The sequence below is a fragment of the Pleurodeles waltl genome, chromosome 3_1 (assembly GCF_031143425.1).
Source record: "Pleurodeles waltl isolate 20211129_DDA chromosome 3_1, aPleWal1.hap1.20221129, whole genome shotgun sequence".
Lineage (NCBI taxonomy): Eukaryota > Metazoa > Chordata > Amphibia > Caudata > Salamandridae > Pleurodeles > Pleurodeles waltl.
In genome coordinates this window covers 830707870-831861302 of record NC_090440.1, presented here as the reverse complement: position 1 = coordinate 831861302, position 1153433 = coordinate 830707870, and the positions used below count along the sequence as shown (strand labels likewise).

Sequence of the window (1153433 nt, the reverse complement as noted above, 5' to 3'; positions counted from 1 at the left end):
TTTGGGGGTTCAAGGCAACCCCAAAGTTACCACACCAGCAGCTCAGGGTGGGTCAGGTAGAGAAGTCAAAGAGGTGCCCAAAACACACTGGAACCGGAGCACCCTGGTTCTCCATAGGTGCCTGTCTGCCAGCAGGTAAGTACCTGCGTCCTCGGGGGGCAGAGCAGGGGGGATTTGTAGAAGATTGGGGGGAACACAAGTAGGCACACAAAACACACCCTCAGTGGCACAGGGGCGGCTGGGTGCAGTGTGCAAAGCAGGCGTCGGATTTCAGATAGGAAACAATGGAGGGACCCGGGGTCACTCTAGAGGTACAGGCAGGCACAGGGGGAGCTGCTCGGGACAGCCACCACCTGGGCAAGGCAGAGGGTCACCTGGGGGGTCACTCATGCGCTGGAATTCGGTTCCTTCAGGTCCTGGGGGATGCAGGCATCGGGTCCCTTGTTACAGGCAGTCGTGGTCAGGGTGAGCCTCTGGATTCTCTCTGCTCGCTGTGGGGGTTCAGGAGGGTTGTCTCTCTGGCTACTCACGGTCTTGCAGTCGCCAGGGAGTCCTCCCTGTGGTGTTTGTTCTCTGGATCTCGAGCTGGGGGCGTCGGGTGCAAAGTGAGAATTTGCACGTTTCCTGCCGGAAGCGTGAGGTCTTTGGAAGTTGCTTCTTTGTTGCAAAGAAGTAGCTGGTTTTGAACAGAGCCTCTGTTCACGGAAGTTTCTTGGTCCTTTAGTCCAGGGCAGTCCTCTGAGGCTTCAGAGGTCGCTGGTCCCTGTCAGATGCGTCGCTGGTGCAGGTTTTCAAAGTTGGAGACAGGCCGGTAGGGCTGGGGCCAAAGCAGTTGTCGTCTTCCTCCTTTTCTGCAGGCTTGTAGGTCAGCAGTCCTTCTTTCTTCAGGTTGCAGGAATCTGATTTCCTGGGATCTGGGGTGTCCCTAAATACTGAATTTAGGGGTGTGTTTAGTTCTAGGAAGGCAGTAGCCAATGGCTACTGTCCTTGAGGGTGTCTACACCCTCTTTGTGCCTCCTCCCGGTACGGAGGGGGGCACATCCCTAATCCTATTGGAGGAATCCTCCAAACTCAAGATGGAGGATTCCTAAAGCAGGGGTCACCTCAGCTCAGGACCCCTTAGGGGCTGTCTTGACTGGTGGGTGACTCCTCCTTGTGTTTCTCATTATCTCCTCCAGCCTTGCCGCCAAAAGTGGGGGCAGTGGGCAGAGAGGCGGGCATAGCTGGGATGCCCTGGGGCGCTCTAACAAAAGGGGTGAGCCTTTGAGGCTCACTTCCAGGTGTTACAGTTCCTGCAGGGGGAGGTGAGAAGCACCTCCACCCAGTACAGGCTTTGTTCCTGACCACAGTGTGACAAAGGCACTCTCCCCATGTGGCCAGCAACATTTCTAGTGTAGGCTGACCAGCCTGCCACACACCAGACGTCGGGTATGTATTCAGGGGGCATCTCTAAGATGCGCTCTGGGTGTATTTTACAATAAATTGCACACTGGCATCAGTGTGCATTTATTGTGCTGAGAGGTTTACACTGAAAACTGGGAAGTTTGATATCAGTCATTATGGTGCTCTGGAGTTCGTGCATGACAGATATTGTAACTACAGGGTAGCCATAAGAGTATATGGTCTGGGAGTCTAAGGTTTTGCTTAGACACTGTAGGGGCAGAGTGCTCATGCACATATGCCCTCACCTGTGGTATAGTGCACCCTGCCTTAGGGCTGTAAGGCCTGCTAGAGGGGTGACATACCTATGCCACAGGCAGTGTGAGGTTGGCATGGCACTCTGAGGGAAGTGCCATGTCGACTTAGCTTGTGTGTGCTGATGGGGAGAAAATGACTGTGAGGCAGTGTGCATGTGCTGAGTGAGGGGTCGCCAGGGTTGCATAAGACATGCTGCAGCCCTTAGAGACCTTCCCTGGCATCAGGGCCCTTGGTACCAGGGGTACCAGTTACAAGGGACTTAACTGGGTGCCAGGGCTGTGCCAATTGTGGAGACAAAGGTACAGTTTAGGGAAAGAACAGTGGTGCTGAGGCCTGGTTAGAAGGGTCCCAGCACACTTTCAAATCATAACTTAGCATCAGCAAAGGCAAAAAGTTAGGAGGTAACCATGCCAAGGAGGCATTTCCTTACACCCCCCTAGACAAGTGTAGTGTGTGCAGAATCGCTGGGAGGGTAAATATACAGTGAAGATAAGTAAATTACTACACCCCAGATCCCAGAAAAGCAGGAGTAAAGTACTGCAAGATTCCTTAGGACACCGTACACCTCGGTTGGCTGCTGCAAAATCCCCAAAACAAGTCTGCAAAGAACTGCTGGATTATTGGACCTAAAGACCTGTAAACGAAGGAGGCTAAGTCCCAGGAAGGACCGGAGCCCATGCCAACCCAGAAGAAAAACTGTACATGCTATTGTGATGATTCAGTTTTGGCAAAAATGGCAATAAGCTATTTTAAAATTTGACACAGTGCAAAATTCAACAGTTCCTGGGGGAGGTAAGTATTTGTTAGTTTCACAGGTAAGTAAAGCACTTACAGGGTTCAGAGTTGGGTCAAAGGTAGCCCACCATTGGGGGTTCACGGCAACCCCAACGTTACCACACCAGCAGCTCAGGGCCGGTCAGGTGCAGAGGTCAAAGTGGTGCCCAAAACGCATAGGCTTCAATGGAGAAGGGGGTGCCCCGGTTCCAGTCTGCCAGCAGGTAAGTACCCATGACTTCGCAGGGCAGACCAGGGGGGTTTTGTAGGGCACCGGGGGGATACAAGTCAGCACAAAAAGTACACCCTCAGCGGCACAGGAGTGGCCGGGTGCAGAGTGCAAACAGGCGTCAGGTTTGCAATAGATTTCAATGGGAGACCCAGGGGTCTCTTCAGCGATGCAGGCAATTCGGGGGGGGCTCCTCGGGGTAGCCACCACCTGGGCAAGGAAGAGGGCCACCTGGGGGTCACTTCTGCACTGGAGGTCGGATCCTTCAGGTCCTGGGGGCTGCGGGTGCAGTGTGTTTCCCAGGCATCGGGTTCTTTGAAGCAGGCAGTCGCAGTCAGGGGGAGCCTCTGGATTCCCTCTGCAGGCATCTCTGTGGGGGTTTAGGGGGGTCAACTCTGGCTACTCACGGGCTCGCAGTCGCCGGGGAGTCCTCCCTGTAGTGTTAGTTTTCCGCAGGTCGAGCCGGGGGCAGAGTGGAAAGTCTTGCGCTTCCGGCGGGAAACGTGGGGTCTTTAAAAGTTGCTTCTTTGTTGCAAAGTTGCAGTTTCTTTGGAACAGGGCCGCTGTCCTCTGGAGTTCTTGGTCCTTGGTCCTTTTAGATGCAGTGTAGTCCTCTGAGGCTTCAAAGGTCGCTGGACCCTGGGGGATGTGTCGCTGTTGCAGTTTTTCTTGAAGTGGGGAGACAGGCCGGTAGGGCTGGGGCCAAAGCAGTTGGTGTCTCCGTCTTCTCTGCAGGGCTTCAGGTCAGCAGTCCTTCTTCGTCTTCAGGTTGCAGGAATCTAGTTTCCTAGGTTCTGGGGAGCCCCTAAATACTGAATTTAGGGGTGTGTTTAGGTCTGGGAGGGCAGTAGCCAATGGCTACTGTCCTTGAGGGTGGATACACCCTCTTTGTGCCGTCTCCCTGAGGGGAGGGGGCACATCCCTATTCCTATTGGGGGAATCCTCCAAAACCAAGATGGAGGATTTCTAAAGGCAGGGGTCACCTCAGCTCAGGACACCTTGGGGGCTGTCTTGACTGGTGGGTGACTCCTCCTTGTTTTTCTCATTAGCCCCCACTTTTGGCAGCACGTCCAGGGCAGATGTGTCCAGGGGGCGGGCATCTCCACTAGCTGGAGTGCCCTGGGGCATTGTAACACGAAGCCTGAGCCTTTGAGGCTCACTGCTAGGTGTTACAGTTCCTGCAGGGGGGAGGTGTGAAGCACCTCCACCCAGAGCAGGCTTTTGATCCTGTCCTTAGAGAGCACAAAGGCCCTCACCACATGGGTATCAGAAACTCGTCTGGTCTATGCCAGGCTGCTGCTGATAGTCAGTCCTGCACTGAACAATTGGATTTATAAAAAAATGCACACAGAGGGCATCTTAGAGATGCCCCCTGTATTTTACCCAACACTGGCATCAGTGTGGGTTTATTATTCTGAGAAGTTTGATACCAAACTTCCCAGTATTCAGTGTAGCCATTATGGAGCTGTGGAGTTCGTTTTTGACAAACTCCCAGTCCATATACTTAATATGGCCACAACTGTACTTAAAATGTCTAAGAATAGACTTAGACACTGTAGGGGCATATTGCTCATGCAGCTATGCCCTCACCTGTGGTATGGTGCACCCTGCCTTAGGGCTGTAAGGCCTGCTAGTGGGGTGACATCTATGCCACAGGCAGTATTTTAAGTGTGCATGGCATCCTGAGGAGGATGCCATGTCGACTTTGCCTTTTTCTCCCCACCAACACACACAATCTGCAATGGCAGTGTGCATGTGTTAGGTGAGGGGTCCCTTAGGGTGGCACAACATATGCTGCAGCTCTTAGGGACCTTCCCTGGTCACAGGGCCCTTGGTACCACTGGTACCTTTTACAAGGGACTTATCTGTGTGCCAGGGGTGTGCCAATTGAGGAAACAATGGTACATTTTAGGTGAAAGAACACTGGTGCTGGGGCCTGGTTAGCAGGGTCCCAGCACACTTCCCAGTCAAGTCAGCATCAGTATCTGGCAAAAAGTGGGGGGTAACTAAAATAGCTGTATGGAAATGGCTCCCTGTTGCAAAGGTGGACACAGTGCAAAAACCAACAGTTACTGGGGAGGTAAGTTTGGTTAGTTTGACTGTGTAAGTGCTTTACTTACCTGAGAAGTCTCCTGGGCGTAGGCAGCCCACTGTTGGGGGTTCAAGGCAACCCCAAAGCCACTGCACCTGACCGGCCCTGTGCTGCTGGTGCTGAGGTCAAAGGAGGCCCCAAAACACACTGGAACAGGAGCACCCCTGTTCTCTATAGGCGCCTGTCTGCTAGCAGGTAAGTACCTGCGTCCTCGGGGAGCAGACCAGGGGGTTTTGTAGAGCACTGGGGAGGACACAAACAAGCCCACAAATCACAACCTCAGGGGCACTGGGGCAGCCGGGTGCATTAGGCAAAGTAGGCGTCGGTTGGAGGGACCCGGGGGTCACTTAGGAGATGCAGGCTGGGGCACAGGAGGGCTTCTCAGGCCAGCCACTGACTGAGCTAGGATGAGGGCCAACTGCTGGTCACTCCTGCACTGGTAGGTGGTTCCTCTTGGTCCTGGGGGCTGCGGGTGCAGTGCTTGATCCAGGCATCAGTTCCTTTGTTATCAGGCAGTCGTGGTCAGGGGGAGCCTCTGGATCCTCTCTGCATGCGTCGCTCTGAGGGTGCAGAGGGGTCGATTCAGGGTGCCCACGTCATCGTAGTCGCCTGGGAGTCCTCTCCTCAGTGTTGGTTCTCCTCAACTCGAGCCGGGGGCGTCGGTTGCAGAGTGGGAAGTCTCACGCTTCCGGCAGGAAGAGAGGGTTCTTTAAAAGTTGTTTCTTTGTTGCAAAGTTGTTGCAGGTTTTGAACAGTGCCGCTGTTCTTGGGAGTTTCTTGGTTCTTCAGGTTCAGGGTAGTCCTCTGAGTCCTCAAAGAACCTGCACAGCGACGCATCCAGCGGGACCAGCAGCCTCTGAGTCCGGAGACAGGCTGGTAGGGCTGGGGCCAAGTCAGTTGGTGTCTCCGTCGTCTCTGCGGGGCTTTCAGGTCAGCAGTCCTTCTTCTTTCTTCAGGTTGCGGGAATCTGATTTCCTGGGATCTGGGGTGCCCCTAAATACTGAATTTAGGGGTTTGTGTTGGTCTGGGGGCAGTATCCAATGGCTACTGCCCTTGAGGGTGGCTACACCCTCTTTGTGCTTCCTCCCAGAGGAGGCACAAACTTAAGATGGAGGATTTCTAAAGGCAGGGGTCACCTCAGCTCAGGGCACCTTAGGGGCTGTCCTGACTGGTAGGTGACTCCTCCTAGTTTTCCTCATTATCTCCTCCAGCCTTGCTGCCAAAATTGAGGGCAGTGGCTGGAGGGGCAGGCATCTCCACTAGCTGGAATGCCCTGGGGTGCTGTAACAAAAGGCATGAGTCTTTGAGGCTCACCGCCATGTGTTACAGTTCCTGCAGGGGGAGATAAGAAGACCCTCCACCCAGTAAAGGCTTTTTTCCTGGCCACAGAGTGACAAAGGCACTCTCCCCATGTGTCCAGAAACTCGTCTGTTTGTGGCAAGCTGGCAGAAACTGGTCAGCCTAGCACTAGCACTAGGAGTCGGACTGTTATTCAGGGGGCATCTCTAGGATGCCCTCTGGGTGTATTTTACAATAAATCCCACACTGGCATCAGTGTCCATTTATTGTGCTGAGGAATTTGATACTAAACTCCCCAGTTTTCAGTGTAGTCATTATGGTGCTGTGGAGTTCGTGTTTAACAAACTCCCAGACCATATACTCTTATGGTTACCCTGCACTTACAATGTCTAAGGTTTTGCTTAGACACTGTAGGGGCATAGTGCCCATGCACATATTCCCTCACCTGTGGTATAGTGCACCCTGCCTTAGGGCTGTAAGGCCTGCTAGAGGGGTGACTTACCTATGCCACGGGCAGTGTGTGGTTGGCATGGCACCCTGAGGGGAGTGCCATGTCGACTTAGTCATTTTCTCCCCACCAGCACACACAAGCTGGTAAGCAGTGTGTCTGTGCTGAGTGAGGGGTTCCCAGGGTGGCATAAGACATGCTGCAGCCCTTAGAGACCTTCCCTGGCCACAGGGCCCCTGGTACCAGGGGTACCATTTACAAGGGACTTAACTGGGTGCCAGGGCTGTGCCAATTGTGGGAACAAAGGTACAATTTAGGGAAAGAACAGTGGTGCTGAGGCCTGGTTAGCAGGGTCCCAGCACACTTCAATCATAACTGGCGGCAACAAAAGGCAAAAAGTTAGGGGGTAACCATGCCAAGGAAGGCATTTCCTTACAGGGACGATGACTTATAATATACAAATTATTTTGCCTTAGTTAACAAGCAAACTAGAAATCTGGTTTTGAAACTGAGATGGGACAAGCTTGGTACCTTTCTAATTCTAATCCCAAACTGTGACAAGACTGGTTTGTTAATCATTGATATTTAATTACAAGGGGAGGCAAAATATGGGGCTTATAAGGGAAGGGGGAGAGAACTTTCTATGGGGAAGAACACGTTCTTCCTGTCCAATCAATAATGCACACTAATGGGTATCCTCACCCAATTAATTTTCTGATACCATCAGACATTAACAATTTCTTGCTGCCTGCAATAGAAACAGAATTGTTTCTTTTGATAGACCCTCACCCACTCTAGTAGGGGGTATGCTTCATTATTGGGCTCATCCTAGTCCCCTAAAACCAGGGTGGCTCGACCAAAGGGACAGAGGAATGGCTTTCAGCAATCCTGCTCTCCTGAATCGTTGTGCAACGCCATGATGAGTCGACTTTACGTAAAACACTTGAAAAATAGATAAATATAAAATGTGAGTAGGTGGGTGCTAATGCCAAAGGAATGGTGGTATACACTGGTTGGCTATGCCGCAGTGTCCCTTATTTTAAATTGTCAGAATGATGTGGTTGTGAATCTCGGTTAATAACATTTGCCAAAGTGTTTTCTTATTTGACAGAATGGTTTAACCACCGGAGCAAGCACAGCTAGAACCTTGTAACTGAGTTGTGGGGGGGAGGGTGTCTATTGGGACTGCTGCAGCCCCTGCTATCAATAAACATCAGTTGTAGCAGATGCCATGAACTTCAGAAAGTGCTGCCTCTACACTGCCCAGTGTTCAGTGGCATCGGTCAGCATCTTTAACTTCTAAGGTCTGGTAGTTTAAGAGAAAACAACGAGTTGAACCCTGCTGGAAAGTCGTGTGTATGTGTCTATAAAGCCACCCAGGCAGCACTTCAGAGTAACTGAGTCCCAGATAGTAAGTGACAGAGGGAAAATAAATCTACCTATATGTTGCCACACCCATTCATTATGCATTTACAGTTTGAGGTGTTTGACATGCAGATGCACTAGAGGTCTGGTTATGCCAGGGTTTGGCATCAACTAACCAATGCCCACATAAGTGTGGCTCTAGCATAAAGTTGGATGCCCACCATATGCTAAGAATTACCATCAAATGATGGTGCACAGCTGTGGTACAGTGCTAGCTCTAGAATAATTGTGGTTCTTCTTGGCACATGAGAGAATGTCCAGTATAGGGCAGTAATACATGTCTACACTTGTAGAAGCAGTAAATGTCCGTTAATGAAAATCACAAACTGATGTTTGCCTTTTGAACAAACTTCATTACATTTATGTGATGAAAGACACATCTCACGAAACCACTTCTAAAAAAATATATATATATAATAAATGTAAAGCAAAATTAATGTAGCTTTCACACAAAGCGTGAGCGTCTTCACAACGTCCTCCTCTGTTGCATTATTGCGGATCCTACAAAGAAACATTGCATCATTGTCTGCTGTTACTGACGGTGTAAAGCTCAGTGCACTCAGAATGCTTAAGGTTCCATCGCCGAAAGTGTGTTCGCTTATCATATGTGAATAATTCTCGGAGAAATAGTCGACCTCATCTCTGCCGGAGTCATATACTACCAATTTTTTTTCTTCATTTTGTTGCTTTTTTATCCATGTAAGTTTTGATGGTCTTTGTTTAAATCCATTAATTGGACACGTAAGCATAATTCTTTCTTGATGAATAATTCGTGGAGGCTTCATTATTTCAGACACCGTCGGGACCCCTGCGAAAGGAATTGAAACATAGTTTAAGGAGGTTAATCTTTGCATTTAAAATGCTTCAATACTCAAAATAGAGGAAAGAGATAATATATCATTAGAGCATTTTGACCTGAAGGCAGCTAATTGTATCTTAGACACTGAAACACACTACATGGGTTGCTTATTAGTCTGTTGGGCAGTTGCTAAGATAGACCTGTTGACTTTGCCAGTGAATGTATTCAACAAATTGCTTCACACGTCACATCAGTGTAGTGTAAATCAACGGATAAGTTCATTCACGTAGGCACTTCCCTCCATGCACTCATGTTATATGGGTAAGAGTACATTCATAGATGGACAGCTTAATTTGTGAGTTTTATACTTTTGCCTATTCATTAATTGGGCCATCAAAAACGTTAGCAAGGGCAGCATGAGGGGCAATGGCAGTGAATGGAGCAGTAGGGTAGAAGGGTTAGCTTATGGAAAAAATGTAGGGTGGGAGGTATGAGAAGTGTTTGGTTTAAATAAAAAAAACTCGGTGAATGAATCGAATAGTATACAATCAGAGAGAATACTGCAGCACCTAAAAGGTTTGATAAATCTGCCCTGTATAGTCATGCAAAGTGACACTATCTCAAACCTTTGCCTTGCTATGTATTTACTTTGAAGCAAAAAATGTTTGCAACAGGGAGCCATTTCCTTACACAATGCAAGTTACCCCCCCCCCACTGTTTGTCTGATACTGATGCTGACTTGACTGAGAAGTGTGGTGCTGGGGCCTGGTTAGCAGGGTCCCAGCAGTGTTCTTTCACCTAAAATGTACCATTGTTTCCACAATTGGCACACCCCTGGCACACAGATAAGTCCCTTGTAAAAGGTACCAGTGGTACCAAGGGCCCTGTGACCAGAGAAGGTCCCTAAGTGCTGCAGCATAGGTGAGGGGTCCCTTAGGCCAGCACAACATAACACATGCACACTGCCATTGCAGATTGCCTTTTTCTCCCCACCAACACACACAAGGATGCCATGCACACACAGCCCTATGCCACAGGCAGTATTTTAAGGCCTGCTAGAGGGGTGACTTGCCTAAGGCAGGGTGCACTATACCACTTGTAAGGGCATAGACACTGTAGGGACATATTGCTCATACAGCTAAGGCTATTCTTAGACATTGTAAGTACAGTTGTGGCCATATTAAGTATATGGTCTGGGAGTTTGTCAAAAACGAACTCCACAGCTCCTTAATGGCTACCCTGAATACTGGGAAGTTTGGTATCAAACTTCTCAGAATAATAAACCCACACTGATGCCAGTGTTGGATTTATTAAAAAATGCACACAGAGGGTATCCTAGAGATGCCCCCTTTATTTTACCCAATTGTTCAGTGCAGGACTGAGTGGTCTGTGCCAGCCTGCTGCTGAGACACGAGTTTCTGACCCCATGTGGTGAGGGCCTTTGTGCTCTCAGAGGACAGAAACAAAAGCCTGCTCTGGGTGGAGGTGCTTCACACCTCCCCCCTGCAGGAACTGTAACACCTAGCAGTGAGCCTCAAAGGCTCAGGCTTTGTGTTACAATGCCCCAGGGCACTCTAGCTAGTGGAGATGCCCGCCCCCTGGACACAGCCCCCACTTTTGGCAGCAAGTCCAGGGGAGATAATAAGAAAAAAAGGGAGGAGTCACCCACCAGTCAGGACAGTCCCTAAGGTGTCCTGAGCTGAGGTGACCCCTGCCTTTAGAAATCCTCCATGTTGATTTGGGAAGATTCCACCAATAGGAATAGGGATGTGTTCCCCTCCGCACAGGCAGGAGGCACAAAGAGGGTGTAGCCACCCTCAGGCCAGTAGCCATTGGCTACTGCCCTCCCAGACCTAAACATCCCCCTAAATTGAGTATTTAGGGGCTCCCAGAACTGAGGAAGATAGATTCCTGCAACCTGAAGATGAAGAAGGACTGCTGACCTGAAACCCTGCAGAGAAGACGGAGACACCAACTGCTTTGGCCACAGCCCTACTGGCCTGTCTCCCCACTTCAAGAAAAACTGCAACAGCGACTTGTCCCCCAGGGTCCAGCGACCTCTGAAGCCTCAGAGGACTACCCTGCATCTAAAAGGACCAAGAAGCTCCCGAGGACTGCGGCCCTGTTGAACAAAACTGCAACAAAGAAGCAACTTTTAAAGTTGCAAAGACCACACGTTTCCACCCGGAAGCGTGAGACTTTCCACTCTGCACCGACGCCCCCGGCTCGACCTGTGGAAAGCTAACACCACAGGGAGGACTCCCCGGCGACTGCGAGTCAGTGAGTAGTCAGAGTTGACCCCCCTGAGCCTCCACAGCGACGCCTGCAGAGGGAATCCAGAGGCTCCCCCTGACTGCGACTGTCTGCTTCAAGGAACCTGATGCCTGGAAAAGACACTGCACCCACAGCCCCCAGGACCTGAAGGAACTGAACTCTAGTACAGGAGTGACCCCCAGGCGACCCTCTTCCTAGCCCAGGTGGTGGCTACCCCGAGGAGCCCCCCGGTGCCTGCCTGCATCGCTGAAGAGACCCCCAGGTCTCCCTATTGAAACCTATTGAAAACCCAACGCCTATTTGCACTCTGCACCCGGCCGCACCTGTGCCGCTGAGGGTGTACTTTCTGTGCCTGCTTGTGTCCCCCCTGGTGCCCTACAAAACCCCCCCGGTCTGCCCTCTGAAGTCACGGGTACTTATAGGCTTCAATGGAAATAGGGGTGCCCCGGTTCCAGTCTGCCAGCAGGTGTGTTTTGGGCACCACTTTGACCTCTGCACCTGACCGGCCCGGAGCTGCTGGTGTGGTAACTTTGGGGTTGCCTTGAACCCCCAACGGTGGGCTACCTTGGACCCAACTTTGAACCCTGTGTGTTTTTTACTTACCTGTGAACTTAACATTTACTTACCTTCCCCAGGAACTGTTAAGCTTTTTTAAAAGTGGACACAGTGGAAAAATCATTGCCATTTTTGTCAAAACTGTACATGCTATTGTGATTATTCAAAGTTCCTAGAATACCTGAGTGAAATACCTTTCATTTAAAGTATTGTTTGTAAATCTCGAACCTGTGGTTCTTAAAATAAACTAAGAAAATATATTTTTCTATATAAAAAAAACTACTGGCCTGGAATTGTCTTTCGAGTGTGTGATCCTCATTTATTGCCTGTGTGTGTGCAACAAATGCTTAACACTACCCTCTGATAAGCCTACTGCTCGACCACACCACCACAAAATAGTGGCAAAAAGAGATAATTCTAATGCTCTATCTTACCTCTAAGGGGAACCCTTGGACTCTGTGCATGCTATTTCTTACTTTGAAATAGTACATACAGAGCCAACTTCCTACACATTGGACTTATTTAGCTGACAACCAGCTTTTGAGGCTTGACATGGGATGCTGATGGAACTACACCACAGGTGGCTCTCGGTACTCCAGAACCACAAATGTTGTACCTATCACCATCCTGAGGCTGGATCTAGAGGCTTAGTGGACTAATGCATCCACTGTAGGGGTCTGTGTTTGAACCTGTGATCATGAGGTCAAATTCTGGAGGGTCCACTCAGCCTTTCATCCATCTGAGGTCGATAAAATGAATACCATTGAGTTGGGTAACAAGAAACATCTGTTATTCAGTGCCAAGATATCCTTCTGGGTGAACCTGCACTTATAACAGATTACAAATACATATTTTGTTATGTGTTCTAGAAGGTAATGCTCTAGGCTGCAGTAGTGGTCACCCTGAAATGCAAGGAGCATGGCGGACTCCAGCTGTGTTTCTTGCCTCACTACATCCACTGGCTCTCCCTGGAGGGCTGACAGTGTTTGGTAAGGATTACATTTAGCTGATAGAGACTTCTAGTTGCAGATTCCTTACCTTAGAAATTCCCCCAGGCGTCAGACTGGATCCGGAGATTTTTTTTTCGAGCAATACCCTTGTGCGTCGGTAGGTGGCGTCGGTCGACTCAGCCGGTGTCGTTGGCATCGTAGTCACTGCGATGACGTCGGAAGTAGTACGTAGACACTGCCCTCACGCAGTGACGTCAGTTCTTTTTTTTTCTGTGCCACGCGCTGATCCGGAGAAGAATTCGGCCCAAAATAGCCAGTGTAGCTCAACTGTTTTGTTGAGTTTGTCTTCGAAAATTTGGTGCGTCGAGGATGTCCCTGAAGACCGGTTTCATGCCGTGTGAGGACTGTCACCGTACGATGTCAGTGACGGATCCTCATCAGGTTTGTCTGTGGTGTCTGAGCACGACTTCGGGTTGTGGTTGTGCTAGAGAGTGCCGGGCCATACACTCGAAGGCTTTGAGGTAGCGGTCACTTAAGCTCATGGCGGCCGGGCACTCGTCTCCACGTAGGTCCCGGTCTCGCTCGAGAGAAAGTTCTCGATCGGTCGCAGTCTCATCACCACTCGTCTTCTTCGACTTTTTGTTCTTACCTTGACCTTCTTCCAAATCCTCAGAAGTCCCATCGCTCTCAGACTTCTCCTGCGTCGGCCGAGCGACGGGGCGGAGCGTCCACGCACAAGGCCTCCATCCTCGGAGCCTGTGTCTGGGTCGGCTCCGCGCTTCCCCGAGTTTCCCAGAGCCGGAGCGACCCGAACCCAGCTTAAAGAGTTTTATGAGGCCATGCGCCTCATCTTTGGGTGGTCCGATCCCAATATGGCGCCTTCGGGCCCAAAGGGTTCGGCTGAGGGGCCTTACGGTTCCGCGACGGATGCATCAGTTCCGGCCACCAATGTCACCTCCAGATCCGTGCGCGGATCCGCACCAGTGCCGGTCGCACCCTTGAGACCTTCCCCAGGGCTGGGTTGTTTGTCAATGCTCCCGACGTCGGTAGTGCCCACTATCGACGGAGCCCCAATTCTTATCCCCGACGACTCGAAGGCAGCAGCCAACGCCACCTTTGACCTGGGGCGAATAGACCCCATTGAAGTCGGATTCAGACCCTTTTTCTTATGGGTACGAATATGGGGAGAGATTGGAGGGGTCCCTGGACCCTTATGAATACCAGGATGACCCTTTTCTATGGACTGGGCTCAGGAATTGGGCGAAGCCAGTGGTCTGGATACTTCTCCTGATGATGTCATGCTGTCTTCTCCTACTGTGGCTACGGCGGAGGGAGCAACTTATGGCATGGTGGTCAGTAGGGCAGCTGAGGTCCATGGTCTTGAGATTCCCACTGTTGAGGTCAGGTCTAAACTATTGACGGAGGTGCTTCACCCTGGGGCTTCTACTTCAGAACCCCGTTTGCTCTTTAATGAAGCCCTCACCGATGTCCTTTAGGGTACATAGTCCTATTCACAGGAGCCCCTGTGTTGGGTTTGGACCATCGCATGCTGCCATCGGGCCACTCCGAACGACCCTACATTCCTGTCCCAAAACCCCATGCCTGAGAGTCTTGTTATCCAGGCTTCCTCTGCTTCAGGCGCATTCCCTTCCGCACCCCCGGATAGGGATTGCAAAAGCCTGGATCACTTTGGCAAGAAGTTGCTTTCTTCCTCCAGTCTCGCACTGTGGTCTGTGAACACCGCATGCCTTTTGGGCCGCTATACCCACTCTTCATGGGATATGGTTGCACAGGTCCTGCCGCAGATACCGGAGGAGGCCCGTGCTATCGTCTCCCAAGCCGTGAACGATGGGAGAGATGAAGCAAAGTTCACAATCCGTTGAGGGCTGGACACAACCGACTCGCTGGGCATATTGGTTGCTATGACTGTGGCCTTACGACGCCATGCCTCGTTGCGTACTTCTGTTTTTTCTGGGGATGTCCAACAGTCACCCTTGGACATGCCCTTTGATGGCTCACGTCTCTTTGGAGACAAAGCGGACTCGGACTTGGGGGAGTTTTAAGGATTCCCAGGCTACGGCTAGGTCTTTCCTCTGCCCCTCACAGTCCACTTTTCGCCCCTTTCATGTCCTCCACCCAGCCACCGTGCCACCCACGCTGTTCAGCCTCTGTGTGGCCGGGGATGTGGAATCCTACAAGGCCGAGGGACAGGGAACCAGAGGTCTGCCCAGTCCACCTCCCCCCCGCAGCAGCCTCCAAACCCTCCTAGTCCATCCCCTCACTCCTGTCCAGTTGGTGGAAGGATTCGCCATTGTAAGGAAATGCCTCCTTGGCATGGTTACCCCCTGACTTTTTGCCTTTGCTGATGCCAAGTTATGATTTGAAAGTGTGCTGAGGCCTGCTAACCAGGCCCCAGCACCAGTGTTCTTTCCCTAACCTGTACCTTTGTTTCCACAATTGACACACCCTGGCATCCAGGTAAGTCCCTTGTAACTGGTACCCCTGGTACCAAGGGCCCTGATGCCAGGGAAGGTCTCTAAGGGCTGCAGCATGTTTTATGCCACCCTGGGGACCCCTCACTCAGCACAGACACACTGCTTGCCAGCTTGTGTGTGCTGGTGGGGAGAAAACGAGTAAGTCGACATGGCACTCCCCTCAGAGTGCCATGCCAACCTCACCTATACCTATAGGCAGTGTAAGTCAACCCTCTAGCAGGCCTTACAGCCCTAAGGCAGGGTGCACTATACCATAGATGAGGGCATAGGTGCATGAGCACTATGACCCTACAGTGTCTAAGGAAAACCTTAGACTCCCAGACCATATACTCTTATGGCTACCCGTCACTTACAATGTCTGTCATGCACGAACTTACCAGTTTTCAGTGTAGCCATTATGGTGCTGTGAAGTTTGGTATCAAACTTCTCAGCACAATAAATGCACACTGATGCCAGTGTAAATTTTATTGTGAAATACACCACAGAGGGCATCTTAGAGATGCCCCCTGAAACTGTACCCGACTTCCAGTGTGGGCTGACTAGTTTTAGCAGCCTGCCACACACCAGACGTGTTGCTGGCTACATGGGGAGAGTGCCTTTGTCACTCTGTGGCTAGTAACACATCTCCTGCAGGGGGAGGTGAGAAGCACCTCCACCCAGTACAGGCTTTAACACCTGGCGGTGAGCCTCAAAGGCTCACCCCCTCTGTTACAGCACCCCAGGGCACTCCAGCTAGTGGAGTTGCCCGCCCCCTCCGGGTACAGCCCCACTTTTGGCGGCAAGGCCGGAGGAGATAATGAGAAAAACAAGGAGGAGTCACTGGCTAGTCAGGACAGCCCCTAAGGTGTCCTGAGCTGAGGTGACTCTGACTTTTAGAAATCCTCCATCTTGCAGATGGAGGATTCTCCCAATAGGATTAGGGATGTGCCCCCATCCCCACAGGGAGGAGGCACAAAGAGGGTGTAGCCACCCTCAGGGCTAGTAGCCATTGGCTACTAACCCCCCAGACCTAAACACACTTCTAAATCGAGTATTTAGGGGCTCCCAGAACCTAGGAAAATAGATTCCTGCAACCTAAGACGAAGAAGGACTGCTGAGCTGAAAAACCTGCAGAGAAGACGGAGACACCAACTGCTTTGGCCCCAGCCCTACCGGCCAGTCTCCCCACTTCAAAAGAACTGCTCCAGCGATGCTTTCCACAGGGTCCAGCGACCTCTGAAGCCTCAGGAGTTCTTGGTCCTTTTAGATGCAGGGTAGTCCTCTGAGGACAGCGGCTCTGCTCCAAGGAAGAAGCATATTTGCAACAAAGAAGCAACTTTGAAAGGATACACGTTTCCCGGCAGAAGCGTGAGACTTTGTTCTCCACAAGTCGAGCCGGGGGCGTCGGGTGCGGAGTGCAAACACTACAGGGAGGACTCCCCGGCAACTGCGAGCCCGGGAGTAGCCAGAGTTGACCCCCCTGAGCCACCACAGCGATTCCTGCAGAGGGAATCCAGAGACTCCCCCTGACCGCGACTGCCTGCTTCAAAGACCCGACGCCTGGTAAGGACACTGCACCCGCAGCCCCCAGGACCTGAAGGATCTGACCTCCAGTGCAGGAGCGACCCCCAGGTGGCCCTCTCCCTTGCCCAGGTGGTGGCTACCCTGCGGAGCCCACCCCCCCCTTGCATGCCTGCATCGCTGAAGAGACCCCTTGGTCTCTTATTGAACTCCATTATAAACCTGACGCCTGTTTACACTCTGCACCCGGCCGCCCCCGTGCGGCTGAGGGTGTAATTTTTGTGTTGACTTGTGTCCACCCCGGTGCCCTACAAAACCCCCCTGGTCAGCCCTCCGAAGACGTGGGTACTTACCTGCTGGCAGACTGGAACCGGGGCACCCCCTTCTCCATTGAAGCCTATGCGTTTTGGGCACCACTTTGACCTCTGCACCTGACTGGCCCTGAGCTGCTGGTGTGGTAACTTTGGGGTTGCCCTGAAACCCCAACGGAGGGCTACCTTGGACCCAACTTTGTTTGAACCCTGTAGGTGGTTTACTTACCTGCAAAACTAACACTTACCTCCCCCAGGAACTGTTGAAAATTGCACAGTGTCCAGTTTTAAAATAGCTTATTGCCTTTTGTGTGAAAACTGAATTAGCAAAATAGCATATACAAAGTTCCTAAAGTTCCTAAGTGAAATACCTTTCATTTAAAGTATTGTTTGTAAATCTTGAGCCTGTTGTTGTTAAAATAAACTAAGAAAAGATATTTTTCTATATAAAAACCTATTGGCCTGGAATTGTCTTTGAGTGTGTATTCCTCATTTATTGCCTGTGTGTACAACAAATGCTTGACCACACTACCACAAAATAGTGGCAAAAATAGATAATTCTAATGCTCTATCTTCCCTCTAAGAGGAACCCTTGGACTCTGTGCATGCTATTTCTTACTTTGGCTCTGTATGCACTATTTCAACTTCCTACAGCCATCACCTGCCCCACTGGGAAAACATCAACACGGACAGGTGGGTTTTGCAGATAGTTCGAAAGGGCTACTCCCTCCCTTTTGAATCTGAAGGATGGTGGCATAGTTGGTGGAGCAGTCACCTTTCAGAGGATCATTTGGCGCTTCTCCACCAGGAAGTCGCAGCTCTCTTGGCCAAGGGAGCTATAGAGAAGGTCCCTGTGCTAAAAGTAGGTTGTGGTTGTTATTCCCGCTACTTTCCGATACCAAAAAAGGACAAGGGCTTACGTCCTATCCTAGACCTTCTGGACCTAAACTACTTTCTCCTTCTTGAGGAATTCAAAATGCTCACCCTGGCTCAGGTTCTGTCTACCTGGGACCCAGGAGACAGGATGGGGATGTGGAAATAAGCATCCTGCAAGTCCAACGCTACCATCCAGCCTGCCCACACACGTTACCTACAATTAGTGGTAGGTCATGAGCACTTTCAGTTTACCGTGCTGCCCTTCAGCCTTACCAGCGCCCCTCGGGTGTTCACGAAAGTGATGGTGGTGGTTGCAGCTCATCTGCGCAGGTTAGGGGTCTCAGTCTTCCCCTACCTCGACGACTGGCTGTTGAAGGTGAACTCGCCCCAGAAAGTCGTCTCCTACCTTCAGACTACGGCAAACCTCAGGCACGTTTATAGTGAACCTCAGCTGGTGCAGAAGTAAAAACCTGCCTCCCTCTCAGATGCTCCCTTTCATCGGAGCGGTTCTGGACACAGTGCAGTTTCGGGCTAATCCTCCCGAAAAGCGAGTCCAATACATTCAGGCTATGATTCTGATCTTTCAGCCTCGGAATTGGGTTTCGGTGAGACTGACTCTGAGGCTGCTGGGCCTCATGGCCTCCTGCATCCTGCTTGTAACACATGCCAGATGGCATATGCGGGCTCTGCAGTGGGACCTGAAGTTCCAGTGGGCGCAGCATCAGGGGAATCTCTCTGACATGATCCAGTTCTCGGAGGGGACTGCGAAAGACCTGCAGTGGTGGTTTTCGAATCCGCATTGGGTCCACAGCAGATCCCTCTCCCTTCCCCAGCACGATCTCTCTATAGTGACAGATGCGTCACTTCTGGGTTGGGGCGGCCACATGTGGGAGGCAGAGATCAGAGGCCTCTGATATGGAGCCCAGACTTCGCTGGAGACCAATCTTCTGCGCTCCGGGTAATCCGGCTTGCGTTGAAAGCATTCCTTCCCTCTCTCAAAGAGAAAGTGGTGCAGGTGTTCACGGACAATACTACCGCCATGTGGTTCTGCAACAAACAGGGTGGAGTAGCCTTTGGACATGGCTGGCACATCAGAGCATTACCCTAATGGTTCAACATCTGGCAGATTCCCTCAACGCCAGAGCGAGGGAGCTCAGCCGTCTATGCAGCCGGTCACGAATGGCATCTCCATCCCGAGGTGGCGCAAGGTCTCTTTCAACAGTGGGGAAAGCCTTGGTTCGATCTGTTCGCCTCTGCAGAGAACGTGCAATGTCAGCTGTTTTGCGCATTGGAGTTTCCAAGGCGGCACTCGCTCGAGACGCTTTTTGTCTCCAGTGGAACTCCGGCCTCCTTTTCGCCTTTCCGCCTGTACCACTTCTGCCCAGAGTTCTCAAGAAAATCATGAACAACCGGGCCCAGGTCATCTTGGTAGCTCCGGACTGGGCACAGAGAGTATGAGTGGAGGATTCATGAACATGCTCTGGATACCAGACTGGCTCTTCGGGTGGATCTTCTGTCGCAGCAACAGGGGACGGTTCTTCACCCGAGCCTGTTCAACCTCCACCTTCATGTGTGGAGATTGAGCGGCGACAGTTGACAGCCTTTGAGCTTCCACCTGAAGTCTCCATTGTTATCTTGGCAGCCAAGCATCCATCATCCAAAACTGCATACGCCTGTCATTGGAATAAATTTGGGGCATGGTGTACCAACAAATCTGTTGATTCCCTCTCCGTCCCGCTATCCGAGGTCCTTCTGTTCATTCTTTCTTTGGCCAGCAGGGCTCTGCTTTGGGCACTCTTAAAGGGTACTTAACTGCCATTGTGGCCTTTCTTAGGCTACCTGATTAGCCCTCACTCTTTAAATCTCCTATTGTGAGTAGATTCCTAAAAGGACTCACCCATTTATTTCCTCCCACTCCATTTATCATGCCTCAGTGGGGCCTCAATATTGTACTTATTTGATGTGTACTCATTTTGAGCCAATGCATAATTGTCCCCTGCGGCTCCTCACCTTCAAAACTGTCTTTCTTGTTGCTATCACCTCTGCTAGCAGGGTGAGTGAGCATCAGGCCCTTTCCTCAAAACCTCTACCTTGTCAGGGTGCACAGACAAGTATGGTGTTGCGCGCTAAGGCTTCCTTCCTTCCTAAGGTGGTCACACCTCTTCAAGTAGGCCAGTCCATCACTCTGCCTACTTTCTACGCACGCGCACATCCTTCCCATGAGGAGGAGAGACTCCACCTTCTGGACCCACAAAGAGCGTTGGTGTTCGTCCACCCAGAAATCTTTAGTACGATTGAGGTAGATCACCTCTTCGTTGGGTATGTGGGTGTGAAAAAAAGGGAAGGCGGTGCAAAAGCGTACTGTAAGGAAATGCCTCCTTGGCATGGTTGCCCCCTAACTTTTTGTCTTTGCTGATGCTAAGTTTTGATTGAAAGTGTGCTTGGACCCTGCTAACCAGGCCCCAGCACCAGTGTTCTTTCCCTAAACTATACCTTTGTCTCCACAATTGGCACAAGGGACTGACCTGAGTGCCAGGGTTGTAACTGGTACCCCTGGTACCAAGGGCCCTGATGCCAGGGAAGGTCTCTAAGGGCTGCTGCATGTCTTATGCCACCCTGGGGACCCCTCACTCAGCTCATGCACACTGCCTCATAGTCATTTTCTCGCCACCAGCCACACAAGCTAAGTCGACATGGCACTCCCCTCAGAGTGCCATGCCAACCTCACACTGCCTATAGGTATAGGTAAGTCAACCCTCTAGCAGGCCTTACAGCCCTAAGGCAGGATGCACTATACCATAGATGAGGGCATAGGTGCATGAGCACTATGACCCTACAGTGTCTAAGCAAAACCTTAGAACATTGTAAGTGCAGGGTGGCCATAAGAGTATATGGTCTGGGAGTTTGTTAAACATGAACTCCACAGTTCCATAATGACTGATACCAAACTTCCCAGTTTTCAGTGTAAACTTCTCTGGCATCAGCGTGCATTTATTGTAACATACACCCAGAGGGCACCTTAGCGATGCCCCCTGAATACCAATTTGACTTCTGGTGTATGCCGACCAGTTTCTGACAGCCTGCCACACACCAGACATGTTGCTGGCCATATGGGGAGAGTGTTCCTGGCCACATTGTGACAAAGGCAAAGCCTGTACTGGGTGGAGGTGCTTCACACCTCCCCCTGCAGGAACTGTAACACCTGCCGGTGAGCCTCAGAGGCTCGCCCCTTTTGTTACAGCGCACCAGGGCATTCCAGCTAGTAGAGATGCCCGCCCCTCCAGCCTCTACCCCCACTTTTGGCAGCAAGGCTGGAGGAGATAATGAGAAAAACAAGGAGGAGTCACCCACCAGTCAGGACAGCCCCTAAGGTGTCCTGAGCTGAGGTGTGCCTTTAGAAGTCCTCCATCTTGAGTTTGGAGGATTCCCCCAATAGGATTAGGGATGTGCCGCCCGCCAAAGTTGGAATGACCCCCTATTTCTTACTTTGAAATGGTATGTGTAGAAAGTTGGCTCTGTATATACTATCTCTCGATGGGTGCTTCTTTGTATCAAAATGTGCTTCACGTTGGCCAAGAGGCAACCTTCTGAGGGTTTGTGTGCTCATTCCACCAGAGCAATTGCTGCTTCCACTGCGTTATTATGCGGAGTTCCTGTCCTGGATATCTGCCAGGCAGCTATGTGGGAATCCCTGCACACATTAGACCTGACTGCTAAACACTACTGCCTGGACAGTCAGGACGGGTACTTTGCTCGTCTGCTCCTGCAGGACTTTCTAATATGAGATTGGTCCGCAGCCCACCTCCGAGGATGGCGTTGCTTGGGTATCTATTCTAAGCTAAGGAATCTGCCACTAGAAGTCTCTACCAGATATTTTGTTACTGAAGGTAAGTAACTTGTACATCTGACAAAGACATATTCTAGTTGCATATTCCTTACCGATGCACCCATCCGCCCCACTCGTGAACTGATTTCTAGGGACAGGGATTCCCCATTCAGGTCCTTGGCTCTGGCACACCAATCTCATTGTTCTTAGCGGCTCTGAGGTTGGCTTGGAAAGTTGTTAAAAGAAATTGGAGTAGTACATTGACCTTACTGCGCTGAGGCGGCGTCTGACATCATCACTGTGACTATGACACCAAGGATGCCCACGGAGCTGACCAACGCCACCTACCGACACTCAAGGGTATTGCTCGAAGAAAAATCTCCGGATCCAGTCTGACACCTGGGGGAAATTATAAGGTAAGGAATCTGCAACCAGAATATGTCCCTACCAGATATTTTGTTACCGAAGGTAAGTAACTTGTACTTTACTACTTGTATGTCACCCCTAAGGTAGGCCCAATACAGCCCCCGGGAAGCGTGCAGTGTATTTACTGGAGTGTTTTACATGTCCTGATAGTGAAATACTGCTAAGTTTGTTTTTCACTATTGCAAGGCCCATCTCTCCCATGGGGTAACCTGGGGATTGCCTTGAAATATCTTTTATGTGTAATTTCCCATTGGGAGCAGATAGAGATATAGAGTTTGGGGTCTCTGAACTCACAGTTTAAAAATACAATTAAACTTTACCAAACGATGTAAGATTGAAAATGCCACCTTTAGAAAGTGGCATTTTCTTGCTTAACCATTTTATTCCCCAGCCCAACTGCCATCCTGACCCAGAGATGCGTACAGGCAGTTAGTGTGACTGTGTAGAATGAATTCACAAAGGAAGCTGAGGTGTGCCCTGCATAACATGATGGCCCATCACCAAACTGATGGGTCTTCCTGAGCTATAGTGGTGAGAGGAGCTGACACTTGCACCTGAATAGTAGTGTGCCTGTCCTTACACAAAGCAGTCTCTAACCCCTTGGAGTACGTCTGGGGCCAGGGCAGAAGGGACAGGGTCTTGGGCACTACAAAGACTTCTCTTTGAAGTTTGCCTACGTCAAAGACAGAAATGGGTATAAGTACTGGACCTCTGACCCCACAGCGTTTGCTTCCTGGGAGAATGTCCTCAGTCCAGAAGGATTCTGAGTTTGATGCAGTAGGAGGGACTGCTACTCTGCCTGTTGCTTTGCTGTGCCGGCCTGCTGTTTGCTGCTTCTGTCCTGGGAGTGAAAGGACTGGAATTTGCTTTCTACATACTCCTTCCGATGGTTCTTCAAGAGCTTGGACTGAGCTTGCCTTGTGTTAAGAAGTCTCAGGGACATCGAAGACTTAATCTGCCAGCACCTGTGTTCTCTTGTTGAAAGTCCTGACTTGTCAAGTGGTTCCAAATCCAGTTCATGGGCCCTTAGGAGTGAGTACTGATGTAAAGAAGAAGAAACAAGCACATCGACTCCAGAGCCACTCTGGAACCTGTGGCGCTGTCTAACTCTTTTCCGCTGCCTGAACCAGATCCGTAGCTGAGTGCAACAACCGTGACTGTCACCGCAGCAGCACCTCCGAAGTCCTGCCACAGCATGAGTCAAGAGTGCTGTCACCTACGTCCGTCACACCCAACTTTAACTCCGCAGCAGCACCTGTGGTGTGATTGTGACAAGGCAAACCCCACGCTTTATGTCTTGACCTGCTGGATTCATAGACCCCCGCCTTGTCATAACGAACCGGTGCCTCACCATCAATGTCGCATGACCTCCTCTGCAACTGTAAGTAACCGCGCCTCACCTCCCCTGATAGCAGTAAGGAGAGGTGTCGATACCTCCCTGATAGCAGTAAGGAACCAACATTGCACTGGCTCCAGCGATGGCTCACCTTCCCCACTCCATGCAACATCTTTGTTTCCTCATTTTCCAAAGTACTGTACTTGTAGTCTGTGCGACTCTGAAGCAACCCACGAGGAAGTGCGTTCCGGTCACAGACTGTTGGGAAAGTCTCTGTTGAGATGTTGTGATATTATAGCACTTAGTCCCAGTTGAAGCTATGGTCTTTCTCAGATGTAATCTTTGAAAATTTGGATCTGTGCTTGTGTATGTTGGATTTTTGTTGTTTTGGTCTTGTTTTACTCAGCTAAATATTGACTATCTTTCCAAACTCGTGTGGAGTACCTTTGTGGTGTTTTTACTGTGTTATTATGTGTGTAGGAATACTTTACACATTGCCTCTGGTATGAGCCTGACTGTTTGTGCCAAGCTACCAAGGGGGTGAGCAGGGGTTATCCCAGCTGTGTGGCTCCCTTGCCCTGAGTAGAGTGAGGGTCCCTACTTGGGTCTCTAGTTGGCAGTAGTTTTCATCCTGTCCAATTTAGAGCAAGGCCAACTCTCAACGTACCTGCATGAGCTTGCCAACCGTGAGATGCCATCCAGCAATGTCCTCGCTGGTAGGCTCAGGGGCAGCTTTCTCAGGTGCCCCATCAACCTAGACCATGGGAACTTCAGGGAATGTTTTCCTACGCACCCCCGTCCTTCCTCTTCTTGTCAGCTAACTGGGACATTGTTCCAGAAACCAGGCTTCCTTGACTCCCCTCCTGGGCAGCTAAGAAATTTGTGGCCCATTTAGGCAAGCCTAACTTGATTGCTGTCTGGGAAGAACTGGAGGTCAATACATTTTACGCCAGATTTGTTTGCAATAAATGTTATGAGTTCAGAAGCACTCTCCCTAGGAAGCAAAATAACCACATCAAGGAAAAATGAATCTAAACAAATCATAGTATCAGATTTATAGAGGACTTGAACTTTTTATATTTGGTTAGAGAGATCTTCTGGGCTGGTTTCATGAGCCTATGCCAGAGAAGTCTGTTGCAACACCTGCAGCGTATGACGAAACACGTGTTGGCATGGAAATTTGTGATTCATCTATAGGAAAATATAGGCTTGCTGACACTGCATACTCGACCTGGGCTGTTTGGGAGTGCCAGGAGATTTGATGTGTTGTGGACCCATCCCAATAAGGGAAGATTGGTACTCTAGGAGGAGCCACCCAGTTACCACAGTACAGCTGAAAGTGTACAAATGTTCACTTAATTTTGGAGTGTGTGGGCCTTTAGTCCCAGCCACTGCTTTGAGGCAGACCTATAATGTTGGGTTCTCAACTTGAAGACATTGTTAGACCAAATCAACAAACAAACAGCAGTAGAGTACCGCCTAACACCATCATATTTTTCTTGTACTCTTGTCCCCTTCAGTCTCTATAGCTTCTTTCTTTCCTTTTGTATTTCTCCTCATCTTCTCTCCATCCCTTTTTTGTGCTACCTTTCTGAGTAAAGGGCCTAATTTAGGTAACCCGTCCACTAATTTTTGTCACGTACATGCCTGATATAATAAGGTGGTTGGGATAAGTTCCATAGGTTATAATGCACTTGGATATCCTCACCGCCTCATTACATCATGTTTGAGAGTTTGATGGACGGGTTATTCCATCGCAATTGGGCCCTTTGCTTCATTCTTTGCTTTGTTCTTCATGTACACTTCCTACAGTCTCTCACTTTTAACTTTCTAATATTCTATTAAACAAATCGCTTTCAAATACTTTGAGACCACTCCATACAAACAGTATTTGAAATGCACTACTGACTGCAAGAGAGGAAGTGGTGTCATAGTAATGATTTCCAATATATTGACGTACCAAATCCTGTTTGCTGATTTAAAGCTATGAAAAAGTGTATGTTACTTATATTTGATGAGAAAACAATCAGGTCCACACTTTGCCCCAACTGGGAAGATGCAAAGGGTCATTTGTTAAGAACAACCCGTTTGGGCAGACCTCGGAAACTTTATTTGTTTTTGTAATAGAATCATAGTGCCCTTTGTGTTCCCAAGCAATTTCAGAGTCCTACTCCATTACGTTGTCTCTGCAAGTCATTCATAGAGCAATAAGAATTGGATATAGATGGCCCATTAGTATTGAAAATTACTTTTCATTTCTAGATTGTAGGTAAACATGCACAGTTAGTTGCTCTCACATCCAACATGTGTTTCAAGGAGTTCTACCACTTTCTCAGAGCTCTATAGTTTTAAATAAAATACGACCATAGTTTTCTTCATATTAAGTGTATGTCTTCATAGCCTATCACTTGTCTTTCAGTTACCAATTTTTCACCTATTTACCCAGAATAGTATGTATATGCTTCTTTGGCCATATATTAGAGGGTAAAATTATCTCAGGCCCCACACTATAGCTTTGTCCAAATTTATAGCAGATCTTGATTGCTTGCATCCACAAGTGTTGCCTCTCACGCCTGCTGTAGAACTTTAAAAAGAAGTGGAATACGTGGAAATGCAGACCATGTGGCCGACCGCACAGTTAATAATTAATGGCTTGTGTTCAGAGGAAAGCGCATGTCACTAAACTGTGGGCATTTCCTGCTTGGATCTCTTCAGCGTGGGCCAGAACAGGGACATCCTAACCTGCAGAAGATCATTCTGAAGCGACAGATATAAAGATCTCACTCTCAGTCCTCTAGGGAGAGGTGGGTTCAGAGCATACCCGCTCACATTGAAAGAAGTTGAAATGTGTGGTGTTATTAGTAGGAGACATCGTTCTTTGATCCACTTCCAAAGCTGAACCCAGCGCTGGAAGGCAATACTAAGTCCCACACTGCCCTGCATTTTTATTATTTTTATTTTTATTTAAAATGAGGGGCAAGGGCATTACTCCATTAATACATTTGCTGTTGGTACTGTTCTGCATTATACTTACTCCTATGCCTGCTGCTATAAAATGCAGTTATACAAGCGATACCAAAAGATTTGATTTTAGTTTTTTCCTCTTGGCTCATCTCAATATATAAATAATGGCACAAGCTATTTGCCGCATTCATGCTAATATGTTTTATTGCCTAATTCCTGCTACATTAATGCAAAGGTAAACAAAGCATGCTTTTTTTAAAGTGAGCCTAAGGTGCAAAGATGAGTTCATGAGGTTTATAAAGTGTTGGTGCGTTTAAGGTAAATAATTCATATTATTGGTCCATTTGACTACAAATGACCAATTCCTAGCTCCTCATCTCTGCAACTTCTGCCCTATACACTTGTACAAATTCATCTTCATATTCTGAACTGCTAGAAGCCGGGACCTCAGTTTCAGAAAAGTGTGTGAATCCAGGCTTGACCAACATGAGGCAATGCACAATCGTGCAATAGACATGACACCAAATAGCATGCATGCCTCTTTTCCCAGAGGGCCACTGGTCTCCATACTACCCTTAACCCCTAGTAACATAATTATGGGGGCAATCTGAAACAGTTCTGTCATAGGTGAGCAAAACAAAAAACCCAAGCTCACACACAAAAGTTTTTAATGCTGGGCTTGAAAAAAACATACGTACAATCTCTGTCTGCTCAGCCCCACACCGGTGACACTTACAAGACAAATGGGGTAGGAGACCCAATGATATTTATTACACGCTGTAAGAAAATGCCTTCCTTGGCATGGTTACCCCCTAACTTTTTGCCTTTTGTTGATGCCAGTTATGATTGAAAGTGTGCTGGGACCCTGCTAACTAGGCCCCAGCACCAGTGTTCTTTCCCTAAACTGTACCTTTGTTCCCACAATTGCCACAGCCCTGGGACACAGAGACCTTCCCTGGCAACAGGACCCCTGGTACCAGAGGTACCATTTACAAGGGACTTATCAAAGGGCTGCAGCATGTCTTATGCCACCATGGGGACCCCTCACTCAGTCATTTTCTCCCCACCAGCACACACAAGCTGTGAGGCAGTGTGCATGTGCTAAGTTGACATGACACTCCCCTCAGGGTGCCATGCCCACCTCTCACTGCCTGTGGCATAGGTAAGTCACCCCTCTAGCAGGCCTTACAGCCCTAAGGCAGGACACACTATACCACAGGTGAGGGCATAAGTGCATGAGCACTATGCCCCTACAGTGTCTAAGCAAATCCTTAGACTCGCAGACCATATACTCTTTATGGCTACCCTGCACTTAAAATGTCTGTCAATAACGAACTCCACAGTTCCATAATGGCTACACTGAAATCTGGGAAGTTTGGTATCAAACTTCTCAGCACAATAAATGCACACTGATGACATTGTGGGATTTATTGTAAAATACACCCAGAGGGCATCTTAGAGATGCCCCCTGAATACCAGTCCGACTCCTAGTGCTAGGCTGACCAGTTTCTGCCAGCCTGCCACAACCAGACGAGTTTTTGGCCACATGGGATGAGTGCCTTTGTCACTCTGTGGCCAGGAACAAAGCCTGTACTGGGTGGAGGTGCTTCTCACCTCCCCCTGCAGGAACTGTAACACTCATGCCTTTTTTTACAGCACCCCAGGGCATCTCAGCTAGTGGAGATGCCTGCCTCTCCGGCCACTGCCCCCACTTTTGGCTGCAAAGCTGGAGGAGATAATGAGGAAAACAGGGGCAGTCCTGACTGGTGGGTGACTCCTCCTTAAGGTGCCCTGAGCTGAGGTGGCCCCGACTTTAGAAATCCTCCATCTTGAGATTGAAGGATGCCCCAAATAGTAATAGGGATGTGCCCCACTCCCCGCAGGGAGGAGGCACAAAGAGGGTGTAGTCACCCTCTAGGACAGTAGCCATTGGCTACTGCCCCCCCCAGACCTAAACACGCCCCTTAATTTAGTATTTAGGGGCGACCCTGAACCCAGGAAATCAGATTCCTGCAACCTACAACAAGAAGGACTGCTGACCTGAAAGCCCCGCAGAGATGACGGAGAAGACACCTGACTTGGCCCCCAGCCGTACTGGCCTGTCTCCAGACTCATAAAACCTGCACAGTGACGCATCCAACAGGGACCAGCGACCTCTGGAGTTTCATGGTCCTTTGGGGTCAGGGCAGTCCTCAGAGAACAGCAGCACTGTTCAAAAACTGCAACAACTTTGCAACTTTAAAGCAACTTTTAGAGAACTCTCATGCTTCCGGCGGGAAGAGAGAGACTTCTCACTCTGCACCCGACACCCCCGGCTCGAGTTCAGGAGAACTAACACCGCAGAGAGGACTCCCAGGTGACTACAACAACATGAGTAGCCTGAGTCGACCCCCCTGCACCCTCACAGCGACGCCTACAGAGAGGATCCAGAGGCTCCCCCTGACCGCGAGTGCCTGATAACAAGGAACCCGATGCCTGGACCAAGCACTGCACCCGCATCCACTAGGACTAAGAGGAACCACCTACCAGTGCAGGAGTGACCAGCAGGTACCCCTCATCCTAGCCCAGTCGGTCGCTTGCCCGAGAAGCTCCCCTGTCCCCTGCCTGCATCGCCTAAGTGACCCCCGGATCCCTCCATTGCTTTACATAGCAAACCCGATGCCTACTTTGCACACTGCACCTGGGCGCCCCTGTGCCGCTGAAGGTGTGTTTTGTGTGCCTGTTTGTGTCCCCCCCCCCCCCCCCCCTCCCCAGTGCTCTACAAAACCCCCTGGTCTGCTCCCCGAGGATGCAGGTACTTACAAACTGGAACCGCAGCACCCCTGTTCTCCATAGGCTCCTAGCAGGTGTTTTGGGCCCTCCTTTGACCTCTGCACCTGACCGGCCCTGTGTTGCTGGTGCTGTGGCTTTGGGGTTGCAGAACCCAAACGGTGGGCTGCCTATGCCCAGGAGACTGGTTAGTTTTCTCAGGTAAGTAAAGCGCTTACGCAGTCAAACTTACCTCCCCCAGGAACTGTTGATTTTTGCACTGTGTCCTCTTTTAAAATAGCTTATTGCCATTTTAACAAATACTGTGTATGTTACTTCTCTAATTCAAAGTTCCTTACTTACCTGTGTGGAGTACATTGCATTTTATGTATTTACTTCAAATCTTGAATCTTGTGGTTTTAAAAATAAACTAAGAAAATCTATTTCCCAATATAAAAGCTATTGGGCTGGAGTTAAGTCTTTGAGTGTGTGTTCCTCATTTATTGCCTGTGTGTGTACAACAAATGCTTAACACTACCCTCTGATAAGCCTACTGCTCGACCACACTACCACAAAATAGAGCATTAGAATTATCTCTTTTTGCCACTATCTTACCTCTAAGGGGAACCCTTGGGTTCTGTGCACACTATTTCTTACTTTGAAATAGTATATACAGAGCCAACTTCCTACATGGACACAGTGCGGTTTCTGGCTTATCCTCCACAAAAGCGAGTCCAAGACATTCAGGCTATGATTCCGATCTTTCAGCCTTGGCCTTGGGTTTCGGTGAGTCAAACTCTGAGGCTGCTGGGCCTCTTGGCCTCCTGCATCCTGGTAGTAACACATGCCAGGTGGCATATGCGGGCTCTGCAATGGGACTTGAAGTTCCAGTGGGCGCAGCATCAGGGGAATCTCTCTGACATGGTCCAGATCTCAGAGGGGACTGCGAAAGACCTGCAGTGGTGGCTTTCGAACCCAAATTGGGTCAATGGCAGATCCCTCTCCCTTCCCCAACCAGATCTCTCAATAGTGACAGATGCGTCGCTTCTCGGTTGGGGCAGCCACATGGGAGTGGCGGAGATCAGAGGCCCCTGGTCTCCGGCGGAGTCAGGACTCCTCATAAACATGCTGGAGCTCCAAGCAATCGGACTTGTGTTGAAGGCATTCCTTCCCTCTCTCAAAGGGAAAGTGGTGCAGGTGTTCACGGACAACACTACCACCATGTGGTACTTTAACAAACAGGGTCCAGGACCCTACCCCGCCTTATGTCAGGAGGCACTACGCCTCTGGACCTGGCTGGAACATCAGGGCATTACCAAGATGGTTCAACATCTGGGGGGCTCTCTCAACGCCAGAGCAGGCAAACTCAGCCGCAGGTGCACTGTCGATCACGAATGGCGTCTCCACGGGGAGATGGGGCAAGTTCTCTTTCTCAAGTGGGGAGAGCCTTGGTTAGATATGTTCGCCTCCGCAGAGAACACACAATGTCAGCTGTTTTGGGCATTGGCGTTTCCAAGGCGGCACTCGCTCGGAGACGCTTTTCGTCTCGAGTGGAACTCTGGCCTCCTTTACGCCTTCCTGCCTATCCCTCTTCTGCCCAGAGTTCTCAAGAAAATCAAGAGCGACCGGGCCCAAGTTATCTTGGTGTCTCCGGACTGGGCTCGAAGAGTGTGGTATCCAGAGCTACTGAGCATGTCCTTCGATCCTCCACTTAGAAGATCCGCCTGAAAAGGCAGTCTGTCGCAGCAGCAGGGGATGGTCCTCCACCCGAACCTGTCCAACCTCCGCCTTCATGCGTGGAGTTTGAGCGGCAACAGTTGACAGCATTTTCCCTTCCACCCGAAGTCTGCAATGTTATCTTGGCAGCCAGGCGTCCCTCGACTAAAACTGTATACACCTGTCGGAATAAATTTGTGGCATGGTGCTGCAACAAATCTGTTGACCCCCTATCTGCCCCTCTTTCAGAGGTTCTTCTATTCATTCTTTCCTTAGCCCAGCAGGGCTCTGCATTGGGCATCCTTAAGGGGTATCTGTCTGCCATTTCCGCCTTTCTTAGGCTTCCTGATCAGCCCTCACTCTTTAAATCTCCTCTTGTGACTAGGTTCTTAAAAGGGCTCACCCACTTATTTCCTCCCACTCCCTTCATCATACCTCAGTGGGATCTTAATCTTGTGCTTACTTTCTTGATGTGTACTCCCTTTGAGCCTATGCATAATTGTCCCTTACAGCTCTTCACATTCAAAACTGTCTTTCTCATCGCCATCACCTCTGCTCGCAGGGTGAATGAGCTTCAGGCCCTTTCTTCAAAGCCTCCATACTTGTCCGTACACCCAGACAAAGTGGTGTTACGCACTAGGGCTTCATTCCTTCCTAAGGTGGACTGGCCGGCATGAAATGGTGTAACCATCACTTTGCCTACCTTCTACGCACCCCCACATCCTTCCCATGAGGAGGAGAGACTCCACCATCTGGACCCAAAAAGAGCGTTGGCATTCTATCTCAATCGCACTAAAGACTTCCGGGTGGACGATCAATTCTTTGGTGGCTATGTGGGTGCGAAGTAAGGGAAGGCGGTGAAGAAACGCACCATCTCTCGATGGGTGCTTCCTTGCATCAAAATGTGCTATGCTTTGGCGAAAAAGCAACCTCTGACGGCTTGCAGGCTCATTCGACCAGGGCCACTGCTGCATCCACTGCGTTAGCACGCGGAGTTCCTGTCCTGGATATCTGTCAGGCAGCTACGTGGGCATCTCTGCACACGTTTGTCCAGGCAGTAATGTTTAGCAGTCAGGTCCGTCGGGACGGCTACGTTGGTCGTTCGGTCCTGCAGGACTTTCTAGTATGATCTTAGTTCGCAGCCCACCACCGAGGATGGCATTCCTTGGGTATCTATTCTAAGGTAAGGAATATGCAACTGGAAGTCTCTATCAGATGTACAAGTTACTTAACCTTCGGTAACAAAATATCTGGTAGAGACAAATTCTAGTTGCAGATTCCTTACCGCCCACTCATCCTCCCTGCTTGCGACCTGATTTCTAGGGACAGGGATTCCCCTCTTTCAGGTCCTTAGCTCTGGTGCACCAATATCGGTATTCTTAGTGGCTCTAGGCTCTGGCGTGGAAAGTCATTAAAAGAAACAGACTCCGCTCTCACGCAGTGACGTCAATGTACTACTCCCGGCGTCATCACAGCGACCACGACGCCTGTGGATTCGACTACGCCACCTACCGACACGCAAGGATATTGCTCAAAGACAAAGGCCCTCATTCCAACCCTGGCGGTCGGTGTTAAAGCAGCGGCCAATCCGCCGGCGGTCCAAAAAAAGGAATTCCGACCCTGGCGGAAACCTGCAACAGAGACCGCCACTATAACACTCCGACCGCCACGGGGGTACGAACAAACAGCGGGGCGGTCACCGCCAACACAGGCGGCAGACAATGTACCGCCCACCCTATCACAACCCACCAATCTGCCACCTTTTCCGGGGCGGTAGCCCCGCCGATAAAAACACGGCGGAAACAGACATTTCAAACCGAAAACGCTCACCTCCATACACCCCACGAGGAATCTGGACAGCATGGAACCCGAACTACACATCCTACCAGCTATTGTCTTCCTGCTCCTCTACCAGGAGCACGAACGGCGGCGCAGAAGACACCGGTGAGTACTGCACCTACGACACAGGGGAGGGGGGATGCAAAAAATTACGGGTACACACATATGCGACACACCCACCCCCATCCCCACCCACTACAACACACACATCAATGCATAGCAATACATCACTGTTACAACCCCCAAACCCCCCCCCGAAAGAATGCAAAGACAAAAGGAAATTATCATAAACAGTTGAATATATTGTATAATTGGATTCTAAAAATAGCACACATTTAAAACCATTATGTACATAAAAATTAAAAGTCCGATAATTTTTGTAGGCATTGTCCGTGGACCACTGAGCCCAATTCACATGGGCAAGGCCCACACAAGATACCTGATCAAAACGGAGAGAACACTGCAGGGGCATCAGATCGAAAAACTGCAGGCACCTCAGGGGGAAGGGAAGAGGGGGCACCTCAGCCACATGAGTACACAACGCCAGATCCACGAGGGCCCTCCATGGCCACTGTCCCATCCTGGGGAGTGCAAAGCCACAGTCTCACAAGTCTCTACAGTGGGTGGCTTGCCCACTGTGCTATCCTGGGGAGTGCAAAGCCACATTCTCTCAAGTGGATTACAGACTCCACTGGTACTGGAGGAGGCATGGTGCCCAGAGGGCATCGTGCAGCCCTGCCCGATACAGATCTGGGCCTGCCCCTTCTGCCAATGGGCCAGCTGTGCTTGACTTGAAGGGCCCTGTTCAGCGGTGCAGAGACGGCGGTGCCCAGCGGAGCGATGCTTGAGAGGAAGGGCCCAGCGGAGCGGTGCTTGAGAGGAAGGGCCCAGCGGAGCGGTGCTTGAGAGGAATGGCCCAGCGGAGCGGTGCTTGAGAGGAAGGGCCCAGCGGAGCGGTGCTTGAGAGGAAGGGCCCAGCGGAGCGGTGCTTGAGAGGAAGGGCCCAGCGGAGCGGTGCTTGAGAGGAAGGGCCCAGCGCAGCGGTGCTTGAGAGGAAGTGCCCAGCGGAGCGGTGCTTGAGAGGAAGGGCCCAGCGGAGCGGTGCTTGAGAGGAAGGGCCCAGCGGAGCGGTGCTTGAGAGGAAGGGCCCAGCGGAGCGGTGCTTGAGAGGAAAGGGCCCAGCGGAGCGGTGCTTGAGAGGAAGGGCCCAGCGGAGCGGTGCTTGAGAGGAAGGGCCCAGCGGAGCGGTGCTTGAGAGGAAGGGCCCAGCGGAGCGGTGCTTGAGAGGAAGTGCCCAGCGGAGCGGTGCTTGAGAGGAAGGGCCCAGCGGAGCGGTGCTTGAGAGGAAGGGCCCAGCGGAGCGGTGCTTGAGAGGAAGGGCCCAGCGGAGCGGTGCTTGAGAGTAAGTGCGCAGTGGAGCGGTGCTTGAGACGTCGGGGCCCTGTTCAGCGGTTCTTGCCTTGAAGGGCCCTGTTCAGCGGTTCTTGAGACGGCGGTCCCCAGCGGAGCGGTGCTGGAGACGGCGGTGCCCTGTTCATCGTTCTTGAGACGGCGGTCCCCAGCGGAGCGGTGCTGGAGACGGCGGTGCCCTGTTCAGCGGTTCTTGTCTTGAAGGGCCCAGTTCAGCGGTTCTTGAGACGGCGGTCCCCAGCGGAGTGGTGCTGGAGACGGCGGTCCCCAGCGGAGCGGTGCAGGAGACGGCGGTGCCCTGTTCAGCGGTTCTTGTCTTGAAGGGCCCAGTTCAGCGGTTCTTGAGACGGCGGTCCCCAGCGGAGTGGTGCTGGAGACGGCGGTCCCCAGCGGAGCGGTGCTGGAGACGGCGGTGCCCTGTTCAGCGGTTCTTGTCTTGAAGGGCCCAGTTCAGCGGTTCTTGAGACGGCGGTCCCCAGCGGAGTGGTGCTGGAGACGGCGGTCCCCAGCGGAGCGGTGCTGGAGACGGCGGTGCCCTGTTCAGCGGTTCTTGTCTTGAAGGGCCCAGTTCAGCGGTTCTTGAGACGGCGGTCCCCAGCGGAGTGGTGCTGGAGACGGCGGTCCCCAGCGGAGCGGTGCTGGAGACGGCGGTGCCCTGTTCAGCGGTTCTTGTCTTGAAGGGCCCAGTTCAGCGGTGCCTGACACGGCGGTCCTTGCCCAGTTCAACGGTCCTTGCCCTGTTCAGCGGTGCTTGCCTTGGCGCTCCTTCATTGCCCAGCTGGGCTGTGGCTGGCGGGGCCCTCCTGGGCAGCTGGGCTGTGGCTGCCGGGGCCCTCCTGGGCAGCTGGGCTGTGGCTGGTGGGGCCCTCCTGTGCAGCTGGGCTGTGGCTGGCGGGGCCCTCCTGGGCAGCTGGGCTGTGGCCCTCCTGGGCAGCTGGGCTGTGGCTGGTGGGGCCCTCCTGTACACCTGGGATGGGGCTGGTGGGGCCCTCCTGGGCAGCTAGCCTGCTGCCGGACTTGTCTGGCGTGCTGCCCTTCCCACCCTTCCCTGGTCGTCAGTGGCCCTTTGACACCTTTGGCGGTGTGCCAGGTGGCACACCACTTCCAGACGGAGCCAGGGTAGAGATTTTGGTCCCTGGTGTCCTTGGCCTCTCGCGCCGGGCACTGGAGATCTTTGGGTGTTTCCCCGGCGGTGGGCTGGCCGTGCCTTGGCTCCTACCAGAACTAGTTGCCCTTGAGGGTGGGGGACTCCACAGTCCCTGAACAACAGTCTTGGTAGGCCCTGGTTTGGTGGTGGCTGAGGTGCTGATTGCAGTCTTGATAGTTGGACGGGGTGGGGGAGTTGTTGGAAAGAGGTTAAGGTTGGAAAGGAAAAGCAGTTTGGAAAGAGAGTGACGGGTAGGTGCAGTGGATATGGGAGTGGAGGAAGAGGATGTGGTTGTAGGAGAGTCAAGTGTGCTGTCTTTGGGTGCAGGTGCTTGTGACGGAGGCTGTCATGAGGTGGATGGCTGTTGGGTGGGTGGCTGCCTGCGTTTGTGTGGTTTGGAAGAGGGGGTGACAGACACACTGGGAGAGGACACAGGGGACGTGTAAATGGTAGTGGGGGTGGTGACTGCACGTGTGCGGAGTGTTCTGGTGGGTGTGCTGGTGATGGACGTAGTGGCTGATGATGTCTCCACTCACACTTGCATGCACAACATCACAGGGAGGGAGGAGGGGGACACAGAGGACGCAGTGGCTGTTGGCGTGTCTGCATGTGGATGTTGCTTGTGTGAATGCTTGTGGGATGTGTGGTGCTTATGTCTGGATGAGCTGCCCTTGGGTGTTGAGGTGTGTGCAGGCTGGTCTGTAGGTGTGTCTGGGATAGGCAGAGGAACAGGGGAATGGGACTGGGTGGAGGGAGTTGGAGGAGGGAGGCTAGAAACAGGGACAATGGCTGCCGTCAGTGCTGAGGCCAGAGCGTTGAACGATCGCTGATGGGCAGCCTGACCCGAATGAATGCCCTCCAGGTATGCATTGCTCCGATGCACCTCCCTTTCGACCCCCTGGATGGCATTCAAAAGGGTAGACTGCCCAACAATGAGCGTCCGGATGAGGTCAATGACCTCCTCACTGAGGGCAGCAGGGGTAACTGGGGCAGGGCCTGAGGTGCCTGGGGCGAAGGAGATGCCCGCCTTAGCGTTCGCCCCATGCCCGCTCGCACACCGAGGGGCTGCTTGGAGGGCGGAGCTGGTGCGCTGGGTGGCGGCTGTACCTGTTGGTGCGGTGGGCACGGATGTTGCCGCCACCACAAGGGAGCTCCCTTCCGAGGACGTGTCCGTGTCGCTGGTGTCTCCACGTGTCCCCGTTGTGGAGCCCCCCTCGCCCTCCGTCTCACTGGTGAAGTCCGACTCTGTTGCATGGCCCTCCGGGGCCATGTGAGATGCAGCTCCCTCGTGCTCCGATGCCACTTCTCCTCCGCCTGATGATGCTGATGCACACATGAACAGGAAGACCACAAAAAAAGGGGGGGGGAGAAATAAAGACATGTTGAGTGCATGGATTACCGCTACCGTTGGCGAACAAGACAGACACAGAAGCCCCCTGCACTACGCCGCGCACTTGGGGTCCAATACGCAATCCGTGGGACATGGCCTACAAGCCTAGAGACGACAACTGCACACACAGATGACACAGGGCCATGGATACCTGAACTTGGCACCCTACAGAGGTGGGGGGCGGGGGCACAGGGCCATGCCTTATGGAGAGGCCTAGCCTACCGAATTAGCCCTGGCCTAGGGGGACCCACAGCCCTCCTCCCCCACCCAGACACCTCCACTGCACGCTAAGATAGCAGAATGTGCTTGTACTCACCCCCTTGTGTCTGCTGTGATGTCCTCACGCGCCCATCCAAATCAGGGTAGGCCACCACCAGGATCCGAGGCATCAGGGGGGTCAATTGACGCCTGGCACCCCGCCTACGTTGGGAGGCCATCCCCAGCAGAGCCTCTGCGGTCTTTCTGCTCCCGCAGCGGATGTCCTCCCACCTCTTGCGGCAGTGGGTGCCCCGTCTGTTGTGGACCCCCAGGGTCCGGATGTCCTTGGCGATGGCACGCCAAATCTCGATTTTTTGATGGGCGCTGACCTATGTGACACGTACAGGGAGAGAAAATAAAAGATCAATATTGTCTGCATGCTCGATGTGAGTGGACCCCCCCATTCCTACCCTTGCCACGTGGCCCATGCTCTCATTTGTTGTTTGATGCATGCCTCATTCGCTCCCCTCCGCACCATCGTTCATTCACCCCACTCAACCCAGGCATTGGCCACAAAGCATGGTCCTAGTGTACTTACTTGTTGGTCTGGAGGACCGTAGAGTAGCGCATACTGGGGGAGGACCCCATCCAGGAGTTTGTCCAATTCTTCTGAAGTGAAGGCAGGGGCCCTTTCCCCAGTCGCAGCAGCCATTGTCCCTTCCAGACCGAGGTCACAGCAGCACTTGCAGTATAGGTCCTCTACTGTGGATGATCAAGTCTCGAGTGATTAAGCAGATAGAAAATGGCGGTCACGCCCGCGGCGGTGCGTACCGCGACCGCCGGCGCACTTCATCATTGGCTCCTGAAACCCATAGGGTTCAATGTTAACCAATGCGGCTTTGCGCCGCGGTCTTCGACCGCCGAGGTGTGCCACGCCAGCGCATTTACCTCATATCCCATTGTCACACAGGTCAGGCAGCCGCCATTTCAAGGGCCCACATGGCTTAATTTCTACTGTACCAGTACTCGTACAGACAAGGCGTAGGGACGTGTGGCACCGAGTTATCAGGTTTCGACCACAGGCTTATCAGGGCCTGCCTACCTGCCTTTTCATACTTGTCCAATTTCTTACTCTGCCATACTATTGATAGACCTACTCCTAGAAGTTACCACTGACGCTCCAAAGCCTATTCAACTGATCACGAGGCTCCCTCATCACTTACCTTCGTTCCGTACCATCCTGGCCGGACGGCCCAGCCTTGATAAAGTCATTGGTGTGACGAAACACGTGTTGGCTGTATCTCGCTGATGGCACTATGATTTCTAGTATCTACAAATTAAAGACACCATCTACATACAAGACTTGAGACTCCTTTCAACTGTACACCTCAGCAACATACTAACAGGGATACTTATCCCTGCCATACTTTTGGACTATACTTCCTGTGTGCTGTGGCCATCTTGTTTAATTTCTACTGCGTCACACAGGCCTAGGCCTTGCATTGCCACTCATACAAGCCAATCAATGCATAGAGAATCATGTACTGTGCAAGCTGTGGGAACGTACCTGTGGGTTGCTTGACTCTGTGCTCCATGTTGTCCTTCCTAGGCACCGTCCGCTGGGACTTGCGAGGAGATGGAGGAATGTTCCCGTGTACAGACCGCTGGTGGACCTGTCGACAATGGAAGAAAGACATGTCATATTAACATACCGGCTTGACAGAGCCACCATACAGGAACTGTGTGCCCAGCTGGAGCCAGACCTGATGTCACCCATCCGCCAACCCACAGGGATTCCCCCTCTAGTGCAGGTTCTGTCAGTACTCCATTTTTTGGCAAGTGGGTCATTTCAATCAACAGTGGCCATTTCATCAGGGATGTCTCAGCCTATGTTTTCAAAGGTGTTGTCCAGAGTGTTGTCTGCCCTGATGAAATACATGCGGAGCTACATTGTTTTCCCTGAGGTGGGCGATTTGGCTATAGTGAAGGCTGATTTCTATGCCCTTGGACATATTCCCAACATCATTGGTGCCATTGATGGGACACATGTGGCTTTGGTTCCCCCTAGAGAAAGTGAACAGGTGTACAGGAACAGAAAAAGTTATCATTCAATGAATGTCCAGGTGGTCTGTTTGGCTGACCAGTACATCTCCCATGTAGAGGCCAAGTTCCCTGGCTCTGTGCATGACGCGTACATCATGCGGAATAGCAGCATCCCTTACGTGATGGGGCAACTCCAGAGGCACCGTGTATGGCTATTGGGGGACTCTGGTTACCCCAACCTGTCCTGGCTACTGACCCCAGTGAGGAATCCCAGGACCAGGGCAGAGGAACGGTACAATGAGGCCCATGGGCGGACTAGGAGGATTATAGAGCGGACCTTCGGCTTCCTGAAGGCCAGGTTCAGGTGCCTCCATATGACAGGTGGATCCCTAATGTACTCACCAAAGAAGGTATGCCAGATCATCGTGGCCTGCTGTATGCTTCACAACCTGGCTTTGCGCCGCCAGGTGCCTTTTCTGCAGCAGGATGGTCCAGATGGTGGTGTTGTAGCAGCTGTGGAGAGTGAAGAAGAGGACGAAATAGACAACCGGAACACAGTAATAGAGCAATACTTTCAGTGACACACAGGTAAGAGTACACACTGGAATATTACATTTACTTAAAGACTCCTACCTCTCTACTGTCTGACTTTTTCCCCCAGTGTATGGTAACTGTGTTGTGATTTTCCCTTCCGTTTTCAGAGCTGTGGGCCCCACTGCGTGACATCTGCTTTGTTTGCCCATGGACTACAGCTGTGTGACAGCGGTTTGTTGGCATCACAATGTAAATAAGCATTTTGGCACTATCATGTCTAATACATTTGTTAACATCACAGCCAGACTCCAGATTGTTTTGTGCAATAAGTGTGTTTATTCAAGTGCTCTAATTTGGATGGGTGGTTGCAAATGGGTGAGGGGTGATGGTGGAGGATTGTCCATGGCAGAGTCCAGACTATCAGGTTCACAGGTGCATTGTCCATATGCCTGTGGAAAGTGGAGCAGGGACAGTTTAAGGTTGGACAGGGTGACAATGTGGGACAATGGGATGACCATCATGGCGGTATCCTTTGCTGGCGGGGGTCTTGACATCTTACTCTGTCTTCTTCCTGGATCTCAGGGCCCGCTTGCGGGGTGGTTCTCCTTCTGCAGGGGGTGGGGTTCTGGAGGCCTGTTGGTGTTGTGTCGGGGGCCTCCTGTCCACTAGCCACGGCGGAGGTGGTAGGCAGTTCTTGGTCCATGCTAGTGTCAGGGGCCCTTTGAGGTGCCAGAGTGGTCCGCAATGTGGAGATTAACTCATTCAGGGCCACTACAATGGTACCCATGACGGTACTGATGTTCCTCAGTTCCTCCCTGAACCCCATATACTGCTGTTCCTGCAGAAGCTGGATTTCCTGAAACCTGCCCAGGACCGTGGCCATCGTCTCCTGGGAGCGGTGGTATGCTCCCATGATGGAGGAGAGGGCCTTGTGGAGAGTGGGTTCCCGTGGCCTGTCCCCCCACTGTCGCACAGCTGCCCTCCCAGTTCCCCTGTTTCCTTGGGCCTCCGTCCCCTGGACCGTGTGCCCACTACCACTGCCCCCAGGTCCCTGTTGTTGTTGGGGTGGTGGGTTAACCTGGGTGCCCTGTAGTGGTGGACACACCGCTGATTGACGTGTCCTGGAGACAGAGGCATGGGCCTGCTGGGTGGGTGCTGTGCTGGTGTTCCCAGAGGGGGGAAAGGTCTGCTGTGGCCTGTGGCTGTCTGAGGGGAACCGACTGTCCCGAGGTCCCCGATGGGCCGGGCTGGTCATCTAGATCCAGGGAGACAGAGCTGCTGTCCTCACTGTGGGCCTCTTCTGGGGGTGGAGTGGACATTTGTGGACCCTCCTGCGCGGTGACGTGGCGTTCGGGTCCTGCAGGGGTATAAAATTATGGTTATTGCTTGTGTGTGTGCCAATGGCGTGCAATGGGTGGGTGCCCGTGTACCCCAGTCCAGTGCTGGCATTCCTTTGTGGGGGCTGTTGTGACAGTGTTTTTGGGGGGGGGGGGAGATGGGTATGTGCATTGGGCATGCTTTGGTGATGGGTGTCCATGCTTTGGGGCCGCATGCAGGGCTAAGTTTTGGGATGCGTGGGTTGTGATGGTGAGACATTTGCAAGGGGTAGTTGTGAAGGGGGTGAGGGGGGGGTATGAGTTGGCATGCAGGTGGGGTGGGGGGGATGAAGTAGTGAATCTGAGACTTACCAGAGTCCATTCCTCCACCGACTCCTGCGAGGCCGTCAGGATGCAGGATGTTCAAGACCTGCTCCTCCCATGTTGTAAATTCTGGGGGAGGAGGTGGGGGTCCGCCGCCAGTCCGCTGTACCGCGATGTTGTGCCTTGATACCATGGAACGCACCTTCCCCCGTAGGTCGTTCCACCGCTTCCTGATGTCGTCCCTATTTCTTGGGTGCTGTCCCACAGCGTTGACCCTGTCGACTATTCTGCTCCATAGCTCCATCTTCCTGGCAATGGTGGTGTGCTGCACCTGTGTCCCGAACAGCTGGGGCTCTACTCGTAGGATTTCCTCCACCATGACCCTGAGTTCATAATCTGAGAACCTGGGGTTTCTTTGAGGTGCCATTGGGTGGTGTGGATAAAGTGTTGGGTGGAGTGATAGGTGGGGTGCAATTTAGTGGTGTGTTGTGTGAGGTGCGTGGAAGTTCAGTGGGTATTGGTATTGTGTGCCTGTGGATGCTAGTGTTGTTGATGGTGGTGTCTCTCTCTGTTCTTCTTTCTCAATTGTTGCCGTAGGGGTTTGTGGGTGATGTGGGTGTGTGTTTTATATTGTATTGGGTGTGTGGGAGTGGTGTGTGTATGTGTATCAGGTGTGTGTATTTTGAATTCTCCAATGTGGCTCTGTTTTGTAGGTGTATGTGTATTTCGACCGCGGCGGTGTGTACCGCCAATAGAATATGCGTTTGAAAGACCGCCGCGTGGATTCGTGGGTCGTAATGGCATGGGCGTATTTCTGTTGGCGTGACGGTGGAGGTTTGGTCATCGCCAGTTTATCGCTGACCTTTGGTGTGGCGGACTTTTGTGGATGGCGGTATTTTGGCAGTTTGCCTGGTGTGGGTCAGAATGACCGTGGCGGTTTCCCGCGACCGCGGCGGTGTTATGGCGTTCTTTTGTCTGGCGGTAAGCGGCTTTTACCTCCGAGGTTGGAATGACAGACAGGATCCAGAGATTTTGGCGGACGTCTGGGGGAAAATTCTAAGGTAAGGAATCTGCAACTAGAATATGTCTCTACCAGATATTTTGTTACCGAAGGTAAGTAACTTGTACATCTGTGTAGGAAGTTGGCTCTGTATATAGTATTTCAAAGTAAGAAATAGTGTGCACAGAGTCCAAGGGTTCCCCTTAGAGGTAAGATAGAGCATTAGAATTATCTACTTTTGCCACTGTTTTGTGGGAGTGTGGTCGAGCAGTAGTCTTATCAGACGGTAGTGTTAAGCATTTGTTGTACACACACAGGCAATAAATGAGGAACACACACTCAAAGACATACTCCAGACCAATAGGTTTTTAAATTGAAAAATATATTTTCTTAGTTTATTTTAAGAACCACAGGTTCAAGATTTGCAGTTAATACTTTAAATGTAAGGTACTACACTTAGATACTTTAGGAACTTTGAATGAAAGCAATATCACATAGTCTTTGTAAAAATGGCAATGAACTATTTTCAAAGTGGACACAGTGCAAAAATCAACAGTTCCTGGGGGAGGTAAGTAAAGGTTAGATTAGGAGGTAAGTAAAACACTTACAAGTCTCAGTCCTGGGGCATAGGCAGCCCACCGTTGGGGGTTCAAGGCAACCCCCAAAGTTACCACACCAGCAGCTCAGGGCCGCTCAGGTGCAAAGGTCAAAGAGGTGCCCAAAACACATTGGAACCAGAGCACCCCTGTTCTCCAAAGGCACCTGTCTGCCAGCAGGTGAGTACCTGTGTCCTCTGGGGCAGACCAGGGGGGTTTTGTAGAGCACTGGGGGAGACACAAGCAGGTACACAAAACACACCCTCAGCGGCACAGGGGCATCCGGGTGCAGTGTGCAAAGCAGGCGTCGGGTTTTGTACAGGTTTCAATGGAGGGACCTGGGGGTCACTCTAGCGGTGCAGGGAGGCACGGGGGGGGCTTCTCGGGACAGCCACCACCTGGGCAAGGCAGAGGGTGGCCTGGGGTCACTCCTGCATCGAGGTTTGCACCCGCAGCCCCAGGACCTGAAGGAACCTGTGTTGGCTCCAGGCGTCGGGTCCCTTGTTACAGGCGATCAGGAGGAACCTCTGGATTCTCTCTGCAGGCGTCGCTGTGGGGGCTCCTCTCTGGTTACTCACGGGCTCACAGTCGCCGGGGAGTCCTCCCTGAGGTGTTGGTTTTCTGCAGGTCGAGCCAGGGGCGTCGGGTGCAGAGTGTGAAGTCTCACGCTTCCAGCGGAAAACGTGAAGTCTTTGTAAGTTGCTTCTTTGTTGCAAAGAAGTAGGTGGTTTTGAACAGGGCCGCTATTCACTGGAGTTTCTTGGTTCTGTAGTCCAGGGCAGTCCTCTGAGGCTTCAGAGGTCGCTGGTCCCTGTTGGATGCGTCGCTGGAGCAGGTTTTCGAAGTTGGAGACAGGCCTGTAGGGCTGGGGCCAAATCAGTTGTCTTCCTCCTTCTCTGCAGGTTTGTAGCTCAGCCGTCCTCCTTCTTTCTTCAGGTTGCAGGAATCTGATTTCCTGGGATCTGGGGAGCCCCTAAATACTGAATTTAGAGGTGTGTTTAGGTCTGGGAGGGCAGTAGCTAATGGCTACTTTCCTTGAGGGTGGCTACACCCTCTTTGTGCCTCCTCCCTACGGGGAGGGGCGCACATCCCTAATCCTATTGGGGGAATCCTCCAAACTCAAGATGGAGGATTTCTCAGGGCAGGGGTCACCTCAGCTGAGTACACCTTAGAAGCTGTCCTGACTGGTGGGTGAGTCCTCCTTGTTTTTCTCATTATCTCCTCCAGCCTTGCCGCCAAAAGTGGGGGCAGTGGCCGGAGGGGTGGGCATCTCCACTAGCTGGGATGCCCTGGGGCGCTGTAACAAAAGGGGTGAGCCTTTGAGGCTCACCGCAAGGTGTTACAATTCCTGCAGGGGGAGGTGAGAAGCACCTCCACCCAGTACAGGCTTTGTTACTGGCCAGAGAGTGACAAAGGCTCTCTCCCCATGTGGCCAGCAACATGTCTGGTTTATGGGAGGCTGGCAGGAACTGGTCAGCCTACACTAGAAGTTGGGTAGGTATTCAGGGGGCATCTCTAAGATGCCCTCTTGGTGCATTGTACAATAAATTGCACACTGGCATCAGTGTGCATTTATTGTGCTGAGAACTTTGATACCAAACTTCCCAGTTTTCAGTGTAGCCATTATGGAACTGTGGAGTTCATGTTTGACAAACTCCCAGACCATATACTCTTATGGCTTCTCTGCACTTAGTGTCTAAGCAAAACCTTAGAGAGTGTAGGGGCATAGTGTGCTCATGCACTTATTCCCTCACCTGTGGGATAGTGCACCCTGCCTTAGGGCTGTAAGGCCTGCTAGAGGGGTGACTTACCTATGCCACAGGCAGTGTGAGGTGGGCATGGCACTCTGAGGGGAGTGCCATGTCGACTTAGTAATTTTCTCCCCTCCAGCACACACAAGCTGTGAAGCAGTGTGCATGTGCTGAGTGAGGGGTCTCTAGTGTGACATAAGACATGCTGCAGCCCTGAGAGACCTTCCCTGGCATCAGGGCCCTTGGTACCAGGGGTACCAGTTACAAGGGACTTACCTGAGTCCCAGGGTTGTGCCAATTGTGGAGACAAAGGTACAGTTTAGGGAAAGAACACTGGTGCTGGGGGCTGGTTAGCAGGTCCCAGCACACTTTCAATCATAACTTAGCATCAGCAAAGGCAAAAAGTTAGGGGGTAACCATGCCAAGGAAGCATTTCCTTACAATCTTGACCACACTTAATAAGCCAAATGTTTTTTGCCTCTGGCAGCTTAACCCTTCACACCACAGATGGCACTTGCCTTCTGGGATGATATTTTCACTAGCTAGCATCGACATGACTCTTTCCACAACCACAGGAAAAACACTTCTCTGATCTGGTCAGTGACTGGCTGGACACAGCCACACAGATCCTAGAGTCAAACCTCTTAGATTCTCAGTCTGAAGCTGCCATAGGAAAGACATCTGCGTTTAGCATAGAGGAATGGATCGCTATTCCTTCTAGAGAGGTACCTGAAAACAAGACGTTTAGGCCATAAGACACAGGCCTACATTGATGTGAAATTTGCCTGTTGACTGCTAGACCCCAAATGGGTTCTCCCAGGCAGTGGGAAAGGTCTTCAGGAGCACCTTGTAGAAAGGCAGCAGCTCTTTTGAGCCTTCAGAGAAAGGTTGCAAGTTTTCTGCCAATGAATGAGGTCCAATCTAACACTTTGACAAGTTATTGATTCTGCTCCCTCTTTTCATACCACCTTACTGAACAAAGATACTTTTTGTGAAGGAGGCTCAGAGGGATAAGGAACGAGCATTTTGTAAGTTTAGGTGAGGACCATCATCCTTAGTGTAAATGTGAAAGAGGTTATCAACCTCTGAGTCCTCCTCTTGTGTGTGTTTTGTTCTGGATTGAAATATTGTTTTTACCTGATACCGAGGCTCTAGCCATTCATGACAGACTGAGCACCTCCCTGGGGCACTAGAAATGAAAGCTCATCAGCAAAACAAGTGCATATTTTTTCTTTAGCCAGTCCCATAATGTGACTCCACTTCAAAGGGGTATGTTAGTATCGAAATCAGCACTAGGGTCAGTGACATTGCAAGCAGCAATGAGTGTCTAGAGATGTTTGCTTTTGGAAGGTGTGGGTTTCCTCAAAAACAGCACCAAGAAAAAAGCTTTTGAGATAGGGAGTCAATCAGCATTTGGGTTCGAGTCTCTTAAATCATGAAACTGCCAGTGTGGGCATGTTAATGAAAAAGTTGCACAGAGGGTTACAGAGTCATCCTAAATATATCTATCTTGACCAGTTCAAAGACCTCGACCTGTGCTGGATGTGCTAAACGAACCGGGAGTTCTTACAACAAAACATAGAAGATGCAGCCCTCCTATGTTTTATGGGAATATCTCTTTAGAGATTGCTCCTTGTCAGGAGGCTTACCTGAAGGGGAGAAGGATTGCTTTAGCGTGTCCATGCAGGTCTTTGCCAATATTAACTTGGCCCCCACTTTCTGAAGGCCTTTGGGTGCATCAGGGAGGCGTAGAGGTAGACTTCAATGTGACATTTGCATGCTGTTTATTGTTCTGATGAAATCTTTCAGCTTCTGCCACTTGATTTAAACTCTTGAGCCAACTCTGGAGCCTTTGTAGGATACATCTGCCACAGTCACCACCAAGAGATAGGACATTTAGCCAGTGAAACCCCAAAAGGAGCTTAGGACCCAGGTCAATGGGGTATGGTAAAACAGGAACCAACAACAGAACTTTAGTCAGTGGTTTTGTTTGTCCAGATGTCATTACATCTTGAGCAGGAGAGACTGGGCTACAGCTGCGTTTTGCCACTTTGCAAAGATGAAGAGCTATTGCTGGGGTAAATTTCAGGTTTAAGCCTGACACGTGGAGAATAGTTATTAATATGATGAATCTGCGGGGAAGAACAGCCATCAGAAATAAATCTTCTAAAAAGTGAGGTGCTTAGAAACATAGGGAATAGGGTAAATAAACTAAATATTCATTTCAGATTTAATCATAAACAATGCCTTTAAACCAAATCCAAAGGGAAGGCAAATTGAAATCCTTTGGTTTACTTCTGTCATAAATATGTATGATGGTATTTGAATTAAACAATCTAAATAATCTAGTTCACAAAATAAGACAAATTATTTTCACTAATCTCTAACAGATGTACGACAGTATCTTGAAAGTGTGAAACCCATAACTAATCTACTTACGTCCAATTACTGATAGAAGTCGTTTTTGATGAACAGGTTCTTCAAGGGCCTTGTGCTTTACAGTCAGACAGAATTCTGCTCCGTTATGTTGTTCTGCATCAGGAACTATAATAATCTTGCATGAAAGGCTATAGGTCCCATCACAATGAGATTTGATGGGCGCTTGGCTGAACATTTGGGTTCTATTAATGGTAATTTCCATGTTATTCCAAAGAGGCACGTTGGCTTGCATATCATTTTCATTAGCAGGTCTTTGAATTGGCCAACAATAAAATACCGTAGACGTCTTTTCAGGTTGTACCAATGAGAAAATGACAGTGATTTCTTCTGGCCAGAAACCAGTGACATTACAAGACAAAGTAGCTTCTTCATTATGTACTAAAACTTTATTACCAATGATATCCGTTACCTTTGGTGCAACTGAAAGGAAAGAGAAATAGAAATCAACTGGTGTCATTAGAAAAAAAACATCTGCGGCAACAGATCAAGCTCACTTGCAAATGACTGTATAAAGTGGTGATAAATCTGGCACCTTCTCTTTGTGACGGTTTGTTCCACTTTTGGTTCACTTTGCATAAAGTGTCGATTAATTATTTACTTCCCATTGCAAAAGTTTATTTGCACTTTGTGCTTCTTTGCATTACTTTACGTGAAGAGGGAGTACGGATGGCGGTACATGGATTTTCCCATGCTACCACCCATGGTTTTCACGCACCGTTTTATGTACTAACATTTGTTGCCAAAAACCCGCTTCCTTAAGGCAGGAGCAAATGAGACGTTTTTTTTTTTTCTCCAAATTTACACACTTTGTGTATGTACAGTACAGCACGCTTGCAAAGTGGGGAAAAAAAGTTTTAAAGGTTATCTGATTTATAGACTTTTAAACTGTACTCTTCCACGGCAAAACCTGTGCTACCTCATGTACACATCTTTGCACTACTGTGCAAAGTTGTGTTGTGCTAGGTAGGCTTATTGTGCACTAGCACTTGGAAAGAGGGGAGCACCATATCTTAGCATGGTGCTGTCCTGCTCTCTCTATCACATACACACCACGCAGTGCAGCAAATTTGGTTGTTGTGCTGTGTTGGTCGTAAATATTCAGGAGCATATTTACTAATATTTCACACAAGTATACAGTATAATAGACTTCAATTTGCAAAGCACAGTTAATACCAAATACGTATGCAGATTGACCTTAATTAATAGCATTTTTAAACTGGATCCGAGTCCATGACTTATGAAAGAAAAGACCAAAAGCGGCGTTCGATATTCCCCCTGTTCCCAACAAAGGTTTTTAATGAGTTGGAATACAAAATTTGCACTGTAGTAATAAGAGTGTGAATGAGCGCTAATAATTTATTTTGTTTCAAATAAAGTGTTATCTGATAGAGACTTCTAACCACAGATTCATTACCTTTAAAATAACCGCAAGGCGTGAGAATGGATCCAGAAAATCTTCAGTAATAACCCTAAGTACCGACAGGTGGCAATGGCGAGTCCTCACAGACATCGGTCTGCACCGGATGTGACGTGTGTGTACATGTAGGCACCACCCATGCTTACATCAGTTCCTTTCTTTCTGCGCCAACAGACGTGGTTCAGGAGTTACCCCTCAAAGATAAGAAAATTCTAAAACTAGTGTGCAAGGGAATATGTCAACTCCCAATTGGCAGTGTTGACACCCTGTGGTCCGTTACATTCATTTGTTTGCAACAGACCCACATGTGATTTGCCTGTGGTACCTATGGTTGGAATACGACTCCAATGCATGCCGTGATTATTCCTTGATGCACCCCAAGGCCATTTGAGACCAGTGTAGGAAAGTCACTTTTCTTGGCATGTTTACCCCCACTTTTTTGCCTGCTGTCAGTCTGCTTTGACTGTTTTCCCTGGGATCCTGCTAACCGGGAGCCCAGTGATTGTGCTCTCTCCTTCTAAATGTGGTTTCCTAGTACTTTGCACACCCCACATTCTGCATACTGGTGCCCCCTTAGAAGGGTGCATGAAAAGGTGCATGTACCCTTTCACAACAGGTAAGTCACTCGTATGGTAGGCCTTCCTAGCCCAGAGGGCAGGGTGCAGGTCCCTGTGTGTGAGTGCACCCCTGCATGAACAGAAGTGCCCCTATAAACTCCAGCTCCATTGCACAGGACCTCTTACGTGCGGAGAGACAATTTTACCCATGAACTGGACCTGTGTCCAGCTACATAATTGCTACCAAACATGTCCAGGTTCGGAGTTGCCAACATGTGGAATCATACCCCAATACTGTTGCCAATATTGGTCGTATGAGTACATGGACTCGGGGGGGGGGGGCTCTTTATATGACCCCCCAGTTTTGCTCCTAGGTTTCTGCCCTCCTGCTACTTGACCAGCTCAGGTAGAGGAAGGCAGAACAAAGGTTTTCCTGTAGGAGAGAGAGGTAACACCCTCTCCCTTGGAAATAGGGAGGCTACCCCTCCCAAGCCTTGTAACACCTAAGCCACCGGTTTGCTTTTAAGGGTCTCATTTGGTGCCCTCCATACATAAACCGGTTTGCACCAGCCCAAAGACCCCCAGTCACTACTCTGGTGCAAAACTGGAGAAAGGGACAGGGGAGAGGTCACTTCCCTTTCATCACTTCCCCCGGGGTGGTCCCCAGAACTCCTCCAGGTGGCTGGTGGCTTCTGACATCTTGAAACCAAGATGTGCAGAGGCCCCTGGGAGCATCTGAATGACCAGGTCAGGTAGAAGACATCACAGCTCACTCCTGATATGTGGTCACCATGCTAGGTGATCAAACACCCTTCCTGTGCTATTTAGGGTCTCCCTCTTGGGTGGATCCTCAGATTCAACATGCAAGATTCCACCAGGACTCCTCTGCATCATTTACTTCATCAGGCCACCGGAACCACAACTGGACTCTTCAGGAACAAACAGTCTGCAACTTCAGCGAAGAGTCTGATGTGCAACATTGTTTCCCTGGCTCCTCCCAGTAACTGCAACATACCCCCAACTGTGCATTCTCTGAGGTTGGCAAGACTTCATCCTGCCCCAAGAAGCAAAAAGAAATCTCCATTGGAATATCTGCAGACACCAACAGCAACAACAACTGGATGCGTGGATCTGCACTCCTCTTGAACTGCGTGGATCCTGCATCACAGGTGGTGGTCTGGAGTGGTTCGCTTGGTCCTCTTTGCCCACTGTCCAACTTGAGAGACTATAAGCCTTTGCCTTTCCTTGCAGGACAGTGCCCATGTCCACTGTGACTCTTGAAGCTACCACGGCTTGTTTGCTCCTGCTCCAAGGGATCTTCAGGCTCCCTGTATCCCCGGCCACCAGCACTTCTTCCTGTCAAGTATATAGTCTTCTATTTGTTGCTCCAGCGATGTGGGACTCCTCTTCAGGTGTGCTGACTGGGCCTCCCTGCGACTTGCTGTGCCTGTTGCCAGTAGGTAGCCTGTGGGGGCTGCGACTGCTTCTGTGGGCCCTCTCGACTGCTGAGGGTCCCTTCGGACTCCCCTCTTTGGTAGAGTTCCCTGGACCTGGCTGGTCCTCTTCAGCCTTGCATATAGCCCTTTTCTTCTTTTGCATTTGCCAAGGCTTGTTGGTGGTTCTTCAGCACCACTGACCCACTGCAACTTGACAGCCGACGTAGGACACCATTTGCATTGTTTCAGGAACTCCTTTTTAGCTGTGTAGCGTTGTACAACTAGTCTAATTTGTCCCCGTCGACCTGGTCCTGCATCTAAAGAAAGGTGGGTAGTGGCTCCTGACACGACTGGACACTCCATCACAAACTGGCCTTGGTCCCTTTCCTTTGCAGATTCTCTTCTGTCAGAATCCACCTTTGGGTTCTTCCAGTCAGGAAAAGGATTGTTCAAGACCCAGACCAAAGTCTTCCTGTTGGTTTTGGGGGAAAAAAAGGTACTTACCTCTGCTCTCCTGGTCGCACAAGGTCACTCTGGCACTCACCTCTTGGGGTTCCTAGCTCCTCCAGGTCCCCTCTAAAGATTTCACATCCTTGGGTGGGGGAATGTATCTCACATTCCACTTATTTAGTATATGGTTTGGCCCTCCCCTAGGGCCCTCACTAATTTCTAAGACTTTTGCCAATGTGTAGAAAGCTGGCCCTGTATATACTCTATCAACATGAGATATAGTGTGCACAGAGTCCAGGGGTTCCCCAGAGGCTTGAAAGAGCATTAGAGGCAAAAATATATAATACTACTTGTGGTAGTGTGGTCGAGCAGTTAAGCTTATCAGAGGGTAGTGTTAGGCGTTTGTTGTACACACACAAGCAATAGAAGAAACACACGCTCAATGACTTAACTCCAGGCAAATAGGTTTTTATATTGAAAAATTTTGTTTTGTTACTTTATTATTAGGACCACAAGACTCACCTGCAACAGTATTTACTTCTGAACTAAGTACTTATCAAACAGATATTCCGTTTTCTTAAAAACCATTCACTTGACTAAAGTGAAACAAAGTTACATTGATGTCTATACTAAGTTGGTCACTGTACTTAGTGCATTTTCAGTTCCCGGGGGAAGAAAATGAATGATTTTAGAGGTAAGTACACGACTTACAGTTCCAGTCTCCGGGTTATAGGTAGTCCGTCGTTGGGGGTTCAAGTTAACCCCAAACACCCACCACCAGCAACACGGGGTCGGCCGGGTGCAGAGGTCAAAGTTGAGCAATTTTAACATGGGCTTCTATGGAGACAGGGGGTACTCGGAATTCGGTCTACCAGCAGGTAAGTACCCACGGCTCGGAGGGCCGACCGGGAGGGGGGTTAGAGGAGCACTGGTGGGGCCCCAAGTAGGCACCAATCCCACACCCTCGGTGGCACTGGGGCGGCCAGGTGCAGGGTGCAAATAAGGCGCTGCGTTTCCAATGAAACTCTGAAGGGACCGTGGGGGTCACTCAGGCACTGCAGATAAGGTCCGGTGGTGTTTCTTGGGTACACCACCATTTGGTCAGGGAAGAGGGCCACCTATCAATTTCTCCAAGGTCTAGGGGCTGCGGATGCAGTGGGTCCTTGGTTATCTTTGTCCAGGGCAGACGCCAGTCACGGTCAGGGGGGGTCCTCGGATTCCCTTTGCAGACGGTGTTGTGGAGGGACAGAGTTAAACCCATGGTGGGCACTTGGTCGCTGTCACCTGGGGGTCCTCTCTGGTCGGTTGGGTCATCTGGACTCCGGCTGTGGGCATTGGGTGCAGCATAGTTAGGACTCACGCTTCTGGAGTGAGGTTGGAGTCCTATAGAAGCAGTTTCTTCTTCTTTTCTTTTGGATAGGGCCGCTGACCACTGGAGTTTCTTGATCCTCTGTGATGCAGGCAGTCCTCTGGAGGTTTTTCAGGGGTCACTGGACCTGCAGGATGCATCGCTTTTCTTCTGCAGGTTCTTTGAAGCAGGAGACAAGCCAGTAGGGGTGGGGCAGAGTCAGTTGTTGTCTCCTTTTCTTCTCTGCGGGGTTTTCAGCTCAGGAGCCTTCTTTCTTGAGGTCATCAGGAATCTAACTAGCTGGGTTCAGGGAGCCCTTAAATACAAGATTTAGGGGTGTTGTAGGGGTCAGAGGGCAGTAGCCAATGGCTACTGTCCCTGAGGGTGGCTACACCCTTCTTGTGTCTCCTCCCTTTGGGGAGGGGGCACATTCTTACTCCTATTGGCTCTGATCCTCCAAACCAAGATGGAGGATTCTACAGGGAGGGGGTCACCTCAGCTCTGGATACCTTAGGGAAAACAGTAACGAGGGACCACCTCAGCCAGGACCACCCCTAACTTTTCCGCCGGACTTGCTACCAAAAGTGGGTCTTTGTCTGGGGGGCGAGCATCTCCACTAGCTGGAGTGCCCTGGGGCACTGTAACGTAGAGGCTCACTGCCTGGTGTTACAGTTCCTTCATGGGGAAGGTGTGAAGCACCGCCACCCAGGGCAGGCTTTGTTCCTGGCCCCAGACTGCACAAACCTACAGTAATGAAATAGGTCTGCCCTTATAACCCTACTAGACCTGGGTAGCGAGAATGCAACAAATATGAAATTGGTCGACTAGTAGGAAAGAATCTAACACTTTAGTTCACACACAATGGGGTTATGAATCCACCATTGGTAATGAAAATAAATGTCATCATTTATTTATTAATTTGAAAAAAGGACGAAAAATCACTGAGAACAAGCATCATCAATACAAGTAAACAAAACACAAATTCAAAAATGTATATAACTTGTGATGTTCAGGATTTTGATAATATATCATTGCTCTCCTGAATTTGCAAACAATGTGGTTATATCCACCGATTAAACAATAATCCACATCTGTACAATGGTTGTACTCTAAGAAACACACATCTCACAATCTGTAGACTTTTCATTCTAAGTCATAAGGAAATGTGTTCTACAGCCCTTGAAGGTACAGTAAATCTTTCTTACACCCTCGCAATCTATCACAAATGTTGACGCGTTTCGGCCCTTTCATATGTGGGCCTCATCAGGACAAATGGAAACAACAATTCCTATTAAACATAAACATAAATTGTTTTTAACAGTTTTTATAATCGTTTTTTTTATTCCTCCACCATACAAATGCTGGTTTAAAAACAGATGCTAATTCAGAGAAGAATCAGTAATGTGGAATCCCCATTGTGAGTTATCAAATGCACCACATCTCCTAGATATCAAAATGATACTCGTGCTCTGGTGATTAAGGAGCAGGTATATACCCTTTCACCCATTCATAATTCCTTGTGTCTATCAGTCAGCTAGATGGTGTCCAAACAAATTATCTCCTATTAAGTAACTCCAATATCTTTACCTTTTTGTTTTCAGCTCTAGTTACTTCCACACTCTGACTCCTCATTATATATACACCATTTTCAGAAGTTCAGACTACAAACATTAAATACCTCAGCATTATGCTATTACCTTATTCAGAGGATTTGTACTAACTAATCGTCCCTTGTATCTTGAAAAGGTTGCAAGAACTGTCATCCAACTGGCGTATGGGGATAATGCACTCGGGCATATTCGCTTCGAGTTACAGAGGCTAAATAATTCAGAGGATCTAATCCATGTACATTGCTTGCAGACGCCAACCCACGGTTATAAAAACCTACCGCGCTTATACTAGAATGTGCTGCGGTGATGCGCCCATTTTGTCAAGAAGCGCATAGGGAAAACTTTGTAAAATGTGGCCGCCATCTTGGAACTGTTAAATATACATGCCATTCATATGCACGCTAAGTGTATAGCGGCATTATGTATATCAATATAACAATGTAAAACTGCTCATCAACTGTCACGCAGAACTAGAACGGTCACCCAACCTTTTCAAGGATGTTTATCTCACTGGAGTTTATACTTTCTAGATTGTGTAATGTTGTGCTAAAACTCTAGGTGTACTTTCTCCAGACGTAACCGAAGGGGGAAAGCAATCATTATCCCTATTCACTCACAGGTTGTCATGTTGAGTAATTTTCATCCCTCAAATATTAACTTCATTTGTGTAACGTAAAGGCTCTATGGAAGCTACTCATTCAATTGTAAAAGATGCAGTCTCTTTATGATTAAATAGCGTTTAAGTTATTTCTGGATCAGAATACCCGATTATTATTACCTCAGTACACCTACTTATCCACAGCATTCATTCTAGAGATTTTCATAAAGTATGTTTAGATTGATCCATATTTGGCAATTTCCAAAAACCCTTGGGTTGTTATAATGTATACTGACAAGAAATATCTACATTCATGTTCTACTTTGAACAATACCTGCATTGACCATTGTCCTATCCAGGTGGCTGGTCCACCTGTTCGGTATAAGTCAATAAGGACGCTCGATGAAGGACCACACGCAAATTATGAATAAATTTGCCATGCTTATTCCACTATTGTTAATGTGCTAAATGCCTGCATTTATATGAAATTATAGTAAAGCCAATCAAAAGCACCTATTCATATATATGTACACTACAGAAAGTATCTATGTATATGAATGAGCAAAGAGTTCATTGACAGAGTAAGAATAGTAAATAAAAAAAACAATATCTACATGAGTGATTATATATAAGTACACTACAGAGAGAATCTATGCATACAAGAGTTCATTGACAGATATAAACTTGGAATAACTGCATACAAACATGTGATACACTACAATGTTCAGGGAGCAGAATATTAACGAGTTGAGTTGAACACTTCAGATAAGCTTTGATTTACTGCACACTAAAATGCACATTTCAATTACTGTGGCAGATTTACACTACGATGTTCAGTAAAGCAGGAAAAAACTATAAATGAGCTGAATTTCTCAGATTATAAACACAGTGCAAATATAATAATCAATCATAATAATAGAGCAGAGAAACGAAAAGCCTTTCATCCCTGGGTGGAACTTAACTTAGTCACTTAGTCCACGAGTGCTGGGAAGCCCTCTACCGCCCGCTTGGACCTCTCTCCCCCTCGAGCGTCACGGTCTTGGAACAGCAAAACAGGGAGGCAGCACTGGGTCTGAAGATGACAGTTTCATAACTCCACCTGTGAGCTTCAAAATTCCCTCACCCACCTTTCAGTGTTTAAATAACCTGAAGCTTGGATTCTACCCCCTTCCAGTATTTTCTAGCTATGTATGTTAACGGTACATGTCTCTTGGCTGCCTTGTCATTCCCTGGCCATTGTTTTCATTCCATCTTTTACCGTGGTCTCGTTCTCAAGGCTGAGACTGACTCTCCTTTACAGCCTGTTTCTCACACATGCAGCTGCGAATGAGTTTATCTACGGAATGTCAAAAGAAAACAAGCTTGAAAGCGAACATCGTGAATTTCTTTCACGTTGTTCTGGCTTCGGCAGGCATCACGCTCATCTACACTGTTCAAGCTAATTAACCCTTCGCGTTACAATGTCTTCCGCAACTTTCCCTACTGCTACACTGAACAACCATCAATTAGCATTTATAATTATTATTACATAATGTTGAAAGACAGAAAGGTTTTTTTCAACGTTTGAATGAGGCATAGGATATACGGTACAATTCCTACTAGTGTTTTTCGATAAATTGCAAAAAGAATCTCTAGATCAGGGACCAAAGTTTGTCCATATCATTTAGGCCTTGTCTGGCTGTTCTGTATGTCTCTATGAGTCTTGCCTCCATTCTCAATAATTTTCTGGTTATTGGGTGACCATCTCCTTTAGAGTGTACCACTGCCAGTACAGACCACCAGATGTCATCTGGTTTATGATTTGATTCACAAAAATGTTCTACCAATGGTGCACCTCGAGTTGGACATTTAGGGCCTCATTACGACCCTGGCGGTCCTAGACCGCCAGGGTCGCCGGCCACGGAAGCACCGCCAACAGACTGGCGGTGCTTCCGTGGCCATTCTGACCGCGGCGGTAAAGCCGCGGTCAGAAAAGGGGAACCGGCGGTTTCCCGCCGGTTTTCCCCTGGCCCAAGGAATGGGGATTCCGACCCCCTTCCCGCCAGCCTGTTTCTGGCGGTTTTTACCGCCAGAACCAGGCTGGCGGGAACGGGTGTCGTGGGGCCTGTGGCATGGGTAGTGCAGGTGCCCCCAGGGGCCCCACGACACCCGTTCCCGCTAGGACCAATAGGAATGTGCCCCCTCCCCAAAGGGAGGGGGCACAAGGAGGGTGTAGCCACCCTCAGGGCCGGTAGCCATTGGCTACTGCCCTCTAACACAAATATGAGATTTAGGGGCGTTTTTAAGGGCTCCATGAACCAAGAGATTTAGATTCCTGACGACCTCGAGAAAGGAGGACTGCTGAGCTGACAACCCTGCAGAGAAGAGGAGACAATAACGGACACTGAAGCAGGAGATGGGCCGGTAGAGCTGGGGCAAAAGGCTGCAAAAGAAGAAGCAACGCGTCTTACAGGACCAGCGACCTCTGAAAAGCCTGCAGGGGACTGCCTGCATCACCGAGGACCAAGAAATTCCTGTGGACAGCGGACCTGTACAACAAGAAGAAAACGTAACCATCTTTAAAGGGACTCCCACCTCACTCCAAAAGCGTGAGCCCAAAACTACTCTGCACCCGACGCCCCTGGCCTGGATCCAGAGGAACCAACCAGCCAGAGAGGACCTCCAGGCGATTCTGACCAAATGTCCACCCTGGGCAGACCGCTCCACCCCTCCACGACGACACTTGCAGGGGGAATCCAGAGGACCCCCTTGACCGGGACTGCCTGGGATGAAGATTTCTGATGTCTGGAGAAGCACTGCACCTGCAGCCCCCCGACTCGAGAGAGACCGACCACCGGTGCACCAGTGATCAGCAGGTAGGTGCCCTCCCTGTCCAGATGGTGGCTGGCCCGAGAACTACCCCTGTGCCTTGCCTGCAGCACCTAAGTGACCCCCCCAGTTTCCCCCCATTGAGTTCCATTGGGAACCCGGCGCCCTTTTTTCACCCTGCATCTGGCCGCCCTGTACCGCTGAGCATGCGTGTTTGGTGCCTACTTGGGGCCCCCCCAGTGCTCCTCTAAACCCCCCTGGTCTACCCTCCGATAATACGGGTACTTACCTGCAAGCAGACCGGAACCGGAGTACCCCCATCTCCATAGGCGCCCACGTTATTTTGGTTCCTGTTTGACCTCTGCACCTAACCGGCCCTGTGTTGCTGGTGCTGGGTGTTAGGGTTTATCTTGAACCCCCAATGTTGGGCTACCTATGCCCCGGAGACGGAGTCTGTAAGTTGATTACTTACCTCCAAATCTGTACTGTACTTTCCTCCCCTAGGGACTGTTGAAAATTGCTTAGGTACGTTCAGTACTTTGAATCAAATTGACAATACATACAGTTTTCTTTAAAATGGCAAAAAGCTATTTTTAAAGTGGACACAGTGTAAAAGTACCTTTCATTTAATGTACTTACCTGCAAACTGAATCCTTTGGTTCTAGAAATAAACAAAATATATTTTTCTATATAAAAACCTATTGGTCTGGAGTTATTGCTTGTGTGTGTACAACAAATGCTTAAGTGAAAACACACACTCAATGACTTAACACTACCCTCTGATAAGCCTAACTGCTCGACCACACTACCACAAATAGAGCATTAGTATTATCTATTATTGCCCTGTCAAGCCTCTTGGGGAACCCCTGGACTCTGTATATAGTGTATCAAAATGAGATCTAGGGTGTACAGAGCCAGCTTCCTACATTGGTGGATCAGCGGTGGGGTCTACAACTTTGCATTTGCTGGACTACTCGGCTACTACCTGATCACACAACTACATTCTAAAATTGCCTTTAGAAAACTGATTTTTTAATTTTGATTATTTTTCCAAATTTGTAAAAGTCCTGCTAGGGCCTTGGATAATCCCCCTTTAGCATCTCTTTTTAAGTTTACTTCTAGTAACTAAATCATAATTAAAAAAAAAAAAAATTTAGGTTCTAAAAAGTAATCCCACTTTAGTAACATAATGAGCAGCACAGATGAGATGGTGATGGAACTCAACCTCACCCCTTACCTATATCTAGGGACGGCAGAGTTAAGGACTCTGTAAGTTGAAGGAAATCAAAACAGGTTCCAACCCTACCAAGGTCAAGCTCCAGGAGCTCTTGGCAAACTAAACAAGGTACCACCCTGCTGAGGAGGAAGACCTCTCCTCAGATGGGGAAGGAGTTAGGTTAGGAGGGAAAGTTCAATCTCCTGATCCCTAACTAGGAAGGCCAGGGTTCCAGGATCCCTTTCTCCACAGATAGTACTCACTGGATCTTCCACTGGGGAGTGCAGTTCCTCTGGGAACATTGAGGGCACCCTCGATGAAGAGGACATCCTTTTAGCAAGGATGGCCAAAAGACTAGCTTTGGAGAAACAGCTCCTGGCTATAAAAAGGAAGAAAGCAGAAACGGGTTTAACACCCATTCATGGTGGCAGCAACATAAATAGGGTCAGAGAGAATACTGACATCCTAAAAATCCCCAAAGGGATTGTTTTGAAATATGAAGAAGGTGATGATGTCACCAAGTGCTTCATAGCTTTTGAGATGGCTTGTGCAACCAGAAAGTTAAACAGATCTCACTGGGGAGCTCTCCTTTGGGAACTGTTTACTGGTAAGTGTAGGGATAGACTCCCCGCACTCTCTGGTAAAGATGCAAAATCCTATGACCACATGAAGGCTACCCTGATTGAGGGCTTTGGATTCTCCACTAAGGAGTATACAATTAGGTTCAAGGGGGCTCACAAAACCTCGAGACAGTCCTGGGTTGATTTTGTTAATTACTCAGTGAAAACACTAGATGGTTGGAAAACTGGCAGTGGAGTGCATGACTATAATGGTCTGTATAGTTTATTTATGAAAGAACATCTGTTAAGTAACTGCTTCAATGACAAGTTGCATCAACATCTGGTAGACCTAGGTCCAATTTCTCCCCAATAATTGGGAAAGAGGCAGACTACTGGGTTAAGACAAGAGTGAGCAAGACTTCCACAGGGGGTGACCAAAAGAAAAGGGTCACAAAGCCTCCCCAGGGGAACGGTGGTGAGCCATCCAAGGACAAAACTGAAGAGTCTTCTCAAGGGCCCCAAAAACCTGCTCAGGAGGGTGGGCACGAGCCGCTTCACAGTCCACAAATAGGTATAAGGGTAAAACCTTTGATCCCAAGAAGGCCTGGTGTCACAGCTGTAAACAGCATGGCCACCAAACTGGAGACATGACCTATCCCAAAAAGCATTCCACTAACTTTACTCCAGTTAGCACTGGAAAAGCCAGTCTCCAGGTGGGATCAACAGTGTGCCCAGAGCAAATCAGTGTTCACAATGAAGATACTCTAGTCTCTGAGAGTTGGGTGGATATAAAGCCATACTGGCTGCCTGGCCGCCTAACATGCAAAAATACAGGCAACAGCTCTTAATAAATGTGACAAAAATAGAAGCTCTGAGGCATACAGGTGCCAGTGTCACCATGGTGACAAACTGATTTCCCCAGGACAGGTTTTGGCTGGACAAACTTATCCAGTTACCAATGCTGATAATGTAACTAAAGTCCATCCCATGGCTATGGTGACTTCAGATTGGGGAGGGGTTACTGGCCTGAAACAGGTGGTAGTTTCCTGTGCAATCCCAGTACAGTGTTTGCTAGGGAAAGATTTGGAGTCATCTGCATGGGTTTCGAGTTCTACCTCAGCCCATGCTGCCATGCTGGGTACCCTTAAACTGTTGTGTGTGAAAACAAGAGCACAGAGTGAAAAATAATTTTTGGAAGTTTTGCCTTTTCTCTTGGAGCCTAGAATAATGGCCCAGAGGACTGGGTGGGGGGCAGCCTCTGTACAGCAAAAGAAACAGGGGATAGGACATCTTCCTGAGAAGAGAGGCCCTGAGGGAACTGAGTCCATGGAGCTGGAACCTCACCAAGTGGAGCTCCTGGGCCCAGGGGAACCCTCAAGAGAACAGCTGTGCCAGGGACAAAAGACTTGTCCCAACCTTGAAGGCCTAAAACAGCAAGCTACTGAACAGGAGAAAGAAGATGTCAGTGGCTTCCACAGGGTTTATTGGGAGGATGAGGCAAGAGATCCCAAACCTGGTGCCACTAGGAGAGTGGTAGTGCCTCAAGAGCTTAGAGAGTTCATCCTCATATGACATCCCCCCTAGCTGGGCATTTGGGACAAACCAAGACATGGGCCAATAGAAATGGTTCATTAATCTTCCCCAACATGTCCCAGAAAGTAAAGGATTTTTTTAGCTCCTGTGTCACCTGTCAAGCAGGTGGCCATCTAAAGGCCCCCCTCATTCCACTTCTAGTGGTAGAGGTCCCTTTTAAAAGGGCAGGTGTGGAAATTGTGGGTCCACTGGAACCTCCCACAGTCTCAGGGAACCAGTACATACTGGTAGTAGTGGATCATGTTACTAGATACCCTGAAGCAATTCCCCTTAGGGACTTGGCTACTGGGGCAGTAGTTGACCTAATTGGTATCTTTACCAGAGTGGGCTTCCCTAAGGAGGTGGTTTCTGACTGAGGTAAGCTGATATAAAGTTTGTACCTCTAACACATGTGGAATGAAGGTTGGGTGACTTATATATTCACCACACCCTATCATCCACAAACCAATGGTCTTGTTGAAAGGTTTAACAAGACATTGAAGGCCATGATCATGGGGCTCCATGAAAACTCAAAAAGAGATGGGATGGCCTCCTGCCGTGCTTGCTTTTCACCTACAGAGAGGTGCCACAGAAGCTCGAAGGGTAAAAACCCTACTCCCTTCTGTTTGGCCATCCTGTAATGGGGACCACTGACACTTGTTAAAGAGGGCTGGGAGAGACCTCTCCATGAGCCTATACAAGATGTGGTGGTGTAGAAAAATGGCCCTTGTTGCAGTTACCCCCCCACACACTTTGTGCCTGATATTGATGTTGTCTTGACTGAGAGTGTGCTGGGACCCTGCTAACCAGGCCCCAGCACCAGTGTTCTTTAACTAAAAGTGTACCATTGTTTCCACAATTGGCACACAGTTAAGTGCCTTGTAAAATGTACAAGTGGTACAAAGGGACCTTTCCTGGTCACTGGGCCCTAAGGACTGCAGCATGTGTTGTGCCACCCTAAGGGACCCCTCACCTAACACTTGCACACTGCCATTGTGGGTGGGGAGAAAAAGGCAATCGACAAAGTCGACATGGCATCCCCCTCAGGGTGCCATGCACACAAAACACTGCCTGTGACATAGGGCTTTAAGGCCTGCGAGAGGGGTGACTTACCTAAGGCAGGGTGCACCATACTACAGGTGAGGGCATAGCTGCATGAGAAATATCCCCCTACAGTGTCTACTTACTCCAAGTCCATTCTTAGACATTGTGTGGCCATATTAGGTATATGGTCTAGGAATCTGTCAAAACGAACTCCACAGTTCCATAATGGCTACACTGAATACTGGGAAGTTTGGTATCAAACTTCTCAGAATAATAAACCCACACTGATGCCAGTGTTGGACATATTAAAAAATGCACACAAAGGGCATCTCTAATGCCCCCTGTATTTTACCCAATACTCTTGTGTAGGACTGGCTGTTTCTGGCCCCAGGGGGCCAGTGGCAGGCTGGCACAGATCAAAGCCTGCACAGGGTGGTGAGCCTCAAAGGCTCAGACTTCGTTATACAATGCCCTAGGGCACTCCAGGTAGTGAAGATGCCACCAAAAGTGGGGCCTTGTCCGGGGGCTGGGCAAGTCCAGAGGGATATTTAGGAAAAACAAGGAGGAGTCACCATCTCAGCCAGGACCACCCCTAAGGTGTCCAGAGCTGAAGTGACCCCCTCCTTGCAGAATCCTCAATCTTGGTTTGGAGGACAGAGACCAATAGGGAACGTGCTCATCTCCCCAAATGGAGTGAACACTAGGAAGGTTTGTAGCCACCCTCAGGGACAGTAGCCATTGGCTACTGCCCTCTAGCTTGATTCAGGGAGCCCTTAAATACAAGATTTAGGGGTGTTTTTAGGGGTTAGTCAGATTCCTGATGACCTCGCAAGAAGGACTGCTTAGCAGAAACCCCAGAAGAGAAGGAAAGGAGACAACAACTGACTTGGCCTCAGCCCTACCGGACTGTCTCCTGCTTCAAACAACCTGCAGAAGAAAAGCAACGCATCCTGCAGGTCCAGCGACCTCTGAAGAACCTCCAGAGGATAGCCTGTATCACAGAGGATCAAGAACTCCTGTGGACAGCGGCCCTGTCCAAAGAAGAACAGAAGAAGAAACCTCTTCGGAAGGACTCCTACCTCACTCCAGAAGTGTGAGTCCTAACCACTCTGCACCGGATGACCACAGCCCAAGTCCAGGTGACCCAACCGACCAGAGAGGACCCCCAGGCGATGGTGACTAAGTGCCCACCCTGGGTTGACCTCTCCACCCCTCCACGATGATGCCTGCAGAGAGAATCCCAAGGACCCCCATGACCGCAACTGACCTGGACGAAGATAACTGAAGCCAAAGGACCCACTGCACCCGCAGCCCCCAGGCATTGGAGAAATCAACACCCGGTGCAGCAACGATCAACAGTAGGCCCTCTTCCCTGTCCGACGGGTGATGTGCCTGAGACACCCCACTAGACCTCGCCTGCAGTGCCTGAGTAACCCCCAGGGTCCCCTCATAGTTTTATTGGAAACCCGATGCCCTGCTTGCACCCTGCACCCGGCCGCCCCAGTGCAGCTGAGGGTGTGGGATTGATGCCTACTTGGGCCCCCTCCAGTGCTCCTCTAATCCCCCCTGGTCTGCCCTTCAACCCACGGGTACTTACCTTTGGTAGACCAAATTCCGAGTATGCCCTGTATCCATAGGGGCCCACGTTAAAATTGCTCAAATTTGACCTCTGCACCCAACCGGTCCCATGTTGCTGGTAGTAGGTGTCCAACGACGGACTACGTAAAACCTGGAGACTTAGAGGTAAGTACACGACTTACAGTTCCAAACTATACTTTATTTACTTGCCCCAAGAACTGTTCTGAAAATGCAGTGTCCACTTTTAAAATAGATATTCTCTGTTTTCTTAAAAACTGTTTGTTTCCCTTTAGTCAAGTAAAGTTACATTGATGTCTATGCTAAGTACTTACCTGCAACAGTATTTGTTACTTTACTTCTGAGCTGAGTCTTGTGGTTCTAGTAATAGACATTTTTCTATATAAAAAACCTATTGATCTGGAGGTAAGTAATTGAGTGTGTGTTTTCACTTAAGCATTTGTTGTACACACACAAGCAATAACACTACCCTCTGATAAGCCTAACTGCTTGACCACACTACCACAAATAGAGCATTAATATTATCTATTATTGCCTCTGCCAAGCCTCTTGGGGAACCCCTGGACCCTGTGCACACTGTATCTCATTTTGATATAGTATATACAGACCACCTGTAGGAAGCTGGCTTTATGTGCTTGGCCTCTGCTGAGTATATGGAAAAGGCATCCAAAAACCTTGATGCCAGCCAACAACTCAAGAAGTTGATATGACCAAAAGGCTGCAATGGTTGAATTTCAGCCAGGGCAGAAAGTCTGGATCCTGGATCCTGTGGCTCCCAGGGCACTTCAAGACAGATGGAGTGGCCCTTACGCAGTACTTGAGAAAAAGAGTCAGGTCACTAATCTGGTGGACCTTGGCACTATCAGGACACCCAAAAGGGTGATTCATGTTAACTGCCTTAAACTCTACAATGACAGGACAGACATAACCATGCTGATGGTTACTGATGAGGATCAGGAGTCAAGAGAGTGAACCGCTCACTGACTTCCTCTCAACTGACCCTAAGGACGGGACAGTAGATGGAGTTGTCTACTCAGACACCCTCTCTGCCCAACAGCAGGCTGACTGTAGGCAAGTCCTGCAGCAGTATGCTGAGCTCTTCTCTTTGACCCCTGGTCAGACCCACCTGTGTACCCATGATGAGGACCAGGGAGGCAGCCTGACTGTCTGAATATTTTGTTTTTGACAGGTAAACTAAGTCAAAGGGAGCAGCAAAGTGGAAATCCACAAGATGCTAGAGTTAGGGGTAATAGTCCCTAGACTAGCCCAGTGGTCTGTCAAGGTGCTCTTAGTCCCCAAAACTCACACTAAGGATAGAAAGAGAGAAATTAGGTTTTGTGTGGACTACAGAGGACTCAGTTTTGTCACCAAGACAGATGATCACCCCATACCCAGAGCAGATGAACTTATTGACAAACTGAAGGTTACTGGCAAATTAAGATGGTACCTGGAGCCAGTTAAGTCGAAAGTACTTAAGAATTTAGCTGCACCTAAAGAGAATGCTCATCAGGTGTTGAGAATTGAAGGTGGCAGGGGCATTCTTTAAGCCAAAGGGCATAACAGTGAACTGATGATTCACCAACCTTTGGTGTTTTAAGTCCTTGCTGGCTTGGAACTAAAGACCGCAATATCATCTAGATATGCTGCACTAAAGGACCCCAATTGGCAGGATCACCTGGTCCACCTGGGGAAGGTTTTGCAGGCCCTGCAAGCAGCAGGCCTCTCTATCGAGGCTTCCAAATGCCAGATAGGGCAGGGAACAGTTGTATACTTGAGCCACCTTGTAGGTGGAGGCCAAGTGCAACCTTTACAACCCAAGATCCAAAAATTCTTGACTGGGAGGCTCCAAAAACCCAAACTCAAGTCAGGGCCTTCCTTGGCTTGACTTGGTACTACTGGAGGTTTGTGAAGGGATATGGGTCCATTGTGACTCCCCTCACAGAATTGACCTCTAAGAAAATTCCCAAGAAGGTAAATTGGACCCTTGACTGTCAAAAGACGTTTGACACCCTAAAAGAAGCAATGTGCTCAGCACTGGTTCTAAAAGCTCTAGATTGTCTAGTCTAAACAATTAATTGTGTAGATGCCTCTGAATATGGGATAGGAGCAGTCGTATCCCAAACCAATGAATATGGCCTTGACCAGCTTGTTGCTTTCATTAGCAGGAGGTTACTCCCCAGGTAGCAGCGTTGGAGTGCTATTGAGAGGGAGGCCTGTGCTGTGGTTTGGTCCCTGAAAAAGCTGAGGCCATACTTGTTTGAACAATAAAGTGAGTTCCAAACTGACCACAGACCTCTCAGATGGCTCATGCAAATGAAAGGAGAGAACCTCTAAACTTTTGAGATGGTCCATATCCCTACAGGGAATGGACTTTGTAGTGGGACACAGAACTGGGATTGCCCATGCCAATGCAGATGGACTTTTCAGGTTCTTCCAATTAGAAAATGAAGACTCTCTTGGGAAAGGTTAGTCTCATTCTCTTTCATTTGGGGGCGGGGGTTGTGTGGGGAAAATGCCACTGTTGGCATGGTTACCTCCCCACTTTTTGCCTAGTGTTGATGCCAGCTTTGATTGGAAGTGTGCTGGGACCCTGCTAACCAGGCCCCAGCACCGGTGTTCTTTGCCAACAACTGTACCAATGTTTACCCAAGTGGCACAGCCTTGGCACACAGTTAACTCCCTTGTAAAATGTACCCCTGGTACCAAGGGCCCTGTGGCCAGGGAAGGTCCCTAAGGGCTGAAGCATGTACTATGTCACTTGTAGGGAACCCTCACTCAGTACATGCATACTGCCTTGCAGCTTGTGTATGCTAGTGGGGAGAAAAAGGCAAAGTTGATATGGCATCCCCCTCAGGGTGCCATGCCCACAAGCCACTGCCTGTGGCATAGGTAAGTCACCCCTCTAGCAGGCCTTACAGCCCTAAGGCAGGGTGCACTATGGCACAGGTGAGGGCATAGACACTGGAGAGGCATAATGCTCATGCAACTAAGTAAATTCTTAGACATTGTAAGTGTAAGGTAGCCATATTGGGAATATGGTCTGGGAGTCCGTCATTATGAACGCCACAACACCATAATGGCCACTATGTGTGTGTATGTTATTGTTATGACACTCTTTAAACCTGTTTGACTAAGTATATTTTACCCATGGTTCTAATTATGTATTGTATGTGAATATGTGTGTGTATTCATGTGTGTTTGTTTGTGTATGTATATATATATATATATATGTATGTGTGTGTATATGTTGTTTCTGTACTTGGCATGTTCGCAGGTCATTGCATGGCTCCTGGGTGGGTTGTTATACTAGATTTCTATGAATTCCTGTTCTCATCTTATCACACTTATCTACCCATCATCATATGTCTTGTCTCTATCAAACTATCCTCCATTCTCACTCTGACTCATCCCAAATCCTTTCTACTACTTCCATCTCCTAAATAACTCTGCCTAAGCTCTTCCCTCCACTTCCACATCTAACTCACCAAACCTAACTCTACTACCGTGACCTCCCACACAACCCTACTAAATTCTCCTGCATTTATCTCACCCTGCTACTATGCTCTCCCTAACCCTTCCACATACTCTTCCCTCCCCCATTCCCCTTTACTCATCCCAAGCCTTTGGGTTGAGTAAATTAAGGATATGCTCCCAATTAACACTTCTGGATTTCTTTCCTCCTCCACCCCTCCATTACTCCAGTCAATCTACCTAACAAACTCTCATATCTGCGGCTCAAATGAACTCATAATAATACTAAAACAGTATAGGGAAATAATGAGTACAAATCCATCACTAATTCTTGTTGGGTTCCAGAGTAGCGTGCTACTCACCGAAAAGCGTTTCAACGCCTCGTCAGGGGTAGTAAGCGCTATATAAATACGATTACAATACAATACAATACAATAATGGCTACACTGAATACTGGGAAGTTTGGTATCCAACTTCTCAGCACAGTAAACCCACACTGTGCATTTTTCAATAAATCCCGCACTGGCATCAAAGAGGGCTCTTAGAGATGCCCCCTGTATGTCAGCCAGCCTGGTAGTGTGGGACTGACCGGTGCCCGCCACTTCCAGATGAGTTTCTGACCACATGGGGTGAGTGTTTCTGACCACAGAGTGCACAAAGGCAAAGCCTGTCCTTAGTGGAGGTGCTTCACACCTCCCCCTGCAGGAACTGAAAACCTGGCGGTGAGCCTCAAAGGCTCAGGTCTCATGTTACAGTGCCCCAGGGCACTCCAACTAGTGGAGATGCTCTCCCCCCCCGGACAAGCCCCCACTTTAGGTGGCAAGTCCAGAGGGAAAATTAGGAAAAACAAGGAGTCACCCCCTCAGCCAGGACAACCCCTAAGGTGTCCGGAGCTGAAGTGACCCCCACCCTGAGAAATCCTCCATCTTGCTTTGGAGGATTAGGACCAATAAGGATAGGAATGTGCCCCCCTCCCCAAAGGGAGTGGGCACAAGGAGGGTGTAGCCACCCCCAGGGCCTGTAGCTATTGGCTACTGCCCTCTAACCCTAAAAACACCCCTAAATCTTGTATTTAAGGGCTCCCTGAACCAAGAGATTTAGATTCCTGACGACCTCAAGAAAAGGACTGCTGAGCTGACAAACACGCAGGGAAGATGAGACAACAACTGACTCAGCCCCAGCCCGTCTCCAGCTTCAAGAACCTGCAAAAGAAGAAGAAAAGCATCTTACAGGACCAGCGACCCCTGAAAAGCCTCCAGGGGACTGCCTGCATCACCGAGGACGAAGAAACTCCTGTAGACAGCAGACCTGTCCAACAAAAAGAAAAAGTAACCATCTTTAAAGGGACTCACACCTCACTCCAGAAGCGTGAGTCCAAAACTACTCTGCACCGGATGCCTGTGGCCAGAGGAACCGACCAGCCAGAGAGAGACCCCAGGCGATTCCGACCAAGTATCCACCCTGGGCTGACCCAAGGACCCCCCTGACCACGTTTGCCCGGGACAAAGGTTTCTGACACCTGGAGAAGCACTGCAACTGCAGCCCCCAGACTTGAGAGAGACCGACCACCGGTGCAGCAGTGACCAGCAGGCAGCCCTCCTCCCTGTCCAGATGGTGGCTGGCCCGAGAAGCCCCCCTGTGCCTAGTCTTCAGCGCCTATGTGACCCCCGGGGTCTCCCCATTGAGTTCCATTGGGAACCCGATGCCATGTTTGCACCCTGCACCTGGTGTCAAGAACCCTCAAACTTGCCATGTAATAACAGCGAAACGTAAAGGAAAAGCAATAGGAGTGCTGGTAAAGAAGTATCCACAGTGGAAAAAGCAATGTCCTTATTGGAAGAAAGTTTGTAGAGTCGTGCAACACGTTGCAAAGAAAATGCAAAAGAAAGGAATACAAGATTGCAACACTAGAACCACAACTTAGCATTTGAACTTCTGGTTGGCCCTCAGTTTTTTTGCTATGATACGCGCGCCTCTAGAGAGCTTCGCACTTCACCTGTGAACTGAGAGGAATCCAGATTATTGAGAGAGTGCCTCGGAAAAAAAAGTTTACCTCATACAAGCAAACTTGGCTTTGCATGCATTTCACTGACTATTCGAGTCAACCACAGATAATATTTAATTGTTTAGAAGCCAATACAGTGACAGAAGGTTTTCGCAGCATATGAAAGAGTCTCCAGCTTGAATTGACTCTGATTGTTTTGAATATTGGTATGAGATTATCAAATTGGATGTCGATAATATCTTTATATTCTTAGAATGTTTATATATATATATATATATATATATATATATATATATATATATATAAAAACACCAAAAACGCCGGAATCCCAAGGCTCATTAGCAGGGCGGTCCGAGTGTGGTTCCAGCATACCACAAATATAATCCAAACTTTCTCTAAGTAATGCAAAAAGTCCTCGGACAACAATGTATAATAAAAAATCTATATTTTTATAAAGCGAATACCACTACACAACGCGTTTCAGCCGTAGCCTTGTTCACGTGTGAAATGGTTTGTTCAATCAACCTACACATATAAACACAGTCACAAAAACAAATAAAGGACTACCTCTATAATATACAGCATATCATCATTGCATTCTCTGTCTTTCCAGAGCGCCATTTTGGAGAGTAGAACTTACTAAGGCATTACAATCATAATACATCTTAATTTTTGCCACTAATTCATATTTATCACAAGCTGAATACCACATTTTATCAGTATCAAACTACCTTCACATATAACCAATCTATTAAAGTTTTTAAACATTATATCAAATTTGTACAGTTTTACAAATCAATCACATTTTAATCACATTTTAATTGCAAGTGCACATCTCCTTATATGCAGGTAACGTTATGGCAATGACAAAAGTAATTTATCATCAATTACTTACTTATAATATATGCCTATCCCCTCCCCAATGTGTCATACATATAATACTCTAAAGTGACCTAACTTATTACTGACAACTATTGAAACCAACCAAACCCACAAGAACCAGATCACCCTAAATGTAAAAAAAAAAAAAAAAGTTATACATGCATACTAGAGCTTACAAACTGCAATTACCTATATCTTTCAGCTCAATTCAACCCAAATGTACATTTACTTCTTCACTGGAGTTCAACCCAACAGGATTCAATGTACTGAGTTTGATAATTAATTTAGATTCCAAAATTCTCTATTGTTTCTCCCTGTTACCACCACGTATATTTTGTTTAACCTGATCTAGAACCACAAAGCTAAGCAAATTCTCGTCCCCTTTATGACTTGTATGAAAGTGTCTTGCCACAGGGTAATTCCGATCACCATTACGAATCGCCCTTATATGTTATAATACTCTTTTTTTTTTTAGCCCTGTGTATGGTACTACCAACATACCATTTCCTACACGGGCATTGAAGGCCATAAACCCAAAAATCTGTATTGCAACTAAAGTGCCCCTTGATTTGATAAATCCACTTACCACTGTCACATTCCACTTTCTCACAATTTCTGCTGTATTTACACGCTTTAAATCTTTTACAGTAGTAAAAACCTGATAAACTGTAAGACAACTTTCCTTCCATCTGATTACTTGTAACCATATTTCGACTCAAGTCATCTTTTAAGGACCTCCCCCTCCGAAAAGTCACTAATGGTTTCTCTGAAATATATTTATCTAAAATAGAATCTGTTTGCAAAATATGCCAACTTCTCTATAGGATCTGTCTTGCTACACATGCCTGACTTGATAAGGTGGTAATAAATATCAAACTTTCCTTTGACTCACGCTTCTCCTCTCTGTTGTAGAATACTTCTTCTCTCCATAATATCAACCTTGTGTTTTGCTTGTTGTATGGTTTTCATGCTATTTCCTCTTTCTCTAAATCTTAGACACATACGCTGGCTTTCTTTTTGGTACTCGTCCCGTGTGCTACATACTCTACGAGCTCTCAACAGTTCTCCATATGGGATGCTCTGTATCAACTTAGGTGGATGTGCACTCTTAGCACTTAACAAGCTGTTCCCAGCTGTTATTTTCCTATGTATCTTAGTAGTCAATTGATGGTCTTTTCAATTTCTTGATGTGGATGTGACAGTGCATCTGTTTCTTATTCACCGTCTCATATAATTGTTATTTGAATTGATTTGCATTTAAAGCCGCCACAAACCTGTGTGCGGACTCCTCCTCACCCTTCCAGATTACAAAGATGTCATCAATAAAGCGGCACCACAGTACTACTTTATCTTCAAAATCTGGTATGTTCACTGATGCCTGTTCCTCCCACCATCCCACCATCAAATTTGCATAACTTGGTGCAAAAGAAGTACCCATTGCTGTTCCTTGTAGTTGGCGGTATAATTGTCAAACAAGAAAAAATTGTTTTTAAGGCAATAGTTAATAATATCACAAATCATTTTGTATTAAATAAATATGATATAGATCTAGCCCTCATATAATGCCTGACAGCTTTTATACCCGCATCATGTTCGATACTCGTATAAAGACTATATACTTCTGACTTTAGATGTGACTAGTCATCTTCCCATCGAATACCATCTATCAATTTCAGAAAGTGTGTTGTATCTTTCACATATGATGGGAGGCTTTCCACAAGCGGTCTTAGAAAATAACTCAAGGCATATAGATTACTTTTTAACAGCGACCCCATAGCAGAAACAATAGGTCTGCCAGGGGGAGACTTTTTGTTCTTATGTAGCTTTGGTAACAAAATATAGAATTTTGATTATACATTGTTGTCCGAGGACTTTTTGCATTACTTAGAAAAAGTTTGGATTATAGATATATATATATATATATATATATATCTATATATATATATATAAATATATATAGCAACTATTCGAAATTATTTAAAAACGTGCAAACAAACTCAAAATATATATCAGCATGAAGGTGTGTGTTTAATGCTTACTTGGGGCCCCCCCAGTGCTCCTATAAACACCACTGGTCTGCCTTCCGACAATACGGGTACATACCTGCAAGCACACCGGAACCGGAATACCCCCTGTCTCCATAGGCGCCCACGTTATTTTGCCTCCTGTTTGACCTCTGCACGTAACGGGCCCTGTGTTGTTGGTACTGGTTGTTTGGGGTTATCTTGAACCCCCAACGGTGGGCCGGAGACTGAGTCTAAGTTGATTACTTACCTCCAAATCTGTACTGTATTTTCCTCCCCTAGGAGCTGTTTTAAAATAGCTTTTTGCCATTTTAAAGTGGACACAGTGCAATTTTGAAGAAAACTGCAGGTGAGTACATTAAACGAAAGGTACTTTGCCTAGGTATGTTCAGTACTTTGAATCAAATCGACAATACATACAATCTGAATCCTGGGGTCCTAGAATTAAATTAACGAAAGATATTTTTCTATATAAAAACCTATTGGTCTGGAGTTAAGTCATTGAGTGTGTGTTTTCACTTAAGCATTTGTTGTACACACAGAAGCAATGACACCACCCTCTAATAAGCCTAACTGCTCAACCACACTAACACAAATAAAGCAATAGTATTAACCATTATTGCCTCTTTCAAGCCTCTTGGGGAACCCTGGATGGAAGAAAAGTACAGAAATGCACCAAAGAAGATAGCTGTGGGTTCCCACTTGGTACAAGAGAAGTCCCACCTCGAGTTCTTGGATACAGGCTGTTTGCGTCACTAAATTCCGCCAACAAGCCTTGGTTCACACTTTTTGCCTCAAAGAGGAGATGCCCAGACCCAGGAGGGACCTGGGGGGTCTCAACTTGAACTGAGGAGACAGAGGGGGGCTCTCAGCACTTCAGAGAGCCCTCAGAAGACCAGGAAACACCCACAGGAGTACCAGAACATGGGGACAAAGGAGTTGCAAAGTGCGGTCGTCGCAGCACTACACAGAAGGTTCCTATGCCACCAGAGAACAACTCAGAGAGCTGTGCGTTGCAGGATAGAGTGCTGGGGACCTGGGCTACACTGTGCACGAAGGACTTTTGCAAGAAGTACACAGAAGCTTAAGGAGCTGTAGAAGACACGATGCACAGGAGTACTGTCTGACACGGGAAGGCAAGCTCTTACCTCCACCAAATTTGGACAGCTGGACCTTTGGACAGTCAGTCACTTAGGTCCACCACCTGTGTTCCAGGGATCATGCTCGTTGACAGGAGTCCCAGTGTTCCAGTTGTCATCGTAGAGAGGTGCCTGCTGAAGCAGGGAAGTTACTCCGTCACCCCACGGGAGATTCCTTTGGTTCTTCTGGTGCAGGGTGAAGACGAGCAGTCCTCAGAGCGTGCACACCTTGGAAACTGTTGCAGTTGTTGGCTGGAGCTGAAGCTGCAGGGTCACAGTAGCCTTCCTGGATACTTTGTTGCAGTTACAGCGGTTCCTGGAGCGGTCTGCAGTTGATCCGACGGTCAGAGGCTGATGTAGAAGAGTGAGTCCTGGTGGAGTCTTGCAAACCGAATCTGAGAAACACCCAGAGTAGAGACCCTAAATAAGCATTTCCAGAGGCTCTGGGAGGATACCTCTCCCATGACTGTAACAGTTATTTCCAATGGGAGAGGGTGTTACACCCCTCTCCTAAAGGAAATGCATTGTTATGCCCTCCTGGGGTCTGAGTAGCTCAGTCTGTGAGGTAGCAGCAATTGGGGCTGCAGTGGAAACCTCAGAGAGCTGGTTTGGCAGTACAGGCTGTCCATGGTGGAGCCCCCAGAGTGCATGGAATTGCCCCTCCTCAATACCAGATTTGGATTGGGGGTTCAATTTCACAATCTTAAACACATGGGCATATTCGGAGTTACCATTATTAAGCTACATGTATGTATTGACATGTATGTAGTGAACGCATATAATAGTGTCACCGTACTCATGAAGTCCGGGGAATTGGCCCTGGACAACGTGGGGGCACCATCGCTAGTGCAAGGGTGCCCTCACACACAGTAACTTTGCACCTAGCCTTCAGTAACTGAAGGTTCGTCATATAGGTGACTTATAAATTACCTGGTGCAGTGAAAATGGCTGTGAAATAGTGTGTGCACTATTTCACTCAGGCTGCAGTGGCAGTCCTGAAGAAAGGTTTGTATGAGCTCCTTATAGGTGGCAAAAGAAATGCTGCAGCCCATAAGAATCTAGTGGAACCACAATGCCCTTGATACCTAAATACCATATACTATGGACTTATAAGGGCGGAGTCCAGTGTGCCAATTTTGAATTGCTATATGGTCACTATAGTTTAGTGACTTCAATTTGGTACACATAGAGACCATAAGCACTGTAGTCCTGGTTTGCAGAACTCCAGTGACAGTCAAGCATACTGACAACACACATAGGCCCCAAGCTGTGAGCACTGGGGTCCTGACTAGCAGGATCCCAATGAGACAGTGAAAACACACTGACAAACAGGCCAAAAATTGGGGTAACCATGCTAGAAAGAGACTACTTTCTCAGTGTGGGTTTATTATTCTGAGAACTTTGATTCCAAACTTCCCAGTATTCACTGTAGCCATTATGGAACTGTGGAGTTTGTTTTGACAAACTCTTATACCATATACTTATACAGCAACAGGGAATGGTTCTCCACCTGAATCTGTCCAATCTCCACCTTCATGCATGGAGATTGAGCAGCAGCAGTTGACGACCTTTGATCTTCCACCAGAAGTCTGCGATGTTGTAAGGAAATGCCTCCTTGGCATGGTTACCCCCTAACCTTTTGCCTTTGCTGATGCTAAGTTATGATTTGAAAGTGTGCAGGGACCCCGCTAACCAGACCCCAGCACCAGTGTTCTTTCCATAAACTGTACCTTTATCTCCACAATTGGCACAAACCCTGGCACTCAGGAAAGTCCCTGTTAACTGGTACCCCTGGTACCAAGGGTCCTGATACCAGGGAAGGTCTCGGAGGGCTGCAGCATGTCTTATGCCACCCTGGGGACCCCTCACTCAGCACATGCACACTGCCTCACAGCTTGTGTGCCATGCCAACCTCACACTGCCTGTGGCGTAGGTAAGTCACCCCTCTAGCAGGCCTTACAGCCCTAAGGCAGGGTGCACTATACCACAGGTGAGGGCATATGTGCATGAGCACTATGCCACTACAGTGCCTAAGCAAAACCTTAGACATTGTAAGTGCAGGGTAGCCATAAAGAGTATATGGTCTGGGAGTTTGTCAAACACAAACTCCACAGTTCCATAATGGCTACACTGAAAACTGGGAAGTTTGGTATCAAACTTCTCAGCACAATAAATTGCACACTGGCATCAGTGTGCATTTATTGTAACATACACCCAGAGGGCATCTTAGAGATGTCCCCTGAATACCTACCCGACTTCTAGTATAGGCTGACCAGTTTCTGCCAGCCTGCCACACACCAGGCATGTTGCTGGCCACATGGGGAGAGTGCCTTTGTTACTCTGTGGCCAGGAAAAAAGCCTCTACTGGGTGGAGGTGCCTCTCACCTCCCCCTGCAGGAACTGTGACATCTGGTGGTGAGCCCCAAAGGCTCACCCCTTTTCTTACAGCACCCAAGGGCATCCCAACTAGTGGAGATGCCCACCCCTCTGGCCACTGCCCCCACTTTTTGCGGCAAGGCTGGATGCGATAATGAGGAGTCACCCACCAGTCAGGACAGCCCCTAAGGTGTCCTGAGCTAAGGTGACCCCTGCCTTGAGAAATCCTCCATCTTGAGTTTGGAGGATTCCCCCAATAGGATTAGGGATGTGCCCTCCTCCCCACAGGGAGGAGGCACAAAGAGGGTGTGTAGGAAAGTATAATTTTGCCTGCCATGTTACCCCCATTTTTACTGTATGTATGTTTATTTTTGCCTGTGTCACTGGGATCCTGCTAGCTAGGACCCCAGTGCTCATAAAGTGTGCCCTGTATGTGTTTCCTGTGTGGTGCCTAACTGTATCACTGAGGCTCTGCTAACCAGAACCTCAGTGTTTATGCTCTCTCTGCTTTTAAAATTGTCACTGCAGGATAGTGACTAATTTTACAAATTCTTATTGGCACATTGGAACACCCTTATAATTCCCTAGTATATGGTACCTAGGTACCCAGGGTATTGGGGTTCCAGGAGATCCCTATGGGCTGCAGCATTTCTTTTGCCACCCATAGGGAGCTCAGACAATTCTTACACAGGACTGCCACTGCAGCCTGGGTGAAATAATGTCCACGTTATTTCACAGACGTAAGTTACTTAAGTGCAGTGTAAAATAAGTCACCTATATGTCTAACTCTCACTTGGTGAAGGTTAGGTGAAAAGTTACTTAGTGTATGGGCACCCTGACACTAGCCAAGGTGCCACCACATTGTTAGGGTCAATTTTCCCGGACTTTGTGAGTGCGGGGACACCATTACACGCGTGCCCTACATATAGGCCAATACTTATATGTATCGTCACAATAGTAACTTCGAACATGGCCATGTAACATGTCTAGGACCATTCTGGTATTGAGGGGACAATTCCATGCATCCCCGGGGCTCTGGCGTAGAGCCGGGTACTGCCAAACTAACTCTCTGGGGTTTTCTCTGCAGCTACCACTGCTGCCAACCCTCAGACAGGTTTCTGCCCCCCTGGGGCCTGGGCAGCCCAGTCCCAGGAAGGCAGAACAAAGAATTTCCTCTGAGAGAGGGTGTTACACCCTCTCCCTTTGGAAATGGGTGTTAAGGGCCTGAGAGGAGTAGCCTCTCCTGGCCTCTGGAAGTGCTTTAAAGGGCACAGATGGTGCCCTCCTTGCATAAACCAGTCTACACCGGTTCAGGGATCCCTCCAGCCCTGCTCTGGCATGAAACTGGACAAAGGAAAGGGGAGTGACCACCCCCCTGACCAGCACCTTTGAAGGGGAGGTGCCCAGAGTTTTCAGTGTGTCACAGACCTCTGCCATCTTGAATGCAGAGGTGTGAGGGCACAATGGACAGCTCTGAGTGGCCAGTGCCAGCAGGTGACGTCAGAGACCCCTCCTGATAGGTGCTTACCTTTCTCTGTAGCCAATCCTCCTCTGAGGGCTATTTAGGGTCTCTCCTGTAGGTTTCTCTTCAGATAACGAATATAAGAGCTCAATAGAGTTCCTCTGCACTCCTCTCTTTGGCTTCTGCCAAGGATCGACCGCTGATTGTTGCGGATTTGCTGGCGTCCTGGAGCAAAGTAGCAAGAAGACTACTACCAACATTGTAGCGCCTCAGCCCTCAGAGCATGCACCACCAGGAAACAGTTGAGAAAGCTGGCAGGATGTCTGCCTTCACCTGCACTGGAAGCCAAGAAGAAATCTCAGTGGGTCGACGGAATCTTCCCCCTGCCAACGCAGGCACCAAATTTCTGCATCACCGGTCCTTTGGGTCCCCTCTCATCTTGACGAGCGTGGTCCCTGGAACACAGGAGCTAGATCCAAGTGTCCCTGAGAAGCTCCACCAAATTTGGACAGAAGGGCCACTGGACTAAGTCCTTGCCTCCCCTCGCCAGACAGTAATCCTGTGTACTGCATGAACTGCAGCTGCTAGGGCTTCTATGCACTTCTGCAAGACTTCCTTCATGCATAGCCTAGCCCAGGTTACCAGCACTCTGTCCTGCATTGCTCAACTCGCTGAGTTGGACTCCAACTTCGTGGGACCCTCTTTTGTTGTGCTGAGTTGACCGTTGTGCTCAGATCTTCTGAACACCTGTTCAGGTGCTTCTGCGGGGGTTGCCTGCTCCTGTGTGGGCTCTCCGTGTTGCTGAGTGCCCCCTCTGTCTCCTCCTCCAAGGGGCAATCTCCTGGTCCTTTCTGGGCCCTGGCAGCACCCAAAATCATCAACCGCAACTCTTGGAGCAAGCAAGGCTTGTTTGCAGTCTTTCTGCGTGGAAACAACTCTGCATCCTCCAGCACACTGTGGGACAACTTCTGGCCAAAGGAGAAGTTCCTGGCATCTTCTGTTCTTGCAGAATCTTCAGCTTCTTCCACCTGGAGGCAGCCCTTTTGCACCTTCATCCGGGGTTTAGTGGGCTCCTCCCCCCCCCCCCCGGACACTTGCGTGACTCCTTGACTTGGTCCCCTTCCTTTACAGGTCCTCAGGTCCAGGAATCTGTCTTCAGTGCTTTGCAGTCAGTTGTCCTTGCAGAATCCCCTATCTCGACTTTACTGTCTTTCTGGGGTAGTAGGGTAACTTTACTCCTACTTTTCAGGGTCTTGGGGTGGGGTATCTTGGACACTCTTAGTGTTTTCTTACACTCGCAGCGCCCCTCTACACACTACACTAGGCCTGGTGTCCATTCGTGGTTCGCATTCCACTTTTGGAGTATATGGTTTGTGTTGCCCCTAGGCCTATTTTTCCCTATTGCATTCTATTGTGTCCTACAGTGCTTTCACTACTTTTCTAAGTGTTTTACTTACCTGATTATGGTTTGTGTATATATTTTGTGCATTTTATTTACCTCCGAAGGGAGTATATCCTCTGAGATACTTTTGGCATATAGGGGGTTATTACAACTTTGGAGGAGGTGTTAATCCGTCCCAAAAGTGACGGTAAAGTGACGGATATACCACCAGCCGTATTACGAGTTCCATAGGATATAATGGACTCGGATATACCACCAGCCGTATTACGTCACTTTACCGTCACTTTTGGGACGGATTAACACCTCCTCCAAAGTTGTAATAATCCCCATAGTCACTAAAATAAAGTACTTTTATTTTTAGTAACTCTGAGTATTGAGTTTTCTTATAATATAGTGCTGTATGATACAAGTGTGTAAGGAAATGCCTCCTTGGCTGGTTACCCCCTAACTTTTGTCTTTGCTGATTCTAAGTTATGATTTGAAGGTGTGCTGGGACCCTGCTAACCAGGCCCCAGCACCAGTGTTCTTTCCCTAAACTGTACCTTTGTCTCCACAATTGGCACAACCCTGGTACCAAGGGCCCTGATGCCAGGGAAGGTCTATAAGGGCTGCAGCATGTCTTATGCCACCCTAGGGACCCCTCACTCAGCAGGTGCACACTGCCTCACAGCTTGTGTGCCATGCCAACCTCACATTGCCTGTGGCATAGGTAAGTCACCCCTCTAGCAGGCCTTACAGCCCTAAGGCATGCCCTCACCTGTGGTACAGTGCACCCTATGTGCATGAGCACTATGCCCCTACAGTGTCTAAGCAAAACCTTAGACATTGTAAGAGCAGGGTAGCCATAAGAGTATATGGTCTGGGAGTCTGTCAAACAAGAACTCCACAGCACCATAATGGCTACACTAAAAACTGGGAAGTTTGGTATCAAACCTCTCAGCACAATAAATGCACACTGATGCCAGTGGTGCAATTTACTGTAAAATGCACCCAGAGGGCATCTTAGAGATGCCCCCTGGAAAAATACCCGACTTCCAGTGTAGGCTGACTAGTTTCTGCCAGCCTGCCGCACACCAGACATGTTGCTGGCCACATGGGGAGAGTGCCTTTGTCACTTTGTGGCCAGGAACAAAGCCTGTACTGGGTGGAGATGCTTCTCACCTCCCCCTGCAGGAACTGTAACACCTGGCGGTGAGCCTCAAAGGCTCACCCCTTTTTTTCAGTGCCACAGGGCATCCCAGCTAGTGGGGATGCCCGCCTGTCCGGCCACTGCCCCCACTTTTGGCAGCAAGGCTGGAGGAGATAATTAGAAAAACAATGAGTCGCCGCCCACCAGTAAGGACTGCCCCTAAGGTGTCCTGATCTGAGGGGACCCTTACTTTTAGAAGTCCTCCAATAGGATTAGGGATGTGCCCCCCTACCCACAGGGAGGAGGCACAAAGAGGGTGTAGCCACCCTCAAGGACAGTAGCCATTGGCCACTACCCTCCCAGACCTAAACACACCCCTAAATTCGTTTTTTAGGGGCTGCCCAGAACGTAGGAAACTAGATTCCAGCAACCTTAACCAGAAGGACTGCCGACCTGAAGCCCTGCAGTGAAGACGGAGACGACAACTGCTTTGGCCCCAGCCCTACCGGCCTGTCTCCCCACTTCGAAGAAAACAGCAACGCATCCAACAGGGACCAGCGACCTCTGAAGCCTCAGAGGACTGCCCTGCAACCAAGGACCAAGAAACTCCCGTGAACAGCGGCCCTGTTCAACAATCTGCAACTTTCTTGCACAAAGAAACAACTTTAAAGACTCCACATTTCCCGCCCGAAGCGTGAGACTTTCCACTCTGCACCCGACGCCCCCCGCTCGACCTGCGGAAAACCAACATTTCAGGGAGGACTCCCCGGTGACTGCGAGCCCGTGAGTAGCCAGAGATGACCCCCGCTTGCCACCAGAGCGACGCCTGCAGAGGAAATCCAGAGGCTCCCCCTGACTGCGACTGCCTGTATCAAGGGACCCGACGCCTGGAACCAAAACTGGTTCCTCCAGGTCCTGGGGGCTGCGGGTGCAAACTCCAGTGCAGGAGTGACCCCCAGGCGACCCTCTGCCTAGCCCAGGTGGTGGCTACCCTGAGGAGCCCCCCGACGTGCCTGCCTGCATCGTTGAAGAGACCCCCAGGTCTCCCCATTACTTCCAATCTGAAACCCGACACCTGTTTCCACTCTGCACCCGGCCCCCCCTGTGCCGCTGAGGGTGTACTTTCTGTGCCTGCTTGTCCCCCCCCCCCTACGAAACCCCCCTGGTCTGCCCCCTGAGGACGCGGGTACTTACCTGCTGGCAGACTGGAACAGGGGCACCCCTGTTGTCCATTGAAGCCTATGTGTTTTGGGCACCTCTTTGACCTCTGCACCTGACCGGCCCTGAGCTGCTGGTGTGGTAACTTTGGGGTTTCCTTGAACCCCCAACGGTGGGATACCTTGGACCCAACTTTGAGACGTGTAAGTGTTTTACTTACCTGTGAACTTAACTTCTACTTACATCCCCCAGGAACTGTTGATTTTTGTACTGTGTCCACTTTAAAAAAAGCTTATTGCCATTGTTACCAAAACTGTACATGCTATTGTGATTATTCAAAGTTCCTATTATACCTGAGTGAAATACCTTTCATTTGAAGTATTACTTGTAAATCTTGAACCTGTGGTTCTTACAATAAACTAAGAAAAGGTATTTTTCAATACTCTAGGCCAATAGGTTTTTTGTAAGTCTTTGAGTGTGTGTTACTAATTTATTGCCTGTGTGTGTACAACAAATGCTTAACACTACCCTCTGATAAGCCTACTGCTCGACCACATTACCACAAAAGAGAGCATTAGAATGATCTCTTTTTGCCACTGTCTTACCTCTAAGGCGAACCCTTGGACTCTGTGCACAATATTTCTTACTTTGAAATAATATATACAGAGCCAACTTCCTACAGATGTTATCTTGTCAGCCAGGCATCCTTCCACCAAAATGGTATACGCCTGTCGTTGCCTCCGGACTGGGCACGGAGAGTATGGTATCCAGAGGTATTGAGCATGGCCACCGATCCTCCACTCAGACTGCCTCTTTGGGCAGATCTTCTGTCTTTGGCATAAATTTGTGGCATCGTTTACCAACAAATCAGTTGATCCTCTCTATGCTCCTCTATCTGAGGTTCTTTTATTAATTCTTTCTTTAGCCCAGCAGGGCTCTACTTTGAGGACTGATCGGGTAGCCTAAGAACGGCCAAGTAGCGTTAAATACCCTTGAAGGGTGCCCACTCTTTAAGAAATCGATTGACAATAGGAGATTTAAACGTCTCACCCATTTATTTCCTCCCACTCCATTTGTCATGCCTCCGTGGGACCTCAATCTTGTCCTTACTTATTTAATCTGTACTCCCTTTGAGCCGATGCACAATTACCCTTTACGGCTCCTCACTTTCAAAACTGTCTTTCTTGTTGCCATCACTTCTCACAGAGTGAGCTTTAAGCTCTTTCTTCAAAGCCTCCATTCTTGTCAGTGTGCAACACCACTTTGTCAGGGTGCATAAAGGCTTCCTTCTTTCCCAAGGTTGTTATGCATTTTCATTTATGCCAGTCCATCACCTTGCCTACTTTTTACGCACTCCCACATCCTTCCCATGAGAAGAGACTCCACTGTCAGAACGCCAATGCTCTTTTTGGGTCCAATCTAAATTGCACTAAAGATATCTGGGTGGACGATCAGCTATTTGTCGAGTATGTGGGTGCGAAGAAAGGGAAGGCGGTGCTAAAACGTATCATTTCTCGATGGGTACTTCTTTGCATAAAGATGTGCTACGTTTGGCCAAAAAGCAACCCCCTGAGGGCTTGTGGGCTCATTCCACTAGAGCAACTGCTGCCTCCACTGCGTTAGCAAGCGGAGATCCTGTCCTGGATATCTGCCAGGTAGCTACGTGGGCATCCCTGCAAACGTTTGATAAACATTACTGGCAAAACAGTCAGGTCCGTCGGGAGGTCCAAGCGGGCGGTAGAGGGCTTCCCAGCATTTCGTGGACTAAGTTAAGTTCCACCCAGGGATGAAAGGCTTTTGTTTCTCTGCTCTATTATTATGATAGATTATAAACACAGTGCAAGCATAATAATCAGAGAAATTCAGCTCGTTTATAGTTTTTTTTCTTACTGAACATCGTAGTGTGAGTCTGCTACAGTAATTGAAATATGCATTTTAGTGTGCAGTAAATCACAGCTTATCTGAAGTATTCAACTCGTTTATATTCTGCTCCATGAACATCGTAGTGTGTCACATTTTGGTATACAGTTATTCCAAGTTTAATTCTGTCAGTGAACTCTTTGCTCAGATGTATAAATAGATGCTCTTTGTAGTGTACTCATATATAAATAAATGCTTTTTAATTGCTATTCTTATTCTGTCAATGAACTCTTTGCTCATACGTATACATAGATGCTCTTTGTAGTGTACTTATATATGAATAGATGCTTTTTAATTGCTATTCTTATTCTGTCAATGAACTCTTTGCTCATACGTATACATAGATGCTCTTTGTAGTGTACTTATATATGAATAGATGCTTTTGCTTGCTATTTTTACTCAACTATTGTTGATGTGCTAAATGCCTGCATTTACCTGAAATTCTAGTAAAGCTAATTGTATTCATAATTGGCCTGTGGTCCTTCATTGAGCATCCTTGTTGACTTATCCAGGTGGCTGGTTGACACCTGTTCGGTATAAGACAGCACAGTGACGTCAGTTTCTTTTAATGACTGAGTCGGCGTCTATGAACTACTCACAACGTCATCACGGCGGCTACGATGCCAACGACGCCTGTGGAGTCGATGGAAGCTACCTACCGAATGCGCAAGGGTATTGCTCAAAGAAAAAATCTCCAGATCCAGTCTGACACCTGCAGGAAAATTCTAAGGTAAGAAATCTGCAACTAGAATATGTCTCTACCAGATTTTCCGTTCCCGTAGGTAAGTAACTTGTACTTCACTTTCAAAAGCTGACAGTGCAATTTTCAGTACAATCCTGGGGACGGAAGTATTAGTGCAATTTTAAGGTAAGTACTCAACTTACAGTTCAAGTCTCCGGGGGTTAGGATATCCACTGGTCAAGGTTCAAGATGACTTCAAACATGCATGTCCAGCAACAAGGGGCAGGCCGGGTGCGAGGTCAAAGTTGTTGTATTCAGAATGGGATCCTTTGGAGACTGGGGACACTTTGAAGTCGCGGGTAGTTACTTGCCAGCAGATCTGTTTCCGAGGGCAGACCTGGGGGAGTTTAGGTGAGCACTGGGAGGGTCACAGGTTAGCACCACCCATACACCCTCAGCGGCACAGGGGCAGCCTTCGGGGAAACACAGATTCTGGCTCCCAATGCGTTTCAATAGGGGAACCCTCAGGGTCACAAAGATGCTGCAAGCTGGGTCCAGGGGGTCAATTCCGGAAAACCAAAGTTTGGACAAGGAGAAGGGCTGCCTGCTGAACGTTGCTGGAACATTGGTCATATTCCCCAAGGTCAGGCGGCTATGGGTGCAGGGGTACCTTTGGACCTCGGGTTATCTTCATCAGGTTCTCAAGCGGTCGGGGGGGGTCCTCTGGATTTAGACTGCAAGTGTTGTTGTGTTGGCCAGGAGGGGTCAACCCAGGGTGGACACAAACTCTGAATCACCTGGGGACCTGCTCCAGACTGATAGGCCACCTGGACTCTGCACCCGATACCCACTGCCTGAGTGGGTAGGACTCGCGTATCTGGGGAAGTTCTGGAGTGCTTTATGGAGTTTCTTGAGGACAGGGCTGCTGTCCTAAGGATTTCTTAGTCCACTGCTGGGCAGGCAGTCCTCTGGGGGTTTGTAGAGGTCACTTGTCCTACAGGATGCATTGCCTTTTTGTAACAGGGCTTTTGAAGCTGCAGACAGGCCGGTAGTGAAGTCAGTTGGTGTCTTGAGTCTTCTATGGTGGGGGTTGGCTTAGCACTCCTCCTTTCTTCTTGTCTTGAGGTCATCAGGAATCTGGTGAGTAAGGTTCAGGGGTGCCCCTAAATACTAGATTTAGGGGTGTTACAGGGATCAGAGGGCAGTAATCAATGGCTACTGTCCCTGAGGCTGGCTACACCCTCCCTTTGCGGTGTGGGACACAGACGTAACCCTATTGGTCCCTACCACCAATCCAAGATGGATGATTCTGCAAGGAGGGGGTCACTTTAGCTGGGACCACCCCTAAGGTGTCCAGAGCTGAAGTGTTCACTCATCCTTGTTTTTCCTAATTTTCCTGCCAGACTTGCCGCCAAAAGTGGAACTTCATCCAGGGGGTGGTCATCTCCACTAGCTGAAGTGCACTTGGCACTATAACAGTAGGCCTGAACCTTTGAGGCTCACCACCTAGTGCTGCAGTTCCTGCAGAGAGGAGGTGTGAAGCACCTCCACCCAGAGCAGGCTTTGTGTTCTCTGGAGTCACAAACAAAGGACCTCCCCCCATGAGGTCAGAAACTTGTCTTTTAGTGGCAGGCTGGCACAGGCTGTTCAGTCCTTCACTAAAGAGGTGGGTAAAATTAAGCGGCATCTCTGTGATGCCATCTGTGTGCATTTTACAATAAATCCAACACTGGCATCAGTGTGGGTTTACTGTGCTGGCATGTTTTATACCAAACTTCCCAGTTGTAGGAAAGTGCCCCTCCCCACACACCTTTTGCCTGATATTGATGCTGACTTCACCAAGAGTGTGCTGGGATCCTGGTAACCAAGCCCCAACACCAGTGTTCCTTCCCTAAAACTGTTCCTAAAATTGGCGCACCCTGGCACACAGTTATGTCCTTTGTAAAATGTACCAGTGGTGCAAAGGGCTCTGTAACCAGGAAGGGTCCCAAAGTGCTGCAGCATGTATTATGCAACCCTCAGGGACCTCTCACCAAGCACATGTATACTACCTATTTCTCGCCACCAGTACACAAAAGCTGCAATGGCAAAGTCGACATGGCATCCCTCTCAAGATGCCATGCCCATGCCTGTGAGAAGTTGGCCTGGTTTGTAGTGGGTACCAGAGGTACTTGCACCTTATACCAGGTCCAGTGATCCACCTTAGTGAAAGGTAGGCAGAGTCTAGCAGCTGACGCTGTCTAGGGGTAGCTGTAGCAGAACAGCCAAGGCTGAACTAGGAGACATGCAAAGCTCTTGAAACACCACTATAGTCACACAGTACTTATCCGTAATAAAAGACAATACTCAGTGTTACCAAAAATTAAGGTACTTTTAGATATTTTTGGCCTTGAGTCACTAAAATAAAGGCAATACTCCTTCTGGAGGTAAGTAATATACACAAAATATACACTAGTAACCAAAATCAGGTAAGTAAACAGTCTTAGAATAGTGCAAACAGTGAAAACACAATAGATTGCAATGGGCCTAGGGGCAACACCAATCATATACTAAAGTAGTGGAATGCGAATGCCGGTTTCCCCCGTAAGCAAGAGTAGTGTGTAGAGGGGCGCTGGCAGTGTAAGAAAACACCAAAGGTAAGTAAAATACCCCACCCCAGAACCCAGGAAAGCAGGAGTAAAGTACAGCAAGTTTCCTCAGAACACACTAGAGGTCGTGAGGACCGGGCTACACTGTGTATGAAGGACTTTTGGATGACTTGCACAGAAGCCCAAGAAGCAGCAGATCACACGGTGCACAGGGGGTACTGTCTGGCATGGCGGGGGCAGGCTCTTATCTCCACCACATTTGGACAGCTGGGCACTTGGACAGTCAGGATCACTTCAGTCCACCACCTGTGTTCCAGGAATCACACTCGTTGACAGGAGAAGAGTCGCAGATTACCGGTTGTCGTTGCAGAGAGGTGCCTGCTGAAGCAGGGAAGTGACTCTGTCACTCCACAGGAGATTCCTTTGGTCCTTCTGGTGCAGAATGAAGACAGGCAGTCCTCAGAGCATGCACAACCTGGAAGCTGTTGCAGTTGCTGGCTGGAACTGAAGTTGCAGGGTCACTGTAACTGCAACAGAGTATCCAAAAAGACTACTGAGTTCCTGGAGCAGTCTGCGGTTGATCAGATGGTCAGAAGCTGAAGCGGAGGATGCAGAGGAGTCCTGGTGGAGTCTTGCAAACCAAATCTGAGGTAACACCCAGAGGAGAGACCCTAAATAGCCCTGAGTGTGGGATTGGCTACCTACCCAGGTATGCACCTATCAGGAGGTGTCTCTGATGTCACCTACTGGCACTGGCCACTCAGATGTTCCCACATCTTGGAATCCAAGATGGCCAGGGACACCCTGGAGGAGCTCTGGGCACCACCCCTGGGGTGGTGATGGACAGTGGAGAGGTCACCATCTGTGCCCTGCAAAGCATTTCCAGAGGCTCTGGGAGGCTACTCCTCCCATGCCTGTAACACCTAGTTCCAAAGGGAGAGGGTATAACACATCTCTGCCAAAGGAAATGCATTGTTCTGCCTTCCTGGGATTGAGCTGTTCAATCCCCAGGTAGGCAGAAACCGGTCTGTGAGGTGGCAGTAGCTGGGGCTGCTTGGAAAACCTCAGAAGGCTAATGCAGTACTGGGGGGTCCACTGTGGAGCCCCCAGAGTGCGGGGAATTATACAACTAATGCTACTGTGTGACTACAGTAGTATTGCGTGAGCTATGCTTGTCTCCTAGTTAGGGGTAGTGCGGATGAGCAGCCAAGGACTAGAGAGCCTGGCTTCTAGACCCTGACTGCATTTCACTAATAAGGGATAACTGGACCTGGTATAAGGTGTAAGTACCTTAGGTACCCACTACAGACCAGGCCAGCCTCCTACATTTGTCGATTTCAAAGTACTGTTGATACATGTGTGAAATATGAATCTATTGAAGTACTTGCCTGCAATCTGAATATTGCAGTTCTAGAAATAAATTAAGAAAATATATTTTTACTATAAACTCCAGACCAATGGTTTTTAGCCATTGTGTGTGTCCTTTTTCTATTGTCTGTGTGTAGAACAAATGCTTTGCACCACCCCCTGGACTCTGTGCACACTATGGCCCTCATTATGACATTGGCTGTCTATGGGTGGGAATACCGCCATGGTCATAGTTTGGCGGTCTTCACCACCAATGTACCACCCAAACCACCAGTGTGGTCCATCCACTGACCACAGCATTTGAAATCCTTAGGCAGGCGGAAGACAACAACCCATCCACCATATTATGACATAGCAGTCCGCCAGGAGTTCCGGGCGGGACCACTGCCACCAAAAGCCTGGCAGAAACGCATCATATAAAAGGAGACACTCACCTCCAGGTCCGTGGTCGCCATGGAACCCGAACTGGAAGTCCTGGCAATGCCGTACCATGCGATGGCAGTCCAGGAGCACCAACGCAGACAAAGACAACTGTGAGTACAGCCGCCTAGCTCACAAAGGGGGATTTTCTTCTTGGGAGGGCAGTCCTTGGGCTTGGGTTTGGAAGGGGGCAGGTGTTTACCCTTCTGCTTAGGGGGCGGAGGAGTGGGCTTGGGGCCGGAGTGAAACTCTTGTGCCCTTTAGTGGCACGTGTAGTCTTAGGGTGAGGAACAGGAGTCAAATGGGAGGTGGAGGTACTTGGCTGGGGGCAGGGTTCTTTCTCTTACGGGCAGGATGTGGTGGGGGAAGAGGTCAAGGTGGGTAAGAAAAAGCTTCTTAGGACGAAGGGGGTGGGTTGTGGGAGGAGGATTGGGAGTGGAGGTAGAGGGAGTGGTTGTAGGAGGAGTAGGTGTGCTGGACTTGGGTGTAGGTGCATGGACAAGTGTGTATGTCTGAGGTGGATGGCTGTTGGGTGTCTGAGTGAGCGTTTATGTGTAATTGGAGGGGAGGCAGACAGAGTGGGAGAGGACAAGCAGGACATGTGTATGTATGTTGTAGTGGTGTCTGCAAGTGAGGTGGGTGTGCTGCATGAGGTGATGGTGGTGGTGACTGCGCATGTGGTATTTGGGGTGCATGTCTGCGTGTCTGCAGTTGAGGTGATTGTGGGCAAGGCTGTACAGATGGTAGGATTTGGGACTGATGATGCAGTGCATGCAGGTGTGTAGGAAAGTACCATCTTTCTTGGCATGTTACCCCCATTTTTGCCTGTATGTCAGTATGTTTTTGCCTGTCCCACTGGGATCTTGCTGGTCAGGACCCCAGTGCTCATAGTTTGTGGCCTAATGTGTGTCTCTGTATAGTGCTTAACTGTGTCACTGAGGCTCTGCTTACCAGAACCTCAGTGCTTATGCTCTCTCTGCTTTTGAATTTGTCACTATAGGCTAGTGACTTAATTTACCTATTTCAATTGGCACACTGAACCCCCCCTTATAAGTCCCTAGTATATGGTACCTAGGTACCCAGGCCACTGGGGTTCCAGGAGATCCTTATGGGCTCCAGCAATTCTTTTGCCACCCATAAGGAGCTCATACAAACACTCCTTCAGGACTGCCATTGCAGCCTGAGTGAAATAGTGCACACACTATTTCACAACCATTTTCACTGCACATAGTAACTTTGCACCTAGCCTTCAGTAAATGAAGGTTAGATATGTAGGTGACTTATAAGTTACTTAAGTGTGAGGGCACCCTTGCACTAGCAAAGGTGCCCCCACATAGTTCAGGGCCATTTCCCAGTGCCGGGACACCATTCCACGCGTGCACTACATATAGGTCAATATTTATATGTAGCTTCACAATGGTAACCTCAAATATGGCCATGGAATTGTTCCCCCCCCCCATTCCAAATCTGGTATTGGGGAGCCAATTCCATGCATCCTGGGGGCTACTCCATGGACCTCCAGTACTGCCAAATCAACTCTCTGAGGCTTGCTCTGCAGCTACAGCTGCTGCCACCTCACAGAAGGGGTTCTGCCCTCCTGGGGTCTGAGCAGCTCAGTCCCAGTAATTCAGAACAAAGCATTTCCTCTGAGAGCAGGATGTTACACACTCTCCCTTTGGAAATAGGTGTTAAAGCCTGGGAGGGGTAGCCTCCCCTAGCCTCTGGAAATGCTTTGAAGGGCACAGATGGTGCACTTCTTGCATAATCCAGTCTACACCAGTTCAGGGACCCCTTGTCCCCTGCTCTGGTGCAAAACTGGAAAAAGGAAAGCAGAGTGACCACTCTCCTGTCCATCACCACCCCAGGGGTGGTGCCCAGAGCTCCTCCAGTGTGTCCCAGACTTCAGCCATCTTGCTTTGCAAGGTGTGGGGGCACTCTGGTGGGCTCTAACGTCACCTGCTGGCACTGGCCACTCAGAGACCCCTCCTGATAGGTCCTCACCTGATAAGGTAGCCAATCCCCCCCTCTCAGGGCTATTTAAGGTCTCTCCTGTGTGTTCTCTTCAGATTCTACTTGCAAGTTTCAAGCAGGAATCCTCAGCAACTACGACTTCATCCTCTGACCTCCGATCAACCGCAGCCTGCTCCAGGAACCGCTGTAATGGCAACAAAGTATCCACAAGGGATAGTTTTCTTCTGCAACTTCAGCTCCAGCCAGCAACTGCAACAGTTTCTATGGTGTGCATGCTCTAGGGACTCCCTGTCTTCACCCTGCACCAGAAGGACTGAAGAAATCTACTGTGCAGGCACCTTTTAAGTCGACAACCAGTTCTCTTGGACTCGTCTCACAGCGACGAGCCTGCTCCGTAGAACACAGAGGGTTGACCTCATCGACACAGACTGTCCTGAGGTCCTTCTGTCCGAATTTGGAGGAGGTAAGACCTTGCCTTCCCCGCGAGAGACAGTACCCCTATGCACTGCGTCTTTTTCATCTCCTGAAGCCTCTGTGCAGTATTAGCAAAATTCCTTTGTGCACAGCCTGGCTCACGTCCCCAGCACTCCATCCTGCGACGCTCAGCTTGCTGAGTTGACCTCCGGCGGTGTGGGACCCTTCTTTGCAGTGCTGCACCAACCACGTTTTGCACCTCCTTTGTCCCTGTATCCTGGGACTCCTGTGTGTTCCGTCTGGCATCCTGAGGGCTCTCTAAAGTGCTGAGAGCCTCCTCTTCTTCCTTACACAGAGTTGAGGCTCTCAGGTCCATCCTGGGTCCAGCCAGCGCCATTTCGATGCAGAACGCAACTTTGTCGGAAGTCTCCAACAAGCCTTGGTGACAACACAATCACGTCTGCATCCATCTTCACATCGTGGGACATCCATTGCATCATGCAGGAACCCGTTGGTATCTTCCTAAGGTTTGTTTCTACAGTCTTCAACCAACCACTGACTCTTCTTTTGCACCCTCTTCTGGGTTGGCAGGGGATCCTGTCCTTCCTGGAAATTCTTTCGACTTCTGAGCTTGGTCCCTTTCTTTTGCAGGTCTTCAGGTCCAGGAATCCAGCAATTGTTGTTTGCAGACTTGGTTGGTTATTGCAATAATCCAAATCATGAGGTGTAGTGTGTCCTAAGGAAACTTGCAGTACTTTACTGCTGCTTTTCTGGGTTCTGGGGTGGGGTAATTTACTTGCCTTTATTGTATTCTTACTCTCCCAGTGATTCTGCACACACTACACTTGTCTAGGGGTAGATTCGTGGTTTGCATTCCACTTTCTTAGTTTATGGTTTGTGTTGCCCCTGGACCTATTTTTTCCCATTGCATTCTATAACATTTCCTACTGTTTGCATTGTTCTATGACTATTTCCTTGTCTAATTTTGGCGTCTAGTGTATATATTGTGTATAATACTTACCTCCAAAAGGAGTATTGTCTCTAAGATGTCTTTGGCCTCGTGTCACCCAAATAAATACCTTTATTTTAGGTAAGACTGAGTATTGTCTTTACTTGTGTATAAGTACTGTGTAACTATAAGTGGTATTGCATGAGCTTTGCATGTCTCCTAGTTCAGCCTAAGCTGCTCTGCTATAGCTACCTCTCTCAGCCTAAGCTGCTAGAACACTACTACTTCACTAATAAGGGATAACTGGACCTGGTATAAGGTGTAAGTACCCAAGGCACCCACTACAAACAAGGCCAGCCTCCAAAGACATATGATTGGGGCAATTGAAGGGACTCATATTGCCTTGGTCCCTCCCAGGGCAAATGAGCAGGTCTACAGGAATAGGAAATGTTACCACTCTATAAATGTCCAGATGGTGTGCCTTGGTTTTTAATATATCTCCCACGTCACTGCCAAGTTTAGGAAAGTACCATCTTTCTTGGCATGTTACCCCAGATTTTACATGTAGGTCAGTATGTTTTTGCCTGTCTCACTGGGATCCCGCTAGCCAGGACACCAGTGCTCATAGTGTGTGGCCTAAATGTGTATACCTGTGTAGTGCCTAACTGTGTCACTGAGGCTCTGCTAATCAGAACCTCAGTGCTCGTGCTCTCTCTGCCTTTAAATTTGTCACTATAGCTAGTGACTACATTTACCAATTTCAAGTGGCATACTGCAACACCCTTTTAATTACCTAGTATTTGGTACCTAGGTACCCAGGGTATTGGGGTTCCAGGAGATCCATATGGGCTGCAGCATTTCTTTTGCCACCCATAGGGAGCTCATACAAACCTTTACACAGGACTGCCATTGCAGCCCGAGTGAAATAACGCAAACGTTATTTCACAGCCATTTTCACTGCACTTAAGTAACTTATAAGTCACCTTTATGACTAACAGTAACTTTGCACCCAAGTGAAGAGGTGTGAGGGCACCCTTGCACTAGCAAAAGTCCCCCACCATAGTTAAGGGCCATTTCCCTGGACTTTGTGAGTGCAGGGACACCATTACACGTGTGCACTACATATAAGTCAATACCTATATGTAGCTTTACAATGGTAACTCCGAATATGGCCATGTAACATGTCTAAGATCATGGAATTGTCACCCCCCCCCCATTCCAAATCTGGTATTGGGGAGCCAATTCCATGCCTCCTGGGGGCTCCACTATGGACCCCCAGTACTGTCAAACCAGCTCTCTGGGGTTTGTTCTGCAGCTACAGATGCTGCCACCCCACAGACAGGGTTCTGCCCTCCTGGGGTCTGGGCAGCCCAGTCCCAGGAAGGCAGAACAAAGAATTTCCTCTGAGAAACCCCTTGGAAATAGGTGCTAAAGGCTGGGGAAAGGTAGCCTCTCCCAGCCTCTGGAAATGTTTTGAAGGGCACAGATGGTGCCCTCCTTGCATAAGCCAGTCTACACCGGTTTAGAGAACCCCCAGTCCCTGCTCTGGTGCAAAACTGGACGAAGGAAAGGGGAGTGACAACTCCCCTGTCCATCACCACACCGGGGGCGGTGCCCAGAGGTCCTCCAGTGTGTTTCAGACCTCTGCCATCTTGTTTTCAGAGGTGTGGGGGCACTCTGGAGGCCTCTGAGTGGCCAGTGCCAGCAGGTGACGTCAGAGATCACTCCTGATAGGTGCATAACTGACTAGGTTGCCAATCCTCCTCTGAGGGCTATTTAGGGTCTCGCCAGTGGGCTTTTCCTCAGATTACTACTTGCAAGAATTCATCAGGGTTCCTCTGCACTTCTCTCTTCAACTTCTGCTAAGGATTGACTGCTGACTACTCCAGGACGCCTGCAAAACTACAACAAAGGAGCCAGAAGACTACAAGCGACATTGTAGCACCTAATTCTGATGGCTTTCTCAACTGTTTCCTGGTGGTGCATGCTCTGGGGGCTGCCTGCCTTCACCCTGCACTGGAAGCCACGAAGAAATCTCCTGTGGGTCGATGGAATCTTCCCCCTGCTCCAACAGGCACCAAACTTCAGCTTCACTGGTACTCTGGGTCCCCTCTCATCCTGACGAGCACGGCCCCTGGAAGGAACTTGGTGGACCCAAGTGACCCAGACTGTCCAGAGGTCCAACTGTCTGAATTTGGAGGAGGTAAGTCCTTGCCTCCCCTCCCCAGACAGTAATCCTGTGCACCGCATGATCTGCAGCTACGAGGGCTTCTGTGCACATTTCCAAGAAATCCTACTTGCACAGCAGAGCCTAGTTCCTCAACACTCCGTCCTGTGGTTCTCACCTCCCTGACTTGACCTCCGGTGTCGTGGGACCTCTCTTTGCAGAGTTGAGACAACCGGCGTGTTCAGACTTCTTGAACCCATGTTCAAGGACTTCTGTGGGTGCTTCCTTCCTGTGTGTGGGCTCTCTACGTTGCTGAGGGCTCCCTCTGTCTCCTCTTCCAAGTTGTGACATCCTGGTCCTTCCTGGGCAGCACCCTTTTCTTTGTTTGCAGTATTTTACCAAGGAAACAACTCTGCATCCTCCACTACGCCATGGGACATCTTCTGCACGAAGAAGTACTTCCTACCTCCTTCCGTTGTTGTAAAACCTGCAGCTTCTTCCAACCGACGGCAGCCACTTTGCACCTTCATCCGGGGTTAGTGGGCTCCTGCCCCCCCCCTGGACACTTTAACGACTCTTGGATTTGGTCCCCTTCCTTTGCAGGTCCTCAGGTCTGGGAATCCGTCTTCAGTGCTTTGCAGTCTGTTGTGGTCCTTGTAAAATCCTTTATCACAACTTTAGTGTGTTTCTCTGGAAATAGTAGTACTTTACCCCTACTTTCCAGGGTCTTGGGGTGGGGTTTCCTTTACACCCTTAGTGTTTTCTTCCACTTCCAGTGACCGTCTACACACTACACTTGCCTAGGGGTCCCTAAGTGGTTTGCATTCCAACTTCTGAGTATATGGTTTGTGTTGACCCTAGGCCTATTGCATCCTATTGTGTTCTACAGTGTTTGCACTACTTGCTGACTGTTTTACTTACCTGATTTGGTTAGTTGTGTATATTTTGTGTACGTTACTTACCTCCTAAGGGAGTATATCCTCTGAGATATTTTTGGCACATTGTCACTAAAATGAAGTACCTTTACTTTTAGTAACTATGAGTATTGTATTTCTTATGATATAGTGCCTATATGATATAAGTGGTATTGCACGAACTTTGCATGTCTCCTAGTTCAGCCTTGGCTGCTCTGCTATAGCTACCTCTGTCAGCCTAAGCTGCTGGAACACTACTACACTCTACTAATAAGGAATAACTGGACCTAGCACAAGGTGTAAGTACCATTGGTACCCACTACAAGCCAGGCCAGCCTCCTACACCAAGTTTCCTGGATCAGTGCAACAAGTTTCCTGGTGCATGATGCCTATGTATTGAGGAATAGCAGCATCCCACAGGTGATGGCACGACTGTAGAGGCACAGTGTGGCTCATAGGTGCGCTTGAGTCTTCACACAATGTATGTCATTGTACGCCAACTGTAGTTGTACTCTATGACATTGTACATGGGTAATGTGTGTCCCTCACTTCTTCCAGGTGACTTCAGCTACCCAAACCTGTCCTGGCTGTTGACCCATGTTAGGAATCAGAGAAATGGGGCTGAAAAACGGTACAATGAGGGACATGGCCTTACCAGGAGGGTTGTAGAGCGCACACTTGGTCTACTGAAGGCCAGGTTCAGGTGCCTCCATTTAAGATGTGGGTCCCTATGCTACACCCCTAAGAAGGTCTGCCAGACTGGTGGTCTGCTGCATGCTGCACAATTTGGCCCTCAGATGCCATGTGCCCTACCTGCACCTGTGGCAGTAGTGGGCACTTAAGACATTGAGGAGGAGGATGTGGACAACAGGTCACATATCATACAGCAGTACTTCGAATGACACTCGGGTAAAGCTACTGATCTGTACATAGCTCTATTTTAGTTAAGTGCTGTGTGACAACTGTGTTGTGCCAATCACTCTTTACATTTCAATTTACTGTCATCTGTGCCGTCCTTTTTTGCAGATGTTGGTGTGGTCACAACTGTGTAAGCATTCTATAGTCATCACATCAGTAAACACATTTGTTGGATGGATTTACACATTATAGGACATTTGCACCGGATTATACAGTTCAATACATTGCACATTTCTGAATAATAAATCACTAAGGGGGTCATTCCGACTCCCGCCGGCGGCGGGAGCCGCCGAATGACCGCACCACGGTCAAATGACCGCGGCGGCCATTCTGGCTTTCTCGCTGGGCCGGCGGGCGACCGCCAGAAGGCCGCCCGTCGGCCCAGCGGGAAAGCGCCTTCAACGAGGAAGCCGGCTCCGAATGGAGCCGGCGGAGTTGAAGGCGTGCGACGGGTGCAGTGGCACCCGTCGCGATTTTCAGTGTCTGCTTGGCAGACACTGAAAATCTTTGTGGGGCCCTGTTAGGGGGCCCTTGCAGTGCCCATGCCAGTGGCATGGGCACTGCAGGGGCCCCCAGGGGCCCCACGACACCCCTTCCCGCCAGCCTCTTCCTGGCGGTGTAAACCGCCAGGAACAGGCTGGCGGGAAGGGGGTCGGAATCCCCATGGTGGCGCTGCTTGCAGCGCCGCCATGGAGGATTCCCTTGGGCAGGGGAAAACCAGCGGGAAACCGCCAGGTCCCCTTTTCTGACCGCAGCTTTACCGCTGTGGTCAGAATTGCCCCAGAAGCACCGCCAGCCTGTTGGCGGTGCTTCCTCCGTCCCGACCGCCAGGGTCGGAATCACCCCCTTATACTCCAGTTGTGTTCAAGGGTGTTTATTGAAGTGGTTATGATGAAGGGATAGTGCAATAGAGCGGGGTGATGGTTGAGGAAAAGTTCAGTGTAGTGGCCACGTTGGTTAGTAGCATAGGTCCAGTGTCCCTAGGGCCATAGGAAGAGGAGCAATGGCAGTCCAAAGTGCACAAGGTGACTCAGTGGCACACAAGAGGGACATTCTGGAGGGGCTCATTTCCTGGTGGTGGTCTTGGTCTTGGCAAGTGTCTGGTGTCTGTCTTACAGGGAACGTCTGAGGGTGGCTCCTCTGCTGCAGAGGCAGGGGTACTGGTGGCCAGTGGCAGGTGCCGCCTGTTGTCTAGCTGCGGCAGATGTTGTTGGCTAGTGGAAGTGGGCTCCTGGTGTGCTCTTTTTTCCCACATGGTATTGGCCATGTCACCCAGCACCCCTACAATGGAGGTCATGTTGGCGTTTAGGCTCTGCAATTGCTGCATGACCTCCTCGTGGTATGCCCCCTGCCGACGCTGGTTCTCCTGCATGATGGTGATCACCTGACCCATTCTGTCCTGGCATTTCTGGTATGCCCCCAGGACATGTGTGAGCGCCTCCTGGGCAGTCTGTTCCCTGGGTCTGGCCCCCCCCTGGTGCACAGCTGACCTCCCACTGTCCCTATCCCCCTGTGTCTGTGTCCCCTGAAGGGTGTGCCCACTCCCACTTAAACCTGTACCTTAACCGTCTTGCCTGTGTGGTGTCCACTCGGGTCCCTGTACAGGTGAGCACACTATTGATTGACGTGTCCTAGGGACAGGGGTCTGGGGATGTTGAGTGGCAGCTGTAGTGTTGGAGTCGGGGGCCTGTGGTGGACTGACTGTTTGATGTGGAAGTCGACTGACCAGTGGTCCCAGATGGGCCAGGGAGCTTGGGACATCCAGAGTTGCTGTCATCACTGAAGGCTTCTTCTGGTGGAAGACTGGGTTGCTGTGGCACCTGCTCACCTCTGACATTGGCTGGGGAAACTGTGGGGATGTAAATGATGTTTGGTTGTGTATGGTGATAGATTGTGGGATTGGTAGTTCTACATGCTGTCCATGTGTGCATGCAGAGCTGGGAGGGATGTACTTGCAGTGGCTAGGGCATGCAGTTTTACACATTTGTGTTGTCATTGGGGTGGTGCATTATGTGGGATGGAGTGGGGTGTAGGGAGTCGGGGTGAGGGGGTGACATGCCATGCAGGTATCGGTGGAGGTAGGTTAGTAATGGTGACTTACCAGTGTCCAGCCCTCCAGTGATTCCAGTGAGGCCCTCAGTATGGGAGGAACAAGTCTTGGCAAAGCTGCATTCTGTCAACTGTGGGGAGGAGGTGGGGGGTCCACCGCCAGTCCTCATTATGGCGACCTGGTACCTTGATGCAATGGAACGCACCTTCCCCCGTAGTTCGTTCCACCTCTTTAGGATGTTGTCCCTTGTGCGTGGCTATTGTCCCACGGAGTACACCCTATCTACAATCCTCTGCCATAGCTCCATCTTCCTGGCAATGGATATCAGCTGGACCTGTTCACCAAACAACTGTGGCTCTACCCTGATGATTTCCTCTACCATCACCCGCAACTCCCCACAAAAGCTCCCCTGTTTCACTGATGAGGACATTGTGTCTTGTGTGTGTTATGCAGAGGGCGTTCAGTGTTGTGGTAGGGTTTGTGGTGCGTGATGGAGGTTTAGGTAGATGTGGTGTGTGTGAGCAGTTCTCTAAGGGTTTGCTACACCTTGCCAGGCCAGTCTTTTCGTGTTTGCGAAGCATTGTGGGTTATGTGGGGGGTGTTTAGGGTATGTGTATATGTGTCAGGTGTGGGTTTTTTGTTCTGGCCAATGTTGGCTTGAAGTGGTGTTGGGTGCCTAATTCCACCGTGGCGGTGTGCACCGCCAATGGCTGACCGACGTTGAATGCACGCTGTAGTGATTCATGGGTCGTTATTTGGAGGGCGGATTATTGCTGGCGTAGCAGTGAGTGTGGTGGGTCCAACAGAATTCGCCTTCGCTGGGTCTGGTGGACTTGTGGTTGTGGCTGGTTTCTGTTGGTTTTGTGTTTGTGTGTCATGATCTGGTGGGCGGATTACCGCCTCTGCGACGGTCTGTTGGCGGCCGTCACCACAGCAGTTTTTGGAATAGATCACCAATGTCATAATGACCACCTATATCTCATTTTGATATAGTATATACAGAGCCCGCTTCCTGCACCTGGCCTTTGTAAGTGTGGGGAAGCCATTTTAAGATATGTAGTAGACACTGGTCAGCATGAATAGTCCAACTACATAATGGCTTCACTGAACCTAGGCATGTTTGTAATCAGTGTAGCTGCATGATTCCAACATTTTTGATACCAGTATCTGACAGAGGCTTCTAGTTGCAGATTCCGTACCTTAGAATTTTCCCCCAGGCGTCAGACTGGATCTGGAGATTTTTCTTCGAGCAATACCCTTGCCCGTCGGTAGGTGGCGTCGGTCGAATCAGTGGGTGTCGTTGGCGTTGTGATGATGTCGGGAGTAGTACATAGTCGCTGCCTCAGTGCAGTGACGTCAGTTCTTTTCTTTCCGCGCCATGCACTGATCCTGAGAGAGCTACCCTAGTCTCTTTTTGACCGAGTTCGACTGTTTTGTCGATTTTTTTGGTGATTTTTTGGTGCGTCGGGATCTCCCTGAAGACTGGTTTTAAGCTGTGGGAGGGCTCTCACAATGCGGATTTGCCACTGACATCATATGGTGTCTGTTTGTGGTGCCTGGTGTGCAACCACGACCCGAAGTCGTGCTCCGAGTGTCAGGCCATGCAACCGAAGACCTTGAGGGAGCGGTCTCTCAAGCTCATGGTGGCCAGGCACTCAACTCTGCGTAGGTCTCAGTCTCGCTCAAGGGGAAGGTCTCGACACAGGTCGCAGAGCCACCACCAGTCTTCTTCCTCCAAGTCTTCGGGCACAGGTAAAAAGAAATCAAAGCGGTTTCGTCGGCCTTCGACTTCACCCAGTCGCTCAGCTGATGCGACGCGGGAGGTGGGTCGACACTCTAAGCCTCCGTCTTCAGAACCTGCTTCTGGGTCCGCTCCGCGCTTCCCCGAATTTCCAGGAGCCAGAGCGACCCCTGCCCAATTAAAGGAGTTTTATGAGGCCATGCACCTCATTTTTGGGCAGGCAGACCCTGATCCCGGGTCTTTGGGCCCAAAAGGTTCGGTCAGTCGGGAACCTTTGGGTTCCACGCCAGTGGCTTTGGCACCAGCCATCGCGGTCACCTCCGGATCCACACCGACTTCGATCATACCACTTGGACCTTCCCTAGTGCCGATTCGATTGTCGACGCTCCCGACATCGGTGGTGCCCACTATTGAGTCGTCGGGGATGAGGTTTGGGTCAACGTCTGAGTCGGAACGGCGTCGGCAGATGCCGTCTCGGTCTTCGATGGGGCCTACTCACCCTAAGTCGGATTTGGACCCTTTTCCTTATGGGTACTAATTCGGGGAAGGATTGGAGGGGTCCCTGGACCCTTATGAATTCCAGGATGACCATAATTTGTACTGGGCACAGGAGTTGGGTGAGGCCAGTGGCCTGGACACTTCTCCAGGCGCTGGCATGCTGTCTCCTCCTACCGTGACAACGGCAGAGGGAGCGACTTATGCTATGGTGGTCAGTAGGGCAGCTGAGGTCCTTGGCCTTGAGCTGCCTACTGTATAGGTCAGGGCAAATCTCCTGACCGAGTTGCTTCAGCCAGGGGCTCCTACATCTTACCCCCTTCTGCCATTCTATGAAGCCCTCACCGATGTCCTCTTGGGTACTTGGGACAGGAATTTAGGGTCGTTCGGGGCGAGCCAATGGTGGCGTGCGATGGTCTTGTTCACAGGAGCCCCTGTGTTGGGTTTGGACCAACCCCCTACGCCAGAGAGTCTTGCCATCCAGGCTTCTTCTTCCTCAGGCGCATTCCCTTCCGCACCCCCAGATAGGGAATAAAAAAGGCTGGAACAATTTGCGAAGATGATGTTTTCTTTCTCCAGTCTCGTGAATACGCATGCCTTTTGGGCCGCTATCCCCACTCTTTGTGGGATACGGTCATGCAAGTTCTGCCGCAGATACTGGAGGAGGCCCATGTTATCGTCTCCCAAGCTGTCACCAATGGGAGAAATGCGGCGAAGTTCAAGATCTGATGTGGGCTGGACACAACCGACTCTCTGGGCAGATTGGTTTCTACAGTGGTGGACTTGAGGCGCCACGTCTGTTCGACATCCCCCAAAAACCAGAAGTACGCAACCAGTCTCTTATAGACGTGCCCTTTACCTCCCGTCTCTTTGGAGACAAGGTGGACTTGGCCTTGCAGAGATTCAAGGACTCCCGGGCTACAGCTCGGTCATTTGGTCTTTTCATGCCCCTCGCCCCCTACAGTCTGCCATTTGCCACTTTTGTGGCCACAAAAGGGACTCCCTGTTGAGTCCCCAACCCAGCCACTGTGCCACCCATGCTGTTCAGCCACTGTGTGGCCGGGGACGTGGAATCCCACGTGGGACAGGGAACCAGAGGTCTGCCTAGTCCACCCCTGACAGTGCTGCAGTCTCCAAACCCTCCTAGTCCGTCCCCTCACTCCGATCCAGTAGGCGGCAGGATTCGCCATCACCTGCCCCACTGGGAATCCATCACTACGGACAGGTGGGGTTTGCAGATTGTTCAAAAGGGCTATTCCCTCCCATTCAAATCTGCCCCACCAGCCATGCCTGCATCAGTCAGCCATCTTTGGAGGATCATTTGGCAGTTCTCCACCAGGAAGTCGCAGCTCTCTTGGCCACGGGAGCCAAAGAGAAGGTCCCTGCGCCAGAAGTAGGTAGTGGTTGTGATTTCCGCTACTTTATGGTGCCCAAAAAGTACAAGGGTTTACGTCCTATCCTAGATCTTGGGGACCACAATTACTTCCTCAAGCAGGAGAAATTCAAAATGCTCACCTTGGCTCAGGTCCTGTCTGCCTTAGACCCAAGAGACTGGATGTTAGCGTTCGATTCCTTAAAGGTCTCACCCATTTATTTCCTCCCATTCCCTTTATCATACCTCAGTGGGACCTCAGTCTTGTCCTTACTTACTGAATGTGTACTCCTTTTGAGCCGATGCACAATTGCCCTTAACGGCTTCTCGCTTTCAAAACCGTTTTTCTTGTTGCCATCACTTCTGCTCACAGAATGAGTAAGCTTCAACCTCTTTCTTCAAAGCCTCCCTTCTTTTCTGAGCACCCTGACAAAGTGGTGTTGTATCAACCTTGGGAAGGATGGAAGCCTTAGTGCACGCCTTTTCATGTAGGCCAGTTCATCACCTTGCCTATTTTTTACGCACCCCACATCCTTCTCATGAGGAGGGTGCACCACTGTCTGGTACGATTTAGATTGGACCCAAAAAGAGCGTTGGCGTTCTAAGATTTCCAGGTGGACGATCAACCCTTTGTCGTGCATGTGTGTGCAAAGAAAGGGAAGGCAGTGCAAAAACATACCATCTCTCAATGGCTACTTCTTTGCATCAAGATGTACTACGTTTTGGCCAAGAAGCAACCCCCTGAGGGCTTGTGTGCTCATTCCACCAGAGTAACTGCTGCTTCCACTGCGTTAGCACGCAGAGCTCCTGTTCTGGATATCTGCCAGGCAGCTACGTGGGCATCCCTGCACACGTTTGCTAAACATTACTGCCTAGACAGTCAGGTCCGCTGGGACGGCTACTTTGGTCATTCGGTCCTGTCAGAATTTCTAGTATGATCTTGGTTTGCAGCCCACCTCCGAGGATGGCATTGCGTGGGCATCTATTCTAAGGTAAGGAATCTGCAACTAGAAGTCTCTGTCAGATATACAAGTTACTTACCTTCGGTAACGAAATATGTAGTAGAGACATATTCTAGTTGCAGATTCCTTACTGACCCACCCATCCTCCCCACTTGCGAACTGATTTCTAGGGACAGGGATTCCCCATTCACGACCTTAGCTCTGGTGCACCAATCTCAGTGTTCTTAGTGGCTCAGCACTTTGGTGTGGAAAGCTGTTAAAAGAAACTGACGTCATTGCGCTGAGGCGGCGTCTATGTACTACTCCCAATGTCATCACAGCAACTACAACGCCCGCAGAGTCGACCAACACCACCTACCAAAGCACAAGGGTATTGCTCAAAGAAAAATCTTTGGATCCAGGCTGACGCCTGGGGGAAAATTCCAAGGTAAGGAATCTGGATCTAGAATATGGGGGTCATTCCAACCCTGGCGGTTGGTGTTAAAGCGGCGGCTAACCCGCCAACAGGCTGGTGGTTAAAAAAATGGAATTCCGACCCTGGCGGAAACCGCCAACAAAGACCACCACTTCAACACTCCGACCGCCACGGCGGGACAAACAAACAGCGCGGCGGTCACCGCCAACAGACAGGCAGGAGTCAATGTACCGCCCACCCTATCACAACCCACCAATACGCCACCTTTTCCGGGGCGGTAGCCCCGCCGATAAAAACACGGCGGAAACAGCCATTTCAAACGGAAAACACTCACCTCCATACACCCCACGAGGAATCTGGACAGCATGGAACCCGAACTCCACATGCTCCCAGCTAGTGTCTTCCTGCTCCTCTACCAGGAGCACGAACGCCGGCGCAGAAGACAACGGTGAGTACTGCACCTACGACACAGGGGAGGGGGGAGGCAAAACATTACGGGGACACACATACGTGACACACCCACCCCCACCCACTACAACACACACATCAATGCATAGCAATACATCACAGTTACACCCCCCAAACCCCCGAAAGAATGCAAAGACCAAAGGAAATGATCATAAACAGTCGAATGTATTGTATCACTGGCTTATAAATATATCACACATCTCAAACTATTATATACATAAATAATAAAAGTCCGATAATTTTTGCAGGCATTGTCCGTGGACCACTGGGCCCAAATCACATGGGCAAAGCCCACACAGGATACCTGACACCAACGGAGAGAACACTGCAGGGGCATCAGATAGCAAAACTACAGGCACCTCAGGGGGAAGGGAAGGGGGGGCACCTCAGCCAGATGAGTCCACGACGCCAGATCCTCAAGGGGCCTCCATGGCCACTGTGCCATCCTGGGGAGTGCAAAGCCACAGTCTCACAAGTCTCTGCAGTGGGTGGCTTGCCCACTGTGCCATCCTGGGGAGTGCAAAGCCACAGTCTCACAAGTGGATGACAGTCTCCACTGGTTCTGGAGGGGGACTGGTGCCCAGAGTGCTTCGTACAGCCCTGCCCGACACAGATGAGGGCCTGACCCTTCTGCCAATGGGCCAGCGATGCTTGAGACGGCAGTGCCCAGTGCAGCGGTGCTTGAGAGGAAGGGCCCAGTTCAGCGGTGCTTGAGAGAAAGGGCCCAGTTCAGCGGTGCTTGAGACGGCGGTGCCCAGTTCAGCGGTGCTTGAGAGAAAGGGCCCTGTTCAGAGGTGCTTGAGAGAAAGGGCCCTGTTCAGCGGTGCTTGAGAGGAAGGGCCCTGTTCAGCGGTGCTTGAGAGGAAGGGCCCAGTTCAGCGGTGCTTGAGAGAAAGGGCCCAGTTCAGCGGTGCTTGAGAGAAAGGGCCCAGTTCAGCGGTGCTTGAGACGGCGGTGCCCAGTTCAGCGGTGCTTGAGGGAAAGGGCCCTGTTCAGCGGTGCTTGAGAGAAAGGGCCCAGTTCAGCGGTGCTTGAGACGGCAGTGCCCAGTTCAGCGGTGCTTGAGACGGCAGTGCCCAGTTCAGCGGTGCTTGAGACTGCGGTGCCCTGTTCAGCGGTGCTTGAGACTGCGGTGCCCTGTTCAGCGGTGCTTGAGACTGCGGTGCCCTGTTCAGCGGTGCTTGAGACTGCGGTGCCCTGTTCAGCGGTGCTTGAGACTGCGGTGCCCTGTTCAGCGGTGCTTGAGACTGCGGTGCCCTGTTCAGCGGTGCTTGAGACTGCGGTGCCCTGTTCAGCGGTGCCCTGTTCAGCGGTGCTTGAGACGGCGGTGCCCTGTTCAGCGGTGCTTGAGACGGCGGTGCCCTGTTCAGCGGTGCTTGAGACGGCGGTGCCCTGTTCAGCGGTGCTTGAGAGAAAGGGCCCAGTTCAGCGGTGCTTGAGACGGCGGTGCCCTGTTCAGCGGTGCATGAGAGAAAGGGCCCAGTTCAGCGGTGCTTGAGACGGCGGTGCCCGGGAGTGGAGGAAGAGGATGTGGTTGTAGGAGTGTGAAGTCTGGTGTCTTTGGGTGCAGGTGCTTGGGCTGGAGGCTGTCGTGAGGTGGATGGCTGTTGGGTGGGTGGCTGCCTGCGTTTGTGTAGTTTGGAAGAGGGGGTGACAGACACACTGGGAGAGGACACAGGGGATGTGTAAATGGTAGTGGGGGTGGTGATTGCACGTGTGCGGAGTGTTCTGGTGGGTGTGCTGGTGATGGACGTAGTGGCTGAAGATGTTGTGCATGCAAGTGTGAGTGGAGACGTCACAGGGAGTGAGGAGGGAGACGAGGAGGAGGGGGACACAGTGGAGGCAGTGGGTGTTATGTCTGCATGTGGATGTTGCTTGTGTGAATGCTTGTGTGATGTGTGGTGCTTATGTCTGGATGAGCTTCCCTTGGGTGTTGAGGTGTGTGCAGGCTGGTCTGATGGTGTGTCTGGGATAGGCAGAGGTACAGGTGATAGGGTCTGGGTGGAGGAAGTTGGAGGGGGGAGGCTAGAGACCGGGACAATGGCTACCGTCAGTGCTGAGGCCGAGCGTTGAACCATCGCTGATGGGCAGCCTGACCAGAATGAATGCCCTCCAGGTATGCATTACTCTGGTGCACCTCCCTTTCTACACCCTGGATGGCATTCAAAAGGGTAGACTGACCAACAATGATGGTCCTCAGGAGGTCAATGACCTCCTCACTGAGGGCAGCAGGGGTGACAGTGGCAGGGCCTGAGGTGCCTGGGGCGAAGGAGATGCCCACCTTCCTGGGTGAGCGGGCACGGGGCAAACGCTGAGGGGCTGCTGGGAAGGCGGTGCTGGTGCGCTGGGTGGCGGCTGTACCTGTTGTTGCGGGAGGCACGGATGTTGCCGCCACCACAAGGGAGCTCCCTTCAGAGGACGAGTCGCTGTCACTGACATCAGCACGAGTCCCCGCTGTGGAGCTCCCCTCACCCTCCGTCCCACTGGTGTATTCTGACTCCGTTGCATGGCCCTCCAGGGCCATGTGGGATGCAGCTCCCTCGTGCTCCGATGCCACTTCTCCTCCGCCTGATGATGCTAATGCACACATGAACAGGAAGACCACAAAACAGGGGCGGGGAGAAATAAAGACATGTTGAGTACATGCATTGGCGACACCGTTGGAGGAGAGGACAGACACAGAAGCCCCCTGCACTACACCGCGCACTTGGGATCCACTACGCAATCCGTGGGACATGGCCTACAAGCCTAAGGACGACAACTGCACACATAGATGACACAGGGCCATGTATACCTGTTCTTGGCACCCTACAGAGGTGGGGGGCGGGGCACAGGGCCATGCCTTACGGGGGGGCCTAGCCTACAGAAATCGCCCTGGCCTAGGGATACCCACAGCCCTCCTCCCCCACCCAGACACCTCCACTGCGCGCAAAGTCAGCAGAATGTGTTTGTACTCACCCCCTTGTGTCTGCTGTGATGTCCTCACGCGCCCATACAAATCGGGGTAGGCCACCGCCAGGATCCGGGACATCAGGGGGGTCAAAGTACGACTGGCACCCCTCCCACGTTGGGAGGCCATCCCCAGCTGAGCCTCCGCCGTCTTCCTGCTCCAGCATCGGATGTCCTCCCACCTCTTCCGGCAGTGGGTGCCCTGTCTGTTTTGGACCCCCAGGGTCCTGACGTCCTTGGCGATGGCACGCCAAATATCGATCTTCTGGTGGGCGCTGACCTATGTGACATGTACAGGGAGAGAAAAATATTCATCACCTTCTGCATGCTCGATGTGAGTGGCCCCCCATCCCCACCCTTGCCATGTGGCACATGCTCTCATCTGTCGTTTGATGCATGCCTCAATCGCTCCCCTCCCCACCATCTTTCATCCACCCCACTCCACACAGGCATTGCCCACACAGCATGGTCCCAGTGTACTTACCTGTTGGTCTGGAGGACCGTAGAGTAGCGCATACTGGGGGAGGACCCCATCCACAAGTTTCTCCAACTCCTCCGATGTGAAGGCAGGGGCCCTTTCCCCAGTCGCATGAGCCATTGTCTCTTCCAGACCGAGGTCACAGCAGCACTTGCAGTATAGGTCCTCTCCTGTGGAAGATCAGGTATCGAGTGATTAAGCAGATAGAAAATGGCGGTCACGGCCGCGGCGGTGAGTACCGCGGTGGTGCGTACCGCGACCACCGGCGCACATCGTCGTTGGCTCCTGAAACCCATAGGGTTCAATGTTAACCAATGCAGCTTTGCGCCGCGGTCTTCGACCGCCTACCGCCACGGTGTGCCACGCCAGCGCATTGACCTCACATCCCATTGTCACACTTCACAGGTCAGGCAGCCGCCATTTCAAGGGCCCACATGGCTTAATTTCTACTGCGTCACACATACCTAGGCCTTGCATCAACACTCATACAAACCTTTCAATGCATTGGGAATCGTGTTATGTGCAAGCTGTGGGAACGTACCTGTGGGTTGTTTGACTCTGTGCTCGCTGTTGTCCTTCATAGGCACCGTCCGCTGGGACATGCGAGGAGATGGAGGAATCTTCCCGTGTACAGACCGCTGGTAGACCTGTCGACAATGGAGGAACGACATGTCATACTGACATACAGGCTTGACCGAGCCACTATACAGGAACTGTGTGCCCAGCTGGAGCCAGACCTGATAGCACCTGCACTAGAGGGGGGATCCCTGTGGGTTGGCGGATGGGTGACGTCAGTACTCCATTTGTTTGCAAGTGGGTCATTTCAAACAACAGTGGCCATATCATCAGGGATGTCCCAGCCCATGTTTTCAAAGGTGTTGTCCAGAGTGTTGTCTGCCCTGCTCAAACACATGCGGAGCTACATCGTGTTCCCTGAGGTGGGGGATTTGCCTACAGTGAAGGGTGATTTCTATGCCCTGGGACATATCCCCAACATCATAGGTGCCATTGATGGGACACATGTTGCTTTGGTCCCCACCAGCAGGAGTGAACAGGTGTACAGGAACAGGAAGAGTTATCATTCCATGAATGTACAGATGGTGTGTTTGGCTGACCAGTACATCTCCCATGTTAATGCCAAGTTCCCTGGGTCAGTGCATGACGCCTACATCCTGCGGAATAGCAGCATCCCGTATGTGATGGGTCAACTCCAGAGGCACCGTGTGTGGCTATTAGGGGACTCTGGTTACCCCAACCTGTCCTGGCTACTGACCCCAGTGAGGAATCCCAGGACAAGGGCAGAGGAACGGTACAATGAGGCCCATGGGCGGACTAGGAGGGTGATCGAGCGAACCTTTGGCCTCCTGAAGGCCAGGTTCAGGTGCCTCCATATGACAGGTGGATCCCTAATGTACTCACCAAAGAAGGTGTGCCAGATCATCGTGGCCTGCTGTATGCTTCACAACCTGGCTTTGCGATGCCAGGTGCCTTTTCTGCAGGAGGATGGTCCAGATGGTGGAGTTGTAGCAGCTGTGGAGCCTGTGGAGAGTGAAGAGGAGGAAGCCGAAGAGGACGACATAGAGAACAGGAACACAGTAATACAGCAGTATTTTCAATGACACACAGGTAAGAGTACACACCGGCATATTACATTTACTTAAAGACTCCTACCTCTCTACTGTCTGTTTTTTACCCCAGTGTGTGGTAACTGTGTTGTGACTTTCCCTTCCGTTTTCAGAGCTGTGGGCCCCACTGCGTGACATCTGCTTTGTTTCCCCATGGACTACAGCTGTGTGACAGCGGTTTGTTGGCATCACAATGTGAATGAAAATTTTGGCAAAGATATGTCTAATACATTTGTTCAAAATCACAGCCAGACTCCAGATTGTTTTGTGCAATAAGTGTGTTTATTCAAGTGCTCTAAATTGGATGGGTGGTTGCAAATCGGTGAGGGGTGATGGTGGAGGATTGTCCATGGCAGAGTCCAGACTATCAGTATCACAGGTGCATTGTCCAAATGCCTGTGGAAAGTGGAGCATGGGCAGTTTAAGGTTGGACAGGGTGACAATGTGGGACAGTGGGATGACAATCAGGGCGGTATCCTTTGCTGGCGGGGGTCTTGACATCTTACTCTGTCTTCTTCCTGGATCTCAGGGCCCGCTTGCGGGGTGGTTCTCCTTCTGCAGGGGGTGGGGTTCTGGTGGCCTGTGGGTCTTGTGTCGGGGCCTCCTGTCCACTAGCGCCGGCGGAGGTGGTAGGCAGTTCTTGGTCGATGCTAGTGTCAGGGGCCCTTTGAGGTGCCACAGTGTCCCGCAATGTGGTGACTACCTGATTCAGGGCCACTACGATGGTACCCATGGCGGAACTGATGTTTCTTAGTTCCTCCCTGAACCCCATATACTGTTGCTCCTGCAGAAGCTGGATCTCCTGAAACCTGGCCAGGACCGTCGCCATCGTCTCCTGGGAGTGGTGGTATGCTCCCATGATGGAGGTGAGGGCCTCGTGCAGAGTGGGTTCCCTGGGCCTGTCCCCCCCCCCCCCCTGTCGCACAGCAGCCCTCCCAGTTCCCCTGTTTCCCTGGGCCTCCGTCCCCTGGACCGTGTGCCCACTACCACTGCCCCCAGGTCCCTGTTGTTGTTGGGGTGTTGGGTTAGCCTGGGTTCCCTGTAGTGGTGGACACACCGCTGATTGACGGTATGGGCCCACTGGGTGGGTGCTGTGCTGGTGTTCCCAGAGGGGGGAAGGTCTGCTGTGGCCTGTGGCTGTCTGAGGGGAACCGACTGTCCCGAGGTCCCCGATGGACCGGGCTGGTCATCTAGATCCAGGGAGACAGAGGTGCTGTCATCACTGTGGGCCTCTTCTGGGGGTGGAGTGGACATTTGTGGACCCTCCTGCGCGATGACCTGGCGTTCGGGTCCTGCAGGGGTATAAAAGTATGGTTATTGGTTGTGTGTGTGCCATAGCGTGCAATGGGTGGGTGCCCGTGTACCCCAGTGCTGGCATTCCTTTGTGGGGGCTGTTGTGACGGTGGTTTGGGGGGGGGGGTTGTATGTGTATGTGCAGTGGGCATGCTTTGGTGATGGGTGTCCATGCTTTGTGTACGCATGCAGGGCTTGGTTTTGGGATGGGTGGGTTGTGATGGTGAGACATTTGCAAGGAGTAGGTGTGATGGGGGTGGGGGTGAGGGTGGGGGTATGAGTTGGCATGCAGGTGGGATGGGGGGGGGATGAAGTAGTGAAGATTTGACTTACCAGAGTCCATTCCTCCAGCTACTCCTGCAAAGCCCTCAGGATGCAGGATGTTCAAGACCTGCTCCTCCCATGTTGTAAATTCTGGGGGAGTAGGTGGGGGTCCGCCGCCAGTCCACTGCACCGCGATGTTGTGCCTGGTTACCATGGAACGCACCTTCCCCCGTAGGTCGTTCCACCTCTTCCTGATGTCGTCCCGATTTCTTGGGTGCTGTTCCACAGCGTTGACCCTGTCGACTATTCTGCTCCATAGCTCCATCTTCCTGGCAATGGTGGTGAGCTGCACCTGTGTCCCCAACAGCTGTGGCTCTACTCGTACAATTTCCTCCACCATGACCCTGAGTTCATCATCAGAGAACCTGGGGTGTCTTTGCGGTGCCATGGGGTGGTGTGGGTGATGTGTAGGGTGGATTGTGTGGTGCTAAGTGTGGTGATGTGTATTGTTGTGCTGTGTGAAGTGCGTGCAAATATTGCTGGGTGACAGTGAATTGGGCGTCTGGGTGCTCTGATGTCTTTTCTCGGTGCGTGTGCACGAATCTCTAGGAGTGGGGGTTTGTGGGTGATGTGGGTGTGTGTTTTATATTGTATTGGGTGTGTGGGAGTGGTGTGTGTATGTGTATCAGGTGTGTGTAGTTTGAATTGTTCAATGTGGTTGTGCTTTGTAAGGTAAGGGTGTGTATATTTCAAGCGCGGTGGTGTGTACCGCCAATGAAATACCGCGGTTGAAAGACCGCCGCGTGGATTCGTGTGTCGTGATAGTGTGGGCGTATTTCTGTTGGCGTATTTCTGTTGGCGTGACGGTGGAGGTTTGGTCATCGCCAGTTTCTCGCTGCCCTTTGGTGTGGCGGACTTTTGTGGATGTCTGTTTTTTGGCGGTTTGCCTGTTGTGGGTCAGAATGACCGTGGCGGTTTACCGTGGCCGCGGCGGTGTTCTGGCGGTCTTCTGCACGGCGGTAAGCGCCTTTTACCGCCGAGGTTGGAAGGACCCCCTATGTATCTACCAGATATTTTGCTACCGAAGATAAGTAACTTGTACGTTAGCTGCATGATACCATGTACTCTGGGAGCTCCGTAGGGGATCCCCCATGCCTGTCTGTACACTCCTCTAGGGTCTGGCTGCCAGCCTGCACTGCTGCGTACCCCATACACTGTACTGCCCTTCTGCTGATGAACCTAACTCAAGCAGGGGAAGGCAGAACAAAGGATTTCCTGCAAGAGAGAGGTCCCTTTCTCTGTTGGGCTTACCCAGAGACACCCATTTCAGACTGCTTTGAAGGGCACATTAGGCGCCCTCCTTGCATAATTCAGTTTGCACCAGTTCAGGACCCCCCGGTTCTCACTATGGTGAGAAACCACACAAAGGACAGGGGATTGACCACCCCATGTCTACTCCTCCCCTAGGAAGGTGCACAGAGCTCTGTCAGCTGGCCACTTGATTCAATCATCTTGGAAACGAGGTGGGCAGAGGCCCCTGGGAGCAGCTGACTGGTTAGGCTACGTAGATTATGTCCTTCATCCCCCTTCTAGGGTTAGTTGTCACCCTCAGCAGTGACGGATGCACCTATTAGTGGGGGTTAAGGGGCCCCTCCACAGTGGATCCTCAGATGTGCCAAGCAAGACTCTACAACAGGAACTCTCTGCAAGACTCTTCCACTCCTGGCCTCCGGAACCACTGCTGGTCTGCTTTGGAACTGAAACAAGACTGTATCCATTTGGGAGGGATCCCCCTGCAACATTGTTTCTCAAGCTCCTGCAAGATTTCTACAACATCCGTGGCTGTGCATCCTCCAGGGTCACAAGGACTCTATGTGCATCCAAGTAGCAAGAAGGAATCTCCCTTGAAGTGAAGGAATCACTCCCCTGCATCCGCAGGCTCCTCAAGATGACAATGACAGGCTGGTGGATCTTGCTGTCCCATGGACATCAAAAGGCTCTGCAACACTGGTGGAGGTTCTGTTGTCCTCTCCGGGTCCAACCGGTCTTCTGACCAACTTGGGAGATGGTGGGCCCTTGCTGCCGCCACTGGATCGGACCCCCTTTGCTCCACAACTGTTGCTCTTGCCAAGGCTTGTTGACTCTTCCTCCAAGAGATCTTTAGGCTCCAAGAAGCCCCATCCTCCAGCACTCTGTACCTCCAAGATCAGCTTCCATTCTTTAGCTCCTGTGACGTGGGACTCCTGTTTTGTTGTGCTGCTGAGGCCTCCCTGCGACTCCCTGTGCCTGCTGCCAGTGGGTCATTCATGGGGACTCCAACAACTCTGGCCGACTCTTCCTGCTAGAGGCCTGCCCTGACTTCCCTCCAAAGGTCGAGCCATGAGGGCCTTACTGGTCCCTAAAAACCTACAATCTTCCATGTAACACATATTTTATTCACTAAGGCTTGTTGGTGGTCCTGCTGGCAGTGACCCTCCTGCAAGCCGGCAACTGATGTGGGAGAGCTTGTGGGTAACTTAAAGGATGTCCTTCATCCCCTGAACCCCGCAGCTGGACTTCTTCCTTCAACATCCTGTAGGAACTTCACTTGAAGAGGTCCAGGTGGGGCAGGTAGGCAATGCCTACCCTCTTGGAGGTGGTCTGCACACTTTCCCCTTTTTTTCCAGGTTATTCTCCTCCAGAATCCACCCTTGGATTCCACCAGCCTGGTCCATGGGTCGCAACAGCAGCTGGACAGTCGAGGCTCCCATAGACTCCTATGAAGGTTTCCGACATCACTTCACCCCAGGCTTCCTGGTGTAATTACTACGGTCTTCTAGGTATCCACGAGTGGTGGGCACTCTTCAATCTTCTTGGTGCCAACTGGGTTCCTCAGGGTCCACTGTGAAGTGTTCAGAATCAATAAAAATCCAACCACAATGGTCCTGTGTTAGCGTATGGGACACCTGGCTCAATAACAGCTCTGCACCCAGGCGCCTGTGGGATTTCTGGTACTTACCTCTGGTATATTCTTATTCCCCCAGCCTCTGGAATCCTAACACACTTACCTTGGCTGGGCATCTCCATTCTTATACCACTTTCTTAGTATATTATTTAACACCCGCTCCCCAATAGGGTACCATGTATTTCTATGGTATTCCTGCTTGTTTCTGAGTATATATTTTGTGTGTAGATATCTCCAAGTGGAGCTATATCAACGTTAGTTTCTCCTTTAGTGTTATAATAAAGAATGCTTCATTTTTGTAACACTTGGTGGGGTGTTTTAAACTCCTCCTGGATAGGCTTTAGCTGCCCTCCACAGCTACCACTAGAGAGTGTAGGAGGCTGGCCCTCTATGTAGTGTGTAAAACTAGACACACTGTGCATAGGGTCTGGACAACCACACGTTGGTTTACAGAGGTAAAAACTAGACCACTTGATGCTCTACATTTTATGGTAGCTTGGTCGAGCAGTTAGACCAGTCTTGGAGAAGTGCAAAACATTTCTTGTACTCGCAGTATCAATAAAGAAAGACACACATTCAAAAGAATAACTCAAAACCAATTTACAAAAATACTTCAGATGTTTATAAAATTCTTAAGACCAAGATTATCAAAAACGGGTAGGTACTTTTTGAGATATGAATTTTTGAAGTTTAATAAAAATAAGTCCTTTGTGCGTAATTATGCACCATCGGAATCAAGGGGGATCACCTTTAAAAATACATATAAAATCAGGCAGTGAGGTTATCAAGTTCTCCTTTTGCAGGTAATTAGAGGTCCTCGATGGCCACTATTGGACCCACCCGAACTTCTTCAGCTGACCTAGTTCCAGCAGGAGCAGTGGGAAGTGGTCTTTGGAGCTGATGCCAGGCCACTGCAGGGGGCCATTTGGAAAAGCACTGCACAGGTGGACTTAGAGGGAAGTCCAGGGATGTCCCCTTGGAGTGTTGAGGTTGCAAGGCATGGGAGACCCTTATTATGCAGCTGGTTCATCGGTGCAGGGCACCGGGCTGCCGGGTGCAGAGCGAATCGGTAAGCCAGAAGCTGTGCGTGAATATGCCCTTGGAATCAAGAGGTAGGTTGCTTTGAGGGTCGCTTGCAAATCAGCAGGGGCACTCTGGTGGGAGGTCCTAGTCTTTTCCGAAGTTCCTTGGCTGGGGCTCCCTCCTGGTCCTTTTGCAGTCTGGAGTGGACTGTCTTTCTGGGTGTCCGATGTTAGGTGACCACTACCTGGGGCAATGGTGAGATTTGGCGCAGTGCCATCAAACGTCACACACTGTTAGGGATTTTCCTTGTGGTTCGTCAGGTGGATTTTGGTCTGGCTGCAGTGCCCAGTTCCTCTGTCGGCAGCCGGTCAGTTAAGTGGACCGCATTGGCTTTTTGGTTCCTAGTTGCTGTAGATTGATGTCTTCACGCTGGAGGGAGGTCTGTGGCAATGTTTTAAGAATGGATGCCCTCTAGGGGTTTCTAGAGTCCTTCCAGTGTCCAAGCAACCCCTTAGCGGCGATTGTTGAGTCCTGATTGCAGCAGGCAGGGTTTGGTGCCTTTTTTTTGTGAAGCAGGTCTTCAGTTCTTGTGCCTTGGGTCTTCTTTGTTGCTGGTCTTCTTGTGTCCTTAGAATCTGATTTCTTGGTCTAGGGATTCCCTCTAAATGCTGTATTCAGTGGGTTTTTTAGGGGGGTACCTAGTAGTAAACAATGGGTCGTCTACCTCTGGGTGGCTGCCCACAGGAAGTGGTCACTTAGTGGGTATAGAGGTCACTTCCCAACACCTGATTGGCTCGTTTACTTCCATGCGGGGTGACTCCTCCTTTTCATTTTCCTCTACCTTGCATGGGACACCTTGGGGGGTGGTGACCACTCCTTTTGTCCTTTATCTGGTTTGCCGCAGTTGTTCCTGCCAAAAGTGGGGTGTGCAACATAGGTGGCTATCTGCTGCTAGCAGCAGGCCTGGGGGTTGAGTTTCAAGGCCAGTAAGCCCTTAGAAATGTGCAATGCCCTGCTAGCAAGCTTCAGAGGGAGGGTGTACTTACACCTCCATCCAGGAAGGGCTTGTTTCTGAGTCCCAGAGAGCAGAACCTCTCACCCAGGGGCTCAGAAACTAGTCTAGCAGTGGCAGGCTGGTTGTGACCATCCAGTAACCATGCAAGTGAAGTTAGATTTTGTAGGAGGAACCTCTAAGGTGACCCCTGGGTACATTTTGTAATAAATCCAATGCTGGTTCCAGTTTGGATTTATCATTCTGAGTTGTTTGATACCAAACAACCCAGGGTGTAGAGTAGCCATTATGTAGCTGTGAAACATGTACTGACCAGTGTCCAACACATGCATTTAAAATGGCTGCTTTCTTCACTTACTATGGCCCAGGTTTGGCAAGGACTTAGGGCACAGCTGCATGAACAATATGCACCACTAACATACAGTATAGTGCACCCTGCCTTAGGGCTAGAAGGCCTGGCAGAGGGGAGACTTGCCTACATTGCATGCAGTGTGTAGTGGACAGGGCAACCAGCCTGTGTGATCTGTCAAGTTTGAGATAGTATATAAGGAGCCAACTTCCTACAAGATCTAAAAAGCAAAGTGAGAGAGAGTGTGCACAGAATCCAAGGGTTTCCCTTAGAGGTTGATAGAGTATTAGTATTACCTAATTTTGCCACTATTTGTGGTAGTGTGGTCAAGCAGTTAGGCTTATCAGAGGGTAATGTTAATCATTTGTTGTACACACACAGGCAATAAATGAGGGACACACATTCAAACACTTAACTCCAAGCCAATATGTTTTTATATAGAAAAATATTTTTTTCTTAATTTATTTTAGAACCATAAGATTCAGAATTCAGGTAAGTACATAAATTGTAAGGTACTTTTACTTCAAAGGTCCATATTTACCTATGCCACGCAGTAATATACACAGTTTTGGCAAAAATTACAATAAGCTATTTTAAAAGTGGACACAGTGCAAAAATCAATAGTTCCTGGTGGAGGTAAGTACAGGTTAGTTTATCAGGTAAGTAAAGCACTTACAAGTTCAGTCTCTGGGGCATAGACAGCCCACCGTTGGGGGTTCAAGTCAACCCAAAACACCCAGCAACACAGGGCAGGTCAGGTGCAGAGGTCAAAGTAGGGCCCAAATAGCATAGGCGCCTATGGAGACCAGGGGTGTTCTCCGGTTCCAGTCTGCTAGCGTCCTCGGGGAGCAGACCAGGGGGGTTTTGTAGAACACTGGGGGTGGGGGGTCACAAACAGGCACATAAAAAACACCCTCAGCGGCACAAGGGCGGCCTGGTGCAGTGTGCAAAATAGGTGTCGGGTTTTAGATAGAAATCAATGGAGAATCCCGGGGGTCACTCTGGCAATGCAGGCAGGGTACGGGGGGCTGCTCTGGCCAGCCACCAACTGGGCAATGATAAGGGCCGCCTGCTGGTCACTCCTGCACTGGTAGTTGGTTTCTTTCAGCCTGGGGGCTGCGGGTGAAGTGCTTCTTCCAGGCGTCGGTTTCTTTGTTACCGGGCAGTCGCGTTCAGTGTGAGCCTCTGGATTCTCTCTGCAGGCGTCGCTGTGGGGGTGCAGGGAGGTCATCTCAGGGTGTCCAAGTCATTGGAGTCACCTGGGGGTCCTCTCCGTACCCAATGCCCTCGGTTCTTCTGGACACAAGCCAACACTGCAGAGTGTTGCGGGACTCACGCTTCCGGAGTGAGGCTGGAGTCCCTTTAAAGATGGTTTCTTCTTTGTAGTTTAGACAGAGCCGCTGTCCACGGGAGTTTCTTGGGCCTTTGGGTTGCAGAGCAGTCCTCTGAGTCGGCAGAGGTCACTGGTCTCGTTGGATGCGTCGCTATTGCAGGTTCCTTGAGTCTGGAGACAGGCCGGAAGGGCTGGGGCCAAGACAGTTGTCATCTCAGTCGTCTCTGCGGGGCTTTCAGGTCAGCAGTCCTTCTTCTGGTTTCAGGTCATCAGGAATCTGTTTTCCTGAGTTCAGGGTCACCCCATAATACTCAATTTAGGGGGGTGTTTAGGGCTGGCGGGCAGTAGCCAATGGCTACTGTCCTTTAGGGTGGCTACACCCTCCTTGTGCCTCCTCTCTGTGGGGAGGGGGGCACATCCCTAATCCTATTGGGTGGAATCCTCCAAAGCAAGATGGAGGATTTCCTAAGGCAGGGGGTCACCTCAGCTCAGGACACCTTAGGGGCTGTCCTAGCAGGAGGGTGACTCCTTTTTGTTTTTCTCATTATTGCCTTTGGACTTGCTGGCAAAAGTGGGGGCGCTGTTCGGGGTGCAGGCATCTCCACTAGCTGGAGTGCCTTGGGGCGCTGTAACACCAGGCTTGAGCCTTTGAAGCTCACCACCAGGTGTTACAGTTCCTGCAGGGAGAGGTGTGACGCACCTCCACCCAGTACAGGCTTTTTTCCTGGTAACAAAGTGCACAAAGGCACTCACCCCATGTGGCCAGAAACCCATCTGGATGTGGCAGGCTGGCTGAAACTGGTCAGCCTAGTACTAGTAGTTGGGCTGGCATACAGGGGGCATCTCTAAGATGCCCTCTGTGTATATATCTCAATAAATCCTACACTGGCCTCATTGTGGATTTATTGTGCTGAGACATTGGATACCTAACTTCCCAGTATTCAGTGTAGCCATTATGGAACTGTAGAGTTTGTGTTTGACAAACTCCCAGACCATATACATGTCATGGCTACCCTGCACTTAGGGGCATAGTGCTCACGCAGCTATGCCCTCACCTGAGGTATAGTGCACCCTGCCTTAGGGCTGTTCAGGCCTGCTAGAGGGGTGACTTACCTATGCCACAGGCTTTGGGTTGTGGGCATGGCACTCGGAGGAGAGTGCCATGTCGACAGTCTTTTTCTCCCCACCAACACACACAAGCTGCAGGCAGTGTGCATGTGCTGACTGAGGGGTCCCAGGGGTGGCATAATACATGCTGCAGCCCTTGGAGACCTTCCCTGGCTACAGGGCCCTAGGTACCAGGGATACCTTTTACAAGGGACCTATCTGTGTGCCAGGGCTGTGCCAATTGTGGAGACAAAGGTACAGTTTAGGGAAAGAACACTGGTGTTGGGGCCTTGTTAGCAGGGTCCCAGCACACTTTCAATCATAACTAGCATCAACAAAAGGCAAAACGTTAGGGGGTAACCATGCCAACAGTGGCATTTTCCTACAGGTCTGCACCAGAATACTCAGCCAGCAATTACAGTGCTGGGTGCATCTGGATGCATGGCTCTTGAGGGTGGCACAATCTTTGCTGCTGCTCTCAGGGGCCTACCCTTGGGTACTAAGTACCATTTATTAGGAACGTATAGTGACAGCTAAATGTGTTGCCAACTGTGCCAATGCATCGCAAACAACCGTTTTGGGAAAGAGAGCTGGCTCTGGGAACCTGGTTAGCAGGGGCCCTGGGCACTAACAATTTTGAGGCCAAAGCAAATACCAGGTAAAAGGTGGAGGGCTAACCATGACAAAAGAGGCCTTTCCTCACAGAGAGTGTTGTGGTGCCTAGATAACCAAAGCTATCACAAAGGATTGCCTGGGCTCAGTACAGGGTACAACACCATAGATGTACACCATAAACGGAGCCAGCCTCCTACAGCAATGATATCCTAGAAAAGGCAGTGTAATTAATTTATGTTCAAGCTGTTTATATCCATATCTAAGCTCTCTTGATACACAGACAAGAGGATTAAACCGCCTATTATACACACATCATTTTACAAAATACAGAAACCACTAGAAACATACAGTAAAACTGACAATATTGGCTTTGAAAAGGAATACTCACCGATCTTCGGATGTCTTTTGTGTATGCAAAGAAAGCATACCACAAATACTATCCATGCAAGTGTATTTCCAACAACTGCTTCAATGAATACACTTAAAAAGGAATCTTTTTCTGTGAATAAAGACAACGTATTAATAATAAAAGTGAAACATGACAATTTTGTCATAAAAAGTTAATTTAACTTTGATTCTGTTCTAGGATGTTTACCATGAGACCTCCACATTCAGATGATAGCAAACATCCTATATTCTGAATCTCTCTCTAAGCTCTGGGCAAGGAAACATAACAGGCAATAGTTCTATTGACCACACCATTAAAAAAAAATTCATGTCTGTTAGGAAAGCCACAGAAACTAGATGATTGTGATGAAAGAGAGAGAGAGAGAGAGAGAGGGCTTTTTTCATTATTGTGGAAAGAGGCAGCACAAGGCATTTAATGGACATAGCAACTCATTGTAGTCCAGTTAATATGAATGAATGGGAGGTCACTCCATCATATTTGCATCTCACATCACTCAGCAACTGGAAATGTATCTGATAGAGACTTCTACTTGCAGATTCCTTACCTTAGAATTTCCCCCAGGCGTCAGACTGGATCGGGAGATTTTTCTTCGAGCAATACCCTTGCGCGTTGGTAGGTGGCGTTAGTGGACTCCGCGGGCGTCATTGGCATCGTAGTGGCCGTGCTGATGTCGGGAGTAGTACATAGATGCCGCCTCAGCGCAGTGACGTCAGTTCTATTCTTTCTGTGCCACGCGTTGATCCGGCGCTCGCCTCTGCGCAGGTCCCGGTCTCGCTCGAGAAGGTCTTAAGACCGTTCACGGAGCCACCACCACTCGTCTTATTCACAATCTTTGGGTACAGGTAAGAAAAAGAAGTCGAAGTGGTCTCATAGCACTTCGACTTTGCCCCGTCGCTCGGCGGACGCAACGCGGGAGGAGCGTCAACGCTCCAGGCATCCGTCCTCAGAGTCTGCTTCTGGGTTCACTCTACGACCCCCCGGGCCAGCTTAAGGAATTATATGAGGCCATGCACCTCATCTTTGGATGGACCTACCCTGATACGGTGCCTTCGGGCCCAAGGGGTTTGTTTGAGGGGCCTTCGGGTTCCATGCCGGCGGCTTCAGCTCCATCCACTGAGGTCCCCTCCGGATCCGCTCGCAGATCCGCACTGGCTCCGGTCACACCACTGAGACTTTCCCCTGCGTCAGGTTGATGGTCGGCATTCCCGACATCTGAAGTGCCCACTACTGGAGTCGACCCGATCCATATCACCGAAGACTCAGAGTCGGAGCGGCATCAGCCGATGCTGCCTCTGTCTTCGATGGGGTCTACACACCCCTGGTACAATTTGGGAAGAAGTTGTTTTCTTCCTCCAGTCTCGCACTGCGGTCCGTGAACACCGCATTCCTTTTGGGCAGCTATACCCACTCTCTGTGGGATAGGGTTGAGCAAGTCCTGCCACAGATTCTGGACAAGGCCCATGCAATCGTCTCCCAAGAGATGCAGCGAAGTTCACGATCCAATGTGGGCTGGACACAACTGACTCCCTGGGCAGATCAGTTGCTATGACAGTGGCCTTGAGACTCCACGCCTGGTTGCGTACTTCTGTTTTTTCGGGGGATGTCCAGCCATAGGGAGCCCATGCAAAGGGTTCTGCAGACCTGCTATTGCAGTCTGCATGAAGTAGGTGCATGCACCCGTTTTCACTATAGGTCACTGCACCCCCTATGGTAGGCCCTCTCAGCCCACAGGGCAGGATGCATGTGTCTATGAGTGAGGGCAACCCTGCACTAGCAGAGGTGCCCCCACAAACTCCAAACCCACTTTTCTGGACTTTGTGAGTGCGGGGATGCCATTTTACGTGTGTACTGGACATTGGTCACTACCTATGTCCAGCTACATAATGGTAACTCTGAACCTAGGCATGTTTGGTATCAAACATGTTGCAAAAGTATTGGGGTATGATTCCAAGAATTGGTTGTATGATTCCATGCACTCTGGGGGCTCCTTAGAGGACTCCAGAGCCTCCTGAGGTTTTCCATGCAGCCCCAGCTGCTGCCACCTGACAGACATGTTTCTACCCTCCTGTTACTTGAGCAGCTCAAGCCCAGGAAGTCAGAACAAAGGAGTTCCTTTGAGAGAGGGTGTTACACCCTCTTTTTGGAAATAGGTGTTAAAGGCTGGGGAGGGGTAGCCTCCCCCAGCCCCTGGAAAGGATTTGAAGGGCACAGATGGTGCCCTCTTTGCATAAGCCAGTCTACACCGGTTCAGTGAACCTCTAGTCCCTGCTCTGGCGCAAAATTGGACAAAGGAAAGGGGAATGACAACTCCCCTGTCCATCACCACCCCAGGGGTGGTACCCAGAGCTCCTCCAGTGTGTCCCAGACCTCTGCCATCTTGGATCCAGAGGTGTGAGGGCACTCTGATGTCACCTGCTGGCACTGGCCACTCAGAGGCCTCCAGAGACCCCTCCTGATAGGTGCTTACCTGACTAGGTGGCCAATCCCCCTCTGAGGGCTATTTAGGGTCTCTCCATTGGGCTTTTCCTCAGATAACGACTTGCAAGAGCTCACCAGAGTTCCTCTGCACCTCTCTCTTCGACTTCTGCCAAGGATCGACCACTGACTGTTGCAGTTTTGCCGGCTTCCTGGAGCAAAGTAGCAAGAAGACTACCAGCGACATTGTAGCACCTAATCCTGATGGCTTTCTTGACTGTTTCCTGGTGGTGCATGCTTTGGGGGCTGCCTGCCTTCATTCTGCACTGGAAGCCATGAAGAAATCTCCCGTGGGTTGACAATCTTCCCCCTGCTCCAGCAGGCACCAAACTTCTGAGTCACCGATACTCTGGGACCCTTCTCATCCTGACGAGCGTGGCCCCTGGAGCACAGGTGATGGACCCAAGTGACACAGACTGTCCAGTGGTCCAAACGTCCAAATTTGGAGGAGGTAAGTCCTTGCCTCCCCTCTCCAGACAGTAATCCTGTGAGCCGTGTGAGCTGCAGCTACTAGGGCTTCTGTGCACATTTCCATTAAATTCTTTGTGCACAGCCAAGCCCAGGTCCCCAGCACTCTGTCCTGCAATGCTCAGCTCCCTGAGTTGATCTCCAGCTTTGTGGGACCCTCTTTTTCAATGTTGAGATGACCGCCATGTTCAGACTTCTTGAGCCCGCGGTCAAGTACTTTTGTGGGTGCTACCTTCTTGTGCGAGAGTTCGCTATGTTGCTGAGGGCCTCCTCTGTCTCCTCTCCCAAGTGGCGACATCCTGGTCCGTCCTTGGCCTGGGCAGCACACCTTTTTCCTCAACTGTGACTCTTGCAGCTAGCAAGGCTTGTTTGCGGTCATTTGACAAAGAAACAACTCTGCATCCTTCAGCACTCCATGGGACATCTTCTGCATGAAGGAGAAGTTCCTAGCACCTTTCATTGTTGCAGAATCTTCAGCTTCTTCCATCTGGAGGCAGCCATTTTGCACCTTCATCTGCGGTTTAGTGGGCTCCTGCCCCCCGGACACTTTCGCTACTCTTGGACTTGGTCCCCTTCCTTTCCAGGTCCTCAGGTCCAGGAATCTGTCTTCAGTGCTTTGCACTCTGTTGTGGTCTTTGCTAAATCCTCTATCACAAGTTTAGTGTGTTTCTGGGGAAATAGTAGTACTTTATGCCTACTTTCCAGGGTCTTGGGGTGGGGTATCTTGGACACCCTTAGTGTTTTCTTACACTCCCAGTGACCCTCTACACACTACATTAGCTTAGGGGTCTATTTGTGGTTCGCATTCCACTTTCTTAGTATATGGTTTGTGTTGCCCCTAGGCCTATTGCATCCTAATGTATTCTACAGTGTTTGCACTACTTTCTGACTGTTTTACTTACCTGAATTTGGTTTGTGTGTATATTTTGTGTATGTTACTTACCTCATAAGGGAGTATATCCTCTGAGATATTTTTGGCACATTGTCACTAAAATGAAGTACCTTTATTTTTAGTAACTCTGAGTACTGTCTTTCTTATGATATAATACCTATTTGATATAAGTGGTATAGTAGGAGCTTTGCATGTCTCCTAGTTCAGCCTAAGCTGCTCTGCTATAGCTACCTCTATCAACCTAAGCTGCTAGAACATTACTAATCTACTAATAAGGGATAACTGGACCTGGCACAAGGTGTAACTACCATCAGGTACCCACTATAAACCAGGCAGCCTCCAAATGAGCAGAGGTGCCCCTCCCAACTCCAGACTCCATTCCCTGGGCTTTGTAAGTGTGGGGAAGTCATTTTAAGGTAAGCCTTATATCAAAAATGAAAGGTGCATGCGCCATTTCACGCAGGCTGCAACGGCAGGCCTGTAGAACACAGTTTGCATGGGCTTCCATGGGTAGCTTAATACATGCTGCAGACAGTTAGATACCCAGGGCACTGCTACACCAGGGGAGTCTCCAAGTACCATATATTAGGGATTTACATGGGTGTACCAGTATACCAATTGTGAGATGTAAAAGTTACCATACAACCAAATTTATTGGAGAGAGCACTGACACTGGGGTCCTGATTAGCAAGACCCCACTGTACTACAGTCTTAATTCACCAAAGTGTCAGAAAGATGCTACTTTCCCACAGCTGTTATGCCGCTACTTTCTGGTACCCAAAAAGGACAAGGTCCCCCTCTTTTCTCAGTAAGAGTTTGACGGACTGGAGTTTTAGGTACAGAGCAAATAGAACCTGAGCCAGAGTGCCATTTCAAAATTTGCCACATCCTAGGAGACTGTGGGCAGGCAGGGCGGAGGCGTCCTGCAAGCTCAACCCTACCATGATTACCATACCAGACGCTATTTGCGGTTCGTGGTAGATCATGAGGATTTTCAATTTACCGTGCTCATCTTTGGCCATACTAGTGCCCCTCGGGTGTTCACCAAAGAGATGGATGTGGTCTCAGCTCATCTGCGCAGGTTAGGGGTTTCAATCTTCTCCTAGCTCAACAATTGGCTGTTGAAGGTGGGCTCACCCCAGGCTGTCATCTCCCATCTTCAGACTACAGCAAACCTCTTCCATTCGCTGGGATTCACTATAAACATGTCGAAGTCACACCTGACTCCCTCTCTGATGCTCCCTTTCATTGGAACTCTTCTAGACACAGTGCAGTTTTGGGTCTATCCTCATTAGCAGTGAGTACAGAATATTCAGGTTATGATACCGATGCTTCCGCCTCTATTTTGGATTTCAGTTACTGACTCTGAGGCTGTGGGCCTCATTGCCTCCTGCCTCCTAAGGGTCACACGTGCCAGATGGCATATGCGTACTCTGCAGTGGGACCTGAAGTTCCAGTGGGCGTAGCATCAGGGGAATCTCTCCGACATGGTCCAAATCTTGAAGGGGACTGCACAAGGTCTGCAGTGGTGGCTTTTGAACCATGATTGTGTCAGACGCAGATACCTCTCTCTCTTTCTCAACCAGATCTCACCTTAGTGGCAGAGGTGTCACTCCTGGGATGGGGTGGCTACATGGGAGAGGTGGAGATCAGAGGCTTCTAGGGTCTGGCAGAGTGTGAGCTCCATATCAATCTTTTGGAGCTCAGTGCAATCAGGTTAGTATTGAAAGCATTCCTTCACTCTCTCCCTCCAAGGGAAAGTGGTGCAGGTGTTCAGGGACAACACCACTGGCATGTGGTACTGCAACAAGCACGGTGGGTTGGGGGTCATGTACCCCCTTAGCTGGAACACCAGGGCATATCCCTGGTGGTTCAACATTTGGGGACTTTCTGAACGCCATCTCTGAACACCAGAGTGGACAAACTCAACCGTCAATGCTTTATCGATCACAAATGGTATCCATCAAAAGGTGGCACAAGGTCTCTTTTAACAGAGGGGACAGCCTTGGCTAGATCTGTTCGCCTCCGCAGAGAATACACATTGTCAGCTGTTTTGCATGCTGGAGTTTCCAAGGCAGCACTCACTCAGCGATGCTTTTCATTTTGAGTGGAGCACAGGCTTCCTCTGCGCCTTTCCACCACTGCCACTTCTGCTCAGAGTTCTCAAGAAGATCAAGAACAACTGTGCGCAGTGCGGAGCCACAAAATGACTTGGACCCAAGGAGTTTGGTATCCCGAGCTATTGAACATGGCCATCGACCTTCCAATCAGAAGATCCTCCGAAGGAGCAGTCTGTCACAGCAGCGGAGGATGGTTCTCCACCCAAACCTGTACAGTTCTGCCTTCTTGTGTGGTGATTCAGCAGCGGCAGTTGACAGCTTTTGACCTTCCTCCAGAAGTCTGTAACATTATCTTAGCAGCCAGGCATCCCTCCACCAAAACGGTGTACGCCTGTCACTGGTGCAAATTTGTGGGAGGGCGTACAGTCTGTTGACCTCCTCTCTTCCCCTCTCTGAGGTTCTTTTGTTTGTTCTTTCTCTGGCCCAGCCAGGCTCTGCCTTGGGCACCCTCAAGGATTATTTGTCTGCCATCTTGGCTTTCCTCAGATTGCCTGACCAATTCTCCTTGTTTAAATCTCCCATTGTTGGAAGATTTCTAAAGGGTCTTACCCATCTGTTTCCTCCTTCTCCGTTCATAATGCCCCAGTGAGATTTCAACGTAGTTCTTACTTTTCTGATGTGTACTCCTTTTGAGCCACTTCACAATTGCCTACTTCGGCTTCTTACTCTGAAGAAAGCCTTCCTTGTAGACATCATCCCTGCCCACAGTGAGTGAGCTGCAGGCTCTTTCCTCAAAGCCACCTTTCTTTTCCATCCATCTTGAAAAGTGGTGCTTTGTACCAGGGCTTCTTTTCTACCTAAGGTGATCACACCCTTTCATGTAGGCCAATCCATCACTTTGCCTACTTTTACATGCCCGCACATTCCTCTAAGGAAGAGGAGAGACTTCACCATGTGGGCCCAAAAAGATCGTTGGCGTTCTATCTTGATTGTACCAAAAAGGTCTGGGTGGATGAGCACCTCTTTGTGGGTTATTTAAGTGCGAAGAAAGGTCGGGCTGTGCAGAAGAGAACCATCTCTAGATGGGTTGTTCTCTGCATAAAAATGTGCTATGCATTGGCTAAAAACCCATCCCCGGTTGGCTTGCGCCACTCTCTGCATGGTAATGGGGTGGTTGCAGCAGTTGCTCTGGTAGAGTTCCAGTCCAGGACATCTGCCAGGCAGCAACGTAGGTGACCTTGCACATATTTACCAAATACTGCTGCCTGGACAGTAAGGTCCGAAGAACTGGGTACTTTGTTTGCTCCTGCAGGACTTTCTAGCATGATCTTGGTTTGAGGCCCACCCCCTGGGATGGTATTGCTTGGGTATCTATTCTAAGGTAAGGAATCTGCAACTAGAAGTCTCTATCAGATGTACAAGTTACTTACCTTTGGTAACAATTTACCTGGTAGAGACATATTCTAGTTGCAGATTCCTTACCGACCCACCATCCTCCCCACTCTACAAACTGATTTCTAGGGACAGGGACTTCCCTTTCAGGGCCCTATTTTGGGTGCACCAGGGTCAGTGTTCATGGCTATGCGTTTGGGATGGAAAGTCGGGAAAAGAAACTGATGTCAGCATGCTGGCGTGGCACCTATATAAAACCTAGGACATCATGTCCGGTGACCAGGACGCAAACAACGGATGTGGAGTCGACAGACGCCACCTAAGGATGCACAGGGGTACTGCTCAAAGAAAAGTCTACAGATCTATATTGATGCCTGGGGGAACTTCTAAGGTAAGGAATCTGCAACAAGAAGATGTCTCTATCTACAAGATAAATCATTACAGCAGGTAATTGACTTGTTTGAGCAGGACCGAACAGACAAAGTATCCGTTCCTTTAACCTAACAACTTTCTAGTATGATCTTGGTTTGCAGACCCTATTACGGGGATGGGATTGCTTCAGTATCTATTCTAAGGTAACACCTTATCTCGTAGAGGCATATTCTAGTTGCAGATTCCTTTCAGACTCATCCATCCTCCATGTAGGAAGCTGGCCTGGTGTGTGTGGTGAGCACCTATGGTGTTATCACCTTATACCAGGTATCCCCTATTAGTGAGGTGTAGACAGTGTCTAGGAAGCCAGGGCTCTCTAGAGGTAGCTGTGGATGAGCAGCCAAGACTTATCTATGAGACATGCAAAGCTTATGCAAGTCCACTAAAGCAACACAGTACTTACACACATGAAAGAACCACACACTGTTACAAGAATAAAGGTACTTTTTTATAGTAACACAATTACTAAAATACTGTATAGGCAATACTCCACTAGGAGGTGAATAAACACACTATTGTACACTTTAGAAGTCTGTGATTAGCATAGAAAGCAATAGCAAATATTAAAACAATAGCAAATAGTGAAGGCCCTAGGGGGAGACCAAACCATATACTAAGGAAGTGGAATTTGAAAGGCAATCCCCCAACCAAGGAAGTGGAGTCAGTAAAGGGGGACTGGAGGAACTATGAACCCCAAAAGGTAAGTACCAGGGTGCCCCCCCAGCAACCAGGAGACAAGAGGTATGTACCTGTTTTTTCCCCAAACCCACAGGAGAACTTTGGAAAAGGATTGTGCAAGAGCCAGACAAGACCGGAAGAAACCAAAGGTGGAACCTGACAGAAAAGGACCTGCAAAAGAAGGGGACCAAGTCTAGTTGGAGTGTCCAGCTGTGGCGGGAGCCACTACCCACCCTTCTATGGATGCAGGACCAGGTCGACAGTGGATGAAGAAAGTCAGCAGTGCAGCACAGGAGCAGAAGATGAGTTCCAGAAGTCATGCAAGTGATGTTCCACATCAGCAGTCGGGATGCAGTCAGTCAGTGGTGCTGGAACACCACCAACAACCATTGGCAAATGCAGGAATCGGAGAAGAAAGTTTTGCAAGGCTGAAGAGGACCAGCAAGGCCCAGGGGACTCGCCCAAGGAGGGGAGTCCGAGGTGACCCTCAGCAGCAGAGAGAGTAAAAAGAAGAGGAGGCAGGCACAGGAGTTGCAGCGAGAGCCACTTAGCACACCTGAAGAGGAGTCCCACATCTCTGGAGCAGCAGGCAGGACACTGTGCTTTGCAGGCTAGAGTGCTGGAGGTCAGGGCTACACGGAGCCTGAAGATACGTTGGAGGAAGAACAAACTAGCCTTGGTAGCAGTAAGAGTTGAGGTTCACAGGGGTACTGTCCTGCAAGGAAAGGCAAAGGCTTACCGTCTCCTAAGTTGGACAGCTAGTAGAGAGGACCAATGGGACTACTCCAGACCATAACCTGTGATGCACGATCCACGCAGTTCTGCAGGAGAGAGGATCCATGCAGTCGGTCATTGCCATTGATGCCTGCGGATGCAGGGAGTTACTCCTTCACTCCAAGGGAGATTCCTTCTTGCTTCTTGTGCAGCCTGAAAACGTGTCACCTTCAGAGGATGCACAGTCAGGGAAATGTTGCAGTTGCTGGAAGGAGCCGGAGAAACAATGTTGGAGAGCGGAGTGGTTGCTAGGGTTGCAGATTGTTGGTTCCTAGAGGGTCCAGTTGCAGTCCCGGTGGCCAGAAGGTGAAGTAAACAATGCACAGGAGTCCTGCTAGAATCTTACACATCGAATCTGAGGAACCATTTGGGAGGGGGGACCCAAATATCCCAGGAAGGGGGAGTGGTCACCTAGCAGGGTGACCACCTATCAGGAGGGGGCTGTGACGTCACCTGCCTGACCTGGCTACTCAGATACTGTAGGAAAGTACCCTCTTTTTGGCATGTTACCCCCATTTTCTGCCTGATGTCAGTGTGTTTGACTGTGTTTACTGGGATCCTGCTAACCAGGACCCCAGTGAGTATGCGCTCTCTCCTCTGAGTTACCAGTATGGAGTGCCAAAATTTAGTGTTTCACCCAAAATTGGCATACTGATCATCCCTTATAAGTTCCTAGTATATGGTACCTAGGTACCCAGGGCATTGGGGTTCCAGGCAATCCTTATGGACTGCAGCATTTCTTTTGAACCCTTAAGGAGCCCATGCAGAGGCTTCTACAGGACCGCCATTGCAGCCTGTGTGAAATGGTGCATGCCCCCTTTGACTGCCATTTACACTGCACCAGGTCACTTCTAACCCATATGTCAGGCCTTCCAACCCTGAAGGCTGTGTGCAGAGTACCTGTGTGGGAGGGCACCCCTGCATCAGCAGAGGTGCTCCCACGACCTTTGGGACCGTTTTCCCAGACTTCGTTAGTGCAGGGACGCCATTTTACATGTGCACTGTACATAGGTCACAACCTATGTACAGCTTCAGAATGGACACCTTACATGGTCATATTAGAACATCTTGGAATTGTACCCCAATACTGATTCTAGCATTGGTTGTACAATGCCATGCAGTCTGGGGCTCCACAGTGGACCCCCAGTACTGCCATACCAGCCTTCTGAGGTTTTCCAGGCGATCCCAGCTGCTGCCACCTCACAGACCGGTTTCTGCCCTCCTGTTGCTCAAGCAGCTCGAGCCCAGGAAGACAGAACAATGCATTTCCTTTGGGAGAGGAGTGTTACAGGCTTGGGAGAGGTATCCTACCAGAGCCTCTGGAAATTCTTTCAAGGGCACAGATGGTGCCCCCCTTGCATAATCCAGTCTACACTAGTTCAGTTCAGGGACCCCAGTCCCTGCTCTGGCGTGAAACTGGACAAAGGAAAGGGGAGTGACCACTCCCCTCTCCATCACTGTATGAGGCTGGCCTGGCTTATAGTGGGTACCTGATGGTACTTACACCTTGTGCCAGGTCCAGTTATCCCTTATTAGTAGATTAGTAATGTTCTAGCAGCTTAGGTTGATAGAGGTAGCTATAGCAGAACAGCTTAGGCTGAACTAGGAGACATGCAAAGCTCCTACAATACCACTTATATCATGTAGCACTATATCGTAAAAATCACAATACTCAGTGTTACTAAAAATAAAGGTACTTTATTTTAGTGACTGTGCGAAAAATACCTCAGAGGATATACTCCCTTGTGAGGTAAGTAAAATACACAAAATATACATACAAACCAAAATCAGGTAAGTAAACAGTTAGAAAGGTAGTGCAAACACTGTAGAATACAATAGGATGCAATAGGCCTAGGGGCAACACAAACCATATACTAAAAGTGGAATGTGAACCACTTAGGGACCCCAAGCCTAGTGTAGAGGGTCGCTGGGACTGTTAAAAAACACTAAGGGTGTCCAAGATACCCCACCCCAAGACCCTGAAAAGTAGGAGTAAAGTGACCCTACTTCCCCAGAAACACACTCAAGTCGTGATAGGAGATTCTGCAAGGACAACAACTGACTGCAAAGCACTGAAGACGGATTCCTTGACCTGAGGACCTGTAAAGGAAGGGGACAAAGTGCAAGAGTCACGAAAGTGTCCGGGGGGGGCAGGAGCCCACTAAACCCTGGTTGAAGGTGCAAAATGGCTCCCTCCGGGTGGAAGAAGCTGAAGATTCTGCAACAACGGAAGATGCTAGAAACTTCTCCTTTGCACAGAAGATGTCCCACGGCGTGCCTGGGGATGCAGGGTTGCTTCCACACAGAAAGACCGCAAACAAGCCTTGCTTGCCGCAAAGGTCACGGTTGAAGAAAATTGGTGCTGCCCGGGCCCAGGAAGGACCAGGAGGTTGCCCCTTGGAGGAGGAGACAGAAGGGGGCGCAGAGTACCACAGAGAGCCCACGCAGAAGCAGGCAGCACCCATAGAAGCACTTGAACAGGGGTTCATGAGAACTGAGCAAGGTAGTCGTCACAACACTACAAAGGAGGGTCCCACGAAGCCGGTGGTCAACTTAGCGAGATGAGCAATGCGGGACGGAGTGCTGGGGACCTGGGCTGTGCTGTGCATGAAGGATTCCTTGCAAAAGTGCACAGAAGCACTAGCAGCTGCAGTTCACGCAGTACACAGGATTACTGTCTGGCGTGAGGAGGCAAGGACTTAGTCCATCTGTCCAAATTTGGTGGAGGTGTCGGTCACTCTGATCCAGGTCCTGTGTTCAAGGGACCATGCTCGTCACGATGAGAGGGGACCCAGAGGACCGGTGAAGCAGAAGTTTGGTGCCTGCGTTAGCAGGGGGAAGATTCTGTCGACCCACAGGAGATTTCCTCTTGGCTACCAGTGCAGGGTGAAGGCAGACAGCCCCCAGAGCATGCACCACCAGGAAACAGTTGACAAAGCCGGTAGGATAAAGCGCTACAATGTCGCTGGTAGTCTTCTTGCTACTTTGTTGCAGTTTTGCAGGCGTCCTGGAGCAGTCAGCGGTCGATCCTTGGCAGAAGTCGAAGAGGGAGATGCAGAGGAACTCTGGTGAGCTCTTGCATTAGTTATCTGAAGAGAAGCCTACAGGAGAGATTCTAAATAGCCCTCAGGTGCTTACCTGACGAGGTGTCCAATCCTCCTCTATCAGGAGAGGTCTCTGACGTCACCTGCTAGCACTGGCCACTCAGAGGCCTCCATTGTGCCCTCACTGCCATCTTGAATGCAGAGGTGAGGTCTCGGGCACACTGGAGGAGCTCTGGGCACCACCACTGGGGTGGTGATGGACAGGGGAGTGATCACTCCCCTTTCCTTTGTCCAGTTTCACGCCAGAGCCTGGGACCGGTGTACACTGGATTATGCAAGGAGGGCACCATCTGTGCCCTTCAAAGCATTCCCAGAGGCCAGTAGAGGCTACTCCTCTCTCTCCCTTTGGAAATAGTTGTTAAGGGCCTGAGTGTAACACCCTCTCTAAGATGAGATCCTTTGTTCTGCCTTCCTGGGACTGGGTTGCCCATGCCCCAGGGGGGCAGAAACCTGTCTGAGGGTTGGCAGCAGCGGTAGCTGCAGAGAAAACCCCAGAGAGTTAGTTTGGCAGTACCCGGGCTCTATGCTGGAGCCCCGGGGATGCATGGAATTGTCCCCCCAATACCAGAATGGTATTGGGGTGACAATTCCATGATCCTAGACATGTTACATGGCCATGTTCAGGGTTACCATGGTGACGCTGAATATAGGTATTGACCTATATGTAGTGCAAGCATGTAATGGTGCCCCCGTACTCACGAAGTCTGTGGAAATTGCCCTGAGCAATGTGGGGTCATCTTGGCTAGTGCCAAGGTGCCCTCACACTAAGTAATTTTGCACCTAACCTTCACTAAGTGAGGGTTAGACATATAGGTGACTTATTTTACACTGCACTTAAGTAACTTATGACTGTGAAATAATGTGGACGTTATTTCACTCAGGCTGCAGTGGCAGTCCTGTGTAAGAATTGTCTGAGCTCCCTATGGGTGGCAAAAGAAATGCTGCAGCCCATAGGGATCTGCTGGAACCCCAATACCCAGGGTACCTAGGTACCATATACTAGTAAATTATAAGGGTGTTCCAGTGTGCCACTCGGAATTGGTCAAATTAGTCACTAGCCTGCAGTGACAATTTTAAAAGCAGAGAGAGCATAAACACTGAGGTTCTGGTTAGCAGAGCCTAAGTGATACAGTTAGGCACCACACAGGGAACACATACAGGACACACTTTGAGCACTGGGGTCCTGGCTAGCAGGATCCCAGTGACACAGGCAAAAACAAACAAACATACATACAGTAAAAATGGGGGTAACATGCCAGGCAAGATGGTACTTTCCTACTCTTAGAAAATCCTCCATCTTGCTTTGGAGGATTTAGCCCAATAGGATTAGAGAGGTGCCCCCTCCCCAAAGGGCGGAGGCAAAAGGAGGGTGTAGCCACCCTCAGCCCTCCAGCCCTAAACACCCCCCTAAATCTAGTATTTAGGGGCAATCCTAAACCCTGGAGATTAGATTCCTGATGACCTAACAAGTAGGACTGTGGACCTGAAGGCCCTGCAAAGAAGGAGGAGACGATGACTGATTTGGCCCTAGCACTACCGGCCTGCCTCTAGATTCAGAGAACCTGCAACAGCGACGCATCCAGTGGGCCCAGCGACCTCTGCCGACTGAGGACTGCCCTGCAACCCAAAGTACCAAGAAACTCCTGTGGACAGCGGCTCTGTCCAAAACAACCAAGAAGAAACCATCTTTAAAGGGATTCCCATCTCACTCCTGAAGCGTGAGTCCCCAACACTGCAGCGAGGACCCCTAGGCGACTCCCATGACCTGTCCACCCTGAGCTGACCTCCCTGCACCCCCACGGCGATGCCTGCAGAGAGAATCCAAGGGATCCCCCTGTCCACGGCTGCCAGGTAACAAAGAACCCGACGCCTGGAAGAAGCACTGCACCCACAGCAGAGAAGAAGGAAGACAACTGCTTTGGCCCCAGCCCTACCGGCCTGTCTCCTGCTTCAAAGAACCTGCAAAAGAACAGCGACGCGTCCAGTAGGACCAGCGACCTCTGCCCAGCTCCAGAGGACTTCCCTGCACCCAAAAGGACCAAGAACTTTTGAGGACAGCGGCCCTGTCTAAGAAAAAGTAACTACCAACGACTCCCACCTCACTCCAGATGCGTGAGTCCTGACCACTCTGCCCCCGACGCCCACGGCCCTTGTCTAGGTGGTCCACCTAGCTAGAGAGGGTCCCCAGGCGATTACGAGGAAGTGCCCACCCTGGGTTGACCTCTCCACCCCTCCACCACGACGCCTGCAGAATGAATCCCGAGGACCCCCCTAACCGCTTAAGCTCCGGACAGAGCTAACCGGCGGCCAAGGACCCACTGCACCCGCAGCCCCGAGGCCTTGGAGAACCCGACCTCCAGTGCAGCAGTATTCAGCAGGCGGCCCTCCTATCTGTCCAGCCTGTGGTCTGACCGAGACGACATCATGGAGCTCGCCTGCAGCCCCTGAGTGACCCCCGGGGTCCCCTCATAGATCAGCATTGAAAACCTGACTTCCTTTTGGCACCCTGCACCCAGCCGTCCCTGTGCCACTGAGGGTGTATGTTTGGTGCCTACTTCTAGCCCCTTCAGTGCTCTTCTAATCCTCCCTGGCGTGCCATGCAAGGGCAGTTACCTGAAGGCAGACCGGATAGTTAGTACCCCTGTCCACATGGGAGTCCTCGTTAAAATTGCTCATCCTTGACCTGTGCACCCGGCCGGCCCCATGTTGCTGGTGGAGGGTGTTTGGGGTTAACTTGAGCCCCAGCCGGTGGACTTCTAAAACCCAGAGACTGAAACTGTAAGTGTTGTACTTACCTGCAAATCGAACTAACATTTCTTCCACCCAGAAACTGTTTCTGAAAATTGCATTGTCCCCATTTTTTAAACAAGTTATTGCCAATATTTCAAAAACTGTATAACTTATTGATTTCAAACAAAGTACTGTTGATACTTCAAAAGATTTTTATCATACACATGTACTTACTTGCAACTTGAATCTTGTGGTTCTAAAAATAAATTAAGAAAATATATTTTTGCTATATAAAAAACCATTGGTCTGGAGTTAAGTTACTGAGTGTGTGCTTCTTCTATTGTCTGTGTACGTACAACAAATGCTTTGCACTACCCTCTGATAAGCCTCTCTGCTCAACCACACTACCACAAAAGAGAACATTAGTATTATCTACTTTAGCCTCTGTAAAGCCTCTGGGTTACTCCTGGACTCTGTGCACACTATATCTCACTTTGATATAGTATATGAAGAGCCAGCTTCCTACATTGGTGGATCAGCAGTGGGGTCTACGACTTTGCATTTGCTGGACTACTCAGCCAATACCTGATCACGCGACTACATGCCAAAATTGCCTTTAGAAAACTGTTTTTTTTAATTTGGCATATTTTTCTAAATTTTTAAAGTCCAGCTAGGGCCTTGGTTAAGTCCCCTTAGCATCTTTTATTTTAGATTTAAAAGTTTTTTTTAAGTAAGGATTTAGTTACTAGAATGAAGTTTTAGTTTCTAAAACGTAATCCCAACTTTAAGTGACATAATGAGCAGCTAAGAGTAAATGGTTGTTTAACTCAACCTTGTAGGAAGCTGGCCTGGTTTGTAGTGGGTACCTTGGGTACTTATACCAGGTCCAGTTATCCCTTATTAGTGAAATGTAGTAGTGTTCTAGCAGCATAGGATGATGCCTGCAATACCACTTATAGTTACACAGTACTTCTACGCAAGTAAAGACAGTACTCGGTGTTACCCAAAATAAAGGTAGTTTATGTGGGTGACACAAGGCCAAAAATATCTTAGAGGCAATACTCCTTCTGGAGGTACGTATTATACACAATATGTACACTAGACACCTGTAGGAAAGTACCATCTTCATTGGCATGTTACCCCCATTTTTACCTGTATGTCAGTATGTTTTTGCCTGTCTCGCTGGGATCCTGCTGGTCAGGACCCCAGTGCTCATAGTTTATGGCCTAATGTGTGTGTCTTTATAGTGATTGACTGTGTCCCTGAGGCTCTGCTAATCAGAACCTCCGTGCTTATGCTCTCTCTGCTTTTAAATTTGTCAACATAGGCTAGTGACTTCATTTACCAATTTCAATTGGCACACTGGACCCCCCTTATAAGTCCTTAGTATATGGAACCTAGGTACCCAGGGCATTGGGGTTCCAGGAGATGCATATGTGCTGCAGCATTTCTTTTGCCACCCATAGGGAGCTCAGACAAACCCTTACACAGGCCTGCCTTTCCTTTGTCCAGTTTCACGCCAGAGCAGGGGACAAAGGGTCCCTGAACCAGTGTAGACTGGCTTATGCAAGGAGGCCACCATCTGTGCCCTTCAAAGCATTTCCAGAGGCTGGGGGAGGCTACCCCTCCCCAGCCTGTAACACCTATTTCCAAAGGGAGAGGGTGTAACACCCTGCTCCAAAAGGAAATGCATTGTTCTGTCTTCCTGGGACAGGGTTCTGCCCTCCTGGGGTCTAAGCAGCTCGGTCTGTGAGGTGGCAGCAGCTGTAGCTGCATTGCAAGCCTCAGAGAGCTGGTTTGGCAGTACTGGGAGTCCATGGCAGAGCCCCCAGGAGGAATGGTATTGGCTCCCCAATACCAAATTTGGAATGAGGGGACAATTCCATAATCTTAGACGTCATATTCGGGGTTACCATTGTGAAGCTACATATAGGTATTGACCTATATGTAATGCACACGTGTAATGGCATCCCCGCCCTCACAAAGTCCCGGGAATTGGCTCTGAATTATTTGGGGGCACCTTTGCTATTTCAAGGATGTCCTCCCACTTAGTAACTTTGCACCTAGCCTTCAGTGAATGAAGGTTAGACATATAGGTGTCTTATAAGTTACCTGGTGCAGTGAAAAATGGCTGTGAAATAGTGTGTGCACTGGCAGGCCTGTGGAAGGGGTTGTCTGAGCTCTGTACGGGTGGCAAATGAAATGCTGCAGCCCATAAGAATCTCCTGAAACCCCAATGACCTGGGTACCTAGTTATATTGGTTACCAGTGGTGCAGCGTATCCAGTTTAAGTCGCTCTGTCTCACTTTTAAGGCAGTTTATGGAATAGGACCACAGTACTTGGCTTCCAGACTCCACCTGCATGTACCTGAAAGAAGCCTGAGGTCTTCCCAAGCTTACTTGATACAGGTCCCTCGCACACACAAAGCCAAATGGGGAGACAAAGCTTTTACAGTGGCTGCTGCCAGAGGATGGAACTCTCTCCCTCTGAATATTAGACAAGAACCAGGTTATATGAAATTTAGGAAAATGGTAAAAACTTGGCTCTTTCCTCGTTAACTTTTTGGTACATCAAGATCAGGGTGTTTAATTATTTTGTTTGTGTTTTCTCTACTGGATGTTTTTCTATCTTTACTATTCTTGTTATTTTTTTATTCTCTTTTTATTTATTATTACGTGCTTTCTTCCCAGTGCTTTGATGCTCTTTGAGTAGGAATGCGCTTTATAAATCTCGCATTACATTACATTACATTACCATATACTAGGGACCTATAAGGGGTGGGGTCCAGTGTGCCAAATAGTATATGAAGTCACTAAACTATAGTGACAAATTTGGTACACAGAGCAATAATAAGCACTGGAGTTCTGGTTAGCAGAACTCCAGTGACACAGTCAAGCATACTGACAACACACATAGGCCACAAACTATGAGCACTGGGGTCCTGGCTAGCAGGATCCCAGTGAGAAAGTAAAAACACACTGACAAACAGGGCAAAAATTAGGGTAACCATGCTAAAAAGAGGCTACATGCTCACACTGCCCTCCTGTTGCAGGAGCAACTCAAGCCCAGGAAGGCATAACAAAGGAGTTCCTTTGGGAGAGGGTTGTTACACCCTCTCCCTTTCGAAATAGGTGTTACAGGCATGGGAGGGGTAGCCTCCCAGAGCCTCTGGAAATGCTTTAAAGGGCACAGATGGTGCCCTCCTTGCATAATCCAGTCTACACAGTTTCAGGGTCCCCCCAGTCCCTTCTCTGGCACCAAACTGGACAAAGGAAAGGGGAGAGACCACTCCTCTGTCCAGCACCACCACAGGGGTGGTGCCCAGAGCTCCTCAAGAGTGTCCCTGGCATTAGCCATCTTGGATTCCAAGGTGCGGGGACACTCTGGGAGCATCTGAGTAGCCAGTGCCAGCAGATGACGTCAGAGACCTCCCTGGTAGGTGCTTACCTGTGTAGCTTATCAATCCCGCTTTCAGGGCTATTTATGGTCTCTCTCCTGGGTGTTTCCTCAGATTTGGGTTGCAAGACTCCAGCAGGAATCATCTGTATCATTTACCTTATCTTCTACTGACGGCACTGCAGCTGAACCCTCCAGGAACTGTACGAAACTGCTTCTCTAACATTGTAACTTCAGCTCCTGCTAGCAACTGCAACAGATTCCAGGTCGTGCTTCCTCCGAGGACTTCCTGTCTTCAGCCTGCACCAAAAGAACCGAAGGAATCTCCTGTGGAGTGACAGGAGTCACTTCCCTGCTTCAGAAGGCACCTCTCTGCAGCGACGACCAGTGGCGTGGGTCCCCTCTCCAGATGACGAGCGTAGATCCTGCAGCAACAATGGTCTAAAGTGACTCTGACAGTCCCAAGGTTCAGCTCTCCTCAGTCCAAGTTAAGACCCCCAGGTCCACCTGGGTCCGGGCAGCTCCTCTTTGACGTAAAACGCCTTCTTGTGTGAACCAAGAGTTGTTGGCGGAATCCAGCGATGCAAGCAGCCTGCATCCAAAAACTCGATGTGGGATATCTCTTGCACCAAGCAGGAACCCGCAGCTATCTTCTTTGGTGCATTTCTGTACTTTTCTTCCAACCGGAGAATCCACTTTTGCACCTTCTTCCAGGTGGGCAGAGGTTCCTGTTCTTCCTTGACTCTTCATCGACTTCTGGACTTGGTCTCCTCTCTCCACAGGTCTTCAGGTCCAGGAATCCATACTTGGTTGATTGCAGTCTTGCTTGGGTCTTGCATAATTCTTCATCACGATTTGTAGTGTGTTCTGAGGAAACTTGCTGTACTTGACACCTGATTTCCTGAGCTCTGGAGTGGGGTACTTTACTTACCTTTGGTATTTTCTTACACTCCCAGTGCCCCTCTACACAGTACACTTGACTAGGGGGGGAATTCATTAGTCACATTCCACTATTTTAGTATATGGTTTGTGTTGCCCTTAGGCCTATTGCAATCTATTGTGTTTCTCACTGTTTTCACTATTCTATGACTGTTTACTTACTGATTTTGGTTACTAGTGTATATATTGAGTATAGTACTTATCTCCAAAAGGAGTATTGCCTCTAAGATATTTTGGGCTTTGTGTCACTAAAATGAAGTACCTTCATTTTTGGTAACACTGAGTATTGTCTTTTATTTTGTATAAGTACTGTGTAACTATAGTGGTATTGCAGGAGCTTTGCATGTCTCCTAGTTCAGCCTTGGCTGCTCTGCTACAGCTACCCCTAGACAGCCTAAGCTGCTAGACACTGCCTACATTCCACTAATAAGGGATAACTGGACCTTGTTTAAGGTGTAAGTACCTTAGGTGCCCACTACAAATGAGGCCAGCCTCCACAGGCAGAAACCGGTCTGTGAGGTGGCAGCAGCTGGGGCTGCCTGGAAAACCTCAGAAGGCTGGTATGGCAGTACTAGGGTTCCACTGTGGAGCCCCCAGAGTGCATGGGATTGTGCAACCAATACTAGAATCAGTATTAAGGTACAATTCCCAGGTATTAGACACCTTACATGGCCATATCCGGAGTTACTATTGTGTAGCTGGACATAGGTATTGACCTCTGTCCAGAGCACGCATAAAATGGCGTCCCTGCATTCATGAAGTCTGAGAAAATGCTCCTGGATGATGTGGGGGCACCTCTGCTAGTGCAGGGGTGCCCTCACACACAGGTACGTTCCACCCAGCCTTCAGGGTCTGAAGGCCTGACATATAGGTGACTCTAAGTGACCAGGTGCAGTGAAAATGGCTGTGAAAGGGAGCATGCACCATTTTACACAGGTTGGAATGGCAGTCCTGTAGAAGCCTTTGCATGGGCTCCTTATGGGTTGCAAAAGTAATGCTGCAGGCCTTATGGATCCCCTGGAACCCCAATGCCCTGGGTACCTAGATACCATATACTAGGGACTTATAAGGGGGCACCAGTATGCCAATTTGGGATGAAATACTGGGTTACCAGTATGTAAGGACAAATTTGGGAACAGAGAGAGCATTGGCACTGGGGTCCTGGTTGGCAGGAACCCAGTGACACAGTCAAGCATACTGACAAAACAGTGAAACATGCTGACAAGTAGGCCACAAACCATAAGCACTGGGGTCCTGACTAGCAGGATCCCAGTGATACAGTCAAGACACTGACAAACGAGCCAAAAATGGGGGTCACCATGCTAGAAAGAGGCTACTTTCTCACAATCTGCAACAAGAATATGTCTCTACCAGATAATATCGTTATCGAAGGTAAGTATCTTGAACTTTGGATCCAAAGCAGACTAGCAGTGGTTCCAGAGGCCAGGTTGTAGGAAAGTAGCCTCTTTCTAGCTTGGTTACCTCACTTTTCAGCCTGTTTGTCAGTGTGTTTGACTGTTTTCAGTGGGATCCTGCTAACCAAGACCCCAGTGTCTATGCTCTCTCCTCTAAATTTGGTTACTACTAACCGTTTCTTCATACAATAAGCATACTGTAAGTCCCTAGGATATGGTACCTAGCTACCCAGGGTCCAGGGGATCCCTATGGGCTGCCGCAGTTATTCTGCCACCCATAGGGAGCCCATGCAAAGGGTTCTGCAGGACTGCCATTGCAGCCTGCATGAAACAGATGCATGCACCCGTTATCTGGTAGAGACTTCTAGTTGAAGATTCCTTACCTTAGAATTTCCCCCAGGAGTCAGACGGGATCCAGAGATTTTTTCTTCGAGCAATACCCTTGCCCAGTGGTAGGTGGCGTCGTTGGCGTCGTAGTCACTGTGATGACATCAGGAGTAGTACATAGATGCCACCTCAGCACAGTGACGTCAGTTATTTTCTTTCTGTGCCACACGTTGATCCAGAGAGAGCTACCCTGGTCTCTTTTTGATCCAGTTTGACCATTTTGTTGAGTTTTTTGGTGATCTTTTGGTGCGTCGAGATGTTCCCAAGACCAGTCTCAAACTGTGCAAGGGCTGTCATCACGTGATGTCAGTGACGGATCTGCATCGGGTCTGTCTGTGGTGCACGGAGTGCGACCACAACCCGAAGGTGTGCTCCGAGTGGTGGGACATGCACCCGAAGGCCTTGAGGGAGCGGTCCCTCAAGCTCATGGCGGCCCGGCACTGGACTCTGCATAGGTCCCGGTCTCGCTCAAGGGGAAGGTCTTGAGACCGCTTGTGGAGACACCACCAGTCTTCTTCCTCCAAGTCTTCTGGCACAGGTAAGAAGAAATCAAAGCAGTCCTTCGACTTCACCCTGTCAATCAGCTGATGCAATGCAAGAGGAGTGTAGATGCTCAAGGCCTCTGTCTTTGGAACCTGCTCCTGGGTCCACTCCGCACATCCCCGAATTTCTGGGAGCCGGAGCGACCCCTGCCCAATTAAAGGAGTTTTATGAGGCCATGTGCCTCATTTTAGGCAGACCGATCCCGAAACGGCGCCTTTGGGCCCAAGGGGTTCGGTCGAGGGGCCTTCGGGTTCTGGGCTGGCGGCTTCAGCTCTGCCCACCGAGGTCCCCTCCGGATCCATTCACAGATCCGCACAGATGCCGGTCGTATCACTGAGATATTGTCTCACAAGCTGTCATCGATGGGAGAGATGCTGCAAAGTTCATGGGCCGATGTGGGCTGGACAAAATCGACTCTCTGGGCAGATCAGTTGCTACAACGGATGGCCTTGAGATGCCACGCCTGGGTGCATACTTCTGGTTTTTCGGGGGATGTGCAAAAGTCTCTTATGGACGGCCTTTGAGAGATTCAAGGACTCGGGCTACAGGCTCGTCCCTTGGCCTTTCTGCTGCCCCTCACCTCTTTCGGTTTCTGAGATTCGTCTTGCAAGATTCCAGCAGGACTCCTCTGCGACTTCTGCTTTGACTTCTGGCCTCCAGAACTGTGACTGGAAGCTTCAGGACCAGACAAGCTGCTTTCCTGAAGGAAGGACTCTTCAGGAATCCACCGCTGGTTTTCGTGCAGTCTTCTCTGGGTGTCTTTGTTTTCTTCGTTTCCTCTTTTTGTGTGGTTTGGGGAAAATCCAATGATTTACTCCTGAATTCCTGGTCACTGGGGGTACTGTGTTACCTACCTCTATGGGTCTCTAGTACTCCCAGTTCCCCTCTATGCATTTTACTTATCTAGGTGGGGGTACCTTGTTCACATTCCATTTTTTTAGTATATGGTTTGTGTTCCCCCTAGGGTCACTATTGGTTATTGCTATTTGCTCTGTTGTCTAACCTTTTCTATGCCTGTTTCTGATTACTAGTGTATATACTTAGTGTATTAGGTAACCCACCCTTAGGAGGTAAGTGTCTAGTATTTTTGGGGATTTGTTCCAAAAAGTACCTTCATTTTTGTACAACTGAGTGCTTTCTTTCATGTGTTTAAGTGCTGTGTGACTACAGTGGTATTGCATGAGCTTTGCATGTCTCCTAGATAAGCCTTAGCTGGTCATCCACCACAACCTCTAGAGAGCCTGGCTTCTAGACACTGCCTACACTACACTAAGAAGGGATACCTGGACCTGGTGTAAGTACCTTGGGGAAACCCACCACACACCAGGCCAGTTTCCTACACAGGAGCAGAATGTCTTGCAGAGAGTTCCTTGTACAGTCTTGCTCAACGATTCTGGGGGAGCCCTAAGGTAAACCAAAAATGGGGTTGGACACTCCCTGGGGTGAACATCAGCTATGTGGCCTAACCAGTCAGACAGAGGCCATCAGGGACCATCTATCTTGTTTCCAAGATGGCACAATCAACCAGCCACCTGGCAGAGCTCTGTGCACCTCCCTATGGAAGGCGCTGGACAGGGGGGTGGTTTCTTCCCTGTCATTTGTGCAGTTTCGCACCAGAACGGTAAGTGGGAGTTCCTGAACTGGTGCAAGCAGGATTATGCAAGAAGGGCACCAAATGTGTCCTTCAAAAGTGGTGCTGAGAGGCAACCTCATCCTACCCCTTAGACTCCTCGAACACAGGGAGGGTCACGCCTCTCCCTTGCAGGAAATCCATTGTTCTGCCTTGCTCTGCTTGGCCAGGCTCACCAGCAGGAGGCAGAACAGTATCTGGAGTTGGCAGCAGTGTGGGCTGGCAAACAGACACCTTAAGGCTGCATAGTCAGAATTCGGGGATCCTCTAAGGAACCCTCAGAATACTGGGGATCATGCAACTAGCTCTGGTATCAAACATGTTGGAATAATGCAACTACACCGATTCCAAATATGCCTAGGTTCGGAGAAGCCATTATGTAGTTGGACTGCTTGTGTTGACCATTGTCCACTATATACCTTAAGATGGCCTCCCCACAATTACAAAGCCCAAGAACTGGAGTCAGAGGTATGTAGGGGTACCCTGTTAATGCAATGGAATCCTCACACTTAGGGGCATTCACCCTGCTCTTGGGCTGAAGGGCCTGCTAGAGGGGTGACTTATAGTGTGTAAGTGCAGTGTCCAGGGTTTAGGGCAAGCCTTGTATCTAAAGTGAAAGGTGCATGCACCATTTCAAGCAGACTGCAATGGCAGGCCTGTAGGCACAGTTTGCATGGGCTCCCATGTGTGTCATAAGACATGCTGCAGCCCATGGGAGACTCCTGGTGTGCCAATGCCCCGGGTACCAAAGTACCATATACCAGGGAATTACATAGAGGCACCAGTATGCCAATCGTGGTTGTAAAAATGGTACCAGCAACGAAAATTAGGGGAGTGAGCCCAGACATTGGGGTCCTGGTTAGCACTATCCCAGTGAACTACAGTCTAAACACACTGACAACAGGCAAAAAGAGGGGGTAACCATGCTGGAAAGATGGTACTTTCCTACACAGGGTCTTCCCTTTCATTTTCTAGGTTTGACTCACCAGTGGTCACTGTTCTTCATGGCTCTGCTCTTCTAGCGTGGAAAGGTGACTCCTATAAAGGTCCCACAATGTCATATGCAGTGCACACTATGCAGATGACTGATGCAAAGCCGATGGACACCACCTAATGGCGCAGAGGTGTACTTCTTAAAAAAAAATCACAACTTGGCTATTTAAACTAATGATAAAGTCCAAACCTTCCTTTTTATTATATATGTTACCTCTAAGGCAGGCCTATCGATCCCTAAGGAAGGGTTTTATGTGTTTAAAGGTGAAACAGGTTTTTACATGGCATACCAATAAAAACACCATATTGCTCTTTTTACCATACAAAGGGTAGTAGCCCCATTTGCGAATACAGGGTTACACGTTGACAAAACAGCTTTGCTATCTTCTGAATGAAACAGCTAAAGTTGATACTTTAATGCATCAATTAGTGTGATACCTTGAACCCGGCTTGATGCCCAAGATAAGTTTAAAAAGCTGCCACTCTCTTGTGCAAAGTTAAAGTTTTCCTGTGACAGTTTATTCATTGTTAGCCACAAGACAGCCTTATGACCACCTGGGAAGAGGTGTGAACGACTTAAAAAGGAACACAAGGGCCACCTTTTGGAAGAGGTTTCATCTTTCCCTTGCAGGAAGGTCAAACAAGGTGTGGGGCCAAAAGGTGAACATCAAAGGGGAACCTGCCTTTGAAGGGCAAATGGTGAATGCACACAAGAGGTGCTTCTCTTTTTTTTCTGTTAATCAGGTTGGATTTGGAGACAGAGAGGGAGAAACTGTTGCCAAACCAGTTTTCCCATGGGTGTGTAGTTCTTAAGTAGCCATACTTGTAGTGTGTGCTTCAGAGCGCCATACAGAGAGGGGTTTTGCCAACTTGGAAGTAGGCTGAATATAACATTCAAACATAGCTAGAGGTAACACATTGCAGAAAGCTGTCGTCCGGCAGAAGGGGACGTGGTAGCGAATAGCCGCTGCATCCCCTGAGGGCCAGTCATGGGTACAAAAGCTGGCACCCCTGGACCCAGAACTGACATCACATCTTCACTGAAGAGAGGACAAAAGAAGGACGGCCCTGCTGTTTCCTAGACCGGGCAAAGAGAGGCTGCACCTATAATGGGATGGCACCTGTGTTTCTTGGACTAGCAAAGAGAGGATTGTGCCTGGGGTGCCCTGCTGTAAGAAAAGTCTTCCTGTCTGGGGCTCAGCTAAGTTAGTCAACTGAATCTTGTGGTCTTGTAACTTAAACAGAAGATGTGACTCCAAAAGCTGAAGATGCTGCCTTGGCAAGTTGGTAGCCAAGATAACCTAACTGCCGAAGCGTAGGCTGAGACACTAAGGCCCTCATTCTGGCCTCAGCGGTCTTCACTAAAGACTGGGAGGTCCTGCCGGACCGAAGACCACCAGTGTTGGCGGTCTTTCGCCAACCATATTATGACTGGTGGTGACCCTCCGCCATTTTCTGGTCAGAGAGCTGCCATACTGGCGGACAGCGGTGGATGGAGGTTGCTCCTCCGTCACCGCCACATCATCAGAACACCGCCCACCAAATGATGTGCCAGTATTCGGCGTGGCGGTGTTCTGGTGATGGGGTGGTGTCAGCGGAGCAGCCCCCATGGAACCCGTTCCCTCCCGGAGGACCACTGAGGCAGGTAAGGTGATCGTCCGATGGGGGTGGGGAGGTGTTATGTGGTGTGTGCGTGAATGGGGGTGTGAGTGTGAGTGTTTAGCGGGGGTGTGTGGGTGCCTGTATGTTTGCGGGGAGTGTGATGTGTGTAGTGGGGATGTAACATGTGTGCATGTATGTGTGCCTGTATGTGTGTGTGGTTTGTGCGTGGGGGTATGTCTGGAGGGGCCCATGGAGGTCGGGGTGGGGCAGGGGAGGGGGCCCTACCCCCTTTAAGGGGTGGTCGTGGGTGTTGGAGGTAGACTCTTGGGAGGGTGAGACCCCTATCAGTGCCAGGGAACGAATTCCCTGGCACTGATAGTGCCTACCGCCATGGTTTTTGTGGCGGTTCAAAAACCACGAAATCCATGGCGGTATGAGGGGTCATGATCCCGCAGGCGGACTAGTGACGGCTGCTGGGCTGGAGACAGTTGTCTCCAGCCTGGCGGTCGTTACCACCGTGGCAGCCGGTGTGGTTCATTGGGGATGCTCAAAAGTTGCACCGAAGTCTGCTGGAACCAGGAGAGTCATCAGAGTGCAGTTTAAGTCCATCTGTGGTGAACATTTAAAGGAAACTGCTGGTTTTGCTGTAACTTGGAGACCAGTGAAAACTGTGTTTTGACCGGACATCGAGGTACATCAAATCCCTGTGGCCAGAATCATCTCACCATGTTCATGGACTGAGGGGTGGCCCTAGGAAGACCCCAGTCACCGGACTAGCATCCTCCGCATCTTTCAGCACATTCAAGATCCTATACCCCTTGCATTTGGACCACTTTATTAAAGTCTATGGATAATGGCCCATAGATCCTGAAACTGGACTGGAGACTGGCCATTGTGACTCGCTCCTTGCCAAAATAATCTGACTGCAAGGTAACTGTCCTGCCAAGCCTGAGTTGGTCACCCAGACTGGGCTGGAGTAGTAGTGCTTACCTTTACAAAAGTTTTCAAAATAATGACAAATCAATGCTTTTCATTCAAATTGCAAACAAGCATTGGCAACTACTGTGGTTTATTATTTGGTCAATAATTCATATCTCCCAAACCCCTCGGTGGATTTTGTTTATATGGGTGTCTAAAAAGTTTTTAAAAAGTTATTTTTATAAATTGGTGTCAGATTTCGTATTCGGCTAATTTGGTACTTTTGCACTTGTTCTTTTGCTTGAAGCCACAGCTACCCAGGTTTAAGTTGTCAGGCTTTGTCAATGGCTTTGCAAACAGGCCTGACAAACTCTTGGAATCAATGACACTGTGAGAATTCACATATTAAACCACATTCCTCACATAGTGTTTTTAGACATTACAATTCTTTCTGCAGCATCTGTGGTGACTTGCACAATTGGGCTCTTAAAGCTCCATAATTTAGTTCTATCTTAGTGCATCTTACCTTTAACTGTCAAAGTGGTGTTCAGCATTAATGGCACAGACAATGACCTGTGCTGCACAATACATGTGTATATGTTTTTATTGTCTTCAATAGATGGCTGCAGTCTTAAATAGCTTGTCACATTATAGGTGCCGTCTTGGTTCTTCTCAGGATATCCAGTGCAGGTATCTTCTGAGATCACACCATATTTGCTTGTCCACCAACTTATCTCAAAAGCTTGTGGATAAAATCCTTCCATGCGACAGGAGACAGACTTTTCTGTTCCAATTTGAACTTCAACCTCTTTGGGTAACAGGCTTGATATTGGTTGAGCTGTGTGAAAAAAGCCGTAACAATTAGTTTGAAGGATCCATAGTTCGTGTTATCTTGACAAACCTAAATTAAGAAATGCAATGATAATTGTTTTCAGTAATAGCTAAATAATGGGGTGTTAGCGAGAATGCTCTCAGTTCCTAAGGACTGAGCCCAGTACTTCTAAAATGCAATCATTAACCAATTCTAAATAATTTGGATGCTTATACAGATTGTAAACTGTGATAATGGAGCTCAAAGTTGAACCTTACTACAAACAATCATAGTACAGCCTTCGATACCAATAAATACTTCTTTCCTTCCAAGGCTCATATAAAAAGAATAATTGCTCCATTGATGTAACATAGGCTCCGAAGGTAGACTAACCTGTATTTAGGTCGGCTCCGTGCCTACCCGACTTTCTGTTATGAGGCCACGCGCCTCATCTTTGGGCAGATAAACCCATCCTCTGCACTTTCGGACCCAGGAGCGTCGGTAAGGGCCCCCTCAGGTTCCATGCCGACGGCTTCGGCCTCGACTCCGGGGGGCGCCTCTGGATCCGCTCTTGAATCTGTACCGGCGCCTGGCATTGGGACAGACGTCAATGCTCCTGACATTGGTTGGGCCCGCAATCGACGTCGATCCTATGCTTATCCCCGGCGAGCCGAACAAGCATTGCTCAACACTGATTCAGTTTTCCATGGGCTCTTCTGGGCCCAGGGCGAACTCTGACCCTTCTTTCTATGATATGGATATGGGGATAGGCCATGTCAAGCTGGTATTCCAAAGGGTCCTGCGACCCCTCTACACTGAGTTCAGGATTTGGGTGATACTAGCGGACTAGATACCTCTCCTGAGGCTGTCATGCTTTATCCCCCTACTGTGGCTACAGAGGAGGGAGCTTCTTACTCCATGGTGGCAAGAAGGGCTGCTGAGATTTTGGACTTCCAGCTTCCTTCTGTTGAGGTCAGGACTAACCTGACCTCCGGATGTCCTACTGGGTACCTGGTCCAAACCCAGCACAGGGGCTCGTGTGAATAGGACGGTTGCCTGCTGCCATTGGCCTTTTGCCAAACGACCCAAAATTCCTGACCCAACATCCTACGCCTGAGAGCCTTGTGATTCAGGCTTCTTCTTCTTTTGGCGCATTCCCTTCTGCTCCCCGGATAGGGAATCAAAAAGACTGGATAACTTTGGGATTAAATTGTTTTCTTTCCCCAGTCTAGCGCTGTGGTCCGTAAACACCGCATTCCTTTTGGGCCAATACTCCCATACTCACTTGGATACAGTCACACAGGTGCTGCCTCGAGTACCGGAGGTGGCCCAGGCGGTATCTCCCAAGCTGTTACTAATGGGAGAGATGCAGCAAAGTTAATTATTCATTGTGGACTGGGCACGACCAACTCACTAGGTAGATCGGTTGTATCAACAGTGGCCTTGAAGTGTCACACCAGGTTGAGGACATGTGGCTTTTCAGGGGATGTCCAGCAATCTCTAATGGACATGCCCTTTGATGGCACCTGTCTCTTCAGAGACAATGCAGGCTCAGCGCTCGAGCACTTTAAGGATTCCCGGGCTACGGCTTGGTCCCTTGGCCTCATAGCTGTTCCTCGCCCCCCATAGTATGCTTTTTGCCCCTTTTGTGGCTACGGAAGGGGCACCCAGCCATGTTTATTTCCACCCAGCCACAGATCCACACATGCTTCACACCCTCTGCGCAGCTGTGGGATCCCACATGCTCATGAATCATGGAGCCAGCGGTCCACCCAGTCCACCACCCATGCCCTCCACTGCTTCCAAGCCTTCCTAATCCGTTAGAACATCCTGGACCAGTTGGAGGCAGGATTCGCCATCACCTGCCCCACTGGGAATCAATCACCATGGACAGCTGAGTGTTGCAAATTGTCCGAAGGGCCTACTCCCTCCCCTTCAAGACTTCTCCTCCGACCATGTCACCATCATTCAATCATCTGTAGGAGAATCATTTGGCACTTCTCTACAAGGAAGTCAAGGCTCTCTTGGCCAAGGAAGCCATATAGAGGGTCCCTGCTCCAGAAGTAGGTGATGGTTGTTATTCCTGCTACTTTCTGGTGCCCGAAAAGGACAAGGGCCATCACCCTATCCTAGATCTCTGATCCTTTAATCTCTTCCTCAGGAAGGAGAAGGTCTAGTTCAGGTCCTGTCTGCCCTGCACACTGTAGACTGGATGGTATCGTTGGATTTGCAGAATGCCAATTTTCACATTCCTGTCCTGCGGGCCCACAGACATTACTTGCGATAAGTGGTAGGTCATGAGCACTTTCAGTTAACCGTGCTCCCCTTCAGCCTTACCAGCGCCCCTCAGGTGTTGACAAAAGTGATGGTAGTGGTTGCACCTCATCTGCACAAGTTAGTCTTTCCCTGCCTCGATGACAGGCTGTTGAAGGCGAACTCACCCCAGGCTGTCGTCTCCCACCTCCAGACTACGGCGAGCCTACTGCATTCGCTGGGGTTCACTATAAACATGCTGAAATCACACCTGACTCCCTCTCAGATGCTCCCTTTCATCAGGGCTGTTCTGGAGACCCTGCAGTTTTGGGCTTATCCTTCTTTAAAGTGAGTCCAGGCTATTTAGGCTATGATCCCAACGTTTCAGCCTCTATCCTGGGTTTCGATGAGAATGACATTGAGGCTGCACGGGCCTCATGGCTTCCTGCATCCTGCTGGTCAAAATGCCAGGTGGCATATGCAGGCTCTGCAGTGGGACCTGAAGTTCCAGTGGGCGCAGCATCAAGGGAATCTCTGCGACATGGTCCAGACCTTGTAAGGGACTGCACTAGATCTGAAGTAGTGGCTATTGATCCAGATTGGGTCAGAGGCAGATCTCTCTCCCTTCCCCAACCAGATCTCTCAGTAGTGACAGATGTGCCACTCCTAGGATGGAACTGCCACAAGGAAGAGGCAGAGATCAGAGGCCTCTGGTCTCTGACGGAGTCCGGGCTCCACATCAACCTTTTTTGAGCTCCGGGCAAACCGACTTGCATTGAAACCATTCCTTCCCTCTCTCAAAGGGAAAGTGGTGCAGGTGTTCACCAACAACACCACCACTATGTGGAATGGCAACATGCATGGCGGAATAGGGTCGTGGACCATCTATCAAGAGGCTCTTTGCCTTTGGACATGGCTGGAACTCCAGGGCATTTCACTGGTGGTTCAACATCTGGTGGGCTCTCTGAAGGCCAGAGCTGACAAACTGAACCATCAATGCATAGTCTATCACAAATCGGGTCTCCATCCAGAGGTGTTGTAAGGTCTCTTTTAGCAGTGGGGAGAGCCTTGCTTAGATCTGTTTGCCTCTGCAGTGAACGTGCAATGACAGCTATTTCACATGCTGGAGTTTCCAAGGTGGCACTCGCTGTAGGAGGCTGGCCCTCTTTGTAGTGTGCAAAACTAGGCACACTGTGGACGGGGTCCAGGCAACCACACATAGGTGGTCTAATTTTTATCTCTGGAAACCAAATGCTCCAATTTTTAAGGTAGCTGGTTGAGCAGTTAGGCTAATCCAGGAGATGTGCTAAGCATTTGATGTACTCACAAATCAAATCATGCACCACACATACTCAATGAATAACTCGAACCCAGAATTTATATAAATATCTCAGACTTTTATATAATTTTTAAGACCAAAATGTCTACGTACGTTTTGAGTTATGATTTTTCAAAGTTTTAATAAAGTTAGTCTTTCTGTGCGTAATTAAGGAACATCCTGCAAAAGAAGAGACTGGTAACTCACCTGTGTGATTTTATATACATTTTTCTAGGTGTCCTTCCATATGGTACATAAGGTTGGTGGGCACACTGTGCCAGCTGAAGAGTCTCGGGCAGCTCCTGGTTCCGCCGGGAACAGTGCTGGAAAGTCTCTTGGCACAGGGTCACTTGGAGGGGCTACCTGGAAAAGGAGCTGCTTTACAGGTTTAAAGGTAGTGCCTTTGGGTCCCCTTGGGCTGTTGAGGTTGCAAGGGGTTAGGGACCTGGGGCACACAGCAGGTTACGCAATGCAGGGCTCAGGGAGGCCGGATGCAGGACGAGTTGGACATCTTGGATGCTGTGCACAATGGAACCCTTTGAAGCTGGAGGTAAGTCTTCTTCGGGGGCCTTGCAGGATGATGAGGAAGCTCTGGTGGGAGGTCCAGGGTGTCTCTGAAATCCCTCCCCTGGGGCTTCCTCCTGGTCCAGTTGCAGCTCTCAGTGAGCTGCTTTTGGTGGTGTCCTCACACTGACTAGTACCTGGGCTATTGGCACACTTGTAGGACTCATCCGGGGTGCTGTTGGTGTGTTGTCGGGTCTGGCTGTGACTTCCGGTTGTGGAGATATCAGCTGGTTGGGGAAGTGACCCTCACCAATTTGCTGGTTCTTTGCAGGTTTCTTTGCTTCTTGAGTGGTGCCTTCACACAGGAGGGGGATTTCAGGCTAATTGCTAAGCTTGGAGGTCCTTGGGGTCTCTTGAGGTCAGTCCAGTGGTCAGCTCCTCCGCAGTGGTGATTGTCGGGACTCTGGAGTAGCAAGCAGGGGTCTTGGAGCCTCTTCTGGTGCAGCAGGTCCTCTGTTCTTGTCATGTCGGGTTCTTTGGTGCTGTCTTCTGTTCCGATGAATCTGATTTCTTGGTCTAGGGGAGTGTAGGAAAGAACCATCTTGGTGACCACTCTCCTGTCCATAACCACCCCAGGGGTGGTGCACAGAGCTTCTCCAGTGGGTCCCAGACTTCAGCCATCTTATTTTCCAAGGTTTGGGGACACTCTGGTGGCCTCTGAGTGGCTAGTGCCAGCAGGTGACGTCAGAGACCCCTCCTGATATGTCCACACCTAATAAGGTAGCCAATCCCCCTCTCAGGGTTATTTAAGGTCTCTCCTGTGGGTTTCTCTTCATATTCTACTTGAAAGTTTCCAGCAGGAATCCTCTGCAACTCCTACTTTCTCCTCTGACCTCGGATCGACCGCAGACTGCTCCAAGAACTACTGTAACAGCAAAAAAATCCAGAAGGGCTACTTTCTTCTGCAACTTCAGCTCCACCCAGCAACTGCAGCAGTTTCCACGGTGTGCATGCTCTGGAGACTCCTTATCTTCACCCTGCTCCAGAAGGACTGAAGAATTCTCCCGTGGAGTGACAGAAGGTATCTGCAAGAGCAGGGAAGTGACTCTAAGTCAACGACCGGTTCTCTTGGACTCCTCTCCTGGTGACGAGCGTGCTCCTTGGAACTCAGGTGGTGGACCCCTTCAACAAAGACTGTCCTAAGGTCCTGCTGTTCAAATTTGGAGGAGGTATGAGCTTGCCTTCCCCGATTGCGACAGTATCCCTGTGCACCATTTCATCTTCCCCTCCTGAGGCCTCTGCACGAAGGATTAGTGCAAATAGTGCACACAGCCTGGCCCAGGTCACCCAGCACTCTATCCTGTGATGCTCAACTAGCTGAATTGTCCAATGGCGGCGTGGGACCTTCTTTTGTAGTGCTACAACAACCGCAATTAGCACCTTCTTTGTCCACATGTCCTGGGACTTCCGTGGGTGCTCTCTGGTCATCTGTGGGTTCCCTCCAGTGTTGGGAACCCCCTCTGCCTCCTCAGTCCAAGTTGAGGCCCCCAGGTCTTTCCTGGGTCCAGGCAGTGCAAGACGCGACTTTACTTGAACCAAGGCTTGTTTGACACATCCAGTGCCGAAATTCGCCTGCATCCAACATCTCTTTGTGGGATATCCATTGCATCATGCAGGAACCCACAGCCATCTTTCTTTGGTGCATTTCTGCTGTCTTCGTCCAACCAGGGACTCTTCGATTGCACCCTCTTCTAGGTTGGTAGGGGCTCCTGTCCTTCCTGAAACTTCTTCCGACTTCTTGACTTGGTTTAATCTCTCTTTGCAGGTCTTCAGGTCCAGGAATCCACCAGTTGTTGTTTGCAGCCTTGCATGGTTCTTGCAATAATTCTGATCATAACTTGTAGTGTGTCCTAAGGAAACTTGCAGTACTTTAAAATACTCCTACTTTCCTGGGCTCTGGGGTGGGGTACTGACCTTTGTGGTTTTCTTACTCTCCCAGCAATTCACTACACTTTTCTAGGGGGGGAATTTGTGATTCACATTCCACTTTCTTAGACGAAAATAGGTCTAGGGGCAACACAAACCATATAATATTGCATTCCATAGCATTTCCTATTGTTTGCACTATCCTATGTTGTAGGAAAGTACCATCTTGCCTGGCATGTTACCCCAATTTTTACTTGTATGTCATTTTGTTTTTGCCTGTCTCACTGGGATCCTGCTAGCCAGGACCCCAGTGCACATAGTCACTACACAGGGACACACATTCAGACTACAAACTAACTGTATCACTGAGGCTCTGCCTTCAAAATTGTCATTATAGGCCACAAGTAATTTTTACCAATTCTAATTGGCACACTGGAACACCCTTATAATTCCCTATTATATGGTACCTAGGTACCCAGGGTATTTGGGTTCCAGGAGATCCCTATGGGCTGCAGCATTTCTTATGCCACCCATAGGGAGCTCAGAAAATTCTTAAACAGGACTGCCACTGCAGCCTGAGTGAAATAACGTTCATGTTATTTCACAGCCATTTTACACTACACTTAAGTAAGTTATAAGTCTCCTTTATGTCTAACCCTCACTTGGTGAAGGTTAGGTGAAAAGTTACTGCATGAGGGCACCCTGGCACTAGCCAAGGTGCCCTCACATGGTTCAGGGCAATTTCCCTGGACTTTGAGTGCGGGGATACCATTACAGGCGTGCACTACATATAGGTCAATACCTATATGTAGCTTCACAATGTTAACTCCGAATATGGCCATGTAACATGTCTAAGATCATGGAATTGTCCCCCCATGCCAAATCTGGTATTGGGGTGCAATCCAATGCATCCCCAGGGCTTCAGCATGGAACCTGGGTACTGCCAAACCAGCTCTCTGGGGTTTTCACTGCAGCTACTTTTGTTGCCTACCCTCAGACAGGGTTCTGCCCTCCTGGTCTGGGCAGCCCAGTCCCAGGAAGGCAGAACAAAGGATTTCCTCAGAGAGGGTGTTACACCCGCTCCCTTTGGAAATAGGTGTTAAGGGCCTCAGAGGACTAGCCTCTCCAGGCCTCTGGAAATGCTTTGAAGGGCAGAGATGGTGCCCTCCTTGCATAAACCAGTCTACACCGGTTCAGGAAACCCCCAGGCCCTGCTCTGGCATGAAACTGGACAAAGGAAAGGGGAGTGACCACTCCCCCGTCCATCACCACCCCTGGGGTGGTGCCCAGAGCTCCTCCAGTGTGTCCTAGACCTCTGCCATCTTGAATGCAGAGGTGTGAGGGCACAATGGAGACCTCTGAGTGGCCAGTGCCAGCAGGTGACGTCAGAGACCCCTCCTGATAGGTGCTTACCTCTCCCTGTAGCCAATCCTCCTCTGAGGGCTTTTTGCGGTCTCTCCTGTGGGTTTCTCATCAGATAACGAATGCAAGAGCTCACCAGGGTTCCTCTGCACTTCCCTCTTCATCTTCTGCCAAGGATCGACCGCTGACTACTCCAGGATGCCTGCAAAACCGCAGGAAAATAGCAAGAAGACTACCAGCGACATTGTAGCGCCTAATCCTGCCAGCTTTCTTGACTGTTTCCTGGTGGTGCATGCTCTGGGGGCTGTCTGCCTTCACCCTGCACTGGAAGCCTAAAAGAAATCTCCAGTGGGTCGACGGAATGCTCCCCCTGCTAACTCAGGCACCAAACTTCAGCTTCAATGGTTCTCTGGGTCCCCTCTCATCTTGACGAGCGTGGTCCCTGGAACACAGGAGCTGGATCCAAGTGTCTCTTGCAGTCCAGTGGCCCTTCCTGTCCAAATTTTGTAGAAGTAAGTCCTTGCCTCCACTTGCCAGACAGTAATCCTGTGTACTGCGTGAAGTGCAGCTGCTAGGGCTTCTGTGCACTTTTGCAAGGAGTCCTTCGTGCACAGCACAGCCCAGGTCCCCAGCACTCCGTCCTGCATTGCTCAACTCACTGAGTTGACCACCAGCTTTGTGGGACCCTCCTTTGTAGAATTGAGACGACTGCCATGCTCAGTTTTCTTTAACCCGTGTTCAAGTACTTCTGCCAGTGCTGCCTTCTTGTGCATGGGCTCTGTGTTGCTGAGGGTCCCCTCTGTTTCCTCTTCCAAGTGGCGACCTCCTGGTCCTTCCTGGGCCCGGGCAGCACCCTTTTTCTTCAACTGTGACCTTTGCAGCTAGCAAGGCTTGTTTACGGTCTTTCTCCAAAGAAACAACTCTGCACAGAAGATGTCCCACAGCGTGCTGGAGGATGCAAAGGAGAAGTTTGTGGCACCTTCCTTTGTTGCAGAATCTTCAGCTTCTTTGACCTGGAGGCAACCATTTTGCACATTCATCCAGGGTTTAGTGGGCTCCTGCCCCCTCCCCCCCGGACACTTTCGTGACTCTTGGACTTGGTCCCCTTCCTTTACAGGTCCTCAGGTCAAGGAATCCTTCTTCAGTGCTTTGCAGTCAGTTGTGGTCTTTGCAGAATCTCCTATCACGACCTTAGTGTGTTTCTGGGGAAGTAGGGTCACTTTACTCCTACTTTTCAGGGTCTTGGGGTGGTATCTTGGACACTCTTAGTGTTTTCTTACACTCCTAGCGACCCTCTACACACTACACTAGGCCAGGGGTCCCTAAGTGGTTCGCATTCCACTTTCTTAGTATATGGTTTCTGTTGCCCCTAGGCCTATTGCATCCTAATGTATTCTACAGTGTTTGCACTACTTTTCTAACTGTCTACTTACCTGATTTTGGTTTGTGTGTATATTTTGCGTATGCTACTCACCTCCTAAGGGAGTATATCCTCTGAGATACTTTTGGCATATTGTCACTAAAATAAAGTACCTTTATTTTTAGTAACTCTGAGTATTGTGATTCTTATATCATATAGCACTATATCATAAGTGGTATAGTAGGAGCTTTACATGTCTCCTAGTTCAGCCTAAGCTGCTCCGCTATAACTACCTCTATCAGCATAAGCTGCTAGAACACTACTAATCAGGGATAACTGGACCTGGTAGAAGGTGTAAGTATCACTAGGTACCCACTATAAGCCAGGCCAGCCTCATACAGTTACCTATGGCTACAGTGGCACTTTCCTACATACATATATATTTCATCCAAAGCAGTGTAGTTTGCCGGTGTGTTTCCAGACCACTGGTGGTGCTGTGAATGGCGCTATAGATATATATATAGTTGTTTATCCAAAGGAAGGGGAGAGAATGCATTTCATACTGGAATAAAGTATACTACAACAGGCTTTATTTTGCAGGGGCAAGGTCTCTGAGGAATTGTTTTGTCAATATTGATGCTGAGTACAGAGAAGCCTGCTCAGCATTGTGCCCAGTAATCTTTTTCTAAAGATAGCTTAATCTTACTAAATAGATATATAACTATATAGCTATATACATATACTGTATACCTATCTACTCTATCACATGAATCAAAGAACACATTGTGTTGTTGTTGTCTAAACCTGTGCTGCATTACATTTGTGGATCCAGAATCGGAGTCAATAATTTAGCATACCTTATTTATAACAGTACAATACTTCATGTCCGAGCCAACAAGTTCTATTGGTGAAAAGACATTTTTAAATATTGTCATAACATAATCATTCCCTTTACCTCTCCCCTTGCGTTACAATTTTAAGGTTAATCAGTGTAGTTGATTCTATTTTGGTCTGGTGTATTTTTAAATTAAATTCTAATTTTCCATTCAAAATGCATCTCAAGTTGTTTAAACTTAATAAAGCATATTTACATAATAAGCTTGTGACTTACCAGATACTTGCAATCGAAATATCCCTTCAGCTTTAGATGGAGTAACAAAGACCACACATTTGTATTCCCCTTCTTCATTTATCTGTATACGTGGAAGATGAAGCGCTCCATTCCCTTTCTTGATCTCCTCTATTAACATTGTTGATCCAGATCTTTTTGCCACATGTACTCCCCTATTTCCATCGAATTGATATATTGTTTTTTCTACTTCCTTCAGTCTGTAGTACCATGTAATTCCTATTATTCTCAAATCCCAGACCTGTGCGCCGAATTTACATGGTAATGTAACGTTTTCATTCATCAATACTTTTATTGGTTCAGCATCCAATATCTTCAAATCCTGGGATTCTTAAATAAAACAATACAAATCATTAGAAAGAGATGTGATTTGAACGTGTGAACACATATTTCAAGAAAGGTTGACACGATTATTCCAAGAAATAGAAACGAAGAATACCAAAATCTACCATAATTACTCTGCTTACCAACAGTCCTCCTAAAGTTACCAGCCAGTCACCCATGATGCACACAAATTTTAGAACACCACAAAGGCATTGTGGTGAAAGCACCTTAGCCACACCAACGAGCTAAACCAACGAGCCTAAATCAAAGATTTCTTTCTCTAGGCTTGGCAATTTTAATTTTCATATAAAAAAGAGATACTTTTGCATAACTTAAAAACGGACTGGGACTCGTCCCTTCGGGAAAGTAATAATGTTTTGGCGTCTCGAGGAGTATTCACTAGGCATATAAACGTATTGCAGTGGCTTATTGAGAAGGGGCACCATAGAAAAAGAAGTGGCAAGACTGATAACTGTATACTTCCTGCCTGTTCCAGCCCTGCAATTCTGCTTCATGCCTTAAAAAACAAGCACTGGGAAAGACAACGGTCTCACCTACATCACCTATTGGCTTGGTCATTGTTTTTAGTCACGGTTCACAGCAGCAGACTGCTGTGCAGAGTGGCTGATAGCTTTCTTTAAGAAAGCCCTGTGATGCAGCCAATGCTGGTCACAACTAGTACTTAATTTTATTTCCAACGGGAAAACAAGGCACATCTACACCCTCATGTTGCACACCTCACTCTCTCCAGCATGACCCTGCGCTCCCACCAGGAACTTTTAAAAAGTGCTATGAAATAGCCAGCACTGGCCGCGTCACAATGCTTTTTAAAAAAAAAAAAAAAAAAAAAAAAAAACTTTCAGCCATGCAGCACAGCAACTGCACCGCTGTGCAGCAATACTAAGACATTGACAAAGGCAATAGCTTGCATAAGCGAGCCCCCTTAACTTTGCCAATGCTTGTTTACTTTTGCCACTCATTGCTGCAAGGGGCATGGGGCAGATGACCGTTTGGAGATGGCTTTTGCAACCTTCAGCATTGGTCTTCGTTGCCCTAACAAAACGGGGGCATGTTTTATACCAGTACCCCAGCTCAATGTTTGCAGCCCTTTAACTCCTATATGTAATCAACAAGTTGAAGATATGACCAAATGATTGGGGAACGTGAGAGACTGTGAGGGGATCACCTCAGTCAGTCAGTGGTTCACTACTTCTGATTAAAAAATGACATACCTGTATGTGCCTCGAATACACCAAAATAAAGTGTAGGTATCCTTTGCTTTCTGCACGCAGTTTATCTGTGCATTGTCCTAAAGAAGCCTTCCTACAACAAAATGTTGTATTTAGAATCTTTAATGTAGAATGTTTATGGGTGTAAGAGAAGGGAAATGGTGTAAGGATTCTAATAATGGCAGTTGAGAAGTTCCTGCCTAAGGCAAAGTCTGGAATATACCAAGCTTATGAATACCTATAGGAAGCTGGCTGTGCACACTAGATCTCATTTTGATATAGTATATACACAGAGTGCAAGGGTTCCCCAAGAGGCTTGGCAAAGGCAATAATAGATAATACTAATGCTCTATTTGTGGTAGTGTGGTCGAGCTTTTAGGTTTATTCGAGGGTAGTGTTAAGCATTTGTTGTACACGTACAAGCAATAGGTGAAAACACACACTGAATGACTTAACAAAAGAATATTTTTCTATATAAAAACCTATTGGCCTGGAGTTAGTTTATTTTAGAACCACAAGATTCATTTAGCAGGTAAGTACTGTAGGAAGCTGGCTCTGTATATACTATTTCAAAGTAAGAAATAGTGTGCGCAGAGTCCAAGGGTTCCCCTTAGATGTAAGATAGTGGCAAAAGTAGATAATTCTAATGCTCTATTTTGTGGTAGTTTGATCGAGCAGTAGGCTTATCAGAGGGTAGTGGTAAGCATTAGTTGTACACACACAGGCAATAAATGAGGAACACACACTCAAAGACTTACTCCAGGCCAATAGGTTTTTATATTGAAAAGTATATTTTCTTAGTTTATTTTAAGAACCACAGGTTCAAGATTTACATTAAACACTTTAAATGTAAGATACTTCACTTAGATACTTTAGGAACTTTGAATGAAAACAATATCATGAACAGTCTTTGTAAAAATGGCAATAAGCTATTTTCAAAGTGGACACAGTGCAAAAATCAACAGTTGCTGGGGGAGGTAAGTAAAGGTTAGGCCTGAAGGTAAGTAAAACACAAGTCTCAGTCCTGGGGCATAGGCAGCCCACTGTTGGGGGTTCAAGGCAACCCCAAAGTTACCACACCAGCAGCTCAGGGCCAGTCAGGTGCAGAGGTCGAAGAGGTGCCCAAAACACAGGTGCCTATGGAGAACAGGGGTGCTCTGGTTCCAGTCTGCCAGCATGTAAGTACCTGCGTCCTCGGGGAGCAGACCAGGGGGGGTTTTGTAGAGCACCGGGGGGGGGGGGAAACACAAGAAGGCACACAAAGTACACCCTCAGCGGCACAGGGGCGGCCGGGTGCAGTGAGCAAAGCAGGCGTCTGGTTTTGTATAGGTTTCAATGGAGGGACCCAGGGGTCACTCTAGCGGTGCAGGCAGGCACGGGGGGCTTCTCCGGACAGCCACCACCTGGGCAAGGCAGAGGGTTGCCTGGGGGTCACTCCAGCATCGAAGTTCTGTTCCTTCAGGTCCTGGGGGCTGCGGGTGCAGTGTTGGTTCCAGGTGTCGGGTCCTTTGTTACAGGCAGTCGCGGTCAGGGGGAGCCTCTGGATTCTCTCTGCAGGTGTCACTGTGGGGGGCTCAGGGGGGTCGTCTCTGATTACTCACGGGCTCGCAGTCGCTGGGGAGTCCTCCCTGAGGTGTTGGTTCTCTGAATCTCGAGCCGGGGGCGTCAGATGCAGAGTGAGAAGTCTCACGCTTCCGGCGGGAAACGTGCAGTCTTTGGAAGTTGCTCCTTGTTGCAAAGAAGTAGCTGGTTTTGAACAGGGCCGCTGTTAAAGGGAGTTTCTTTGTCCTTTAGTCCAGGGTTGGGCCACGCTTCAGAGGTCACTGGTCCCTGTCAGATGCGTTGCTGGAGCAGGTTTTTGAAGTTGGAGACAGGCCGGTAGGGCTGGGGCCAAATCAGTTGTCACCTTCCTCCTTCTCTGCAGGCTTGTAGGTCAGCAGTCCTTCTTCTTTCTTCAGGTTGCAGGAATCTGATTTCCTGGGTTCTGGGGTGCCCCTAAATACTAATTTTAGGGGTGTGTTTCGGGCTGGTGGGGAGTAGCCAATGGCTACTGTCCTTGAGGGTGGCTACACCCTCCTTGTGCCTCCTCCCGTCGGGAGGGGGGCACATCCCTAATCCTAGTGGGGGAATCCTCCAAACTCAAGATGGAGGATTTCTCAAGGTAGGGGTCACCTCAGCTCAGGACACCTTAGGGGCTGTCCTGACTGGTGGGTGACTCCTCCTTGTTTTTCTCATTATCTCCTCCAGCCTTGCCACCAAAAGTGGGGGCAGTGGCCGGATGGGCGGGCATCTCCACTAGCTGGGATGCCCTGGGGTGCTGTATCAAAAGGGGTGAGCCTTTGAGGCTCACCACCAGGTGTTACAGTTCCTGCAGGCTCCAGTACAGGCTTTGTTCTTGGCCACAGAGTGACAAAAGCCCTCTCCCCATGTGGCCAGCAACATGTCTGGTGTGTGGCAGGCTGGCAGTAACTGGTCAGCCTACACTATTAGTCGGGTAGGTATTCAGGGGGCTTCTCTAAGATGCCCTCTGGGTGTATTTTACAATACATTGCACACTGGCATCAGTGTGCATTTATTGTGCTGAGAAGTTTGGTACCAAACTTCCCAGTTTTCAATGTAGCCATTATGGAACTGTGGAGTTCGTGTTTGACATACTCCCAGACCATATACTCTTATGGCAACCCTGCACTTACAATGTTTAAGGTTTTGCTTAGGCACTGTAGAGGCACAGTGCTCATGCACATATGCCCTCACCTGTGGTATAGTGCACCCTGCCTTAGGGCTGTAAGGCCTGCTAGAGGGGTGACTTACCTATGCCACAGTGGTTGGCATGGCACTCTGAGGGGAGTACCATGTCGACTTAGTCATTTTCTCCCCACCAGCATACACAAGCTGTGAGGCAATGTGCATGTGCTGAGTGAGGGGTCCCCAGGGTGGCATAAGACATGCTGCAGCCCTTATAGACCTTCCCTGGCATCAGGGCCCTTGGTACCAGGGGTACCAGTTACAAGGGGCTTACCTGAGTGCCAGGGTTGTGCCAATTGTGGAGACAAATGTACAGTTTAGGGAAAGAACACTGTTGCTGGGGCCTGGTTAGAGGGTCCCAGCACACTTTCAAATCATAACTTAGCATCAGCAAAGGAAAAAAGTTAGGGGCTAACCATGCCAAGGAGGCATTTCCTTACCAGTACATTAAATGAAAGGTACTTTACACAGTAATACATAGAACTTAGAATGGAATGAACAATGTAGAACAATGTACACAGTTTTCTTTAAAATTGCAAAAAGCTATTTTAAAAGTGGACACTGCAATTTTGAACAGTTCCTGGGGGAGGTAAGTAAAGTACAGATTTTGAGGTAAGTAACAAAACTTACAGGTTCAATCTCCAGGGCATAGGTAGCCCACTATTGGGGGTTCAAGATAACCCCAAACACCCAGAATCTGCAACACAGGGCCAGTTAGATGCAGAGGTCAAATAGGAGCCAAAATAACGTGGGGCCCTATGGAGACAGGGGGTCTCCGGTCTGCTTGCACGTAAATACGTGTGTTGTCAGAGGGCAGAAAAGGGGGTGGTTAAGCGAGCACTGGGAGGGCACAAAGTAGGCACCAAACACAGACCCTCAGGAGCATGGGGGTGGCCGGGTGCAGTGTGCCAACAGGGCGTCATTGGGTTCTCAAAAGAACTCTATGGAGGGACCCGGGGGTCATTTATGTGCTGCAGGCAGGTCACAGGGGGGCCATTTGCAAGCTGCCTACTGGGCAAGGGTGAGGGCCACCAGCTGGTCGTTGCTCCACCGCTGGCTGGTTTCTCTCAGGCCTGGGGGCTGCAGGTGCAGTGCTTCTCCAGGCATCGGATATATTTGTCCCGGGGATTTCCTCTGCAGGCATCATCATGGGGGTGCAGAGAGGTCAGCCCAGGGTGGACACGTCGTCTGAGTTGCCTGGGGGATCCTCTCTGGCTAGTGGGTTTCTCTAGACACGGACCGGGGGCGTTGAGTGCAGTGGTTGGACTCCTAAGGTACTTACACCTTATACCAGGATACCAGGTCCAGTTATCCCTTATTAGTGAAATGTAGGTAGTGTTCTAGCAGCTAAGGCTGTCTAGGGGTAGCTCTAGCAGAGCAGCCAAGGCTGGACTCGGAGACATGCAGAGCTCTTGCAATACCACAATAGTCAAACAGTATTTATACACAATAAAAGACAATACTCAGTGTTACTAAAATAAAAGTACCCTTATCTTTGGCCTTGTGTCACCAAAAATATCTTAGAGGCAGTACTTTTGGAGGTAAGTATTATACACAATATATACACTAATAACCAAAATCAGGTAAGTAAACACTCATAGAATAGTGCAAACAGTAGAAAATACAATAGGTTGAAATGGGCCTACGGGCAACACAAAACATATACTAAAATAGTGGAATGCGAATGTTGAATTTCCCCCCCCCCCCCCCCCCCCCCCCGGGCAAGTGTAGTGTGAAGAGGGGTGCTGGGAGTGTAGGAAACCACCAAAGTTAAGTAAAATACTCCTGCTTTCCTGGGCTCTGGGGTGGGGTAAAGTACAGCAAGTTTCCTCAGAACACACTAGAAGTTGTGATGAAGAATTATGCAAGAACCAAGCAATACTGCCAGCAACTAACCATGGATTCCTGAACCTGTGGAGAGAGGAGTCCAGAAGTCGAAGAAGAGTCAAGGAAGAACAGGAGCCCCTGCGAACCTAGAAGAAGGTGCAAAAGTGGATTCTCTGGTACAGAAATGCACCAAAGAAGATAGCTGCAGGTTCCTGCTTGGTACAAGAGCTTGCATCCTACAACTCGACATGGGACATCTATTTGTGTCACTGGATTTCACCAACAAGCCTTGGTTCCCGCATGTACGCAGTTTGTGTCAAAGAGGAACTGCCCGGGCCCAGGAGGGACCTGGGGGTGTCGACTGGGACTGAGGAGACAGGGGGCTCTCAGCACTTCAGAGAGCCCTCAGAAGACCAGGCAGCACCCACTGGAGTCCCAGAACAAGGGGACAAAGGAGTTGCAAAGTGCGGTCATCGCAGCACTACACAGGAGGATCCCACGCTGCCGGAGAACAACTCAGAGAGCTGTGCGTCGCAGGATGTAGTGCTGGGGACCTGGGCTATGCTGTGCACGAAGAACGTTTGGAAGAAGTGCACAGAAGCCCAAGGAGCTGCAAAAGACCCGGTGCACAGGGGTACTGTCGCTGCACCGGGAAGCAAGCTCTTATCTCCATCAAATTTGGGCAGCTGGACCTTGGACAGTAAGGGTCACTTCGGTCCACCACCTGCACCACTTTCCCTTCACGCTCATCGACAGGAGAGGAGTCCCAGAGTACCAGTTGTCGTCACAGAGAGGTGCCTCCTGAAGCAGCGAAGAGACTCCGTCACTCCACGGGAGATTCCTTCTGTTCTTCTGGTGCAGGGTGAAGACAGGTAGTCCCCAGAGCGTGCACACCCTGGAAACTGTTGCAGTTGCTGGCTGGAGCTCTGAGCTGAAGTTGCAGGTCACAGGAGCCTTCCTGGATACTTTGTTGCAGTTACAGCAGTTCCTGGAGCAGCCTGCATTTGATTTGACGGTCAGAAGCTGAAGCAGAGGATGAAGAGGAGTCCTGGAGTAATCTTGCAAACCGAATCTGAGGAAACATCCAGAGGCAAGACCCTAAATAGCCCTGACAGGGGGATTGGCTACCTACCCAGGTATGCACCTATCAGGAGGAGTCTCTGACATCACCTGCTGGCACTGGCCACTCAGATTCTAAGGTGTAGGGACCCTCTGGGAGCATCTAAGATGGCTAACGCCAGGAACACTCTGGGGGAGCTCTGGGCACAACCCCTGGGGTGGTGATGGACAGGCGAGTGGTCACTCCCCTTTCCTTTGCTCTGGCGCGAAACTGGACAGACACTGGGGGACCCTGCACCAGTGTAGACTGGATTATTCAAGGAGGGCACCATTTGTGCTCTTCAAAGCATTTCCAGAGGCTTTGGGAGTATACCCCTACCATGCCTGTTACACCCTCTCTCATTGAAAATAGTTTTAACACCCCTCTCCTAAAGGAAATGCATTGTTCTGGCTTCCTGAGATTGAGCTGTTCAATCCCCAGGATAGCAGAAACCTGTCTGAGGTTTCCACTGCATCCCCAGCTGCTACCACCTCACAGAAAGCTGGTTTGGCAGTATAAGGCGTCCATGGCGGAGCCCCCCAGGTGCATGGAACTGGCCCCCCAATACCAGATTTGAATTGGGGGTTCAATTTCACAATCTTAGACACCTCACTTGGCCATATTCGGAGACCATTGTGAAGTTATATACATGTATTGACATATATGTAGTGCACACTTATAATGGTGTCTCCGCACTCACGAAGTCCGGGGGAATTGGTCCTGGACAACGTGGGAGCACCTTTGATAGTGCATGGGTGCCCTACCATGCAGTAACTTTGGACCTAGCCTTCAGTAACTGAAGATTAGACATAAAGGTGACTTATAAATTACCTGCTGCAGTGGAAAATGGCTGTGAAATAGTGTGTCACTATTTCACTCAGGCTGCAATAGCAGTCCTGAAGGAGTGTTTGTATGAGCTCCTTTTTGGTGGCAAAAGAAATGCTGCAACCCATAAGGATCTCCTGGGACCCCAATGCCCTGGGTACCTACACATCATATCCTAGGGACTTATAAGGGGGATCCAGTGTGCCAATTAGAATTGGTATATGAAGTCACTAAACTTGGTACACATAGAGAGCATAAGCACTGGAGTTCTGGTTACCAGAACTCCAGTGACAGTCAAGCATACTGACAACACATATAGGCCACAAACTATGAGCACAGGGGTCCTGGCTAGCAGGATCCCAGTGAGATAGTAAAACACAAACACTGACAAACAGGCCAATAATTGGGGTAACCATGTTAGAAAGAGGCTACTTTCTCACACTGTCCACTGGAGTTTCTTGGTCCTCTGTGATGCAGGCAGTCCCCTGGAGGCTTTTCAGGGGTCGCTGGTCCTGTAGAACGCATTGCTTCTTTTCTTGCAGCTTTTCGAAATAGGGCTGGGACTGAGTCATTTGTTGTCTCCTTCTCTTCTCTGTGAGGTTTTCAGCTCAGCACTCCTTCTTTCTTGAGGTCAACAGGAATCTGAAGAGCTGGGATCTGATAGAGACTTCTAGTTGCAGATTCCTTACCTTAGAATTTTCCCCCAGGCGTCAGACTGGATCCGGAGATTTTTCTTTGAGCAATACCCTTGTCCGTCAGTAGGTGGCGTCAGTCGACTCCGCAGGCATCATAGGCATTGTGGTCGCCGTGATGACATCGGGAGTAGTACATAGATGCTACACTCACACGGTGAAGTCAGTTCTTTTCTTTCCGTGCCACGCGCTGATCCGGAGAGAGCTAGCCTGGCTATTTTTGGGCTGAATTCGACCCTTTTTTCGATGTTTTTTGTGTACGACTTTGGTGCGTCGAGATGTCCCCGAGGACCGGGTTCAGGCCTTGTGGTGACTGCCATCAGACGATGTCGGTGACGGATCCTCATTGCGTTTGTCTGTGGTGCCTCCAGCACGACCACGACCCAAAGTTGTGCTCCGAGTGTCAGCCATGCACCCAAAAGCTTTGAGGGAGCGGTCCCGGCACTCAACTCCGCGTAGGTCCTAGTCTCGCTCGAGAGGAAGGTCTCGAGATCGGTCGCAGAGTCATCACCACTCTTCTTCAAAGTCCTCGGGTCAAGGTAAGAAGAAGAAGTCCCATCGCTCTCTGCCTTCACCCCGTTGCTCGGCTGATATGACGCTTAACGAGCGTCCACGCACTAGGCATCCGTCCTCGGAGCCTGCGTCTGGGTTGACCCTGTGCTACCCTGAGTTTCCTAGAGCCAGAGCGACCCCCCCCCCAACTGAAGGGGTTTTACGAGGCCATGCGCCTCACCTTTGAGCGGGCCGACCCCGATACGGTGCCTTTGGGCCCAAGGGGTTCAGCTGAGGTTCTGCTCCGGCAGCTTTGACCCCGGCCACCGAGGTCGCTTCCGGATCCGTGCGCGGATCTGCACCGACGCCGGTCGCACCCTCGAGATCTTCCCGACCTCGGGTCGAATGTCGACACTTTTGACGTCAGTGGTGCTACCATTTGCTTCGGGGGGGCCCTATTCGCCCGAGGGTGGATTTGGACCCTTTTTCCTATGGCTACGAATACGGGGAGGAATTGGAGGGGTCCCTGGACCCTTATGAATACCAGGATGACCCTGCTATGGACTGGGCACAGGATTTGGGCGAAGCCAGTGGTCTGGATACTTCTCCTGATGCTGGCATGCTGTCTCCTCCTACCGTGGCTACGGCGGAGGGAGCTACTTACAGTATGGTGGTCAGTAGGGCAGCTGAGGTTCCTGGCCTTTAGCTACCTACTGTGGAAGTCAGGTCTGATCTCCTGACAGAGGTGCTTCAGCCTGGGGCTTCTACTTCAGAACCCCTTCTCCCATTCAATGATGCCCTCACTGATGTCCTTTTGGGTACGTGGTCCAAACCCAACACAGGGGCTCCTGTGAACAGGACTATTACTCACCGCCATCGGCCCACACCGAACGACCCAAAATTCCTGTCCCAACACCCTACGCCTGAGAGTCTTGTAATCCAGGCTTCCTCATTTTCTGGCGTGTTCCCTTCCGCCCCCCCGGATACGGAATCCAAAAGGCTGGAGCAATTTGGCAAGAGGTTGTTTTCTTCCTCCAGCCTCGCACTGCGGTCTGTGAGCACCACATGTCTTTTGGGCCGTTATACTCACTCCCTGTGGGATACGGTTGCGCAGGTCCTGCCGCAGATACCAGAGGAGGCCTGTGCTATCATCTCCCAAGCAGTGAAAGATGGGAGAGACGCAGAAAAGTTCACTATCCGTTGTGGGCTGGATACGACCGACTCTCTGGGCAGATCGGTTGCGACGACAGTGGCCTTATGGCACCATGCCTGGTTATGCACTTCTGGCTTCTTGGGGGATGTCCAACAGTCATTAATGGACATGCCCTTTGATGGCACCCGTCTCTTCGGAGACAAAGCTGACTCGGCCTTGGAGAGATTCAAGGATTCCCGGGCTACAGCTCGGTCCCTTGGTCTTTCCTCCCCCACACGCCCACCACAGTCCACTTTTCATCCCTTTCGTGGACACGGAAGGGACGCCCTGTCGCATCCTCTACCCAGCCACCATGCCGCGCACGCTGGACAGCCTATGCATGGCCATGGACACAGAATCACACGTGGCCATGGGACAGGGAACCAGAGGTCTGTCCAGTCCACCTCTGCCCCCGCTGCAGCCTCCAAACCCTCCTAATCCGTCCCCTCACTTCCACCCAGTTGGTGGCAGGATCCGCTATCACCTACCCCACTGGGAACATATCACCACGGACGGGTGGGTTTTGCAGATCATTCGTAAGGGCTACTTCCTCCCTTTCGAATCTGCACCACCATACATGTCACCATCCTTCCATCACCTTCCGGAGGATCAGTTGCTGCTTCTCCGCCAGGAAGTTGCAGCTCTCTTGGCCAAGGGTGCTGTAGAAAGGGTCTCTGTGCCAGAAGTAGGTTGTGGTTGTTATTCCCGCTACTTTCTGATACCAAAGAAGGACAAAGGCTTACATCCTATCCTAGATCTTCGGGACCTGAACTACTTCCTCAAGAAGGAGAAATTCAAAATGCTTACCCTGGCTCAGGTTCTGTCTGCCTTGGACCCAGGAGACCGGATGGTAGCGTTGGACTTGCAGGATGCTTATTTCCACATCCCCATCCTGCCTGCCCACAGACGTTACCTACGATTCGTGGTAGATCACGAGCACATTCAGTTTACTGTGTTCCCTTTCGGCCTTACCAGCGCCCCTCGGGTGTTCACGAAAGTGATGGCACTGGTTGCAGCTCAACTGCGCAGGTTAGGGGTCTCATGTCTTCCCGTACCTCAATGACTGGCTGTTGAAGGCCCCTTCACCCCAGACAATGTCTCCCACCTTCAGACTACGGCGAACCTCCTGCACCAGCTGGGGTTCACTATAAACGTGCCGAAGTCACACCTGACTCCCTCTCAGACGCTCCCTTTCATTGGAGCTGTTCTGGACACAGTGCAATTTCGGGCTTATCCTCCAGACAAGCGAGTACAAGACATTCAGGCTATGATTCCGATCTTTCAGCCTCGGTCTTGGGTTTCGGTGAGACTGTCTCTGAGGCTGCTGGACCTCATGGCCTCCTGCGTCCTGCTAGTAACACTTGCCAGATGGCATATGCGGGCTCTGCAGGGGGACCTGAAGTTCCAGTGGGTGCCGCATCAGGGAAATCTCTCGCAGTCCCCTCCGAGATCTGGACTAGGTCGGAAAGACCTGCAGTGGTGGCTTTCGAATCCCGATTGGGTCAACGGCAGATAACTCTCCCTTCCCCAACCAGATCTCTCTATAGTGAGAGATGCGTCACTTCTGGGATGGGCCAGCCACATGGGGGAGTTGGAGGTCAGAGACCTCTAGTCTCCGGCGGAGTCGGGACTCCACATAAATATGCTGGCGCTCCGGGCGATCAAGCTTGCGTTGAAAGCATTTCTTCCCTCTATCAAAGGGAAAGTGGTGCAGGTGTTCACAGGCAACACTACTGCCATGTGGTACTCCAACAAACAAGGTGGGGTAGGGTCCTGGACCCTTTGTCAGGAGGCACTACGCCTCTGGACATGGCTGGAACATCAGGGCATTACCCTGATGGTTCAACATCTGGCGGGCTCTCAACACCAGAGCAGATGAACACAGCTGCCGACGCACAGTCGATCACGAATGGCGTCTCCATCCGGAGGTGGATCAAGGGCTCTTTCTCAAGTGGGGAGAGCCTTGGTTAGATCTGTTCGCCTCCGCAGAGAACGCGCAATGTCAGCTGTTTTGCGCGTTGGAGTTTCCAAGGCGGCACTCGCTCTGAGACTCTTTTCGTCTCGAGTGGAGCTCTGGCCTCCCTTACGCCTTCCCGCCTATCCCTCTTCTGCCCAGAGTTTTCAAGAAAATCAAGTACGACCGTGCCCAAGTTATCTTGGTGGCTCCGGACTGGGCTTGAAGAGTGTGGTATCCAGAACTATTGAGCATGTCCATCGATCCTCCACTCAGAAAATCCATATGAAGAGGCCGTCTGTCACAGCAGCTTAGGACGGTTCTCTACCCAAACCTGTCCAACCTACGCCTTCATGCGTGGAGATTGAGCAGCAACAGTTGACAGCATTTGCCCTTCCACCCGAAGTCTATAATGTTATCTTGGCAGCCAGGCGTCCATCGACTAAAAATGTATATGCCTGTTGTTGGAATACATTTGTGGCATGGTGTACCAGCAAATCTGTTGACCCCCTTTCTGCCCCTCTGTCAGAGGTCCTTCTGTTAATTCTTTCTTTATCCTAGCAGGGCTCAGCTTTGGGCACCCTTAAGAGGTATTTTTCTGCCATTTCCGCCTTTCTTAGGCTTCCCGATCAGCCCTCACTCTTTAAATCTCTTATTGTGAGTAGGTTCTTAAAGGGCTCACCCACTTATTTCCTCCCACTCCGTTCATCATGCCTCAGTGGGATCTTAATCTTGTACTTACTTATTTGATGTGTACCCCCTTTCAGCCAATGCATAATTGTCCCTTGCAGCTCCTCACATTCAAAACTGTCTTTCTCATCTGTAGGAAAATGGTTCCCTGTTGGTTACCCCCCACTTTTTGCCTGATATTGATGCTGACTTGACTGAGAAGTGTGCTGGGACCCTGCTAACCAGGCCCCAGCACCAGTGTTCTTCCACTTAAAATGTACTATTGTTCCACAATTGGCACACCCTTGGCACACAGATAAGTCCCTTGTAAATGGTACCATTGGTACCAAGGGCCCTGTGACTAGGGAATGTTCTTAGGGGCTGCAGCACATGTTGTGCATGTGTTAGGTGAGGGGTCCCTCAGGGTGGCACATTGCCATAGTAGATTGTGTGTGTTGGTGGGGAGAAAAAGGAAAAGTCAACATGGCACCCCCCTCAGGATGCCATGCCCACAAAATACTGCCTGTGGCATAGGTAAGTCACCCCTCTAGCAGGCCTTACAGCCCTACGGCAGGGTGCACTATACCACAGGTGAGGGCATAGTTGCATGAGCAATATGCCCCTACAGCGTCTAAGTCCACTCTTAGACATTGTAAGTACAGCGTGGCCATATTAAGTATATGGTCTGGGAGTTTGTCAAAAACGAACTCCACAGCTCTATAATGGCTACACTGAATACTGGGAAGTTTGGTATCAAACTTCTCAGAATAATAAACCCACACTGATGCCGGTGTTGGATTTATTAAAAAAATGCACACAGAGGGCATCTTAGAGATGTCCCCTGTATTTTACCCAGGACTGACTGATCTGTGCCAGCCTGCTGCTGAGAGACGAGTTTCTGACCCCCTGGGGTGAGAGCCTTTGTGCTCTCTGAGACCAGAAACAAAGCCTGCACTGGGTGGAGGTGCTTCACACCTCCCCGCTGCAGGAACCGTAACACCTAGCAGTGAGCCTCAAAGGCTCAAGCTTTGTGTTACAATGCCACAGGGCACTCCAGCTAGTGGAGATGCCCGCCCCCTGGACACAGCCCCCACTTTTGGCGGCAAGTCCAGGGGAGATAATGAGAAAAACAAGGAGGAGTCACCCACCAGTCAGGACAGCCCCTAAGGTGTCCTGGGTTGAGGTGACCCCTGCCTTGAGAAATCCTCTGTAAGGAAATGCCTCCTTGGCATGGTTACCCCCTGACTTTTTGCCTTTGCAGATGCCAAGTTATGATTTGAAAGTGTGCTGGGACCCTGCTAACCAGGCCCCAGCGCCAGTGTTCTTTACCTAAACTGTACCTTTGTCTCCACAATTGGCACAACCATGGCACCCAGTTAAGTCCCTTGTAACTGGTACCCCTGGTACCAAGGGCCCTGATGCCAGGGAAGGTCTCTAAGGACTGCAGCGTGTCTTATGCCACCCTAGGGACCCCTCACTCAGCACATACACACTGCTTGCCAGCTTGTGTGTGCTGGTGGGGAGAAAATGACTAAGTCGACATGGCACTCCCCTCAGGGTGCCATGCCATCCTCACACTGCCTGTGGCATAGGTAAGTCACCCCTCTAGCTGGCCTTATGCCCTCACCTGTGGTATAGTGCACCCTGCCTTCGGGCTATAAGTGCATGAGCACTATGCCCCTACAGTGTTTAAGCAAAACCTTAGACATTGTAAGTGCAGGGTAGCCATAAGAGTATATGGTCTGGGAGTCTGTCAAACACAAACTCCACAGCACCATAATGGCTACACTGAAAACTGGGAAGTTTGGTATCAAGCGTCTCAGCACAATAAATGCACACTGATGCCAGTGTGCACTTTATTGTAAAATACACCCAGAGGGCATCTTAGAGATGCTCCCTGAAAACATATCCGACTTCCAGTGTGGGCTGACTAGTTTTTGCCAGCCTGCCACACACCAGACATGTTGCTGACCACATGGGGAGAGTGCCTTTGTCACTCTGTGGCCAGGAACAAAGCCTGTACTGGGTGGAGGTGCTTCTCACCTCCCCCTGTAGGAACTGTAACACCTGGCGGTGAGCCTCAAAGGCTCACCCCTTTGTTACAGCGCCACAGGGCATCCCAGCTAGTGGAGATGCCCGCCCATCCGGCCACTGCCCCCACTTCTGGCGGCAAGGCTGGAGGAGATAATGCGGAAAACAAGGAGGGGCTGTCCTGACTGGGGAGTGACTCCTAAGGTGTCCTGAGCTGTGGTGACTCTTACTTTTAGAAATCCTCCATCTTGTAGAAGGAGCATTCCCCCAATAGGATTAGGGATGTGCCCCCCTCCCCACAGGGAGGAGTCCCAAAGAGGGTGTAGCCAACCTCAAGGACAGTAGCCATTGACTCCACCCTCCCAGACCTAAACACACCCCTAAATTCAGTATTTAGGGGCTCCCAGAATCAAGGAAGATAGATTCCTGAAACCTAAAGAAGAAGAAGAAGGACTGCTGACCTGAAGCCCTGCAGTAAAGACTGAGACGACAACTGATTTGGCCCCAGCCCCACCGGCCTGTCTCCCTACTTTGAAGAAAACTGCAACAACGACGCATTCAACAGGGTCCATCGACCTCTGAAGCCTCAGAGGACTACCCTGCATCTAAAGGACCAAGAAGCTCCGAGAACAGCGTCCCTGTTCACGAAACTGCAACTTCCTACATCTTCCATCTTGATTTTGGAGGATTCCCCCAATAGGAATAGGGATGTGCCCCACTCCTTTCAGGGAGTAGGCACAAGGAGGGTGTAGCCACCCTCAAGGAAAGTAGCCATTGGCTACTGCCCCCCAGACCTAAACACACCCCTTAATTCAGTATTTAGGGGCGACCCAGAACCCAGGAAATCATATTCCTGCAACCTGAAGAAACAAGGACTGCTGACCTACAAGCCTGCAGAGAAGGAGGAAGACAACTGCTTTGGCCCCAGCCCTACCGGCCTCTCTCCAACTTCGAAAACCTGCACCAGCGACGCATCCGACAGGGACCAGCGACCTCTGAAGCCTCAGAGGACTGCCCTGCACTAAAGAACCAAGAAACTCCAGTGAACAGCGGCCCTGTTTGAAAGTTGCTTCTTTGTTGCAACAAAGAAGCAACTTTCAAAGACTACACGTTTCCCGCCGGAAGCGTGAGACTTCACACTCTGCACCCGACGCCCCTGGCTCGAGATTCAGAGAACAAACACCTCAGGGAGGACTCCCCAGTAACTGCAAGCCCGTGAGTAAATAGAGACGACCCCCCTGAGCTCCCGCAGCGACTCCTGCAGAGAGAATCCAGAGGCTCCCCCTGACTGCGACTGCCTGTAACAAGGGACCCGACGCCTGGAACCAACACTGCACCCGCAGCCCCAGTGTAGGAGGCTGGACCTGGCACAAGGTGTAAGTACCTCTGGTACCCACTACAAGCCAGGACAGTTATCCATTATTAGTGTAGAAGAGGTGTTTCTAGCAGCTAAGGCTGATAGAAGGTAGCTATGGCAAAGCAGCTTAGGCTGAACTAGGAGACATGTAAAGCTCCGACTATACCACTGGTGTCATATGCACAATATCATAAGAAAACACAATACACAGATATACTAAAAATAAAGGTACTTTATTTTTATGACAATATGCCAAAAGTATCTCAGTGAGTACCCTCAGTATGAGGATGAGAAATATACACAAGATATATGTACACCAACCAAAATTATCAGGTAAATAGCAAAAGGAAGTAAAGCAAGCAATGTAAAGTTACAGTAGAATGCAATAGGAGCACATGGGTATAGGGGCAACACAAACCATATACTCCAAAAGTGGAATGCGAACCACGAATGGACCCCAAACCTATGTGAGCTTGTAGAGGGTCGCTGGGACTGTAAGAAAACAGTGAGGGTTAGAAAAATAGCCCACCCCAAGACCCTGTAAGGTAGGTGTAAAGTGCACCTACAACCCCCAGAGAGCACAGAATTCGTGATAGGGAGATTCTGCAAGGAAAACCAACACCAGCAATGCAACAACAGTGGATTTCCGGACCTGAGTACCTGTAAGACAAGGGGACCAAGTCCAAGAGTCGCGACAGTGTCGAGAGTGGGCAGGAGCCCAGGAAATGCCAGCTGAGGGTGCAATGAGGCTGCCACCGGATGGAAGAAGCTTGGTGTTTTGCAAGAACAAAGAGGACTAGGAACTTCCCCATCGGAGGATGGATGTCCCACGTCGTGAAGAAGCTTGCAGAGGTATTCCCACGCAGAAAGACTGCAAACAAGCCTTGCTAGCTGCAAGGGTCACGGTTAGGGTTTTTGGATGCTGCTGTGGCCCAGGAGGGACCAGGATGTCACCACATGGATGAGGAGAGAGAGGGGGCACCCAGCAAGTCAGGGAGCCCTCACAGAAGCAGGCAGCACCCGCAGAAGTACCTGAACAGGCACTTAGAAGAAAAGTGAACCGGAGTCCACCCGAAGTCACAAAAGGGAGTCCCACGACGCCGGAGGACAACTCGGAAGGTTGTGCACTGCAGGTTAGAGTTTCGGTGATGCAGGCTTGGCTGTGTAGAAAGGAAATCCTGGAAGAGTGCACAGGAGCCGGAGCAGCTGCAAATCATGCGGTACCCAGCAATGCAGTCTAGCGTGGGGAGGCAAGGACTTACCTCCACCAAACTTGGACTGAAGAGTCACTGGACTGTGGGAGTCACTTGGACAGAGTTGCTGAGTTCCAGGGAGCATGCTCGTCATGCTGAGAAGGGACCCAGAGGACCGGTGATGCAGTCTTTTGTTGCCTGCAGTTGCAGGGGGAAGATTCTGTCGACCCACAGGAGATTTCTTCAGAGCTCCTGGTGCAGAGAGGAGGCAGGCTACCCCCAGAGCATGCACCACCTGGAAACAGTTGAGAAAGCCGGCAGGATGAAGTGATACAAGGTTGCTAGTAGTCGTCTTGCTACTTTGTTGTGGTTTTGCAGGCGTCCTGAGCAGTCAGCAGTCGATCCTTTGGCAGAAGGTGAAGAGGGAGATGCAGAGGAGCTCTGGTGAGCTCTTGCATTTGTTATCTGAAGGATTCCCCAAAGCAGAGACCCTAAATAGCCAGAAAGGGAGGTTTGGCTACCTAGGAAGGAGGATTGGCTACTAAGAGAGGTAAGAGCCTATCAGAAGGAGTTTCTGACGTCACCTGCTGGCACTGGCCACCCAGAGCTCTGGGTGGTCACTCCCCTTTCCTTTGTCCAGTTTCGCGCCAGAGCAGGGCTGGGGGATCCCTGAACCTGTGTAGACTGATGGGCACAGATGCTGCCCATCTCTGCATAAGCCAAAGCATTTCCAGAGGCTGGGGGAGGATACTCCTCCCCAGCCATCACACCTATTTCCAAAGGGAGAGGGTGTTACACCCTCTCTCAGAGGAAATCCTTAGCCCTGGCCCAGGAAGGCAGAACAGCCTGGACCCCAGGAGGGCAGAAACCTGTCTGAGGGGTTGGCAGCAGCAGCAGCTGCAGTGGAGACCCCGGAAAGGCAGTATGGCAGTACCCGGGTTCTGTGCTAGAGACCCGGAGCATCATGGAATTGTCTCCCCAATGCCAGAATGGCATTGGGGAGACAATTCCATGATCTTAGACATGTTACATGGCCTTGTTCGGAGTTACCATTGTGATGCTGTACATAGGTAGTGACCTATGTATAGTGCACGCGTGTAATGGTGTCCCCGCACTCACAAAGTCCGGGGAGTTTAACCTGAACAATGTGGGGGCACCTTGGCTAGTGCCAGGGTGCCCACACACTAAGTAACTTTGCACCCAACCTTCATCAGGTGAAGGTTAGACATATATGTGACTTATAAGTTACTTAAGTGCAGTGGTAAATGGCTGTGAAATAACGTGGATGTTATTTCACTCAGGCTGCACTGGCAGGCCTGTGTAAGAATTGTCTGAGCTCCTTATGGGTGGCAAAAGAAATGCTGCAGCCCATAGGGATCTCCTGGAACCCCAATATCCTGGGTACCTAGGTGCCATATACTAGGGAATTATAAGGGTGTTCCAGTGTGCCAATCAGAATTGGTGAAAATAGTCACTGGCCTGATGTGGCAATTTTAAAAGCAGTGAGTGCATAAACACTGAGGTTCTAGTTAGCAGAGCCTCAGTGATACAGTTAGGCACCACACAGGAAACACATATAGGCCACAAACTATGAGCCCTGGGGTCCTGGCTAGCAGAATCGCAGTGAGACAGTAAAAACATCCTGACATATACTCACAAACAGGACAAAAGTGGGGGTAACAAGGCTAGAAAGAGGCTACCTTCCTACACACACTACACCTCGCGTTTGGGATTTTGCAGCAACCAACCAAGTCTCCAAAGAATAACTGCTGGATTATTGGACCTGAATACCTGCAAAGGAAGGGGACCAAGTCCAGAAGTCGAAAGAAGTTCCAGGAAGGACAGGAGCCCCTGTCAACCCAGAAGAGGGTGCAAAAGAAGAGTCCCTGTTTAGTAGAAGACTGCAGAAATGCACTCTAGGAAGATGCCAGCGGGTTCCTGCATGATGCAAAAGATGTCCCACAGTGTGAAAATCGTTGCAGATGAGATTTCGTGTTGGAAGGCGCCAACAAGCCTTGGCTACAACAAAAGTATGTTTTTCATCAAAATTATGCTGGATGGACCCAGGAGGGACCTGTGGGCTTCAACTCTGTGTGAGGAGGAAGAGGGCGCTCTCAGCGCTTTAGAGGGCCCTCAGAATGCCAGCCACCACCACCAGAAGCTGCAGGATCCGGGTTCAAAGGAGGTGCAAAATGCAGTTGATGCAGCTCAACAAAATAATTTCCCATACCACCGGAGAACAACTCAGCGAGTTGAGCGTCGCAGGGTGGAGTGCTGGGGACGTGGGACAGGATGTGCACAAAGGAATTCTGCAAAGAGTGCACAGAGGTCTCAGGAGGCGAAGAAGACACAATACACAGGGGTACTGTTGTTCTCGGGGAAGACAAGGTCTTACCTCCTCCAAATTGCGTCAGCAGGACCACAAGGCAGTCTGTCGATGATGTCCACCCTCTGTGTCCTTAGGAGCACACTTGTCGCCATGAGAGGAGTCCCAGTGTACTGGTCGTCGCCTTGGAAGGTGCCTGCCTGGAGCAGGGGAGTGACTCCGTCACTCTACGGGAGATTTCTTCAGTCCTTCTGGTGCAGGATGAAGCCAGGGAGTCCCCAGAGCATGCACACCGTGGAAACTGTTGCAGTTGCTGACTTGGAGCTGAGGTTGCTGAAGAAAAGTGTCTCTTAAAGACAATTTGTTGCAGTTACAGCATTTCTTGGAGCAGGCTGCGGTTGATCCGAGGTCAGAGGATGCTGAAGTTGTTGCAGAGGATTCCTGAAGGAAACTTGCAAGCAGACTCTGAAGAGAACCCACAGGAGTGACTCTAAAAAGCCCTGAGAGGTCGATAGGTCCATACCTGATAAGGTTGCCAATCAGGAGGGGTCTCTGATGTCACCTGCTGGCACTGGCCACTCAGAGCCCTCCAGAGTGCCCTCACACCTTGCAAAGCAAAATGGCTGACCTCTGGGACACACTGAAGGAGCTCTGGGCCCCCTCCTTGTCAAGTTTCCTGCCAGAGCAGGGGAGAAGGGGTCCCTGAACCGGTGTAGACTGGTTTATGCAAGGAGGGCACCATCTGTGCCCTTCAAAGCATTTCCAGAGGCTGGGGAGGCTACCCCTCCCCAGCCTGTAACACCTATTTCAAAAGGGAGAGAGTGTAACACCCTGCTCTCAGAGGATATTTTTTGTTCTGCCTTACTGGGACTGGGCTAGACAGACCCCAGGAGGACAGAACCCTGTCTGTGAGGTGGCAGCAGCTGTAGCTTCAGTGCAAGCCTGGTTTGGCAGTACTAGGGGTCCATATTGGAGCTCCCAGGATGCATGGAATTGGCTCCCCAATACCAGATTTGGAATGGGGGGACAATTCCATGATCTTAGACATGTTCTGGTTTCCTGGGACTGGGCTGCCCAGACCCCAGGAGGGCAGAACCCTGTCTGTGGGGTGGCAGCAACTGTAGCTGCAGAGAAACCCCAGAGAGCTGGTTTGGCAGTACTGGAGGTCCATAGTGGAGCCCCCAGGATGCATGGAATTGGCTCCCCAATACCAGAATTGGAATGGGGGGACAATTCCATGATCTTAGACATGTTAAATGGCCGTATTCTGAGTTACCATTGTGAAGTTACATATAGGTATTGACCTATATGTAGTGCATGTGTATAATGGTGTCCCCGCACTCACAAGGTCCGGGGAAATGGCCCTGAACTATGTGGGGGCACCTTTGCTAGTGCAAGGGTGCCCTCACACTTAAGTAACTTATAAGTCACCTATATGTCTAACCCTCACTTAGTGAAGGTTAGGTGCAAAGTTACTAAGTGCAGGGAAAATGGCTGTGAAATAACGTGTGCGTTATTTCACGCAGGCTGCAATAGCAGTCCTGTGTAAGGGTTTGTCTGAGCTCCCTATTGGTGGCAAAAGAAATGCTGTAGCCCATATGGATCTCCTGGAACCCCAATGCCCTGGGTACCATATACTAGGGACTTATAAGGGGGGTCCAGTATGTCAATTGGAATTGGTAAAAGTAGTCCCTAGCCTATAGTGACACATTTAAAGGTAGAGAGAGCATGAGCACTGAGGTTCTGATTAGCAGAGTCTCAGTGACAGTTAGGCACTACACAGGCATACACATTTAGGCCACAAACTATAAGCACTGGGGTCCTGGCTAACAGGATCCCATTGAGACAGGCAAAAACATACTGACATACATGTAAAATTGGGGGTAGCATGCCAAGAAAGATGGTACTTTCCTACAAGGGTTGTTTAGGGTCTCTCTGTGAGAAAGTAGCCTCTTTCTAGCATGGTTACCCCCATTTTTGGCCTGTTTGTCAGTGTGTTTTTACTGCGTCACTGGGATCCTGCTAGTCAGGACCCCAGTGCTCATGGTTTGTGCCCTACATGTCAGTCTGTTTCACTGTTTCAGTATGCTTGACTGTGTCACTGGAGTACTGCTAATCAGAACTTCAGGCCTTCTGCTCTTTCTGTTTCTAAATTTTTACTTACATACTGGTAACCCAACATTTCACTCCAAATAGGCATATTCAACCCCCCCTTATAAGTCCCTAGTATATGATACCTAGGTACCCAGGGCATTGGCGTTCCAGGGGATCCTTATGGGCTGCATCATTTCTTTTGCCACACATAAGGAGCCCATACAAAGGCTTCTACAGGACTGCCATTGCAGCCTGGGTGAAATAGTGCATGGGGTTTTTCACAGCTATTTTCACTGCACCAGGTCACTTATAAGTCACCTATATGTCAGGCCTTCAGACCCTGAAGGCTGGGTGCAAAGTACCTGTGTGTGAGGGCACCCCTGCATTAGCAGAGGTGCCCCCATGTTGTCCAGGCCCATTTTCCCAGACTTCGTGAGTGCGGGGATGCCATTTTAAGTGTGCACTGTACATAGGTCAATACCTATGTACAGCTTCACAATGGAAACTCTGAATATGCTATGTAAGGTGTGTAACAACTGGGAATTGTACCCCAATACTGATTCCAGTATTGGTTGCACAATACCCTGCACTCCGGGTCCTCCACAGTGGACCCCCAGTACTGCTATACTAGCATTCTGAGGATTTCACTGCAGTCCCAGCTGCTGCCACCTCACAGACAGGCTTCTGCCCTACTGGGGCTTGAGCAGCACAATCCCAGGAAGGCAGAACAATGCATTTCCTTTAGGAGAGGGGTGTTACACCCTCTCCCTTCAGAAATAGGTGTTACACGCATGGGAGGGGTATCCTCCAGAGCCTCTGGAAATGCTTTGAAGGGCACAGATAGTGCCCTCCATGCATAATCCAATCTACACTGGGTTAGAGGCCCCCAGTCCCTGCTCTGGCGCAAAACTGGATGAAGGAAAGGGGAGTGACCACTCCCCTGTCCATCACTACCCTAGGGGTGGTGCCCGGAGCTCCTCCAGAGTGTCCCTGGGTATTGCCATCTTGGATTCCAAGGTGGTGGGGCACTCTGGGAGCATCTGAGTGGCCAGTGCCAGCAGATGACATCAGAGCCCTCCCCTGATAGGATCTTACCTGGTTAGGTGACCAGTCCCCCCTTTCAGGGCTCTTTAGGGTCTCTCCTCTGGGTGTTTCTTCAGATTTGGATTGCAAGACTCCAGCAGGAATCATATGCATCCTTTACTTCATCTTCTACCAATAGAACCACAGCTGAACCCTCCAGGAACTCTACAAAACTGCAACAAAGAAGCTAAGACGACTTCTGCAACATTGGATCTTCAGCTCCTGCCAGCAACTGCAAGAGTTTCCAGGTCATGCATTCTCTGAGGACTGCCTGTCTTCAGCCTGCACCAGAAGAACCGAAGGAATCTCCTGTGGAGTGACAGAGTCACTTCCCTGTTTCAGCAGCCACCTCTCTGCAGCTATGACTGGTGGCTTGGGCCTCCTCTCCTGAAGAAGTGCATGGATCCAGCATCATGGGTGGTAGACTGAAGTGGTCCGTCGGTCGTGACATCCAACTTTGGTGGAGGTAAGAGCTTGCCTTCCCACGCAAGACAGTACCACTGTGCACCGCATGTTTTACAGTTGCCAAGGCTTGTTGGCGTCCTTCCATTAAGTTCTTTGTGCACCATGCAGCTCCGGCCCCCAGCACTCCTTCATGCGATGCACAGCCTCCTGCGTGGTTTTCCGGCGGCGTGGGAATCCTTTGTGTAGGGCTGCATGGGCCTCCCTTTGCACTTTCTTTGTCCCTATGCTGTGGGACTCCTGTGCGCGCAGCTTGGACTTCTGAGGGGTCTCTGAGTTCCTGAGAGCCTCCTCTGTCTCCCCCTTATGTGTAGAAGCCACCAGGTCCCTGCTGGTCCTGGGCAGTGCCATCTTTTGGTAACTGCGAGCTTTGCGTGTGCGAAGGCTTGTTGGCAGAATCCAGCAACGCAAACGAGACAGCAAGCATCCATTTGGTGTGGGACATCATCTGCACCAACCAGAACCAAGCATCCATCTTCTTGGGTGCAGTACTGACTGTTCTTCTTCACCGGTGGTTCTTCTTTTGCACCTTCACCTGGGTTAGCAGGGGCTCCTGTTCTCCCTGGACTCTTCAGTGCTTCTTGGACTTGGTCCTCTTCTTCCACAGGTCTTCAGGTCCAGGAATTCATCGTTTAGCAGTCCCTTCTGGTTCTTGCATAATCTTCTATCACAACTTCTTGTGTGTTCTAGGAAACTTACTGTGATTTACTCCTGCTTTCCTGGGCTCTGGGGTGGGTTCTTTTACTAATCTTTGGTGTTGTCTTACACTCTCAGCACTCCTCTACACACTACACTTGCTTAGGTGGGAAACCGACTTTCACATTCCACTATTTTAGTATATGGTTCGTGTTTCCCCAAGCCGATTTCTAAGTATTGTGATTTTCACTATTCGCACTGTTTTCTTACTGTTTTTTGCAGCTATTACTGCATTCTGGTGTATATACTTTGTATATTACTTACCTCCTAAGGGCGTATAGTCTCTAAGGTATTTTTGGCATTTGTGTCACCAAAATAAAGTACCTTTATTTTTGCAACACTGAGTATTTTCTTTCTTGTGTAAGTACCTTGTGACTACAGTGGTATTGCATGAGCTGTGCATGACTCCTAGTTAGGCCTTGGCTGCTCGCCCACACTACCCCTAGAGAGCCTGGCTTCCAGACACTGACTACACTTCACTAATAAGGGATAACTGGACCTGGTATAAGGTGTAAGTACCTTAGGTACCCACTACAAACCAGGCAAGCCTCCTACAACAACTCACAAATAGGCATGATACATAGCAAAAAAACCTTGAGCGGCCCGATGGGCCATTTGCGACCCGTAAAAGAGCTGGATACATCTATCCCCAAAAAAGACAAAAATAAACTAACGGAAATTACAGGAGATCAGTTTCAAAATCAAAAGGGTGTTAATTGCTATAGCAATGTCATTGTTCATAAACATTTGTCAAAGTGCAGCTGAAAGGTTGATGTATATGCTACAGTATTACTTCTTTCACTGATGGTAAGTATAACATCAAATAAAGTGTATCACTCTGCTACTGGAATGAAAGATGTGGTAGATGTCTATATAGTTGCTGTTCAGTGTTCTATCAATCAACAGCAAGATGGTCAAGAATTCTGTATGGGTGTTCTACAAATAGTAGCTAATGAAACTCAACTGAATGCTGATCTCTTTAGTGTAAGCTACTCTAGGGAACATGAACACATCAATTGCCTACATTCAAGCTCCCCTCCTACACAGTTTAAATGGAATTGATTTACAATAAAGTATTAGTATATACACAAATCTTTCAAACATTTAATATCAAAGGTCGAACAAAAAAACTTTTCTTCTTATGTACAGTTTGAACAAATGTCACCCCTTCAGTTAACAATGGTAACAAAAGATTTAATTTTGATGACTCAGTGATGTAGTGTCAATAAAGAATTTGAGAAGCATTAGAGTCAGAAATGAACCTATTGATATTTCTGACCACAGTTTTACTACTATTACTTTTACATTTCATCATAAAGAAACTACAGCATCAAGATACTGTACAGTCTGTAGGAGGCTGGCCTGGCTTGTAGTAGGTACCTTGGATACTTACACCTTATACCAGGTCCAGTTATCTCTTATTAGTGAAATATAGTGGTGTTCTAGCAGCTTAGGCTGATAGAGGTAGCTATAGCAGAGCTGCTTAGGCTGAACTAGGAGACATGCAAAGCTCCTGCAATACCACTTATATTCACACAGTACTTATACAAAAGTAAAGACAATACTCAGTGTTACCTATTTTAGTGACACAAGACCACAAATATCTTAGAGGCAATACTCCTTCTGGAGGTAAGTATTATACACAATATATACACTAGATACAAAAATAAGGTAAGTACATAGTTATAGGATAGTGCAAACAATAGAAAATACTTTAGAATGTAATAGGAAGAAATAGGTCTAGGGGCAACGCAAACCATATACTAAAAGTGGAATGTGAATCACAAATTCCCCCTAGACGAGTGTAGTGTGTAGAGGGTTGCTGGGAGTGTAAGCAAACCACAAAGGTGAGTAAAATACCCCAGGAAAGTAGGAGTAAAGTACTTCAAATTTCCTCAGGACACACTACAAGTCGGGATTAGAGTTATTACAAGAACCAAGCAAGACTGCAAACAACAAATGGTGGATTCCTCGACCTGAAGACCTGTAAAAAGAAAAGACGAAGTTGCAGAAGATTCCAGGAAGGACAGGAGCCCCTGCCAACCTAGAAGATGGTGCGAAAGAGGATTTTCCGGTTGGAAGAAGTCTGCAGAAGAGCATCAAAGGAGATGACTGCGGGTTCCTGCATGATGCAAAGGATGTCCCACGTGGAGATGGTGGATGCAGGCGAACTGCAGCACTGGATTCGTCCAACAAACCTTGGTTCAAGCAATGTTGCGGATTGCGTCAAAATGGTGCTGCCAGGACCCAGGAGGGACCTGAGGGCCTCAACTCAGACTGAGGAGGCAGAGAGGTCTCCCAACTTGGAGGGAACCCACAGATGACCAGGCAGCACCCACGGAGGTCCCAGGACACTGGGAAAAAGAAGGTGCAAATTGCGGTTGCTGCAGCACTACAAAAGAAGGTCCCACACCGCCGGAGAAAAACTCAGTGAGTTGAGCATCACAGGATAGAGTGCTGGGGACCTGGGCCAGGCTGTGCACAAAGGATTCTTGCAAATAGCGCACAGGAGGTGAAGATGATGCGGTGTACAGGGGTAATGTTGCAAACGGGGAAGGCAAGGTCTTACCTCCTCCAAATTTGGACAGCTGGACCTTAGGACACTCTTTGTCGAAGGGGTGCACCACCTGTGTTCCAAGGAGTACGCTCGTTGCCAGGAGAGGTGTCCAAGAGAACCTGTCATTGTCTAGAAGGTGCCTGCTGGAGCAGGGAAGTGACTCCGTCACTCCACAGGAGATTTCTTTGGTCATTCTGGTGCAGGGTGAAGACAGGGAGTCCCCTGAGCATGCACACCATAGAAAATGTTGCAGTTGCTGGCTGGAGCTGAAGTTGCAGAGTCTAAGTAGCCCTTCTGGATACTTTGTTGCAGTTACAGTGGTTCCTAGAGCAGTCTGCGGTTGATCCGAGGTCAGAGGACGAAGCAGGAGTTGCAGAGGATTCCTGGTGGAAACTTGCAAGCCAAATCAGAGACCCTAAATAGCCATGAGAGGGGGATTGGCTATCTAACCAGGTATGCACCTATCAGGAGGGGTCCCTGATGTCACCTGCTGGCACTGGACACTCACATCTACAGTGTCCCCACACCTTGGAAAACAAGATGGCTAATGCCAGGGACACACTGGAGGAGATCCACCCCTGGGATGGTGATGGACAGGGGAGTGGTCACTCCCCTTTCCTTTGTCCAGTTTCGTGCCAGAGCAGGGACTGGGGTCCCTGAACCGGTGTAGACTGGCTTATGCAAGGAGGGCACCATCTGTGCCAGTCAAAGCATTTCCAAAAGCTCTGGGAGGCTACCCGTCCCAGGCCTGAAACACCTATTTCTGAAGGGAGAGGGTGTAACACCCTCCTCCCAAAGGAAATGCTTAGTTCTGCCTTCCTGGGTCTGAGCTTCTCAAACCCCAGGAGGGCAGAACCCTGTCTGTGAGGTGGCAGCAGCTGTAGCTGCAGTGCAAGCCTTGTACTGCCAAACCAGCTCTCTAAGGGGTCCATGGTGGAGCCCCAGGATGCATGGAATTGGCTCCCCCAAACCAGATTTGGAATAGGGGGATGATTCCACGATCTTAGACACCTTACATGGCTGTATTCGGAGTTACCATTGTAAAGCTACATATAGGTATTGACCTATATGTAGTGCACATGTGTAATGGTGTCCCCACACTCACAAAGTCTGGGGATTTGGCCCTGGACAGCGTGGGGGCACCTTTGCTAGTGCAAGGGTGCCCTCACACTTAGTAACTTTGCTCCTAGCCTTCAGTAAATGAAGGTTAAACCCATAGGTGACTTATAAGTTACCTGGTGCAATGAAAAATGGCTATGAAATAGTGTGTGCACTATTTCACGCAGGCTGCAGTGGCAGTCCTGAAGAAAGGTTTGTATGAGCTCCTTATGGGTGGCAAAAGAAATGCTGCAGCCCATAAGGATCTCCTGGAACCCCAGTGCCCTGGGTACCTAGGTACCATATACTAGGGACTTATAAGGGGGTCCAGTGTGCCAATCAGAATTTAAATATGGAGTCACTAAACTGTAGTGACAAATTTGGTAAGTAGAGAGAGCATAAGCACTGGAGTTCTGGTTAGCAGAACTTCAGTGACACAGTCAAGTATACTGACAACACACATAGGCCACAAACTATGAGCACTGGGGTCCTGGCTAGCAGGATCCCAGTGAGACAGGCAAAACACACTGACAAATAGGTGTTTAAACTATGAGTGCTGGGGTCCTGGCTAACAGAATCCCAGTGAGACCGTAAAAACATATTGACAAACACTCACAAACAGGCCAAAAATGGGGGTAACAATGCTAGGAAGAGGCTACTTTCTCACAGTCGCAGATCTACATTTTTTAACCCGCCAGGCCTTTGAGGGCAGGGTATCCTTACCCTACCCCCTATATGTTTTATGAACTTTCTTTTAGGACATGGGATTGAGTCCCTGAGTTCTAAAATGGCTGCTGCCACATCCTTGATTGACTGCCACCACATCAACAGATAATATAGTTTGATCTGTTAGATCCGTGGAACCTCCCTGTCATGAAATAACATACATTTTGAAACAAATATTCTCTAAACCCAGTGAATAGATTCACACCAAATCACAAAAGCACAGTTTCTGGACTAAGGGCCTGATTACGATTTGGAGGGACAGGCTACTCTGTCACAAATGTGACGGGTATCATGTCTGCTGTATTGCAAGTTCAATAGGATATAATGGAACTTGTAATACGGGGAACGGGATATCTGTCACATTTGTAACGGAGTATCCCATCCGCCAAGATCATTATCAGGCCCTAAGGTGTAGCTTTCTGCCAAATTCAATATTAATTCTGTTCTTCTGAGACCCCCTCTTTTTCTCACCCCTCGCTTGACTGGTTACCCTGAAGCTTTCCAGGAAGGAGCTGAAATAGATACCTTTTTTTTTTTTTAAGAAAGTTTCATGAACCTTCGTCAAATGGGACCAATGTTATAAGCAAAACAAAAACTGCTTTTCTTATGGGAACTGTTCTGGTTTACTGGGATATATATATTTATATGTATATACATATATAAGTGAGTAGTTTATTCATGCAGATTGTTGGTGGGATGAATGTGTGAGTTATAGGGGATAGAGTGGTATTTTATACATATATATATATATATATATATATATATATATATATATATATATATTTATTTTTTTGCAGGGCTCCTGATTGTCTGGTATTTTTTTTAACAGTTCCATCTATGTATCCATATTTATTTTGTATTATAAGATTAAATGAAGTTGGGAAATTATCAGTAAAATAAATGTGGAAATATATAAACATTCAATCATACCTTGATGTCTGTACTGTTTTAGTAAACATTAGCACTATTAGCAGATAAATATATATTAGTAGTTTACTGCTAATATGTACCTCTGGGTGTAATATTTTGTGTTAACATATGCGGGTCTTTAAGGAACCTTCATGCTTTTATTTTAACTCGCCATGCTGTCTGTCAGCTCGGCTGTAGGCCTGGGAGTCATGGAGAGACCCTCAGAAGAGGCACTATTTTTTTTGTATTTTTTACTTTTGAAAATAAATTCAGACAGAAAACACACTGTGCCCTGTCTTTATATATCTGTAAAAATCAGTAAAAAACGGAAAACTGATGTTTACAGAGAAACTGATTCGTAAGGTGGTAGGTCTGGTATACTTACCACAGTTAAAGAGAAACCGAGATATGGCTGTTATGGAATTATGAGTAGGATAAGGCAAAACGTAGAACTGCCATGCTCGCAGTACCCAAAAAGCATCAAATATTAGACGTGCTAATAGCTTGCTGTGTAGGTGGGCATACTGATTTTTCTGGCGGCTGAAGAAGAAGGCATACAAATACACTGGACCAGGGAGAGAAGCTGTTCCTTCCGTAGACTGCAATTCATAGTGCTGCTTGTGTAAAAACCAGGACACTTCAATTATCACGCATGACAAGTCTCCACTGGCATCCTTGTGCGTACATTAACAACAGGCAAACAAACAAAAAAAGCGGACACGCGAATGAAAACAGTGAACTACATCAGGCAAGAAATATTCCTGCCTCGGAATGTGCGCGCGCAATTCGTGCGCTTTTGTTCGTTTCTCGCAGAATCTCCATGACGGGTGGATAAGGCCGCCTGCAGAGTCCGCCCCACCCTCGGCCAAACAGTATCACAATCCGACATTGCTTGTGTCTCACCGGCGTCCGACACTCTCATCGATGGCATCCTAAACCTTGTTTCTGTTTCTACACGGTTGTGTGAACATTCATTGACACATGAAGCTAGTACATTCGAAAACCTATGTTGCTAGTACCACATTCATAAGTTTCCTTCTGCAAATAGCCCCGACCCCCGACTAACGTCTTGGTTAGAAATCATTATTTTACCTGCATAACGTAAACAGAAGACGAGAAAGCAGAGCCTCAGGTGTGCCATGGTTACTGTGCCCCAGCGCCCCCTGAGCAGCGACGCCAGAAATCGCTACATTTCATGCTGCTGGATCGAGGTTCCGAGTGAGAACTTTGATCAAGACCTTGGCGAGAACGCAGCTTAAGTTTCACTTTCTCTTCTGTGTCAGTCTTTCCTTGCTATAACTAACCGGTTATGTGGCACAGTGAGAGCCGGGCAACGCACCAGAACCGGTAAAGTGGCATTCAGACAGCCAGGCGATGTTCTGCACATAACTACTCACAAGCAGCTGCATATTTTTGTACAGCGGGTCTATTTCACTCACTTTCCCCGTGCTCGGCGGGATCACAAGGGAGGTTTACAAAAAGCGTGCAGTGCAGAGCGTTGGGCGCTTTTTAGGTCTGCAGTTAGCCATTAACTTTTGATTTTATAAAAATTATATGTATACAATATTTACTTGAATGAGCTTGCTGCCACCTCTCTTAATCCATTGATCTGTTCGGTCATTAACATTTTGCTTCCACCCACTACATCATAGTGCATGGGGCAATGGGTCAGCCTAGTTCAGCTACTGGTTAACCTTTAGTGACTGCATTTTGCTCTTCCAAAATGAGCACATCTATACACAAGGGTGTTCACTTCACTGCTAGTCTTTTTATTTTTTACTCTGTAATCGCTTATGTGTTTTACCTTTTTGTTTAGAGCCTGAGATAAAAGCAGGACTTTTCAACCAGATGTCAGCACGGCCACATTCAATGCATGATAAGTTGTACATTTTGTTTCAACACCTGGAAGACTGGGGCTCCTAAGAGGACCCCCAGCATTGCTACCACCAGAGTGCATGGAATCATACTTCCAATACTGGCAACAGTATTGGGGTATGATTCCGACATGTTTAATACCAAACATGCCTAGGTTCAGAGTTGCCTTTATGTAGCTGGACATAGGTAGCGACCTATGTCCAGTACATGTATAAAATGGCGTCCCCGCACTCACGAAGTCCAGGAAAATAGAACTTGAGTTCGTGGGGGAACCTCTGCTGGTGCAGAGGTGCCCTCACACACAGGTACTTGCACCTTGCCCTCTGGGCTAGGAGGGCCTGCCATAGGGGTGACTTACAGTGACCTGGTAGTGAAAGGGTGCATGCACCCTTTCACGCAGGCTGCAATGGCAGTCCTGCAGAACACTTTGCATGGTCTCCCTATGGGTGGCATAATACATGCTGCAGCCCATAGGGATCTCCTGGTACTGCAATGCCCTGGGTACCTATGTACCATATACTAGGGGCGTACATAGGGGTACCAGAATGCCAAATGTGCAGTGAAAATGGTACAAGTTACCAAGGTAGAAGAGAGAGAGAGCATAATCACTGGGGTCCTGGTTAGCAGGATCCCAGAGAACACAGTCAAACACACTGATGAACAGGCAAAACGTGGGGGTAACCATGCTAGAAAAAGGGATACTTTCCTACATAACCCCGCCCCCAACAAAGAACAATAAGACTAACCTTGGCCAGTTGAGACATTTTTGTCTAATTGGTGATAAGTGGAAAGTAGCTGTGCAGTATAGTGGTTACTCCCAGTATCATCCACTATGTGGCCCCCCCTCCCTGTGGGGAGGTGGACCACCCTGTTTCTTTGAGATTTTTCCCTGAGGTATATTAAACATAGGGAACCACGGGGCCCGCAGTTTAAAGGTGTGGAAAAAGTGATAGAGCCCCAGGGACAGTCATCCTACCCTGTTCTATGTTAGGACAGGGTTGCTGTCCTAAGGGTTGTAAAGCAAGAGAGGGGAGGGCTAGGGAAGAATAAGTGTCCTAAAGGCTCTAAAGGAGGATAGGGTTGCTGTCCAAACGGGGTAGAGCAGGACAGGGTCGCTGTCTTAAGTTGTCGGGGGTAGTGCAGGGTTGCTGCACCAAAGTTTCCCTGGAAGGGCAGGAGGGCTGCTCCAAGTCCTTTAAGACACAGTAGGTTTGCTGTTCTGTCTTAGGTTCCTTCCAGAGGGGTTCGTTTACCCCTGGGAGCTCAGCTCTGATAGCTTTCGGCTTTTGTGGTACAGGCTCCACCCTGGGAGTGGTGCCCTCCCTCAGAGAAGTGGTATCCTTAGTGGGAGGGTGGGCAAGGGATAATTTTGTATCCTGCTTGCCTGTGTTTTTAGGAGTGTTCTGGGCCATTATGCCAGGCTCCAGGGCTCATTCCCTGATTTGATCTTTAGTCTGCTTAGAAAGTAAAGGGAGCAAATGTTTGGGGATGCCCATTATGGCTACATGGACAAGGACTCTACCTCAGCCCAATCTGAGATCTCCAGGTAATTTCCTAGGAGGCTCTCAACAGGTAGGTTATGAGAGACTACCACTTGTTTAGGGCCAGTAACTCCACCCCAGCTAAAATCAACTATAGCTAAGGGGAGGTACTGAGTGGAGTCATTCACATCAGTGACTTGGTACTTGTGACCAAGTAGGTGTTGTGCAGGTGACATTAATTTTTCAGTTACTATGGTGACACTGGTACCTGTGTCCCTGTAGGCCTCAGCCTCAACACCATTTACCAGCATGTGCTGCTTGTACTTACCAATATTAAGGGGACAAGCAGCTAGGGTGGCAAGGCCAGTGCCACCCGGGAGACAAAAGCTGTCTTAGGGGTTTCTATACCTCACCCAGATCCCACTATAGACCCAAAGGTGAACCCAACTACACTTTTTGGCTGACTACTGCCAGTAGTCCCACCACCACTACTACAAGGGGCACTAAGAATGGAAATGGGGCTTGTAGTGGTTCTGCACACAAAGCACCAAGGCTATTTAACATGTGCAGAGAAGGAAGATGTTTTAGTCCCACCCCCAGAGGAGTTTTGTGGGCCTGATGGGGATGTAGGAGGCAGGCCCTCTATGTAGGGTGCAAAACTAGGCACACTGTGCAGGAGGTCCAGGCAACCACACATTGGTTCCCAGAGGTAAAAATTAGACCACCTAATGCTCCAATTTTTAAGGTAGCTAGTCGACCAGTTAGCACATCTCCTGGGTCAGCCTAAGTATTTGCTGTACTCACAAATCGAATCATGCACTACACACACTTGATGAATAACTCGAGACCAGAATTTATAAAAATACTTCAGACTTTTATATATATTTTAAGACCAAGATTTTTAAGATGCGTTAAGTACTTTTTGAGATGACTTTTCAAAGTTTTAATAAAGTTAGTCTTTCTGTGCCTAATTACGCACCATAAGAATCAATAGGCAGCCACTTTGGTAACTCAACAGTATGAATTTGAATGCAGTTTTAAGTCTCTTCTTTTGCTGGGTGGTCGAAGTAGTCGGTAGGCACACTCCCGGTTCCGGCGGGAGCAGTGTTGGAAAGTCTCTTGGCACAGGGCCACGTGGAGGGGCCACTTGGAAAAGGAGCTGGTTTGCAGATTTAAAAATTGTGCCTTGGGGTCCCTTTGAGCTGTTGAGGTCTCAAGGGGTTGGGGACCCGAGGCACACAGCAGATCTTGCGACGCAATGCTCAGGGCAGCCGTGTGCAGGGCGATTTGAAGGACTTGGATGCTGTGCACAAAGGGACCCTTTGGAGCTGGAGGTAAGTCTTCTCCCCAGACATCCTGCAAGGCCCACGAAAGGTCTGGGGTGTCACTGAAGTCCCTCGACTGGGGCTTCCTCCTGGTCCTCCGGGTGAGCTGTTTTTGTGGCTGTCTGACGTGCACTGACCAGTACCTGGGGTATTGGCACAATTCGGCCACAGGAGGGCACTGTGTCACCAAAGTTGGCACACTTGCAGGTCTGACCCAGGCTGTCGGTGTGTCATCGGGTCCAGCTGCGACTTCGGTTGCGGAGATATCATCCGGTCAGTGGAGTGACCCTCAACAGTTTACTGGTTCCTTGTAGGTTTCTTTAGTTTCTTGAGTGGTGCCTCCACTCAGGAGGGAGTTCTCAGGATATTTACGAAGCCTGGAGGTCCTCGGGGCCTTTTGAGGTTGGTCCAGTGGTCAGCTCTTCCACAGAGACGATTGTTGGGACTCTGGTGCAGCAAGCAGGGGGCTTGGAGCCTCTTGTGGTACTGCAGGTCCTCTGTTCTCATCATGTCGGGTTCTTTGGTGCTGTCTTCTTTTCTTCCTGATGAATCTAATTTCTAGGGGAGCCCACTAAATACTGAATTTAGTGGGTGTTTTAGGGGGAACCTGGTAGTGTCCAATGAAACACTTACCCTTGAGTGGTCCTGAGGGAAGGGTCACTTCCCTCAACCTCTTTGGATATTTTCCTGCCATCCAACATGGAGGAAAATGAATTGGGGGGTCCATTTCGCCTGCAAGCCCATAGGGGTGGTACATGCTCAGTGAGACCTCTCCTCCTACTCTTTGTGCGGTTTCCCTCCTTTGCTCCTGCCAAAAGTGGGGGTTAACAAAGGGGGAAGCCATGTGCTGCTAGTAGCAGGCAGGGGGACTCGAGTTTCAAGGGCAGTAGCCCTTTGAAGCTCACCTCCAGGGGAGTGCACATTCCTGAACGAAGGGGTTTTAGCTCCTCCACCCAGGAAGGGCATTGTTTTACAAACCAGAGAGCCATGGCTCTCCCTCAGGTTTGTAAATTGGCTGTCTAGAAGTGGCAGGCTGGATGGAACCAGTCAGCAACTATGCCAGTTAGGTTAGCTTTTGCAGGTGACATCTCTAAGGCGATCCCAGGGGCTCTTTTGGGGTTAAATCCAGTAGAGGTACCAGTTTGGATTTATCATCCTAAGCTGTTTGATACTGTAGGAAAGGACCCTTTTTTTGCCATGGTTACCCCCATTTTCTGCCTGATGTCAGTGTGCTTGACTGTGTTCACTGGGATCCTGCTAACCAGGACCCGAGTGATTATGTTCTCTCTCCTCTAAATTTTGTTGTTGCATACTGGTAACTCAGTATTTCACCCAACATTGGCATATTGTTCCCCCTAATAAGTCCCTAGTATACAGTACTTAAGTACCCAGGGCATTGGGGTTCCAGGCAATCCCTATGGGCTGCAGCATGTCTTTTGCCACAAATAGGGACACCCATGAAAAGGCTTCTTCAGGACTGCCATTGCAGCCTGTCTGAAAAGGTGCACGCACTCTTTCACTGCCATTTACACTGCACCAGGTCACTTATAAGTTACCCCTTAGCAGGCCCTCCAGCCATGAGGGCAGGGTGCAGGGTACCTGTGTGTGAGGGCACCCTGCTCTAGCAGAGGTGCCCCCACTACCTCCAGGACCACTTTCCCGGAGTTTCTAAGAGCGGGGACGCCATTTTACGCGTGTGCTGGACATAGGTCACTACCTATGCCCAGCTACATAATGGTAACTCCGAAAATAGGCATGTTTGGTATCAAACATGTTGGAATCATACCCCAATCATACCCCAAGGGTTTTTCAAGCACTAGTTGTATTATTCCATACACTCTGGGGGCTCCTTAGAGGACCCCAGTACTGCCATTCCATTCTTCTGAGGTTTTCCAGGCAGCCCCAGCTGCTGCCACCTCTCAGACAGGTTTCTGCTTGGCTGTTGCTTGAAAAGCTTAAGCCCAGGAAGGCAGAACAAAGGATTTCATTTGGGAGAGGGGTGTTACACACTCTCCCTTTGGAAATAAGTATTACAAGCTTGGGAGGGGTAGCCTCCCCAAGCCAATGTAAATGCTTTGAAGGGCACATTTTGTGTCCTTGCATAATCCAGTCTACAGCCATTTACTGAAAGCTAGGTGCAAAGTTACTGTGTGTGAGGGCAACCTTGCACTAGCAAAGTTGCCCCCACGTTGTCCAGGACCAATTCCCCGGACTTCGTGAGTGGGGGGACACCATTAGAAGCGTGCACTACATATATGTCAATACATATATGTAGGTTCACAATGGTAACTCCGAATATGGCCATGTGAGGTGTCTAAGATCATGGAATTGACCCCCCCAATCCAAATCTTTTATTGGGGGGCCCAATCCCATGCACCCTGGGGGCTCCACCCTGGACCCCCAGTACTGCCAAACCAGCTCTCCAAGGTTTCCACTGCAGCTCCCGCTGCTGCCATCTCGCAGACAGGTTTCTGCCCTTCTGGGGACTGATTAGCTCAATCCCAGGAAGGCAGAACAATGCATTTCCTTTGGGAGGAGGGTGTTACGCCCGCTCCCTTTGGAAATAGGTGTTACAGTCTTGGGAAATGCTTTGAAGGGCACAAACAGTGCCCTCCTTGCATAATCCAGTCTACACCGGTTCAGGGACCCCAGTCCCTGCTCTGGCGCGAAACTGGACAAAGGAAAGGTGAGTGACCACTCCCCTTTCCATCACCACCCCAGGGGTGGTGCCCAGAACTCCTCCAAAGTGTCTGTGGCGTTAGCCATCTTGGATTCCAAGGTGTGGGGAACCTCTTGAGGCTTCTGAGTGGCCAGTACCTGCAGGTGATGTCAGAAACCCCTCCTGATAGGTGCATACCTGGGTAGTTAGGCAATCCCCCTCTGAGGGCTATTTAGGGTCTCTCCTCTGGGTATTTCCTCAGATTCGGTTTGCAAGACTCCTCCAGGACTCCTCTGCTTCAGCTTCCGACTGTCAGATCACCCACAGACTGTTGCAGTTACAGCTGTTCCTGGAGCAAAGTATCCAGGAAGGCTACTGTGACCTGTAACTTCAGCTCCAGCCAGCATTTGCAACAGTTTCCAAGGTGTGCACGCTCTGAGGACTACCTGTCTTCATCCTGCACCAGAAGAACCGAAGGAATCTCCAGTGGAGTGACTGAGTCACTTCCCTGCTTCAGCAGGCACCCTTCTGCGACAACCGATACTCTGGAACTCCTCTCCTGGTGACGAGTGCGATCCCTGGAACGCAGGTGGTGGACTGAAGTGACCCAGACTGTCCAAAGGCCCAGATGTCCAAATTCGGTGGAGGTAAGAGTTTGCCTTCCCGTGCTGCGACAGTACCCCTGTTCTCCATGTCTTCTGCAGCTCCTTGGGCTTCTGTGCACTTCTTCCATTCCTTTGTGCACAGCGTAGCCCAGGTCCCTAGCACTCTATCCTGTGATGCTTAACTCCCTGAGTTGTTCTCCGGCGGCATGGGACCTTCTAGTGTAGTGCTGCAACAACCGCATTTTGCATCTTCTTTGTCCCCGTGTCCTGGGACTCCCGTGGGTGCTGCCTGGTCTTCTGAGGGCTCTCTAAAGTGCTGAAAGCCCCTTCTGTCTCCTCAGTCTGAGTTGCGCCCCCAGGTCCCTCCTGGGCCCAGGCAGCGCCATTTTGATGCAAACCGCGAACTTGCTTGAACCAAGGCTTGTTGGAGGAATCCAGCGCCGAAAACTGCCTGTATCCAACGACTCGATGTGGGACATCTCTTGCACCAAGCAGGAACCCACAGCTATCTTCTTAGGTGCAATTCTTCACTTCTCTTCCAACCGGAGAATCCACTTTTGCACCTTCTTCCAGGTTGGCAGAGGCTACTGTTCTTCCTGCAATTTTTGGACTTGTTCTCCTCTCTTCACAGGTGTTCAGGTCCAGGAATCCATCACTGGTTTCTTGCAGTTTTGCATCGTCCTTGCAAAATCCTTTATCACGACTTGTAGTGTGCCCTGAGGAAACATTGTACTTTACTCCTGTGTTCCTGGGCTCTGTGGTGGGGTATTTTACTTACCTTTGGTGTTTTCCTACACTCCCAGCGCCCCTCTACACACTACACTTGCCTAGGGGGGAATTCGTGAATCTCATTCTACTATTTTAGCATATGGTTTGTGTTGCCCTGAGGCCTGTTGCATTCTATTGTATTTTCTACTGTTTGCTTTATTTTATGACTATTTACTTACCTGATTTTGGTCTCTAGTGTATCTATTGTGTATAATAATACTTACCTCCAGAAGGAGTATTGTCTCTAAGATATTTTTGGCCTTGTGTCACTAAAATAAAGTACCTTTATTTTTGGTAACACTGAGTATTGTCTTTTATTGTGTATAAGTACTGTGTAACTATAGTGATATTGCAGGAGCTTTGCATGTCTCCTAGTTCAGCCTAAGCTGCTCTGTTACAGCTACCTCTATCAGCCTAAGCTGCTAGAACACTACTATATTTCACTAATAAGGCATAACTGGACCTGGTATAAGGTGTAAGTGCCCATGGTACCCACTACAAACCAGGCCAGCCTCCTACATACACACTCCGTACACACCCACCAACAGCACTATAAAACACCCCTCCACACAACCCACAATCCTTTGCAAACACGAAAAACTGACTACACCTTGCCAGAAAAAGATAATACAAAAACTGCACACACAAACCACAGCTACCTATTTACCTTTCACGCACACACCATACCCCAACAAATCACACACTGCAGAACACACACACTATGCTCACCACACAATAGGCATGTCCCCACAGAAGAATCCCCGTTTCACAGATGAGGAGTTGCGGGTGATGGTGTAGGAAATCGTCAGGGTTGAGCCACAGCTGTTCGGTGCACAGGTCCAGCAGATATTCATTACCAGGGAGATGGAGCTATGGTAGAGGATCGTGGACAAGGTGAACTCCGTGGGAACATATCAACGCACAAGGGATGACATTCGCAAGAGGTGGAAATACCTACGGGGAAAGGTGCGTGCAGTGGCCCCCAGGCACCAAGTTGCCATCATGAAGACTGGCAGTGGACCCCTATCTCCTCCCCCACAGTTGACACCATGCCAGTTGTCAATCCTGCATCCTAATGGCCTCATTGGAGTCACTGGAGGGCTGGACACTGGTAAGTCACCATTACTACCCTACCACCACTGATACCTGCATGGTATGTGTTTTGCTTTCCTTATCTTATGACCGAGCTTACAAAACTTCTCTGGAATGCACTTCTAGTTTAAAGAAGACATTCATTATTATTACTTCACCACGAGGTTCCTGAGAGACGAGAGTAGTAGGTTGGAAGCACACGTTTAAAAGTAGTCACAGCAATGTAAGCAAAATATATCAAAGTACTTCTTGATTGCAATGTACACAGCAAATACATGTGATTATATTATAGCATAACTTTAAAGCAAAGAATAAAAGTCAAAATTGCATCACCGTAGGGTCTATCGCTGCTTGTAATCTTTCTCTTGCCAGCTAGTTGATGACTCCTGTTCAACTGCGAGAAAGAGATTTTCCACCCAAACGGGAGGCCAGGCAGCTGACGTCCGCTCCTGACTGAAGTCCTGGAAAATATTTCCCTTGCTGCTGCCCAGGGACACCGTTAAAAAGCTTGCCCCCTTCCTCTCAGAGTTGGGAAATAAACAAGCCATTGGAGATTGGCCAGATCTCCCAAGCCTCTCCTCTTCCCAAGGCTGAGTAGAAAAGAAAACACAAAATATACGCTCTCTTATCACGTTAGGGTTTGTGTGAATTAAATTTGAAGAACACAGCTTGGTCTACCATGAGGAAAAACACAGACATTGCAGTGGAGACATTGCAGATGAGCTAACTCCGCCAATAGGCAGCTAACCTAAATACCAAATGTAATGTCTAATGCCATGTTAAAGCCAATAGGCAGCTAAACTGAATACAGAATTTAATGCGCTCCTGACGAACATTGACCAATGACTTTGTGTTTCACGACTGCGCATATTAGTTGTTCAAACACAATTAATAGCATGACAGCATGTCACCCCCTCACCCTGGCTCCCTTCACCCCACTCCATCCCATACAGTGAACCACCCCCATAACCACCCTCAGTTGTGTACCCCTGCATGCCCTACCCACTGCAAGCACAGCCCTCCCAGCTCTGCATGCATACACAACAGTAATGCCTGGGCAGCATGTAGTACTACCAATCCCACAATCCACAGGCATAAACTAACCAAAGCTGGGAGGATAACACCCAACCCATGGAGAAAGCCAGAAATGCTGAATATGTGACAGACAATGACTGTAACAAATCTTTCAAATGTCCACAGGTACCCCAGCCAATGTCAGCGGCGAGCATGTACCACAGCAACCCAGTCCCCCACCAGAAGATGCTCTCAGTGATGACAGCAACTCTGGATGTTCCAGTCTGGATGATCTCCCTGGCCCATCTGGCACCAGTGGTCAATCGGCTTCCACAACATACACCCAGTCCACCACAGGGCCCTCCCAACCAACTCCAACACCACAGCAGTCACCCAGCATCGCCAAACCTCTGTCCCCAGGACACCTCGCTCTCTTTTGTGACCACTGTAGGAAAGTACCATCTTGCCTGGCATGTTACCCCATTTGTACGTGTATGTCAGTTTGTTTTTGCCTGTCTCATTGGGATCCTGCTAGCCAGGACCCCAGTGCTCATAGTTTGTGGCCTGAATGTGTATACCTGTGTAGTGACTGTGTCACTGACGCTCTGCTAACCAGAACCTCAGTGCTTATGCTCTCTCTGCCTTTAAATTTGTCACTATAGGTTAGTGACCACTTTTAATAATTTAAATTGGCACACTGGAAAACCCTTATAATTCCCTAGTATATGGTACCTAGGTACCCCGGGTATTGGTGTTCCAGGAGATCCCCATGGGCTGCAGCATTTCTTTTGCCACCCATAGGGAGCTCAGACAAACCTTAATACAGGACTGCCATTGCAGCCTGAGTGAAATAACGCACACGTTATTTCCCAGCAATATTCACTGCACTTAAGTAACTTGTAAGTCACCTATATGTCTAACCTTCATCTGCTGAAGGTTAGGTGCAAAGTTACTAAGTGTAAGGGCACCCTTGCACTAGCAAAGGTGTCCCCACATAGTTCAGGGCCATTTTCCCAGACTTTTTGAGTGTGGGGACACCATTACACGCGTGCACTACATATGGGTCAATACCTATATGTACCTTCACAATGGTAACTCCGAATACGGACATGTAACATGTCTAAGATCATGGAATTGTCCCCCCATTGCAAATCTGGTATTGGGGTGACAATTCCATGCATCCCCGGCGATCCACTGTAGGAGGCTGGCCTGCCTTATAGTGGGTACCTGCTGGTACTTACACCTTGTGCCAGGTCCAGTTATCCCTTATTAGTAGATTAGTAGTGATCTAGCAGCTTAGGCTGATAGAGGTAGCTATAGCAGAGCAGCTTAGGCTGAACTAGAAGACATGCAAAGCTCCTACTATGCCACTTATATCATATAGGTACTATTATTTAAGAAACACAATACTCAGGGTTACTAAAAATAAATGTCACTAAAATAAAGTACCATGTGCCAAAAATATTTCAGAGGATATATTCCCTTAGGAGGTAAGTAAAATACACAAAATATACACACAAACCAAAATCAGGTAAGTGCACTATTTTTCTAATGGTTTAAACACTGTAGAATACAATAGGATGCAATAGGCCTAGGGGGCAACACAAACCATATACTATGAAAGTGGAATGCGAACCATGAATGGACCCCTAGGCTAGTGTAGTGTGTAGAGGGTCACTGGGAGTGTAAGAAAACACTAAGGGTGTTCAAGATACCTGTAGGAGGCTGACCTGGCTTATAGTGGGTACCTTGTGATACTTACACTTTGTGCCAGGTCCAGTAATCCCTTACTAGTAGATTAGTAGTGTTCTAGCAGCTTAGGCAGATCGAGGTAGCTATAGCAGAGCAGCTTAGGCAGATCGAGGAGACATGCAAAGCTCCTACTATACCACTTATATCATAGAGCACTATAGGGGTCATTACAACATTGGCGGTAAAAGCCGCTTACCGCCGTGCAGAAGACCGCCAACACGCAGCCGCAGAATTCCACCACAGTCATTATGACCCACAGCTCGGAATCCGCCAAAATCCAGACACCCACACAAGTCCGCCCCACCAAAGGTCAGTGATAAACTGCCGAAAACAAAACCTCCACAGTCACGCCAACAGGAATACGCCCACACTATCACGACCCACGAATCCACGCGGCAGTCTTTCAACCGCGGTATTCCATTGGTGGTACACACCGCCACGCTCAAAATACACACACATTTACAAAACACAGCCACATTGGACAATTCCAAATACACACACCTGATACACATACACACACCACTCCCACACACTCAATACAATATAAAACACACACCCACATCACCCACAAACCCCTATGACAAAAATCCCGAAAGAAGGCCAGAGAGAGACACTACAATCTACAAACAAGAATCCACAGGCACACACCATCACCCACATAACATCCTGCACCCCACACAACAAACCACTAAATATCACCCCACATATCACAACACACTTTCCCCACTCATCACCCACACCACCCCATGGCATGGCAAAGACACCCCAGGTTCTCTGAGGAGGATCTCAGGGTCATGGTGGAGGAAATCATCCGGGTAGAGCCACAGCTATTCGGATCACATGTGCAGCACACCTCCATAGCTAGGAAGATGGAGCAGTGGCGAAGAATAGTGGACAGGGTCAACGCAGTGGGACAGCACCCAAGAAATAGGGATGACATCAGGAAGAGGTGGAACGACCTACGGGGGAAGGTGCGTTGCGTGGTATCCAGACACCACATAGCGGTACAGAGGACTGGCGGCGGCCCCCCACCTCCTCCCCCACAACTAACAACATGGGAGGAGCAAGTCTTGGCGATTCTGCATCCTGAGGACCTCGAAGGAGTAGCTGGAGGAATGGACTCTGGTAAGTCAAACCTTAACTACCTTATCCCCCACCCTACCTGCATGCTATCACATACCCCCACCCTCGCCCTCACCCCCATCACTCCAACTCCTCACAAATGCCCCAATATCACAAACCACACATCCCAACACCAAGCCCTGCATGCAACAACAAAGCATGGCCACCCATCACCAATGCATGGCCACGACACATACCCATACACCCCCTAAACCATCATCACACAAGGTCCCACACAGGAATGCAAGCACTGGGGTACACGGTCAACCACCCATTGCACACCATGGTACACACAGATGCACTAATCATGCTTTTACACCCCTGCAGGACCCCTACCCAACGTCACCGGACAGGAGGGTCCAGACATGTCCACACCACCAACAGAAGAGGCCCACAGTGATGACAGCAGCTCTGTCCAACTGGATCTAGATGACGAGCCCGGCCCATCTGGGACCTCGGGACAGTCGGTTCCCCTCACACAGTCACAGGCCACCACAGAGCCCCCCCCCCCTCAGGTAACACCAGCACAGCACACACCCAGCGGGCCCATACCTCTGTCCCCAGGACACGTTAATCAGCTGTGTGTCCACCACTACAGGGAACCCGGGCTAACCCACCACCCCAACAACAACAGGGACCTGGGAGCAGTGGTAGTGGGCACACCGTTCAGGGGACAGAGGCCCAGGAACACAGGGGAACTGGGAGGGCTGCTGTGCGACCGGGGGAGGACAGGCCCAGGGAACCCACTCTCCACGAGTCCCTCTCCTCCCTCATGGGAGCCTACCACCCCTCCCAGGAGACGATGGCAACGGTACTGGCCAAGTTTCAGGAGACCCTGCGGCTGCAGGAGGAACAGTATTTGGGCTTCAGGGAGGAACTCAAATCCATCAATTCCACCCTGGGCACAATCGTACGGGTGCTGAAGGAAGTCCTCAACACCAGGAGGGACACTGTGGCACAACAAGGGGCCCTGACACTAGCCTGGATGATGAACTGCCCACCACCTCCGCCGGCGCTAGTGGACAGGAGGCACCGCCACAGGACCACCGCACCAGCACCCCACCCCCTGCAGAGGGAGAACCACCCCGCAAATGGTCCCTGAGATCCAGGACAAAGACAGAGAATGATGCCAAGACCCCCGCCAAGAAATTAGACTGCCCTGAATGTCATCCTTTTGTCCCACCTTGTCACCCTGTCCATCCTCAAACTGCCCCAGCTCCACTTCCTATGCCCCTTTGGACAATGCACCTGTGAAACAAATAGACTGGACTCTGCCATGGACATTCCTCCACCATCACCCCTTACCATTTTACAGCATTCTCCAATATTGAGCACTAAAATAAACACCCTTAAAGCACAAAACAATCTAGAGTCTGTCTGTGATTTCCGAATAGTGTATTAGCAAATACAGTGACAAAATGCTCTTTCAATTGTAATGTCAACATAACTATGTCACACAGCTCTAGTCCATGAGGAAACAAAGCAGATGTCACACAGCGGGACCCACATCTGTGAAATCATAAGGGAAAGTGAAAACTCAGTGACCATACACTGGGTGAAAAGGACAGGCATTAGAGAGGAAGTAGTGTTAAATTACATGTAGTAGGCAGGTTTGTCTTCTTACCTGTGTCTCACTGGAAGTATTGCAGGATAACCGAGTTCCTGTTGTCGATGTCCTCTTCTTCTGCTTCCTCGTCTTCACTGTCCACAGCTGTCATAACACCTCCACCTGGACCATCCTCCTGCAGAAAAGGCACCTGTCATTGCAAAGCTAAGTTGTGAAGCATACAGCAGGCCACGATGATCTGGCATACCTTCTTTGGTGAGTAGAATAGGCAATTACCTGTCATATGGAGGCACCTGAACCTGGCCTTCAGGAGGCCGAAGGTCCGCTCTATAATCCTCCTAGTTTGCCCATGGGCCTCATTGTAGCGTTCCTCTGCCCTTGTCCTGGGATTCCTCACTGGGGTCAGTAGCCATGACAGCTTGGGGTAACCAGAGTCACCTGAAAAAGGCGAGGGACAACTATTAGACACACACTAACCTGTAGGGATATCCCCAGACCCAGACAACTATTCCCACTGATTTGGTTCCAGGTGCTCACCTAATAGCCACACGCAGTGCCTCTGGAGTTGCCCCATTACATAAGGGATGCTGCTATTCCGCAGGATGTAAGCGTCATGCACTGAGCCAGGGAATTTGGCATTGACATGGGAGATGTACTGGTCTGCCAAACACACCACCTGCACATTCATCGAATGATAGCTCTTCCGGTTTCTCTACACCTGTTCACTCCTGCGGGGGGACCAAGGCCACATGTGTCCCATCAATGGCACCTATGATGTTGGGGATATGTCCCAGGGCATAGAAGTCACCTTTCACTGTAGGCAAATCCTCCACCTGAGGGAAAACGATGTAGCTCTGCATGTGTTTCAGCAGGGCAGAAGACACTCTGGACAAAACGTTGGAAAACATAGGCTGGGACATCCCTGATGCTATGGCCACTGTTGTTTGAAAAGACCCACTTGCAAGGAAATGGAGTACTGACAGCACCTGCACTGGAGGGGGGATTCCTGTGGGATGGCCGATAGCTGACATCAGGTCTGGCTCCAACTGGCCACACAGTTCCAGGATTGTGGCACGATCAAGCCTGTAGGTGATGATTACATGTCTTTCCTCCATTGTCGACAGGTCCACCAGCGGTGTGTACACCGGAGGATGCCACCATCTCCTCACATGTCCCAGCGGACGGTGCCTATGAAGGACAACAGCGAGCACAGAGTCAACCAACTCAGAGGTACGTACACACAGCTTACACAGAACACGATTCAAAATCCGAAATTAGCATGTATGAGTGTTGAGGCAAGGCCTAGGTATGTCTGACGCAGTTAAAAATAGAGCCATGTGGGCCCCTGAAATGGCGGCTGCCTGACCTGTAAAGTGGGACAATGGGATATGAGGTAACTCTGCTGGCGTTGTAGGCGGTCGAAGACCGCAGCGCAATTCTGCATTGGTTAACATTGGACCCTATGGGTCCTAGGAGCCAATGACGATGTACGCCGGTGGTGACAGTACACACCGCCGTGGACGTGACTGCCATTTTCTATCTGTTCAATCACTCGATACATGATCTTCGACAGGAGAGGACCTACACTGCAAGTGCTGCTGTGACCTCAGTCTGGAAGAGACAATGGCTCGAGTGTCTGGGGAAAGGGCCCCTGCCTTCACATCGGAGGAGTTGGAGAAACTCGTGGATGGGGTCCTCCCCCATTACACGCTACTTTACGGTCCTCCAGACAAACAGGTAAGTATGCTGGGAGCATGCTGTATTAGCTATGCCTGTGTGGAGTGGAGTGGATGAAAGATAGGGGGGGGGATGAGCCGTGCATGAAACGACGGTGAGTGCCTGTGCCACATGGCAAGGGTAGGGATGCGGGTCAATGTCTGTGACGGTGCAGTTGGTAATAACTTCTCTTTTTCCCCTGTACAATTCCTGTAGGTCAGCATCCACCAGAAGAAGGATATTTGGCGTGACATTGCCAAGGACGTCCGGACCCTGGGGGTCTATCACAGACGGAGCACCCACTGGCGTAAGAGATGAGAGGACATTCGCCGCTGGAGCAAGAAGACGGCGGAGGCCCAGCTGGGGATGGTGTAGGAGGCTGGCCTGGCTTGTAGTGGGTACCAAGGGGTACTTACACCTTGCACCAGGTCCAGGTATCCCTTATTAGTGTAGAGGGGTGTCTAGCTGCTTAGGCTGATAGAAAAGGTAGCTTAGCAGAGCAGTTTAGGCTTAACTAGGAGACGTGTGAAGCTCCTACTATACCACTGGTGTCACATGCACAATATCATAAGAAAACACAATACACAGATATACTAAAAATAAAGGTACTTTATTTTTATGACAATATGCCAAAAGTATCTCAGTGAGTACCCTCAGTATGAGGATAGCAAATATACACAAGATATATGTACACAATACCAAAATATGCAGTGATAGCAATAGAAAACAGTGCAAACAATGTATAGTCACAATAGAATGCAATGGGAGCACATAGGGATAGGGGCAACACAAACCATATACTCTAGAAGTGGAATGCGAACCACGAATGGACCCCAAACCTATGTGAGCTTGTAGAGTGTCGCTGGGACTGTAAGAAAACAGTGAGGGTTAGAAAAATAGCCCACCCCAAGACCCTGAAAAGTGGGTGCAAAGTGCACCTAAGTTCCCCGGAGAGCACATAAGTTGTGATAGGGGAATTCTGCAAGGAAGACCAACACCAGAAATGCAACAACGATGGATTTCCTGACGAGAGTACCTGTGGAACAAGGGGACAAGTCCAAGAGTCACAATCAAGTCGGGAGTGGGCAGATGCCCAGGAAATGCCAGCTGTGGGTGCAAAGAAGCTGCCACCGGATGGTAGAAGCTGTGAATTCTGCAAGAACGACAAGGGCTAGAAACTTCCCCTTTGGAGGATGGATGTCCCACGTCGTGAAGAAGCTTGCAGAGGTGTTTCCGTGCAGAAAGACCGCAAACAAGCCTTGCTAGCTGCAAGGGTTGTGGTTAGGGTTTTTGGTTGCTGCTGTGGCCCAGGAGGGACCAGGAGGTCGCCAATTGCGTGAGGAGACAGAGGGGGTGCCCAGCAAGACAAGGAGCCCACTCAGAAGCAAGCAGCACCCGCAGAAGTGCCGGAACAGGCACTACAAAGTGGAGTGAACCGGAGCTCACCCGAAGTCACAAAGGAAGGTCCCACACCGCCAGAGGACTACTCAGGAGGTCGTGCACTGCAGGTTAGAGTGCCGGGGACCCAGGCTTGGCTGTGCACAAAGGAAATCCTGGAAGAGTGCACAGGAGCCGGATCAGCTGCAAATCATGCGGTACCCAGCAATGCAGTGTAGCGTGGGGAGGCAAGTACTTACCTCCACCAAACGTGGACTGAAGAGTCACTGGACTGTGGGAGTCACTTGGACAGAGTTGCTGAGTTCAAGGGACCTCGCTCGTCGTACTGAGAGGAGACCCAGAGGACCGGTGATGCAGTTCTTTGGTGCCTGCAGTTGCAGTGGGAAGATTCCGTCGACCCACGGGAGATTTCTTCGGAGCTTCTAGTGCAGAGAGGAGGCAGACTACACCCACAGCATGCACTACCAGGAAAACAGTTGAGAAAGCGGCAGGATCAGCGTTACAAGGTCGCAGTAGTCGTCTTTGCTACTTTGTTGCAGTTTTGCAGGCTTCCAGCGCAGTCAGCAGTCGATTCCTTGGCAGAAGGTGAAGAGAGAGATGCAGAGGAACTCTGAGGAGCTCTTGCATTAGTTATCTAAAGAATTCCCCAAAGCAGAGACCCTAAATAGCCAGAAAAGGAGGTTTGGCTCCTTAGGAGAGAGGATAGGCTAGCAACACCTGGAGGAGCCTATCGGAAGGAGTCTCTGACGCCACCTGCTGGCCCTGGCCACTCAGAGCAGTCCAGTGTGCCAGCAGCACCTCTGTTTCCAAGATGGCAGAGGCCTGGAGCACACTGGAGGAGCTCTGGGCACCTCCCAGGGGAGGTGCAGGTCAGGGGAGTGGTCACTCCCCTTTCCTTTGTCCAGTTTCGCGCCAGAGCAGGGCTGGGGGATCCCTGAACCGGTGTAGACTGGCTTTGATGGGCACTGATGGTGCCCATCTCTGCATAAGCATTTCCAGAGGCTGGGGGAGGCTACTTCTCCCCAGCCCTGACACCTTATTCCAAAGGGAGTGGGTGTAACACCCTCTCTCTGAGGAAGTCCTTTGTTCTGCCTTCCTGGGCCAAGCCAGGCTGGACCCCAGGAGGGCAGAAACCTGTCTGAGGGGTTGGCAGCAGCAGCAGCTGCAGTGAAACCCCGGGAAAGGTAGTTTGGCAGTACCCGGGTCTGTGCTAGAGACCCGTAGGATCATGGGATTGTCTCACCAATGCCAGGATGGCATTGGGGGGGCAATTCTATGATCTTCGAATATGGCCATTTAACATGTCTGAGTTACCATTGTGAAGCTATACATAGGTAGTGACCTATGTATAGTGCATGCGTGTAATGGTGTCCCCGCACTCACAAAGTCCGGGGAATTTGCCCTGAACAATGTGGGGGCACCTTGGCTAGTGCCAGGGTGCCCACACACTAAGTAACTTAGCACCCAACCTTTACCAGGTAAAGGTTAGACATATAGATGACTTATAAGTTACTTAAGTGCAGTGGTAAATGGCTGTGAAATAACGTGGACGTTATTTCACCTTGGCTGCAGTGGCAGGCCTGTGTAAGAATTGTCAGAGCTCCCTATGGGTGGCACAAGAAATGCTGCAGCCCATAGGGATCTCCTGGAACCCCAATACCCTGGGTACCTCAGTACCATATACTAGGGAATTATAAGGGTGTTCCAGTTTGCCAATGTAAATTGGTGAAATTGGTCACTAGCCTGTTAGTGACAATTTTGGAAAGGAATGAGAGAGCATAACCACTGAGGTTCTGGATAGCAGAGCCTCAGTGAGACAATTAGTCATAACACAGGTAACACATACAGGGCACACGTATGAGCACTGGGGCCCTGGCTGGCAGGGTCCCAGTGACACATAAAACTAAAACAACATATATACAGTGAAATATGGGGGTAACATGCCAGGCAAGATGGTACTTTCCTACAGATGGCCTCCCAACGTGGGAGGGGTGCCCATCGCACCATGACTCCCCTGATGTTCAGGATCCTGGTGGTGGCGTACCCGGAGTTGGATGGGCGCTTGAGGGCATCACAGCAGCAACAAGGGGGTGAGTACACTCTCATTCTGCTGATTCAGCGCGCAGTGGAGGTGTCTGGGTGGGGGAGGTGGTCTGTGGGTTCCCCTAGGCCAGGGCGAGTGTGCTAGTTAGGTCCCCTTTTACAGGCAGGCCCTGTGGCACCCCACCCCACCTGGGCACAGTGCCAACTACACCTAGTCAGGCTCCTGTGACATCCATGTGTGCAGATGTCACTCATAGCCTTGTAGGCCATGTCCCAGGGATTGCATAGTCGACCCCATGTGTGCGGCGTAGTGCAGGGGGCTTATGTGTCTGTCGTGTCCGCCAACGGTAGCGGTAATGCATGTACTCAACATGTCTTTCTTCTGTCGTCCCCTCCCTTTTTGTGGTCTCCCTGTTATTGTGTGCATTAGCATCATCAGGCGGAGGAGCAGTGGCACCAGAGCAGGAGGGAGCTGCATCCCACATGGCCCTGGAGGGCGACACTACGGAGTCTGATTTCACCAGTGGGACGGAGGGCGAGGGGAGCTCCACGGCGGGGACAGGAGCTGACACCAGTGACACGGACTTGCCCTCTGATGGGAGCTCCCTTGTGGTGGCGGGCCCATCTGTGCCCCCCCCATCAACAGGTACAGCCACCACTCCCCCTTCCAGCACCGCCCTCCCAGCAGCCCCTCAGCCTTTGCCCTGTGCCCGCTCACCCAGGAGGGTGGGCATTTCCTTCGCCCCAGGCACCTCAGGCCCTGCCCCAGTCACCCCAGCTGCCCTCAGTGAGGAGGCCATTGACCTCCTCAGGTCCCTCACTGTTGGGCAGTCTACCATTTTTAATGCCATCCAGGGTGTAGGAGAGGCAGTTGCAACAAACAAATGCATTCCTGGAGGGCATTCATTCTGGTCAGGCATCCCTTCAGCGAGCTTTTCAGACTCTGGCCTCAGCACTGATGGCAGCCATTGTCCCTGTCTCTAGCCTCCCCCCTCCAACTTCCTCCACCCAGACCCAATCCCTGGTACCTCAGCCTACCCCAAGCACACCATCAGACCAGCATGCACACACCCCAACACACAAAGGAAGCTCAGGCAAACATAAGCACCACACATCCCACAGGCACTCACGCAAACATCACACACATGCAGACATAGCAACATCCACTGCCTCCACTGTGTCCCCCTCCTCCTCAACCCCGTCCTCCTTCCCACTCTCGTCTTCCTCCTCCCTCCCAGTCTCGTCTCCACTCACACCTGCATGCACTACAGCTACAGCCACTACTTCCATCACCAGCACACACACCACCACATCCCGCTCATGTGCAGTCACCACCCCAACTACCATTCACACATCCCCTGTGTCCTCTCCCAGTGTGTCTGTGACGCCACCTCCCAAGGTACACAAACGCAGGCACACACCCACCCAACAGCCATCCACCTCACGACAGCCTCCAGCGCATACACCTTCACCCAAAGTCACCAAACGTACACCTCCTACAACCACAACCTCTTCCTCCACTCCCAAACCCCCTCCAGCTACCAGTCCCAGTGTTCCCAAGAAACTTTTCCTGTCCACCCTTGACCTCTTTCCCTCACCTCCCCCAACCCGTCAGTCTCCTAGGGCTCGACTCTCCAGGTCCCAACCTAGCACCTCAGCCATGACATCGGCAGGATCAGTGGTGCCAGTAGTCACCAGATTCTGGAGTGCACTAGGCAGCAGGGCAGCCAGTGTGGCAAGGAGGCACAGCACGGACAGTCCCCCACCTGTCAAGCATCAAACGTTGGCCAGTGCCCAGCGGGAGGGGGGGAAGACACCAGCCACCAAAGCCGCTCCCAGGGGTACAGGTGGGAGTGTGGAGTCAGCTGCGACACCTTCCAAGGTGGGGAAGGGGCACAAGAAACCCGGCAAGTCTGGGAAGATTGGCACTGCGGAGAAGTCCGCCATCAGCCCCACTGCCCAGGAGGTGACCGCCATCAGCCCCACTGCCCAGGAGGTGACCGCCATCAGCCTCGCTGCCCAGGAGGCGACCGCCATCAGCCTCGCTACCCAGGAGGCGACCGCCATCAGCCCCGCTGCCCAGGAGGTGAGGTGACTGCCATCAGCCCCGCTGCCCAGGAGGTGAGGTGACCGCCATCAGCCCCACTGCCCAGGAGGTGACCGCCATCAGCCCCGCTGCCCAGGAGGTCAGGTGACCGCCATCAGCCCCGCTGCCCAGGAGGTCAGGTGACCGCCATCAGCCCCGCTGCCCAGGAGGCGACCGCCATCAGCCCCACTTCCCAAGGAGGTGACCGTCATCAGCCCCACTTCCCAAGGAGGTGACCGTCATCAGCCCCGCTGCCCAGGAGGCGACCGCCATCAGCCCCGCTACCCAGGAGGCGACTGCCATCAGTCCCGCTGGCCCAGACAGGACTGCCAGCACCAGCCCTGCTGGCCCAGATAGGACCGCCAGCACCAGCCCCGCTGGCCCAGACAGGACCGCCAGCACCAGCCCCACTGGCCCAGACAGGAACGCCAGCACCAGCCCCGCAGGCCCAGACAGGAACGCCAGCACCAGCCCCGCAGGCCCAGACAGGACCGCCAGCAGCAGCCCCGCAGGCCCAGACAGGACTGCCAGCACCAGCCCCGCTGACCAGGAGGCGACCGCCAGCAGCAGCCCCACAGGCTCTGACAGGACTGCCAGCACCAGCCCCGTTGGCCCAGACAGGACCGCCAGCAGCTTAGTCGCTGCAAAGGAAACCGCCGCTACAAGCACCGCTGCCAAGGACACCGCTGCCACAAGCACCGCTGCCAAGGACACCGCTGCCACAAGCACCGCTGCCAAGGACACTTCCGCTACAAGCACCGCTGCCAAGGACACCGCCGCCACAAGCACTGCTGCAAAGGACACCACCGCCACAAGCACCGCTGCAAAGGACACCGCCGCCACAAGCACCGCAGGCCCATGAGCGCCAAGAGCACTGACGCTACTGAGTACGCCACGAGCAGGATCAAGCACTCTGGGCACCAAGCCCTGTCCAGAACCAGTGGAGTATCACATCCACTACCTCAGTCTTGGCAGGATGAAGCACTCTGGGCACAAAACCCCCTCCAGAACCAGTGGAGACATGCATCCACTCACCCTATCCTTGGCAGGATGAAGCACACTGGGCACAAAGCCCCCTTTAGAACCAGTGGAGACTGTCATCCATTTGAGAGACTGTGGCTTTGCACTCCCCAGGATTGAACAGTGGGCAAACCACCCACTGTAGAGACTTGAGAGACTGTGGCTTTGCACTCCCCAGGTTTGAACAGTGGGCAAACCACCCACTGTAGAGACTTGAGAGACTGTGGCTTTGCACTCCCCAGGATAAAGCAGTGGGCAAACCACCCACTGTAGAGACTTGAGAGACTGTGGCTTTGCACTCCCCAGGATTGAACAGTGGGCAAACCACCCACTTGAGAGACTTGAGAGACTGTGGCTTTGCACTCCCCAGGATAAAGCAGTGGGCAAACCACCCACTGTAGAGACTTGAGAGACTGTGGCTTTGCACTCCCCAGGATTGAACAGTGGGCAAACCACCCACTTGAGAGACTTGAGAGACTGTGGCTTTGCACTCCCCAGGATTGAACAGTGGGCAAATCACCCACTTGAGAGACTGTGGGTTTGCACTCCCCAGGATAAAGCATTGGGCAAACCACCCACTTGAGAGACTGTGGCTTTGCACTCCCCAGGATTGAACAGTGGGCATGGGGCCCCCTCGTGGATTTGGCGTCATGCACTCAACCAGCTGAGGTGCCCCCCTTTCCCTTCCCCCTGAGGTGCCTGTTTTATTTCTATCTGATGCCCCTGCAATGTTCTCTCTGTCATGTTCGGGTACCTTGTGTGGGCCTCGACCTTTTCCCTCCCGCTCCCCTGTGTCGTAGGTGCAGTACTCACTGTGGTCTTCGCCGCCGGCGTTCATGCTCCTGGTAGAGGAGCAAGAAGATAAAGACTGGGAAAATGTGAAGCTCTGGCTCCATGGTGTCCTGGTTCCTCGTGGGGTGTGTAGAGGTGAGCGTTTTCCCTTCGAAGTCCAGTTTCCGCCGGAAAAGGTGGCGCATTGGTAGGTTGTGATACTATGGGCGGTACATTGTCCTCCGCCTGTCTGTTGGCGGTGACCGCCGCGCTGTTAGTTTGTACCGCCATGGCGGTCGGAGTGTTAAAGTGGCTGTCTTTGTTGGCGGTTTAGGCTGAACTAGGAGACATGCAAAGCTCCTACTATACCACTTATATCACTTAGCACTAAATCATAAGAAAACACAATACTCAAAGTACCTTTATTTTTAGTAACTCTATTCAGTGACAATATGCCAAAAGTATCTCAGAGGATATACTCCCTTAGGAGGTAAGTAAAATACACAAAATATATACACAAACCAAAATCAGGTAAGTAAACAGTTAGAAAAGTAGTGCAAACACTGTAGAATACAATAGGATGCAATAGGCCTAGGGGCAACACAAACCATATACTCCAAAAGTGGAATGCGAACCACGAATGGACCCCAGGCCTAGTGTAGTGTATAGAGGGTTGCTGGGAGTGTAAGAAAACACTAAGGGTGTCCAAGATACCCCACCCCAAGACCCTGAAAAGTAGGAGTAAAGTTACCCTTCTACCCCAGAAAGACAGTAAAGTCGAGATAGGGGATTCTGCAAAGACAACAACTGACTGCAAAGCGCCGAAGATGGATTCCTGGACCTGAGGGCCTGCAAAGGAAGGGGACCAAGTCCAATAGTCACGCAAGTGTCGAAGGGGGAAGGAGACCTCTAAACCCCAGATGAAGGTGGAAAAGGGCTGGCTCCCGGTGGAAGAAGCCGAAGATTCTGCAACAACGGAAGGGGCCAGGAACTTCTCCTTTGGTCAGAAGATGTACCACGGCGTGCTGGAGGATGCAGAGTTGTTTCCACACAGAAAGACCACAAACAAGCCTTGCTAGCTGCAAGAGTCGCGGTTGAGGATTTTGGGTGCTGCCAGGGCCCAGGAAGGACCAGGAGGTAGCCCCTTGGAGGAGGAGACAGAGGGGGCGCTCAGCAACACAGAGAGCCCACGCAGAAGCAGGCAGCACCCGCAGAAGCACCTGAACAGGCATTCAGAAGATCTGAGCACGGCGGTCATCTCAGCACAACAAAAGGGAGTCCCACAAAGTCGAAGTCCAACTCAGCGAGTTGGGCAATACAGGACAGAGTGCTGGGGACCTGGTCTAGGCTGTGCACAAAGGAAGTCTTGAAAAAGTGCACAGAAGCCCTAGCAGCTGCAGTTCACGCAGTACACAGGATTACTGTCTGGCGTGGGGAGGCAAGGACTAATCTCCACCAAATTTTTACAGAAGGGCCACTGGACTGTCGGGGACACCTGGATCCAGCTCCTGTGTTCCAGGGACCACGCTCATCAAGATGAGGGGACCCAGAGGACCGGTGATGCAGAAGTTTGGTGCCTGCGTTGGCAGGGGGAGATTCCGTCGACCCATGGGAGATTTCTTCTTGGCTTCCAGTGCAGGGTGAAGGCAGACAGCCCTCAGAGCATGCACCACCAGGAAACAGTCGAGAAAGCCGGCAGGATGAGGCGCTACAATGTTGCTGGTAGTCTTCTTGCTACTTTGTTGTGGTTTTGCAGGCGTCCTGGAGCAGTCAGCGGGCGATCCTTGGCAGAAGTCGAAGAGGGAAGTGCAGAAGAACTCTGGTGAATTCTTGCAAGTCGTTATCTGCGGAAAAGCCCACAGGAGAGACCCTAAATAGCCCTCAGAGGAGGATTGGCCACCTTGTCATGTAAGCACCTATCAGGAGGGGTCTCTGACATCAGCTGCTGGCTCTGGACACTCTGAGGCCTCCAGAGTGCCCTCACACCTCTGGATCCAAGATGGCAGAGGTCTGGGACACACTGGAGGAGCTCTGGGCACCACCCCTGGGGTGGTGATGGACAGGGGAGTCGTCACTCCCCTTTCCTTTGTCCAGTTTTGCACCAGAGCAGGGACTGGGGGTGCCCTGAACTGGTGTAGACTGGCTTATGCAAGGAGGGCAACATTTGTGCCCTTCAAAGCATTTCCAGATGCTGGGAGAGGCCACTCCTCCCCAGCCCTTAACACCTATTTCGAAAGGGAGAGGGTGTAACACCCTCTCAGAGGAACTTCGTTGTTCTGCCTTCCTGGGACTGGGCTGCCCAGACCCCAGGAGGGCAAAACCCTGTCTGGTGGGGGGGGGGGGGGGGCAGCAGCGGTAGCTGCAGAGAAAACACCAGAGAGCTGGTTTAGCAGTAGCCGGGGTCCATAGTGGAGCATGGGGGATGCATAGGATTGGCACCCTAATACCAAATTTGGCATGGGGGGGCAATTTCATGATCTTAGACATGTTACATGGCCATATTTGGAGTTACCATTGTGAAGCTACATATAGGTATTGACCTATGTGTAGTGCACGCGTGTAATGGCATCTCCACACTCACAAAGTCCGGGGAAATGGCCTTGAACTATGTGGGGGCACCTTTGCTAGTGCAAGTGTGCCCTCACACTTAGTAACTTTGCACCTAACCTTCCGCAAGTGAAGGTTAGACATATAGGTGACTTATAAGTTACTTAAGTGCAGTGAAAAATGGCTGTGAAATAACGTGTGCTTTATTTTACTCAAGCTGCAGTGGCAGTCCTGTGTAAGATTTGTCTGGGCTCCCTATCGATGGCAAAATAAATGCTGCAGCCCATAGGGATCTCCTGGAACCCCACTACCCTGGGTACCTAGGTACCATGTACTAGGGAATTATAAGGGTGTTCCAGTGTGCCAATTAGAATTGGTAAAAATGGTCACTAGCCTATAGTGACAATTTTAAAGGCAGAGTGAGAATAAGCACTGAGGTTCTGATTAGCAGAGCCTCGGTGACACAGTTAGTCACTACACAGGTATACACATTCAGTCCACAAACGTATGAGCATTGGGGTCCTGGCTATCAGGATCCCAGTGAGACAGGCAATAACAAACTTACATTCATGTAAAAATGGGGGTAACATGCCAGGCAAGATGGTACTTTCCTACACAACCCCCCCCCCCCACAAACGATACCCAGGTCTGTGTTCCGCTGTATAGTACATTCCCTGTCGGGAGATGGACAACTTCAACAATTTTGGGTTTTCACCTTTCATTTGTTTAAGCCATAATAGAGGTTTGTGGTCTGTCTGAACAATAAAGTGAATACCAAACAGGTATGGTCTCAACCTTTTCAGGGCCCAGACCATAGCAAAGGCCTCGCTCTCTATGGCAGACCAACACTTTTCTCTAGGGGTCAACCTCCTGCTGATAAAAGCAACAGGTTGATCCTGGCCCTCAGTGTTAAGCTGTGATAGAACTCCCCTACCCCTAATTCAGAGGCATCAGTCTGGACTATGAATTTCTTGGAGTAACAAGGGCTTTTTAGGACAGGTGCAGAGCACATGGCCTGTTTGAGCTCATCAACAGCCTTTTGACAGCTAGCTGTCCATAATACTTTTTTAGGCATCTTTTTGGATGTGAGGTCATTAAGAGGGGCAGCTATGGTGCCATAGTTCTTAATGAACCTCCTATAGTACCCTGTGAGGCCTAAGAAGGTTCTCACAAGGGTTTGAGTTGTAGGGGGAGCCCATTCCATAATGGTCTGGATCTTCCCCTGCAGTGGTGCAATCTGTTCCCCACGTACCAGGTGGCCCAGATAAACCATTTTCCCCTGCCCTATCCGGCACTTTGAGACTTTGATAGTGAGGCCTGCCTTTTGCAGGGTGTAACGGGCGAGGTGCCGAATGCGGATCCGAAGCACCTGTCGGGGAAGGAACCCGATGGCCCCGGGGCACGCGAGGGAACCTCCCTACCATGACGTATGACGCTGAGGGCGTCATAAACAGCAGAAGAGAAGACGGACAAGGAGAAACGACGGAAAGGAAGGAGGAGCCGAGAACGCGGAGAAGCCGGAGTGAGGAGACCGCCATCGGAGAGCCGGAGGAAGAGAGAGAGGTCGCCGGGACCGGAGAGCCGACGACCAAAAGGGAAACCGCCAGCATCTGGGAGCTGGAAGAAGAGAAAGACACCGCCGAGGCAGGAGAGTCGGTAGCAGCGAGGGGAAACACCGCCATCAGAGTGCCCGAGACGGAGGAAGAGACCCGGAAGTCGGGACGCCTTGAAGAAGGGAAGAACCACTGGGCGACTCCCGGCCCAGACGAAGAGAAACCGGGAGACCACCCACGTGCCGGCCGCGCCCCTGGAGGGACGTGGCCCTCCCAGGTACGTTTGTTCCCTGCCTGGCAGACTCTGTCAGGTTGGCTGACAGGGAAAAGAGGGAGGTGGGGGGAGAAAAGGGAGGACGGGGAGACCTCGTTAAAGAAGGGGAATTAGCAGGAAAGGAGAGGGGAACCCAAATTGCTTTAACCCACGGACAGGGACACCACCCGAGAAACCCTAGAAAAGGGAAAAGAAAGGGGTCTTCTTGGAGAAAAAAGGAAAGAAGGGCACAATAACCAAGGAGAGAAACCCATCACCACCAGCACCGCCCCCCTACCTATTCCACACCACCCTACTAACCCCTATCTGAACCATTGCCTTACCCCTACTTTATTCACTTACCTGATTATTTTTATTTTTCCTTTTCTTTTGGGAACACGGGCGACCGGAGGACGGGAAAACCAGACCGCCTTAAGACGGAGCCAAGATACCACCAGAGTCTGTAAAAGACAAGAAAGGCTTTGAGGAAGTAGAAAATAGGGCTAATCTTGTGGAAAGGAACAAGAGAGAATTGGCCAACATTAAATAAAACAGTTATTATTCCCTCAAATAGTGGTGCCTGTCGCATTCTTCCAATATCTTACGTACGTCAGATAACGAACCCATTACAGTGGTGTCAGAAGGGGGATATTGGAACAGGCGACAGGAGAATTCTAGAAAATGGAGGGTACACCCACAATGGCCGATATGATGCAGCAACTAGCTGAGGGGCAACGCCATCTGCAAATTGTATGGGAGGAGCAACAGAAGGCAGCCAAGGTGGAAAGGGAGGCTCTGCAAAATGCGCTTAAAAGTCAGGCCACTATCATGGCCAACAATCAGTTGGTACATGACAACGCGATAAAAACTTTGACTGATACCATTGCAGAAACTCGGGTACATCCAAATGCACCTAGTTCCGTTTTGCAGAGATATCAAGAAGGCGAAGACCCCGACGCCTTCTTTACTAACTTTGAACGCGTCGCCATTTCAGCCACCTGGCCGCAGGATAGATGGGGTCAATATATCGCTCCCTTGTTAACCGGGACACTCCAAGCAGCATATCAAGCGGTTAACCCGGGAGGAACAACGCCCTATCCGGACATCAAGAAGAGCATCCTAGAAAGGGTCGGCTTTGATACAGAACACTATCGGGTTCGCTTCAGGAAGGCCAAGTGGGGGCCCTCTGAGAACCCTCGAGCCTTATATTTTCGGGTCAAAGATTTAGGTCTCAAATGGCTTGGACCCATAGGGACGAATAGGGAAGATGTGATTGAGGCCGTCCTCCTAGAACAATATCTAGACGCCCTACCCACCAATACTCGCCATTGGATCAAGCAGCACCCAAACCCAGACACAAATACTACCATTGAGCTGGCCTGTGTTTTCCACCGCTCCCTCGAATTCAAAACACCCCTCCCGCGGTTGTTACCTCAACCAGTTAGGCAAAATCCGGGACAATCCGCAGCCACGGGGAAAAGGCCGATAGAGGAACCAGGAAGGTAACGAGGGATGGAGAAGCCCTATGGGCAGCAGCCCCAATGTTTTAGTTGTGGGGAATGGGGACACATTGCCCGCTTTTGTCCGTTGAAGTCCGGAAAACCCGAACCCATGGAAATAGGGGTTACGAGAGGCCGGGTATTCTACACGGGGGGGAAAGAAACCCAATACAAAAAGGTACTGTCCATTAATGGAAGGGATACGGTAGCGCTCATCGACTCCGGATGTAGTCAGTCCGTAATTAGAGCGGATCTGATTGCCGAGCTTACACTTAACCCGGGTTTCACAGTATCCATATGCTGCATTCACGTGGAAACAAGAGAATATCCCCTAATATGGACTACCCTTTTTTGGGAAGGAAAGGAGACCCCCATACGGCTGGGGGTAGTTGAACGTTTGGTGGAAGAGGCCATCATAGGAACAGACTTTAAAGACTTTCCGATCCTCTTAGACAGCACACAGAGCAAGAATGACCTGGATGCCTGGTTGGGAAGCGCCCCTTTTTCTGAATTACCCATACCAGCCCCGGTGATCCGCTATAAACCCACTAAAAGAGAAAAACGAGAAGCCAGGAAGTCCTATGGAAGAGGGGATACGAACCACGATAGACTTAATGCACAGGTACTCGCCCTCGTTGGTCTTCCGCCCTTCCGATGTAGTCAAAGAGACGATCCCAGTTTGATCCACGCCTGGAAAAGTGCCAAACCTCGAAACATAGATGATAAGGGTCCCTCCTTTATGATAAATAAAAATCTGCTATATCGAATCACCAGTAACGGGAGAGGGGAAAAGAAACAGTTACTGGTTCCCGAACCCTATAGGCAGCAGGTGTTGCATCTAGCCCATAATCAGCCGGGGGGTGGTCATTACGGGAGAGAAAAAACAGAGGAGTACCTATTAAGGAAGTTCTACTGCCCTGGGGTTTTTTCCCATATCAGAAGGTTCTGTCAGCAATGCCCTAGATGTCAGTTGATCGATCCCGGACCCAAGAAAAAAGCCCCCCTACATCCTCTTCCCATTATTGACGTACCTTTCTCTAGAATAGGAATGGATCTAGTCGGGCCCCTTCTACCGTCTTCCAAGGGATACCGTTATATTCTAGTATTGGTCGATTACGCCTCTAGGTATCCTGAAGCTATCCCCCTAACCAGTATTAGCACCAAAAGTGTCGCCAACGCCATGATAGGCTTCTTCTCACGAATAGGGTTTCCCCGAGAAATATTGACGGACCAAGGGACCCAGTTTATGTCCAACTTAATGGCTCAGATTTGTCAATTATTAGGGATACGACAGCTAAGGACAGCAGTTTATCATCCCCAGACAGACGGATTAGTAGAAAGGTATAATCGCACCCTGAAAACCCTCCTAAGAAAGTCGATTTCCGAGTCAGGTAAAGATTGGGACAAGAAACTTCCCCTAGTATTATATGCGGTCAGAACCCATGAACAAGCCTCTACAGGACATAGTCCATTCGAACTGCTGTTTGGGCGATAGCCTAGAACCTTATTGGACATGGCAGCTGAGTTATGGGAGGAAGACGAAAACGGAGAAAAACCTCTCCTAGAGTACACTAGTGAGTTAAAGTCCCGACTACAAACAATATGGGAAGATGTGAGAGGACACATGGAAAAAGCTCAGGAGAAACAGAAGCGATATTATGATAGGAACACTCAAATGCGATCTTTTGTAGAGGGAGACCGAGTATTAGTGCTTTTACCCAGTTCAGACAATAAACTTTTGGCAAAATGGCAAGGCTCATATAAAATAATAGAAGCAGTAACTCCTGTTACCTATAAACTACAACTCGCGACTAATCCCAACCGATTTCAGATCTTTCATGTTAACTTACTGAAAAGGTGGGAGGAATCCCAGGTAGACCAAAATATAAACTGTTTAGTGAATACAGTAAAAGAGCTAGAAATAGGGTGGTGCCCCACGGACCCCCCCTCAAAGGGCGATGTACCCCTCCGAAATGCAGAGTTAACAGTGCAACAGAACCAACAACTAAACCAACTCCTTAATACGTGCCCCCACGTGTTTTCCCCAATTCCAGGTAAAACAGAGCTAATCCACCACCAGATTATAACCCAGCTGGGTAAAATAATCCGGTTACGTCCCTATCGCATTCCCGAAGCCAGGAAGGTCATAGTTGAAGAGGAGGTAAAAAAGATGTTAGATTTGGGGATTATAGAGCCGTCCCAAAGCCCCTGGTGCTCCCCGGTGGTATTAGTGCCAAAACCGGACGGATCTATACGCTTTTGTATCGACTTTAGACAAGTCAATGCCGTGTCCCAATTTGATACGTATCCTCTTCCCAGAGTAGACGAACTTCTAGAACGGCTTGGTAAAGCTAAATACATGTCTACCCTGGACCTAACAAAAGGGTACTGGCAGATTCCTTTAGCTAAAGCAGATAAAGAAAAAACGGCGTTCTCCACCTCTTCCGGTCTATATCACTTTAAGGTACTCCCCTTTGGACTGCATGGGGCCCCGCCACTTTTCAGAGACTCATCAATACTATATTACGACCACATACCAGATACGCAGCCGCCTATCTGGATGACATCGTTATTCATAGCGAAACCTGGGAAGACCATTTAACCCATTTAGAACAGATCATTAAAGCACTGTCGGCGGCCGGATTGACCGCCAATCCTTCCAAGAGCCGGCTGGCCTTCAATGAAATACCCTATCTGGGTTATCATATTGGGAAGGGGAATATTAGGCCCCAAATGAGTAAAATTGAAGCCATTTTACGTATAAGCGCACCCACCACAAAAAAAGAGATCCGTTCCTTCCTCGGACTAGTGGGATATTATCGAAGATTCATACCCCACTACTCTACAGTGGCCGCCCCTCTCACTGACCTCTTGAGGAAGGGTCAACCCAAGAACATCACAAGTTTAACTGTTCTACAATCACATAGCTATCGTACCTTGCAACGGTGTCTAACTACGCAACCAGTATTAAAATGCCCTGAGTTCAGTCGTCCCTTCCACCTCCAAACGGATGCCTCGGACGTAGGCCTGGGTGCAGTACTTTTCCAAAAAGATGAAAATGATATAAGCCATCCAGTGGTCTTCATTAGTCATAAGCTATTTCCACGGGAACAGAACTATCCCATAATAGAGCGTGAGTGCCTGGCCATTAAATGGGCTGTTGAAAGTCTTCAATATTACCTCCTAGGGAGGTCCTTCCTTTTATACACCGACCACGCCCCTCTTACCTGGCTCTCGAGGTATAAAGATACCAACGTTCGCATTTTAAGATGGTTTATGGAGCTTCAACCTTTCTCCTTCCAGGTTTGCCATCTCCCTGGGGACCTTATGGGACAAGCGGACTATTTGTCTCGATTTCCGGGACCTGGGGGGCTCGAACAGCCCCATCCAAGGGAGGGGATGTGTAACGGGCGAGGTGCCGAATGCGGATCCGAAGCACCTGTCGGGGAAGGAACCCGATGGCCCCGGGGCACGCGAGGGAACCTCCCTACCATGACGTGTGACGCTGAGGGCGTCATAAACAGCAGAAGAGAAGACGGACAAGGAGAAACGACGGAAAGGAAGGAGGAGCCGAGAGCGCGGAGAAGCCGGAGTGAAGAGACTGCCATCGGAGAGCCGGAGGAAGAGAGAGAGGTCGCCGGGACCGGAGAGCCGACGACCAAAAGGGAAACCGCCAGCATCCGGGAGCTGGAAGAAGAGAAAGACACCGCCGAGGCAGGAGAGTCGGTAGCAGCGAGGGGAAACACCGCCATCAGAGTGCCCGAGACGGAGGTAGAGACCCGGAAGTCGGGACGCCTCGAAGAAGGGAAGAACCACTGGGCGACTCCCGGCCCAGACGAAGAGAAACCGGGAGACCACCCACGTGCCGGCCGCGCCCCTGGAGGGACGTGGCCCTCCCAGGTACGTTTGTACCCTGCCTGGCCGACTCTGTCAGGTTGGCTGACAGGGAAAAGAGGGAGGTGGGGGGAGAAAAGGGAGGACGGGGAGACCTCGTTAAAGAAGGGGAATTAGCAGGAAAGGAGAGGGGAACCCAAATTGCTTTAACCCACGGACAGGGACACCACCCGAGAAACCCTAGAAAAGGGAAAAGAAAGGGGTCTTCTTGGAGAAAAAAGGAAAGAAGGGCACAATAACCAAGGAGAGAAACCCATCACCACCAGCACCGCCCCCCTACCTATTCCACACCACCCTACTAACCCCTATCTGAACCATTGCCTTACCCCTACTTTATTCACTTACCTGATTATTTTTATTTTTCCTTTTCTTTTGGGAACACGGGCGACCGGAGGACGGGAAAACCAGACCGCCTCAAGACGGAGCCAAGACACCACCAGAGCCTGTAAAATACAAGAAAGGCTTTGAGGAAGTAGAAAATAGGGCTAATCTTGTGGAAAGGAACAAGAGAGAATTGGCCAACATTAAATAAAACAATTATTATTCCCTCAAATAGTGGTGCCTGTCGCATTCTTCCAATATCTTACATACGTCAGATAACGAACCCATTACACAGGGCCTCCAAAACTTTCCACAGGTGGACCAGGTGATCATCCCAGGTGGAGCTAAAGACAGCGATATCATCTAGATATGCTGCACTAAAGGCTTCCAATACTCGGAGGACTGTATTCACCAACCTCTGAAAAGTGGCAGGTTCATTTTTCAATCCAAAGGGCATAACAGTGAACTGATAGTGCCCTCCAATAGTTCAAAATGCTGTTATGGGTTTTGCATCTTCTGACAACTTAATCTGCCAATACCCTGCAGTTAACTCAAAAGTGCTTAGATAGTTGGCAGAAGCCAGTGTATCTATCAGCTCATCTGCCCTGGGTATAGGGTGAGCATCAGTTTTGGTTATTTCATTGAGACCTCTATAGTCCACACAAAACCTCCTTTCCTTTTTACCACCTTTTTGGGGACAAGGACCACTGGGCTAGCCCAGGGACTTTCAGAAAGTTCAATCACTCCCATATCAAACGTTTTCTGTACCTCTTGTTTAATGCAGTCTCTGACATGGTCAGGCTGCCTATAAATCTTACTTTTGATAGGTAAACTGTCTCCAGTGTTGATCATGCGCTCACACCAGGTAGTTGTACCTGGGATCAGTGAGAAGAGGTCAGAGAACTGATCAAGGAGATTTATGCAGTTGCCTTACTGCTGAGCAGAAGGACAATCTGCAAGCACAACTCCCTCCACTAAGCCATCAGCTTCAGTGGTGAAGAAGAGGTCAGGGAGAGGGTCACTCTCTTCCTCCTGCTCATCAGTGGCCATGAGTAGGGTTAAGTCAGCCCTGTCATAATAAGGTTTCAGGCGGTTGACATGAAGCACCCTAAGGGGACGTCTGGCAGTACCCAGGTCTACCAAATAGGTGACCTCACCTTTTTTCTCCACTATGAGATGGGGTCCACTACATTTGTCCTGGAGTGCTCTTGGGGCCACACGCTCCAATACCCACACCTTCTGTCCTGGGTGGTACTGAGTCAGGACAGCCTTCTGGTCATGCCATTGCTTTTGGAGCTCTTGGCTGGCCTGAAGGTTTTTACTGCCCTTTTTCATGTACTCAGCCATTCTTGATCTAAGGCTAAGTACATAATCCACAGTGTCTTCCTTGGGAGCTTTTAAAGGTTGTTCACAATCCTCCTTTACAAGAGCAACGGGACCTCTTACAGGGTGCCCAAAGAGGAGTTCAAATAGGCTAACGCCCACTCCTTTTTGGGGTACCTCCCTAGAAGCAAAAAGGAGGCATGGCAACAGGACATCCCATCTCCTCCTGAGTTTTTCAGGGAGTCCCATGATCATGCCTTTGAGAGTTTTATTAAACCTCTCAATTGGACCATTTGTCTGTGGATGATAAGGAGTAGTGAACTTTTAAGCTACACCACCCTCCTTCCACATAGGTTTGAGGTATACAGACATAAAGTTACTACCTCTGTCTGACACCACTTCTTTAGGGAAACCCACTCTGGAAAATATTCCCAGGAGGGCTTTTGCCACTGCAGGAGCTGTAGTGGTCCTTAAGGGTATAGCTTCAGGATACCTAGTGGCATGGTCCACTACCACAAGGATAAACCTATTGCCTGAAGCTGTTGGAGGGCAGTGGTGGCTGGTGAAGTTTATGAGTGATGGGGCTGAACTGGGGGGTAGGGCTGAGGCGGGCCATTGAGGGTTCACGTTAAGAGGCACAACATTTTTTGGGAGCTGTCACTATAGTTGATGGCACACAGTTATTAAACATGAAATGATGACTGATTCAGCTCTGTTGTCATTTGAACCGCTGACGTGCAGGCAGCACATGTGCTTCACCAATGTCCTCATTCATTTGGTCCCGTAACACTTACCCAAATACTGCCAAAAAGCTGCACCAGGCTGCTACACCCTTGCCATTACAGAACACACCAATCTCAGACTAAGCACCATTCTCCCCCTCAGCCCCTTGCAATATCCCTCGCCTGCTTGCACATACAAACGTCAGGGCCCATCGCAAACTTTCAGTGCCAAGTTGTCACTGAAGGTTTGTGATGGGGTCTGATAGTATCTAGGTGTTATCAATTGGAGATGCTTTTTGGCCCCTTCTTTCTGATTCGCATGCACTTCCTGTTATATCAAAACTCCAGGAAAATACACAACACCGTGCCTGGCAGACCAAGCAGGTTTGTCTCAATGCTACTGGCTTAACTATAGGATAGCTGAGGGTGTCATAGCACCTAGTTGTCAGGTTCGAGCTTTCCCAGAACACTGGAGCATTTGATCTCTTTTGACTGCAGTAGTTATGTAAGCTACAGACTTGAACGAAACTCCGTGTTTTTAAATAGCAATCCTCTCGAAAACATCGCCGATGAATTCCCTTCCACAAAATAAACGTGGTAATTAAGAGCCAGGACCTTATCACTGATCGCCGCTACCTTGCTAAAAGACATTAGTTTCAAAAGATTACCTTTTGGTTTTAGTTTTTGCAGTTTTATGTAGCGCAAGGTATTTCAGCGCTTTACATGAGTACCAGTTACATTTTGGTTTAAAGCACAGATGAAATGATTAGGCTAGATCTGCTTCTTACTTAGATCAGGCCCAGTGCAGCTGCTACGTTTTTTACTTACCTCACACGGTTGGGATCGTGGGGCACCGTCTGGACTGGAGGGAAGCTCGTTCAACGAAAAAGTTTAACCAGACGAATGTACCACCTTCTCTGTATGACATGAGTGTTCTAGCTGGCAATTAATCATCGAAGATTAATGGCGTCCTATATTCACTGTAGTGTGGGAAGCATACACCTAGAGTCTGCGCAGTGTATCTTCCTGCCTGCAGCCTCTACCCCACCCCTACCCAACTCGTCACAGGGCAGGACCCTGTCAGGAGTTGAGAAAGGGTCGGGTGAGCATGCTCTCCACTCACTGAATGACATGAAGCCCCGGCGCTACAGGGCTTCAGACTAATACGCCCGGGGCTAATTGTAAACCCATGTCGTCAGGGGGTGGAGACTGGCACTCAAAGCTATGTCTTTGCCGAGCTGATGACCTCACAGGCCTCAGGGCTGTGAGAATGTCAGCCCGGCAAATATTATAGCTTTTGGGGGTGCAGTTTTAATGAATGCCAGCGTCACTACAACAAAAAGCACAGTTAATGGCACTGTGGAGAAGGCTGCAGCCTCCGCCCCCAGCAAGACAAATAAAATGTGTAAATGTGTTTTTGAATCATTTGTTACCCTCACAATTACTTTCATTTGGTACATGCCCTGTTAGGGGAGTTGAAAGTAAAGGGGGCGGAGCCCTGACGCCCTCTATAAGAAACCGCCACTGTTGGAGGGTCAAGGGGGTCAACAATGTCAATCCCAACCACTGGAAGTAGCATTAAGGGGGCCTTAGGTGTGCCACCAGTCGTGCCACTGGCTTGCAGGTCACACAGGAGCGACAAAACTCCTTGGTGTCCTCTGACATGTGAGGCCAGTGAAACAAGGGAACAAGTCTGTCCCCAGTTTTACTCTGGCCCAAATGACCTGCCAAGGCAATATCATGAGCCAATGTCAGAAGAAACTCCCTATACTGCAAAGGGATGACCAATCTCCTGGCAGCTCCAGGTTTAGGGTCCCTTGTCTCAGTGTAGAGGAGGTTATCTTCCCAATAGACTTTATGGCTATCAGTGATATCCCCATTCTGTTGTTTGACAGCTTGCTGTCTTAAACCCTCTAGTGTGGGACAGGTCTGCTGTGCCACGCTCAGCTCTTCCCTAGCAGTCCCCCCTGCACCCAAAAGGTCAGCAGTGTCTGCTGCCAGCTCCTCTGGTTTAGGTTCTGCACAGGGAGAGAATTCCTCTTCCTCAAAAGGGGAATCTTCTGGAGAGGGAGGGATAGTGGGCAAGGATTTACCCTTTCTACCCCTAGCTTTTAGGAGCACTTAGTCCATTTTTCCAGCATCCAAGTTTCCCTGTCCTCCTTGCTTCTGGGCCTGAGCCCTTTGAGAGCAAAGATATGCCCTGGAATGCCCAGCATTGCTGCATGAGCCTCCAACTCCACTTCAGCCCAAGCTGATGTCTCCAAATAATTGCCTAGTAAGCTGTCTACAGGTAAATCAGTGGCTACCACAACTTTCTTTGGACCTGTAAACCCTCCCCCCCAGTTGAGATTCACAACAACCACGGGGTGGCTAAGAGTGTTGTTATGAGCATCAGTCACTTGGTACTGTTGATCAAGTAGGTGTTGTTCAGGGGCGACCAGTTTCTCAATCAACATAGTGACACTGGCTCCTGTATCCCTGTAGGCCTCAACACCATTTATTAGGGGAAGTTGCTTATACTTAACCATATTAAGGGGACAAGCAACCAAGGTGGCAAAATCAATACCACCATCAGAGACTAAAACAGCATCTGCGGTCTCCCTAACAAGACCAACTCCAACTACATTACCAATGGTGAGCCAAGCTACGCCCTTTGAATGGCTATTTGTAGTTACCACCACCAATGCTATTACTAGGGGCACTAGAGGACACAGTTGGGGTTGTGGGAGTCTTGGTGTTTTTCTTTGAACAAGTGGAATCACTTGCCCAATGGCCTTTACTTTTACATAAATAACACCATGGCTTCTTTTGATTGTTTGAAGAGGATTTGGACCCACCTCCCACAGAGGATTTTTGTGGGCCTGATGACGACTCAGAATGTTTTTTATCTTTGTCGCCACCCTTGTCAGAAGACTTACCATACTTCTTCTTGCCATCCTTGTCAGCACCTGTATGAGCTTTTCTGCTCCCTCTTGTTCTGACCCATTTGTCTGCCTTCTTTCCCAATTCTTGGGAAGAGGTCAGATCTGAGTCTACCAAGTACTGATGTAAAAAATCATACACACAATTATTCAAAATATGATCTCTCAAAATAGGTTTATATAGGCTTTGATGATCAGTCACATTACTGCCATGTAACCATACCTCCAAAGCCTTCACTGAATAGTCTACAAAGTCTGTCCAGTATTGAGAGGACTCTTTTCTGGTATCTCTGAACTTTATCATTTATTGTTCAGTGGTTAAGCCAAATCCATCTAAGAGGGCATCTTTCAAAACTTTGTAGTTGTTGGCATCACTCTCCCTGACAGTAAGGAGCCTATCCCTACCTTTGCCAGTGAAAGATAGCCACAAGATAGCAGCCCACTGCCTTTGCGGGACCAACTGTACCATACAGCCCCTCTAAAGTACAGAAAACCACGTGTTTCTGTCATCCCCCCTCCTTGTAAGGGGAGGGGGGAATCTTATTCAGGCTTCTTGAATCTGTTTCTCTAACAGGATGACTATCAAGAATGCTGCTGCTGACACCATGGGGAACTTACCACAACTTCTGTCTTTCCCTCTCTACATCTAGAGACTCCCTGTTTAAGACCAACTGCTGCTGTCTCAGCTTCAGTCTGGCCTCTTCCAACCTCAGCTTTCCGATTTCCTGGTCTATGGTGTTATCCTCAGGGTGGGAGGCTTGGGAATTCTGAGACACAGAGGTAATGTGGGAATGGGCAAAAGTGGACCTATTTCTAACTACGTGGACTCTAGTTACCTGGCCTTTTGGAGTGAAATGTGCCCTAATGGTGTGTGACCCCCCTCCCACTACGAGCTTCACTAGATGGCCTGTTAGTTGAAAGGTCATTGGAAGTACCCTCCCCAGAGTCCTCAGGGCCCTCCCCTGATTCTAACTGGGTACCCTCCTCCTCTACCTCTTGATTGATCTTGGGTTTGACCAGTCTGGTTCTGGTCACTTTCAAGCAGAAGGCTAAGAAGGAGATCTTTTGTAGGGTGCTTACCAATCCCTAAAATCCTTTCTATACAGAGACCCCTCAAACTTTTAAAGTTTTAATTGTTATACATTGTCTGCACAACTTTGGGAGTGGCCTCTACTACAGACATAGTTGAAAGAAAGAGTTTAGGGGAGAGAGAAAAAGTTTAGAAAACTTTCAAAGAAAAGAGAAAAACATTTTCAAACTTTTCTGAAACTTCTTAGAAAGTTTTTAGAAAGAGAGTTAGACTGTTTAGGTTAACTGTGTATATTTCTAAGTATTTAGAATATGGTTTTCTTATGAAAACCACCAATGACAAAGTGATAAAGCAGTTACAAGTACTTATCCCATCGCTGCTGCCAATGTAGAAGGCTGGCCTGGCTTATAGTGGGTACCTGATAGTACTTACACCTTGTGACAGGTCCAGTTATCCCTTATTAGTAGATTAGTAGTGTTCTAGAAGCTTATGCTGATAGAGGTAGCTATAGCAGATCAGCTTAGGCTGAACTAGGAGACATGCAAAGCTTCTACTATACCACTTATATCATATAGGTACTATAGCATAAGAAACACAGTGCTCAGGGTTACTAAAAATAAAGGTACTTTATTTTAGTGACAATGTGCCAAAAATATCTCAGAGGATACACTCCCTTAGGAGGTAAGTAAAATACACAAATTATACACACAAACCAAAATTAGGTAAGTAAACAGTTAGAAAAATAGTGCAAACACTGTAGAATACAATAGGATGCAATAGGCCTAGGGGCAACACAAGCCATATACTATGAAGTGGAATGCGAACCACGAATGGACCCCTAGGCTAGTGTAGTGTGTAGAGGTTCACTGGGAGTGTAAGAAAACACTAAGGGTGTCCAAGATACCCCACCCCAAGACCCTGGAAAGTAGGAGTAAAGTACTACTATTTCCCCAGAAACACACTAAACTTGTGATAGAGGATTTTGCAAAGGCCACAACAGACTGCAATGCACTGAAGATGGATTCCTGGACCTGAGGACCTGCAAAGGAAGGGGACCAAGTCCAAGAGACTTGAAAGTGTCCAGGGGGGGGGGCAGGAGTCCACTAAACACCGGGTGAAGGTGCAAAATAGCTGCCTCCAGATGGAAGAAGCTGAAGATTCTGCAACAATGAAAGATGCTAGGAACTTCTCCTTCATGCAGAAGATGTCACACGGAGTGCTGGAAGATGCAGAGTTGCTTCTTTAGCAAAAGACCGCAAACAAGCCTTGCTAGCTGCAAGAGTCACAGTTGAAGAAAAAGGGTGTTGCCTGGGCCCTGAAGGACCAGGATGTCGCCATTTGGGAGAGGAGACAGAGGGGGCCCTCAGCAATGTAGAGAGCCCACACACAAGAAGGTAGCACCCACAGAAGTACTTGAACATGGGTTCAAGAAGTCTGAACATGGTGGTCGTCTCAACACTACAAAAGAGGGTCCCACGAAGCCGGAGGTCAACTCAGGGAGTTGAACAATGCAGGGCAGAGTGCTGGGGACCTGGGCTTGGCTGTGCACAAAGGATTCTGTGGAAAGGTGCACAGAAGCCCTAGCAGCTACAGTTCACGCGGTGCACAGGATTAGTGTCTGGAGAGGGGAGGCAAGGACTTACCTCCTCCAAATTTGTACAGTTGGACCACTGGACAGTCTGGGTCACTTTGGTCTACCACCTGTGATCCAGGGGCCAGGCTCATCAGGATGAGAGGGGTCCCAGAGCACCGGTGATGCTGAAGCATGCACCACCAGGAAACAGTTGAGAAAGCAGGCAGGATTAGGCTTTACAATGTCACTGGTAGTCTTCTTGCTACTTTGTTGCAGTTTTGCAGGTGTCATGGAGCAGTCAGCGGTCTATCCTTGGCAGAAGTCAAAGAGAGAGCTGCAGAGGAACTCTGGTGAATTCTTGCTAGTCGTTATCTGCGGAAAAGCCCACAGGAGAGACCATAAATAGCCCTCTGAGGAGGATAGTGCACCACTGCACAAAGTCAGTAAAGTCCAGTAACACAACATTATCTTTTAAAAATCTTCATTTTTTATTATTGCTTTTTCTTGAACAAACGAGCATTCAGCCAACTCGTTTCGGCCTACACAAAAGGACTTCTTCAGGGCTGAAATGTAACACAAAAAGAATGTATATATCACACCAGGACAGAAAAGACACAATAAATACAAAAATAATTTAACAACAAAAAGAAAATGTACACAAACATACAAAAAATATATACAAAAAATAACCTCTAATACACATACTTATGGTCATAAAGAACTCATAATCATAAGAGACAAGGGACACATGCTACCAGGAATGTTATATTAACCCCTTCGCTGCCAGGCCTTTTCCCCCTCCTGTGCCAGGCCTTTTTTTGCCTATTTGGGGCAGTTCACGCTTAGGCCCTCATAACTTTTTGTCCACATAAGCTAACCAAGCCAAATTTGCGTTCTTTTTTTCCAACATCCTAGGGATTCTAGAGGTACCCAGACTTTGTGGGTTCCCCTGAAGGAGGCCAAGAAATTGGCCAAAATACAGTGAAAATTTCGTTTTTTTCAAACAAATTGGAAAAAGTGGCTGCAGAAGAAGGCTTGTGTTTTTTCCCCTGAAAATGGCATCAACAAAGGGTTTGCAGTGCTAAACTCAGCAGCTTCCCAGCTTTAAGGAACAGGCAGACTTGAATCAGAAAACCCAATTTTTCAACACAATTTTGGCATTTTACTGGGGCATACCCCATTTTTGCAATTTTTTGTTCTTTCAGCCTCCTTCCAGTCAGTGACAGAAATGGGCATGAAACCAATGCTGGATCCCAGAGACATTCTGAAAAGTAGACAAAATTCTGAATTCAGCAAGGGGTCATTTGTGTAGATCCTACAAGGGTTTCCTACAGAAAATAACAGCTGAAAAAGAAAAATATTGAAATTGAGGTGAAAAAACCATCAATTTTTCTCTACGTTTTACTCTCTAACTTTTCCCTGCAATGTCAGATTATCGAAAGCAATATACAGTTACGTCTGCTGGACTCCTCTGGTTGCAGGGATATATAGGGCTTGTAGGTTCATCAAGAACCCGAGGAACCCAGAGCCAATAAATGAGCTGCACCCTGCAGTGCGTTTTCATTCTATACCGGGTATACAGCAATTCATTTGCTGAAATATAAAGAGTAAAAAATTGCTATCAAGAAAACCTTTGTATTTCCAAAAAGGGCACAAGATAAGGTGTTGAGGAGCAGTGGTTATTTGCACATCGATGAATTCCGGGGTGACCATACTAGCATGTGAATTACAGGGCATTTCTCAAATAGATGTCTTTTTTACACACTGTTTTATATTTGGAAGGACAAAATGTAGAGAAAGACAAGGGGCAATAGCACTTGTTTTGCTAATCTATATTCCCCCAAGTCTCCCGATAAAAATGATACCTCACTTGTGTGGGTAGGCCTAGCGCCCGCGACAGGAAACGCCCCAAAGCGCAACGTGGACACATCCAAATTTTTGAAAGAAAACAGAGGTGTTTTTTGTGAAGTGCCTACCTGTAGATTTTGGCCTCTAGCTCAGCCGGCACCTAGGGAAACCTACCAAACCTGTGCATTTCTGAAAACTAGAGACCTAGGGGAATCCAAGATGGGGTGACTTGCGGGGCTCGGACCAGGTTCTGTTACCCAGAATCCTTTGCAAACCTCAAAATTTGGCTACAAAAACACATGTTCCTCACATTTCTGTGGCAGAAAGTTCTGGAATCTGAGAGGAGCCACAAATTTCCTTCCACCCAGCGTTCCCCCAAGACTCCCGATAAAAATGATACCTCACTTGTGTGGGTAGGCCTAGCGCCCGCGACAGGAAACGCCCCAAAGCGCAACATGGACACATCTACATTTTTGAAAGAAAACAGAGGTGTTTTTGCGAAGTACCTACCTGCAGATTTTGTCCTCTAGCTCAGCCGGCACCTAGGGAAACCTACCAAACCTGTGCATTTCTGAAAACTAGATACCTAGGGGAATCCAAGATGGGGTGACTTGCGGGGCTCGGACCAGGTTCTGTTACCCAGAATCCTTTGCAAACCTCACAATTTGGCTAAAAAAACACATGTTCCTCACATTTCTGTGGCAGAAAGTTCTGGAATCTGAGAGGAGCCACAAATTTCCTTCCACCCAGCGTTCCCCCACGTCTCCCGATAAAAATGATACCTCACTTGTGTGGGTAGGCCTAGCGCCCGCGACAGGAAACGCCCCAAAGCGCAACGTGGACACATCCCATTTTTTGAAAGAAAACAGTGACTACCTGTGGATTTTGGCCTGTAGCTCAGCTGGCACCTAGGGAAACCTACCAACCCTGTGCATTTTTGAAAACTAAAGACCTTGGGGAATCCAAGATGGGGTGACTTGTGGGGCTCGGACCAGGTTCTGTTACCCAGAATCCTTTGCAACCCTCAAAATTTGGGTAAAAAAACACCCTTTCCTCTCATTTCGGTGACAGAAAGTTCTGGAATCTGAGAGGAGCTACAAATTTCCTTCCACCCAGCATTCCCCCAAGTCTCCCGATAAAAATGATACCTCACTTGTGTGGGTGGGCCAGGTGCCTGCAACAGAATAAGGCCCAAAACTTGAAGAGATAGAAGGGATAGCACAGCGAGTTTATAAGGGCATATTGTTTTATACATCTTTAGACGGACTCTGCTTTGGGGACCCACATAAGTGAGGTGTCATTTTACTTGGGAGACTGAGGGGAAAACTGGGGAGTAGGAATTTTGTGCTGGAGCGGTGATCCTACTAAGAAAAGTCAGGAAAATATGCTTTTTTATGCAAAATTTGAGGTTTACAGAGGAGTCTGGGTAAGAAAATGTTGGGGGAGCCACGCAAGCCACACCTCCCTGGACTCCTTGGGGTGTCTAGTTTTAAAAAGTTTCTGGGTTTTGTAGGTTTCCCTAGATGAAGGCCGCACCCAGGACCAAAAACATAGGTGGGCCCTCCCCCCCAAACACAGGTATTTTTGCAATATATCATTTTGATGTGTGCACATACGTCCGTGATGTGCCAAACACTAAAATTGTGAAAAGAAACACACTTAGGTTATGTGAAGAAGACCCCTCACCCACCAACCAAGTTGGTGGCATGCTTCATCATCGGGGTCCCACCCGAGGCACCTAGCGTGTCACAGGTGTGCTGCGACGCCTGATTACAGCGGAGCAGGTTTTGTCATTTTTTAGCACACATACTGATTGGATTTGGCACGAGGGTGAGTGATGGTTCAGTGGATCAAATTTTATTAACAAGAGATTTCACAAAAATGAAATGCACTGCTAATAACTGAAAGGCAAAAAAGTGAACCAATGACTCACAGCTCGTGAGCTGTAAAGCCGCGACAAGGCACCAACCGCTTTACAGTCCATTCACACACCTTTCATACATGACACGCACAAGACCATTCACACCGCCAGCCACGGGCCCAGCACATTACAACACTCACATCGACAGACCGCGCCACTCAAGGGCCCATCACTTACATACGCCCACATGCCTGATACAAGAATCACACCAGCTGATGGGAGTGTGGACTGCTGTTTGGGAGCCAAGCGCCACCCCACGCACACCGCCAGCCAAGCGCCACCCCACGCACACCGCCAGCCAAGCTCCACCCCAAGCACACCGCCAGCCAAGCGCCACCCCACGCACACCGCCAGCCAAGCGCCACCCCACGCACACCGGCAGCCAAGCGCCACCCCACGCACACCGCCAGCCAAGCGCCACCCCAAGCACACCGCCAGCCAAGCGCCACCCCAAGCACACCGCCAGCCAAGCGCCACCCCCAAGCACACCGCCAGCCAAGTGCCACGCACACCGCCAGCCAAGCGCCACCCCACGCACACCGCCAGCCAAGCGCCACCCCACCGCCCGCCAAGCGCCACCCCACGCACACCGCCAGCCAAGTGCCACCCCACGCACACCGCAATCACTTTTTTTTATTTATAAACAACAAAGAAACTACTAATTATAAAATAAGCACAAAACTACAAACACAAAAGCTCTAACTAAATACACGACAGAGATGCCAACCGTGAAACATATGAAAATATAAAACAGACAGCTTACGCTCACGGTATTTCCCAAACTTTTTTCCTTGTGCAGTAACTTCTAAAACAGCTGGGCACACAAAGCCCAGGCTTTGAAGGGCATTCAGGGCAGTACATCCGGCTCTCCCTCCGGATTGATCTCCGGGCACATACTCTACATTTCTTTGTGGGCATGTCTTTTTTGGGAGTGGGAGGAATGTGATCTGGAAAGTGCTGATCTTTCAATCTAGCCACATCCTCCACCACTTCTAATCTAGGAACTCTTGCCGGTTCCACCACAATAAGGCTTTCTATCACCGACTCCTGAAATTTAACAAATGTCATCCTTGACTCAGGTGAACAATCCTTGTATACAATAAAGGCATTAAAAGTTGCCAAATGAAATAAATGTAGGGCCAACTTTTTATACCACACAAAGACTTACGAAGAGCAGTGTAAGGTTCCAACCTCTGATCTACTCTATCAACACCACCCATGTGCCTATTGTAGTCCAAAATGCACGCAGGTTTGCGCACTTCCGCAACCTGACCCCAAACAGCCACAGGGGAAGTACTTTCATCATGGATGGTCGATAGCATGTACACATCCCTCCTCTCTGAAAATTTCAGAGCTAGCAGCTCATTATTCCGCAAGGCACTGCACTGTCCCCTCTCAAGTTGTTTACAGACAAGCTCCCTTGGATAGCCTTTCCGGTTAGAACGCGTGCCACAAGCAACAGTGTCCACCCTAAACAACTCCTTGAACAACTGCACTCCAGTGTAGAAAGTATCTACGTACAAATGGTGACCTTTGTTAAACAGCCATCTAGCAAGTTCCCACACAATTTTTTCGCTAACTCCAAAAGTGGCCGGACAACCAGGAGGGTCAATACTGGAATCCCTACCAGTGTAGACCCGGAAATTATACACATATCCTGTACTGCTTTCTGACAGCAGAAACAATTTAATCCCATACCGTGCCCTCTTACTAGGAATGTACTGCTTAAAAACTAAACGCCCCTTGAAAAGGACCAAAGACTCGTCCACACTTATCTCTTTGCCTGGAACATAGACCTCTGAAAACCGATCCACAAAATGATCAAGGACAGGCCTAATCTTAAAAAGGCGGTCACAATCAGGGTGATCTCGTGGCAAGGCAAAAGCATTGTCTACAAAATGCAGCATACGAAGAAGAAGCAAATACCGATTACGTGTCATAGTTGCAGGAAAAATAGCAGTTGCCATCAAGGGACTAGTAGACCAATAAGAAGCCAGTGACGGCTTCCTGATCAACCCCATCAAAAAAGACAAACCTAAAAACCTTTTCATCTCTTCCAGATATGTGGGAACCCAATGAGTAGCTCTAGACTGAGGCTTAAGTCTGGCAGCGTTGTCCTGCAAATATTGCTCTGCATACACATTTGTCTGCTCCACAATCTCTTCCAAAAATACATCGTCCATAAACAAGTGAAAGAAATGGACAGGCAGAAAGTTTTCCGTATTAACTCTACACCCTGGGAGACCAGTAAATGCAGGTAACTGTGGCTGCTCCATGTTTGGGGCAATCCAGGTGTCATGTCTTCCAATGGGAAACCCTTCAGCCCCAGGCTGCTGCACTCTTGGCACATCAATGTGCTCCTCTAACACAGGCCCTTCATCTGCACTGAGAGTAGCTTCCTCATCAGAAGAATACTCTCGGACAGAAAACTCACTTCCAGAATCTCCTGCTTCCTCCTCTGCCTCAGATGCAGAGTCAGTGTCGTAATCATGGTCTGAAGACGACTCAAAGAGCATGCAAACAACCTGCTGAGCGGTCACTTTGCGGCTAGCCATGATCCTAACAACAAATGGATTGCCAACAACAACTAGCACTAAAATAAGTAATAAACAAAGTGTAGCTTTATCACAAAGAGTTATGTACTACAAAAAACTATACCACTCAGTTGCCTGAAATAGCTACTCACCAAGCAACTACTCTGCACAGACACAGCAATCACCAATGATATCCCACTAAAAAGAAAAAAGCAAATTAGACATATGACAACACAAACATCACTGTGCTCAAATCTAAGGACAATGTCAAACACACAATACTGCATTTAGTACACCACCTACAAACATGTCATTCATGCATGTCAACAATACTCCTTTGGAGTAAATTGCTTTCACTTACCTAAAACATGCAACTATGCAAACCACAGGACAACTACTGCCAAAACCGCAAAGATCCACAGCAAAGGAAGCAAAAGCGTTGAACTAGAAGAAAAAGAAGAAATAAATTGTTATAATCACAAATACAAATACTTTGCCAGTTGACAAACACCCCACCACCAAGACACCACCAAGAACTTGGAAGTTGTCCCTGGTACCTAAGTGGATCCTGCCCCCCTCGGGGGTAGATGGGCGTAAATAAATTGGCCAATCTGCCCCCAAGGGGGGCAGAAATGGGCAACACCTCTGTGCCCCCTTTCAGGGGGCGACCCTTCCCAAAGGGGGCACCCCCAGCACAACACAAAATAAAACAAAAAAATCCCTGCCGTATTGGTGGTTTCAGCCCTCCTTGGGGGCAGATGGGCCTACAAAATTAGGGGCAGAGATGGCCAATACGAATTTTCCCCACCTTAGGGGGGGCGACCGTTGCCCAAGGGGTGCCCCCAAACACACACACCACACACACACACACACACACACCACACAATCCCTGGCGCCTAGTGTGCTTCCACCCCCCGGGGGCCAGATCGTCCAAAAAATGGCTGGTCTGCCATCGGGGGGGCCGAAACAGAAAAAAAAAAATAGCTCCCCAGGGGAGCGACCCTTGCCCAAGGGGTTGCCCCCAAAATAAACAATAAAAACAAAATCCCTGATGTCTAGTGGATTTCGCCCCCCCCGCGGCAGATCAGCCCAAAAATTGGCAATCTGCCCCCGGGGGGGGCGAAATACTAAAAAAATAGCCCCCCAGTGGGGCGCCCCTTGCCCAAGGGATCGCCCCCCCAAAAAACTTTACAATAAAAATAAATCCCTGGTGTCTAGTGGTTTTCGCCCCCCCTGGGGGCAGATCCGCCGAAAAATCGGCGGATCTGCCCCCAGGGGGGGGCCAAGTACAAAAAAAAAATTGCCCCCGGGGGGGGGGGGGTTGCGACCCTTGCCCAAGGGGTCGCCCCCAAAATACACACAAATAATAAAATCCCTGGTGTCTAGTGGTTTTCGCCCCCCCTGGGGGCAGATCCACCGAAAAATCGTCAGATCTGCCCCCAGGGGTTGCGAAATACAAAAAATTATTGCCCCGGGGGGGCGACCCTTGCCCAAGGGGTCACCCCAAAATACACATAAAAAATAACATCCCTGGTGTCTAGTGGTTTTCGCCCCCCCGGGGGCAGATCCGCCGAAAAATCGGCGGATCTGCCCCCAGGGGGGGGGCAAAATACTAAAAACAATTGCCCAAGGGGTCGCCCCCTAAATAAACAAAAAAGAAAATCCCTGGTGTCCTAGTGGAGATTCCTGCTCCACGATCGCGGGCCCTGCCTTTCCCCCCGTGTCTGTTTTCACCACCCCCGCCCCCCAAAAACGGAAAGGACTCACCTGTTGGGTCCTTCTCCGAAGACGCGCTGGAAGCAAATGGCTTCCAGCGCGCCCGGCAACACTAGACGCGCGCTGATGTCATCGAATTGCCATGGGGGGGGCGGGGTGGAAGGGGAAGGAGATCATCTCCTCCAAGGCATAGAAGCGGTTAATATATATGTCTTCATCGACTATATGTGTGAATATCACATGACACATATTACTAATATTTACAAAGACAAAATACAAAAAACAAAATATAAACACCAGTTTTTTTTTTAAAAAGGATATAATCTACATAGTTCTAAAGATTTTTATAATATCGCCATCATTCTGTAATTTTTAACAATATATTTATTGAAAAGAAAAAATAATAATACATTTTTTATATAGAGAGAAATAAATATGATATCAAACACATCATACCTTATATTTGCATGGTCTTTAAATTGATTGTCTTTCCATATTATTGGAATTAAATGTCCAACCTATTATTACTAAAAAGAATGACAACACTATGTAATATCCCACGGATTGAGAAACGAGTAACAACCAAAATTATCGACTACCCACACATGAATTTAATATTTTCAAAATTTTCAAAATATGGAGAATTTAAAAAGAGGTCAACAAACTCCATTAACAAATAGCCCTACATAAATGGCCAAAAATGCCACAAAGAAAGACCACCAAAAGAGCCTATAATATAATTTTAAAAAAACACGAGAAATTGCACTCTAAAGATAATAACCAAAGATTTTAAGAATAAATATATAAATATAGCTATTTCTATTTTACAAAAACCCACAGCCCACAAACCCACAAGTGCTTAGACAAAAACATATATTTATAAATTCTACCACCACACATGTACTAATATGCTATTAATTTGTGTTATTACTAAAAAACAATCCCAATGAGAGAGGAAATTAATAGGCATACTACAAAACAGCTTTCCACAGGATGACATTTACAAAGAAAAGGCATTTGCGGTATATTTAAATTTAAATGCCAAGTCATCGATAATACTGCCTGAAAGGTCCGTGAAGCACATTAAATTGCAATCAATTAGTAACCGCCTAACCCATAACATAAGGGATCACCCATGTCTGTCCCGGTCGGCAAAGAAAGTAAACTGAGCCCAGCTTGGCATCTGCTTTTAAACCCTGTGAAATCTAGATAACAAGTTTATTTGACACAGGTGGCATACTCATTGCTATGCGACCGTTCTGGAATAAGAATAGTCGCCATCTTAGGTAAACAGATAGGCCATTTTTGAATGGTGTCATCCTTTCTATAAACAGATGTATAGGATCCATCTAGCATTATACGGGCTTAACAGGAGTTTTCATAGAGCCCTAAAAAGTAAAAAGAAACTGATACTCTATACTAAACAGGACCCAAGATGCATATAAGTTGCTATAGCGACTATTATACGATAAAATTACTCTTCATATCGCATAAATACTTCAGACATTTTGAACTGGTGTCAACTATACTGAGAACCATGGGAGCCTAAGACATTCTTATAATAAAGCCCTAAAGTATAAAGCTTACAGACTATGCCATGTTATATTAACATGACATAGGAAGAGCCACGAAAAACTGATCATTTTAAAATGGGGTGTCAGCCATCTTAAAAGGATGTAATCAATAACGTAGATGGTGGCAAAACAAGGAGGAATATAGATAAGACATTGTTGGGACTTGAAAACGATTTTAATAAAGCCCTACAAGATAAGAAGAGAAAGATAATCTGTGATGAATGACACACAGGAAACATACCCGTCGCTATAGCGACCATAGTACCATTGAAATATTCGCCGTAATGGATAAAGGCGTCGGCCATTTTGAACTGGTGTCAATTATACTAAATGTATATAGATTATATGATCATTATGGCCCATCATCTATTGGGGGTTAGTATCCAATTCAGAAAACCCTAAAATTGTGAAATTCTAAAAAGAAATTAGCCAACAGGGGAAAAAAGAGAGAACAGAGACCTAACAAGCGATGCCTATTTAAAGGAAATAATGGAATTTTTCATCTGTATTTTGGCCCATACTCACGGTGTGTAGGCGGCATATCCATGCTGCCTATCTGCGCCGCAGGGTCAATTCTGTGTCACCCCCTCTTCTGTTTGGTGGTACCGTATCAATCCCATGAAACCAGATCTTATTGTCATCTGTATGTTGTTCCAACATATACAGTGACAGAGGATATCTAATGTCTTTATTCTTAATTGCACAGACATGTTCTTGTATACGGAGTATGAGAGGCCTTATAGTGCTGCCAACATAGGTTTTACCACATCCATATCGTACAATGTAACTGGAACTGTTTGATTTCATAGCTTTTACGAGAATTGTAGCACAACGTTTTGATCTTATCAATACCAAAGCTACAGATGTTGCACTCATGACATAAAGAAACCTAGTGGACCCATAGGTAGCCAAGTAGATGATTTATTTGTAGCAATATAACTAGGGCACAATTGATCCCTAAGGGTTCTACCCCTTCAATAGATTATCTGAGGTTTTTCAAGATACAATTACGAATATTAGGTTTTTCCAATAGTAAATGCCAATGCTTCCTAATGGTCTTATATATGTCATTACTTGATGTAGAGAATTGGGTAACAAATCTCACAAGGGTCTGCTCCTATTTCCAAAGGGAGAGGGTGTGCCCAGACCCCAGGAGGGCAGAACCCTGTCTGTGGGGTGACAGCAGCAGTAGCTGCAGAGAAAACCCCAGAGAGCTGGTTTGGCAGGGGAAATAGGGGTTGAAGGCTCGGGAGGGGTAGCCTCCCACAGACTCTGGAAATGCTTTGAAGGGCACACATGGTGCTCTCCTTTTATAAGCCAGTCTACACCGGTTCAGGGAACCCCCAGTCCCTGCTGTGGCGCGAAAGGGGACAAAGGAAAGGGGAGTGACCACTCCCCTGTCCATCACCACCCCAGGGTTGGTGCCCAGAGCTCCTCCAGTGTGTCCCAGACCTCTGCCATCTTGGATCCAGAGGTATGAGGGCACTCTGGAGGCCTCCGAGTGGCTAGTACCAGCAGGTGACGTCAGACACCCCTCCTGATAGGTGCTTACTTGACTAGGTGGCCAATCCTCCTCTGAGGACTATTTAGGGTCTCTCCTGTATGCTTTTCCTCAGATAACGACTTGCAAGAATTCACCAGAGTTCCTCTGCACCTCTCTCTGTTTCCTGGTGGTGCATGCTTTGGGGGCTGCCTGCCTTCATCCTGCACTGGAAGCCACAAAGAAATCTCTTGTGGGTCAACGTAATCTTCCCCCTGCTCCAGCAGGCACCAAACGTCAGCGGCACTGGTACTTTGGGACCCCTCTCATCCTGACGAGTGTGGCCTCTGGAACACAGGTGGTGGACCCAAGTGACCGAGACTTTCCAGTGGTCCAACTGTACAAATTTAGAGGAGGTATGTCCTTGCCTCCCTTCTCCAGACACTAATCCTGTGCACCGCATGAACTGCAGCTACAAGGGCTTCTGTGCACATTTCCACAAAATCCTTCATGCACAGCCAAGCCCAGGTCCCCAGCACTCTGTCCTGCGATGCTCAGCTCCCTGAGTTGGTCTCTGGCTTCGTAGGACCTTCTTTTGCAGTGTTGAGACAACCGCCGTGTTCAGACTTCTTGAACCCGTGTTCAAGTACTTATGCGGGTTCTACCTTCTTGTGCATGGGCTCTCTACTTTGCTGAGGGCCCCCTCTGTCTCCTCTCCAAAGTGGCAATATCTTGGTCCTTCCTGGGCCCAGACAGCACCCTATTTCTTTAAGAGCGACTCTTGCAGCTAGCAAGGCTTGTTTTTGGTATTTTGCCAAGGAAACAACTCTGCATCCTCCAGCACTCCGTGAGACAACTTTTGCACAAAGGAGAAGTTCCTAGCACCTTTCGTTGTTGCAGAATCTTCAGCTTCTTCCATCCGCAGGCAGTCATTTTGCACCTTCATCCGGGTTTAGTGGGCTCCTGCCTCCCCCCCCCCCCCCACCCCGGACACTTTTGCAACTCTTGGACTTGGTCCCGTTCTTTTGCAGGTCCTTAGGTACAGGAATCCTTCTCCAGTGCTTTGCAGTCTGTTGTGGTCTTTGCAAAATCCTTCATCACGACTTTAGTGGGTTTCTGGGAAAATAGCAGAACTTTACTCCTACTTTCCAGGGTCTTGGTGTGGGGTATCTTGGACAACGTTAGTGTTTTCTTATACTCCCAGCAACCCTCTACACACTACACTAGCCTAGGGGTCCATTTGTAGTTCGCATTCCACTTTCTTAGTATATGGTTTGTGTTGCCCCTAGGCCCATTGCATCCTATTGTATTCTACAGTGTTTGCAGTACTTTCTGACTGTTTTACTTACCTGATTTTGGTTTCTGTGTATATTTTGTGTATTTTACTTAACTCCTAAGGGAGTATATCCTCTGAGATATTTTTAGAACATTGTCACTAAAATAAAATACCTTTATTTATAGTAACTCTGAGTATTGTCTTTCTTATGATATAGTACCTATATGATATACGTGGTGCAGGAAGGTAGCCTTGTTAACCCCACTTTTGGCCTGTTTGTGAGTATATGTCAGGGTGTTTTTACTGTCTCACTGGGATCCTGCTATCCAGGGCCCAGTGCTCATAGTGAAAACCCTATGTTGTCAGTGTGTTTGACATGTCATTGGGATCCTGCTAGCCAGGACCCCAGTGCTCTTAGGTTTGTGGCCTATATGTGTTCCCTGTGTGGTGCCTAACTGTATCACTGAGGCTCTGCTAACCAGAGCCTCAGTGTTTATGCTCTCTCTGCTTTTAAAATTGTCACTGCATGCTTGTGACTAATTTTACCAATTCAGATTGGCACACTGGAACACCCTTACAATTCCCTAGTATATGGTACCTAGGTACCCAGGGAATTGGGGTTCCAGGAGATCCCTATGGGCTGCAGCATTTCTTTGGCCACCCGTAGGGAGCTCAGACAATTCTTACACAGGACTGCAACTGCAGCCTGAGTGAAATAACGTCCACGTTATTTCACAGCCATTTTACACTGCACTTAAGTAACGTATAAGTCTCCTATATATCTAACCCTCACTTAGTGAAGGTTGGGTGCAACGTTACTTAGTGTGAGGGCACCCTGGCACTAGCCAAGGTGCCCCCACATTGTTCAGGGCAAATTCCCTGGACTTTGTGAGTGCAGGGACACCATTACACACGTGCACTACATATAGGTCAATACCTATATGTAGCGTCACCATGGTAACTCCGAACATGGCCATGTAACATGTCTAGGATCATGGAATTGTCACCCCATTACCATTCTGGTATTGGGGGGACAATTCCATGCATTCCCGTGGCTCCAGCATAGAGCCCGGGCACTGGCAAACTAACTTTCTGGGGTTTTCTCTGCAGCTACCGCTGCTGCCAACCCTCAGACAGGTTTCTGCCCCCCTGGGGCCTGGGCAGCCCAGTCCCAGGAAGGCAGAACAAAGGATTTCCACTGAGAGAGGGTGTTACACCCTCTCCCTTTGGAAATAGGTGTGAAGGGCCTGGGAGAAGTAGCCTCTCCTGGCCTCTGGAAATGCTTTGGAGGGCACAGTTGGTGCCCTCCTTGCATAAGCCAGTCTACACTGGTTCAGGGATCCCCCAGCCCTGCTCTGGCGCGAAACTGGACAAAGGAAAGGGGAGTGACCACTCCCCTGATCAGCACCTCCGAAGGGGAGGTGCCCAGAGATCCTCCAGTGTGTTCCAGACCTCTGCCATCTTGGATGCAGAGGTGTGAGGGCACAATGGACACCTCTGAGTGGCCAGTGCCAGCAGGTGATGTCAGAGACTCCTGCTTACCTTTCTCTGTAGCCAATCCTCCTCTGAGGGCTATTTAGAGTCTCTCCTGTGGGTATCTCACCAGATAACGAATGCAAGAGCTCACCAGAGTTCCTCTGCACTTCTCTCTTCGACTTCTGCCAAGGATCGACCGCTGACTGCTCCAGGACACCTGCAAAACCGCAACAAAGTACAAACCATATACTAAGTAAGTGGAATGCGAATCACGAATTCCCCCCTAGGCAAGTGTAGTGTGTAGAGGGGCACTGGAAGTGTAAGAAAACAACAGAGGTAAATAAAACACCCCACCCCAGAGCCCAGAAAAGTAGGAGTAAGGTACTGCAAGTTTCCTCAGGACACACTACAAGTTGTGATAAGAGATTTTGCAAGAACCAAGCAAGACTGCAATCAACAACTGGTGGATTCCTGGACGTGAAGACCTGTGAAGAGAGGAGTACAAGTCCAGAAGTCGCAGAGGATTTCAGGAAGGACAGGAGCCCCTGCCAACCTAGAAGATGGTGCAAAAGTGGATTCTCCGGTAAGAAGAAGAGCACCAAAGAAGATGGCTGCAGGTTCCGGCATGGTGCAGGAGATGTCCCACACCCAGTTGGTGGATGCAGGCAGTTTGCGGTGCTGGATTCATCCAACAAGCCTTGGTTCAAGCAAGTTTGCAGGTTGCATCAAAAAGGCAGTGTCCCGGCCCAGGAGAGATCAAGGGGTCTCAACTCAGACTGAGGAGACATAGGGGGCTCTTAGCACTTCAGAGAGCCCTCTGAAGACCAAGCAGCACCCACAGGAGTCCCAGGACATGCTGACAAAGAAGATGCAAAATGCGGTTGTTGCAGCACTACAAAAGAAGGACCCATGCCGCTGGAGGACAATTCAGCGAGTGGAGTGCTGGGGACCAGGGCTACACTGTGCATGAAGGAATCTTGGATGAAGTGCACAGAAGCCCAAGGAGCTGAAGAAGACGGAGTGAACAGGGGTACTGTCGCAGCACGAGGAGGCAAGCTCTTACCTCTGCCAAATTTGGACAGCTGGACCTTAGGACAGTCTGGGTCACGTTGGTCCACCACCTGTGTTCCAGGGAGCAGGCTCATCGTCGGGAGAGGAGTCCCAGAGTACTGGTCGTCATCGTAGAAGGGTGCCTGCAGAAACAGGGAAGTGACTCAGTCACTCCATGGGAGATTCCTTCGGTTCGTCTGGTGCAGGATGAAGACAGGCAGTCCACAGAGCATGCACACCTTGGAAACTGTTGCAAATGCTGGCTGGAGCTGAAATTGCAGGCTACAGTAGCCTTCCTGGATACTTTGTTGCAGTTACAGCGGTTCCTGGAGCAGTCTACGGTTGATCTGATGGTCAGAAGCTGAAGCAGAGGTTGCAGAGGATTCCTGGAGGAGTCTTGCAAGCTGAATCTGAGGAAACACCCATATGAGAGACCCTAAATAGCCCTGAGAGGGGGATTGGCTACCTACCCAGGTATGCACCTATCAGGAGGGGCCTCTGACGTTACCTGCTGGCACTGGCCACTCAGAGGCCTCCAGAGTTATCTCACACCTTGGAAAACAATATGGCTAACGCCAGGGACAAACTGGAGTAGCTCTGGGCACCACCCCGGGGGTGGAGTTGGACAGGGGAGCACTCACTCCTCTTTACTTTGTCCAGTTTCACGTCAGAGCAGGGACTAGGGGTCCCTGAACTGGTGTAGGCTGGTTTATGCAAGTAGGGCACAGTTTGTGCCCTTTCAAAGCATTCTGCCTTTCTGGGATTGAGTTGCTCAGTTCCCAGGCGGGCAGAAACCTGTCTGTAAGGTGGCAGCAGCTGTGGCTGCAATGGAAACCTAGGGGAGCTGGGTTGGCGGTACTGAGGGTCCATGGTGGAGCCCCCAGGATCAATTGGATTGGCCCCCCAATACCAGATTTGGAATGGGGGACAATTCCATGATCTTAGACACCTCACATGGCCACATACGGAGTTACCATTGTGAAGCTACATATATGTCTTGACATATACGTAGTGCACACATGTGATGGTATCCCTGCACTCACAAAGTCTGGGGAATTGGCCCTGGACAAGATGGGGGCACCTTTGCTAGTGCAAGGGTGTCCTCACACTTAGTAACTTTGCACCTCGCCTTCAGGAAATGAAGGTTAGACATATAGGGTTTTTACCTTTCATCTGTTTTAACTATAAGAGAAGTTTGTGGTCTGTCTGAAAAATGAAGTGAGTCTCAAACAAGTATGGTCACAACTTCTTCAGCGCCTAGACCACAGCAAAGGCCTCCCTCTCAATGGCTGACCAACGCTTTTCTCTAGGGGTCAACCTCCTACTTATAAAAGTAACAGGTTGATCCTGGCCCTCTGAGTCCAGTTGTGATAACACTGCCCCAACCCCTAGTTCAGAAGCATCTGTCTAGACAATGTTTTTTTTGGAGTAATTTGGGCTTACACATAGCCTGCTTAAGCTCCTCAAAAGCTTTCTGACAGCTGGCTGTCCACAATACCTTTTTAGGCATCTTTTTGGAAGTGAGGTCATTAAGAGGGGCAACAATAGACCATAGTTCTTAATGAATATCCTGTAATACTCAGTGAGGCATAGAAAGGCTCTTACCTGGGTCTGAGTAGTAGGGGGAGCCCAGTCCATAATTGTCTCGATCTTCCCCTGCAGTAGTTCAATATGTTCTCCACCTACCAGGTGGCCCAGGTAAACCATTTTCCCCTGCCCTATCTGGCATTTTGAAGCCTTGACAGTGAGGCCTGCCTTTTGCAGTGCCTCCAAAACTTTCCAAAGGTGGACAAGGTGTAGGAGGCTGGCCTGGCTTATAGTGGGTACCTTGTGGTACTTACACATTGTGCCAGGTCCAGTTATCCCTTATTAGTAGATTAGAGATGTTCTAGCAGCTTAGGCTGAGAGAGGTAGCTATAGCAGAGCAGCTTAGCCTAAACTAGGAGACATGCAGAGCTCCTACCATACCAACTATATCACTTAGCACTATATTATAAGAAACACAATACTCCGAGTTACCAAAAATAAAGGTACTTTATTTTAGTGACAATATGCCAAAAGTATCTCAGAGGATATACTCCCTTAGGAGGTAAGTAATATACCAAAAATATACACACAAACCAGAATCAGGTAAGTAAACAGTTAGAAAAGTAGTGCAAACACTGGAGAACACTATAGAATGCAATAGGGGACAATAGGCCTAGGGGCAACACAAACCATATACTCCAAAAGTGGAATGCGAACCAGGAATGGACCCCAGGCCTAGTGTAGTGTGTAGAGGGTCGCTGGGAGTGTAGGAAAACACTAAGGGTGTCCAAGATGCCCCACCCCAAGACCCTGAAAAGTAGGAGTAAAGTTACCCTACTTCCCCAGAAAGACAGTAAAGTCGAGAGAAGGGGATTCTGCAAAGACAACAACTGACTGCAAAGCACTGAAGACGGATTCTTGGACCTGAGGACCTAAAAAGGAAGGGGACCAAGTCCAAAAGTCACGCAAGTGTCCGGGGGGGCAGGAGCCCACTAAACCCTGGATGAAGGTGCAAAAGGGCTGCCTCTGAGTGGAAGAAGCCAAAGATTCTGCAAAAACGGAAGGTGCCAGGAACTTCTTCTTTGGTCAGAAGATGTCCCACGGCGTGCTGGAGGATGCAGAGTTGTTTACACGCAGAAAGACCACAAACAAGCCTTGCTAGCAGCAGGAGTCGTGGTTGAGGATTGTGGGTGCTGCCAGGGCCCAGGAAGGACCAGGAGGTTGCTCCTTGGAGGAGGAGACAGAGGGGGCACTCAGCAACACAGAGAGCCAACACAGAAGCAAGCGTCTCCCGCAGAAGCACCTGAACAGGCATTCAGAAGATCTGAGCATGACGGTCGTCTCAGCACAACAAAAGAGGGTCCCACGGAGTCGGAGTCCAACTCAGAGTGACAGAGAGCTGGGGACCTGGGCTATGCTGTGCATAAATGAAGTCTTGCAAAAGTGCACAGAAGCATTAGCAGCTGCAGTTCTCGGGGTACACAGGATTACTGTCTGGCGTGGGGAGGCAAGGACTTACCTCCACCAAATTTGGACAGAAGGGCCACTGGACTGTCGGGGACACGTGGATCCAGTTCCTGTGTTCCAGGGACCACGCTTGTCAAGATGAGAGGGGACCCAGAGGACTGGTGATGCAGAGGTTTGGTGCCTGCGTTACAAGGGGGAAGATTCCGTCGACCCACAGGAGATTTCTTCTTGGCTTCCATTGCAGGGTGAAGGCAGACAGCCCTCAGAGCATGCACCACCAGGAAACATTCGTGAAAGCCGGCAGGATGAGGCTCTACAATGTTGCTGGTAGTCTTCTTGCTACTTTTTTGTGGTTTTGCAGGTGTCCTGGAGCAGTCAGCGGTCGATCCTTGGCAGAAGTCAAAGAGAGAAGCGCAGATGAACTCTGGTGAGCTCTTGTATCTGTTATCTGGTGAGAAACCCACAGGAGAGACCCTAATTAGCCCTCAGAGGAGGATTGGCTACAGAGAGAGGTAAGCACCTATCAGGAGGAGTCTCTGACGTCACCTGCTGGCACTGGCCACTCAGAGGTCTCCATTGTGCCCTCACACCTCTGCATCCAAGATGGCAGAGGTCTAGGACACACTGGAGGAGCTCTGGGCACCTCCCCTTGGGAGGTGCTGATCAAGGGGAGGGGGGATCCCTGAACCTGGTGTAGACTGGCTTAGGCAAAGAGGGCACCATTTGTGCCCTTCAAAGCATTTCCAGAGGCTACTCCTCCCAGGCCCTTCACACCTATTTCCAAAGGGAGAGGGTGTAACACCCTCTCTCAGAGGAAATCCTTTGTTCTGCCTTCCTGGGACTGGGCTGCCCAGGCCGCAGGGGGGCAGAAACCTTTCTGAGGGTAGCAGCACCGGTAGCTGCAGAGAAAACCCCAGAGAGTTAGTTTGGCAGTACCAGTGCTCTATGCTGGAGCCACGGGGATGCATGGAATTGTCCCCGCAATACCAGAATGGTATTGGGGTGACAATTCAATGATCCTAGACATGTTACATGGCCATGTTAGGAGTTACCATTGTGACGCTACATATAGGTATTGACCTATATCAGTGCTCCCCAAACCCCGGGCAGGCGGACCAGTGCCGGTCCGCGGATCAATCGGCACCGGGCCGCCGGAGGTCTTCAAATCTTGAAGGCATGTTTAAATACAATTAAATTAAAATTATTAAATCAAAACAAGCGGGCCACGGAAAAATTATCAAACATTTACCGGTCCGCGGCGATAAAAAGGTTGGGATTCACTGACCTATATGAAGTTCACGCTTGTAATGGTGTCCCCGCATTCACAAAGCCTGGGAAAATTGCCCTGAACAATGTGGGGGCACCTTAGATAGTGCCAGGGTACCCTCACACTTAGTGAAGGTTAGGTGCAAAGTTACTAAGTGAGGGTTAGACATATAGGTGACTTATAAGTTACTTAAGTGCAGTGTAAAATGGCTGTGAAATAACGTGGACATTATTTCACTCAGGCTGCAGTAGCAGTCCTGTGTAAGAATTGTCTGAGCAAAAGAAATGCTGCAGCCCATAGGGATCTCCAGGAACCACAATACCCTGGGTACCTAGGTACCACATACTAGGGAATTATAAGGGTATTCCAGTGTGCCAATAAGAATTGGTAAAATTATTCACTAGCCTGCAGTGACAAATTTAAAAGCAGAGAGAGCATAAACACGGAGGTTCTGGTTAGCATAGCCTCAGTGATACAGTTAGGCACCACACAGGGAACACATACAGGGCACACTTTATGAGCACTGGGGTCCTGGCTAGCAAGATCCCAGTGACACAGACAAAAACAAACATACATATCAGTAAAAATGGGGGTAACATGCCAGGCAAGATGGTACTTTCCTACACAACCTTCGCCCCCTCCCCCCCCCCCCCCAAACGAGGGACAATAAGGCTAACCTTGCCCAGATGAGTCTTCATTGTCTAAGTGGAAATATCTGGAGAGTCCATCTGCATTGGAGTAGGTACTCCCAGGTCTATGTTCCACTGTATAGTCCATTCCCTGTAGGGATATGGACCACCTCAACAATTTAGGGTTTTCACCTTTCATTTGTTTTAGCCAAAGTAGACGTTTGTGGTCTGTCTGAACAATAAAGTGAGTACCAAACAGGTATGGTCTCAACTTTTTCAGTGCCCAGACCACAGCAAAGGCCTCCCTCTCTATGGTAGACCAACGCTTTTCTCAAGGGGTCAACCTCCTGCTGATAAAAGCAACAGGTTGATCCTGGCACTCAGTATTAAGCTGTGATAGCACTCCCCCAACCCCCAATTCAGAAGTATCAATCTGGACTATGAACTTTTTGGAGTAGTGAGGGCTTTTTAGGACAGGTGCAGAGCACATGACCTGTTTGAGCTCATCAAAAGCTTTTTGACAGCTGGCTGTCCACAATACCTTTTTAGGCATTTTCTTACTAGAGAGGTCATTAAGAGGAGCTGCAATGGAGCCATAATTCTTAATAAACCTCCTATAGTACCCTGTGAGAACTAAAAAGGCTCTCACCTGGGTTTGAGTTATAGGGGGAGCCCATTCCATAATGGTCTGGATCTTTCCCTGCAGTGGTGCAATCTGTTCCCCAACTACCAGGTGGCCCAGATAAACCACTTTCCCCCTGCCCTATCTGGCACTTTGAGGCCTTGATAGTGAGGCCTGCCTTTTGCAGGGCCTCCAAAACTCTCCACAGGTGGACCAGGTGATCATCCCAGGTGGAGCTAAAGACAGCTATATCATCTAGAAATGCTGCACTAAAAGCTTCCCACCCTTGCAGGACTGTGTTTCACCAACCTTTGAAAAGTGGCAGGTGCATTCTTCAGACCAAAGAGCATCACAGTGAATTGAAAATGCTGTTTTGGGTTTAGCATTTTCTGATAATTGAATCTGTTAATACCCTGCAGTTAAATCAAAAGTGCTCAGATACTTGGCAGAAGCCAGTGTATCAATCAACTCATCTGCCCTGAGTATAAGGGGAGCATCTGTCTTGGTTACTTGGTTGAGCCCTCTATAGTCAACACAAAACCTCATCTCTCTTTTTCCATCCTTAATGTGAGGTTTTGGGACAAGCAGCACTGGGCTAGCCCATGGGCTTTCTGAAGGCTCAATCACTCCTAAGTCTAACATTTTCTGCACCTCTTGTTTAATGCAGTCCAAGGCATGGTCAGGCTGCCTATATATCTTACTTTTGACAGGTAAACTGTCTCCAGTATTGATTGTATGCTCACACCAAGTAGTGGTACCTGGTATCAGTGAGAAGAGTTCAGAAAACTGACTTAAGAGGTTTACACAGTTCCATTTCTGCTCAGCAATAAGACAATCTGCCAGTACTACTCCCTCCACTAAGCCATCAGCTTCAGTGGTGGAGAAGAGATCAGGGAGGGGGTCACTCTCTTCTTCCTGTCTCTCATCAGTTGCCATGAGCAGGGTGAGATCAGCCCTGTCATAGTAGGGTTTTAGGCGGTTGACATGGAGCACCCTAAGGGGACTCCTGGCAGTGCCCAGGTCTACCAAGTAGGTAACCTCACCCTTTTTCTCTACAATTCGATGGGGTCCACTCCATTTCTCCTGGAGTGCTCTTGGGGCCACAGGCTCCAATACCCACACCTTCTGTCCTGGGTGGTACTGGGCCGGGACAGCCTTCTGGTCATGCAATTGCTTTTGCAGCTCCTGGCTGGCCTGAAGGTTTTTACTGGCCTTTTTCATGTACTCAGCCATTCTTGATCTTAGGCCAAGTACATAATCCACAATGTCTTGTTTAGGAGCTTTTAAAGGTTGTTCCCAACCCTCCTTAACAAGTGCAAGGGGACCTCTCACAGGGTGCCCAAAGAGGAGTTCAAAGGGGCTAAAGCCCACTCCTTTTTGGGGTACCTCCCTGAAAGCAAAAAGGAGGCAAGGTAACAGGACATCCCATCTCCTTCTGAGTTTTTCAGGGGGTCCCATTATCATACCTATTTCAACCAGGCCATTTGTTTGTGGATGATAAGGAGTAGTGAACTTGTATGTTACACCACACTCCTTCCACATTGCCTTGAGGTATGCAGACATGAAGTTACTACCTCTGTCTGACACCACTTCCTTAGGGAAACCCACCCTGGAAAAGATTCCTAGGAGGGCCTTTGCCACTGCAAGAGCTGTGGTGGTCCTTAAAGGGATTGCTTCAGGGTACCTAGTGGCATGGTCCACTACCAGTAGGATAAACCTATTGCCTCAAGCTGTTGGAGGGTCAAGGGGGCCAACTATGTCTACCTCCACCCTTTCCAAGGGCACCCCAACCACAGGAAGTGGAATTAAGGGGGCCTTTGGAGTCCACCAGTCTTGTCACTGGGTTGGCAGGTCACATAAGAGCGACAAAACTCTTAGGTGTCCTCTGACACTGGTATGAGGCCAGTGAAACAGGGGAACAAGCCTGTCCCAAGTTTTACTTCGGCCAAAATGCCCAGCCAAGGGACCGTCATATGCCAAGGTAAGAAGAAACTCTCTTTATTGCAAATGGATGACCAATCTCCTGGCAGCTCCAGGTTTAGGGTCCCTTGACTCAGTATATAGGAGGTTGTCTTCCCAGTACACCTTATGGCTATCACTGACATCCCCATTCTGCTGCTTGACAGCTTGCTGTCTCAAACCCTCTAGTGTGGGATAGGTCTGCTGTGCCACACTCAGCTATTCCCTAGCAGGCCCCCCCACACCCAAAGGCTCAGCATTGTCTGCTGCCAGCTCATCTGGTGTAGGTTCTGCACATGGAGAGGATTCCTCTTCCTCAAAAGGGGAATCTTCTGGAGAGGGAGGGATAGTGGGCAGGAATATACCCTTCCTACCACTAGCTTTTGGGAGCACTTGGTCCATTGTTCCAGGATCCAAGTTTCCCTGTCCTTTTTGCTTTTTGGCCTGAGCCCTTGTCAAAGCAAACATATGCCCAGGAATGCCCAGCATTGCTGCATGAGCCTCCAACTCCACTTCAGCCCAAGCTGATGTCTCCAAATCATTGCTTAGTAAGCAATCTACAGGTAATTCAGTGGCTACCACAACTTTCTTTGGACCAGTAATCCCCCCCGCCCCCAGTCGAGAATCACAACAGCCATGGGGTGGCTAAGTGTGTTATTGTGAGCATCAGTCACTTGGTACTGCTGACCAAGTAGGTGTTGATCAGGGTGAACCAGTTTCTCTATAACCATAGTTAAACTGGCTCCTGTGTCCCTGGAGGCCTCAACCTCAACACCATTAATTAGGGGTAGTTGCTTGTACTTACCCATATTAAGAGGACAAGCAACCAAGGTGGCAAAGTCAATGCCACCATCAGAGACTAAAACAGCCTCTGTGGTCTCCCTAACAAGACCAACCCCAACTACACTGCCAATAGTGAGCCCAGCTACACCCTTGGATTGGCTATTTGTAGTAGACTTCCCACCACCACTGCTATTACTAGGGGCACTATATAGAGTTCTTTATTTCGGCTAAAAGCCATAAAAGCATCCGTATAAGAATAATATAATATATTTACACAATGGTCATTAAAAATCAGGTAAAAAAAGGTGCCACACAATACAATAAATATCCCTGCCCCACTCTAAAAAGTTAGACTAATATAAACATATATACATTGAATAAAAGCCCATTAAAACACTCAATAGAATTAGACAATTGTAGCCTTTCTGCTTAGGTCCCTTAAGTTAATCTGCATTTGACCAGGTGTTTTTGTGTGTTTGCAGATCAGTCAGAGAGGTATTCTCTTGATCTTACCACCCATGCACAATGGAGATACCACACAACTGCAAAGACTACCTTATCACTTGTGTCACTTGTCAATATGCGAAGAGATGCCTTTTAATTTCTTATCCCAAGAGATGTACATAAAGGGATAATCCACTTTTTCCTAGGGACCAAGTATCTAGGGCACAAAAATACAAAATGTGCAAGGGTCTCAGGTTGCATGGGGCAAAAATGACAGAAACTCGAATTGCTGTCATCTTTGCTCCAACTCGTGGTAAATGTCTTTAACAGCAAAGTCGCTAATCTAAATTTAATAAAAAGGCTTTTAATGTAAGGAGGTTTTACATTGTCCATATAGGTTTCAAACTTTGGGGAACATTTATGATCTAGAAACTGTATTGTCCTACTGCCTTGCCCCTGTTTGGACCAAATCTGCATCAGAACCATTTTCCAATAGCATCACTTTATACATAGTTTCACTTCCTTGGTTAAGCTGCAGGGATCTCTCCACACCTCCTCCATTTTAATACGTTGGCACATATCTCTAACACATTTAAACCAAGGAATTGGCATTGCACTCTCGAGAGTTAGTAACTCTGCAGCAGCTACTTGGAAGGAAACCAAATGGTCAGATGATCAGAGGCACACACAATACAAAAGTGGTTTCAAAGCAATTTCATTATGGATCTCATTAAGTGCTGGATCAAATCTAAGGGGGATAAGAGGTGTGCTCATCGGCAAACGCATCAAATTGCGTATGAATCAGTTTTCAACCAATGTCAGACTCCTGGAGTTACAGTGGCCCCAGAGCTCGGCACCATAGTTTGAGGCTGCCGCGGCCTTATATACAGTGATTGCTGGCGAGATTTCCCCCTCTAAAGAGTTTTAATTTTTTTTCCCTTTCACTGCTGACCTCTGCCGAAGGACAGAGGCACTCTTTCCAATTTGTGCCGACCATTGTTGGTCATCCGCTAATCTAATCCCCAGATAGTCGAACTGGCTGACTCGTTCTATCAGTTGGCCACCTATGGTCATTTTCCCCCTGAATTTCTTGCGAGTTGAAAACCTTAAATTTAGACTTATCTGGGTTTATTTAAAGGCCCCTCTTCTCACAGAACATAGAGAAAGCATCCAATTCGTTTTGGAGACCCATTGGGGTTCTTGAGATCAGTAGAGTGTCATCCGCAAACATTAAAATAGGGACCGGGGCTCCTACTAACTTAGGTGCATCGTGATTACATCTCATCAGCTGATCTACTGCACCGTTGATAAAGAGGCTGAACAGGGTAGGGGCTAGTACACAACCTTGCCTGACCCCTTTTGCAATGGGTATAGCTTCTGTCAAGTCGCCAACATATGACTATCGGACCTGGGCATAAGTACCCTCGTGAAGGTGTTTTATCAATCTCAGTATTTCGCTGTTGATATTGTAGGACTCCAGGACATTCCACAGCAAGTCACGTGGGACCAGATCGAAAGCAGTCTTTAAATTGATGAAAGCTACGTACAAATGGTCCTTTTTTAAGTTCAGATATTTCCAGCAAAGGAGAATACATCTAAATACCTGGTCTATTGTGCCAACTCCTTTCCTGAATCCTGTTTGGAAATCAGAGAGGACCTGAATATCCTCCATCCATGTCTGCAGTCTGGTCAATACTTGCTTACAGAATACCTTTTTGCTCACATCGATTAAACTTATTGGTCTAAAATTGGCTGGTGATTTCCTGTCTCCCTTTTTGTAAATGGGGGACTATTATTGCTCCTCGCCATGTAGAGGGGAACTCGCCACCCCTCTGAATCTAAACACACTTAGCAATGCGATCCTAAGACCAGATTCTAGGTCGCGATAAGTACAAGTCGCCTGGGAAACCATCGGGGCCAGGGGCCTTCCCTTTACATAGTGTTTGAAGAGCCAGAGTAGTTTCTTTCAATGAGAAAAAACCCAGATCAAAACTTGACGGGTTAACTTTCCCAGGAGATAGAGTATGGGGGATACAGAGCCCTTCAGGTGTAAGAAGGTGTTCATTGGTCAGTTGTTCGAGTCCGCCCTATAAAGATTTCAAAATGTGACACCCAAATTGCTGGCAGAATTGTTGGATAACTCTCTGCTTTTTGAGGATTTTCCTTTCCTACCACCAATTTCCAGAACAATTCTGTATCCCCCTCTTGAAGAGTGCCTACCAGGACATTCCATTCTTTAATTTCCCACTCTTTTTTGGCATTTTTCAACACAATTTTGTAGGAAGACCTTGCTGCTCTTATCTCCCGACAATTTCCTTTCTGTAATGCTCCCAACAGCTGTGATTTGGCCTGTCGGCAAGAACTAGAGAACCATCTCAATGATCTATCTGTGGTTTTCTCCTGTTTTCTTACTACCAGAAAAAGAGGTCTCAGCTGATTGACCAAGCAGCAATGCAAGTTAGTCAGGTCCTCCAATGAAAAGTCAGTGTACCTCAGGGGAAGTAGAGTCGTTTTAACTGCTTCGTAAATTGAAATCTGGAACGTTATATCATCTGCCACCGCTTCCCATCTTACATTCTTATAGTTGTTAGACACTATTAGATTATTGCCCATCACCCATTTGGTTAGATTACTGCTGTTGAATGCAGAGGGTGAAAAAGCTGTGCAGAGAGCTTGGTGGTCACTATCGACCCTAGGAGTGACAGTCATATCAATAAGGGAATGCCAAAGGATACCATCAACTAAGATATAATCTAGGTGACTCGTATATGATCCTTTTTTGTACGTGGGCATTGCCGAAGTGTCCGACTTCGTTTTCCCATTTACTACTCTCAATCCTGTGGTGTTTATTAAATTCTCAAATATGGTTACTGCTTCCTCAGATTTCTTTGCTATGTCTTGTACCGGGCCCGACTTGTCCCAAGGGTCTGCAAACTGAATTCCTTCTTGTAAATAATCATCCTTGCAGCTTAACTGCATATTACAGTCCCCTGCAATAATTATGCCCTGTCCCCCTGACCACTGGTTCAGGGGGTCCGTAAGATGGTTCAACATAGCAATCTGAGTGTTTCATGAACCAGGTCTAATATAAATATTTATGATCACTATATGGGTGTGGCCCTTTGAATTACTAGATTTGATCTTCACTGCTAGTATGTCTCTAGTGGGGCACATTAGTTCCTTCACCTTGGGAAACAGATCTTGTTTCAGCCAGATTATTAGCCCTCCTGAAGCCTTCCTAGATGATGATGGGAGTGCAACCTTCTGGAAGGACCAATAACCTGGTCTGTGGGTCGTTGAAGTTGCCCATGTCTCCTGAAGGAGGATGATGTGATGTTGATCTATAAAGCTACTCCACTCCGGGATAGTTGTTTTAGATTGCACACCTGCCACATTCCAGGATAATAATTTAATTAGGGAATCATTACAATCCCCTGTATTCGGCCACCCCTCCATTGCCCTTACTGGAGGTACAGCTTCTTCCCAGTCCCACCCATCTTCATGGCCCCTAGAAACTTTACAGAGCACTACTTCCTCTGTTTCCAGACTGCCCACGGGCGAGCTGTCTGAGACACAAGGTTCCAGAGCTGGTTTAATTGGCTGACCATTTCTCGCTTCTCTGGTGTTGGGGCTTTAAGTCAATCCACAGTTGAAGTTGCACTCCTTGGGCCCTGACCAGGAGTGCATGTATTTAAGCGAGGTGTATTGCTTAGACTTCCTCTGGAAAACAAATTGATCATTGTGGAGGGAAGTGTTTGGGTCAGAATAACTTGGGACTGAATGCCGGGTCTCAATCTTTGCTCAAGCGCTAATAATCCCTTCATTTGAGACTGGCTATTCAATTTCAGCCCTGTGAAGTCCGATTCTAGACCTTTATTTGAATATCTCTGGACATTAACTATGTCTTCACGTATAACTAACCTACATTTCTTTACTCTCCTTATCCAGTGTATCACTTTATTTTTAAGTGAGTCCCTTTGTTCTTTGTGGCCATTACTTAACTTTGGAATATTCAACATGTATATATCATGCTGACTGGGCATGATCTGGGTCTGCAAAGTTTCCCATGTGGTATCCCTATTCCTAAATTCGAGGTTACACCCCTCGATTTGCCCCTCTCATTGAGTTAATTTCACACGGTCTTAAATTGGTCTCTTCAGATAGCACACAAACTTTCTCAAGACAATTCTGTGAGGCCATTCCATCCCTCTTTCTATTACATTCCCTTGCGGTGAAGGTTTCACTTGTCTGGGTTTGCTCGGGCTCAAGGGTGAATTTCCTTATATTCCCAATTACGGCAGTTATGCCATCCAGTTTCTCGTGTATCATACTACTCAAGGATGTCATATATCCTCTCAAATTCACTATCTCATCTCTCAACTTTGTTAGCTGGACCTCGACAGGGCGTTCCCCCTGGGTAGCTGGCTGTGTTAATACCCCCTCAGGTCCCTTGGATGCGCTCTCATCATTACTAGTAGCTGTCAGAGATACTAGTAGTGTAAAACGGTTAAAACATTCAATAAGAGGAGGGGTAATCTCCTGTGGGATGAGTGCTCTCACTTGGGGACAGTCTGTGGGGGAAACGGGAACTTCTGATGTAATGGGCTCTGAGCGACTCTCCCTTGGGGATTTTGCCTGGGGTCCTCTACTCACGGGGGTAAAATAGGACTTTATGTCCTTAATTACAGCACCATTTCCCCTCTTCGCAGACTTGGAAGGTTTAGGGGCAAGAAGACTCTCTACTTCCTCAATTAAGTCATCAATTTGGTCCAGTGTACAATTCTCAGCTGAGTGTCTGGGCAGCTTTCTTGTCCCTCCCTGCCTTGTGTGGTTACCACTACCTTTCCTCTTTCCCATCCCACTTATTCAGATGTAACTTCAAGGGGTATCAAAGATATAGTACTATTGACTCCACTTGGGCGATTCCAGGGTTAATCGACTGGCTAAAAGAATAAGCCCTGCCCTGACTCTTCCTGGAGTGGAAGGATGCAGACGGTGCGGGGGGGTAGCAGCACTTTTGTAACCCTGGTGATCACTTGGCCCCGCCCCCGTATGCCACAGGGTCTTCTGGAACTTGCTGTCCTTTCTGTCTCACAACAAGTGTCTGCTGCTGCTGTAGTTAACTTAATTACCAGATGCTTGTGCAGCGCATAAAACAACTGTCGTGTCACATAAAGTTAGCAATGCTTACTGTTAGTAACAACACTCTCACTTGGGCCAGGTACGAAAGTACAATTTGTTTGCCAAGAGTTCAATGTGCATTTGAATGCCTTAAACTAGTTCTGCACTCAAGCTTTAATGCCAAAGTTACGTAGAACCTCGTTGGAATGAACACTGCCTGTTCAAGAGGTAAGTGCGCGGAAAAAGAACCTTCCCGGAGGGTTGCGTTGTATTCCTTGAAATTCCAGTAATCCAGTAATCCAGTAATTCGAGAGCGACTTCCCTCGACTTCCCTCTAGCGCTGGTTTCTAGTGCAGGTTTCTAGCTCCTGCGTCATCCCTCAGCTTCAAAGTGTTTGAGCAGTACCAGGGAAGGCTGTAGAGTGATAGATGTAAAGTACTTCCCTCAATCCTCTGAGACGGTCGGCACATAGGATGGTGAAGTCCTGCAAGTCTCACTCACCGTCCTTATTGTGGCTCCACGTGGCGCTAGAGGTTGCAGTTGGGGGTTGTGGTGGTGGGAGCCTTGGTGTTTTTCTTTGGACAAGTGGCATCACTTTCCCAATGGCCTTTTACTTTACATAAATAACACCATGGTGTAGGAAAGTACCATCTTGCCTGGCATGTTACCCACATATTTCACTGTATATATGTTGTATTAGTTGTATGTGTCACTGGGACTCTGCCAGCCAGGGCCCCAGTGCTCATAAGTGTGCCCTGTATGTGTTACCTGTGTTATGACTAACTGTCTCACTGAGGCTCTGCTATTCAGAACCTCAGTGGTTATGCTCTCATTTCTTGCCAAATTGTCACTAACAGGCTAGTGACCAATTTCACCAATTTACATTGGCATACTGGAACACCCTTATAATTCCCTAGTATATGGTACTGAGGTACCCAGGGTATTGAGGTTCCAGGAGATCCCTATGGGCTGCAGCATTTCTTGTGCCACCCATAGGGAGATCTGACAATTCTTACACAGGCCTGCCAGTTCAGCCTGAGTGAAATAACGTCAACGTTATTTCACAGCCATTTACCACTGCACTTAAGTAACTTATAAGTCACCTATATGTCTAACCTTTACCTGGTAAAGGTTGGGTGCTAAGTTACTTAGTGTGCGGGCACCCTGGCACTAGCCAAGGTGCTGCCACATTGTTCAGGGTAAATTCCCCGGACTTTGTGAGTGCGGGGACACCATTACACGCGTGCACTTTACATATGTCACGACATATAGGTAGCGTCACAATGGTAACTCCGAAGATGGCCATGTAACATGTCTAGGATCATGGAATTGTCACCCCAATGCCATTCTGGCATTGGGGAGACAATTCCATGATCCCCGAGTCTCTAGCTCAGACCCGGGTACTGCCAAACTACCTTTCCCGGGGTTTCACTGCAGCTGCTGCTGCTGCCAACCCCTCAGACAGGATTCTTCCCTCCTGGGGTCCAGCCAGGCTTGGCCCAGGAAGGCAGAACAAAGGACTTCCTCAGAGAGAGGGTGTTACACCCTCTCCCTTTGGAAAAAGGTGTCAGGGCTGGGGAGGAGTAGCCTCCCCCGGCCTCTGGAAATGCTTTCATAGGCACAGATGGTGCCCATCTCTGCATAAGCCAGTCTGCACCGGTTCAGGGATCCCTCAGCCCTGCTCTGGCGCGAAACTGGACAAAGGAAAGGGGAGTGACCACTCCCCTGACCTGCACCTCCCCTGGGAGGTGCCCAGAGCTCCTCCAGTGTGCTCCAGACCTCTGCCATCTTGGAAACAAAGGTGCTGCTGGCACACTGGACTGCTCTGAGTGGCCAGTGCCAGCAGGTGACGTCAGAGACTCTTTCTGATAGGCTCTTTCAGGTGTTGTTAGCCTATCCTCTCTCCTAGGTAGCCAAACCTCCTTTTCTGGCTATTTAGGGTCTCTGCTTTGGGGAATTCCTTAGATAACGAATGCAAGAGCTCATCAGAGTTCCTCTGCATCTCTCTCTTCACCTTCTGCCAAGGAATCGACTGCTGACTGCGCTGGAAGCCTGCAAAACTGCAACAAAGTAGCAAAGACGACTACTACTGCGACCTTGTAACGCTGATCCTGCCGCCTTCTCGACTGTTTTCCTGGTGGTGCATGCTGTGGGGGTAGTCTGCCTCCTCTCTGCACTAGAAGCTCCGAAGAAATCTCCCGTGGGTCGACGGAATCTTCCCCCTGCAACCGCAGGCAGCAAAGAACTGCATCACTGGTCCTCTGGGTCTCCTCTCAGCACGACGAGCGAGGTCCCTTGACCTCAGCAACTCTGTCCAAGTGACTCCCACAGTCCAGTGACTCTTCAGTCCAAGTTTGGTGGAGGTAAGTCCTTGCCTCCCCACGCTAGACTGCATTGCTGGGAACCGTGTGTTTTGCAGCTACTCCGGCTCCTGTGCACTCTTCCAGGATTTCCTTTGTGCACAGCCAAGCCTGGATCCCCGGCACTCTAACCTGCATTGCATGACCTCCTGAGTTGTCCTCCGGCTTCGTGGGACCCTCTTGTGCAACTTCGGGTGAGCTCTGGGTCACTTCACTTTGTAGTGCCTGTTCCGGCACTTCTGCGGGTGCTGCTTGCTTCTGATTGGGCTCTTTGTCTTGCTGGACGCCCCCTCTGTCTCCTCACACAATTGGTGACATCCTGGTCCGTCCTGGGCCACAGCAGCATCCAAAAACCCTAACCGCGACCTTTGCAGCTAGCAAGGCTTGTTGGTGGTCTTTCTGCATAAAAACACCTCTGCATGACTCCTCACGACGTGAGACATCCGTCCTCCAAAGGGGAAGTTTCTAACCCTTGTCGTTCTTGCAGAATCCACAGCTTCTACCATCCAGTGGCAGCTTCTTTGCACCCACAGCTGGCATATCCTGGGCATCTGCCCACTCCCAACTTGATTGTGACTTTTGGACTTGGTCCCCTTGTTCCACAGGTACTCTCGTCAGGAAATCCATTGTTGTTGCATTGCTGGTGTTGGTCTTTTCTGCAGAATTCACCTATCACGACTTCTGTGCTCTTTGGGGAACTTAGGTGCACTTTGCACCCACTTTTCAGGGTCTTGGGGTGGGCTATTTTTCTAACCCTCACTGTTTCCTTACAGTCCCAGCGACCCTCTACAAGGTCACATAGGTTTGGGGTCCATTCGTGGTTCGCATACCACTTCTAGAATATATGGTTTGTGTTGGCCCTATCCCTATGTGCCCCCATTGCATTCTATTGTGACTATACATTGTTTGCACTGTTTTCTATTGCTATTACTGCATATTTTGGTATTGTGTACATATATCTTGTGTATATTTGCTATCCTCATACTGAGGGTACTCACTGAGATACTTTGGCATATTGTCATAAAAATAAAGTACCTTTATTTTTAGTATATCTGTGTATTGTGTTTTCTTATGATATTGTGCATATGACACTAGTGGTACTGTAGGAGCTTCACTCGTCTCCTAGTTCAGCCTAAGCTGCTCTGCTAAGCTACCTTTTCTATCAGCCTAAGCTGCTAGACACCCCTCTACACTAATAAGGGATACCTGGGCCTGGTGCAAGGTGTAAGTACCCCTTGGTACTCGCTACAAGACAGTCCATCCTCCTACACACGGCTTTTTCTGATTGTGAGAAGAGGATTTGGACCCACCACCCCCAGAGGATTTTTGTGGGCCTGATGATGTCCCCACCCTTGTCAGAAGACTTACCATCCTTCTTCTTGCCATCCTTGTCACCCCCGGTATGAACTTTTCTGTTCACTCTTGTTCTGACCCATTTGTCTGCCTTCTTTCCCAATTCTTGGGGAGAGGTCAGATCTGAGTCTACCAAGTATTGGTGCAACAAATCAGACACACAATTGTTCAAAATATGCTCTCTCAGGATTAGATTATACAGGCTTTCATAGTCAGTCACCTTACTGCCATGTAACCAACCCTCCAAGGCCTTCACTGAACAGCCTACAAAGTCTGTCCAGTCTTGAGAGGACTCTTTTCTGGTGTCTCTGAACTTAATCCTGTATTGTATTGTTCAGTGGTTAAGCCAAATCCACCCAAGAGTGCATCCTTCAAAACTTTGTAGTTATTAGTATCTCTTTCTCTGACAGTAAGGAGCCTATCCCTACCCTTACCAGTGAAAGATAGCCACAAGATAGCAGACCACTGCCTTTGAGGGACCAACTGTACCATACAGGCCCTCTCAAGTGCAGCACACCACTGAGTAATGTCATCCCCTTCCTTGTAAGGGGGGACTATCTTATGCAGGTTTCTGGAATCTTGCTCTCTAACAAGATTACTATCAGAAACACTGCTGCTGCCACCATGGGGAACTAACCCCAACCTCTGCTTTTACCTTTCCACATCCAGAGATTCCCTGTCTAACGCCAGCTGCTGCTGTTTAAGCTTCAGCCTGGCCTCTTCCAACCTCAGCTTTCTGAGTTCCCTTTCTATTAAGTTATCCTCAGGGTGGGAGGCTTGGGAATTGTGAGACACAGAAGTAATCTGGGAATTGGCAGAGTTGGACCTGTCCCCAACTGACTGGACTCTAGTAACCTGGCCTTTAGGTGAGAAAGGTGCCCTACCAATGTGTGACCCCCTCCCACTACCACTGTCACTAGATGGCCTGTTAGCTGACAGGTCCTTGGAAGAACTCTCCCCAGCAACCTCAGGGGACTGCTCTGAGTCTGACTGGGTACCCCCTCATCTACCTCCTGATCCTGGGATGGGCCAGACTGGTTCTGGTCACTTTCTAAGAGAAGGCTAAGTAGAAGTTCGTTTGTAGGATTCTTACCAATTGCTAAACCTCATTTTATGCAGAGACCTCTGAAACTTTTAAAGTTTAGATTCCCATATGTTGCTTGGACAACTGTGGGAGTAAGCTCTACTGCAGACATGATAGAAAGGGTTTAGGACAGAGAGAGAAATAAAGAACAGAACAGAGAAAAACTTTTTTGCAAACTTTTCAGAAACTTTTTAGAAAGTTTTAGAGAAGGAAAGTTAAACTGTTTTGGTTGCTGTGTATATTCTGAAGTCTTTGGTATATGTTTTTCTTATGAAAAGCACCAATGACAAAGTGGTAAAGCAGTTACAAGTACTTATCCCGCCGCTGCACCACCAATGTAGGAGGCTGGCCTGGCTTATAGTGGGTACCTTGTGGTACTTATACCTTGTGCCAGGTCCAGTTATCCATTATTAGTAGAGTAGTAGTGTTCTAGCAGCTTAGGCTGAGAGAGGTAGCTATAGCAGAGCAGCTTAGCCTAAACTAGGAGACATGCAAAGCTCCTACCATACCACTTATATCACTTAGCACTATAACATAAGAAAACACAATACTCAGAGTTACAAAAAATAAAGGTACTTTATTTTAGAGACAATATGCCAAAAGTATCTCAGAGGATATATTCACTTAGGAGGTAAGTAATATACACAAAATATACACACAAACCAAAATCAGATAAGTAAACAGTTAGAAAAGTAGTGCAAACACTGTAGAACACAATAGAATGCAATAGGGGACAATAGGCCTAAGGGGCAACACAAAACATATACTCCAAAAGTAGAATGTGAACCACGAATGGACCCCAGGCCTAGTGTAGTGTGTAGAGGGTCACTGGGAGTGTAAGAAAACACTAAGGGTGTCCAAGATACCCCACCCCAAGACCCTGAAAATTGGAGTAAAGTTACCCTACTACCCCAGAAAGACAGTAAAGTTGAAAGTTGAGATAGGGGATTCTGCAAAGACAACAACTGACTGCAAAGCACTGAAGACGGATTCCTGGACCTGAGGACCAGCAAAGGAAGGGGACCAAGTCCAAAAGTCACGCAAGTGTCCGGGGGGGCAGGAGCCCACTAAACCCCAGATGAAGGTGCGAAAGGGCTGCCTCTGGGTGGAAGAAACTGAAGATTCTGCAAAAATGGAAGGTGCCAGGAACTTCTCCTTTGGTCAGAAGATGTCCCATGGCGTGCTGGAGGATGTAGAGTTGTTTCCACGCAGAAGGACTGCAAACAAGCCTTGCTAGCTGCATGAGTTGCAGTTGAGGATTTTGGGTGCTGCCAGGGCCCAGGAAGAACCAGGAGGATGCCCCTTGGAGGAGGAGACAGAGGCGGCGCTCAGCAACACAGAGAACCCACACAGAAGCAGGCAGCACCCGCAGAAGCACCTGTCAGGCGTTCAGAATATCTGAGCACAACGGTCGTCTCAGCACAACAAAAGAGGCAGAGGCCCGTGTATCTATGAGCTTATCTGCCCTGGATATAGGGTGAGCACCTGTTTTAGTTACAGTATTGAGTCCTCTATAGTCCACACAAAACCACATTTTTCTCTTTCCTTCTTTGCAATGAGGTTTCGGGACAAGCACCACTGGGCTGGCCCAGGGGCTATCAGAGGGCTCAATAACTCCTAGGTCCAACATTTTCTGCACCTCAGACTTAATAAAGTCTCTGACATGGCCAGGCTGCCTATACATCTTACTTTTGAATGGTTAACTGTCTTCTGTATCAATGGTTTGCTCACACCAAGTAGTGGTACCCGGTATGAGTGAAAAGAGGTCAGAAAATTGGCCTAGTAGGTTTTTGAAGACCTCCCTCTGCTCTGAGGCAGTCTGCAAGCACCACTCCATCCACTAAGCCATCGGCTTCAGTGTTGGAAAAGAGGTCAGGGAGAGGGTCACTCTCTTCCTCCTGCCCTTCATCTGTGGCCATGAGTAGGGTTAAATCTGCCCTATCTTAGTAAGGTTTAAGGCGGTTGACATTAAGTACCCTAAGGGGACTTCTGGCAGTTCCAAGGTCTACCAGATAGGTGACCTCCCCGTTTTTTCTCAAACAGTGAGATGGGGTCCACTCCATTTGTCCTGGTGTGCTCTTGGGGCCACAGGCTCCAAAACCCACACCTTCTGTCCTAGGTCGTACTGTGTCAGGACAGCCTTCTGGTCATGCCATTGCTTTTGAAGCTCTTGGCTGGCCTGAAGGTTCTTAGTGGCCTTTCTCATGTACTCAGCCATTCTGGATCTTAGGCCAAGTACATAGTCCACAATGTCTTGTTTATGGGGCTTCAATGGTTTTTCTCACCCCTCTTTCACAAGAGCAAGGGTACCCCAAACAGGGTGCCCAAAGAGGAGTTCAAAGGGGCTGTAGCCCACTCCTTTCTGGGGTACCTCCCTATAGGCAAAAAGGAGGCATGGCAAGACGACATCCTATCCCCTACTGAGTTTTTCAGAGAGTCCTATGATCATGCCTTTGAGAGCTTTGTTAACTCTCTCAACCAGTCCATTTGTTTGTGGATGATAGGGTGTGGTGAATTTGTAAGTTACCCCCACACTCCTTCCACATAGCTTTTAAGTATGAAGACATGAAGTTACTACCTCTGTCTGATACTACTTCCTTAGGAAAGCCCACCCCGGTAAATATTCCCAGGAGGGCCTTTCCCACTACAAGTGCTGTAGTGGTCCTTAAGGGGCTAGCTTCTGGGTATCTTGTGACATGGTCTACTATCACAAGGATGAACCTATTACCAGAAGCAGTTGGAGGGTCAAGGGGGCCAACTATGTCAACCCCTACCCTCTCAAAGGGCACCGCAACCACTGGCAGTGGGATTAAGCGGGGCTTTGGGGATGCCACCAGTCTTGCCACTGGCTTAGCAGGTCACACAGGAGTGACTAAACTTTTTTTTGTCCTCTGACATATGAGGCCAGTGAAAGTGTGGAAGAAGTCTGTCCCAGGTTTTACTTTGCCCCAAAAGTCCAGCCAAGGGAATATCATGTGCCAGAGTTTGGTCATCCCTTTTCAGTATAGGGAATTCCTCCTGTCTTCTGGTAGCACCACGTTTAGGGTCCCTTGCCTCAGTATAAAGGTGATTGTTCTCCCAGTAAACTCTGTGTGAGTCACTGATATCCCCATTTTGCTGTTTGACAGCTTGCTGTCTTAGACCCTCTAGTGTGGGACAGGTCTGCTGTGCCACATTCAGTTCCTCCCCCTGCACCCAAGAGCTCAGCTGTGTCAGCTTGAAACTCCTCTGGTGTAGATTCTGCACAGGGATTTGGTTCCTCCTCATCAAAAGGGGAATCTTCTGGAGAGGGAGGGATAGTGGACAAGGGGTTGCCCTTTCTACCCCTAGTTTTTGGGAGCACTTGGTCCATTGTTCCAGGATCCAGGTTTCCCTGACCTATTTGCTTCTTGGCCTGAGCCCTGGTAAGAGCAAAGATATGCCCTGGAATGCCTAGTATGGCTGCATGGGCCTCCAACTGCACTTCAGCCCAAGCTGACGTTTCCAAATCATTGCCTAAGAGACACTCTACAGGTAGGTCAGTGGATACCACAACCTTTTTAGGAGCAGAACCCCCCCCCCCCCAGTTGAGATTCACAACAGCTATGGGGTGGCTAACAGTGTTGTTATGGGTGTCAGTAACTTGGTACTGATGACCAAGTAGGTGTTGCTCAGGGGCAACCAGTTTCTCCATCACCATAGTGACACTGGCACCTGTGTCCCTGTAGGCCTCAACCTGAACACCATTTATTAGGGGTAGTTGCTTGTACTTATCCATATTAAGGGGACAAACAACTAAGGTGGCTAGGTCAATGCCACCCTCAGAGACTAAAACAGCCTCAGTGGTCTCCCTAACTAGACCAACCCCCACTACATTACCAAAAATGAGCCCAGCTACACCCTTTGTTTGGCTATTAGTAGAGTTTTTCCCACCACCACTGCTATTCCTAGGGGCACTAGTGGATGCAGTGGGGGTTGTGGTGGTGGGAGGCATGGTGTTTCTCTTGGGACAAGTGGGGTCACTTGCCCAATGGCCTTTGTTCTTACACAAATGACACCAAGGCTTTCTCTGATGATTAGAAGATAATTTGGACTCACCACCCCCAGAGGATTTTTGTGGGCCTGATGAAGACTCTGATGATTTTTTATCTCTGTCCCCACCCTTGTCATGAGACTTACCATCCTTGCTGCCCTTGTCACCCACTGTATGAGTTTTTCTGCTCACCTTTTGTTCTGACCCATTTGTCTGCCTTCTTTCCCAATTCTTGGGGAGATGTCAGATCTGAGTCCACAAGATATTGGTGAAACAAATCAGAAGGTTGGTTAAATGGCAGTAAGGTGACTGACTTTGAAAGCTTATACAATCTGATTCTGAGAGAGCATATTCTTAACAATTGTATGTCTAAGGCAGTGGTTCCCAACCTGTGGTCCGGGGACCCCTGGGGGTCCGTGAAGCCTTCTCAGGGGGTCCGCGAGAGCCTAGAAAATTAAAAAATATTAACAAATATTGACAAATTAGGTCCCTAGCTTCCAGTAATGACTCAGGCGGGGGTCCCTGGATTCCCATGATGATACAGTGGGGGTCCCTGGGTTCTATTAATGTTAAAGTGGGGGTCCACAGAAATCGAAAGGTTGGGAACCACTGTTCTAAGGCCTTCTTTGAGCAGTCTACAAAGTCTACCCAATCATGCGAAGACTCTTTTCTGGTTTCTCTGAACTTGATTCTATATTGTTCAGTGGTTAAGCCTAATCCATTCAAGAGAGCACTTTTCAGAACATGGTAGTTGTCTGAGTCATCTTCCCTGACAATAAGGTGTCTGTCTCTCCTCTTACCAGTGAAAGACAATCACAGAATTGCAGCCCACTGTGCTTGAGGGACCCTCTGAACTTTACAGGCCCTCTCCAGTGCAGCAAACCACTTGTAAATGTTATCCCCATCCTTGTAGGGGGGGGGGGACAAAACTTGTGCAGGTTTCTGGAATCAAATGTATGTTCTCGAACACTGTGGTCCAGAAACTACTGCTGCTGCCACCATGGGGAACTAACCCCAACCCCTGCCTTTCCCTTTCCACGGACAGGGATTCCGTGTCTAAGGCCAACTGTTGCTGCTGTAGCCTCAGTCTGGCCTCTTCCAACCTCAGCTTTCTGGGTTCCCTATCTAGGGACTGGTCCTCAGGGTTGGATGCATGTGACACCTCTGAGACAGAAGTGACATGGGAATTAGCAGAGGAAGATCTTTCCCTCACTTGAGTAACCCTAGTTACCTGACCTCTAAGGGTGAAGCGGGCCGTACCTGTATGTGATCCCTTCCCACTAACAGCTACACTAGGAGTTTTGTTCATGGAAAGATCTGTGGAGGGACCCTCACCTGCATCTTCCGAATGGTCTCTTGAATCTACCTGGGTGGAATCTCCCTCTACCTCCCCCTCTGACTGTACCTGACCAGTAGGATGTTCCTGGTCATCTTGCAGGAGGAGGTTCAAGAGAAATTCCTTGTTGGGGTTCTTCCCAATCCCTAAACGTCTTTCTAAGCAGAGACCCCTCAAACCTTTGAAATTCAACCTTTCATAAGTTGTCTTTACAACCCTGGGGGTAGCCTCTACAACAGACATAGTGAAAGAAAGAGGTTAGGGAGAAGAGTAAACATTTAGCAAACTATTTGGCCTAACTTTTTAGAGAAAACATAAACTTTTCAAAGGTTTGAAAACTTTTAGAAAGTTTTAAAGAACTTTTTAGAAAGTGAAAAATGACTGCTAGGTACAGTTGTATATAGCTCTAAGTATTGGGGTACACTTTTCCTGAGAAAAGCACTAGTAACAAAGTGGTAAAGCAATTGCAAGTACTTATCCCACCGCTGCACCACCAATGTAGGAGGCTGGCCTGGTTTGTAGTGGGTACCTAAGGTACTTATATCTTATACCAGGTCCAGTTATCCCTTATTAGTGAAATGTAGGAAGTATTCTAGCAGCTTAGGCTGTGTAGAGTTGGCTGTAGCAGAGGTTAGGCTGAACTAAGAGACATGCAAAGCTCCTGCAATACCACTATAGTTATACAGTACTTGTACACAATAAAAAACAATATTCAGTGTTTCCGAAAATAAAGGTACTTTATTTTAGTGACACAAGGCCAAAAATATCTTAGAGGCAATACTTCTTCTGTAGGTAAGTATTATACACAATATATACTCTAGTAACCAAAATCAGGTAAGTACACAGTAAAAAAACAAAATGCAAACAGTAGAAAATACAATAGAATGCAATAGGCCTAGGGTCAACACAAACCATATACTAAGAAAGTGGAATGCGAATCACAAATTCCCTCCTAGGCAAGTGTAGTGTGTAGAGAGTGTAAGAGGCTGGCCTGGTTTGTAGTGGGTACCTTGGGTACTTACACCTTATACCAGGTCCAGTTATCCCTTATTAGTGAAGTAGTAGTGTTCTAGCAGCTTAGGCTGATAGAGGTAGCTATAGCAGAGCAGCTTAGGCTGAACTAGGAGACATGCAAAGCTCCTGCAATGCCACTTATAGTTACACAGTACTTATACACAAGTAAAGACAATACTCAGTGTTACCAAAAATAAAGGTATTTATTTGGGTGACACAGTACCAAAAATATCTTAGAGACAATACTCCTTCTGGAGGTAAGTATTATACACAATATATACACTAGACACCAAAATTAGACAAGTAAATAGTCATAGAACAATGCAAACAATAGGAAATGCTATAGAATGCAATGGGAGAAAATAGGTCCAGGGGCAACACAAACCATACACTAAGAAAGTGGAATGCAAATCACGAATTCCCCCCTAGACAAGTGTACTGTGTGCAGAATCGCTGGGAGAGCAAGAATACAGTAAAGGTAAGTAAATTACCCCACCCCAGAGCCCCGAAAAGCTGGAGTAAAGTACTGCAAGTTTCCTTAGGACACACTACACCTCGTGATTGGGATTTTTCAGTAACCAACCAAGGCTGCGTACAACAACTGATGGATTCCTGGACCTGAAGACCAGCAAAGGAAGGGGAGCAAGTCCAGAAGTTGAAAGAAGTTCCAGGAAGGACAAGAGCCTCTGCCAACCCAGAAGAGGGTGCAAAAGAAGAGTCCCAGGTTAGTCGAAGACAGCAGGAATGCACCCTAGGAAGATGCCAGCGGGTTCATGCATGATGCAAAGGATGTGACACGACATGCAGATAGTTGCAGGCGTGATTTCGTGTTGGAAGTCGCCAACAAGCCTTGGCTATGAAAAAAGTGTGTTTTGCGTCAAAATGGTGCTGGATGGACCCAGTGTGAGGAGGAAGAGGGGGCTCTCAGCACTTTAGAGAGCCCTCAGGATGCCAGCCAGCACCCCCGGGAGTCGCAGGATCTGGGGACAAAGGAGGTGCAAAATGCAAGTTGATGCAGCACAACAAAAGAAGGTCCCACGCTGCCAGAGAACAACTCAGCGAGTTGAGGGTCAAAGGATGGAGTGGTGGGGACCTGGGCCAGGCTGTGCATGAAGGAATTTTGAAAATAGTGCACAGAGGTGTCAGGAAGTGAAGAAGACACAGCACACAGGGGTACTGTCGCTGTTAGGGAAGGCAAGGTCTTACCTCCTCCAAATTGTGTCAGCAGGACCTCAGGACAGTCTATGTCGATGATGTCCACCGTCTGTGTCCTTAGGAGCACGCTCGTCACTGAGAGAGGAGTCCAAAGGTACCGGTCATCGTCTTGAAAGGTGCCTGCTGGAGCAGGGGAGTGACTCCGTCACTCCACAGGAGATTTCTTCGGCCCTTCTGGTGCAGGATGAAGACAGGGAGTCCCCAGAGCATGCACACCGTGGAAACTGTTGCAGTTGCTGACTTGGAGCTGAGGTTGCTGAAGAAAAGTGTCTCTTGTAGACACTTTGTTGCAGTTACAGCGTTTCTTGGAGCAGGCTGCGGTTGATCCGAGGTAAGAGGATGCTAAAGTAGTTGCAGAGGTTTCCTGAAGGAAACTTACAAGCAGAATCTGAAGAGAACCCACAGAAGAGACCCTAAATAGCCCTGAGAGAGGGATTGGCTACCTTATCAGGTAAGGACCTATCAGGAGGGGTTTCTGACGTCACCTGCTGGCACTGGCCACTTGGAGCCCTCCAGAGTGCCCCCACACCTTACAAAGCAAGATGGCTGAAGTCTGGGACACACTGGAGGAGCTCTGGGCACCACCTCTTGGGTGGTGATGGACAGGGGAGTGGTCACTCCCCTTTCCTTTGTCCAGTTTTGCACCAGAGCAGGGAACAAGGGGTCCCTGAACCAGTGTAGACTGGTTTATGCAAGGAAGGCATCATCTGTGCCCTTCAAAGCATTTCCAAAGGCTGGTTTGGCAGTACCCGGAGTCCATAGTGGAGCCCCGGGGATGCATGGGATTGGCACCCCAATACCATATTTGGAATGGAGGGGCAATTCCATGATCTTAGACACCTCACATGGCCAAATTCAGAGTTACCATTGTGAAGCTACATATAGGTATTGACCTATATGTAGTGCACGCGTGTAATGGCGTCCCCGCACTCACACAGTCCAAGGAATTGGCCCTGGACAAAAGTACTTAATGTATCTTAAAGATCTTGGTCATAAATTTATATAAAAGACTGAGGTATTTCTATAAATTCTGGTCTCGTGTTATTCAATGAGTATGTGTGGTGCCTGATTGGATTTGTGATACAGCAAATACTTAGCACATCTCCTGGATTAGCCTAACTGCTCGACCAGCTACTTTAAAATTGGAGCATTAGGTGGTCTAATTTTTATCACTGGAAACCAATGCGTGGTTGCCTGGCCACCTGCACAGTGTGCCTAGGTTTGCACACTACAATGAGGACCAGCCTCCTACATTTTTGCGTTTCAACGGTGGGATAAAGACTTTGCATGTGCTGATACCACATTTTCAATTGTGTGAACACATGGAAAACTCTCTAAATTGTATTTAGATCATTGTTTTTGATTTTTCTAATGGACTAACAATTTTTACAAATTTCTAAACATAACTGTTAGGGTCCTGGTTAGGTCCCTGCAACTTTAGAAAAAGATTTTAAAGAGTCATTGCTTTAGTTGGTTATCCAAAAAAGGGGAATTCTAAATTTCTAAAAAGTACCCAACTTTAGTAAATTAAGTATGTCTGATTCAGAGTCCAGAAACCAGGAGCTCAACCTGGAACCTTATGAGGCATATAGCTATGACTAATTAAGGAAACTCTGCAGACTGTACAAACTGGAAGAAGCCCCAAAACAGAGAAACTTAGGTTTCTGGTGTCCAGTATGAAAGAGATCATCCCCCAGCTGATGATGATGTACCGTCTGAGGTGGATGAAGATCCTGTGGACAGTGGGATTGAGGGTAGCTCTGCTTCTCATACAAGCTCTAGAGCATCCACAGACACAGACCTGGATATTGCCAGGCTGACCAAAAGACTGTTTTTCTATCTCCAAAAGCTGACTTTCTAAAGCCAAAGAAAAGAGTTGGACTTGGCACCAATCTCTGGTGGCAACAAACAAGTGTTTAAAAAAAAACCTTTCAACATCAAACTCCCAAAAGGAGTTGTCCCTCCTTTCACTGAAGGGGATGATATAGTGAAATGGTTTACTGCCTTCGAAAGAGCCTGTATGGGTGGGACATTGAAAAGAAACACTGGGGCACACTTATGTAAGAGTTATTCTCAGGCAAGTGCAGGGATAGGCTCCTGACACTGAATGAGGCAGATCAGATTATAAATCCTATGACCTCATGAACGGTACCCTGATTGAGGGCTTTGGGTTTACAACCGAAGAGTACTGGATAAAGTTCAGGGAGGCTTGAGAATCCCAGAGCCAGACCTGGGTTGACTTTGTGGACTATTCAATAAAAATGCTGGGTGGTTGGTTAGCTGTGAACACGGTACAAGATTATGATGGGCTGTACAATGTGTTTGTGAAAGAGCACTTATTGAGTAATAGTTCCAATGATAGGCTATATCAACATCTGGTCGACCTGGGCCCACTTTCCCCTCAAGAGTTGGGGAGGAAGGCAGACCATTGGGTCAAAACAAGGGTGACCTAAACTACTACTTGTGGGGGAGACCAAAACAATAAGGCCAATCTCCCCCCCCCAGGGAAAAATGGGAGCCAGGGTAAAAACAACAAAGAGTCTTCTCAAGGTCCCCAAAAATCTGCACGAGAGGGTGGGCCCAGAGACTACTCACAGTCCAGTGGAGGGTACAAGGAGAAACACTTTGACCCTAACAAGGCTTGGTGCCAAGATTGTAGAAACAAAGGGTACCAAACTGGAGACTCTGGCTATAAAAACAAAAACAATGTATTTAGTCAACCTACAGTAAATGCAGTTGTCAATATCCAGATGGGGGCAGATGTGTGATCTGACAATGTCAGTGTCCCCACAGAGGCAACATTAGTCACTGAGGGTGGGGTGGATTTATCCTGTGCAGCCTGGCCAAGTAACATGAACACATACAGCCAGCACCCTGTGAGTAATGGGGGTTAAACAGAAGCTTTGAGGGATACAGGGGCTAGTGTCACCATGGTATGTCAGCACCTGGTTCCCTCAACTCAGTTCCTGGTAGGGAGGTCTTATCTATCACCAATGCTGACAATGGGACCAAGTTCCACCCCTTGACTATAGTAAACTTTGAATGGGGATGAGTAGCAGGGCATAAAGAAGTGGTTGTGTCCTCATCCATCCCTGTAGATTGCCTACTTGGTAATGACCTGGAGCATTTTCCCTGGGCTAAGGAAGAGCTAAAGACCCATGCAGCAATGCTTTGAATCCCTGAGCGGGCTTGTGTCAAGACTAGGGCACAGAGCAAACTTCAGAGAGAAAAAGGAGAGCTAGATCCTAAAATAGTGGACCAGCCTCCCAAGAAAAAAGGCAAGAAGACTGGGGGACCAGCTTCAAAACAGATCCCAAGACAGGACCCCTTTTCTCAGGAGGAACAGTCACCCGCCTTAGAGGGAACTGAACCTGAAGAGCTTGGGCCTTAACACTCAGAGCTCTTGGGACCAGGGGGACCCTCTAGGGATGATCTATGCCAGGGACAAAGGGAGTGTTCCACTCTTGAAGGCCTGAGACAGGAAGATGCTCAGGAGGAGCTAGGAAATGTAATTGGTACCCACATGGTCTACTGGAACGAGGGGCTCCTTTTCACTGAGGCCAGAGACCTCAAGCCTGGTGCAACCAAGGAGGGTGATAGTGTCACAGAAGTTCAGGGACTTCCATCTCATGCAGCCCATGACATCCCACTAGCAGGGCATCGGGCCAGAACAAGACATGGAGTAGATTGGTTAACCACTTCTACTGGCCAGGTATGTCACAAAACGTCAAGGTCTTTTATCAGTCCTGCCTCTCTTGCCAAGTAAGTGGCAAGGCAGGTGGGTACTTAAAGGTCCCCTTAATTCTACTACCTGTGGATGGGGGTTCTCTTGGAAAGGGTCGAGGTTGGCATTGTTGCCCCCCTTGACCCTCCAACAGCATCAAGATATAGATATATCTTAGTGGTAGTGGATTATGCCACTAGGTATCCTGAGGCTATTCCCCTTAGGACAATCACTGCACCTGCGGTTGCCAAAGCCCTCCTGGGTATCTTTACCAGAGTTGGATTCCCTAAAGAGGTTGTATCAGACAGCAGGTCAAACTTTGTCTGCATACTTAAAACACATGTGGCAGGAATGTGGCGCGACATATAAATTCACTACCCCATACCATCCACAAACCAATGGGCTTGTAGAAAGATTTAATGAGACCCTAAAAGGCATGATTGGACGTCTCGCTGAAAAACTCAGAAGGAGATAGGATGTTCTACTTCCTTGCCTGCTGTTTGCCTACAGGGAAGTGCCACAAAAGGTAGTAGGTTTTTCTCATTTAAACTTTTGTTTGGGCACCCTGTTAAGGGACCACTAAGTCTTCTAAGGGAAGGCTGGGAGAGACCTCTCAGAGAGCCCAAACAGGATATTGTGGACTGTGTGCTTGGCCTGTATTCTAGAATGGATGAGTACATGGAGAAGGCCAGCAAAAATCTTAAGGCCAGCCAAGAGCTTCAAAAGCTTCGAAATGACTAAAAAGCTGCTAGGTGGCATTCCAAACAGGACAGAAAGTTTGCGTGTTGCAGCCTCTTGCTCCCAGGGCCCTCCAGGACAAATGGTCTGGGCCCTATCCCATTCTTGGAAGAAAAGGGGAGGTCACTTATCTAGTGGACCTAGGCAGTTGCAAGAACCCCAAGAGAATCATACATGTTAATCGCTTAAAACCCTTTTATGACAGAGCTAATGTGACCATGCTCATGGTTACAGATGGGGGGACAGGAAAATGAGTGAACCTCTCCCTGATCTCCTCTCCAGCAATCCCCAAGGTGGTTCTGTAGGTGGAGTGGTCTTGTCAGACACCCTCTCAAGGCAACAGCAGACTGATTGCAGGAAAGTCTTCAACCCGTATGCTGGGCTCTTTTCTCTGAGCCCTGGAAAGACAAACTGGTGTACCCATGATGTGGACACTGCTGACAGCCTGCCTGTCAAAACCAAAATTTATAGACAGTCTGACCATGTCAGAGAAAGCATAGAAGCTGAAGTCAAGAAAATGTTGGATTTGGGTGCCATTGAACCCTCAGCGAGCACCTGGGCTAGCCCACTAGTTTTGGTCCCCAAACCTCACTCCAAGTGTGACAAGAAAGAAATTAGATTTTATGACTACAGAGGCCTCAACTCAGTGAACAAAACAGATGTACACCCAATCCCAAGAGCTGATGAGCTCATTGACAGAAGAGGGACAGCCACGTATCTGAGTACTTTTGATTTAACCTGAGGGTACTGGCAGATTGGCCTGACCTCAGGAGCAAAAGAGAGGTCAGAATGTCTTCCCCTCGTGGGCATTATCAGTTCACTGTTATGCCCTTTGGACTCAAAAATGCACCTGCCACCTTCCAAAGGTTGATGAACCAAGTCCTTGCTGGAAACTGTTAGTGCAGCTTACTTAGAGGTCATAGCTGTTCATTTTTCCACCTTGCACAATCACCTGATCCACCTTCGTGAGGTCCTTGAGGCTCTGCAGAAGTCAGACCTCACTATCAAGGCCATTAAGTGCCAGATAGGGCAGGGAAAAGTTGTGTACCTGGGCAACCTAGTTGGTAGAGGCCAAGTACAACCTCTGCAACCCAAGATTCAGAATATTCTGGCTTGGGAAACTACCACAACACAGACACAAGTCAGAGCAGTCCTTGGATATTACAGGAGGTTTGTGAAGGATTATGGCACAATAGCTGCCCCCTCACAGAACTCGCCTCCAAAAAGATGCAGAGAAAGATCAACTGGACAGTGAGTTTTCAAGAGGCCTTTGATACTCTGAAGAAAACTATGTGCTCTGCTCCAGTCCTACAAGCACCAGACTACGCTAGGGAATTCATAGTCCACACAGATGCTTTCAAGATGGGAATAGGAGCACTGCTCTCCCAAAGGAATGATGATGGACATGACCAGCCAGTTGCATTTATTAGCAAAAAGCTACTCCCTAGGGATCAAAAATGGAGTGCCATAAAGAGGGAAGCCATTGCTGTGGTTGGTGCTCTGAAAAAGTTGAGGCCATACTTGTTTGGCTCTCACTTCGTTGTTCAGACTGACCACAGGCCTCTCAGATGGCTATAACAAATGAAAGGTGGGAACCCCAAACTACTTAGGTGGTCCATTTCCCTACAGGGGATGGACTTTAAAGTGGAACACAGACCTGGGATTGGCCATGCCTGCAGATGGCCTCTCCAGGTTCGTCCACTTAGAAGATGAAGACTCACTAGGGTAAGGGTAGTCTCAGCCTCTTTCATTAGGGGGGTGTAGTGTCAGAGGAGTACTCTTTTTTGCATAGTTGGCCCCCACTTTTTGCCTGACGTTGATGGGTCTTAGAAGTTCTAGTACCCAGGGCCCCTGCTATCCAAGTTATTTGGGCCAGAGCTCTTTCCCTAAATCTGTTGTGATGCTTGGCTCAATTGGATACACTCTTAAATATCACTGTAAGACCCTAGTAAATGGTTACCTGTAGGAAAGTACCATCTTTCTTGGCATCTTACCCCCATTTTTGCCTGTATGTCAGTATGTTTTTGCCTGTCTCACTGGGATCCTGCTGGTCAGGGCCCCAGTGCTCATAGTATATGCCATAATATGTGTATGTGTGTGTATAGTGCTGAACTGTGTCACTGAGGCTCTGCTAACCAGAACCTCAGTGCTTATGCTCTCTCTGCTTTTACATTTGTCACTATAGTCACTTCATTTACCAATTTCAATTGGCACACTGGACCCCCTTTATAAGTCCCTAGTATGTGGTACATAGGTACCCAGGGCATTGGGGCTCCAGGAGATCTTTATGGGCTGCAGCATTTCTTTTGCCATCCATAAGGAGTTCAGACAAACCCTTTCATAGGACTGCCAATGCAGCCTGCGTGAAATAGTGCACACATTATTTCACAGCCATTTTCACTGCACTTAAGTACCTTATAAGTCACCTATATGTCTAACCTTCAGTTAATGAAGGCTAGGTGCAAAGTTACTAAGTATGAGGGCACCCTTGCACTAGCAAAGGTGCCCCCACATAGTTCAGGGCCAATTCCCGGAACTTCGTGAGTGCGGGGACGCCATTACACACGTGCACTACATATAGGTCAATACCTATATGTAGCTTCACAAGTATAACTCCGAATATGGTCATGTAAGGTGTCTAAGATCATGGAATTGTCCCCCATTCCAAATCTGGTATTGGGGAACAAGTCCATGCATCCTGGGGGCTCCACCTTGGACCCCCCAGTACTGCCAAAGCAGCTCTCTGAGGCTTGCAATGCAGCTACAGCTGCTGCCACCTCACAGACAGGCTTCTGCCCTCCTGGGGTCTGAGCAGCTCAGTCCAAGGAAGGCAGAACAAAGCATTTCCTTTGGTAGCAGGGTGTTACACCCTCTCCCTTTGGAAATAGGTGTTACAGGCTGGGGAGGGGTATCCTCCCCCAGCCTCTGGAAATGCTTTGAAGGGCACAGATGGTGCCCTCCTTGCATAAGCCAGTCTACACTGGTTCAGGGACCCCTTGTCCCTGCTTTGGCGCGAAACTTAACAAACGAAAGGGGAGTGACCACTCCCCTCTTCCTCACCACCCTAGGGGTGGTGCCCAGAGCTCCTCCAGTGTGTCCCAGACTTCAGCCATCTTGCTTTCCAAGGTTTGGGGACACTCTGGAGGCCTCTGAGTGGCCAGTGCCAGCAGGTGACATCAGAGACTCACTCCTGATAGGTACATACCTGATAAGGCAGCCAATCCCCCCTCTCAGGGCGGCTATTTAGGGTCTCTCCTGTGGGTTCTCTTCAGATTCTATTTGCAAGTTTCCAGCAGGAATCCTCTGCAACTACTACTTCATCCTCTGACCTCGGATCAACCGCAGACTGTCCCAGGAACCGCTGTAACAGCAACAAAGTATCCATAAGGGCTACTTTTCCTTTGCAACTTCAGCTCTAGCCAGCAACTGCAGCAGTTTCCACGGTGTGCACGCTCTGAGGACTCCCTATCTTCACCCTGCACCAGAAGGACCGAAGGAATCTCCTGTGAAGTTTTGGAGTCCCTTCCCTGCTGAAGCAGGCACCTTCTAAGTCGACGACCGGTTCTCTTGGACTACTCTCCTGGCGATGAGTGTGCTCCTTGGAACACAGAGGGTGAACCCCATCGACATAGACTGTCCTGAAGTCCTGCTGTCCCAATTTGGAGGAGGTAAGACCTTGCCTTCCCTGAGAACAACAGTACCCCTGTGCACCGTGTCTTCTTCACCTCTTGAGGCCTCTGTACACCATTTGCAAAATTCCTTCATGCACAGCCTGACCCAGATCCCCAGCACTCTATCCTGCGACGCTCAACTCGCTGAGTTGTTCTCCAGCGGCGTGGGACCTTCCTTTGTAGTGCTGCACCAACCGCATTTTGCACCTTCTTTGTCCCCAGGTTCTGGGACTCCCTTGGGTGCTATCTGGTGTCCTGGGGGCTCTCTGAAGTGCTGAGAGCCCCCTCTTCCTCCTCACACAGAGTTGAGGCCCTCAGGTCCCTCCTGGGTCCAGACAGCGCCAAAACTCGCCTGCATCCAACTTCTCTCCGTGCGACATCCAGTGCATTATGCAGGAACCCATTTACATCTTCCTTGGGTGCATTTCTGCAGTATTCGTCCAACCGGGGGTCTCTTCTTTTGCACCCTCTTCTTGGTTGGCAGGGGCCCCTGTCCTTCCTGGAACTTCTTCTGACTTCTGGACTTGGTCTCCTTCCTTTGCAGGTCTTCAGGTCCAGGAATCCACCATTTGTTGTTTGCAGTCTTGCTTGGTTCTTGCAATAACTCTAATCACTACTTGTAGTGTGTCCTATTGAAACTTGCAGTACTTTACTTCTGCATTTCTGGGCTCTGGGGTGGGGTAATTTACTTACCTTTACTGTATTCTTACTCACCCAGCAATTCTCTACACACTACACTTGTCCAGGGGGGAATTTGTTATTCACATTCCACTTTTTTAGTATATGGTTTGTGTTGCGCCTAGACCTATTTTCCCCCATTGTAGTCTATAGCATTTCCTATTGTTTGCACTATCCTATGTCTAATTACTTACCTTATTTTGGCGTCTAGTGTATATTCTGTGTATAATGCTTACCTCCAGAAGGAGTATTGCCTCGTGGTTTTTTGGCCTTGTGTTACCCAAATAAACTACCTTTATTTTTGGTAACACTGAGTATTGTCTTTGCTTATGTATAAGTACTGTGTAACCATAAGTGGTATTGCAGGAGCTTTGCATGTCTCCTAGTTCAGCCCAAGCTGCTCTGCTATAGCTACCTCTATCAGCCTAAGCTGCTAGAACACTACTACATTTCACTAAAAAGGGATAACTGGACCTGGTGTAAGTACCCAAGGTACCCACTACAAACCAGGCCAGCCTCCTACAGTACACCATTACCCAGGGCATGAGATAGTATGAGTAGGCCCCTGAGGGCAGCAGCACTGATTGTGCCACTCTCAAGGGCCCTACACCCAGATGCACCCAGCACTGCCAGTGCAGGCTGAGTGTAATGGAGCAAACCTAAAATGGAGAGTCGACACAACACACTCCATGTGTGTCCTGTCTACCCTACACTGCATATGTTATGGGTAAGCCACTAAGGCAGGGTGCACTATACTATATGTGAGGGCATAATTGCATGAGCAATATGCCCCCACTGTGTCCTTGCCAAACCTGGAACATAGTGAGTGAACAGAGCAGCCATTTTAAGTGATTGTACTGGACACTGGTCAAACACGAGTTCCTCAGCTACATGATGGCCACTCTGATACCAAACAACCCAGGGTGCAAACAGCTCAGGATGATGAATCCAAACTGGTACCAGTATTGGATTTAACCCCAAAAGTACCCAGGGGACACCTTAGAGGTGCCCCCTGCAAAAGCTAACCCAACTGGCATAGTTTCTGACTGGTTCCATCCAGCCTGCCACTTCCAGACAGCCAATATACAAACCTGGGGGAGAGCCATGGCTCTCTGGTTTGTATACCAATGCCCTTTCTGGGTGGAGGAGCTAACAACCCCTTTCTCAGGAATGTTCCCTCCCCTGGCGATGAGCTTCAAAGGGCTACTTTCCTTGAAACTCGAGCCCCCAGGCCTGGTGCTAGTAGCAGATCGCTTCCCCCTTTGTCAACTCCCACTTTTGGTGGGAGCAAAGGTGGGAAACCACACAAAGGGTAGGAGGAGGGGGTCTCACTGAGCATTCACCACCCCTACAGGCTTGCAGGCGAAGTGGAGCCCCCATTTCATTTTCCTCTATGTTGGATGGCAGGAAAATATCCAATGAGGTTTAGGGAAGTGACCCTTCCCACAGGAAATTGTCACTGCAGCGGGTGTAGCCACCCAAGGTTAAGTGTCATATTGGACACTACCAGTATCCCCCTAAAACACCCACTAAATTCAGTATTTAGTTGGCTCCCATAGACCAAGAAATTAGATTCATCTGGAAGAAAATAAGACAGCACCAAAGAACCCGACAGGACGAGAACAGCGGACCTGCTGCACCAGAAGAGGCTTCAAGACCACTGCTTGCTGCACCAGAGTCCTAACAATCACCGCTGTGGAGGAGCTGACCACTGGACCGCCCTCAGAAGACCCCAAGGACCTCCAGACTTCGCAAATACCCCAAGAACTCCTTCTTGAGTGGAGACACCACTCAAGAAACTAAAGAAACCTACAAGGAACCAGCAAACCAGTGAGGGTCACTTCACCGACTGTACGATATTTCTGCAACCAGAAGTCACAGCAAGACCCGACGACAAACCAACGATGGTCCGAATGAGACCTGCAAGTGTACCAACTTTGGTAGCACTGCACCCTCCTGTGGCTGAGTTGTGCCAATACCCCAGGTACTGGTCAGTGCGCTTCAGAACAACCCCAAAAACAGCTCACCCAGAACTGCAACAGGACCAGGAGGAAGCCCAGTTGAGGGACTTCGGTGACACCCTGGACTTCCCACCAGAGCACCCAGGACGTCCTGCAAAGCCCCCGGAGAAACACTTACCTCCAGCTCCAAAGGGTCCCTTTGTGCACAGCATCCAAGTAGTCAAATCGCTCTGCACCCGGCCACCCTGAGGCTTGCATCATGGGATCTGCTGTGTGCCCCGGGTCCCCAACCCCTTGCGACTTCAACAGCCCAAGGGGACTCCATGGCACCATCTTTAAATTTGCAAACCAGCTCCTTTTCCAAGTGGCCCCTCTAGGTGGCCTGTGCCAAGAGACTTTCCAACACTGCTTCTGCCGGAACCTGGAGCCGCCTGAGGTTCTCCATCTGGCACAGTGTTCCCACCGACTACTTCAACTACCCAACAAAAGAAGAGATGGTAGTTCAACTTTACGATTTTTAATGCATTTTTAAAAGTTACTGCCTATTGATTCCTATTGTGCTTAATTACGCACAGAAAGACTAACTTTATTAAAACTTTGAAAAGTCATATCTCAAAAAGTCCTTAACGTATCTTAAATCTCTCGGTCTTAAAATTTATATAAAATCTTGAGGTATTTCTATAAATTCTGGTCTCGAATTATTCATTGAGTGTGTGTGGTGCATGATTGGATTTGTGAGTACAGCAAATACTTAGCACATCTCTTGGATTAGCCTAACTGCTCGACCAGCTACCTTAAAAATTGTAGCACTTGGTGGTCTAATTTTTACCTCTGGAAACCAATGTGTGGTTGCCTGGGCCCCCCTGCACAGTGTGCCCAGGTTTGCACACTACAATGAGGGCCAGCCCCCTACATTTGGTGTATCAGCGGGGCAATGAGAACTTTGCATTTGCTGATACCACTTTTTCAATTGTGTGAACACATGAATAACTCTTAACTTGTATTTAGATAATTGTTTTTGATTTTTCTAATTGACTAATGTATGAAGGTGGCTTTCTTCTAGCATGGTTAGCCCCATTTTTGGCCTGTTTGTCAGTGTGTTTTTACTCTCTCACTGAGCTAGTCAGGACCCCAGTGCTCATAGTTTGTGGCCTACATGTCAGTATGTTTTACTGTTTTTTCAGTATGCATGACTGTCTCTCTGGCGTTCTGCTAACCAGAACTCTAGTGCTTATGCTCTCTCTGATTCCAAATTTGTACTTACATACTGGTAAACCCAGGATTCCACTCCAAATTGGCATACTGGACCCCACCTTATAAGTCCCTAGTATAGGGTACCTGGGTACCCAGGGCATTGGGGTTCCAGGAGATCCTTATGGGCTGCAGCATTTCTTTTGCCACCTGTAAGGTGCTCATACAAACACTTCTTCAGGTCTGCCATTGCAGTCTGAGTGAAATAGCACAAGCACTATTTCACAGCCATTTTCACTGCACCAGGTATCTTATAAGTCACTAAATGTCTAACCATCAGTTCCTGAAGGCTAGGTGCAAAGTTACTGTGTATGAGGGCACCCCTGCACTAGCACAGGTGCCCCCACATTGTTCAGGACCTATTTCCCGGACTTTGTGAGTGCGGGGACACCATTATAAGTGTGCACTACATATAGGTCAATACATAAATGTAGTTTCTCAATGGTAACCCCGAATATGGCCGTGTGAGGTGTCTAGGATTGAGAAATTGTACCCCCAATCTGATTATTGGGGGGTCAATTCCATGCACCCTGGGGGCTCCACCATGGATCCCCAGTACTGCCATACCAGTCTTCCGAGGTTTTCACTACAGCCCCAGCTGCTGCCACCTCACAGATAGGCTTCTGCCCTCCTGGGGATTGAGCAGCTCAATCCCAGGAGGGTAGAACAATGCATTTCTTTTGGGACAGGGGTGTCGCCAGCCTCTCCCTTTGGAAACAGGTGTTACAGGCATTTGATGGGTAGCCTCCCAGAGCCTCTAGAAGTGCTTTGAAGGGCAAAAAAGGTGCCCTGCTTGCATAATCCAGTCTACACCGGTCCGGGAACCCCCAGTTCCTGCTCTGACATGAAACTGGACAAAGGAAAGGGGAGTGACCACTCCCCTGTCCATCACCACCCCAGTGGTGGTGCCCAGAGCTCCTCCAGAGTGTCCCAGGGTTTGGCCATCTTGGATTGCAAGGTGTTGGGATACTCTGGGAGCATCTGAGTGACCAGTGCCAGCATGTGACGTCAGAGACCCCTACTGATAGATTCATACGTGGTTAGGTAGCCAATCCCTCTCTCAGGGCTATTTAGGGTCTCTCCTCTGGGTGTTTCCTCAGATTCAGATTTCAAGACTCCAGCACAACTCCTCTGCATCCTCTGCTTCAGCTTCTACCATCGGATCCACTGCAGAACTGCTCCAGGAACTCTACAACTGCAACAAAGTATCTAAGAATGCTACTGCAACTCTGTAACTTTAGCTCCTGCCAGCAGCTGCAACAGTTTCCAGGTTGTGCATCCTCAGAAGGCTCCATGTCTTCAGCCTGCACTGGAAGAGTCAAAGTAATCTCCCTTGGAGTGACGGAGTCACTTCCCTGCTTGAGCAGGCACTCTTCTGCAGCTACAACCAGTGCTCTGGGTCCCCTCTCATCTCAACAAGCATGATCCCTGGAACACAGGTGGTGGAATGAAGTGACTCTGACTGTCCAAAGGTCCAACTGTCCAAATTTGGTGGAGGTAAGAGCTTGCTTCCCCGTGCCAGACGGTACCCCTGTGCTCTGCGAGTTTTGTAGCTCCTAGGGCTTTTGTGCACTTTTTCCAGACATCCTTCATTCACAGTGTAGCCCAGGTCCCCAGAACTCTATCCTACGCTGCTCAGCTCCCTGAGTTGTTCTCTGGCATCGTGGGATCCCTTTGTGTAGTGCTGTGACGATCGCCATTTGCAACTCCTTTGCCCCATGTTCTGGGACTCCTGTGCCTGCTGCCTAGTCTTCTGAGGGTTCTCTGAAGTGCTGTGAGCCCCCTCTCTCTCCTGATCCTGAGTTGAGACACCCAGATCCCTCCTGGGCCTGGGCAGTGCCTTTTCCCACCAAACGCGTTTCTTGCGTGAGCCAAGACTTGTTGGTGGAATCCAATGACGAAAACCAGCCTGCCTTCTTCTACTCGACATGTGGCATCCCTTGCACCAGCAGGAACCTGCGGCTGTCTTCTTTGGTGCATTTCTGACTTTTTCTTCTAACTGGAGAATCCACTTTTGCACCTTCATCTGGTTTAGCAGGGGCTCCTGTTCTTCCTGGACTCTTCATCGACTTCTGGACTTGGTCTCCTCTCTCCACAGGTCTTCAGGTCCAGGAATCCATCGTTGGTGTCTTGCAGTCTTGCTTTGTTTTGCATAATTCCTTATCACAACTTCTAGTGTGTTCTGAGGAAACTTACTCCTACTTTCCTGGGCTCTAGGGTGTGGCCTTTTGTGTTTTCATACACTCCCAGTGCCCCTCTACACACTACACTTGCCTAGCTGGGAAACCGACATTTGCATTCCACTATTTTAGTATATGGTTTGTGTTCCCCCTAGGCCCATTGCAACTTATGGTGTTTTTCACTGTTTGCACTATTTTATGACTGTTTACTTACTTGATCTGGGTTACTAGTGTATATTTTGTGTATAATACTTACCTCTAAGATAATTTTTGCATTGTGTCACTAAAATAAAGTACCTTTATTTTTTATAACACTGAGTATTGTCTTTCTTGTGTGTGAGTACTGTGTGACTAAGGTGGTGGTATTGCAAGAGCTTTGCATGTCTCCTAGTTCAGCCTTAGCTGCTCAGCTACAGCTACCACTAGACAGCCTAAGCTGCTAGACACAGCCTACATTTCACTAATAAGGGATAACTGGACCTGGTATAAGGTGTTAAGTACCTTAGGTACCCACTACAAACCAGGCCAGCCTCCTACATTGGTGGTGCAGCGGTGGGATAAGTACTTGCAATTGCCTTATCACTGTGTCACTGGTGCTTTCCACAAGAAAGTGTACTCTAATACTTAGAGCTAATACAAGTGTACCTAGCAGTCTCACTTTTACTCTAAAACATTTTCTTTTTCTCTAAAAGTTAGATAAAGTAGGTCTGTTTACTCCTTTCACTGTACTCTAACTTGTCTATCACTATGTCTTCTATTGAGGCTACTGCTAGGGCTATCAAGACAACTTATGAAAGGACTTTGCCTAGAAAGAAGCTTAGGGATTGGGAAGAACCCCATTAAGGATTTCCTCTTAAATCTCCTCTTGCAAGATGATCAGGAGCGATCTGATAATCATGTCGATTCAGAAGGGGAGGTAGAGGGGATTCTAACCAGGTAGATTCAGGAGAGGGTCCTGAAAATGCAGGGAGGGTCCTTCCGCAGATCTTTCCTTTAACAGGTCTGCTATTGTAGCTGGTAGTGGGAAGGGGTCACACACAGGTAGGGCACACTTCACTCCTAGAGGCCAGGTCAATAGTGTTACACAAGTTAGGGAAAGATAAACCTCTGCTCATTCCCATGTCACTTCTGTCACAGAGGTGTCCCACACATCCAACCCTGCGGACAGGGAACTCAGAAAGCTGAGGCTGGAGGATGCCAGACTGAGGCTACAACAGCAACAGTTGGCCTTAGATAGGGAATCCTTAGCTGTAGAAAGGGAAAGACAGGGGTTGGGGTTAGTTCCCCATGGTGGCAGCAACAACAGTAGTTTTAAGAGTTATCAGGTCGGGGAAAACAACATTAAATCCAGAAATGTGCACAAGATTGTTCCCCCTTATAAGGAGGCGGATGATATCAAGAAGTGGTTTGCTGCACTTGAGAGAGCCTGTAAGGTTTAGAGGGTCCCTCGTGGGCAGTGGGCTGCTATTGTTTGGTTGTCCTTCTCTGATAAAGGGAGGGACAGACTCCTCATTGTTAGGGAGGAGGATGCAGACAACTACAACATTTTAAAAAATGCACTCAGTGATGGTTTTGGGCTCACCACAGAGCAATACAGAATAAAGTTCTGTATTGTAAACCAAGAAAGAATCTTCACAAGTTTGGTATGATTTTGTGGACTGTTCTGTCAAAAGCTTTAGAAGGTTGGTTACATGGCAGTAAAGTGTCTGATTACCAGGGTCTATATAATCTGATTTTGAGAGAACATATATTGAATAATTGTGTGTCTGATTTGTTTCACCAATGCCTAGTGGACTCAGATCTGACCTCTCCCCAAGAATTGGGTAAGAAAGCAGACAAATAGGTCAGAACAAGGGTGAGCAGAAAAGCTCATACAGGGTGAGACAAAGAAAAGAAGAAAGATGGTGAGAAGTCTCAGGGCAAGCATGGGGATAAAAGTAAACACAAAGATCCTTCTTCAGGTCCACAACACTCCTCTGGTGGTGGGGATAAATCATCTTCCTCTTCTTCTCACTCTACACACAATAAAAAGCCCTGGTGCTATGTGTGCAGATGTAAAGGCCATAGGCCAGGGGATAAGTCCTGCCCAGGTAAAGCAAACAAAAGGTGTAGTTGGGTTCACTTTTGGGTCCATCATAGAAACTGGGGTAGGTATAGAAACTCCCATGACAGTTTCTGTCACATCTGGGTGCATTGGTCTTGCCACCTTGGCTGCTTGTCCCCTTAATATGGACAAGTACAAGCAGTCAATTTTAATAAATGGTGTTGAGGCCCAGGCCTACAGGGACACAGGTGCCAGTATCACTTTGGTGACTGAAAACCTGGTGTCACCTGCACAACACCTCCTTGGACAGAAGTACAAGGTTACTGATGTCAACTCCACTCAGTATCTCCCCTTAGCTGTAGTGAAACTTAGTTGGGGTGGAGTTACTGGCCCAAAGCAGGTGGTGGTATCCCCTAGCTTGCCTGTAGACTGTCTCTTAGGTAATGACCTAGAGGCCTCGGGTTGGGCTGAGGTAGCGTTTAGGGCCCATCCTTCTATGCTGGGTATCCCTGAGGAATTGCTTCCTCTCATTTCAGGTGAAATGCAAAAGGAAAGAAGAGAAAGAGCCCTAAAGCCTCAGGATCCTTCTCATCCAACAGGTAAAAAGAGTATCAAAGTATCCCTTCCCCACTCTACCAATAGGGATACCATTCCTGTGGTGGGAGACCCTTCTTCCGGGGTGGAACCTGTACCAAGGGAGCCCACAGCTATCACAGCTGAACTCCCAGGGGTGAAAGTACCTCTCTGTGGAACCACTAAACCAGATATGCAAAATTGCACTGTTTTAGCAAATCTTGAGCAACGCTCGAGCCCTCCCAGAGACACTTTAGTGCAGCAACCCTGCACTACCTCTGAACACATGGGACAGCAACCCTGTCCTTGTGTGGAGCTTATAGGATAGTAGCCCAGCCCTGCTCCAACCCAAGAGAAACAGCAACCATGTTAACTCTTACCGCCATATGGACAAACTTTTTGCCCAGCTATGGCCTTGCTGAGACAGCATCCCTGTCTAGCATTCCTATCCTTAAGACAGCAGCCCTGTCTTGACATAGGATTGTAGTGAAATATGTGTTTTTGACCACTGAGTTTGTGTTACACCACTTTGCACTTGGATTAGCTGTCTAGTGTTCACCAGTTGCAGACTACATTTTGTTTTCAGTTTAGCTGCCTATTGACTTCATCGTAGCATTAGTCACTGCCATGTTAAATCTGCTTGTATTTTTCCACATTGTAAACTATGCTTGTTTTTGTGCTTTTTCTCACCAAGGGCTTTGGTTGATAAGGATATACTCGGACGGCAGGGAACGGCCTTATTTTGATTTGAAACCTTGGCCAAACCCCAAATTGGTATTTTCAAAGCAGACCTAAACTAGTCAGCATGTTTGAATTGCTAAATGAGGGTTTTTTTTCCAGAAAGCTCCTTCTGTTTTTTTTAAGATATAGAAAGACCTAGTGCGACAGTGAGATTGATAGTGGCCTCAATCAGGATTCTTGACGTCGGATGCCTGATATCTGTCCCATGAGGTTGGAAATCTCTTTCTTGCAGTCAAACGGGGTCATCGTCTTGCTGGCATGAGAAAGATGAAGAGCTTGGCAGGCCCTACGGTGATGAAGTTTTACTTCATTATTTGCTTTGCAATTATAATATAATATACATATATTTTCTGTGTACATTGCAGTGGAAAATCATTTTGGTATATTTTCCTTTCATTGCTGTGACTTTTTTTTTAAATGTGTGCTTTCAACATGCTAATCGATTTTTAGGAACCTCGTGGTGAAATAATAATAAATGTCTTCTTTGAACTGAGAAGTACATTCCAGAGATTTTTGTCAGCTCGGTCATTAGTGAAAGCAAAACATTTTGGTGTAGATCAGACAGTCTTAAAAACCCCCAACCTCTCTTTTTTTAAAGTGTAAATATGTTTTTATTCAGAGAGTTAAAGGAAGCACCGCAAACCATGTTTGAAAATGCATGTGAAATTAAAATGCCTTATGATGTCTTGGCAAATGTGTTTTCTTGTTTATCAGGACTTTCTATGTTTTGGGATGCGTGCTTGGATAAAACAAGAGTACTGAATGTTTTTTCATGTTTAGAAAAGGTGCTTTTTGAACGGAATGATGTCTCTTTTGTTCTTGACAGAAGGGTTCGGAAACTTTTGTCTGATTACAGAAAAATGCATACGAGATGTAAACAATAAGAATATGAAAATAAGGATCTGAGACAACAGCTTGATCAAAATAAATTATTCCAAGATAAAGCTGAAATCTACCAAGCTATTACAGGAAAATCTGATTTTTCACATTCCAGTAATGAGGAGGATAAAAAAGGCAGGGGCCAGTGTGAGCTGCATGAGCAGAACTTAGTTTGTACGCAGAGTAACCCACAGCTTTTGGCAGGAGTTGAAATGCATTCTTTAAAAGATTACACACAGCAAGAAGTTGACGATGTTACTGGTATATTCAGACAACTTTTGTAGAGTACGATGTGTACAATTAATTCAGACAAGACACAGGTACTGTTGCAAAATGTGCAGTTTATAGGAATTCAGTAGAATCCAGAGCATAGAGAGATGTTAGGGGTAAAACAAAAGATTTTGGAGTTTGCTACTCCTGGCACTAAGCAGAAAACGCAGAATTTCATGGGATTGTTTGATTTTTAGAAACAGTATGACCCTCATCTGAGTTAAATCTTAACCCTTTGGTACAAAGTAACCAGGAAAAAACATGAGTCTGAGTGGAGGGAAGAACAGCTGTGTACTTTTGATTTGGAAAATGAAATAAGTCAACAGACTATAGACTTGTGGCCAGTGCAAGAGGGAGACATTGAGTTACATGTAACTGTTCAGGGACAATATGCAAATTGGAGTATGTGGCAGAAGCAGGGGAGGACGAGGGTGCCCCTAGGATTTTGAACTAGAAAACTACCTGACTTTGGGGAGCGCTTTACTCCTTTTGAAAAACAGCTTTAGGTCTGTTATTGGGCTCTAGTGGATACTGAGCAAATAACACTAGGTCATACTGTAATTCTGAGACCTGAAATACCAGTCTTGCAGTGGGTGATGAGTTCACATAAATCTCACCGTATAGGACATGCACAAGAGGCTAGTATCATACATTGGATCTGGAACATACAAGACTAGGCTCGAGTAGGACCGGCAGGCACTGCAGCCCTACATGAACAGGTGTCACAAGCCCCTGTACAGGATGAGGAGAGGGTGCAGGAGGTACCACAGGTAATAGAGTCACCAGTGAAATAGGGTGTGCCATTTGAATCTTTGTCCCCAGAGGATAGGAAGCATGTTTGGTTCACAAATGGTTCATTCAAATATGTGGGTACCAAAAGACATTGGAAAGCAGTGTCATAAAATCCAGTTATTGAAAAGTTGTTGACCACCAAAGGAAAAGGAAAAAGTAGCCAATATGCAGAGTTGTACACTGTGTGTCAGGCTCTAAAGCAAGAGCTGCCTAGGACTTGCCATTTTTACACTGATTCTTGGTCCACTGCCAATGGATTAGCCATTTGGCTTCCCACATGGCATGCAAATAACTGGTTCATTCATTCAAAGGAGGTGTGTGGCAAGGAGTTGTGGCAGAAAATTTTGGAAATGTTAGAACAGAGTAAAGTCATAGATGCTCATTGTCCCATTGACTCACTAGAACGCTGGTTCAATTCCCTTGCAGATGACAAAGACAAAAGTTCAGAGGCAGAAGTGTCAATCCAGAATTCTGACTTGGTGGGGATGGCAAAGTGGGCGCACCAGAAATGTGGACACCTGGGAGAAAAAGCCATCTACAGGTGGGCAGAGATTAGAGGAATGCACATTCCCCTAGATTTGATAAAAACTGTGATTTTGCAATATCCTATTTGTGGGACAGATCTCTGTTGTGTGTGCTGACAAACAGTCAAGGATCAATTGAGGAGAGGAAAGTTACCAGAACAGATAGAAATCAAAGCTATTCTGTTAAATAGTGGAAACGCCGATTTATTCATACAGATTGGAGACAGAATTGTCCAACTTGTCATAAGTTCAGTATATGGAGGATTGGTAAGGAAGGGGACTGTCCAGCCCTTCGGACAGTGCAAGGAAAGGGAAGTTCAGCAGATAAAAACCTCAGTGCTAAGATGTGGGTTGAATCCCCAAATGGCCCTCCAGAACCTACAGAAATTAGATCAAAGGGCTCCAATAACGTCCTGCTGATTGTAAAAGAAGGAAAGGAAACATTGGAGAACATTTCACATGACAAATGTTATTTGCAAAAAAAATCATACTTGTTTCTATTACAGATCCTACTACGGCTTGCCATTGACCATGGGTGTGCTGTGTGGTCTCCTTTTGGGCATTTGCGTGTGGGGTCGGGGAAGGGACTGCACCCCCTACTTGAACCTGACTGATCACCATATGCAACGCTCCTGCTGCTTTTAAAGTACAAAACCTATGGATCCATTTAGCGCTAATTGTGCTTCACAGATCAAAGTTCTGCATGGGATCAATGCAGAGTACCATGGATGTTCTGTCAACCTGTTTGATTACATTTTCCACTCTAACTAACCCATGGATTGTTATCATCTGATGACTGCTGCCAGTCTCATTAAGCAAAGACTATTCTTGTATGGGAACACTTATATTCCAGCAAACCTTACAGGTGGACTGTGTACCTTTATATGACTAGAACACATTATGTTTCCATCTAATTCTTTACCAACTTGCTATCTTAGAGACACTATTCAATCAGTTATTATCCCAGTCAGAATATATAAGCTTCAGTTTTTTCATTGTAGGTGTGTCTGGTTTAAATGTTTAGCAGATAAATAAGTTAATCCACTTCCATTGCTTTATAGTGATTGCTTTTATCATTTCATTATGTTGCTTATGTACAATGGCTTATAATGTTTTTTTTTTAAGAGAAAAAAAAAAAAAAAGAAGTACACAAAGTCATTGATCAAAGGGTGGAATGTAGTGAAATATGTGTTTCTGACCGCTGACTCTGTGTTGCACCACTTTTCACCTGGATTAGCTGTCTAGTGTTCAACAGTTGCAGACTACATTTTGTATTCTGTTAGCTGCCCACTGACTTTATCGTACCATTAAACACTGCCATGTTAAATCTGCTTGTATTTTTCCACATTGTAAACTGTGCTTGTTTTCGTGCTTTTTCTCACCAAGGGCTTTGGTTGATAAGGATGTACTCAAACTGCAGGGAACGGCCTTGTTTTGATTTGATACCTTGGGATTGTGGCCAAACCCCAACTTGTTATTTTCAAAGCAGACCTAAACTAGCCAGCATGTTTGAATTGCTAAATGAGGGGGGGTTTCCAGAAAGTTCCTTCTGCTTTTTTAAGATATAAAAAGACCCAGTGCGTCAGTGAGAGTGCCCTCAATCAGGAATCTTGACATCAGATGCCTGATATCTGTCCCATGAGGGTGGAAATCTCTTTCTTGCAGTCGAACGGGGTCATCGTCTTACTGGCATGAGAAAGATGAAGAGCTTGGCACGCCCTACGGTGATTAATTTTTACTTCATTATTTGCTTTGCAATTATAATATATAAGCACATATATTTGCTGTGTACATTGCAGTGGAGAATCATTTTGGTATATTTTCCTTTCATTGCTGTGACTGTTTTTAAATGTGTGCTTTCAACATGCTAATCTCCTTTTAGGAACCTTGTGGTGAAATTATAATAAATGTCTTCTTTGAACTGAGAAGTGCATTCCAGAGATTTTTGTCAGCTCGTTTATTAGTCAAAGCAAAACATAGGATCAGTGGTACAGTCACACTGCACCACTTTAAACCCCTTAAAACTTACAAATAGAGAATCTCAGAGTATGCTCCTGCACTGTTTTCTAGGCAAAAATCTCCAAAGAGGGTGGTTTACCTCCCCACAGGTAAGAAACCAGACAGTAGATAATAAATGGAGTAGCCACTCTATTGCAGAGCCACATTACATGTATCACCACTTTGACAATACAGTCTCAACTGGCCAAGGTTAGCCTTATTTTCCTTTCTTTGGGAGGGGGGAGTTGTGTAGGAAGGTGGCATTCTTTTAGCATGATTACCCCCATTTGTGGCTTGTTTGTCAGTGTATTTTTACTGTCTCACTGAAATCCTGCTAGTCAGGACCCCAGTGCTCATAGTTTGTGGCCTACATGTCAGTATCTTTTACTGTTTTGTCAGTATGCTTGACTCTGTCCCTGGAGTTCTGCTAACCAGAACTCCAGTGCTTATGCTCTCTCCGATTCCAAATTTGTACTTACATACTGGTACCCCAGTATGCCACTCCAAATTGGTATACTGGACCCCCCTTATAAGTCCCTAATATATGGTACATAGGTGCCCAGGGCATTGGTGTAGGAAGATAGCCTCTTTCTAGCCCTGTTACCCCCACTTTTGGCCTGTTTGTGAGTATATGGCAGGGTGTTTTTTCTGTCTCACTGGGATCCTCCTAGCCAGGGCCCAGTGCTCATAGTGAAAACCCTATGTTGTCAGTATGTTTGTTATGTGTCACTGGGATCCTGCTAGCCAGGACCCCAGTGCTCATACATTTGTGGCCTATATGTGTTCCCTGTGTGGTGCCTAACTGTATCACTGAGGCTCTGCTTACCAGAACCTCAGTGTTTATGCTCTCTCTGCTTTTAAAATTGTCAATGCAGACTAGTGACTAATTTTACAAATTCTTATTGGCACACTGGAACACCCTTATAATTCCCTAGTATGTGGTACCTAGGTACCCAGTGTATTGGGGTTCCAGGAGATCCCTATGGGCTGCAGCATTTCTTTTGCCACCCATAGGGAGCTCAGACAATTCTTACACAGGACTTCCACTGCAGCCTGCGTGAAATAACATCCACGTTATTTCACAACCATTTTCACTGCACTTAAGTAACTTATAAGTCACCTATATGTCCAACCCTCACCTGGTGAAGGTTAGGTGCAAAGTTACTAAGTGTGAGGGCACCCTGGCACTAGCCAAGGTGCCCCCACATCGTTCAGGGCAATTTCCGCGAACTTTGTGAGTGCGTGGGACACCATTACACACGTGCACTACATATAGGTCAATACCTATATGTAGCGTTACAATGGTAACTCCGAACATGGCCATGTAACTTGTCTAGGATCATGGAATTGTCACCCCAATACCATCCTGGTATTGGGGGGACAATTTCATGCATCCCCGGGGCTCTAGCATAGAACTCGGGTACTGCCAAACTAGCTCTCTGGGGTTTTCCGGGCAGCTGCAGCTGCTGGCAAACCTCAGACAGGTTTCTGCCCTCCTGGGGTCTGGGCAGCCCAGTCCCAGGAAGGAAGAAAAAAGAATTTCCTCTGAGAGAGGGTGTTACACCCTCTCCCTTTGGAAATAGGTGTGAAGGGCTGGGGAGGAGTAGCCTCCCCCAGCCTCTGGAAATGCTTTGATGGGCACAGATGGTGCCCTCCTTGCATAAGCCAGTCTACACCGGTTCAGGGATCCCCCCAGCCCTGCTCTGGCATGAAACTGGACAAAGGAAAGGGGAGTGACCACCCCCGCACCTGCACCTCCCCAGGGGAGGTGCCCAGAGCTCCTCCAGTGTGTCCCAGACCTCTGCCATCTTGGATGCACAATGGACAGCTCTGAGTGGCCAGTGCCAGCAGGTGACGTCAGAGACCCCTCCTGATAGGTGCTCACCTCTCTCTGTAGCCATTCCTCCTCTGAGGGCTATTTAGGGTCTCTCCTGTGGGTTTCTCTTCAGATTATGAATGCAAAAGCTCACCAGAGTTCCTCTGCACTTCTCTCTTCAACTTCTGCCAAGGATCGACAGCTGACTGCTCCAAGACACATGCATAACTGCAACAAAGTAGCAAGAAGACTACCAGCAACATTGTAGCGCCTAATCCTGCCGGCTTTCTCGACTGCTTCCTGGTGGTGCATGCTCTGAGGGCTGTCTGCCTTCACCCTGCACTGGAAATCCCGAAGAAATCTCCTGTGGGTTGACAGAGTCTTCCCCCTGCTACCGCAGGCACCAAACTTCTGCATCACCGATCCAAGTGACCCCCACAGTCCAGTGGTCCTTCTGTCCAAATTTGGTAGAGGTAAGTCCTTGCCTCCCCACGTCAGACAGTAATCCTGTGTACTGCATGAACTGCAGCTGCAAGGCTTCTGTGAACTCTTGCAAGGATTCCTTCGTGCACAGCCTAGCCCAGGTCCTCAGCACTCTATCCTGCATTGCCCAACTTGCTGAGTTGAACTCGGGCTTCGTGGGACCTTCCTTTTTGTTGCTGAGTCGACCGTCGTGTTCAGCTTTCTTGAACACCTGTTCAAGTGCTTCTGCTGTGGCTGCCTGCTTCTGCGTGGGCTCCCCGTGTTGCTTCGCGCCCCCTCTGCCTCCTCTTCCAAGTGGCGACCTCCTGGTCCATCCTGGGCCTTGGCAGCACTATTTATCCTCAACCGCGACTCTTGCAGCTAGCAAGGTGTGTTTGCGGTCCTTCTGTATAGAAACAACTCTGCATCTTCCAGCACGCCGTGGGACATCTTCTGACCAAGGGAGAAGTTCCTGTCACCTTCCGTTGTTGCAGAATCTTCGGCTTCTTCTACCCGGAGGCAGCCCTTTTGCACCTTCATGCAGGGTTTAGTGGGCTCCTGCCCCTGACACTTTTGTGACTTTTGGACTTGGTCCCCTTCCTTTACAGGTCCTCAGGTCCAGGAATCCGTCTTCAGTGCTTTGCAGTCAGTTGTTATCTTTGCAGAATCCCCTATCTCGACTTTACTGTCTTTCTGGGGTAGTAGGGTAAATGTACTCCTACTTTTCAGGGTCTTGGGGTGGGGTATCTTGGACATCCTTAGTGTTTTCTTACACTCCAGTGACCCCCTACACACTACACTAGGCCTGGGGTCCATTCGTGGTTCGCATTCCACTTTTGGAGTATATGGTTTGTGTTGCCCCTAGGCCTATTGTCTCCTATTGCATACTATTGTGTTCTACAGTGTTTGCTCTAACTTTCTAAGTGTGTTACTTACCTGATTTTGGCCTGTGTATATATATTTTTTGTATTTTACTTACCTCCTAAGGGAGTATATCCTCTAAGATACTTTTGGTATATTGTCACTGAAATAAAGTACCTTTATTTTCAGTAACTTTGAGTATTGTGTTTGTTATGATATAGTACTAAGTGATATAAGTGTTATAGTAGGAGCTTTGCATGTCTCCTAGTTCAGCCTAAGCTGCTCTGCTATAGCTACCTCTATCAGCCTAAGCTGCTAGAACATCTCTAATCTACTAATAAGGGATAACTGGACCTGGCACGAGGTGTAAGTACCACAAGGTGCCCACTATAAGCCAGGTCAGCCTCCTACAATTGGGGTTCCAGGAGATCCTTATGGGCTGCAGCATTTATTTGGCCACCAATAAGTAGCTCATACAAACACTTCTTCAGGACTGCTATTGCAGCCTGAGTGAAATAGAGCAAGCACTATTTCACAGCCATTTTCAATGCACCATGTAACTTATAAGTCACCTATATGTGTAACCTTCAGTTCCTGAAGGCTAGGTGGAAAGTTACTGTGTGTGGGCACCCCTGCACTAGCAGAGGTGGCCCCAGGTTTTCCAGGACCTATTTCTCGACTTTGTGAGTGTGGGGACACCATTATAAGGGTGCATTTCATATAGGTCAATACATATCTGTAGCTTCACAATGGTAACCCCGAATATGGCCATGTAAGTGTCTAGGATAGAGATATTGTACCCCCAATCTGATTCTGGTATTGGGGGGCCAATTCCGTGCACCCTGGGGGGCTCCACCATGGATCCTCAGTACTGCCATACCAGTCTTCTGAGGTTTTCACTGCAGCCCCAGCTCCTGCCCCCTTACAGACAGGCTTCTTCCCTCTTGTGGATTGAGCAGCTCAATTCCAGGAGGGCAGAACAATGCATTTCCTTTGGCACAGGGGTGTTGCCCCCTCTCCCTTCGGAAAAAGGTGTTAGAGGCATGGGAGGGGGTAGCCTCCCAGAGCCTCTGGGAGTGCTTTGAAGGGCACAAATGCTGTCCTCCCTGCATAATCCGGTCTACACTGGTTCAGGGACCCCCCAGTCCCTGCTCTGGCATGAAACTGGACGAAGGAAAGGGGAGAGACCACTCCCCTGTCTATCTCCACCCCAGGGGTGGTGCCCAGAGCTCCTCGAGAGTGCCCAGGGTTTGGCCATCTTGGATTCTAAGGTGTTGGGATACTCTGGGAGCATCTGAGTGGCCAGTGCCAGCAGGTAACGTCAGAGACCCCTACTGATACGTTCATACGTGGTTAGGTAGCCAATCCCCCTCTCGGGGCTATTTAGGTCTCTCTTCTGGGTGTTTCCTTAGATTCTGATTGCAAGACTCCAGCAGGACTCCTCTGCATCCTCTGCTTCATCTTCTACCATTGGATCAACCACAGAACTGCTCCAGGAACCCTACAATTACAAAAAAGTATCCAAGAAGGCTACTGCAACTTCAATCAATCAATCAAAGTTTTTTTTTATATAGCGTGCTACTCACCCTTGAGGGTCTCAAGGCGCTTGGTGGGCATGAGGGTCACTGTTCGAGCAGCCATGTTTTGAGGTTTTTTCTGAAGAGCAGGATGTCTTTGGTTTTGCGGAGGTGGGTGGGGTGGGAGTTCCTGGTTTTGGGGGTGAGGTAGGAGAAGGTCTTGCCTCCTGTGGTGGTGCGTTGGATGCGGGGGACTGTGGCTAGGGCGAGGTTGGCTGATCAGAGGATGCGGGTGGGAATGTGAAAGTTCACTCTTTCGTTGAGGTATGTCGGGCCGGTGTTGTGGAGGGATTTGTGTGCGTGGATGAGGATCTTGAATGTGATTCTCTTGTTTATGGGGAGCCAGTGAAGGGTTTTGAGGTGTGGTGAGATTCTTTTGTGGCGGGGAAGGCCAAGGACCAGGCATGCGGCTGTGTTCGGGATTCTCTGGAATTTACGTGTGAGTTTGAGTGTGGTGCCGGCATAGAAGGCGTTACCGTAGTCTAGTCTGCTGCTGATGAGTGCATGGGTGACTGTCTTCCTGGTCTCTGGGGGAATCCATTTGAAGGATTTTTTTTAGAGTGCAGAGTGTGAGGAAGCAGGAGGAGGTAAGAGCATTGTTTTGCTGTGTCATGGAGAGGGAGGGGTCCAGGATGATGCAGAGGTTGCGTGCATGGTTTGCGGGGGTGGGTGCGGGTCCTAGGGCGGTGGGCCACCAGGAGTCATCCCATATGGTTTTGTTGGGGCCGAAGATGATGATCTCGGTTTTGTTGGAGTTAAGCTTTAGGTGATTAGTTGTCATCCAGTTGGCGGTGTCGAGGAGAGCTGCGTGTAGGTTGGTTTTGGCAGTGGTGGGGTTGCGGGTGAGGGAGAGGATGCGTTGGGTGTCATCTGCGTAGGAGAGGATAGTGATTCCGTGTGATCAGAGGATGTTGGCTAGGGGGATCACGTAAGTGTTGAAGAGTGTGGGGCTGAGAGAGGATCCTTGGGGGACTCCGCAGATGATCTTGGTGGTGGTGGAGTGGAAAGGTGGGAGGCGGCTTCTCTGGGTCTGGTCAGTGAGGAAGGAGGTGAGCCAGTCTAAGGCTTTGTGGCGAATTCCTATGTTGTGGAGGCGTGTGCGGAGTGTGTGGTGGCAGACAGTGTCAAAGGCTGCGGAGAGGTCTAGAAGGATGAGTGCGACGGTCTCGCCTTTGTCGACTTTGGTCCTAATGTCGTCTGTGCATACGATGAGGGCGTTTTCCGTGCTGTGGTTCTTGAGGAACCTGTAATGTGAGGGGTCAAGTGTTGTTTTCTTCGAGGTAGTGGGATAGGCGGGTGTTGACTAGTTTCTCGGCGACCTTGGCGGGGAAGGGGAGGAGGGAGATGGGGCGATAGATGGGGAGGATCTCTGGGTCGGCTTTGTTTTTTTTTTTTTAGGAGAGCAGTGATTTCTGCGTGCTTCCAGGGGTCTGGGTAGGTGGCGTCGTCGAAGGAGTTGATTATGTCGCGGAGTATGGGGGCCGATGGTTGGGATGGCTTTGTTGTAGATGCGATGTGGGCAGGGGTCGGAGGGGGATCCGGAGCGAATGGACTTCATGTTTTTTTTTATTTCTTCGTGTGTGATGGGGGCCCTGGTGGTGAGTGTGGTGGGGGGTCATGAGTGGGGGTTGTTTTGGGTGAGTGACAGGTGTGTGTGGTGGGTGTGTGTGGTATGAAGCTGTTGTGGATGTCCAGGATTTTGTGGTGGAAGTGGTTGGAGAGGGCGTCACATAGGTGCTGTGTGTGTGAAGGGACTATGTTGCTGGCTTTGGGTTTGGCTAGTTCATTAATGATGGTGAAGAGTTCTTTGCTGTTTTGAGAGTTGTTGTCAAGGCATGTCTTGTAGTGGTCTCTTTTGGCGGTGCGTATGAGTTGTTGATGGGTGCGAATGGTGTCTTTGAGGGTGGAGAAGTTGGTTGTGGAGGGTTCTTGTCGCCATATTTTCTCTGCTTGGTGGCATTTGCGCTTGGAGTTCGGGGGTGAACCATGGGGCGTTCTTGATGTTGCGGGTGGCAATGTGTTTTCTGAGGGGGGCTAGTGTGTCTGCGCAGGTGGTGATCCATTTTGAGAGGTTGTGGGCTCCTGCGTTAAGGTTGTTGGTGTGGAGGGGGGGTTGTGAGCCAGTTGGGAGTTCAGGCGTTCTGTGGGGATCTTGTCCCACATGCGGTAGGGTGTGGTGTGTTGATGGTGGTGTATGGGGGGTTTGGCGAAGGAGAAGTGGACGCAGTGGTGGTCAGTCCAGAGGAGTTTGATGGTGTGGGTGTAGGCTTGAGGTGAAAATTGCGTTGAGCGTGTGTCCTGCTGAGTGGGTGGGTGCGGTGATTAGTTTTTGAGCCCGAGGTTGGTGAGGTTGTCTATGAGGGATGATGAGTTGTGGTTTTGTAGGTTCTCCAAGTGAAAGTTGAAATCACCCAGGAGGATGTAGTCTGTGGAGGTGAGGGTGTGCGAGCTGATGGTGTCGCAGAAGGCAGGGCGTGCTCCTGGTGGTCTGTAGATTAGTGTACCTCTGAGGGTGGAGTTGTTGTTAATGTGGATTAGGACGTGCATGTGTTCTGTGTTGTCAGTAGTGTCTTGGGAGCTGGTGGTGACTTTGATGGTGTCCCTGTGTAGGATGGCGATGCCACCACCTGGCCTGTTGAGGCGGTCTTTGCGTTGGAGTTTGTATCCCTTGGGTGTGGCGATGGCTATGTCGGGTTCCGAGGAGGGGTTGGTCCAGGTTTCCGTGAGAAAGGCGATGGCAGGTGAGTGTGATGTGATGAGGTCCCAGAGTTCTATGGCATGTTTGTGATGGGAGCGGGTGTTGAGGAGCAGGCAGTTGAGGCGGTTGTGGTGGGTGGCATTGGTGAGGTGCATGAGGGTGTTGTTGCGGGGTGTGTTCTGGTTGTGGGGTGGTGTGCTGCGGGGCTGCCAGCTCCTGCCAGCAACTGCAGCAGTTTCCAGGTTGTGCATCCTCAGAAGGTGTAGGAGGCTGGCCTGGCTTATAGTGGGTACCTTGTGGTACTTACACCCTGTGCCAGGTCAAGTTATCCCTTATTAGTAGAATAGAGGTGTTTCTAGCAGCTTAGGCTGATAGAGGGTAGCTATAGCAGAGCAGCTTAGGCTGAACTAGGAGACATGCAAAGGTCCTACTATACCACTTATTTCATATAGCACAATATCATAAGAAAACAAAATACTCAGAGTTACTAAAAATAAAGGTACTTTATTTTTATGACAATATGCCAAAAGTATCTCAGTGAGTACCCTCAGTTAGAAGGTAAGTAATATACACAAGTTATATGTACACAAACCCAAAACAGGTAAGTAGGAGTAAGAAAAGTAATGCAAACAGTGTAGAATTACCATAGGATGCAATAGGCAAACATAGGTCTAGGGGCAACACAAACCATATACTCCAAAAGTGGAATGCAAATCAGGAATGGACCCCAGACCTATGGGAGCTTGTAGAGGATCGCTGGGACTGTAAGAAAACAGTCAGGGTGTCCGAGATACCCCACCCCAAGACCCTGAAAAGTAGGAGTAAAGTACCCCTACTGCCCCAATAAGACACAATAGTCGTGATAGGGGGATTCTGCAAGAACCACACACCAGCAAAGCACTGAAGATGGATTCCTGGACCTGAGGACCTACAAGGGAAGGGGACCAAGTCCAAGAGTCGCGATAGTGTCCGGGGGGGGCAGGAGCCCAGGAAACCCCGGATGAAGGTGCTAGGAAGCTGCCTCTGGATGGAAGAAGCTTAGGATTATGCAGCAACAAAAAGAGCTAGGAACTTCTCCTTTGGAGGGAAGATGTCCCACAACATGCTGGAAATTTCTGAAGTGTTTCCACGCAGAAATACTACAAACAAGCCTTGCTAGCTGCAAGGGTCGCAGTAGAGGTTTTTGGGTGCTGCTGGGGACCAGGAAGGACCAGGATGTCGTCCCTTGGAGGAGGAGACGGAAAGGGTGTTCAGCAACTCAGAGAGCCCCCGCAGAAGAAGGCAGCACCCACATAAGTACCGGAGCAGGCATTTAGAAGATTTGTGAACAGGAGCTGGCTCAGAGTCACAAAGGAGAGTCCCACGACGTCGGAGGCCAACTCAGAGGGATGAGCACTGCAGGACGGAGTGCTAGGGACCCAGGCTAGGCTGTGCACAAAGGAATCCTTGGAGAAGTGCACAGAAGCCGGAGCAGCTGCAAATCACGCAGTACACAGGTTTGCAGTCTAGCGTGGGGAGGCAAGGACTTACCTCCACCAAACTTGGACTGAAGGATTACTGGACTGTGGGAGTCACTTGGATAGAGTTCCTGTGTTCCAGGGACCACGTTCCGCAGGATGAGAGGGGACCCAGAAGACCGGTGATGCAGTCTTTTGATGCCTGCGTTAGCAGGAGGATGGTTCCGTCGACCCACGGGAGATTTCTTCTTTGCTTCCAGTGCAGGGTGAAGGCAGAGAGCCCTCAGAGCATGCACCACCAGGAAACATTGGAGAAAGCTGGCAGGATGACGCGCATGCTGGTAGTCGTCTTGCTACTTTGTTGCGGTTTTGCAGGCGCCCTGGAGCAGTCAGCGGTCGATCCTTGGCAGAAGGTGAAGAGGGAAGTGCAGAGGAACTCTGGTGAGCTCTTGCATTCGTTATCTGAAGAATTCCCCACAGGAGAGACCCTAAATAGCCAGAAAAGGAGGTTTGGCTACCAAGAAAGGAGGATTGGCTACCAAGAAAGGAGGATTGGCTACCAAGAAAGGTAAGAGCCTATCAGAGGGGGTCTCTGATGTCACCGGCTGGCACTGGCCACTCAGGGCAGTCCAGTGTGCCCCCAACACCTCTGTTTCCAAGACGGCAGAGGTCTGGGACACACTGGAGGAGCTCTGGGCACCTCTCCTGGAAGGTACTGGTCAGAGAAGTGGTCACTCCCCTTTCCTTTGTCCAGTTTTGCACCAGAGCAGGGCTGGGGGATCCCTCAACCGGTGTTGACTGGCTTATGCAGAGATGGGCAGTATCTGTGCCCATCAAAGCATTTCCAGAGGCTGGGGGAGGCTACTCCTCCCCAGCCCTTCAAACCTATTTCCAAAGGGAGAGGGTGTAACACCCTCTCTCAGAGGAACTCCTTTGTTCTGCATTCCTGGGCTGGGGCTGCCCAGACCCCAGGAGGGCAGAATCCTGTCTGAAGGGTTGGCAGCAGCAGCAGCTGCAGTGAAACCCCAGAAAGGCAGTATGGCAGTACCCGGGTTCTGTGCTAGAGACCCGGGGGATCATGGAATTGTCCCCTCAATACCAGAATGGTATTGGGGTTACAATTCCATGATCATAGACATGTTACATGGCCATGTTCGGAGTTACCATTGTGACGCTATACATAGGTAGTGACCTATGTATAGTGCATGCATGCGTGTAATGGTGTCCCCGCACTCACAAAGTCCAGGGAATTTGCCCTGAACAATGTGGGGGCACCTTGGCTAGTGCCAGGGTGCCCACACACTAAGTAACTTTGCACCTACCCTTCACCAAGTGAGGGTTAGACATATAGGTGACTTAGTAGTTACTTATGTGCAGTGTAAAATGGCTGTGAAATAACGTGGATGTTATTTCACTCAGGCTGCAGTAGCAGTCCTATGTAAGAATTGTCTGAGCTTCCTATGGGTGGCAAAAGAAATGCTGCAGCCCATAGGGATCTCCTGGAACCCCAATACCCTGGGTACCTGGGTACCATATACTAGGGAATTAGAAGGGTGTTCCAGTGTGCCAATCAAAATTGATAAAATTAGTCACTAGCCTGCAGTGACAATTTTAAAAGTAGCGAGAGCATAAACACTGAGGTTCTGGTTAGCACAGCCTCAGTGATACAGTTAGGCACCACACAGGGAACACATATAGGCCACAAACTTATGAGCACTGGGGTCCTGGCTTGCAGGATCCCAGTGACACATATCAAACACACTGACAACATATGGTTTTCACTATGACCACTGGGCCCTGGCTAGCAAGATCCCAGTGAGACAGCAAAAACACCCTGAGATAAACTCACAAACAGGCTAAACATGGGGGTAACAAGGCTAGAAAGAGGCTACCTTCCTACAGAAGGCTACCTGTCTTCAGCCTGCACTGGAAGAGTCAAAGTAATCTCCCGTGAAGTGTCACTTTCCTGCTTCAGCAGGCACCCTTCTGCAGTGACAACCGGTACTCTGGGTCCACTCTCATCTCGACGAGCATGATCCCTTCAACACAGGTGGTGGACTGAAGTGACCCTGACTGTCCAAAGGTCGGGCTGTCCAAATTTGGTGGAAGTAAGAGCTTGCCTCCCTGTTCCAGACAGTATCCCTGTGCACTGTGTGTTTTGCAGCTCCTAGGGCTTCTGTGCACTTCTTCCAGAAATCCTTCATGCACAGTGTAGCCCAGGTCACTATCCTGTGATGCTCAGCTCCCTGGGTTGTTCTCCGGCGGTGTGGAATCGCTTTGTGTAGTGCTGCAATGACAGCCATTTGCAACTCTTTTGTCCTGGGACTCCTGTGGGTGCTGCCTGGTCTTCTTAGGGCTCTCTGAAATGCTGAGAGCCCCCTCTTTCTCCTCATCCTGAGTTGAGACACCCAGATCCCTCCTGGGCCCGGGCAGTGCCTTTTCCCGCCAAATGCGTTTCTTGCATGAGCCAAGGCTTGTTGGTGGAATCCAATGACGAAAACCAGCCTGCATTCTTCTACTCGACGTGGGACATCTCTTGCACCAAGCAGTCACCCAAAGCTGTCTTCTTTGGTGCATTTCTGACTTTTCCTTCTAACCGGAGAATCCACTTTTGCACCTTCATCCAGGTTAGCACGGGCTCCTGTTCTTCCTGGACTCTTCATCGACTTCTGGACTTGGTCTCCTCTCTCCACAGGTCTTCAGGTCCAGGAATCCATCGTTGGTGTCTTGCAGTCTTGCGTGGTTTTTGCATAATTCTTTAGCACGACTTCTAGTGTGTTCTGAGGAAACTTGCTGTACTTTACTCCTACTTTCTTGAGTCACATGTTGGGGTCAGGGTGGCCTGACAATGTCAGTGTCCTCACAGAGACAACATTAGTCACTGAGGGTGGGGTAGATTTATCCTGTGCTGCCTGGCCAAGTAACATGAATGAATACAGGGACCACCCTTCGATTAATGGGGAGAAAACAGAAGCTTTGAGGGTTACAGGGGCTAGTATAACCATTGTATCTCACCACCTGGTTACCTTATCTCAGTTCCTGGTAGGGAGGTCTTATCATGTCACCAATGCTGACAATGAGACCAAGTTCCACCCCATGGCTATGGTAAACTTTGAATGGGGAGGAGTAGCAGGGCAGAAAGAAGTGTTTGTGACCTCATCCAACCCTGTAGATTGACTACTTGGTAATGACCTGGAGCATTCCCCCTGGGCTGAGGTAGAGCTAAAGACCCATGCAGCAATGCTTGGAATCCCTGAGTGGGCCTGTGTCAAGACTAGGACACAGAGTAAACTTCAGAGAGAAAAAGGAGAGCTGGACCCTGAAATAGTGGACCAGCCTCTCAAGAGAAAAGGCAAGAAGACTGGGGGGGACCAACTTCAAAAGAGATCCCAAGACAGGACCCCTCTTCGCAAAAGGAGGAGTCACCCGCCTTAGAGGGAATTGAACCTGAAGAGCTTGGGCCTTGCCACCCAGAGCTCTTGGGCTCAGGGGGACCCTCTAGGGAAGATCTGTGCAATGGACAAAGGGAGTGTCTGTAGGAAAGTACCCTCTTTTTGCCTTCATTACCCCCATTTTCTGCCTGATGTCAGTGTGCTTGACTGTGTTCACTGGGATCCTGCTAACCAGGACTCTGGTGATTATGCTCTCTCTAAGTTTTTTTGTAGTATACCGGTAATCCTGTATTTCACCCAAAAGTAGCCTAATGATGCCCCCTTATAAGTCCCTAGTATGTGGTACCTAGGTCCCCACGGCACTGGAGTTCCAGGGGATCCCGATGGGCTGCAGCACATCATTTGCCACCCATAGGGAGCCCGTGCAAAGGCTTCTGCAGGACTGCCATTGCAGCCTGCGTGAAAAGGTGCATGCACCCTTTCACTGCCATTTACACTGCACCAGGTCACTTATAAGTCACCACTATAGCAGGCTCTCCAGACCTGAGGTCAGAGTGCAGAGTACCTATGTGTGAGGGCACCCCTGCACTAGCAGAGGTGCCCCCACGACCTCCAGGACCATTTTCCCGGACTTTGTGAATGCGGGGACACCATTTTACACCTATACTGGACATAGGTCACTACCTATGTCCAGCTACATAATGATATCAAACATGTTGGAATCATACCAAAGGTTTTTGTAAACATTGGTTGTATGAGGACCCCCAGTACTGCCATTCCAGTCCTCTGAGGTTTTCCAGGCAGCCCCAGCTGCTGTCACCTCTCTGATAGGTTTCTGCCCTCCTGTTGCTTGAGCAGCTCAAGCCCAGGAAGGCAGAACAAAGGATTTCCTTTGGGAGAGGGGTGTTACACCCTCTCCCTTTGGAAATAGGTGGTACAGGTTTGGGAGGGGTGTTCTCCCCAAGCCACTGGAAATGCTTTAAAGGATACATTTGGTGCCCTCCTTGAATGATCCAGTCTACACCAGTTCAGGGACCCGCAGTCCCTGGTCTGGCACGAAACTGGACAAAGGAAAGGAGAGTGGCCACTCCCCTGTCCATCACCACCCCAGGGGTGGTGCTCAGAGCTCCTCCGGAGGGTCCCTGGGTTTTTGCCATCTTGGATTCAGGGCAGTGCCAGCAGGTGACGTCAGAGCCCTCTCCTGATAGGTGCTTACCTGTTTAGCTGACCAATCCCCCTTTCAGGGCTATTTAGGGTCTCTCTCTGCATCTGGGCCCTCCAGGATCTCTACAAACTGCAACAAAGAAGCAAAGATGACTTCTGCAACATTGTATCGTCAGCTCCTGCCAGCAACTGCAACTGTTTCCCAGTCCTGCATCCTCTTAGGACAGCCTGTCTTCAGCTTGCACAAGAAGAGCGAAGGAATCTCCCTTGGAGTGAAGGAGTCACACCCCTGCTTCAGCAGGCACCTCTCTGCATCGACGACTGGCTGCAGGGATCCCCTCTACTGATGAGCTCTGTGGATCCTGCATCACGGGTGGTAGACTGAAGTGGTCCCGATGGGCCTGACGTCCTACTGTCCGACTTTGGTGGAGGTAAGAGCTTGCCTCCCCAAGCAAGACAATAACACTGTGCACTGAATGTTTTACACTTCCCAAGGCTTGATGGCATCCTTCCATGAAATTCTTCAGGCACCGTGCAGCTCCGGCCCCCAGCACTCCATCCTGCGATGCACATCTTCCTGAGTGGTTCTCCGGCGGCGTGGGAGCCTTTGTCGAAGTGATGTCTCCTTTTGCACCTCCTTTGTTTCCATGGTGTGGGACTCCTATGCATGTTGCCTGGTCTTCTGTGGGCTCTCTGATTTGCTGCGAGCCCCCTCCAGCTCCCCCTCCTGAGTAGAGTCCACCAGGACCCTCCTGGTCCCGGGCAACTCCATTTTCCGCTAACTGCAAGCTTTGCATGTGCCAAGGATTGTTGGCGGAATCCAGCGACGCAAACAAGACTGCAATCATCCATCTGGCGTGGGACATCACCTGCACCAAAACAGATGCATACCCAATCCCAAGAGCTGATGAGCTCATTGACAGACTAGGGGCAGCCAAGTATCTGAGTACTATTGATTTAACATCAGGATACTGGCAGATTGGCCTGACCCCGTGAGCTAAAGAGACGTCAGCATTTTTTACTCCTAGTATGCATTATCATTTCACTGTTATGCCCTTTGGACTCAAAAATGCTTCTGCCACCTTCCAAAGGTTGGTGAACCAAGTCCTTGCTGGATTGGAAACTTTTAGTGCATCTTACTTATTAGACATAGCTGTCTAAAGTTCCACCTTGCAGGATCACCTGATCCACCTTGGCAAGGTCCTTGAGGCTCTGCAGAAGGCAGGCCTCACTATCAAGGCCCCTTAAGTGTAAGATAGGACAGGTAAAGGTTGTGTACCTGAGCCACCTAGTTGGTGGAGGACAAGTACAACCTCTACAACCCAAGATTCAGACTATTCTGGCTTGGGAAGCTCCCACAACACAGACACAAGTCAGGGCATTCCTTGGCTTAACTGGATATTACAAGAGGTTTGTGAAGGTTTATGGCAAAATAGTTGTCCCCCTCACAGAACTCACCTCCAAAAAGATGCCCAGAAGGATCAACTGAACAGTGAGTTGTCAAGAGGCCTTTGACACTCTGAAGAAAGCTATGTGCTCTGCTCCAGTCCTACAAGCACCAGACTATGCCAGGGAATTCATAGTCCACACAGATGCTTCAGAGATGGGAATAGGAGCAGTCCTCTCCCAAAGAAATGATGATGGTCATGACCCGCCTGTTGCTTTTATTAACAAAAAGCTACTCCCTAGGGAACAAAAATGGAGTGCCATAGAGAGGGAATCCTTTGCTGTGTTTTGGGGTCTGAAAAAGTTGAGGCCATACTTGTTTGGCTCTCACTTCACTGTTCAGACTGACCACAGGTGAGAACCCCAAACTGCTTAGGTGGTCCATTTCCCTACAGGGGCTGGACTTGAAAGTGGAACACAGACCTGGGACTGTCCATGCCAATGCAAGTGGTTTCTCCATGTTCTTCCACTTAAAAGATGAAGACTCACTAGGGAAAGGGTAGTCTCATCCTCTTTCATCTGGGGGGACTAGTGTGAGTGGAGGCCTCTTTTTGCATGGTTAGCCCCCACATTTTGCCTGAGGTTGATGTGTCCTAGAAATTGTAGTGCCCAGGGCCCCTGCTAACCAGGTTCCCTGGGCCAGAGCTCTTTCCCTAAATCTGTTGTGATGCTTGGCACAATTGGATACACTTTTATCACTGTAAGACACTAGTAAATGGGTACTCCAGTACCAAGTGCATGGGATAGTATGAGCAGGCCCGACGGCAACAGCACTGATTGTGCCACCCTCTAGGGCCCTGCCCCCAGATTCACCCAGCACTACCAGTGCAGGCTGAGTGTACTGGGGCAAACCTAAAAAGGCAAACTCGACATGACACACTCCCTGTGTGCCCTGTCCACCCTACACTGCATATGATATGGGTAAGTCAGCCTTCTGGTAGGCCTTACAGCCCTAAGGCAGGGTGCACCATACTATATGTGAGGGCATAAGTGCATGAGCAATATGCCTCCACTGTGTCCTTGCCAAACCCAGGACAAAGTGAGTGAACAGAGCAGTGCATATACTGGATACTTGATACTGGTCAAACAAGAGTTCCCCAGCTACATGATAACCACTCTGCCCCCTGGGTTGTTTGGTGTCAAACAGCTCAGGATGATAAATCCAAACTGGTACCAGTATTGGATTTAACCCCAAAAGTGCCCAGGGATCGCCTTAGAAGTGCCCCCTGGAAAAACTAAGTAACTAGTATAGTTGCTGACTGATTCCATGCAGCCTGACACTTTCAGACAGCCAATATACAAACCTGGGGGAGAGCCATGGCTATCTGGTTTGTAAAACAATACCCTTCATGGTGGAGGACACCCCCTACCTCAGGAATGTGCACTCTCCTGGTGGTGAGCTTCAAAGGGCTACTGTCCTTGAAACTCCAGCCCCAAGGCCTGCTGCTAGCAGCAGATGGCTTCCCCCTTTGTCAACCCCCACTTTTGGTGGGAGCAAAGGTGGAAAACCACACAAAGGGTAGGAGGAGGTGGTCTCACTGAGCGTGCACCACCCCTAGGGGCTTGCAGGCAAAGTAAACCACCCATTTAATTTTCCTCCATGTTGGATGGCAGGAAAATATCCAATGAGGTTTAGGGAAGTGACCCTTCCCACAGGAGGTGGTCACTGTAGTGGGTATGGCCACCCAAGGGTAAGTGTCCCATTGGACACTACCAGGTTCCCCCTTAAAATGCCCATTAAATTCAGTATTTAGCGGGCTCCATTAGACCAAGAAATTAGATTCATCTGAAAGAAAAGACAACGGCACCAAAGAACCCGACAGGACGAGAACAGAGGACCTACTGCACCAGAAGAGTCTGCAAGTCCCTGCATGCTGCACCAGAGTTGCGACAATCGCCGCTGCGGAGAAGCTGACCACAGGACCGACCTCAAAAGACCCCGAGGGCCTCCAGGCTTTGCAAATAGCCAGAGAACTGAGTGGAGACACTGCTCAAGAAACTAAGAAACCTACAAGGAACCAGCAAACCGGTGAGGGTCACTATACTGACCGGACGATATCTCCACAACCGGAAGTCACAGCCAGACCTGACAACACACTGACGACAGCCCGGATGAGACCTGCAAGTGTACCAACTTTGGTGGCATAGCGCCCTCCCGTGGCTGAGTTGTGCCAATACCCCAGGTACTGGTCCGTGCACATCGGACTACCCCAAAAACAGTTCACCCAGAGCTGCAACTGGACCAAGAGGAAGCCCCCGTCGAGGGACTTCAGTGACACCCTGGACCTCCCACGATGTCCTGCAAGGCCCATGGAAGAAGACTTACCTCCAGCTCTAAAGGGTCCCTTTGCGCACAGCATCAAAGTCCTTCAAATCGCCCTGCACCCGCCCAGCCTGAGCCTTGCATCACAGGATCTGCTGTGTGCCCCAGGTCCCCAACCCCTTGTGACCTCAACAGCCCAAGGAGACCCCAAGGCACCTTCTTTAAATTTGCAAAGCAGCTCCTTCTCCAAGGGGCCCCTCCAGGTGACCCTGTGCCAAGACACTCTCCAATGCTGCTCCCACTGGAACCAGGAGCCGTCCAAGGCTCTCCAGCTGACACAGTGTGCCCACCGACTACTTTGACCACAGTGCAAAAAAAGAGGCTGGTAACTCGACTGTATGATTTTAATGCGTTTTTAAAAGTGACTGCCTATTGATTCCTATGGTGCATAATTACGCACAGAAAGACTAACTTTTTTAAAAATTTGAAAAGTCATATCTCAGAAAGTACTTAAAGTATCTTAAAGATCTTGGTCTTAAAATTTATATAAAAGTCTGAAGTATTTTTATAAATTCTGGTCTCGAGTTATTCATTGAGTGTGTGTGGTGCATGATTGGATTTGTGATACTTAGCACATCTCCTGGATTAGACTAACTGCTCAACAAGCTACCTCTGGAAACCAACATGTGGTTGCCTGGACCCCCTGCTCAGTGTGCCTAGTTGTGCACACTACATAGAGGGTGTTCCTAACTACTCTAATTTAGCCTCACTACAGAGGTTTGGAGCAAGGGCTATGCCATATCCCTAGCTTACCTAAACTTAGGAGACTAGATCCCTGATACCAAGTATAGTGTGTACTCGTAGTTAGTAAATGGTCTTTCCTGTGGAAAGTACCAAGTGACAGAGCGGTAAGGCAATTTCAAGTGCTTATCCCACTTTTACATCTCCAGTGTAGGAAGCTGGCCTGGTGTGTGGTGAGTACCTATGGTATTATCACCTCACACCAGGTATCCCTTATCAGTGAAGTGTAGGCAGTGTCTTGAAGCCAGGCTCTCTAGAGTTAGCTGTGGATGAGCAGCCAAGACTTGTCTAGGAGACATGAAAAGCTTATGCAATACCACTGTAGTCACACATTACTTACACACATGAAAGAACCACACAGTGTTACAAAAAATAAAGGTACTTTATTTTAGTGACACAAATACTAAAAATCCTAGATATGCAATACTCCAATAGGAGGTAACTAAACCCACTATTTATGAATTGGTGTAAAAACAATAGAAAACAGTGAAAAGCAATAGGTATTAGTGAAGGCCTGGGGGGGACCAAACCATATACTAAGAAAGTGAAATGCAAAAGTCGGGTCCCCACCCAAGGAAGTGGAATTGGTAGAGGGGAGCTGGAGGAACTAGGAAGCCCACAAGGTAAGTACCAGAGTGCCCCCCAGCGACGAGGAGAGAAGAAGTAAGTTACTTGTTCTACCCAAACCAACCCAAACGACTTAAGAGAAGGGTTTTGCAAGACCCAGACAAGACTGCAAGAAACCAAAGATGGATCCTGGAAGAGGAAGACCTGGAAAAAAGGGGACCAAGTCCAGATGATGTTGGAGTGTTCGGTGGCGGTAGGAGCCACTACCCACCCGTCTGTGGATGCAGGAGTTGGTCAACGGTGAGACGAAGACTGAAGAGTTCCTGGATGATGCAGTTGACGTCCTATGCTGGACAAAGGATTGCAGTCAGTCTGTGGTGTGGAAAACCCACCAACAAGCATTGGGAAAGGCAAATGTCGCAGTTGGTGGAAAAGTGGAGCTGCTGGGGACCAGAAAAGGTCCAGAGGGACTCAACCCATGGAGGAGAGTCCCAGGCGACCCTTAGCAGTGCAGAGAGTCCAAAGAGGAAGAGGCAGCCCCCACAGAAGACCCATAGGCAAGGAGCCCAGGAGTTGCAGGGAGGCCCACGAAGCACACCTGAAGAGAGGTCCCATGTCACAGACGAAGCATGCAGAGGGCTATGTGTCACAGGGAAGAGGGGTGGGGCTACACAGAGCCTGAAGATTCCTTGGAGGATATGAGCCAGAGGAGAGCGAATCCATTCAGTCGGCCGTCATTGCAGTTGGTGCCTGTGCATGCAGGGAAGTGACTCCCTTGGAAATGGGTGTTACATGGCTTGGGAGGGGTAGCCTCCCTAAGCCACCGGTATGCTTTTAAGGGCACATTTGGTGCCCTACTTACATAATCCAGTGCCTGCTCTGGAGCAAAACAAGACAATGGAAAGGGGAGTAACCACTCCCTTGTCCATCACCACCCCAGGGGTGGTGCCCAGAGCTCCACCAGATGGCCCCTTGTTTCTGCCATCTTGAATCCAAGGTGGGCAGATGCCTCTGGGAGCATCTGAGCCGCCAGGTCAGGCAGGTGACATCACAGCCCCCTCCTTATAGGTGGTCACCTGGCTAGGTGACCAATCCCCCTTCCAGGGCTATTTGGGGTCTCCCTCTTGGGGGGGTCCTCAGATTCGATGTGCAAGACTCCAGGAGGACTCCTCTGCATTGTTTACTTCAACTTCTGGCCACTGGAACCGCACTGGACACGACAGGAACTTGCAATCTGCAGCTACAGCGATGACTCTGCTCTGCAACATTGTTTCTCCGGCTCCTTCCAGCAACTGAAACATTTCCCCGCCTGTGCACTTGCCTTCCCACGCAGGACAGCACCCCTGTGCACTGCGACTTTTACAGCTACCAAGGCTTGTTTGTTCCTCCTCCAAGAGATCTTCAGGCTCCATCTAGCCCCGGTCCCCAGCACTTCTTCCTGCAATGTAGAGTCTCCTGTCTGCTGCTCCAGCGACATGGGACCCTCCTCCAGGTGCGCTGAGTGGGCCTCACTGCGACTCCTGTGTCTGCTGGCCATGGGTCACCTGTGGGGGCTGCCTCCTCCTCCTCTTCTTGTGATTCTCTTAACTGCTGAGGGCCACCCCTGACTCCCCTCCTTGGGTCGAGTTCCCTGGACCTTGCTGGTCCACTTCAGCCTTGCTAAACCTTCTTCTCCAACTCTTGCATTGGCCAAGGCTTGTTGGTGGTAATCAAGCTCCACTGGCTGACTGCATCACAACTGCCGGTTTGGGACATCACTTGCATCACTTCTGAAATTCCTCTTCTGCTCCTGTGCTGCATCCACAGAAGGGTGGGTAGTGGCTCCTGCCACAACCAGACATTATAACCTGAACTGGAATTGGTTCCCTTCCTTTGCAGGTCCTCTTCTGTCAGGATCCACCTTTGGAAAAGATTTGAGAAAGACCCAGACAAGACTGGAAGAAACCAAAGTCCTCCTGTTGGTTTTGGAGAAAACCAGGTTCTTACCTCTGCTCTCCTGGTCGCTGGGGGTCACTCTGGTAATCACCTCTTGGGGTTCCTAGTTCCTCCAGCTCCCCTCTACTGATTCAACTTCCTTTGGGGGGGAGGGATGTCTTTCGCATTCCACTTTTTTTTTGTATATGGTTTGACCCTCCCCGAAGGCCCTCACTATTTGCTACTACCAATGCCTTATGCCTTCTATGATATTTACTGATTACTACCTCCCATTAAAACTAAATAGGATCCACTACACTCTCCGTTTTGCCGGAACAAGGATGGCGCCACGGTAATGACACCAGAGAAGGTGTATGAGTCCAAGCTAAAATGCTCTGAGCTCAAACAAGTTAAAATCTCATTTAAAAACTAGTTAAAACAGCTAAAAACATATAAAGAGATGAAAATGTCGATCATGACAAGCACAGCAGGCCAAATGGTAATCAAATCAATAAGGCAATTTGCCATTAAATTGTTAGCTTTTGAATAAGGCCAATGGTCAAATCAATTAGCAATAATCATGCTCTCGAAGAGTGTCTCCAAAGTCATCAAAAGGAAGTGCATCCAGGAATGACTCCACATAGTCTGATAGATTTCAGGATTGGCAGACATGTCCACGGAGCAGAAATGCGCAGCAGCCTCAAGCACAGGACACCCGCGAAGGCAGAACCATCCAAAGTGCCTGAAGGAGCCCGATAGTTGACAAGAGGTGTCTCATAGGTGGCCTCACGAATCAGCCTCAGTTCATGGGGCACAACTTTAAATTAACCTTCATCTGAAACACCAGCTACTCTTAGTCCACAGAAGGCACTGGCAGAACAGCAAGGCACACTGAAGGTAGACACTCAAAGAGGCACCAGGTGCACTGGAAACATGTTGCATGCACCATAGGATTAGCAGGAATGACAATGACCAATCATGCTCCAGTTCTTCTAGCAACAGAGCACCAAAGAACTATACCGTGCGATCACTGCACAGCGGGGCTGGTGGTAGTAGCTCTATCACTCCACTTAGCTAAGAAGACTCACCCACAGTGTATCAGGAAACGCACCATCAGTAACCTGCTAATCAATGCCAAAGTCACCAAAAAGGCACCAAACAAACTTGAAAATAGTGAATGGATTGTCAATGGAATGACTTTGGTTTGGATTTGTTTCCATCTTCCAGACTGTCTTCAAACAGCCTTAAAGAAGTGCACAATCCCTGTAGTGCTCAAGACATTGAATACTCTGGAAACCAGTTCGCCAAAGTACTTGAGGAAGATGGTATTTAATAGGGATTGTATCTCAGTCGATGATCTTGCTATCCAAAGAGCATACGTCTCTCTAGCCGATGTCAACACAACTTGATTCAGGAACAGTAGCACCTTTAGTCTGCTCAGCTTGTCATTATTTACTTTAGTAGTATCAATATGAGGCCACATTTCTGCTACTCTTATCTCTTGTGTGGCAGGGGAATAGAGCATGTCTGCAACAAGTTATAATCATAGGCAATTCCTTGTCTCATACCACAACTCTGTTAGTTCAGGACCACTAACTTACATTCGAAAGTATATGAAATATTGGTCTGTTTTCCAAAAGGTAGTCCATTCCCTTTGATTCTTCCAAGTTGTTCGCGACCCTCGCATTCCAAAGGCCATGAAGGGACAACTGTTTGCAAATCATTGAATGACTAACAGTTGTCTTGTATTCTCTTCCACTGAGAAAGACCTCTGTTTCGCCGTTCAAACACTTGTATTCAAAAGTCAACTTCCACTCTTCCTTTATATAGCTATCTGCTCGTATCTGCCCACACACAGATGTTTCAAGCATTTTGAAAAACGAAAGGTGGAAATGGGCAGATTTATAATGCCATGTACGAGCCATACTGTTGATGGACTTTCGGCAACCATGAAAGGCAGCTTTTCTAATGTTTATATATGAAGCAGTTGTTCCCTGGATAAATTCAAAGCAGCAAACAGGTGTAGGAAGCTGGGCTGGTGTGTGGTAAGCACCTATGGTATTATAACCTTATACCCTCCGGATACGGTAGCAGATCCGGAGGGTTCCTCGGAGGCTGAGGCCAAAGCCATAAGAACAAAATGTCACGGCACTCGTGTATTAATACTCAGTATTTAAGTAAATGTTTCCTGGTCCATATTAAATATCTGGTGCCAAAATATTATGATAAATTTCGTTGATGCACAGGAACTCATGAGTAAGTAGAATTCAATTTATTCTTTCAGAAGAACAGATCATTTCGGAAAACGAAAACGTTCATCGATTCAATATTCATGAATCAACAACAGCCATACGCCGATCATTTCGGAAAATGAAAACGTTCATCGATTCAATATTCATGAATCAACAACAGCCATACGCCAACACGTGTTTCGTCCAATAAGATAATAATCTTAAAGACTTCATCAGGGCTGAAATAAATGAAACAGTAACTATAGCTGTAGTATACATAATCCAATTTCGTTTGATTGACAAATAAAAGAATATTAGTTAACAAAGACGATCTAAGCCCTTCAGCCCGTGGGAATTGTGTAAACAAACTAATACAAGGTTAGTAACTCGAAAGTGGGAAAAATAAACGATTATAAGTTAAACAAAATAGGAGGTTTCCATAAACATCTACATGGAAGATTCAATATTACTTGGTCTCCTACTCAGAGTGTTGTGAAGACATAAGTGTGCAAGTCCAAAGAAGCCATTCGGCCCAAATAACCTATCACGTGAAAACACCACTGCATATTAAAAGAGGAAGTGCAAAACACCAAAAAGTGTCACTTAAAGAACCCACTAGTGAGGTGAAAAAAACAAAAAGTTTATAACCCTAAACCTATATAAAGTTCAACAGATCAACACACCTACCTTATTCAAAGTATTAATATAGCCGGAAAGTCCAATCCTTATATTATAGTAAATCTCTATAAATAATGAGAGATACCAATAAAACATCAGCTACCCTTACATATAATCAGATAAACCTAACCCAATTAAGTGGTCCAATTATAGTAAAATCTCAGACTAACCTCATTGTATCCATAGTGTACATCGTAATGTGTAATGAAGTATTGTACAAGTGATCCTGAATAGAAAACAAACACAAAATGCTGTCGAAATGGAAGTAAAAACAACATCATGTATCATAAACGAAATCACGCCCCCAGAGTGGTAGTCCCTGTCTGAAAAATATCAATATGCCCATGCAGTATAATCAGTGACTCACCTATCAAGTAAAATATTCAATCATCGTAATCCGCGTTCATATCCTTGCGCGGAGTTACGGAGTATCAGTAGGTATAAATAAACGCCGAGAAACTTGCGGCCGCCATATTTAAAGCGTCGTCCCGACGCACTAATAAAGAAAATAGAAAACGGACCAAGCTCACTTTCGCGGGCGCCATCTTTAAATAGTAGAAAGGAAAACATACCGAAGAGAGGGCAAAAACGGGTGAGTAATTTTAGCCGGTAATAGATATCGGAAGCACAAAGTAAAGGTAACTCTAACTAATTCAGGTCACAGGTTAAACTAGGACAGGCATATCTTTGCCCAACACAAATAGTCCACTAGTACAGAAAATAATTTTTTAAGATGTCAAAAGACTAAATAAATATATCAAACGGTAAAAAGGTAATCATACCGAAAAAAGGGCAAACCAGTTGTTTATAAGAATCAACAGCATATAATGGGAAGTAACCGTAACCAATTAAGGCCAATAGCTAAATTAGAGCATGGCACAGTTATGCCCAGCACAACAATCCGAATAGTACAGAGACGGCATAAGATAACACAAGGAGAAAGACCTTTCTTGACAATGTTTTCAACCGTTAAGTAACATATGAAAATCGAAATAAGATCAGACATATACAATAAAATAGAACAGATTATCATGTAAACAACAGTTCTTTAAAAAAAAAAAAAAATACCTGTTCCTTACATATATTGGAATTATCACTAAAACCACAGCATTGAGATGTATAAGAACTATAAACATGATGTGAACATCAAATGTTCCTTACGGTCAACATAGATATATACATCCATAAGTTAACAATCTCATAAGGTTGGTAATATACTGTACATAAATCCAACATCTGTATAGTTCTTCTATCTATCACCCAAAAAATATTCCATCTCAAAATTGGTATTAAGGCCCTCCTCCACCGCTCTAAGTTTCACAATCCAATAGCATTCCTTTTTCCTAAGGGCCAGCTCTCTGTTGCCCCCTCTGGGGTCCCTACCTACATAGTCAAATCCAAAAAATTCGAAACCACAGATGCGGTCTTGTTTCGGACACTGCCTCATGTGACTCACTATAGGATATCTAATATCCTCCTGTCTTAATGCTCTAAAATGTTCACTAGCCCTCACCTTTAATGGCCTAATAGTACTGCCCACATAGTATAGGCCGCATTTGCAAGTGATCATATAGATAACAAAATTACTGTCACATGTAATGTTATGGTTGATGTTAAAATGTGCTCCGGTAGAACTCTTAAAAGTGGAGATTCCTGATTTGGCCCATCTACACATGCCATAGTGTCCACATTTAAAGAAACCCTTGTTACGGCTGGTAAGCCAGTTTTCCTGGGTCAATTTAGTACGATAGCTGGGGCATAGCATATTCTTGAGGGTTTTGCCCCTTCTTAAGGTAAATACTGGGGTATCCGGGATCATCTTCTTGAGAACAGAGTCTGATGTTAATACATGCCAATGTCTCTTCATGCTTTTCCGCAATAAAATAGCTGTTTTGGTGTAGTTAGCTATACACCGAATATTACTATCCCCTGGCTTAGATTCCTGACTAAGTGTGTCTGATCTTTTCAAGTGCATAATCCTTTTACGTGCTTTGTTAATCACATTGGAGGGATACCCCCGTGAACTAAATCTATTACTCATGTCCTCAATACATTTCACAAAGTCATCCTTTAGACTGCAATTTCTCCTAGCTCGTACCATTTCCCCATAAGGTATGGAGTCAATTTGATGTTTAGGATGTGCACTCTGTGCATGTAAGGTAGAGTTACAAGAAGTACTTTTCCTATATTAGAGCATTGGAATGTTCAGAACTCCATTGAAGACAATGCAGCTCCAGAGATCTGTATTCACTGGTAAAGGCCCTCTCAGCTGAGTGTTCTAAACTCCACAAGCTGACACTAGCAATCCATTCTACGGTTTAAAGTGCAGTTAACCCAACAGTCAGAACCAGGTGAAGAGCTCAGCAGTAGCTATGGCAAATCCTCCAAGGAATGTTCTGTTTTTGGAAAAGCCTCAACACATTTCTTTCAATTTATTTGGACATATTTCCATTGAAGAATGGGTAAAAATATCAGCTGGAGTACTAAAAGAGAAGCCTGGAAAACGCCACCAAAACTTTGCTGCACATGAACTGGATGTACTTGAAGAGCAGAGGGCTGAAAGCAAGACTAGAACAGCAACAAAATGGGCAACTCAAATATTCAGAGACTGGTTGGTAGAAAATAGCCACGCACCTGATTTTGAGATGCAACCACTGCCTGAACTCTGCAGCCTTCTGAGACATTTTTATGCGGAGGTAAGAAATGCTAAAAGGGAATGCTATAGTAATCAAAGCCTAATATCAATAAGAGCTGGACTAAATAGACAAATTAATAATCCTCCTTTTAGCAGAGCTGTTAATATCATGCATGATGCTGTGTTTGCACCCGCTAACAATGTGTTAGTAGCAATTTTAAAAAAACAACGTAGAGAAGGCAAAGATGTCAGTGCTAGAAAAGAATTCATATCAGCACAGGACTTGTCACTGATAAAACACTGTGGTATTTTGAACTGTGATGAACCTATTTCACTTCAGTACAAAGTTTTTTTTGATACCCAACTTCACCTTGCAAGACGCGGCAGGGAAGGATTGCGAGAGTTGCCTAAAAATGCTTTCACATTCCTACTAGATGAACACAACCGAGAGTATGCAACGTTAACCTTCAATGAACCAACAAAAAACCATAATGAAGTAAATGGGAAACTTAGATATCAAAACAGAGGGCGCATTTATGCCCAACCAGACAGTGCAATGTGTCCTGTGAAATCTTTGAAATTGTACATTTCCAAATTGCCCAGAGAATGCAGTTGCTTCTATGTACAACCAAAGAAACTTACTGTGGCGGATGCTGCAAGTGCCTCTGTGTGGTATTTCAATAAGCCTCTTGGGAAAAATACAATTGGAGGACTAATGAAAGAAATCAAGCAGGATTAAGCCGTATTTACACAAACCATTGTCTGCGCGCTACAGCTGTGCAATTGCTTGCAGATAATGGTTTTGAAGCACATCAGATAATGGCAGTCACTGGCCACAAAAGCGAAATGAGTGTGCAAAATTACTGGAAAGCTTCATCTGAAGATAGAACTGTTTGGTCCACTGTACTAGCAAATGCTGGTGACAGTATCAAGAAAGATGGATCTGAAAAATACATAAATGGAGCACAACCCAGTGTAGAAATAGAAGACAGTTCTTCATTTAGAGTACCAGGGAGCAGCACAGATCACAATACGCAAAGAATTGTTTCCGATATTTTCTCACACTGTAACATCACATTTAACGGAAATGTGCAATTTTTACTGAAATGAAATCTTACAGGTACAGATGTGTCCTGATTGTTTTAATACATTGCAATGCTTGTTTTTCCTCAAACACATTAGTGAGCATGTTTAACTTGTGAATGTAAAACTTTTTATTTCATGATTTTAGTACTTTTATTGTAGAATGAAGTGTTAGTAATATAATAAAGGCCTTTTGTTCCCAGTTGGTTGCTGAAATTTAAAATGTGTTAAAAAGTCAGACATTTTTACGCTTCTTTCGATTCTTCCAATTATTTAGTCATATTTTCAAAATGAAACTGACATTTTACAAGCCTTGTTATTCTTCGTCAAAGTGTGCCTTACATATCTCATTTCTGGTAAAAACAGTACTGCTTTCTAGATTGCGTAGAGAACGAACATGGTGGGTGGGCTCTTCCTTATTTTCAGAATCTCCACTTCCGTTCTCAGAAGCGCATGCCCAGCAAAAGGACCCAATCTCTTTATTGAAAAAAAAAAAGAAGATGCTTGTTTCCCAGCAAGGTGGGTGAACCCTGGAAATTATTTAAATAGAGTGAAAAATGAACTCTGCAGCCCCTCGTCCAATTCCAGTTACAGAGTGTGAAAAGAGCCGTTACACTTAACGGCAGCCGCCATTGTTCTTTACGAGATGAAGGTATGTGTAAAAAAACGTTTATTTTTGTAATATATCTGCCAAGGTTTTTGAAAACGCTGTATGCGCTTTACAAAAAAGTAATTTAGTGAGCCAGACACATGTACAAATATATTTAGTTAAACATGGACCGGTTGCGCAACGTGTGCAGCCTGAGCTGCAACGGTATTGTTTTGAAAAGCCTCGTGCCTTTTCAAAACATGAGGCAATTGACCTCTGTGTGCAGAACCCATTAACCCACACTTCATAGACCCAGAGCCGTACATTCTTTTATTATTATTTTAACGTGAGTTCTGTATTTATTTCAACTTCAAGGTTTTTGTTTATTTTCCTGAAACGTAAAACTGCAGACGGTGGTGTTACGTTTCAGGAAAATAAACAAAAACCTCAAAGTTAAAATAAAGACAGAACTCACGTTTAAATAATTTAAAAAAGAATGAACGGCTCTGGGACTGAACAATTTGGCTCAGTCTATGACGCCTTCATGCTCTCACCTTATCTGTTCATGCTCTAATAGCCTTAGAACCCGCCGTAGCGGGCTCTACCGGCTATTAAAGTCCCTCTCCCTTGTTAAATGCCCTCGCCTTCGGCTCGGGCATTTAACGCGGGGAGCGGGCCTTTAATAGCCGGTAAAGCCCGCTATGGCGGGTTCTAAGGCTATATAAGCGACTCTCTACTCTGTTGTCCTGAATGAAAAGCTCCACATCAAGAAAGGCAATATTAGTAGTACTGTACTCAGAGGTAAACTGAATATTGAAGTTATTATTATTCAAGTAACCGATGAATTCATTCAGTTTTTGTAAGTCACCCGTCCAGATCATTAGACAATCATCTATGTAGCGCCCCCAGAAGAGTATATCTGAGACCCACGTGCCACCCTCCTTCTCCAAATCTTGTTTTGCTCAAAATAGCCCAGAAACAGGTTAGCATAGGATGGCGAGAATTTAGATCCCATTGCCACGCCTTGTTTTTGGCGGTACCATTCATTCTTGAATAGGAAAACATTGTTGTTTAAAATCAAGTCTACCATTTTTATTAACATGTTGGTGTGTTCATATAGACTCGCTGGTCTCCTATGAAGAAAGTAGCGCAAAGCATCTTTTCCCTGCTCATGATTGATGCTAGTGTATAAGGAAGTAACATCCAATGTTACCAGGATCATCCCTGGTTCCCAAATGATATCAGTCAATATACTTAAAATATGTTTAGTGTCTTTGATAAAGGAAGGTAAGTTTCCCACAAAGGGCTGTAAAAAAATATCTACAAACTCCGAGAGTCTCTCTGTAGGGCCATCAATGCCTGAGACAATCGGTCTGCCTGGTGGGGTTATGGGGTTTTTATGTATTTTAGGTAACACATAAATACATGGATTCCTAGGTCTTACAATACGTAGATACATATATTCATCTTCTTTAAGAAGTGAACGGTCTAAGCATTCATGTAAAAATCTATTGATTTTATTAGCAAGTGCAGGAATGGGATCTATAGGGACCTTCTCGTAACAGGTGACATCTCCAAGCTGTCTGTAAATTTCACGATCATAGTCTGCCGTATTCATAATCACGATGTTACCACCCTTATCCGCCTCCCTAACAACAATGTCCGTCTTGGTGCGTAATTTCCTCAAATTGATCCTCTCCTCTTGGCTTAAATTCTGATGCCACATATGTTGTTGGGTACTCTTGGTTAGTTCTAATCTGTTGTAGTCCCGCCAGACTAATTTGAAAAAAGTATCTATACAATTACCACTCATCAGAGTTGGTGTCCACTTCGATTTTGTCTTCAGACCACTACACAATGTATCTGCTGGGATGTCAAGGTCCAATAGAATATGTGAGATAGTAGTAGGATCTTGTTCACAGTCCGTAATGGACAATAGGGTGACCATGTCTTGGATATCCTTAATGGACAATTATATTTGTCAGAGAGGATGCTATTGTCCCTATTTTCAACATAATTAGCAAAATGTTTCTTGAGTTTCAAGCGTCTAATGAACTTAAAAAAGTCAATTTTAGTTTTCTGAAAGTCTCCAAAGTCTCCAGGACAAAATCCAAGACCTCTACTGAGTAATGTCAAGTCATGAGTAGTGAGTTCCATATCAGAGAGATTAATAACATTAATGGAACTATTATTGGATAGATCTATTTCTCCTTGTTCCATGATCTGGTTTTCATTCCTTTCTTTGCCTCTGTGTTTACCTCCTCTCCTACTGCGTCTTGTTTTCCTGGGTCTATCTTGCGTCGACCTGTCTCCCATTGACCTTGTCTTATTCTTTGAACTTCTGCTAAAAAAGAAGGAGCACCTTGTTGTATTGTGACGTCCTGTCTAGAGATGTTCGAAACCATACTTATATCACTGTTACTAGTGGAGACACTAGTCAATGAGGATGAGGAACCCACATCCTGATTCTGGGTATGTTCCACCCTTTTGATCAGATGGTCATATTTACGCGAGAATGTAAAAATTCTGCCGTTTTTATAATCTAATTCGTCACGTCTAAGTTTACGTGTTTTTCTTTGTGTGACGTCATTTTGATACTGCTCCATAATCTCATTCAGAATTTTATAATTCTTTGCAGTTGGTTCCTCTAGATTCATGTCTTTAATTTCTGTCTCTAGTTCAGATATTTGTACCACTAGGCAATTTACTTTTCTCTCAGAATTCTCTATTAGTATATCCATTAGTCTAAAAGAACTAGAAACTAATTCTTGCTCCCAACTATCCAACAGATCTGGATCTAGATCATCAAAAGTGGGAAAGATGTGCGATCTTAAACCCCTAGGTATCCTTTTAAGTTTTAAATACTGTTTTAAAGTGGCTCCATCCAACCACTTGGAAACCTCCTGTTTCTTTAACTTCTCTAGTTTGATAAATTTGTCACGTAAACCCATTTTGGCATGCTGTGTGTCAGTTATTAAAGATTTTGGTACAGATCCTGTCCGTTCTAGATTGCCAAATATATCTGCTGCTAATTTTTCCCGGTCCATGTTGCACGACAAAATTAGAAGAAAAAGAAATATATATCCTTTGAGAAATATAGAGTCTGGAGCAGCCCTCCCATAAACTACACATTAAGAGAGACATACACAAACTAGGAAGAATCACATAGGAAAAGGCGCTCACAGGAAATCTCCACATTTTTTAAATAACAAACATTGCAGGCACGGTGCTCATGGCAAGAGGATCTTCCTAACTCCTCTGATGTTTCCTAGGAAACTAATAACAATAAGAACAAAATGTCACGGCACTCGTGTATTAATACTCAGTATTTAAGTAAATGTTTCTTGGTCCATATTAAATATCTGGTGCCAAAATATTATGCTAAATTTCGTTGATGCACAGGAACTCATGAGTAAGTAGAATTCAATATATTCTTTCAGAAGAACAGATCATTTCGGAAAACGAAAACGTTCATCGATTCAATATTCATGAATCAACAACAGCCATCTATTACCGGCTAAAATTACTCACCCGTTTTTGCCCTCTCTTCGGTATGTTTTCCTTTCTACTATTTAAAGATGGCGCCTGCGAAAGCGAGCTTGGTCCGTTTTCTATTTTCTTTATTAGTGCGTCGGGACGACGCTTTAAATATGGCGGCCGCAAGTTTCTCGGCGTTTATTTATACCTACTGATACTCCGTAACTCCGCGCAAGGATATGAACGCGGATTGCGATGATTGAATATTTTACTTGATAGGTGAGTCACTGATTATACTGCATGGGCATATTGATATTTTTCAGACAGGGACTACCACTCTGGGGGCGTGATTTCGTTTATGATACATGATGTTGTTTTTACTTCCATTTTGACAGCATTTTGTGTTTGTTTTCTATTCAGGATCACTTGTACAATACTTCATTACACATTACGATGTACACTATGGATACAATGAGGTTAGTCTGAGATTTTACTATAATTGGACCACTTAATTGGGTTAGGTTTACCTGATTATATGTAAGGGTAGCTGATGTTTTATTGGTATCTCTCATTATTTATAGAGATTTACTATAATATAAGGATTGGACTTTCCGGCTATATTAATACTTTGAATAAGGTAGGCGTGTTGATCTGTTGAACTTTATATAGGTTTAGGGTTATAAACATTTTGTTTTTTTCACCTCACTAGTGGGTTCTTTAAGTGACACTTTTTGGTGTTTTGCACTTCCTCTTTTAATATACAGTGGTGTTTTCACGTGATAGGGTATTTGGGCCGAATGGCTTCTTTGGACTTGCGCACTTATGTCTTCACAACTCTCTGAGTAGGAGACCAACTAATATTGAATCTTCCATGTAGATGTTTATGGAAACCTCCTATTTTGTTTAACTTATAATCGTTTATTTTTCCCACTTTCGAGGTACTAACCTTGTATTAGTTTGTTTACACAATTGCCACGGGCTGAAGGGCTTAGATCGTCTTTGTTAACTAATATTCTTTTATTTGTCAATCAAACGAAATTGGATTATGTATACTACAGCTATAGTTACTGTTTCATTTATTTCAGCCCTGATGAAGTCTTTAAGATTATTATCTTATTGGACGAAACACGTGTTGGCGTATGGCTGTTGTTGATTCATGAATATTGAATCGATGAACGTTTTCGTTTTCCGAAATGATCTGTTCTTCTGAAAGAATATATTGAATTCTACTTACTCATGAGTTCCTGTGCATCAACGAAATTTAGCATAATATTTTGGCACCAGATATTTAATATGGACCAAGAAACATTTACTTAAATACTGAGTATTAATACACGAGTGCCGTGACATTTTGTTCTTATTGTTATTAGTTTCCTAGGAAACATCAGAGGAGTTAGGAAGATCCTCTTGCCATGAGCACCGTGCCTGCAATGTTTGTTATTTAAAAAATGTGGAGATTTCCTGTGAGCGCCTTTTCCTATGTGATTCTTCCTAGTTTGTGTATGTCTCTCTTACTGAGGCCAAAGCCACCAGCGAGGAACCCCAAGGGCCCCCAGCTGAACCCCCCAGGCCCAGACGGTGCTGCAGGGGGATCGGACTGCCCAAATATGAGACTCATAGAACTCTTTCAGTTGGGCAGGGGTCGCTCTGGCTCCCGGAAACTCCGGGAGGTACGGATTAGACCCAGTAGTAGGCTCTGTGGATGGCAGCCTGGAGCATCGACTGTCCTCCCGCGTCGTATCAGCCGAGTGACAGGGTGAAGTCGAAGAATGCCTAGCCTTCTTCAACTTCTTCTTCTTACCCGAGTGACCCGAAGACTTTGAAGAAGATGATTGGTGGTGACTCTGTGAGCAGCAGGGCGCCATGAACTTTAGGTACCGCTCCGTCAAAGCCTTCGGATGCATGGCCCGGCACTTGGAGCACGACTTTGGGTCGTGGTCACACTGCAAACACCATAAAAAGACCTGGTGCGGATCCGTCACCGACATCATGCGGTGACAGTCCTCACATCGTTTGAACCCAGTGTTCGGGGACATCCTCGACGCACCAAAAGTCACCAAAAAAGTCGACAAGAGTGTCAAAATTGGTCAAAAAATGTCAAGGTACCGCTCCCCGGATCAGCTTCTGGCGCTGAAAGAAAAGAACTGATGTCCCTGCACAACAGCAGAGCCTATATATGACCCCAACATCACCACCGTCAACAACGCATGCGGAGTCAACTGACGCCACCTGACGGCACGGCACACAAGGGTACTTCTGGAAGAGCAATCTCTTGATCCGGTCTGACACCTGGGGAAATTCTAAGGGAAATAATTTGCAACTAGAAGTCGGCAAAGACGTCAATGCCCCTTGACATCGGTTGGACCCACAATCAACATCGACCCAATACTTACCTCCAACAACCCAGAGCAGGAGCGACATCGCTCAACACCAGATCCCTCTTCGATGTAGCCTTCTCACCCCAGGTTGGATCCTGACCCCTTTTCTTATGCGTATGGGTACGAGGAAAGTTTGGAGGGCTCACTAGACCCTTTAGAAAGCCAGCTAGACTACCTGAAATGGACTGGGCACAGGAATTGGGTGACGTTAGTAATCTGGATACTTCTCCAGACTCTGGCGTGCTTTCTCCCCCTACCATGGCTACGGAGGAGAGAGCATCATATTCTATGGTGGTCAGAAGGGTAGCTGAGGTCCTCGGCTTCGGGCTACCTTGTTTGGCAGTCAGGACTAAAGTACTGACTGAGGTGCTTCAGCCTGGGACTTCCACTTCGGAACCCCTCTTACCTTACTGATGTCCTACTGGGTTTCTGGTCCAGACCCAGCACAGGGGCTCCTGTGAATAGAACAATCGCTCGCTGCCATTGGCCTGCCATGAACGACCCTAAATTGCTGTCCCAACACCCCAAGCCTGAGATCCTTGTCATACAGGCTTTCTCATCATCTGGTGCATTCCCATCTGCTTCTGCGGATAAGGAATCAAAGAGGCTGGACCAACTTTGGAAGAAGATGCTTTCTTCCTCCAGTCTGGCGTTGTGGTCAGTGAGCACTGCATACCTTTTGGACCGTTCTACCCACTCCTTGCGGGATACAGTCATGCAAGTCTTGCCGCAGATCCCGAAGGAGGCCTGGGCTACTGTCTCTCAAGCTGTTGCTGATGGGAGAGACACAGACAAGTTCACTATTCACTGTGGGCTGGACATGACAGCTCTCTAGGTAGATCGGTTGCGTCAACAGTGCCTTTGAGGTGCCATGCTTGGTTGAGGACATCTGGGTTTTGAGGGGATGTCCAACACTCCCTTTGATGGCAAACGTCTCTTCGGAGACAAGGCGGACTCGGGCTTGAGCGGTTCAAGGACTCCTGGGCTTCGTCTAGTTTCCTAGGCCTTTCGACTACCCGTTGCGTCCCTTTCCCAACCACTGTGCCACCCATGCTACTCAGCACCTGCGTGGCCAGGGATGCGGAATCCCATAGGCTCGTGGGACAGGGAACCATAGGTCTGCCCAGGCCACCCCCACCCCTGCTGCAGCCTCCAAGCCTTCCTAGTCCATCCCCCCATCTCAGACCAGTTGCAGGCAGGATTCGCTATCACCTGCCCCAATGGGAATCTATCACAACGGAGAGGTGGATTTTGCAGATCGTCCGAAGGGGCTACTCCCTTCCCTTTGAGTCTGCCCCGGCTGCCATGCCTCCATGTATTCCAGTATTGGTTATACAATTCCATGCACTCCGGGGGCTCCACAGTGGACCCCCAGTACTGCCATACCAGTCTTCTGAGGTTTTCCAGGTAGCTCCAGCTGCTCCCACCTCAAAGACAGGTTTCTGTCCTCCTGTTGCTTGAGCAGCCCAAGCCCAGGAAGGCAGAACAAAGCATTTCTTTGGGGAAGGGGTGTTACACCCTCTCCCTTTGAAAATAGGTGTTACAAGCATGGGAGGGATAGCCTCCCAGAGCCTCTGGAAATGCTTTGAAGGGCACAGATGGTGCCCTCCTTGCATAATGTAGTATACACCGGTTCAGCGACTCCCCAGTCCCTGCTCTGGCATGAAACTGGAGAAAGGAAAGGGGAGTGACCTCTACCCTGTCCAGCACCACCCCAGGGGTGGTGCCCAGAGCTCCTCCAGAGTGTCCCTGGGTTCTGCCATCTTGGATTTCAAGGTGGTGGGGCACTCTGGGAGCATCTGAGCAGCCAGTGCCAGCAGGTGATATCTGAGCTAGCCATTCCCCTTTCAAGGGGTCTCTCTACTGAGTGTTTCCTCTGGTTTGGATTACAAGACTGCAGCAGGAATCCTCTGCAACCTTTACTTCATCTTCTACTGACGTAACTACATCTGGACCCTCCAGGAACACTACAAACTGCAACAAAGAAGCCAAGATGACTTCTACACCATTGTATCTTCAGCTCCTGCCAGCAACTGCAACTATTTCCAGGTCGTGCATCCTCCGAGGACTGGCTGTATTCAGCCTGCACCAGAAGAACCGAAGGAATCTCCCGTGGAGTGATGGAGTCACTTCCCTGCTTCAGGAGGCACCTCTCTGCAGCGACGACCGGTGGCGTGGGTCCCCTCTCCAGACGACAAGCGTGGATCCAGCATCACGGGTGGTGGACTAAAGTGACCCCGACAGTCCCAGGCTCCAGCTGTCCAACGTTGGTGGAGGTAAGAGCTTGCCTCCCCTCGCAAGACAGTACCCCGTGCACTGGGTGACTTGCGGTTACGAAGGCTTGTGTGCGACGTCCAAAGAAGTTCTTCATGCTCAGCACTGCTTAGGCCCCCAGCACTCCATCCTGTGTCACACAGCTTCCTGAGTGGTTCTCCGGAGGTGTGGGATCCCTTTGTGTTGTGCTGCATGGGCCTCCATTTGCACCTTCTTAGTCCCCATGCTGTGAGACTCCTGTGTGCACTGCCTGGTCTTCTGAGGGCTCTCTGAGTTGCTGAGAGCCCCCTCTATCTACCCCTCCTGGGTAGAGGCCAGCAGGTCCCTCCTTGCCCCGGGCAGCACCATTTTCCGCTAATAGTGAGCTTTGTGTGTGCCAAGGCTTGTTGGCGGAATCCAGCGATTCAAACCAGACTGCAATCACCCATCCGATGTGGGACATCTTCTGCACCAACCAGGAGCCCGCATCTATCTTCTTGGGTGCATAATGACTTTGTCTTCTCACCAATGGTTCTTCTTTTGCATCTTCATCCTGGTTAGCAGGGGCTCCTGTTCTCCCTGGACTCTTCAGTGCTTCTTGGGCTTGGTCCCCTTCTTCCACAGGTCTTCAGGTCCAGGAATCCCTTGTTGGTGTCTTACAGTCTCTTCTGGTTCTTGCATAATCTTCTATCACGAATTGTGTGTTTCAGGAAACTTACTGTGACTTACTCCTGTTTTCCTGGGCTCTGGGGAGGGTGTTCTATTACTTACCTTTGGTGTTTTTTACATTCCCAGTCCCCCTCTACACACTACAATTGCCTAGGTGGGAAACCGCTTTCGCATTCTACTGTTTTAGCATATGGTGTGTATTCCCCCTAGGCCCATTGCAACCTATTGTGATTTTCACTATTTTCACTGTTTTCTAACTGTTTTTACAGCTGTTATGCATTCTAGTGTATATACTGTGCATATTACTTACCTCCTAAGGGAGTTATAAAGTACCTTCATTTTTGTAACACAGTATTTTCTTTCATGTGTGTGAGTACTGTGTGATTACAGTGGTATTGCAAGAGCTTTGCATGTCTCCTGGATCAGCCTTGGCTGCTAAGCTACGGCTACCGCTGGACAGCCTGGCTGATAGACACTGACTACATTTCATTAATAAGGGATAACTGGTCCTGGTATAAGGTGTAAGTATCTTTGGTACCCACTAAAAACCAGGCTAGCCTTCTACACTGGTGGTATAGCGGTGGGATAAGTACTTGCAATTGCCTTATCACTCAGTCACCGGTGCTTTCCACAGGAAAGTGTGCTCTATACTTAGAGCTATACAAACGTATACCTAGTGCAGGATCTAGTCTTTTCACTTTCTTTCTAAAAAGCCTAAGAGTTAGGTAAAGAAAGTATTTTTCTTTCATTTCACTTTACTCTAACTCACTACACTATGGGGGTCATTCCAACCTCGGCGGTAAAAGGCACTTACCGCCGTGCAGAAGGCCGCCAGAACACCGCCACGGTCGCGGTAAACCGCCACGGTCATTCTGACCCACAACAGGCAAACCGCCAAAATACAGACATCCACAAAAGTCTGCCACACCAAAGGGCAGCGAGAAACTGGCGATGACCAAACCTCCACTGTCACGCCAACAGAAATACGCCCACACTATCACGACACACGAATCCACGCGGCGGTCTTTTAACTGCGGTATTCCATTGGCGGTACACACCGCCGCGCTCGAAATACACACACTTGTACAAAACACTACTACAATGGACAAATCAAAATACACACACCACTCCCACACAATCAATACAATATAAAACACACATCACCCACAAACCTCCACTCCTAGAGATTCGTGAACACGCACCGAGAAAAGACATCCGAGCACCTAGACGCCCAATTCACTGTCACCCAGCAATAGTAGCACGCACTTCGCACAACACAACAATACACATCACCACACTTAGCACCACACAATCCACCCACACATCACCCACACCACCCCATGGCACCGCAAAGACACCCCAGGTTCTCTGATGATGAACTCAGGGTCATGGTGGAGGAAATTGTACGAGTAGAGCCACAGCTGTTCGGGACACAGGTGCAGCACACCACCATTGCCAGGAAGATGGAGCTATGGAGCAGAATAGTGGACAGGGTCAACGCTGTGGGACAGCACTCAAGAAATAGGGACGACATCAGAAAGAGATGGAACGACCTACGGGGGAAGGTGCGTTCCATGGTATCCAGGCACAACATCGCAGTGCAGCTGACTGGCGGCAGACCCCCACCTCCTCCCCCAGAATTTACAACATGGGAGGAGCAGGTCTTGAACATCCTCCATCCTGAGAGCCTCGCAGGAGTATCTGGAGGAATGGACTCTGGTAAGTCTCATCATCACTACTTCATCCCCCCCACCCCACCAGCATGCCTACTCAAACCCCCACCCTCACCCACACCCACACCCCCATCACACCTACTCCTTGAAAATGTCTCACCATCACAACCCAGCCTTCCCAACACCTAGCCCTGCATGCGTCCACAAAGCATGGACACCCATCACCTAAGCATGCCCACTGCACATACACATACACCCCCCCCCCAACCACCGTCACAACAGCCCCCACAAGGGAATGCCAGCACTGGGGTACACAGGCACCCACCCATTGCACGCTATGGCACACACAGAAGCAATAACCATAATTTTATACCCCTGCAGGACCCGAACGCCAGGTCACCGCGCAGGAGGGTCCACAAATGTCCACTCCACCCCCAGAAGAGGCCCACAGTGAGGACAGCAGCTCTGTCTCCCTGGATCTAGATGACCAGCCCGGTCCATCGGGGACCACGGGACAGTCGGTTCCCCTCAGACAGCCACAGGCCACAGCAGACCTTCCCCCCTCTGGGAACACCAGCACAGCACCCACCCAGCGGGCCCATACCTCTGTCCCCAGGACACGTCAATCAGCGGTGTGTCCACCACTACAGGGAACCCAGGCTAACCCACCACCCCAACAACAACAGGGACCTGGGGGCAGTGGTAGTGGGCACACGGTTCAGGGGACAGAGGCCCAGGGAAACAGGGGAACTGGGAGGGCTGCTGTGCGACAGGGGGGGGGACAGGCCCAGGGAACCCACTCTCCACGAGGCCCTATCCTCCATCATGGGAGCATACCACCACTCCCAGGAGACGATGGCCACGGTCCTGGCCAGGTTTCAGGAGATCCAGCTTCTGCAGGAGCAACAGTATATGGGGTTCCGGGAGGAACTAAGAAACATCAGTTCCGCCATGGGTACCATCATAGTGGCTCTGAATCAGGTAGTCACCACATTGCGGGACACTGTGGCACCTCAAAGGGCCCCTGTCACTAGCATGGACCAAGAACTGCCTACCACCTCCGCCGGCGCTAGTGGACAGGAGGCCCCGACACAAGACCAACTGGTCACCAGAACCCCACCCCCTGCACAAAGAGAACCACCCCGCAAGCGGGCCCTGAAACCCAGGAAGAAGACAGAGTAAGACGCCAAGACCCCCGCCAGCAAAGGATATCGCCCTGATTGTCATCCCACTGTCCCACATTGTCACCCTGACCAACCTTAAACTGCCCCTGCTCCACTTTCCACAGGCAATTGGACAATGCACCTGTGAGACTAATAGTCTGGATTCTGCCATGGACAATCCTCCACCATCACCCCTCCCCGTATTGCAACCACCCACCAATTTAGAGCACTTGAATAAACACACTAATTGCACAAAACAATCTGGAGTCAGGCTGTGATTTAGAACAAATGTATTAGACATGACCGTGCCAAAATGTTCAACTACATTGTGATGCCAGCATACCGCTGTCACACAGCTGTACTCCATGGGGAAACAAAGCAGATGTCATGCAGTGGGGGCCACATCTCTGAAAACGGAAGGGAAATTCACAACACAGTTACCATACACTGGGGGAAAAAGTCAGACAGTAGAGAGGTAGCAGTCTATAAGGAAATGTAATATGCCGGTGTGTACTCTTACCTGTGTGTCATTGAAAATACTGCTGTATTACTGTGTTCCTGTTCTCTATGTCGTCCTCTTCGGCTTCCTCCTCTTCACTCTCCACAGGCTCCACAGCTGCTACAACACCACCATCTGGACCATCCTCCTGCAGACAAGGCACCTGGCGTCGCAAAGCCAGGTTGTGAAGCATACAGCAGGCCACGATGATCTGGCACACCTTCTTTGGTGAGTACATTAGGGAACCACCTGTCATATGGAGGCACCTGAACCTGGCCTTCAGAAGGCCGAAGGTCCGCTCGATCACCCTCCTAGTCCGCCCATGGGCCTCATTGTACCGTTCCTCTGCCCTGGTCCTGGGATTCCTCACTGGGGTCAATAGCCAGGACAGGTTGGGGTAACCAGAGTCACCAATTAGCCACACACGGTGCCTCTGGAGTTGACCCATCACATACGGGATGCTGCTATTCCACAGGATGTAGGCGTCATGCACTGACCCAGGGAACTTGGCATTAACATGGGAGATGTACTGGTCAGCCAAACACACCATCTGTACATTCATCGAATGATAACTCTTTCGGTTCCTGTACACCTGTTCACTCCTGCTGGGGGGGACCAATGCAACATGTGTCCCATCAATGGCACCTATGATGTTGGGAATATGTCCAAGGGCATAGAAATCACCCTTCACTGTAGCCAAATCCCCACCTCAGGGAACACGATGTAGCTCTGCATGTGCTTCAGCAGGGCAGACAACACTCTGGACAACACCTTGGAAAACATGGGCTGGGACATCCCTGATGATATGGCCACTGTTGTTTGAAAGGAACCACTTGCAAAGAAATGGAGTACTGACAGCACCTGCACTAGAGGGGGATCCCTGTGGGTTGGCGGATGGGTGACATCAGGTCTGCCTCCAGCTGCGCACACAGTTCCTGTATAGTGGCTCAGTCAAGCCTGTATGTCAGTATGACATGTCGTTCCTCCATTGTCGACAGGTCCACCAGCAGTCTGTATACAGGAAGATTCCTCCATCTCCTCGCATGTTCCAGCGGACGGTGCCTATGAAGGACAACAGCGAGCACAGAGTCAATCAACCCACAGGTACGTAACTACAGCTTGCACATAACACGATCCCCAATGCATTGTATGGGTTGTATGGGTGTTGATGCAAGGCTTAGGTATGTGTGATGCAGTAGAAATTAAGCCATGTGGGCCCTTGAAATGGCGGCTGCCTGACCTGTGAAGTGCGACAATGGGAAGTGAGGTCAATGCGCTGGCGTGGCACACCGCAGCGGTAGGCGGTCGAAGACCGCGGCGCAAAGCAGCATTGGTTAACATTGAACCCTATGGGTTTCAGGAGCCAATGATGATGTGCGCTGGTGGTGACCGCCATTTTCTATCTGCTTAATCACTCGATACCTGATCTTCCACAGGAGAGGACCTATACTGCAAGTGCTGCTGTGACCTCGGTCTGGAAGAGACAATGGCTCATGCGACTGGGGAAAGGGCCCCTGCCTTCACTGCGGAGGAGTTGGAGAAACTTGTGGATGGGGTCCTCCCCCAGTATGCGCAACTCTACGGTCCTCCAGACCAACAGGTAAGTACACTGGGATGATGCTTTGGGGGCAATGCCTGTGTTGAGTGGGGTGGATGAAAGATGGTGGGGAGGGGAGCGATTGAGGCATGCATCAAACGACAGATGAGAGCATGTGCCACATGGCAAGGGTGGGGATGGGGGGCCCCTCACATGGAGCATGCAGAAGGTGATGATTATACTTCTCTCCCTGTACATGTCACATAGGTCAGCGCCCACCAGAAAATCGACAATTGGCGTGCCATCGCCAAGGACGTCCGGACCCTGGGGGTCCACAACAGACGGGGCACCCACTGCCGGAAGAGATGGGAGGACATCCGACGCTGGAGCAGGAAGACGGCGGAGGCTCAGCTGGGGATGGCCTCCCAACGTGGGAGGGGTGCCAGTCGTACTTTGACCCCCCTGATGTCCCGGATCCTGGCGGTGGCCTACCCCAATTTGGATGGGCGCGTGAGGACATCACAGCAGACACAAAGGGGTGAGTACACTCTCATCCTGGTGACTTTGCGCGCAGTGGAGGTGTCTGGGTGGGGGAGGAGGGCTGTGGGTATCCCTAGGCCAGGGTGAAACCTGTAGACTAGGCCCCTCCGTAAGACATGGCCCTGTGCCCCCGCCCCCCACCTCTGTAGGGTGCCAAGTACAGCTATTCATGGCCCTGTGTCATCTATGTTTGCAGTTGTCGTCCATAGGCTTATAGGCCATGTCCCACGGATTGAGTAGTGGACCCCAAATGCGCGGCGTAGTGCAGGGGGCTTTTGTGTCTGTCCTCTCCGCCAACGCATGCACTCAACATGTCTTTATTTCTCCCCCCCCCCTTTTTTTGTGGTCTTCCTGTTCATGTGTGCATTAGCATCATCAGGCAGAGGAGAAGTGGCATCGGAGCACGAGGGAGCTGCATCCCACATGGCCATGGAGGGCCATGCAACGGACTCCGAATATACCAGTGGGATGGAGGGCGAGGGGAGCTCCACAGCGGGGACCCATGCAGACATTAGTAACAGCGACTTGTCCTCTGAAGGGAGCTCCCTTGTGGTGGCGGCAACATCCGTGCCACCCGCAACAACAGGTACAGCCGCTACCCAGCGCACCAGCACCGCCCTCCCAGCAGCCCCTCAGTGTTTGCCCCGTGCCCGCTCACCCAGGAAGGTGGGCATCTCCTTCGCCCCAGGCACCTCAGGCCCTGCCCCAATCACCCCTGCTGCCCTCAGTGAGGAGGTCATTGACCTCCTGAGGACCATCATTGTTGGGCAGTCTACCCTTTTGAATGCCATCCAGGGTGTAGAAAGGGAGGTGCACCAGGTAATGCATACCTGGAGGGCATTCATTCTGGTCAGGCTGCCCATCAGCGATCGTTCAACACTCTGGCCTCAGCACTGATGGCAGCAATTGTCCCTGTCTCTAGCCTCCACCCTCCAACTTCCTCCACCCAGACCCTATCACCTGTACCTCTGCCTATCCCAGACACACCATCAGACCAGCCTGCACACACCTCAACACCCAAGGGAAGCTCATCCAGACATAAGCACCACACATCACACAAGCATTCACACAAGCAACATCCACATGCAGACATACCAACACTCACTGCCTCCACTGTGTCCCCCTCCTCCTCATCTCCCTCCTCCCTCCCTGTGACGTCTCCACTCACACCTGCATGCACAACATCTTCAGCCACTACGTCCATCACCAGCACACCCGCCAGAACCCACCGCACACGTGCAGTCACCACCCCCACTACCATTCACACATCCCCTGTGTCCTCTCCCAGTGTGTCAGTCACCCCCTCTTCCAAGCTACACAAACGCAGGCAGCCACCCACCCAACAGCCATCCACCTCACGACAGCCTCCAGCCCAGGCACCTGCACCCAAAGACACCAGACAGAAAACTCCTACAACCACAACCTCTTCCTCCACTCCCATACCTACTACACCTACCCTTCCCTCTCTTTCTAAACTTCTTTTCCTTTCCAAACTTGACATCTTTCCTACAACTCCCCCACCCCGTCCATCTAGCAAGACTCCAGTCAGCACCTCAGCCACCACAAAAGCGGGCCCTGTGAAGACAGTCTGCCATGGACTGTGGAGTCCCCCACCCTCAAGGTCTGCCAGCTCAGTAGGGAGCCAAGGCACGGGCAGCCCACCGCCGCAAAAACATGCAAAGATTGCCAGTGGCCGGCGCGAGAGGCCTAAGACACCTGGAACAAAAATCTCTACCATGGCTCCGGCAGGGAGTGTGGTGCCACCTGGCACACCGCCAAAGGTGGGGAAGGGCCACAGGCGACCAGGGAAGGCTGGGAAGGGTAGCACGCCCAACAAGACCGCCAGCAGCCCAGCTGTGCAGGAGGGCCCCGCATGCCCCATCCCAGGTGGGCAGGAGGACACCAATAGGCCCGGTACTGCAGCCCAGGAGGGCCCCACCAGGCCCATCCCAGGTGGGCAGGAAGGCGCAGCCAGCCACAGGTCAGATGGCGAATGACCTCCACGCTATGGGCTGATCCGCTGAACTGGGCACTCATCTCAAGCACCGCTGTGCTGGGCACCGCCGTCTCAAGCACCGCTCCGCTGGGCACCGCCGTCTCAAGCACCGCTCTGCTGGGCCCTTCATCTCAAGCACCGCCCCGCTGGGACCTTCATCTCAAGCACCGCTGCGCTGGGCCCTTCATCTCGAGCACCGCTCCGCTGGGCCCTTCATCTCAAGCACCGCTCCTCTGGGCACCGCCGTCTCAAGCACCGCTCCGCTGGGCCCTTCATCTCAAGCACCGCTGGGCCCTTCATCTCAAGCACCGCTGGGCCCTTCATCTCAAGCACCGCTACGCTGGGCCCTTCATCTCAAGCACCGCTGCGCTGGGCCCTTCATCTCAAGCACCGCTCTGCAGGGCACCGCCGTCTCAAGCACCACTGCGCTGGGCCCTTCATCTCAAGCACCGCTCCACTGGGCACCGCCGTCTCAAGCACCGCTGCGCTGGGCCCTTCATCTCAAGCACCGCTCCGCTGGGCACCGCCGTCTCAAGCACCGCTCCGCTGGGCCCTTCATCTCAAGCACCGCTCCGCTGGGCCCTTCATCTCAAGCACTGCTGCGCTGCGCCCTTCATCTCAAGCACCGCTCCGCTGGGCCCTTCATCTCAAGCACCGCTCCGCTGGGCCCTTCATCTCAAGCACCGCTCCGCTGGGCCCTTCATCTCAAGCACCGCTCCGCTGGGCACCGCCGTCTCAAGCACCGCTCCGCTGGGCCCTTCATCTCAAGCACCGCTCCGCTGGGCCCTTCATCTCAAGCACCGCTCCGCTGGGCACTGCCGTCTCAAGCACAGCTCCGCTGGGCCCTTCATCTCAAGCACCGCTCCGCTGGGCCCTTCATCTCAAGCACCGCTCCGCTGGGCCCTTCATCTCAAGCACTGCTGCGCTGGGCCCTTCATCTCAAGCACTGCTGCGCTGGGCCCTTCATCTCAAGCACCGCTCCGCTGGGCCCTTCATCTCAAGCACCGCTGCGCTGGGCCCTTCATCTCAAGCACCGCTGCGCTGGGCCCTTCATCTCAAGCACCGCTCCGTTGGGCCCTTCATCTCAAGCACCGCTCCGCTGGGCACCGCCGTCTCAAGCACCGCTCCGCTGGGCACCGCCGTCTCAAGCACCGCTCCGCTGGGCACCGCCGTCTCAAGCACCGCCCCGCTGGGACCTTCATCTCAAGCACCGCTGCGCTGGGCCCTTCATCTCAAGCACCGCTCCGCTGGGCCCTTCATCTCAAGCACGCTCCTCTGGGCACCGCCGTCTCAAGCACCGCTCCGCTGGGCCCTTCATCTCAAGCACCGCTGGGCCCTTCATCTCAAGCACCGCTGGGCCCTTCATCTCAAGCACCGCTACGCTGGGCCCTTCATCTCAAGCACCGCTGCGCTGGGCCCTTCATCTCAAGCACCGCTCTGCAGGGCACCGCCGTCTCAAGCACCACTGCGCTGGGCCCTTCATCTCAAGCACCGCTCCACTGGGCACCGCCGTCTCAAGCACCGCTGCGCTGGGCCCTTCATCTCAAGCACCGCTCCGCTGGGCACCGCCGTCTCAAGCACCGCTCCGCTGGGCCCTTCATCTCAAGCACCGCTCCGCTGGGCCCTTCATCTCAAGCACTGCTGCGCTGGGCCCTTCATCTCAAGCACCGCTCCGCTGGGCCCTTCATCTCAAGCACCGCTCCGCTGGGCCCTTCATCTCAAGCACCGCTCCGCTGGGCCCTTCATCTCAAGCACCGCTCCGCTGGGCCCTTCATCTCAAGCACTGCTTCGCTGGGCCCTTCATCTCAAGCACCGCTGCGCTGGGCCCTTCATCTCAAGCACCGCTCCGCTGGGCCCTTCATCTTAAGCACCGCTCCGCTGGGCCCTTCATCTCAAGCACCGCTGCGCTGGGCCCTTCATCTCAAGCACCGCTCCGCTGGGCCCTTCATCTCAAGCACCGCTGCGCTGGGCCCTTCATCTCAAGCACTGCTGCGCTGGGCCCTTCATCTCAAGCACCGCTCCGCTGGGCCCTTCATCTTAAGCACCGCTCCGCTGGGCCCTTCATCTCAAGCACCGCTCCGCTGGGCCCTTCATCTCAAGCACCGCTGCGCTGGGCACCGCCGTCTCAAGCACCGCTCCGCTGGGCCCTTCATCTCAAGCACCGCTCCGCTGGGAACCGCCGTCTCAAGCACCGCTCCGCTGGGCCCTTCATCTCAAGCACCGCTCCGCTGGGCACCGCCGTCTCAAGCACCGCTCCGCTGGGCCCTTCATCTCAAGCACCGCTCCGCTGGGCCCTTCATCTCAAGCACCGCTCCGCTGGGCCCTTCATCTCAAGCACCGCTCCGCTGGGCCCTTCATCTCAAGCACTGCTGCGCTGGGCCCTTCATCTCAAGCACCGCTGCGCTGGGCCCTTCATCTCAAGCACCGCTCCGCTGGGCCCTTCATCTCAAGCACCGCTGCGCTGGGCCCTTCATCTCAAGCACCGCTGCGCTGGGCCCTTCATCTCAAGCACCGCTCTGCTGGGCCCTTCATCTCAAGCACCGCTCCTCTGGGCACCGCCGTCTCAAGCACCGCTCCGCTGGACCCTTCATCTCAAGCACCGCTCCGCTGGGCCCTTCATCTCAAGCACCGCTGCGCTGGGCCCTTCATCTCAAGCACCGCTCCGCCCGGCCCTTCATCTCAAGCACCGCTGCGCTGGGCCCTTCATCTCAAGCACCGCTGCGCTGGGCCCTTCATCTCAAGCACCGCTCCGCAGGGCACCGCCGTCTCAAGCACCACTGCGCTGGGCCCTTCATCTCAAGCACCGCTCCACTGGGCACCGCCGTCTCAAGCACCGCTGCGCTGGGCCCTTCATCTCAAGCACCGCTCCGCTGGGCACCGCCGTCTCAAGCACCGCTCCGCTGGGCCCTTCATCTCAAGCACCGCTCCGCTGGGCACTTCATCTCAAGCACTGCTGCGCTGGGCCCTTCATCTCAAGCACCGCTCCGCTGGGCCCTTCATCTCAAGCACCGCTCCGCTGGGCCCTTCATCTCAAACACCGCTCCGCTGGGCCCTTCATCTCAAGCACCGCTGCGCTGTGCACCGCCGTCTCAAGCACCGCTCCGCTGGGCCCTTCATCTCAAGCACCGTTCCGCTGGGCACTGCCGTCTCAAGCACCGCTCCGCTGGGCCCTTCATCTCAAGCACCGCTCCGCTGGGCACCGCCGTCTCAAGCACTGCTCCGCGGGGCGCTTCATCTCAAGCACCGCTCCGCTGGGCCCTTCATCTCAAGCACCGCTCCGCTGGGCCCTTCATCTCAAGCACCGCTCCGCTGGGCCCTTCATCTCAAGCACTGCTGCGCTGGGCCCTTCATCTCAAGCACCGCTCCGCTGGGCCCTTCATCTCAAGCACCGCTGCGCTGGGCCCTTCATCTCAAGCACCGCTGCGCTGGGCCTTTCATCTCAAGCACCGCTCCGCTGGGCCCTTCATCTCAAGCACCGCTCCGCTGGGCACCGCCGTCTCAAGCACCGCTCCGCTGGGCCCTTCATCTCAAGCACCGGTCCGCTGGGCCCTTCATCTCAAGCACCGCTGCGCTGGGCCCTTCATCTCATGCCCTGCTCTGCTGGGCCCTTCATCTCAAGCACCGCTGCGCTGGGCCCTTCATCTCAAGCACCGCTGCGCTGGGCCCTTCATCTCAAGCACCGCTCCGCAGGGCACCGCCGTCTCAAGCACCGCTGCGCTGGGCCCTTCATCTCAAGCACTGCTGCGCTGGGCCCTTCATCTCAAGCACCGCTCCGCTGGGCCCTTTATCTCAAGCACCGCTGCGCTGGGCCCTTCATCTCAAGCACCGCTGCGCTGGGCCCTTCATCTCAAGCACCGCTCCGCTGGGCCCTTCATCTCAAGCACCGCTCCGCTGGGCACCGCCGTCTCAAGCACCGCTCCGCTGGGCCCTTCATCTCAAGCACCGCTCCGCTGGGCCCTTCATCTCAAGCACCGCTGCGCTGGGCCCTTCATCTCAAGCACCGCTCCGCTGGGCCCTTCATCTCAAGCACCGCTGCGCTGGGCCCTTCATCTCAAGCACCGCTGGACCTTTCATCTCAAGCACCGCTCCGCAGGGCACCGCCGTCTCAAGCACCGCTGCGCTGGGCCCTTCATCTCAAGCACCGCTCCGCTGGGCACCGCCGTCTCAAGCACCACTGCGCTGGGCCCTTCATCTCAAGCACTGCTCCGCTGGGCACCGCCGTCTCAAGCACCGCTCCGCTGGGCCCTTCATCTCAAGCACCGCTCCGCTGGGCCCTTCATCTCAAGCACTGCTTCGCTGGGCCCTTCATCTCAAGCACCGCTCCGCTGGGCCCTTCATCTCAAGCACCGCTCCGCTGCGCCCTTCATCTCAAGCACCGCTCCGCTGGGCCCTTCATCTCAAGCACCGCTGCGCTGAGCCCTTCATCTCAAGCACCGCTCCGCTGGGCCCTTCATCTCAAGCACCGCTCCGCTGGGCCCTTCATCTCAAGCACCGCTCCGCTGGGCCCTTCATCTCAAGCACCGCTGCGCTGGGCACCGCCGTCTCAAGCACCGCTCCGCTGGGCCCTTCATCTCAAGCACCGCTCCGCTGGGCGCTTCATCTCAAGCACCGCTCCGCTGGGCCCTTCATCTCAAGCACCGCTCCGCTGGGCCCTTCATCTCAAGCACCGCTCCGCTGGGCCCTTCATCTCAAGCACTGCTGCGCTGGGCCCTTCATCTCAAGCACCGCTGCGCTGGGCCCTTCATCTCAAGCACCGCTGCGCTGGGCCCTTCATCTCAAGCGCCGCTCCGCAGGGCACCGCCGTCTCAAGCACCGCTGCGCTGGGCCCTTCATCTCAAGCACCGCTCCGCTGGGCACCGCCGTCTCAAGCACCACTGCGCTGGGCCCTTCATCTCAAGCACCGCTCCGCTGGGCACCGCCGTCTCAAGCACCGCTCCGCTGGGCCCTTCATCTCAAGCACCGCTCCGCTGGGCCCTTCATCTCAAGCACCGCTCCGCTGGGCCCTTCATCTCAAGCACTGCTGCGCTGGGCCCTTCATCTCAAGCACCGCTCCGCTGGGCCCTTCATCTTAAGCACCGCTCCGCTGGGCCCTTCATCTCAAGCACCGCTCCGCTGGGCCCTTCATCTCAAGCACCGCTCCGCTGGGCACCGCCGTCTCAAGCACCACTGCGCTGGGCCCTTCATCTCAAGCACCGCTCCGCTGGGCACCGCTGTCTCAAGCACCGCTCCGCTGGGCCCTTCATCTCAAGCACCGCTCCGCTGGGCCCTTCATCTCAAGCACTGCTGCGCTGGGCCCTTCATCTCAAGCACCGCTCCGCTGGGCCCTTCATCTTAAGCACCACTCCGCTGGGCCCTTCATCTCAAGCACCGCTGCGCTGGGCCCTTCATCTCAAGCACCGCTGCGCTGGGCCCTTCATCTCAAGCACCGCTCCGCAGGGCACCGCCGTCTCAAGCACCGCTGCGCTGGGCCCTTCATCTCAAGCACCGCTCCGCTGGGCACCGCCGTCTCAAGCACCACTGTGCTGGGCCCTTCATCTCAAGCACCGCTCCGCTGGGCACCGCCGTCTCAAGCACCGCTCCGCTGGGCCCTTCATCTCAAGCACCGCTCCGCTGGGCCCTTCATCTCAAGCACTGCTGCGCTGGGCCCTTCATCTCAAGCACCGCTCCGCTGGGCCCTTCATCTTAAGCACCGCTCCGCTGGGCCCTTCATCTCAAGCACCGCTCCGCTGGGCCCTTCATCTCAAGCACCGCTCCGCTGGGCCCTTCATCTCAAGCACCGCTGCGCTGGGCACCGCCGTCTCAAGCACCGCTCCGCTGGGCCCTTCATCTCAAGCACCGCTCCGCTGGGAACCGCCGTCTCAAGCACCGCTCCGCTGGGCCCTTCATCTCAAGCACCGCTCTGCTGGGCACCGCCGTCTCAAGCACCGCTCCGCTGGGCCCTTCATCTCAAGCACCGCTCCGCTGGGCCCTTCATCTCAAGCACCGCTCCGCTGGGCCCTTCATCTCAAGCACCGCTCCGCTGGGCCCTTCATCTCAAGCACTGCTGCGCTGGGCCCTTCATCTCAAGCACTGCTGCGCTGGGCCCTTCATCTCAAGCACCGCTCCGCTGGGCCCTTCATCTCAAGCACCGCTGCGCTGGGCCCTTCATCTCAAGCACCGCTCTGCTGGGCCCTTCATCTCAGGCACCGCTCCTCTGGGCACCGCCGTCTCAAGCACCGCTCCGCTGGACCCTTCATCTCAAGCACCGCTCCGCTGGGCCCTTCATCTCAAGCACCGCTGCGCTGGGCCCTTCATCTCAAGCACCGCTCCGCTGGGCCCTTCATCTCAAGCACCGCTCCGCTGGGCACCGCCGTCTCAAGCACCGCTCCGCTGGGCCCTTCATCTCAAGCACCGCTCCGCTGGGCACTTCATCTCAAGCACTGCTGCGCTGGGCCCTTCATCTCAAGCACCGCTCCGCTGGGCCCTTCATCTCAAGCACCGCTCCGCTGGGCCCTTCATCTCAAGCACCGCTCCGCTGGGCCCTTCATCTCAAGCACCGCTGCGCTGTGCACCGCCGTCTCAAGCACCGCTCCGCTGGGCCCTTCATCTCAAGCACCGTTCCGCTGGGCACTGCCGTCTCAAGCACCGCTCCGCTGGGCCCTTCATCTCAAGCACCGCTCCGCTGGGCACCGCCGTCTCAAGCACTGCTCCGCGGGGCGCTTCATCTCAAGCACCGCTCCGCTGGGCCCTTCATCTCAAGCACCGCTCCGCTGGGCCCTTCATCTCAAGCACCGCTCCGCTGGGCCCTTCATCTCAAGCACTGCTGCGCTGGGCCCTTCATCTCAAGCACCGCTCCGCTGGGCCCTTCATCTCAAGCACCGCTGCGCTGGGCCCTTCATCTCAAGCACCGCTGCGCTGGGCCTTTCATCTCAAGCACCGCTCCGCTGGGCCCTTCATCTCAAGCACCGCTCCGCTGGGCACCGCCGTCTCAAGCACCGCTCCGCTGGGCCCTTCATCTCAAGCACCGGTCCGCTGGGCCCTTCATCTCAAGCACCGCTGCGCTGGGCCCTTCATCTCATGCCCTGCTCTGCTGGGCCCTTCATCTCAAGCACCGCTGCGCTGGGCCCTTCATCTCAAGCACCGCTGCGCTGGGCCCTTCATCTCAAGCACCGCTCCGCAGGGCACCGCCGTCTCAAGCACCGCTGCGCTGGGCCCTTCATCTCAAGCACTGCTCCGCTGGGCACCGCCGTCTCAAGCACCACTGCGCTGTGCCCTTCATCTCAAGCACCGCTCCGCTGGGCACCGCCGTCTCAAGCACCGCTCCGCTGGGCCCTTCATCTCAAGCACCGCTCCGCTGGGCCCTTCATCTCAAGCACTGCTGCGCTGGGCCCTTCATCTCAAGCACCGCTCCGCTGGGCCCTTCATCTTAAGCACTGCTCCGCTGGGCCCTTCATCTGAAGCACCGCTCCGCTGGGCCCTTCATCTCAAGCACCGCTGCGCTGGGCACCGCCGTCTCAAGCACCGCTCCGCTGGGCCCTTCATCTCAAGCACCGCTCCGCTGGGAACCGCCGTCTCAAGCACCGCTCCGCTGGGCCCTTCATCTCAAGCACCGCTTCGCTGGGCACCGCCGTCTCAAGCACCGCTCCGCTGGGCCCTTCATCTCAAGCACCGCTCCGCTGGGCCCTTCATCTCAAGCACCGCTCCGCTGGGCCCTTCATCTCAAGCACCGCTCCGCTGGGCCCTTCATCTCAAGCACCGCTCCGCTGGGCCCTTCATCTCAAGCACCGCTGCGCTGGGCCCTTCATCTCAAGCACTGCTCCGCTGGGCCCTTCATCTCAAGCACCGCTCCGCTGGGCCCTTCATCTCAAGCACCGCTCCACTGGGCACCGCCGTCTCAAGCACCGCTCCGCTGGGCCCTTCATCTCAAGCACCGCTCCGCTGGGCACCGCCGTCTCAAGCACCGCTTCGCTGGGCCCTTCATCTCAAGCACCGCTCCGCTGGGCACCGCCGTCTCAAGCACCGCTTCGCTGGGCCCTTCATCTCAAGCACCGCTCCGCTGGGCCTTTCATCTCAAGCACCGCTGCGCTGGGCCCTTCATCTCAAGCACCGCTCCGCTGGGCCCTTCATCTCAAGCACCGCTCCACTGGGCACCGCCGTCTCAAGCACCGCTCCGCTGGGCCCTTCATCTCAAGCACCGCTCCGCTGGGCACCGCCGTCTCAAGCACCGCTTCGCTGGGCCCTTCATCTCAAGCACCGCTCCGCTGGGCCTTTCATCTCAAGCACCGCTGCGCTGGGCCCTTCATCTCAAGCACCGCTGCGCTGGGCCCTTCATCTCAAGCACCGCTCCGCTGGGCCCTTCATCTCAAGCACAGCTCCGCTGGGCACCGCCGTCTCAAGCACCGCTCCGCTGGGCCCTTCATCTCAGGCACCGCTGGCCCATTGGAGGAAGGGGCAGGGCCGCATCTGTGTCGGTCAGGGCTGCACGAAGCACTCTGGGCACTACTCCCCCTCCAGTACCAGTGGAGACTGATATTGACTTTTGAGACTGTGGCTTTGCTCTCCCCAGGATGGAACAGTGGGCAACCCACCCACTGTAGAGACTTGTAAGACTGTGGCTTTGCACTCCCCAGGATGGTACAGTGGGCAGCCCACCCACTGTAGAGACTTGTGAGACTGTGGCTTTGTACTCCCCAGGATGTAACAGTGGGCAACCCACCCACTGTAGAGACTTGAGAGACTGTGGCTTTGTACTCCCCAGGATGTAACAGTGGGCAACCCACCCACTGTAGAGACTTGTGAGACTGTGGCTTTGCACTCCCCAGGATGGAACAGTGGGCAGCCCACCCACTGTAGAGACTTGTGAGACTGTGGCTTTGCACTCCCCAGGATGGCACAGTGGCCATGGAGGTGCCTCGTGGAACTGGCGTCGTGGACTCATCTGGCTGAGGTGCCCCCCCTTCCCTTCCCCCTGAGGTGCCTGTAGTTTTCCTATCTGATGCCCCTGCAGTGTTCTCTCCGTTGGAGTCAGGTATCTTGTGTGGGCTTTGCCCATGTGATTTGGGCCCAGTGGTCCACGGACAATGCCCGCTAAAATTTTCGGACTTTAATATATATGTAAATAATAGTTTTAGATGTGTGATATATTTTTAAGCCAGTGATACAATATATTAGACTGTTTCTAATCATTTCCTTTTGTCTTTGCATTCTTCCGGGGGATTTGGGGGGGGTAACTGTGATGTATTGCTATGCATTGATTTGTGTGTTGTAGTGGGTGAGGGTGGGGGTAGGTGTGTCGCGTATGTGTGTCCCCGTAATTTTTTCCCTCCCCCCTCCCCTGTGTCGTAGGTGCAGTACTCACCGTTGTCTTCTGCGCCGACGTTCGTGCTCCTGGTAGAGGAGCAGGAAGACAATAGCTGGGAGGATGTGGAGTTCGGGTTCCATGCTGTCCAGATTCCTCGTGGGGTGTATGGAGGTGAGCGTTTTCCGTTCGAAATGGCTGTTTCCGCCGTGTTTTTATCGGCGGGGCTACCGCCCCGGAAAAGGTGGCGGATTGGTGGGTTGTGATAGGGTGGGCGGTACATTGTCTCCCGCGTGTCTGTTGGCGGTGACCGCCGCGCTGTTTGTTTGTCCCGCCATGATGGTCGGAGTGTTGAAGTGGCGGTCTCTGTTGGCGGTTACCGCCAGGGTCGGAATTCCATTTTTTTTACCGCCAGCCTGTTGGCGGGTTAGCCGCCGGTTTAACACCGACCGCCAGGATTGGAATGACCCCCTATGTCTTCTTCTGAGGCCACCCCTGGAGTCATGGGAACTCCCTATGAGAACCTGACTTTCAAAGTTCTAAGGGGGCTTTGCTCAAAGAGAAGCTTAGAGGTAGGAAAGAACCCTAATAAGAATGTCCTGTTAGGTCTTCTTCTCCATGATGGCCAGGAGCAGTCTGGTAACCAGGAGGAGAAGAAGGAGGGGGATTCTAACCCTTTAGACTCAGGGGATCAGCCTGAAGATTCAGGGGAGAGTTGTAGGAAAGTAGCCTCTTTCTAGCATGGTTACCCCCACTTTTGGCCTGTTTGTGAACGTGTGTCAGTGTGTTTTTACTGTGTCACTGGGATCCTGCTAGCCAGGACCCCAGTGCTCATAGATAAAAACCTATTTGGCCCCCCTTATAAGTCCCTACTATATGGTACCTAGGTACCCAGGGCATTGGGGTTCCAGGAGATCCATATGGGCTGCAGCATTTATTTTGCCACCCATAGGGAGCTCAGACAAACCCTTACACAGGACTGCCATTGCAGCCTGCGTGAAATAGTGCACACACTATTTCACAGCCATTTTCACTGCACTTAACTAACTTATAAGTCACCTATATGTCTAACCTTCACTTGCTGAAGGTTAGGTGCAAAGTTACTAAGTGTGAGGACACCCTTGCACTAGCAAAGGTGCCCTCACATAGTTCAGGGCCATTTCCCCAGACTTTGTGAGTGCGGGAACACCATTACACGCGTGCACTACATATAGGTCAATACCTATATGTAGCTTCACAATGGTAACTCTGAATATGGCCATGTAACATGTCAAAGGGCATGGAATTGGTCCCCATTCCAAATCTAGTATTGGGGAGCCAAATCCATGCATCCTGGGGCTCCACCATGGATCCCCAGTACTGCCAAACCAGCTCTCTGAGGCTTGCACTGCAGCTACAGCTGCTGCCACCTCACAGACAGGGTTCTGCCCTCCTGGGGTCTGGGCAGTCCTAGGAAGGCAGAGCAAAGCATTCCTCTAAGAGCAGGGTGTTACACCCTCTCCCTTTGGAAATAGGTGTTACAGGCTGGGGAGGGGTAGCCTCCCCAAGCCTCTGGAAATGCTTTGAAGGGTACAGATGCTGCCCTCCTTGCATAAACCAGTCTACACCGGTTCAGGGGACCCCTTCTCCCCTGCTCTGGCAGGAAACTTGACAAAGGAAAGGGGAGTGACCACTCCCCTGTCCATCACCACCCCGGGGGCGGTGCCCAGAGCTCCTCCCGTGTGTCCCAGACTTCAGCGATGTCAGAGACCCTTCCTGATAGGTCCATACCTGATAAGGTAGCCAATCCCCCTCTCAGCGCTATTTAGGGTCTCTCCTGTGGGTTCTCTTCAGATTCTGTTTGCGAGTTTCCTTCAGGAATCCTCTGCAACAACTTCAGCATCCTCTGACCTCGGATCAACCACAGCCTGCTCCAAGAGACGCTGTAACTGCAACAAACTGTCTACAAGAGAGACTTTTCTTCAGCAACCCCAGCTCCAAGTCAGCAACTTCAACAGTTTTCATGGTGTGCATGCTATGGGGACTCCCTGTCTTCATCCTGTACCAGAAGGTCCGAAGAAATCTCCTGTGGAGTGACAGAGTCACTCCCTTGCTCCAAGCAGGCACCTTCCAAGATGACAACAGGTACCCTTGGACTCCTCTCACGGCGACGAGCATGCTCCTAAGGACACAGAGGGTGGACATCATCAACATAGACTGTCCTGAGGTCCTGCTGATGCAATTTAGAGGAGGTAAGACCTTGCCTTCCCGAGAATGACGGTACCCCTGTGTTTTGTGTCTTCTTCGCCTCCTGAGTCCTCTGTGCACTCTTTGCAAAATTTCTTCATGCACAGCCTGGCCCAGGTCCCCAGCATTCCAGCCTGTGACGCTCAACTCGCTGAGGTGGCGTGGGACCCTCTTCTATTGTGCTGCGTTTTGCACCTCCTTTGAACCCGGATCCTGTGGCTTCTGGGGGTGTTGGCTAGCATCCTGAGGGCTCTCTAAAGTGCTGGGAGCCCCCTCTTCTTCCTCACATAGAGATGAGGCCCTCAGGTCCCTCCTGGGTCCATTCAGTGCCCTTTTGATGAAAAACACACTTTTGCCGTAGCTAAGGCTTGTTGGTGCCTTCCAAAATTAAATCCCATTTACTACGATCTTCACGCTGTGGGGCATCTTTTGCATTATGCAGGAACCCACTGACATCTTCCTAGGGTGCATGTCTGCAGTCTTCAACTAACTGGGGACTCTTCTTTTGCACCCTCTTCTGGGTTGGCAGGGGTCCTGTTCTTCCTGGAACTTCTTTCAACTTCTGGACTTGTTCCCCTTCCTTTGCAGGTCTTCAGGTCCAATAATCCAGCAGTTGTTCTTTGCAGACTTGGTTGGCTGCTGCAAAGTCCCAAAAACAAGGTGTAGTGTGTCCTAAGGAAACTTGCAGTACTTTACTCCTGCTTTTCTGGGCTCTGGGGTGGGGTAATTTACTTACCTTTACTGTATTCTTACTCTCCCAGCGATTCTGCACACACTACACTTGTCTAGGTGGGAATTTGTGATTCACATTCCACTTTTTTAGTATATGGTTTGTGTTGCCCCTAGACCAATTTACTCCCATTGCATTCTATAGGATTTCCTACTGTTTGCATTGTTCTATGACTATTTACTTTTCTAATTTTGGTGTCTAGTGTATATATTGTGTATAATACGTACCTCCAGAAGGTGTATTGTCTCTAAGATATTTTTTGTACTGTGTCTCCCAAATAAATACCTTTATTTTTGGTAACACTGAGTATTGTCTTTACTTGTGTATAAGTACTGTGTAACTATAAGTGGTATTGCATGAGCTGTGCATGTCTCCTAGTTCAGCCTAAGCTGCTCTGCTACAGCAACCTCTATCAGCCTTAACTGCTAGAACACGACTACATTTCACTAATAAGGGATAACTGGACCTGGTATAAGGGGTAAGTACCCAAGGTACCCACTACAAACCAGGCCAGCCTCCTACATTGGTGGTGCAGCGGTGGGATAAGTACTTGCAATTGCTTTACCACTTTGTTACCTGTGCTTTTCACAAGAAAAGCTTGCTCCAATACTTAGAGCATATATAATATATCCCTAGGAACAATTTTCTAACTTTCTTAAAAGTTCTTTAAACTTTGAAAAAGTTTTCCCAAAGTTCTGAAATGTTTTCTTCTTTTCTCTAAAAAGTTAGCTCTGTTATTCTACTAACTTTTTACTCACTTTACTAAACTTTTTTACTTTCAATATGTCTTTTGTAGAAGCCACCCCTAGAGCTGTCAAGACTACCTTTGACAATTTAAACTATAAAGCTTAAAGGGGCTCTGCACTGAAAGAAATTTAGGGATTGGGATGAACCCCAATAAGGAGTACCTCTTAAATCTCCTTCTCCAGGATGACCAGGGAATCCACACTGGGGACGAGGTAGAGGATGACTCCAACCAGAAAAGCTCAGAGGAACAAGATGACAATCCTGGTGAGGGTCCTTCCACAGACCTATCTATCAACAAGCCCCCTAGTATAACTGGTAGTGGTAAGGGTTCACACTCAAGTAGGGCTCCCTTCACCACTAGAGGCCAGGTCACTAGAGTGGCCCCTGTTAGAGATAGGTCAGCCTCTGCACACTCTCATCTTATCTCTGTTTCAGAGGCTTAACATAATTCTAACCCTGAGGACCAGTCCCTAGATAGGAAACTCAGAAAGCTGAGGTTAGAGGAGGTCAGACTGAAGCTAATGCAGCAACAGTTGGCCTTAGACAGGGAATCCCTGGCTGTGGAGAAAGAGAGGCAGGGTTTTGGGTTAGTTCCCCATGGTGGCAGCAGCAGTTTTGGGAATACAAATGTTAGGGAGCCTTCATTTGATTCTAGAAATCTGCAAAAGGTTGTTCCTCCTTGCAAGATTGGTTTGCTGCACTTGAGAGGGCCTGTAAGGTTCGGATGGTCCCTCATGTACAGTGGGCTCTTATCCTTTGTTTATCCTTCTCTGACAAGGGGAGAGACAGAATTCTTATCATCAGAGAGGATGACACAGATAACTACCAGGTTCTCAAAAATGCACTCTTGGATGGTCTGGGCTTAACCACTTAACAGCATAGACTTAAGTTTAGAGACCAGAAAGGAGTCATCACAGGACTGGACAGACTTTGTAGACTGTTCTGTGAACGCCCTGGAAGGTTGGTTACATGGCAGTAAGGTGACTGATTATGAAAGCCTATATAACTTGATGCGGAGAGAGCATATTGTGAATAATTGTGTGTCTGACTTGTTACATCAGTATCTTGTGGACTCAGATCTAACCTCTCCCCAAGAATTGGGAAAAAAGGCAGACAAATGAGTCAGAACAAAGGTGAGCAGGAAAGCTCATACAGGGGGTGACAAGGATGGCAAGAAGAAAGATGGTGAAAACTCTCAGGACAAGCATGGGGATAAAAGTAAACATAAAAATACTTCTTCAGGTCCAAAACACTCCTCTGGGGGAGGGGATAAAACTTCTTCATCTTCTTCAAACTCTTCACACAGTCATAAAAAGCCTCGGTGTTATGTGTGTAGAAATAAAGGCCATTGGCCAGGGGATAAGTCCTGCACAGGTAAAGCGCCTGAGCCTACCACCACTAAGACATCAGACTCTAGTGCCCCTAGCAGTAGTGGTAATAGTGGTGTGACTACTGGCAATAGTCAAACTAAAGGTGTAGTTGGGTTCACTTTTGGGACCATAATAGAAACTGGGGTAGACAGTCCCAAGACGGTTTCTGTCACACCTGGTGGCATTGGCCTTGCCACCTTGGCTGCTTGTCCCCTTAACATGGATAAGTACAGGCAGTCAATCTTAATAAATGGTGTTGAGGCCCAGGCCTAAAGGGACACAGGTGCCAGTATCACTTTGGTGACTGAAAACCTGGTGTCATCTGCACAACACCTCCTTGGACAGAAGTACCAAGTTACTGATGTCAATAACTCCACTCAGCCTCTGCCCTTAGCTGTAGTTCAAATTAGTTGGGGTGGAGTTACTGGCCCTAAGCAGGTGGTGGTATCACCTAGCTTACCTGTAGATTGTCTCTTAGGGAATGACCTAGAGGCCTCAGGTTGGGCTGAGGTAGAGTTTGGGACCCATGCATCCATGCTGGGTATCCCTGAGTATAAGGAAATGCCTCCTTGGCATGGTTACCCCCTGACTTTTTGCCTTTTGCTGATGCCAGTTATGATTGAAAGTGTGCTGGGACCCTGCTCACCAGGCCCCAGCACCAGTGTTCTTTCCCTAAACTGTACATTTGCTTCCACAAGAGGTGGACCCCTGCCTTTAGAAATCATCCATCTTAGTTTTAGAGAATTCCCCCAATAGGATTAGGGCTGTGCCCCCCTCCCCTCAGGGAGGAGGCACAAAGAGGGTGTAGCCACCCTCCAGGACAGTAGCCATTGGCTACTGCCCCCCAGACCTAAACACACCCCTAAATTTGGTATTTAGGGGCACCCTAGAACCCAGGAAATAAGATTTCTGCAACCTGAAACAAGAAGAAGGACTGCTGACCTGAAAGCACTACAGAGACGACGGAGATGACAACTGCTTTGGCCCCAGCCCTACCAGCCTGTCTCCTGACTCGAAGAAAACTGCAACAGCTACGCATCCAACAGGGACCAGCGACCTCTGGTTCAGGGCAGTCCTCTGAGGCTTCAAAGGACCAAGAAACTCCTGCGAGCAGCGGCTCTGCTCAAGAACAGCAACAACTTTGCAACTTTCTTGCAACTTCTAAAGACTTCCCTCTTCCCACCGGAAACGTGAGACGTCACCCTCTGCACCCGACGCCCCTGGCTCGAGCTCCAGAGAACCAACACCACAGGGAGGACTCCCAGGTGACTGGGACCTCGTGAGTAGCCCGAGACGACCCCCCTGGACCCCAACAGGGAAGCATGCAGAGAGAATCCAGAGGCTCCCCCTGACTGCAACTGCCTGTAACAAGGAACCTGAACCTGGACCAAGCACCCGCAGCCCCCAGGACCAGAAGGAACCGAACTTCAGTGCAGGAGTGACCCCCAGGTGACCCTCTGCCTTGCCCAGTCGGTGGCTGGCCCAAGAAGCCCCCCTGTGCCCTGCCTGCACTGCTAGAGTGACCCCTGGGTTACTCCATTGAATCCCATACAAAACCAGACGACTGCTTTGCACACTGCACCCGGCCGTCCCTGTGCCACTAAGGGTGTGTTTTGAGTGCCTACTTGTTCCCCCCGTGCTCTACAAACGCCCCCCCCTGGTCGGCCCCTGAGGACGTGGGTACTTACCGGCTGGCAGACTGGAACCGGAGCACCCCTGTTCCTCTTAGGCACCTATGTGTTTTGGGCACCTCTTTGACCTCTGCACCTGACCGGCCCTGAGGTGCTGGTGTGGAAACTTTGGGGTTGCCTTGAACCCCCAACGGTAGGCTGCCTATGCCCAGGAACTAAGACTTGTAAGTGCTTTACCTTACCTGACAAACTAACCACTACTTACCTCCCCAAGGAACTGTTGATTTTTGCAGTGTCCACTTTTAAAATAGCTTAGTGCCATTTTAACTAAAACTGTGTATCGTATTGCTCTAATTCAAAGTTCCTAACTTACATGTGTGGAGTACCTTGCATTATATGCATTTACTTCAAATCTTCAACTTGTGGTTCTAAAAATAAATTAGGAAAATATATTTTTTCTAAACTATTGGCCTAGAGTTAAGTCTTTGAGTGTGTGTTCCTCATTTATGCCTGTGTGTGTACAACAAATGCTTAACACTACCCTCTGATAAGCCTACTGCTCGACCACATTACCACAAAATAGAGCATTAGAGTTATCTATTTTTCCCACTATCTTACCTCTAAGGGGAACCCTTGGACTATGTGCATGCCATCTCTTACTTTGAGATAGTATATACAGAGCCAACTTCCTACACTGAGGAATTGCTTCCTCTCATTTCTGGTAAAATGAAAAAGCAAAGGAGAGAAAAAGGCCTGAAATCTCAGGATCCTTTTCCACCAATAGGTAAAAAGGGTATCAAAGTATCCCTTCCCCACCCTGCCACTAAGGATACCGTTCCTGTGGTGGGGGAAACCTCTCCTGGGGTGGAACCTGTACCAAGGGAGCCATCAGCTACCACAGCTGGAGTCCCAGAGGTAAAAGTACCTCTCTGTGGAATTACTAATCCAGATGTGCAAAATTGCACCATTTTAATAAATATGGAGCATCCATCCAGCCCTCCCAGAGAAACTTCAGTGCAGTAGCCCTGCACTACCTCTAAACACTTAGGACAGCAGCCCTGTCCTGGTGTGGAGCTTATAGGACAGCAGCCCTGCCCTGCTCCAACTCAAGAGAAACAGCAACCCTGTTCTCTCTTACAGCCATATGGACAAAGATTTTGCCCAGGTATGGCTTTATTAAGACAGCATCCATGTCTAGCATTTCCTGCGTTTTGCATAGGCCCAGTGGACCTATCCCACTGCTCAACTTTAAAACATACTCATAGGAACTCTGAGAATTTACACTCACACTGTTGGTTAGGTAAAAATCTCCAAACAGGGTGGTTTACATCCCCACAGGGAAGTAACCATATAGTGGATGATAAAGGGAGTAACCACTCTATTGCAGATCTACTCTCCACTTATCACCAATTAGACAATAAAGTCTCAACTGGCCAAGGTTAGCCTTATTGTCCTTCGTTTGGGGAGGGGGGTTGTGTAGGAAAGTAGCCTCTTTCTAGCATGGTTACCCCCATGTATGGCCTGTTTGTGAGTGTGTGTCAGTGTGTTTTTACTGTGTCATTGGGATCCTGCTAGCCAGGATCCCAGTGTTCATAGTTTGTGGCCTAATGTGTATGCCTGTGTAGTGCCTGTGTCACTGAGGCTCTGCTAACCAGAACCTCAGTGTTTATGCTCTCTCTGCTTTTAAATTCACTGTAGGCCAGTGACTTAATTTACCAATTTCAATTGGCATAGTGGCCCCCCCTTATAAGTCCCTAGTATATGGTACCTAGGTACCCAGGGCATTGGGGTTCCAGGAGATACATATGGGCTGCAGCATTTCTTTTGCCACCCACAGGGAGCTCAGACAAACCCTTACACAGGACTGCCATTGCAGACTGCGTGAAATAGTGCACTCACTATTTCACAGCCATTTTCACTGCAATTAAGTAACTTATAAGTCACCTATATGTCAGTGATGACACACAGAGCAGAGGGCCCCTGCAGGCCGTCCGTCTTCTGTGTCTATGAAGAACAGGAATGTATCCGGAGAAACAACCCCGACCTAGGGGCCTTCCGTGCTGCCGCCGTGGATGAAGAGTTGTCTGCCTTGCGGGGACCCGGGAAACCTGCCTGGAACGCCCGAGAGCCTTGTCTGGAGCTGGTGCGGGCGCGAGACAACGGCGGCCTGGTCCCCCTCGCGGAGACCGGGGACTGCCGTAATTGAGTGCGGCCGTGCGGGACAGGCCTGAACTGCCGGGCGCACTACCCGGGAGGTGGGCGGCCCCGGACCCACCGGGACACACACCAAGGGATCCGGTGCCCTGCCGGAGCATCGGCGCGAGCGGTGCGCCACGAGGACACGCTTCTGTGGGGAGCCCTTCTGTGGGAGAGGAGCGAAGGCGCCGGTGCTGGGCAGGGAGGCGCTGCAGGAGAGAGCCGCTGCCCGGAGAGGGACCTGCCGCTGGTACATCCCTCAGGATCGCACCGCTGTACGGGGAACCAGAGGGAGGCAGAGAGGAGACCGCCGGCGCAGCTGCAGCTGTGGGAGGTCTAAGGGTAGGGGATTGGGACAGGATCCCCGGCTGCTCAAGGGGCCCCTGGAGTCCAGTGTGAGGGGCCAGAGACCCCCAAGTAAGGAGGAGGGGTCCCGCCGCCGCAGAAGTTACTGCACCCAGCGGTGGTGCAGCGCTAGGGTGCTGGACCTAGCGCCGGAGCGCGGAACGCAAGCGCTAGATCCAGTATCGTGGGAAGAGAAGAGACAAGACTCAGTGCTGTGCAGAAGACCCGACGATGCTGTGGGGACCTGGCCGCCAGTACCTGGTGCTGCTGTAGTGAAGAGGGGGCGCGCTGGGGCAGTGCTGCTGTAGGGGGAGGAGGTGCAGAACTTTGGTGCCAGTGAAGAAAGAGAGGCGCTTTACTCGGGGGTCCCCAAAGAAAACTGAGAGAGGATTGGGTGGAACAGAAACGGAGCTTGTAAACTCCGAAGCTCCAAACGCAGCGACCCAAAATGGCGGCCGCAACCCAGAGAGAAGCCGGAGCACCGCTTACCCAATAGACGCAACTCGGACCCCGCTGAGGGTAAGAAGCGATGACAGAGAATACCCTCGGTAGCAGAAAAGTAAGTGCAGTTAACCTCCCACCTTCGGAATCGGAGATGTGTGGAATGGGGGGGAGCATACAGCAACACGCATGGAGGAGCGCCGTTCTGAGCAGAGTGAGAGGCAGAAATGACTTGTAAAATAGACCCCTCTGCTAACGATCTGAGGGAGCGGTGGGTTTCAGAGACATCACTTTTCTTCCCTGTAACGATCCAGTTGGGAATAAACTGATTTTGGATCGTACATTTGGAACTCTGCACTCAGTAGTCAGAGCTTACTGTTATATGCAATCCAGGGCAGAGCCTGGGGGCCCTGAGTGCTGATGCTACCTGCTTCTTTAATCCAAGACTGCTGAGTGGTTGAGTGTGAGAAAATCATCAGAAATCCATACAGGGTAGCTAGCGGCTGTGAACTTGCCCCTTAAATCGCTCCCTTGACCCTTGAGAGCATTGCTTTAATTACATGCTGTACAGAATGGTGACATCTGTACTTTTGGGGTCACTGAACTCACCTAAATAACTATCTAGTCCCTATTAATTCCACAAGAGACTGTAGGTGAAACTTTCCTGGAGTGTCTCTTGCATAGCTAAAAACTAGTATATGCCCTCCACAACCAACATTTAAATAACTGAAAGGATAACTCATGCACTGCCACAATGGGAAAACCAAAGAAACGTGAGACTCAGGAGCAAGAAGAATCGAGTATGGCCAAACCCCGGATCATACTCCTAATACAGTATAAGGCTGCTTGATAATCCGCAGAATCAAGAATCTACTTGGCCAGTTGACCAGGGGGTCCTGGTGGTTTGCAGGGCGCCAGGCCCCATTGTGTATTTGTGGTGCTAGGAACTGTATTTCTTGTAGTTTGATTTTCAAACCCTGTTCTGGCTACCTCTAAACTGTATCTTATGATGTTGAGGGTGTTTCGCATACTTTGGGTTATACTAGTGAAATTATGTTCCACCCTGTGTTTTTTGCCCATAATTTTGGTGATACCTAGAAAGTAAGTGTCTAATATTAGACTGTTGAGATTTTGGGTGTACAATGCGTTTGATACCTATTGTGATGCTGTGCTTTATGTGGTTTTTATCGCAGGATGATAAGTACAGTGATTTTCCTCTTTCACCACTCCATCTCCTATCCTATCTTGTTGAATCAGCCCTGTTCTGAAGTAACAACCTATCCCTGATCGCCTCACTTTCCTGTCTCCACAATAACTCAGGTTCCTGCACCCGACGTCTGGATTATGTGCCCCCCCTTGCCCTCATACTTCTCCTCTCCACCACCGTCCTAGTAACACCCTTCCCTTATCCCCACCACCCTCCTCCTCCACAATTTCCCATCATGGCCACCGCTCGAATTAAGTCTGGAATTAATTGCTACAAAATCATCTACCCTTCTAACCTGACTAAAGCTGCAACAAAACGTTTCAAGCATAACACCATTGAAAGTTTCCCCGATTCTCTTTCTGTCGATCAGTTTTACAATGGTCGGTATGGGGGGCTCAAAAACGATCTAATTTTTTTCACCCACGACATACCATCTTGGTCTACCAGCTTTTACAATTCCTTTAACGTCACCTCCTCCTCCTCTATCCCTCATGGGAAACAGCTAAAAATTTCCCCATCTGTGGTTTTTAACGGTTCCCTCACTATCTCACTCTATAACAACGGTACTGTTATGATCCAAGCCAAAGACTCCTATCTCTCTCTCTTTGACCGCCTCTTCCCTTCCCTACTCCCCTGCGACCGGGCTATCCCTTGACTCTCCATCTAGCTCCACCAATTACTCCCTTTCTCCTCCCTTGACCCCCCCACTCTCCAATAGGCTGCACCCTGGGGAGGCACAGGTCGACCCTCTTCTCTCCCCTCGGACCTCCCCTCCCATTCTTCCCCCCTCACAGCATGCCCCTCCCCTCTTCACTTCAGCCTCACCTCTAGCTAACACGCTCCTCGTCCATTCTGCACCATTCCGGCACTCTATTCTCATCTCCTCCCCCCTATCCCTTACGGCCACCCCCCTCCTTAGACCACCTCCCCTCCAGCCCTCTCCCTCTGTCTATGTTCCCTACGTTCCCCTTGTTCCCTCCTCCTCCCTGCTTTTCCGCCCACTCCTCCCCTCACTATGTACCCCGATTTCCCCACAAATACTTTCCATCTCTCTCCCTCCCCACTCTCCTCCAGCAATGCTGTGCTACCCCCTTTCCTCCTCTGGTAACCCCTGCCCTCCCTCGGACCGAGCAGAATCGCTTCCTTTCTTCAACTTCCCTTTCTCCCAATCCCCCCCACTCTGCCTGATACCCGCTCCCTCACAGCCACCTCACTTAGCTACCAGGTCCTATCCAACCCCCTCCCCTCCCTTCCTTCCATACCTCCCTAATCCCTATGACTCCTCACACTCTTCCCCTCTCCTACCGCCCCACCGCCCCACTCCTCTGCTATCGCCCCCTAATTCTGCCCCTTATTCCTATCCTTCTTGCAACGCCAACAACGTCAACTCTCCTCTCACCCCTGGCGCACCAACTCATGCTCTCATCCAAAACCGTTCCCCACCTCTGAACCCTATACCCCTACTCCCATCCCATTCCCCCACCTCTCCCTGCCGTACACTGCCTAGTGCACCCCCTCCTGTTTCCATCGAGTCACCCAACATGCCGTGCTCTTCATTACTCTCTCTGGAAAAGAAGCTAGGCTCTCTAATCACCGCCATCTCCCAACTTGAAGCTACCATTCTAGTTTTAAGCTCCAAGATCTTGACTTTTCCACACACCTCAATTCCTTTGGCAAACACTCACCCTTCCACGAGATGTACCTCACCCTCACACCCCATTATAGCTAAGCATAGCCTGTCGTCTGCAAATCCACACAAGCACTCGATCGCCACCCTTCCTTCACTTCCACTTCCCAGTAACCCTGTTATCTACACTATTCCGACCATCTCCTCTATCAGAACCACTCACCTACCTAAACCCTCCCGAGCGACCTCATATAAGTACAATATCCCTATCACCCCTCATAGCCCAAGTGCCCCCGTCACCAAAACAGTTGCGTCAGAGCTGCGCTGTTTACTCCACAACTGCAGATCTGCAATAAAACACAAACTTGAAATCTCCGATACCATCAACTTGCACAACATTGACATGCTTTTCCTCACAGAGACCTGGTTCAACGATACCTCTCACTCTATGTTTGATCTCCTTGTACCCACAGGCTATTCTATACTTAGAAATGACAGAATTGACAAAATTGGGGGAGGTGTTGCAGTCATCTTTAGAAACTCCCTTCAACTGAAGGCTCTTCCTAACAGCTCCTTTCACACCTTTGAATGCCTATCTCTTGAGCTTCAATTGCACCACCGCTCACCCCTCAGATTCCATGCTATTTACCACCCGCCTGGTAGCAGCCCTTCGTTTTTGGAGGAACTCAGGGACTGCATCAGCGACCAATTCACACAAAGTGACAATCAGATCTTCGTGGGTGACTTCAATGTCCACTGGGGCTCGCCTCAAGACATCTATGCGAACTTGCTGGCCACCTTCCTCTCTGCAAATGATCTTATCCAACACTGCACAGAAACAACACACTCTAAAGGCTCAATCCTGGACCTTGTTATTTCTAAAGCAGGCTTGCTGACTATCGCTACCCCTATTCATGTAGACTGGTCGGACCACCTCCTCATCCCATTCTCTCTTCACCTATCACACTCTATAACTCTTGGCCAGCCTAAGAGGGCTACTTCCTGGTTCCGTGACACTAAAAATATTGACCTCAGTACCCTCTGTGATTCTGCTTTGCTATCACTTCCAAGGCTAGACCCGGACCTTGATGTTAACGATCTCACCTCCCAATGCCTCACAGTCCTTGCAGTCGAAATCGATAATGTCGCTCCTCTCCAAAGCAAAAAGAAAAGGCCCACTCCCTCAGCACCTTGGTTCAACAAATCCCTCTATGAAGAAAGGAAGCTCCTAAGAGCCCTTGAGAAACAATGGAGACAAGTGCCCTCCACTGAAAATTTGGCCACGCTTCGTTCAGCAAGATCCAAGTACCACAAACTCATCTTCCTTGGAAAAGCGTCGCACTACAAATCCCTCCTTGACTCAGCCAAAAATAGACCAAAAAAACTATTCGACCTCATCAAGAACCCAAACAGCTCACCCCCAACCTCCAAATTGGAAGATTCCACAAAGAATGCAGAGGAATTTGCTGTATTCTTTGACGATAAGGTAAAATCACTTGTAGATCAGGTCATTCATCCTACCCCTACAGAGGAGCGCAAATCCCTAACCATTTGGCAAAACTTTGACCCCATCTCTGACGATGCTCTCCTTAAATGCATCCTCGATACAAAGCCCTCTAACCATTCTCTTGACCCCATCCCTAGTGCCATTGCCATTGACTTCTTTACTAATTCTCTTTCCTATTGGACCACTCTGGTCAACCTCTCCCTCAGTCAAGGCTCCCTTCCTGTTTCCTTCAAAACTGGGCAGGTCACCCCTCTGCTTAAAAAACCCACCGCTGATGCGAACGACCTTAACAACTACCGTCCCATCACTAACCTACCCTTCCTTGCAAAAATCACAGAAAAATGTGTAGTGAAACAACTCTCTCGCCATATCAAGGAAAATTATCTTCTTGACAATTTCCAGTCCGGCTTCATTCAAAACTGCAGCACTGAAACAGCCCTGCTGCTAGTGATTGATGACGCGCTGCGGATACTCGATTCAGGGGAGTCTTGTCTTCTAATTCTTCTGGACCTTTCTGCAGCCTTTGACACTGTTAATCACAACACTCTCCTTAACACTCTTCAACAGAGAATGGGCATGGAGGGCACTGTGCTCAAATGGTTTGCCTCCTTCCTCTCTGATAGATCCCAAATGGTCAAAATTGCGAACAGTCTTTCAGCTCCTTTAGTGGTCAGGCAGGGTGTTCCTCAAGGCTCCATACTTGCACCCACACTGTTCAATCTCTATTTAGAACCGCTGGGAAATCTCCTGAGTAAATCCGGGATCCACTATCATCTATATGCGGATGACACTCAGATCTACCTTAAGGTGGCCTCCATTCACGATCTCTCCTTCCTTAGCTCTACTCTCGACTCCATTCAAAACTGGATGTTAACTCATCAACTGATTCTGAATCCCTCCAAAACAGAATTCCTCCTCCTCTCCTCCTCACTTTCTCATCCCCCAGTGCAATCATGGATGGATCAGATCAGTCTAATGAACAATAAACCCATCATTGTCGAGAGCGCAAAATCCCTTGGTGTCATACTCGACAAAAAACTCAATCTACTCTCCCACATCGACTCCATTGCAAAGTCTGCTCGACACCAACTGCGCCTTCTTTGGGGGATTCGTCGCTTCTTCCCGGAGCACGACCTTAAAACCCTGGTCCAATCGCTGGTTCTCTCCAGATTGGACTACTGCAACTCTCTTCTTACTGGCCTTCCCAAATCCCACCTTTCCCCCCTGAAGTCTATTCTCCATTCAGCAGCTCGTTTCATATATGGGGCCAAAAGAAGCGACCACATCACACCCATTTTATCCACCCTCCGTTGGCTTCCCATAGAGGCAAGATCTATCTACAAAACTGCATGTATCACCCACAAAGCCTTGCACGCCTCCTCCCCTCGCTACCTGGTGAATAAACTGAAACTCTCTGGGGGCTCCAGACCATCACGTAATGCAGAAAGGTTATTACTTGAACCACCCATTTTCAAGAAGGAAAGATCGATGGCCCAATCCTTTTCAGGCAACGCGGTGAGAATCTGGAACTCACTCCCGCCTCAGCTTCGGACCACCACCTCTTCCCAGGCCTTCAAAACCGACCTCAAAGCTCTCCTCCTTCAAAGACACTTCCAAAGTTAATTCAAGCCCTCTGTTTTCTGAAGGAAGTCCTTCCATTATAGGAAAATCTGTTCTCCATGCCTATAGAAGTGCCTTCCCAGGGTGTTTTTGTGTTTTGAGTGTCTGCCATTTAGTGCAGTATTATACCTCTACCTATATTTTGTACTCTTTTGTAACTTGCACACGGCACCTTTCCTTTTACAACGTATCATTTGCTACCTCTTATTTCTTGTGTGCTTTTGATATATGCACAACGGCCACCACTGCCTCATGTAACGTAACTATAGTTTTAGTGTTTTGAGTGTCTACCATTTATTGCAATTTTATTTCATTTTTTACCTCTACTCGTACTTTATTTGCTCTTGTATCCTGCACACGTCACTTTTTCCTTTCGTAACGTATCGTTTGCTACCTCATGTATTTTTTTGCTCTTGATACTTGCACAATTGTCACTTGCCTCATGTAATATAACATTTATTTTTGTGACAGGCACACTTGTCATTTTTCTCTTCATGTATCTTTACTTGCCTATTGTGAAGCGCTCTGACACCTTCGGGTAAAGTCCGCGCTATATAAAAACGCATTAAATAAATAAAAATAAAATAAATATATGTCTAACCTTCACTTGCTGAAGGGCAGGTGCAAAGTTACTAAGTGTGAGGGCACCCTTGCACTAGCAAAGGTGCCCCCACATAGTTCAGGGCCATTTCCCGGGACCTTGTGAGTGCGGGGACACCATTACACGTGTGCACTACATATAGGTCAATACCTATATGTAACTTCACAATGATAACTCCGAATATGGCCAAGTAGCATGTCTAAGATCATGGAATTGTCCCCCCATTCCTAATCTGGTATTGTGAAGCCGATTCCATGCATTCTGGGGGCTCCTCCATGGACCCCCATGACTGCCAAACCAGCTCTCTGGGCTTGCACTGTAGCTACAGCTGCTGCCACCTCACAGACAGGGTTCTGCCCTCCTGGGGTCTTGGCATCCCAGTCCTAGGAAAGCAGAACAAGGCATTTGCTATGAGACCAGGGTGTTACACCCTCTCCCTTTGGAAATAGGTGTTACAAGCTGGGGAGGGGTAGCCGCCCCCAGCCTCTGGAAATGCTTTGAAGGGCACAGATGATGCCCTCCATGCATAAACCAGTCTACACCAGTTCAGGGACCCCTTTTCCCCTGCTCTGGCGGGACACTGGGCAAAGGAAGGGGGAGTGCCCACTCCCCTGTCCTTCACCACCCCAGGGGTGGTGCGTAGAGCTTCTCCAGAGTGTCCCTGGGTTTGGCCATCTTGGATTCCAAGGTGGTGGGGTACTCTGGGAGCATCTGAGTGGCCATGGCCAGCAGGTGACGCCAGAGCCCTCCACTGATAGGTGCTTACCTGTGTAGCTAGCCAATCCCCCTTTCAGGGCTATTTAGGGTCTCTCTCCTGAGTGTTTCCTCCGATTCGGATTGCAAGACTCCAGCAGGAATCCTCTGCATTCTTTACTTCATCTTCTACTAACAGAACTGCATCTGGACCCTCCAGGAGCTCTACAAACTGCAACAAAGAAGCCTAGATGACTTCTGCAACATTGTATTTTCAGCTCCTGCCAACAACTGCAACTGTTTTCAGTTTGTACATCCTCCGAGGACTGTCTGTACCGAAGAACCGAACGAATCTCCAGTGGAGTGACGGAGTCACTTCCGTGCTTCAGCAGGCACCCCTCTGCAGCGATGACCGGTGGTGTAGGTCCCCTCTCCAGACAACAAGCGTGGATCCAGCAACACAGGTGGTGGACTGAAGTGACCCTTACAGTCCCAAGGTCCAGCTGTCCAACTTTGGTGGAGGTAAGAGCTTGCCTCCCCACGCACGACAGTACCCCTGTGCACCACGTGACTTGGGGTTGCCAAGGCTTGTGTGTGACCTTCCAAGAAATTCTTCGTGCCCAGCACAGCTTAGGCCACCAGCACACCAACCTGCGACACACAACTTCCTGATTGGTTCTCCAGCAGTGTGGGATCCCTTTGTGTCGTGTTGCTTGTGCCTCCATTTGCACCTTCTTTGTCCCCGTGCTGTGGGACTCTTGTGCACATTGCCTGGTCTTCTGAGGGCTCTCTGAGTTGCTGAGAGCCCCCTCTGTCTCTCCCTCCTGGGTAAAGGCCACCAGGTCCCTACTGGTCCTGGGCAGCGCCATTTTCTGCAAACTGCAAGCTTTGCATATGCCAAGGCTTGTTGGCGGAATCCAGCAATGCAAACCAGACTGCAATCATCCATCCGGCGTGGGACCTCTTCTGCACAAACCAGGAACCCGCATCTGGCTTCTTGGGTGCATAACTGACTTTGTGTTCTCACCGGTGGTTCTTCTTTTGCACCTTCATCCGGGTTAGCAGGGGCTCCTGTTGTCTCTGGACTCTTCAGTGCTTCTTGGACTTGGTCCCCTTCTTCCACAGGTGTTCAGGTCCAGGAATCCATTGTTGGTGTCTTGCAGTCTCTTCTGGTTCTTGCATAATCTTCTATCACTTCCTCTTGTGTGTTTCAAGAAATGTACTGTGATTTACTCCTGTTTTCCTGGGCTCTGGGGTGGGTTCTATTATTTACCTTTGGTGTTTTCTTACCGTCCCAGCTCCTCTCTACACACTACACTTGCCTACGTGGGAAACCGGCTTTCACATTCCACTATTTTAATATATGGTTTGTGTTCCCCTAGGCCCATTCCAACCTACTGTGATTTTCACTATTTGCACTGTTTTCTAACTGTTTTTACAACTATTCTGCATTCTGGTGTATATGCTGTGTATATTACTTACCTCCTAAGGGAGCATTGTCTCTAAGGTATTTTTGGCATTGTGTCACTATAAAATACCTTTATTTTAGTAACACTGAGTATTTTCTTTCATGTGTGTGAGTACTGTGTGACTACAGTGGTATTGCAAGAGCTTTGCATGTCTGTCTCCGAGATCAGCATTGGCTACTCACCTACGGCTACCCCTAGACAGCCTGGCTGCTAGACACTGATTACATTTCACTGATAAGGGATAACTGGACCTGGTATAAGGTGTAAATACCTTTGGTACTCACTACAATACAGGCCAGCCTCCTACACTGGGGTTCACTATAAACATGTCAAAGTCATGCCTGACTCCCTCTCAGACGCTCCCTTTCATCGGAGCTGTGATGGACACAACTGGAGTTTTGTGCCTATCCTCCCTAAAAGCGAGTCCAGGATATTCATGCTATGATTCCAATGTTTCAGCCTCTATCCTGGATTTCAATGAGAATGACTCTGAGGCTGCTGGGCCTCATGGCCTCCTGCATCCTGTTAGTGACACATGCCAGATGGCATATGTGGGCTCTGCAGTGGGACATGAAGTTCCAGGGGAATCTATCCGACAAGGTCCATATCTCTGAGGGAACTGTGAAAGATCTGCAGTGGTGGCTTTCGAATCAGTATTAGGTCAACTGCAGATCCCTCTCCCTTCCCCAACCAGATCTTGCAGTAGTGACAGATGCGTAACTCCTGGGATGGGGCGGCCACATGGAAAAGGCAGAGGTCAGAGTTCTCTGTTCTCTAGCAGAGTCTGGACTCTACATCAATCTCCTGGAGCTCCGGGCAATCAGGTTTGCAATGAAAGTGTCCCTTCCCTCTCTCAAAGGGAAAGTGGTTCAGGTGTTGACGGACAACACGATCGCCATGTGATACTGCAACAAACAATGCGGAGTGGGGTCTTGGACCCTTTGTCAAGAGGCTCTGCACCTCTGGAAGTGGCTGGCACATCAGGGCATTACCCTGGTTGTTCAACATCTGGTGGGCTCTCAGAACACCAGAGCAGACAAACTCAGCCGTCGATGCATAGTCGATCACAAGTGGCATCTCCACTCTGAGGTGGCGCAAGGTCTGTTTCAGCAATGGGGGGAGCCTTGGTTATATCTATTCACCTCCGCAGAGAACACGCAATGTCAGCTGTTTTGCGCATTCGAGTTTCAAGGCAGCACTCGCTCGGAGACGTTTTTCATCTCGAGTAGACCTCAGGCCTCCTTTACGCCTTCCCGCCTATGCCACTTCTGTCCAGAGTTCTGCAGAAGATCAAGAACAACCAGGCTCAAGTCATTCTTGTGGCTCCAGACTGGGCACGAAGAGTATGGTATCCAAAGCTACTGATCATGGCCACAGATCCGCCAATCAGACTGCCACTTCTGGAGGATCGTGTGTCGCAGCAACAGGGGGCGGTCTTCCACCTGAATCTGTCCAACCTTCGCCTTTATGCGTGGAGATTGAGCGGCGGCAGTTGACAGCTTTTGACCTTCTATCTAAAGTATGTGACGTTATCTTGCCAGCCAGGCATCCCTCCACCAAAATGGTATATGCCTGTCATTGGCATACATTTGTGGCATGGTGAACCAACAAGTCTGTTGATCCCCCTTCCTGCTCCTCTCTCTCAGGTTCTTTTGTTCAACCCTTTCTTTGGTCCAGCAGGGCTCTGCTTTGGGCACTCTTAAAGGTTACTTATCGGCTATCTCAGCCTTTCTTAGATTGGCAGACCAACCTTGCCTTTTCAAATCTCCTATATATGGTAGATTCCTTAACGGAATTACTCTTTTGTTTCCTCCCACTCTGTTTATTATGCTCCAGTGGGACCTCAATCTGATACTCACTTACTTGATGTGTGCCCCTTTTGAGCCGTTATGCAATTGCCCCTTACGGCCACTAACTCTCAAAACTGCATTTCTTGTTGCCATCACCTCCCTCCAGGCTCTTTCTTCAAAACCCCCATTTTTGTCTGTCCACCCTGACAAAGTGGAGCTTCGTACGAGAACCTCCTTCCTTCCCAATTTTGTTACACCTTTTCATGTAGGCCAAACCATCACTTGGCCTACTTTTTACGCACCCCACATCCTTCTCATGAGAAGGAGAGACTCCACCATCTGGATCCAAAAAGAGCGTTGGCGTTCCACCTACTAAAGATTTCCAGGTGGACGATCAACTCTTTGTTGGATATGTGTGTGTGTGCACAGAAAGGGAAGGCGGTGCAAAAGCGTACCATCTCACGATGGGTACTACTTTGCATCAAACTGTGCTACTCTTTGTCAAAGAAGCAATCCCCTGAGGGCTTGCGCACTCACTCCACAAGAGCAACTGCTGCTTCCACAGTGTTAGCACGCAGGGTTCCTGTCCTGGACATCTGCCAGGAAGCAAATTGGGGATCCCTACACGTGTTCAGAAAACATTACTGCCTAGACAGTCAGGTCCGCAAAGACAGCTACTTTGGTCATTCGGTCCTGCAGGACTTTTTAGCATGATCTTGGTTTGCAGCCCACCGCTGAAGATGGCATTGCTTGGGTATCTATTCTAAGGTAAGGAATCTGCAACTGTAAGATTGTATCAGATGAACAAGTTACTTACCTTCGATATCGGTAACGATATTCTAGTTGCAGATTCCTTACCGACCCACCCATCCTACCCACTTGCGAACTGACTTCTAGGGACAGAAATTCCCTTTTCAGGGCCTTAGTTTTGGCACACCATTTTCAGAGTTCTTCACATCTCTGCCCTTTGGCGTGGAAAGTCGTGAAAAGAAACTGACGTCACCGTGCTGAGGCCGCACCTATATACGACCCAAATGTCTTCAAGGCAACCACAACGCCAACGAGGAACGTGGAGTTGACCAACGCCACCTGACGGCGCGTGCAGTTACTGCTCGAAGAAAAATCTCTAGATCCAGTCTGATGCCTGGGGAAATTCTAAGGTAAGGAATCTGCAACTAGAATATGTCTCTACCAGATAAATTGTTACTGAAGATAAGTAGCTTGTTCGTTATCTTAAAAGGATACAACTGATGTTATACTGTAATCTAGAATTTAGACTAACAGTGCATATTGAAACCATATTGAATTTCTAATAATTAATGAATTACAAATGTGTGCAAAAATTAGAGAAATGCACTTCTCTGTTGTACTTACTGAAATGCATTAACAAAGCTTTTCTATTTAAAATTAAATGTATTATTCATAATAATATAGAATATAATAATGTTGAATTAATAGGTTTTCTATTTAAATGTTTTATTAAAGCGTATTAATTAAATGGATTGCTATAATTTTTTCATGTTCTCATGAGAACATAACCTGAAAGAAACCTCATGTTATGAAATTAAATCAACATTTCCTGCACAGTCATGAAATACAAACTTCTACAGGCCTCACTCATGCTAAGTTTAGCAAGTTAGTAATACTTGTGTGGACTCGCATGGATAGAAGATTCTCCCATGACAGACCTGGGAACGTGTTGGACTGTTTCAACTTTGAGTTGTGTGATCGATTTCTATTGGATGATGCCCCATCTTTGTGACATGGACTGATTGAATCAGGATGTTTTGGGAATTCTAATATACTGATGGGCATTTGGATTTAGTTCAATTATCAGATGCTACCCTGCTGCTTGCAGATGCTTTGCTGATGAAGGATCCCTGTATGCTGTATCCCTTGAAGAGAAATCTCCATCTCAACTATTCCCCCTTTGAAATGCCCTTTTAGTCTTAGCATTCCTTTTTATTTCCTCCTATAAAAGACTCTTAATTGAGCTTCTAATATGCTGATGTTCCCCTTTTTACTTATCTTTTGCCCAACTTAGTTAGTATCTTGCAGTCCGAGATAATATTTTCCCAAATTATTTTTACCCTTTTTAGGCTTTTTGTATTTTGTCCACGTGTTCCTCCCCACACGTATTTCTTTGATTTGTTTAGCTATAGGGTTGCCCTGTGCTGTGATTGTTAAATATGAGCAAAGGCTTATTTCTGTATCTATTACTATTGCTTATGGTATGTATTATTCCTATTGAATACTTAGTTTTGTTAATGTTAGTTCCCCTGAATTTATTTAGTCACCTTGGGCAACCCTTGGTGATTGTGTATCTTTATTACTTGGTTTTGCGCATTGTGCATTGTCTACATGACTTTGAGCTTGTGTTTGTAATAGTTTTCCTTCTGTGGCCATATTGGTCAAGGTGTTTAAAGCTCTTTCCTCTTCAAAGTCATGCATGACACTGGGCACACTGAATATTGTAAAACCAAATCACAATGTAGAATTTTGTCTCGCCATCATCATAAAAACCCTGTTGGTTACTATTGTTGAAATATTTGCTCTTTTTGGTCGAAAATGAACAGTTGTAAAATTATTTTAATATAGAAACAGGTGCTAGATGTGAGTTTATGGCCAAAAACGATCCGCAGATTTATCTTAGCTTACTTTGTATATGTATGGTCAGGTTTAAAGACAGTTATCTGTCTTTCCATCCTCATGTTGTAAAAACAAATAGACCAGTAGATTCAAACGGCTGACCTAAAGCTCCTCCATATATGTTTGCTAAAATGCCAGTCACATTTTGCTTCCATTCCTCAAAGCATGCAAAGCAAGAAACAGCTGCTAAAGTGGGTTGACCCATTGCCACAGTACTGAGAGTGTCTGGACACATAAGTACATCCACCTACAAAAAGTGCGATTTAGTGCCAGGACTGGTGGGTAGATACTTTACTTTGTCTATGCTTTTTTTCTTTCAATTCTTTGCACTTTGTTGTCATCCATGTGTGTTTACTCCAGTTGTCTCAAGCCAGTCCACAATGAGCTATCAGTAGCTTCCAGACCTTTTCAGAGTAGCTCAAAGCCTTGAGTTCATTTTTAAATAAGCACTGAGTCACATTTTTCCTTTTGAAGTTAAGTGAAGGCTGTGTTTATTTTACATTATCATCATCAGGTTGCAGATAGCAGGGCCTGGTAAGGAGAAGTGCTGGAGTCAGAATTATGACCCAGGGCACAGAGGTGAAGATTTTAAACACTAAGGTATTCAACACCTAGATAAAATACCTTGCCAACTGAGTATTGGAGGTGAGAACAAAATGATGTTTCTGAAGGCTTTTAAGTCAGAGAAAATTAAAGTGAAAAGTTACCTTATAATTAAGTTAACTTTTCATTTGAATTGTTTTCAATGTATTTTTAAGTGTTGCATTTACAACAGCAGGTCTCTTGCTCCTAGTGGCCAGTAGAACACTGTATTTTTTGTTATAAATATGGCACAGTCATTTTTTAAATGGGAGAAATTTAAAGAGCAGAAAAATGTTCCACATTGTGAACATTTTGGCTCTTTTAATTTCTCCCATTTAAAAAAAAAAATGGTTATATGTTTGTGTTGTACATGTAACGGTGGCACATACGGCGAAAGGTTTGTCCTGTACCACAAGTACATACTACACAGGATCTCAGTTACCTATAAACATATATTCCATTCATATGCACACATGTTCATACATCTCTTAAGACCACGCTCTCACTGACGCACATGGCAGCCCTGTAATAGTGTCCTTGTCACAGTATTTTGTTCACATCGCAGTACCTGGCTCTATGGACGTTAGGCTTACAGTGAAGGAGGCTTGGCGTGGGGGTGTCTGGTAATAATGAGCGAGTTGTTTAGCCTTTGGTAGCTCACTATGATTTTCACTGATCAGAAGTAGCTCTTGCTACAGAAAAGTATGGAGCCCCCTGGTTTAATATGTGTTCAGGTTACAGTAATTCAAAGCAAAGCCAGCAGTACTGTATGTTTGTTCCACTAAGAATTATATTTTCCTGTGATGTGCGTTAAAAGTTAAGAATTCGTACATACATTCTTAAAAGTACACATGCATGACGTTCTATTAAAATTATATGCAGTGGTTATTTTTATATTTAGAAATGTGATTGCGAGCATTTGACTGTCACATAGGAGGCAGCATGTTTTCATTATTTATTTTCCTTTTTGTGGCACATTGCTTATATAAAACAAATAATAACCTTCACATCAGCTTGCAACGCCCTGAGATTTTGCGTTTGTCAAAAACTGGTGTAATTAGTTCATCAGATTTGTCACATTTTTGCTATAAATCGTATTACATTCATTCACAACTGCTTCATTGGGAAACAAACATTTTCAGTTATTGCTCCGAAATCGCAAGTTCTTGTTCTTGCTTGGAAGAATAGATATCCTTTTCGGCTGACTCCACATTTGTTCTGGGTTCCCATTGGGCATGTGGCCTGGCATTAGCCCGCCCTTGTAACATTTTGGTTCTTCATTACTGCTGAAGCATGATTCGGTAATGTAACCGTGATTCGATTCAACAGGTGAAATTGCAGCTGTCAACAGGACGCCACCTTGCAAAGAAATACAGTTGCTTACCTTCCCGCATGAAAATGTTAAATGCTCAAGTAGAAAAACATCATTTTACTTCTTGTCCTCACCCAAGTCTCTAAAGGAGCGCAGAGCAAGCACTTTTAGGCTAAGAATTTTACAAACTGGCCACTTAGAGGCCCCCTAAGCATATTTGCAAAAACGTACTCTTACAAATTCCATAGCGACCAGCAGTGTTTGAGGAAAATGGCTCGTGAAGAATTGTGCCAGAAGGCCTAAGTATGTACTGCCCAGTAAGTAAGTTAAGACATGTTACTGCTTCATACACACCAGACCTTTAAACAAAAATAAAGAGTTTGTGCTAATTGTTCCTTCATTGAAATATCAGGTGAGTTTTAAAATGTATGTTTTCTCAATCGTTTCATAGTCTTTCGTCACTTCACATCTGATCTCACATTCCCTGCCCTTGTTCTCAGAGTCAGTTGGAAACGTTACGGTGGAAATACATCCAGATTTGTCCTTATTGTCCAAGTTTTGAATACAATCCTCGTCAATGGGGTACATTCCATCAAACCATGACACGTCAGCACTTCTTGTACTGCATCCAGCTATAAAATATTTCAATACAACAGTCTCGCCAGCCTTAGGATCACTGGTGAGGCACTGAATTTCTGATGGCTGTTCTTCCTTCTGGATTTCTGCTTCACATCCTGAAAAGTGTGAATTGAAAACATTTTAAAAACTTCATTTAACAAGGAAATAATTAGTTTCGTATTATATTTACTAGGTAGCTGACTGACAATTCAGGCATAGTTGAACATATAACTCAGTTAAAACATTAAATTATATGTTTTATGAGTTTCACTTATCCATTCAAATCTGTATATATCACGGGAAGCCTATGGTTCTCAGGGTACCGATCGTGTTATTCTGCCAGTATTAGCTGTTGATTTACAGAAATATTCATAGTTTTAGAATAAATAGCAAACCAACATATTTTCTTTTTGTTAATATTTCATTCTAAATACAATATAATCATTCTTGTTTATGTTCTGAAAACCCAGCTCCTTATTGTCTTTGCCTAGAGGTTCTGTTCACATCTCCTACGTCTCACGATTTGACTCAACAAAAGAAGCTCCCGGGGGTGGGAGCACTGATTGCACACTTGTTTCACAATTATTTACTCTTTTTTTGTCCGTCTCTAGAGGGAGTCTTACAAAGGAGAGAAGGTAGTTGATTAAAAATGCAGTGCCACAATACGCAGAAATACAAATATTATTGTATAACACGAGAAAGCATTGGTCTATCTGGGTCGGGTTTCTACATGGAGTGCCTTGTTATCTAGGATCTTAGGTTCTCTTTATATGATTTAAGCACTCTCTGGTAAAATGTCCTCTGTCGCATTGGTGGGTAGCAGTTTGTCATCACCTTTTCCGATTCCAAGAGAGACTAGGTACGTTTGCCCATTATTACCTTTGGTATTTAAAAGTCCAGCAGAGTTTTTAATGAAATAGATGATATCACAGATAAACATACACTCTACAATGTTTAGAACAAAAGGTGATCAAGAGGAAATTATATAGATGAAATTATATATAGATTGTAAGAAAGTGAAGTATTAATTGGGGTGGATGTTAGGTTAGTCTTCCACAAGTAATAAAGTCACTAACCGGTTAGTTCCAGTAAAGGTTTCAGTAACTTAAACCTGAGGTTAGCCCCTCCAAGCTATGGCATAGACCAGGCAGTCTTAACTTAAAAAAATGTGTAAAGTATTTAGAAGTACCAAATAGGTTAAAATTACAACACTGTGAAAAGTCCACTTCAATTTATAAAAAATCGAGAATACTTTTATGAAAAAAATGACACAAAAAGTGACACAAATCTAAAAGAGTGAAACACGAAATATATTATTTTTAAAGTTTAAATAAAAATAACAACAAAAAGCATTAAACCCCAATCAAAGACATCTGGTTGTGCTAGATAGGAACCTAGGACTAAATAAAGCAATAATCACAAATAATTTAAAATGAGTACCTTCAGTTTCCCGTTATTTGTTTTTAAACAGTACAAACCACTAAGAAAAAGTAAAAAGTCAATCAACGATCATTGTTTACCCAGACCTAGGTGTGATGTCAGGCCAACCACTTAAGAGCTTGGGTCAGATACACCAAGAAAGTTTGTCCTAGTCACAGATTTTACCTTAGGATTTAGGGCTTGATTACAATCTTGGCAGATAGAATATCTGTCACTTTTGTCATGCAGTATTCCGTCTGGCGTATTACGGTCTCCATAGGATATAATAGGATCACAATACGGCAGACGGGATATCTGTCGCATGTGTGAAGGAGTGATTCAGTCCGCTAAGATCGGAATCAGGCCCTTAGTCTCGGAATGGGAGCCAAAATCCTTCAGCAGGGCAAGGCAGAGACTTTATTCCAAGAAGTACACTCAAAGCCAGAAAGCCATTGGACAAGTCACTGGTTTTGTGGGAAAAGCTCATAGCTTGAACATTTTGAATTTCACACCCAGGGAGACCTGCTCATCAGCTGGCTACTTTTTGTGCCTTCACCCAGTCAATATTTCTTTGTTTGGACTTACTTTCTTTCTCAGAGCTCTGACTCCTCCAGCCGGGCAAGGTTGCAAGCTGTATCCAATGATGAATCCCACAAGGCCAGATAACTCCCGGTGTTGGTCAGCTGAAACAGGTTTCTCCACTTGAAGGTTCTGTGCAGCATCAAATCCATTTCTTCAGCCCACTCAAGTTGTGCCTTGGCAAGATCGGCTCAGATGGATGGTCACGGTCATTTAGCAGTTTGAAGTCAGAATTTTTTTTGAAGTCTCACAGCTTTTCAGAGTGTGTAGAAGAAGCTCAGTTAGACTTTAGGGACATTAGTTGGGGGTCATGTCTTGCTCCAGCACAGGCCAAAAGAGGGTCTTGTCTTCATCCAGTGGCAACTGGTCAGATGGGAACTTGACAAAAAAGGCCTCTAGCAGCATGTACCCATTTAGCAAAAGAATACGTCTGCGAATTGACCCTTGGAGTCCACTTCTCTGTCCTGGGAAGAAGTGGGATGAGGACCAGCCCTTCAGGTCTCCCCAGAGGACACAATAAGCAGATGCAGTCCTTCTATTCTTCCTCAGGTCCAGAAAGTGTTCTGAGGAGTGTGGCTTGGGGTGATATTTATGATTGGCACTAGGTAGTGGGTGGAGCTGACTCTGGGCTTCTCCCTAACCAATGGGATTTAAGTACCCATTGGCAACCAAACATTTCAGCACTTCCCATTTGCCGTAACTGCAAACAATATCACAGTGCACCTTATGCCTAAATTCCAAAATGAATGAACTCTTGCTCCCCTGTGCAGAGTTGGTGATTTACCTAGAGGTGTGCCTAGGGAAATGATTATCCTCCTCTGTTGTGGCCACTTGTCACCGACTCAGAGGTAGCTCCCTTCCCACTGGTGTTGGAGCCAGCCTGGGGGTAACAAAGGTTTTCCTTCTCCAAGCCTCACTTTCCATTTACGTGTAACAGAACAGGTTTCTGGCTCCACCCTAACTGGTCTTTGCAAGGGTAAGAAAAATAGGTCTGCACACCAAGGCTATTGTTTCTGCTCTGGGAGGAATTTTTATACCTCACTAAAGTCAAGCAGTAACACTGCAGTTACTAGCAGGCTAATGCAAATTAGCCTCCAAGGCAGTGATACTCAATGTACAGCCCTGGGGTTCTCTTGCAGCCCTACCGACCTTCACATGTGGCCCCCTGCTGAACGACCTCGCTTGGCAGTTGTTTACTTAGAGCACTAAGATTTAGAAAGATGTTAAATAAACAGGCATACACTTATCTACAAGCTAACCAAAGTAAAAGAAGAGAAGCAAATAAGGTATCCTGCACCAATCAACTTTAGGAACACATTCATTTTTAAGACATTTTGCAAAAAAGTCTCTTCAAAATTCAAAAACGTGTATTTCACTAACATGCAGAAGCATTTCACCCTAGTACGTCCAATTAAATCAGTGCATTGAGAAGTATTTTTTAAAGTGATAGTTAGTCAGGTGGTGGGGGGTCATGAACGTTCCTACATTCAATTTTGTAAACTAAGAGGCAAGTCAGTTGTAATGTGGACCCCTCTGGCCTGCCTTGGCTGCTATTTTACATAAACAACATTATAGTTTATCAAATAAAACACAAGAGTTTTGTACCATGCATATAATGAACTGTATTTCAAGGTGCTCTTATAAAGAAGAAAAAGGAGGCAAAGTGGAATAAAACAATTGCTAGCATCACACAATTTGGTCAGGCGAGGAAGCTGGGATTGAATGTAGGTTTTCTGGTTTCACATTGTGCAGTTTTATTTAATTCCAATTCAATAGTCAAGTGCCATATGTACAAACATATTTTCCCATAGACACAGAATGGATAAAACCCTTTGGTACATCTGGCCCCAAGTTACTTCCTTTTTACACTTGACTCTTCCAATGTAGTGAGAGCAAGTAAAGAAGGCTTACACCAAGGTGCAGTAGAGATTCAGATACAGCATAACACAGGATTGTCTAATCTGTGACTCTTCAAGAGAGTAGGCGCTTAATTTAGAGAGCAGGATGGAATGAAACCTTTAAAATAACTCCCTGACTACATCATGTATATGCTTCCCTTCCTCAGCATCCCCATTACCAACCCTCCCCACAAAGCCCCACTCCCACTCTGCTGGCAGCAATGCAGCCCTCATGCACACCAGAGACCGCACTCTGTGCCCCCTAGGGGAACGCTTGCCAGTTCCCCATGCTCTAAGGGCTTCAGGCAGGGAAAAAATAACTTTCTAAAAGTTACATTTTCTAAATATCTATTATAAATTTAACTTCACCATTGGACTGGGTCTTAATAAACATTAACAATAGTGTTTGATCATTTTTCTAGCTGGTCCCAATTCTGAGGAAGCATAATTAATATTTTTATCTGTACTGTGGTTTTCTCATATGACAGCCAAAGCTTTCCAGAGTGAAAATAGCTTTTGAGGGCTTGTCACTGAAAGGACATGGTAACATTACATTTCTAAGTGTCTCATCTTTAAATACCATGTACCCTTCCTTGTGATCTACAAGGCCTACTAAGGGATGACCTTTTATTATTTAAATCTGCAGGCCAATCTGTTAAAATAACCCTTTTGACAGTGGAATGCCTTCCTTTTAAACTGCAGCAGTCGGGCTACAGTGGTAGTGTGCCATTCACTAGTGTGAAATAGGAAAACATGCTTTAGGACTAAGTGCTGCAGTCCACGGGTGACATTTAACTGCCTTTGCCATCACTGTGGTATATGGAATTTCAGCCTTAAAGTTCGTCTTAACAGTGGTACGTTAGTGCATCTTTGAATTTTCTTCCCCTTAGAATAATGGGAATCTTTTCCTGTTCTGTGAGGAAATGTAGTATTTTATGTGGTGTGTTTGTGAGACCTCACTGTGTAATACAGTCACAATACCACTTTGGGTCCAGTCAGATTAACTGGTAAAACTGTAGCTCAACTCTGGGAAGTTGTGGTTTTGAGCAGCAAGTCTTAAAGAAAGAAACACATGTAAAGCATTCAGAAGTGCCAAGAAAATAAAGCCACATAAGCAATTCAATACCAATTTATAAAAATAGATACTATTTTGATGAATTTCTAGACAACAAAACAAACAAAAATGTATATCCCCAGGGCCCTGCAGTGGATTTTAAGTAAACTGAAAATCATTGCAAAATTTAAACAAGCAACGGTAACTTCAAAGTTTGGAAGCCCTGTTGAGTTATCAACTACAACAGAGGAGAAGTCATGGGGGATGATAAGTTGCAGGACCATTATCCTTGCCACCAAAGCAGTCTCAAGTCCAGTTCCAGGCTCTAGGAGTAGACCACCATGGACTTCAATAGAGTGGTCCTAACTCAAGGGATACAGGATGCTAAACATGCTGTAAGATGCTGAGGATGCTGTGCGGTCAACAGGGGACTTCCTGAGGTTATTACTTGGTCCACTGTCAAAGTGGGTGGCTTTTGTCACAGGGATCAATGTCCCTCAAAGTCCTCTTTGATCCACCGAAAGTCCAGTTAACACCGGACTAGTAAACTCCGGTAACAGGGAAACCAGTGCTTAACTTTGGTGAAGGCTAATGTCCGTCTTGGGGGACCAAATGGCATTCAGACAACTTTCCCAGGTTCAGTAGTCTCAGGTCCACCTTTTGAGCATTGGGAATCAGGCCCTCATTAAGATCATGTGATTCGGCCCGCCATGCCGGCAGTGCCGGCCAAATCCGCCAGACAGCATGGCGGGCCGAACCACCATATAATAAACATGGTGAAGGCCGCCAGCGGCAGCCCTCACCCACCGCCAAGCTCCCGCCGTCAGGCAACCTGGAGGTGGGATGAAACACCATCCATCAGGTTAGCGGCGCTACCCTACGGATAATGTTTCATTTCCCGGCAGCCTTTTCCTGGCGGGATATCCTGCCAGGAAAAGGCTGGCGGAGGGGGTGCCCCTGCACTGCCCATGCACTTTGCATTGGCAGTGTAGGGGCCCCGGTGCAGAGCCCCGTAACGCAGGTCACTGCCCGATTTTCAGGCAGTGATCTGCACGACTGGTGCATCTGCACCTGCCGCACAGAGGCATTGACAGAGGCTCCATGTGGAGCCCCTGTCAATGTCACGCCCGAGCCTTTCTGTGAGCCGACGGGCATAAACAAGGTTTCCGCCTGCCGGCTCTCAGAAAAATTAATATTCTGTCCGACGGTGTTCCGGGGTCTCTGGCGGTCAGTGTTTTGACCTCCAGCATGAACACGGCGGTTGTTTCCGCCGTGTTCATAATGACCCCCTTAATCTCCCGGGCTGCACATTGTGTTTTTAGATACACCTTTGACTATGCCCCCACACTCATTGACCACTGTTTAATATTATTTCCTCACTGTAAAAATTATCTGCAGTGGGGATTGGGGATGTTTATGATTGTCGGTGATGAGGAATACCACGTTCTAGAAATTTATGTCAGGAGGGGTTTTTACACCTAAAAACTTTTGAGAGGGGGGTCTGGGCATCAAAAAGTTTGAAGACCTCTGTTCTACTCTAAAAAGGATTCTGCGCACTCAACTGCGCAATGTGACATGCTTCATTTCTGGGTTACTCCTTGCCGGAGACTGATTCTTCAGTGTCAGGTGGGCTCTTCGTGAGCTCTTAGGAAGGTTATGCCTCCTGGCCTCTGCTGTGTCTCACAAAAGCTACTTTCTTGATCCTGCTCCTGGATCCCTTTGTGATGTCCAAAGGAGCCCCCTCTTTAACCCCCCCCCCTTTTTATTTCCCTGCTCGGTTTCTACTTCCTTCCATCTTCTCCCCTTTGTCTTCCTTCCCTATTATCTCTCCTGTTAGACTAACCAGGCCCCAGCACCAGTGTTCTTTCCCAAAAGTGTACCATTGTTCCCACAATTGGCACACCCCTGGCACAGAGTTAAGTCCCTTATTACAGGTACCAAGGGCCCTCTGGCCAGGGAAGGTCCTCAAGGGCTGCAGCATGTATTATGCCACCCTGGAAGACCCCTCACCAAGCATATGCACACTGCCATCAAGGCTTGTGTGTGTTAGTTGTGAGAAAAAGACAAAGTCAACATGGCACCCCTCTCAGGGTGCAATTTCCACAAACCACTGCCTGTGGCATAAGTAAGTCACCCCTCTAGCAGGCCTTACAGCCCTAAGGCAGGGTGTACTATACCACTGGTGAGAGCATAGCTGAATGAGCAATATGCCCCTACACTGTCTAAATCCATTCTTAGACATTGTAAGTGCAGTGTGGCCATAATGAGTACATGGGCTGGGAGTTTGTCATTACGAACTCCACAGTTCCATGATGTATACACTGAAGACAGGGAAGTTTGGTATCAAACTTCTCAGTACCATACACAGACACTGATGCCAGTGCTGGATCTATTGAGAAATGCACCTAGAATGCAGCTGTAGCAACCTGGCCTGGTGTGTGGTGGGTACCTGAGGTATTTACACCCTTATACCAGGTCCACGTATCCCCTATTAGTGTAGTGTAGGCAGTGTCTAGATGCCAGGTAGTGGATGAGCAGCCCAGGCTTATCTACGAGACATGCAAACCTTATGAATACCACTGTAGTCATACAGTACTTACACACATGAAAGAAAATGCTCAGTGTTACGAAAATAAAGGGTATTTATTACAGTAACACAGTACCAAAACACTAGATAGGCAACCCTCCAATAGGATGTAAGTAAACACACTAAATATGTACACTACTAATCAGCAATAGGCATAGAAAGTGATATAAAACAGTGCAAATGCAATTAGACAATAGTGGCCCTGGAGGTAGCCCAAATCATTTACTAAAAAAATGGAACACGAACACAGGATCCCCACCTAGGTAAGTGGAATGTGTAGAGGGGAGCTGGGGTTTCTAGGAAATCACCAAAGGTAAGTACCACAGTGACCCCTAGCGACCAGGAGGAAAGGAGTAAATTACTAGATTTTCCCCAAACCACCCAAAAGGAAGGAAAAGAAGAAAATGCAACACCCAGACAAGACTGCAAGAATCCAGCGGCGGATTCCTGGAGAGGAAGACCCTTGGAAGAAGGGGACCAAGTCCAGAAATCACAGAGGAGTACAGGAGGAGCAGGAGCTACTACCCACCCAGATGTGGATGCAGGAGTTGGTCAACGGTAGGACGAAGACAGTCAGGAATGCAGCACTGGAGCAGGTGAAGAGTTTCTGGAAGATGCAGTCGATGTCCATGCTGGATGGATGATTGAAATTGGTCAGTGGCGTGGAAAAGCCACCTACAAGCCTTGGCAAAGGCAGAAGTCACGGTGAAGCAAAAGTAGAGCTGCCGGGGACCAGCAAGGTCCAGGAGGACTAAACCAAGGTGGGAGTCCTCGGGAGACCCTCAGCAAAGGCAGAGAGTCCAAAGAAGAAGAGGCAGCCCCCACAGGAGACTCACTGGATGAGGAACCAGTACTTGTTCATGAGCCCATGCAGCATAATTGGAGAAGGGTCCAACGCTGCAGGAGAAGCACCAGAGGGCTGTGCGCTGCAGGAAGGAGTGCTGGGGGTTGGGGCTACACAGAGCCTGAAGATCCATAGGAGGAGATCCAAACAAGCCTTGGTAGCTGCAAAAGACGCAGTGCATGGAGGTACTTTCCTACATGGGAAGGCAGAGGCTCGGCTCACCTCACCAAAGGTGGACAGCTTGCAGAGAGGACCAAGAGGACTACTCCCAATCACCACCTGTGATGCAGGGTCTACGCAGCCCAGGATGAGAGGAGATCCATGGAGCTAGTTGATGTTGCAGTTGGTGCCTTGAAACTCAAAGGGGACCCCATGGAACCATCTTTAAACTAACCTGTGCAGTGCTTTTCCAAGTGGTCCCTGGCAGTGGCCCTACCCCAGCTCCAGAGACCTTTCATCAATGCTCCCAATGGAACCGGAAGCCACCTGAACTTCTCCAGCTGGCACAGTGTGCCTGCAACAATCTCTACTAATCTGCAAAAGAAGAACATGCTAAACCAATTGTACAATTGTATATGTATTTTAAAGGTGATTTTCCATTGATTCCTATGCTGCTCAATTACGCACAAAATACCATTTTTAATCAACTTCAAAAATAAAATTCATATCTCAAAAAGTACTCAACCCATTTTGATCTTGTTCTTGAAAATTATATAAAGATTAAGTAGTTTTATAAATTGGTCTTGAGTTATTCCTTTGAGTGTGTGAACTGCATGATTGATAGTCTGAGTACAACAAATACTTTGCACTTCTCCAAGACTGGAATAACTGCTCGACAGAGCTATCTTAAAAATAAGAGGACTAGGTGATCTAGTTTTTACCCCTGTAAACCAACGTGTGGTTTCTTGGACCCCCTGCACACTGTGCCTAGCTTTGCACACTACATAGAGGGCCAGCCTCCTACAGCTGTTGAAGGTGAGCTCGCCCCAGGCTGTCGTCTCCCACCTTCAGACTAAAGCAAACCTCCTGCATTCGCTGGGGTTCACTATAAACATGCCAAAATCACACGTGACCCACTCTCAGATGCTCCCTTTCATCAGAGCTGTTCTGCACACAGTGTAGTTTCTTGACTATCCTCCTGAGCTGCGACTTCAGGATATTCAGGCTGTGATACTGATCTTTCAGCCTCTGTCCTAGAGTTCTATGAGAATTACTCTGAGGCTGCTGGGCCTCATGGCCTCCTGCATCTTGCTAGTGACTCATGCCGGTGACATATGCGGTCTTTGCAGTAGGACGTGAAGTTACAGTGGGCATAGCATCATGAAAATCTCTCCAACATGGTCCAGATCTCAGAATGGACTGCAGTGGTGGCTTCTGAACCGTGATTGGGTCAAGGGCTGATCCCTCTCTCTTCCCCAACCAGATCTCACTGTAGTGACCTGGGCAGCCTCAGGGGAGATGTGGGGATCAGAGGAGGTCTGTATCTCCGGCAGAGTTCGAGTTCCATACCAACCTTCTGGAACTCAGTGCTATCCAACTGGCATGGAAAGCATTCCTTACCTCTCTCAATGGGAAAGTGGTGCAGGTGTTCACGGACAACACCACCACCATGTGCTACTGCAACAAGCTGGGCAAAGTGGGTTCACCATCTGGTGGGCTCAAACGTCGATGCCTAGTTGATAACAAATGGCTTTTCCAAACAGAGGTGTTGCAAGGTCTCTTTAATTAGTGGGGAGAACCTTGGTTAGATCTGTTCGCCGCCAAAGAGAAAGCGCAATGTCAGCTGTTTTGCGCATTGGTGTTTTCAAGGCAGCACTCGCTCAGTGATGCTTTTTGTTTTGATTGGAACTTAGGCCTCCTTTCCGCCAATGCTACTTCTGCCCAGAGTTCTCAAGAATATCAAGAACAACTGGGCCCAAGTCATTCTCGTGGCCCCAGACTGGGCAAGAAGGGACTGGTATCTCGAGCTCTTGAGCATGGCCATAGATCCTCCATTCAGACTGCCCCTTCGGGTGGCTCTTCTGTGACAGCTGCAGGGGCGGTTCTCCACCCAAACCTGTCTAGTCTTTACCTTCTTGAGTGGAGATTGACGGGGGCAGTTGACAGTTGTTGACCTTCCACCCACAGTCTGTGATGTTATCTTGGCAGCCAGGTGTCCCTCCACCAAAACGGTACATGCCTGTTGTTGGAACAAATTTGTGGCATGGTGTAAGGACAAGTCTGTTGACCCCCTCTCTGCCCCTCTTTCTGAGATTCTTCTGTTCATTCTTTCTTTGGCCCAGCAGGGCTCTGCTCTAGGTACCCTCAAGGGTCATTTGTCTGTTTAGTGGGCTCCTGCCCCCCCCTGGACACTTGCGCGACTCTTGGACCTGGTCCCCTTCCTTTGCAGGTCCTCAGGTCCAGGAATCCATCTTCAGTGCTTTGCAGTCAGTTGTTGTCTTTGCAGAATCCCCTATCTCGACTTTACACTCTTTCTGGGGTAGTAAGGTAGCTTTACTCCTACTTTTCAGGGTCTTGGGGTGGGACATCTTGGACACCCTTAGTGTTTTCTTACACTCCCAGCAACCCTCTACACACTACACTAGGCCTGGGGTCCATTCGTGGTTCGCATTCCACTTTTGGAGTATATGATTTGTGTTGCCCCTAGGCCTATTTTCCCCTATTGCATTCTATTGTGTTATACAGTGTATGTACTACTTTTCTAAGTGTTTTACTTACCTGATTTTTGGTTTGTGTGTATATTTTGTGTATATTACTTACCTCCTAAGGGAGTATATCCTCTGAGATACTTTTGGTATATTGTCACTAAAATAAAGTACCTTTATTTTTAGTAACTCTGAGTATTGTGTTTTCTTATGATATAGTGCTATATGATATAAGTGGTATAGTAGGAGCTTTGCATGTCTCCTAGTTCAGCCTACGCTGCTCTGCTATAGCTACTAATAAGGGATAACTGGACTCTGCACAAGGTGTAAGTACCACAAGGTACCCACTATAAGCCAGGCCAGTCTCCTACACATACCTGACTAGGTGCCCAATCCTCCTCTGAGGGCTATTTAGGGTCTCTCCAGTGGGCTTTCCCTCAGATTACGACTTGCAAGAATTCATCAGGGTTTCTCTGCACTTCTCTCTTTGACTGCTGCCAAAGGATCGACCGCGGACTGCTCAGGATGCCTGCAAAACCGCAACAAAGTAGCAAGATGACTACTAGCACCCTTGTATCGCTTCATCCTGCTGGCTTTCTCGACTGTTTCAAGGTGGTGCATGCTCTGGGGGTAGCCCGCCTCCTCTCTGCACCAGGAGCTCTGAAGAAATCTCCTGTGGGTCGACGGAATCTTCCCCCTCCAAACGCAGGCAACAAAACACTGCATCACCGGTCCTCTGAGTCCCCTCTCAGCACGACGAGCGTGGTCCCTGGAACTCAGCAACTCTGTCCAAGTGACTCCCAAAGTCCAGTGACTCTTCAGTCCAAGTTTGGTGGAGGTAAGTCCTTGCCTCCCCACGCTAGACTGCATTGCTGGGTACCACGTGATTTGCAGCTGCTCCAGCTCCTGTGCACTCTTCCAGGATTTCCTTCGTGCACAGCCAAGCCTGGGTCCCCGACACTCCTTCCTGCAGTGCACAACCTTCTGAGTTGTCCTCCGGCGTCGTGGGACTCCCTTTTGTGACTTCGGGTGGACTCCGGTTCACTTTTCTTCTAAGTGCCTGTTCAGGTACTTCTGCGGGTGCTGCCTGCTTCTGTGAGAGCTCCCTGACTTGCTGAGCGCCCCCTCTGTCTCCTCCTCCAAGTAGCGACATCCTGGTCCCTCCTGGGCCACAGCAGCATCCAAAAACCCTAACCACGGCCCTTGCAGCTAGCAAGGCTTGTTTGCAGTCTTTCTGTGTGGGAACACCTCTGCAAGCTTCTTCATGACGTGGGACATCCATCCTCCGGAGGGGAAGTTCATAGTCCTCTTCGTTCTTGCAGAACACCAAGCTTCTTCCAACAGGTAGCAGCTTCCTTGCACCCTCAGCTGGCATTTCTTGGGCTCCTGCCCACTCTCGACACTGTCGCGACTCTTGGACTTGGTCCCCTTGTCTTACAGGTACTTAGGTCTGGAAATCCACTGTTGTTGCATTGCTGGTGTTTGTTCTTCCTGCAGAACCCCCCTATCACGACTTCTGTGCTCTCTGGGGGTAGTAGGTGCACAATAGCCCACCCCAAGACCCTGAAAGGTAGGTGTATTTTTCAAACCCTCACTGTTTTCTTACAGTCCCAGCGACCCTCTACAAGCTCACATAGGTTTGGGGTCCATTCGTGGTTCGCATTCCACTTTTGGAGTATATGGTTTGTGTTGCCCCTATACCTATGTGTTCCTATTGTAATCTACTGTAACTTTACATTGCTTGCATTACTTCTTTTTGCTATTACCTGCATAATTTTGGTATGTGTACATATATCTTGTGTATATGGCTTATCCTCATACTGAGGGTACTCCCTGAGATACTTTTGGCATATTGTCATAAAAATATCTGTGTATTGTGTTTTCTTATGATATTGTGCATATGACACCAGTGGTATAGTAGGAGCTTTACATGTCTCCTAATTCAGCCTAAGCTGCTTTGCCATAGCTACCTTCTATCAGCCTAAGCTGCTAGAAACACCTCTTCTACACTAATAAGGGATAACTGGACCTGGCACAGGGTGTAAGTACCTCTGGTACCCACTACAAGCCAGGCCAGCCTACAACACGTTAACTAAAATGGTGCAATCTTTTACATCAGGATTAGTTATCCCACAGAGAGGTACTTTTACCAGAGGGAGTACAGCTGTGGTAGCTGATGGTTCCCTTGGTACAGGTTCCACCCCAGGAGACGTTTCTCCCACCACAGGACTGGTATCCTTAGTGGCAGGGTGGGTAGGGGATACTTTGATGCCATTTTTAACTGTTGTTGGAGAAGGATCCTGAGATTTCAGACCTTTTTCTCTCCTTTGCTTTTTCATTTCAGCTGAAATGAGAGGAAGCAATTCCTCAGGGATACCCAGCATGGATTCATGGGTACTAAACTCTACCTCAGCCCAACCTGAGACCTCTAGGTCATTACCTAAGAGACAATCTACAGGTAAGCTAGGTGATACCACCACCTGCTTTGGGCCAGTAACTCCACCCCAACTAAACTGAACTACAGGTAAGGGGAGGAACTGAGTGGAGTTATGGACATCAATAATCTTGTATTGTTGTCCAATGAGGTGTTGTGCAGGAGACATTAGGTTTTCAGTCACCAAAGTAATACTGGCACCTGTGTCCCTGTAGGCCTAGGCCTCAACACCATTTATTAAAACTGACTGCCTGTACTTATCCATTCTAAGGGGACAAGCAGCCAGTGTGGCAAGGCCATTGCCACCAGGTGTGGCAGAAACTGTCTTGGGACTGACTACCCCAGTTTCTATGATGGACCCAGATTGAACCCAACAACACCCTTATTTTGACTGTTGCCAACAGTCCTACCACTATTACCACTACTGCTAGGGGCACTAGAGTTTGATGTATTAGTGGTGGTAGGTGTAGGAGGCTGGCCTGGCTTATAATGGGTACCAGATGGTACTTACACCTGGTGCCAGATCCAGTTATCCCTTATTAGTAGATTAGTAGTGTTCTAGCAGCTTAGGCTGATAGAGGTAGCTATAGCAGAGCAGCTTAGGCTGAACTAGGAGACATGCAAACCTCCTACTGTACCACTGATATCACATAGCACTATATCACAAGAAACACAATACTCAGAGTTACTAAAAATAAAGGTACTTTCTTTTAGTGACAATATGCAAAAAGTATCTCAGAGGATGTACTCCTTTAGGAGGTAAGTAATATACACAAAATATACACACAGACCAAAATCAGGTAAGTAATACACTTAGAAAAGTAGTGCAAACACTGTACAACACAATAGAATGCAATAGGGAAAAATAGGCCTAGGGGCAACACAAACCATATACTCCAAAAGTGGAATGAGAACCACGAATGGACCCCAGGCCTAGTGTAGTGTGTAGAGGGTTGCTGGGAGTGTAAGAAAACACTAAGGGCGTCTAAGATACCCCACCCCAAGACCCTGAAAAGTAGGAGTAAAATTACCCGACTACCTCAGAAAGACAGTGAAGTTGAGATAGGGGATTCTGAAAAGACAACAACTGGCTGCAAAGCACTGAAGACGGATTCCTGGACCTGGGGACCTGTAAAGAAAGGGGACCAAGACCATGAGTCACGCAAGTGTCCGGGGGGGCAGGAGCCCACTAAACCCCGGATGAAGGTGCAAAAGGGCTGCCTCTGGGTGGAAGAAGCCAAAGATTCTACAACAACAGAAGGTGGCAGGAACTTCTCCTTTGGTCAGAAGATGTCCCACAGCGTGCTGGAAGATGCAGAGTTGTTTTCACACAGAAAGACTGCAAACAAGCCTTGCTAGCTGCAAGAGTTGTGGTTGAGGATTTTGGGTGCTGCCAGGGCCCAGTAAGGACCAGGAGGTCTCCCCTTGGAGGAGGAAACAGAGGGGGCGCTCAGCAACACAGAGAGCCCATGCAGAAGCAGGCAGCACCCGCAGAAGTACCTGAACAGGCGTTCAGAAGATCTGAGCCCGACAGTCGACTCAGCACAACAAAAGAGGGTCTCACGAAGTCGGAGTCCAACTCAGCGAGTTGAGCACTGCAGGACAGAGTGCTGGGGACTTGGGCTAGGCTGTGCATGAAGGAAGTCCTGCAAAAGTGCACAGGAGCCCGAACAGCTGCAGTTCATGCAGTATGCAGGATTACTGTCTGGCTTGGGGAGGCAAGGACTTACCTCCACCAAATTTCGACAGAAGAGCCACTGGACTGTCAGGAACACTTGGATCCAGCTCCTGTGTTCCAGGGACCACGCTCGTCAAGATGAGAGGGGACCCAGAGGACTTGTGATGCAGATGTTTGGTGCCTGCGTTGGCAGGGGGAAGATTCCGTCGACCCACAGGAGATTTCTTCTTGGCTTCCAGTGCAGGGTGAAGGCAGACAGCCCTCAGAGCATGCACTACCAGGAAACAGTCGAGAAAACCAGCAGGATGAGGCGCTACAATGTTGCTGGTAGTCTTCTTGCTACTTGCAGGCGTCCTGGAGCAGTCGGCGGCCGATCCTTGGCAGAAGTCGAAGAGGGAAGTGCAGAGGAACTCTGGTGAGCTCTTGCATTTGTTATCTGGTGAGATACACACAGGAGTGTATAGGGAATAGCCCTCAGAGGAGGATTGGCTACAGAGGAAGGTAAGCAACTATCAGGAGGGGTCTCTGACGTCACCTGCTGGCACTGACCACTCAGAGGTCTCCATTGTGCCCTCACACTTCTGCATTCAAGATGGCAGAGGTTTGGGACACACTGGACGAGCTCTAGGCACCTCCCCTTGGGAGGTGCTGGTCCGGGGAGTGGTCACTCCCTCTCCTTTGTCCAGTTTCGCGCCACAGCAGGGCTGGGGGGGATCCCTGAACCGGTGTAGACTGGCTTATGCAAGGAGGGCACCATCTGTGCCCTTCAAAAACATTTCCAGAGGCCAGAAGAGGCTAATCCTCTCAGGCCCTTAACACCTATTTCCAAAGGGAGAGGGTGTAACACCCTCTCTCAGAGGAAATCCTTTGTTCTACCCTCCTGGGATTTGGCAGGTTTATACCCCCCTGGCGTCTGGGCAGTCTGAGGGTTGGCAGCAGCAGTAACTGCAGAGAAAACCCCAGAGAGTTCGTTTGGCAGTCCCCGTGCTCTATGCTGGAGCCGTGGGGATGCATGGAATTGTCCCCCCAGTACCAGAATGGTATTGGGGGGACAATTCCATGACCCTAGACATGTTACATGGCCATGTTTGGAGTTACCATTGTGACGCTACATATAGGTATTGACCTATATGTAGTGCATGCGTGTAATGGTGTCCCTGCACTGAAAAAAGTCTGGGGAATTGGCCCTGAACAATGTGGGGGCACATTGGCTAGTGCCAGGGTGCTCACACACTAATTATCTTTGCACCTAACCTTCACTAAGTGAGGGTTAGACATATAGGTGACTTATAAGTTACTTAAGTGCAGTGTAAAATGGCTGTGAAATAATGTGTGCGTTATTTTACACAGGCTGCAATGGCAGTCCTGTGTAGTGGTTTGTCTGAGCTCCCTATGGGTGGCAAAAGAAATGCTTCAGCCCATAGGATTCTCCTTGAACCCCAATACCCTGGGTACCTAGGTAGCATATACTGGAGAATTATAAGGGTGTTCCAGTGTGCCAATTGAAATTGGTAAAAGTGGTCCCTAGCCTATAGTGACACTTTTAAAGGCAGAGAGAGCATAAGCAATTAGGTTCTGATTAGCAGAGCATCAGTGACACAGGCACTACAAAGGTATACACATTCAGGCCACAAACTATGAGCACTGGGGTCCTGGCTAGCAGGGTCCCAGTGAGATATATAAAAGACACTGACAAATAGGGTTTTCACTATGAGCACTTGGGACCTGGCTAGATGGATCCCAGTGAGACAGGAAAAACACACTGACATATACTCACAAACAGGCCAAAAGTGGGGGTAACAATGCTAGAAAGAGGCTACCTTCTCACACCCTGTTTATCTGGTGGCCTTTAGCAGAGTGGCAGCTTTCAAAAAGTTGCCTTTCTGTAAAAGTGACATTAAATTCAACTTGGGTATCAAGTTGAGTTTAATGCCATAATGAATTTGATATCTTGAAATATCCATTTTAATAGTCTCATTCAGCTACTGGGGCTGCTCGTTTTTACACAGTCATTGGAAGTTTTACTGTGGGGACATATTAAAATACATGTTCCACTCAATAATATTTTGCTCCCTGCCTTACGATTGAATAGGCCATCCTTAGCAGAGGCTTCTATATATTAAGGGATTGGTTTAAATGGCAAAGTTGAACTAGCTGTTTAAAACTGCCTTTCCAGGCTGCATGTTCGTTGGTACACTCAGACACACACACACAGAACCCCCCCACCCCCCACCTCCCCCCCCTGGATATCCCTGGTACCATATATTATGGACTTATAAGGAAGTCAGATTCTGCTAATTTCTGATAGCCAACTTAACATTTTGTAAAGGGTTATAACACTGGCACTGAGGTCTGGTTAGCAGGGCTCAGTACACTCTCAGAGTCAAAAAAACAGTAGCACCAGTCCAAAACTCTGCAGGCGAACATGCAAAACAAGGCATTTCCTTACATGCTGTAGGAAAGTGCCCTTATTGGCTGGTTACCCCCCCCCCACACACTTTTTGCCTGATACTGATGCCAAATTGACTGACAGCATGCAGGGATCCTGCTAACCAGTCACCAGCACCAGTGTTCTTTCTCTAAAACTGTACCATTGTTCCCACAATTGACACACCCCTGGCACACAGTTAAGTCCAAAAGGTACCCATGGCCCTGTGGCCAGTAAAAGTCCCCAAGGGCTGCAACATGTATTATGCCACCCTGGGAGACCCCTCACCAAGCATATGCACACTACCACTGCAGCTTGTGTGTGCTGGTGGGGAGAAAATGACGAAGTCGACATGGCACCCCTCTCAGGGTGCCATGCCCACAAACCACTTCCTGTGGCATTGGTATGTCACACCTCTAGCAGGCCTTACAGCCCAAGGCAGGGTGCACTATACCCCAGGTGAGGGCATAGCTGCATGAGCAATATGACCCTACAATGTCTAAGTCCACTCTTAGACATTGTATGTGCAGTGTGGCCATATTGGGTATATGGGCTGGGAGTTTGTCATTACGAACTCCACAGCTCCATAATAGCTTCACTGAATATTGAGAAGTTTGGTATCAAACTTCTCAGCACAATACACCCACACTGATGCCAGTGTTGGATTTATTGAAAAATGCTCCCAGAGGGCATCTTAGAGATGCCCCCTGTATGTTAGCCAAACTGCCAGTGCAGGACTGACCAGTCTTCCATACCATGAGGTCAGATGAGTTTCTGACCTTTGTGCTCTCAGTGGCCAGAAACAAAGCCTGTCTTGGGTGGAGGTGCTTCACACCTCACCCCTACAGGAACCTTAACACTTGGCGGTGAGCCTCAAAGGCTCACACCTCCCCTCTACAGGAACTGTAACACCTGGTGGGGGGCATCAAAGGCACAGGCCTTCTGTTACAGTACCCCAGGACACTCTAACTAGTGGACATGCCAGCCCCCGGACAATGCCCCACTTTTGGCACCAAGTCCGGTGGGAAAATTAGGAAAAATAAGGAGGAGTGACCACCTCAGCTAGGTCCATCCCTTAGGTGTCCAGAGCAGAGGTGAACCCCTCCTTGCAAAATTCTCCATCCTGGTTTGGAGGACTGTAGGAGGCTGGCCTAGTTTGTAGTGGGTACCTAGGGTACGTACACGTTATACCAGGTCCAGTTATCCCTTATTAGTGAAATGTAGCAGTGTTCTAGCAGCTTAGGCTGATAGAGGTAGCTGTAGCAGAGCAGCTTAGGCTGAACTAGGAGACATGCAAAGCTCCTGCAATAACACTATAGTTACACAGTACTTATACACAATAAAAGACAATACTCTGTGTTACCAAAAAATAAAGGTACTTTATTTTAGTGACACAAGGCCAAAAATATCTTAGAGGCAATACTCCTTCTGGAGGTAAGTATTTTACACAATATATACAATAGTAACCAAAATCAGGTAAGTACACAGTCAGAAAATAGTGTAAAAAGTGAAAAAAACAATAGATTGCAATAGGCCACAAACCATATACTAAAATAGTGGAATGCGAATAACGTATTCCCCCCTAGGCAAGTGTAGTGTGTAGAGGCATCCTGGGAGTGTAAAAAAACGCCAAAGGTAAGTAAAATATCCCAACCCAGAGCCCAGGAAAACAGGAGTAAAGTACAGCAACTTTCCTCAGGACACACTACAAGTCGTGATAACGGATTTTGCAAGGACCAAGCAAGACTGCAAGAAACCAACAATGGACTCCTGGACCTGAAGACCTGTGAAGAGAGGAGACCAAGTCCAGAAGTCACAGAAGAGTCCAGGAAGTACAGCAGCCCCTGCCAACCTGGAAGAAGGTGCAAAAGTGGATTCTCCAGTTGGAAGAATAGTGTAGAATTGCAACAAAGAAGACAGCTGTGGGTTCCTGCATGATGCAAGAGATGTCCCACGTCAAGTCGTTGGAGGAATCCAGCACCAAAAACTGTCTGCATCCAACGGGCCTTGGTTCAAGCAACTTCGCGGTTTGCATCAAAATGGCGCTGCTGGGCACAGGAAGGACCTGGGGGTCTCAACTCAGCTCCCTTTGTCTCCTCAGTCTTTCAGCACTTCAGATAGCCCTCACAATATCAGGCAGCACCCAAGGGAGTCCCAGGACACGGAGACAAAGAAGATGCAAAATGCGGTTGTTGCAGCACTACACAGAAGGCCCACACCGCCGGAGAACAACTCAGGGAGTTGAGCGTCACAGGATCGAGTGCTGGGGACCTGGGCTACACTGTGCATGAAGGAATCTTGGAAGAAGTGCACAGGAGCCCAAGGAGCTGCAGAGGACGCGGTGCACAGGGATACTGTCGCAGCACGGGGAGGCAAGCTCTTACCTCGACCAAATTTGGACAGCTGGACCTTTGGACAGTCTGGGTCACTTCAGTCCACCACCTGTGTTCCACGGATCATTCTCATCGCCAGGAGAGGAGTCCCAGAGTACCGGTTATCGCAGAAGGGTGCCTGCTGAAGCAGGGAAGTGAATCTATCACTCCACGGGAGTTTCCTTTCATTCTTCTGTGCAGGATGAAGACAGGCAGTCCTCAGAGCATGCACACCTTGGAAACTGTTGCAAATGCTGGCTGGAGCTGAAGTTGCAGGTCACTGTAGCCTTCCTGGATACTTTGTTGCAGTTACAGAGGTTCCTGGAGCAGTCTGTGGTTTATCCGAAGGTCAGAAGCTGAACCAGAGGATGCAGAGGAGTCCTGGTGGAGTCTGGCAAACCGAATATGAGGAAACACCCAGAGGAGAGACCCTAAATAGCCCTGAGAGGGAGAATGGCTATCTAACTAGGTATGCACCTATCAAGAGGGGTCTCTGACGTCACCTGCTGGTACTGGCCACTCAGAGCCCTCTAGAGGGTCCCCACACCTTGGAATCCAAGATGGCTAATACCAGGGACACTCTGGAGGACTTCTGGGCACCACCCCTGGGGTGGTGATGGACAGGGGAGAGATCACTCACCTTTCCTTTGTCCATTTTCACGCCAGAGCAGGGACTGAGGGTCCCTGAACCGGTGTAGACTGGATTATGCAAGGAGGGCACAGTTTGTGCCTTTAAAAGCATTTCCAGAGGCTCTGGGAGGCTAGCCCTCCCAAGCGTGTAACCCCTATTTACAAAGGGAGAGGATGTAACACCTTCCTCCCAAAGGAAATGCATTCTTCTGTCTTCCTGGGATTGAGCTGCTCAGTCCACAGGAGGGCAGAAACCTGTCTGTGAGGTAGCAGCAGCTTGGGCTGCAGTGGAGACCTCAGAGAGCTGGTTCAGCAGTACTGGGGGTCCATGGTGGAGCCCCCAGGGTGCATGGGATTGGTCCCCTCAATACCAGATTTGGATTGGGGGTCAATACCATGATCTTAGACACTTCCCATGGCCATATTCGGAGTTACCATTGTGAAGCTACATATGTATTGACATATATGTAGGGCATGCTTCTGATTGTATTCCCGCACTCATGAAGTCTGGGGAATTGCCACTGGACAATGTGGGGGCACCTTTGCTAGTGCAAGGGTGCCCTCACACACAGTAACTTTGGACCTAGCCTTCAGTAAATGAAGGTTAGACATATAGGTGACTTATAAGTTACTTAAGTGCAGTGAAAATGGCTGTAAAATAGTGTGTGCACTATTTCACTCAGGCTGCAGTGGCAGTCCTGAAGAAAGGTTTGTCTGAGCTCCTTATGGGTGACAAAATAAATGCTGCAGCCCATAAGGATCTCCTGAAACCCCAGTGCCCTGGGTACCTAGATACCATATACTAGGGACTTATAAGGGGGGGTCAAATGTGCCAATCAGAATTGGAATATGGATTCACTAAACTATAGTGACAAATTTGGTAGAGAGAGCATAAGCACTGGAGTTCTGGTTAGCAGAACTTCAGTGACACAGTAAAGCATACTGACAACACACATAGGCCACAAACTATGAGCACTAAGGTCCTGGCTAGCAGGATCCCAGTGAGACAGTAAAAACACTCCGACAAACGCTCACAAACAGGCCAAATATGAGGATAACAATGCTAGAAAGAGACTACTTTCTCGCACCAGTATGCCAATTTGGAGTGAAATACTGGGTTATCAGTATGCAGTGATCAATTTGGAAACAGAGAGAGCTTAAGCACTAGGGTCCTGATTAGCAGGATCCCAGTGACACAGTCAAGCATACTGACGAAAAACAGTGGAACATACTGTAGGAGGCTGGCCTGGCTTATAGTGGGTACCTGATGGTGTTTACACCTTGTGCCAGGTCCAGTTATCCCTTATTAGTAGATAAGTAGTGTTCTAGCAGCTTAGGCTGATAGAGGTAGCTATAGCAGAGCAGCTTAGGCTGAACTAGGAGACCTGCAAAGCTCCTAATATACCACTTATATCATATAACACTGTTAACATAAGAAACACAATACTCAGAGTTACTAAAAATAAAGGTACTTTATTTTAGTGGCAATGTGCCAAAAATATCTCAGAGGGTATACTCCCTTAGGAGGTAAGTAAAATACTTGCTACTTGTTGCGGTTTTTGCAGGCGTCCTGGAGCAGTCAGCGGTCGATCCTTGGCAGAAGTCGAAGACGGAAGTGCAGAGGAACTCTGGTGAGCTCTTGCATTCGTTATCTGAGGAATAGCCCAGAGGAGAGACCCTAAATATCCAAAAAAGGAGGTTTGGCTACTAAGAAAGGAGGCCTGGCTACTGAAAGAGGTAAGTACCTATCAGGAGGGATCTCTGACGTCACCTGCTGGCACTGGCCACTCAGAGCAGTCCATTGTGCCCCAACACCTCTGAATCCAAGATGGCAGAGGTCTGGGACACACTGGAGGAGCTCTGGGCACCTCCCCTGGGAGGTACTGGTCAGGGGAGTGGTCACTCCCCTTTCCTTTGTCCAGTTTCACGCCAGAGCAGGGCTGGGGGATCCCTGAACCGGCGTAGACTGGCTTATGCAGAGATGGGCACCATCTGTGCCCTTCAAAGCATTTACAGAGGCTGGGGGAGGCTACTCCTCCCCAGCCCTTCACACCTATTTCCAAAGGTAGAGGGTGTAACACCCTCTCTCAGAGGAAATCCTTTGTTCTGCCTTCCTGGGACTGGGCTGCCCAGACCCCAGAGGGGCAGAAACCTGTCTGAGGGGTTGGCAGCAGCAGCAGCAGCAGCTGCAGTGGAAACCCCGGAAAGACAGTTTGGGAGTACCCGGGTTCTGTGCTAGAGACCCGGGGGGATCATGGAATTGTCCCCCCAATACCAGTTACACGGCCATATTCTGAGATACCATTGTGAAGCTACATATAGATTTTGACCTATGTGTAGTGCACGCGTGTAATGGTGTCCCCGCACTCACACAGTCCGGGGAATTTGCCCTGAACAATGTGGGGGCACCTTGGCTAGTGCCAGGGTACCCACACACTAAGTAACTTGGCACCTAACCTTCACCAAGTGAGGGTTAGACATATAGGTGACTTATAAGTTACTTATGTGCAGTGAAAAATGGCTGTGAAATAACATGGACGTTATTTCACTCAGGCTGCAGTGGAAGTCCTGTGTAAGAATTGTCTGAGCTCCCTATGGGTGGCAAAAGAAATGCTGCAGCCCATAGGGATCTCCTGGAACCCCAATACCCTAGGTAACTAGGTACCATATACAAGGGAACTATAAGGGTGTTCCAGTGTGCCAATGAGAATTGGTGAAGATAGTCACTAGCCTGCAGTGACAATTGTGAAAAGCAGAGAGAGCATAAACACTGAGGTTCTGGGTAGCAGAGCCTCAGTGATACAGTTAGGCACCACACAGGGAACACAAACAGGCCACAAACTTATGAGCACTGGGGTCCTGGCTAGCAGGATCCCAGTGACACATATCAAACACACTGACAACATAGGGTCTTCACTATGAGCACTGGGCCCTGGCTAACAGGATTCCAGTGAGACAGTAAAAACACCCTGACATATACTCACAAACAGGCCAAAAGTGGGGGTAACAAGGCTAGAAAGAGGCTACCATCCTACACTCTCCTTTGGGTGGTTCTTTAGATTCGGATTGCAAGACTCCAGCAGGAATCCTCTGCATCCTCCACTTCAACTTCTCACCGACAAAGCTCCATCTGGACCCTTCAGGAACTCTACAAACTGCAACAAAGAAGCAAGATCCCTTCTGCAACATTGTATCTTCATCTTCTGCTAGCAACTGCAACTGTTAAGCGGTCGTGCATCCTCTGAAGACAGCCCATTTACAACCTGGACCAGAAGAGCGAAAGAATCTCCCTTGGAGTGAAGGAGTCACTCCCCTGCTTCAGCAGGCACCTCACTGCTTCGATGACCGGTTGCGTGGATCCCCTCTCCTGATAAGCTGCGTGGATCCTGCATCACGGGTGGTGGGCTGGAGTGGTCCCGATGATCCTGACGTCCAACTGTCCAACTTTGGTGAAGGTAAGAGCTTGCCTCCCCACGCAAGACAGTACCCCCATGCACATGTTTTGCAGTTGCCAAGGCTTTTTGGCATCTTTCCACTAAGTTCTTCATGCACGTGCAGCTCCAGCCCCCGGCACTCTATCCTGAGACGCACATCTTCTGGAGTGGTTCTCCAGCAGCATGGGAGCCTTTGTCGTAGTGCTGCGGTGGCCTCCTTTTGCACTTTCTTTGTCCCCGTGCTGTGGGACTCCTGTGCATGCTGCCTGCTCTTCTGTGGGTTCTCTGAGTTGCAGAGCGCCCCCTCTGACTCCCCCTCCTGGATAGAGTCCACCTGGTCCTTCCTGGTCCCGGGCAGCGCCATTTTCCACTACCCCGAGCTTTGCATGTGCCAAGGCTTGTTGGCGGACTCCAGTGATGCAAATCAGACTGCAATCTGCTATCTAGAGTGGGACAACACTTGCACCAACCAGGAACCAGAATCCATCTTCTTGGGTGCAGTACTGACTGTTCTTGTCCACCAGTAGTTCTTCTTTTGCACCTTCATCCGGGTTAGCATGGGCTCCTGTTTTCCCTGAACTCTTCTGGGCTTCTTTGACTTGGTCCCCTTCTTCCACTGGTCTTCAGGTCCAGGAATTCACTGTTGGTATCTTGCAGTCTCTTCTGGTTCTTGCATAATCTTCTTTCTCGTGTTTCTGTGTATTCTGGGAAAGTTACAGTGTTTTTTACTCTTGCTTTCCTGGGCTCTGAGGTGGGTTCTATTACTCACCTTTGGTATTTTCTAATACTCCCAGCGCCCCTCTACACACTACACTTGCCTAGGTGGGAAACCCACATTCACATTCCACTTTCTTAGTATATGGCTTGTGTTCCCCTAGGCCCATTTCTTACTATTGTGATTTTAACTATTTGCACTGTTTTCTAACTGTTTTTACAGTTGGTTTTGCATACTAGTATATATATTGTGTATATTACTTCCCTCCTAAGGGAGTATAGTCTCTGAGGTACATTTGGCATTTGTGTCACCAAAGTAAAGTACCTTTATTTTTGTAGCACTGAGTATTTTCTTTCATGTGTGTGAATACGGTGTGACTACAGTGGTATTGCGTGAGCTTTGCGTGTCTCCTAGATAAGCCTTGGCTGCTCAGTTACAGCTACCTCTAGAGCGCCCGACTTCTAGCACAACCTGGAAACTGTTGCAGTTGCTGGCAGGAGCTGGAGTTACAATGTTGCAGAAGCCATCTTTCCTTCTTTGTTGCAAGTTATAGCGTTCCTGCGTAGGAAGGTGGCTTTCTTCTAGCATGGTTACCTCCATTTTGGCCTGCTTGTCAGTGTGTTTTTACTGTCTCATTGGGATCCTGCTAGTCAGGACCCCAGTGCTCATAGTTTGTGCCCTATATGTCAGTATGTGTTGCTGTGTTGTCAATATGCTTTACTGTGTCACTAGAGTTCTGCTAACCAGAACTCCAGTGCTCATGCTCTCTCTGTTTACCAAATTTGTCACTTTAGTCTAGTGACTCCATATTCCAATTCAGATTGGCACTATTCTGCCCTTATAAGTCCCTACTATATGGTACCCAGGGCATTGCAGTTCCAGGAGATCCTTATGGGTTGCAGCATTTCTTTTCCCATCCATAAAGAGCTCATACAAACCTTTCTTCAGGACTGCCACTGCAGCCTGAGTGAAATAGTGCACACACTATTACACAGCCATTTTTCACTGCACCGGGTAACTTATAAGTCACCTATATGTCTAACCTTCAGTTCCTGAAGGCTAGTGCAAAGTTACTGTGTGTGAGGGTCCCCTTGCACTAGCAAAGTTGCCCCTATGTTGTCCAGGACCAATTTCCTGGACTTCGGGAGTGAGGGGACACCATTGTAAGCGTGAACCACATATATGTCAATACAAATATGTAGCTTCACAATGGTAACCCCGAAAAATGACCATGTAAGGTGTCTAAGATTGTGAAATTGAACCCCCAATCCAAATCTGGTATTGGGGGGGGGGCAATTCCATGCACCCTGGAGACTCCACCATGGACCCCCAGTACTGCCAAACCAGCTCTCTGAGGTTTCCAGTGCAGCCCCAGATGCTGCCACCTCACAGACAGGTATCTACCCTCCTGGGGATTGAGCAGCTCAATCCCAGGAAGGCAGAACAAAGCATTTCCTTCAGGAGAGGGGTGTTACACCATCTCCCATAGGAAATTGGTGTTACAGGCATAGGAGGGGTAGCCTCCCAGAGGCCCTGGAAATGCTTTGAAGGGCACAAACGGTGCCCTCCTTGCATAATCCAGTCTACACCATTTCAGGGACCCCCAGTTTCTGCTCTGGCGCAAAACTGGACAAAGAAAAGGGGAGTGACCTCTCTCCTGTCCATCACCACCCCAGGAGTTGTGCCCAGAGCTCCTCCAGTGTGTCCCTGCTGTTGGCCATCTTGGATTCCAAAGTGTGGGGATCCTCTGGGAGCATCTGAGTGGCCAGTGACAACAGGTGACGTCAAAGACCCCTCCTGATAGGCACATACCTGGATGGGCAACCAATCCCCCTCTCAGGGCTATTTAGGGTCTCTCTGTAGGAGGCTGGCCTGGTCTGTAGTGGGTACCTTGTGTACGTACACCTTATACCAGGTCCAGTTAAACCTTATTAGTGAAGTAGTAGTGTTCTAGAAGCTTAGGCTGATAGAGGTAGCTATAGCAGAGCAGCTTAGGCTGAACTAGGAGACATGCAAAGCTCATGCAATACCACTTATAGTTACACAGTACTTATACACAAGAAAAGACAATACTCAGTGTTACCAAAAATAAAGGTTCTTATTATTTGGGTGACACAGTATCAAAAATATCTTAGAGACAATACTCCTTCTGGAGGTAAGTATTACACACAATATATACACTAGACACCAAAATTAGACAAGTAAATAGTCATAGAACAATGCAAAGAATGGGAAATGCTATAGAATGCAATGGGCGAAAATAGGCCTAGGGGCAACACAAACCATATACTAAGAAAGAGGAATGCTAATCACGAATTCCCACCTAGACAAGTGTAGTGTGTGCAGAATCGTTGGGAGAGTAAGAATACAGTAAAGGTAAGTAAATGACCCCATCCCGGAGCCCAGAAAAGCAGGAGTAAAGTACTGCAACTTTCCTTAGGACACATGACACCTTGTAGTTGGAATATTGCAGCAAACAACCAAGTCTGCATAGAACAACTGCTGGATTCCTGGACCTGATGACCTGCAAAGGAAGGGGACCCAGTTCAGAAGTCGAAAGACGTTCCAGGAAGGACAGGAGCCCCTGCCAACCCGGAAGAGGGTGCAAAAGAAGATCCCCCGGTTGGCCGAAGTCTGCAGAAATGCACCCTAGGAAGATGCCAGCGGGTTCCTGCATGATGAAAGGATGTCCCACAACGTGAAGATCGTTGCGGATGTGATTTTGTGTTGGAAGTCACCAACAAGCCTTGGCTACGACAAAAGTACATTTGTGCCAAAATGGCGGTGGATGGACACAGGAGGGACCTGGGAGCCTCAACTCTGTGTGAGGAGGAAGAGGGGGCTCTCATAGAGAGCCCTCAGGATGCCAGCCAGCACCCCCGGGAGTTGCAGGATCCGGAGACAAAGGAGGTGCAAAACATGGTTGATGCAGCAAAACAAAAGAAGGTACCACGCCGCCGGAGAACAATTCAGCGAGTTGAGCGCACATGATGGAGTGCTGTGGACCTGGGCCAGGCTGTGCATGAAGGAATTTTGCGAATAGTGCACAGAGGCCTCAAGAGGTGAAGAAGACGCAGTACACAGGGATACCGTTGCTCCTGTTGATCCGAGGTCAGAGGAGTATGAAGTTGTTGCAGAGGATTCCTGAAGGAAACTTGCAAGTAGAATCTGAAGAGAACCCACAGGAGAGACTCTAAATAGCCCTGAGAGGGGAATTGGCTACCTTATCCGGGGAGGACCTATCAGGAGGGGTCTCTGATGTCACCTGTTTGCACTGGCCTCTCAGAGACCTCAAGAATGTCCCCACACCTAGCAAAGCAAGATGGTTGAAGTCTGGGACACACTGGAGGAGCTCCGGGCACCACCCCTGGGGTGGTGATGGACAGGGGAGTGGTCACTCCCCTTTCCTTTGTCCAGTTTCACGCCAGCGCAGGGGAGAAGGAGTCCCTGAACCAGTGTAGACTGGCTAATGCAAGGAGGGCACCATCTGTGCCCTCCAAAGCATTTCCAGAGGCTGGGGGAGGCTACCCCTCCCCAGCTTGTAACACCTATTTCCAAAGGGAGAGGGTGTAACACCCTGCTCTCAGAGGAAATGCTTTGTTCTGCCTTCCTGGGACTGAGCTGCTCAGACCCCAGGAGGGCAGAACCCTGTCTGTGAGGTGGCAGCAGCTGTAGCTGCAGTGCAAGCCTTAGAGAGCTGGTGTGGCAGTCCTGGGGGTCCATGGTGGAGCCTCCAGGATGCATGGAATTGGCTCCCCAATACCAGATTTGGAGTGGGGGGACAAATCCATGATCTTAAACATGTTACATGGCAATATACGGAGTTACCATTGTGAAGCTACAGATAGGAATTGACCTATATGTAGTGCACACGTGTAATGGCGTCCCGGCACTCACAAAGTCACGAGAAATGGCCCTGAACTATGTGGGGGCACCTTTGCTAGTGCAAGGGGGCCCTCACACTTAAGTAACTTATAAGTCACCTAAATGTCTAACCTTCACTTGGTGAAGGTTTGGTGCAAAGTTACTAAGTGCAGTGGAAATGGCTGTGAAATAGTGTGTGCACTATTTCATGCAGGCGGCAATGTCAGTCCTGCGTAAGGGCATGTCGGAGGCCTTATGGGTTGCAGAAGAAATGCTGCAGCCCATACGGATCTCCTGGAACCCCAATGCCATGGGTACCTAGGTGCAATATACTAGGGACTTATAAAGTGGGTCCAGTGTGCCAATTGAAATTGGTAAATTAAATCACTGGCCTGCAGTGACAGATTTAAAAGCAGAGAGAGCATGAGCACTGAGGTTCTGGTTAGCAGAGCCTCAGTGACAGTTAAGCACTACTGACTACACATACATTAGGCCACGAACTATAAGCACTGGGGTCCTGGCTAGCAGGATCTCAGTGAGACAGGCAAAACACACTGACATATAGGTTTTAATCTATTAGCACTGCGGTCCTGGCTAGCAGGGTCCTAGTGACACAGTAAAAAAACACTGACACACACTCACAAACAGGCCAAAAGTGCGGGTAAGCATGCTAGAAAGAGGCTACTTTCTCACACTCTCCTCTGGGTGTGTCCTGAGATTCGGTTTGCAAGACTCCACCAGAACTCCTCTGCTTTAGCTTCTGATCGTCGGATCAACGGCAGACTGCTGCAATTACAGTGGCTCCTGGAGCAAAGTATCCAAGAAGGCAACTGTGACGCTGCAACTTCAGCTCCAGCCCGCAACTGCAACAGTTTCCAGGATGTGCACGCTCTCAGGACTGCCTGTCTTCCTCCTGCATCAGAAGGACCGAAGGAATCTCCTGTGGAGTGACTGAGTCACTTCCTGCATCAGCAGGCACCTCTCTGCAACAACGACCGGTAGTCTGGGACTCCTCTCCTGTCGACAAGCGTGATCCCTGGAACACAGGTGGTGGACCGAAGTGATCCTGACTGTCCAAAGGTCCAGCTGTCCAAATTTGGTGGAGGTAAGGGGTTGCTTCCCTGTGCCAAACAGTACCCCTTTGCATCACGTCTTCTGCAGCTCCTTGGGATTCTGTGCACTTCTTCCAAAAGTTCTTTGTGCACAGTGTAGCCCAACTCCCTAGCACTCTATCCTGCCCCCTTAATTCCACTTCCAGTGGTTGGGGTGCCCTTTGAGAGGGTAGGGGTTGACATAGTTTGCCCCCTTGACCCTCCAACAGCTTCAGGCAATAGGTCTATCCTGGTGGTAGTGAACCATGCCACTAGGTACCCTGAAGCAATCCCCTTAAGGACCACTATAGCTCCTGCAGTAGCAAAGGCCCTCCTGGGAATCTTTTCCAGGGTGGGTTTCCCTAAGGAAGTGGTGTCAGACAGAGGTAGTAACTTCATGTCTGCATACCTCAAAGCTATGTGGAAGGAGTGTGGTGTAACTTATAAATTCACTACTCCTTATCATGCACAAACAAATGGTCTGGTTGAGAGGTTTAATAAAACTCTCAAAGATATGATAATGGGACTCCCTGAAAAACTCAGAAGATGGGATGTCCTGTTACCTTGCCTCCTTTTTGCTTGCAGGGAGGTACCGCAAAAAGGAGTGGGCTTTAGCCCCTTTGAACTCCTCTTTGGGCACCCTGTGAGAAATCCCCCTGCACTTGTTAAGGAGGGTTGGGAACAACCTTTAAAAGCTCCTAAACAGGTCATTGTGGATTATGTACTTGGCCTAAGATCAAGAATGGCTGAGTACATGGAAAAGGCTAGTAAAAACCTTCAGGCCAGCCAAGAGCTGCAAAAGCAATGGCATGACCAGAGCGCTGTCCTGACACAGTACCACCCAGGACAGAAGGTGTTGGTATTGGAGCCTGTGGCTCCAAGAGCACTCCAGGACAAATGGAGTGGACCCCATCTAATTGTAGAGAAAAAGGGTGAGGTTACCTACTTGGTAGACCTGGGCAGTGCCAGGAGTCCCCTTAGGGTGCTCCATGTCAACCGCCTAAAACCCTACTATGACAGGGCTGATCTCACCCTGCTCATGGCAACTGATGAGGGACAGGAAGAAGACAGTGACCCTCTCCCTGATCTCCTCTCCACCACTGAAGCTAATGGCTTAGTGGAGGGAGTAGTACTTGCAGATCGTCTTACTGCTCAGCAGAAAGATAACTGTGTAAATCTTTTAAGTCCGTTTTCTGAACTCTTCTCACTGATCTAAGGTACCACTACTTGGTGTGAGCATACAATCAATACTGGAGACATTTTACCTGTCAAACGTAAGATTTATAGGCAGCCTGACCATGTCAGGGACTATATTAAACAAGAGGTTCAGAAAATGTTAGACTTAGGAGTGATTGAGCCTTCAGAAAGCCCATGGGCTAGCCCAGTGGTGCTGGTTCCAATACCTCACAGTAAGGATGTGGTTTTGTGTTGACTATAGAGGCCTCAACCAATTAACTAATACAGATGCTCACCCTATACCCAGGGCAGGTGAGCTGATTGATACACTGGCTTCTGCCAAGTATCTAAGCACTTTTGATTTAACTGCAGGGTATTGGCAGATTAAATTACAAGAACATGCAAAACCTACAACTGCATTCTCAACCATTGGAGGGCACTATCAATTCACTGTGATGCACTTTGGTCTGAAGAATGCACCTGCCACTTTTCAAAGGTTGGTGAACACAGTCCTGCAAGGGCTGGAAGATTTTAGTGTAGCGTATCTAGATGATATCGCTGTTTTTAGCTCTACCTGGGATGATCACCTGGTCCACCTGTAGAAAGTTTTGGAGGCCCTGCAAAAGGTAGACCTCACTATCAAGGCCTCAAAGTGCCAGATAGGGCAGGGGAAAGTGGTTTATCTGGGCCACCTGGTAGGTGGGGAACAGATTGCACCACTGCAGGGGAAGATCCAGACTATTATGGATTGGGCTCCCCCTACAACTCAAAACCAGGTGAGAGCCCTTTTTTAGGCCTCAAAGGGTATTACAGAAGGTGTATTAGGAATTATGGCTTGATTGCAGCTCCTCTTAATGACCTCACATCCAAAAAGATTCCTAACAAGGTATTATGGACAGCTAGCAGTCGAAAAGCTTTTGATGAGCTCAAACAGGCCATGTGCTCAGCACCTGTCCTAAAAAGCCCTTGCTACTCCAAAAAAATCATAGTCCACACTGATGCTTCTGAATTGGGGGTTGGGGCAGTGCTATCACAGTTTAATACTGAGGGCCAGGATCAACCTGCTGCTTTTATCAGCAGGAGCTTGACCCCTACCATAGAGAGGGAGGTCTTTGCTGTGGTCCGGGCACTGAAGAAGTTGAGACCATACCTGTTTGGTACTGACTTTATTGTTCAGACAGACCACAAACCTCTACTTTGGCTAAAACAAATGAAAGGTGAAAACCCTAAATTGTTGAGGTGGTCCATATCTCTACAGGGAATGGACTATACAGTGGAACATAAACCTGGGAGTACCCACTCCAATGCAGATGGACTCTCCAGATAATTCCACTTAGACAATGAAGACTGATCTGGGCAAGGTTAGCCTTATTGTCCCTCGTTTTGGGCGGGGGGGGGGTTGTGTAGGAAAGTACCATCTTGCCTGGCATGTTACCCCCATTTTTACTTGTATGTATTTTTGTTTTTGCCTGTGTCACTGGGATCCTGCTAGCCAGGACTGCAGTGCTCATATAGTGTGCCCTGTATGTGTTCCCTGTGTGGTGCCTAACTGTATCACTGAGGTTCTGCTAACCAGAACCTCAGTGTTTATTCTCTCTCTGCTTTTAGAATTGTCAGTGCAGGCTAGTGACTAATTTTACCAATTCTGATTGGCACACTGGAACACCCTTATAATTCCCTAGTATATGGTACCTAGGTACCCAGGGTATTAGAGTTCCAGGAGATCCCTATGGGCTGCAGCATTTCTTTTGCCACCCACAGGGAGCTCAGACAATTCTTACACAGGACTGCCACTGCAGCCTGAGTGAAATAATGTCACGTTATTTCACAGCCATTTTACACTGCACTTAAGTAACTTATAAGTAACCTATATGTCTAACCCTCACTCAGTGAAGGTTAGGTGCAAAGTTACTTAGTGTGAGTGCACCCTGGCACTACCCAAGGTGCCCCCACATTGTTCAGGGCAATGGCCCCGGACTTTGTGAGTATGGGGACACCACTACACGTGTGCACTACATATAGGTCAATACCTATATGTAGCGTCACAATGGTAAATCCGAACATGGCCATGTAACATGTCTAGGATCATGGAATTGTCACCCCCAATACCATTCTGGTACTGGGGGACAATTCATGCATCCCGAGGCTCCAGCATAGAGCCCGGGTACTGCCAAACTAACTTTCCGGGGCTTTCTCTGCAGCTACCGCTGCTGCCAACCCTCAGACAGGTGTTTGCCCCTCTGGGGCTTGGGCAGCCCAGTCCCAGGAAGGCAGAACAAAGGATTTCCTCTGAGAGAGGGTGCCCTCTCCCTTTGTAAACAGGTGTTAAGGGCTTGAGAGGAGTAGCCTCTCCTGGCCTCTGGAAATGCTTTGAAGGGTACAGATGGTACCCTCCTTGCATAAGCCAGTCTACACCAGTTCAGGGATCCCCCCAGCCCTGCTATGGTGCGAAACTGGACAAAGGAAAGGGAAGTGACCACTCCCCTGACCAGCACCTCCCAAGGGGTGGTGCCCAGAGCTCCTCCAGTGTGTGCCAGACCTCTGCCATCTTGGATGCAGAGGTGTGAGGGCACAATGGACACCTCTGAGTGGGCAGTGCCAGCAGGTGACGTCAGAGACCCCTCCTGATAGGTGCATACCTTTCTCTGTAGTTAATCCTCCTCTCAGGGCTTTTTAAGGTCTCTCTTGTGGGTTTCTCATCAGATAACGAATTCAAGAGCTCACCAGAGTTCCTCTGCACTTCTCTCTTTGACTTCTGCCAAGGATCGACCGCTGACTGCTCCAGGACACCTGCAGAACCGCAACAAAGTAGCAAGAAGACTACCAGCAACATTGTAGCGCCTTATCCTGCCAGCTTTCTCGACTTTTTCCTGGTGGTGCATGCTCTGAGGGCTGCCTGCCTTCACCCTGCACTGGAAGCCAAGAAGAAATCTCCCGTGGGTCGACTGAAGCTTCCCCCTGCCCATGCAGGCACCAAACTTCTGCATCACCGGTCCTCTGGGTCCCCTCTCATCTTGACGAGCATGGTCCCTGGAACACAGGAGCTGGATCCAAGTGTCCCCGACAGTCCAGTGGCCATTCTGTCCAAATTTGGTGGAGGTAAGTCCTTGCCTCCCCACGCCAGACAGTAGTCCTGTGCACTACGTGAACTGCAGCTGCTAACGCTTCTGTGCACTTTTGCAAGACTTCCTTCATGCACAGCACAACCCAGGTCCCCAGGACTCTGTCTGCATTGCCCAACTCGCTGAGTTGGACTCCGACTTCGTGGGGCCCTCTTTTGTTGTCCTGAGACCACCGCTGTGCTCAGAACTTCTGAACGCCTGGTCAGTTGCTCTCTGTGTTGCTAAGCGCGCCCTCTGTCGCCTCCTTCAAGGGGCGACCTCCTGGTCCTTCCTGGGCCCTGGCAGCACCCAAAATCCTCAACCGCGACTCTTGCAGCTAGCAAGGCTTGTTTGCGGTCTTTCTGTGTGGAAACAACTCTGCATCCTCCAGCACGCCGTGGACATCTTCTGACCAAATGAGAAGTTCCTGGCACCTTCCGTTGTTGCAGAATCTTCGGCTTCTTCCACCCGGAGGCAGCCCTTTTGCACCTTCATCTGGGGTTTAGTGGGCTCCTGCCCCCCTGGACACTTGCGTGACTCTTGGACTTGGTCCCCTTCCTTTGCAGGTCCTCAAGTCCAGGAATCCGTCTTCAGTGCTTTGCAGTCAGTTGTTGTCTTTGCAGAATCCCCTATCTCGACTTTACTGTCTTTCTGTGGTAGTAGGGTAAATTTACTCTTACTTTTCAGGGTCTTGGCGTGGGGTATCCTGGACACCCTTAGTGTTTTCTTACACTCCCAGCAACCCTCTACACACTACACTAGGCCTGGGGTCCATTCGTGGTTCGCATTCCACTTTTGGAGTATATGGTTTGTGTTGCCCCTAGGCCTATTGTCTCCTATTGCATTCTATTGTGTTCTGCAGTGTTTGCACTACTTTTCTAACCATTTACTTACCTGATTTTGCTTTGTTTGTGTGTATATTTTGTGTATATTACTTACCTCCTAAGGGCGTATATCCTCTGAGATACTTTTGGCATATTGTCACTAAAATAAAGTACCTTTATTTTTATTACCTCTGAGTATTGTGTTTTTTATGATATAGTGCTAAGTGATATAAGTGGCATGGTAGAAGCGTTGCATGTCTCCTAGTTCAGCCTAAGCTGCTAGAACACTTGCTGAACTATAGCTACCTCTATCAGCCTAAGCTGCTAGAACACTTGTAATCTACTAATAAGGGATAACTGGACCTGGCACAAGGTGTAAGTACCACTAGGTACCCACTATAATCCAGGCCAGACTCCTACAATGGAGCTCTCTATTCAGACACCCTCATTGCCCAACAGCAAGCTGACTGGAGGCAAGTCCTACAGCAGTTTGCTGAGCTCTTCTCTTTGACCCCTGGACAGACTCATCTGTGTACCCTTGATGTGGATACAGAAGACAGTTTACCTGTCAAAACCATAATGTACAGTCTGACCAAGTCAAAGACAGCATTAAAGTGGAAGTCCACAGGGTGCTGGATTTAGGGGTTATTGAGCCCTCTGACAGTCCCTGGGCTAGCCCAGTGGTCTTAGTCCCCAAAATCCATTCCAAAGATAGCAAGAGAGAAATTAGGTTATGTGTGGACTGTAGGGGTCCCAACACAGATGCTCACCCTATACCAAGAACAAATTGTAGGAAGGTAGCCTCTTTTTAGCATGGTTACCTCAACTTTATGCCTGCTGTCAGTGTGTTCAAGGGGAATCTGCAAACCAGGACCCCAATGACTTCACACACCCCACACCTGGCATACTGGTACTGCCATATAAGTCCCTAGTATATGGTACCTAGGTACCCAGGGCATTGGGGTACTAGGGGGTCCCCATGGGCTGCAGCATGTATTATGTCACGGGATCCCATGTAAAATGTGTCTGCAGGCCTGCCATTGCAGCCTGCATGAAAGGGTGCATGCAGCCTTTTCACGTGAGATCACCACACCAGGTCACTGTGAGTCTCCCTTATGGTAGTCCCTCCTAGCCGAGAGGGCAGGGTGCAGGTACCTATGTGTGAGGGCACACCTGCATGAGCAGAGGTGCCCCTACAAACTCCTGCTCCATTTGCCTGGACTTTGTAAGTGTGGGGATGCCATCTTAAGCGTGTACTGGACACAGATCACTACCTGTGTCCAGCTAGATAAAGGAAACTCTGAACCTGAGCCTATTTGCTATCAAACATGTCTGAATCATACCCCAATACTGTTGCCAGTATTGGTTGTATGATTCCATGCACTCTGGCGGCTCCTTAGAGGACCTCCAGCATCGCTCCTACCAGCTTTCTGGGGTTTTCCGGGCAGACAACGCTGCTGCAACCCCTCAGACGGGTTTCTGCCCTCCTGCTGCTTGACCAGCTCAAGAAGAGGAAGGCAGAAAAAAGGATTTCCTGTGGGAGAGGGAGGTAACACCCTCTCCCTTGGAAATAGGTGTTACATGGCTTGGGATGGGTAGCCTCCCCAAGCGACTGGTATGCTTTGAAGGGCACATTTGGTGCCCTCCTTGCATAAACCAGTCTGCACCAGTCCAGGGACCCCAGGTCCCTGCTCTGGCGCGAAACTGGACAATGGAAAGGAGAGTAACCATTCCCCTGTCCATCACCACCCCAGGGATGGTGCCCAGAGCTCCTCCATGTGGCCACTTGAATGCAAGGTGAGCAGAAGCCTCTGGGAGCATTTGAGTGGCCAGGTTAGGCAGGTGACATAACAGTCCCCTCCTGATATGTTGTCACCTTGCTAGGTGACCAATCCCCCTTCCAGAGCTATTTAGGGTCTTCCTCTTGGGTGGGTCCTTAGATTCAACGTGCAAGATTCCAGCAGGAATCCTCTGCATTATTTACTTCATCTTCTGGCCACTGGAACTGCAACTGGACCCTCCAGGAACCAAAAATCTGCATCCACAGCGAAAACTCTGATTGCAACATTGTTTCCATGGCTCATTTCAGCAACTGCAACATTTCCCTGGCTGTGCATCCTCTGAGGGTGACAAGTCTTCAGTCTGCACGAAAAGCAAGAAGAAATCTCCCTTGGAGTAAAGGAGTCACTCCCCCGCATCCACAGGCACCAACTGCAACGACGATTGGCTCAGTGGATCTCCTCTCTTCCAGAGCTGCGTGGATCCTGCATCACAGGTGGTGGTCTGGAGTGGTCTGCTTGGTCCTCTCTACCAGCTGTCCAACTTAGGAGACGGTAAGCCCTTGCCTTTCCATGCAGGACAGTACCCCATACACTGCGTCTCTTGCAGCTACCAAGGCTTGTTGTTACCGCCTCCAAGGGATCTTTAGGCTCTGTGTAGCCCCAGCCCCCAGCACTCTTTCCTGTAACACTCAGCCCTCTTTGTGCTTCTCCTGCAAAGTGGGACTTCATCCAAGGTGTGCTACGTAGGCCTCATGGCTATTCCTTTGCTTGTTGCCTGTGTGTCGCCTGTGGGGGCTGCCTCCTCTTCCTGTGACTTTCCCCTCTGCGGAGGGTCACCTGGGACTTCCCTCCATGGGTTGAGTCCTCCTGGACCTTGCTGGTCCTCAGCAGTCCGGCATTTCTTCTCAAGCGTCATTTGTTTTGCCAAGGCCTTTTGGTGTTTTTTGCACACCAGTGACCAACTGCAATCCTTCTTCTGACGAGGGACGTCAACTGCAATACGCCAGGAGCTCTTCAGCTGCTCCAGCGCTGCACTGCTGACTGTCTTCGTCCACCGTCTACCTCGTCCTGCATCCACAGATGGGTGAGTAGTGGCTCCTGCAACGACCGGATACTCCAATGTGAACTGGACTTGTTCCCCTTCCTTTCCAGGTCTTCCTCTTCCAGGATCCATCTTTGGTTTCTTGCAGTCTTGTCTGGGTCTTGCAATATCCTATTCTGAAGTCCTTTTGGTGGGTTTGGGGAGAACCAGTTACTTACCTCTCTTCTCCTGGTCGCTGGGGAGCACTCTGGTACTTACCTTGTAGGTTTCCTAGTTCCCCAGCTTCCCTTTACCGACTCCACTTCCTTGGATGGGGTCCCGACTTTCGCATCCCACTTAGACAATACTGGAGGCCTGGGGGGGACCAAACCATATACTAACTGTTGCTTTCACTGTTTTTTTGTGCCTTTTTATGCTAATTCCTTCTAATGTGTATATAATAGTGGGTTTACTTACCTCCAGTTGGGGTATTGCCTACATAGTATTTTGATATTTGTGTTAACATAATAAAGTACCTTTATTTTTGTAACACTGTGTGTTTCTTTCATGTGTGTGAGTGCTGTGTGTCTACAGTGGTATTGCATAAGCTTTGCATGTCTCCTAGATAAGTCTTGGCTGTCAATCCACAGCTACCTCTAGAGAGCCTGGCTTCCTAGACACTGACTGCACCTCACTAATAGGGGATACCTGGACCTGGTACAAGGCGATACCACCATAGGTTTTCACCACACACCATGCCAGCTTCCTGCACAGATGAACCGATTGACAAGTTGGGTGCAGCCAAATTCATTAGTACTTTTATCTTAATTGCTGGGTACTGGCAAATTAGGATGGCACCTGGAGCAAAAGAGAAGACAGCATTCTCCACATCTGATGGGCATTATCAGTTCACTATCATGCCATTTGGTCAAAAGAATGACCCTGCCAACTTCCAAAGATTGGTGAATCAAGTCCTTGCTGGCCTGGAGTCCTTTAGTGCAGCATATCTAGATGACATTGCTGTCTTTAGCTCCTGACAGGATCACCTGATCTACCAGGGGAATATTTGGCGGGCCTTGAAATCAGCAGGCCTCACTATTAAGGCATCAAAGTGCCAGATAGGGCAGGGCACTGTTGTACACTTGGTCCACCTTGTAGGATTCTGGACTGGGAAGCTCCAAATACCCAGACTCAAGTCAGGGCATTCCTTGGCTTGACTGGTTACTCAGGAGGTTTGTGAAAGGGTATGGATCCATTTTGACCCCCCCCCACACACAGAGATGACCTCAAAGAAGATACCCAAAAAGGTAAACTGGACTCCTGAGTGTCAAAAAGCCTTTGACACCCTGAAAGGAGGCAATGTGCTCAGCACCTGTTCTCAAAGCTCCAGATTACTCTAGGCAGTTCATTGTGTAGACAGATGCCCCTAAACATAGGATTGGAGCAGTCCTGTCCCACACCACTGATGATGGCCTTGACCAGCCTGTTGCTTTCATTAGCAGGAGGTTACTCCCCAGGGAGCAGCGTTGGGGTGCCATTGAAAGGGAGGCCTTTGCTCTGGTTTGGTCACTGAAAAAGACGAGGCCATACTTGTTTGGTAATCACTTTATTGTTCAAACTGACCACAGACCTCTCAGATGGCTAATGCAAATGAAAGGTGAGAACCCTACTGTTAGAAATGGGTTTTTTGGTTGGGAGTCAGGTTACCCCCTGTCCAAGCAAAAGCCCTCACTCTAGTCAGGGTAAGTCACACACAATCCAAGATTATCCTGTGCCCACCCTCTGGTAGCTTGGCACGAGCAGTCAGGCTTAACTTAGAAGGCAATGTGTAAAGTATTTGTGCAATAAATCATACAATACCACCATATAGCACCACAAAAATACACCACACAGTGTTTAGAAAAATATATAATATTTATCTGGATAATTGTAGGTCAAAAAGAATAAAGTTTGCAATGGGAAATTGTAGGGATATCACTGAAAAGTGATATACAGTGTCTTAAGTCTTTAGAATATAAACAAAGTCTCTTTCAAGCACAAGTACCTGGTTTGGAGTGGAAAAATCTCCTCAGAGGGCCACAAAAGAAGAGGTGCGGGGAAAAAGGGTGTGTGCGTCGATTTCTCCCCAGCACACACAGACTTGCGTCGTTATTTTCCACGCGGGGAAGTCGTGCGTCGTTTTCCGGCGTGCGGACAGTCTCTTTTCGTGGATCGCGGGGATTACCAGATGTCCCGGGTCTGTGCGTGGATTTTCCTGCTTGTTTTCCGGCTGCGCGTCGTTCTGCGGGGCTGCGCGTTGAAATGACGATCTCACGGCAGGCGTTGCGTCGATTTCTCCTCTAGAGGTCGGGCAGCGTTGTCCTTGTGAAGCCGTGCGTCGGATTTTCGGTCATCCCAAGAGCGTCGCGTCGATCAGCGTCGGTGTGCGGTGTTTTTCTCACCGCGGAACAAGCTGTGCGTCGAAATGTTCGGCGCACGGAGCGTCCAAGTGAAAGAGAGAAGTCTTTTTGGTCCTGAGACTTCAGGGAACAGGAGGCAAGCTCTATCCAAGCCCTTGGAGAGCACTTTCACAGCCAGACAAGAGGTCAGCAAGGCAGTAGGCCAACAGCAAGGCAGCAGTCATTTGTAGAAAGCAGACAGGTGAGTCCTTTGAGCAGCCAGGCAGTTCTTCTTGGCAGGATGTAGTTTCTGGTTCAGGTTTCTTCTCCAGCAAGTGTCTCTTGAGGTAGGGCAGAGGCCCTGTTTTATACTAAGTTGTGCCTTTGAAGTGGGGGTGACTTCAAAGAGTGTCTAAGAAATGCACCAAGCCCCCTTTCTGTTCAATCCTGTCTGCCAGAGTCCCAGTAGGGGGTGTGGCAGTCCTTTGTGTGAGGGCAGGCCCTCCACCCTCCCAGCCCAGGAAGACCCATTCAAAATGCAGATGTATGCAAGTGAGGCTGAGTATCCTGTGTTTGGGGTGTGTCTGAGTGAATGCACAAGGGCTGTCAACTAAACCTAGCCAGACGTGGATTGAAGGGCACAACAAGGTTTTAGTGCAAAGAAATGCTCACTTTCTAAAAGTGGCATTTCTAGAATAGTAATATTAAATCCAACTTCACCAGTAAGCAGGATTTTATATTACCATTCTGGCCATACTAAATATGACCTTCCTGCTCCTTTCAGATCAGCAGCTGCCACTTCAACAATGTATGAGGGCAGCCCCAATGTTAGCCTATGAAGGGAGCAGGCCTCACAGTAGTGTAAAAACGAATTTAGGAGTTTTACACTACCAGGACATATAACCACACAAGTACATGTCCTGCATTTTACCCACACAGCACCTTGCTCTAGGGGTTACCTAGGGCACACATTAGGGGTGACTTAGGTATTGAAAAAGGGGAGTTCTAGGCTTGGCAAGTACCTTTAAATGCCAAGTCGAAGTGACCGTGAAACTGCACACACAGGCCTTGCAATGGCAGGCCTGAGACAAGGTTAAGGGGCTACTGAAGTGGGTGGCACAACCAGTGCTGCAGGCCCACTAGTAGCATTTAATCTACATGCCCTAGGCACATGTAGTGCACTCTACTAGGGACTTATAAGTAAATTAAATAGTCAATCATGGATAAACCAATCAATAGTACAATTTACACAGAGAGCATATGCACTTTAGCACTGGTTAGCAGTGGTAAAGTGCCCAGAGGTCAAAAGCCAACAACAACAGGTCAGAAAAAATAGGAGGAAGGAGGCAAAAAGTTTGGGGATGTCCCTGTCAAAAAGCCAGGTCCAACACCTACACTTTTGAGGTGGTCCATAGCCCTACAGGGAATGGACTTTCCATTGGAACACAGACCTGGGACTGCCCATGCCAATGCAGATGGACTTTCCAGATTTTTCCACTTAGACAATGAAGACTCCCTTCAGAAAGGTTAGTCTCATCCTCTTTCATTTGGGAGGGGGTTGTGTAGGAAAGTGCCCTTGTTGGCATGGGTACCCCCCACTTTTTACCTAACATTGATGCCAATTTGACTAACCAGGTCCCAGCACCAGTGATATTTCCCAAAAACTGTACCATTGCTCCCACAATTGGCACACCCCTTTCACCAAGTAAAGTCCCTTGTAAAAGGAACCCATGGTACCAAGGGCCCTGTGGCCTGGGACGGCCCCCAAGGGCTGCAGCATGTACTATGCCAACCTGGGGGACCCTTCATCAAGCCCATGCACACTGCCATTGCAGCTTGTGTGTGATGGTGGGGAGAACACGCAAAGTCGACATGGCACTCCTCTCAGGGAGCCATGTCCACAAACCACTGCCTGTGACATAGGTAAGTCACCCCTCTAGTAGGCCTTGCAGCCCCAAGGCAGGGTACACTATACCACAAGTGAGGATATAGATGCATGAGCAATATGCCCCTACAGTGACTGAGTCCATTCTTAGAATTGTAAGTGCAGTGTGGCCATACTAAGTATATGGGCTGGGAGTTTGTCATTACGAACTCCAGAGCTCCATAATGGCTTCACTGAAAAATGATAAGTTTGGTATCACACTTCCCAGCACAATCAACCCACACTGCCAGTGTTGGATTTTTTGAAAAATGAACTCAGAGGGCATCTTAGAGATGTCTCCTGCATGTTAGCTGAACTCCTAGTGCAGGACTGACCAGTTTGTGCCAGCCTGCCACTTCCAGATGAGTTTCTGACCACGTGGGGTGAGAGCCTTGTGCTCTCTGTGTCCAGAAACAAAGCCTGCACTGGGTAAAAGGTGCTTCACACCTCCCCCTGCAGGAACTGTAGCACCTGGCGGTGAGCCTCAAAGGCTCAGGCCTCTTGTTACAGTGCCCCAAAGCACTCCAGCTAGTGGAGTTGCCGGAACCCCAGACAAAGCTCCACTTTTAGCTGCAAGTCCGATGGGAAAATTAGGGAAAACAAGGAAGAGTGACCACCTCAGCTGGGACCACCCCTAAGGTGTCCAGAGCTGAGGTGACCCCCCCCCATGCAAAATCCAGGTGGCCCAACAGATTAGAGCTGGTCCCCAGGTGATCCTGAGCAAGTGCCCACCCCGTTTGACGCCTTCTGTCCAACACAGTGATGCCTGCAACCAGAATCTGGAGGGCTCCCCTGACCGCAACGGAACCGAACTAACATTCCCGATGGAGTACCCCTGCACCCGCAGAACCCTGGCCTTGGGGAATCCGACCTTCTGTGCAGGAACTTCCAAGCAGGTGGCCCACCTCATTATCCAGACAATGGTTTCCTGGAACTGACCCGCTGGACTTCACCTGCAGTATCTTTTTGACCACTGGGGAACCCCTATCGGAAAGCATTGGGAGCCTAAAGCTATGTTTGCACCCTGCACCCGGCTGCCCCTGCAACGCTAAGGGTGTGTGGTTGGTGCTGACCTGTGGCACTTCTCCCCGTGTGCTCCCCCAAACCCCCCATATCTGCCCTTCGAAGACGTGAGTACTTACCTGCAAGCAGGCCTGAATCTTAGTGTCCCAGTCCCCATAGGAACCCATGTTAAATCGACCTCTGCACCCGACCGGCCCTGTGTTGTTGGTAGTGGGTGTTTGGGGTTAACTTGAACCCCAACCTGTGGACATCCTAAGCCCCGGAGACTGGAACTGTAAGTCTTGTACTTACCTCAAAACTGTGCTAACCCCCCCCCCCCCAAACTGTTTCTGAAAATTGCACTGTCAACTTTTATAACAGATATTTGCTATTTTCTTAAAAAGTGTATAAATTGCCAATTTGAAACAAAGTGGTATTGATACATATGTTGGATATTTACTTGCAAATGTACTTACCTGCAGCAGCTGGAATCTTGTGGTTCTAGAAATAAAGCAACAAAATACATTCTTTGCACTATAAAAACCATTGGCCTGGACTTAATCATTGAGTGTGTGCTTCATTTATTGCCTGTGTGTGTAGAACAAATGTTTTGCACTACCCTCTGATAAGCCGAACTGCTCGACCACACTGCCACAAAAGTGAGGATTAGTATTATCTACTTTAGCCCCTGTTAAGCCTCTGGGGAACCCCTGGACTCTCTGCACACTATGGGCTTTAATATGAATGACCCTGGTGGTCTTCTGACCACCAGGGTGTAGGAAAGTACCCTCTTTTGCCATGGGTAGCCCCATTTTCTGCCTGATGTCAGTGTGCTTGACTGTGTTCACTGGGATCCTGCTAACCAGGACCCCTGTGATTATGCTTTTTCTCCTCTAAATATTGTTGTTGCATACTGGTAACCCAATATTTTACCCAAAATTGGCATACTGTGCCCCCTTATAAGTCCCTAGTATATGATACTTAGGTACCCAGGGCATTGTGGTTCCAGGGGATCCCTATGGGCTGCAGCATATTCATAGGGAGCCCTTGCAAAAGCTTCTGCAAGACTGCCATTGCAGCCTTCGTGAAAAGGTGCATGCACCCTTTCACTGTCATTTACACTGCACCAGGGCACTTAGAAGTCACTCCTATAGCAGGCCCTCCAGCCCTGAGGGAAGGGTACAGACTACCTGTTTGTGAGGACACCCCAGTTAGCAGAGGTGCCCCCACGACCTTCAGGAGCATTTTCCCAGACTTCGTGATTGCGGGGACACCATTCTACATGTTTACTGGACATTGATCACTACCTATGTCCAGCTACATAACGGTAACTCCGAACATACGCACGTTTGGTGTCAAACATGTTGGAATCATACTGTAGGAAGGTAGCCTCTTTCTAGCCTTGTTACCCCCACTTTTGCCCTGTTTGTGAGTATATGTCAGGGTGTTTTTGCCATCTCACTGGGATCCTGCTAGCCAGGGCCCATTGCTCATAGTAAAAACCCTATGTTGTCAGTGTGTTTGATATGTGTCACTGGGATCCTGCTAGCCAGGACCCCAGTGCTCATACGTTTGTGGCCCATATGTGTTCCCTGTGTGGTGCCTAACTGTATCACTGAGGCTCTGCTAACCAGAACCTCAGTGTTTATGCTCTCTCTGCTTTTAAAATTGTCACTGCAGGCTAGTGACTCATTTTACCAATTCTGTTTGGCACACTGGAACACCCTTATGATTCCCTAGAATATGGTACCTAAGTACCCAGGGTATTGGGGTTCCAGGAGATCCCTATGGTCTGCAGCATTTCTTTTGCCACCCATAGGGAGCTCAGACAATTCATACACAGGACTGCCACTGCAGCCTGAGTGAAATAACGTCCATGTTATTTCACAGCCATTTTACACTGCACTTAAGTAACTTATAAGTCACCTATATGTCTAACCCTCATTTGGTGAAGGTTAGGTGCAAAGTTACTTAGTGTGTGAACACCCTGGCATGAGCCAAGGTGCCCCCACATTGTTCAGGGCAAATTCCCCAGACTTTGTGAGTGCGGGGACACCATTACACGTGTGCACTACATATAGGTCAATACCTATATGTGGCGTCACAATGGTAACTCCGAACATAGCCATGTAACATGTCTAGGATCATGGAATTTGCACCCCAATACCATTCTGGTATTGGGGGGACAATTCCATGCATCCCCGGGTCTCCAGCATAGAGCCCGGGTACTGCCAAACTAACTTTCCGGGGTTGTCTCTGCAGCTACCGCTGCTGCCAACCCCTCAGACAGGCTTCTGGGGCATGGGCAGCCCAGTCCCAGGAAGGCAGAACAAAGGATTTCCTGTGAGAGAGGGTGTTAAACCCTCTCCCTTTTGAAATAGGTGTGAAGGGCCTGGGAGGAGTAGCCTCTTCTGGCCTCTGGAAATGCTTTGAAGGGCACAGATGGTGCCCTCCTTGCATAAGCCAGTCTAAACCGGTTCAGGGACCCCCCCAACCCTGCTCTGGTGCAAAACTGGACAAAGGAAAGGGGAGTGACCACTCCCCTGACCAGCATCTCCCAGGAGAGGTGCCCAGAGCTCCTCCAGTGTGTCCCAGACCAGACCTCCGCCATCTTGGATGCAGAGGTGTGAGGGCACAATGGACAGCTCTGAGTGGTCAGTGCCAGCAGGTGACATCAGAGACCCCTCCTGATAGGGGCTTACCTTTCTCTATAGCCAATCCTCCTCTGTGGGCTATTTAGGGTCTCTCCTGTGGGTATCTCACCAGATAACGAATGCAAGAGCTCACCAGAGTTCCTCTGCACTTCCCTCTTCGACTTCTGCCAAGGATCGACCGCTGACTGCTCCAGGATGCCTGCATAACCGCAACAAAGTAGCAAGAAGACTACCAGCAACATTGTAGCACCTCATCCTGCCGGGTTTCTCGACTGTTTCCTGGTGGTGCATGCTCTGAGGGCTGTCTGCCTTCACCCTGCACTGGAAGCCAAGAAGAAATCTCCCTTGGGTCGACGGAATCTTACCTCTGCTAACACAGGCACCAAACTTCTGCATCACTGGTCCTCTGGGTCCCCTCTCATCCTGACGAGCGTGGTCCCTGGAACACCGGAGCTGGGTCCAAGTGTCTTCGACAGTCCAGTGGCCCTTCTGTCCAAATTTGGTGGAGGTAACTCCTTGCCTCCCCACACCAGACAGTAATCCTCTGTACTGCGTGAACTGCAGCTGCCCGGGCTCTGTGCCCTTTTACAAGACTTCCTTTGTGCACAGCCTAGCCCGTGTCCCCAGCACTCCGTCCTGCATTGCCCAACTCGCTGAGTTGGACTCCGGCATCGTGGAACCCTCTTTGTTGCTCTGAGTTGACCGTCATCCTCAGATCTTCTAAGTGCCTGTTCAGGTACTTCTGTGGGTGCTGCCTGCTAATGCATGGGCTCTCCGTGTTGCTGAGCGTCCCCTCTGTCTCCTCCTCCAAGAGGCGACCTCCTGGTCTTTCCTGGGCCCTGGCAGCACCCAAAATCCTCAACTGCTACTCTTACAGCTAGCAAGGCTTGTTTGCAGTCTTTCTGCGTGGAAACAACTCTGCATCCTCCAGCACACCATGGGACATCTTCTGACCAAAGGAGAGGTTTCTGGCGCCTTCCCTTGTTGCAGAATCTTTGGCTTCTTCCAGCCCTTTTTCACCTTCATCCGGGGTTCAGTGGGCTCCTGCCCCCCCCTGGACACTTGGTGACTCTTGGACTTGGTCCCCTTCCTTTGCGGGTCCTCAGGTCCAGGAATCCGTCTTCAGTGTTTTGCAGTCAGTTGTTATCCTTGCAGAATCCTCTATCTCGACTTTACTGTCCTACTGGGCTAGTAGGGTAACTTTACTCCTACTTTTCAGGGTCTCGGTGGGGTATCTTGGACACCCTTAGTGCTTTCTTACACTCCCAGCAACCCTCTACACACTACACTAGGCCTGGTGTTCATTCGTGGTTCGCATTCCACTTTTGGAGTATATGGTTTGTGTTGCCCCTAAGCCTATTTCTCCCTATTGCATTCTATTGTGATACTACATTGTTTGCACTCCTTTTCTAACTTTTACTTACCTGATTTTGGTTTGTGTGTGTATATTTTGTGTATATTACTTACCTCCTAAGGGAGTATATCCTCTGAGATACTTTTGGCATATTTTCACTAAAATAAAGTTCCTTTATTTTTAGTAACTCTGAGTATTGTGTTTTGTTATGATATAGTGCTTTATGATATAAGTGGTATAGTAGGAGCTTTGCATGTCTCCTAGTTCAGCCTAAACTGCTCTGCTATAGCTACCTCTATCAGCCTAATCTGCGAGAACACCTCTAATCTACTAATAAGGGATAACTGGACCTGCCACATGGTGTGAGTACCACAAGGTACCCACAATAAGCCAGGCCAGCCTCCTACATTGCTGGTGCAGCAGTGGGATAAGTACTTGTAACTGCTTTACCACTTTGTCATTTGGTGCTTTTCATGAGAAGAACTTGTACCAAATATTTCAATATATACACATTGAATCAAACAGTTTAACTGCCCTTCTCTAACACTTTCTAAAAAGTTTCTGAAAAGTTCAGAAAACTTTTTAAAGTTTTCAAAAAAGTTTGAAAAAGTTTGTCTCTCTGTCCTAAACCTTTTCTATCATGTCTGCAGTAGAGCTCACTCCCAAAATTGTTCCGGCAACCTATGAGAATTTAAACTTTAAAAGTTTGAGGGGTCTCTGTATAGAAAGAGGTTTAAGCATTGGCAAGAATCCTACCAAAGACTTTCTGTTTAACCTTCTCCTAGAGAGTGACCAGAACCAGTCTGGCCCATCCCAGGAACAGGAGGTTGGAGGGGAAGGTGCCCAGTCAGACTCAGAGAAGTTCCCTGAAGAGACTGGGGAAGGTTCTTCCAAAGACCTGCCACCTAGCAGGCCACCTAGTGACACTGGTAGTGGGAAGGGGTCACACATTAGTAGGGCACCTTTCAATCCTAGAGGCCAGGTTACTAGGGTCCAGCCAGTTAGGGACAGATTTCTCTCTGCCAATTCCCATATTTCCTCAGTATCTCACAATCCCAAGCCTCCCACCCTGAGGATAACTTAATGGAAAGGGAACTCAGAAAGCTGAGGTTGGAAGAGGCCAGGCTGAAGCTTAAACAGCAGCAGCTGGCCTTAGACAGGGAATCTCTGGATGTAGAGAGGGAAAGGCAGAGATTGGGGTTAGTTCCCCATGGTGGCAGCAGCAATGTTTTTGATAGCAATCCTGTTAGAGAGCAAGATTCCAGAAACCTGCATAAAATAGTTCCCCCTTACAAGGACGGGGATGACATTAACAAGTGGTTTGCTGCACTTGAGAGGGCCTGTATGGTACAGTTGGAACCTCAAAGGCAGTGGGCTGCTATCCTGTGGCTATCTTTCACTGGTAAGGGTAGGGATAGGCTCCTTACTGTCAGAGAAAGTGATGCTAACAACTACAAAGTTTTGAAGGATGCACTCTTGGATGGATTTGGCTTAACCACTGAACAATACAGGATTAAGTTCAGATACACGAGAAAAGAGTCCTCTGAAGACTGGACAGACTTTGTAGACTGTTCGGTGAAGGCCCTGGAGGGGGTTGGTTACATGGCAGTAAGTGACTGACTATGAAAGCCTGTATAATCTAATCCTGAGAGAGCATATTTTGAACAATTGTGTGTCTGGTTCTTGCACCAGTACTTGGTAGACTCAGATCTGACCTCTCCCCAAAAATTGGGAAAGAAGGCAGACAAATGGGTCAGAACAAGAGTGAACAGAAAAATTCATACATGAGGTGACAAGGATGGCAAGAAGAAAGATGGTGAGAAATCTCAGGATAAGCATGGGGATAAGGGTAAAACTAAAGATCCTTCTTCAAATCCTAAACACTCTTCAGGGGGTGGGGATAAGTCATCTTCTTCCTCTTCTTCACAACCCACACACATTCAAAAGCCTTGGTGCTATGTGTGTATAAATAAAGGTCATTGGCAAGGGGATAAGTCCTGTCCAGGTAAACCCCCTGAGCCAACCACCACTAATACATCAAACTCTAGTGCCCCTAGCAGTATCGGTAGTAGTGGTTGGTCTGCTGGCAACAGTCAAAATAAGGGTGTAGTTGGGTTCACTTATGGGTCCATCATGGGACTGACTAATCCAGTTTCTAAGACAGTTTCTGTCACACCTGGTGGCATTGGCCTTGCACACTGGCTGCTTGTCCCCTTACAATGGATAAGTACAGGCAGACAGTTTCAATAAATGGTGTTGAGGCTCAGGTCTATAGGCACACAGGTGCCAGTATCACATTGGTGACTGAAAACCTAGTGTCTCCTGAACCGCACATCATTGGACAACAGTACAAGATTATTGATGTCCATAACTCCACTATGGGCCATATGTACGAAAGCTTTTTCCCATAGACACAGAATGGGTAAAATCCTTTCGTACATCTGGCCCTAAGTTCCTTCCCTTAGCTATAATTCAGTTTAGTTGGAGTGGAGTTACTGGCCCTAAGCAGGTTCCAGCATCACCTAGCTTACCTGCAGACTGTCTCTTAGGTAATGACCTAGAGGCCTCAGGTTGGGCTGAGGAAGAGTTTAATACCCATGCAGCCATGCTGGGTATCCCTGAGGAATTGCTTCCTCTCATTTCAGCTGAAATGAAAAAGCAAAGGAGAGAAAAAGGTCTGAAAACTCAGGATCCTTCTCCAACAACAGGTGAAAAGGGCATCAAAGTATCCCCTACCCACCCTGCCATTCAGGATACCATTCCTGTGGTAGGAAAAACCTCTCCTGGGGTGGCACCTGTACCAAGGGAACCACCAGCTGGCACAGCTGTACTCCCTGAGGTGGAAGAACCTCTCTGTGGGATAACTAATATTGGTGAGAAAATGTGCACCATTTTAGTTAACATGGAGCATCCCTCCAACCCTCCCAGAGAAACTTTAGTGCAGCAACCCTGCACTGCCTCACAACACTTAGGACAGCAGCCCTGCTTTATTGTGGAGCTCATAGGGAGCTCATAGAACAGCATCCCTGCCCTGCTCCAACTCAAGAGAAACAGCAACCCTGTTCTCTCTTACAGCCATATGGACAAAGTTTTTGCCCAGCTATTGCTTAACTAAGACAGCATCCCTGTCTGGCATTCTCATCCTTTGATATAGGTCCAGTGGACAATTCCCACTGCTCTAAACTAAAACATACTAATAGGAACTCTGAAAATATAACTTCACATTGCTAGCTAGCTAAAAAACTTCAAACAGGGTGGTTTACATCCCCACAGGGAAGTAACCATATAGTGGATGAAAAAGGGAGTAACCAATTGTAGGAGGCTGGCCTGGCTTATAGTGGGTACCTTGTGGTACTTACACCCTGTGCCAGGTCCATTTATCCCTTATTAGTAGAATAGAGCTGTTTCTAGCATCTTAGGCTGATAGAAGGTAGCTATGGCAAAGCAGCTTAGGCTTAACTAGGAGACATGCAAAGCTCCTACTATACCACTTATATCATGTAGCACAATATCACAAGAAAACACAATACTCAGAGTTACTAAAAATAAAGGTTCTTTATTTTAGTGACAATATGCCAAAAGTATCTCAGAGAATACCCTCATTTAGGAGGTAAGTAATGTACACAAGTTATACGTACACAAACCCAAAACAGTTAAGTAACAGTAAGAAAAGTAGTGCAAACAATGTAGAATCACAATAGGATGCAATAGGTAGACATAGGTCTAGGGGCAACACAATCCATATACTCCAAAAGTGAAATGCGAATCACAAATGGACCCCAGACCTATGGGAGATTGTAGAGGGTCACTGGGACTATGAGAAAACAGTAAGGGTGTCCAGAATACCCCACCCCAAGACCCTGAAAAGTAGGAGTAAAGTTACCCTACTACCCCAGAAAAACACAAAAGTCGTGATAGGGGATTCTGCAAGAACCACAAGCACCAGCAAGACACTGAAGACGGATTCCTGGACCTGAGGACCTGTAAAGGAAGGGGACAAAGTCCAAAAGTCACGAAAGTGTCCGGTGGGGCAGGAGCCCAGAAAACCCTGGGTGAAGGTGCAAAAAGGCTGCATCTGGGTAGAAGAAGCCGAAGATTCTGCAATAATGAAAAGGGCTAGGAACTTCTCCTTTGGATGAAAGATGTCCCACGGCGTGCTGGAGGTTGCAGAAGTGTTTTCAGGCAGAAATACCGCAAACAAGCCTTGCTAGCTGCAAGAGTCGTGGTGGAGGATTTTGGGTGCTGCTGGGGACCAGGAAGTACCAGGATGTGGCCTCTTGGAGGAGGAGACAGGGGAGGTGCTCAGCAACTCAGAGAGACCCGCAGAAGCAGTCAGCACCCACAGAAGTACTGGATCAGGCACTTAGAAGATCTGTGAACTCAGAGTCACAAAAGGAGGGTCTCACGGCGTCGGAGCCTGTAGGAAAGTACCATCTTGCCTGGCATGTTACCCCCAGATTTCACTGTATATATGTTGTTTTAGTCTATGTGTCACTGGGACCCTGCCAGGCATGGCCCCAGTGCTCATAAGTATGTGCCCTGTATGTGTTCCCTGTGTGATGCCTAACTGTCTCACTGAGGCTCTGCTAACCAGAACCTCAGTGGTTATGCGCTCTCTGCTTTCCAAATTTGTCACTAACAGGCTAGTGACTAAACGTACTAATTCACATTGGCATACTGGTACACCCATATAATTCCCTAGTATATGGTACTGAGGTACCCAGGGTATTGGGGTTCCAGGAGATCCCTATGGGCTGCAGCATTTCATTTGCCACCCATAGGGAGCTCAGACAATTTGTACACAGGACTGGCACTGCAGCCTGAGTGAAATAACATCCACGTTATTTCACAGCCATTTTACACTGCACTTAAGTAACTTATAAGTCACCTATATGTCTAACCCTCACTTGGTGAAGGTTAGGTGCAAAGTTACTTAGTGTGTGGGCACCCTGGCACGAGCCAAGATGCCCCCACATTGTTCAGGGCAAAAGTCCCCAGACTTTGTGAGTGCGGGGACACCATTACACGCGTGCAGTACATATAGGTCAATTCCTATATGTGGCGTCACAATGGTAACTCCGAACATGGCCATGTAACATGTCTAGGATCATGGAATTGTCACCCCAATACCATTGTGGTATTGGGGGACAATTCCATGCATCCCCGGGTCTCCAGCATAGAGCCGGGGTACTGCCAAACTAACTTTCCAGGGTTTTCTCTGCAGCTACTGCTGCTGCCAACCCCTCAGACAGGTTTCTGCCCCCTTGGGGCCAGGGAAGCCCAGTCCCAGGAAGGCAGAACAAAGGATTTCCTCTGAGCGAGGGTGTTACACCCTCTCCCTTTGCAAATAGGTGTGAAGGGCCTGGGAGGAGTAGCCTCTCCTGGCATCTGGAAATGCTTTGAAAGGCACAGATGGTGCCCTCCTTGCATAAGCCAGTCTACACCGGTTCAGAGACCCCCGCAGCCCTGCTCTGGCATGAAACTGGACAAAGGAAAGAGGAGTGACCACTCCCCTGACCAGCACCTCCCAGGGGAGGTTCCCAGAGCTCCTCCAGTGTGTCCCAGACCTCTGCCAACTTGGATGCAGAGGTCTGAGGGCACAATGGACAGCTCTGAGTGGCCAGTGCCAGCAGGCTTACCTTTCTCTATAGCCAATCCTCCTCTGTGGGCTATTTAGGGTCTCTCACCAGATAACGAATGCAAGAGCTCACCAGAGTTCCTCTGCACTTACCTCTTCGACTTCTGCCAAGGATCAGCTGCTGACTGCTCCAGGACGCCTGCATAACCGCAACAAAGTAGCAAGAAGACTACCAGCAACATTGTAGTGCCTCATCCTGCCGGCTTTCTCGACTGTTTCCCGGTGGTGCATGCTCTGAGGGCTGTCTGCCTTCACCCTGCACTGGAAGCCAAGAAGAAATCTCCAGTGGGTCGACGGAATATTCCCCCTGCTAACGCAGGCACCAAACTCTGCATCAATGATCCTCTGGGTCCCCTCTCATCCTGAAGAGCGTGGTCCCTGGAACACAGGAGCTGGGTCCAAGTGTCTTCGACAGTCCAGTGGCCCTTCTGTCCAAATTTGGTGGAGGTAAGTCCTTGCCACACCACACAGTAATTGTGTGTACTGCTTGAACTGCAGCTGCCCGGGCTTCTATGCACTTTTGCAAGACTTCCTTTGTGCACAGCCTAGCCCAGGTCCCCAGCACTCCATCCATCATTGCCCAACTCGCTGAGTTGGACTGCGGCGTCGTGGGGCCCTCTTTTGTGACTCTGAGTCGACCATCATCCTCAGATCTTCTAAGTGCCTGTTCAGGTGCTTCTGCGGATGCTGCCTGCTTCTGCATGGGCTCTCTGTGTTGCTGAGCAACCCCTCTGTGACCTCCTCCAAAGGGCGACCTGCTGGTCCTTCCTGGCCCCTGACAGCACCCAAAATCCTTAACCGCGACTCTTGCATCTAGCAAGGCTTGTTTGCTGTCTTTCTGCGTGGAAATAACTCTGCCTCCTCCAGCACGTCGTGGGACATCTTTTGACCAAAGTAGAAGTTCCTGGCACCTTCCGTTGTTGCAGAATCTTCAACTTCTTCCACCCGGAGGCAGCCCTTTTGCACCTTCATCTGGGGTTTAGTGGGCTACCGCCACCCCTGGACACTTGCGTGACTCTTGGACTTGGTCACCTTCCTTTGCAGGTCCTCTGCTCCAGGAATCCGTCTTCAGTGCTTTGCAGTCAGTTGTTGTCTTTGCAGAATCCCCTATCTCGACTTTACTGTCTTACTGGGGTAGTAGGGTAACTTTACTCATACTTTTCAGTGTCTTGGGGTGGGGTATCTTGGACACCCTTAGTGTTTTCTTACACTCCCAGTGACCCTCTACACACTACACTAGGCCTGGGGTCCATTCGTGGTTCGCATTCCACTTTTGGAGTATATGGTTTGTGTTGTCCCTAGGCTTATTTCTCCCTATTGCATTCTATTGGGATTCTACATTGTTTGCACTACTTTTCTAACTGTTACTTACCTGGTTTTGGTTTTTGTGTGTATATTTTCTGTATATTACTTACCTCCTAAGGGAGTATATCCTCTGAGATACTTTTGCATATTGTCACTAAAATAACGTACTTTTCTTTTTAGTAACTCTGAGTATTGTGTTTTCTTATGATATAGTGCTATATGATATAAGTGGTATAGTAGGAGCTTTGTATGTCTCCTAGTTCAGCCTAAGCTGCTCTGCTATAGCTACCTCTATCAGCCTAAGCTGCTAGAACACCCCTAATCTACTAATAAGGGATAACTGGACCTGGCACAAGGTGTAAGTACCACAAGGTACCCACTATAAGCCAGGCCAGCCTCCTACACATACCCCAGGGCTTTTGCAAGCATTGGTTGTATGATTCCATGCACTCTGGTGGCTCCTTAGAGGACCCCCAGTACTGCCATTCCAGTCTTCTGAGGTTTTCCAGGGAGCCCCAGCTGGTGCCACTTCTCAGACAGGTTTCTGTCCTCCTGTTGATTGAGCAGCTCAAGCCCAAGAAGGCAGAAGAAAAGATTTCCTTTGGGAGAGGGGTGTTAAACCCTCTCCCTTTGGAAATAGGTGTTACAGGCTTTGGAGGACTGGCCTTCCCAAGCCACCGGTATGCTTTGAAGATCACATTTGGTGCCCTCCTTGCATAAACTGGTTTGCATCAGTCCAAGGACACCCGGTCCCTGCTCTGGTGCAAATCTGGACAAAAGAAAGTGGAGTGACCACTCAGTTGTCCATCATCATCCCATGGGTGGTGCCCAGAGCTCCTCCAGGTGGCTCCTTGATTCTGCCATCTTGAATCCAAAGTGGGCAGAGGTCCCCAGGAGCATCTGAATGACCAGGGCAGGAAGGTGACGTCACAGCCCCCTCCTGCTATGTGACCAATCCCCCTTTCTAGGCTATTTAGCACCTGTCTCCAGGGTGGGTCCTCCGATTCGACATGCAAGATTCCTCTGCATTGTTTACTTCATCTTCTGGCCACCGGGACTGCAACTGGACCCTCCAGGAATTGACAATCTGCAACTCCAGCGATGACTCCGCTTTGCAACATTGTTTCTCTGGCTTCTTCCAGCAACTGCAACATTTCCCTGGCTGTGCATCCTCTAAGGGCGACGAGTCTTCAGCTTGCACAAAAAGCAAGAAGGAATCTCCCTTGGAGTGAAGGAGTCACTCCTGTGCATCCAGCAGGCACAAAATATAACAATGTCTGGCTGTGTGGATCTTCTTTCTTGCAAAACTGCATTAATCCTGCATCACAAGTGGTGGTCTGGAGTGGTCCCCTTGGTCCTTTATACCAGTTGTCCAATTTGGGAGACGGTAAGCCCTTGCCTCTCCTTGCAGGACAATATCCCTGTGCATCATGACTTTTGCAGCTACCCAGGCTTGTTGGCTTTTCTTCCATGGGATCTTCAGGCTTCGTGTAGCCCCGGCCTCCAGCACTCTTCCCTGTAAAGCACAGTTCTCCTCTCCAGGTGTGCTGAGTGGGCCTCACTGCAACTCCTGTGCCTGCTGCCAGTGAGTTGCCTGTGGGGGCTGCCTCCTCGTCTTCTCACCCTCCTCACTGCTGAGGGTCACCTGGGACTCCCTTCCTTGGGTTAGGTCTCCCTGGATCTTCCTGGTCCCTGGCAGCTCTGCAAATCTTCATCTGTGACTCTTTCCTTTGCCAAGGCCTGTTGGTAGTTTTTCCACACCACTGATCATCTGCAACTCTTCTTCTGTCGTAGGACATTGGCTGCACCACTTCTGGGACTCCTCTCCAGCTCCAGTGCTGCACAGCTGACTCTTTGTCTTCACCGTTGACATGGTCCTGCTTCTCCAGAAGGGTGGGTAGTGGCTCCTGCACCAACCAGACACTCCAACTCGAACTGGACTTGGTCCCCTTCATTTGCAGGTCCTCTTCTGTCAGGATCCACCTTTGGTTTCTTCCAGTCTTGCTTGGGTCTTGTACAGTCCTTTTCCAAAATTAACCTGTGAGCTTAGGGGAAAACCAGGTACTTACTTCTTCTCTCCTGGTCACTGGGGGACACCCTAGTACACCCTGGTACTTAACGTTTGGGGTTCCTAGTTCCTCCAGCTCCCCTCTACAGATTCCGCTTCCTTGGGTGGGGAACTGGCTTTCGCATTCCACTTAGTATATGGTTTGGACTTCCCCTAGGGTCTCCATTTTATTCTGCTATTTCACTGTTTTCTATTGTTTCCTATGCCAATTCCTGACCACTAATGTGTATATATTAGTGTGTTTGCTCACCTTCTAGTGGAGTATTGCCTATATAGTATTTTATTATTTGTGTTACCATAGTAAAGTACCTTTATTTTTGTAACACTGTGTGGTTCTTTCATGTGTGTAAGTGCTGTGTGACTATAGTGGTATTGCATAATCTTTGCATGTCCCCTTGATAAGTCTTGGCTGCTCATTCACAGCTACCGCTAGAGAGCCCTGGCTTCCTAGGCACTGTCTACACCTCACTAATAGGAGATACCTGGACCCGGTATAAGGCGATAACACCATAGGTGCTCACCACACACCAGGCCAGCTTCCTATAGGTGCCATGCAGAGATTTATGTGTGGATTGTGAAACAATTTTTCAAATCTATATTTATTGAGTTTCTTTCCAGTTATTCAATAAAGTACAAAACAAATCAAAAGTGGCAGCATACATTAATACATTTGAATGTGAGTACCAGCCTGTTCACATTGCACATTTTTCTTCGACCACTAGTTTGTGCTGCCTATGTATGACTCACCCAAGTTATTGATTACATTGTACACAATTCATACTATTTGATTTGGTGTTAGCCATGCATGAAACTGTTCATTGTGGCCTCCAATCAGGGGACTTTATTATGTTTCTGGAAAGGGCCTTTCAAACTTCGAGGTAATCTTGCAGGTTTTCATCTCACCTAGACGGATTCGTTCATATTTCCTCTGCTAAAGTCCATTCAGTTACATTTTCTATCCACTATTCTACTGAGTGTGATACAATTCAACCTCCTGCAATTGTGACCATCACTGAACCACCTATTTGCTGGTGCAAGCTGTGCTGACCTGTTTTTATAGGGTCAAATGAAGACTGGACCTTTATAATTAAAAATTCAAATGCGGATTTAATTTCCAACATTGGAAGCCTTCTTGGAGGGGAACTCTCCTGAGCTTAGGGTCAACTGAGAGAAGAGGGTATCTTACTAACGGAAACAGTTGTAAAATGATGGTTAGATAGTGGACTCCCAAAATAAGAGCCCCTTGGATGATCTGAGTGAGCTTCCATTTACAGGTCTGTCAGTTCTAAAGGTAATGCTTTGATAGATAGTAAAGGCAGAAGGGAGTTTTCGTTTGCTATTGGGTTAGAGTTGGAGGGGAAGGAGCCTGGAGAGATCAGAAGAGGAAGCTGAAGTTTTCCATAGCAGGTGATGTACTCAAAGATGGTGGTATCATCTTGAAACTGCACTTTGCCTGAGATCTAATAAGATACTGTAATAGATGTCCAAATCAGTACTGCAATCTGACCAGTGAATGTCTTTCCAGCCTAGCCAGTATCCACTTTATATAATGTGGCTTAAGATGGTACTGGTACCAGTAATCGATGAGACAGATCCCCTTGTTAATTCACAGAAATATATTCACTCAGTGAAAAGTGACAAAACGTACTTAGTCTAGAAATAGGTACGATTATTAACTACATTTTGTAATAAATAAAACCCACCTCGTCTTGGGGAATTCTTCTTTTGTGTATGACTATATTCTGTGTTTTTCTTGTCAATATTTGTAGACCACCCTAAAAATAAATCAATAATCATCATTGTACTGTTTGTCTTCTTCCAATCGGTGTCCCAGGTTAGTGAGTTATACTTTTTTAAATCTAAAAACATTTTTTTTTAAACAAAAATGTGATTCACATAGTGGCAAACATTGCTTTCATTTGATATACACGAAGAGAAAGCAATTTATTTGTAAAATAGTTTACACAAAAATTTCAGTGACAAACGACTATTTCATAGTTCGCAAACTGTGAATATATTTAGAAATACAAAATATGTGAAGCTAAAATGACACCAAAGTATATTGCCTAGCACATGTAGTAACATGCTACGAAGTATCTTCAAGATAATGTAGAAAGAGCATGACATTAGTAAAGCTACTAATTGCTGTATGAATACTTGGCTTCTGTGATAACATATTTAAAACAGGTTTATATAATGCCTTTCAGAGTCAGGCAATTGAGCAATTATACACAGCAGTTGTTTAGATGCATCTGTAAACTGTTCATATCACAAGGGATGGCATTGTGCAAATACCGCAAATAAATAAATAAACAGTAATCTGATGTTTTGACTTCAACACTGGACTAGGTCCAGCGTTGAAGGCATGCCTCTTTCTTTCTAACATTATCTTTCACCTTCTTATTCATACAGTATACATTTTCTCCTTGTGGAGGGTAGGTGGGAATTAGATCTAGGTTGCTTTGACTTTCTACTTTCTGCAATTTGAATTTTGTATTTTTAACAACAAAGGATCAACTCTTAGGCACCGGTCCCCGGTGTGGATCTTAATACAATATTTTTCCCCTGCTCATGGCAATAAGACGGAGGGTGTCAGCTGGAGGTTCCATGGGAAAACATAGAAGAGAAAATGCCTAGGTAAGGGTTTATGGTCTTTTTAAGAGAACAAAGCAAGATATAAGGTAATGTTCATCCATCAGGACGTCAACTACAGTGAGCCACCTTAACACCGACCCTGAGTTCCATCCTTCACCACTGTGAGAAACATCATTACCACAACTAGAGCACTTGTTGATACAAGTTTATTGTACCAAGACTCCCATTTTCTTAGACACCCAGTGAATGCATGCGTAAAAAGTCTCAATCTCATTTGCAGAAGTCCATCATCAAACACCAGCCTCTGAGGTCATCATAATACTCACAACATCAGTGGCCCTCAAAGTGTGACGATTTGTCACCCTCCTGGTCCCTTAGTATTAACAAGTCATAGGACCATTAACCCTTCTTCGTCCCAGCACAGTACCGTACACTCACCCAGCCCAACCATCACTCCTTAAGCCGTATGTTGTCTTCCTGGTAGTTGTCTTGTTGCAAGTTCCCTTCTGAACAGAGGGACGAGCTCGAGAGTGACAGAGTCTGGGCCAGCTTCCCCACTTCAATTGTCCCTCTTCCTGTCCTTTCTGCTTCCTCTGGATAGGTTGTCTAATTGTGACTCCTCCTTTCCTCTCATCTTTTATCTGACCACCTAATAGTTTCTCCCTGCCTGTAACATTTGGTCCTTTTCTTTAACAGGCTTCTCCATCTCCCTCTCTGTCTCTATTTTTCTAATAATATATTTAGCTTAGTGGAATTTGTGTTTTTTTTTTCTATTCAAATACATAGTTTGTATATTAAAATGGTTTTATTCTTCTTTCTTGAGTATAATAAATTATAAGCTGGTTAACGATCCAAGGCAGGCAGTCCTTATACTGACCAATCCTGTTCATTCCCTTTCCTTTTCCTTTTCAGGACCCTGTGAAGAACGCTATCAGTAACAGAACATTTCCTAGACTCTTGCCAAAGTCCTAGATTACAAGTTAAGTCCAATGCTTTCCGACACTCCTTGTTTTTCCATCCTTTTATTTGTTTGGTTACCCTTTCTGATTATTTCTCTGATACACTATGGGATCAGTTATGAATCTTTGTTGGGTCTTCTTTGTGTTTTCACATTCATACTATGTATACATACTATTTCTAGGTTATAATTGCTTGAAATATGTAGTATTTTACTTCCTTGAATGTTAGGGTTTTTGGAAGCTTGACATGTTTTAACATATCTTCATAATTTAAACACATCTGTCATCTATATTAAATAAGCATAATGTCATAGTGAATTTTAAAATCTTGAAAGAAGTATTGTTTATCTATTGCTGGCTAAATATTTTAAGTGTGGTTGGGAGGTTATATCCAGTTTCACTATTGCTAGTGAATACAAAAATTCAATCTTTGCATTTTAAGTCTAAAAATATTTAGAAATGTCTGAATTAGTCAATACATTATACACCAAAGCAGTTAATCATTGTCAACTGGATTATGACACATTTTCTTTCAATATTCCTTCCCAAAAGTCCTACACGTAAAAGGTGACTTGTGTGGACTTGTAACATTATACTATGTGTAGGAAGGTAGCCTCTTTCTAGCTTTGTTACCCCCACTTTTGGCCTGTTTGTGAGTACATGTCAGGGAGTTTTTACTGTCTCACTGGGATCCTGCTAGCCAGGGCCCATTGCTCATAGTGAAAACCCTATGTTGTCAGTATGTTTGATATGTGTCACTGGGATCCTGCTAGCCAGGACCCCAGTGCTCATAAGTTTGTGGCCAATATGTGTTCCCTGTGTGGTGCCTAACTGTATCACTGAGGCTCTGCTAACCAGAACCTCAGTATTTATGCTCTCTCTCTCTGCTTTAAAATTATCACTGCAGGCTAGTGAATAATTTTACCAATTCTCCTTGGCACACTGGAACACCCTTATAATTCCCTTGTATGTGGTACATAGGTACCCAGGGTATTGGGGTTGCAGGAGATCCCTATGGGCTGCAACATTTCTTTTGCCACCCATAGGGAGCTCAGACAATTCTTACACAGGACTGCCACTGCAGCCTGAGTGAAATAACGTCCATGTTATTTCACAGCTATTTTCACTGCACATAAGTGACTTATAAGTCACCTATATGTCTAACCCTCACTTGGTGAAAGTTAGGTGCAAAGTTACTTAGTGTGTGGGCACCCTGGCACTAGCCAAGGTGCCCCCACATTGTTTAGGGCAAATTCCCCGGACTTTGTGAGTGCGGGGACACCATTACACGTGTGTACTACATATAGGTCGTTACCTATATGTAGCGTCACAATAGTAGCTCCAAACATGGCCATGTAACATATCTAGGATCATGGAATTGTCCCCCCAATACCATTCTGGTATTGGGGGGACAATTCCATGCATCCCCGTCTCTAGCACAGAACCCGGGTACTGCCAAACTGCCTTTCTGGGGTTTCCACTGCAGCTGCTGCTGCTTCCAACCCCTCAGGCAGGTTTCTGCCCCCCTGGGGTCTGGGCAGCCCAGTCCCTGGAAGGTAGAACAAAGGATTACCTCTGAGAGAGGGTGTTACACCCTCTCCCTTTGGAAATAGGTGTGAAGGGCTGGGGAGGAGTAGCCTCCCCCAGCCTCTGGAAATGCTTTGATGGGCACAGATGGTGCCCATCTCTGCATAAGCCAGTCTAGACCGGTTCAGGGATCCCCCAGCCCTGCTCTTACGCAAAACTGGACAAAGGAAAGGGGAGTGACCACTCCCCTGACCTGCACCTCCCAGGGGAGGTGCCCAGAGCTCCTCCAGTGTGTCCCAGACCTCTGCCATCTTGGATTCAGAGGTGTTGGGGCACAATGGACAGCTCTGAGTGGCCAGTGCCAGCAGGTGACATCAGAGACCCCTCCTGATAGGTGCTTACCTCTTTCAGTAGCCAAGCCTCCTTTCTCAGTAGCCAAACCTCCTTTTCTGGCTATTTAGGGTCTCTCCGCTGGGCTATTCCTCAGATAACGAATGCAAGAGCTCACCAGAGTTCCTCTGCACTTCCCTCTTCGACTTCTGCCAAGGATCGACCGCTGACTGCTCCAGGACGCCTGCAAAACCGCAACAAAGTAGCAAGACGACTACCAGCAACATTGTAGCGCCTCATCCTGCCGGCTTTTTCAACTGTTTCCTGGTGGCGCATACTCTGAGGGCTGTCTGCCTTCACCCTGCACTGGAAGCCAAGAAGAAATCTCCTGTGGGTCGACGGAATCCTCCCCCTGCGAACGCAGGCACCAAATATCTGCATCGCCTGTCCTCTGGGTCCCCTCTCATCCTGACAAGAGTGGTCCCATGGAACACAGGAGCTTGTTCCAAGTGTCTCCACAGTGCAGTGGCTCTTCTGTCCAAATTTGGTGGAGGTAAGTCCTTGCCTCCCAACGTCAGACAGCAAACCTGTGTACTGTGTGAACTGCAGCTGCTAGGGCTTCTGTGCACTTTTACAAGACTTCTTTAATGCACAGCCTAGCCCAGGTCCCCAGCACTCCGTCCTGCATTGCCCAACTCGCTGAGTTGGACTCCGACGTCGTGGGACCCTCCTTTGTGACTCTGAGTCGACCACTGTCCTCAGTTCATCCAAGTGCCTGTTCTGGTTCTTCTGTGGGTGCTGCCTGCTTCTGCGAGGGCTCCCTGGGTTGCGGAGCACCCCCTCTGTCTCCTCCTCCAAGGGTCGACATCCTGGTCCTTCCTGGTCCTCAGCAGCACCCAAAATCCACAAACGTAACTCTTGCAGCTAGCAAGGCCTGTTTGTGGTATTTCTTCCTGGAAATACTTTTGCAACATTCAGCACGCCGTGGGACATCTTCTGACTAAAGGACAAGTTCCTAGCCCTTTTCGTTGTTGCAGAATCTTTGGCTTCTTCCACCTGGAGGCAGCCCTTTTGCACCTTCATCTGGGGTTTGGTGGGCTCCTGCCCCCCCCTGGACACTTTTGTGACTCTTGGACTTGGTCCACTTCCTTTACAGGTCCCCTGGTCCAGGAATCCGTCTTCAGTGTTTTGCTGGTGCTTGTGGTTCTTGCAGAATCCCCTATCACGAATATTCTGTCTTTCTGGGGTAGTAGGGTAACTTTACTCCTACTTTTCAGGGTCTTGGGGTGGGGTATTTTGCACACCCTTACTGTTTTCATACAGTCCCAGCGACCATCTACACACTACACTAGGCCTGGGGTCCATTCGTGGTTCACATTCAACTTTTGGAGTATATGGTTTGTGTTGCCCCTAGGCCTATGTCTACCTATTGCATCCTATAGTGATTCTACATTGTTTGCACTACTTTTCTTACTGTTACTTACCTGACTTGGGTCTGTGTACACATAATTTGTGTATATTACTTACCTCCTAAGTGAGGGTATCCTCTGAGATACTTTTGGCATATTGTCACTAAAATTAAGGACATTTATTTTTAGTAACTCTGAGTATTGTGGTTTCTTATGATATTGTGCTATATGATATAAGTGGTATAGTAGGAGCTCTGCATGTCTCCTAGTTCAGCCCAAGCTGCTTTGCCATGTCTACCTCTAACAGCCTAAGCTGCTAGAAACACCTCTATTCTACTAATAAGGGATAACTGGACCTGGCACAAAGTGTAAGTACCGCAAGGTACCCACTATAAGCCAGGCCAGCCTCCTACATTGGTGGCAGTGGTGGGTAAGTACTTGTAACCGCTTTACCACTTTGTCATTTGGTGCTTTTCATAAGAAAATATTGTATACCAAATAGTTCAGTATATGTACATGTAGGAAAGTACCATCTTGCCTGGCATGTTACCCCCCATACATATTTCACTGTATATATGTTGTTGTAGTCTATGTGTCACTGGGACCCTGCCAGGCAGACAAATGGGTCAGAACAAGAGTGAACAGAAAAGTTCATACAGGGGGTGAAAAGGATGGCAAGAAGAAGGTGTTGGTGGCACACTGGACTGCTCTGAGTGGCCAGTGCCAGCAGGTGACGTCAGAGGCTCCTCTCTTGGTAGCCAATCCTCCTTCTTTGGTAGCCAAACCTCCTTTTCTGGCTATCTAGGGTCTCTGCTTTGGGGGATTCTTCAGATAACGAATGCAAGAGCTCACCAGAGTTCCTCTGCATCTCCCTCTTCACCTTCTACCAAAGGATCGACCGATGACTGCTCAGGACGCCTGCAAAACCGCAACAAAGTAGCAAGACGACTACTAGCAACCTTGTATCGCTTCATCCTGCCGGCTTTCTCAACTGTTTCCAGGTGGTGCATGCTCTGGGGGTAGCCTGCCTCCTTTCTGCACCAGGAGCTCTGAAGAAATCTCCTGTGGGTCGACAGAATCTTCCCCCTGCAACCGCAGGCAACAAAAGACTCCATCACCAGTCCTCTGGGTCCCGTCTCAGCATGACGAGCGTTGTCCCTGGAACTCAGCAACTCTGTCCAAGTGACTCCCACAGTCCAGTGACTCTTCAGTCCAAGTTTGGTGGAGGTAAATCCTTGCCTCCCCACGCTAGACTGCATTGCTGGGTACTGCGTGATTTGCAGCTGCTCCGGCTCCTGTGCACTTTTCCAGGATTTCCTTTGTGCACAGCCAAGCCTGGGTCCCCGACACTCTAACCTGCAGTGCACAACCTTCTGAGTTGTCCTCTGGTGTCGTGGGACTCCCTTTTGTGACTTCGGGTGGACTTCGGTTCACTTTTCTTCTAAGTGCCTTTTCAGGTACTTCTGCGGGTGCTGCCTGCTTCTGTGAGGGCGCCCTACGTTGCTGGGCACCCCCTCTGTCTCCTCATCCAAGTGGCGACATCCTGGTCCCTCCTGGGCCACAGCAGCATCCAAAAACCCTAACCGCGACCCTTGCCGCTAGCAAGACTTGTTTGCGGTCTTTCTGCGTGGGAATACCTCTGCAAGCTTCTTCATGACGTGGGACATCCATCCTCCAAAGGGGAAGTTCCTAGTCCTCTTCGTTCTTGCAGAACACCAAGCTTCTTCCAACAGGTGGCAGCTTCCTTGCATCATCAGCTGGCATTTCTTGGGCTCCTGCCCACTCTCAACACTGTTGCGACTCTTGGACTTGGTTCCCTTGTCTTACAGGTACTCAGGTCCGGAAATCCACTGTTGTTGCATTGCTGGTGTTTGTTCTTCCTGCAGAATCCCCCTATCACGACTTCTGTGCTCTCTGGGGGTAGTAGGTGCACTTTACACCTACCTTGTGGTGGGTTATTTTTCTAACCCTCACTGTTTTCTTACAAGCCCAGCAACCCTCTACAAGCTCACATAGGTTTGGGGTCCATTCGTGGTTCGCATTCCACTTTTGGAGTATATGGATTGTGTTGCCCCTATACCTATCTGCTCCTATTGCAATCTATTGTAACTTTACATTGCTTGCGTTACTTTCTTTTGCTATTACCTGCATATTTTTGGTTTGTGTACATATATCTTGTGTATATATATTATCCTCATACTGAGGGTACTCACTGAGATACTTTTGGCATATTGTCAAAATAAAGTAGCTTTATTTTTAGTATATCTGTGTATTGTGTTTTCTTATGATATTGTGCATATGACACCAGTGGTTTAGTAGGAGCTTTACATGTCTCCTAGTTCAGCCTAAGCTGCTTTGCCATAGCTACCTTCTATCAGCCTAAGCTGCTAGAAACACCTCTTCTACACTAATTATGGATAACTGGACCTGGCACACGGTGTAAGTACCTCTGGTACCCACTAAAAGCCAGGCCAGCCTCCTAAAGTACATTTAACCAAAACAGTTTACTTTTCTGCATTAAAACTTTCTACTAAGTTTCTGAAAAGTTCTGAAAACTTTTAAATGTTTTCCAAAAGTTAGAATAAGTTTTTTCTCTGTACTTTCAAAAGTTCTAAAACTTTTTCTCTCTCTGTCTTAAACCTTTTCTATCATGTCTTCAGTAGAGGTCACTCCTAAAGTTGTTCAGGCAACTTATGAGAGTTTAAACTACAAACTCTGAGGGGTTTCTGCCTGGATAGAGGTTTAAGCATTAGTAAGAATCCAACAAAAGAGTTTCTGTTTAACCTGCTCGTAGAGGATGATCTGAACCAGTCTGTCTCATCGCAGGAAAGAGTGGAAAAAGGGGAGGCTTCCCAGTCAGACTCAGAGGAGTTCCCTGAAGATGCTGGGGAGGGTTCTTACAAAGTCCTGCCCTCTAGCAGGCCCCCTAGTGACTCTGTTAGTGGGAGAGGTTCACACATTATTAGGGCATCTTTCACTCCAAAAGGCCAGGTTACTAGGGTCCAGACAGTTAGGGACAGGTCTCTCTCTGCCAATTCCCACATTTCCTCTGCATCCAAACATTCCCAAGCCTCCCACACTGAGGATAACTTAATGGAAAGGGAACTCAGAAAGCTGAGGTTGGAAGAGACCAGACTGAAGCTTAAACAGCAGCAGCTGGCCTTAGACAGGGAATCACTAGATATAGAGAGGGAAAGACAGAGAATGGGGTTCGGTCCCCATAGTGGCAACCGCAGTGTTTCTGATAGCAATCCTGTTAGAGAGCAAGATTCTAGAAACCTGCATAAGATAGTCCCCCCTTACAAGGAGGGGGATGACATTAACAAGTGGTTTGGTGCACTTGAGAGAGCCTGTATGGTACAGTTGGTCCCTCAAAGGCAGTAGGCTGCTATCTTGTGGTCATCTTTCACTGGTAAGGGTAGGGATAGGCTCCTTACTGTCAGATAAAGTGATGCTAATAATTACAAAGTTTTAAAGGATGCACTCTTGGATGGATTTGGCTTAACCACTGAAAAATACAGGATTAAGTTCAGAGACACCAGAAAAGAGTCCTCTCAAGACTGGACAGATTTTGTACACTGTTCAGTGAAGGCCTTGGAGGGTTGGTTACATGGCAGTAAGGTGACTGACTATGAAAGCCTGTATAATCTGATCCTGAGGGAGCATATTCTTAGAAATTGTGTGTCTGATTTCTTGCACCAGTACTTGGTAGACTCAGATCTGACCTCTCCCCAAGAATTGGGAAAGAAGGCAGACAAATGGGTGAGAACAAGAGTGAACAGAAAATTTCATACAGGAGGTGACAAGGATGGCAAGAAGAAAGATGGTGAGAAATCTCAGGATAAGCATGGGGATAAAGGTAAAACTAGGAATCCTTCTTCAAATCCTAAACACTCTTCACGGGGTGGGGATAAATCATCTTCTTCCTCTTCTTCACATCCCACACACATTAAAAAGCCTTTGTGCTATGTGTATAAAAGTAAGGGCCATAGGCCAGGGGATACGTCCTGCTCAGGTAAACCCCCTGAGCCTACCACCACTAATACATCAAACTCTAGTGCCCCTAACAGTATTGGTAATAGTGGTGGGACTGCTGGCAACAGTCAAACTAAGGGTGTAGTTGGGTTCACTTATGGGTCCATCATAGAAACTGAGGTAGTCAGTCCCAACACCGTTTCTGTCACACCTGGTGGCATTGGCCTTGCCACACTGGCTGCTTGTCCCCTTACAATGGATAAGTACAGGCAGACAGTTTCAATAAATGGTGTTGAGGACCAGACCTACAGGGACACAGGTGCCAGTATCACCTTGGTGACTGAAAACCTAGTGTCTCCTGAACAACACATCATTGGACAACAATACAAGATTATTGATGTCCATAACTCCACTAAGGTCCTTCCCTTAGCTATAATTCAGTTTAGTTGGGGTGGAGTTACTGGCCCTAAGCAGGTGGTAGTATCATCTAGCTTACCTGTAGACTGTGTCTTAGGTAATGACCTAGAGGCCTCAGGTTGGGCTGAGGTAGAGTTTCATACCCATGCAGCCATGCTGGGTTTCCCTGAAGAATTGCTTCCTCTCATTTCAGCTGAAATGAAAAAGCAAAGGAGAGAAAAAGGCCTGAAAACTCAGGATCCTTCTCCAACAACAGGTGAAAAAGGAATCAAAGTATCCACTGCCCACCCTGCCAGTCAGGATACCATTCCTGTGGTTGGAGAAACCTCTCATAGGGTGGCACCTGTACCAAGGGAATCATCAGCTAACACAGCTGTACTCCCTGAGGTAGAAGTACCTCTCTGTGGGATAACTAATATTGGTGAGAAAAAGTGCACCATTTTAGTTAACATGGAGCATCCCTCCAACCCTCCCAGAGACACTTTAGTGCAGCAACCCTGCACTGCCTCACAACACTTAGGACAGCAGCCCTGCCCTAGTGTGGAGCTCATAGGACAGCATCCCTTTCCTGCTCCAACTCAAGAGAAACAGCAACCCTGTTCTCTCTTACAGCTATATCGACAAAGTTTTTGTCCAGCTATGGCTTTACTGAGACAGCAACTATAGGAAGGTAGCTTCTTTCTAGCCTTGTTCCCACCACTCTTGGCCTGTTTGTGAGTATATGTCAGGGTGTTTTTACTGTCTCACTGGGATCCTGTTGCCCAGGGCCCAGTGCTCATAGTGAAAACTCTATGTTGTCAGTATGTTTGATATGTGTCACTGGGATCCTGCTAGCCAGGACCCCAGTGCTCATAGGTTTGTGGCCTATATGTGTTCCCTGTGTGGTGCCTAACTGTATCACTGAGGCTCTGCTAACCAGCACCTCAGTGTTTATGCTCTCTCTCTGCTTTTAAAATTGTCACTGCAGCCTAGTGACTAGTTTTACCAATTCTCATTGGCACGCTGGAACACCCTTATAATTCCCTTGCATATGGTACCTAGGTACCCAGGATATTGGGGTTGCAGAAGAACCCTATGGGGTGCAGCATTTCTTTTGCCACCCATAGGGAGCTCAGACAATTCTTACACAGGACTGCCACTGCAGCCTGAGTGAAATAACGTCCACGTTATTTCACAGCCATTTTTCACTGCACATAAGTAACTTATAAATCACCTATGTCTAACCCTCCCTTGGTGAAGGTTAGGTGCCAAGTAATTTAGTGTGTGGGCACCCTGGCACTAGCCAAGGTGCCCCACATTGTTCAGGGCAAACTCCCCAGACTTTTTGAGTGCGGGGACACCATTACACGTGTGCACTACATATAGGTCACTACCTATATGTAGCGTCACAATGGTAACTCCGAACATGGCCATGTAACATGTCTAGGATAATGGAATTGTCATCCCAATACCATTCTGGTATTGGGGGGACAATTCCATGCATCCCCGGGTCTCTAGCACAGAACCTGTGTACTGCCAAACAGCTTTTCCGGGGTTTCCACTGCAGCTGCTGCCAACTCCTGAGACAGGTTTCTGCCCCCTGGGGTTTGGGCAGCCCAGTCCCAGGAAGGCAGAACAAAGGATTTCCTCTGAGAGGGGGTGTTACACCCTCTCCCTTTGGAAATAGGTGTGAAGGGCTGGGGAGGAGTAGCCTCCCCCAGCCTCTGGAAATGCTTTGATGGGCACAGATGGTGCCCATCTCTGCATAAACCAGCCTACACCGGTTCAGGGATCCCCCAGCCCTGGTCTGGCGCGAAACTGGACAAAGGAAAGGGGAGTGACCACTCCCCTGACCTGCACCTCCCAGTGGAGGTGCCCAGAGCTCCTCCACTGTGTCCCAGACCTCTGCCATCTTGGATTCAGAGGTGTTGGGGGAACAATGGACTGCTCTGAGTGGCCAGTGCCAGCGGGTGACGTCAGAGACCCTTCCTGATAGGTGCTTACCTCTTTCAGCAGTCAAGCCTCCTTTCTTAGTAGCTAAACCTCCTTTTCTGGCTATCTAGGGTCTCTCCTTTGGGCTATTCCTCAGATAACGAATGTAAGAGCTCACCAGAGTTCCTCTGTACTTCCCTCTTCGACTTCTGCCAAGAATCGACCGCTGACTGCTCCAGGATGCCTGCAAAACCGCAACAAAGTAGCAAGAAGACTACCAGAAACATTGTAGCGCCTCATCCTGCTGGCTTTCTCAACTGATTCCTGGTGGTGCATGCTCTGAGGGCTGTCTGCCTTCACCCTGCACTGGAAGCCAAGAAGAAATCTCCCGTGGGTCAACGGAATCTTCCCCCTGCCAACGCAGGCACCAAACTTCTGCATCACCGGTCCTCTGGGTCCCCTCTCATCCTGACGAGCATGGTCCCTGGAACACAGGAGCTGGGTCCAAGTGTATCCCACAGTCCAGTGGCCCTTCTGTCCAAATTTGGTAGAGGTAAGTCCTTGACTCCCCACGCCAGACAGCAAACCTGTGTAGTACGTTATATGCAGCTGCTCCAGCTTCTGTGTACTTTTCCAGGACTTCCTTTGTGCACATCCTAGCCTGGGTCCCCAGCACTCCGTCCTGCATTGCCGAACTCGCTGAGTTGAAATCCGACGTCATGGGACCCTCCTTTGTGACTCTGAGTCGACTGCTGTCCTCAGATCTTCTAAGTGCCTGTTCCAGTACTTCTGCGGGTGCTGCCTGCTTCTGCTAGGGCTCTCTGCGTTGCTGAGCAACCTCTCTGTCTCTTCCTCCAAAGGACGACATCCTGGTCCTTCCTGGTCCCCAGCAAAACCAAAAAACCTCCACCATGACTCTTGCAGCTCGCAAGACTTGTTTGTAGTATTTCTGCCAGGAAACACTCCTGCAACCTCCAACACGCCGTGGGACATCTTCCATCCAAAGGAGAGGTTCCTAGCCCTTTTTGTTGTTGCAGAATCTTTGGCTTCTTCCACCCGGAGGCAGCCCTCTTGCACCTTCATCTGGGGTTTGGTGGGCTCCTGCCTGCCCAGACACTTTTGTGACTCTTGGACTTGGTCCCCTTACTTTACAGGGCCTCAGGTCTAGCAATCCGTCTTCAGTGTTTTGCTGGTGCTTGTGGTTCTTGCAGAATTCCCTATCACGACTATTCTGTCTTTCTGGGGAAGTAGGGTAACTTTACTCTTACTTTTCAAGGGTCTTGGGGTGGGGTATCTTGGACACCCTTACTGTTTTCTTACAGTCCCAGCGACCCTCTACAACCTCCCATAGGTCTGGGGTCCATTCGTGATTCGCATTTCACTTTTGGAGTATATGGTTTGTGTTGCCCCTATACCTAGGTCTACCTTTTGCATCCTATTGTGATTCTACAGTGTTTGCACTACTTTTCTTACTGTTACTTACCTGTTTTGGGTTTGTGTACATACGATTTGTGTATATTACTTACCTCCTAAGTGAGGGTATCCTCTGAGAAACTTTTGGCATATTGTCACTAAAATAAAGTACCTTTATTTTTAGTAACTCTGAGTATTGTGTTTTCTTATGATATTGTGCTATATGATATAAGTGGTATAGTAGGAGCTTTGCATGTCTCCTAGTTCAGCCTAAGCTGCTTTGCCATAGCTACCTTCTATCAGCCTAAGCTGCTAGAAACATCTCTATTCTACTAATAAGGGATAACTGGACCTGGCACAGGGTGTAAGTACCACAAGGTACCCACTATAAGTCAGGCCAGCCTCCTACATTGGTGGTGCAGTGGTGGGATAAGTACTTGTAAGTGCTTTACCACTTTGTCATTTGGTGCTTTTCATAAGAGAATCCTATACCAAATAGTTGAGTATATGTACATTGAACCAAAACAGTTTACTTTTCTGCTCTATAACTTTCTACTAATTTTCTGAAAAGTTCTGAAAACTTTAAAAAGTTTTCTAAAAGTTTGAAAAAGTTTTTTCTCTGTCTCAAACCTTTTTTATCATGTCTTCAGTAGAGGTCACTCTCAAAGTTGTTCAAGCAACTTATGAGAGTTTAAACTACAAACGTTTGAGGGGTCTCTGCTTAGAAAGAGGTTTAAGCCTTGGCAAGAATCCAACAAAAGAGTTTCTCTTTAACCTGCTCTTAGACGATGACCAGAACCAATCTGGCCCATCTCAGAAAAGGGAGGTAGGAGGGGAAGCTTCCCAGTCAGACTCAGAGGAGTTCCCTGAAGAAGCTGGGGAGGGTTCTTACAAAGACCTGCCATCTAGCAGGCCACCTAGTGACACTGGTAGTGTTAGAGGGTCACACATTAGTAGGGCATCTTTCACTCCTTAAGGCCAGGTTACTAGGGTCCAGACAGTTAGGAACATGTCTCTCTCTTTCTTTCCAATTCCCAAATCTCCTCTGTATCCAAACATTCCCAAGCCTCCCACCCTGAGGATAACTTAATGGAAAGGGAACTCAGAAAGCTGAGATTTGAAGAGACCAGGCTGAATCTTAATCAGCAGCAGCTGGCCTTAGACAGCGAATCCCTAGATATAGAGAGGGAAAGACAGAGAATGGGGTTAGGTCCCCATGGTGGCAGCAGCAGTGTTTCAGATAGTAATCCTGTTAGAGAGCAAGATTCCAGAAACCTCCATAAGATAGTCCCCCCTTACAAGGAGGGGGATGACATTAACAAGTGGTTTGCTGCACTTGAGAGGGCCTGTATAGTACAGTTGGTCCCTCAAAGGCAGTGGGTTGCTATCTTGTGGCTATCTTTCACTGGAAAGGGTAGGGATAGGCTCCTTACTGTCAGAGAAAGTGATGCCAATAATTACAAAGGTTTGAAGGATGCACTCTTGGATGGATTTGTCTTAACCACTGAACAATACAAGATTAAGTTCAGAGACACCAGAAAAGAGTCCTCTCAAAACTGGACAGATTTTGTTGACTGTTCAGTGCCTTGGAGGGTTGGTTACATGGCAGTAAGGTGACTGATTATGAAAGCCTGTATAATCTGATCCTGAGAGAGCATATTCTTAACAATTGTGTGTCTGATTTGTTGCACCAGTACTTGGTAGACTCAGATCTGACCTCTCCCCAAGAATTCGGAAAGAAGGCAGACAAATGGGTCAGAACAAGAGTGAACAGAAAAGTTCATACAGGAGGTGGCAAGGATGGCAAGAAGAAAGATGGTGAGAAATCTCAGGATAAGCATGGAGATAAAGGTAAAACTAAGGATCCTTCTTTAAATCCTAAACATTCTTCAGGGGGTGGGGATGAATAATCTTCTTCCTCTTCTTCACAACCCACACACATTAAAAAGCCTTGGTGCTTTGAATGTAAAAATAAAGGCCAGAGGCCAGGGGATAAGTCTTGCCCAGGTAAACCCCCTGAGCCTACCACCACTAATACATCAAACTCTAGTGCCCCTAGCAGTATTGGTAATAGTGGTGGGTCTGCTGGCAACAGTCAAAATAAGGGTGTAGTTGGGTTCACTTATGAGTTCATCATAGAAACTGGGGTAGTCAGTCCCAGACAGTTTCTGTCACACCTGGTGGCATTGGCCTTGCCACACTGGCTGCTTGTCCCCTTACAATGGATAAGTACAGGCAGACAGTTTCAATAAATGGTGTTGAGGCTCAGGTCTACAGGGACACAGGTGCCAGTATCACCTTGGTGACTGAAAACCTAGTGTCTCCTGAACAATACATCATTGGACAACAATACAAGATTATTGATGTCCATAACTCCACTAAGGTCCTTCCCTTAGCTATAATTCAGTTTACTTGGGGTGGAGTTACTGGCCCTAAGCAGGTGGTAGCATCACCTAGCTTACCTGTAGACTGTGTCTTAGGTAATGACCTAGAGGCCTCAGGTTGGGCTAAGGTAGAGTTTCATACCCATCCAGCCAGGCTGGGTTTCCCTGAAGAATTGCTTACTCTCATTTCAGCTGAAATGAAAAAGCAAAGGAGAGAAAAAGGCCTGAAAACTCAGGATCCTTCTCCAACAACAGATAAAAAGGGCATGAAAGTATCCCCTACCCACCCTGCCATTCAGGATACCATTCCAGTGGTGGGAGAACACTCTCCTGTGGTGGCACCTGTACCAAGGGAACCATCAGCTAGCACAGCTGAACTGCCTGAGGTAGAAGTACCTCTCTGTGGGATAACTAATATTGGTGAGAAAGTGCACCGTTTTAGTTAACATGGAGCATCCCTCCAACCCTCCCGGAGAAACTTTAGTGCAGCAACCCTGCACTGCCTCACAACACTTAGGACAGCAGTCCAGCCCTAGTGTGGAGCTCATAGGACAGCATCCCTGCCCTGCTCCAACTCAAGAGAAACAGAATCCCTGTTCCCTCTTACAGCCATATGGACAAAGCCTTTGTCCAGCTATGGCTTTATTGAGACAGCATCCCTGTCTGGCATTTTTATCACTTGATATAGGTCCAGTGGACAATTCCCACTGCTCTAAACTAAAACTTAATGATAGGAACTCTGAGAATATTACTTCACATTGTTGGCTAGCTAAGAAACTTCGAACAGGGTGGTTTACATCCCCAAAGGGAAGTAACCATATAGTAGATGATAAAGGGAGTAACCAATCTATTTCAGAGCTACTCTCTAATTATCACCACTTGGACAATAAAGACTCAACTGGCCAAGGTTAGCCTTATTGTCCTTCGTTAGGAAGGTATCCTCTTTCTAGCCTTGTTACCCCCACTCTTCGCCTGTTCGTGAGTATATGTCAGGGTGTTTTTACTGTCTCACTGGGATCCTGTTAGCCAGGGCCCAATGCTCATAGTGAAAACCCTATGTTGTCAGTATGTTTGATATGTGAAACTGGGATCCTGCTAGCCAGGACCCCAGTGCTCATAAGCTTGTGGCCTATTTGTGTTCCCTGTGTGGTGCCTAACTGTATCACTAAGGCTCTGCTAACCAGCACCTCAGTGTTTATGCTCTCTCTCTGCTTTTAAAATTGTCACTGCAGGCTAGTGACTAATTTCACCAATTCTCATTGGCACAATGGAACGCCCTTATAATTCCCTGGTATATGGTACCTAGGTACCCAGGGTATTGGGGTTCCAGAAGATCCCTATGGGCTGCAGCATTTATTTTGCCACCCATAGGGAGCTCAGACAATTCTTCCACAGGACTTCCACTGTAGCCTGAGTGAAATAACGTCCACGTTATTTCACAGCCATTTTTCACTGCACATAAGTGACTTATAAATCACCTATATGTCTAACTCTCACTTGGTGAAGGTTAGGTGCCAAGTTACTTAGTGTGTGGGCACACTGGCACTAGCCAAGGTGCCCCCACATTGTTCAGGGCAAAGTCCCCAGAATTTGTGAGTGCGGGGACAACATTACACGCGTGCACTACATATAGGTCACTACCTATATGTAGCGTCACAATGGTAACTCCGAACATGGCCATGTAACATGTCTAGGATTATGGAATTGTCACCCAAATACCATTCTGGTATTCAGGGGACAATTCCATGCATTCCCGGGTCTCTAGCACAGAACCCAGGTACTACCAAACTGCTTTTCTGGGGTTTCCACTGCAGCTACTGCCAACCCTCAGACAGGTTTCTGCCCCTTTGGGGCCTGGGCAGCCCAGTCCCAGGAAGGCAGAACAAAGGATTTCCTCTGAGAGAGGGTGTTACACCCTCTCCCTTTGGAAAAAGGTGTGAAGGGCTGGGGAGGAGTAGCCTCCCCCAGCCTCTGGAAATTCTTTGATGGGCACAGATGGTGCCCATCTCTGCATAAGCCAGTCTACACCAGTTCAGGGATCCCCCAGGCCTGCTCTGGCGCGAAACTGGACAAAGGAAAGGGGAGTGACCACTCCCCTGACCTCCCAGGGGAGGTGCCCAGAGCTCCTCCACTGTGCCCCAGACCTCTGTCATCTTGGTTTCAGAGGTGTTGGGGGCACAATGGACTTTTCTGAGTGGCCTGTGCCAGCAGGTGACGTCAGAGACCCCTCCTGATAGGTGCGTACCTCTTTCAGTAGCCAAGCCTCCTTTCTTAGTAGCCAAACCTCCTTTTTTGGATATTTAGCGTCCCTCCTCTGGGCTATTCCTCAGATAACGAATGTAAGAGCTCACCAGAATTCCTCTGCACTTCCCTCTTCGACTTCTGCCAAGGATCGACTGCGGACTGCTCCAGGACGCCTACAAAACCGCAACAACGTAGCAAGAAGACCACCAGCAACATTGTAGCGCCTCATCCTGCTGTGTTTCTCGACTGTTTCCTTGTGGTGCATGCTCTGAGGGCTGTCTGCCTTCACCCTGCACTGGAAGCCAAGAAGAAATCTCCCGTGGGTCGACGGAATCTTACCCCTGCCAACGCAGGCACCAAACTTCTGCATCACCGGTCCTCTGGGTCCCCTCTCATCCTGACGTGCGTGGTCCCTGGAACACAGGAGCTGGGTCCAAGTTTCTCCCACAGTCCAGTGGCCCTTCTGTCCAAATTTGATCAGTCCTTGCCTCCCCACGCCAGACAGCAAACCTGTGTACTGCATGATTTGCAGCTGCTCTGGCTTCTGTTCACTTTTCCAGGACTTCCTATGTGCACACCCTGGGTCCCCAGCACTCTGTCCTGCACTGTCCAACTCGCTGAGTTGAAATCCAACGTCGTGGGACCCTCCTTTGTGACTCTGAGTTGACCGCTGTCCTCAGATCTCCTAAGTTCCTGTTCCGGTACTTCTGCGGGTGCTGGCTGCTTCTGCGGGAGCTCTCTGAGTTGCTGAGCGCCACCTCATGCTCCTCCTCCAAGGGGCGACATCCTGGTCCTTCCTGGTCCCCAGCAGCACCCAAAAACCTCCACCACGACTCATGCAGCTAGCAACACTTGTTTGCGATATTTCTGCCTGGAAAGACTACTGCAACCTCCAGCATGCCTTGGGACATCTTCCATCCAAAGGAGAAGTTCCTAGTCCTTTTCGTTGTTGCAGATTCTTTGGCTTCTTCCACCCGGAGGCAGCCCTTTTGCACATTCATCTGGGGTTTGGTGGGCTCCTGCCCCCCTGGACACTTTCGTGACTCTTGGACTTGGTCCCCTTCCTTTACAGTTCCTCAGGTCCAGGAATCCGTCTTCAGTGTTTTGCTGGTGCTTGTGGTTCTTGCAGAATTCCCTATCATGGCTATTCTGTCTTTCTGGGGTAGTAGGGTAACTTTACTCCTACTTTTCAGGGTCTTGGGGTGGGGTATTTTGGACACCCTTACTGTTTTCGTACAGTCCCAGCGACCCCCTACAACCTCCCATAGGTCTGGGGTCCATTCGTGATTCGCATTCCACTTTTGGAGTATATGGTTTGTGTTGCCCCTAGACCTATGTCTTCCTATTGCATCCTATTGTGATTCTACAGTGTTTGCACTACTTTTCCTACTATTACTTACCTGTTTTGGGTTTGTGTACAGATAATTTGTGTATATTACTTACCTCCTAAGTGAGGGTATCCTCTGAGATACTTTTGGCATATTGTCACTAAAATAAAGTACCTTTATTTTTAGTAACTCCGAGTATTGTGTTTTCTTATGATATTGTGCTATATGATATAAGTGGTATAGTCGGACCTTTGCATGTCTCCTAGTTCAGCCGAAGCTGCTCTGCCATAGCTACCTTCTATCAGCCTCAGCTGCTAGAAACACCTCTATTCTACTAATAAGGGATAACTGGACCTGGGACAGGGTGTAAGTACCACAAGGTACCCACTATAAGCCAGGCCAGCCTCCTACACACTGGAACACCCTTATAAATCCCTAGAATATGGTACCTAGGTACCCAGGGTAATGGGGTTCCAGGAGATCCCTATGGGCTGCAGCATTTCTTTTGCCACCCATAGGGAGCTCAGACAATTCTTACACAGGACTGCCACTGCAGCCTGAGTGAAATAACGTCCATGTTATTTCACAGCCATTTTACACTGCGCCTAAGTAACTTATAAGTCACCTATATGTCTAACCCTCACTTAGTGAAGGTTAGCTGCAAAGTTACTAAGTGTGAGGGCACCCTGGCACTAGCCAAGGTGCCCCCACATAGTTCACGGCAATTTTCCCAGACTTTGTGAGTGCGGGGACACCATTATATGCGCTCACTACATATAGGTCATTACCTATATGTAGCTTCACAATGGTAACTCCAAAAAAGGCCATGTAACATGTCTAAGATTATGGAACTGTCCCCCCATGCCAAATCTGGTATTGGGGTGCCAATCCCAAGCATCCCCGGGGCTCCAGCATCGACACCGGGTACTGCCAAACTAGCTCTCTGGGGTTTTCACTGCAGCTACCGCTGCTGCCAACCCACAGACAGGCCTCTGCCTTCCTGGGGTCTGGGCAGCCCAGTCCCAGGAAGGCAGACAAAGGATTTCCTCTGAGAGAGGGTGTTACACCCTCTCCCTTTGGAAGTTGGTGTTCAGGGCCTGAGAGGAGTAGCCTCTCCTGGCCTCTGGGAATGCTTTGAAGGGCACAGATGGTACCCTCCTTGCATAAACCAGTCTACACTTGTTCAGGGATCCCCCAGCCCCTGTTCTGGTGCGAAACTGGACAAAGGAAAGGAGAGTGACCACTCCCCTGTCCATCACCACCCCAGGGGCGGTGCTCAGAGCTCCTCCAGTGTGTCCCAGACCTCTGCCATCTTGAGTGCAGAGGTGTGAGGGCACAATGGAGGCCTCTGAGTGGCCAGTGGCAGCAGGTGAAGTCAGAGACGCCTCCTGATAGGTGCTTACTTGGTTAGGTGGCCAGTCCTCCTCTGGGGGCTATTTAGGGTCTCTACTGTGGGGTTCTCTTCAGATAATGAATGGAAGAGCTCACCAGAGTTCCTCTGCATCTCCCTCTTCGACTTCTGCCAAGGACCGACCGCTGACTGCTCCAGGACGCAACATTGTAGCGCCTACTCCTGCCGGCTTTCTCAACTGTTTCCTGGTGGTGCATGCTCTGAGGGCTGTCTGCCTTCACCCTGCACTGGAAGCCAAGAAGAAATCTCCTGTGGGTCGACGGAATCTTCCCCCTGCTAACGCAGGCACCAAACTTCTGCTTCACCGGACATCTAGGTCCCCTCTCATCTCGATGAGCATGGTCCCTGGAACACAGGAGCTGGATCCAAGTGACCCCAACACTCCAGTGGTCCTTCTGTCCAAATTTGGTGGAGGTAAGTCCTTGCCTCCCCATGCCAGACAGTAATCCTGTGTACTGCATGAACTGCAGCTGCTAGGGCTTCTGTGCATTTTTGCAAGGAATCCTTCATCCACAGCATAGCCCAGGTCCCCAGCACTCTGTCCTGCATTGTTCAACTCGCTGAGTTGACCACCGGCTTCGTGGGACCCTCCTTTGTAGTGTTGAGACGACCACCATGCTCATATTTCTTGAATGCCTGTTCAAGTACTTCTGCGGGTGCTGCCTGCTTCTGCATGGGCTCTCAATGCTGCTGAGCACCCCCTCTGTCTCCTCCTCCAAGGGGCAACCTCCTGGTCCCTCCTGGGCCCGGGCAGCACCCATTTTCTTCAACTGTGACCTTTGCAGCTAGCAAGGCTTGTTTGCAGTCTTTCTGCGTGGAAACAACTCTGCATCCTCCAGCATACTGTGGGACATCTTCTGTGCAAAGGAGAAGTTCCTGGCATCTTCCGTTGTTGCAGAATCTTCAGCTTCTTCCACCCAGAGGAAGCCATTTTGCACCTTCATCTGGACACTTTCATGACTCTTGGACTTGGTCCACTACCTATGTACAGCGTCACAATGGTAACTCCGAACATGGCCAAGTAACATGTCTAAGATCATGGAATTGTCACCCCAATGCCATTCTGGCATTGGGGGGACAATTCCATGATCCCCCGGGTCTCTAGCACAGAGCCCGGGTACTGCCAAACTGCCTTTCCGTAGTCTCCACTGCAGCCGCTGCCAACCCCTCAGACAGGTTTCTGCACTCCTGGGGCCCAAGGCAGCCCTGGCCCAAGAGGGCAGAACAAAGGACTTCCTCTGAGAGAGGGTGTAACACCCTCTCTCTTTGGAAATAGGTGTGAGGGCTGGGGTGGAGTAGCCTCCCCCAGCCTCTGGAAATGCTTTAATGGGCACAGATGGTGCCCATCTCTGCATAAGCCAGTCTACACCGATTCAGGGATCCCCCAGCCCTGCTCTGACGCGAAACTGGACAAAGGAAAGGGGAGTGACCACTCCCCTGACCTGCACCTCCCACGGGAGGTGCCCAGAGCTCCTCCAGTGTGTCTTGGAAACAGAGGTGTTTGTGGCACACTGGACTGCTCTGAGTGGCCAGTGCCAGCAGGTGACGTCAGAGGCTCCTTTTGATAGGCTCTTACCTCTCTTGGTAGCCAACCATCCTTCCTTGGTAGCCAAACCTCCTTTTCTGGCTATTTAGGGTCTCTGCTTTAGGGATCTCACCAGATAACGAATGCAAGAGCTCATCAGAGTTCCTCTGCATCTCCCTCTTCACCTTCTGCCAAAGGATCGACCGCTGACTGCTCAGGACGCCTGCAAAACTGCAACAAAGTAGCAAGACGACTACTAGCAACCTTGTATCGCTTCATCCTGCCGGCTTTCTTGACTGCTTCCAGGTGGTGCATGCCCTGGGGGTAGCCTGCCTCCTCTCTGCACCAGGAGCTCTGAAGAAATCTCCCGTGGGTTGATGGAATTTTCCCCCTGCAACCGCAGGCACCAAAAGACTGCATCGCTGGTCCTCTGGGTCCCCCCTCAGCACGACGAGCGTGGTCCCTGGAACTCAGCAACTCTGTCCAAGTGACTCCCACAGTCCAGTGACTCTTCAGTCCATGTTTGGTGGAGGTAAGTCCTTGCCTCCCCACGCTAGACTGCATTGCTGGATACAGCGTGATTTGCAGCTGCTCCGGCTCCTGTGCACTTTTCCAGGATTTCCTTCATGCACAGCCAAGCCTGGGTCCCCGACACTCCTTCCTGCAGTGCACAACCTTCTGAGTTGTCCTCCGGCATCGTGGGACTCCCTTTTGTGACTTCACATGGACTCCGGTTCACTATTTTTCCAAGTGCCTGTTCAGATACTTCTGCAGGTGCTGCCTGCTTTTGTGAGGGTGCTTTCCCTGAGTTGCTGGGTGCCCCCTCTGTCTCTGCCTCCAAGCGGCGACATACTGATCCCTCCTGGCCCACAGCAGCACCCAAAAACCTCTACCGCGACCCTTGCAGCTAGCAAGGCTTGTTTGTGGTCTTTCTGCGCGGGAACACCTCTGCAAGCTTCGTCGCAATGTGGGACATCCGTTTTCCAAAGGAGAAGTCCCTAGCTCTCTTCTTTCTTGCAGAACTCCAAGCTTCTTCCATCCGGTGGCGGCTTCCTTGCACCCTCAGCTGGCATTTCCTGGGCTCCTGCCCACTCTCGACACTGTCACAACTATTGGACTTGGTCCGCTTGTCCTGCAGGTACTCAGGTCCGGAAATCCACTGTTGTTGCATTGCTGGTGGTTGTTCTTCCTGCAGAAACCCCCTATCACGACTTCTGTGCTCTCTGGGGGTAGCAGGTGCACTTTACACCTACCTTCAGGGTCTTGGGGTGGGCTATTTTTCTAACCCTCACTGTTTTCTTACAGTCCCAGCGACCCTCTACAAGCTCACATAGGTTTGGGGTCCATTCGTGGTTCGCATTCCACTTTTGGAGTATATGGTTTGTGTTGCCCCTATACCTATGTGCTCCTATTGCAATCTACTGTAATTCTACACTGCTTGCATTACTTTTCTAGCTATTACCTGCATAATTTTGTTTGTGTACATATATCGTGTATAAATCTTATCCTCATACTGAGGGTACTCACTGATATACTTTTGGCATATTGTCATAAAAATAAAGTACCTTATTTTTAGTAATTCTGTGTATTGTGTTTTCTTATGATATTGTGCATATGACACCAGTGGTATAGTAGGAGCTTTACATGTCTCCTAGTTCAGCCTACGCTGCTTTGCCATAGCTACCTTATATCAGCCTAAGCTGCTAGAAACACCTCTTCTAACACTAATAAGGGAAAACTGGACCTGGCACAAGGTGTAAGTACCTCTGGTACGCACTACAAGCCAGACCAGCCTCCTACACCTGGGGGTCTCAACTCAGACTGAGGAGACAGAGGGGGCTCTCAGCACTTCAGAGAGCCCTCAGAAGACCAGGCAGCACTCACGGGAGTCCCAGGACACAGGGACAACGAAGATGCAAAATGCGGCTGTTGCAGCACTACACTGGAACAACTCAGGGAGTTGAGCGTCACAGGATAAAGTGCTGGGGACCTGGGCTACACTGTGCACAAAGGAATCTTGGAAGAAGTGCACAGAAGCCCAAGGAGCTGCACAAGACGTGGTGCACATGGGTACTGTTGCTGCATGTGGAGGCAAGCTCTTACCTCAACCAAATTTGGACAGCTGGACCTTTGGATAGTCTGGGTCACTTCAGTCCACCACCTGTGTTCCAGGGATCATGCTCGTCACGGAGAAGAGTCCCTGAGTACCAATTCTCATTGCAGAAGGGTGCCTGCTGAAGCAGGGAAGTGACTCCATGGGACATTCCTTTGGTTCTTCTGGTGCAGGATGAAGACCGGAAGTCCTCAGAGCGTGCACACCTTGGAAACGGTTGCAAATGCTTGCTGGAGCTGAAGTTGCAGGTCACAGTAGCCTTCCTGGATACTTTTTTGCAGTTACAGCAGTACCTGGAGCAGTCTGAGGATGATCTGACGGTCAGAAGCTAAAGCAGAGGATGCAGAGGAGTCCTGGAGGAGTCTTGCAAACCGAATCTGAGGAAACACCCAGAGGAGAGACCCTCAATAACCCTGAGAGGGGGATTGGCTATCTTCCCAGGTTTGCACCTATCAGGAGGGGTCTCTGACGTCACCTGCTGGCTCTGGCCACTCAGAGGTCTCCAGAGGGTCCCAACACCTTGGAATCCAAGATGGCTATAGCCAGGGACACACTGGAGGAGCTCTGGGTACCAACCCTGGGGTGGTAATGTACAGGGGAGCGGTCACTCCCCTTTCCTTTGTCCAGTTTCCTGCCAGAGCAGGGACTGGGGGGTCCCTGAACTGGTGTAGACTGGATTATGCAAGGAGGTCACCATTTGTGCCCTTCAAAGCATTTCCAGAGGCTCCGGGAGGCTACCCCTCCCATGCCTGTAACACCTATTTCCAATGGGAGAGGGTGTAACACCCCTCTCCTAAAGGAAATGCATTGTTCTGCCTTCCTGGGATTGAGTTGCTCAATCCTCAGGAAGGCAGAAACCTGTCTGTGAGGTGGCAGCAGCTGGGGCTGCAGTGGAAACCTCACAGAGCTGGTTTGGCAGTACTGGGGGTCCACTGTGGAGCCCCCAGGGTGCATGGGATTGGCCTCCCAATACCAGATTTGGATTGGGGGGTCAATTCCACGATCTTTCGACACCTCACAAGGCCATATTCGGAGTTACCATTGTGAAGTTACATATATGTATTGACATATATATAGTGCACGCTTATAATCGTATCCCTTCATTCACAAAGTCCAGGGAATTGGCCCTGGACAACGTGGGGGCACCTTTGCTAGTGCAAGTGTACGCTCCCACACAGTAACTTTGCACCTAGCCTTCAGTAAATGAAGGTTAGACATATAGGTGACTTGAAAATTTCTAGAGCGCATAGCTACCCGAAGGCCTCCCAGCGATATACAGAAAAACCTTTGAATATACGGCTTTGGGACACAAACTAAAATAAACAAGTTTTTAATAGCCGCCGGAACGACAGTTTGTGGCTGGTTTGACGTAGATTCAGTGGTAATGAATAACACAGTCTAGCTCCAAGATACTATATTGATCTTCTCCAAAAATTGATCTAGGTATTTTCGTAAATGTTGATTTTCATGTTCTGACAGGGCATATACAGGACAGTTGGGAAGTATCGCACCTGGGGCTAGATCAATTTGACAGTCATAAGATCTATGAGGAGGTAGAGTCTCTGCTCCTTTCTCATCAAATACATCTTTGTAAGATGAATACTGTTTGGGCAGCTGAATTTCTTTCTCCGTGGCAGTAGCTTTGTAAGAGTTGCAAACTTTTGGTACTTAAATCTTTTGGAGACATTGTTCGTTACATAGCGCAGATGAGAACACGATTTTTCGTTCTGCCCAATTGATCTCCGGATTGTGATGAGTTAACCATGGCAAGCCGAGGATAATCCCATATTGGGGAGCATGGATCACGTCAAAGATGATTTTCTCTTTGTTTCTTTCTTTGAATCTTATCTTCACAAATCATCGACAAGGGAATAGTCTGAAGAGTTACCGGACCTCCAGTCAAGAGTTTTCCATCGACTGCCTGGATGATTTCTGGGGTCTTTTTTTCAATACATGGGATCCCCCATGCACAAAACCAATTGGACATCAACAAAATTCCCAGTAGCCCCAGAATCGACTAGAGCTTTTTTTAAATAGATCTTTTTCTTGAGCTGAACTCTTATTTCCAGTTTAAGATGTCTAGATTGTGAAGGGTCCACAGTGACACCCAAGAGCAACCCTTCTCTGCATCTTGGGTGTTTTCGTTTTCCAACTCGACTAGTGCATTGGCTGCAACCTTCTGAACTGGACCTTGCTTATTCTTTGGTTTGATTGGACAATCTTTGGCAAAATGACCTTTTCGCCCACAATAAAGACATTATCCATTTTTTCTGCGGAGGTCCTTTTCATCTTTGGTCAAAGGTCTTCTGATGGTCCTAATTTCCATCGGTTCCGGCGTTCTTTCTTTCGGAGTTCTTGAGTCTCTGTTATCATGAACGCGCCATGAATATTTTTCAATCTTTGTGCGCGTTCCTTTACGTTCTGCTAAACGATGCTCAAGTCTCAAGACAAGATTTATTAATTCTTGACAGTCTGTAGGTTGTAGATCGATTTGCGCTAAGATATCTTTTAATTCCTCTTGGAGTCCCTTGTAAAACAAGACCGCTTGTTTTTCTTCAGTCCAGGATGTCTCGGCAACCAGCCGGTTAAAGTTGGCTAAATACGACACTAGGTCTTGATTTCCTTGGCGTAAATCTAATAATTCACGATCTGCTGACTGTGTTACAGTTCTACGATCAAAAACTCTCTCAAATTCACGAACAAAATTTCTCCAGGTATACAACAAGGGACTATTTTTACGCACAAGAGGAATTGCCCAAGTAGCTGCATCCCCAGACAGATATGATAACAAGAAAGCTACTTTGGACTGGGCATCGGGAAATGTATTTGGTCTGCAGGTGAAGTGTAGTTCCACTTGAACCAGGAAAGATTGCGCTTTCAAAGGGTCACCTGAGAAACGTTCTGGGGAGCTAAAGGAATTGCAGAAGGAACATTTAGGGAAATCAGATTACTTCCAGAAGCCTTAGAAGAAGTACCTGGCCAAGACACACCTGTGGGACTTTGTTCCTTCTTCTCTACCTTCTCTTGCAACTGACCCACTCTCTCTGCTAAGCTAGTTGTACATTTTTTGGATGATACCACCTCTGCTTGGAGCTGGGTGATAGCCTTGACTAACTCGTCTAGCGTGGCCATGCTGAGAACATACACAAGCCAGGAGGATAATAATTAGTGGGCTCACTATTCTGTCAGAGTCACCAGATCCTCGGGGTCTGTACACGTTCCCAACACATCCACCACTGAACAGCTCCAAGACTCTGATAGATAAATCACAGAGACTGAGAGAGTCCAAGAGGGGAAGAGGGGATTAGGAAGGGAACAGCTGAGAAGGAGACCTGTAGTAAGAAAAAGGTTAGAACACACAATATGAAAATTATATCTCCTGAAATCAATACTAGACTATGATTCTAAGTCTAGTCACTCTGAAAACATGAATAATCTAAGAGTTAAGTTCAAAATGATTAAGTTTCAAGATGGCCGGATACCTGTAGGGGAATCAAGGTGAATTAAATGAAAACTTTCTTATTCAAGTACTTTCCTTTACATGAGAATCAGAAAAAACATTCTGACTAAATTTTAAACCAGTCATATAAATTATGTTTTGAGAATGTACACTAGGACCATACAATATTGCATCTAGAAACTCTGGCCTTCTGTGTATTCTTAAAATGTTTCAACACAAATTGTGCATATTGCAGATATATATATATATATATAGTAAACACCATAAAAGGATTGTGCACCATGAATAACACAATATGGATTCAGGAAACAAATCAAATAACTTGTCAACTCGAATATTACATAATAAATATCTTAGAATAGTAGCATACAATAAACAACATGAATTAAACTTGAGGAGAGAATCGTGCGTCTTGCCAATTCGAGTGTTACCATGTAAAATACCAAGAAATGGTAGCACGCAATGAATATCAAAGTCAAATCATCATTAATCGAATCGCGCGTCTTGCCGATTCGTAAAACACAATGTAAATGTCAAATAATAACAGCTCACAATAAATAACAAGATCAAAGTACCATGAAACGAATCGCGCTTCTTTTGCCGATTCTTAAGCCACCATGTAAAATGTCAAGAAATGGTAGCGCGCAATGAACAACAAAGTTAAATGCTCATGAAACGAGTTGTGCGTCTTGCCAATTCGTAAAACATCATGTAAATGTCAAGAAATAATAGCGCGCAATGGACAACAATGTTTAAACACCATAAAACGAATCGCGCGTCTTGCCGATTCCTAAGCCACCATGTAAATGTCAAGAAATGGTAGCGCACAATGAATAACAAAGTCAAACCTTTATGAAATAAATTGCGCGTCTTGCCTATTTGTAAACTACCATATAAATGTCAAGAAATGGTAGCGCGCTAGTAATCTGTTACTCATTTAAGAATTTAAACCAAGAATATGAAAATTATAAATAACGGTGTCGGGACAGTCCAACCACCGTCTTACTGCCTGGAACAATGATCACCAATGAAGGATTAGGGCAGAAGACTGGAAGATCCAAATAGGCTGCCGGGACAGGAGCTCAGGGAGAAGCTGCTGCTCTGAACCGGGACCTCTGAATAGTGAGCACTGGGAGTTGGGCTGGCTCTCTTTTATAGAGTCTTGGCCCAGCTCAGAACCACGCCCAGGCATGTTGCAGGGAAAGTCTCTGGAAGGCCCTGGAAAGGGGCCACACCCTAACACACTCTGAAAACCTGCAGCAATACATTGCAAAGGAACAGTATTTGTAAGCATATTAAAAATAAGTTTTCAGGATTAAACTCTGCAATGCAAAAGGTTAAACCACAACATATCAGCACAATGCATAAATTACGTTGTTTTGAGAGTGCTGGGTTTTTGCATTTTTGTCGCCAATAGAGCGTGTATTGCTCTGGTGTTGACATCTTCCTCCCCATTTGGCCTTTTTTACTGGGGGAATGACAGGTAGGGCCATGGAGGATGATCTAAGATGTCTGGTAGGTTTGTAAAAAGAAGCCAGGGTTTGCAATATTGGTGGGCCTTTGTCATATAGCGCTCTATGAATGTAACATAAAGATTTACATTTTATCCGTTGTTCCAGAGGAAGCCAGTGCAACGTTGATAAAGCTGATCTGGCCGATTCATGCCTGGGTAGATTGAAAAGAGGACGGGCAGTAGTGTTCTGCACCACCTGCAATTTCTTCATAACATATTTTGGTGCACCAAGAAACAGGGCATTCCCATAATGCAGCAGAAAGATTATTAAGGCCTGTATGATGATCCTCTTTGCAATGAATGGAAGTATTTTGAAAATCTTTCTAAGAAGTCTGAGTATGCTAAAACAGGCGGAGGATATTTTTTTTGCTTGATGATCCATGGTCAACCATGGATCAAACCATACTCCCAGACTCTTTTGGGCCAGAAGTATCATCACGGCCCTTTGCAATTCAGAAATAGCGATTTTTAAGAAATTTCTATTTCCGACTCGCAAAGTGCCATGTATGACATTTGCGAATCAGTAATAGCGATTTCTTAAAAATCGCAAATGCTATTACCGAATCGCAAATTGCGATACCGGCCCCATTCGCGACTATGGGCCTTTTGGGCCATATCTGCAAATTTTTTGCAAACCAGAAATCGCAATTTTGGAAATGCAAAACCCCAGGGTGCTGGGGGGCCAAGGCCCCCTCTGCTGCACCCCAAATTATTTTGGGGGGACATGTAAGGTGACCCAGGAACATAACCTCTGTCTTGAATCCGTTCAACTTAAGTCTACAGCTGGACATCCATTTGGAGATTGCCTGTAGACAAGGATTGAGTCGAGAATTGGTTGAGTTCTGATCAGTAGAAAAGGACACCACAAGCTGGATGTCTTCTGCATATGACACTAAAGAAAGTCCATAGGGCTCCGCTACTTTTGCCAGAGGGGCCATGTAGATATTAAATAAGGTGGGGCTCAAAGAGCAGCCCTGGGGCACCCCCCACTTACACTTAAAACAGATTGGATAAAAGGAACGGTCCATATCCTGAAATGATCTTGCTTCCAAGAATGAGGCAAACCAACTCAGGGCATTGCCTGAGACTCCACTTTCCCTCATTCTCTGGAGTAAAATATTGTGCTCCACCGTGTCAAAGGCGGCACTAAGATCGAGACGCATGATTGCTGAGATCAAGCCCCGATCTACATGTTTCCTAACTTCTTCAGTGACTGCGATTAATGGAGATTCCGTACTATGTAATGGTCTACATCTGAGATGGATGGAGAATGTTATTTTCCTACAAAAAAAATTCAAAAGATGAGTATTGACTTGTTTTGCAAGTACTTTGGCAAGGGCTGACAACATAGAGATTGGTCTATAGTTGCCAGGGATGAGTGGATCTAGGCTGGGCATCTTAAGCAACAGCTTCACAATTGCATGTTTCCATTGTGGAGGAACGGTGCCGACTGATAGTGACATGTTCAGTAGCTCAGTTACCACATGGACTATTATTGAAGCCCCTTGTCCTAAGATTGAAGGCAGGGGCCGGATCCTAGGGAGAACCTGATTTAAGGGTGGTTGTAGGAAGCTGGCCTGGCTTACAGTGGGTACCTTGTGGTACTTACACCTTGTGCCAGGTCCAGTTATCCCTTATTAGTAGATTAGAGGTGTTCTAGCAGCTTAGGCTGATAGAGGTAGCTATAGCAGAGCAGCTTAGGCTGAACTAGGAGACATGCAAAGCTCCTACTATACCACTTATATCACTTAGCACTATATCACACGAAAACACAATACTCAGATTTACTAAAAATAAAGGTACTTTATTTTAGTGACAATATGCCAAAAGTATCTCAGAGGATATACTCCCTTAGGAGGTAAGTAATATACACAAAATATACACACACAACCAAAATCAGGTAGGTAAACAGTTGAAAAAGTAGTGCAAACACTGTAAAACACAATAGAATGCAATAGGAGACAATAGGCCTCGGGGCAACACAAACCATATTCTTCAAAAATGGAGTGCAAACCACAAATGGAACCCAGGCCTAGTGTAGCGTGTACAGAGTCACTGGGAGTGTAAGAAAACGCTAAGGTTGTCTGAGAAACCCCACCCTAAGATCCTGAAAAGTAGGAGTAAAGTTACCCTACTACCCCAGAAAGACAGTAAAGTCGAGATAGGGGATTCTGCAAGGACAACAACTGACTGCAAAGCACTGAAGACAGATTCCTGGACCTGAGGACCTGCAAAGGAAGGGAACCAAGTCCATGAGTCACGAAAGTGTCCAGGGAGGGCAGGAGCCCACTAAACCCCGGATGAAGGTGCAAAAGGGCTGCCTCCGGGTGGAAGAAGCTGAAGATTCTGCAACAACAGAAGGTGTCAGGAACATCTCCTTTGGTCAGAAGATGTCCCACGGTGTGCTGGAGGATGCAGAGTTGTTTCCATGCGGAAATATCACGAACAAGCCTTGCTAGCTGCAAGAGTCTTGGTTGAAGGTTTTGGGTGCTGCCAGGGCCCAGGAAGGACCAGGAGGTCACCCCTTGGAGGAGTAGACAGAGGGGGCGCTCAGCAATACGGAGAGCACACACAGAAGCAGTCAGCACCCACAGAAGCACCTGAACAGGTGTTCCGAAGATCTGAGCACAACGGTTGACTCAGCACAACAAAAGAGGGTCCCAGGAAGTCGGAGTCCAACTTAGCAAGTTGGGCAATGCAGGACGGAGTGCTGGGGACCTGGGCTAGGCTGTGCCAGAAGGAAGTCTTGCAAAAGTGCACAGAAGCCCTAGCAGCTGCAGTTCACTCAGTACACAGGATTACTGTCTGGCGTGGGGAGGCAAGGACTTACCTTCACCAAATTTGGACAGAAGGGCCACTGGACTGTGGGGGGACACTTGGATCCAGCTCCTGTGTTCCAGGGACCACGCTCGTCAAGATGAGAGGGGCCCAGAGGACCGGTGATGCAGAAGTTAGGTCCCTGTGTTGGCAGGGGGAATATTCCGTCGACCCACTGGAGATTTTGTAGGAGGCTGGTCTGGCTTATAGTGGGTACCTTGTGGTACTTACACCCTGTGCCAGGTCCAGTTATCCCTTATTAGTAGAATAGAGGTGTTTCTAGCAGTTTAGGCTGATAGAAGGTAGCTATGGAAGAACAGCTTTGGCTGAACTAGGAGACATGCAAAGCTCCTACTATACCACTTATATCACATAGCACAATATCATAAGAAAACACAATACTCAGAGTTACTAAAATAAAGGTACTTTATTTTTATGACAATATGCCACAAGTATCTCAGTGAGTACCCTCAGTTAGAAGGCAAGTAATATACACAAGGTATATGTACACAAACCCAAAACAGGTAAGTAATAGTAAGAAAATTAATGAAAACAGTGTAGAATTACAATAGGATGCAATAGGTGAACATAGGTCTAGGGGCAACACAAACCATATACTCCAAAAATGGAATGCAAATCACGAATGGACCCCAGACCTATGGGAGCTTGTAGAGGGTCACTGGGACTGTAAGAAAACAGTCAGGGTGTCCAAGATACCCCACCTCAAGACCCTGAAAAGTACGAGTAAAGTACCCCTAACCCCAATAGGACACAATAGTTGTGATATTGGGATTCTGCAAGAACCACCAACACCAGCAAAGCACTGAAGACGGATTCCTGGACCTGAGGACCTGCAAGGCAAGGGGACCAAGTCCAAGAGTCGCAATAGTGTCCAGGGGGGGCAGGAGCCCAGGAAACCCCTGATGAAGGTGCAAGAAGGCTGCCTCTAGGTGGAAGAAGCCAAGGATTATGCAACAACGAAAAGGGCTAGGAACTTCTCCTTTGGAAGGAAGATGTCCCACGGCGGGCTGGAGGTATCAGAAGTGTTTACACAGAAATACCACAAACAAGCCTTGCTAGCTGCAAGGGTTGCGGTAGAGGCTTTTGGGTGCTGCTGGGGACCAGGAAAGACCAGGATGTTTCCCCTTGGAGGAGGAGACAGAGGGGGCCCTCAGCAACTCAGAGAATCCTGGCAGAAGCAGGCAGCACCCGCAGAAATACGGGCGCAGGCACTTAGAAGATTTGTGAACCTGAGTCAACTCAGAGTCACAAAGGAGGGTCCCACGACGTCGGAGTCCAACTCAGAGGGTTGAGCACTGCAGGACGGAGTGCTGGGGACCCAGGCTAGGCTGTGCACAAAGGAATCCTTGGAAAAGTGCACAGAAGCCAGAGCAGCTTCAAATCACGCAGTACACAGGTTTACAGTCTAGCGTGGGGAGGCAAGGACTTACCTCCACCAAACATGGACTGAAGGATCACTGGACTGTGGGAGTCACTTGGATATAGCTCCTGTGTTCCAGGGACCACGCTCGTCGAAATAAGAGGGGACCCAGGGGACTGGTGATGCAGAAGTTTGGTGCCTGAGTTAGCAGGGGGAAGACTCTGTCAACCTACGGGAGATTTCTTCGGGATTTCCAGTGCAGGGTGAAGGCAGACAGCCCTCAGAGCATGCACCACCAGGAAGCAGTCGAGAAAGCCAGCAGGATTAGGCCCTACAATGTTGCTGGTAGTCGTCTTTCTACTTTGTTCCAGTTTTGCAGGCGTCCTGGAGCAGTCAGCAGTCGATCCTTGGCAGAATTTGAAGAGGGAAGTGCAGAGGAACTCTGGTGAGTTCTTGCATTCGTTATCTGAAGAATAGCCCAGAGGAGAGACCCTAAATAGCCAGAAAAGGAGGTTTGGCTACCAAGAAAGGAGGATTGGCTACCAAGAGAGGTAAGAGCCTATCAGAGGGGGTTTCTGATGTCACCTGCTGGCACTGTCCACTCAGAGCAGTCCAGTGTGCCCCCAACACCTCTGTTTCCAAGATGGCAGAGGTCTGGGACACACTGGAGGAGCTCTGGGCACCTACCCTGGGAGGTACTGGTCAGGGGAGTGGTCACTCCCCTTTCCTTTGTCCAGTTTCACGCCAGAGCAGGGCTGGGGGATCCCTGAACCGGTATAGACTGGCTTATGCAGAGATGGGCACCATCTGTGCCCATCAAAGCATTTCTAGAGGCTGGGGGAAGGATACTCCTCCCCAGCCCTTCACACCTATTTCCAAAGGGAGAGGGTGTAACACCCTCTCTCAGAGGAAATCCTTTGTTCTGCCTTCCTGGGATGGGGCTGCAGTGGAACCCAGGAAAGGCAGTTTGGCAGTATCCGGGTTCTGTGCTTGAGACGTGGGGGATCATGGAATTGTCCCCCCAATACCAGACTGGTATTGGGGTGACAATTCCATGATCTTAGACATGTTACATGGCCGTGTTTGGAGTTACCATTGTGACGCAATACATAGGTAATGACCTATGTATAGTGCACGCGTGTAATGGTGTCCCTGCACTCACAAAGTCAGGGGAATTTGCCCTGAACGATGTGGGGGCACCTTGGCTAGGGCCAGAGTGCCCACACACTAAGTAACTTGGCACCCAACCTTCACCAAGCGAGGGTTAGACATATAGGTGACTTATAAGTTACTTATGTGCAGTGAAAAATGGCTGTGAAATAACGTGGACGTTATTTCACTCAGGCTGCAGTGGCAGGCCTGTGTAAAAATTGCCTGAGCTCCCTATGGTTTGCAAAAGAAATGCTGCAGCCCATAGGGATCTTCTGGAACCCCAATACCCTGGGTACCTAGGTATCATATACTAGGGAATTATAAGGGTGTTACAGTATGACAATTAGAATTGGTGAAAATGGTCACTAGCCTATAGTGACAATTTTAAAAGCAGAGAGAGCATAAGCACTGAGGAGTATGAGCAGAGCCTTTGTGGCCTGAATGTGTGTACCTGTGTAGTGACTAACTGTGTCTCAAACTATGAGCACTGGGGTCCTGGCTAGCAGGATCCCAGTGAGACAGGCGAAAACTAACTTGCATGCATGTGAAAATGTACAAGGGAATTATATGGGTTTACCAGTGTGCCAATGAGAATTGGTAAATTTAGTCACTAGCCTGCAGTGACAATTTTAAAGGCAGAGAGAGCAAAAACACTGAGGTTCTGGTTAGCAGAGCCTCAGTGATACAGTTAGGCACCACACAGGGAACACATACAGGGCATACTGTATGAGCACTGGGGTCCTGGCTAGCAGGATCCCAGTGACACAGGCAAAAACAAACATATATACAGTAAAAATTGGGGAAACATGCCAGGCAAGATGGTACTTTCCTACAGAAACCTGTACCAAGTGAGTCCACAGCTACCACAGCTAAACTCCCAGAGGTAAAAGTCCTTTTCTGTGAAAACACTGAAACAGATAAGCATAACTGCACTGTTTTGGTAAATTTGGAGTAACTCTCCAGCCCTCCCAGAGAAACCTTAGTTCAGCACCACTGCACTACCTCTAAAGACATAGAACAGCAGCCCTGTCCTTATGTGGACCCTTTAGGACAGCAGCCCTATCCTGCTCCAATCCAAAAGGGACATCAACCCTGTCCTCTCTTAGAGCCATGGGGAAAAACGTTTTGCCCTGCTCTGGCCTTGCTAAGACAGCACCCCTGTCTAGCATTGCAATCCTTAGGGCAGCAGTCCTGTCTTGACATAGGATCCCAGGGACAGTCACACTACCCCACTTTAAAACTTTTTAACCTTACAAATAGGGAATCTCAGAGTATGCACTTGCACCGTTCTCTAGTTAAAAATCTCCAAACAGGGTGGTTCATCTCCCTACAGGGAAGGAACCATACAGTGGATGATAAAGGGAGTAACCACTTTATTGCAGATCTACTCTCCACTTTTCACCACTTAGACAATAAAGTCTCAACTGGCCAAGGTTAGCCTTATTGTCCTTCGTTTGGGGGTGGGGTTGTGTGAGAAAGTAGTCTCTTTCTCGCATGGTTACGCCCATTTTTGGCCTGTTTTCAGTGTGTTTGACGGTGTCACTGGCACCCTGCTAGCCACAACCCCAGTGCTTATGGTGTGTGGCCTTCTTGTCAGTATGTTTCACTGTTTTTTTCAGTAAGCTTGACTGTGTCACTGGGCTCCTGCTAACCAGGACTCCAGTGCTTATGCTCTCTCTGTTTCCAAATTTTTACTACATGCTGGTAACCCAGTATTTCACTCCAAATTGGAATACTGGTCCCCACTTATAAGCCCCTAGTATATGGTACCTAGGTACCCACGGCATTGGGCTTCCAGGGGAACCCTGTGGGCTGCAGCATTACTTTTGCCACCCATAGGGAGCCCATGCAAAAGCTTCTGCAGGACTGCCATTGCAGCCTGCATGAAATGGTGCAAGCACCTTTTCAGAGCCATCTTCACTGCACCAGGTTACTTATAAGTCATCTATATGTCAGGCTTTCCAACCCTGAAAGCTGGGTGCAAAGTAACTGTGTGTGAGGGCATCCCTGCACTAGCAGAGGTGCCCCCACATCGTGCAGGACCGTGAGTGCGCAGGCGCCATTTTACGCGTGCACTGGACATAGGTCAATACCTATGTCCAGCTTCACAATGGTAACCCTGAACATGGCCATCTAAGGTGTCTAACAACTGGAAATTGTACCACAGTGCTGAGTCCAGTATTGGTTGTACAATCCCATGCATTCTGGGGACTCCACAGTGGACCCCTAGTACTGCCATACCAGCCTTCTGAGGTTTTCTAGGCAGCCCCAGCTGCTGCCACCTCACAGACAGGTTTCTGCCCTCCTGTTGCTTGAGCAGCTCAAGCCCAGGAAGGCAGAACAAAGGATTACCTTTAGGAGAGGGGTGTTACACCCTCTCCCTTTGGAAATAGGTGTTACATGCAAGAGAGAGGTAGCCTCCTAGAGCCTCTGGAAATGCTTTGAAGGGCACAGATGGTGCCCTCCTTGCATAATCCAGTCTACACCAGTTCAGGGACCCCCAGTTCCTGCTCTGGTGCGAAACTGGACAAAGGAAAGGGGAGTGACCACTCCCCTGTCCATCACCACCCCAGGGGTGGTGCCCAGAGCTCCTCCAGTGTGTCCCAGACTTCAGCCATCTTGTTTTCCAAGGTGTGGGAACACTCTGGAGGCCTCTGAGTGGCCAGTGCCAGCAGGTGACGTCAGAGACCCCTCCTGATAGGTGCTTACCTGGTTAGGTGACCAATACCCTTTTAGGGCTATTTAGGATCTCTCCTCTGGGTTTTTCTTCAGATTTGGATTGAAAGACTCCAGCAGGAATCCCCTGCACCCTTTACTTCATCTTCTACCAAAGGAACCGCAGCTGAACCCTCCAGGAACTCTACAAACTGCAACAAAGAAGTAATGACAAGTTCTGCAACATTGTAACTTCAGCTCCTGCCAGTAACTGCAACAGTTTCCAGGTCATACATCCTCAGAGGACTGCCTGTCTTCACCCAGCACCAGAAGAACCAAAGGAATCTCCAGTGGAGTGACGGAGTCAATTCCCTGCTTCAGCAGGCACCTCCTGCAGCGACAACCGGTGGCGTGGGTCCCCCTCTCCAGATGACAAGCGTGGATCCAGCAACACGACGGGTGGTGGACTGAAGTGACCCTGGCAGTCCCAATGTTCAGTGGAGGTAGGAGCTAGCCTCCCCACGCAAGACAGTACCCCCGTGCACAGCGTGACTTGCAGTTGCCAAGGCTTGTGCACGACCTTCCAAGAAGTTCTTCGTGAACAGCACAATATAAGCCCCCAGCATTCCATCCTGCGACACACAGGTTCCTGAGTGGTTCTCAGGTGGCGGTGGATCCCTTTGTGTCATGCTGCGTGGGCCGCCATTTGCACCTTCTTTGTCCCCATTCTGTGAGACTCCTATGCACGCTACCTGGTCTTCTGAGGGATCTCTGAGTTTTCTGAGACCCCCTCTGTCTCTCCTTCCTGGGTAGAGACCACCAGGTCCCTCATGGTCCCAGGCAGCACCATTTTCCGCTTACCGCGAGCTTTGCACGTGCCAAGGTTTGTTGGAGAAATCCAGCGATGCAAACCACACTGCAATTATCCATCTGGCGTGGGATATCTTCTGCACCAACCAGGAACCTGCATCTGTCTTCTTGGGTGTATAACTGACTTCGTCTTCTCACCGGTGGTTCTTCTTTTATACTTTCAAATGGGTTAGCAGGGACTCCTGTTCTCCCTGGACTCTTCAGTGCTGCTTGGACTTGGTCCCCTTCTTCCACAGGTCTTCAGGTCCAGGAATCCATTGCTGGTGTCTTGCAGTCTCTTCTGGTTCTTTCATAATCTTCTATCATGACTTGTTGTGTGTTTCAGGAAACTTACTGTGACTTACTCCTGTTTTCCTGGAGTCTGGAGTAGGTTCTGTTACTTACCTTTGGTGTTTTCTTACACTCCCAGTGACCCTCTACACACTACACTTGACTAGGTGGGAAACCGACTTTCGCATTTCACTATTTTAGTATGTGGTTTGTGTTCCCCCTAGGACCATTGCAACCTATTGTGATTTTCACTGTTTGCACTGTTTTCTGACTATTTACTTACCTGATTTTTGTTACTAGTATATATATTGTGTATAATATTTACCTCCTAAGGGATTATAGACTCAATGTATTTTTGGCGTTGTGTCACCAAAATAAAGTACCTTTATTTTTGGTGACACTGAGTATTGTCTTTCATGTGTGTGAAAGTTCAGCGTTGGCTGCTCTGCCTACAGCTACCTCTAGACATACTGGTTTCTTGTGAGAAAGAAGCCTCCCCACTTTTGGCCTGTTTGTGAGTGTGTTTCAGTGTGTTTTTACTGTGTCACTGGGATCCTGCTAGCCCCGATCCCAGTGCTCATAGATAAAAACCAATATGTCAGTGTGTTTTGCCTGCCTTACTGGGATCCTGCTAGCCAGTTTGTGGCCTAATGTGTGTGTTGCCAGTAGTGCTTAACTGTGTCACTAAGGCTCTGCTAATCAGAACATCAGTGCTTATGCTTTCTCTGCTTTTAAATTTGTCTCCATAGGCTAGTGACTTCATTTACCAATTTCAATTGACAATCTGGTATTGTCGCGCCGCGCGGTGCGGCGCGAGCCGAGAGCTCGACTCAAGCCGGGCGTTCGGCTCGGGCCGCACACCGCGTCTTGAAGACGCGGCGCGCCCCCAGCCTCTCCTGCGCTTATCGAGGCCCCAGACACAGCATGGGGCCTCGTTCTACTTTCTGCTCTCCACTATGCTGGGGTCTATGACCCCTCTTACCTGTCTTTTCGTTTCTTTTCTTCTTCTTTTTCTTCTTTTTTCTTCTTTCCTGCAGTCTTTTGTTGTGCCTTTCTTTATGTCTTTTCACCCTTCCCAGATTCCTGTTCTTTCCCAGCATTCCTTGTTCCCTATTCTCTATGGTTCCTGTTCTATTCTGTTCTATGTGTTGTTTCCCTGTCTAAGATGGTGTCCTTTTACTTCCTGTGGGTCACTTCCTGTTTTTCAGTATATAAGGGCTGTGTTTTCTTCTTTCTTTGCGCTGCAACACTTTCTGCTCAGTTAGTGTCTTCGCTCCTGATTTCCTCACCTTTTGGTTCTGGATTTCAGCATTCTGTGTTTCCTGACTTTTGCTCCATTTGGATTCCTGTTTGTTTGTTCTTGTTTTTTCCAGGAATCTTCCTGTTTGGAGGTTTTTCCCCTTTTTCTAAGGGGTTTTTTCCTCTGGCGCTATTTTCTGAAGGGCACGGTCTGTTCTTGGCGTCTCCATTGCCTACAGCACCGTGGCTACCAGAAAGAGTCGCCCCTTTTTGGGCCAAAGTCGAACATTGAAGATCCACGCCACCAGATCTGCAAATTCCAGGCGCAAGCAGCACGTGAGTCGTGACAGATTGCAGCGCCCAACCATTCCGACGTCCTCAAACACCATGGATGACACAGTGGCGGCTGCTGCAGATCCGGAACAATCTCTTTTGACCACGATTCAGCAACAAGCTCAGGAATTGCAACAACTATGCACTGAAAATGCTGCGTTACGACAGGCTTTGGCCCTCCGCACCAGTGATGTTCCAACTATCTCCGCTTCTACCCCTTGTTTCTCTGGTGAACCAACCAAGCTTCGCGAGTTCCTGGATGCATTAACAGTGTACTTCGCCTTCCGACCTACCCAATTCTCCCACGACAGGACCAAGGTGGGTTATCTTATCAGTGCCTTATCCGGTCCAGCCTTGGCCTGGGCAACCACGATGGTGTCCTCCAACGACCCTGTATTGTCGGACTATTCCACCTTTGTGAGTCGCTTCAAACAGATGTTTAGCCGTCCTGGATTGGAAGCCTCTGCTGAAGAAGCCCTATGTGACATCCAACAAGGCTCGCAAGACGTCCTGCAATATATAACCCGTTTTCGTCAGCTGGCGGCAGAGACCACTTGGGTGGAACGTACTCTGGTAACTTTATTTCGTAGAGGGCTCAAAGAAGAAATAAAGGATGAACTAGTACATTCTACCAGAGCGGAAGATCTTCGTGGCCTGATGGATCAAGCACTGTCCATCGAATATCGTCTTCAGGAACGGAGATCGGAAAAGAAAAGGAGTAGAGGGTTTTCCCAGCCAAGTTGCTCACGAGCTTGCCTGCAGCGTTCCGAGGAACATCGCACTCCTGCTAGAGACATCGAAGGGGAACCCATGCAGGTGGATACTACCCGAGGTCCGCTCTCTGCTAGTGAACGAGAAGACAGACGCAAGAGAGGGTTGTGCCTGTATTGTGGTTCTGCTGGTCACATGCTTCGTACCTGTCCTGTACGTCCGCCCAGGCCTTCGGGAAACGCCACCTCCCGTCCTCTGTAAGAAGGGAGGGGACGGGATCTACAGCTATACCTTCCATCAGCTCCTTTAATGACAATACAACCGCCTTGTTCATTTTTCCAGTCCTGTTACAACTTCCTGACGGTCGTCAAGAAAAGACTATGGCATTACTAGATTGTGGTGCTAGTGGTATATACATGGACAAGACGTGGGCTGCTGCTCACCAAGTTCCTACACAAGCAAAAGAAGTACCCGAACAGGTACACACCGTGGATGGATCCTTGATATCCTCGGGTCCTGTAGACACCACTACCCTGATGTTAAGTCTACAGGTGGGAAACCATCAAGAACACATTTCCTTCGATCTTATCACGTCCCCCAACCATACCATCATTCTTGGAATTCCGTGGTTCATCAGACATAACCCGTATATAAATTGGGTAACCCGGACAGTTTCTTTGTCTTCGCAATTTTGTCATGAGAACTGTTTTACTTCCGACAAGTATTGGTCTCCGAAAAGATCCTTAGATACTGAAGGTGCCACTGGTATGTCCATTAATACGGTCCAAGGGGTCCCAGACCACTATTTGGAGTTTCAGGATGTTTTCCAAAAACCGTCGAAACCTGTGCTACCGCCACATCGAGAATATGATTGTGCTATTCCATTGGAACCCGGCACAATTGTTCCTTTTGGGAGGATGTACTCTCTCACGGAACCCGAAAGGGAAGTTCTAAAAGAGTATCTGGACGACAATATACAGAGTGGTCTTATTGTTCCATCGTCGTCTCCGGCTGGGGCTCCTCTCTTTTTTGTGCCCAAGAAGACAAAGGATCTTCGTCCTTGCCTGGATTTTCGAGGTCTGAATAAAATAACAATTAAAGATCGTTATCCTTTGCCTCTCATCAGGGACATACTAGAAGCTATCAGAGGGGCTCAACGTTTTACTAAATTAGATTTACGAGGAGCTTACCACCTTTTACGCATCAAAGAAGGCGACGAATGGAAGACAGCTTTCAGGACTCCATTTGGCCATTTTGAATATAGGGTTATGCCGTTTGGTCTCACTAACGCCCCCGCAATCTTCCAGAGATTTATGGACTCAGTGTTTTCAGACCTTCTGAATCAGACAGTCGTGATCTACCTAGATGATATTCTTGTTTATTCTAGAAATCCTGAACTCCATTCTTCCCATGTGAAACAAGTTCTTCAAAGACTTCGTGCTCATCAACTATTTTGCAAACCAGAAAAATGTGAGTTCGACATGACAGAAGTCAAATATCTGGGCTATCATTTAAGTCCCACCGGCATAGCTATGGATCAAGAAAAGGTACAAGCTATCCTAGAGTGGCCTTCTCCTTCTTCCATAAAAGAAACACAATGTTTCCTAGGGTTAGCAAACTTCTATCGACAATTCATTCCAGACTTTGCCAGACTGACTAGCCACATAACTCACACCTTAAAAAAGGAAAATTTAAAGAAAGGGTTTGTCTGGACTGAGGCGGCTGAAGCAGCCTTTCAAGAATTAGAGAGCCTTCACCCAAGCCCCCATCTTGAGACATCCAGATACCACCAAACAATTTATAGTCGTAACTGATGCTTCTGAGAGAGCCATCGGAGCTGTCTTACTCCAACGACAAGAGGATGATGGTCTTGAACATCCTGTTTTCTACTTGTCTCATATCCTTTCCACAGCTGAACAACACTATTCTGTACTGGAAAGGGAATTATTGGCTCTAAAAACAGCCTGCCTTGAGTGGAGACAGTTTCTGATGGGTTCCAAGGAACCATTTGAGGTGAGGACAGACCACCGTAACCTACAATGTTTACGAAATTTTGTATGCCAGAATAGTCGTCAGGCCCGCTGGGCCTTTTTCTTCAGTCAGTGCGATTTTTTCATCACATATATTCCTGGATCTCAAAACATTCTGGCTGATGCTCTGTCTCGCCGATATCCAGAGTGTACTCCTTCCTCATCTCGGTATCTTCTGGAACCCAGTAAGATCATTGGAGTGGCTCAGTCTTTCCTGGAAGAAGTACAACTGGAATACTCCAACCTATCGGACCACGACATAGAAGAACTAAGACCATTATTACATAAGAAACAAGGATATTTTTATTATCAAAACCTGATATTCCTCCCTACTAACAAGGTGCAAGAAAAGGCATTACAAATGTGCCATGATTCACCTGTGGCTGGTCATAGAGGCATCAAGGCCACACAAGAACTTCTTTCACGATTTTTCTGGTGGCCTACCTGGAAGCTGGATGTGGAAAGATACGTTCAGGCCTGTCCCATATGTGCCCAAATCAAGATACCCCATACCAGACCTGCAGGATTACTACAGCCTTTGCCTGTTCCACCGGCCCCATGGCATACCATCTCTACTGATTTTATGTGTTCACTCCCACCATCAGCAGGAAACCGGGTCATCATGGTCACTGTGGATTCTTTCACGAAGATGGCTCATTTCACTGCCCTGAAAAGGCTACCTACTTCTCAAGAACTAAGTCAAATATTCATTGATCATATCTTCCGTCTCCATGGACTTCCACATACCATAATATCTGATAGAGGACCCCAGTACATTTCCCGATTTTGGAGGCATTTTTGTAAAACACTAAATATTAATAGAGCCCTGTCTTCAGGGTTCCATCCTCAGACCAACGGCCAGACCGAGCGTCTGAATGAAGGACTAGAGCAATATCTTCGATGCTTTTGCAATTCTACCCAAAGTAACTGGAACACTTACCTCTCTATAGCTGAATTTTCCTACAATAACTCAGTCCATAGTGCCTCCAAGGTCACTCCCTTTTTCTGTTCTTATGGTTTTCATCCTACCTCTTTTCCTACTTCTCCACAATCCAACTCTCCTCTACCCGCTATTACCTATTTTTCCAAACGCCTTCTCCAAATCCATAGACTAATTCGATCTAATTTGTTACATACCAAGAGATATATGAAGAAGGCTGCAGACAAGAGACGTGCAACCAATCCAGACTATCATCCGCAAGATAAAGTCTGGCTCTCCTCCAAATTCCTACCCTCACGTCTTTCTCAAAATAAGTTCACACCTCGTTACTATGGGCCTTTCCGTATTCTTCAGTTGGTCAATCCTGTCACTGTCCGTCTTCACTTACCTCATACATGGAAGATTCATCCGGTCTTTCATGTTTCTCAGCTTAAACCTTATGTGCCTGACCCTTACTCACGTCAGTTTCCTTGTCCACCTCCGGTACTCGTGGATGATGTTCCTGAATATGAAGTACAGGAAATTTGTGACTCTCGTCTTTTTCACAAACGCCTTCAGTATCTGATTCATTGGAAGGGTTATCCTCTCAGTGAATGCTCTTGGGAAGATGCATCTTCCGTTCACGCACCTCTCCTGATTCAACGCTTTCACTGTTTATTTCCTCTCAAACCTGGACCTTCGGGAGGGGGACCTACTGTCGCGCCGCGCGGTGCGGCGCGAGCCGAGAGCTCGACTCAAGCCGGGCGCTCGGCTCGGGCCGCACACCGCGTCTTGAAGACGCGGCGCGCCCCCAGCCTCTCCTGCGCTTATCGAGGCCCCAGACACAGCATGGGGCCTCGTTCTACTTTCTGCTCTCCACTATGCTGGGGTCTATGACCCCTCTTACCTGTCTTTTCGTTTCTTTTCTCTTTTTCTTCTTTTTCTTCTTTTTTCTTCTTTTTTCTTCTTTCCTGCAGTCTTTTGTTGTGCCTTTCTTTATGTCTTTTCCCCCTTCCCAGATTCCTGTTCTTTCCCAGCATTCCTTGTTCCCTATTCTCTATGGTTCCTGTTCTATTCTGTTCTATGTGTTGTTTCCCTGTCTAAGATGGTGTCCTTTTACTTCCTGTGGGTCACTTCCTGTTTTTCAGTATATAAGGGCTGTGTTTTCTTCTTTCTTTGCGCTGCAACACTTTCTGCTCAGTTAGTGTCTTCGCTCCTGATTTCCTCACCTTTTGGTTCTGGATTTCAGCATTCTGTGTTTCCTGACTTTTGCTCCTTTTGGATTCCTGTTTGTTTGTTCTTGTTTTTTCCAGGAATCTTCCTGTTTGGAGGTTTTTCCCCTTTTTCTAAGGGGTTTTTACCTCTGGCGCTATTTTCTGAAGGGCACGGTCTGTTCTTGGCGTCTCCATTGCCTACAGCACCGTGGCTACCAGAAAGAGTCGCCCCTTTTTGGGCCAAAGTCGAACATTGAAGATCCACGCCACCAGATCTGCAAATTCCAGGCGCAAGCAGCACGTGAGTCGTGACAGGTATTGGGGAGCCGATTCCATGCATCCTGGGGGCTCCACCATGGACCCCCAGTACTGCCAAACCAGCTCTCTGAGGCTTGCAATGCAGCTGCAGCTGCTGCCACCTCTCAGACAGGGTTCTGCCTTCTCTCTCCCTTTGGAAATAGCTGTTCCAGGCTGGGAAGGGGTAGCCTCTCCAGCCTCTGGAAATGCTTTGAATGGCACAGATGCTGCCCTCCTTGCATAAGCCTGTCTACACTGGTTAAGGGACCCCCCAGTCCCTTCTCTGGTGCGAAACTGGACAAAGAAAAGGGGAGTGTCCACTCTCCTGTCCATCACCACCCCAGGGGTGGTGCCCAGAGCTCCTCCAGTGTGTCCCAGACTTCAGACATCTTGTTTTCCAAGGTGTGGGGACACTCTGGAGGCCTCTGAGTGGCCAGTGCCAGCAGGTGACGTCAGAGACCCCTCCTGATAGGTCCATGCCTGACAAGGTAGCCAATCCCCCCCTCAGGGCTATTTAGGGTCTCTCCTGTGGGTTCTCTTCAGATTCTACTTGCATGTTTCATGCACAAATCCTCTGCAACTACTACTTCATCCTCTGATGTCGGATTGACCGCAGACTGCTCCAGGAACCACTGTAGCAGCAACAAAGTATCCAGAAGGGTTACTTTTTCTCTGCAACTTCAGCTCCAGCCAGCAACTGCAACAGTTTCCACGGTGTACATGCTGTGGGGACTCCCTGTCTTCACTCTTCACCAGAAGGACCAAAGAAATCTCCAGTGGAGTGACAGAGTCACTTCCCTGCTCATGCAGACACCTTCTAAGTCGACTACCAGTTCTCTTGGACTCCTCTCCTGGTGACGAACGTGCTCCCTGGAACACAGGTGGTGGACCCCTTCGACACAGACTGTCCTAAGGTTCTGCTGTCCCAATTTGGAGGAGGTAAGAGCTTGCCTTCCCTGAGTACGGCACCATGTCTTCTTCACCTCCTGAGGCCTCTGTGCAAAATTCCTTCATGCGCTGCCTGGCCCAGGTCCCAATCACTCTATCCTATGACGCTCAATTCACTGAGTTCACCTCTGGCGGTGCGGGACCTTCCTTTGTAGTGCTGCACCAACCGCATTTTGCACCTCCTTGTACCCGTGTCCTGGGACTCATGTGGGTGCTGTCTGGTCAACTGAGGGCTCTCTGAAGTGCTGAGAACCCCCTCTTCCTCCTCACGCAGAGTTGAGGCCCCCAGGTCCCTCCTGGGTCCAGACAGTGCCACTTTGATGCAAAATGCGACTTTGCCGGAACCAAGGCTTGTTGGATGAATCCAGCACCAAAACTCACCTGCATCCAACATCTCTTCGTGGGACATCCATTGCATCATGCAGGAACCCGTTGACATCTTCCTTGGGTGCATTTCTGCAGTCTAAGTCCAACCGGGGACTCTTCTTTTGCACCCTCTTCTGGGTTGGCAGGGGCTACTGTCCTTCCTGGGACTTCCGACTTCTGGACTTGGTCTCCTTCCTTTGGAGGTCTTTAGGTCCAGGAATCCACATTTTGTTGTTTTAAGTCTTACTTGGTTCTTGCAATAACTCTAATCACGACTTGTAGTGTGTCCTAAGGAAGCTCGCAGTACTTTACTCCTACTTTCCTGGGCTCTGGGGTGGGGTAATTCACTTATCTTTGCTGTATTCTTACTCTCCCAGCGATTCTCTACACACTACACTTGTCTAGGGGGGAGTTTGTGGTTCGCATTCCACTTTCTTAGTATATGGTTTGTGTTTGCCCCTAGACCTATTTTCTCCCATTGCATTCTATAGCATTTCCTATTGTTTGCACTATCCTATATCTAATTACTTACCTTATTTTGGTGTCTAGTGTATATATTGTGTATAATACTTACCTCCAGAAGGAGTATTGTCTCTAAGATATTTTTGGCCTTGTGTCACCAAATAAACTACCTTTATTTTGGTAACACTGATTATTGTCTTTAATTGTGTATAAGTACTGTGTACTATAAGTGGTATTGCAGGAGCATTGCATGTCTTTTAGTTCAGCCTAAGCTGCTCTGCTATAGCTACCTCTATCAGCCTAACCTGCTAGAACACTACTATATTTCACTAATAAGGGATAACTGGACCTTGTGTAAGGTGTAAGTACCCAAGGTACCCACTACAAACCAGGCCAGCCTCCTACACTTCTAGACACTGACTACATTCAGTAATAAGGGATAACTGGACCTGGTATAAGGTGTTAGTACCTTTGATACCCACTACAATCCAGGCCAGCCTCCTACACTTCTAGACACTGACTACATTCAGTAATAAGGGATAACTGGACCTGGTATAAGGTGTTAGTACCTTTGATACCCACTACAATCCAGGCCAGCCTCCTACACTGTATGTAGGAGGCTGGCTTGGTTTGTAGAATTATGAAGAATTATGCAAAACGCAGAAGAGACTGCAAGACACCAACAATGGATTCCTGGCCCTGAAGACCTGTGGAAGAAGGGGACCAAGTCCAAGAACCTATGAAGCGTCCAGGGAGAACAGAAGCTCTTGCTAACCCTGATGAAGTTGCAAAAGTGGAACCTCCGGTGAGAAGACAAAGTCAGGAATGCACTAAGGAAGATAGCTACGGGGTCCTGGTTGGTGCAGAAGATGTCCCACGTCGGATGATGAATGCAGGCTGGTTTGCGTTGCTGGATTCCACCAACAAGCCTTGGCTCATGCAAAACATGTGATTGGCAGAAAATGGTCCTGCCCGGACCAGGAGGGACCTGGTGGCCTCAACCCAGGAGGGTGAGGCAGAGGGGGCTCTCAGCAACTCAGAGACCCCTCAAAAGACCAGGCAGCATACCAGGAGTCCAAAAGCATGGAGACAAAGGAGGTGGAAATGGAGTCCCACACAGCACTACACAAAGGGATCCCATGCCGCTGGAGCGCCACCAGGGAGCTGTGCATCCCAGGATAGAGGGGGCCTAACCTGTGCTGTGCACGAAGAACTTCTTGGAAGGTCGCACACAAGCCTTGGCAACTGCAAATCATGCAGAGCACGGGGATACTATCCTGCATGGGGAGGCAAGCTCTTACCTCCACCAAAATTGGACAGCTGGACCTTGGGACTGTCTGGGTCACTTTAGTCTACCACCCGTGTTGCTGGATCCATGCTCGTCATCTGAAGAGGGGACCCACAGCACCTGACGTCGCTTTAGAGAGATGCCTGCTGAAGCAGGGAAGTGTCTCCGCCACTCCACGGGCGATTCCTTCACCTCTTCTGGTGCAGGCTTAAGACAGGCAGCCCTCTGAGGATGCACAATCTGGAAACTGTTGCAGTTGCTGGCAGGACCTGGAGTTACAATGTTGCCGAAGTCATCTTTGCTTCTTTGTTGCAAGTTGTAGAGTTCCTGGAGTAGTTCTGCGCCTGATCCGTTGGTAGATTCCTGGTGGAGTCCTGCAATCCAGATCTGAGGACCCAGAGGAGAGACCCTAAATAGCCCTGATAGGGGGATTGGTCACGTAATCAGGTAAGCACCTATCAGGAGGGGCCTCTGACATCACCTGCTGGCACTGGCCACTCAGATGCTCCCAGAGTGCCCCACCACCTTGGATACCAAGAAGGCAAAACCCAGGGACACTCTAGTGGAGCACTGGGCACCACCCCTGGGGTGGTGATAGACAGGGGAGTGGTCACTCCCCTATCCTTTGTCCAGTTTTGCGCCAGATCAGGGACTGGGGGTCCCTGAACCAATGTAGACTGGATAATGCAAAGAGGGCACCATCAGTGCCCTTCAAAGCACTTCCAGAGGCTCTGGGAGGATACCCCTCCCATGCCTGTGACACCTATTTCCAAAGGGTGAGGGTGTAACACCCCTCTCCCAAAGGAAATGCTTTGTTCTGCCTTCCTGAGATTGAGCTGCTCAAGCCCTAGGAGGGCAGAAGCCTGTCTGTGATGTGGCAGCAGCTGGGGCTGCCTGGAAAACCTCAGAAAGATGGTATGGCAGAGTGCTTGGGATTTCGCAATCAATACTGGAATCGGTATTGGGGCACAATTCCCAGTTGTTAGACACCTTACTTAGCCATTTTCGGAGTTACCATTGTGAAGCTGTAATAGGTATTAACCTATGTCCAGTGCACACTTATAATGGTGCCCGCACTCACGAAGTCTGGGAAAATGGGCCTGGACTCTTTGGGGGCAGCTCTGCTAGTGTAGGGGTATCTTCACACACCGGTACTTTGCACCCAGCCTTCAAGGCACGAATGTCTGACATATAGGTCACTTATAAGTGGCCTGGTGCAGTGAAAATGGCTGTGAAATAGTGCATGCACTATTTCACACAGGCTGCAATGGCAGTCCTGTAAGAGCCTTCGCCTGGACTCCCTATGGGTGGACAAAGTAATGCTGCAGTCCATAGGGATGTCCAGGAACCCCAATGCCCTGGGTACCTAGGTACCATATACTAGGGACTTATAAGGGGGGTCCAGTGTGGCAATTTGGAGTGGAATACTGGGTTACCAGTATGTAAGTACAAATTTGGAACCAGAGAGAGCATGAGGACTGCGGGTCCTGGTTAGCAGGATCCCAATGACACAGTCATGCATACTGACAAAAACAGTGAAACAGACTGACAAATAGGTCACAAACCATAAGCACTGGGGTCCTGACTGCAGGATCCCAGTGACACAGTCAAAACACACTGACAAACAGGCCAAAAATGGGGGTAACCATGCTAGAAAGAGGCTACTTTCTTCCACATAGGCACACAGGAGCAGTGTCTGAATCTCAGCTTGGTTTTAGGCAAATACACTGTGGTGAAGCATACCACAGTGTATTTAGCATTTATGGATCTTACCATGTAGTTTGACTGTATGAACCAGGCAAGGCTATGCCAAATATTATAGGAGAATGGGGTGGAAGAGCCACTTGTGTATCTTCTGGCATATTTGCATGTTAATATGAGGACTAGAGTGTGGTTTGGCCATAATGGTGAACTCTTCAAGGAAATCATCCAAACTGGATGTTGGGTGCAAAAGGGTTGCGTGCCCCCCCCCCCCCCTTGTTGTTCGTCCTGTACGTTAACAAACCTGGTACACACTTAACATTATGCACACCAGATGTTCCTACAGTCTGTGGCACCCCACTCCCAGTCTTGCTGCAGACAATACACTTTTATTGGCCCGTACGCCTAGAGCCCAGCGATTGCTGGTCCATTCATTTGTTGGCACCCTTGATTTGTTTACCAACTTTTCTAAATCTTTTGTTATGGCCTGTTGCCCATAGAGCATCCCTTTTTCAAGTATATCAGTAGGAACAAGCTGCCTACCTAGTGTTAATACTTTCTCCTATTTGGGGGTGATCTTCAGTTCCACTGGTTCATGGACACCTAATATAGATGATTGAAGGATTAGGCTATCAAGGGCTGTTGCTTCACTTTTTAACTTGCCATCCCCACCAGGGGGTCAAGTGAGTGCTCCCATGTTAAAAATCTATTCTTCACAATGTGTTCCGGTTGCTGCATATGGGGCAGGAGTTTGGTGCATTAGAGATCTTTCAGCTATACAGTTGGAGGAAAATTGCTTTTATGGGATGCTTCCATCTGTCCCCCTCTCTGCTTCGCATCTTATTCACCATAATGAGTAAGGGCTAAGTTATTTAGGTGATTGTATCGAAATTTGCCCCCCTGGTGCTATGGCTTTCGATTTGGAAAAATGACGAGGCACTACTAATTAGAGATATAATCAAATGTTTTCTAACATGTGACAAAGGTCTTAATATCCAGTGGCTGGCATTCGAAAAAAAAAACCTCTCAATGTTTTTGGTTGATCACAGGCATTTCTAATGTTGAAACATGTTGCAATGGGCAGGAAGCAAGTTCAAAATCTATTGTTAACTTATGCCCATGAAAGAAGGTTAAGTAAAGAAATTTCAAAGTCATCTATTTCAAGCTACTTGTTAGTAAATCCTGAAAACACCTTCGATAACTACTTATGCAGTGGAAGAGGGATGTGGGAATGCTCTTTAATGGTTTGCTGTTGGGCTGATACGATAAAATACTTATATTTTCCACCAGGCTTTCAGAACAACTTGGATTCATTTGTATGTCCTTGTGATAACACCTCTTAAATAGACAATGCTACATTTTACCTTTTTCTGTAGTTTCTACCAGAAATATCCAAAGATGTTTTAATCCCTTTTATTAAGTCTAAAACTTTGACACACCGCACTCAATCACTACTCTTTTTAAAACAGCTTCATGACAATGAAATGTGTTTTTATGTGGGCTCTTTAAACTGGCCAGCTTTACGTTCTAGAAGTCCAATGCACTCTGATTAAGCTGCTGTTCTTTTATATGTATTTAAGTAGGCGTTGAATAATGCATTGCAGCCTCGTAGTTGGAAGCGCAAAGCACTTTAAGATGTTTTTTATACAATTTTTAACCTTTTTTTATACTGCAATTGTAAATTATGATTATGATGTTCAAGGAATCACTGTGGCTATATTGAGGATGTTTTATGTATTTATTTATAATTGGCACTTTTATGGTTGCATGGCAGCCAAATATAGTATATCTGATAGAAACTTCTAGTTGCAGATTCCTTACCTTAGAATTTCCCCCATGCGCCATACTGGATTCAGAGATTTTTCTTCAAGTAGTACCCTTGCACGCCATCAGGTGGCATCAGTCCACTCCGTCATTGGCATCGTGGTTACTGTGATGATGTTGGGGTCGTACATAGGAGCTGCCTCGGTGCAATGACATGAGTTCTTTTCTTTCCGTGCCACGTGCTGATCCGGAGACAGCTTCCCTAGTCGTTTATTGACAAATATCAACAATTGTGTCGTGTTTTTTGGTGACATTTGGTGAGTAGAGGATGTCCCCGAAGACCGTATTCAAACCATGCGAGGACTGTCACGACATGATGTCAGTGACAGATCCACCCAGTGTCTGTTTGTGGTGTTTGGAGCGTGAGCATGAACCAAAGTCGTGCTCCCAGTGCCACGCCATGCACCCGAAGGCTTTGAGGGAGCAGTCCCTAAAGCTCATGGGGGCCCGGTGCTGGACTCTGCATTCCTCCCAGTCTCGCTTGAGAGGAAGGTCTCGAGACCGCTTGCAGAGTCACCACCATTCATCGTCCTCCAATTCTTCAGATCACTCGGATAAGAAGAAGAAGGAGTCGTAAAAGGCTAGGCATTCTTCGACTTCACCCTGTCACTCAGCTGATGCGACGCGGGATGAGTGTCGACACTCCAGGCCTCTGTCCGCAGAGCCTACTTCTGGGTCTGCTCAGCCCCTCCCTGAGCTTCCGGGAGCCAGAGCGACCCCTGCCCAACTAAAAGAATTCTATGAGGCCATGCTTCTCATAGTTGGGTAGTCCGGCCCCCCTGAGTCACCTTAGGGGCCTGGAGGTTTGGCTGGGGGCCCTTTGGGTTCCGCACCAGCAGCTTCAGCCTCAAGGGCCACTCTGGAACAGCTACCAGATCCGTGCCGATGCCGGTCATTCGATCTCAACCTTGCCTGGCACCGGCTAAGTCTCCCGCTCCGACGTCAGTTGGGTGCACCATCGACGTCAACCCAATCCTACTTCTCAACAACCCAGAGTTGAAATGGCGTTGGCTGATGCTGCTTCTAACTTTGATCGGACCTACTCACCCCAGGTTGGATTCAGACCCTTTTTCCTATGGGCACAGATATGAGGAGGAATTGGAGGGGTTGCTGGACCCTTATGAATGCCAGCTAGATGATTGGACTGGACACAGGAATCGGGCAAGGCCAGTGGTCTGGATACTTTTTCAGATGCTGGCATGCTTTCTCCTCCTACCATGGCTACGATGGAAGGAGCCTCCTATTTAATGGTGGTCAGTAGGGCGGCTGAGGTCCTTGGCCTCAAACTGCTTACTGTAGTAGTTAGGACTAATCTCCTGATGGAGGTGCTTCACCCTGGGGCTTCCGCTTCAGAGCCTCTCCTGCCTTCCAATGAACCCCTCACTGATGTCCTTCTGGGGACTTGGTCCAGACCCAGCACAGGGGCTCCTGTGAATAAGACAATCGCTCGCTGCCATCGGCCTACCCCGAACGACCCTTAATTCCTGTCCCAACACCCGAATGCCTGAGAGTCTGGTCATCCAGGTATCCTCATCATCTGGCGCATTCCCATCCGCTCCCTCGGATAGGAAATTAAAGAGGCTGCACCAACTTGGGAAGAAGATGTTTTCTTCCTCCAGTCTAGCATTGCGGTCACTGAACACCACATGCAGTTTGGGCCATTATACCCACTCCTTGTGGGATACGGTCACACAAGTCTTGACGCAGATCCGTGAGGAGGCCTGGGCTATTGTCTCTCAAGCTGTGGCTGAAGGGAAAAACGCGGCAAAGTTCACTACTCAGTATGGGTTAGATACGGTCGACTATCATAGTAGATCACTTGCGTCAACAGTGGCCTTGAGGTGCCACGCCTGGTTGAGGACATCTGTTTTTTCAGGGAATGTCCAACAGACCCTTATGGATATGCCCTTTGATGGCACCTGTCTCTCAGAGACAAGGCGGACTTGGCGCATGAGAGATGGAAGGAGTCCCGGGCTACAGCTCAGTCCCTCAGCCTTTCAACTGCCCCTCAATCCCAACAGTCCGCCTTTCGCCCCTTTTGTGGCCATGGAAGGGGCTCCCTGTGACGTCCCTTTCCAAGCTACCATGCCACCCACGCTTCTTGGGGATGCGGAATCCCACAGGATCATGAGACTGGAAACCAGAGGTCTGCCTAGTCCACCCGCCAATGCTGCCGCCTCCAAGCCTTCCTAGTTTGTCCCCCAATCTTAGACCTGTTGGTGGCAGGGTTCACAATCACCTGCCCCAATGGGAATCCATCACAATGGACAGGTGGGTTTTGCAGATTGTTCGAAGGGGCTACTTCCTCCCCTTCAAGACTGTCCCTTCGGCCATGCCTCCATCCTACAGCCGCCTACCAGAGGATCATCTGGCACTTCTCCGAGAGGAAGTCGAGGCTCTCTTGGTCAAGGGAGCCATAGAGAGTGTCCCTACACCAGAAGTAGGTTGTGGTTCTTATTTCCGTTACTTTCTGGTGCCCAAACAGGACAAAGCCTTAAGTCCTATCCTAGACCTTCGGGCCCTCAATCTCTTCATCAAGAAGGAGAAGTTAAAAATGCTCACTCTGGCTCATGTCCTGTCTGCCTTGGACCTAGTAGTCCGGATGTTAGCAGTGGACTTGCAGGACGCTTATTTCCATGCCCCTGTCTTGTCTGCCCACAAATGCTACCTGCGATACATGGTAGCTCACAAGCACTTTCAATTTACTATGCTCCCCTTCGGCTTTACAAGCACCCCTCAGATGTTCACAAAAGTGATGGTGGTGGTTGTAGCTCATCTGTGCAGCTTAGGGGTTTCAGTCTTCCCCCACCTCAACGAGTGGCTGTTGAAGGCGGACATGCCCCAGAGAGTCATCTCCCACCTTCATACTACATCGAACCTTCTGTACACGCTGGTATTCACTATAAACATGCCGAAGTCACACCTGACTCCCTCTCAGATGCTCCCTTTCATTGGAGCAGTTCTGGACACACTGCAGTTTCAGGCCTATCCTCCCAAAAAGCGAGTCCAGGATATTCTGGCTATGATTCCGATGCTTTAGCCTCTCTCCTGGTTTCGGTGAGAATGACTCTGAGGCTGCTGGGCCTCTTAGCCTCCTGCATCCTGCTAGTGACACACGCCAGATGGCATATGCAGGCTCTGCAGTGGGAGTTGAAGTTCCAGTGGGTGCAGCATCAGGGGAATCTCTCCAACATGGTCCAGATCTCAGAGGGGACTGCGAAACATCTGCAGTGGTTACTTTTGAATCAGGATTGGGTCAACAGGAGATCTCTCTCCCTTCCCCAAGCAGATCTTACAGTAGTGACAGAAGCGTCACTCTTGGGATGGGGCACTCACATGGAAGAGGCGGAGATCAGAAGTCTCTGGTCTTCGGTAGAGTCTGGACTCCACATCAAACTTCTGGAGCTCCGGGCAATCAGGCTTGCATTGAAAGCATTCCTTCCCACTCTCAAAGGGAAAGTGGTGCAGGTGTTCATGGACAACACTAACGCCATGTGGTACTGCAAAAAACAGGGTGGAGTAGGGTCCTGGACTCTTTGTCAAGAGGCTCTGGGCCTCTGGATGTGGCTGGCACATCAGGGCATTATCTGGTGGTTCAATATCTGGCAGGCTCTCCGAACGCCAGAGCAGACAAACTCAGCCATTGATGCATAGTCGATCAAGAATGGCATCTCCATCCGGAGGTGGCGCAAGGTCTCTTTCAGCAGTGGGGAAAGCCTTAGTTAGATCTTTTCACCTCCGCAGAGAACGCGCAATGTCAGCTCTTTTGCAACGCTTTTCGTCTGAAGTGGAACTCAGGCTTCCTTTCTGCCTATACCACGTCTGTCCAGAGTTCAATAGAAGATCAAGAATGACAGGGCCCAAGTAATCCTTGTAGCTCCGGATTAGGCACGGAGAGTATGGTATCCAGAGCTACTGAGCACGGCCACAGATCCTCCAGTCAGACTGCCCCTTCAGAAGGATCTTCTGTCGCAGCAACTGGGGACGGTCCTCCACACAAACCTGTCCAATCTTCACCTTCATGCATGGAGATTGAGCGGCAGAAGTTGACAGCTTTTGACCTTCCGCCCGAAGTCTGTGACATTATCTTGGCAGCCAGGCGTCCATCCACCAACAAGAATTTACGCCTGTCGTTGGCATAAATTTGTGGCATGGTGGACCAACAAGTCTGTTGATCCCCTCTCTGAGGTTCTTTTGTTCATCCTTTCTTCAGCCCAGCAGGGCTCTGCTGTGGGAACCCTTAAGGGTTATTTATTGGCTATCTCAGCTTTTCTTAGATTGCCAGACCAACCTTCCTTTTTTAAGTCTCCTATTGTTGACAGATTCCTTAAGGGACTCACCCATTTGTTTCCACCCACTCCGTTTATCATGCCTTAATAGGACCTTAATCTTGTCCTTACTTACTTAATGTGTGCTTCTTTTGAGCCCTTTACACAGTGGTCCTTTGTGGTTCCTTACTCTCAAAACTGTATTTCTTGTTGCCCTCACCTCTGCTCGCACAGTAAGTGAGCTTCAGTCTCTTTCTTCAAAACCCCTATTTCTGTCTGTTCACCCTGACAAAGTGCTGCTAAGTATGAGGGCCTCCTTCCTTTCCAAAGTAGTTACACCTTTTCATGTAGGCCAATCCATCACTTTGCCTACTTTTTACATGCCTCCACATCCTTCTCATGAAAAGGAGAGACTCCACCGTCTGGATCCAAAATGAGCGTTGGTGTTCTACCTCAATTGCGCCAAAGATTTCAGGGTGGACGATCATCTCTTTGTTGGATATGTGGGTGCGAAGAAAGGAAAGGCGGTGCAAAAGCGTACCATTTCATGATGGGTACTACTTTGCTTCAGAATCTGCTACGCTTGGGCAAAGAAGCAACCCCCTGAGGGCTTGCATGCTCACTCCACCAGAGCAACTGCTGCTCACACAGCGTTAGCAAGTGGAGTTCCTGTCCTGGATATCTGCCAGGCTGCAACATGGGCATCTCTGCACACATTCAGTAAACATCACTGCCTGTACCGTCAGGTCCGCAGAGAAGGCTACTTTGGTCATTTGGTCCTGCAGGACTTTTTAGTATGATCTTAGTTTGCAGCCCACCAACAAGGATGGTGTTGCTTGGGTATCTATTGTAAGGTAAGGAATCTGCAACTAGAAGTCTCTATCAGATGACCAAGTTACTTACCTTTGGTAACGATTTATCTGGTAGAGACATATTCTAGTTGCAGATTCCTTACCGACCGACCCATCCTCCCCGCTTGCAAACTAATTTCTAGAGACCGGGATTCCCTTTTCAGAGCCTTAACTCTGGCGCACCATTTTCAGTGTTCTTCATTATTATTATTATTATTAGATATTTGTAGAGTGCATGGCAACCAGGAGGCCTCCCAGCGCTAGCGCAGGACCATTGAACAGATAAAGCTGACAGGCTATAAAGGAAAAATAAAGGTCTTGAGCTTTTTACGAAACTGAAGTTCTGAATTTTCTGATCAAAGCTCCAGTGGTAAAGAATTCCATAGGTGACCCGCCTAAAAGGCAAATGACCTGCCTCCCCATCTTACTTTATTAACCAAATAGGATTGAACCAGGACTTGAAAAGTTCTTTGACTCAGATATGAGGAAAGCCAATTGAGGCAGGTACTTTCAATTCCCATTTGAGAGGCTCTGAAGAAGAAGAACTTTTATGATCTACCATATCAAAAGTGGAGCTTAGAAGTAATAAAATGATTGCTGCGTATCCGCCAGCATCCATACGTCGTCTATTGTCTTCAGTGACAGCCAACAAGGCTGTTTCAGTGCTGTGGAGTGGTCTGAATCCCATTTGGGTATTATGTAGAAGGTTATGTTCCTCTAGAAAACCTGAGAGTTGATATGTTTCTCTATTATTTTTGACACAATGGGAAGAAGAGCAATTGGTCTATAGTTAGACAGTGAAGCTGTGTCAAGATATTTTTTTTTAATAGAGGGTTAACTATCGCATGTTTCCATTGTTGTGGGACATGGCAATGTAAGAACAAGTCATTCAAAATGTTCATTAGCACCGGTGATATAACTTTGGATACTAGAGCTAAGATAGAAGGGTCCAGAGAAGATCTGGATTTTATGGAGCCCAGATATTTATCTACTAGATCTTTAGTCAGAGGCTGGAAAGCTGAGAGTGAGGCTCGAGGGGGCTGATCATCAGGATGAAGGGCAAACTCATTCTCAGTGCATGAATTACTAGGGAGGGTTGCTTGGATGTCAACAATTTTCTTTTGAAAAAAAACAGGTTAAGTCATTACTATGTGCCTGAGAGCCTTCTACTATGTTCTTGACTAGAGGAAGCTTAGTCATTTCCTCAAAGATAGAGAATATCTCTCTAGGAGAGTGTGAGGATCGTTCGATCTTGGAGGTATAATGGGAGGCTTAGGCGCTTGCTGTGGAACGTCATGAAAATAAACTAACGTCATCACGCTGAGGAAGCAACTATGTATGACCCCAACATCATCACAGCGACCACAACACCAATGACAGTCGCAGAGTTGACTGATGGCGCTCTGGGGTACTGCTGAAGAAAAATCTCCAGATCCAGTCTGACACCTGAGGGAAATTCTAAGGTAAGGAATCTGCAACCAAAATATGTTTCTATCACATAAATCGTTACCAAAGGTAAGTAACTTTTTCATTTGACTGACTGACTGACCCCAAATACATATATGTTTTCAGTATCTCAAGCCTGACTTCTTCCCAATGCCAATTAAATGGAGAGGTTTTACATCTACCATTAAAAAAAAATCTTAGTTTTTGTAGAAAGTGCAAATCGGTACATCGTAACAGTGTACCCTAAAACAATACAAAAAAACTGCAATCCTCAAGGAGTGAGCTAAAAAACGATGTCATCCTCATACAAATTTATCCCCTCACTAGGTGGATGTTGTCTGCATACTTTAATAAGAGATATTAAATACTGATTGAAGATCATACAAATATAACGAAAATAAAGTGGGGGGGGGCAGAAGGTAACCCTGTTTCAGTTCATTCTTTCGCCCTCTATTGTCACTGTCTGTGCCCATTAAAAAGCGACACAGGGTAGATATGTGGACGGCAATTAAGTGTTAATAGATCAAGAGCATAGCATGTGCATGTCCATGCTGTAGGGAAATATATAAAGGCCACATAGACAGGCTGATCCTCACATACTTCTAAAACACAGCATTTATCACAACTAAATTATCAAGAGTTCATGAATTTAACCTAAATCTAGTTTGCATTAAGACACCCAATACTCCAAGTGGTCTAGGAGACTTTTCACAAATACTTTACCATATCTCTTCAGACCAATTGTCTTGCTATGCAGCTGTTAAATTGTTGGACCCATTTTATAAATTCGTATAATAATAGGGCCCCTACTGCTGCTAGGGATAGCTTCTGAAATGTAGCACACGTTGAATACAGGCTGCAAAAATTCACTCCAAATGACGCAGTCTCTCATCATGAAAACCAGGATTTAATTGGGACCCTTGGCACTAGAAAATATATATTTAGCTGAGATATATTTAGATTTCTCACTAGCAAAGGCAGCAGACAGATCACACATTATCGGGACAGAAGTGAAAAATGCAACTTTGATCTTTCCCCTCTAAATAGTACCTGTAGGAAACTGGCCTCTTGTTCCAGTACACCCCACACACACTTTTTGCCTGATATTTGACGCTAGCTTAACTGACTGTGTGCTAGGATCCAGCTAACCAAGACCCAGCACCTGTGATCTTTCCCTAAAACTGTACCATTGTTTCCACAACTGGCACACAGATAGGCCCCTTGTAAAGGGTACCATTGGTACCAAGGGCCCTGTAGCCAGAGATGGTCCCTAAGGTCTGCATCCTGTATTATGCCACCCTAAGGGACCCCCACCAAACACATGCACACTGCTATTTGCAGCTTCTGTGTGTTGGTGGGGAGTAAAAGGTAAAGTCGGCATGGCATCTTTCCCTGGGTGCCATGCCTACAAAACACTGCCTGTGACATAGGTAAGTCACCCCTCTAGCAGGCCTTCCAGCTCTAAGGCAGGGTGCACTATACCACAGGTGAGTGCATAGCTGCCTGAGCAATATACTCCTATAGTGTCTAAGTCCATTCTTAGACATTGTAAGTGCAGTGTAGCCATATTGAGAACATGGGCTAGGAATATCTCATTACGAACTCCACAGCTCCATGATGGCTTCACTGAAGACTGGAAAGTTTGGTAACAAACTACTCAGCTCAACAAACCCACACTGATGCCAGTGTTGGATTTATTGAAAAATGCACACAGAGTGCTTCTTAGAGATGCCCCCTGTATTTCACCCAATGCTCTAGTGTAGTGCTGACCGGTCTGTGCCAGCCTGCCACTAACAGACAAGTTTCTGACCCCATAGTGTCATAGCCTTTGAGCTCGCTGCGTTCAGGAACAAAGCCAGCTGTGGGTGGAGGTGCTTCCCACACCCCCCTTGCAGGGACGGCAACACTTGGTGGTAAGCCTCATAGTCTCATACCTTTTGTTGCACTGTCCCAGGGCACTCCAGCTAGAGGAGATGCCTGCCACCGGGCCAAGCTCCACTTTTGGCAGCAGGTCCGGCAGGAAAATTTAGTAAAAACAAGGAGGAGTGACCACTTCAACTGGGACCATCCCTAGGGTACCCAGAGCCAAAGTGACCCTCTCCTTGCAGAATCTTCCATGTTGCTTTAGAGGAGGACAGCCAATAGGGATAAGAATGTGCCCCTCCCCAAAGGGAGTGGGCATAGGAAGGGTGTAGCCACCCTCAGGGTCAGTAGCCATTGGCTACTGCCCTCTGACTCCTGTAATGCCCCTAACTCTAATACTTAGAGGCACCGCTGAACCTTGCTCCTCAGATTCCTGACGATCTCAAGAAGGACTGAAGAGCCGACCCAGCAGTGAAGACTCCAGATGACAACTGACTTGGCCCCAGACCTACCGGCCTGTTTGAAGCTTTAAGATTCCTGCTACAAAAAGGCGACACATCCTGTAGGACCAGCGACCTCTACAAACCCCTAGAGGACTGCTTGCCCATCGGAGGATTAAGATCTCCTGAGGACAGCGGCCCTGAGCACAAAAGAAACTACCAAGAAGGACTCCAGAGCCGCCCTGGATCTGGGAGCCCTGCCTACTCTGCACTCAACGCCCATGGCCTGGTCCAGGTGGCCCACCAGTCCACAGCAGGGCCCGAGGTGATTCCAACCATGAGTCCACCCTGGGTTGACCCCTCCTGACCAACACAATGCCTGCAGCCTAAATCCAAAGGACTGACTCTGGTGAATATTTCAAGACTCCTAATGGTACCCCTGCACCCGCAGTTTCAGGCCTTGGGGAACCTGACCGATGGACCATCGACATCCAGCAGGGTCCCTGCGTACCTGCCCAGCCATTTGTTTTCCAGCCGACCCCATAGACCAAGCCTGCAGCATTTTTGTGTCCCCGTGGTTTCCCATTGAAAAACTTTGGGCGCCCAATGCTGTGTTTGCACCCTGCAACCGGCCACCGCTTTGCAGCTGAGGGTGTGTGTTTCGTGCTGACCTGCACCAAATTTGACCTCTGCACCCGGCCGGCCCTGTGTCGGTGGTGCTGCACTCTTGGAGTCAATTAGAACCTTGACCTGTGGACATCATAACCCCTGAGGACTGGGGCCATAAGTCAAGTACTTACCTGCAAACTGTGGTAATACTTTTCCTCCCCCCGGACTTCATTGCTTTCTATGAGAAATTGCAGTGTCCACTTTAGAAATTGAAAAGTGTAACTTACCTGAAAACTGTTTTAACTGCAAATTCTAAACAAAGCGCATTTGATACTTGAAAATTATACATTGTTGAAACTGTACTTACCTGCAACAACGACCCTTTTGGTTCTAGAAATTAAGTAGCAAAGTATATTTTTGATACCTAAAACTTTGTCCTGGAGTTAGTCACTGAGTGTGTGCCTTATTTATTGGCAGTGTGTGTACAACAAATGCTTTGAACTACCCTTTGATATACCTAACTGCTCGACCACACTACCACAAAAGAGAGCCTTAGTATTATCTACTTTAGCCTCTGTAAAGACTCTGTGGATCCACTGGACTCTGTGCACACTATACCTCATTTTGGTAGAGTATATACAGAACCAGATACCTACAGTGCCATTAATAATAGAAATCTAATTAATTCAGTTTCTGACCAGAATAACTGGACAGGTAGGTTTACTCGTGCGTGAACGGAGAGTGATTAAATGTCCATATAGCCGAGTATTTTTAACAGATGCTATGTTTATATAAATCCATGTTTAGTGTTGTCTAATTTGTATAAATTGAACACACTGTATACTGATTTTTTTAGGGGGAGATTGTTGACATTTTGCTGTAGCAGGGACATGACCTAATACACAGCCTTTATAAAGCGTATTTATTTAAGAAGAGAACTGCTTTTCGAATTTCTCTTTTTACAAGTCGCTTAGGCAAGGAAATAGAGGATTTCGAATGTTTTTTTTTTTTTTTTTAACATCATCTGGTTTACAACACTGTCATAATCTTAAATCCCACTATAGCAAGTGAACACAGCAGCAGGCCCCGGGCTGTTTTTTTACCAGGCATTACTGCGGTGTGCCGGAGCCTTCGGAGGCAGCTTTTGAACAGCGCTGCTGGCACTTCCTGTCACTTTCTCAGGCCTCCACATGTAATTACAGCACGGAACGGGGGTGTTCATTCGAGAAAGAGAGAAATATGAGAGAGCGAGGAGGTAGGAGCAGTGTTGGCTTGTACATCGTGCCTTCTTTTGGTTCCCAGGCTGGCTCTGCACAGTAGTAAATTTTCCTTCCATATTTAATCTTGACTGAATCGTTTAATGTAAAGAAGCACTATCTCTCAAAGACCAGTATAGACTCTTATAGGAGATTTGTCCTTCCAACAAACCACTCTCAAAACATCAAAAAGGTTATGAATATGTGGGTAATTTGAGATTTACTTGGATATGGGGGTGATCACTGATGTCACTGGTAATACTGCACATGCCTACAGGGTCGCTGTTTCCTAAGAGAGGAAGTGCATGATAGCTCTGCTGTCCAAAGCTAGATTCCTGTCTGGGCAATGAGTCTGTTTGTGAATCCTGTGACAGGGTATAGATATTCAATACATTTTTTGGGCACTTACTTGTGGTGTGGGGACAGGAGTCCTCCACGTAAGTTTTGTCTCCGAACAATATACTTCCTTTATTATGAAACTGCAGGAATAACTTTAGGATTATCCGTTCGCCAGCAAAAAGATCTCAGTTGATTTTTTTTTTAAATATACAACAGATTACTGTTGGTTAAACATTTTGGTCCAGTTCATTTTGTATTATGTGAAGTGTAGTTTTAGGTTTTCCATTTCAACTAAGTAGCTTTAAGAGCCGGGACCTACTTAGTACGGCACATTATACATAATTGTGGCAGCTATGGAGAACTCTGGTTCTTACTGTACACAACGTACACTAGGATGCAAAGAAAGGTAATCTTGCATCTCTTCTGAAGATACCACTAATCGACTCCTTCACAGCCTTCCTTAGGAGGCCTTGCTGCTAGCAAAAAAAGCAGCACCGCATCCTTAATATTTCCATGTGATATATGCATGTTCTTTTTTTTAATTATTACCAGGCGTGTTGGTAAATCACTGCTGTAAAGCTCCGTTCAGATTTATTTGTTTTGATTGATTTCCTTGCATTGCTTTATTAGTAAATGTAGTTATTGTCAATGACCGATTTTTTAAATGGCTGAGTGCTGATATGTACCAGACTGCAAATACAAAGTTTCCTCTTGCATTATTGCACGGTATTTCCAAAGTGCTGGAGGTTGAGGAGCTCTATGCGTTTGTTTTTATGCCTCGTAACAACCAGGGATAGTCCATTAGTACTGAGAGTGGCCCTCAAAATGGCAATGCCACACTGTGCACAAGTACGGTGTTCGATAAAGGTGTCCAAAAGGTAGAGTCCCCAAGGTAGAAGGAAGTTCTCCAAGGTTCTGACACTTAACCGATGTCCAGGAGACATGCTGAAAACGGAAATGATGGATGCCAAGAGATCCAACTTTGTAGATATGAGATATTCGGGATTTCAGGGCTTAGATTTCAGTGAAAATACACCACACATCCGCCAGTTAGATCAAGCTGGTGCATTCCTAAGCCAGGCAAATCCTACGAGAGTCCATTGGTATGTAGCCCCAGTGAAATGTTTTGCCATACATTTGTGAAGGTCTTTACTAGGCATTGCTCCACGAAGACAGCCTAACAGCCCATGGAGATGTCTGTTAGAGTGAAACAGTATTCACTGAATATATATCAGAAGCAACCCACAGCAAAAAGCCAGCTGGGCCAGCTACAGTACCAAGATTCCCATTTCTAACAAAGACTCACAGCAGCAGTGGAAAGCCCAAGCAAGTTTGATCATTTTGGACAAGGTCCGTAAGGAAGTTTCCAGAAGTCAAACGTGGTTCAGGGACAGCACTAAAGAAGTAATCTCAGGTAGTGTTAGGTTCAAGACTCTGAAGTCAGGGCTAATTTGCACTAGATGCTCCCTGGACACTTACGTTGTCATCAGTGTCTTTTGAGATGCTGCTCATCTGGGTTATTTACATTTCACACTGGGCTTGGCCCTTGCATGAGTCTTAAAGGAAGTATTTTGTGAAGCACCATGCAACTGAAAGAATACTTAAAACTCCATGAGTGTCCTTCCACAAAAAGACTGGAGGTAAAGCTTGAAAAAGCAGTACAAGGCTATAGAGGGACACTTGTGGGAGACCATCAACACAAGAGCCTGCACATTGTCTGTTAAATAGGTGCTAGGGAGTCAGAGTGTTGAGTAGTACCATTCAAGAAACATCAGAGGGGAGATTTAGGGAACAAAGCAATTAAATGGCAAAGGAGGCATGAAGGCCCCCAGTGATTGAACATTGAAGACTGTTTGGAACAGCACCTTGAGAGGCTCTCCAGGCAAATCTTCAAACAAGCCCCCAAGGAGTGCATTTGGCAAGGACCCATTGTTAGCCCCAGGATAGATATTCAAAGAGTCCACTCAAGTGTGCTGATGAATCTAAGCGCAAATGGAGGCAAATCTTGGTAACTAAGCCGTGAAAATATCTCAAGTGAAATGTGGTGTTTAAGCCCAAGGAGCACCTCGGGCAAAGCTCGCTATTCGAACAGAGGGGCCTCTTTGATCAACAAGGGGGCTATAGAAAGCTGGCTCTGTATATACTATCTCAAAGTGAGAGATAGTGTGCACAGAGTCCAGGGGTTCCCCAAGAGGTTTGACAGAGGCAATAATAGATAATACTAATGCTCTATTTGTGGTAGTGTGGTCGAGCAGTTGGGCTTATCATACGGTATTGTTAAGCATTTGTTGTAAACACACAGGCAATAAATGAGAACACACACTCAATGACTTAACTCCAGGCCAATATGTTTTTACACAAAAATATTATTTTCTTTATTTTAGAACCACGAGATTCAAATTGCAGGTAAGTACATTAAATGTAAGGTACTTTGCATAGATATAGATAGGACTTTGAATCAAAACAGTAATGTACACAGTTTGGCATACAATGGCAATAAGCTATTTTAAAAGTGGACACTGGAAAATTCAACGGTTTCTGGGGGAGGTAGGTACAGGTTAGTTTTTTAGGTAAGTAAAGCACTTACAAGTTCAGTCTCGGGGGCATGGGCAGCCCTCTGTGCTTCTTCCAGGCGTTGGGTTTCTTCTTACCGGGCAGTCTCGGTCAGGGGGTGTCCTTGGGATTCCCTTTGCAGGCGTCATCATAGGGATGCAGAGAGGTCAGCCCAGGGTGGACACGTCGTTGGAGTCCCCTGGGGGTCATCTCTGGGTTGTTGGTTTCTCTGGTCACAGGCCAAGGGCGTCAGGTGCAGAGTGGTGGGGACTCACGCTTTTGGAGTGAGGTGAGAGTCCCTTTAAAGATGTTTCTTCTTGTCGCTTTAGACAGGGCCACTGTCTTCAGGAGTTTCTTGGTCCTTTGTAGTTGCAGTGCAGCCTCTGAGTCAGCAGAGCTTGCTCGGTGCAGGTTCTTTGAATCAGGAGACAGGCCGGTAGGGCTGGGGCCAAAGCAGTTGTCGTCTTCCTTCTTCTCAGCGGGGTTTTCAGCTAAGCAGTCCTTCTTCTTTGTAGGTCGTCAGGAATCTGTTTTCCTGGGTTCAGGGTCGCCCCTAAATACTGAATTTAGGGGTGTGTTAAAGTCATAGGGCAATAGCCAATGGCTACTGTCCTTGAGGATGGCTGCACCCTCCTTGTGCTCCTTCCCTTTGGGGAGGGGAGCACATCCACATCCATATCCCTATTGGTCTAACAAGATGGAGGATTTTCCAAGGAGGGGGTCACTTCAGCTCTGGTCAACTTAGGGGTGGACTTGGCTGAGGGGGTGACTCCTCCTTGTTTTTTTCATTATCCCTCTGGACTTACCGCCCAAAGTGGGGGCTCGTCCAGGGGCAGGCATCTCTCCTGGCTGGAGTGCCATGGGGGCATTGTAACACCAGGCCTGAGCCTTGGAAGCTCACCGCCAGGTGTACAGTTCCTGCAGGGGGGAGGTGTGAAGCACCTCCACCCAGTGCAGGCTTTGTTTCTGGCCCCAGAGAGCACAAAGGCTCTCACCCCATGGGGTCAGAAACTCGTCTCTGAGTGACAGGCTAGCACAGACCAGTCAGTCCTGCACTGAAGGATTGGGTAAAATACAGGGGGCATGTCTAAGATGCCCTCTGGGTGCATTTTGTAATAAATCCAACACTGGCATCAGGGTGGGCTTATTATTCTGAGAAGTTTGATACCAAACTTCCCAGTGTTCAGTGAAGCCATTATGGAGCTGTGGAGTTCGTAATGACAAACTCCCAGACCATATACTCAATATGGCTACACTCCACTTAAACTGTCTAAGAATTGACTTAGACACTGTAGGGGCATATTGCTCATGTAGCTATGCCCTCGCCTGTGGTATAGTGCACCCTGCCTTAGGGCTATAAGGCCTGCTAGAGGGGTGACTTACTATGCCACAGGCATAGTAAGTCATCACTATGCCCCTGAGAGGGTTACCATGTTGACTTTGTCTTTTTCTCCCCACCAGCACACATAAGCTGCAGGGGCAGTGTGCAAGTGCTTGGTGAGGGGTACCCCAGGATGGTATAATACATGCTGTAGCCCTTGGGGTTCTTCCCTGGCTGCAGGGCCCTTGGTACCATGGGTACCTTTTACAAGGGACTTAACTGTGTTTCATGGGTGTGGCAATTGTGAAAACAAATGTACAGATTTTGGGAAAGAACACTGGTGCTGGAGCCTGGTTAGCAGGGTCCCAGCACACTCTCAATCAAAGTTGGCATCAATATCAGGCAAACATTGGGGGAGGGGGGGGCATGCCATCAAGGACACTTTCCTACAAACCCTAGAGTTTTTGACTGATGGTTGGTGTTGGTTTTTTGATTGAGAGTGCAATAAGACCTGCTAACAAGACTGCAGAGCCAGTGCTCTGACTCGTGTAAGTGAGCTTAGAAAATTGAGCATAAGCCAATCAAACATATGCTTTTAAGTCCCTAGTATATGGCACCAGGGGTACACAGGGTCTGTAAGTTAAAGTGTCTTCGCCATAGCTGTACCACTTATTGTGCCATATTGAGTATGGCAAAGTAAACATGGCTCACAGCCTGGAAGTATAGTCTGGTAGAGCAATGCTTAACTGCTAACTTGACTTTGTCATTTAAAGTAATGACAAATCCCCAAACTCCCTTTTTTAATTTATATATTCCAAACCTCCTGTTTTCCTAGAGCAGGCCTATTAGTTCCTAAGGCAGGCTACTGTATATTAAAAAGTCGGTCATCTCGTTTTATATGATGTAACAGTAAAAACTACACATTTTTATTTTTACCATGGAAAGACTAGTAGCCTGAATAGAACTCCTAAACTTGGTACTTTAAGATATCAAGATAATCATCACAATAAACCTGACAATTCCAAGTCCAATTTAATGTAACTTGTAAGTAAATGCAACTTTTTAGAAAGTTGCCACTTTGTTGCTTAACTTTTCTAGTGGCCAGTCACAGATGCTGGCCACAAGACAACCTTCTGCCCTTTTGTGGAGAGGTGGAATGACTTGTAGGAGAGGAACCACTAGATGCCTGCTGCTGGAAAAAGTGCTATCTCTTCCTGGCAGGAAGCCACACTAGGTGTGAGCCCATAAGGCAAGCTTCAGAGTGGAAGCTGTCTATGAAGGTTACATGATGGACACACACAAAAGTGGCTGCTCTTTTGTTCATGTAGATGAGTTGGCGTCAGGGACAGAGAGGGGGAGACCAGTAATAGCTAAATTGTTTTTTCCGTGGGCGTGTAGCCCCCAGGTAGCCACACCTCTAGAATGGGCTACCAAGCTCCCCACACCCAGAGAAGGAGTCAGCCTTCTGAGGAGTGGCCAAATTAGTGCACTCTGGCATCTAGATGACACACCCTGCAGGAACCTTTTATAAGGTGGAAAAAAACATGGTAGCCCACTGGCTACTTACTGCTGCATTCCTCAAGGGCACTTTCTGGACATAAATAGGGCACCCAGGCCTCAGAAAATGTCTGCACCGTGTAGTGTTGTGTGAGCTATGATTGATGGAATCTTTTTGGCTCATAAGGAACTACGTGGAACTGTGACGTAAGTGTTAGAGCATGGTGAAATGAATGCAGGTTCATAATGTTACATGCAGACAAATAGACGGGTAATACCCAGCTGTGTGTGTGTGGTGTAGTCACTGGTGGGCACCCAGGCTGAGGAAGATGATAAAACGGGCAATGAGATAGGGAATAAGTAACCTGAAGATCAAAAGCGCTCTCCCACTAGAATTTGCCATGGTCTGGGCAAACTGCTCGTGCCTGCCATGTGTGCCACCATCGAAGCGCAGAATAGACATTTGGCATATGTGGAGTCAAAGTGTAACTCCAGCCAATGTGAAGCATTTTAAAATAATGAATGCTTCACTGAGAAGTCTAGACATCATTGCCAAGAACCTCCTGGCAAGGCCATAAAAAGAGGTAACACACTACTACGCAACATAAAGATATACATTACATGGAGCGATAATCCTAAAAGCGGATACAAGGTTCTGAAAGTGCAGCAAATAGCGATAGCAAATTGAAAGATAACACTGCGATCAGAAGCACTGTGAGGCAGAGATCAATCAGCTATCAAAAAGGACGCCTGAAAACAAAGCAATTCAGATAAAAGAAACAGTCATCTGCTTACCAAAACCAATTAAAGTGGGTGATCATACCATAGCACTGAATAGAAGCCCTAAGAGAAGTGCCCGGGATTGTGTTTACAGAGCCACCCACATCCGATATGGTATGCCACTAAAGCTGCTGAGTAGGGCTCACAACAACTCCACAGGTCTTTGAACACTAAGCGGCGACCGGAATAGTGAAAAGGTGTTTTTACAATGGAGACCAAGGAAGAGGTCACGTTTCCAGCAGTTATTAAAAATGACCCAGAGACAAGCACATCTCAAAGCCTCTGAGATGGTTTGCATAAACCAGTTCACAAAGGCCACCAAGTAGCATTGGAGAAAATGCTGTTTTCTACATCAGTCAGTTCCACAAACGGTTATAATGCTGCTGCCTTCCTGAAACTACCACCACCATTCAATGCCGCCAAAAAGCAGAATATTTGCAATGGATGGACTACTTGGACAGAGACATTTGATGATTTCATTGATGCACTAGAAGAAACAGATAACAAGAAGATTATCAAATACCTTACGAATCTTGCTGATGAGGGTGTGAAAGAAGTCTTAAAGAAAATGCTGCGAGTTGGCAAAGTTATATACAATCAAATTAAACAAGCTGTGAATCTCAAGGTCAATCCAAAGGCGAATGTAGATTACGAAAGGTATGTTTTCAGTCAACAACGACAGAGAGTTGGTGTATCCATAGATTAATTTGTTGAGAGACTGCATACACTCATCAGATACTGTAAATTCAATGAATTTATTGATGAGGAATCAATAAGTCTAATTGGTGGATGCCTGTCAGATTCATTCAGGTGAGGAATGCTGAGAGAACCTCTTATTCTGGAGTGAGTTCTCATGGCTGCCAGAGTTGAAAAGCGTGCCGATCTACAAGCTGTTGACATGGAGGTTGCCAAAGCGAGTCAGTCATGAACATGAAAATCAAGCAAATGCACAAGATTATAGGATACAAGTTGTTGTCTCCACGGAAAAATAAATTGTGTTTCAGGTAAATGTCCCGCCGTTGGACTGATATGCAAAGGCTGTGGGAAGGAGAACCATTTTTTAATGGTTTGCAAGGCAAAGGAAAAAGTAAGTGCGTCACAGTGAAAAGACAAAATGGCCACTCAAGTGTTCCAGAAGCGATGTTCGATGCATGCACACAAGGCCAAGCAACAACACCAGTTCAGACAAATCAACACCAAATGAAGTCTGTCATCATCTAATTCATCGTCAAAATGTTCTTCAGTTTCAATATCAACTGAAAGTGAAGAAGATGGTTGTGCTGTGCTGATGGTTTCCACAGAAAAATGTGTGCATGTTGGACTGGCCACATATGAAGAAAACTACCAGTCAAAGAAAAGTCGACATGAAAAAGCACCAAAGTCATTCAAACATTGTAAGGAAATACCTTCCTTGGCATGGTTACCCCCTAACGTTTTGCCTTTTGTTGAGGCCAGCTATGATAGAAAGTGTGCTGGGACCCTGCTAACCAGGCCCCAGCACCAGTGTTCTTTCCCTAAACTGTACCTTTGTTCCCTGAATGTCTGCTAGGGAATGATCTGGAGTCCTCAGCATGGGCTGAGATAGAGCTCGAGACCCATGCAGCCATGCTGGGTATCCCCGAACTGGTGTGTTTCAAGACAAGGGCACAAAGCAGGGCTCAGGGTGAAAAAGAAGTGTTGGAGTTCAGAATAATGGCCCAACCTTCCAAGAGAAAAGGAAAGAAGACTGGAGAACCAGCTTCAACACAGCAAAAGAAACATAACCTCTCTTCCCAAGAAGATAATCTATTCCCTGAGGAAACTGAGCCCATGGAGCTGGAGCCTTACCAGGTTGAGCTCTTCGGCCCAGGGGGACCCTCAAGGGAACAGCTGAGCAAGGGGCAAGAAATTTGTCACTCTCTTGAAGGCCTAAGACAGCAAGATGCTGAACAAGAAAAAGGAATTGCCAGTGAAACACACAGGGTCTATTGGGAAGATGGACTCCTTTACACTGAGGCAAGAGATACCAAACCTGGTGCCACTAGGAGAGTGGTAGTGCCTCAGGTGTTTAGGGAGTTCATTCTGACCTTAGCCCATGACATTCCCCTTGCTGGGCATTTGGGACAAACCAAGACAGGGGAGAGGTTAGTCAACCATTTCTATTGGCCCAATATGTCCCAGAAGGTAAAGGAGGTTTGTGCCTCCTGTGCCACCTGTCAAGTCAGTGGTAAGACAGGTGGCCATCCAAAGGCCCCCCTTATTTCACTTCCAGTGGTGGGGGTCCCCTTTGAATAAGTGGGAGTAGATATAGTGGGTCCACTTGAACCTCACACAGCATCAGGGAATCAGTATATCCTAGTAGTAGTGGATCATGCTACTAGATACCCTGAGGCAATTCCCCTTAGGTCCACTACTGCCCCTGCAGTATTGAAAGCACTCATTGGTATTTTTACCAGAGTGGGATTTCCTAAGGAGGTGGTTTCTGACAGAAGTACCAACTTCATGTCAGCTTACTTGAAACACATGTGGAATGAGTGAGGGGTGACTTACAAATTAACCACACCATACCACCCACAAACCAATGGGCTTGTTGAGAGATTTAACAAGACATTGAAGGGCATGATCATGGGGCTCCTTGAAAAACACAAAAGGAGATGGGATGTCCTCTTGCCATGCCTGCTTTTCGCCTACAGAGAGGTGCCTCAGAAGGGAGTAGGGTTTTCCCCCTCTGGACTTCTGTTTGGCCATCCTGTTAGGGGACCACTAGCTCTTGTGAAAGAAGGCTGGGAAAGACCTCTCCATGAGCCTAAGCAAGATATAGTGGACTATGTACTAGGCCTACGCTCCAGGATGGCAGAGTACATGGAAAAGGCAAGTAAAAACCTTGAGGCTAGCAACTCCAGAAAATGTGGTATGGCCAAAAGGCTGCTATGGTTGAGTTTTCAGCCAGGGCAAAAAGTCTGGGTTCTGGAGCCTGTGGCTCCCAGGGCACTTCAGGACAAATGGAGTGGCCCTTACCCAATACTAGAGAAGAAGAGTCAGGTCACCTACCTGGGACCTTGGCACTAGCAGGACCCCCAAGAGGGTGATCCATGTTAACCGCCTAAAACTCTTCCATGACAGGGCAGATGTAAACATGTTAATGGTTACAGATGAGGACCAGGAAGCAGAGAGTGAACCTCTCCCTGATCTCTTCTCCACTGACCCTAAAGATTGCACAGTAGATGGAGTGATATATTCAGACACCCTCTCTGGCCAACAGCAACCTGACTGCAGGCAAGTCCTCCAGCAGTTTGCTGAGCTCTTTTCCCTAACCCCTGGGCAGACACACCTGTGTACCCATGATGTGGACACAGGAGACAGCATGCCTGTCGAAAACAAAATCTTCAGACAGTCTGACCAAGTTAAGGAAAGCATCAAAGTGGAAGTCCACAAGATGCTGGAGTTGGGAGTGATTGAGCACTCTGACAGTCCCTGGGCTAGCCCAGTGGTCTTGGTCCCCAAACCTCACACCAAAGATGGAAAGAAAGAGATGAGGTTTTTTGTGGACTACAGAGGGCTTAACTCTGTCACCAAGACAGATGCTCACTCCATCCCAAGGGGAGATGAGCTCATAGACAAATTAGGTGCAGCCACATACTTAAGTACCTTTGACTTGACAGCAGGGTACTGGCAAATAAAAATGGCACCTGGAGCAAAAGAAAAGACAGCATTCTTTACACCTGATGGGCACTATCAGTTCATTGTGATGCCATTTGCCTTAAAGAATGCCCCTGCCACCTTCCAAAGGTTGGTGAATCAAGTCTTTGGTGGGTTGGAGTCCTTTAGTCCAGCTTATCTTGATGATATTGCTGTCTTTAGCTCCAACTGGCAGGATCACCTAATCCACATGAAGAAGGGTTTGCAGGTCCTGCAAGCAGCAGGCCTCTCTATCAAGGCATCTACATGTCAGATACGGCAGGGAACTGTGGTCTACTTGGGACACCTTGTAGGTGGAGGCCAAGTTCAGCCACTCCAACCCAAGATCTAGACTATTCTGGACTGGGTAGTTCCAAAATCCCTGACGCAAGTCAGGGCATTCCTTGGCTTGACTGGGTACTACAGGAGGTTTGTGAAGGGATATGGATCAATAGTGGCACCCCTCACAGAACTGACCTCTAAGAAAATGCCCAAAAACGTTAACTGGACCTTGGGCTGTCAAAAGGCCTTTGACAACATGAAGCAAGCTATGTGTACAGCACCAGTTTTGAAAGCTCCAGATTATTCTAAGCAGTTCATTGTGCAGACTTATGCCTCTGAGCATGGGATAGGAGCAGTCCTTTCCCAAACAAATGATGATGGCCTTGACCAGCATGTTGCTTTTATTAGCAGGAGGTTACTCCCCAGGGAGCAGAGTTGGAGTGCCATTGAGAGGAAGGCCTTTGCTGTGGTTTGGTCCCTGAAGAAGTTGAGACCATACCTTTTTGGTATTCACTTCACCGTTCAAACTGAGCACAGACCTCTCAGATAGCTGATGCAAATGAAAGGCGAAAACCCTAAACTGTTGAGGTGTCCATATCCCTACAGGGAATGGACTTTGTAGTGGAACAACGACTTGGGACTGCCCATGCTAATGCTAATGGCCTTTCCAGGTTCTTCCACTTAGAAAATGAAGACTCTCTTGGGAAAGGTTAGTCCCATCCTCTTTTGTTTTTGGGGGAACGGGGAAATGCCTTCCTTGGCATGGTTATCCCCTAACGTTTTGCCCTTTGTTGATGCTAGTTATGATTGAAAGTGTGCTGGGACCCTGCTAACCAGGCCCCAGCACCAGTGTTCTTTCCCTAATCTGTACCTTTGTTCCCACAATTGGCACAGACCTGGCACACAGGTAAGTCCCTTGTAAATAGTAACCCTGGTACCAAGGGCTCTGTGGCCAGGGAAGGTCTCTAAGGGCTGCAGCATGTATTATGCCACCCTGGGGACCCCTCACTCAGTACATGCACACTGCCTCACAGCTTGTTTGTGCTGGTGGGGAGAAAATTACTAAGTCGACATGGCAGTCCCCTCAGGGTGCCATGCCCACCTCTCACTGCCTGTGGCAAAGGTAAATCACCCCTCTAGCAGGCTTCACAGCCCTAAGGCAGTGTGCACTATACCACAGGTGAGGGCATAGTTGCATGAGCACTATACCCCTACAGTGTCTAAGCAAAACCTGAGACATTGTAAGTGCAGGGTAGCAATAAAGAGTATATGGTCTGGGAGTCTGTCAATTATGAACTCCACAGTTCCATACACTACACTGAAATCTGGTAAGTTTGGTATCAAACTTCTCAGCACAATACATGCATACTGATGCCAGTGTGGAATTTATTGTAAAATACACCCGGAGGGCATCTTAGAGATGCCCCCTAAATACCAGTCCGACTCCTAGTGCTAGGCTGACCAGTTTCTGCCAGTCTGCCACAAGCAGAAGAGTTTCTGGCCACATGGGGTGAATGCCTTTGTCACTCTGTGGCCAGGAACAAAGCATGTTCTGGGTGGAGGTGCTTCTCACCTCCCCCTGCAGGAACTGTAATTGTAACTGTGCTGGTGGTGAGCCTCAAAGGCTCATGCCTTTTGTTACAGCACCCCAGGGCATTCCAGCTAGTGGAGATCTCGTCCCTCCGGCCACTGCCCCCACTTTTGGTGGCAAGGCAGGAGGAGATAATGAAAAAATCAAGGAGGAGTCACCTACCAGTCAGGACAGCCCCTAAGGTGCCCTAAGCTGAGGTGACCCCTGTCTTTAGAAATCCTCCATCTTGAGTTTGGAGGATTCCCCCAATAGGAATAGGGATGTGCCCCTTCCTCCCCTCAGGGAGGAGGCACAAAGAGGATGTAGCCACCCTTTAGGGCAGTAGCCATTGGCTAATGCCCCAGACTTAAACACACCCCTAAATTGAGTATTTAGGGATGACCCTGAACCCAGGAAATCAGATTCCTGCAACCTACAACAAGAAGGACTGCTGACCTGAAAGCCCCTCAGAGACGACGGAGACAACAACTAACTTGGCCCCAGCCCTACCGGCCTTTCTCCAGACTCAAAGAGCCTACACAGCGACACATCTGACAGGGACCAGCGACCTCTGAGGACTCAGAGGACGTCCCGGAACCCGAAGGACCAAGAAACTCCTGAGAACAGCGGCACTGTTCAAAAACTGCAACAACTTTGCAACTTTAAAGCAACTTTCGAAGAACTCTCTCTTCCCGCCGGAAGCGTGAGACTTCACCCTCTGCACCCGACGCTCCCGACTTGAGCTCCAGAGAACCAACACCACAGAGAGGACTCCCAGGTGACTACGACGATGTGGGCACCCTAAGTTGACCCCCCTGCACCCCCACAGCGACGCCTGCAGAGAGGAGCCAGAGGCTCCCCCTGACCGCGACTGTCTGGTAACAAGGAACCTGACACCTGGACCAAGCACTGCACCTGCAGCCCCCAGGACTGAGAAGAACCACCCATCAGTACAGGAGTGACCAGCAGGCGGCTCTCATCCTAGCCCAGTCAGTGGCTGGCCCGAGAAGTCCCCCTGTGCCCTGCCTGCATCGCCTAAGTGACCCCCAGGTCGCTCCATTGCTTTCGATAGCAAACCTGACGCCTACTTTGCCTACTGCACCCGGCCGCCCCTGTGCCACTGAGGGTGTGTTTTGTGGGCTTGTGTATCCCCCCCAGTGCTCTACAAACCCCCCTGGTCTGTTCCCTGAGGACACAGGTACTTACCTGTAAACCGAATAGGGCCGGAGCACCCCTGTTTTTCATAGGTGCCTATGTGTTTTGGGGCCCTCCTCTGACCACTGCGGCTGACCGGCCCTGTGTTGCTGGTGCTGTGACTTTGGGGTTGCCTTGAAACACTAACAGTGGGCTGCCTATGCCCAGGAGACTGACTGTGTAAGTGCTTTACTTACCTGAGAAAACTAACCAAAGTTACTTCCCCTAGGAACTGTTGATTTTTGCAGTGTCCACTTTTAAAATAGCTTATTGCCATTTTAACCTAAACTGTGTGTGCTACTGTTTTAAATCAAAGTTTTATACTCACCTGTGTGAAGTACCTTGCATTTAATGTACTTACCTCAAATCTTGAATCTTGTGGCTCTAAAATAAATTAAGAAAATATATTTTTCTATATACAAACTATTGGCCTGGGGTTAAGTCTTTGAGTGTGTGTTCCTCCTTTATTGCCTGTGTATGTACAACAAATGCTTAACACTACCATCTGATAAGCCTACTGCTCGACCACACTACCACAAAAAAGAGAATTAGTATCATCTAATTTTGCCACTATCAACCTCTGAGGGGAACCCTTGGACACTATGCACACTATCTCTCACTTTGAGATAGTATATACAGAGCCAACTTCCTACAAACATTGTCCAAAGATTACACTGAAAGTAAACGATTGTTCAATATATTTCATTATCAACAGTGGTGCAAAGATATACATAATGCCTGTAGAGAAATATAATGAATTACCTCCATTGCCACGACAGGCGCCATTGAAAACTGAAGTTTATACAGGGGCTGCCTCGATGCCATTGAAAAGTCAAGGTTCATTTCTAGCGACAATGAAACACAAGAAGACAAAAGTGCAAGCACCCATTCATGTGCTTCAAGGTACAGCGTCAAGTGCCTGCTTACTCAGTTTTATCACAGCTGCTGATATGTGACTAATCTCCGTGAATTACAACATGAATGCTCATAACGGAACAGTAAGCCGGTCCCCTTCATTGTTCATGGGTTAGGAAAACTTAAAACTATGAAAGTACAATTGCATATTAATGAGGATGTCTGTCCTGTTGCTCAAAGATGGCATTTCATTTACAAGAAGCTGATGAAAAGGACCTTGAATCATGACTTAAACAAATTATCACTGAGCATTCTACTGGTTCAACGTCATGGGTTTCTCTCATAGTCATAGTACCCAAAAAGGACAGTGAAGGATCTGTACGCATCTGTGTGGATATGAATCAAGCAAACAAGGCAATTGAAAGAGAACAACATCCAGGTCTGCACATTGCTGACATAACACGAATGGTGCGAAGGTCTTCTCTCGCCTTGATTTAAATAAAGGATATCATCAGTTGGAACTTGAGAATTGCAGGTACATTATATCCTTTTCTACACATATTGGTCTATTTCGATAGATAAAAGATTAAGTTTCAGTGTGTCATCAGCTATAGAGGTTCTTCAAGATATCATTAGACTTATCATACAGACTGTCATGAATGCTTCTCACTATAGTGATGACATATTAGTTTTCAGAGCTACACAGAAGGAGCACAATAAAGCTCTCAACCTAGTGTGTCGTTTACTTGTTGATGCAGGTTTAACTTTGAATTCTGAGAAATGTGAATTTCATAAGAAAAAGCTAAAGTTCTTTGGCGGTATCTTTTCTGATGTGAGTATGACACCCAATCCAATCAAAGTGCAAGCGTGGCCAACTGCCAGTCTCCGACAAGATGTTTCCATGTTATGTTCATTACTTGGTATATCAGGTTACATACAGGACTTTGCCACAGTGAGTGCTCCATTGAGAGACTTGACAAAAAATAATTTTTCATTTCATTGGGCACATGAATGCGAGCAAAGCTTTAAGAGAATCAAATAAGTTATGGAGAATGCTACTGAAATAACATATTTTAATCCAAAGCTTCATACAGAAGTTGTTGTTGACACTACAGCCTCGAGAGAGGACTGCCCTGCTGTTCTCCCTGGACCTGGCAAGAAAGGCTGCACCAACCTCTGGACTGCACCTGCTGATCTGCGGGCTAGGAAAGAGGACTGTGCCTGTGGTGGTTAGCTCATGGAAACGTTGACCCTGAGCTCCAGGCAGAAAAGTCGAACTCTAAGTCAGTTGACTGACTTCCTGTTACAGCACCAGGGCCACAAAAGCTGAGGAAGCCAGTCCTGAATGGTAGCCACAATTGCTTGATCGCCACTGACCGCCGACATGCAGCTGGGGAGAACCAATCCCAATGCTCAAAAGTTGCATTGAATCTGCAGGACCTGGGAGAGCCATCGGAGTGCAGTTTGATAGCCCAAGGCAGACACTAGCCTTCACCATAGAGAACCCCTGGTTTTGCTGTAACCGGAATTCAGTGGCAACTGGGCTTCTGCTGGACCCAAGAGGACTTAAAGGGACATTGACCCCTGTGGTCAAAGTTGCTTCATCCGAACTGTGGACCAATAGGTAGCCCCAGGAAGCCCCCCGTTGACTGCACAACCCTCTATCCCCCAGGCATCTTACAGTATCTTCAACATCCTGTATCCCTTGCATTAGTACCACTCCATTGATGTCTATGGCAGTTCACCCATAAAGCCTGGAACTTGACTACTTTGGTGAGAAGGTAGTTGTCTTAAAAAAATCTTTTCTGGCCCCCTTTACCTTCTCCCTTGCTTTAGCTTGCACCCAAAGCGGGCTGGAGAAGCTAAACAAAACTTTGGAAATTTTGGAAAGCTTTTATAAAGTTTCCACTAACAGCAGCAGTTACCAACACTTGCTGGATTTGTAAGAGAAAAGTAGTGATTTATGTTTTACGTAAAAATCTAGATCTTCGGAACCCACAGTGGAACTTTTTTTATTTTGGCATATAAGAATTCATAAAAATAGACTATATTTTTATAAATTTCTTTCGTGTTATGAGACTTTCTTATTTTGTATTTCTAGTGCTTTTAAATGCTTTACACTTTTTCCTTTGTTTAAGCCTTGCTGCTTGAAGCTACAGATATCTAGGCTTTAAATATAGGTTTTGCAAACGAGCCTGACTGGACCCAAGATGGTACTGTGAGTGTACTACATGGTGAGGTCACACATCCAAACCATATAATACACCACTTTCCTCACACCCATTACTTCATATTTAAATATGTGACCGATTATACGGTGACATGTGATATGCTTTTGTCATCTAAAGCATAATATATTTTAAAGGGCTAACTTACTTAATGAGAAAGGTCTAATGAGAACTATCTACTATCAGTTCCCCTTTACGCATCTCTTTCCTAAAACTCTACATCCTCTGTATGCTAGTGACAGCTTTTAAAATAAAAGTCTGGTAGACATAGACAGTGCTTAAGTTTTTATTTAAACAGCAAGCTATTCACAGATGGGCCTCATATTTAAAACTAGAGGATCTGCGGTCCTTTGGATAGAGTGTTGTTCTAACATCTCATTTTCCTTTTACTTCTCAAACTTCCTATTGACCATATATTTAACTCATATTAAAATGATTTTGAGGCCAATGATAATTATTATTATTATATGTATATATAACTTCCAAGCACTCCACTAAATGACGGTCAATCCACAAAGAGATAACACGCACTCCAGCAGTGTGCAATAGTGATTTTATTGCGTGATACCAGCTTTTAAGTACAGCATATGGATGTTAGAGTTAGGAGTTCGGCCCTCCCGACCTAACATAGGATGTCGTTTATGTTTATGATATAATAATGTGCATATGCGTGTGATTTCTTATGATAAATGAGAAAAAGGTCTTTAACTAATACCATACGTTGAACAACAAGCATTGTTTGTCATAACAGGAATGACCCTTTCGGATGATGGTACAACTTCAATTTGATAAAGGCTACGTGATCGTTAAAAAGTGTCGTTCCTTTCTGGACCAATAAACCTTGGTGTTGGAATTCTGGCATGCCGCTTCGTTGTTCTATGAGCAGGAACAGTGAGTGATTTAGAATGTGAAACTGGACGGAGAGCAAGCTGTCGCGGGCACCCACATCGCAAGGCGTGGAGGCGGCGTCCTAACAGTGTTAGGTAATTATTCTGAACTGGAAAGTCGAGGATTCTAAAGCTCTGTCCTCCAGCTGCAGGTCTCATATTGAGGGTGCGTACTGTGATCCATATGAACAATTCAGTGTTTTTTTTTAATTAGAATTATGTGGACTACATGGGCTACTCTGAGCAGAAGAAGCCATAGTAATGTGTGGGTTTATCGTGTAATGCAGATTGTCTAGGTATCTCCCAGTAGATACTGACCAGCTGGGAGCAAATCAAAATGCAGATTTTTGGTAATACGTAGCAGTCTGATTTAAAAAGGCTGCTACATCAATCTTCTCCAACTTTCCAAAGCTTTTTTTCTATTTCTCCCTTTTTTATTTCCAATATTCTGCCTTCAGCAAGCATCCTAGGTGACATTCTGAGCGCCAGAGCTTTTAGTTTACATCACATTCAGTTCAATCTTAGGAAATGAGCAGATACGACAGTCACATAAAACTACAACTTACCCTTGAAGTTGAAATGCTGTATTTTTTCCAAAACAGTATTAGTACTGCTGTGCGTGACTTCACACCGGATTTTAATATCTCTGTCTCTTGATTCTGGCTTAAACTCAATTTGGCTTGAAGCACAATATAAGAATCTGTTTCCAATTTGTGGCTCTGAGCAGGTAACCATTTCCTTTGGAAATTCCATCCAGGAGTTGTACCATTTTATATGTATTTCTTTTGGTGCAAAGTTTGATACATTTATACACATACGCAGAGTCTTAGTCACGTCAGGTTCTGCAGTTGTGATGGTAATATCAGATAAGAGCGGAGGCTGGGCTAAAGTGGGATAAAAATGTACAGTGTTATAGATGGAGAAAACATTAATTCAAAACCAGTTATACCATGCTTAGACGTTTAGTTACTTGCTGACCTTAATAAAACTTTCTAGGATTGAATAATGTTCAACTCTCAGAACTTCTAAAATCAAATGCCTCACTATCGCAGTGGCCTCTACAAACTCCGCTTCTGTGAAATCGGGGCAGTGGCATTTTTAAACAAGCATTTGCAATACAATAGGTCTCACATTTTCTTGAGTTAGAGCTATTTGCAGTGTAAATTCATAACTGGACTTTTCTCGCCACATAAATTGGTCAACCAGGCCTCATAATTGCACCCTTTTCTGACATATAATTCCAGTGGCCTATCATTTAACTAAAGCACTTCCTTAATCTTAAACATATACAATTATCAATAAAACAGAAACAAACTTTTGGCATTAGAGTGTAATGCTCAAAACACCATAACCAAAATATAATTTGGGACGGACTGGAGGGTGAAAGGAAAGAGTGAGTCGGGAGTAAAGATGGAGAGGACAAGTGACGTAATAATGGTGTCATGGGCCCTGGAGTAAGAAAGAAAAATGGTTGGTTGCAAATTTGGTAAAAAAATATAGCAGTAATTAGAGTTGAGTGAGGTACGTAGGTCTATGGGCCCCGGTGCCACTGCACCTGTTGTTCCATTGATACTAGGCCTCAGGAGAGAAAGCGGATGAGGCAGAAAAAGAGAAGCAAAAGGAATACAACAGACAAAAGAAAGAAAGAGAAGGGGTTGCAAAGAAATAAAAGAAAGAAGCGAAAGAAAGAACGAGAAAATGAAAACACAACTAAGAGAAGAAATAGAGCAAATGTGTGAGACAAAAGAAAAAAGGGAAGGAAGCTAGTGAACAAAAGATCAAGAGGAAAAAATAATGTAAGAATTGTGAAAAGAAAGAGAAAAATTAACATTAGAGAAAAAAAGAGAGATGGTGAAAGAAACAAGCAGCGAAAGAACCAGGACATGTATGTACTGACATTTCCCACAGACACAGAATGGGAAAACCACTTTGACACTTCAGGTCCCTACAAGTAACTTGTGGCTTCCACATACAGACGGGAAAAAGAGGGATTTATAGTAAAACATGAACTGACAGATAAAGATAAGAAGAACACCAGAGAAAGGAAGGAAGAAAGATCTAAAAAAAAGTGAAAGGAAGCATCCGGAGTCAAAGGAAAGAGCAAATAAAAAAGGCAAAGAAAGAAGGAAGAGAAGAGAAAAAAATAATGAAACAATGAATTCCTGATGAAGGAAAAAGAGAGGAACGAAACAATGAAAGAAATAACTATGTTCTTGAAAGTTTGAAAGAGCAGGTAGCAAGAGGAAAAGGGAAATAAAAAAGGGAGAGGAGTAGAAATAAACAGTTGAAAGAAAGAGCAAAACTGTTAAAGTGTGGATTTTAAGAGCTGTAAAGAGAAAAGTGGGGGAGAAAGAAAACTTTGAGAGTAAACACAGTAAAGGAAAGAACAGAGTGAGGTAGGTGAAACAGACCCTCCCAAATAAAGTTGGCAGCTAAGAATAGATTTAATTGCCTCCCCCACGTCCTCAAACAGAAGGCTGAGTGTCGGACAGCAAGTGGCACTGCAGAACAGTAGGAGGTGCATTAGCAGAGTTGTATGTGGACCCCAATACAGCAATATTGAGGTGCTTCGGATCAGGATTTGGAGTATAAACAGAGCTGTGGCCCGGCCCAGTGCTGGAATAACAGAAAGGCAGCGGGTGCGGAATGAGAAACGGAGCTCCATGTAAGTCCTGGTATTGGAAAAATGGGGCGCTGCAGGCTAGGGTTGAGGTGCACTGACAGAGTTGTATGTGGGCTGCAGTACTTGAACAGTAAAGGGAACACAAGGTTAGAATTGAGGTAATGTTAATGGAACTATATGTGGAACCGAGTGTTAGCCTGGAGGTGCTCCGGTGAAGCTGCAAATGAGGCCCAGTATGGGAGTCGTATCGCCTCTGAACCACAGAAGCGAGGAGTCCTGAAGGGCGAGTGTGAGCCCTAGTACTGAGACGAAATGTGCAATGAATGTTGGAATTGATGGATTCTGGCAGAGCTGTGGTGGTACCCATCAACAGTGGTGTTGGATGTTAGACTTAAGGTGTTGGCTGAGCTGTATTTTGCTCTTTTAGGCCCAGTATTGGCTTGGCAGTGGGACTGAATATTAGAATTGAGCTGCTGTAAAGGAACTGTATGTGAGTGGGGTCCCAGTATAGGAAAGGAAGTGACCTCGCTGGGGTAGAACTGAGGTGCACTGATGGAGCTGCACCCAAGGTCCTAGCACTGGAACAGCAGAGTGTTGTGGCTGTAAGAACTGAGGGGCACTGGCAGACGGTGTGTGTGAGGTTCTGGTATAGGCATGGCTGAGGGCTTGGAGTGTGTGAACTGAGGTGCACTGATGGAGCTGCTCCAAGGGTCCCAGTACTGGAACAGCAATGTGTACTGACTGTAAGAACTGAGGTGCTCTGGCAGACAGCGTGTGTGGGGTCCTGGCATGGACATGTCTGAGGGGCTTGGAGTGTGTGAAGTGAAATGCACTGATGGAACTGCCCCTGAGGTCCCAGTACTGGAACAGCAGCATGTACTGACCATAAGAACTGAGGTGCTCTGGCAGACAGTGTGTGTGGAGTTCTGGCACGGACACGCCTGGGGAGCTTGGAGTGTGTGAACTGAGGTGCACTGATGGAGCTGCACCTGAGATGCCAGTACTGGAACAGCAGTGCGTACTGATTGCAAGAACTGAGGTGCTCTGGCAGACAGCGTGTGTGGGGTTCCTGGCACTGGCACAGCTTAGTGCTTGAAGTGTGTGAACTGCGGTGCACTGATGGAGCTATGCCCGAGGTCCCAGTACTAGAGCAGCAGAGTGTACTGAATGCAAGAACTGAGGTGCTCTGGCAGACAGCATGTGTGGGGTTGTGGCACTGGCACGGCTGAGGGCTTGTAGTGTGTGAACGGAGGTGCGCTGATGGAGCTACGCCTGAGGTCCCAGTACTGGAGCAGCAGAGTGTACCAACTGCAAGAACTGAGGTGCTCTGACAGTTAGCATGTGTAGGGTTCATGGCACTGGCATGGCTGAGGGCTTGTAGTGTGTGAACTGAGGTCTACTGAAGGAGCTGCACCCGAGGTCCCAGTACTGGAGCAGCAGAGTTTACTGACAGCAAGCCCTGAGGTGCTCTGGCTGACAGAATGCAGGGGTTCCTGGAACGGCTGAGGATTGGAGTGTGTTTACTGAGGTGCACTCATGGAGCTGCACCCGAGGTCACAGTTCTGGAGCAGCAGAGTGTACTGACTGCAAGAACTGTGGTGCTCCGGCAGACAGCATGTTTTGGGTTCCTGGCAGCTGCACTGCTGAGGGCTTGGAGTGTGTAAACTGAGGTGCACTGATGGAGCTGCGAGTGGGATCCCAGTATGGAGCAGAATTGTGCACTGTCTCTATGGATTGCAGAGCCCTGGTAGAGCTGGGTGCCTAGGCTATAAGCAGTTACAAGCGATCCTCCGCCCTTGCTGTCAGCACACAGGCAGGCAGACTTGGTAAAGAAAATCCAAGCGGAGAAGGGCGGGAGCCAGGCAGCTGAGAAAGGGGGCAGAGAGCCCACAAAGACCAAATGTGACCAAGATAACAGCCTGATTTATGGCCTTGTTTACAGCTAAGCTCAGTGGAAGAATGCTCTGCAAATGAAAAGGGAAGCTTCCCTGGACAGGAGCAGGAAACAAAGTAAAAGTCCCCCACAGACCAGATGAACAGGACAAAGCGTAACTATACAATAGTTGGTCCCTGCTCCCACACAGAAGGAGAGACAAAGAGCCATGCCTGGCCACTAGCAAGCAAGGATTTTTAAATGACACTGAAACTAACAAATTAAGTAGTTGGAAGCCCACAGAAGACGTATACTTAAAATTATACAAGAGGGCGTATGCTTATGCTCGACCTAAAAGGATGTAAATGGACTTTGGACCTAACTCTAGGCAGGACCACCCCCAGATTTTTTGCCTTCTGTTTCTGACCTCATTTTTGTTGGCATTAGGACTCTAACACTGGTTAACAGAGAAAAAGTACACAAAGTGATTGTGCTCTCTCCTTAAAAGATGGTAACATTGGCCTACACCTAATTAGCATATTTATTTTACTTTATGGCCCCTGGTAAATGGTATTGCATGTACCCTGGGCCTGCCAGTTAATTGCTACTCATGGTTTGTTGTGTGTCTATTAGTCTGTTGCAGTTGTGTGTGTGCGGCTTGGCACTGTGTGGTTGGTACTGTGGGACCCACCTGGTTCCACATGGTTGCTATGCTAGTGGGTTTTCCAGGCAGCTTTGCTTTCCCATGTCTGTCCTTTATGGCTACAAACATTAGATTACTTACATTGAATGTGCAAGGCCTCTATTCCCCATACAAGAGTTAAAATGTGTCATACATGAAGCGACGGGGAGTCCATGTTGTGTTCTTCCAGGTGACCCACCTTAAAGAAACAGAAGGTCGCATCCTTTGGGGATGCTGGTGGGGCCCGTTTTATGCTAATTCTTATTCTGTCTTTTCATGTGGCACTCCTACTTGGGTTTCGGCCACGGGTCCCTTTCTACTTGCACAGAGCAGTTACAGCTCAGAGGGTCACTATGTCCTAGTGCTGGGGAATCCAGATGGCATGGAAGTTGGCCCTTAAATGTTTATGAGTTGAGCATGGATCAATCAGCATTCCTCGCTAGCCTGGAGCCCCTGCTCTTGCTAACGGTCTCCTACCGAAGGCGATTTTAACTGTGTAAAGGATTTGAGTCTGGACCAATCGTACCCACCTCTGCGTTGTGTACCCATTAGCAGACTGGCGGTGGCCCATTTATAGTCAGATCAATAGGATTTAACACATTTTTGGTGAGTCCTCCATCCGGAGACTCACGTGTATTCCTATCGCTCTAGACTGCATGATCTCAGGGTTCTACTTGATCAGCTTTAAACATGTAGATCACTATATGACCAGGCGGTGGGGCTGGAATATTTAGCAAAAACTCCCATGCTGAGCACGTTCCAATGGTCCCCATCCCGGCCTAAGGTTTAGCTTGTGCGAGATAGTGAAGGTGGTCACTCTTCACTTAAGCTACATAATCCTTCCAGGCATAACATATTCACCAAGGAGATTAATGCAGTGTTCTTGTAGCACTATTGTGAACTGTACTTTTCATGGTCAGCGAGCGCTGAGATAGATATGTTCATTCATGTTACAGATGCTTCTCCAGCGACCCTTGAGTTAACAGTGGCAGAACAGTTAGGTGGGGAGATCACTGAGCCGGAGGTTCAGGGATCAATCAAAGAGATGGCAAGGGAAAAGATGCTTGGATTGGATGGGTTTCTGATAGAAGTTTACACTTCCTTTGTGTCAGATCTCATAGACTAGAAGCACTCTTTAATTATTCACAACAACGTGGCCAACTCCCTCCCTCATTGCAGGAAGCTGTGGTTGTGTTTCTCTCCAAATAAAAAAGGAACCTCTTCAGCTCACTTCTTATCGCCCTCTCTCTATGCTAAATGCCGACAATAACATTTTATGTTTAATATTGGAGACTCAGTTGTGGCCCCATATGTGTACCTTAATTCATCTGGATCACGCTGGCTTCATTCCAATGCGTAGTACTATGCCCAAAATTCAGCAGTTATTCCTACTGTTAGATCGTTTGGAGTATCACCCCACTGGAAGTTTTATTATGGCAGACATTACGAAAGCAGTTGACTCGCTCCGCTGGCACCTCCTATTTATTACTATGCTTAACATAGGCCAGGGACTGCCATTGGTCAAGCGGACAAAGCTGCTTTACACTGGCCCTCTGGCCATGATTTACGTCAGTCCTCTGATATCAGACCCTTCGCAGTCAAGCAGGGAACTTGACAGGGGTTCCCCTTTTCCCTTTATTATTCATGTTGGCCTTGAAGCCCTTTGCCTGTACGGTTCACCTGATACTCCACTATGGGAGTCTGACTATTGCTTTTCTCTGTATGCTGATTACATGTTGCTGTATATCAGGTGGAGAGGCACTAACCTCCTGGAGGCAGAAGCAGCATTATCAAACTTTGGGGCTCACTCAGGACCTGAAGTCAATTGGGACCAAATGTGCATATAGCCCCTGCAGGGAGATGGCCCTGAGCTTGGCTCTATCCCCTCATCACCGACATTGCGGTGAAAGCAAGATAAAGTGTGGTACCTTGGAGTTGTGGTTAACCACTTTACAGACTTCCTACATGAGGGAACCTTCAGGCATGCACTGACTGGTTTGCGTTGATCCATTACCTTCTGGACCACGCAGCCTCTTTAGGTTACTGGCCATGTGTACTTATCCTCCATGTTACCTCGCCTACTTTATCTGTTTGCAGCACTCCCATTGCAACTGCCCCAAAGATTCTTTTGGGAGTTAGATGGTCTATTGTGGTCTCTTTAATAGGGCACTTCCAGTCACTGGGTTGCTCTCTGGAAGCTATGTTTACCCATGGCTGAGGGAGGTCTAACTTCTCCCGACTTCAAATTATATTATCTGCTGGCACAGCTATAGTAGGTGGCACGCTGGTGAACCTCTCTCTGGGAGGGCATGGGAACTACGGAGTGTGGTTCTCCCTTCAAAGATTGCCTGCTGGGCTTTCTATTGCATCCAATGCCTGCCTCTACTGTGCAAACTTCGAATATCCTGATTAAGACTGCATGCTATCTTTGGGCCGGTCCTTTACGGCAGATTCTTATGCCTACCTCATACTCCTGTGAGCTTTCTCTTTTGGTGATTAGGCGTTGGAGTCATCCGGGGTGATGGTCAGGTGGCCACGAGTGGTCATCTGTGGGGATTGACATTCTGGGTGATCTTTATGTGAGGGGAGAATTGTGCTCAGTTTCAGACATCCTGGAGATTTATGATATCCCAGAAGACCATTTCCTCCTCAGTGGTGCCCTGATCCGCAAGATACAAGAGTGGTGGGGTATTGGTGTTGCTGAACCTCCCGAACATGACTGTCTGTGTCATATCTTCCTTATATCAGGCTGGACAAAGGTGGTCAAGTTCCTTTATAGGGCTTTGGTGGAGGGTGTGCGGTGGACCCTCACGTCCCTCTGGTTCTCCCGGAAGATGGACTTCGGGACGCCTCTCTGTGACCTGACTGGTATTATTGTCTATGTTGTCTATATGTCTCTTTCTTGCTGGCTCTCCATCCCTACCACTCGGGGGTCTCCCTTCCACTGGGTATATAGTCACTGTTCTGACAGACCACTGTACCTTTTTATATTATGAAATGTAATCGGATTTTTGCTGATTTGTCCCTTCATTCAGCCTCCCAGCAACGTTTTTTTTTTCTATACATTGGTTTTGCTGTGATGTGTCATAAATATTTACAAAATAAAAGTTATGTTACTAGTGGGCCAGCAGCATTCATTGTGCCACCCACTAAAGTAGCAATCTAAATCACGTCTCAGGCCTGCCACTGTAGCCTGTAGTGTACTTTCAAACTGCCAATTCAACCGGCTAAAATAAACCTTTTGCCAAGCCTAAACATTCCTTTTTGATACTGTTATTTTTATACTTTTTTTCAGAACAGGTATCGGAAATACCACTTTACAGCAAGTAATTATACAGGAGAGTATCATTCAAAAAGTATACACCATTTATAAAATTGATAGGGATAACGTTAAGCAAGGGAACAACCCATGGCTTTTGAAGGGTATTGCACTGCTTGCCAGCTGTAGTCTCGCCGGAATGCCTAATGAAGGGATTATTCTCCTTGCTGTACGAGTTGCCACCCATCAGGGAATCTCAGAGCCTTACTACTGTGTTCCATCATCCTCTGAAAGTCTGATTGGGCTTAAGGGCCTGAAGTCTGAGGTTGTAACTCTGCATATGTTTCACTTCTGTTGTCACAGAGGGTTACATCTGCATGCCAGTCCTGCTTCTTAGGGATGCACTTTCCACACTAGTGCATAGCGATCCTTCTCTTAGTCAACAAGAAGGCTGGAGCACCCAGTTAGCGGACCCAAAAGGGAATTTGTCAACACACAATCTAATAGAACAATCAGGAGTTGTGAGGCTATAGTGAATCCCATAAGAGCAGTGGTAATTTCTATAATTTCCTGTCAAAACAGCCTTACAGTAGGGAAGGACCTAGCCAAATGATACAACCCATCATGTTTTGCATTACATTTAGGGCCGTGGTGCGATCAGGAGGCATACACCCTTGCCTATCCTGGTGTGAAGTAAACTCTATGAAGGAATTTGAGAAAAAGCCAATTCTGTTGATGATTTATGGGCATCAGTTGTGCCTACTTACAACAGTGCATCCACTGCTCGTTTGTGAGGGCTCTTTTTAAGTCTGAATCCCCATCCTAGTCTGCTACATGTATATGGGGGTGTGCACAGCTCAAGACAGAGAAAATATAGTCGGGAGAACCACCTCATGGTGTCAGGTGACTGGCGGTGTATTGAGCAAGGGATGGCCAATTGGGGTAAAACAGGTGCGTGGTAAAAGAAAAAAAAATGGGAGGTGTGAAATGCTAGCTACCCATGACATTAGGTCCTCAGAGAACAGCGAGTAATCTGTGCAAGATTCTGTCTCATGTGGTGCAGAGAAGCATTGTATATTCTCACTGCCATTTATGTTAGCAGCGCCATGCATCTGTATTGGAGGGCTGGGCCATTATCTCCGCCATGGAGTGCAGGGAGAGCAGTTTCCTTGAGCTCCAACTCTGGAGAAGTCTAAATTTAAGTCCATTACTGTGTTTATGTCTCGCCTCCCCACCCCCCTTTATATCCTGTCAGCTTTAACCCCTTTAATGCGGGCGTCAACCACTGGCCGACGACCGCACTACCTCCCTGGTGCGGGTCACGACCAGTGGCCAACACCAGGGAGGGTGTTGGAAAATCCTCAGTGTGTCGTACCCGAGGATTTTCTTTTTTTTTTTTTAAACCCTGGGAGACACGGAAGAGTTTCAGTGTTTAGACCCCCCAACCACCCCTTTGTGACGCTGACGTCACAGTGTTGTTTTCCCCATCGGAGCAAGAAGCGGCCCTGTGGGGGCAATTTGTTTTTTAGTAGTTGTAGGGTTTCCCTGGGGGCCCTTTTAGCCCCCAAGGAAACCCTACAACCACCCAAAAAAAATACAGATATATATATATATATATAGATTTATATATAGATATATCAATCCATGTAGATAGATATGTCTATCTACATGGATATATCTATATATATATATATATATATATATATATATATATATATAGAGAGAGAGAGAGAGAGAGAGAGATCCATATATATATGTATGTGTGTGTATATATATATACACATATATATATAGATAGATAGATATATCCATTTTGATAGATATATCTATATAGAGATCTATATATATATATATATATATATATATATATATATATATATATATTTCACTTTTGTCAGTGCATGTGTGGTTGCCCTGGGGGCTGCAATCGGCCCCCAAGAAAACCAGACCCACATATAAAAGTAATCTATATATATATCTTATATATATATATACAGTATATCATATATATGTATATATATATATATATATTTGCCACCAGTTGTATTGCAGTTGCAGCTTGCATCTTCAAAGCAGTGCACATACTTCAACTGACGCATTTCAACTGTAGCTTTTAGGCAGCAATAAAGAAGTCAAGTAAGTCTTGTGATTATGTTTCTGCTACAAAAGGATCAGAGTTTTGTCTAGTGGCAGTTTTAGTGCCATAAAGAAGCGCAAAAGGTTTATATGAGAACTGCAAAGAGCAAATCTGTATTTTATGTAAATAGCTGAATACGTTATTAAAGTCAGCCACTACATGCGCTATAATACAAATGAAATGTATGTGCGGGGTGGGGGTGGCTATGGAGAGATGAAGAGCACGTTTGCTGGGTGGTAATGAGGGAATCTGAGGAGGAGGACATGGAAGTGGGAGCACCAATAATGATTGTTGGACTGGGCGCAGGAGGTGCTAAAGACTGTGACGAATGGTATGTGACAAGGTGTTTGAGTGTCTTGAAAGAACGTGCAGATTGAGGGAAGAAGCGCAGGTAAGGTGGGCTCTACTGTTGCACGTATCACACACACCAGCAATTTTGTGACTGTCTATGTAGGCTAGTGTTTTAGAGCAACAGTTTAGCCAATAGCAGAGATGGCCTCTTGATGGATGACTGCTGCTGACGTCACTCTGGTTATAGAGGACAGCTCTGACATAGGATCAGAGATTGAGACAGCAGATACTGAGACAGCTTCTGAGGGATAGGACAATGGCACAGACTCTGGGAGTGATTTTTCAGTTGGAGGAGTCCCATTGGATAACTCCTTCCAGTAAATTGTGAGGTAGGTGATGAGGGCTGTCCTGTTGTCCCTTCGCAAGCACAGTCTGTGCAACAGGGCAATAGTGGGTTAGCCCAACCCAGAAAGCAGGTGAATGCGGGGCCAAGCACAGAGAGGGAGCTCTCTTGGGAGCGCCCCAATTTAGTTCAGCCCCGAATTCCACTGCCCAAATTGTACTGTGGAGACATCAAAATTATCTATCACAAAACAAACTAGTTTTGTAAGGCAGGCACCTGTATTTTTGGTCCTGGGTTCGGCGGCTATATAGGGAAACATACTAAACCCAAACATTTCTGGAAACTAGACATCCGGGGGAGTCCACAGAGGTGTGACTTTTGTGGATTCCCCAAAGTTTTCTTACCCAGAATACCCTGCAAAGCTGAAATGTTGAATAAAACTATATTTTTCTTGCATTTCTGTCACACAAACTACAGGAATATGCTGCGATCCACAAAATTCCTACCACCCAGTGATTCCTCACCTGTCCTGATAAAAACACTACCCCACTTGAGTGCCTATACCTAGTGCCTGCGTAAGGAATGGATCACCCCAGGGTAAACAGTTGCTTCATGTAAGTACCAACATTGACCGTTCTGCGATCTATTCCTGTCGCGGGCACTAGGCCTACCCACACAAGTGAGGTACCATTTTTATCGGGAGACTTGGGGGAATGCTGGGTGGAAGGACATTTGTGGCTCCTCTCAGATACCAGACCTTTCTATCACCGAAATGTGAGGAAAAGGGTTTTTTTTCTCCAAATATTGAGGTTAGCAAAGGATTCTGGGTAACAGAACCTGATCAGAGCCCCACACGTCACCCCATCTTGGATTACCCTAGGTGTCTAGTTTTCAAAACTGTGCAGGTTTGCTAGGTTTCCCTAGGTGCCGGCTGAGCTAGAGGCCAAAATCCACAGCTAGGCACTTTGCAAAAAACAGCTCTGTTTTCTTTGTGAAAATGTGATATGTCCACGTTGTGTTTTGGGGCATTTCCTGTCGCGGGCACTAGGCCTACCCACACAAGTGAGGTATCATTTGTATCGGGAGGCTTGGGGGAATGCTGGGTAGAAGGAAATTCGTGGCTCCTTTCAGATTCCAGAACTTTCTGTCACCGAAATGTGAGGAAAAAGTGTTTTTTTAGCCACATTTTGAGGTTTGCAAAGGATTGTGGGTAACAGAACCTGATCAGAGCCCCACAAGTCAGCCCATCCTGGATTCCCCTAGGTATCTAGTTTTAAAAAATGTGCAGGTTTGGTAGGTTTCCCTAGGTGCCGGCTGAGCTAGAGGCCAAAATTCACAGCTAGGCACTTTGCAAAAAACACATCAGATTTCAATGTAAAAATGTGATGTGTCCATATTGCCTTTCCTGTCACGAGCATTAGGCCTACCCACGCAAGTGAGGTACCATTTTTATCGGGAGACTTGGGGGAAACACAGAAGAGCACAACAAGTGTTATTGCCCCTTGTCTTTCGCTACATTTTTTCCTTCCAAATGTAAAATAGTGTGTAAAAAAGACGTCTATTTGAGAAATGGCCTGTAATTCACATGCTAGTATGGGCACCCTGGAATTCAGAGATGGGCAACTAACCACTGCTGCTCAATACCTTATCTTATGCCCATTTTGGAAATACAAAGGTTTTCTTGATACCTATTTTTCACTCTTTATATTTCAGGAAATGAATTGCTGTATACCCGGTATAGAATGAAAACCCATTGCAAGGTGCAGCTCATTTATTGGCTCTGGGTCAGTGGCGGCCCGTCCTTTAGGGCGGAGGGGCCACACCAGCCCCACCTTTTGCCACCCCGTGAAGAGTGTCTGTCAGGCTGAACAACACTCTTCATGTTCAGGTCAGGCAGCCAGGAGCAGACATGCGTGATTTGCGCAGACTCCTGGCTGCCTGAGCTGAACTTTGCTGGGCTATGAATGTTGTTAATGGATGTGAGTGCATGCATGTGTGAAAGAATGAGTATGATGTTTTAAAATTAATGTTTGGTGCGTGCATGTTTGAATGGTATGAGTGTTGTTAATGGATGTGCGTGCATGTCTGTGTGTGAAAGAATGAGTGTGTATTTGTGTATGTGCCCCGCCCGCCCCCCTCCCTCCTAAAGCTGCCGGCCGCCACTGCTCTGGGTACCTAGGGATCTTGATGAACCTACAAGCCCTATATATCCCTGCAACCAGAAGAGTCCAGCACATGTAACAGTATATTGCTTTAAAAAATCTGACATTGTTGGAAAAAGTTACAGAGTAAAAAGCTGAGAAAAATGGCTGTTTTTTTCAGCTCAATTTCAATATTTTTTTTTCAGCTGTTATTTTCTGTAGGAAAACCTTGTAGGATCTACACAAATGACCCCTTGCTGAATTCAGAATTTTGCCTACGTTTCAGAAACACTTAGCTTTCCAGGATCCAGTGTTGGTTTCACACCCATTCCTGTCACTAACTGGAAGGAGGATGAAAGCACCAAAAATAGAAAAAATGAAGTATGTCCCAGTAAAATGCCAAAATTGTGTTGGAAAATGTGGTTTTTTGATTCAACTCTGCCTGTTCCTGAAAGCTGGGAAGATGATGATTTTAGCACCGCAAACCCTTTGTTGATGTCATTTTCAGGGTAAAAACCACAAGTCTTCTTCGGCAGCCCTTTTTTCCCATTTTTTTAAAAAAAACTAAAAGTTAGGTGTATTTTGGCTAATTTCTTTGTCTCCTCCTGGGGATCCCAGAAACTCTGGGTACCTTTAGAATCCCTAGGATGTTGGAAAAAAAGGATGCAAATTTGGCGTGGATAGCTTATGTGGACAAAACGTTATGAAGGCCTAAGCGCGAACTACCCCAAATAGCCCAAAAAAAGGGCTCAGCACTGGAGGGGGGAGGGGGGGGGGGGGGGGAAGGCCCAGCAGCTAAGAGGTTAAGGAGCCAAGAGATCAGCAAATATCATGAAATAAGTTTGGGGCATCCATGTTAGGGGCATATGTGTTGAACATCAGGTAGTGACACAAGGTTTCCACATACTCTCAGTGTACTTTGAAGTCCTGCCTATTATGGATAAGAATACAAACAAAGCATGCATAGGAGCTATATATAGGTCGCAAAATATCTAATACTGCCCCATCGAGAAGCAAAGTTATGGAAGCCCTGGGCAGTACATGGGTTTCCTACAAGCATGCCATATCAACACTGTTTATCCAGGCAGGTCATAATTCATCTGTTTTGGTATGGGTGGTTAAGGCCTTGGATATTCCAAGTGAGACATGTCAAACATTTATTTGCCAGTGGTGACATGTAGGTGAAACAATCCCCGGGGAATTTATCGGATGCATGTTTTGATAATAACTAGCACCAGTTGTCTATGGGGTCACTTAAATGTGGTGGTCCTACCGCCAACAGGCTGACGGTGCAGACAGCCACATCTCCACTCATATCTCCATGACGGTCTGAACCACCGGGCCGGGGATGATCATCTCCGACCCGGCGGTCCACAGAAGACTGCCGGCGGTATTTGTAGCTGACATTCTGACATGGTTTCCGCGGCGGTAGCACAAAAACCATGGCGGAAGGGCTACCAGTGACAGGGTATTCATTCCCTGTCACCGGTAGACAGCTCCCACCCCCAGCAAGCACTAGACCCCTCCTCCAGCCACAGCGCCCTCTCCTCCTACCCCCTTTCTGACAAAGTCCCCCAACCCTTCTCTCCCCTCCTGACATAGCACCCCAACCCGCCCCCTTCCCTGCATACATACACACAGACACCCACACGCACCACGCATATACCCATGCACCTACACTTACAGTCATAACTACATTCATACACGCATTCACAACTACGTTCATACACACATTCACAGCTACATCCATACATGCATTCACAACTACATCCATACATGCATTCACAACTACATCCATACATGCATTCACAACTACATTCATGCACGCGTTCACAACTATATTCATATACACATTCCTACACACATACTCACATCCATCCAAACACGCATTCCTACACACATACACACTCGCATTCAGACACGCATACAACCATGCATACACAGTCAGACATGCATGCAACCACGCATACACACTCTCATTTAGACACGCATACAACCACACATACACACATTCATACACACACGCAGACACCACACACTCACACATGCATGCACAACACCAACCCTCCACTGTCAAACTACCACCTTACCTGTTCCAGGGAGAAGGTCATCTGGCGGGAAAAGGGAGCTTCCACCGCCAGGAGTGCCCCGTCAGGACCCCGGCAGGCCATAATAAGGCCCTCATTGTGACATTGGCAGCAAATACCGCCTATCGCCACGGGGAGGGCCGCCAAGATACCCTCGCCATGGATACCGACCGTCCACCTAATTATGACCGTAGATGGAATACTGCCAGAAGGCTGGCGGAATTCCGTCAACGGTCATGGCGGTGGACGGCAGTAAGGTGGCGCTGCTGCCAGCAGCAGCGCCACGCCTGCATAATGCGGCCTACCGTATCATGTCCCATGATACGGCCTGGCGGTGTTCTGCTGGCGGACAGCGCCGCATCCCTTCTCCTGCCGGAGGACCCCCTGTAAGCAGGTAAGTCAGGTTCTCCAACAGGAGAGTGGGGTTGGGGGTGTTGTGTGCGTGTGTGGGTGTGTGTTACTGCATTTGAATGCATGCATGCATGTGTAATGCGTGTGTGCATGAGTGGGTGTGTGTGTGCGTGCATGTTGTGTTGTGCGTTTGCGTGTGTGCCTGGATGTATGTTCGTGAGTGTTGCTGTGAGTGTTTATGAATGCATTTCTGCATTGGTGAATGTCTGTGTGCGTGTGTGATTGGGTGTGTATAACTGTGTGTATATGGGGGTTTGGGAGTGGGTAGGGGAGTTCTCTGGGGAGGGGGTTGGGGAGAACCGTATCAGTGCCAGGGAAATAGTGCCTACCGCCATGGCTTCCGTGGAGGTACAGAAACCATGGAAACCATGGCAGTGGGCGGGGTCAAAATTTCGTGGGCGGCCTAGTAACGCCCACCGGGCTGGAGACTTTAACTTGGTGGTTTGGCTTTGGCCAAACCGCCAATGTTATAATAGTGTTGGTATGTACCGTCAGCCTGTTGGCGGTAATACTGCCACTATTACACCGACCCCCTAAGTCGTCTCCTATTGTTGGTAGATTCCTTAAGGGACTCACCCATTTGTTTTCTCCCACTCTGTTTATCATGTCTCAGTGGGACCTCAATCTTGTCCTTACTTAATTTTACTCCTTTTGAGCAGGTGCACATTTGTCCTTTGCAGGACCTTACTATCAAAACTACATTTCTTGTTGCCTTCACCTCTGCTCGCTTCAGGCTCTTTCTTCAAAACCCCCTTTTTTGTCTGTTCACCCTGACAAAGTGGGGCTGCATATGAGGGCATCCTTCCTTCACAAAGCAGTTACACCTTTTCATGAAGGCCAATCCATCACTTTGCCTACTTTTTACGCACCGCCACATCCTTCTCATGAAGAAGAAAGACTCCACCGTCTGGATACAAAAAGCACGTTAGCATCCTACCTCAACTGTATCAAAGATTTCCGGGTGTACAATCAACTCTTTGTTGGATATGTGGGTACAAAGAAAGGGAAAGTGCAAAAGCGTACTATCTCACAATAGGTACTACTTTGCATCCAAATGTGTTACGCTTTGGCAAAGAAACAACCCCCTGAGGGCTTGCACGCTCACTCAGAGCAACTGCTGCTATCATTGAGTTAGCATACGGAGTTCCTGTCCAGGATATCTGCCAGGCTGCAATGTGGGTATCTCTGCACACATTCACTAAAGATTACTACCTGGGCAGTTAGGTCTGCAGTGACAGCTACTTTGGTAGTTCGGTCCTGCAGGAATGTAGCCTGGTGTGTGCTGAGTACCTATGGTATTATCACCTTATACCAGGCCCAGGTATGCCCCATTAGTGAGGTGTAGTCAGTGTCTAGGAAGCCAGGGTCTCTAGATGTAGCTATGGATGAGCAGCCAAGACTTATCTAGAAGACAAGCAAAGCTTTTGCAATACCACTGTAGTCACACAGCACTTACACACATGAAAGAACCACACAGTGTTACAAAAATAAAGGTACTTTATTTTAGTGACACACATACTAAAATACTATATAGGCAATACCCAAGGTAAGTACTATATAGGCCTTACTCAAGGTAAGTAAGCACACTATTATATGTACAGTAGCAGTCGGGGATTAGCATAGAATGCAATAGAAAACAGTGAAAGCAAAAGACAATACCGAAGGCCTAGGGGGACCAAACCATATACTTAAAAAGTGAATTGCGAAAGTCGGGTCCCCACACAAGAAAGTGGAATTGGTAGAGGGGAGCTGGAGGAACTAGAAAACCCACAAGGTAGGTGCCAGAGTGCCCCCCAGTGACCAGGGGAAGCGAGGTAAGTATCTGGTTCTCCGCAAACCTACCAAAAGGACTTCAGAAGAGGATAATGCAAGGCCCAGACCAGATTGCAAAAAAACAAAGGTAGATCCTGGAAGAGGAAGACCTGGAAAAGAAAGGGGACTAAGTCCAGTTCACGTTGGAGTGTCCGGTTGTGGCAGGAGCCACTGCCCACATGTCTGTGGATGCAGGATCAGGTCGACTGTGGACGAAGACAGTCGGTAGTGCAGCAATGGAGCAGCTGAAGAGTTCCTGAAGTGATGCAGTCGACGTCCCACTCCAGAAGAGGGATTGCAGTTGGTCATTGGTGTGGAAAAAACACCAACAAGCCTGGGCAAAGACAAATGTCGTGCATGAAGATAAGCGGAGCTGCCGGGGACCAGCTAGGTCCAGGAAGGCTCAACCCATGGAGGAGAGTCCCGAGTGACCCTCAGCAGTGAGGACAGTCACAGGAAGAGGAGGCAGCCCCCACAGGCGACCCACAGGCAGCAAGCACGGGAGTCACGGTGAGGCCCACGCAGCACACCTAGAAAGGAGTCCCACGTTGTGGGAGAAGCACACAGAGGGTTGTGCGTTGCAGGGAAGATTGCTGGGGGCTGAGGCTACACAGAGCCTGAAGATCCCTTGGAGGAGATGCCAGCAAACCTTGTTAGCTGCAAAAGTCACAGTGCATGGAATTACTTTGTTGCGTGGACAGGCAAGGACTTATTGTCTCCAAAGTTGGACAGCTGGCAGAGATAACTAAGGGGACCACTCCAGACCACCACCTGTGATGCGGGATTCACGCAGCTCTGGAGGAGAGGAGATCCACGCAGCCGGTTGTTGTTGCAGTTGGTGCCTGCAGATGCAGGGACGTGACTACCTAACTCCAAGGGAGATTCCGTCTTGCTTTTTGGTGCAGACTGAAGACTTGCCTCCCTCAGAGAATGCACAGCCGGGGAAATGTTGCAGTTGCTGGAAGGAGCCAGAAAAACAATGTTGCAGAGCAGAGTCGTCGTTGTAGCTGCAGATTGTAGGTTCCTGTGAAGTCCAGTTGCAGTTCCAGTGGCCAGAAGTTGAATTAAATGATACAGAGGAGTCCTGATGTCAAATCTGACGACCCACCCAAGAGGGAGACCCTAAATAGCCCTAGAAGGGGGATTGGTCACCTACCAAGGTGACCACCTATAAGGAGGGAGCTGTGAGGTCACCTGCCTGACCTGGCCACTCAGATGCTTCCTGAGGCCTCTGCGCACCTTGGATTCAAGATGGCAGAATCAAGTTGCCACCTGGAGGAGCTCTGGGCCCCACCCCTGGGGTGGTGATGTATTTGGGAGTGGTTACTCCCCATTCCATTGTCCAGTTTCACGCCAGAGCAGGGACCTGAGTTCCCTGAAACGATGCAGACCAGTTTATGCAAGGGGGCACCAAATGTGCCCTTCAAAGCATACCTGTGACTTGGGGAGGCTGCTCCTCCCAAGCCATGTAACACCTATTTCCAAAGGGAGAGGGTGTTACCCGCCTCTCCTAAAGGAAATACATTGTTCTGCCTTCCTGGACTTGAGCTGGTCAAGTAGTAGGAGGGCGGAAACCCATTTAAGGGGAGGCAGGAGTGTGGGCTGCCCGGAAACCCCCAGAAAGCTGATAGGAGGAATGCTGTGAGTTCTCCAGGGAGCCCCCAGAGTGCATGGCAACAGTAATGGGGTATGATTCCGAGTTACCATTATGTAGCTGGACACAGGTAAAATGGCTTCCCTCCACTCGCATAGTCCAGGAAAATGGAGCTGGAGTTCATGGGGGCACCTCGGCTCATGCAGGGGTGCCCTCACACACAGGTACCTGCACCCTGCCCTTTGGGATAGGAGGGCCTATCATAAGGGTGACTTATAGTGACCTGTTGCAGTGATCTGAAGTGAAAAAGTGCATGCACCTTTTCACGCAGGCTGCAATGGCAGGCCTGCAAACACGTTTTACATGGGCTCCCATGGGTGGCATAATACATGCTGCAGCCCATGGGGGGGGAACCTCTGGTGCTCCAATGTCCTGGCTACCAAATACTAGGGACTTATATGGGGGCACCAGTATGCCAAATTCGGGTTGTGTGAAGTTCCAGCAACCAAATTTAGAGGGAGAGAGCACAGTCACTGGGGTCCTGGTTTGCAGTCAAAAACATACTGACGTAAGGCAAAAAGTGGGGGTAACCATGCCAAAAAGAGGGTACTTTCCCACAAGGACTTTTTAGTATGATCTTAGTTCGCAGCCCACCACTGAAGATGGTATTGCTTGGGTACCTATTCTAAGGTAAGGAATCTGCAACTAGAAGTCTCTGTCAGATGAACAAGTTACTTACCTTTGGTAACAATTTATCAAGTAGAGACATATTCTAGTTGCAGATTCCTTACTGACCCACCCATCCTCCATGCTTGCGAACTGATTTCTAGGGACAGGGATTCCCTTTTCAGGGCCTTACATCTGGTGCATCATTTTCAGTGTTTTTCATGGCTCCTCACTTTGGCGTGGAAAGTCGTGAAAACAAAATGACATCACGAGGCAGCGCCTATGTATGACCCCGACGACGGATGCGGAGTTGACCAGGGTACTGCTGGAAGAACAGTCTCCGAATCCAGTCTGACACCTCCTGCAATTAGAATATGTTTCTACCAGATGAATCATTATTAAAGGTAAGCAACTGGTGCTTCAGAAAGTTGCCATTTTCTTGTCCCAACAATTTGTGTCTGCTACCAGTGCCCTGGATCACATGACTGTGAATGGCTCTGCTGTTGCGGTTTGTGTATTCCTCCAAGACACTGGAGCAAAGGGGGCTTAGGTGTGAACAGAGAGGCCTCTTTTTGACATGGTTATCCCCCACTTTTTGCCTGATGTTGATGTATCCTAGAAATTGTAGTACCCAGGGCCCCTGCTAACCAGGTTCCCAGGGCCATAGATATTTCCCTAAATCTGTTGTGATGCATTGCACTATTGGATAACCCTTAACTACCACTATAAGTCCCTAGTAAGTGGGTGCCTATGTACCCAGGGAATGGGGTACTAGGAGTAGGCTCCTGAGGCCAGCAGCACTGATTGTGCCACCCTCTAGGGCCACGCACCCAGATGCACCCAGCACTGCCATTGCAGGATGAGAGTTCTGGTGCAAACCTAAAACGCAAACACAACATGGCACACTGTTTGTGTGCCTGTCCCCCATACAGTGCATCTACTATGGGTAAGCCCCCCTCTGGCAGGTCTTATAGCCATAAGGCAGGGTGCTCCATATTATATGTGAGGGCATTACTGCAGGAGCAATATGACCCCACTGTTTCCTTGCCAAACCTGGGACCTAGTGAGTGAACAGAGCAGCCATTTTAATACATGTGCTGGACACTGGTCAACACAAGTTTCCCAGCTACATCATGGCCACTCGGAACCCTGGGTTGTTTGGTATCAAACAACTCAGAATGATAAATCCAAACTGGTGCCAGTATTGGATTTATCCCGAAATGTACCCAGGGTCCACCTTAGAGGTGCCCCTTGCAAAAGCTAAACTAACCTGGCAAGGTTGCTGACTGGTCTTATCCAGCTGCCACCTCCAGACAGCCAATATACAAACCTTGGGGGAGAGGCCTGCCTCTCTTGTTTGTAAGACAATGCCCTTCCTGGGTGGAGCACCAAGCACCCCCTCCCTCAGGAATGTGCACTGTCCTAGCGGTGAGCTTCAAATGGCTTACTACCCTTAAAACTCGACCCCCAAGCCTGCTGCTAGCAGCAGCTGGCATCCCCCTTTGCAAACTCCCACTTTTGGCAGAAGCAAAGGAAGGAAACTTTACAAAGGGTAGGAGGAGTGGCTTCAGCTGGCATGGACCATCCCTAGGGTGTTGCCTGCAAGGTGGACCCTCTTTTTCAGTTTCCTCCATCTTGGAATGGAGAAAAATAGCCAATGAGATTTAGGGAAGTGACCCTTCCCAAGGGAAGTGTTCACTATAGTGGGTGTAGCCACCCAAAAGTAAGCGTCCCATCGGACACTACCAGGTTCCCCTAAGAATACCCACTAACTTCAGTATTTAGTGGGCACCCCTAGACCAAGATTTTAGACTTGAAAGGACAATGAAGACCAGCACCAAATAAGATCTATAGCAAGAGAACTGTGGACCTGCTGCATCAAGAAAAGATGCCAACCCCTGCCTGCTGCACCCAGGACCTGAAAATTGCCACTGCGGTGGAGCTGGACACTGCACTGACCCCAAGAAACCCAGGGGACCTCCAGGCTTTACAAATTGCCCCAGATCTCCCTTCTGAGTGGAGGCACCACTCAACAAACCAACAAAAACCAACAAGCCTCTGAGGGTCACTTCACTAACCGGCCGATATCTCCCGAACTGGAATTCACAGCCGGACCCGATGTGTTACACCGCAGCGCTCGCTGCGGCCGCGGGCTCAGGTTGCCGCGGCGCGGCACGTTAATTTTGCCGCGGCCGACGCCCGGGCCGCGGTAGACGCCGAGGCAGACACCCAGGTCGCGGGGGTCGCCGCGGCTCCGGCGAGGGCCATAAAGGCTCCAGGGAGCCGGTCTGGGGGTCACGGCGCTCGCCGCTCCCCGTTTTTCAAGTTCTGCCTTAAAGGCAGACGCGGCAGAGCCTGAAACCCCGAGGGGGTTTCAGGCATGGCCGCACACAGCGCATTATGCGCTTAACATTTATTTCTCTTGCATGTATTCACCTGCCCACCACTTACCGATGTTCCTAGGACAAACCGAACCCTTACACTGGGGGTCCTTTATACTTGCCTTTTTTCTCTTCCCAGCATGCTTACCACTTCCTCTCTACCCAGCATGCATTGTCTAACACACATACCTAATTCATTACTGTTTTCTTTTCCCCCATCCAAGATGGCGGTGTTCTACTTCCTGTTTCCTGTTTCCTGTCCAGGGGTATTTAAGGGGATTCCAACTGCCTGTTCATTGCGTTGCAACACTCCTTGGTGATAGTCACGCTCCTATTTGATATCCTTCTGCGAATCCTGTCTGTTCCTGATTTGCTTTGTTTTCCTGCCTTCCTGAACTGCGGTCCTAATACCCTGGTGTCCTCCTTTCGTTTCAGGGAGTTCCTGTGGAGGTTTTTTACCCTACTGGGGTTTTTCCTCTGGGACTCCTTCTGGAGGGCACGGACTGTAGTGGTTCGCTCATACCAAACAGCACCGTGGCTACCGGAAGGGGTCGCCCCTACCTCGGCCAGAGCAGAACCCGTCGGAACAAGGACCGTTCCCCTACGCCTCTCCGCTGCGAGGGTAAGACCGTTGAGAACCGCGACACGATGACACATTGACGTCCACCATGACAAACCCACAATTGTGCCAAGTTTGGTGGCACTGCTTCTTCCAGTGGCCGAGTCATTCCAATACCCCAGGTAATGGCCAGTGGACATCATAAACCAAGCAAAACTGCTCATCCTGAGCTGCAACTGGACCAGAAGGAAGCCCCAGTCGAAGGACTTCAGGAACAACCGGACCTCCCTGGACCGGGACTACCCCTGCCCCTGTTGTCCTACAAGCGACCCTGACTGCGATCGGCATCTGGACCAGAGAGGCATCTTTGTACACAGCCCTTGGAGCAACAACCGGCCCTGCACCCGGTCTCCTGGAGCCTTGCAACAAGGAACTAGCTGTGCCCCAAGGGTCCCTCACCCCTTGCAACCACGACACCACAAGGGGACCCCAAGGCACCACCTTTAAACTTGCCTCTGCAGATCTTTTTCAAGTGGTCCCTTGCCGTGGCCCTGCACCAGCTTCAAGAGTCTTTCCAACGCTGCTTCTGCTGGAACTGGGAGCCACCCAAACTTCTGCTGGCACAGCATGCCCACGATGACTGCGACCAACCTGCCAAAGCTGGACTTGGTAAAGTGAATGTATGATTGTATATGCATTTTTAAAGGTGACCTTCCATTGATTCCTATGGTGCGTAATTACGCACAGAAAGACTGCATTTATTAAAACTTGAAAAATTCATAACTTTAAAAGTACTAAACCAATCTTAATGATCTTGGTCTTAAAAATTATATAAAAATCTGAAGGATTTTTATACATTTGTCTCGAGTTATCCGTTTGAATGAGTGAGTCGCATGATTCATACTGTGAGTACAACAAATGCTTTGCACTTCTCCAGATTAGCCTAACTGCTCGACCAAGCAACCTCAAAAATTAGAGCATTAGGTGATATAGTTTTTGCCTCTGGAAACCATTTTGTGGTTGTCTGGACCCCTTATACAGTGTGCCTAGTTTGTCCACTACATAGAGGGGCAGCCTCCTACATGGACAGGATCAACTACCCTGCCAGAAAGGCTGGGTACATACTTTCATCCAGCCCCACTTGCTCTATAAAGGGCTTTGCCTCCTACGAACACAAAGTAATTTGACTCCAGGTCTTCCCTGTCTTTTGTCACCCAAGACAGGTTGGAGGCTTTACAGGGGGAGGGAAGAACGTTCTAGACCAAGATGTGGGGTAGGACCGAAGTCCTCCCCACACACAAAGGATGCACCAGGTGTAAATATTTGACCCCTAGAACCATTCTTCAGAACACTTCTGTGGGAGACTGTAATGATATTTGGGTTTTGACTACTGACTCCACGTTGCACTTAGCCTAGCAGCACACCTTCTCATTAGTGACCACCAGCTTCGTTTTGCCTATTGACTTTATTTTAGCATTAACCACCACCACGTTAAAAGCTGCAAGTACTTTTCCATTATACAATGTGCTCATGTTTTTATTCTGCGTGTTTGCGTGTTCTTTCCCACCATGGGTTTAGGCTGATATGATTGTACTAGGACAGCAAGGAACGGTTTTGTTTTGATAGATGGCACCTTGGGATTTTGGCCAATTCCCGACGTGTCCTTTTCAAAGCTGACCTAAAATAACCAGCATTTTTTTAATAATAAACGTATGCATTGGGACGGAGTTTCTAGAATTCTCCTCTCTTGTTTATTCAAAGTATATAAGAGGCCGAGACCAGATGGACCAGGGAGTGACTCAGATCTGACATGCGCAGGACGCTGAGGTGTGTCATCCTTCCCGTGAGGATAATTGATCTCTCTCTCTACGATGGATTCTGGGATCTGGCTGTCTGATGCTGATAAGGAGGGAGATGAGGCAGATTACCCATGCCTCATGGTGATGCATTTAATTCATTATTTGCTTTGCATTGTAATATAGATACATATATTTGCAACGAATATTGCAATGGAGAATCATTTGTACATGTTTTAATTTCATTGCTGTGACCATTTTTAAACATGTGCTTTGAGCATGCTAATCTCCTTTACAAACCTTGCGAAGGGATTTAATAAATGTCTCCTTTAGACTAAGAAGCGCATACCAGAGATTTTTGTCAGTGCATGAGTGTTTCAGCTTGGTCATTAGTGAAGCAAAACAGAGACTCCGAAGGGCAGTCCTCCCTCTGAGGGAGAAAGGATGGACCTGCTTCTTGAACCCAGGGCTACCAGAGTGACTCCAAGGGCTAGTTGTCTGGCCTCCTCTGTGAGCCACAGGGACACAACAAGCTCACTAGGCCTCGAACCATGCTGTTGGCTTCTGCTGGAGTGAGTCCTAACCACCCCAAATGGTGCCCCTCCAGGTGCTGGACCTTTGGAAGTCGTGTTAGTGGTACTGTTCCTGCCTAACCCTAAAAGCTGGGACTTGGAAAAGTTTTGAAGAAATTCTACTCAGAGAAGTGACAGGAAACCGGGACCTATATGCAAGGCAAAACAACAAAGATGCATTGTCGTTAGGACTGACTTCCTGCATTTCCTGTTACATTATTCACAGCAGCAAATCCCTTTCAACTGGACTTCTCGAGGAAGGTATCTGGACTCATTGATCACCCTTTGAATATATCCTACAGCCTTGCCCGCTGAAGGACTCCAACCACTGAAAAAATGGGATAAGTCTAAAGGTAGAAATCTTCACTGCGACTTCATCTAGAAGCTTCCCAGTGACGATGACCTCTTTTCAGGTATGGCCTGCTGCCTTGCCCTGCTGAAGACTCTACCTTCTCTATGAAATCTTCAAGATTTGTTTTAAGTCCGAAGGTAAGCCAGGGCCAGGCCAAATTCACCCCTTGCATCTAACCTGTGTTCCATGGCAGTCGGCCTTAACTTTTGATTTTGACATGGCCTTGCGTCGCCATCTTTTAGGTGCTAGATTTCACTAAATACTTTAAATCCAGTCAGTAGTACCGGAGTTATACATTTTTAATTTGTTTTGGTGTGAATTAATTAATTAAAATGTACCCTATTCTTCTAAATTGGTTTGCGGTTTTTCTTGTATTGTGTTTTTACTTCATTACTGTTAGAGGAAATTTTGGAAAAGTATTTATGCTGCGCTCAAAGTAAAGCCTGAATGCTTTTGTACCAAGCTACTACAGGGTTAAGCACAGGCAAATATTGTGACTTTCTGTGGTTCACCGCAACAGCAATTGTTTTATTATTTGAGTGGGGCTGCCACCCCTCTCAACTAATTACCCATTTTCTTAGAGGACCAATATAGCTATGGTGCTTATTATGTGTTGGGACCTATTTTCATTATGACTTATTTCAGGTATTTTCTTGTGATGGTCCTATTATCATGGGCAGCGGAGCACCTCACAGGTCATAGGTAACAACAGTGTATGAAAAACAAAGTCTTACTATGAAAGTAGTTACATGAGCACATAGGGATTTCGACTGCAGCCTGGAAAGGTGACATAGTGGATGTGTGGAAACACTAGGCATCAAGAGGGAAAAATCAATGAGTCCAGAGTGAGGGAAGATCCTGCATAGAATTCTCTTAGTAACTAATACATGGTTGGATTGAGAGGATGGATCCATGATCACTCCTAAATTCTTCACTAGTGTAGAGGTGCTTGGGTGGTCCAATTTCCTTAGGCCAGATGGTGGGGGTCAGTCTGCTTTCATTAAATGAGATAGGGTCATGTGTCATCCTCAAACGTCACTCTGTTTATGGGGAGTTTAGTGTTGGGTAATTCTGTAGCATCGAAGTGGTTGCTACAAAGTCTTAACCAATGTGTAAAAGTATGCCCAAGTCTAATGGCTTTTCCACCTATACAATAATCTGGGTGTTGCTGGCATAAGTAAATGAAGTAAGCTTGAAAGTGTGGATGATTTCTGGAATTGTAGGCAAACATATATTAAAAGGCAAAGGGGATATCGCTAAGCGTTGGGCAATGCCAGCCTTGTTGGAAAAGTGGTTAGCAGAAAAGGAGAAATGTGATAATTTAAGACCTAGCTCACCGAATGATATTGTGTTCAAAGAATGCTGCCTTTGGTTCCAATCAACCTATAGAGCAATAGCTTATGGCCCAGTGTCAAATGCTGACAATGGGTATTTTAGAAGGAGACAACCACACCACTGAAATTGACTTCATTCCTGAGGTTGTGTCGGATTGCAATTAACGCTGACTTGGGGACTCCTCTGTGGCACATGCCAGTCTGCCTGTCAGAGATGGATTTGTTCTATGTAAAGGGTGCATTTCCCCAATTATCCTTGAACACATCTCGAGCAAGGGATTTGGTTATTGTCCTGTGCTTTACTGGGCCCAAACATTTAGGCTATGGCTCTTACCATTTGTAATATATCCCATAAAGCACCACTCCAAAGCATGAAGTCACACCCTCCAATGTTGTTGAATTTGTGCAGTTTTGAGGTGAACCCCTTTGTCAAAGTCATCTATGAACCCTTTGCGGAACTGAATAACTGGCATTAAGGGATTCAACAATCATTTATCATGCACCTCCATCCAAGATTTTACCATTATCGGACAGTGTATATCTGTGAGAGGCTGCTGAAGAGGGAGGTATGATGGAAAGAATAAGATTGATCTCAGTGACAGGAAATTTCCCTTTTTATCACATCATCAAGTTCTGTTTCTGTTGGGCTAATACCTGGAGGTTTGCATAAAGGGTATGCCCTTCTGAATGAGTCACTCCAGTAAGTAATTGGCGAAGATGGAGAGCTTAAAGGTTAGAGATGATAGATGCAATATCATTCAGTTCAGTTTTGTCAGACCTGATAGTGAGGTCATCAAAAATGCACGGATTTGTGCGGTCAATGTTACTGTCTGAGTTCTTATTCAGAAGGACATCTGTAAAGGTATTGTTCTGAAGGGCTGATTGGAAAATGAACAAGAATGAAGAGGAAAACATTGGATGTAGTGTACGCTGCATCGATAGGGACTCTCACAACCTTGATGTGTGGTTCTTTGATAATGGGTTTTGTAAAATATTTCTATGGACCACAACTATTCCTCTACCAGTTTTAATGTGTTGATTATTGTTTAGTTTAGGGTATATATCAGAAATGGCCTTATGAGTAATAGGTGAGGCATCTTCACATGGATTCATGTATATTTGCGAGGCATCTTCTCTCAGCCTGCATTCCCTGAGGAAGAAGAGGTCTTTTTGGAGTCCAATAGTGGGTCATATATGTGGACTCTGATCAATGTGATATCAATAAGCAGGTACAGAGTGGAGGAAAGGTGATTGTTGGTCTGATCCAAGCAGTGCTTAATTTGTAAATAAAAAGGTGCCGGTGCTCAAAGCCCTCCTCTTAAACATGCGGCTCCTGCAATTAAATCTGCGAACACAGAATACTGAGGCAGCGTAATCCCGATGCCATCTCTGACCTCTTCAATCCATTTAAAGCCACTCCCTGCCCCTTCAGCTCACACCTGAAGTTTTCTGCTTTCCCTCATCGTGACGCTTTTTTGTTTTTCTCTTCCTCCATCTTTCCCAAACGTGTCTTTTGCTCGCAGCAAATACTTGAGGCAGAAGACTAAGCGCCGGCCCTCAAAAATAAGTGCTGGTGCTCAGCACCGAAAACAACAAGCACAAATTAAGCACTGGATCCAAGGTTTGTGTCATACCTCATGGATAAGGAGGTTTTAACTATTCCTCGGGTTGTCCACAGAAAGGAAAGACTGGAATAATGCTTTTTTAGTTCCCATACTGCTGCAACCTCAACAGTCCTTTCCTATGTTATTTGTTCTGTTGCGTGTTCTGTTTAGGATGATGGAGAGTACTGAGAAATGTAGTTGATGGTCCTTGAGGTTATGGTGATATAGGTTATGGTGATATACGAGTTCAGGGATGGAGTAAGTGATGGGAGATGGTCATTCAGGGCCAGATTTATTAAAGTGTTTTATTGCCCTTGCATCATGCAAGGTAACGCAAGGGCAACACAACACTAAAGTCAGATTTAGCAAGTTACATAATGCCATGCAATGCCACCTTGCCTGGCCCTGTGGTGCTTAGTAAATCTGGACAAACGCAAGGCAGCGCAAGTTGCTGCCATGTGTTAGTGTGCCCTGGGGAGGTTCTGCAAGGGTGGAGGGTGGGTGTTCCCATGCTTCCACCCATGTATTCTGACGCATTCCCAGATTTAACAACACTGGTAGACCTGGGAATGCCTCAGAATTGTATGTCATCCCACCAGAGGCGCAGCAAGGAGAAATGTCTTTATTCCTCCTTGTCGTATCCTCTTTTCAAGTGTGCAGCAATCTGCAGGACACTTAGAAAGAGGAAAATGCTCTGAGGATTGTTTTTGTGCAGGAAGGGCACCTTCCTATATAAAAGCAATTCTGGCTACAACGCACACACCTTTGCACCATGGTCTAGGGCTGACTGTTTTGGTGCTAAGCAGCACATTGTGTACTAGCACAGGCAGAGAGAAGGAATGCACCACATATTGGTAAACATGACTCATTCCTGCCCCTTCCCTTTCACTCAGCACAGCACAAGTTGTCCTGCTGCATTGCGTGGAAGTATGATAAATATGGCTTTCTGTGACCTTATAATGGCTCTGCCCAGCATAAACACAGAGAGCATAAGATTGGCAATTTCTCTTGCCAGACAGGCAATAGAGCATGGATGCCATTTGGAGTTCTTCAGAGATCACAAATTCGATGCCAGACTTTCCCTTTGCTACCCCTAGTATTGGCTTTGTGACCCCTACGTTAGAGATTGCAATGGGAATATTAACCTGTAAAAGCAGGTTTGGGCGAGTGGCTGAAACCCGCACTCCCACTCCAGTGTGGGTATTGGGAATTGGCGGACACTGGCGAGGGATCCAATGGATCCTCCAGTGTGAGCACCAGAGGATTCAATTTTTTTTTTAAAAAAGGTCTGGGGTAATGCTGAATGGCTTCTGTGTCAGCCCTGCTCCCCACTCTTCTGTGACTTCAGCATGCCTTGCGGCACACTGACTTCACAGTTTCCCCACCGGAGCAGCAGAAGAAGCAGGTGAGTGCTGTCCTCCACTCTGGTGGGGGAAAAATCTGAAAATGGTCTCTCCAGGTTTCAGGGAGGCCTCGTTGGAAAGGGGTGTCTCTCCCCTTTCAAACAAGGCCTTCCTGAAACAGTTTCCCAAGGGTGGATTGCTGTTTCACCTCGATCCACACTCAGGAAACCACTAGGTCGCCAGGGATTTTTTTTGTGTGGTGTGGGGGGGTGGGGGGGATTCAGTCTCCCCTCAATAGCGGGCCAACTCCATTTCCACTGGGAACATAGTTAAAACAAAATAATGCTGTTTTACCCCTGGGCAATATCAAAACCAACAAAAGTGCCCATAAATACATCAAACAAATCTATTAATTATTTTTCATGTTATTATATTCACAGACAGAGGAGAGAAATATTTTGATTATTCAATACTTTAATGTAAAACAAGATTTTAATACGCAAGTACTCCATTCTTGTCCCCTTTAGGGTAGGACAATTGAACCCCATCACCACTTCCTTCTACTAAACAGAAATAGAGCAATACAACGCATATGGACAAGGTTAAAAAAAAAATATATATACATATCCATAAAGGAAGCTAGGCCAAAGGCTAATGGATGGAATATACTGGAAGTCCAGTACCAATGATTTTACAAAATAGAGCTTCAATCTCCTCCATCCAGATTCAGTACCGCTCTCCAGAGCTCACACTGTGTCAACATTTTGCTCTCCTAATTAGCGATTCAAGGAGACCATCCTAATGACTTGATGAAGGTCCATCAATTCAGGGATAATCAGAAGATTAGAAAAAAGCTATAATCATTTAGCATTGTACTGCCATCTGCTGTTAATTTTCATCACCAGTGTGTTTATATAAACTCCTTACCACCTTAGTTTGATCCAGTTCTGTGACGGGTACTAGGCCTAGCCACTCAAGTGGGCAGCATTTTTATTGGCACTAGTGGTCTATGTAGGAAGCTGGCTCTGTATATAATCTAGCAACATGAGATGTAGTGTGCACAGAGTCCAGGGGTTCCCCAGATGCTTAACAGAGGCTAAAGTAGATAATACTAATGCCCTCTTTTGTGGTTGTGTGGTCGAGCAGTTAGGCTTATCAGAGGGTAGTGAAAAGCATTTGTTGTACACACACAGGCAATAAAGTGAAGCACACACTCCAGGACTAACTCCAGACCAATGGTTATTTATAGCAAAAATATGTTACTTTATTTCTAGAACCACAAGATTCGAGTTGCAGGTAAGTACATTAGCAAGTAACTATCCAACAAATGTATTAATACCACTTTGTTTCAATTTGGCAATTTAATAGTTTTCAAGTAAATAGAAATAATCTGTTTTAAAGGTTGACAGTACAATTTTGAGAAACAGTTCTAGAGGGAACAAACAAGACTTACAATTCCAGTCTTTGTGGGTTAGGGTGTCCATAGGTTGGTTCAAGATGACCCCAAACACCCACCACCAGCAACATGGGGCAGGCCAGGCGCAGATGTCAAAGTTGAGGAGGATTTAACATGGGCTTACATGGAGATTGGAGGCACTTGGAATCAGGCCTGCTTGCAGGTAAATACCCACGTCTTCGGAGGGCAGACCTGGGGGCACCAGGGTGGGGCACAGGTCAGCACCAAACACACACCCTCAGCAGCGCAGGGGTGGCCGGGTGCAGGGTGCAAACATAGTGTTGGGCTCCCAATACTTTCCTATAGGGGGACCTGGGGGGCACAAAGATGCTGCAGGTGAAGTCCAGGGGGTTGGTTCTGGGAAACCAAAGGCTGGACAAGGAGGGGGGCAACCTGCTGGACATTGCTGCCCAGAAGGTCAGATTCCCCAAGGCCAGGGGGCTGTGGGTGCAGGGGTACCTTTTGGCATTGGGATTCTCTGTCCAGTTCTGTTGTGGTCAGGAGGGTCCTCCGGATTTAAGCTGCAGGCGTTGTTGTGGTAGACAAGAGGGGTCAACCCTGGGTGGGCACTATCTCAGATTCACCTGGGGACCAGCTCTAGTCGGTTGGGCCACTTTGGCACAGGTTGTGGGCATTGGGTGTAGAGTGGACAGGACTCGTGGATTCTGGGAGGCTCTGTACTCCTTGGATGGAGTTTCTTCTTGGACAGGGCCGCTGTCCACGGGTGTTCTGGGGTGCAGGCAGTCCTCTGGAGGCTTTTCAGAGGTCGCTGGTCCTGCAGGATGCGTTGACTTCTTTTTGCAGGGCTTTTGAAGCTGGAGACAGGTCAGTTTGTGTCTTCAGTCTTCTCTGCTGAGGGTCAGCTTAGCAGTCCTTTTTCTTTTCTTCTTTCTTCTTGTGAAGTCGCCAGGAATCTGATGAGCTAGGTTCAGGGGAGCCCTTAAATCCTGGATTTAGGGGCGTTACAGGGGTCAGAGTGCAGTAGCCAATGTCTACTATCCCTGAGGGTGGCTACACTCTTCCTGTGTCCAACCCTTTTGGGGAGGGGGGAAAGACCTAACCCTATTGGTCCCTGTCCTCCAAACTAAGATGGAGGATTTTGCAAGGAGGGGATCACTTCAGCTCTGGACACCTTAGAGGTAGTCCGAGCTGAGGTGGTCTCTCCTACTTGTTTTTCCCCCAATTTTCCCACCGGACTTGTCGGCAAAAGTGGGGCTTTGTCTGGGGGTGGGCATCTCCACTAGCTGGAGTGCCTTGGGGGCACTCTAACAGGAGGCCTGAGCCTTTGAGGTTCACTGCGGGGTGGACGGTGAAGCACCTCCACTCAGTGCAGGCTTTGTGTCTGGCCACAGAGCATGCAAGAGATCTTACCCCATGTGGTCAGAAACTAGTCTGGAAGTGGCAGGCTGGCCCAGACTGGTCACTCCTGCACTAGCAGTTTGGCTAACATACAGGGGGCATCTCTAAGATGTCCTCTGGGTGCATTTTTCAAGAAAGTCAACACTGGTATCAGTGTTGGTTTATTGTGCTGAGAAGTTTGATTCCAAACTTTCTAGTATTCAGTGAAGCAACTATGAAGCTGTGGAGTTCGTAATGACAGACTCCCAGCCCATATACTCAATATGGCCACACTGCACTTACAATGTCTAACAATGGACTTAGACACTGTAGGGGCATATTGATCATGCAGCTATGCCCTCACCTCTAGTATAGGACACCCTGCCTTAGGGCTGTAAGGCCTGCTACAGGAATGACTTACCTATGCCACAGGCAGTGGTTTGTGGGCCTGATCCTCTCCCTGTCCGAGGACTCTGAGCAAGCCAAGAGGAATTTACACAACTGGCCTGGATGGAGGCCAGCTGCCTCAAGCTCAACTCAGGCAAGACAGAAATCCTCATGATTGGCTCCACCCCTTCTGCCTGGAACGATCCTGGTGGCCCACCGCACTGGGTAGCGCCCCGCCTCACGGACCATGCGCGTAACCTGGGCATCATCCTAGACTCCACTCTATCAATGACCCACCAAGTTAACTCTGTCTCCTCATCTAGTTTCCATATCCTCCATATCCTGCATAAGATCTTCAAATGGATTCCCCCCGACATGAGGAAGACAGTCACCCACGCACTTATCACCAGCAAACTGGACTATGGCAATGCACTATATGCCGGCATTACCAACAAACTTCAATCAAGACTACCCCAAGTCCAAAATGTAGCAGCTAGACTCGTCCTGGACATCCCCCAACACAGCCAAATCTCCTCCCACCTCAGAGACCTACACTGGCTCCCAGTCAACAAGCGCATCACGTACAAACTCCTGATCCACACCTTTAAGGCACTCCACAATATAGGACCAGCATACCTCAACCACCGCCTCACCTTCCACCTACCCAACAGATATGTCCGTCCCTCCCAGCTCACCCTTGCAGCCGTCCCCAAGATTAGGAAAAGTACAGCTGGAGGAAGATTCTTCTCTTACCTAGCAGCGCGGACATGTCACACACTTCCCCTCAAGCTCCGGCAGACCACATTACTGAAGCAGTTCAGAAAGGACCTTAAGACCCGGCTCTTTGACTGAGCAGCACACCTGCTTTGAGAGCCTTGAGACCCTATGGGTGATTAGCCACGCTTTACAAATGCTTAATTGACTGATGGCAGCCTGAGAGGGATGCCATGTTAACTTTTTCTCCCCACCAGCACACACAAGCTGCAAAGGCAGTGTGCATGTGGTTGGTGAGAGGTCCCCCAGGGTGGCATAATACATGCTCCAGCCCTTGGGAACCTTCCCTGGCCACAGGGGCCCTGGTACCATGGGTACTTTTTACAAGGGACTTAACTTTGTGCCAGAGGAGTGCCAATTGTGGAAGCAATGGAACAGTTTTGGGAAAGAACACTGGTGCTGGTGCCTGGTTAGCAGGATCCCAGGACACACTCAGTCAAGTTGGCATCAATATCAGGCAAAAGGTGGGGGTAACCATGCCAACAAGTGCACTTTTCTACTGTGTAATACTGGGTGGTAGGAAATGTGTAGATTCCTGCAGATTCCAGAAATTTACGTCACAGAAATGTATGGAAAAAGTGGTGTTTCAGACAAACGTTGAAGTTTTAAGAGCATCGTGGGCAAGAAATCCTCATGATATCCATTTAAGGCACCACCATCCTCGTGCACTGGGTCTACCCACACAAGTGAGGTGCCATTTTTATCACAAGACATCAGGGAATGCCACTTGGAAGGAAGTTCGTGGTTCTCTACAGATTCTAGAACGTTCCATCAAAGAAATGTGAGAACATTTATTTTTAGTCAATGTTTGAGGTTTGCAAGGAATTATGGGTAAACAAAACCTAACTGAAAGCCGCATAAGTGACCCCACCCTGGAAAGCCCTAGTTGTCTAGTTTTTAAAAGTGTACACATTTGCTAGGTTTCCCTAGGTGCCGGCTGTGCTAGATTCAAAATCTACTGCTAAATACATTGGAAAAAAGGATACGTTTCAGTGGAAAATGTAATGCATTCATGTTGTGTTTAGGGCTGTTTCCTGTCATGGGCAATAGCCCTAACCACACAAGTGAGGTACTATTTTTATCTGAAGACTTCGGGGAATGTCAGGTCAAAGGAAGTTTGTGGCTCCCCATTGATTATAGAACTTTTCACCACAGAAATATAAGGAAATGTGTTTGTTTAGTCAAAGTTTGAGGTTTGCAAGGAATTGTGGGTAGAAAAACCTGAATGAGAGCCAGGCAAGTCATCCCACCCTGGAAACCCCTAGGTATCTAGTTTTCAAAAATGTACAGGTTTGCTAGATTTACCTAGGTACTAGGTGAGCTAGGATTCCAAATCTACAGCTACTCACATTGGAAAAAAGGGTACGTTTTAAGTGAAAAAATGTTATGCATCCATGTTGCATTTTGGGCTATTTCCTGTCGCAGGCACTAGACCTACCCACACAAGTGAGGTACCATTGTTATTGGGAGGCTTTGGGTAATGCCATATGGAAGTAGGTTTGTGGCTCCCCACAGATTCCAAAACTTTCTATCACAGAAATGTGAGGAAAGTGTTTGTTTATCAAAGTTGGAGTTTTGCATGGGATTCTTGGTAAGAAAAACCTGGTGAGGGCCATGCCTGCCACCCCATTATGGACAGCCCTAGGTGTCTAGTTTTCAAAATATGCACAGATTTGCTCAGATTCCCTGGGTGCCGGCTGAGCTTGGGTCCAAAATCTACACCTACCAACATTGGAAAAAAAGATCATGTTTCACTGGAAAAATCTAAGATGTCCATCTTGTGTTTTGGCCCATTTTCTGCTGCATGCACTACGCCTACTCACACAAATGAGGTACAATTTTTTTATCAGAAGACTTTTAGAATATTTATTACCAACTGGATTATGAAGCATTTGTGCCTTTCAAATGTAAGCCCACTGTATAAGAAAGAAGACATTTAAAAAAACGCTCTCTAAATCATACACTAGTATGGGCACCCACAAATTCAGAGATGAACTAATAACTACTGCTTGTAAACTCCATATATCATGACCATTTCAGAAATACATGGGTTTCTTTGATACCCATTTTTCACTCTACATATTTCAGCATATGAAATGGTCTATACTAGAAACTCAATGAAAACCTGCTGTACTGTGCAGCTCAGTTGTTGGCTCTGGGTACTTTACGTTCTTGGAGAACCTACAAAATGTATTTATCCCCGCAACCAGAAGGGTCTAGCAAAGGTAATGGTATATTGCTTTTGTAAATCAGCTATTGTTACAAAAACAAACTGATAAAAATGTCATATATGGCCATTTTGTCCTACTCATTTTCAATTTTTTTTTTTTTTTAAACAGTTATTTTCCCTGGAGAAACCCTTGAGGGATCTATACGCATGACCCTATTCTGAATTCAGAATATTGTCTACTTTTCAGAAATCTACAGCTTTCTTGGATCACCCATAGGTTTCATGCTGGCTTCCACCACAAACTGGAAGCAGGTTGAGAGCACAAAAAATAAGAAAAATGGGCTACCTCTTTGAAAAATGCCAAAACTGTAGTACAAAATTTGTTTTTGTTTGACTCAGCTCTGCATGTTCCTAAAAGCTGGGAAGATTATGACTTAAGCACAGCAAACTGTTCGTTAATGCCATTTGTTGTGAAAAACACAGACACTTTTATCCGGAGCAGTTTTTTCATATTTTTCTCCAAAACCCCAAAATTTTGCTATATTTTGACTATTTTTTTTGGTCCCCTCCAAGGGAATCCACAAACCCTGGGTAACTCTAGAATTCCTAAGATGTTGGAAAAAAGGACAGAAATTTAGCGTGCATGCTTTTTGTGGAAAAAAACCGTTATGGAGCCCTAAGTGCGAACTGGACCAAATAGCCCAAAAAGGGCTCAGCACTGGAGGGGAAAAGGCCCAGCAGTTAAGGGGTTAAGAGCCTAGTTTACTGTCTTTGGAGAGCTGTGTATCTTTTCTTTCAGCAGCCCGCACTCCTTTCAAATGTCAGACACTTCAGCAGCTTAGTTTCTCATGTGCAGCAGAAGGACCAAAGTTTCTTCCCAGACTTACAAGGAGAGATGAGCTGCACGGGTGTGTCTGCCGACATGCATTTGGACTCAGGAAACGAGTATTAAGCTGTTGAACATGGGCAGGTAGAGGTAGCACAAAATTACTCTAAGGACAGTGCAATGCAAAATGTTGGACAGTAAAACAATCATGGTTTCATGACACTGCAAGATTTACTCTAGTCTCTCAACACATCGCATTTATACTGTGCAGTTTGTTTCTTGAAATAACAAATCTTCCTTGAAGCACAGAAGACGGAAAACACAGTCCCTGCCCATGGAATAACACTCATTGCTTAGCTCTTAAATGTTACTGCTGACAAAATGGAGAAAATTGAGGCCACTTTTTTAAAGATGCAAAACCATTTAGGGTCGAGCGCAAAGCGCTCTGTCCCTGCTGTAATCTCTCTGTAGGCTTTTAACCACGCCCATGTCATGCCCATCAGTTTAGTTGGTTCGTGGGCTTGCCTTTTAAAATTTGCTTGATTTAATTAGTGAAAGGAATGCATACGTCATGCCTTTTCCGTTGTTTAGCCCACATTGAGCGCACCGGCCAACTACTTAAAACATAGGAGGCTCATGTTTTCCATATGTTTCTGCACTATTTGTTCTCTTTATTTCGTAGGCAGTACGATCTCGCTGGGCAGTAGTCAAGCACCTTGCCTGAAATCGACCCTGTTACATGGATATTTGAACTTACAATGCTAATAGCTTTAATGTGAGCAAACGCAAGACCCATGGCATTGCAAATGATAGTTTAAAAATCTTGCCAGCTGGCTTTGACCACAGAATGGTACAATCTGTAGGGACTGTGGGCAGTGCGAGGAATCGCTTGTTGCATGTTGTGTGCCTCTTTTCTGCTTTGCTTGCCGAATGAAAAATCAGGTTAAATAGTGAATGGAATATTTCTGGGAGTCTGCACCAGCAAGCTGGCCATTATTGCCTTGTTTGACCCTGAAAATACGTGAGTTACCATTATGTAGCTGGACATAGCCAGTGACCTATGTCCAGTACATGCGTAAAATGGCGTCCCCGCACTCACGAAGTCTGGGAAAATGGGCCTGGAGTTCGTGGGGGCACCTCGCTAGTACAGGGGTGCCCCCACACACAGGTACTTTGCACCCTGCCCTTTGGGCTAGAAAGCCTACCAAAGGGGTGACTTATAAGTGACCGGGTGTAGTGAAAAATGTCAGTGAAAGGGTGCTTGCACCTTTTCACGTGGGCTGCAATGGCAGTCCTGCAGAAGCCTTTGCATGGGCTCCCTACGGGTGGCAAAATATATGCAGCAGCCCATAGGGATCCCCTGGATACCTAGTCACCACATACTAGGGACTTATAATGGGGCACCAGTGTGCCAATTGTGAATGAAATACAGAGTTAACATTAACCAACAACTAAATTTAAGGGAGAGAGCATAACTACTGGGGTCCAGGTTAGCAGGATCCCAGTAGACACAGTCAAACACACTGACAAACAGGCCAAAAGTGAGAGTAACTGAGCTAGAAAGTGGCTACTTTCCTAATCCCCCCCTCCCAAACGAAGGACAATAAGGCTAACCTTGGCCAGTTGAGACTTTATAGTCTAAGTGGTGATAAGTGGAGAGTAGCTCTGCAGTAGAGTAGTTACTCCCTTTGCCATCCACTATGTAGTCCCTTCCCTGTGGGGAGGTGGACCACCCTGTTTGGTTACTTTTACCTGAAGTACAGTTGAACTGTGGACCCTGTGATTCCCTAGTTTTAAAGTGTGGAAAAAGTTTTAGAGTGGGGCAGGATGACTGTCCCTGGGTCCCTACGTTAGGGCAGGGTTGCTGTTCTAAGGGTTGTAGTACTAGACAGGGCTAAAGCAGGACAAAACGTTTGTGCCAACGTCTCTAAAGGAGGGCAGGGTTGCTGTCCCAAGGGTTCTACATAAGGGCAGGTTTGCTGTCCTATGGTGTTTGAGGTAGTGCAGAGGTGCTGCACAAAAGTTCCTCTGGGAGGGCTGGAGGGTTGCTCAAAGTTTTCTAAGACAGGGCAGGGTTGCTTTTTTGTCTTAGGTTTCTCACAGAGAGGTACTTTTACCTCTGGGAGTCTAGCCGTGGTAGCCTTTGAATCTTTTGATACAGGCTCCACCCCAGGCGTGGTATTCCCCCCCCCCCTCAGAGGAATGGTATCCTTATTGGAAGGGTGGGCAGGGGATACTTTGATATCCTGCATGCCTGTGTTTTTAGGAGAGTCCAGGGCCTTTATTTCAGGCTCCAGGGCTCTTTCCCTATTTTGCTTTTTAATCTCTCTTGAGATTAAAGGAAACAATTGTTTGGTAATACCCAGCATGGATGCATGGGTAAGAAACTCTACATCAGCCCAACCTGAAGTCTCTAGGTCATTCCCTAAGAGACAGTCTACAGGTAAGCTAGGTGATAATACCACCTGCTTAGGGCCAGTAACTCCATCCCAACTAAGTTGTACTACAGCTAAGGGAAGGGACTGAGTGGAGTTGTTAACATCAGTGACTTGGTACTTCTGACCAAGTAGGTATTGTGCAGGTGACACTAAGTATTCAGTGACTATGGTGATATTGGAACATGTGTCCTGTAGGCCTGGGCCTCAACAGCATTTATTTGTATTTCCTGCTTATACTTAGCCATATTAAGGGGACACACAGCTAGGGTCAGTGCAACCTTGTGAGACAGAAACTGTCTTGGGGGTTTCTACACCTACCCCAGTTTCTATTATGGACCCAAATGTGAACCCAACTACACCTTTGTTTTGACTAGTGCCAGTAGTCCCACCACTATTACTACTACTACTAATAGGGGCACTAGGAGTGGATGTGGAGTTGGTAGTGGTGGAAGGTTCAGGGGCTTTGCCAGGACACGATTTGTTCCGTGGCCTATGGCCTTCATTTCTGCACACACAGCACCAGGGCTTTTTAATGTGTGTAGAAGACGAAGAAGTTTACTCCAACCCCTGGTGGAGTTTTGTGGACCTGATGAGGAGTCTTTGCTTTTATCACACCTGTTCTGTTAAAGCTTTAGAAGGCTGGTTACATGGCAGCAAAGTATCTGACTATGAGGGCTTGTACAATCTATTACTGAGAGAGCATATTTTGAATAATTCTGTGTCTGACTTGTCCCTGCTGAATCCTCCATCTTGTTTTGGAGGGTAGGAACCAATAGGGTTAGGGAAGTGCTCCCTTACCCAAGGGGAGTGGGCACAGGAAGGGTGTAGCCACCCTCAGGGACTGTTGCCATTGGCTACTGCCCTCTGACCCCTGTAATGCCCCTAAATCTAGTATTCAGGGGCTCCCCTGAACCTCTCTCACCAGATTCCTGGCGACCTCAGAAGAAAGAAGGATGACTGCTAAGCCGACCCAAGTGACGATTCCAGATAGCAACTGACTTGGCCCCAGGCCTCCAAGAAGGCGACGCATCCTGCAGGACCAGCGACCTCTACAAACCCCAGAGGACTGCCTGCCCAGCAGAAGACCAAGAACTCTAGAGGACTGTGGCCCTGTCCAGAAGAAATCACCAAAAAGACTACATAACCACCCCAGATCTGCGAATCCTGTCTACTCTGCACCCGATGCCCACAGCCCGAGTCCAGGTAGTCCACTGGTCCACAGAAAGTCCCAAGGTGATTGCGACCATCAGTCTGGTCAGGATTGATCCCTCCTGGCCAACACAATGACTCTTGCAGCCTGAATCCAGAGGCTCCTCCTGACTACGACCGGATCCGATGAAGACTCCTCAAGCCTAAAGGTATCCCAGCATCTGCAGCCCCTTCGCGTTGGGAAATCTGACGATGGTCCAGCAACGTCCAGCAGGTGCCTCTCCTTCCTGTCCAACCTTTGGTTTTCTGGAACTGAACCCCTAGACCCAGCCTGTAGCATCTTTGTGGGCCCCGGAGTTCCCTCATTCAGGGGAACTGGGCGCCTGATGCTGTGTTTGCACCCTGAACCTGTGCCGCTGAGGTGATCTGTTTGGTGCAGACCTGTGCCCCCTCCCCCCAGGTGCTGCCCTAGATGCCCCAGATCTGTGTCCTGAAACGGTGGGTACTTACCTGCAATCTCTTTTCCACTAAGTTCCCCCAGTCCTCATAGGATTCCATTGCAAACCTGACACCAACTTTGACCTCTGCACCTGGCCGGCCCCGTGTTACTGGTGTAGGAGGTTGTTCCTCTATGTAGTGTGCAAAGCTAGGCACAATGTGCAGGGGGTCTAGGCAACCACACACTGGTTTACAGGGGTAGAAACAAGATCACCTAAAGCTCTAATTTTTAAGGTAGCTTTGTTGAGCAATCAGGCCAATCTTGGAGAAGTGCAAAGCATTTGTTGTACTCACAGCATCAATGTTGCAACTCACACACTCAAAGCAATAACTCAAGATCAATTTATAAAAATACTTCAGATTTTTATATATTTTTTTGAAACCAAGATTATGAAAATTGGTTAAGTACTTTTTGAGATATGAATTTGTGAAGCTTAATAAAAATAGTATTTTAGTGCGTAATTAGGCACAATAGGAATCCGTATAAGACCACCTTTAAAAATACACATAAAATCATACATTTGGTTTACCAAGTTCTTATTTTGTAGGTTGGTCGAGGTCATTGGTGGGCACACTGTGCCAGCTTGAGAAGTTCAGGCGGCTCCGGGTTCCGGCGGGAGAAGCAAGGAAAGGTCTCTGGAGCTGGTGGAGGGCCACTTTGGGGGACCACTTGGAAAAGCACTGCACAGATAAATTTAAAGATGGTTCCTTGTGGGCCCCTTGGAGTGTCAAAATCGCAAGGGGTGGGGGACCTTTAGGGCACAGCAGGTTCTTTGCTGCAGGGCACAAAGCGGCCGGGTGCAGAGCAAATCCATGCACCAGGAGTTGTGTGCAAGGATGCCCTCAGAAGCAGGAGGTAAGTCAGTTCAAAGGCCATTTGAGGACAACCTGGTCAGGCTGGTTTTCTTGGTGTCTGATGTTAGCTGAACAATACGCAGGGTATTGCCACAGTTTGACCACTGAAGGCCGCAGTGCCACCATACTTGGCACACTAGCAGGGTTTGTCTTTGCAGTCATTGGTGTGTGGCTTGGTGTACCTGTGGTGTCCAGTTCCGCAGTCTGAGGCTGGTCAGTGAAGTGACCCTCACTGGCTTACTAGTTTCTTTGCGTTTTAGAGTAGTATCTCCACTCTGGAGCGAGTTCTATGGCGATTTTCGAAGCTTGAAGGTCCTCTGGGGTTCTTTAGGGTTTTTCCAGTTCCTCAGTGGCGATTGTCAGATCCTGGGTGCGGCAGGCACGGTTTGGCATCTTTTCTTTCTTGCAGCAGGTCCAGAGTTCTCGTGCCTTGGATCTTCTTGTTGCTGGTCTTCTTTTGTCTGTCGAATCTGATTTCCTGGTCTAGGGATGCCCCCTAAATCCTGTATTTAGTGGGAATTTTACGGGGAACCTGGTAATGACCAATGTGTCATCTAACTTTGGGAGGCGGCACCCCCTAAAGTGACCACTTCCTGTGGGAAGGGTCACTTTATTATCCCTGATTGGCTATTTTCCTTCCATCCAAGATGGAGGATAATTAAATGGAGTGCCCACCTCGCAGCAACACCTTCAGGGTGGTGCATGCCAGGTAGGGACAACCCTCCTACTGTTTGTTTGAGTTTCCCCCCGTTGCTTCCGCCAAAAGTGGGAATTTGCATGGGGATTACCATCTGCTGCTTAGAGCAGGCCTGGTGGTTGAGTTTCATCGGTGGTTAGCCCTTTGAAGCTCGCTGCCATGGCAGTACACATTCCTGAGGAGGGGGTGTTGGGATCTCCACCCAGGAATGGCTTTGTTCTAAAAACCACAGAGATGGATCTCTCCCCCAAGGTTTGTAGATTGGATGTCTGGAGGTGGCAGACTGGATAGAACCAGTCAACAACCATGTCAGGGTAGTTAGCTTTTGCAGCGGGTACCTCTAAGGAGACCTCTTAGTACATTTGGAAATAAATCCAATACTGGTACCAATTTGGATTTACCATTCTGAGTTGTTTGATACCAAACAACCTAGGGTTCAGCGTGGCCATCAGGAAGCTGGGAAACTCATATTGACCCATGTTCAGCACATATATTAAAATAGCTGCTATGTTCACTCACTATGTCTCAGGTTTGGCAAGGACACAGTGGGGGCATATTGCTCGTGCATCTATGCCTCACATATATAATATAGTGCACAATGCCTTAGCGCTGGAAGGCCTGCCAGAGGGGTGTCTTATTCATATGGTATGCAGTGTATGGTGGAGAGAGCACACAGGCAGTGTGCCATGTCGAGTTTCTGTTTTAGGTTTGCCCCAGAGTACTCAGCCTACAATGGTAGCACTGGGTGTATCTGGGTGCATGGCCCTAGAGTGTGGCAAAATTAGTGCTGCTGCCCTCAGGGACTGACCCTTAGTACCCCATGCCCTGGGTACCAAGTACCTTTTACTAGGGACTTATAGTGGTAGCTAAAGGTGTATCCAATTATGCCAATGTATCACAACAGATTTAGGGAAAGAGCTCTGGTCAAGGGAACCTGGTTAGCAGGGGCCCCATGCACTACAATGTCTAGGCTCCATGATACATCTGGCAAAAAGTGGGTGCTAACCATGTCAAAAATAGGCCCTTCCTCACAGTTGGTGGTGCACTTTTGGGGTCAACTTGAACTTTGACCTGTGGACATTCTATCCCCAAAGACTTGAACCGTAAGTTGTGTACTTACCCGTTTTCTGTGCTAACACTTTTCCCACACTAGGACTCTATGGACTCCAATGGAAAATTGTGCTGTGTCAACTTTTGAAATTGAACAGTGTTACTTACTTATAAAGTGATTTACCTGCAAAACTCAAATAAAGTACTACTGATACATATGCTTGAGACTTACTTGCAACTGTACTTACCTGCAACAAAGATCCGTTGGTTCTAGTGATAAAGTAATAAAATATATTTTTGCTATATAAAAACAATTGGCCTGAAGTTAGTAATTGAGAGTATGTCTCAATTACTCTCTGATAAGCCTAACTGCGAGACCACAATACCACAAAAGAGAGCATTAGTATTATCTACCTAAGCCTCTGTTAAGCCTCTGTGTAACCCCTGGACTCTGTACACACCTCATTTTGGTGTAGGATATGCAGAGCCAGCTTCCTACAGTGTAATTTGAGGGGGTTTTTCAGGGTGGGGATTCCTTTATTGTGATTTATCTGTTAAATTAACTGCAGATGCACTCTTTTTTGTGTCTGACAAATATGGTTATGGTACAGTTGCCAAATACAATCTCCTGAGCGAGTACCTCATTATTTTATAAAGTAAGTTTTGTTACTTTTTGCAAAACTCACATTTATTTGCGATTGGACAGTGAATTTTTAGAAATTTGATTGTTCCTTAAAATGCGGCAGCGACCCCAGAGTTAAGCAATTTCGGGTGACCTACCTTTATAAATGAACCCTAATTAGTTTTAATATATTTTTCAAACTTTTTTCTTTTATCTTAGGCAAATTGGATTTTTGGTTGGATATTTTGTGATATTTTAATGTTAGGGGTGTGGCTACGCTGTCAAACAAGATGGCTGTATGCCGTACAAAATCTCTGGGAGGAATAGGGCCCAATACCGGCAGAGCCCCGTAAATGAGGCTCACAGCTACATCTTGTCGGCATGCCTGGGTGCCGGATGGCTTCTGCCCAATGAAGGCCTGAATAAGAGGACATTGGAGATCTGGGGGGGGCATTAGCATCCTGCATCCTAAGTGAGGATGCTGTGCCTTGGAAGTCCCACTGCGCCAGGGGCTGTGAACGGGCTTGAGGCGTGACCCACCTGAGCTGCGAGGTGCGGCTCGCGAATGCCGGCAGGCACCTCCCTCCACCATCGATACATAACCAAGCATGGGCCTGCCCTGAGGACTGGAGTCGGGCGCAGATGGTGCCCTCCTTGCATAATCCAGTCTGCACCTGTTCAGGGACCCCCAGTCCCTGCTCTGGCACGAAACTGGACAAAAGAAAGGGGAGTTGTAGGAGACTGGCCTGGTTTGTAGTGGGTACCTAAGGTACTTACACCTTATACCAGGTCTAGTTATCCTTTATTAGTGAAATGTAGGCAGTGTTCTAGCAGCTTAGACTGTCTAGAGTTAGCTGTAGCAGAGTAGCCTAGGCTGAACTAGGGGACATGCAAAGCTCCTGCAATACCACTATAGTTACACAGTACTTATACACAATAAAAGACAATACTCAGTGATACCAAAAATAAAGGTACTTTATTTTAGTGACACAAGGCCAAAAATATCTTAGAGGCAATGCTCTTTCTGGAGGTAAGTATTATACACAATATATATACTAGTAACCAAAATCAGGTAAGTAAACAGTCATAGAATAGTGCAAACAGTAAAAAATACAATAGAATGCAATAGGCCTAGGTGCAACACAAACCATATACTAAGAAAGTGGAATGCGAATCACGTATTCCCCCCTATGCAAGTGTAGTGTGCAGAGGGGCACCAGCAGTGTAAGAAAACATCGACGGTAAGTAATGTACCCCACCCCAGAATCCAGGAAAGTAGGAGTAAAGTACTGCAAGTTTCCTCAGGACACATAAGTCGTGAAAATAGATTTTGCAAGGACCAAGCAACACTGCAATCAACAACCGGTAGATTCCTGGACCTGAAGACCTGTGACGAGAAGAGACCAAGTCCAGAAGTCGCAGAAGAATCCAGGAAGGAAAGAGCCCCTGCCAACCTAGAAGATAGTGCAAAAGTGGATTCTCCAGTAAGAAGAAGAGTACAGAAGAGCACCAAAGAAAATGGCTGCGGGTTTCTGCATGGTGCATGCGATGTCCCACGTCGAGTTGTTGGATGCAGGCTGTTCGGTCGCTGGATTCCGTCAACAAGCCTTGGTTCATTCAAGTTCACGGTTGGCGTCAAAATGGAGCTGCCTGGACCCAGTAGGGACCTGGGGGTCTCAACTCAGACATAGGAGACAGAGGGGGCTCTCAGCACTGTAGAGTGCCCAGAGAAGACCAGGCAGCACTCACTGGAGTCCGAAGGCACGGGGACAAAGAAGATGCAAAGTGCGGTCATCGCAGCACAACAGAGGAAGGTCCCACGCCGCCGGAGAACAACTCAGCGAGTTGTGCGTCGCAGGATGGAGTGCTGGGGACCTGGGCTACACTGTGCACAAAGAATTCTTGGAAGAAGTGCACAGAAGCCCAAGGAGCTGGAGATGACGCGGTGCACAGGGGTACTGTCGCAGCACGGGAGGCAAGCTCTTACCTCCACCAAATTTGGACAGCTGGACCTTAGGACAGTCTGGGTCATGTCGGTCTACCACCTGTGTTCCAGGGAGCATGGTCATCGTTAGTAGAGGAGTCCCAGAGTACCGGTCATAATCGCAGAAGGGTGTCTGGAGGAGCAGGGAAGTGACTCCGTCACTCCACGGGAGATTCCTACAGTTCTTCTGGTACAGGGTGAAGACAGGCAGTCCTCAGAGCGTGCACACTTTGGAAACTGTTGCAAATGCTGGCTGGAGCTGAAGTTGCAGGTTACAGGAGTCGTCCTGGATACTTTGTTGCAGTTACAGCGGTGTAGGAGGCTGGACTGGCTTGTAGTGAGTACCAAGGGGTACTTACACCTTGCACCAGGCCCAGGTATCCCTTATTAGTGTATAGGGTGTCTAGCAGCTTAGGCTGATAGATAATGGTAGCTTAGCAGAGCAGCTTAGGCTGAACTAGGAGACAAGTGAAGCTCCTACAGTACCACTAGTGTCATATGCACAATATCATAAGAAAACACAATACACAGATATACTAAAAATAAAGGTACTTTATTTTTATGACAATATGCCAAAAGTATCTCAGTGAGTACCCTCAGTATGAGGATAGCAAATATACACAAGATATATGTACACAATACCAAAAATATGCAGTATAGTCTTAGAAAACAGTGCAAACAATGTATAGTTACAATAGGATGCAATGGGGACACATAGGGATAGGGGCAACACAAACCATATACTCCAAAAGTGGAATGCGAACCACGAATGGACCCCAAACCTATGTGACCTTGTAGAGGGTTGCTGGGACTGTAAGAAAACAGTGAGGGTTAGAAAAATAGCCCACCCCAAGACCCTAAAAAGTGAGTGCAAAGTGCACTAAAGTTCCCCAAAGGACATAGAAGTTGTGTTAGGGGAATTCTGCAGGAAAGACACAAACCAGCAATGCAACAATGATGGATTTCCAGTCGAGGGTACCTGTGGAACAAGGGGACCAAGTCCAAAAGTCACAAGCAAGTCGGAGATGGGCAGATGCCCAGGAAATGCCAGCTGTGGGTGCAAAGAAGCTGCTACTGGACAGTAGAAGCTGAGGATCCTGCAGGAACGACAAGGGCTAGAGACTTCCCCTTTGGAGGATGGATCCCCCACGCCGTGGAGAGTCGTGCAGAAGTGTTTTCCTGAAGAAAGACCGCCAACAAGCCTTGCTAGCTGCAAGTCGTGCGGTTAGCGTTTTTGGATGCTGCTGTGGCCCAGGAGGGACCAGGATGTCGCCAATTGCGTCAGGGGACAGAGGGGGTGCCCATCAAGACAAGGAGCCCTCTCAGAAGCAGGCAGCACCCACAGAAGTGCCGGAACAGGCACTACGAAGAGGAGTGAAACAGTGCTCACCCGAAGTCGCACAAAGGAGTCCCACGTCGCCGGAGGACAACTTAGAAAGTCGTGCAATGCAGGTTAGAGTGCCGTGGACCCAGGCTTGGCTGTGCACAAAGGATTTCCACCGGAAGTGCACAGAGGCCGGAGTAGCTGCAAAAGTCGCGGTTCCCAGCAATGCAGTCTGGCGTGGGGAGGCAAGCACTTACCTCCACCAAACTTGGACTGAAGAGTCACTGGACTGTGGGAGTCACTTGGACAGAGTTGCTGGATTCAAGGGACCTCGCTCGTCGTGCTGAGAGGAGAACCAGGGTACCGGTGACGCAGTTCTTTGGTTCCTGCGGTTGCAGGGGGAAGATTCCGTCAACCCACAGGAGATTTCTTCGGAGCTTTTAGTGCAGAGAGGAGGCAGACTACCCCCACAGCGTGCACCACCAGGAAAACAGTCGAGAAGGCGGCAGGATCAGCGTTACAGAGTTGCAGTAGTCGTCTTCGCTACTTTGTTGCAGTTTTGCAGGCTTCCAGCGCGGTCAGCAGTCAATTCCTTGGCAGAAGGTGAAGAGAGAGATGCTGAGGAACTCTGATGAGCTCTTGCATTCGTTATCTAAGGAAATCCCCAAAGCAGAGACCCTAAATATCCAGAAAAGAGGGTTTGGCTACTTAGAAGAGAAGATAGGCTAGTAACACCTGAAGGAGCCTATCAGAAGGAGTCTCTGACGTCACCTGCTGGCCCTGGCCACTCAGAGCAGTCCAGTGTGCCAGCAGCACCTCTGTTTCCAAGATGGCAGAGGTCTGGAGCACACTGGAGGAGCTCTGGGCACCTCCCAGGGGAGGTGCAGGTCAGGGGAGTGGTCACTCCCCTTTCCTTTGTCCAGTTTCGCGCCAGAGCAGGGCTGAGGGGTCCCTGAACCGGTGTAGACTGGCTTATGCAGAAATGGGCACCATGTGTGCCCATGAAAGCATTTCCAGAGGCTGGGGGAGGCTACTCCTCCCCTGCCTTCACACCATTTTCCAAAGGGAGAGGGTGTAACACCCTCTCTCTGAGGAAGTCCTTTGTTCTGCCCTCCTGGGCTAAGCCTGGCTGGACCCCAGGAGGGCAGAAACCTGTCTGAGGGGTTGGCAGCAGCAGCAGCTGCAGTGAAACCCCGGGAAAGGCAGTTTGGTAGTACCCAGGTATGAGCTACAGACCTGTGGGATCATGGGATTGTGCCAACTATGCCAGGATGGCATAGAGGGGGCAATTCCATGATCATAGACATGTTACATGGCCATATTCGGAGTTACCATTGTAAAGCTACACATAGGTAGTGACCTATATGTAGTGCACGCATGTAATGGTGTCCCCGCACTCACAAAGTCCGGGGAATTGGCCCTGAACAATGTGGGGGCACCTTGGCTAGTGCCAGGGTGCCCACACACTAAGTAACTTAGCACCTAACCTTTACCAGGTAAAGGTTAGACATATAGGTGACTTATAAGTTACTTAAGTGCAGTGTAAAATGGCTGTGAAATAACGTGGACGTTATTTCACTCAGGCTGCAGTGGCAGGCCTGTGTAAGAATTGTCAGAGCTCCCTATGGGTGGCAAAAGAAATGCTGCAGCCCATAGGGATCTCCTGGAACCCCAATACCCTGGCTACCTTAGTACCATAAACTAAGGAATTATAAGGGTGTTCCAGTATGCCAATGTAAATTGGTGAAATTGGTCACTAGCCTGTTAGTGACAATTTGGAAAGAAATGAGAGAGCATAACCACTGAGGTTCTGATTAGCAGAGCCTCAGTGAGACAGTTAGTCATAAAACAGGTAACACATACAGGGCACACTTATGAGCACTGGGGCCCTGGCTGGCAGGGTCTCAGTGACACATACAACTAAAACAACATACATACAGTGAAATATGGGGGTAACATGCCAGGCAAGATGGTACTTTCCTACAAGCGGTTCCTGGAGCAGTCTGCAGTTGATCTGATGGTCAGAAGCTGAATCAGAGGATGCAGAGGATTCCTGGAGGAGTCTTGCAAGCTGAATCTGAGGAAACACTCAAAGGAGAGACCCTAAAAAGCCCTGAGAGGGGGATTGGCTACCTACCCAGGTATGCACCTATCAGGAGGGATCTCTAATGTCACCTGCTGGAACTGGCCACTCAGAGGTCTCCACAGTGTCCCCACACCTTGGAATCCAAGATGGCTAACGCCAGGGACACACTGGAGGAGCTCTGGGCACCACCCCTGGGGTGGTGATGGGCAGAGGAGTAGTCACTCCCCTTTCCTTTGTCCAGTTTCGCGCCAGGGCAGGCACTGGGGGTCCCTGAACTGGTATAGACTGGCTTATGCAAGGAGGGCACCATCTGTGCCCTTCAAAGCATTTCCAGTGCCCTTCGCTGTACAGTGGAGGCGAATACGTTCCTAGACCCTCCATAACCCACACATGGGACGGGGCCCCAGCGTTGGATCAGTCACACACTGCCATGCTCTGGGCTGAGTCCCCCTACTTCCCGCAACGTGGTGGGAGTGTGGTGATACTTGACTGATGTGAATGCTCATCTTTGATATGCCGCCCACGCTGTCATGGGTAAAAAGGGCCCCAGGCAGTGCAGACTCACCTTTGACAGGCAATAACATTTGCAACAACAGGGAGAGACCGCCATGCAAGAGCAGGAAGCGCACAGAGACGAGGATTTGGTGCTGACAAGCCGCGCCACTGCTATTCTGCCAGAGCTCCACGCAGGCTTCAAGGCCAATGCTGCTAGATTTGACACGCTGGTGGGCCGCCTGTACCAGATTGGAGAGCATCTGGAACCACCAGGACAAATGCTTGGACCAGAAGGAGGAATGATTATCCAAGATGGAAAACACCACTACTAAAATCATCAGAAGGCTGGAGGTGCTTGAGGCCTGTCTCCACACTTTTGCAAAAAAATAATGAGGATTTAAAGGCGAGAAGTAGGCGTAACTACATACGCATTCTTGGGGTAGCGGAGACTATGAACATGGGACATATAGACCTCTTTGTTGAACATTTGCTTACTGAACAGTTCTACCGCTCCAGCTTTACATCTAGATTTGTTGTGAAACGAGCCCACAGATCTCTCATGGCGCGACAGGTGCTTGGTGCCCCCCCATGTCCAATCATCGCCTGCCTACTCAACTTTAGGGACTGCAACACCTCTCTGCGCTTGGCCTGCGAAAAGGCTCCTTTACAATACCAGGGCGCCACAATATCCATCTATCTTGACAACACTGTAGCTGTGCAGGAGGCCAGATAGAAATACCAGGAAGCCAAGACAGCCCTTCGGAAACATGGCCTTCATTACAGTGTACTATACCCGGCCAGACTATGAGTAGATGTCCCCGATAGGAAACTAGTATCTTTGATAAACTGACGAAGTGCTAGATTTTTGCAAGAACCTCCCTAAGATACTGCCATGCCAGGACTGTGCGACTCAGACTGCTTCTCCAACATGCCCCTCCGGGGCTGCCAACCAGGAACTCATTGGACTAATGGTTGGCTGTGTGCCTGAGCAGGCTTGTTGCTTTGCGACAATATCAGGGACCTGGTTTTCCGATGCTTACCCACCCTTCCCTGGGCATAAGCCCTGACATTTCTATTACTCTTGCCAATGCTTGTTGTTTTTATGCTATTTACTGATTGCTAATGTGTATATATTAGTGTGTTTACTTACCTCCCAGTTGGGGGACTGCCTATTAGTATTCTAGTATTTGTGTTACCGTAATAAAGTACCTTTATTTTTATAACACTGTGTGATTCTTTTATGTGTGATAGTGCTGTGTGACTACAGTGGTATTGCATAAGCTTTGAATGTCTCCTAGATAAGTCCTGGCTGCTCATCCACAGCTACCTCTTGTAGGAGGCTGGCCTGGCTTGTAGTGGGTACCAGAGGTACTTGCACCTTGTGCCAGGTCCAGTTATGCCTTATTAGTCTAGAAGAGGTGTTTCTAGCAGCTTAGGCTGATAGAAGGTAGCTATGGCAAAGCAGCTTAGGCTGAACTAGGAGACATGTAAAGCTCCTACTATACCACTGGTGTCATATGCACAATATCATAAGAAAACACTATACACAGAAGTACTAAAAATAAAGGTACTTTATTTTTATGACAATATGCCAAAGGTATCTCAGTGAGTACCCTCAGTATGAGGATAAGGTATATACACAAGATATATGTACACAAACCAAAATTATACAGGTAATAGCAAGAAAAGTAATGCAAGCAGTGTAGAATTACAGTAGATTGCAATAGGAGCACATAGGTATAGGGGCAACACAAACCATATACTCCAAAAGTGGAATGCGAACCACGAATGGACCCCAAACCTATGTGAGCTTGTAGAGGGTCGCTGGGATTGTAAGAAAACAGTGAGGGTTAGAAAAATAGCCCACCCCAATACCCTGAAAAGTAGGTGTACAGTGCACCTACTACCTCCAGAGAGCCCAGAAGTTGTGATAGGAGGTTTCTGCAGGAAGAACAAACACCAGCAATGCAACAACAGTGGATTTCCGGACCTGAGTACCTGTAAGACAAGGGGACCAAGTCCAATAGTCGCAACAGTGTTGAGAGTGGGCAGGAGCCCAGGAAATGCCAGCTGAGCGTGCAAGGAAGCTGCCACTGGATGGAAGAAGCTTGGAGTTCTGCAAGAAAGAAGAGAGCTAGGGACTTCTCCTTTGGCAGACGGATGTGCCACGTTGCGATGAAGCTTGCAGAGGTGTTCCCATGCAGAAAGACTGCAAACAAGCCTTGCTAGCTGTAAGGATCGTTGTAAAGGTTTTTGGGTGCTGCTGTGGTCCAGGAGAGACCAGGATGTTGCTACTTGGAGGAGGAGACAGAGGGGGCACCCAGCAACTCAGGGAGCCCCACCAGAAGAAGGCAGCACCCGCAGAAGTACCTGAACAGGCACTTGGAAGAAAAGTGAACTGGAGTCCACCTGAAGTCACAAAAGGGAGTCCCACGACGCCGGAGGACAACTCAGAAGGTTGTGCACTGCAGGAAGGAGTGTTGGGGACCCAGGCTTGGCTGTGCATGAAGGAAATCCTGGAAGAGTGCACAGGAGCCGGAGCAGCTGCAAATCACACGGTACCCAGCAATGCAGTCTAGCGTAGGGAAGCAAGGACTTACCTCCACCAAACTTGGACTGAAGAGTCACTTGACTGTGGGAGTCACTTGGACAGAGTTGCTGAGTTCCAGGGACCACACTCGTCGGGATGAGAGGGGACCCAGAGGACCAGTGATGCAGTCTTTTGGTGCCTGTGTTAGAAGGGGGAAGATTCCGTCAACCCACGGGAGATTTCTTTAGAGCTCCTGGTGCAGGGAGGAGGCAGGCTACCCCCAGAGCATGCACCACCTGGAAACAATCGAGAAAGCCGGCAGGATGAGTGATACAAGGTTGCTAGTAGTCGTCTTGCTACTTTGGTGCGGTTTTGCAGGCATCCTGAGCAGTCAGCGGTCGATCCTTTGACAGAAGGTGAAGAGGGAGATGCAGAGGAACTCTGATGAGCTCTTGCATTCGTTATCTGGTGAGATACCCAAAGCAGAGACCCTAAATAGCCAGAAAAGGAGGTTTGGCTACCTAGGAAGGAGGATTGGCTACCAAGAGAGGTAAGAGCCTATCAGAAGGAGCCTCTGACGTCACCTGCTGGCACTGGCCACTCATAGCAGTCCAGTGTGCCACAAACACCTCTGTTTCCAAGATGGCAGAGGTCTGGGACACACTGGAGGAGCTCTGGGCACCTCCCCTGGGAGGTGCAGGTCCGGGGAGTGGTCACTCCCCTTTCCTTTGTCCAGTTTCGCGCCCGAGCAGGGCTGGGGGATCCCTGAACCGGTGTAGACTGGCTTATGCAGAGATGGGCACCATCTGTGCCCATCAAAGCATTTCCAGAGGCTGGGGGACGCTACTCCTCGTCAGCCCTCAAACCTATTTCCAAAGGGAGAGTGTGTTACACCCTCTCTCAAAGGAAGTCCTTTGTTCTGCCTTCCTGGGCCAGGGCTGCCTGGACCCCAGGAGGGCAGAAACCTGTCTGAGGGGTTGGCAGCAGCTGCAGTAGAGACCCCGGAAAGGCAGTTTGGCAGTACCCGGGTTCTGTGCTAGAGACCCGGGGGATCATGGAATTGTCCCCCCCAATGCCAGTATGGCATTGGGGTGACAATTCCATGATCTTAGACATGTTACATGGCCATGTTCGGAGTTACCATTGTGACGCTGTACATAGGTAGTGACCTATGTACAGTGCACGCGTGTAATGGTGTCCCCGCACTCACAAAGTCTGGGGAATTTGCCCTGAACGATGTGGGGGAACCTTGGCTAGTGCCAGGGTGCCCACACACTAAGTAACTTTGCACCCAACCTTCACCAGGTGAAGGTTAGACATTTAGGTGACTTATAAGTTACTTAAGTGCAGTGGTAAATGGCTGTGAAATAACATGGACGTTATTTGACGCAGGCTGCAGTGGCAGGCCTGTGTAAGAATTGTCAGAGCTCCCTATGGGTGGCAAAAGAAATGCTGCAGCCCATAGGGATCTCCTGGAACCCCAATACCCTGGGTACCTCAGTACCATATACTAGGGAATTATATGGGTATACCAGTATGCCAATGTGAATTGGTAAATTTAGTCACAAGCCTGTTAGTGACAAATCTGGAAAGCAGAGAGAGCATAACCACTGAGGTTCTGGTTAGCAGAGCCTCAGTGAGACAGTTGGGCATCACACAGGGAACACATACAGGGTACATACTTATGAGCACTGGGGCCCTGCCTGGCAGGGTCCCAGTGACACATAGACTGAAACAACATATAGACAGTGAAATATGGGGGTAACATGCCAGGCAAGATGATACTTTCCCGAACAACCCCCCCAAATGAAGGACAATAAGACTAGCCATGACCTGATGAGTCTTCATTGTCTAAGTGGAAATATCTGGAGAGTCCATCTGCATTGGAGTGGGTACTCCCAGGTCTATGTTCCACTGTATAGTCCATTCCCTGTAGAGATATGGACCACCTCAACAATTTAGGGTTTTCACCTTTCATTTGTTTTAGCCAAAGTAGAGGTTTGTGGTCTGTCTGAACAATAAAGTGAGTGCCAAACAGGTATGGCCTCAACATTTTCAGTGCCCAGACCACAGCAAAGGCCTCCCTCTCTATGGCAGACCAACGCTTTTCTCTAGGGGTCAACCATAAAAGCAACTGGTTGATCCTGGCCCTCAGAATTCAGTTGTGATAAGACTTCCCCTACCCCTAATTCAGATGCATCAGTTTGAACAATGAATTTCTTGGAGTAACATGGGCTTTTTAGGACAGGTGCAGAGCACATGGCCTGTTTGAGCTCCTCAAAAGCTTTCTGACAGCTAGCTGTCCACAATACCTTTTTAGGCATCTTCTTACTAGTGAGATCATTAAGAGGGGCTGCTATGGAGCCATAGTTTTTAATGAATCTCCTGTAATACCCAGTGAGGCATAAGAAGGCTCTCACCTGGGTCTGTGTTGTAGGGAGAACCCAATCCATGATTGTCTGGATTTTCCCCTGAAGTGGTGCAATCTGTTCTCCACCTACCAGGTGTCCCAGATAAACCACCTTTCCCTGGTCTATCTGGCACTTTGAGGCCTTGATAGTGAGGCCTGCCTTTTGCAGGGCCTCCAAAACTTTCCAAAGGTGGACCAGGTGCTCATCCCAGGTGCAGCTAAAGACAGCAATATCATCTAGATATGCTGCACTAAAAGCCTCCAACCCTTGCAGGACTGTGTTCACCAACCTCTGAAAAGTGGCAGGTGCATTTTTCAAACCAAAGGGCATCACTGTAAATTGGTAGTGCCCTCCTATAGTTGAAAATGCAGTTTTAGGTTTAGCATGCTCAGCCAATTTGATCTGCCAATACCCTGCAGTCAAATCAAAGGTGCTTAGATACTTGCCAGATGCCAGTGTATCTATGAGTTAATCTGCCCTGGGTATAGGTGAGCATCGTTTTTTGTTACCTGATTGTGACCTCTGTAGTCTACACAAAACTTCATCTCCCTTTTTCCATCTTTTGAGTGAGGCTTTGGTACAAGCACCACAGGACTCGCCCATGGGCTTTCAGAAGGTTCAACCACTCCTAGATCAAGCATTTTCTGAACTTCTTGTTTTATGCAGTCCCTGACATGGTCAGGCTGCCTATAGATTTTGCTTTTGACAGGCATGCTGTCTCCAGTATCAATTGTGTGTTCACACCAAGATGTGATGCCTGGCACAGTTGAAAAGAGTTCAGAAAATTGTCCAAGGAGATTTATGCAGTTGTCTTTCTGTTCTGCAGTCAGACAATCTGCCAAAACTACTTTCTCCACTAAAGCATCATTTTCAGTGGTGGAAAAGAGATCAGGGAGAGGGTCACTCTCTTCTTCCTGTCCCTTATATGTTGCCATGAGCAGGGGGAGATCAGCCCTGTCATAGTAGGGTTTTAGGCGGTTCACATGAATCACCCTAAGCCAGAGGTCTTCAAACTGGGGGGCCTCAAGTGATCCCGGGGGGAGTGGCCCAAACTCTGGCCAAAATAAATATTATACAGATAACAGGCCTTTGTTTTAAGCAGAAGCATGTTATTGCAGTTTAAAAAAGGTGATAGTACTTAACTGCAATGTTTAAATAGGTTTAGACCTTTAGGAAAACCCACCCTGGAAAAGATTCCCAGGAGGGCCTTTGCCACTGCAGGAGCTGTAGGGGTTCTTAGAGGGATTGCTTCAGGATATCTTGTGGCATGGTCCACAACCACCAAGATAAACCTATTGCCTGAAGCAGTAGGAGGGTCAAGGGGGCCAACTATGTCAACCCCTACCCCTTCAAAGGGGACCCCAACCACAGGTAGTGGAATAAGGGGAGCCTTTGGTGTGCCACCAGCCTTGCCACTGGCTTGGCAGGTCACACAAGACTTGCAAAAATCTTTTGTGTCCTCTGACATCCTAGGCCAGTGAAACAGGGGGACAAGCCTTTCCCATGTTTTGATCTGGCCCAAATGCCCAGCCAAAGGAATGTCATGTGCCAGAGTTAGGAGGAACTCTCTGTACTGCAGGGGAATGACCAATCTCCTGGCTCTCCAGGTTTTGGGTCCCTTGCCTCAGTGTACAAGAGGTTGTCCTCCCAGTAAACTCTATGTGTGTCACTGACATCCCCATTTTGCTGCTTGACAGCTTGCTGTCTGAGACCCTCTAATGTGGGACAGGATTGCTGTGCCACACTCGGCTCTTCCCTGGCAGGAGCCCCTCCACCCAAAAGCTCAGCAGTGTCTGCTGCCAGCTCATCTGGTGAAGATTCTGCACAGGGAGGAAATTCTTCTTCCTCAAAAGGAGAATCATCTGTAGAGGGAGGGATAGTGAGTAGGGATTTACCCTTGCTACCCCTAGCTTTAGGGAGCACTTGGTCCATTGTTCCAGGATCCAAGTTACCCTGTTCTTTTTGCTTTTTGGCCTGAGCCCTTGTCAAAGCAAAAATATGCCCAGGAATGCCCAGCATTGCTGCATGAGCCTCCAACTCCACTTCTGCCCAAGCTGATGTCTCTAAATCGTTCCCTAGTAGACAGTCTACAGGTAAATCTGAGGCAACCACAACTTTCTTTGGACCAGTAAGCCTCCCCCCCACCCCCCCATTTGAGATTCACAACAGCCATGGGGTGGCTAAGAGTGTTGTTATGAGAGTCTGTCACTTGGTACTGCTGACCAAGTAGGTGTTGTTCAGGGTGTACCAGTTTCTCTATTACCATGGTAACACTGGCACCTGTGTCCCTGTATGCCTGAACCTCAACACCATTTATTAGGGGAAGTTGCTTGCACTTATCCATATTAAGGGGACAAGCTACCAAGGTGGCCAAATCAATGGCACCTTCAGAGACTAACACAGCCTCTGTGGTCTCCCTAACAAGACCAACCCCAACTAAGTTACCAAAAGTGAGCCCAGCTACTCCCTTGGATTGACTATTAGTAGGTTTGCTCCCACCACCACTGCTATTACTAGGGGCACTAGAATTTGCAGTAGGGGTTGTGGTAGTGGGAGGTTTGGTGTTTTTGTTTGGACAACTGGCATCAGTTGTCCAATGGCCTTTGACTTTACACAAATAACACCAAGGCTTTTTAGGTTGATTTGAAGAGGATTTGGACCCACCACCCCCACCCAGAGGATTTGTGTGGGCCTGATGAAGACTCATTTTTACTTTTGTCCCCACCCTTGCCAGAAGACTTACCATCCTTCTTCTTGCCATCCTTGTCACCCCCTGTATGAACTTTTCTGTTCACTCTTGTTTTGACCCATTTGTCTGCCTTCTTTCCCAATTCTTGGGGAGAGGTGAGATCTTAGTCCACTAGATATTGGTGTAACAAGTCAGACACACAGTTATTCAGAATATGCTCTCTCAGCATAAGATTATACAGGCTTTCATAGTCAGAAACTTTACTGCCATGTAACCACCCCTCCAAGGCCTTCACTGAACAGTCAACAAAGTCTATCCAGTCTTGTGAGGACTCTTTTCTGGTGTCTCTGAACTTAATCCTATATTGTTCAGTGGTTAAGCCAAATCCATCCAAGAGTGCATCCTTCAAAACTGCAAAATTGTTAGCATCACTTTCTCAACCAGTAAGGAACCTATCCCTACCCTTTCCAGTGACAGATAGCCACAATATAGCAGGCCACTACATTTGAGGGACCCCCTGTACCATATAGGCCCTCTCAAGTGCAGCAAACCACATGTTGATGTCATCCCCCTCCTTGTAAGGGGGACTATCTTGTGCAGCTTCCTGGAATCATGCTCTCTAACAGGATTACTATCAGGAATACTGCTGCTGCCACCATGGGGTACAAACCCCAATTTCCTTCTCCAGGTCTAGGGATTCCCTATCTAAGGCCAGCTGTTGCTGTTTAAGCTTCAGTCTGGCCTCTTCAACCCTCAACTTTTTGATTTCCCTTTCTAACATGTTGTCTTCAGGGTGGGTGGGTTGGGAAATGCTTGGACACAGAAGAGAAATTGGAAACAACAGAGGGGGATCTGTCCCTAACTGACTGAACCCTAGCAACTTGGCCTCTAGGAATAAAGACTTCCCTACTGTGATGGGAACCTCCATTACTACCAACATTACTGGGTGTCTTGTTAGAGGGCAAATCCTGATCAGAACCCTCCCTACCTCCCTCAAGGAGATCCCCTGAGTCAGATTGGGAACCTTTTATTAACTTCTGATTTGAAGTGCCTGCTTGGGACTCATCATTCACAATAAGCATGTTAAACAGAAATTCTTTGGTAGGGTTCTTTCCTATCACTAAACCTCTCTCTAAGCAGAGACTCCTTATGCTCTTATAATTCAAACTGTCATAAGTAGTATTGACCATTTTAAGAGTAGAATCTTCTGTAGGCATGATAGTAAAAGGTTTAGAAATAGTGAGAAGGAAGAAAAAGTTTCAGAACTTTTGAAAGAATAGAGAAAAAAGCTTTTTCTAACTTTTTAGAAACTTTTTGAAGTTTAGAGAAACTTATCAAAACTTTGTAAAAAGTTTAAGAGGAGAAAAGCAAAACTTTTTGGTTAGGTGTACATACACTGAACTGTTTTGTATATTATTCTCTTATGAAAAGTACACAATGACAAAGTGGTAAGTAGTTACAAGTACTTATCCCATCGCTGCTGCCAATGTAGGAGGCTGGCCTGGCTTGTAGTGGGTACCAGGGGTATTTACACCTTGTGCAAGGTCCAGTTATCCCTTATTAGTGTAGAAGAGGTGTTTCTAGCAGCTTAGGCTGATAGAAGGTAGCTATGGCAAAGCAGCTTAGGCTGAACTAGGAGACATGTAAAGCTCCTACTATACCACTGGTGTCATATGCACAATATCATAAGAAAACACAATACACAGAAGTACTAAAGATAAAGGTACTTTATTTTTATGAAAATATGCCAAAAGTATCTCAGTGAGTACCCTCAGTATGAGAATAAGATATATACACAAGATATATGCACACAAACCAAAAGTATGCAGGTAATAGCAAGAAAAGTAATGCAAGCAGTGTAGAATTACAGTAGATTGCAATAGGAGCACATAGGTACAGGGGCAACACAAACCATATACTCCAAAAGTGGAATGCGAACCACGAATGGACCCCAAACCTATGTGAGCTTGTGGAGGGTCGCTGGGATTGTAAGAAAACAGTGAGGGTTAGAAAAATAGCCCACCCCAAGACCCTGAAAAGTAGGTGTAAAGTGCACCTACTACCCCCAGAGAGCACAGAAGTCGTGATAGGGGGTTTCTGCAGGAAGAACAAACACCAGCAATGCAACAACAGTGGATTTCCGGACCTGAGTACCTGTAAGATAAGGGGACCAAGTCCAATAGTCGCAACAGTGTCGAGAGTGGGCAGGAGCCCAGGAAATGCTAGGTGAGGGTGCAAGGAAGCTGCCACTGGATGTAAGAAGCTTGGAGTTCTGCAAGAAAGAAGAGAGCTAGGGACTTCTCCTTTGGAAGACGGATGTCCCACGTCACGATGAAGCTTGCATGCAGAAAGACTGCAAACAAGCCTTGCTACCTGCAAGGGTTGCAGTAGAGGTTTGTGGGTGCTGCTATGGCCCAGGAGGGACCAGGATGTCGCTACTTGGAGGAGGAGACAGAGGGGGCACCCAGCAACTCAGGAAGCCCTCACAGAAGCAAGCAGCACCCGCAGAAGTACCTGAACAGGCACTTGGAAGAAAAGTGAACCGGAGTCCAGCTGAAGTCACCAAAGGGAGTCCCACGATGCCGGAGGACAACTCAGAAGGTTGTGCACTGCAGGAAGGAGTGTTGGGGACCCAGGCTTGGCTGTGCATGAAGGAAATCCTGGAAGAGTGCACAGGAGCGTAGCAGCTGCAAATCACACGGTACCCAGCAATGCAGTCTAGCGTGGGGAGGACTTACCTCCACCAAACTTGGACTGAAAAGTCACTGGACTGTGGGAGTCACTTGGACAGAGGTGCTGAGTTCCAGGGACCACGCTCGTCGGGATGAGAGGGGACCCAGAGGACCAGTGATGCAGTCTTTTGGTGGCTGCGTTAGCAGGGGGAAGATTCCGTCGACCCATTGGAGATTTCTTCAGAGCTCCTGGTGCAGGGAGGAGGCAGGCTACTCCCAGAGCATGCACCACCTGGAAACAGTCGAGAAAGCTGGCAGGATGAGGCGATACAAGGTTGCTAGTAGTCGTCTTGCTACTTTGTTGCAGTTTTGCAGGAGTCCTGAGCAGTCAGCGGTCGATCCTTTGGCAGAAGGTGAAGAGGCAGATGCAGAGGAACTCTGATGAGCTCTTGCATTCGTTATCTGGTGAGATCCCCAAAGCAGAGACCCTAAATAGCCAGAAAAGGAGGTTTGGCTACCTAGGAAGGAGGATTGGCTACAGAGAGAGGTAAGAGCCTATCAGAAGGAGCCTCTGACGTCACCTGCTGGCAGTGGCCACTCAGAGCAGTCCAGTGTGCCACAAACACCTCTGTTTCCAAGATGGCAGAGGTCTGGGACACACTAGAGGAGCTCTGGGCACCTCCCCTGGGAGGTGCAGGTCAGGGGAGTGGTCACTCCCCTTTCCTTTGTCCAGTTTCGCATCAGAGCAGGGCTGGGGGATCCCTGAACCGGTGTAGACTGGCTTATGCAGAGATGGGCACCATCTGTGCCCATCAAAGCATTTCCAGAGGCTGGGCGAGGCTACTCCTCCCCAGCCCTCACACCTATTTCCAAAGGGAGAGGGTGTTACACCCTCTCTCAGAGGAAATCCTTTGTTCTGCCTTCGTGGGCCAGGGCTGCCTGGACCCCAGGAGGGCAGAATCCTGTCTGACGGGTTGGCAGCAGCTGCAGTGGAAACCCCGGAAAGGCAGTTTGGCAGTACCCGGGTTCTGTGTTAGAGACCCGGGGGATCATGGAATTGTCCCTCCAATGCCAGAATGTGTGGTGCCTAACTGTATCACTGAGGCTCTGCTAACCAGAACCTCAGTGTTTATGCTCTCTCTGCTTTTTAAATTTGTCAATGCAGGCTAGTGACTAATTTTACCAATTCTTATTGGCACACTGGAACACCCTTATAATTCCCTAGTATATGGTACCTAGGTACCCAGGGTATTGGGGTTCCAGGAGATCCCTGTGGGCTGAAGCATTTCTTTTGCCACCCATAGGGAGCTTCAACAATTCTTACACAGGACTGCCACCGCAGCCTGAGTGAAATACCGTCCACTTTATTTCACAGCCATTTTGCACTGCACTTAAGTAACTTATAAGTCACCTATATGTCTAACTCTCACTTATTGAAGGTTAGGTGCAAAGTTACTTAGTGTGAGGGCACCCTGGCACTAGCCAAGGTGCCCCCACATTATTCAGGGCAAATTCCCCGGACTTTGTGAGTGCGGGGACACCATTACACTTGTGAACCACATATAGGTCAATACCTATATGTAGCGTCACCATGGTAACTCCGAACATGGCCATGTAACATGTCTAGGATCATGGAATTGTCACCTCAATACCATTCTGGTATTGGGGGGATAATTTAATGCATCCCTAGGGGCTCCAGCATAGAGCCCGGGTCCTGCCAAAGTAACTCTCTGGGGTTTTCTCTGCAGCTACCGCTGCTGTCAACCCTCAGACAGGTTTCTGCCCCCCTGGGGCCTGGGCAGCCCAGTCCCAGGAAGGCAGAACAAAGTATTTCATCCGAGAAAGGGTGTTACACCCTCTCTCTTTGGAAATAGGTGTTAAGGGCTGGGGAGGAGTAGCCTCTCCTGGCTTCTGGAAATGCTTTGAAGGGCACAGATGGTGCCCTCCTTGCATAAGCCAGTCTACACCGGTTCAGGGATCCCCTCAGCCCTGCTCTGGCGCGTAACTGGACAAAGGAAAGAGGGGTGACCACTCCCCTGATGAGCACCTCCCAGGGGAGGGGCCCAGAGCTCCTCCAGTGTGTCCCAGACCTCTGCCATCTTGAATGCAGAGGTGTGAGGGCACAATTGAGACCTCTGAGTGGCCAGTGCCCGCAGGTGGCGTCAGAGACCCCTCCTGATAGGTGCTTACCTCTCTGTAGGCAATCCTCCTCTGAGGGCTATTTAGGGTCTCTCCTGTGGGTTTCTCACCAGATAAGGAATGCAAGAGCTCACCAGAGTTCCTCCGCACTTCTCTCTTTGACGTCTGCCAAGGATCGACCACTGACTGCTCCAGGATGCGTGCAAAACCGCAACAAAGTAGCAAGGAGACTACCAGCAACATTGTAGCACCTCATCCTGCCGGCTTTCTCAACTGTTTCCTAGTGGTGCATGCTCTGTGGGCTGTCTGCCTTCACCCCGCACTGGAAGCCAAGTAGAAATCTCCCGTGGGTCGACGGAATCCTCCCCTGCTAACGCAGGCACCAAACATCTGCATCACCGGTCCTCTGGGTCACCTCTCATCTTGACAAGCTTGGTCCCTGGAACACAGGAGCTGGATCCAAGTGTCCCCGACAGTCCAGTGGCCCTTCTATCCAAATTTGGCGAAGGTAAGTCCTTGCCGCCCCACACCAGATAGTAATCCTGTGTACTGCATGAACTGCAGCTGCTAGGGCTTTGGGGACTTTTGCAAGACTTCCTTCATGCACAGCACAGCCCAGGTCCCCATCACTCCGTCCTGCATTGCCCAACTCGCTGAGTTGATCTCCGACTTCGTGGGACCCTCTTTTGTTGTGCTGAGATGACCGTCATGCTCAGATCTTCTGAACACCTGTTCAGGTGCTTCTGCAGGTGCTGCCTGCTTCTGCATGGGCTTTCTGTATTGCTGATCGACCCCCTCTGTCTCCTCCTCCCAGGGGCGTCCTCCTGGTCCTTCCTGGGCCCTGGCAGCACCCAAAATCCTCAACCGTGACTCTTGCAGCTAGCAAGGCTTGTTTGCGGTCTTTCTGCGTGAAAACAACTCTGCATCCTCCAGCACGCAGTGGGATATCTTTTGACCAAAGGAGAAGTTCCTGGCCCCTTCCGTTGTTGGAGAATCTTTGGCTTCTTCCACCCAGAGGCTTCCCTTTTGCACCTTCATCCGGGGTTTAGTGGGCTCCTGCCCCCCAGGACACTTGGGTGACTCTTGGACTTGGTCCCCTTCCTTTGCATGTCCTCAGGTCCAGGAATCCGTCTTCAGTGCTTTGCAGTCAGTTGTTGCCTTTGCAGAATCCCCTATCTCGACTTTACTGTCTTTCTGGGGCAGTAGGGTTACTTTACTACTACTTTTCAGGGTCTTGGGTTGGGGCATCTTGGACACCCTTAGTGTTTTCTTACATTCCCAGCGACCCTCTACACACTACACTAGGCCTGGGGTCCTTTCTTGGTTCACATTCCACTTTTAGAGTATATGGTTTGTGTTGCCCATAGACCTATTTTCTCCTATTGCATTCTATAGTGTTCTGCAGTGTTTGCGCTACTTTTCTAAGTGTTTTACTTACCTGATTTTCGTTTGTGTGTATATTTTGTGTATATTACTTACCTCCTAAGGGAGTATATCCTCTGAGTACCTTTATTTTTAGTAACTCTGAGTATTGTGTTTTCTTGTGATATAGTGCTATATGATATAAGTGGTATAGTAGGAGCTTTGCATGTCTCCTAGTTCAGCCTAAGCTGTTCTGCGATAGCTACCTCTATTAGCCTAAGCTGCTAGAACACTTCTAATATACTAATAAGGGATAACTGGACCTGGCACAAGGTGTAAGTACCACAAGGTACCCACTATAAGCCAGGCCAGCCTCCTACAACCGCGTCTTCTGCAGCTCCTTAGGCTTCTGTGCACTTCTTCCAAATGGTCTTCGGGCACAGCGTAGCCCAGGTCCCGAGCACTCCATCCTGCGATGCACAGCTCCCTGACTTGTTCTCTGGCGGCGTGGGACCTTACAGTGTAGTGCTGCAACAACCGTTCTTTGCATCTTCTTTGACCCCGTGTTCTGGGACTCCCGTGGGTGCTGCTTGGTCATCTGCAGGCTCTCAAGTGCTGAGAGCCCCCTCTGTCTCCTCAGTCCAAGTTGAGACCCCAACGTCCCTCCTGGGTCCAGACAGCTCCTTTTTTATGCAAACCGCGTACTTGCTTGAACCAAGGCTTGTTGGCAGAATCCAGCGACGCCAACAGCCTGCATCCAACAACTCAATGTGATACATCTCCTGCACCAAGCAGGAATCTGCAGCCATCTTCTTTGGTGCACTTCTGTACTTTTTTTCTGACCGGAGAATCCACTTTTGCACCTTCTTCTAGGTTGGCAGGGGCTCCTGGCCTTCCTGGACTCTTCTTCGACTTCTGGACTTGGTCTTCTCTCTCCACAGGTCTTCAGGTCCAGGAATACATTGTTTGTTGCTTGCAGTCTTGCTTGGTTCTTGCATAATCCTTTATCACGACTTGTAGTGTGTCCTTAGGAAACTTGCTGTACTTTTCTCTTGCTTTCCTGGGCTCTGGGGTGGGGTACTTTTCTTACCTTTGGTGTTCTCTTACAGTCCCAGTACCCCTCTACACAATACACTTGCCTAGGGGGGAATTCGACATTTGCATTCCACTATTTTAGTATATGGTTTGTGTTGCCCCTAGGCCCATTGTCATCTATTGTAATTCTACTGTTTGCACAATTCTATGAGTGCAAGGATAGTATATAAGGAGTATTGGCTCTAAGATATTTTTGGCCTTGTGTCACTAAAATAAACTACCTTTATTTTTGGTAACACTGAGTATTGTCTTTTATTGTGTATAAGTACTGTGTAACTGGTATTTCAGGAGCTTAGTATGTCTCCTAGTTCAGCCTAAACTGCTCTGCTACAGCTACCTCTAGACAGCCTAAGCTGCTAGAACACTGCCTACATTTCACTAATACGGGATTACTGGACCTGGTACAAGGTGTAAGTAAGTACCTTAGGTGCCCACTACAAACCATGTTAACGAAGAGATATAAGAACCGTGGGAGTACCACCATTTTTATCAAGGAAATACACCCCGCAATGGACAATGGGAGGCAGATCCAGCGTTCTATCTGAGAGTTCAATACAGTGGGGCTATAGTTAAGGTGGATTATTTGTTCAGGGTCTCTATGTATGTAAATCCCTAAATATTTTACCTGATCTGTACACCAGTGTAGGAAAGTACCCTCGTTTTGGCATGGTTACCCCCCACTTTTTGACTGTTATCAGTATGCTTGGACTGTTTTCACTGGGATCCTGCTAACTAGGACCCCAGTGATTGTGCTCTCCTCCTTTAAATTTGGTTGCTTAGAACTTTGCACTCCCCACAATTTGCATACTGATGCCCCCATATAAGTCCTTAGTATATCGTACTTAGATACCCAGGGCATTGGGGCACCAGGGGTTCTCCATAGGCTGCAGCATGTATTGTACCACCCATGGGAGCCCATGCAAAATGTGTCTGCAGGCCTGCCATTGCAGGTTGCGTGAAAAAGTGCATGCTCCCTTTCACCATAGGTCACTGCATCAGGTCACTGTAAGTCACCCCTATGGTAGGCCCTACTAGCCTAGAGGGCAGGGTGCGGGTACCTGTGTGTGAGAGCACCCCTACATGAGCAGAGATGCCTCTATGAACACCAGTTCCATTGCACTGGGCTTCATAAGTACGGCGAAGCCATTTTACCCGTGTACTGGACACAGGTGCTACCTGTGTCCAGCTCCACAATGGTAACTCCGAACCTGGCCATGTTTGGTATCAAATATGCTGGAATCATACCCCAATACTGTTGCCAGTATTGGTTGTATGATTCCATGCACTTTGGGGGCTCTGTAGAGGACCCTCAGTATTGCTCCTACCAGTCTTCTGGGTTTTTCCAGGCAGCACGTGCTGCTGTCATCCCCGGGGAAATTGCCCTGAACTATGTGGTGGCACCTGGGCTAGTACCAGGGTGCCCTCACACTTAGTAACTTTGCACCTAACCTACACTAGGTGAGGGTTAGACATATAGGTGACTTATAAGTTACTTAAGTACAGTGTAAAATGGCTGTGAAATAACATGTGCGTTATTTCAATCAGGCTGCAGTGGCAGTCCTGTGCAAGAATTGTCTGAGCTCCCTATGGGTGGCAAAAGAAATGCTGCAGCCCAAAGGGATCTCCTGGAACCCCAATACCCTGGGTACCTAGGTACCATATACTAGGGAATTTTAAGGGTGTTCCTGTGTGCCAATTAGAATTGGTAAAATGGTCACTAGCCTATAGTGACAATTTTAAAGGCAGAGAGAGCATAAGCACTGAGGTTCTGGTTAGCAGAGCCTCAGTGGCACAATTAGTCACTACACAGGTACACACATTCAGGCCACAAACTATGAGCACTGAGGTCCTGGCTAGCAGGATCCCAGTGAGACAGGCAAAAACAAACTTGCATACATGTGAAAAATGGGGGTAACATGTCAGTCAAGATGGTATTTTCCTACAGTGGTCCACAGGGGTACTCTCGCAGCATGGGGAGGCAAGGTCTTACCTCCACCAAATTTGGACAGCTGGAACTTTGGAGAGTCTGGGTCACTCCGGTCCACCACCTATGTTCCAGGGAGCATGCTCATCATCAGGAGAGGAGTCCCAGAGTACCGGTTGTCATCGCAGAAGGGTGCCTGCAGAAGCAGGGAAGTGACTCCGTCACTCCACGGGAGATTCCTTCTGTTCTTCTGCACATCTGTTCTTCTGTAGTGCAGGGTGAAGACAGGTAGTCCTCAGAGCGTCCACACTTTGGAAACTGTTGGAAATGCTGGCTGGAGCTTAGTTTGCAGGTCACAGGAGTCGTCCTCGATACTTTGTTGCAGTTATGGCGGTTCCTCGAGCAGTCTGCGGTTGATCTGATAGTCAGAAGCTGAAGCAGACGATTCCTGGAGGATTCTTGCAAGCTGAATCTGAGGAAACACCCAGAGGAGAGACCCTAAATAGCCCTGAGAGGGGGATTGGCTACCTACCCAGGTATGCACCTATCAGGAGGGGTATCTGACATCACCAGCTGGAACTGGCCACTCAGAGCTCTTTGCACCACACCTGGGGTGGTGATGGACAGGGGAGTGGTCACTCCCCTTTCCTTTTTCCAGTTTCATGCCAGAGCAGGGACTGGGGGTCCCTGAACTGGTGTAGACTGGATTATGCCAGGAGGGCACAGTTTGTGACCTTCAAAGCATTCCCAGAGGCTCTGGGAGGATAGCCGTCCCATGCCTGTAACATCTATTTCCAATAAAGAATGGTGTAATACCCCTCTCCTAAAGGAAATCCATTGTTCTGCCTTCCTGGGATTGAGCTGCTCAATCCCCAGGAGGGCAGAAACCTGTCTGTGAAGTGGTAGCAGCTGGGGCTGCAGTGGAAATCTCAGAGAGCTGGTTTGGCAGTACTGGGGGTCCATGGTGGAGCCCCCCAGGATGCACGGGATTGGCCCCCCAATACCAGATTTGGATTGGGGGGGTCAATTCCATGATCTTAGACACCTCACATAGCCATATTCGGAGTTACCATTGTGAAGCTACATATATGTATTGACATATATGTAGTGCACGTTTATAATGGTTTTCCCCCACTCACGAAGTCTGGGGATTTGACCCTGGACAATGTTGGGGCACCTTTGACTAGTGCAAGGGTGCCCTCACACATAGTAACTTTGCACCTAGCCTTCAGTAAATGAAGGTTAGACATATAGGTGACTTATTAGTTAGTGCATGAAAAATGGCTGTTAAATAGTCGTGCACTAATTCACGCAGGCTGCAGTGGCAGTCCTGAAGAGAGGTTTGTATGAGCTCCTTATGGGTGGCAAAAGAAATGCTGCAGCCCATAAGGATCTCCTGGAACCCCAATGCCCTGGGTACAAAGGTTTCATATACTAGGGACGTATAAGGTGGGTCCAGTGTGCCAATCAGAATTGGAATATGGAGTCACTAAGCTGTAGTGACAAATTTGGTAGGTAGGGAGAGCATAAGCACTGGAGTTCTGATTAGTAGAACTTCAGTGACACTGTCAAGCATACTGACAACACACATAGGCCACAAACTATGAGCACTGGGGTCCTGGCTAGCAGGATCCCAGTGAGACAGTCAAAACACACTGACAAATCGGTTATAAACTATGAGCACCGGGGTCCTGGCTAGCAGGATCCCGGTGAGACAGTAAAAACACACTGACACTCTCTCACAAACAGGTCAAAAATGGGGGTAACCATGCTAGAAAGATGCTACTTTCTCACACACAGCAATTCCGCTTACCAACTCCTTCTTCAGAAGGCTACTGAGCTCACTTGGCCAACAGTTATGGCTGGGAGGTGCCCACACATATGCTGGGAGATCCCCACACTCCCTTACGAATGATGGGGATTCGGTGTCCCCCACGCACAACTATATTATCTGACTGCACAGTGCCATTACACTTAGTACTGGTACCACCCTGATGCCCACTTGCCTTATAACATACCAGAAAGGAACCTAGTGTTCCCTACCCTTTTGACGATCCTGGTCCCATTCCATCCGGCGTACCATTAGACATTACGGACATTCAACCTCTTGCTACAACCTGGTGGCATGGCGACGCTTCGGATGTCTACTGGCATCCCCCACACTATACTCACCACCCCTTCCTCTGAGGGACAATCCGTGGCTTACGCTTACACTGGAAAGGTTGGTCTATCGTACCCTTCACTCCCTTGGCTTACTCACCGCAGCCAAGCTTTTTCCAGATGGACACATATTCTCCCGGACAGAAGACTCTCGCGTTTTAACAGCTACCCAAATATATCACTTTGTCCTTAGTTGTCTACAAAGCACATTAAGGTCACTCCTCCCCACCTACCCCCTTTCCACTGCAGATTTCCCCCCACTTACTTTGGATATGAGACCTACACTACAGTCAGCAGTAATCATCAAACTCTACCACACTTGCTTTGTACAGCTCCCACTTAATGACCGGCGGTTGCGGGAGGCCTGGAGGTGGATCTGGGATGTGATATCTTGGACAAGGTGTGGTATGCATGCTACGCACAAACATGCACAATATCCCTTTATCATGGATATAAGCTGTTGCATTATAAATTTCAACTTAGAATATATGTGTCCCCTACTGCCCTAGCCAAGCTTGATCCCATCTGCCCTCCAATGCGGCAATTTGCAGCAACGGCCTTATTATTAGCTAAATGAGAAATAGCGCTGCATTGGGGTTCCAAAACATTCTGGCTCCACAGTCTCATATACTTCGACACCACTAGCGAGATCTTCGCCTCCTTGCAACCACCCAGTTCCCATCCTAGGGATATCTGGCAACGGCTCCAGGCTTACTTATTGACACTAGAGGACTCTGGACTGGTTGCTCCTCTGATAAGACTCTAACGTCCCCCTTGGAGACGGGCTACTTCCCTAATTCACTTTCGGTATGGTCAAAGCCGTGGGCAGCAGTGTATGCTTATCTCTGTCAGACTCCATGTATTACTGGCCCTATAATGGGCTTGTTACTTTTTGTATGTGGCATTTGATTGCTTACAGTGAAAAATCAATAAAGAAAGGTATTTAAAAAAATGCACTCTTCCTGGGTATCTGACCTTACCTACAACCTACAATGTGGGTTCTGGACCTTTAATGTAACCTTAAAACCCACTGCTGAAGGCTATACTGGTTTTTAAAGGCCCTGAACCCAAGTTAGAGACCTCAGCAGCAGGCTTTAACAATATAAAATAGCAAGCAAAGGAAGTATTCCTATTGGCTGACCAACTCAAAATGACAATTAAAATTAATATTTCGTTCTGCCTTGGTGTTAGTCTACATGTGCTGTATTAAAAGTTGTGTATATTTATTAATTGTATAGGCACAAGTAATAGTAAAACAATAAAAGGTTTAAGGAAACTTGGCCAATTGTTGTCAATTTTTATCTCCAGTAGGTGATCTAAGCAAACTGGGTAAACAAGAAAAATATTGTCAAGTGGTTGGAAAGATTGGCTGTAGTGATTAGTTGCTGCCTACAAATAATACAAATGTCTAATGGTAATCCTGAGTGTGGCAAGGATAATACCTATTCATTTGTTTGTTCCTAGCTAGCTTTTATCTGGCAGTAGTTTTGATTATATAGCAAGAATTCACCTGCTGTTTTTAAATGTGAATACCAGAATGTTTATTAAGTATATTGTGGTGGAAGGAGACAGCATTTCATATGTATTTGTGACAAGGAAAAAATGTAATAAATGGGAGGAAGAAAATTATGTTACTTCACAAAGTAAGACAATGGATATTATTTATTCATTTCAATGTTTGCATACTAATGCAAAAAAAATTACCCACCGGAATTAATTTATTGTGAGGGTTTCACTGATAAATTGTGTTTTTATTATTTGGTGAACTCTGAATATAATGTGTGCGTTTAATTTGTGTTAGCTGCTGTCATTCCCTTTACACAGGCATTTTACCGCTGGTGATTTGAAAGTCATCTCCTTAAATTCTACAACATGACTGTTGTTTTTAAATCTGTGTGTGTCTTTATTCTTGATTCAAGATTTGATATTGTCTGCACGTTTTTCGAGCATTTGTAATGGTTTTAATTAACCATACACAAATAAATAAATACTCACTTCCACTTCCTGCTATTTTGGTGAATCAATGTCCACGCAACAGAGGTAGTGAAGGATATATCAGTTGAGTAGTGGAGGTTGATGTGGTGAATAGGTGTTCAAAAATTAATTGTTTGGATGATTGCTATTATTCAGATACATTATCAGGCCTTAGTATCAGCAGATTAATTAAGGCAGGTGAAGAGTAGGTTTCATCAAGAGTCTAGAGATTTCAGAAGGTTAAGAGGGATAGGGGAAGGTAGAGGAGAAAATAAATAGATTCAACTCCTAAAATGGAGTGTATTTAAAAGTACCCCATACCCGCTTCTAGCCTATCTATATACTGGACATTTTGTAGAGGCCAGTCATTATTCTATTACAATAAAAAACTCAGCGGTCTAATTTTCTGCACCCACGCTGCTACGAAAAGCTCCTACTCAGATTGTTTATTTTTTTCTCCAAACCCGTCCCCCCACCACAAACAAGCACCTCCAGTGGAGATCAGCCCTTTAACATGTAGTGCAAGAGAAAAAAACTCAAATATATCTTTGATCTTCAAGATGAAAATGGGAGTATTACTCAGTTCAGAACATCCACTAGCAGTATACCTCTATACAGCTAGAATTGGCTAATTGAGCACCATGTTGTTCTTTTGGGTGCACCTTTTCTATGACTGCAGCACAGAGTTCAAGTAGACCCTAGAAGCACTGGGAGGTTGGGGAACACCTCTTGTTAAAAGCAACCACACTTCGTGGCATATTCCATCCTAGCAGCCACAAAATCCATCAAAATGGCTCAATTCCAGGAAACCCGAATGTTGGACCCCTCAAATATGTCACATTTCTTAGCTGCTAGCTTGGGCACAATCTCTGTCTGATGTGTGTACCCCAACTCCACTAGTACTGTGCGTTTTGGAGCAATTGTCCCAGAGGTCTCTTGGAAAGTGAGCAAAGCTTCTTAATTGTCTTTAACAGATCCCTCCTTCTTGCCCTCTAGTCTCACAGAATTAAAAAATACTCTGCATCCCAGTCATCAAATTATCCATTGTATCTATTGCTACCCTTCGATCCCAACCCTTGCTGCACAAGCCTCATTTTCAAGTTATTCATCTTTCAGAGTGTGTGTTTGATGGAAATCAGAGGTGTCAGCAGTTTGAAAACTAACAAGGAAATGGTAGCCCCTGCACAGTTTTGGAGATACAATTCATGTGAGGATCCAGGGTCCCATCCTTAGAAGACTATATGGCCTCCACGCGGTGCATTGCATCTTCCATCACTTTTAAATTTAAAGTTCTCTATATTAGTGACTCACCTGGTGTTATGGACACTTCCTTCCAAATGCTGTTCATCATCATCCCTGTACAAGCTCCTGAAGGAGGCAATTTGTGGATCCCCTTGAGTTCCCCCCTACTTTTGCCTCTGGTCCTTCAACTTCATGTCGTCTTTGTACCAAACAGCCCCAAAATATTCTCAATGGCATTCGATTGTCTCAGGGCAGGGAGGGAAAAGCTTGGACCCATCCAGTATGCTCTATACACCTCTCCTGCAGCACTCACTGTCTCCATGCATAGTGTGCAGCAGTCTGCAGCACCACCCTTACAGCCTGCTGCAGCAATTGCCACCATGTCCTGGAGGAGTGGGGGCTTCTGGATTATCAGGTGGAAAGTCCGCTTCTTAGGTGCCACCAAGTGACACTGCTGAAGTGTTGTGTACCCTGGTCCTGAGGAAGGCCAATCTAACAACTGTCACCCACCTCCTCTCCTGGTCCAGAAATAACCCCAAAAGTGGAGTTGTGCCAGAGTTGACGAGACTCGCTGCATTCTTAGAGCACACACTGCATTTTAAGGGGAGGGCGAGATATCTAACAAGCCTGGTTTATCAAACTGGATTGCTTCACATAATTTCTGTCATTAAGATCACAGTTCTCATCATTCTATTCCAATCCTGATGGAGAGGATGGTCAGAAAGGAGGTGTTAGTCTTTTAGACCTGCTTGCCCAGTCAAGTAGCACTTGGCACAGCTCACCCGATTATCCATATGTAGGATATCAACCAGAAAGGAAAGGGTTCTCATTTCCATACTGTACCAGGGTTGGGAACCAGGTATGAAGGACTTCAGAAGTTTATTGTTGGAATTGTGATATAGCAGTTGTAAAAAGGCTATATTTTCAATGATTTCACCTAGGAAGTAGAGTTCCTAAGCTAGTATTGGGTTTTAAAGACTTTGGGGTCAAGGTTTAGTATTTTCAGTAGTGGGGAAAATTTAGCAGATTTTAGCAATGGTGGAATCCCTCGTTTAGGGATGCATTGATAATTCTTAAATTAGTGGGGCTATGTCTCTAGCACATCATTTTATTATGTTAACTTGAATGGGATTGTCAGTAGGAGACAAATGCTTAGTGGAAGCTATGATCTATAGTAGGACTAAAAAAAAATTAAAAATGCTATTATGTAGGAGTTCTCTGTTGTACACATGGATTTGCATCTGCCTAAGAGTCCTCCCTAAGCGCTTTCTGAATTCTTAGTATCATCTCTGAGAAGACAATGATGTTGGCAGTTATAGAATTGCATCTTCAGCCCCTCAGTTCCAAAGAAGCTTCATAAATGTTTTAAGTACTTTGATTTGGCGAGAAACCTCCTTGGACTGGAGCAGCATATCACACATGGACCTGGTAAAATTGGCAGCTATGAGCCCTAGTCTATTTCCACTGAATTAAATGAATTAACACACTCCAAACAATGTGTAGCAAAGAAGATGGGGGTTGGGAATGTGCGGTTTCTGCACCATATATTTTATTGATAGAAGGGAAATTGATAAAATATGCACAGAGATTTTGATTCCTGATAAAGTCCTATTGTACAAGACGAAATGCGCATTGGCTGGGCTGAAGATTTTTTTGGGGGGATAAAATATAAAAAATGAATAGATCATTCTCCAGTCTCCCTGAATTAATGGGCTGAACTGAAAAACAACACTATGGGCCTCATTACGAGTCTGACGGTCATTAGACCGCTAGACTTGCAGATGGCGGTCGGACCGCCACCAATGCGGTGGTCCGACTCCCACATTACAACCCTGGCAGTTGGGCCGCCAGGGAACCACCTGCTCTGGCAGGATCGGAGATCCTGTGGTCTGAGGTGGTGAAGGATCTAATCCGCCAGGCAGCACTGCAAGCAGCTCTGCCCTGGGGATTACAACCCCCCTTCTCCGCCAGCGGTTTCATGGAGGTACCACAACCATGAAAATGCTGGCAGAGAGTGGGTGCAGGGGGCCCCAGGGAGCCCCTGTACCGGCCATGTACTTGGCATGGGCAGGGCAGTGGTCACCCCTGGGCAGCACCATTGAAATGTTCACTGTCTGCTGTGCCAACAGTGAACATTGCAAGGGTGCTAGTGCACCCTGCACTCTACAGCACTGCTGACGGCTCGATTGCGAGCCAGAGACAATGCTGTAGCCTGTTTCCCGCTAGGCCAGAGGGCGAAAACTGAGGTTTCTGCCTGCTGACCTAGCGGGAAACTCTTAATGGGGTTGGCGAGGAGGTACCCAGTATGGCGGCAACATCCCTGTCAGAAGTTCCGCAGATGTTATAAACCGTCCGCTGAACTCATAGTCAGCCCCTATATATTTGAACCTTGAAAAAATATTATTTATCTGGACCGTAATGGTTGGACCTTGTTTTTGATCAGTTTCCAGAGTATTCCCCTTTTTTGTTGCATGTATCTGTTGCGTCTCAGGGGGTCTATTTGTGATAATGTTGAGATTGGACTGTAGCCAACACTGCCTTTTTCTTTTTGTGTTTATTGATTTGGTGCGTTGGATTGGGCCTCTGTGGTTTTTCATTGTTCTTTAGTCCTCTTAAGGATTCTGGAGTTTAGAATGGTCTTGAGAATTTTTTAGTTTTCTGGTTGGTTTTTTACTGGTTCTGAGTTTGAGTGTATGTTATTGGGTTCAGCATCACTCTATGATTGAATTTAGATTCAGAGGAACTTGTTTTTGTATTGAAAGGATTGCTGTAGCACCTTCCAGGGTTTTGCAGGCAGCCTCTCAGACAGGCATCTGCCCTCCTGCTGCCTGACCAGTTCAGGCAGGGAAAGGCAGAACAAAAGATTTCCTGTGGGAGAGGGAGGCAACACCCTCTCCCTTGAAAATAGGTGTTACAAGGCTTGGGAGGGGTGGCCTTCCCAAGCCACTGGTTTACTTTGAAGGGCACATTTGGTGCCCTCCTTGTATGAATCGGTTTGCACCAGCACAGGGACCCCCGGTCCCTGCTCTGGTGCGAAACTGAACAAAGGAAAGGGGAGTGACCACTCCCCTGTCCATCACCACCCCAGGAGTGGTGCCCAGAGCTCCTCCAGGTGGCCACTCGATTATGCAATCTTGAAAATAGTATGCGCAGAGGCCCCTGGGAGCATTTGAGTGACCAGGTCATGCAGGTGACGTCAGTGACCCCTTCTGATAGGTGGTCACCGTGCAGAGTGACCAAACACACTTTTAGTGCTATTTAGGGACTCCCTTGCAGGTGGCTCCCCAATTTCACCATGCAAAACTCTACCAGGACTCCTCTGCATGGTTTACTTCTGCTCCTGGCCACTGGAACCGCAACAGGACACTTCAGGAACCAATAAGACTGCAACTTCCGAGATGACCTTGCCTTGCAACATTGTTTCCCTGGCTCCTCCCAGCAACTGCAACATTTCCACAGCTGTACATCTTCTGGGGTTGACAAGACTTCAGCTGCACTAGAAAGCAAGAACGAATCTCCCATGGAGTGAAGGAGTCAATCCCCTGCATCTGCAGGCACCTACAGCAACAACAACTGGCTGCGTGGATCTGCTCTCCTCTTGAAATGCGTGGATCCTGCATCACAGGTGGTGGTTTGGAGTGGTTTCCTTGATCCTCTCTGCCTGCTATCCATCTTGGGAGACAGTGAGCCCTTGCCTCTCCTTGCAGTACAGTACCCCTGTGCATCATGACTCTTGCAGCAACCAAGGCTTGTTGTCGCCTGCTCCAAGGGATCTTCAGGCTCCAAGTAACCCTGGCCCCCAGCACTACATCCTTGCAGGGATAGTCTCTTCTCTGCTGCTCAAGCGACGTTGTACTTCTCTCCTAGTGGGCTGATTGGGCCTTACTGGAACTTACAGTGCCTACTGCCAGTGGGTTGCCTATGGGAGCTGCTTCTGCTGGCTCTCCCAACTGCAGAGGGTCAGCCCGGACTCCTCTCCAAGGATCAAGTCCCCTTGACTTTCATGGTCCCCTTCATCTTTGCAACTCATCTTTTGCCTCCTCTTGCATTTGCCAAGGCTTGTTGGTGGTTCTCCTGACCACTGACCAACTGCAACCCGGCGACCAATAAGGGACATCATCTACATGGCTCCAAGAACTTCTCTGCAGCTCCTGGACTCCACAGCTGATCTTCATCTCTCCTCGTTGACCCGGATCTTCATCCACAGAAGAGTGGGTAGTGGCTCCTGCCCTGACTAAACACTCAAACATGGACTGGACTCTGTCCCCTTCTTTTGCAGATCCTCCTCTGCCAGAATCCACCTTTGGGGTTCACTGGTCTGGTCCTGTTCTTGTACAATACATTTTATAAGTCCTTGTGTTAGTCCTTGGGGAAAACCAGGTACTTATCGTGGCTCTCCTGGTCGCTGGGGGTCACTAAGGTACTCACCTTTTGGGGTTCTGTGTTCTCCCAGCTTCCCTCTAGCGACCCCATATCCTTGATTAGGGGACTTCATATTCCACTATTTTAGTATATGGTTTGGCCCTACCCTAGGTCCCTCACTATTCTTCACTATTTCTTGTCAATGTTTGTTGTTTCCTATGCTAGTTCCTAATTATTATTGTGTAATTAGTATTGCGCAGCCACCAAAAAGATTCTGGGAAGAACATTTAAGCTGGGATATCGAGGGGTTAGGTTTTCAGGAATTATGGGCCATCAATATAGGCAAAAAAGCCTTTAATCGAGCAATAAACTCCTCAACACATTTGGTGTCTCTGCAAATAGATAAAAATGCCCTCGCAGGAAGAGATGCCTGGACAGTGATTAACTCATACAAAAGCTTGAGACCTCAGGAATATCTATCCTATCTATGTACTTCTCCAAGGTCATGAAACAGCAATTTATGCTACATTGACTAGGGATCACAGACACTAAAGAGCATATTTACAAGACTCTTGCACCTCCTTGCGCCACATTATCGTAATCTTTTTCGGCTAATGTGGCATTAAGGAGGCAATTTGCCTACACCATATTTACAAAGTGGTGCAATGCATGCATTGTGCCACTTTGTAACCTCTTTTGCCACATTATGCCTGCGCCAGGCATAATGAATGCAAGGGGGCATTCCCCAGTTAGGAAGCTCGAAAAATGGTGCAATGAAATTTACATTTCACTGTGTCATTTTTTCTTCATTTTTAATGCCTGCTAAGAGCAAGCGTTAAAATGATGGACCTATTGAAAGCAATGGGCCTCCCTATGCTTTGCTGCACTAGCGTCAACATTTTTTAGCATAGCGCCATAATAGTGCCAAACATTTTGACATTATTTGCCAAATGACCGCCATGGTGCACCATATTGTAAATATGGCAGAACCACAGTGTTGTTAGGTGGCAGTAGGGGCAGGCAAGAAAAGTGGCGCATCTGGACAGATGCACCAATTTCTTGTAAATATGCCCCTAAAGATCTCATCCTATCATGAAAAAACCGATTGAAAAACCAAAGCTGCTGTCAATCTGGATACCACCAAGAGTCGCTAGTGCACATATGATGCTAATGTCCGGTCCCTTGAGCCAAACGAAAAAGGATGTTGAAACGAACTTTCATAAAGCTGCCAATTTGTTTCTACCGTCAAGTAGTGATAACCTGGATAAACAGCAGTTCGATCTCTCTAGCCTCCAAGGGAGTAACATTTTTAAGACTGCTCCTAAAAGAGCTGGATCAGTGAAAGACCAAGGTTATGCTATTTCCAAGAATGCTCATTTTACAAGCCACCAGCTACTATTAGCCCTGCTTTAAGAGGTCAACTTGTGAAATCGCCCAAAAACTCATTGAGAGGCACGTCCGGGCCACTTTGATTAGATCACTTTTGCCCATGCCTATTACTCTTAAAAATCCTGGTTTGAGGAATACACATGCACTTTAAAAATCAACCTCTTAAGGGGGGGTTATAAATTGTCCAAAAAACCTTTTTGGTGGCAATATGATAGGGTAAAGTCAAGCTATCTTTATGGATCTCCTTTGCACATGAGACTTGTACGTTACGAAGTGGTCTAAGGGGAACTTACCTGTTCTTACCTGTATTAGCGAATTGCACTTCACTGTTTCAAACAAGGGGCCCATATAAAAATAAATCAGACCTTAGTAAAATACAGGAAAATTGCTTAGGAGTAACCGAGGGTATAGAGTTCCCATATTCACAGATTTATTACGTCCAAACAGCGGAATCCCTTAGCAGCTGACACTGTGTCGGGAAAAGGTTTTTAAAACGTTTGGACTCATATTCTAGGTGAGCATGTTAAGAATGCCTTTCTATAATTGCCTATCTGGAGGGGATTTTTTTTTAATTGATGTTTTTTGTTTAAATTAACTCTAATCTCCTATTTTATCATTAACTGTACCAGGCATGGTGTTTTTAAAACTGTAATGCAGTGGTTTTCGTTTGTGAGAAAACAATAGGGTAAGATTAGGTTACCTCGTTAGTCCTCGTTTACACAATCACACCTTACAAGTTGGTCTAAGAGGTACTTACCTGCAATGGCAAATTGCACTTTACTGTTTTAAACAAGGGAACCATATTAAAGATAATTTGGGCACTAGTAACACACAGGATAATTGCTCAGGAGCAACTGGGTCATGCGAGCTTTCATATTCCTAGAATCATTATATCCAAATAGTGGGATCCCTCAGCAACTGACCCTATGTATGAAAAAGTTTTTAAAGGGTTTTGGGCCTGATTTCGAGTTTGGCGGACAGGTTACTCCGCCAGAAACGTGACGGATTTCTCATCTGCCGCATTACGATCCCCCATAGGACACAATGGGATCATAATACAGCGGACTGGATATCTGTCACACTTGTGACCGAGTATTCCCCTTCGCATGTTCTAAATCAGGCCTTTTATCTCATACTTTAGTTGAGCATGTTGAGATTGTTTTTATATAGCCACCATTTTGAGGGAAGTCTTAAATTTATGTTATTGTTCTTTACTTTTGATAATTGAATGTACCTGCTTTGCACCCCACACAGCGTGTTTGTGCACTGGGGACAGAGTCGAATCTCCTTTTTATCATGCTGTTGGTGTTGTGTTTTCCACTTCGTGCAATACAACGCAGCAAACCTGGGTAAGTCTGAGCCTTCCTGAGAGACCAGAGAATATATATTGAAAGGAGATAAGTGCTGAGTCACTTTGAGGAATTAATAGATTTGGTACAGAATGTACGAAAGGGAGCTTAAATGGACAATACAATGGAGGAGGCACTGGTACTATGGCGTGACTGCAGGATGTCTGCAGATCAGAATGAGTAGAGAGTAACTCCAGTATTGTGAGCAAAATGGGTGCTTCCGGTTTGGCTGTAATATGTGCTAATTTAGATCTAGGGGCAAGTTGTTGATGGATGTGATTTTTTAGAATGCGTCTGAATGTGTTTGACCACTTCACTCATGTTTTGGGGATAAGTGAGTACCGCAAAGTCCAGAGTAAGGAGAGCCCAGTATCCAGTCACTGGACAGTAGGATGAGCAAGGAGGTCAATATCGGGAACAAGCCAAGCTGCACTTACAAATGACGAGCACAAAGGCTCCCTTGTTCACCTGACACAGGGAATCAGAAAGTTGAGGATTTTGCCTTGAGGTGATAGTATCAGTAGAACTACTTCTAATGCTACCACAGTTTGGAACTGAAGTGGGCCACAGTGTAATTTCTACGCCCAAATTTAAACTTAAGTTTAGATTGGTAGCTCAGAAAACACCACGTTCTGCAGAGCATACATTTGGACTTCATGTGAAAATGGAACCAGGACAGCTGTCACATAATTGTGGGTGTGATGTGGCTGTACAACAATCTATTCTTCTGTAGCAAGGGTTGATGAGAAGGTTTAGCTCAAACTTTTGTTTTTTTAGATCATTTTAAAGGCACAGAGTACCAGGAAGAAAGAACCCTAATGAATGTCACTTAAGTCAAGAACCAGTGGTGCTCTGTGAGTGGTTAAAATTTCCATAGGCCGGTCGGTCTGATGGGAAGAGGTTTAAGGTTCTCTTGCAGAATTAAAGTACCACCCTCTCAGTTGCAGGTCGGACAGTAGTTCCGCTATAATTTATCCTAAAATGGTACAACGTTATTTCATAAATGACAGAAACTCCATAACAATGTCCGGAGTCCTAATAGTAAATTAGGGTGATGTGTGTTAGGGCATCCTGAACGGTACTTTTCAAAAACAGTCCTACATAGATGTTGGATGGACCCTACCCGTGGTTACATTCCCACTGGGGAAAACAGCTACCCACTATACCCATATCATAGAAGCTCTGACTCCGATAGTGAAGGTTACCGCTTCACATCAAAGCTCTAACACTTTTCCACTGCAGCACAAGAAAAATATATAATGCCCTAGAATGCTGGATGTCACTCAGTCCTGGAGTACATTATATGCTTCAATACATAACATGGATATTCATTTAATGCTCATTAATAAGTGTTGAGGAATCATACAAGAACCAAACATTTTTTTATACGTACGTTTAAGAGGCAGATATATCTGTTTGTTAATAGACTGCGGTAGATTCTTGTGTTTCACCTTGCATACAAATTCTTGGTTGTAGTGTAAGGCAGTGGGAATCAGCTTAAGATCGAAGTATCTGATGGTATTATCCTTGATATTGTTTTGTGGTGGTCTTGAACTGAATCCATTCCGAATTTGATCACTTTTCTGAAACCAGGTGATAGTTAGGTCATTGGGATCACAACCCATGACCTGGCAGCTGAGGGTGACAGGCTTCCCATACATTACCTCTTGTGGAACCACCTCAATGTTTTGTACTATAGGAAAGTCTGTAAAAGAAAAGAAAACATGCTTATCAAAGGAAAGCTTACAGGTCATTAAAAAACTGACAATTTTATTTGGGATAACACTACTGACAATTAGCACATTATGGAATATTACACATTAGAGTCTTGAACAACTGGCTTTGGGTCCAAAAACAAAGTAGCCACTCATGATATGTCTTTATTATAATTATTTTACCAAGAGCATCTTTGCATATTGCGTGGCAAATGTGTTCCGTGTCCTCTGTTTGCTCTTTGTCCAAGGCCATACAATAAATGGAAATAACTATTGTAAGATATCTCAAAATCATTCCTATACTATAAATGCTAGCTAGGAAATACATTACAACTATTTAAAGTATCTCACACAGCACGATCAAACTGAAAACTTTAAGAAAGGATGTTTGTTAAAAATAAAGTCTTGTATTAATTTTAGACCATTATTGTAAAACCCACTGGTTCCACAACACAAAATATGGTCTTCTATGGTTCACCATATTGAACCGTAACATGAAAGGAAGGATTGATGGGCATGTAAAATCCTGGTAATGCCATCAATCGATCAGTCTGTTTTAGGTGACTGTCAATTTTTTCGCAGGGAAGTAGGAAGTGAGCGTTATTCCCACTACTTTCTGTTTCCCACAAAAAGTTGAGTGGGTGCATGTCTAAAATAGGATGAAGGCCTACAAACACTTTTCTCTGGAAGGCAAAATTCTAAATCCTCACACTGGCCCAGGTCTTGTCTGCCCTCAACTCTTGAGATTGAATAGTGGCATAGAACCTGCAGGATGCCTATTTCTATATACCTGTCCTGCAGGCCCATCAATGCTACCTGCAGATCTCAGTGGGACAGGAGCATTTTCAGTTCACTGTTCTCCCATCTGGCCCCATCAGTGCACCTTTGATGTTCATGAATGTGATAGTGGTGGTAGCAGTACATCTTCCGAGGTCAGGGGTGCCAGTCTCCCCCTACCTCGATGACTTGGTATTGAACATGGGCTCATCCCAGGCAGTTGTCAACCACCTCCAGACGATAGTGAACCTCAGAGATGACAGGTTTGATGTAAACATGCCAAAGGTACACCAAACTACTTCCAAGATGCTGCCCTTCATCAGAGCCATTCTGAACATGGTTCAGTTTCATGCCTTTCCCCTGGAAAAAAAGAAAGTCCAAGGCTATGATAGCTATCTGTCAGCCTCGATCCTGGATTTTGGTGAGGTTGAATCTGGGGATAAGGGGACTGATTGCCTCCTGCATCCTGATGATCAAGCATGCTAGGTGGTTTAAGGGGGCTCTGCAGAGGTCCCACAGAGACTTCATATCCCAACATCAAGGGGACCACTCTAACCAGGTTCAGGTTTTGGAGAAGACTGCAAAATATCTGTAACAATGGTTACTGGATTGTGATTAGGTCAGCAGCAGACCATTCTCCCCTCCCTTTCCAGAGCTCACTGTGACAGCCAATACATCACTTCTGGGTTGATATAGTCATCTAGGAGAAGTGTAGATAAGAGACCTCTAGTCTCCCGTGGAGTCTCAACTCCATTTTGACTTTCTGGAGCTGAATGCCATCCACTAGTAGGTGATGGCTTCCTTCCATCCTTCCCTGGACGCTGGTACAAGTGCTCACGAACAACACCACCACCATGTGGTACTGCAACAAAAGGGCAGGGCCACAGATCCTGTTCCAGGAGGCCCTAAGCCGCTGAAAATGGTTGGACCGCCAGGGAATTTTCCTAGTGGTGAACCATCTGGCAGGATCACTGAATGCCAGGGTGGATGAGTGGATCATCAGGGGTAGTTGCACCTGGATTTCTTCCATGAACGGGGAGAACCTTGGCTCGATCTACTTGCAACTGCCAAGAACACGCAGTGTCAGCACTTTGAGGGAGAAATGCCTTGGAAACTCCAACATGCAGTAGATGTCCTCAAGTGGTACTTGATACTCCTGTGTTTCTTTCTGCTGATACTACAAGTGGGGGTAACCATGCCAAAAAAGAGCGACTTTCCTACAAAGAATTTCAGGATTGATCAGGCCCAAGTCTTACTAGTGGCTCCATATTGAGCATGGAGAGTATGGTATCCTGAACTCCTGAGCTTGAGCATCTGTCCACTAATCAGGCTGCCCCTCTCAGAAGATTTGCTGTTGCAACAGCAGGGTGAGGTGTTGCACACAGGCATTCACAATCTCCATCTTTGTGCATTGAGACTGAGCGGTGACAGCTGACCACCTCCAACCTTCCTCTGGAGGTGGTTGAAGCCATCTTGGCAATTAGGCATACCTGCACAACAACTATAGTTAAGGGGTTACATTTTGGCTTGTTGCCAGATCAGACCTCCTTTTTAAAGTCTCCAGTGTTACGTGTTTTTGAAGGGTTTACACCATTTCTTTCCTCCATCTCCCTTTGTCATTCCACAGTGGGACCTTAACTTGGTCCTCATATTTGTGATGTACATTCCCTTTGCGCCTCTTCACAGCTTTGGCTTGTGGCTTCTCGTCCTCAAGACAGTGTTCCTCGTTGCCATAAAACTGGAGCAATGTGTGAGTGAACTCAAAGCTTTGTATCAACCTGTGTCCACTTTTGTGGACACAGGCATAGTTCTTGCCTAAGTTTGTGACACTGTTCCACATTGGTCAAACATCACCTTGCCAGTGTTCTAGGCTCAGCTGCGCCCCTCCAAGGGGGAGGAGAGACTCCGCTGTTTGGACCCCAAGAGAGCTATATGCCTTTATATTGATTGTACTAAAGAACACTCAGCTCTTTGTAGAGTTCTCTGGAGCAAAAAAGGCAAGGCTAGGCAAACCTGAACAATCTCCTGCTGGATCGCGACTTGACTTAAAATCTGCTATGCACCCGCAAAAAGCAGCCTCCAGAAGAACTGTAAATAAGTATGCTTTGGATAAGGAGTGGGAAGTTTCCTATTTTATTATAATTGTTGGCTGACTTTTTAACTCCTTCTATGTTTTAATCTACTCTTCTTTTCTTCTTACCTAATTTATGATCTTAAATTGTTTTATGGTTTTGCTTTGATGGTTATGTTGACCGAATAAAGGTTGTGTTTATATATATAATAAACTGTGGGCTCATTGTACCAGGGCCAATGCAGCTACCACTGAGTTAGAAAAACTGAGACCCTGCCCTGGATATCTGCCAGGAGGCACCGAGAGGGGCATTTTGTCCACTCACCCTTGTTAGATCTTCTAGTTTGAGTTAATTCATAGATCGGCCTCCGAATAAGTGCAGCTTTGGTATTTTATTCAAAAGCTGAGGGTTAGGCGGGTAAAAGTCTCTATCTGAAGAAAAAGTCTCTTATCGTTGGTAACTCTCTTTCTAGTAGAGACTCCTCATAGCTGCAGATTTCACACCGACCCTTCCATCCTCTCCATTCTGTGATGTGATGTTATCAGTCAACATACTACAAAGTCTAAGAATCTGCACATTAGTCACAACCCCTTTGCTAATAGGGCTCTGTGCCTGGGGGCATGGACATCCTCAAAAGTGACTGACGTCAGCACACAGGATTGGCATCCATATAGGTTCTGCGTGCCATTTCCGTAACAGAACAGCATCAGCATGAACCCTCACAGCCCATACTACCAGCACACTGAGGTACTACTGAAATGTTCCCAGATCCAGTCTGATGTCTGGTTTATTTTCAGAAAAAAACATTACCAAAGGTAAGTAACTTGTTAGTTTGATTTAAACAAAGTTTTTAAAGAGATCTGGGTCAACTTATAGCTGACTTAAGATTCAGACACTCAGCAGGCCACACCCTACTATGTTCACATTCAATATCAAAACTACAAGTCCTCTGGTATAACAGCACATTTAATTGGATTACTGATTATAGTACTCTCTCTCAAACACGCACCATCATCTACCACCACACAAGACATATCCCAATATCACTCTGACTAAACATTATGAAAAGGTGTTTAATGCCTTGCATAACGCTCTCAAAACTGAACCACAAAACACATTGAAACCAGAAAGCCTGCACCACATCATTAGAGATGTCCACAAGAAGACTTAGAGGCAAGTCCCCGGTCATTATAAGGCCAAACCTCAGCCTAACTGCAGGATCTACTGCTTAGAAAACTCCTGAAGATCAAATCCTTCATAACAGCATTATTATGGCATTTAGAATCAGTAACCACAACATTACATCACTTCTGAATAGAGGAGCTTCACCTCACATTCAACATTTCTTCACCCTCTCTGTGCCACTGCAGACTCTCTTCATTTAGTACTCCCTAGTAGCTGGAAGGCTACATGTCTGGTGCTTTACAAAACTCCTAAAAAATATCAGTTGAAAGCCATGAGTTACAGAGTTGTGCCAATAAAATAATGGTAATAGCACTACAGGACATCAGCTGATGAGAAGGATTGGCATTCCTTGCTACCACTGGACCTGCATTCCTTGAACCTAGGACCCCAGAAGTGACTCCAAGGAGGAGTTGGCTGATCTTCAGTTTGAGCTACAGGGACACAGCCTGTAGCCTGCCATAGGCCAAATTACTGGATTTAACTTACAGTTCAGACTTTGTGAATTCACCCCAGACAGTCACACAATAGTGGGATTAGCAGAGCCCGAATGACCTTTTCACTGGCAGGATTGGGGGCAGAACTGAGCACATCCCCGCTTGCACCTGAATAGGCTGTGCTCTGCCACCACTCAAGAGGCTTAACAACCCTGTATTGTCAGTGAAGCCATCAGGAGCCAGGCAAGGCAGGAACCTCGTGGAACTTCCAAGAACCTTTCGGGAAATTCTTCCACTATCTAGGAGCAGGGCAACAGGGTATAAAAATAGGGCTCTCTACTCCACTCATCAGTGCACTATTGGACCTGCGGAAGAACTAACAGAGGATTACCTGCTGTTGTGACATGCTGTGCATTCTGTCAAACTGCTGCTGTACCTGAAAGGACTGCTTTGATGGCAGCCTGAAGCCTACCTTGAACCCTCACAGGCCAGCCCTGCTGTTAAGCCCTGCATCATCACCTGCACCCAGAACTTCCAGAAGTGACTCCAGGGGCTAGTTTGCTGGCCTCCTGTTCAGAGCCACAGGAACATAACAGGCTCCCACGTTCCTAAACCTGCACATGGACCCAGAAGGAGTGAGTCCTGAACCCCCCCCCAAGAAATCCCCATCCACGCATGACCCTTGGTTGTGATGCTAATGGTGCCCAGATGGCCAATTTCCAAAATGAAGAAATACTAACTATTTGCCCAAAACAAAAAGTGTTTTGAGAACCAAGAGGACACTGGGGCCAAGCTGCTCGGCTATTCGCCCAAGGTGCATCAACAGTCGGATTGACTGTGCGGCTTCTCCTGCTACGTTCTTCTCCACAGCAGCAAATCCATCTCAGCCCTCCTTCGCGAAACGGGTATCTGACCTCCTGGAACTGTTTTTGGCTACAGCTTTCTGCCTGTCCCGCTTAAGAGTTTCAACATTCAGCTTGACAACTAAGTCCAGAGCTTTACGTTTTTAAGAGCTATTTTGAACCTTAAACTTTCAAGATTCGAATCTCCAGTTTAACTAATTGGATTTTGATGGTTTTTGTGTCAATTTATTAAAATTGTCTCTATTGTTCTAAATTGGTTTGGGATTTTTATTGTGTTGTGTTTCCACTTTGTTACTACTTGTGTACTGCATACATACTTAACACATTGCCTCTAAGTTTAGCCTGACTACTTTCTGTGACAAGCTACCCAGGGTTAAGCACAGGTTAAATTAGCGACTTTTGTGGTTTACCCTGCAAGGGATTTTGACTGTTGCTTGACCAGGGTTCACAACCATCCTGCTAACCATGTTCTCAGTGCCAGTGTCCTTTCCCTACAAATTGCAAAGGTAATTGGCAATACCTTTAGCTGCCAATATAAGTCCCTAGTAAATTGTATTTAAGTACCTAGGGCATGGGGCACTAAGGGTAAGCCCCTGAGGGCAGCTAAATTGAATATGCCACCCTCTAGGATCATGCATCCAGATACACCCAGCACTGCCATTGCAGGCTGAGTGTCCAGGTACAAACCTAAAACACAAACTCGACATGGCACACTACCTGTGTGCCCTGTTCACCATACACTACATACACTATGGATAAGACACTCCTCTGGCAGGCCTTTCAGCCCTAAGGCAGGGTGCACCATATTATATGAGAGGGAGGGCATAGCTGCATGAGCAATATGCCCCCCACTATGTCCTTGCCAAACCTGGGACATAGTGAGTGAACAGAGCAGACATTTGAATACATGTGTTGGACAATGGTCAATACGAGTTTCCCAGATACATGATGGCCACTCTAAATCCTGAGTTGTTTGGTGTGAAACAACTCAGAATTACAAATCTAAACTGGTGCCAGTATTGGATTTAATACTAAATGTACCCATGGATCACCTTAGAGGTGCCCCCTGCAAAAGCTAACTACCCTGGCATGGTTGCTGACTGGTAGTATCCAGCCTGCCACTGCCAGACGTCCAACCTACAACCTTGGGAAAAAGGCTTGTCTCTCTGGATTGTAGAAAGTTGCCCTTCCAGGGTGGAGGTGCTAACACCCCCTCCCTCAGGAATGTGCACTGCACTGGCGGTGAGCTTCGGAAGGCTTACTGCCACTTAAACCCCCACTTTTGGGAAACTACACAAAGGGTAGGAGAAGTGGCCCCATCTGGCATGCACCACCCTTAATGCGTTGCCTGCGAGGTGTACACTCCATTTCACTTTCTCCATCTTGGATGGAGGATAAATTGCCAACCAGGTATAGGGAAGGGATCCCTCCCCACAGGAAGTGCCCACTTAGTGGGTGTAGCACCCTAAGGTAGATGACCCATTGGTCACTACCTAGTTCCCCCTAAAACGCCCACTAAGGATGCCCACTAATACAGTATTTAGTGGGCATCCTTAGTCCAGGAAAACATATTCGACGGACAAAAGAAGACCAGTACCAAGAAGATCCAAGGCTCGAGAACTGTGGACCTGTTGAAACAAAGAAAAGGTGTCAAACCCTGCCTGCTGCACCCAGGACATGACAATCGGCGCCGAGTAGCTGCTGGATAACTTGAAAAAATCTAAAGAACCCCTGAGGACCTCCAGGCTTTGGATATTGCCATAGAAGTCCCTCCAGAGTGGAGGTACAACTCTGCAACAGCAAGAAACCAGCAGGCCAGTGAGGGTCACCTCACAGACCAGCCACTAACTCCCGAACCTGAAGACGCAGCTGGAGCAAACGACACACCAATGACTACAAGGACAAACCCTGCAAGTGTGCCAAGATTGGTGGCACTGTGCCCTCCAGTGGTCAAACCGTACCAATACCCTGGGTATTGGTCAGCTAACTTTGAACACCCAGTCAAGGGACTTCAGGAACACCACAAATCTCCTGCCAGAGTGCCCCCGTTGTCCTGCAAATGACCCTTGAACCAATTTACCTCCTGCTTCTGAGGGCATCCTTGCGCACAGCTTCTGGCTCAACAATTCGCTCTGCACCTGGCCACCCTGCGCCAAAGAACCTGCTGTGCCCTAAGGGTCCCCCACCGCTTGTGACTTCATCATTCCAAGGGGAACCCCAGGGAACCATCTTTAAACCTACCTGTGCAATATTTTTCCATGTGGTCCCCTGCAGTGGCCCTGCAACAGCTCCAGGGCCTTTCTACAGCTGCTCCCGCCAGGAGACACTCGAACTTCTTCAGCTGGCACAATGTACCCATCGAGACCCTTGACCAACCTGCAAATGAACTTGGTAAACCAACTGTACAATATTATAGGTATTTTTAAAGGTGATAATCCATTGATTCCTATGGTGCCTTATTACACACTAAAAGACTATTTTTCATTAAACTTCAAAATTCATATCTCAAAAAGTACTTAACCAATTTTGATAATCATGGTCTGAACACTTACATGAAAATCTGAAATATTTTTATAAATTGGTCTTGAGTTATTCCTTTGGGTGTGTGAATTACAAGATTGATGCTGTGAGTACAACAAATGCTTTGCCCTTCTCCAAGATTAGACTAACTGCTCGACCAAGCTACCTTAAAAATGAGAGCATTAGGGGGTCTAGTTTTTACCCCTGTAAACCAACGTTTAGTTGCCTGGATGCCCTGCATAATGTGCCTAGCTTTGCACACAACATAGAGGGCCAGCCTCCTACAACTCCCAAAACCTTTCTCAGAAGAACTCTCAGTCACAAAGTGACTGGAAATACTGCCATAAGTAGAATCAGAACCATGATGCTGTGGAAAGATAATTTAATAGTAGAGGTCCAGGCTCAATGTAAAAGTGATGGCAAAAGACAAGTGACCACTCATTATCCTGCCAACAGCTTTCAAGGCTGTAGCCACTGAGCATGTGGGCCAAGATCTATAACAGAGAAATGTTTCAGTTAGTGAGCCAAAAACAAAAGAATAAGTTTGATCATTTTGATTTTTGTACACATGCTTGGGATCAGATTCTATGGTAGAGGGGCCAGGACAGCAATGTGATGATTAACTGCATCCCTAAGGTCTTAACATTTAACACTGCTCTACCACCAGGCACAATGGCCAAGAATTACCTATTCTGAATAGCAGTTTCTACTATAAAACTGACCGACAGAAATAGTACATTCCTAATGTTTGCACCTTGCATGTAAGGCACTTTTGAAAAAAGCATAGTACTACACAAGAATGTTAACATTTATGAAAGAGGCTCATTGCTACTGTACTGCCACTCTTTAATCAGGGAACAGCATCACTTTGCAAATGTCCATTTTTGAAACCTATAGCTTTTCTGACTCTTTGTAGGATGACATCCCTGAAATTTAGTATATGAATCAACACTACTCTAGTGGGTGCCCCTGGAAATCGGGACCTGGTCAGGACTCTGCTCACCTCATCTACTGCATATAGTCTGTGGAAACTGTAGCACTGCAGGGACTCCCAAAGCTTGTCATATCTGCTCGAACTATGCTTTCTGCAAGAACTACAGTCCATATGTTGTTTTCCCTGGACACGTCTTCCAAATATCCAGCCCTGTAAATGAATCTAATCTGCTCATTCAGCTTCAAGGGCTGTTTTTGTAGAGGTTACATTTCAGGCTGCAGGAAGAAAACATGCCCTCAGTTTTCTTTACTCTGTGTGATAGCTTGTTCTGATTGTGCCGGTGAATCTTCTTCAAGATGACTACCTAATCCAGTTTGCTTTCAATTGATTCTTCTAGTAGCCAGAATACTGGAGGCACTTGAGGACAATATGTTTGCAGTTGTGGGTTGTGGATTGAGGGGGTTTGGCCTCCACAGGTGTAATCTCTGCCATTCTTGAGTTTTCTGTTGATGCTTGAGGATTTTCCCAGGTTCTTAAGTGTCTTTGGCTTCCGAGTGGCCTACTTTTTGCCCATGGGAGCCTTAAGGGTCATTGGTGACTATGCACTATATTTATGTTAGTGTTTTGTGGTGCCATCCTTCACTCACCAGTTGTGTTCTGCTTACTTTTCACTGCAATCAGCACAGCTGAGAAACTATTTACCAACAGGGAGTCCCAATGGGATAGACAGTGATTGCTGTTTGATTTCCCATCTCTCTGATTACAAAACGGGTGTCCAACACTTAAAATTATGTTTGAGTTCTACATCTAATAATAAAAGCACCTTAGCCTTCCTAGCCGGGAAGTAATTTAGAGTGATCTGTAGTTCACAGTGTTGGTGCTGACTGCTGCAGTAGGGCCTCAGCAGTGAATGGAGGAGGGTTGTCCTTGCACTCAGCTTGCCTCCTCATCTGCGTTGCACTCATGAACACATCTCTTGCAATTATGCAGTGCTACCGCTCTTTTCTGCACAATCCTGAGGTTGTGCACTTTGCCCTCTATAGTCATGATCCTATTTTTAGTACACATTCCAGGTTGGCCACATGCCGACTCTGCAGCTCTCATCTCCTTGCCATTGATTCTTCACAAGCCTCCCATGGACGCTACTTCAACTTCTCAAGCTGCAACACTCAGCTCTGTGGGTAATCTGGGCAGTTGATTGGCTGAGCCCCAGGTCCACCCCACCCTCTCCTCCTCCTCAGTGCTCTTCTGAATACCGATGCACGATGGGTCACCTCTACAGCATGTGCCATTCGCAGACCCATGATTCTGCCTGCCGTGTGACAGCCTGACATTTCTCACCTGCCACCGCATTGGACAGCTGGGCCCCTCATGTGCCTGTAGTCCATGGTTACTTGTGATTTCCATGTAGAATTTGTTTTTTCATCAGGGTCAGTGGGGATATCCAGTGAAAGCAGCCTACACCATCCTTAGTACTACACAAAAAAGAGGGTGTTCTCAATTAAGCACAGATGTTACTAACGTTTCTCTGCAATCCCGAGATTGTCTGGTATTTTTCCACAATGTTCTTGCCATTCAAATGTCACCTGTCTAACCTACCTTTGAATGTGGTACATCTCAATACTGTCGCAGAGGAACTTTGTGTCATCAGGAGTGGAACAAATATTCTGTACAGAGCCTGCAGGAAATACAGAGAGTTTGCGGCCACTGATCATGTTTTATTTTTTTCCAGCACAGGGTAAAGGTAAAGCTCATTCACATTTTATGGTACAGCAACTGCCTCATTCATTCATGAACCCACTCTTTCGAAGGTATTGTCATACATGCTATACCCACTTTCCACCTTAGCCTGCACCTCCCAAAATATGCAGGGTGGAGACACACCAGACATGGAAATTAGAACAGCTGGTACCTAGAAGGGTGCTAACATTCACTGCCAAAATTAAAAAGGGCCATGTAGAGGGGGACCACAGGATATCGAGGCATCTGTTGTTCAGGTCTCAAGAAACTACTTATGTATACACAATAATCTCCTCCATGTGATACACGTTTTCCGCGTTCAAACATACAATTGACAAATGCATGAGGAAGAATTATGCATAAATATACTGCTGGATGTCCGTTCTCAATTAGTAAAAGGTGTGTTTGAATTATTTCTTGGATTTAATAAGGTCTGCGATAAGGCACAGCTCAAATTAGAAGGGTGTTACTGATTTCAAGCGGACAACAAAATAAAAATTATTTGTCACGTGCTGAAATCCTTAAATGTGTTTTTCAGGTAGAACATAGCCCCTTCTGTGAAGCATGCCCACATCCCAGTAAATTATCTGACTTGCTTTCACTAATCTTTCAGGGTGCTATCTTACTAGAACGTGGTCTTTCCCATCATCAAATTATTAGCACTGGACAAAATGCCTTTGGAGAATAACTGGGAACACAACATTCAAATCAGAAAATTGTATGGAGCATCTAAACCGGAATGTTGAAATGGATACCTATCAAAATAGGAATAGTGTTCTTTTAAGGAACACATTTCTTTCTGAAACACTACAGGCATGGCTACTTCCCAAATTTGACCGTCAAGATTTTTGCTTCTTAACTAGTCAAGCAATGCCCAAATGAAGACTACTGGGAAGATTTCTACTAGGTAAAACACATGGGAAAATATCTCAGATATTGACTTAGCATGGGTTTGATAAATCAAAGTCCTCAAGAACCAAAGGGGCAAGCCCAGTGAAAGGAGACCGAACCAACTCGGATGCCAGACCTGAGCAGGTAAAAAGAAAAACAAAACATAAACTAGGTCTAAAGTGCAAGATAAAGAAAAAGGGTTCAGATTTGGTTTTAGGCTGACTTTCTGAAAGGTAAACTTTCGAACTTTCTTTTTATCCCTTCAAAAGGCTCTAGTAGGTGTCTTCATTGGTGTCTAAAGCAGTTTCTGAGTAGGTGGCCCTTTGTTGATTATAGGTAAGTGCCTGAGATGAGTGATGAAACACTGCTCCCCTCTGTTAGGAATTAAGGTTCCAATTTGAATACCAGGAGTTGATTTGCTTGGCCCATTCCAGAATATTTCACAATGAAAGTGATTTTGCCATCTGGGCATTACTATGGTCTTGTAGTGCTTCTGTCTCTGAGCCAGTCCACTGATTTCCAAAGTGAGCAACACATTGTTGGAGAGGCAACAAAGAAGTGTCCCATCTCCTATCTCCCAACATAATTGACTTGTGAAATGTCTGAGCATGTACTTTTCATCTGATTTTAACACCAAAAGACCAGCACATGAAGGGCCCCCACTTATTATAGAGGTATCTTTCCTTTATAACTTTACTTTTCCAGTCACACTGGGAATAGATCGGTCGGCTGAGAGGGCTAACCTGGATATCCTGTACTTCCATTAGGTTAGTAGCCCAATTGTGCAAATCAAATGTCCAACAAGTAGGGGGTGCTCTGTCCCCTCAGCAGTTGATTAGAAAACATTAATGTTAATTGTAATATCACTGCGCTGTTCTTTCTTCTAAAGTTTGTATAAAGGACTTCTGTTCTAGAAAACAGCCAGCATCTATGGGATGTTGGTATCAAGTGTCTAAAACTCCTGGTACCAAGGATCATGAATCTTAGAAATGCCAGAATTACAAACTGCGTATATGGGCCTGAAGGGAAGAAAAAGGTCACAGAATATCTGTGAACCGCAACACTTCCCGATTGCCTTCTGGACATAATCAAACACAATTTGTTTTGCATAAAAGGGGCATCAAGAGTCAAATCTTCCGTCCCAACAAATGGAGTGAGATGCACCTGTAGGAGTTCATTGAGAAATTCCTCTATACAAGGAACTGGAACGTCCCGACTCTGGAACCACCATTAAGCAGGTAAGAGTCGTGAACCCTGGTAGTGCTGCCATCCTTTCTGGAAGAGAGAACGTTTTCCCCATCTCACTGTCCAGGACGAACCTGAATCATCTTTTTGTAAACTGCAAACACAATGCATTTCTCACTTCAGCATTTTAAACAGTCTCTTTTTTACGCTGATTTCCTTATTCCTTAGCCATCAAACTCCCTTAAAAAACGAAGTATGAACATTATAGATAGCAGGAAAAAGAACTTGCAAAGTAATACACCACTGAAGTTTATCTGATAGGACATACTGACCTTTTAAAATTAAGTGGTGCATTCGTCTGAGCTGCCGTCCATGATGAATAACCTCCAATGAGAACTCTGCGTTATGATCGTCCTTTGTTGGTGTGAATGTGAGTTTGCTTTTCCTTCGGTAGAGTTCGGTTTCTTCACATAACTGAGGGGCTTCCACAATCGCGGGCTCGATGGGCTGAAATCCTTTAAACCACCTCACCTCACACTCTGGAGGGTAGTAGTCTTTCACGACACAAGATAAGGTTACGTTCTCTCCTTCTATAGGCTCTCTGGGCTCACATAGAATTTCCAGTGATTTGGGGCTACTTACTACAGAAAAATAGCAAATACACATGGGGTAAATTTTAAGCTGTGGGTACTCAACATTACAGTTTTATACATACGTGCTGCAATGGAAATTGTGAACAATTATTTCATAATGCATGCAAAAAGTAAACCTTTAAACATGCTGTATTATACTGCTGCGAAACAGTCAAATTCAGTGCTTCAATGATTAGAATTAGCTTATGTTGTTCACGTCCAGTGCATCCCATGATCTGAAGCAGTACCATTTATTGGTTGTTAATGCTATTTCTAATAAGATTAACACACCGAATGTTTAAATCAGTGTTCGGACACTCACAAGGTGATATGCCTGACAGAACATATTTTGCTCAGATTTATTGATTGCATTCAGTTTTCTCTGTCGATGTATTTTATTGCATTCAGTTTTCTCTAGTGAAGTATTATTTCAAAAACACTATCACTTCTCTCCAATCTCAGTGCATTGACTCCTGGATAGAAGGCTAGAATAAACGACTACAACTATATATAGAATTATAGTTGGGTAATAGTGAACTATGGTGATGTTCTCACCAAGGAGTTCTGAGTGACATCAAATAGACAACTTGAGCTTTGCTCTCGTCTGTGATGTCACTCAGAACCTCGAGGTGAAAAATGTCCCATAATTCACTATTTACCCCTCTATAATTTTGTGTTATGTATGGCCTACAAAATCATGTGCCCCTACTTTTAACTGCTACACAGGCGTCAGGGAAGTACTGGATTAGCCACGCATAACATAGCCTCTCCTCCCTGACCCAAATGTAAAAAATGAATACCTTACTGACATCCTTAAGCAGCTCCCCCTCACCTTCGCCTCTTTTGTTCCCCCCTCCTGCAGATGCACGCTCTGCTTTCAGTCAAAACAGACAAGCAACCTGCCCTATCAGCCTAGTCCGGAAGGCGTTTATGTCGCGGCAACAGTGGTTAACGAGCTACATGAACTGTTGCTGCTTCATAGAAGTGAGTTACCAGATTTAGAATCTGTTTTAATGCTAGAGGCTCTCTATGAGAGCAATACACGACAAATGTAGTTCGAAGTGTATATACCATGAAGACATGTTTACATTTCTTTTTGATTTACTTGTATTATATGATCAGAGTTAAAAAAAAAAGTGTGCATTTTCCTTTGCATATGAATGCAGCTCATAACAAGCATTCGCAAAGCCAGTAGGTGTGGCCTTGGTACGCTTGCGCATTTTTTTTTTTTTTTTTTACAGCAAGCTTGTGTTCCATTGGGGATGCCATATGTTTGAAATAAAAAAAAGTATATTAGAAAAACAGCTGAATCTGTGTTTTTGTGCCTTTTTCGGAGGCAACAACAGTGTTATTTAAAGACTTCATGACAACAACTTTTCAAAAGAGACAGAAAATAAATCACTGATATTAAAGTTAATATAAAAAATAACATAAAAACACACTTTCAACCACCTTTGTTAGGAACTATTTCTAGACTGAGGTGAAAAATGTGCACAGTGTATTCAGTGAAGGCACCCAATGGGAAAAAAGCGGCTGACTACTTGCCCACCACAGCATACAGCTTGGGGCAAGGGTAACATCTGAATGCCAGTTTAACAGACAAATGGATGAAGTCTACTGACCGAAATCTACCCCTCAATTCATATATAATACACATAAATAGTGTTGGAAAACAGTAGTCTGATGACAGGCATTGGCAAAGCCAATGGGTCTGGAGTTTGCTAAAGCCAAATGGTTGGTGGCCAATATCATGAAAGAATAAAACAAGAACTGCCAACCTTTATTGGTGGGTAAGCTGGCGGACCCTAATTAATCGAAAAAAAATATGTGCCTATCGGGAACTGGTGGTTGAGGACAGAAGCGGAAGGGGGTAGTGCGTAGCGCGAGGAGGAGCTTGGAGCTGCTCTGAGCAGCGGGGGCTCCGGAGCCGCGAGCTGTGAGCGTTACTGCAACTTGGCGGGGGCGTGGCACTAGGTCGCGCCAAGTGGCACTGAGAGGAGTTGAGAGGCGTGCACACGTGTGGAGGAGCCCCCAGCCCTCACCAACCCTCCTAATTAAGCAGAAGTTAAGCAGCCAAGCGATCAAGCAACCAAGTAAACAAGCAAATAAGCAACCGGGTAGCAAAGTAAAAACGCTAGGCACGTGAGCAGGGTAGTAGAAGGCTCAGAGCCACAGTCACTGCTGGTGGGGCGGAAGCGGGCAGCGTTAGGTTGGTGAGGCTCACCCTTCAGTCGGGCCAACTCTGCACGTACCCCGAAGGACGGTACAGCTTCACAGCCCTAACCTGGAGCACACTTGTGCCGCCCCTGCCTGAGGTATCTGGAGAGGAGAGGGACATGGGGTGAGGTGGCGCTCGGATGGTGTGAAGAAGCCAAGAACAAAACTCAAAGTGATCAACTGGTGTTGTTTGGAAAAAGCTAGTTGAAAACGTCAATACAACCATCAACATAAGTGAGCAGCCGGCCTGGGCCTGGCCTGGGATCATATACCAGGTTCCTGGGGCACATTCCAGTGGACAAGACTGGTGCCATGTATATGACTTTTCAGGAGCAGCAGCTGAGGCATTTGCCCTGAACAACGGCAGCTCATGAATTTGCATTAAGAACATCAAGAGTTTTGAAATCCCCGAGGCTAGTACCTGAGATACGAAAAGTAAAAAAGAAAATACATCAAGTACAAAGAAATTTCAAGATATTTGGGGGCAACTGGACACTGGCCCATAGAATTTTTACCACATGCAGGAATCGCACTAAAGCTATGGGGCAATCTACAGCAGCAAAGCAGTCTCATACAAGTGCAAAGTGTCCTGACAGTGTCCTAAAGTTGTCCAACAGGAATAGATAGTGGTCCAGAGGTAACTGTGATCTCTTCTCTTCTATAGGGATTCTATGAACAGGAGGCCCCTGGCAACAGCCAGACTTGTTCTACCCCTTTACAAGTTTCAATGGAGGGCCCCAGGGACATGCTCTCCGCAACTGGGAGAAACTGGGGATGCAAAGCAAAGGGGGGCCTCCAGTGCAGAAATGGCAAACGAATACTCGCCTTGTAAGGAGACGGGAAGAGGATAGAACTGATTGTATTATAAACACCATAAACACCTCCTTCTTAGCTGCAGTTAAAGCCCTTACCTGGCAGTCGCATAAATTAGAGAACCATTTGGAACTAACACACATGTTAGCTCAAAGTGTACTCACACTGGATAGAAAGCTGGACTCATTAACCGAAAAGTTGGATAGTTGGGGGAACAGATGGAACGAAGACAATATGGAGGGGGGAAGTCTCAATGATGAAATAACAGATAAGTTAGCGACCATGCCTGATATGTTAACAACACTCATTATTCACTGTAAAACTACCCATGAAGTAAGCGGGAAACAGAGCCGCCGGACCCCCGATAAAAAGCAGCAGGATTTATTACCGACAGAGCCAATAGAAAATGAGGGAATGTCCATTTTAACAGATGATAATGAAGCAGGAAGGGACACCATTTCAAGTAATACACCAACAATTAATGTACAACTGATGCTGTTAACTTCCTTGGGCATTGCCACTGTGCAGGACGGTACAAATAGACAAGTATTAGAAGCCGCTACCAGTCTGTTGGGAGGGCAAAAAAAAAAAAAGAGCCTATATGGGAGAAATACAAATGTTCCCAGGGACAATCCAGAGCCGCTCAAGACCTATCCAATTTTCCATCGAAAACCTTTTCTACTCTCGGTACCCATTCCTCTTCCACAATCATACACCATGGCTACAAATGTGGAGGAATTGGCCAGTTCCGGTGGTCATAAATTTCCTATTGTTAGTAATGGGGAATATGGTCACAATGTCTAGTCAATAATGCCTTGAGCAAAAACTGATCAGGCGATTACATATGCTCTGATGGCGCGGCCCAAGGCTAAAGGATGTAAAAGGCAAACTGGTGGCTTAACTTTAATGAGAAAGTTAATGACATAGCAGATTGGAGAGGTGGAGACGGCATCTGTTTCCGTGTTGAATCTCAAAAACAAAGGCGGTGAAGGGCAAATTGGGGGCTTCCCCCCTAAGATGAAGTCTTCAATACCACAGCTGGGAAATGTGGGGAGGATGAGTCCCCCAGTAGGGAGCTCGCTGTAGGCCTTCCAAAACAAAATCCCCATAAACAGTGGAGAATTACACATACAGAGCGGGTGCAGCTGGGACGTGATACCAAATTCTATCACTACTTACCCAGGAGTGGGGTGTATGATGCTGGCCTCCCCTAATAGGCGAGTTATACAGGAAGCAACACTTGCCGTATGTGATATTAACTCACTGACAACTCAGTGTCAAGGTACACAGGAGAGGATTTTTGCTAAGCCCCCTATAACATCGCAATCTGGACAAATATGGGACCATCAGGAACAAGAAGTAACTCTATCCAGTAAGGCTATGCCGGCGGATTAGGCGCATGCCTTGAGCTTAGGGCAAAACCACTGGCAGCCAGACTATACAAATATTCGGGAGCCCCCTGTCATATACGTGTCTGTTTATGCACAGGAACACCATGGGAAATCAAGCACAATATTATAAAGTGCCAGAAGAATTCTGAACAGTCTGCCTTCATTTTCACCCTGTTATATGCATCATGCGGGCCTTGGGACATATTGTGTTTGTTGCAGAATATACCATTGATTTCGAATCTTACATCAGGCGACCTGTTTTCAGTAAAGTTCAATACCTATGCTTGGATTAGCCAGAGAGAATCTACACTGACAACATAGATTGATCAGAGCACTGTAGAAAGAATCTTTGAAAACAAGGGTTTGTTAATAAGCTGGGGTGTAAAAATTAGCAAACCAGAAAGATATCCCAGTGTCTTGTCAATGGGAAAACAACTGCTGTGTCCAGACACCCTGAGAGTAACTCCTGCAATAAATCCTCTAATGATGGACAAAAGAATTACCATACAGGTGACAAGGGATACAGGAGGTATACAACATGTTGGTGCGAGAAGCAACTTCAGTGCTCAAGGTTGGTGGGACTGGGACTGGCTCCCTGCAGCCCTGACTACAAAAGGAAAAATGCATCTTTAGCTATAAAGGATTACAGCTGGAATGTGGCTGGCTGACTTCCCTTATTGCTAGTCCCACTATTAGGGATTTTGTAAACAACACTGACATTCTGTGTTTCCAGGAAAACTGGTCAGTGGAGCCTTTACCCATTCCTGACTTTTTAACGACTACTGCACAAAAGAAAAATTTGTTTGGAAGACCCATGGGAGGCCTAGCAACATATATAAAATTAGATCTAGTTGTCAACGTAGAGATCGGGGAGAAATCAATGAGGGATGGCCATGTGGTCGGCCTACATGGCCTGGCCTTTCCTAACAAACCAACACTGGTATCAATTATAAAGTTGTATATAAATCCCAGCCGTGCCAAAAAAACTGGCAAATGTCAAATCTATCCTATCTTTTTATAAAGAATTTGTGTATGAGCAACAAATCATGAATATGTGATAGCAGGAGACTTTAATCTTCGCAACCTGGGTCAGGAGGCTGGGCTTCCAGGAGATTCTTTAAGAATGGTCTTAGAAATGTTCTTCAAAGATTTTGGATTGAGAATGACTAATCACAGTGAAATTGTAGCTGGCACACTTTTACCAACATTCAGAAATATGCCTAAGTTATCAGGTCATTAAAAGAACTGAAAGTGACTATAATCCAGTGATAATAAAAATTGGTCTTGGAGTGGCAATGCATCTGTCCTACATAGCTAATGGGAAGCAACTATTGTCCAATTTATGTCCATTGGCAAAACGGATTAAAGGGGGCACAGCTTGCTCTGCCACGTACGCATTATGGAAACAGGCCAATGGCCCCCCAATGTTCGAAATCGGGACAAGTCGGGTAGTCGACAAATGGGGCACCATGATTAATATGCTCTATGGTGCACTCAATGGCTCCAATCAGCACTGGTAACTAGGGGCAAAAAGAAGTCGAGTTGATACATTTTCAGAATCCTAGGATTATCAACATAGCAAGAAGGTATGCAGGCAGGCAGAATCACAATACAGGAAAAATAAAACAGCTACTACAGAACTCCTCAGAAGGTTGGCAAGGAAAGAGCATAAGAAAGTAATTTGGAAATTAAAGACAAAGGATACAGAGGAATGCTGGAAACGAATACATGCACTGATGACACCAAGAAAAAGCAGAGAATTCTGGGGCTATGTCAACACCCTGCTATATACATCCACCATCAAGGACAGTGGGTATCTGCAGGAAACAGCGCTAATAACGTGGTTAATGCAACAATATGCATTGACCACTCTGCCGTTACCACGCATATGCATTTACCACACATGCATTTACCAAGCATATGCGTGGTAACTGTAGAGAGAGCAGTCGGGTGGAAAGAAGGAAGCAGGAAGGAGCAACGATCAGAGGAGAGAGGTAAGTGGAGCAGGAGGTTTGTGGTAGTTTTTAGGGCAAGGTGGGGGATCGGGGTAGGTTTTAGGACAGGGCAGGGTAGATTTTAGGGCGGGGCGGTGGGATGGGTTAGTTTAGAGCAGGGGTTGCGTAGTTTTTAGGACAGAGCGGGGTAGGTTTTAGGACAGGGGAAGGGTAGGTTTTGGGGTTTAGGGTGAAGGCATGGGTCAGGGCAGTTTTTAGGACAGGGTGGGGTAGCTTTTAGGATTCAGGGTGGGCGGGGTATGGGGTAGTTTTTAAGACAGGGTAGGGCAGGTTTTAGGACAGGGTAGGTTTTAGGGTTTAAAGCAGGGCCGGGTAGTTTTTAGGACAGAGCAGAGTAGGTTTTAGGACAGGGTAGGGTAGGTTTTAGGGCTTAGGATGGGGCCTGGGGTCGGGTAGTTTTTAGGACAGGACAGTGTAGGTTTTAGGGTTTAGGGCAGGGGGTCAGGTCGTTTTTAGGACAGGGTGGGGTAGGTTTTAGGACAGGGTAGGTTTTAGGGTTTAGGGTAGGGGGTCATGGTAGTTTTTAGGACAGTGCAGGGTAGGTTTTAGGGCAGGTGAAGGGTAGGTTTTAGGGTTTAGGGTGAAGGCGGGGGTCGGGGTAGTTTTTAGGACAGGGTGGTGTAGGTTTTAGGATTCAGGGTGGGGCAGGGGTACGGGGTAGATTTAGAACAGGGTAGGTTTTAGGGTTTAGGTCGTGGGGTCAGGGTAGTTTTTAGGACAGTGCAGGGTAGGTTTTAGGTTGAAGCCGGGGTCAGGTAGTTTTTAGGACAGGGTGGGGTAGGTTTTATGACCGGATAGGTTTTAGGGTTTAGAGCGGGGGTCGGTAGTTTTTAGGACAGAGTGGGGTAGGTCTTAGGGTTTAGGGTGAAGGTAGGGTCGAGGTAGTTTTTAGGACAGGGCATGGTTGGTTTTAGGGTTTAGGGTGGGGGTCGGATCATTTTTAGGACAGGACAGTGTAGGTTTTAGGGATTAGGGTAGGGGGTCAGGTAGTTTTTAGGACAGGGTGGGGTAGGTTTTGAGACAGGGAAGATTTTAGGTTTTAGGGCAGGGGGTCGGGTAGTTTTTGGGACAGGGTAGGTTTTAGGTTTCGGGCGAGGGCGGGAGTAGTAGTTTCTAGGGCAGGGCAGGGAAGAGTAGTTTTTAGGCCAGGGTAGGTTCTACGATTGAGGGCGGGGTCGGGTCGAGGTAGTTTTTAGGACAGGTGGGGTCATTTTTAGGGAAGGGTAGGTTTTAGAGTGTAGGTCAGGGTGGGGATAGTTTTTAGGAAAGTTTGGGACAGGTTTTAAAAGGGCGTTGTAGGTCGGGGGTTAGGGCTCTGGGCAGGGGTTGGAAGGGGCAGTTTTAAGGGCTTGGGCAGGTGGAGTATGATGTCAGCTTTAGGGGGTAGGGCAGGAGAGAATTTACCAAGCATGTTACTTTACCAAACATGCTTTCACAACTAAATTTGTTGTAAAGACATGTGTGGTAAAGACGCGGTCGTTGTAAAGACCTCATTGTGAAGGCATGCGTTGTAAACGCATTCATTGTTCCATCATACATCCGTTGCAACACGTATTAGATAGCCTTGATAACAGGTTGCTAAATGTTCCTGCCAAGTCAGCGCAAGTCATCCTTAGTAGCATTCGGCATAACAGAGCTCCAGGATCAAATGGTCTTCCAGAGAGCATCTTTAGGGATGACCTTTGGGTTTCGCCTCTGACTATCCTATTTAATGACTGTCTATATTTTTCTATGGTCCCAGAAGCCTGGAAAGGGTTGATACCGCATCCTATTAATAAAAAGGGGATATAACTCGACCTGAAAATTATAGGTTGATAGCACTACTGGATGTGGACGATAAGGCTTTTCGGAGGTGCTGTTACAAGAGCTCGAAAACTGGATCATTGAAAATAATATTATACCCATATATCAGACTGGGTATACACATATATAGCTCTTCCACTATAGATAATGTTCTTGCCCTCTCATATTTGGGTGAAAGGCACAGAAGTCCCCATCCCAGCTGCTTTCCACTTGCTTCATTGATTATAGTGCGGCTTTTGATGGTGTTGAACGCCATATTCTCTGGTAGAAACTAGCCGCTTGGGGGATACCCAAAAAGTTGTTGACATCTATAACTGCTCTATATTCTGACTCATGGGTGCGAATTAAGATATCTCAAACACACACAACAAAGACAATTTATACAAATAGAGGTTTAAAACAAGGCTGTGTTATCACCGCCACTCTTTTCAATCTTTATATGGCCGACCTCGGTGCGGAGTTGCTTAAAGGAAACACATTCCCCTCGAAGCTGTGTCAGACTGTGCTCCTTATAATCCAGTAGGCTGACGACTTGGTTCTGCTTGCCCAAACTCAAATAGGGCTGAAAAGAGGTGTGGGTATGCTGCATCATTACTTGCAAACTTAAAATATCCATTAAGGGGAAATGCGGGTAAAAATGAAGTTCTGATATTTTGCTGCCAAATCAAAAAACATCAGATGGAATGAAATCTTGGCCCTCTGAAAATAGAGACAGAAACTAAGTATCACTACCTTGGAGTTTGGATATCAAACTCAGGGAAAATCTCACATCAGGCAGCAGCGCTGACAGCGAAAGCAGAGAGAATTACCTATGCCCTATCCAAACTTTACCATCGGTTTATATCCCCGACTGCTGAGGCAATTAGGAAAGTTATTATGGTCAAACTATTACCAACAATCACCTATGGGCATCGCATTGCTTGAGAACTGCCAGGTAAAAGCCTACAAGAAAATATTTCAGATTCCCAGGATTCACTAGGCATACAGGGATATGCCTGGAATTTGACCTAGTAAGGATGGATATAGAATGTATAAAGGATGCAATCAAGCTCTATCACCGAGTTTGTGCGGCCAACACTGATAGCTGCGCTTTTCCTTGAAAGTAGTTTTTACAGATAACTCCAGCACCTGGGCCAAGTACCTAGGGAGCGCTGAGGAACTTTTGAATCTGGCTCCTTCCTATGCACAAGACCCTCGTATAAAGATGGCTCTCCTAAAAAGGACTCTGAAAGAGCATGGGTTGTGAGCCTCAAAGGAAAGTGATATTGCTAGTATCAGGAATATCAGTGGCGCTGATGGTCTACGTGACCATAAGCCGCCAACCAAACAAAAATAGCAGCATTGGGTGCTTGTGCTTTCCAGAGTATTTTGCGGATCTGGCTCCTAACTCTCCCTGCCTGGGAGTATAAATGCCATTGGAAGTTTCAACATGGCTATCAGCAACAATGTACTTTGTGTAAACATCATACTTAAACAATAATCCATTTTGTATGCTGTTGCCCAGGACTGGCCTACTACTAAAGCCTCAATTTTTTTAATATGGCCTAAGAGCATGTGAAGAGGCTCTACAGTACATGTGTATAGAGGTGGGCCCCATGGAGCTGGCCTGCTCCAGGAATTTTTTTGCCAAAGCCGGCAGAGCCCTCCAGCAAGTGCATGATGAGCAAAAGTTAGCGATTGGTAGGGGCAGTTCTGCCCGAAAAGGAACTTCATTATTAAAATGTCTGCTCTTTCCATGCTAATGCCTATTTTGTTTAGGATGCTAATGTATAGTCTAATGCTTTTTTTGCGATTATATGGCATATAGGGAAAATATATGAGTACTGGTCAAGTAGATGACCCTCAATGAGCACGTGTGGGGGCTTTGAGTTTTAAACATTATTATGTTTACCATCTCCGTTTGTAAGATTACTTCAAGACCCCCTTGTATTTAATCATTCTCATAGCATGATTTCAAAAGTTGGTATGCATTATTTATGTACTTTATTGGTTTATCCCATGAGGATGACACCAAATGATAGCAAGTATTATTTATGCATTTTAACTTTCACATCTATTTTAGGCTCCAGTATTGAGGATATGTGTGGGGGGTCTTTGAGTTTTAAACTTTATTACTTTTCCCTTCCTCGTTTATAAGAGTATATCAAGACCCCCTTGTATCTCCTTATTCTAAGAGCATGATTTGAAAGATGGTATGTACTTTTTATGCACTTTACTTGTTTATCGTAGGAGGATGATTTAAATAATGGAATGTGCTATTTATGCACTTTACCTTTCTCATCTTTTTCAGGCTCCTATGTCAATGTTGCAATAAGATAGTGCCCAACAGAGTATACTTTTTATCGTCTCACTGTATCTCCTTATTTTAAGAGGAGGATTTGAAAGATAGCATGCACTACTTATGCACTTTACTTGTCTATCCCAGGGGGATGATTTTGAATGATGGAATGTGCTTCTTATGCACTTTCACTTTCTCATCTACTTCAGGCTCCTATGATAGTGCCAGATAGTGCACATTGTTTATCATCTCATGGTGGTAGGTGAATTGCTATGAGGTATACATCTTATAGGAGGTAGCTGATTTCATTATAATGAAATTTGTTACTTTTTGCTAACATTGTAGTATGTTCACTCTTGATAGTAGCACATTTCCCAACTTTTTCCCACCTATTATTAGTAGGTGAGCTGTACCTAGAGCAGGCATCCTCAATTGCTTATATATAGGTAAACGAAGATTTATGATAAGAGAATGTACCTTTGGCCATATATTTTATTTTATCTATATACTCTGTTTGATTTTCTTGTGTTCTACTATTGCAATATAGGGGGTCATTCTGACCCTGGCGGTAAAATCCGCCAGGGCCAACGACCGCGGGAGCACCGCCAACAGGCTGGCGGTGCTCCCTTGGGCATTCTGACCGCGGCGGTACAGCCGCGGTCAGAAACGGAAAACCGGCGGTGTACCGCCGGTTTTCCGCTGCCCTTGGGAATCCTTCATGGCGGCGCAGCTTGCTGCGCCGCCATGGGGATTCCGACCCCCATACCGCCATCCTGTTCCTGGCGGTTTTGGCCGCCAAAAACAGGATGGCGGTATGGGGTGTCGTGGGGCCCCTGGGGGACCCTGCAGTGCCCATGCCAATGGCATGGGCACTGCAGGGGCCCCCGTAACAGGGCCCCACCAAGATTTTCAGTGTCTGCCATGCAGACACTGAAAATCGCGACGGGTGCTACTGCACCCGTCGCACCCCTTCCACTCCGCCGGCTCCATTCGGAGCCGGCATCCTCATGGAAGGGTGTTTCCCGCTGGGCTAGCGGGCGGCCTTCTGGCGGTCGCCCGCCAGCCCAGCGGGAAACCCAGAATACCCGCGGCGGTCTTTTGACCGCACAGCAGTATTCTGGCGGTTCCAGCCAGGCCGGCGGCTTCCGCCGCCGGCCGGGGTCAGGATGACCCCCATAGTGTTTTATATATAGGCAGATGATGATTTTTTATGTGGTAATGCACTTTTGGTAGCATAAGTTTACATTTTTTTAATGTTTTGTCTGTGCAATGATTCTAAATAATCATGCAATAAAGCTTACTACTACTATGTTGCCAAAAGGCAAAAAACATTTTTTGATCTCCTAAAAGCACACATTACCATAGTAGTCTTTGACCCTGGAGGGAGCTACTTTGTGTGTGGATGTGCTCATTGTGCAATGGAAGAATGTCACAACTTACAGTGAAGTCGGTGGCAAAGGCAAGATGGCCAAATAGACATGCCAGAACAGATCTCTCACACCACTGAAGTTAATTCTGCAGTTGTAGGAAAGTACCATCTTGCCTGGCATGTTACCCCCATTTTTCACTGTATATATGTTGTTTTAGTTGTATGTGTCACTGGGACCCTGCCAGCCAGGGCCCCAGTGCTCATAAGTGTGCCCTGAATGTGTTACCTGTGTTATGACTAACTGTCTCACTGAGGCTCTGCTATCCAGAACCTCAGTGGTTATGCTCTCTCCTTTCTTTCCAAATTGTCACTAACAGGCTAGTGACCAATTTCACCAATTTACATTGGCATACTGGAACACCCTTATAATTCCCTAGTATATGGTACTGAGGTACCCAGGGTATTGGGGTTCCAGGAGATCCTTATGGGCTGCAGCATTTCTTTTGCCACCCATAGGGAGCTCTGACAATTATTACACAGGCCTGCCACTGCAGCCTGAGTGAAATAATGTCCACGTTATTTCACAGCCATTTACCACTGCACTTAAGTAACTTATAAGTCACCTATATGTCTATCCTTTACCTGGTAAAGGTTAGGTGCAAAGTTACTTAGTGTGTGGGCACCCTGGCACTAGCCAAGGTGCCCCCACATTGTTCAGGGCAAATTCCCCGGACTTTGTGAGTGTGGGGACACCATTACACGCGTGCACTACACATAGGTCACTACCTATGTGTAGCTTCACAATGGTAACTCCGAATATGGCCATGTAACATGTCTATGATCATGGAATTGCCCCCTCTATGCCATCCTGGCATAGTTGGCACAATCCCATGATCCCACGGGTCTGTAGCACAGACCCTGGTACTGCCAAACTGCCTTTTCAGGGGTTTCACTGCAGCTGCTGCTGCTGCCAACCCCTCAGACAGGTTTCTGCCCTCCTGGGGTCCAGCCAGGCTTGGCCCAGGATGGCAGAACAAAGGACTTCCTCAGAGAGAGGGTGTTACACCCTCTCCCTTTGGAAAAAGGTGTTAAGGCAGGGGAGGAGTAGCCTCCCCCAGCCTCTGGAAATGCTTTCATGGGCACAGATGGTGCACATTTCTGCATAAGCCAGTCTACACCGGTTCAGGGACCCCTCAGCCCTGCTCTGGTGCGAAACTGGACAAAGGAAAGGGGAGTGACCACTCTGCTGACCTGCACCTCCCCTGGGAGGTGCCCAGAGCTCCTCCAGTGTGCTCCAGACCTCTACCATCTTGGAAACAGAGGTGCTGCTGGCACACTGGACTGCTCTGAGTGGCCAGGGCCAGCAGGTGACGTCAGAGACTCCTTCTGATAGGCTCCTTCAGGTGTTGCTAGCCTATCCTCTCTCCTAAGTAGCCAAACCCTCTTTTCTGGCTATTTAGGGTCTCTGCTTTGGGGAATTCCTTAGATAACGAATGCAAGAGCTCATCAGAGTTCCTCTGCATCTCTTTCTTCACCTTCTGCCAAGGAATCGACTGCTGACCGCGCTGGAAGCCTGCAAAACTGCAACAAAGTAGCGAAGACGACTACTGCAACTCTGTAACGCTGATCCTGCCGCCTTCTCGACTGTTTTCCTGGTGGTGCATGCTGTGGGGGTAGTCTGCCTCCTCTCTGCACTAGAAGCTCCGAAGAAATCTCCAGTGGGTCGACTGAATCTTCCCCCTGCTACCGCAGGCACCAAAGAACTGCATCACTGGTCCCCTGGGTCTCCTCTCAGCACGACGAGCGAGGTCCCTTGAATCCAGAAACTCTGTCCAAGTGACTCCCACAGTCCAGTGACTCTTCAGTCCAAGTTTGGTGGAGGTAAGTCCCTGCCTCCCCACGGCAGACTGCATTGCTGGGAACCGCGTCTTTTGCAGCTACTCCGGCCTCTGTGCACTTCCGGCAGAAATCCTTTGTGCACAGCCAAGCCTGGGTCCACGTCACTCTAACCTGCATTGCACGACTTTCTAAGTTGTCCTCCGGCGGCGTGGGACTCCTTTGTGCAACTTCGGGTGAGCACCGTTTCACTCCTCTTCGTAGTGCCTGTTCCGGCACTTCTGCGGGTGCTGCCTGCTTCTGAGAGGGCTCCTTGTCTTGCTGGGTGCCCCCTCTGTCCCCTGACGCAACTGGCAACATCCTGGTCCCTCCTGTGCCACAGCAGCATCCAAAAACCCTAACCGCATGATTTGCAGCTAGCAAGGCTTGTTGGCAGTCTTTCGGCGGGAAAACACTTCTGCACAACTCTTCACGACGTGGGACACCCATCCTCCAAAGGGGAAGTTTCTAGCCCTTGTCGTTCCTGCAGAATCCTCAGCTTTTACTTCCTACTAGCAGCTTCTTTGCACCCACAGCTGGCATTTCCTGGGCATCTGCCCATCTCCGACTTGCTTGTGACTTTTGGACTTGGTCCCCTTGTTCCACAGGTACCCTTGTTTGGAAATCCATTGTTGTTGCATTGCTGGTTTGTGTCTTTCCTGCAGAATTCCCCTATCACGACTTCTGTGCTCTTTGGGGAACTTTAGTTCACTTTGCACTCACTTTTCAGGGTCTTGGGGTGGGCTATCTTTCTAACCCTCACTGTTTTCTTACAGTCCCAGCGACCCTCTACAAGGTCACATAGGTTTGGGGTCCATTCGTGGTTCGCATTCCACTTTTGGAGTATATGGTTTGTGTTGCCCCTATCCCTATGTGCCCCCATTGCATCCTTTTGTAACTATACATTGTTTGCACTGTTTTCTAAGACTATACTGCATATTTTTGGTATTGTGTACCTATATCTTGTGTATATTTGCTATCCTCATACTGAGGGTACTCACTGAGATACTTTGGCATATTGTCATAAAAATAAAGTACCTTTATTTTTAGTATATCTGTGTATTGTGTTTTCTTATGATATTGTGCAAGTGACACTAGTGGTACTGTAGGAGCTTCACTCGTCTCCTAGTTCAGCCTAAGCTGCTCTGCTAAGCTACCATTATCTAACAGCCTAAGCTGCTAGACACCCTATACACTAATAAGGGATACCTGGGCCTTGTGCAAGGTGTAAGTACCCCTTGGTACTCACTACAAGCCAGTCCAGCCTCCTACATTGGTTGTGCAGCGGTGGGATAAGTACTTTGCAACTACTTACCACTTTTGTCACTGTACTTTTCATAAGAGAAAAATATACAAAAGAAGTTCAGTGTATGTACACCTAACCAAAAAGTTTTGCATTTCCTCTTTTCACTTCTTTTCTAAGTGCTGAAAAGTACCTCTAAACTTTCGAAAAGTTCTTAAAAAGTTTTAAAAGTTTTTTTCTGTCTTTCCAAAAGTTCTGAAAAACTTTTTCTTCACTTTTTCTATCACTTAAACTCTTTCTAAAATGTCTGGCACAGGCCAAACTGTTGATCTGTCCAAACTTGCTTATGATAACCTTAGCTGGAAAGAAGCAAGGAGTCTCTGCATAGATAGAGGTTTAAGTGTAAGGAAGAATCCTACTAGAGAACTGTTAGTTAACATGCTTAAAGAACAAGATAAGGCCAGAGGTGCCCCATCTGTTGAAAAAGTAGCTAATGGTTCCCAATCTGATCCTGGGACACCCCAAGAAAAAGATTCAGGAAAGAAACTTCCTAGCCTGCCCATTATCAGACAACCTAGCATAGTTGGTACTGATGTAGAGTCACACCATACTGATAGTGTTGTCTCACATCATAGCAAAAGTATTCCTTCACATCATAGTAGAAGTGATGTTTCTGTTAACCAAGCTGTTAGGATGCCTTCTGTTAGGGATGGGTCTCCTTCTGTTCAATCTCATCATACTTCTGTTTCTAGGCATGTCCCACCCACCCACCCTGATGACAGAGTGTTAGAAAGGGAGCTCAATAGATTGAGAGTGGAACAAACCAAACTGAAGCTCAAGAAGCAACAGCTGGATTTGGATAGACAGTCCTTAGAAGTGGAAAGGGAAAGACAGAAATTGGGTTTAGAAACCCATGGTGGCAGCAGCAGTATTCCCAATAGTCATCCTGCAAGGGAGCATGATTCTAGGAATCTGCATAAGATAGTTCCCCCTTATAAGGAGGGGGATGACATTAACAAGTGGTTTGTTGCACTTGAGAGGGCCTGTGTTGTACAGGATGTCCCTAAAAGGCAGTGGGCTGCTATCCTATGGCTATCATTTAGTGGAAAGGGTAGGGATAGGCTCCGTACTGTGAAAGAAAGTGATGCCAATAATTTTACAGTTCTTAAGAATGCACTCCTGGGTGGTTATGGCTTAACCACTGAACAGTACAGGATGAAGTTCAGAGAGACCAAAAAGGAGTCTTCACAAGACTGGGTTGATTTTGTTGACCATTCAGTGAAGGCCTTGGAGGGGTGGTTACATGGCAGTAAAGTTACTGATTATGAAAGCCTGTATAACTTGATCCTGAGAGAGCATATTCTTAATAATTGTGTGTCTGATTTGTTGCACCAGTACTTGGTGGACTCTGATCTGACCTCTCCCCAAGAATTGGGAAAGAAGGCAGACAAATGGGTCAGAACAAGGGTGAACAGAAAAGTTCATACAGGGGGTGACAAAGATGGCAATAAGAAGAAGGATGGTAAGTCTTCTGACAAGGGTGGGGACAAATCTAAAAATGAGTCTTCATCAGGCCCACAAAAACACTCTGGTGGGTGTGGTGGGCCCAAATCCTCTTCAAATAATCAAAACAAAGAAAAGAAACCATGGTGCTATTTATGTAAAATAAAAGGCCATTGGACAACAGGTCCCAGTTGCCCAAAGGAAAGCACCAAGCCTCCTACCACTACAACCCCTACTGCTACACCTAGTGTCCCTACTAATAGCAGTGGTGGTGGGAGCAAACCTACTAATAGCCAGTCCAAGGGAGTAGCTGGGCTCACTATTGGTAACTTAGTTGGGGTTGGTCTGATTAGGGAGACCACCGAGGCTGTGTTAGTCTCTGAGGGGGCTATTGATTTAGCCACCTTGGTTGCTTATCCCTTTAACATGGATAAGTACAAGCAACTGTGAGAAAGTAGCCTCTTTCTAGCCTTGTTACCCCCACTTTTGGCCTGTTTGTGAGTGTATGTCAGGGTGTTTTCACTGTCTCACTGGGATCCTGCTAGCCAGGGCCCAGTGCTCATAGTGAAAACCCTATGTTTTCAGTATGTTTGTTATGTGTCACTGGGACCCTGCCAGTCAGGACCCCAGTGCTCATAAGTTTGTGGCCTATATGTATGTGTTCCCTGTGTAGTGCCTAACTGTCTCACTGAGGCTCTGCTAATCAGAACCTCAGTGGTTATGCTCTCTCATTTCTTTTAAATTGTCACTAACAGGCTAGTGACCAATTTTACCAATTTACATTGGCTTACTGGAACACCCTTATAATTCCCTAGTATATGGTACTGAGGTACCCAGGGTATTGGGGTTCCAGGAGATCCCTATGGGCTGCAGCATTCCTTTTGCCACCCATAGGGAGCTCTGACAATTCTTACACAGGCCTGCCACTGCAGCCTGAGTGAAATAACGTCCACGTTATTTCACAGCCATTTACTACTGCACTTAAGTAACTTATAAGTCACCTATATGTCTAACCTTTACCTGGTAAAGGTTAGGTGCAAAGTTACTTAGTGTGAGGGCACCCTGGCACTAGCCAAGGTGCCCCCACATTGTTCAGGGCCAATTCCCCGGACTTTGTGAGTGCGGGGACACCATTACACGCGTGCACTACATATAGGTCAATACCTAAATGTAGCTTCACAATGGTAACTCCGAATATGGCCATGTAACATGTCTATGATCATGGAATTGCCCCCTCTATACCATCCTGGCATAGTTGGCACAATCCCATGATCCCAGTGGTCTGTAGCACAGACCCTGGTACTGCCAAACTGCCCTTCCTGGGGTTTCACTGCAGCTGCTGCTGCTGCCAACCCCTCAGACAGGCAGCTGCCCTCCTGGGGTCCAGCCAGGCCTGGCCCAGGATGGCAGAACAAAGGACTTCCTCTGAGAGAGGGTGTTACACCCTCTCCCTTTGGAAAATGGTGTGAAGGCAGGGGAGGAGTAGCCTCCCCCAGCCTCTGGAAATGCTTTCATGGGCACAGATGTGCCCAATTCTGCATAAGCCAGTCTACACCGGTTCAGGGGACCCCTTAGCCCTGCTCTGGCGCAAAACTGGACAAAGGAAAGGGGAGTGACCACTCCCCTGACCTGTACCTCCCCTGGGAGGTGCCCAGAGCTCCTCCAGTGTGCTCCAGACCTCTGCCATCTTGGAAACAGAGGTGCTGCTGGCACACTGGACTGCTCTGAGTGGCCAGTGCCACCAGGTGAGTCAGAGACTCCTTGTGATAGGCTCCTTCAGGTGTTGCTAGCCTATCCTCTCTCCTAAGTAGCCAAACCCTCTTTTCTGGCTATTTAGGGTCTCTGTCTCTTGGGATTCCTTAGATAACGAATGCAAGAGCTCATTCGAGTTCCTCTGCATCTCTCTCTTCACCTTCTACCAAGGAATCGACTGCTGACCGCGCTGGAAGCCTGCAAACCTGCAACATAGTAGCAAAGACGACTACTGCAACTCTGTAACGCTGATCCTGCCGCCTTCTCGACTGTTTTCCTGGTGGTGCATGCTGTGGGGGTAGTCTGCCTCCTCTCTGCACTAGAAGCTCCGAAGAAATCTCCCGTGGGTCGACGGAATCGTCCCCCTGCAACCGCAGGCACCAAAAGCTGCATTACCGGTCCCTTGGGTCTCCTCTCAGCACGACGAGCGAGGTCCCTCGAATCCAGCAACTCTGTCCAAGTGACTCCCACAGTCCAGTGACTCTTCAGTCCAAGTTTGGTGGAGGTAAGTCCTTGCCTCACCTCGCTAGACTGCATTGCTGGGAACCGCAACTTTTGCAGCTACTCCGGCCCCTGTGCACTTCCGGCGGAAATCCTTCGTGCACAGCCCAGCCTGGGTCCACGGCACTCTAACCTGCATTGCACGACTTTCTAAGTTGGTCTCCGGCGACGTGGGACTCCTTTGTGCGACTTCGAGTGAGCACCGTTTCACGCATCCTCGTAGTGCCTGTTTCTGGCACTTCTCCGGGTGCTACCTGCTGCTAAGAGGGCTCCTTGACTTGCTCGACGTCCCCTCTACCTCCTGGTCCAATTTGCGACTTCCTGGTCCCTCCTGGGCCGCAGCAGCGTCCAAAAACGCTAACCGCACGATTTGCAGCTAGCAAGGCTTGTTGGCGTTCTTTCGGCGGGAAAACACTTTTGCACGACTCTACAAGGCGAGAGGGATCCGTCCTCCAAAGGGGAAGTCTCTAGCCCTTTGCGTTCCTGCAGAAACCACAGCTTCTTCTGTCCAGTAGAAGCTTCTTTGCACCCGCAGCTGGCATTTCCTGGGCATCTGCCCATCTCCGACTTGCTTGTGACTTTTGGACTTGGTCCCCTTGTTCCACAGGTACCCCAGATTGGAAATCCAGCATTGTTGCATTGTTGGTTTGTGTCTTTCCTGCCTTACTCCCCTATGACGACTTCTTTGTCCTTTGGGGAACTTTAGTGCACTTTGCACTCACTTTTCAGGGTCTTGGGGTGGGCTATTTTTCTAACCCTCACTATTTTCTAATAGTCCCAGCGACCCTCTACAAGGTCACATAGGTTTGGGGTCCATTCGTGGTTCGCATTCCACTTCTAGAGTATATGGTTTGTGTTGCCCCTATCCCTATGTGTCTCCATTGCATCCTATTGTAACTATACATTGTTTGCACTGTTTTCTAAGACTATACTGCATATTTCTGGTATTGTGTATATATATCTTGTGTATATTTCCTATCCTCTCACTGAGGGTACACTCTGAGATACTTTGGCATTGTCATAAAAAATAAAGTACCTTTATTTTTAGTATAACTGTGTATTGTGTTTTCTTATGATATTGTGCATATGACACTAGGTGGTACTGTAGTAGCTTCACACGTCTCCTAGTTCAGCCTAAGCTGCTCTGCTAAGCTACCATTATCTATCAGCCTAAGCTGCTAGACACCCTATACACTAATAAGGGATAACTGGGCCTGGTGCAAGGTGCAAGTACCCCTAGGTACTCACTACAAGCCAGTCCAGCCTCCTACAGCAACTACCCCTAATAAATGGTGTTGAGGTTCAGGCCTACAGGGACACTGGTGCCAGTGTTACAATGGTAATAGAGAAACTGGTCCACCCTGAACAACACCTACTTGGTCACCAGTACCAAGTAACCAATGCTCAAAACAACACACTTAGCCACCCCATGGCTGTTGTAAATCTCAACTGGGGGTGGGGGGGTTACTGGTCCAAAGAAAGTTGTGGTAGCCTCAGATTTACCTGTAGACTGTCTACTAGGAAATGATTTGGAGACATCAGCTTGGTCAGATGTGGAGTTGGAGGCCCATGCAGCAATGCTGGGCATCCCAGGGCATATTTTTGCTTTAACCAGGGCTAAGGCCAAAAAGCAAAAAGGACAGGGTGACTTGGATCCTGGAACAATGGACCAAGTGCTCCCTAAAGCTAGGGCTAGTAGAAGTAAAGCACTACCTACTATCCCTCCCTCTACAGTGGATTCTACTTCTGAGGAAGAAGAATTTCCACCCTGTGCAGAACCTACACCAGAGGAGCTGGAAGCAGACACTGCTGAGCTTTTGGGTGAAGGGGGGCCTGCCAGGGAGGAGCTGAGTGTGGCACAGCAAACCTGTCCCACACTAGAAGGTCTAAGGCAGCAAGCTGTCAAACAAGCAAATGGGGATATCAGTGACTCTCACAGAGTTTACTGGGAGGACAACCTCTTATACACTGAAGCAAGGGATCCAAAACCTGGAGCTGCCAGGAGATTGGTGATTCCTCAGGAGTACAGAAAGTTCCTCCTAACTCTTGCTCACGACATTCCCCTAACTGGACATTTGGGGCAAATGAAAACTTGGGACAGGCTTGTTCCCTTGTTTCGTTGGCCTAGAATGTCAGAGGACACAAAATATTTTTGTAAGTCCTGTGAAACCTGTCAAGCCAGTGGCAAGACAGGTGGTACCCCAAAGGCACCCCTTATTCCACTGCCTGTGGTTGGGGTTCCCTTTGAAAGGGTAGGGGTTGACATAGTTGGCCCCCTTGACCCTCCTACTGCTTCAGGCAATAGGGTTATCTTGGTGGTAGTGGACCATGCCACCAGATATCCTGAAGCAATTCCTCTAAGGACCACTACAGCTCCTGCAGTGGCAAAGGCCCTCCTGGGAATCTTTTCCAGGGTGGGCTTCCCAAAAGAGGTGGTATCAGACAGGGGAAGCAATTTCATGTCTGCTTACTTAAAGGCCATGTGGAAGGAGTGTGGTGTTACATACAAGTTCACCACACCCTATCATCCACAAACAAATGGACTGGTAGAGAGATTTAACAAAACTCTCAAAGGCATGATTATGGGACTCCCTGAAAAACTCCGCAGGAGATGGGATATCCTTTTACCATGCCTCCTTTTTGCTTACAGGGAGGTACCCCAGAAAGGAGTGGGCTTCAGCCCCTTTGGACTTCTTTTTGGACACCCTGTGAGAGGTCCCTAACACTTGTTAAGGAGGGTTGGGAACAACCTTTAAAAGCTCCAAAGCAGGACATAGTTGACTATGTACTTGGCCTCAGATCAAGGATGGCTGAGTACATGAAAAAGGCCAGTAAAAACCTTCAGGCCAGCCAAGAGCTCCAAAAGCAATGGCATGACCAGAAGGCTGTTTTGGTTCAGTACCAACCAGGGTAGAAAGTGTGGGTCTTGGAGCCTGTGGCCCCAAGAGCACTCCAAGATAAATGGAGTGGACCCCACACAATTGTTGAGAAAAAGGGTGAAGTCACATACTTAGTTGACTTAGGCACTGCCAGGAGTCCCCTTAGGGTGCTCCATGTCAATCGCCTGAAACCCTACTATGACAGGGCTGATCTCACCCTGCTCATGGCAACTGATGAGGGACAGGAAGAAGACAGTGATCCTCTCCCTGATCTCTTCTCTTCCACAGAACAAGATGCTCTAGTGGAAGGTGTTGTACTGGCAGATTGTCTTACTGCTGAGCAGAAAGACCATTGCATAAATCTCCTGGGTCAGTTTTCTGAACTCTTCTCTACTGTGCCAGGTACCACTTCTTGGTGTGAGCACACTATAGATACTGGAGACAGCTTGCCTGTCAAAAGTAAGATCTATAGGCAGCCTGACCATGTCAGAGACTGCATAAAGCAAGAGGTGCAGAAAATGTTAGAACTAGGAGTGGTTGAGCACTCTGAAAGTCCATTGGCTTCTCCTGTGGTACTTGTACCAAAACCTCATTCCAAAGATGGAAAGAAGGAAATGCGGTTTTGTGTAGACTACAGAGGTCTCAACCAGGTAACCAAAACTGACGCTCACCCTATACCCAGGGCAGATGAGCTCATAGATACACTGGCATCTGCCAAGTATCTAAGCACGTTTGATTTGACTGCAGGATATTGGCAGATCAAATTATCAGAAGATGCTAAAGCTAAAACTGCATTTTCAACCATTGGAGGCCATTACCAATTCACAGTAATGCCTTTTGGATTGAAAAATGCACCTGCCACTTTTCAGAGGTTGGTGAACACAGTCCTGCAAGGGCTGGAAGCTTTTAGTGCAGCATATCTGGACGATATAGCTGTCTTTAGCTCCAGCTGGGATGATCACCTGGTCCACCTATGGAACGTTTTAGAGGCCCTGCAAAAGGCAGGCCTCACTATCAAGGCTTCAAAGTGCCAGATAGGGCAGGGGAAGGTGGTTTATCTGGGACACCTGGTTGGTGGAGAACAGATTGCACCACTTCAGGGGAAAATCCAAACTATTATAGATTGGGTTCCCCCTACTACTCAGACTCAGGTGAGAGCCTTTTTAGGCCTCACTGGGTACTATAGGAGGTTCATAAAGAACTATGGCTCCATTGCAGCCCCTCTTAATGACCTCAATTCAAAGAAAATGCCTAAGAAGGTATCATGGACAGCAAACTGTCAGAAAGCTTTTGAGGAGCTGAAGCAGGCCATGTGCTCTGCACCTGTCCTGAAAAGCCCTTGTTACTCTAAAAAATTCTATGTCCAAACTGATGCATCTGAATTAGGAGTAGGGGCAGTCCTATCACAACTTAATTCTGAGGGCCAGGATCAACCTGTTGCTTTTATTAGTAGGAGGTTGACCCCTAGAGAAAAGCGTTGGTCTGCCATTGAGAGGGAGGCCTTTGCTGTGGTCTGAGCACTGAAGAAGTTGAGGCCATACCTGTTTGGCACTCACTTCATTGTTCAGACAGACCACAAACCTCTACTTTGGCTAAAACAAATGAAAGGTGAAAATCCTAAATTGTTGAGGTGGTCCATATCCCTACAGGGAATGGACTATACAGTGGAACATAGACCTGGGAGTACCCACTCCAATGCAGATGGACTCTCCAGATATTTCCACTTAGACAATGAAGACCCATCAGGTAATGACTAGTCTTATTGTCCTTTGTTTAGGGGGGGGTTGTGTAGGAAAGTACCATCTTGCCTGGCATGTTACCCCCATTTTTCACTGTATATATGTTGTTTTAGTTGTATGTGTCACTGGGACCCTGCCAGCCAGGGCCCCAGTGCTCATAAGTGTGCCCTGAATGTGTTACCTGTGTTATGACTAACTGTCTCACTGAGGCTCTGCTATCCAGAACCTCAGTGGTTATGCTCTCTCATTTCTTTCCAAATTGTCCCTAACAGGCTAGTGACCAATTTCACCAATTTACATTGGCATACTGGAACACCCTTATAATTCCCTAGTATATGGTACTGAGGTACCCAGGGTATTGGGGTTCCAGGAGATCCCTATGGGCTGCAGCATTTCTTTTGCCACCCATAGGGAGCTCTGACAATTATTACACAGGCCTGCCACTGCAGCCTGAGTGAAATAACGTCCACGTTATTTCACAGCCATTTACCACTGCACTTAAGTAACTTATAAGTCACCTATATGTCTATCCTTTACCTGGTAAAGGTTAGGTGCAAAGTTACTTAGTGTGTGGGCACCCTGGCACTAGCCAAGGTGCCCCCACATTGTTCAGGGCAAATTCCCCGGACTTTGTGAGTGTGGGGACACCATTACACGCGTGCACTACACATAGGTCACTACCTATGTGTAGCTTCACAATGGTAACTCCGAATATGGCCATGTAACATGTCTATGATCATGGAATTGCCCCTCTATGCCATCCTGGCATAGTTGGCACAATCCCATGATCCCACGGGTCTGTAGCACAGACCCTGGTACTGCCAAACTGCCTTTTCAGGGGTTTCACTGCAGCTGCTGCTGCTGCCAACCCCTCAGACAGGTTTCTGCCCTCCTGGGGTCCAGCCAGGCTTGGCCCAGGATGGCAGAACAAAGGACTTCCTCAGAGAGAGGGTGTTACACCCTCTCCCTTTGGAAAAAGGTGTTAAGGCAGGGGAGGAGTAGCCTCCCCCAGCCTCTGGAAATGCTTTCATGGGCACAGATGGTGCCCATTTCTGCATAAGCCAGTCTACACCGGTTCAGGGACCCCTCAGCCCTGCTCTGGCGCGAAACTGGACAAAGGAAAGGGGAGTGACCACTCCCCTGACCTGCACCTCCCCTGGGAGGTGCCCAGAGCTCCTCCAGTGTGCTCTAGACCTCTGCCATCTTGGAAACAGAGGTGCTGCTAGCACACTGGACTGCTCTGAGTGGCCAGGGCCAGCAGGTGACGTCAGAGACTCCTTCTGATAGGCTCCTTCAGGTGTTTCTAGCCTATCCTCTCTCCTAAGTAGCCAACCCCTCTTTTCTGGCTATTTAGGGTCTCTGCTTTGGGGAATTCCTTAGATAACAAATGCAAGAGCTCATCCGAGTTCCTCTGCATCTCTCTCTTCACCTTCTGCCAAGGAATCGACTGCTGACCGCGCTGGAAGCCTGCAAAACTGCAACAAAGTAGCGAAGACGACTACTGCAACTCTGTAACGCTGATCCTGCCGCCTTCTCGACTGTTTTCCTGGTGGTGCATGCTGTGGGGGTAGTCTGCCTCCTCTCTGCACTAGAAGCTCCGAAGAAATCTCCCGTGGGTCGACGGAATCTTCCTCCTGCTACCGCAGGCACCAAAGAACTGCATCACCGGTCCCCTGGGTCTCCTCTCAGCACAACGAGCGAGGTCCCTTGAATCCAGCAACTCTGTCCAAGTGACTCCCACAGTCCAGTGACTCTTCAGTCAAAGTTTGGTGGAGGTAAGTCCTTGCCTTCCCACGTCAGACTGCATTGCTGGGAACCGCGTCTTTTGCAGCTACTCCGGCCTCTTTGCACTTCCGGTGGAAATCCTTTGTGCACAGCCAAGCCTGGGTCCACGGCACTCTAACCTGCATTGCATGACTTTCTAAGTTGTCCTCCGGCGGCGTGGTACTCCTTTGTGCAACTTCGGGTGAGCACCGTTTCACTCCTCTTCGTAGTGCCTGTTCCGGCACTTCTGCGGGTGCTGCCTGCTTCTGAGAGGGTTCTTTGTCTTGCTGGGCACCCCCTCTGTCCCCTGACGTAATTGGCGACATCCTGGTCCCTCCTGGGCCACAGCAGCATCCAAAAACCCTAACCGCACGATTTGCAGCTAGCAAGGCTTGTTGGCGGTCTTTCGGCGGGAAAACACTTCTGCACGACTCTTCACGACGTGGGACACCCATCCTCCAAAGGGGAAGTTTCTAGCCCTTGTCGTTCCTGCAGAATCCTCAGCTTCTACTTCCTAGTAGCAGCTTCTTTGCACCCACAGCTGGCATTTCCTGGGCATCTCCCCATCTCCGACTTGCTTGTGACTTTTGGACTTGGTCCCCTTGTTCCACAGGTACCCTCGTTTGGAAATCCATCATTGTTGCATTGCTGGTTTGTGTCTTTCCTGCAGAATTCCCCTATCACGGCTTCTGTGCTCTTTGGGGAACTTTAGTGCACTTTGCACTCACTTTTCAGGGTCTTGGGGTGGGCTATTTTTCTAACCCTCACTGTTTTCTTACAGTCCCAGCGACCCTCTACAAGGTCACATAGGTTTGGGGTCCATTTGTGGTTTGCATTCCACTTTTGGAGTATATGGTTTGTGTTGCCCCTATCCCTATGTGCCCCCATTGCATCCTATTGTAACTATACATTGTTTGCACTGTTTTCTAAGACTATACTGCATATTTGTGGTATTGTGTACCTATATCTTGTGTATATTTGCTATCCTCATACTGAGGGTACTCACTGAGATACTTTGGGATATTGTCATAAAAATAAAGAGAGGGGTGCCAGGGCTACATTATAGGGGGCTGCAGGCAGGAAAAACTGCTGCACTTACTATGCTTGTGGCCATCAACTGGAAGTGAAGCGCACCAGGAGGACTGATTGCCAAAAGCATTGACTGGCCACAGACAGAATAAATGCATGTGGGGATGGCTTGACTGCCCTACTATTGAAGAAAATATGGTGGTGCCTGGTGGACTATGATTGCTGGGACAAGAGGTATGGGTCCTTGGTGGCCTGGCGGCCCTTTGCCTCTACGTCCCCCTGCCTATCTTTGCTGAAGATTGAAGAATCAGGGTATGCATATGTTATGCCTAGGTTTAATGGTGGAGCTCTCTCCTGTGTAAGTCAATTTATGTGTACTGGAACTGTGGCATTCAAAATGGTGAGGTGATATCTTGGCTAGTATAAGAGCAGGGTCTGCTAATACTAAGTTGCTGTAGGGCAACAGGTCTTCCTGGATTTCACCAGCAGTACTTCTGGGCTCCCCTAAAAGACAATGTTGTTACCCAGGATCGCACTGCTAAAACAGTGGGGAGAACAATGTAAACAGCGGATTACAGCTAGTACAGCTTAAGATCTTAATTGGCAGACAGTGGAGTGCCTGCAGTAGTGGGTTTAGAGTTGAAGCAAACCTCAGAAGATGCCCCTTACTGATCGGTGGAAATAGGGCTGTTCCTGAATTCTGAGCGTGTGTTGGCTGCTTCAGTATGCTCTTGAAAGCTTGAGGGCAGGTTGTCAAAAGAATCTCAGCAGAGACATGGAATGCCAGAAAGGGGGCCTCTATGCCCCACAGAGATGCATGGGACCTCCATTTGATCAACCAGACTAAGCGGTGGGAATATTCTAGCAGGAGAACGTACATTTCAAAGTGCTGCAGAAACAACTGCGGATGCTCGTAAATTCAACACAATCCTTGCTGCAATAGCAGTCTCTCGTGAAGCACTAGAAACTAAAATTGACAGAGTGACAATACATTTGACCCTACTACTGGCAGACCAAAACAAATTAGCAGAGAGAATCATGAAAATGGAGTCGGCATGGGGAGATACAACACGTTCATGGTCAAAGATCTGCAGCAACAATGGGCAGACTACCAAAAACATATACTGACCTTAGACGTGAAAGCCAAAGATCTGATCAAGATGAAATACTATTAAAATTGTTGGTTTCTCAATTTTCTCAGGTAGACAACGTATGGAACTCCGTTTAGAACACTGGCTGAAGGACGTTTTGCATTATTTCTTCTGTGGCCCTAGGCAGGCTGTCCCTGTTCTTCACAAAGTGCTGGCTATGCCTCGCAGACCAGGTCTCCTGCCGCAACAGCTGGCTTCAAAACTACTGAACTTCAGAGATAGGGACAATATCCTTCAGTGAGCAAGGAAAAATGGCCTGATAGAGGAAAATGGCAGTAAAGTGTACTTCCACCCTGAATACACTATCCAAGTACAAAAGCTGTACGACTCATTGATCTGATATGAGAAGTCTAGTGGCAGATTCCTTACCTTAGAATTTCCCCCAGACATCAGACTGGATCTGTAGATTTTTCTTTGAGTAGTATCCTTGCGTGCCGTCAGGTGGCATTGGTTGACTCTGCATATGTCGTTAGTGTCGTGGTCACCAGGTTGATGTCATGATAATATATAGGCTCTACCCCAGCGTGCTGATGTCAGTTCTTTTCTTTACGGAGGAGGAAGCATCATATTCTATGGTGGTCAGTAGGGCAGCTGAGGACCGTAGCTTCAAGCTAACTTCTGTGGCTGTAAGCACTAACCTCCTGACTTAGGTGCTTCAGTCTGAGGCTTCCACCTCAGAACCCTTTTACCTTTCAATGAAGCCCTCTGGGATGACCTACTGGGTACTTGGTCCAGATCCAACACATGGGCTCCTGTGAATGGGAAACACCCGGAAGAACGAGTCCAGAACCACGAGGTTGTGAAAAACAAAAGAGAAACAACGCTTTCGTTTTCCACGAATCCCTGGTTTTGGTACCTTAACCACACATGTTTGAACAACGTACATGCGTGGTTAAGGTACAGAAGGGAGTCGGAGTGGACGCAGTGAAGGAGGAGGTATGTTGGGTTGGGACTGGGGCTGTTTTGGAGGGGCTGGGGTGATTAGGGTTTAGGGGGGCAGGGTTTAGGTTTTAGGGGCGGGGGTGGGGACTCAGGGTATTTTTAGTTTTTGGGGTGGGGTGGGGGGGCTGGTGGTGATTAGAGTTTAGGGGGGAAGGGGAGCAGGGTTTATGTTTAAGGGGTGGGGCGCTGGGGTAGAAGCATGCTGGGTCGTGCATGCTGATTGGTAATGCCTTTACCAGGAATGCGTTTACAACGCTAAAATCATTGTAAACGCATTTGTAGTAAAGGCATTAGTGTTTAGAATGAGGTGATTGTTCGACCTCGTTGTTGAGCCACGGGTGGTTTAGGCACCCATGGTCCAGACATATAACCCCTGTGAATAGGACAATCACCCACTGCCATTGACCTGTGCCGAATAACCCTAAATTCCTGTCCCAACACCCTACACCTGAGAGCCTTCTCATTCAGGCTTCTTCTTCACCTGGTGCATTCCCAGCGGCCCCTTCGGATCAGGAATCAAAAAGACTGGATCAGCTTGGGAAGAAGATGTTTGTTTCCTCCAGTCTGGCATTGCGGTCCGTGAACAGTGCATGCCTCTTGGGATGCAAAACCCATTCCTTATAGGATACGGTTGCGCAAGTGCTGCCACAGGTCCCGGGGCATCTCCCAAGCAGTTGCTGATGGGAAGGATGCTGCCGTTGTGGGCTGGACACGATTGACTCTCTGGGCAGATCGGTTGCGTCAACGGTGGTCTTATGGTGCCACACCAGATTGAGGTTGTCTGGCTTTTTGTGGGATGTCCAACAGTCTCTCATGGACATGCCCTTCGATGGCACCAGTCTCTTCAGAGACAAAGCGTACTCGGCGCTCAAGCATTTCAAGCAGTCCCTGGCTACGCTCAGTCCGTTGGCCTTGCAGCATCCCCTAACCCAGCACAGTCCACTTTTTGTCCCTTTCGTGCTAACAAAGGGGCTCCCTGCTGCGTTCTTTCCCTGCCAGCCACCAAGCTGCGCATGCTGCACAGCCTGTGGGTTGTTACGGAATCCCAGGGGCTCGTGGGTCAGGGAGCTAGAGGTCTGCCTAGTCCACCCCCACCCCTGCTGCAGCCTCCAAACCCCCCAAGTCAGTCTCAACATCCCAGACCAGTTGGAGGCAGCATCCGCCATCCCCTGCCCCACTGGGAAAACATCACGACGGACAGGTGACTTTTCAAATAGTCCGAAGGGGCTACTCCCTCCCCTTCGAGATTACACCTCGGCCCATGTCACCGTCCTACAACCGCTTAGCGAAGGATCATTTGACACTTCTCTGCGAGGAATTCACAGTTCTCTTGGCCAAGGGAGCCATAGAGAGGGTCCCTATGCCAGAAGTAGGTCTTGGTTGTTATTCCTGCTACTTTCTGGTGCTCAAGAAGGACAATGGCCTTTGCCCTATCCTAGACCTCTGGGCCCTCAATCTAATCCTCAGGAAGGAGAAGTTCAAAATGCTTACTCTGGCTCATGTCCTGTCTGCCTTGAACCCTGGAGACTAGATGGTAGCGTTGGACTTGCAGGACGCCTACTTCCACATATCCATCCTGCATGCTCACAGATCTTACTTGCGATTCATGGTAGGTTATGAGCACTTTCAAAATACTGTGCTCCCTTTGACCTTACCAGTGTCCCTTGGTGTTCACAAAAGTGTTGGCAGCAGTTGCAACTCATCTGTGCAGGTTAGGGGTTTCAGTCTTCTACTACCTCGACAACTGGCTGCTGAAGGCGAGCACACTCCAGACTGCCATCTCCCACCTTCAGACTACGTCTGCATTCACTGGGGTACACTATAAAAGTGCTAAAGTCACACCTGGCTCCCTCTCAGACGCTCCCCTTCATTGAAGCTGTTACGACACAGTACGGTTTTGGGCTTATCCTCCCGAAAAGAGAATCCAGGATATTCAGGCTACAATACCGATGTTTCAGCCTCTATCCTGGATTTCGGTGAGAGTGACTCTGAGGCTGCTGGGCCTCATGGCCTCCAGCATCCTTCTAGTGACACATGCCAGGTGGCATATGCGGGCTCTGCAGTGGACCTGAAGTTCCAGTGGACGAAGCATCAGGGGAATCTCTCAAACAGGGTCCAGATCTTGGAGGAAACTGAGCAAGATCTGCAGTGGTGCCTTTCTTCTCAACATTGGGGTCAATGCTGTAGGAAAGTAGCCTAGCTTGGTTACCCCCCACTTTTGGCCTGTTTGTCTGTGTTTGACTGTGTCTAATGGGATCCTCCCTTAAATTATGGTTGTTGCATACTGGTAACCCAGTATTTCACTCACAATTGGCATACTGGTGCCCCCTTATAATACCCAGTATATGGTACCTAAGTACCATGGGCATTGGGGTTCCAGGGGATCCCTGTGGGCTGCAGCATATCTTTTGCCACCCATAGGGAACCCACGCAAAGGCTTCTACAGGACTGGACAAAGAAAAGGTGAATGACCACTCACCTGGCCAACACCACCCCAGGGGTGGTGCTCCGAGCTCCTCCGGAGGGTCCCTGGGTTTTGCCATCTTGGATTCCAAGTTGGCAGGGAACACTGGGAGGATCTGAGTGGCCAGTGGCAGCAGGTGACGCCAGAGCCCTCTCTGATAGGTGCTTTCCTGTGTAGCTGACCAATCCCCTTTTAAGGGCTATTTAGGGTCTCTCTCTTGAGTGGTTCTTCAGATTCAGATTGCAAGACTCCAGCAGAAATCCTCTGCATCCTTTACTTCACCTTCTTACCGAAGAAACTGCATCTAGACCCTTAAGGAACTCTACAAACTGCAACAAAGAAGACTTTTGCAACATTGTATCTTCAGCTCCTGCAACTGTAACTGTTTCCCGGTCATGCATCCTCAGAGGGCAGCCTGTTTTCAGCCTACACCAGAAGAACAAAGGAATCTCCTTTGGAGTGAAGGAGTCACTCGTCAGCTTCAGCAGGCACCTCTCTGCATAGACGACAGGCTGCGTGGGTCCCCTCTCCTGATGAATTGCGTGGATCCTGCATCACGGATGGTGAACTAAAGTGATCCCGACAGTCCCAAGATCCAGCTGTCCAACTTTGGTGGAGCTAAGAGCTTGCCTCCCCACGCAAGACAGTACCCCCATGCACCGCATGACTTGCAGTTGCCAGGTCTTTTGTGTGACCTTCCAAGAAGTTCTTAGTGCCCAGGACAGCTTAGGCCACCAGCACTCCATCCTGCGACACACAGCTTCCTGAGTGGTTCTCCGGTGGAATGGGATCCCTTTGTGTCATGCTGCTTGGGCCTCCATTTGCACCTTCTTTGTTCCCATGTTGTGGGACCCCTGTGCACACTGCCTGGTCTTCTGAGTTGCTGAGAGCCCCCTCTTTCTCCCCTCCTGGGTAGAGGCCACCAGGTCCCTCCTGGTCCTGGGCAGTGCCTTTTTCCGCTAACTGCGAGCTTTGTGTGTGCCAAGGCTTGTTGGCGGAATCCAGCGACGCAAACTAGACTGCAATCATCCATCCGGCATGGGACATCTCCTTCACCAACTAGGAATCCACATCTGTCCTCTTCTCACTTTGTCTTCCCACCGGTGGTTCTCCTTTTGCACCTTCATATGGGTTAGCAGGGGCTCCTGTTCTCCCTGGACTCTTCAGTGCTTCTTGGAATTGGTCCCCTTCTTCCAAAGGTCTTCTGGTCCAGGAATTCATTGTCGGTGTCTTGCAGTCTCTTCTGGTTCTTGCATAATCTTCTATCACGACTTCTTGTGTGTTTCAGGAAACTTACTGTGATCTACTCCTGTTTTCCTGGGCTCCGAGGTGGGTTCTATTACTTACCTTTGGTGTTTTCTTACACTCCCAGTGCCCCTCTACACACTACACTTGCCTAGGTGGGAAACCGACTCTCACATTCCACTATTTTAGTATATGGTTTGTGTTACCCTAGGCCCATTGCAACCTATTGTGATTTTCCCTATTTGCACTGTTTCTAACTGTTTACTTACCTGTTTTTGGATTCTAGTGTATATTCCTTAGCTCCTAAGGGAGTATTGTCTCTAACGTATTTTTGGCATTTGTGTCACCTAAATAAAGTATCTTTATTTTTGTAACACTGAGTATTGTCTTTCATGTGTGTGAGTACTGTGTGACTACAGTGGTATACAAGAGCTTTGCATATCTCCTAGTTCAGTCTCGGCAGCTCAGCTACAGCTACCTCTAGACAGCCTAGCTGCCAGACACTGACTACAATTCACTAATAAGGGATAACTGGACCTGGTATAAGGTGTAAGTCCCTTTGGTACCCACTACAAACCAGGCTAGCCTCCTACAACCCTCAGCAGTGAGGACAGTCACAGGAAGAGGAGGCAGCCCCCAAAGGCGATCCACAGGCAGCAAGCACAGGAGTCGCGGTTAGGCCCACGCAGCACACCTGGAAAGGAGTCCCACGTCGCTGGAGAAGCATGCAGAGGGCTGTGTGTCGCAGGGAAGAATGCTGGGGGCTTCGGCTACACAGATACTGAAGATCCATTGTCCTGCATGGGAGGCAAGGGCTTACCATCTCCCAAGCTGGGCAGCTGGTATAGAGAACCAAGGCAACCACTCCAAACCATCACCCGTGATGCAGGATCCAGCAGCTCTGGAGGAGAGAAGATTAGCCGGTCATCGTTGTAGTTGGTGCCTGCGGATGCAGGGGAGTGACTCCTTTACTCTAAAGGAGATTCCTTCTTGTTTCTTGTGCAGACTTAAGACTAGTCACCCTCAAAGGATGCACAGCCTGGGAAATGCTGCAGTTGCTGGAAGTAGCCGGAGAAACAATGTTGCAGAGCAGAGTCATTGCTGTAGATGCAGACTGTCGGATCCTGGAGGGTCCAGTTGCAGTTCCAGTGACCGGAAGGTAAGTTAAACGTTGGAGAGTAATTGTGCTAGAATCTTGCATGTCGAATTGGAGGACCCACCCAAGAGGGAGACCCCAAATAGCCCAGAAAGGGGATTGGTCACCTAGCAGTGTGACCACCTATCAGGAAGGGGCGGTGATGTCACCTTCCTGTCCTGGCCATTCAGATGCTCCCAGAGGCCTCTGCCCACCTTGGATTCAAGATGGCAGATTCAAGTGGCCACCTGGAGGATCTCTGGGTACCACCCCTCGGGTGTTGATGGACATGGGAGTGGTTATTCCCCTTTCTATTGTCCAGGTTCTCTCCAGAACAGGGACCAGGGGTCCTTGGACTGGGTCAAACTGGTTTATGCAAGGAGGGCATCAAATGTGCTGTTCAAAGCATACCAGTGGCTTAGGGAGGATACCTCTCCCAAGCCATGTAACACCCATTTCCAAAAGTAGAGGGTGTTGCCTCCCACTCCCAAAGGAAATCCTTTGATCTGCCTTCCTGGGCTTGAGCTGGTCAAGCAGCAGGCAGGCAGAAATCTGTCTGTAGGATAGCAGCAGCGCAGGGTGCCCGGGAAAACTGTGCAACCTGGTAGGACCAAAGTTGGAGGTCCCTGGAAGCATACAACCAATGCTGGCAACAGTATTGGGGTATGATTCTGACATGTTTCATACCAAACATGTCCAGGTTCTGAGTTACCATTATGTATCTGGACAGATAGTGGCCTGTGTCTAGCACACGGGTAAAATGGCTTTTCTGCACTTACGAAGTCCAGGAGAATGGAGCTGGAGTTTGTAGGGGCACCTCTGCTCATGTAGGGGTACCCTCACACACAGGTACTTGCACCCTTCCCTCTGGGCTAGGAGGGCCTGCCACAGGGGTGACATACAGTGACCTGGTGCAGTGACTGGTAGTGAAAGGGTGCATGCACCTTTTCACACAGTCTGCCATGGCAGGCCTGCAGACACATTTTGCATGGGCTCCCATGGGTGGCATAATACATGGTGCAGCCCATGGGGAACCCCTGGTGCCCCAATGCCTTGGGTACCTAGGTATCATAAACTAGGGACTTACATGGGGGCACCAGAATGCCAATTGTAGATTGTACTAAGTCAGGAACAACCAAATTTAGGGGGAGAGAGTACAGTCACTAGGGTCCTGGTTGGCAGGATCCCAGTGAACACAGTCAAAACACACTGACAGGCAAAAAGTGGGGGTAACCATGCCAAAAGAGGGTACTTTCCTACACCAATGTCAAACAATTCCTGGCACTGCGCTAGGAACATGAATCTGCCATTCAACTACAAATCACCCACAGTATTTCAGTCCCCTGCTTCCAGCTCCAAAGGAGCATATCTTTCTGATTAATCTGAAATGGCCTCAGTATTCACAAGGGGATGTTTAATGCAAAGGGTGACCTCTTGAACACCCATACAATCACTCTGTAACATATCTCACCGACCTGCAGCACCCAGAAAGGCATTTCCCATGGCACTCCTCACCCCCTCTAAAATATTTACAGCAGAGTATACTCTCCACATATTCTGGCCAACAAAGAGCCTCCTCAAACCAATATGTGTCATGTTACAGTTGAGCAGCTGCATAATATAAGAAGATATCAGGCAGCCTCAGTACCCTCCTTCACTCAAGGATGCTTCCATAATTTGAGCTTCATTCTTATCCCTCTGACCTGCCCAAATCAGTAAAATCTCTAACCTATGAAATGTCACCATGGGGATTGGGCAAATGGTGTTCCTTGGACGTATAAGCACCTGGGTGAAACCACCACCTTTGCCAGTGGGATTCGGCACAGTATGGACAAGGCAAGGGCCTTCCAAAACCCCACTTAACTCTGCTCAAAACAGGGGCAGGGTGATGGAAGGGTTAACTAGTGTTCTTCTGGGTCCAGTGAAACCTAGATTCGTAAAGATCTGAATCTTTCTAGTTCCCACTTTAGGCCTTCCTTAACAATTGAACCTGTGGGGGACGCCCCAGCCTGCCATGGGGGCGAAGCCTAACTTAGATGGATTAGTTTGTAGTCCCATTATCCTCTCAAACAACTGTATTTCTGTAAGTTCATAGGGTCCTGATAGATAAGAGTCCCTAAAAAAGGAGGCTAGTGATTGGCTATGGATTGACCTAAGAGAAGCAGTCTCTAAGGGGCAGGCAAGAATCATTTGGGCACTTGTAGCAGAAGGATGTGGGACGAGGGTTAGATCTTTCCCCTCCACATTTGTGGAAGATAGATTGACCAAATTCATTTCCGGTTTATATGAGGAAAATGGTGTGTTTGAAGAATTCCCCAAGGTGGAATTTAATATATCCATCTATAATGCTCCCTCGATAAAGGAAATTGAGTTGGCCATTCGAGGAATGCACACTTCTAATACGATGAGTCGGTCCCAGTCTGGCAGTGAAACGGGAAGTAACACTATGGGTCAAATTACTGTATCCGGTCTTTAAAAGCTGTAATGAGGCCTGGAAAGTCCCCTCTTCCTGGACTGAGAGCATTATTGTTCTGCTAATTAAAAAAGGAGACCAAAAACTGGCAGGAGATTTTTATGAGATTGCTTTACTAAATGCCATAGGTAAATTCTTCACAAAATGCTTGCTGACACAGCTAAGCTCATGGGCAGAAGATAATAAAATCATACCAAGTGAGCAGACTGGTTTCAGGAGAAATCATGGAACCATTGATAATATGCCCTACAATTATTCAACAAGAGATATGTAATTATTAAAGGTGGTGTGACTTATGCTGTCTTTATAGACTTTTCCATGGAATTTGATAAAGTGGATCGAGCAGTATCATAGAAAAACTCTCTGGTTTAGGTATGCCGGGCACCCTATTGTACTTAATTATCGCTTTCACTCTTCTGCTTGGTGCACAGTATTATTAGGTGGGATCCTGGCCTCTCAAAGGAAATATTAAGAATGGCCTAAAACAAGTGTGCCTCTTAGTCCCGCTGCTCTTTTCCTTATACATCTCGGACCATTGGGGGAAGACCAATTGACTGTCTGTGATATGCAGAAGTCATAGTGATCCTGGATCTTACCTCCAAAAGCCTTAATAATCGATTAGAGGTACTCCAACAATTTGACAATGTACATTACTTGAAGATTAACACTACTAAGAGCAAGCTACTCTGCTTTCATGGCAAGAAAAGCCCAAATATGCAAATTATTCCTGCCATTTGGGTGTCCAAATATTAGAAGTAGTAAGGACATACTTTTTTAGGGAAAATAATGTGTAGTAATCTGAGTGATAATGCTCACATGATGAACAACTCATGTAAAGCCCAGTCTCAGGCCAAGGGTTTTGGAGCACTCTACGGGGCTACAGGCAGAAGACACATTTTGCATCTTCTAAAGGTATTTCAGGCTATAATCACCTCCACCTTGCTCTATGGAATGGAGCTGATAGATGCTGCTAAATGGGGTTTCTGAATTAAATAGGGCACGTGTTAAGAAATCTCACCTCCTGTAATACCTCAATCCCAGAGGCAGCATTAAGGTTGGAAATGGGAATCAAATGTGCTTTTGCTCTGGGTCTGGTGGGAGTTGTGTGTTCGGTGATTTGCCTCCAGAGGAGTGAAGAGGACACAGTAAGGCACTTTATGAGAAAGGAAATTCTTGTAGACAAGAAGGATAAGTTACTAATCTACAAAAATTTCATGTATGCTGTAGCCCATCTTGGGCTGGAGCCAAGTTTGGCTCTTTCACTACCTGTGTTACATCTAAAGGCTAGCTTAAAACAGGCCTCACCGGCCTTAAGCTTCCAACTGGATATTGAAGTGTGTTCTAAAAAGAGTGGTTATCAAAAATAAAAAACTCGTTGTTCATGAACAGGCACAACCGTACATTAAATGGAACCTGTTCCACAAGTTAGAGGATTTTGGATCTTGTTGCAGCTAGACATGCTTCCTTTAATTTGTCTTACAGCTAAATGGTATGGAACCTCTGAAGTATGTAATTGTTGCCAGACTGGGATCTAAGACTTGAATCATATCTTATTTGCCCTGCTCTTTTACTGCATCGTCGTAAACAGCTGAGGCCCATTTTTCGGAAGTTGTCTGTGCGAGTCCTACAGTTACTTTATGACTGCCCAATGAAGAGTTTTCAGTGACAAATTTTTTACTTTTTCAAATGCATTTTTAAATCTCTATTGAGTTTAACACATATTTAAGGTCAGTGACTTGTTTGACTACTTTTTGTAATGTATTCCATGAATTTGAAGGTTTTACTGTTTTTGTTTATGGTGTATTTTTATCTAAGATTATTTGTATGTTTTTATGTGGATCTCTTCAGAGTTCCGTAACATAAATAAAATAAAACTAGATCAGGCAGGCCTCCCTGGTACAGGGCTCTGAGATCACACCTCCTGTCTACTTCACTGAGTCAAACGCAAGTTCTAGATCCAGAGCAAAAATGTGCACAGTTGTGCTCAGAGTTCGCTGGGACGTGCATAATATGCATCAGTCCTCTTATATTATGCATCATAATTCTACCTGCAATAAACCATGTTTGATCTTCATGTATAAATGAGCTAATGACATTCAAAAACCTATTAGCTGGGGTCTTGCGCAACACCTAGGTGTGAGTTTTTTATAAGCAATATTGACCAATAAGACAATACTTGAATAAAATCTTAGTCCTGATGCCCAAAGAGGGTAATCACTACTTCCTGTGTATAGGGCAATAAGCAACCTACCTTCGTGTCATCTTCAAAAACACACTCTGTTTACTCTAGAAGGAGCAAGGGCATTTCTTGATATAGGTCCACTGGGATACCATCCAAACATAGGGTTTTACTTCTGGCCATCCCTTCCAAAGTTTCTTTCAATTCAGGCACTCCAAAGTTTCTTTAGTCTGGATCCTCTCACTATGCAGCTGTAGGTCTTGCTAGGCTCACCGCACTAATGAATGCCCTTACCTCTTGTTCATCCACCAGAGAAGGGGCTCACTCTCCCCGCTTATAGGAATTCCTTACAAATAGTATTTATCTGCTCCTTTACAATTACCGGTTTCCCATCACTCTTTTGCAATGATAGTATATGCTTATGAGGTTTTCACATCGCACACCATGCCAAAAGACAGACACTGATTATTTAGGGAGGGGAATAAATCAGGCTATGTCGTAGGTAGGTGTATCTATCAAGCTGGGTCTAAGTATCTTCCATATGTCTTTTTGTTTTAAACGCTGCTGTTCACAATCCGGGTCTGTCACTGCCCTTTCCAATAAGCTAGCCAGCACCCTTTTCATGTCCACCAGGGGCCTCTCCAAGCACCTTCACTCTCCCAAAGCTCATAATATACACTCTCCTGTGAGGGTCACTTTATAGGCCTCCCACTCTGTAACCCTACTATTTGTGCGGAAATAGTGACCAGTAAAGTCCCATACTTGAGCAAAGATGGCTGGATCAGTCAGAAACTTCATAACCTCCTCATAGGTAATTTAGTTTTGTGTTATCATTCAGTAATTATTATTTTATGGTGCAAATCAGTGTAGAGTGGTCTGATAAAAATTGATTTAAATATGTTGCAGATTCAAATAGTCCTATATCCTCCCATCTACCAGATCAAAATCTATCCTGCTATTTGTATTGTGTACCTGAGAATGAAACAACTATACCCTATCTGTGGAATGCTGGTGCCTCAAAACGTCTAAAAGATCAGTTCACATTAAGAATTTCAACAATACTGCCTCCATTCCAGGTTTTAGCACAGGATTAGGAGGATACTTTCCTAGGCTTAAATGCCCCACACAATTAGGTGTAGGAGGATACTTTCCTAGGCTTCAATGCCCCGCACAATTAGGTGTTAGATTAATTTGGGTGGGAGAGCATATGTACCAGAAGGCAACCCAAATAACCGAGGGGAAGAACTGTGCACCATCTGCGTTTGACGCATGTGTTAACCAAACCCATCTCCACTCCATGAAGGATACTAAAGATAACCAAGTATCTCCCAGGTGTGTTCCTCACCACCTCCTGCAATTTAAATGAGATCCCTATCCCAGCCCAGGTCAGGACCCTCCCCTTGCAAAGTTACAACACCTCACAGTGTATAGGTGAACTTGCCATTCCTTAGTTATGCTCCAGGAAACGTATTTGCTGAGAGTGGTATTTTAACTTATGAAAGTGTTAACCTTGTATCTTTGGGAAAATGTGTAAAGTCCTTGTACATTCCAGGTCATATATTTCCTATTAATAGCTGCAGTCTTTCAATTTGGTTTTTACAGTGGACTGCTCTGTCCCACGCCTACCAATCAGTGTTTCTATTAGGCTCCCTTCCTGTGATATGGGAACTTCCCCAGTTGACCCGCCTTTGCAACCTCCCAACAACACAACTTCCCTCCCAATGAGCAAATTAAATCCCTCAGTCAGTGTTTGCTATGGTGTGTCCTGAGACTTTTCGTGGAACCAATGGGCCTGACACAGAATCCCACTCTATCCCAAAAATGAACTATAGCCCTCCCAACTACCTTGTGCATTTTGTGGGTAGTGTTCAGTCAGTCAGACGCTTGTCCCTGTCCAGGGGAGCTCCCAAGCTGAGCTTAATCCACCAGCTTGTCTACTATCCACTACACAATATTGTGTCTATCCTTGTTCCTATCTTCCTCCGCCCTCTCGGCCATAATTAGCATAGATCATATTGTACAAAAATCTCAAAAGTAATTCACATCTTATTAAACTCATCCCCTAGCGCAAACACCCGGTATACCCATGCCTGGGCATACCCGGCGCACTTTGGGCGACAAAAGCAAACAAACACAAATGATGGACGGAAAGTGGAATGAATCTAACATTCACTCCCAGTCACAGATCTGGGTTTAATCCATCAATTATTTTGCTCACCATGCCACTGCAGTTCTTTTAGCAATTATTACCCTAAGTGGGACGGGTATGCCCATACGTGGGTCCCGTGCTCCCCAAGCCACTGGAGTCAAGCTAGTCTGGCTGAGTGGGGGGTGACACCTGAAGCCGGTCCCAGGATGCTTCTTTCCAGTCCAGGGAAGACCTGGCCTTGCAGTTCGGGCTGGATTTTACCACGGGGAACAGAGTCAAGAGTGATTTGCATATGGCTGGGTCCAAACTGGAATGGCATGGGTAGCAGAAAAACAATGGATTTAAGCCCAGATCTCTGTACTGGGGGTAATGTTTGACATTGTTTAGCATTCTGTCCATCACTTGTTCTTTTTGCACTGGTCAAGCAACAGCCACAATCCCTGGCAGGTTAAACCACAAAAAGTCACTAGAGTAACCTGTGCTTAACCCATGGTAGCCTGGCACAAAAAGCCATGAGGTTTAACTTTACACATTGCCTCTAACAGTAATAAAGTATTTATGCAGCTCACAAAGTGAAAGCACAACACAAGAAAAACCCCTCACCAATTTAGAAAAATAGATTACAGTTTAATAAATTGTTTGACACCAAATCAACAAAAATCGAGTCAATAGAACCAGAGTTAAAACTTTAATAATTCATTAGTGAAATCTAGCGCCTAAAAGATCAAAGCGCCACTTACGGATAGCTGATCCAGTCTTGCGCGAACAAAAGAAGATAAATATGTCCGTCCACGATGGAGCGCAGGTCAGATACAAAAAGTGGATTGGGCCTGGTCAGCAGTAATCTATGGACTTTTCAACAAAAAGTTCTGAGAAGGTAGACGTTCACTAGCTGCAGGCAGTGTCCAGGGAAGGAGCATGGATGTCAGGGAGGCTGGACAAAGTCGCAGTGAAGATATCTCTGTTCGGGGTTGGTCACTTTTTTTTAACTCACAAATCTTCAGTGGGACTTGGCTGTAGCTGAAGACAGTTCTAGGAAGCTGGATATCCCTTTGGCAAAGTATCACTCAAATGGATTTGCTGATGCAGAAAAGAACATAGCGGAGCAGCAGCAAAGTCAGGCTGTCGGTCAAAGCACCTTGGCAGATAGATGATCAGGTTTGTCCTGGTCTTCCCTCTGTTCTCACAAATGTTTGGCTAAAAAATGCTCTAAATCTCAAGGTTTGGTTTTTGGCTACCTGGGCACTTTTACTACCACCACCAAGGTGTCATGACTGAAGGGGCACCTCTTGGGGGTTAGGACTCACTTAGGCTGGCTCTAGGTGTGTGTTCAAAATGGTGGCAGCCTGTTATGTCCTTGTGGATCTGAACCAGAGGCCAGCAAACTAGCCTCTACAGTCACTCTGATAGTCCTGGCTTCAGGTGAAGAAGCAGAACTCAAACAGAAATGCAGTCCTCTGAGGGTTCAAGGTGGGCTCCAGACAGCGAAGTAGTCTATCCAGGTGCAGCAAAGCAGTCTTGTGGAGTACACAGTAGCAGACAGTCCACTGAAAGATGTTCCGCAATTGCAGAAAATGGACTGAAGAGTTTACCTAAGGGCCCTATTTTATACCTGGTGCCTGCCTTAAAGTTTATGAGAAGTTTCTAGAGGTTTCTCTTTGATGTGCTTGGAATTTACAGACTCTGCTGCCCTGGCTCTAAGCTGACTGCAGGAAAAATGCAGTGGTGCCCTTTGTGTGATGGCAGGGCATAGCCCCACTTGGAACTGAATAGGCTGTGTCCTGCTCCGCCCTCCACCCTGACAGCAGATGGCCCTTTCAGGCACACCTAATCCCTCTATTGTGTGACTGTCCAGGAGGAATTCACAATGTCTGAATGCCAGTGGCACCCAGTTGTGTGACCTAAGACAGGTTGCAGGCACCAAAAGTCTAAGAGTAGGAATTAAAATCCTCTTTAATGGTAGATACCAAACATGTCTATCTGCCCCCCATCAAATGTTAGCACTTACTAAATGTTCTAAGGCAACCCAATATTATCCTATGGGACAAGTAGGCCTCACAGTGGAGAAAAGCTACCTGGAAAGGTAAAACTCAAAAGTACATGTCCAACCTTTTAATTACAATGAACCGTATTCTATCGGCTACTTAGGGCCTATACTAGGGGTGACAGTAAAATGGAAATTTAAGGTTTGGCAAGGCATTTATATTCTAAACCAAATAAGTACACTGTTCCAAACAAACTAAACACAGGGGACTAGAAAGGACTGCAGTGCAAATGTTATAGGGGTGCCCTCAAGCATCACGTTAGGATGTCAAGCATCATCATTGGGCTAACCCCTCGCCAGACTGGCACTGCAATGTCTGACGGGCCTCCAACGGAAAGATGGAGGCTCTTCAACCAAGAAGATGATTAGTCAAAGACTGCAGCCCATATTGACAGGGGAAATGAAGGAGAGACACAAGTCTAAAATTAGCTCTAATCCTCTTAATAGTTTTAATAATTTCAATAGGGATTAGGCCAAGATTAAAAGCACAACACGGAGTATACAGGAAAACAATGTTACCAATACTCCTTCAAAGCTAGAGAGGAGGCAAGTAGTTTGCTCCTAACATATGGTCGACATGTTTCGCGCCCGCACGGTCACACATGGATCCACTGGCGCTTCATCAGGACCGCTAACATTTTACTTCTCCTTATAATAACAAGACAATAAATGCTGGAAGGTCACTTACAGTCTGCCGATCTATTGTGAAAGTCAGTCAAATAATAGGTCGCCCATCCCATGAAGGTAACGGGCATCATAGGGACGCGTAAACCTCTTACCCAAGAAAACGCGACCTCGGGCAGGTTCAAGACGGACCTCGGGGAGAAGTGCAAAATACTCTCCTTGGGTAAGAGGTTTACGCGTCCCTATGATGCCCGTTACCTTCATGGGATGGGCGACCTATTATTTGACTGACTTTCACAATAGATCGGCAGACTGTAAGGGACCTTCCAGCATTTATTGTCTTGTTATTATAAGGAGAAGTAAAATGTTAGCGGTCCTGATGAAGCGCCAGTGGATCCATGTGTGACCGTGCGGGCGCGAAACATGTCGACCATATGTTAGGAGCAAACTACTTGCCTCCTCTCTAGCTTTGAAGGAGTATTGGTAACATTGTTTTCCTGTATACTCCGTGTTGTGCTTTTAATCTTGGCCTAATCCCTATTGAAATTATTAAAACTATTAAGAGGATTAGAGCTAATTTTAGACTTGTGTCTCTCCTTCATTTCCCCTGTCAATATGGGCTGCAGTCTTTGACTAATCATCTTCTTGGTTGAAGAGCCTCCATCTTTCCGTTGGAGGCCCGTCAGACATTGCAGTGCCAGTCTGGCGAGGGGTTAGCCCAATGATGATGCTTGACATCCTAACGTGATGCTTGAGGGCACCCCTATAACATTTGCACTGCAGTCCTTTCTAGTCCCCTGTGTTTAGTTTGTTTGGAACAGTGTACTTATTTGGTTTAGAGTTTCATTAAGGGAGACAGTACACTGGACCATTAATCTCCCTGTCCCTCCTGTTTTTTGAAGGCATTTATATTGCCAAGTCGTTTAGCGGTTTAACACAAACTGCATTCAGGATGTAATGGCAGTCCTGGGACATGTTTTAAGGGGCTACTTAAATGGGCGATCAGTGCTGCACGTCCACTAGTAGCATTTAACTTACAGGCCCTGTGTATATGGTATACCACTCTACAAGGGACCGCTGCTAAATCCTAAGGCCAATAAAGATTAATTTCAGCAAAATGGAGGGAAACTGGCACAAATTTAGGGGGAAGACTGCTCTAAGGCTGATGGGTCTCACAGCCACCTGGGCTTCACAATCCCTTGCACTTCATGCTCCCCAGCCTCTACCCCTCCTAACCGGATTTCCTGTTTACTGTCAGGGCCCCCGCTAGGCAATCACAGCTCCTACTGGGGTCGGATGGCATCAGCCCAGCCCCCAGTCAATCAGCGGGACAAAGAACCCAAGAGGTGCAGTTGCATCAAACAGGATTAAGCAGCATCAAGCCGGTTAGGCCAGAAGCTCCTTACCACAGCATCAGATCAGTAATCTTACCTTAGCCACTACCAGGTTTCATTCTTAAAGGGAAGGGATAGGTATGAACTGGCACAAGGCCAACGGAGCAGGAAGATGGGGAAAAAGTGCAGGTCGAGAAAACACTAATACTACGGCCAGGCCTGGCAGAAGGGTGTGGGGTGGAAGGTGCATTATTGGCCAGGCTGTTTTTTACAGCCCTTGTTGCAATTTAGTTACTTATAGATTTTAAAACACATCTGTAGCAACTGTATTAATAACAAGGAAACACAGCAGATCCAATATTGGGCTCTATGTAGGTGTATTATTTCTCTCATCCCATGAATGGTCCACTTCAGTTTAACGACCCATGCCCCACAAACACTTGTAATATGCATGAGTATGGCAATGAACAACAATGTAGAGGATATGGATGTAGCAATGAAGGGGATATAGTTCTGACAAAGGTTGGGATTTTAAAGAAGACCTGTACCTAGTTGCAATCAATATTATAATGGTGTCAACTGATGTAGAGTTCATATGATTACTAAAAGGGAGAAATTCAATAGAATAAAATCAGATGATGGATAAAAACAGTCAAGTACAAGAGACATTTAACAAGAGATAGTGAAAACATTTGTGACTTACTCAGATTAAGCATCCATGTAGCTTCATTGATTTTTCCAAAACTTTTGTGATCCTTCAGGCTTTCATGACTAACTCTGCATTTGAACGCTTTCCCAATATCTTTTATACAAGGAGTAAATTCAATGATTGTCGTACAGCTACAAAGTCCACCTGGCCCAATGCTGACATCACTAATGGTTATGTTTTCAAGCACTTCGTCATCATTTTTATACCAATGCACTTTAAGAGTTTGAGGGAAAAAAGAATGTATTCTGCATGACAATGTACACTGGTCTTCAGTGCAAGGTGTTTCTGGCACAGCTTGTATAGGGTCCAATGTTGGCTGAGCTAGAAAAATACAATGGGAGTAACATACTTTAAAGAGTGCCCAATTTCATATCTCCATTATAGACATTACAGACATACATAATTTCCAGTCCACCAATTGCTGTGCACATAGAGTACTGCTTAATTTCCTATGAGGATGCCCAATAACACACTACAAAAACACAAACAACCTTATTTTAACAGCCATTAAGATATCCAAATGTATTTGATTTACAAACCTGTATAGAAATCTGATACACATTTGCTGCCCCATCAAACACTGAGATTTTATTTAAAGACTATTCATTGCAAAAAATAGTTTCTTCGCCTAAATCAAAAAAAAAAGTTACTTAAAATGATTAGCATGGGGGTGTGCCATTCACGGTTCACGGGCAGATGCTGCAGTGAAGAAGGATCTAGAAAGATCATAGACAGAATGCCCCTGAACTGGAGAATTTGATCCCAGATTTCACTGGCCCTACTCGGGCTACTCCATTTCAAGGTATCACCAAATTAAAAATCCCCATTTTTCCCAGGCTCAGTGCAAAATGGACCTCAAAGTAGGTTTAGAATGACTGCTATTCATGTAGCTCTGGATAAAAAGAGAAGTTAGCAATTCAGCTACAAACCTTTAATGCCACAAGCTGCTTGGCTGTGCCAGTATGTGAAATATTCTGCTTCTCTAAAGGGCTCAGATCACCTCCTGCCACAAGCCAATGCTCAGCCAGAGAACTCCAATATATTTGCCTGACACCTGTAGTGAATCCTAGTTTGTTTTAATGGGATACCAGGAGTTAGCTTAGCCTTTGGCTTGCAGACTCGTGCTCCCGTCACCTAGTGACTTTTAACCTATTTAGCTTGCTCTGTCTTAGCCATTTAATTATTTAATTCATCTAAGATGGCTGACTTGTTTATAGTTAGGCCACTTGCTATGCTTTGCATTATCAGTGCCACCGCGCTAAGGTTTCAAGATCAAGCGACAAAGAGAAACAAACAGTAGGTGTTCACACTTAGGGATTTTCCCTTTCTATACTTTCAAGGGAATTGTTTATAATAATTGCCGTCCCAAGCATGTCTGTTATCTATTGTTTGGGAACACACCTACGTCAGGGGTCCTAGTAGATCGGTATAAATACATCGCACTTTAGACAGATAATCAGAGGGATTCTGACCAGAGGGCATCGCCACCATCGCTGATATCAATGCTGCATGTCGTCTTGACGCTGACCCAGTCTTCGTGTCCCTGAGGAGTCTGAGATAGAGACCTCATTCTAAGTTAACGAGGGTTGGGGGCTCCTCTGATGGACCTGGCATTGGCTGATTAGGTTTGGCAAACCCAGCTCTCCTTTAGGTAGGAGGTTAGGCCTATTACATTAAGGTATTAGGGCATATTACATCTCGTATGTTTTTTACATGCATTGCAAGATGGTGGGGGTCTTTGTAATAATGACTCTCGGCTTCACAGTCCTGTTTCTTGCATTATTCATTATCCTAATCATTGCAGCCCATGCAATTTATCGCAAATTGCAGTTGTGTCAAATAAAAACGATTGAAACTTTTCTGCATCCTTGTCGTTGCTTGTGTTTGTATGAGACTTGATATATCTGTGAGAAAGGGGTAATCTCCGTTTAACCACGACATTCCCTGAGATGTCTTATTTCCGAGTCCATGTTTAAAGGCTGCCACAAATCACCTTTTACTATCATGTTTCTGGTGAGATGCTGCTAGTGAGCCGGTAAGGTTGGGACAACAGTTGCGACTTGTTGTAGGACAGGCATAGTCGCCTACAAGCAAAAGTACTATAATTCTCTAACCAGCAGTCTTGCCTAGAGCAAGAGTCCAAACTAAGACACCCCTACTACTGAAAGAAAGGTTGCGAGACCCATAAACAAAATTATGTTCTTATTTCTCATTAACCTTTGATCCTCTATTATAGTTATCTGAAATGGATACAAGAAGAACCTAGCCCACAGCAAAAACAAAACGCAATCCTGATGAAACCCAAATAACACTGAACCTCCCCTACTGCTTTCCAAAGTGTGCTGATGGACCTCTCCAATTATTAATGTATTTATTGGCAATTTGAAGCAGCTTTTATAAGCATACCTAGCACCCTGGAAAGTGCCGGAAAAGGCCGGCTGTGAAGAAAGAACATTCCAATTCCTGAGGATAACATAGCTATAAATCCGCCTATTTTGAGTAGGATGGACCTATTTTCTGACCCTTGCACTTAGGACCAGGTTGATTTAATTGGCCAGGTGTATTAGGTGAGGATTAGGAAGGGATGACAGAACAGAACATGACAGTTTTCATGTCTCTTCTGAACATGAGCTGTCTTTGTTGCATACGCGCAGGAGCAAGCTGTTACAGTATTTTGACTGCAAACGTTTAGGGTTTTACTACTGCCTCTCTGTTGGAAATTACCATCTTTTGAGTGGCATACCCCCAGACTCTTTGCCTTGACTATTTTTGCTGGCTGTGGAACTCTGTGCACTTTACCACTGGTTAGCAGGAGTAACATGCCTGTGCTACCGCTTTCAACATGATGGCATTGGAACTAGAGGTAGGCAGCAAACTCCGCTCTGCGCTGCGGAGTTCTCAGAGCTTTTGCTACTCCTCATTCCCCTTAGAGCACAGAGTTCGGAAAAAAAACTCTGCCTAACGTCAGCGGAACGGAGTTTACTGGCACATTCACGCTCACTCCTAGACCAGTTCCCATTAGAGAAAGGACCACTAGCAATGACTCAGCATAGCGTGACAGGCAGGCTAAGTCACGTCCTACTTCTGCACGTCGATAAATCAAGAGCAAGTTACATCATGGAGTTAGGCATCGGATGGACCTGGACAAAGACCTCTGTGCTTTCTCCACCTCATTGAGAGAGTGTGCGTGTTCGAGTGGTATGCACCGCTGCCCAGGGCAGGGGCGCGCGCCCCTAAGGCTAAGACGTTCAGGGCATTCAGCGTGTGAGGAGAGTTGGATGCAAAATGGTGGAACAGTAAGGAGTATTGGGGTTGTGGAAGCCAAGAGGTGGTAGGTAAAAGGGTGGTAGTCCTTACGCACTTTTGGTGCAGCTCGGTATAGAGAAGGTTACATTCAAACATAGACTGTCTTACTGGTATAGAAGAATGTTGTGTGGGCAAGGGGACCGGTAGCTTTTCTGCAAGACAACTTCAAGAAGAAGCATGCAGCATGGGAGTTTTAATCTCAGTAGACAAGTTTCCAACACAGTTCCTCCAATGTATCAACTTTCATTAGAACGGTTTTATTTTGTTTGCAAATATGTATTTCCTGCATCGTAACAATGGGAGATCACCAAATTCCTCAAGACTTTTATCCTGGAATTTGGCATGTGTGTGAAACAGAAATACAACTACCCAGCTACTCGTTATCTGTTGAGACTTAGGGGTCGCTCTCAGAAAGGGCCATGGCTTTCTTTCTTTTAAAGTCCTGTATAACACAGCCTTATAGGGTTTTCATAGTATAGGAGTGAGGCGTAGCCTCTCACACGAGACCTTGCAGGGTTGTTGAATGCAAGGGTACGGTGTGGGTGGGGTGGGGTTCACAGAGGGGCGGGAGAAACACAGATGTGTTGAGATAGTACATACGAAGGCATGAGGAGAGCATGTGTGAGGAGTGCAGCGCCTTCAGTCACTGCCGGTGAAGCATGGTTATCAAGGGGTTACTCTCACCCCAAGACTCCACCTGCATGTGGAACTCCGTGGAATTCCACAGAGTTTTTTGATAACGTGGTGGAATTCTGTGGAGTGATACTCCGTGAGCTCTGCCCTGCCTTAATTGGTACACCCCTGATCAGTATATTTAACTTACCTATACATCCCTTGTATAAAAACGTACACAGGGCCCGAAAGCTAAATGTCATAAGTGAACTGCAGCACCTATTGTGCCATCCACAACAGTGACAGTGTACACAAGACAGCAGGCCTACTATGTGTAGCCTGGCTGTGCAGTTTGAAACTGCAAATTCAACCTGTCAACATAAACCCCTTTTGACAGGCCTAAACCTATATTCTAGATATTAATAAGGCATCCCTGAAAAGGCTTTACTGCCCATAAAGCAGTGTGCATGCTATTTAACATTATAAACTTTTACAAGTCCTACTTTTAACGTACTTACAGTGAAGAGGTCCCAAAAGCTATTATCACTGTGGCAGGGTTGTCCTCTTCATGTGAAAGCATTGGGATATAATATTCAATTTAGGAATGTTATCTCTGGTTAAGAAACAGCTACAAATTTAATTCCTGACTTTTTGAAATATTTATTACACACCCAACTCACTGGTGAAGTCTGGTTTGTAATAAATATTTTGGAAAAGGTACTTTCAGAAAGTTAGTTTTTCTCTGCCTAAGGCCTTTGGAATCTTGCAAATGGGCCTCCAAACTGTCACCTGGCAATTGAATAGTACCCTTGATGAGGTGCAAAAGTATTCCCAAAGCTGAAACAAAGGTCTTAGGTGTGGGGGGTTGTACTATTCCTCTGGCAAGATTAATCAAGTCCCTGGAAGCACCCCAGATGTTAAACTTCTAAGATACCTACCCTGTTGAAGGAAAGTATTAGCTGACACCAGGTAAGATATCTTCTTTTGTTCTCATAGTCAGGCTGGCACCAGTATCAGTGGGGGAGGAGCTGTTACCTGAACCAGTTTAGAGTGCCCACATAGGAGTGGTTGCTCATTTTCCTGGCCACACCTCTGGGGTGGGCACACAGGCTCTGCACAAGGGGAGAAGGGTTTCATCTTGCATTTAAGCAGAGAGGAGAACTGTGGGATTTTTTGTAATAGGGCACAAAGGAAGTGCTGCAATAGTGGTCGGGTTGCCCAAAGAACGTTTAACTTGTTGGGTAGAGAGTGGGCAAAAGGCACTGCCACCCACAGGCTGGTGCCAGCCATAAATAGTTTTTCAGTGTGCACCCTTTTCAGAACACTTTACTGTGGAACAATACGAGGAGACTGGACCTGCTGTCTGTGACCTGAGAAGAGCCTGAAAGGCAGGTCCCCCAAATCCTAGACCCTTGGCTGGTGTCAAAGAGGGAAAGCAGGTCAACACTTGGGGTAAAAACTCATTCTAGCACGGGCCAGCAGAAGGGTCCAGGGCAGGTTCAGTTGGAACTGGTCAGCTGGCAGTTGCAGTAATGGCCTCTTGTAGCTTGTTGGTTTCCTGTAGCTTGAACAGGAGGTGAGCCTTGTGGCCCTTGTACCCAGGATGAAGAAGTGCACTACAGATGTACTCCTCCTACTTTTTTTTAAACCTGAGGCATGGAAACCTTTTGGCTTGAAGAAACTCTTGAGGACCAGGACTAAACTGCCAAGCTTGGCCAGCAGCAACACAGCTTCGTTGGTTCAACAACTCCGATTGCTCCAGCTCAGAGCTTTGCCACAGCAGTAAATGCTTTGGACCTTGCAGAGCAGCATGTATCTGGCCTTTTGGAGTTATCTTCAGCTACAGCCTGCTACCTTAGCTGTAGCTGTACCTCTAAAAGAATCCAAGCTCCCAAAAATGTATTAAGGTAGAATATCTTCACAGACTGAAGGTGCCAAAAGTATCCTGGTGGCAAAGCACCTTCTCTGGGCACAAAATTTAAATTACTCAGAGCTTTACCATCAAAGGTCAACATATTTACCAAGACCTCATCCAGATGCTATCAGGCGACATGGAGCTCTCCTTGGCCACACTCTGCTGCCTTGCCCCAATGAGAATTTTTGACTTCCAATTCAGAGAATATGCCCAAACGTAGCAGCTCAAAAATACAATTCATTTTAGAAGAGCCTTAAACAGATTAAATAATGTAGTAATGGTAGGGTATCAAAATATACTTCACACCAGTGGTGGTGGTCACACGAAGCCTGGGTAAATTAAGAGTACTTTCAATTGAAGTATTTATAAATACCAAAAGATATAAAATGTGGACACAAGTACCAATTCACTATGGAGGTACAGGAACACACCAAAAAGCAATAATTGCAGTGAGTTTGGCCAAATGTTAAGGATAACACAAAGATTTGAGGCCTTTGCTACATTTTATTAGGTTTATTTACCTGTGTAAGAACAGATGCAGTGTGTTCCAGAAAGGATACACGTGAAAACAGCAATCTAGGAAAAGAATGATTGACAAATATAAGATAATGGACTGGACTATACCAAGCAAATATAGAGGAATGAAGAGATGTGTTGAAGAATTTGGTGCCTTGTGTACCCGGCATAAGGCTTTGAAACTTGATGCGCTTGAAGACTAGTGCTTCAGAGAAAGCCTCTGCAGAAGTAACAGGATCACAACATGTTAGTCACAGCGGTGTCCTGGTGATGGAATTCTGTACAATCTGCAGTCTCTGCTCAAATTTGATAGGCAGGCCAAGGTATAAAGCATTACAATCAATGCTGGAAAATAGGGGAATTGCGCTGTGTCTTGGTTCTGGCTGCTATTTCTGGGCTGAATCCTGGATCCCATCGACCCAGGGAACTATGCTGAAATTGTCTGGTGCCAATTTCTGACACTGGGACATAATTCAGTAGTGCCTCACATTTTCTGCATTCCGTTCGGTGCAGCAACCTGCAAGTACAAAGGGGGCTTTCTTATTTTCTCTTCTTGCCTGGCAAAAAGGTCTAATTTTTAGGGCTATTACCTCTTCTTTTGTTCAAGTATCATCCTAGCTGGGAGCCATCTGGAGAACACCTAGATGCCAATGCAATGGACACAAATAGAGGCATAAAGCTTCTTACTCACATGTTTGTTTTTTTAAGAGAAATAATGATTTGGAGGCATGTTTAGGGTCGAGCCTGCATTGCATGCGCTCGCGCATGCTTATCGCAGTGAGACGCTTTAGTATTTAGAAAAGGGCTCGGTGCCCTGTCAACTTCACGTCAGTGTTTTTTATTGGTTCGTGGGCGTGCCTAATAAAATCTGCTTGCTTTCATTAGTCGAAGGCATGCATACGTCATGCCTTTTCCGGTAGCTAGCCCTCCTCGAGCGCAGCGACCAAGTACAGAAAACATGCGAGGCTCGCTGTTTTCCATCGGGCTCGTGGACTTCTTTTTCTCTAATTTACAAGCGCGATCTCGCTTGGCAGAAGTCGAGCGCTTTACATAGTTAATTTCACTTTTTCGGGTTATGTACATAAATGCACTTTTGCTGGATAGGTGAAAAGTCGGGTTAGGAGTTTACAACGTGATCAGCTCTAACATGAGCAAATGCGAGACCCGTTGCATCGTAAATGCTTGTTTTGACTGTGTTTATACTCCATATGTAACAGATGTGCAGGCACTGTGAAAATGCAAGATTTATCTGTGTGTATGAATAATTAAACTAATAATGATTTAGAAGCCACCTAATAATTGATTTTTTTATTTAGTTCTTTTATAGCACTTATCCCAGTGTAGGTTATCAGTGCACTTTACATCACACACAGACACACAATAAATCATACAAGTGTGTAAATGGATGCACAGGACATGTTATATAAGAAAATGAGGGTTATGGGGTGAAAGAATCACGTATCATCAGTGCTTGCAGATGTTGAGAGTCAAAAGTTATGGAGAAATACAAAGTCAGAAAATAAAGTGTAAGTTGTCCGCACTAACCATTTTTTTTTTTTTTTAACTTTGCTTATTGGGTTTTCATGAAATCGTAATAGCCATAGTTACAGGTGTACTTTCGTCTTTACAATCAGCCGGGTGATGAGAGATAAGGCAATTATTGAAGGCAGAGGATAAAAAAGATAATAAATAATCAAAGAAAACAACAAATGAATCCAACTATGTGCAGGTTATTATATCATATGTCGCCTTGGGGTCAGGTCCTTCTATTGTATCGAATGCACCCATTGCACAGGTGGGGGCTCCATCCCTCTACCATGGTTAGCTCTATTATCTATACACTATAGCATCCCTCAGCCCACACCATGAGTTGGCTACAGCCTCGGGGAGGGGGTGGTACCCCCGGCTTATTCTTCGTGCTGTCCTTCCCTCTCATCCCCCACCCTCCCAGTCTCCCACCCCCTCAGTCCTCCTCCATTATCGTATCTGCCTCCCCACGTTCTAGTGTCCCCCCCTTCCCCTGCCTCCGGGCCTCCCAAGCCTCCATTATTTCTGTCCACAGTGGAGCCATGGGTTTTGTCCGTGCACCCCTCGCCTCCTCTCCCTGCAGCACCTGCTGTTCAGCCTGGGCCCATCTCAAGACATCATTCCTCCAGTCCTCAACCCGTGGCCCCGTCTGAGACTTCCAAGCCATTGCAATGCGGCGCCTGAACAGGACCAGGGCAAGATCCAGAAATCTACTTCCCACTTTCTTGGACGTGGGTCGGTCATGTAAGCCCACCATACATAGTAGAGGGTCCGGCTCCAGCCGCGTCCCTAAGGTCTCCCCCAAGTCCTCCAAAACTTCGATCCAACCCCTCTGTATACTAGAACATTCCCAGACCATGTGCCCAAAGTCCGGGTCCACCGCCTGACACCTGGGGCAGTCCCTAGGCTCCCCCCGTATATCACCCTCAATCTGTGAGGGGTAAGATACGTTCTGTGGACATAGTTGTATTAGATGTATGTAAACCTTGTGTTTCTAGACACCTTCCGGGGGTATGCTAGCACTCTCTGCCATTCTGTAACTGTCAGTTCTCTGACCCCTAACTCCTCCCATTTCGCCCTCAGTGTCTGCAAGGGTTTTAGTGTAGTATCAGTAAGGGCCTTGTAGAGCTTCGTGACCAGTCGTCTATCCTTTCCTCCTGTTAATATTAAATGGAATACAGCATGTGTCTCTGGCTCTGCATTCACTGTGGGCCATAACTTCCGGACAGCTAGTACCAGCATCTGATATGTCAGAAACTGTCCCCCTAGAACTCCGTCGTTGTCTACCAACCCCTCAAATGTGCGTAAAACCCCCTTGTGGAAGAGGCCCCCTAGTGTCAACACACCAGCATGGGTCCAAGCCCTCATCCCCATCTACAGTCAGCCCCGTTCGGTGGCTCCCCGCCACACAGCACGCGACCCATTGGAGTTGGCATGGAAAATAGTACAATTCAAAATCTGGGACCGCCAGTCTCCCCTCCAGCGTTGGGCGGCACAGGATGGATAGTGATGTCCGCTGACGCCCCCCATCCCAAAGCAGTCCCCTCAGGAGTCCATTCAGTTCCCTGAACCAGCCCTTTGGGATAATCACAAGTATAGTGGTGAAGTAGTATAGGAGCCGGGATAGCATGACCATTTTTGACAAGGCCACTCCGGCCATCATTGGGAGTCTCAGCGAGTGCCAGAACACCACTGAAGATCACAGAGAACGAAGCGCGGCTCCGAAATTCCCATCACGCAAGTCATGATTAACCTGAATGCCCAGATATTTGAAGGAGCGAGGTGCCCATGAGATATCATCTGGGCACGTGGGTGGGTGCTCAGTGCCCTCGACCAGCAGGAAGGCGTACGTTTTCCTCCTGTTAACCCTGAGACCCAATCGATCTCCAAACTGCTCAAGTATCGCTAGTGCCCAATGTATCCCGGTCTACCCGTTTCGGAGATAGATCAATAGGTCATCCACATACAGCCACATTATGTGCTCCTCTTGTCCCACCACTGCCCCTCTGCCCCGCCCTTCCTTTCGAAATTGTGCTGCCAGCAGTTAGATGGCAATCGCAAATATTAAGGGCAAGAGCGGGCAGCCCTGTCTGGTACCGTGGCCTATGGGGTATGAGTCCGACACCACCCCCCCAGCTCGCATCCTGGCCTCTGGGCGGTAGTATAACAGTTGGACCCATCTTACCCAGTTTTCTCTTAAACCCATCCTGTTCATCACTTCACTAACATAATCCCACCTCACTGAGTCAAAAGCTTTTTCTAAATCTACAGACAGGAGCAAAGCCTCCGGGCTCTGCTCCCCAGTCGGTTGGTGTAGTAAGCTAAAAAGCCACCTTAGGTTCAAGGAAGTGCTGCGTTCGGGCACAAACATGTTCTGGTCCTCATGAATGAGGTGCGGGATATGTTGTAGCAGCCTATTAGCCAGTGCTTTACTCAATATTTTGAAAGTGCTATTGAGCATTGATATGGGGCGAAAGTCAGTCACATATGCCTCAGGGGATTTTATCTTAGGTAGTGGGACCACCAATGCCTCGCGCAGTGTCCCGGGGAGCGCGCCCGTCTCGAAGGCCTCAACGTATAGATCGACGAGCAGAGGCACCAGTATATCCCCATATACTTTATAAAACAAGGGGAGTCCGTCTGAGCCCCGCGTTTTACCCGCCGCCAACTGAGAAATAGCATTTTTCACCTCCTCTAGGGTGATCGGTCCACCAATGGGGCTCTGTCTTCCACCCCAAGAACGACCAGCGGGAGAGAGTCCAGATAACCCCCCAGCGACCATGGCAAACCATCCCAAGGGCATTTATACAGGGACGCATAGTATGATTTAAAAGCTTCATTTATCTTAGATGGTGTGTATACATGTTCCCCCGTCACCCTCTGCACACTTGTCACTGGGGCGCCGCCCCCTCCGGTCGCACTAACAACGCCAGAAGTCTGCCCGCCCTACCTTCCTCTGCCTGTACAGCAGCCATGTGCTTCCGAAAGTCATGACAGTGCAGTCTCTCTAGCGTTTGGTTAAACGATTCTCTAACCCTGAGAAGCCTACGCCGTGCCTCTGGGTCCGTCCCCTGCTCAACCTCCCTATCATCAAGTTCCCACTCTATTTGAGTCAGTTTGTTAACAAGAGTCCACCTGATCCCAACCGTCTGGGCCATACAGTGCCCCCTCATCCCCACCTTAAGAGCCTCCCACTCCACACTGAGTGACCCCGCAGAGTCCTTATTAATCCTGATGTGGTCAACCAGATAAGACCGAAGCCCCTCCCTTTATACTGGGTCTTCCAGGGCCCTCGGCTGGAGCATCCACGTGGGAATTGGGGACCTCTCCCCCGAACCCTGCCAGGTGACAAGCAACAGGCTTTTGCCAGATACTCTGAACAGACCATTTCGTGGACAATAGGTCCAGAACTCATCATGCGGTCTATGCTAGTGTGCAAGTGGTGTAGTCCCGAATAAAAGGAGTAGTCTCTAATTTGTGGGTGCTGTAGTCGCCACACTTCTTCCAATCCCCAGTGCCTTGCCCATTCCCTAAGGTTCTCCGCCATTGCATACGCCGCCGCCGCCACCGCCAAAGGGGGAAGGGAGCGGTCCAGTCCAGTGTCCAGCACACAATTAAAGTCTCCTCCTACGATGAGGTGGCTCCTGGAATGCCAGGCCATACGTCCAGAGAGCACCTGCCAGAATGCAGTCTGTGCCTGATTAGGTGCATTTATAAAACTTAGCATTATGGGCCTGCCTTGCAACCTGCTCTCCACTATAACATATCTGCCCTCTGGGTCCAGTTCTGTTGCTAGAGACTCAAAAGGGACCCCAGCCCTAATCCAGATTAATTCCCCTCTCGCATATGCCAACTGTACTGTGCCCCCTCCATCTACGCCTCAATTTATCCACCTCTCCAGTAGTAAGGTGTGTCTCCTGGAGCAACGCTATGTGTACCCCTCTTCTCTATAGATAAGACAGGATCTTATGACGTTTGGCAGGCGACCCCATCCCCTGGATATTCCAAGTGATTAACTTACAGTCCATCCACATGTATGTGTTGGGGCATGCAAGATCGCCACCCACCCCCGGTAACTCTCGATTCTTGTACCATTCCTCCACCCCATGTGTGCCTTTAGAAGAAATTCAAATATATCTAGTCCCTTGCGCATGTATTGTAACACAAACATCTTCCCCCAACTCCCTCTCCCCAGGGCAGTACCATAACAGGCGGCTGCCCAGTATACGGTCATCAAACAAAACAGTAACGCTAAGTCATATAGTGTTCTTGCCATACGGTAGCTCAAGGTCGAGAATCCGGGTGGGAAAGCAATGTTCGCTTACAGGCACTTACCCAGGTCGCAGCCCCAGAGGTGGATTCTTCCCTCTATCGCTTCTCTCCCCTATAAATCAACGGCTGTCCGTGGAGACATTTTCGGGGCTTCGTCCGACCGGCAGGAGTCCGAATCTGTAGAGTGAGTTTGGTGGTCAGGGTGCCTTCCGCTGGCCTCCTCGGCCTCATTCCCCTGCCACAACGATGCAACAGCCTCCAGGGCCGAACGCTTGTCGAGATCTCTCTGTTCTGGTGTGGGTTTGGTTCTAGGTCAAGACCTAGTCCGGCGCGTTCTCTTTCCCCTGTGCCTTCGCATGCGGTATGCTCCCAACAGGGCATCTGAGCCTTCCCCCGCACTGTTCGCTTCCAGCCACTCCCAGGCCTCCTCCGGTGTCTGTAAGAACGTGCTGAGTCCCTCCTGCATTACTCTCAATTGTGGTGGAAACAAGAGCGAATATTGCACTCCCGCTTCTCTCATGGCTCATTTCACCGCCATGTATGATGCTCGCTTCGATTGTACTTTGGCAGTAAAGTCCAGAAAGAGACTGACCACTCCATTGTCCACCTCGAAGGGCCCAGCCTCTCTGGCCCTCTGCAATAGGATGTCCCTATCCCTGTAGTGCAGCAATTTGGCTACTACTGTTCGTGGGGGTCTTCCAAGCGCTGCCGGCTGGCCCGGTACTCGTGAGCGCTTTCCAAAGTGAAGAATGGGGTGAGGAGGCCCGGGGCAACTTCCTGCTGCATCCATCCTTCGAGGAAGGTTACCGCATCCTTCCCTTCGACCCCCTCTGGCAGGCCAATAATGTGTATGTTGTTTCTGCGGTTTTGGCCTTCAGCGTCCTCAGCCCAGCGCTCTAACCTTTGTACCTGTTCTGTTAGGTGCATGATTGTGGCCTGTATCTCTTGGTGTGCTGGGGCCAGGGCTGTGAGCATCGTCTCCGCGCTCTGAACTCTATCCACCAATTACTGGTGGTCCGCCCATAGTAGACTAAGTTCCACTGACACCTGTCCAATATCCCGCTGGTGAGTGGTTTTGGACTCTTCTATTGCCCCCAATATTTTATCCAAAGTTACTTGTATGGATTGAGGTACTGATTCGGCCATTTCCGAAGCGCTCAGTTCAGCAATGCGATCCCTGCCTTGCAACAGTCCCTTCTTGCGGATTCTGGCCGACATGCAGCTCCAGTGCCTGCTCCCTCTATGCCAGTAGCACTCGTTGCGGGTGCGCACCTGGACGCTTCTCAGCCAATGCGATACATATACGTGTTATGAGCGGTTCCTCGCCTTGTGTTCGGTCACTCCTAGTAGCGTGTGGCCGTCAATCGCTGCTTTACCTTCTTCGGTGTTACCCAGGTGCCCGGGCAGCTTCTCCAATCCGCTGGGAAGGGCACGACCTCTCCCCCGAACCCTGCCAGGTGACAAGCAACAGGCTTTTGCCAGACAACGTCCGACCCAAATACTCTGAACACACCATTTCGTGGACAATAGGTCCAGAACTCATCATGCGGTCTATGCTAGTGTGCAAGTGGTGTAGTCCCGAATAAAAGGAGTAGTCTCTAATTTGTGGGTGCTGTAGTCGCCACACTTCTTCCAATCCCCAGTGCCTTGCCCATTCCCTAAGGTTCTCCGCCATTGCATACGCCGCCGCCGCCTCCGCCAAAGGGGGAAGGGAGCGGTCCAGTCCAGTGTCCAGCACACAATTAAAGTCTCCTCCTACGATGAGGCGCTCCTGGAATGCCAGGCCATACGTCCAGAGAGCACCTGCCAGAATGCAGTCTGTGCCTGATTAGGTGCATTTATAAAACTTAGCATTATGGGCCTGCCTTGCAACCTGCTCTCCACTATAACATATCTGCCCTCTGGGTCCAGTTCTGTTGCTAGAGACTCAAAAGGGACCCCAGCCCTAATCCAGATTAATTCCCCTCTCGCATATGCCAACTGTACTGTGCCCCCTCCATCTACGCCTCAATTTATCCACCTCTCCAGTAGTAAGGTGTGTCTCCTGGAGCAACGCTATGTGTACCCCTCTTCTCTATAGATAAGACAGGATCTTATGACGTTTGGCAGGCGACCCCATCCCCCGGATATTACAAGTGATTAACTTACAGTCCATCCACATGTATGTGTTGGGGCATGCAAGATCGCCACCCACCCCCGGTAACTCTCGATTCTTGTACCATTCCTCCACCCCATGTGTGCCTTTAGAAGAAATTCGAATATATCTAGTCCCTTGCGCATGTATTGTAACACAAACATCTTCCCCCAACTCCCTCTCCCCAGGGCAGTACCATAACAGGCGGCTGCCCAGTATACGGTCATCAAACAAAACAGTAACGCTAAGTCATATAGGGCCTGATTCTAACTTTGGAGGACGGTGTTAAACCGTCCCAAAAGTGGCGGATATACCACCTACCGTATTACGAGTCCATTATATCCTATGGAACTCGTAATACGGTAGGTGGTATATCCGCCACTTTTGGGACGGTTTAACACCGTCCTCCAAAGTTAGAATCAGGCCCATAGTGTTCTTGCCATACGGTAGCTCATGGTCGAGAATCCGGGTGGGAAAGCAATGTTCGCTTACAGGCACTTACCCAGGTCGCAGCCCCAGAGGTGGATTCTTCCCTCTATCGCTTCTCTCCCCTATAAATCAACGGCTGTCCGTGGGGACATTTTCGGGGCTTCGTCCGACCGGCAGGAATCCGAATCTGTAGAGTGAGTTTGGTGGTCAGGGTGCCTTCCGCTGGCCTCCTCGGCCTCATTCCCCTGCCACAACGATGCAACAGCCTCCAGGGCCGAACGCTTGTCGAGATCTCTCTGTTCTGGTGTGGGTTTGGTTCTAGGTCAAGACCTAGTCCGGCGCGTTCTCTTTCCCCTGTGCCTTCGCATGCGGTATGCTCCCAACAGGGCATCTGAGCCTTCCCCGCACTGTTCGCTTCCAGCCACTCCCAGGCCTCCTCCGGTGTCTGTAAGAACGTGCTGAGTCCCTCCTGCATTACTCTCAATTGTGGTGGAAACAAGAGCGAATATTGCACTCCTGCTTCTCTCATGGCTCATTTCACCGCCATGTATGATGCTCGCTTCGATTGTACTTTGGCAGTAAAGTCCAGAAAGAGACTGACCACTCCATTGTCCACCTCGAAGGGCCCAGCCTCTCTGGCCCTCTGCAATAGGATGTCCCTATCCCTGTAGTGCAGCAATTTGGCTACTACTGTTCGTGGGGGTCTTCCAAGTGCTGCCGGCTGGGCCGGTACTCGTGAGCGCTTTCCAAAGTGAAGAATGGGGTGAGGAGGCCCGGGGCAACTTCCTGCTGCATCCATCCTTCGAGGAAGGTTACCGCATCCTTCCCTTCGACCCCCTCTGGCAGGCCAATAATGCGTATGTTGTTTCTGCGGTTTTGGCCTTCAGCGTCCTCAGCCCAGCGCTCTAACCTTTGTACCGGTTCTGTTAGGTGCATGATTGTGGCCTGTATCTCTTGGTGTGCTGGGGCCAGGGCTGTGAGCATCGTCTCCGCGCTCTGAACTCTATCCACCAATTACTGGTGGTCCGCCCATAGTAGACTAAGTTCCACTGACACCTGTCCAATCTCCCGCTGGTGAGTGGTTTTGGACTCTTCTATTGCCCCCAATATTTTATCCAAAGTTACTTGTATGGATTGAGGTACTGATTCGGCCATTTCCGAAGCGCTCAGTTCAGCAATGCGATCCCTGCCTTGCAACAGTCCCTTCTTGCGGATTCTGGCCGACATGCAGCTCCAGTGCCTGCTCCCTCTATGCCAGTAGCACTCGTTGCGGGTGCGCACCTGGACGCTTCTCAGCCAATGCGATACATATACGTGTTATGAGCGGTTCCTCGCCTTGTGTTCGGTCACTCCTAGTAGCGTGTGGCCGTCAATCGCTGCTTTACCTTCTTCGGTGTTACCCAGGAGCCCGGGCAGCTTCTCCAATCCGCTGGGAAGGGCACGCTCCTCAGCCCCCTGTTTGAACTGTGTTCCGGCACTAGCTCCCTCGCCCCTTCTGCCCAGGCTCGGTCGGTTCGCTGCTTCCGCCTCTCAGGTGAGGATTGTCTTCCCCTTGGCCAGGCCACTTCTGCGTTGCTCCCCGGGGCCCCCAGCGCTCACCTTGGTCCTTGCGTCTTCAGTACAGTGCCTCTGGGTCAGGCAGCAATCGATCGAGGACCCCAACTGGCCGTCCCCACCAGCTTGTCTCCGATCGCGTCCTCACACCACTCTCCAGTCTTCCTCCACCGGTCAGGGCCACCACCTTCTAGACAGAATTCTGCCAGCACTCACTTTCATTGTGGCACTGCCTCAGTCCCAGGGTCGCCTCTCAGGAGTCCGATTTTAACTAGTCGGTGACAGTGTCATTTCGCCGATTGCCAGTCACGGGCCCGCACTCTCTCTGACGAGACCCCCTCTCCCACCGATCGCCGCTTCCCATACGTTTTCCTCTTGTAGCCCCTCCACGGTCTTCCGTCTGCCACAAGAGCATGCCGCTAGCCGTCAACCGCTCAGGCGGCTCTCTCACCTCCGCTACTGCCCATCCTGCAAGTCGGCCGTGGGATGCGGCTTGACACTAGGCCGCGTTCTGACCGGGGTCGGGGAGCCCTCTACGGTTCTCTACTCCAGGCTATGGGCAGTCGTCCACAGGCCTCTGTGGGTCCGCTCACCGCTCTGCAGCCCCGAGCTGGGTACGGGGTCCCTCTGGGGTCAATATAAAAGGATAACTCTTAGGCCTTTGCGGAGCAGCGTTTTCACACGTCTGCCATTGCTGCCGCTCAGGCCACGCCCCCTTGTCCGCATAACCAGACTTTATTACTTCCCTAGAAGAGCCAATCTTTGTAGTTTTAGAATAACAACAGTGTGTTGATGGTAACGCAGGTTAATGATGCGAAACAAAATAGTTTTCTTTAAGGATGGTGCAAATTTAATTTAACTGTGCTCTTTGGCAAGTTCCTTGAAAATCGAATCACTCAAGTCTCTACTTGACTTGACTTGCTGGGACAAGGCTATTCTTCCTGATAAGCAGCTGTGTGTAGTGCTGAGGTTGGAGCAGTCGCCAATTGGAGGATTTCTTGAATATTAGTGGCAGGCACGGATATGAAGGTGAAATTCCAAAGCTGAGCACTGCCTGAAGGCATCAAGTGTCAGAGATCTGTTGATCAAGAAAGTCCTCTTTGTTTGGGTCTCAGACAGCTGTGAGTTTGGCATCTTGTTAGCAAGATGAGTTTCTAGCACCTCACCTCTGGCCAAAAAGTAGTCTGGAAATAGAGTTAATGAGATCTTTAAACTGAGGAGTCTTAGTGCAACACGGAGTCCATGGCTGTGATTTTATAAGGATCCTTTAGAGTTCCTTTGTGGGGCCCTTGGCTCTGGGGATCAGGTTTGACTAATATAATTTTTCTGCTTCCTTGATGGAAGATTTCTAAATCCGGCTGATCCTCAGTAGGCAAACTATGTAGAACACATTTCATAATTTTTTCCATTCATATTGAAGATTAGCCATTTTATCTTCATCCTTTCATTGAGCTAAGATATCATGTCATATACAGTGCACATGTATTTTGAGAGGAATGACTGACAGAGGCTTTGGAGAGCCAAGTTCACAGCTGCTTACCATCTTTTGTTTGGCAGCTTTATGGAAGAGATGAGAATTGAGTCCCAAGAGGTAAGGTCTGTTCCAGTGTCTTTGGGAGCAGTAATGGTGAAGAAGGACATTTCCACACTAGATAATAATAACCCTTCCACTTTGGTACAGAACTATACTGAGAAAAAAGCTGAGTAATATGGCCCCCATTCACAAACTGCATGTTTTAATATGCACACTACAAAATGATATTCACAAACCTACAGCCAAAACCTCCACCTCTCCTATCTTTTCTTTGTGGAGGTCTTCGCCATATGTACAGAGCTTTCTGCACACGTAGGTATGATAGCAGGCTGGAAGAGTGGGTGGAAAATGGGGAATACATATTACTAAATGAGAGGGATTTAGGGAAATAGGAGACATTTAGGGAGGGGCTAATAAAAAAATACACCTACAAATAAGACCACTGCTATTAAAAAAATATGCTTTTAATTCTATTGCAAATTGAATAGGGGAAAAACAGGTTCAAAGGTACTCCAGCCAAGCCTTAGTCATTCAAGCACTACTTCTATGGAAGTATGTTTCCATACCTAGAAATCAATGGAGTAATAAAGGCACCAAATAATAATAAAATGGAAATAATAGGTAAATATTGTTTATGACTAACAATTGTGTAATCGCAATTTAATAGCAAAGCTTACAGCACTTGGAACACACCTGACAAAGCAACAACTCAGGATTCCACCACCCATCTACAGGTGAAACTCAGTATAACACCATCCAGTCACAAGCAGCTACAAACAACTTTCCTTGCTTCACTATGTCTGTGAATATCCCCTTCTGTGCCGTGGACGTAGTGGTTACGTCCTGCGGCAGTGCTTCTGTGCCGAGGACGTAACCATTACATCCTCGGCCCGGAGCCCAGAGGGAGCACTAGCGCTCCCTCCGTGGGGTTCCCCCCTACTCCCCCAAGGCGAGGATGGAAGGGGAAGACCTTCCCCTTCCACCCCCCCACAACCCCCCTCCACACCCCTGTAATGATATCAGTGCGCGATTGCGCGCTGACATCATTACACACTGCCGGTCCCACTGGTAGCCATTTGCTTTCAGATTGCGTATGGAGAAACAGGTGAGTTTCTCCTCTGGCGGGTGGGGGGTTTGGGACAAAGAGGCACTGGGGGAAAGGAAAGGCTTTTCCTTTCCCCGGTGCCTCTTTGAGCATTCCTGCTGCACGATCGCATCGCGATCAGGCAGCAGGAATGCCCACTAGACGCCAGGGATTTAAATTTTTTTTTTGTAAAATGTTTTCATGTTTGGGAGCGGCCCCTTGGGCAAGGGTCGCTCCTATTTGGGGGGCATGTTTGTGTGGCCATTTCTGCCCCCCTTGGGGGCAGATCGGCCTAATATTTTTAGGCAAAACCACTAGACGCCAGGGATTTTCATTGTTGAAATATTTATGTTGTGTTTTGTGCTGGGGAGCGGCCCCTTGGGCAAAGGTTGCTCCCATTTGGGGGCCATGTTTGTTGTGGCCTTTTCTGCCCCCCTTGGGGGCAGATCGGCCTTATATTTTTAGGCTAATCTGCCCCCAAAGGGGGCAGAAACCACTAGACGCCAGGGATTCTTTTTTTCGTCTTTTTTTCTGCTGTGTTTTGTGTTGAGGAGCGGCCCCTTGGGCAAGGTTCGCTCCCATGTGGGGGGCATGTTTGTTGGGGGCAGATCGGCCTATTATTTTTAGGCTGATCTGCCCCCAAGGGGCCAGGGATTTTTTAATATGTTTATTTTTGTTGGGGGGTCCCCCTTGGGCAAGGGGTGCCACCCCAAGGGGGGCATTGAACTGTTGGCCATTTCTGCCCCCCTTGGGCGCAGATGGGCCTATCTTTTTAGGCCCATCTGCCCCAAGGGGGCAGAAGCCACTTAGACACCAGGGATAGTGTGTGTGTGTGTGTTAGTGGAGGGGGGGCAACCCCTTGGGCAAGGGTCGCCCCCTTTGGGGGCACGTGTACCAAGGCCATTTCTGCCCACCTTGGGGACAGATCGGCCTATTATTTTTAGGGTCATCTGCCCCCAGGGGGTCAGAAACCACTAGAACGCCAGGGATTCTTTTTGTATATGTTTATTTATGTGGGGGGGGCGTCCCCTTGGGGAAGGGGCACCCCTCCAAGGGGTGCATTGGACTGTTGGCCATTTCTGCTGCCCTTGGGGGCAGATGGGCCTATTTATTTTAGGCCCATCTGCCCCAAAGGGGGGCAGAAGCCACTTAGACACCAGGGATAGTGTGTGTGTGTGTTAGTGGAGGGGGGGGGCAGCCCCTTGGGCAAGGGTTGCCCCCCCTTCGGGGGCCTGTGTACCAAGGCCATTTCTGCACCCCTTGGGGACAGATCAGCCTATTATTTTTGGGCTGATCTGCCCCCAAGGGGGGCAGAAACCACTAGAATGCCAGGGATTTTTTTTATATGTTTATTTATGTGGGGGGCATCCCCTTGGGCAAGGGGCACCCCCCCAAGGGGGGCATTGAACTGTTGGCCATTTCTGCCCCCCTTGGAGGCAGATGGGTCTATTTTTTTTAGGCCCATCTACCCCCAAAGGGGGGCAGAAGCCACGTAGGCACCAGGGATAGTGTGTGTGTTTTTTGTTTTGTTTGGGTGTGGCCCCCTGGGCAAGGTTCGCTCCCCCTAGGGACACACTACTAAAGGTATTTTCTGCCCTCCTTGGGGCACATAGGCCTATTATTTAGTAGGCCCATCTTCCCCTATGGCAGAATCCACTTAGGTACCAATTTCCAAATGCTTGATGGTGGGATGTTTGTCAACTGCCGAAGTATTTGCAGTGGTGATTAAGGTTTTTCCTCCTTTTTGTTCTAGTTCAAACCTTTTGCTTTCTTTGCTGTGGCTCCTTGTGGTTTTGGCGGTGGTTGACCTGCGGTTTGCATAGTTGCATGTTTTAGGTAAGTAAAAACAATTTACTCCAAAGGAGTATTGTTGCCATGCATGAATGACATGTTTGTAGGTGGTGTACTAAATGCAGGTTTGTGTGAAATTGTCCTTAGATTTGTGCACAATGATATTTGTGTTGTCTTATTTCTAATTTGCTTTTCTTTCTTTCTTTCTTTTCAGTGGGATATCATTGGTGATTGCTGTGTCTGTGCAGAGTAGTTGCTGGTGATTCAAGATTTTTCAGGAAGGTGAGCAGTATAGTTTTTGAGTTTATAACTCTTACTAATAAAGCTACACTTTATTACTTATCTTACACAGTGCTGGTTGTTGGTGGTGCATTTGTCCAGTTAATTTTCGTAGGAAAGATCATGGCTAGCCGCAGGATGACTGCTCAGCATGTGGTTGGTATGCTTTTTGAGTCATTGTCTGATCATGATTATGAGACAGACTCTGCATCTGAGGCAGAGGAGGAAGTGAGAGATTCTGGCAGTGAAGTTTCTGTCGGAGAGGAATCTTCTGAAGGAGAAGCCACACTCAGTGCAGATGAAGGGCCTGTTTCAGAGGAGGACACTGATGTGCCATTAGTGCAGCAACCTGGGGCTGAAAGGTTTCCCCTTAGAAGACCTGAATTCTGGGTTGCCCCAAACATGGAGCAGCCAGAGTTGCACGCCTTTACTGGTCTCCCGGGGTGTAGAGTCAATACAGATAACTTTTTACCTGTCAATTTCTTTGAGTTATTTGTGGATGATGTGTTTTTGGAAGAGATTGTTGTGTGAGCAGACTAATTTGTATGCGGAGCAGTATTTGAGGGACAACGCTGCTAGACTTAGGCCGCACTCTAGAGCTGCCCAGTGGATTCCCACAAATTTTGAGGAGATGAAAAGGTTTTTAGGTTTGACTCTTTTGATGGGGTTAATAAGGAAGCCGTCACTGGCTTCTTATTGGTCTACTAGTCCCTTGATGGCAACAGCTATATTTCCTGCAACAATGAGTCATAATCGGTATTTGCTTCTTCTTAGGATGCTGCATTTTATTGACAATGCATTAGCCTTGCCACGAGATCACCCTGATTCTGACCTTCTTTTTAAGATTAGGCCTGTCCTTGATCATTTTGTAGATGGGTTTTCAGAGGTCTATGTTCCAGACAAAGAAATAGCTGTGGACCAGTCTTTGGTCCTCTTCAAGGGTCGTTTGGTTTTTAGGCAGTACATTCCTAGCAAGAGGGCACTATGTGGAATTAAATTGTATATGCTGTCTGAAAGTAATACAGGATATGTTTGGAATTTCTGTGTCTACACTGGTAGGGATTCCAGTATTGACCCCCCGGGTTGTCCTCCCACTTTTGGAGTTACTGAGAAAGTTGTGTGGGAACTTGGTAAACGACTGTTCAACAAAGGTCACCATTTGTATGTAGATAACTTTTACACTGGAGTGCAGTTGTTCAAGGAATTGTTTAGAGGGGACACTGTTGCTTGTGGCACAATTCGTTGTAACCGGAAAGGCTATCCAAGGGAGCTTGTCTGTAAACACTTCAAAGGGGACAGTGCAGTGCCTTGCGGAATGATGAGCTGCTAGCTTTGAAGTTTTCAGACAGGAGGGATGTCTACATGCTAAGTACTATCCATGATGAGAGTACTTCCCAGTGTCTGTTTGGGGCCAGGTTGCTGAAGTCCGCAAGCCTGTGTGCATTTTAGATTATAATAAGCACATGGGAGGTGTAGATAGAGTTGATCAAAGGTTGGAACCTTATACTGCTATTCGTAAGTCTTACGTTTGGTATAAGAAGTTAGCAATTCACCTCTTCCACTTAACAACTTTTAATGCTTTTATTGTGTTTAAGGATAGGTCTCCAGAGTCAAAGATGACATTTGTGAAATTTCAGGTGTCAGTGATAGAGAGCCTTATTGTGGTGGAACAGGCCAGAGTTCCTAGAGAAGCAGTGGTGGAGGATGTGGCTTGATTGAAAGATCGCCACTTTGCTGAGCACATTCCTCCCACACCCAAAAAAGACTTTCCAGCTAAGAAATGTAGAGTGTGTTTTCGAAGAGGTATCCGGAGGGAGACTCGAATGTACTGCCCAGATTGTCCTTCAAAGCCTGGGCTGTGTGTGGGTGGTTGTTTTAAGAATTACCACACCCAGAAGAATTACTGGGAACAACCATGAGTGTAAACTGTCTGTTCTGTATTTTCATGTGTTCAGTTTTATGGTTAGCATTTCTGTCATGTACTTAGTTAGAGCTTTTGTGTTTGTAGTTTTGTAATTATTTCTAATTAGTTAGTAGTTTCTTTGTTTAAAAAAAAAAAAAAAAAATACATTGATGCCATTGTGTGTGGAGTGGGGCTTGGCTGAGGGTGTACATAGTGTACATATTGACTTGCTGTTGGCTACTGCAACACACTGCTAGCCAAACACTAGTCCACACACTCCCATCAGCTGGTGTGATTGCTGTATCAGGCATGTGGGCGTATGTAAGTGATGGGCCCTTGAGTGGCGCTGTCTGTCGATGCGAGTGTTGTAAAGTTCTGGGCCCGTGGCTGGCGGTGTGAATTGTCTTGTGCATGTCATGTATGAAAGGTGTGTGAATGGACTGTAAAGCGGTTGGTGCCTTGCCGTGGCTTTACAGCTCATGAGCTGTGAGTCATTGGTTCCATTTTTTGGCCTTTCAGTTATTAACAGTGCATTTCATTTTTGTGATATCTCTTGTTAATAAAATTTGATCCACTGAACCATCACTCACCCTTGTGGCAAATCCAACCAACATGTGTGGTAAAAATGACAAATCCTGCTCCGCTGTAATCAGGCGTCGCAGCACACCTGTGACAGGCTAGGTGCCTTGGGTGGGACCCCGATGATGAAGCATGCCACCAACTTGGTTGGTGGGTGAGGGGTCTTTTTAACATAACCTAAGTGTGTTTCTTGTCACAATTTTAGTGTTTGGAAAATCACATAAGTATGTGGACACACCAAAATGATCTATTGTAAAACTACCTGTTTTTTGGGGGGGGTGGGGTGGCACCTATGGTTTTGGTCCCGGGTGCGGCCTTCATCTAGGGAAACCTACCAAACCCAGACATGTTTTAAAAATAGACACCCCAAGGAGTCCAAGGAGTTGTGGCTTGCCTGTATCCCCCAACATTTTCTTACCCAGACTCCTCGGCAAACCTCAAAATGTGCATTAAAAAATCATATTTTCCACTCTTTTCTTTGTAGGATCACTGCTGCTGCCAAATTTCCTACCACCCAGCATTCCCCTCAGTCCGCCAAGTAAAATGATACCTCACTTGAATGGGACCCCAAAGCAGAGTCAGCCTAAAAGATGTATAAAAGAAAAATATGTGCTTATCAACTTGCTGTGCTATCCCCTCAATCTCTACAAGTTTTGGGCACAAGTGAGGTACCATTTTTATCGGGAGACTTGGGGGAACGCTGGGTGAAAGGAAATTTGTAGCTCCTGTCAGATTCCAGAACTTTCTGTCACCGAAATGTGAGGAAAAAGTGTTTTTTTGGCCAAATTTTGAGGTTTGCAAAGGATTCTGGGTAACAGAACCTGGTCAGAGCCCCACTAGTCACTTCATCTATGATTCCCCTAGGTGTCTAGTTTTCAAAAATGCACTGGTTTGCTAGGTTTCCCCAGGTGCCGGCTGAGCTAGAGGCCAAAATCCACAGGTAGGCACTTTGTAAAAAACGCCTCTGTTTCCTGTGAAAAAATGTGATGTGTCCATGTTGTGTTTTGGGCCATTTTCTTTTGTGGGCGCTAGGCCTACCCATGCAAGTGAGGTACCATTTTTATCGGGAGACGTGGGGGAACACAGAATAGCAAAACAAGTGTCATTGCCCCTTGTCTTTCTCTACATTTTTTCCTTCCAAATGTAAGGCAGTGGGTAAAATAGACGTCTATTTGAGAAATGCCCTGTAATTCACATGCTAGTATGGGCACCCCGGAATTCAGAGATGTGCTAATAACCACTGCTTCTCAACACCTTATCTTGTGGCCATTTTGGAAATACAAAGGTTTTCCTGATACCTATTTTTCACTTTTTATATTTCAGCAAATGATTTGGTGTATACTCGGTATAGAATAAAAACCCATTGCAAGGCGCAGCTCATTTATTGGCTCTGGGTACCTAGAGTTTTTGATGAACCTACAAGCCCTATATATACCCGCAACCAGAAGAGTCCAGCAGACGTAACGGTATATTGCTTTAAAAAATCTGACATCGCAGGAAAAAGTTACAGAGTAACACGTGGAGAGAAGTGGCTGTTTTTTTCACCTCAATTTCAGTATTGTTTTTATTTCAGCTGTTATTTTCAGTAGGAAACACTTCTAGGATCTACACAAATGACCCCTTGCTGAATTCAGAATTTTGTCTACCTTTCAGAATTGTTTAGCTTTCTGGGATCCAGCATTGGTTTCCCACCCATTTCGGTCACTAACTGGAAGGAGACTGAAAGCACAAAAAATATTAAAAATGGGGTATGTCCCAGTAAAATGGCAACATTGTATTGAAAAATTGGGTTTTCCAGTTCAAGTCTGCCTGTTCCTGAAAGCTGGGAAGATGGTGATCTTGCCACCGCAAACCCTTTGTTGATGCCATTTTCAGGGAAAAACCCACGAGCTGCTTTCTGCAGCCCTTGTTTCCCATTTTCTTTTTTAAATTAACTTTACACTGTATTTTGGCTAATTTCTTGGTCTCCTTCAGGGAAACCCACAAAGTCTGGGTACCTCTAGAATCCCTAGGCTGTTGGAAAAAAAGGACGCAAATTTGGCGTGGGTAGCTTATGTGAACAAAAATTTGAGGGCCTAAGCTCGAACTGCCCCAAATAGACAAAAAAAGGCTCGGCACAGGAGGGGGAAAAGGCCTGGCAGCGAAGGGGATATCTTAGGAGCTGTGCCCCTCACTTTGATAAACAGCTATTGGAGTAGGAGAAAGACAGGGTATACAAGCAAATGACCAGCGTCTTGGCATGTCCATGGGGGCAGTCATAGACACATACTAAATTGGACATTGTACCTGAGGTGATCATTAACATGGGTGCAAACTGGGAGCAAGAGCCTGATTCAGCTACAGTCCACTCAGGTTATCACAGCTCATGTTAAAATACTAGCTGTACTCAGTTCAAGACCACTGGGTCAGTCTAGAAGTTCAGTTCAGATAATGTAGGCATTTCACTGGAAAGTATGTCATTGATTGCACTAGGTACTGAACTGCCTAAACAGAAGAGTGCAGCACTTTGTGCTTCTGCCAGTGACTGTAGCATGGCAGCAAAGAGTGGGAAGGACAATGCAATCAAAGGCATCTATGACATGAGGGATGTGGACTAAGGCATAGACTCATGTGGCACTTCAAGTACCTCACTTCAAGGAAAACGTTTACTGCAATAGGTACACTCTTGCATGGTCTTTGGTTGCTGGGGATCTCAAAGATAAAAAGTAACAGGTAAGTTATAACATCTCACACTGGGCAACTGGTGGATGGCATACCAATTATGCTCACTCATTAGTAATTACACCATAAATATATATCACTCATATTTGCTGCATGTATGGATATATGATGCAGTGCATTTAGAATATAAGCACATTTTAAGCAGTATCACATCTTAGTGTGGTGAGATGAACTAAGGTTGTGAGGAGCTTGAGGGAGAGAGCATACCCGGCACTGCACTTGTAACAATCTCACCAGAGGTACGGCACACCCTCGTACACAAGCCACTATTTAACACACTTTTAGTATCCTTAAGTTGGGCTTCAGATGTCCAGATGACACACGGAAAGGCGGAATTGCTGCCACCTGCCCACCCCAAAGCTGTGTACAAGATAGTACGAGATTGTTGCAAGCTGCACATTTACCAACCCGGGGAACCTGGATTTGACCTCTTTCAAATGATAATGTATGCAGTGCAGGATCAAATAGCTGACTCATTTTTCATTTGATCCGCTAGTTTCATTGCTGCATTTATGTGGTTGGACATTGTCTAGTTAATAATAAGGTGCTGTATGTGGATTGTATATAAGTCGCCCTTCACATTCAAACAGTGCTCTCTCAAATGTCGAAGTGTATTCGTAACTAGAACATAGCATGTTTGTGACATTATGGTATGCAATTATTCTCACACTTTTACCTTTGAACACTGGGGAAAAATCAGTCACACAGAATACTCAAATATGTATATATACGACTTAACACCTTAATTGTGACATGATGTACTTACATTGTAATTGCCTGTAACATTTATCCTGCACTGCCAATGCACTGACAGTGTCTGTGACCTGCCAAAAAGCTGCTTCTGTGGTCAGCTGAGGGTTAGGTAAATGGAGACAGACCATGCAGTTGTTTGTAATGTTCGAACACAAATGTAACTACAATTGCTGTCTCCTCAGTGAAATTCTTATTGAGTGGTATAGCCTGAATCCCAGAGGATGGATGTGGTTCCTTATGGCTGCAAGGTCACGTTGTCCTAGGGGAAAATGACAGAACCTAGAGCAGTGGTCTCCAAACTCTGTTATGTCAAGCTCCCCCGAACCTGAGCAATTTTTTTGCAGTCAGTCCCCCCTCAAACTCCAAAGGTGGTGAATGCAGTCAAGGGTGAGGAGGTTTACTAAATCATTGGCTCTGAAAAGTGCTAAGCTGACCTTTCTTGACCCAGTCCTATCCTGAAGAATCTCTAAACTTCCACCCAAGATCTTACCTAGGCAAAGCCCTATCTTGTCTTCATCTGCAAAGCACCTCCCAGACATCCCAGTCTAACCCATTCCCTGGTTCCATTCTACATAACACCATTCACACATCCTTCACAAAGCCCCATCCATTTGGACACCACTCTGCAAGATACCATTTAGAGCCCTTCTTCAAAACCTAATCCAGATCGCTCATGAAAATCTCCAATTAAACAATACCTTCACTTTTACAGAGCTGTCAACTCGTGTGCAAATTGTTGGCGTCACCCACATTTGAAAGAGAAACTCAAATTTCTTTAAATTGGTCTTTTCACCTGCAGTTAGTCTTGAGACATTCACTGAGATTCCAGTATGAGCTGGCTGGGAAGGAGGTGTACAGTTTGGCTGCATAGTCCCGATTTGCAGGAGTGTCTTGATTCACTATATCAACAATAATCGAGCAGAAAAGGCAGAACCGCCCATCAAGACAGTACAGGCAAGCACTGGTGGAAGGTCAGATGGCCACATACTTACAGCTGAGACCGGCCTCATAAAGCGTTGGTTAGCTGACAATTTAAATGTTTCCAGGAAAAGGGGCTAACCTGCCCTGTATACCTAAAACGTTCGGGACCATATTTATACTTTTTTAGAGCCGCATTTGCATAATTTTTTGATTGTGTATTTTGTAAGTTTGCGCCGTTTTTGCGTCATAAATATGGGCTTCAATATCTAGCACCTAATAGAGAGGCTGTAGATGACCAGTTGTGCGGACTGGGAATGCAGAAGTGACAAAGAGACAGGGCATAGAACTGCAAAGGAACTGGGTGGTGAAGGGCAAAAGGAAGGTAGCAGTGAAGAGCTTTGGTGTAGTCCTGAACCAATAATTACTCATATATTGATCACAATACTAAATCCTGTCCCTGGTTCTAAACCACAGCAGTGTACTCCCCCAGGAGAGATGTCTTGTGCTGTAGCATCCTCACCTAGGAAAGGTCATTCAGGCTGACATTGCCCTGGCTGCTGCATGCATGCTCCCTCATATAAATTCTTTAGACAGCCAACGACCAAAAGTATTCATAATCAGAGTTAGAACACGCCAAATATATAGTTGGCAGTTGCTGCAATCAAAGAAGCTGTCTTTGAGAAGTTCTGAAGCTTGGTATTTATGTGGCTTGTTTATGTCCAACAACAAGGAAATAACTTCACTGTAGTTGAGGGAATAGGCAGGCCTTTCCTACAGATCAGGGTATTGGTGACATGTTTCAATAACCATCTTTCTGGCTGTAACATGGCTCTTTAAACCTTCTGCCTCCTAAAGTATACAGATATGTACATGTCAATATCTGATTTGACAGAACTTTGTTTTGTAATAGAACAGGAGGCAGATGTTAAGCCCCTGTAATCTTTTCCAAAGCAAATGAGTTCCAATTGCTGAGGAGAAAGTGTGCGCAATAGCTAAACATATAATGCTTTCCTTAGGATCTATGCAGACTTACAATTTCTGTAAAATAGCCCAAACCTTCACAAAGTCCCTTTCTTCTGAAATGTAATTCACTTCTTAAAATCAGAGGCACTGATATGACATAACACTATTGTCTGCACAGCTGTTGCAATCATCCAGTCTTGATAATCCCTCAACGAATTTATAAATAATGCCTGTCTTGTAGTTGTAGACATCACATAAATACAATCCAAACCATTTCATTTAAGGAACTATTATTCCAATATAAAATGTCTAAAAAAGAAAGAAAAATTGGACTTTATTTTTATCAGTGGTCAAACAACTCATTCACTTAATCATGATATAGGTTAGACTGCAGGCAATTTAAATGGATTGTCCTTCTGAATCTACTTAGAAGTAAAGTGTTTCTCATGATGGTAGCATGTTGGAGAGGAAACGATATATGAGGACATTAATAGAGAATTTTACAGTTATATGTGGTGGAAGAACAGTGTAGGTCTAAGTTCCACAATGATGCAGAGTTCACTGGAAAATAGAGTGCATGATCAGCAAGGTCTTAGTCTTAGTTAAAGGAAGACCTGTGTTTGCAAGCTTAGAGGATTTTATGGTCACAGCATCTAAGCATGTATTCTTTGTTCTTAAGAAGATTTATTAAATTGTATCAGCAAAAGACTTACAATAATATAAAACAAATTACACAGCAATGTAGCTAAATCCATATAAAACCATAATCACAATTTAAAAACATATTAGAAGCAATCAACACTTATCTAGTAAGTCCATTAGTCGTAAAACCCTGAACAGTTAATATAAATAATTAATTAATTAATTAATTAATAAACCGCTACACCCCCCCAACACATTTCAAGAGAGGGGCAGCCCCTTGACAGTGCCTACCCTTTTCTGGGAGGGGCGGGGGAGGGAGCGCAGAAGAATAGTGACTGTGTTCTTAAGAAAATTAAACATGTGACTGAAAGAATGTGAGCAAGATATAGGGTTAGCCAAGTACACACAGAATCTGTTAAGAAGTCTTGGGAGCAGAGCAATAAAACACACACACACACAGACACACGCATACGAAAGAAACAAATAAATGGTTTGTTAAGCACTGTTAGAATTACAATGAAGAATAGGTAGAGAAAAGGTTAGGAGTCTGATGACACAGGTGATGTGATTTTCTTGTAATAAGTATGTACTTGTTGAGTAGCCTATTGTTAGATCTTTTGTAAAAAAACATTGTTCACATAACTATAAAAGGGGCTGTCTGTGAACAGCCATTTAAGACCAACTGTTTACCTGTGTGGGGGTAGCTTTTGTCTCGGCTGCAATAGTAAACCTGCTTTTGCTTTTCTAAGAGGAGTCCTGTTATTTTGGTTTCCCTATAACAAGTATCTGTTTCTAGTGCAGGTGGGATTTGCCTGTCCTCAGCAATGCATCTAGCTTAACTCTTACATGTTATCATGCTTTGGAGTTGAAACAATTTCAGCATCTCCTTGTTTTCTTAGGGTAAAAACAGACCTGTGCAGTGGCGGAGCGAGAGGCTGAAAACAATGGACTTTAGACTATCAATTGAGTTCTAATAGAAAATCAACATTAATCACAACAGCTTTCTTTACACTGCTCCAAAATCTATGATTATTTTTACATAAGGGAGCACAGGAGATGTTCTGCCTAAATATCTGCTCAAAAATATCATCTGACTGTAATATAAAGGTCATAATATTGTGACTACAAAAATAAAATGGGCCAAATATTATGTCACTTTTAAAATCAATCAAACGGGATTTGTAAAGAGCAGCTTGTCACTCTCGAAGGTATGGAGGAGCTGAGAGTGTAGCTGCTAAGATCAGTCGAACAGCCAGATCTTGAGTCCTTTCCTAAATTCCAGAAGGGACGAAGAGGTCTGCAGGTGAAGGGGAGGTCTGGGATTTCCCTGCAAGGTAGGAGAAGGATTAAACTCCACTGTTGCTTCTGTGGATGCATGGGATGTGTGTGAGGGAGGTGGAGCACAGGAGTGTGTGGGGTTGGTGGAATTTCAGGCGGTGGTTGAGGTATGCTAGTCCTTAACAGTGAAGAGCTTTGTATGTGTAGATCAGTGTACTGAATTGGCATCTCTTCTGGAAGGGGAGCCAGTGGAGCTTCCTGAGGTGGGAGGTGAAGGCGGTCCGCTTAGGGAGGTTGAGGATGAGTCTGGCTGTTGCGTTCTGTATGGTCTGCAGTCTCTTCAGTATGTGTGAGGTGATTCCTACACAGAGTGCATTTCCGTAGTCCATTCGGCTTGAGACCAGGGCCTGTATGATAGTACATCTGCTGTTGACGGGTAGCCATTTGATGATCTTAAGGAGCACGCAAAGTGTTAGGAAGCAGGCGAAGGAGGCTGCACTGATTTGGTTTTTCATGGTGAGCTTGCTATCCAGTATGATGCCAAGGTTGAAAGTGTGGTCTGTCGGGGAGGATACCTGTCCGAGTTCCGAAGGCCACTAGGAGTCATTCCATGGGGAGGAGTTGTTTCCAAAGAACAGCACTTCCGTCTTGTCTGTATTGAGTTTTAGACAGTTGTTTTTCATCCGTTTGGCGAAGCTGGCCTTTGTGGTGGCTGGTTTTCTGAAAGTGAGAGGATCAGTTGGGTGTCATAGTATATGATGTTCATTCCATGGGATCTAACAGTGTTGGCTATAGTGGTCATGTGGATGTTGAATAATGTGGGACTGAGGAACAAGCCTTGCAGGGCACTGCAGATGTTGTCGTTGGGTCCCGAGATGAAAGGTGGTAGGCAGATACTCTGGGTTCCACCGGTGAGGAAGTATGCGATCCACTTGCGGGTGTTTCCTTAGGTTCCAATATGATGTAGCCTTATTATGAAGGTGTGGTTTGATACAATGTTGAATGATGCAGAGAGGTTGAGGAGGATAAGGGCAGTTGTTTCTTCTCTATCAAGGAGAACTTTGATTTCATCAGTGGCAGCGATCAGGGTAGTCTTGCTATTATGGTGGGAGCGGCATCTAGACTGGGTGGGGTTCAATAGGTTGTTCATCTCCAAGTGTTGGGTGAGTTGCCGGTTGACACCTTTTTCAAGTACCTTCGGGGGGAATAGCGAGCAGAGAGATGGGGAGGTAGTTATTGAGTTTGTTGGGATTGGCAGAGGGTTTCTTGAGAAGAGGTTCGACTTCTGCGTGTTTCCATACGTTGAGGAAGGCGCCAGCGGCGAGCATGCTAATGATTTTCTTGCTACCAAGGTTGAAGATGTGGTGGGAGCAGGAGTCAGTGGATGTCCGAGTGTACAGGAGTTCATGATGGCTCTTGTATTCTGTGCTGTGAGCTGGTCCCAAGAGGTGGGTGTTTCACTACTGTTTCAAAGTTTAAAAGGTTGTTAACAGTAATATTGTTTTTATGTATTTTAATGTATTGCTTTATCTTTTTTTTATGCAAAATTATAATTAAAAAAAAACTACTTTTCTCGAGTTGTTGAGTTTGTTGGGAGATCGAGAGAGTAGACTTGTTCATTAATCATACATTTATTAAAGTAACTGATTAACTTGTTGATTAATTTATGTATTTTAACGGTTATTTATGATGATATATTTATGTATTAAATTTGACAAAACATGCAATTAAAAAATTTACCCACCTAAAAACCCCACAACCCAAACTTGAATTTTGAATTTATCTTAATAATATGGTACTATGGTAATAACGTAACCATTTATCTGTTTAAATGTATTCTAGTTAGTTAAGTTAGGTATCAAATTCAGGGTGTGGGGTTTACTGGGGACTGGAAGGGTAGTTTTTTAAATACATTTTTTTTTAAACTGAGATTTATTCATTAATGTATTGCTTTTTTAAAATTGGCACTGAATGCATTGTTCATTTTTTATTTAAAAATAATGTTATAGTTTTTAAAAATTAACTTAAAAGAACACATTAACTATATTAACTTAAGCTTTCTAATAAAATTTAGAAACATGTTTTGTAAATTGTTTTATAGCATAGCATTTTCCTTAATATGTGTGTGTTTTCTGGGTATGCCGGAGGCATAATATTTGATAAAAATAGAAAAACAAAAATATATATTTTTAAATGTATATTTATTATATAAAATTATGTTCTTTTAAAAAAAAACTATTATATCCTTTCCCCTAACAAATTTTAAATAGCAATCATTAAACTATATTTCTTATGTGCAGTGAATGTGGGCCCCCTCCCCTTACGCATCTATACCCTGTCACCAATTCACAATTTACATTGGCATTGCAGTTAGAATACTAAATCTGCCCCCCAACACAGGTAAAAAGTGAGGAAAGTGGGAAAGTGCATACATTGGGGCAAGAACAGGCAGATTTTCTATTCTAACTGCAATGTTTGTTCGACTGGAGTTAGAATAGTAGACTTGTTTATTTCACCAACAAAATGAAGGTATTTTTTAGTGGTTATAGTACTGTATTTACAGCAGTGTATTTGAATAGTATTAAATCGTTGCTAATAGTTTTTCTTTTTGGTCAAATACGTTTTCATAAAGGTGAAAGTCTGTACATAGAGAATAAGATCATGTTGTAGCTTCTCCTGTCTGAACATAGTAGCCAATAACATAACACAGCTTATATCGAGACAGAAATTACGTCCAACAACCATTGTTCTTTGAAACTTTCAACCATTTCAACCATTTTAGCAATGAATATGAATAAAAGAAAAACATAAATATCAATTAAACCTAACATGGGAGATAGATGCTAACCAATATCTGGTAGAGCAGGTCAATCACCATGATAGGATAGAACCCCTATATTAATAGGTCTCCAGGGGTTTATCTCCTCAGTCAGAGCCCTAAGAAACAAATGCAGGGCCCTGGTGCAGGTGGGACAGGTGAACAGCGGCAGACCTACAGAAAAATAGGAGACTAGGTCCCCACATATATTAAAAATGTTTTGAGTCATCCACAAATATGTCCGCCATCCTCTCCAATGCCAATACCCTCCAAAGGCGGGTATGCCATTTTGTGAGCGCCGGGGGCCTCCTTTTTGCAAGTTGCCGATATTGCCATTTTAGCTATGCCCAGGCAAAACCAAAGGATTTCTCTATCACTGCGTGTTTGGTGGTGGAGAGAATCATTGCGTAGCCCCAGAAGGGCAGGGTGAGGAATTGGGTATCCTACCGCCGTTATCTGGAAATATTTTGTTCAACTTAGTAAGGTATAGATACTAGTCATACAGGATCTTGTAATGAGCTTCCCTCAGAGTCATGGACCAGTTGCACTCTAGAACATAGTTTGTCCCATTGTGTGTCGGGAATGTCGTCCATCAGAATTTATTCCAGTAAGTAAGTATAGGAAAGTACCATCTTTCTTGGCATGTTACCCTTAATTTTACATGTATGTCAGTATGTTTTTGCCTGTCTCACTGGGATCCTGCTAGCCAGGAACTCAGTGCTCATAGTTTGTGTATGCCTGTGTAGTGCCTAACTGTGTCACTGAGGCTCGGCTAATCAGAACCTCAGTGCTCATGCTCTCTCTGCCTTTAAATGTGTCGCTATAGGCTAGTGACTACATTTACCAATTTCAATTGGCATATTGGACCCTTCCTTATAAGTCCCTAGTATATGGTACCTAGGTACCCAGGGCATTGGGGTTCCAGGAGATCCATATGGGCTGCAGCATTTCTTTTGCCACCTATAGGGAGCCCAGACAAACCCTTACTCAGGACTGCCATTGCAGCCTGCGTGAAATAACGCACATGTTATTTCACAGCAATTTTCACTGCACTTAAGTACTTATAAGTCACCTATATCTCTAACCTTCACTTGCTGAAGGTTAGGTGCAAAATTACTAAGTGTGAGGAGACCCTTGCACTAGCAAAGGTGCCCCCATATAGTTCAGGGCCATTTCCCCGGACTTTGTGAGTGCGGGGACACCATTACACATGTGCACTACATATAGGTCAATACCTATATGTAGCTTCACAATGGTAACTCCGAATATGGCCATGTAACATGTCTAAGATCATAGAATTGTCCCCCATTCCAAATCTGATATTGGAGAGCCAATTCCATGCATCCTGGGGGCTCCACTATGGACCCCCAGAACTGCCAAAGCAGCCCTCTGAGGTCTTGCACTGCAGCTACAGCTCCTGCCACCTCACAGACAGGGTTCTGCCCTCCTGGGGTCTGGGCAGCACAGTCCCATGAAGGCAGAACAAAGCATTTCCTCTGAGAGCAGGGTGTTACACCCTCTCCCTTTAGAAATAGGTGTTACTGGCTGGGGAGGGGTAGCCTCCCCAGCCTCTCTGGAACTGCGTTGAAGGGCACAGATGGTGCCCTCCTTGCATAAGCCAGTCTACACCGGTTTAGGGAACCCCAGTCCCTGCTCTGGCGCGAAACTGGACAAAGGAAAGGGGAGTGACCACTCCCTTGTCCATCACCACCCCAGGGGTGGTGACCAGAGCTCCTCCAGTGTGTCTCAGACCTCTGCCATCTTGTTTTCAGAGGTGTGAGGACACTCTGGAGGCCTCTAAGTGGCAAGTGCCAACAGGTGACATCAGAGACCCCTCCTGATAGGTGCATACCTGGCTAGGTAGCCAATCCTCCTCTGAGGGCTATTTAGGCTCTCTCCTGTGGGCTTCCCTTCAGATTAAGAATTGCAAGAAGCCAGCAGGACTCCTCTGCACTACTCTCTTCGACTTCTGCAAAGGATCAACCACTGACTGCAAAACTGCAACAAAGTAGCCAGAAGACTACCAGTGACATTGTAGCGCCTAATCCTGCCAGCTTTCTCGACTGTTTCCTGTTGGTGCATGCTCTGGAGCTGCCTGCCTTCATCCTGCACTGGAAGCTGCGAAGAAATCTCCTGTGGGTCACCGGAATTTTCCCCCTGCTCCAGCAGGCACCAAACTTTAGCTTCACCGGTACTCTGGGTCCCCTCTCATCCTGACGAGCGTGGCCCCAGGAACACAGATGGTGGACCCAAGTGACCCAGACTGTCCAGAGGTCGAACTGTCCGAATTTGGAGGAGGTAAGTCCTTGCCTCCCCTCCCCAGGCAGTAACCCTGTGCACTGTGTGATCTGCAGCTACAAGGGCTTCTGTGCACATTTCTAAGAAAACCTGCATACACAGCTGAGCCTAGGTCTCCAGCACTCCATCCTGTGATGATCAGCTCCCTGAGTTGACCTCTGGTGTCGTGGGACCTCTCTTCGCAATGTTGAGACGACCGCTGTGTTCAGTCTTCTTGAACCCATGTTCAAGGACTCCTGCGGGTGCTTCCATCCTTCCAGTGGACTCTCTACGTTGCTGAGGGCCCCCTCTGCCTCCTCTCCTGAGTGGTGACATCCTGATCCTTCCTGGGCCCGGGCAGCACCCTTTTTCTCCAACTGCGACTCTTGCAGGTCGCAAGGCTTGTTTGCGGTATTTTGCAGAGGAAACAACTCTGCATCCTCCAGCACACCGTGGGACATCTTCTGCACAAAGCAGAACCTCCTACCTCCTTTCATTGGTGCAAAACCAGCCTCTTTTTCCAACCGGAGGCAGCCATATTGCACCTTCATCCGGGGTTTAGTGGGCTCCTACCCCCTAGACACTTTAGCGACTCTTGGACTTGGTCCCCATCCTTTGCAGGTCTTCAGGTCCAGGAATCAGTCTTCAGTGCTTTGCAGTCTGTTGTGGTCCTTGCAAAATCCTTTATCACGACTTTAGTGTATTTTGGGGGAAATAGTAGTACTTTACTCCTACTTTCCTGGAGTGGGGTCTCTTTTACACCCTTAGGCCCTCATTACAACCCTGGCAGTAAATGCCGCTTACCGCCGTGCCAACGGCCGGCAAGATACCGTGCCCGAGGCGGTAATCCACCACGGGTATTATAACCCACACAGAGAATACTGCCACAATACAGACACCCACACAAGTCCGCCACACCAAAGGTCAGTGATAAACTGGGGGTACCAGAACCCACACTGTTACGCCAACAGGAATACACCCACAGTATCACGTCCCAATCAACACAGCAGTATTTCAACCACGGTAAACCATTGGCGGTACATATCACTGCGCTCAAAATACACACACACATACAAAACCACACCACATTGGATTCAAAATATACACACCTGACACACATATACACCCCACACCCACACACCCACACCACTATGAAACACACACCCACATTACCCACAACCCTTTTAATGAAAAAAAAGAGACCAAGCACAGAGAGACAAGCAAACAGCACTCATCCAACAGAGGCACAGAACACCATCATTCATACACCATCCATGCAGATCACAGTATACACCCCAACACATCACCCCACACATCACCTCACACATATCACTCACAGCACATCCATGGCACCTCAAAGACACCCCAGGTTTTCTGAGGAGGAGCTAAGAGTCATGGTGGAGGAAATCATCTGGGTAGAGCCACAGCTATTCCGATCATAGGTGCAGCAGACCTCCATTGAAAGGAAGATGGAGCTATGGCGGAGAATCGTCAACAAGGTCAACGCCGTGGGACAGCATCCACTAACCAGGGATGACATCAGGAAAAGGTGGAACGACCTACGGGGAAGGTGCGTTTTGTGGTTTCAAGACACCAGATTGCTGTACAGAGGACTGGTGGTGGACCCTCACCTCCTCCTCCACAACTAACAACAAGGGAGGAGCAAGTCTTGGCGATCATTCATCCTGAGGGCCTCGCAGGAGTAGCAGGAGGACTGAACTCTGGTAAGTCAAATCTATACTACTATATCCCCCACCCTACCTGCATGCCATCACAAATCCCCACCCTCACCCCCACCATCACAACCCACACATCCCAAAACCAAGCCCTGCATGCAACACCAATGCATGGACACCCATCACCCCAGCATGCCCAGTAGAGAGACTCACCTAGCCCACAGAATCAGCAATCACACAAGGCCAGTGCAACAGGGAAACCACTATTATATAAGGGAAACACCCATCACACAAGATAGCACACACAGGTACAATAACAATGCATTTGCATCCCAACAGGACCCCTACCCAACGTCACCGGAGAAAAGGTGCCAGCTACATCCAGTCCCCCCACAGAAGAGGCCCACAGTGATGACAGCAGCTCTGCACGCCTGGATCACAATAACCAACCTGGCCCATCTGGGACCTCTGGACAGTCGGTTCCCTGCCACAGTCCCAAACCACCACAGAGCCTCCCCACTCAGGAAACACCACCACAGCACCCACCCAGCGGGCCCATGCCACTGTCCCCAGGACACGTCAATCAGCAGTGTGTCTACCACTACAGGGACCCCAGGCAACCCCACAAACCCAGGACGAGCAGGGACCTGGGGTCAGTGGCAGTGGCCACACGGTTCAGGGGACAGAGGCACAGGACAACAGGGAAGCTGGGAGGCCTGCTGTGCAACAGGGGGAGGACAGGCCAAGGGAACCGACCCTCCATGAGGCACTCTCAAACATCATGGGAGCATACCACCATTCCCAGGAGACCATGGGCACGGTACTGGCCAAGTTGCAGGCGACCCAGCGCTGCAGGAGGGACAGTACCTGGGATCATGGATTACCTAAAAAACATCTACACCATCCTGGTCACCATAGCAAGGGTGCTGGCTGACATGGGCAAGACCATGAGGGAGGCAGTGGCACAACAAATGGCCCCTGACACTAGCCAAACCGAGGAACAGCCTTCCACCTCCGCCGGCGCCCAACCCCTGCAGAAGGAGAACCACCCCGCAAATGGTCCCTGCGATCCAGGCAGAAGACAGAGAACATTGCCAAGACCCCCACCAGGAAATAAGACTCTCCTGATTGTCACCCTTCTGTCCCACTCTGTTCCCCTGTCCACCTTGAACTGCCATTACTACTCTTCCAATGCCCCATTGGACAATGCACCTTTGATACCAAGATTCTGGCCTCTACCATGGACTGTCCTCCACCATCACCCCAGCCCCTTGCCTGTACCCCATAATATTTAGCACAAAAAAATAAACACCATTGCAATATAAACCATGCTGGATTCAGTGTAATGATTGGAAAGATGTATTCTTACAACATTCTCAAAGCATTGCAACATGCATGTTCATTGAATCATAGCAATGTATGACAGTTGGTGGGCAGCAGTACACATAGCAGAAGCCAGAATGGGGTATACAGATCTGAAAAAAGGAAACCCAAAGAGAGCAGTCAGTGGCAATACACAGAGAGTAAGAGGAGGCCATGTACAATGTCCTAAAGTATACTGAAATGTGAAGAGGAGTTACAGTGTCTTACCTGTGTGTCACTGGAAGTACTGCTGGATAATGTGTGTTCTGTTGTCCACATCTTCTTCATCTGCCGCCTCTTCCTCACTGTCCACAGACTCCACCGCTGCCACAAGACCATCACCAGGCTCATCCTCAAGCAGGAAAGGCACCTGGCGTCTCAATGCCAGGTTGTGCAACATACAGCATGCCACGATGATCTGGCACACCTTCTTCGGTGAGTAGTACAGGGATGCTCCTGTCAGATGGAGGCAGCGGAACCTGGCCTTTAGGAGGCCGAAGATCCGCTCAATTATCCTCCTTCTTCGCCCATGTGCCTCATTGTAACGTTCCTCTGCCCTTGTCTTGGGATTCCTCACTGGGGTCAGTAGCCATGACAGGTTGGGGTAACCAGAGTCACCTGTAAATATCGAGGGACAATAGTGAGACACACACTAACCCTTAGGGACAACCCCATACCCACACACCTACATATACTGGGTGGGGTCCTTGGCCTCACCTATTAGCCCCACCCGCTGTCTCTGGAGTTGGGCCATCACATAAGGGATGCTGCTATTTCTCAACATTTAGGCGTCATGCACAGAGCCAGAATATTTGTCATTCACATGGGAGATGTACTGGCCTGCCAAACACACCATTTGCACATTCATAAAATGATAGCTTTTTCTATTCCTGTAGACCTGTTCATTTCTGCGGGGGGACAAATGCGACATGTGTACCATCAATGGCACCAATGATGTTGGGGATATGTCCAAGGGCATAGAAGTCAGCTTTCACAATGTAGCTGCGCATGTGTTTCAGCAGGGCAGACTACACTCTGGTCAACACGTTAGAGAACATTGGCTGAGACATCCCTGATGCCATGGCCACTGTAGTTTGGAAGGATCCACTTGCCAGGAAATGGAGAACTGACAGGACCTGTACCAGAGGGGGTATTCCGGTGGGATGCGGATAGCTGACATCAGGTCTGGCTCCAATTGGGCACACAGTTCTTAGATTGTGGCACGATCAAGTCTGTATGTGATTATAATGTGTCTGTCCTCCATTGTTGACAGGTCCACAAGGGGGTCTGTAAACCGGAGGATGCCGCCATCTCATCATCTGCCTCAGCGGTTGTAGCCTATAGAAGAGAACAGTGAGCAGAAGGTAATTTCCACAGGGATAGCACAACTGTGTTTGCATTAATGTCACAGAAGCAGCGTGTGTGAATTTGATTCAGGATATGTACCAATATGTGCTGTGACACAGTTAGGTGCCATGCCATGTGCCCCCCTCAAATGGCATCTGCCTGACGTTTGAGGAGGGACAAGGGGTAATGAGGTAACTGCGCTGGCATTGTGCAGCGTTGCGGTAGGCGGTCAAAGCCCGCCGTGCAACTCTGCATTGGTTATCATTGGGCCCTATGGGTTCCAGGAGCCAATGGCGATGTATGCCGGCGGTGACGGTGCGCACCGCCACGGACGTCACTGCCATTTTCTACCTATTCACTCACTTGCTACCTGACCATCAACAGGAGAGGACCTACACTGCAAGTGCTGTTGTGACCAGAGCCTGGAAGCAACAATGGCTAGAGTGTCTGGGGAAAGGGCCCCTGCCTTCACTGCGGAGGAGTTGGAGAAACTGGTGGATTGGATCCTCCCCCAGTACACATTACTCTACTGCCCTCCAGACAAACAGGTGAGTACACTGTGAGCATGATGCGTGGGCCATGAATGTAGGGAGTACTGCGTATGTAAGCCACATGTGGGGGGGGGCTGAGGTGTCCTAGTCTGAATGTTGCATGAGAGGCGGTCAGTGTATGTGCGTCAGGGCATGGGTGGGAACTGGTGGTCAATGAGTATGACGGTCTGGACGGGTGAGTAAATACATTTTCCGCTGTCTTTTCCCTCTCGGTCAGCGCCCACCAGAAGAAGGGTATTTGGCGTACTATCGCAAAGGAGGTGCGGACCCTTGGGGTCTATCACAGACGGAGCACCCACTGCTGCAAGAGATGGGAGGACCTGCGCCGCTGGACCAAGAAGACGGCGGAGGCCCAGCTGGGGCTGGCCTCCCAATGTGGAAGGGGTGCCAGTTGCACCATGACCGCTCTGATGTCTGCATTCTGGCGGTGGCATATCCGGAGTTGGATGGTCGCTTGAAGGTATCACAGCAGCCACAAGTGGGTGAGTACTGTTTCAGAAAGATGACTTTTGCATGCTTTAGGAACTAGCTGGGTGGGGAATGTGGTCTGTGGGTATCCCTAGGCTAGGGCGCACATGGCAGGGTAGGTCCCTTGTCTGCAGGCTCTGAAGCACCCCTAACCCAATGGTACAGGTGGCCAATTACTACTGGGCAGGGTCCTGTGGGTGTCAGGTGTGCAGGTGCTGGCATGAGGCATTGTACCACATGGGCTTATGACTACTTTAGTGAGTGGCTGGGCATGGCCTAGTGCATAGGGCAGCTCAGTGTGTGTCGTGTACGCCAACGGTAGTGGTGTTGCTGGCATTCACCATGTGTGTCCTCTGTCTATCCCCCCCTCCTTGTTTTGTCACCCTGTCCTTGTGTGCATTAGCATCATCTGGCAGAGGAGCAGAGGCACCAGCAACGGAGGGAGCTGCATCCCACATGGACCATGAGGCTGAATCGACTGAGGGTGAAAGCACCAGTGGGACGGAGGGCGAGGGGAGCTCCACGACGGGGACAGGAGGGGATACCAGTGACAGCGACTCCTCCTCTGATGGAAGCTCCCTGGCGGACACCTCTGTGCCCACCCCAACAACAGGTACAGCCGCCACCCCACCTACCAGCACCACCCTCCCAGCAGCCCCTCAGCGTGTTTCCTGTGCCCGCTCACCCAGGAGGGTGGGCATCTCCTTCGCCCCAGGCCCTGCCCTAGTCAGCTCTGCTGCCCTCAGTGAGGAGGCTATTGACCTCCTGAGATCCCTCACTGTTGGGCAGTCACCCATTCTGAATGCCATCCAGGATGTCGAGAGGCATTTGCAACAAACAAATGCATACCTGGAGGGCATTCATTCTGGCGTGACGGCCCAACAGAGAGCATTTCAGGCTCTGGCCTCAGCACTGATGGCAGCCATTGTCCCTGTGTCCAGCCTCCCCCTCCAACTTCCACTACCCAGACCCAATCCCATCTACCTCAGCCTATCCCATGCACACCTTCAGACCAGCATGCACACACATCAACACACAAAAGTGGCTCAGGAAAACATAAGCACCACACATCTTCACACAGGCACTCACACAAGCACCATACCCATGCACACATACTAACATCCACTTCCTCCACTGTGTCCCCCTTCTCCTCTCCGTCCACCTCCATCCCAGTAGCGTCTCCACTCACACCTGCATGCACTGCATCCTAAGCCACTGCTTCCATCACCAGCACGCCCCTCACGAGAAATCACCACCCCCACAACCATGCACACGTCCCCTGTGTCCTCTCCCAGTGTGTCTGTGAGCCCACCTCCCAAAGTACATAAATGCAGGCACACACCCACTCAACAGCCATCCACCTCACAACAGCCTCCAGCCCATGCACCTTCACCCAAACACAGCAGACGTACACTTCCTACAACCACTACCTCTTCCTCCACTCCCACACCCCCTCCATCTTCCTGTCCCAGTGTGTCAAAGAAACTTTTCCTGGCTAACATTGACTTCTTCCCTACACCTCCCCCCGTCCTTCCCCTAGGGCCAGGATGTCTAGATCCCAGGCCAGCACCTCAGCCACCGAATTGGCGTCCGCTGTGGTCCCTGCAAGTCTGAGAGGATCGAAGGGGGCACCTGTCAGGGCTGCCAGTGTGCCACCTACCAAAGCTAAAGGCCACACAATTCCGACACCTGCCAAGGTAAAGAAGGGGCCGGCTTGCAGCAGGGCAAAGACGCACTACCCACCTAGCAAGGCCTCATCCAAAACCAAAGAGTACAGTGCCAAGGTCCAAGCAGCGACTACCAAGGTGGGGAAGGGACACAAAAGCAAGGGAAAGTCACCTCAGGGCATGGAGCCCCCTGGTGAGGTACTGGTGACCACCATTTCTCCTGCCAGGCCAGCGACTTGTACCACGGTGAGCACTGCCGCAAAGACGGCCACCTGCCCTGCCATCTGCACTGGCCCCTGCACCACCGCTGCCACAAATACAGTCACCAGAATCATCCCCAGTGGGCAGCTGTCCGAGGCTGCTGGAGATGGCCTGGTGTCTCCCTCCATTACTACAGACACCTGCACCACGGGCAGCACCGGCAGCATCTCCGCCGCAGACACCACCGCAGACACCGCCACCTGCACCGCCATTTGCACTGCCACGTTCCCAGCCAATGCCAACACCATCGGACATCAGCAGCATCCCAAGTGGGCAGCCATCCGAGGCTGCAGGAGAACTCCTGGACCCTGCACACACCACATAAGGCACCACCACCAGCACTACCAGCAGTTTGCAGACTAAGTCGCTGCAGGGTGGAGTGTGGCTCTGCCTCCATGGAGTATCATGCAACTTGTTCCCTTAAAATCTCGTGCCTCAGACACCCAGGTGAGGGAATGGGAACTGCCACACCCAAGGTGCAGCATCACTGGGCACTAAGCCCCCTCGAGAACCAGTGGAGAGATGCATCCACTCACCCAATCCTTGGCAGGATGAAGCACACTGGGCACAAAGCCCCCTCCAGAACCAGTGGAGAGATGCATCCACTCACCCAATCCATGGTAGGATGAAGCACACTGGGCACAAAGCCCCCTGCAGAACCAGTGGAGAAGCCATCCACTTACAGACTGTGGCCTTGCACTCCCCAGGACCAAGCAGTGGGCAAACCACCCAATTGAGAGACTGTGGCTTTGCACTCCTAAGGACCAAGCAGTGGGCAAACCACCCACTAGAGAGACTGTGGCTTTGCACTCCCCAGGACCAAGCAGTGGGAAAACCACCCACTTGAGAGACTGTGACTTTGCACTCCCTAGGACCAAGCAGTGGGAAAACCACCCACTGGAGAGACTGTGGCCTTGCACTCCCCAGGACAAGGCTGTGGGCATGGAGCCCCCTTGAGGAGCAGTGGTGTAGAACCATCTTCCGGCTGAGGTGCCCCCCTCCCCTTCCCACTGAGGTGCCTGTGTGTTTTCGACCTGATGCCACTGCAGTGTTCTCTCCGTTTTGAGGCAGGAGTCAAGTGTGGGCTTCGCCCATGGTTTTTGGGCCCACTGGTCCATGAACATTTACAAGAGACAGTGTACGGCCTTCTGTACATAACGTAAATATTTGTATATACTGAATTTTTTATACTCGTTTTTATATCTGCATGTTCCAAAATATCACTGATTCAACTCAATTCCGTTTGTCCTTGTGTTTTTCCAGAGGGTTATGGGGTGTATCTGTAATGCTGTTGGATGTGTTGTTGTGTATGGTGTTGTGGGTGAGGGTGGGGGTGTTGCATGTCGTGTGTGTGTGTCACTCTCTTTTACCTCCCCCCTCCCCTGTGTCCTAAGTGCAGTACTCACCATCGTCGTCGCCGCCGTCTTCGGTGTTCCTCGTAGATGAGGAGGTAAACCAGCATGGGCACGACCTGCAGCTCGGGCTCCATGGCGTCCTGGTTCTTAGTTGAGTGTCAAAAGGTGAGTGGTTCCCCTTCAGTGTACTGTTTCCGCCATGCTTTTGTTGTCGATGGTACCGCGCCGGAAAAGGTGACGGATAGGCCTGTCATAATACAGTGGGCGGTACATTGTCTTCCGCCTATCTGTTGGCGGTGACCGCCACAGTGTTTGTTGCTACCGCCCTGCCGGTCGGAGTGTTAAAGTGGCTGCCTATGTTGGCAGTTTCCGCCGTGGTCGTGATCCCATTTTTTTTACAGCCGGCCTGTTGGCAGTGTTACCGCCGCTTTAACACCAACCACCACGGTTTTAATGAGGGCCTTAGTGTTTTCTTACACTCCCAGCGATCCTCTACGCACTACACTTGCCTAGGGGTGCATTCGTGGTTCGCATTCCACTTACTTAGTATATGGTTTGTGTTGCCCCTAGGCCTATTGCATCCTATTGTGTTTTACAGTGTTTGCTCTACTTTCTGACTGTTTCACTTACCTGATTTGGTTATTGGTGTATATTTTGTGTATGTTACTTACCTCCTAAGGGAGTATATCCACTGAGATATTTTGGCACATTGTCACTAAAATAAAGTACCTTTATTTTTAGTAACTATGAGTATTGTCTTTCTTATGATATAGTACCTATATGATATAAGTGGTGTTGCATGAGCTTTGCATGTCTCCTAGTTCAGCCTTGGCTGCTCTGCTATAGATACCACTGTCAGCCTAAGCTGCTAGAACACTACTACACTCTACTAATAAGGGATAAATGGACCTGGTATAAGGTGTAAGTACCATTGGTACCCACTACATGCCAAGCCAGCCTCCTACATTGGTGGTGCAGCGGTGGGATTAGTACTTGTAACTGCTTTACCACTTTGTCATTGGTGCTTTTCATAAGAAAACCATATTCCTAATACTTAGAAATATACACAAGTAAACTTAACAGTCTTACTTTCACTCTAAAAAAGTTTTGAAACATTTCTAAAAAGTTTGAAAACATTTTTTTCTCTCTGTTCTTGAAAGCTTTAAACCTTTTTTTTTTACCCCTAACCTCTTTCTTTTCACCATGTCTATGGTAGAGGCTACTCCCAAAGTTGGGAAAACAACTTAAGACAATCTTAACTTTAAAAGTTTGAGGGGTCTCCGTATAGAAAGACGTTTGGGGATTGGTAAGAATCCTACCAAGGATCTCCTTCTTAACCTTCTCCTTGAAAGTGACCAGAATCAGAATGGTCAAACCCAGGATCAGGAAGTAGAGGAGGGGGGTACCAGATAGATTCGGGGGGGGTCCTGAGAATTCTGCGGAGGGTACTTCCAAAGACATTTCAATTAACAGGTCACCTTTTGAAGCTGGTAGTGGTAGGGGGTCACACAGCAGTAGGACACCTTTCACTCCTAAAGGCCAGGTCACTAGGGTTCAAGCAGTCAGAGAAAGATCCACTTCTGCACATTCTCGCATTTCCTCTGTATCAGAGGTTTCACAAGCCTCCCACCCTGGGGACACCACCCTAGACAGGGAACTCAGAAAGCTGAGGCTGGAAGACGCCAGGCTGAGGTTAAAGTAGCAACAGTTGGCCTTAGATAGGGAATCCTTAGATGTAGAGCGAGAAATGCGGAAGTTGGGGTAAGTTCCCCATGGTGGCAGCAACAGCAGCAATCTTGATAGTTATCCTGTTAGAGAAAATTCAAGAAACCTGCATAAGATTGTCCCCCCTTACAAGGAGGGGGATGACATTAACAAGTGGTTTTCTGCACTTGAGAGGGCCTGTATGGTACAGTTGGTCCCTCTAAGGCAGTGGGCTGCTATATTGTGGCTATCTTTCACTGGCAAAGGTAGGGACAGACTCCTTACTGTCAGGGAGAGTGATGCCAACAATTACAAAGTTTTGAAGGATGCACTTTTAGATGGATCTGGCTTAACCACTGAACAATACAGGATAGAGTTCAGAGATACCAGAAAAGAGTCTTCTCAAGAATGGACAGACTTTGTAGACTGTTCAGTGAAGGCCTTGGAGGGATGGTTACATGGCAGTAAGGTGACTGATTATGAAAGCCTATATAATCTAATTTTGAGAGAGTATATCTTGAATAATTGTGTGTCGGACTTGTTGCATCAGTACTTGGAAGACTCAGATCTGACTTCTCCCCAAGAATTGGGAAAGAAGGCAGACAAATGGGTCAGAATAAGAGTGAGCAGAAAGGCTCATACAGGGGGTGACAAGGATGACAAGAAGAAGATGGTAAGTCTAATGCAAGGGTGGGGACAAAGACAAAAATAATTCTGAGTCTTCATCAGGCCCACAAAAATCCTCTGGGGGAGGTGGGTCCAAATCCTCTTCTCACACTCAAAAGAAGCCATGGTGTGATTTATGTAAAAGTAAAGGCCATTGGGCAAGTGATCCTACCCGCCCAAAGAAAAACACCAAGGCTCCCACCACCACAACCCCAACTGCGTCCACTAGTGCCCCTAGTAATAGCAGTGGTGGTGGGAAGAACAATACAAATAGCCAGACAAAGGGTGTAGCTGGGCTCACCATTGGTAATGTAGTGGGGGTTAGTCTAGTTAGGGAGACCACAGAGGCTGTTTTAGTCTCTGATGGTGGTATTGACTTTGCCACCTTAGTTGCTTGTCCCCTTAAGGTGTTGAGGTTGAGGCCTACAGGGACACAGGAGCCAGTGTCACCATGGTGATAGAGAAACTGGTTGCCCCTGAACAACCCCTACTTGGTCAGCAGTACCAAGTGACGGATGCTCATAACAACACTCTTAGCCACCCCAGGACTGTTGTGAATCTCAACTGAGGGGGTTACTGGCCCAAAGAAAGTTTTGGTAGCCACCAATTTACCTGTAGATTGCTTACTTGGAAACGATGTGGAAACATCAGCTTGGGCTGAAGTGGAGTTGGAGGCTCATGCAGCAATGCTGGGCATTCCAGGGCATATCTTTGCTCTCAAAGGGGCTCAGGCCCAGAAGCAAAGAGGACAGGGAAACTTGGATCCTGGAAATCTGGACCAAGTGCTCCTAAAAGCTAGGGCTAGAAAGGGTAAATCCCTGCCACTATCCCTCCCTCTCCAGAAGATTCCCCTTTTGAGGAAGAGGAATCCTCTCCCGGTGCAGAACCTACACCAGAAGAGCTGGCAGCTGACACTGCTGAGCTTTTGGGTGCAGTGGGGCTGCTAGGGAAGAGCTGAGTGTCGCACAGCACACCTGTCCCACACTAGAGGGTCTCCGACAGCAAGCTGTCAAACAGCAAAATGGAGATGTCACTGAGACCCACAAAGTCTATTGGGAAGACAACCTTCTCTATACTGAGGCAAGGGACGCTAAACGTGGTGCTTCCAGGAGATTGGTCATCCCTTTGCAGTATAGGGAGTTTCTTCTGACTTTGGCTCATGACATTCATTTGGCTGGGCATGTGGACCAAAGTAAAACATGGAACAGACTTGTTCCACTGTTTCACTGGCCTCATATGTCGGAGGACACAAAGGAGTTCTGTCACTCCTGTGTGACCTGCCGAGCCAGTGGCAAGACTGGCGGCACACCTAAGGCCACCTTAATTCCACTTCCAGTGGTTGGGGTGCCCTTTAAGAAGGTAGGGGTTGACATTGTTAGCCCCCTTAACCCTCCAACAGCTTAGGTTTCCCTAAGGAAGTGGTATCAGACAGAGGTAGTATTTTTATGTCTTCATATCTCAGAGCAATGTGGAAGGAGTGTGGTGTTACCTAAAAGTTCACCACTCCTTATCATCCACAAACAAATGGATTGGTTGAGAGATTTAACAAAACTCTGAAAGGCATGGTCATGGGACTCCCTGAAAAACTCAGGAGGAGATGGGATGTCCTGTTGCCATGCCTCCTTTTTGCTTATAGGGAGGTACCCCAGAAAGGAGTGGGCTACAGCCCCTTTCAACTCCTCTTTGGACATCCTTGCTCTTATGAAGGAGGGTTGGGAACAACCTTTAAAAGCTCCCAAACAAGACATTGTGGACTATGTGCTTGGCCTCAGATCAAGGATGGCTGAGTACATGAAAAAAGCCACAAAAAACCTTCAGGCCAGCCAAGAGCTCCAAAAGCAATGGCATGACCAGAAGGCTGTCCTTACACAGTACCACCCAGGACAGAAGGTGTGGCTATTGGAGCCTGTAGCACCAAGAACACTCCAGGACAAATGGAGTGGACCCCATCTCATTGTGGAGAAGAAAGATGAGGTCACCTATTTTGTGGACCTGGGCACTGCCAGAAGCCCCCTTAGTGTGCTTCATGTCAATCGCCTTAAACCTTACTATGACAGGGCTGACCTAACCCTGCTTATGGCCACAGATGAGGGGCAGGAAGAATAGAGTGACCCACTCCCTGACCTCTTCTTCACCACCGAAGCTGATGGCTTAGTGGAGGGAGTTGTACTAGAAGATTGCCTTACTGCTGAGCAGAAGGACAACTGCATAAATCTCCTTGGACATTTCTCTGACATCTTCTCACTAGTTCCAGGTACAACTATCTGGTGTGAGCACACAATTGATACTGGAGACAGTTTACCTGTCAAAAGTCAAATTTATAGACAGCCTGACCATGTCTGAGACTGTATCAAACAAGAGGTACAGAAAATGTTAGACCTTGGAGTGATTGAACCCTCTGAAAGCCCATGGGCCAGCTCAGTGGTGCGTGTCCCCAAACCACATAGTAAAGAAGGAAAGAAATAAATGCTTTTTTGTGTGGACTATAGGGGTCTCAATCAAGTAACAAACACTGATGCTCACTATAGGAGGCTGGCCTGGCTTATAGTGGGTACCTGATGGTACTTACACCTTGTGCCAGGTCCAGTTATCCCTTATTAGTAGATTAGTAGTGTTCTAGCAGGTTAGGCTGATATAGGTAGCTATAGCAGAGCAGCTCAGGCTGAACTAGGAGACATGCAAAGATCCTACTATACCACGTATATTATATAGCACTATATCATAAGAATCACAATACTCAGTGTTACTAAAAATAAAGGTACTTTACCACTCCCCTGTCCATCATCACCCCAGGGGTGGTGCCCAGAGCTCCTCCAGTGTGTCTCAGACCTCTGCCATCTTGTTTTCAGAGGTGTGAGGACACTCTTAAGGCTTCTGAGTGGCCAGTGCTAACAGGTGACGTCAGAGACCCCTCCTGATAGGTGCATACCTGGCTAGGTAGCCAATCCTCCTCTGAGGGCTATTTCGGTCTCTCCTGTGGGCTTCTCTTCAGATTGCAACTTGCAAGAATCCAGCAGGACTCCTCTGCACTTCTCTCTTCAACTTCTGACAAGGATTGACCGCTGATTGCTCCAGGATGCCTGCAAAACTGCAGCAAAGTAGCCAGAAGACTACCAGTAACATTGTAGCGCCTAATCCTGCTGGCTTTCTCAACTGTTTCCTGGTGGTGCATGCTCTGGGGGCTGCCTGGCTTCATCCTGCACTCCTCTCATCCTGACGAGCGTGGCCCCTGGAACACAGGTGGTGGACCCAAGTGACCCAGACTGTCCAGAGGTCCAACTGTCTGAATTTGGAGGAGGTAAACCCTTGCCTCACCTCCCCAGACAGTAATCCTGTGCACCTTGTGATCTGCAGCTACAAGGGCTTCTGTGCACATTTCCAAGAAATCCTGCATGCACAGCCGAGCCTAGGTCCCCAGCCATCCGTCCTGTGATGCTCAGCTCCCTGAGTTGACCTCCGGTGTCATGGGACCTCTCTTTGCAGTGTTGAGACAACAGACGTGTTCAGTCTCCTTGAACCCATGTTCAAGTACTCCTGCGGGTGCTTCTCTCCTTCCAGTGGGCTCTCTATGTTGCTGAGGGCCTCCTCTGTCTCCTCTCCTGAGTGGCGACATCCTGGTCCTTCCTGGGCCCGGGCAGCACCCTTTTTCTCCAACTGCGACTCTTGCCGAGGAAACAACTCTGTATCCTCCAGCACACCCTGGGACATCTTCTGCACAAAGCAGAACCTCCTACCTCCTTTCTTTGGTGCAAAACCAGCATCTTCTTCCAACCAGAGGCAGCCATTTTGCACCTTCATACAGGGGTTAATGGGCTCCTGCCCCTCCGGGCACTTTAGCCACTCTTGGACTTGGTCCCCTTCCTTTGCAGGTCTTCAGGTCCAGGAATCCATCTCCAGTGCTTTGCAGTCTGTTGTGGTCCTTGCAAAATCCTTTATCACAACTTTAGTGTGTTTTGGTGGAAATAGTAGTACTTTACTCCTACTTTCCTGGGGTGGGGTCTCCTTTACACCCTTAGTGTTTTCTTACACTCCCAGCGACTCTCTACACACTACACTTACCTAGGGGTGCATTTGTGGTTCGCCTTCCACTTACTTAGTATTTGGTTTGTGTTGCCCCTAGGACTATTGCATCCTATTGTGTTTTACAGTGTTTCCAATACTTTCTGACTGTTTTACTTACTTGATTTGGTTATTGGTGTATATTTTGTGTATGTTACTTACTTCCTAAGGGAGTATATCCTCTGAGATATTTTGGCACATTGTCACTAAAATAAAGTACCTTTATTTTTAGTAACTACGGGGGTCATTCTGACCCTGGCGGTAAAATCCGCCAGGGCCAACGACCGCGGGAGCACCGCCAACAGGCTGGCGGTGCTCCCTTGGGCATTCTGACCGCGGCGGTACAGCCGCGGTCAGAAACGAAAAACCGGCGGTGTACCGCCGGTTTTCCGCTGCCCTGGGGAATCCTCCATGGCGGCGCAGCTTGCTGCGCCGCCATGGGGATTCCGACCCCCATACCGCCATCCTGTTCCTGGCGGTTTTGGCCGCCAGGAACAGGATGGCAGTATGGGGTGTCGTGGGGCCCCTGGGGGCCCCTGCAGTGCCCATGCCAATGGCATGGGCACTGCAGGGGCCCCCGTAACAGGGCCCCACCAAGATTTTCAGTGTCTGCCATGCAGGCACTGAAAATCGCGACTGGTGCAACTGCACCCGTCGCACCCCTTCCACTCCGCCGGCTCCATTCGGAGCCGGCATCCTCATGGAAGGGTGTTTCCCGCTGGGCTGGCGGGCGGCCTTCTGGCGGTCGCCCGCCAGCCCAGCGGGAAACCCAGAATAACCGCGGCGGTCTTTTGATCGCGCAGCGGTATTCTGGCAGTTCCAGCCAGGCCGGCGGCTTCCGCTGCCGGCCGGGGTCAGAATGACCCCCTATGTGTATTGTCTTTCTCATTATATAATACCTATATGATATAAGTGGTATTGCATAAGCTTTGCATGTCTCCTAGTTCAGCCTTGGCTGCTGACCTATAGCTACCTCTATCAGCCTAAGCTGCTAAAACACTACTACACTCTACTAACAAGGGATAACTGGACCTGGTATAAGGTGTAAGTACCATTGGTACCCTCAACAAGCCAAGCCAGCCTCCTACAGTAAGGTTGTGGGGTAGTGCTGGGGTGAGTGTAGTAAGTAGCAAGGCATAGAGGAAGGTTATAGCCCCTCAAGTGGTGCCTGCCCGATGAGCAAATTGTTCAACATGAGTTAATTCACATGTGGCTGCTAGTTGTTTCTCGGGTTGTAGTGTCCAGTGCCATAGTGTGTGTAGTGATAAAATTCGGCGTGGGGAAGATTAAAATCCCGTTTGCAATTTTCAAATGTTAATATGTCTCAATTATGGAAAAGGTCACCTAGCCTAAGGCAGCCTCCCTCTCTCCAAGCATCAAAGGGACTTGGTCGGAGACCTGAGGGGAAGCCTGGGTTCTAGTGCATTGCTGTGTGAGGAGAGGGAAAGGTCATCCAACCAGCCATTTTAGTCACCCCATACCATACTTTTAGAGACGTTTTTGTCAGTTTGCTAAAATTAGTGCTGTGGGGATTTCAGAGTTGATCCCATATTACCCTCCCCACTTTGGTCTGGTCCATGTGTAGCCAGTGCTTAGCGACCACTTGGTAATGACTCTCAATTGTGTTGCTTTATAGTATAACAGAAAGTCAGGGAGCGAAAGGCCTCCCGATTTTCTTGACATGCGTAGTATTTTATAGCGTACTCGAGCTCGGCTGTTCTGCCAGATGAAGCGTATGATGATTGTAAGTAATGTCGAGAAGAATGAGCAGTCAACGTCCACTAGGAAACACTGAAACAGATATAAAAACCTAGGCAGAATCGTCAACTTTATTACATTTATCCTCCCCAAACATGAGATAAAGAGTGGTGTACATCTTTTCAGTTCTACTTTTATGCTTGCCAACATAGGAGGGATACAGATCATCTATTCTTGGGGTCATTTTAATGCCTAGATAGGTCATTTCACTCTTTGCCCATCAACAGGGAGTGGAAGTTGCTAGAGTTTCCATCTCTGGTAACGGCATTGTTAGATTTAACATATATGACTTAGTGAGACTGATTTTAAAGTCCACTACCTTTTCAAAGAGGTGATCAGAAAGGGTCAAGAAGATATCATCAGTAAAGAGGGAAATCCTGTGCTCTGTCATCCCAAATGATATCCCGTGTATGTTGGGTGAAGATGGATGCATGCTGCCAAAGATTCTACACTGAGTGCAAATAAAAAGGGGGATAAGGGACAACCCTATCTCGTCAACTTTGCCAGATGGAGCGACATGGAGCACACCCCATCACCAGGACTCTGGACTGAGGTGCAGCGTAGTTAGCCCGTAACATCGTAATAAATTGGTCACACAACCCATAGCATCACAGGGCATGAGACAGGAAGGCCCAGTCCACCTGATCAAACGCCTTTTCAGCATCAAGACTTAGCAGGATGGCTGGGATCTTTTTTTTGTGGACATTCTCAAGTAGATGGATCACCCTCCAGATGTTCACACTACAGATGTTATCATGCATCTGGTGCCCTTTAATAAAGCCAGATTGGTTTGGATGGACCAAATACAGTAGCATGCCTTCTAGTCGAGACATGAGTGCCTGGAGTAAGCTTTCGCATCAAGATTCAGGAGTGCTATGGGCCTGTAGGAACCACATATGTGCAGGTCTTTCCCTGGCTTGGGAATGACTGAGATAAGGGCCTCACCCATTGGGATTGTGGTTGCTCCTGAGGTGCAAATGTAGTTGAATAGGGTGGTCAGGTGTGGTGTCAATTCAGAACTGAATGCTTTAGAAAATTGTGCCATTAGGTCATCTGACTAAGGTAATTTGTGAAGTTATAGACCACTGATTACTAGCTGCACTTCTGCATCAATGGGTGCCTCCATTCCTTCATTCGGTGCTGGGGATACCCTGGGAAGGTCAATCACTTTTAAGTACCTAAGTTGGCCACTATCTGAGGTAGGCACCACCTTAGATAGTTCTCGGTAACAAATCTAGCAAATATATTTGCTTTTTCCACGTCTGAGCTGTTCAATTTGTTTTGTGGATCGTCGTATGTCCCCTTTCTATTCTGTCTCCCTTTTAGTCCTTAGTTGTCTTGCTAGATGTGAGCCACCTATGTTCCCTTGTTCATAGGACATCTTCTGGAGGTGCAGCAGTATAAGGTCTGCTCTGTTTGTGTAAATAGAATTTATTTTACCTCTCAAGACTGTGCGCTGTAGGGTTAGCATAGGGTGCTCTTTATGTGCTCTTTCAGCGGTACGTAGTTCCACCTCCAAAGCAAAATTATCCTTTGATCTTTGTTTATTCAGCAGTGCCATCAGGGAAATACATCTCCGACGTAGTACCGCTTTTAACAAATCCCATTTCACACTCTGGTTAGTATTGTTCAGATTGTTAAGTGAAAAGTAATCTCTAATGGTTTGGCGTAAGTCATCTCAAGGGAATCTCTCAAATCAGAGAAGGGGGGGAATACCAACGAGGGTATCTCAACTTACCTATTCCCCATTGTAGTGTAATCTCCACTGGGGCATGGTCAGAAAGGGTTATTGAGTGAATCTTCACCTTGTGTATCTCTTGTACCCTCGCCTGACTGACAAATAGAGTCAATTCTAGAGTATGTGCAGTGTGAGTGCAAAAATCTTTTTAGTCTCTGTCTTCAGAATGAAGTGTTCTCCAGGTGTCATTCAGCACCATCTCCTGCAGCGCGCGTTTCAGTGCGTGGGAGAAGCTGCCCATCAGCGGGCGATCATTGGCCACATGTCACGTAAAATATCCCATCAAAAACAGATCTCCCTCCGCAAAGCTTGCCAACACTGTTAAGCAAGCTAGGAGGAACTTTTCCTGGTTAAAGTTGGGTGCATAAACCAAAGTAAATGTGGCCTGCTGACCCCTCAATGCTCCCTTGATCATGGCGTATCGCTTCTCATTGCAAAGACTGGTGGAACAAAACAGCCACCCTATTATGTTTTGAGGAGGATGAAAGTGTGTGGTTATGTTTTATGTTTACGTCTATGGTCTTCTTCCCATTTAAGGTGGGTCTCCTCTAGGATTACCACACCGTAGTGTTGGTCCACCAAATATTTCTAAAATTGTGGCGCTTCGCTGGTGAGTTTAGACCTCTAACCTTCCACATAAATGTTGTCACTGCCATGGCAAATGCAAAATAATATTATTGTGCGTAGTGTGTTAATGGGAGATAACCAATGCACCTACCCACTACCTCGGTGACCACGCCCTTTCCACCTCCACTCCACCAGTGTCTCAACCTCCACTGCTCTCCTGATCTCTACTGTATACCTCTCTATCCATGTTGAATCTCCCAAACCCTTGGAAATCAAAAAATTTAAACAAACAAGGACAACCTGTCCCAAATTTTCTAAACTTAGAGCTATTGTCAGCAACAGTTTGAGCTAAGGCCTAAAACCCCTTATGTCACTTTGGGTGTCTCATGAAGTTGGGGTCAGTGGGAAGAACTAAAGATAGTTAGTTTACCAATAAAAAATAGCCAGTGCTATAAAGTGTGCAGGGGAACCACCAGCTGTGCAAACCAAATCTAGCTCCCCATGCAACAAGGTCTTTGTCCCCGGAGGGGAGGGCAAAGTTGTCTCTCACTGGACTTGTCATTGTATCCATGCATTCTTCATTGTTCCGGTCGTAAGACTTGTAGATCCAGGAATAGGGGAACGCCCCCTTCAGTCAATGTTTCCTGTGTCCTCAAGGTCGGCTCTGGGTCAGCCAGGTACCCGATGTTGATGGTCTTGGCGTTTCTCGCCGCTGTGTCTCCAGACCCACCTCCGTGGCATACTCCTTTGGGAAAGGGATGGCCAACAAAAGGCATTGCCCCCGTGTGATGCTATTAATTGTGTTTGGCCAATGACTTTGTGTTTCACCACTGCGCATATTAGTTGCTCAATGTTCACCAGTAGCACATTATATGTTTTGTTCAGTTCAGCTGCCTATTGGCTTTGACATGGCATTAGCCATTACTTTCTGTATTCAGTTTAGCCGCCTATTGGCTTTGACATTGCATTAGACACTACATTCTGTATTCAGCTTAGCTGCCTATTGGCTTTGACATGATATTAGACATTACATTTTGTATTCAGTTCAGCTGCCTATTGGCTTTGACATTGCATTAGACACTACATTCTGTATTCAGCTTAGCTGCCTATTGGCTTTAACGTGGAGTTAGACATTGCAGTTGAAACATCGCAGATGTCTGTATTCTTCCAAGCTGTGTTTTTCCACAAGATGGACCAAGCTGTTTTCTTCACACCAGACTAGACCTGATAAGAAAGAGTACATTTGTTGTTTTCCTTTCTGCTCAGCCTTGGGAATAGGAGAAGTCTAGGAGATCTGGCAGGTCTCCAAAGGCTTGCGTAGTTTTCCCGAGTCTGAGAGGAGGGGGCACGCTTTTGTAAGGATGACTCGGGGCTACAGTGAGTTAGATTCGAATCTGCTTGACTTCAGTTGCCAGTCTCCTGTGTGGGTAGATAATCTCTTTCTCGCAGTTGACCGGAGTCATCAACTTGCAGACCCCAGAAAGATGAAGCTGAATATTTAGGCCCTGCCGCCTTGCTCAAACGGTGATGAATTTGACTTTTATAATTTGCTTTGAATATGTTATATATTTGCTGTGTACATTGCAACTGAGAAGTACTGTGATATATTTTGTTTTCTTGCTGCGACTACTTTGTGCTTGAAATCTACTAATTCGTCTCTCAAGAACTTGTAGGTAAGGAAGAATTAACAACAATAAAGGTCTTCTTTGAACTCAGAAGTGCATTCCAGAGAGGTTCTGTAAGCTCTGATATGAGATATGTAGGAAAGCAGAACACCCCGACAACTCGGTTACATTATAAGATTTATTTTGCAGTTCGAAGGCAAGGCCAGAGGGAAATGTCTATTGGTACCTGACGTGATCTTTCATCTGTTTGTCTGTTACAGGCTTAAACTGCTGTCTCTGGGCCAGCGTGGCAGGGGCTATGTCTTGGAACAGTGACTTCATATGCTTTCCTTGCTGCCTGAATGACTTCTCCTTGACCTTGAAGGAATGCAGTTTTACTAGCACATCTAGCGGTCGTTGCTTGTCACTCGAGGCTCTAGGGCCAACCCTCTGGACTCTGTCTTAAAGGAAAACAGGCTGCGTTTAAAAAGAAAAGAAATGAAAAGTTTAAGTTTCATTTTTTAAGAGTAGGCAGGGTCCATGGGACCACTGCCTGCTCTTAAAAAAAACATTTTTGCATACATTCCCAAAGGGGGGAGGGGTCCCTTGTGGACTCCCTTGCCCTTTGCGAATGGGTTTGCACCAGTTTGAAATTGGTGCCAACTGTGATTGTTTTGCGACCACATTCACGGTCACAAAACAATCATACATTCCATTTAGGATTGCGATTAGGAAGGGACGCCCTGGACATGCACTCCTTCCTAATACTGAATCGCACAACCAAAATTGCGATTCAGTAACAAGTTACCGAATCGCAGATTGGGCTTTATACATCCCAAAAAGCATTTTTCTAGTCGCAAAGGGTGACTAGAAAAATGCTTTGTACATGAGGCCCTAAGTGCTTTGCACATTTTCAGGGCTAGCAGGACTACTGCAATGATATTTCAAACAAGACCCTTAAAACACAAATTACTCTCATCAGTAAAACAAAAATTCCAGCCATGAGAGAGGCTATAGACACTGAATGGTTGGCAGTGTTATTATTTTGGAGTCCTCACTAACTTAGTGTGGGGACTCAGAGATGATCATCACAGTAGGAGCAGGTGGTGCTGAAAGTTTTGGTGGCTCTCCTATTGTCCTAGGACCACCACAGGCTGAGTTATGGGCAAAAATGTTTTGAAAAATAATGCTGGTAAAGCATTATAGGGCACGTTTTCCCAAGTGTAGTGAATATTGTAGTATCAGCTCTCCCACTGTGCAGGGAGAGCCCCATTGCGGATTTCTGCATTTTTTAGTAAAGCATTTATCAATTACAAGTGTTTTTGGGAAAGCTATGGAGCCCAAGGGGAGAGCCAAAATAAATTACTCTGATTAGGTAAGAGTGTGAACAATGTGACCAGCACTCTAATACCGCCGATGGAGTTTGTGGTGTTGCCACTGTGAGCACCCTAGCTGCCATGAAGCATGAATGGAAGGGACAAAAGAAAAAAGTAGGTCACCCTAGCTGAAGTATATCGGCAATCCTGCAATTATCCATGTAACAGGATCAGTCTGCAAGGCGATAAAGGAAACACCCCAAGGCGGGACAAACGTAAAGCATTTACCAATTATATCAAGAGATTTTTGAAAGGCAAGCCCAAAACCAAGTATAAGTGATGTGTGTGAGATGGGCGTGGTTAAAAGCCCACAGACAGATAACAACAGGTCGGAAAGCGCTTGCGCACTCGACCTAAAAAGTTCATCCAGATCAGCTTCTTGCTGAAAAGTTCTTAAGTGTCTAAAAACACGTTTTCCATGCAATCTGATTGTCAGCAACAACATAAAGAAAAATAATGGGATGAAATCTGAGTATTATAAATAATTCTGCATCTCACTGTCATTGGATTGAGGAACTCGAAGAGGGAAGACAACTTAAAACTAAGGTTGCATACATCTACATCATCAAACCCCATTCCTAGCTTGCCTGTCAGTGTATTTTAAAACAGCCACCACGCTAGCCTCATCACAGCTGGTCCCAAACTAACACCCCATTCTTGGCATAATATTCGAAACTCAAGTAACCAGAGCAGTAGAAGAGCTGACAAACTGCACTTTGATATTCTACATGCCCTGAAGGGCTTCGGATTGGTTTGGTTCTACCATAGTGAATATGAACTATTTAGCTACTCGCCAGTGGTGTAGCGCAAAATGATGGCGCCCTCCTGCCAAATGTGAAGAGGGCCCTCTTAGTCTCCCATATCTCACAGATATTCATGGCCAATTAATGTTCCCTGAAGGCCTTTGGGGCCCTTGAAGGGTTGGGGCCCCCCTTCACCACAGGGGCTGCAGGGGGTTGTGTTCCAACTCTACTGCTCCCATCCGCAACTCCAACTTTAGAATTTTAGAATCAACTCTGGTGTAAACACTAACAAATCCATAGATTGATTCCACAATGCGTCCTCCAGAGCTCTTGGATTTAGGAACCCAACCTGTATAAGTGCTTCAGTGTAACAGTCATTCGCCATTTAGATTTCATGAAAGGACAGCGTCGTGGAGCCTGTTATCAACCAAGAGACCAAGGTAAGCATACTTTTGCACCATTTCGAGGGCCCTCCTCTTTGTACTCAAGCTGCACAAGCCTCTGTTTGACTGTGCTTTCCAGACGGTCCTGGGCAGAATTCAATGTCTGGCAAGGGACCTAAGGTCCTCTGGTTGTCTACCATCGTGTGGTAACATTAACTTGTATCATTCACTTAGAAAAGAGCAAGGACATGTTTATTGCCTGTTTTTTGAGTAAGATATTTTTCCACATTAGTTCTTCTAAAAAACGCAAAAATGTAAAATATGGGGTGCTCACAAAAAAAGTAAAGTTGTGGTGTGTTTGTCGCAGCTTTTTCATTTTATTCGGTAGGCACTTTCACACTTGACTCATTCTGCAATGCCATGATCAATGAAAGAGGGATGTCTTTCAGCACTCTTTTGTCACTGTCCTTTAAAGTATTGATTTATCAACTTTCTGAAACAAACTTGGGAAATAGGTATATATGAAATTCGACAACAGTATCAAAGGAATCCTAGGCCACAGCCAGAAAATGTATACCACTTCCATATGTGAATTTGGTTTAATAAGAACCACATTATCCTGACAATCTAAACCATTCTGTCAAATAAGAAAACAAAACCCTCTGCTATCAAAAAACATCAGTTGCAGCAGATGGCGTGCAGTCCATTAAGTGCCTCTGCACTGCCCAATATTCAGTGGTATGGGTCAGCATCTCATACACATGACTTTCCTCCTGGGCTCAACTAAATGTTCTTCCTTTCAGTCCTGAAGTCTGGAAGTCTGCAGTGCCGCATGGATGGCGTTATAGGCACAGAATCACTGAGTTCCAGATCCCAAGTGACAGAGAAAAAAAGTTCTATTTACACAATGCCACACCCGTCCATCATGCATGCACAGATTACGTTGTTTGGCATGCAGATGCACTGGATGTCTTGAAGATAGCTAGGGTTAGGAGGGAATCAGTGGCATGATGCCCAAACCTGACATAAGTGTGGCCCTTACATAAAGTTGGTAATTCTTGGCATATGGTGGGCATCCATCAAATGATGGGGCACAGCTGTGGTACAGTGCTAGCTCTTGAATAACAGTGCTAGACACGCCCTCATGTGTGAATAAGAACCACTGATACATGTGTAAACATGGCACTGTCCTGAGAGTCTACACAGCAGTGCATGCGACTATTTATTGAAAATCACAACCTGATGTTTGCCTTCTGAGCACACTTTACTACATGTATGTGATGAATGTCACACCTCATGAAAACATTTTTAAATAAGAAATATAATGAATGCGATTTAAAAAAAATAATGTACCTTTCACATAAAGCATGAGCTTCTTCTCATCCTCCTTCTTTGTTGCACAATGGTGGATCTTACAAAGGAACTCTGCTTCGTTGTCTGCTGTTATTGATGGTGCAAAGCTCAATGCACTCAGGATGCTAAAGGTTCCATCTTCAAAAGCGCTTTCGCTTGTTGTAAGTAAATACTTCTGGGAGAAATAGTTGACCTCATCTTTGCCCGGGCCACATTCTACCAGTTTCTCTTCTTTACTGTGGTTCTTTTTTATCCATGTGAGTTTTAATGGTCTTGGTTTAAATCCATTAATTGGACACATCAGCGTAATACTTTCTTGATGAATAATTCTTAGAGGTTTCATTATTTCAGACACCTTCGGACCTCCTGAAAAAGGAATTCAAACATTGGACATTGCATCTAAAATCCTTCAGTTTTCTTCAAAATTAAAAGCTAGCTCCTTTCGATAACGGAGGAAAGAGAATTAATAGCTGTCTTCGGGTCAAAATGTTTTAACGGTTACGCAGTCGCACAGCAAACTCAAGGTATGAATGTATCTTAACAACTACACAACAGAAATAAAGTGCATTGTGATTTTATGAATTTGATTTCTGAGATGTAAACAAATATTGTAAATACTGACGACTGAAACTGTGTGGAGCGATCTCAAAATAAACAGGGACTTATTTGACTCTGCGCACATTAGTTGTTTTTAACACAGTCCATTGATTCATTCATAGATCAACAATCATTAGACATAAATGGCGCCATTAGTATTAAGTATTCCTTTTCATATCTGGATTGTAAGTCATTCATACAAAATTGGTCGTGCAGCCAACCTGTGATTTTAGTGTTCTGCTGCTTCTAACAACAATCATACCAACCACATAAGTGCACATCTTCATAGCCCATGATTATCTTTGAAAATTGTCAATTATTTATGTGTCCAGAAAACCGTTTATAATCTTTTCTGGCTATAGATAAGTTAGGTAAAGTTGTTGTCACAATATAGAGGATCACTAGTATAGCTTCATACAAATGTATAGCTGTTTTTGATTGCTCAAATCCACACGCGTTGCCTCCTACACCTGTTGTAGGACCTTCTAAAAATTGGGGTCACTGAAAATGCATAAAGCAGGCCATGTGACCAACTGAACGCAATGCATTCCCCAGGAACTGTTCAGATGAAAGTGCGTGGCACTAAACTGTGGGCATTTCCTGCTTGGATTTCCTCATCAGAAGCCCCAAACAGAGACATCCTAATCTGGAGAACATAATTTGTCACTTCAGGACGAATATCTTACTCTCAATACAGTAGAGAGAAGAGGTTCAAAGCATCCACCTTCACTGCGAGATCGCACGCAAGGTTGCTGCTACGGCTAAGATAATCTGTTGCTGAGACCCCCTCCAAAGTTTTACTATCTCGCAACACATGGCAGTGTGAGACACTGAACCCTGTTTGTTGATATAATGGATGCTGACGGTGTTGTTCAACAGAACTTGTATTTCTCTCCCTGAGGTGGAAGTGAGGAAATCCTTCTTTGCAAAATGGACAAATTTGTGTGCAGGTTCTGCTCTGATGTGGACCACAGTACCCCCCATGCTATAAAGCTGTCCACATGGACACCCCACCAGAATGAGGCATCCATAACTTTAATAATTACCTTCAGCTGCTGAGGACTAATGGGACGATTTGCCAGGAGACTGGAGGGGTAAATCCACCAGTGTGGAGGACAGAATTATAGATCTGCACCTGAGCTGAGAGGCTCACATATGATGCTGGATACACAGTTTTCTCAGGCATTACTGGCTTGCACTATGCAGGATACACGAGACTATCAAGCCTAATAAGTGTAGAACTGACAGAACTGGGATCAGTGACTGAGCCAGAAACATAACAAACCTATCCAGAATATTTGCAATCCATCTCTAAGAAGGGAAAGCCTTCATACAGGTATTGTCTAGCATTGCTTTCTCCTATGGAGGCAAACCTCTGTGTGGAAACAAGATCTAAGATCTGGTAGTTGATTGTGAAGCCCACATTGCACAGGAGAGTCATAGTGCAATAAAGCTGTTCCATGACCCGTGCATGGGACCATGCCTTTACCACCCAATTGTCCAAATACACCCATATAAGGACTGATGACTTCTACAGTGAAACCTCCCTGGTAGTTCTGAGACCCCACAGTGAGTAACATCTGTGAGCAGGAATGCTTGGCAGAGGAAAGTCCCACTTGAAGCCAATAGAGCCTAGCTCAACGGCAGCATTTTGGACCTATCCTGATGAATAAACAAATTCAAGAAGTGAATGTCCATGATAGGTCGCAGACCTCCACTACCTTTTACTATTTGGTACCCAAATGGGTTGGAGTCTTGTGCCCCTTTCTTCCAATAACACCACTTCTAGAGTCCCTTTCTTCAGCAAATCAAGAACCTCCACTTTCAAGATTGAGGTGTGAACCAGAGAGCACATCCTAGCAGAGGAAGGGAGGTCTGGTGGGAGGGAAAACAAGGACAGATGTAGACTTGTGTAGATGTAGACTTGTGGATGAGCTGGGTCAGCCAGTGATCAGTTGTGATAATCTCCCAACTGGTTGAGAAGAGAACCTCCCTTCACCACATGCATGCTGGTGGTGTAGTGGGAGGAAGTCAAAGAGGTTTTTAGGCAACAGAGCCAGTGGAAGATGGCAGGGACTGAACTAGCAGCTGCTGGTGTTCTTTAAACCCACTCCTGCAGAGAAAGGGATAGCACAGTTACTGTAATGTCTGGGTCCACAGCAAGGAATGTCACTGATGGAACTGTTATAAGAAGTGGCTGGGCTACTCCACTGTGTAATATTGGCTGAACTGCATCCCTATGGAGGAGAGGCCCAGGAGACTCACTGTGGCTCAACTGTTGACCTTCTCTCCAAATTGCTATTCTCCATCAAAAGGCATGTCGAAAAGGGTCATTTAAACATCTCATGAGAAGCCAGGGGAAAGCATTCAAGCATGGTTATGTAAGTGACAGTCATACCCATGGAACAAGCCATTGTTCCAGAAGTATCTAGGCCACACTTTTGGATTTATTTGGATATGTTCAACCTATCACTGACCAGATCAAATAAGGGTTTTTTCATGTTGTAGTAAAGAATAATTTGAACTAGGTACTTTAAAACTTGGACATATCAGTCTAGAAGGCAAGTGGCATTTGTGCTGTGACCGGCTAACCTGCTAGGGGTGAAAATAATAAACATGCAGACTTATATTATTGTGAAAATGTGCCTATGGACTGCTGGATCCTGTACATTTTCTCCCAGGAAGCCAAAAGGGGTTCCAAGACTACATTGTTGAAAGGTACCAGAGGTTCTGAGACCCCAGAGCAAGGCCGCAAGATTTCTGTCAAAATGTTAGATTTTGCCTCAGGTATGGGCAAAATTATTAACAATGCTGCTGCTTTTCGTACCACCAAAGGAGGGTCAGAGGAACAAGGAACTTGCGTTTTGTAAGTCTAGATAGAGACTGATAACATTTTTCACTCTCTCAATTGGGATGGTGGCCTTTGAGTCATCCTCCTCTGTGTGTCTTTGTCAGGTATGGGCAGAGCATAGGAATCGTGCCCAAAAAGAGTTTCCATCCAGACAGTCTGCAGTGCCCCAGGGAGTTGCTCAGCTTGAGGTTCCTCAGTAAAACAAGCACAACATTATCTGAGTGGCAAAAGAAAAGATCAGTCCACTTCCAAGGCAGAAGTGACACCGAAATCATCTGTATGGGTAGCGATATCATAAGAAGCAATGCATGCATGTGGGTGGGTGCTTTTGGAATGTGTAGGCTTCCTCAGAAATAGCACCAAGAACAAAGCCTGTGGATGCATTGTCGGGCTGCATCAGGTTGGAGCCGCTTGGATCATTAAACCCTCTGGAAAATGCCGACTGTGGACCTGGCCAGGCTAGACCTACTTAGGATGACCATCTAACCCTCTGTGCCACTTCCCAAAGACCTCGATTTGTGCTGGATTTGCACAATGGAGTCAGAACTCCAGTTTCAGGTTCTCTAATGTTCGAATCCTCTTTAGTTGATGACGCTAGCATCAGAGAAAGGTGTTGAGTCTTTCTTTCTCAAGGTAGAAGGCCTTGCCTCCCTGTTTTTTTGAGGGAAGACCTCTTTGCAGATCGTTCCTTGTCAGGAGGCTGATGTCAAGAGGAGAAGGACTGCTCTGGTTTGTCCATGTATGCCTAGGCCTAGACCATAAAAAACTTGGCTATCCACTTTCTTATGACATTTGGTTGCATCAAGGATAACTAAAGGTCATGTTTGAATTCAATATACCAAATGTAAATGTCACATGGTTCTGATGGGGACATCTTTCAGCATCTGCTACTGGCTTTAAACTCTTGATGGCAAATGTGGTACATGTTTCTTCCAAGGGCTCCAAAAATGAAAGGAGCCAGGTCAATGAAGTATGGTAAAACAGGAACTGAGGCTAACGTTTTAGTCAGTGCCACATAGCTCCTGAGGTCATTTTGAGCAGGCGAGGCTGGGCCAGAGCTGCATGAAGCCGTTTAGCCAAGCTGGAGGGATATTGTCAGGGTTAAAGTTTCAGACTGAAGTCTGGCGCATTGAGAATATTCAGATCGAAAGGAATTTGCAGGAAGAAACAGCCTTCAGAAATAAAACTTCTAAAAAGTGAAATGATGAGAGAATAGGAAAAATAAATTGTTTGCTTTCATTTTTAGACTGCTTTGAATCAATGTTCAGCAAATGCCTTTAAACCAAATCTGAAAGGAGAACTGAAACTCCTTAGTTAACTTCGATCATGAGTATGTATAGTATTATTTGAAACACATTTAAATAAGAATATTCTAGTTTACAAAATAGGACAACTCGTTTTCATTCATATACAAGACACAACAGTGTCTTAAAAATATATAAAACTTGTATCAAATATACTTACGTCCAACAACTGATAGCAGGCGCTTTTGTTGAATAGGTTTTGCTAGGGCGTTGTGCTTTATAGTCAGACAGATCTCTGCTCCGTCATGCTTGTCTATATCAGGAACAATAGTAATATTGCATGGAAGGCTGTAGGTCCCATCACCGTGAGACACAAGGTCCGCTTCACCAGTAATCGAATCTACGTTTTCAGTCGTTACCTGCTCACTCAAAAGAATCTTGTTGGCTTCAGCACCATTTTCATCAGTATGCCTTTGACTATGCCAACAATAAAACTGTATAGTCCTCTTCTTTTCCCTTTGCACAAATGAAAAAGCAACAGTAATATTTGCTGGCCGGAAACCGGTGATTTGACAAGACAAAGTAGTGGGTTCCATGTGGACTAAAACGTCATTACCAGTGATTTCTGTTACCTTTGGTGCAGCTGAAAGGAAAGCAAAATGGAAATCAACTGATGTCATTAGAAAGAACATGCAAAACGAACAAGAGGCAGAGGAGTGCCCAACTAGGACCAATGGGAAGTGCATTTAGGAGAGGAGATCCCATGTATGTCTGCCAATTTTGTTGCATCTAAACTTTCCTAATCTCCTCGAGCAGTCGTCTATAAATCATATGTTATAAATTATTTGGGGGGCCTACCGCACCCTCCCCACTCTCTGGAGATTTGGTCTCCAGAGGGATCTAAGCAGTGCGAGGTGACTCACCTGAACATGTAGTGGAGCCGTCTCATATTGGCATGAGGTACAAGCCGCGCTATCTCACATGACAGAATGTGAAACCCTAGAACCGCGCTGCTGGGAAGGACATGTTCGCAACGCACACAAAACATATATTGCGCTGGCTTGCTACTGGGGCAGGAGGGGTTTGCTGGAGTTCAAGCTATGGCTGGACTCTCTTATATATTGTAAGAAGCCGCTGGAACTGCTTGCAGAACTAGTATTACCTCATAATGGTCACGGATCGACCAACATCACTGCAGACCCCACACCGTTGATACCCCTCTCAGGTCCCCAGACGAACTCTGAAACTTATCCTTGGGACACCAAACCCTTCATTGTCATACTCACCGCAATAGGCCTCGTGGTGGTCGGACTCCACGTGAGGATGCTGGATCAAAACCAGTGGAATGAATAAGTGATGCACCAATTGAAGGTATACAATTCTAATGGGGCAAATTGACTAAGCAAATGTGCCTAGACTAATGCATGATCAAATCTCTCAACTCTAAGATGCAATGTTATGTTAAAGTTGTGTATCTCTCATCAAGTATTCATTGTTGTGCAACGCATTTTTCTTTTTTCATTTACAAAAAATAGAATATCAGCAACAATAAATCAAGTTCTGGTACAAATGACTGCATAAACACAACGTGCCAGATTTATCAACACTATGCACTGGTTTGTGTCACTGTTGGTGCACCAGTGCAAAGTGTTGATCTATTATTTACTTTCCATCGCAAAACATTTAGGACATCTTCCAGTGCAAATAAAGTAACGTGAATTAGCAGTTCTTGCTGCTTTGCATTTCTTTACGTCAAGAAGGCATCCAATTAATGGTATAAGGGTGTTTCCGTGCTACCGCCCATGGTTTTTGGCCATATGTCTTATCATTTGTAAGCCAAAGAAATCTGCCTCCTTAAGACAGATTTTTTTTCCTCCAAATTTGCTCCTCCCTTTTCCCCACTGTATTTACGTACATTAAAACCTTACCCATTCCAGTTCAAAACCTATGCTAGACATCATACATACACTGTTGCGCTATGTGGGGGTTAGGCAGCCCGACTGTGCACCAGCAGTAGAAAAGGGAGCAGGAGCGCTATATCTTTGTTGATATAGTGAGGTCCTGCTCTCTCTCCCTCACATGCAATGTAGTATCGGAACTGTGGATGCTGCACTGCGTTGCGTTACATTAAAATATGGCATACACTTGCTCGTTGTAAGTACTTTGGAGCGTACAAATTATTGACTGTGAATGCAAATTCACTGCCTACTTGCAAAACAATTATATTTGCAGATGGAGGCAATGTAAAAATGCTATTATTACAGCGCAGGTTTACTACCATTTTTGAGTGTAGGAAGAGTATACGACTTAAGAAAGAAAAAAAACTTGGAGTGGGGCTGAGATATTCCACACCTTCCTTCAACAAATGTATAAATAAGGTGAAATACAACACCTTCATACTTATACCACTACAGTGCATGAACGCTAACATTTAATTTGTTTCCAATAACTAGTTTTTTGGGTCACATATTGTAGGAAAGTACTATCTTCCTTGGCATGTTACCACCATTTTTACCTGTATGTTAGTATGTTTTGCCTGTCTCACTGGGATCCTACTGGTCAGGACCCCAGTACTCAAGTTTATGGCCCAATGTGTGTGTCTGTATAGTGCTTGACTGTGTCATGGAGGCTCTGCTAATAAGAACCTCAGTGCTTAAGCTCTCTCTGCTTTTAAATTTGTCACTGTAGGCTAGTGACTTCATTTACCAATTTCAATTGGCACACTGGACCCCGCTTATAAGTCCGTAGTATATGGTACCTAGGTACCCAGGGCATTGGGTTTCCAGGAGATCCATATGCCCTTCAGCATTTCTTTTGCCACCCATAGGGAGCTCAGACAAACCCTTGCACAGGCCTGCCATTGCAGCCTTCGTGAGATAACGCACACGTTATTTCACTGCCATTTTCACTGCACTTAAGTAACTTATAAGTCACCTACATGTCTAACCTTCATTTGCTGAAGGTTAGGTGCAAAGTTACTAAGTGTGAGGGCACCCTTGTACTAACAAAGGTGCCCCCACATAGTTCAGGGCCATTTCCCGGGACTTTGTGAGTGCGGGGACGCCATTACACATGTGCACTACATATAGGTCAATACCTATATGTAGCTTCACAATGGTAACTCCGAATATGGCCATGTAACATGTCTAAGATCATGGAATTGTCCCCCCATTCCAAATCTAGTACTGGGAAGCAAATTCCATGCATCCTGGCGGCTCCACTATGGACCCCCAGTACTGCCAAACCAGCTCTCTGAGGCTTACGCTGCAGCTACAGTTGCTGCCACCTCACAGACAGAGTTCTGCCCTCCTGGGGTCTGGGCAGCCCAGTCTCATGAATGCAGAACAAAGCATTTCCTCTGAGAGCAGGGTGTTACACCCTCTCCCTTTGTAAATAGGTGTTACATGCTGGGGAGGGGTAGCCTCCCCAGCCTCTGGAACTGCTTTGAAGGGCACAGATGGTGCCCTCCATGCATAAGCCAGTCTACACCCGTTCAGGGACCCCTTGTCCCCTCCTCTGGTGCGAAACTGGACAAAGGAAAGGGGAGTGACCACTCCCCTGTCCTTCACCACCCTAGGGGTGGTGCCCAGAGCTCCTCCAGTGTGTCCCAGGCTTCAGCCATCTTGCTTTGCAAGGTGTGGTGGCACTCTGGAGGGCTCTGATGGGCATCAGTGATGTCAGAGACCCCTCCTGATAGGTCCTTACCTGATAAGGTAGCCAAACCCCCTCTCAGAGCTATTTAGGGTCTCTCCTGTGGGTTCTCTTCAGATTCTGCTTGCAAGTTTCCTTCAGGAATCCTCTGCAACTACTACTTCATCCTCTGACCTCGGATCAACTGCAGCCTGCTCCAGGAACTACTGTAACAGCAACAAAGTATCCACAAGGTATACTTTTCCTCTGCAACTTCAGCTCCAGCCAGCAACTGCAACAGTTTCCACGGTGTGCATGCTCCGAGGACTCCCTGTCTTCATCCTGCACCAGAATCTCCCGTGGGGTGACGGAGTTACTCCCCTGCTCACGCAGGCACCTTCTAAGCTGATGACCGGTACCCTTGGACTCATCTCACAGCAACGAGCACGCTCCTAAGGACACAGAGGGTGGACCCCATCGACATAGACTGTCCTGAGGTCCTGCTGACGCAATTTGGAGGAGGTAAGACCTTGCCTTCCCTGAGAGTGATAGTACCCCTGTGTACTGCGTCTTCTTCACCTCCTGAGGCCTCTGTGCACTATTTGCAAAATTCCTTCGTGCACAGCCTGGCCCAGGTCCTCAGCACTCCATCCTGCGATGCTCAACTCGCTGAGTTGTTCTCCGGCGGCGTGGGATCTTCCTTTGTGGTGCTGTACCAACCGCATTTTACACCTCCTTTGTCCCCGTGTCCTGGGACTCCCTTGGGTGCTGTCTGGCATCCTGAGGGCTCTCTAAATTGCTGAGAGCCTCTTCTTCCTCCTCACACAAAGTTGAGGCCCCCAGGTCCCTCCTGGGTCCAGCCAGCACCATTTGGATGCAAAACGCATATTTTTCGTAACCAAGGCTTCTTGGAGACTTCCAACACTAAATCACATCTGCGTCCATCTTCAAGTCGTAGGGCATCTTTTGCATCATGCAGGAACCCGCTGGCATCTTCCTAGGATGCATTCCTGCAGTCTTCAACTAACCGGAGACTCTTCTTTCGCACCCTCTTCTGGGTTGGCAAGGGCTCCTGTCCTTCCTTGAACTTCTTTCAACTTCTGGACTTGGTCCCCTTCATTTGCAGGTCTTCAGGTCCAGGAATCCAGCAGTTGTTGTTTGCAGACTTGGTTGGTTACTACAATAATCCGTATCACGAGGTGTAGTGTGTCCTAAGGAAACTTGAAGTACTTTACTCCTGCCTTTCTGGGCTCTGGGGTGGGGTAATTTACTTACATTTACTGTATTCTTACTCTCCCAGCGATTCTGCACACACTACACTTGTCTAGGTGCGATTTTGTGATTCGCATTCCACTTTCTTAGTATATGGTTTGTGTTGCCCCTAGACCTATTTTCTCCCATTGCATTCTATAGCATTTCCTATTGTTTGCACTATCCTATGACTATTTACTTCTCTAATTTTGGTGTCTAGTGTATATATTGTCTATAATACTTACCTCCAGAAGGAGTATTGCCTCTAAGATATTTTTGGTACTGTGTCACCCAAATAAACTACCTTTATTTTTGGTAACACTGAGTATTGTCTTTACTTGTGTATAAGTACTGTGTAACTATAAGTGGTATTGCATGAGCTTTGCATGTCTCCTAGTTTAGCCTAAGCTGCTCTACTATAGCTACCTCTATCAGCCTAAGCTGCCAGAACACTACTACTTCACTAATAAGGGATAACTGGACCTGGTATAAGGTGTAAGTACCCAAGGTACCCACTACAAACCAGGCCAGCCTCCTACACATATATTTTCACTCTTGTGACAGAAATTCATGCATCTGTTTCTATATGTTTTACAAAGGTGCAGTCACACATCTGTAATTAAATTTAAGACCTCATTCAATATGAAAGGAGCAAAATAAAATTTTCTAACTTTGCCTTAAAAATGTAACTTTGAGAGGAGCGTGACTAAGATGGCAGGCGGCTAAGATGTGTTTCGCCGTCTATCCATCCCTGCCACTGAATGCATTACAAAGCGCCCTGCCTGCAGGACATTCTGACCCCCAGTGACCACACTGGCCGGCAGAGGTGCACTTGCAGTCACAGCAGCACCGCAGATGATCTTCCTAGCTCGGTGCATGCCTGTGCCAGACGGGGCTTCTGAGGAACAATGGTCCAGACGGGCCACCGCAGATGAGTGACGCAGCCTCGGTAATAGGGTCGGACATCCCAGCCACGCCCTGATGGAGGAGCAGAGATTCACATCGCACCCTGACGGACTCGCCTGATGAGAAGCCCATTCAGCGGAGTCCAGTGGGAGACAGAAGGTGAGGCCTTCGACTGGAACTCCCTCTGGGTGTGGCCCATTTTGAGGTGCACTTCTGTGCTCTAGGCCCGGTTTGGGTGAGCAGCTCAGCAGTGTCGCCTGGTACCTGTGGTGCCCGTGGGAGCCTCTAACGGACTTAGGAGTAAGTGGACCTGGGCTGGCCCGTACTGAGGGTGCAACAGAAGTGACACCACCCGGGCTGACGTGTGGGCCTGTGCTCCCCAGGGCCTTCTGACCAGGATCTGCCATCTTTCACTTCGTTGACGACTACAGACCAGGGAAAGGCAGGCCCTTTTAGGACATTTGCGCTTCCCGGGGCTGGCCTCAGTTACTCTACCAAACAGCGATACCTGCCTGGCCTGGACCCTGGCAGATCCACCCTACAGCACCAGAAAGCGGTGCATAGCAGGTGCGACTAAGGGCTGTTGGAGCAGACAATGGATTGCCTATGGCTTGCTGCCTCAAGTGTTTCTCACAACCTGGGATTACTGATTGTGGGGGAGGGGGTTGATTCTCGCCTTGCCCCCAGTGAAGTCTACGCTCACAGAGTGGACCCTCCCCGGGGACTGGGAGCCTCATGGAGTGGGGGCCACTGGGGAAGACCTCCCCCGGTCTACATGCTCTACCCCGACTCCTCCATTATTGCCTGCACTGTCTCTTCATGACATCTTCACTGTTAAATGAGAGGACAGCACGGAGACTGGTCCCGGAACTAATGTATGGAGTGACTTTGGAGGCGCCTTTTAGTGTGTGGGTGCCCCAGTTCTTCCTCCTGGAATGGGATAGCCTCCAACGAGCAGTAGTTGCGAGGGTCTCTAGAAGGGAAGCAATTCCATGTCTGCGGCCAGAGCTAAGAAGGACCACTTTCTTCATGACATGCTAACAAAGCCTACTGGGGGCCAGTGGGGGACAAAGTACCCGCATCTGGGACTGAGCACCCCCCAGAGAATGATGACAATGAGAGCCCCATGACTTGCTCTTTTTTGGAGGCCTTATTCGCCTCTCTGCACGACGACCTGCAGGCGGACAAGAACTACCTCTCCTCTGACCTATGAGAGGTACGCGACAACCTAGATGGAGTGGGAGAGAGGGTCTCCATCTGGAAGACAAAAACACTGGCTACAGCAAGGAGATAGAACGGCTGCAGCAGGAGGTTCTCCACCTCTGGGAGCAATTATTAGATCTACAGGCTCATACTGAGGACTTAGAAAACTCCTCGAGGCAGAATAACATCGAGGAGTTCCACCAGGTGGGGCCACCGAAATCGACAAAGGGTACTCCTGCAGACATTTTAGTGTATGTTCATGAATTTCAAGTGAAAGAAACCATTATGTGCAAGGCTCATGACATACTTGTGCTCCACTTTAGAGGCCATGCACCTTTGCTATACCAGGATCTCACCACCATTGCACTTTAGAAAAGGCGTGACTTCCACCCTGTCAGTGCACACCTGAGGAACGCCGGTATCTCATATTGCAGGGGCCATCCATTCTGGATCACCATGTGCCTTGAATGCAAACTCCACCACTCTGATCCTTCCAGGAGGCATGCTGAGTGCTGGGCATCAAGGCCAGTCCACAAGGTCAGATGGCACAGAGGCGACCGTGATGGTGGCGGTCAAGACAAGACACTGAAAGCATATGTCCTGACCCAGAGACTATAGCATTGGAAAGGAAGTCTGTACTGGAATTGCTGTTTGGAGATAGCGACAAAACTGATGCACCTTGGAGTGGGGGACTTTAGCTCCAATGTTTTCTCCTCTGGCAGGTGGGGCGGAGAGAGGCGGGGGACGAATCACGTGGGTACTGCAGTCTTGATCTGGTATTTTTAACTTTCCTGGATAGGACAAGTCTCCTCTCCGAAGCTCTTTCCTTTTAATGGCCTTGCCCTCCTAGACCACCATGATCAATGGACTGACACAAGTATTTGATGTTGTTTCTTTATTTTATATGATGATGGGGTTATAGGGTTTTCTGGCTCCTTAGTCTAACATGGTCTTCCCTTGGCTACTTGCCCGGTACTATGATGGATAGATGTGCGGAGCTTGCACTCTTTTGGCTCCCAGTGGGAACTCTCCTGGCACTTTACACTATTGCCCAGATATCATGGAGCTTAAGATTCTTAGCTTCAATGTACGGGGCCTAAACAACCCCACATAAAGGTTAGCTGTCCTTTCTCTCCTTGAGCAATCTGGCAGCGACATTTCTTTTCTACAGGAGATTCACTTACCCTCTAAGGATGTCCATAGAATGCAATCCCACTGGTTTCCACACCAGCTCTGGTCCTCTTGCCCTGTGAAGAAAGAAGGGGTGACCATTCTCTTCTCACTGGTCTTCAAGGGTGAAATCCTATCCACAATGGCAGAAGTTAAAGGGCCCCTTCTCGCTCTTCGACTTCGGGTGAGATCCTTCCACTTTACCCTGACAAACGTTTATGCCCTTAATGAACACCAGGAATACTTCCTTACGAGCTACTTGGCTTCTCTGTTCCAGACACCTGATGCAGCTATACTGGTGTCAGGGGACATGAACCTGGTTATGGACACTGATGTGGACTGTTCTGGACTATGCTCTGTTCAAACTGGGGCCTTTGCAGCTGCAGGCATATGATGGCTTGCAGACTGTGGATTGCAGGACTTATGGCGACAGCTATACCCATATTCTAGGGACTACATATAATATTCAGCTGCACATAAGACATACGCATGTATTGATCACTTCCTAGCTATGTCGAACATGCTTGATCTTATATCAGATGCTTCTATTTCCCCGCCTTCACTCGCTGACTGTGCCCCTCTGTCTCTTAGCCTGCCCACCTCCCAACCTTCCCACTGACATTTGTGGGATTCCTTGCTGCAGTCCCAGGCTATGGTGGACTCCACTTGGAAGGTGATCATTTCTCACCTCCAAACTAATGATACCAGGGAAACCTCCCCGGCATCTGTCTGGGAAGCCTTGAAGCTGGTGGTGCGGGAGGAGCTTATAGCTTTTTCAGCTGTGGAGAATAAGCGCTGCTGGGATAAAAGGGAAAGGCTTGAGAAAACTGTCTCTGACTTGGGAGCAATCCATAAACGAACAGGGGCTCACAGAATATGGAGGGAGCTAGAGAACGTCAAGCTTCTCCTTAAACGCCTTGAATTAGATAGGGTGAAATATGCTATGAGGTGCCTCAAGCTGAAATTTTATCTGAGGAGCAAATAATGCAGGTGCATGCTGGTGCATTGCCTGTGCAGCAAAAATCCATTTAGGGTCAGTGAATAAGATTTGTACCGGCTCCTCTATGGAGACCTGTTCAGATGAAGGAATAGCATTGGTCTTTAAGGTCTTTTATGGATCGCTCCATAACGCTGCTGATGACCCAGACAGAAACCCCTCAAGATATCTTCAGCATATCACCCTCACCTCTTTGCCTGATACGGAGGCTTTGCCACTGGAGAAGCCTATTTGCATAGAAGAGGTGATTTCGGCTATAGCACTTCTGAAACCAATTAAATCCCCGGGGCCTAACAGCTTCACCTCAGAATTTTATAAAACTTTCTGCCAGGACTTAGCCCCCTTGCTCACCCATCTATATAACTCCTTTGCCAAAACAGGTTCGCTTACAGACTCCATGCTTGTGCGGTTATCTAGGTAATTCCGAAACCAGGCAAAGATCATGCCCTCTGCGGGTCATATAGACCTACCTCCCTCTTAAATATAGATGCAAAACTATTTACCTTCATATTGCTGCACCACCTTAACCCACTAATGCCAGGCCTGATCGAACCAGAAAAGTCAGGATTTATCCCTGCACGCCAGTGCAGCGATAACACCAAACAACTTTTACACCTTATAGACATGACATTTCAGTCATGCAAAGCGGCTTTGCTTCTGTCCATGGATGCAGAAAAGGCATTTGACCGTGTACACTGGCCTTGCTTTTTGGAAATGCTGTGGAGGTTTGGAATTGTAGAGCGGTTTTGCAAGTGGGTACATAGCGTCTACAGTGCCACCCGAGCCTTGGTCATGGTAAACACAATTTTGTCCTCTTAACTTCTTAGCCGACGGGTCATGGGGCAGGGCTGTCCCCTCTTCTTTTTGCTCTGTACATGGAGCCTTTAACACAATGGCGAGAGATAACCCGGACATAGCCGGGATCCCTTTTGGTGGTGATCACCATTTGATTAGCCTATATGTGGATGATATTATCTTAACTGTTACAGAACCCATGACCTTGCTCCCTGCGTTGATCAATGAGTTTCAGGCCTTTGGAAAGATCTCGGGCTTTAAAGTAAATATGTAAAGGTCCCCGATTTTAAATCTCTCAGTCAGCCCTTCTCATGAAATCACCCTGAGATCTCTGTTCCCAATTGAATGGGCGGCGGATGCCATACCATACCTGGGCATCTCACTGGCCCGGACTATCAATAAAACAACTGCTGCTAATTATGCAACTCTTGCCTCCCAAAACTGAAATGATCTGTCAGCATGGGGCCGCCTCCGCCTCTCCTAGATGGGTAGAATTGTGGCAGTTAAGACGACCATCCTTCAGCACATTCTATTCTTATTCCAGGCCTTGCCTTTGGCCCCACCTCTGGATGCGAGCTGCTATCTCCAGTTGGACATTAATATATTTGTGTGGGACGGCAAGAAGGCCCGCCTACACAAATACTTAATGTACCACCCGAAGAAGAATGTCCGATTAGTGGTACCCTTGCTGCTCCACTACTACCAAGCTGCACAACTTAGATTTATAATAGAATGGAATCGCTCTCTCTCAGAGAAGCATTGGTCCTCCATGGACCAATCCATAGCAAGTTCCCATATATGGAGGGAAGAATGGCTTCCTCGTAAGCATAGGTCTTGGGGCCTATACTCTTCCCCAGTAACCAGCGCTGCACTTAATGTTTGGGACTCCGTAGCAGTCAGAGCAGGCTTTCCCTTCCCCTATGACTCCGATATTAGCTAATACCATTTTCACTCCAGGGATGCAGCCGGAACTGTTCTGATGCTGGTGAGAAGGGGGCTGCAAACGGGCGGGATGCCTTTTTGACCTCAGGGGCTTATCCCCTGCAACCAACTAAAAGCTGACTATTCCTTAACTGACTCAGACAGCATACAGTATCTCCAACTTCGTCATTGGGTGACTGTATCCAGGCTCGGCAGGGACTGGGATGAACGATGACCCCCTTTGAGGAATGGATATTCCTTAAATATGATGACAAACGTCTTATAACCGAGCTCTATGCCTTGCTGGGGACGGAGGAGAACACAATCAAATCCAAAAGGCAACTTTGATGGGAGGCAAAATTGGGCAGAACCCTTTCTACTAAAGAGTGGGAAGATATTTTATTTACATGACACACCACATAGTGCACAATAAAGCTAGCACAGAAACTGCTCACAAAATTGATTCTTATTGGTACCTGACCTCAATGAGACTGCAACAGTGGAACACAGGGCACTCAAAGGAATGCTGGAGGGGGTGCAGTGACACGGGGACCCTGCTCCACCTTCTATGGCGTTGCTCTTAGCTCAGTTAATGTACAGGTTGTGTGTGATGCCACATGTATCATAACTGACCTTGTGGCCACATTCCCTGGGAACAGGTTTTACATTACATCAACTATGCTTTCAATACATCCATTCCAAGGTTTCCTCCCGAATCCCCTAACATGCCCTTTACACATAATAGAGGGAGACAAATGGCTTTGGCCCTAGGGGCAGCACACCAGGTCATATTTCCCTATGGGGCACAGACAGAATACCTGACCATATATCTTGATTGCCTAAAATATGGCTCATTCTGGGGATGGAGTGGTTATCCCTGTGAGCAGACCTGGACCACACTTTATACTCATGTGGGCACCCTTTATATACCTCTTCTCTTCTGAATTTCATGAATTAACATGCCCGACCTTTCTGCGACGACTCCGCTTGATCACAGATTTTACCCCAAAGGAGGCCTCGATCACTATTAAGACTCCCACATCCTCTGCATCCACAATATGTTCTAGCTTTGTGCCAACACACGACCACTTAGTCACAATACGAAGGGAGAATTAGGAGGGAGGTGGGCGGGGGTGCATTTTCTTATGCATTTGTTGCGTTTTATCTCATTGCCTCACTTACGCTGCCGGCCCCAGGGTTGTAGACAAAAGCTGTGTGCAGGATTGTGCCTGTTCTTCTTGCTTTAACCCTGCCGGCCCTTTGGGTTGTAGGCGACATGCTGTGTGTTCACTAATGATGGCAGTAATAATAAACAGAATTGTTCCACAAAAATGTAACTTTGACCAATTTTCCCCAAGTTTGGTCAAAATGGGAAGCAATGTCCTCCATGTTCTGCGAATTGCGCATGCTGAAACGTATCGGGGGGGATTCAAAGTCAGTGATTTTCATTTAACCTCAAGCTCTCTGTAGACAACTTTAATCACAAGCAACTGGAAAACAGGTTTAATAAGAAGTGGCATAGCCAATAGGTGTGGTTTTTGCAAGCTAGTGCTACAGTTAAAATTTCCTTTTAAATATAAAAAAAAAGAAAATTGCTGTCTCCTGAACATGGCCATCTTATGCTTGCAATAAAAATCCTAATAAAAAAAAAACACCAGTAAAAGATCCTCAATGCTGATTTAAAAAAAAAAAATAAGAAGCATTAATATTTGTGTAAGAGAAGAAAAACATGCATTGCGCAACTGGTAATGGTTCCGACTTAGTTATTAAAGTAGGTGATTATGGTCACAAAGCTGCCTGAACCATAAGAACAATACCTGCAGGGCATTCTTGCTGCAGTACCAGAAGGGCTTGCACATGGTGGAGCGTTCTGCGATATCCTGTGGGCAGTAACCTCGTACAGAACCTCTTTGTCTTGGAATATAAACAATTTCTTTTACCATAGTCCCTGTATCGACTGCGTTAGACCTGTGGTTCTCTTTGCCTGCCAATGCCAGCACTTGTGACAGGGTGCAGAGTTCTGAGGTATACCTTTTGTCCTCTACCCATGTTTTAATTTGTGATTGGCATGGAATTTGCCCAGTCCACACCTCTGTTATCCTGATTAGCAAGGTCTTGTGTTGTACCTAGATTCCACAGGGCTCAAGGCATGGCCCATGACACTTGCATTTGCCTATGCCCAATGCCTCCTTCAACTACACCAGAGCCAACAACTATACTATGTCTCAAATCCATCAGCCCCTGTGTGTCCACTCCCAGAGCCAGCTAGACACAAGAGGACATATGTACAAAGGCATTCTGCATTTCCTGATGGTGTGATTCACAATTTCAGGCAGTTAGAGAAAGAAAAATGTCATTTCGGAATATACGAAAGTCTGTTTCGGTTGTGCAAAATGTGATTTCAATCTAGTAGAAATTGCATTTTGGAAATCGCTAATTAGGAAATTGCAATTGGGGATTTCCAAATGGCAAATCTCTAACATCATGTACAAAGGATTTCATAATTGTGAATAGTTGCAAAATGGGAATTTAGGAAATGCAGTTACCATCAATCCAAATCTGGTGGTAACCAGATGAAAACTACAAAAGGGCACTCAAAATGCATCTGACTCTTTCAGAATGGGGGCCCTGTAGGATTTGGCAAGGAGGATGAGAATTTTAATTGGCAGGAAGAGAAGGAGGAGGCGACAGGAGAGGATATTTAGGGTGAGGGTCACCTTGTTTGAACAAGAAGAGGAGATATATGATAAGTACAGACTCAGTAGTGAGGTAATCCTGGAATTAATTGCTTAGTTACAACACTCAGAAGCAATATAATCTCACCACATGTGCTGGTATTGTGTTGTCACCACCTATTAGCTTCAGGCAGTTACTAGGGGGGTCATAGCAGTGGCAGGGGGTGTCACAAAGTTCTTTTTTCAGGTTCTTTCGCAGGTTTCTGGACATCATGGTTAGCAAAATTAACCAATACATATATTTCCCAAATACACCCCAATATTTGCAACAGAAAAAAATGAATGTTTTACCAGGTAACACAGATCCCCAATGTAATTGGCTGTGTTCATGGCACACATATTGTCATATGACCCCCTGCAGAAAATTCATTTATCTATATAAAAAGGAAAAGCTCACACTCACTCAATGTACAGGTTGTGTGTGATGCCTCATGTATCACAACTGACCTTGTGGCCACATTCCCAGGCAGCACCCAGAACTCCTTCATATTCGGCCACAGTGAAATACATAACCAATTGTCACAGGATGAATTTGGCAATGGTTTTCCACTAGGTAAGACATTTGCTGACTCAATGAACACAGTGGCCAGAACTGTTTGTGTAATGTGACTTAATGTTTTATCCTTCTCATGCTCGTTAAGGAGACGGAGCATATGCGTTGCGCCCTTGGATTCTCACACCACAACTAACTCCAAGAACAAGAAGTGAAAGGGAGTACAACAGGGTACACAAGACAACACACTCTATCATCAAACAGACCTTTGGAATACTAAAGTCCGGGCTCTGCTGCCTCCACCAGACTGGTAGAGCAGTACTGTAGTGACCTGAGACATGTAAGATAATCACCACATGTGCCATACTACACACTATTGCCATAAGCCCGAATTTGACTCAGATGAGGAATCACCACCACTACAGATGAAGCAGGTCGGGACATGTGCAGCAGAGGGTCGTGCACGATGCACAGAGATCACCAACAACAATTTTTAAGGTAAGAGTGATTACAGCATCTAAGAAATGGACATCACACATGATGGTCATGCATGGTGCATAACTGAAAGATCATCTTTTACAAGAGAAACCTAATTGTCACAACCTGAATAAATTAACTGTATCCATTGCAGATGTAACATTGCGTCAACAAGGCATCAAAGTATGTATGTACAAACAAAAAGGTAGACTCATGACTCTGAGTATTAAGTTTTTTCATTTTTCTAACCTCAGGTGTTGGGTGCTTTGTCAGCAACACTGGCCTGAGGAAGTGGGGACATGTCAGATCCAGAAGTGTTTTGGCATGTTGATATTGCATCCCTCTTGCATATATGTTGCACTGATGCTAAAGCCCTTTTCACTCTCAGGCGGGGGCAATATGTTGGAGACAGAAAGGTTGTGGGTCTGTATGTTTTCAAGTGCTGTGGTCACTTGAACAAGCCCACGTACAACGTCCTGACAGCAGTGCCCCATGTCAGTTTGTTATTTACAGTTCTCCTTGCAAGAGTTGTTGTGGCGACTGCCAATCGATTAATTGAACGAGTGATGGCATCAAAGCGTGCCAGGTACGGCCTGTTCAAGTGTCTTTGTATGTGTTGCTCATTCTCCAATGGTCCTGTCCTTTCTGCAATTGCTGCATCAACCTTGACATGCTTAGCAGATGTCTATTGACAGTCTCGATTTGTTTGGTGGCCCGTAGAAGTGCACCATATGTGTTCAGCACCTGCAAACCAAACTGTCTGCCATGTTGTCTGACACATTGTCATTGTGGACTGTTGCTGGTTGACCTCTCGGGTGTCTGTGTGTCCTGTCCACATATGTAGTTGTGCCCCTGACTTGGGATTGTCCCTCATCACCGTCCACAAACTCTGGTAGTGGTTCAGTGGTTGCTCTCCTACCAGTTGGAGTTGGAGTAATGGGCATAGGAGCTGGTATTGTGGCATCCTCCATTTCCACATGTGTCAGTAGCTTCTTCAGCCTCAATTGTTTCTGACGCATCCTGGGTGTGATCTGTGGAAATGCATGTTAGTGTAAATAAATGGTTAATGTCTGTTGACATTAGTGTTGTAACTGTGCTTCATGTGTTTGTGACATGTTTATGATACATATATGTGCAGTGTAGTCATCAGTACACAATACAGCATTCAACTTTGCTGTACTACGACTTCCATGATGCACTGCCAAGGTAGAGCAAACATCCTAATGGAGTTTTTTTCTCTGATGATTTATTTGAGGAATTACAAACATTATGTTATGTTAAGCAAGTAAAGGGGAGTTGACTCACCCTGGCTGGTGCCTGCAGAATTGGAGGTGTCTATGTCTGACACCCCCACCACACTTTCTGGTTCCATTGTCCTCTCGATAAGGGTCTCCATGGGAGTAGGTGCTTTTGACGGTCCTCTAATTGTGCCACAAGTGTCAGCTATGCTGGCCACCTTCCCCGTTGTAAGTGATCTCAGGTCAGACCAGCATTCTCCGATCTCTGGGATGGTTCTCTGTGTGACACCAAAGGAGTTCACTTTCTCGAAGATGCCGTTCTAAATCTTGGTCTGATGGCTCTCATGAACAGTAAATGAGGCCTTCCCAAATAGCTGGTCCATACCAGGCATTCTTCTGTGAGAAGCTCCAGCTCCTTTTCAGAAAACCTGGCCTTGCACTTCCTCCTCCAAAAAACCTTGCCCCCATCTTTCTTGGACATGGTGTGCTTCAAGCACAGGTATACTACAACCAGTGGTGACACAGGTGCACTCCTTCCTTCCAACACCTTCCTAGGCTTCTGGGTTGTGACCACACCCTGTATTTCTTAACTTCCTGCTCTGACATCATCATTCTACTTCCACAATGCGACTTTCTTATTTTGCTATTTTCTATTAGCGAAATCTCAATTTGGGAAATCGCAAGATTGAGATTTCCTAATTGTGATTGTGAATCCACAGAAATCGCTATTAGAAGAATCCACGGTTACAAACATCTCTTTTTGCAATTCCCTAATAGCGATTTCAATGGATTCGCTATTAGGAAATCACAAATCCAAACTTTTGTACATATGGCCCAAGATGCTTATGTACATGGCTGAAGGTTGACACTGGACACTGGCTATGGCCATGGCCTGTGCCCATTCCCGTTGAGTACAGGACCTACTCTACTTAGTGCCCACATGATATGGGCAGAAACCTTTCAAAGGATGTAACCATGACCTTTGTCCACTTCTCACACCCCTACATCTGCTGAGCACAAGAAATGGTCTCTGGACATACTCCTTCTGCAGTGTTTTTGCAGAATATAGCAGGAGCTGGCCCTGGGGGGTGGAGATCCCCAGGGCCATCAGAGGCTCCTCAAGTGGGGCCTCATGACTACCCTCCAATGAGAAAAGCCCAGGGGAGGTGGTGGTGCCTGGGGCTGCAGGGGGTTGTACGGCCCCCTCACACAATTCAACATATGCCTCAGGGAGGGTGTGGTCCCTGGGGCTATGTGGAGGTGCACTTACGTAATGCCCACAGGAGTTGACCCACCGGGGGCTTCAAAATGACAAATTGCTTGAGCCAGGTCTTCAATTTTTTAAAAACTGTGCAGTGAATTCACAATCCTGTCACGATTCTGCAGCAAAACAATTTTCAAAATGCTTTTTAGCCCTGGGGGCGGGGGGTTTTCTGGGACCCCACCACCAGAGCTAAGGAGTCAGGGTGACTCTACTCTGGCCCCTTTTCTTTAATATTAACCTTTTTTGTGGGACTTGGCTGAAGCTGAGTCCCAACATGGCTGACAACACTTCCTTGTTGAATTGTTGTCAGCCAATCAGATCTCAGCTTGAGATTGGAAGGAGTCGCAAATCCCTTGCATTCCTATAAATACAAATTTAGATTTCCTTTAATTTCTCTAAAACTACTGAACAGATTTACACTAAATAACAAAAAGGCCTATTTTCATACCTCTCTGCCAAATTTGGTGTAATTCCGTCCAGTGGTTTTGGCGCTATCTCTGTTCAAAATCCCTATAGAAAACTGAATGGGGGGAAAAAGCATTTTAGGACCACCCGTTTTTCTCTGCCCCCACTTGATAGATCACAGTGAAACTTCCCAGACAGACGCTGAAGTGAGCGCCGTATTTTCTTGGAAAATTTTGTAAAAATTAATCAAACTGCAACAAAGTTATTAGTAACAAAAAACGCTTTTTCTATAGATCTATAGAAACTAGGTCCTAACTATAACTACCTAGTGGTGACTGCCACTAGTTATATATATATATATATATATATATATATATATATATATATATATATATATATATATATACATACGTCTGTGTGTGTAGTTTTATATATATATATAACGGACTACATCCTCCTAGGCGACCTCAACTTCCATCTGGAACAAAACAACGACCCCAACACCACCACCCTGCTCGACAACCTCGCCAACCTCGGCCTCAAACAACTGGTGAACACTGCCACCCACATCGCCGGACACACACTCGACCCTATCTTCTCCGCCAGCAAACACGTCTTCTTCAGCCACGCCTCCGCCCTTCATTGGACCGACCACAGCTGCGTCCACTTCACATTCCGACGCGAGACCCGCCACCTCCGCACTCAACCCATCCCTCGCCGACAGTGGAACAAGATCCCTGAAGAGCAACTCTTCGCCGCACTCGCCGCCAACCAACCCACCCTCACCACCGACCCCAACGTCGCAGCCCTCAACCTCACAAACTGGATCTCCAACTGCGCAGACAACCTTGCTCCCCTCAAACGCTCGCAGCGACAGAACAACACCAAGAAACCCCTCTGGTTCTCTGACACCCTCAAAGAATCAAAAAAAACTTGTCGTGCACTTGAGAAAGCCTGGCGCAAGGACCGCACCGCTGACAACATGACCGCCCTCAAGAACGCTACCCGCAAACACCACCACCTGATCCGCACTGCCAAAAGGAATTTTTTCACCGACAGACTGGACAAAAACAGCCACAACAGCAGAGAACTCTTCAGCATCGTCAAGGAGTTCTCCAACCCCAGCGCCAACGCCAAAGCCGTCACGCCCTCACAGGATCTATGCGAATCCCTCGCCACTTTCTTCCATCGCAAGATCAGCGACCTCCACGACAGCTTCGGACACCAGACCCAACCTAACACCACCGAACCCACATCCCCGACCATCACCCTCAACAACTGGACCCACATCAGCACGGAAGAAAGCAAATCCATCATGAACTCTATCCACTCCGGCGCCCCTTCGGACCCCTGCCCACACTTCATCTTTAACAAAGCCGACAACATCATCGCCCGCACCTCCAGACCGTCATCAACTCTTCTTTTTCTTCTGCTACCTTCCCCGAATGCTGGAAACACGCCGAAGTCAACGCCCTACTAAAGAAACCTACGGCTGACCCGAGCGACCTGAAAAACTTCCGCCCCATCTCCCTTTCCCAGCCAAAGTAATAGAGAAGACCGTCAACAAACAGCTGACCACCTTCCTGGAAGACAACAACCTGCTCGACCCCTCACAGACCGGATTCCGAACCAACCACAGCACAGAAACCGCCCTCATCTCAGTCACAGACGACATCAGAACCCTGATGGACAACGGTGAAACAGTCGCCCTCATTCTTCTCGACCTCTCGGCTGCCTTTGACACCGTCTGTCACCGCACCCTAATCACCCGCCTCCGCTCCACCGGGATCCAAGACCAGGCCCTGGACTGGATCGCCTCCTTCCTCGTAAACCGCTCCCAAAGAGTCTACCTCCCTCCGTTTCGCTCAGAACCCACTGAGATCATCTGCGGCGTACCTCAAGGCTCATCACTCAGCCCGACACTCTTCAATGTCTACATGAGCCCCCTCGCTAACATCGTACGCAAGCACGACATCATCATCACCTCCTACGCCGACGACACCCAACTTATACTCTCCCTCACCAAGGACCCCGCCAGCGCCAAGACCAACCTACAAGAGGGTATGAAGGACGGCGCAGATTGGATGAGGCTCAGCCGCCTAAAGCTGAACTCTGAAAAAACTGAAGTCCTCATCCTCGGCAACACCCTGTCCGCCTGGGACGACTCCTGGTGGCCCACGGCCCTCGGCACCGCACCGACCCCCGCAGACCACGCCCGCAACCTCGGCTTCATCTTGGACCCCCTTCTCACCATGACCAAGCAAGTCAACGCCGTGTCCTCCGCCTGCTTCCTCACCCTCCGCATGCTCCGCAAGATCTTCCGCTGGATCCCCGCCGACACCAGAAAAACCGTGACCCACGCCCTCGTCACGAGCCGCCTGGACTACGGCAACACCCTCTACGCTGGGACCACCGCCAAACTCCAAAATCGCCTGCAACGCATTCAAAACGCCTCAGCCCGCCTCATCCTCGACGTACCCCGCAACAGCCACATCTCCGCACACCTGAGACACCTGCCTTGGCTCCCAGTCAGCAAAAGGATCACCTTCCGACTTCTCACCCACGCACACAAAGCCCTCCACGACCGGAATACCTCAACAGACGGCTCAACTTCTACGTCCCCACCAGCCCCCTCCGCTCCTCTGGCCTCGCACTCGCCGCCGTCCCTCGCATCCGACGCTCCACGGCGGGTGGGAGATCTTTCTCCTTCCTGGCGGCCAAGACCTGGAACTCCCTCCCCACCAGCCTCAGGACCACCCAGGACCACTCCGCTTTCCGGAGACTCCTAAAGACCTGGCTGTTCGAGCAGCGATAACCACCCCCTTTGTCCCTAGCGCCTTGAGACCCGCACGGGTGAGTAGCGCGCTTTATAAATGCTAATGATTTGATTTGATTTGATTATATGTTTATATAGCTCGGCGAGGATAGCACTGTGCTAATCCTATGCTTAAAAACTTTGCTAGATAAGCAGACATTTGAGGTGAGCAAATTTAGAGTGTCGCTGGTGTTGCAGGATGCTCCTTATTAGAGCAGCTCTCCACCTAAAATTGGGAACTTCCCAGAGTTCTCCTTTGTTTTTTTGCATAATTTATGCGTCACTCTAACCCTGAAAGGGCCTTGGTTTGACTTATACTGGGTGCTCCCTTGTGTCTGGACAAAGCTATACCCCTCTGAAGAGCTCTAATGAGATCGAAACACGTGTCAGGGGTTGCTTTACTCAATTCAGGTTGAGTTGGACGGTATTTGACCAGTCCAAAGCTGTAATACTGTGCCTGGAGTGGTAAATGGCTTCTGTCTTTTTACAGCTCGGCGAGGATGACATTATGTCAATCCTATGCTTAAAGATTTTGCTGTACAAATGGCAAAAGACTTTGTCCTTATCTAGCTCGGCGAAGATAGCACTGTGCTAATCCTATGCTTAACAACTTTGCTAGATAAGCAGACATTTGAGGTGAGCAAATTTAGAGTGTCGCTGGTGTTGCAGGGTGCTCCTTACTAGAGCAGCTCTCCACCTAAAATTAGGAACTTCTCAGAGTTCTCCTTCGTTTTTTGCATAATTTATGCATCACTCTAACCCTGAAAGGGCCTTGGTTTGATATGTTTATATATATATAAAACCTATTGGCGGTTGGCAGTTGGTACTTACAGTTAGGGCCTAGTTCCCATGGAAAAAGTGTTTTTGACTTGCCTATATCTTTGGCACTGTTTGACGAATCTTCAACACAAGGGGTTGGTGTAACAGGCTTGTAAATATGCCACTAAGTGTTTTGCACACTTCTGTCATCGGCTTATTCTTGAACTATATTTAGGTGATATTTGTGCTACATTTGGGCTCTTTATTCTCTGGTGGTCATCTTGGGAGACCTATTTGTTATGAATCTCCCTAATTTCCTCATTTACTGCAGTATCCTCTGTAGAAAATGCTTCCAGTTTTCCACTAAGATAGCGTTCAGATGTGCCACACTTTTGGCATAAACTCAGAATATTAGCACTCTAGTTGCTCATTAGACCACTGTAGTAAAGCTGTTGATTACAAGGGAGGTAACTTGCAGTATGCTGCTGGTGCTGAAAATGCATGTTTCAGTCTGCATGTCAGAATGTTTTGATGAAATAAAAGGGGAAGATATTTGAGAACTAACTTAAAACATGTCCTGATTTTTCTTCATACAGCCCTAACCATAATTTCTATGACAAAATGAACCCCCTCATTTTGTTCCTTTCTAAATTAAATGTTTTAAGGTTTAGCAGTTTGATTTAATCAAGATAGCTTCAGGTGGGCTGCACTTTTATCATAAGAAAGACTGTTAGCGCTCTACTTGTTCTTTAGAATACATGTTTTACTGAGAATGTCAGACTTCATTTTCATATGGCTGAAAAAGGTAGTGTTGATGTAGCAGAAATGTTGGTGCTGTCCCGCATGTCACAGAGATCATCTATATGTGACAGTCTGTGCATTATGTTAATCAAAGTATTAATAGTCTGACTGTAGAATGATGCACTTAGAAATCATTTTAAATGTGCATTTGTTTAGACTAATACTAGAAACTCTGGTGGTGTCAAAGTTTTATTAAATGTCTGAAGAATTAAACTGACATTACGATATAATGTAGACTCTAGACTAGTAGTCTGTATTGAAAGGATATTGAATTTCTAATGATTAATGCCTTAAATATGAGTGTAAAAATAGAAAAATGCAGGTCCACGTTATACGGACTGAAATTTATTAACATTAACAGTCATCCCATTTAAAGCCATTGTAACATGAATGCTAAAGTAGAATTATCAATGCAGATACTATAGTTTGCATATTAAAATGTGATTTATCTGATGTATTAATGTGCTGTATTAACTCAATTGTATTAGCGTAAGTGAGGCCTGCTAAGTCCTTCCATTAATGTGTGCCTTTCTTTCAGACTTCATTCCCATGAGAAGAAGACCTGCCAACTTTACCAAAAACCTCACAGTGTAAGGAGGGGTGGGACCTTGGGGGGGGGGGCATGGCCTCGTGCAGAGAAGCACCTAAGAGGCACTTTTGCTCCCACCCCAGCCCCACATCCCCTCCACACAAAAAGAAAGCTTGCTGAGGCTGCTGCCGATGTCCTTGGGTGTTTTCACACCCATTAAGGACATCAGTAGTTAAAAGCCTCCGAAAATGAGCTGAAAACCACTGTCTACAGTGGTTTTCAGCACGTTTTCCCTGCCACCGTGTGATACTGGCACCTCACCGGTAGATCGTGTGAGGGGAGCAAGATTGTGTGTCACACAGTGGCACCGTGTGAGTTGGCAGGTCTGGAGAAGACTAGTTTGGTAATAGACTTCTATTGTTTTACACATAGAGAGTTGTACAAATTTGACATTGAATGTGGAACATACTGGACTGTAGACTAGCAATTTAAACATTTGTTTAAATTTTGTGTGTGGAGCTACAAGGATGGATGATGTCCTCATGACAGACCTTGTATGAAATGAGATTGTTTAAACTTGGAGTCGTGTGATCGATTTCTACTGGATGATGCCCCTTCAACATCAAATGAACTGTTGCCCTGAACGAACCAGATTGTCATATAAACTTTGATATATCAATGACTGGTTGGACTTTGTTCAGAGATTCACATCTGTGCCTAGACAGAACCCTTGCAGATGGAGAACTCCGCATGCTGAGTTCCTTGGAGAAGTATCTTCCTCTCTGCCTTTGCCCCTATAAAATGCCCTGCTGAGAATTAGAGATGTTCTTCCTAGCCCTTTCAGAAGACTCTTGACCAAGCTTCTGATATGCTGACGCTTTCCTTTTTTACCTCCTTTTTTCCAACTTAAGTTAGTAGCTTGTTGCCCGATATTACCTTTTTCCAAATTCTTTTCGCCCCTTCTGTTCTTTTTTTCTATTGCCAATATTTGTTCTGCCCTACACATAATTTCCCCCGATTTGGGTAACCGTAGGATTTCACTGAGCCCAGCTAAACTGAACTTTGATGATTTGAATTGCCTCAATGCTTATCAAAACTGAGCTAAGCCTATTTTCTGTACCTCAGATTATATTGTTGATGTTTTGCATTGTCCTTCTTGAGTGCTTAGTTTTATTAATGCTAGTTCGTTTGAACTTATTTTGTCGCCTTGAGCAAACCTTGGTAATTCTGTATCTTTATAACATTGTCTTACGAATTGTTTGCATGACTCTGAACTTAAGTTTGTAATATATCCCTTAAATGTATTATTGGGTGGAGTTTTCCTTGTGTGGCCACATTGGTCATGCCCTGTAATTTAATTGGTCTGCATTGAAACTCGGTTGTATGGTTTTACCACATCCTATGTGAGGTCCAAAGATCCAATGACCTTGATGAGCATTGATTCCTACGAAGGATGAAAATGCTCCAGCAGTGTAAATGTACAGAAAATTTGCTCTCATTTTAGCTTTTGGAGCACCTTCCGTTGACCTCTAGTGAGGGAAAATAGTTTTCTCTCAAACATGTTTCATGAAATCCCTGCAGAAGGCTTTTTCACAGGGCATATTCACCTTAGAACACACCACAATTCCTAAAATTAGTATGGTATCATCATCAAATGATTTATATTGTAACCAAAAATATGTTATCACCCTTTATACATTCTCCTTTTTGTGACCCTCAAAACCTGCCATTTACTACAATGTATTTCAATGGGAACCATGCCTCAGCGTCCAGTAAGTGCTACCACATCGTGGTGTCCATGTTGTGGCCAGACAATAAAGGGGGTCCATTTGGGACGTCCATATATGCCCTTTGGTGTCTGGGTGTGATCACCCTGGCCACTTACAATTTTTTAAATTAATTTACAGGACACTTGGATCAAGTCCCTAAGTATTGTAATGGCTGCCAAAACATATTGTTCAGGTTGTTACCAACCTATCAGGAATTGACTAATTTCCTTTAAATTGGCCAATCAGAGCATATTTGAACACCAACTATCCTGATATCTATATTTCTTTTTCCTTTAATATCTCAAACCTACTGAATGAATTTACACCAAATAATAAAAAGCAAGATCTAGCTTCCTACAAAATTTGGTGTAATTTTGTTCAGCGGTTTAGGCTTTAGTCGTGTCTAAAAAACCCTCTGGAAATGCATGGGGAAAAAGTGTTTTGGCCCTCCATCCTTTTTCGTGGCCCCCGCTTGACAAATCACCCTGAAAATTTAAAGACAGCAGCTGAAGTGAGTGTCATACTAGTTTTGAAAATTTTGTGAGGATTCGTCAAATGGCAAGAAAGTTAACAAAAAAATGCATTTTCCTATGGAAACTAGGTCTTAACTAGAACTACCTTCTGGCGACTGCCAGTAGGTAAAGAGAGAAAGAGAGAAGGAGAGAGAGTGTGTGTGTGTATATTTTCAACAAAAAACAAAAGTTTGAGTAACACTTTGACATTCACCTTGTAGAGTGGAATAGAGGCAGCACCTTAACTTGTGAATTTCATGACATTTTGGTTTATATGGAGAAGGAACTGTTATCCCCCTCCGTATTAGTACCTGAGAAAGTTTAAAATGAGATGTATTTTAGACAGTCACTGATTGGTGTTTGAATATCTATGAAGTCTGAACACTCATGATGGTCGATGTTTTGTTATAGATACTATACTGTAGTGCATTGCTATATTGTGGGTCTATCAGTGAACAATGGTCAGTGTGTTGTTATATGATGTTGTTTGTGTGGGTTTATGATGATCGGTGTGTGGGCACCCACCATGGAAGGTGTGAGGACGTCTGATGGTAAATGTAAGTTAGTATGTGTTTGGGCATGTGAATTTGGCTGAGGTATTAGGGATGTGAGACTGTATACTGGTTTTTATATGGACATATTGGCCCTCATTATGACCCTGGCAGTCAGCGGTAATATGGTGGAAAGTACTGCCAACAGGCTGGCGGTACTTTACACCATATTATGACATGTACACACCGACCACCATGGCGGTAACAGCCGTCAGGCTGGAGATATCACTCTCCAGCCCGGCGGCCGCCACTGTACCTCCTGCGGGATAATGACCCTGCCTACCGCCATGGGTTCCGTGATTTCCTTACTGCCACGAAAACCATGGCGGTAGGCACTATCAGTGACAGGGAATCCCTTCCCTGTCACTGATAGAGGTCTTCCCCACCCACACACCCCTCTCCAGATACCCCCACACCCCTTCCCTCTCCAAACCCCCCTATATAAATGTCCCATTCACACACGCGCACACACACACCCATTCCCACGTGCATCCACGCATGCATACATCCATTCACACACACATCCACACACTTTCATACATACACGCAGACACGCATTCACAGAACACAACATACACGCACTCACACCTCCATACATGCACACACATTCAACACGAAACACACACCTGCATACACGCATGCACAAACATTCACCCCCACACACACACAACACCCCTCCACCTGTCAGAGCACCCACTTACCTGTGTTCAGGGGGTCCTCGGCAGGAGACAGGACAGTGCGCTGCTGCCAGCAGCAGCGTCCGCCAGCAGAACACCGCCAGGCCATATTATGGGTCATAATACAGCTGGCGGCAGTCTACTGTCGTGGCGCTGCTGGTGGCAGCACCGCCACCTTACCACCATCTGCCGGCATGGCCACAGCCGGATTTCCACCATTCTTCTGGCAGAAATCCGGCTGTGGTCATAATACAGTGGACGGCTGGTAGCCGCCGCAACAGTCTTTTGGCAGCCGTCGCCACGGCAGTAGGCAGTTTTTACCACCAATATCATAATGAGGGCCATAGTGGTTGTTGTTTGGTTATACATAGTGTTAATACCACAAGCATCTTTTAGCATTTTTTGTTAAATGGTGGATACTGGATTCTCATATTTAAGTGTATGATGCTGAATTAATGGATGTATGATGATGTAATTGATGATGTTGTATTTTGTGTAGTGCAGTATATGCAGGGAGTGGAAAGTATAGTTGATCAAGTACAAATGAGTGAAGTCTTTGGCAGTTCAGCAACATTGGGCCTCCTCTCTGGTGGTAAAGAGGAGACTCTGAGACCTGCCCTTAACTGTCAGGCAAGTGGGGATCATTAGAGCATATTTTATCGCTGATGAACAAACTCTCTTCTTCACAGATGCCAATGACTCCCTGGACTGGATGGATGAGATACATGACCCAAGGGTCTTCCGTCTAGCCAAGATACAGATGCTGGTAGGTGTTGACAATGGAGGCACAGCAAGGGGTCCTGGCTGTGGTCCAGTCACCCAGTGAATAACTTTTCCTTACATGCCCAAGCACAGGCGCAACACCATGCCGCCACAGAAACGGCTGCCGCACTTCGCACTGTTAGGAAATCGGCTCCTGACTCATAGTCTGGTGAAGATTTGGTGACCACGTCCTCTACAGTGAGTTCATTCAGAGCCCCTGGGGTTACCCCACATACTGCAGATAACTTGATGTAGTGGCTACAATCCCTGCTCTACATATGATAATACTCAGACTCTCCCCTCACCCTGCATACCTAATTGTAAGGATAGGCCTGTTCAGAAAATGCAATCTCTCACTTCTGGACCATGGAGCTCTTGGAGAGACCCAATCCTTGACTTTGAAGTGCCTCAGTATTAAGCTCAGCTGAATACATGGAAGAAGCTGCCTGTTCTCTGGCTGATTCATCTTTCTGTTGATGCCCGCCTCCCAGCAGCTGAGAGGATTTCCTTTATCACCTTCTATTTGCTTTGTAGCTTCTTGGTTGTATTTTCCCCTGTTTGTAGTTTGGCTGGATGCCTGTTTTGTCACTGGCCATGATGTTGTTTCAATAGGGGTGGGGCTTAGCAGGAAGGGGTTCACTTACCTTACTTTCATGGTCCCTTTTCGGAATTTCCTGTTTCCTACACTGGTTGGGCACATGTGGTCTGGCTCACCGAGCCTCCTGCACGTCTGCCTGTTATGGCCATTAAGGAGACCTGGAGTATTTGCACTCTCATAACATGGAATGCACTTGGAATGGGCAGTGTCAAAAAGCACTATCAAATTCGAGCACACCTGGTCTGACAATGGGTTAATATAGCCTTCCTTGAAAAAACACTTTAAAATAATATGGAGGTCCTAGCTCTCGGGTGTAGATGGTGTGGACAAATCATTAGCACCACATACCCCTCATTTGCACAGGCAACACCATTTGGATTCAAACCGGTACTCCTTTCCTAAGTTGATCCCAAAGGCCAATTCACACTGGGTCTTGCTGGGGACATAAATTGATTCCTAAACCACAGGCAAGCCATCTAGAGCCGAACATGGTAATGAACATCTCTTTCCACTCAACTAGTACCTTGGGTTGACCTTGACTGGATTGTGGGAGGGGATTTCAACACTGTCCTGGACACTATGGGGCATATTTATACTCTGCTTGCGCCGGATTTGCATCATTTTTTTTACACAAATTTGGCACAAAACAAAGTCCATATTTATACTTTGACGTTAGACCCCGCTAATGTCAACATTTCTCAGTGTGCGTCATTTTCTGGATGCGTGAAACTGCCTTGTGTTAATGACATGCAAGGTAGGCGTTCCTATCCAAAAAATGACTTAAACACCCATGCGCCATATTTATCCAACCAGGCAAAAATGGCGCACGGCTGGTAGGCCGAGCCGGAAAATGACGTAAATCAGGATTTACTTAAAAAATTAAAACCTGGGTCAGGGCAGGCGTTAAGGGACCTGTGGCCTCTTCTCCATGTTGGGAGACCATGGAAGCAGTCTACAGGTGCCCTTCCCTGCACCCAGGGACACCCTGTGCCACCCTAGCCCACCCCTGGAGGACACCCATGGATGGGGGACTCATCCATGGTGAGTGCAGGTAAGTGCAGGTAAGTATATATATATTTTTTTTTTAGAGTGGCATAGGGGGGCCTAACTTGGGCCCCCCTACATGCCACTGTGCCCAATGGCCATGCCCAGGGGACAGAAGTCCCCTGGACATGGCCATTGGGCAGGGGGGCATGACTCCTGTCTTTGCTAAGACAGGAGTAATTTCCATGGGGGTTGTGTGTCAAAAAATTGCGCAAATCAGGTTGGAGCCAATATTTTTTACTCTAACCTGACTTGCACCATTCTTTTGCGCACAACCCCCAGTCTTCCCTTCGCCTCCGCTGCCCGGTTAGAGTAATTTATTTTGACGCAAACCAGGCCACAGCACCGGCTAACGTCATTCCATAAATAGGGCGCCCGGCTGGCGCGTTGGAATGGCGTTAGCCGGCGGTAAACTTTTTGACGCAAATCTGCCCTGGCGCTGATTTGCGTCAAAAAGTATAAATATGGGCCTATATTTGACCGGTCAAACCACCCCCCTTTGGGCACTCCTGCCATGTGCAACTTGGTGGCTCTGACTGACAGGTCCCAGTGATGGAACCAAACTGATACGTCACCGGCAACTGCAACAATGCTCCTTCAACTCACCTGCCCACGTCCTTCCCGTCCGCCTTGACTATTTGGTCTGCACTGCCTCCTTACAAACACAAAGTCCTCCAAATAGGCTACCGTGGCAAACCCCTTTCAGATCACTACACACTACACTTGAATATTGCTTGGGGACGAGTACCTTCCACTGTACCTACCTGGTGGATGCAGCCCCTACAGCTGGGGGATGAACTGCTCCCTGAAACTCTGCACAAAGCCCACTGTACACTACTTTCAGAATAAAATAGGCACAGCCTCCACTAGAGAGATTGAATGGGAAGCATTTAAAGTAGTCATCTACACACCACTATCAGTATGCATGTGTCACTGACGACGGACATGAAGCTGTCCTCAAGGACAACTTCAGTACCACCTCCGACCTCTCTGATCAGCTGGCCTGTGCAAGAGATGAACATGCCGACCTTATGGAATGGCTGAGAGGTCTAGATGCAAGCCCAAAGCCCATGCCAAAGCTCATAAACCAGGTAGACTACTGGCGAGACTAATTTGGCCCCATAATACCTATTCTTCTATATACTCGATCAAGAATGTTTTTGGGACATTAGTATTTACACAACATGACATCAATGCCACATTTGCAAGATATTACAGGGGATTATACGCAGCAGGCCCCTCATTGATATGACCAGAATTCCATCACTTTGTGTTCAGGGGTTAACCCTTCATTGCATCATCCCAGGCGACATACAGGAGCTGGAAACCCCTATAACACAGCAGGAAATCTGTCAGGCAATATGAGCACTAGCACATGCTAAAACACCTGGGTTTGATGACCTACCTGTGAAGTTTTATGCCACATATGAGGCTGCCCTTCCACCATGCTTAGAGACCCTGTTTGCCGAAAACCATCAGCTTAGTGCCTTCCCTCCTACTACAATTGAGATGATCATCACTTCTCCACTGACTGCACTTCTTATAATCTGTACTGAGAATGGATAATGGTCAATAAGATCCTGAGTAAAATCTTGGCTGACTGCCTTGTTCTGCATCTCACATCCCTCATTCACCATGATCAAAACAGATTTGCACCTCGTTGTACCACCTCCCTCAACATATGGCGCTTGAATCAGGTCATGGGGGAGGGCTCACGGGCACAGCCGGAAGCGGCATGTTTCTCCATCAACTTAGGTCAGGCATTTATCAGTACATAGTCCCAGCTCAGCGTGTCCATGTTGAAGCTCTATGGAATTGTCCCTAGAATGCTACGATGGGTCCAATTACTATACTCCTCCCCGACGACCATGGTTAAGACTGTCAGACTCATTTCCGAGGCATATCCTATAGCCCAATGGACCAGACAGGGCTGTCTCTTCTCTCTCCTCCTATTTGTTCTGATGGTTGAGCCCTTGGTGATCAAGCTGCGTACTGTGGGGAGACACTGGGGGATATTGCTGGGAGAAACACTACATGTTGTTTCCCTATATGTGGACAATATGCTATTATTCATCCACTTCTCCCAATTAGGTAATGAATGACTCACTCATCTACTGAGTGATTTTCAGGTCCTTTCTGGACAACCTCCACGAAAATGTTCCTTTTCCCGCTGAGACAGGGTGCAGTCCCCCGTCTGCTTACTTTTGGATTGCACCCTATTCACTGGGCAGTACAGGGCAGTGAACTGAAGCACCGGGAACCCGCTGGCCTGACTATGTGGGAGATGTGTTCCAGGTTGGCCGTTTTTTCCATTTTGCAACCATGACTTATCGCTGTGGACTCCACAGGGGAGTTTCTTTCATATGACAGGATTCGTCTTGTGATACAACAAACGTTGCAAACTCTTCATCAGAAACCCCCTGAATATGCCATATTACAGACTCTCCTTACATTAGGCCATGGCAGGATACTGGTATCTTGCCTGTAAATAGATAGGGATTCAAAGCCAAGCAGGAGTCTCCTTACAAACTCTGAAGTGCATTTGGGAAGATGATATTCACACAGCCTTCAACTATAGGGAATGCTAGGTCATTGGTACAGTAACCCTCTTAAATTTCCCAAAATGCTTGTTTTAATTTTATACAAGATTATATTCTTCACAGAGAATACCTGACTCCTCAGGAAATACATATGCTATTCCCTATGGCCTCTCTGAATTGCCTCCGAGTCAAGTGTGCTGGTGCCAGCTGACATCGTATGTTCTTGGACTGCATGCAGCTGTGACCGTTCTGGTCAGGAGATTTTCTCTAAAATTACACAGCTCATGGAGAGGCCACTTTGGCCCTCTCCTGGAACTGCCTTCCTTGGCCCACCTAAAGAGGCCAAGCCAGGGCAAGGGGCATTGCCCTGCCACACCAGGGGAAGAGGCAAGAACAGGGAAAAAACACAGAACAGCTGAAAAGAAATTACTACTCCAAGACAGTGTGCAGAATCTCTTGGGTGAACTCTTGTGAACTTTGCAGATGTTCTGCGCAGGTACCAGCTAGGCAAGGTTTTCCTTGACCTGCAGGCACAAGCTACAGCAGTGACATCATGAGAGGGAGTGCTGAATTAGAATGCAATTGATCTGGGTGCTTTTGGGGCACATAAACAGTGGTCCTGGGAGAAGTTAGCAAAACTCCATTCACTTCAAAGGCTGGGGTTGGGGCAGGCTGATGAGGACAAGGGGGTAGTGAGTGGCAACAATTTGCTGGTCATCATAGAGGGCTAGGCTGTAGGAGGGGTGCAGTAGGCTGCTCTCCTTGCAGTAACATGTTTAGTACTGCATTTGCTTTGACGTACTCCTTATTTTGACTCCTTTGCTGCCGTAGAGACCCAAGAGAATGAAGGAACCAGCTGCGGACAACAATTTCACTAGTGGACTAGGAGGTAAGTATACATTTAAGTTTCTCCATCAGAGGCATTGTCAACACCCCTACCCAACCATCGACCCCCCCACACCTGCTCCCTGCTTTAGCATGCAAAAGCGGGATGGGGTTATTGAAGGGCCTTTTCTGTATGCAGCTTGGCTGACAAAGGCTCATAATTAACTTGGGAGGGTGACTGAGTGAAAGGGAGGGTGGATGGATGGATGGATTAGTGAAAGGGTGAATGGAAGGATGTTAAAGGATAGATCGATGGGTGATGAGAGAATGATGGATGGAAGAGTGAGTGAAAGGATGGATGGATGAGTGGAAGGGTAAATGGATGGATGCGTGGATGGATGGATAGCTGGAGTGAAAGTGTGAATGAGTGAAATGATGTATGTAAAGATGGATGACTAAAACAATGGATGGATGAGTGAAAGGCAGGGTAGATGGATGACTGGATGAAAGGATGGATGGATGAGTGAAAGGGGGAATTGATCAATGAGTGAGTGAAAAAATGGATGGATGAGTGAAAGGGTAAATGGAGGGATAGGTGAATGGATGGATGGGATGAAGGGTGGATGGATGGATGTAAGGATTGATAGATGGAGCAAAAGGGGGACTGGATAAGTAAAAGGATGGATGATTGAGTGGATTGATAGGTTTAAAGATGGGTGGATCAGTTTGTATACAGATGACAGGATGGACAGAATGGTGACAGACGAAATGATGGATGAAAGACTGATCGGATGACAATGTAAAGGTCAAATGGTGGATATCAGTGGTTGGATGGAAGGATGACTGGAGAGATGCTTGGATGGAAGAGATAAAGAAGCTCTCTTGGGGAGAGTTGCAATGACTTGCTTTGCTTTCTTGGTGTTATAAGAGCTTTGGTTCGAAGTGGGGGTATTGTAATTTTCTGCCTACTCCCTTGTTCTGCATTTAGCTGCTAAAAGAGTCATTCTTGGTGAGGAAATGCGGTGAGGAATTTAGTCCCATATTTACAGAATCCTAGCGTCGCCTTAGCGCCATTTATTTTTGCGCTAAAGTGAAGCTAACATAACTCCCAATTTATATTTTGACGCTAGACCCATCTAGCGTCAAAGTATTGGAGTTAGCGCCATTTATAGCATGCGCGAAACCACCTTGCATCAATTAGATGCAAGGTAGGCGTTCCCGTCCTAAAAAATGACGCTAGCCCTCCCAGTGCCATATTTAACTCCCGACACAGAAATGATGCGCAGGTGGGATGCGGGCCTAAATAATGGTTCTAACCCCGCTTAGCGCCATTATTTAACGCCTGGATCAGACCAGGCATTAGAGTGCAGGTAGGCCCATTTCCATGGCTAAACACCATGGAATAGGCACAAAGATGCCCGCCCCAGCAACACCACCTCCCACACCACAGGAACACTACAGGAGGAGGGAGCCCATCCCAGGTAAGTTGCAAATAAGTGTTTGTGTATGTGTGTGGTGTGACATTAGGGGCCCCTTACATGGGGCCCCCTGCCTGGGACTGGGTATGTTGGGCTTGCCCAGGGGTCCCCTGTGGTGAGCATTGGGGTGGTGGACATGAATTCTGTCTATACTTAGACAGGAGTCAGTTTTTGGCTGCTTGTACGTCAAAAGATGAAGCTGGGCTGATTAGCGGCAGAAATTATGCTGCTAACCAGCCTAACGTCATCTCCCTAATGCCATTCCCCCCCCAAGGGCTACCGTCTTTTTTTAGACGCTAACCAATGCCTTAGTGCCATCCTGCGTCATTTCATAAATATGGCGCACGAATGGCTTTAAGGAATGGCGTTAGCCAGCGTTAAAAAAAATGATGCACAACTGCGTTAGCGCAGCTGTGCACCATTTTCCTTAAATAGGGGCCTTAATGCCTCTGCTAAAGCTGTCATAAGCCCTGTTCTGTGCATGATGGGGCTACCTGATGCAGGATGATGCAAAAGCCCTCTCTTCACAAGCATTTATTTTCCTCTCCATGCAAGGAAAGAGAGGCATGGAAAAAAAATTAGGAAGTGGCTGGCTGGGCTTTCATTCATTCTCCACCCTTGTGCGATGCTGCCGATGCTAATGCTCTTTCCTCTTTCTTAAACTCCAGACACCCATGCAGCCTACTTTTAATTATTCAGTAGTCTTTTTCTTAACAGGTGCTCCCATTTCCCCATCTAGTTCTTCTCTATGCTGGCTTCCACTATGCTCATTTGTCTCTTTTTGTTTTCTATGTATTACCTTACCACATTTTTCTGAGGCCGGGGAAACATCCCACTTTCATTTGGACACTCCCTACTCATTCTCCCTTCACTCACTTCTGCTTTCTGGCATTCTCAGACCTTGCCCATAAGCACCCCATCTACTTGGTCTGCTTTGATTCTTCTTTACACTCGTTTGCCTCTTTCTAGCAAGATGAGGTATAGTTACCACCGGTGCAGCAGATGCAGTTACAACAAGGTCCTGAGGGCCTCACAGCTGATAATTGCTGTATTTTACTACTGCAACAGCAGCCAAAGGGGCCATTCATGCTTACACCAGGGCCCATGGCATTGTTGCTACACTACTGCTAACAAGCACCTACCCGCTTCTAATTCATAATAATCCTGATGCAGCTTCCTTTTGCCTCTTCTTTTTGTATTATATCACACACTGAACAGTGCTTTCACATCCGAGTCTAAAAAGTTGATAAAGTAAAACACAATATTATGCTGCGCCACTTTTTATAGATGTTCTACTGTTCTGACATAAATCACTCAAGAATGTAATTTATACGACGTCGAAAAGGAAGCAAAGTAATCACTGGTCTCATTCACCAGATACAAAAGAAACAGGATGTTGGTAATACAACCAGTGTCAATATCCAAGATATAAAATAATAACAATAAAAAAAAAAAATACTGAGCAAGAAACATGCAAAAGAATGAAGGTGAGTTAGGTGTGATAAACAGCCTTCACACGTGTGAATCACAAATGTGAATTTTAGCCTTGTCCATAATTGAAAACTGCACCTTCCTCCAGTCATTGTAACTCCTCAGGCTCCACTGACTCAGCAGGTGATGGAAGGTCCAAGGAGGATCCGCCAACCCTGAAAATGGTATAGTGCTAGTATACTATGGTGTTCACCGAGATGTCCTGAAAATTGGGCACCCTAGCTGTTCATTTAAAGGTCATTTAAACCTTGTTTTGAAGGTTTCATCAGTTTCCACATCCAAGCAAAGGCACTTGGATCCATTTATTTTATATCCTCTCATCCAGCACGTTACCTGCAAACATTACAGACAATAAAGCCAATTTAAGACTCCTTGATACTCAGGTGAATCCAGGGTGGTATGGCTTTTTGGGACCCCAGCACGTTGACTTACTCTGAATGCTCTGCAAACGTCAATTTATGGGTCAAAAAAAGGTTAGTTTCCCACATGTAAGTGACTGCAAACAAACCGTGGTAAGACTGTCACTTCCAGCCAGAGTTTTCTCTCTTCTTCCAATTGAAATCCTACCTCCTAAGTCTGGGTGGACTTAACTTACGTCATCAGAACAGGGCAAAGCTGTAACCATGTGAAAACCTTCTTAATACCACATTGACTTCAGATGGTCTAAGTTCTGAACAGCTCCTGTTGTGTGGGTTGAAACTCCGGAAGTGAGGTACCACTTTACATTTAGAGAAGTATGTGAATGCTCAGTGGTAGTAATTTTGTTGATCCCTGCAGATTCTGGAATTTTTTCTCACAGAAATGTGAGGAAAATCCATGATTGCAGACCAAAGGTTGACATTTGTGGAGAATTCTGGTTAAAAAAATGGTCGAATCCATGCAACTCAGGCCACCTTTGACACTCCTGTGTATCTAGTTTTTAGAAATGTCATAGATTTGTGGGTTTCCCCAAGAGCCAGCCAAGCCTGCTCTCACATTGCCAAAATCAGTGAATTTGAACGAAAAATCGTGACAGTTCCTCATTATGTTTATGGCCTATGCAGTCACGGACAATAGGCCCACCCAAACAAGTAGGGTACCATTTTTATCAGGAGAAGTGTGAAAACGCTGGGTGGTAGAACATGTGTTATCAATTTAATTTGTCTCCATTGTTGGCTTTTAAATCTAAGCATGTGTGTAAAAAAATACTATTCAAATTCAGAGTTGTATGAATAACCACTGTTCCTAAACTCATCTTTTTTTTAAAAGTGCCCAGGATAATGTTTCCTTCATACACGTTTTTCACTCATTAAATTTTACGATATAAACTGATTTTTCATTATGTACAGACCATGCATCATTATAAGCAGCAACTCAGTTGATGGCTCTAGGTATCATGTTGTTGGGTGCTCAAAAGCTCAACTAGAAGAATGTTACAGATGTATCAGTATATTACTTTTGTATAATGGACGTTGAGGCAAAAAAACTACCAATGAAAGAATTGTCAACAACTCCTTTTTTTGTTCTTATGCTCATTAGTTTTTAATTTCAGTTGTACAAATGACCAAAACGTTGTGATGTAATCTAGTCTCGAACATACCTTGAAAGCTATACATTCCTGAAATCAGTCAAACTGAAAGTAGATAAAAACCACACAAAAAAGAAAATCACAAAAACTGTAATTTTGTTTTCCCCATAAATACATATATAGTACAACTCTGCTTGTTCCTGAGAGCTCAGGAATTGGTGATCTTAGCACTGGAAACCTTTTTTGTATGAATGGCATCAACACTTGCAGAGCACATTTTTCCTATTTTTAAAAAACATTAAAAGATTGCAAAAATTTGGCACCTTTCTTGGTTTCTGCTTGGTTCTTACTGGGTTCTGAAGGTACAACTGCTCCAAACATCAACCGATGTGCTCTGCTATGGGGTGGGGGATGGACGGGGGAGGACCAGGGGACATATTCATCAGTTAAGTGACTAGGCACTCTATGAAAGTGCATGTGTTTTTTGCTCTTTCTCCTATGTGCTCCCTCGCCCTTTCCTTTACCATGCTTCTCTCTTGCTCTTTGTGTTGCTTACCTTCCCTCCTACCACCCACCTGCTCTGTTGCTTCCCTGCGCCTCCTAGCTTGTTTTTTTTTAAACAGCCTCAATGTTCCCACCGCATCCTGTGCTGCGCCCCTCCTCTTTCGCTTGTCACCCCCTTCCCTAACTCCAATCCACTTCATTCCTTTACACTTTTTTTGCACCTGATATTCTGTCGGTGCACGTTTTAAGATGGTGCCCACCATGCAAGCTTATGCATGCACACATGTGGGTTGCCAAAAAAGGGGTATGCATTGTTTGAACACACCTATTAAATAATGGTAACCACGGATCTGAGCGCGTTCACCACGGCCATCTTTGAATGAATGGTTTTGTTCAAAGGTTACAAAGATGGGTGCCATGCATCCACACACATCCATGGCTACCATCTTTGTATGATTTTAACAAACCCATTCAAATGTATTTAAATATGAATGCCATGGATGCACCAGCATGCACACCAGGTATCTACAAACAGAAACATTGGCAAAGCCAGAATATTTCACTGTCAAGACCTACTGGCTTTGTCAATGCGTGATATTCTTGCCCTCCCTTTAGTACTGATCATAAATAAATTACACTTTACTTCAATTCAGTATCTCTGTATTAAGAGAATATAAATATAGATATAGGTTACCCAGTGGTGTCCACCACATGGTAGCTATAGTTAGGTCAGTGTTTTCATAGCAAAAGCCTTCTTTGTTTTACTAGTACCTTTGGTGCCGTTTAACAAATCTTCACAAAACTTTCTGAAAACGTTATATTTATTGTCTAGTTTGAGAATGAAGAGTTTTGAGGTGATTCATCAAGTGGGGGCTGAGAAAAAGGGGGTCTCAAAATGCAAAATCCCCAACATTTTCCATAGACTTTTTAGAACAGCTCTACCGCAAAAACTTCTGAACTGACTTACAACAAATTTATCAGGAAGTTAGATCTTGGTCCAGAAAGTGGTTTGATTTGGTATAAATCCATTCAATAGTTATGGAGATATTAAGCTCCAAAAATATTGTGTATCTAGACGGTTGGGTTTGAAGGACTCTCGCAAGAGTCTCTTGAATCCAACCAAGAGTCCCTTGAATCCAATTTTAAAGAGTATTCTGATTTGCCCAGGGAGCTTTTTTCCCCTTGTCCCAGGTCACTCTCTTGGGAGCCAGCGCTTTGATTAGCTGCCAGCAACTTGATGAAAAATTCTGCTGGCAGCCATTTCAGTACTTGGGGTTGTATTAAAGAACATGTGCAAGGGATCTGGGTAGAGATATCCTGCCCCTCCCCAGACCCAGTGGGGGGGTCCCAGAGGGACCCCGTTGGCCAAAATATTTTTTGTAAAGAAACAGTAAAACGCCTGTCGGATTTTTTTTTAAATTATTAATATTTGAGGAGGGGGCATATAGCACCCCTCCTCAAGCCCCTAGTGGAGCCCGGGTGATTCCATCCCCCAGGCCATTACAAAAGGGAGGGTGTGCATGGCTCCGATGCCCCAGCCTTGGGAGGACCCAGGGACCTCATCCCCCTGGGCCAAAAAAGAATCAAAATAGGGAGTGTGGCCCCTCCCTGAGCCCCTTAGGACCACGTCCCCCTAGAGTGGCTCTTTAACCGTGTCCCAGGGAGGGGAGGGCCCCCCAATGCCGGGACAAGTGCAGGGGCTGGCTGGGGCCCCTTGGGCTTCCCTACAGCCACCAATGTTATGTTTGGCCCTGGGCGATAGAGTCCCCAGGGCCCATTTGTGCTTGGCTGCCTGCAGAGGGTTGGACAAAGGGCTTGCGGCCAACTCCTTGCTGTGCACAACCATTGGACATGTGCAGCATAAGGTTGCTTGCCTGTGAGGTGTTGGGCACAGGGCTTGATTGCAGGCCAACTCCCCAACGTGCACGACCAAAAGTCATTCGTAGCAGCCGGTTTGTTTTACGTATAGTAACAAAATATTGCGCTAAAAACTCACTAAAAAACAAAGGTTAAAGTGAGATTATAGTTAGGCGAAATTTTCAGTGCCAATGTAACATTTTAAACTGAAAAAAACATTGAAATTCGCCATTTTTAGTTATAGTTAGGGCTTGAGGTATTCATCAGTTATCTTTAATAACTATTTCAGTGTATGTTCTAGATTAAAAAGTTATGTTGGCACTGAAATTTTCACCTAACTATAAACTTCACACATTATCTATATTCAGTGAAAAAAACAAAGGTTAGAGATAAAAGAGGATTAAGTCAACTATGATACATAATTTTACAAAATACGGAAACCGACACAAACATACCAAAAAAGTTACAATAATAGTTCTGGAAATGAATGCTTACCGATCTTTAGCCACCTCTTGTGTAAGCAAAGAGAGCCTATCACAATTAAAATGCATAAAGCTATAGTTCCAACAACTGCTCCAATTAGTACGTGTAAAGAGTCGTCTTTTTCTGTGAATAAAACCATAGAGAATGCAACAGTTGGTGTGTTTATTGCCATTTTGATTATTAATACTTTCTAAGGAAGACAATGTACACAGTTGATAACACAAATATAACATTTTTAATAACTGTGCGCACATGCAAACATTTTTAAAAGCGAATACGAGTTGATTAGGAGTGCAATAATATAATTAACAAACTAAAGAATCCGGAAAGCAAAAAATACTAGGGTCCAAACTGATAATAAATTAAATGTTCTTACTCTGACTTTGTTAACACTATTCTTTTATTTAATTTCTCAGAAGCGAAAGTAGTGTGGAAGTACACTTTTCTCCAAAGGTGCTTCTAGGCTTCAATTAGTCCTCTTTTTCTTGCCCTTTGTCCAACATTTTTACCTGTTTTCAGGACAGTGCTTGGTGTGTAGTTGCCCAGCAATCTCTGCTGGCAGTGCCTGTTAACAACTCCCACCTTCCTTATGGTATTTCAGTATTTCAGACCACATACCTGCGCGTTGCCAGAAGGCGGAAGATGAGCCAAAGACAAGCCCGCTTGTACTGGTCAATGCCCCTGTTGCAGCCATAACACCTTGCTAAATATATCCAGACTATTGTTTAAGATTTGAAGACCTTTCCTATCTTTCTAAGTTTGAACTCACTCTCTAATTGTCATTTGTCATGACTGTGATGTCCCCTCTTGTCCCAATTAAGCCTCTTTCTAGGAAACTGATAGGAGTAAATGCCAGGGCAAATTTGATGGGAAAACCAAACCAACTGGCACAACTGAACTCACACGCATCTGTTATGCATCGCTCCAATCACACCCCTCATTTTGAAAATGAATTTTTTAAGAAATCCACACCTAAATGTTTTCTGTTATTCTTCTCTTCCTGGTGTTAAATAGGTACTCACCACCACACACTCCCATGATAAAAGAGTAGATGGTTCAGCCATCAATTATTACATAAACCTGAGTTTCCCGCTTTCCACCTATGCCTCTCTCCCTCTAATACTTATCAGGAGCTCCGGGAGCGTTAGAAACTGCTGCTCCTGTAGTTCATGACAAATAATACATTGGTGACCACGATCAGGGCTCTGTGGGGAAGGAGCCAAATGGATCTAGAAACGTCTCCACCCCTCCAAATATTGGTTAGTAAGGGGGATGACAGAAAGGAAATCACAGTGACCTATTAGGTGCTCCTAGACTCCCACATTACGAGGTTCCCTGCCCTAAAGAACACATGGGCCCTTTCCACTGGACACAATTTTATGGACAGACAATGGTCACTCGCATTGGAATAGGTCAGCAAAATGTCCAGAAATCCTTGTGTCTGATGTAAATAGTTGAATTAAGTGTATCTCACCCCCTCATGTATACATCGCATGCTCCCTGGGGTTGCCCCAAGCTGCCCACAATGCCCATACCCTGTGGCAATCTTCTACCATATGGTGCTTGTCTGGGCAATTTTAGTCAGATGCAGTTACACTACTGACTGAAGTCACAAGAAGATGGTTCCTTGTTGTCACACCTATTTCCAGTATGATCAACTTCCTAACCCTCTGGTTCGCAAAACTACTAACAATAGACTTCGGCCCTCGCTGGAGTTTCAGTCGGCCACAGGAGGCGCCAGAGGCAACAATCCAATCCACCACCCTCTACAATACTTGCGTGTCTACTGAGACATCAACATGCTTGCTAAATAATCCACACATTACAGAAACATGGTTCTGTCTCCTACAATTGTCATAAAATCCTCTTTGTCAGAAGAGAAGTCTGCTGCAATTTATGTAAAAAAAATTATTGACAAGGATATAACATATGTACTACTAGATCCAGCAACCATGATCATAACAAGGAAGGACTAACAAGAGAATTCTAGGATCTGGACGAATTACACAAAACAGTTCCTTAAAGACTGAAGAGAAACGGCAATGCAAGTGAGACCCTCTTGACAAAGTGACAACCAGACCCACTCCAAAGATAACATAATCGGCAGTTACAGCCCATTTAGTTCAGATCGCAGAACCAACCTAAAAACATTGACCAACTTCTAGGCCCAGAGAAATTCCATCTAGGGACTGAGACAAGTCATGATCCCCCCTCAAATACTGATGGCTCTCAGACTCATCCAATGGATATGGGACAACCCACCCCCCACAATCTGGTGAAATCCATCCGGACCCGTGCTCTAATATCCTCCTACCAATCAATATTAGGCTACCCAAACTGGGAGCTTTCTTAAACATCAGCTGACTCACCAGCCCACAGTCAAGTTCCCATTCAAATACCAGTGATCCTCATGCCACACAGTGCAATAGTACACATTACTGAGCATCCTCAGATTGACGCAATCAACCCTTACCCAGACACTCCTTCTTCTAAAGACACTGTATGAATTTAGGCAATTCTGGGGGTTACAGTGTATGGCAAAATTGAAGACATCTGCCACCAAGATGAGGGGAGTGCTCCCCTTATGGTCTCCCAATATTAATGGTCAATCGAGTTATGTTTAGCACAAAATAATTGCTGACATTCTTTGCCCATCGATGACCAGATATAATGCTCCTAGAGGAGACCCATTTGTCATTCCAAGATTTTGAAAAACTGAAAAAAGACTGGGTCAGCTAGGTGATATATGCCTAAGAGTCTGCCCTTCAGCGCACCATCGGCCATCAACCACTATTGCACTCAAAAAAATGCGGTGTTACAAGCCCTATTCACAAACACCTCCCAGCCCTGATTCTTGAAACATGAACAGATCCAAATGAGAGATCATTTTTGCCTAAATTAAAGTGCAAGACAAAACTATCATAGTGGGCTCAGTTTATGCACCCACAATCACAAACGCAACAGGCTGCTGAGCAAATTCGAACACTCCAGCCTCATAATAGGAGGCGATTGGGTCCAATGCTATGTCCCAGTCATTGACATCGAGCCACCCAAAGGTTAAGTACTCGGCTGATAGAGGCCTCCTAAAATATCTGCTGAGAAACCATATTTTACTGGACCTCGGGTGCCTGCTTCCTGCGATGAGAGAGTTAACTTTCTTTCCTGTACCCACGGGCCAGAAACAAGAATCAATAATATCTCTCTGCCACAACTTCATTGCTGCAAGCTTGAAGTAAGAGTGTAGTTAGTCCACGCCCCCATTTCCTTACTGTTAGTCTTGACTGTCACCTTTTCAAAAACGAATATCTGGAGAATTAACCCATCCAATTATAAACTCCAAGCAGTAAAGATAAAAGTGATTGTTGATTCATGGACAGTCTTGGAATTGTTCCCTCTGTTAAATCCACACAGCTCTTATGAGCAGCTGGTAAGTCATACCTATGTTGTATAATGATGAGAGACTCCCCCATCAGATGATAAGTGGAAAAAAGGGATGTGAGATATTGGAAAAGAAGATCACCTCGATTTAGTAGTCATACCGTGGACACCCCTCAGTTGCCCTTATTGGAAGCTTGGTTGCCAACAAATATGAACTTAACACCCCTATACACTTTATTGGCAGAAAAGACTTACCACAAATAAAGAGCAAATATTATGACCATGGAGAGAAAGCCAGCAGACTCTTAGCCGTGCTTTTATAGTGGAAAGAAGATGCATGGCTACTAACAAACTGACATGTAAGACTGTTTCTGCGCAGATTCCAAAATTATCAGCTGACTTAACAGAGATCTTGGATGGTGAGATTATGAAGTCTGAGATTGCAGAGACCTTTAAGCTACTATCCACAGGGAAGGCACCAGGCGAGGACGGCTTCCCAGTCAACTTTTTAAGATCCTTGTCCCACAAGTCATCCCCTTGCTTGGAAAGGTATACAAGGAAATGCTTGCTATCCGAATCACATGCTTGGAATTCATGAGGGCCCTACTCTGAACCATCCCAAAACCAGACAGTGACAGAATCCTCTGTTCAACCTACAGATCGATATCACTTCTCATCAGTGACATAAAGATTTTGCCAAAGATTCTGGCTAGAAGACTGCAGCAGACTATCCCACGCTTGATCTATAAAATCAAGTGGGCTTAGTTTTGTGAAGATCTTGCAGGAGCAATCTCCCAACTCTTCTGCACCTACCTTGGTTATCAAAACCAGTGCCAGCAGAGAGTGGCCATCTCCCAGGATATTGAGAATGAGTTCAACAGGGTAGAATGGGATTTTTTTTTTTTTTGATGGATCGAATGGACATCCGACAAAACTTCCTCACCATGGTAAGATTCCTGTACAGCAATCTCTCAGCAGTGGTATGTTTGGTTGCATATTGGATTTGGAAGAAAGCCATTTTAAGGGGCACAAGGCAGCGGTGTCCCTTTTATCTCTTACTATTTCTTCTAGCACTTGAACCTTTTCAGAATGAAATCAGACAAGCTACATGAATCACTGGCTTTCAAACAGTGGCAGGAGAATTAAAGATTGTGCTGCAGGCAGGCAACATACTCCTCACACTTTCCATATCGAAAACATGTGTCCCTCCTAATGGACACTTTAACAGACTTTTCCCAATTCTATGGTTCAAGGTCAACTGGTCAAAATGCCAGGCTATTCCTGGGATCGACTCTATTATAGCAGACTCTATCAGTGATTTCCCATTCAAATGGATCCCTAACAAGCTTAAATATATGGGCATACTCTTAAATTGGAACCTCTCCCAGATGATTCTCACAGACCAAATGAATGCAGATGTCCAGTGATAGAAGGGACTACAGCCATCTCTATGGGGCAGGATCAAAATGGTCAAAATGAGTAGTAATAGCACCCAGATTTTACTATGTCTTTGGCATTATCCTCCTAGAGGTTCCCCTAACACAACTCTAGAGAATTGTTCACTCACTTTAATTATATATACGGAGTGGCATGCATCCAAGGCTGGCTGTGGCAAAGCTTTACGTCACAACCACATCTGGACGTCTACGCTAGCCGCACTTAGCTGATATGCTGTGCAGCAAAATTCTGTCACAACTTGTGTTTACTTTACCACAGAACTTAAAACACCAGGTTGGCTACTGCTATAGACACATGGTCCAAACGACTCAGTCAGCTTTCAAGTCCTATACAGGAGACAGAAGAATGTCAGGGAACCATGCAATCCAATTCTTGTTAGCTGTCTAGAAATGCATTCCAAAGACAAATGGGCTTAAATGGATTCTTATACTCAAGGGTCTGTAAAAGGAACAAATTTGACATAATTATTGACTTGAGGCCAATCCACTGGCTCCACGATGTCTAGAGGCATCTCTGTAGGAGGCTGGCCTGGCTTATAGTGGGTACCTTGTGGTACTTACACCTTGTGCCAGGTCCAGTTATCCCTTGTTAGTAGAATAGAGGTGTTTCTAGCAGCTTAGGCTGATAGAGGTAGCTATGGCAAAGCAGGCTGAACTAGGAGACATGCAAAGCTCCTACTATACCAATTATATCATATAGCACAATATCATAAGAAAACACAATACTCAGAGTTGCTAAAAATAAAGGTACTTTATTTTAGTGACAATATGCCAAAAGTATCTCAGAGGATAGATACCCTCACTTAGGAGGTAAGTAATATACACAAATTATGTGTACACAAGCCCAAAACCGGTAGGTAACAGTTAGAAAAGTAGTGCAAACAATGTAGAATCACAATAGAATGCAATAGGTAGAAATAGGCCTAGGGGCAACACAAACCATATACTCCAAAAGTGGAATGCGAATCACGAATGGACCCCATGCCTATGGGAAGTTGTAGAGGGTTGCTGGGACTATAAGAAAACAGTGAGGGTATCCAAGATATCCCACCCCAAGACCCTGAAAAGTAGGAGTAAAATTACCCTGCTACCCCAGAAAGACACAATAGTCGTGATAGGGGGATTCTGCCAGAACCACAAGCACCAGCAAAGCACTGAAGACGGATTCCTGGACCTGAGGACCTGCAAAGCAAGGGGACCAAGTCCAAGAGTCACAATAGTGTCCGGGGGTGGGGGGCAGGAGCCCAGAAAACCCCAGATGAAGGTGAAAAAGGGCTGCCTCCTGGTGGAAGAAGCCGAAGATTCTGCAACAACGAAAAGGGCTAGGAACTTCTCCTTTGGATGAAAGATGTCCCAGTGCATGCTGGATGTTGCAGAAGTGTTTCCACGCAGAGATACCGCAACCAAGCCTTGCTAGCTGCAAGGGTCGCAGTAGAGGTTTTTGGATGCTGCTGGGGACCAGGAAGGACCAGGATGTCGCCCCTTGGAGGAGGAGACAGAGGGGGCGCTCAGCAACTGAGAGAGCCCCCGCAGAAGCAGGCAGCACCCGCAGAAGTACCGGAGCAGGCACTTAGAAGATTTGTGAGACCGGAGTCACACAAGAAGGGTCCCACAACGTCAGAGTCCAACTCAGAGGCTTGAGCACTGCAGGATGGAGTGCTGGGGACCCAGGCTAGGCTGTGCACAAAGGAATCCTTGGAGAAGTGCACAGAAGCCGGAGCAGCTGCAAATCACGCAGTACACAGGTTTGCTGTCTGGTGTGGGGAGGCAAGGACTTACCTCCCCCAAACCTGGACTGAAGGATCACTGGACTGTGGGGGTCACTTGGATCCAGCTCCTGTGTTGCAGGGACCACGCTCGTCAGGATGAGAGGGGACACAGAGGACTGGTGATGTAGTCTTTTGGTGCCTGCATTAGCAGGGGGAAGATTCCGTCGACCCACCGGAGATTTCTTCTTGGCTTCCAGTGCAGGGTGAAGGCAGACAGCCCTCAGAGCATGCACCACCAGGAAACAGTCGAGAAAGCCGGCAGGATGAGGCGCTACAATGTTGCTGGTAGTCGTCTTGCTACTTTGTTGCGGTTTTGCAGGCATCCTGGAGCAGTCAGCGGTCGATCCTTGGCAGAAGTCAAAGAGGGAAGTGCAGAGGAACTCTGGTGAGCTCTTGCATTCGTTATCTGAGGAATAGCCCAGAGGAGAGACCCTAAATAGCCAGAAAAGGAGGTTAGGCTACCAAGAAAGGTAAGCACCTATCAGGAGGGTTCTCTGGCGTCACCTGCTGGCACTGGCCACTCAGAGCAGTCCATTGTGCCCCAACACCTCTGAATCCAAGATGGCAGAGGTCTGGGACACACTGGAGAAGCTCTGGGCACTCCCCTTTCCTTTGTCCAGTTTCGCGCCAGAGCAGGGCTGGGGGATCCCTGAACTGGTGTAGACTGGCTTATGCAAAGATGGGCACCATCTGTGCCCATCAAAGCATTTCCAGAGGCTCGGGAGGCTACTCCTCCCCAGCCCTTCACACCTATTTCCAAAGGGAGAGGGCGTAACAACCTCTCTCAGAGGAAATCCTTTGTTCTGTCTTCCTGGGACTGGGCTGCCCAGACCCCAGGAGGGCAGAAATCTGTCTGATGGGTTGGCAGCAGCAGAAGCTGCAGTGGAAACCCTGGAAAGGCAGTTTGGCAGTACCCGGGTTCTGTGCTAGAGACCCGGGGGATCATGGAATTGTCCCCCCAATACCAGAATGGTATTGGGGTGACAATTCCATGATCCTAGACATGTTACATGACCATGTTCAGGGTTACCATTGTGACGCTACACATATGTATTGACCTATATGTAGTGCACGTGTGTAATGGTGTCCAGCACTCACAAAGTTTGGGGAAATTGCCCTGAACGATGTGGGGGCACCTTGGCTAGTGCCAGGGTGCCCTCTCACTAAGTAACTTTGCACCTAACCTTCACTAAGTGAAGGTAAGACATATAGGTGACTTATAAGTTACTTAAGTGCAGTGACAATGGCTGTGAAATAACGTGGACTTTATTTCACGCAGGCTGCAGTGGCAGGCCTGTGTAAGAATTGCCTGAGCTCCCTATGGGTGGCAAAAGAAATGCTGCAGCCCATAGGGATCTCTTGGAACCCCAATACCCTGGGTACCTAGGTACCATATACAAGGGAATTATATGAGTGTACCAGTGTGCCAATGAGAATTGGTAAAATTAGTCACTAGCCTGCAATGACAATTTTAGAAAGCAGAGAGAGCATAAACACTGAGGTTCTGGTTAGCAGAGCCTCAGTGATACAGTTAGGCACCACACAGGAAACACATATAGGCCACAAACCTTTGTGCACTGGGGTCCTGGCTAGCAGGATCCCAGTCACACATATCAAACACACTGACAACATAGGGTTTCCACTATTAGCACTGGGCCCTGGCTAGCAGGATCCCAGTGAGACAGTAAAAACACCCTGACATATACTCACAAACAGGCCAAAAGTGGGGGTAACAAGGCTAGAAAGAGGCTACTTTCCTACACAACCCCCCCAAACGAAGGGCAATAAGGCTAACCTTGGTCAGATGAGTCTTTATTGTCTAAGTGGTGATAAGTGGAGAGTAGCTCTGCAATAGATTGGTTACTCCCTTTATCACCCACCATATGGTTACTTCCCTGTGGGGATGTAAACCACCCTGTTTGAAGTTTTTTAGCTAGCCAACAATGTGAAGTTATATTCTCAGAGTTCCTATCAGTAAGTTTTACTTTAGAGCAGTGGGAATTGTCCACTGGACCTATATCAAGCGATGAAAATGCCAGACAAGGATGCTGTCTCAGTAAAGCCATAGCTGGGCAAAAACATTGTCCATATGGCTGTAAGAGAGAACAGGGATGCTGTTTCTCTGGAGTTGGATCAGTGCAGGGATGCTGTCCTATAAGCTCCACACTAGGGCATGGCTGCTGTCCTAAGTGTTGTGAGACAGTGCAGGGTTGCTGCACTAAAGTTTCTCTGGGAGGGTTGGAGGGATGCTCCATGTTAACTAAAATGGTGCTCTTTTTCTCACCAATCTTAGTTATCCCACAGAGAGGTACTTCTACCTCAGGGAGTACAGCTGTGTTTGCTGATGATTCCCTTGATACAGGTGCCACCCCAGGAGAGGTTTCTCCCACCACAGGAATGGTATCCTGAATGGCAGGGTGGGTAGGGGATACTTTGATGCCATTTTTACCTGTTGTTGGAGATGATCCTGAGATTTCAGGCCTTTGTCTCTCCTTTGCTTTTTCATTTCAGTTGAAATGAGAGGAAGCAATTCCTCAGGGATACCCAGCATGGCTGCATGGGTATTGAACTCTACCTCAGCCCAACCTGAGGCCTCTAGGTCATTACCTAAGAGACAGTCTACAGGTAAGCTAGGTGATACTACCACCTGCTTAGGGCCAGTAACTCCACCCCAACTAAACTGAATTATAGCTAAGGGAAGGAACTAAGTGGAGTTATGGACATCAATAATCTTATACTGTTGTCCAATGATGTGTTGTGCAGGAGACACTAGGTTTTCAGTCACCAAAGTGATACTGCCACCTGTGTCCCTGTAGGCCTGAGCCTCAACACCATTTATTGAAACTGTCTGCCTGTACGTATCCATTGTAAAGGGACAAACAGCCAGTGTGGCAAGGCCAATGCCACCAGGTGTGACAGAAACTGTCTTGGGACTGACTACCCCAGTTTCTATGATGGGCCCAAAAGTGAACCCAACTACACCCTTAGTTTGACTGTTGCCAGCAGTCCCACCACTATTACCACTACTGCTAGGGGCACTAGAGTTTGGTGCATTAGTGGTGGTAGGCTCAGGGGATTTACCTGGGCAGGACTTATCCCCTGGCCTATGGCCTTTATTTTTACACACAAAGCACCAAGGCTTTTTAAAAGTTTGTGGGTTGTGAAGAAGAGGAAGAAGAAGATTTATCCCCACCCCCTGAAGAGTGTTTAGGATTTGAAGAAGGATCCTTAGTTTTACCTTTGTCCCCATGCTTATCCTGAGATTTTTCACCATCTTTCTTCTGGCCATCCTTGTCACCTCCTGTATGAACTTTTCTGTTCACTCTTGTTCTGACCCATTTGTCTGCCTTCTTTCCCAATTCTTGTGGAGAGGTCAGATCTGAGTCTACCAAGTAGTGGTGCAACAAATCAGACACACAATTGTTAAGAATATGCTCTCTCAGGATCAGATTATACAGGCTTTCATAGTCAGATACTTTACTGCCATGTAACCAACCCTCCAAGGCCTTCACTGAACAGTCAATAAAATCTGTCCAGTCTTGAGATAACTCTTTTCTGGTGTCTCTGAACTTAATCCTGTATTGTTCAGTGGTTAAGCCAAATCCATCCAAGAGTGCATCTTCCAAACTTTGTAATTATTGGCATCACTTTCTCTGATAGTAAGGAGCCTATCCCTACCCTTACCAGTGGAAGATAGCCACAAGGGAGCAGCCCACTGCCTTTGAAGGACCAACTGTACCATACAAGCCCTCTCAAGTGCAGCAAACCACTTGTTAATGTTATCCCCCTCCTTGTAAGGGGGGACTATCTTATGCAGGTTTCTGGAATCTTGCTCTCTAACAGGATTACTATCTGAAACACTGCTGCTGCCACCATGGGGAACTAACCCCAATATCTGTCTTTCCCTCTCTATGTCTAGGGATTCCTTGTCTAAGGCCAGCTGTTGCTGTTTAAGATTCAGTCTGGTCTCTTCCATCCTCAGCTTTCTGAGTTCCCTTTCCATTAAGTTATCCTCAGGGTGGGAGGCTTGGGAATGTTTGGATACAGAGGAAATGTGGGAATTTTCAGAGATAGACCAGTCCCTAATTGGCTGGACCCTAGTAACTTGGCCTCTAGAAGTGAACAATGCCCTACTGATGTGAGACCCTCTAACACTACCAGTGTCACTAGGTGGCCTGCTAGGGGGCAGGACTTTGTAAGAACCCTCCCCAGCATCTTAAGGGAACTCCTCTGAGTCTGAATGGGAAGCCTCCCCTTTTTCTACCCTCTCCTGGGATGGGCCAGACTGGTTCTAGTCATCCTCAATGAGCAGGTTAAAAAGAAACTCTTTTGTTGGATTCTTACCTATACTTAAACCTCTATCCAGGCAGAGACCCCTCAAACTTTTATAGTTCAAACTCTCATATGTTGCATTAACAGTTTTGGGAGTGGGCTCTACTGAAGACATGATAGTAAAGGTTTAAGGACAGTGAGAGAAAAGGTTTTAGAACATTAGAAAGCACAGAGAAAAAAACCTTTTTCAAACTTTTGGAAAACTTTTAGAAGTTTTCAAAACTTTTCAGAAACTTTTTTTAAAGTTTTAGAGTGGAAAAGTAAACTGTTTTGGTTAAGTGTATATATACTGAACTATTTGGTGTATGATTTTCTTATGAAAACCACCAAATGACAAAGTGGTAAAGCAGTTGCAAGTACTTATCTCACCGCTGCACCACCAATGTAGGAGGCTGGCCTGGCTTATAGTGGGTACTTTGAGGTACTTACACCTTGTGCCAGGTCCAGTTATCCCTTATTAGTAGAATAGAGGTGTTTCTAGCAGCTTAGGCCGATAGAGGTAGCTATGGCAAAGCAGCTCAGGCTGAACTAGGAGACATGCAAAGCTCCTATTATACCACTTGTATCATATAGCACACTATCATAAGAAAACACAATATTCAGAGTTACTAAAAATAAAGGTACTTTATTTTAGTGACAATATACCAAAAGTATCTCCGAGGAAACCCTCACTTAGGAGGTAAGTAATATATACAAATTATATGTACACAAACCCAAAACAGGTAAGTAACAGTTAGAAAAGTAGTGCAAACAATGTAGAATCACAATAGAATGCAATAGGTAGAAATAGGCCTAGGGGCAAAACAAACCATATACTCCAAAAGTGGAATGCGAATCACAAATGGACCCCAGGCCTATGGGAAGTTGTAGAGGGTCACTGGGACTGTAAGAAAACAGTAAGGATGTCCAAGATACCCCACCCTAAGACCATGAAAAGTAGGAGTAAAGATACCCTACTACCCCAGAAAGACACAATAGTCGTGATAGGGGGATTCTGCCAGAGCCCCAAGTACCAGCAAAGCACTGGAGACGGATTCCTGGACCTGAGGAGCTTCAAAGCAAGGGGACCAATTCCAAGAGTCACGATAGTGTCCGGGGAGGGAGGAGCCCAGAAAACCCCAGATGAAGGTGAAAAAGGGCTGCCTCCGGGTGGAAGAAGCCGAAGATTCTGCAACAACGAAAATGGCTAGGAGCTTCTCCTTTGGATGGAAGATGTCCCACGGCGTGCTGGACGTTGCAGAAGTGTGTCCACGCAGAAATACCACAAACAAGCCTTGCTAGCTGCAAGGGTCGCGGTAGAGGTTTTTGAATGCTGCTGGGGACCAGGAAGGACCAGGATGTTGCCCCTTGGAGGAGGAGACAGAGGGGGCGCTCAGCAACTTAGAGAGCCCCCACAAAAGCAGGCAGCACCCGCAGAAGTACCAGAGCAAGCACTTAGAAGATTTGTGAAACCGGAGTCACACAAGGAGGGTCCCACGACGTCGGAGTCCAACTCAGAGGGTTGAGCACTGCAGGACGGAGTGCTGGGGACCCAGGCTAGGCTGTGCACAAAGGAATCCTTGGAGAAGTGCACAGAAGCCGGAGCAGCTGCAAATCACGCAGTACACAGGTTTGCTGTATGGTGTGGGGAGGCAAGGACTTACCTCCACCAAACTTGGACTGAAGGATCACTGGACTGTGGGGGTCGCTTGGATCCAGCTCCTGTGTTCCAGGGACCACGCTGGTCAGGATGAGAGGGGACCCAGAGGACCGGTGATACAGTCTTTTGGTGCCTGCGTTAGCAGGGGAGAGATTCCGTCAACCCACTGGAGATTTCTTCTTGGCTTCCAGTGCAGGGTGAAGGCAGACAGCCCTCAGAGAGTGCACCACCAGGAAACAGTCAAGAAAGCCGGCAGGATGAGGCGCTACAATGTTGCTGGTAGTCGTCTTGCTACTTTGTTGCGGTTTTGCAGGCGTCCTGGAGGAGTCAGCGGTCGATCCTTGGCAGAAGTCAAAGAGGGAAGTGCAGAGGAACTCTGGTGAGCTCTTGCATTTGTTATCTGAGGAATAGCCCAGAGGAGAGACCCTAAATAGCCAGAAAAGGACGTTTGGCTACCAAGAAAGGTAAGCACCTATCAGGAGGGGTCTCTGACGCCACCTGCTGGCACTGGCCACTCAGAGCAGTCCATTGTGCCCCAACACCTCTGAATACAAGATGGCAGAGGTCTGGGACACACTGGAGGAGCTCTGGGCACCTCCCCTGGAAGGTCACTCCCCTTTCCTTTGTCCAGTTTCACGCCAGGGACGGGTTGGGGGATCCCTGAAACGGTGTAGACTGGCTTATGCAGAGATAGGCACCATCTGTGCCCATCAAAGCATTTCCAGAAGCTGGGGGAGGCTACTCCTCCCCAGCCCTTCACACCTATTTCCAAAGGAAAGGGGGTAACACCCTCTCTCAGAGGAAATCCTTTGTTCTGTCTTCCTGGGACTGGGCTGCCCAGACCCCAGGCGGGCAGAAACCTGTCTGATGGGTTGGCAGCAGCAGCAGCTGCAATGGAAACCCTGAAAAGGCAGTTTGGCAGTACCCGGGCTCTGTGCTAGAGACCCGGGGGATCATGAAATTGTCCCCCCAATACCAGAATGGTATTGGGGTGACAATTCCATGATCTTAGACATGTTACATGGCCATGTTCAGGGTTACCATTGTGACGCTACACATAGGTATTGACCTATATGTAGTGCACACGTGTAATGGTGTCCCCGCACTCACAAAGTTCGGGGAAATTGCCCTGAACGATGTGGGGGCACCTTGGCTAGTGCCAGGGTGCACTCACACTAAGTAACTTTGCACCTAACCTTCACTAAGTGAAGGTAAGACATATAGGTGGCTTATAAGTTACTTAAGTGCAGTGAAAATGGCTGTGAAATAACATGGACGTTATTTCACGCAGGCTGAAGTGGCAGGCCTGTGTAAGAATTGCCTGAGCTCCCTATGGGTGGCAAAAGAAATGCTGCAGCCCATAAGGATCTCTTGGAACCCCAATACCCTGGGTAACTAAGTACCATATACAAGGGAATTATATGGGTGTACCAGTGTGCGAATGAGAATTGGTCAAATTAGTCACTAGCCTGCAGTGACAATTTTAGAAAGCAGAGAGAGCATAAACACTGAGGTTCTGGTTAGCAGAGCCTCAATGATACAGTTAGGCACCACACAGGGAACACATATAGGCCACAAACCTATGAGCACTGGGGTCCTGGCTAGCAGGATCCCAGTGACACATATCAAACACACTGACAACATAGGGTTTCCACTATGAGCACTGGGCCCTGGCTAGCAGGATCCCAGTGAGACAGTAAAAACACCCTGACATATACTCACAAACAGGCCAAAAGTGGGGGTAACAAGGCTAGAAAGAGGCTACTTTCCAACAATCTCCATATAGGCCGAACTTTGCACAAAAGGTCAGAGCAAAACATTTGCTCAACTATTGAATGGCTTTGGTATTTTAGTCAGGCTTCCCTCATACTTCCGTCATGCGATTGATACAACTCTGTCCACTTGTCTGCTGCATATTCTGTCCGAAGAGTCTTTTCCCATCTGCCTTGTACTGGTGGGTTTAGACAACAGTTCTCCTATAATGGTTTCATATAGCCCTTTTATTAATTGTCTGTTACTGCAATACACTGTTACTTATCAAAATAGAACAGACGGAAAGGAGTAGAGGTTTGTTTGTTAGTTTCTGCACAATTTTAGATGATTGTAGAGTTTGCCAAGCAGCAACTAGTGGCAAAGCAAACCTATCCCTCTCCTCCAGCTGTTGGGTAAATTGGTATGGGTGCACGGGTGTTCCATATTGAGGACTAGAAGGGCAGATGGCTGGGCATGGCCAAAGGATATGGGGCATGTTACCTGCAGGTCAGATGCATAACCATCCTAGCCTGAGAATCGTGTATTAGGGTTAGTGCCATGGAGGGTATCATGAAACTTGATGGCCATTTTGAACTTTACTGTTGCTAGAAAGATATCAAGAAAAACATCTGTGTGCTTTGGAAGTGGAAAGTAACCTCCATTTCTACCCTGGCAAAACTGCAAGACTTTATGTCAAAGAATACAGCACATGAGATACTAATTTACAAACTTAATTACCAATGTCAGCACTTTGAATACACATGGGGCTACTTGTTACAAAACCCTTCCCAATGTTTGCTGCAGATACGTTTTACATTTTTGACTTGTAGCCTCACTCGTTTGCTGCAGTACACTTGTTCATGTAGGTGGTTATGCTTCATTGTTGTTTATTGAATAATGGGTACTCCATTGCAACTGTAGGTTACTATTTGTTTTTTTTAATGTCCTGTCCTAGCTTTTATAGTCCGCAGGACGTTAACAGCTATAGATAGTCATTTTATCATAACACAATATTTACTTGTTGAGTTGTTTTCTTGGTGTGAGGGAGAGGTATTAAGCTAGGCCAAGTGGTACAAACTTAGACTGTCAGCAGTTCCTTTTCAATTTGGCTGCCATTGCCAAAGACGTCCGGACTCTGGGGGTCTACCACAGATGGAGCACCCACTGCCGTAAATGATGGGAGGAACTGTGCTGCTGGACCAAGAAGACGGCGGAGGCCCAGCTGGGGCTGGCCTCCCAACATGGAAGGGGTGCCCATCGCACCATGACCCCCCTGATGTTCCGGATCCGGCGGTGGCCTATCCGGAGTTGGATGGGCGCTTGAGGGCACCACAGCAGCCACAAGGGGGTGAGTACACTCTCATTCAGCTGACTCAGCGCGCCTTACGAGGTGTCTGGGTGGGGGAGGTGGGCAGTGGGTTCCCCTAGGCCAGGGCGAACTTGGTAGGCAAGGTCCCTTGTGAGGCAGGCTATGTGGCACCACAACCCCACTAGTGGTAAGAGCCATCTGCACCTAGTCAGGCTCCTGTGACTTCCAGGTGTGCTGCAATTGGGCTTAGGCCTCGTACCCCATGGGCATGTGAAAAATCTAGGAACTGTTAGTGCACGGCGTAGTGCAGAGGGCTACTCCCTGTGTGTTGTGTCTGCCAACGGTAGTGGTGTTGCATGCACTGAACATGTCTTTCTTCTGTCTTCCCACCCCCCTTTTTGTGGTCTCCCTGTTATTGTGTGCAATAGCATCATCAGGCGGAGAAGCATTGGCACCGGAGCAGGAGGGTGCAGCATCCCACTTGGCCCTGGAGGGTGAAGCAACGGAGTCTGAAGCCACCAGAGGGACGGTGGGCAAGGGGAGCTCCACGAAGGCGACAGGAGCAAAGACCAGCAACAGCGACTCCTCCTCTGATGGGAGCTCCCTTGCGGTGGCAGGCCCCTCTGTGCCCACCGCATCAACAGGTACAGCTGCCATCCCCCCCACCAGCACTGCCCTCCCAGCAGCCCCTCAGCATGTGTCCCATGCCCGCTCACCCAGGAGAGTGGGCATCTCCTTCGCCCCAGGCACCTCAGGCCCTGCCCCAGTCAGCCCTGCTGCCCTCAGTGAGGAGGCTATTGACCTCCTGAGATCCCTCACTTTGGGCAGTCTACCATTGTGAATGCCATCCAGGGTGTTGAGAGGCATTTGCACAAACAAATGCATACCTGGAGGGCATTCATTCTGGCCAGGCAGCCCAACAGAGAGCATTTCAGGCTCTGGCCTCAGCACTGATGGCAGCCATTGTCCCTGTGTCAAGCCTTCCCCTCCAACCGCCTCCACCCAGACCCAATCCCCTGTACCTCAGCCCATCCCAAGCACACCATCAGACCAGCATGCACACACATCAACACACAAGAGTGGCTCAAGCAAACATAAGCACCACACATCCCACAGGCACTCACGCAAGCACCATACCCATGCAGACACAGCAACATCCACTGCCTCCCCTGTGTCCCCCTCCTCCAAGTCTCCCTCCTCCCTCCCTGTCTCGTATCCACTCACACCTGCATGCACTACATCCTCAGCCACTACCTCCATCACCAGCACACCCATCACCACACACCGCTCACGTGCAATCACCACCCCCACTACCATTCACACATCCCCAGTGTCCTCTCCCAGTGTGTCTGTGAGCCCTCCTCCCAAAGTACACAAACGCAGGCACACACCCACCCAACAACCATCCACCTCACAACAGCCTCCGGCCCATGCACCTTCACCCAAATTCAGCAGACGTACACCTCCTACAACCACTACCTCTTCCTCCACTCCCAAACCCCCTCCATCTACCTGTCCCAGTGTGTCAAAGAAAATGTTCCTGGCAAGCATTGACCCCTCCCCAACACCTCCCCCCCCCCATCCTTCCCCTTGAGCCAGGCTTTCCAGGTCCCAGCCCAGCACCTCAGCCACCAGATCCCCAGGCACAGTGGTGCCAGCAACTGCGGGGTCATCGAGTGCGCCAACCATCAGGGCTGCCAGTGTGCCACGTAGCAAGGGCATGGACATTCTGCCCCCTGCCAAAGTGATAAAGGTGCCCATATCCCGGAGGGAGAAGCCGAAACTACCAGCCACCAAGGGCTCAGAGAAAATGAAAGGGGATAGTGGCAAGACAACTGCGCCACCATCAAAGGTGGGGAGGAGCCAAACACAGAAGGGCAGGTCAGGAGAGGGCATGGTGGCACTGACTGAGGGACCAGTGTCACACCTTCTGTCCACGTCCATGCCAACCTGTACGGCGGCGAACACCGCTAGCTGCACCGCCACCTGCACCACCACCTGCACTGCTACCTGCACCACCACCTGCACTGCCTCCAGCACGTCTACAGCCGCTGCGACAGTCCCCAGCCTCTTCCCCGGTGGGCAGCTGTCCGAGGCTGCAGGAGACATCCTGCTTTGCCCCTCAGCAGGTGCTGACCCATGCACCGCCGCCAGCCCCGCCACCACAGACCCCGCCACCAGCACCGCCGCCACAGAGACCACCGCAAGCCCCGCCACCACAGACAGCGCCGCAAGCACTGCCAGTGGCCCCGCAACGTCCTTGGACAGTGGCACCACCGCTGACATGCCTTCCATCCCCAGTGGTCAGTTGTCCGAGGTTGGAGGAGAGTTGCAGGACCCTGGGCAGATTCCATGAAGCATTACTGTCATCACTGTTTGCACCTGCAGGTGGAAGGCGAAGCCGCAGCAGTGTGGGGTATGTCGCTGCCTCCATGGCGTATCATGCTACCTGTACCTTGCCAATGTCGTGCCACGCACACCCAGGTGAGTGAATTGTACCAGCCACACTGCACGTGAAGCACTCTGGGCACAAAGCCCCCTCCAGAACCAGTGGAGAAATACATCCACTACCTCAGACCTTGGCAGGATGAAGCACTCTGGGCACAAAGCCCCCTCCAGAATCAGTGGAGAGAAGCATCCACTACCTCAGTCCTTGGCAAGATGAAACACTCTGGGCACAAAGCCCCCTCCAGAACCAGTGGAGAAATACATCCACTACCTCAGTCCTTGGCAGCATGAAGCACTCTGGGCATAAAGCCCCCTCCAGAACCAGTGGAGAGAAGCATCCACTACCTCAATCCTTGGCAGGATGAAGCACTCTGGGCACAAAGCCCCCTCCAGAACCAGTGGAGAGAAGTATCCACTTGAGAGACTGTGGCTTTGCACTCCCCAGGTTACAGCAGTGGGCAACCCACCCACTGGAGAGACTTGAGAGACTGTGGCTTTGCACTCCCCAGGATACAGCAGTGGGCAACCCACCGACTGGAGAGACTTGAGAGAATGTGGCTTTGCACTCCCCAGGATAGAGCAGTGGGCAGCCCACCCACTGGAGAGACTGTGGCTTTGCACTCCCCGGATACAGCAGTGGGCAACCCACACACTGGAGAGACTTGAGAGACCGTGGCTATGCACTCCCCAGGATACAGCATGTGGGCATGGAGCCCCCTTGTGCAGCAGTGGCGTTGTGCGTTCATCAGGCTGCTGTGCCCCCCGACCCCTGAGGTGCCTGTGTATTTTCAATCTGATGCCCCAGCAGTGTTCTCTCCGTTTCAGGTCAGGTATCATGTGTGGGCTTCGGCCATGCATTTTGGGCCCAGGGGTCCACTGACAATGATTGGTGCACTATCCGGACTTGTGTAGTTGGTGTACATAATTGTATATACTCCCTTTTGAATTTTGACAGTGAGATTTCACATGATTACATTTGTTCAACTCATTTCCTTTTGTCCTTGCATTCTTCCAGGGGGTGAGGGGGAGTGTATATGTAATGTTGCTGCATGTATTTGTGTGTACGGTGTTGTGGGTGAGGGTGGGGGTGGGGGTGTTGCGTGTTGCATGTGTGTGTCACTCTCTTTCCCTTCCCCCTCCCCCGTGTTGTAGGTGCAGTACTCACCGTGGTCGTCGCCGCCGTCTTTGGTGCTCCTGATAGAAGAGGATGAAGACCAGCATCGGCAGTATCTGCAATTCGGGCTCCATGGCGTCCTAGTTCCTCGTGGGGTGTGGAGAGGTGAGTGGTTTCCCTTCTGTGTACTGTTTCTGCTGTGTTTTTGATGGCGTTGGTTCCGCCCCGCAAAAGGTGGCAGCTAGGACTCTTGTAATTGTGTGGGCGGTACTTTGTCTTCCGCCTGTCTGTTGGCGGTTACCGCTGCAGTGTTTGTTTGTACCGCCGTGGCACTGTTTGTGCTATTACCGCCGCTTTAAAACCGACCGCCAGGGTTGTAATGAGGGCCTTAGTATTGAATGCTGTCTTTCACTCAGCCTCCTCTCTAGTACGGACCGCATTGTAAGCTCTTCTGAGACCTACTTTAGAGGAGGGTTTAGCTGTTTTCACCTGATCAAAAATACTGAGAAGAGGAAGAGGGAATGTCTATTGCTGCACAGTAATAATGTACATGATCTATAATTGTCATTTGGTTTAGGGTCACATAATACAGATACCTGTTGCAAGATGGTTTCCACCCATTTAATACACCCAGATTTTTGCTTTTTGGATCACCTGGTTTTGAGCTTTTTACAGTGGTGAGTCTTACTATGTGTGTTTCATAGTAATCATAAGGTAAAAGGAGGACACTAATGGAAAACATGCGCGGTCCATTTAATATCAGGCGCCTGCAACGCAGCTAGGGGAGGGGCCTTTAGCTGGTTACACATAAACACACATGCACATGTGTGGGGGCATCACATGTAAGATTACTGTTGTGTGCAGCCGGTAATTTTTTGATTTTGTGCACAGGTGGCCTGGTGCAGAGGGAAATCTTCAGGTTTAGATATTGATCTGGGTTAGGCTTTATAATGTTAGTGTACACTCACAGGGAAAGTCTGTGTGGTTTACTGTTTTGTCTGCACTGACACTTTATTACACACACAGGGAGAAAACTGTAGGCCAAAGGGAGGCAAAACTACACTCCATGGCAAAGTTCAGTGACAAAATGGGGTGGAACATGTATGTCAAAATCAAATCTGTAAATTCCAAAAATCAAACCTAGCATGTGAGTGAGGTATCTGTACAATTTATGGGTCATCCAGAATTGTAATATTTCTCTGTCTCAGCTCAGGATCAGAGCCTAGTCCTTTTGTCATCTTGTTGGGCCAACTTAATTACTCCTTTTGTGGGGGGCGGCCTTTGTTTTTTCTGCTGGGGACTAATGTATTTTACAGTGCTTCCCTCAGCTCCTTAGCAGAAAGGGTGTTGGGATGAAAATCTGCATCTGGGAATTACCTGTCACACTGTAGCAGGGCTGGTGACCGCCCAGTGCAAACAATAATAGTGGAGCACTCAAAAACTCTCTTTTAAGTCATTAGTGTAGTAATCAATGGAACCATCTGGGAAAGTGTATTAAATCAGTACATAAAGAAGGAGAGAAAGAAAACCAAACATATAGAAATTAAATACAAAACCATATGGGTGTCAACATTCTCTTGGTTATTAACATCTTTAATAATGATACATCTCTATATAATAAAAAAGCAGTATATGACTCATCATATCCATAATTTATAAGATCACATAAAAAAACAACAACAAGCTTTTTTTTCTGTTTACATTCATATGAAGTTCCGTTTGGCAATGGAACCCAGATGTTCATTCTTTATAAATCCTCAACCAATAAAGGTAAGATTCAGACCGTATGATTTTAATCCAGATGTTCATTCTTTATAACTCCTCAGCCAATAGAGGTAAGCTTCAGCCCGTACGATGTTTAGCCGACACGTGTTTCGTCCCATTCAGGGACTTTATCAAGGCTTATGTTCCATTCATAATAAACTCCAAATTTCAAATTCATTAGAATCCAACTCTAGCGATAAAAGACACAACCAAGCCACACAAAACAAAACAGGTGACCGCCCAGGCCCACTGAAGAAAGAAGAAAGTCCAGACCATTGCAGCCAACATTGGAGGGGGTCCTCTTTGAAGGTTTGGTGGGAAATGCCCTGGCCCTGGTCAGTACGGGGAAGAGCTTAGACCCCATGAGGAGATGCGATCTTGAACTGTCCCAGCATGCTGTGTAGGATAGCTGGGACAGTGGTGGAGAGGTGATGTGGCACTGTACGATAGGCTAAGGGTGTGTGGCTTCTAGAGCAATCACCCCTCTTTTTAAAACTCTTGCACAAGAGAGAGCAAGCTGGACAATGTGAAGGAGAAACTGCCCTATGCCCAAAAGGACCAATGAATTTTTTCCCAGCTGACCTTCCAGGACCAGTGAGTCTCGCCAAGGGTCAGTGAGGCTGGCCCACTTAGTCCCCAGAAGATCAGCTAGGGGAAAGATCTGGACTTCAAGAACCAAAGACAAGAGACCAGGAGCAAAACTGGAGTAGGGAGCCAGTGGAACCAACTCCCTGCAAGGTACACCACCATTTCTGGTGGCTAGAGTTCACCATGAGGATTAGATTAAACCGAAGATCTTCCAAATCAGGCCAACGGGGCCCACGTTGGCCTTTTAAAGGTTGGTGACTTTGACCCCCCTTTTCCCAAAGGAAGTGCGTGGGGCTCCATCGCCCAGTCGGCAATTACCCCCAGGGTGGGTTAGGGCCTGGTGCACAATTTATTTATTTATTCCACCCGGGAAGAGGGCGTGCATGGAGCCCCATTTCCAGGCTCATTTCTGCCCCCATATCCCTAGGGGCAAATGTAGAGAGTGTGGGAGTGCTTTTTGCGCTCCCCAGAGAGAAGGAGAAGGGGCCCGGGATCCTAACTCCAGGCCCAGCACCAGCAGTGGTGAGCCTAAACCCCCCAGCCCCTCCCGCCACTTTCCATGTCCCTGTCTGGAGGGGGGAGCTGGGTGTCCACAACAGAAGAGAAGAGCTGCTGGTTCCTGTAGGCAGCAGAGGAGAGGCTGCCAGATGGGGGAGCCAGCAGGAGTAGTCAGGGGTGAGCTCCCTGTGCTGCCCCAATTAATGGATACATTTGGGGTGCCCAAGTCAAACTGGGTACCCCCAAAGCATAAGAAAATACACAAAGGAAAAACTGAACCAACACAGCAGGAGAGCGGCTGATTAGATATTCACTGACCCATAATGCCCCAAAGGGCTTTTCAATAGAAAATGTTTTTTCACATTGTGGTGGCCCCATGGGGCAAGAGGCACCACCAGTATTGCCATGGGGGGGGGGGCTGCTGGAAGCACAGAAGCTGTCCCCCAGTGAATTTTAAAACTGACCCTAACGTGCTGGGGTGCCACATAATTTTTGACCACCCCAAGATTTTCAGATTTTCATCTACATTTCAAACACTACCAGGGCTGGAGTGTTTGCTCTGCACCTGGCAATGCAGCAACCCCTGGGGGCTTGTTCTAAGTTTGCAAGTTTGCAAGTGTATAAGGAAGATACTTGGATTAAAGATAGATGGAGTGAAGCGTTCTCTAGGACCTGGATATATGGCTGTGATCAGAAAGTGGTGCCCACTTGGGGCTATTTTAATTGTTTTATTTTATGAGACCTGAAAATATATAACAAGCACAGAAACATGTTATGCTCATTTTAAAATGTTGTATTGAAATGATGATGCTGACAGTGATTACTGATGAAATTTGTATGCTTTATTGACATTAATAATTGCGTTTATTCATGGTTAATTATGGTAATTGCGTTTACGCACAAAAGTATGGTGTTTTTAACATGTGGTTTGTTGTTCCTGTAATATGGCGAACCCTTGATATTGTAAATAGGCCTGTTTTATCTAGAGTGATACCCCACTGCATGGCGATGTGTTGTCTGCTATAGGAGGGAACGACTGTAATTATTGAGGTTCCATCCATTTTGGGGGTGAAATATAATCTGAGATATATTTCATATGCCTTATGTATATATGTGTAAATGAATGCATAGTATTTAGTAGTGTGTGCATGTGTATAAAAATAAATGCAGTTTTCAATTTTCTAAATAAAAGCACTGACTGAACAATCATTTATCAAGTGTTATTACTGCGTAGCAGCGAATCGCGATTACTAGCCTACACCACCTCCCCTGAGTAGGCTTGACTCTCTCAGTGTAGCGAAGCAGAGGAGTCCAAGCACTACAGTGGAGTGCGTTTTTTGCAGTAAGGTGAAATTGTGGCCCTATTTCTTACACAGACCTCACATTTTGCATAACTAATAACACAATTTCCTGCAATGCCCCTGCTGAGGACACAGCAGAGAGCTTATAATGACGCCTGACTCTCTTGGCTATGTATACTTTCAGTATCAAATCTTCATGTGTTAACGGATAAATTCATCTGGACAATAAATCTTCACCCTGGAGTTCAGATCCCTCATAGTCATATTCCCTATGTGATGGTAAAGTATTCAGCAAGAAAGGAGCAAATATATCTTTGAAGTCTTGTTAGGCAGGACGTGTAGGTAAATCTTTGACATGCCCTGCAAAAAAAAAGGCTCTTTAAGCTGTATTGTAGGCCCTAACTAACAAATCTTTTTGCATTACTCTGATCCCATCAAAATGTATTCTTATTGGCAATTAATCTCTAGGTTACGCACCTTAATGTTGCTCCTAACAGAAGAGGAAAGAGGAGACAATATGGCATCTAAAGTTTAGATTCAATATGCTCAATTTCTAATGTCAACAATAGAGGTTCAGGGACATATTTATAAGAGGCTTGAGCCGCTGAAGCGTCACTTTTTTTGATGCTCCGGCGGTGCAAGTCTCTCAACCATATCTACGAGGCCACTCAGACCCACTTCCTGTGGCTTTTTATCGCCTCATAGATATGAAGTAAAACAAAGGAGAGCAAGTCGCTGTGTTGTCTCAGTCTGTGCCGGGGGGCATTCCATGGGAGTTGCGGTGGGTTTTCCCACGCAACACTCATGGTTTTCAACACAGTCCCAGGTTTACAAGAGCCTGTAAACCTGTGGCAGCAACAAAACCTTATGCCTCCCCAGATCAGGCAGAACAAGAAGTATTTTCATTTCACCTCGTTTTTTCCTCTTTCCATGTGGGCTGGATTCTGCAGCACACATAGAAAGAGGAAAATGTCTCTCTGGATTGTTTTTGTGCAGGAGGGCGTCCCTTCCTTCACAAAAACAATTCTGCATGCAATGCAGGCACCCTTGCACCATGGTGCAAGCGTGCCTGTGTTGGCGCTGGACAGTCAATTGTGTGCCAGAGCAGGGGGAAAGGACAGGAATGCACCGTATTTCATAAATACAGTGCATTTCTGCCCTTTCACATTGGTGTAAGGCAGCGCAGCTAGACTTGCGGCACTGCCCCAAGTCGATTCGCCATAAATATGCCACTCAGTTTCAAACTGTACATCTGCCAATGACAGACGGGTGCCATCTATTTCCAGCACCGCTTCTACTAAGTTTTCCTCAGCTAACAGAATACTATGTGTTACACAGACGTTTGTATCGATAAATTAACCAGAAACTCCATTATCAATCAAAGCTGCGTCTTCTCTGGAACTTTTGGAGTAGTAACACTGAGTCTGAGACGTAAATGCATTCTTTTAATAGCAAACACTTTTTGTGACAAAAGTCAAGTCTTTCCCAGGGTTTGCTCTTCAAAGACAAGCCTTCTAGTTTTCCTGAAGCAACAGACTCTTCTGTATGAAATAACCACCTTGACCACAGCATAAACACAGACCATAAAGGAAAGAGAATGCCGAAAAAGGGAAAGACTAACTTCAAGGTGTGGATCCAATCTGCAAAGGTTCCTCAGATTTAGATCAGAAGTAAGAAGCAAATAAAACAATAGAGCATTAGACAATCCCAAAATGGATCGAAGAAATGATCTGCAACTAAGATGCCAGGAGGATTTTTTTCTGATATAGCAAGCACACAGACAGGGATCTAGAATCAAATGGAGGTGTTGTGATGATCTGTGAATGGCAAACATCCTAGAGTTGAATTGTGGGATAAGCTCTGGCCAAGGAAACAGTTCTATTGACCACAACATTAAATATTTTTCCAAAACTAGATGATTGTTACGGGAGAGAGACAGGCTTTTTGTCATTAGTGCAAAATGAAGCACTTCTATGCATTCGATAGGCATATCAAGTAGATAACAATGAGTTGCAGTGGCCTCTTACCTATCGGTAGCACCTCACAGTTCCAATTACTGAGTATTGTTTCAATACATCACAGCCACAGTTGAGGTAGATAGCTTATTATTACCCTTCCTCTTCCCTCCCCATTCCCTCCTTATATATATTTCCTGTTGTCATGTAGCTAGAAGTAAATGTCATTATTGTGCCTCGACTACATCCTACACTTTCCGACTCAATCATTTGATTCAGGGGAAACACACAGACCAAGGAATAACCTATGCAGTGTTTTCAGGTACTATTTTCTTTCTGCGGCATTTGTAGTGTGTGGAACAAGAGTGCTCCTGAAGCACCATATTTAAGTACTACTGTAGTGCATCTTACCTTTAACAGTCAAAGTGGTGTTCAGTCTTAATGGTCCAGGCAATGACCTGTGATGCACAATACAAGTGTATACATTTTTATTGTCTTCAATAGATGGTTGCAGTCTTAAATGACTTATCACATTATATGTTCCGTCGTGGTTCTTCTCGGGATATGCAGTGCAGGTATCTTTTGAGATGACACCATATTTGCTCGTCCACCAACTTATCTCGAAAGCTTGTGGATAAAATCCTTCCATCAGACAAGAGACAGACTTTTCTGTTCCAATTTCTACTTCAACCTCTTTGGATGACAGGCTTGTTACTGGTTGTGCTGTGTGAAAAAAAATCTGACGTTATACCTCAAACTATGTTATTGTCACACCTATGAAAACAATTATCATGGCATTTCTTAATTGAGTTTTTTGTCAGTAATAGTTATTGGATAAATACCGTAACATCTGTGAAAATGCTCTCATTAGTAAGCCGAGTACATCTAAAATTCTGTCATTCACCACTTATATAGAAAATTAAAGGGTTTGTACACACTCAGCTTCATTTTAACAACATATGTTTACCAGAGTTATGTAACTTGATTTACAAAGGTTAATTCCACTGTAAACAATCAAAATTGCGCCCCCTGATACTATTCAATAATTTCTTCCTCCCCAAGCTCAGATAAAAAATAATTACTCCACTGATGTAACATGGGTTACTTCTGCCCAACATTAAAAACATTCAGAGTTCGACCACATGCATATAATGTCTTTCTTTAATATTTCGATGAAAAAAAGTTCTGCGTAGTGTTCTGAGGCCCAGATTTACAAAACCGTCAGGCAATTCAGCGCAATAGCCAAAAAAGACTGCACTGCGTGACAGTGAGGGAGAAGGAGGGTGCCATTTTACAGAGTTATGGCTGTCTCCTCCCCTCTCCTTAACGCTGGTGCAGAATTTTGCTGCCGAGTGCCAAGTACACACCTTTGCTCCATAGTGCAAGGGTGTGTGCATGAGTCTAGCATAGGTTTTGTACAGAAAGGTTTTGTACAACCAGTAAAAAATACTATGATTAGACACACGTAAATACTTTTCCTACTTCACATGCATTCTGCACTGTGCAGCACACATAAAAAACTCAGAAAAAAAAGGGGAAATGATTTACATACATTTTGCGCTAGGTTAGCAACACAAAAGTGACGCCAACCAGCCCAAAATGTTTATTTCCTAATTTACTATCCAGTTCAAAACTTGTTTTGTGCCTGAAAGTACCCTGAAAGTACCACAAAGCGCAAAGCACTGTTTCGAGTTACTTAACACCATGGGGACGTTAGATGGGTGATATATGGGCGTTCCCATGTAACCACCTATGTCTTTTAACAAAAACCCTATCTACAAACAATAGTAGTCAGGGTTTTGCACCATTTGAAAGCAGGCGTTAAAAAAATAAATGTTTTATTTCTCCTTTTATTAATCGAGTTGCCATGCTTGGATCATACATACAAAGTAGGAATCATTTTAAAGGTTGTCTAATCATAGTATTTTGTACTGGAAGGGTACCTTTCAGTACAAAACCTGTGCTAGACTCACACACACACCTTTGCACTATGGCGCAAAGGTGTGTGTGGCGTACAGCAGCTAAAATCAGCAGTGGAGCTAGAGAGAGTGGAGTAGCGAGCCATATTAGTGTAAATATGACACTCTCCTGCTCTCTCCTTCTCACGTAGAGCAGCATTTTCTGCCCCTACATTGCGCTGCTTGACTATTTGGTATATCTGGGACTAAAACATTTCCCATTTTAACACCTCTTTTCAAATGGTGTTAACTTTTGATGCTAAACCCTGTCCACTATTGTTTGTAGTTAGAGTTTTGCATCAAAAGGCATAGTTGGTTGCATGGAAGTTGCATATAAGGCCCCCTTGTCGCTAAGTTCACAATGCAGTGCTTAGCGCAGCTCTGTGTTACTTTTAATGTGCTTTCCAGCTCAAAACAAGTTCTGTACTGGAAAGAAAATTAGGACACAAATTGTGATAATTAGCTCAACGTTTGTGACGGTAATCCAGTGCAAAATGTTTGTGCATCTATCCCTTAATGTTTTAGGCCTAATCTAAGCAAACAGGGGCATGAACTAGTGTGAACATATCTTAGATTGTTGATTTTGGATGGCTGTATAGCAATATTAGATGTTATTAACGTTTTCCTAAAAAATATTTTATGTTTATTGCCTGATAAAAAATAGTGTATAGGAATATTTTGACCCCCAGGGGCGATGCATTGAAAATCCTGATACGCCGGTAGAAGGAGCAGGCACTGCGTCGATCCAGTAGGTGACGTGTTGAATTTTCCATCGCAAGGCAGGTGCTGCGTCGCATTTTGCATCAGGAAGTCGGTGCTGCATAGTTCCGGTCACGTTCCTGCATTTTCCCCACCTCGATTCCAGCTTTTGGTCCATTTCTGCAGACTTTGCGGCAATTTTCAACGCACAAGGATTTTCTTAGAGGTGAAGTCTTTGTTGGCACTGAGACTTCAGAAACAGGAGGCAAGCTCAATCCAAGCCCTTACTGAGCACTTCAGTAGGAAGGCAGAGTCCTTCCAGCAGAGTCAAAGGTCAGCAGGGCAGCAGGGCAGCAGGGCAACAAGCAGGGCAGCAGATAAAGCAATACAGATGAGTCCTTTGGGCAGCAAGGCAGTTCCTCAGACAGAGTGCAGGTGTAAGTCCAGAAATGCCTGATTTGGTGGGCTCAGAAACCAAAAAAATGCCTTTGAAGTGGGTGAAACTTCAAAGAGTGGTGAAGTGCACAAGTTCCCCTTTCAGCCCAGTTCTGTCTGCCAGGATCCAAGTGATGTGTTCTCAGTCCTTTGTGTGAGGGCAGGTCATTGACCTTTGAAATATAAGTGTGAGCCCCTCCACCCTTTCTGCCCAGGAAGACCCATTCAGTAAGCAGATGAATGCAGATGTGACTGCATGTCCTGTGTCTGGGTGGAGTGCACAAGGGGCAGCTGCCAACCAGCACAGACGTGAACTGGAGACAGGCTGTAAGGCACAGATGGTAGTAAGTGCTGAGAAATGCCTACTTTCTTAAAGTTGCATTTCTAAAACAGTAATATTAACTCCAACTTTACCAGTAAGCAGGATTTTCTGTTACCATTCTGGCAATACCAAACAAGACATAGCTACTCCTTCCAGATCAGAATCTACCACTTAAGAGTATATGAGGGCAGTTCTAATGTTAGTCTATGAAAGGAGCAGGCCTCAGAGTAGTGGAAAACAAATTTATGGGTTTTTCACTACCAGGACATGTAAAACACATAAGTACATGTTGTGCCTTTTACCTACATAGTACCCTGCCCTATGGGTTACCTAGGGCCTATTTTAGGAGTGACATATGTAGAAAAAGGGACGCTGAAGGCTTGGCAAGTAGTTTTAAATGCCAAGTCGAAGTGGCAGTGAAACTGCACACAAAGGCCTTACAATGGCAAGCCTGAGACATGGTTAAGGGGCTACCTATGTGGGTGGCACAATCAGTGCTGCAAGCCGACTAGTAGCATTTAATTTACAGGCACTGGGCACATGTAATGCACTTTAGTAGGGGCTTACAGGTAAATTAAATATGCCAATTTGGTAGGAACCAATGTTACCATGTTTAGGGGAGAGAGCTTATGCACTTTTGCACTGGATAGCAGTGGTAAAGTGCACAGAGTCCTAAAATCAGGAAAGACAGTGTCAGAAAATGGAGGGAGGCAGGCAAAATGTTGGGAGATGACCACCCTAAGGCTGTCAGGTCTAACACTACTGTTATGTTTATACCCACTGATGAAGTAACTTTCTGCACAGAGGGTGTTGGCAAACAATTTGTTCCCAGCTTAGGGAAACCCCAAATTTGGTTCTTCATAATTGTATTGCCTAACAATAAAGTAAATGCATAACTGGACTTTAATGCATATTTTTGTCCTTTCTGCCACATAATTCCAGTGGCCCTGAATATAACTAAAGGACTAGTAGGCCTACTGGAATATTTTTTTAAACAAGGCCCTTAAAACACAAACTACTCCCAGGTGCACAACATATTTACTTGGCAGTTGGTACAGGCAACATTACCAGCTAAATAAACCCAAGAATGCATGCTTACTGGATCACTGTCCATTTACTGCAGTCTGGGGAATCGAACAAAACGCCCATGATTTTTCACACGATTGAGGAGAGCCATCTCACATGATAATAATGATCCTCAGTCTATCTTGAACTGAAAAATTAATTATAAAATATTGACCATTGTACAGCAAAATCAACCGTAAGCTCTCCTCGAGGTTAGTTGTATAAATACACGCCCACACAGCTTAAGTTTTACAGACTCAAACGTGTGTAGTTCATCTAGTCAGGTTTCTGCTTTGTATTTGCAGCTCGTATCACATTGTAAAAATAAAACTAGAAGTGCCAGAATGCAAAGCAGAAACATAAACTAAATGAGCAAATCGCGCATCGAACTAGGGAGCTGGACAACTCGACTAATACTATTCCGAGGGCTGGTTTCCAGCTTATATCAAGTTATAAAAATAAAACTACAAGTCCCAGAATGCAGAGTAGAAACATAAACTAAATGAGCAAATCACATTTTGAACTAGGGAGCTGGACACCTCTACGAATGCTACTCTAATGGCTGGCTTCCAACTTTATGATAATACAGTTGGAATGCCCTCTTGAATAGTAGTGTATCACAGTAAAAACATGGCAAAGCCAGGATTTCAGCACCTTACCTGACTGTTTTAATCAAGGACTGCAGCTACAGCTAATGAGCTGGGGCTGGCTGTCTGCACAGGGTTTGGAAGCGGCAGCAGTGCACAAATTCCAAGGGTATTATTAAGGAGTTCAGTAGTTGTAATATTGCGCTCAAATAAATAACTAATTATTCTTGGAGGCCCAAAAAAAACAAACATCTTCAAAGCAGAAAATAGCTTTAAAGCACTATGCAGTAACATGGCTGCTGCATATAAATATGAAAGCACTAAATACTGAGGCAATGTAATTTTAAAGCTATATCGGGTTAATGTACCTGCTGCAAAGAGCGTATACTAGGCAAATTACAAAATGCATATAATGTGACAATGTCAAAATAACGCTGGCAATTTATGTTCTTTCTGGAGAGAAAACGTACTTTTGTCTAGTGGAAGCTTGGACTCATAATAAGGTAGCGCAGAGGGTTAATATTTAAGCTGCAAAGAAAGAGAACTAGGCAATTCGCAAAGTGCATATAATGTAAAAATGTAAAATAACTCTTGTAATTAATGTTGTTTCTGGAGAGAGAGCGTAGTTTTAATGTAGTTTTAGCTAGTGCAAACTTGGACTCATTATAATGCAGCGCAGAGGGTTAATGTTCTTTCTGGAGAGAGAACATGCTTTTGTCTAGTTGAAGCTTGGACTCATTACATGGTAGCATAGAGGGTTAATATGCCTGCTGCAAAGAACATGTACTAGGCAGATCACAGAGTGCCTACAACGTAAACATTTCTAAATAACTCTGGTGATTAATGTTCTTTTTGGAGAAATAACATATTGTTATCTAGTGGAAGCTTGGATTCATCATAAGATAGCACAGAGGGTTAATGTGCCTGCTGTAAAGGATGTGTACTAGGCAGATTACAAAGTGCATATGATGTAAAAATGACAAAAAATGACAAAATAACTCTGGTGATTCATGTTCTTTCTGGAGAGAGAATGTACTTTTGTTTAGTGGAAGCTTGGACTCATAATAAGGTAGCCCAGAAGGTTAATGTGCCTGCTGCAAATAACTTGTAGTAGGCATATCACAAAGTGCATATCATCTAAAAATGTCCAAATACCTCTGACGATTAATGTTTTTTTCTGGAGAGAGAACTTACTTTTGTCTAATGGAAGCTTGGACTCATAATAAGGTAGTGTAGAGGGTTATTGTGCCTGTTGCAAAGAATGTGTATTAGGCAGATCACAAAGTGCATATAATGTAAAAATTTCAAAATACCTATGACGATTAAACTTCTTTGTGGAGAGAGAACATACCTTTGTTTAGTGGAAGCTTGGAGTCATTATGAGTAGTGCAGAGGGTTATTAAACCTGCTGCAAAGAGTGTGTGCTAGGCAAATCACCAAGTGCACATAATGTAAAAATGTCAAAATAACTCTGGCGATCAATGTTCTTTCTGAAGAGAGAATGTACTTTTGTCTAGTGGAAGCTTGGAGTCATTATAAGGTAGTGAAGAGGGTTAATATGCCTGCTGCAAAGAGCATGTACTAGGCAGATCACAAGTGCATATTATGTAAAAATGTCAAAATAACTGGTGATTAACGTTCTTTCTGGAGCAAGAATAGCTTTGTATTTCCGCCTCAGGGTCAATCTCGACTATGAAGTCATCTGAGGTCTCTGTTATGTGTTCTGGTGACCCTACACTCTCTACCTCCTGCTTTTGACTCCACAGAGACCTAATTTCCCACACTGGGCACACTGACACCCACCTACAGCTTGCCCAGGCATGACAGGCGACAGTGCTCTCAACACACCTCAGGACCGGGAAAGATAATGCTTTCCTATGTGCCTGGAAGTGCTAATAAAAAACAAATACATCAATATTTACCATGCATTATCCGAGAAGTTAATCCGGTAACCTACAGATCACGCGAATAAAAGCCAAAAGCAAAAATGAAATGTTTTATTAGGTAACAGTGTAAACAATGTCAGCAGATCTCCAATACCGCCAATGGAGTTTGCACTGTGAGCACCATGGCAGCCACAGAGTGCAGACAAAAGAAAAAGAGTAGTTCTCCCATGCTGAAGTATATCAGCAAACATGCAATAATCCATGTAACAGGGTCAGTCTGCATGGCGGTAACAAAACCTCCCCAAGGCGGGACAAACGTAAAAAATTTACCAATGACATCAAGTGATTTTTGAAAGACAAGCCCACAAACAAATGAAAGTGATGGGCATGAGGTGGGCATGGTTAAAAGCCCACATTATTTATGACAGGTCAAAAAGCGCTTGCGTGCTTGACATAAACTGGAGAAAAAGCAGCCTTGTATTCAACAGTATCCCTGTCACTTCAACACCATAACTTCAATCTCCAGTTTTCTTAAATTTTGCTCTGCTTCTATGAAGTGTCTAAAAGTCCACTGTCATGGCCCAGGCTACATGTGCGAGATGCTCCTTCCCGGCCGCTGACTTTATCCATATGGTCTGGTTTTGCCCTGCTCTGGCATCCTTCTGAAGCAGGATAGAGCAGGAGATTTCAGAGGTACCTGGATGCCACATTGGCTTGGGTGCCCACAAGGCCATACTTACTCTTCTGGAGGAGGCCGGGACACTGAGATCTGAAAGTACTTTCACAGGAGTGGACTCCCTGGTAGCCAAGCGAAACATTGCCTGTAGGTGGAGATGACCATATCCCTCCTCACTGGCACAGTGGAGGAGGGGAGAGGATTGGTGTGTGAGCCAGGAGAAACCCATTCATGAAGTGCAGCAATGCCAAAAAGCATGAGAAGGTGTGAGGTAGGTGGTGGGCATACCATGGACTACGAATGTGATGATGTCGCTATTTATTAATGTGAATACTACGTACTATGGTCTGATGTGAACAACGATGCTGTTTTTTTAATGTTGGTGGATGCTGCCACAAACTTTTTTAAATGACCAAGTTTTAAATTTAACAAGGTCCACGGTCAGATCCCATTTTGGGGCCACAAGGCAGACATAGTCTATGTTGCCCCAACCGTGAGGGTTCAGGTTGTTTGCCACTGGTGTCCTGTGGTCGAACCTACTATGGCTCTGCAATCTAATCCAAATACAACCCTTTCCACACTTGACCCACAAGGTAGGGAGGATGAGCATATATAGAAGTAGTATGGAAGAAATGAGCTCTGAACTCTACAATCAACCAACAAACAAAATAACCTGTTGTCCCACACAGAGCTTGTCTTTTTGAAAAAAGAAAGTACTTCTACCCACACAGCTATACTAAATGCTACACAGTCCAATGTGCTAATACAGGATGATGCCCAATCACAATTCCCCTATGGGTGCTACACCCCCATTTGTCTCTTCATGCTTTCTCCCACTCAGCCATCCACCTGATAATAGTCCCCTGACACGTTTTGAAAGAAGCATGATTTAGGCACAGTTGCAGATTACTTTCCCAGATTACGTACCCCCACACATTCAAAGGTGTAATCAGTTCACTTTTTTTCTTACACCCATTGTTGTAAGGGGCAGAAAATAGTCTTAAATCCTCAGACTCACTTCAGCGCATCTCAGCAGCAGAGTGCTGACTACAGATGGATGCCCACGGTCTTGTGTGCTGTCCTTCCAGCGGTCACAGGGTAGGTTGAGCACATGCTATTTCTTTCAATGCTGCATCAAGGGCCTGGTGTTGCCATATTGGCATCTTTACCATGCATGCGCACCAGCCCGAAAGCGGGCTGTGACTAACAAGGTACCTGCAATCTAACTCTGGCAGATGCAATGATGCATGCAATCTTTTGCATTTTTTGTCAGCAACTGTAGCGAGACCAGCAGCCACACTGTAGCACAAGTTGCTCCTGGATTAGCTTTGTCAGGCAGTCCAATTCCTGCGGGTGCTACGCAGTCTAGGAACACATTAGACTTCTTCTCTGAAGTCACTCTTCCTGCAAGGTCAGACAGAGTCCTTCCCCTTCTCAGAAGGCAGACTTCTAGACACTTATGCAGGTCCTCAGTTTCTGCAGCTCAATGGCAAGCTTCGGGGGATGTTCCCTTACAACTGGGAGACTGACTGTCAGGCAGGAACTAACTCTGTTCACACAACAGCACTTTGAATACTCTTTATCAGTTACAAGTTGATCATGACCAAGGAAAGGAGTGCTCCACAAAGTGTGTTGGTGTGGTTCCCACTTTTATATACATTTTGAAGACAACGGATGAGGGTTCACTGCCTCACACTATGTGAACCGGTCTGGGGAGGTTCTCTTTCAAGTGTCTATCTTGGACTACGCAAAGTGTCTAGAGAGCAAAGTAGAGTGTCTCAGCAGTTAGCACTGTTGCTGCATACAAGCTGGAGTACCCACAACATGGGGCAAAATAAAGTATGAGGGATCTGCACCTGGCTGTCATTAGGCTTTCTAAAGAAGTAGTCAGAGACAAATAAAAGGGCAGTCCTGACCCTGAAACTTCAAATATTGAACAACAGAAACAGGAGTCCCATCTGTAATCCCTACCATCCACTAACTATTAGTTCTCAGAAAAAACTAATCAGCACCCCATTGCTAAAAAAGTCTTCACGGACTTTCCAATGGTAGCACAGTCTGCATCCTCCTCACTTCATTGTTTGGAACTCCACACAGGAATGTGGGTAAAACACTTGCAGTGTCTGGGGAAGCTCCATCTTGTTCCATGCTAAATCACTGGCATCCATAATGGATCCCACTAGCTTCAGTATTCGGACACATACACACAGAGCCTTACAGCCCACGTATGCTGTACGTGCACTCACAAGATATCAGCGCAAGTGTAGGAGGCTGGCTTAGTTTACGGTGTACACCTATGGTGTGACACCCTATACTAAGTACAGGCAACCCTTAGTGATAGTGTTTTGGTGCCTAGATAACCAAAGCTCTCTAGGGGTAGCGGTGGAGAGCAGCTCAGGCTTATCAAGGAGGAGTGTAAAGCACTTACAATACCACAGTAGTCAGTCAGTGACTGTCACACAAGAACGAACCACACCAAGTGTTAGAAAAATGAAGCATTCTTTTTTATAAGAATACTACTATATTCACATTGGTATATCTCCACTTAAAATATATACTTAGCAACAAGCAGGAAAAACATTGAAATACATGGGGCTCTATGGCGGGGGCCAACCATATACTTAGAAAGTGGTATGAGACTCGAGGTGCCTAACCAAGGTAATTGTGTTAGAATCTCAAGGGCTGGGGGAGTAAGGATTTTACCAGAGGTAAGTATTGGAAATCCCACTGATGCCCAGGGGCAGAGTTGTTATCATGTCGGGTGTCCCGCAGGCTAACACAGGACTGTCACGGTTGGAATTTTCAGGATTCAGGACCCTTCCCAGAGGACCCCAACAAAACCAGTTGGCACAACAAAGGTTGGATAGTGCCCCCACCAGTGGATACCCAGAATATTGGAGTAGCTACACCAGGGAGCCCAGGTGCATAAGGGTGAAGTGATGTTGGAAACCCTTGTTGGAGTCAATGGAAGCCTCGGTTGTCTAGCTGATGTCACGACCCGGGGACAAGGTCGGTGAAACCCAAAGGTGGATTCTGGATATGAAGGACCTGAAAAAGTACAGTACCATGTCCAGACCACTCGAAGATGTCCAAGCTGTGCAGGTAGGTAATGCCCATCCTACTAGAGGTGAAGTTCCTGAAGGTCGGAGGTGAAGTCCAGCTGCAGAGTCCAGGGGATGCAGAAAGATCCTCGGAGTTACCCACGAGCTGTCCCAAGTCGGTCACTGGATTTCAGGAGGGTCAGTGGTCAGCAGGACCACCAACAAGCATTGGCAAATGCAAAAGTTGTTGCACGGAAGATTGCATGTTTTTGGGAACCTGCAAGGTCCAAATGACTCGACCCTTGGAGGGGAGTCAGGGCTGGCCCTCAGTAGTATGGAAAGCCAGCAGGAATTATTGGAGCCCCCGCCCCCATGAGTGACACCGCTGGCAGCAGGCACAGGAAGTTGCAGGGAGGCCTCAGCAGCAAACAAAACAGGAGCCCCACGCTGCAGGAGCTGCAGAGTGGATGCTGAGCTTGGAGTTGAAGAGTGCTGGAGGCTGGGGCTTCTTTCAGCTTGAAGGACTTTTTGGAGGAAGAGCCAACAAGCCTTGGCAAGAACAACAGTCACAGAGCACAGAGGTTCATTTTAGTGGCTGCAGCAAGGGCCCACTGTCTCCCAAGTTGATCAGAAGACAAGTAGGACCCCAGAACCACAACCTTACGATGACTGTGGGACAGCAGGATCCATCATCCAGTCGTTGTCGTCTTGAGGTGCCTGCGGATGCAGGGGAGTGACTCCTTCATTCCAAGGGAGATTCCTTCTGGCTTCTTGGATGCAAACAGAGTCCTTATGACCCTAGAGGATTCACAGCCACGGATGTTGCAGAAATCTTGCAGGAGATGGAGGAACAATGTTGCAGCAGGAGCCCTTCTAACTGGATAGAGTCTTGCTTCAGTCCCTAAGGCAGACCAGTAGCGGGTCCAGAGACCAGGAGCAGGAGAGTCTTGCACAAGGTTCCTTTGTAGAGTGTTGCTCGATGAATCTGAGGACCCAGCCTCCGGGAAGCCCTTAAGTAACTCTAAAAGGGGGTTGTTCACTATCTGCAGTAACCCACCTATCAGAGAGAGTAAGGGACATCATTTTCCAGCCTAAAGAGTCATATGCTCCCAGGGGCCTCCTCACATCTTGTTTCCAAGATGACAGAATCAACGGGCCATCTGGCAGAGCTCTCTGCACCTCCATAAGGGAGGTGGTCACTCCCCTGTCCTTTGTATGGCTTCACACCAGAACAGGAATCGATTCCTGCACTGATACAAACCGGTTTATGCAAGGAGGGCACCAAATATGCCCTTCAAAGCAGTCTGGTGTAGCTCAGAGGCCATCCCACCACAGCCCAGAGACACCCATTTCAAAGGGAGAGGTGGTCACACTTCGTCCCTACAGGAAATCCTTTGTTCTGCCTTCCCCTGCTTGAGTTAGGCTCATCAGCAGGAGGGCAGAACAGTGTCTAGGGTCAGCAGCAGCGCAGGTTGGCCTGCAGACCCTGAAAGGCTGTACAGACAGAGCTGGGGGATCCTCTAAGGAACCCCAAAAGTACATTGTATCAGGCAGCTAACACTGGAATCGATGTAGTTGCATGATTCCAACATGTTTGATACCAAATATGCCTAGGTTCGGAGAAGCCATTATGCAGTTGGACCACTTGTGTTGACTAGTGTTCACTACATACCTTATGAAGGCTTCCCTGCACTTACAAAGCACAGGGGATGTATTCTGTGGTGTGTAGGGGCACTCTGCTGATGCAGGGGTACCCTCACACTTAAAAACATGCACCCTGCCCTTGGGCAAAAGGGCCTACCAGAGGGGTGGCTTACAGTGGCCAAGTGCAGTGACCGCGATATAAGGCAAACCATATATCTAAAGTGAAAGGTGCATGCATCACTTAACGCAGGCTGCAATGGCAGGCCTGCAGGCAAAGTTTGCATGGTCTCCCAAGGGTGGCTTAATACATGCTGCAGTCCATGGGAGACACCTGGTGTACCAATGCCCTAGGTACCTAAGTACCATATACTAGGGACTTACATGGGGGCACCAGTATGCCAAATGTGGAGTGTAAAAGTTTACCAACAACCTAATTTAGAAAGAAAGTACAGACAGTGGGGACCTGATTTTCAGGATCCCAGTGTACTACTGACTAAACCAGTGGTTCCCAACCTTTTGACTTTTTTGGACCCCCACTTTATCATTACTGGAACCTGGGGCCCCACTGAATCATTATTGGAATCCGGTGACTCCCCACTGAGTCATTACTGAAAGCTGGGGACCTAATCTGTTAATATTGTTTAATTTTCTAAGCAGTTGCAGACCCACTGACGAGGCTTTGCAGACCCCCAGGGGTCCCCGGACCACAGGTTGGGAATCGTAGTTCTAAACCATGAGTACTCACAAACATTTTCCCAGAGGCTACAAAGTATGATCTGTGGTGGGCTTGAGTGCCGCACTGATGCCAGCACGGTAGGAGTGGGGCTCTGTTGGGGGGGGGGGATTAGGTGGTCTAGGGGAAGTGAGTCATGGTGTGGTCAGTGAGTCATTGATTTTTTTGTGTGTTGCATTGCTTACTGTGCTCCTAATTAAGCCCCTAGTCTCTAATAAATCATATATTTTACAATACTGTGTTATACTGTCTCCGAATAGCTATCCCTCTACTGCACCTTGGGGTAATCCTTCTTTGCTTGCTATTGCTACCTTGAGAGACTCAAGTGTTAAAAAAAAGAAGTAAGTGGATTACTGCATGCAAATGAAATTGAATTGAATGTAAAATCAGAACACCAGTATAAACCCCAGGTTCAACCTAGACTAAATTTTGTGCTCCTAGGCAATTGTGTAATTTTGACTTGTCCCCTTTTTCTTCATTATGACATATAAAAGCACCATAAAACATACACAAGTACAGGATATACACTCTACAACACCGTCTTTTGTGTCTGATTTAATAAACTATAATGTTATATTAGTGTAATAACAATCCAGGCCACCTGGAGGGTTCCATGTGACAACCAACTTACCTTTTAGTTCACTATTGGCATTGTTGTTGGAGTGGGAGGAGGCCTCAATGAATATACATTCTTTTGTGAAAACTGTCAGTTTTAAAAAATACTTCTGAATTCACTGATATAATCTGATGTAGTAAGGTAAAACGTGGCTGCATGTTAAAGAAATTCACTTTAAAATACTGAAGAACATTCCTCATATGTTTGCATGTTTGTTTCAAAACTTCTTTTAAAATAAATATGTTTCTAAAGTTAACTGGTGTAGGAAAACCTATTTGCTTCTTTTCTTTCGGTTAATGTATATATAAATAAACGCCCCTTTATTTCATAACTTTCTGAATTTTGGTCCTGTCTCAAGTAAACAGCAGTCATGGAGCTGGGGGCATATGTTAAGGTCAGGAGGGCCGCATGCAGCCCCCGGCCGTACTTTGAGTATCACTGTTCTAAATACACTGACACCATGCAAAAGGTGGGGGTAAATATGTAAGAAAGATGCTACTTTCTACAGAAAGATTCTGGGTTTTCTGGTCAACTATTTAAGATCACAAAACAAAGTATGTTGCCACCACCACCACCATATGTGCTAAATCCAAAACACAGGTAGTAGTTCACTGCCTGCTATGAGGGAGGGCATGCTTGGGGCACCCCTCCTGCACACAACAGGTTCTGGACTTCGATGCCAGGTGCTCATGCAGTCGGGGATCAGGGCAGGACGGCATATGTGCCCCTCACTATTCCCGCACCTGTAGTTACAGTTATGTATTTATAAATATAAGGCCTTTCTTTTGAATGTGTGACCCAAAAATTGCTTGAGTGCACTGACTACATAAAAGCCATACACAGTCGCCTTGCCAATAATGACGAGCAAAACTGCAATAATACAGCCTTTTACTTGTTCCAACAGACTGTGGTACTGCAGGCTTGTGGTGCTCACTGTTACTATGTGTACTGAAAGTGAGCTATACCAGACCAGTAAGACAATCGGTTCTCACTGCCCCAAGACTAAACAATCGAATTCTGCAGTATTAAAGGCTAATAAACAGGTCATACATAACTATAATCCTTGGTCACTTAACCATCATGTTAATAGGATATTAACTAGCATTACATGCACTGAAAGATATCCTACATGCTGCAGCACACCTCATCAAAGATCTTAGGAAGTATCAGCACATCAATTCAACCCTGATGGAATTACATTGGCTCCACCTCTATGCCCACACTAGCCCACCTGCAATTCTACCAAAACCAGCTCCTCCCAATAAATATCAGAAAAATGAACTGCCTCTGGTGGACAAACTGGAAACAAAATACTGCCAAAAAGAGAAATCCTAAAGACAACCCTTCTCCCTCTATACTTTCAGGATCTGGACCTACATGTTCTTCAACATCAGAACTACCTCAACCTTTCTAGATTTCTGAAGTGAGCTGAAGATCCTCAGCTTCTGAGATCATTACATAGCCATGTCATGGGACTGACCACTTACAAACATCCTGCTTCATTGTACAGCATCTTGAATCACAGCTCAGGGCTCCTGCCTTTCTTCAGTGCTCTGATGCTCTCAATCTAGTTTATTGCTGTACATATACCTATACATATATGTTAAGTAACATTTTGTTTAGCGTTTAGGTAGACAGCAATCATATGTATGCATTAAATCAATTAAAAAACATTGAAACAAGTCACCCTATAATAAAAACCAATAAAAAAATTAAAATTTTTACAAAATTCTACCATTAGACATTGAGACGTTCGCCGCAAGGGCCTAGAGCGTTGGAGCCCTCAATAAAAATGGTATCACTTTTAGCACCACAGCCGTATCACTTTTAGCACCACAGCCGTGTAACTCCGAGTCTAATCAGGTTATATAGGTCTTTAATGTTATAGGTGTATGGAAGGATACAAATGAACTGTGCCTATTATATTTTGAAAGCATGTTATACAGATGATGAAGTTCAAACCATTAAAAGCTCTTTTCCGGATGGCATAAGCGACGGAGTTTACAATTACAACCTCTCCATTTTCCTAATCATTCCCAATTATTAATTTTATTTCATTAATTTTTAAAAGTACCAATCTCATAAAAGGACCGGGCCGGAGGGAAAATATTTTTGTGACCATATAGTGAGGTATCAATATTCTCCTTCATCCTTCAATTCCTCTTCTAGACCCTCGGAAATAAGATGAGGAGGGCTGAATCAGGCCAGTCAATAACTCTAGCGAGGTGCCTGAAACTGGAGATATAAGTATGGAGGTCCATGGAACCTTGGCTGAGTGCCAATATATACTCTTGAGCAGAGAACTCGAGGTCTTAGCTATCAAGCATTTCCTAAAATTCCTTGAAGAAGACAGGAAATTTTTCCGAGAATGGGCTGGCATTTGAAACTAAAGGCATACCCCAATGCAAGGCATTGGCTGTGTTATTGCTGACAATAAACCCCACACATGGGGCTTAGTGTACATGTCCAAAAATGCTTTTAATTTACAGGGATTGCTGTTGAGGTTTAATTTAGCCAAGTTAGCCAGAGCTGGATCCATAGAAGCTTGTTGTATTAAAGAAAGGGGCGACAGTAATGATGTATTTTCAGTGGTCAGACTCTGGACCCAAAGAGTCAGGTTGTTTACAGCAGTTATTAATTCCTGGACTTCTTCCATGTCTTGATTGCATAGGCGCTGCAAGCTGTCAAGAACTGTTTTTTACCACAGGGTGTTGTAGTCAAGGAGGAAGGACACAGAACACAACCCTAACAAAGATGGCAAGTCCCTGTGGGAATGTGCCACTGCCACCAAGGTGGAGGAGGTGATTAAGACCAGACAATTCTGAGGCTTGTGGGCCATACTTTTTCATCCATCTGGGGGTCATCCCGTCACTATCAAGGTCCTGGGAAGGATGACACTGTGACTCCTATGCTGCCCAGGGGTGGCTGGTGTTAATGGACATTAGGGACATCACACTACTACTCTGGAGGGGGAAAGAAGAATTATTTTAAAAAAGACCGAGCAGATAGAAAGAAATTGCACTTGCTGCTCGATCAGAAACCAGTTTGAATCTCAGTTCTTTTTGGGGGTGGGAGGGGCTGGGGAGTGACCTGAGTCTACTTTCTATGGAATGCACATGTCATGGTGTTGCGGTCTTTCTCGCCTGGAAGCATAAGCTTGGCCAGTGGTGACAATTGTGGGCGTGGTGGGTTTTGCTTTTCAGGTGAATGTATTCATATGTGGCATTATTTTTAAAGGCCCAGGGCTGCATTGGAACACTTCCATTGAAGTAATAGTTGGTGGAGGAGCTGGCTCCTGGACACGCTAAAGGAGTGGCTGTTTCAATCGCCTGTGCCTCCTTCATTGCCGCACAGTAACTGGTGTTGTTTCTTCACCCTCTGAATTGTGATAGTTGGGCTGGGGGATGGGGAGGAGTCCAGTATAGCTTTCCTCAAAGCAAAATACCTGGAAGATTAGAGGTGTCATGTTTTTTACTTTTTTCAACCAGTGCAGATTCAACAGGGGAACAGAAGCATCACTTGATTTTGGAGGCCGTTTTAAGTGGTGTGTTCGAGCCCAGTCTTCTATCTGACTCAGACTTTCATCTGTGTGTCTGTGCTGATTTTATTTGGGGGGTGGGCTGACTTCTGCTGTCACCAAGATAATACGATGGAATCCTGGCCATGAGGATCAACCAGCAGCCCGAGTCGGTAAGCAAGTAGACTGCTAGCTAAGCTGTCCTTGCTCCTCTCCGCCAGGACAGGCCTGCTGCCTCTTACTAGCCTGAGCCAGCACTGCAGCCACGGAAGATGACAGACTCCGACTGAGAGCCCAGCAGGTCAGGGACTCCACTCGACACACACCTGACCCCAGCTTCAATGGGAAATCGAATTTGCAGTGTGAGTGGTGAGTCCTAGTTGACACAATACCAGTCCTATATCTGACTTAGATTTTGCTAATTTTTTTTTTTTTTTTTTTTTTTTTACTGGGCAGGCGCCTTTAGCTTATCCCATCAAAGAGACACAGTAGAGAAAATGTGTGTATTGTATTTTAGGTACGTGGAAAACCCATCGAGCAGGGCTTACCCTGCCTGCCCAGTCTGCAATAGGAAACAAGTCTTCTACTTTGAATCGATCCAACTGCTCCAGTTCGGGCTGACCCTGCTACTCTCTTCCAGGGTGCAGTGATTATTACCAACCTGCACCAGCAGCCAACACGAGGAGCAGGCCCTCTGAGTCCAACAGAGGCATCCAGTGCAGAAACACCACACACCCTACTTTCATGGTCGGGATGTAGTCTAGGATTGGCCTCTATTCTCCACGTTGGTGTTGAGGTGCTCAGATAAGCACTGCTGCTATTTGCTGACTAGTTGATACGTTTTTCTACCCAGGGCTGGAGGTTTGAAGTGCTCTTGTGTCCTTGAGCAAAGCCGTGTTGTGTTAAACTGGCAAAAAATAAAAAAGGGATTCTGCCTGCCACCTATATTCTAATCTTATACTCCATTACTTAAGAAGAAAGCAATATAATATCCTTTGATGTCAGAAACAGATACCCCTCTAAAGCTGCCTGCTGTTCAATAAGAAACAAGAAAACCTGTGATCAATCCAAGCTGCCTATCTTGCAACTTTTGTGATTCTAGGCAAATGTATTATTTCAACTTCTTTTCCTTCATTGTCAGATATCAGAGCACCTTCAAATCCGTGTGTTCAAGAGGTGTGCTATACAAAACTCATATGCTTGATGTGATAGAACATAACGTTGCTTTATCTAATCTAGGTCACATGTAGGGTCCACATAACTGAATTGCCTATTAGTACACTAATAGTGTTATCATCAGGACAGGCGAGGGAACGTTTCTAAATTCATGTTAAAAAACTGTCACTTTAAATAAATGCTTCTCTATGCAGTAATATAATCTGATGTACTAATGTGAAACTGTAGTGTGTTAAATACTAAAGTACTGAATATGTGAGTTTCTACATTACTTTCAGTCAGTGCTTAGTTTGTGCTTGTTGCTTCCGGTGCTGAGCATCGGCACTTATTTTTCAGGGCTGGCGCTTATACTTCTCCCTCAAGCATTTACTGCGAGCAAAAGACGCATATGGTAAAGACGGGAGAAGACAAAAACGAACAAGCATTTACAATGCAACGGGTCTCGCGTTTGCTCATGTTAGAGCTGATCGCGTTGTAAACTCCTAACCCGACTTTTCACCTATCGGGCAAAAGTGCATTTATGTACATAACCCGAAAAAGTGAAATTAACTATGTAAAGTGCTCGACTTCTGCCAAGCGAGATCGCGCTCGTAAATTAGAGAAAAAGAAGTCCACGAGCCCGATGGAAAACAGCGAGCCTCGCATGTTTTCTGTATTTGGTCGCTGCGCTCGAGGAGGGCTAGCTACCGGAAAAGGCATGACCTATGCGTGCCTCTGACTAATGAAAGCAAGCAGATTTTATTAGACAAGCCCACGAACCAATAAAAAACACTGACGTGAAGTTGTCAGGGCTCCGAGCCCTTTTCTTAATACTAAAGCGTCTCGCTGCGATACGCATGCGCGAGCGCATGCAACGCAGGCTCGACCCTAAAAAGCGTCACAATGTGAGAAAGCAGAAAGCTACAAGAGTGAGCTGAAGGGGCAGGGAGGGACTTTAAATGGATTAAGGGGGCCCGCGATGGCATCAGTATTACGCTGCCTCAGTATTCCGTGTTCGCTCATGTAAATGCTGCAGGCGCGAGTTTAAGAGGAGGGCTTTGAGCACCGGCACCTTTTTATTTACAAATTAAGCACTGCTTTCAGTGGGAAAGTGTATAAACTTCCTGGTCGCTAATGATTAACCAGGAAGCTCTCAGAGCCTGCGTGTATCCAGAACACTGTATGTTTTGGGCATTTCTGGGTTTTTCAGTTTGCTTAGGTTAAGAAAATCGCTTAATCCTTGGCTGCTAAACCCGTAATTCTATTCCCTTTAGCCTTTCTGCACCGAATCCCATTTTTGAGGGGAGAACCACCACCGGGACACCAATTCTTCAGGTCACGCTCACTTGCCATGTTCGCTTGCATGTCATACCGTGGTCTCAAATTTCCACCACACTTCTTTTAAAATCCACCAGCCGTTCTGCCAGGGGCTCAGTCCATGCTTGACATGACCACCTGTTTTTAAACGCGTTCGTGCCCCGCCCACCCCGTCGTCTATTCCTCGATGTGAGAGATATCGGACGAGATAATGTCATTGCCCCCATTTAGTCCACACTGCAACAAATATTCAGTAACTGGCCAAAAGGTGTCACCTCTCATGCTCCGAGTTGTCACCTTGGCTCGGGTTTCTTCATACTAGTGTAGGCCTTTTGGGATGGGTAGGTAGAATATGTGGGATGATAGTACTACAAGCTGAGATAAGTACCCTGCCAGCTATTGCAAGGGATGGTAACTAGTGGCATAGGTAGTACTCCCCATTTCAGGCACAGCTTGGTTCATCTTATTCTGCACAGTCTCTTTGTTATGTTTCTATGATTCTGTGTATGCTTATTTGTGTACATGATTGTACTCGCTTTCACAGACATGTTGTAGTACCCTAATAAAATACGTTTTTTTTTTTAAAAGAGCTGGTCTTTCTGGTTCATAGATGTGGCCTTCTATCTCCAGAGACTGTACCAGACACTAGCTTTATAAATGGAAGTCTAGCAATACCTGAGAAAATAAAGGCAGCAGTGATGAAAAACAGACTGGAGACAAGAAAAGAACCTTCTAGGTGGTCTGGCCAAACAGCATGGTGAAGAGCAGGAAAGGAGTAGGCACTGGAGCATTGAGGCAGCTGCACCCCAAAGGAATGCACCAATATCATCGTTGATTGAGAAAGGAATGCGGCGTGACCTGGTACTGAACCGTCCGGCGGCACCTGCACGGTCCAGCTGCAAAAATTAGGAGGGGGCCTAGGTTCCTCTACTGCCTGTAGACTGGGGTGCTCCAATCAACCATTCCACTTGGGGACCGCTGCATGGCCCCCTGGCATTTTCCTGCCCTCTGGGCTCACCCACCTCAGCTTCTCACTTTTGACCTCTTGTGAGACCCTGTGGGGAAATGGACTTTGCCTGCCTCGTAGAACCCAGTCAGAGGTGTGGGACCTAGCACTGGCGTGGGACTGGGATTGGGTGACCTCTTCTGCAGCCTCAGATCCTAACTTGTTGCGGAGGCAAAATTCCTGAGGCACACAAGAACACACCAACCTGTGCTTTCCTGTTCCCCCTCTTCCCTTGGACATAGCTGCCATACTCGATTGGCCACACACCTGACACCTGCAGAGTCGAGTAGACAATGGTGGCTGAGAATGCTCATGCCTCCCCGACTCAATCTTGGATTTTCTCCATGAGGGAAGGTGAGTCTCTAACCTGGGCTGTTGGCTGCAGATGGTGGCAGTGTCATCTTCCAGCACAGTGGCACAGGTAATGTTCCTACTCATGAGGGAACCACTATCCAGCAACCTTTACAGTCCCGGAGTCTTGGTTACACACCCCATTGGCATTGTGGGGAAACAGTGTTCTGGCAAACCCCTTCCTTTTATTCGGAGTTCCTGCTGCATCCCATGAACACATGGGCAATTCCTCCTGGCGAACACACCACATGCCAGTGCCCCACTCCTCCGCCCCGGGGGGGAGGAACTATCACCTCCACTGTGAAACTTGATCAAATACTTCACACCATCACAAATACCACATCAGCATTAGAGAACAAAGTAAATGTGTTGGTCAGGCCATAGATATAGTTTATTGCATGAAGACTAATGCAAGCAGTAATAAAAGGTGAACGAGAACGAAACCTACAAGAACTGCACCCTCAGACTACTGGTCTCCACCTGCAAACTGCAGAACTAACTGCCCAGAATCGGTATCTAAAAGGAAGAGCAGATGATGCAGAGGGGCACTCTTGCTGCAATAATATCTGTTTAATACACTTGCCCGAAAAAGAGGTGCAAAATTCAACCACAGTCATTGAAGAGTGGCTCTCATAACAAGCAGCGTCTCATTTCTTCACTGTGGAGTGTGCCCACGAGTACCGAATCTGCCAAAGACCCTGAACCTTTGTGACAGCAACATATTACTGCAAGCTTCCAGACAAGCAGATCATCTTTCCAGTAGAGGGGGCCATATGATTTTTCCAGACTGTACTCTGACTCCCCTGAACAATGCTCAAAGGCGTGGGACAGCAAAGCGCAAGCGCCAAGCTCAAGATCTATACTAACAAGCATTCCTATTTTTTCACTACTCCAGAGAAGGCATGGGACTGGATAGAACAACTTGAGCAGTCACTTCGGTCGTTGCAGAAGTCTCCTCATTCTTGACACAGAACTTGAAAAGGTTGGGCCTTCTGGTACTGACCTCCTCCTTGGGGATCCAACTCAGGCTCCCACCCCAGCACTTTCCCAGGAAACAAGATCTTCAGTGCTATATATTGCTTCACAACTTTGAGACCCCAAAGGGTCCATCAATTCAGGAAACTCTGATGTTGCCTCTATATCTGATATAGACTCGATTATTTCTCATCTGATCACGTCTTCGATGCCCCTTGCAGTTAGTCCTCAGACAGTCGACAAACTGATTTGATCGAAGTATCCATAATTACATAAACTCATACATTGTCACACAGCGGGCTCCTGGAAGGAATAAGGCAGATGCTGGGGGTCATTGACACTTTGGCCTACAATGATATTCCTCCCACGGTGAAATCAGCATGAACAACAGTTCATCTAATTAATATTAAGTGGTGTCCGGGGGATTGGACCTATTACCACTAATCACCTAATTGTTTCACACTTCTAAGGACTACTCTGATATTAATGTATTTTGGATTACTGTACCACAGCATGGCCATAGCAGACCCATCTATTCTTGTGATCTGTACTTAACTCTGCCACCCCTCATCACCTCTCCATTTGAGACATGGATGCTTCAGAAGAGAGATCTTCATGATCAGTTCTGAAACCACACAGTTTGGGACGCTAGTTGTCCTGGGTTGGGGAGTTCTGGATTTTAAGACAACTTGTCTTAACACGCTACAAACACTTACATACATATACCGACTGTGGGTGATTTCCAACCTATGCGCCATGGCTGTCCACCCATGATCATACCTCACATTATGTCTAAAATAATTCTGTTATCCTGGAATATCTGTGGTATGAACTCCGCAAGAAGGCAACACATCATTTATACTTACTTGAAACTCAGGGGCTCCCACATTACATTCCTGCATGGGAAAGTGGCCTAAAATACAGAAGAGATGAAGAGGCTCACACTACTGCATCGATCACTCCAACTATGCTTAGGGTACTAAGATATGGGTCAGACATTCAAGCCCTGATTTATACTTTTTGACGCTAAACTGCACTAAAGCAGTCTAATGTCAAAAAGTATACCACCGGCTAGCACCATTCCAAGACGCCGGCCGGGCATCATATTTATGGAATGGCACAATCTGGCGCAAGGTGGGGGTGGCAGTATGGGAGTAGTGAGTTTAGCGTTAAAAAATGACGTTAGGCTGGTTAGGGTAAAAAAAGATGACTCTAACCAGCCTAGCACCATTTCTTGACGCCAAACCTACCATACCACATGACTCCTGTCTTATAAAAGACGGGAGTCATGCACACCACCCCAGTGGCCAGCACAGGAGGCAAGGGCCCGCTGGGCATCATCAGTGCACACAGTGCCATGTATGGGGGCCCATTTCAGGGGCCTCAATGGCACTTTAAAAATACATTCTAAAATACTACCCTCTACTTACTTATACTTACCTGGGCTGGGGTCCCCCATCCTCTGCTGTCCCTCTGGTGTGGGTGGTGATGTCCCTGGGTCCTGGGGAGGGCACCTGTAGGCTTATTCCATGGTGGAAATAGGCCCACAGGTCTCTAACGCCTGCCCTGACCCAGGCATTAAACAATGGCGCCAAGTAAGCTTAGCGCCATTATTTAGGTCCGCCTCCCTCCCGTGCACCATTTTTGCATAGGAGGATAAATAAGGTGCTAGGGCCTTTGAGTCATTGTTTTCCCAGGAAAGCCTACCTTGCAACTCATTGGCGCAATGTAGTTTTCAACAGGCAAAAAATGACTTTAACTTCAATATTTTGGAGCTAAGCATGTCTAGCGCCAAAATATAAATATAGAGTTAAGTTTGCGCTGAATTAGCGTCCAAAAAATTCACACTAATTCTGCGCAAACAGAGTATAAATATTCTCCCCCAGTTCCTTTTATCTCCAAATAGGTAGCATTAGACGAAGATGAGCCTTTTGTATTTGTAGAGGGTCCACTAGATGCCTCACTTTTCTTTCTCAGCAGTATACATGCTTGAAATGTCGGACAACCCCAATTTTGGACAAAACTCCCCAAGAATATCTCTTCTGTTGGGCGCACCTTCCTTGGATGATACATGGGGACTTTAATTGTGACCTGGACATACACCTAGATAGGTCCTACCTTCCATTCCCACATACCCACACAGTGCACAGTGCTAAATGCTGAGTAAATGCCTTTCACATTGATCCTTTGTTAATAGATGTAGGGCTCTCTATCCAGATACTAGGGAATATTCTTATTGTTCTGCCCCAAATGACCTATATGTCTGCTTGGACTGTATGCTTTGCCCACCCTCCCTACAATCCAAAGGTTTGAATGTAGAATATCTAGAAAATACCATTTTGGAGCATAATCCTCTGCTACTGACACTCTAGTTGGGCAAAAATGGTTCCTCCTGTCCTAAACTGGAAATTGTAGCCCTCCACACTGGAGGATCCTACTTCTGAAGAGCAGATCAGCAGTGATATCATTGACTAGTCTATTGATCAATGTGTTCCATTCCACTAATTTGAATGAGAGAGAGCTGCAGTTAAAACTGCCATCCACTGTCTGAGCAGTGATTGGGGCTCGACATCCTCTAGTGCATCATCTTTACAAAAGTGACCTTTGCTTTGCATACAGATACCAAAGTATTAGTACAAATTGTCCTTGACCAGGGAACACCAAGCACAACTAGTCAAATCGCTCCATTGTTTAGACTTTAAAGCTCATCTAGCAGAAACGCACTTTGAATGGGACAAATCGAGCAGACTACTTGGTTAATAAAACAAGACATAACAAATATACCCATATTTGTCATCCATACCACCAAGAGCACTACAGCCCACGCACAAGTAGACATCCACACTGTTTTCACAACCCAATATGGTGCTTTATATGGGCCTGGAGGTTACGCCACATTACCAAATATCCAAGGTCCTGGAGAGTCTGGTCTTTCTCAACATACCTGCTGAACAGATAGATGCACTGGACAGCCCCATCATGGATAAAGAGGTTCATAAGTAGGTTTGCAACTTTGCAACATGTAAATCTCCTGGCTTAGATAAGCACCCCAATGAGTTTTATAAAACTTACATAGACCTACTAGCACCATGCCAAGGTGAATTATATAATGTTTTACTACAATCAGTGGCTCTGACTCCCTCTTTGAGGGACACCCTGTTAGTTTATCTGCCTAAACCATGCCATGACCCCTTGATGTAGGCTCCTATAGACTTTTGGGAATTCCTAATAGTGACTAAAAGACAAATGCCACTCATGCCAGTGCTGGTTCACCCTGACCAAAATTGGTTTATTCCAGTGAGATCCATGTCCCTAAACATTAGACATCTACAGAACCTATTGTAAAGGGGAGCACAGCAAGGAAATATGCTTATTTTGGACTGTGGGAAGGCATTTGACATGCTAGATTAGAACTACATCTCTTCGGTGCTCTGCCACATAGGATTTGGGAGTCAAGATGAGACAATTGATAAAATTGCTATATACTCAGCTGATGACCCAAGTCAGAACTGGCTAGCTCATATCTGAAGCTTTACCCACACAATGGGTTACTTGGCAACCTTTCACATTTGCTGTTCACCTTTGTGATGGAGCCCCTATATATCTTCAATTCTAGGGCCAGGAGTGGGGCATTGCCCTTGGTAACAAAACACATGTAACATCACTGTAGATGACCCAATAATCTACATTACAGACATTTGTGACGGGGTTTCTACCACAGAACACAAACTTAAAACCTTCAGAAAGGTTTCCAGCCTGGGCATGAATTAGTCCAAAATATGTATCTTCCCACTGTGTCTCAACTGCCCAAGACAAGACTTATTGATACAGGATTGTCAGATCAAATGGGAAGCTACTACCTTTAAATTCTTCAAACATTGGCATGGTTAAACGGACTCTGTTGAGAGCAACCTCCTCAATTAAAGTGCAGATTTCCTTCTGGAAGGCCATACCATTTACAGTTTCTGGACACGTGAACATTACAAAAATTGTGATGCTACCAAGATTGAAACATTTTATCAAGTAGATGTATCTTCCGTACACTGGACAAGATGATGGATGATTTAATTTGAAGTAGCCTCCGCCATAGAGTGGTGCTATCCAAACTGCGACTCCTGGTTGAAGCCTGGAGATCCAAGTCCACTGCATTTTAACACTACTATTCGGAAGCACAACTTCAGTGGCCTTCCTGATGGATTGCTTATATGCTCCTACAAGAGGTAAAATATTCACCAGGGAAACTTAGATTTATTCTGCGGAGCACTACTCCCTAATGCCACCATCCTAGATTCTTTACTAGCCTTTTTCATATAGCACACAGCTAGTATCACAGGGCTTTACCCATTTCCTCCGAAACTCCAGGTTCTGCTTGTGGTATTCAACTCCACAGTATCCTGCTTCAGGCAGAGCATCACCCTCGCCGAGACTTGGCATGTTTTGGGCATGTATCGGAAGATTATTTCAGGGACAGTACTTAATCCATTCAACCGGATGGTTGAGCAATAAGGCCTCCCAGCATGCCAATTCTTGATATGTAAATGATTTTTGGTGGCTTTTGAGAACATCTGGGGCATAACACAAGAACCCTTGATCCGCTCTCTCAAACAAACACTATTCACATTAGGAGCAGGTAAACAACTAGCTTCTTCTCTAGTTGAAGCCATTTCAGACTGTTTCCCATCCCCTCCCTGAACACCTGAAAGCCAAATGGGAAGCTGATGAGATGCATATTTACACAAAAGGAATGGGATACAATTCTTTCTCATCCCCACAAGGTATAGCATAATGCCAGATTCCTATTTATTCAATGTAATGTCCTCCCTAGGGTTTATCTGACCTCTGCACACCTGGGGAAAACTTATGATACCATAAACTCCACATGTGCTCACTGCCAGACTAAGGAAGTAGACACTAAACAGATGTTTTGGGATTGTCCGGCCACTTACATTTTCTGGCATGAAATTACTAAAATACTTACACTTGTCACATGCCGTTGTGACTTGCAGAACCTGGAATTTTGTAGTTGGATCCCTATAATGCCCCAAAGCTGGGAAAGTTAATACTCGGTTCCTGGACCTTGCTTTCCTCCTTGCAGGACATACACTCATTATAGACTGGAAGGCCCCATCTCTTCTAGGAGTTACTTATTGGAATACCACTGTGATAGTGTGGGTTGGACTGGAAATAATCGTCTTGGGGAGAGAGGAAGCCAAAGGGCTTCGGAAATGACCCACAGAAGAACAATTTACATTTAGGGAACACCTAAAATGTGGCTCAAATGTTAAACTGCCCTAGGTGTTATCGTATTTACTTGATTTGTGTACATTACACAGCTCATCAAAGTCCCCACACCTGCGAGCAGATAGACATATTAGTGCAAGAGCTCTTTACAGGTGTTCCCTCTCTCGGGTTACATTATTGCAGTTCTGTTACCTCTCTGACAATCTTGTACTTCTAGTACTTTGTTATTTTACACATCTGGGTATACCGTACTTTCGGATTTCAGACCAGGCTTCAAGTTTATTTGATTATTTCTGTTCCTCTGTTTAACGTGACATCAAATCATTATTCTTAAAATTGCTGATCTTCCTCATTTAATATTATGTAAATCAGAGACAGAATAACTTTATCTTTATACACTGTGTAATGCTGTGAACATATTGTGCCATTGACTGTTTAAGTGTAAAATCAATAATAAATAGTTGAAAACGATTTTCATGTTTAAGATACTAAAGTAGATCAGTCAAACATAAGGACTTTCATAGCAATAAACACCGCTAGTAATGACATACTAGTGCTTTCCTCTCCCCCCAAAAAGGTTTTTTAAATGAGAGTAAAGTCTGGCAACTCTCTGGGTTTTATCACCAAACAACAAAGAGCTACTATTATAATAAAGGCTTTTAAGAAAAGTTATGACATTTTGAGTGACACCACCACAGAGAACCTGAACCATTTTTTATCACAATAGTGTAAACTTCCCGAACGCAGACCATGAAAAAATATTGCAAGCATGAGGTAAATACCTTGACTCAACAAATTAGATAACAAGACATGTGGTTGCTAAGTACTTCAATCTAAGGACAAAGTAGGTAAAATATCATGATGCTTACTAGCAGGAAGATCTAAGAACCAGAAAGAATCCCAATAGAAATGTACAAAATTCAGTGCGCTGCGGTCACTCCCATTTTAAGGGTTTGTTAACAAGACTGGTAAAATCAAAAAAATTCACATGCAATGGTCACAGTCGTAAACTGTAGTGTTTTTCAGTAACAAAAAACACTTCAATTATGTGACCTATTTCATTAATATTCAACTCAAATTGCTGGAAATATAAGGTACTTGGGGGCATGTTTATACTCTGTGCCGAATTTGCGTCATTTTTTTAACGCAAATTCAGTGCAAACCTAACTCCATATTTATATTTTGATGCTAGACATGTCTAGCGTCAAAATATAGGAGTTTGCTCCATTTTTTGGATGCATGAACCTATCCGGGAGACACCTTGATATTTAAATTTATAAATTCGTGCTTCTTTAAGGAAATACAATATGAAACATTTGGCAATCATCTTCCATGTTGAGCCGAGCACAGAGTATCTGGGGGTTCCTCTCTGACTTTGATAGTGTGGAGGAACTACCTGACATCTTTCTCAAACATCAGTGCCGAACTTGGCAAGACTTCTCCTTCAAGTGGGTTTAGAATATGTTTAATGCCTCTTATCTGAAAATGTTGTTCACAAGTTCAGATAAAGTTCAACCTACCAAGGGGAACACGGGCAAACACATGCTGGTTCTGGAAGACTTTCTTTCATTAGAAAAGAATCACTGAATTTGAAGATATTTAAACAAACACCTTCTTAGACCTAATATATGATCTATATCTGCATGTACTGGCTATCCACTATAAAACAATAAACTAAGAGAACTTGAAAACCTGTGTAGAAAAATAGGAAGGTGTCTGGACTTTAAATCTAAAGCTGTGGATATTAGCCAGACATAAAGAAGTAAAGATCTGTATTTCAGCAGGACTTTGTAAACTACAAATTACATCAATATGATTGACAATTTCAGGAAGAGGATTTTTTTTTCCACCAGCCTAACCTTGGGGTTGGTGGACACTGCATGCCTCTTGGACCGGTACACCCCCACTTTGTAGGACTCAGTTGTGCAAGTGCTGCTCATGGTCCCGTAAGAAGCACCCAACCAAGTACTCAAGTTACTCAACCAAGCAATGATGGACAGCCGAGACACAGCAAAGTTCACCTTTCAGTGTAGACTGAACACCACAGACTCTCTGAGCAAGGCCATTGCCTTGATGGTGGCACTCCGCTGCCATGCCTGGCTATTATGATCAACAGGATTCTCATGGGATGCCTGCCCTTCTCCGATGGACATGCCACTTGATAGCTCCCACCTGTTCATCAGCCAGGCCGATACAGCGCTTGAGCACTTCAATGAGAATTAGGTCACTGCTAGGCCATTGGCCTTTCCTTGGCTTCACACCATCCACACGCCGCCTTTTGTCACTTTCATGTCTAAAGTAAAAGTACCCAACTGCGCAAGTCATTGGCCAAATCCTTGGCTCCACACGATCCACACTCCTCCTTTCGCCCCTTTCACGGCTAAGGTTAAGATTCCCAGCCACGTCTGCAATACCAACCGTACCCCCAAGGACATCAGACTTCCCAACCTTTGTGTGGCTGTGGCTCCCACAAAGGCTGTGGGACCCAATGTCAGTGACCTGCCCAGTTCTCCCATATCTCTGGCTGCTAAAGCCTCCAACACCCCTTTAGTATACCCTTAATTTAGCCCAACCACACTGTTGGGGGCAGGATCAGGCCCAAATGGCAAGCGATAAACTTTGACAAGTGGGTGCTTCGAATTGTCCAATGGGGTTATGCCCTCTTATTTCTTGAAAGCCCGGGGCACTTGCCACCGTCCTCAGATTGGCTTACCGAGGACCACCTCTCCTCATTACTCCAGGAGTTGCAGCACTTTTTTGGCCAAAGGAACCATCAAGAGGGAGTCTGGACCAGAAGTAGGGTGTGGTTGCTATTCCTGCTACTTTCAGATGCAGAAAAAGGACAGAGGACTCCATCCTATCCTAGATCTTTGCCTGCTCATTGCTCTCTTGCAAAAAGAGAAATGAAATTCAAAATGCTTTCCCTGGACCTGGTCCTGTCTACCTTGGATCCAGGAGACTGGATGGTATCGTTGGACCTGCAGGGTGCGTATTTCCACATTCCTGTCCTGCAGTTATTGCCTGTGGGTCAGGAGCACATTCAATTCACTGTGCTCCCTTTTGGCCTCACTAGTCCCCCTCAGATGTTAACGAAATTGATGCCAGTGGTTGCAGCACATCTTCGGAGGTGAAGGGTTCAAGTCTTCCCCTACCTCGATGACTGTCTGCTGATGGTGGGCTCACCACAGCAGGCCATGACACACCACCAGACTTCAGCAAACCTCCATTCACTGGAATTCACCATCTCAGATTCTCCCCTTGAACAGAGCCAATCTGGATATGGTGCAGTTTCATGTTTACCTTTTGGAGCAGAGTCAAGGACTTTCGGACTATGATCACAATGTTTCAGCCTCAGTCCTTATGGCCTTCAACATCCTGCTGGTGAAGCATGCCAGATGGCTCATGCGGCCTCTGCAGTATGATTTGAAGTCCCAGTGGGCACAGCACCAGCAAATTTCTCCAATTCTGGAGGAGACTGCAAAAGATCTGCTATGGTGGTTGCTGAACCGTGATTAGGTCAGTGGCAGACAACTCTCCTTTGCATACCCATAGTTGACAGTTGTGACCAATGCATCACTTCTGGGATGGGTTGGCCACCAGAGTAGGTGCGGATCAGAGGACTCTGGTCTCTGACAGAGACACAGCTCCAAATCAACCTTCTGAAGCAATCCACTTTGCATTGAAAGCCTTCCTTCCATTCATCAAGGGAAGGCTGGTCCATTTGGTATTGCAACAAACAGGTCAGAGTGGGGTGATGGACCTGGTGCCAGAAGGGACCTGCACCTCTGGACATGGCTGGATTGTCAGGACATCTTCCTGGTAGTGCAACACTTGATGCAATCTTTAAATGCTATGCAACACATGTCAGGATCCCTAAATGCTAAGACACCCATATCAGAGTATAATTGCCAGGTATATAAACACCTAGCTCAATCTTAACACTACCAACAAATACATATGCTTTGATGTGGGTGAAACGCATACAACTATTTTCTAATATATTCTGTATATGCAGACTTTCTTTAAAATTTGATATATTTAAAACATCAAAGAAAACAATTCTACATTGTTATCTTATCTTAATAATTCGGTTCCTGATAAGGGGTTCAACCCCATATGATTTTCTAATTTTCATGGCACAATGAATAAAGTTCATAACCATGTTACAAGCCGGTTCTGTGGCAAGTTGTTGTATAAAAAGCATGACAATTTTAAGCTGTTTCATATTAACTCCATGGAATAATAGGACAGAAAACTGTTTCTGCAGAGCACTATACAATGTGCAAAAGAGCATAAAGTGTGAAGTGCTTTGTGCCGAAACATTGCTGCATGGACAGTTTGAACCATGAGCCAAATGTGGGAAATGCTAACAAAAATTGCCAAGTGTTTAATCTTAAAGGCATCAGATAGAACATGTGCTGTGTGTTCATCATAAATGTCCAGAAGAACTCAAATCCTGAGGTTGTGAGTAGTACTGCATGACTCATGACTACTGACTTAGCACCTTCTATTTTAATACAGTTTCTCTCATGATGGTTAAAGATTTAGATAAAAGTGGTGTTTAAAAGCAGAAAGCGTTGACTGTGGTTATGGTTATCTGGGTGTGCCAGAATGGAACAAGGTCACAAGTTCAGGATGACCGCAGTGGAACATGGGCCAGATACAGGGACCAAGTTAGGCCTGCTGTACAAAGTACCTTAAATCCTGGCAGTGGAGCATTGTGAGATCCCATATCGAGGATGCGTCACACAGCAGCATTTTTGAGCAGCTGCAGGGTGCGATGCGGAGTCCTGTGTCGAGAATGCATCATACAGTGGTGGTTCCAAAGGGCTGCCATGTGAGGTCCTGAATCAAGGATGCGTCACACAGCGGTGATTCCGAGGAGCTGCTGGCCTGAAATGACCTGCACAGAGAGTGCAGCTGCAGTTCCGAGGAGCTGCGGGGCTTCAAGGCGAGTTCCTGCACCAACAATGCATCAGCAGCACCAGTTTGAGCACATTCAGGCCCAGACTCACAGAAAGCAGAGTCTAGGTGCACGGTTCAAGGTGGTTAGAGATTTTGCTGTCCCTGATAATGAGTCCTACCAAATAGCCCTCAAAGTCACTTTGGATATCGTGGGCTGAAGAGGCAGGCCCAGTCCTTCTCACTTAGGCAGCACAGTAGCTGGGCAGCAGTATAGCAGACCCTCTTGCAGCAGAGCAGCACAGCAGTCCTTCTTCAACAGGTCAGAGTTGTACTGAAGAGTTGGGTATAAGGGTCCAATATTTACACCTAGTCATGTGAACCAGGATACAGGATGCCAGCACCAAATGGTTAGAACAAGCACATGTCAACTTTCTAAAAGATGCGTTTTCAGAAGTGTAATTAAAGTCTGACTGTGCCATTAAAGAAGGTGTTAAATTATAATTCTTTAGAAACCAAACTCAACTTTCCTACCTGCTCCTAATTTATCATTTATCTAAGTTATCATTAATTAAATGTAATAGGGTATCCCAGTGTTGTACTTCATGAGAGATAGGCCTTGCAATATGAAAACTTGAATTTGAGAGGTTTTTCACTAACTGGATATGTAAAATTAAAAGGTACATGTCCAACCTTTTATACACTGCCCTCTGGACTATGTAGGGCCTACCCTGGGGGTGACTTATATGTATTAAAAGGAAGGTTTAGGCGTGGCAAAAGGTTCATTTTGCCAGGTCAAAATGGCAGTGCAAACTTGCAGACACAGTCTGCAATGGCAGGCCTGGGACATGTTTAAAAAGGCTACTTAAGTGGCACACCAATGGGTGCAGCCCTACTAGTAGCATGTAATTTACAGGCCTTGGGCGCACCACTTTACTAGGGGCCTACACCCATCTGGCACTTTTAATTAATTTGTAAACCAATTTTGCCTTGTTTAAGGAAGAAAGCACAAGCACCTTCCACACTTTGCCACTGCTAGCCAGTGATAGAGTCCTAAAAGTCAACAAAAATGGGTTCAGAAAACAGGAGGATGAAGGCAAAAAGTTTGGGGATGACCCTGCAGAGAGGGTCAAGTCCATCACCTACCCACATTTTTATTCCCAACTAAATGAGGTCTGACCTGGGTGCTTTTTGGTATACAGGTCATGATGAAGGACATAGATAAATGTTTGCCCTTCAAGAGGCCCTTAGAGATTAACACCAATTTACTAATACGCTTTGGAGCTTGACAGAAGCACAGTGTCATCAGCATAAAGTAGAACTGGGATGAGACAGCTTCCCAACTGAGGCATACCTTTTGCTTTATTAAGTGTCTCTCCAAGTCAATGATATAAACTGTAAATAGGAAGGGTGCCATAATGCGCCCCAGCCAGACCATCATGTCAAAACTGATGTTCTTTGTAGACTCCCCGTTATAACCATAGTGGATCCTTGCAGTCATGTACTGATGTAGATGGTGTAACAACTGTATTAATGTTTTTTTCCCATAGTTTCTATGGTTGTCACCATGAGCTTCTCCAAGATGTGGACAAAGGCACAAGTTAGGTCCATGAATGCCATGTTAATCCCTTCCTCCTTGGCCTTAACGCATTTTCCCGTGATCAAATATAGACTGAGACATTACTCAATGGTACCCAAGTACAAACAAAAGCCACATTGAAAATTAAATTTTCCTCCATCCATACCTCCATTCTGGATAATACCCTTCCCAATTGTTTTTACAGTCAAATTAAGCAATGTTATTGAGCGATAACAGCTTAGTTGGTTCCAGCCCCGTTTTTTAAAAGCAGCAGTATAATAGCTTCAGACTATCCTTGTGGGATGCTATTAATGATGGCAATTTGAGTACATTTGTTATAAATGGGGCCCATGCAGTTATATTATTCTCAAACACATCAATTGGCACTCCATCAGGGTAAATGCTGTACTCACTTCCTCCATCTCTGTTGAACGGCAATTCTCTGGTGCTAAGTTAGCAGAAATAAAAAAAAAATCCAAATGTTCAGCCCATGAACTAGGTTCTCCACCTCGGGAAAATCAAGGTTATTAAACTGCAAAAGGCAGCACTACCTTTACCTCTCCCTACAACTTGTAACCCCTCCCAAGCTTTTTGTCCCTAATCTCATCCTTTCCTCAATGCTATTACCTACTTACATCTCTACTATGGGGGGATTTTAATTTGTATTTGGACCCACTGCTGGACAGATGAGACACTGCATGCTAGCAAGGTAAACGGGTGGCCCAAACCCTGAGGGATGGCATGGCGAAGTATGATGTTATCGACATATGGCATTTCCGACACCCGGGTGTAAGGGAAGGTACTTTCATCTTGTCGGTGCATGGTTCCTGGTCCAATCTCGACTACTGGTTAGTTACGAGGGAAGTTCGAAGCTGGTTAGAAGACATTTGCCATCTCCCTAGAATACTATCTGACCACGCTCCGGTATGTATGACACTAACTATCCCTACACATATACCTACACAGTTTTGTTGGTGACTACACCCTACAGCTCTGCTGGATCTGGTATTCTGGGGGAAGGGGTTGGTGTTCACAAAGCTATTGTGGAATACTTTCTCAGCAACATAGACACTGTTATGAATGTGCATGTCTTGTGGGAAGCCTTCAAGGCCACCATCAGAGGGGTATTTATCGGTGTTAGTGCGGGTACCCTGAAAGATATCCAGGCTCAGTTACAGAAAATAGAGGCCACTCGGCATGATCTGGAGTGGGACTATGAATTGCACCTTAAGAAGGGCACTTTGGCAGCTATCCAAGTAGAGATTACCCCTTATAAAGACACAGCAGAGCCGGAGGTCAGTCTACTCTCACAGGCATTTTGCCCAAGCATATGGCGAGGGGGGGTAGGCCTGGGCGTCCTTGGATAGCAGCTCCAGGACCCTTGGGCACACATTCATATAGTCTGTATTAATAAGCCAGACAGCACGCCATGTTTTGACTCGCCTTCCGTTCTGGCTGAGTTTTCAGATTTTTAGAAGACACTGTATGACGTCCGATAAACTGCACCCACTGCAGAGATAGCCAGTTAACTTGACAATATTGGCTTGGCCTGGCTCTCACAGGGCCAGAGGGAATATCTCACCCAGCCCTTTACCGTTGAGGGACTCAACAATGCCATACGTGACCTATCTAATGGCAAGTCCCCTGGGATTGATTGTATGCCTGGTGAGTTCTAAAAATAATTTTCTGACCTGCTATCCCCCACCTGTTTGAAGAAGCCTACACTGCACTAAAGCTGTCCTCTACTCTCAGAGAAGTGCTTATTATCACATTTTTGAAACCAGACAAACCACTTGAACAATGCAAATCCTATCGCCCGTTGTCCCTCATCAACAGAGATACTAAAATCCTAACTAAACTATTAGCAAATAGGCTCCAGCAGCTTCTTACTAATGTGGTATTGCCAGATCAGGCAGGATTTATCCCTACCCATTCCACTACTCTGAATCTCCACACTGTCTTCACCGTACTACACTATCTAGACCCCTCAGTGAAGGCTGCGGCGATCCAATTGGACGCCACTAAGGCATTTGACTGTATCGCCTGGATATGTTTACCATTCTGCAGCGGATGGGACTCTCCTCTTCGTTCATTAGATGGATATGACTGCTGTATGCAGATCTGGTCACCAGGGTGAGTGATAATGGTCTTACCTCGGAACCCATCAAGGTGCACAGGGGGATGCGTCAGGGAAGCCCCCTATCACCAATCCTATTTACATTAGCCTTTGAACCACTGACCTGTGTGATCAGACAACGTCATGCAGCAGCAACCTTAAGATTCTGACTTCGCCTGTTAGCCCTATCATTATACACAGATGACTTGGTACTAACTGTTTGTAACGCAGAGACACATCTCGTTTAACTTATCCATGAGTATCTGTGATTTAAGCTGCAGTCTTGGTTGAGCATTAATTGGGGAAAATCATACTTACTGCCCCTTACCACAGGCACCAAACAGTATCCCACGAGTTTTCCTTGCAATGGTACTCATATCTTGTTAAGTACATGGGTGTGGGGGTGCATAGGAACGTGGAATTTGTGATGAGATACAGCTATAGCTGGGTGATCTCCAAACTTGAGGATCATGTGCAGCTATAGTCGTGTCTGCCTTTGTCTCTGGCTGTTTGAGTAGCGATGATGGAAATGGTGGTCCTACCCCAGCTCTTTTATCTGTTTATTAATATACCAGTGCTCCTTACGCAGGCCTTCTTCAAACTGCTACAATTCATTCTGATTTTGCTTGCCTGGGTGGGTAAGCAACAGAGGATAGCCTGGAGCAAGCTCACACTTCCTTATGACCACGGAGGTTTTAACGCAACGGATATCTATCTCTATTATCTATGTGCACAAGCACAACACACACATAACTGGGTACACCCACCACAATATACTCGGCACTTGGTGACTGAACATGACGATGCACATCCCACACCACTGCATACGCTTCTCTCACATACGCATTAATACCATTCACTGCACCCTAAACACTTGGGAGGCACTAGGCAAACACGCAGGCAAACAACCACTGTATGTCCCAGCGCTTCCTCTGGCTCATCATTCAGCCCTGTCTGTTACGCAGATGCCAAGGGCTCTGGCCCTTTTGTCAAAGGTGGGCCTGAGGACAATGAGAAATGCCTTTCCTAATAATAGCTTTGTACAACTCTCAGACCTGCCACAACACAATTGTCGTTCACCCCTCTTGCATTTCACTTACATGATACTAAGAACAGCCCTGCATGAACACTACCGCAGTTCCCTAAGATTCCCCCAGCCTGCCATTGCTTCAGACCCTACTTACTCGCTCTACTCGCACTGATTTTATCACTAATCTCTACACCGCAGCACAATCCAATGAATTAAAAAAACACTAGTGTATTGTTAAATAAGTGGAATACACACTTAGACCCTACACTCAATAGTTCAGAGTGGACCTTTTGCTACCCATTAACAGGGCAGCTCACGGCTAATGGTAATTTGAACATTATTGATTTCAAAATTTTACAGAAGATGTATTACACTCTTACATGACTGTTTAGGTATGGGCTTAGACTGGATGATATATATATAGTTTATTCGGTCTAAAATTAGACCATTAAAAAGCATAACAATGAACCGTACATACAGAGAAAAGATAAAGATAGTGAGCATCACAAAAAGAAGAAAACAATAACAGTTAATACACTGCTTGTCCAACGGACCAAATGTTAAATAGAACTCCTCAGTTGGTACCTCCTAGCTTGTTGGATACCATTTTAAGAATTTTTTTTAGACAGTTTAAAAGGGGAACAGATAGTGTGCCAAATCTTTTCTGGTGTTACCTATAAGAACTATTCTGAAGCAAGTTAGACTTATAAAATGGTTCATAATACTTCATAAAATATTTCGTGCTTGCAACAATTAAAAACCAAACATTTAAAATGGTGCCATAGAGTTAACCTCATGGTATAAGTAAATTGTTCAGGGGAATTAAATCTTACCATTTGCAAAGTGCTATGTCCTAAGATACTATGAATTGGTTTAAAGCAGATAGTATACCAAATCTTTTCTAATGATACCTATAAAAACTATTCTAGAGCAAGTTTATACATAAAAATAGTTCATAATACTTCGTGAAATACTTCATGCTTGCGAAAATTAGAAACCAAACAGCTAAAAGGGTACCATAGAATTAGCCTCATATCTTAAGTAAATTGTTCAGGGGAATTAAATCTTACCATTTGCAAAGTGCTATGTGCTAAGGTACTATGAACCGATTTAAGTAAGAAAGCCCACTAAAAAACACAGACAAGAATAAAATCTAATATCATGAATAAATCAACACAGATAGTTATATTTAAAATCCCTAGCTGTCAGAAAATCCTCGTCCACTAACTGCTGGACCTTTCTTCAGCCAGTAGACTAGGGTCTAAAATAGTCCTACTACGAATTGTCCATGCTGCTGACAGATATTTAGAGATAGAGCTTACTATCAGCGTGGAAGTAACATATTTGCATAGTCTGTAGGCACTGATTCGGTTTTGTAATAGCAATACCTTGCACAAGAGAATAATCCACTTTCCTCTAGGACGTTTATACAAGGGGCAAAAAAATAGCACATGCTCAGGAGTTTCCTTACATGAATGGCAGTTTATGCATTTATCAGACATAGGACTGTTGGTCGGCCAATGGGCCGTAAAGCTGTTAACTGCTAATGTTCCATATCTGAACTGAAGGAATAAAGCTCGGGCACGTGCTGGTATGGGGAGATCCAGGAAAGTTTTGGGCCATTGTTCGTGCTTGACCAGCAGAAACTCTGCTGTCAGCCGACCTGGCCCATTACAATAAAAAGACTCCTCGTAGATTTTTCCCCAGTATCGTTCTTTGATCAGCAGTCTGGCGTTAGGAGGAATCATCTCAGGATTTTCCCAATAATGGGAAAAGCCCAGCTTAACCCAGGCTGATTTCATCTCCCTCAACCAACAAACTTTTTCCCATCCCTGGAGAGGTGGTATAAGATCTTTAATTGCTGTCCTGAAGGGCTCGAGTTCTTCCGTTTTCCATAGTCGAACCCAGTATAGAAGTGGCCTTAAGCATGCCGTATCTTTGATGCTATTTATGCCCAAGTCTAATCTTAGGGGAAGCATCAGCGTGCCCTTCCCTAGCCTAGATATGTGTCTGAAGAAGTTGTTTTCTTTAGTTTGAAGGGTGTCCAGTTGCCTGTATGAACCCCAGAGTTCCGCTCCGTACAGGGCAGCAGCACGGATTTGGACTTTATAGATTTCGGAAATAGGAATCAGAGGGGGGCTTACTACAGTATTGGCCTTTCGTTCTAGCACTCCACTTCTTTGGCTGATAATGAGTGCCCCTTTTCTTATGGCTGCATCCCAGCTACCCTTATCTGATAGTCTAATGCCCAGATAGTCATACTCCGTTACCCTCTCCAAAAGGACTGAATCCATCATTATATTTGCTTTTAACTTCTTGTTCAGGGCACTATATATCATAAGTTTTGTTTTCTTGGCATTGATATCCAGCCCGTAATCTCTGCAAAAAACACAAAACTGGTTGACCAGATTTTGGATTCCCATGGGTGTTTTGGCCAGCAAGATAGTGTCATCCGCATAAAGTAGGCATGGCACTTTGTTCCCGACCAACTTAGGGGAGTCATTGGTGCAGTTTGCTAAGTAGTTAATGCAATTGTTTATGTAAAGGAGGAAAAGGGTAGGGGCTAGGACACAGCCCTGTCTGACTCCTCTTTCAATGGCAACTGGATCTGTTAAATCGCCGTTCTTACCGCTCCTAATTTGTGCATAGGTGTTCTCGTGTAGTCGGGCCATAAGTTTCAGAAGACCATTTGGGATGCCCATGTTGGCTAATGTCAGCCATAGCTGGTTCCTGGGGACCAAATCGAATGCGGCTCTAAGGTCTATGAAGACCACAAACAGGTTGCCCCCTTGTGCTTCCACAGTCTTCCATTTGATTGTTAGGAATCTTAAGACTTGATCTATGGTACTGACTGCTGGCCTAAACCCTGCTTGCAAATTGGAAATGGCATTGGTTTCTAGAATCCATTCTTCAAGATGAAACAGGACTTGCTTTGCAAACATTTTTTGGAAATTATCAAGTAAGGAGATTGGACGGTAGTTGGCAGGGTCAGAGGGGCTGCCTTTCTTGAAGATGGGAACTATCTCCGCTCCCTTCCAGGAGCTCGGAACAGGCGCTCCTGCAGCTACTGCATTAGAGACCAGGTTCAGGTATGGGGCCCATATATCTGGACTTGTCTTGTACAGGTCACCTGGGAGTTTATCAAGGGCGGGGGCCTTTCCCCATTTCAGTGAGGCAATCGCAGCCTTGGTTTCTGCCAGGGTGAATTTGATTGGGAGGGTCTCAGAGGTCATAATATGGTTCAATTCCCTGGCAGTAACACCTGTAATCCCAGAATATAATCGGCCAAAGTGATCTGTCCACTCTACAGGGAGTATTGAGGCACCAGGCAAACGGTTAGGTTCTTCGCTAGCATCTTCCACCAGTTTCCAGAATTTTGAGGTATCATTAGCTTTTGCAGACTCCAGAAGGGAAGCCCATCTGAGTTCATCCCATCTCCTGCGGGCTCTGCTTAGTTCCTGTTTGTAATCTTTCTTTGCTTGCCTTATATGCTCTGTCTGGCCCCCTCCTAGAGCTCTCAATAGTTTGTGCTGTGCTTCCCTGCATGCGGCACTAAACCACCTTGCATTACACTTCTTTTTTGCTTTGCTGGCAATCTCTTTGGTGAAAAGGTATTTTAAAGAATTAAATAGTTGCGTGTGGGCTGCTATAAGCCCTTCGCCATCTTCTAAAAGCAGGGGCATACGCGCCATATGGTCAGCCAACTGGCTATACACGGATATCATGGTACCTGTGTCAGTGTTCACAAATTCCCATTTGACATTTTGTCTATTGTTTGTCAGTGCGAGCTGCTGCTCGTAAATCTTGGGGCAAGGGGCTTCAAGTAGAGGTAATAGACTCCTAACCAATAGAATCAGTGGCTCATGATCACTTTCCTCATGTTCTACAATCTTCATGTCAGCCATATGACCCCACAACCGAATATCAAGCAAAATATAATCTATCTGGCTCTTATGGGTTCCACACCTAAATGTAAAGTAAAGGTCAAGGTCCGAGCGGGAACGGCCATTACAGGCCCGAAGACCATGTGCCAGTGTGATGTCCACAACTTGATGTGTTAATTTGTTCATTCTCGGTCTTTTGCTTGACACCAGTTGGGGGATACCCCAATAAGCGTCCTCTTCTTTATATAGTTCCTGGGCCAACAAATAGGGTTCGAAAGTAACATTAAAATCCCCTGCGATAAGAATAAAGTGGGAGGAGGTTTTGCAGGAAAGAAAACTGTCCAAAATAGTCAAAGTGTCTGACTCATATTTGCTACCCAAGCTCCTGTTATAGATGTTGATTATTAGGAGCGGTTTCTCCTTAAGGGATGGTATTGATAAACCCATCAGATCGGGACAGCCCATATCTACTATTTCAACCCGGCATTTGAGGGAGCAGCTGAGCCAAATGAGCAGCCCGTCTGAGGGCCTCCCAGGGTTCACCTTACTTGCTGGGACCCAATAGCTTTTGAAAACAATTCTATGTTTGGGCTCCAATGCCCACGTTTCTTGAAAAAGGCATATTTTGTGTTCATCTATAAATTTGCCCCATTCAGGGATACTCATTTTATTCTCCAGCCCTGCAATGTTCCAACTAAGAACTGTGTCTAAACCGTCTATTTTGTCTTGGGGAGCTTTGGCCGTAGAGTGCCCTCTTGCAAATGAGGTGCCATGGGGAGATTTAATGCCCCTTTCAATCATAGCTAGACTAGCCTCAGTTAGATTTTCAGCTACATTGTCACCCAAGATATTACTCGCCCCATTTAGATCGGGGCCTTGCATAGTCGGTTCAAATACCCGGACAGGTTGAGTGGACCCGCGGTTACTGGGCCCTTTTAAATCCGGGGCTGGATTGATCTCATGCACCTTACCCTCCTTACTAGCTCCCCAAATATAGATCTCCATGCTCTGATCGCAGAGGGAAAGAGGGGCACTGTTTTCCATCCTAGAGGGTTCTATCTGGGCTGGTGGGAGGATTGGTGTGGAGTCTCTGATGTCTACGGTGAAATTCTGATCAGCCTCAGGACTGCCTAATCCTATTCCTTGTGTTTCAATAGTTCCGGCTATAGGGTAAATCTTATCCCACTTTCTAGTTCCTTGAGGCTTGAGTGGGCCATGCGCGGGGCTGATTTTTAGTCAATCAATTTCAGAAAGAGATGGTGAAAGGGAGCTACGTTCTAACTGAGAGGCAAGCTGCATCTGAGAACTAGTAGAACCTCTAGGTGACATTGGGGCCCCCTTAATAGCTGGTGAAACTTTATGAGGGTAGAAAGCCTGAAGTCTACACAGAGATACTTCTCCCCCTAGAGGGATGGGTTTGCACACGTTCAAAGAGAGCTGCCGGACAAGGGTGGGTGAATCAAAATTGATAACAATACAATCCCCCATGCCAGGGTTCTTAAGTGGACCCACCCTACCCACCCTCCTCACCATTAATATTGAAGGTACCATATGGAATGCAAATCTAACGTTACTATGTAACCAATGAATTACCTTATTTTTCAGTTCTGTGAATGATTCGGAAAGGTTGGGTTTAAGTTTAGGAACACTCGTGATAACAAGAACGTATGGGCAGGCTTCAGGCGGTAGATGTAAAGTTCTCAGATTGGTTCCTTGATCCCTATACATCCGATCTGTTGGTGAGTAGTTCTGATCAGGGGTTTCTTTATAGGATTTTGTTCCCATGTAATTGGAAGAAGCAGCTCCTCCATTCCCCCTTGGAAGGGGAGTGGCAGTCTTGAAACACTTGTCTTTTGAGGCGTTGGCCAACTAGCAGTTGGAGCCCTCACTAATTGGTACAAGGGATCAGGGCAGTTAATTGAAGGGTTGTGATCCATGCCCAATGGTGGGGGGAGGCTACTGGCGCTATTGCCTAGTAGGCTCGAGGGAAGAATTCGGCGGGAATGCTGCAAGTCCGGTGAGAGGGGGGTGATCATCTGCTTGGGCTTAATAAGACCATCTAGTTTCTCCTCAATGGCTTGTAGGCGAGTTGTTATAGGGTGTAGCCTTTTGGAGAGCTCGTCTTTTATGTGTTCAATTATATAGTCAAGTGCTGGACGATCGTCGATAGATGCTTGAGCTAATACATAGTCCTTATTCTGAGTCGGTGCGGTATGATTGGGGGAACTCAAGATGCGAGCCCGTTTATTCCTTAGATTTACATCACCTCGTTTTCTTTTACCCTTTGTGTTGTGCTCTAAATTGGGTGCAGACCTATCCAAGAGTGGCTGTGTAAGTTCTGATGGCTGTGTGGCATTTTCCTGGGTCTCCACAATAGACTCTTGGGTAGTTAGAGGTGAGATAGCCGGGGCAGGCTGTAAATCAGGTGGATGGAGGGATTGCGTTGGAATTTGCGGTGAGGATAGGGATGGGCAATTAACTCCCGTCAGTGGGGGGGCAGTTAGACGGTGCTCTACCATTTCAATTTCCTTTTCTGGTGCTCCAACCGCTTTTTGGAGAAATCCATTTAGGGTCTTGTTGTTACCGGCCTTTTCCAAGGGTACCCCCCCCTTCCGTCTGCCCATCTTGTCTATTTGGACTGTAATCCAGCAGGTATTTTTAGTCAGCCTTTTGCCATAGGCACTTTACCTCCCCTGTTCCCACCCTGTTTCCACCCCTCTGGGGCCTTGTTGGAAAGACTAGAACGTCAGAAAGGCACAAATGCTGCTCACGTATAGCGGTATGTTATTCTCACGACTACGGTGGGTTCGACCGCTAGTCACCGACCCCAGCTCCAAGAAGAAAATGGTGTGGCCCAGCCTCCTCCGGTCGCCTACGGGTGCAGGACGGGCCCGCCCTTGGCCCGGGTTCCGCCCGGGCACGTCCCGCGCGCGTCCCACGAAGCGGGCGCGTGAACGTTTTAAAAGGGGTCTTGTCCCGCCCCTGTCTCCGTCACTGCAAAGCGCGTCCGAAGCGGTCGCGCGAAAGTTTTAAAAGGGGCCTCGTCCCCCCCCTGTCTCCGTCACTGCAAAGCGCGTCCCGCCAGGAAGCAGGCGCGTGAAAGTTTAAAAAGGGGCCTCGTCCCGCCCCTGTCTCCGTCACTGCAAAGCGCGGCCCGCTGGACTGGATGATATTTGTGTGAGGTGTGGCAGGCCGGGAGCAGATTTTCTTCATGTATCATGGGGCTGTGCCAAGATTTCCAGTATTGTGAACAAGTCACGTCGATACTAGCTACTGTAATACTGGAACCTATATCATATAACCCACGTACATGTCTCTTAGGGTATGCCATACCATTGCAGCCTGCCAACCGGAAATTGGCCTCTGTCACTCTACTACTGGCCTTTATTTTTTGTACATTTAAAGCCATCCCTTCCTTAGCATCAATGATAAACAGTAACTAAACAGAGACAAATTGGTACAAGACTCTGTGACATCTAAAAGCACAGGTGACTAAAAGTATCTAACAATTCTCTTTTCTTCCATCTTTACTTACTTTCTTTCTGTTACACTCAAGTCTGTGGTGTCTCAGCTTGGATCCATTGATGTCAAACATTTTATTCAGGATTACAATCCTTCTATGGATGCAGAAAGATTTTATTTTGTAACCTTTATTTTGATATCTCCTATGTTTCAGTGTTTAAATCCCTATTGTAGACTTATTGTTCCTGCTTGCTTCTATTAACATGTTCGTCTTGGTCCAGGTAGATGTTCCTTTCACCATTCTGTGGGGGAAGAAAAGGCATCCACCGATGGTACTGCTCCAGACAATGGTGTGCTCTCTCTCAATCTTTCTTTCCCATCCAGCCTTATCCTGTGTACACCTCGCACTAACTTTTGGAAAGTGAAGGCAAACACATCCACACAGAGCTTTGTATGCTCTGTCTGTCCCCTACAGTTCTGCTCATCAAATATGGTTGTGGAATTGGTATGTCTTGACCTGGTCTACTCCTTTGCACAGATTGGTCTGTCACACTGGTAGACAGGGTGCTGGACATCCGGCATGTAAGGAAATGTCTCCTTGGCATGGTTACCCCCTGACTTTTTGCCTTTGCTGATGCCAAGTTATGATTTGAAAGTGTGCTGAGGCCTTCTAACCAGGCCCCAGCACCAGTGTTCTTTCCCTAAAACTGTACCTTTGTTTCCACAATTGGCAAACCCTGACATCCAGGTAAGTCCCTTGTAACTGGTACCCCTGGTACCAAGGGCCCTGATGCCAGGGAAGGTCTCTAAGGACTGCAGCATGTCTTATGCCACCCTGGGGATACCTCACTCAGCACAGACACACTGCTTGACAGCTTGTGTGTGCTGGTGGGGAGAAAATGACTAAGTCGACATGGCACTCCTCTCAGGGTGCCATGCCAACCTCACACTACCTATGGCATAGATAAGTCTCCCTCTAGCAGGCCTTACAGCCCTAAGGCAGGGTGCACTATACCATAGGTGAGGGCATAGGTGCATGAGCACTATGCCCCTACAGTGTCTAAGCAAAACCTTAGACATTGTAAGTGCAGGGTAGCCATAAGAGTATATGGTCTGGGAGTCTGTCAAACATGAACTCCATAGCACCATAATGGCTACACTGAAAACTGGGAAGTTTGGAATCAAACTTCTCAGTACAATAAATGCACACTGATGCCAGTGTACATTTTATTGTGAGATACACCCCAGAGGGCATCTTAGCGATGCCCCCTGAAAACATACCCGACTTCCAGTGTGGGCTGACTAGTTTTGCCAGTCTGCCACACACCAGACATGTTGCTGGCCACACGGGGAGAGTGCCTTTGTGGCTAGTAACAAAGCCTGTACTGGGTGGAGGTGCTTCTCACCTCCCCCTGCAGAAACTGTAACACCTGGCGGTGAGCCTCAAAGGCTCACCCCCTTTGTTACAGCACCCCAGGGCACTCCAGCTAGTGGAGATGCCCGCCCCCTCCGGCCACGGCCCCACTTTTGGCAGCAAGGCCGGAGGAGATAATGAGAAAAACAAGGAGGAGTCACTGGCCAGTCAGGACAGCCCCTAAGGTGTCCTGAGCTGCGGTGACTCTGACTTTTAGAAATCCTCCATCACGCAGATAGAGGATTCCCCCAATAGGATTAGGGATGTGCCCCCCTCCTCTCAGGGAGGAGGCACGAAGAGGGTGTAGCCACCCTCAGGGCTAGTATCCATTGGCTACTAACCCCCCAGACCTAAACACACCCCTAAATTAAGTATTTAGGGGCTCCCAGAACCTAGCAAGATAGATTCCTGCAAACTGAAGACGAAGAAGGACTGCTGACCTGAAAGCCCTGCAGAGAAGACAGAGACACCAACTGCTTTGGCCCCAGCCCTACTGGCCTGTCTCCCCACTTTAAGAAAAACGGCACCAGCGGCGCGTCCCCCAGGGTCCAGCGACCTCTGAAGCCTCAGAGGAATACTCTGCATCTAAAAGGACCAAGAACTCCTGAGGACAGCGGCTCTCCTCCAAAGAAGAAACAACTTTGCAACAAAGAAACAACTTTTAAAGGACTGCACGTTTCCCGTCGGAAGCGTGAGACTTTCCACTCTGCACCCAACGCCCCCGGCTCGACCTGCGGAGAAACAACACTACAGGGAGGACTCCCCAGCGACTGCGACCCTGTGAGTAGCCAGAGTTGACCCCCCTGAACCCCCCAGCGACGCCTGCAGAGGGAATCCAGAGGCTCCCCCTGACCGCGACTGCCTGCTTCTAAGAACCGGATGCCTGGTAAAGACACTTCACCCGCAGCCCCCAGGACCTGACAGATCTGCCCTCCAGTGCAGGAGCGACCCCCAGGTGGCCCTCTCCCTTGCCCAGGTGGTGGCTACCCTGAGGAGCCCCCCCTTTTGCCTGCCTGCTTCGCTGAAGAGACCCCTGGGTCTCCCATTGAACTCCATTGCAAACCCGACGCCTGTTTGCACTCTGCACCCAGCCGCCCCGTGCCCCTGAGGGTGTACTTTTTGTGCTAACTTGTGTCCCCCCCGGTGCCCTACAAAACCCCCCTGGTCTGCCCTCCAAAGACGCGGGTACCTACCTGCTGGCAGACTGGAACCGGGGAACCCCCTTCTCCATTGAAGCCTATGCGTTTTGGGCACCAATTTGACCTCTGCACCTGACCAGCCCTGAGCTGCTGGTGTGGTAACTTTAGGGTTGTCCTGAACCCCCAACGGGGGGCTACCTTGGATCCAACATTGAACCCTGTAGGTGGTTTACTTACCTGCAAAACTAACAAATACTTACCTCCCCCAGGAACTGTTGAAACTTGCACTGTCTAGTTTTAAAATAGCTTATTGCCATTTTTGCCAAAACTGTACATGCTATTTTGCTGATTCAAAGTTCCTATGATACCTAAGTGAAGTACCTTTCATTTGAAGTATCGATTGTAAATCTTGAACCTGTGGTTCTTAAAATAAACTAAGAAAATATATTTTTCTATATAAAAACCTATTGGCCTGGAATTGTCTTTGAGTGTGTGTTCCTCATTTATTGCTTGTGTGTGTACCACAAATGCTTAACACTACCCTCTGATAAGCCTACTGCTCGACCACACTACCACAAAATAGAACATTAGAATTATCTCTTTTTGCCACTATCTTACCTCTAAGGGGAACCCTTGGACTCTGTGCATGCTATTTCTTACTTTGAAATAGTACATACATAGCCAACTTCCTACACGGCATCAACCACTGAGCAGCCTGCATTCCAGTGATTACCCATTGCAATTGTATTACTTATCATGAATTTAAAACAAATCACTACACCTGTGGAAACCTCCCACAACACAATGCATCAAGTAAAGCTGCTGCATTGCACGACTAGGAAAGCAGAACTACACCTTATCTACTAATAATAAGGGCCACAGTTCTCATCTATCCCCTCTCTAGCACACTTTTGGCAGGTATGCACCAATGCAGGCATACTTGTGCCATAGTGAAATGCCACCTGTGTTGTGGTTAGCATAGGTTTTTTGTGCAGGAAGTGGTCCTGGCTTCCATAATAACTGTGCTTCAAGCTAATTTCCTCTTTGCATGTGTGCCCCAGAATGCAGCAAACATACAAAGAGGAAAAACAAGGAGCAATGAAAACACTTTTCTTCGTTATGCCTGCCTTATGAAGGCCCAAGATTTTGTCATAAATCCCTGTCTACAATTCCTTGTGGATAGGAATTTGCAACAAAACTCAAGTTTTGCTAAGTCGAGCACTGTGCTGTGTTGCTTTACTTTGTGTTAAATTCCATCACAAATCCCTACTTCTGTTAGATTGCAAATCCAACCATTAGACTTGTGAGTACAGTTTACATTCAAAAGTATCACAAACCGGGCACATTTTTGGCAAATCTGAGCCCTGACTTTTAAACCACTGGCTGGGTTTCATAGAGATAAGAAAGAGAGCTGGGTAGCGATTTGATTATATCAGAAAGGCTCCCAATCATGGTTGAGAGGCATTTTTGTGGGACATGATACACATGCTCATGCATGTAAGGCCTCATGTCCACTGATTATGTGGCAGGGGACCAGTAAATGGTGGTGAGTGGAAGTATAGTTAAAAAAAACAGAACAAATATGGGAGCATATATTTTATCTTAGGGGAGGGAATCTACCTGGATAGAGGACATGGGTGTAGTAAATATCTAGCAGATTTGGTAACCGTTCAGCATCAACTTTAATCCATTGTTCCACAGTTCATAACAGTTATGCATGGCTAGCCCTTATACCTGCGAACAAGTGTTCTCTAGGAAGGCTTAGAGAACTAGTTTAGGGCATGGTGACCTTGTTTAACCATAGCCAGGTCACCTGCAAGCTCAATTGGCCCTTTAGGTTTGAGAGGAAAAGGAGTGAATTGATGGATGCTTAAGTTTCATCGTTGAGGGTCCAGTACTTCTACGGAACATAAAAAAACATTACACATTCCTGATGTCCAGTGCCATGGGGGGAGTGAGCACATCTGTTGTTCATGCTGGCCTGAGAGCGGTTTCAAGAGGACAATTTATAGTTGAGTCAGCCTGCATCACGAAAACGAGGGAATCCCTTACTAACATGCTCAATCACAGACGCAATGGTGAAAGTTAGTAGCTCCGAGGGGGTGTATTAGAATAATCTAAGCAGACAGGGCAAGGTATTTTATGGCCTGGCTGCATAAGTGATTTATGAAGGAGGCAACAAGGAGGGCAGAGTCCTAGTTAATATCAGAGCAAAGGGGAAGATATCAAGATTTAAACAGTTCTTTAGTGAGCTTCAGTGAGTGAGCAGAGGAAGCCTACCGAAGGTGAGGCTAGGCAGATATGCCTCACTGATATGCCTCACTGAGGAGGCTATGACAAGCTTCATAGAACCAGAAGAGGAGAATATGGAGGCACGGGTTAAAGGTGAAGATCCTGAGTCTAATTAAAAAGCTTTAGACATCCAAAGCCCTGGCCCAGCTGGCTTCTTCTCAGACAGCTGTTAAAAGACCTTTGACACACAATGACTGGCAATCATGCTGAAAGTGTTCAGTGACATGCTGCTTAACAATTCAGTTCCTCCTTGTTCACCAGGCAAAGGTGCCAAAAGTATCCGACATTCTCTTGTATAAAATTATATTTCTCCCACTCTGAGCATTCCTGCTAAATGTCAATGACTTTACGGAGACTCACATGGAGTCCTTTTCAGCCACAGCCTGCTGCCTCGCCATACTGAGGATTTTTGACTTTCATTTGTAAAGACCAAAGGTTAAACGTTTGGCTGAGTCGAACGCTTCATCGCAGTTGGCCTTACTTTGCACCTCAGCGCTCGGTGCTGGTTAAGTACAGATGACCTCAGTTGGTGCTTAATGTTTCTTCGTGCTATTTTGAATCCTGAACTTAAAATTGATTTCTCTGTTTACCATATTAGATTTGTGTTGTTTCGGTGTCATTTTAGATGATAAAGTTACTCTTTTTTTCTCTATTGGTTTAAGGTGTTTCTTGGGTTGTATTTTCCCTTTATTGCTGTTTTGGTACTATGTAAATACTTTACACATTACCTCCAAGTTCGGCCTGCCTGCTCTGTGTAGGAAAGTACCATCGTTCTTGGCATGTTACCCCAAATTTCTGCCTGTTTGTCGGTGTGTTTTGCCTGTATCACTGGGATCCTGCTAGCCAGTTCCCCAGTGCTCAAAGTTTTTGGCATATATGTGTTGTCAGTATGCTTGACTGTGTCACTGAAGTTCTGCTAACCAGAACTCAGTGCTTATGCTCTCTCTACTTACCAAAGTTGTCACTATAGTTTAGTGACTCCATATTCCAATTCTGATTGGCACACTGGGCACCCCTTATAAGTCCCTAGTATATGGTACGTAGGTACCCAGGGCATTGGGGTTTCAGGAGATCCTTATGGGCTGCCGCATTTCTTTTGCCACCCATAAGGAGCGCATACAAATCTTTCTTCAGGTCTTCCACTGCAGCCTGAGTGAAATAGTGCACACACTATTTCACAGCCATTTTACACTACACTAAGTAACTTATAAGTCACGTATATGTCTAACCTTCATTTACTGAAGGCTAGATGCAAAGTTACTGTGTGTGAGGGCACCCTTGCACTAGCAAAGGTGCCCCCACGTTGTCCAGGGCCAATTCTCTGGACTTTGTGAGTGCGGGGACACTATTATAGACGTGCACTACATATATGTCAATACATAAATGTAGCGTCACAATCGTAACTCTGAAAATGGCATTGTGAGGTGTCTAAGATCATGGAAATGACCCACCCAATCCACATCTGGTATTGGGGGCACAATCCCATGCACCCTGGGGGCTCCACCATGGACCCCCAGTACTGCCAAACCAGCTCCCTGAGGTTTCCACTCCAGTCCCAGCTGCTGCCACCTCACAGACAGATTTCTGCCCTACTGGGGACTGAGCAGCAAAATCACAGGAAGGCAGAACAATGCATTTCCTTTAGGATAGGGGTGTTACACCCTATCCCGTTGGAAATAGGTGTTACAGGCATGAGAGGGGTAGCCTCCCAGAGCCTCTGGAAATGCTTTGAAGGGCACAAATGGTGCCCTCCTTGCATAAGCCAGTCAACAATGGTTCAGGGACCCCCAGTCCCTGCTCTGGCGCGAAACTGGACAAAGGAAATGGGAGTGACCACTCCCCTGTCCATACCCACCCCAGTGCTAGGGAAAGAATTTGCTGGCACTGATAGTGCCTACCACTATGGTTTTTGTGGCGGTAACAAAAAGCCACAGAAACCAAGGTGGTGGGCGGGGTCATATTCCCATGGGTGGCCTAGTGACGGCCGCTGGGCTGGAGACTGTAGTCTCCAGCCCGGCGGTCGTTACCGCCGTGGCGGTCAGTGTTGTGCATTGGCGGTTTGGCTTTTGCCAAACCCCCAATGTCATAATATGGCAGTAAGTACCGCCAGCCTGTTGGCATTACTATCCGCCACTATAACACCGACCGCCGGGGTCATAATGACCCCCTAAATATGCTAATCCAAAACAGTGCCTATTTGACGTTTAGGAGTATTTCAGAGAGTGCCACATCTGATCTTCAAGATGAACAACCCCACAGAAGGCAGCATACAAGGATACGCTCGCCGAGTCACAGCAGTTCTGTGTCAACAGCTGCCAATGACACAAAGCAAACACTTGCAAGGCGACCATCGAGTCAAACTACTTCCAAATGCAGCACACACAGGGCATGTCTGTCATATGGCTCACAGGAAAGACAACACACACTACTGCTGATGAAGCAATACAGAGATTAATTTGAGTATCCCTGTCCTCTGGACACCTCATATAGACAGAAGGCTGATCTTAATATAAAGTATGGTGTTGCAATACTGGTCCTCAAATGCAGAACATTCATCAAGCCATTTAAGGCAAGAGCTGTCAGCAAACAAGAAAGGAGACCATACACCACCAAAATTACTAGGGAACACAGCTGTTCATGGGCTTCTGGACTCACTACCAATGAAGCATCAGAAGACAGAACTCTCAGAATTAAATTGTGTGTCTTTATTTGGTATTAGGAATCCAGGGACCCTCAAGTTCCAATATCAAACAATGCAACTGTTCAGAATAAAACTTTTGTAAAGTCAAGTAGAATTCCCTTATGTCATAGAATAATCACAAAATGCTGAGAATAACCTTGCAGATAAATACATACAGAGCTGAACTGCATAACATCACATTAAAAACCTATAACCCATATATGTACTTAGTAAATACTACAAAGAGATTCTCTGTGGAAGAACCCACCATGGCTAGAGTGAGTGATCGAGTTTGTCTTGGAATATCATCTGTAACTTGGCCTCCAGAAGCCCTTCAAGATTGGTTTTGGAAATGTAGGCGGGACCGAAAGGGAGATATCCAGTGTCAAAACAAATTGGAACCCTTGGTGGTAATAGTAAGCAGGGGTAGGGAGGTTGGTATCCTTTGTGAATCTGTGTATGGACCCCTTCCCTGTCAGGTTGTAAGGATTTGAGGGTAGCAGCCTGGAATGAAACTTACTCTGGCCCAGCCTTTCTAACCTTTGTAAATCAGAATCAGAAAAATTTTGCTGATTGTTTGTATTTTTTGGTGCAAGGATGACCATAGGAGCAAAGTATTTATTTAGGATTGTTATAGTTTGCTTCTTGTAGCGCTTCAGTTATTTGAGAGAGCAGCTGATGCTATTAATGTCAGTGTCAATCTATGTACATTTTTTGTGACTTAACATTTAAATTTCAGGTCACTGGTTCTCTCATTCCAATTTTGACCATGTTTCTTCCATTATGGTCTGGCTTGACAGCACAGCTATTGCTAGACAATTACGAGAGTATGACTAGGCCCACATGCTGGAAGCCAGGGGTACATGTTTTGTTTGGGCAGACCTTGTGTGCTTCGACATAAAAAGTGCTTGCCCTACACCAGCTCTAATCATTTTGTTTATTTGTCCAAATGCCTGAGGTTGAACTTTCAGGGACAGACACATGACACAGTAATGCTGTAAAAGTGTGTTAGATAACTAAATAACTTATGGTGGTTGTCCTTTTCTGGCAGCAGAACAAATGGTAGGACAGTCACTAACCTGCACAGATTTTTAGGTCTGGTTTGACAGTGCAACTGGTGTCAAGACCCAATCTTGTGCCCTATGTACAGTGAGTATTACTCGCCAGCCTCATGTCATTCCTTCCACGGTGGTGCCTTTCCATCTCAAATGCCCGATGACTTCCCCTTCCCATTCGGCATGAAACATTGACCCTCCTAAGTGTGTTGCTATGCAAGTCTCATTCAGTTTGCACCCTCAGATATCACATGGCAGAATAATCATGTTGCCATTGGGAACCATTAGGTTGTACCATCATGCACTTGGGTTCAGTTTTAATTGTTGTTGTCAATTACAGTTTGCACCTCCTGCCTGTTAAGTCATGCTCGTTTGTATGTAACACATGACTTTTCCCAGGTTCCTTTAGAAGCCTCCATGTGAGGCATGTGCCCTTCTGGAACACTCTTGACTTCCTGCATAAATAGCCCCTCTGATCTGACATTAAGGATTGGCCTCGTACCTGTATTCCGGACCCACACAAGCTACTGTCAAGTCCTGCACAAGCAGTTTCCCTGCACTCACTTCCTGAGTCGCCTGGATCTCCTATGTTCCTTTTCAGCCCAAGCTTCATCCCTGCACTCATCTCCCGAGTCGCCTGGACCGTCTTCGCTTTGTTAAGCTCAACCTTGTTTCTTTACATCTGCTGAGTTTTCCGGAAACCACCCAATGTTCCAGTCTTCTAGGTCCTTTCGGTGTGTCTCCGAGATCCTGTCTTCTGAGTACTCCTCAGTATTTCCCTCCATGACCTATGATTCTACCTCTTCTCTGACTTCTAGCTATGACCCGCCTTCTACCTCTGAACTCCTGTTAAGTGCTTTCCAGGTGAAGTATTTTCCTCAGGTTAGCGTGCACTAATCTTTAGTAGTCATTGCAGGCCTGCCTGTTATTTCCTTGTTTCTGCCTCTGGACTCTTTTTCCAAGTCTTGGTTTTCTGAACTGTGTTGCTCATGGAATAGAGACTGTCTCATGAACCAATCTTGATCTGAATGTTACCATGTTTTGTAGTAGCTTGGGAGTATTAACGACTGCAACCTTGAACTGAGTGTTGCCCTTTTTTTTAGTATACCTTGGGAGTGCCCATGACTCCAACCTGTGCAACAAAAGTAATTTTGCTTCTCGTTTGCCTTGGGAGTGCCTCTTAACTCCAATCCATGTTCCCAGCACAACCTTAGCAGTATCAGTGATCCCAACCTTGTGACATGAAGTAATCATGTTTCATGTATTGCTTTCAAGTGTAAGTTAATGTACACAGTATAATCCTCGGAGTGTAAATAACTCTAACCTTGTATCAACTACAAGTCTACTTCATGTGAATTCGCATAATCAAGTTCTGAGTTATGTGTAGCGCACAACCTTGGTAGAGTTAGCATCCCAACCTTGAGTCACGTCTAGTCTTGTTTCGAATTCATGTAATGCTCAATATAAGTAATTTTTTTAAGTAACTTGGTCTCAAACATACCTTGAGAGTTGTTTAACTCCCAACCTCTGTGCCCAAAGAAAGCTGGTTTTCTGTTTCCTTGTGAATGTCTTTGATTCCAAAATATGAGTGCTGGTTTTGTAGTGCCATTAACCTGAGTTTTCTGTGGAATGAGTTAAATTTATCTAGTACTTCCAGAGAGCTCCTGAAGATTCTACTAGAGTATCTGATTCATCTGCTCTGATGTTATGATTTTTAAAGAAACCTTGCATTGTGTTTTCACGATAACAAGAAGTGCTGACTTGCAAATATCCATCTTCGATTAAACAGAAGGTCAAGAAGTGACAACCCTGTTAAGAAGAGTAGCACCACCATGGAGCAGAAACAGTATTGCTGTGCAGCCATTTTTAGATATAGGGGGGCATTCCAACATTGGCGGGCAGCTACCGTAAAATTCCGCGGCCCCCATTCCAACATTCCCGCTGGGCCGGCGGGCGCTAACCAAGTTAGCGCCAGCCTGCCCAGCGGGAATGAGGCCGCAACACAGGAGCCGGCTCCTAATGGAGCCGGCGGTGTTGCGGCCGTGCGACGGGTGCAGTTGCACCCGTCGCGCTTTTCACTGTCTGACATGCAGACAGTGAAAAGCAGGCCGGGACCCTGTTAGGGGGCCCCTGCACTGCCCATGCCAGTGGCATGGGCAGGGGCCCCCAGGGGCCCCAGGACACCCCTTACCGCCAGCCTCTTCCTGGCGGTGTAAACCGCCAGAAACAGGCTGGGGGTAAGGGGGTCATAATCCCCAGGGCAGCGCCGCTTGCAGCGCTGCCCTGGCGGATTATCACCGCCGGGGGAAAATCGGCGGGAAACCGCCGGCCCCGGCCCTGCGACCGCGGCGGTACCGCCGCGGTCAGAATGGGGAATGAAGCACCGCCAGCCTGTTGGCGGTGCTTCCGTCATTCTTGCCCTGGCGGTCAAAGACCACCAGGGTCAGAATGACCCCCATCGTTTTATACACACTATTTTAGAAAACTAGGCCTGCTGCTGTGCACTTTAACCTAGATATATTTTATTTAGCTTTGTTATAATATTTTAACATGAAATGTCTTGTTTAAGAACGCAGTGCTGACCTAGGCAAAGAACAGCTGGATAGAGAAAATAAAACAAGACCGCAAATGTGGCATTTGCGGTCTTGTTTTATTTTCTCTATTCAGCTGTTCTTCACCTCGGTCAGCACTGCGTTCTTAAACAAGACATTTCTTTCAGTCTGTGCTTTTCTTAAGGGTGCAGTAAGATAGGTTGCCGGCAAAAGTGGTACACTTGGCCCTCATTCTGATTCTGGCGGGCGGCGGAGGCCGCCCGCCAGAATTCAGCCCTCCATAATACCGCTCCGCGGTCAAAAGACCGCGGAGGGTATTATGAGTTTTTCCCTGGGCTGGCGGGCGGTCTCCAAAAGACCGCCCGCCAGCCCAGGGAAAAACTCCCTTCCCACGAGGATGCCGGCTCGTAATCGAGCCGGCGGAGTGGGAAGGTGCGACGGGTGCTACTGCACCCGTCGCGTATTTCACTGTCTGCTATGCAGACAGTGAAATACTAGCGGGGCCCTCTTACGGGGGCCCCTGCAGTGCCCATGCCATTGGCATGGGCACTGCAGGGGCCCCCAGGGGCCCCACGACAATCCTTACTGCCATCCTGTTCCTGGCGGGCGAGCCGCCAGGAACAGGATGGCGGTAAGGATTGTCAGAATCCCCTCGGCGGCGCAGCGAGCTGCGCCGCCTTGGAGGATTCTTAGGGGCAGTGGAAAACCGGCGGGAGACCGCCGGTTTTCCCTTTCTGACCGCGGCCAAAGTGCAGCGGTCAGAATGCCCAAGGGAGCACCGCCGGCCTGTCGGCGGTGCTCCCGCCCCCGTTGGCCCTGGCGGTTCTCTACCGCCAGGGTCATAATGAGGCCCTTTGTCTCCAATGTTCACAGAAACATTCACACTCTTTATGTGGGGATCCTTTCTTGGAACGTCATTATTATAAAAACACTATCTGACCCTTGTACGTTAGAGGGAGATTCCAGCCAGATGACCATGACTGAGTGCTGATTGCTTCGCTACAGCTGCTTATGTAGACTACATGCCTCTTGCTCAGGTATGAGGGATGATGTCTACCCATGGGGAACCTGAAAGGCAGAATTAGAGTTCAACATGCCGTGCTCTAACATAGCTTAGGTAGGAACTATCCCTACAAACCTTGGTGACAGTATGGTAGCATTATTCTTGTGTTTTACTCTCCTTGTCACAATTTTAATCTTATTGTGCTTCATCGTCCTAGTTATTGCAATACATGCTTTATTATCTAAGATGCAGTTACTTCAATAAAACCTTATTGAACTTTACTCTGCCTCTGATTGTCCTTGCATGCATGAGACTAATGTAACTGAGAGAAACGGATGAGATCTGAGTGGCCACGATTCCCCTGATGAGTCATGTATGTCATGCACCCAGTTACCCCAATCATCCCTGCTCTTGGGGGGATATGAGGCACTGCTAGTTAGCCGGAACAAACCCAGATTAGGCCGACAGGGGTCACATGGTGCGGGATCAGACTCAGTCCCAGCAGTACAAGTGATTCTGCCGCCCAAATCCAGTAGTCACATTAGGATAATGAGAACCTACGCGACAGTACCACAAGTTTTCTAGTTTATTATTTTGTCCCTTCCCCCATTCTAGAAGTCTGAAAGTACCAGGAATTGTAACCCTGGGCTAATTTTCTTCTAGATGTGAGGAGTGTGGGCCTAGCAATGGCTCCAGTGTGGTCCCTGTGGTTGGAGCCAGGTGAGTGTGTGACAACTGTCACCTGACATTTTAACCTACACAATATTATTCTTGACTTCTTTGTTTCAACACAAATGCATTTTCTATTTAGTTGTAAAGCTTCACATTACTAAACAACTTTCCTTTAAAACCAGACCTACTGGCATTGCTAGTGGCTGTTTATTAAAAGTTGTCCCTTTTTACCAAATGGGTTGGGAATTGTATAGGCTATTTTTTCTTGACTTCAATATTTCTTGTTGTTGATTAAATACCTATCACAAATGTCTTTGTGGAAAAGCATGCTGCTTTGTGCCATATCTACTAAGGGTTAAGTTCATGGTTTCCCATGGTTTCCCATTGTAACTGTGTTTTGAACTAGCAATCTACTAGATTACTAACTTGGTGGGACCCGTTCAACCAAAATAATAATTTTGCAGTATACAGACAGTGTCTGTAACAGTATATGGTCTCGTAGTAGGCGCAGATGGCCTGATACCTGCTGGCCCAGAGGCAAATTAAACTTGATGTATTAGTCTATAACTGGTATGTTGGCTCAGCGGCCCAGCTGGTGGCCGCTAAAATACAGACCAAATATTAAATTCCCAGTAAGAACAAATAAGCTTTTAATCTATTCTAAGTCAGCAAAACAAGTGACATGAAACTGAGTATTAGTAACACCCCGTATTTATAAAGCACTTGGAAAAATAGCACAAACGAGTTATGGAATGCTATGTGTCATGTATATATATAGGATACAAAATGAATTAATGTGCAATAAAGTTCAATATTGCCATTGAGGGGTTCTGTGACTTCAGAATCAATGAGACTAAAGGCCTATAGGCACTGATTGGAATGAGAAAGTGTAGGATTTGTTTATCTTCTTGAATAAACAGTTAATAAAACAATGGCGAGTGTCAATGGATGTAAGGGGTTCCATGCCAGTGGGGTTTCCAGTCTAGTTATAGATTTACTGCATTTGCTACATTCACCAAAAATTTTGTTTCTGTCACAAATAGATAAAAAATCATACTAATTGAGAACATGGTGCATAATTAGTATTTTTTGCAACATAACTCAGTAACCTTGTCGCAATTCAGGGGAGTCAGATATGGAATTCAATAATTTCAACCTCCCAAGGTTGTGCACCCTCAGGTGGTTGGCAACCTGCTGGGAGTTGTGACCAACCACCTGTCACGCAGGGTCTTTGGCATCCGTGGTGGTTGGGGAGCTGGAATAGGGCCTGGCTAGAGGCCATGACCTATGATCTTCTCCCTGCCGTGCACATCTAAAAAGCCATGAACATTGGGGGGGGGTGATCTGGCTACAGATGATGATGGCTGCCTGACTCCTGAGCTCCCCATGATGACGGCCCTGGACGGGGGCACCTGGGGAGCTGCGAGGACCTCTATCCGTAAAACTAGGGACTCTGCAAATGGTGTGTCCCGACTGGGGGGCTACAGGAGAGGCACCCCTCCCATCACAAGTGCCTGTCCTGAGCAGTATCGGCACAGGAGAGGCCTAGACGGCCGAAGGAGGCAGCAGCCCTAGGAGCCGATTGGGTGAGATCGGAAGAAGGTGGAGGGCACGCCACAGAGTCGGCACACCCCCCACCAGCACCAACAGCGCCTCAGCAACAGACAAAGTGGGGCCCCCACCTTTATTCTTGGATATTTTTCCCCCCAAACAGTGCCAGCGGGCCCCTCATCGAGGGAGCCCGCTCTGACCTGTGACCGTGTAGATTAGGCCTGGTCGGCCAAGCAAGGCAGGGCTCTTGCAACGAGGAGAGGGGTGGATGTGACACAGAGACAAGGTCCCCCCCACCAGCACCACAGCAGTTGATGCCGTTGAGGCCTCCACCCATTGCTTCCCCCTTATTGGTCGGCTCCCCCCATACAGCACTAGTGGGCCACTCATCACGGATGCCAGTTCCAACCTGCAATCAGCTAAAGGTTGCTTAGACAGCCAAGTGTGGCCCTTGTGAGTCAACCAGGCAAGTCAGGAGGAGGACAGGGGACACGCCGAGGGGCTGGGGCACCTCCTCCCCTTCCCACTGCCACCACAACACCAGACGCCATGGGGACTCATTTTTCAGATGTCTCTGCCCCCTCCATACAGCACTAAAGATCGGGATGGGCGGGGGTGCGAGTTACCGGGGGGAACTACTGACTACAATGGAGGCCCTGCACTTGCAATTCTGAGGTATTGGAAGATGTGGGACTCGATTGCCCTCCGGGTCAAGTCACGCCACATCTCACACCTTCTTCCTCCAGCACCCAAGCCTGCCCCTCCAGGAGATCAACACTATCTGCATCTTGTAGCCCACTGCAGATCTCGACCCACAAGTAGACCCACGGTGGAACCGCCATCTACCCTGACTGTTGCCTCCATAGGGGGGATCTGGGCCTGGGCCAGCCTCCTGGAGGTGGTACACGGCCCAGGAGCAGGAGCACTCCAAGAGACGAACACCCACCTGCTTTAATACCTAACAACCTTGACTGCACTACACATAGCATCATCAGTGGGACCTAATGAAGGGACATGGGGCTCATGGGGGGGTGAGACGGAGCCAAATTGCAACAGCGCTTATAGGTAGGGACTCCATTGGAGTCGGAGACTCAGGATCGCCAGCAATACCCTCCACCTTCCATTAACTCTGAACATTAGAAGCTGAGAGGGAGGTGGCTAGGCTAGTCTCCTTGGTTCCTGGTGTGACGTAGCAGAAGAGCTGCTGCCCTCTAGCACTGCCGAAGATCTTGGCCTCCATCTGGGTTGAAGCGCTAACTAATTCAGGCCCGGACTGTGAACTACTTCTGTATATCTACTGGGCAGGCTCCCACAGCTGTGGAGTCTTGGGGAACAGCTCTTTCCTCTCCCCCTTCTGCTATACTGTAACCTGTAGCCAGGGGCATAACCCCCAGAACTCAGACCTGAAGCCCTAACACTGGGAGCCAGGCCTAAAGATGCCCAACAGCAAACCTGTTGGTAAACCCTCTGGTATACCCACAAGACAACTTCTCCAAAGCACTTCAACACCTTTATTCGATGACCTCTACCAAGGGAACACAGCCGGTGGACTTGCCCCACACAACAGACTGTCCAACACAGGACACCACTATGGAACGCATACTTCAGGAAGTTACTGCTGTGGGTCGCAGACTGTAAAGAATGGACTCCACTATATCTTCGCTGGTGGCTGAGAAGAAATCCATACGCTTGGACATTGCGGGTTTTCCGTCCTGAGTTTCAAGGCTGGAGCAGCACGTAATCGCAGTAGAGGACCACCTTAATACCGTGCCGGACCGAGACCAACAACTCCTATACCTACGCAGTAAGCTTATCGATCTGGAGGATAGATACCACAGAGACAATGTCAGTTTTTTTTTATTCCCGGAACAAACAGAAGGGTTGGATATTCAAAGCCTGTCTACGGAATACCCACCCCACATTTACAGGCTTAACCTTCAACCCTCCGCTGGAGTTCCAGAGAGCGCACTGTCTAGGTACAAGGAGGCAGGATGGCGCATCCTGACCCCACCCAGTCATTGCCTGTCTCCTGCCACATGGACAGGCCCGCCAACTACTCCTAGTGGCTCGATCCCATGGTCGATTCAGAACTGAGGGTTATGAGGTCCGCATTGCTGCGGACTTCTCGAAGGAGACCAATGACCGTTGCAAGGCATTACAATCACTCCGACCCTGACTTTGCCAAATGGAGGTGAAATATGGTTTGTTCGACCCAGCGGGGATGTGGATCACCAAAAATGGCAAGTCAAAAGATTTCTATGAACCGGAGGACCTATGACATTTCCTGGATGACCTGTCAGCCCAAGTAATGGACACAACCTCATTGGACTGGCCCCTGGGACAGACCACTGACCCTCAGGGTGTGTCGCCTTCACATACCCCATCGGAAGAGCGAAACTGAAACGATAATGATTCTCATCATAGAGGCAGGGACCTGGAGAGGCCTGCGATAACACACAGAGATAGAGACTAGGCACTACAGGCAGTGGCACACCATACCCAGATATCAGAAAGGGATAAATCTTGTTCCTCTATGAAGCCTCTATACTTCTCTACCTGAAACTGCAGCGGCCACGTGGGCTATGAGTGACCAAAGAGACAAGATGGAACCGTGAGGACAACGTCCCAGTGTCGAGGGACGGATGAGTACCGTACAGCACGCTATTATGTGATGTGACCTAGTAGTGATGTGCTCAGATCATAGATGATGCCCATTAGCAGGCCATGTTAAGTTAAGCTTTGATGTCTACTGCCCTACTCTTTTCTGGCTACAGCTTTTTCTGTTCTTCCTTCTTCCCCCCTGCCTACTTACCTACCACCCGGTTGGCGTACAAGACTTTCATTAGTGTTATAGCGAGGTTATGTAAAATGTAACATGTAAGATGTACGTTGCAATGCATAGTTGTTGGGTTAAATGCTGCCATTTAATGGACTCATATCCACTATGTCTCATGACTTATGTTTTATGATGCTATATTGCTCCATCTGATGCCAGGGATGGCCTGTCACTGTTATCAAGGCTGTCCAACATTACTAATATCGCCCGCAATGGCCCCACGGGTGCCACCGTTTACCATGGACTAGTTATTATTAGACATTCTTATTTATACTGGTATTTCTGTGTCTCCCCCACTCCCAGGAAGGAGAAGAAGAAGAAGAAGAAGCTAGAGGCACAGCCAATCTGGAACTCCACCCTCTGGGCCTTTATGGCACCCTGTCCAGTCCTGATTGGTGATCGCCACCATTCTTCTAGTAGCGGCATGCCATGTGCACCCTGCCTCCGGCCAGGGCCCCTCCAAGTGCGACGGCTCCACAGGTTTGGACCTGCAGTCCACAGATGCAAACCCTTGGGGCCTTGCTCCTACCCAAAGTTCGTAGCCCCACATCCCTCCCCGGTTACCTACTTTACTTTCCCCTATCCCTCCCTCTTTTTCCCCCTCTCTTTCCTGCTCTCCTGTCTAGCCCCCCTCTCTTTTTCCATCTTCCCTCCTTTTCCCCTCTTAATTTTCATCTCCTCTGCTCTACCCTACTCTAATTTCCTATAGCCACCTCAAGTGGGCACCCAACGCCCCTCACCCCTTCTACGGCTAGGGTCCCGAGTGAGATATACCCCTCTTGAGTACTAGTCATATTACCCCCCTTCTTCTCTCCCACTCCATCCAACACCTCTTACCATCGCCACCCCCATCATCCCCCTTCAGTCTGCCTCACACATCCGTTGCTGTCATGGCTGGCCGGGCCCCACTTCCCATCCGACCACTCCAGATCCTATCCTGGAACGTTAATGGCTTGACCCACTATGTGAAACGAAAGAAGTACTCTCCTATCTCTGGTCAAAAAGGGCAGATGTGACTTTCCTTCAGGAGATGCATCTTAATGATGCTGAATCCAGTAAGTTGCCCCGGGACTGAGTAGGGAAGGCAATATTTAGTTGTTACCCTCCACCACGACAGCTGGGGAGTGGGACACCAAGGAAATGTGGAGTGACGATTTTGATCCTTAAGACACTGCCCGTTACACTCACTAAAATGTGGTCCGATCCTGAGGGGAGATTTGCGTTTGCTAAACTGAAAATGGGGGATTCATCGTTATGTGTTGGTGTAATATATGCACCCACAGGCCCCAGGCTCTTGTTCGTCCTCCAAATCAACCAACTTCTATACAAGATTGGGGCAACACGTTACATTATAGGGGGTGATTGGAACCTGGCCCAAGAAGCAGTGCTTGACAGAACTGGACCTATAGATATCTGCAACAACCAAAACAGCGCCGTTCTAACTGACGTATCCTCAGAGCATGGACTGGTAGACCACTGGAGGCAAACGCACTTGTCAAATAGGGAATACACATTTTTGTCACCAGTACATGGAACTCAGTCATGCTTGGACTCCTTTTTTTTTATGCATAACACAGTGGTCCAGATCTGAGACTGTTGTATATTGGAGTGCGGTCTCTAGGACCACTACCTGATCCTATTATCTGTCCACACAGGCCTTGTCTCCCTGGGCCGCAAACACTGGTGCTTCGCCATGCACCATTACTGCATCCCCCCCAGGGCAAAACACAACTACGGGCCCATGTCTCCAATTACATGCAGGACAACAGAGGCATAGTCCGCTCCTAGAGGGTCCTGTGGGCAGCTGCAAAGGTGACCCTTTGCGTGCAAATGATGTGTGTCACTGCACAGGCCAACATACAAAGGATAGAACAACAGGCAGAACTGGAGAGCAACATTATGTATCTCACCCAACAGTACACAGCACAACCCTCTCTACCAGCTCTCCAGCACCTAGAACAGGCCAGTATGGCCCTCAATGAACTCTACACGTCCCAGGCCGAATATGCGCTGCAACGCCTTCAAGGACGACACTACGAACAGGGGGAAAAGGCTGGTCGGCTCCTAGCGGCTCAACTTCACCAGAGAGCAGCTGCTCAGGCCATTCCCGCTATTACATCCAACACCAGGGAGCTCCTTACCCGACCGCAGGATATTGTCAATGAGTTTGCAGCTTTAAACCAATATCTGTATACCCCAGAAACGGTGGCTAGCCCCCTCAAGTGGAGACCTTCTTAGAGAGTTCTCGCCTTCCCCACCTATCGGTCGAGGGCCAAGCCCTGCTAGACAGGGAGATTAGCAAGACCGAAATAGCACAGGCCATTTCTAACATCCCATATCATAAATCTTCAGGGGAGGACGGTTTTACCGTGGAATTTAATAAATGGGCTGGTGAGGAGGTGGTCGATTCCATATAGGAGGCCTTCCAGGAGGCCTGCCGAGAAGGCTCGCTGGGCGCAATCTCCAATAGGGCAGTGATTGCGGTTATACCTGAACCTGGGTGGGACCCCCTTCTGTGCACAGCTATCACCCCATCTCTCTTCTAAATGAAGAAATAAAAATCCTAGCCAGAGTCCTAGCGGCCCGATTATGCAAAGTTCTCTCATCCTTAATACATCATACACAAGTGGGGTTTGTCCTGGGACGCACCTCTAGAAATCACCTCCGCACCCTCTCCCATGCCCTTTGGGAAGCAAGAAACATATCGGATGAAGCTTTAGCCTTATCCCTAGATGTTAAAAAAGCGTTCAGCTGTATTGAATGGGACTACTTGTTTGCAACCTTGCGAAAATTTGGTTTGGTTCGGCTGTACCATTGCCCCATGGCACAGGTCAATTGTGGGGGCTTCCTATCAGACCCTTTCTCAATACACAGAGGGAGGAAACAAAGCTGCCCCCTCTTACCGCTCCTATTTCTGCTAGCCATGGAACAGCTGGCAGCCCCCTTCTGCCAATCCCCTCTACTTACTGGGATACCTCTAAGGGGAGGGGTCTCCAAACTCTATTTATATGTAGATGACATTCTACCTACCCCGGCAGACTTGTGCCTTTCCCTTCCGGCCTTATTGGAGATCATTGACGGCTTTGCAACCCTATCCAGGTATCGGGTGAACTGGGACAAATGGCTCATTTCTACCTACCTCTCAATACTGTGCCCTCCTATGTTCCACCTTACTTTACGCGACTCAAGTCTGCTGCATTCTGCACTTCTCCAACCCGCTCTACACTGTTATACATGCCTACCTGTCATCATCTCTTCTCTCAGCTTTAGTTAATATAGTGTGGCGTGTTAGGTGAATATATTATGTATGGAGGTGTGCGACTCATAGTAATTGCAAGTGGTGTATAAATTAAGTTATCGGTATAACTTTAGAATTTCTAATGTTTGTAGAATTTAAGTCTTTATAGAAAGAATAAATACTGTTTTCCTAACTATAAATTAGTCTTAACCTTTGTTCTATATATATATATATATATATATATATATATATATATATATATATATATATATATATATATATATATACACACATATATATATATATATATACACACATATATATATATACACACATGTATACACATATATAGACCTAGTTTCCATAGAAAAAGTGTTTTTGACTTGGCTGTATCTTTGGCGTCGTTTGACAAATCATCATGAAATTTTCCAAACAAAGTGTGCTCAAGGGTCTTTGGGGTGATCCATCAAGCGGGGCGGAGAAAAAGGGGGGGAGTCAAAAAAAGTGCATTTCCCATGTTAATTCCCATAGAGATTTTACACAAGACTACAGCCCAAACCGCTGGACGGATTTACACCAAATTTAGTACAAAGGTAAATCTTAGTCCATAAAGCACCCTTTTCGCTATCTGATGTAAATCCATTCAGTATTTTCAGAGATATTAAAGGGAAACGAAATGTGTTTATCTAGAGACGCGGATCCTCCTCATTCTGGAAGAAAAGCAAAGCCTTGAAAAACAGTGTAGAATCACATAAGGGTCAGTATACAGGTATCCTGATCCCATAGGCCCAACTTTTTTTTGTTCGGTTGATCTGAGGATCCTCCTTGATTGTTCCAGGGGAAAAGCAAGGCCCTGATTGGCTGGCTGCAGCCTGACAGAAATATTAATATGTGTGTTAAAGTTGAAAAAATCCATAGAAATTAACTGAAAAAGTTCAGAGGGACATTATAGTTAGGTTGATAGTTAGGTTGACGTTTTACCCATACAAAACCATCGAAATTCAACAGTTATAGTTATACTTATAGTTATACTTATCTGAAGAAACTATAACTCATGCTAGTACGTAACTTTGGGCAATGAGTTATAGTTTATTTACATAAGTATAACTATAAGAATAACTATACCATGTGAATTTCTATGGTTTTGTATGGGTAACACATCATAAAACATCAACCGAACTATAACGTCCGTGTAACCTTTGTTTTTTTCATTGAATATATATATATTCACAAAAAAACAGGAGAGAGAACTCTGTGTAGTTCCTATGTTTAGGTGGATAGCAGCTCCAGTAAGGAGCACCCTGCGACACTTTGGATTTTCTCCCCCTAAATGTCTGACATCACTGATGACATCATCCGATGAGTGTGTTAGTTTGTTTTATAGTTTACATAGTGGTGGGGAGTGTAGGAAGGTAGCCTCTTTCTAGCCTTGTTACCCCCACTTTTTGCCTGTTTCTGAGAATATGTCAGGGTGTTTTTACTGTCTTGCTGGGATCCTGCAGGCCAGTGACTAATTTTACCAATTCTCATTGGCACACCGGAACACCCTTATAATTCCCTTGTATATGGTACCTAGGTACCCAGGGTATTGGGGTTCCAGGAGATCCCTATGGGCTGCAGCATTTATTTTGCCACCCATAGGGAGCTCAGACAATTCTTACACAGGACTGCCACTGCAGCCTGAGTGAAATAACGTCCATATTATTTCACAGCCATTTTCACTGCACATAAGTAACTTAGAAGTCACCTATATGTCTAACCCTCACTTGGTGAAGGTTAGGTGCCAAGTTACTTAGTGTGTGGGCACCCTGGCACTAGCCAAGGTGCTCCCACATTATTCAGGGCAAATTCCCTGAGCTTTGTGAGTGCGGGGACACCATTACACGCGTGCACTACACATAGGTCACTACCTATGTGTAGCGGCATAACGGTAACTCCGAACATGGCCATGTAACATGTCTAAGATCATGGAATTATCCCCCCAATACCATTCTGGTATTGGGGGGGACAATTCCATGATCCCCCGGGTCTCTAGCACAGAACCCGGGTACTGCCAAACTGCCTTTCCGGGGTTTCCACTGCAGTTGCTGCCAACCCCTCAGACAGGTTTCTGCCCCCCTGGGGCCTGGGCAGCCCAGTCCCAGGAAGGCAGTACAAAGGATTTCCTCTGAGAGAGGGTGTGACACCCTCTCACTTTGGAAATAGGTGTGAAGGGCTGAGGAGGAGTAGCCTCCCCCAGCCTATGGAAATGCTTTGATGGGCACAGATGGTGCCCATCTCTGCATAAGCCAGTCTACACTGGTTCAGGGATCCCCCAGCCTGCTCTGGTGCGAAACTGGATGAAGGAAAGGGGAGTGACCACTCCCCTGACCAGTACCTCCCAGGGGAGGTGCCCAGAGCTCCTCCAGTGTGTCCCAGACCTCTGCCATCTTGGATTCAGAGGTGTTGAGGCACAATGGACTGCTCTGAGTGGCCAGTGCCAGCAGGTGACTTCAGAGACCCCTCCTGAAAGGTGCTTACCTCTTTAAGTAGCCAAGCCTCCTTTTCTGGCTATTTAGGGTCTCTCCTCTGGGCTATTCCTCAGATAATGAATGCAAGAGCTCACCAAAGTTCCTCTACACTTCCCTCTTCGACTTCTGCCAAGGATCGACCGCTGACTGCTCCAGGACGCCTGCAAAACTGCAACAAAGTATCAAGATGACTGCCAGCAACATTGTAGCGCCTCATCCTGCCGGCTTTCTCAACTGTTTCCTGGTGGTGCATGCTCTGAGGGCTGTCTGCCTTCACCCTGCACTGGAAGCCAAGAAGAAATCTCCTGTGGGTCGACGGAATCTTCCCCCTGCCAACGCAGGCACCAAACATCTGCATCACCGGTCCTCTGGGTCCCCTCTCATCCTGACGAGCGTGGTCCCTGGAACACAGGAGCTGGGTCCAAGTGTCTCCCACAGTCCAGTGGCCCTTCTGTCCAAATTTGGTGGAGGTAAGTCCTTGCCTCCCCACGCCAGACAGCAAACCTGTGTACTGAGTGATTTGCAGCTGCTCCGGCTTCTGTGCACTTTTTTTCAGGACTTCCTTTGTGCACAAACTAGCCTGGGTCCCCAGAACTCCGTCCTGCATTGCCCAACTCGCTGAGTTGGACTCCGACATCGTGGGACCCTCCTTTGTGACTCTGAGTCGACCGCTGTCCTCAGATCTTCTAAGTGCCTGTTCCGGTACTTCTGTGGGTGCTGCCTGCTTCTGTGGGGGCTCTCTGAGTTGCTGAGCGCCTCTTCTGTCTCCTCCTCCAAGGGGCGACATCCTGGTCCTTCCTGGTCCCCAGCAGTACCCAAAATCCTCAACCGCGACTCTTGCAGCTAGCAAGGCCTGTTTCTGGTATTTCTGCCTGGAAACACTTCTGCAACCTCCAGCACACCATGGGACATCTTTCATCCAAAGGAGAAGTTCCTGGCCCTTTTCGTTGTTGCAGAATCTTCGGCTTCTTCCACCCGGAGGCAGCCCTTTTGCATCTTTATCCGGGGTTTAGTGGGCTCCTGCCCCCCTGGACACTTGCGTGACTCTTTGACTTGGTCCCCTTCCTTTACAGGTCCTCGGTCCAGGAATCCGTCTTCAGTGTTTTGCTGGTGCTTGTGGTTCTTGCAGAATCCCCTATCACGACTATTCTGTCTTTCTGGGGTAGTAGGGTAACTTTACTCCTACTTTTCAGGGTCTTGGGGTGGGGTATTTTGGACACCCTTACTGTTTTCTTACAGTCCCAGTGACCCTCTATAATCTCCCATAGGCCTGGGGTCCATTCGTGATTCGCATTCCACTTTTGGAGTATATGGTTTGTGTTGCCTGTAGGCCTATTTCTCCCTATTGAATCCTATTGTGATTCTACATTGTTTGCACTACTTTTCTTACTGTTACTTACCTGTTTTGGGTTTGTGTACATATAATTTGTGTATATTACTTACCTCCTAAGTGAGGGTATTCTCTGAGATACTTTTGGCATATTGTCACTAAAATAAAGGACCTTTATTTTTAGTAACTCTGAGTATTGTGTTTTCTTACGATATTGTGCTATATGATATAAGTGGTATAGTAGGAGCTTTGCATGTCTCCTAGTTCAGCTACCTCTAACAGCCTAAGCTGCTAGAAAAACCTCTATTCTACTAATAAGGGATAACTGGACCTGGCACAAGGTGTAAGTACCACAAGGTACCCACTATAAGCCAGGCCAGCCTCCTACAGGAAGCTACCATATTACTTTTCTACTTAATTGTGTACGGTCTGTGTCCAGCTAATGGGTGTACATTTTTACAAAACACATGTGCTCCTAATGTTTCATAGGTGTGTAAAGGTATTGAACACATAATAAATCTTTGCATTGAAGAGTGACTCTGTATGCAGGTAACAATTGAAGGCTGGTATTCGGCATGTTCCACACAAGTTTAGGTACTATATAGTAAGTACTGGAAGCAGCCTTTAGTTATTAGATAGAATCGGCACAGCATGCCAATCTCTACACAACATAGAAGACTGTGCGCACTGGGTACTAACCTATGTACATGGGCTTATTTTGCTCTAGAAGATAGGCTGTGACATTTTCACCACAGTATGAAGGCTGGAAGTAGTATAATATTAATTATTTTAAAATAACCAAGGTCTGAAGCTGCTAGTGTCTTTTTGGACAAGAATTGGATAGAGTGTACACTGTTCTTAATAGATACTTTTTAGTACTCTGTTGTGCATTTCTCATGAGAGCTTCACTCTCTGCAAACAGTGTGGTACAGAGTAAACACTCTCCATTGAGTAAACACTGCTTAAAGTAACCATTTTTCTACTCATATCAATTTCATTTCTCTGTGTAGGTTCGATGACTGTGAGGGGCTTGATACAGACAATGGGTCAATGCTGCACATAATACATGCTTGCTACACCTAAGGGACTTGTATCTGGGGTGGAATTAATGATGCTTCATATTATTCTGAGCTATTGTGTGCTTTCTTTCTGGCTATAACGCCATGCTAGCTTATAAGGGAACATGTACAAAAGAAGCATAGGTGATGTCATCAGTGATGTCATTTGAAATGTCATCTATGATATCTTAAATGATTCTATAGAATGTCATGAGAGATGTAATGTGTGAGGTCATAAGTAGTGCTTGGTGGAGGTGCATGTTATAGTTAGCTCTGCGAACTATAACTGGTGAGTTTCTGTATTTTTTAGTTTTATTGGGGCCTATTTTGGTCCTAGAGACTCCATCTCCTGCGGCCTGAATTTAATATAGGTGGGGGCCTGCACATAGGCACACCTCATGCACAACGTTGGAGTCTGTGGGGGCCCTGAGGAGACCAGGGCACCCGTGGCCCCACCAGAGTCCCCGCTTGCTGCTGGACCTAGCATTGCTCCTGACCACAGGGAGCTGCTATTTTTGCTGCTCACTCTGGATGGGAGCAATCTGTTGATCTCTTTACCTGCCCACATCAGTGTGGGAAAGCAAACAGATCTCAAGTCTTCCCCCAGCTGGGGGTAGACTTTTTAAAGCTCTGAACTGCTGGGGGCAGACTCTGTTTTTGCTCCTCTTTGGCAGGAGATTTAAAAATGCCCACCCCACCAGCACAAAGTGTGCAACAGATATATATGAGACATGCACAGTTTTATCATCAATGGTTTCATTTCCGAAGTCATCTGTGATGTTATGACATGTTCCATGACACCACTGATGAGTGATGAAATATGTGAGGTCAAAAGCCAGCCAGCTACACTCACAAATGTATGGCCTGGTTGGTGGAGCAGATTGTCAATACTGACTTTCAACAATGGATGGAACACATTCTACAGTGGGTCCATTGCGTAGATGACCTTTTATGATCTGGAATGAGAGAATAGAAGAAGTGTGGGATTTTGTGAAAATATGACAAAAATAACAATCTTAGATTCAAGTTTGCCTCTAACATTTAGGAACCCTAGTTCCTGATTACTGATTTTAAAGGCAAAGTAGTTGAGGGAACATTAGTCATCAAACTGTTACAAAAGGAGACATCAGAGAACAGTATTCCTCTTGTCATAAGCCACCATCCCAGTAAAATGAATTTGAACATCGCTTATGTGCAACTCCTTAGAGAAAAACACAATTGTAAAACTGAGGGGAAAAATCCATTACTACACATTCCTCAAAGAGTTTCAGAGAACGAGGATAGCCAGATTTTTTTTTAATACAGTCTGTTTAATGGCAAACAGATAATCAAGGACAGTATCAGAATGATTTGTACCTCCAATACGGCCAGCAGTAACATTAATAGGATATTATCCATGCACTGGCATTTAATTCAGGCATATCAGAAACTTACCGAAAACGTAAATCATTGAAGGATATCTTGGTCTCAAGTTAATTTAAAGGACCATCTGATATAGGTTGGTTTAGTCTCCGAGGGTTTTTTTTTAGATGCACAAAATGCAAAGTATGCAGAACCAGTACTAGTTTGACTCCTATGTTTTACCAAATGGCAAAGAAAAGAGGATTTCCAAACATTTTACCTGCAATTGCAACTATTGTTGTTTTAAAGTGTCCTTGTGATAAACTGTACATGTGCAGTCCGATTTTCTCTGCACGGAAACAAGTACTAGAATACTTATGAGCTATTAGGAAGTCTGATGCTACATTTCCCATGGCAAGGCATTTTAAAATGTAGCATGAACAAAATCCTAATCTGTTAATATTCTTTCCAATTGACAGGGTGAAAGAGAATGAGAGAGGAGGTGACCACTTGAGACAACTGGAAAGCAAATACATTTTTTATCTCAATACAAAACAGCCTCAGGGACATAATACTGATGAAGAGGAGAGTTAGATGTCTTTCTGTAAACTTGAGACTTCTCCTCTCGCAGAGGATCCAGGTCAATGCTGAGCTGAAGGTTACACATATGTCGATTCAGTAAGGTTTCTCTTCTCTTCCCTTCCCTATGTCTGTGTTTGAAATGAATCTTCAACCAGATGATTTGATTTCTATATACTTCACCAGCTGGGATATATTAATTCCTAACTTAAGATTCTATCACCCTGTTGAGTGTATGATGTAGACATATATATCAATATGTGATAAATATGTGGAGATTCAATGCATATACGATTTATATATATAGACGGGAGTAATGTGGAAACACTTGGAATACTGGAATACTGTTATTGCCACTTTGAGGTTGGTATATGTATATTTACAATTGCAATGCACACTACAGTGGTTTTATTTTTTGTATTTTTTATATTAGTCATGGTTTCCACTTTGGGACTTACCCATATGAACTGGATTATATATGTGATTATTGATTAATAAAAGAACATTAACACCCTATCAGGGAGGAAAACTGGATTTGTATTGCTGGAATTTGTGTTTACCCATGGAGAGACAGGATATTTTTCAGGAACATGCTTCAAGGAACAGTGACTGATATTGAAAGTCGATTAACATGTATCACTGCACATATATTTGGGACTGGCATGGCCATATAGGTGCTATGCTCATGTGTGAGTGTTTGCACTATAGAATATTTTACGAGATTCCTAGCAATACTTTTTTGATATTTGTGATTCTATATTGGTATATTGTTGAGTTTCTTTGTCATTCACTATTACAAGTTGATATGGATTGATGATTTTATTATGATTGTGAGCTACTTCAGACTAACGCTGTACTGTACTTAGTTCCACCATCTAGGAATAGTTCATCACTACTGTTGACATACTAGTGTAATGTGGGGTGTGCCTGGTCCTCTTTTAATGTTCATACGGGGTCACTAATTGTATTGTGGGGATATTGGACACCAATATCACTGACAAAGGCAAAGCTATGGGGCAGGATTCTAGAACACCGCAACGCATCACATCCTGCAGTGAAATTGCTGGAAACTATCAAATCTTGCACTACCAGCTGTTTGTTATCTTGAGGAGCAACTGGTACTTGAATGTATTACAGGGCTTCACCCCTACACTGGCACTGGTAGCACAAATGTGGATGAGACGGGCGATTGCAGGAACTGGAGAGGAGAGGAGTCATTTAGTAAGTCAGAGCCATGCATTATCAGATGAATCAAAGAAAACACTTTGGCCCTCATTATAACCATGAGCCATGGGCGCCGGAAGACTGCCAGTGCTGGCGGTCTTCCGACCACCATATTATGACTACTGAAGGATTTCTGCCAGAATTTGGGTGGAAATTCTCAAATAGCCTTGCTGGCAGAGGGAGGCGCAAAGACGGTTCCACCACCAGCCCCGCCCCACCAAAAGGACTCCACCAACCGTATTACGACCTGTAATACGGCCTGGCAGTGTCGTGATGGCGGGGCGCTGCCGGCAGTGGAAGCGACCTCCTCGCCAGACAAGGTAAGTCGATCGTCTGACAGGGAAGGGGGGTGTGAGTGGGTGTTGTCTGCATGTGTGAATGTAAGTGTATATGCCTGTGTGCATGGGTGTTTGAATGCATGTATGATTGTTGAAGTGAGTGCATGTTGGAATGTTTGTGTGAATGTGTGTATGTGTGTGTGTGAGTAAATGCGTGTATGTATGTGTGTGAGTGAATGCATGTATGTATGCGTGTGAGTGAATGCGTGTATGTAAGTGTTGAATGAGTGTATGCATGGTGAATGTGGGTGTGTGTGTGAATGTATGCAGGAGGGTGGTGCTGTTATGGAATGGGAGGTGGGGGGTGCTGTCATGGAAGGGGGCTGGAGGAGGGGGTGCTGTCATGCAAGGGGTGGTGGAGGGTATTGGAATTGCAGGGCGGGTTGGGGAACTCGTCTGCCCGTGACAGGAAAGAAATTTCCTGTCACCTGTAGCCTTTCTGCCAGGGTTTTCGTGGTGGTGCTACCGCTGCGGAAACCGTGGCAGAAAGGAGACTCATGATACCACCAGCGGTCTTCAGTGCTGATCTCCGGCCTGGTTGTCCAACCGGCCTGGCGGTACCAGCGGAGATGTGGCGGATTGGCAAAGGCCAAACTGCCACACTCATAATATGGCGGTCTTCACTGCCGGCCCGTCGCATGAGGGCCTTCATTCCTAGACCCCCAAATGTAATGCAGAATTGTACTATTACAAATAAGCCAGGTAACTTTACTGACTTGGTGTTGTTAAATATGGTATCAACGTGTGCTACAGGTCTGAGCTTACAAGTACAAGAGATAAAAATGCATTTTAAAATATTTTCATCATAACATAATCAATGCTTTTGAACCTAAAAGTGTAGCACAAATGGAGAGGTAAGCAGAGTAGATAAGGTTAACATATCAAACCAAACTAAAGTGTGTCCTCTGTGAAAACAGATTTTTGAAATTTGTGACGCATTTTGAATGGAAAATCTGAATTCTTTAAACTTATTCAGTCTCTTTAGATGATAAACTTGTGACTTACCAGATACTTCCAATAAAAATTTCCCTTCAGCTTTAGATGGTGTAACAAACACCACACACTTATATTCCCCTTCTTCATTAAACTGTATATGTGGAAGATGAAGCGCTCCATTCCCATTTCTAATTTCCTCTATTAACATTGTTGATCCAGGTCTTGTTGCCTTATGCATTCCCCTTTCTCCATCAAATTGATATATTGCTTTTTCTCCATTCTTCAGACTGTAGTACCAGATAATTCCTATTATTTTCAAATCCCAGACCCTTGCACCGAACATACAAGAGATGGTAACACTTTCATTCACCAGTGCTTTGATTGGCTCTGCATCCAATATCTTCAATTCCTGGGATTCTTAAATAAAACAATAGCATTCATTAGAAAAGAGACATACTTTCAATGTATGAACACAAAGTTCAAGAAATATTTGCACAATTATGCCAAGAAATGAAAATGAAGAATAATCAAAATATACCACAATTACTGGCATTATCAAAAATGTCCTCTCTGTGTTATCTAAAGTTATCAGCTGCTAACTCACCATACACACGAATCCCTGCAGCACCACAAAGGAATGGTGATGAAACAAAATCGATCGATTTCTACTTTGTGATTTTTGCTAAACACGTGGCATCAACCAAGTATCTTAAGCAAGCCTAGAGAAGGTACTTTGATTCATCTGAATTTTCATATATATTAACATCTATATGTTAAAACTTAAAAACAAACTGGAGCTCGGCCCTCGTCTGGAAGTAATTAGGTTCTGGCATCTGATAGGGTATCCACTAGGCATATAAACATACTTCAGTGCTTATCATAAAGAGTCTCCATAAGAACAGGAGGGACAACAGTGATAACTGCATGCTTCCTGCCCTGCAAATGAGCTACATACCTTGGAACAAAATTACCTACCTTGCTCTGCATGGACGTTGAAGAGCCTGTTACACTGATACCCTCTAAACAAGTAGCTGTGTACCCAGTGGCGGCCCATCCTTTAGGGCGGAGGGGCCACGCCCCCCTAATTTTTGCCCCTCATGAAGAGTGTCTGTCAGGCTGAACAAAGGCCAGCCTGACAGACACTCTTCATTTTCAGCTCAGACCGCCAGGAGTGAGCCATGCGCAATTCGTGCAGACTCATGGCTGCCTGAGCAGAACTTTGCTGGGCTGAGGAAGTCACAGCTCCTATGGGCGTGACCTCCTCAGCTCAGCAAAGGTGCCTCGATGCCCTCACATGGGTGACGAGGAAAGCATCACCCATTGACACTCGCCCTGGGCGCCTCAGGTTTAAGCCCTGAAGCGCCCAGGGTGAGTGTCAATCAGTGACACTTCATCAAAGAGTGGGGTGGGGTCAGCAGTCCCCACTGGAGGCTGGAGGTAAGTGTGTGTATGTGTGTGATGTTTTAAATTGGATGTTTGGTGCGCGCATGCATGTTTGAGTGTTATGAGTGTTGTTAATGGATGTGCATGTGTGTGTGAAAGAATGAGTGTGTGCGATCTTTTAAAATGAATGTTTGGTGCATGCGTGCATGTTTGAATGGTATGAGTGTTGTTTATGGATGTGCGTGTGTGTGTGAAAGAATGAGTGTGTGTGATGTTTTAAAATGAATGTTTGGTGCCTGCATGCATGTTTGAACGGTATGAGTGTTGTTAATGGATGTGCGTGCGTGTCTGTGTGTGAAAGAATGAGTGTGTGTGTGTGTGTGTGTGTGCTTCCTGTCCACCCCCCTCCCTCCTAAAGCTGCCGGTCGCAACTGTGTGTACCAACTCCCAACAGGAGTCACATAACTGCTAAACAGGGATGTGGATGCTACCTGTGTTACCTTTTATGGTAAAGGTGCTCTGCTCCTGCCACCCCCCCAGACCTGCAACCCAGTTCAACACTGTCTTTCATTGACTCTTTCTCTTACATCGCACCCAAGGCATGGAATAACCTCCCTCTACACATTAGAGCCTCCTCCTTACTTCTTGAGTTCCGCATGAAGCTGAAGACTTGGCTCTACATATGAGCACCTTGAGGACCACAAAACTGCACACATGCCCAAGTACTTGGATAACATCTCAGGTGATTAGTGCGCTATACAAATCCGTATAACATAACATAAACTCTCTTTGTACCTTGGTCTGGCCCATGATCCGTGGTACCCACCACCTGCATATGTCTTTCTGGCAGGCTGTCCGATGCTCCTCTCTTTCAATGCGCAGTCTAGAATCCTTCCCCATAGCTTTGCCTGAGCACTATTGCTGTTGTTCCTGTAGGTTGCACTATAGTTGAACACCCCCTTTTTATTTCTGTACTCTTACCTGTTTAAGCTTGCAAGACCTCTCTGTCATCCTCCTCCATTCTCGTCCTCATAGAAGCTGTCCTCTCTTTTTGCTTCAATTTCTTCAATTTTCTCAGTGTGTCCCCAGAGCACTTTAATCCTCCTTTGCTCTTGCTGTGCCTTACAATACTTATTTCCTGCCCTGAGTTCACAGTTGTTGTGTCCTCCATGTACGTCCCTTCTTATCTTTCACTGCGTTTGTTTTTCACTAGTTTTGAATCATGATTTTCATGCTCTTTTGCTCTTGTCAGAAAGTCATGTATGACACCCGAAATAACTCACTAATTAGTGTCCTTCCTCACTTTAAAATAGGACGCCTAACCAGAACTATGACCCCTCTAACCACTTATGCTTCGTTTTTGCCAGCACCATAAGTTTATTGTGTCCACTGCCCCATGCTTCATTTTGTACTTTTGCATCATCTAAACATTTTTTTACCTTCCTGTTCTTTCTTTAGCACCAACTCAGATTTTTGTTACCCACCACTTACAACTGCGCTCACATTCCTTGACTTTGTGTTCACCTCAATTCGTTGTGCATAATTTGTGCCACAACGTCGAGTTTTTCAGTTCCCCACCCTCCACGATCTTTGCTTTTTGCTCACGCCCATGTGGTGCCCATTTGGCCCACCCCATGCTTTGTTCTGTCCCCACCTTGAGTAATATGCCCCTACCACCCAATGCTATTTTTTGCTGATCTTTGTGCTTCACCTTTTCCCCGTTCACAGATGTTGGTGCCACCCACCACTTCTTTTTTGCTTCTGACCTCAACTCAAAATGTTGTGCCCTGCCCTTTCACCACCGCATTGCTTTTACCTCGCCTGGTGTTTGTAGGCGCCCACGCCTTCATCTCCTGTGTGTCTGTCCTACTTTGATTTCTTGTATCATAAAACAGACATGCTTCTTTTTATGCTCCTATTACTGAGTATTTCTGCTTTAACTCTTCAGTGCTTTGAATTGGTACCCACTTGAAACTTTTAGTGTTTCCTAGTGCCCCATGCTTCGCTTTTGATCCTTATTTTTTGTGTCTCATTCTTCATTTTCACCCTATAGATTTTATGTCTAAAAAGTCGATGAGCTTTATTTTTCTTTCATGGTTGCTTGATAAGTCCCTCTCCAATCCTTTCTTTTTGCCCCATCTTGAGTGTTTGTGCCCCAAAATCCCCTGGACCTCATTGACGGCTGCTGTAGCCCCCCAACCTGGGTGCTTCCTTTTGTTCTACGACTCATTAGGTCTTAGCTCTGGATGATGCGCATGCGCGTCTCAAACTGAAACTGCTATTTTCTACATCAAATGCTTCAGTCCGCCCACAGCCTCCCAATTCACTAGCACCATTGGCGCTCTATTTTGCAGCATCTCCATTCGCAAAGGGCATGTACACGTCAAGGCTTTTCAAGTGTTTAGCCCTCCAAGAGACCACCGGCCAACTACAATTAAGGTCCTCAGCATCCATGTTTTTAACCATTGTATGGGACTACTTTTTTGGGTTGAGCACGCAAAGCGCTCTGTCCCTGTTGTTATATCTCTACGGGCTTGTAACCACGCCCATCAGTTTGGTTGGTTCATGGGCTTGCTTTTTAAAATTAGCTTGGTTTGATTAGTGAAAGGCATGCCTTTTCTGGTGTTTAGCCTTCCTCCTCAGTAGTGCACCAGCCAACTACTGAAAACATACGAGGCTCCATCTTTTCCGTTTGGTTTCTGGACTACTTTTTCTCTTTGTTTTGCAGGAAGCGCGATCTCGCTGGGCAGTAGTTGCACATTTTGCATGACATCTATCCTTTTGCATAGATTATTGCACTTTTGCCGGTTACATGGATAATTTCACTTTTGCTGATGCGTTTCACTGCGAGCGAACGTCTGTTTGGTGTGTTTGCTTTGCGCTCCTGGCGGCCATCGGCTCACTTATGTGAAACAGTTTTATTTTTTCATTTTCAATTTATGTGGCAAGAGAAGTCTGGTTAGGAGTTTACAATGCTAATAGCTCTAACTTGAGCAAACGCGAGACGCTTTGCATTGCAAATGCATGTTCATTTTGTTTTCAGTGGCTGACCGGTCTGTTGCGCATTAGGAGAATTAGGAGCGCATTAGAAGCATAACACAGCATTGCAATGCATAACTATTAAAGGTACAGAATTCCCATGCAGGTATTTTCATTGTGTTATTACAGAGCGGGTCGTTCAGTGTAAATGAAGATCACAAAACTGTCAGGCATGGAAGAGCTTCGTTAGTGTGTCCATCGTGAAATTAAAGCGATGCAAAGGTGTTAAAACTGGCGTAATCTCCTAACTGTTCAACCCTGGCTCCCTAGAATCCTCGTCAAAGGTGAATCAGGATCAGTGACGTCTCTAGAAAAGTTTTATTTTGGATTGGAGGGCTCATACAAGGTGTATTCGTGAAAAGCGTGCGCACATGAGTGTGCTAAGTCATATATGTGCATAAATGTGACGTAACACTGTATTTGCTCTTATCTCTTTTGTCCTTTTATTTGCTACATCACAGATAGATTCACCTTCTTTCTGCCCATGCTGGACCTCTTCACTATGGAGATGGAGCCGAGTTACTGAATGTGTGAGAATCGATAAGTGAACGACGAGGGCCACATTACAGCACTGCTCGCCCTGAATCACCTTAAGGTGCTCGTTTTTTTAATCTAAATGCTTACATTCTTCCAGATAAGTGAAATGAAACATCGACCAAGCTATAAAGCAATGTATTTGGCAAAGTTCACACATCTGTGTTGAGCAAGCATGCCATGATTAGAAAGTGTTACTTCGGTACTAGGCCAAAACCTTCCGCAAATCCTCAAGGCCGTTGGCAATCACCCGGATCTTGCCGGCCTGCCTCATATGACACGATACGGCCAGTGTTATTGCCCTGCGACATTGTCCACTTCCTACAGGGTTCCCGTTGCCATTGGCATGAAACTAAAACTTCCTCAGACTGGCTACCTGAGGCCCACTGAACCCGAACTGTTTCTTAGCTACACCTTCTATTCTACCTTCCTGTGCCTATACCTTACACGGAGGACTCCACAAATAAAAGCATATTGACTCTTTCGTTTTCAATGGTAGCATCGGATAATCTTCTGTGCATCCTGATCACACCTTTCTTATGTTTATATCACGCGTGCAGCACTTTGAGTCTCTCATTTAGTTATTTAAAAAAATGTAATGTTGCACTGAATGTATCACTTGTGCACCGAATCAGGAGAATTAGATGATTGTGCCCCAAATACAAATTGTGACTCACACAAACATATTTTTCTCTTTAGTTTTTTAATTTTTTTTTTGTTACCTACCCTTGTTTGTTTTATGGTTTTATCTCTTATTCACTTTTTTTCCATTCTCACTACAATTATTTTTCTCTTTTTTGCGTCTTCTGTTTTGTGTTTTTAATTTATTTTAAATATCTGCTTAATTATTGATATGCTTTCCAATAATACTTTGATTTCTTAAATACACTAGCTCCTTAAAAAAGCCCCAGGCATGGGTGACATGGCATTCCGTCAAAATATGCGTTGGCTGGCAATTAGAACAATAAATAAAAATCCAAAACAAAGACATCAATGACACTACTAGAAACTTCCAGTAATAACTATGTTGATATCTGTATACAAATCCTTTGAATTAATAATGCATAAAGGAGTAAGCTTTCGGTATAAGCATCCACCAGCGAATCAGCTATTGAGCGAACTAGTTTTAGGGCTTATACCTAGATTGAATGCACAATCGACTGCTGATTACTGGATATCTACTGTGGTCTACTGGTTTTAATGATGACATGAATGTAACCACTTTACCACCCGTCCAGGTTAGGATTGTACTGGGTGTTCTCTGGTATGCTTGAAATAACCCTGCAGTGGTGGCTGGTGACAACAGCCCCCCTTTGTCTTCTGGTATGATGGAGCGACTGCCTAAAACTACATACAGAACCCAGGGAAGCCTACAGAACATGTCTTGCCTATGTCACAGGCCACAGCACAAACTGAATCACTTGTAGATATTTAGCCTTCTTCTGAATATTGTCCATGCAGATCAAGTCAGGCCAAGAGAGACAGTAACTTGCCCAGAATTACACAGTTGCACTGTGTTAAGAAGCCACCAGGACTGGAACTCTAGTCTCCAGGCTCCACAATCTAGAAGTAGAAATCCACTGTAGGAGGCTGGCCTGGCTTGTAGTGGGTACCTTGTGGAACTTACACCTTGTGCCAGGTCCAGTTATCCCGTATTAGTAGAATAGAGGTGTTTATAGCAGCTTAGGCTGTTAGAGGTAGCTATGGCAAAGCAGCTTAGGCTGAACTAGGAGACATGCAAAGCTCCTACTATACCACTTATATCATATAGCACAATATCATTAAAAAACACAATACTCAGAGTTAATAAAAATAAAGGTACTTTATTTTAGTGACAATATGCCAAAAGTATCTCAGAGGATACTCTCACTTAGGAGGTAAGTAATATACACAAATTATATGTACACAAACCCAAAACAGGTAAGTAACAGTAAGAAAAGTAGTGCAAACAATGTAGAATCACAATAGGATGCAATAGGTAGACATAGGCCTAGGGGCAACACAAACCATATACTCCAAAAGTGGAATGCGAATCATGAATGGACCCCAGGCCTATGGGAGATTGTAGAGGGTCGCTGGGACTGTGAGAAAACAGTAAGGATGGCCAAAATACCCCACCCCAAGACCATGAAAAGTAGGAGTAAAGTTACCCTACTACCCAGAAAGACACAATAATCGTGATAGGGGATTCTGCAAGAACCACAAGCACCAGCAAAACACTGAAGATGGATTCCTGGACCTGAGGACCTGTAAAGGAAGGGGACCAAGTCAAAGAGTCATGAAAGTGTCCGGGGGTGGCAGGAGCCCACTGAACCCCGGATGAAGGTGCAAAAGGGCTGTCTATGGGTGGAAGAAGCTGAAGATTCTGCAACAACAAAAAGGGCTAGGAACTTCTCCTTTGGAAAGAAGATGTCCCACAGCATGCTGGAGGTTGCAGAAGTGTTTCCAGGCAGAAATACTGCAAACAAGCCTTGATAGCTGCAAGAGTTCTGGTTGCGGTTTTTGGACGCTACTGGGGACCAGAAATGACCAGAATGTCACCCTTTGGAGGAGGAGACAGAGGGGGTGCTTAGAAACTCAGAGAGCCCCTGCAGAAGCAGGCAGCACCCGCAGAAGTACCAGAACAGGCACTTAGAAGACATGAGGACAGCGGTTGGCTCAGAGTCACAAAGGCGGGTCCCACGACGTCAGAGTCCAACTCAGCGAGTTGGGCAATGCAGGACAGAGTCCTGGGGACCCAGGCTAGGCTGTGCACAAAGGAAGTCCTGGAAAAGTGCACAGAAGCCAGAGCAGCTGCAAATCACGCAGTACAAAGGTTTGCTGTCTGGCGTGGGGAGGCAAGGACTTACCTCCACCAAATTTGGACAGAAGGGCCACTGGATTGTGGGAGACACTTGGACCCAGCTCCTGTGTTCCAGGGACCACGCTCGTCAGGATGAGAGAGGACCCAGAGGACCGGTGATGCAGAGGTTTGGTGCCTGCGTTGGCAGTGGGAAGATTCCGTCGACCCACGGGAGATTTCTTCTTGGCTTCCAGTGCAGGGTGAAGGCAGACAGCCCTCAGAGCATGCACCACCAGGAAACAGTTGAGAAAGCCGGCAGGATGAGGCGCTACAATGTTGCTGGAAATCGTCTTGCTACTTGTTGCAGTTTTGCAGGCGTCCTGGAGCAGTCAGCGGTCGATCCTTGGCAGAAGTCGAAGAGAGAAGTGCAGAGGAACTATGAGGAGCTCTTGCATTCGTTATCTGAGGAATAGCCCAGAGGAGAGACCCTAAATAGCCAAAAAAGGAGGTTTGGCTACTGAGAAAGGAGGTTTGGCTACTGAAAGAGGTAAGCACCTATCAGGAGGGGTCTCTGACGTCACCTGCTGGCACTGGCCACTCAGAGCTGTCCGTTGTGCCCCAGCACCTCTGAATCCAAGATGACAGAGGTCTGGGACACACTGGAGGAGCTCTGGGCACCTCCCATGGGAGGTGCTGGTCAGGGGAGTGGTCACTCCCCTTTCCTTTGTCCAGTTTTGCGCCAGAGCAGGGCTGGGGGATCCCTGAACCAGTGTAGACTGGCTTATGCAGAGATGGGCACCATCTGTGCCCATCAATGCATTTCCATAGGCTGGGGAAGGCTACTCCTCCCCAGCACTTCACACCTATTTCCAAAGGGAGAGGGTGTAACACCGTCTCTCAGAGGATATCCTTTGTTCTGCCTTCCTGGGACTGGGCTGCCCAGGCCCCGGGGGGGGGCAGAAACCTGTCTGATGGGTTGGCAGTAGCAGCAGCTGCAGTGGAGACCCTCGAAAGCCAGTTTGGCAGTACCCGGGTTCTGTGCTAGAGACCCGGGGATGCATGGTATTGTCCCCCCAATACCAGAATGGTATTGGGGTGAGAATTCAATGATCCTAGACATGTTACATGGCCATGTTCGGAGTTACCATTGTGACGCTACATATAGGTAGTGACCTATATGTAGTGCACGCGTGTAATGGTGTCCCCGCACTCACAAAGTCCAGGGAATTCACCCTGAACAATGTGGGGGCACCTTGGCTAGTTCCAGGGTGCCCACACACTAAGTAACTTGGCACCTAACCTTCACCAAGTGAGGGTTAGACATATAGGTGACTTATACGTTACTTATGTGCAGTGAAAATGGCTGTGAAATAACGTGGACGTTATTTCGCTCAGGCTGCAGTGGCAGTCCTGTGTAAGAATTGTCTGAGCTCCCTATGGGTGGCAAAAGAAATGCTGCAGCCCATAGGGATCTCCTGGAATCCCAATACCCTGGGTACCTAGGTACCATATACAAGGGAATTATAAGGGTGTACCAGTGTGTCAATGAGAATTGGTAAAATTAGTCACTAGCCTACAGTGACAATTTTAAAGCAGAGAGAGAGCATAAACACTGAGGTTCTGGTTAGCAGAGCCTCAGTGATACAGTTAGGCACCACACAGGGAATACATACAGGGCATACATTATGAGCACTGGGGTCCTGCCTGGCAGGATCCCAGTGACACATAGGCAAAAATAAACATACATGCAGTGAAAATGGGGGTAACATGCCAGGCAAGATGGTACTTTCCTACATCCACTCAACCCCATTTTTCCATAAAACACCCAGCAACATCCAATCCAAGTCCTCACAAGGCTACTCACTCATGAATGTGTGAAAGCCACAGAATTCAAAAGAAGTCAGTGAGACAGACATACGAGCAGTTGAAGTAGCGTCATAGATCTCCACAGTGCCTCGTGGTTCGACAGCTAATCATTTTTATGTCCCTCTGCATGATCCCTTGGGCCTGAATGAAAACTCTATCTGGAATGACCTGGAGGTTGGCAGCCATCTTACGCTGCATCACTCATGTGTCTTTCTGAAAAACAACCAGACCTGGAACTGAGAGACAAGATGGAATTCAAGTTCATCAGATATAAGTCCAGCTATCGCACTAACCCTGTGGCAGAAACATCAATGCAACAGCTTCCTCCCTGTTCACCAATGGCTCGGTCACTAGAACAAGAGATAATCTTTCCTAATGCCTTGCAAATCAAGTTCACAGCTGAAAACTGAAAGGAAAGGTGCCATAGCTCTGTTCTAGCCTTCTCAAGATGCCTCAAAAAAGTGAGGTCTAAAAACAAGCACAACAAAAAAGGATCACAAGAAACAATGGCAGTCCTTACATTTTCATTTTTCTTATAAAGCGGTATACAGCCATTAATTCATCAAAGTGCAATCAGGCTTGCTTTATTTAATCAGAAAAATGCATTAGAATATAAGAGCTTAGTTCTGTTAGGGAAAACCAATTCACAAGAGGTCTCCTGCACCTATGTTTTTAGGTCTCGGCTCTAGACAGAGCACATGTGCGTCTCAAACCAAGACCTCGAACCAAGACTGGACTTCAGTACACCTACAGCCTCCCCACTTGCTGCACCATCGTCGCTCTATTTTGCAGCATCCCCATCTGCAAAGGGCATGTACACGCCATGCTGTTTCCGGTGTGTAGCCCTCCTCGAGAGCACCGGTCAAATACAATTAAGGTCCACAGCGTCCATTGTTTAGCCATTGTTTTGGACTACTTTTTCATTTTATTTTTAATGGCTGACTAGTCTGCCGCACATTAGGAGTGCTATAGTTCCTTTTGATCGGTTTTTCATATGGCTGCTTTTTTGTGTTTTTCTGTCTGTTTTCTGTTCGTTTCGTCCTGGCCTTTGTTTCTGCTCTTTTATTCTTCTGTTTTTGCCTGTCTGTTTCTGATCAATTCTTGACCACTCATTCTGACTTTCTGCTTGTTTCTTGCCCTCTGTTTGTGCCTTTCTGCTCGTTTTCTGCTCATTTCTTGACCTCTGTTTCTGCCTTTCTTCTCTTTTCTTGCCATCTGTTTCTGCCTTCCTGCTTGTTTTATGCTTGTTTCTTGCCCTCTGTTTCTGCCTTTGTGCTTGTTTCCAGGCCTTGGTTTGTGCCTTTATGCGTGTATCTTGACTTCTGCTTGTGCCTTTCTTCTAATTTTATTCTCATTTCTTGACCTCTGCTTCTGAACCAAGGGAAAAAGTTCCCTCATACAATCAGAATCTTTCATATTTCCTCCATATTTCATATTTACTCCTCCACTTCTCCTGTCCCCCATTTCAGTCCCTTCAACTGCCTAAACCCTAATGCCTCAACCAGGGTATTTTTACGTTCCTATGTTCATGGGCTTTGTTTTCACAGAAATGTTCTTGTTCCATCACCTCTGCTTTACATCGGCCGCCACTTTGAGTTTTTAAACACTTATCCCCTGTGCTTTATTACTGCCTGCTTAAGAAGTCTTTATGTAAGCCTTGATGACATCTCAAAGGACATCACGTAAGACATCATTATTGAGATTACAAACAATTAAAGGTCTTGGTGGAATGGGATTAGGCTCTGCCCCTGCACCGAGTCACCACTGCGCATGCACGAAAGACGTGAACAGCCTGTTGTGTAGGCCCAAACCTTTAGGGGTTAATGAGATAAAAAATGACGCAGTTGCATGTGCCAGGGCATTCATAGTAGATTATGCCCACCCAGCGGCTTGGTAAAGGATTTAGCCTACTGTTAGGCCCTGTGCCCAACCTAAATCCCACTTAACCTAGTTGCACGTGGTTTTTGCCAATGCACTGGACACAAGCACTGAGGCCTACAGCCAGGTAATGTGGCATTCCTAGCCAACCCAACCCAGATGCACATATCGCTGGCTGTGCAAACCAGCTGTACACAGTCTTAGTCCAAGGAAAAAAGTTCCCTCATACAGTCAGAGGCTTTCATATTTCAAATTGTGATGTGTTGATTTTTCAAATCTAATATAGCTACCAGAGTTTCAAGATATCTGTACATTTTTGGGTCTCATTTGCCGCTTAGGTTTTGACAAACAATGCCAAGAAACCTAAATCGATTTTCATAAACTTATGACCACTTTGCTGTTTGATGGAAATCTGTTCAATTAGTTTTTGCAAATTGTTCTCTTTTGGCATAAAGTATAGTCTGGATGACAATATGCATGCAAAAATGACCAAAATGAAAACATGCATATATAATCACAGATTAAAAGGTATATATGCATCTTCACTTGGATTATAAAAAAGTCTGCCCATAGAACAAATTTAGCAATTGAGTTTTTATGATTTGTTCTTTGCTTCAGTATAATCCATTGTATTCAATGTATTGTGTTCTGGGGGGGGGGGGGGGGGGACACTAGAGAGCCTATGGCAAGATGGACGCACATTACTGCAGCTCTGCCGACCAGGCCAATTTATCCGCCAATAATCCTGCCATCCAGGTATCAAAAATACAAAATAGTTAGCAGAAGTACAGCTAGATAGACATGAAGACAGCATAGACCCTGCCAAGATGAGGACGGTCCGATCTGGTGGAGAAAATATTTTGATCTACTGAACCGTGTGGGCCGCTCTGAGATCACAGTCTGTACAGGTGCTGGTAGCGGGCAGAAGATGGAGCGGCACAATAGACACCCAGAACACTGCTGCACTGGGGGGCAACCCTTACCTTATCAAGCACCCAGAAGCCAGGGACAGCCACAATGCATGCAGGAGAAAGGAAAGTAGGTGAGATCGAGAGCCCACCCCGAACGTGGCTGTGGAGTAGCTGAACCAGGCAGACACCAGCCAGCTACGTAGGGCCTCCCTGGATGCTGAGAGACAGGTGGGCTGGATAGAAAACCCATAAGGAATACAGCCCGACTGTTTAAAAAAAATCTACACCGCTGAAGTGTTATCAGAACATGAACTTCCAGGGGGCAGCGTAGTGATCCCAGTAATAATGCACCTGCAGCTGCCCTCATGACAGAGGCGAGCCCAGTGTTCCCGCTGAGGGAAAGTTCATATGGAATAGTGAACATAGACTGGCAGGCGTGTGGAGGCACTACTACGGTGTTCTGGCCCACACTACATAGGACCAGACTCCAACAACCACTGGAGAAACAAACAGACCTGAAGTTACAGCAACCATGTGAGGTGAGGGAGTATATAGTACTGAGACGTGGAGGGGAAAAATGGAGGTTCATCAGCTCAGCTGCCTGTAAGTCTAGGTGCACGAAGCTGCTGTAACAATAACGTACACAGGGACAGGCAGTTCAGGCAGCTCTTGCACAAACAACATCCAGATATTATAGAACCAAGGGCACTAGACCACACAGCTTCAGCAATATATTTGGAGAGGGAGAGGAGGACTAAAAGTACCAAACAGCTCCAGGTCCTGAGATCACCTATGTGCTTGTCATAATGCAGTGAGTGAGACCCGTTTCCTTAAGCAAAATGGGCAAGGCAGAAAAAAAACTCGCCTCACTTTTTGAATCTAAGTGCTCAACTAAGAGTGTGCAAGACTCATCACCTGATCAAGTCAAGATACAGCAGTGCAAGGGGCAACTGAATTGGGGAACATGCTGCAAGCCATGCAACAGAGCCTTCAATCAAACAATGGGAAAATTGGTTCCCTGAATTTTCACATGGATCACCTTGATAAGGATGTGTCCCGGCTCAAGACGGTGGAACAGTGAATATCGACCACTGGAGATAAACTTCACACTGTAGGTACAAAATGCCTTGACATGGAGAAGGTACTGGCGGTGATCCAATCAACTAACACTGGAAATATGGAAACATACATGGAGCAGAAGATTACCACATTATTTGGGGCTGAGAACATGCCCCATGTACTGGTGGTTGAATGAGCACACCAATCCTTGACAGCACGCCCACATCCTGGGACGCCCCCACGACCCTTAACAGCACAATTGTTAAAATACAGTGATCAAGATGCGGTCCTAAAAATGGCACATGAAAAGGGTGACCTCCAATACCAGGGAAATCAGATCTCATTTTACCCTGACTTCACGGCGTCTGTGCACGTGGTAAAAGAATTCTTGCCTGTTAAACAGCAACTCTAAAAAGCTGGAATTCAGCATGCCATGCTCTAGCCGGCAAAACTCTGCATCAACCACACAGGAAAACAGAAAATATTTCCAACTCCCTAGGCAGCTAAGGATTGCCTTAAGACGCTCACTTCCAAGAATAAGGACCAAAGTGGGGCAGATAGTGCAGATGAGGACATGTAACCAGCGCATAGGTGCTGGTGGGGGCCGGCGTAATGTGACAAAGTCTTCTGCGACGTAAGCCCATACGACCCTGACTGCCTGCATGCTATGATGGAATGACAAATATAAAGCTATTCCTGCCACCTCCACACCACAGGAGAGGTATTGGGACTCTGGTGGCCCCACGAACAAGTATCCGAAATCACTTCAAAAAGTGGACTGAATGTATATGTTGTGAACTTTTACGTTGGTTGGCATAGTTTTAAGTTACTAGGGAATGGGTTTGTCTTTAGGAAGGTTAGGCTGCTGAAGAGGGCGGGGGATGGGGAATGTGTTACTTGTCAAAGTCATCACTATGCTGATCACCATCCACATGTCAGTGTGCCACGTACTCTAGCTAACTGAGCACAAGACAGCTTCGTATATGTCACAAATTCACAGTGCAGTGGATCAACACTGGGGACCCAAACCATTACTAACCTGGAATATAAGGCGGCTTAATAACCCCGGAACAACCAGGTGATACTTTCATACCAAGAGAGACATAATGTGCAATTTGCGCTCCTACAGGAGACGCACCTCACACATTTGTAGGAGGCTGACCTGGTTTGTAGTGGGTACCTTGGGTACTTACACCTTACACAAGGTCCAATTGTCCCTTATTAGTGAAATGTAGTAGTGTTCTAGAAGCTTAGGCTGATAGAGGTAGCTATAGCAGAGCAGCTTAGGCTGAACTAGGAGACATGCAAAGCTCCTGAAATACCACTTATAGTTGCATAGTACTTATACACAAGTAAAGATAATACTAATTGTTACCAAAAAATAAAGGTAGTTTATTTGGGTGACACAAGGCCAAAAATATCTTAGAGGCAATACTCCTTCTGGAGGTAAGTATTATACACTAGACACCAAATAACGTAAGTAATTAGACATAGGATAGTGCAAACAATAGGAAATGCTGTAGAATGTAATGGGAGAAAATAGGTCTAGGGGAAACACAAACCATATACTAAGAAAGTGGAATGCAAATCGCTAATTCCCCCCTAGACAAGTGTAGTGTGTAGAGAATCGCTGGGAGAGTAAGAATACAGCAAATGTAAGTAAAATACCCCACCCCAGAGCCCAGGAATGTAGGAGTAAAGTACTGCAAGATTCCTTAGCTTAGGACACACTTCAAGTCGTGATTAGAGTTATTGCAAGAACCAAGCAAGACTGCAAACACCAAATGGTGGATTCCTGGACCTGAAGACCTGCAAAGGACCTGCAAAGGAAGGAGACCAAGTCCAGAAGTCAAAAGAAGTTCCAGGAAGGACAGGAACCCCTGCCAACCCAGAAGAGGGTGCACAAGAAGAGTCCCCCGTTGGACGAAGACTGCAGAAATGCACCCAAGGAAGATGTCAGCGGGTTCCTGCATGATGCAATGGATGTCACACGAAGAAATGTTGGATGCAGGCGAGTTTTGGGGCTGGATTCATCCAACAAGCCTTGGTTCCGGCAAAGTCGTGTTTTGCATCAAAGTGGCGCTTCTGGACCCAGGAGGGACCTGGGGGCCTCAACTCTGTGTGAGGAGGATGAGGGGGCTCTCAGCACTTCAGAGAGCCCTCAGAAGATCAGACAGCACCCACTGGAGTCCCAGGACACGGGGACAAAGGAGGAGAAAAATGCAGTTGGTGCCACACTACAAAGGAGGGTCCCACGCCACCGGAGGCCAACTCAGCGAGTTGAGCATCACAGGATAGAGTGCTGGGAACCTGGGCCAGGCTGTGCGTGAAGGAATTTTGCAAATAGTGCCCAGAGGCCCCAGGAGGTGAAGAAGATGCAGAGCACAGGGGTACTGTCGTTCTCGGAGAAGGCAAGGTCGTACCTCCTCCAAATTGGGACAGCAGGACCTCAGGACAGTCTGTGTCGAAGGGGTCTACCCTCTGTGTTCCAAGGAGCACGCTCGTCACCAGGAGAGGAGTCCAAGAGAACCGGTCATCGACTTAGAAGGTGCCTGCCTGAGCAGGGGAGTGACTCCATCACTCCACAGGAGATTTCTTCGGTCCTTCTGGTGCAGGGTGAAGACAGGGAGTCCACAGTGCATCCACACCGTGGAAACTATTGAAGTTGCTGGCTGGAGCTGAAGTTGCAGAGGAAAAGTAGCCCTTCTGGATACTTTGTTGTTGTTTTTTGATAAACATATTTTATTATTTTCAAAAGGAAGGGAAAACAAAAAACGAACAAAGAAGGGGGGGAAGGGTACAAGGCAAGGGAAACAAACATCTTACACAATTTTCCATTTCCGTCTTCATAGTAATAGTTAGATAGCATCTTTGTTGTTAGAGAGGTTAACAATTATTGTAGCAGCCTTTCCTTCCTTTTGAGCCTTTTTAGAATCATGTGTCAATACAATATTTTCAGTGCTTTTTTCCCCTGTGCTCAGTCTGGTTTATGTCAATAGTTCCAACCATCGTCCCCATATCTTTCGAAATTTTTGTGGGCACCCTCTGGATTCGAAGACTATCTTCTCCTGATTGGCACACCAGTCCACTCCTCTCTTCCATTTTTGGAGCGAAGGGCCCCCCGGGAGGCTCCATGCTGCTGCAATGTCTCTTTTGGCAACTAGTAATGCTGTGGCTACTAGGGCACGTTTTGCACGTGTTCCCTCCATCTCTTCCATTATCCCTAATAAAGTTAATTTTGCAGATTTGTGTAGTTCTTGCCCCAGGGTTCTTTCCAGTTCCTGAAATACCCCATCCCAATATTTCTGTATTGTTGGGCAGGTCCATACCACGTGGAAGAAATCAGCTGGGTCGCACGTGCATACTGGGCATTTGGAAGAGGGACGGGCTCCCATTTTATGAAGCCTGGATGGTGTCAGGTATGCTTCATGCAGGTAATAAAATTGTATTACTCAGAATCTAGTTGACACCGCCAGTACCTTGGGTGCCATTAGGGCCTCTCTCCACTCCGCTTCCTCCAGGGTTCCCACCCAGGTTTCCCACTTGGCCCTAATTGGGACTAGTTTGTCCGGAGTGTTGTTAATTAGTGTCTTGTATATGTGCATGATGCCTTTCCCTTCTAGGTTTCCCATTAGTAACTTGGCTTCAAGAGGGTTAAATTCTGGCATGTGGCCTGTAGTGGGTAAGTGTATTTTTAGTGCGTGTCGTAGTTGGAGGTATCTGAAGAATTGTGTTGTGTTTAGTTGAAATTCTGTCTGGAGCTCCTGAAATGTTTTCATGGATCTCCCCCTCCACATGTCCCCCACCATTGAGATACCTATTCGGTGCCATTCTGTAAATCCCTTTAGCGCAGCTGGGGCGCTTAGCCATTCCCCCCTCCACAACGGGGTCTGGAGGGTGATAATGGTGTTCCAGTTGGTGTACCGCAGAGCCGCTCGCCAAGCCAGGAAGACTGCCTTAGTTATGTCTTCCATATCTCGGGGGAGCGGCGATCCGTAGAGCATGTCAAGAACACCGGGGAAGCCTAGGATTGTCAGTTCTGTTTTGTAAGCCGGGTCATCCCATCCTCCATTAAACCAATCGTGGATCACGATTAGTTGGGTGGCCAGGTAATACAAGTAGGGATTTGTTGCACCTAGGCCCCCATCGAAAACATCCTTCCGACAGTGGTGTATTGCCACTCTGTGTCTGGCTCCTCGCCAAAGAAATTTCCCTGTGATGCCTTAGAGGTTCTGGAACCAGGAATGGGGGATAGGGAGGGGAAAATTCTGAAATATGTATAGGAGCCTTGGTAGGATCATCATTTTATATAATGCCACTCGGCCCATCACGTTTAGTGGCAGGGTTTGCCATTTCTGTAAATCTGTTTTAATTCGTGTTAACAAGGGAGATAAGTTCTTGGCCCATGTCATCTTAGGCAGAAGGGATACCCAGATACCCAAGTATTTGAAGATGAGCCTACGCAGGGGTATTGTGCTTTGCCAATCAAAGCAATCCAGTGAAATTGCCAGCGGGATCAGAACCGATTTGGTAGAGTTCATTTTGAGTCCTGATATTTGTTCATACTTTCGTAGGAGGTTGAGACTTCTTGGGCCGGTTATGCTAGGCTCTTGCATGTATAGCAAGACATCGTCTGCGTACAGCGCTATTCTGTCCTCATGGGAGGGGCCCATTTCCACCTGCGGTAGATTGTGTCAGTCCTGATCATCTGGGCCCGGGGCTCGATGGCCAGGGTAAATAAGAGGGGGGACAAGGGGCATCCCTGTCGTGTGCCCCTGCGGATATCAAATGCAGGGGACAATATCCCATTGACTAGCACCCGAGCCGTAGGGTTGGTGTACAGTGTTTGGACCCATCGACAGAATTGTGCTCCGAACCCTGCAAGTTGGAGCACCAGGAGAAGGAAGCCCCAATCAACCGAATCGAATGCTTTTTAGAAATCGATGAGCAGGAGGGCAATGTTTCGGGGCAATCGGTGTCTCTCTGTTAAGGCTACATGTAATCTGCGGATGCAGTGCCGTGTACTACGGGTTGCCATAAACCCACATTGATCTGGGTATATTAATTGCAGTAGGACCCTCTTGAGACGAATGGCTAGGATGGATGCAAAGATTTTAACCTCTGTGTTTATTAGTGATATTGGTCTATAGTCTGCGCAATGAGGTGAGGGGGGTTGGGTTTTGGGAAGTACCACGATTGTGGCAGTGTCTAATTCTAGGGGGAAGGATCCTTTTTCGCTGACTTCCATGTAGAGGCGCAACAGGTGTGGGGTCAGTTCTTCTTTATATGTTTTGTAGTATTCCGAGGGGAACCCATCAGGGCCTGGCGTCTTGCCCGTGCCTAGAGTTGAAATTGCTCCGCCAATCTCCTCTATCCCAATGGGTTCTTCCAATGATTGTACCTCCACCCTGGGGAGCTGTGGGAGGGGGATCCCTTCTAGTGTTTGACGGGCCTGGTGTAGGTCTACTTGTGTGGATACTTGGTATAAAGTGGTGTAGTATGTGGCGAAGGCATTTGCAATTTCGGCATGTCCTCTGACCAGGGTGGTTCCCTTATCATAGACTTCGGGGACAATTCTGGAGGCATGTTGGTTGGAAATTAGCGAGTATAGCATTTTCCCGGTCTTATCTCCCCACCTGTACAGTTTCCCGGCGTTTGCCCTCCATATGTATTTTGCCGTTTCTCGAGAGCGGTCTCGGATCTCTTCTCGGATCAAAAGGAGTTGTCTCCTAAGCTTTTCGCTTGGGCTTGTTACGTTTTGATTTTCGAGGGCAATCTCCCAGAGTTCTAATTGTGTAATTTGTTAGGTTTTGGCGCGTTCTTGATTGCGTATCAGGTTTCTTGCTACCCCTCGCAGTACCGCTTTGCCCTTAGGGTGCTTGATTTGGACACTGATCTATCATTAAGGTGAAAATATTCTGTTAGTGCTTGCTGTATTTGTTCCCTGTATTGTTTGTCTTGGAGGTACCACACGTTTAGTCGCCATATCGGGTGGAGCTGGGTTTGGCCCAGAGTGAGCCGGAGTGGAGCGTGATCTGAGATTCCCCTCGTCAGAATCTCAACGTGTGTAAGGGCTGCGCATTCTGTGCTTGGGAGGAGTATCAGGTCTATTCTAGATTGGGAACCATGGGCTGCCGAGGTGTGAGTAAATTGTTGCTATCTAGGATGGCATATTCTCCAGGCGTCGCATAGCCCTGTCGCTGAGAGCCAGCCGTTGATTTCTGTCGCTAGTGTAGTCCTATACGTTGAAATTGGTCCGGTTACGTCAAGGGCTGGATTTGGAGTTGCGTTGAAGTCCCCACCTAGTATAGTACGTCCCGGGGGTAAGTCAGAGAGGAGTGTGGTGAGTGCTTGGAGCGTTTTGTTGACCAGGGGCGGGGGAGTGTAGACACTGATTAAATTAATTGTGGCTCCCTCGATTTTGCCGGTGAGGGCTATGTATCGACCTTCTTTATCTCTTCTTATCTGGATGTGTGTCATGGGGAATGTGCGGCGTAATATTATAGCTACTCCTCGTGATCCGCGTGTGAATCCTGCATGATATACTCTGTCAAACTCGCGACGGGCCAGTAATGGACAACTATCACCCAGCAGGTGTGTCTCCTGCAGCATAAGTATTTCTGGTCGATATCTTTGTATATACGAGAATATTGCGGTGCGTTTGATTTTATCAAGGAGAGCATTGACATTCCATGAAATAATTTGTGTCTGGTTCATGGTGGATGGGTGGTTTTGGGTAGCTTGCCACATTTGCTGACCTCGTTTTGGGTTAAGGAGATTTGTGTTTGTGAGGGGTTTACGTTATGTTTCCTCTGTATCTCTAACTTGTTTGGCGCCTCAATTGTGTCAGTAATGTTTTTAAATCCCTTGCCCTGTGTGTGAGTTAACAAATAAGAACATGAACATTGCAGTAATAGAACCGATTGAACAATGGCCTTGAGAACTAGGCCTGAACCCCTTTGCCCCCCAACTCCCTACCCTCCCCATACTTCCCCCCAGAAGCATCTGTCGCCCATAAATATGTGACACCTCACTTTTGTAACTTGTGAGGTGGCTTTCAACTGGTGGGTTGTGGTATTAATGGCGGTGGACCCCTCCATCATGTCGGATCATCGAAGACTGCATAACGAATAAATAGTAGATATTTAGGTTGTTCAAGTTCAGCCTTGCTTTCATCCATTAGTTCAATTTCAGTTTCAATTTAGTTTCAGTTTCCCCCTTTGGGGTGTTCTTGGCCTGTGGCTTCATAAGTTCGGGCTGCGGGATAGATCAGTATCTTCAGGCGTGTCCTTTGGTGTCCAGATGTCCTTCTGTGGACTTTGGTTTTCGGGGGTTTTTACAAAGTCTTCGGGAGACCGTGATTTCCTTGGTCTCGGTCGGTGAGTCCCGGTACGGGAACTCGAGCAAGATCCTTGTCTGTCTTTTCCTCGCTGTGAACGAGTGCGCCCGCGGCGACCTGGTGGTCTTCCTTTTGAGTGGGTTGGTATTGTTTTGAGTGGTGGCCTTCGTCCCAGTTTGTCTGTGTTCAGCGGGATCTCCTCTGTGAACCACGTCAGGCTGTGTCTGGCTGTTCAAAGAAGTGTGTCTTATTTTTATAGATCACCCGAAGTCTCGCTGGGAATAGGAGGCGGTATTGGATATCCATAGATCTTAATTTTTGTTTTACTTCGATAAATGACCAGTGCTGTTGTTGGACCTCGTATGTGTAATCTGGGAAAAGGAGGACTTTGGTTCCCTCGTAGAGAAGATGTCCTTGGGAGCGTGCCTCTTGCAACACCATGTCTCTATCCTTGAAATTAAAGAGGCAGATTATTACCGGTCGGGGCAGGGATCCAGGCGGAGGCCTAGCTCGCAGCGATCTATGGGCCCTTTCAATCATAAACTATGGTGTGAGGTGGCCCATGGGTACCCAGGTTTTGATCCATTCCTCCAGGCGGGCGGCCAAGGATGATTCTGCGGTGGTTTCGGGGAGCCCCACCAGGCGAAGGTTGTTGCGTCTCGATCTGTTTTTGGCATCTTCTGCTCTCTTATGCAGTTCTGATGTGCGCTTAGTTAACAACGAGACCTGGGTTTTGAGTGCAGCTATTTCATCCTCTGCTGTGGAGATCCTGGACTCAGCTTCCGTGATTCGAGCCGTGGCATTGCGCAGGTCTTGTCGGACCAGGGCGACATCCACCCTAACTTCTCCAATTTTGGATTCTACCACCACCTGGGAGGCTTGGATCGCCTGAAGGATTGCTGCCAAGTCGCCAGATGTTGTCCGCTGCTCACCCACCCCGCCCGGATTTGGGTCCTCCGACCGAGGGCCCGTCGCCTCTGTGGTGAATTGGTCTATGCGAGTTTGTGCTGTTGCCTGTTTGGCAGATTTGTCTTTACCCATGGCGTTCGCTGTTGGTCTTGAGCTTACTTGGGCCGCCGTGTTCGGCTTGTCGTGTGTTTTATTGAGGTTGTCCTGTTGTATTTGGAGGTTCAGCTGTATTTTCAGGTTCAGAGTTGTGGTATGTTAGTGTCTAGGTTCAACCTTCCATTTGGCGGCACCTCGTATTTGGGGGGAACCGCGAGGTCACAGTGGGCGTTTATGGCATTTAATGGCCTTCCTCTTGTTGCGTATCACTCTACAAGATGGTTCATCGCGATGACTCCATTGCTCTTTCTTAGTGGGTTTTCTGCTCTTTAATTACTTTCTGTAAGGGGGGGGGAGAAAGGAAACCCCCCCCCCTTCCCTCTATGTTTGGGTCTTATGCCGGAATCTTTCAGGGTTTTGCAGAATTGGACCGATTCGTTAGGCTCCTTCCATGTTCCACCTTCGTTTACTACCTTTGCGTTGCCACAGGATCCCGACCACGATCCTGGGCCGGGGACCACACCTTCACCAGGCGCCGCCTCGCAGCCCGATTGCGGATTTTCTTGCCGCCGAGGCATTTCCTCGTCTCAGCACCGGTCCAAGGTTAGGGGGGGATTTTACCCCCGGTCGTTTCTTCAGTTTCTGCCGGTAGCCGAGCGATGTCAATGGGAGTGAGGGGAAGGGAAGCACGACCACAGGCCGCACGGCCGTCGGTCTTCAGCCAGGGCCCCTCAGGGCCGGCTCTGCGCGCCGCGTCCTGGTTCCCGGAGCTCACCTCTCAATGCCGGGGTCATTCGTCAGGCATCCAGGCACCACGAGCCGACACCGATCGTTCCCCCCGGGCCCCTCGTCCTCTGGTCTAACTCTCCGGCCGCCATCTTGGCCCGTGGTGTTTCTGACCGGATCGTTCAAAATCAGGGCCAAGAAGGATCGGAAACCCTGCTGCCGGTGTGGGGGGGGGGGGAACTGTGGGACCCCCAGGGGTCAATGGTAGCACGATGGGAATGGATGGCCTGTCCTTACTTTAGGCGGATGACGGAGGGGTCCGGAGCACTATTTAAGTGCGACCGCCATCTTGACGCCTTTGCCACGCCCTCCTACTTTGTTGTTGTTACAGAGTTTCCTGGAGCAGTCTCCGGTCAATTCGAGGTCAGAGGATGAAGTAGTAGTTGCAGAGGATTCTTGCTGGAAACTTGCAAGTAGAATCTGAAGAGAAACCCACAGGAGAGACCCTAAATAGCCCTGAGAGGGGGATTGGCTAGCTTATCAGGTATGGATCTATCAGGAGGGGTCTCTGACATCACCTGCTGGCACTTGCCACTCAGAGGTCTCCACAGTGTCCCCACACCTTGGAAAACAAGATGGCTGAGGTCTGAAACACACTGGAGGAGCTCTGGGCACCACCCCTGGGGTTGTGATGGGCAGGAGAGTGGTCACTCCCCTTTCCTTTGTCCAGTTTCGCGCCAGAGCAAGGACTGGGGTCCCTGAACCGGTGTAGTACTCGCTTATGCAAGGAGGGCACCATCTGTGCCCTTCAAAGCATTTCTAGAGGCTGGGGGAGGCTACCCCTCCCCAGCCTGTAACACCTATTACCAAAGGGAGAGGGTGCAACACCCTGCTCCCAAAGGAAATGCTTTGTTCTGCTTTCCTGGGTCTGAGCTGCTCTGACCCCAGGAGGGCAGAACCCTGTCTGTGAGGTGGCAGCAGCTGTAGCTGCATTGCAAGCCTTAGAGAGCTGGATCGGCAGTACTGGGGGTCCATGGTGGAGCCCCCAGGATGCATGGAATTGGCTCCCCAATACCAGATTTGGAATGGGGGGACAATTCTATGATCCTAGACACCTTACATGGCAATATTCAGATTTACCATTGTGAAGCTACATATAGGTATTAACCTATATGTAGTGCACATGTGTAATGGCGTCCCCGCACTCTCAAAGTCCGGGGAATTGGCCCTGAACTATGTGGGAGCACCTTTGCTAGAGCAAGGGTGCCCTCACACTTAGTAACTTTGCACCTAGCCTTCAGTAAATTAAGGTTAGACATATAGGAGACTTATAAGTTACGTAAGTGCAGTGAAAATGGCTGTGAAATAATGTGTGCACTATTCCACGCAGGCTGCAGTGGCAGTCCTGTGAAAGGGTTTGTCTGAGCTCCTTATGGGTGGCAAAAGAAATGCTGCATCCCAAAAGGATCTCCTGTAACACCAATGCCCTGGGTAACTAGGTACCATATACTAGGGACTCATAAGGGGGGTCCAGTGTGCCAATTGAAATTGGTAAATGAAGTCACTAGCCTATAGTGACAAATGTAAAAGCAGAGAGAGCATAAGCACTAGGTTCTGGTTAGCAGAGCCTCAGTGACACAGTTAAGCTTTACTGACAACACACACATTAGGTCACAAAATATGAGCCCAGGGGTCCTGGCTAGCAGGATCCCAGTGAGACAGGCAAAACACACTGACATATAGGGTTTTCACTATGAGCACTGGGGTCCTGGCTAGCAGGATCCCAGTGACACAGTAAAAACACACTGACATACACTCACAAACAGGCCAAAAGTGGTGGTAACTGTGCTAGAGAGAGGTTACTTTCTCACAACATGAAACAGAGCATGCCATACTTTATAGATGGGGAGTATATAAGTTAGCATCCTCTTACTCATCATATTCCAGAGGAGTTCTCAAACTGGTCAAAAAAAGGGGTGTGTTTCATGGTCATTCATTTAGTAGTAGATGATCAGGGGCGCCTAGGTAATTGATCAGTGGGCATACATGGGGTAACCCTGTGACATTAATCACCACATATGATCCCAACATAGACAACCCAAAATTTTACACAAAAGCATGGCACCACATTCATGAGCTGTCCCCAATGAATATACTATGGGGGTGGGGGGGAGATCTCAACACTTACCTGGACCCAACGGCTGATAGATCAGCTGCAGCAGGATGGCATGGTAAACAATCAGCCAGAGCGATTCAGACTGGTATAGAGGACTATCGGCTGGTGAATACTTGGAGACTGTACAATCCCGGGTTGAGGGAGGATACATTCATTTCATCAGTACATAGATCATGGTCCAGGGTGGACTACTGGCTGATCACCAGGGAATTGAGCCCCTGGGTGTCAGAAATCACATACCTGCCAAAGACATAGTCCGACCATGTGCCAGTACTATTGAAACTCGATCTCCCTTCCATTAACATTCCACTGTACACACGGAGGTTCCAGGCGATCTTTCAAGACAGGTTTTAGAAAAGCCATTATTGAATACTTGCGATGAACGTGAGATCAGTAGAAAGTAAGGACATTATATGGGAGGCCTTCAAGGTCACAATTAGGGGGATTTGTATTACCACACATGCAGGAGTTCACGCAGGAGTTCTGAAAGCAACCTGTATCCAATTACAAAAAAGGAAAGATGAACTATGGATCCTAGAAAAGGATTAAGCAGCTGCCCCAAGGCGAATTAACCTAGCTGGCATCCAGGCATGAATCACGACCTTCCAAGATCTTGCAACTCAGGAACATCAGTTCTTACTGAAGCAAGATGTGGCAAGGGCATATGACAAGGGAGGCTGACTAGGGCGCAGCTTAGCCCATAAATTGAGACAACTGAAAGGTCAGGAAAATATATTGAATATAGTTACTCCAGATGAAGAGGTGCATTATGACACTCCTACTATAATGCAGTCTTTTACTCACTTTTACTCCACCCTCTACAGCGCATGCACGTCACCCACAAAGCTAAAATAAATACCTACCTAGATGATCTGGTGCTGGACTTGGCTGTCTGAAGGGGAACACGAGTACTTGGTACAACCCATATCTGTGGAAGAGATCAGGGATGCAATAGGAAAGCTCTCAAATGGGAAAGCACCAGGATTAGATGGCTTCACTGGGCATTTTATAAAGAATTTGCTGAACTTCTAGCCCCACATTTACATGCAATGTAAGAGGAAGACTATCAGAAGCAGCAATTATCTCCCTCCCTCAGAGAAGCCTTAATAGTGGCTCTACTAAAACCAAACAAAGCACCAGAATATTGTGAGTCATACAAACCACTAATAACTATTGATAGAAAAATACTAGCAAAAATCATGGCAACCAGACTTCAGCCACTACTTTCCAAATTGGTGTTACCAGATCAATCTGGATTCATTCCATCCTGATCCATGGCACACAACTTGCACAATCTATTCGCTCTCCTGCATAACTCTGTCCCATCTTTATCGGCAGCAGCAGTTTTACTAGATGCTGCTAAAGCATTTGATTCTATTGAATGGGGTACATGTTCACAGTCATGGCGCACATGGGGATGCCGGAAACATTCTTGCTCTGGATACGTCTCTTGTATAAATGCCCAGTGGCCAGACTGAGAATCAGCAGCCATATTTCCACAGAGTTCCCTATTGACAGAGGGACACAACAGGGGTGTCCTCCGTCGCCATAGCTCTTTGCTCTCACACTTGAACCCCTGGCCTGTGCCACACAGCTGAGACACTCTGTCCCGGCACTACATTTCCGACTGCACCCCATTAGTATATCTCTATATGGAAATGACATGGTTTTATATGTTCGTGATACAACTGAACAGTTGTCACCTGTAATCCATGAATATGTCCAGTTTGAGCACTTTTCGGGACTCTGCATCAAGTGGTCAAAGTCAGTTAAAATCCCCCTAATGCCCAGTACCCAGCAATGTCCAATTGAATTCCCCTTGCTGTGGCAGAGGGATCTGGTTAAATAGCTGGGGATTTGGATACACAGGGACCTGGAACAGGTGGTATGCTTAACTATGGCAGAGTGATTGCTTCCCTGGAAGACCAGGTCAGTAGATGGCTGAGATTTCCTTTGTCTAGGGAAGACTGTAACGCCGCGCTCTGACGCGGCGTCTCTTTCTGTCCTCGCGGGTGGAACGTGCTACCGATATTCAGAGCGCCGTTCCCCGCGTTTTTTGATTAAGCTTTCTGGGAAGCATATATTTCGCTCCCGGTCACGCTACACTTACTTGTAGCCTTTTTTCTTCTTTTATTGTTGGTGGTGGGTTTTTGTTGGGCCTTTTGCCTGTCTCTATCCATGTTGTGTCCATCTTGTCTTCTTCGTGTTTTTGTCCAGGCATGCTCTGTTTTTCTTTTATACTACTTCCTTTTTCCTATACTGGTCTATGGGCTTTTCCCAATCCAAGATGGTGTTACTTCCCTTTCCTGTGATGTCACTTCCCTTTTCTCAGTATATAAGTCAGTCAGTCTTGTTCCTCCTTGCGTTGCAAACACTTCCTTCAGGTTGTGCTGTTCGCTCCTGTTCTTTGTTCCTGCTTTTTTGCCTTGGGAGATTTTTGCCTGTTCTTTGTTCCTGCTTTTGCCTTGGGAGATTTTTGCCTGTTATTTGTTCCTGCTTTTGCCTTGGGATATTTTTGCCTGTTCCTTTTTTCCTGCCTTGTACCCTGGATATTGCCTATTTTTGTTTCCTGTTGTTTAGTCCAGTTTTTTCTTGTTTTCCTTCTGGAGTTCCTGTTAGAGGTTTTTTCCCCAGTGTTGGGGTTTTTTCCCTCTGGGACTCCTTCTGGAGGGTACGGTCTGCTTTGGCGTAGCCTGTCAAGCGGCACCGTGGCTACTAGAAGGGGTCGCCCTTATCTGGGAGCATCCAGGACCTGTAGAAGACTTGGTGTATTCGCCAATCAGAAATCCAGAGGTGAGAAGTCCAGCGCAGTACGTGACAAAGACAGGATTGCACTAATAAAAATGGTAGCCCTACCAAAATTCCTATACCTATTCATCAATATATCCATTGTCCTACCAATGCACTTCTTTCGGGCACTGAGGACACATCTTATAATCCTGACGTGGGCTGGGAAACAACCAAGAACCCGCTGGGACACCATCACACTACCGTATGCAGAAGGGAGGTGTAATGCACCTGATATTCACCTGTACTATTTATGCGCACAAACGCACTTTGCTCATTATTAGTATACATCACATAACTACAAACCTCATGTTATAGTGGAACACAACAATGCATATCATATTCCTCTTAGAGCCTTGCTGCCACATAAGAGGATGGGCACGGCCCATACAGAAATAAATACAGTTCACACTACAACAACGAATTGGAGAGCACTAGCTAAAAGGGCTGGAAAGCCCTCTCTACATGCACCAGCACTGCTGTTGCGACATCACCCCCCTGCTGGAATTTCACCCACACCTTCCAAAGAAACCACCAACTGTTGCTGCTTTGCAGGTTCTGCTTACAAGTGAGACTGGTCATCATTTGATCACTAAGTTGTATAATGCAGCATGGTTGGACAGGCCCCAGATGATTAACAAAGCATTGAAGGATTGGAACGCAGTTCTAGCGCAGCCATTAGAAGAGGCAGACTGGAGGATTTTTTGTGCACAACTGCAAGTCCTCACCCCAAACTGTTATTTACATATAATCAATTTCAAATACTTGCATCAAATGTATTACACACCAGTAACGTTGTACAAAATTGGTTTGAGGGTTGACGCTAGGTGTACACAGTGTGGAACCCTGGAGGCAGATTTCCTACACCTTGCCTGGTGGTGTGACCCCATTGGACACTACTGGGCACAAGTCACAGAGGCCTTAACAGAGATGGTATTAGCAGTGCAACGACTGAAGGTCTCCTTTTCTCCATGCTGAGTCTGGGCATCGTTCATTTCAGGCCAACCTGTTGGCAGATGGCCCCTTTCTTTGAGCATTAGACATCCAAGAGAATTTTCTTTAATAAGCCTCCTTGTAAGTTTGACTCTACGGATTGAGTGTGTTTTGGGGCTTTTCTAGATCTACTAGCCATTTTAGTTTTGCTTTTTTGTTTTGTAAGATTTTTTTTAGATTGCTGTCCGCCTAAGACATAGGTAAGCACGGTTGTTTTTATATGTAGGACACACTTAGGTTCTTTCGTCACTATTTCATTCTGATAACATTTGCACATGGCGACTTATGCTGCTCTTTGTGTCTGTTTTTTTATACTAGACAACAGCGGACACCCACAGGGGCTCCTTGAGTCCGTGCACATAATTTATCATCTTTGCACGAGGCGATACATTATTTGCGTAGTCTGGCTCTATAACTGATCACTCTCTTCTTCACTGGTCCCTAAGGCGATTGAAATATCATCACCTTTGCAGGGGATTTCTCATTCTCTACTGTGTCCCGCTCTACAGTTAATCTCTTTTTCTATTTATTTACAAAATGTTATTGGTGTACTACATGATTTATGTCAGATATACTGCCTCTAACAGCATGCGGCACATGGCACATATCTCAAGATAATATATGTACGATGAACACCCCAGTCCTTCTTGCATTAATATTTGATTGTGTATTCAATTAAACTGATTGATTGTTTTTTTCCAAAAGCTTGGGTGACTCTGTTCCCGCACTGTCCTGAGGAGGCCACAAAATAGAAGGCTGAAACGCATCAACCCTTATTACCATCCAGGACCAACGTCATTTGAAGAAGAAAAATATATGTAAAACCAACAGGGTTATGGGCCAATAAAAAAAAAGCTATTTTTGCATGCAATTAATTTGAGTCATGTGATGATCTTTTATAAATAGACATTGCTATCTGGAGATAGTTTCTTCTTCTTGTAGCCTTAACAACGACTCATTATCCGTCATTGTGGTTACATTGTTCACCTATATGTAAAGCACGGATTTGGGCATTTGCTGTGCTTTCTAACATTGTTAGAAGCTTGTAAGATCAGTTGATACTTCTGATTGTCTTTCAATTTATGTCACTCTGTACTTGTTTTGTATAGCAGACAATTAATCTTGTAATAAGTAAATGTTTGTATGAGAAATTACTTTTGTAGTCAGTGCCTTGTTTTACTGTGGTGAAGCAATACCTCTATACCTTTAGGTATTCATTTTATTTGAATTAAAAATGAATTAATCGTATAGGGCAAGTTAATCTACCTAAGGTGACAAATAATAAGTCAACCTCCAATTTGAATTCTTTACATTTCTATCCTGATAGAGCTCCTTTATTGTTTTCACAAATGGATGTAGACTGGTGGATTCTAAGAATGGGAGAGGTTATGCCTAGGAAGAGTGTAGGGGGAGCTGGACAATACTGCTTAACTATATCTTGCAGAGAGATGGGGCCGAGGTGATGGAAAGACCAAAAGCATGTGGACCTAAAGATGATCTGCTTTGAGACCGGCCATCGCACTGTCCAGGTTAGACTGGCTACACTGGATACCTAAAATTAGTGGTGAGAGAGTTGCAAAGCTATTCAAACTGTGACATTCTAGATCACCTGAATTTGATGAAGGATGTAACCCAGGGATCCTATAAAGAGGGACATGCAGTAATTAAGGCGGTTTAGGATAGTGGCCTTAATTATTGTCAGGTGGGTGGGCATATGGTCCAAAAGGAAGACCAGGAACAAGTGCTCATCCCAATTCTGGGTGCCACAGACTAAGAGGAAGCAGAGAATTCATGGCAGAGACAATCAAAAACTCTGCCTTTCTGATGTTTGGTTTGAGTGAATTGTGGCTTACCATATCTAACCGCTGCATTCATGCTTTTCTGGAAATTCAGCTGTTCATTTTTGTTCAGGCAGGCAGAATTTGGGCACTATGGGCTTAACTCATAGACTGCTGTTAGACCATAAGATTAGATCAATGGTGCAAGAGGGCCCACATATATGTTAAAATGGTGGGGCTTCAGGAAAATCCGCGAAGAAGACCTGAGAAAAATAAACTCAGGTGGTATACTTTGCTACTTTCAAACCTGAGATCTGTTCAAGAGATGCTCCTTAATCCAGACTAGGGCAGAGAATTAACTTCCATTATCAGAAACCAGTGCTAGTGTTCAATCATGAGACATGGTTAAATGCAGCAAACACAATTCAACAGAACCAAGGAATAAGCTTGGCCCTGGTCCACCAGCACCGGAAGACCATCAGGAACAAACACTTGTGGAGATTCCCATACTATGTGAAGGACAGAATCCTGATTGAAAAGTGTCCAGGGAATAATTAGTATCCAGTAAGCGTGAAAGCTGTTTATTAATGGCTTTTTGAGGTAGCTTAACAGGAAAAGAAAGTAGAGAAATGGGGTGAAAGTTGTTCAAGATGCCCAAATCAGGGGTGGGCTATTCAGCTGGGTGATAACAAAAGCCTGATTCCAAATCTCTGGGACCAAAGATAAAATGAAGGAACTGTTACAGATTGAAGCAATTGAAGACTGCGAGAAAGTTCTGGGTCAGGCTCTTCTCTCTGACTCTCTGTTTGACCTTAGCCCTCCCAGATTATGCTTGTTAGTTGAGGTGGACAGTAGTCCACCATAAGTAATAATACCATTATTCCTGTAAGGTCCAATAAAGGTTTCAGTATTTTAAACCTGAGCTCAACCCTTGGTAGTCATGGCAAAGGACAGGCCTAATTTAAGAAAATGTGTAATGCATTTAGAAGTCCAAAAACAGTTAGAAAGTCGAAAACACAACAATAAAAACCCCACTCTAATTCATAACATTAGAGAATAATTAAATGAACAAAACAACACCAAAACTAAAAAATTCAATAAAAATAGAGCCAAAAAAGCATTGAGCGTGTATCACGGTTATCTGGTTGCACTTGACTGAGGCCTAGGCATTATTTGAGGCTGACCATGATGGACCATGAGTTGCATACAAGGGTTGGATTTGTCCAAGTTGGAAAGCTACCTTCACACGTAGAATATTTCAGAGAAGGGAAAGTCTTCAGTGAGGCAAGGCTGTCCAGGTGGTTCACTATGAAGGGAGATGCATGTAGCATTAGAAAATTAAGGTGATGTGGTTATATGTACGGACCGAACACCAACAGGAGACAATTGCTCTTCAAATCCTGGAAGAACAATAGATTTAATTCCTCATACCTACTCTCCCTATTGCATCCTCTTCAGCCCTTCTTTATCTGCCTCAGTGGCCGCACTTTCATTTGATAAACTAAATCTGGTGGCAGAGTCATTTCAGCCACTTGAGCAAAATGGGCTACTGATCTGAGAAGACCTGTAGAGGACTTCTTTATGGAGTATTTACTCAGGGAAAAACTGATCCATGAAGCTTCTTTTTTAGACTTTATTTAATTATTTTCTGACATATTGACTAGGTTACCTTAAAACAGATTGCATATTCTACATTTCTTCTACCTGAGCCCACCATTTTGACTGCATGGTTCCAGTGGCTTGCTTTTTGTGAATTCCATGAAATAGGATGAAAAATATCATTTTGGAGAAAAGGGATGTAGTACAGTTTTATCCAGTGACAAGAGATGGCCCTGCTGGCCTCCAGCCAATAGCCAGACATACTCTATCTCAAATGTTTAAGAGTAATGCAAACTAGTTGGTGGTCACGATGACAAAGGATGAGAGGGTAGTATAGAATCGATCCAGGAGTCAAAGTGATAGACAAAATATGGCTGATTTACTGGGAAATAATATATATAGGCCTGATTACCAGATATCTTAACAAATGCAACAAGGGAAACTCTCATTCCCGAGATCATAGGGCGGGTTTAGCACAACACACCTAGCCCAGATGTGAATAGGAATATTCAGTAAAGCAAGGCTTGGAACTAAATACACTGACAATTGTTAGCTGGAATGTATTTGGGCTATCTAGCCAAGTATAAGATCTAGAGTGGCAAATATTCATCAGGAATAACGATGATTGCTGTTTCCGGGAGATATTACAGAAATTAATGTGGAGGGCTATAGCCCGTATTATACCTCAGCAATCATGCAGAAAATGGGCCATTCATCAGGTGTCATAGGGATCTGGGTGTCAAACTGTCAAAGGTTCTGAGCTCCATGGCTGTACTAAGAATGTCAACTAATATTTTGCGTTTCAGATTGGGCGGGGATGTACTGGACATACTGTAGGTCTATGTCCCTACAGTGAAGAGGGAAAGAGGTAAACCTGTATTGGAAGCCCTTGAGGAATTAACTGTAAAGATTAGATCTGACTGTAGCGAAATACCACAGCACAATATATTCGTAAGTGGAGAATTTACTATTTACTTGGGGTGCAATGTACAAAGAAGTGTACTCCCATGGAAGTTCTTTTATGTGGGGTACCTGTAGCTGTCATGGGCGGCAGCAGGGCCCATATTTATAAATTTTTTTGCGCCGCTTTTGCATAATTTTTTGACGCAAAAGCGGTGCAAACGTACAAAACATAATTGTATTTTGTACGTTTGCGCCATTTTTGTGTCAAAAAGTTATGCAAATGCAGCACATAAAAATTATAAATATGGGCCTAAGTCTATAAGGGAAGGGTTCAGGTCTGTGATGTGGACCTGTGGATTAGGTCACCTTAATGGTCATATTTCGTCTGATGCTCCAGCAAATATGACTTCAGGTCATAATAAGGTTCCATCCCTCATTTGTTCTGTTCTAACAAACATTAAAGCCTGGACATCGGTCAGGGATTTGTGGGTAGTACCTTGCCCAGATAGTAATTATAACCAGCTTGTTGCATTTCTTTCTGCTGGAAAAAGTTTGAAATATTATATTTTTGATGAAGGTGTGAAGGAAAGTGGCACCTCAATATCCCAGCAAGGCAGTAGAATATCTGTCAGGTGGAATCCCATAAATACAAGTATTTTGCTCTATATTAGGGTGGATTACATTCCTCAGTTCCTGAGCAATCAAAGGTCGGCAACAACCAAGATATCTTGACAATAGTTTGTTTAAATAGGACTACAGACTTACTGCCATCTTCCTCTCCTGACCCTGTCATCGATAGGATGGCGGATCGTGTAAGTTGTAATAATCGTATTGGCAACTGGTTTGACCGTGAATACTGGATTAGGAAGAGAAGGTGTCATATGCCTTGGTGAGATGTCATGAGACCATTGATTCTGATGAGATGTTTACTAGACTAAGTCCAAGTTATAAAGAGCTGATTTGAGAAAGGAAGCTTGAGATGCACCTTAAGACTTGGGAAAAGTTGAAACAAGCACATAGTGATAAAAACTCTAGAAACTTGTGGTCACTTATTAGATGGGGGTAAAATCAATGTAAGGATAAGCAGGTTACACCCACGAGGAGCAGGAGTGGCTTTCATATGTAACTAAGCTTTATGCCACTGATATGTCTGGAAACAGTCCCAAACAGTCTACAACTACGCCTACTCAACTACCTATATTAAAGGAAAGGTAGGATTTCTCAGACACAGAGGTAGAAGATGTCTTTCTACAACAAAAGACAATCAAAATCTCGGGCCCTATAAGGGGTTTCTTTTACTATAGGTTCCAGTTTTTGTCAGGGTCTTCAATGCATTTTTGAGATCTGGAAACACCCCAAAATCATGGCGTACAGCAACAATTGTTCCAATATTTTAGAAAGGCGCCAGAACGGATCTGTCCAATTATCACCCCAAATCATTATTAGACAGTGGCGGTAAGATTTATGGAAGGGCACTTTCTAACCACAGGTAAGATTGGGCTGAAACTAAGAAAATACTAGCAGATAACCAAGCAGGATTTAGGAGGGGTACTGGAACAATTGATCAAGCCTTGCACCTATACTCAATTTGTATAAAGTATGTTAGGCAAAGGGGCATGCCTCTTAGCTTAGTAAAGATCAATAAGCATTAAACAAAGTCCAAGTTATAAAAAGCAAATTAGCGAAAAGAAGCTTGAGATGAACCTTAAGACTTCGGAAAGGGTGAAACAAGTGCCTAGTGATAACAATTCTAAAAATTTTGGCCACGTATTACTTAGCTGTCAAATTGGTGTAGGGATAAGCAAGTTGTGTCCTTAGTGGCGCAGGGGTGGGTTTCACATTTAAATAAGCTTTAGGCCACTGATATACCTGGAAACAGTCCCCAACAAACAGCCTTTAACTTAGTGGATAGAGCCATGTTATGGCACGTGTTGCAGCAGCAGGGATTAGCCTTGCAAAGCCTAGATAAGGCAACAGCTCAGGTATGTTATTTGACCAATGAGGAAAGTACAGAGAGTTTCCCACAACAGGGATGTGCCAAGGGTGTGTTGTAGCCCCTTTGCTGTTTTCACTTTTCCTGAATGATGTAGGTTCATAATTAGATAACTTGAATTTAGAGCCTTGGTAATTTGAGGATATCTATATTATTATTTGTGGATGATGCAATCATATTATTACTTACTAAACTTTTAATGCAGAAGTAGATCAAGGGCTTTGCTGACTAATAATCAAGTGTTTTTTCAGTTAATAATGTATCCAAAACCCAACTCATGAAAATGAAACCAAAGACTGTGCTGTGATGTGCCTTCTTTGTTAAACATATTTGATTACCTGGCCTATATTATGATGCCAAACTGACTTGGAGCTATCACAGGGAAAAAGAAGCAGCTATATTACATCAAGCTGCTGCTGCGGTTATTAGATGTAAGCAAAGGTTAGGGGGCAGTCATTGAGCATGACATTACATGTATTTAGAACAAAGGCAGTATGTGCCCCAATATATGGAGCACACATTTTTGGGCTTTATAGATGTTTCTATAATCCAGAAAATTGAGAACAAGTTTCTAGAATGAATACTTTCCATGGCGAAGGGTACGCCAATAGTTGCCTTTGATCTTGAGTTGGGTATTGAACCCATTTTGGACATCATTGTCCTTGATATAATATTTTATTTGTTTTGGCTACACAGCAATCGGTATGAAGGTATATACCTGGAATCCATTAACAAGTTAGTTTATCACCCTATCATGCCTAGGATGCTTCGGTGGAATCATGTCCAATGGATTCTAAAATCAGTCAAACTGAAGATTATTTATGAGGATCCCTCTGTCATTAAAAGTGATACAGTCACAAGGATTGAGGAGGCCCATTGGAGGAATAAAATAAAAAATGGCTATTACTCAGGTAGGAGTGGTTCTGCAGCACCGGGTTGCCTAAAGTATAAAGTTCATGCTGGCTTTTAACCTTATCTGGATAACATTTACCCTGAAACACAGAGTTTGTTATATGTTAAATTTCATCTGGGTACACTGCCAATAACAACGTATGTCGTGAGATGGAGCAACGCTAAGGTTAATGATGAATTATCAGTGGAACTAAAGAAAACATCAGCCATTTTATGCTATCCTGCCCAAAAACCTTGATTCCATGTTCAAAGTGGCTTACTCCCTAATTCAATGCTTACAATGAACTGAACAATGAATTGAACTAGGCAGATGCTTTAGCCCTGTGCTATAGGATGGACCACCCAGTGATCTGTCGTACAGTTTCCTTGTATATCGGGAGTGCTTAGAACATAAATGAGAAGTTAAAGGATAAGGAGAAATCAGGCAGATCTTAGTTTGTTATTATTTTTATCTGTCTCGTGTATTGATACAGTGTATCATGCATTATGTAATTAATTATGCAAGCCCTGTAAAACTGACTGTTCATGCATGAGCAAGCAGAAGTTAGGATTAGACTATTTCTGTCTGTGTTATTTAATGAATATATGACATTTTATCGATTTTATTGTGGATTAGTGTTAGCCTGTATTTATGTAACTCGTTATATTATTGTAATTTTATTGTTGTATGATGTGCAATGTTAAGGCAAATGTTGAGAACAATAAATGAATCAATACATTGATTTCCTTTTGTATGGACGTTAACATATGTCTAATAAACTTTTTGTTATCTACATAAATACTTTGTTATCTCAAGCCCATTTCATTGTTCCCCTTCTGCAACAATGCAATAAATATTTTTATTTATCATACTCACAGGTACCTTCATCCAATCACAACCTTGTGATTATCCTTTAATCACGTAATATTTCTGTTTTAGCTCCAGCCTACCAAAATAGGAGCTCCCTTCCTTCATTAACCATAATTACATTCGTTCCTCACACAGGTGTTCCTGTTATCTTATTGCCCTAAAGAGAAATCGGCATTTCTAAAGAGTTCGAAATTCCGTTGACACCAAAACACAGTATTTATCACTGGCTTAAAATAATTTTTCATTTTCATTGATTTGAATATGTGTGCATTTACAAACACATACTGAAAATTGTTGTCTGTACATACAGTTGTCAACTGTTCATGTTTTTATTTACCCCGGGACACAGCATACATTGATTGATTTGTCTGCTTATTGCACCTTTTATGTGATATTTGTACAGTTTCTATGTAGTTTACACAATAAAAGCATAATATATACACCTGTAGTGTGTTAATTAAAAGCACCCTTAAAGCTGCAGTGTAATACTGGTTTTACTACAATAATTTTATGTTTACAATATATTACTTTCATTATCTACAAAGTTCTTATGAATTAAATTCAGGTGAACCATTGCTTTGTGTATATGCTGAATGCCCAGGTCCCACTGGCATAAGGGCTGCTCCTGTCATACATAGTATGCTAAGTACGATTGCTATAGATTTGAGAGCTTAATATACTCTTCCCTCCAGATTTGAGGAGTTTCTTGTTTTTGCTTTAAACATTGTGACTTAGTCCCTACTCTAAACAATGACAGAGAGAGAGGCTCCCACCTACACAGAAAAATATATATAATGGTATTTGTGGCCTCTCGCTATTAATAGCTAAGAAACCAGCCAGTTTGGATTCCAAACGTGCTACACTTGAAACTATGTAAAAAAATTAAAAAAGAAGTATGAGAACAGAGCTACTTGCACGCATGCTTGCAGAGCTTTTAAAAGTAGGCATAATTCCCCTAGGTTGGAAGGCCCAAAAAGTCCCAGGGATCTTTAGGGAGGATAACAAAATGTAAAGGGGACATCAGCCATATCACTACCGCCTGGTTTCTAGTCATTAGATGTTGCTTGGAATCAAGACAGTTCTCGAACACAGTAAGAAAGCGTTAGAAACAATAGCAGAATTAGATACACTACAAGTGGAAACTGATCCTGTGCATGAAGCTAAACAAAAGCCTGTTGATGACCTGAAGACAACAAATAAAGAAATATTTTGAAATCAAAAGAGAATGCTGATAAGATACAGAAAGACATAAGACACCATAATAAAGATAAAATATATAGGTACCTGTTGGAGGTTTTTTTTGCCTAGTGTCAGAATATATATATATATATATATATATATATATATATATATATATATATATATTTAATCTAATAAAATATCGACTTATCCATGGGACAGGTTGCTTCTTAAATCTACTTGTCCTGTAAAAAAAAACTACTTGTCCCTTTGGTGCCATGTAGTGCGGTGAAACATTATGGCGGCAATCTCATTATGTAAGAGCTCGGATAATAGCTTCTCTGATTATGCCAGGGCTACACCTATAGGAGGGCTTGAATACTTTCAACTTCAACCCCTACTATAGCAATTTCCTTATTTTGCCACCTTTCTGCTGATCTACATACTGGGGCTTGAGGAAGCAGTAAGCAACAGTTGCAGGGCTGGAATGCCTTTGAATCTGCAAACCTACCATCTCCATGTTTTAAGGATTTTCACCAGCTCTTCTTTAATCTTTTCCCATAATGAGAAAGGTTGGAACTTTACTCCTGTAAATGGTAGAAGTAGAAGTTCTTTCAGGGTTGGGAAAAAAGTGTTTGGATGGAAAATGAACTTGTAAACGCTCAATAGATTTTCACATGAGCAAATCTACACATGGATATTTACTCGTGCTAAAATACAGTTCACAAGTATTTTCTAGGAGAACAATTTCCTGGTCTACTTCTGTAAGTATATTCTTGTGAAATCATGAAAAGCCACTAATTCAAAAAACATATACCATGGGTGCACTTTAGTGACTTTCTTTAAGAATTGGTCCTTAATTAGGTCTGGTGTTAACAAAGGCATTTTGTTTTTATTAAACTTCTATTTCTCTATCTATTTATGGCCTGGCTGTACTGTGAGTGATTGCATTCTGCTTTTCCACAAGAACATATTGGCACACAAAGTAGTTTTGTTCAGTGTCAGGAACTACTGTGGCAATCATTGGCGTAATGAAACTGGAGGGGGCTCCCAGGCAAAGAACATGGAGAACCTCCCTCCAGACTCACTCAGGGCAGGTGCTTTGCTGAGGATGCTCCCTGGATGGTGGCTGCCGGGCGTTTGGTATGCTACTGGTCGCAATGTGTGATTTTTGAGACCAAAAACTTTTTTTGTTTTTGCCAGTGTTTGTTACAATGGTGAGGGCTTAGCAGCTCCCACAACAATAAAGCGTTACAAAGGACATGTCACAACAAGACACGCATTGACGAATCCAAAAGACCCACCAAAAAAAGTCTGATCAGTCAGCTTTGCCAGAGGTGCTTGTTTATTTTAAAGCTTCGCATAATCTTGTTGAAAATGGCTACACTGATTTTTTGTTAGGATTATTTTCTGGAAATACTAGCATGCATCAACACATTTTACTAAATGACACTTCAAAGAAAAAGCACCTAACATTTCATAGTAGCAAAACGTTTTTTTTCAGACGTACGTTTTTTTTCTCTACATTATATTTTGGAGGCAAATAATCATCACTCTTGCTTACAAGCTTCTGCAAATGTTTGCACCTTATCAGAGCGTATTATGGGAGCATTATATTTAGCCTCATATTGTTAAACATTTCAAACATGTGTACACTTTTGTTTTACTGGAACCACTGTCAGTAGTGCAGGATAACCTTAACACATTTATTTACAACACTCACCCTAGTAATGAAGGCTTTTCATTCATGATCCATAAATTTCATTCATGATCCATAAACACAAGTTCGAACAGCATTAACCTATGGACACACATTACCTTAACTGCAGACAGTTCAGTTTTCTGTAAACTGGTAGCCAATGGGTTTGTGCTGCGGGGGGGGTTGGGCCTACTTGTCCCAAGGACAAAATAAACATGAAAACCTGTTGCCTTGACCCCAAACAATATGTCCCTAGCGTCGGGCGATAGGCATTCCACATCACTTTATCACTGCCAACCTAAAGTGCAAGTTCTCCTGTTTGAAATGTGTACATAATTGGTTCTCCATGATTGGCATATTTGTTTTACTGTTAACTCCCTAGTAAAGTGCACTAGAGGTGCCCAGGGCCTGTGAATCAAATGTTACTAGTGGGCCTGCAGCACTGGTTGTGCCACCCACACAAGTAACCCTGTAATCATGTCTCAGACCTGCCACTGCAGTGTCTGTATGTGTATTTTTACACTGTAAATTTGACTTGGCAAGTGTACCCACTTGCCAGGCCTAAACCTTCCCTTTTCTTACATTTGAGACACTTCTAAGGTAGGCCCTAGGTAGCCCCAAGGGCAGGGTGCAGTGTATGGATAAGTTAGGACATATAGTAATGTGGTTTATATGTCCTGACAGTGAAATACTGCCAATTTCGTTTTTTACTGTTGCAAGGCCTGTCTCTCTCATAGGATAATATGGGGGCTACCTTTAAATATGATTAAAGCGTAGATTCCCCTAGAGAGTAGATGGACATGAGGAGTTTGGGGTCCCTGAACTCACAATTTAAAAATACATCTTTTAGTAAAGTTGATTTTAAGATTGTGCGTTTGAGAATGCCACTTTTAGAAAGTGAGCATTTTCTTGCTTAAACCATTCTGTCACTCTGCCTTGTTTGGGAATTCCCTGTCTGGGTCAGTTTGACAGTTGGGTTGTTTTTCACCTCACACTAGACAGTGACACAAAGGGAGCTGGGGTGTAACCTGCATTTCCTGATTAGACATCTCTGCTAGGAGGGAGGGGTGGAGTGGTCACTCTCATCTGAAAGGACTGTGCCTGCCTCTGACAATGCAGACTCCAACCCCCTGGTGTGTGTCTGAGGCCTTCCCTGGGCAAGGCAGGATTTCACAAGTAGGTGTGAGTCCCCTTTGAAGAAAGGTTACTTCAAAGACTAAAATGGGTATAAGAAGGGCACCCAAATCTACAGACTTTAGAAACACTTCTGGAACCAAGAGGAACCTCTGCCTGGAGAAGAGCTGATAGCTGAGGAAGAAGTGCTGCCCTGCCTGTGACTGTGACCCCGACTTCGCGCATCGGCTTGTTTTCACTCTTCACCAAAGGTACTGTACTTGGGGGTCTACACAACTCCATGTCCGGTGCCGCTGGTGTCGGCTTGTTGGGAACGACTCCGTCACGACGCCGTGTTAACATCTCATCAAAGCATTTTTGTTTCTAAGCGCTATTTTTGAGTTTAATTTTTGAAAATTCATAACTTGACTTGTGTATGTCGGATTTTTGTCGTTTTGGTCTTGTTTTGTTCAGATAAATATTTCCTATTTTTATAGACAGGTGTTGTGTCATTTTGTAGTGTTTTACATTAAGTTACTGTGTGTGTTGGAACAAATACTTTACACCTAGCACTCTGAGGTTAAGCCTACTGCTCTGCCAAGCTACCAAGGGAGTAAGCAGGGGTTAGCTGAGGGTGATTCTCTTTTACCCTGACTAGAGTGAGGGTCCTTGCTTGAACAGGGGGTAACCTGACTGTCAACCAAAGACCCCATTTCTAACAAAAAGAATATAAAGGAATTGCATTGAGTGTAGGAAAGTACCCTCTTTTTGGCATGGCTAACCCCACTTTTTGCCTGCTGTCAGTGTGTTTTGACTGTGTTCACTGGGATCCTTGTTCTGGGTTGTCTTGAGGGATAGCAATGTCCTCAAAGGCATATTGGGTGGTGACATAATCTCATTTCAGGCACCCAGTGCCAGGTCTCCAGCCTCTTTTGTCTGGTTGACTACGTATACTTTCCCTCCACTCCTGCCTGAGCTGCTTCACTCACTTAGTGATTTGCTTTAAGAGTCCTAATTGGTCATGTCTGAATCATTACTTGAGACCTTTGACCCCTCTGACTTTGAGACGAAACACTCTGTGACTTCCACAACCTCTGTGCCTGAGCATACATTGGCAGTAGCTTCTAATTCCTATAGGGAGATGCCCCTTTGTTAACGTGACTGAGTGTTTGCTTGGATCCTGTTCACCAGGCCCCAGCACCAGTGTTCTTTCCCTAAACTGTACCATTGTTTCCACAATTGGCACACCCCTGGCACATAGCTAAGTTCCTGCACATAAACAATCATTAATGGTGAATTGCTCTTCCTATGTGTGCTGCAGAATGAAGCATACACAGGAAAAGCAAAACCGAAGAGAATTAAAAGTATTGTACTGCCTCAGGTTTACAAATCCTTGTAATTCTGCGTCAAAATGCAATGGGTGTTGCAGTGGAACGCCACAGCAGCACCCATTGCAATCCCCTTTCACGCAAACTGATGCATGTAAAGGGGACGTATTTACAAAGCTGTGTAAAGCCACGAAAAGTGGCTTAATGCTGCTTTGCAAATATGGGATGTTCCAGGGCACAATGCCCTTGTAAATGCGGGCCTAGGTTCCTTGCCGACACGGGCGCTCTTAGTCCCCTTCTTTGCTGGGTAGAGGTTTGGTGCAGAGATGATCTTAAACTCAATAGATTAATCTTCTCAGACTATTTGTCCCTGGATGATGCACTCCCTTGGTTAGCCCTCGTTAAGGCTGCATTGGCCTCACTTGGGAGCTGGACTTCCCACTCTTTGGTGGCCTGGGACCTACTTTCTATAAAGGAGCTGTATTTTGAGCAGACATCATCCCTCAGAGAAGGGCTTGAATTGATGAAACCCTTGGTGAGGGGGCATTGGGTCCTTAAGTCTGTTCAGGGTAAGGAGCATTATTTAGCCCAGGTGTCTCATAGGTGTGACCGGTTCCTCTTGGCCAGGTTTTGTTTTAATTAACTACACTATATTCTGGCCACTCCCTCTGGTTCAGTCCACTCTGGTTATAGGAGGCCCTGCAGCTGTGATAATAGGTCTCCGCAGGATACCTCACATTTTGTAATGTTTTGTAGTTACTATAACTGGCCCAGAAAGCAGTTCTTGATTCCATTGCTGAAGACATTGAACTTTACTCAAGTACGACCCGCTCTTATGTATTTACAACGGCTCCTGGACGAACATATCTTATTTGTTGTGGTCAGTTTTTTAAGTGCCGCTCTGGGGACCAGGTGCTCGTGACCAGACTGAGTATTATATTAATGTATTAGGTGTTTCTTTGTTTTGAGTTGTTTTTATTGTTTCTGGCTCTAAAGTTGTATTTTATGTACACATGTCATATTCGTGTGTTTTTATGGATATTTATTGTGTTTTTTATGGTTGCTTGTACAACCAAGCAAAGATTTTACTACTGATTATTACTAATACTATATATTTTAACTAACCTCAGGACAGAGGATTAAGCTGCAGAGTCCGGTAATGGCTGCTTGCAACATAAGGGGGCAGGGTAGGGATCCCCTCCCCCACAGGCCCTGTGGGGTGGGGGTGTCCCAGAGGAACCACCTAGGACCAAAATAAAAATAATCTTTACAAAAAGTCAATAATCCAGAAGGGCTTCCACAGGATTGTGATTAATTTAATATAAATAATAAATGGCCATTGGTGTGTTAATTTTGATATTATTTAGGGGATGGTGACATATGATCTCCCTCTCTGAGCCACAGATGGGCCCTGAGAACCCCATCCCCTGGGATCATTTAGTAAGGGAGCTCACGGCTCCCCCTCCCTGAGCCTGCAGTGGCTCCTGGGACCCTATCCCCTTGGACCAAACAGTTTAGTTTTAAGGTGGGGTTGTAGCCACCCTCCCCGAGCCTTACACAGCCCCTTGGACCTTGTCCCTGCGGCGGGCTCTGTAAATGTGTTCCAGGTCTCTAGATGGTTTTCCCCGCCCGCAGAAGAGTGGACAGGGAAAGAAGTTTCCTCCCATCCAGCAGGAGCTTTGAAAATGTCTACGAGTAGTTACATGTCTGTGAGTGTTTCTCGGGAGCACACTTCTGTTTCCATGACAGTGCTCTTGAGGGCAGGAAAACCTCTCAGAGAAGACGACCTGGAATCTGCAAGCACAAATAGTTGTCCCACTGGGTATGAGCAATACCAGATCCCATATAGGAGACAGTTGTGTATGCAAGACCCTGGGGCTCCCCCCAACGCTCCCAACATTATGTTTTGTGAACGCCATGGGTGGGCTGAAGGCCATGCAAGGTGGGGGGGGGGGTGGTGGCATTACAAAATATTACTTTACATTTAAAAAAAACATAGACATTTACTGAAAAACGCCAAAGCTTAAAGTGACATTATGGTAAGGTGAAAATGTCAGTGCCAATGTATCATTTTAAACTAAAAGAAATACTGAAATTCACCAGTTATCCTTATCTCTAGTAACTATAACTTGTGCCCTCGCAACACATTGCTCATTACCCATGACATGTTCTATCACATCATTGATAACATCTTTCACACAAACATATGACTGCTCCGGGGAAGTCACCTTCCCAATTCCTTCATACAAGAACACCTCTTAAGGTCAATTCCTGAGCTCACATGGCCTCACTAATGGAAGTAGAAGCCTCACACACCTAATAGTGTCATCCTTCATCCTTGGCTTCTACTCCCCAGCCTCGTAGGGTCAATACCACCAGGGCGGACTCAACTGTCTATATCCTCTGAGCAGAGGGGAGTTCTTGATAAATATTTAGTGGATAAAATGAACGGCATCCAGACTTATAAGAATACCTTGTATTTACCCCTGGTAATTCCTTTATTAGTGGGAAACACAGGTATTGTTAAAAACATATGGTGAGAACACGATAGTGATGATTTGTGTCACCTATTTAAGTATTTAAGCCAACATATTTCTGCCCATTCTTACAAGCCCCTAAGGGTCCCTGGCATTCATAAGGGCCAAGGATCCCTATTCAACAACATTTTAACTCTCTAGTACACCCTACAAGACATTGTGCAGAGAGCCACTACCAAAGAGTCCTACCTTCCATAAGGTCACAGCTTTGCAGGGCACCTGTAAGTATATACAGCACAAGAAATCACACTAGTTCTGCCCTTAGTTTCATAAAAACAACCCACTTATAAGCCCATTGTTCACACTTGAGAATGCACATTTCCACTCCAAATAGTGACACACGGTGGTCAGATTAATTCATTAGCCTCTTTCCAATTTCGGAAGCCTGTAAAAACACCACTAGCGGATGTATGGGGTGGGCGATATTTCTGTTTCGTGTACACTTATACATTTTTACCCTGAATTAGAGGGCCTCTCATTTCTTGGTCCATGACTGGGGTGACGCGCTTTGTCATCACACCCTAAGAAAGCACAAAACTCAGACGGATATTTTTTACGTTACAGCCCATCCTAGATGATATATTTACTAAAAGGTTAAGCCATTTATGTCATTAATGTATATGGGAACCATATTATAACAGGAGGGGGAAAGGCAAATTCCGAGGAGCCTATAAATCCTGCTACATTCCTGTGGGGCTCGAATCCCCAAACTATTTCACAATCAACGAGGTCAGGGAGCCAATCTTGCAATCGCAACAACACTTGCATAGCTATATTGTCCTTAGGAACACAACATAAAAAACTTTTAAAACTTTCAGGGGGCGAAGAGAGACAATTTAGATGACTAAAGGAAATAGCCAAAAGAAAAAAAAAGACTTCTGTATTGAGAAGCTGCTTCATAACAATAGGCTAGAGGGTCAATCTAATTATTCAGATCCCCCCTAGTTACTTCATCAAAAGGAGGACCTGCTTGACACACCTATTTCATCCCCTCATCAGGCCGGACTAGTAGCTGAGCTCTCCCCCTATAATTTTTTAGACGAGCTGTGTTCGTCTTCATTCGCTGCAGCTCTGAGCTGCTAACGCAACTCCAGCTGTATCTGTTTTTTTACCAAGGGAAGGTTGGGTAATGTAGTCCTAAACGCTAAGGATGCTGGGGAATATAGTATACCATAGCTCCCTCACTCGACTACGCCTAGACTGATGTAACCCATCAGATTCTTTTCAAACTGCACATGAAATTACATTCATAGTGCTGTATATAAAGCTGGGGCATTCAAGCCATGTAGATGGACTCATTAATCACATTGACAGTTCACTCTGAGTATTTCTTAACACTCAAACTCTCAGTTTCAGACACAAGTATAGTACTGGAGACTGAGGACTAAATTATAAAGTAAGGAAGAGAGAGGGTTCTATTCTTTCACTCTAACCCATGACAGTAAAGATAGATAAAGGAAGGGAAATGGGTTACCTATGGGAGAGAGGGAGAGAAAACAAGGGAGGAAAAGAAAAGGCCTAGAATTTCTTTAATTATTATACAGAACCTTATAACAGCTGTTTACAAATACACATTTCTGCTGGTCCTGTCAATTACTAAAGTACCCCAGGGTATCTTATCACTAAGACCCACCACATCCGTACGGAGGCGTTAGATCAATCTATATTCAAATATTAACAGTGCCATTGTCATATCAGGTCGAGCCTGCACAAGTTTCTCCAAGACACACCATTCTATATCATGCTCATTATGGCCTTTCTCTATGAAATGTCTCATAAGTTTGGTAGCCTCCTGTTTGCACCTAATGGTGCTACGATGTTCTACTACTCGCGTACTGACCTTTCTTGTTGTCAACCCTACATAAACTAAATTACAAGGGCATCTGATCAAGTAGACCACATTTTTAGAATTACAGTTCGTAAATGATTGCAAAGTCCAAGGGGTCCTTATACCTACATCTGCCTCCTTAAGTCTCCTGGTAAAGGGGCACATACTGCAATTCCCATATGGAGCATGTCCTGCTGGAGAAGGTCTATCCCAGAGGGTTCTTTGCTGCCCCACTGGTTTATTATTTCTTGGGCGGATGTGTACCAGGATATCCTTGATATTTCTTGCCCTTCTAAAGGAGAACATTGGTCTTTCCAAAGGAAGGCCCCCGATTGTAGAATTTTCCATCTGTTGATAATCTTTTTTAGTTTGTTAGATAATGGACTAAAGATAGTTACACAGATCACCTTCTCCTTTTTCTCTTTTCCAAATGTCATCAACAGCTGTTCCCTGTTATTGTTCAGAGCTCTCTTGTTAGCTTTCCTAATTAATCTGCTGGGATCTTTTTCTCAAGGAGTTTCCCAGATAGTTTTTTTGCATGTGACTTGTACTTCCCTACATCTGAACAGGTCCGGCGTAAGCGGAGGAACTGCCCTACTGGTAGGTTTTCCCTTAGGGCCAATGGGTGGAAGCTATCAAATCTCAAGAGACTATTGCGGTCTGTTGGTTTTTAAAAGACCTCTGTTTAAAAGGTACCATCCTTCTCCCTTATAACTAGATCTAAAAAGGTGGTGGCTGTAAACCTTAGAAAGGGATCTAGTGCGTTCAGCCATTCCATAAAAGTCCGTGCTTCTTCCCAAGAACCTCATCAGATCAATAAGATCAATAAGATATCATCGATGTAACATTTCCACAGGCGGATGTTTTCTCTGAACGGGTTTGACTTGTTCAGAACATTATCTGATTCGAAATCATGTACATAGATGCAGGCAAGGCTAGGAGCAAAGGTGTTTCCTATTGAGGTCCTCTGCACCTGGAGAAATAAATTCACTTTCAAATTCAATAAAGTTTCTTGTCAATGCCAGGTGCGCCAAATCCAATATATATTCTTGAGGTGTAGAGGACACCCATTCCGTTTCTCTCAGGACTTTGTCTACCACCTCTAGGGTGGCTTCCTGCAGAATGTTTGTATATAAAGACTCCACATCCAGACTTATGAATAACTTCATCATCAAAAGGCAAATCCATCATGAGATTCAAGACATCATTTGTGCCCTACAGGTAGGTGGGCATCTTTTTTTACCAATGTATGGAGAAAGAAAACGATCCCTGAAACAATGGGCTTTCCTGGTGGGGAGATTTAATTTTGTGCATCTTAGGCAGGATGGAAAAGTAGGGTACCCTTAGGTGGTTGTTGAACCAAGAACTCAGCCTCATTTTTAGTGCAACGTCTGAAATTATTTCTTAGATGTCAAGACTGTGCATAGCAGGGGTGCGTGTTATAGTTACCTTGGGCACAAGTAGTAGTTACTAGATATAACTATAACTGGTGAATTTTGGTGTTTTTATTTTTTTAGTTTAAAACATTACTTTGGCACTGAAATTTTCACTTAACTTTAACGCCACTTTGGGGGGCGTGGCTGATCGGGCCAACATGGCGGACGCTTAGTTTCAGAGCTCCGTCGAGGCCTTAATTAATCCTGTAAAAATTAACATTCTCCCGGGTGCCAAGAGTGCGATCCTGAAGATGAGGAGCCGGGTTGGCCGTTGAGACCACCGGATCAAGAGGAAGAGCCGCAAGACGAACCCAGGCGACCGGGACCCAGCTTGAGTGTGGGCCGGAGCTAGGCCGGGCCAGAGTTACGAAGCGTGAGCAACGTTGGGCAGAGGTGAGGAGAGCCGGACGCCGGTGGGTGACCCCGTGTGAGGCTGAGGCTATGTGCTGCTTGCTGCGGATGAGACGTAGAGCTCCCTTGGCTGCTCCCGGGGGAGCGACGACCCGGCTGCCGAGACCTGCGGAGGGAAGCCCACCGGGAGGGCACCGGTGGGATCCAATAAAATTCAGCATCCTCCCGGAGCCGGGGATACGATCTTGAAATTGCAGAGCCGGGCTGGCCGTCGAGACCACCAGTCCGAGTGGAAGAGCTGCAGAGACGAATCCATGCGACCGGGACCCAGCGCGCGTGTGGAACCGGACTAGGCCGGACCGGAGTTACGAAGCACGAGCAGCGTTGGGCAGAGGTGAGGAGAGCTGAGCGCCAGTGACTGACTCCGGGTGAGGCTGAGGCTGCGTGCTGCTTGCTGCGGATAAGACGTGGAACTCCTCTGGTTGCTCTCGGGAGAGCAACGACCCGACTGGCGGGGTTCAGTGCGAGTGCCGCAGGGAGAGGAGGCATGATGGGGGGCACCGCGAACTAGCACAGAAACTGAACCGCCGCTGGAAGACCATGCTGGCCTGGGCCGTGAGGACCCACCTCTCCGAGTCTGAGACAATCTGATTGGAACCAGGCTTGCACATTCTGGCAACCGGTCTGGAGGGCCGCAGATCAGACAAATTGGGTCAGACGGGAGAATGAATACACCCATCCCCAGTCGGTGAGTGGGTCGCCGCCCTGTTCGACATCTAGCCCACAGCAACACGAGTCCCGAATGTCTTCCAAGGGTAAGACCAGAAGCAAGACATTGCATCGTAATCCTATAAGTACACATCAGAAAGAGACCATGGGGGACTTTGCGCAACCAACGGTTCAGGCAACCCTGGAGAAGATCCTGGGGGCCATTGAAGACACAAAAATAACTTTACGACAAGACATTAACCAAGTGGCAGTGGAGCTGGGGTTGCTGAGGGCAGACCTCACCAAATTGTCAGGCAGAGTGAAAGCTACAGAGGCAGCAATATCAGAGCTCACTCTGAAACATGAAAAACTTGCAGCCTCAGTTCTACAGCTGGCAGACCGGGTACACTGCCTCGAATGCCGCGTGGAAGATGCAGAAGGCAGGAACCGCAGGAACAACATTCGGGTGGTGGGCCTTCCGGAGGGAGTGGAAGGTTCCAACATGGTGGAATTCCTCGAAGGATGGCTACGCACAGTTCGTGGCGCCGGATCACCTAATGGTCTTTTTCTCCCTGGAGAGAGCACACCGAGTCCCCTCGAGACCTCTGGCGCTGGGGAGGCCACCGCGGGTGGTGGTGGCGAAGTTAATGCATTATAGAGACAGGGACTGTCTGCTCCGTAGAGCCAGAGAAGCTGGGCCCTTTGAAGTAGAAAATAGCGCGGTGACGCTATTCCCGGACTTCACCTTGGAAGTCCAGTTGAAACGTGCCTCGTTCTTGGCCGTGAAAAAAGCCCTCCGCGAGGAGGGGATCCAGTACTCACTCCTCTTCCCGGCCAAACTACGAGTGGTCCTGGATGGCAAAACGGTGTTTCTACACTCGCCAGAGGAAGCATGGGAATGGTTGGAGTCGAGGGGCTTGACGGCGGGCCGTCACGAACAGCCCGGACGAGTCGCCCACAGAGGAAAGAAGAGACAGCGCAATAGAGATCGGCTGCCCGTGGGGCCAACCAGGGCCCAGAGAGAGTCAGCGAAGATGGAGGCCCTGGATGCGGTGGCCTCGGTGTGCGGGAGTGCGCCCTCGCAGGTCAATAGTGCAAAAGACTCGGACGTGGGGTCGGTCTCTTCAGAAGGAGGCTCCAGCTACCCCGGCGACGCCCCTAGAGTGACTCCCCAAACATCGGATGAACTGGCATAAGTGTCCTCCCGACTGGCACTGGAGGATAGCAATGCTTTGTTGAAGAGGCCTCGACGACCTCGCAGCCACCCCCTCAACCAGTTTCTCGGCCATTCAGTCGGAATGGCGAGAACTCAAACTGACTTGTTATTATTACTGCACTGTTGCAATGTTAACTGGGCAACCTACAGTTTGAGAGGTGCCCTGGGGTTGGGGCGTTGGTGTTTGAAATTTAGTTTATTGATGGTGGCACTGGGGTCACGATTTACTCAAATTAAGCTTAACGAGGAGGGTAAGGAACTAAGGCACGGGAAGGAAGGGGGGAACAATGCGGCTCACCACACACCGACATGGCTAGTTATTCATTCTTGACCTGGAACGTCTGGGCTCGCCCTCTAAGAGACATCGTGTGCTCTCGTACTTGAAACGGACGGAGGGGGGTACATGTCGGCCTGCTGCAAGAAACCCACCTTACAGCTACTGAGATAGATAAACTGAAGCGCAGATGGAGGGGTCAGATCTTCGCTACTAAATACTCAGCCTATGCCAGGGGAGCACTGGTGTTGGTAAGAGCGGGGGTCCCTTTTGAGGTTACGTCCACCAAAATTGACCACGAAGGCAGGTTTGTGATGGTGGGGGGCCTCCTACACGGTGTACCAACTACCCTATGCAGCATTTACGCCCCTAATCAGGACCAAATCCCCTTTTTACAGCAATTGTCTAGACATCTTACACGTAGAAACAGGGAAGAATTATTCATCGGAGGAGATTTCAACAGTGTGGTAGATGTGGACATGGACCGCTCCACCCTGCCACTTAAGGGGGCGATAACACATAAAATAGCCAACCATTCCAGAGATTGGATGCTGAGTTGGGGACTGATAGACGCTTGGCGTGCCCAACACCCGACAGACAGGGACTACTCATACTACTCTAGCTTACACCGCCTACACACTAGGATAGACAGGATCCTATGCTCTGCACAGGCTACACAAAATGTAACTCACACGGAATACCTAGGTCGCAACCTGTCCGATCATAACCCCTTATTACTGGTATGGAAGGCAACTGAGGATAGGCCCCCCATTCCGTTGTGGAGATTACGTCCATCTGCCCTGGAGGACCAGGCATACAGAGAGTCACTCCGCTCTCACATCACAGATCATGTCACCCTTAATGCCAGATCAGCAACATCTAGGGGCATAGAATGGGAAACCCTTAAGGTAGCAGTGAGAGGCCAATGCATGAGCCAGACAGCTGGAATCCAGCGCACACTAGAGAAGGAGCTGGTTAAGCTAGAAAAGACCATCCATGAAGTGGAAAGGAACAGTAATGGTACAGAAACAGAAGATGACAGATTAAAAGAAGCAAAGTCCTTGCATTCCCGAATTGAAGAACAACTAAGATTACATAGCGCACGAAAATATTGGGCCTCAGTGCAAGCAGAAGAGGGTAGATCTGGGAGAATGCTGGCCTGGCTGGTGAGACCGGGAAGCGAAGGGGCACCTATAGTAAATGTGCGTGACAAGAAGGGGAGGATTCACCACTCACCTAGAGAAGTCAATGAGGCTTTCCTAGAGTACTATACCTTTCTATACAAGCAGCCAGATCCAATCGAACTAGAGCAGGTCCGGGCATACATACACCCGTTACCACCATCCACACTGACAGATAGCGACAGGGATGTCCTGTGGGACCCGGTGTCCCTGGAAGAAGTACAAGAAGCCATATCACAGTTAGCAGCTGGGAAAACCCCAGGTACTGATGGGCTGCCGATGGACTTCTTCAAAAAGTACTCTTCACTGCTAGCTCCCAGACTGGTAGAAACATTCACAGAGGCATTCCAACAGGGTATGCTTCCCGGCTCTATGAGGGAGGCACTGGTAATCCCCCTGCCTAAGCGAGACACAGGTGAGCTAGCGGTGACCGACTTCCGCCCATTGTCAATGCTAAATTGTGACTTCAAAATCCTCAGTAAACTTATGGCCAATCGGATCCTTCAACATATCCCTAACCTGATACACCATGATCAAAATGGTTTTATCCCAGCACGGAACACATCCTTAAATCTGAGGCGCCTGTTCTCCATTTTACACATGCCACACACTGAGAAACCCCCGGGTGCAACTCTGCTGGCAATAGACTTCGAGAAGGCATTTGATTCCCTAAGTTGGGATTTCCTACAGACAGTGATGCTTCGAATGGGGCTGGGAACAAACTGGGTGCGCTGGGTGGATCTATTATATGCATCCCCCCTTGCGAGAGTGAAAACCGGAAAGTCGGTCTCGGAGGCATATCCAGTTTACAGGGGCACTAGACAGGGATGTCCTCTGTCCCCTCTATTGTTCGCCCTGGCTATTGAGCCCCTGGCCGCCCAGCTCCGCTCCGCCGGCTTGGGCAGGGGGATAGTGCTAGGACAAACCGAAAATATCATCTCACTCTACGCAGATGACGTCCTAATATATTTGAGGGAGGGTGAGACAGGCCTGCCCTGGGCATTAGAGGCGCTAGACAATTTTGGAGCCCTTTCAGGGCTCCGGTTAAATAGAAGTAAGACCTTTGTCTTCCCACTGGAATCAGGCAGAATGCGCCCATCGACATGCCCTCCGGACGTTGTGTGGGCCCCACGCACCTTTAAATATCTGGGCATTAAGGTGTTCCACGACCTAAGAGACTTACGCAAGGGTAATATAGGTAAGGCAGTCCGAGCGCTCCGCTCCTCAGTAGGATTTTGGAGATCCCTGAAACTGACCATATCAGCTAGGATATCCCTATCAAAAATGATAATGCTCCCACGCCTCCTGTATTTCTTTACTAACCTGCCAGTAGTGATTCCCTCAACTTGGTTCCACTAGTTAAACACCCTACTCAGAGAGCTTATAAGGGATGGAGGCCGCAGACGCGCCTCGCTCCCTGTCCTCTGCAGGCCGGTGATCGTGGGGGGCCTCGGGGTGCCAGATTTCGAATCCTATTACTTGGCCTGTCAGTTGCAGTGGGTGGCCAGATGGCTAGCGGGGAGAGGATGCGCGGAGGAGCTCACTGCTGGCGGGGGGAGTGGCGGAAATTGGATGCTGGCGCTCATGCTCGCCCGAACAGTGAAGTGCAAAGTAGAGAGTACATTACTGAAAACTGCGTTAGAATGCTGGAAGAGATGCTCACGCAGAACGGGAATAGGTACACCATATTCCCCGGCCCTCCCATTACAGTGGCTGGTGCTTGACCCATTAGACGGATCGAGGACTTGCGGTGGCCTAGGGATATGGGCGAGTAAAGGGGTTGGAACTCTCAGAGACTTCTTCCAGGGAGGAATACTGAGATCATTCACGGATCTGGTCGAAAGGAATAAAATACCGACTGGGCAGTTCTTAACCTACCAACACCTGAATCACTGTATTAAAATAAACTGGGGAATGAGTAATGCAGAACCAGAGACACACAATATCATGCATATCCTCCTGACCATGGGAGAGGATACCCACCTGGTCGCTAAACTGTACAGGGCCCAAAATGAGTGCACTCTGACCCCCCTCCAAGCCCTTCGTGAGAGATGGGAAAGGGCACTGGGTAATACTCTGACAGAGGCTGAGTGGAAGAAAGCAATGGCATACCCTAGGACAGTAACTAGGAACACACGTTTAAGATATATACAATTTAATTATTTACACAGAACATATCTCACACCGCATAGACTAAACATCATCTATGGGGGAGACCCCAGAACATGCCCCAGATGCAATGAAATAGATGCAGACCTGGACCATATGCTATGGCACTGCCCGGGCATCCGGCGGTCCTGGGAGGAGATACTGGGCGAGCTTGAGAAATCACTGGGTGTCAAACTGGCGCAGACCCCATTGCTGTGCTTGCTGGGACTGCACTCGGGACTGGCGCTGGGTGCAGTAGCTACCCGATTTCTGGACCTGGCACTGGCACTCTATAGGAGACAAATAACACTAAACTGGAAAGCTTCTAGCTCCCCCCCATTGGAAGTCTGGCGACGTGAAGTCACGAAATGGGCCAGAGCAGAACTTCAGGTCTTGGAGCGCAAAGAATTGAGGGGACTGCGCCAGAAACCCATTGCCCCTTTATGGGAGGAAATATTAAGAGGATGGGAATCTCGAGATAGCGACGAGGAAACACAAGGAGAGTAGCCGAGACACCATCCGTCCAGGAGTAATTAGGTAGACCAGAACACATAAACATGCAATATGAACTGAAGGGGAAGATCGTTGGATCTAGCACAGAGCGTAAGATAGCCAAGGAGGGCAGCAGCCACATGGGAGTGAGCGACACTACATAACTCTGATCAGGAGCCAGCCCAGGCACCCACACTCACGACCAAATAACCCCTGAGTAGACAGTTGAGATTAAACTTAACAAGAGAACTCCAGTCCCAGCTGGCTAGTCCTTAACCCACTCTACTAGGAACATTCACCTCAATTAACCACCATCATGTAAATAGTTCCTAAGAATATCTACTGAGAAACTACATAGACCACGAATACGCTCATGCAAGCACTATCCACAGGTTAGAACGTTACAACAACTGTTGGCAATAATTAATGCGGACTACTGTACAAGTTATAATTATATTATTAATGTATAAAAATAAAATGACAATAAAATATTGTTTAAAAAAAACAAAAACGATAACGCCACTTTAACCTTTGTTTTTTTTGAGTGCATACATATATATTACTCATCAGGTAGATCTGAGACACTTGGCACAGATGAAGGGACTGGCATAGATGCATTTTATAGGGTGCGGAAAATATGGTAGTTCTACGTTTTGGCTTATTTGCCTCATAACATAACAGCAATACCAGTCGCGGCTCGCTTAACTGTGAAGGGGTGGGGAGGGTGCAGCACGTGGGAGGGGGGTGGTGGGTTAACATTTAATTTAAAAAAGTAAATAAATAAAAACGTACCTTCTCCTTTGCCGCGCCACTCCCTCGTTGTCGCTGCAGACAGGCACAGGCTCCCAGCTTGCCCTGCGGCCAATCCTGACGCTGCTCAGAGCAGCATCAGTATTGGCTGGGAGCACCCAGCCAGGGCGCTGCCAGGCAGACTGAGAACCTGTGCAGGCTCTCTCCAGACCAGCACCGTGATGCCGGGCTGTGGAGAGCCTACAGCGCATGTGTTTGGACGGCCCAAGACAGCCGGCCAAGCACACATGCTCTATGAGGGGAGTGCACATTCACCCCCCATGTCCTCGTCCCTTTCACCACAAAGGGATAATAAACATCCCTAATGGAGGAACCGCCCCTGAGCAATAGTATTTTATTTGTAATGGTATTTATTTAGCGCTTACTACGCCTGACGGGGCGTCGAAAGCAATACATCACATTTTGGACACAATGAAAGCTTGGCTAAGACATCGCCATAGCCATCCCCGACGGCTACAAGATCGCCCGGAAGGACCGCATCAACCAAACCGGAGGAGAAATCGCCATCATCTACAGAAACACCATCAACATCATGACCACCACTGAAGACACCCCCCTCGCCGCCGAACACGTACACTTCCAGATCCACACCTACCCCAGAACCATCCTCAGGAGAACACTCGTCTACAGACCCCCGGGCCCATGCGTCCAATTCAGCGAAACCATCACAGATTTCATCAGCCCGCACGCACTAGCCTCACCAGACTACATCCTCCTCGGGGACCTGAACTTCCACCTGGAGAAAAACAACAACAACACCGCCACCCTGCTCGACAACCTCGCCAACCTCGGACTCAAGCAACTGGTGAACACCCCCACCCAAACCGCTGGCCACACACTCGACCCCATCTTCTCCGCCAGCAAGCACATCTCCTTCAGCCACTCCTCCAAGCTACACTGGACCGACCACAGATGCGTCCACTTCACCTTCAAATGGGAGAATCACCACCATCGCACACAACAAATCCCCCGCAGATGCTGGAGCAAAATCTCCACAGAGCAGCTCCTCTCAACACTGAGCCAAAACCCACCAGCCAACATCACTGATGCCAACAACGCAGCCCACAACCTCACACAGTGGATCACCAACTGTGCCGAAAACCTTGCTCCACTTAAAAGCCCCCCAAGCTGGCCGAGCATCAGGAAACCCCCATGGTTCACAGACGCCCTCAAAGAATCCAAGAAATCCTGCCATACCCTCGAAAAAACCTGGCGCAGGGAACGAACCACAGAAAACATGACAGCCCTCAAGATCGCCACCCGTAAACACCACCAGCTGATCCGCTCCACCAAAAGGACTTCATTCAAAGAGCGACTAGACAACAACACCCACAACAGCAAGGAACTCTTCAACATCGTCAAAGAGCTCTCCAACTCCAGCGCCAGCTCCAACGACATCACACCCTCACAAGAACTCTGCAACTCCCTCGCTACATTCTTCCACCGAAAGATCGCAGATCTACACGACAGCGTTGGACCCCAGACCCCGCCCCCTACCACCGAACCAGCAGCCCCCACCACTACACTCAGCTACTGGACCCCTATCAGTTCAGAAGAGACCAGAAGCATCATGAATAACATCCACTCCGGCTCCCTCTCGGACCCTTGCCCCCCTCACATCTTCAACAAGGCCGACTCCGTCATCGCTCCCCATCTCCGGAATATCATCAACAGCTCGTTCGCATCAGCCACCTTCCCCGAGAGCTGGTAACACGCGGAAGTCAACGCCCTCCTGAAAAAACCCACGGCTGATCCCAAAGACCTGAAGAACTTCCACCCCATCTCTCTTCTCCCCTTCCCGGACAAGGTCATCGAGAAGACCGTCAATAAACAGCTGACCGCCTTCTTCGAGGCTAACAACTCGCTCGACCCTTCTCAATCTGGATTTCGAGCCAACCACAGCACAGAAACCGCCCTCATCGCAGTCACCGACGACATCAGGACTCTGATGGACAAAGGAGAAACAACCGCCCTCATCCTCCTGGACCTCTCGGCTGCCTTCGACACCGTGTGCCATTGCACCCTAATAACCCGCCTCCGCACCACGGGAATCCTAGGACAGGCCCTAGACTGGATCATCTCGTTCCTCTCCGACAGAACCCAGAGAGTCCACTTCCCTCCCTTCCGCTCAGAACCCATCGAGATCATCTGCGGCATACCCAAAGATCCTCGCTCAGCCCAACCCTCTTCAATATCTACATGAGCCCCCTCGCCGTCATCGCACGCAAACACAACATCAACATCATCTCCTACGCCGACGACACCCAGCTGATACTCTCCCTCACCAAAGACCCAACCACCGCCAAAACCAACCTACAGGAAGGAATGAAAGAAGTCACGGAATGGATGAAGCTCAGCCGCCTAAAACTGAACTAAGACAAGATGGAGGTCCTCATCCTTGGACAACCCCCATCCGCCTGGGATGACTCCTGGTGGCCCACGGCGCTGGGCACCGCACCAACCCCCTCGGAGCACGCACGCAACCTCGGATTCATCCTGGACCCCCTCCTCACTATGACCAAGCAAGTCAACGCCGTCTCGTCATCTTGCTTCAACACCCTACGCATGCTCCGAAAAATCTTCCGATGGATCCCCGCCGAAATCAGAAAGACAGTTACCCATACCCTCGTCACAAGCCGTCTGGACTACGGAAACACCCTATACGCAGGTACCACCGCAAAGCTTCAGAAACGTCTACAACGCATACAGAACGCCTCTGCACGCCTCATCCTCGACATCCCTCGCCACAGCCACATATCCGCCCACCTGAAACACCTGCACTGTCACCCCGTCAACAAAAGGATCACCTTCAGGCTCCTCACCCACGCACACAAAGCACTCCACAACATGGGCCCCGAATACCTCAACAGCCGCCTCTCGTTCTACACGCCCACCCGTCAGCTCAGCCAGCCTCGCCCTCGCCACCGTCCCACGGATCCACAGAACCACCGCCGGAGGAAGATCATTCACCTACCTGGCAGCCAAAGCATGGAACTCCCTCCCTGCACACCTAAGAACTACCCAGGACCATCTCGCCTTCAGGAAACTCCTCAAGACATGGCTTTTCGAGCAGCAGTAACTCCCCCCCCCCCCCCCCCCCCCCTCCAGCGCCTTGAGACCCTCTCGGGTGAGTAGCGCGCTCTATAAATGCATTGATTGATTGATTGATTGATGTGTATTTGGACATATTGAATTCATGCAGTGTCTTCTCTAGCCGCCAGCAAGCAGTCTTGAGGAAGACGAGAAGTTGTTGCTTCCATAAATTACAATGGATAGTGCTGCAGATTAAAAATCCAAGACTTGCTTCAATTATCACACGTGACAAGTGTCCACTGGCAGTTTTGTGTGTATGTTAAAGATGAGCACGCAAAAACATTTGAAAAACAGCATACACTCAAATTAAACCAGTGCGCTACCTCTGGTTCGGGCAAAAAAAAACTTTCCTGTCTCGGAATGCGTGCTGGCAAGCCGTCTGCTTCGCCCGGTTCTCCCAAAACACCCATGAACAGCATGATAAAGTCAGCTGTCACCACAGTCCTCCCCAACCTCGGCCAAACACTATCATAATCTGATTGACTGCCTTGATCCATTTTGTCTCACAGGCTACAGTGCACACAGGCTTCCGACGCTCCCTCATCGGCAGCAACCTGAATAAAACATTGTTTCCGTTTCTTTACGTTTTTGTGAACTTCCATCGGCGCATGAAGCTGCATTTGTAAACCTATATTGATACCATATATTTCCTTCACAAACCCAGAGCCCCGCCCTCCTACCCCCGTGCCCTAACAACGTCCTGGCAAAAAAACATTAATTTACCTGCAGAAAGTAAACAGAAGGCGAGATAGCAGAGCGTCAGGGGTTTCAGGGTTACTGTGCCCCTGTGCCCCCTGAGCAGCGACTCCAGCAAACGCGCCATCTTGTGCTGCTGCGTCGAGATTCCGAGTAAGACCTTTGCCCAGGTTTTTCCTGAGAACGCACAAAACGTTTCACTTTCTATTTGGCTGAAGTGGCTTTCTGAGAGTCCGGTAACGCACCAGAACCGGTAAAGCGGCATTCTCATACACACCTACCCTCACTATTCAGGCGTAAGACTACCTACATCAAGGTTAGCGCCCCGATTTCTACACCCAATATCCCGATTCCTCGGTGGCTTTCTGCCATCAGAGACTGGTCATGTATGAGTGTGACTTGGAATATGCACTGCCAGTAACCTGCTCCCGTAGCCAGTGCACCATTTTTGTCACGTTCTCTCTGCGTGCCCTAGTGCTTTCTCTGTGTTCCTCGCAGGTAATGAAAACAACCATTGCAAAGCCAACATGTTTGCCAAAACCATTTGGTGATGCTGTGAAGCATTTGAACGCCTACGAAACGCCGCAGTTGGCATTAAATAAAATTAAATCGAAGTAGGGCAAAAGTGCTTTTTTAAGGTGCAGCCAAAGTCAGGACTGGCCAAACGTGTCACACATTACATGGGGCTGCTAGCAGTCAGGGTTCTCTTACACTTCTTTATTCACATATGAATTGTGTTCTCAGGGCCTAAGTCCTCTAAAAAGAAGAGTGGGGCTAACCTAGTTATGCTGTATGCAAGTGACAGCATGGTGCACTACATTGCACATAACATCACAGAAATTGACTTCACAGGAAGTGTCATCACTTGCCTTGACTTTACAGGAAGTGGCTTCACAAGAAGTGACATCAGACCGTAAGACCTCATATACATGTTCAGCAGGTGTAGCATGAGTACATTTGAGCGCATTACAAGTATATATGCAAACCCTGCTGATATTGGCAGAAGACTCACACTTGTGTAAACTACACATAAAACAATGTTGCCTTTTGTCAGCATAAAGCTTCCTTTACCCAAGGATTAAACAAACTATCTCCACCTCTAGTCTACCTAACCATGCATAATATTCCATATGCAGCATATTTTCATGCAGATGTGATTGCTTTAGCTGCCTGCACTCTTTAGAGACGAGACCTATGTGAAGTATTCATACTCAGCTTTACCCAACTGCACTCATTTTAGGAGGCTGGGCTCATTTTTCACCAGCAGACCATGACACAAAGAAAGAATTATGAGGAAGAAAGGAGAAGAGAAATAAGAAAACAATGATGAAAGCAGAAAAGGAGATGAATAAAGAACCTGCGAGAACAAGCAATTGTAGGGCAGTGAAAGAAAAAGGTTATGGTAACCTTGACCTTCAGCAATAGGACCCTAAGAAAAGGTTTGGGGCTCTGCATTTATGTTTTTACAATTTACCACTGCTTCACAAAATGTCACCTTCACATTTAGCAACAAACATCTCTCTTGTTATTGTTGGCACAACTATATCTAAACCACCCTCACATTCACCAGTGCAATCTGACAGCTTACCCTGTAATCAGTACCACCAGAGTGCCTTTGCCAACTATTACAAAAAGAACAGATGATGGATGGAATGCTGAACAATACAAGCATTCACACCCAGTCAAAAAGATCTGGGTTTAATCCATCATTTTTTTGCTCACCACGCCACCCCAGTTCAGACTCACCCATCTGCAAATCAGTCTTGATCCTGTTACCCATGGGAACAGTCCAGCCCGAACTGCCAAGTTAAGTCCTCACTGGACCGACAACAAGCTTCCTAGGACCTGTTTCAGGGTATCACCCTTCATCAGCCAGGCTAGCTTGAATCCAGTGGCACAGTGAGCATGGGACCCACGTCTGGGCATACCCTTCCCACTTGGGGCAACAAATGCAAAAAGAACAGATGGAAAGAATTCTGAACAATTAAAAAGATTCACCCCAGTCACTGATCTGGGTTTAATCCATTCTTCTTTTGCTCACTATGCCAACCCAGGTTGAACCCAGCTATATGCAAATCAGTCTCGACCCTGTTCCCCTATGGGAAAGGTCCAACCTGAACTACCAAGCCAGGTTCTCACTGGACCGAAAAAAAGCATCCTAGGACCAGTTTTCAGGGTATCACCCTTTAGCAGCCAGGCTAGCTTGAGTCCAGTGGCGCAGTGATCACGGGACCCACGTCTGGGCATACCCTTCCCACTTCGAGCGGCAAATGCAAAAAAAACAGATGATGTACAGAATGCTTAAAAAAGCAATCATTCACCCCAGTTACAAAGATCTGGGTTGAATCCATTGTGTTTTTTGCTCACCATGCCACCCCAGTTTGGACCCAGCCATATGCAAATCAATCTTGACCCTGTTCCCCATGGGAACAGTCCAGCCCGAACTGCCAAGCAAGGGCCTCACTGGAACGGAAACAAGCATCCTAGGACCGGTTTCAGTGTATCACCCTTCATCAGCCAGGCTAGCTTGAATCCAGTGGTGCAGTGAGGAGAATCAATCAATCAGTACATTTGTAAGGCGCGCTACTCACCCACGAGGGTCTCAAGGTGCTGATGGGGTGGGAGATGTGCTACTTGCTCGAACAGCCAGGTCTTGAGGTGTTTCCTGAAGGTCAGCAGGTCCTTGGTCTGCCGTAACTGGATGGGGAGGTTGTTCCAGGTCTTGGCGGCGAGTTAGGAGAATGATCTGCCGACGGTTGTTGCCCTGTGGATGCGTGGAACGGTGGCGAGGGCGAGGTTGGCGGAGCGGAGCTGTCAGTTCGGGTGTAGAAGGTGAGTCGTTCATTTAGGTATGCTGGTCTGTCGCTGTGGAGTGCTTTGTGGGCGTTCTGTATGCGTTGCAGTCTTTTCTGTAGATTGGCCATGGTTCCTGTGTAGAGAGCGGTGCCGTAGTCCAGTCTGCTGCTCACGAGGTCCTGAGTGACCATCCTTCTGGTTTCGGTGGCGATCCACCTGTAGATCTTGCAGAGCATGCAGAGGGTGTTGAAGCAGGAGGATGAGACGGCGTTGACTTGTTGGGTTGAGAGAGCGTAGTTTAAATATTACATATTATAGACGTGAAATGTTTACATTTGACAATGCAGTATTAATAATTAATAATTGAAATGTATTAATAAACGTGGAGAATTATTCACTTGTGTAAACTAATGTCGAATAGAAGAAATAATCATTTTATAATTGTGTGTATTATTACAATTAGAACCGCATTCATTAGAACTCGTACATCTTAAGTTAGCATGAGTCGCGAACTAGCTGTGTAACTCTCATATTAAAGCGTATTTTTCTGCTTCTCCAGTGTGCAGACTTGCAAACGACCATGACCCAGCGATTGTTCTTTTATGTACTTATTAGAAACATAATGGAATTCTCCCATTCGCATGCTAGTAGCTTTTTAGTATGAATTATGAAGCTTCGAAACAAACATGGACACTTTCAAGGACAATAAAGCGAGGAGAAGAGAACTCTTGACCCGAGACGTGTGCCAAAGTGGTGAAGTAACCCCGGATATGCCACCTACGAAAAACTTCAATTATAAAGACCAATTGGGATTTGAGTAGATATCAAGAAATGGCAAATGCATCACTTAATGTATAATTTGATTGGTTACCAATAGTGGGGTGTAGTGACTGACCAATAGAATCTTGGGGGAATGTATCACGCAAAAGGGGATAAAAACCCATGACACGGGAGACGAGACACATTAGGTAGGGGATGATATTGATTGCATCCAGAAACTCTGTCACTCTATTTGGTGACTTGAGACTTAGAAAAACCATCCTTGTCCATAGACTGCCCCGTTAACTTTCCCCCTTAAGGGGAGAGTTTTCCTTGCCTTTAATTAGATAGACTGACGGTGATTCTAACTGATGTCCTGAAGACGTAGACTGATCCTGTATGCTGACCTGTCCAGAGAAGGGTAATGATAATATTACTAATGAAATCTATTTTGCCTTTTCTTTCTAGGTACCAACTGCTGTGTATATTTTGAATAGAGATCTTAGCTAGATGTTTTCCAAATTGATGTTCTAAATTGTTTTACATGAAGCCCCACATGTTAATGCTATTTCGAGGTTAGATGAGGTATTCATTTGACTGACGGAACTGACGTGACTGACATATAGCTATGCTGAACTGAGACCTATGAATGATTATGCACTGTGATCTATTCGTATCGATGCATCTATTTTATGTTTCTGATCATTGCATTATTGAAAGCTTATCGTAGTTGTCACTTTGTGATTATGCTCTTGTGCTTCTTGGTTTTGAGACTAATGCGTTTATTATTAGATTGTAATCAATAGGGAATAAATTCATAAAATCATCCTTTAAGGTGTGGTTATTTGTGTCTGAAAACTAATGATTGTGCTGAAGGTTCATTAATGGTTAATGCAAAATATATTTTGATGCTAACTTTTAACAATGTTATTGATTTATTGATTGGTTTATTGATTGGTTATCTCGTCTTACGGAGACTCATCACTGGGCCCAAAGATTCATCGACCTAAAACGAGTCCTGATGTGTATAAATTGACATAGACGGACGCGTTAACAGGGTCATGGAGAGCGATGAGTCCAGGATGAACCCCAGGTTGCGTGCGTGGTTGGTAGGCGTTGGTGCGGCTCCCAGCAGTCGTCCCAGGCGGAGGGGGTGGAGCCGAGGATGAGGACCTCCGTCTTGTCCGAGTTCAGTTTCAGGCGACTCTTCTCCATCCAGATGGCGACGGCCTTCATTACTTCGTGGAGGTTGGTTTTGGTGGTGGCGGGGTCCTTGGTGAGGGAGAGGATCAGCTGGGTGTCGTTGGCGTAAGAGACGATGTTGAGGTTGTGAGATCAGACAATGTTGGCGAGCGGTGCCATGTAGACGTTGAAGAGGGTCGGGCTGAGGAAAGATCCTTGGTGTACGCCGCATATGGTCTTGGTGGCTTCAGATCAGAAAGGAAGGAGGCGGACTGTCTGGGTTTTGCCGCTGAGGAAGGAGGTGATCCAGTCCAGGGCTTTGTCGCGGATCCCTGCGTCGTGGAGGCGTGTGCGTAGGGTGTGGTGGCAGGCGTTGCCAGGGGAACAGGGTCAGGACTGATTTGCATATGGCTGGGTCCAAACTGGAATGGCATGGATAGCAAAAAAAAGATGGATTTAGGCCCAGATCTCTGTACTGGGGTGAATGTTTGACATTGTTTAGCGTTCCGTCCATCACTTGTTCTTTTTGCATTTGTCACCCCAAGTGGTAAGGGTATGCCCAGACGTGTGTCCCTTGCTCCCCAATGACTTTGGAGTCAAGGTTGCCTGGCTGATGAAGGGTGATATCCTGAAACTGGTCCTAGGATGCTTGTTTCCAGTCCAGGGACGACCTGGCTTGACAGTTCAGGCTGGACTGTTCCCACGGGGAACAGGGTCAAGACTGATTTGCATATAGGGGGTCCAAATTGAAATGGTATGGGTAGCAAAAAACAATGGATTTAGGCCTAGATCTCTGTACTGGGGGTGAATGTTTGACACTGTTCAGCATTCCATCCATTACTTGTTCTTTTAACACCAACTATTAAGCATAATTTTCAAAGTAAGACGAATCAGCTCCACATCAAAATAAGTGTAATCTGCACAGTATCCAAGGATGAGTAGGATATGGTGACAAAGGCAAATCAAAAGAAAAAGATAGATACAATTCCAATCCCAGTTAGCACTTTCAAGAAAATATTGGTCTTCAGAAGGAAATATTACTAGTTTGCATAGAAAAACTGTCCAAGTGGTGAGATGTAGGAACAGCAAGAGATACCACAAACAAATGGCCAGCAATAAGAATCTACACTAGACTATGCTCGCTAATAGGAACTGAGCCTTTCCTAGACACATTACGCTGCCAACATGGTCCACTGGAGTCGGCCTGCGTGACCTACTTGTTTACAGTAACACTGACCTATGGGCTCGCCTATTAATAGTAACGTCATCCAGAAGGAGCCAGTTGTAAGTAAGCACATGTGATCTTTCATTTCACACACAGCATAACTGAATTGTATCAGTATCCCAGACCTAAGAGCATCATAACAACAAAGCTACACTGTGTTATTGTGTTATAATGCAGTACATTGCAAACTTTGCAACATCGCTGCAGTAGGGATGTGTGAGAATGGGAAAAAACAAGACCACCCATATCACGGCAAAATTTCACACAGCCATATCCCAGTGCTCTCGAATTGCCAGAGCTACAAAAAAGTAACTTGTCTTCCTTTCAAGGAAAACATCTCTTCAATTTAGTGATTGGAACTGGAAAATAAAGCACATAATTTCAAATGTTTGGAAATTATATTTTATTGTGGTGTGAAGTGCACAAAACTGGAATATCTGGGTCATGGAGGACCAAGCAGGGTTATGCAAGGCAGACTTTATTTGAAGTGAAAAGTGCATAGTAGCGACATCTGCCTGGCACCCAAGCTTCAACCTTATGTGCCAAGAATTAAAGACAAAGCATTAACATTTGTTGTAAAACAGGAGAAATAGGAGAAATAAAGCAGTGTCTATCTAATGGCTGAAATGAACAATGTGGAAGCAGAAAACCTGGGATCAATCCCGGCTTCCTAGCTTTACCAAATTCTGTAATCCTAGGCAAATCTCTCTCTTGTGGTTGCTTTAATAGGCTATAATGTTGCACCATGTATAATAAGAATCTAGAATGCAGGGAAATGAGGAACCAAATAGGTTAACTGACAGAAAGAGAACTTTGATGAAAGTTTGATTACAAGGCCCATGTGCCTACTTACACTCATGAAGCTCTAAATAGGATGCTACTTACGTTATGCCAAAATAGGGACCAAATGGGTCAGTATGTAAGGCATGTATGAGTATGGTGAATGGAAGTTTCACAATTGAATACAAACAAATAGGACACTAACGGAATTCTTGTGAGGTCCTGATAAAAAACAAATTGCCAAGTGAGGCATTGGTGTGATGCCTGAAACATGCTGACCCAGGGATACAGAGGATACTAATTTCCTTAGTGCACCCCCACCCATCTTCAACTCCATCAGGGTGCACTTTGAAAACAAAATCAATCCTCAGGACACCCTAGACTATTTTAAATCTCAGATCCCACCCAATAACTAAAGAGCTCCCGTGGCTACCAAAGTTGAGCCTGCCCAGATACACTAGGTATATGGACAAGGACTCTATGATGAAGCATGCCACTTGGAATTCCAGTGGGTGAGAGTCCTTTTAATCCCATAGGGTGATCCCCTTGGGCTGCTATGGTGGCAATAGGTTAAGCACTGCAAGGGTATCCTCCTGTTGTTTTTGTATGTTTAGGTGAGTGAACTATCACTTCTCACTCGCTCCTTCTTGGAATATAGTAATAAGAGTCTAGGTCACATTTAGGATGTATTTGACACTTGACTTTCAAGCGGCTTCTGTCTGCCAGCCACACTCTAACCTCATGCGACAAGAATTAAAGACAAAACCGTGTTCTTTGGTGTGAAATAGGAGAAATAGAGAGATGTCCACTTAGATGCTGAATTGCACAAAATGAAAGCAAAAAAACGGTATGCTGCCCATGATCTCTGTATGCCAGATGGGGTTGCAGTGATGATTGAGGGCTGTCACCCTGGTGCATTGTTCTATCAAGAAGAGGGCCATAGCCCTGTGCAGTGCGGTGACCTAAACAGGCTGATTTCCTGTGTGCACTGTCAAAAACCCTGTATTCCAGTAGGGGGCCCATGGTGAAGTAAAAGGGCTGTTGCCCTGGAGCAGGGTGCAGCTGTGAAGGAGAAGAAGGTCATTACCTGCAGAGGAAGAGCAATAATTCAACTACAGAACAATCCAGGAGGACCCAAGACCTGCCACCAGATTCAGGGAGGCTTACCATGTAGGCAGAGTAGCGTATGGATGCCTGCTGCCTCTACTCTAGCATCCAGTTTTTTCTCGCTGCTGGGCCACAGATGCCTGCCAGGACACTCTAAACCTCCACTGCAGTGATAGGGGTAAGATTGAATACTGGGCCACCAATACTGGGCTTGCTGTAACTGACACACTACAGTGTGGAGGCACTTTGACTTTCTCAATACCATCATAGATCTTCTAAGACATGAACACACTAGCAGGCCTAACTGGAACGTCACCTGTCATAAACAGGAAATAACCTTGATCCTTTTAAAGAGAAGTGTAACTTCAGACCTGATCCAAGAAAAGCTGGGGTGTCTACCTTAAGAAAAATGTGTATATTATTTGTACACAAAATATATGGGTGGATGTACGGGAAAGCCAATGCACCACCCAAGTAATGCCTACCTGAAGCACGATAATGCAAAGCAGTGCAATGCACTGCCTTCTGTAAGATTTTTTTTTTTTTTAACACAAAACTATCCTATGAGATTATTTCCTCTTTACATATGTGTTGCATAATGCAGCATATGTGCAAAGAGGAAATAATGAGGAGAAATAAAGATAGTTCTCCTTATTACACCAGCCTCAGGTAGACTCACTAGTTTGGCGCACACCTATGTTTACAAGTCTTTGTAAATATAGATTTGTGTAAAAAAAAAACATGAGTGGATATACAGGAACACCCAGGAACCACCTATGTAATGCCTACCTATGTAAGGTAGCGCAAGGCAGGGCGATGGGCTGCCTTTTTTTCTTTTTTTTTTACAAAGCCACACAAAGGGGATTTGTGTGGCACTGTAAACCACAAAATAGATTTTGCTTCAGGTTTGTGTCAGAAAAGTGACACAGCCTCATGCAAAATCTGGGCCTCAACTTATACATTTAGGGGCATATTTAGGTCTTGGGTTGCACCACTCTTGCACCAAGCAATGTGATGCATGCATGACGCAACCCAAAAAAGCGATTGATCAAGCCATGCAAGGCCACCTTGTGGCTTGATAAATCTGGAGTAACGCAACTCAGCCAAATAGTTCTCCAGGGAAGTGTTCCAGTTTGTTGCATGGGTGTTCCCACGCAACACACATGGATTTTGACGCATACCCAGATTTACCAGGAGCTATAGACCTGGGAATGTGCCAAAATATTACGCCTTACCATGGTGCAAGGGTGCCTGCATTGGCGTTAGGCAGCCAATACAGTGCTACCACAGGGACAAAGGCAGGAATGGGCCGTATTCTTTTAAGTATGGCGCATTCCTGCCCTTTCCCTGTCACGCAGCACAGCAAGGTGACTTGCTGAGCTGCGCTGCTTGACTTTGCCATAAATATAACCCTTCTTTTTTTTTCAAATGTGCTGCAAAGAATTTGGCACCAAGGAGAAAACACACCGTAAATCTGTTCTGCTTAATTTATTGCAAGCCTGCATTTTAAAATATCTCATTGGGTTAAGGCATCTGCTGCAGAGCTCTGTGTTTCCCCAGTCAATCTGAATGAATAATAATAGTAAGATAACCCTGAAGGTTAATGCACTTGCTGGAAAGATCTGTGTCTTGTCTAGCCCCATTTGAGACTCAAAGTAGCATAGTGGGTCAATGTGTCTCCTGCAAAGCACATCGTGTAGCATGCAGATGACAGATTTTATTTTATGTAGGTAGGTAAATTGGTTACTACTTTGAATACTGAGATGCTTACTTGCAGTTGAATTGTAATCCTTCTAAACTAGCACAGTGAGCTATAAAGGATGATATGTGACTTCTGCGCATTGTAACTCCCACTGTTTTTTGTAACATATCCTGTACACTGATTTACAAATTTACATAATTCTTTATATATGCAATGTGTAGATGTAATGTAAAGTGCTCTAACATCCTGCATTTAGATGAGTAGAGCTATAAAAGAAAAATAGTGGTATTTAAATTATGTCAACACCTCGTCAGTCCTACTAAGTGCTATATAAATGCAATTTATTTTGTGTAAATGCTGGAAAAGTGCAACACATCTGATATTCTTGCAATGCATCCTTCCTGAGACCCACACTGCAGCCCATAGCGGCCCTTTCGAGTTCGGCACCTGTATAGTGTGACTAGAATTGGCAGCAACTGTGATAGTGACTGAGAGCGCGGCAGCCGTAGCTGGCTGCCTCTGAGTGTGAGCCCCTGACACTGCATAAGCGGCCCAGCTAGGACTGTGTGCGGCTTGAGGTCGCTCAAGTGAGACCTGCTCGCGGTCCATTACGCAGTTCACCTACAGTTTGTGAAGTTCCCGAAGCCCCAAGGTGCCTTGAAGCGCCAACAAGGTTCAATAGGTCCATAAGTCAATAAGTCGTAAACCTTCAGTACCAAGCACTAATATACTTCAAAAATGTGACACTTTATCATTATCACGGCCTTTGATCTCCACTGCTGCTGCATGCTGTCTGCAGCCTATGGGCCCTACCTACTTGCCTCACTTCATACCGTGATCCGCATAGTCACCTCAGCAGATCCACCTGTAATCTAGAAATAGAAGCATTGCACAAGTTTAAGCTACTAATGTAAACTGACCAGCTAAAGGCCAAAGGAAAAGGCAAAGAAGCATGCGGTTTCATACTCTTGCTGTGGACAAAGTCGGGAAGGGTCTTTCTTTAAAGGAGAGTAAATTGTTGTAGGTTTTATGGGACTATATTTAGTTTAGATTTGGGGCACCATCAAGTTCGCTTCAGCCAATTAAGGGAGGCCAATCCAAAAAGTTTGGAACACCCGGAAGTTAGCGGAAAGCCAGCCCTGACACCGAGGGGTTCTGAAGGGGACATCCGCAAACATATTCAAACTCAGTCTCAGATGCAGACACGAAGATCCTCATTGGCCCTTCTTCATGCCACTCAAAGATCCCATAAATCAGCAAAGCGAAACAAGGAGAAATTCCTGCACTGTCATAGACAAGAAATTAGACTTCAACAAGGACCCAACAGAGAAAAAATGACCCAGATACACACAAGGAGGTGCTCTATAGATGAACAAAGTAACAGGGGCAAGGCTCAGTCTCCATGGAATACGGGAACGTGAAATTCCGACATTAGAGGGTTTTTTGTGCAAGCCTCTAAATTTAATTTAAAATCAGAATCATCAAGCCTAACACAGGAGCCAGAAGTGGACCCTGGGGGCACGGATTCGGGATCAACCAACGACTAAAAGGCCAAATGGGTTATCTCTAAAACTCCAAAAATGTCCAGCTCACCACAACATCTAATGGCAGACAGTATTTCAACTGTCACTGCTTCACCACCAAATTCTGAGTTTACCCTGCCCAATGGGAGGGCGCAAGCCGAGGGCCTTCCCCATCTCCTCTATCCTCAAAGATGCTCCCTAGAAGAGAAGCTCAAGTCCCTGTGGCGATGGCACCACAAATGTCATCAATTACTCAGGCAACAGGCAGAGTGATTCCACTGAGCCCTGAGATTCTGGTGTCCAAAGACAAGCCCGTCAGGGAAAAGGGAACTAGAAGTCCCAAGGGGGATAGGGACATATCTTCCTCAGGGGAGCCCAAGGGGATCTCTTAAGCCATCTCACTCACCCAGATTGACATCCTTCTACCTACACTATGAGCCAGGGTACACAAGATCTAGTAGAAACATCAGCTCCACAGGAGAAGACGGGGAAGCCACTGCAGCCATCTTAATGGTCATCCCCGCATACGTATTTACATCGACTAAAGAAGCCAATAATTAAAGGAGATAGAACCAACACCAGTGTAATTAGAGCAGATGGAGTATCAAAGGAAGATAAGTCCAGAGAAAATCTCCATTATTCATTTGCAACTGGCCTAGTAGCCATAGGGCTACCACCACCAGCCACCGAAAGGGGCTCCATATCCAGATGGTGGTCAGAATTCTCAAGCACATGCTTCACTCACCCCCAGGACACCAAGCAAGCACCTGGTGAGGGTGGGAAGGAGGACGATACAATGCCGCAATCATCGGCAATCACTAACATCAATAAGACCCCTGAAGTAATGACCCAGGTGGTACATTTACATGAAGACAGGTTGGAAGAAGAGATCTCCATCCTACAATTGATTGCCACATCTATTGCAAGGATTGATGGGAATCTAGATGCTCTAAATACCTTAATTATCAGAGCACAATTTTCAGTCTGAATTGAATCAAAGCAAGACTTGTGTGCCTGTGGGCTAATAATTGAAAAACTAACATCCTTTCCATCACTAATGGCCTCAGTAATTGGTGACTTTAAAAAGGCACTTATTTCCCCAAACATCATCAATGACCTGGACAGCCATCGAATCCCCGGGGCCAGAACTGCAGAAATCAAATTAGCAGAAATTTCACCTGCATGGGCCCCAGGCAAGCCGGTGGGCAGATCCAGGCAGAAGAGGGCACATCACAAATAATTGGAGAACCAGGAAGGATAAGCGCAACAACATCCCCGTGGGGTCACCTAAGGGGGAAGATGTGTCGTCTATGTCCGGCAGTATTGTGATTCAGACCAAAACTGCGCAAGGGCCCCCGCAAACAAAAAACAATGACGCAAAGAACAAATCAGTGTTATCAGAGAATAGGATCCCCCCATCAAGAAAAAATAAGAAAAGACTGTGGAAATTAAACAAAAATAAGAACAACAGAAAATCATCTCTTCTTCAGTGGTTAGGAGCATGACCCACAGAGGTGCCAAATGGCAAGGTGGAAAGCATACCACCAAAGGAGGTGGATGGTGCAGATGTAGGGGGCTCGGTCCCAATCCAACCACAAAAGCAACCTCAAGAGCCTTTAAAATCATCTACTGGCCCCCAAAATGCTGGGAAAAGATGGAGCTTTAGAAAAACCACCAAAGCAAGTGTACAAATGTCAGTTGTGGCAATTAAATCAGTTAATGCAGCCACAAGTAATGAGCTTTGATCTCCCTGCAAAGACCTCAGTAGGGCCCCAAACAATGCAGTTTATGTGAAACATCGAAGGCCACGGTCTCCCAGGAAGCATAAATGAGAGCCACTCAACAGCTGACACAACATAACCCATTAGCAAACAGGAATGACAAAACATTTAGGAATAAAAACTAGGGGGAAGGCATACCCACAATAGAGAGAGATCAGCCCTCCAATAGAGTGATAAGATGGGTAGGATAGTCTAATGAGCTCTTGACCAGGAACCCTCATACCCCAGAAACAGAGTGTAGGAAGCAGGCTCTGTATATGCTATATCTAAGTGAGATATAGTGTGCACAGAGTCCAGGTGTTCCCCAGAGGCTTAACAAAGCGAGGAGAAGAGAACTATTGACCCGAGACGTGTGCCAAAGTGGTGAAGAAATCCCGGATATGCCACCTACGAAAAACTTCAATTATAAAGACCAATTGGGATTTGAGTAGATATCAAGAAATGGCAAATGCATTACTTAATGTATAATTTGATTGGTTACCAATAGTGGGGTGTAGTGACTGACCAATAGAATCTTGGGGGAATGTATCACGCAAAAGAGGATAAAAACCCATGACACGGGAGACAAGACACATTAGGTAGGGGATGATATTGATTGCATCCAGAAACTCTGTCACTCTATTTGGTGACTTGAGACTTAGAAAAACCATCCTTGTCCATAGACTGCCCCGTTAACTTTCCCCCTTAAGGGGAGAGTTTTCCTTGCCTTTAATTAGATAGACTGACGGTGATTCTAACTGATGTCCTGAAGACGTAGACTGATCCTGTATGCTGACCTGTCCAGAGGAGGGTAATGATAATATTACTAATGAAATCTATTTTGCCTTTTCTTTCTAGGTACCAACTGCTGTGTATATTTTGAATAGAGATCTTAGCTAGATGTTTTCCAAATTGATGTTCTAAATTGTTTTACATGAAGCCCCACATGTTAATGCTAATTCGAGGTTAGATGAGGTATTCATTTGACTGACGGAACTGACGTGACTGACATATACCTATGCTGAACTGAGACCTATGAATTATTATGCACTGTGATCTATTCTTATCGATGCATCTATCTTATGTTTCTGATCATTGCATTATTGAAAGCTTATCGTAGTTGTCACTTTGTGATTATGCTCTTGTGCTTCTTGGTTTTGAGACTAATGCGTTTATTATTAGATTGTAATCAATAGGGAATAAATTCATAAAATCATCCTTTAAGGTGTGGTTATTTGTGTCTGAAAACTAATGATTGTGCTGAAGTTTCATTAATGGTTAATGCAAAATATATTTTGATGCTAACTTTTAACAATGTTATTGATTTATTGATTGGTTTATTGATTGGTTATCTCGTCTTACGGAGACTCATCACTGGGCCCAAAGATTCATCGACCTAAAACGAGTCCTGATGTGTATAAATTGACATAGACGGACGCGTTAACAGGGTCATGGAGAGCGATGAGTCCAGGATGAACCCCATGTTGCGTGCGTGGTTGGTAGGCGTTGGTGCGGCTCCCAGCAGTCGTCCCAGGCGGAGGGAGTGGAGCCGAGGATGAGGACCTCCGTCTTGTCCGAGTTCAGTTTCAGGCGACTCTTCTCCATCCAGATGGCGACGGCCTTCATTACTTCGTGGAGGTTGGTTTTGGTGGTGGCGGGGTCCTTGGTGAGGGAGAGGATCAGCTGGGTGTCGTTGGCGTAAGAGACGATGTTGAGGTTGTGAGATCAGACAATGTTGGCGAGCGGTGCCATGTAGACGTTGAAGAGGGTCGGGCTGAGGAAAGATCCTTGGTGTACGCCGCATATGGTCTTGGTGGCTTCAGATCAGAAAGGAAGGAGGCGGACTGTCTGGGTTTTGCCGCTGAGGAAGGAGGTGATCCAGTCCAGGGCTTTGTCGCGGATCCCTGCGTCGTGGAGGCGTGTGCGTAGGGTGTGGTGGCAGGCGTTGCCAGGGGAACAGGGTCAGGACTGATTTGCATATGGCTGGGTCCAAACTGGAATGGCATGGATAGCAAAAAAAAGATGGATTTAGGCCCAGATCTCTGTACTGGGGTGAATGTTTGACATTGTTTAGCGTTCCGTCCATCACTTGTTCTTTTTGCATTTGTCACCCCAAGTGGTAAGGGTATGCCCAGACGTGTGTCCCTTGCTCCCCAATGACTTTGGAGTCAAGGTTGCCTGGCTGATGAAGGGTGATATCCTGAAACTGGTCCTAGGATGCTTGTTTCCAGTCCAGGGACGACCTGGCTTGACAGTTCAGGCTGGACTGTTCCCACGGGGAACAGGGTCAAGACTGATTTGCATATAGGGGGTCCAAATTGAAATGGTATGGGTAGCAAAAAACAATGGATTTAGGCCTAGATCTCTGTACTGGGGGTGAATGTTTGACACTGTTCAGCATTCCATCCATTACTTGTTCTTTTAACACCAACTATTAAGCATAATTTTCAAAGTAAGACGAATCAGCTCCACATCAAAATAAGTGTAATCTGCACAGTATCCAAGGATGAGTAGGATATTGTGACAAAGGCAAATCAAAAGAAAAAGATAGATACAATTCCAATCCCAGTTAGCACTTTCAAGAAAATATTGGTCTTCAGAAGGAAATATTACTAGTTTGCATAGAAAAACTGTCCAAGTGGTGAGATGTAGGAACAGCAAGAGATACCACAAACTATGGCCAGCAATTAGAATCTACACTAGACTATGCTCGCTAATAGGAACTGAGCCTTTCCTAGACACATTACGCTGCCAACATGGTCCACTGCAGTCGGCCTGCGTGACCTACTTGTTTACAGTAACACTGACCTATGGGCTCGCCTATTAATAGTAACGTCATCCAGAAGGAGCCAGTTGTAAGTAAGCACATGTGATCTTTCATTTCATACACAGCATAACTGAATTGTATCAGTATCCCAGACCCAAGAGCATCATAACAACAAAGCTACACTGTGTTATTGTGTTATAATGCAGTACATTGCAAACTTTGCAACATCGCTGCAGTAGGGATGTGTGAGAATGGGAAAAAACAAGACCACCCATATCACGGCAAAATTTCACACAGCCATATCCCAGTGCTCTCGAATTGCCAGAGCTACAAAAAAGTAACTTGTCTTCCTTTCAAGGAAAACATCTCTTCAATTTAGTGATTGGAACTGGAAAATAAAGCACATAATTTCAAATGTTTGGAAATTATATTTTATTGTGGTGTGAAGTGCACAAAACTGGAATATCTGGGTCATGGAGGACCAAGCAGGGTTATGCAAGGCAGACTTTATTTGAAGTGAAAAGTGCATAGTAGCGACATCTGCCTGGCACCCAAGCTTCAACCTTATGTGCCAAGAATTAAAGACAAAGCATTAACATTTGTTGTAAAACAAGAGAAATAGGAGAAATAAAGCAGTGTCTATCTAATGGCTGAAATGAACAATGTGGAAGCAGAAAACCTGGGATCAATCCCGGCTTCCTAGCTTTACCAAATTCTGTAATCCTAGGCAAATCTCTCTCTTGTGGTTGCTTTAATAGGCTATAATGTTGCACCATGTATAATAAGAATCTAGAATGCAGGGAAATGAGGAACCAAATAGGTTAACTGACAGAAAGAGAACTTTGATGAAAGTTTGATTACAAGGCCCATGTGCCTACTTACACTCATGAAGCTCTAAATAGGATGCTACTTACGTTATGCCAAAATAGGGACCAAATGGGTCAGTATGTAAGGCATGTATGAGTATGGTGAATGGAAGTTTCACAATTGAATACAAACAAATAGGACACTAACGGAATTCTTGTGAGGTCCTGATAAAAAACAAATTGCCAAGTGAGGCATTGGTGTGATGCCTGAAACATGCTGACCCAGGGATACAGAGGATACTAATTTCCTTAGTGCACCCCCACCCATCTTCAACTCCATCAGGGTGCACTTTGAAAACAAAATCAATCCTCAGGACACCCTAGACTATTTTAAATCTCAGATCCCACCCAATAACTAAAGAGCTCCCGTGGCTACCAAAGTTGAGCCTGCCCAGATACACTAGGTATATGGACAAGGACTCTATGATGAAGCATGCCACTTGGAATTCCAATGGGTGAGAGTCCTTTTAATCCCATAGGGTGATCCCCTTGGGCTGGTATGGTGGCAATAGGTTAAGCACTGCAAGGGTATCCTCCTGTTGTTTTTGTATGTTTAGGTGAGTGAACTATCACTTCTCACTCGCTCCTTCTTGGAATATAGTAATAAGAGTCTAGGTCACATTTAGGATGTATTTGACACTTGACTTTCAAGCGGCTTCTGCCTGCCAGCCACACTCTAACCTCATGCGACAAGAATTAAAGACAAAACCGTGTTCTTTGGTGTGAAATAGGAGAAATAGAGAGATGTCCACTTAGATGCTGAATTGCACAAAATGAAAGCAAAAAAACGGTATGCTGCCCATGATCTCTGTATGCCAGATGGGGTTGCAGTGATGATTGAGGGCTGTCACCATGGTGCATTGTTCTATCAAGAAGAGGGCCATAGCCCTGTGCAGTGCGGTGACCTAAACAGGCTGATTTCCTGTGTGCACTGTCAAAAACCCTGTATTCCAGTAGGGGGCCCATGGTGAAGTAAAAGGGCTGTTGCCCTGGAGCAGGGTGCAGCTGTGAAGGAGAAGAAGGTCATTACCTGCAGAGGAAGAGCAATAATTCAACTACAGAACAATCCAGGAGGACCCAAGACCTGCCACCAGATTCAGGGAGGCTTACCATGTAGGCAGAGTAGCGTATGGATGCCTGCTGCCTCTACTCTAGCATCCAGTTTTTGCTCGCTGCTGGGCCACAGATGCCTGCCAGGACACTCTAAACCTCCACTGCAGTGATAGGGGTAAGATTGAATACTGGGCCACCAATACTGGGCTTGCTGTAACTGACACACTACTGTGTGGAGGCACTTTGACTTTCTCAATACCATCATAGATCTTCTAAGACATGAACACACTAGCAGGCCTAACTGGAACGTCACCTGTCATAAACAGGAAATAACCTTGATCCTTTTAAAGAGAAGTGTAACTTCAGACCTGATCCAAGAAAAGCTGGGGTGTCTACCTTAAGAAAAATGTGTATATTATTTGTACACAAAATATATGGGTGGATGTACGGGAAAGCCAATGCACCACCCAAGTAATGCCTACCTGAAGCACGATAATGCAAAGCAGTGCAATGCACTGCCTTCTGTAAGATTTTTTTTTTTTTTTAACACAAAACTATCCTATGAGATTATTTCCTCTTTACATATGTGTTGCATAATGCAGCATATGTGCAAAGAGGAAATAATGAGGAGAAATAAAGATAGTTCTCCTTATTACACCAGCCTCAGGTAGACTCACTAGTTTGGCGCACACCTATGTTTACAAGTCTTTGTAAATATAGATTTGTGTAAAAAAAAAACATGAGTGGATATACAGGAACACCCAGGAACCACCTATGTAATGCCTACCTATGTAAGGTAGCGCAAGGCAGGGCGATGGGCTGCCTTTTTTTCTTTTTTTTTTACAAAGCCACACAAAGGGGATTTGTGTGGCACTGTAAATCACAAAATAGATTTTGCTTCAGGTTTGTGTCAGAAAAGTGACACAGCCTCATGCAAAATCTGGGCCTCAACTTATACATTTAGGGGCATATTTAGGTCTTGGGTTGCACCACTCTTGCACCAAGCAATGTGATGCATGCATGACGCAACCCAAAAAAGCGATTGATCAAGCCATGCAAGGCCACCTTGTGGCTTGATAAATCTGGAGTAACGCAACTCAGCCAAATAGTTCTCCAGGGAAGTGTTCCAGTTTGTTGCATGGGTGTTCCCACGCAACACACATGGATTTTGACGCATACCCAGATTTACCAGAAGCTATGGACCTGGGAATGTGCCAAAATATTACGCCTTACCATGGTGCAAGGGTGCCTGCATTGGTGTTAGGCAGCCAATACAGTGCTACCACAGGGACAAAGGCAGCAATGGGCCGTATTCTTTTAAGTATGGCGCATTCCTGCCCTTTCCCTGTCACGCAGCACAGCAAGGTGACTTGCTGAGCTGCGCTGCTTGACTTTGCCATAAATATAACCCTTCTTTTTTTTTCAAATGTGCTGCAAAGAATTTGGCACCAAGGAGAAAACACACCGTAAATCTGTTCTGCTTAATTTATTGCAAGCCTGCATTTTAAAATATCTCATTGGGTTAAGGCATCTGCTGCAGACCTCTGTGTTTCCCCAGATAATCTGAATGAATAATAATAGTAAGATAACCCTGAAGGTTAATGCACTTGCTGGAAAGATCTGTGTCTTGTCTAGCCCCATTTGAGACTCAAAGTAGCATAGTGGGTCAATGTGTCTCCTGCAAAGCACATCGTGTAGCATGCAGATGACAGATTTTATTTTATGTAGGTAGGTAAATTGGTTACTACTTTGAATACTGAGATGCTTACTTGCAGTTGAATTGTAATCCTTCTAAACTAGCACAGTGAGCTATAAAGGATGATATGTGACTTCTGCGCATTGTAACTCCCACTGTTTTTTGTAACATATCCTGTACACTGATTTGCAAATTTACATAATTCTTTATATATGCAATGTGTAGATGTAATGTAAAGTGCTCTAACATCCTGCATTTAGATGAGTAGAGCTATAAAAGAAAAATAGTGGTATTTAAATTATGTCAACACCTCGTCAGTCCTACTAAGTGCTATATAAATGCAATTTATTTTGTGTAAATGCTGGAAAAGTGCAACACATCTGATATTCTTGCAATGCATCCTTCCTGAGACCCACACTGCAGCCCATAGCGGCCCTTTCGAGTTCGGCACCTGTATAGTGTGACTAGAATTGGCAGCAACTTTGATAGTGACTGAGAGCGCGGCAGCCGTAGCTGGCTGCCTCTGAGTGTGAGCCCCTGACACTGCATAAGCGGCCCAGCTAGGACTGTGTGCGGCTTGAGGTCGCTCAAGTGAGACCTGCTCGCGGTCCATTACGCAGCTCACCTACAGTTTGTGAAGTTCCCGAAGCCCCAAGGTGCCTTGAAGCGCCAACAAGGTTCAATAGGTCCATAAGTCAATAAGTCGTAAACCTTCAGTACCAAGCACTAATATACTTCAAAAATGTGACACTTTATCATTATCACGGCCTTTGATCTCCACTGCTGCTGCATGCTGTCTGCAGCCTATGGGCCCTACCTACTTGCCTCACTTCATACCGTGATCCGCATAGTCACCTCAGCAGATCCACCTGTAATCTAGAAATAGAAGCATTGCACAAGTTTAAGCTACTAATGTAAACTGACCAGCTAAAGGCCAAAGGAAAAGGCAAAGAAGCATGCGGTTTCATACTCTTGCTGTGGACAAAGTCGGGAAGGGTCTTTCTTTAAAGGAGAGTAAATTGTTGTAGGTTTTATGGGACTATATTTAGTTTAGATTTGGGGCACCATCAAGTTCGCTTCAGCCAATTAAGGGAGGCCAATCCAAAAAGTTTGGAACACCCGGAAGTTAGCGGAAAGCCAGCCCTGACACCGAGGGGTTCTGAAGGGGACATCCGCAAACATATTCAAACTCAGTCTCAGATGCAGACACGAAGATCCTCATTGGCCCTTCTTCATGCCACTCAAAGATCCCATAAATCAGCAAAGCGAAACAAGGAGAAATTCCTGCACTGTCATAGACAAGAAATTAGACTTCAACAAGGACCCAACAGAGAAAAAATGGCCCAGATACACACAAGGAGGTGCTCTATAGATGAACAAAGTAACAGGGGCAAGGCTCAGTCTCCATGGAATACGGGAACGTGAAATTCCGACATTAGAGGGTTTTTTGTGCAAGCCTCTAAATTTAATTTAAAATCAGAATCATCAAGCCTAACACAGGAGCCAGAAGTGGACCCTGGGGGCACGGATTCGGGATCAACCAACGACTAAAAGGCCAAATGGGTTATCTCTAAAACTCCAAAAATGTCCAGCTCACCACAACATCTAATGGCAGACAGTATTTCAACTGTCACTGCTTCACCACCAAATTCTGAGTTTACCCTGCCCAATGGGAGGGCGCAAGCCGAGGGCCTTCCCCATCTCCTCTATCCTCAAAGATGCTCCCTAGAAGAGAAGCTCAAGTCCCTGTGGCGATGGCACCACAAATGTCATCAATTACTCAGGCAACAGGCAGAGTGATTCCACTGAGCCCTGAGATTCTGGTGTCCAAAGACAAGCCCGTCAGGGAAAAGGGAACTAGAAGTCCCAAGGGGGATAGGGACATATCTTCCTCAGGGGAGCCCAAGGGGATCTCTTAAGCCATCTCAATCACCCAGATTGACATCCTTCTACCTACACTATGAGCCAGGGTACACAAGATCTAGTAGAAACATCTGCTCCACAGGAGAAGACGGGGAAGCCACTGCAGCCATCTTAATGGTCATCCCCGCATACGTATTTACATCGACTAAAGAAGCCAATAATTAAACGAGATAGAACCAACACCAGTGTAATTAGAGCAGATGGAGTATCAAAGGAAGATAAGTCCAGAGAAAATCTCCATTATTCATTTGCAACTGGCCTAGTAGCCATAGGGCTACCACCACCAGCCACCGAAAGGGGCTCCATATCCAGATGGTGGTCAGAATTCTCAAGCACATGCTTCACTCACCCCCAGGACACCAAGCAAGCACCTGGTGAGGGTGGGAAGGAGGACGATACAATGCCGCAATCATCGGCAATCACTAACATCAATAAGACCCCTGAAGTAATGACCCAGGTGGTACATTTACATGAAGACAGGTTGGAAGAAGAGATCTCCATCCTACAATTGATTGCCACATCTATTGCAAGGATTGATGGGAATCTAGATGCTCTAAATACCTTAATTATCAGAGCACAATTTTCAGTCTGAATTGAATCAAAGCAAGACTTGTGTGCCTGTGGGCTAATAATTGAAAAACTAACATCCTTTCCATCACTAATGGCCTCAGTAATTGGTGACTTTAAAAAGGCACTTATTTCCCCAAACATCATCAATGACCTGGACAGCCATCGAATCCCCGGGGCCAGAACTGCAGAAATCAAATTAGCAGAAATTTCACCTGCATGGGCCCCAGGCAAGCCGGTGGGCAGATCCAGGCAGAAGAGGGCACATCACAAATAATTGGAGAACCAGGAAGGATAAGCGCAACAACATCCCCGTGGGGTCACCTAAGGGGGGAAGATGTGTCGTCTATGTCCGGCAGTATTGTGATTCAGACCAAAACTGCACAAGGGCCCCCGCAAACAAAAAACAATGACGCAAAGAACAAATCAGTGTTATCAGAGAATAGGATCCCCCCATCAAGAAAAAATAAGAAAAGACTGTGGAAATTAAACAAAAATAAGAACAACAGAAAATCATCTCTTCTTCAGTGGTTAGGAGCATGACCCACAGAGGTGCCAAATGGCAAGGTGGAAAGCATACCACCAAAGGAGGTGGATGGTGCAGATGTAGGGGGCTCGGTCCCAATCCAACCACAAAAGCAACCTCAAGAGCCTTTAAAATCATCTACTGGCCCCCAAAATGCTGGGAAAAGATGGAGCTTTAGAAAAACCACCAAAGCAAGTGTACAAATGTCAGTTGTGGCAATTAAATCAGTTAATGCAGCCACAAGTAATGAGCTTTGATCTCCCTGCAAAGACCTCAGTAGGGCCCCAAACAATGCAGTTTATGTGAAACATCGAAGGCCACGGTCTCCCAGGAAGCATAAATGAGAGCCACTCAACAGCTGACACAACATAACCCATTAGCAAACAGGAATGACAAAACATTTAGGAATAAAAACTAGGGGGAAGGCATACCCACAATAGAGAGAGATCAGCCCTCCAATAGAGTGATAAGATGGGTAGGATAGTCTAATGAGCTCTTGACCAGGAACCCTCATACCCCAGAAACAGAGTGTAGGAAGCAGGCTCTGTATATGCTATATCTAAGTGAGATATAGTGTGCACAGAGTCCAGGTGTTCCCCAGAGGCTTAACAAAGCGAGGAGAAGAGAACTATTGACCCGAGACGTGTGCCAAAGTGGTGAAGAAATCCTGGATATGCCACCTACGAAAAACTTCAATTATAAAGACCAATTGGGATTTGAGTAGATATCAAGAAATGGCAAATGCATTACTTAATGTATAATTTGATTGGTTACCAATAGTGGGGTGTAGTGACTGACCAATAGAATCTTGGGGGAATGTATCACGCAAAAGAGGATAAAAACCCATGACACGGGAGACAAGACACATTAGGTAGGGGATGATATTGATTGCATCCAGAAACTCTGTCACTCTATTTGGTGACTTGAGACTTAGAAAAACCATCCTTGTCCATAGACTGCCCCGTTAACTTTCCCCCTTAAGGGGAGAGTTTTCCTTGCCTTTAATTAGATAGACTGACGGTGATTCTAACTGATGTCCTGAAGACGTAGACTGATCCTGTATGCTGACCTGTCCAGAGGAGGGTAATGATAATATTACTAATGAAATCTATTTTGCCTTTTCTTTCTAGGTACAAACTGCTGTGTATATTTTGAATAGAGATCTTAGCTAGATGTTTTCCAAATTGATGTTCTAAATTGTTTTACATGAAGCCCCACATGTTAATGCTAATTCGAGGTTAGATGAGGTATTCATTTGACTGACGGAACTGACGTGACTGACATATACCTATGCTGAACTGAGACCTATGAATTATTATGCACTGTGATCTATTCTTATCGATGCATCTATCTTATGTTTCTGATCATTGCATTATTGAAAGCTTATCGTAGTTGTCACTTTGTGATTATGCTCTTGTGCTTCTTGGTTTTGAGACTAATGCGTTTATTATTAGATTGTAATCAATAGGGAATAAATTCATAAAATCATCCTTTAAGGTGTGGTTATTTGTGTCTGAAAACTAATGATTGTGCTGAACTTTCATTAATGGTTAATGCAAAATATATTTTGATGCTAACTTTTAACAATGTTATTGATTTATTGATTAGTTTATTGATTGGTTATCTCGTCTTACGGAGACTCATCACTGGGCCCAAAGATTCATCGACCTAAAACGAGTCCTGATGTGTATAAATTGACATAGACGGACGCGTTAACAGGGTCATGGAGAGCGATGAGTCCAGGATGAACCCCATGTTGCGTGCGTGGTTGGTAGGCGTTGGTGCGGCTCCCAGCAGTCGTCCCAGGCGGAGGGAGTGGAGCCGAGGATGAGGACCTCCGTCTTGTCCGAGTTCAGTTTCAGGCGACTCTTCTCCATCCAGATGGCGACGGCCTTCATTACTTCGTGGAGGTTGGTTTTGGTGGTGGCGGGGTCCTTGGTGAGGGAGAGGATCAGCTGGGTGTCGTTGGCGTAAGAGACGATGTTGAGGTTGTGAGATCAGACAATGTTGGCGAGCGGTGCCATGTAGACGTTGAAGAGGGTCGGGCTGAGGAAAGATCCTTGGTGTACGCCGCATATGGTCTTGGTGGCTTCAGATCAGAAAGGAAGGAGGCGGACTGTCTGGGTTTTGCCGCTGAGGAAGGAGGTGATCCAGTCCAGGGCTTTGTCGCGGATCCCTGCGTCGTGGAGGCGTGTGCGTAGGGTGTGGTGGCAGGCGTTGCCAGGGGAACAGGGTCAGGACTGATTTGCATATGGCTGGGTCCAAACTGGAATGGCATGGATAGCAAAAAAAAGATGGATTTAGGCCCAGATCTCTGTACTGGGGTGAATGTTTGACATTGTTTAGCGTTCCGTCCATCACTTGTTCTTTTTGCATTTGTCACCCCAAGTGGTAAGGGTATGCCCAGACGTGTGTCCCTTGCTCCCCAATGACTTTGGAGTCAAGGTTGCCTGGCTGATGAAGGGTGATATCCTGAAACTGGTCCTAGGATGCTTGTTTCCAGTCCAGGGACGACCTGGCTTGACAGTTCAGGCTGGACTGTTCCCACGGGGAACAGGGTCAAGACTGATTTGCATATAGGGGGTCCAAATTGAAATGGTATGGGTAGCAAAAAACAATGGATTTAGGCCTAGATCTCTGTACTGGGGGTGAATGTTTGACACTGTTCAGCATTCCATCCATTACTTGTTCTTTTAACACCAACTATTAAGCATAATTTTCAAAGTAAGACGAATCAGCTCCACATCAAAATAAGTGTAATCTGCACAGTATCCAAGGATGAGTAGGATATTGTGACAAAGGCAAATCAAAAGAAAAAGATAGATACAATTCCAATCCCAGTTAGCACTTTCAAGAAAATATTGGTCTTCAGAAGGAAATATTACTAGTTTGCATAGAAAAACTGTCCAAGTGGTGAGATGTAGGAACAGCAAGAGATACCACAAACTATGGCCAGCAATAAGAATCTACACTAGACTATGCTCACTAATAGGAACTGAGCCTTTCCTAGACACATTACGCTGCCAACATGGTCCACTGGAGTCGGCCTGCGTGACCTACTTGTTTACAGTAACACTGACCTATGGGCTCGCCTATTAATAGTAACGTCATCCAGAAGGAGCCAGTTGTAAGTAAGCACATGTGATCTTTCATTTCATACACAGCATAACTGAATTGTATCAGTATCCCAGACCCAAGAGCATCATAACAACAAAGCTACACTGTGTTATTGTGTTATAATGCAGTACATTGCAAACTTTGCAACATCGCTGCAGTAGGGATGTGTGAGAATGGGAAAAAACAAGACCACCCATATCACGGCAAAATTTCACACAGCCATATCCCAGTGCTCTCGAATTGCCAGAGCTACAAAAAAGTAACTTGTCTTCCTTTCAAGGAAAACATCTCTTCAATTTAGTGATTGGAACTGGAAAATAAAGCACATAATTTCAAATGTTTGGAAATTATATTTTATTGTGGTGTGAAGTGCACAAAACTGGAATATCTGGGTCATGGAGGACCAAGCAGGGTTATGCAAGGCAGACTTTATTTGAAGTGAAAAGTGCATAGTAGCGACATCTGCCTGGCACCCAAGCTTCAACCTTATGTGCCAAGAATTAAAGACAAAGCATTAACATTTGTTGTAAAACAAGAGAAATAGGAGAAATAAAGCAGTGTCTATCTAATGGCTGAAATGAACAATGTGGAAGCAGAAAACCTGGGATCAATCCCGGCTTCCTAGCTTTACCAAATTCTGTAATCCTAGGCAAATCTCTCTCTTGTGGTTGCTTTAATAGGCTATAATGTTGCACCATGTATAATAAGAATCTAGAATGCAGGGAAATGAGGAACCAAATAGGTTAACTGACAGAAAGAGAACTTTGATGAAAGTTTGATTACAAGGCCCATGTGCCTACTTACACTCATGAAGCTCTAAATAGGATGCTACTTACGTTATGCCAAAATAGGGACCAAATGGGTCAGTATGTAAGGCATGTATGAGTATGATGAATGGAAGTTTCACAATTGAATACAAACAAATAGGACACTAACGGAATTCTTGTGAGGTCCTGATAAAAAACAAATTGCCAAGTGAGGCATTGGTGTGATGTCTGAAACATGCTGACCCAGGGATACAGAGGATACTAATTTCCTTAGTGCACCCCCACCCATCTTCAACTCCATCAGGGTGCACTTTGAAAACAAAATCAATCCTCAGGACACCCTAGACTATTTTAAATCTCAGATCCCACCCAATAACTAAAGAGCTCCCGTGGCTACCAAAGTTGAGCCTGCCCAGATACACTAGGTATATGGACAAGGACTCTATGATGAAGCATGCCACTTGGAATTCCAATGGGTGAGAGTCCTTTTAATCCCATAGGGTGATCCCCTTGGGCTGGTATGGTGGCAATAGGTTAAGCACTGCAAGGGTATCCTCCTGTTGTTTTTGTATGTTTAGGTGAGTGAACTATCACTTCTCACTCGCTCCTTCTTGGAATATAGTAATAAGAGTCTAGGTCACATTTAGGATGTATTTGACACTTGACTTTCAAGCGGCTTCTGCCTGCCAGCCACACTCTAACCTCATGCGACAAGAATTAAAGACAAAACCGTGTTCTTTGGTGTGAAATAGGAGAAATAGAGAGATGTCCACTTAGATGCTGAATTGCACAAAATGAAAGCAAAAAAACGGTATGCTGCCCATGATCTCTGTATGCCAGATGGGGTTGCAGTGATGATTGAGGGCTGTCACCATGGTGCATTGTTCTATCAAGAAGAGGGCCATAGCCCTGTGCAGTGCGGTGACCTAAACAGGCTGATTTCCTGTGTGCACTGTCAAAAACCCTGTATTCCAGTAGGGGGCCCATGGTGAAGTAAAAGGGCTGTTGCCCTGGAGCAGGGTGCAGCTGTGAAGGAGAAGAAGGTCATTACCTGCAGAGGAAGAGCAATAATTCAACTACAGAACAATCCAGGAGGACCCAAGACCTGCCACCAGATTCAGGGAGGCTTACCATGTAGGCAGAGTAGCGTATGGATGCCTGCTGCCTCTACTCTAGCATCCAGTTTTTGCTCGCTGCTGGGCCACAGATGCCTGCCAGGACACTCTAAACCTCCACTGCAGTGATAGGGGTAAGATTGAATACTGGGCCACCAATACTGGGCTTGCTGTAACTGACACACTACAGTGTGGAGGCACTTTGACTTTCTCAATACCATCATAGATCTTCTAAGACATGAACACACTAGCAGGCCTAACTGGAACGTCACCTGTCATAAACAGGAAATAACCTTGATCCTTTTAAAGAGAAGTGTAACTTCAGACCTGATCCAAGAAAAGCTGGGGTGTCTACCTTAAGAAAAATGTGTATATTATTTGTACACAAAATATATGGGTGGATGTACGGGAAAGCCAATGCACCACCCAAGTAATGCCTACCTGAAGCACGATAATGCAAAGCAGTGCAATGCACTGCCTTCTGTAAGATTTTTTTTTTTTTTTAACACAAAACTATCCTATGAGATTATTTCCTCTTTACATATGTGTTGCATAATGCAGCATATGTGCAAAGAGGAAATAATGAGGAGAAATAAAGATAGTTCTCCTTATTACACCAGCCTCAGGTAGACTCACTAGTTTGGCGCACACCTATGTTTACAAGTCTTTGTAAATATAGATTTGTGTAAAAAAAAAACATGAGTGGATATACAGGAACACCCAGGAACCACCTATGTAATGCCTACCTATGTAAGGTAGCGCAAGGCAGGGCGATGGGCTGCCTTTTTTTCTTTTTTTTTTACAAAGCCACACAAAGGGGATTTGTGTGGCACTGTAAATCACAAAATAGATTTTGCTTCAGGTTTGTGTCAGAAAAGTGACACAGCCTCATGCAAAATCTGGGCCTCAACTTATACATTTAGGGGCATATTTAGGTCTTGGGTTGCACCACTCTTGCACCAAGCAATGTGATGCATGCATGACGCAACCCAAAAAAGCGATTGATCAAGCCATGCAAGGCCACCTTGTGGCTTGATAAATCTGGAGTAACGCAACTCAGCCAAATAGTTCTCCAGGGAAGTGTTCCAGTTTGTTGCATGGGTGTTCCCACGCAACACACATGGATTTTGACGCATACCCAGATTTACCAGAAGCTATAGACCTGGGAATGTGCCAAAATATTACGCCTTACCATGGTGCAAGGGTGCCTGCATTGGTGTTAGGCAGCCAATACAGTGCTACCACAGGGACAAAGGCAGCAATGGGCCGTATTCTTTTAAGTATGGCGCATTCCTGCCCTTTCCCTGTCACGCAGCACAGCAAGGTGACTTGCTGAGCTGCGCTGCTTGACTTTGCCATAAATATAACCCTTCTTTTTTTTTCAAATGTGCTGCAAAGAATTTGGCACCAAGGAGAAAACACACCGTAAATCTGTTCTGCTTAATTTATTGCAAGCCTGCATTTTAAAATATCTCATTGGGTTAAGGCATCTGCTGCAGACCTCTGTGTTTCCCCAGTCAATCTGAATGAATAATAATAGTAAGATAACCCTGAAGGTTAATGCACTTGCTGGAAAGATCTGTGTCTTGTCTAGCCCCATTTGAGACTCAAAGTAGCATAGTGGGTCAATGTGTCTCCTGCAAAGCACATTGTGTAGCATGCAGATGACAGATTTTATTTTATGTAGGTAGGTAAATTGGTTACTACTTTGAATACTGAGATGCTTACTTGCAGTTGAATTGTAATCCTTCTAAACTAGCACAGTGAGCTATAAAGGATGATATGTGACTTCTGCGCATTGTAACTCCCACTGTTTTTTGTAACATATCCTGTACACTGATTTGCAAATTTACATAATTCTTTATATATGCAATGTGTAGATGTAATGTAAAGTGCTCTAACATCCTGCATTTAGATGAGTAGAGCTATAAAAGAAAAATAGTGGTATTTAAATTATGTCAACACCTCGTCAGTCCTACTAAGTGCTATATAAATGCAATTTATTTTGTGTAAATGCTGGAAAAGTGCAACACATCTGATATTCTTGCAATGCATCCTTCCTGAGACCCACACTGCAGCCCATAGCGGCCCTTTCGAGTTCGGCACCTGTATAGTGTGACTAGAATTGGCAGCAACTTTGATAGTGACTGAGAGCGCGGCAGCCGTAGCTGGCTGCCTCTGAGTGTGAGCCCCTGACACTGCATAAGCGGCCCAGCTAGGACTGTGTGCGGCTTGAGGTCGCTCAAGTGAGACCTGCTCGCGGTCCATTACGCAGTTCACCTACAGTTTGTGAAGTTCCCGAAGCCCCAAGGTGCCTTGAAGCGCCAACAAGGTTCAATAGGTCCATAAGTCAATAAGTCGTAAACCTTCAGTACCAAGCACTAATATACTTCAAAAATGTGACACTTTATCATTATCACGGCCTTTGATCTCCACTGCTGCTGCATGCTGTCTGCAGCCTATGGGCCCTACCTACTTGCCTCACTTCATACCGTGATCCGCATAGTCACCTCAGCAGATCCACCTGTAATCTAGAAATAGAAGCGTTGCACAAGTTTAAGCTACTAATGTAAACTGACCAGCTAAAGGCCAAAGGAAAAGGCAAAGAAGCATGCGGTTTCATACTCTTGCTGTGGACAAAGTCGGGAAGGGTCTTTCTTTAAAGGAGAGTAAATTGTTGTAGGTTTTATGGGACTATATTTAGTTTAGATTTGGGGCACCATCAAGTTCGCTTCAGCCAATTAAGGGAGGCCAATCCAAAAAGTTTGGAACACCCGGAAGTTAGCGGAAAGCCAGCCCTGACACCGAGGGGTTCTGAAGGGGACATCCGCAAACATATTCAAACTCAGTCTCAGATGCAGACACGAAGATCCTCATTGGCCCTTCTTCATGCCACTCAAAGATCCCATAAATCAGCAAAGCGAAACAAGGAGAAATTCCTGCACTGTCATAGACAAGAAATTAGACTTCAACAAGTACCCAACAGAGAAAAAATGGGCCAGATACACACAAGGAGGTGTTCTATAGATGAACAAAGTAACAGGGGCAAGGCTCAGTCTCCATGGAATACGGGAACGTGAAATTCCGACATTAGAGGGTTTTTTGTGCAAGCCTCTAAATTTAATTTAAAATCAGAATCATCAAGCCTAACACAGGAGCCAGAAGTGGACCCTGGGGGCACGGATTCGGGATCAACCAACGACTAAAAGGCCAAATGGGTTATCTCTAAAACTCCAAAAATGTCCAGCTCACCACAACATCTAATGGCAGACAGTATTTCAACTGTCACTGCTTCACCACCAAATTCTGAGTTTACCCTGCCCAATGGGAGGGCGCAAGCCGAGGGCCTTCCCCATCTCCTCTATCCTCAAAGATGCTCCCTAGAAGAGAAGCTCAAGCCCCTGTGGCGATGGCACCACAAATGTCATCAATTACTCAGGCAACAGGCAGAGTGATTCCACTGAGCCCTGAGATTCTGGTGTCCAAAGACAAGCCCGTCAGGGAAAAGGGAACTAGAAGTCCCAAGGGGGATAGGGACATATCTTCCTCAGGGGAGCCCAAGGGGATCTCTTAAGCCATCTCAATCACCCAGATTGACATCCTTCTACCTACACTATGAGCCAGGGTACACAAGATCTAGTAGAAACATCAGCTCCACAGGAGAAGACGGGGAAGCCACTGCAGCCATCTTAATGGTCATCCCCGCATACGTATTTACATCGACTAAAGAAGCCAATAATTAAAGGAGCTAGAACCAACACCAGTGTAATTAGAGCAGATGGAGTATCAAAGGAAGATAAGTCCAGAGAAAATCTCCATTATTCATTTGCAACTGGCCTAGTAGCCATAGGGCTACCACCACCAGCCACCGAAAGGGGCTCCATATCCAGATGGTGGTCAGAATTCTCAAGCACATGCTTCACTCACCCCCAGGACACCAAGCAAGCACCTGGTGAGGGTGGGAAGGAGGACGATACAATGCCGCAATCATCGGCAATCACTAACATCAATAAGACCCCTGAAGTAATGACCCAGGTGGTACATTTACATGAAGACAGGTTGGAAGAAGAGATCTCCATCCTACAATTGATTGCCACATCTATTGCAAGGATTGATGGGAATCTAGATGCTCTAAATACCTTAATTATCAGAGCACAATTTTCAGTCTGAATTGAATCAAAGCAAGACTTGTGTGCCTGTGGGCTAATAATTGAAAAACTAACATCCTTTCCATCACTAATGGCCTCAGTAATTGGTGACTTTAAAAAGGCACTTATTTCCCCAAACATCATCAATGACCTGGACAGCCATCGAATCCCCGGGGCCAGAACTGCAGAAATCAAATTAGCAGAAATTTCACCTGCATGGGCCCCAGGCAAGCCGGTGGGCAGATCCAGGCAGAAGAGGGCACATCACAAATAATTGGAGAACCAGGAAGGATAAGCGCAACAACATCCCCGTGGGGTCACCTAAGGGGGAAGATGTGTCGTCTATGTCCGGCAGTATTGTGATTCAGACCAAAACTGCGCAAGGGCCCCCGCAAACAAAAAACAATGACGCAAAGAACAAATAAGTGTTATCAGAGAATAGGATCCCCCCATCAAGAAAAAATAAGAAAAGACTGTGGAAATTAAACAAAAATAAGAACAACAGAAGATCATCTCTTTTTCAGTGGTTAGGAGCATGACCCACAGAGGTGCCAAATGGCAAGGTGGAAAGCATACCACCAAAGGAGGTGGATGGTGCAGATGTAGGGGGCTCGGTCCCAATCCAACCACAAAAGCAACCTCAAGAGCCTTTAAAATCATCTACTGGCCCCCAAAATGCTGGGAAAAGATGGAGCTTTAAAAAAACCACCAAAGCAAGTGTACAAATGTCAGTTGTGGCAATTAAATCAGTTAATGCAGCCACAAGTAATGAGCTTTGATCTCCCTGCAAAGACCTCAGTAGGGCCCCAAACAATGCAGTTTATGTGAAACATCGAAGGCCACGGTCTCCCAGGAAGCATAAATGAGAGCCACTCAACAGCTGACACAACATAACCCATTAGCAAACAGGAATGACAAAACATTTAGGAATAAAAACTAGGGGGAAGGCATACCCACGATAGAGAGAGATCAGCCCTCCAATAGAGTGATAAGATGGGTAGGATAGTCTAATGAGCTCTTGACCAGGAACCCTCATACCCCAGAAACAGAGTGTAGGAAGCAGGCTCTGTATATGCTATATCTAAGTGAGATATAGTGTGCACAGAGTCCAGGTGTTCCCCAGAGGCTTAACAGAGGCTAAAGTAGATAATACTAACGTTCTCTTTTGTAGTAGTGTGGTTGAGCAGTTAGGCTTATCAGAGGGTAGTGCAAAGCATTTGTTGTACACACACAGACAATGGAAGAAGCACAAACTCAACAACTTAACTCCAGACCAATGGTTTTTAAATAGCAAAAATATATTTTCTTAATTCATTTTTAGAACCACATCATTCAAGCTGCAGGTAAGTACCTTAAAAGTTTTGTATTTCACACAGGTATCAACAATACTTTGTTTGAAATAGGTGACTAATACAGTTTTTGAATTAATGGCGATAATCTGTTTTAAAAATTGACACACTACAATTGTCAGAAATAGTTCCTGGGGGAAGAAATGTTAGATTATTTTACAGGTAAGTACAGCACTTACAGTTTCAGTCTTCGGCTTTTAGGAAATCCACCGGTTGGGGTTCAAGTTAACCCCAACCACCCACCATCAGCATCTTGGGGCCAGTCGGTTGCGGAGGACAAAGCTGAGCAATTTTAATGTGGGCTCCTATGGAGACAGCGGTACTAGGAATCAGGCCTGCCTGCAGGTAAGTACCCACGGCTCGGACTGCAGACCAGGGGGGATTAGAAGAGCACAGAAGGGGCCACAAGTAGGCACCAAACACACACCCTCAGCGGCACAGGGGCAGCCGGGTGCAGGGTGCAAACAGGCTGTTGGGTTTTCTATGAGGAGACTCCGGGGGTCACTCAGAGGCTGGAGGAGAGGTCCAGAGGCTGTCCCTGGCACACCACCAGTTGTACAGGGAAGAGGACTGCCTGCTGAATGTAGAAGCACCAGGGGTAGGGTTCTCCAAGGCCTGGGGGCTGCGGCTGTCAGTGTGCCTTTAGGCGTCAGATATCTTCGTCCAGAGCTTATGGTCAGGGGGTCCTCTGGATTCTCTCTGCAGGCGTCGTCGTGGAGGGGTGGAGATGTCAACTAGGGTGGGCACTTGCTCGCAATTGTCTGGGAACCCTCTCTTGCTGGGTGGACCACCTGCAGACGGGCCATGGGCGTCGGGTGCACAAGGGTCAAGACTCATGCATCCGGAGTGAGGTAGGAGTCCTTGGTTGTAGGTTTTCTTAGACAGAGCCACTGTCCTCGGGAGTTCTTGGTCCTTAACGTGCATGGCAGTCCTCTGGAGTTGGGCAGAGGTCCCTGGTCCCACTGGACGCATAGCTGGTCTTTTGCAAGTTCTTTGAAGCAGGAGACAGGCCGTTAGGACTGGGGCCACAGCAGTTGTCGTCTTTCTTCTTTGAAAGAAACAACATGGCAACAGTGACTTTAAATTGGCCACACATCCAAAAAAATATTGAAAGTTAATCAAATTAATGGTGCTGAATAACACTATAACACATCTGTTGCCACCATGTGTGAGCTGGAGAAATACCAGTTGTCAAATACAAACAATAATAGTGGAGCACTCAAAATTGTCTTTCAAATCATTAATATAGTACTTAATGGAACCATCGAGAAAAAACTATTCAGTTAACTCATAAGTAAGGAGAGAAAAGAAACAAAGAATATGAAAATATAGAATCATATGGGTATCCACATATGTCTGGTCATTATTATCCTTAATAATGATATACTTATCTATAAAAAAAACAACACATGACTTATCAAATCTAAACTAAAGATAGTCCCATAAAACCTACAACAATTTACTCTCCTTTAAAGAAAGACGAAAAAGGCCAATGTCCATTCCCAACGAGTTCCATTAAACAATGGCAACAATGGGCCGTGCATGTTCTGCTGCAGTTCACGGATCCTAATGAATTTGAATTTTGGAGTTTTTTAGGAACAAAACATGAGCCTTGATAAAGTCCCAGATTTGGGACGAAACACGTGTCGGCTGAAACATCTCATGGACTGAAGCTTATCCTCAGCAATTGAAGGCCTATAAAGACTGTCTCATTGACTGAAGTTTGTCCTCAGCAATTGAAGACCTATAAAGACTGAATATTTGAACAAATATGATATGAACTGAACTTTTTTTGATTGGCCGATGACTTATAAAGATTGGACATCATGAATGGAACTCTTTATGAATGGACATTGGCTTTTTTTTGTCTTTCTTTAAAGGAGAGTAAATTGTTGTTGGTTTTATGGGACTATATTTAGTTTAGATTTGATAAGTCATTGTTAGAAATGGGGTCTTTGGTTGGCAGTCAGCTTACTCCCTGTCCAAGCAAGGACCCTCACTCTAGTCAGGGTAAGTCACACACAATCCAAATTATCTTGTGCCCACCCTCTGGTAGCTTGGCACTGAGCAGTCAGGCTTAACTTAGAAGGCAATGTGCAAAGTATTTGTGCAATAAGTCATACAATAACACAATATAGCACCATAAAAATACACCACACAGTGCTTAGAAAAATATATAATATTTATCTGGATATTTGCAGGTGTGAGACAGTAGCCTCTTTCTAGCCTTGTTACCCCCACTTTTGGCCTGTTTGTGAGTATATGTCAGGGTGTTTTCACTGTCTCACTGGGATCCTGCTAGCCAGGGCCCAGTGCTCATAGTGAAAACCCTATGTTTTCAGTATGTTTGTTACGTGTCACTGGGACCCTGCTAGCCAGGACCCCAGTGCTCATAAGTTTGTGGCCTATATGTATGTGTTCACTGTGTGATGCCTAACTGTCTCACTGAGGCTCTGCTAACCAGAACCTCAGTGGTTATGCTCTCTCTGCTTTACAAATTGTCACTAACAGGCTAGTGACCAATTTCACCAATTCACAATGGCATACTGAAACACCCTTATAATTCCCTAGTATATGGTACTGAGGTACCCAGGGTATTGGGGTTCTAGGAGATCCCTATGGGCTGCAGCATTTCTTTTGCTACCTATAGGGAGCTCTGACAATTCTTACACAGGCCTGCCACTGCAGCCTGAGTGAAATAACGTCCACGTTATTTCACAGCCATTTACCACTGCACTTAAGTAACTTATAAGTCACCTATATGTCTAACCTTCACCTGGTGAAGGTTGGGTGCTAAGTTACTTAGTGTGTGGGCACCCTGGCACTAGCCAAGGTGCCCCCACATCGTTCAGGGCAAATTCCCTGGACTTTCACGCGTGCACTATACATAGGTCACTACCTATGTATAGCGTCACAATGGTAACTCCGAACATGGCCATGTAACATGTCTAAGATCATGGAATTGTCACCCCAATGCCATTCTGGCATTGGGGAGACAATTCCATGATCCCCGAGTCTCTATCACAGACCCGGGTACTGCCAAACTACCTTTCCCGGGGTTTCACTGCAGCTGCTGCTGCTGCCAACCCCTCAGACAGGTTTCTGCCCTCCTGGGGTCCAGCCAGGCCTGGCCCAGGAAGGCAGAACAAAGGACTTCCTCAGAGAGAGGGAGTCACACCTTCTCCCTTTGGAAAAAGGTGTCAGGGCTGGGGAGGAGTAGCGTCCCCCAGCCTATGGAAATGTCTACACCGGTTCAGGGATCCCCCAGCCCTGCTCTGGCGCGAAACTGGACAAAGGAAAGGGGAATGACCACTCCCCTGACCTGCACCTCCCAGGGGGGGTGCCCAGAGCTCCTCCAGTGTGCTCCAGACCACTGCCATCTTGGAAACAGAGGTGTTGCTGGCACACTGGACTGCTCTGAGTGGCCAGTGCCAGCAGGTGACACCAGAGACTCCTTCTGATAGGGTCTTACCTGTGTTGCTAGCCTATCCTCCTTCCTAGGTAGCCAAACCTCCTTTTATGGCTATTTAGGGTCTCTGCTTTGGGGAATTCTTTAGATAACGAATGCAAGTGCTCATCCAAGTTCCTCTGCATCTCTTTCTTCACCTTCTGCCAAAGGATCAACCGCTGACTGCTCAGGACGCCTGCAAAACCGCAACAAAGTAGCAAAGACGACTAATGCAACCTTGTATCGCTTCTCCTGCCACTTTCTCGCCTATTTCCTGGTGGTGCATGCTCTGGGGGTAGCCTGCCTCCTCTCTGCACCAGGAGCTCTGAAGAAATCTCCTGTGGGACAACGGAATCCTCCCCCTGCCACCGCAGGCAACGAAAAGACTGCATCACCGGTCCTCTGTGTCCCCTCTCAGCACGACGAGCGTGGCCCCTGGAACTCAGCAACTGTGTCCAAGTGACTCCCACAGTCCAGTGACTCTTCAGTCCAAGTTTGGTGGAGGTAAGTCCTTGCCTCCCCACGCTAGACTGCATTGCTGGGTACCTCGTGATTTGCAGCTGCTCCGGCTCTTGTGCACTCTTCCAGGATTTCCTTCATGCACAGCCAAGCCTGGGTCCCCAACGCTCTAACCTGCAGTGCACAACCTTCTGAGTTTTCCTCCAGCATCGTGGGACTCCCTTTTGTGTCTTCGGGTGGACTCCGGTTCACTCCTCTTCCAAGTGCCTGTTCTGTGGGTGCTGCCTGCTTCTGTGAGGGCTCCCTGACTTGCTGGGCGCTCTCTCTTTCTCCTCGTCCAAGTGGTGACATCCTGGTCCCTCCTGGGCCACAGCAGCATCCAAAAACCCTAACCACGACCCTTGCAGCTGGCAAGGCTTGTTTGCGGTCTTTCTGCGTGGGAACACCTCTGCAAGCTTCTTCACAACATTTGACATCCATCCTCCAAAGGGGAAGTTTCTAGCCCTCTTTGTTCTTGCAGAATCCACAGCTTTTACCATCCAGTGGCAGCTTCTTTGCACCCTCAGCTGGCATTTCCTGGGCATCTGCCCACTCTCGACATTGTCGCGACTCTTGGACTTGCTCCCCTTGTTCCACAGGTACTCTAGTCCGGAAATCCACTTTGGTTGCTTTGCTGGTTTTGGTCTTCCTTGCAGAAACCCCCTATCACGTCTTCTGTGCTCTCTGGGGGTTATAGGTGCACTTTACAGCTACTTTTCAGGGTCTTGGGGTGGGCTATTTTTCTAACCCTCACTGTTTTCTTACAGTCCCAGCGACCCTCTACAAGCCCACATAGGTTTGGGGTCCATTCGTGGTTCGCATTCCACTTTTGGAGTATATGGTTTGTGTTGCCCCTTTACCTATGTGCTCCTATTGCAATCTACTGTAACTTTACATTGCTTGCATTACTTCCTTTTGCTATTACTGCATATTTTTGGTATTGTGTACATATATCTTGTGTATATTTGGCATCCTCATACTGAGGGTACTCACTGAGATACTTTTGGCATATTGTCATAAAAATAAAGTACCTTTATTTTTAGTATATCTGTGTATTGTGTTTCCTTATGATATTGTGCATATGACACCAGTGGTATAGTAGGAGCTTTGCATGTCTCCTAGTTCAGCCTAAGCTGCCCTGCTATAGCAACCTTCTATCAGCCTAAGCTGCTAGAAACACCTCTTCTACACTAGTAAGGGATAACTGGACCTGGTACAGAGTGTAAGTACCCCTTGGTACCCACTACAAGCCAGGCCAGCCTCCTACACCAGGTCAAAACGATAAAAGATGCAATATGAAAATGTAAAGATATCACTGGAAAGTGATATAAAGTGTTTTAAGTCTTTAAAAAGCAAACAAAGTCTCTTTCAAGCACAAAGTACCTGGTTTGGAGTGAAAAATCTCCACAAAGGGCCGCAGACGAGGAGATGCGTGGAAAATGGTGTGTGCGTCGGTTTCGCCCCTTCACACACGGACTTGCGTCGTTATTTTTCACGCAGGTAAGACGTTGCATCGATTTCCGGCGCACGGACAGGTCTCCTCTGTGGGTCGCAGGGTTTTCAGACTCCCTGGGGTCTGTGCGTGGAATCCTGGGCTTGTAGTCTAGCTGCACGTCGTTCCGGTGGGCTGTGAGTGAAATTTGCTCCCTCACGGCAGGCGCTGCGTCAATTTCCTCCCTGGAAGTCGGGCGGCGTTGTCCAGGCGGGCTGTGCATCGAAGTTCCGGTTGCACCGCAGGTGCCGCGTCGATCTTTTCCTCGCGAAGTCAAGCAGCGTCTTTCCGGTCAGGCGTGAGGTGAGTTTTTTCTCCGCAGAGCAAGCTGTGCGTAGAATTGTTCGCCGCACAAGGAGTCCAGTTGCAAGAGAGAAGCCTTTTTGGTCCTGAGACTTCAGGGAACAGGAGGCAAGCTCCATCTAAGCCCTTGGACAGCACTTCTGCAGCAAAGCAAGAGAGCAGCAAGACAGCAGGGCAACAGCAAGGCAGCAGTCCTTTGTAGAAAGCAGTCAGGTGAGTCCTTTAGGCAGCCAGGCAGTTCTTCTTGTTAGGGTGCAGGTTCTGGTTCAGGTTTCTTCTCCAGCAAATATCTGAGGTGGTAGGGCAGAGGCCCTGTTTTATAGCCAAATGTGCTTTTGAACTGGGGGAGACTTCAAAGAGTGGCTTAGAAGTGCACCAGGTCCCCTTTCAGTTCAATCCTGTCTGCCAGGGTCCCAGTAGGGGGTGTGGCAGTCCTTTGTGTGAGAGCAGGCCCTCCACCCTCCCAGCCCAGGAAGACCCATTCAAAATGCAGATGTATGCAAGTGAGGCTGAGTGCCCTGTGTTTGGGGTGTGTCTGAGTGAATGCACAAGGAGCTGTCAACTAAACCCAGCCAGACGTGGATTTTAAGGCACAGAAAGATTTAAGTGCAAAGAAATGCTCACTTTCTAAAAGTGGCATTTCTAGAATAGTAATATTAAATCCAACTTCACCAGTCAGCAGGGTTTTGTATTACCATTCTGGCCATACTAAATATGACCTTCCTACTCCTTTCAGATCAGCAGCTACCACTTCAATAATGTATGAGTGTAGCCCCAATGTTAGCCTATGAAGGGAGCAGGCCTCACAGTAGTGTAAAAACATATTTAGGAGTTTTACACTACCAGGACATGTAAACTACACAGGTACATGTCCTGCCTTTTACCCACACAGCACCCTGCCCTAGGGGTTACCTAGGGCACACATTAGAGGTGACATATGTAGAAAAAGGGGAGTTTTAGGCTTGGCAAGTACTTTTAAATGCCAAGTCGAAGTGACAGTGAAACTGCACACACAGGCCTTGCAATGGCAGGCCTGAGACAAGGTAAAAGGGCTACTTAAGTGGGTGGCACAACCAGTGCTGCAGGCCTACTAGTAGCATTTAATCTACAGGCCCTGGGCACATACAGTGCACCTTACTAGGGACTTATAGGTAAATTAAATAGTCCAATTGGGTATGATCCAAGGTTACCATGTTTAAAGGGAGCATATGCACTTTAGCACTGGTTAGCAGTGGTAAAGTGTGCAGAGTCTAAAAGCCAGCAAAAACAGTGTCCAAAAAGTGGAGGGAGGCAGGCAAAAAGTTAGGGGTGACCACCCTAAGGCTGTCAGGTCTAACAGTCATGTGTTGTTTTTTTAATAGATAAATATTTCATTATTAAAGATAATAATGACCAGACATATGTGGACACCCATATGATTCTATATTTTCATATTATTTGTTTCTTTTCTCTCCTTACTTATGAGTTAACTGAATAGATTTTTCTCACTGGTTCCATTAAGTACTATATAAATGATTTGAAAGACAATTTTGAGTGCTCCACTATTATTGTTTGTGTTGTCTTCCTTCTTCTCTGCTGGGGGTTTCAGCTTAGCAATCCTTCTTCTTCTTGTTATGTCACCAGGAATCTGGTGAGCTGGGTTCGAGGAGGCCCTTAAATCCTAGATTTAGGGGCATTTTAGGGTTCAGAGGGAAGTAGCCAATGGCTACTGGCCCTGAGGGTGGCTACACCCTCCGTGTGCCAACACCCTTTGGGAAGGTGGGCACAAACCTAATCTTATTGGTCCCTGTCTTCCAAACGTAGACGGAGGATTCTGCAGGGAGGGGGTCACCTCAGCTCTGGACACCTTGTGGGTGGTCCTGGCTTGGGGGGTCCCTAATTTTGCAGCCAGACTTGCCACCAAAAGTGGGGCTTTGTCCGGGGGGCGGGCATCGCCACTAGCTGGGGTGCCCTGGGACACTGTAACTTGAGGCTCGAGCCTTTGAGGGTTACCGCCAGGTGTTGCAGTTCCTGTAGGGGGAGGTGTGAAGCGCCTCCACCCGTACAGGCTTGGTTTCTGACCACAGAGTGCACAAAGGCACTCATCCCATGTGGACAGAAACTTGTCTGAAAGTGGCAGGCTGGCACAGACCGGTCAGTCCTACACCAGTCAGTCCTACACTGGCAGTTTGGCAAACATACGGGGGGCATCTTTAAGATGCCCTCTGTGTGCATGTTTCAATAAATCCCACACAGGCATCTGTGTGGGTTTATTGTGCTGAGAAGTTTGATACCCAACTTCCCAGTATTCAGTGAAGCCATTAAGGAGCAGGGAGTTCACAATGACAACGACCATATACTCAATATGGCTACATTGCACTTATAATGTCTAAGAATGGACTTAGACACTGTAGGGGCATATTGCTCATGCAGTTATACCCTCACCTGTGGTATAGTGCAGCCTGCCTTAGGGCTGTAAGGCCTGCTAGAGGAGTGACTTACCTATGCCACAGGCAGTGATTTGTGGGCATGGCACCCTGAGAGGGGTACCATGTTGACTTTGTATTTTTCTCCTCACTAGTATACACAAGCTGCAAGGCAGTGTGTATGTGCTTGGTGAGGGGTCCCCTAGGGTGGTATAATACATGCTACAGCCCTTAGAGACCTTCCTGGGCCACAGGCCTTTGGTACCATGTGTACTTTTTACAAGGGACTTAACTGTGTACCAGGGTTGTGCCAATTGTGTGACAAAGGTACAGTTTTAGGGAAAGAACACTGGGGCTGTGGCCTGGTTAGCAGGGTCCCAGCCCACTTTCAGTCAAAGTTGGCATCAACACTAGGCAAAAGGTGGGGGGTAACCATGCCAACGGTGGCACTTTCCTACACAACCTTCCCCCCAAACAAAAGAGGATGAGACTAACCTTTCCCCAGAGAGTCTTCGTTGTCTAAGTGGAAGAACCTGGAAAGGCCATCTGCATTGGCATGGTCAGTCCCAGTTCTGTTTTCCACTACAAAGTCAATTCCCAGTAGGGATATAGACCACCTCAAAAGTTTAGGATTCTCGCCTTTCCTTTGCATTAGCCATCTGAGAGGTCTGTGGTCAGTTTGAACAACAAAGTGAGTGTCAAACAAGTATGGCCTCAGCTTTTTCAGGGTCCAAACCACAGCTAAGGTCTCTCTCTCAATAGCACTCCAACACTGCACCCTGGGGAGTAACTTCCTGCTAATAAAAGCAACAGGCTGGTCAAGGCCATCGCCATTGGTTTGGAACAGGACTGCTCCTATCCCATGCTCAGAGGCATCTGTCTGCACAATAAGCGGCCTAGAATAATCTGGAACTTTAAGAACTGGTACTGAGCACATTGCTTCTTTCAGGGTGTCAAAAGCTTTTTGACATTCAAGAGTCCAGTTTACCTTCTTTGGCATCTTCTTTGAGGTCAGTTTAGTGAGGGGAGTCACAATGGACCCATATCCCTTCACAATCCTCCTGTAGTACCCAGTCAAGCCAAGGAATGCCCTTCCTTAAGTCTGGGTTTTTAAAGCTTCCCAGTCCATAATTGTCTGGATCTTGGGTTGTAAAGGTTGTACTTGGCGTCCACCTAAAAGGTAACCCAAGTATACAACTGTGCTCTGCCCTATTTGGCACGTAGATGCTTTAATAGAGAGGCTAGTTGTTTGCAAGGCCTGCAAAACCTTCCCCAGGTGGACCAGGTGATCCTGCCGGCTGGAGCTAAAGACAGCAATATCATCTAGATGTGCTGCACTAAAGGACTCCAAGCCAGCAGATTTACCAATCTTTAGCAGGGACATTCTTTAAGCCAAAGGGCATAACAGTAAACTGATAATGCCCATCAGGTATAGAGAATGCTGTCTTTTCTTTTGCTCCAGGTGCCATCCTATTTTGCCTGTACCCTGCAGGTAAGTCAAAGGTACTCAGAACTGTGGCTGCAACTATCTTGTCAATCAATTAATCTGCTCTGGGTATGGGGTGTGCATCTGTCATAGTGATGAAGTTGAGTCCTCTGTAGTCCACACAGAACCTCATTTCTCTCTTTCCATCTTGGGTATGAGGTTTGGGGACCAAGACCACTGGGCTAGCCCAGGGACTGTGAGGGTGCTCTATTACCCCCAACTGCAGTATCCTATGGACTTTCACTTTGATGCTCTCTTTCACTTGGTTAGACTGTCTACAAATTTTGTTTTTGACAGGTAAATTGTATCCAGTGTCCTTATTATGGGTATACAGGTGTGTCTGACCAGGGGTCAAAGAGAAGAGCTCAGCATACTGCTGTAGGACTTGCCTGCAGCCAGCTTGATGTTGGGCATAGAGGGTGTCTAAATAGACAACTCCATCTACTGATACATCCTTAGGGTCAGTTGAGAGGAGGTCAGGGAGAGGTTCACTCTCCTCTTCCTGATCCTCATCAGTAACCATCAGCATGGTTATGTCTGTCCTGTCATTATAGAGCTTCAGGCGGTTAACATGGATCACCCTCTTGGGTGTCCTGCTAGTGCCCAGGTCCACTAAGTAGGTGACCTGACGCTTCTTTTCCAGGACTGGGTAAGGGCCACTCCATCTGTCCTGAAGTGCCCTGGGAGCCACAGGCTCCAGAACCTATACTTTCTGTCCTGGGTGGAATACTACTAGTGCAGCCTTTTGGTCATACCACAACGTCTGCAGCTGTTGGCTGGCCTCAAGGAATTTGGATGACTTTTCCATGTACTCAGCCATCCTAGAGCGGAGGCCAAGCACATAGTCCACCATATCTTGTTTAGGCTCACGGAGAAGTCTCTCCCAGCCTTCCTTAACAAGTGCCAGTGGTCCCCTTACAGGGTGGCCAAACAGAAGCTCAAAGTGGTAAAACCCTACTCCCTTCTGAGGCAACTATGTGTAGGCGCAAATCAGGCATGACAGGACAACATCCCATCTCATTTTGAGTTTTTCAGAGAGCCCCATGATCAAGCCCTTCAATGTCTTGTTGAATCTCTCAACAAGTCCATTGGTTTGTGGATGGTATGATGTGGTGAATTTGCAAGTCACCCCACACTCATTTCACATGTGTTTTAGGCAAGTTGACATGAAGTTTCTACCTCGGTCAGAAACCACCCCCTTAGGGAAACCCAGTCTGGTAAAAATACCAATTAGGGCTTTGGCTACTGCAGGGGCAGTAGTTGACCTAAGGGGAATTGCTTCAGGGTATCTGGTAGCATGATCAACTACTACCAATATGTACTGGTTCCCTGAGGCTATGAGTGGTTCATGTGGACTGACAATGTCCACACCAACCCTCTAAAAGGGTACCCCCACCACTGGAAGTGGAATGAGGGGTCCTTTGGGTGGCCACCAGTCTTGCCACTGGCCTGACAGGTGACATAGGAGCAGCAAAACTCCTTTACTTTCTGGGACATGTTGGGCCAATAAAAATGACTTACAAGTCTGCTCCATGCTTTGGTTTGTCCCAAACACCCAGCTAGGGTGATGTCATGGGCCAAAGTGAGAATAAACTTCCTAAACCCCTGAGGCACTACCACTCTCCCAGGGGCACCAGGGTTGGAGTCTCTGGCCTCAGTGTAAAGGAGTCCATTCTCCCAATATACCCTGTGGGAGCCACTGACATCTCCCTTCTCCTGTTCAGCAGCTTGCTGTCTCAGGCCTTCAAGAGTTGGACAAGTCTTTTGTCCCTGGCACAGCTGTTCCCTTGTGGGTCCCCCTGGTCCCAAGAGCTCTAACTGATAAGGCTCCAGCTCTATTGACTCAGTTCCCTCAGGGGTTAAGACATCTTCCTGGGAAGAGAGGTCTTGTTTCTTTTGCTGTTCAGAGGGTGGCCTCCGGGTCCTCTTACCTTTTCTTTTGGAAGTTTGTGCCATTATTCCAGGCTCCAACACTTCTTTTTCACCCCATGCTCTGCTCTGTGCTCTGGGTTTCACACACACGAGTTCAGGGATTCCCAGCATGGCTGCATGGGTTTTGAGCCCTACCTCAGCCCATGCTGAGGACTCAAGATCATTCCCTAGCAAACATTCCACTGGGATTGCAGAAGAGACCACTACCTGCTTCAGGCCAGTGGCCCCTCCCCTCCTAAAATCACCATAGCCATGGGATTGACTTTAGTTACATTGTCAGTATTGGTAACTGGATATGTCTGTCCAGCCGAACACTGTCCTGGGGAAACCAGTTTCTCTGCCACCATGGTGACACTGGCACCTGTCTCCCTCAGGGCTTCTACCTTTGTCCCATTGATTAAGAGCTGCTGCCTCTATTTTTGCATGTTAGGTGACCAGGCGGCCAGGCAGCCAGCGTGGCTATATTCACCCCACCCTCAGAGACTAGAGTAGCTTCAGTGTGGACCCTGATTTGTTCTGGGCACACTGTTGATCCCACTTAGAGACTGGCTATTCCAGTACTAGCTGGAGAAGTGCTAGTAGGATTTTTCTTGGGAAAGGCCATGTCTCCAGTTTGGTATCCATGCTGTTTACAGTTGTGACACCAGGCCAACTTTGGATCAAAGTTTTAACCTTGTACCCATTTGTGGACTGTGAAGAGGCTCAGGGCCCACCCCCTGAGCAGGTGTTTGGGGCCCTTCTGAAGACTCTTTCTTTTTGTCCTTAGTTGTCTCACCACCCTTCCCCTGGGAGGCTTTGTGACCCCTTTCTTTTGGTCACCCCCTGAAGAAGTCCTGGTTACCCTAGTCTTGACCCAATGGTCCGCCTTTTTTCCTAATTCTTGGGGAGAAATTGGACCTAGGTCTAGCAGATGTTGATGCAACTTGTCATTGAAGCAGTTACTTAACAGGTGCTCCTTCATAAACAAATTATAAAACCCATCACAGTTATGCACTCCACTGCCAGTTATCCAACCATCTAGTATTTTCACTGACTAGTCAACAAAATCATCCCAGGTCTGGCTGGAGGTTTTGTGAGCCCCCCTGAACGTAATCCTCTACTTCTCAGTGGAGATTTCAAAGCTCTCAATTAGGGTAGTCTTCATGTGGTCATAGGATTCTGCATCTTTACCAGAGGGTGTGAGGAGTCTATCCGTACATTTACCACTGAACAGTTCCCAAAGGAGAGCTACTCAGTGAGATGTGTTTAGCTTTCTGGTTGCACAAGCCCTCTCAAAAGCTGTGAACCACTTGGTGATATCATCACCTTCTTCATATTTTGAGACAATCCCTTTGGGGATTTTTAGGATATCAGTATTCTCTCTGACCATATTTATATTACTGCCACCATTAATGGGTGCTAAACCCATTTCTGCTCTCTCCCTTTCTATAGCTAGGAGTTTTTGTTCCAAACCTAACCTTTTGGCCATCCTTGCTACCCTCAATGTTCCCATATGAACTGGACTTCTCTGTGGAAGATCCAGATCCAGTGAGTTCTATCCTTTGAGACAGGGGTCTGGGGACACTGGTCTCCCTAGTTAGGTGAGGAGGGGTTAGGTCATCCTCCTCTTCTCTAACATCTTCCCTGTCTGAGTGGAGTTCTTCATCCTCAGCAGGGTGGTCCCTGGTGTATTCTGCCAAGAGCTCCTGGAGCTTGACCTTGATAGGGTTGGAACCTGTTCTAATCTTTTTCAGCTTACAGAGGGACCTTAACTATGCCATCCTTAGATGGAGGTAAGGGGTAAGGTTGAGTTCCACAACCATGTCCTCTGAGCTGCTCATTATGTTACTAAAAGTTGGGACTACTTTTTAGAAACTAAGAACTACTTGTAGTAACTAAATCCTAATTAAAAAAAAAACTTTTAAACTAAAAAAGAGATGCAAAGGGGACTTAACCAAGGCCCTAGCAGGACTTTTATAAATGTAGAAAAAATATTCAAATTCAAAAATCAGTTTTCTAAAGGCAATTTTGGAATTTAGTCCTGTGATCAGGTATTGGCTGAGTAGTCCAGCAAATGCAAAGTCGTGGATCCCACTGCTACCACCAGTGTAGGAAGCTGGCTCTATATAAACTATATCAAAGTGAGAAACAGCGTGCACAGAGTCCAGGGGTTCCCCAGGGGCTTAACAGAGGTTAAAGTAGATAATACTAACTCCCTCTTTTGTGGTAGTGTGGTCAAGCAGTTAGGCTTATCAGAGGGTAGTGTAAAGCATTTGTTGTACACACACAGACAATAGAACAGTTGTTCCCAATCTTTTGACTTCCGTGGACCCCATTTTATCATTACTGGAGCCTGGGGACCCCCACTGAATCTTTATTGGAATCCAGGGACCCCTCCACCCCCAGTGAGTCATTACTGAAAGGTGGGGGCCTCATCTGTTGATATTATTTAGTTTTCTCAGCAGTAGCGGACCCCCTGAGCAGGCTTTGCGGACTCCCAGGGGTCCCCAGACAACAGGTTGGGAACCACTACAATAGAAGAAGCACACACTCAATGACTTAACTCCAGACCAATGGTTTTCATACAGCAAAAATATATTTTCTTAATTTATTTTTAGAACCACAAGATTCATGTACCTTAAAAGTTTCGTATTTCACACAGGTATCAACAGTATCTTGAAATAATCTGTTTTGAAAATGGACACAGTACAATTTTCAGAAACAGTTCCTGGGGGAAGAAATGTTAGATCATTTTACAGGTAAGTACAGCACTTACAGTTTCACTCTGTGGGTTTTAGGAAGTCCACCGGTTTGGGTTCAAGTTAACCCCAAACACCCACCACCTGCAACTCGGGCTGGTCGGGTCCAGAAGTCAAGGTTGAGCAATTATAACGTGGGCTCCTATGGAGACAGGTGGGTTCTTAGAATCAGGCCTGCCTGCAGGTAAGCACCCGTGACTCGGAGGGGAGACCAGGGAGGATTAGAAGAGCACTGAAGGGGCCCCAAGTAGGCACCAAACACAAGCCCTTAGTAGCACAGGGGTGGCCAGGTGCAGGGTACAAACAGACCATCGGGTTTTCAATGCTGGTATATGAGGAAAATCAGGGGGTCACTCAGAGGCTGCAGGTGAGGTTCAGAGGGGGTGTCTCGGGCACACCACCAGTTGGACAGGAAGGAGGTCCGCCTGCTGAACATAGAGGCACCGGGGGTCTGGTTCTCCAAGGCCTGGGGGCTGCAGGTGCAGTGTGCCTTTAGGTGTCAGATATCTTCATCCAGGGCTTAGCAGTCTGGTGGGTCCCTGGGATTCCCTCTGCAGCCGTCGCCATGGAGGGATGGAGAGGTCAATCCAGGGTGGGCACTTGCTTGCAATAGCCTGGGGATCCTCTCTTGCTGGGTGGACCACCTGGACATGGGCCGTTGGCGTCGGGTGCATAGGTGTCTAGACTCAGGCATCCGGAGTTTGGTGGAAGTCCTTAGTTGTAGGTTTTCTTAGACAGAGCCGTTGTCCTCTGGAGTTCTTGGTCCTTTGGGGTGCAGGGCAGTTCTCTGGAGTTGGGCAGAGGTAGCTGGTCCTGCTGGACGCATTGCTGGTCTTTTGCAGGTTCTTTGAAGCAGGAGACAGGCCGGTAGGGCTGGGGCCAAAGCAGTTGTCGTTTCCCTTCTTCTCTGCTGAGGGTTTCAGCTTAGCAGTCCTTTTTCTTCTTGTTAGGTCACCAGGAATCTGGTGAGCTGTGTTCAGGGAGGCGCTTAAATCCTAGATTTAGGGGTGTTTTAGGGGTCAGAGGCCATGATGGTGGCTACACCTTCCTTGTGCCCACTCCCTTCGGGGAGGGGGGCACAAACCTAATCCTATTGGTCCCTGTCCTCTAACCAAGCTGGAGGATTCTGCAGGGAGGGGGTCACCTCAGATCTGGACACCTTAGTGGTGGTCTTGTCTGGGGGGGTCACTTCTCCCTGTTTTCCCTAATATTCTCACCGAACTTGCTGCCAAAAGTGGGGCTTTGTCCGGGCGGCCATCTACACTAGCCGGGGTGCCCTGGGACACTGTAACACGAGCCTTGTGCCTTTGAGTCTCACTGCCAGGTGTTACAGTTCCTGTAGGGGGGGGTGTGAAGCACCTCCACCCAGGACAGGCTTTGTTTCTGACCACAGAGTGCACAAAGGCACTCACCCCATGAGGTCTAAGATGCCCTCTGTGTGCATTTTTCAATAAATCCCACACTGGCAGCAGTGTGGGTTTATTGTGCTGAGAAGTTTGATACCAATCTTCCCAGTATTCAGTCAAGCCATTATGGAGCTGTGGAGTTCCAAATGACTAACTACCATACTATATACTCAATATGGCTACACTGCACTTACAATGTCTAAGAATGGAATTAGACACTGTAGGAGCATATTGCTCATGCAGCTATGCCCTCACCTGTGGTATAGTGCACCCTGCCTTAGAGCTGTAAGGCCTGCTAGAGGGGTGACTTACCTATGCCACAGGCAGTGATTTGTGGGCATGGCACCCTGAGAGGGGTGCCATATCAACATTGTCTTTTTCTCCTCACCAGCACACACAAGCTGCAAGGCAGTGTGTATGTGCTTGGTGAGGGGTCCCCTAGGGTGTCATAATACATGCTTGTGAGAAAGTAGCCTCTTTCTAGCATGGTTACCCCCACTTTTGACCTGTTTGTGAGTGTGTGACAGTGTGTTTTTTACTGTGTCACTGGGATCCTGCTAACCAGAACCTCAGTGCTTATGCTCTCTCTGCTTTTAAATTTCCCACTGTAAGCTAGTGACTTCATTTATAAATTTCAATTGGCACACTGGACCCCCCCCTTATAAGTCCCTAGTATATGGTACCTAGGTACCCAGGGAATGGGGGTCCAGGAGATCCTTATGGGCTGCAGCATTTCTTTTGCCACCCATAAAGAGCTCAGACAAACCCTTTCACAGGACTGCCACTGCAGCCTGCGTGAAACAGAACACACATTATTTCACAGCCATTTTCACTGCACTTAAGTAACTTATATGTCACCTATATGTCTAACCTTCATTTAATGAAGGCTAGATGCAAAGTTACTAAGTGTGAGGGCGCCCTTGCACTAGCAAAGGTGCCGCCACATAGTTCAGGACCAAGTCCCGGGACTTTGTGAGTGCAGGGATGCCATTATACACGTGCACTACATATAGGTCAATACCTATATGTAGCTTCACAATGGTAACTCCGAATATGGCCATGTAAGGTGTCTAAGATCATGGAATTGTCCCCCCATTCCAAATCTGGTATTGGGGAGCCAATTCCATGCATCCTGGGGGCTCCACCATTGAACCCCAGTACTGCCAAACCAGCTCTCTGAGGCTTGCAATGCGGCTACAGTTGCTGTAATCTCACATACAGGGTTCTGCCCTCCTGGGGTCAGAGCAGCTCAGTCCCAGGAAGTCAGAACAAAGTATTTCCTTTGGGAGCAGGCTGTTACACCCTCTCCCTTTGGAAATAGGTGTTACAGGCTGGGGAGGGGTAGCCACCCCCAGCCTCTGGAAAAGCTTTGAAGGGCACAGATGGTGCCCTCCTTGCATAAGCCAGTCTACACCGGTTCAGGGACCCCCAGTCCCTGCTCTGGCGTGAAACTGGACAAAGGAAAGGGGAGTGACCACTCCCCTGTCTATCACCACCCCAGGGGTAGTGCCCAGAGCTCCTCCAGTGTGTCCTAGACTTCAGCCATCTTGTTTTCCAAGGTGGAGGGAAACTCTGTAGGCCTCTGAGTGGTCAGTGCCAGCAGGTGACATCAGAGACCCCTCCTGATAGGTCCATACCTGATAAGGTAGCTAATCCCCCTCTTAGGGTTATTTAGGGTCTCTCCTGTGGGTTCTCTTCAGATTCTACTTGCAAGTTTCCAGCTGGAATCCTCTGTAACTACTATTTCATCCTCTGACCTCGGATCAACCGCAAACTGCTCCAGGAACCTCTGTAACAGCAACAAAGTATCCAAAAGGGCTACTTTCCCTCTGCAACTTCAGCTCCAGCCAGCAACTGCAACAGTTTCCACAGTGCGCACACTCTGGGGACTCCCTGCCTTCACCTTGCACCAGAAGGACCGAAGAAACCTCCTGTGGAGTGACGGAGTCACTCCCCTGATCAAGCAGGCACCTTCTAAGTAGATGACCGGTTCTCTTGGACTCCCCTCCTGGCAACAAGCATGCTCCTTGGAACACAGAGGGTGGACCTCTTTGACACAGACTGTCCTGAAGTCCTTCTGTCCCAATTTGGAGGAGGTAAGACTCTGCCTTCCCTGAGAACGACAGTACCCCTGTGCACCGCATCTTCTTCACCTCCTGAGGACTCTGCGCACTATTTGCAAAATTCCTTCGTTCACAGCATGGCCCAGGTCCCCAGCACTCAATCCTGTGAGGGTCAACTCACTGAGTTGACCTCCAGCAGCGTGGGACCCTTGTTTGTAGTGCTGCACCAACCGCATTTTGCACCTCCTTTGTCCCTGTGCCCTGTGACTCCTGTGGGTGCTGTCTGATCTTCTGAGGGCTCTCTAAAGTGCTAAGAGAACCCTCTTCCTCCTCGTGCAGAGTTGAGGCCCCTAGGTCCTTCCTGGGTCCAGACAGCGCCACTTTGATGCAAAACGCAACTTGGCTGGAACCAAGGTTTGTTGGAGGAATCCAGCGCCAAAACTGACCTGCATCCAACTTCTCTTCGTGGGCATCCAGTGCATCATGCAGGAACCCACTGACATTTTCTTTGGGTGCATTTCTGCAGTCTTCATCCAACCAGGGACTCTTCTTTTGTACACTCTTCTGGGTTGGCAGGGGCTCCTGTCCTTCCTGGAACTTCTTTCGACTTCTGGACTTGGTCTCCTTCCTTTGCAGTTCTTCAGATCCAGGAATCCACCATTTGTTGTTTGCAGGCTTGCTTGGTTCTTGCAATAACTCTAATCACGACTTGTAGTGTGTCCTAAGGAAACTTACAGTACTTTACTGGGCTCTGGGTGGGGTATTTTACTTACCTTTGCTGTATTCTTACTCTCCCAGTGATTCTCTACACACTACACTTGTCTAGGGGGGGGGGATTTGTGATTCACATTCCACTTTCTTAGTATATGGTTTGTTTTGCCCCACACCTATTTTCTCCCATTGCATTCTATAGCATTTCCTAATGTTTGCACTATCCTATGTCTAATTACTTACCTTATTTTGGTGTCTAGTGTATATATTGTGTATAATACTTACTTCCAGAAGGAGTATTGCCTCTAAGATATTTTTGGCCTTGTGTCACCCAAATAAATGACCTTTATTTTTGGTAACACTGAGTATTGTCTTTACTTGGGTATACGTACTGTGTAACTATAAGAGGTATTGCAGGTGCTTTCCATGTCTCCTAGTTCAGCCTAAGCTGCTCTGCTATAGCTACCTCTATCAGCCTAAGCTGCTAGAACACTACTACATTTCATTAATAGGTGATAACTGGACCTGGAGTATGGTGTAAGTACCTAAGGTACCCACTACAAACCAGGCCAGCCTCCTACATTGGTGGTACAGCGGTGGGATAAGTACTTGCAATTGCTTTACCACTTTGTTACTAGTGCTTTTCAAAAGAAAAGCTTGCTCTAATACTTAGAGCTATACATAGTCTATCCTAGAAGTAATTTCTAACTTTCTAAAAAGTTCTTTAAACTTTGCAAAAGTTTTACAAAGTTTCTGAAAAGGTTCTCTTCTTTTCTCTAAAAAGTTAGCTCTGTTAGTCAACTAACGTTTTACTCACTTTCCTAAACTCTTTTGCTTTCAATATGTCTTCTGTAGAAGCTACCCCTAGAGTTGTGAAAACAACCTATGAGAATCTTAACTTTAAAAGTTTGAGTGATCTCTGTATTGAAAGAAGTTTAGGGAATGGGAAGAACCCCAAAAAGGGATTATTTTTAAGTCTTCTCCTGAAGGATGACCAGGGTGTTAGTACTGGTCAGGATCAGCCAGATGGGGAAGTTGAGGAAGATTCCAACCAGGCAGGCTCAGAGGAGCACACTGATAATCCTGGGGAGGGTCCTTCCACTGATCTTTCTGTCAACAAACACCCTAGTGTAACTGGGAGTGGGAAGGGTTCACACACTATTAGGGCTCCCTTCACACCTAGAGGCCACGTCACTAGGGTTGCTCAAGTTAGGGAAAGATCAGCTTCTGCGAATTCCAATGTTACTTCTGTTTCAGAAGCGTCCCACACTTCTAACCCTGAGGACCAGTCCCTAAATAGGGAATTCTGAAAGCTGAGGGTAGGGGAGGCCAGACTGAGGCTACAGCAGCAACAGTTGGCCTTAGACAGGGAATCCCTGGCTGTATAAAGGGAAAGGCAGAGTTTGGAGGGTTAGTTCCCCGTGGTGGCACCAACAGTTTCAGGAACTCCAGTGTTAGGGAACCTACATGTGATTCCAGAAATCTGCACAAAGTTGTCCCCCTTACAAGGATGGGGATGACATCTATAAGTGGTTTGCTGCACTTGAGAGGGCCTGTAAAGTTCAGAGGGTCCCTCAAGTTCAGTGGGCTGGTGTCCTGTGGCTATCTTTAACTTGCAAGGGGAGAGACAGACACCTTATTATCAGAGAGGATGATGCAGATAACTACCATATACTCAAAAGTGCACTCTTAGATGGTCTGGGCTTAACCACTGAACAATACAGGATAAAGTTCAGAGAAAACAGAAAGGAGACATCACAGGATTGGACAGATTTTGTAGACTGTTCAGTGGAGGCCCTAGAAGGTTGGTTAACCCCTTCTGTGCCTTGGACGAGATGATCTCGTCCAAGGCTACAGTTCCCCTGTGCCTTGGACGAGATCATCTCGTCCTAGGCACAGGGGAATTTGGGGGCGCGCTAGTGCGCCCCCCGTGCACCCCCCTTTCCCTCCCCAAGTCGGGATGGAAGGGGAAGACCTTCCCCTTCCACCCCCGCCCCCCCACCCCCCACTGTGACGTCAGCGCGCGAGCGCGCGCTGATTTGTCACAGGGGCCTCCCTAGTCGCGCTGGAAGCTCTGCTTCCAGCGCGATTGAAAAAGAAATGCAAAAGCATTTCTTTTTCAATCACTTGGGAGGCCCGGAGGGGCTTCAAAGGGAAGGAAAAGTATTTGAAGTCCCTCCGAGGGTCCCTTTGAAGTCCCTCCGAGGGTTTCAAAAGCCGGATTGCTTGCAATCCGGCTTTTGAAACCCCACTAGACACCAGGGATTTTTTTTTTTTTATTGAAACAGACAAAAGGGAGCGACCCCTTGGGCAAGGGTCGCTCCCAGGGGGGGCATTTTTTTGAGAAGGCCTTTTCTGCCCCAGGGGGGGCAGAAACCTCTAGGCACCAGGGACCATTTTTTATTTTTTTTATTTTTTATGTTTCATTTCTTTTTTTTTTGGTGGGGAGCGACCCCTTAGGCAAGGGTCGCTCCCCTTGGGGGAAAATTATATTTTCGCCATTTCTGCCCCCCTTGGGGGCAGATTGGCCTATTTTGATGAGGCAAATCTGCCCCCAAGGGGGGTAGAAACCACTAGACACCAGGGAATGTTTTCTTTGCGTGAATTTCACGCAAAGGGAGCGACCCCTTAGGCAAGGGTCGCTCCCTGGGGGGGAGGGCAATTTATTTTAGGTCATTTCTGCCCCCCCTGGGGGCAGATCGGCCTATTATTAGGCCGATCTGCCCCCAGGGGGGGCAGAAACCTCTAGGCGCCAGGGCAAATTTTTTTTTTGTGTGTTTTTTTTTTTTTGTTTCTCTTTTTAGAGATGGGGAGCGACCCATCAGGCAAGGGTCGCTCCCCTGGGGGGCAAATTGTATTTAGACCATTTCTGCCCCCCTGGGGGCAGATTGGCCGATTTTAGGTCAATCTGCCCCCAAGGGGGCAGAAACCACTAGGCACCGGGGATTTGTTTTGTGGCGCCAATGTCACGCAGGGGGAGCGACCCCGTAGGCAAGGGTCGCTCCCGGGTGGGGTGGGGGTTGGGGGGGGGCAAATTTATTTTAGGCCATTTCTGCCCCCCCGGGGGCAGATCCGCCTAATATTAGGCTGATCTGCCCCCGGGGGGGGCAGAAACCTCTAGGCGCCAGGGCAATTTTTTTTTTGTTTGTTTTTTTTTTTTTTTAGAGATGGGGAGCGACCCATCAGGCAAGGGTCTCTCCCCTTGGGGGGCAAATTGTATTTAGGCCATTTCTGCCCCCCTGGGGGCAGATTGGCCGATTTTAGGTCAATCTGCCCCCAAGGGGGCAGAAACCACTAGGCACCGGGGATTTGTTTTTTGGCGTCAATGTCACGCAGGGGGAGCTACCCCGTAGGCAAGGGTCGCTCCCGGGGGAGGGTGGGGGCCGGGGGGGGGACAAATTTATTTTAGGTCATTTCTGCCCCCGCTGAGGGCAGATCGGCCTATTACTAGGCCGAACTGCCCCCAGGGGGGGGCAGAACCCTCAGGGCACCAGGGCAAATTTTTTTGTTGTGTTTTTTTTTTTTTTTTTTCGAGATGGGGAGCGACCCATGAGGCAAGGGTCGCTCCCCTGAGGGGCAAATTGTATTGAGGCCATTTCTGCCCCCCTTGGGTGCAGATTGGCAGATTTTAGGTCAATCTGCCCCCAAGGGGGCAGAAACCACTAGGCACCGGGGATTTGTTTTTTGGCGCCAATGTCACGCAGGGGGAGCGACCCCGTAGGCAAGGGTCGCCCCCGAGGGGGGTGGGGGCTGTGGGGGGAATTTATTTTAGGCCATTTCTGCCCCCCCTGGGGGCAGATCGGCCTATTATTAGGCCGAACTGCCCCCGGGGGGGGCAGAACCCTCAGGGCACCAGGGCAAATTTTTTTGTTGTGTTTTTTTTTTTGTTTGTTTGTTTTTTTCGAGATGGGGAGCGACCCATCAGGCAAGGGTCGCTCCCCTGGGGGGCAAATTGTATTTAGGCCATTTCTGCCCCCCTTGGGGGCAGATTGGCCGATTTTAGGTCAATCTGCCCCCAAGGGGGCAGAAACCACTAGGCACCGGGGATTTGTTTTTTGGCGCCAATGTCACGCAGGGGGAGCGACCCCGTAGGCAAGGGTCGCTCCCGAGGGGGGGTGGGGGCTGGGGGGGGCAAATTTATTTTAGGCCATTTCTGCCCCCCCTGGGGGCAGATCGGCCTATTATTAGGCCGAACTGCCCCCAGGGGGGGGGCAGAACCCTCAGGGCACCAGGGCAAATTTTTTTGTTGTGTTTTTTTTTTTGTTTGTTTGTTTTTTTCGAGATGGGGAGCGACCCATCAGGCAAGGGTTCCTCCCCTGGGGGGCAAATTGTATTTAGGCCATTTCTGCCCCCCTTGGGGGCAGATTGGCAGATTTTAGGTCAATCTGCCCCCAAGGGGGCAGAAACCACTAGGCACCTGGGATTTGATTTTTGGCGCCAATGTCACGCCGGGGGAGCGACCCCGTAGGCAAGGGTCGCTCCCGGGGGGGGGGGTAAATTTATTTTAGGCCATTTCTGCCCCCCCTGGGGACAGATCGGCCTATAATTAGGCCGAACTGCCCCCAGGGGGGGGGGGGCAGAACCCTCAGGGCACCAGGGCAAATTTTTTTGTTGTGTTTTTTTTTTTTTTTTCGAGATGGGCAGCGACCCATCAGGCAAGAGTCGCTCCCCTGGGGGGCAAATTGTATTTAGGCCATTTCTGCCCCCCTTGGGGGCAGATTGGCCGATTTTAGGTCAATCTGCCCCCAAGGGGGCAGAAACCACTAGGCACCGGGGATTTGTTTTTTGGCGCCAATGTCACGCAGGGGGAGCGACCCCGTAGGCAAGGGTCGCTCCCGGGGGGGGGCAAATTTATTTTAGGCCATTTCTGCCCCCCTGGGGGCAGATCGGCCTATTATTAGGCCGAACTGCCCCCAGGGGGGGCAGAACCCTCTAGGCACCAGGGCAAATTTTTTTTTTGTGTTTTTTTTTTGTTTGTTTTTTTCGAGATGGGGAGCGACCCATCAGGCAAGGGTCGCTCCCCTGGGGGGCAAATTGTATTTAGGCCATTTCTGCCCCCCTTGGGGGCAGATTGGCCGATTTTAGGTCAATCTGCCCCCAAGGGGGCAGAAACCACTAGGCACCGGGGATTTGTTTTTTGGCGCCAATGTCACGCAGGGGGAGCGACCCCGTAGGCAAGGGTCGCTACCGGGGGGGGTGGGGGCTGGGGGGGGGCAAATTTATTTTAGGCCATTTCTGCCCCCCCCTGGGGGCAGATCGGCCTATTATTAGGCCGAACTGCCCCCGGGGGGGGGGGGCAGAACCCTCAGGGCACCAGGGCAAATTTTTTTGTTGTGTTTTTTTTTTTTTTTTTTTTTTTTTTTCGAGATGGGCAGCGACCCATCAGGCAAGGGTCGCTCCCCTGGGGGGCAAATTGTATTTAGGCCATTTCTGCCCCCCTTGGGGGCAGATTGGCCGATTTTAGGTCAATCTGCCCCCTAGGGGGCAGAAACCACTAGGCACCGGGGATTTGTTTTTTGGCGCCAATGTCACGCAGGGGGAGCGACCCCGTAGGCAAGGGTCGCTCCCGGGGGGGGGTGGGGGCTGGGGGGGCAAATTTATTTTAGGCCATTTCTGCCCCCCCCCCCCCCCCTCCCGGGGCCAGCTGAGCTAGAGGCCAAACTCCACAGGTAGGCACTTTGCAAAAAACACCTCTGTTTTCTGTGAAAAAATATGTTCTGTCCACGTTGTGTTTTGGGCCATTTCCTTTCGTGGGCGCTAGGCCTACCCACAGAAGTGAGGTACCATTTTTATTGAGAGACTTAGGGGAATGCTGGGTGGAAGGAAATTTGTGGCTCCTCTCAGATTCCAGAACTTTCTGCCACAGAAATGTGAGGAACGTGTGTTTTTTTAGCCACATTTTGAGGTTTGCAAAGGATTCTGGGTAACAGAACCTGGTCCAAGCCCCGCAAGTCACCCCATCTTGGATTCCCCTAGGTCTCTAGTTTTCAGAAATGCACAGATTTGGTAGGTTTCCCTAGGTGCCGGGTGAGCTACAGGCCAAAATCCACAGGTAGGCACTGTTTTCTTTCAAAAAATGGGATGTGTCCACGTTGCGTTTTGGGGCGTTTCCTGTTGCGGGCGCTAGGCCTACCCACGCAAGTGAGGTATCATTTTTATCGGGAGACTTGGGGGAACGCTGGGTGGAAGGAAATTTGTAGCTCCTCTCAGATTCCAGAACTTTCTGCCACAAAAATGTGAGGAGCATGTGTTTTTTTAGCCAAATTTTGAGGTTTGCAAAGGATTCTGGGTAACAGAACCTGGTCCGAGCCCCGCAAGTCACCCCTCCTTGGATTCCCCTAGGTCTCTAGTTTTCAGAAATGCACAGGTTTGGTAGGTTTCCCTAGGTGCCGGCTGAGCTAGAGGCCAAAATCTACAGGTAGGCACTTCGCAAAAAACACCTCTGTTTTCTCCCAAAATTTAGGATGTGTCCACGTTGCGCTTTGGGGTGTTTCCTGTCGCCGGCGCTAGGCCTACCCACGCAAGTGAGGTATCAATTTTATCGGGAGACTTGGGGGAACGCTGGGTGGAAGGAAATTTGTAGCTCCTCTCAGATTCCAGAACTTTCTGCCACAGAAATGTGAGGAACATGTGTTTTTTTAGCCAAATTTTGAGGTTTGCAAAGGATTCTGGGTAACAGAACCTGGTCCGAGCCCCGCAAGTCACCCCTCCTTGGATTCCCCTAGGTCTCTAGTTTTCAGAAATGCACAGGTTTGGTAGGTTTCCCTAGGTGCCGGCTGAGCTAGAGGCCAAAATCTACAGGTAGGCACTTCGCAAAAAACACCTCTGTTTTTTTCCAAAATTTAGGATGTGTCCACGTTGCGCTTTGGGGTGTTTCCTGTCGCCGGCGCTAGGCCTACCCACGCAAGTGAGGTATCATTTTTATCGGGAGACTTGGGGGAACGCTGGGTGGAAGGAAATTTGTAGCTCCTCTCAGATTCCAGAACTTTCTGCCACAGAAATGTGAGGAACATGTGTTTTTTTAGCCAAATTTTGAGGTTTGCAAAGGATTCTGGGTAACAGAACCTGGTCCGAGCCCCACAAGTCACACCTCCTTGGATTCCCCTAGGTCTCTAGTTTTCAGAAATGCACAGGTTTTGTAGGTTTCCCTAGGTGCCGGCTGAGCTAGAGGCCAAAATCTACAGGTAGGCACTTCGCAAAAAACACGTCTGTTTTCTCCCAAAATTTTGGATGTGTCCACGTTGCGCTTTGGGGCGTTTCCTGTCGCGGGCGCTAGGCCTACCCACACAAGTGAGGTATAATTTTTATCGGGAGACTTGGGGGAACATAGATTAGCAAAACAAGTGCTATTGCCCCTTGTCTTTCTCTACATTGTTTCCTTCCAAATATAGGAGAGTGTGTAAAAAAGACATCTATTTGAGAAATTCCCTATAATTCACATGCTTGTATGGTCACCCCGGAATTCAGAGATGTGCAAATAACCACTGCTCCTCAGCACCTTATCTTGTGCCCTTTTTGGAAATGAAAAGGTTTTCTTGATAGCAATTTTTTACTCTTTATATTTCAGCAAATGAATTGCTGTATACCCGGTATAGAATGAAAACGCACTGCAGGGTGCAGCTCATTTATTGGCTCTGGGTTCCTCGGGTTCTTGATGAACCTACAAGCCCTATATATCCCGGCAACCAGAGGAGTCCAGCAGACGTAACAGTATATTGCTTTCCATAATCTGACATTGCAGGGAAAAGTTACAGAGTAAAACGTAGAGACAAATTGATGTTTTTTTCACCTCAATTTCAATATTTTTCTTTTTCAGCTGTTATTTTCTGTAGGAAACCCTTGTAGGATCTACACAAATGACCCCTTGCTGAATTCAGAATTTTGTCTACTTTTCAGAAATGGTTAGGTTTCTGGGATCCAGCATTGGTTTCATGCCCATTCCTGTCACTGACTGGAAGGAGGCTGAAAGCACAAAAAATTGCAAAAATGGGGTATGCCCCAGTAAAATGCCAAAATTGTGTTGAAAAATTGGGTTTTCTGATTCAAGTCTGCCTGTTCCTGAAAGCTAGGAAGCTGCTGAGTTTAGCACTGCAAACCCATTGTTGATGCCATTTTCAGGGGGAAATCCACAAGCCTTCTTCTGCAGCCACTTTTTCCAATTTTTTTGAAAAAAACGAAATTTTCACTGTATTTAGGCCAATTTCTTGGCCTCCTTCAAGGGAACCCACAAAGTCTGGGTACCTCTAGAATCCCTAGGATGTTGGAAAAAAAGGACGCAAATTTGGCTTGGTTAGCTTATGTGGACAAAAAGTTATGAGGGCCTAAGCGCGAACTGCCCCAAATAGGCAAAAAAAGGCCTGGCACAGGAGGGGGAAAAGGCCTGGCAGCGAAGGGGTTAAATGGCAGTAAGGTGACTGACTATGAAAGTATATATAACTTACTTCTGAGAGAGCATATATTGAAAAATTGTGTGTCAGATTTGTTGCATCAGTATCTTGTGGACTCAGATCTGACCTCTCGCCAAGAACTGGGAAAGAAGGCAGACAAATGGATCAGAACAAGGGTGAGCAGAAAAGCTCATACATAGTGTGACAAAGACAGCAAAAAGAAAGATGGTGAAAAATCTAAAGACAATCTTGGGGATAAAAGTCAGCACAAAGATCCTTCTTCTAGTCCAAAACACTCCTCTGGGGGTGGGGATAAAACTTCTTTATCTTCTTCTCACTCTTCACACAATCAGAAAAAGCCTTGGTGCTATGTGTGCAGAGGTAAAGGCCATTGGCCACGGGATAAGTCCTGCCCAGGTAAAGACCCCGAGCCTAACACCACTAATACATCAAACTCTAGTGCCCCTAGCAGTAGTGGTAATAGTGATGGGACTACTGGCAATGGTCAAACTAAAGGTGTAGTTGGGTTCACTTTTGCGACCATAATAGAAACTGAGGAAGACAGTCCCAAAACAGTTTCTTTCACACCTGGCAAGGCTCTGGCCTTGCCACCTTAGCTGCTTGTCCCCTTAACCTGGATAAGTACAGGCAGACAATCTTAATAAATGGTGTTGAGGCCCAGGCCTACAGGGACACAGGTGCCAATATCACTTTGGTGACTGAAAACTTGGTGTCACCTGCACAACACCTCATTGGACAGAAGTACCAAGTTACTGATGCCAAAAACTCCACTCAATCTCTTCCCTCAGCTGTAGTTCAACTTAGTTGGGATGGAGTTACTGGCCCCAAGCAGGTAGTGGTATCACCTAGCTTACCTGTAGATTGTCTCTTAGGGAATGACCTAGAGGCCTCAGGTTGGGCTGAGGTAGAGTTTAGGACCCATGCATCCATGTTGGGTATCCCTGAGGAATTGCTTCCTGAAGGAGAGAAAAAGGCCTGAAATCTCAGGATCCCTCTCCACCAACAGGTACGAAGGGTATCAAAGTTTCCCTTCTCCAGCATGCCACTGAGGATACCATCACTGTGGTGGAAAAAAACTCTCCTGGGGTGGGACCTGTACCAAAGGAGCCCTCAGCTACCACAGCTAGACTCCCAGAGGTAAAAGTGGAACTGTGGAACTATTAATCCAGATGTGAAAAATTAAACCATTTTATGTCAGGAATAAGGCTGTGCGATGTCCAGATCCCGCCCGAAACTCCGCTGCGCATATTTGCGGTGTTTCATGCGCACCACTTGCCATCCCCTCTTGTTCTATTGTTCTAGAAGTGGTCATCAGCGTCGCCTGCCCTGTGGTAAAGCTCATGTAGCTGCAGGGTCAGGACATTGGTGGACAAGATGCACTTATCAGTGCTATTCTATGAAGGGACTACAATTCCCAGGTTTCTAGAGGCAGCGGCCATCTTGGGGTGTGGCAGGCCTATAAAGCCCAGCCACACCCAAGCATATTGCTCACTATTTTGAAGACTTCGATGCAGTCAGACCTCGTGGGGGTTCCTCTGAAGAAGATCAGATTCCTTGCATGGCAGATTGACAGTAACTCGGAGTATCCTTGTTTCCATGGTGAATTCAGATACGAGTAGGTTGTACTCGTAGCGGTAAGGTCTTGATGAGCCCAATCTTGAAGGGAGTTGTTACTTCCAAAAGTAAAGCGCCCCTTAGCACAACGAGCAAAGCGTTCTCAGTTCAAAGAGTAAAGCGGCCTTGGCGCGACGATCAAAGAGCTTCAGATTACATGAGTAAAGCGCCCCTTAGCACAACGAGCAAAGCATTCTCAGTTCAAAGAGTAAAGCGGCCTTGGCGCGAATATCAAAATGCTTCGGATTACATGAGTAAAGCACCCCTTAGCACAATGAGCAAAGCGTTTCAGGCCACACTTGTAAAGCGCCCTTGGCACAGCAATCAAAGCGCTTCAGTCCACATGAATAAAGCGCCCCGGGCAAGACAATCAAAGCACTTCAGTTCACATGAGTAAAGCACCCTTGGCACAGCAATCAAAGCGCTTCAGTCCACATGAGTAAAGCGCCCTTGGCACGGCAATCAAAGCACTTCAGTCCACATGAGTAAAGCGCCCTTGGCACGGCAATTAAATTGATTCAGTCCACATGAGTAAAGCGACCTTGGCATGGCAATCAAAGCGATTCAGTCCACATGAGTAAAGCGCCCTTAGCACTGCAATCAAAGCACTTAACTCCACATGAGTAAAGCGCCCTTGGCACGGCAATCAAAGCGCTTCAGTCCACATGAGTAAAGCGACCTTGTCAGGGCAATCAAAGCTCTTCAGGCCACATGAGTAAGGCGCCCCTTGGCATAGTGAGCGTAGCGCTTCAGACAAAGTAAGTAAAAGCGCTCTCTGGCATATTGAACAAAGCGCTTCATGTATAACAAGCAAGGCGCTTCTGCACAACTAACAAAGCGCTTCAAGTTCAAAGAGTAAAACTTTCAGGCCTAGGTAGTAAATGTGAAAATGTTTCGGAGATAAGCAAACTATAGTTTCATTGTTTTTGGAAACATAATATGTGAGATACATATTTAAGTCTTTGAGAATATGTGAGATACATATTTAAGTCTTTGAGAATTTCTAGGCTGAGATCAAACGTTTATGTTTATGAATGCATAGTAGTTACATGATTGATATTCAGAGTATGTCCATAGTCCAAGGCTTTTGCCATCTCTAGGTTTAGAGGTTGCAGTTTGTTCTTGTTCCAGGATTCAAAGAAGGGGCTACGCCCAATTCATAAAGGGTCTCAATCTGATATCACGGAGACACCTTTATTTAAGAGTCCATTGGTGAGCTATACTGTTATGAATGAGTATATGCTAACTTTTTCTTTTCAGATCTCTCTCCCTGCAGTTCCCTACCCTAATTCGGTCACCCCCACCTGGCTTCATCATAACTCTGTGCTATAATAGCTGAGTTGGTGACGCCGGGAGGTGGGCCTTTTGTTCAGCAGTGTGCAAATCCCGAGGAAAGGGCACTGTGACAGAACAGTGAGCCCACGAGTTTATACTTTCCTCTTGGTCTGTACGTGAGCTGCGCAAAATGGCCACCTTAGACACCCTTATGCAAGCAGTCACTCAAATGCAAAGGGATTTGACAGACTCAAAAAATGTTACAGCTAAGTTAGTTAAAAAAGTAACCCAGTTACAGAGTAAGGTGGATGGTTCAGAATCTGAGTCTTGTCCTATGCTTTCCACACCTACTAACATAGCTGTGAACGTGCCGACACAGATTCCTCTAGCTGCACCAGAAAGGTTTTCAGGGGACCTCAATAAGGTTCACATTTTCTTACACAGGTGGAATTACATTTTACGTGTCGTCCCAGTGCTTTTCCGGACGCACAATCTAGAATTGCATTCCTTATATCATATCTGAATGGTGATGCAGCTACTTGGGCAGTGCCATTAGTCCGATTAGACAGTCCCCTTTTGTATAATTGGCCTCGTTTTGTAGAAGAATTTGTAAAGGTATTTGACAGGCGCACAATAACTATGTTTGCAGACAAAGAGTTACTAGAATTACGCCATGGAAACAAAGACTTGATAACGTATTTGTCACACTTCAACCGGTTAGTTGTGGAAACCGCTTGGCCAGAGGAAAAAAGGTCAGCAGTATTTTATCAAGGGCTAAAAGACGAACTGAAAGACGTATTGGCCCAAGTTGAACTGCAACCGGAAACTTGCACTGATCTAATTAATCTAACCCTGAGGTTAGATCATAGACTCTCAGAGAGAAAAGGAGTAAGGAAAAAATGGAAAAAAAACAACTGGTGAATGGAAAGGTCCAGACACCTTCAGTTGTCCTCAGATCCTATTATAGAACCAATGGATATCGGAACTGTTCGCCCATCATTGACCAAAGAGGAGAAAGACATGCGACGAAGAAATGGACAGTGTCTGTATTGGGGGGAAAAGGGTCATTTCATAACAGAATGTAAATAAAAAACCAAAGGTAAAATTGATCCAACATTTGTGACAAAGAAAAAGATAGCGATTGCTTTGGAAAATTCACAGGAAAACTAAAGTGCCTAAGAAGAAATGAAGGGGACCTCTTGGGCAAATTGACAATCCCTTGAGTGTGTTCATGCACAAATCGTTATGTCAAACATTTTTGAATTTTAGTACAACTGACTGTACAGGGGAAAAGACATAATGTACAAGTCCTAATTGATTCAGGGGCAACAGGACATTTTGTGGACCAACAAACTGCACTAGACTTGCATAAACCCACTGTCAAGAAAAAGGTTCCTGAAGTTGTTTGTGCAGTTGATGGTAGTGAATTGGCAGGAGGCCCGTTACTAAACAAACCTCACGAATACAAATGATTTGCAAAGATGATGAGAATCAGAACCACTGTGAGATCATTTGTTTCGAAATAATCCAAGCACCCCAATATGGTTTTATTATAGGAATGCCGTGGTTAATTTTACACAATCCATGCATAGACTGGCTCAACCAGGTTGTGCGTTTTGTGGGCCTGATGAAGACTCATTTTTAGATTTGTCCCCACCCTTGTCAGAAGACTTACCATCCTTCTTCTTGCCATCCTTGTCATCCCCTGTATGAACTTTTCTGTTCACTCTTGTTCTGACCCATTTGTCTGCCTTCTTTCCCAATTCTTGGGGAGAGGTCAGATCTGAGTCCACTAGATATTGGTGTAACAAGTCAGACACACAGTTATTCAGAATATGCTCTCTTAGAATTAGATTGTACAGGCTTTCATAGTCAGAAACTTTACTGCCATGTAACCACCCGTCCAAGGCCTTCACTGAACAGTCAACAAAGTCTATCCAGTCTTGTGAGGACTCTTTTCTGGTTTCTCTGAACTTAATCCTGTATTGTTCAGTGGTTAAGCCAAATCCATCCAAGAGTGCATCCTTCAAAACTGCAAAATTATTGGCATCACTTTCTCTAACAGTAAGGAGCCTATCCCTACCCTTCCATTGAAAGATAGCCATAGGATAGCAGCCCACTGCCTTTGAGGGACCCCCTGTACCATACAGGCCCTCTCAAGTGCAGCAAACCACTTGTTAATGTCACCCCCCTCCTTGTAAGGGGAAACTATCTTGTGCAGATTCCTGGAATCATGCTCTCTCACAGGATTGCTATCAGGAATACTGCTGCTGCCACCATGGGGTCCAAACCCCAACCTCTGTCTCTCCTTCTCCAGATCTAGGGATTCCCTGTCCAGAGCCAGCTGTTGCTGTTTAAACTTCAGTCTAGCCTCTTCCACTCTCAACTTTTTGAGTTCCCTTTCTAACATGTTGTCTTCAGGGTGGGTGGGTTGGGAATGCTTGGATACTGAGGATATGTTGGAATTTACAGAGGGAGACCTGTTTCTATCAGCTTGCACTCTAACAACCTGGCCTTCCGGAACAAAAACATCCCTACTATGATGGGAGCTTCTATTACTACCAGCATTGCTATGTGGTCTGCTAAGGGGCAGATTAGGAAGAGAACCCTGTACACCTCCCTCAAGGGGCTCCCCTGAGTCAGAGTGTGAGCTATCTACTAACTTCTCAGATGAAGTGCCACCCTGGGCCTTATCATTCTATATGAGCATGTTAAACAGAAATTCTCTAGAAGGGTTCTTTCCTACCACTAAACCTCTATCAATGCAGAGACTCCTTAGGCTCTTAAAGTTAAGATTGTCATATGTTATATTGACCATTTTAAGAGAAGTTCCTACATCAGACATGATAGAAGAAGGTTTAGGGACAGTGAGAAGAGAGAAAAAGTTTCAGGACTTTTTAAAGAACAGAAAAAAAAACTTTTTCAAACTTTTTGAAACTTTTAGAAAGTTTAGGAGTACTTTTCAGCACTTAGCAGAAAGTGTAAGAGAAGAAAAGCAAAACTTTTTGGTTAGGTGTACATACACTGAACTTGTTTTGTATATTATTCTCTTATGAAAAGTACAAAATGACAAAGTGGTAAGTAGTTGCTAGTACTTATCCCACCGCTGCACAACCAATGTAGGAGGCTGGCCTGGCTTGTAGTGGGTACCAAGGGGTACTTACACTATGTACCAGGTCCAGTTATCCCTTATTAGTGTAGAAGAGGTGTTTCTAGCAGCTTAGGCTGATAGAAGGTAGCTATAGCAGAGCAGCTTAGGCTGAACTAGGAGACATGCAAAGCTCCTACTATACCACTGGTGTCATATGCACAATATCATAAGAAAACACAATACACAGATATACTAAAAACAAAGGTACTTTATTTTTATGACAATATGCCAAAAGTATCTCAGTGAGTACCCTCAGTATGAGGATGCCAAATATACACAAGATATATGTACACAATACCAAAAATATGCAGTAATATCAAAAGGAAGTAATGCAAGCAATGTAAAGTTACAGTAGATTGCAATAGGAGCACATGGGTATAGGGGCAACACAAACCATATACCCCAAAAGTGGAATGCGAACCACGAATGGACCCCAAACCTATGTGAGCTTGTAGAGGGTTGCTGGGGCTGTAAGGAAACAGTGAGGGTTAGAACAATAGCCCACCCCAAGACCCTGTAAGGTAGGTGTAAAGTGCACCTACAACCCCCAGAGAGCACAGAGGTCGTGATAGGGGGATTCTGCAAAGAAAACCAACACCAGCAAAGCATCAACAGTGGATTTCCAGACCTGAGTACCTGTAAGAGAAGGGGACCAAGTCCAAGAGTCGCGACAGTGTTGAGAGTGGGCAGATGCCAAGGAAATGCCAGCTGAGGGTGCCAGGAAGCTGCCACCGGATGGGAGAAGCTTGGTGTTTTGCAAGAACGAAGAGGACTAGGAATGTCCCCTTTGGAGGATGGATGTCCCACGTCATGAAGAAGCTTGCAGAGGTATTCCCAAGCAGAAAGACCGCAAACAAGCCTTGCTAGCTGCAAGGGTCGCGGTTAGGGTTTTTGGATGCTGCTGTGGCCCAGGAGGGACCAGGATGTCGCCACTTGGATGAGGAGACAGAGGGGTTGCCCAGCAAGTCAGGGAGCCCTCACAGAAGCAGGCAGCACCCGCAGAAGTACCGGATCAGGCACTTAGAAGAGGAGTGAACTGGAGTCCACCCGAAGTCACAAAATGGAGTCCCACGACGCCGGAGGACAACTCAGAAGGTTGTGCACTGCAGGTTAGAGTGTCGGGGACCCAGGCTTGGGTGTGCATGAAGGAAATCCTGGAAGAGTGCACAGGAGCCGGAGCAGCTGCAAATCACGCAGTCCCCAGCAATGCAGTCTAGCGTGGGGAGGCAAGGACTTACCTCCACCAAACTTGGATTGAAGAATCACTGGACTGTGGGAGTCACTTGGACAGAGTTGCTTAGTTCCAGGGACCACGCTCGTCGTGTTGAGAGGGGACCCAGAGGACCAGTGATGCAGTCTTTTGTTGCCTGCAGTTGCAGGGGGAAGATTCCGTCGACCCACGGGAGATTTCTTCAGAGCTCCTGGTGCAAGAAAGAGGTAGGCTACCCCCAGAGCATGCACCACCTGGAAACAGTCGAGAAAGCCGGCAGGATGAAGCGATACAAGGTTGCAGTAGTCATCTTTGCTACTCTGTTGCAGTTTTTTGTAGGCGTCCTGAGCAGTCAGCGGTCAATCCTTTGGCAGAAGGTGAAGAGGGAGATGCAGAGGAACTCTGGTGAGCTCTTGCATTTGGTATCTGAAGAATTCCCCAAGGCAGAGACCCTAAATAGCCAGAAAAGGAGGTTTGGCTACCTAGGAAGGAGGATAGGCTAGTAAGAAAGGTAAGAGCCTATCAGAAGGAGTCTCTGACGTCACCTGATGCCACTGGCCACTCAGAGCAGTCCAGTGTGCCAGCAACACCTCTGTTTCCAAGATGGCAGAGGTCTGAGGCACACTGGAGGAGCTCTGGGCACCTCCCCTGGGAGGTGCAGGTCAGGGGAGTGGTCACTCCCCTTTCCTTTGTCCAGTTTCACGCCAGAGCAGGGCTGGGGGATCCCTAAACCAGTGTAGACTGGCTTATGCAGAGATGGGCAGCATCTGTGTCCATCAAAGCATTTCCAGAGGCTAGGGGAGGCTACTCCTCCCAGCCATCACACCTATTTCCAAAGGGAGAGGGTGTCACACCCTCTCTCAGAGGAAATCCTTTGTTCTACCTTCCTGGGCCAGGGCTGCCTGGACCCCAGGAGGGCAGAAACCTGTCTGAGGGGTTGGCAGCAGCAGCAGCTGCAGTGGAGACCCCGGAAAGGCAGTTTGGCAGTGCCCGGGTTCTGTGCTAGAGACCCAGGGGATCATGGAATTGTCTCCCCAATGCCAGAGTGGCATTGGGGTGACAATTCCATGATCTTAGACATGTTACATGGCCATGTTCGGAGTTACCATTGTGACGCTATACATAGGTAGTGACCTATGTATAGTGCACGTGTGAAATGGTGTCCCCACACTCACAAAGTCCGGGGAATTTGCCCTGAACAATGTGGGGGCACCTTGGCTAGTGCCAGGGTGCCCACACACTAAGTAACATTGCACCCAACCTTCACCAGGTGAAGGTTAGACATATAGGTGACTTATAAGTTACTTTAGTGCAGTGGTAAATGGCTGTGAAATAACGTGGACGTTATTTCACTCAGGCTGCATTGGCAGGCCTGTGTAAGAATTGTCAGATCTCCCTATGGGTGGCAAAAGAAATGCTGCAGCCCATAGGGATCTCCTGCAACCCCTCAGTACCATATACTAGGGAATTATAAGGGTTTTCCAGTATGCCAATGTGAATTGGTGAAATTGGTCACTAGCCTGTTAGTGACAACTTGGAAAGCAGAGAGAGCATAACCACTGAGGTTCTGGTTAGCAGAGCCTCAGTGAGGCAGTTAGTCATCACACAGGGAACACATACAGGGCACACTTATGAGCACTGGGCCCCTGCCTGGCAGGGTCCCAGTGACACATACACTAAAACAACATATATACAGTGAAATATGGGGGTAACATGCCAGGCAAGATGGTACTTTTTCTACAAATACCTAGACATCTTTGTCATTGTTTATATTGACGTTATATTGATTTATTCAACCTCTGAAGAAATACGTGAAGAACATGTGAAAAAGGTATTACAAACTCTACAAAACCATAATTTGTTTAGCAAATTAAGTAAATGCGAATTCCATACCAAAGAAGTTGAATTTTTGGGAGTCATTTTAACACGTAACAGCATGCAAATGACTCAAAGAAAAATTCAAGCTGTATCTGAATGGCCCACACCAAAATCAGTGCATGACATCCAATGTTTTTTGGGTTTTGCGAATTTTTATCGATGCTTTATCCATCACTTCTCCTAAAAGGTAGCACCAATTACCAAATTGCTAAGGAAAAAGGCCGTCTTCAACTGGTCCCAAAAGACAGAGGAAGCATTTCTAGACTTAAAAAAGGCCTTTACTTCAGCACCCATTCTAGCTCATCCCAATGTGGAGGAACCATTCATTTTGGAAGCCGATGCATCCGATGTCGCTGTTGGGGCCATCCTATCTCAACATCACCGACAAACTGGACAGTTGTACCCCATAGCATATGTGTCAAGAAAACTGAATGAAGCAGAACAGAATTGCACCATAGCAGAAAAAGAATTATTAGCAATTCTCAATGCTTTCAAAGAATGGAGACATTGGGGGTCATTCTGACCCTGGCGGTAAAAGTCGCTTACCGCCGGCCAGAAGTCCGCCATAACACCGCTGCGGCCGCGGTAAACCGCCACGGTCATTCTGACCCACAACTGCCAAACCGCCAAAAACCCGACCTCCACTGAAGGCCGCCACATCAGCGGTCAGCGATAAACTGGAGATGACCAAACCTCCACCGTCACGCCAACAGAAATACGCCCATGCCATTCCGACCCACGAATCAACGCGGCGGTCTTTCAACCGCGGTATTCCATTGGCGGTACACACCGCCGCGGTCAAAATACACACACTTACAAAACACAGCCACATTGGACAATACGAAATACACACACCTGATACACATACAAACACCACTCCCACACACCCATTACAATATAAAACACACACCCACATCACCCTCAAACCCCCACAAATCGAAATTCAGAGACAAGGCGCAATACACAGAGAGAGAGCACAGGGAACGCAAACCACAACACACACAGGAACCCAACATCATCACCCACACCACATCTATGGTGGAGGAAACAATTAGGGTAGAGCCCCAGCTCTTCGGCACACAGGTGCAGCACACCATAATAGCCAGGAAGGCGGAGCTATGGCAAAGGATCGTCGACAGGGTCAACGCTGTGGGACAGCATCCCAGAAATCGGGAAGACATCCGAAAGCGCTGGAACGACCTACGGGGGAAGGTGCGGACGATGGTGTCAAGACACAACATCGCTGTGCAGAAGACTGGCGGCGGACCCCCCCCCACTCCACCCGAATTCACAGCATGGGAGCAAGAGGTCTTGAACATCCTGCATCCTGAGGGCCTCGCTGGAGTAGGCGGAGGAATGGACTCTGGTAAGTCTAATCTCAACTACTTCATCCCCCCCAACCACCAGCATGCCAACCCACACCCCCACCCTCACCCCCAACCCCCCAGCACACATCCTCCCTGCAAATGTCTCACCAGCACAACCCACCCAACCCAACACCAACCCCTGAATGCCAACACAAACCATGGACACCCATCACCTAAGCATAACCACTGCACATACCCATCCCCCCCCACAAACCACCCTCACAACTCCTCCCACAAGGGAATGCCAGCACTGGGGGACAAGGGCACCCACAAATCGCACGCCATGGCACACACAGAAGCAATAACCATACTCTTTTACCCCAGCAGGGCCCGAACGCCAACACACCCGCCAGGAGGGTCCAGAATTGTCCAACCCACCCCCAGAACATGCCCCCAGTGATGACAGCAGCTCTGTCGACCTAGAACCTGATGACCAGCCCGGACCATCGGGGACCTCTGGACAGTCGGTTACCCTCAGGCAGCCACAGGCCACAGCAGACCTACCCCCCTCTGGAAACACCAGCACAGCACCCACCCAGCGGGCCCATGCCTCTGTCTCCAGGACAGGTCAAGCAGCGGTGTGTCTACCAATACAGGGCACCCAGGGTAACCCACCACCCCAACAACAACAGGGACCTGGGGGCAGTGGTAGTGGGCACACCGTCCAGGAGACAGAGGCCCAGGAACAAAGGGGAACTGGGAGGGCTGCTGTGCGACAGAGGGAGGACAGGCCTAGGGAACCCACTGTCCAAGAGGCGCTCACCACCATCATGGGAGCGTACCACCACTCCCAAGAGACGATGGCGACGGTCCTGGCCAGGTTCCAGGAGATCCAGGCCATGCAGGAGGAACAGTACATGGGGTTCCGGGAAGAACTGCGCAGCATCAGTTCCGCAATGGGTACAATGGTGTTGGCACTCAACCAGATTGTCACCACATTGTGGGACCATGTGGCCCCCCAAAGGGCCCCTGCCACTAGCATGGAGGAAGAACAGCCCACCACCTCCGCCGGCGCTAGTGGTCAGGATGCCCCGACACAACAGCAACGGCCCACCCGGACCCCACCCCCTGCAGAACAAGAACCACCCCGCAAGAAAGGCCTGAGATCTAGGAAGAAGACAGAGTAGGATGTCAAGTCCCCCGCCATGCACGGATCCCCCCGGATGTCATCCCACTGTCCCACTTGTTCACCCTGTCCAACCTTGAACTGCCCCTGCTCCACCTTCCACAGGCATATGGACAATGCACCTGTGCGAACGAGAGTCTGGACTCTGCCATGGACATGCCTCCACCATCACCCATCACCCTTTTTGAACTATACACCTATTTTTCCACTTCAATAAACACAATTATTGCACAAAAACCATCTGGAGTCTGCTATTTATTTTTTTAAATCCAAATGTATTCGATATAACCAACCAACTATTTCTAATTACATTGTGATGACAACATACCATTGTCACACAGCGGTAGTCCATGTGGAAATAAACCAGAGGGCACTCCGTGGGGACCAGATCACTGAAATAGGAAGTGAAATACACAACTAAGTTACCATACATTGGGGTGAAAGGTCAGACAGTAGAGAGCCAGTACTGTTACAGATATAATACAATACAGGAGTAGATTCTTACCTGTGTGTTACTGGAAATACTGCAGTATCACTCTGTCCCTGTTGTCTGTGTCGTCCTCTTCGTCGTCCTCCTCTTCACTCTCCGCAGGCTCCACAGCAGCCACAACACCACCATCTGGACCATCCTCCTGCAGGAAAGGCACCTCGCGTCGCAAAGCCAGGTTGTGAAGCATGCAGCAGGCCACGATGATATGACACACCTTCTTTGGTGAGTACATTAGGGATCCACCAGTCATATGCAGGCACCTAAACCTGGCCTTCAGGAGGCCGAAGGTCCGCTCGATCACCCTCCTAGTACGCCCATGGGCCTCATTGTACCGTTCCTCTGCCCTGGTCCTGGGATTCCTCACTGGGGTCAATAGCCAAGGCAGGTTGGGGTAACCAGAGTCACCAATTAGCCACACACGGTGTCTCTGTAGCTGTTCCATCACATAAGGGATGCTGCTATTTCGCATGACGTACGCGTCATGCACTGACCCTGGGAACTTGGCATTTAAATGGGAGATGTACTGGTCAGCCAAACAGACCACCTGGACATTCATCGAATGATAACTTTTTTGGTTCCTGTACACCTGTTCATTGTCTTTTGGGGGGACCAAAGCCACATGGGTACCATCAATGGCACCAATGATATTGGGAATGTGTCCAAGGGCATAGAAATCACCCTTCACTGTAGGCAAGTCACCCACCTCAGGGAATATGATGTAGCTCCGCATGTATTTCATCAGGGCAGACAACACTCTGGACAATACCTTTGAAAACATAGGCTGAGACATCCCAGATGAAATGGCCACTGTAGTTTGAAATGATCCACTGGCCAAAAAATGCAGTACTGACAGCACCTGCACTAGAGGCGGAATCCCTGTGGGTTGGCGGATGGGTGACATCAGGTCTGGCTCCAGCTGGGCACACAGTTCCTGTATAGTGGCATAGTTGAGTCTGTAGGTGAGTATGACATGTCGTTCTTCCATTGTCGACAGGTCCACCAGCGGTCTGTACACGGGAACATTCCTCCGTCTCCTCGCAAGTCCCAGCGGACGGTAGCTAGGAAGGACAACATGGAGCACAGAGTCGATCAACCCACAGGTAAGTACCCACAGCATGCACAGTACACGAATCACTCTGGATTGAATGGCTAGTATGATTGTCAGTGCAAGGCCTAGCCATGTGTGACGCAGTAGGAATTGAGCCATGTGGGCCCTTGAAATGGCGGCTGCCTGACCTGTGAAGTGTGACAATGTGAAGTGAGGTCATTGCGCTGGCGTGGCACACCGTGGCGGTAGGCGGTCGCAGTCCGCGGCGCAAAGCCGCATTGGACAACATTGAACCTTATGGGTTTCAGGAGCCAATGGCGATGAGCGCCGGCGGTCGCGGTACGCACCGTCGCGGCCGTAACCGCCATTTTCTCTCTGCTTAATCACACGAGACCTGAGCATCCACAGGAGAGGACCTATACTGCAAGTGCTGCTGTGACCTCGGTCTGGAAGTGACAATGGCTGCTGCGACTGGGGAAAGGGCCCCCGCCTTCAGTTCCGAAGAGTTGGAGAAGCTCATGGACGGGGTCCTCCCCCAGTATGCGCTACTCTACGGTCCTCCAGACCAACAGGTGAGTACACGGGGGGCAATGCATAGTGGGCAATGCCTGTGATGAGTGGGGAGGATGTACGATGGAGGGGAGCGAATGACGAATGCATGGCACGACAGATGAGAGCATGTGCCACATGGCAAGTTTGGGGAGGGGGGGCCACTCACATCGAGCATGCAGAAAAGTGATGATGTTTCTTTTCCCCCCCGTACATGTCACATAGGTCAGCGCCCATCAGAAGATCGAAATTTGGCGTGCCATCGCCAAGGACGTCCGGGCCCTGGGGGTCCACAACAGACGGGGCACCCACTGCCGCAAGAGGTGGGAGGACATCCGCCGCGGGAGCAGGAAGACCGCTGAGGCTCTGCTGGGGATGGCCTCCCAACCTAGGAGGGGTGCCAGTCGTACCTTGACCCCCCTGATGTCCCGGATCCTGGCGGTGGCCTACCCCGATTTAGATGGGCGCTTGAGGACATCACAGCAGACACAAGGGGGTGAGTACCAGCACATTCAGCTATTTTGCGCGCAGTGGAGGTGCCTGGGTGGGGGAGGAGGGCTGTGGGTATCCCTAGGCCAGGGCGATTTCTGTAGGCTAGGCCCCTCCGTGAGGTATGGTCCTGTGCCCCCGCCCCCCACCTCTGTAGGGTGCCTAGTAACGCTATTCATGGACCTGTGTATTCTGTGTGGGCAGTTGTCGCCCATAGGCTTGTAGGGCATGTCCCAGTGAATGAGTAGTGTACCCCAAGTGCGCAGCATAGTGCAGGGGGCTTATGTGTCTGTCCTCTCCGCCAACGGTGTCCCCAATGCATGCACTCAACTTGTCTTTATGTTTTCCACCCCCCCCCTTTTCTTTGTTTTTCTGTGAATGTGTGCATTAGCATCATCAGGCGGAGGAGAAGTGGCATTGGCACAAGAGGGAGCTGCATCTCACATGGCCCCGGAGGGCCATGCAACGGACTCCGACATGACCAGTGAGACGGAGGGCGAGGGGGGCTCCACCACGGGGACCCGTGCAGACGTCAGTGACACCGACACATCCTCGGATGGGAGCTCCCTTGCGGTGGCGGCAACATCCGTGCCCACCGATACTACAGGTACAGCCGCCACCCAGCGCACCAGCTCCGCCCTCCCAGCAGCCCCTCGGCCTTCGGCCCGTGCCCTCACGGCCAGGAAGGCAGCCATCTCCTTCGCCCCAGGCCCCTCAGGCCCTGCCCCAGTCACCCCTGCTGCCCTCAGTGAGGAGGTCATTGACCTCCTGAGGACCATCATTGTTGGGCAGTCTACCCTTTTGAATGCCATCCAGGGTGTGGAGAGGGAGGTGCATCAAAGCAATGCATACCTGGAGGGCCTTCATTCGGGTCAGGCTGCCCAGCAGCGATCGTTCAACGCTCTGGCCTCAGCACTGACGGCAGCGATTGTCCCTATCTCCAGCCTCCCTCTTCTAACTCCCTCCACCCAGTCCCACTCCCCTGTTCCTCTGCCTATCCCATCCACACCTACAGACCAGCCTGCACACACCTCAACACCCAAGGGAAGCTCATCCAGACATAAGCACCACAGAACACACAAGCATTCACCCAAGCAACATACAGATGCAGACATGCCAACAGCCACTACCTCCTCTGTGTCCCCCACCTCCTCGTCTCCCTCCTCCCTCCTCCCTCCCTGTGACATCTCCACTCACACCTGCAGGCACACCACCATCAGCCATTACACCCATCACCAGCACACCCTCCAGACCAGTCCGCACACGTGCAGTCACCACCCCCACTGCCATGTACACGTCCCCTGTGTCCTCTCCCAGTGTGTCTGTCACCCCCGCTTCCAAACCACACAAACGCAGGCAGGCACCCAACCAACAGCCATCCACCTCACGTCAGCCTCCAGCCCAAGCACCTGCACCCAAAGACACCAGACTTGACTCTCCTACAACCACATCCTCTTCCTCCACTCCCATACCCACTCCAGCTACCCTTCCCATTGCTCCTAAAAAACTATTCCTCTCTAAACTGGACCTCTTTTCCTCACCTGACCCACCCCCTCCATCTCGTAAGAGTTCCACAAACACCTCAGCCACCACCAGCCCAGCAACTCCCAAGAACGTCGTGCCTGGTTTTTGGAGTCCGCCCTTTCCTTGGGCTGGGACATCGTCCAGCAGCAAAGGCACAGCCAGCCCCCCCCTGGGAAGAGGAGCAAAAAACTCAAGGGCAGGCGCGACAGGCCTGATATGCCTGCCCCCAAGGAGGGTAGCCTTGCACCGTCACCTGCCACATCGGGTAAGGGAGCCAAGGGCCACGGAGAGTCTGCCAAGCAGGACAAGGGCAGCAAAGCGCAAAAGGCAGGGAGCAGCCGACCTGGCCATGAGGGCCCCACCAGCCCCATTCCGGGGGTATCGGAGGAGACCCAGGGCACCAGGACTCCATCACAGGAGGGCCCCGCAACAGAAAGGTCCGATGCTGACTGAGCGGGAAGTATTGGCCAGGTGTGGTTCACTCGAAACACAATACAGGCACCGCTGAACAGGGCCCCGCCGTGAGAAGCACCGCTGAACAGGGCCCGCCGTGAGGAGCACCGCTGAACAGGGCCCCGCCGTGAGGAGCACCGCTGAACAGGGCCCGCCTTGAGGAGCACCGCTGAACAGGGCCCGCCGTGAGGAGCACCGCTGAACAGGGCCCCGCCGTGAGGAGCACCGCTGAACAGGGCCCGCCGTGAGGAGCACCGCTGAACAGGGCCCGCCGTGAGGAGCACCGCTGAACAGGGCCCCGCCGTGAGGAGCACCGCTGAACAGGGCCCGCCGTGAGGAGCACCGCTGAACAGGGCCCCGCCGTGAGAAGCACCGCTGAATAGGGCCCTCCTGTCAAGCACCGCTCCGCTGGGCCCTCCTGTCAAGCACCGCTCCGCTGGGCCCTCATCTCAAGCACCGCTCCGCTGGGCCCTCCTGTCAAGCACCGCTCCGCTGGGCCCTCATCTCAAGCACCGCTCCGCTGGCCCCTCCTGTCAAGCACCGCTCCGCTGGGCCCTCATCTCAAGCACCGCTCCGCTGGGCCCTCATCTCAAGCACCGCTCCGCTGGGCCCTCATCTCAAGCACCGCTCCGCTGGGCCCTCCTGTCAAGCACCGCTCCGCTGGGCCCTCCTGTCAAGCACCGCTCCGCTGGGCCCTCATCTCAAACACCGCTCCGCTGGGCCCTCATCTCAAGCACCGCTCCGCTGGGCCCTCATCTCAAGCACCGCTCCGCTGGGCCCTCATCTCAAGCACCGCTGGCCCATTGGCAGGCCCGGTTCTGTGTCGGGCAGGGCTTCACGAGGCACTCTGCCCACCATGCCTCCTCCATGACCAGTGGACTCTGTAATCCACCTGATGGACTGTGGCTTTGCACACCCCAGGATGGCACAGTGGGTAACCCACCCACTGTAGAGACTTGAGAGACTGTGGCTTTGCACTCCCCAGGATGGCACAGTGGGCATGGAGGCCCTTCGTGAATCTGGCATCGTGGACTCATGTGGCTGAGGTGCCCCCACTTCCCTTCCCCCTGAGGTGCCAGTATTTTATTTTTGTGATGCCCCAGCAGTGTTCTCTCCAATGGACTCGATCTCGTGTGTGGGCTTTGCCCATGTGTTGCTGCACATTGGTCCACGGACATTTGAACTTTGCAAAACTGTGCCGGACTTTTGCTACTTGTATATATATAGTTCTAGATGTGTAATAATTCTTTATATATTGCTAAGTTCGCTATACTTTATTATTGCTATAATATAGTTCTATTTTTACAATCATTGCCTTTTGTCTTTGCATTTTTGTTTTGGGGGTTTGGGGGTGTCACTCTGACTTTTTAATCTGCATTGGTGTGTAGGTATTTCGGTGGGGGTGAGGGTGGGGGTGGGGGTGTTGCGTATGTGTGTGCCCGTATCCTTTCCTCCTCCCCCCTCCCCTGTGTCGTAGGTGCAGTACTCACCGTTGTCGTCTGCGGCGACGTCCGTGATCCTGGAAGAAGAGCAGGAAGGCAATGGCTGGGAGGATGTGGAGTTCCGGTTCCATGCTGTCCCGATTCCGCGTGGAGTGTGTCGAGGTAAGCGTTTTCCTTTGGAAATGTCTGTTTCCGCCGTGTTTTTATCGGCGGGGCTCCCGCCCCGGAAAAGGTGGCGGATTGGTGAGTCGTGATAGGGTGGGCGGTACATTGTCTGCCGCCTGCCTGTTGGCGGTGACCGCAGCGCTGTTTGTTTGTGCCGCCGTGGCGGTCGGAGTGTTAATGCGGCGGCCTGTGTTGGCGGTTCCCGCCAGGGTCAGAATTCCATTTTTTGGACCGCCAGCCTGTTGGCAGGTTGGCCGCCGCTTTAACACTGACCGCCAGGATCAGAATGACCCCCATTATCTTTTGGGAGCAAAACACACCATAACTGTATACTCTGACCATAGAAACTTACAATTTATGAGCTATGCCAGACTACTAACTCCCAGGCAACTGAGATGGATGCTATTCTTTGCAGAATTTGATTTCATAGTGACTTTTAGACCAGGAGTAGATAATCGTAAGGCCGACGCATTGTCTAGACAAGATTCTTCGATCACACATACTGAACAAAAACCCATGCCTATTATAACGCCTTCAAAAGTGTTGTGTTTAATAGCAGCTGAGAAGTTCTTTGATCTCATTCGTAATCATTTTCACATCACCAAGTGGCAGAGTGGTTACAACAAGACACCAAAAGGTCCATTCAACAAGGCCTACCTCTACACGAATCTCGAATATTCCTGCCTACTGAGGAGTTAAGAGAGACAGCTTTTCATTGGCTGCATAGTCATCCTCTGGCAGGTCATCCAGGTCCTCAAAAACACTAGAACTCATTAAAAGGTATTTTTTGTGGCCTACATTTGTTCATGACTTAAAGCAAATGCTGCAATCATGTGAAGTATGTGCAAGATGCAAAAGCAAACATAGCAAGCCTAAAGGACTATTGATAACTCTACCCGTTCCCAATCATCCATGAGAACATATCTCTATGGATTTTATTACTTGTCTTCCTCAAGTAAAGCAATTTACAACTATTTTAGTGGTGGTGGATAGTCTTACCAAATATGCTCATTTCTGTGCATGTAAAGGTCTCCCAACCTCTGACACCTTAGCAACTATCATCTTAGAAAACATTGTTCGCCTTCATGGACTTCCAAGAATCATCCTCTCTGATAGAGGAATACAATTTTCTGCACGTTTTTGGCAGCAATTTTGCAAGGCTTTATGAATTGATTCGACTTTATCCACTAGTTATCTTCCACAAATGGCTGGTCAAACAGAGAGACTAAACCAAACTCTAAAGCAATACTTACGATTCTATGCAACAAAGTCTCCTAAAACATAACTGGATCTCTTGTGGCTTGCAGAACTGGCCTATAACAATTCTCACCACTCTTCAATAAACTCAACTCCTTTCTATGGTTTATATGGGTGTCATCCGCACATTTTGCCAGTTACGCTACCTGCTTCTACTCAAACCACTCCAGCAGTCATGGACACGTTAACACACATGAAAAAGGCACATTCACAATTGCAAACAAATCTGCACCAAGCAAAGACAAAATATAAAATGCAATATGACAAGAAACACCAGCCTGGTCCTCAGTGTACAGACAAAGATAGAGTTTGGTTATCCACAAAAAACTTTGTATTAAAAAATAAAAATATGTTTCATCCAAAATTCATAGGGCCCTATGAAGTTCTACGACAAGTGAACCCTGTAACATATAAACTAAAATTGCCACCGTCCTTGAAAATTCATCCGGTGTTTCACACTTCACTTCTTAAACCTGCTTCGCCTTCAAGTGTCACAAACCTGCTCCTGTATTAGTCCAAGGTCATTGGGAGTATGAGGTGTGATCTATCTTAGATTCCAAATATCGTGGATCTTCCCTTTGGTACTTAGTATCCTGGAAGGGATACGGACCAGAAAACGACTCATGGGAACCTGCAAGACATGTCCATGCACCACGTTTGGTGCAAGGCTTTCATCTTCTCCATCCTGATAAGCCGGGCCCTGGACCGTGCTTGGACCGGGGTATACTGTCAGGAATAAGGCTGTGCGCGGTCCAGGTCCCTCCCGAAACTCCGCTGCGCGTATTTGCGGCGCTTCATGCGCACCACTTGTCATCCCCTCTTGTTCTAGAAGTGGTCATCAGCGTCGCCTGCGCTGTGGTAAAGCTCATGTAGCTGCAGGGTCAGGACATTGGTGGACAAGATGCACTTATCAGTGCTATTCTATGAAGGGACTACAATTCCCAGGTTTCTAGAGGCAGCGGCCATCTTGGGATGTGGCAGGCCTATAAAGCCCAGCCACACCCAAGCACATTGCTAACTATTTTGAAGACTTCGCAGATTGACAGTAACTCGGAGTATCCTTGTTTCCATGGTGAATTCAGATACAAGTAGGTCGTACTCATAGCGGTAAGGTCTTGATGAGCCCAATCTTGAAGGGAGTTGTTACTTCCAAAAGTAAAGCGCCCCTTAGCACAACGAGCAAAGCATTCTCAGTTCAAAGAGTAAAGCGGCCTTGGCGCGACGATCAAAGCACTTCGGATTACATGAGTAAAGCGCCCCTTAGCACAACGAGCAAAGCGTTTCAGGCCACACTTGTAAAGCGCCCTTGGCACGACAATCAAAGCGCTTCAGTCCACATGAGTAAAGCGCCCTGGGCACGACAATCAAAGCGCTTCAGTTCACATGAGTAAAGCGCCCTGGGCACGGCAATTAAAGCGATTCAGTCCACATGAGTAAAGCGCCCTTGGCACGGCAATCAAAGCACTTCAGTCCACATGAGTAAAGCGCCCTTGGCACGGCAATCAAAGCACTTCAGTCCACATCAGTAAAGCGTCCTTTGCACAGCAATCAAAGCGCTTCAGTCCACATGAGTAAAGCGACCTTAGCACGGCAATCAAAGCACTTCAGTCCACATGAGTAAAGCACCCTTGGCACGGCAATCAAAGCTCTTCAGACCACATGAGTAAGGCACCCCTTGGCATAGCGAGCGTAGCGCTTCAGAGAAAGCAAGTACAAGCGTTCTCTGGCATATTTAACAAAGCGCTTCATGTATAACAAGCAAGGCGCTTCTGCACAACGAACAAAGCGCTTCAAGTTCAATAAGTAAAACTTTCAGGCCTGGGTGGTAAATGTGAAAATGTTTCGGAGACAAGCAAACTATAGTTTCATTGTTTTTGGAAACATAATATGTGAGATACATATTTAAGTTTTTGAGAATATGTGAGATACATATTTAAGTTTTTGAGAATTTCTAGCCTGAGATCAAACGTTTATGTTTATGAATGCATAGTAGTTACATGATTGTATGTCCATAGTCCAAGGCTCTTGCCATCTCTAGGTTCATAAGTTGCAGTTTGTTCTTGTTCCATGATTCAAAGAAGGGGCTACGCCCAATTCATAAAGGGTCTCAATCTTATATCACGGAGATACCTTTATTTAAGAGTCCATTAGTGAGTTATGCTGTTATGAATGAGTATATACATCTTTGTTCTAACTTTTTCTTTTCAGATCTCTCTCCCTGCAGTTCCCTACCCAAAATCCCTTCCCCCCACATGGCTTCATCATAACTCTGTGCTATAATAGCTTTCTGAGTTGGTGACACCGGGATGTGGGCCTTTTGTTCAGCAGCGTGCAGATCCAGAGGAAAGGGCACTGTGACATTTTAGTAAATATGGAGCATCCCTCCAGCCCTGCCAGAGAAACTTTAGTGCAGCAGTCCTGCACTGCCTCTAAACACATAGGACACCAACCCTGTCCTAGTGTGGAGCCTTTAGGACAGCAGCCCTGCCCTGCTCCAACTCAAGAGAAACAGCAACCCTGTTCTCTCTTACAACCATATGGACAAACATTTTGCCTAGCTATGGCTTTCTTGAGACAGCACCCCTGTCTAGCATTTACTGCATTTGACACAGGCCCAGTGGACCAATCCCACTGCCCAACTTTAAAACATACTAATAGGAACTCTGAGAATTTACACTCACACTGCTGGTTAGGTAAAAATCTCCAAACAGGGTGGTTTGCATCCCCACAGGGAAGTAACCATACAGTTGCATGATAAAGGGAGTAACCACTCTATTGAGATCTACTCTCCACTTACCACCACTTAGACAATAAAGTCTCAACTGGCCAAGGTTAGCCTTATTGTCCTTCGTTTGGGGTGTGGGGGGCTATGTGAGAAAGTAACCTCTTTCTAGCATGGTTACCCCCTCCTTTGGCCTGTTTGTGAGTGTGTGTAATGTGTTTTTACTGTGTCACTGAGATCCTGCTAGCCAGGACCCCAGTGCTCACAGTGAAAACCCTCTATGTCAGTGTGTTTTGCCTGTCTCACTGTGATCCTGCTAGCCAGTGCTCATAGTTTGTGGCCTAATGTGTGTGTTGCCAGTAGTGCTTAACTGTGCAACTGAGGCTCTGCTAACCAGAACCTCAGTGCTTATGCTCTCTTTGCTTTTAAATTTGTCACTAGAGGCTAGTGATTTCATTTACTAGTTTCAATTGGCACACGGGAGCCCCCCTTATAAGTCCCTAGTATTTGGTACCTAGGTACCCAGGGCATTGGGGTTCCTGGAGATCCTAATGGGCTGCAGCATTTCTTTTGCCACCCATAAAGAGCTCTGACAAATCCTTTCACAGGACAGCAGCCTGCTTGAAATAGTGCACAAATTATTTCACAGCCATTTTTACTGCACTTAAGTAACTTATAAGTCACCTATATGTCTAACCTTCATTTAATGAAGACGAGGTGCAAAGTTACTAAGTGTGAGGGCACCCTTGCACTAGCAAAGGTGCCCCCACACAGTTCAGGGCCAATTCCCGGGACTTTGTGAGTGCGGGGATGCCATTACATATAGGTCAATACCTATATGTAGCATCAAAATGGTAACTCCGAATATGGCCATGTAAGGTGTCTAAGTTCATGGGATTGTCCCCCCATTCCAAATCTGGTGTTGGGGAGCCAATTCCATGCATCCTGGGGCGCCATCATGGACCCCCAGTTCTGCCAAACCATCTCTCTGAGGCTTGCAATGCAGCTACAGCTGCTGCCACCTCACAGACAGGGTTCTGCCCTCCTGGGGTCTGAGCAGCTCAGTCCCAGGAAGGCAGAACAAAGCATTTATTTTGGGAGCAGGGTGTTACACCCTCTCCCTTTGGAAATATGTGTTACAGGCTGGGGAGGGGTAGCCTCCCCCAGCATCTGGAAATGCTTTGAAGGTCACAGATGGTGCCCTCCTTGCATAAGCCAGTCTACACCGGCTCAGGGACCCCCAGTCCCTGCACTGGTGCAAAACTGGACAAAGGAAAGGGGAGTGACCACTCCCCTGTCCCTCATCACCCCAGGGGTGGTGCCCAGAGCTCCTCCAGTGTGTCCCAGACTTCAGCCATCTTGTTTTCCAAGGTGTGGGGACACTCTAGAGGCCTCTGAGTGGCCAGTGCCAGCAGGTGACGTAAGAGACCCCTCCAGACAGGTCCATACCTGATAAGGTAGCTAATCCTCCTCTCAGGGCTACTTAGGGTCTCTCCTGTGGGTTTTCTTCAGATTCTACTTGCAAGTTTTCAGCAGGAATCCTCTACATCTACTTCATCCTCTGACCTCGGATCAACTGCACACTGCTCCAGGAACCGCTGTAACAGCAACAAAGTATCCAGAAGGGCTACTTTTGCTCTGCAACTTCAGCTCCAGCCAGCAACTGCAACAGTTTCAACAGTGTGCACGCTCTGGGGTCTCCATGTCTTCACCTTGCACCAGAAGGACCGAAGAAATCTCCTGTGGAGTGACACAGTCACTCCCCTGCTCAAGCAGGCACCTTCTAAGTCGATGACCGGTTCTCTTGGACTCCTCTCCAGGCGATGAGCATGCTCCTTGGAACACAGAGGGTGGACCCCTTTGACACAGGCTGTCCTGAGGTCCTTCTGTCCCAATTTTAAGGAGGTAAAACCTTGCCTTCCCTGAGAACAACAGTCCCCCTGTGCAGCGTGTCTTCTTCACCTCCTGAGGCCTCTATGCACTATTTGCAAAATTCCTTTGTGCACAGCCTGGCCCAGTTCCCCAGCACTCTATCCTGTGATGCTCAACTCACTGAGTTGACCTCCAGCGGCGTGGGACCCTCCTTTGTAGTGCTGCACCAACCACATTTTGCACCTCCTTTGTCCCCGTGTCCTGGGACTCCTGTGGGTGCTGTCTGATCTTCTGAGGGCTCTCTCAAGTGGTGAGAGCACCCTCTTCCTCCTCACGCGGAGTTGAGCCCCCCAGCTCCCTCCTGGGTCCAGACAGCACCACTTTGATGCAAAACACGACTTTGCCAGAACCAAGGCTTGTAGGAGGAATCCAGCACCAAAACTCACCTGCATCCAGCTTCTCTTCGTATGACATCCAGTGCATCATGCAGGAACCCGCTGACATCTTCCTTGGGTGCATTTCTGCAGTCTTTTTCCAACCAGGGACTCTTCTTTTGCACCCTGTTCTGGGTTGGCAGGGGCTCCTATCCTTCCTGGAACTTCTTTCGACTTCTGGACTTGGTGTCCTTCCTTTGCAGATCTTCAGGTCCAGGAATCCACCATTTGATGTTTGCAGTCTTGCTTGGTTCTTGCAATAACTCTAATCACAACTTGTAGTGTGTCCTACGGAAACTTGCAGTACTTTACTTTCCTGGGCTCTGGGGTGGGGTATTTTACTTACCTTTGCTGTATTCTTACTCTCTCAGCGATTCTCTACACACTGCACTTGTCTAGGGGGGAATTCGTGATTTGCATTCCACTTTCTTAGTAAATGGATTGTGTTGCCTCTAGACCTATTTTTTCCCATTGCGTTCAATAGCATTTACTATTGTTTGCACTATCCAATGTCTAATTACTTACCTTATTTTGGTGTCTAGTGTATATATTGTGTATAATACTTATCTCCAGAAGGAGTATTACCTATAAGATATTTTTGGCCTTGTGTCACCCAAATAAACTACCTTTATTTTTGGTAACACTGAGTATTGTCTTTACTTGTGTATAAATACTGTGTAACTATAAGTGGTATTGCAGGAGCTTTGCATGTCTCCTAGTTCAGCCTAAGCCGCTCTGCTACAGCTACCTCTATCAGCCTAAGCTGCTGGAACACTACTACATTTCACTAATAAGAGTTAACTGGACCTGGTGTAAGGTGTAAGTACCCAAGGTACCCACTACAAACCAGGCTAGCCTCGTAAAATGCTACAGCCCTTAGAGACCTTCCCGGGCCACAGGGCCCTTGGTATCATGGGTACCTTTTACAAGGGACTTAACTGTGTGCCAGGGTTGTGGCAATTGTGAAAACAAAGGTACAGTTTTAGGGAAAGAACACTGGGGCTGGGGCCTGGTTAGCAGGGTCCCTGCCCACTTTCAATCAAAGTTTGCATCAACACTAGTCAAAAAGTGTGGGGGGGGGGGTAACCATGCCATCAGTAGCACTTTCCTAAACAGAGGAAAAAACTAACACTGGAAGAGAATAAATAATAATCCTCTATCCAGAATATGTTTTGATGGGATCATGGGACATAATCAATAGGGGAAGTATTTTTAAACTGTGTGCAAACATAGCAGGCCTGGTGCATATTTGATCTTCTGACATTGAAGGGCAGCTTTCCTACCCCCAGGAAGGGGTGAGATCAACAAGCGCACTGAAATCACCTTCAAAGCCCAAACATTGCCCAGGCACTGTGGGAAAGCAAGAGTCAGCTTGAAAAATGGGGCATAAAACTGATGGAGCCCGCAGTTAATAAGTATCCAGTATGTCTCCTGGAGACGGTTGCCAACCTGAATACAGTGGTAGGCCAGAAGGATAATTAAAAAAATAGGAATATGGTGGCCATCTGTTCAGTATTAATGGACACCACGAGGGAAAGCTACAAGAGCGGATTTATGGAGAAGAGGTTAACAATCATTACAAGGTACTCAGGAAAAGGATGGCCATCAACATCAAAGAGGCAGGATCCAATGGAGTGGGCATGTGTAGGAAAGTAGCCTGTTTTTAGCATGGTTACCTCCACTTTTTGCCTGTTTGTCAGTGTGTTTGACTGTGTTCACTAGGAATCTGTTAACCAGGACACCAGTGACTATACTCTCTCCTTTCAAACTTGGTTACTTGAACCACTTATTTGACATAATGGTGCCCCCATGTAAGTCCCTATTATATGTGGCCTGGGCATCAGGGTACCAGGGGATCCGCATGGGCTGCAGCATGTATTATGCCACCCATGGGGAGCCCATGCAGTGTGTTTCTGTAGGCCTGCCATTGCAGCCTGCATGAAAGGATGCATGCACCCTTTTCACTACAGGTCGCTATACCAGCTCACTGTAAGTCACCCCAATGGTAGGCCCTCCTAGCCCAGAGGGCAGGGTGCAAGTACCTGTGTGTGAAGGCACCTCTGCACTAGCAGAGGTGCCCCCACAAACTCCAGTTCCATTTTTCTAGACTTCGTGAGTGTGGGGGCGCCAATTCATGCGTGTACTGGACATGTCCAGCTACATAATGTTAACTCTGAACCTAGGCATTTTAGGTATCAAACATATTGGAATCATACCCCAATACTTTTGGCACTAGTGGAAGTATGATTCAATGCACTCTGGGGGCTCCTTAGAGGACCCCCAGCATTGCTCCTACCAGCCTTCTATGGTTTTCCGGGCAGCCCAAGCTGCGGCTACCCCTCAGACAGGTTTCTGCCCGCCTGCTTCTAAATAGCTCAAGCCCAGGAAAGCAGAACTAAGGATTTCCTTTGGGAAATAGGTGTTACATGGTTTGTAAGGGGTAGCCTCAACAAGCCACTGGTATGCCTTGAAGGGCACATTTGGTGCCCTCCGTGCATAAACCAGTCTCTACCAGTTCAGGGACCTCCAATCCCTGCTCTTGTGCGATGGACAGGGGAGTGGGGACAACTCCCCTGTCCATCACCACCCATGGTTGGTGCCCAGAGCTCCTCCAGGGGGTCTCTGGGTTCTGCCATCTTGAATCCAAGGTTGGCAAGAATCTCTGAAGTATCTGAGTGGCCAGGACAAGTGTCGCATAGGCTCTCATTTTTCTAATGAGACAACTGGATTTTGAGTGGCAAGATCGTCCACGGTGTGGGAGACTGAGTCTGACCCACTGTGGGTGACACCGGTCGCTCTAAATCTGGGTTTTGCTCCAGCTAACTCGCAGTGCCTCATCTCTATCAGAAGGTAGGGATGATTAGGCAGCCGAGCGCATGGCATATTAGGCTTCTCAGGGAAGTTGTGGTCACTTAGGTTGCATCGGGTTCTCTCATTCACGACTCAGTCTCATATATAAATGACAATAAGATGCAATATGAGTTTTAATGACTGGTTTAATAAAACGACTGCATTTTAGATAGCAAAGCATGAGCTGCAATAACCAGGACGACACAATATGACAATATTAAAATGGTGACAAGAAGAGTGAAGCATAATAATAATGCTATCATATTACCACTAGGATTTAAGAACTATTTCCAATCTAAGTCATAATCTGAGCACAGCATGTTAAGCTCTAATTCTGCCTTTCAGGTTCCCCCGGGAGGACATCAACCCTCATACCTGAGCAAAGGCCTGTAGTCTGCGTTAGCACCTGCAGCGAAGCATTCAGCAATCAGCATACAGTCATGGTTCCCTGGCTGGTATCTCCCTATTAACGTGTAATGGGACTAGAAAGTGTTTTTTTAATAACACAGCTAATGTTCTAAGACAATGTCCCTACGTAAGGCTGTGTATTTTCTACAAATGTTGGAGAATAAACTTCTACCACGTTCACCGGCAATGTACCAAACTGTAGCCTTGACTGAAGCACAAAGTGATCAAGAATGTCTTGTTTAAGAACACAGTGCTGGGCTAAGCAAAAACAGTTAGATAGAGAAAAAAAAACAAGACCGTAAAAACTGGTTATTGTAAAAATAACAATGCGAAGCCGAATAAAATATATCTAGGTCAAAGTGCATAGTGGCCTAGTGTGTTAAACTAACGTGCATGGAGCTATAACTAAAATAGCTACACAACACAGGCAGGTGACATCAGAGCCCCCTCCTGATAGGTGGTCACCTGGCTAGATGACCAATCCCGCTTTGAGGGCAGGTTGTCAGATTTGGCTTGCAAGATTCCAGCAGGACTCCTCTGCAACCTCTACTTCGACATCTAGAACCGAAACTTGACCCTCCAAAAACCGACAATCTGCATCCACAACAAAGACTCTGCTCGCAACATTGTTTCCACGGCTCCTTCCAGCTTCTGCAACATTTCCCCGGCTGTGCATTCTCTGAGGGTGGCAAGTCTTCAGTCCGCACGACAAGAAAGAAGGAATTCCCTTGGAGTGAAGGAGTCACTCCCCTGCATCCGCAGGTACTATTGGAGCCTGGCCCTCTATGTAGTAGACAAAAAACCTAGTACTCTATGCAGAGTGTCTGAACAACCACATGTTAGTGTTCAGGGATAAAAATCAGACCACCTAATTCTCAAATTTTTAAGGTATCTGGTTGAGCAGTTAAGCTAATCCAGGAGATGTGATAAGTATTTGCTGTACTAACAAATCCAATCATGCACCACACACACTTAATGGATAACTCGAGACCTGATTTTATAAAAATACCTTAGACTTTTATATAATTTTTAAGACCAAAATCTTTAGAATAGGTTAAGTACTTTCCTTGTTATGACTTTTTAAAGTTTTAGCAAAGTTAGTCTTTCTGTGCGTAATTACGCACCATTGGAATCAATAGTCAGTCACTTTTAAAAATGCATTAAAAATCGTACAGTTGAGTTACCAGTCTCTTCTTTTGCAGGATGGTCGCAGAGGTCGGTGGGCACCTTGTGCCAGCTGGAGAGCTTCGGGCAGCTCCCGGTTTCAGCAGGAGCAGCGTTGGCAAAGTTCTTAGCACAGGCACATGGCCACCTGGATGGGCCACTTGGAAAAGATGCTGGTTTGCAAATTCAAAGTGGTGCCTGGGGGTCCCCTTTGGCTGTGGAGGTCAAAAGGGGTTGGGGACCAGGAGCACACAGCAGAACCTGCGATGCAAGGCCCAGGGTGGCCAGGTGCAGGGCGTTTTGGAGGTCTTGGATGATGTGCGCAACAGAGTGCTCTGGAGCTGGAGGTAAATCTCTTTGGGGGTCACTTACAGGACAATGGGGGGCACTCTGCTACGAGGTCCAGGGTGTTCCTGAAGTCCCTCGACTGGGGCTTCCTCCTAACTCTTTGTTAGCTCTGGGGGAGCTGGTTTTCTCCTGGCCCGATGTCAACTGACCAGGACCCAGGATATTGCTCGATCTGGGCCACCAGGGTCGCAGTGCCACCAAACTGGGTACAGTTGGGGGGCACTTCCGGACTGTCATCTGTGTGTTGTTGGGTTCAGCTGTGACTTCCGGTCGTGGAGATGTTGGCAATTCAGTGAAGTGCCCATCATTGGTTTCTTGGTCTTTTGCAGTTTACTTGCTTTTCTTGAGTGATGCCTCCACTCAGGAGGGAGACATGGGGTGATCCTTGAAGCTTGGAGGTCCCCTAGGGGGAATCTGGTAGTGTCCACTATAGTGACCACTACCTGTGGGAAGGGTCACTTCCCTATACCTCATTGGCTGTTTCTCTCCATTCCAAGATGGAGAAATCTGAGTCAAAGGGTCCACTTTGCATGCAAGCCATCTGTCTGGTTTCCCACCTTTACTCCTGCCAAGAGTGGGGGTTTGCAAAGGGGGAAGCCCTCTGCTGCTAGTAGCAGGCCTGGAGCTTGAGTTTCAGGGGCTGTAGCCCTTTGAAGCTCAACGCCAGGGTGTTGGACATTCCTGAGGGAAGGGTAGTTAGCTCCTCCACCCAGGAAGGGCATTGTCTTACAAACCAGAGAGCCAAGGCTATCCCCCATGTTTGTATATTGGCTGTCTGGAGTGGCAGCTGGTTGGAACCAGACAGCAACTCTGCCATTTAGGGTTAGCTTTTGCAGGGGGCACCTCTAAGGTGGCCCCTGGGTACATTTACTGTTAAATCCAATACTGGCATCAGTTTGAATTTAATATTCTGAGTTGTTTGATACCAAACAACCCAGGGTACAGAGTGGCCTTTATATAGCTGGGGAACTCATGTTTGACCAGTTCCCAGTACATACATTAAAATGGCTGCCCTGTTCACTCACTATGTCCTAGGTTTAGCAAGGACACAGTGGGGGCATATTGCTCATGCAGCTATGCCCTCACATATAGTATGGTGCACCCTGCCTTAGGGCTGAAAGGCTAGAGGGATGGGTTACTCATAATATATGCAGTGTATGGTGGACAGGGCACACAGAGAGTGTGCCATGTCGAGTTTATCTTTTTAGGGTTGCCCCAGTACACTGGGTAAAGGGCCCTTGGGGGGTGGCACAATCAGTACTGCTGCCCCCAGGGGCATACTCTTAATATCTCTTGCCCTGGGTACTGGGGTACCCATTTACTAGGGACCTACAGGGGTATTTAAGAGTATAACCAATTGTGCCAAGCATCACAACAGTTTTAGGGAAAGAGATCTGGCCCAACAAACCTGTTTAGCAGAAGCCCTGGGCACTACCAACTTCTAGAACACATCAACATTAGGCAAAAAGTGTGGGCTAACCATGCAAAAAGAGGCCTTCTCTCACAGGCACCAACTGCAACGACAACCAGCTGGGTGGATCTCCTCTCATCCTAAGCTGCGTGGATCTTGCATCATGGGTGTGGTCCGGAGTAGTCGTCTTGGTCCTCTCTGCCAGCTGTCCAACTTTGGTGGAGGTAAGCCCTTGCCTTCCCACGCAGGACAGTACCCTTGCGCACCGCGTTTCTTACAGATACCAAAGGCTTGTTGGCATCTCCTTCAAGGGATCTTAAGGCTCTGTGTAGCCCCAGCCCTCAGTACTCCTTCCTGCGACCCACAGCCCTCTGCATGCTTCTGTTGCGGTGTGGGACCCTTCTCCAGTTGTGCTGCGTGAGCTCCTCTGCAACTCCTGGTTCCTTGTCCAGTGGGTATCCTATGCGGGCTGCCTTTTCTTCAGTGGACTCTCTGCCTTGCTGAGGGTCCCCCTAGGACTCCCCCATGGGTTGAGTCTTTCTGGACCATACCGGTTGCCGCAGCTCCACTTTTGCTTCACCGCAACCTCTGCCTTGACGAAGGCTTGTTGGTGCCTTTTCCATGCCACTGACCGACTGCAATCATCCATCCGATGTGGGCCGTTGACTGCATCCTCCAGGAACTCTTCACCGACTCCAGGGCTGCATTGCTGATCATCTTTGTCCTACCGTCAACCAACTCCTGCAACCACAGATGGGTGGGTAGTGGCTCCTGCCCCCACTGGACCCTTCTGTTACTTCTGGAATTTGTCTCCTTCTTCCACAGGTCTTCCTCTTCAGGAATCCACAGCTGGTTTCTTGCAGTCTTGTCTGGGTGTTGCATTTTCTTCTTTTTCTTCCTTTTGGGCGGTTTAAGGAAAATCCAGTGTCTTATTCCTTTCTTCCTGGTCACTGGGAGGCACTGTGGTACTTACCTTTGGTATCTTCTAGTACCCCCAGCTCCCCTCTACACATTCAACTTACCTAGGTGGGGCTCCTGCATTCACATTCCATTTTTATAGTATATGGTTTGAGATCATCCTAGGGTCACTATTGTCTAATTACATTTGCACTGTTTTGTATTGCTTTCTATGCCTAGTTTTGACTACTAGCATACATATCTAGTGTGTTACTTACCTTCTATTGGAGGGTTGCCTCTTTAGTACCTTTTGGTAATTGTGTCACTAAAATAAAGTACCTTTATTTTTGTAACACTGAGTGTTTTCTTTCATGTGTGTAAGTGCTGTGTGACTACAGTGGTATTCCATGAGCTTTGCATGTCTCCTAGATAAGCCTTAGCTGCTCGTCCATAGCTACCGCTAGAGAGCCTGGCTTCTAGACACTGTCTACACTTCACTAAGAGGGGATACCTGGACCTGGTATTATGTGTATGTGGCTTAGGTACCCACCACACATCAGCCAGCTTCCTACAACATGGCTATCAATTGCATTACGTTGCAATGTTTAACACTAGGCCTCAAAAGAAAATACACCCTCAAAATGTGAATTCACTCAAAATAAGCTCATGGAACATTAGAGGGCTAATTGACTGCACAACCAAGGGCACACCGATTGAAGAACTGAGGAAATGTGACATTATTGCTCTTTAAGAAACATGGGTAATAAATACTTCTAACTAGCCCGACTTCCCTGTATATGACTCTCGTGCAATAGCATCCCAAATAGGCGCCTGTGCCTGGAGGGGTGTCAATTTATGTAAAAAATTAGTTGACAGTAACAACTAAGGTATTAAAAGCAGGAAAGGGGGACTATATTATTGTGGAAATAACCTCCAACTACAACAGGTGTTTAAGCCCAAGTAAAACCCTCATTGTAGGCAGTATATATCTACATCCCTCCAGGCCAAGAAGAGACGCAACCCTGAAACTATTATTCCCCATCGTCCGGGACCTAAGCATCTCCTACCCAGATGAGATGTGGATAATTATGGGCGATTTCATATGCAACTTAATGCAAGACAACCTGAACAGCAGCTTTGTAGATCTTAATGATGAACTTTGGGACATTCAAACATTAAGGAGGGACAAACAAGGCAGAGAGCTGGCAGTGCAATTAAATCAACTGGGTCTTTACATTCTAACAAATTCATGAAGATGATTTTGAATGAGGAGGGGGCACGCACCCCCCCTAAATATTTGGGGGCGCTTGGCATTTTCCTTAAAAGAAGTGGATGCTCCGCTGACAAGAAGCACAGGCTGTAAAGGATTACCCCAAACCACCTTGGCAAGACCCAGCCAATGCCAAATACAGGCTTTAAAACAGCATTTTAACAAGGCTCTGAAAAACAAATGCCAGAGTAAAGAGGAGAGCAAGTGGCTGCATTCTCAGATTTCTATCATAAGGTAAAAATACAAAAAGGCTCTATACATACAAAAAAACAATGAAGAAGGAAAAAAATGGTCCGATTCACACCAAATCATAAAAGCAAAGGATCAAAGAAAATTTTGACGATGGCTTAATAAAACTCTTACCACAAAACCTCAGGCAATAGGCAACAATATCGCTCCTGATTGGGAATCATATGTCTCAAATCTATACAGTAAGAAAATGAAGTCACCTCCATAATAGGTAACAATGGAATATGCTTCAATATGATGTGGCCTCTGCCCCCAGAAAATCAAAAATCAAAGATAGGGATCTGACATCATTCAGCATGGTGCAAGTTATGAAGGCGATAGTAATGCGCACAGGAAAAACCCGTGGCTCAAGTTACATTCCGGGCACAGTATATAAATGAGCCCCAAGGAGATGGGCCTCTGTCATGGCTCACTTCTTCCAATAATCTCTGCTGGGGTCAGCTATTCCCGAGTCATGGAGGGGGCTCACTATTGGTACCTATATACAAAAAAGGGCCAGGGTCAGTTCCTGGAAATTATAGTTGAATCGCACTCCTGGACACAGAAGGAAAGTGCTTCACCAGTGTCTAAAACCTAGAGCTTCAAGTCTGGGCCGAAAGTATACCTATAATTCCACTGAGCCAGACAGGCTTTCAAAGGGGAAGCCATATTGAAGACAATCTTTTTTGCTTTGCACACCTGAGTGAATCAACTATGGCCATGAAGGCAAAGGCCCTCTATGCAGGCTTCATTGATTTTCAAACTGCCTTTGATAGCGTTTCAAGATCAAGGCTTTGGCAAAACCTGAAGGCCTGGGCAATCCCAACCAACTTATTGAATGCTATCATTGCTCTACATACAGATACATGGGTCATTTCCAGATGGTCCACTACAGTAAAAATTAGGATGGCAAGGGCCTAAAACAAGGATACATATTGGCTCTGTTGTTGTTCAATCTGTACCTGGCGGACCTGCCAATTCATCTAGAGAAGGTGAGGGCATTCCATAAAAAATGGCAGGCACCAGAATACAGTCTTTACAGTATGTAGATAACACTGTGCTCCTGGACCAGACACCAATTGGGCTACAGCGACTTCTCAATGACCGTATTGCTTATTGCCAAGAAAACAGTTTGAAAATAAACGTTATGGCAATTTCACCCAAATTGAAGAAGCATAGGGCGTGGTTCATCGAGGGGAGCCCTGTAGAAGTATTGGAATCCTACAAATATCTGGGGGTCTGGCTGGATCACAGGGGCCTCACTTTACCGCATATTCAGGCCCAACAAGCAGCTGCAAATTCATTGGAGTGGGCCTTTCTGAAGCTTCGGAAGTCAGTGATGTACCCCAATTTAAGTCCTCCGCTAAAAGTGATGGGCTGTAAAGTACTTCCCATTTTAATACACAGTGCCTTCATGTACAGACAGAAAATGGTAAATTGTTTGGACAGGGCACAATCAGTCTGTTACTGCAGAGTATTTTCTCTACCTAACTGCACAGCTCATGCTCATATCCGTCAAGAGTTTGGCCTGACATCATAGCATTGGGCTCTGAAAGCACATTTTTAATAGACTGTGCTAAAGCTAAACAAGCAAAAGAAGTTACATAAAAATATAATCTGGGAAATAATAAAAAAAAAACTAATCCAGTTGGCACAAGTATTTCAGCTAAGCATTGGACACTCTTGAAGCTGGGCCGATCTGGGCAAGTGGTCTCCCAGGACCAACGATCTATAGAGTATTGAACAAGAAGGCGAAGCTAATCTCGAGGGAGCAGGAGTGCAAAGTGCAAGACAATTAAAAAGCGTGTCCATGGTAGCTGGACCTCCACTCTCTATGAATCAGGGATCGCCCCAATCTACCTCTCCTTGTCGTTTTATGTGGCCCTTAAACAGGAGCTAATGAGAACACTTCTGGGTCTTATCCCATTAAAAACATATGGATATGGTCGGAGATATTTTGAAGCTCAGGACAGGAAGTGCAGATTTTGCACAAGGCAGGAGGAGTCTTTAACCTTTTAGGTGCGGGCGTCGGCCACTGGCCGACGCCCACACACCCTCCCTGGTGCGGGTCACGACCAGTGGCCGACACCAGGAAGGGTATTAATAAATCCTCGGGTGCGTTGCACCCGAGGATTTTTTTTTTTTTTTAAACTTCCCTCGGGAGACACGGAAGCTTCTGTGTCTCCCCCTGCCTCCCACCCGCCCCTTTGTGACATCAGCGCGCCGCGAGGTGCGCTGACGTTTCAAAGGTGTTTTCCCCATCAAAGCAGGAAGCAGCCTTGCGGCCGCTTCCTGCTTTGATGGGGAAAACGGCCTTTTCCACGTTTGGGAAGGCCTCGTAAGAAAGGGGAGACACTCCCCTTTCTTACGAGGCCTTCCTGAAAGTGTTTCCTGGCACCCGGTCGCAGCTGTGCTGCGATCGGGGGCCAGGAAACACTTTCAGGTTTCCTGGCTACCCCGATCGCAGCACAGCTGCGATCGGGGGGGCCAGGAAACACTTTGAAAAGGCCTCGTAAGAAAGGGGAGACTCTCCCCTTTCTTACGAGGCCTTCTGAAACTGTTTCTGGCCCCCGATCAAATCTGTATTTTATGTAAATAGCTGAGTACATTAGTAAAGTCTATGGAGAGATGAAGGGCACTTTTGCTGGGTGGTAATGAGGGAATCCGAGGAGGAGGGAGTGGGAGCACCAATAATGATTGTTGGACTGGGCGCAGGAGGTGCTAAAGACTGTGACGAATGGTATGTAACAAGGTGTTTTTTGAGTGTCTTGAAAGAACGTACTTATTGAGGGAAGAAGCGCAGGTAAGGTGGCCTCTACTGTTGCACGTATCTCACACACACCATCGATTTTGTGACTGTCTACGTAGGCTAGTGTTTTAGAGCAACAGTTTAGCCAATAGCAGAGATGGCATCTTGATGGATGACTGCTGCCTGCACTCGGGTTATAGAGGACCGCTCTGACATAGGATCAGAGACTGAGACATCAGATACTGAGACAGAATCTGAGGGATAGGACAATGGCGCAGACTCTGGGAGTGATTTTTCAGTCAGAGGAGTCCCATTCGATAACTCCTCTTCCAGTACATTATGAGGGAGGTGATGAGGACAGTCCTGCTGTCCCTTCGCAAGCTGTTCGTGCAACTGGGTAGTAGTGGGTTAGGCCAACCCAGAGAGCAGGTGATTGCGGCGGCAAGCAGAGAGAGAGTGCTCTCTTGGGAGCTCCCCAATTTAGTTCAGCCCCAAATTCCACCACCCAAATCATATTGTGGAGACATCAAAATTGTCTATGGCAAAACAAACTGGTTTTGTAAGGCAGGCACCTGTGTTTTTGGTCCTGGATTCGGCGGCCATATAGAGAAACACACTAAACCCAAACATTTCTGGAAACTAGACATTCGGGGGAGTCCACAGAGGTGTGACTTGTGTGGATTGCCCAAAGTTTTCTTACCCAGAATACCCTGCAAAGCTGAAATGTTGAAAAAAAACTCAATTTTTCTCGCATTTCTGTCACACAAACTACAGGAATATGCTGGGATCCACAACATTCCTACCACCCAGTGACTCCTCATCTGTCCTGATAAAAACACTACCCCACTTGAGTGCCTACACCTAGTGCCTGTGTCAGGAATGGATCACCCCAGGGTCAACAGCTGCCTCACGTAAGGACCAACATTGACCGTTGTGTGATCTATTCCTGTCGCAGGCACCAGGCCTAACAACACAAGTGAGGTATCATATTTATCGGGAGACTTGGGGGAACGCTGGGTGGAAGGAAATTTGTGGCTCCTCTCAGATTCCAGAACTTTCTGTCACTGAAATGTGAGGAAAACGTGTTATTTTAGCCACATTTTGAGGTTTGCAAAGGATTCTGGGTAACAGAACCTGGTCCGAGCCCCACAAGTCACCTCATCTTGGATTCCCCTGGGTTTCTAGTTTTCAAAAATGTGCTGGTTTGCTCGGTTTCCCCAGGTGCCGGCTAAGCTAGAGGCCAAAATCCACAGGTAGGCACTGTTTTCTATGAAAAAATGTGATGTGTCCACGTTGTGTTTTGGGGCATTTCCTGTCGCGGGCGCTAGGCCTACCCACACAAGTGAGGTATCATTTTTATCGGGAGACTTGGGGGAACGCTAGGTGGAAGGAAATTTGTGGCTCCTCTCAGATTCCAGAACTTTCTGTCACCGAAATGTGAGGAAAACTTGTTTTATTAGCCACTTTTTGAGGTTTGCAAAGGATTCTGGGTAACAGAACCTGGTCCGAGCCCCGCAAGTCACCCCTCCTTGGATTCCCCTAGGTCTCTAGTTTTCAGAAATGCACAGGTTTGGTAGGTTTCCCTAGGTGCCGGCTGAGCTAGAGGCCAAAATCTACAGGTAGGCACTTCGCAAAAAACACCTCTGTTTTCTTCAAAAAATTTGGATGTGTCCACGTTGCGCTTTGGGGCGTTTCCTGTCGCGGGCGCTAGGCCTACCCACACAAATGAGGTATCATTTTTATCGGGAGACTTGGGGGAACGCTGGGTGGAAGGAAATTTGAGGCTCCTTTCAGATTCCAGAACTTTCTGTCACCGAAATGTTAGGAAAACTTGTTTTTTTAGCCACTTTTTGAGGTTTGCAAAGGATTCTGGGTAACAGAACCTGGTCCGAGCCCCGCAAGTCACCCCTCTTTGGATTCCCCTAGGACTCTAGTTTTCAGAAATGCACAGGTTTGGTAGGTTTCCCTATGTGCCGGCTGAGCTAGAGGCCAAAATCTACAGGTAGGCACTTTGGAAAAAACAGCTGTGTTTTCCATAAAAAAAATAGGATGTGTCCATGTTGTGTTTTGGGGCATTTCCTGTCGCGGGCACTAGGCCTACCCACACAAGTGAGGTATCATTTTTATCGGGAGACTTGGGGGAACATAGAATAGCAAGACAAGTGTTATTGCCTCTTATCTTTCTCTACATTTTTTCCTTCCAAATATAAGAGAGTGTGTAAAAAAGACGTCTATTTGAGAAATGCCCTGCAATTCACATGCTAGTATGGGCACCTCGGAATTCAGCGATGTGCAAATAACCACTGCTCCTCAAAACCTTATCTTGATCCCATTTTGGAAATGCAAAGGTTTTCTTGATACCTCTTTTTCACTCTTCATATTTCAGCAAATGAATTGCTGTACACCCAGTATAGAATGAAAACCAACTGCAGGGTGCAGCTCATTTATTGGCTCTGGGTACCTAGGGTTCTTGATGAACCTACAAGCCCTTTATATCCCCGCAACCAGAAGAGTCCAGCAGACAAAACGGTATATTGCTTTCAGAAATCTGACATCGCAGGAAAAAGTTACAGAGTAAAACATAAAGAAAAATGGCTGTTGTTTTCAGCTCAATTTCAATATTTCAGCTGTTATTTTCTGTAGGAAAACTTTGTAGGATCTACACAAATGACCCCTTGCTGAATTCAGAATTTTGTCTAGTTTTCAGAAATGTTTAGCATTCCGGGATCCAGCATTGGTTTCACACCCATTCCTGTCACTAACTGGAAGGAGGCTGAAAGCACCAAATATAGTAAAAATGGGGTATGTCCCAGTAAAATGCCAAATTTGTGTTGAAAAATGTGGTTTTCTGATTCAAGTCTGCCCGTTCTTGAAAGGTGGGAAGATACTGATTTCAGCACCAGAAACCCTTTGTTGATGGCATTTTCAGGGGAAAAAACCACAAGCCTTCTTCGGCAGCCCTTTTTCCCGATTTTTTTGGAAAAAACAAAATTTTCACTCTATTTTGGCTATTTTCTTGGTCTCCTCCAGGGGAAACCACCAACTCTGGGTACCATTAGAATCCCTAGGATGTTGGAAAAAAAGGACGCAAATTTGGCGTGGTTAGCTTATGTGGACAAAAAGTTATGAAGCCCTAAGCGCGAACTACCCCAAATAGCCAAAAAAGGGCTCAGCACTGGGGGGGAAAAGGGCCAGCAGCTAAGGGGTTAATCCACATCCTGTGTATATGTGAGAAGTCGCTGTCACTCAGAGTATTTTGGTGCAGCTGCAGCGGTGCCGTGGAGCATGTCTGAAGTGTGAGTGCTCACGTTTAGCGGCAAGATTTACAAAATTCCTGAGAGCAGTCTGGGCACTCACAACAAATTCATCAGACATTATATCATGGGCCCTTCGTTAGCATTTTGCAGACATTGTGGATCCCAAAGGGGCCCGGAGCCTAGTTCGAGATGAGACTGTATTTTAGTCGTTTATTTTTTAACATTTCCGCTTTTTAATTGCTAATTATTTATATAAAATTTATCATTTTATTACTTTTAAATATGGATGAACTGTAATAAGGTATAATTTTTGTAATTATTTTAAATAATCGTGCAATAAAGTATCTATCTGACATTCTTGCAATGCATGCATATCTGGTATATAGGTACCGAACAAAGTCAAAAGTATGCCTCTCTTAAGTAGGTGTGAAGTGCTAACAAAGTGTGTATTTTTGTTCCATCTACCCCTAGGTGTGAGGCTTCAGACCACCTCCCAGCCTGAAGAGTAGAACAAAAGGCCTGATGACCCTCAGATTCGGCCTTTGTTATGGGCCTAACTGGAGCCTGAAATACGAAAGCCCCCTCACTGCCTGCACGTAATTGCGGATCGACAGCAGACAACGTAGCGCTGCTGAATGTGCACCTGTTTTAAAAAAATGACACAGGGACGGGTTCAGCTTTTTTTTATGGTACGGCCCAACCTCTTGGCAGGGTGGATGGTGTATATCTTATGAAAATAGTAGGGGATGCCGTCCACATGTGTGTACCCTCGACTTGTGCCCGGTGTGTTCTCTTTCTTCTGCTAGGTCACAAAGAATAGTAGAAACGTATTCCTGGTTGGCCTATGGTGCTAACAATCATGCCACTGCAGCCCTTGCCCTTGGAAGGGGCCACTGAAGCACCTGGGTCACATTCATTCAGGTAGTCTCCTATTGTCACTGCAGTGAGGACCAACACACACGGGCATGCTGAGCATGATAGATCCAGCCCATGTTTACCTTGTACACTAAAATAGCACCAGCTGGCAGACACCACATAGCTCTTAACTGGTCACATGTTGCAAGGATGACTTTAATGCTCTGCTGTATTTTTAAGCAATTTTGCTGGAACTTGTATACAGTTTTCCTTTTATAGGTCTTTACCTACAATTATGTCTTGTCCGCGAGACACGTGCACTAGCGCATGCTCTTGCGGGCTCAACCCTACAAAACTTATATTTGCATTTCTGATATTCATTCCTGCAGCAGCAAACTTCCAAGTCCCATAAATCGCAATAGACCTGATTCAGGCCTCAATAAAAGTCAATGGGAGAAACACTTTCTCCCAATTCTTTTTTTTAAATCTCCCACTTTCCTCTTCTAAAATGTTGCCATGCATTCATTCTGACAGCCCAGCAGCGCACTGTATGTAAATACTCACAGGCAGCTGCTTATTTTTGTACCATGGATGTATTATGGTTCAATCTTCTTGTGTATTAGTACTACACTGGATCACAAGGGAGGCTTACAAATATTGTTTAATGCAGAGCGTTGGGAACTTTTTAGGTCTGGCGTTAGCAAATATCTTTGATTTTACAAAGATTTTATGTTAATATATTTACTTAAATGTGTCATTTACATTTTGCTCACTCCCAGTACAGCAAGGGGTAGCAGGTCAGCCTACTTCAGCCCCTGGCTAACTTCACTTTGAGTGACTGCGTTTTTCTCTTTCATAAGGAACACATCCACACAAAAAGTAGTTCTTGTCAGTGGCAGTGTTTTTGTTGGTACTTAATATTACTTTAGTGTTGCCTTTCTATTTGGAGGCTGATGTGACAGCAGGAGGCTTTCTAACGAGCTCTTTACTATACAGGGATAAAGGCACTGTGTGGTAATGGATGCATAGTAATATTTTGCTGTGCATATACCTTTACCACGCATGGCGTTACAATGCAAGGTAAGTATACAAGATAAGCAGAACACTTTATATATGTATTTATATGTGTGTGTATTTATTTATATATATATAAATATATATATATATATATATATAACATTTTAGTTGGTTTGAACCCTCCAAACCCTCCCATTTTTTAATTACCTGTAACCACCCATACACCTACCCTCTCCTAAGCCCTGAAAATATCCTTACCACCCAGTACCCTAACCCAATCCTAAACCCTAAAAACACCCTTACCACCCAATATCACCGCCCATACACCTACCCTCTCCTAAGCCCTGAAAATATCCTTACCACCCAGCACCCTTACCCATCCCTAAAACCTAAAAGACAGGTTTCTTACCTTCAATAACACCTTATCTGGAAGAGACTATGGGGGTCATTATGACTTCGGCCGACGGAAAAGGCCGTCCGCTGAAGTCCAGACGGGCAGGTTGCTGCCAGTGCCACTGGCTTCCTGCGGGCCCCATTACAAGTTTCCTGCTGGCCCAGCGGGAAACGTACTATAGTAATGATGCTGGTTCGTAATAGAGCCGCAGGCAATACTGTAGTGTGTAGGATGCACCAGCACCTGTTGCGCTGCAGACAATCAACATCGCGTCGGGGCTGGCCAGGGGGGGCCATGCACTGCCCATGCCAAGTGCATGGGCAGTGCAGGGGCACCCCTGGGGCACCCTGCACCCAGTCTCCACCAGTCTTTTTATGGCAGTGCTACTGCCATGAAACCGCTGGCAGAGAAGGGACTCCTAATCTCCAGGGCTGTGCTGCTTGCAGCAATGTCCTGGCGGATTAGGACCGCCAGCCCCACCACTCCATCCTGTGGCTGCAGAGTGGTGGTTCTGGTGGTCTGACTGCGTCGCTACTGCCGCGGTCGTAATGTGGCGGTCGGACTGCCACATTGGCGGTTGTCCGACAGCCACCGGGACCAGTCGTAATGAGGCCCTATATCTTGCTGCACACTCCTAACCTTGGAATTATCCCCAGGCATCAGACTGGGTCTGGAAATGTTTTCGGGAGCAGTTCCTCTGTACGCCGGAAGGTGATATCGTTCAGCTCCGCGTGGAGTGACTTTCGCAGTGCCCATATAGACACCACCCAGGCCAAATTACGTCAGTTTCTTTTCCAGATTTTCCACGCCATGAGCGCATTGCCAAGAGGAACACTGACCACTGGTGTGGAAAACTAGGGCCCTGAAAGGGCAGATGTCCTGTCCCTAGAAATCCATACGCAAAGCAGAGAGGGTGGGTGGGTCTGTAGAAAGTTGGCTCTGTATATGCTATCTCAAAGTAAGAGATAGTGTGCACAAAGTCCAAGGTTTCCCCTTAGAGATTAGATAGTGGCAAAATTAGATAATTCTAATGCTCTATTTTGTGGTAGTGTGGTCGAGCAATAGGCTTATCAGACGGTAGTGTTAAGCATTTGTTGTACACACACAGGCAATAAATGATGAACACACACTCAAAGACTTAACTCCAGGGCAATAGTTTTTATATAGAAAAATATATTTTCTTAATTTATTTTTAGAACCACAAGTTCAAGACTTTAAGTAAATACATAAAATGTAAGGTACTCCACACAAGTAAGTTAGGAACTTTGAATTAGAGCGATAGCATACACAGTTTTGGTTAAAATGGCAATAAGCTATTTTAAAAGTGGACAAAGTGCAAAAATCCACAGTTCCTGGGGGAGGTAAGTAATGGTTAGTTTGTCAGGTAAGTAAGACACTTACAAGTCTAAGTTCCTGTGCATAGGGAGCCCACTGTTGGGGGTTCAAGGCTACCCCAAAGTTACCATACCAGCAGCATAGGGCCAGTCAGGTGCAGAGGCCAAAAAGGAGCCCAAAACACATGGGTGCCTACAGAGAACAGGGGTGCTCCGGTTCCAGTCTGCCAGCAGGTAAGTACCCGCTTCCTCGGGGGGCAGATAAGGGGGGGGTTTGTAGAGCACTCGAGGGGACACAAGTAGGCACACAAAACACACCCTCAGCGGCACAGGGGCAGCTGGGTGCAGTGTGCAAAGCAGGTGTCAGGTTTTGTGTTAGAAACAATGGAGGGACCCGGGGTAACTCTAGCGGCCAGGCAGGGCACAGGGGGGCTTCTCGGGCCAGCCACCAACGGGACTAGGCTCGGTTCCTTCTGGTCCTAGGGGCTGCGGGTGCAGTGCTTGGTCCAGGCATTGGGTTCCTTGTTACAGGCAGTCGCGGTCAGGGGGAGCCTCTGGATTCTCTCTGCATGCATCGCTGTGTGGGTCCAGGGCGGTTGTCACGGGTTACTCACAAGGTGGCAGTCGCCTGGGAGTCCTCCCTGTAGTGTTGGTTCTCTGAAGCTCGAGCGTCGGGTGCCGAGGGTGAAGTCTCATGCTTCCAGCGGAAAGAGTGAGGTCTTTAAAAGTTGCAAGAAAGTTGCAAAGTTGTTGCTGTTGTTGAACAGAGCCGCTGTTCACTGGAGCTTTTTTGTCCTTTGGTTCAGGTCAGTCCTCTGAAGCTTTAGAGTTTGCTGCTCCTTGTCGGATGCATCGCTGTTGCAGTTTTCTTCGAGTCAGGAGACAGGCCGGTAGGGCTGGGGCCAAAGCAGTTGTCATCTCCGTCGTCTCTGCAGGGCTTTCATGTCAGCAGTCCTTCTTCTTGTTTCAGGTTGCAGGAATCTGATTTCGTGGGTTCTGGGTCACCCTGGAATTAGGGGTGTGATTAGGTCTGGGGGCAGTATCTAAAGGCAGGGGTCACCTCAGCTCAGGACACCTTAGGGGCTGTCCTGACTGGTGGGTAACTCCTCCTTGTTTTTCTCATTATCGCCTCCAGCCTTGCCGCCAAAAGTGGGGGCAGTGGCTGGAGGGGCGGGCATCTCCACTAGGTGGGATGCCTTGGGGTGTTGTAACAAAAGGCATGAGCCTTTGAGGCTCACCGCCAGGTGTTACAGCTCCTGCAGGGGGAGGTGAGAAACACCTCTACCCAGTACAGGCTTTGTTCCTGGACACAGAGTGACAAAGGCACTCTCCCCATGTGGCCAGCAACTCGTCTGGTTGTGGCAGGCTGGCAGAAACTGGTCAGCCTAGCACTAGGAGTTGGACCGGTATTCAGGGGGCATCTCTAAGATGCCCTCTAGGTGCATTTCACAATAAATTCCACAGTGGCATCAGTGTGCATTTATTGTGCTGAAAAGTTTGATACCAAACTTCCCAGATTTCAGTGTAGCCATTATGGAACTGTGGTGTTCGTGTTTGACAAACTCCCAGACCATATACTCTTTATGGCTACCCTGCACTTACAATGTCTAAGGTTTTGCTTAGACACTGTAGGGGCATAGTGCTCATGCATATATGCCCTCACCTGTGGTATAGTGCACCCTGCCTTAGAGCTGTAAGGCCTGCTAGAGGGGTGACTTACCTATGCCACAGGCAGTGTGAGGTTGGCATGGCACTCTGAGGGGAGTGCCATGTCGACTTAGTCATTTTCTCCCCACCAGCGCACACAAGCTGTGAGGCAGTGTGCATGTGCTGAGTGATGGGTCCCCAGGGTGGTATAAGACATGCGGCAGCCCTTAGAGACCTTTCCTGGCATCAGGGCCCTTGGTACCAGGGGTACCATTTACAAGGGACTTATCTGAGTGCCATGGCTGTGCCAATTGTGGAAGCAAAGGTACAGTTTAGGGAAAGAACACTGGTGCTGGGGCCTGGTTAGCACGGTCCTAGCACACTTTCAATCATAACTGGCATCAGCAAAAGGCAAACAGTCAGGGGGTAACCATGCCAAGGAGGCATTTCCTTACAGGGTCGATAAAGAATCTGTGGCTAGATGTAATCTCTACCAGAGAAGGTGTTATCGGAGGCAAGTAACTTGTTCATCTGACAGAGACTTCCAGCCTCGATTCCATACCTTATAATTGATACCCAAGCAATACTGTCCCCAGAGGTGGTCTGCGGACCAATTTCAGACGAGGAAGTCCTGCAGGACCGAATGGGCAAAATGCCCATCATGATGGACCTGACTGTCCAGGTAATAATGTTTTGTGAATATGTGCAATGAGGCCCATGTTACTGCCTTGCAGATGTCTAGGACTGGAAAACCACGTGCTAATGCAATGGTCGCAGCTTTGGCTCTGGTGGAATGAGCTCACAAACCCTCAAGGGGTTGCTTCTTGGTCAATGCGTCGGACATCTTTATATAGAGGATAATCCATCTGTAGATTGTTCACTTCTGCACAGCCTGTCCTTTCTTTGCCCCAACATACCCCACGAAGAGTTGGTCATCCCCCTGGAACTCTTGCGTGTGGTCAAGGTAGAACAGCAACGCTCTTTTTGGATCCAGACTGTTGAGTCGCTCCTCCTCCTTGGAGAGATGTGCAGGAGAGTAAAATATTTAGGGTGATGGATTGGCCTGCATGAAAGGGAGTGACCACTTTCATATGACAGGAAGCTCTTGTGTGAAGCACCAGTTTGCCTGGATAGATTGTGAGTTAAGGAGTCTTAGATGATAAAGCCTGGAGTTCACTGACATGCCAGGCAGGTGTTATCACTGCAAGGAGTGCTGTTTTGTTCGCAAGCAGTCTGAAAGGACAAGTATGGAGTGGCTCAAAGGGAGCATACATCAGGAATGTCAAAAAAAGATTGAGGTCCCAGTGAGGCATGATAAAGGGTGAAGGGCGGAACATAGGTTGGAGACACTTCAAGAACCTATTTCCAGGGGACTTCAGGAGGGATGGCTGATCAGGTAACCACAAAAAATCAAAGATAGCACTTCAGAGTGCACAGAGCCCTGCTGGGCAAATGAAAAAGTAAAAAGAAGAACTTGTTAAAGGAGGTGCAGAAAGTAGGTAAATTAGTTCTTCTCAACATCATGCTGCAAATCTTTGCCAACGGCAGGGATATACCATCTTGGTGGAGGAATGCCTGGCTGCCAAGATAACACCCCAGACTTCAAAAGGAAGGTTGAAGCCTGTCAACTGTCGATGTCTCAATATCCACGCAAGAAGGTGAAGAGTAGACACGTTGGTGTGGAGGGCCCTTCCCTGTTGCTGCAAGAAGATCCTACTGAAGGAGCAGCCTGAGGATCAATAGCCATGCTCAACATCTCGGGATACCAAACTCTCTGTTCCCTATCTAGAGCACAGAGGTTGTTCTTGATCTTTTGAGAACTCTGGGCAGAAATGGTATCAGTGGAAAGGCGTACAGGAGGCCTGAGCTCCATTCAAGACGTAAACATCTCTGAGCGAATCACCTTGGAAACTCCAGCATGCTTAACTTCAGATATTGTGCGTTCTCTGCAGTGGCAAACAGATCTAACCAAGGCTCTCCCCACTGCTGAAAGAGACCTTGCGCTACCTCTGGATTGAGACACCATTCGTTTTCCGCTAGGTATCAGTCTGCTCTGGCATTCACAGCGCCCGCCAGATGTTAAAACACCAGAGATATGTGCCATACAACCCCATCCCACCCGGTTTGTTGCAGTACCACATGCCGGTGGTGTTGTCCGTGAACACCTGCACTAGCCTTCCCTTGATGGAGGGTAGAAAGACTTTTAGGCCCATATTTATACTTTTTGACGCAAACTAGCGCTGGCGCTGGTTTGCGTCAAAAAATTTACCGCCTGCTAACGCCATGCCAACGCGCCAGGTGGGTGCCTTATTTATGGATTGACGTTAGCCGGCGCTGCGGGTTGGTCAGAGTAAAAAAAAATGACTCTAACCAGGCAGCGCTGGTGTACGGGAAAATGGGGGTTGTGTGTCAAAAAATGTTGCAAGTCAGGTTAGAGTAAAAAATCATGGCTCTAACCTGACTTGCGCCATTTTTTGATGCACAACCACCATTGAAATGACTCCTGTCTTAGGAAAGATAGGAGTCATGCCCACCTGACCAATGGCCATTGCCAGGGGACTACTGTCCCCTGGTCATGGCTATTGGCACAGAGGCATGTAGGGGGGCCCAAGTTAGGCCCCCCCATGCCACAATTTTGTTTTTTTAAATGCTTACCTCAACTTATCTGTACTTACCTGGGATGGGTCCCCCCATCCATAGGTGTCCTCCAGGGGTGGGTGGGGGTGGCAGGAGTGTCCCGGGGGGCAAGGAAGGGCACCTGTGGACTGCTTCCATGGTCAGAGACCATGCAAATGAGCCCACAGGTCCCTTAACGCCTGCCCTCACCCAGGCGTTAAAAAATGGCGCACATCAGGCTGGGTGCTGTTTTTTAAGGCCCGCCCCCTCCTGTTCATCAAAATGACGCTGGAGTATAAATGAGGATCACATGCCTTAAAGTCATTTTTTGGACAGGAACACCTACCTTGCATGTCATTAACACAAGGTGGTTTCCCGCATCCAGAAAATGACACACACAGAGGAATTTTGATGTTCGCGGGGTCAGGAGTCATAGTATAAATATGGTGTAAGGTTTGCGCCGAATATTTGACGCACATTCGGCACAAACAGAGTATAAATATGCCCCTCAGTGTCAATTGGATCTCTTGGAACTCCAACTGAATGATGTGGAGTCCAGATTCCACTGGTGGAGACCAGAATCCTCTGATCTCCACCTCTCCGAAGTGGCCACCCCATCCCAGGAGTGATCCATCTGTCATTACTGTCAGATCTGGCTGGGGAAGGGAGAGGGTTCTGCCGCCTGCCCAATCATGGTTCATTAGCCGCCACTGCAGGTCTTTTGCAGTAGCTTCCGAGATATGGACTGTGTCAGAGAGATTCCCCTGATGCTGCGCCAACTGGAACCTCAGGTCCCACTCCATATCCTGCCTATGCCAGTGGGCATATGTCGCAAGCAGGATGCAGGAGGCCATGAGGCCAATCAGCCTCAGAATTAGTCTTACTAAAATACAGGAAAAAGGCTAAAACATTGATATCAGAGCCTGAATATCCCAAACTCACCGTTCAGAAGGATAAGCCTGAAACTGCACCATGTACAGAACAGTTCCAATGAAGGGGAGCATCTGAGATGGAGTCAGGTGTGACCTTGGCACATTGATAGTGATCCCCAGAGAGTGCAAGATGTTTGCGGTAGTCTGGAAATGGGAGCCGACAGCCTGGATCTCTGCAAATAAGCTGCAACTGCTGGCATCACCTTGGTGAACACCCGAGGGGCACTGGTATGACCAAAGGGGACCATAGTGAACTGATATTGCTTGTGGCCCACCATGTACCTGAGGCAACACCTGTGGGTAAGCATGATGGGTATAATAAATATGCATCCTGCAAGTACAATGCTACCATCCAGACTTCCGGGCCGATGGCAGACAAGACCTGAGCTAGCATAAGCATCTTGAACTTCTCCTTCTTCAGAGAGAAATTGAGTGGGTGGAGGACTAGGATAGGACGAAGGCCTCCGTCCTTTTTGGGCACCTGAATGTAGCAGGAATAGCAACCATGGCCTACTTCTGGTGTCGCTATCCTCTATATTGCTTCCTTGGCCAAGACAGCTGTCATTTTCTGGTGGAAAAAGAATAGGTGATCTTCTGGCAGCCTGTTGTAAGTTGGTGGCATGGGGAGAGGGGGGGTAGTCACAAAGGGGAGGGAATTACCTCTTCAAGTGATCTGCAAAACCCACCTGTTTGATGTAATTGGCCTCCATTGAGGAAGGTGATGGTGAATCTTGCCACCAAGTGGATGCCCATGATGATAAGAGGGCAGATTAGGAGGGTTTGGAGGCTGTGGCTGCCGTGGAGTGATGGACTGGCCTGACTGCCAGCTGCCTACCCAGGGGTCTGTGAGTACTGCGCCCTCAGCCATGCAGAGGCTGTAGAGCATACGCAACATGGTGGTTAGGAGGGTAAAGATGCAGTTGGAGGTCCCTCCGATAGCCTCAAAAGGGGGATCGTAAGTGATGAGGGGCCGCGTAAAGGCCCAAGACCTGGCACTAGCCCTACTGTGCTTAAAGCTCTTCAGTACCGAATCCGCCTTCTCTCCAAAGAGGCGGTACCATTAAAAGGCATGTCCATGAGCAACGTGTAGACATCTCCAGAAAAGCAAGTTGTCCTCAACGGGGTGTGGTGCCGTAAGGCTACCGTTGATTAAATCACTCTGCCTAGAGAGTCAGACAGATCCAGTCCACATTGCATTGTGAACTTAGTTGTGTCTGTCTTATCAACAACAGCCTGGGAAAGTACAACCTAGCCTCCTCTGGGACTGTTGGCAGCACCTGCGCAACCGTATCCCAGAGAGCATGGGAATAGCAGCCCAAAAGGCACATGTTGTTCACAGCTCACAGGGCCAGGCTCGTGGAAGAAAACATCTACTCCCCTAAAGTGTTCAGCCTCTTGGATTCCCTATCCTGGGGAGTGGTAAGGAATGCACCAGGATTTACATAGGAAGTAAAAGTTTGGACTACAAAGCTCTCTGGGCTAGGGTGTTGGGTGAGGAAGTTTGGATCCCCTACAGCAGAACAGTGGCTTTGGGCAATCGTTCTTTTCACAGTAGTCCCTGTGCTGGGCTTGGACCAGGTCCCAAGAAGAACGTCATTAAGGGCTTTGTTGAATGGGCATAGTGGTTCTGAAGGGGAGACTCTTGGCTGCTGAACCACTGTCAAGACAATAGTGTTGACTGCCACCAAGGGAAACTAAAGGTCAAGGACCTTAGCTGCCCTGCTCAGCGCCATTGCCAATGACAGTCCCTCCTTCGTAGCCACGGTACGGGGAGAAACCATGCTAGTATTTGGAAAAGTGCCCAGTCCACTGGCCTGGCCCAGATCCTCACATCAGTCCATACTTTCAAAAGGCTGGTATTCTTAAGGACCCTGTGACCACCCCCATTGCTCCCTGAGTCCTAGCCCATAGGAATAGGGCTAAGCCTCTCACTTGGTAGGCATGGCTCTAGGTAATTCGCTTCCGGCTCCATGTTAGTGTCTGGGATGACAATGGGGGTGACACTGATGGCTCCAGGAGCTTGGACATCGGGACTGGGGAAGGTCCACATATCATTACTGTAGGAGGCTGGCCTGGTTTGTAGTGGGTACCTAAGGTACTTACACATTATAACAGGTACACTTATCCTTTATTAGTGAAATGTAGGCAGTGTTATAGCAGCTTAGGCTATCTAGGGGTAGCTGTAGCAGAGCAGCCATGGCTGAACTTGGAGACATTCAAAGCTTCTGCAATATCATGATAGTTACACAGTACTTATACTCAATAAAAGACAATACTCAGTGTCACCAAAATAAAGGTACTTTATTTTAGTGACACAAGGCCAAAAATATCTTAGAGGCAATACTCCTTCTGGAGGTAAGTATTATACACAATATGGATACTAGTAATCAAAATCAGGTAAGTAAACAGTCATAGAATAGTGCAAACAGTAGAAAATACAATAGATTGCAATAGGGCTAGGGGCAACAGAAGCCATATACTAAAATAGTGGAATGTGAATGTCGAATTCCCCCATACGCAATTGTAGTGTGTAGAGGGTGCCTGGGAGTGTAAAATAACACCAAAGGTAAGTAAAGTACCCCAACCAGAGCCCAGGAAAGCAGGAATAAAGTACAGCAAGTTTCCCCAGAACACACTTCAAGTCGTGATGAAGAATTATGCAAGAACCAAGCAAGACTGCAAGCAACAAATGATGGATTTGTAAACCTGAAGACCTGTGGAGAGAGGAGACAAAGTCCAGAAGTCGAAGAAGAGTCCAGGAAGGACAGGAGTCCCTGCAAACCTAGAAGAAGGTGCTAAAGTGGATTCTCCGGTCAGAAGAAAAGTACAGAAGTGCTCCAAAGGAGATGGTTGCTGGTTCCTGCTTGGTGCAAGAGATGTCCCACGTCGAGTTGTTGGATGCAGGCTGTTTATGTCGCTGGATTCCACCAACAAGCCTTGGTTCAAGCAGGTATGTGGTTTGCGTCAAAGACGAGCTGCCTGGACCCAGGAGGGACCTGGGGGTCTCAACTCAGACTGAGGAGACACAGATCTCAGCACTTCAGAGAGCCCTCAGAAGACCAGTCAGCACCCAGGGGAGTCCCAGAACAAGGGGACAAAGTAGATGCAAAGTGCTGTTGTCGCAGCACTACACTGGAGGGTCCCATGCCTCCAGAGAACAACTCAGGGAGCTGTGATTCGCAGAGTGGAGTGCTGGGGACCTGGGCTACGCTGTGCATTAAGAACCTTTGGAAGAAGTGCACAAAAGCCCAAGGAGCTGCAGAAGACACAGTGCATAGTGGTACTGTCGCAGCACGGGGAGGCAAGCTCTTACCTCCACCAAATTTGGACAGTCTGGGTCACTTCGGTTCACCACCTGTGTTCCAGGGAGTACGCTCGTTACCAGGAGAGGAGTCCCAGAACACCGGTTGTTGTCGCAGAAGGGTGCCTGCTGAAGCAGGGAAGTGACTCTGTCATTCCACAGGAGATTCCTTCGGTCCTTCTGGCACAGGATCAAGATAGGCAGTTCTCAGAGCGTGCATGACCTGGAAACTGTTGCAGTTGCTGGCTGGAGCTGAAGTTATAGAGTTGCAGTAGCCTTCTTGGATACTTTGTTGCAGTTGTAGAGTTCCTGGAGCAGTTCTGCGGTTGATCCGTCAGTAGAAGGTGAAGCAGAGGTTGCAGAGGATTCCTGCTGGAGTCTTGCAATCTGAATCTGAGGAGACACCTACAGGAGAGACCCTAAATAGCACTCAGAGGGAGATTGGCACCTAACCAGGTATGGATCTATAAGGAGGGGTCTCTGAGGTCACCTGCTGGCACTGGCCACTCAGATACTCCCAGAGTTCCCTGACCATCCTGAAAACAAGATGGCAGAACCCAGGGACACTCTGGAGGACCTCTGGGCACCACCCCTGGGGTGGTGATGGACAGGGGAGTGGTCACTCCCCTTTCCTTTGTCCAGTTTCATGCCAGAGCAGGGACTGGGGGTCCCTGAACCAGTGTAGACTGGATTATGCAAAGAGGGCACCATCTGTGCCCTTCAAAGTATTTCCAGAGGGTCTGGGAGGATACCCCTCCCATGCCTGTAACACCTTTTTCCAAAGGGAGAGGGTGTAACACCCCTCCCCTAAAGGTAATGCATTGTTCTGCCTTCTTGGGATTGAGCTGCTCAAGCCCCAGGAGGGAAGAAAGCCTGTCTGTGAGGTGGCAGCAGCTGGGGCTGCAGTGAAAACCTCAGAAGGTTGGTATGGCAGTACTGGGGGACCATGGTGGAGCCCCTAGAGTGTATGGGATTGTGCAACCAATATTGGAATCAGTATTGGGGTACAATTCCCAGTTGTTAGACACCTCACATGGCCATATTCGGAGTTACCACTGTGAAGCTATATATAGGTATTGACCTATATATAGTGCACACTTATAATGGCATCCCCGCACTTGCGAAGTCTGGGAAAATGGGCCTGGAGGACATGGGAGCACCTCTGCTAGTGTAGGAGTACCCTCACACACAGGTACCCTAGCCTTCAGGGTCTAAAGGTTAGACATATAGGTAACTCATAAGTGACCTGGTGCAGTGAAAATGGATGTAAAATAGTGCCTACACTATTTCACTCAGGCTGCAATGAATGTCCTGAAGAAGTGCTTGTATGAGTTCCTTATGGGTAGAAAAAGAAATGCTGCAGCCCATGAGGATCTCCTGAAACCCCAATGCCCTGGGTACCTAGGTACCCTATACTAGGGAGTTATAAGGGGGGTCCAGGATACCAATTTGGATTGGAATACTGGGTTACCAGTACGTAAGTACACATTTTGAACTAGAGAGAGCATAAGCACTGGAGTTCTGGTTAGCAGGACTCCAGTGGCACAGTCAAGCATACTGACAAAACAGTAAAACATACTGACATGTAGGTCACAAACTATGAGCACTGGGGTCCTGACTAGCAGGATCCCAGTGACACAGTAAAAACACACTGACAAACACTGACAAACAGGCAAAAATGGGGGTAACCATGCTAGAAAGAGGCAACTTTCTCACAGCCAAGCCTCGATGGGCGACTGTCCTTTGTCTCACCATCCAACAGATGAAATGAAGTTGAAGCCCTCTTCAAGTTCTTCTTGTGGCAGGACTTACCTGGGTACCCTGACGTCTTCAAGTGCAACAAGGATGTAGGGTTCTGGTCTTGGGAACTTCCTCTTGACCATGATCTCGATCGACACGGCATCGCACATCGAGCCACCAGGAGCTTGCGGTATAGCCCCTCAAGGCCTTCGGGTTCATGGCATGGTAATCGGCCTTCGGGTTGTGTTTGCGCTTGAGGCACCAGAGGCATACAAGGTGCAGGTCCGTCACCTATAGCGAGCAGTGACGGGCACCGCAGGCCTTGAAACCAGCATTACAAGAGGATATCCCTGACACACCAGGATTAAAAAAAACTCAAACGTCATCAACAAAAAGTTACAAATAGTCAACTATGCCAATAGGTCTTGCATTTGTGAGAGTTAGAGCTACTGGTGTTGTAAATTACAATGTCTTTTATTTATGTTTTTGGTTTGGAGTGTAGTGGATGTTTGTCTTGTGTAGTGGAATTATGCATTTTGCTTTGGAATTGTTAGTTGTGGAATTGTGTGTTGTTCATTTGTGTTGTGTGTAGTTGATTTGTGTAATGGTATTATGTGGCTAGATGGGGTGAGATCTGCAGAGAATAGATAGGAAAAGAGATAGTGATAGTTTGTGTATGAATTGGTGAATGATTGTAAGATGGAGTAGTAGAATGTGTGTGTGAAAGTGAAAAATGGTAGGGTATGCAGCAGACGTATAAAGTAATAGTGTTTGTGTACGTGCAACTTTAAGAAGAGGTGTATAGTGTATGTTTTAATGATGTTATGTTTGAAAATTTATAGGAATGAAAGTGTGTTTAAAGTTTTGATTTTAATTTTTTGAGAGAGGTGGGAACAGTGTGTGAGAGTGTGAGAAAGTATGAGAGAGACTGTTTGGTTTTGTTAATTAAATTGTATTAACTTGTAGAGTTGGTGTGGTTGTGGGCTTTGCTACTTGTTTTCAATTATGATTGAGAGAAAAAGTAAGAAATGGTGTGTGTATGTTGTTGAGGGTGAGACAGTAAGCAATATCATTTTAGAGTGAGAGAGTTTTTAAATGAGAAAGCAATAAATATTTGTGTTAAATTAATTAATACAAAGAATACAGACAGGAAGGGCTGCTTCAGGGAGAGGAGAGGAGGCTACTGCACGTAGAGGAGGGGAGAGCAGGAAGGGGGTTCTTCTGCAAGGAGCAGAGAGCAGTGTGGGGGTCCTGCAGAATAGAGAGTGTAGCTGGGACAGTGGGTGAAGAGACAGACGCCTTCAAATAGCAGGGGTGGGGAGGGGAGCTGCTGCTGTGGGAGACATGGTTGTCATGGGAAGCAGAGGCAATGACTTAAGCAAATCTGAGAAGCTCTGGGAAATCCGTCAATATTTCAACCACAGCTGTAAAAATTGAATCACCATTTGTACTTAATGTTTGTCTGCCAACTAGTAAAAGGGAAAGGAAGCCAATTGTAATATGCAGCTTCCCATGGAGCAATGAAACATATTTATAATACTAAAATTTCTCTTAAAGCAATGAATCTACAGGCCTGCCGGTAATGGTAACTCTAACGCATGTGTCCTTTTACTCAGCAAAGGGTTTCCCATGTATCAAGCTGACATATTGGTCCATGGTGAGCTGTACATTACAGTTAGCCGCGTTGCCGTTTTAGTAAACTGTCAGCATACAAAGGGAGGTTGTCTATTTACAGCTGCGGTTAAAGTACTAACAGATTCTGCACAAAGCTTTTATGTTTTCCAACTGAATTATTTTAATTTTCCTAAACAGTGGGCAGAAGTAACTAACTATATCCCGAACTATCAGCCCTGCAAAACATACTTCTTTTTAAATCACAAACTGAACATCAATATTATTTAGTTTTAGTGAATGTTATATTTGCTTTCGCATTAAAACGCACTTACCTAGTTAATTAGCAAAGTGACTGATTTAGGCTCTCATTACAACCCTGGCGGTCGGTGATAAAGCGGCGGTAATACCGCCACAGGCTGGCCGTAAATACCGCCAGATTTTGACCATGGCAGAAAGAGCTCAGATAGACAGCCACTTTACCACACCGACCGCCAGGGCGGAATCAACAGGCACCACGGCGGTAGACAATGTACCGCCCACTGTATTATGACAGGCCAATCCGCCACCTTTTCCGAGGCAGTACCAACGACATCAAAAGCTTGGCGGAAACAATGCACAGAAGGAAAACGACTCACCATTGGACACTCATGGAAGAACCACACCACCATGGAGCCTGAACTGCAGATCTTCCTCATGATTTTCGACGTCCTGCTCCACCACGAACACCAAAGACGACAAAGACGACCACAGTGAGTACAGCCACCTAGCACACAGGGGAGGAGGGAAGGAAAAAGAGAGTGACACACACACGTAACACCCCCCACCCCCAACACCATACACACAAGCAGATGCAGTAAGAAAACGTATTTACCCCCTACACCTCAGGAATAATGCAAGGACCACAGGAATAGATTAAAGTGAGTGTAATCACATAAATAAAGTAGAAATACGTACATCCAATCTAAAAGTATATAAATATGTACAAATCAAGGGACACTGCCCAGTCCTCAATGTTAGTGGGCCACAAGGCCACATTACAAAGACCAAGGCCCCACTTGAATCCTGCAACAACATGGAGAGAACACTGCAGGGGCATCAGTTAAAAAATAGGCAGGCACCTCAGGGGGACGAGGAACGGGGGGGCACCTCAGCCGGCAGATGGAACAACACCACTGGTCCTGGAGGGGCCAACATGCCCCGTGCGCTGTCCTGGGGAGTGCAAGGCCACAATCTCTCAAGTGGGTGACTTGCCCACTGGCTCTGGAGGGGGCAACATGCCCTGTGCTTGGTCCTGGGGAGTGCAAGGCCACAGTCTCTCAAGTGGGTGAATTGCCCACTGCTTTGTCCTGGGCAGTGCAAGGCCACAGTCTCTCAAGTGGGTGATTTGCCCACTGCTTTGTCCTGGGGAGTGCAAGGCCACAGTGTCTCGGGTGGGTGCCATACCCACTGGTCCTGGAGGGGGCATGGTGCCCTGTGTTCTTCATCCTGGAGAGGATGGGGGGACTGGGTGCCATACCCACTGGTTCTGGAGGGGGCATCGTGCCCTGTGATCTTCATCCTGGGGAGGATGGGGTGAGTGGGTGCCATACCCACTGGTTCTGGAGGTGGCATTGTTCCCTGCGATCTTCATCCTGGAGAGGATGGGGTGAGTGGGTACCATACCCACTGGTTGTAGGAGGCTGGTCTGGCTTATAGTGGATCCCCCAGCCCTGCTCTGGCACGAAACTGGACAAAGGAAAGGGGAGTGACCACTCACACCAACAGGCCAAAAGTGGGGATAACAAGGCTAGAAAGAGGCTACCTTCCTACACAATCCCCCCCCCCCAAACGAAGGACAATAAGGCTAACCTTGGCCAGTTGAGTCTTTATTGTCTAAGTGGTGATAAGTAGAGAGTAGCTTTGCAATAGATTGGTTACTCCCTTTATCATCCACTATATGGTTACTTCCCTGTGGGAATGTACACTACCCTGTTTGAAGTTTTTAGCTAGCCAGCAATGTGAAGTTATATTTTCAGAGTTCCTATTAGTATGTTTTAGTTTAGAGCAGTGGGAATTGTCCACTGGACCTATATCAAAAGTGGAATGCGAATCACAAATGGATCCCAGACCTATGGGAGCTTGTAGAGGGTCACTGGGACTGTAAGAAAACAGTCAGGGTGTCCAAAATACCCCACCCCAAGACCCTAGAAAGTAGGAGTGAAGTTACCCTACTACCCCAGAAAGACACAATAGTTGTGATAGGGGGATTCTGCAAGAACCACAAGCACCAGCAAAACACTGAAGACGGACTCCTGGATGTGAGGACCTGCAAGGCAAGGGGACCAAGTCCAAGAGTTGCGATAGTGTCCGGGGGGCAGGAGCCCAGGAAACCCCGGATGAAGGTGCAAAAGGGCTGCCTCTCGGTGGAAGAAGTCAAAGATTCTGCAACAACGAAAAGGGCTAGGAACTTTTCCTTTGGATGGAAGATGTCTCATGGCGTGCTGGATGTTGCAGAAGTGTGTCCACGCAGAAATACTGCAAACAAGCCTTGCTAGCTGCAAGGGTCATGGTAGAGGTTTTTGGGTGCTGCTGGGGACCAGGTAGTACCAGGATGTCGCCCTTTGGAGAAGGAGACAGATGGGGCACTCAGCAACTCAGAGAGCCCCCGCAGAAGCAGGCAGCACCTGCAGAAGTACCGGAGCAGGCACTTAGAAGATTGGTGTAACCAGTGTCACAAAAGGAGAGTCCCACGACATCGGAGTCCAACTCAGAGGGTTTAGCACTGCAGGACGGAGTGCTGGGGACGCAGGCTAGGCTGTGCACAAAGGAATCCTTGGAGAAGTGCACAGAAGCCGGAGCATCTGCAAATCACGCAGTACACAGGTTTGCAGTCTAGCGTGGGGAGGCAAGGACTTATCTCCACCAAACTTGGACTGAAGGATCACTGGACTGTGGGGGCACTTGGATCTAGCTCCTGTGTTCCAGGGACCATGCTCGTCAGGATGAGAGGGGACCCAGAGGACCGGTGATGCAGTCTTTTGGTGCCTGCGTTAGCAGGGGGAAGATTCAGTTGACCCATGGGAGATTTCTTCTAGGCTTCCAGTGCAGGTTGAAGGCAGACAGTCCCCAGAGCATGCACCACACAATCGAGAAAGCCGGCAAGATGAGGTGCTACAATGTTGCTGGTAGTCATCTTGCTACTTTGTTGCGGTTTTGCAGGCGTCCTGGAGCAGTCAGCGGTCGATCCTTGGCAGAAGTCAAAGAGGGAAGTGCAGAGGAACTCTGGTGAGCTCTTGCATTCGTTATCTGAAGAATACCCCAGAGGAGAGACCCTAAATAGCCAGAAAAGGAGGTTTGGCTACCAAGAAAGGAGGTTTGGCTACCAAGAGAGGTAAGAGCCTATCAAAGGGGGTCTCTGACGTCACCTGCTGGCACTAACCACTCAGAGCAGTCCAGTGTGCCTCCAACACCTCTGAATCCAAGATGGCAGAGGTCTGGGACACACTGGAGGAGATCTGGGCACCTCCCCTGGGAGGTACTGGTCAGGGGAGTGGTCACTCCCCTTTCCTTTGTCTTGTTTCACGCCAGAGCAGGGCTGGGGGATCCCTGAACCAGTGTAGACTGGCTTATGCAAAGATGGGCACCATCTGTTCCCATCAAAGCATTTCCCTAGGCTGGGGGAGGCTACTCCTCCCCAGCCTTTCACACCTATTTCCAAAGGGAGAGGGTGTAACATCCTCTCTCAGAGGAAATCCTTTGTTCTCCCTTCCTGGGCTGACCAGACCCCAGGGGGGCAGAAACCTGTCTGAGAGGTTGGCAGCAGCAGCTGCTGCAGTAGAAACCCCGGAAAGGCAGTTTGCTAGTACCTGGGTTCTGTGCTAGAGACCCAGGGGATCATGGAATTGTCCACCCAATGCCAGAATGGTATTGGGGTAGCAATTCCATGATCTTAGACATGTTACATGGCCATGTTTGGAGTTACCATGGTGACGCTACACATAGGTAGTGACCTATGTGCAGTGCACGCGTGTAATGGTGTCCTCGCACTCACAAAGTCCGGGGAATTTGCCCTGAACGAAGTGGGGGCACCTTGGCTAGTGCCAGGGTGCCCACACACTAAGTAACTTGGTACCCAACCTTCACCAAGTTAGGGTTAGACATATAAGTGACTTATAAGTTACTTATGTGCAGTGAAAAATGTCTGTGAAATAACGTGCAGAGGCAGGCCTGTGTAAGAATTGTCAGAGCTCCCTATGGGTGGCAAAAGAAATGCTGCAGCCCATAGGGATCCCCAATACCCTGGGTACCTCAGTGCCATATACTAGGGAATTATATGGGTGTACCAGTATGCCAATGTGAACTGGTAAATTTAGTCACTAGCCTGTTAGTGACAAATTTTAAAGTAAAGAGAGAGCATAACCACTGAGGTACTGGTTAGCAGAGCCTCAGTGAGACATTTAGGCATCACACATGGAACACATATAGGCCACAAACATATGAGCACTGGGGTCCTGGCTAGCAGGATCCCAGTGACACATATCAAACACACTGACAACATAGGGTTTTCACTATGAGCACTGGGCCCTGGCTAGCAGGATCCCAGTGAGACAGTAAAAACTCCCTGACATATACTCACAAACAAGCCAAAAGTGGGGTATCAAGGCTAGAAAGAGGCTACCCTCCTACACTGGTTCTGGAGGGGGCATCGTGCCCTGTGATGCAGATTTGGGGAGGGCAAGGTCACAGTCTCCCAGGTGCGTGTCATACCCACAGGATTTGAAGGGGGCAGGCCGCACAGCAGCCCATGGATGCAGGATAACACACTGTCCGCCGGCAGTGACGGCTGCCCAGTGGTGGTGCTGCTGATGCTGCCGGTGGTGGTGGGCGGAAGCTCCAGCCCATCCCCTGCAGCCTTGGACAGCTGCCCACTGGTGCTGCTGCTGCTGGTGGTGGTGCTGGTGGTGGTGGGGGGAGGCTCAAGCCCATCCCCTGCAGCCTCAGACGGCTGCCCACTGGTGCTGGTGGTGGTGGGGGGAGGCTCCTGCCCATCCCCTGCAGCCTCGGAGGGCTGCACCACCATGGTTGGTGGTGGGGGCTCCGACTGATTCCCAGCAACAGGCCCCTTGTCTATTCTGCCTGCTGCTGCAGGCCCCTTGCCCTTCCTGGCAGCAGCTGGGGCTGGCTCCTTGACCTTCCAGGCAGCAGCCAGCGCTAGCTCCTTGCACTTCCTGGAAGCAGCTGGGGATTGCTCCTTGCTCTTCCTGGCAGCATCTGGGGGTGGCACCTTGACCTTCATGGCAGCAGCTGGGGAGGGCTCCTTGTCCTTCCTGGCAACACTTGGGGCAGGCATCCTTTCCGTGTGGCTCCCTGGTGCCCGGTATCTTTTCCCACCATGAGCTGCTGTGGACACTACTGGGCCTGTGGACTGGGTGGCTGAGGTGCTTACCTGGGTTTTAAACACCGTGGCCAGACGTGGGGGGGGTATGGCGAAGAGGTCAATGGTGGAGAGGAAAAGCTTCTTGGGGACATTGGGGAGGGAAGAGGGAGAAGGTCTGGGAGTGGAGGAAGAGCGAGTGGTTGTAGGAGGTGTCTGTCTGCTGTGTTTGGGTGCAGGTGCATGGGCTGGATGATGTTGTGAGGTGGATGGCTGTTGGGTGTCTGAGTACTTGCATTTGTGTACTTTGGGAGGAGGGGGCACAGACACAGTGGTAAAGGACACAGGAGATGTGTGCATGGCTGTTGGGGTGGTGACTGCCAGTGGGGTGTGTGTTCTGATAGGTGTGCTGGTGAAGGAGGTAGTGGATGAGGATGTAGTGCATGCATGTGAGTGTAGATGCAACTGGCAGGGAGGTGGAGGAGGGGGCCACAGTGGAGGCAGTGAATGTTGGTAGGTCTGCATCTGGATGGTGTTTGTGTGAGTGCCTGTGGGATGAAGAGTGGTGCCTGTGTTTGCCTGTGCCACTCTTGTGTGTTGTCCTTTGTGCATGCTCGTCGGCCTGTGTGTTTGTGATAGGTTGGGGTTGAGGGGAATGGGATTGGGTAGAGGAAGTTGGAATGGGGAGGGTGGAAACAGGGACAAAGGCTGCCATCAGAGAGGAGGCCAGAGCCTGGATTGATCTCTGTTGGGACGCCAAGCCAGTGTGAATGCCCTCCAGAAATGCATTGGTCTGTTGCATTTGGACTGCCAGCCCCTGGATGGCATTCACAATGGTTGACTGCCCAACAGAGATGGATCGCAGGAGGTCAATAGCCTCCTCACTCAGGGCAGCAGGGCTAACTGGGGCAGGGCCTGAGGTGCCTGGGTCGAAGGAGATGACCACCCTCCTGGGTGAGCGGGCACAGGCAACTCACTGACTGGCTGCTGGGAGGGCGGTGCTGGTACGGGGTGGTTGCTGTACCTGTAGCTGAGGTGGGCACAGAGGTGTCCGCCACCACCAGGGAGCTTCCACCGGAGGAGGTATCCGTGTCTAAACTGTCCCCTCCAGTCTCCACCATGGTGCTCCCCTCACCCTCTGTCCCACTGGTGCCCTCACTGTCGGTGGACTCTGCCTCCTGGGTCCTGTGGGATGCAGTTCCATAAGTCGCCGGTGCCTCTGCCTCTCTGCCAGATGATGCTAATGCACATAAGGACAGGATGACAAAACAAAAAGTGTGGAGAGAGACAAAGGATACACTGGGTCAATGGCTGCACCAACCCCACCATTGGCGTACACAGCACCCTCACACACAGGGACCAGCCCTACGCACTATGCAATGCACTACCAGTAACAACGCTAGTCAACAGGGCACGGGTAGGGACACATACCGCCGACTGCAGCATACCTGGGACCCACACACCCCTGCCTAGTAGTGGAAGCCTACCAGCTAGGTTGGAGGAATTTCACATCAGATCCCTGCCCAAAATGGGACCTACTCTGCAATGTCAGGCCTGGCCTAGGGCCATCCACAGACACACATCCCCTACCCGGATACCACCCCACCAGACGTAAGTAGTAAAGATGGACACTGTACTCACCCCCCTGTGGCTGCTGTGATGCCCTCAAGCGCCCATCCAGCTCCAGATAGGCCAGCGCCAGTATGCGGGCCATCAGTGGTCTCAGGGTTCGACGGGCACCCGTTCCTCGTTGGGAGGCCATCTCCAGCTGGGCCTCTGCTATCTTCCGTCCCCAGCGTCTCACGTCCTCCCTCCATTTCTGACAGTGGGTGCTCCGCCTGTCGTAGACCCCCAGGGTCCACACCTCCTTGGTGATGACATGCCATATACCCTTCTTTTGATGGGCGCTGACCTGCAGAGGAAATATACACAGGGAAAGGTATTAGTTAGATCGTCCTGGCTGTTACACTCATGGCCCACCATAGCCCTTCCCATCCCCTTACCCAAAGACATGGCCCAGCATACATGCTGCACGCTGCCCAGGGCCCATCCACCAACCCCGCCCCACACGAGGCCTTCACTCACATCACTCCATGCATTCATACCCCATGCATCGTGCTCACAGTTAACTCATCTGTTGGTCTTTAGGCCCATACAGCAGTCCATACTGGGGTAGGACCCCATCCATTAGTCTCTCCAAGTCCGCTGAGGTGAAGGCAGGGGACCTTTCCCCAGTGACACGAGCCATGGTTGATCACAGACACAGGTCACAGCAGCACATGCAGTGTAGGTCCTCTCCTATTGAAGGTGAGGCAGCAGGTGAGTGAACAGATAGAAAATGGCAGTGACGTCCGCGGCGGTGCATACTGTCACTGCCAGCGTACATCACCATTGGCCACTGTACCCCATAGGGCTCAATATTATCCAATGAGGCATTGCACGGTGGATCCCGACCATCTCCCGCAACGGCACACACCGTCAGCAGAATTACCTCATTTCCACCTGTCCATCCATACAGGACAGTCAGACACCATTTCAGGGCAGCAGGGCATGGATCATAACTGCGTCACTGATCACAATTGTACATACAGGACATATGCCACTAATACATTCAAAATTCACATCATGCATTGAACTGTAGTGGCTACAATGTACAGTTTATGTCCGGCTCCTCACTCTTTTGGCCCACAGATTGCAACCGCTGCGGATGAATAGGAGATGTTGACATCCCCCGTGTACAGACCCCTGGTGGACATGGCAACAATGGAGGACAGGCACATTATCCTCACCTACAGACTTGGCAGGGCCACAATCACAGAGCTGTGTGCCCAACTAGAGCCTGACCTGATATATGCTATCCTTCGCCCCACTGGGATCCCCCCTATTGTTCAAGTCCTATCTGTGCTCCATTTCTTAGTAGCTGGTTCTTTCCAAGTGACAGTGGGCTTGGCAGCAGGAATGTCACAGCCAATGTTCTCAGTAGTGCTGACCAGAGTGTTGGCTGTCCTGATTAAACACATGTGCAGCTACATTGTTTTCCCCCAGGTGGAGGATTTGGCAACAGTGAAGGCTGACTTCTATGCAATGGGACATATCCCCAACATAATTGGGGCAATTGATGGAACACATATTGCATTTGTCCCCCCCCCCGGCAAAATGAACAGGTCTTCAGGAATCGAAAACATTTTCACTCGATGAATGTGCAGATGGTGTGTTTGGCTGACCAGTACATCTCCCATGTCAATGCTAAGTATCCTGGATCTGTGCATGATGCCTTTATCCTGAGGAATAGCAGCATCCCAAATTTGATGGCCCAACTACAGAGGTACAGGGTGTGGCTAATAGGTGAGCCCTGGTTTCCACCCAGTGGATGTTGGTGTATGGGTATGGTGTGGGCCATAAGGGATATTGTGTGGCTAACAGTTGTCTCTCGATATTTGCAGGTGACTCAGGTTACCCCAACCTATCATGGCTACTGACCCCTGTGAGGAATCCCAGGACAAGGGCTGAGGAGCGTTACAATGAGGCGCATGGGTGAACAAGAAGGATAATTGAACGTACATTTGGCCTCCTGAAGGCCAGGTTTAGGTGCCTCCATCTGACATGTGAATCCCTGTGCTACTCACCCAAGAAGGTCTGCCAGATTATCGTGGCATGCTGCATGTTGCATAACCTTGCCTTGAGATGCCATGTGTCTTTTCTGCAGGAGGAGGAGGCTGGAGATGGCCGTGTGGCAGCAGTGGACCCTGTGGACAGTAAAGATGAGGAGGCAGAGGATGAGGCCAACAGAACTGCAGTGATTAGACAATACTTCCAATGACACACAGGTAAGACAGTGTAACTTTACATTTCATTGTCAGTTTTTTGTTTCACATTGTCACTGGCAGGCTGTGATTTCCCACTTCTATGCTCACTCACTGTACCCTTTGGCAACTCTTCTTGCAGATGTTGGTGCTTCTGGTATGTTCACTGCAGCCAACTACAGATCTTTCCTATGTAAACATTACTGTACAGTTGAATTGCAATGATTAAACTTTGTTAAACAAATACATACTTAAATCATTTGACATACTCCATACTTGTATTTTTTCAAAGTGTGTTTATTGCAGTGCTATGAAGAAAAGGGGGAAGTGCAATGGGCTGGGGTGATGAGGAGGAAAGTCCAGGGTAGAGTCCAGTCTATTTGTAGCACTGGTGCATTGTCCAAGGAGGCATAGGAAGGGGTGACAATCAGGAGAGTCTCATTTCCTGGCAGGGTCTTGCCAATAGTCTCTGGCTTCTGCCTGGATCGCAGGAAACGTCTGCAGGGTGGTTCTCCTTCTGCAGGGGGAGGGGTTCTGCTCGCCTGTTGGTCCTGTGGCGGGGCCTCGTGTCCGCTAGCGGCAGCAGCGGCGGAGGGCTGTTCTGTAGTCTGGCTAGTGGAAGGGGCCCGCTGGTGTGAGGCTGCCTCCCTCAAAATGTTGGCCATGTCTGCCAGCACCCCTGCAGTGGAGCCCAGGGTGGTGTTAATGGCCTTCAAGTACTCCCTGTTCCACTGGTACTCTCCCTCCTGCAGCTACCTGTTCTCCTGCACGTTGCCCAGGATCTGGCCCAGCGTATCCTGGGAATGTTGGTATGCTCCCAGGATCTCAGTGAGTGCCTCCTGGAGAGTCGGTTCACTGTGCCGGTCCGCCCCCTGGCGCACAGCAGTCCTCCCAGCTTCCCTGTTTTCCTGTGCCTCTGTCCCCTGAACAGTGTGCCCACTGCTACTGACCCCAGGTCCCTGATTGTCTTGGGTTTGTGGTGTGCCCTGTGGTCCCTATAGTGGTGGACATACTGCTGATTGACATGTCCTGGGGACAGAGGTATGGGCACGCTTGATGTGTGCTGTGGTGGTGTTTCCTGAGGGGGGAGGCTCTGCGGTGGTCTGTGACTGTGCCTGTGTAACTGACTGTCCGGAGGTCCCTGATGGGCCAGGTTGGACATCCAGATCAAGGCGAGCAGAGTCACTGTCATCACTGTGGGCCTCTTCTGTGGGGGGGCTGGATGTTGCTGGCACCTCTTCTCCGGTCACATTGGCTGGGATACCTGTGGGGATGTAAATGCAGTGTTATTATTTCTGTATGTGACATATTGTGCATGGGTGGGTTGCCCTCTATGGTTGTTATTGCCCTGGCAGCTTTACCTTGTGTGAGTTGGTAGGTGGTGGGCTAGCTGATTCGCTCTAGTGTGCATGCTTTTGTGATAGGTGTCCATGCAGGTCTGTGAGTGGTGTCCATGCATTGGTGGTGCATGCAGGGCTTGGCATTGGGATGAGTGGGTTGTGATGGTGGGGTGTGTGGGAGGTAGTGGAGTGATGGGAGTGAGGGTAAGGGTGGGGGGTATGTGATGGCATGCAGGTAGGGGGTGAAAGTAGTAAAGAGTTGACTTACCAGAGTCCAGTCCTCCTGTCCACGATCCCCCGCCATAGCTCCATCTTCCTAGCAATGGATATCTGCTGCACCTGTGATCCAAATAGCTGTGGCTATACCCGGATGATTTCCTCCACCATGACCCTTTGTTGTGTGAGTATTGTGGGTGAGGATGTGTAGGGTGATGTGTTGGGGTGTGTGTTGTGAGGTGTGTGGGTGGTCTATAGGTGATGGTGGTGTGTGTCTCTGGTCTTGTCTGTGGTCGTGTTGTCAGTCTTGTGCCAATTGTTTGTAGTCATAAGGGGTTGTGGGTAATGTGGATGTGTGTTTTGTAGTGGTGTGGGTGTGTGGGTGTGGCGTGTGTCTGGTGTGTGTTGGTTGAATTGTCCAATGTGGTGTTGTTTTGTTTGAGTCTGTGTATTTAGAGCCAGCAGTATGCACCGCCAATGGTTTACCACCATTGAATGTCCGCTGTGGTGATTCGTGTGTCATAATGTTGTGGGCGTTGTTCTGTTGGCGTAACGGTGTGGGTTTTGATACCACCAGTATATCACTGACCTTTGGTGTGGCGGACTTGTGTGTGTGGCTGAATAGTGACAAATTGGTATGTGTGTGTCATAATATGGTGAACAGATATCCGCTGCAGCGGCAGTATATTGGCAGCAGTCAGCATGGCTGTAAGTGGGATTTACCGCCAATGTCATAATGATGGCCTTAGTCTCAACAGTACCAGCCCTTTGTTTTTACAACCCATTCACAGTAAAGCTTATTGGTTGCTTTACATTACGTTTAGCTGCGTTGCACTTTTAGTTGCCTGCAGCTAAAATGTATTTGAATAAATACACATGTTGGTTATATGCTTGTGAAGGTCAAAGAACATTTACAATGGCAACCATATGGAGTTAACAAAAGTTAAGACGATCTGCAATCTTGCTTTTTATGGTTTCCCAGTTAAATTACATTAATTAGTGGACCATATGCCAAAGCAGACTACCAACCAGACACACCCTTTGATTGTTCCGGCTTTTTTCAGGAGGGGGTCATCTCCATCCTGAAGCACCCTGCTCTGAATGCCAAAGAGGTGTGAAGAATCTACTTTAAAGTAAGATGAGAATAAATCCCACCACATTTTCCTGCCACATAAACCTAATGCTGAGCATGTGAAAAATACATAGAGCCAGAATGCCTGGGTCAAAGGTAAATCATTTTCAAATACAGAACCATGGGCCACATGTACGTAGCTTCAGATTGGCGACCCAAGTCGCAAATCCGAATGTAGGATGTTGTCCTTGACACCATTTGCGATTCACAAGGGGGTCGCAAATGCCCACCTCATGAATATTCATGAGGTAGGTCGCAATTTGCGTCCCGCTTGGGAATGGCGGCCCTTACAGGGATGGTGGCCTGCTGGAGACAGCAGACCACCATGTCTGTGACTGCTTTCCAATAAAGCAGTTTTTTTTTTTGTAATGCAGCCCGTTTCCTTCAAGAAAAATTAGATGCATCACAAAAACCAAAAATTAAACGTTTTCGTTTCAGTTTTACAGAGCAGGCAGTGCCTGCTCTGAAAAAATGTGGACAGTGGCATTCACAACGGGGAAGGGGTCCCCTTCCCTTTTGCGAATGGGTTAGCACCCATTTGAAATAGGTGCAAACTGCAATTGGTTTGCGACCACGTCCGCGGTCACAAAACAATCGTACAATGCACTGCGAGTCACAATTAGGAAGGGAACACCCCTTCCTAATTGTGAGTCGCAAACCCGTTTTGCGATTCAGTAACCAGGTTACCGAATCGCAAAACAGGGATTGTGCATTGTGATGTGCTTTTTGCACGTCTCAAACAGCTAAATTCGCTGTTTGCGACGTGCAAAAAGCTACCAACATGTGGCCCCATGTTTTTTTAAAAAAATGAAATATGTAATTGTCAAATTCCAAAATTTTAATGGGCTAGAGTCTATCTTATGGTCAAAGATCTTTTCTGAAGAACTAGTGGGGTTGGCACGTAGTTAGTTCCGCTATATATCTAAAAAATGAAACAGAGTTCCAGCCTTTTTAGACACAAAAACGTAGTATCTGCTCCTTTTGCTAACCCAACGTGTAACAAAATGCAAACACTAAAATGTGAAACCATTTACTAAATAGAAGATATATCACGTTCCTACCCCTAAAAGGCAGGAAGGGCTGGGACACTGTCAGTAAACCGAAAGACACTGCCGCACTGAACCTTTGGTACAGATCACTTACTCTATTAGCCCTTCACAAACACCTTGCTTGTTTCTTCATGGACTCTACAACAAGATTTTTCACATTTAGTCAGTTATAAAATGGCTTTCTTGTTGAAGAGCTCCTCCCTAATTAATAAGTAAGGCGATGCAGACTCTTCCTCAAGGGCAGTACTTGGGCACAGTTATTCAAAGCACATTTTGGGTGAAGAGGGATGGAAGATGACAGATGAAAGTGAACCCCTGAACCTATGCTTTTATTTATCTTTGTCCAGTGGTCTGTCACCAGAGTGAAAGCAAACATTTTATGTATACTGCTGAAAAAACCTTCAAAATCTGCTGACTTACTTTTAAAGCACAAGGGAAAAATTAGAAATAGATCTGTGCATAGTCACGAGTTGAGCGTTAAAGGCCCAGTGGAACTGCCTTTGTAATACATCATTTTTGCACTGAGATATTTGTTAAATGTTCTTTTAAAGGTCCTATTTGTCATTAGTTTTCCCAAAATGAATTGGTGTGGTTTCTGTCCCCAAGCAGTACTGCATAACTTTTATCAAGTTGTTTATAAACAGTGTCTCCCTGGAAAGTGCTACAAACTTGCTAATGGTGCCTTTAAGCGCGGACCACACACCCCAGCACCACTCTGTTAAATTCTATGTTTGCTCCCATTTAGTAGGGGCAGGATGACATTTGATGGGCCCAAAACAAAACAGAAAGGTGTTCGCCAAATTACGGATTTATCCTTGAAACACCGCTGCTTTTAATGACTTACATGTGTTGCAGGCAAATTGTTTTGTTATAAAAACGAATCAACTTGAGATACAATATAATTAAGGAGTGACCAAAAAATGTGTATTAAACAAACATGAAGACTTTAATTACTCATATATCAGAATCTGGAGCAAACATTCTCCGATTGGCAATTTATCAAAGCTTTGGCTTCAGTAAAATGAAAAGTACAAATAACTGACTACACCTGCTATGGAAGGCTTCCATGTGAACAGTTTGCATCTGGCGTCCATGGTGGAACATACATTGAACAAAGAAGTCACACATTCCGTTGCATTTATATTTTCCAAGTGCTTAGGAAGAAAAGACTGCAAGTCCCAGAGCTCCCTACAGTAGCAGCTGATGGCTGTGGTAGTGAGACAGCACGTGGTTTACATATGAAGGGTAGTGTTCTGAGTGTGGGAATGCACAGCTTTTCCTTGTCAAGATCTGCTGGGCTGGCTGTGATTGCACTGTTTGCTTCCATGGAACAGTAGCTGTGCTGGGTGTCAGAAAAGGAGCGGGTAGAACCTGCAGCAAAGGACTCTTGCGATGTGAGGTGGGCTCCGAGAATCTAGCCTCTCTCTGTCTCATAGTGCCTGTAAGTGCCGGGGCGAGACGGGTCAAATGCTGTGACGGAAGAAAAACAGCTGCCATGATTGCATTTGATTGAGAGCGCCTCGCAAAAAGGGTGAAGAAAGAGAGCATAGAAAAAATACATATAACATAAGGACATGATTTACAGCGGTGGGCTGAGCGTGTTTGGAAAACCAAAAAAGAAGATCAACAAGCATTTGAATTGCAATGGATCTCTCAAGCAGCCGGTTCAAAGCGCCAGGGTGAGCTTGCAGAGACAGACAAAAGGAAGTAGCATTTGCAATGAAGAACAGAAAATGCACAGGGGAGAGTAAGGGGTGGAATAAACAAAGTCACACATGACTGCAGATGAAAATAAGTAATAAACTAGACCCCTTTTAACTGAAACAGACTGGAGCCACTGAAACATCCAGCGCTCTGGTCAAATGTTATTAGCCTAAGAAAAACGTAATCCCTAAGCACATGCTACATAGGCACAAGTGGAAGGTTACAAGTGCTAGGGCCATGCTCCAGGGGATTGTACAACTGTGGAAAAGGTGGGACAAAGAGCAAGGATTGACCACTAGCAAGCAAGGATTTCTTAAGGACACTGAAACAAACCAGTGAAAAAGCAGAGACCCCACAAGGAAGTATAGAAGTATGTACTAAAGTATATACAAGAGATCTCGAATACTCGATCTAAAAATGACAAGGGGTAGCTGTTACGAGAGCTGACTGGTGCAGAAAGAAAGGAAGTGATGTCAGCATGCCTTGGTGGTGCCTATATAGGCACCGTGGCCATCACTTTCCAGCATGTATGACACCATGTGGAGATGAACAACGCCACTTACGTGGGCACAGAGGTATTACTCATGAAAAAATTTCTGGATCCAGCCTGATGCCTAGGGATAATTCTATGGTAAGAAATCTGCAGCTAGAAGTCTCTGTAAGATACACCTTTACTATCTAATACTCAAACCCACTCCTAAACCCTAAAAGCACTGTTACCCCCCAATACACTTACTGTAGGAACATGGAGTAGTATGTCGTGTGGAGGTTAGTCCTCACCATGCAATACTCTCACAATACCCCAGAGATGGTCCTTGAACTTACACTAATAAATCCTTAGCTCAGGTTTGGTAGTTAGCCAAAGAGCAGTCAGGCTTTACTGAAGGAACATGTGTTAAGCATTTCAGAGCACCCACATGGACGATGAGTAATTAACACAACTCAAAAGAAATCCAACACCAATTTACAACCATAGAGCTTACTTTTATCTTAATTTAGACACCAAACTAATGGAACTGCAACAGTGCAGAGTTATATAGAAGTAAATGGAAAAAAAAACACTAGTGACAAACCACCACTTAAAGGTCAAGGTGCGTGGGACCTTTGCAGGGTTAAGGTTGTGCAGGTCCTAGGACCAGGCCACAACAGTCAGTTCAGTTTTACTTAGCCCATGGCGTCCAGGTGCAGAGGTGTCATGGCTATCCGTGGCGCTGAGCGGGACTTGCACTGGTGCTGATTTTACCGCTTACATGATGTTGCAGAAAAGAAGATGCAAGAGCATGGGCTGAGTTGCCGAGGTCGGATGCAGGATGCACGGTGTGCCCTGCAGTTGCAGCATCGAGTGTGGGGTTAGTTACCGGGCTGGCAACTTTGGGAACTTTATGGGGCTCAGGGGAGTGATGTAGTGGCCTGAAACTTTGGGGCAGGCAAGACTACAACTCCCAGACAACATTTGGCCACTTGGATTTGAGTGATCCCACAGAGGGCCCAATGACAGGTGATTCTTCAAATTCTGTTAGTGTTTTTACCTGTAGTTTGCAGAAGAATAGTGCCACTATTCCAGGGGAGACTAGACTAAGGGTGCTGCTGGCATCCACAAGGGTCCCTCTGGTCAGGAGTGCTGAGTTTAAGCCAAGGATGGGGGTCGTTCATACACGTCCTAGTTTGTTGACCCAGGGACAGAGTATCCCACTTTTACTTTGTTGCACTGGTAAAAGTCCTGTTGTCAATGACACAGGGCTCCTTTTGGTCCTTCTTCAAAGTCATTTGTTCAGATTTGAAGTTCTAGTGGCCCTTAAATCCTGAATTTAGGCGAGTTAGGGGTGTGAAGGCTAGAGACCAATGGGCTGCTAGCTCCTGCAGCTAATCTGTCCCTGAGGTGACTGTATCTGATGGGATGGGTCACCTTCTGCTACCCAGAACCCTCTATTTTGCAACTCCTAAGATGAAATAAATCAAAAATTAGTGCATAGACTGGGCTGCTCCACCAGATATGTGGTCAGCCTGTTGTAGGGTGTGCACAACTCGGCATATCTAATTTCCTCCCTGTTCATAAGTGACTGTGCCTGGGGGCATGGGGAGTGCTGTTTCCTCTTCTGGGGGACAGCACAGATGGCTATCAAGGGTGGTGAAGCGTTTGCAGCTTACCACTCTTAAGTGCCCATTCAGTAGCCAGGCTAGGTGACGGAGGCGTGACCTCCTTCCTGCCTTACCTTTTGTCTCCGACTTCTGGGAGTGCTCACACTACCTGGCAGGAAGTCAGAACCCTGTTTTGGTGGCAGGTGGTGCGGGAAAGCATGGGCTGCCCAGCCAGAGCATAAAGAAGTTTGGGAAAACACGTGGGTAACCTCTAAGGTGCCACTTGGGTACATGCCTGTCACCCCTCAACATCGGATTTGCATCAGGGGAGAGAATGCATGTTATTTGACACCAAACTATACATATCTAAGCTGTACCATAATGGCGCTAGCAACCCTGTTCCGCTTCAGTGTAAGTCCAATGTTATCCTATGGACTGACTATCAGTTATAGTGTACCTTAAAGGAAAAGATACTGTGAGGAAATGCCTCCTTGGCATGGTTACCCCCTGACTTTTTGCCTTTGCTGATGCCAAGTTATGGGTGCCATGCCAACCTCACACTGCCTATGGCATAGATAAGTCACCCCTCTAGCAGGCCTTACAGCCCTAAGGCAGGGTGCACTATACCATAGGTGAGGGCATAGGTGCATGAGCACTATGCCCCTACAGTGTCTGAGCAAACCCTTAGACTTTATAAGTGCAGGGTAGCCACAAGAGTATATGGTCTGGGAGTCTGTCATGCACGAGCTCCACAGCACCATAATGGCTACACTGAAAACTGGGAAGTTTGGTATCAAACTTCTCAGCACAATAAATGCACACTGATGCCAGTGTACATTTTATCGTGAAATACACCCCAGAGGGCATCTTAGAGATGCCCCCTGAAAACATACCCGACTTCCAGTGTAGGCTGACTAGTTTCTGCCAGCCTGCCACACACCAGACATGTTGCTACATGGGGTGAGTGCCTTTGTCACTCTGTGGCCAGGAACAAAGCCTGTACTGGGTGGAGGTGCTTCTCACCTCCCCCTGCAGGAACTGTAACACCTGGTGGTGAGCCTCAAAGGCTCACCCCCTTTGCTACAGCGCCACAGGGCATCCCAGCTGATGGAGATCCCAGCTGATGGAGATCCCAGCTAATGGAGATGCCCGCCCCTCCGGCCACTGCCCCCACTTTTGGCGGCAAGGCTGGAGGATAATTAGGAAAACAAGGAGGAGTCACCCACCAGCCAGGACAGCCCCTAAGGTGTCCTGAGCTGAGGTGACCCTTACTTTTAGAAATCCTCCATCTTGTGGATGGAGGATTTCCCCAATAGGATTAGGGATGTGTCCCCCCTCCCCACAGGGAGGAGGCACAAAGAGGGTGTAGCCACCCTCAAGGACAGTAGCCATTGGCTACTGCCCTCCCAGACCTAAACACCCCCCTAAATTCAGTATTTAGGGCCTCCCCAGAACCTAGGAAATTAGATTCCTGCAACCTTAACAAGAAGAAGAGCTGCTGACTCGAAGCCCTGCAGTGAAGACGGAGACAACAACTGCTTTGGCCCCTGCCCTACCGGCCTGTCTCCCTACTTCGAAGAAAACTGCAACAGCGACGCATCCAACAGGGACCAGCGACCTCTGAAGCCTCAGAGTACTGCCCTGCAACCAAGGACCAAGAAACTCCCGTGAACAGCGGCCCTGTTCAACAATCTGTAACTTTCTTGCAACAAAGAAACAACTTCAAAGACTTCACGTTTCTGGCCGGAAGCGTGAGACTTTCCACTCTGCACCCAACGCCCCCGGCTTGACCTGTGGAAAACTAACACTTCAGGGAGGACTCCCCGGCGACTGCAAGCCCGTGAGTAACAAGAGACGAGTCCCCCTGAGCCCCCACACCGACGCCTGCAGAAGAAATCCAAAGGGTCTCCTTGACCGCGACTGCCTGTAACAAGGGACCCGATGCCTGGAACCAACACTGCACCCGCAGCCCCCAGGACCTGAAGGAACCGAACTCCAGTGCAGGAGTGACCCCCAGGCGAACCTCTGCCTAGCCCAGGTGGTGGCTACCCGAGGATCCCCCCGTGTCTGCCTGCATCGTTGAAGAGACCCCTGGATCTCCCCATTGCTTTCTATACAAAACCCGACGCCTATTTGCACTCTGCACCCGACCGCCCCTGTGCCGCTGAGGGTGTACTTTCTGTGCCTGCTTGTGTCCCCCCCGGTGCCCTACAAAACCCCCCTGGTCTGCCCTCCGAGGACGCGGGTACTTACCTGCTGGCAGACTGGAACCGGGGCACCCCTGTTCTCCATTGAAGCCTATGTGTTTTGGGCACCTCTTTGACCTCTGCACCTGACCGGCCCTGAGCTGCTGGTGTGGTAACTTTGGGGTTGCCTTGAACCCCCAATGGTGGGCTACCTTGGACCCAACTTTGAACCCTGTAAGTGTTTTACTTACCTGTGAACTTAACATTTACTTACCTCCCCCAGGAACTGTTGATTTTTGCACTGTGTCCACTTTTAAAATAGCTTATTGCCATTTTTGTCAAAACTGTACATGATATTGTGATTATTCAATGTTCCTAGAATACCTGAGTGAAATACCTTTCATTTGAAGTATTACTTGTAAATCTTGAAACTGTGGTTCTTAAAATAAACTAAGAAAATATATTTTTCTATATAAAAACCTATTGGCCTGGAGTAAGTCTTTGAGTGTGTGTTCCCCATTTATTGCCTGTGTGTGTACAACAAATGCTTAACACTTCCCTCTGATAAGCCTACTGCTCGACCACATGACCACAAAATAGAGCATTAGAATTATCTCTTTTTGCCACTATCATACCTCTAAGGGGAACCCTTGCACTCTGTGCATACTATTTCTTACTTTGAAATAGTATGTACAGAGCCAACTTCCTACATCTGTTTATTAATCTTAATGAGAAGCATCAGTACAATTCTCCATTAATTCTGATATATTGTTTACACACATATATAAACTTATATAGTGCAGTTCGTATATTATTGTACTGCGGAATAACACATAACAATAAACTGTTAAAGTACGTCACATTAATGTCCTTGGTGTGGTTTACAGGATGCGTAGAGTGGGTTGATCTGTCCATGTCTTGGGTAGGGAGGAGGTGCATTGTGTGTGACAACAGATCGGGGGAGGCTTGGTTTCCAACTTTATACAACTGCCGTTCAGACGGAAAAACTGGGCTGGGTAATACTTTGGAGATGGATCTGTCGTGGTAGTGGGCATTCCCTCTGCAAAGGGACCATAACATAAATAGTGTCCGTGCGTCCAGTGCGTGTGGGGCCTGAGTAGTGTGCAGTGGATATAATACATGAGCTATCTACGGTGATGTATGGACAGACGCTAGGCAAGAAGGCATAGCGGATTCAATGTCGTGTGGTTTACTTGGGGCTCATGGCAGATATGTTTTGCTCTTAGCCTCAATGTCCATGACAAAGGTATCCCATATTTCAGTGCCTCCCTGGATAAGTCCTCTGTATTGCAGCAGGAGTAGTGTCTGAGCCTCTGCATGTGCGCATCTTAGCAGATCGTGCAGCCAAGTGGTGTATACCGGGGCATGTGGAGCTTTCGAGTGCGTGGCTATCAAGCGTTTGAACACTACAAAGGCTAGGTCAATAAATTTATGAAGCTGTGTGTCACCTTTGCCACGTCAACATATTCCCATTAGACAAGATTCTGGTGTGGATTTCAGGGTATGCCCAGTAATGTCAGCTATGGTGTCGGTAATGCATTGCCAGGCTGTGTTCACAGGGGGGCAGTTCCACACCATATGATAAAAATCCGCTGCTGGAGTTGCACATCTAGGGCATACTGGGTCTGAATTAGGGTATATCCTTTTTATGCGGGACGGGGATAAATAGGAGTGGTGTATGTAATTAAACTGAGTGTAGCGCAGTCTAGTATTGCGAGAGACATTTTTGACCATTGATAATGCAGCGGACCAGGCACTCTGAGGCAATGGGGAAGGGAGAGCCACATCCCAATGGGCCTTAGCATGTGGCAATTCAGGGTAAGCCCCGGCTAGGAGCAACTCATATAGTCCTGATATAATGCCTTTTGTATTACCCGTTGTGAGAATCATGGTAAGTAGCTACGATTCCTGTGGCTCAGTGTTACTGTGCTCCCATATATTGTCAAGCAGGAGTTTGATTGCACAATATGTTAAGAAAGCCCTTGCGTGGGTCCCCTCTAATTCCATAAGTCCCATAAAAGATCTTAATGTAGAGCCCGAATAATATTCGCCTACGTTCGATAGCCCTATAACTATCATGGTGCATTGTTAGCATTTGGGCCCCAGGTAGTTGCCCCAGCGGCAGCGAGGGAGAGTATGGGATCACGGAGCTTCTGCCATGGACGTATCTATGCCAGCACAATCTGGCTACCTCTAGTATGATAGGCCCTCGTTGTGGGCAAGTGGGGCTGTCTAGTAGCAAAGTTAGAATCAAAATTGGTGCTAGTGAGTCCTTTAACGCTTTACGCTCCTCTGAGGGGGTCTTGCTGAGCCATGTGGTCGGCCATTGTAGTTGGGCGGCTGCATAATATAATTAGAAATTTGCCATGCCCAATCTTCCCTCCCCCTGTGGGTATTGTGTTATGGATAGTGCAACTCTGCGTCTGACCCTACCCAGAGTAGGTCAGTCATTAGGGAGTGCAAGGATGGAAGAACGATCTCGGTAGGGATATCGGGAGCGCAGCAAAATAATATAAGAATCTCGGAAGGATAAGCATTTTGGCAATGGCCACCCGTCCCATAGGGGATAGGAGAAGTGACCCCCAGAATGATAAGGAACTTCGGACAGAACTGAGGACTCTATCGATATTGCCTTCTTTGAGATCAACCATAGAGTGATATATCTGTATACCTAAATACTTGAAGGTGGAGTGGCACCATGGCAATTGATAATCCAGTAGGGCCCGCAAAGTTCTGATGCTATGGGGGAGAGAGGGTAGATGCATGACTTACACCAATTAATCCGTAGGCCGGAGATGGATGCGGAGGTGTCCAGTATCGACATCACCCCGCCTACAGAGTTGGCATGATCACGTAGATATATCAGGGCGTCATCCGCGTATAAAGAGATAATATGGTATGTGTTGAGTTCTGGGATGCCCCATAATTGGGCCTGGTTGCCAGCTAATGGTTCCATAGCTATTGCAAACTATAGAGGGGATAGTGGGCAACCCTGCCTAGTGCCTCTACCTATTGGAAATGAGTCAGAGATAACTTGTCCTGTTTCACATGGGCAGTGGGTTTAGCATATAGTGTTTTAATCCACCTAATGTATCCTGAACCGAATCCTAGTGCTTTAAGTGTACACACAAGAAAATCCCAACTCATCGTATCAAATGCTTTTTCTATGTCCAGTGACAGAGCTACTGCCTCCCCGCGATTGCCATTGTGCATTATACGAAGTAACCTTCTAATATTTAGGAAGGTGCTTCTCCCAGGTATAAACCCCGATTGATCTCCATGGATCAAACTTGGCAGGAAGGGGAGAAGTCTATTTGCTAAGATCTTCCCCAAAAGCTTGCAGTCGGAATTGAGCAAGGAAAGAGGGCAATATTATCGAACATCTAGGGGGTTGCGGCCCTGTTTCGGGAGCACCGCTATTAAAGCTTTGCACATTGAGTCTGGTAGTTGTACTCAATTGTACGCTTCATTAAACACCTGAAGTAATGGCTGCAGAAGATAAGCTGCTTGGGAATTTAAATATTCTACTGGTAGCCCGTCTGAGCCAGGTGTTTTACTGCGTGCCATCTGTGTCAGCGCCAGGCGGATTTCGTCCATATTGATTGGGCTTTCCATTGTGTCTGCTTGCTCGATCAGCAGGCGATTCTGGGCGATTGTCGACAAGAATTCGGCCATTTGCTGTACTGAAGAGGGAGGAGGGGGTTAATATAAAGAACGGTAGTATGCATAAAAGGCGTCAATAATTTCCACTTGGGTATTGATTATATTCCCTGAAAGCAGTCAGATCACTCCTATAGGTAAAGGCTGCGATGGTTGACGAACCAGCCATGCCAACAAACGTCCTGATTTATCTCCCTCCGCATATTGACGTGTTGTGTAGTGTCTGTAATCGTGTTTACACAACCTGGTGTCTGCCTCCCTGTGACTAGCCCTCAATAGTTTCAGCTCTTCCACGGATATCCCATCTCTGGACACCGCCACCTCCGCCTCGCGTAACTTAGACTCTAATCCTTTCAACTCTTTGAGCAACATCCGCCTTACCCCTACTGAAGCTGCTAAGCAATAGCCCGCACCACCACCTTGTGGGCATCCCATTCGGTTGCACGAAATGTGGCTGTGTTATTAGTCCGGGAAAAATAAGTGGTCAAGCACTGGGCAAGTTCTGCATGGAAGGTCGGGCTGCAAGTGCCTCTGTTTGCAGACGCCATGTGGGAATTCATGTACATGGGCGACCCCAATCTAGTGTTGAACGTAATGGGCTGTGGTCTGATATGGTGCGAGCCAGATAGTCTGATGTGTGTATCTTGTGAATCACTGCCGGTGATGTAAGAAGCATATCTGTCCTAGTGTGTAGGCAATGAACAGGGGAGTAAAAGGAGTATTCGCGGTGTGTTGGGTGCCCTGATCTCCAAACATCACTCAAGCCGTTTCTCAACACTCAAGCTGCTAGATCGTGTGAGGTACGATTGGACGGGGCTGTGGGGAGTGGAGGGAAGGAACGATCCATGTGGATATCTAAGACGCAGTTAAAGTCCCCGCCCCATATGCTGTCTACTGGCGGGTCACAAAAAGTCCTAGTTGATAGTGTGTGTGGGAAGTCGCATTGGTTGGTGTTGGGGGCATATAGCGCTACCAGCGATAGGGGTGAACCATCCAGGACGCCCTCCAGCACCACATATCTACCATTAGGATCAATCTGTGTGTGAGCGATCACATATGTTACTCCCGGGGCAATCCAGATCGCTACACACCGGGCGAAGGACCAGGATGTGGTCCCATATAACTGCCCCTTCAATTTAACTTGTGTGTTTTCTAGTGTGGCATCCAATAGGTGTGTCTCCTGTAGCATAGCTACATGTACCTGGTGTCTCTTGAGATAAGCATGTACTTGCTGACGCTTGTGCGGTGTCGCCATTCCCCTTATATTCCATGTAAGCACATTATAACGTGGGATGTGTTTTTGTCCTTCGGCGGTCATGTGAATGTGTAGAAGTTATCTGGTCAGGGATCTCTCAGGACCCCCATCTCTTTTGTATCCGAGAAACACACATTGCCTCCCAACGCAGATGTGTTTGCACCCCTGGCTCTGTCAACTGCATAACGTCTAGGAGGATAAATGTGGCATGTGATACTGCTGATATAGACCCATGTAAACATCATGGGGAAAACCCATTGAGAAATGAAAAAACAAACAACAGTGTTAAACATTAGCACTAACTGTGTCCTAGCGGAGAAGATTCCGCTGACAGACAACTGGTGAAACCGGTCCACAATGGAGCGGGCATGTATAATGTTAATGGAGACTGATAGTTCGAGATCCCAGCTCTCCAAGCGGTCGCCCTCGACCCGCCGCCCAAGACCCCATCCGGGGGCATCATAAAGGAGAGCCACGCTACAGGCCCTCTTCACCATTCAACTTGGTGACTGGATTTCTGCTTAATCAATACCTAGGGTCTGCGGGCCCATAACAGCATGATTTACGTGAGTGTCAAGGTGGAAGGTATACATCAGATATCGTCAGCTAAGCGGGGAGTGAGGGATGGGCCCTGGGGGGAATCCACGGAGTCAGAGCGAGTGTCTTGGTCTGGTTCAGCATCTGTCTGGCTTGACACAGTTGTCGGAGAATCAGTTACAAATCGCGATGTGGCCTGTAGTAGCCTAGAGTGCTCTTCAACTAATTTCTCTGGTGTGGGCTTAGCCCCCTGTCTTTTTCGTTGTCTGCATTTTACCTTTGGGGAGGACCAGCTTCCGCTGTGTTTCTAGCACCTGCAGATCCGGCAAGGCCATTGGCATGTAGCCAGGTCCAGGCGTCTTCTGGTGAGGTGAAAAAATGCACTCAAGATGCATATTTTATATTATGTTCACAGAGGCGCTCCTTTACCTGATAAAAAGAGCTGCGTTTCCTTTGAACCTTTTCGTAGCGCACAGGGCCTGTTTTGCGAAATAATTGCAATATGAGGTCTCTGTCTCGGTAATTGAGTACCTGAGCTATCAGGGGGCGAGGATGTGCTCCTGGTGGTTGGGGGCCTGCCAGGTATTCTATGGGTGCTTTCTATTGAGAAGAACTTCGGATTCTTATCCTTTAATACAGTTTCTGTGAGCCATTGCTCCACGAACTGCTCTGCATTGGGGCCTTCAAAGCGTTCCAGAAACCCCACCAAACGTATATTATTGCGCTTCGACCTTCCTTCTGCATCTTCCGCTCTGCTCTTTAGGTCATATACCTCCGTTGCCAGCTGTCTCATCTGTACTTGTAGTTCTTTCACCCCACGGAGTCTTCGGCTTGCCCATTTGTCACCTGCACCAACAGAGGGTGTCTGTGGGTATTGAGCGCTCAGCCAGTTCCCTCTCAAGCGAGACTACATGGTGGGGATAGAGCAAGGAAGAGAATCTCTAGTGCTCTAATTAGTCTATCCGACTTGTTTTGCTGGTGGTGCACACTCGTTCTACATGCGCCTTGTTTCCAGGTCACTTATCCTGCTGGTGACAGCCTAAACAAACCCAGGGGGGTAGTGCCGCCGGGATGGTGGGGGTGGCGCGTGGCTCTGAACGGGCAAGTTATTAGCTTTACGTCGCTGGGGGATATAGGCGGGCCTTTTTGCGTGTCAAGATGTATCACTATTCCATACAAAGTGAGAGGCAATTCGATCCTGATTGTGGAGCAGAGTGCGTTGCGCTTACTACGGCTCGGTCTGCGCCGCTGACTAAGCTCCCCCAATGGACTGCTCTCACACCCAGTTCTCTTCGGCCGTGTCCAGACTCGGTCGAGACAGGGCCTGAGTCCTGGTTTACCCCGTCTCCAGCTTGGTAGCACACAACAACATTGCCTAACCCATTACACTCCTGCAGCGTCAGTCCCATATTGCACGGGCGGTGCGCAGCTGGGCCGCAAGCCCCGTTTTCCATATCCTCAGGATGGGCCTCCTACTCCTTCGCTCCACCCCTTTTTGGGCGCTCCAGTCACTGGGGTAAAAAAAAAAAAAAGGGGAAAAGGGGGAGAAGGGGTAAAAAACCCCTCCTGAACGACCCCGGGGGCATCCCAGGAGGTAGCGAGGCACAAGTCAATGGAGGTCCAGGGGGTCCCTCTGGCTTCTTCAAATGCCCCTTCCGACTGCGCCGCCGGCCCCTTCGTAGTGGAGAGCTATCCGATTCAGGTCGAGGATCGGACAGCGGTGCGTGTGTTGCAGCTCGATTCGTGGCGCCGTGCAGGCTCCCGCCCGGTTCTATTTGTCAGCTCTGACATTCACAGTCATGCTCAGGCCCGCCCGGGCTGGAGCCCGATTCCCGGCCCGCTTGTTTCCAGCCGAGCGTAACCAGGGCTCACCGCCTTAAGTGCACCTCAGCGGCAGCACCAGATTCCAGCCTTGTGGGCGGCTCGCGTCCAGCCGTGGGCTGCATTTCTCCTCCACGCGTACTTCCGCCACTTCACCACAGCGCCATCGACCACAAGACAGAGACCTTCGAACGCCTCCGGGGAGGTCCCGGGCAGCGGGGAGACCAGCGCTCACCCAGGGAAAGCCGGGAAGCGCTGTTTCCAGGATTATTGTTTCGGCCGGGAGCGGAGCTACAGATTATGCTACCGCTCCGGTCGCCATTTCGGCCACGCCCCGTACGCTGCCCCCTTTTCTTTATTTTTTCCTTTTTTTGTGAGTCTCGGCTTCAGCTGAGTCCCAAGATGGCTGACAACACTTCAGCATCTTCTGTTGTTGAAGTGTTATCAGCCAATCAGATCTCTGAATTAGATTGGGAGGGGTTGCGAGTCCTTCACGTCCCTAGATATAGAAATTTAGATTTTCTTTAATTTCCTTAAAACTACTGAATGTAATTACATCACTACAAATAAAGCACTTTTTCGAGACCAGCACCTACATTCCTGCCAAATTTGGTGTAATTTTGTCCAGTATTTTCCGCGCTATCACTGTTCAAAATCCCCATGGAAAAATGAATTGGGATAACATGTTTTGGGACCCCCCCCACCTTTTTTCTCAGTCCCCCCTGGATGGATCATCCCGAACCTTTCCAGGCAGCAGCTGACAGGACTGGCAATTTTTTTTTTTTTACGTTTTGTGAAGATTCATCAAGCGGCACCAAAGATATAGACAAGTAAAAAAATGATTTTTATAGAGAAACTAGGTTCTAACTATAACTACCCAGTGGCGTCTAGGTGATGTATATATATTATATATATATAAATATATATATATAAGATAGATAGATAGATAGATAATAGATAGATAGATAGATAGATAGATAGATAGATAGATAGATAGATAGATTGATAGATAGAGGGATAGATAATAATGAATTAGGGCATTTTGTTTGGCTGAAATGCACAATAGGAGACAACTTGTTCAAATAAAAACCTTCGGAGAAAGAAGTGCTTTGTGCCTGGATTATTGGAGGAGTTACAGGAGAAGATTTAAAATAAATATATATATATATATATATATATATATACATATATATATATATATATATATATATATATATATATATATATATATATATATATATATAGAAGCCAAATCAGATATAGATCAGATCCAGACAATTCAGGATACAAACCAAAGACCAGCCAGCTTGTCTGTTAGATAAAGTTTAATAAGAAATACGTGTACACGGAGACTGAGCAGCCTAAGTCAAGCTCAGACAGTCTAAACGAGGAAGTAATACATGATCTTTTATGCAATTAAACCGCAAGCACATTAATACACTTCATTGGTTCTTGATACTGACACATGATCAAATTTGCAATAGAGCACATGTGATTTATCATTTATTCTTCATAACGCTCCATATAAGGGTTAAGATCATAGACAAGGCACTTGCACAATATGTCCTATGAATCTAATAGCGCTTGATACATCTATATTAGGAACAATACGTGCATATGTTAGTACTTTTGACAGTGAGGATTGCTCAAGCTAGCATGCAGTGATGTCTCGTGATGGCTGTCAAGTTAGCAAGCCTTGCAGTATAATGCATTCCAGGAGAGATAAATACATCTCAAAGGCCTAGCTAATCTAGCATTGTACGGTGTTCAACAGAAGCAGGCCCAATTGTCATTGTGTATCACAGGGCCCACTAGGTCCATGTTGGCACCAAGGAGAAATGTGATTCCATTTATATATATATATATATATATATATATATATATATATACATGTATATATATATATATATAGATAGATAGATATAGATGTATATATGCATAAGCCGAAACATACATATATATATTACTGCATGTGGTTGCGCCTGGGCAGCACGTGCTGGGTTTGTATTTAATGTTTGCATTACAAATTGTACTGCAGGCATGTAAAACACTGGTTATATGGGAGGTATGGTCTTCCCAGGTCATACTATAGATAACGATGTCATCTAAGAAAGCAGCCGCATAGTCCTGAAAAGGACGCAGCACCATATCAATCAGTCTTGGAAGGTGGTAGGCGCACCATGCAAACCAAATGGAAGGACAGTAAACTGGTATAATCCCGATGGTGTGGCAAACACTGTTTTTTGTTTGTCTTCCTCTTTAAGAGGAATCTGCCAAAAACCCTTAGTTAAGTCTAATGTGGTCATATATTTGGCTTTCCCCAACCACTCGAGTAAGTCATCAGTTCTAGGCATGGGATATGTGTAAAAGTTTGAGAGTGCATTTACTTGTCTGAAGTCATTCCAAAACCTGATAGACCTGTCTGGTTTCGGGACTAAAACTATGGGGGGGCACCAAGGACTAGAAGAAGGTTCAATAATTACTGCCTGTAGCATTTCCCTTACTTCCTTTTCTACCATCTGTCGTCTGGCCTCCGGTATCCGGTACAGCCTTTGTCATGACCCTCTGTCACCTATTGTACGGATATGATGTGTATTAAGTGGGTTCTTCCTGGGGTTTTTGAAAAGACATTTTTAGGTTAGCACTGACTATACTGTATAACTGGGAGCACTGTCCGGGAGAGAGAGAAACACCAAACTGGAGCATAAGTGTCTCTTTGTTTTCTCTTGTCTCTGTGGGATATAGAGGTATGTAGGCTTCAGTCCCGGTGGAAATATACAGATCACTGGTAGGTTCATCTGCATCATGCCTTAATTTCAAGAGATTGATGTGATATATTTGCTCTCTACCTGACCCGGTAGGTATTTCAATTTTGTAGGTTACCGGAGTAACCTTTTCAAGTGCAGTATAGGGTCCTTGCCAATGGACGAGTAATTTGTTCTCTGTCGTGGGCAATAGAATTAACACTTTTCGTCCTACTGCTTATGCTCGGTGACTGCTTTGAGCATCATAGTAGGCTTTCTGTCTTTCTTGGGTTTCTTTCAAACATTCATGGGCTTCTTCCCAAATGGTGTGTAAATTTTCCTTTAGGTCCCTGGTATAGGTTAGAACATCTTTGATTTCTTCCTCTGTCTCTTCCCACTGTTCTGCTAACATGTCCAATATGGTACAGGGTTGTCTTCCAAAGAGAAGCTCAAACTGGCTATGTCCCGTGGATGACTGTACATGGGTTCTGAGGGCATATAGAACTTGGGGTAGTTTTTTTCCCAATTCTTCCCGGAGTCATTTATGATCTTGCGTAAGAGGTTCTTGATAGTTTGGTTATAGCGCTCAACAAGACCATCAGTTTGGGGATGATAGACTGATGTCCGGATCTGTTGAACTCCTTGCGTCTGACACACTTCGGACATCAGTCAAGGACATAAAAGGACTCCCTTGGTCTGTAAGAATCTCTCTGGGGAACCCAACTCTAGAAAAAAAACTCAATTATAGCTTGTGCTATGGTCTTTGTGGTCATACTAGCTAATGGAATGGCCTCAGGATACCGGGTAGCATAATCCACTAACACTAAGAGGTATTGATGCCCCTTTACAGATGGAATTAAGGGTCCTACCAGATCCATGCCAACCCTTGTGAAGGGAACTTCTATTATGGGAAGGGGATGGAGGGGAACTTTTGGATTGGTGGAGGGGTTTATTAATTGGCCTAACAATGTTTCAGAATATCGCCGTACACTCCTGGCCAATAGAACCTCTTAGTTATTTACTCCTCTGTTTTTCCCTTCCTAAATGTCCTTTACCGTTATCTCCATGCGCTAAGTGGAGCACATGTTCCCTGTATTGCTGGGGAATCACCAACTGAGGGCCCCGGTTATTGGAGGTGGGACAAACTCTACACAATAATTCATTAGTGAGCTGGAAAGTAGGACCTACCTAATGGATATCAGAAGACAAGGCTATCTACCAGGGATTCTTCAATGTTGGGTCTTCTCTTTGTGACTGCCGGACTTGTCCGGCAATGGAAGTTATGGTCTTCGGAAGATCTTGCAGAGGTGTCTCTGTTCTAGTAGGGTCTCTCTGAAAACACTTTTGAAATTTAGTGAGTCTCCTTATTAGGCTGTTTTCCTCTTTGTTGGACGATACAAATATAGCCTCCCTCCACCAAGACTCTGTAAGATTATTCTGATTTAGTGATTCTAACAGTTCGGGGAATGCTTCATAATCAGTCCCTAAAATAAGATCCTCCCCTAGATCAGGAATAACACCTACTGAGAGGCAGTCTTCAATTGATATATATGGTGGCGACAGAGTATGTTTTCCTGTCTCCATGTACACAAGTGATCAATACTTGGGTGTTCAGGTCCCACTGGTCTCGTTGCACATATGCTTGTTTATTTACGCTTTGACTACAACCGGAATCAATGAGTATTAGTCTCTTTTCTTTATTCACCAACATAGTGGTTGTATATCTCTCCATAGTTAGTCCTAACCATAGGACCCGTCCCTTGGTCATACCTATTTCCATAGGTTCCTCCTGCTCTCTTTTGAGAGGACAATGTCTCACTATGTGCCGCCATTCGCCACAGTGAAAGCACTGGGGCCCCATTGGGAATTCTTTGGAAGGATTATGTGAGCTACTGGGTTTATTTGTGCTGGGACCCGGTAAAGATTTGGTAAGAAGTGGTTTTGGATTAAGTGTCCGGGTGGGTACTGTTAGGGGTTTAGCATGGGAGCTTCTAAACTCAGGAGCTCAGTGGAATGCACATGCTAGTTCAGTAGCGGTGGTATTATTGAGACGCGGATGTTACCGGATCCAATTTCTTGTCGAGGGGGGAAGGGCGTCTAGGTATTGTTCTAGTACCACAGTTTGAAACATGTCTTCTTTTGAGAGTTCCATGGGATTTAACCATTTTCCGGCCGCATAATGTACTCTATAATAGAGGGTGGGGGAATTCTCCTGCTGTGCCCACTTTGTTTGTCGGAAACTCAGTCGGTAGCTCTCTTGATCCAGACCTACTCGTTCAAGAATGGCCTTCTTGATCTCGGTGTACGGAGTTACACAGCCGGGGTTTACTGCCTGATAAGCAGCCTGCAGATTACCAGTCAGTAAAGGTGCGATGTGTTGTCCCCATTTATCTGCAAGCCAATTGGCAGAGCTAGCAACTTGCTTAAAATTCGTAAAAAAGGAGTCAGGGTGTTCGTTTTCCTAGTATTTTTGTAGGACACTACTAAGGACATTGAGGTGTACCCTGCTGCTTGCTACGGTCTCCGTTAGTTTCCCATTGGCCATTTCATGAACCAGCTGGTTATTGGCCATGATCGTCGCCTGACTCTTTAAGGCCATTTGTAGTGCCTCCCGTTCTTCCTTTGCCTCCTTTAGTTGTTCCTCCCAAACTAGCTGTAAATGTTTCTGCCCTTCCGCTAGTTGGGCAACCATGTCTGCCAATGTAGGTTTCTCCCCCATTACATGTACCTGTCCTTGAGAAAGGAGTCGCTAAATCCCACTTCTTACACCACTGTAACAAAGTCAGATTAATGGAGGCTCACAGGCGATACTGTAGTGTAGGGTGTTTTTTAATTTAACATAAGTAAGTAACAGTTCTACAATTTCTTTCTTCTCCTTTTTGTCTTTCTCTTTCTTTTCCTTTTCTTCTCTGTGGTCTTGTACGGTCGTCCCCCTCTTTATTCTTCTTTCCCAGGTGGTGACTCAGGAGGGACATGGAAGGAAAGAAGAACACATAAATGTTGGTTTTGAATGGTAAGATTTTCTACTGATATGCTTTCTCTATCTCTCCCTTTTGTCTGGTCTGTCTCTCTCTTCCCCTCCTTGGGTCTTCTTTTCTCTTTCTTGCTGGCTTTGTCTTTCCCTTTCTGTGTTGTAGCTTCCTTCCAGTTTCTGTCTTTGCTGTCTCTCTCTCTCTCTCTTTCTCTGCTTCTTTTTGCCGTTTCTACCTTTCAAAAAAATAGTCTGCTCTGTCTTTTATTTCCTTGGTGCCCGTGAGATAGTGTGGGAATACTAACAAAACATAAACAAGACTAAACTAATCGGTAAGACGAATGCCGAAGGCACGCAAAGGGAAGCCCGTCTGCGCCCGTCCGCGCCAAGACCGCTCCCAGCGTCAGTCCCCCTGACCCCCTCAGACAAATCTTCTTGCCCCTCACCCTCCACTCACTCATCCCAGGCCCTCGCCCCATCTGCACACTTTCCAGCCCCACGCACACTCATGGCCCCTTCACCTGCCACACCTGCCATTTCTCCTGCTCCTCCTACCCTCACACCACACACCAACCATAGCGACCCCCCCACGACAAACACAACACCCCCAACGCAATACTCACTTGCTCTGCCCCCTTCCCCACCAACCAACCCCGCCCCACACCACCCCACAACCAGAAACCACCCCACAACTACACCCTTATGCACCACACCAACACCACCCACCACAACCACCTCAACTGCCTGCTCCTCAACACCCGCTTCCTTCACAAACATGCCATAGAACTCTGGGACCTCATCACATCACACTCATCTGACATCGCCTTCCTCACGGAAACCTGGACCAACCCCTCCTTAGAACCCGACATAGCCATCGCCACCCCCAAGGGATACAAAATCCAATGCAAAGACTGCCTCAACAGGCCAAGTGGTGGAATCGCCATCCTACACAGGGACACCATGAAAGTTACCACCAGCTCCCAAGACACTATCGGCAACACAGAACACATGCACTTCCTAATCCACATTAACAACAACTCCACCCTCAGAGGTACACTAATCTACAGACCAACAGGACCACGCCCCGCCTTCTGCGACACCATCGCTGACACCATCAGCTCGCACGCCCTCACCTCCACAAACTACATCCTCCTCGGTGATTTCAACTTTCACTTGGAGAACCTTCAAGACCACAACTCTACCTCCCTCATAGACAACCTCACCAACCTCGGACTCAAACAACTGGTCACCGCACCCACCCACTCAGCAGGACACACGCTCAATGCAATTTTCACCTCAAGTCAACACATAGCCTACACCCACACCACCGAACTCCTCTGGACTGACTACCACTGGGTCCACTTCTCCTTCACCAAACCCCCCACACACCACCATCAACACACCACACCCTACCGCATGTGGGACAAGATCCCCACAGAACACCTGAACTCCCAACTGGCTCACAACCTCCCCCCCACACCAACGACCCCAACACAGGAGCACACAACCTCTCTAAATGGATCACTACCTGCGCAGACACACTAGCCCCCCTCAGAAAACACATCGCTACCTGCAACATCAAGAACGCCCCATGGTTCACCCCCGAGCTCCAAGACTCCAAGCGCAAATGCCGCCAAGCGGAGAAAATATGGCGACAAGAACACTCTACAACCAACTTCTCCATCCTCAAAGCCACCATCCGCACCCACCACCAACTCATGCGCACCGCCAAAAGAGCCCACTACATGACACGTCTTGACAACAACTCTCAAAACAGCAAAGAACTCTTCACCATCATTAAAGAGCTAGCCAAACCCAAAACCAGCAACATAGACCCCACACACACAGCCCCTATGTGACACCCTCTCCAACCACTTCCACCACAAAATCCTAGACATCCACAACAGCCTCCTACCACACAAACCCACCACACACACCCCTCACTCACCCAACTCAACCCCCACTCACGACCTCCCCGCCACACTCACCACCTGGGCCCCCATCACACACGAAGAAACCGAAAAAACCATGAACTCCATCCACTCCGGATCCTCCTCCGACCCCTGTCCGCATCGCACCTACAACAAAGCCAGCTCTACCATCGCCCCCATACTCCGCGACATAATCAACTCCTCTTTCGACTCCGCCTCCTACCCAGACCCCTGGAAGCACAAGGAAATCACTGCTCTCCTAAAAAAAGACAAAGCCGACCCGGAGATCCTCTCCAACTATCGCCCCATCTCCCTCCTCCCTTTCTCCACCAAGGTCGCAGAGAAACTAGTCAACGCCCGCCTATCCCACTTCCTCGAAGAAAACAACACTCTTGACCCCTCACAATCCGGGTTCCGCAAGAATCACAGCACAGAAACCCCCCTCATCGCATGCACTGACGACATCAGGACCAAAATCGACAAAGGCGAGACCTTCGCACTCATCCTCCTAGACCTCTCCATAGCCTTTGACACTGTCTGCCACCACACACTCCGCACACGTCTCCACAACATAGGAATTTGACACAAAGCCCTAAATTGTCTCACCTCCTTCCTCCCTGACCGGACCCAGAGAGTCCGCCTTCCATCTTTCCACTCCACCGCTACCAAGATTATCTGCGGAGTCCCCCAAGGGTCCTCCCTCAGCCCCACACTCTTCAACATTTACATGATCCCCCTAGCCAACATCCTCTGACCACACAAAGTCACCTTCCTCTCCTACGCAGATGACACCCAACTTATCCTCTCCCTCACCTGCAACCCCACCACCGCCAAAACCAACCTACACACTGCTCTCCTCGACACCGCCAAGTGGATGACAACTAACCACCTGAAGCTTAACTCCAACAAAACTGAGATCATCATCTTCGGCCCCAACAAAACCATATGGGATGACTCCTGGTGGCCCACCGGTCTAGGCCTGCACCCACCCCCGCAAACCACGCACGCACGCAGCCTCAGCATCATCCTCCCTCTCCATGACACAACAAATCAATGCACTAACCTACTCCTGCTTCCACACACTCTGCACTCTAAAAAAATCCTTCAAATGGATTCCTCCAGAGACCAGGAAGACAGTCACCTATGCACTCCTCAGCAGCAGACTTGACTACGGTAACGCCCTCTATGCCAGCACCACACTCAAACTCAAACGCAAACTCCAGAGAATCCAGAACACAGCCGCACGCCTCGTCCTTGGCCTCCCCCGCCATGAACGAATCTCACCACACCTCAAATCTCTTCACTGGCTCCCCATAGACAAGAGAATCACTTTCAAGATCCTCATCCACGCACACAAATCCCTCCACAACACCGGCACGACCTACCTCAACGAAAAAGTGAACTTCCACACTCCCACCCGCAACCTCCGATCAGCCGACCTCGCACTAGCTACAGTCTCCCGCATCCATCGAACCACCACAGGAGGCAGGGCCTTCTCCTACCTCACCCCCACAACCTGGAACTCCCTCCCCACCAACCTCCGCAAAACCAAAGACCTCCTACTCTTCAGAAAAAACCTCAAGACATGGCTGTTCACACACCCACCCCACTATCGCCTTGAGACCCTCACGGGTGAGTAGCACGCTCTATACATTTTTTTGAATGATTGATGGATTGAACGTAACTATATTGTGGTTGTGATCCTATGGTGCTCACTCCGTTCTCTCTTTCTCCCCTCCTTCTTTCCCAAAGCCATTCTCCCAATGTTCCCGTTACTCCTGATCCCCATCCTGTCTTAGGACCGTACCTGACTGTGCCACGCTCTTCCCAGAGCATGGCCAGTCTGCTTGCCTCGTCGCCTTGCGTTTCAAGGGTTGTTGAGCATCTGCATACTTCGTCGTCTTCGTTCCGGCATCATCTGCTCCGCTCCACTCCTCTGCTGTTTTCGTTCGTCTTTGACATCTTCCCCGGGAGAATCTGCTGACCCCACGTGAGGTCTTCATGGGTTTAAAAAAACGTCCTCCTTCCATGTTCGTCTCCTCATTGGCAGCCGTATTGTCTATCTCCGGGTCAACCTGTCCTTACCCGATGATGCCCCCGGGGTACTGCTGTGCCGTACCTCCGATGCTCGACTCGGCATACACACCTTTACCAAAAGCATTTCCTGCTAAATATTCCTACCAAATAGGAGGCTTCCTTGATGCAGAAGTAAAAATACCAGGCGTAGGAGTTTGAGTAATTCCCAATAAAGACCTAAGACCAGAGTTGATCAAAGCAGCACATGAGGGGGTTACCTCTGCTCATGCTGGTGTGACAGCTACAATATCATTATTGCAAGCTTGTTATTGGTGGCCAGGTCTATACACACAGACGAAGCAGTATGTCCTTTGTTGGGATAACTGCCAACAAATTAAGGGGTCTACCATCAAACGCCCACCACCGACACCCCTCCTAATTTCTAACATACCATTACAATGTGTGTACTTGGACCATTGTTGTCTCTTAACACTAGACAGTGCATACAAATACATATTTCTATGGGTGTGGCCACAACGCTCGGCTGACAGTCTGACTGTTATTAAAGATTTGCAAGTCTTTATCGGCACATAAACAGTTGCGACTTTCCACTCGGACCAGGGCCCTGCTTTCTCCTCAAGGGCATTCAGGGACGCCATGGCTTTGTTAGGGGTCCAACTCCATTACTCGTCTCCATTTCATCCTGAGGGAAATACTGTAGTGGAGCGACGAAACTGAGATTTAAAGCAATCCTTAACAGCCAGAGTATTAGGGATGGGTCGTAGATGGCTTAATCTTAATCATTAGTATGGAGTCCAGAGAGCACTTAATAATCTGCCTAGAAGGTCCCTGAGGGGGTCATACTTCATATGAGTGCCTGTTCAGAACTCAAATGTATGTTCTGGATCTTGATGGTCCTGGAGTGGAGGCAGCAGAAACACTTTTTGACATAAATGAACGTGTCACTGCCTTGCAGGAATTACAACAGTTCCGTGATGACAACACTTCTGCCAGTGCTGTCTCCGTAGAAATTAAGGATGTACCAATAACACCTACCGGCTGGATTCCAAAGGTTGGGTATCTAGTACGTGAAAATGTTGCTGTGAAAAAGGAGTTCAGTCCTTCCTATCGTGCACCGGTCCCAGTCCCTGGGAATAACTGTCATTCTACCACTGCTGCCTGGTTCCAAAGAAAACCACTTTGTCTTCATCAACAATGTCATATTACACCATGTGGCCGATCCTGCACAGCAGACCAAGAGGAACAACCAGTAGTACCCAAATCCCTCTCACTATTGGTCACAATGTCTCTCTACAAGTCTTAAGCAGCAGCGCTGACACCTCTCTCTTGGGGAGAGTGGAAAATGATCTTGCATTAGTTCCACTAACATCACTTGTAACAAGTAATACAGAAATTGCTGATCAATTTGATTCAACTTCTACACAGACAGATGGCATCATTTAAAGTGAACCACCACAGGAGACCCCTACCAGTTCTCCTCCTTCAAATATGGCTCCAGTTTTTTAACAAACTGCTTCTGGATACTTTGCCGACATCAATGACACCTTTTCAGACTCATTTGCCTCTTCTACACCTGAACTGCCAAAAACATGTAAGCTGATAAGCTGGCTTAAAACAAATTACTTTCTTTTCCCATTGAACAATCTGTGGCTTTCCTTGACTATATTAGCTTTCGTCCATTGGATTGGCTTTGTTATTACTATCTTTCTATTAATACATGGTCATTACCTTCCTGAAAGATCAAAAGTTGAACTGGTGGAAGAGGTCCTAAAACCCGTTTTTTCTTCTCACAAGGTCCGCAGAGACTTGTCTTTCGTGAACATTTCCGATGTAAAAAGTCCTGATGGGATTGTTTGTGATAAAGTCACATTTGATATATATGGCCCCACGGAGGTCATTCAACTGCAATATGTGTTTAAACTTTCTATGAACGATATAATAATACCCAGAGTTGTTTCTGATGACTTGGATGTGAAAACAGTTGATTCCATGATGACTGAATTGCAGTATTTGACTGTATTTGAAAGTGAGGATGTTTATCAATCCAAAGAGAATTATGGTGACATGTTTTGCTATAATTATTATGGACACCATTTCATTGACAGAGCAAGAACCCCAACAACTATTTTTAATTGCACACAATTGGAACATTGCCCGACTCCGCCGCAAGGCAGTTCTAAAACATATTCTGAAAAATTTGCATATTTTTCTGGGCACAAAGTTCAAAGTGTTGAGTCATATTATTTCAAATTGCCATTTATGGAAAATGTACTTATATTATTGACAGATACAAAATTCATCAATTCGGATTCCTTTGTTTCCCGGTTGGCTATAGAAGGCTATGAATATTGGTCGATTGACTTAAGAAGTGTGTGGGGAACAAAAAATTGGCAAATAAGGGGAAAGGAAGCTTTGTTCAGAGCATTCCTGATACCTGTTGTTCAAACGATATTTTTAAATTAAACTGTATAACAGACAAGCTGTTTAGGCTTAGCGAAAATTAAGGATTTGAATGCGCCCAGTATTCCTGCCCCTGCATAATTTTACAAATGGCAAAAGTATATAAGAACTACTGCAGATCAGCTTGATGAATGGGTCCAGAATGGCATGTTTAATGCTTCACTTTCACGTCCTGCTGGGTGTTTATTGTGGCCAATAGATACCAATGGGTGTCATAAACATTTTATAAACTTCACGGGGTTTTTAGAACAAATAGGCCTGACCTTCGCTATGTGTCATCTGAACACGTGGGTATAGTAACAACAAACAGTGTAGGGAAACTATGCCAGCAATGGTTGAAGAGTTCCTGACTAGATGCTGTTAGAGAACACCTCAGTTTCCTGTCTAATAACACTGACTTACAGGATTCCCTGTTAGGCCCCAGAAAAAAACTCAGAATGTGCTTCTTATATGCAGTCTATAATGAAATTTGGAAACTTTCTCAACAAGAAGATGCTGCTTGGTTAAGGCAAATAGATCAGGAAAATTTACAGAAAGCACTAGCTGTTGTAGATAATGGGATGAATACCCTGTCCGACCGGATATACACCTTAAACAACATTGTTTCTTCTGCAATAGACATAATACAAAGTGGCATGTCCTCTTTACACCAGGGACAGAATCAACTAAGGTCCATTATGCAGTTAGGTTGAACACTACAAACACTGAAGGCAGGTCATATTCCCTGGCAACACGTAAGTGCAAGGGACATATTTTCCACATTTAATATAATGCAACAACAACAACCAATGGCTAGGAAAGAAACAACTTATGTCATGTTAAATATTGAAAAATTTGAAAAATTACCTTTCACTGTGGCTGAAATACCATCTGTTGAGTGGTTAATACACGGGGTCATTAATCTGCCTACTTCAACACTTCAATTCACGTCCTGCTTAAAACACATTCCAGTGGGCAGATATGAAAGGCTAGGAGATAGTTACATCCATGAGGTGTGGGAGGTGCCCTTCTCGTACAAATGTCTCAGTGGCATGAAAGAGATCTTCCTTAGTGGTAGTTAATGCAAGACTTCTGTCAGCCATTCAATGGTTTGTAAACAGCTGTCCTTGCACAGGGCAGCAAACTTGGCCTGTTATCTGAAGGGAGTCCCAGTCCCCTTGATTAGACTTGTGTTCCAGGTGCTCTCGAATGGCAGCTATGTCCTCTTCAATAGTGAAAACTGTTGTGGGATGCGAGCCAGAATAGTGGATGTTGTTTCGGTCTCTAAGATTGTTACATGCTGCTGCAATGTACTTTTTCCTTTTACACAACAGAGGGAAGTAGCTGATATTTGGCCCCATATTGCTACTTCAAATGTGAATTTTGACAAGTTGAGCAGACTCAAGGCTTTATTGTTTCAAAAACATGTGGCACTCACATCTGCACGCGAGACTTAGGCGCTTCAGGTTGCAAGGTCATCAGCAGAGATACAGTCCCTTTTAAGTACTAACTTTCTGAGACACTTTGGTGAGCTCGTGGGGTGGATATTTAATACATCCAGAACTACTGGAATTGCAAATTTCATTAAGGCTATTGGTTCTGGTTTCGTTCACACCTTCTCCTCTATATTCTGCTAAATACCTTCAGCTATTCACTCAATATTCTCCAGTATTTTGGGGGGATTTCTGATAACTTTGGCTATAATAGGTGGCATCTTGCTATTGCTACTTTTTCTTCACAATGGCTGTTCCTTTACAACAAGGACTGAAAGCACTTCCACCAGTGCAGCTGTATCTCGAGCGCATGATGCAGCACTTTGGAGCATCACTCCTGGACCAATTGGAGTGTGACTGGTCTCTGTCATTCAGACCGGTTTTGCATTTTGCATTGTGTGCAGCCCGTGTTTTGGTGCCTCAGGTGCTTGTTTTGAACATGCACTGAAAGTTTGTCTTTCTACACAGCGCTTGCTTTCATTGGACGCTGATCTGTTGATGTTCTTGCTGAGGGTTTATTACCAGACATGCGCGTCGAGGGTGTGTTTGCTACAGGAAGCTGCATATGAGTTGCTCTTTGTGGATTGTGCAGCTCTAAACTCATTGTTGTGCACACCACGGAACGCTGCTGCCTTGGCTGGAGCTCAGGCTGTCGAACACAAATGCTCCTTGGTTTTCCTTGGTGATAAACTTCCTACTTTACTACCAGCCGAAGTGGAAGATTCCCTGTCTTCAATAATCCCGGATTTGACTGGCAACTTCCAAAATGACTCTGACTTTTGAAATTCGTTTTTTTTTATGCCACACTGAACATTTTAAATTGTCCTTCTAAGACATGCTCAAGTGTCTTTTTAATTGTCATTATTGACATTCTCATATATATATATATATATATATATATATATATATATGTATATATATATATATATATATATACACCTTAGGTTGTATTTTAGTAGCCTTTACACATAATTAGGTTTTGAACCACCTTTGAGCCGGCAAGGGGGGAGTGTTGTGTAGCCATGGTTTTATACACGTTATTTTAGCCAACTAGGTCTGCCGCTCTGCACTGTAACCTAGATATATTTTATTAAGCTTAGTTTTTTATTATTTTAACAATAACCACATTTGTGGTCTTGTTTTATTTTCTCTACCTAGCTTTCCTTTGCCTAGGCCATCACTGCATTCTTAAACAAGATATTTCTTTCACTCTGTGCTTTTCTCAGGGCTGCACTAAGATAGGTTGCCCGCAAAAGTGGTACGCTTTGTCTCTAGTGTTCACAGAAACATACACACTCTTACGTGGGGATCCTTTCTTGGAACATCAGCTGTTTTATTATAAAAATACTACTTTGAGCCATGTATGTTAGAGGGAGATTCCAGCCAGATGACCACAACTGTATGCTGATTGTTGTTTGCTTCGCTGCAGCTGCTTATGTAGACTACAGGCCTCTTGCTCAGGTATGAGAGATGATGTCTTCCCAGGTGAACCTGAAGGGCAGAATTAGAGCTTAACATGCTGTGCTCCAACAGCCTAGATAGTAACTATTCTTAACGATCTTAGTGACAATATGGTAGCATTATTTTTATGTTTCATTCTCCTTGTCACAATTTTAATCCTGTTATGCTTCATCGTCCTAGTTATTACTATACACGCTTTATTATCCAAGATGCAATTACTACAGTAATAAAACCTTATTGAACTATACTCTGCCTCTGATTGTCCTTGCATATGTGAGACTAATGTAACTGAGAGAAACGGATGAGATCTGAGTGACCACGATTTCCCTGAGGAGTCATTTGTTTCATGCGCCCTGTTGCCCAATCATCCCTGCTCTTGGGTAGAGATGAGGCACTGCGAGTTAGCCGGAACAAAACCTGGATTAGGTCAACAAGTGTCACCTGTAGTGGGTTCAAACCACAGTGCAAGTGATTCTGCAGCCCGAATCCAGTAGTCTCATTAGGATAATGAGAGCCTACACGACACTATCTTGTATAGCCTTGGAGTGAGCACAGGATGGGATGACGTGCAGAGAAATGAATAACAATTCTGCATGGAAGTACAACTGATATAATAAATAATGAAACATCACCACTAAAATTAATCCTTTGCTAAAATAATAAAAGGAATAAAATTGCAAATAACTAGGTGAGAGGGCACAGGTCTCAGACTCAGACTAAAATAAATGTGTCTACATAGGAGGCTATAGTAACCTCATGACAACACACCCACTTACACACCCAAAAAAACACTCACAAACACTCACAGATCCTTAAAGCCACTCACTTACCCACTCAGAAATCCATACAGTTAATCACACACCCTTTGAGACACCCATAAAACCATTCAAACACCAACTCAGATACCCATACTGCCACTCACACATCCACTCACAGATCCATACTGCCACTAATACCCCCATTTATACACCTGCAAAACCACTCACACAAACTCACAGACCAATACAGCCACTCACACACCTGCTCACACTCATACAGCCACCGACACACCTACTCAGACACCCATATAGCCACTCACACACCCACAAAAGCACTCACACACCCACTCACAGACCCATACAGCCACTCACACACCTGCTCACACCCATACAGCTTCTCACACATGCATTTATAAGCTGCTTAAACACCCAGTCAAACACTCATACAGCCAGAGACACACCCCTCAGACACTCATACAGTCACACACACACACACCCATGCCCATATAGCTACTCACCATACGGCCACTCTCACAGCCATACAGTGATTCACATGCCCACTGCAGTGGTTCCCAACCTTTTGACTTCTGTGGACCCCCACTTTATCAATATTGGAACCCGGGGACCCCCACTGAATGATTATTGGAATCCGGGGACCCCCCACTGAGTCATTACTGAAAGCTAGGGACCTAATCTGTTAATAATATTCAATTTTCTCAGCAGTCACAGACCCTCTGAGGAGTCTTCGCGGACCCCCAGGGTTCACCGGACCACAGGTTGGGAACCACTAGCCTACTGTATTAAATGTGATGCTGTTTTAAATAAATGTTTTGGTTGGGAATTGATCTACAGATCCTTTGCAGTCAAAATGTATTGCTGGTTTGTACTGAAATTGCTTTTGTTTTGATAATCCGTGGACCCAAGTGAAATATTAAAAAATAATAATAATTTAAAAACAAAACAAACCAGTGTTAGTGAAAATGGTTGGCTCTGAAAAGGGATGTTGTGCTTATGATGTGTAGTTGGTTATTACACATAAAAGAGGATGCAGTCTTTCAAGTTGTTGAGTAACACCCTGTTGCATCCGTCTGAGAAATGGACTGCATCTTTTCAATATATTCCATCCATATTGAAGCACAAGTTGTTGTGGTATATGGAGCCCATATTGTGGTCTCTGAGGAATGCAGAAACAGTTTAATTGACTTGTATCATAGATTTCTATATCTATGGACAAAATTCAGTTGACGACCGCCTCTTCTGTCTTTGACAAATGTTGGAGAACACCAAAGCAGTTTGTGCAAAAAGTGTCAATAGTGTGTCCTTCATTAGGATTTGCAGTCCTACCCAGTAATTGTGCCTAGGTCCTAGGTACAATCATGAGGTCTGGATGTTGCAATCCACAATGCTTTCACCCAAATGCAGCAATTGATGCCACTTCCCCCTCTCTGGCCAAACCAAGTAATGTCTACATTAAGTAAACCTAGGTCTCTTTCAATGCCACTCTTTCAATGCCACTCTCTCTGGCCCAGAATACAAAACTATGGACCACAGTCCACACTGTGACCATTTTGGAGCCAAACAGGAGTAGCACACAGAAGAAGGCGACAGCTGAATGAGGCAGTTTTGAAGATGAAAGGTAGGTAAAATGGAGGACAACACCATAAATATAAGAGAACATATTTGATTAGATGGTGGAGATGAGCAGGGAAGTAAATGTAGGTATTGTCTTTAACAAAAAAGTAAGTAGCTCTGTGATTGGCTTTGGAAAAATAAAAAACATGTTTTTGGTGTTTGGGATATGCTTGGAATTGCAAACAATTAACCACAGCTGCTACAGTTTAATTTGAAGCTAGTGTGCTGCTCACAGAAAGTCTTGGGAACTTCTGACCTAGTAGTATCAGAGAGTCTTCCAATCATGGTTACTATAGAAAAAGAGCTAACACTGTCTGGGGGGAAGGAAACCAAAAAGACTGCACTGTGAAAGTTAAAAGCAGAGTGGAGTAGATACATTGTTTGTTAGGGAGTGTTTGGCTTGTAACTGAGTAGATTTTTACAAAGTAAAATATAGATGCAAAGCATTAACAGCACAATACTAAATGCTTTTAAAGGCTTCTTTGTGAATGAGTAGATCTGCTGCGAATTTAGATGGAGGGCCCCACTGGACTTCTCGGCTGATGGGCCCAAAAACACTACCAAATTGGGCTTCTGTACAGGAGACTTAGAAAGGGTTAGAACTGACTATTTAACAGTTGTATAACAAAAATAAAAGATGAAATGAAGGTTGTGATTTGCTAAGTACAGTGGTACCAATGAAAGCACAGTGGGAAACGTAGCCATTGTTGGTACTTTCGTACTGATAGTAGAAGACCACTGCTATATTTCTGACTTGAAATTTGCACTAAAAAGAGATACTAACTGATATTAAGAGAAGAGTTGGAGAACAGCAGTTGCAAACAGGAAAGCGATTTACTGGTATGTGAATTAGGGTGTACTGTAAAAAAGTATGTGTAAAAAAACTATGACTGCCTGTAACTAAGAGAAAATGTGTACTTTACATTAAAAGGAAAAACAGAAGTAAGGTTAGATGATATTAAATAAAAACATACTGATTAGGAAAGGGGAAAGAGGAATTGGTATACTGAAAGTATAGTTATTTTATAAAGCGTTTATGAATGAATGTGTTTGAAATGAGAAATGGGTATTTGGTTATAGTAGGCAATTTAAAAGTATGTAATTTGTAGTCACTGACATAGTGAGGAAGCCAGTCATACACCCAGATAAACTCCCAGAAAAACACTTATAACAATAAAAACAGTACAGTGGTCCATATTGATCCGATGACATACACAGTGCTCATAACAGATAAAAAGTGATACATATCATTCTCCGTGAGCTGGAGCCTAACTGTCTGAAACTCCTACCCTCTCCCACTAACTTCACAAACAAGAAAGAGTGGTTCCCGGTTCCTTATAATTCTCAATATTATCTCTCTAGTGAACACCAAAACATCTTCGGCAGTGTCTTTTAGGGGATATAGGACAAACTTGAGTGGGCTGTGGATCAGAGTTGTTTGTAGATTATTCCATGTCGTTGGGTACATAAATTATAGTCCAACTTTATGTGACTTTAACCCCTTCGCTGCCAGGCCTTTTCCCCCTCCTGTGCCAGGCCTTTTTTTGCCTATTTGGGGCAGTTCGCGCTTAGGCCCTCATAAATTTTTGTCCACATAAGCTAACCAAGCCAAATTTGCGTCCTTTTTTTCCAACATCCTAGGGATTCTAGAGGTACCCAGACTTTGTGGGTTCCCCTGAAGGAGGCCAAGAAATTGGCCAAAATACAGTGAAAATTTCATTTTTTTCAAAAAAATTGGAAAAAGTGGCTGCAGAAGAAGGCTTGTGGTTTTTCCCCTGAAAATGGCATCAACAAAGGGTTTGCGGTGCTAAACTCAGCAGCTTCCCAGCTTTCAGGAACAGGCAGACTTGAATCAGAAAACCCAATTTTTCAACACAATTTTGGCATTTTACTGGGGCATACCCCATTTGTGCAATTTTTTGTGCTTTCAGCCTCCTTCCAGTCAGTGACAGGAATGGTCATGAAACCAATGCTGGATCCCAGAAACCTAAACATTTCTGAAAAGTAGACAACATTCTGAATTCAGCAAGGGGTCATTTGTGTAGATCCTACAAGGGTTTCCTACAGAAAAAAACAGCTGAAAAAGAAAAATATTGAAATTGAGGTGAAAAAACCATCAATTTTTCTCTACGTTTTACTCTGTAACTTTTCCCTGCAATGTCAGATTATCGAAAGCAATATACCGTTACGTCTGCTGGACTCCTCTGGTTGCGGGGATATATAGGGTTTGTAGGTTCATCAAGAACCCGAGGAACCCAGAGCCAATAAATGAGCTGCACCCTGCAGTGCGTTTTCATTCTATACCGGGTATACAGCAATTCATTTGCTGAAATATAAGGAGTAAAAAATTGCTATCAAGAAAACCTTTGCATTTCCAAAAAGGGCACAAGATAAGGTGTTGAGGAGCAGTGGTTATTTGCACATCTCTGAATTCCGGGGTGACCATAGTAGCACGTGAATTACAGGGAATTTCTCAAATAGATGTCTTTTTTACACACACTCCTATATTTGGAAGGAAAAAATGTAGAGAAAGACAAGGGGCAATAGTACTTGTTTTGCTAATCTATGTTCCCCCAAGTCTCCCGATAAAAATGGTACCTCACTTGTGTGGGTAGGCCTAGCACCCGCGACAGGATATGCCCCAAAACACAACGTGGACACATCACAGAAAACAGAGCTGTTTTTAGCAAAGTGACTACCTGTAGATTTTGGCCTCTAGCTCAGCCGCCACCTAGGGAAACCTACCAAACCTGTGCATTTCTGAAAACTAGAGACCTAGGGAAATCCAAGGAGGGGTGACTTGTGTGGCTCGGACCAGGTTCTGTTACCCAGAATCCTTTGCAAACCTCAAAATTTGGCTAACAAAACACATGTTCCTCACATTTCTGTGGCAGAAAGCTCTGGAATCTGAGAGGAGCCACAAATTTCCTTCCACCCAGCGTTCCCCTACGTCTCCCGATAAAAATGATACCTCACTTGTGTGGGTAGGCCTAGCACCCGCGACAGGATATGCCCCAAAACACAACGTGGACATATCACAGAAAACAGAGCTGTTTTTAGCAAAGTGACTACCTGTAGATTTTGACCTCTAGCTCAGCCGCCACCTAGGGAAACCTACCAAACCTGTGCATTTCTGAAAACTAGAGACCTAGGGGAATCCAAGGAGGGGTGACTTGTGTGGCTCGGACCAGGTTCTGTTACCCAGAATCCTTTGCAAACCTCAAAATTTGGCTAAAAAAACACATGTTCCTTACATTTCTGTGGCAGAAAGTTCTGGAATCTGAGAGGAGCCACAAATTTCCTTCCACCCAGCGTTCCCCCATGTCTCCCGATAAAAATGATACCTCACTTGTGTGGGTAGGCCTAGCGCCCGCGACAGGATATGCCCCAAAACACAACGTGGACATATCACAGAAAACAGAGCTGTTTTTAGCAAAGTGACTACCTGTAGATTTTGGCCTCTAGCTCAGCCGCCACCTAGGTAAACCTACCAAACCTGTGCATTTCTGAAAACTAGAGACCTAGGGGAATCCAAGGAGGGGTGACTTGCGGGGCTCGGACCAGGTTCTGTTACCCAGAATCCTTTGCAAACCTCAAAATTTGGCTAAAAAAACACATGTTCCTCACATTTCTGTGGCAGAAAGTTCTGGAATCTGAGAGGAGCCACAAATTTCCTTCCACCCAGCGTTCCCCCACGTCTCCCGATAAAAATGATACCTCACTTGTGTGGGTAGGCCTAGCGCCCGTGACAGGATATGCCCCAAAACACAACGTGGACATATCACAGAAAACAGAGCTGTTTTTAGCAAAGTGACTACCTGTAGATTTTGGCCTCTAGCTCAGCCGCCACCTAGGGAAACCTACCAAACCTGTGCATTTCTGAAAACTAGAGACCTAGGGGAATCCAAGGAGGGGTGACTTGCGGGGCTCGGACCAGGTTCTGTTACCCAGAATCCTTTGCAAATCTCAAAATTTGGCTAACAAAACACATGTTCCTCACATTTCTGTGGCAGAAAGTTCTGGAATCTGAGAGGAGCCACAAATTTCCTTCCACCCAGCGTTCCCCCACGTCTCCCGATAAAAATGATACCTCACTTGTGTGGGTAGGCCTAGCGCCCGCGACAGGATATGCCCCAAAACACAACGTGGACATATCACAGAAAACAGAGCTGTTTTTAGCAAAGTGACTACCTGTAGATTTTGGCCTCTAGCTCAGCCGCCACCTAGGGAAACCTACCAAACCTGTGCATTTCTGAAAACTAGAGACCTAGGGGAATCCAAGGAGGGGTGACTTGCGGGGCTCGGACCAGGTTCTGTTACCCAGAATCCTTTGCAAATCTCAAAATTTGGCTAACAAAACACATGTTCCTCACATTTCTGTGGCAGAAAGTTCTGGAATCTGAGAGGAGCCACAAATTTCCTTCCACCCAGCGTTCCCCCACGTCTCCCGATAAAAATGATACCTCACTTGTGTGGGTAGGCCTAGCGCCCGCGACAGGATATGCCCCAAAACACAACGTGGACATATCACAGAAAACAGAGCTGTTTTTAGCAAAGTGACTACCTGTAGATTTTGGCCTCTAGCTCAGCCGCCACCTAGGGAAACCTACCAAACCTGTGCATTTCTGAAAACTAGAGACCTAGGGGAATCCAAGGAGGGGTGACTTGCGGGGCTCGGACCGGGTTCTGTTACCCAGAATCCTTTGGAAACCTCAAAATTTGGCTAAAAAAACACATGTTCCTCACATTTCTGTGGCAGAAACTTCTGGAATCTGAGAGGAGCCACACATTTCCTTCCACCCAGCGTTCCCCCACGTCTCCCGATAAAAATGATACCTCACTTGTGTGGGTAGGCATAGCGCCCGCGACAGGATATGCCCCAAAACACAATGTGGACATATCACAGAAAAAAGAGCTGTTTTTAGCAAAGTGACTACCTGTAGATTTTGGCCTCTAGCTCAGCCGCCACCTAGGGAAACCTACCAAACCTGTGCATTTCTGAAAACTAGAGACCTAGGGGAATCCAAGGAGGGGTGACTTGCGGGGCTCGGACCAGGTTCTGTTACCCAGAATCCTTTGCAAATCTCAAAATTTGGCTAAAAAAACACATGTTCCTCACATTTCTGTGGCAGAAAGTTCTGGAATCTGAGAGGAGCCACAAATTTCCTTCCATCCAGCGTTCCCCCACGTCTCCCGATAAAAATGATACCTCACTTGTGTGGGTAGGCCTAGCGCCCGCGACAGGATATGCCCCAAAACACAACGTGGACATATCACAGAAAACAGAGCTGTTTTTAGCAAAGTGACTACCTGTAGATTTTGGCCTCTAGCTCAGCCGGCACCTAGGGAAACCTACCAAACCTGTGCATTTCTGAAAACTAGAGACCTAGGGGAATCCAAGGAGGGGTGACTTGTGTGGCTCGGACCAGGTTCTGTTACCCAGAATCCTTTGCAAACCTCAAAATTTGGCTAAAAAAACACATGTTCCTCACATTTCTGTGGCAGAAAGTTCTGGAATCTGAGAGGAGCCACAAATTTCCTTCCACCCAGCGTTCCCCCACGTCTCCCGATAAAAATGATACCTCACTTGTGTGGGTAGGCCTAGCGCCCGTGACAGGATATGCCCCAAAACACAACGTGGACACATCACAGAAAACAGAGCTGTTTTTAGCAAAGTGACTACCTGGAGATTTTGGCCTCTAGCTCAGCCGCCACCTAGGGAAACCTACCAAACCTGTGCATTTCTGAAAACTAGAGACCTAGGGGAATCCAAGGAGGGGTGACTTGTGTGGCTCGGACCAGGTTCTGTTACCCAGAATCCTTTGCAAACCTCAAAATTTGGCTAAAAAAACACATGTTCCTCACATTTCTGTGGCAGAAAGTTCTGGAATCTGAGAGGAGCCACAAATTTCCTTCCACCCAGCGTTCCCCCACGTCTCCCGATAAAAATGATACCTCACTTGTGTGGGTAGGCCTAGCGCCCGCGACAGGATATGCCCCAAAACACAACGTGGACATATCACAGAAAACAGAGCTGTTTTTAGCAAAGTGACTACCTGTAGATTTTGGCCTCTAGCTCAGCCGGCACCTAGGGAAACCTACCAAACCTGTGCATTTCTGAAAACTAGAGACCTAGGGGAATCCAAGGAGGGGTGACTTGCGGGGCTCGGACCAGGTTCTGTTACCCAGAATCCTTTGCAAACCTCAAAATTTGGCTAAAAAAACACATGTTCCTCACATTTCTGTGGCAGAAAGTTCTGGAATCTGAGAGGAGCCACAAATTTCCTTCCACCCAGCGTTCCCCCACGTCTCCCGATAAAAATGATACCTCACTTGTGTGGGTAGGCCTAGCGCCCGCGACAGGATATGCCCCAAAACACAACGTGGACATATCACAGAAAACAGAGCTGTTTTTAGCAAAGTGACTACCTGTAGATTTTGGCCTCTAGCTCAGCCGCCACCTAGGGAAACCTACCAAACCTGTGCATTTCTGAAAACTAGAGACCTAGGGGAATCCAAGGAGGGGTGACTTGCGGGGCTCGGACCAGGTTCTGTTACCCAGAATCCTTTGCAAATCTCAAAATTTGGCTAACAAAACACATGTTCCTCACATTTCTGTGGCAGAAAGTTCTGGAATCTGAGAGGAGCCACAAATTTCCTTCCACCCAGCGTTCCCCCACGTCTCCCGATAAAAATGATACCTCACTTGTGTGGGTAGGCCTAGCGCCCGCGACAGGATATGCCCCAAAACACAACGTGGACATATCACAGAAAACAGAGCTGTTTTTAGCAAAGTGACTACCTGTAGATTTTGGCCTCTAGCTCAGCCGCCACCTAGGGAAACCTACCAAACCTGTGCATTTCTGAAAACTAGAGACCTAGGGGAATCCAAGGAGGGGTGACTTGCGGGGCTCGGACCGGGTTCTGTTACCCAGAATCCTTTGGAAACCTCAAAATTTGGCTAAAAAAACACATGTTCCTCACATTTCTGTGGCAGAAAGTTCTGGAATCTGAGAGGAGCCACACATTTCCTTCCACCCAGCGTTCCCCCACGTCTCCCGATAAAAATGATACCTCACTTGTGTGGGTAGGCCTAGCGCCCGCGACAGGATATGCCCCAAAACACAACGTGGACATATCACAGAAAAAAGAGCTGTTTTTAGCAAAGTGACTACCTGTAGATTTTGGCCTCTAGCTCAGCCGCCACCTAGGGAAACCTACCAAACCTGTGCATTTCTGAAAACTAGAGACCTAGGGGAATCCAAGGAGGGGTGACTTGCGGGGCTCGGACCAGGTTCTGTTTCCCAGAATCCTTTGCAAATCTCAAAATTTGGCTAAAAAAACACATGTTCCTCACATTTCTGTGGCAGAAAGTTCTGGAATCTGAGAGGAGCCACAAATTTCCTTCCATCCAGCGTTCCCCCACGTCTCCCGATAAAAATGATACCTCACTTGTGTGGGTAGGCCTAGCGCCCGCGACAGGATATGCCCCAAAACACAACGTGGACATATCACAGAAAACAGAGCTGTTTTTAGCAAAGTGACTACCTGTAGATTTTGGCCTCTAGCTCAGCCGGCACCTAGGGAAACCTACCAAACCTGTGCATTTCTGAAAACTAGAGACCTAGGGGAATCCAAGGAGGGGTGACTTGTGTGGCTCGGACCAGGTTCTGTTACCCAGAATCCTTTGCAAACCTCAAAATTTGGCTAAAAAAACACATGTTCCTCACATTTCTGTGGCAGAAAGTTCTGGAATCTGAGAGGAGCCACAAATTTCCTTCCACCCAGCGTTCCCCCACGTCTCCCGATAAAAATGATACCTCACTTGTGTGGGTAGGCCTAGCGCCCGCGACAGGATATGCCCCAAAACACAACGTGGACACATCACAGAAAACAGAGCTGTTTTTAGCAAAGTGACTACCTGGAGATTTTGGCCTCTAGCTCAGCCGCCACCTAGGGAAACCTACCGAACCTGTACATTTCTGAAAACTAGAGACCTAGGGGAATCCAAGGAGGGGTGACTTGTGTGGCTCGGACCAGGTTCTGTTACCCAGAATCCTTTGCAAACCTCAAAATTTGGCTAAAAAAACACATGTCCCTCACATTTCTGTGGCAGAAAGTTCTGGAATCTGAGAGGAGCTACAAATTTCCTTCCACCCAGCGTTCCCCCAAGTCTCCCGATAAAAATGATACCTCACTTGCGTGGGTAGGCCTAGCGCCGGCGACAGGAAACACCCCAAAGCGCAACGTGGACACATCCTAAATTTTGGAAAAAAACAGAGGTGTTTTTTGCGAAGTGCCTACCTGTAGATTTTGGCCTCTAGCTCAGCCGGCACCTAGGGAAACCTACCAAACCTGTGCATTTCTGGAAACTAGAGACCTAGGGGAATCCAAGGAGGGGTGACTTGCGGGGCTCGGACCAGGTTCTGTTACCCAGAATCCTTTGCAAACCTCAAAATTTGGCTAAAAAAACACATGTCCCTCACATTTCTGTGGCAGAAAGTTCTGGAATCTGAGAGGAGCTACAAATTTCCTTCCACCCAGCGTTCCCCCAAGTCTCCCGATAAAAATGATACCTCACTTGCGTGGGTAGGCCTAGCGCCGGCGACAGGAAACACCCCAAAGCGCAACGTGGACACATCCTTAATTTTGGAAAAAAACCGAGGTGTTTTTTGCGAAGTGCCTACCTGTAGATTTTGGCCTCTAGCTCAGCCGGCACCTAGGGAAACCTACCAAACCTGTGCATTTCTGAAAACTAGAGACCTAGGGGAATCCAAGGAGGGGTGACTTGCGGGGCTCGGACCAGGTTCTGTTACCCAGAATCCTTTGCAAACCTCAAAATTTGGCTACAAATACACATGTTACTCACATTTCTGTGGCAGAAAGTTCTGGAATCTGAGAGGAGCCACAAATTTCCTTCTACCCAGCGTTCCCCCAAGTCTCCCGATAAAAATGATACCTCAGTTGTGTGGGTAGGACTAGCGCCCACGAAAGGAAAGGGCCCAAAACACAACGTGGACACATCACATTTTTTTATAAAAAGCAGTGCCTACCTGTGGATTTTGGCCTGTAGCTCAGCCGACACCTGAGGAAACCTAGCAAACCAGTGCATTTTTGAAAACTAGAAACCCAGGGGAATCCAAGATGGGGTGACTTGAGGGGCTCTGACCAGGTTATGTTACCCAGAATCCTTTGCAAACATCAAAATTTGGCCCAAAAAACACTTTTTCCTCTCATTTCGGTGACAGAAAGTTCTGGAATCTGAGAGGAGCCACAAATTTCCTTCCACCCAGCGTTCCCCTAAGTCTCTCGATAAAAATGGTACAGCACTTCTGTGGGTAGGCCTAGCGCCCACAAAAGGAAATGGCCCAAAACACAACGTGGACACAACATATTTTTTCACAGAAAACAGAGGTGTTTTTTGCAAGGTGCCTACCTGTGGTGTTTGGCCTGTAGCTCAGCCGGCCCCAGGGGGGAGGGGGCAGAAATGCCCTAAAATAAATTTGCCCCCCCAACCCCCACCCTCCCCCGCCGGGAGCGACCCTTGCCTACGGGGTCGCTCCCCCTGCGTGACATTGGCACCAAAAAACAAATCCCCGGTGCCTAGTGGTTTCTGCCCCCTTCGGGGCAGGTTGACCTAAACTCAGCCAATCTGCCCCCAAGGGGGGCAGAAATGGCCTAAATACAATTTGTCCCCCAGGGGAGCGACTTTTGCCTGATGGGTCGCTCCCCATCTCTAAAAAAAAAAAAAAAAGAAAAAAAAAAAAAATTCCCCTGGCGCCTAGAGGTTTCTGCCCCCCACCCCCGGGGGCAGATCGGCCTAATAATAGGCCGATCTGCCCCCCGGGGGGGCAGAAATGGCCTAAAATAAATTTGCCCCCCCAACCCCCACTCCCCCCCCGGGAGCGACCCTTGCCTACGGGGTCGCTCCCCCTGCGTGACATTGGCGCCAAAAAACAAATCCCCGGTGCCTAGTGGTTTCTGCCCCCTTGGGGGCAGATTGACCTAAAATTGGCCAATCTGCCCCCAGGGGGGCAGAAATGGTCTAAATACAATTTGCCCCCCCAGGGGAGCGACCCTTGCCTGATGGGTCGCTCCCCATCTCTAAAAAAAGAAAGAACAAAAAAAAAAAAACACAAAAAAAAAATTGCCCTGGTGCCTAGAGTGTTCTGCCCCCCCCCCCCCCCGGGGCAGTTCGGCCTAATAATAGGCCGATCTGTCCCCCGGGGGGGCAGAAATGGCCTAAAATAAATTTGCCCCCCCAACCCCCACCCCCCCCGGGAGCGACCCTTGCCTACGGGGTCGCTCCCCCTGCGTGACATTGGCACCAAAAAACAAATCCCCGGTGCCTAGTGGTTCCTGCCCCCTTGGGGCCAGATTGACCTAAAATTGGCCAATCTGCCCCCAGGGGGGCAGAAATGGTCTAAATACAATTTGCCCCCCCAGGGGAGCGACCCTTGCCTGATGGGTCGCTCCCCATCTCTAAAAAAAGAAACAACAAAAAAAAAAAAACACAAAAAAAAAATTGCCCTGGTGCCTAGAGTGTTCTGCCCCCCCCCCCCCCCGGGGGCAGTTCGGCCTAATAATAGGCCGATCTGTCCCCCGGGGGGGCAGAAATGGCCTAAAATAAATTTGCCCCCCCAACCCCCACTCCCCCCCCGGGAGAGACCCTTGCCTACGGGGTCGCTCCCCCTGCGTGACATTGGCGCCAAAAAACAAATCCCCGGTGCCTAGTGGTTTCTGCCCCCTTGGGGGCAGATTGACCTAAAATTGGCCAATCTGCCCCCAGGGGGGCAGAAATGGTCTAAATACAATTTGCCCCCCCAGGGGAGCGACCCTTGCCTGATGGGTCGCTCCCCATCTCTAAAAAAAGAAATAACAAAAAAAAAAACACAAAAAAAAAATTGCCCTGGCGCCTAGAGTGTTCTGCCCCCCCCCCGGGGGCAGTTCGGCCTAATAAGAGGCCGATCTGTCCCCCGGGGGGGCAGAAATGGCCTAAAATAAATTTGCCCCCCCAACCCCCCCCCCCCCCCGGGAGCGACCCTTGCCTACGGGGTCGCTCCCCCTGCGTGACATTGGCGCCAAAAAACAAATCCCTGGTGCCTAGTGGTTTCTGCCCCCTTGGGGGCAGATTGACCTAAAATTGGCCAATCTGCCCCCAGGGGGGCAGAAATGGTCTAAATACAATTTGTCCCCCCAGGGGAGCGACCCTTGCCTGATGGGTCGCTCCCCATCTCTAAAAAAAGAAACAACAAAAAAAAAAAACACAAAAAAAAAATTGCCCTGGCGCCTAGAGTGTTCTGCCCCCCCCGGGGGCAGTTCGGCCTAATAATAGGCCGATCTGTCCCCCGGGGGGGCAGAAATGGCCTAAAATAAATTTGCCCCCCCAACCCCCACCCCCCCCCCCGGAGCGACCCTTGCCTACGGGGTCGCTCCCCCTGCGTGACATTGGCGCCAAAAAACAAATCCCCGGTGCCTAGTGGTTTCTGCCCCCTTGGGGGCAGATTGACCTAAAATTGGCCAATCTGCCCCCAGGGGGGCAGAAATGGTCTAAATACAATTTGCCCCCCCAGGGGAGCGACCCTAGCCTGATGGGTCGCTCCCCATCTCTAAAAAAAGAAACAACAAAAAAAAAAAACACAAAAAAAAAATTGCCCTGGCGCCTAGAGTGTTCTGCCCCCCCCCCCGGGGGCAGTTCGGCCTAATAATAGGCCGATCTGTCCCCCGGGGGGGCAGAAATGGCCTAAAATAAATTTGCCCCCCAACCCCCCCCCCCCGGGAGCGACCCTTGCCTACGGGGTCGCTCCCCCTGCGTGACATTGGCGCCAAAAAACAAATCCCCGGTGCCTAGTGGTTTCTGCCCCCTTGGGGGCAGATTGACCTAAAATCGGCCAATCTGCCCCCAGGGGGGCAGAAATGGTCTAAATACAATTTGCCCCCCAGGGGAGCGACCCTTGCCTGATGGGTCGCTCCCCATCTCTAAAGAAAAAAAAAAAAACAACAAAAAAAAACACAAAAAAAAAATTTGCCCTGGCGCCTAGAGGTTTCTTCCCCCCCTGGGGGCAGATCGGCCTAATAATAGGCCGATCTGCCCCCAGGGGAGGCAGAAAAGGCCTTCGCAAAAAATTGCCCCCCCTGGGAGCGACCCTTGCCAAAGGGGTCGCTTTGTTGCGTGACATTCGCGCGCAAAAACAAACTCCCTGGTGTCTAATGGTTTCTGCCCCCCTTGGGGGCAGATTGGCCTTATCAAAATAGGCCAATCTGCCCCCAAGGGGGGCAGAAATGGCCTAAATATATATTGCCCCGTAGGGGAGCGACCCTTGCCTAAGGGATCGCTCCCCACCTAAAAAAAAAGAATTCATCACAAAAAAAAAAAATGGTCCCTGGTGCCTAGAGGTTTCTGCCCCCCCTGGGGGCAGATCGGCCTAATAATAGGCCAATCTGCCCCCAGGGGGGGCAGAAAAGGCCTTCCTAAAAAAATGCCCCCCTGGGAGCGACCCTTGCCCAAGGGGTCGCTCCCTTTTGCCAATTTCAAGAAAAAAAAAAAAATCCCTGGTGTCTAGTGGGGTTTCAAAAGCCGGATTGCAAGCAATCCGGCTTTTGAAACCTGTGAGAGACTTCAAAGGGAAGGAAATACATTTCCTTCCCTTTGAAGCCTCTCGGGGCCTCCCCCATGGGATTGAAAAAGAAATGCAAAAGCATTTCTTTTTCAATCGCGCTGGAAGCTCTGCTTCCAGCGCGATGGGGGAGACCCTGTGACTAATCAGCGCGCGCTCGCGCGCTGACGTCACAGGGGGGGTTGGGGGGGTCGCGGGTGGGAGGGGAAGGGCTTCCCCTTCCATCCCTGACTTGTGGGGGTGGGGGGGAACCCCACAGAGGGAGCGAGAGCGCTCCCTCTGGGCTCTGTGCACAGGACGTAATGGTTACGTCCTGGGCACAGCAGCACTGTGCCTCAGGACGTAACCATTACGTCCTGGGCACAGAAGGGGTTAAGAGTATATATTTGTATCTCCCTGTGTCCGTGTTCTAAAGTCTTCTAAGAGCATATCCCACGCCAAAAAGATACGGGTTTTGCATAACCCCCTATATTCCTCTCTGCGCAGTGCCTCGCTCTCAGCCTGGCCCCAGTCCACAACTTCCACTTTCCACTGTACTATCTGGGGGGGGGACAGGTGACAGGTGACTTCCTGCAATGTGTGATAGCCCGGTGCGCGAGTATGAGCACCAAGTCAGCAAAATGAATGGACATGCCTGTATTTGATGTTCTAGAGTATAAACATAGGATACAAGTGTCTGGTGTTGTCTAGGAATCATGTTTTGTTACCCCTTTGAGCATCTGTGCTATGTCCACCCAATATGTATGTAACTGTGTTCAACTCCAAAGCATGTGTAATAGATCTGCGTCCATTTGTTGGCAGAGGGACAACTTGCTCCTGCACCTGGGTATATTTTATTGATATTATGTGGGGTAAGGTATGCCCTGTGAAGGATAGAGTATTGTATAAATTTAAATCTGGTATTTCTGGATATAATTTTGAGGGTTACTAGCAATCTCTTCCATTCTGCATCCTGTAGTATACGGTTGAGATTTGTGTCCCATATTTGACAGAGTGTTTGTAACTCGATTCCTAAATGTGCTCTTAGTCCTCTATTAAGCCATCGAATTATGTGTGTACCTTTGGCCACAGTGTGCAATGCATTGAGGAACTCAAATGTCTTATGTTCAATACCATCAGGTGCCCAGTGTTGGCAAACATATCGAATTAATCCTGCATGGATTAAGAACAGTGTGTCTGGTAACCCATGTGTCTGTACAAAGCCCAAGTGCGGCATCAGTGCTCCGTCCGCGAATAGCTTGGAAACTGTCATACTCTCTGATGTTCCCAAGGCTGTAACCTCTGTGAGGATAAGGTTCCCATTGCCAGTGGAATCCCTCTTAATGGTATGTGTGGAGCGTAAGGAGTTGAAGTCTGTGTGTATTTTAGGGACATCCGTCACTACGTCATGGCTACTCGCAACAGAATGGGGACCCGGCTCGGCATGGCTATATTAGGGCACAACAGCTTATGTAATTGCCCATTTTGTATCTGTGCAGTTGTATAACCTGTTTCATGTAAATTGTAGCCTGCTAACCAATACGCTAACCACTGCAATTGTGCTGTTATAAAATATGCTTTGAGGTCTGGAGTACTCATTCCCCCTTCCAACACCGGCAGCTGCAATTTTTTCAAATTTATTCTGCGACGCCCGGACCCCTATACCAACCCTATCAATAATGCATTCAAGGCAGCAAACACTGTGGCCAGAACTACCACCGGCAAATTAGCTAAATAATATAATAATCTCAGTAGGAGGACCATTTTTGCCAGTGCCAGTCAACCCGCCACTGAAAGGGACAATGTAATCCAGAAGGCTATTTGCACCCTAATGGAGTTAATCGCTTGTTGCAAGTTACCGCCTAAGAGATCCTGTAGATCTCTATATATATTGTTCCCCAGGTAACGAAACATATGGGCTGCTACCGGGATCCGGCCGTCTCCCATCACTATTGTCCGACGCTCTAGATGCGGCTGAAAAGTAAAAGCACATGATTTTGCAGCATTTATTTTCAGACCTGAGAGCCTGCCGAATGTTCGCCCGCTATTTTGGACATATCGTGGCATATATCTCTTACATATGTGATCATGTCATCTGCATAGAGAGAAGTAGCCTGTACCTCACCTCTAACCGGGATGCCCAAATCCGATGCGCTCTGTCTCAGTAATTGTGCTGGGGGTTCAATTGCTATTACAAATAATAAAGGTGATAAGGGGCAGTCCTGACGCATGCTCCTGGTGATGCAATACGGTTCGGAGATGCATCTCCCTGTTTTTGCCCTTGCTGTAGGTAGCAAATATAGTAGACATACCCATTCAATGCAGGAGACCGGCACTCCGTAGTGGGCAAGTGTGGATAACAAGAAATCCCCACTCAACGTATCAAAAGCATGGCTTATATCTAAGGATAGACAGCCTGCGTGTGAGTGTTTTTCATGTGAACTGTGCATGACATGGAATAAGCAGCGTATATTGAGCAAAATGTTATGGTTTGGTACAAAACCATTTTGGTCAGTATGCAGTATTTGTGGTAGGTGTGGAAGAAGTCGCTTTGGTAGGATTTTGCTTAACATTTTGTATTCTGTATTCAGAAGAGACAGGTCTATATGAGGTCAACTCCAGTTGTGGTTTATTTGGTTTCAATAAAGATGTAACCACTGCTTGCCGCATTGTGGGGGCCAATTGTCCCACCTGTATTGAGTGATTATATAATTTCAACAGCTGTGGAGCAAGTTTGTGTATATAAGTACTGTAAAATTCAACGGGCAATCCATCGCAACCTGGTCTCTTATTACATGACATATCTTGTACTGCACCCTTAATTTTTTCCACTGTAAGGTTAGCTCCCAACTCCTCGTGAACCTGCTGTGTTATCTGGGGTAGGCGAGCCTTATTCAGGTATTCGGTCAGGAGTGTGTCATGAGGAGATGTGGGGGCTGTGTAAAGGTCAGCATAAAAGTCTTGAAATACCATATTATAACCCAGTTGCGTACTTACCACTCCTTGCGTTTTGGAGTGAATGGCAAGAATAGGGGTTAGGGAAGGAGCGGGGCGTATTATTCGGGCCAGTAGTGCACCGGATTTGTCCGCTTCTGTGTGTGTCCTTTGGATATATGCCTTGTAATCTAGTATTTGTAAACGCTCTAGGTGTTCCACATGAGCTATCCCAGTCTCCTGTAATGTCACCGCTTCTGTCTCCCCCCTGGCCTACACCCACTCAGTCCGAGCCATTGATGCTTAAACTTCTTTCAGGGCTCGTATTATTATTTAATTACGCGCAATAGATGCCCCCCGGATCACCACTTTAAATGCCTCCCACTCATGTATTAACAAGGTGTCCGTTCCTGTATTTTCTAAAAAATAATTATCTATTGCCTATGATAGCGTTTTCCGAAAGGGTGCATCTTCCAAATAAGTAGGTTGTAATCACCAGGTGGGTATGGGCGTTGGGATTCTACCCCATTGCAACTTCTGTTCTAGTGGGTCGTGGTCCGACAAGGTCTTGGCAAGATAGGTGGAGTGAGTTATAAGAGGCAGAAGCTGTGTGGTGCACAGAAATCTGTCTATGGGCGCATGTAACTTGTGGGGATTCGAGTAAAAGGAGTATTCACGTAGTCCTATATTTCTGGTGCGCCAGGCATCTACTAGGGACCAACCTTATACCCACTGTTGTAGGGACGGCGCCTGTCGCGAAAATTACCACACCAGGCAGTGGGGGATGGGAGCGGTCCAGGGTCATATCCATTACTGTATTAAAATCTCCTCCCAGTAGCCAAGGGCAATGCTTTCAGTCGTTAAGTATTACTGTTAAGCATCCCTAAAAGGCATCTTGGTCCGTATTTAGGAAACCAGGACCACCGGGTCCCCATCTAGCCTGCCCTTGACTAAGACATATCTACACTGAGTGACTTGAGCCTCAAAAAGGAACCCCGGCTCTAATCCAAATAGCAGCGCCTCTGGCGTATCCTGAGTATGACGTATTAAAGAACTGCCCCCTCCATCTCCTCTGCAATCAAAACGCCTCAGATGTGAGCAAATGTGTTTCTTGGAGGAATACTATCTGTACCTGTCTTCTATGCAATTTGCCCAGTACTCTATGCCTCTTATGTAATGTGCCTAGGCCTCTGATGTTCTAGGTCAGAATTGTCTAAGAAGCCATTTCCGCCTGTGCCATGTCGTGTGTGGCAATGCGATGTTGTCAAATAATTTATACAATTGTGTTAGCTGAGATGTTGTGACAAGGAACCTGCTACTTGCTGTAAACTTTCAAAAACTAAATACTCGGTCCAGTGCCATTTAGTCATTCAACCAAACTGTTTAGGGAACAATAATCTTATGTACCCCAAACCACATGTGCCTACGCTTGTGTGGGGGACAGAAGCTATTAAATGTAGTTTCTGTTCATTTGCTGAGGAGAGCAACCTAGACCCGGCCCGGTCCATCTTATATATTTACTGTGCGGAAGTGTGTACTCGTAAATATACAAATACAATATATGAACAAGGATCTACCCGTTGTGTATTACCCGCAGCCCCAGCAGAGCCTCTTTTCAAGAGATATGATAGCCACTCCCATTTTCAGTAAACCTGAGCAGTTCGGTCACATAAATATATGCAACTAAAGATCTTGTGCCAACTGTGGAATCACAGAGGGAAACAAGGCCATGCTCCCCCATCAACTCCGAGTCAGAACCACCCTCCTGCAATGTATCCGCACTGTCCTGAATCACACCATTGCACAGCTGCGAAGCCAACCAAAGCGCCTCCAGGCTGCCCATCAGAGCCTGTTGTGAGGAGAACAGAAGTCCGTCAGCCCTCTCGGGAGCTTTAGCTTGTTGGCCCGCAGCCGGTGTTGCCTCCTCCGGGGCCTCAGGCGCTCCCAGGCCTCTCCACTGGGTTTGCTGAAGTACGGAAAAGTGGTATCGAGCCATGTGTGCGCCATGTCTGGTGAGTCAAAAAAGATTACTTTCTTGTCATGTTGAATGCGCAATCTTGCTGGGAATAGCAATGCATAAGTAACTCCAACAGTTCTCATGTCACTTTTGATGGCTTGGAAACTGTCTCGTCTTCTCTGTACTGCCGTTGTATTATACAGAAATAATTAAATTTTTGCATTGTTGAACTGAATTGGCGCCTTTATTCGGGCGGCCCCGAGCAGCGCATCCTGGTCACGATAATTTAAAATGTTTGCGACAATGGGTCGAGGCGGGGCACCCGGAGCAGGTTTTTTTGTTGGTACTCTGTGGGTTCTTTCCACTACAAAGATATCTGAGAGTCCTTCTGGGGCTATCATCATCTGGAGCCTGTTCTAAATTTATTGTGTTGGCGCCTGTCCCTCTGCTCCCTCCGGGTGCCCTAGGATGCAGACATTATTGAGACAGGCATGTCCTTCAGCATCCTCAGCTCTCTCCCGCAGGAGCTCCTTCTGTTGTGTTATCTTTTTGAGCTCCGCATCCTGGGATGCGCTGGACGGTTCCAAGAAGGCAAGTTTGATCTTGCTGCTTTTGACTCTGTCCACTAACTTGTGATGCTCATCTTTAATGAAGAATACCTCGTGGTAAGAGCCCCTATTTTCTGTTGGGACTCCTGAATCTCCTGAAGAATCAGGTCTAATTTGTCCTGGGGCGGCTCCTGTGCCATGGGGGGACACAGGACAGGGAATTCTGAGACATTGAATCACCAGGAGGCGACGAACAGGAGGGCGCCCAGGAACTCCTGACATCTGCTTTTGCTCTAGGCTTCCCCATTCCGCTACTGCCTAGATGGTATATGTTATTTATTGGTTATTATTAATGTCACTGCCAACAGTGGGCGCCGGTCACTACCTACAGAAGAGCAGGAAGCCGATAATCTGGCTTGTGATCTCCCACTCGTCCCAGCCACCAACTACCCGCTAGCCTGCGCAGTTTCAGAGGAAGCAGCTACTTTATTCAATGTTCACCACTTGTATCATATTTACACAGTTATAATTACAAGCAGGGAGTACCATGTGTGCTCTTAGTGTATTTTCCTCCAACATCACACCGCTCCTCTTCTAGCCTTGAGGAATATTGTCTGGATCATGAACATCATCCTGCCCTTCAGCACGACCATGTCCTGGTTTTCAGGGGCCTTGGCGTCAAAATGGTCTGCATGCCTCATAAATGCAACTGCCTTGGCACCCGTGTCTAGCCCCACTCCGCCGAAGAGCCACCGTTCTTTAACAAGACCTCTCCGACAGTCAATCAAATCATATAACAACATTGTGGTCTACAGCCAATGGCTACACGGAGCCCGTCGGAGGTGAGGACCGGGCACCGGGCGACTCTGATAGTCCACCCACTCCCACTCACCTTCGATTATCCAAGGGGGCTTCAGGCCCAGCCCAATCCTCTGTGGGACCCCGCAGTGGCAGGCACAGCAGCAACCCAGGGCATTACACTCCGGCTGTCAGACCCGCTCCATCCGTGGGCCTGCCAGGCACCCAGGCAACCCTGCCACAGCCGGCGGGGAGTGAGGAGCGTGACCCAGGGCCCGGTAAGCCCACGGGTCCGATACTTCAGCTGACACCGCCACCCCCACACAACCAGGAGGCACTGCTGATTACTCCGTGGTCCCCAGCTCCGGCATCCCCTCTTACGCTGAGGTGAGGAGCAGACCGGCAGCCACTGTGACTCTGAAGGCCTTTCTGCTCCCACTCACCTCCCCTCAATCCTTAGGTACCAGTCTCCAGTCTCCCCCAGCTTCGATCGCGCCTGGTCAGGTCAACCCGACCTCGCACAGGCAGCAGGGCAGTCGGACCCAACAGCAAAGAGCTGCACCGGCCGTGCCACGCACCAGGCCGCCTCACTTTTCTCCCTTGCCGCTCGGCCCCCAGCAGCTATTTTTGCAGCGTTATCGATTTGGGCTGCTCCATTCTACTGTTAATACGATCGGCCTTGCACTGGCGTTATAGGATTAGTGTAGATTAATCAGGGGCAGTCCGGGAGCTCTTCCGCTACACGTTAGCCATGATGGGATGATAGCCATGCACCCTATGTACCCACCACTCAGAGTAAGTGACATTGAAAGTGAGAACGTTTATAAGAAAACAGATAGTTTGACAAGGAGACAGAAACAATTTAAAGAACTATGAGGGAGAATGTTTAGTAGTACAGAGGCAGTGTAAAAAGAGAAGAGGAGCATTGAAGCAAAAACATATTGAGAGTGTGGTTGAAATGCAAACTATTTATCTTGATAGTAAACAGAATGAGAACACTGGATAAAACAGTCTTGTCTGTGAAGAAAAAAAATGAAAAAGGCTCATTAATAAAAGGACTTTTTGCAAGTATTTTAAATGAGGGTGGAAGCCTACATCTAATACTGAGACTTTCTTTAATGAAGACAGCTACTTACAAGAGAACGGATTAGTGCATACAACTGAAACAACTGGCCGGTGCTATGAGTTAAAAGACAATACTCCCATTGCAAAAGAGGAGATGGTTCCTATAACTGTAGAGCAAGAGATAGCTGAAGAGGTACAAGGAAAACATAGACATGCCCCTGTGTATACATGGGACTGTAGTAGGGTTTGCAGTGTTCACCAGGAATCAATTAATATATTAGGACATTTTCTACATCAATTTCCAGATAGAAGTGTGGAGCTGAAAATTGCAATGTTGCAAGTGTTAGATCCATAAAAAGTCAGGAAATATTCTAGTTTACAAGGACACTCACTGGCTTGTCTATCCAGAAAAGTGTGCACAAACACCTTTCTTTGTTTTCAAATGTTGGTTGTTCATCATTCAAAAATGTGAAATTTATTTAGAAGGCTTTACTTTGTGAGAGGTCCTGCATTGTGTCTAGGAGAAATGGGCAAACCACTTTTGTATGGTACAGTATCAGTTTGTGAAGATATTCAGTTATCTTTTTTTGGGTTGTACGTTGGAACAACGTAGGCATTTACCATGCCTGCCTTAACAACGCGTCCCGAACCACAAATGCATTTCTACAAGGTATTCCTTTACCACGCAAGTAATTACAACAACTTGCTTTGAAGAAAGTGCTGCACTTTGGAATAGTATAATTTACTATTCCAACTCCAGTCTGCACCACAGTAGGGAAAGTGTTGGACTTAAATTCCAACATCAGTCCAACAACACTTTCCCTAAGGCACGTCAATATAATGACTTGCATGGTTAAGGAATGCATTGTAAAGATGCTTTCCTGGTTCTGGCCACATTGAAAATACACAGCATGGTTCAAGCCACATTGTTGAGGCCTTTTCCTGTTTTTTTGGTCCTGAAGTACAGTCTGGTGAAAATGAGGAGCTGTTATGTTAAGCTGTAGTGGAACAGAACACAAATATTAGTACTGATAAGTTTGAACAAAAGAAAAGTGTTGTGCAGTTTCTACAGAGAAACCAAATTACATTTGTATAAGTTGTCGACGCACTCACTGCAATAGCCACATTTGAAATGCTAATGTGTTCTGAAAAACTGAGCAAGAAAACAGAGATAGGTGGCTAGAATTTGCTGTGTAGTTATTTGTGGAAGAACTTTTCGATTTTTCAACACGCCAGATCATATATAAGTATTGCTATGGCAAGTTAGAGAGCAACAAAATGCCCCCCAGAGCAATACACAATAAGTTAGGGTTGGTTGGAATTCTAGAGGAACTTCGACATCTGAATCTTTATGAAGGAAAATGCATACAATCATTACATTCTTTTCAAGCAATTGTTCCAGAGACTGGGAAACTGCCACCAACTGAGCTTCTAAAAGGCCTTAAATGTAGAGTTGTGCAATTACCTTTACATTTTAAAATCAATATTGAAACTGTGGGTGTAGATTTTGATGAACTGCTTGTTATTCTAGTGAATGGTGTGTCCACAAAAAAAAATCTGTCAGGAATAAGGAAAAGAAAGCTACATTCTATCTCAAACTGAATAATGTAGGCATTGTCCCACATGAACGTTGCATGGAGGAAAGAAGTTTGTTTTCAAGTTTGAAAAGTGGATAGAAGTAGATGTGAAGAAATATATCAGAACTGCAGTATCCATCCACTGGGTTCCAAAGAGGGTATGGGGGATGCTGTTAAACTGTATGAAACAAACTAAAGGCACTTCAATGAGTGTGTGGGAGAAACACTTAGAGGTTCAATGTTTTACGCAACTATTTCCAACTGGAGTAGGCATATAGTATGATAAATGCCCTGTGCAAATCCCTGCAGGGATAATATGTCAACAAGACCGTATTCAGAAGACCCTAGATCTTGACAAGAATTCCATGTAAATTCCACCTCTTAATCGAAAGTGATTTGCCATGACTATCATATGCTGTTAACCATATTCTGAAGACAGTAGTTAGTCTACAAAATATATCTGCAAAATACTTTGTTGACAAAATTCATGGAAAAAATGAGAAGCTGGAGTACAATTTGATAAATTTGATGGCATGCCAACGTGTGACCAATGAGTAATGGTATCGTCGTCATGGTGAGCTGAAGTATATGTTGCGAAATTTAGGTGCACTAGCTTGGTTTGTAACCCTGAGTTATGCAGAATATGCATGGGATGACTTACATGACTTTTTGAGAGAAACAAATACTAACATTAAGGGAATCAAATTAAAGACACCAGGAGAACTTTGCCTTTTGGATTCTGCAAATGTTTGCATGTATTTTAACCACAGATTTCAAGTCATGATGTCCTTCATCTGCAACCACAAAAAATCGTAAAGAGTACCAAGCAAGAGGTACTCCTCATAGTCTTATGCTGTTGTGGATAAAAGATGCACTAAAATTTGGACAGACACAGATGAGTCTGTACTTTCTTTTATAGAACAGTGTGTTATGTGTAGTATCCCAAAAGACAGTTAGGAAAAGGGCCTAACGAAGCAAGTCCCTTGTTTCCAATCACATAGATGTGGTAAGTACTAACGGAGGAAATACAGAGCAAAAGGAAACCTTTATACAAAATGTTGTTTTGTATTTTCAAGACCAGTTATTTCAAAAGGCAGCGTGAACAGTTGTTTGTCTGCAGCGAGACGTACACTTACTTACAAATCACTCCAAAAGACTTATAACCTGAGGAGAACGGAGGATTTTAAATATATTAATGACTACAATACTGTAATTCTGAAAATGTGGAATGCCAATATGGATATTCAGTTTGTGGCAAACAACTCTATAGCTGTTGCTCGTTATGTAACTTGATACATAACAAAATCTGAGAAGACGGAGATGAAACATGTGTGGGAAGAGATTTCTACTGAAAAGTCTCTAACAAAAAATTTTACAACTTCAGTTCAAAGATGGTTTCACACAGGGAAATTGGATGCTATGAACACTGTGATTGGTCGAGTTCAGCTAGTTTATATTCTGAGTAAAGAGGAATTGTTTGGGTCAGTCTAGGCCTGGCATGCATTCAAAATAGAGTTGTGAAGTCTGTTCCAGGAATTCAATATTTTGCCAAATTTGACCTAGAGAGTACAGACATTGTAAAAACCAAACATGCTGGACACTTACTATGCAAAAAAAGGAATATACATCTTGAAAACGTTTGTCTGTATGAAATACTCAAAAACTACACATATAGAAACAATGTGACATAAAATGTAGATGAAGGTAAATTTACAGTAGTTGGTTGCAATGGTTGTTTGGTACGACACAGCAAACACAGTCTAATTAACCGTAGAAAACTGAGTTGCCAGACTACTGAAAAAAGAGACGTTTTCTATTTGGCACTTTTGCAGCTGTTTAAAACTTGGCATTCTGAATCAGAATTACTAGGTGAATTTAAATGTTATGAAGACTATTTCACTGCTATGAAGGATAGCATTGGGTGTTCAGTGTTTCCTAACTATTTGAAAATGTTAAATGAAAACATTGAACAGGAAGAAACATTTGCTGGTGAGGTAACTTGGGAGAGTTCACAAAGCAGCCAAAGTTCAGGTCCTCAAACTCAAGATCCTCTTGGACAGCCAATAATTTAAAATGAAGCTGCTATTGCAATGAACAAGGTGGAGACTGCAATGGAACAAGCAATACAGGAAACAATTGACTTGGTAGATTTAGTTGCACAACTAAATGATGGGCAAATGGAAATATATATGGAGCTGAAAGCCACAATTGAGCATGAATTGCTTCATGACAAGAAGAGTGTGCATGCTCAACACTTAGCGTATACTGCTGTATGTCAGCAGTCAAGCTGGTAGTGCTAAAAGTTTCTTACTACAAGTTCTCGTTGCTTTCCTACAGAAGACTACAGACTGTAATTTGACATGTATAGTTACATCACCTACTGGATTAGCTGTACACAATATCAAAGGTGTTACTTTACATTGAGTTTTGATGATGCCTGTGAAACATGACACAAAACTAGAATACCAAATGTTATCCAGTGAAGCTTGCCATGAAGTGTAAAGAGTGTTAAAAAAGTTAAAACGTTTAATCATCAATTAGGTGAACATGGTCTCAAACTTAATGCTTGCCTTTGTAAATTTGAAAATGCAACATATTCTGAGAATAGATTACGGTCTTCTGTGGCGGAAAACATTTGATTGTTTTTGGAGAGCTACTGCAACTTACACCTGTGAAAGAAAACCTGTGTTCACAACACTGCTTTATGATGAAACTATATGATGAAACTAGGAATTCATAGGAAATGTGAATATATAGTTACATTTTGAATACAAAGAATTATTTAGGAAAATACGACAAGCAGCAGACATTGAATATGGAAATATTTTGAAATATACTAAAGTAGGTGGTCTTTCAAAAGAGAGAAGGCGTGCGCTATAAAGTTTTCTTCTTAGAAAACTGCTTCCAACGACAAAGACTGCAGCAGAAATAATGTTCACTTTCCTACCTGCCTAGTGCCTGCATTGAAGGATGGTGCAACTTTCAACAACCAAGTGCCGGAATCAGACAAAGACGAAATTCTGCAACTGAAGGCAATAGACAAAATGGAACACCAGGGTTTCACTGTTTTGCTAAACAAAAGGTTACCAGCAAAACTGGATTAATTTGAAAAATCTGTTTCATGAACTGCAGGATTGGAGAAATGGCTTTGCAAAAACTGTAGAGTGATTTTGTGTTGAAATGTAAATGGCGAGGAAGGTTTGGTCAATGGTGCTATGGGTAGAGTTGTTGATTTTATTAGTTTTCCTAATAGGAATGAGGTGGAATTTGTAGTGAATCATCTTGAGACCAGACTGAGAGCACAAAGCAAATTGGAAGGTATATTACAGGTTTTTTGCTTGTGAAAGATTTATATGTTAGATGGAAACAGTTTAGTTTCTCTAGCTTGTGCTATTACTATTCATAATCACAAGGTTTAAATGTAGTTGCAGTATTTAATGTTATTGGTAGTACAGTATTTACAGAAGGTGTGTCATATGAGGCCTTGTCTCAAGTTAGGACATTGTCCGGTTTATCTAGTTGCATTTGATGACAGCGGAGTAAATGCAAATCCAAGTTGTGGAAGAGAATACAACTGATTAAGAAGTCTTAATGCTCCTCATTTAGGACACTTTCCAGTTTATGAAAAACGCTCCATCTGTCCAAAGCAGAAACTTTCAAAGCAGGATAATGACATTGTTGCAACAAAGGAAATTAAAGAAAAGAAGGAAGTTGTTGAAAAACAAAAAATTGAAAATGAGGAAGATATTGTTGGTTACAAGCTGTCAAACCTTCCTGGTGTCAACTGCTATGCTAATTTTGTGCTAACTGTACTGTTTTATTACCTTGTGTTGTACATGCAATTGAACAGAAACAACAGAAGGCATTGTGTTCTGCACTGTATGTTTTGTTGCAATGTAATGACAGAGTTAAAACACCATGTGGACACACATTTGTGATCTTGTAGATATATATAGAGGATTTTTACAGTTTGGGGGTCATTACGACCTCGGCGGTCTTTTCAAAAGACCGCCGAGGCCGCGGGAGACAGAATACCGCCATTGCCGGCGGTATTTCTGTCTCCCTATTATGACATTTCCGCTGGGCCAGCGGATGGTAACAGTGTTACCGTCCACTGGCCCAGCGGAAATGTCACATCAACATTGCAGCCGGCTCGTAATAGAGCCTGCGGCAATGCTGATGGGCAGCGGGTGCAGTAGCACCCATCGCGCATTTCACTGCCCGAAATTCGGGCAGTGAAATGCGCGACAGGGCTATGCATGGGGGCCCCTGCACTGCCCATGCCATGGACAGGCCGGCGGTCGGGGACTCATAATCCCCAGGGCAGCGGTGCTTGCACCGCTGCCCTGGGGATTATGACCCCCAGGCGGAATCCTGGCGGGAAAATGGAGGGGCGGGCGGTGTGGCCGTGGCAATTCCGCCACTGTCATAATTGCTGGCGGAACACCGCCAGCATGTTGACGGTGTTACCGCCAACATACCGCCGGCTGCCAGGGTCGTAATGACCCCCTTTAAGTTCAAGAGGATGCACAGGAGTTTTTAATGGTGATGTTTGCTGTTTTAGAAGAAGAACAATTCTTACAGATTTTTTTTTTGAAAATCTTTTTATTGATTGATATTTTCAGTATGTTACATATAGTACATTGGCCATTTTTGTATGAGAAATAGACATTTATCCAGCCCTGCTGGTTGTACAAATGGCTTTGACAGTTAACATTTCTGACTCGGTATATAAGCTCTTATATTAGATACAATACAAGTTTCTCAGCTGTGGTGTGGTATACATGATACTAGCACAATATGTAACCTTTAATCATCCAGTTCTACCATTACTCTGGTTTGATTACAACTTAACTTCTTAAACTTAACCTAAATCTGGCATCATCGATCTTTACTGTGAGGGGTAAAGTATATGTACTTTTCCATGACCACTGCTTTGGTCATATCCTTGGATAATGTATTGCATGTATTTATCTGAGTATATGTGTTTATCATCTGGAGGGGGCATTTTAGGATTACGAATATCAGATCGTTTGTTGTGCTTTTTTATAGAGGCATCACTATGTATTAATTTCAAACCCTTCTGTTCTACATATTGTGACAAAATTCTCTAGTATCTCAACCCATTCATCCGCCAAGGGGTAATTTCTCATTCCTCTACTTTCTTCTCTTTTAAGAGCTGTATTTTCTGCCTTTCCCCAGTCTAGCATCTCTGCACACCACTGTGACACCCGTGGGGGCGCTGTAGCTTTCCAGCGCTTGATTAGTAAGCGTTTTGCCAATACGAGTGCTAGATGTTTTTAGTCGTGGGAGTGCTTTCTCCTTCTTCGGGCGTGGGAGCAAGCCCAGCAAGCAGGACTCCACCGTCAGGCTCATAGGGGCGCCTGCTACTTTTCCCAAAACATTTGTTACACTATTCCAATATTGGGCAATGGGCGGGCAGCTCCAGAGCATGTGTAATAGGTCTGCCTCTTCAGTGCCACATCTGGGGCAGCCTGGTGATGCGTTGTGGTATAGCAAGTGTATCTTGTGTGCTGTGAGATATGCCCTGTGTAGAATAGCATACTGTATAAATTTAAATCTAGTGTTACGTGGTATTTAACTAGGGTATTTCAGAATTGTCTCCCAATCATCCTCTGACAGTTCTTTGCCAACATCTGTCTCCCATCTAGTCTTTAGTCGGGTTAGGGGCGGTGATAAATGAGTCTTCAACCCACGGTACAGCCATTTTATCAAATGTCTGCCATGTCCCACTGAGTAAACAGCGCTTACAAGTTAATGTGTGGGGGGTTCCTTACTGTCTCGGGCCCAGTGGTTTTTAATATAGTGTCGTATGGTAACATGTAAGAGAAAGAGCGATGAAGTCAAGTTGTGTTTGTGTGTAAAGTCTGTGTGTACTAGTAGATGCTGGTCTTTGAAGAATACCCCAACCGTGTCCACACCTTCCTGTGACCATTTCTGTAATTGTCGTTGGGACAGTATACCTGTGTTTACTGGTAGTCCCAGAAGTGGGGTATTGGGGAAGTACGGGATTGTTTTATTTGTATATTTGAGTGCTGTTTTCCAGTATTGCAAAGCTATTCGTAATAAGAGTGGTAGTTGCTTCGGGGCTTGGAAACCAGGACATAACAGGGAATGTATGTGACCTTTATCTACCATTTCTTGGGTGTATTCGATTTCTTGTAAATTTCTTCAAGCTAGCCAATATGCCAGCCATTGTAGTTGACCTGCTATACAATAGGCCTTAAAGTCAGGTGCACCCATGCCTCCTTTCTCTGTTGGCATCTGCAGCTTGGCCAGGCCTATACGATGTCCACTCTTCCCCCAGATCAGGTCGACCAGCATCGAGTTAAGGGTTTTGAAGTGAATTTCTGGGATTCTCACTGGTAGATTCATAAAATAATATAGCAAGCGGGGTAGCATTACCATCTTGGCCAGGGCGAGCTTACCTGCGACTGACATTGGTAGCAATGTCCAAAATTGAATCTGTGATCTAAGAGAAGCCATTGCTTTTAGCAAATTACCTTCCATCATATCTATTGGGGTGCGGTAAATTTGTTTGCTGAGGTATCGGAATGTGTCTGAGGCTAATTGTAGGTGTTTATCGCCGAATGTGATTGTATTTCTCGGATCTGGGCCAGTGAGGGAGAACGCCACCGATTTGTCAAAGTTTATAGCTAGTCCTGATAGTGGTGTGAATTTTTGGAATATTTGTGCTATAGCATCTAGGTTCTGTCTCATATCTTTCACATATAGAATAATGTCGTCCGCATATAGTGATACTATGTGATTGGTCCCAGGTGTTCCTATTCCCCAGTCTATACCGTCTTGTCGTAGCTTGCAGGCTAGTGGTTCTATCGCCATAATGAATAGTAAGGGGGATAGCGGACATCCTTGCCTGGTGCCCCTTTGTACATGGTAGATATCTGAGATGTTCTGACCAGTGCGTGCTCTTGCTGTCGGAGAGGTGTATAATAACCAAACCCAGCGTATGTAGTCTTGGGGGACATTGAACCTCTCTAATACTTTAAACATATATTCCCAGCTCAGGGAGTCAAATGCCTGTCTGAGATCTAGTGACAGGCATCCTGCGTGCGGGTAATGACTCTTAGCAGCGTCCATTACATGGTACAATCGACGAATGTTCATAGAAGTACCACGGTACGGGACAAATCCGCATTGGTCCGTGTGTATCAGGCTATCTATGTAATTAAGCAGTTGTTGCGCTAGTATTTTTGCTAATATTTTATATTCTGTATTTAACAGAGATAAGGGTCTGTAAGATGACATATCAGTTGTGGCTTTTCCTGGTTTCAATAGTGAAGTGACTATTGCCTGTTTAGTTGTATCTGGAAGAGCTCCATGTTTTAGAGAGGAATAGTATAATTTTTCCAACTGTGGGGCAAGTTGTGGGCAGAAGAGGGAGTAAAATTCAGATGGTAACCCGTCTAAAACTGGTGCTTTATTCCGGGCCATGCTTCTGATTGTTTCCTTTATTTCGCCTTGTGTTATCTGCGTGCTTAATTGCAGCTTGGCCTCCTCTGTCAGTGTTGGTAGCCTAATGTCAGCTAGGAAGACATCTATCTCGGCTTGATGTATGGTTGTAGGGGCTGAGTATAAAGTCGTGTAATAATTGTGGAAAGCATTGTTTATCCCCAGTTGTGTATTTATTGTATCTTGTTGTGGCGTAATAACCTGCAGGATAGGAGTGGGGGGGGGTTTAGTTTTAATCAGGCGCGCCAATAGAGTCCCTGCTTTGTCTCCTTCGCTGTGGATACATTCACGGTATTTTGTATAGTCTATTTTCCGTAATCTTTCCACAAGCTCTGTATGTTCGGCTCTAGCTTCTTGCAGCTGTTGAGTCGATGAGGGTCTTAGTATAGCCTTTTTTTCTAGTGTCTGGAGCTTGTTTTCTATTGATTTTAATTCCCTGGTTAGTACTTTACGTACTCCAGTTGTCGCTCCCATCACCACACCCCTTATCACCACTTTAAATGCTTCCCATTCGAGTAATGGAGAGGATGATGAGCTCGTGTTGTCGGAGAAGAAGTTTGTAATCGCTTTGGATATTTCTGTTCTTAAGATATCATCTTCCAGTATTGATGGCTGTAAACGCTATGTGGGGATCGGCGTAGATCTCCGCCCCAACAATAGCGTCATCTCGAGGGGGTTATGGTCTGATAATGTTTTTCCTGAATATTTGGTTTGTGAAATCTGAGCCTGTATTGAAGTAGTGCACACTACCCGATCTAGTCTCATGTGTACTTTATGCGGATGTGAATAAAAGGAGCATTCTCTTATACCTATGTTTCTCGCTCGCCAAATATCCGTCAGTGACCATCCTTGTAGCCAATTACGCAATGCCTCTGCCTGTCGTTGTGCATTGGTTCCTGACAATGGGGGCGTGGTGCAATCTGTTATGATATCTAGTACTGCGTTAAAGTCTCCGCTTATTATCCATGGGATGTGAGCCCATTGCAATAGTACCCTCGACAAGCGTTCCAGGAATATATCCTGTGCAGTATTCGGGGCGTATATGCTTCCTAGTATTATATGTTTCCCATCTAGATTACCTTTGACCAGTGTGTAACGGCCTTCATCATCATTTTTGGTCTCTAGTATTTAAAATGGTACCCCAGCACGTATCCATACCGCCGTTCCCCTTGCGATCGCGGAATATGTTGTGTGTAGTAGCTGGCCCCGCCACTTCTTACGGAGTTTCGTCGCTTCATGGGTAGTGAGGTGAGTTTCTTGTAAATAGTCTATATGTATATTCCGACGATTTAGTTGAGCTAAAATTCTATGTTGCTTTTGAACGGATCCCATTCCCCGTACATTCCAGGTGATAATATTGTATTCACGTAATGCAGTCATATCGAGATATTGTTGCAGTGGTCTCTTTAGAAGACTGCGTTTCTGGGTGTCCCTCTTGGTATAATATATATGATATGTGTGTTGATGTCAGTGTTCTAAATCTACTTCTAACTTTACTTTTTAAACTGAATACTGGGCGAAGCTCAAACTGACTTTGCCAAACCATCGTGTTATATAGAACCATTATCATTGCCACCAACGGGGAAGCGTCTACGAAGAAAGCGGGCCTGCGTTCTGGGGGTCTAACTGGTGTACTGTCAATAGTTCTCGCCTGTGGCCCGCCAATTATTTGGTAGATGGCGAGGAGTACGGTTCTCGACCCTCTGGGCCCGCCCTGTATAAAGGAAGAAGCAAACCCAGCAAGCGTCAGGCGCATAGCGGCAACCACAGAGTACTGTGTACTCCTTCAGAGGTCACGGGCTGATTGCGGGGTGACAGCAGGGAACAACGCTGAGCTGTCTTCTGAATCAGATGCCGCGGCACTGTCTATGGATGAAGTAGGTCTGTGTTGGGAGGAATCTGTTCCTTGTAAGGAGTATGCTGATTGCAGTGCCCCATTTCGGCCCTCCAGGAGCTGCAGCATAGTTGGGCCAGTCTTTTTTTGAGTCGATTGTATCTTACCACGTCCGTTCCTATGTGATTGATGGGGCTGTCTCGGGGGTAGGGCATCACGCTGCTCGTTCCCAAGGTGAGGAAAGGTCGCATCCAGCCAGTCGCATGCAGCGTCTGGTGTGTCAAAAAAGTGTGTTTTCTGATTAAATGTGACACGCAACCGGGCTGGGAATAGTAGGGCATATTTCAGTCCTTCAGTTCGTAGCCTCTTTTTCACTATCTGGAAAGAGGCTCTGCGCCTCTGCACCATTAGTGTGTAGTCAGGGTATAGAGAGATTTGAGTATTGTCTACTGTGATAGGGTCTAGATCTCTTGCCGCCTGTAGTATGAGGTCTCTGTCCCTAAAATTTAGGATCCGGGCTATCAAGGGACGTGCTGGTGCGCCTGGAGGGGGTCTCCTTCCTGGTATATGGTGCGCCCTCTCTACTGCAAAGTGGGTTGACAGTTTGTCCGCCATTATTTTCTTGAGCCAGTGTTCTATGTAATGCGTAGGAGTCTTGCCCTCTGTCCCCTCCGGAGACCTATTATGCGTACATTATTACAGCGGGATCCCCCCTCCGCATCCTCAACACGTTCTTGTAGCGTTTGTACCTGCTGTTGGAGGCGTTCAATTGCATTCTTATTTTCATTGTGGGTCGGAAGGATCTCAGCGACATTGGATTCTGCCTGTTTCAATCTGTCCGATATTTTTTCTGGACTTCCTTCAGGATATTTAACTCGATCGTTATTGATCCTAGTTTTTTATCTATTGCTTGCCTTGAGTTTCTAATCTCCTGGAGAATAATGTCCAGTTTATCTGCTTGATTCCCAGGTGACGTTGCTTGCATTGGGTCATCAGGGGATGTCTTTCCACGTCTTCTGATTGTTTTCCCTTGGTGCGGCCCATTGTTACTTGTGTCTATGCTAGTATTTGCGTAGAGGGGCGCTTGTTATATGGGATAATTGCTAGTTGTAGTTTGGAGCTCGTGGGCCCTCTTGCTGTGTGTGTCTTCAGCTGCCAGGCTTAGCAGGTCTGGTCTTGTGATCGCCCCGGAATCTTGTGTTGGGCTCCGCTGGTATTGGGGCGGTATTTCCTTCTCCGACCGACTTGTCCCTCCTGTGTGTCTTCTGGCGGTGGGCCAACGGGGGCTCTACCGTCCAATGGGGGCAGAGCTCTGGTAGTTCCTCGGCGTAGCACTCTCTGTCGGAGGGGAGCCGCCGCTCTCCTGTTTTTGTTTCCCGTGCATGGACGGGCTGCTGGTGCGTCCGGTCTCCGGGTCACCACCTCGCTCCCCACCGCCAACTCGCGCCCCTGCAGGTAGGATCTAAGGCACGGGGGTGCCGAGGAGCGGGCCCGCCAATCTCTGCAGGCACACCGCGCCGGCCCCCGTCTTCGGCACCAGCCTCGACGCGCTCCCCTCTCTCCACTCACCGCAGCGTGGCCTCCTCCGTTTGGCGTTCTATCTACGCTGCGGCTGCGGCGTGGGCCCGGATCAAGGCCAGGTCCGTCAATTTATTTCTGCACCCAGCCGAGCACCCCAAACGTTCTCCGGGGGTGCTCCGTCGGTTCCCCCATGTTCCAGATAACTTATCACCACATAGCAGCTCAACCCCGCGACAGGATCAGCATTTTAGGCGGGCCTGGGACGGGAGCTCAGGGATTAGGCGGCCGCCATCTTAGGCGGTAGACCACGCCCCCCTCAACAATTCTTATTGATGAGTTATTTGCACTTAGTTACTTATGGAACCATGAATGTGAAAATTGGTGATACACATCAGCTACAGAAATAGATTTGGGTTGTTGATTTATTTAACAGGGCACAGTCACAACCTCAGTCACACTGCACGTTCAGTGCATGGACACACTTAGGTCCCGAAAACATCCCACATGCTGCACAATGTTGACATTCTCCCTTCCTGGCAAGCCAATCACTTACACAGCATCTGCAGGCTCCCCCTCTGCACGTTAACCATGTATGCCCAAATTGTCAAACAAATCTTGTGTCAACTTTATGTGTAGGAAGGAGTGCCATGTATGTTAATTTAAAGCTACAACGATGCAGGGTAGTCAGCAGTAAATTAGAATTGTGATGCAAACTTTAATTAAACCTGGACAAATTTCTGTTTCTGGAAAAATATATAGTACTATTACTATCATTTTTCATGAAGGAGTTAGTGTTACATCTGGTCATTTTACTATCTTAAAAGGAAAAGTGAATGGACAAAAGGGGATGATAGCAACCTAAAATTCAAAAAAAGATCGCCCTATAAGTTACCAAATCTGTATCGATTGTTTCTGGAACCAAAGTTCTAAGGAGAATTACAGTTGTAAAAATTGAATAGTTTAGTTGTAGTAGATCCATTATCAGTAGTTATTATATCATATGGCCTACTAGGGGTGATGTCTTTATAAGGCTTTGCATATGCTGGTGTGTCTTATATATCTAGTGGTAGTTCAAATAATGAAGGTCTCATTTCAAGCATATGTTTCTTTAGATTAGTAGAACAAGTATAGGTAAAATGATTGTTTAAAACATTGCAGTGAGTGCAATGCACAGTGTTGCTCATTTACAGTGACTCAGTGTGCTTTTCTGTTTCTTTTTAAACAATCTTCAGGATTTGTTCCCCGCTGTCCAAGAATGATCCTTTATACAGTATTAATTTATGGGGTATAAGTATACAAGAACCAAAGTAAAAAAGAGAAAATTAAAAGCTAATTTGTATTATAATATAGCATGAGAAATGTGTAGTTATTTGTTCCTATAATGAAGTTGTGTATGGTTGACATTTCTAAGTTTAATTTAGACATTGTAAATTGTATTACTTATTCATATTTGTTTTTTTCTTTTGATACAGATTAATTGCACCATCTATTAGAGTAATGTAGTTTACTAATTCTTTTAGTCACACTGATCACACACCCAGTCATACACTGACACAGATGCTCACAAACTTACTCACATACTAATACACCCACTCACACACCGATGCAGTAACTTACACACTCATTCACAGACTGATACATCAACTCACACACTGATACAGCCACTCACACACTTATACAACCATTCAGACACCCTCTAGGACGCTAGCCTGATGTGTGGTACACACCTATGGTGATGGCACCTCATTCCAGCTCCAGGCAACCCGTATTAGTGAATGAAGACAGTGTCTAGGAAGCCAGGTCTCTCTAGAGGTAGCTGTGGAAAACAGCCAAGTTTTTAGGAGACATGCAAAGCTCATGCAATACTACAACCACAGTAACGCAGTAACGTATCACACCTGAAAGGAACTGCACAGTGCTACAAAAATAAAGACACTTTATTAGAGTAGCACTAAACTAGATTACTGATAGGCAGTCCCCCAACTGGAGGTAAGTACACACACTATATATATATATATATGGAAAATGTCACTTACCCAGTGTACATCTGTTCGTGGCATGTAGTGCTGCAGATTCACATGCAATGCATAGCTTCCACCATCTAGTGTTGGGCTTTGAGTGTTGTTTTTCATCAAAGAAGTCTTTTTTCGGGTCACGGGATTGAGTGACTCCTCCTCTTGGTCATAGTGCGCATTGGCATCAACTCCTTTGTTAGATTGTTTTCCCACAAAAGGGTGTAGGAAGGAGTGATAGAGTGAAAGAATGCAAATGTGCTTTAAAAATAATAAGTAAATAAGATGTCCATGCAAATGTAAATGTATATACATATGTACATATAAGAATTGCAACGACTACAGACTTTGGGGAGGAGGGAGGGTGCATGTGAATCTGCAGCACTACATGCCACAAACAGATGTATACTGGGTAAGTGACATTTTCTGTTCGATGGCATGTGTAGCTGCAGATACATATGCTATGCATAGACTAAAAAGCAGTTGCTCTCCTCAAAAGAAGCGGTGGCTAGCATGTAGGAGTTGAAGTTGTTTGAAATAATGTTCTTAGTACAGCTTGGCCAACATTGGCCTGTTGCTTTGAAAATACATCCACGCAGTAATGCTTTGTAAATGTATGTGGTGTAGACCATGTGGCAGCTTTGCATATGTCTGCCATTGGTATGTTTTCTAAACATTCCATACAAGCACCTTTTTTCCTACTGGAATGAGCTTTAGGTGTTACCAAAAGTTGTAGTTTTGCCTTGATGTAACATGTTTGGATACATTTAACAATCCATCTGGCTAATCCTTGTTTAGAGATAGGATTACCTTTACATGGTTGTTGAAAGGCAACAAAAAGCTGTTCAGTTTTTCTAAACTCTTTTGTTCTATCCATATAATACATTAGAGCTCTTTTAAGTTCAAGAGTGTGAGGGGCTCTTTCAGCAGTTGAATCTGGCATGTGGAAAGACTGGCAATTCTACTGTCTGGTTAATGTGAAAAGGCGATTCAACCTTTGGCAAGGATTTTGGATTAGTTCTAAGTACAACTATATGCTTGTGTACTTGGAAAAAAGGATCCTTCAGAGTGAATGCCTGTATTTCACTAACTCTTCTTAATGAAGTAATTGCCACTAAGAAAGCAACTTTCCAAGTTAGAAATTGAATCTCACGCAAATGCATGGGTTCAAATGGTGGCCCCATTAGTCTTGTGAGTACAATATTTAGATTCCAAGCAGGAACTGGTGGGGATCTTGGTGGAGTAATACGTTTTAGTCCTTCCATGAAGGCTTTAATAACTGGAACTCCAAAGAGAGAGGTATGTTGAATAGTTTGTAAATATGCTGATATAGCAGTAAGATGAATTTTAATGGATGAGAAAGCTAAATTTGCCTTTTTCAGATGAAGTAGGTAGGATATGATATTTTGTATAGATGCTGTAAGAGGGTCAATATTTTTCGATTGAAAGTGATAAACAAAACGTTTCTACTTGTTAGCATGACATTGTCTAGTTGTAGGTTTGCGTGCTTGTTTGAGTTCAGTACATTCCAATGGAAGTTGCAAATATCCAAATTCTATGACTTCAGGAGCCAAATCACTAAGTTGAGAGCACTGGGAATGGGATGTCTGATTTGACCTTTGTTTTGTGTTAACAAATCAGGTCTGTTTGGAAGTTTGCAGTGAGGTACTACAGACAGATCTAGGGACTCTTGTATACCAATGCTGTCGTGCCCATGAGGGGGCTATCAGTATCAGAGTGAGAGAAGCTCACATAGTTTGTTGACCAGAAATGGAATTAGTGGGAGAGGGGGGAAATCATAAGCATCCCTGACCAGTTGATCCATAGAGCATTGCCCTTGGAGAGCGGGTGTGGGTGCCTGGATGCAAAGTTTTGGCATTTTGTGTTTTTGCTTGTTGTGAAGAGGTCTATTTCTGGTGTCCCCCACCGTTGAAAGTACAGATGAAGTACCTGAGTGTGAATCTCTCATTTGTGTATCTGTTGGTGTGTCCTGCTTAGCAGGTCCGCTAGCTGATTGTGTATTCCTGGGATGTATTCTGCTAGTAAGTAAATATGATTGTGAATCACCCATTTCCAAATTGTTTGGGCTAGAAGGGACAGTTGAGATGAATGTGTCCCCATTTGTTTCTTCAGATAGTAAATGGTTGTCATATTGTCTGTTTTTATCAAGACAGTTTTGTGTTTGAGAAGTGGTTGAAATGCTTTCAGAGCAAGGAACACAGCTAACAATTATAAATGGTTTTAAAATCCTAGCCTTAACAGGTTCTTTAAATATTTTGTCTGCATGTCTGATCATGCCAGGCAACATTGGTAGGCACTGGTAACGTGAATGTGTGGAGGCTAGTGTATTGAAAAGGAAATCGTCTTCTAAAGGCTCACTGAGCATAAGTATTCCATGGTATGCAGCAGCCCTTGAAATGACCTGTGTGTATGCTGTTGTATCCTCTGGTAGTGAAGGTATGAAGGATAAAGGTCTGGGTCGTTTAGTGGTATGGGATCTGAATCATACAGATCCCAGGGATCAACTGTATCACTATGCGAATAAGTGTTTGAGTGTGTTGGCGAAGGCAATGGTGGTGGGCTAACTGGTGGTGGAGAGTAAGAAAGTTATAGCAAATGTGATGGAGAATTTTGCAAAGGTAATGGCTTCTCCTTCCTTTTAAAAATATTTGCTGGTGGTGGAGCAGCATCAAGATGTTCCTGAAAAGCCAACTTTCTTTTTGTTTGTGGAGGAGGTGCAGCAATGATCCTCCCAGTCTCTTTGTGGATGTGAATCCTTGATTGTTTTTCATCCATGATCTAAAGAATAGATTGAATGTCAGAGTCTTCAGAAATATATTCTGATGTTTTCGGTGATTTAGGGGACTGTTCATCGAATGTCTTTGAGCTCTGCTTTAATCGGCTTGAAAGTCCTTTTTCCTCAATATATGAATATTTTTTCAACCCCCGAAGTTGGCAATTTTTTGGGCCCTGAAAATACAGCCTGTTGTTTCACCTCCAAAGCAGGATGGCGAGGTTTCGACTCCAAAGAGTGTGGAAACCGGCTCGGCTCGGATGTGAAGCTTTTGATAGATTTACTCGACTCCGGTATCGAAGCTGGTGTGACCTTTTTCGGCGCCGAAACCGAAGGTCAGTCGCCGATTATTTTCTTTTGGGTCGAACCATGGCTCTCTGGCAGTGGTGCACCCACTGCCTTTGATGGTCTTTTAGTAGTGGGCGTAGGGGCAGTTGTACTCACATGCTGAGCCGCAGTAATGGGTTGGCTATCCTCCTCTGAGTCTTCTTCAGAGTCGGTGTCCTGAATGGAAACTGCTGCCTGGACCTGTTCTTCCTCAACGGTGTCGATGTATTATTCAGTCTTTGACGCCATTTCAAGTCTTCTGGCTCTCTGGTCATGCAGTTTTTTCTTCGACTGGAACAACCGACAGGCTTCACAATCTTCTTCTCGGTGGTCGGGAGAGAGACAGAGATTACATACCACGTGTTGATATGTGTACGGAACTTTTGTGTGGCATCCAGGACAGAATCGGAATAGAGTCCGATCCATCAGGCTTCGGCGTGGTAGGCCTGAACAGATCTTAGTTGGGCACGTGCACCCAAAAGGGCGTAATCTGGTTTTCAACTGTACTATTGGCTCGACTATAGATGGAAATGCGATCAAAACAATACCGACGGTTAAAGAAAGTTATATAAAGTTTCTCAATCAAAAATCTTGGAGCGAGAGGAAACACCTCTGAACCCGACAGCGGAAAGAAAACAATCTAACAAAGGAGTTGATGCACATGTGCACTATGACCAAGAGGAGGAGTCACTCGATCCTGTGACTCAAAAAAATACTTCTTCGAAGAAAAACAACTTGTAACACTCCAAGCCCAACACTAGATGGTGGAAGCTAAGCATGTGTATCTGCAGCTGCACATGTCTTCGAATATATATATATATATATATATATATATATATATATATATATATATACACACAAGAATAATTAATATAGGAAACAACAAGCATTGGTAAGAAATGTGGAAAATAGCTAGGCCTTAGGATATACCAAACCAAATACTAAAATAGTAGAAATCAAAGTGAATCCCCCACCTATAGTTAGAGGGCAGCTGGAGAACTCGAGACCCCAAGAGGTGAATACCTTAGTGACCTCCAGCGACCAGGAGAGCAGAGGTAAGGACCTGGTCTTACCAAGGACTAACAAGAGGACTTAGAAAATGGATTGTACAAGAATAAGACCAGACCGAAGGAACCCAAAGACAGATTGTGGAAGAAGAGGACCTACAAAAGAATGGAACAGAGTCCAGTCCACAATGGGGTGTCCAGTCGGGGCAGGAGCCACCACCCACCCTTCTGTGGATGAAGATCCATTCGACGAGGGAAGAAGATCAGCTGTGGATCCCAGGATCTGCAGAGAAGTCCTTGGGGTGGTGCAGATGAAGTCCCACATCAGTTGCCGAGCCGCAGATGGTCAGTGGTTAGGAGAACCACCAACAAGCCATGGCAAATGCAAGTTGAAGTGAAAGAAGAGTTGCAAGGCTGAAGAGGACCAGCAAGGGGAGTCCAGGCTGACCCTCGGCAGTCAGGAGAGTCAGCAGAAGCAGTTGCAGCCCCCACAGACAACTCACTGCCAGCAGGCACAGTAAGTTGCAGTGAGGCCCAATCAGCACACCTGGAGAGGAGTTCCACGTCGCTGGAGCAGCAGAGAAGAGACTGTTCTTGCAAGGATAAAGTGCTTGAGGCCACGCTAATCAGAGCCTGAAGATCCCCTGGAGCAGGAGAGAACAAGCCTTGGTTGCTGCAAGAGTTGTGGTGCACAGGGGTACTGTCCTGCAAGGCGAGGCAAGGGCTCACTGTCTCCCAAAGAGGGCAGAGGGCATAGACGATCAAGGGAACCACTCCAGACCACCACCTGTGTTGCAGGATCCATGTAGCTCCAGAGGAGGGCAGATCCACGCAGCCAGACATCATTGCTTTTTGTGCCTGCAGATGCAGGGGATTGACTCCTTCACTCCAAGGGAGATTCCTTCTTACTTCTTGGTGCAGTTGAAGTCTTACGGACCCCAGAGGATGCGCAGCTGGGGAAATGTGGCAGTTGCTGGTAGGAGCCATGGAAACAAAGTTGCAAGGCGAGTTCACTTCAGGAGTTGCAGCCTTGTCATTCCCTGAAGTGTCCAGTGCGGTTCCGGTGGCCAGGAGCAGAAGTAGACAATGCAGAGGAGTCCTGGTGGAGTCTTGCATGCTGAATATGGGGACCACCTACAAGGGAGTCCCTAAATAGCCCTAAAAGGGTGTTTGGTCACTTTGCACGGAGACCACCTATCACTTGGGGTGACTGACATCACCTGCCTGACCTGGCCTCTCAAATGCACCTAGGGGCCTCTGCACATCTTGTTTTCAAGATAGCAAAATCAAGTGGCCACTTGGAGGAGCTCTGGGAACCACCCCTGGGTGGTGATGGATAGAGGGGTGGTCACTCCAGTTTCGCACCAGAGCAGGGGCCGGGAGTCCCTGGACTGGTGCATCCCTGTTTATGCAAGGAGGGCACCAATTGTGCCTTTCAAAGCAAGCCGGTGGCTTGGGGAGGCTACCCCTCCCCAGCCTTGTAACATCTATTTCCAAGGGAGAGGTTGTTGCCTCCCTCTCCCACAGAAATCCTATTTTCTGCCTTCTCCTGCTTGAGCTGGTCAAGCAGCAGGAGGGCAGGAACTTGTCTGAAGGGTGGCAGCAGCATGGGCTGCCCGTAAAACCCTGAAAAGCTGGTAGGAGCAATACTGGGGGTCCTCTAAGAAGCCCACAGAGTGATTGGAATCATACAACCAATACTGGCATTAGTATTGGGGTATGATTTCCACATATTTGATACCAAACATGCCCAGGTTCAGAGTTACCCTTATGTTGCTGGACCACAGGTAGTGAGTGACCTGTGGCCAGTACACGGGTAACATGGCTTCCCACACTTGCTTAAGTCCAGTGCATTCAGACTGGAGTTTGTAGGGGCACCTCTGCTCATGCAGGGGTGACCTCACACACATGGACCTGCACTCTGCCCTCTGGGTTAGGAAGGCCTCCAATTGGGGTGATTTTCAGTGACCTGGTGTAGTGACATGTGGTGAAAAGGTGCATCCATCCTTTCACGCAGGCTGCAATGGCAGGCCTGCAGACACATTTTGCATGGGCTCCCATGGGTGGCATAATACATGCTGCAGTGCATCTGGAACCTCTAGTGCCCCAGTGCCCTGGGAAGCTAAGTGCCATTTGTTAGGGACTTATATGGGGCACCAGTATGCCAAATGTGGGGTGTGTGTAGTCTCAGCAACCAAAATTAGAGGGAGAGAGCACAGTAACTGGGATCCTGGTAAGCAGGATCCCAGTGAACACAGTCAAAACATACTGAAATCAGGCAAAAAGTGGGGGTAACCATGCCAAAAAGAGGGTACTTTCCTAAAATTTTTTGGTTTCTTTTTTAAAAGTGCCATGGGGGGCTTAACAGTGCCTACATGGTACTGTTCCCAATGGCCATGCCCAGGGGACATAAGTCCCCTGGGCATGGCTATTGGGCAGAGGGGCATGACCCCTGTCTTTACCAAGACAGGAGTTATGTCCATGTGGGTTGTGTGTCAAAATATGACACTAGTCAGGTTAGAGTAATTTTTCTGACTCCAACCTGACTAGCGCCATTCTTTGACACACAAGTTCCTGTTTCCCCTACGCCTCCCCCACCTGGTTAGTGTCATTTATTTTTATGCTAATCGGGCCTTACTGCCGGCTAGCGTCATTCCTTAAATATGACGCCCAGCTGGCGTCCAGGAATGGCACTAGCCGGTGGTAAACTTTTGGACTCAAACCTCCGCTAATGCAGGTCTGCATCAAAAAGTATAAATCAGGGCCATAGTCTACTCTCTTTGCCACATTCAAGTATAACCTATTTCTACGACTGCTTTTTAATAAAGTAATCTTTTTTTTAAATGCAGCCCGTTTTCCTTAAAAGAAAACGGGATGCATTTCAATAAAGAAAATTAAAGGTTTTGATTTCATTTTTTAAGAGTAGGCTGAGTTCTGTGGGACCACTGCCTGCTCTTAAAAAATCTTTTACAGACATTCACAAAGCAGAAGGGGGCCTTTGGGGACTCCTTCCCATTTGCTAATGGGTTATTAACAACTTGAAGTTGGTCATAACTGCGAATGTTTTGTGACCGCAAGACACCTTGCTGCACTGCCCTGAATCAAATGAAAGGGCAGGAGTGCATCGTATCTAAAGCATACAGTGCATTCCTGCCCTTTTCCCTGCAATGGGCAGCCTAGTGCCACAAGGGCACCCTTGCACCATGGTCGAAGGTGTCTCTGCGTTGCATGCAGGATTGTTCTATGAGGTGGTTTCCTCTTTCCATGTATGCTGCAAAATGCAACACATAGAAAGAGAAAAAACGAGAAATAGAAAAGAGGAAAAGAGGAAAAAAAGGAGAAATAAAAGAGGAAAAAATGCAGTATGAGGCCCGAGTACTGCTGGACCAGCACGAGTGGCACCAGAGATAGATATAGCTAGAGAGAGAGGAAGAGAGTTAGGGAAGAGAAGAGGGTGAGAGATGTAAAGAGAGTTGAAAACAAAATCAGATTGAGTTAGAAGGAAAGAGTGAGCACTTTTCCTATGCAAGTCATTAACTGTACTACACACTGTAAAAGATAAATGTCACTCAAAGTGTCACACATTTGGCTGTAGAATGCCACTCCTAAGTACCCTGAAAACACAAAAATGTCAAACATAAACAATTAGAAAACTTAGCAGCTATGTGGAAAGGATTAAAGACTCTGACAAGTTGGCCCCAGGAGCAGTGGGTCTCTCCAAGCGCCAGTGAGGCTGACCTCATTACTCCCCCTGAGGACCAGTTCGAGGAAAGCCCTGGACTTCTGAGCTCAGCATCCAAGACCAGAAGGAAGGCTGGTGCAGGGAGCAAGGAGAACCAGCTCCCTGAAGACTGCACCGCTTTGTAGGTAAGGAGGTGTGCTGCAACTTCTCCTGGTGGGAAGACCTCACCACCACAAGTAAAATGAGCCCAAGTTCATCAAAATCGGTCCAATGGGGTCAGAGTGATGGCAATTTAAAGTTTGGCAACCTTTGACCTTTTGGCCGGCGAAGTGCATAGTTCACTGCCGCTCCATAATTTACCTCCGGGGTGGGACAGGGGTCAGCACAAGATTTAATCATTAATTTTTTGCCGGGGGTGCGTGCGGTTATTTCCTCAGACTCTATCACCCAGGGAGCAGGCAGCCACTGCAAGAAAGGAGATTCCTTGGCAGAGAGAGAGATGCTGCCAGCTTCCAGGGCCACATATGAAGGTGAGACTGTGCATGAGCTAGTGGGCAAGCTAGGGGTCAGCTCCATGAGCTGCACTCAATGAAGAAGGCATGCAGGGTGTTCAGGTGGGGCAGAGGTCCCCAGGACGAAAAGAAAAAGAAAGAAAAAGACGTGGGCTCCCAGCAACAGAGGTGACCCAATGTTATGATATTTACTGCTCCTGACTGGCGCACTCTATAATACCTTGCGGAGCTTCCTTCTTTAAATATTTCTCTTGCCTTGTCGTGGCCTCAGTCGGACAGGAGCAAGACCAACAACCTCAGAAAGTGTGTGGGGCTGTAGCATTTACAGCAATCCCCTAACAGTAATGTTTATAAACTGACCCTATGTCTACAGGGGTCAGGCATCCAGGATTTTACCAGTGTTTCCAAGCACTCCCAAGGCTGGAGCTTCTACTCTACAGCCGGGAGTGCTGTACCCTCTATAGACTGATTTTACGGTTGCAATTATTGTGGCGTGAAGGTGTAAAAAGGAGATATATGCACTGAAGCGCCCTCTGGGTGCTAAGTTTATGGTTGTGTTTTAATGTAGTCAAAATGTAATGCCCTGTAGGGGCTGCTTTCATGATTATATTTTCATGACTGGAAAGTTTATAAAAATACACAGACATATTTAAATGGTTTACTAATTAAATAATGTTTACAATTACTATTGATCAAAGTGAATACCTTTTAATAATAAGTGCATTGATCTCTGATCATTATTATTGCTGATTGAATTTTTCTACAAAATGATGTCTTTTACACATGTTTTTATTGATCTTGAACCTTTGACCAAGCCAGTAGACTTACCTCATATGCTTACACGACCCTTTTAGGGGGTCAAAGGTAATTATATAATATCTTCTGTGGTAATTTCCATCTGCCTGTGTACATATTTGTAAATTACTGCATAGTATTTAGTAGTGTGTGTGTAATAAATGTACATTTCCTTTCTCTAAAGAAAAAGCACTAACTGTAAAATCATTTATTGTGTGTTATTATTGTGTGCCAGTGAATGGGGATTACTAGTCCACACCACCTCCCCTGAGTAGGCCTTGGGCTGCTCTGCTTAGCTACCATGAGAGAGTCAAGCGCTGCAGTGGAATGCTTGGTTTCCAGTAAGGAGAATTGCAGATCTATTACTTATGCATGCTACACAACTACCAACCCAGTTTCCTACAGGTATAAATGGTAACTCACAGCTGGTCAGAATCACAGCATGCCCTTGTCAATGTGATCAACTCAGCTACTTGGGCAGAGATTACATGAAGAAAGTAAAATGCTTCCACAACACAATTCATAATACAAACGGCATATGCTGCTCACAATATACCATGTCTGTCTCTCAAACAGTAGCTATTTAAAAAACATGTGTGATCAGATTCTTCGAGTGGTACATCCAGATGGTCTGGTCTTGGCCTAGTGCACAACTCTTCCACATCAGCACAACTATGGTCAAAATCATTGTCTTCAGATTCACTGTCAGGAATTGACAAAAGGCTGCAGTATTAAGCACATTGCAACACCTTAATTATATATTTGTCGCTGCCAAAATAACCTGTTCATATTTAGTAAGGCGATTGCCTGTCATGTATTGAGTTTGAGTGCAGGTTAAGAGCATTTCAACTGAATGTGGTGCTATTATAATGAGTGGGCAACCCATCACAAGTTTCTCCTCTGATGTATGCTCTGATTAACAGCAGAAACTACTTTCAAACAACCAGATGCAGCTGCCACTTGCCAGTACACTCCCCAGAGGTCTGTGCCACCAGAGAATATGTGCACCCATCAGGTTCAGGAAAGTATCAAATGATTTTTTTGTATAAACTGGCATTCTGCAAGCGAGTGTGGTGTAATGTAAGTTTCTAAGCTCCTGGAAGGCTTCAATGTATTCCTCCTCAAATGGTCCCAGGTCACTAATGTCACTGTGAGTGAGTCTTTATAGGGGCTTTGCCATAAAGGAAAAATTGGGAAACTGTTGTCGAAAGCAGCCCACAATTCCTAAAAACATTAGCACCTCTCTTTGTGTGGAAGGGTGCTTGAACTTCAGAACTATGGAGATATGCCCATGTGACACTCTCCTAGGTCCTTTCTCAATATGGTGGCCTAGACAAGGTGCTTCTTTCTGGCAGTATTGCAATTTGTCAGGGGAAATCCTGTTCTCATTGTCAGCAAGATGGTTGAGCAGGGCAACAGTGAGCTATCTGCCAGCCTCTTTAGTCACCTGCAGATCATCAATGTACTGCATCAATGTCGAATAGCAAGGCAACTGTCAGGAATTATTTTAATCTAGTTAACAAATGAGGGGCTTTCTGTATACCTTTTAGGAAATTTAAACCACAAAAGAGTTTTGTCTTAGAATATGAACACAAAAAGGTATTGGCTCTCCTTATGTAGAGGAATGGAAAAGAATGCTTGACACAAATCAATGACAGTAAACCCCTCTGATCCCAGGGAAACTAAAAAAAATTACAGCAGGATCCAGCACCACTGTACAGCATGGAACAACAATTGTATTAATTTTTCTCGAATCCTGAACTATCCAACATTTTGTGGGTGGTTTCTGAAGGTCCATTATCAGAGAGTTACATGGACTCTCATTGATCTCCTTCAGAATGCCCTGTTCTAACATGCCCTTGATGACAGGCATCATACTAGCTATTTCTTTCTGCAGAGAACTTGTTCTGGGGTACCTGGGGATTTTTATGTGTTCTGCAATTTTGATAAATCCAGTATTTTTCCGTAAAATCCCACACTGTTTTACTATCTTTTTTAAATCAAGGGTAAATCCTACCTTATGAGGATTGGGTACAGCCTGACTACTGACCCATGAGACCTTATTTTGAACATACATAGACTTTATTTTGAATGCTACATCTGCTGCCTGAGTCTCCATTCTCACACCTTTTGCTGTACAGTAAATCAGACAAATTAATTTACATAGTATGTCCCATCCCAGTAGGTTCACAGGACTTAAATCGCATATCACAAATTGGTGACTGTCTTTAACTAAACTTATTTTCACCAGAACTGGGGCTGAATGTTTTTTTGTGTGCTGCTGATTTGTGATGCCTACAATTTGCATCTCTTTCCTCCAGAGGGGTAGGTCTGGGACCTCACCTGGTCGAGTGCGTAGCTTCAGTTTTGATCAAGAATGATATGGTATGGCCATTCATCTCCCTTCTTACATATAGGCCACTCTGGTCTACCTCTAGAATTGCTCCAAGCATGGAATCCTCCTTCACCTAAGTCACCATCATTGTGGCTGATACAGCCAATGGAACTCTCAAACATCATGTGGACTTAGAAAGCGTGATCATTAGTCATGAACAGCTCTGCTGAATCCTGGGGTGGGGCTGGAAGTTTAAACTTTCACTTTCCATTTGTGGCTGTACCAATAGGACCTAGTGCCTGTTTGACCTAAGGATCTTCTGGTTCTGTATGTTTTGCACAGGGGCAATCAGTGTTGGGATATCTATTTACATTGTGGCATAACATTCTGCATTTCAGCATCAAATTACACTCTATTTGGATTAAATCAGAATTCTCTATTCCAGTGGCCGACCTTATTACAGATGTGGCAAGGGGTAGCCTTCTTCAAAGCACTAATATGATTACCACCAATATTTCCTCTACCTTGGGAGATCCCATTCCCTATTTGGGCGTACTGACAGGAACTCCTTACATGCTCACATTCTCACTAAGGATCAAGACCTGAATCCATTAGCACTGAATCTCTTGGACCACCTTTTTGTGCCAACTTTATCTGCACTATTGTTAGAAATGGGGTCTTTGGCTGACAGTCAGGTTACCCCCTGTTCAAGCAACGACCCTCACTCTAGTCAGGGTAAAAGAGAGTCACCCTCAGCTAACCCCTTCTTACCCCCTTGGTAGCTTGGCAGAGCAGTAGGCTTAACTTCAGAGTGCAAGGTGTAAAGTATTTGTACCAACACACACATTAACTTAATGAAAACACTAAAAAATGACACAGCACCAGTTTAGAAAAATAGGAAATATTTATCTAAACAAAACAAGACCACAACGACAAAAATCCAACATACACAAGTCAAGTTATGAATTTTTAAACATTAAACAAAAAAAAAGCGCTTAGAAACACAAAATGCTTCGATGAGGTTTTAACACTGCATCGTAACGGAGTCATTCCCAACTATCCGACACCAGCGGCGCCGGACATGGAGTCGCGTAGACCCCCAGGTACAGGACCTTGGTGAGGAAATGAAAACGAGCTGATGCGCGAAGTCGGGGATCGCGGCGTCTGTACGAAACATTGAATCGGCGCACTTCGAGCGGCGTCGGTCACGACGTGGTGTGGCGACTTCCATGGAGTTGCGGACATCGGCGGGGCTGCAGCGATGTGGGGCCTGCGAAGGTCGTCGCGTTCCAGCAAAGATCACAGAGTCGGGTGCAGGCGGCGTCACCGGATTCAGCAGCGGCATCGGTCCGAAGTGATTTCCTTGAATTTCCACCAGCTTTCCTTCCAAGGGCCCAGGGCCAGATTAGGACACTACGTGTCAGAGCAGGAGTCTCTCTAGAGACTCCAGGTGCTGGCGGAGAGAAGTCTTTGCTGTCCCTGAGACAGGAGGCAAGCTCTAAATCAAGCCCTTGGAGATTTCTTCACAAGATGGAAGGCACACAAAGTCCAGTCTTTGCCCTCTTATTCTGGCAGAAGCAGCAACTGCAGGATAGCTCCACAAAGCACAGTCACAGGCAGGGCAGCTCTTCTTCCTCAGCTCTTCAGCTCTTCTCCAGGCAGAGGTTCCTCTTGTTTCCAGTAGTGTTCTAAAGTCTGTGGTTTTGGGTGCCCTTCTTATACCCAATTTCTCCTTTGAAGTAGGCCTACTTCAAAGTAAAGTCTCTTTTGAATGTGAAATCTTGCCTGGCCCAGGCCAGGCCCCAGACACTCACCAGGGGTCGGAGACTGCATTCTGTGAGGACAGGCACAGCCCTTTCAGGTGTAAGTGACCACTCCTCCCCTCCCTCCTAGCACAGATGGCTCATCAGGATATGCAGGCTACACCCCAGCTCCCTTTGTGTCATTGTCTAGTGTGAGGTGCAACCAGCCCAACTGTGAAACTGACCCAGACAGGAAATCCACAAACAGGCAGAGTCACAGAAATGGTATAAGCAAGAAAATGCTCACTTTCTAAAAGTGGCATTTTCAAACACACAATCTTAAAATCAACTTTACTAAAAGATGTATTTTTAAATTGTAAGCTCAGAGACCCCAAACTCTGCATGTCCATCCGCTCCCAAAGGGAATCCACACTTTAATCAGATTGAAAGGTAGCCCCCATGTTAACCTATGAGAGGGATAGGCCTTGCAACAGTGAAAAACGAATTTAGCAATATTTCACTGTCAGGACATATAAAACATATTACTATATGTCCTACCTTAACCATACACTGCACCCCACCCTTGGGGCTACCTAGGGCCTACCTTAGGGGTGTCTTATATGTGAGAAAAGGGAAGGTTTAGGCCTGGCAAGTGGGTACACTTGCCAAGTCGAGTTTACAGTTAAAACTGCACACACAGACACTGCAGTGGCAGGTCTGATACATGATTACAGAGTTACGTATGTGGGTGGCACAACCAGTGCTGCAGGCCCACTAGTAGCATTTGATTTACAGGCCCTGGCACCTCTAGTGCACCTTACTAGGGACTTGCTAGTAAATCAAATATGGCAATCATGGATAAACCAATCAACCATACAATTTACACAGAGAGCATATGCACTTTAGCACTGGTTAGCAGTGGTAAAGTGCTCAGAATTCAAAAACCAACAGCAACAGGTCAGAAAAAATAGGAGGCAGGAGGCAAAAAGATTGGGGATGACCCTGCATAAGCAAAAACGTCCAACAACTATCATGAACTTCTCCTTCAATTTCCTCTGCTTAGCATCTTGTGTGTTACTGCAGCATTCAGCATACTGAAATATGACATTCTGGTGTATTGGAGTGCTAATTTACGGGCACAAAACAAAAACAGAAGTTGAGATAAAACCACTCAAATTCTCCCCAATTTTGTCTTCAACTCCACTATCATCCCTATAAATTTGTATCAATCAAAGAAAGCGTTTACCAGCTCTTTCAGTTGCTGTGTCATCCTCAACAATTTACTTCCTTTGGTGTTATGTAGGAAAGTGCCTCTATTTGACATGGTTACCGCCCACTTTTTGCCTGGTATCTGAGGTAATTTAGGACTAAAACGCATTGGGTTCCTGCTAAGCAGGTCCCAAGTGCCAGATCTCTTTCCCCAAACTGTACAATTATTTCCCCAATTCGAAAATCCTTTAGCACCATATGTAGGTCCCTAGTAATTGGTACCACTGGTACTGATCTCCTGAGGTGCTAAAGAGGCTCCCTAAAGGTTGCAGCACAAATTGTGCCACCCTAAAGGACCCCCTCCAAGTACATGGCAAATTGCCATTGCAGTCTTGATGCAGACCAAAATTAAAACACAACATGTCACACATCCTTGTGTGCCATATCCCCTAGCACTGCATGCAATATCAGTAATTCATCCCTACAGCAGGCATGAAAGCCCTAAGGCAGGGTGCATTATATTACATGTGAGGGCATATCTGAAAAAGCAGACATGCCCCTGCTCTGTCTTTGTCAATTCTCAAACATAGTAAGTGGCCAGGGAAGCCATTTTAAATACATGTGCTGGACAATGGTCAACACGAGTTCCCCAACTACAAGATGGCTTTACTGAAGATAGGGATGTTTGGTATCAAACATCTCATATTGGTGAATCCATACTGATGCCAGTGTTGGATTTACCAACACCTGCACCCAGAGGGCACCTTAGAGGTGCCCCCTTCAAACCTACCAGGTTCTGGTATGCTTGCAGACTGGTTTCTGCTAGCCTGCTACCTAAGGCACAGTTTTGCCCCCCTAGGGTGAGAGCCTTTTGCTCTTAGAAGGCCCAAAACAAAAGCCTGTCCATGCAGAAGGTGTAACACCCCGTCCCACAGTATGACCTGCTTATTAGCCTTCCTAAGGCAGCAAACCTCAAAGTGCTGCCGCCTTTGAAATGCAAATCTGCCTCCCCTCACAGGAGAGGACTTTACCCCTCGTCCAGAATCCACCTGGGGCCTGGACAGGTGGTAAAATTTGCTAGTCAGATAGGCATGGCACCACCAGGGTAGTACCACCCCTAAAGTGTGCTAAGCCGAGGTGAACACCATATTTCAGAGGTAGCCATCTTTGATATGGCATAACTAGGAATTCCGGGACAGGGTTATGCATGCTACCCACAGGAAGTAGTCATATAGGAGGCGTAGAGACCCCTTAGGGTCAGTAGCCCATTGGCTACTACCCTACACACCCCTGACACTCCTACATTCAGTACTTAGGGGAGCCCCTGGCACCAGAGAAGCAGATCCTGACGACCTAAGAAGACCAAGAAAACTAAAGGGCTGCAAAAGCAGAAGAGGAGAAAAAGAAGCAGCTGACCTGGTACCAATCCCGCCAGCCTGTCTGCATCCCTCGACTAAATCTGCGCCAAAGTTGACTCATCCTGCAACTGTGACTCTAGAAACCCACAATGACTTTCTGCTTTTGAAAAAGACTAAACACCTCCCATGAACAGCAAACCTGTTCTCCATCAAACTCCAAAGAAGGAACTCTGAAGCCTCCGGAACCGCCAAAACCCGACACCTGAAGTCACCACTGCACCCGCCGTCTCCGATCTGATTTGAAGTGGACCACCAGTGGCAACAAGTTTCCCCAGCCCTCCAGAGTCTGGGTCCATCATGGTTTCACCCCTCCTGGACTACCGGACACCTGCAGCCTTTGCAGGCAGCTCCCCTCTACCGCTCCAAGAACTAAAACCGGACACCTAAAGGCACCTCTGCACCCATCACACCTGAATCTTGGAGACGAGGACCAAAGGTGCCTACCTGGGCCTGAGCATTGTGAGGCCTGAGCCCCACTGTTGGTTTAGCCCGACTGGCCTCCTTGCCAGAGCCTGCAGCCTCTTTTCACAGTGACCGATCTCTATTGAAACACATTGGGCACCAGATGTTGTTTTGCACTCTGCACCTGGCCGCCCCGTGCCCCTGGTGGTGTGATGCTGGTGCTGCCTTGGACTTTGCACTCTACTCACCTTAACTCCTGGAGATTGGTCTTGTAAGTCGCTGTACTCGCCCCGTTTGCAGAACTTGCTTTTCCTCCTATAGGATAACACTGCAGAACTCGTAAACTGTACTGTGTCCACTTTTTAAAGTGAAAAGAATTCCTATTTGTAGAAGGCTGGCCTGGTTTGTAGTGGGCACCAAAGGTACTTACACCTTATAACAGATCCAGTTATCCCTTATTATTGAAATGTAGTCAGTGTCTAGCAGCTAGGCTGTCTAGAGGTAGCTGTAGCTGAGCAGCCAAGGCAGAACTAGGAGACATGCAAAGCTCTAGCAATACCACTGGAGTCACACAGTACTCACACACAAGAAAGAAAATAAAGGTACTTTTGCCCATATTTATACATTGTTAGCACTGCATTTGCGTAATTGTTTGACGCAAAAGTTGCGCAAACTTACAAAGTATAATTGTATATTGAAGATTTGAGCCGCTTTTGCGTAAACAAAATGAGCCAAATGCAGCGCTAAAAAAGTATAAATATGGGCCTTTATTTTGGTGACACAATTTCCAAAAATACCTTAGAGACTATGGCCCTCATTACAACCTTGGCGGTTGGTGTAAAAGTGGCAGTAATACTGCCAAATTATGACCATTGTGGATAAAACTCAGATAGACAGCCACTTTACCACACCGACCGCCAGGGCGGAAACAACAGTCACCACGGCGGTAGCCGCCTACAGCCAGGCGGAAGTCAATGTTCCGCCCACCGTATTAAGACATGCCAATCTGCCACCTTTTCCGGGGCGGTACCAACGACATCAAAAGCCTGGCGGAAACAGACCTCAGAAGTGTAAGGACTCACCTTTGGAGACACAAGGAACAACCAAGCCACCATGAAGCCTGAGCTGCATGTCTTCCCCATGCTCTTCTACGTGCTGCTCCACCATGAACACCAACGATGGCGAAGATGACTACGGTGAGTACAGCCATCTAGCACACAAGGGAGGGGGGAGGAAAAAGAGAGTGACACACACACACACTACACACACCCTCATCCCCCAACACCATACACACAATCAGCTGCAGTACTAAAACATATTTACCCCGTACCTCGGATGAATAATGCAAGGACAACAGGAATTTTCTAAAGTGAGTGTAATAAGATCAACACAGTATAAATATAAAATTTAGCCAATATAACAGATATTTACAATTGTACAGTTCAGGGGAAACTTTCCAGTCCTCAGTTTGCGTGGGCCACAGGGCCACAGGCCAAAGTCCAAGGCCCCACTTGTCTCCTACATCAACACGGAGAGAACACTGCAGGAGCATCAGTTGGTAAATAGGCAGGCACCCGAGGGGGATGGGGGCACATCAACCAGTAGATGAAACAAGACCACTGGCTCTGGAGGAGGCAACATGCCTTGTGCTTGGTCCTGGGGAGTGCAAGGCCACAGTCTCTCAAATGGGTGACTTTCCCACTGGCTCTGGAGGGGGCAACATGCCCTGTGCTTGGTCCTGGGGAGTGCAAGGCCACAGTCTCTCAAATGGGTGACTTGCCCACTGGCTCTGGAGGGGGCAACGTGCTCTGTTCTCTTGATCCTGGGGAGGCTGGGGTTGGTGGGTGTGTTACCCACTGGTTCTGGATGGGGCATCGAGCCCTCTGCTCTTGATCCTGGGGAGGCTGGGGTTGGTGGGTGTCTTACCCACTGGTTCCGTCAGAGTCCCAGCCCCTTGCCCTTACTGCCTCCTTGCTCTTCCTGGCAGCAGCTGGGGCAGGCTTCTTGCTCTTCCTGGCAGCAGCTGGAGCATGCTCCTTGCTCTTCCTGGCAGCAGCTGGGGCATGCTCCTTCCTCATCCTGGCAGCAGCTGGGGAAGGCTCCTTGGTCTTCCTGGCAGCAGCTGGTGCAGGCTCCTTCACCCTCAGGACATGTGCCCTGGATCCTTTCCCACCACGAGTGGGTGTGATGACTACTGGGCCCGTGGATTGGGTGGCTGAGGTGCTTGCCTGGGTTATTGCTGCCCTGGCCAGATGTACAGGACGGGGGAGGGGGAGGGAAGAGGTCAATGGTGGATAGGAAAAGCTTTTTAGGGACATTGGGGCGGGAAGAGGGAGAAGGTTTGGGAGTGGAGGAAGAGGGAGTGGTTGTAGAAGGTGTCTGTCTGCTGATTTTGGGTGCAGGTGCATGGGCTGGATTCTGTTGTGAGGTGCATGGCTGTTGGGTGCCTGAGTCCTTGCGTTTGTGTAAATTAGGAGGGGGGGCAGACACAGTGGGAGAGGACACAGGGGACGTGTGCATGGCTGTTGTGGAGGTGTCTGCCAGTAAGGTGTGTGTTCTGCTTGGTGTGGTGGTGATGCTGGTAGTGGATGAGGATGTAGTGCATGCAGGTGTGAGTGTAGACAGCACTGGGAGGGAGGTGGAGAGGAGGAGGGGGAGACACTGGAAATTGTGGTTGTTGGTATGTCTGCATCTGGATGGTGTTTGTGCGAGTGCCTGTGGGATGACGTGTGGTACTTGTGTTTGCCTGTGCCACTCTTGTGTGTTGACTTGTGTGCACGCTCGTCTGGCTGTGTGATTGGGATAGGTTGGGGTTGAGGGTAATGGGACTGGGAAGAGGAAGTTGGAGGGTGGAAACAGGGACAATGGCTGCCATCAGAGAGGAGGCCAGAGCTTGAATCAATTCTCTGTTGGGCTGCCAATCCAGTGTGAATGCCCTCCAGGAATGCATTAGTCTGTCTCATCTGGGCTGCCAGCCCCTGGATGGCATTCACAATGGTTAACCGCCCTACAGAAGGTCAATAGCCTCCTCACTCAGGGCAGCAGGGCTAACCGCGGCAGGGCCTAAGGTTCCTGGGGTGAAGGAGATGCCCACCATCCTGGGTTAGCGGGCAACTTGATGAGGGGCTGCTGGGAGGGCGGTACGGGGGGCGGATGTACCTGTAGCTGGGGTGGTCACAGAGGTGTCCCCCACCACCAGGGCACTTCCATCAGAGGAGGTATCTGTGTCAGAACTGTCCCCTCCAGTCCCCGCCGTGGTGCTCCCCTCGCCCTCCTTCCCACTGGTGCCCTCACCGTCAGTGGACTCCGTCTCCTGGGTACTGTGGGATGCTGGTCCCTCCATCGCCAGTGCCTCTGCTCCTCCGCCAGGTGGTGCTAATGCACATAAGGACAGGGTGGCAAAACAAAAAGGGGTGGGGAAGAGACAAGGGATACACTTGGTCAATGGCTGCACCAACACCACCGTTGGCGTACACAGCACCCTCCCACACAGGGGACAGGCCTACGCACTATGCATTGCACTACCAGTGATATTGCTAGCCAACAAGGCATGAGGAGGGGCACACACTGCCAAATGCAGCACACCTTGGACCCACGCAGTCCTGACCAGTAATGGATGCCTACGAGCTAGGTAGCAGGATTATCCCTTCAGGACCATTGCCACCAGGGGACCTATGCTGCAATGTCTGGCCTGACCTAGGGGCACACACTGACACATATCCCCCATCCTGATACCACCCTACCATGCGTAAGTTGCAATGATGGGCACTTTACTCACCCCCTTGTGGCTGCTGTGATGCCCTCAATCGCCCATCCAGTTCAGGATAGGCCACCACCAGTATGCGGGCCATCAGGGGGGTCAGGGTTCGACAGGCACTCCTTCCTTGTTGGGATGCCATCCCCAGCTGGGCCTCCGCTGTCCTCCGTGCCCAGCATCTCAGATCCTCCCACCATTTATGACAGTGGGTGCTCCGCCTGCCGTGGACCCCCAGGGTCCGCTCGTCCTTGGCGATGGCACACCATATGCCCTTCTTTTGATGGGCACTGACTCGCAGAGGTAATACACACAGGAAAATAGTATCAGTCAGACAGTCCTGCCTGTTACACTTATGGCCCACCATACCACTTCACATCACCACATCACCACATCACCATTTCCACACACATGGCCCAGCACACAACCTGTATGCCGCCCAGGGGACATCCACCCACCCCCCTTACACGAGGCCTTCACACACACCACTCCATGCATTCATGCCACATGCATTGTGCCCGCAGTGTACTCACCTGTTGGTCTGGAGGCCCATACAGAAGTCCGTACTGGGGTAGGACCACATCCACCAGTCTCTCCAACTCCCCCGAAGTGAAGGCAGGGGCCCTTTCCCCAGTCACACGGGCCATGGTAGGTTCCAGACACAGGTCACAGCAGCCCATGCAGTGTAGGTCCTCTCCTGTTGAAGGTCAGGTAGCAAGTGAGGAATCAGATAGAAAATGGCGGACATGTCCACGCGGTGCATACCGTCACCACCTGCGTACATAACTATTGGCCACTGTAACCCATAAGGCCCAATGTTAACCAATGAGGAACTGCACAGTAGTTCCCCACCGCCTCCCTCAGCAGCGCACAACGTCAGCGGAATTACCTCACTTCTGTAGGAGGCTGACCTGGCTTGTAGTGGGTACCAAGGGGTACTTACACTCTGTACCAGGTCCAGTTATCCCTTATTAGTGTAGAAGAGGTGTTTCTAGCAGCTTAGGCTGATAGAAGGTAGCTATAGCAGAGCAGCTTAGGCTGAACTAGGAGACATGCAAAGCTCCTACTATACCACTGGTGTCATATGCACAATATCATAAGAAAACACAATACACAGATATACTAAAAATAAAGGTACTTTGGGGCATATTTATACTCCGTTTGCGCCGAATTTGCGTTGTTTTGTTCAACGCAAATTCGACGCAAAACTAACTCCATATTTATACTTTGGCGTTAGACGCGTCTAGCGCCAAAGTTCATGGAATTAGCGTCATTTTTTTGCGTGAACACCTTCCTTGCGTTAATGATATGCAAGGTAGGCGTCTTAAAAAATGACTGCGATGCTATTGCGTCGGATTTATACTCCCGGGCAAAAAAGGCCACCTGGGAGTCGGCGGGTCTAAAAAACCCGCATTTGCGCCGGATTTTAGTGCCTGGGTCAGGGCAGGCGTTAAGGGACCTGTGGGCTCAGAATGAGCCCAGAGGTGCCCTCCCCTGCCCCCAGGGACACCCCCTGCCACCGTTGCCCACCCCAGGAGGACACCCAAGGATGGAGGGCCCACCCCAGGGACATTAAGGTAAGTCCAGGTAAGTATTTTTTTTTATTTTTTTTTGTGGCATAGGGGGGCCTGATTTGTGCCCCCCTACATGCCACTATGCCCAATGACCATGCCCAGGGGACAGAATTCCCCTGGGCATGGCCATTGGGCAAGGGGGCATGACTCCTGTCTTTGCTAAGACAGGAGTCATTTCAATGGGGGATGGGCGTCGTAAAAAAATTGCGCAAATCGGGTTAAGACGATTTTTTTGCCTCAGCCTGACTTGCCCCATTTTTGGACGCCCAAACGCCATTTTTCCCTACGCCGGCGCTGCCTGGTGTATGTGTTTTTTTTTCACGTACACCAGGCAGCGCTGGTCGGCTAACGCCGGCTAACGCCATTCAATAAATACGGCGCCCGCATGGCGCTTCAGAATGGCGTTAGCCGGCGCTAATTTTTTTGGCGCAAAACTGCGTTAGCGCAGTTTTGCGTCAAAAACTATAAATATGGGCCTTTATTTTTATGACAATATGCCAAAAGTATCTCAGTGAGTACCCTCAGTATGAGGATGCCAAATATACACAAGATATATGTACACAATACCAAAAATATGCAGTAATATCAAAAGGAAGTAATGCAAGCAATGTAAAGTTACAGTAGATTGCAATAGGAGCACATAGGTATAGGGGCAACACAAACCATATACTCCAAAAGTGGAATGCGAACCACAAATGGACCCCAAACCTATGTGAGCATGTAGAGGGTCGCTGGGACTGTAAGAAAACAGTGAGCGTTAGAAAAATAGCCCACCCCAAGACCCTGAAAAGTAGGTGTAACGTGCACCTATAACCCCCAGAGAGCACAGAAGTCGTGATAAGGGGTTTCTGCAAGGAAGACCAACACCAGCAAAGCAACCAAAGTGGATTTCCGGACCTGAGTACCTGTGGAACAAGGGGACCAAGTCCAAGAGTTGCGACAATGTCGAGAGTGGGCAGATGCCCAGGAAATGCCAGCTGAGGGTGCAAAGAAGCTGCCACCGGATGGTAGAAGCTGTGGATTCTGCAAGAACGAAGAGGGCTAGAAACTTCCCGTTTGGAGGATGGATGTCCTACGTCGTGAGGAAGCTTGCAGATGTGTTCCAACGCAGAAAGACCGCAAACAAGCCTTGCTAGCTGCAAGGGTCGCGGTTAGGGTTTTTGGGTGCTGCTGTGGCCCAGGAGAGACCAGGATGTTGCCACTTGGATGAGGAGACAGAGGGGGCATCCAGCAAGTCAGGAAGCCCTCACAGAAGCAGGCAGCACCCGCAGAAGTACCAGAGCAGGCACTTGGAAGAGGAGTGAACCGGAGTCCACCCGAAGACACAAAAGGGAGTCCCACAACGCCGGAGGACAACTCAGAAGGTTGTGCACTGCAGGTTAGAGTGTCGGGGACCCAGGCTTGGCTGTGCATGAAGGAAATCCTGAAAGAGTGCACCGGAGCCGGAGCAGCTGCAAATCACGCGGTACCCAGCAATGCAGTCTAGTGTTGGGAGGCAAGGACTTACCTCCACCAAACTTGGACTGAAGAGTCACTGGACTGTGGGAGTCACTTGGACAGAGTTGCTGAGTTCCAGAGACCACGCTTGTCGTGCTGAGAGGGGACCCAGAGGACCGGTGATGCAGTCTTTTGTTGCCTACGGTTGCAGGGGGAAGATTCCATCGTCCCACGGGAGATTTCTTCAGAGCTCCTGGTGCAAGAAGGAGGAAGGCTACCCCCAGAGCATGCACTACCAGGAAACAGTCGAGAAGGCGGCAGGAGAAGCGATACAAGGTTGCAGTAGTCGTCTTTGCTACTTTGTTGCGGTTTTGCAGGTGTCCTGAGCAGTCAGCGGTCGATCCTTTGGCAGAAGGTGAAGAGAGAGATGCAGAGGAACTCGGATGAGCACTTGCATTCGTTATCTAAAAAATTCCCCAAAGCAGAGACCCTAAATAGCCAGAAAAGGAGGTTTGGCTACCTAGGAAGGAGGATAGGCTAGCAACACTGGTAAGAGCCTATCAGAAGGAGTCTCTGACGTCACCTGATGGCACTGACCACTCAGAGCAGTCCAGTGTGCCAGCAACACCTCTGTTTCCAAGATGGCAGAGGTCTGGAGCACACTGGAGGAGCTCTGGGTACCTCCCCTGGGAGGTGCAGGTCAGGGGAGTGGTCACTCCCCTTTCCTTTGTCCAGTTTCGCACCAGAGCAGGGCTGGGGGATCCCTGAACCGGTGTAGACTGGCTTATGCAGAGATGGGCACCATCTGTGCCCATCAAAGCATTTCCAGAGGCTGGGGGAGGCTACTCCTCCTAGCCCTGACACCTTTTTCCAAAGGGAGAGGGTGTAACACCCTTTCTCTGAGGAAGTCCTTTGTTCTGCCTTCCTGGGCCAGGCCTGGCTGGATCCCAGGAGGGCAGAAACCTGTCTGAGGGGTTGGCAGCAGCAGCAACTGCAGTGAAACCCCGGGAAAGGCAGTTTGGCAGTACCCGGGTCTGTGCTAGAGACTCGGGGGATCATGGAATTGTCTCCCCAATTCCAGAATGGCATTGGGGTGACAATTCCATGATCTTAGACATGTTACATGGCCATGTTCGGAGTTACCATTGTGACGCTATACATAGGTAGTGACCTATGTATAGTGCGTGCGTGAAATGGTGTCCCCGCACTCACAAAGTCCGGGGAATTTGCCCTGAACGATGTGGGGGCCCCTTGGCTAGTGCCAGGGTGCCCACACACTAAGTTACTTAGCACCCAACCTTCACCAGGTGAAGGTTAGACATATAGGTGACTTATAAGTTACTTAAGTGCAGTGGTAAATGGCTGTGAAATAACGTGGACATGATTTCACTCAGGCTGCAGTGGCAGGCCTGTGTAAGAATTGTCAGAGCTCCCTATGGGTGGCAAAAGAAATGCTGCAGCCCATAGGGATCTCCTGGAACCCCAATACCCTGGGTACCTCAGTACCATATTCTAGGGAATTATAAGGGTGTTGCATTATGCCAATGTGAATTGTTGAAATTGGTCACTAGCCTGTTAGTGACAATTTAGAAAGCAGAGAGAGCATAACCACTGAGGTTCTGGTTAGCAGAGCCTCAGTGAGACAGTTAGTCATCACACAGGGAACACATACAGGGCACACTTATGAGCACTGGGGCCATGGCTGGCAGGGTCCCAGTGACACATACACTAAAACAACATATATACAGTGAAATATGGGGGTAACATGCCAGGCAAGATGGTACTTTCCTACAACTTCCACCTGTCCCTCAAAACAGGACAGGCGGATGCCATTTCGGGGGGGGGGGGGGGGGGGAGAAGGCAGGCCCTGGATAATTACTGCGTCCCTTTTTCAATTTGGAAATACAGGACAATTCTCAATGACCCATTACATTTTGACAACATGCACTGTACTGTTGTACCCCCATTGTTCAGTTTGTGTCCGGCTCCTCACTCTTTTTCCCCATAGATTGCTACCGCTGTGGATAAATAGGAGATGGAGACATACCCCCGTGTACAGACCCCTTGTGGACTTGGCAACAATGGAGGACAGGCACATCATCCTCACCTATAGACTTGACAGGGCCACAATCACAGAGCTATGTGCCCAATTGGAGCCAGACCTGATATCTGCTATCCGTTAACCCACTGGGATCCCCCCTCTTGTGCAAGATCTACCAGTGCTCCATTTCCAGGCAACTGGTTTTTTCCAAGTGACAGTGGGCGTGGCAGCAGGAATGTCACAGCCAATGTTCTTAATATTTCTAACCAGAGTGTTATCTGCCCTGATTAAACACATGTGCAGCTACATTGTATTTCCCCAGGTGGAGAATTTGGCCACAGTGAAGGCTGACTTCTATGCAATGGGACATATCCCTAACATAATTGGGCCAATAGATGGAACACATAATGCATTTGTTCCCCCGTCAAAATGAACAGGTGTACAGAAATCATAAGAGTTTCCACTCAATGAATGTACAGATGGTGTGCTTGGCGGACCAATACATCTCCCACATCAATGCTACGTATCTTGGGTCGGTGCATGATGCCTTTATCCTGAGGAATAGCAGCATCCCAAATGTGATGGGCCAACTGCAGAGGCACATGGTGGGGCTAATAGGTGAGCTCTGGTCCCCACCTAGTATATGTTGGTGTATGGGTATGGTGTGGGCCTTATGGGATAGTGTGTGGCTAAATGTTGTCCCTCAATATTTGCAGGTGACCAACCTATCATGGCAACTGACCCCTGTGAGGAATGCCAGGACAAGGGCAAAAGAACGTTACAATGAGGCACATGGGCGAACCAGAAGGATCATAGAAAGAACCTTTGGCTTCCTGAAGGCCAGGTTTCGGTGCCTCCATCTAACAGGTGGATCCCTGTGCTGCTCACCCAAGAAGGTCTGCCAGATAATAGTGGCATGCTGCATGTTGCACAACCTTGCCCTGAGACGCCATGTACCTTTTCTGTAGGAGGAGGAGCAGTGGACCTTGTGGACAGTGAGGATGAGGAGGCAGAGGATGAGAATGAGGACAACAGAACAGCAGTGATACGACAATATTTCCAATGGCATACAGGTAAGACAGTGTTAGTTCACATTTCATTGTCATTCTTTTGAAATTCTTTGGCACTGGCATGCTGTTATTTCCCACTTCTATGCCCACTTACTGTACCCTTTGGCAATTCATTTTATAGATGTTGGTGCCACATTATAGCTCCTGGTGTGATCACTGCAGCCAACTACAGGTCTTTCTTATGTGCTCAAAAACTGTACAGTTGAATAGCAATGTTTGTACCTGGTTAAACGTGTACATACATGAAAAATGTGACGTACTCCATACTTGCATTTTTTCCAAGGGTGTTTATTGAAGTGCTAAGAAAAAGAGGGGCAAGTGCAATGGGATGGGGTGATGATGGAGGAAAGTCCAGGGTATAGTTCCAGTCTGTAGCACAGGTGCATTGTCCATGGGGACATAGAAAGGGGAGTAATGTCAGTTCAAGGTGGACAGGGTGACAGAGTGGGACACAAGGGTGACAATCAGGAGAGTCTCATTTCCTGTCCGGGGTGTTGGCAATAGTCTCTGGCTTCTGCCTGGATCGCTGAGGAATGTTTGCAGGGTTTTTCTCCTTCTGCAGGGGGAGGGGTGCTGGTGTCCTGTGAGTCCTGTGGCGAGCCTCCTGTCCACTAGTGGGAGCGGAGGTGGAAGGCAGTTCAGATGTCTGGCTTGTAGCAGGGGCCCGCTGGTGTGAGACTGCCTCCCTCATAATATTGGCCATGTCTGCCTGCAACCCTGCTATGGAGGCCAGGGTGGTGTTGATGGCCTCCAAGGTCTCCCTAATCCCCTGCTACTGTCCCTCCTGCAGCCGCCTGTTCTCCTGCACATTGTCCAGGATCTGGCCCATCGTGTACTGGGAATGTTGGTATGCTCCCAGCATCTCTACAAGTGCCTCCTGGAGAGTCGGTTCCCTGGGCCTGTCCTTCCCGTGGTACACAGCAGTCCTCCCAGTATCCCTGTTGTCCTCTGCCTCTGTCCCCTGAACCGTGTGCCCACTGCCACTGACCCCAGTTCCCTGATTGTCCCTGTAGAGGTGAACACACTGCTGATTGGTGTGTCCTGGGGACAGAGGTATGGGTACGTTGGGTGGGTGCTGTGGTGGTGTTTCCAGATGGAGGAGGCTCTGTGGTGGTGTGTGAGTGGGCTTGGGTAACCACCTGTCCAGAGGTCCCTGATGGGCCAGGTTGGTCATCCAGATCCAGGCGATCAGTTGCTGTCATCACTGTGGGCCTCTTCTGTTGGGGGGCTGGATATTGCTGGCACCTCCTTTCCGGTGACATTGGCTGGGATACCTGTGGGGAAGTAAATAATGTGTTATGGTTTCTGTGTCTGACATATTATGCATCAGTGGCTTGCCCTCTTTGGTTGTATTTGCCCCGGCAGCTTTAACTTGTGCAAGTTGGTATGTGGTGGGCTAGCAGCTTCTCTCTAGTGTGCATGCTGTGGTGATAGGTGTCCATGCAGGGCTGTGAGTGATGTCCATGCATTGGTAGAGCATGCAGGGCTTGGCATGTGATGGTGGGGTGTGTGGTAAGTGGTGAAGTGATGGGAGTGGGGGTGAGGGTATGTGATGGCATGCAGGAAGGGGGGTACTAGTAGTAGAGAGTTGACTTACCAGAGTCCAGTCCTCCTCCTGCTCCGGCCAGGCCCTCAGGATGCATGATTGCCAAGACTTGCTCCTCCCATGCTGTTAGTTGTGGGGGAGGAGGTGAGGGTCCACTACCAGTCCTCTGTACAGCGAGATGGTGTCTTGCTGCAGTGGAACGTACCTTCCCACAAAGATCGTTCCACCTCTTTCTGATGTCATCCCTAGTTCTTGGGTGCTGTCCCACGGCGTTGACCCTCTACACGATCCTCCTCCATAGCTCCATCTTCCTAGCTATCGATATTGGCTGCACCTGTGCTCCAAATAGCTGTGGCTCTAAACTGATGATGTCCTCCACCATGACCCTCAGCTCCTCCTCTGAAAATCAGGGGTGTTTTTGTGGTGCCATGGGTGTTGTGTGATGTATGTAGGTGAGGGTGTATTGGGTAATGTGTTGGGGTGTGTGAAGTGGGGTGTATGAGTGGTGTATAGGTGTGAGTAGTGTGTGGCTCTGGATGTGTCAGTGGTCTTGCTGTCTCTCTATGGTGGCATTTGCTTGTAGTCGTAAAGGGTTGTGGGTAATGTGGATGTGTGTTTTATAGCGGTGTGGGTGTGGTGTGTTTATGGGTGTCAAGTGTGTGTTGTTTGAATTGCCCAATGTGGTGTTGTTTTGTTTGTGTGTTTGTATTTTGAGCGCGGCAGTATGTACTGCTAATGGTTTACCGACATTGTATGTCAGCCGTGGTGATTCGTAAGTCATAATGTGGTAGGTGTTGTTCTGTTGGCGTAACGGTGTGGGTTTGGATACTGCCAGTTTATCACTGACCTTTGGTGTGGCGGAATTGTGTATGTGGCTGAATAGTGATTTACTGGTATGTGTGTGTCATAATATGGTGAACGGATATCCGCTGCGGTGGCGGTATGTTGCGGCAGTCAGCATAGCGGTAAGTGGGATTCACCACCAATGTCATAATGAGGGCCTATATTCCCTTAGGAGGTTAGTAATATACACAGTATATACACTACAATCCAAAAAAAGGTAAGGAAACAGTTAGAAAAAAGTGCAAATAGTGAAAATCACAATACATTACAATGGGCCTAGGGGGAATACAAACCTTGTACTAAAATAGTGGAATGTGAAAGATGGTTTCCCACCTAGGCAAGTGTAGTGTGTAGAGGGGCGCTGGGAGTGTAAGAAAACACCAAAGGTAAGTAATAGACCCCACCCCAGAGCCCAGGAAAACAGGAGTTAATCACAGTACGTTTCCTGAAATACACAAGAAGTTGTGATAGAAGATTATGCAAGAACCAGAAGAGACTGCAAGACACCAACAATGGATTCCTTGACCTGAAGGCCTGTGGAAGAAGGGACCAACTACAAGAAGCACTGAAGAGTCCAGGGAGAAAAGGAGCCCCTGCTAACCCAGATGAAGGTGCAAAAGAAGATCCATTGGTGAGAAGACAAAGTCAGTTATGCACCCAAGAAGACAGATGCGGGTTCCTGGATGGTGCAGAAGATGTCCCATGCTGGATGGATGATTGCACTCTGGTTTGCGTCGCTGGATTCCGCCAACAAGCCTTGACACAGGCAAAGCTCATGATTAGCAGAAAATGGCACTGCCCACGACCAGGAGGGACCTGGCGGCCTCTACCCAGGAGGGGGACACAGAGGGGGCTCTCAGCAACTCACAGAGCCCTCAGAAGACCAGACAGCGCACACAGGAGTCCCACAGCATGGGCACAAAGAAGGTGTAAACGGAGGCCCATGCAGCACAACACAAAGGGATCCCATGCCGCCGGAGAACCACTCAGGAAGCTGTGTATCACAGGATGGAGTGCTGTGGGCCTAAGCTGTGCTGTGTATGAAGAACTTCTTGGAAGGTCACACACAAGCCTTGGAAACTGCAAGTCACACAGTGCACAGGGGTATTGTCTTGCGTGGGAAGGCAAGCTCTTACCTCCACCAAAGTTGAACAGCTGGACCTTGGGACTGTCAGGGTTACTTTAGTCCACCACCCAGGTTGCTGGATCCACACTCATTGTCTGGAGAGGGGACCACACCACCGGTCATCACTGCAGGGAGGTGCCTGCTGAAGCAGAGAAGTGACTCAGTCACTCCACGGGAGATTCCTTCGGTTCTTCTGGTGGAGGCTGAAGACAGGCACCCCTCAGGATGCATGACCTAGAAACTGTTGCAGTTGCTGGCAAAAGCTGAAGATACAATGTTGCAGAAGCCGTCTTTGCTTCTTTGTTGCGTTCCTGGAGGTTTCAGCTGCGGTTCTGTCGGTAGAAGATGAATTAAAGGATGCTGAGGATTCCTGCTAGGGTCTTGCAATCCGAATCTGAAGAAACACCCACAGGAGAGACCCTAAATAGCACTGAAAGGGGGATTGGTCACCTAACCAGGTAAGGACTTATCAGGGGAGGGCTCCAACGTCACCTGCTGGCACTGGCCACTCAGATGCTTCCAGAGTGCCACACCACCTTGGAATCTAAGATGGCAAAAGCCAGGGTCACTCTGGAGGAGCTCTGGGCACCACCCCTGGGGTGGTGATGGACAGGAGACTGGTCACTCCAGTATACTGTGTCCAATTTCACACCAGAGCAGGGACTGGATTGTCCAAGGAGGGCAGCATCTGTGCCCTTCAAAGCATTTCCAGAGGCTCTGGGAGGCTACCCCTCCCATGCTGTAACACCTATTTCCAAAGGGAGAGGGTGTAATACCCCTCTCCCAAAGGAACTCCTTTGTTCTGCCTTCTTGGGCTTCAGCTGCTCATGCAACAGGAGGGCAGAAACCGGTCTGTGAGGTGACAGCAGCCGGGGCTGCCTGGAAAACCTCAGTCGACTGGTATGGCAGTACTGGGAGTTCACTGTGGAGCCTCTGGAGTGCATGGGATTGTACAACCAATACTGGAATCAGCATTGAGGTACAATACCCAGTTGTTAGACACCTTACATGGCCATATTCGGGGTTACCAATGTGTAGCTATTGACCTATGTCCAGTGCACACGTAAAACGGCATCCCCCCAATCACGAAGTCTGGGAAAATGGTCCTAGATGATGGTGGGGCACGTCTGCTAGTGCAGGGGTGCCCTCACACATAGGTACTTTGCACCCAGCCTTCAGGGTTGGAAGGCCTGACATATATGTGACTTATAAGTGACCTGGTGCAGTGTAAATGGTTGTGAAATGGTGCATGCACCATTTTACACAGGCTGCAATGGCAGTCCTGTAGAAGCCTTTGCATGGGCTACCTATGGGTGGCAAAAGTAATGCTGCAGCCCATAGGGATCCCCTGGAACCCCAATGCCCTGTTTACCTAGGTACCATATACTATGGACTTATAAGAGGTGACCAGTATGCCAATTTGGATTGAAATACTGGGTTACCAGTACGTAGTGATCAATTTGGAAACAGAGAGAGCATAAGCACTGGGGTCCTGGTTAGCAGGACTCCAGTGACACAGTCAAGGATACTTTCAAAAACAGTGAAACATACTGACAAGCAGGCCAAAAACCATATGTGCTGGGGTCCTGGCTAGCAGGATCCCAATGACGCAGCTAAGCCACACTGACATCAGGCAGAAATTTGGGGGAACATGCCAAAAAGAGGGTACTTTCCTACCCTCCCCCCCCCCCCCAAACAAGGGACAATAAGGCTAACCTTGCCCAGATGAGTCTTCATTGCCTAAGTGGAAATATCTGGAGAGTCCATATGCATTGGAGTGGTTACTCCCAGGTCTATGTTATACTGTAAAGTCCATTCCCTGTAGGGAAATGGACTACCTCAATAATTTAGGGTTTTAAGCTTTCATTTTTTTTTAACCATAAAAGAGGTTTGTGGTCTGTCTGAACTATGAATTGAGTCCCAAACAAGTAGGCTCTTAGCTTCTTCAGGATCCAGACCACAGCAAAGGCCTCCCTCTCTATGGCTGACCAAAACTTTTTCTTACATGAACAATTTTCCTCGGATGCCTAAACATACATAAAGATACTAGCTATTTTTATAAATTGGTGTTGGTGGAATGCCTTTTTGAGTCGTGTGTCTCTTTTATTGACTATTGTGTGTATTTTTTAATGCCTTGCTCTCCTCTGTGTTAAGCCTAAGGCTGCTCGACCACTTTACCTCCAAAGAGAGCACTTAGGGATTGCACAGCAAGCCCGTCCCACTCATTGGGAACCCCTGGACTCTTTACACAATATTGACATACCACATAAAGAGCCATCTTCCTACATGGCACTTCTGTCTCAAATATGTAATCACACCAATATATTTAGCTTTAGTCAAAGGAGATTGAGCATTCGTCTGTAGAACTCTCTCAGGCTCTTGAGTAGGACAATGAAAGGCTCTCTTACACTTCAGCCACAAATCTCTGGGAACCATCACTGTAAGATCATGTCTAGAACCTCCTGCAAGGCTTTTAAGATAGTCACAATTCTATTTATCTAAGTGTACCATTTATTTGGATTCTTCCTAAGCTTTGCAAGACTGTTCGTGAAAAGCAATAGGTCTGCTTGAGACATGGAATATGTGTAGGAGGCTGGCCTGGCTTATAGTGGGTACCTGGTGGTATTTACACCTTGTGCCAGGTCCAGTTATCCCTTATTTGTAGAATAGAGGTGTTTCTAGCAGCTTAGGCTGTTACAGGTAGCTATGGCAAAGCAGCTTAGGCTGAACTAGGAGACATGCAAAGCTCCTACTATACCACTTATATCATATAGCACAATATCATAAGAAAACACAATACTCAGAGTTACTAAAAATAAAGGTACTTTATTTTAGTAACAATATGCCAAACGTATCTCAGAGGATACCCTCACTTAGGAGGTAAGTAATATACACAAATTATATGTACACAAACCCAAATCAGGTAAGTAACAGTTAGAAAAGTAGTGCAGACAATGTAGTATCACAATAGGATGCAATAGGTAGACATAGGCCTAGGGGCAACACAAACCATATACTCCAAAAGTGGAATGCGAATCACGAATGGACCCCAGGCCTATGGGAGATTGTAGAGGGTCACTGGGACTGTGAGAAAACAGTAAGGGTGTACCCCACCCCAAGACCCTGAAAAGTAGGAGAAAAGTTACCCTACTACCCCAGAAAGACAGTATAGTTGTGATAAGGGAGTCTGCAAGAACCACAACTGCTACCAAAGCACTAAAGACAGATTCCTGGACCTGAGGACCTGTAAAAGAAGGGGACCAAGTCCAAGAGTCATTCAAGTGTCCGGGGGGGCAGAAGCCCACTAAACCCCGGATGAAGGTGCAAAAGGGCTGCTTCCGGGTGGAAGAGGCCGAAGATTCTGCAACAACGGATGGAGCCAGGAACTTCCCCTTTGGTGAGAAGATGTCCCACGGTGTGCTGGAGGTTGCAGAAGTGTTTCCACGCAGAAATACCGCAAACAAGCCTTGCTAGCTGCAAGAGTCGCCGTTGAGGTTTTTGGGTGCTGCTGGGGATCAGGAAGGACCAGGATGTCACACCTTGGGGGAGGAGACAGAGGGGGCACTCAACAACTCAGAAAGCCCCCACAGAAGCAGGCAGCACCTGCAGAAGTACCAGAACAGGCACTTAGAAAACCTGAGGACAGCGGTTGACTCAGAGTCACAAAGGAGGGTCCCATGCCGTCGGAGTCCAACTCAGCGAGTTGGGCAATGCAGAACGGAGTGCTGGGACCCAGGCTAGGCTGTGCACAAAGGAAGTCCTGGAAAAGTGCACAGAAGCCGGAGCAGCTGCAAATCACGCAGTACACAGGTTTGCTGTCTGGCATGGGGAGGCAAGGACTTACCTCCACCAAATTTGGACAGAAGGGCCACTGGACTGTGGGAGACACTTGGACCCAGCTCCTGTGTTCCAGGGACCAGGCTCATCAGGATGAGAGGGGACCCAGAGGACCGGTGATGCAGAAGTTTGGTGCCTGGAGATTTCTTCACGGCTTCCAGTGCAGGGTGAAGGCAGACAGCCCTCAGAGCATGCACCACCAGGAAACAGCCGAGAAAGCCGGTTGGATGAGGCGCTACAATGTTGCTGGTAGTTGTCTTGCTACTTTTTTGTGGTTTTGCAGGCGTCCTGGAGCAGTCACCGGTCGATCCTTGGCAGAAGTCAAAGAGGGAAGTGCAGAGGAACTCTGGTGAGCTCTTGCATTCGTTATCTGAGGAATAGCCCAGAGGAGAGACGCTAAATAGCCAAAATAGGAGGTTTGGCTACTAAGAAAGGAGGCTTGGCTATTGGCTACTGAAAGAGGTAAGCACCTATCAGGAGGGGTCTCTGACGTCACCTGCTGGCACTTGCCACTCAAGAGCTGTCCATTGTGCCCCAATACCTCTGAATCCAAGATGGCAGAGGTGTGGGACACACTGGAGGAGCTCTGGGTACCTCCCCTGGAGGTACAGGTCAGGGGAGTGGTCACTCCCCTTTGTTTTGTCCAGTTTTGCATCAGAGCAGGGCTGGGGGATCCCTGAACCAGTGTAGACTGGCTTATGCAGAGATGAGCACCATCTGTGCCCATCAAAGCATTTCCAGAGGCTGGGGGAGGCTACTCCTCCCCAGCCCTTCATACCTATTTAACAAAGGGAGAGGGTGTAACACCCTTTCTCAGAAGAAATCCTTAGTTCTGCCTTCCTGGGACTGGGCTGCCCAGGCCCCAGGGGGGGCAGAAACCTGTCTGAGGGGTTGGCAGCAGCAGCAGCTGCAGTGGAGACCTCGGAAAGGCAGTTTGGCAGTACCCGGGTTCTGTGCTAGAGACCCAGGGATGCATGGAATTGTCCCCCCAAATACCAGTATGGTATTGGGGGGACAATTCCATGATCCTAGACATGTTACATGGCCATGTTCAGAGTTACCATTGTGACTCTACATACAGGTAGTGACCAATGTGTAGTGCACGCGTGTAATGGTATCCCCACACTCACAAAGTCCGGGGAATTTGCCCTGAACAATGTGGGAGCACCTTGGCTAGTCCTGTGTAAGAATTGTCTGAGCTCCCTATGGGTGGCAAAAGAATTGCTGCCACCCATAGGGATCTCCTGGAATCCCAATACCCTGGGTACCTAGGTACCATATACACGGGAACTATAAGGGTGTTCCAGTGTGCCAATGGGAATTGGTAAAATTAGTCACTAGCCTGCAGTGACAATTTTAAAGCAAAGAAAGAGCATAAACACTGAGGTTGTGGTTAGCAGAGCCTCAGTGATACAGTTAGGCACCACAAGGGAACACATACAGGCCACAAACTTATGAGCACTGGGGTCCTGGCTAGCAGGATCCCAGTGGCACATATCAAACATATTGACAACATAGGGTTTTCACTATGAGCACTGGGCCCTGGCTAGCAGGATCCCAGTGAGACAGTAAAAACACCCTGACATATACTCACAAACAGGCCAAAAGTGGGGGTAACAAGGCTAGAAAGAGGTTTCCTTCCTACAATATGCATGCTCCGCCCTATTCCTCTGTCAAAGGGTACTCCTTTGATTCTGTCCCATCAGTACTCTCAACTTTCTTACCCTCTGATGCTGCCATTGTTTTCCTCACTTTCAACCTTTCTTCCGCCGTTGCTCTCTAGACTCTAGAATTTTCTAAATCTCCCCACTGTCCTATACATGCCACCATTTTTTTGACTTGCGTTTTCAAGCCCTTTAATTGCATTGCCTTCAAATACCTGTCACTCACAGTCATTCTGAAATTCTTCTATAACTCTTTTCTCTGTGACAAATCAAATCCACATTTGTAAGCCAAAGCTTCTACTCTTACATATAACTTGCATGCAACTGTAGCAGCTTGTTTCCTCACATAAACAAATTCACACTCACTATACAGTTTCAGAAAATCTGTGCCCAGGTTTCCCTCCACAATCTCCTCAAGCTTGGTTTTTAACTGCACAACACTGATCTCTTAGGATACATTTTCTTGAGGCTGAGGTGATGATTCTAGGGCTGCAGTCAAAGTAGCTTCTTCTGTACCAAGTACACCAGTGAACTCTCTCTCTGTGGTCCCTAAAGTGGGGTGAACACTTACAAGGGACTGCAAGTGCCCCAATGACCCCAGCATATCTGGGGGGTGCTCATAGTTATTTGCATTGAAAGAATGATTGTGCTTGCCAAAGTCTGGGGTGTACCTGGGGTTGTTGGTATCAGGGGGCTGATGTATGGGTACTGCTTTGATCTGCTCGGTTTCTAATAAACACTGGCATCTACATATATAAGGGTGCTTTTGCATCTGAAAGGAGACCTGTTGTTGCAACTTCCTTTAGGGATCTCTGTTGGGGTTGCCCTGTGGGGTGGACTAGGTTGTAAGCAGGTGGTCTTGTCTTCAGAAAATCATCCAGAAACTCATCCTCATCACTTTTAGTCCTGTGTCATTCTCCTGTTTTTCCTTGGTAGGGGATTTCTTCCATCCTGAAGTTTCACTCACAGTCTCAGGGAAAGCACCTTCTGCATCCATCATATCTTCATGCCAGATTCTCTGTATCGCAACACCTCCAACTAATTGATAATTTTGTTTTGTGTCCGAGGCTTTAAATATCTTGGACCAAGTAACTTCTGTACAGGTGCAAGATTCAAATTGTGTAGGTCTGGGTTGGGATTTCATCTCATACATTGTTTTGGATACAAAGAGGCTTGCGCTTCTAGAGAAAATTGCCAAATAAAGGAAACTGCATTTCCCCTCCTTTCTCAGTGTACATTTGACATTGTTTGAGCCACATAAACATATATAACCCTTTCTAACTTTAGGGAGGCAAATTCTCTTTCTTACAAATAATTGTGACAAGCTTCATAGAAATGTTCCCCTTGTTTTCTTGCTCATAATATAAACACTAGGGTTAACTAAGCCACGCGCAAGCTTCCCTAATGATGAACCAATGGCATTGTGGTCTCAACAAACTTTCAGCCAGTCTCAGCATGACCAGTGCAAAGGTCAGCCAATCACAGCGTGGCTTTTGACAAAAATGGATCTATTCCAGAGTGACACCTGATGATGATGAAGAAGAAGATTGTGCTTTTTGTAGCAACCACAACCACGCAGCAGGAAACTCTGAACCTGCAGGAACTTCCTTCGAACTGCTAGGTTTACTCCTGTGCAACAAAGAATAAAGAAATGGCAATACTGGTTAACATACTTACACACCAGCTTGGATCATGTCTCTACCCTGTGACTCAGAGCTTCACAGTGTACAACGCATCTTTTAGCACACAATTCAACTAAATCTTGAGATCACTAACTTTGATGAGTCCATCAATTTAAACCACAGTTTTATATCACAATTGCAATAACCGCAGCAATGATAAGCAAGCTTATACAGCACACGCCCTCTTTGTCACTTCTCAAGTGGTGCTAGCAAGGATAAAGGAACATCATTAAAATGGCAATAACCATGGTCTCTACAAGTCCACAAATCAAAGCCTTATAATACAGACATTCAAATTCAAGCCAATTCATGCTACTGCACTGTCTCCTAAAGTACAAGTTCCAACATGCAGCACTTTGATTCACGTTCTCTATAGCCTAACACACGCACAATCTGGGGCATAGCTTTGGGGGAGTTTCAGGGGTGTGACATCCTTTAATAAATCCATTCTATGTTTGGTAGTTGGTTCTGGTGTTAAGTCAGCTATCTCTGGGTCGAGTATCTCAGTCTCTCTCATTTACATCAAAGGTCACTGTTTTGTTTTTCATTATTGGCTCATGTTGAGAAAAACTATCTGGTGGCTGAATCTGAAAATGTGAAACCAGGTAACCTAGAATCAATACCGTTTACATGCTTGTCCAAATTGTTTGATCGTAGGCATATATTTTATTTGACAGAGCCTCCTTTTCAGTTCAGGCCGTGTAAGCACCTCATGTTTGATTTCACAGACATTTATTAAAAGTGATTGTTTTAAGAAATTAGTTAACTAAGAGGCAAGTCAGCAGTCATGAAAGCCCTAAACATGTCCTAGATTCCTGTTATAAATGTAGCAACATTATACTGTATGCAGTCATACAGGGCCATATGTACAAACACCTTTTCCCATAGACACAGAATGGGGAAAACCTTTTGCTACATCTGGCCCACAATCTCTTCAAAATTCAAAATAGTATATCTCTTTCACATATGGAAACGTTTCACCTTAATACATCAGATTATACAATCTTCTTACCCAATTTTTGTTGCATGATATACATGCCACATATTTTCATAGCTCGGCTTGTGCACGGACTCTTAGCACCAAGGCAGACCTATGGTTTTGCCTCACTGTAATATTTTGCTTTTGCACCCTCCTCTAATTGCACCTCGGAGTTAGTACATGGAGCTGTCAGCCACTTTGATAAAATAGTTTGTCAATTGTGAGTACTAAAACCATGGAACCCTGCCCATATGCACCAATTTGACAAATCTATACCATCAAGGCTTCATGTAGCAGAGAACAGTGGATGTAGTGAAAATACACTTAAGATGAATGATAACAGGTCAGGGACTCCAAGCTGTTATGTTGTAAGTGACTGTAGTCATGAGTTCACAGAGGGAACTACAAGGCCTAGGTTGGATGGGCAGGAGTGTAGCTTCAGAAGGGGTGTTTGAAGTGTGGCACCCTCACATAAATTCTTGGTTTGGTAGCTGGGTCTGGGGGCCCTCAGTCAGTTCAAACTTTCCAGGCATACGACTGGCAATCAAGCACCCAAAAGGCAATGAGAGGAATGCTTGCAAATAGTCTAATCAGTGGCAGTTGTTCAGGTGGTATTCCAACCCATCATCTTTTGCCCACCGTGCCAGTCTAGACAAAGGCCCACCTAATGCAAATCAGTACTGACACAGTTCCTCATGTAAACAGTCAATCCCAAACCTTGGTCATCTTATCCCCTCCACACTGCAGCCCACTGCTTTTTTAGTAGGGAAATTTGAGATTCAACTCCCCCAAAATCTCAGTGGCTGAGTTACTCCACTGCATGTGATGCCTTTCCCAAGTTTTACTCACAAAAACTGCTCCAGGAACCCCTGGGATAACTGTCATCATTCCGCACGGCCTTCAGGAATCTGGAATGCTAATCAGTTCCAGGGTCAATTTAACCTCAGAGCAAGACGAGCTGAACCATAAAGTTACAGTCTCCATCTTATAAGTCCTTTCAGAACCATGTATGTCCAGTCCACACCATCCTTGTAAGCAAGTGGAGTATTATGTGGTGTGGGGGTAGTCCTCACCATGTAATACTCTTACAATACCCCTGAGATGGTCCTTGGATTCACATTTATAAATCATTAGCTCAGTCCTGGTAGTGTGGCAAAGAGCAGTCAGGCTTTACTAGAGGAACATGTGTTAAGCATTTTAGAGCACCAACATGGGGCTTTACTAGAGGAACATGTGTTAAGCATTTCAGGGCACCAACAAGGATGATAAGTAACTGAAACAACTAGAAAGAAATCCAACACCAACTTATAAAAATAGAGCTTATTTGTATCTTAATTTAACTAGCTTAATGAAAGGAATTGCATCAGTACAACAGGAGTTGTAGATTTTAGAAGCAGAACCAAATAACAAAAAAATGGCATTTAAATGTTGCATTGAAGTCAAAACAGAAGAACCACTAGTCACAAAAGACCATTTAGAGTTCAAGTTACATGGAACCCTTGCAGGGTTAAGGTTGTGTGGGTTGTAGGACCAGGCCATACCAGTCAGTTCAGTTTTACCTGGCCCGTGGCTTCTTGGTGCAGAGTTGACCTGGCTTTCCATAGTGCTCAGCGGGACTCACACTGGTGCAGATTTTACCACTTACATGACGATGCAAGAACAAGATGCAAAAATTCAGCTGGGGCTGGGTTAAAGATGTTGGATGTAGGCTGCACGGTGTGCCCTGTAAATACAGCATTATGTGTAGGGTTCAGTTACAGGCTGTCAACCAACAAGTTGTGGCAGCTGCTGAAAAGCTTTAGGACTTTCACAGGGTCTGGGGGAGTGACATAGCAGCCTGAAAATTCAAGCAGGCGAGACTAAGATTCCCAGAAGACACTGGACCACCTGGAATTGGGCAATGTAACATAGGGCTTGATGGCCAGTGAATCTTCGGATTCTGCAAGTGTTTTTACCTGCACTTTGCAGGGAACTACTGCCACTAGTCCAAGGGAGACTGAGGGTGCTTCTACCATCCACTGGGGTCCCTCTGGTCGGGAGTGCAGAGACTGAGCCAAGGACGAGAGTCATCACACAGTTCCCAATCTGTTGCCTCAGGGACACAGTATCCCTCTTTTACTTTGTTGCAGTGGGCAAAGTCCGGTTGTCAGTGTCCCTTGGTCCTCCTTTGAAGTTTGTCATTCAGATCTGAGGTTATGGTGTCAGAGGTGTCCATTAATCCTGGATTTAGGGGAGCTAGGGGTGTAGTGGCTAGTGGCCAATGGGCAGCAAGCTCCTGCAGCTAATCTGTTCCCGAGGTAACCACATCCTGTGGGTTGGGTCACCTTTTACTATACAAAACCCTCCATTCTGCCACTCATCAGATGGCAGAATTCTAAATTTAATGCACAGACAGGGCTGCTCACCCTAGAGGTGTGGTCAGCCTGGCGGGGATATGCACTACACTGCATCCCTAATTTCCTGCATGCTCACAAGGAGATATGCTTGGGGGCACGGGAGGGCTGTTTTCTCCTCTGGGGGACAGCACAGATGGTAATTAGAGGGGAGTGAAGCTTTTGAAGGCCACCGCCCTGGAGTGTCTATTCACTACCCTGTATGTGGGATGGGAGGTGTGACCTCCTTCTTGCCTCAGCCTTTAACTCTGACTCTTGGGAGAGTCCACACTATCTGGCAGGTGGTCAGAACCTGTCTTTGTGGCAGCAGGTGCAGGAAAGCGTGGGCTCATAGGCCAGAGTACAAAGAAGTTAGGACAAACAGGTGAGCAACCTTGAAGGTGCCACCTAGGTACATGCCAGCCACCCCTCGACACCAGATTTGTATCATGGAAGAGAAGGCACATTGTTTGACACCAAACTCAACATAACTAGGTGGTACCATAATGGAGCTAGCCCAGGTATAAGTCCCATATTAGCCTATGGGCCAGTTATTACTCATATGTACTTTAATGGACAAGCTATAAAGGCACATAAGCTTGTGCTCATATACTTGCACGTTAAATAAAATGCACCCTGCCTCCTGGGCTATAGATGCCTTCCTTAGGAGTGTCTGACTTATATGTAAGGCACTGCATTGGACTGTGTTACTCATATTGAGGACACAGTTGAACTCAGTCACTTTGCACTGCTTCTGCAGTCTGCAGGCCTGCTAGCAGTAGTTTGTTTGTGTTGCCCAGGGTGGCACAAACTCGTGCTGCAGCCCTGGGGACCACTTTACCACCTAAGCCATGGGTACTCTGGGTGCCATTTAGTAGGGGCTCACAAAGGGGTTTTGCCAATCAGGGAATTACGAAGTCAACAAATAAGGAGAGAGCACGAGCACAGGGTCCTGGTTAGCAGGCCCCAGTGCACAAACAGAGTCATAACCATCAGCACTGGGGGGCAAAAATTGGTGGGTGACCATACCCGAAGGGGCACTTTTCTACAATCCTCTGCTACCAGAGTTTGCTATTGTATTCCACCTTGTACCCTTTCATGACTGATGTATTGGGAGCAGTGTTAATCCTTTAGAGGACTTTGGTACTTGTTGCAGGACTTGTGCCTTTTAAAAACACTCTAAATGGCAATTTTTAATTCAGGCAAGTAGAACCCATTTGGTCCTACAAGAATGACAGATAACGAAGACTTAAGCATTAGTAGTTGATTTTTAGATTATAAATCATACAGACATCAAGTAAGAGAGCCAAAAAGCTAATGTAATCAATAAATCAGAGTGTAAAGCTCACTTAAATGACAGTGTAAAACTGTTGCTGCAACATGAGTTGATGGGGCAGGGACCAATTCTAGATGGTGGAGGGCAATCGCAGAGATAAGCTTGCTGCCCTTTGGGCAGAATACAGGGCTCTGGTGGATAGACTAGGTAGGCTGGACTACGTGAACCACATTTCTAAACAACATGCGGAGGATGACAGAGTGGGGCGGGTCCTGGCATGGTTGCTGCACTCTCAGAGCAGCCTAGACTGACAGCTATTCGGTCACCGATGGGCGACATACTGACTTTGCAGTTAGCCATTAACAAAATCTTCTTTGACTATTCCAGTGCCCTCTATCGGGAGGATGCTGAGGTGGGGGAACCTGAGCTTTAGGCAAATTTATGGCCTTCCAATCCTCTGTCTGGACCCTCTCCATTGTCGGACACTTGTTACCTCTCTGATGACTGCAGAGATCCATCTGGCGCTGTACCAAATGGCACAACAACAAGACTCTAGGGACAGATAGACTCCATGTGGAGTTCTACTCCAGGTACAGTGCCACGCTTTCCCCACAACTTTTACGTTTGTTCCAAGCAGCTAAGACAGTTGGCATTCTTCCTCCGTCAATGCGAAAGGCACTAATAGTGGTCCTTCCCAAGCCTGATAAAAACCTGTTGGAGGTGTGCTTCTAAAGGCCACTCTCGTTGCTCAATACGGACTGTAAGTGCCTGGCTGGAGAGCATCACTCGCTGACATATAGAACTTCCCCGCTCCTCTCTCCAATGGGCAGGGTGTCCATAGCGAACATGCTAGTATTGCCCCGGCTGCTGCACCACTTCTCGGCCTTCCTGATCTTCCTGCCTCAGTGCTTCTTTAGGGACTTACATTTTTTCCTTAATACTCTAATCTTGGGCCCTCGCAGGAAAGGATTTGTGCTGCATAAGCAGCTGGAGAGGGGGGACTTAAGTGCAACCCACTATGAACTATACTGTGCAGCCGCCCAATTGCAGTGGCCCAAGAGTTGGCTTGCGATGGACCCAACTCCTGAGCAGGCACACATAATTAGAGATCGAGGGTGAACGAGATATCCTGGGCTAGCTAATGAGTCCTGACTGTGGCACAAGACGATTGGGGTGTTTGTCCTGTATGCTTCCACCATCGACTCCAAGCCCTACATATTCCTAGGGGATCTTAATTTCCACCTCGGCGACCCCAGCGACACCAACACACCCGACCTCCTGAAACACATGAGAAACATCGGCCTCAAGCAACTTGTCACTGACCCTACCCACATAGCAGGATATATAGTTGCCCCCATTTTCCCATCCAGCAACAGAGTCAAGTACACTCGTGTCTCACAGCTCACCTGTACCAACCATTACAGTGTCCACTCAGGGGACACTCAGTAAGTCTTAGGGCTCCCAGATCCTCACTTGCGGAGCTCTGAGAATCCCTTGCTTTGTAATTTTTTTAATGTTTTAATGTTTTTGAAGCTCTGGGGTCGGCGGAGATAGCTCTTGCCTTGCCGCCCGAGTTTCCCTTTTTAGAGGCTATTCGTTTTTTATTCCTTTCACTTATTTCCTGGCATGTGGTCATTTTAAGTTTTCTGTCTTTTTATTCGGTAATGCTTTAACCTCACCTGTGGCCCGAGGCGTCTTGTGGCTGCCGATCACTTCGAGCTGGGGTTTTGGGCCTGTTAAAGCCCTCCCCTGCTTTCACATAGTGGTGGCCATCTTGAAGGAAGTGGGCAGGAGGGGGGCGGTCTAGTGGTTTGTTGGACTGACACGGCCTGCTCTTCCCTGCTGCATTTAAACAGAGGGGGATGCGGCCGCACGCAGTGCACGCTCCGCTGGTGTGCGAAAGGCGCGCCTAAGGCAAGCCCGTCTGCGCCTGACCCGGGCTGGGGGTCGGACACTTTGCCTCCGGGGACTGTCCCACTAAGCCTCACAAATATTCCAGCCAGAAGCTTTTTGAGATTGCAACCCTGCAGAATTTTAGGCACTGTGCTCAGGTTGATCCTCATCATTTGGGGGGTGGCTATGCAAAACATGTACCTGGAATCCTGCAATTACACCACATAACAACAGCCCGTCTTCTCACCCTGTGACTTTTCCAGCTCATAGTTACCCAGGAGCTGAGACCAGACAGTCCATTCTATGTGGCTTAATTAATGCTCATTCATTAGGCCGACACACTTTAGAAATCAGAAAGCTGATTGAATCTACTAAGTTGGACTGCCTGTTTATTACTGAAACATGGGCAAAAGAAGATTCTAATCCGGATTTTTTGGCCGCCTCACTCCATGTCTACTCATTCTTCAGATTCGATAGAACAGGTAAAAGGGGAGAGGGGCTTGCGGCTATTACCAGGAGCAATTTTAATTGCTCACTCGAAGACATCAGTATTAAATCAGCTGTTTGTGAAGGAGCTTACTTTAAGCTACGTTTTCACTACACCATACTCTTTGAAGGTCTTTTAATATATCGCCCTCCCGGCCCTAAGAATGACTTGCTTCTTGGCCAGACATAATTGAACCTATTGCCTTGTATTGGTAGATTTTAACTTTCATTTAGAGGATAACCAGGACCCACTAACAAGGGAGTTTCTTGATTTGATGACTAACTTGGGCAGGCCACACGCTGGATGGCATCTTTACACAACATGATAGCCTGACTGGCCTAGATAATACTGCCTTGGATTGGACAGATCATCATTTGCTGACCTTCAGGGCAGCTTGGCCTACGGTTGATATTAAATCACTTGCAGTCTCTAGGTTAGGCAGGAAATTGCATAAGGTGGAGGAACAAAGTCTGGTCTTGGCCCTGAAGTCTGGATGGAACCACGCTAGAGAGCGGGACCTGTCTAATTTGGAGAACTTTGATTCTGGGCTCAGGGCGGCCATTGATAGGCTTGCCCCTTTGGTGAAGCTCAATCCCAGGCTGGGGCAGACCCCTTCCTCACCCTAGTACTCAGAGGAACTTAAGAATCTACAGAGATTCTGTCATCATCAGGAACATAGATGGGAGGACCACAAAACTGTAGAGGAGAGAGATAAGCTCAGGGCCTCTCTTGAGGACTATAAATCTGCCATTAAAAAGGCTAAAACTGAATACTTCTCCAGTAGAACTATGAAAGCACAGAATTGAGCTAATTAACTTTTCAAAGTGGTCCATACTCTGACCCACCCGCCGGTCTCCTCATGGCTTGAGAACTCTCCCACTTTTTGTCAAAGAGTTGCAGACTTATTTGAGAACAAAATTCTTCAGCTGCACTCGTATTTCGTCCGTCTCCCTCCTGAAGGCGACGGAGGTGAGGTGGAGGGCACTCTACCCTCTGATTCCAGTGTGATATTGACTGATTTCTCCTTATCAGCCAATAGAATCTCTGAATTATTGGAAGGGGTTAAGTCAGGTTCACCGAATCATCCTTGCCCTCCTTTGATAAAAAAATTAGTTTGTAACTTGGTTTCTGCTGCCCTGGAACTGGTCTATTCAGATATTGTAAGGGATGGGGGCTTCCCTCCCACTTGGAAGGAGTCCACTGTGATCCCTCTTATTAAGAAACCCAGCGGTGAACCAAAGGACCTGACAAATTTAAGCCCTATCTCCTTGTTACCAACCACTGCCAAGATATTAGAAAAACACCTTAATACCGAATTGGCCGCATTTCTCCAGGTAAGTGGCGCACTTGACCCATCTCAACATGGGTTTCGCCAAGCTCATAGTACAGAATTTGTTCTAATATCTTCTGTTGACATTATTCGAAGAAGAGTGGATCTGGGAGAAGGAGCCATCCTTGTTCTATTGGATCTCTCCGCAGCGTTTGATACTATATCCCCCTAACACTTGCTCCAGCGCAGCGGCTCTACTAAGCTGGAGTAAGAGGCAAGGCGCTTGGCATTCTGAAATCTTTCCTGAGGGATAAATCTATCACGGTGACCTGTGGCAACTTCAAGGCTGCGCCATTTCAACTCCTTTGTGGTGTTCCACAAGGGTCGTTGCTCAGCCCCACTTTGTTCAATCTTTATGTTGCTCCATTGGCTAAATTGGTTCGCTCTTTTGGTTTTCAAGTGGTATCATATGCAGATGATACTCAGTTAATCATTCTGGTGAACCAAAATTGGGAGGAGGTGGCAGACAGATTTCATGATTGCATGTGTAGGATCAATAGTTGGATGAGCCACAACTGGCTCAAAATGAATAGAGACAAGACTGAAATTCTTTCCTTTGGCATGGACACTAGTCCATGGAGCTCACGCTGGCGGCCTACATTTTGCAACGATTGCCCAGCCCCGAGTTCGTCGGTCAGGAATCTTGGTATTACATTTGACAGAACATTATCGTTTGAGCAGCAAGTTAACCAGACGGTTAAATCATGTTATTGGTCCATGAAAATGCTAAAGAAAATATTCCCTTTTCTTCAGGAGGAACTTACATCTACTGTTATTTTAGCCCTTGTCATTTCTAAATTGGATTATTGCAACGCTCTTATGCTGAACATCAGCAAGGCCGCCATATACAGACTACAGCTCATCCAGAATGCGGCGGCTCACCTGGTTTTAGACCTACCTCGTGCAGCATTTGCCAGTGAGAGCCTTTGACGGCTCCACTGGCTACCTGTTGAAAAACGGATCATGTTTAAAACACTGTGCCTTACGTATAAGGCATATCACCAGGAGAGCTGCTCTTATCTGAGCTCTGTTCTACAGTCCTATCAGCCGTGCCGTCTGCTTAGAGCTTCTAACCTGCAGCTGATCTTGGTACCCCGCTGCCATCTGGCTCGATGGGGGGACAAATGGACTATGAACACTCTTCCACCCTCTATTAGGCTGGAGGAAACCTACCTCCATTTTAGAAAACAACTGAAAACCTGTCTGTTTTCGCATTAGGCAGTAGGTTCCCCGCTTGCTCTCTGTGATTTTTCCCCCTGATCTGGTCTCCCCTGACTTACTGTTTTCTCCTTAGCACTTCAATGCTACGGCCTGAATGTGATCTATAAATACTACAATACAATACCATCTCAGGATGTGCCAACAGTGGCACCATACCCCCCAGCTCCACACGCAGAAAATGGAAAACGTTATCAGAAGACAGGGGGAACAACACTCTTAATTCCCACCTCCCAAGCACATCATCTATCCCTGTTAAGGCTGCAAAGAAATTCTCCCAGTGGATCTCAGAATGTGTTAACACAATCGTCCCCATCATACCAGAAGAGCCAGTTAGTTCAATGCAGAGCTGAAATCTGCCAAACACAACTGCAGGCAACTAGAAAGGAAGTGGTGCCCCAGCCAAGAGACTGGAGACCACACCACCTTCAAGACAGTCCTTAACCAGTACCACCGCCTCCTAAAAGAAACTAAGAAGAGTGCCCTAGCAGACTGCATAGAAACGAACGCAAACAGCAGCAAGAAGCTCTTCGACATTGTGAGGGTTTCTCAAAAGCTACAGCCACTGGGAACAAATTTACCCCCTCCCAAGAACTGTGCGACAACCTAGCAGACCTTTTCTAAAACAAGATATCAATCATATACGAAAACTTTGAACCCCAACCGTCAGCCGCTGACAGCATCAGCCTGCTCACATCCCTGAACACAAACCGTGAACACTTGCTCACCCATTGGAACCCTCTCACGACTCAATCCACCATCTCCATCATGAAATCCGTGCACTCAGGAGCACCCATGAACCCCTGTCCCCACCACATCTTCAACCTTGGGAGCAGGACGACTGGCGAAAAACTCAAGTCCTGAATGCTTCTATCACCTTGGCCTCCTTCCCTGAGGACTGGAAACATGCTGAAGTGAGGCCCCTCCTGAAGAAACCTTCCGCTGCCCAGGCAGATCCGAAGAACTACTGGCCCATTTCCCTGCTCCCCTTTCCAGCAAAGGTTCTTGTGAAGGCAATCAACCAGCAACTCACCGAGCACCTGGAACACAACAACCTCCTGGACCGCTCTCAATCCGGATTCTGAGCCAACCACAGCACCGAGACAGCCCTGGTGACAGCCATTGATGACATCAGCGCCTTTCTGGACTGCAGCAGAACTGCAACCCTCATCCTCCTGGACCTGTCAGTCGCCTTCAACACCGTCTGCCATCACATCTTGATCAACAGACTCTACCACATCGTAATCCAGGGAGACACTTTAAAATTGGTTGATTCATACCACACTGGAAGAACCTAGAGAATCTGTCTTCCACCATTCACCTCAGAACCCAAGAAAATCATCTGTGGCATCCCCCAAGGATCATCCCTTAGCCCCACCCTCTTCAACATGTACATGATTCCCCTGACCAACACCACACACTCTCTAATTGCACAGATTTAATTAACATCATCTCCTACACCAATAACACCCATCTCATCCTATTCCATTTACATTTATAGAGCACATGGCTACTCGTAGGCTTCCTAGCCTTGTCAAATGCAACAGAGTCCAACTGTTATGTTCAGGAGGGGGTCAGTGTCAAATAGCCATGGTTTTAGCATTCTGCTGAACCTGAGTTCATTATCAGTGAGTCTGAGATCGAGGGGGAGGGTGTTTCATGGCTTAGCCACATTGTAGCCAAAGGAATGCCCTCTGCTTCTCACTCTCCAAATGGAAGGAACTGCAGCCAGGCGTGTGTTGGAGGATTGAAGGGCTCTATTAGGCAAGTAAGAGGAACGCAATGGTCTGAGAATTGAGGGGCCTTTCTGTTGAAAAACCCTATTGGAGATGTTGAGGGCTTTGAATGTAACCCTCTGCTCAAATGGTAGCCAGTGAGGTTGGCTATAGCCTGCCGAGCTGAGTTGCGCCTGGGGATACTGAAAAGGACTCAGACTGCTGCATTCTGTACAACCTGTAATTTGCTGGTCAAAGTTTGTGCAGCTCCAAGGTATAGTGAGTTCCCGTAGTCCAGGTGCAAGAGAAATAATGCATGGACTACAAGTCTCCTACAGAGAGGGGGAAGCAGGTGGAGTATTTTACGAAGCATTCTTAAAATGTTGAAGCAGCAGGCGGAGTTTAGTGGCTTGGACTTTCATGCTCAATGATCTGTCCAACCATACTGACTCTTGATAACCGCCTTGGAGGCAGGGGCTGTGCTAAGGCAGTCTGGCCAGCCTATGTTAAGACTGGGGTTGAAGTTGTTCCCTATAAGCATGAGCTCTGTTTTCTCCCAGTTACGTTCCTCTCTCCAAACATGGTCCCAGATTGGGGGAAAGAGAGTGGCAACCATGGGTTAGAGAGAGTACTAGTTGGGTGTCACCAGCTATATGTTATATGACAGTACAACTATATATATATATATATATATATATATATATATATATATATATATATAATGTCACTTACCCAGTGTACATGTGTTTGTGGCATGTAGTGCTGCAGATTAACATGCTATGCATAGCTCCTCCGACGTCTAGTGGTGGGCTCGAAGTGTTACAAGTTGTTTTTCTTTGAAGAAGTCTTTTCGGAGTCATAGGATCGAGTGACTCCTCCTCTCGCTTACAGTGTGCATGGGCATTGACTCCATTGTTAGATTGTTTTCCCGCAAAGGATGAAGGAAGGAGTGATAGAGTATAAGAATACAGAGATGTCCATGCAAATGTAAATGTATCTACATATGTATAAAATGTTAAACTTGAACGACTACAGGCTTCAGGGAAGGAGGGAGGATGCATGTGAATCTGCAGCACTACATCTCAAAAAAGGTGAAACTGGGTAAGTGACATCTTCCATACAATGGCATGTGTAGCTGCAGATACACATCCTATGCATAGACTACAAAGCAGTTAGACATCCCAAAAAATAGAGGTGGCTAGCCTGTAGGAGTTTAAGTTGTTTGAAATAGTGTTCTTATGACAGCTTGACCTACAGTAGCTTGTTGCTGTGAAAAAACATCAACACAGTAGTGTTTTATAAATGTATGAGAAGTTGTCCATGTGACAGCTTTACATATATCAGCCATTTGTACGTTTCCTAAAAATGACATTGACGCACCTTTCTTTTTTGTAGAATGTGCTCTAGGAGTGATGAATCTAACAATCCATCTTTCTAATCCTTGTTTTGATAAAGGATTGCCTTCATGTGGTTGTTGAAAGGCAACGAAAAGTTGTTTTGTTTTTCTAAATTCTTTAGTTCTGTCTATATAGTACATGAGAGCTCTTTTGAGATCTAGAGTATGAAGTGCTCTTTTTGCCACAGAGTCTGGCTGTGGAAAGAAGACTGGCAATTCCACTGTTTGGTTGATGTGAAAAGGAGATGCTACTTTTGGTAGAAGTTTTTGATTTGTTCTAGGTACAACTTTATGTTTGTGTACTTGGAAAAAAGGTTCCTCAAGAGTGAATGCTTGTAGTTCACTAACTCTTCATAAAGAAGTAATAGCTACAAGCAAGGCAACCGTCCATGTAAAAAATTGAATTGAGTGCATGGGTGGAAAAGGTGGGCCCATGAGTCTGATAAGTATGATATTAAAATTCCAAGAAAGAACAGGTGGTGTTCTGGGTGGAATAATGCGTCTTAATCCTTCCTTGAAGGATTTAATAACAGAGACTCTGAATAGAGAAGTGTGTTGAATAGTTTGTAAACTAGCTGATATTGCAGTTAGGTGGATTTTGATGGATGAGAAAGCTAAATTTGATTTCTGCAAATAAAGTAATTAGCAATCAATATCTTCTATAGATGCTGTAAGTGAATCAGTCTTTTTAGATTGACAGTAGTAGACACATCTTTTCCATTTGTTTGTGTAACATTGTCGAGTAGTAGGTTTACGTGCTTGTTTAATTACTTCCATGCATTCTGATTGAAGTTTTCGATAACCAAATTCTATTACTTCAGGAGCCAAATTGCTAGATTGAGAGCATTGGGGTTTGGGTGTCTGATTTGACCTATGTTCTGTGTTAACAAATCTGGTCTGTTTGGGAGTTTGGAATGAGGTACTACAGACAGATCTAGGAGTGTTGTGTACCAATGCTGACGTGCCCATGTTGGGGCTATGAGTATCATGGTGAGTGATGTTTGATGTAGTTTGCTGACCAGAAAGGGAAGAAGTGGTAGAGGGGGAAAAGCGTAAGCAAATATCCCTGACCAATTGATCCATAGAGCATTGCCCTTGGATAGGAGATGTGGGTGTCTGGATGTGAAGTTTTGGCATTTTGCGTTTTTGCTTGTTGTGAATAGATCTATTTGTTGTGTTCCCCACTTTTGAAAGTACTTTTGAAGTACCTGAGAGTGAATCTCCCATTCGTGAGTTTGTTGGTGATTCCTGCTTAGGAGATCTGCCAGCTAATTGTCTATCCCTGGAATGTGTTCTGCTACTAGATGAATGTGATTGTGAATTAGCCATTTCCATATTGTTTTGGCTGGTAGGGATAGTTGAGATTAATGTTTCCCACCCTGTTTGTTGAGGTAACATATGGTGGTCATATTGTCTGTTTTTATTAGAACAATCTTCTGTTTGAGAAGAGGTTGAAACGCTTTTAGGGCAAGAAATACAGCTAATAATTCTAGGTGGTTTATGTGAAGCTGTTTCTGTTTGGGATCCCATTCCCCTTGAATGGTATGATTGTTGAGATGAGGTCCCCAACCTGTAATTGATGCGTCTGTAGTGATTATGGTCTGAGGCACAGGGTCTTGAAATGACCGCCCCTTCATTAGATTGCTGAGATTCCACCATTGAAGGGACATATGTGTTTGGCAGTCCATCAACACTAGATCTTGAAGATGACTGTGTGCCTGAGACCACTGTTGTGAGAGGCACTGTTGTAAGGGCCTCATGTTTAGTCTTGCATGTGGAACTATGGCTATGCAAGATGCCATCATCCCTAGAATTTTCATAATAAATCTTACAGTATATTGTGGATTTGGCTGTATGTGTGGGATGAGATTTTGAAAAGCTTGTATCCTTTGTGTAGTTGGATATGCTAGGACTTTTTGAGTATTTAAAATAGCACCTTAGTAAGGTTGTACCTGTGCTGGTTGAAGGTGTGATATTTGGTAATTGAGAGTGAACCCTAGTGTATGCAGGGTTTCTATCACATACTGAGTGTGTTGTTGGCATTGCGTAAAATTGCTTGATTTTATTAGCCAATCGCCTAGATATGGAAAGACGTGAATGTGTTGTCTTCTTAAGTAGGCTGCTACTACTGCTAGCCATTTTGTGAACACTCTTAGAGCTGTTGTTATGCCAAATGGCAAACCTTTGAACTGCTAATGTTTTCCTGCTATAACTAACCTGAGGTAGTTTCTGTAAGCTGGATGGAAATACGCATCTTTGAGGTCTAAAGCAGTCATGTAATCTTGTTTTTGTAGTAGTGGAATGTCATCCTGCAGAGTTACGATATAAAAATGTTCTGACAGGATGTATAGATTGAGAGGTCTGAGGTCCAAGATGGGCCTGAGGGTGCCGTCTTTTTGGGGAATGAGGAAGTATAGTAAGTACACACCTGTTCCCTGTTGAGAATGTGGGATCAATTCTATTGCTTGTTTTAATAGTAGCGATTGTATGTCTTATTGCAACAGAACATTGTGTTCTGGGGACAATTTGTGGTAACGTGGTGTAATGTTTGGAGGGGTGGAGATTAACTCTAGGCAATAGCCATTGCGGTTAATTGATAATACCCAACTGTCTGTGGTGATACTTTGCCAATCAGAGTGGAATTGCTGTAGTCTTCCCCTCCATAGGGAGATGTGTGGAGTGGAGGGGTGGGGTGGGAAGGAAGTCACTGCTTGGCTGGTGTAGTGGCTTGATTTGAGGATTGGAACTTCCCTCTGCTTCTGAAATATTGTCCTCTATAGGACCCTCTAAATCCTCCTCTTTGAAATTGTGATTGTTGTCCCTGCTTTGCCTGGGAGGTAGAAGTTTCAGAGGATTGTGGCCTAAAATCCTCCTCTAAACTGTGGCCTGCGAAAGGAGCCTCTACATTGTGTGGTATATAATGCCCCTATTGCTTTTGCAGTATCTGAGTCCTTTCTCAGTTTTTCTATAGTGGTGTCCACTTCAGGCCCAAATAAATGTTTTTTATCGAAAGGCATGTTAAGTAATGCCTGTTGAATTTCTGGGTTAAAACCAGAAGAGCGTAGCCATGCATGCCTTTTAATTGTAATGGCAGTATTGACACTCCTTGCAGCTGTATCAGCAGCATCGAGGGCAGACCTTATCCGATTATTACTTATAGCCTGTCGCTCTTCTACAACCTGTTGTGCCCTTTTTTCATGCTCTTTTGGGAGGTGCTGTATGAATTCTTGCATCTCATCCCAATGGGCTCTATCATATCTGTCAAGAAGTGCTTGCGAATTTGCAATTTGCCATTGGTTAGCCGCTTCCGTGGTTACTCTCTTGCCAGCAGCATCAAACTTTCTTTATCAGGAGGAGGAGCGTCTCCTGATGACTGGCTGTTGCCTCTTTTTCTAGCCGCATTGACTACTACTGAGTCCGGAGGAACCTGATGTGTGATGTAGTCTGGGTCTGTAGGGGCAGGTTTATATTTTTTGTCGATTCTAGGGGTAATGTCTCTAGCTTTGACAGGCTCACTAAAAATTTGGTCAGCATGTTTAACCATTCCAGGCAACATTGGGAGACACTGGTATCTAGAGTGAGTGGAAGACAGTGTGTTGAATAAAAAATCTTCCTCCAGGGGTTCAGAGTGCATAAGCACCCCATGGTAAGCAGTTGCTCTAGAAACTACCTGAGTGTAGGCAGTAGTGTCCTCTGGTGGAGAAGGCTTGGAGGGGTATAGATCCGGATCATTATCCGGAATGGGATCAGGATCATAGAGATCCCAAGGGTCTGCTGTATCTCCATGAGAGTATAATGAGTGTGTTGGAGAAGGATATGGTGGTGAACTACTGTGAGGTGAAAAAGAAAGCTGTGGAGAGTGAGGAGAAGAAGTAGGAGGAGGTGCTGGTTTCTCCTTTTGTTTCTGGACCTTTGCTGGTGGTTGAGCAGAGTCTAATTCCTCTTGAAAGGCCAGCTTTCTTGTAGTCTTTAAAGGACGTGCAGTCAAAATTCGACCAGTTTCTTTATATATATGGATTCTTGATTGTCTTTCATCCATAACCTCATATATTAGCTTAATCTCAGTCTCTTCTCCAGAAGCTTTGTGAGATTCTTGGATCGGCTTCGAGATTTGCTTAAGTTTGTTCAAAAGTCCTTGTTCCTCTGTGTATGAAGATTTTTTTCAGTTCTGAAGTCTGAATCTTTTTCAGTCCCGAAAATGAAGTCGGCTGTTTCGATTCTGAAGCAGGACATCAAATCTTCGACTCCAAAGAGTGAAGACGTTTACTTGAGTCCGAGGTGGATATTTTTACCTACTTGCTTGACTCCGAAGTATACGGAGGAGTGGCCTTTTTCGGCGCCGAGCACGAAGGTCTGTCGCCGACATTCTTTTTTCAGGCCGAACCATGGCCTTCTGGCAGTGGTATGCCCAAGGCCTTCAGTTGTTTTTTATATATGGGCGTAGAGGCAGACGTACTCACATGCTAGCCAGCAGTGATGGGTCTATCGTCTTCCGATTCTTGCTCGGAGTCGGTGTCTCGGATGGAGACTGCTGTCTGCGCCTGCTCTTCCTCCATGACGTCGAGATGTTCAGTGCTTTTCGACGCCATTTCTAGTCTTTGGGCCCTGCAATCTCTCAAGGTCTTCTTCGATCGCAACTATCGACAGGCTTTGCAATCTTCTTCTCGAGGGTCCTGAGAAAGGCACAAATTACAAACCAGATGTTGGTCTGTATATGGAAACTTCGCCATAGATCGAAGAATGATGGCCTGCTGAACTCGGCCCTTCCCCCACCCCTTAAGACTACACCAGCATCCTTGGCATCATCTTGGAAAGCAAGCTATCCATGAAGAAACAAATAAACACAATATCATCCGCCTGCTTCCACACCATATGCATGCCCTGAAAGATCTTCAGCTGGCTCCCAGTCAGCACCATAAGGACCGTCATCCAGGCCCTCATCACTAGCAGGCTAGACTATGGAAACATGCTCTACGTACGAATCGCGAATCAGTAGCCAGACTCATCTTCGACCTCCCCAGAAGAACCCACATCACACCTTACCTCAACTCAAGAGGCTGCACTGCCTCCCGATCCAGAAGAGATGCCAGTTCAAGATTTTGACCCAAGCATACAAAGCCCTGCACAAACAGGGACCAGGGTACATCCACAAACACATGACCTTCCACCAACTGACCAGACACTTACGATCCGCCTCCCTTTTCCTCGCAGACACCCCCTGAAACTGCAGAGGAAACAGCAGAGGATGCTCCTTCTCACACCTGGCAGCCAAAGCTTGTAACAAACTTTCCTTGCACTTCAGGAATGCCCCATCACTCCAGCAATTCAGGAAAGGACTCAAGACCTGGCTGTCCAATGAATAGATTGCCATGAAGCACCCGTAAGCAACCCCAAACCTCAAGACTCTCATGGGTGATTTGCTGCGCTTTACAAATCATGACTGATTGATTGATTGATTGTGGGTATGCCCAGCATTTCCCAACATAGTAGACTATTACGGCACGAGGGTGTGTAAAGAAGCAGGTGTCACCATGCTGGGGGATATCTATGAAGATGAATTGCTGATACCCTTCTAGAATTTGCAAGACAGGTGCAAGCTGCCCGGGGGTCAATTCCTGACCTACACTGCATTGGTGCAGGCTGTCAGGGCTGCGTGGGGACCGCACTGAATCAACCACGTCTCTGGCTCTACAAACATTACTCAACCATGGCTCTGGGAGACATGCGATTATGCTGCTCTATGGTGGATTGCTGGATCCCCGAACACCCATCGTTCAGGGGTTATAAGACAAATGGGCACAATCCAATGGCCAGAAGCTGATGGACAAACAATGGGATCAGGCATTGGAGCAAGTGCAGGGTATCTCTAGGAACTCAATCCTAAAATATACACAACTTAATTATGTCCAAGAGACGTACCTGACTCTGCACCACCTACACTATATTTTTCTGGGATTTTCCCCGAGATGTCCCCGTTGCCCAATTGATGTGGCAGACTTTTACCATATGACCTGGGATTGCCCAGAGATTGCTTGGTTGTGGGAGGGGCTACTCAGGCTTTGTCACAGGTTATGGACCACATTTTCCAGTGTGACCTGTTACACAACCTACTGGTCCTGCTCCCGCGGACACATAAGGAGAAATACTTTGTTTGTTCCTTAGCCTAGCGTTCGTGCTCTTGAAGTGCTGCATAGCTATGACCATCATTATCTCTTTGGTTAAAAGATCTCCTTGAATGGGCCACTGCTGAAGTAGCGATATGGAAGTCCTTCCCTTTGACACAGGACGGGCCATCTTTAGATGCAAGGGATACATACATCACTGAACTGTCTACTAAAACCAATGAGCACCACTGATACAGGATGTGCCAACCCTCCCCTGGGTGCTTACATTGCCCCCCCAGTCCCTGGTTGGGGGGCCCATGCCCTCACACTCACACAGCATTGACACTGTTGTCTGCCCTTTCAGTTGTCCCCCGCGTTCCTTGTCCTGCTCTCCCCTGGGGTTGATTATCCAGTTGCCCAGTCATTCAGACAGTCTATCTCCCAGACGCCCACTTCCCAAAGCCCATCACTTCTGCACATCTGCGCTTGGTACCCTATGAGGTACCTTTATTCAACACAGCCTTTGTATATTTTTTCTTTATTTTTTCTTAGTTATCATTGCTCCGTTTTGCGCACTCCATACAATGCTGCCGACTGTTATCCTTGTATGTTGTTTATGGGTTGGGTATCACTGTTAATCTGATAATCTGCAAGTACTTGCCCAGTGATGGACACATATTGTATTTTTACCATTAGTACTGCATTGACTGTACAATTACATTATTGTGCGGAGTCCTGTGCTGGTCATGTCTATATTTGTAGTCCTCTTCATGGAAAAAAAGATCTTCAATATCTGTCGATT

The 1153433-nt window shown here is 47.5% G+C and overlaps 2 protein-coding genes across 2 annotated transcripts; both read right to left on the bottom strand.

The window, feature by feature from the left end:
- Positions 1 to 8303: 8303 nt before the first annotated feature.
- On the bottom strand, positions 8304 to 185570 carry LOC138284670 (CD276 antigen homolog). The gene is made up of 6 exons (XM_069223738.1): positions 185368 to 185570; positions 154678 to 155025; positions 144559 to 144870; positions 117183 to 117293; positions 46729 to 47148; positions 8304 to 8773 (listed from the first exon to the last, which is right to left on the bottom strand). Exons 1-6 carry the CDS (start codon positions 185414 to 185416, stop codon positions 8361 to 8363), a joined length of 1653 nt encoding a protein of 550 aa, XP_069079839.1. The 5' UTR covers positions 185417 to 185570; the 3' UTR covers positions 8304 to 8360.
- Positions 185571 to 366767: 181197 nt separating this feature from the next.
- LOC138284669 (uncharacterized) lies at positions 366768 to 905644 on the bottom strand. Its single transcript, XM_069223737.1, has 12 exons — positions 905418 to 905644; positions 846858 to 847205; positions 773255 to 773566; positions 747552 to 747662; positions 708773 to 709195; positions 703861 to 704226; positions 643409 to 643735; positions 598495 to 598803; positions 585240 to 585551; positions 505106 to 505423; positions 425356 to 425427; positions 366768 to 367870 (listed from the first exon to the last, which is right to left on the bottom strand). Exons 1-12 carry the CDS (start codon positions 905515 to 905517, stop codon positions 367545 to 367547), a joined length of 3324 nt encoding a protein of 1107 aa, XP_069079838.1. The 5' UTR covers positions 905518 to 905644; the 3' UTR covers positions 366768 to 367544.
- Positions 905645 to 1153433: the final 247789 nt, after the last annotated feature.

What these genes read in the sequence shown, in the direction of transcription:
- LOC138284670 (XM_069223738.1), bottom strand. Translation starts at nt 185,416, where the DNA reads ATGGCACACCTGAGGCTCTGCTTTCTCGTCTTCTGTTTACGTTATGCA. An exon ending in CTTCTGTTTACGTTATGCAG is followed by an intron (nt 155,026 to 185,367) that starts GTAAAATAATGA and finishes GTTTTATTTAAG; the next exon opens with AATCCCAGGATTTGAAGATA. An exon ending in ACTTCTATCAGTAATTGGAC is followed by an intron (nt 8,774 to 46,728) that starts GTAAGTAGATTA and finishes TTCCTTTCGCAG; the next exon opens with GGGTCCCGACGGTGTCTGAA.
- LOC138284669 (XM_069223737.1), bottom strand. Translation starts at nt 905,517, where the DNA reads ATGGCGCGTTTGCTGGAGTCGCTGCTCAGGGGGCACAGGGGCACAGTA. An exon ending in CAAGAGGTGGCTAAAGATCG is followed by an intron (nt 709,196 to 747,551) that starts GTAAGCATTCAT and finishes CTTTCCTTTCAG; the next exon opens with CTGCACCAAAGGTAACAGAA. An exon ending in GATATATCTGCCTCTTAAAC is followed by an intron (nt 505,424 to 585,239) that starts GTACGTATAAAA and finishes ATCCCACTTTAG; the next exon opens with CCCAGCCTCCGCTCTTATCT.